General features: G+C 47.4%; 1 protein-coding gene across 2 annotated transcripts in view; it reads right to left on the minus strand.

Annotated features, from left to right (window-relative positions):
- Positions 1–5,286, minus strand: part of ABLIM1 (actin binding LIM protein 1) — a 1,283,500-nt gene extending 1,278,214 nt beyond the window's left edge. For both annotated transcript variants that reach the window (XM_069611882.1, XM_069611881.1), the window contains exon 1: positions 5,026–5,286. In XM_069611882.1, coding sequence (XP_069467983.1) covers positions 5,026–5,038 — 13 coding nt within the window. In that variant the 5' untranslated portion in view covers positions 5,039–5,286. The remainder of the gene's footprint in view (positions 1–5,025) is intronic.
- Between the last annotated feature and the right edge of the window lie 1,148,147 nt (positions 5,287–1,153,433).

A 1,153,433-nucleotide genomic window follows, 5' to 3' on the forward strand; every position in this document is an offset into this window, starting at 1 on the left:
ATACCTTAACAGCTAGCCGCAGGGACTACAAAAGATGGGCAGATAAGAAGAGACTCTGCAATCCTCCATGGATGGAAGGTTCTAAGGTATGGCTGGCCACTAAGTTTTTACCCATGTGGGTTCACATAGGAAAGTTTGCCCCAAAATACATTGGCCCATTCAGAGTTAAGAAGAATATCAACCCAGTGGCTTTTCAGCTAGACCTTCCCAAGCAATTGAGCAGAGTACCTCCGGTGTTTCATTCTTCATTACTCAAGGAATATCGTCCAGACCCTTATCGGAGAAGGACCATCCAACCTAAGTACGACAAGCCAAAGGAACCCGACGAGTATGAGGTCTCACATTTAGTGGATTCTCGCTACCATCAAGAGGGTCTCCAATACTTGGTACATTGGAAGGGTTATTCTACTGAGGAACGTACTTGGGAACCCCACCATCATATCCACGCTCCCTTACTCATTCGGAGATTCCATCATCTCCATCCAGGAAAGCCGGGGGGACCCTCGGTGAAGAGGGGGCATACTGTCATGCTTCCCCGATGGAAGCTATGGCATTCCTGGAGACTCCTTTGAATATGCCATCACTTTTTTCTGACGCTCTGTACTGAGCGGTCTAGTGTTTTCCAAGATGGCCGCTCGCTCCTTATACTGGTGACGGTTCTATCAGTCGGGCGCATTGCACCTTCAGTAATTTTCTCGCAGAAGAAGACGCTACTGAAGAAAGAGGTGAGGAGAAAGGAGGGATGGATTGTGTTAATTCTGACAGCCGCTCACACACATCTCTCGGGCAGTCTCCCTTTTACACATGCAGTGCAGTGTGTGGACTCGCTGCTCACACAGACTCGGGTAGTCCTTATACACATGCAGTGCAGCCTCGCCACTCACACACATCTTTCGGGTGATCCTCATTATTCACATGCAGTGCAGCCTCGCAGCTCACACACATCTCTCGAGTGGTCCTCATTATACACATGTAGGCATACTCGACTCTCACGCACATCTCTCGGGTGTTCCTCATTATACACATGCAGTGCAGACTCACCTCTCACACATATCTCTCGGGTGGTCTTCTTTATACACATGCAGCATAGCCTCCCCGCTCACACATATCTGTCGGTGGTCCTCATTATACACATGCAGTGCAGCCTCGCCGCTCACACACATCTCTCGGGTGTTCCTCATTATACACATGCAGTGCAGACTCACCTTTCACACACATCTCTCGGGTGGTCCTCCTTATACACATGCCGTGCAGCCTCGCTACTCACACACATCTCTTGGGTAGTCCTCATTATACACATGTAGACATGCTCACCTCTCACGCACATCTCTCGGGTGTTCCTCATTATACACATGCAGTGCAGACTCACCTCTCACACACATCTCTCGGGTGGTCCTCATTATACACATGCAGTGCAGCCCCGCCGCTCTCACACATCTCATGGGTGGTATTCATTATACACATGTAGGTATACTCACCTCTCACGCACATCTCTCGGGTGTTCCTCATTATACACATGCAGTGCAAACTCACCTCTCACACAAATATCTCAGGTGCTCCTCATTATACACATGCAGTGCAGACTCACCTCTCACACACCTCTCGGGTGTTCCTCATTATACACATGCAGTGCAGACTCGCCACTCACACACATCTTTCGGGTTGTCTTCATTATACACATGCAGTGCAGCCTCACTTCTCACAGGCATGGCAGGGGGGGTCTTCATTATACACGTGCATTGCAGCCTCAAGTCTCACAGACATGGCAGGGGTGGTCTTCATTACACAGATACAGTGCAGCCTCACCACTCACCGACATGACTCGGGTGGTCTCCATTATACACATGCAGTGCCGCCTCACCACTGACAGCCATGACTGGGGTGGTCTCCATTATACACAGCAAGTGCTGGCTCATAACTCACAGACATGACTCGGGTGACCTTCATACACGTGCAGTGTTGGCTCACCTCTCACAAACATGGCTGGGGTGGACTCTATTATACACATGCAGTGCAGACTCACCTCTCACAGACATGGCAGGGGTGGTCTTCATTAAACATGTGCAGTGCAGACTCACCATTCACAGACATGGCAGGGGTGGTCTCCATTATACACGTGCAGTGCTTGCTCACCTCTCACAGACATGGCTGGGGTGGTCTCCATTATACACGTGCAGTGCAGACTCACCTCTCACAGGCATGATTCGGTGGTCTTCATTATACACATGTAGTGCAGCCTCACCTCTCACAGACATGGCAGGGGTGGTCTCCATTATATATGTACAGTGCAGACTCACCTCCCACAGACACGGCAGTGGTGGTCTTCATTATGTACATGCAGTGCAGCCTCATTTCTCAAAGGCATGGCAGGGGGAGTCTTCATTATACACGTGCAGTGCAGCCTCACCTCTCACAGACATGTCAGGGGTGGCCTTCATTATACAGATACAGTGCAGCCTCACCACTCACCGACATGACTCGGGTGGTCTCCATTATACACATGCAGTGCAGACTCACCTCTCACAGACATGACTGGGGTGGTCTCCATTATACACGTGCAGTGCAGCCTCACCACTCACCGACATGACTCGGGTTGTCTTCATTATCTACATGCAGTGCAGACTCACCTCTCACAGACATGGCAGTGGTGGTTTTCATTATACACATGCAGTGCATCCTCACTTCTCACAGGCATGGAAGGGGGGGGTTTCATTATACACGTGCATTGCAGCCTCAAGTCTCACAGACATGGCAGGGGTGGTTTCATTACACAGATCCAGTACAGCTTCACCACTCACAGACATGACTCGGGTGGTCTCCATTATACACATGCAGTGACGCCTCACCACTGACAGACATGACTGGGGTGGTCTCCATTATACACAGCAAGTGCTGGCTCATCACTCACAGACATGACTTGGGTGGTCTTCATACACGTGCAGTGCCGGCTCATCTCTCACAGACATGGCTGGGGTGGTCTCCATTCTACACATGCAGTGCAGACTCACCTCTCACAGACATGGCAGGGGTGGTCTCCATTATACACGTGCAGTGCTTGCTCACCTCTCACAGACATAGCAGGGTTGGTCTTCATTATACACGTGCAGTGCAGCCTCACCTCTCAAAGACATGGAGGGGTGGTCTTCATACACGTGCAGTGCTTGCTCACCACTCACAGACATGGAGGGGTGGTCTTCATACACGTGCAGTGCTGGCTCACCTCTCACAGACTTGGCTGGGGTGGTCATAATTATGCACGTGCAGTGCTTGCTCACCTCTCACAGACATGGCTGGGGTGGTCTCCATTATACACGTGCAGTGCAGCCTCACCTCTCACAGACATGGCAGGGGTCGTCTCCATTATACATGTACAGTGCAGACTCACCTCTCACAGGCATGACTTGGGCGGTCTTCATTATACATATGCAGTGCAGGCTCACCTCTCACAGACATGGCAGGGGTGGTCTCCATTATACACATGCAGTGCCGCCTCACCACTGACAGACATGACTCGGGTGGTCTCCATTATACACAGCAAGTGCTGGCTCACCACTCACAGACTTGACTTGGGTGGTCTTCATACACGTGCAGTGCTGGCTCACCAGTCACAGACATGGAGGGGTGGTCTTCATACACGTGCAGTGCTGGCTCACCTCTCACAGACATGGCAGGGGTGGTCTTCATTATGCACATGCAGTGCAGCCTCACCTCTCACAGACATGGCAGGGGTGGTCTCCATTATACACGTGCAGTGCTTGCTCGCCTCTCACAGACATGGCTGGGGTGGTCTCCATTATACACATACAGTGCAGCCTCACCTCTCACAGACATGGCAGGAGTTGTCTCCATTATAAACATGCAGTGCACCCTCGCCTGTCACAGACATGGCAGGGGTGGTCTTCATTATACACGTGCAGTGCAGCCTCACCTCTCAGACATGGCAGGGGTGGTCTCCATTATACACGTGCAGTGCAGACTCACCTCTCACAGGCATGACTCGGGTGGTCTTCATTATACACATGCAGTGCAGCCTCACCTCTCACAGACATGGCAGGGGTGGTCTCCATTATACACGTGCAGTGCTTGCTCGCCTCTCACAGACATGGCTGGGGTGGTCTCCATTATACACATACAGTGCAGACTCGCCTCTCACAGACATGGCAGGGGTGGTCTTCATTATACACGTGCAGTGCAGCCTCACCTCTCAGACATGGCAGGGGTGGTCTCCATTATACACGTGCAGTGCAGACTCACCTCTCACAGTCATGACTCGGGTGGTCTCCATTATACACGTGCAGTGCAGACTCACCTCTCACAGACATGGCAGGGGTGGTCTTCAACATGCAGAGGCGATTCGCCTCTCACATTCTCGGGTAGGGTGGGGGGTCACTACTTGCATACAGGAATGGGTGGCTGCTCATTTGAGGGTGCACACGTCCACCTCTTCAATATATGCTTACCTTTTGCAGGCATCGCTTGATTTGTGGGGGTGGTGGGGTAGGGACTGGGCGGCTGCGCGGCCCTGCGGGGCCACACTCGCCTCTTTCACACCTGCCTTGGCATTCTCTCTATCGGGTGCACACATCACGCACCTCTTGCAGGCAAGGCGTGGGTGATGCACTTCTGTTAGGTCACACAGCAGCTACTGCAGACATGGTCTGGGCCATCTAGGTGCGTGCCTAAGGGCGTGCAGCACGCTCACGCCTCACCACTTACCGGAGTGGCTGGTGTGTTGGGGTGTGCTTGAGTCTGCCCACCAACAGCCCCTTGTGTATATGCTCGGGGAGGGCTGAGTGGGGGGTCATTCGGACACTCTCAGCCGCACACCACACACCTCTTGCAGCTGTGGTTGGGGAGGGCTGGCCTCCCAGGTGCGCACGCCTCTTACAGCCATGTTTAAGGGAGGGGGCCGGGTGCTGGTGTCTTCCAGGGTACAGGCTCTCACCGGTTTGTAGGAGTGGGGGCGAAGGGCGGGGGGAGGGAGAGGCTCAGTGCAGGTCTGTAGCTGACGCATGCAGTGCTCACCTCTTGCAGACATCGCTCAGAGCCCAGTGTCTGCAGTGCTTCTCCTCGCCCAACTGCCGCTCGCGGAACACTCTCCTCTCGATCTCAGGGGTAGCGCCGATGCTGGGTGTGGGCTGCTGCAGGTCTGGGTGTCCAGAGTCAGAGAGAGGGGGTCCCAGGGCGAGATTGGGGGAGCAGTGCGAGGCAGCCCCGCTCCATGGCAGCCAGTGCAGCAGGCACTGCCGGGCTGGGAGGGGCCGTATCCTCCCCCCCTCCCCGCCCGGTGCCAAGGCAGATTGCGGGCAGAGAGCCTGCTGTTCAGTAGCCAACCGCCCGGATATGCACGTTTGTGTGTGTGTGTACTTGTGGACACGTGCACGCATCGTGTGTTTTTCCGGTGTGTGTGCTTGTCGATGTGCCAGTTTGTGTAAACGTGTACAGAGTTGGCTGTGCTAGCTCACGTATGTGTGTTTGTGTGCGCGCGCGTGTCTGTGTGCAGTTGCTGATATGTACGGGTGCGTGCCCGTGTCTGTGTGTGTGTGTGTTCGCGATAAGTGCCTGCATGTGCACACGTCTTTGAAAGTACACACCAGTGATTGTGTGCATGTGCTTGTGTCAGGTGTGCATGTTCATATGATCATTATTTGTCTTGGGTTCTCCCCGGTGGCGTAGCTTCTTTAAGGCGCCAGTCTGGGCTCAGGCTGTTTCTTTGAGACAGTGCAGCTGGGCAGCTCCCAGATTGACTGCCAAGGACCGTGAGTGGTGTGACCCTCTCACCAGCATATAGAGAATGACCGGATATCAACAGAGAAGGCACAGCAGTGTCACGGTGAAGAAAAGAACGTATTCATCAACACCCGCCCTTGCTAGAATGCACCCTTCAAGAGTTAAAGTGATGTCGCCGCCGGTAACCCCCTCAAAATAGCACTCACAGAACACAATGAGATCAGGGTCGGACTGGGCCACACAATTGTCTCGAGCACCAATGGAAAAAGTGGCCACCTTTGTAAATGGCTATTCATTTCTTTTGTGACACTGGTTGAATAGTACCCAAGGGGGAGCTTTTTTGATAAAATGTGATGCAAACTGTGCATTTTAAAGGATATTTAATCAGCAACACTGGTCAAAACTATTAGCCGCATAGTGAAGTAACTCATCAAACTGGCCCACATTGGCCAAAAAAAGTGGCCCACGTCGACCCAAAAAACAGGCCCACTCCGGCATTTTGCGTTCTTGGTTCCGCCCTGGGCCTATTGCCCGATCGGCCAGTCTGAGCCTGAATGAGATAAACAGTTACACATAGTTGGGTGCTGTATACAGTCAGAAAAGGTTTGCCAACCTTTCCCTGAGCATGCCTAAGGAAAGACATCCTTACCCGTTACATTACACATTTTGCATTATAAATAGACCTTTCTTTTTCCGCATGAAAAGTTACAGCTTTTGTTAAGAGCCATAACCTCCAACTCATGATGTTGGGAAGGGTCACCTGGCTCTATTGAACCAAACATCAGTTTAACAGCACTACTGCAACATCCTCTAAATTTGGCCCCAGAAAGAAAAATGGCAAGAAAGGCCCTACCTGGGTCGGCAACCTGCCGCCCTCCAGACGTCTCAGACTAGGATCATGGTCTTGCACCCTTGACTGAGCTGGCTAGGGCTGATGGTGTCAGAACACCCATGGGTCAGAGTCGCGCTTTATATGTTTCTTAACATAACATGGGAGTTGTGGTCCAAAACATCTGGAGAGCCAATGTGTTGAAGGCCCATTTAGGATCCACAATGAACAGGCTAGGTGCTGCTTGATCTTGACAGGAATGGACGACATTGCCCCAGCATTAAAGGAGGTTCTTTGACTTCCGGTAGAGCAACAAATCAAACTCAAAACACTCTGCAGCACTTGCAAAGCCTTTGCCTGCCAAGCACCTGAGTATCTGTGGAAACAAACTCGCCTTTATGGTGACCCCTAAACCCCATGATTAGGTACTTGCTGTTGGAAAAGCCAACCCACCATCAAACTTCAGAAACACAGAGGGAACCCATTAGGGGACAGGTCCTCCACCACTAATGCGTCACATTAGATCCCTTCTCAGTGTGGTGCTTCTTAAACCAACATGACCCACTCAACCACATGTAGGACCACCCTAAAAGGCACAGGTCTCCATCAACTGCTCACAAATGCCTGCGATACTCACATCTACCAAGTCTTAACGCTGCAGACATCCAACCTCTCAACCATAAAAGCTGGAACATTACCTCCCATGGTCATGCATTACCTCCCATGGTCATGGGGACGACCATCTACTTGGTTCTGCTGTCCAACACTACGGCCCTTGCGGGGTCTTCCAAGTGAAAATACTGCTGAAGGTAACTACAGTTACCACTGATGGTGTGGGGTACATTTAAGGCACGAAGCAGAACTGCCCGACAACAGCAAAAAACGCATTTAAACAATGCAACAACAATGGCTGGGCTTGTGTCTACTTGGCACATGTATGGCGAGCTTTGAACACTTATATTATCAAACGGTTATGTGTCACAGGTAGGGATCAAAAAGACCTCTTGCTCTGTGAATCTATAATTCCTATATACAAAAAGACAGTCCTATGTTTTATACAGTGTCGTTTTTGGTTCTTCCCATGAAAATAGAATTCATTATCACAACATTTTATTAAACATTAATCATCAAGTTCATAAAACAATCATAAAAATGATCATCATACATAAAACACATACATCATGTTAAAAACAACACAAGTAGAAGCACCATGCGTGAGTACATTACAGTGACTTTTCAAGGATCTCAAATGTGTAAAACGAATAACACTCTGATTCCTATGCCTCACTATTTTCAGCCTATTTCATGTTGGTATATTAAAAAAAAACCTATGATGATTAATGTTTAATAAAATTTTGTGATAATGAATTCTATTTTCATGGGAAGAACCAAAAATGACACCGTATAAAACACAGGACTGCCTTTTTGTATATAGGAGCTTTGAACACTGCCACCCCAAAGAATGGCTGCTTTTGCTTATTTCATCTAAATCATAAGAAAATGGCCTGCATTCAAGATGGCATTACAATTTGTTCCTTCTTTCATTTTAAACAAAGTGTGTGCTCATTTAAACACAGCCCTGCATGTGTATTTCATCTGATTGGCAAGAAGTGAGGCAATACATCTCAGGAACGGCATAAAGTACTTGAAGAGCAAAGAATACTGTTTTTTCCCCACAAACAAGGCTTTTGTTTCCTTTTGAAATGACCATATCACTGAAATTACAGCAAAGGAAAGAAACAGTCTCGCCCATGTCAATTTCAAAGTAACTCTTTGCAGTATCCCTTTGTGTCCATGAACCCACAGTCTATGCAAAAGCCCTACCAAAGATTAATTGAAACATAATCCTGCAGGCTGCAGAACTGCATTTGCAATTCGAAAGGAAAAGCCTGCACACGTGTGAATCTGTGCTTTAAAAGGAGAAAATCAGAAAAATGTAATTTTACATTCAAATGAGAGCTGTTGCTTGCACAGAAGTATTATTGTATATGTGGGTGGGGGATTTGCCATACAATGTACATTATATTTGTTCTCACAGAAGTTGGTTTCCTTGGAAAGGTCTCAGAAGCCAGTAAAACTGGTTTTGTTTTCTGGCCCAGGCACTGAATTTAATGACAAAGCCTTGCCTCCAACAGTGGAAAAAGTTGCATCCAGAAGTGAACCAGCCCACAAGCACATGTGAAAAGGGCAAAAGTGTGAGTATCCATGGCCCCGCTAGACTAGCTGGCAGCCCTGCAAGAATGAAGAAAGGAAGCCAGTAGGGCTGGCGCATGACCGCAAGGTTGATTTCCTCCAGCATCCACTCTGGAGGGGGAACTTTCAAAACTTCAAAGGGCATCATAAAAGTCCTTTGTTGCAAGCCAAGCCTAGCAGAGACAGTTTTCTGTGGGGGCTGTAGCACCGCCCACACATGTGACAAATCCAACCCATTGATATTATAGAATATTTGTATTTTAAGACATTTTTCCCAGCACCTTGAATAAGCAGTAATTTTATATTTATGCCAGTTTGCCATGCGATTTTTAGGAGAAGGAAAAGAGACCAAGTACATGTTTCTAGCACTTGGTGAACTGAAATGGCCATGAAAGACACTTTTTGTGGTGAATTATAAATGGCACAAATCTGAAACTAAGTGGGAAGATGTGAGATGTTATTGGGAATATGTTTAGCCATTGGCAACATTTATAATACTATGCATTTCATAAAAATTGCAAAAATGTGCCAAAGGCCGATGTGACCTCGCACAGAGTCGGCGTTCAGACTGTCCAATTCTCTGTGACTTAGTGAATCTGCATATCTACTTCTTATGGCAGTGGCTAGTATAAATTTGAAGTTTTGATCGATAACTCATTTTGGTAAAAAGTAGATTTGAGAGACAAATGCAAACACACACATGATGTCATTTCCCCTGAACCAATTGGCCCAGAGAAAGGATGGAACACTGGTAGGCTGCCCTATCCCAGGAGAGGGGTAAGTCCAAAGTTTTCCCTCCCCCCGAGATTGTACACGATGATGTCATTTTAGCTATATAAGGAGGAGACAGGGAAACACAAGGGACAATCCACTGAAACCTAGACTTCAAGATCCAGGAAAGCAGAGACACATCCATCTATCCAGATCCAGGAACATACACCAACATCCAGGAAGAAGGGAGTGGAGGCAGCTGATCCCTTTCAAGAGAGCCCAGTAACCAGACCTTGCCTAGCTGTCTATCACCCCATCCAGGAGAGCCCAGTGACCAAAACCCTTGGCCCAGCTGTCCCAGAGACCATATACCTTGGTCCAGCCATCCAGAGTGACCAGATCCCTTGGCCTAGCTGTCCAGAGACCTGGATGGCTGTCCTGAACCCCAAACTCAAGCTTACATTGTAAGTATCACATCACCCAGCCCCCAAATTGCATATTCCGCTCTTTTGACCCTTACACCCCATGGAAATATCATTCAAATCCCAAAGTGCCAGTATAATCTGTTCGCCTTTCTATAGACAAATTGGTATTAGCCTCTGTGTGTTAGTGCATTTCTTTGATAAGTCTTGCCATAGTCTATATAAATTCTTAGCATTATTTGCAATTAAATCAATGAATTCCCATATAAAGAGATTCACAGTGAGCTGGTTGCCATTCGAAATCAACCATCTCATGCTGATTGCCTTTCTTTAACAAATATAGCCATTAAAATATAGTCTCAGCAGAAATAGTCTTTGTTTAACCAAAACCGAATTTGCCTGTGTATTGTGCTTTCCTACCAATTCCGATTTGCCTTTATCCCATCGAAAAACCCAAACTGTAATCCCATTAAGAGTAACCCTTTCTCAAGAATCTTATCTGCATCTGCCTCTGTTTTTCCTCCTTGAAACTGATTTCCGATTTTGACAGATAAGCCTTTTATTTGGCTGCTGTCAGCACCAATCCAGTGTGAAACAAAATTCCCATTTGCGCGCATGTGTTTATATTTTTGCATTTGTTTTAATTCCCAAATTGATTGTCTTACCTGTGTTCACGCTGCCGTAGTGCCCTGCTAGTAGTCTGAAAGGTTCCTTATCTCTCAAGTTTAGCAACAAGAATTTCTCTACTAGCTATCCCACCACGGTTGTGAGCAACCGTGTGAGTAACAAGTAAAATCTGAATATGCTGTTTTGCTCCTTAAACAAGTTTTCATTTTCTTCTTTGGCCTCCCATCTTGGGGTCGTGGCCTGAATTCACAATCCAATTTTTCCCTCTTTATCCTGACTCCTTACCACTGCTTTCCATCCAAATTAAGTTAGCCGGGGTTTGTGGATGAGAGTCGCAGGGGGAGTACTTAACCTTTGCAACATTGCATGCTTGAAATCGTTTTCTTGTCTTGCCATTTAAGATTCATGTAAATTGTGGGGAGTTTGAATTAACTGTATTGTGAGACTCTTTGCATTTGTATTGCCACCACATTGGTTGTTGCTGCCCAATTATTTGATTTTGCTCAGATCTTTCATTGAACCATAACATTTATAAATATTATATTGTTACACACCGGCCTGATTCCTGGTCCATTGGGACACGGGGTGTTTGTTAAGGTGGGTGCGAGACGGGTTGGGGGCATACTCAAATAAAGAACCCAGGTTTGAAATCAAAATAAAAAGCGTTTTTATTATGCGCCACATTCATTGTCAGTGGAAGAAGTCTCTGGCTGGAGTATGCCGTGTTATAAAACCGTTACAATGGTAACCTGAAGAGTACCACAAGATTACTGCATTCCCACCAAAAGGATGGAAACGCTAAAATCATGCAATCAGTAAATCTTGAAAACACCATTACCACGGCAGTAATTGCGAAAAGTGCACTTCCTGAGGTGCAAATAGGAAATACCATTACCACAGTGCTTCAACAGCCATTTTGGAAAATCCCATTTACTTGAAATCATCCATTGCCTTTTGATATGATATGATATGGCATTTATAACGCACTTGTACACAGGGCAAAATGGCTGAACAAACTTGTGCAGTTCAGGTGGTGGCAGCCGCCATCAAAAGGTCAAGGGAGCAGATGGTTGCCTCAACATTGGACCTTGCTAACCTAGAGGGCATAGGGAGCCAGTATGTCAGATCCACCTGTGCCATTCATGTAGTAGTTACCCAATTGGTGTGCATACTGCAAGCCGTGTCCGTGACCCCATGTCATGTGGGGAGCCATCTAGCAGTCCTGCCATATACAGTCCAAAGTATGCCCCATTACTCTCCCCTAATAGTATGACACATATTGAATTTCATTCTGGGAAGTGGGGCTGCAATGGGTAAAACGTTGAAGTTGCATTTAAGGCTGGAATAATCTTTACCACAGACTTTGTGCACCCCCTGCCACCCCAATGCAAATAATCACTCCTGAGGGCCAGGAGAGTAAATGGCAGTTGGGGGTCATATTTTCTTACACTACCATAGTTGTATGCCCATAGGAACAGGATGCTGGAACAGGATGCTGTTCTGTGTCTCGCTGATCACAATCTGCATGCCTCTCTCTAGTAGTCTAGTCTCATTGCAGAATTGCCATGTACAGTATGCCATGACATAGTAATGACCTCATGGAGTACGCTGATGACACTCAACTGTACCTTAAGGTAACTCAATCCCGGTAGAGGCTCCAAATGCCCCCACCATCCCCAAGTTCTGCAAAACACTAAAAACGTGGCTCTTTCAACAATACCTGCCAGTCGAATACAAATCCCTCTCTCCCTCCACCAACAGTACTGCGTTACTGTATAAAATGCCAAGCCCAGTTCCAGCACAATCCTGTTGTAAAGCACTAAACGGCTCTTGAGCTAGGTTTGTGCTATACGCAATAACATGTAAAGGAGACCACATGGTGTTGGGCTACATATCATTGGGGCTAATAAAACAGCATGAAGCTCGGAAGCAATTAAAGCTAGCCAAACACGCAAGCCCTCACAACCAATTGGTAGGACAGACTGCCAATTGGTAGGACAGACTGAATGCCTATGTCGTGTGTCGGGCACACTTCCAACCACCTCAATAAGCTAGTAACTGTATGCTATCTACATTGCCAACAGATGACCCAACTAGTGGCCATGATGTTACCGGAACCAGTGTCACAGGCACCCAATGGCACAGTACTCCAGTCATCTCAGCCTCAACAACCCGCACTGCCACCACCGCCAGCAGCACCTCTACCACTGCTATCACCACCGCACCATTTCTACCTGCACTGCCACTACCGACACCACTGCCGGCTGCTGCTAGGCACACAAAACAGCAGCCACTATCGCCATGGCCAGTGACTTCTTCAGCCAGTTTTCACTCACTGCAAAATATGCCACTCAAGCTACCCATCAGGATGTCATCTGCAAGTGGGCTCCCAGGTGCATCCTGTCCTTAAGCTGCACCTCATTTTAGGAGAGCCCAATTGGCTATGCCAGATAAGATGCTGAGCCACCTGCATCCTGTGGAGGCAGTGCCAGTGCTCATGCTACTGGAGGGGGGGGTTCACCACCAGCTGCCTAAGTGGTCCAGGTAGATGTCTGGCAACATGACTCCCCAAATTAATAACATCGTCATTCTCAGTAACTGTTATATCCTCTTTCCCTGTGTGCATGAGTTCACTGAGAGAATGTTGAGTGAGTGGTTAGAATGTGCACTTGTGAAGCTGGTTCCACTCCAGGCACTTGGTGAATGTAAGCCTGGGTGGTGGGTGCCAGTGGGTCTCCTCTGGGGCTCTGCCCCTATCTAAGGAAAAGGAAAACAAAAACTGAGGGGACAACTGAGTGAAGCTCAGCCATAGAGGTGCGATGTACTACTGCACCATAGAATCACACTAAGTGTTCTGGGGGGAAACACCAACTACAAACTCCATCCCATCCTCGTCGCCACTGTTGCAATGATGGACCTTCCAGACATCATGTAGGTTGGTACAAGTTCCTTTTATTAAGATGTAACAAGGTAGGAGCTCATTTATGGGCAGAGCCCCAGTGGGCACCCACTGGCACCCACCACCCAGGCCAGGCTTACATTCTCCCACTGCCTGTGGCAGGCCATTGAGCAGGCATTTGAGCCTGCAAACAGTGGCAATGGCTGCAACAATTGTGCAAGCACAGAGAACTAGGAAGGCCACAGTGCCCATTGTACACATTTTTCCTTCCTCGCTAAAATGTGTAGGTGGTGGGGCAGGCATGCCTGGCAGCTGAAAGGTCAGGATGACTCTACTTATCTCAACCCCCACATAGGGTTCTTTGACCAACAACCCGAAACGAGATCCGTAGGGTCCGCTGGTCTCCCTCACCTTCCCCGCCTCTCTAACTGTCCTAAAAATAACCAGAAATGAGGGTGGATGTGTGGGGGATGCAGTCTGTTGGGTTGGGGGAGATGGGCTAGAGAGGGGTGCATGATATTTTATACTGCAGTCAGGGAAATAAATAGTTTCGGAACTGTGGCGAGGTGCCTTGCCTTGGCCTAGGGGTAGCGGATGAGGTGATCATGAGACTGGATGCTACCAATGGCAGAATGTGCTCAGTCAAGATGAGTTTCTTAGGGGAATCCCATGCCTTGAACCACCCCAAACCCCTGTCTGTGGCCAGGGGCTGTCATCTGCCTCATTCACATGTGTTTGGTGCCCCTTCAAGATTTAATCCTGATGTAGGAAGAGATGAAACCCAGAGATAACCCTAATTTCCTGATCACTTTAGGTGATGTCACAGAGAGAAGACAATTATTATTAGCCTCAGTGGATCTAGCAATAGTGATTAGGACATGTGGGCAGGTCCATATAATGACAGGGTGAGTGCTCTTGGCAAGGCAACAGGAGCATGAGGGCTGCCTGCCCCGCAATGTGAGGACTGTGAGACAGTCTTCCAAGATGGCACCCAGCCTAAGCTAGGCTCCGTCTATGTCTGCCCGTGTTGCATCATGGGAGTCACTCAATGATTATAATTGCATACACATATCCCTGCTTGTGATTAGGATAACCCCAGGTGAAGTGCCGGATCCCTTTATGAATGCTAGCCAGTCTGCCTGTAGTATTGCGTCAGGAGGTGGCGAATGAGTCATGGAGCCAGTAGATCAATGGCAGAGAAGAGGAGGGAGGAACAAGGAGATGAAGGCGAGACGATGGAAGGAGTAAAAGAAATGTAGGTGGAAGCAAAGAAAAGGAGTCAGTAAGGAAAAATTTGATAGCGGGAGATAGAGGAATATAGGTGGAAGGTGGAAGAAAGGAGGACGTGAAAGTGGAGAGAAGAAAGGGAGCTGAAGGAAGGGCAGTGAAGAGGAAGAAGCCTTGAAAGAGATAGATGAAGGGAAAAGAAAGAAGAGGAAGGAAAGCTGCCCATGCAGGGAGTTAGGAGGAACAACCAGCAGGAAGATGGTAGAAGGTTCAAGGAGGACTAATCAATGGGGAGCACGCAGGAGGTTGCGAGGAATATCCACAAGAAAGGAGTAAGGGGATACTAAACTAGGGATGAACAAGGAGAAGAGCAAAGAGCTCATTCAAGGAGAGCTGGAAGGTGACCAAGGAAGGAGATAGGAGGCTATACTTGAGAGGGTCTGGGAAAAGAGCCCAAGAAGAACATCAGGGATGTAAAGAGTTAACTAAGTTTAAGGGAGACAGAGAAGTAGGGCCAAGCACAAAGCTTGGACTGGGGATGTCTAGGAAGGTTGAAGCGGCAAGCGGGTCGGGAAGCGTCAAAGAGGTGCAGGAGGAAAGGAGATGCAGAAGGCGTACCATTAAGACACAAAACTGTTGCAACTCATTGAGGAGAAGTTTAAGGGTGGGTTGTGGGTTCACAGACCCTGGACCCTAGAAATGGGAGAGGGCTAAGATTCCTGGCACCAAGCTTATAGACAAAGTCCAGATTCCTGCCATCTGGACGGAGCTCTGTGAGTTGTGCCCACTGTTGTCTCTCCCCAGCCACCACTGGTAAGTGGGCTTATTTTTACCACCCACAGGAATTGCCTCCCACAAGATAGAGGGTGAGAAGAAGATGCTTGAACCTATTACTTTGATGATTAGAAGCTGCTGACTACAACTTGCAACACAAGGAGACAAGAAAGAAGTGTGGGGACACTTTAAACCCCAGCACTGTGAACTGACCATCCTCAGTCTCAGGTACGTCCTGACAGTTCATCGTCCTCCTTGACCTTTCAGCTGCATTCGACACCGTTGCCCACGGCATCCTCCTCTCCATCTTTGCTGGCAGGATGGGATTCTCTGGCACTGTTCTGAAATGGTTTATCTCCTACCTCTCGGGCAAACACCAGTCTGTTCAAATGAAGTTGTCGCTTTCTAACTGACTCCAGGTCTCCTGCGGAGTCACCAAGGCTTCATCCCCTCACCAATCCCTTTTAACCTTTGCCTACAGCCTCTGGGCACTCTTCTCAAAGATCCCAATATATCCATCCACCAAAATGTGGATGATACTCAGTTGTACAGTAGAGTAAATAGTGCGCAGGACATCATTCATCTCTGCGATTACTTAGCCCTCATCCAGTCCTGGATAGCAAGTGTCTACTTCAAACTAAACCCATCCAACACTGAATTCGTCGTCATCGGTCCGCCGGCTAAAAAACAACCTGTCCAACAATGGCTCAATGATATGCGTCTAGAAGGACTTGATCCACAAATCTCAGACTCAGGAAAATCCTTAGGCTTCACCATTTACAGCAGCCTGTTCTTCCAGAAACACATAGCCAAGAAGGTCCAAACAGCATGACTCTGAATATCTACCTTTCGAAAAATCAAAACCTTCATCTCGCCGAAAGATTTCCAGACTGCAGTGAAGGCTCTTGTGGTCTCGCACTTCGATGTGGGAAATGCTCTCCTGACAGGTCTCCTGGCTACCCACTTGGCTCCCCTATAAACAGTCCACCACACTGCATCACGTCTTATTACGGGAGCACAGAAATTTGAACGAATCACCCCCCATCCTACGCAAACTACATTGGCTTCCTCTCCAGGCCAAGATACCGTTCAAGACGGCATGTATCATTTACAAAGCAGTCACGAGTAGCACGCCAGCGTACCTGGCGGCTAAGCTCCACATATCTGGTGGCTCCCGGTCCTCATGCAGCAAATCGGCCAACCGGCTTGAATCACACCTCGTCTGCAAAGCGAGGACCCGCAATCAATCCTTCCCTTGTCATGCACTCATCCTCTGGAAATCAATCCCGGTGTCAGCTCGTAATGCCCCCATTTTCTCCAATTTCGCAAATCTCTCAAAACATCACGCTTTCAACAAGAACTGGCCAAAGACTAATTCCAATGGATGCACATACCGATGAACAAACCTCAACTCACAGTACTGCGGTATAGTCAAAAGTTGGCAGCCCAAATGCTGGCTACCCACATTCTGTACAGAGCCCCTCTGTTCTCAAGCTTGGTTGGCCCCACTTTCGCTGGACTTTAGATTAGTGCTTACCCCAGTCGCTGCGGCCCGCTCTGTGAAAGCACCTGATCAGTGCTTTGACATGGACTTCAATACAATGTTCCTGTTGCCTCAGGGGTTTCTAGATTGTGTTATTACCCAGGACAGGCGGCAAAACCCTGAGTCACCTGTATGAAGAAGAATTGAATTGTGTGAGTGGGAAAACAGATATGTGTTGCTTAAGTCATGCAGTGCACTGGGTGTCAGTTTTTGCTTCCACTGCCATCCTGGTAAATACCCCATCCTCTTAACCCACGAGAGGCATCACATGGATGTGAGTAAGGGGAGTAGAGTGAAGATGGTGACAGGGAGGGAGTGGAGGCAGGGAGGAGGCTGATCTAGGCAGGTGGAATGCGTGTTAATGTGGGGTGATTGGGTACATATCCTGCCACCATGAAGAGGTGGTTGCTCCCATACCTAGGAGCCATGCTTGGCTGCCCATGTGTGTCTCCATACACTTCAGCAGGTGTTGCAAACATTATATCCTCAGTTGACCCAGGCAACCCTGCACAGCAGTGTGTGATGGCGATGTTAGCATTGCGGGTCATCTGGTCATTGTGGGGATGCTTGTATTTCTTTTTCCTGAAGACCTGCTCCCTTGTCTGTGGTGTCACCGACACCCCACGTTTGCTGTCCAGGGGCTCTTTGGAATTAGGGAAGACTTGAGTGGAGCACAATCTGCTCTTCATGGCATTGTTGGCATCCAGGGAGTTGGGAGAGGACTTATGCTCATGTTGCTGGAGTGCATTTAATACATGGGCTAGGGCCCACAGTGTGGGAATGTGCCAGTTAGAACAGACCCCACCGCACAGAGAGGAGGTATGTCTTTGCTGAAGTTGGTGGCACTGTGATGTCACCCTGTTATGAGGTCCAGTAGGGAGAAGATGCTGGTCAGTGAGAGTCCAGGGCCATGGTCAGCCTGCCACATCCTCCACCTCCTTCCCCCAGCTCCGTCTGTGGGGCCTGTATCCACTCCTTCTGTATCTGTATATACCTCTCTCCTTCAGACCACATGACGAGCCCCTGTACATGTTGGTTAAGTGCCCTGTAGCCCAGCTTGATCACTTGTGGTATGCTTTTACATTTTGAAGGCCTTTGGTGCCCTTATGTAATTGATGGACTGAACCTGTTCATCAATGTTCATCAACGCAACCATCATAGTGCCCATGTACTTTCACAGCAAATCCCAGATTGCACTATTTCTTATAGTGTGGTTTCTCTGCGTGTTCTCTATTGGCAAGGTGCATAATAGGCCCTCCTCTCGGTCCCTTAATTCAGTGTTACTCCTTCCTTTACTTGTCTCACGAATAGACTTGGAAGCCAGGATCTTGCTTGCTTTTCCTTGGCTTTCCTCTGCTCCACTTTTTCTTCTTCTTCTCAGGTCAGTATCGGGCATGTGGCCACAGGCTCTACCTCTAACATCTAGTCTAACATCTAGTCAACATGGTGCATATCACTTGGCACTCCTCCCTCTACCCTCAGGGCTCCATCCAGCAGCTTTCAACAGCTTTCACCCACTCGTCTCTCTCTCTCTCTCTCCCTCTCTCACACTCTCTCTTTCTCTCTCTCGCACTCTCTCTGTCTCTGTCTCTCTCTCTCTCTCTCTAGCTCTTCTCTTGTTCCTCACTGTCTCCTCCCTTAGCTCAGTGCTCCCTGGCTTCTGCAGGTGATGCCTCTCTTTCTCTTTTTCTGCTCTTGCCAGCCCTCCTGAATATCCCTGGTTATGCTTTCTGTGGCAAGAGTTGTTCTCTTCTCCCTCATTGTTACTCAGTGACCCCTTGTCTGACCTTTGGTGAGCCGGCCTGTCCAGACCATGCTCTTCAGACTTTTTAATGTTCCTTGGCCAATAGGACACAGCAGTGCAGATTCCTGTTTCTCTACTCTGACAATTTACATCTCTCAGATGCCACAATGGGAACACCCTCCTAGCTTCATCCAGACTCTGCCTTCTCAGGTTCTTTTCAGCCAGCCACAGTGCCGCAGACCAGATCACCTGACAGTTGTCATGGAAAATAGACTTCTCCTGTACATCTTCTCTGATGTTCTCTAGTGCACTCCATCATATCCCTTCCCCCCTTAGATTCCTTTTTTCCAAAACGAGTTCAGGGAAACATGAGAGGAAATGCACAATCTGATGGCCAGGAAGCACCTGTAGATTCAGACATGTGTCCCCTTACTCCGGGGGAACAATACCAGTGCAGCATGATCAGTGATGAAAGCTACTAATTGTCCAGTCAGTTAATAGCAAGAGCCCTCCACTGCATTCTTAATCACCAAGGTTTCCTTCTCAAGTGTTGCTCCCAGGAGGGGCTGTGTATTACAACATCATCCAGGTAGGTTCTGGCATAGTCTTGGTGCCGATACAAGAGTTATATAGAGTTATAAGAGTTCATAATCATTTGAAAGAATGTCAGAGCCAAAGGGGTATTTTCCTTTTCATTATAGTGCATGGGTCCTTGCAAAAATCCCTTGGTGTGTTCCAATGTATTGCTGAATTTGGACTGTCCAGCACTCAATTAATTCATCCATGCAGAATTTAGGATAGTTGTCGAACTCAGTGATTGAGCTGAATTTCCTAAAGTCAATACAGATCCCCCACCTGCCATCTGTTTTGAGTACTAGCCAAATAGGAAAGACCCATTCACTAAAGGATCGCTCCAAGACCCCCATCTTCCGCATCGTTTCCGCCTCTTCTTGGATTACTGACCTGCGAACATGCACTAGGTGAAAAGAAACATGTCAGGCAATCTTTTCATGGAGGTGTTCAATTGTGATGGCTGATGATGTGGACTCATCCAGGTTCACAGAGAAGAAGTGTCCAAACTGATCAAGAAAGGACTGTAAATCGTTGGTTTTGGATCCCGCCAGATTCCTTTCTGGAACTCAAAAGAAAATGTTACAACGATATACACAGTGTTCCTTTTTTGCCTTGAATATACAGTGGCTCTGAATACTATGTAAATAAAGGTTTAAAACAATCATTCTAAATGGTGTCAAAAGGTCGTAAAGGTGCTCCACCAGAGGAAATGTCTGAGGGTGGGGTGCTTTTAGTACATTTCAATGTCACTTTAGAGTCATTGTTTTAAAGCTTTTTTGACTACAGTATTTGGTAAGACCCAATCATTAAGGCAAGAAAGGGGCACTGAATATCCTCTTGTTAAAGATTGTTTTGAGTTTTTTTTCTACCATTCATTATTAGGGGTAACTTTGCAAACGTCCTTTGAGATACCAGATGTGTGTCTATGGAACACTCAAGGAATAGCACTGACTCACAGCCCTACTGCAAAGTCACCTGGTGCTTTTAAACAGGTGACACATCACAGCACTTTTTAGGGCCAGCCCTGAAGGTAACTTGGAGAGGACTAGATATTGCTTTTCCAACACCATTATTCGAGTTTTACAACAGGGTGTCGTCTTTATTTGTAATACGTATAGCGTAGAGACTCTACGGGAGGCTCGGCCTCCTGGGGGGTGTGGGAGTTCCGGCGGGTGGTGGCATTACTGGTAGGATGAATGGGTGTGTAACCTGGGGAAGCTTGATTGAACATGTGTTCACATTCTAGCAATTGAGGCTGGATACAGCACTACCTAGCTCTGAAAATGCTGCACCAGGGCTAACAAGTCATAGGGTGTGTCTGGCACAAAGCTACATCAATTTAGATCTCTTCAGGGCCAGTGGCCAAATGAGGGAGGAGCAGAGGAAGAACATGTTGCACAGTTGTCTGTGTTAACAGCTACTGCTGCAATCCTTGGGGGATGTATGCATAGTGTATTGCATGAATAGTAGCATTGACCACTGTGCAAGAAGCCCCAACACTCAAAAACAGGCAGCAGTATCAAGTGCTTCTGATGTCATTTCACTGCAGCCAGTCTGTAGACTCTGAATATCAGCGCCTGGCGGAAGTGGGGATATCTTGCCACTTCCCATTTTGCCACAAACCAGGGCCATGTCCAAGTTCTGCAAGGGTTTGATGAGGAAGGGTCCAGAAGAGGAGGCCCCCAGTGAATCTGTGAGAGAAGGGGATGTGCTTGAAAATGGTTTGGATTTACAACTCTCAGCAGTCAGTCAGGGTAGCAGGGTCATGGTCAATCGCCCACAGTAGAAAGGTAGAATGTCTCTCAGCCAGTCACACCCACAGCATCTCCCATACCTTCCACATCACTGACTTCAGATTTCTGTGAAGGCAATGGTGGCGAGGATGCAGATGCTGAGAGTAAATTCATAAACTAGGGCCTTGAACCATTGTCGTAAGAGAACACTTAGAGAGGTCTATCGGAACCCGGGTACCGAGCTCAACCCAAGCAACAGTAGTGGCCCTGAGGGACAGATGAAGGAGAAGGCAAACTTTGAAAGGGCACCAACCTAGACAACCATAGACTCAAAGTGCAGATATACCACAAGGAACTCATCCTGTCTACCCAACCAAGACAACCATAGGCTCAAAGTGCAGATATACCACAAGGAACTCATCCTGTCTACCCAGCCAAGACAACCATAGGCTCAAAGTACAGCGATACCACAAGGAACTCATCCTGTCTACCCAGCCAAGACAACCATAGGCTCAAAGTGCAGATATACCACAAGGAACTCATCCTGTCTACCCAGCCAAGACAACCATAGGCTCAAAGTACAGCGATACCACAAGGAACTCATCCTGTCTACCCAGCCAAGACAACCATAGGCTCAAAGTGCAGATATACCACAAGGAACTCATCCTGTCTACCCAGCCAAGACAACCATAGGCTCAAAGTACAGCGATACCACAAGGAACACATCCTGTCTACCCAGCCAAGACAACCATAGTCTCAAGGTGCAGATATACCACAAGGAACTCATCCTTTCTACCCAGCCAAGACAACCATAGGCTCAAAGTACAGCGATACCACAAGGAACTCATCCTGTCTACCCAACCAAGACAACCATAGGCTCAAAGTGCAGGTATACCACAAGGAACTCATCCTGTCTACCCAGCCAAGACAACCATAGGCTCAAAGTACAGCGATACCACAAGGAACTCATCCTGTCTACCCAGCCAAGACAACCATAGTCTCAAGGTGCAGATATACCACAAGGAACTCATCCTTTCTACCCAGCCAAGACAACCATAGGCTCAAAGTACAGCGATACCACAAGGAACTCATCCTGTCTACCCAACCAAGACAACCATAGGCTCAAAGTGCAGATATACCACAAGGAACTCATCCTGTCTACCCAGCCAAGACAACCATAGGCTCAAAGTACAGCGATACCACAAGGAACTCCTCCTGTCTACCCAGCCAAGACAACCATAGGCTCAAGGTGCAGATATACCACAAGGAACTCATCCTGTCTACCCAGCCAAGACAACCATAGGCTCAAAGTACAGCGATACCACAAGGAACTCATCCTGTCTACCCAACCAAGACAACCATAGGCTCAAAGTGCAGATATACCACAAGGAACTCATCCTGTCTACCCAGCCAAGACAACCATAGGCTCAAAGTACAGCGATACCACAAGGAACTCATCCTGTCTACCCAGCCAAGACAACCATAGGCTCAAGGTGCAGATATACCACAAGGAACTCATCCTGTCTACCCAGCCAAGACAACCATAGGCTCAAAGTGCAGATATACCACAAGGAACTCATTCTGTCTACCCAGCCAAGACAACCATAGGCTCAAAGTGCAGATATACCACAAGAAACTCATCCCGTCTACACTCGCTTTGCAACACCTTAGTGACCCAGAAGTGTCAGCGTAGTATGTCATCAAAAAGTAGTGGCAATAACCAAACCATTACAGCAGACTGTGACGTTGGTGCACATTGTGGTGCGCCATAGTTACTCGACACGTGTCGCTGCCCCTCAGCCAATAAGTCCATAGCACATATCTTCTACGTGGAAATTCTTGGTGCATGATCAAGTACTGCAAAGGACAGTGTCCCCTGGCAATCACGGGACCAATTTGAGTTGCACATCAATGATGGGCCATACAAAGTGACAGCATGTACTGAAATGTGTCCAACACATAGAGTAGGCCCCAAGGACCAAGAAAACACTCAGAAGCATGCTGGCACTGCCCTGAACGGTCACAGTCAAACTGGGGTTTCTGTGAGACTTGCAACAATGTACTGCCAGCAACACCTCAAGACATAGTTGGATAAAGGGAAAGTGACTATCCGCCACTCACTCTCAGTGTGTGATTTCATCACAGCCAGAAACATCAGCAAACCCTCAAAGAGCACGTCGGCTGAATGCCATGCAGTTAATTCTGGCAGTAAACCTCCCCTCATACTCCTTTTTTAAGAATAAAGTATTTGGAGAGCTAATGGCAAGTGTTGATGTCCACTGGCAAATTCCCATTCGGAATTACTTTTCATGCAAAGCTGTAGCTGAGCTGTGTGATGCAGTCATTCTTGCAGTAAGAAACGCCTTTGGCTGTTCGGAGGATAGGACAGTCCACTTCACCGTTTACCAAGTTGGAAAAAAGTTCCCTGAAAAGCAAGCAAAAACCTTGAATTTATATAATATAATAATCGAATATCTACGAGGTGGGTTAGCATTTCCTACTTCATAGGGTAATTTCCACTCCATTTTTGGTATTTACATTAATGTTAGTGGTCTATAAATCCTAGGCGGTCGTCGGGAATTGTCTGCAGGTACGCTCTGCGCCGCATTGCGGGTTGTGCCACACGGAGTATGGTGTGCAGAACAATCTGTGGGCCCCTACCAGTTGGTACAGTCTGCAGATGGGCCAGTCTGAAGACAGCATGGCACATTCCAGGGTTATCAAAGTGATATTGACTCTATGGGCCTCATTACAAGTGAGGCAGAACGGGTTAACGGGACCCGCTAAAGGAGGCGGACCTCCTAAACCCGTTCCGCCTCATTACAAGCTCCTCTCGCGGGACCCGGTAAGTAACGCCAGGTCAAAACAGGAGCAAACAACGGGCCGCTCGTAATCGGCCCGTTGTTTGCTCCCTCCCCCATTCCCATTCAGCCCTATGGGGGCTGAAATGGGAATGGGGAAGGTCTGGGCCCGGGTTCCTGGATGGAGGAATTACCGGGCCCTCCGAACTCGGAATGGCCCGGTAATTCCCCATTCTGGGAACCCGGACCCGATTGTGGTGGCAGCCATGCCGCCAATAGTGGCACGGCTACCGCCAAAATCGTAATGAGGCCCTATGAGTGAGTCCCATCTAGCCACCAATAACGAATGAAGGAAACAAAGTGATGACGCGGCTCGATCCCATCTCACCAGCTTCAGCAGGTCACCGGCTACAATATTTCCAACACCCTGCATGTGTAAAGAGCAATCTAAGGAAGACTGTGCTAGATGCTATTTCCGTAGTTTAGATGAGCCGAGAAGATAACGGCGTCAATGTCAAAACATGGTGTAGAAATAAAAAGTTGTGTAAGACACCTTAAGGGGTTTCGAGTATTAAAAAGCAGAAGTTCATCACTGAACTCATCTGGACATCGAGAGAGAGGTTGTCGTTAAGGATTATCCGCAAGTTCAATGCAGTAGCTTTGCTGAAAATGTTGGGGGGGGGACATGACATCTAAGTGAAAGGGGCCCATACCAAATGAGTGGGACGCAAAAGATGGGGGGACAAACACACTTGTTTCCCCATAAAATGGTGCACACAATTAGGTTGCTACGGACAGCGTCACAAAATCACAACAAACCAAAAAAAAACACAATATCATTTAAGATGGACAAGAGCAGTAAGGAAGAGTTTGATTTTAATGGAACTTACTTTAACAAAGTTGATACCTGGCCATTACTGGTCAATGGGCAAATATGAGGGCACAGTCTTAGAAAGGTTTTCTCCTTTCCCATTGCCCACTGGGCATGAGGACGCGCACTGCAGGAGAAGAGGAAGGGTGGTGGTGTCAGACACAGGTGGTAGATGACGATGAATCAGCATGCTGACGCCGCCATCTTCCACCTCCATCTTGTCTAAGATGGATGCAATGATGCACTTGTCTAAGACCTGTTTCAAAGGGATTGAGGATCCAATAAGATAGCCTGCTACAGGCTGCTGATTGCAAAAAGACGGTCAGGATCAATGAAAGTCCTCACGTATGCGGCCACGATGAACATGCAGGGAGTACCTCCCTCACCCCAATCAAGAGCGCCACACCAATTGAGCAAAGACTTAGATTCATAACTAACTATAACAACACAGTACTGCCTCAACTCTTTTGCAATAGGCAAGCCAAAAACTAGGCCAGTTGGCAGAAAGAATATCATTTATGTTCCCTTAATTAATAGACAAAATCCTTATATACACAATAATTCTAAAAACGATGATTGGGTCTCTCGCAAGAATACCCCTAATGTATGGATAATCAATGCAGCACCCTAGAACATGAAATGACAATGTTATCAAATGTTCACCAGTCTGAAGAAGAGACAAAAGCTTGAGTGCTGAATTGATCCCCAAAACTGAGAAACGCGTCAGAATCTCCCCTCCCCATCCATTCTCTCTGCAACGCAGGTGGGAGTATTGTGGTTAGCATTGCAGTCCACAAATCACACATTTGTGCCAATTCCATAGTTGTCATATGTTGTCTAATGCCCACCAAATGCATTTGGGATTTGTATGATAAATTGGTAAGCGATAAATGCATTTTGCCACATGGACGCCTGCGATTCCCTAAGGACAGCAGAAGAAGGGCCATGAGCCATGAATGTGTCGGTTAAAAACATGCACTTTGTACACCAAGATGGAACTTTAGAAGGTTCCATATGTTAATATCCCAGCAAAAATATTGCCATACAAAAATATCACCATATTTTTGCGGCGATATTAAGGCATGAAACCTGCGTGGGGCACCCCGCAAATCCTGCATTATTTTTATGCACCCCTGTTTCCAAAAACCCCAAAAATTATCCCTCCCAAAAATATCGCCTATGGCCGTTCCAGACGACCATATATACGGTGATATTTTTGGTGAGGATAATGTGTAGTGATACCCTTTAAAAGCCTTATTTCGAATGTTCTGCTTCCTTGTGATTTAACATGCTAAGTGTTCCATGAAGTGGCAGCTTGTAAGAATGGAAGATTTTACATGTTGTGCTGCAAAATAAAATGCACCAAAAGGATTTTATTTCTAAGTAAATTGCATTCCCTTGGGAGGCCGCCCCGCCCCTCTATCCCTCCTCCAAGTATGATCCTTTTTATCTCCCAGGTTCTCAGTAACACAGAGCAATCAGGCTGGTAAGTCTTGCAGAACTAGACAGAGATATCCTCCCCTGATTTGTTGCAAATATATTGATTTTCTTTTAAATATTCTGAATAACTTGCCTTCAAACTTGCCACACTATGTTCTCTGCAACTCGGGTTGAAGCCTTTTGCAACCCACAAATCATGCAGTTGTGCCAATTCAATCTTTCTTGTCCAATGCCCAGAAAATGCAGTTAAAAAACAATAAAAATCGGTATCAGGTAACATTATGCCCACCAATAATATTTCCATATATATGGTCGTGGGGTAAGGCCATGGGCGATCTTATTAGTGGGGATAATTTATGGGGTTATCGGGACATGGGGTGCGGGTGGCGTCCCCCGCTCCATTAAAAAAATGATGGGGGTTGCGGGGGTGTCCCCGCAGGTTCCATGGCTTAATATTGCTGCAAAAATATGGCGATATTTTTGTATGGTGGTATTTTTGCGGGGATATTAACACATGGGACCTACAAATCTTACTTCACAATGCAATGTTTCTATCCACAGGTACTGATAGAGTGAATGGGAGGCTGCAAATATGAACTTATAATGCACCTACTTTGCATTCCTTGTAATGGGCCTGCCATGGTTTACCAGATCGAGCCCCCACTTTGCAATGTATGTGCTTCATAGTGGAGATTTTGTTTTGGAGAAAGCGCAGTTTATCTTTCATATTTCTTAGCTCAAACTCATCCGTCTCATTTATGGTAGGGAGTAGGTCTCAGACAAAATCCTCTCCAAGTATGGCGGGAGATCAAGGAGGCGGGGGTGGGAGAGGAGCCAAGCTGCCATGTCGGAGGCTGTCAGGGCTTGCATACCTGCACCTTTGTTTTTTAGGGGGGATAAATAGAAGTCTTATGCGCAAGGGTCAGCATGGTGGCCTGCTGCATCTTGGCATGGTGGCGCTATGTGTCAGGTTTGTGGGTGCCGGGGTCCGGCAGGTGGTGGTACAAGTGGTGTCCATGAAGACTGGCATTTGCAGTGGCACCTCAGATCCTTATCTTGACTTTGCAGGTGGGTGCACTATAGGAAGGCAGCTGGCAATGTGTATAGGTTGCTTGCTTGCTAGCAATGAGACGGCTGGGGGATAAACCAGCCATAGCGGTGTGTTCTTGCTTCCTTTCTGCCATATGAATGCTTGACTGTATAAAACAAAGCCGTCCACAAGGGAAGTTGAGTTGACACACCTCTTGATACCATACCTCATCTCCTCGGGGACGGTGGTATGGTGCCCTGCTGAAAATCTGCTGGTCTGGTCTCATGGCCACTGGTCAAAGCACTGCTTGAGAAGGTGTTTATTTCTGCAGGATGCTTTTTCCTGCTGATGGACGGGTTAATTGTATTTTATTTATTTGTATGGCGCACCAGGCCCGAGGGCAACCGGGCGCATGTCTTACATCACAAAGGTACATGAATGGCAGGATAAATTTACAGTAAGTCAAAAAAGCAATCACAAAGGCAGTATGATACAGTTATAGTCAAACAACATTCACAAGGGCAATATAATACAAATCAGTGCAGTGCATATAATACAAATCAGGTTGACCCCGGGCGACCTATTTTACCTTTGTGCTCTGGCTCGAGTTTGCCCGAAGGGTTTAGGAAAGGAATGCCCATTTCTCTAATCCAGACAGCATCATGAAGGACGGCTGCACCCAATTCTGATAACAAGCACTCCTCTTACAGGAATAGAATAGTGTGTCTTAAATCATTTTACTGTAGACAAGAGAAATAATTGTTGGATGAATTTCTGGTCCATCCCCAAGAAGCTGCAATATGTTCAAAGTTCGAATGATGTGTTCTCATGATTGTGTAGACACCTTTGTGTCACTGATTTGGATGCCACTTCCATGTGTATCTCTGAATATGACGGAACATCAGCATGAGTGAAAGATGTCAAACTAGGCAAAAGCAATTTTCAAATGAAGACTGTGCTGAAGTCCACACAGTGCATCCCTACAGCAAGTATTGCCATGGATCAATCTATGGGTTACTCAATTTTAGATTAGCCAGTACGAAAAGTTGTTAAGTGCAGAGTATTCTTGTATTGGTCAATTTTTAACTTGGATGTTGACATACAGCTGATCGCAGACCACAAAAGATGTGAGGCACCGAGTTATGGGGAAAACAATTTTAATTCATGGTACAACAGAACCTCTCCTTGTGTGTCTCAAACGAAATAAAAAATAAACAAAAAAGACATTCAGCCTCTTTCCAAAGGTCTCATTTCCATTATGTTCTCCTTTACAAATGCAACAGATTTAAAAAAGTGTGTCAGGGATAGGTTCCCTGTCAATCGCCATCTTTCGTTGTAGGCACCCAGAAATGCAATCTTTCAAGTTTAAGATGCTACGAGCTCTGGTGCCCATGGCCAGGTTTGTAGATGTCATTGTGACTTGTTTACGAGTTACAGCAGCTAAACATTGTCTTCCTGAGAGATATGATATGATAGTTTATTTATATAGCGCCTATACACAATGTGTTTCAAAGTGCTTCAAGGCAAGGAATGGAACAAGGGAAAATACAATGACATTCTTACAGGCCAGGAACAGTAAGGATGTGAAATTAACTATCGTACTCGGCCTGACGACATTTCAGATAGTGCATGAGCTAAGACATAGATAAGGAAGGGAGGGGGAGAGTGGGAAGGAAATGGAAACAGACAGGCGACTACCGTACTAGGCCTGACGACATTTCTGGTAGAGCCGGAGGAAAACAAAAGGTGAATGGAAACAGACAGGCGACTACCGTACTAGGCCTGACGACATTTCTGGTAGAGCCGGAGGAAAACAAAAGGTGAAGGAGAGGGGTGCAGAAAGGGAGGGGAGGAACAAAACAAGTAACTATCGTACTAGGCCTGACAATGTTTCAGATAGTGCTGGAGTGAGGGGGGGCAACAGTAAGGGGATAGTAGAGCGACTGACAAGGTTGCTATCATAGTAGGTCCAGGGAAAATTCTGATAGAGTAAGTGCATAGAAGAAAGTAAGGGGAGGAGGGGAGGAGATAGGAAAAGGGAGAGGGGAGGGGAGGAGAGAACAGAGAGTAAGCAGTCAAAAAGAGTGGAGAAGCTAGAGAGGAGAGCAAATACAATTGCAGAAGTCAGTAGTAACACATAATGTTGCAAGCCAGGATACAAGATGAAGATGGGAACAGCATGATTCAGGGCCACCATGAGTACAAGATGCAAAGGAAGTCCAGCATGAGAGTTGAGAAGGGTGACGCACCGTGAATCAATGAAGTCCATAAAAGTAAAATCCAGCATTGGCCACAAGACGGTGATGGTGAAACCAGAATGTATCAGGACAGACTCCTGTGTGCAGGAAGGGGGGGTGCACAAGGGAACAATACAGGGGGGGGGCAGAGAGGGTGGGAATGGCCTGTTGGGACAGAGTGTGTAAACACATGTTGGTGCATGCTTACCTGCTGTCTTAGCAGGGGGTCGGACCCTGGATCCTCCTGGTCCAAACAGGTCCAAACAGCAATAGCCCTTCACTTTGGACGCCCGGGCGAGAGACGCCTTCATCTAAGAGTTAAGAGCAGGAAGGAAGAGGCAGGGCTAAGAAGGTGGGCGGGGCTTAGGCCAGGTGACCTAGACCACTTACACCTGCTCCCCAGCTGCGAGGCAGAGAGAGGCAGAGATAAGCCGGCTCCCAGGCCCTGGTGTCCACAAGGAGGGCCTCAAGGGTCTTAGCATCCTCCCTTCCCGAAATCCTGATCTCATCCATTCTCTGCTCTGGTCTCAATACCCGACCTTCCTCAACATGTTACATGCACATTCCTTCTCCCCCTTGAGCCTGGCCCCTTCAGGTCAGGTTTGTGCCCCAGCCCCTACCTTGGGCAATGTTTGCCCTCTCATGCCTCTGTGCTGAGTCGGCTCCCTTATCCTTTTTTCTCCTCCCTCCTCCTCCACTTCCTCCTGTGGTCCTCCTCCAACCACTTGCGTCACTCCTCCAAGAACCGCCTGATGTGTCTTTTCTTTCACCTCATTCTATCCTCCTACCGCCTGATGTTTCTCGCCTCATTCTACCTCCTGCGCTTCTCCTTTCAACTCCTTCTCCCCTCATATCACCTCCTGGTGTTTCACTCCTCCATCCACCGCCTTTGCATCTCCTACCACCTCCTGATGGTTCTCTCCTGTTTTCGCCTTTTTCTTTACACCTTGCACTTTCCGGTGTTTTTCTCCTCCTTCATCTCCTACTCCCCATCACCTAATTCCACCTCTACTTCCCTCTCTTTTCCTGAAATCTCTTCTGCTTCCCTCTGCTTGCAACTTTAAACCTAATCGGAACACTGCCATCCCCTCACTCCAAACACCCTGACTTTGCCTTTTCCTTCAAAAGTTGTTACTTCACACTGCCACCTCCCTTTGAGATGGGCTTCTCAAGACTGGTTGCACCTGAGCCTTGGTTTGAACTCTGGAAGTGGATTGGCGGTTCTAAATAGTGCATTCCCTGTGAGAGCTTTTAAGTTTTCTCATTCGGCAGGTGTACTGCAGCTTAAGGGGATGTGTCGGCCATCTTGGTTTTTACACGCATGCAGCCCTCTGTATCCACGCCGCAGCCATGGTGGTTTCACTTCTGCGGCTACATTTCTGAGGCATGATGGCTACATGAGAGACATAAAGCAATCTTCGTGTTCTCTGGTGGTTGCCGAGGCTTGAACTTTGTCTTTTGGAAAAGGCAACTTGAACAGTTTTAGCCTTGTCTTTAAGGTAAAAAGGGCTGGAGAACCTACCTGTTTAAAGTGGAATTCTGCGGCCTGCTGGAAGGGTCTAAGTAGGGGTGACCAGGTATTGTAGGAAGCTCGCGAGACACAGCACCGCCGTAGTCTCGGGAGATCCTATCCAGGGATGCGCGCCGAGCCGCGCAACGCGGGAAACAGGCAGTGCAAGGCGCCAGAGACACAGAGTTGACATACTCCTGGCGCTCCTCCTGTTTAAGGACTCTAAGACTACCACAGGGACACCAGAACAGCCTGGGGCCCCAGAGACTACCTCCTGCATCCAAGCAGCACATTAGTACTTAATGGACCCATTTCCAGTGAGATCAGTTGCTGCATGTGTCTGAGCTGAATAAAACCTGTTGCTCCAAGTTACTTGAGGCCTGATTATTATACTACAGAGATCCTCTGCATACCCCCCCAGGTCCATCATCCACTAGTTCGGGAGGGCCCACTGGCCTCTCATTCACCTCACTAGAAGCACCCAAAACACGGCCAGGGACTTCGTCATGGATGCATAGAGAATAATTCTGCATTGCTTGTTCCATAGACATGGCTGACCATGCAATGGGTCTCTGTGGAATGCGACGAAGGAACTACCGATTCAGGCCAATCTTTGAAGCCAGCTTCTTTACTCAACCAGCTTTACTGCATTCTGACAGAGCAAAGAGGTTTTATCTGGCAACTGTCAAGTCCAGAACTGCTGCTGGAGCGGTGAAGGCATGAGACATGTCGGACGAAGGATGAGTCACTCTAGGAAGCCAAATACTGCTGAGGTCAGATCTCTTATTTTAGATAAGAAACGAGGGGCTATAAAAAAAAAGCTGTTTGAGAGTATCGGGGTTAATATGTGGCGAGTACAGGAACCCCCTTTGAAATGATGGCAGATCACAGGACTCTGGTTTGTTTGACAGCAATGACCCGTGTTTACCAGAGGCAAGCTCACGTAATAATGGCATGATAACTCCATCAGCAGAGGAGCGCCTAGAGGCAATACATTAGGTAGTTGGGCTTGACATACATCCGAAACATGAATAAGAGTTGCAGTCAGGGCGTGTCAGTGTTAAGATGGAACATGCCTCCATTGTAAGTAGCAGAGGCACTCCACAAGTCTGCACAGATACAGGACACAGTGCAATTGGTAACTTGTTTAACAACATTTCTGTGGGAGGGTGCAAATAACTTTGACACTAGCGGCGCTCAAACCTCTTGAAAACAACCCCGCATGGGGCTCTTGTGAGTGCCTTTGTGCCCCTCTCGCTGGCATACCGCGGCATTTACAGTCAGTCAAATCCCCTTTGAAAAATAGAGGTTGGCATTGAATCTCGCGAGCCAGTTGGGAGATTTGAAACGTTGGAGGCCTCAAACCAACCTATGACATTTGACGGGCATTTAAATGGCACACTCACATCCTTTTTCCTAAGTGGGTGTGGTTTGGCTGTAGAGATGAGCGTACAGGAATATTCACAAACTCTTGCTTTTGGAGGAGTTTAAGAGTTCCTACCTTTGGAGAGCTTCGGTCTGTTGGAGTAGTTTGTGGTATTTATGATCTGTTAAACGCCCTTTGTCTGTGGTGTGTGTTGAACCCTGTTTAAGCTTTTTTTGTCGATTTGTGTATGTATATTTCTCCCCTCTAGTATCTTCCTTGACCCCTGATTCCCTTACTATACACATTTAAAAAAACAAAATATATCCCCCTTGTACTTTCCCTGTTATTTTTCCCTTTTTTGTCACCTAAAAAATATATATTTTTAAGTCTTCTTAACACCTTTCCTTTTTACCCGACCTGTTGTTGGGGGCTGCTCTGGGTCACCAGGCAGCCTCATACTCAGGTCGGGGGACACCCGACAGGACACGCTAATGCGGCGCTCACGCGGCAGACTCAGGGGTGGGGGTTCATCCCACCCGCTCCGGACCACTGGAGTTCTACACGTGGCCGGGGACACCTGGCGCACAGCGGCCCCGGCTGTGAGGGCACCCAGGCCGGGGTCGCCACCCTAGCCCACCTCACAGGGCAGGGTTGACCCACAGGGACGGCATTGCCCGGCAGCACCAGCATGGTGCTCACAGAGATGACGCTGGAGCCAGCTTCCGTTCTGACTGACGAGCCGGAAGCAGCTCGTCCATTTTATTAACGTGGTCACATGGGGGACTACACCATGTCCCCCTACAGGGGTGACATGAAACACCTGTGAAAGTGAACACACCCTTCCGTGAACCTGAGAATCCGTTCTGAGTAAGTGTGCATCAGTGTTAGTGTGCACCGAGAATCCTTTCATGAATGGGTTTGTTTGTCGTAGTCATTTGTCAACATGTCCTTTGACCCGGAAGTGTCGGCAAGAGACGCAGAAGAGGAGCTGCACTCTGCTATCAGAGAGTGAGGAAGGCCACCAGGTCTGCAAATAGGGGGAAAGTGAGCCAGAGAAGGGGGAAGAGTTGGCTATGCTGAAGGTAGAGGAGGTAGAAGAGTCAGGCCCATGGGTGGTGTCCATTATGGAAGAGGGGGCAAGAGATTAGTCAGACTTGTTGGAGAGTGACGGGGAAGAGTGAGGCCCATCAAAGGTGGCTATGCTGGTGAAGGGTGGTGGAAGAGTGAGTCCCATTGGTGGGGGTTTCACTGCAGGAGTGGGAGTGGGACGAGCAAAGGCCCGTGGGAGGAGGTCATGTGGGGGCAGGGAGTCCTCCTTGGTCCAGAGATGTGGAAGGAGGTGACGAAGTGCACGGGGGAGCCTGTGCGGTTGTGGCTAGCATGGCAAATCAGGAGGAGGGTGTGTTATCTGGCATTTCACATACGCCCCAAGAGTTCCTTCACAATGTGCAACTGTTTGCCAACACTAGAGCTGCAGAGGAGGCGGTGGCACCCGAGCAACAGGGCAAGGTAGCCACATGGGTGCAGAAGGGCTATGAAGAGTAGAACAGGTGCGGGAGGTGCTGTCGGAGATTGAAGATCAACTGACTTGGGGAGCCACAGATAGTCCCTAGCAGATAGGCCATGGGGAGATTGGGCATACCATTCCAGGCAATGCAGCCTCTGGATTTCCTTGAGAGGTTTCAGGCAGACCATGAGCTATCCCCACCCATGGCGGTGACAATCCGGGCATGCTTCAGCTTGCCAGAGGGAAAGACTGTCAGGGTGAGAAATGTATAGGAATATCCAACCTCTTCCAAAAGTCAGACAAGCGGGGTAACCCAAATAAGAGTGTCTTTAAAGTGTATGCCAAGGATGTGTATGGAAAGTGTACTGCACCTCTGTGCCTGCTACCACAGCACCGCCGGTAGTGACATCTATGTGGAAGCGTCAGATAACACGCCAGTGTGTCACCAGACATGCCCTCACAAGTGACTCCATTCCCGTAACCTCTTGACCAGCCAAACCATCCTGACCTTGGTCAAGGTCACCATGAGCCAATGGCACGGTCCACTAGCAGGGCCGCTTTGCAACCGCCAGCACTGAAGCATCGTCTTGGTGGTGGAGTAGTGGGTGTGGTGCCACTTGGGCAGGTGTGGCCAGGCCGAGTAGTGAAGCCTGTCGGTGCATTCTTCTTGCCTTACCTGGTGCCTGTCATACAGGGCTTGCTGGACCACATTGCAGCGGTGTATGTAAAGGAGAGACACACAATCCAGCACCATCCTACCCTCTTGTTGGTGACCTTGAAAGAGGCTGGAAAGGGGGGTGACTTGGATAGCTTGAAGAGTCCCATGGTGTCTGCTGGGTATCAGAGTCCGAAAATGGGGCAGAACCTTCCGTTTGTGAGTGTGGTACTACAATGGCTCTGCTGGTTGGCAGAACCACACAAAGTGGATTGGAACCTTGAGTTTGTATGTGTGACTTTGGGAGCATGAGATTGGTTCTGCTGGTTGGTAGAGCCAACAAACTTGAGGACGAAGGAGAAGTGAAACACTTACTTTTGCTGTGCACATTACCACTACTGTCCAAGTCACCATCGTGTTTTACGGTCACCCACAACCATGTCACTGTAGCTGCATGGCACACAAATCCTCCCCACCTGAATCTGTTGTGCGGTTTTACGAGTGATAGGCCTGGGGTTTACCGCCTGATGCCATCTACAGAAATATGATGCCTATTGATTTTTAGGAAAGTAAGCTCGCTCACTTGGGTGTCAGGGAAGTGTCTCATGTGGTCAGTAACAATGGCTAAAGCAGAGTTAAAAAGCTCTTCACACTGCACCCGAGCCAGGGAACAGCCTCAGGATTCCGTCGCTAACCGAACAGCTACATGCGGCCACTCTAACCCCTTGGCAAAGCAGAATTGCCGTAGACAATCATCACTAGTGTTAAGAAAAGAAGAAGGCAATGAATATGGCAAGGGAGATGTGCACAGAATCGCACAGTGAACAACTTTGAATCTAACAACGTGCATACAATAACCAAGACTCGTGTATACTAAAACCCAGGTGTGCAAATAGAGTGAAACAATAATACCAATATATGAAAAGGGATGTGGGGTTAGCACTTAGAACCTCCTTATGACTGAAAGGAAAGTCGGCAAACTCCTTACCCACTAGGCTATTACAGATACTGACAGCGCTAAGCCCACGTAGAGGGCAAGCAAGGACAGGATCTGTGATCTGACACTGAATAAGGAACTTAGAAACAGTACTCACGGGGACCGGAAAGACCACTTGAATGTCAGTAAACCCACGAACCCAGTTGATCAAACAGGGACCCAGAAGGCTATAACAGCAATGGGTGGAGGATAACTAAATATATAAGAACCAAGTCAAGGGGCAAGTAGGAATTGTGATTATAGAATAGTGAGGAAAACAAAAGGCATTCACACAGGGACTAGTTACAATAGCACCCCACACCTAATAATCAATGGGAAATAAATGCAGAAGTGCAATGGAAAACATGGAATGGATCCCAATAGAAAGTAAGGATCAGGAGCAGGGAAAATGATATCACAAAAGGAAACCTTTCCCACCCATCCAAGGAGAAAAGGCAGGAAGCTAAATCTATAAAGGGAAAGACTAATGCATCAAGTTTTTCAGTAGCAAAGGACAGCATCAAAGAAACAGAGAACACGGGCAAATAGGGCAGCATCAAGTGGTAAAGCACAGAGAAAGGCTGCCTGCAGACAGAGGAAGACAGAAAGGGAAATCCAGAAAGCAGAAATCAATTAAGCACATAAATCCGAAATCCCAGGCAGAGGAACAAGAAACAGGAACTAAGAACTAGGCACAAAAGCTAGGAACAAGGGACCAGTCACAACAGGAAAACTGCAACAATGACCAGCGCTGGACTGAAGCAAAGTGAGGCTTTTAAAGATGCTTAATGAGCACACCCCTCAGGTGTGCCGCCTGCTGCACCTGCAGCCACAGGTGTTGCCTATCCTCCACCCAACCTTGTCCTGCAAGGGAGGAGGTGAAGCAGTGAGCCAGGCATTCTGGGAAGCATAGTCATTAGATTAAAGTAACATGCTGGCTGCCAAAAACCTGGAATGGATCCGGAAGGGAAGTAACTTGGAAAATAAGGTTTTAGCGCTCCCAATTCATCACAACACTGTAGCATAAGGTTCGGAGGAAATGTCCAGTAGGGAATAAACCCCAAAACATGCCCCCAAGTGACGGGAACGGGAGCGAAGGGAGCGAGCCGTGACAGTATACCCCCTCCCACGGCCGACTCCAGACGACCGTCACCCGCACAAAACATCTTCCTTCCATGACAGGAGCGCTTTGTCTTCGGAGGTGGCACTGACAGAAACGATGACCCGTGGGCAAAAGCAGAGGTACTGGAATGAATAGAATCAGGCCGCAGTCTAGAAGAGCCATAGGCAGGTTTTCGGTGAGGAAGAGACTCATGGGTCGAAGAAAGGCATGAAGGACTTGCAGGACCCGAAGCAGAGTTGGAAGGTCCAGGAAGCTCAGACACTGGGAGCGAACACTCATACATCATTGAGGAGGGAGGCAGGCTGGTGCAACATGCTTTAGACAATAGTAGATGCTCTGGTAGCCTCCCTGCCGAGAGCGGACACACAGGAGGTGAGAAAATAGCAGGTTTCAGGAAATGTTCATGTTCAGAAAAAGAAGGTGGCGGCCGAGGTAGAGGTTCGGATCTTCTCCCGTCATCCATCTGGGTAAAGGCCTGTGGTTGAGGATGACCAAGGTTCGACTGCATCTGTTCTACGCCTTGGGGGCCTGGAAGTCCAATGGGTTGTATGAGGCTGGCACTCCTGGTGTCAGTCATGTAGCCACCTTGTTGCACGTGGGATACAACCGCAGGGACGTTTGGCATACCGATAGGAGTGATAGACGCAGTACTTGGTACATCAGGCACACTCGCAGCAGGAGCAATAACAGGCACATCTTGAACTGCAGCATTCATACCCTTCCATTGGCTACTTGCACCCGACTGGTGCTGCAGCTGGGGGGCCGTGCCCGTCCCCTCCCTCAGGCTCATGTGGGATCCGGCAACAAGAAAGCTGTCAAGCGGCTGATCCAAACCGGCCCCCAAATGCGAACCGTCCAGCCCGCTATCCTGGTCGGCTACTTGTTCGGTGACTGGGCCATGGCGGATGGTATCCTTCTCCCTCTCGTAACACTCCAGGCAAGTCCAACGGCCTCGCATGTAAGGCCCTCCCGAGTTGTGATCCAGCTTGATGTTTCTGAAGAGAGAGCTGGCAGAAGTCTCAGACTCAGATGTTGCATATTCGGGAGGCGCTGATGCTACAGTCAAGCAGTTGGGAGAATCAACTTGTGCAAAAGGCAGGCATTCTGGTGATCCCCCTGAAGCATAAGAAGGGCAGGCTGGACGTTCATCCATAATAAATGGTTAGGATTCAGGAGGTAACTCTGAAGTAGAAGAATATGGAACATGATCAGACAGAGTAGACAGGTGCACCTCCGATATTGGCAGCGAGGCTGAGCAGGATACAGGTCTCTCATGAACTGAAGCCAAACTAGCAGTAGGCTCTGGGACTGAAGACATGCACTCAGGATGTACTACCGGAGGCTCCATGGCTGAAGGATAATCCGCTGGATGAGTCACTGTAGCCGAAGACAGGCATGCCAGAGGAAATACTGAGGCTGAGGGCATGCAAGCTGGAGCTGTCTCGTTAGCTGAAGACAAACTTGTCAAGGTCTTTGGCTCTGACCACGTACAAGGTGAAGGCTCTTGAGTGACTGGCAGACATAGCAATTGTTCATTGATTGAAGACACATGTGTCAACGATGACTGCAGAGCCGTGGACTGGATAATCGAAGAGTCAATGGTTGTAGGAGGACAGACTGAAGTCCCAGAAGTCGACAGACACATTTGTGGCTCAGGAATGGAAAGCACCTTTAGGGCGGTTGACTCCTTGGCACCAGTAACCAAAGACTGAGCTGTACCCATGCCGTCCCTCTCCTTAGTGGATGACACAGAGTCTCTTCCTTTGTAGAAGTCAAAATCACCCAGAGGAATCACCATAGTAAAGTCTCTGTTGATCAGGATTTCGTCAAATGTCCATTCCTCTGTCTTAGCTTCTGAAAGTGGCATATTAACAATCAGCAGTTCAGGAATCGCCTGCCGGGTCTTTGGTTCAGTATACTGTGGAATGAGTCCATCAAAACAAGAATTCTGTACTGTCTTTGACTGTTCGTTGTGACAAAAATTGGCAGAAGGAGGAGCGAACACAGAGGTAGAATCATTTTCCACATCAGCTTGAATGTCTACTTCAGTCTCAGCAGCTAGATCAAGGGCAGAACCTAAGCCTACAGTAGTGACTGATTCTGTGTATGCCACCATTGTGGATTGTGTTTGGGAATCAGAAGCATGTATGTGTTCAAGCTCAGAATTATGACAGACTGCTACACAGGAAATCTTAGGTAAAGGAGTGGCTTGTAAATCTTCAGCTAACAGCAATTCCTGACAAACGGTAGAACAATTGTCAGAACCTGTGCCCTGAATCAGTGCTGTGCTAGAAAAAGGACTTTCACTTCCAATAGGTTTTACATATTGACAAGTATCATGACCTACAAAAATCTCTGCACTCAGGGACTGAACAGTATTCACTTCATCAACGGATAAAGTTTGAGGTGTATTCAGAAAAGACTGTAAGGTTTTATCCTCCTCTTGTAAAGTAATGTATTCTTGTTTTAACTCCTCAAGTTCAGCTTTTAGCATGCCCCGCCTTAACTGTACATCCTTATCAGTAGGCACAGGGGAAGGCATTGTGGCATCAGGGCTGGATCCTGCCCTAGCCATCCGGATGTGCACTGATTGTACATTGTCATTTACTGCTTGCAGGTTTTGTGATCTATACTCTCTCTTACCGACTTGGTCTGTGTTTCCCTTAAGCAGACTATTGACATCAGACCTCTTGGCATTAGGGACTACAGTAAGTACTTGTGCAGAGGAGTAAGCTGTAGACTGAGGGCTGAAAACAGAAGATATGCAAGGAACCCCTCCATTCTTTATGTTTGAATCATGAAACTGTTCAATCTGAGATAAAGCACAACCGGAATCATGGGGTTTATGTAATAAATCTAGCAATGTGTTGTTTTCCGCTGCTAAGGCTTGTGCGGACATAGAATCTGGATCAAAATTAAAGACAGAACTAGGATCAGGCAATGTACGATGGGCCATCCTGTGGGAGAAATACTTTGCACGTAAATACCCATTCGTGACAAGGAGTTCATTTAAGTCAGGATCAGTGATTTGATTGTCACAGGTAAACATAAGGGAAGCTTTCTGTACAAACTTGTAAGTGGCCTTGCTGCCTTTCTTTCTTAAACTGGCCATATTCAAACGGGAATAACGGCTGGTCATTCTGTTAAGAAAGGAAGAAGGCAATGGATATGGCAAGGGAAATGTGCACGGAATCGCACAGTGAACAACTTTGAATCTAACAACGTGCATACAATACCCAAGACTCGTGTATACTAAAACCCAGGTGTGCAAATAGAGTGAAACAATAATACCAATATATGAAAAGAAATGTGGGGTAAGCACTTAGAACCTCCTTATGACTGAAAGGAAAGTCGCCAAACTCCTTACCCACTATGCTATTACAGATACTGACAGCGCTAAGACCACGTAGAGGGCAAGCAAGGACAGGATCTGTGACCTGACACTCTGGATGATACTGAATAAGGAACTTAGAAACAGTACTCACGAGGACCGGAAAGACCACTTGAATGTCAGTAAACCCACGAACCCAGTTGATCAAACAGGGACCCAGAAGGCTATAACAGCAATGGGTGGAGGATAACTAAATACATAAGACCCAAGTCAAGGGGCAAGTAGGAATTGTGATTATAGAATAGTGAGGAAAACAAAAGGCATTCACACAGGGACTAGTTACAATAGCACCCCACACCTAATAATCAATGGGAACTAAATGCAGAAGTGCAATGGAAAAAATGGATCCCAATAGAAAGTAAGGATCAGGAGCAGGGAAAATGATATCACAAAAGGAAACCTTTCCCACCCATCCAAGGAGAAAAGGCAGGAAGCTAAATCTATAAAGGGAAAGACTAATGTATCAAGTTTTTCAGTAGCAAAGGACAGCATCAAAGAAACAGAGAACACAGGCAAATAGGGCAGCATCAAGTGGTAAAGCACAGAGAAAGGCTGCCTGCAGACAGAGGAAGACAGAAAGGGAAATCCAGAAAGCAGAAATCAATTAAGCACATAAATCCGAAATCCAGGGCAGAGGAACAAGAAACAGGAACTAGGAACTAGGCACAAAAGCTAGGAACAAGGAACAAGGGACCAGTCACAACAGGAACACTGCAACAATGACCAGCGCTGGACTGAAGCAAACTGAGGCTTTTAAAGATGCTTAATGAGCACACCCCTCATGTGTGCCGCCTGCTGCACCTGCAGCCACAGGTGTTGCCTATCCTCCACCCAACCTTGTCCTGCAAGGGAGGAGGTGAAGCAGTGAGCCAGGCATTCTGGGAAGCATAGTCATTAGATTAAAGTAGCATGCTGGCTGCCAAAAACCTGGAATGGATCCGGAAGGGAAGTAACTTGGAAAATAAGGTTTTAGCGCTCCCAATTCATCACAACACTGTAGCATAAGGTTCGGAGGAAATGTCCAGTAGGGAATAAACCCCAAAACATGCCTCCAAGTGACGGTAACGGGAGCGAAGGGTGCGAGCCGTGACAACTAGCAAGTTGGCATGTGCTGAGAACCTAGGCATCAACCATATGGTCTGCAGTGGGACTGCTGAATTCTTGTGCGGACCCTCCTCTCTAAGCCAGCTCAGGGAGGAGTCCATCCCATGGCCTCGTATATGTTTCCTCTGTATGAATGCTCACCAATTGTCTCGAGGAAATAGCTCAAGGGCAACATGCTCGCCTTGGAAGCAAGACGACACAGAGCAACACAGGTTCGATCCCCGGGTGCGCGCTTAGAAACCTCTGGGTATTGAGCGCGTTATAAATGACCTATCGTATCATATCATTGCGCCCCCCGGAGTAGCGTCAGAAATTGACGAGTGGCCACTGTCTAATACCCTACTTTGCACCATCAGCACTGGGTTGATCGACTCTGATCTTTGACTTTCTCTGCTTGTTCCAACCGGCCAGGGAAGGGCATTCTGGGTCTGCTGTCCCGGACAATGTGATCAGTGTCCAGAGACGACAGACTATAATGCCAGGCTACGAAAAACGAGACATTTGAGGTCCACAAACCTGTACCTAGTAGAACCTCTTAGCAAAGAGGAATGCCCTTCATATCAAAGCATGCACTCTGCAATAAACGAATGACAGTAGTAACATCCACAGGAGTAGCTTGTTAATCAGAATAAGTACATTTCAATACAGAGGATGATACAAAACGTGGGGATGAGCAACACATATACACAAAGATGTGAAAGGATAGCTATATCCTGACTTTGACAATTGTTGTAAATAGCCATATACTGTCTACCTGTGTATTAATCTTTGCTTGATGTAATGTAATTTAACTCCATTGATGTAACCACAAGATATCTGTATTAACGCTGTGATACCTCAGGGTTTGGGCGTTCAACAAATGTAATAAATAAAATAAATAAATTTTAAAAAACGGTGCGGTCTAAAATGTCTAATTGTGTTTCAAGGTGAAATGTAGTTAATTGTTTTGGTAGGGGATATTTTGTTTTTGTAGTTGTATTGACCCTGTTTTTTCCTCACCTCTGGTCCCAACCCTGCTTTTTAATGGGCATTGTTCAGTTATGGCCCTGAAACCTGCACCTGTGACCAAATTACAGAGCAGTGGGGATGGCAATGGATAAGAGAATGAGGGTACCAAAGTCCACATGTCAATGGATGTGTGGATGGCCCATTCTCAGCTGGACATTGGTACCCTCATAACCTCACAGTTGCCCATTGCCATTGCCACTGCTTCCAGAGCGTGGCCACAGAGGCATTGTACTGAAGTTTGCATCAACTAGGCCTGACTCCGAATTTCCCAATGGGGCTCAACAAGGCTGAGGTGCCAGCAGAAGCCATGTTTTCCACAGAGGAGTAGGGAGTTAATCTGTAGTCAATACTACGCCACGGTGGTCATTGAAGAGACAAAGCTTTTACTGCCTTTTGTGATCTTTTGTAACATGCTCAAAAGCCTCAGCAATGGTGGTCTTGTGCATTGAGAGGGAAATGTGGTCTCTGTGTGCTGTGGCATCTGCAGGCAAAGACGATGTCCCAACATGACTTGTGAATCTACAACTGATCTAATGGTACTGGATAATGGTGTAAAGGCATTGATGGGTGGTGGCTAGCCTGCCCCTTTTCCCAAGTATGTGGATGATGCCAGCTCATGTGTCCCCATAGGGGAGAGGTGCCCTAGTTCCCGGATTCAGTCGTAAGATATTAGTTTGCATGTATGGCTGGTAGCAAGATGTGGTGGTTGCTTTCTACTGTAAAATAACTCTGCACTCAGTGGAAGCTGTATGCGTGCTATTGGCAGAGCAATCAGTGGTGTTGCTGTGACCACAATTGTTTTGGAAAATACTGTATACTGGTGTGCACAGAGTGTCTGACGCTTGCTCCCGGTGCACAGGGTTTGCACTAACCAATTGCATTGGTTCATCAATGCTACCTGTGGAATCCTCGAAGAAGATGCTTCTGAGGCTCAATCTTGAATGTGGGGCCAGGCGATAATCTACGGGTTACATGTGATTTTATCGAATGATAAAACAAAGCATTTATTTTCAAAGAATAAAAAACATCTATTGCTGTTTTTGGGGGGATCCCCCCAATTTCCTGTTTTTTCTTTTTTAATTCTTTCCCCCACCCCTAAAACTACTATTCCCATTCCCAACCATATTTATATAGTTTTCTAAAATTCGTTATTCATGTTTCTCAATGTATTGGGTTTGTCTAAAAATGCATTCTTTGTTTTCTATTCGATAACATCACTGCATACCAATCTATGTCACATTCTTAATAGTCTTCTGATTCAAAGGAAATGAGAGATCTACATTTTCCGGAATCACCTCTCGTTCACCATCGTGGATGACTCTCTTTGTTGCTGAGGTGATGTCCTCGCTTCTCCCTCTTGTGCCTCATTGGGCCAGGGCTTAACTTCCTTGTCTTCCTCCTCCTCCCAAACATCATCTGTCCCCTGATGCAAGTGGAACAGCAGTGCAGCATCTCATTCACCAGTGGCAGAGGTCCCTGTTCTTTGCAGCCGAAGAACTCTGTGGCTGATTCTCCTCCTAGCTGGACTCCTCCAATGCACACAGCTGTGGCTGTAGCAGGTGAAAAGGCCCTAAAATATTTCTTCTCTGGCCCCTACCTGGCCCACTACCACGTGCAAGTATGGCAGCAGATTCATACATGTACTTGTTATTCACCTGTGCCCAAATATAAACAGATTGCCTACCACTGCTTTAGCATTCTCCCTGCCTAATGACTAACACTGCTTTATCATTCTCCCTGCCTAATGACTAAGATTGCTTTAGCGTTGTCCTCCGTCTACAAAACACACATGATGTTTTCACTACTTTGACCCTCTCTTTGCCTACAAAACACATGTGCCTAACTATTTTGGCATTCCCCAAACCTACAAAATGCATGTGTGGCAAACACTGCTTTAGCGTTCTCCTCCACCAACAAAATGCACATACACCTAACACCGCTTTGCCCTTCTCCACCTACAAAACACATGCATACCTAACACTGACTTGGCGTAGTACCTGGCTTAACAATGCTTTGGTGTTGGCCTCTGTCTACAAAATGCCTAGAGGGTTCTCACTGCTTTGGAATTCTCCTCCATCTAAGAAGCGCATGTGTACCTAACATTCTTTTGGCATCCTCCCCACCTACAAAATGCGCATTTGCCTAAGACTACTTTGGCGTTCTACTTCACCTATAAAACACACATGTGCCTAACACTGCTTTGGCATTTACCCTGCCTACAAAATGCATGTGTGGCTAAAAATGCTTTGGCATTCTTCCCCACCTAGGAAACATAGGTGTTTTTGACACTGTTTGGTGTTCTCCTCCTAAAACCATGTGTGAGGGGTTCTCAAAGTTTTGGGTCTGCCTCCAACTACAAAACGCACATGGGTTTTCAGTGCTTTGAACTTCTCCCCTACTTTAAAAATCCATGTGGGCCATGTGGGCTTTACTATTCTGCTACACAGGCAAATAGTGTGTGCCTTACACTGCTTTGACATTATCCCCGCCTACAAAGGGCATATGTGACTTAAACAAGCAGTCTTCTCCACCTAAAAAATGCAAGTAGGCTTCTCACTGCTTTGTCCTCCTCCTGCTCCTGATGTAAAAGTAAGTGCATAACACTGTTCTGAGTTACTTCTCTCCTACAAAACTCGCATGTGCCGAAACACTGCTTTGGTGTTGTTCTAAGCCTACAAAATGTATGTGGGGTTCTCGCTGGTTTCATGTTTTCCTCCATCTACAAAATGCACGTATGCTGAACACAGCATTGGTTTCCAATCTTCATGCAAAGCATGCGTGCCTTACACTGATTTGGCATTCTCCACATCCTTCACAGTGTAAAGGAGGTCCCAGACATGACCTGCACCCCTGCCCCTCATTTCGAGCTACCAGGAAGGTACTCGCCAAGGCACGTAACATAAGAAGAGCAAATGAACCAACAGAGAGCTGCTCTGGGACTCTGCCCAGTGTACATTAGAAGATCCATACCTATTGAAACGCCCATAACCAGACAACCCTGAGCAGCACGGTACCCTATCAGACAGCCATACCAGCCGATGATACGAAATGAGGAGTAGCTACATACGGTCCACAAAGAGACCCCAAGAGCCTTAATGGAAGGCCAGTGGAAATGACATAAGTGCCTGGACAGACTCGCAAATGAACAAAAACGTCTATCGAAGATAACACGCCAGTGCGAGCAGTTACGGAAATAGATGTCATGGACACAGGAAAGAGACGATGCTAAAATTTAAGGAAACGTGATACAAGACAGGATGAAAGTAACCAACCAGTCAAACGTGTAAATAGGTTTGGAACGCAAGAAGCTAAGAAAACGATACTGCTTGCAATGCTTAGTAGAATATTAGAAACGGCATGTGCCAACTATCTAGCTACCTCAAGAAGCACGTTATACGAGTGCGACTCCGTTTTGGAAAGCAGAAATGGGCCCAGGCTGCCAGAGGCCTGGCAGGCCAAGTTTCACATCCCAGCAAGAACAGAGAGGAAGAGCGGAATCGAAACTCAACAAAGAGCGGCTCATGCCTGGGAAATCAAGGTCACCCAGCGAAAGGGAGGAGAGCATCAACTCGCAAGAATCAAACTTCGGAGCATACCAGCTCGCCCGTGAAGGTCAAGATAAGAGAGGCCCAGGCAGGCGGCTGGGCCAAAGCAGAATTAAATACAATACAAGCTGGAAACTGAAGCAGATCCATGGTGAACGGACACGTGACCAGCCAGGCGCGAAGAGGTACCATCGCCTGATGTCATCCAGAACCCGAGGATGCCATAACTTTTCCTGATAAGAGGCTACAGTTCTGAGGCCATATCCAGCCAACTAATTGACACATAGCCCTAAAATACTGATTGATGGAAGGGAGGCAGGGTGAAACATGGAACACTAGGCACCTGGGTGTCCATTCTGCATGCTGATAATTAAAATGGAGAATTATGTTTAGGGGTGTAACTTGCCCAATCACAAGGGACCATGTAATCTGGGTCCTATAGATAATAGAACCAATAGGACGTCGTACTTGTAGTGACGTCAATCACGTGTGTTGTAGAGGGATGGGCATAGACGCCAACCCACTAAGAGTTAACCAATCCGTATGCTCTGTTGTCATATACAGATGTATCACCTATACTTAAGTTACCTTTCCTAACCAATTATATTGCATGATGATTTTTTATAGAGTTAGATGTCAATGATGACGAGAATCTTCTATAAAGGTTACTGACTGTATGAAGAAGTTGGAAGTTGGAGCGAGACAGGTGATCGCAACGATGCTGATTCCCATTTGTTTCCCTGTTTGATGTACATGTCATTTAACAGACTTCCCTTTGCCAAACTACTGAGTCCCCGTTATTGAGTTGTGTTGGAGTAAGTGAATCCTGCACCCCTGTTCCTCACATGGTGCAGCTATCTTGTCTTACAAGTTCTAGAGGGTGAGTGCTGACCTATGGGCCCGTCAGTGAATTCCTCTCCTCCGGAACACTTGGTAGTGTGAGGATGGTTTCGGCCATCGATTATCGATTATCGATTGATATAGTTATAAGACACCTTTAGACTGACGGCACGATGTAACTCTGAGCCTTTGGCAATATCACAAGTCCTTTCGCCATTCAGGCTGAGTAGAAGAAGAGGGAGAAGCTTCCTGTGGACAATGATAGAGTAAAATTACAAAAATCTGCAGTGGGTCTGAAGGAACCTGGCTTCCAAGCATAACCCTTCTCATTCCCCTGGGCAGCCAATCGGACGAAAACCTTAAAAACTGGAAGAGGAAGGGGCGGTGATCCCGAAGTTCCAGAGAGGAAACAATGCGATCGGTGAGTGAAGCAATAAACTCATTACTTTGGCAAATGTTGTGTAGGCATTAGAGCCAGTAAGGGAAAGGTAACGGTGGGCGGCGGAGAAAAAATAAAGAAGTAGAGAAGACTATATATATAGGGGGTTAATGACTCGAGCATAAGAAATAAAATGTAAGGATACAGGGGGGCACCTGAGACAAAACGTAAGGATTACCAGGGGGCACCTGAGATAAAACATAAGGATTACCAGGGGGGCACCTGAGACAAAAAACCTAAGGATTCGCCTTGTTCCTGCACTTTAAAGAGTGGTCAGAAGAAACGTGAACTCAGTGCCCACAGAGGGGGGACAATTAAGCTACAGTGGCGTTTAAAGACGTCATTAAGGGAGTTTGTTTACATCCCATGACGGGGTATTGATTAGAAGGCAGGTATACGTATGACCAGCTGGTGTCCGTCTAGTCTGTCAAATGTCTGTCATATGTGTTCTGTTGTATGTCAAATGTAAAATAATTGTATTGATGATTGTTTGAAATGCATTTTGGCTTTACGGGATTCTGTAACTAAAAGGGAATCCCATTGAATTGATGAGTTTTGAGTAAATTGACAATATATATTTTGGTGGGAAAAGGTTGGATTGGAGCTTGCGTACTTGGTGCTTGCTCATACTATTGAAGGGTCAAAGAACGGTATAAATACTGGTAGTGACGAAATTAGAAATGTAGGGAGTTACCCCACTTGCACATTTATGCAAGCAGCTGCCCAAGCATGCACCAAAGCTGAAGAAATACAGCCAGGAGTGGGTTAAGGGTACCGCCAATAAGATGTTTATGCTGTGGCCCCAGAATGGGTCCCTCTCTAAGGCTGTCTTACAGCATATGACTACCTTCCTACACGCCACATATACTGGCAAGAAGTTAGAAAAACGCCTTGCTGTTCTTGAACTTTGGAAAATGTTTGAGCAGACGAAGGAGGAAGCACCACCTGCAGATTGGATATTAAATGTATGTACGAGGGGGGTGAGACGCCTACCGCGCCACCTGCCCCACCTGAACCAGTGATCGAAGGGAGTAAGTCAGAGGGTCTTTACCCACTAAGAGAATTTAAGGTTGCCACGGGGTACAGTAACCCGGCATATGAGTCACCTACTGTAACGCTCACCTGGTATCCACGGGGACGTCACTCAGCCTGTTCTGACCTCTTACAACCTCAAACCCTTCCCTGGAGGCTATTCGACTGGAGACTGGGCCTGAAACACAGGATTGGTAGAGTTTAACTCCCTATTGTCTCTGTGTGCTTGAACCGCTTCTTCCCTGGGGTCCAACCCTTCCCTTTGATCCACAGCTCACCTTGATTGATGAAGGGGCGCGCTGATTGATGAAGGCTTGTTGCTGCCTAGTTACTTCACTGGCAAGAGTCAAGTTCTCTAACTTTGTTCCTTTCCTTCCTTAGATGATGGCCGGCGTCCGGGGATGGGCGGCATGCTGCTGAGATGAGTAGCGCTGAAGGTGAGGGTGAGCGCGATGCACCCCTTTCATATTTGCATTGAACTGAGTTCTTTTTCTGTATCTTTTAGGTGCCGCAACGTTTTCAGCGTGGATGCCGGTTATGAAGAACAAATGCGATGGGTAAGCGCGGTATGCGGCACCTCTAGATGTTTCCACATTAACCTGGAGTGTCTTTTCCCTCTTGCAGATGGATGAGAAGTTCCGGACACATAGTTCCCCTGGAGCGGCTGAGATTCAGGTAAGCATTTGAAGCTTGTACAGTATTTAAAAATAAGCGAAGATTTGCAGAATACTTACTAATACCTTTCCTCTGTTCTTTTCCCTTTTCCTTAGGAAGCGGCGTGCCGGGATGGGAATGACACTGCCGAAGATACCCGCAGAACAGAAGGAGCAATGACTGATGGGCAGAAGCGCCGCAAGGTAAGGCTGTTTCTAACTGTGTTCTTGTTCTTGCAGGAGCTGAGCGCAGAAGAAAGATGCAGGCCTACTGGAGACCGATCCGAACACAGTGAGTGTCACGCTGCAGGTGCAGAAAACGCAAAGCATATTTCTCTGCCTGGGTGTGGCTTAAATAGTCTCTGGGTATCCCAGGTGCCTCTGGGCTGAACCACACCCAAAAGACTGGACCGCACATGCAGTTCTGGGAACCAAAATATGTGGGGGCATCCATCAATGCACTACAAGTCCAATCCCCAATGTTATCCTATGGGAGTGAGTGAGTCTGGTGCCACAAGCGCCAAGTCTGACTCCAAGTGGGTCTTTGGAGGGATGGAGAGGGCCTTGAGGGCCATGTAGGTGATCGTGGCCTGGCTCCAGCCTGCCATCTTGGAGGGCTGGGGACATGAGGGGCAGGAATCATGACACCAACATACAGTAGTGACGAAATCAAAGAAAAGGAGCAGGAAAGTAATCTTGCCTCCAAAGTCCTGAGGGACATGGAGAGACGCAACGATGAAGGAAAGGATCAGACACAGAGTAGGGCATCTCTCGAGAAAGAGAGAGAGGGAAAGAAGCGGAAAGGAAGTGATGAGTTAGCATTCGCAAAAGACGAATGGATGGGGGGACAGATACTATTGAAATTAGACGGAAAGGGAAGTGATGATGTGAGGCCGAGGGAACGGTCTGATGAGGCGAAAAGAGAAAGAAAAAGAAATGAAAGACGAGAGGGTAAGAAAGACGGATAGGCTAAGGCGAGAACAACTAAATCCTGAAGAGCAAGGAATACCGCTCAGCCGCACACAGTACGCAGCCTATGAAAAGTACAGGCAGAACATGTTAAAGTTAGAGGAAGAAAGCAGAGTGCAAGAAAGGAAAGTAGAGAAGCAGGAAGACGAGGAAAGTACAAGGGAAAAAGAACGTAGAAATGAACGGATGAGGCAGGTAGACAAGGTTAGAGAAGAAGCGGAGAAGCGAAAAGAAATAGATGAGGAAGAAGAACGCAATCGCAGACAGAGGGCACGAGATCTAGAATATTTGCAACGGAAATTTAAAAAACCCAATCCTGTTGTAGAATGGGAAGACATAGAAGAATTCTTTTCTGCAAGCGATGCGGTACCAGGTACAAGCGGGACAAATATTGAAAATGACTTCGACATCAGAAGCATCGGGGAAACGACTGATAAAATCTATGACGAGATGGGGGTGGAACTAATTTCCCAAGGGGAAAGGAAGATGAGCGCTTAGAGAGCACTCAGCTATATGACACTGAGGATGTCACCCGAAGTAGTGGGAGCAGGGGACTGTCCTTAGACAGGCTGGAGATTGGGCAGGAAGAAGATGCAAGAAGTTGTGTAAACTGAGTATTCAGAATCTGACTGCGGTGGGGAAACAGGAGATGTGGCACATGAAGAAGAGAGACGGTGCAAAAAATGGCTCCCAGGGGACCGAGAGGTATGATGGTCAGACGCTAGTGGGTCCGTAGTGAGGACACCAAAGTCTGCTATACAGCCCAGCCGGCATGAAGAAACACCCCACGGTCAGAGGGGGGTGTCAGCACCTGCCTATGCAGAGAGATTAAGGGCATTGCCAGGTAAACGGCAAGGCGGGAACGCCACCCCGGCGAAAGACCGGAGAACTATTGGCAAAGAGAAGAAGGACTGTGCATTCCAATTCCCGTTGCCAGAAAAGGGGGGAGCAAGACCACAATATATTCCATGGCCACACATGGACCGAGAGAACCTGAAAAACAAGCTTCCGATGCTGACATCGGGAGCCAGGAAGTGGATACATGAATTGGAGAAAATGACGGGGGTGTCACCTTAGCTATAGGGGACATGAAGGGCCTCCTAATTGGCATACTTTGTGAAAGAGCAGATGATGTATGGAAACCGGCAGGCCATCCTAGGGTAACCCTAACTAACACCTCCCATGACAGAGCGCCATTTAATAACTGTAGGGCAGCAGTGTGGAAAGTGCTACAAACGCTATATCCGGACACTTCTGATTTGGGAGCAATAATGACTCGAAAAATGAAAGAGTCAGAGGATCCGTTGATTTATACCCAGAATTTTCAAGACGAGTGTGTGCTCGAAACACATGAGTCTTGGACGAAATCCATCCCTGTATTCTACCATATATTGTGCCAAGGGTTACCAGAACGGGTGCAAAAACAGCTCAATAAATTGGTAGTAATAGAAGCTAAACCATGGGCTGAAATACAGTTGACAATTGCACACTACTGTAGATTGTTGCAAGAAAAGAATCGGAAAAAGGAGGCAACTCGTAAGGGTGAGGAGGCGAAGCTGGTGCAAAAGAAGCTCTCAAAGTATGCTCTCGAGGGAGCCATGCTCACAAGCCCAGCTGAACCAAGCACACAAAAATCAACTAACCCATCACAGAATACCGAGGGTAACACAGGATTTTACCCGAGGGGAAGGGGTTTTGGAGGTAGAGGATGGCAGAGTAACCAGGGAGGGTTTTGAGGTAACCAAGGAGGTTTTCAGAATGTTCAAGATGGCTTTCAGAGCGCACAGATGGGCAATCCAGCTATACCAGATGGACAGAGAGCCTGACCACTGCCAGTGTGTTGGCTGTGTGGAATGACAGGACAGGTGGCGCGCATGTGCAGAAGCCAAGGCATGTGGCAAAATAGCCAAGGGGCAGGCATGGTGAATCAACCTGCCATCCCGCAACAGGGCGGTGCACAAAATTACACTGTGCAGCAGCAGGTGTCAGGCGTGCAGCAAGGTGCACAGCAAGTGGTTCAACCACCGAACATGGGGAATTTGCCACAGGGACAACCCCAGCAGGCACCGCCACAGATGGCACAGGGTACTAATTCCGGAGGGGGTGTTAACCCTGGAAATGGGGGAAACCCACAAGTATACAGTGGACCGAACCTGTACATGAAATAGGACAGCTCACGGGGAACTCTGATGTGCTCTATCCTATCAGTGACACCAGACCCTAATAGGGAACCTAGGGTGAATGTCACCATAGGGGGTAAAGAATATTCCTTCTTATTTGACACGGGTGCAACGCATTCGAAGGCAAGTTTTCCTTGTCCGGCGAGTCTATAGATACTCAGAGTTTCACTGGAGCTCATAGTAGAGTTCCCTTTACAGACACACTCCCAGTCTCAGTGGGAGAGCGCAAAATGAATGTGCCTCTATTATATTCACGTCAGACCACAGTAAATATTCTCGGTCGGGACCAGATGACTAAATTAAATATGACCATCTCATTTACCGAGAATGGTATAGTGTGCTCCACCCCAGGAATGCATTATTCAAACGTGTGCGAAATGATCAGGGCATACTCAGGACGTATAGCTATGAGAGCTATATGTCCTGCAGAAGTCTTTGCATGCGGTGTGCGGGTGCTTATGGTGGGATTGCCAGGCCTCGCAGACAAAACTATGAGAACACCTGATGAGTTTCTATTCAGACCAAGAATACCCATGCACGAAGAGGAGGCACAAGTATTTCCCTTACTGATACAATCTGCCACAGTGCGAGGGAAAGTGGGATTGGTCGAAGGTTATGACGATGAAGGCATACAATGGTGTGCGATTATCGCCATTGAAGAAGGGTATCGAGTGACTGATGTCACCAATGACGATCTGTTCGAAGAACACCCTGACCTAGAAGAGACAAGGGTGGAAGTGAGTCTCATATTTTGGGTCAAAATGATCAAACGGGAGGTGCCACAGAGAATGATGTTGGCGCTGGTACGCCCAGAATACTTTGATGACAACATGGCCCAAGTGCCTGCTGCAGTATGGACTACAGGGCCCTATGACGTGGGCCTCCTGAAGGGGGCAGGTGAAGTGAAAATCAAACTGAAACCGGGTGCAATTTTACCATGAGCAAGACAATATCCCATGTCCAGAGAGGCAGATGAAGGGCTCGTGAAGACAATTTCCGCCATGATAGAGCAGGGCATCCTAATGACGTCAGAATCACCTTGCAACACAGTGATTTACCCCATCAAGAAATCGAAAGGAGGGTCTTGGCGTTTAATCCAAGATTTAAGAGCATTAAACGATATTGTTGAAGCCAAGTTCCCTCTAGTCCCGAACCCCTCTACAATATTGTGTAACATACCCACTGAGGCAAAATATTTCACAGTGATCGATTTGAAAAACACGTTTATCTCGATTCCGTTGCACCGTAACTCACAAGACCTGACCTCATTCACTTTCAGACAAATGCGCCTGAAAAGCACAAGGTTGCCACAGGGGTACTGCGAGTCGCCGTCTAGTTTCAACAGAGTCCTGCAAATGGACCTAAGCAATATTGGGGTGGACAGTGTTGTTTTACAGTACGTAGATGACATTCTGATCTGCAGCACCACTGAAGAGCAATGCAGGTGCGACTCTGTCCAGCTATTGACTATACTGGCTGAGAAGGGATACAACGTTGATAAGGAAAAGTTGCAGTACTGTCAACAAGAAGTGGTGTACATAGGGCAACTGATCTCACATGAGGGGAAAAAGGTAACCCCAGAAAGGGCTGAAGCTATCATGAACACGGCCAAGCCGCGCACGATAAAACAAATGCAAAGCTTCTTAGGCCTGTGCAATTATGTCAGAGCATGGGTCTTTGACTACAGCTCATATACCAAGCCCTTGCTTCAGGCCCTAAAAAAGGCCCAGGCAACAAGGGAAGATGTCGAATGGACTGAGGCAATGGAAAAGGGGTTTACAGAACTCAAGGGGGCAATTTGTAAGGCCCCAGTTCTCAGGATTCCTAATTATGCAGAGGAATTCTACCTGTTCTCACACACTGATGGCAATTTTATGATGGCAGTGCTCATGCAGTGAACCTCGCTGGGGTACGAGCCCCTAGCATATTACAGTGGGAGTCTGGACCCAGTCATGAGGGGCCACTTCCCATGTGAACAAAACCTAGCTACTGCAGCTTTCGCTATCGAAAAGGTGTCATCCATTGTGATGGGGTGCTCCATGACATTGTATGTTGAACATTCGCTGTTCGCCATACTAGAGAAGCCAAAGGGCACACTGACGTCTCAGAGAGCATCTGCCTATGAAGTGATTATTTCTAACCCATCGATCAAAATAGTGCGATGTAAGACTGTAAACCCTGCTACGTTCATAGCTGAGCCAGTCACGGAGGGAGAACCTATTCACGACTGTGCGAACTATGAGGAATTTTATGATGAGATCCCCAGGGTAAAGGAAAATGCCCTGGCGAGTGGAGAGATTGTCTTTATTGACGGGTCTTCGAGAATCGACCAAGAAGACGGACAAAGGTATACTGGCGTTGCCGTGGTAAAACACCTAGCGAATGGGGAGTTTCAAGTACTCGTTAGTGCACGAATACCATCTCACTATTCGGCACAGGCTGCAAAACTATTGGCATTGATACTTGCCATTGAGAATCATGCAGACCAGGAAGTAACGGTGTACAGTGACTCCGCCTATGTGACATCCACAGTGCACGCAGGCTTAGCGCACTGGAAAAGGAGGGGCTACCTCCGAGCAGACGGCACGCCAGTGCAACATGCAGCCTTATTGGAAAGGCTGATAAGAGCACTACAGCTCCCAGTGGGCATAGCGGTCGTGAAATGCACTGCCCATACCAAGAGGACGGATTTCGTGTCACGCAGAAATCATGAAGCGGACACAGAAGCCAAGCGCATGGCATCCAAGAATTAAACAATCATGGACGTGGAGGTGGCATGTACCCATGAGAGGATGATGGTAGCGCGAGCCACACCAGAAGCCTATAGCAATATGGGGCAGACTCAGCTAATGGAGCTCCAGCGGGAGACACCTCAGGAGGAGAAAAGCTTGTGGAAACGTCGAGGGTGTTCTTTAAACCCCTCTGACGGGTTGTGGAGGCAAGACAGCACTGGTAAACCAGTAATGCCTGTCGCCCTTCTAAAGGTAGCAATAGAACAACTACACTACCCCATCCATATGACAAAAGAAAATCTTGCTGCAACGCTCACAGAAGACTGGTTCACACCGAATTTAGCAGAGCATGTTGCATTCTTCATGGTGAACTGCATTATCTGCCAGCAATTCACCGCTGGGCACACATTAAAATTAGTGAGAGGAATTATCCCCAGACCAAATGGACCATTCCAGCACTTGCATATCGACTACGTCAACATGATCCAAGTGTGCAAAGGATACAGGTATTTAATTGTGGTGGTGTGTCCATTCTCTAGATGGATAGAAGCAGGTCCCTGTACACACCCAGACGCTACCTGTGCTGCCAAGTTCCTAGTGAGGGAAGTATTTCCTAGATGGGGGGTGTGCGAAGTAATGAGATCAGATAACGGGGCTCACTTTGTAAATTCAGTTTTCAAACAGATAAGCTTGTTGCTTGGTATAAAGCACAAGTTGTCGGCGGTGTATCATCCTCAGGGGCGATGGAATACGTGAACGGATCAACGGCTTGCTTAAGGAAAGGACAGCCAAGTTGAAGCTCACATTAAAGAAGGGATGGCTGCACTGTCTACCATTAGCATTGTATGCACTTCGGAAACAACCAGGCTACGACCATCATCTCACGCCACACGAGATAATTACAGGCAGAAGAATGAGGCCCCTCTTACTTCCAGAGATAGAGCTAGTTGTGATGCCCAGCCGACTAGAGAGGTTCTGGGAACAGAGATGCAAAAGTACCTTAACTGTATGACATCCAGTGCCTCTGTCATTAAAGACCAGCTGCAGCGGCGGCGAAAAGGGGACGGCGCAGCACGAAACACAGCAGGAAGTGCTGAAGCAGACCCCGAGCAAGGTGTACATTCGCCCCTCGTCTTCCCTGGTGACAGCTTGCTTGTGAAGAATTTTACCAGGAAAAGGTGGGACGAGCCAAGATTTGATGGCCCGTTCATCGTAGAGGACTGCACCCCCTCCGCCGTCAAGCTCCAGGGCAGAAGGGCATGGATCTTCATAAATGGCATTAAACCCTACATAGGAGAGAGCCCTCCTGCTGCATCCAACTGCAAAGAAACCACAGACAACGGTGAAGAACCTCAGCACGTGCAGACAAGATCCATGGTGAGGAAGAAGGACACATGAGCAGCAAAACAAATGGGAAAAGAATCCAGTAAAGTGTGGCTTTTAAACCAAGACATTTCCTCAAACTAAGCGAAAGGTGATAAAAGGACAATAATATGGACATTCTGTGCAGCCAAAGTTGCAGAGTAAAGAAGAGAATTGCACATCCAAAGCTGAAGTGACGCTACTCATATGAACATTTAAAGCCACACAAATCATTGAAAAGGCCCTAAGGCTCTGTTAAGCAGAATATATGACATTCCTGAGAACCATAAACGATATCCTGAAGCAACCAGTACCAAGACTTTGTTCATAGAACTTATGGTATCCCACAACAGAAACATCACAGAGGATGTGCTTTCCTGTTTCCGGCTAGTATTAGAGACATATCCATCACTTGTAGGGAGAGTTACCAGTATCACAGACTTTGTTCAAGATCCGGCCAACAAGAAAATAATCTGGCAACTACTGACTGTCATAACGGAAGCCTTCATTGCACTGCCCGAGTACGGTGATAAGGGTACAGATGCTTCCACCACAAGTGATCATTGATGAGCTGACATACACGCTTTTCTTTCGCATCATAGAGGAATGCCCAGGACTCGTCGGGAGAACCACAGATACCTTATCCTTTATCAGAGACCCAAGAAACAACGAATTCCTGAACCAAGTGTGGTATAAACTGAACTACGTAGTCGCAATCCACGCAGCAGGAAAGTATAAAGACTGTTCACGTCACAAGAAAGGCCTGTGATCTAGAGACCAGAAAATCCAAGCGAATGTCGTTGTCACCAGAAGACAGCAGATATGCATACCATGTCTTCTTTCACCTCATTGAGAACTTTCCAGAACTAGTGGGTAGACCAAACAATGTTGACGTACCCGCATTCCTCAGAGACCCAGTAAGGAACACACAATTAATCTTTTTTTTTTTTTTATATTTTATTTCAGCTCATTACGAACTTTTAAAATAATAAAAACAAAGCAAAACTTCTTTATTTACAATTAGATACACAGCAAGGTTAACTGGCAACTTTAGTCTCTCAGGCTTCTGATTTCCTTAGTTCTGTTCTGTTCTCACTTTCTACCATAGTTCTTTGAGTCCACTTTGGAGTCTTTGTCATCTGTGTTTTTTTGTTCCAATTTTTTTGCTAGCTCTCCAAGGTATGTCGTTAGAGCAAACCTTAGTTGCCTGTTTGAACCTTCATGAAGTAGCGCCCATGTGTCATCATTAGTTTGGTATTTACTCCCTGTGATTACCTTTTTTAGGTGAGTTTCTCTCTCCTGTTGGAAGTGTGCACAATTCAAGACCAGATGTTTTATGGATTCTTTTTGCAGTCAACAAAATCGACACAAGTCATCTTTCTCTTTGCTTCTTTTCCAGAGATTTAATACTTGTTTAGTCTTGAACAAATTCAGGTAGAATATAATAAATTGTTTCCTTCTTATTGGACAAGGGAAGCGTTCTAAGTATTTCGGTGTCTTGTTGAGCATTCTTGCTTCCGAAGGAGCATCTTCCTTGCACCTATAGGATGCCCTTAATGCTATTGTTTCGCACCAATCACATTCCCATAGTTTTTTCTTTACTTTATTGGGGTTTTGTTTTAAGGTTTCCGCATTTGTTCCAATGGTCTCCAACATTTTTTCACAATTTGCTTTCCACTGCATAAAGATGGTATCAGTTGGTGACTTATTTGGGCAGCTTAATATTTTAAATTGAGGGAGTTCATCCGCTCCCAGAATCTTTCTATACAAAGTTAGAGTGTTCCATTGCACCCTCGCGTTGATTGATGTAAGACCTAATTCATAGCACAGGCAAGCAACAGGCACACCTTTGGGAAGTTGAAGAGCTCTTGACCAAAAGGTGTTCTCACACCACGTCCAGGTGTTGAAGGAGCAGCCCAACATTGTTTCGGCACCAAAAATTAGTGTCGGGATGGGCTTTGCTCTGTAAAATTCCATCACCGGTTTTAGACTGAATTTTCCGTATTTTTTATTTATTGTAGCAGCTTGGGTTCCCAGCATCATGCACTTTCTCCGGATGTTTGTTACCATTGGTTCGTCAGTTAAGTTAGAATTTATTGTGACGCTGAGATATTGTGCTTGGGTTACACGAGCAAGCTGTACTTCACCCACTGACCATGTGTACTTTATGCTTTTTTTGCTTGACGCTCCTCTTAGATTTTGCAACACTAGTATCTCGATTTTGTTAGTATTTATTACCAAGCCATTTGGGTCTGTGTATCTTTTCAGAGCCGTCAGCTTTCTTTGTAATCCGATCGGTGTTTGATCTAATAGTACCATGTCGTCAGCATAGATCATTTGACCCAGGTTTTGTCCATTTATTTTTGGGGGAAAAGCTCTAACTTGATTTAGGTCTTTGCTGATGTCAGCAGTTAGTAAATTAAATAGGGTTGCTCCCAAAGAACAGCCCTGTTTTATACCTCTTTCAGTTTTTATTGATGATGATAGGGAGCCTTTCGCGTTCAGCCTGATTTTAATCGATGTCTCTGAATGCAGTTCTTGTATTGGTCTTAGTAAGTGTGGAGGACAGTTCATTTGCTTCATCTTTGACCATAACAGTTGCCGATCAACACTGTCAAATGCATATGCGAGATCTACGAACGCTATATATACCTTTCATTTATTTTTCAAGGCTTCCATTTTTAACATGTTGATCATCAGCAAGTTCAAAGAACAACCTACTCCCTTTATGAAGCCGGTTTGCCGGATGTCAAATTGCTCTGTCTCCTTGATCCAAGCTACTAGTTGTTTCAAAATTTGATTAGCAAAGACTTTCCCAATCACGTCGAGCAATGCGATGGGCCTATAGTTTTTCAGCTCAGAGCGGTCCCCTTTTTTAAATATTGGAACAATTATTGCCGTCTTCCACGATTTTGGAATTCTCTTTTCACGGATGTTTTTAAAGAGAGTGCAGCAAAAGTTTGCCCAAGCCTCAGGATGTTTCTTCAATTGAGCATTCGTTAGGCCATCGGGCCCAGGCGCCCTCGAGGAACTCAGCTTTTTTATGTTTATTAAAATGTCCTCCTCAGTGATGTTAAGTGACCATTCTGTTAGTTCATCCATCGGCCTCGCTCCTCTTATGTTTTGTTTCGTAAACAGTTTGGTGTAATGATCGATCCACTTTTGTTCAGTCACCGTATTTATTATCATAGCTCCTTGTGGTGCTTCTAAATTGTTGATTACGGACCAGAAGCGTCTCACTGCTCTTGTAGATATCAACGCTAGCATTGCTTCAGCATCTTGTTGCATGATCTTGTATTTAACCGTTGATAACCATGCTCTATACTTCTTCTCGAGCGTTTTAGTTTTTAATCTCTTCTGTTCTTCGTCAAGTTTCTTTAAAGCTTGAATATCTTTGCGTAGTTCTCTTTTTTCCTGGACTATTTCTGTGTTATACATATGTTGATGTTTATAGATCGACTTTTGGTTTATTCTTTGCGATTCAGTGTATTTTTCGAGCAGGTTGCTATAGTCAATCCCTTCGTTAAATAGATGCCTTGGGATCTTAGCCAGTGCACCTCTCAGGTTGTTAATTTTCTGTTCATCTAGGCGCACCTTCTGTCTACTTGGTGCAACTACTAATGGCTGGTTCCAGATGTCTGTCTCTCCTCCTTGATCTGCGTTTATTGATGTTATAAGCAGGTTGTAATCGCTTTGGGGCATAGTTGTCACTTTTAATGTAATTACTTCATTAAATATGTTCTCTGACATATAGAAGTAGTCCAGTGTATATTTACTTTCCTCTCTCTCCCAGGTGTGTTTTGCGGGGATGTCTCCTCTGACGTCACCGTTTAGTAAATGTATGTTCCGGGCATCCATCTCTTCTGACCAAGCTGCGGTAATTTGGCATAAACTGGTCGCTGTTCCGGTTGGTTTTATTTTTTTGCGATTGTTTTTAGGTAAGCAATCCATGTTTAGATCTCCGCAAAGAATAATATTAGCATTCCTTTCCAGTTCATAAATTTTATCAATGATTTTGCATATCAAGTCTAGGAAATCACTATCATCCAGGTCCTTATGTTGCCAATTTATGTTAATTATGTGCAAGATCTTCTCGTTCTTTTTTTGCGCCGCTTCCACAAGTACTTGTGACACCTGAACATACGGGGACGGATTTGCAGATAAGATTAGTTTTAGATGACCTCTCGTCTTTATCAAAGTTATTAGTCCTGCCTTGGGCCTTCCTTTGGTTTGTTTTATTGCAGGATTAAGTGCAATTTCATAGTTTACGGCCACTGGCGCCTTTTGAACCCAAGTCTCTTGTAAGCAAATCCTGTCCAAGACTTCTAGTTCTTTCAATTTCGTATTATATAGATGGAAGAACCCTCGGCTATTCCAGGAGCCGCAGGATATTTCCTTGCCCTCCTTTGTCATTTGGCATTAGCTTTTTCTCTCGCAATTTAAAGTTGCGGCTAGCCAGCTCCACCTATCCTGCTCCCCTTCTCTGGTTTCTTTGTGTTGGGCTTCTCGAACCTCATCTCGTTGTTTTGTAGATTGTATGATAGTGATTTTTATTTCATCTTTTGGGAGATTTTCTCGAAGATTTTGCTCACTGGTTAGGTTGATTTGGGGGCTAGTATTCTCTCGTTGTTCTGTACTCAATCTTTTCCCGTTTTGTTGTTCTTCACTCCTAGTGTCTGTTTGTGTGTTGCTTTTGATCTGTTCCTTGGGTTTCATTAGCAGCTTTTCATTTCAACTTCTTGGTAAATTTTCCTCAAGAATCTCACAGACATCAAAACCCAAGGAATTTAGGTCCAATTTGTTGTTCAAGATCAAATCTCTCACTAATCTTGAGTGGATATGTAGCAACACCTGATCCATTTTTCTTTCATTCAAGAACTCGACCGTTTTGATATCTTCCGTGTCAATTGGTCTCAATTGCGGTATGTGTTTAAACAACTGAAGGACATTGTGTCTGTTTAATATCAAGTTGTCTGTCCCACTGAGCACTCTTTCAATCATCAGGCAGTATTTTGCATTTCTATTAGTTCTCTTTGTTGGTAAATTCGTTCTTAATGGTTGGTGGCGAGGTTGTTCTTTGTTCCTCTCTCGGTTCTTGTTGGCTAAGATCATAGTTCCATTCTCGTTGTTCATTTACTTGAATTTGTGGGTAATCAACTTCTTTCTCTTTATCTATTACGACCTCTGTAGCTTTTGCTTTACCTCCTGAGTCAGATACAGCTACTTGCATTGTTTTAACTTCATAAGCCAAACGTTCACCAATGGTTTTGAGTCGCTTTGTAGTAGGTTCTGATAGGCTAGCGCTTTTAACTTCAGCACGACCTCTCTTCTCCGGAGTGATTACTCTACAGATCTGTTTTTCCTGTGCTATGTTGAGCTGTTGCTCACTCTGCTTGCATCTATCTGCATCAAGATTTTTGGTGACTTCCGGGACTTCAGCGTTGGTATCAGGGAAGTCAAAATTCGACTCCTCTTCGAAGTTAACTTCGGAGTCATGACTTGACAAACTAGCAAGCAGATCAATCATGTCTGCTTCATCGCTTTTTTGCTGATCTCGATTAACTGCATTTTGTAAGTTGCCATTTAGTGCTGTGCTCAGCGGTTTATCAACCACGTTTTTTTTTTCTTTAATAGCTGTCTGATCTTCTTTATCTATATTTGTCTGAAGTAGGGCATTTAAGTTTTTATGTTTCTCAGGAATTTGCTCGAACTTCTTATTTATTTATTTTTCCGTTTCGGCATATTTTTTGTCTTTCTTGTTTGTTTCTTTGAGTTCACTTTCTCCTCGCCAGCTTTCGCTGGACTTGGATCTTTGGTTTTTTTATTAAATTTTGAGAAATATGCACTTTGCTTCGCTTTTTATTTACTGGAGTGAGAGGCACGTTTAATGGATCCTCAACGTTAGCAGGCACTTCAGCCACAGCTCCGACATTTATAGAAAATTCTGGAGAACCATCCCAATCAGCTACATTCATAGCTATTGATGGTAGACCATCTGCATTTGCAGAGGTAGAGGGTTGATTTCCAATTTAATTTTCTATTCCGAAGCTTATCGTTGTCATTTCTGTGGCGTTATGTATATATTCTGTTTTCTTCTGACCGCGACTTTCTATGTTGTCCAGATCAAGTACTTCGACTATTGCAATAGCTTGCATTGTTTGACTTGAAGAGTGTTTTGTTTTCTGGGCTGCAACATTATTAATCCACATCTGGTCTTGTTGGCCCAGCGAGCCTTGCCTTTCCTCTTGATACAGATTTGTATTGACATTTCCAATTGTTTCCTGCTCGCTGTCAATCGTATTCTGCTTTGTTGTCAAATGCGTTTGGTTTTTCAATATATGAATCGCTTCCCTCGCCAATTCTGCTAGAAGTCTTTTGTCCTCCGCATTTGTTTTCATTTGTTCTTTGAGCAACATTGTCATTAGCTCATATGACTTTACATTATTTTTTGCCTGTTGTTTCATGTCAACAATTTCCTTTTCTAGATTTACTATTTTGGAGTTCAACAAAGCCATAAGCATGTTTTGATCCTTACTTGTTTCATTCAGTTGCTCATATAACTTTATCAATGGAGCCACCGTGATTGTCAGCGCAGAAGTGAGATTTGGTCGAAGTTCATTTATAATTTGGCCTATTAGATTTGTGCACCATTTACGTTGTTCGTCATCATTAGGAGTGTTTCTCCATTTCGGCTGATCGCCCGGACCTCTTCGTATTTTCGGGAATTGTCTTTCCATTAGCGAGGAGTCTGTAGTAGAATCTGTGTCGGTGACATTCGAGTCGTCTAGTTCGGACGTTGACAGACAATTAATTCGACTTCTTCTGTCACGTTTCAATTGGTTTGAGTGTCTATCGTTCCCACTCAATTTGCTGTCATTTCTTTTTTTGCGAACACAGGAGAGGCTCAGTAGGACTGCAATCTGTTTTACGTCTCTTTAGTGGCTGGGCCTTGTAGGTTTAATATGCTTTATCATGTGTATTTTGTTTTTGTGTGGCCTCAGATGTAAAAACATCCTCGTTGGTATTTATTATTATCTTGTCAACATTAATCTCAAAGTCGTTTTGTGATGACGTCCATTTGTCTCTTTTGATTGCTTTTTCTCCGACACTTCCATCAGTGTCTATAAGGTCACATTGGTCACTTGTTGCCGTATGGATGCCATCATCAAGTGTGGCTAATAATCTGGGGTTCGCCTCCATTAATACCCCCGGTAGGGGGCTGTTTGTTATTTCATTCCTGTTTGGGTTTTTTTTTAGGCAGCTTGTTGCCTGAGACTCCACTTTGTTATGTGAGCTCAAAGTCCCTTGCTCGATCTCAGTGCATACTACCCCTGATTCGGTGTAATTCGGAGCATTTATGCCTCCCAAAGTTTCTGGGAGGCTGTTAGTTCTTGTACTAAAGTTTTGGTACCTTGTTACTTTGGCTTCATCATGCTCAGACATTTCAATCATAGCATTAGCAATGTTCACAGTTTTTACAACTTTTGCTGTGGGAACTTTGTTGCAAACATTTTCTTCATTTGCACTTACTTGATTTGTTTGGCCGTTCGTCATGTGGTCCTTTGCTCCAGTCTCCGATTGTCGACGCCTCAGCATGTTTAGTCGCGCCGTCGACATCACCACACCGGCTCACGTGACTCTTCAATAGCTGGCGTTTGTTATTCTCGCTGCGCGCTGCGTAAGCGGGAGGGTGGGCAGCAGCGTTCTGCAGCCGCTATCACGCTCACAGCTCGCAGCAAGCAGCCAAACAGCAGTTCCTCCACAAAAAGTAAATCGCCCTTTGCGCGCCGGGCTTAGCGCCGCAAGGGTCGATGGGGTAGTGTTTTATTCCCTCACTTCCTGGTCAGGGCGGAGCAAGGAAAAGGGGTCGGAGCTTAGCCTCGCGTCTTTCTTTCACTGCACCGGCAGTTTTTCCCCGTCTCTCGCAGCACAGCCAAACAGCAGCTCCTCCACAGAAAGTAAATCGCCCTTTGCGCGCCGGTCTTAGCGCCGCAAGAGTCGATGGGGCAGTGTTTTATTCCCTCACTTCCTGGCTCACTTCCTGGTCAGGGCGGAGCAAGGAAAAGGGGGCAGAGCTTAGCCTCGTGTCTTTCTTTCACTGCACCGGCAGTTTTTCCCCGTCTCTCGCAGCACAGCCAAACAGCAGCTCCTCCACAGAAAGTAAATCGCCCTTTGCGCGCCGGGCTTAGCGTTGCAAGGGTCAATGGGGCAGTGTTTTATTCCCTCACTTCCAGGCTCACTTCCTGGTCGGGGCGGAGCAAGGAAAAGGGGGCGGAGCTTAACCTTGCATCTTTCTTTAACTGCACCGGCAGTTTTTCCCCATCTCTCGCAGCACAGCCAAACAGCAGCTCCTCCACAGAAAGTAAATCGCCCTTTGCGCGCCGGGCTTAGCCGCACAATTAAACAAGCTCCTGAGAGCCATCATAGCGCAAGTGATAAGTAATTATGGTCATCCACTGCTGAGGAGAGCCTTAGAAGGAGGAAATCCACAATAAGACTGTCCGCCAAGGACAGATCGAGAAGAGCAGAAATGAGGATTACGACATCTTGTCCCTAGGTTATTTTTAATTTTTCTTCTATTTGTTTTATTATCCTTTTTGTCATCTTTCCGCCGTGGAGCAGATGAAGTAGAGAGACGCTGTTCTTCAACTTGCCGCTGAGAGACCGAGCAAAAGGAGCGGACACAAGAACTTCACCATCTTATTTTCCTTTTTCTTCATTTGTTCTAATTTTTCCTATTTTTTCATATCTTCACTTTTATTTTTATTTTTACAACATTTTATTTTGTGTGATTTTTAGTAGTTCCATCTTTTCATTCTTTCGCATTGAGCAAGTTCCAGCATGTCCTCAGGACCAAAGCAAATTCGAGGAGTGCATTGGGACCTCACCTATTATCGATATGTATAAATTAATGTGTTGTACCAAAATTGCAAGCCTAACCTTTTTCCATAGTTTAGCAAACGGAACTGTGCTGCATACCCAGAGACTATCATCATCTCCTGTGAGGGGAGTGACACTTGAAAAACACTCAACACTTTAGTAATAATAACTTTAGAAGCTACGAGATCGGAGCAAGAAAATTGACTATGGACTCGGTTGAAATGGGGGCCCAGAACAGTAACATAGTTTTACCCCCAACAGAAGGGCGCCCCCACTTCCATGGAAGAAAATGCTGCAAACTGTTGTTCCGAACGATAATGTGCATGTGTACAGTAATTATTATTGTTTTTCTGTCATTAACAATCAGAACTGTTTTCTTTATTAGTGCACGAAGTGTCCCAATTTCAGTGCACCCACCAGATAATGTACATACAGGTCCTAGGAAAGCACCCAGGCCCTGTATAGTGATTCCAGTTCCCAGAAAGGCTGATGATAAAACAAACGAACTAAAACTAAATATAATTAGCAGTGACACATACACACTTGAGGTGGTGAATGGAGAGAAAAACTGGAGGCAAGGTCAGCACGGAATGAATGATAATGTAGCACTTACCACGGCACGCACCCACACACAGAATGCACACAAACAAGGGCAAGTGTCAATGGCTACAAGGCCTCCAACGAAGGCAGCAGAGAAGGAGAGGCTGCCTGCCGAACATTCAATTCCAGAGAATAGTGGAAATGACCAAGAAAAGCCAAGTGAAATACCAAAGACGGAGGGAATAGCAAAATCCCTCAAAAAGACAGAAGTGGCCACGAAAGACGTCACAGAGAAGACACAAATGCTGATAGATTATTTGTTCCCCTTCATAGTCAGAGCAAAGAAACTGCACGAGGAGCTGAAAGGCAGGACTATAGAGACTATAACAGCAAACACGCCTGCTCAAACACAAGGAACAAGCACCAGACCTACGACACAGCAACGCGTTGGGGAGCTGGAGAGCCAATGGCGGTTAGAGGAAGTCTATGACAACATACAAAAGGGAAGGAAAGGAAACACAAACCCTTCTCCTACCACAGCGATGCAGTTGAGGCAGCCAGTTCCACTAAGATACCCGAAGTGGGAAAGCAGCACAGATGCATTTAGAGACACAGTCATAGCAAACTACAGAAGAACGCTAAGGATCAAGAGAAGCCCACACGAAGATGACAATGAACTTAACGACTACCTGGACAGCACAGCCCATCTTGGAAACAACATATGGTACCAGCACATGAAGGAAGTAGGACGAAGAAAGTCAGAAGGAGAATGCTTTGTGCACTCCTGCCATACAGTATCGGAAAATCCAAGATCTTTGTGGCTGTAGAAATTGATGTCCAGACAGCACACTGTATGTCACACGAAGCAATGTGCAAGTCCAGAGGCCAGTTCATGGGCAGTGATGCCTCCCTGAAATGGGCAACTGAAGTAACCCTGGCGAGGATGATTATGTTCAAGACATAAAGACAAGAAACAGAGCCCATACGAAGAATCATGTGATTAGGTACGAGAACCCTGGAGTAAAAGGGGCTGGAATTAGATGGGAAGTGAATCAGAAGCAAAAAGTTCAAGGAAAAACTCCAGAGGAGGCTCGAAGTTGGAAGAACAGAGGCCAAATGCAGATTTGGGGGACAGTGCTTTCACCGGACGGATGGGAGAAAGGAGTGGTGATCTGCAGAGCATGGATGGTCATTGGTCAATAGGAACCTACCATCAACATAGTGCAGAACGGATGCAAGCCTTTATGGACAAAACTTGCAAAATTACTCACATGGGTCGAAGACAGAGGGGGACCCCTGCAGATAGTACCGCTGGAGAACCCAAAATTATGCTTCAGAAACAATGGTACGAGGAAGATGGGGGAGAATCAGAACTGTGGGCGAGTCTTTGACGCCCCAGGAATGGTACATGGAACTGCAGTGATTATAGAACATTACTGGGCGTGTGGATCTAAGGCACATGTAAGACTACCAATGAATTGGGGAGGTATATGCACACTGGTGAACGTCCATGTTCCTGCACTAGTGATACCCAAGAATGACCTAAATTTGGACAGTTTCCTGAAAGCAGATTCTCATCAAAGGAGAAGGAGATCCGCGGAACTAGTATCCAGGATGAAAATAGAAAATTACTTTTCGGCCAAATCGGAAGAGGCATTTCATGCAATCCCTTCTGAACACAGGCTATTCAGCCTCACCTCAACAGTGTTCACAACATTGCTCCTGCTCCACATCCAAGTTGGAGTGAATGCTAAATGGTTGCAGATAACCAGATGGGAGTTATTGCAGACCATCAATACCACTATAAAAGGATTCAACGCGATCAAAGAAGAGCTGAGAGCAATCAGACTGATGACCCTCCAAAACAGATATGTGCTTGACATGATCTCAGCGAAGGATGGAGGTATTTGTGCATGCAAAAATTGGAGAATCATGTTGCACATTTGTACCATCACACGATGAAGAAAACAGAACCCTAACAGAGGCCATAAGCATGTTGACAAACCTGAAAAACCAGATGATCGATGAAAGTGATGAAGTGGACGATGACAGCTGGTTTGGAGACCTTTTCTCGTGGGTCCCACAATGGATGGCAGATATATTCAAGTTTCTGGGAGCTCTACTAGCAATGGTATTGCTAGGATTCTGTCTTATCAAGATAATCATTACACAGTGCCAGAAACTGCAAAGAAAGCCATAGGGATGAAAATAATGGTCAATGTTGAACAAGGATGGAAGCCCAGAGACCTGACTGATGAAGAAATAAGAGACTTTGTGAAGGCCAGTAAATTTGCGCCAGAAGGAACAAAGTTCACATAACCTAAGAAACGAAGAAGGTATGAAGGAAAATGGATCTACTGCAGCCCAAATGGAAAATGCCAGCTAATGACCTGGAACAAAGATGAACATGTGAAAATAGCAGGGAGTTTGAAAGGCGTGATAAAAATATGGACTCCAAAAACGCACATGTTCACGCCATCATATGCCAACCCTGAAGCCGATGAACAAAACACTGAAGAATCAAAAGAAATAGAGACGAAAAATGAAGCAGAAGTGGTTGATGTACCGACCAGAGGGGGGAGTGTAAAGGAGGTCCCAGACATGACCTGCACCCCTACCCCTCATTTCGAGCTACCAGGAAGGTACTCGCCAAGGCACGTAACGTATGAAGAGCAAATGAACCAACAGAGAGCTGCTCTGGGACTCTGCCCAGTGTACATTAGAAGATCCGTAACTATTGAAGCGCCCATAACCAGACAACCCTGAGCAGCACGGTACCCTATCAGACAGCCATACCAGCCAATGATACGAAATGAGGAGTACCTACATACGGTCCATGAAGAGACCCCAAGAGCCTTAATGGAAGGCCAGTGGAAATTACATAAGTGCCTGGATAAACTTGCAAATGAACAAAAACAGCTATCGAAGATAACACGCCAGTGCAAGCAGTTACGGAAAAAGATGTAATGGACACAGGAAAGAGAGGACGCTAAAATGTAAGGAAACGTGATAAAAGACAGGATGAAAGTAACCAACCAGTCAAACGTGCGTAAATAGGCTTGGAACACAAGAAGCTAAGAAAACGATACTGCTTGCAATGCTTAGTAGAATATTAGAAGCAGCATGCACCAACTATATAGCTACCGCAAGAAGCATGTTATACGAGTGCAACTCCATTTTGTAAAGCAGAAATGGGCCCAAGCTGCCAGAGGCCTGGCAGGTCCAGTTTCACAACCCAGCAAGAACAGAGAGGAAGAGCGGAATCGAAACTCAACAAAGAGCGGCTCATGCCTGGGAAATCGAGGTCACCCAGAGAAAGGGAGGAGAACGTCAACTCGCAAGAATCAAACTTCGGAGCATACCACCTTGCCCGTGAAGGTCAAGATAAGAGAGGCCCAGGCAGGTGGCTGGGCCGAAGCAGAATTAAATACAATAAAAGCTGGAAACTGAAGCAGATCCATGGTGAACAGACACGTGACCAGCCAGGCGTGAAGAGGTACCATCGCCTGATGTCATCCAGAACCCGAGGATGCCATAACTTTTCCTGATAAGAGGCTACAGTTCCGAGGCCATACCCAGCCAACTAATTGACACATAGCCCTAAGTTACTGATTGATGAAGGGAGGAAGGGTGAATCTTGGGACACTAGGCACCTCGGTGTCTACTCTGCATGCTGCTAATTAAAGTGGAGATTTATGTTTAGGGGTGTAACCTGCCCAATCACAACGGACCATGTAATCTGGGTCCTATGGATAATAGAACCAATAGGACGTCGTACTTGTAGTGACGTCAATCACGTGTGTTGTAGAGGGATAGGCATAGACGCCCACCCGAGTTATCCAATCCACTTGCGTTATTTCCATATACAGATATAGCACCTATACTTAAGTTACCTTTCCTAACCAATTATATTGCATGATGATTTTTTATAGATTTAGACGTCAATGATGACGAGAATGTGCTATAAAGGTTACTGTTTGTATGAAGAAGTTGGAAGTTGGAGCGAGACAGGTGATCACAACGATGCTGATTCCCATTTGTTTCCCTGTTTGATGTACATGTCATTTAACAGACTTCCCTTTGCCAAACTACTGAGTCCCCGTTATTGAGTTGTGTTGGAGTAAGGGAATTCTGCACCCCCGTTCCTCACATGGTGCAGCTATCTTGTCTTACAAGTTCTAGAGGGTGAGCGCTGACCTATGGGCCCGTCAGTGAATTCCTCTCCTCCGGAACAAAGCATACTTGGGGTCTCACTGCTTTGGCCTACTCCACCTACAAAACACGTTTATGAGAAGCACTGCTTCTGTATTCGCATTAGTACATGTCGGGTTCTCATTGCTCTGATCTGCTTTGGACACAGTAAGTGCTATGAGGGCACTATGCGGAAACCCACATTGGCATTACATGTTTTAAGAGTGTGGTGTTCTGCATCAAAGGTACTACTTTGGTTACAGTTGCAAATCACGTGTTGACTGACTTGGCAATTCCGGGAATCAGACCTTTATATTTCGAAAACATTAGCACCCTGCCAATCAGGAGGCTCGGAATGGGGGCTGTATTGTATGGTACTTTTTGGGGCTGTATTGTATGGTACTTTTTTTATTTTTATTTTTTTTTATTTATTTTACATTTATAAAGCGCTCTCACAGCCTGCAGGCATAGAGGCGCTGTTACAGGAATTGTTTGTTTTTGCGTAACTGTGTTTTTTTTTTGTCTTAGTTACGTATTTATAATGTGCTTAAACACCCAGAGGTTTCTAAGCACGGACTGGGGATCGAACCTGTTGTTGCTTCCTGTTGTCAAGACGCGCACGCTGCTGCTGAGCTATCCTCCCTGGATGTCTGCCTTCTGAGCAGCACAGGTATCCAAAGCCCTGTTCCACTTCTTTCCCCGCTCCTCTAACCCCTCATCTTTTAGCACCTGTGTAGTTTCCTACATGGGTGCCAAGGGTGTGTTTTGAAATAAATAAATAAACATACCGTACCACCTTACCACGGGTGCTAAAATCACTATTAACCTTCGCTTTGGCCTTAACTTGGGTGGTGGGCCATTATGGAAAGTGTTGGCCCGCCGACTCGTTTAACATTGCCTCAATATAGATTTGTGAACAACAATACGGATTTCAGATTGTCTTTTTGAAAATGACAACCACCCCAAAAAAATGAATTAGGAATTTCCTGATATAAATGTACAATGCTGGAAAAGACTACTCCTGACGTTTGCACAATAATCTGGGCAACCAGTACATGTATTCCTGGCCCGCATTATGATATGATATTTATAACGCCCTTAATACCCAGAGATTTCTAAGCGTGGACCCGGGGATCGAAACTGCGTCGTCTTGCTTCCAAGGTGAGCATGTTGCCCCTGAGCTATCCTCCGGAGATCATTATCTTTCTATACAGCTCAAGGTATGTTAGATTATTTCTGGATAGGTTCCTCTGTGATCCACTGATTAAGGCAAGTCACAAAATCATTGGGCCTCATTACACGGTAGGCGGTAAGGGTTTACCGGTACCGGTATTTTACCGGTACCGGTAAACCCTTACCGCCTTACTACGAGGTCCCTTTGCGGGTTGGAGAATTTAACGCCTGCTTTTTGCGGTGCCGTAATTAGCACCTTCCCCATTCCCATAGAGCCCTATGGGGCAAAAATGGGAATGGGGAAGGGCAATGGGTGAAGGGGGAATTACCGCCCCCACACACCTTGGAAAAGGGCGGTAATTCCCCTTTCCACCAAGGCGGTGCCGGTATTTTTCCGGCATGGACCAAGGTGCTAATAGCACCTTGGTCCACCGCCGTAGGTGTAATGAGGCCCATTGTGTTGGGAGATAATCAAATGACATGGTTATTTCCCTTTATGAAGAGACCAGACCTTTTCCTAAATTATCCTGCAGCTTTCATTGGTAAACCTTGGTCTCTGTAAGATGATTTGCACATCAGTGTATTTACTGGCGTGTTAAAACCTGCTTATTTCCGGCACCGTTCTATTCGCCTGTGCTTTCCAGTACTTCATTGTTTTACATGTTATTGCATAATTTGTTTTGGAATATCCTCTTGTTTTTATACTCTACCATGTGCTGTTCAGGGCTCTCTCTGCCTTTGGGCCAAGGTTCATGCATGCGAAGTAACAAATACAAATACACGTGTAATACAAATATTGGGCAAGCTAATTGAGGCAGTAAGCAGAATATGTCATCAATTGCCAGCAGGGGTACCCTGCAATGAGGATATGCAGGTTACTATGTTAACAGATGCAGTATTCCAAGCAGTGTCTCCCGCTGCAACTGCAAGCACATGGATTGACTTGACCATGTAGTATTTAGGCATGCATGCATTCATGTATGTTATCTACAATGCAAAGAACAAGCTGGGAAACAATGGAAACTCTGCGCAGGGAACCCACCCAAGGTGTTACAAGTATGGGTATGGGGGTAACAGAGGAGCCGGGTTGGAAAGGAGGAGTGAGGCAGCTCCAGAGGGAGAGGATAGGAGTTGAATGTTGCGATCGACAAGATGTTCTTTGAAGAGTAGGATCTCTGTAGTGTAGGATTTTCTGAACCAGTGTTAACTCTGTTGGTAACTTAGTCCAGCAAGAGGGTGCATAGCAGGAAAATACCTGTTTTATGGTGTTTCCTCTTGCGGTTCTTTCTTTCCATCCTGGCAATGATGGATTCTGGCTTCTGGGGGTGCACCGGCCTCCAGAGATCGTGAGTTTCTTGACACGGCAGAGTGGTGCTTTGGTTGTGACTGCTTCGTAGGTGAGGCAGGCTGTCTTGAACATGATTCATGCTGAAAGGAGGAGCCAGTGTGGCTCTTTCAGTATGACCTTATAGAGTTCGCACGCATTCACTGACACTTAAGAAAATCAGAGAAGCAAGGAATCTACTTCCTGTGGGGTACGACGAAAGCAGTACAGGGGAAACATGCCCTAGATCGCAGAGGGGGGGGGGGTAAAACCCCTCAAATATCGCACCAAAACATGAATACCTCTTACCTTTTGAAATCTCCTTCCTATGTCTTCTACAGGTGCACCTGTATGTTATTGCGCCTTCATCTTCTCCCGTGCTTTGCTTTTCTCGGGCCTAGAGCGGGGTTACCTCGGAATAAACAAACCTGTCGCATATTTATGCAAAATGATGTTTTGGAAACCAGTAGCCATTTAGTAACAGCGTGCGAAAAACCAAATGATCTTTATATCTTGGTAGTTTTGTGTATAATATTGAATTAATTAGATCATTTCATTTTTGGATTTGTTGCCTCAAAGGTAAAAGCCCAGGCCTTGCATATGCTATTAATAAACTTGCAGTTGATTTAAGAGAACGATCTTAAGGAACCTAAAGAAATTGAGCATATGAAATTTTATGAATAATGAATTCTGTTTCGATAAGAGTGTATGTGCTTTTATGTGGTTGTTTAAGATCAATTGATATATACATTTGTAAATTCCTTTCAAAATCAGTGTGTAAAGTTTGTTTTAACTATGTCACACTAATTATAAGAAAATCAAGTTAATACCACATACAGGCTAACACCCAGGTTGTACGAGATAAGAAGGTTAATTTAGAAATATTAAAAGGGATGTGGCGTAAGTACCCAGAATTTCCTTGAGATTACAGTGAAGATCAGCAAGCTCCTCACCCACAATTATTACTGCTTCTGTTGTTTCTGTCTGAATTAAGTCCACTTACAGGGCAATGGAATATCAGAGAGTGTGAAACTGACGAATGATATATAGTGACTTAAAAGACAATACTCACAAGGATAACAAGCACAACCTATGAAGACACTGGTGCCCACACATCCGGCCAATCACATGGGAGCACAATAGACTGTAACAACCAAGTATTGAACTTAAGACAAGGCAACAGACAAGGAGACAAGTGGGGATAGTGTGAAGCAGGACAGAAGGGAAACAAAGAAACCAGGCAATCATTCAGATGCAGGCAAGGGAACAAATATGAACTCAACACCCAATAAACAACAAGGAACCCACCTCATTTTCCAGCCATATTAACTCCACCACAGATCTGGCAGCACAGACTCTGCTTCACCCCTGAGCCCCGCAGCACCGGAGTTGGTAGAGCATCCACCACGCTGCACACCCCTAAGGAAGACAGGAAGATAAAACCATGGAAGACAGGGAGCTGTCTTCTTGACGGGTTCCCTACAAGACACAATGCTGCTAAGATTAAAAATGAGTAACCGTGCCCATTCCTCTGACACCTCTGCATGGTGGTCTAATATGAAAGATGAGTAGAGGGCTTATGCTCACATTGTCCCACCGATACTACTAGCACCCTCCGGGTCCTCACTAAGGTGGGGTGGGGGGTAAAGAGGCACATCTGGAATTAACAGAAGGTGGTCCAGATGACCAATGACGGGATTAAATCAACACATAAAACATATAAAAACTGTGGGGCTACAGGGAAAGAACTGGTGCATGGACCAGAGTCTCCCAGGCCTGTCCGGTGAATGGTTTCTTGTCTCTCATTCCACAGGTTTCAAGGTGCCTCTTTCCGGTAAGTCACCGGGCCACAGTAGCTCACCTTTCTTCATACCGGTCCTCTCACCAGCTTTTAGCGTTCCTCTTGTCTCTTCCTGTTTTCTTGGTTCTTCTCCATGCTGAGACGTTCGGTATCAGACATTCAGCAGGTCCCCTGGTGAGGACCTCCCTACTTGGACCTTCTATCCTCACGTCCGTCAGAAGGACAGCGTTCAGTGGATTCCCCCTCTCGTCATCAATGCTGCGCCTGAGGCATCGCCTCTGCCATGCATTATGCATATGGTTAAGCGCTCGCCCCTGAAATCTGTGTGCAGCCTGCTGTGGCAGAGGTATGCAGTGATAAAATCGTGGCAAAAATATCGCCTGTAAAAAAAATCGTGGCAAAAATGCTGTGGTTTGACACATTAAACGTGTACCCCATTACACCATTTAAGGGAAGCGCAGGTTGCGGGAGTGTCCCCCCGATCCCCTTAAATAGTATAATGGGTCCGGGAGTTGCGGGGTATCCCCCGCATCCTTTACATGGATTGCGGCATCAAAACCACAGCATTTTTGCAGTGATATTTTGTGTTCACGGCTATTTCTGCCGCGGTTTTAACACATGGAACCGTGGCAGGTTTGAATCCCGGCAGGGCCAAAACCACACTCTTCAACTAACTCAGCTGTCTTTCCCCTCCCCTTTCCCACTCCTCATTCTCCCTCTCCCTCCTGTTTTTTGATGTAAATATAAATGTATTATGTAACTAAGCATGTTGTCTTGTAACAGCGCCACAATGCTTTTGGGCTGCTGTGCAGTTTATAAATGTAAATAAATAAATAAATAAATAAATAAATAAACTAACTCACCTTTCATCCTTCTGAGGTCGATACATTAAGTACCACTCTGAGGGATGATAATGTCTTCTGTTATTTCAGGGCTCTGAGACCTAGGGGTGTGTAGCGCTATAAGAGAAGCAAATCATTATTATTATCCACAGCAGTTCGATGACACGGCTTCTTCTTTCTGCAGAGCATTTAAAATGGCTGCAAGCTGGGTCACTTGACTCCAGCCATGTACCTCAGGCTCCGGAGGGCATCACAGCCATTTGTTAGCATTGCTACAGAAAAGGCTCCTTTAAAAAGAGGGTTGCTAAACAGTATCATTCCAGACAGGGGTGTCATGTACACGGGTGCTCAGGGGCCTGCCCCCCACCCTCCCCGGGAAAGGCCAATTGCATGAAAGTCCCCATATATTACAATGGGACACTTCTTTTGTTACTCCCCTCATCCCCAACCACCCCACACCCCTATGTAGTTTACTCTCTATTCTATCACCTCTTATATAGAGTTCTAAATCTAGAATGACCAATTGTTCTTTGCTAGGCACACATGTTAGTCTAAGATTTATATTGTTAGTATTGAGTCCCTCCACAAACTCTATTAAAGCCTCATGACTTCCATTCCATACCAGAAATAGATAATCTATATATCTATACCAACAGATTACCTGGTTAACAAACGTGTCATTATATTCTGACCAGGCTAGATTTTGCTCCCACCACCCCATGTACAAATTTGCATATGTGGGGGCAATGCAAGAGCCCATGGCTGTGCCATCATTTTGTCTGAATAGTTTGTTATCAAATATGAAGACATTAATGCATTTTCGTTTCCTGTTTGAACAACATATAAACGGCCCGATAGCCTTAAGCTTAGATTAGCCTGAAGAAGTCCCCGAGCAGAGATGGAACGCGTGGCACCCGAATAGCGGCTATGGAGCCTAGCAACTAGTTTGTAAATGCATGCTGACTTGTCCTGTTTTCAATGTTTTTTATTACATAATACAAGTTAAATTTTAGCACGTTTATGTGGGATTGAGTGCTTGTGTTCTAGGCTGTATAGTGGTTTTGCGTCTGATATGTAGTCACTTCCCACACTAATACAGTATTGTGTGTATAAATTGTTGGTTTTCTGTAACCTACATGAGCACCCGCTGACAGAGATTTTTGAGCACCACTAGAGAAGGTTTTGGAGTGAAATATAAATATAAATGTATATTTTAAAAAACACTTTTGTTGCAGTGCTAAATTCAGCTAAAGCCACCTTAACTTCGTGCCCCCTGTTGCGCAGACTCTGACCACTCATTATTATAATATTACTTTATTAGGGTGAACCTACTGCTGATTGGCCTTGCATGTATGCTTTTTTCTGGATGTACCAGATAAGGTGCATCATTTCCTGCCCAAGTTTTCACAATCGAATTATCAAATGACTACCAATTCAAGCGACGAGAGAATTTTTACGGTACGTTTTTCTTCATATTAAATCCAGTTTGGTTCCAGCTAGCCAAACTTGAGAACTTCATAATACCAGAAGTTAAACAATGATCATAAATGTCATTCCTATTTCATCAGGTCTATCAACTAAATTAGTAGAAGAAGGGGTAAGCTTGCACTTATTACCACAAGTGCACAATACATGGTGATAATAATTCTATGATCGATAAATTCACACTGTATTTTGCCCCAATATCATGTAGTCAATTTCTCCTAACAAGGAATGTGCCAACTCACCGATTACTACTCTGGGTCTTTTTGTCCATTCAGAGCACTATATACTATTTACTCACTGTAATGGTTCAGGTGCAAGTGAGGTGTAACACTAAACTTTGTATTAAGTTATTTGTGTAATAATACTATTGGAGTACCATCATGGTACAAATCTCTATATATATTTTTTCTGTTCCTATTTCTGTGTTTTCTTTTTCCGCGTTACCCACAATCCTCGAACTGGTGTGCGGTATGTAATTTAATGTACTCCTTTTTTCTTTTTTAGTTTTTATCTTTGAATTGGTAATTTTGCAATGTTCATTTATTTTGTGGAATCATTTGAATTATGCTAATACATTGCACATTCTGCTTTCTAATCATATATAATCAAATATGAATGTTATGTTTATTCATTGTGTCAGCCTTGAAAACGACCAAGGTCGGAACACTTGTCAGCTGACCACATTTGAAATAAATTTAAATTTCGAGAATATACATTTGGAATACTTTGATTTAATCTAATTTGTTTAGACCACTTTGCTAATCTATAAGGAGGCAGTGTGCGTGTCACCACTATCCAACAAAATTTTCAGGATAATTAGATGAGATTTGAGTTATATGAAGTGAAGAGTTTAGAAAGACAAATCTACTAGGAGGAGGCAATAGCCTGGAGATGGTGGCTGTGATGCTGGAAATGCATCGGAGGGACAGGGCCTCCGTATCCTTGTCCTTTACTGCTTTTTTTCGTGTGTTCTGTCGTGTTTTCCACGCAGGACTTCATGTGGGACTTCTGGCGGTCATGTGGGACTTCTGGCGGTGCAGCTCTCTCTTTTGGTTTTGGTGAACAGACCCATGGGATACCCTTATGGCACCCATGGGTGGGGGGGTACAACCCTGTGCCCCTAGTGTATGTTTTTGGGCAACTGTGTATGGCCCACAGAGTAGGGCATGAACTGGTGGCAGCTCCGTGCTGAATTGACTGGTGCCCTGAGCGTCCTCCATTTTGGGATGCCCAGACGCTGTCATTGGAATCGGTAGATTCCTGATGGAGACAAGATGGCCCCCGTGGCCTCTTGCCTTCCATCGCCTGTTACCTTGATCTTCCCGAAGTCCTGGGAAGCCCTGACTCTGTCCCTTCCCCCTGACTGGCTGTTGGGTGGAAGTTCCATATATGGTAGTGTGGGGAAGTGCCGACCAGACTGGCTGGAGCCTTCCCGATGACCGTATGTTGTGGGTACGCCTGTGGGTGGGACCTGGGTGAATGGACTGTGTGACGAATATGCATTCTTGTTGTGGATGTCTAGTTTCTGGTGTTTGACACAATGACTGCGCAAGCCCTGCCCGAAACTGGTATGATTGCGGTGTGGAGTGTTGAATGGCTGGGTACTTGTCCCAATACACATAACTTGTTGTGAGTGTCTGGAGAGAAGTGAATGGCCTGAATGCACTATGCACCTGATTGGCTGCCTGCCTGCATGAATGCCCTTCGCAGTGATTGGATGCTTGAGTATGACCCAGCAGAATGAATGGGAGATCAACAGTATAACTGGGGACCTCTCACTGCTAGGAATTGCTAGGAGTAACTGGAGTGAAACTGAAGCTTGACCTTGAAGCCCTGCTGGAAGAGAAGAATTGCTGTTGCTCTTCTTCATCAATCTGAAAGCTGCTGTATCTCCAAGGACTGACCCAGAGCGGACCTGATAAGGCGCCCTCTTCCCGAGCTACGAGGGACCATCGTGCACCAGCTGATCTTTGCCAAAGCTCCCTGGTAGATCGACCTACGACAGGCTGCCGACCGGAGACGGGGACTGCCGCGGAATCCCAAAGAGAAGCGCCCGGACTGTTGTCCACCACTGTCGACGACGGCCATCGCCGAACGGAGCCGCTGTGCTCCCGTTGCCTAAGAACTTTCAATTCACGGACGCGCTCCTCTGCACCGCTGCCCATCTTATCCCGCCGGAGAAGGCCAGGCCGTCGACGCGCAAAGAAGCATCCGCCGGTGGGTTTCCCGCCACCCAAAGACCACAGAGATGCCGATGACTCGACTCCCTTGCTGGGCCACAGTTCTTCAAACTCTTTGTGGTCCAGAACTATCGACACCGAGGTGCCCCGCATGCGTCTTCCTTGCAGGACGTTTACGCTCCGCCGTCGACGAGAACCACTAGGAAAGAAGCTGCCACTTCACTGCCGTAGTTCACCCTGTTCTCCGTCGGACGTTCGCCGACCCGTGACTCCTGCCTTAAAGAAGGGCTGTCGATTCCCCGACGAAGAACGCTACAATGCCAGGTACTTTGGGGTTGCAGAACTACTGGAAAGTCTCTTGTGAACAATATATGGACTGGGCTTGTGATATATCTTTATTCTACAGGTTGCCCAGGTGGGGGGATCACCACACAGAACTGTGTCTAGGTATCGGGGCCAGTATTCTGCCAATTCTTCTAACCAACTGCTTTCCTCTTATATCTATTGTTGGTTTCTGCTACAAACTGATTTGTGTGCCATTCAACCGTACAGTTGATGCATTTTCTAATAGTAATTGTGGTACCACATAGAACTGTATATTTGCCATTATAGATAACCGAGTACAAAGTGAGTTATCGTGATATTGTATATTAATTATATAAAGACTGTGTTTTTACAGTGTGCGGACATTCCTTTGTGGGTGCTTGGGGACTATACTGTACTTAAGAACCAGCCTGCATCACCTCCTGAGAAGCCAGGCCTTGATTGCTCGACCACATACCAATAATAGAGAATCTTGGCTGGGGTCCTCTGTGCTTCTCCTCTACCATATAGATAGTAGAATTACAGACACCCCCCTCCGGTCTTTACTGCGGCTGTAGCCAAGTGAGAAGCAGCAGAGAGCAGCAGAGAAAGGCCACTGGGACTGGGCAGGAGCTGTGGAAAGCCTGATCGACTGGGGCACAAAGCGGGTGAAGCCCAGGCTCACGGACACCTGAACCTCCATCAGGACAAAGACTGGGTCAGAGTAAAACTAGCTGCTAGCAAACAAACCTGACCTGTTCAAAGTAGTGAATACACCAAGAACACTAAATATACTCGCCCAGCGGTCAGAAACCAAAAGGCTGCTAACCAGGAGGCTAAGTGTCCAGGTGAAGACAGCATCTCCTGAGGTGTGGACTGCCAGAAATCAAGCCTACCAAGATTGTGATCTTGGCAGAGGAATATAATGATCCTGGCCTGACTTTTACATCTGCCACCTCCTTGAACTCCTGGACCTTGATGTTCTTGCTCTTACTGAGACATGGTTTAATGACAGCTCTGTCACGAGTTTTGACACACTTCTCCCTGAAGGCTACACGATCCTCTCTGCGCCCAGGCCCAACAGGCCAGGAGGTGGAGAAGCCTTGATCTTTCCTGAGTGGATCCCTGTTTCCATTATCCCCACTCAGGTCTACTCCTCCCTTGAAAGCCTGGTCTGCTGGCTCTCTCTCTCCCCAGCTCCTCTCTTACTCTGGCCACCTTCTACCTGCCGCCAGGCTGACCTGGCCTCTTCTCTCCTCTCTTCTCCTCCTCTTCCCAACTCCTCCTGCTGGGGGATATTAACACCCATCTTGACTCTCCAGGCTCCTCAGGACCTTTCCGCAACCTGTGTGACTCCCTTGCTCTTTCCATTCTACCCTCTGGTCCAACTGACACTGCTGGCCACACCTTGGATGCTCTCATCTCCACAGACATCCCACTCTCCATTCCTCTCACTAGCCCACTCTCATGGACTGATCAGTGTGTTCTCTCTTCTCACTTGAAGCTCTCTTCACCTTTTGCAATGGCACACCCTACACCACCTCCTGTCCTCAAGGTCATCCGAACCATGAACAGAGTGTCAGCGGCTGCCTTTGCCTCCACCTACTCTCCTGCTTCTACTCCTGCGACTGACTCCCACTCTGATACAGCCCTCGCCTACTTGCATCATTCCATCTCCAACACTCTTGATATTCTTGTCCCTGTCATGAGGGTCCGACTGAAGCCTGCCAAAAATTGGAACTCTTGGTACGACTCCGATATGGCTGCCCTTAAACGCAAGTGCAGAGCAGCAGAACAAAATGGGGATCTTCAGGTACACCCTCTGACAAATTGGCCTGCCGCCTTCTCCAAAGGCAATATAGACTTTGCATCCACTCCAAGAAAAGAGTCTACATTCAAGCCTACATCTCCACAGTGGCTAACAACATGGCCGAACTCTTTAAAGTCTGCAGGGAGCTGGCCAACCATGCTGAAGCCGCATGCTCTACTGCACACACCCAGGCCCTTTGCTCAGCCCTGACCCCAAGTTTCACCACCAAAACACAGGACATCCTGTCCTCACTCTCTTCCGCTTCACCTCCTACACCAACATCTCGTGGGCCCCCTTCAGCCGCCCCCACCCTTTCCCCCTCTTCTCAGTCACACCTGTTGAGGTTGCTAGACAAGTCTGGTCTATGAAAGCCCCTTTCAAACAGGTGGTCCCCTGATCCTCGAGAACCATTAAGGGCAATATTGACCCTCTCGCTCCAGCCTTGATCAACCTCTGTGACCTCTTTCGCCACTGGAGTGTTCCCCTCTCCTCTCAAGCACTCTCTTGTGCACCCTCTGCTCAAAAAACCCTCATCTGACCCGGCTATTCCAGCAAACTATCACCCAATCTCCATCACCTCTTTCCTGGGAAAACTCCCGGAGAAGCTGGCTATCACTCAACTTACCCTCCATACTGAATCTGTTGGTTGTCTCCATGACCATCAATCTGGCTTTAGAGCATCCAGAGGCACAGAAACTGTTCTTCTGAACATCTGTGAAAACCTGCTCTCAAATCTTGACACTAACTCTCCCTCTGTCCTCATTCTTCACGATCTTTCTTCTGCTTTCAATATGATATACCACAACATCCTGATCACCCGTCTCTGTGATGCCATAGGCATCACAGATCAGGCTCTTGCATGGCTTGCCTCCTTTCTCTCTGACTGGCCCTCCCAGGTGGAACTCGGCCGTTTCTCCCCTCTACCACTCTCGCTACTTGTGGTGTCCCCAAGGATCTAGCCTTTCCCTCTGGTTTTTCAACATCTAAATGGCCCCCTTGGCCCACAGGATCTCTACCTGTACCTCTAATTTTCAGTGTTATGCGGATGACACACAGCTCTCTTTCAGGCTACCCTCGGCCTCCTCCTCCTCCTCGCTTATCCCAGATTGTCTATCGGCAATTCAGGCTTGGTGTGCTGCTAACGTGCTCTACCTGGAAGCCGGTAAAACAGAGATCGTATTCATTGGGACCCCTGCTCCAGCTTTCCTACTCTCTCACTGGCCTGCCGCACTCACCTACCAATGAGACAAAATCTTGGGGTCATCTTCGACTCCACTCTCTCCTTCTCTTCTCACATCTCAGACATCTCCAAAAGATCCAACTACCAACTGCACCTCCTCAAAGGTATTCCAACTGTTTTCACTTCCCCTCAGAGGCTTGTAGCATTGAGAGCCCTGGTTCTCTGTAGGCTGGACTATTGCAACAGCCTCTTTCTCAATCTTCCTACTTCTACTCTCCATCCTCTACAACTCATCCAGAACAGAACCGCCAGACTTATTCTTGGCCTCAAGCCCTGGGTCAGCATCTCTCTGGCACGGAAATCACTCCATTGATTCCCTGTGGCTGCTAGGATCAAGTTCAAGACCCTCTGCATAGTCCTCAAGGCTTTCTGGGGCGAGGCCACACTATCTACAATACTCTTTTCCTAAATACTCTCCCTTTAGAGCCCTCCGTTCGTCCTCCTCCAACACTCTGCTGGTAAGCCGCTTTCACAAACAGGAATTTGGGGGTAGATCTTTATCCTCTGCAAGTGCCTCCCTCTGGAACAGCCTCCCTGCCTCTCTCCATTTTGAGCCAGAAAACCTTAAGTTCTGGAAACTCTGCAAGACCTTCCCGTTCGCTTCTTCGTTCTCTCTCCCTCCCCATTTTTTACCTCCTTTCCATTCTCCCCCCCCCAAAACTGTTTAGTTTTTGCTGACTGATTGCCTGGTTCACCTCCAGAGCCCAACAGGTGCCAGGCTCCCCTGCCAGTCTTTTGCACTTGCCTCTGGGTTGATGCACTTTGTTCAGCATTACTGCACGTTCAGCTGAGCGGGGCAACCTCTCTGCACTTAACCCAGGGCCCTGCTGGACCGGACTCGTTTTGTTCCCCCCTCCGTCTGTCCATATGCATTACCTAAATGTTCTAGGACCAGTTAATTGTCTGTCCTGCCCCCTCCCCCCGCCGGTTCTCGTCTGCCCCTCCCGAGTTCGGTCGCAACTATAACACTTCAGGCACTTACAGTAGGAGAAATGTCGTCAGTCCTAGTATTCTAGTTTTCTGTCTCTGTTTTGATCATTCGGAATCTTCAAGGCCTAAGAGTGATTACTGTATTCCCTTGTTCCCTTCCTGCATTGAAGCGCTTTGAAGCACTTCACCTGTGTATAAGCGCTATACAAATAAACTATAAATAAAATTGTTCCATTAATCATGCAGGTCATGATGCAATGTCATTGAACTTCTTGAACCTCAACTTGAGCCACATAAGTCTCAGAGGTGTTGCTAAGATGGCGGGGTGGGCTGGGGAGGCCATAGCCCCAGGTCTTTTGGTTGTATCCCTGTATAGAAGCTCTGGGGCTACAACCAAAAGGCTAGCTAGTCCCGACAGTTCCGACATTAGCGTAGCCCCAGATCTTTTCCAGACCCAGCAACACCCCTGGCGTAAGATGTCAGATCATAAACGTCTTGTGTAATCTGGCCTCATTTGCTTTGGCAAGTTCTTCAAATGTCTGTGCCAACAGAAAAAGGCTGACTTCACATCTGCATGGTGAGCAATCTTTAAAGTGGATATTCTTTTAAAGAAGAATTGCTGAGGCACAGCAAAAGTGCTGCCACTGAAAATTGGAGATCACAAATATGACTTTATTCCGAACACGAGGTACAACTTTAGGGCAATGTGAAAAATGTAAACAGAATGATATTTAAGAGCACATTCATGAAAAGTACCCACTAACATTTTAGCAACAGGGACTTTGGTTTAATCCTGGCTTTCCAAAGGTGGAATACAAGGATGGCAAACATAGCAAGTAAAAAGGGAGCTTGTCCAGTAGATGTGGGTAGGAAGTTGCTACAGGCATGTTCTGTTTAGGGCAACAGATACCACTATTCCTGATGACATCCTGTGCAACAATGCCTTGACTATTTTAAGTTCTTTAATTAGCTCTGATGTTCGTTACTCTTTTTCCTTTGTCCATGTCATTTTATGTTATGTTATGATTACCTTTAAAGCGCAAACCTTCATCGACTAGGGCATCGTGGCGCTATAAGCAGGACTGAAGAGTGAGGTAAAGGGAAACGCAAAGAGATTAGGCAGAGAACAGAAACGTTTTGACAGCCCGCAGGGATGGTAGATGATCTTGGGCACGTTGTGATGTTGTCCAACAATCCATGTAAGCCAAAGCTTTGTTGGACAAAAGAATGAAATAGATCGGTGCTGCTGCTGGAAAGGCTCCCATCGCTATAAAATGGACCATCTTGGTGTAAGAGTCAGAAATTGTCCAAATAACATTATTGAACTAAACCAGTTTTAAATCCAAGGAGAGGGTATGCTATGGATTAGGAGGCCTATGCAGAGGTAAGAATACATGCACTGGTGCTATATGGGAGCCTTTTCATCTTTCACATGTTGAAAATGTTGTACATACAAATGCTCATAGAGACGCATTATTCCACCGTGTGTATCTTCGCCAAGGGGCCATTGTATTCTTGGTACTGCAGTGTCCATCAACATAATCACCAAGACAATGCTGCCACCTCCTACAGGGAACTACAATACATGTGTTATGTTATGGGGCATTTGTATAGTGCCTTTTGCCATTGGTATGATTCCAAAGCGCTGTGGGTTGAACGCCCTCGAGGATCATAGTCCAGATCAGTGAGAGAGTAGTGCAGTCAATAGTGCTTGGGTGGACTCGGTATGTGCGCCGTCAGGGTGGATTACGTGGTGTGTAGCTGCATTCTAGCGCTAGGCATGGTGCAGTGGTTGTTTGAGGTCAGTAGAATGTGTGCAGCAAGGCTAGTTGGACTTGGGTAGCTGCATTCTGGCGGCGGAAGAGATTGTGAGTGGGATTATGTGTGCAGCTAGGCTGACTTTCGTGGGGTATAGTTGTGTTCTAAAGACTGTTGAGGTGAACGTGGAGGTGTGTAACTATGTGTCCAGCTAGGGAAAATTAATCGAGGGGTATAGCTACATTCTATTTTTTGTTGGTGCGGGGGAGAGAGTTAGCTTATTGGTGTGTTTGAGTATTTGTGTGGATTGGAGAGAGACCCTGGCCCTAATGACCTTGCAGTGCCTGTCAAGGTTACACTATCTCCCTTTGGGCGATAAGGCTATGGTCATCCCTGTGTCTTGTTAGGTCTGCAATTGCTTATCAGAGTACCGCTGTATCCAGTTTGGTTCTATTGGTCCAAGCACTACATTCTAGAAATGATGGCTGGTGCTTGTGAGCCCGGTCCAGCATCAGCGTCTATGGTCATCCATGTGTCTTGTTGAGGCTGCAATTGCTTGTTGGTGGTACCTTCTCAGTGTGCGGTTTCCTCAAGTTCTGTACTGACAAGTACATCCTATAGATTGTGACTGGTACTCAGTGAACCCGAAGGTCCAGCATCTGGCCAGGCCTTTTTGATATGATATGATATTTTATTTATAGCGCGCCCATACACAAGTGTGTCAAAGCGAGATGAGGCAGGGGAGGGGAAACAAGGAGGGGGCAAGACAACAATCTTACTATGCCCAGTGACATTGAGATCGCACAAGTGCAGGGGAGAGGGAAGGGGAAATGTGCCAATGGAAGGGGAGTAGGAGCAAGTGCAAGACATAGGATAAAACCACAAGAAACAAGGAGTGCGGCCAACAGGCGGAAGTGCATGGTTAAGTGCATAACAGCAAGTGATGGATAGTGCAGGTAAGAGGACTGCAGGGTTACAGATACAGACCTAAGTGCAGGGTTGCCAGAAGGCAGTGCAGGTGTGCAACTGGGAGGGAAGGGACCTGGGCCTGTGATTCAGAGGGTGACCAGGTGACCAGTGCATGGATCAGATGGGTAATCAGTAGGGGAGAGGAAGAGAGAAGGCAGAAGCAAAGAGGAGAAAGTCTTGAACTGCTTCTGGAACAGAAGATGGTTCTGCTCAGGTTTCAGAGAAGTAGGAAGGCTGTTCCAGAGAGAGACACCCACCGAGGAGAGAGATCTGCCCCCAGCTTGTTGCTTGGAAAAGCGTCTGACCCTCAAGGAGTTGGAGGTGAAAGAGCAAAGGGTTCGAGTAGGAAGGTACTTCAGTGGAGAAAGCTGGAGATATTTTGGTCCAAGGCCCCAAAAGGCCCTGTGGCCAATGCAAAGGGTCTTGAATTTGATCCTAGCAACCACTGAGAGCCAATGGAGGGATTTCAGTGCTGGAGAGTACGATCCCTGGGCTTGAAGCCAAGGACAAGTCTTGCAGTCCTGTTCTGGATGATTTGCAAAGGGTGTAGAGTAGAGGCAGGCAGATTTAAGAAGAGGCTGTTACAGTAGTCCAGCCTCAAGAGAACCAGAGCTCGAGGGACCACGAGCTTCAGGGGGAAGGAGAGGAAAGGGAGAGTACCTCTGAGGAGGTGCAATTGGTAGTTTGACTTCTTAGAGACGTCGGAGATGTGAGGAGAGAAGGAGAGTGGAGTCGAAGATGACCTAGAGGTTCTTAGCCTCGCAGGTGGGAGAAGGGGGAGGGCCAAGAAAGGCCGGTCAGAGAGTGAGAGGAAAGATGGGTGCAGGGGTGCAAATGAGGAGGATCTCTCTCTTGCTGGCATTCAGACAGAGATTGTTGGCATTGCACCACTCTTGGAATGCAGAGAGACAGTCAGGGATGAGAGAAGGAGAGGAGGAGGCAGTAGGGAGCCTAAAAGCAAGCTGGGTGCCATCCGCATAGCGATGGAAATTGGAGCAGAACGCAGCAATGCTTTGGGCATGAGGTGCCAAGTATTGGTTGAACAACCAGAGAGAAAGGTTAGACCCCTGGGCAACACCACAGGTGATATGATATGATATGGCATTTATAACTCGCCTATACACAAGTGTATAGATAGAGCGTTTGTTTGGCTTGATGTTTGGCATGTGTTTGACTAGCACAGTTACAGACAACACATCGAGGTCGCTTGCAGGTACTTTCCTCACCAGTTTCGTTTCCTGATTTCTAGAGCATATTCCATTGAGGTGGAACTAAAGTTAGGGCATAAGTGCTATTGGATCCAGATTATATATATTTCTTTTTTTTCTTTTTTCGGGTCCCGGGTAATTGTTTACAGCGGGTGGTCGGGTTCTAATTTGTGCTCTGAAAAGAACTACACCTGCTGTGTAAAGGGCCACTTTCACATCGCTCCAGCCTCTTTTGCATGTATGTCTTTGGTAAATGCAATGGTTAAGAATTAGTGACAAGGCGCGCACTCTGTTGCCAGTCAAGTTTTCCTGCATTGACTTCTCCTCCAAACGCACGTTTTCATGACTCCATCAATCTTCAGGGAGGCTGTGTTTCTTTACCTTTTCAGGCGTGTCTTCATTTAAAACTCCTGGATGAGGGAAAATTGAATGTCCTCCATATATTTCTCTGGGCTTTCATCCCAACTTCCAGACAGAGACTTTGCTTTGTTGTTGGAACAACTTGGTTTGCAGGAAATGTGAACACATTGAAGCGAAAAAAAGTGAATTCAGAAATGAATCCACCATTTATGCCTGAGTTGAGGAGAAAAAAGTTCATATTATCAGTAATAGCTTTAAAAGCGATCAGTCTACAAATCAATCGTGAATCTTTCTAAAAATGATGAATATGTGCTTTACCGAATTCAACTTCACCCGCGGTTGGATCTATGTGATCACTACAACCATCAGAATTTCAATGACCGAAAATTCTGACTTTCTTTTTTTAACCCCCTTTACACCACATACATAAGCGGGGGGAGATCCCCTGTAGCCCCCATACCACTATTATATCCCATACCCCCCCTCCACATATAAGAGTTTAAGGGGGGGTCGGAAAAAAAATAAGTTGGAATTTCAGGAGTCGGAATTCTGAGGGTGACATTTTGGGCCATTACCCCCTGCGGTTCGGTATACTCACTCTGTCAATTATTTATTTGTTTAACCCAAAACCATTTCCAACAATAAGTACAAGCATGACAATACAAAAAAGAAACACCACTTACAGTCTATTACGTGTCACAGATAGCCTCAAGAAATTCACAAACGCGATACAAGGTCCAAGGGTTTTTATTAGTAGAATTTGCTCAAACTGTCATGTGGGGTATGAGTTTAATTCAATTAAAGGGGATGGTGTAGCTGGTCCCCCAGTGTCCTGTGGTTTTCCTACACCATAACCTAGGCTTCCTTATCACCCTAGATCAGAGTAACACCAGGGACCGGTAACTCCTACTGAATAAGATAGCCTCTCTATTGTGGGAGGGTCTAGAGGCCAACGTCTTATCTGTCTCACTCCCTCTGGGACTTCCTATTTATACCCTTTCCTTGCGTTCACACAATGTTGATTTTCAAGATGGTTCAGGATGGTGCCTTGATATTCTAAAGAAGATCACCCTGCTGATATTTTGCTGTGGGTATCGATGCGTTCGATGGACCTATACTTACCAGTATTCCTCCTGTCCCCATTTGTGAATATGGGAACCTCTGCTGCCAATTTAGAGGTAGCAGGAATTGTCCTGAAATCCGTAATAACACTAAACAGGCTATAGAGGACCAGGATAGCTACTTTTCTTTCATACTTTAAAAGACCAATAGGGACCAAATCAGGGCCCGGGCCCTTGCTGGTGTTTGAGAATTCAGCATGATCATCATAATGTGGATGGTCTGACTCCCTTTCCCACCCTTGCTTCCTATCACTTCCAACAATTACAGCCTTAGGGCCTACTGAAATAATCATGCTCCTGTCATTGTTCCCTAATAAGTCTTAAGGACATAGTGGCCAGCTCAATTCTTGACTTCACCTACCAGTGATTATCCCCTCACCCCCATTGCTTAAAAGACTGAAGTGAAACATATATTATCACTCTGTAGCCTAAGGATGCAGTGCTGGGCTAATGGGGATACCTTCTGACACATCCCTACCAGCAAGTATTCCTTTCCCCTTGCTTAGGCTGTAGCCTAAGGATGCTGTCCTGGGCTAAACAGGATACCTTCTGACACATCCCTACCAGCAAGTATTCATTTCCCCCTGCTTAGGCTGTAGCCTAAGGATGCTGACCTGGGATAAAGAGGATACCTTCTGGCATATCCCTCCCAGCAAGTATTCCTTTCCCCTTGCTTAGGCTGTAGCCTAAGGATGCTGTCCTGGGCTAAAGAGGATACCTTCTGACACATCCCTCCCAGCAAGTATTCCTTTCCCGTTGCTTAGGCTGTAACCTAAGGATGCAATCCTGGGCTCATGAGGATACCTTCTGACACATCCCTCCCAGCACGTATTCCTTTCCTCTTGCTTAGGCTGCAGCCTAAGGATGCAGTCCTGGGCTAATGAGGATACCTTCTGACACATCCCTACCAGCAAGTATTCCTTTCCCCTTGCTTAGACTGCAGCCTAAAGATGCTGTCCTGGGCTAATGAGGATACCTTCTGACACATCCCTCCCAGCAAGTATTCCTTTCCCATTGCTTAGGCTGCAGCCTAAGGATGCTGTCCTGGGCTAAAGAGGATACCTTCTGACACATCCTTCCCAGCAAGTATTCCTTTCCCCTTGCTTAGGCTGCAGCCTAAGGATGCAGTCCTGGGCTCATGAGGATATCTTCTGACACATCCCTCCGAGCAAGTATTCCTTTCCCCTTGCTTACGCTGCAGCCTAAGGATGCAGTCCTGGGCTAATGAGGATACCTTCTGACACATTCCTACCAGCAAGTATTCCTTTCCCCTTGCTTAGGCTGCAGCCTAAGGATGCTGTCCTGGGCTAATGAGGATACCTTCTGACACATCCCTACCAGCAAGTATTCCTTTCCCCTTGCTTAGGCTGCAGCCTAAGGCTGCTGTCCTGGGCTAATGAGGATACCTTCTGACACATCCCACCCAGCAAGTATTCCTTTCCCCTTGCTTAGGCTGCAGCCTAAGGATGCAGTCCTGGGTTAATGAGGATACCTTATGACACATCCCTACCAGCAAGTATTCCTTTCCCCTTGCTTAGTCTGTAGCCTAAGGATGCTGTCCTGGGCTAAACAGGATACCTTCTGACACAACCCTACAGCAAGTATTCCTTTCCCCTTGCTTAGGCCGTAGCCTAAGGATGCTGCCCTGGGCTAATGAGGATACCTTCTGACACATCCCTCCCGGCAAGTATTCCTTTCCCCTTGATTAGGCTTATTGTGATGCTGTGATCATAGGTCTCTTTAATCTCGACCTCTCTTATCTGTCCTTTCTCTCTCTCTCTTTCTTTAAGTCCACAGCTACTCTCCCACCTTATACTCTCACCTCCTACACCCTGTGGTCTTCCCCCTCCTACTCTCTCCCCTTTTTCTCCGTCAGGTCTTCCCATCCTGCTCTCTCCCTTTCTCCTCTCTTCTCTCCTCTTGCCTATCTCCTCCTCTGTCCATTCGTTATTCATACGGTTCCATGTCCCTTTGCCGACAGGAGTTTATTTAAAGTAATTAATTTCTTTCGAAATTGTATTTTTTTAAATATTGGGGGATTCCTCCAATAACCCCCTTTCCCTGTCTTATTATCCCTACCCCAACCGCCTCCCCACCACTTATAGCCCCTTACCGTCGCTATATATTTCGATGAGGTTTTTCAAAATAATATTTTCCTTAAACATTACTTCGAAAAAACTCCTGTCTGCAAAACAACGCGATACCCTTCACACACTCTTCTCCACCTACCTTTCTCACTTCCCTCGTCCACCTATCATTTGGTTTTACCTCCCACCCCGCAACTCCTTCCCCCCTCTCTACTACTCACTGAAACCGTCTCTCTCTCTCTCTCTCTCCCTCTCTCTCTCTCTCTCTCTCTATCTCTTTCCACTTTTTCCTGCCCCTCTGCTACCTCGTAAGCCCACTCTATTACTACTACTCACTGCCACATACACCATCACAATCACAGCTGTGCTCTTTCCACTTGGTGTCACTCTCTCTTAACCACAATACCTCACCTGCTATCAAACTTCTCCACAGACTCTTCAGCGCTCCGGTCCACCTTCTGCCCTCCTTCTGGTCATTCGGTCCACCTCCACACCTCTTAAACTCACCTGAACACCTGACACACTGTGTCGCTCCCACAGGTCCCTTACATCTGTGTTTTTCTGCTCTTAGCCTTCTATCCCTTCCCCAATGTTTTGCGCTCCACCTGACTTTGTAGCCCAATCTGAGGCTATCTTTTAGCTGGGAGTGGGTCGCTGTAGTGAAATTCTTAGCCCCCCCTTCTGTTACATTGCAATTTAGGCAGTCTCTACGAGAGTTTCCGCTGACTGTCGAGCCAGCGGTTTGCTTGTTCAAGGCTGCAGTGAGCATTGCTTTGGTTCTTGGACAGGCGCTGGGATGTTAGACTGCTGCCTGGGAGCTCTGGTTTTCTCCAGCCATCCACTGAGCTTCTTTGTTCTAGCAGTGCCTGATGGTCGCTGTAGTTCTGTAAGGAAACAAAAACAACTCAGGTCAGACTTGAGGAGGTATGGCACTGGATGATTGTAAGGTGTACCGGTTATTTCATTCAAGACATATTCAGGGGATAAGGGACTACTCTCCTTCTTGGAGACTTCAACATCCATCTGGATGCCTCCTGCCCCCCCTCTGAACTCTTTCGCGACCTCTGCGACTCTCTCTCACTCACCATTCTCCCCTCTGGCCCGACTCATTTTGCAGGGCACACTCTCGATGTTCTGATCTCTTCTGATCTTGCCCTCTCTGTCCCTTTCTCCACTCCTCTCTCCTGGAGGGACCACTTTCTCCTATCCTCCCACCTCACCCTCCCTACCCCGCAGGCCAAGCCACCTCCGTCACTGCCACCCACCTTCTCGGTCATCCGACCCATGAAGCGCGTGTCAGTTGAGGCTTTCGCCGCCACCTTCTCACCCCCTCAGCCCCCTCTTGGCTGACTCTCACCCTGAAACAGCCCTCTCCACGCTCCACTCTTCTATATCTGATACTCTGGATATCCTTGGCCCTGTCATGAGAATCCACCTGAAGCCCAAAGTCTAGTGTAACTCCTGGTATGACTCAGACCTCATCACCCTAAAATGCAAGTGTAGGGTTGTCGAGAGGAAATGACATGCTTCAAGTTCATCCTCTGACAAACTGGCCTGCCGCCTGCTGCAAAGGCAATACCGGCTCTCTGTCCTCACCAAGAAGAGAGCTCATATCCAAGCCCGCGTCTTTGCGGCATCTAACAACTCGGCTGAACTCTAAAATCTGCAAGGAACTGGCCAATCCTGCCATAGTCTCTACCTCTCGTGTCCCTTCCCAGGCCCACTGCACGGCACTGGCTTCTCATTTCATTTAAAAAACTCAGGACATCCTGTCCTCACTCTCCTCCTCTCGTCCCCCTCGAGCTATTCCCTGCTCTTCCTCTGGCCCTTCTGCAGCCACCCCCCCTCCCTCATTCTCTGCCTTTCCCCTTTTCTCTCCAGACGAGGTTTCTAGACAAGTCCGATCTATGAAAGTCTCATCAAAACATGTTCACCCCTGTTCCTCCAAAACTATCAAGGACCACATCGACTCCCTGGCGCCTGCCCTGGCGGATTTCTGCAATCACTCCTTTGCCACTGGAGTCTTCCCTTCCCCCTTGAAGCACTCCCTTGTGCACCCTCTTCTTAAGAAACTCTCTGCAGACCCCTCCTGCCTGGCTAACTATCGTCCAATCTCCATCACTCCCTTCTTGGGCAAGCTCCTGGAGAAACTGGCCATCTCCAAGCTCAATCTCCACACTGAATCTGTTGGTAGTCTTCATGACCATCAGTCTGGCTTCAGAGCTGCCAGAAGCAGGGAAACTGCTCTCCTGAACATCCGTGAAGACCTGCTCACCAACCTCGACTCTAACACCCCATGCGTTCTTATCTTGCTTGATCTCTCTTCTGCTTTTGACACTGTCAACCATGCCATCCTGCTCAACCGTCTCCGTGATAACCTGGGTATCACTGGTCAGGCTCTGGCGTGGCTGACGTCTTTCCTCTCCGACCGACCCTCCCAGGTCCAACTTGGGTCCTACCTCTCTGACATGTTTTTCCTCTACCTGTGGTGTCTAACCTCTCTCCCTGGCTGTTCAACCAATACCTGGCACTCCTTGCCCACCGCATCGCCGCCCTCTGCCCCAACTTTCAGTGCTATGCGCATGATACCCAGCTCATTTTCAGGCTACCCTCGGCCTCCTCCTCCTCTCCTTCCCTCATCTCTGACTGTCTGACTGCCATTCAGGAATGGTGTGCCGCCAATGACCTCTGCCTTAATGCCAGTAAGACTGAGATTTTACTCATCTGCACACCCACTCCATCCTTCCCTGCAGCTCTCTGGCCAGCATCTCTTGGCCCTCCTCCCACTCCCACCTGCAAGGCTAAAAGCCTAGGGGTCATCTTCGACTCTGCACTCTCCTTCTCCCCTCACATCTCTGATGTCTCTAAGAAGTCACACTACCAGCTGCACCTCCTTAGAGGTATTCTTCCTTTGCTCTCCTTCCCCTAGAAGCTCACTGTCGCCAGAGCCCTGGTCCTCTCTATGCTGGACTACTGTAACAGCCTCTATCTAAATCTGCCTGCCTCCACTCTCCGCCCTCTGCAACTTATCCAGAACAGGACTGCGAGACTTGTCCTTGGCCTCAAGCCCAGGGATCGTATCTCTCCAGGACTGAAATCTCTGCACTGGCTCCCAGTGGCTGCGAGGATTAAGTTCAAAACCCTCTGCATTGTACACAAGGCCTTCTGGGGTCTGGGGCCGCAATACCTTCAACTCTCTCTTCCTACATATCTTCCTTCTCGAGCTCTTCGCTCATCTGCCTCCGACTCCCCCAGGGTCAGTCGCTTCTCCAAGCAACGAGTTGGTGGCAGATCACTCTCTCCGGCAGGGGCCTCTCTCTGGAACAGCCTTTCTGCATCCCTGAAACTCGAGGAGAACCATGTCCGGTTCGGGAAACACCTCAGAATCTTCCTCTTTGCTTCTGCTTTCTCTCCTCCCCTCCCCTGCTGAATTCCTGACTGAAATTGCACTGGTTACTTGGCCACCCTTTCTGATCTCTGGCCCAGGCCCCGTCAATTGCCCACCTGCACTGCCTCCCTGGCAACCCCTGCACCTGGGGACCATTTTCTGTATCCCTACAGTCCCCCTACCAGCACTTATGTCTGCACTTCCTTGCACTTGCCACTAGCTGGCTGTTTTATTTGTCTTATTTATCTTATTTATTCCACTTTCCCATGTACTGCACGTTCCCCTCTCCCTTCCCGCGCGCACTTTTCCTTTCCCCCCTTTCCATGCACTTGCGCGATCTGAATGACACCTGGCCTAGTAGGATCGTTGTCTGTCCTCCCTTTGTTCCCCCCTTGCCTCGTTGCGCCTTGAAACACTTGTGTATAGGTGCGTTATAAATGCCATATCATGTCATCATATCATATCATAACCCCCAAATCCCTCACATCTCTGATGGATCTGGCAACCTTTCAATGTCCCTAATTGCTGCTTCTCTGGCATCCTCTTTCATGATTGGCCTGTGACCTTTCTCAGGGGTACTAGATTTAGGTGAATTACTTCTCCTTTGTTATTGGTATTCAATATTATCTGCCTGGCAGCAGAAGGGCGTAAAACCCCTGTCTGCCATTTTGGAGTCAGGTGTTAGTGCCTGATCAATTGCACGGTTCAGAGGCACTGTGTTTGTTCTACAGCTCAGTACTCCCTTCAACCACATTTAGATTCGAATAGGTGAGTGCCTGTGCACTGCACCATGACTTAGCATGTATATGGAATCTAACCTGTGGCCCCCATCGATTAGAGCATGCAGAAATAATGAGGACATGGTTTGCGGTAGTGATTAGAAAGGAGGTCTTTCGCCTTGCTCTCCCGAATTTGAGAACTACGTTCAAGTGAACCGGGTCCAGGAAATGTGGGTGGGATGAGGGCAAATCTGGGTATCATATGGCAATCCTGTCTTCCTACCCATCCTCAAAATGTATAAACGTTGTTTATCCTTCAAATCTTAAAATAGGAACCATGATGGTTTGGAACTCGCAGCTAGGATCTAAGAACCCTATGAATACCACCACCAGGAAGATCTTCACACAACTGGCGCTACTCCCCTGACTATAGACCCCCTCTGATCCCCATACACTGGCTATCGATGTGACTTTGTCACATGCGTCTTTCCATCTCTTTGAAGTGAAGATCCTTACCTTTGGAAAAGCATTGTCAATAGTCTGGATTCATTAGAAGGGAATTCCTCTCTAAAAATAACATGGTCAATGGAATAAAACAGCTGCAAATTCTGTATAATGGCCTGGTGATAGAAAATTGGCAAAGGCCAACAACCATGGAAAACATGTTACATTTTTCAGAACATATAACGTGATATGATGGATCAATATCTGGTCATCTATGTTCATGGAAGGACCGAAACCAATATGTCCAGCTAGAATTACATAGACTAGGACTTCAACATTTGTAAGCCAAATGATCTAAATTTGAGTTCCCTCAAAGATGCATTTTGTTCTTAGGGTAGTCCTTATAACAGTAAGTAACAGGCATAATGTTTTCTGTATTCATAACCCCATACCTTAATGTAATAATGCGTATTCCAAGAACAAATCATATTTCAAGGTTACCACCGGATGGGGTGGTATTTGTGGGATACTTCTCTGAAGGTATTCTGGAAATACCACCACTCTCAATGGTAAACTCTGAACTGAGTGGATTTTCAGAAATACCACCGACAGGGGCGGTACCTTCCTACGGCAGTATTTCACAATGAATGCCCAACCTGTAATGACCCCTTATGTCAGATTTAAGCAGGTGTTCTGCAAACTTCATGCAGTGGCAGCGGCAGTGCAGTAGCTTCAATGCAAATCCTGCAAACTTACTGGCTGGATACAATGTGACTACTGGCAAATCTGTTCCCAATGTCCAATGCTACCGCAGTGGCAAAGGCTTCTTGTGCATATGCAGTCGGTATAGATTCTTGGTTTGCCACTACACACTTGCATGTAATGCATTGTAATGTAAGGGGGTCTTTTATAGCAAGGCTTCTGCCATTTGGGTAGACCCTTGCCGCTAGGTCCTGCAAGAGAGTGTTAGGATTAGTGGGAAAGGGAGCAGGGGCTGATGAGTTTGTGAGTACAGATCAGAAGAACCCATTTCCTGTGTACCTTTAAGGTTCTAAATGAGTAATGATGGCCACATGGAAAAGGTTTGTACAGCCTTGGCAGCCTGTGGCACTTCTCCTTATTTGTGTCACGTGTGTGTAGAGTTGTGGTAGCTGCAAGTTAAGGTTTTTTGTCCTGAGACTGTATAGGATACTGAAACTGAGAAGAAGATAAACCTTTTGTACTCGTGCTTATACTGGTTCAATGTGTCTGATACAAACTACTTGTTGACTTATAATTTGTTCCTCAGCACTTGTTTATTTGATTGCTCATTGAATTAATTTCATTCATGAGGTCTGACTTAGCTACTCATTGAATTAGTTACATTCATGTGGTAAATCACTTTGTAAATATGATTGAGCCTTAGTTCATTGAATTGACTTCATTCATTGAGTTGGTCTCATTCATGCGATTTGATTTCATTCATAAGGTCTGGCTTCGTTACTCATTTAATTGGTTACATTCATACAGTACACCTTTGCAAATCTTAGCAAAACATTACAGAGAACCACCATAAAACCAAGATCTGATCTGCTCAACAGCAAGAACAAACAACAAATAACAACACAATCAGTTAAAACCCGATTCATAACAATTTACAGCACCAACAACAGCATAATGAAGAACATTTTGCAGAGAAATTGGAACATTCTACAAGCAGACCCAGATATGCATTCCTTTTTGGATAACCAACCAAGCATGGGCTTTCGAAAATGTAAAAACCTAAAACAGATGTTAAGTCCATCATTTTTTGACATCACCAAAAACCATAAATCATTGCAGTCTGAAATCCAAGGCACACAACTATGGCTTCAACCACCAACTCAAGGGAATTTCAAGTGTGGAAAAAGCCAGATCTGTCCATACATGACGAATGCCAAAAAAGAAATTCTTAAACCCAACGACACAAAGACCATCATTAAACAACATATCAACTGTAATAGCAAATACGTCGTATATGGCATAGAATGTGCATGCCATAAACTTTACATAGGAAGTACATCAGGATGGGAGAACGCGTAAGAGCCATAACCAACAAAGACATAAGATCAGCAATGGCAAAACACTTTCAGGACCATCACCTGCAAACTGATATCGCTCAGATAAAGTGCTTCAGGATTGAAAAAATATTGACTCCATCAAGAGGGGGAAATATGGAAAAACTATTGCGCAAACGGGAATCGTTCTGGATATGTACCATGGACGCCAGTCATACTGGCATGAACATTGACCAGGAGATGCACCATTTTCTATAAAACATTTTGAACATATGCCAACATTCCACCACGGTCGGAGCCGGAGACGCTCTCTTCAACGAAGGCCCGTACACCATTCTTCATCGTCGGCCTGCACCTACGAGGGAAAAGAACAAACAGGTTAGAACTTATATGCGCTCACACGGCCGCATATATACATGAGACATTGCAAGAATTACCGCTAGATGGAAAACAGTCATTCCGACCGACCTATAATCATACTAAAGACTTACCTCATACTTCGACTGGTCGCAGCCGGTCTGGATCAACCTTCCCACGGGCCAGTGAAGTTAACTCAGCCCGTTCTACGTGCCCCTGCTAGGAAAGGCAGGACGGATAGCTCAACATTACAAAACTACAGGTGAGCGTCTATGGGAAAGTGCTAGCCCACCATATTCTGGCACGAAAGGGCTGGGGGAAGTCACAGGGTCCCCACTCCGTTCTCATTGCCTCTCCTCTTCACACAGGGGCAACATCCATCTCCTTAGCCGCAGGTCCAACCACTCTCAGAATGGGAAGGTGATTCTGAGGAACCAGACTAAGGGAGGGCTCCAATCGTGCTCCAACGCCCCAGCGGTAACCAGGTGAGCGTTACACCAATTTAGGGAAAACACCAACGTGTAACCCAATTTCAAATATTAATCTTCTATGAACATTATTAACCAGTAAGGCATAAACAGTAAGGCTAAATGGCCGCACCTGTAAGAAGCCAGAGTCTCAAATAGCACCAGTACACAGAGCTCACATTAACCTAAATTACAACCCAAACTAATTCGCTAAGTATATCCCAAACCTAGATGGCAGTTACGCGTGACGACAACACGATGCTTTCGCTTGACGTCACTGCGTTCAATATAAACAACGCTTCTGCGATCTAGGAATAACAGCAATCGAACCGAAAAACCAGACATGATTTAGACATTTCCAAGCAAACAGATAAGCGGATGTTAAATGCTGTACTAGCAACAGTATGGAGGGATATGCACAGCATTAGGCGGCTATTAACTGCTAATATAAGGAGACAAATCATGACTGAAACCGCACTGTCAATGCTATTATGTGGAACTTGAAAGCAACCATTGGGCACGAAAATGTTTCAACCAAAGTGGAATGCTGCTAACTTATCTTTTCACAGCCCTTTACATAGACACATACAGCTAAATGCAAGGTACAAATAGACTATAGCTTATAGACTAAAATTACGGATCGAGATGTTTCAAATGTTATCACACGTGTGATTTGTAATTAACGAAGAGAGTGATAAACAACGAGAATACGAGTATTAGCACTGTATTTTTTTTATCTTCAAACAAGTTAACAGACCATCCAAAGAGCACTAGAACATACATACCACCAGGAATAGAAAACCAGCCCCTTCCAAGCCCTAAACTACCAATGGAATGGACTGCAACTAGTGCCCAAGTAAGTATCATATAAGATCATGTAGTACCTGTTTTCTAGCCAATACAACATTACCCTTATTAGTGTACCTATCTCTAATTTTTTTGCAGCATGTATTGACCAACGAAATACAATATAAAAACTAAACATCACTGAAAAGAATTCAGAGACCAAAACTCTTTTTGCTCCATTAGGAGCCCACATTAAGCAAGTAGCCAATATATCCCCTGAAGAACCGTCAATACCATGGCGAGGAAACACGTGTCGGGAAAGGCAATTCGGGAAAGGCAATTCACAAATATTGGATCAAATGAATGAAGTAAATTCAATGAACAAAGGAATAATCATGTCTATGAAAAGGTGTATTTCAAAAAAAGGTAGCAGGCGCTCCTCTCCAGAGAGACCATGGCATGATGACCTGTTCTGAGGTGAGAGTTTGCAGCACACGCTATTTGCTCACTGTACCTTTCACAGATGGGTAATATCCAATTGACTATCACTCTTTGTCCCGCCCACATGGGCAGTCCAGCACCAAAATGCTATGGCAATTCCTCTCTGAACAAAAGTACCATCAGCAACCCCATACACGTGTTTCAGCCTTGTTGGGCATCATCAGTGAGGTGAAGCTGAGCCTCTCTAAGCACAGTGAGCAGGGAGTCCACGTCTGGTTGCCCCCAGGTACCCTAGGGTGACCAACCCCAAGTTCCTTTCAAAAATACAAAAAAGGTAGCAGGCGCCCCTCTCTCGAAAGAACAAGGCATGATAACCTGTTCAGTGGTTATTAACCACATTGAGAGTTCGCAGCCATTGCTTTTTGCTCACTGTACCTTCACAGATGGGAAATATCCATTTGCATATCAGTCTTTGTCCCGCCCACAAGGGCAGTCCAGCACCGAAATGCTATGGCAATTCCTCTCTGAACAAGAGTACCATCAGCAACCCCATACACGTGTTTCAGCCTTGTTGGGCATCATCAGTGAGGTGAAGCTGAGCCTCTCTAAGCACAGTGAGCAGGGAGTGCACGTCTGGTTGCCCCCAGGTAACCTAGGGTGACCAACCCCAAGTTCCTTTCATAAATACAAAAAAGGTAGCAGGCGCCCCTCTCTCGAAAGAACAAGGCATGATAACCTGTTCAGTGGTTATTAACCACATTGAGAGTTCGCAGCCATTGCTTTTTGCTCCCTGTACCTTCACAGATGGGAAATATCCATTTGCATATCAGTCTTTGTCCCGCCCACAAGGGCAGTCCAGCACCGAAATGCTATGGCAATTCCTCTCTGAACAAGAGTACCATCAGCAACCCCATACACGTGTTTCAGCCTTGTTGGGCATCATCAGTGAGGTGAATCTGAGCCTCTCTAAGCACAGTGAGCAGGGAGTCCACGTCTGGTTGCCCCCGGGTAACTCAGAGTTATGACCTGGGTGGTGACCATTTCAAACTATTGGGGTACTGTAGGTTTTTGGAAAATCAACATGAAAGAAGGGGTTGTTCATCACTGACTGCAGCCACTTGTAGACTCTTACCTGCCGTGGATGGACTTTGTTGTTCACCGCCTCCTCAACAGAACCACTTTTTTTGTATTATCTTATGTGGGAATATCTAGCCAAAATAAATCATAAGCGCGCATGTCTTCTTCTACCTCTCTTCTGAATAATTAGTTATTTAAGCTTCCCAATTTCTGAGGTTTGGGATCATCACTTGCTGCGTACTAGGAGGGATGATATAACTCAGCGGTCTGCAACCTAAGGCTATCTAGATGTTTTCAGCTGCACCTACCATGATCTCCCATCATCAATTAAGCTGGCAAGCAATGATGGGAGTTGTAGTCCAAAATATTTGGAGAGGCAAAGTGACCACTGAAATAACAAATCAAGGTCCATAGGCGGGGAATAAAAGACCAACTCTGGGTAATCCACCCTGCAAAGGCAGTCCCTACAAGGTCGGTCTTATGTTGCCACCCCTTTCGTCTGGTCCTTTTCGTGGTCAGCCTGAGTTCTCAGCTGCGCTGCCCTTCTCACTGCCAGCCCCTCCCCCACGCAGCTGCTGCACCCCTCAGTTTAGATCTGACAGTCCAGAGTCCTTATAACCCAAACCCAACGCACTGTACTTAGGGCTTCGGTACACAACCCTTTGTGCATCAGGCTTCGGGTTACGCGGCCGGCAGACCAGGAACGAATTTAACTGTTACAGATGGCTATCAATCTTCTGCCACACCTTTCCCCTATTTACTCTCACTTAGTCTCTGCTTTATCAGAATAATCAACCTAATGAAGAACTTTTTAGTTTCCAGAGTATTGACAAAGTGTGAAATATTCCCTTTGATCTCTTCCTTCAAACCCAGTAGAACTAAGAGACCTGCAGACTCTTGAAACAAACTACAGCTGCTAAATTATTCACATTCACAGACATTTAATGGCAATCCCTATCATCAATAAGCTAATGTCCTCTAACTGCTTCTAGGAAAGCACCAGAGTATTCTCAATATCGCCCTTGTCTCTTTCATCGGGCGAGTCTCTTCCATCGGGTGAGCAAGCCAAGGTAGAGCAATATGTCTCGATTCATTAACAGAAAGACTACCTTTGCTTTACTGATGGGATATAACTGGGGCCTCTTCATTTCATGGAGTTGGCATTGTCCTTAGATGCCATGAATATGCTGGAGGCCCACTTCAAACATGGCTGCCATGGAAGGAGAGGATAATTGAGCTTCCACCTCAAAAGGCACCGCTCATGCAGCTGACACAGCACAAGCCAAATCCCATGGATTGTCCACCACTGAGAGTCTACGGTAAACCTTACTCGCTGTTTCCAAGGCTGCTACCTTTTGGTGTCTTCATTTCTATAGTTCGCTATTTCCAGATTTTTGTATGGCCAGACCCATAGACTGACTGAAATACACTATTGAAGTAACTGCGACAAACGGGAAATGGTGGCTGACTGCAATGCATGTATAGACTTCTTCAAGTCATAACTTTAACAACTGACCGAGCTTTGTTGCACCTATAGCTCACTACCAGAGAGGTGCCCTGTAGTCCTGTAAGAAACTTTTTGTTCTGCACTTTTGTTTTTCTCTACCAATTATGGCTGCCACCAAGCTGTTATGAAAGCATCTACATTTTTGTGTCTAATCTATAAACATCAAGTTCGCCATTCCAGGCCAATGATCCCCTTCTCTTACACATGCCTCCTCTATATATATTATAGTGTGGCAGTCTCCGCACTATAGTTAAATTGTGTAACAAATTCCACAGGAAACCCGAAAATTGAATCGCTAATAACTTTTGACTTGCATGATGAATTTGGCTGATATTTTGCAAACAGAAGGTTTGTCCCGGGCCCCTCAGACTGGATATATTGGGAAAGATTTGTTAAAAAATAAAAAAGTTATTAAGAAAGCAAAAGAAACGCTGTTTTTGGCCTACTCACATTCATTTCCCCATAGACAAAAAGTACACATTTCTGGCAGCGCACAGCAAACACTGCTGGACAGAATTGGACCATGTACGACCAGGTACGACACCACTTGGGCACGAAACATTGACTGGGAGGAGTCTGGGATTATTCCGTCCAGTAGTTGTTACAATATTTGATGGAGAAGGGAGTGCCCCTTCTCCCAAAAGTAAAGCTATTTATGTGTCCCACAATGCATAAGCGAGACCTTTAAGAAATTAAAAAGCTGCCATTTTCTTCTCAATGCCAGAGTTAACTGCAGTTATAAACGTTGTTAGCTGTAAACAAAAAGGGGAAAAAAAGCCATTTGGAAGAGGAAAAAGGATGACACAGCATTAGGCTAGAGGTGCAGAGGGGGAAATAGGACCCCATGTAAAATTGGTGAATTGAGGGGGCTGGTGGAGTTAAGAGGTCGAATGTTTTCGCATAACCGTGGTTAAAATCGCAGTTATAATAGAAGAAGTGATCAGGAATGAAAGTGCGTCACACGAAACGACGAGTGTGTGGGGGGAATGGTAGAGGGCTAGGGAGGGAAAAGGACCTGCAGGGGCTGGGGGAAGCATGTCAGTGGGGCACTTGGTGAGTGCCTGGGAGGGCAGGGGAGAGCTTTGGATTGTGCATGTGTTTTTCCGATAACCACAGTTATTTGTGAGCGTTTATGGATAATCGTAGTTATCTGTAGTACATTGCTAATACTAACCACGGTTAGACCATGGCTATTGGGCCAGTTTAGGTAACCTATTGGAGCAACATGTAAAGTGGTCATGGCCGAAGAGCATGGTTAGTGGGACACAAATAAAGCTAGTGGGGGCACATATATATTGCCCAAAAGAAGCCTAGTGACGTGACCACAGCTGAAGGCCATGGCTAGTGGGCCTGTTTGGAAACCTATTGGAGCAACATGTAGAGTGGCCACGGCCATGACTAGTGGCACCCGAGGAAAGCTATTGGGGGGTACATGTACAGTGGACACGGCCGAAGGCCATGGTTAGTGGCCCATAAAAAAACGATGGGATACCAAAACCGTTGACATTCACTGAAAAAAAACTTTGTTAATTTGCAGTTAAGTTACTCAAATTTGATGCAACAAAACGCTTCAAAATCAGTGGATGTGCGAAGAAATGATCAGCTAAACTCAGCGTGTTTCCGTTGCAAATCCCATGAGCACATACATATTATGAGAAAAAAGATTTATAATGACATACAAAATGGAATTTTGGGGGCATGGCACTATGGGGGACATGAACAGGAACGCGCCAAGTTAAGCTGGACATGACTTCCCACGTCCGCTGAATTTTAAGGGTTTTGTTGCGTTAAATCTGCGTAACTGTACCTTAACTAAGGTTTTTTTCAGTGACATGTATGATTTGTGACAAAGTCCCGTGTCTGGTTCTGCACACCAATGTGGTGATGCCAGGGTGTGTGTACAAAAAGCATCAGCAAGACTAGAGTTCATTGCATGTATACTCCTGTGCTATCAACCTGCTCAATCTGAGACCCTCAATGTTGTCCGTCCCTATTGTTCCTCAAAATTCAGCATTTGGGATTTTTCAGTGCAGTTTGCATGCATATCTCTCAACTCAGTTTTGACAGGCGTCCCCCTCCCTGTAATCAGTTTACTCACCTGCCAACGCACATACATTTCAAAGGGCTCCCGCCCGCCAAAAACAAAATCAGGTCTTTTCACCCACCCTGGGGATACAAAAGGTTCAGAGCTATGTTGCACTCCTCTGGAACTCTGGCCCATCTTTACGCAGCATTCCTGACCTTACTTCACTTTAGTGAAGCTGTAAAATGTGGTTGTTTAATGACAATAACCATATTTCCTGGGTTATACTGCATCTGCTGTGCTACGACTTTTTGGGTTCAATTTAGCTTCATTTAATTCCTTTCTCAGAGCTTAACAAATGGATTAAATAAATATTGTTTCACTGTCCCCTTGTTGTACAGCACCGCGTCACTTTCCAACATGACACACAATTTCAATTTGGTGGGGGTGAGAGTCCATTGAAGTGAAGGAGCTTGGCGGGTGAGTGGACACTTTACCTGGCTGGTGACACCAGGGAAAAGCGTGTGAGTTGAGATGTATGTAATAAACCTGTGAAGGAAGGCGCGCAACAAACACGCGGCGTGCTCTCACTCCTGTTAGTTGAGGGTCAACACATGGGCTATTCATAGCTCTCAACCTTTCATGGCCCCTGGGTGGGTAACACACGATTTTGCACTTGGCAGGTGAAAGCTCATTGATTCCTATGGGCATGGAGGGAGCTTGGCGGGTGAGAGAGCTGCCTAAGTGGCGGGTGACACCCGCCAAATGCGTGTGAGTTGAGGGGTATGGGCTATTTGTACATTCTCTAGAGCAGTGGTATTCAAACTTGTTCATACCAAGCCCCCCTCCCCCTTGAGTAAAAGTATTGTTTCTGAGCTCCCCCAACTAGGGGTTGCCCCACCCCTTAAGCAACCCAAAGGATGCTGAGGGAGGCCCCAGGCTCTTTAAAATATAAGCAGATTCTCTACTGCTTATATTTTCAATTAAAATCAGTTGCCTTAATCCTTTTTTAATATTAAAAACTGTCTTCTTAATCCCTTCTTAAAGAGTCTGCCGCCTACCCCCACTGGACATCCTTCGGGCCTCCCTTCGGGTCCAGCCCCACAGTTTGAAGACCACTGCTGTGGAGGCTGCAGACAGAGGGTAAGAGGAGTCAGAGCACACAGCCCGTGAATGACTAGTGTCACGTGCTGCAGCTCTGGCGTGGCGCCATCCTGGCGGCGTCGCCCATGTGTCACGCTCGCTTCGCGTTCCGTGGAATGACTCACACGTCTTCTTCCAGCCTCGGTTTGCAGGTTGTTGATGTTTGTTTGCAGTGTTGCGTGAGCGAGCTGTTACGTTGGTGTTATGCACAGAACGTCTGTGTGGGGAATACATTCCGGGAAGTCTGCACACCCTCCTAATGTCGTGACAGTTTCCAAGCATGACTAAAAGCGGACTGGCCTGCGATTTCGAGTTGCTAATGAGTTAATTATGTTACTATTTGATCAACTGGTCGTGTAAGGTCCAGCAGCAGCGCTAAGCCCCACTGCTGGCGCGTGTTTTGATTGGAATGTGCCAATCATAGCGTAAATTCCATGGCCAGCTCAGACGTTCATCCTTTCCAGCTGGGCTATATGAGTATCATTAAAGTGGGCGATAACGCCAATGTTATGGAAGTGACAAGTGTAATTCTTGCTGTTGTGTGACCTATAGGAATTAGCAATGTTGCATATGCACATTATAACCGGGTATGTCAGATTTCAGACACACCGTGAATGCCTGATATGTCCTTTATCTATATCTTCTCTTGCAGTTCCAGGTCTCTACCGTGTCAGATATAAGCACTGGCCCTCCCTCGTGCCTGCGCTATCTCTATGGTTGCCAACATTACTCATTCCAATCTGTAGGTGCTTACCTAGTCCTGTTTTTATCTTTACATCCTGGGACTTGTAGTTCAATTTTTCCCATTATAAAACTCGGACAAGTCCCACGATGCAAAGACAAAACCAGGACTGGATAAGCACCTACAGATTGGAATGGGTCACGTTGGCAACTATGTAATCTCCACCTGGCTTTCGTATAACCCACTTCGCTCTGTAGTCCGTTGCCGAGCACACACGGCTCCTTTCGTTTTCTTTTGCAGGGGTCCCACCTAAAACCCAATCTCCTTTTAGCAGGCTTCGTAACCCCCTAGTTACGACAGTGCGGCGCCTCCCCAACCCGCCCGCAAGAACACAGCTCCATAGTATCCCCAATCCTCAACCAGTGTATCGAGGATGGTCCGCACGGAACTGTTACAAGGTGGGCCAACACGCCACATTAAGGTTGTCCATGACAACTTATCTGCAGTAAAATGACCTGACCTTTCTTTTACCCTCAAATGGGATCCTCCCATTTTCTTTGACCTCAAAGGGGTCCTCCCATTTTCTAATCGTGCTGTTCCTTCCTAAGCTTCCAAAGCAGAGGCTTGCTACATCCTGACTAGAAAGGTAGGGAGGGTCAAAGAAAGATAATGAACATTTCCAGAACATTGCTTTCTCTTCCTTCTACCTCTTCCCATTAATGTAATGAATACCAAAGCACAGAATGTATCAACCTGTAACAGAATACTATCAGGTAATAATGTTGCCATGTAAAAAGTCGTCAGGTTGGCAATTACATTTTTTTTTATTATTAATGATGCACCCTCCAGGCTATCAAACACTTTCCCCAAATATTCTAGCACTGGAGGAAATAATATATAATTATACCCCTCCTAGAACATTTGGGGTTAAGAATTTTGGTAGCCAGGAAAAAGTCACCAGAACCTGACATCTTTTTTCACAGCAATATTATTACATGGAACCAACAGAATACCACAATCTCACACAAAAAGTGCTGCACAATATATCCCCTTTATTTAGTTTAAAACATAAACACAGCTTGCAAGATCTTCAGGGGAGCACAACACTCAAACCCCATCCACATAGAGACACATCCTCAATTTATCATGATATAGAAAAGAAGGGCTCAAAATGTGCATTAGCTGATAGCAAATGATAATGGACTCTTAGCGAGTAAGAAATTGTATACCATGTGCATGTGGAGAATTAAGGGGCAGTGACATTTTATGCTGGGCTTGCAGCTTGCAACTTGAAATTGTTTTACTTCTACAGAAAAGTATTGGCAACATCCCAAGTAACTGCCCTATAAACACCCTGCGATTACACCCCTTGGCCTCCACCCAAGAGTCAGCGGCTTATGAATTGACGGGGACTAGGTGGGACCCAGTAGCCTTGTAAGCTTCAGTGATTGCTGACATGAGCCTTCTTCCCGCAGAGGCCATCGATGGATGCAAACCCAGATGATCAAGAGTCGAAATAACAAGAGCATAACAGTTGCGCAATTCCGCCACCCTACTAAATTAAATCAAGACCGTCCAAAGTAACTCCAGAAAACGATATCCATCTCCTGCGTGTGATATCATGAAAGGAAAACAATCGGCTTTGACAATTTCCAGGCTGATGCGAAAGGCTGACAAATATATGGGCAGAAAAGAGGGCCCAGTTCCTAGAAAAATCTTATCTAAACAATTATCAGGTATGGGGGAGAAAACAAACGCACCCATGAATCAGATTCATGTGAGATACTGATTTAGCATCTTCAGCTCAAGAACTGCACTACGGCTCAACCAAAACCTGGCCACCAGGAAGAGAATTTAATAGAATTCTGTGCCCACTTTCTTCCATGGAACTTGAACAAATGCCTTCTTCAAAACGATTGCTGAGATCCCTTGAATCAAAGCTTCCCTCTTGATCGGATCTCGACACACAGGGTCTGTTTTAGACTTCCAACGGCATCCGTCTCTGACCATTTGTATAACCCAGGCATCTGAAATCCTCTCTTCTGATATGTGATAGAAGGCACATAGGTGACCTTCAACAAGTTTGGTGTGGATGACACCAATGGCATAGTCAGGAGTGTGACAGATGATGTGGGGGAGAGGACTGGTATTAATGGTCTGGCATTAATGTTTAGCAGTTCCAGTTCCTTGTCTCCTGCTTGTGCCTTTGCTGTTGATTGAAAGATCTGTGAACATACTGTCGATAGTATGAAATCTCAGAAAACCCACCTCTGTTTAGGCTGGAAAGTTAAAGGCCACTCTGGTGCCCCTTCGTCACCCTCTTCAGCTGATCCTCAGTTTGCTTGATGAACAATTGCTTGCCAAAGAAGTGCATTAAAAAAAGAGTATTATTTTGTACTCAGGTGATCAGGTGTATATCAAACCTTACACCTTTTATGACAAAATCCATTCCAATACAATTATAAAATACATACAACACAATAGCATTTCTTCAAAAGTCATACAAAAAATGAAATATTGAAGAGAATTTCTATATTAAAATTCAATTTACTTGCTGTACATTTAATTCATATTCATCTTATTTAAAAAAAAGATAAACAATTATAAAAGTGTTGTCTTGATAACACCCCAAAAAGATACAACTCTTAACACTGAAGATATCGTGTTGCCACTTAACATTTTTTTCCACATATCATGTCTAAGAGATCTCAATCATGTACACATTTTCCAAATATTTCCTGTCTTGGTTTATCCAAAGAATCACATTCAATAAAAAAATGTTTCAAAGGTTCTATGTAATTCTATTTAAAAATTCTAAACAGTCTCAGGCTCTTAGGTATTTTTTCTGTAATCTGCAGAAATTAATGGGAGAAAAAAGAAACGTCGATAAGGGTGTTGAAGAAAAAACGAATTCCAAAAATGTCAATCGAGGAGAGCGGGGGCTGCGGGGGTGTCCCTCGCTCCCCTTTTTCAACATTTCGGGACTTCGGGGATTGCGGGGGAGTCCGCTGCTTCCATAAAAAGGAAAGGAAAGCAGGGAACAAGCAAACTTTACAAAAAAGGAATGGACCCTTCAATGTGCATGAAGGCAACCAGCATCGCAGGAGGATTGCAGAGGTGGTGGCACCCTTCGCTGTGTGCCGCCAGAAGGTAAGTAAGGGGGTGGAGGGGAGCAGATTGTCCAAAATGTCGGTGGGAGTCAAACCGAAAGTTTTTTTTGAAGAAATAACTTTAGGCTTTTTCTCCCTCACTCATTTCGGATTCGATTATTGCACAGTGATCCGTTTTCCCCCCATGTGCCTGTGGCTACATATGTTTTTAATTTATTAAATCTAAAGGGCAGGAAAGTATGAGCTCCATCCTTACTAGAAAATTAAATGCAATATTTCTGTATTTGTTTATAAGCCGGGAAATCAAGTAAATACTTATAGATCAATTTTCCTGTATAAACCAGATCACCTGATAAATAAAAAGAGTATTCCACTGTTCACACTCAGTCTTCCAATCTTTTACGCACAAGTTACGGGTGGCAAACCGTGTTACTCTTGGAGCCCAAGCCATGGGGATACCATGCTGAAAATCCACCCTACCTGCTTCTGTATATTGTCCAGCATAGCCAAACATTCTCATCCTACATCCAACATTGAATACTAGTGCATCAAACTCCTATGGCTTGATTAGTCAATCCCAAGGCTGGACTACAAACTTTGAAGGCATTCTTCAAAGATGAATCGACCTTGCAGTCAGTTTGATCACATTGTCTGCAGACCCTGAAGTTCATCCCACCAGATCAAGCAAAGAGGGATCCAACTGCACTGACGATGACAAATCGTACATTTTAGCCATAAAAGTGTGTTTTTTTACCCCCTTCATTGGGTCAACCTACTCCTTTGGAACCACATCGCCTGTTTCCCCGTCCTCTAGCATCCCGGATAGTGTCCACCTTCGATAATCATTTTCAAAAGGTGAAGTGGAAAGAGCTTCCGTATCAGGGGTGTCAAGATTCCCCCCTCAAGTGCAGGATTGGATCAGAACCACCTCTTTAAAAAACATCCATTTCACTTCAGTACCCACCTCTGCTCGCTCTTTGTGGGATGAAGAAGGTGAAGAGGAGGAGAATGAAAAGGATGAAAAACATGAATGGGATTTCTTCTTTTCAATGGTAGGAATCTTGTCAATTGCGTCCGCACATCACATTATGGTTCGTAGTTCTTGGAGTGATTTTGAAGGTTTGGGCTCGATATTTCCTAAAACTACAGTGCGGCTAAACACAGCGTGATCTCTTACCCACTCAGCCACCTGATCCAGAAAGCTTCAGAGTCCTTCAGAAGTGCAGGACCAACCATGTCCCCAAAGTACCTCTCCCCTTACACTCATAATCATTGACAGTATGGCATCAAATGTCTTATCGTTCCTATGAAATTAATTGTTGTAAACATTCTACAAACCCATGCCTGACATGGCAGTGTCCTTCTGGCCCCTAGGATTTACAGAGAATTAAACAGATTAAGACAGAATTTCAAAGACATTTTCCCTCATTCCAATAAGGGAATAGATCCAAAGACCTTTGAGGGAAATGAGTCTTTGGAAGAAATTTGATATATGCTGCAGCCATTACATTTGCTTACAGAGGGTTATAATTAAGCTTCAGGTCAAGCATATACAGTCTTTATTATTAATCTGCTGAGGTGTCGGGAGGTTCTGCTTCTGCCAGGAGTGTTTTGATGTGAAGCAGGAAGTACATTAGTCTACAAACCACCAAACAGGCCTTCCTTTTTAGCTATAAACACTTCTCTAATTGTAGGCATCACTGTTTTTTTGGTGACATTTTTGATTTAATGTTCAGACTTGCAGCCCTACACTTGGCTATGGTTGCCAGAGATGGGATTCCCAACCTGTCTCTAACATGTTGAAGTGGTGTACGCTTAGGGAAACCTAGGGGAGATATCCACAGGTCACCTAATTTACATAAGTAAGAGTAAGTAAGAGTTGCTTGCATGTCCACAAACCTCCTCCCCAATTGCAGAAAAATGGTTTTGCTTGAAGGCCGCTATAAATAGGAGCAGTGAATAGCCCACGACAAAGCATCAAAAGCTCGAAGGGGCAGTCATTTGATGGATCGCCCTGTTAGATACATAAGACTGGAATTGAGACCATTGGAGTTTATCATCACAAACTTCTCAGACGACCACAGAAGCCTGCTGCGCCAGCCCTCAGATATAAATCTGATTTTTCATTTTGCCATCGAAATACTTTCGTTTTGTTTTCAATCTGTTGATTTATAAGTCAACCTGGGACAAATACTAGGTCACTGACTTTTGCAAATGTACCCGAGTAAGAAAACACAACACGGCCTGAATAGGACATCCAAGAGATGTCATCAGGCCCACGCTTTTTGGGGAAAGATCTTACCTGCTAGAGAGTGAGATCCAAGCTGGCCATATAAAGAGTAAAAACAAACATGGCCAACACACACTATTCCACGTTTTTTGTCATCTTCCCAGCTTTGTTTAAGTGGACCAGTGCTGAAGGCATCTTATGTAAAAGAATAATTATTCTATTAAGGCCCTCCTCTTTCACATATCTATGTGGTCAAAAGTGGCAGTTTAGTCTACAAGGGTGATGTAAAGAGGGCTTCAGGTTTTATTCAAAGCCTTTTTTGGCCATGATAATGGTTACTGTGGAATTGCCCTTGTGCCACTTAATATGCTGGGAGAAATGTTTTTATCATCAGCCTATCCAGTCAGCCAACCCTTCTCTCTCCCTCTACCCTGCTAACCTTGTTCTCTGTTCTTTCCCTCTCCCTCCTATTCCTTGCAGCATGCTGACTGGCCGCATGGCAGTAGGCCTCTGTCTGCAGGGCCTCTTTGGCGTGGAAGCGCCGTGACAATGGTAATTAGAATTGTAGTTACCACTTCAGAATGTTGGAGCTGGAGGATTGGCTCGAACCCCCAAACTTCCAGGTACAAGTCGCAGCACTTACTGACTGTGCCACAGAGACTGCCTTGGAAAAGGCTGTACAGAAAGCCATATAATATCAATGAGAGCAAACGCTTGTTTTGAATTAACGTGCCAAGATTCACAGACAAAACGGCACAAATTAGATCATATACAGTTTATAAAAACGAGAAGTGCTGGAAATATGATTGGGTGGTAGTTGTGGGGTCGTGTTGGGGACACTGGCGTAACAGGGGCCCCCGAACCCCCTGCGGTGAGGGGGGCCCCGTGACCACATGTTCTGGAAGGGGAACCCACTTATGTAAAAAAAAAAAAGTCTACCTTTTTTTTTTTAATTTTCTTTTTAATTCACTCTGCATGAAGGGCAGAGTGAATACAAAAATTCTGGTGGCTACCCCCACCCCATGACATGAAGACCCTAGGCTGGAGGCCTCCATGTCATGAGGTGGGGGAAGCCTATGACTTCAAAAATAAATAGTTTCTTTTTGAAGTCACTCTGCCTTCATAAAGAAATTATTTCCATTATGGTTTAGTCCTTAACAGAAATAATTTCTTTATGAAGTCAGAGTGACTTCAAAAAGAAACAATCGGCCTCATTACGAGCATGGCACCACCTCCTGCGAATAGGCAATAACCGGCCCATTACAAGCTGAATGGGCCGGTAATTTCCCATTCGCGGGTGGTGGTATTGCCGGGCTCACGATCCCCCTATAGGGCAGAATGGGGGTGGGGAGCATGGTTGTGTCGGCACCGTTTTTAACTGTGACGGCGCAATTACGAGTTATGCTCGCTGGTGCCACACAGGTCGGGAACCTGCGAGCAGAACTCATAATGCGGCGGGACAGTATGAACGGTGCCGGTGCCCTACCGCCACCGTTCATACTGTCACCGCCAGGGTCCTAATGAGGCCAAATGAATTTTTGAAGCATTATGGCTCCCCTCAACCCATGACGTGTGCATGTGTGAGTGTATGGTGAAAGAGTGCACACAAATGTATGGGTGGCTGGTTATGCGTGTGTGTGTGTGTGTACAGTGAAAGTATGTACACTTAAATGTATGGGTGGCTGCCTGGGTGTGCCTGTATGGTGAAAGTGTCCCCACTTAAATGTATAGTTGACTGTGTGAGGGTATGCTGAAAGGGTGCACACTTAAATGTATAGTTGACTGTGTGAGTGTATGGTGAAAGGGTGCACACAAATGAATGGGTGGCTGGGTGTGCATGTATGGTGAAAGGATGCACACATACACTTAAATGTATGGGTGGCTGCCTGGGTGTGCCTGTATGGTGAAAGGGTGCACACTTAAATGTATGGGCAGGTGGCTGGGTGTGTGTGGCTGTGTGGTGAAAGGGAGAACACTTAAATGTACGGGTGGCTGCCTCGGTGTGCTTGTATGGTGAAAGAGTGCACTCTTAAATACATGGATGGCTGGGTGTTTGTGTGTATATATGGTGAATGGTGTGTGTGTTTGTGTTCAGGGGCACAACAAAACCTACATTTCAGGGAGGCTAACCCTTCAAATGTTGGGAGAGGCGCTAACTTCACGTGTGGTGGGGAGGAGAAAACGTATTTATGTGGCGGCATCTAACTTCTTTACGCATTTTAATGAGACTATTCTAGTGCAGCTTCAATGTTACAAGCAGTTAAATCTCTCCTTTAGGTCTGAAAGCACCCACTTATGGGCTGCTGTGAGAATGACTGGTCTCCTGTTTCCTCTCTACCCTTCCAATCACTCCCCTGGCAAGCAAGTACTAAACCCACATCGCAATTTCAATTGCTTAAAAAATTTGGTATTTGAATGCAGGTACTAACAGTGAAATGCTGTACATTGGTAATTGCTGGGCCGGGCCCTTGTTAACAGCAAAACCCAGGTGCCGTTTAACATCTGTGTCCTTTTCTGTCCGGCAACTGCTCTGTAGGTCAGCCAGGTCAAGTCAACATAGCCCACAATTTCAGTGGGGGGAGGGAGTGCTGAAACCCAGTCAGCTCAATGGTGTTGCACCACTACTTGTGTTTAATGCCTTGATTAATCAATTAATTATTGGTAATCATCTTTCACCTATGCCTATTCTTCATCATTCCAGTACTTGTGCATGAGGCACTATGCCTCATGCACAAGTACTGGGATAAGGTAGAGGTACATGAAGGTAATGCCTGACTTAGCTACCTGTAATCTTCATTACTCCTAGTCCCACTCTGCCCCATCCCAGTACTTACCAGTGAGGCAAGGAGCCTCATACGTAAGCACTGGGACAAGGAAGAGGGACATGCAGGTAATTCTGGGCCAATGAGCTGATTTTGAAGGTTGGGGTAGGGGATGGGAGGGAGAAGGGCAGTGTGGGGCGTGGAGTTGTGCAATAAATCATAATGGTCGCCCATGTCCATGCTATGCAGGCATGATATGTGGCATTAGTGGCTAGAGAGGCATTTTGGTGCAGCCAGTCTAGTCATTCCTCAGTTTGGTATGACTTTTTTTAACTGGGCATTTCTGATAGAGCAGTCCTACTAATTGTAATTCCTGGCTAGACTGACATTTGGGTTCTGCCAGTCTAGCCGTTTCTTACTGCGGCACTGTATATTTTTCTGGGCATCTGTGATAAAATGATATGTTATGATATGATAAGTCATATATAACACACCTGTACACAAGTGTTTTTAGGCACGACAAGACAAGGGAAGGAAAACTGAGGGAGGACAAGACAAATGATCTTACTAAGCCTTGTGTCATTCAGATTGTGCAAGTGTGAGAACGAGAAGTGCAAGGGGAAAGGGAGGGGGGAAGTGCAAGGGAGAGGGGAGGGGAAAACACGGCAGCAATGCTCTGAGTAAGTGCCGCCAGGGCAGCGTGGCTCTGGGTAGTGCAAGGAGAACAAGGGACTGTAGGGTTACAGTTACAGCCCCTAAATGCGTGGTAGGCCTGGAGGCAGTGCAAGGGTGACTGATCAAGAAAGAGCCTGGACTCAGTGAGACAGAGGGTAGCCAAGCAACCAGTTGGTACAGCGGACAGGTAGGTCAGCAGGGGAGGCAGAGAGAGAAAGCAGAGGAGAAGAGGAACGTTTTGAGCTGCTTCCAGAGCGTCAGGTGGTCCGGCTCAAGTTTGGGAGGGTCAGGGAGGCCATTTCAGAGGGAGGCACCTGCAGGGGAGAAGGATCTACCCCCCCACTCTCTGCCTGGAGAAGCATCTAACCCTTAGGGCTCGAGAAGGAAGGTATTTTGGCAGATAGCATTGGATGTAGTGCGTATCCCAGCCCCAGAAAGCCTTGTGGACAATGAAAAGGGTCTTGAACTTGATCCTTGCAGCCGCCGAGAGCCAGTGGAGAGATTTCATGGCTGGAGAGATAAAGTCCCTGGGCTTGAGGCCAAAGATAAGTCTCACAGTCCTGTTCTGGATTAGTTGCAGAGGGCGGAGAGTAGAGGAAGGCAGATTGAGAAAGTGGCTGTTGCAGTAGTCCACCCTAGAGAGAACCAGAGCTCTGGAGACAGTGAGCTTCTGGGGGAAAGTGAAAAATGTAAGAGTCCCGTTGAGGAGGTGCAGCTGGTAGTGGGATTTCATGGCTACGTCCGAGATGTGAGGAGAGAGAGAGTGGAGTTGAAGATGACACCAGGAATGAGCGAGAGAGGAGAGGCTGAGGGGAGCCTGAAGGAAAGCTGAGTATCATCCGCATAACACTGTAAATTAGAGGACAAGGTAGTGATTAGGTGGGTCAAAGGGGCCAAGTAGAGGTTGAAAAACCAGGGTGAGAGGATAAAGCCCTGGAGAATGCTACATGTAGAGAGAGGTGATGGAGTGAAAGGGACCAAGTTGGACCTGGGAGGGGCGGTCCAAGAGGAAGGAGGTCAGCCACTCCAGGGTCTGATCCATGATGCCCAGGTTCTCACAGAGTCAATTGATCAGGATGGCATGGTTGACCATGTCGAAAGCAGAGGAAAGTTCCAGGATAATGAGGACAGAAGGAATGCTGGAATCAAGGTTAGAGATCAGATCTTCACAGGTGTTCAGGAGAGCAGCAGCAGTTCTCTGGCAGCTCTTAAGCCAGACTGATGGTCATGGAGACAACCAACAGATTCAGTTTGGAGTGTAAGCTGGCAGTTGGCCAGCTTTTCCAAGAGTTTGGGAGAGGGGAAAGTTCCGGTGGCAAAAGTATGATTACAGAAATGGATCAAGGGTGTCAATGTGGTCCTTAATGGTTCTGGAGGAGCAGGCGAGCACCTGTTTCGCCGACACTTCCATAGGTGGGACTTGTCTAGAAACCTAGTCAGGTGTTAGAGAGAAAGAGGAGAAAGGAGGAGGAGAGGGAGAGATGGCCCAAGGGGGCCGTGAGAAAAGGAAGAGGGAAAGGAAGAGGAGATAGTGGACAGGATGTTCTGAGTTTTAGCGGAGAAGCGAGAGGCCAAAGCTGTACAGAGGACCTGTTGAGGGAACAGGAGAGGTAGAAACCGCAACAGGATTGGCCAGTTCCTTGCAGATTTTAAAGAGTTTGGCTGTGTTGTTAGAGGCCGCAGAGACGCAGGCTTGAATGTGTGCTCTCTTCGTTATGAGTCTTATTGCTTCGACTGGCATTTTGGTGCAACCAGTCTAGGCATGTCTTAATGTGGCCTGGCATGCTTTACTGTAATGTTATTATGTGTCTACACTGGTCTACATTGTGCAGCCAGTTGGACATGTTTTCATTGTGGCATGGCATTTTTAATAGCAAAGCATTAATGTTCATGTACACTGTTGGTGACTTGCATGTATTGTATTGCTGTTACCCTACACAACAATACCAAACACTGTGGCTTTTTAGCCAATTTTTCTCGGAAAGTGTGCTGTATATAGCAATAAAACACATATTTATATCTTTCTTCTAGTGCAGTGTGTGGTATATCCCTTCATCAACACGTTTGTGCGTATTACGCAAGCGTGGTAATCTAGGCCGGCCCAGCGTGTGGCGCGACCCGTGATTTGTTGCCGAGTTGGGGGGGGGCCCTCAGCATGGCTTGCAGGGGGGCCCCCAGACCATGTGTTACGCTACTGGTTGGGGAGGGGCGGTAATTGGTGGGCTGCAACGTGTTACTAACTCTTTTATGTTGTTGGTCGTCCCAGTTTTTCGTTTTGGAGATCTGGTCACCCTAAACCATCAGCAGATAGCAGAAGCAGGAGGCGACTCGAGGGATGCTGTGGCTGAGGGCAGCAGTCAGACTGCCGACTGAAAGGTAAGAATTATTTTTTGCGTGCTGAGTGCCCCACTCTCCCATTGTATCTTCTGCTGAGTGTAGTTGCGCACAAGGGGCAATGTAATGCCACTGCCCGCAGGCTTAACGCTATGGATATGGATGTAGTGTAACTTACTGAAAAACTGAAATCTAAAAAACACTAATCCGAGTCAACACTTCACATAAGTGACTGGACGTTACATTTTCGAACTCTGGACGAGTGTAATTAAGGTTGAGAGTTCAATGAAGCCCCCCGACGATGTCACTGATTGAAACAAGGCTGGTGTCACATTAAGAACACTTTAAACAAGACCTACTTTCCACATGGAGAAAAGTAATCAACCACACCCTTCACAAAAGAACCTACAACACAAGTACATGGAATACCCAGACCATTTACACTTAACACAAACCTGTGCACATGGGAAACATAAGTGTACAGCTGCTGTTATTCGTGGAGACATGTTAACGAGCTTGAAATATGCATAATATCTGCTTATCTTGCTTCAGCATCATTGTGGATACACCACCTGTATCCACAATGGCCAATTCACTGACACCGATTCGAATCAGGCCACCATTTGCTTGACTGAGGTATCACACCAGGTTAGATTGATCCTTGCATACATTCTTTGTTAAATGAATGGGGGCATTGCCATGTTATCCAATGTAAAATAATAGTTAAAATGTACTTGTAGGTTCATTTTTACTTGTTTGTGGTTTTCACTGATGTGCACATTTTGGCTGTGTTTTCCTGACTTTCGTTTTTTGACATAATGTTATATTGTAAGTCGGGGTTTGGTAGACAATTTCCTTGGCTCTAACTTGCAATCCACACAGCCACGTGTTGTAGTGGTGTCCTTGAGTTGTTAGAGTTATTGGAAGAGGTTCCGCAGAGCACATTTTGAAATGGGGCAGAGGAGAGCCACAGCTGTCAGAAGGGAGTGTCAAAGTCAGCTCCTTGAAGAAGCACACGCTTGTTCATGCCAAGGTCGCAATTGGGACGACAGATAGACTCGGATGAGTATTTTGGGTAACACTGCTGAGTGACCATCACTTGCTAGTTCTTCTCTGGTACTTTTACCTCCTTCTTTCCTCTCCTCTCCTGGCTTACCTGCCCTCCTCTCTTCTGGATCCTTCCCATGCCCCCACAGTCTATTTTCTAGAGCCAACAGTAAAATGTACAAACTTGGTCTAGTGAAACTAGGGCACATGGGTGCAACTGGCCATGAGGGTGTGGTGTCCGTGTATTCCTGAAGTCCGTGTATATCACCAGTCATATCATATGCACTTACTAAGTGTGTTTCCGAAATGCACATTTTGCAAATTATATGGGAGGAGTGTATTTCCACTGTGTGCATGGTGCAAATCACGGGAGGCGCGCCCCCTGCGTGTATATTTTGCAATTCATGCGTTGGCATCACATAACTAAGTAATGGGTGGGCATTAGCATTACACAGTGTCCCAAAGTCTGTTTATTACGCAATGGGAATGATTCATCACAAAACGTTTTTTAATGGGTACAGGCCCAAATTCTTCTTGGCCCTTGAACATAGTATGTATGCAGTGGATGCACTTTACACATTTGGTTACGTATCCTGTACCAATGACCTACTCAGTGTCCCTACATCTTTCTTTCCACAGTGTGATCTCTTTGACCAAGCCTTGCACAGTGAGGATTGCATAATTGCACTTTAGTTTCCTTCCCATGCACTTTGCATTGCGTGCCCTGAGGCAGGCCTTTGTGCACATTGTCTGCCTGTTCTTTGCACACTGCCCTGTCACACAAACTTTGCCTGCTGTGTTTCAAATCCAGGGACCTGTCTAATGCACATGCCCAGTGCCCTGCCTCTGCAGCACATCCACAAAGCCTGGTGGGAATTAATAGCTCTGAAGCTCCCCCCAAACACCCTCAGGAGCTGGCTGGGGCACCAAGCCTAAATCACGTCATGTGTGTTTCATACCAGTTTCCTCCACGTTGTGCACTGAGGATTGTGGGCAAACAGGCGTGGCACTGGCCCTTGGCCTGCCTGCCTCTAGGGTACAATGTGTTCAAGCAGCTGTCCTGCTGTGTACATAGCACCTACTGCCATGCATACCCCACAACACAGAGTTATTAGTGGCCTGTGCACATGACTCCTACAAGCGTGCACACACAGGGTCACTAGGAAACCACCCCAGGACTCTGTTTACATCCCTTCATACCCAGACCCCATGCAAGCAGTCCCACACCTCTATGCATGTCTACTACCTCCCTTCACCCACAAGAGCACTTACATGTGTGCATAGCTCCTAGATTCATACAAATCACTTGAGAGCTCTCTCTCATGCCTGTGAACATAGCACCTACCTCTATAAAGACACACGGCCATTGAGAGCGTTCTCAGGGGAGCACACATAGCGCTTACCTCCCTACTAACCCAGGGCTATTGAGAGTGCTCTCAGACGCCTACACATAGCCGTCATCACCATGTAGACATGGTACTGTTGTATGAGTGCTCTCAGGGGCCTGTACACACAGCCTCTACCTCTGTGCACACCCTGTGCTATTGATAGCACTCTCAGAAGCCTTTACACATAGCTCCTCTCCCCTGCACACGTTAACCCATTGAGAGGACCCTCAGAATCATGTTCACATAGTTCCTATCTGTTTGCACACATTGGGGCACAGAAAGCATGTGCAGGGACAAGTGTACAGAGTTTTCATCTTCCCTCACAAAGCCAGTTAGAGTGAGAGCAAATAGCAGATCCAATGAAAATCTTCACAGAATGTGACTAGTGACTACCACACACCCTGGGGGCCTACATCTGCCAGAGCCCAGGACTAGGCTTGGAGAGGGGATGGGGGACAACCGTGCCATGGTCAGGGGCCCCAGAAGCACTAAGCAGTTGGCATTGATTTCACGGTGCCCATTTTCCCTAACAGCCTCAGCTCGTATTTGCCTACCTGTGCTTTGGCCCAACAAAGGACCCAAGCTACGAGTCAGTTAACACAGAACCAGAGGAAGGTCCGGGGGAAGACAAACACCGGACTCATTCATGGCCTGGGGATTGACCCTAGCCCTTTTAAAGTGCCTAGAAATACCCTTCAGTTGGCACCATCTTGGAAGCAGGGGAGGGCAGGTGTTCCTTCTTCCTGTTAATTTCAATCTCCTACTCTTAATAATAGCAGGTTTCCTAACACCCTTTTGGTGCGGGACCGGGTGTCTCGTGGCCTGTCTAATGCACAGTTGGTTGGGCTCACACGCTATGCTCGCTCGTTCAGCAAAATATTGGGCCAATTTGACAACATTTTCCAGGGCCTCTTTTGGTTCCCAGTCCGGCCCTGCCGCATGGTGTACCTCAGAGTCTCACTGCTCCCCAGCACCCCCGTCAGTCCTCTCTGGCACTTGCCTCAGGGCCCTACACCCCACCCACACTCAATGCACTGAGAATTTAACCCAAGAGAGTGGCTCTCTCTGGTCTCCACCGACTGGGTGCATTTGATTCTCCCCTCCCTGCGCCCTCTGTGCACTTGCACGATCCGTCCGCACCACGCCTGAAGATCATCTGTCTGTTTCTCCCTTGTCTTCACCCCTAATTGCCGTCAGGCCTATTTGCAGTATCCCATACTGTTCAATGTATTTTCTACGCACTTACTTTGCCTGTGCAGACTATTATTGTCTCAGTTTTGGGCCCTTATTATTGCCTTTATGTATGTATCGGAATGATGACACTCCAGTTGTTACCACAGTGGACTCTCCTGGATTGATGTAGCTCCCTGCGAAATGCAGGTGGTACGAACAGTATGTCTTCGACACAGAGGCATTGGTTGCAGCAGAGCTTGAACTTTCCTCAGCCCAGAACTCCGAAACCCCTGGGAGCCACAAAGTCGCCTACACCCTTGCCATGTGTTTGTTTGTCAGGTCAGGTGACACCATTCTTCCTGACACTTGGTGTTTTCCTATACTGTACATTGAGTTGTTTTGCAGCCTTCCTGGCACCAGGAGGAGGAGGATGAGAAGGAGGAGGAGGATGCCCTTTGTCTTGCCTGCTACTGGCTTGGATGTGAACCTTGCATATGTGGCTGTTTTAATTATTCCATTCACTTAACTTGATTATAAAGCATTGTGTAACTCTTACTCATATTCAAATTTACTTCTTTTTTGTCCAGTCTCGCACTTTTTCACAAGCTTTCCAGTCATATGGTGTGTTTGTGTAAAACAAATGTAATTAGTGCACCATCATTTCGGGTTTGGTAATTGATGCACCAGGATTCAAAATTGACTGGGAGATAGTTAGCTGATGCGTCTAGCTTATGATAGTCTGGTTAGCTTGAAACCCACAGCTACCATGAGCTACTTTTGGCTCCACAGGCCAACTGGTGCCTTACAAACATACATATGCACCGTTAACTTTAAGTATTTGAGAATGTTAATAAAAAATAATTAGGACACATCTAGTACACATTTAAACATAATTAGGACACGCCCAGTACACATTTAAATATACAAGATCATACATAATGTAAAGAAAAAGTGTGCCTCATGTGTAGAAGTAAGATTTGCCGTGTGCCATGTACTCACTCCTGGTTCCTCAGTGGTAGCTCCTGCCTACTGGGTGATGCCCGACACCCAACAGCTGTTTTTAACACCTGCTCATTGGATCTTAATTTAGAACCCTGGTGCATGCTTCTTACCCATCCCACCACCTGTCCTTGGTATGTTCCCAAACACTTATCTTGCCCCTTCCATAGGCACCTGTGGTTTCCAGATGCTTTTCCAGGGAACCTGTTCCTGCACCCAGTTGTGCACTAAGCTAGGCCTTGCTCGGAGGTCTTTTTTCTGGGTATTTTGCCCTGAGCCCTTTCCTATCCTAGCTACAGACTTCATTGCTGTTATGGGGACTCACCTAAGGTAGATGTGTACTGTACTGAGCACCAGCCACCTCCCACTATGAGAGACCTGCTCCATCTCCAACGCCTGAGAACCAGAGAAGAACAAGATACGGTCTGCAACACTGCTGCTACTTCTGCCTGTCCTGTGAATCGGATCCTGAGAGAGCAGACATGCAGAGGAAGTTGTGTTGGGTGCAGGAGGAGCCGAGAAAGAAGGAGACTTGTTTGGAAGAGGATGGAGGAAAGGAGGTGGTAAATGGGAGCAGAGAAGAGAAGCTGACTTGGAGGAAATAATAACGAAGAAGTCGGAAACTGCAGGTAAAGGAGGAAGTGGGCACCTCTAGAGGGGAGGTAGTGAAACAACAGGAGAGACACCAGAAAAAGGAGGAGAGATATCAGGAGGAGTTGGTGAGAGCACAAAAGGAGGTATCCCAGGTACGCTACATCCCTGGTGGACCAGTGTGGACTGGAGGAGGTACCAGCATGTGGTGAAGAGGAAACAGTAGTTCATAGTTTGAAACAGTCAGGGCTGGACTGCCCCACCGGGACACCGGGACATCCCCCGGAAGGCCTCGGGTCAAAGGGCCTCTTTTCACAGAACTCGGAAGGATACATATAAAGAATGAATAACAACGATCCGACTGGGTCGTTCGCTTGGAACTGGCTGCGGGTGCTGCGCATGTCTTTTCTTCAGCCCCCTTCAGGCTGACGATCCAGACTGCATCTGCGCATGAGGCCAGGAACTGCACGTGCCCTGCCTTGCAGCCTGTCTGCACAGTGCACACATGCGCAGCAGCCAGGCAAATGACAGGGCAAGGCTGCGAGTGACCTGGCTGGCTGGCTGCTCTGCTCCGACCAGCGAACTAGGAAGGCCAAGCTGGGGAGGAATGCTGAACTGCGTCTGCGAGGGAGGTATGCTGGTGGCTACGAACATGGCGTGTGCGCAGGGAAGTCAGGGGCTGCTCTGAGCAGGGCTTTACAAGCACGGGGCACTGAATTCACCCCTTTCTCATCTCTCCTCTCTCCCTGGTGCTAATAACATCGCCCTCTCACCGCCTCCCTGGTAAGCACCACCCCGAAAATATTCATTGGGGAGAACTTGCCGTTGTCTTTGGTGTGCGGGAGTTGCTGGGCCAGGATTGGGGGCCATTGCAGGGTGCTGAGTCTATTGTTGGGAGCATCTAGAACACCCGAGTATCCGGGGTGAAGTTCTTCCTTGCTTCCTTCCTTCCCTGCTCCCTTCCTTGATTCCTTCCTTGCTTCCTCCCTTCCTTGCTTCCTCCCTTCCTTGCTTCCCCCTTCCTTGCTTCTTTGTTTCCTTCCTTCCCTGCTTCCTTCCTTCCTTCCTTGCTTCTCTGCTTCCTTCCTTCACTGCTTCCTTGCTTCCTCCCTTCCTTCCTCCCTTCCTTCCTCCCTTCCCTGCTTCCTTCCTTCCTTCCTTGCTCCCTTCCTTGCTTCCTTCCTTCCTTGCTTCCCTGCTTCCTTCCTTCACTGCTTCCTTGCTTCCTCCCTTCCTTCCTCCCTTCCCTGCTTCCTTCCTTCCTTCTTTCCTTCTTTCCTTCTTTCCTTCTTTCCTTCCTTCCTTCCCTGCTTCCTTGCGTCCTCCTTTCCTTGCTTCCTTGCTCCCTTCTTCCTTCCCTGCTTCCTTGCGTCCTCCTTTCCTTGCTTCCCCCCTTGCTTCCTTCTTTCCTTACTTCCTTCCTGCTTCCTTCCTTGCTTCTTCCTTCCTTCCTTGCTTCCTTGCTTCCTTCCCCGCTTCCTTGCTTTCTTGCTCCCTTCCCTGCTTCCTTCCATCCTTCCTTCCTTCCTTCCTTCTCTCCCTTCCTTCCTTCTCTCCCTTCCTTCCTTCCTTACTTCCTTCCTCCCTCCTTCTTTCCTCCCTCCCTTCCCTTCTTTCTTTCCTTCTCTCATTCCTGAAGTGTATTTCTCCCCTCCTTTTATTCCTTCTATAGTCCTTTGTTTGCTTGTTTTTTTCTTTCTTAGTTAATTTCTTTTGATTTCTCACACACTTCCTCTTTCTGCCTTTACTTCTTCTCCCTTCCTTTCTTTCTTTCTTGTTTCTCTCTTTTGTCTCTTTTTTTCTTCCTTCCCTTCTTTCTAAATATTGGTCGGAATCCATGTGTTACTGTGTTTCTTGCACGGCATGACCTTTATATTTTACACATGTGTTTCAAATAAAAATTAATGTCATTTTTATTTAAAGTAGTATTAATCTTTGCAGGCAGTGTGTACTCCTCCGGGTGCCATTATATATCTGGGAGACTTTCATTTCAGCTTGACAATTAATTGGGGTTCAGGAATGGGGTAGAGGGCCCCTCACAATAAACCTGAGCAAACCCACCAGCAAATCTAAGTGTTGGGGGGCTTGGAGGAAGTGGGCCTTGTCTTGGCCGGGAACTCAAGCGCAATAGATTCTGGAATCCTGGAGTTTTGACATAGTGACCTAATGACATTGCTATGCAGAGCGCATCGTGTGGAAGTGTGGCCTAATGTTCACATGTACACCATGTACTTCATTGCAAGTATCTGTGGCCCACGTGGCCGGAGCAAGGTGTGACTCTGCGCCACTGGCGGATGCAGGCGCGTCAGTGAAACTGGCGTATGTTTGCACATCCACAGATTGCGCTGCTTGCAGAATACGGAGCAAGTTCAGTGTACGCCGGTGCCACAGACGTGAGCAACCTTAGCACAGACAGGTGGAAAATGCGGGTACGTGGTTGCCCATATACCACATATGCATTGCAAGTGCAACATGCGTTTAACATATGCACATACTGAGTGCGCATAAAATACACACAACTGTAAATACGCATGCTAGGTTGGAAACAAGAACAACGCGCATTGGACAGAGCCAACAGTTTGGGCTTTTTTAGGCTGAATCTGTTCCTTGTGCCCAGGGCTGGACTGGCCTATACGTAACTCTGGAGACTTTTTGGTAGCCCTCTGCACCCTGTGCCTCTTTTGTGTGGTATTTCCAAATGTTCCCATAGGAAAAGGGTTGGGCTTGCTGAAAATGTGTAATATGGGGCCACTTTGAAAATAATTTCCAGGGCCTCTTTTGATTACCAGTCCACCCCTGGAAACAGTAACGTGTTGTAGTAGAAAGGGGTGGGAAGAGCAGTCACGAAAAATGAGACTGAGTCAGAAGCACAAAGAGAGTGTACAGAAAGCAGAGTTGGGTGTCAGGAAGACAGCCTCAGAGGAAGGCTAGCAGAACCCACTGTGGCCCAGACAATCAGCCAAAGACCAGCACAAGGCCTTGGGGTTTAAGAGTGGTGACCCCTAACCCCATTCCAGTTGTTGCCCACATTTGGTCATCTGCACTTTGACATAGCTACACCGTGACCCCACCAAGAAGGTGAAGGAGAAGACAATAGTGACCAGACACAGGGAAAGAAGTGCAGAGGGCACTTAGACAGCCCAAAGTGTGCGTGACTAAAAAAAACTCCATGGATTGTCAGGTAGGAACCTGAACGTTTGAAATGGTTCAAATTTAGGAACTTTGCTTTTACTTAATTTGGTTGCACTTTAAAGAGAGACGGCCTCATTCCGAGATTGGAGGTAGTCATGGGGCTATTTGAGCCATGACTGCCTCCAATAATGATACCGGCACCGGTCTCGTTCAATGGGGACTTACCGGTGTAGTCCGACCTTTGCGGGACCGGTAAGTCCCCATGGAAAACGCCATTCCCCATTCGCATTGAGCCCCCATAGGGCTCAATGGGAATGGGGAAGTAACTAATAACAGTACCGCAATTTGTGGTACCGTTATTAGCTCTGAAGTCCCTTAACGGGTCCCGTCCATAAAGGGACCTCGTAGTAGGGCGGTAAGGGATTTCCGGCACCGGTCTGCTTAACGGTGCCCGGTATCCCTTATCGCCCTACTCGGAATGAGGCCCAATGACTTTGTTTTCTTTTGCTTATACTGGAACTGGTGGAGAAGCCACTCAGTGATGTGTTACTCTTCGTGTCCTAGGGAATAAATCCCAGGAAAAGAACTGAATGAAATGAGGTGGTGTACGGATTACCATTTATATTTACCATGTGCGCTCCCATTTGTTATCTTGCCCCTTTATCTGCTACGAACCCTAAGAAAACACTAAAACCTACAAAAAATGTTGTCTGGCAGATGACTGGCCATGTCTTCTTGTGATTCTCCGCAATAAACACCTGTGATATTTTCACATTGCATTAAAAGATTGTTCATGCCAGATTCCCATTTCTCCCACGCATTGCCCAATGGAAGCTTCTCATTGACCCAGACAGTGGTCATGTTGATTTTACATTGTCCCACTGAATGATCCCAAACCTGATGTGCAATATCCACGCACACAGTGTTCTGACCAGGTAGATCCCCAGACCACATGACCTAAAGCACAATCATCTCCCCCCCAACACATATTCCAATTTGATGTTGCTCGGAGTTGGAAAGTACGTGCAAATCCTGCCTTAACCAGACAAGCAGCGTGACGCACATAACTACACACACGCACACGCACTTTCAGTACACACACAAACTTTGGCCCTGATTCACAGAGCGTTTTCCAATGGGGTTTTGCAAATATAAATTGCTTCTGTGAATTAGGCCCAAAGTCTCATGCAGAGCACACACACACAGATGCACACATGCACAAGTCTTCCTTTAACTTGATTTGTGGCCAGCTAGTCCCTCTTTCCCCTAACCTCTGCTTTTCCTGTGATGTCACACTGCCCCCCCTGGACACACCACTAGAAGACCCCAGGCTTCACTGCAGATTAATATACTGAATGTGTTCATGCACTGCAACAAAGCGGAGGCACCCTCATTTCATTCATTTTAGGAATTTTGAAAAGCGCATATCCGTAAGGAACCGGGCAAAGAAATTGCATCTGGGCGCAGATAGTTTTTCAACAGAGAAATAACCGACATTAGCTACTACATTTTAAATAAAAAAGATGTGTTTTTAATTTTTTTCTGAAAGCTAGCAGGGATGTAACTTGGTGGAGCTCATATGGTAGAGCATTCCACGCTTTGGGTCCTGCATGTGAAAAACGTTTATCACCCCAAGTAACAGAGTTGGAGTGGGGGACCTTCAAAAAATTTTGATTATATGAATGCAGACAACGTTCAGGTCGATAGGCCGAAATTTTTGACACCAGGTATCTCGGTGCTGTTCCTTGGATGCACCTAAAAATCAGACAGAGGGTTTTAAACAACACCCTCTGTTGTATGGGCAGCCAATGAAGGTCTCTACGAAATTGCAAAATATGTGAATGTTTTGGCAGAGAAAAAATCAGCCTAACGGCCGCATTTTGTGCAGCCTGTAGGCGCTGAATTTGTTTCTTTGGAATACCCATCAGCAATGCATTGCAGTAGTCGAGACTTGAATTTAACAAGGCACCGACCACCATGGGACGATCTTTAGGCAATATCAATGGTAACAGCGGTTTTAACAGTTTTAACAGTTTTAATTAATAATATATAGATTTCACTGTATCGCTAATCTGTCGATTACAACCAAGATCCGCCTTCCAGGTACAGCCGAGATTTTTAACCTTTGAGGTGAATGATGTCGGAGTCTCAAAGAGTCCAGGACAAGACAGCTGTGACAAAATTGTTTGCAGTTTTTTTTTTTTCGATATGAACAAAATGTTCTTATTTTTGTTTGGACTGTATTATTAGCAACCATCCAGCTCTTAATTTTTCTGGCACAGGCCAATACTCTCTGTATGGCTTCCGTGGGTTCCGTTAGCCGTACATACATCTGTGTATCGTCAGCATACGAATGATACAGTAATCCAAATTCAGCCAAGATTTCTAGTAAGGGCCGGATATAGATATTAAAAAGCAATGGTGATAATAATGAGCCCTGAGGGACTCCATATCTCACCTCCAAGAAATCTGAAATAAAAGTCCCCAGCTTGACCTGTTGAGAACGATCATTTAAAAAGGAGCTAAACCATTTCAGAGAAGCATTTGAGACCTTGGCCATGGCAAAAAGTCGAGATGAGTAGCCCAAAATCCACACTGTCAAAGGCAGCTGAGAGGTCCAGCATAACTAACATGCTGATGTCCCCCTCATCGGCTGCTTTTAAAATATCATGCCCCATGTCCTGAAATGTGCTCACCACCCTGTGTCTATGAGTGATGTGACGGACAAGAAGGAGTCAAACACACGTTGGACTTTGTAAAACTATTTTATTTTAAATAGTAAGAAATAACTGGCTAACTGGCCCTATTGCTATGCAAATGGTCCCCATCCAACAAAACTAAATAAGGGCGCTCGTCTACTGTCAGAAGTAAAAAAGAAATGTCCACAGTCCAAAAGAATCTGTCCCTATCTGGCCCTACCACTAAAATTACTAACTAAAGATTGCCAACCTGTATAACCTCTGCCACATTCCCTTTGCCCTACTATCTTGGGCTTTCCTTCGCGGGTCTCTATGCACAACGCGTCTTGATTATCTCAGTATTTGGAAACAAGTCAGTGGGTCATCTTGGTCCACCCTCGTTGAATGTCTCTCATGCACATGTCTCTGTCGTGTCTACTGGGGCTTGCAAGATTTGTTTACAACTTTGATGTCCTTCTGATTATCCTTCTGTATATAATCTTTTGTAACTGTTCCTCTTATTTTTACTCTGGCTGTATCATTGTTTTTATGTCTGCCTCTCTTGGGGTTTTTATTGTCTCCTTCAATGGTGTGGTATCACCATCCCTGTGGCCTCTCCACTGGTTTCCCCCTTTCCTGGCTTTTTTTATAATTCTGTAGTTGGTGCTTGAACTTAATTCAAAGTGATTTGCAAAGTCTTTTCTTAATGCGTTCATATTTTCAGCAAATATGATACTTGACAACTTCCTGGATGGTTCCCCATACATGATGTGACGAATCACAGGTATTCGTCCCATCTCCCCAGAAAGGAGACTTCCCTTGTGAGGCTAGGTAGTCCCACTCTGCAAGACCCTCCCTAGGGGTTGAGGCAAGAAGGACCTCACCGGTAGAGACTCCCCTTTGGGACAAGGATTCACTGTTCCTGATTAGGAACTCTATAAGGCAACTAACATAGCTGCATATATGGGACTTTCTTCTATATAGAATACTATGGCTAATTCATATTTGGCAGAAGGCAATGAAGAGGGAAAATGGGATGGTCCCTTCCCCCGACCAACGTACAAACTATGGCCGCCGACGTCACAACCAAGTACCCTCAGAGGGATGAGTTTGCAACTCTGTCCGCTGCCTCGGATGTCAATATCCACCGTGACCACGCTCCACCTGCAAAACCTGGCTGCATCCCACCCAGAGCACGAGGTGGGAACCAAGATGGAGCTGAGACCGACCACATGGACCAGCTCGACTAAAAAGTCACAAACCTAGGCTGCCATCGTTAGAGATGACATGACGACATAGCCACAATGGACAGAAACACATGTGCTGCCGTGCACCTGGATCAGACACACACCAACTCACTCGAAGAACACGCTCAGTGCTACGACTCCAAGGACTGAAGAAGCACTGGGGCCCAGTTTGCAACAAACGTGTAACAACTTAGACACGGCAGTGATGGGAAAGGGGTGCTCTAACGACAAGTAACAGGACCTGTCCATTGTCCTCCACTAACACATAGTCACACATTGTTGCCAACAACAGGTACATCACGAGCTGGGAACGACGATGGTCCCAGGCTTGGGGGCTCGCGGATGGACCAATCAGGGAACAAGGGGCTAACCACTGACGACATTACAACACAACCAATCACTAACTCTCTCCATGTAACCACTTCCAAGTAGCAATTTTTAAGGACACTCCAAGCGTACCACCTGACCTCTACTCTACCAATAAAACTTTTCACTATACCATCCTATACTGAATCTACCGCTTAGGGAACCAACCCGGAGTGGCGGTAGGTTTGGGGGCGAGCTTTCGCAGATGATGCACGTTGTTGCGTCACTCAGACACAAAAGGGGCCTGCAAGCCCGATTACGACGAGAAGTTGTTTTGAACCTACGCTCCATGAACCTGTCCCTGTCTGTTTTCGTGTAATAAACAGCAGTAACCTATTGCTCTTGTTTGGGCCTCCTACTTCTTTGGGACAAGGAAGGAGTTAGGACCTTCCGAGAACTGGAGGTTCACAGACCCCGGGTACCGCTCTGCCGACCACCAGAACCTACCCTAACATGTTGGAGGCACCGCTGAGATAGATCCCAGCGAGATCATCTGCGACAAGGTTGCCCGGCAACGCGGCCCCCTCTGCCGTTGCCCCCTTGGAGGACTGCAGGACCATCGCGGAACTGCGAGACGACCGGACTGCGCAATCCGGAGAGTGGCTGTTGGGAGCCGACTTCAGAAATTTCCCTCCCGCAGTTGGTGAGTGTCCAGATGCGGTCCAGACCGATGTGAGTATGGTCCACACAATGAGCAATATCACGGTGTGCGGGTGGGGGGAGGCATTATGAATAGGGTGGCGGGTGGTTTTACATTGTCACAAAAATTTGGTGTATCAGTGTTCAATTGGCACGCGAGTTGTAGTAAGGGAACGGAGCAGAGGTGGTCCCTTCTTGTGTTGATGAGCATATTGGGTGGGGTAATGAGTCTCCATGTTTTGGACGGAGTGCCACGCTGATTGGTCTAGATAGCGAACACATGTATGGGGGTGTGGTATTCCTATGAGTCGGCATTGTAGTTCGATGAATAGATGACGATCCCTATTAATTGAGTGTTTTAGCCCGGTGAATAGATGACGTGTTCCCACAGGAGGTAGCAAGAGTCTCTCTAAGATTGGGGAAGATAGTTGGCTGGTTAAGTTCCCCTAGTGAGGGAGCGTATCACACGCGAGGCGACGTGGCAAGTGCAGCTCAATTATAATAAAAGGGTGATTAATGGATACTCCACTCAAGGTGTAGTGGGAAGACAGCTGTGGGGATTGTGGGGATTACTAAAGTGAAAATTGGCGCGCATTGCATGTTCAAACTGTGTATACGTAATACGTTGTGTTAGATGGTGAAGTCCGCCACAGGGCTCGTATCGCACACTGTGTTTTTAATTATGAAAATTGGAGCCGTGGCCAGCGGCTAGGACGGAGTAAAGGTGAGCAGACGGCCGTGCACAGATAACACCAGCACGTCATTAAAGGGGGTGTGCCGAGCAGCGGTGCAGCCCGTGTGGGTGGGACATTACGAACACACGCAGCGCAGGCTGTGAGGATTAGTGGAGAAAGGAGGAGCTCGAATAACAACGAGGGTGCCCCGGACAGCGGCAACACTGAGAGGGCGGGGCGGCCCAAGAGCGCACTGCGCAGGGTGTGAGGTCGCAAGAGACTTCGCACGCCACGGGTCGAAGGGACCCTAGAAAGTGGAAAGGACGTGGTGGAAGACGACAGCCCAGGGTCAGGAAGTGAAGAAATAGATATTGAAGTAATTAAGAAAATTGAACGCATATTTTTCTCTCCACTGACAGCGGAAAATCGAAGTCCCCAATTAGGGGCCAGGTAACTGTGGTACATATATATATATATTTAAAAATGTCATCATACTATGGGAAAGGAACCCACCACGGGTACTACACGTTGACTACACCACTTCAATACATTTGTACACCAATGCCACCGCTCAGAGACAAAATAGTAAAATACAGTATTGAATGAACTAAAGAGACAGACCAAAAGATAAGGATAGCGTGGCCGCCTAATGGTAGATTTTGTAAGGACACCCAACATTCACTGTTAGCATACTTACACAACACATACAAGGGGAAGAAATTGACAAGCCATTTAGCAGTTTTCGACCTCTGGAGGATGTTTCAGGGATACGGCCCAGGGATGATGAGCGTGCAGAAAATAAAGAAAGAAGAGGAGAGCGAGGGGCAGGGGTGCAGCACGCCCCAGGTCCCTCCCAGCGGTGTCGCAGACAACGATGAGAAGAGTGAGGAAGAGACAGAGGGGTCATACCCAATAAAAGAGGTCAAGGAAGAGACTGAAGCGCTATACCCAATAAGAGAGCTGAAGGAAGTAACCAAGCCCCAAGAGTTAACAGCCACAGAGGGATACCTGAACCCACAACCCACCACTGTATGCTCCAGAGGAGCACTACCAGAGCTACATGCAGGGGGCACGGTAGGTAGGGAAGGGACACAGGTGAATGTTGATGGCATAAAGAAAGCACAGCTTGAGTTAGCAGGTATAGCGCCAGAAGAATGGATAGCAGTGCAGGTGCTATTAAAACTGCAGGGGACGGTGACGGGGAAGGAGGAGGAAGTGATGCAGGCAATAGACAGAGCAGAGGTAGAACTAACGCAGAGGGAGAGTGAAGTAAGTAACAGGGAAGAAGGGAACTCACGAAAGAAGAAGAAGCAGAGCTGGAGGGAAAAATAGCCGAATTAAGGAAGACACAAAGCATACTCACTAAGAAGCTTGAGCTAAAGGAGCTGGAGAGACAGGTGGGGCTGGAGAGGGAAAGGGGAGTGAGAATGGAACTAGAGCAGCATAGAGAAGAAGAAAGAAAGCGGGAGGAGGCTTGCATACGAAGGATTGCAGAAAGAGCAGCACGTATGGAGCAACGGGAGAATAGTAGAAGAGAAGAAGAAAGGGAAGAGAGTGACCGGGAAATGACACTCTGGAAGAAAAAAATCCTGTCAGAAAACACACATAAGTACGAAGAAGGCAGGATAATAGACAGCATACTAGCAAGAGATGGTGGAGAGGCGAGTACCAAAGGTAGAGATGCAAAGGTATTGGGCCAGGTAAGTGACGCCATAATGAAGGAACTATGCAGGGCTAGGGCGAAGGTAAGGGCAAGGGTGAACAGCTAGACGAGCAAGAGCTAAGAGAAAGTGCCAGAACCACAAGAAGCAAGTTGAATACACGCAGTTGTGAAGTAGTTACGGTACCTCAGATAGGGGCAGACGCCGGGGATACAGGTAAGTGTATGGACATAGATTTAGAAACAGTAACAGTACGATACCCGCGCTCATGCACAAAATTAACATTTTAAGGGGGTTCTGTAGTGACAAGGAGGAGGAAGGATCATGCGGAGGACAGAGCGATGAGAACGGAGAAGGGCTTAGTAAACTTTATATCACACGTACAGGCACAGGGTCATCATGGGAATGCAGAACACGAGAGGAAGACACAGCTGGATGGGAGGGTACAAACACACCACACAGAGGGAAGGGATACCACAAACAGTAACATCATCAACCAAGCACACACCATATGTCAACAGACTCAGAGACCTCCCCGGGCGCAGAAAGGAAGGATCAGCAATGGTGCACAACAAGGGTCAGACATACCAACGCGGGGAACACAGGAGCATGGGGAACGCACAGCATGCACATAATCTTATAGATATTTTTGACGATTCATCCGACATGGAGGAAGAGACCCAAGACATACACACTACACAGCGTAGGCGCACACCAGAGGAAATGGCAGGATACACGCAGATGCCACTATTGGAGAGGGGCGGGACAAGGCCACAATGTGTACCATGGAAACATGCAGACAAGGAAAACATTAAGTGTAGGCTACCCTCCCTAATCGGTGGGGCGGGGAAATGGATACACAAAATGGAAAAACTAACTGCGGGACACAGGCTAGCAGTTGGTGACAGCAAGGGGCTCTTAATATCCATTTTGAGTGACGCTGCAGACAACATTCAGAAGAGGACGGGATTTCCAGGGGGTGACCATCAGCAACACATCACACGATGGGCCGCCATTTGCGAACTGCAGACACGCGGTATGGCAGGCATTAAGGGTACAGTACCCCGACACATCAGACATAGGTGCGATTACCTCACGCAAAATGCATGAGGATGAGGATCCTGTTAATTACATCCAAGAAATTCATGAGAAATGGCGCTTGGAAACGTGGGAGCCATGGGACAAAACACTAGCTGTATTTTATCACATACTGATACAGGGACTCCCAGAACCCGTGCAGAGGCAATTGAAAAAATTGGTGGGGATGGAAGCAAAAGCGTGGCCAGAGATACAATTAACAATAGTGCACCATTGTAGGCTATGGCAGGAAAACGTGAAACAGAAAGAGGAGGACAGAAAGGCAGATGAGGCAAAATTGGTTCAGAAAAAAATGTTGAAATATGCACTAGAGGGGGCGCTCATACCAAGCCCTAGTCCACCGGCACCATCTCTCACACAACAACAACCGACCATACAACAACACCAAGTACCCACAATGACATAACAACTGCCACCCTCGCCCCCATACACAGCACAACAACAATACGCACAACCCATGGGGGGAGGATACATGCCAATGGGCAATGACTACATGAACAACTACAGAGGTAGAGGAGCATTCCACAGGGGGAGGGGGTGTGGACCATCAGCACACCATCCGGGGGGTGGGTTCAGAGGATATTCCAAATATGGACAGAAGGGCTATCTGGATAGCACAGGGGGTTACACATTGCAAGCTCGGGAGCCACTCACATGCTGGACATGCGGGTTAGTAGGACATGTATCACGGACATGCAGGGCAAAGCCGGCACAACCAGGAAGGGGTGAACAAGGGCAACAGGGTTACCACAGGGGACCAAATAATTACTACCAACAAGAAGCACAACAAATGGGTCAGGTGCAGATGCGACAGCAAGGTGGCATGCCACAACCACAGTTACAACAGCAACCAAACGTGATGCCCACCACACAGCAGATACCACACCAACCCGCTCAACAACAAGCACAACAGCAAATGGCAATGGCACAACAACAACACGTCCACACAGTGCAACAACTAAACAACAACTACAAGACGACATACAACAACCCATGGACACGGCAGTACCAATTACACAAATGGGGGGTGTAACAATCATGGAACATAACTCCGACACAGGTAGCGGACAATCGTTGTACCCCCAATAGTACATCCTACAGACTTCCTTGTTGTGTCCCATCCTGTCGGTAACACTTAACCCTGCGGAGGAACCACGCATAAAGGTGGCGATAGGTGACAAGACATTTTCCTTCTTAGTTGACACAGGGGCCACTAGATCCTGTATCAGGGAGGGGAAGTTCAAATTGTCAGGCGATGCTAAGCGCACTCCAGGATTTTCTGGGGCTCGAGGGGTGGTTCCTTTTACTGATAACATCTCCTTATCTGTTGGAGATCACGGCTGTCATGACCCTCAGCCCTGATCCCCACTGGCAAGCCCATTGGCCATGTGGAATCAGGACTCGGATCTCAAATAAGGCCTGGCATCCACATCTCAGGCCCTCTTGGGGCCAGTCCTGGTGCCTTTGGCGCCAGGCTCAAATACTGTGAATGACATCTGCTCAAGGAACTACTTTATTTAGGCTTTCATCCAACATGGAGGCATCCACATAGCTTGATTCCTAAGAACCAAGCTATGCGGTATATTGTTTTGGGTGTGATGGCCTAGGGACTACTTCACCTGGACTACTTTGCAGAGGCTATTTAAACCACACCCGAAAAAGACAACACGCTTCGCGTTACTTTGCAGCTAGCAACGTGATGCTCACCGTGTCCTGCTTGCTCACGAGCCTGGGAAATCAGAACCTGCAGAAAGACAAAAGAACATCGTTAGCAGCAGCATCTTACCTGTGATCTCCATCCTTCACTGCTTGCAGCTCCTGGGTAGCTCCGTTGGATCTGCGCTCCGCCCGGACAAAAGGACCTGAAAAAAGAAGAAAAGACATCATTAAAGGAGGTATTAGAGACATTTCAAATACAAATTACTTAGAAGACTTAACTGGCTGATCGCCTTTCGGCCGGCATCGCTCCGGGAATCCACACCCGCTGGGAGCACACCGCGACCTACGAAAAAGGGAGAAAACACAGGTCAGCAAAGACAAGACATTGCAGCGCTGCGCAAAGCGCTTAATGTGCGCCATCATTTACCGGCGAGGCCCAGCTTAGCCAGCTCGCCAAGCGGACGCTCCGCACATCTAAGGGAGATAAAAAGAGACATTATCAAACAGAGAAAGGCATGCAAGAATAACAACTCAATAAACAGCAATAAGACCTACCTGAAAGACATTACTTGGGCTGCTGTCAGTGAAGTAACTGGACCGCACAAGCCCACGAAAGACAACGCGCCCCTGCCCCGAAAGCAGGAAGGAGATCTCGCCAACTTCTACAACAATGTGAGAAGAGGGCCAAGAGGGGCTGAAGTCATACGGGAGGTGGGGGGAAAACTTACCTTTGTCGGCCAGTCCTAAACACAGTCCTCCTGTATTTCCAGGCGGAACCTCCACCGAGAACCATACCAGGGAATCACTGAGAAGGATACCAGCGACCAACTGGCTGGGGGGCGTCCCTGTGGATACCAGGTGAGCGTAACAGAACGCAAAGCCTACCATAACTAATCCACCTGGGCACCATGGAGACATCGGAAATTGACCAATTGGCCCAATTGTTGGGGGACCTTCGTGCCGAGGTTCATTCTGCCTGACAAGAGACTAATGCACTCCAAAGAGACCTAATAGTGACCAAAGATCGCACCGAGGAGATCTGTAGACAGTTCTTGCAATCACAGGCAGGACAGACTCCTCTGCCTGGGGGAAATCCATCGATGCAAAATCTCACCTCCTCATCTTTTACCCCTACTCCAGTACAGATCACATTACCTGGAACAGTTCCCCTGCCACCACCAGAAAGGTTTTCAGGCTACCCACGAAAGTGTGCAGCATTCATAAATCAGTGTCGCCTTCATTTCCTTTGTCGCCCTGGAACATTTCCAAATGACCAAGCTCAGGTAGCTTTTGTCTTATCATACTTGAGTGGAAGCGCAGCAGATTGGTCGGTGCCATTGGTGACCCATGATGATCCACTGTTACAGGACTATAGGGGGTTCCAGAGAGAAATGGAAAAACGTTTTGCTCGCCATACCCAGGAACAAGCAGTTGACAACGAACTCTTATCCCTCCGGCAGGGGAATCAGGACATGTTGACGTACATTGCTACCTTTAATAGACTGGTTGCCGAAGCCAGGTGGCCAGAAAACAAAAGAACCACGTTGCTCCATCGAGGCTTGCGAGGCGAATTAAAGGACGTCTTAGCCCAGATAGTTGATCCCCCCAGAGACTGTACCGAATTCATAAATCTGGTCGTGCAGCTAGATCACCGGTTGCAGGACCGAAAAGCAGACTTGTCCAAAACAGACTCTCGCATGGTTTATGTTCGATCAAGGGACAACGCACCACGGGTGCCAGAAAACGCTGTAAAACCCATGCAGATCAGAGGGATATGACCTCCATTAACAAAACAAGAGCGGGATAAAAGAAGACAACAACAACTTTGTTTGTATTGTGGAAAACCAGGACATTTCCTGAAGGACTGCCCAGTAAAACCCCCAAGGAGAACATTCGGGCCACAGAAAAGGATGAAGTTAAGGAATTGAAAAACTACAAAGCTCGACAACCGTAGATGTCAGTTTGTCGAGTTAGAAGAAAGAGCCACCGACCTCGCACTTTGCAATACCAGTGATCTTAATAAACCACCAACGGTCGCAAAAATGCATGCCATAGAAGCGTACATTGACAGCGGAGCAGTTGGTAATTAATTATATTGATCAAGAGCTGGCAGTAGAGATGGGGCTTCCTTTATGTTCCAAGTCAACCAGGGACAAGGTAACTACCATGGATGGGACAGAAATCGCCTCCGGACCAGTAACCCAGTGCACAGCTGGAGTAACCTTGCTGTGCCAGGATGGACATTGGGAGTGTATTTCGTTCGATCTCATTTAGGCACCTCAGTTCCGGTTAATACTAGGGATGCCATGGTTAGTTGCTCACAACCCTTTGATAGACTGGCGGGCATGGAAATTAACCTTCCCCGGTGACTGCTCCCCGGCCTGCTATTATCCAGGGCCGGAACCGGACTTCGGTATCTCCAAGACTCCCAGAACAGCAGTATCTACCCTAGGAGTAACTAATACCTTGCCACATGAATACCACGATTTTCAGGACGTATTCCAAAAGGACCAGGCTAACACATTGCCGCCGCACAGGCCATATGACTGTCAGATTGACCTTGTTCCTGGTGAACAAATCCCTTGCGGCAGGATCTACGCTCTCACCGAACCAGACAACCTTCATTTAAAATCCTATTTAGACCAGTACCTTGCAAACGGATTTATCTGCCCATCAAATTCCCCGGCAGCCAGTCCGTTGTTCTTCGTACCGAAGAAAGAAGGGAACTTGAGAACCTGTATAGATTACCGCACAATAAACCAGATCACTGTGAAGAACCGCTACCCCATTGCCACTTATCCCTGACTTGCTGGACCAAGTCAAAGATGCCCAGATTTATACCAAATTGGACCTTCGAGGAGCGTACCACCTGGACCGAGTCAGAAGCGGAGATGAGTGGAAAACTGCTTTGCGTACCAAATATGGCTTGCATGAATATCAAGTCATGCCTTTCGGGTTGTGCAACGCTCCTGCAGCGTTTCAATTTTTCATGAATGACATCTTGAGAGAATTGACTTGACGTTTGCGCCCTAGTGTACATAGACAGCATCTTAGTGTACTCAGCCTCGAAACAAGATCATATCAGGCACGTTGGTTCAGTCCTCACCAAGCTCCGTCAACATCGTTTATATGAAAAGCTTGAGAAATGCTTTTTTCACGTCACCGGAGTAGAGTTTCTTGATTTCATCCTTACGCCAAGAGGCATCAGAAAGGACGTACACAAAGTAGACGCCATTCTAAAATGGCCATCACCAACGTCTTTGAAAGGAATACAGAGCATGCTGGGCTTTGCAAACTTCTACCGCCGGTTTATCCCAGACTTCTCTCAAGTTGTGCACCCGATCACTGTACTGCTACGAAAAAACAATAAAAGGTTTGCTTGGACTGAAGAAGCGGAAAAAGCTTTTCAGGAACTGAAACAAAGATTTATCTGCGCTCCAATCCTGCGACATCCGCATCCAGACCTCCTTTATGTCGTGGAAACTGATGCTTCCAGTATGGCAATGGGAGCTGTCCTTTCACAGAGGGACCCAGAAACTGGCCAGCTGCATCCTGTGGCCTTCTGATCAAAAAAGTTCTCACCTCCGGAGATTAATTACGCCATCACGGACAAAGAACTCCTGGCCATCAAATCTGCTTTCAAGGCGTGGCGACACTATCTTCTGGGGGCTAGACACACCATTACAGTCATCACAGACCACTGAAACCTGCAATATCTCAAAACAGCCAAGGCCCAGTCCTCACATCAGTTGCGGTATAATATGATATGATATGATTGTTTATTTATATAGCGCCTATACACAATGTGTTTCAAAGCGCTTCAAGGCAAGGGAGGGAACAAGGGAAAATACAACCACATTCTTACAGGCCATGAACAGTAAGGATGTGAAATTAACTATCATACTCGGCCTGACGACATTTCAGATAGTGCAAGAACTAAGACATAGATAAGGAAGGGAGGGGAAGAGTGGGAAGGAAATGGAAACAGACAGTCGACTACCGTACTAGGCCTGACGACATTTGTGGTAGAGCCGCAGAAAAACAAAAGGTGAGGGAGAGGGGTGCAGAAAGGGAGGGGAGGAACAAAACAAGCCACTATAATACTAGGCCTGACGACATTTCAGATAGTGCTGGAGGGGTGCTGGGGAGGAAAAAAACAGTAATGGGAGGGTGGAGGAAACAGACGAGGTTGCTATCATATTAAGTCCAGGGACAATTCTGATAGAGTAAGTGCATAGAAGAAAGTAAGGGGAGGAGATAGGAAAAGGCAGAAGGAAAAGGAGGAGAGAAAAGAGAGTAAGCAGTCAAAAAGAGTGGAGAAGCAAGAGTGGAGAGCGAATAGTGGGCCCTTTTCTTCGCCGAATATGACTATGTATTCACGTTTCGACCAGGGGTCAAGAATGGAAATGCTGATGCCTTATCTCGTATGGGAATCAATGAAACGGTATATATAACCCCAGACCCGGTACCCATCATAGGTGAAGACTAACTCTTGGGTATCACGACAGCCTTAACACAAGCAGAATTATGAAACGAAATTCGACGGGCGATGGGCCCTGATGCTTTCCTCGCATGCCAAACTCAAGGAGAACAATATTGCATCAAGGATCAATTGCCCTTCTTTAGAGACCGGCTATATGTACCCAACAAGGAATTACAACAGCATATTATTTCAGATTATCATGACTCTTTGATTGAAGGACACCCTGGGATCGCCAAACCTTAGCTAAAGTGAAACAGAACTTTTGGTGGCCTACCTGGCGTAAGGACGTCGTCCAGTATATTCAGTCTTGCGGTGTCTGCGCACAAAATAAATCACAAAAACAAAAACCATCGGGTCTCCTACAACCATTGGACATTCTTCCCGCTCCATGGCACACTCACTCCCTTGACTTCATCACTGATTTGCCTCCCAGTCAAGGGTTTAACACCATTCTTGTAGTCATGGACTTATTCTCTAAAATGGCACACTTTATTCCTCTCAAAGGCCTCCCAGATGCAACCACCTTAGCAAAAGTGTTTCTGGGGTACATTGTTAAGATACACGGATTCCCATTAGTTCTGGTCTCTGATCGAGGCAGCCAGTTTGTATCCAACTTTTGGAGAAAATGTTGTGCAATGGCGCAGATTGACGTCCGGTTATCTACCAGTCACCATCCCCAAACGGACGGCCAAACCGAGAGGACCAATCAGACCCTCGAGCAGTATTTACGGTGCATGCTGCACCATGAATTAAGAGATTTGTAAGACTTACTTTGGATAGCCGAGTATGCATAGAACAATTCTGTACATTCTAGCAAAGGACAAACACCTTTTTACACCCTGTATGGCAGGCATTCACGTACCTCGGAACTCGACCTTCCAGCCAGCTTGGAAATGCCTGCAGTAAAGACTCTCCACACAACCATCACTCAGGCTTTCAGAAAGGCAAAGGAACATCTCATTCATGCTAAGGAAAAGCAAATTCACTTCGCCGACCAATGTCGGAAAAAGGCCCCAGACTATCAAGTGGGAGACAAGTTTTGGTTAGCCGCCAAATTTGTACCCATCAAAGGGACCCGGACCTTCCATCCACGATACTTAGGACTCTATACCATCAAGGCAATTATCAACCCGGAAGCCGTCAAATTGGATTTACCACCTAATCTACAAATCCATCTGGTATTTCATGTGTCCCTCTTAAAACCAATGCAACCCGGTACACGAATTGACACACCACCAAAACCCATGCTTATTGATGGAGAACCTGAATTCGAAGTCAAAGGCATCCTGGACTCTAAATATTCTAGAACCAAGTTATATTATTTCATCAACTGGAAGGGATTTAGATAGAGATAGATCCTGGGAGCCCAGTGAGAACATCCACGCACCACATCTGATCAGGAAGTTTCATCAGAACTTCCCAACTACACCTGGACCAGACAGGAGAAACACTGAGGGAGGAGCCTTGGGGGGGGGAGTGCTGTCATGACCCTCAGCCCTGATCCCCACTGGCAAGCCCATTGGCCAGGTGGAATCAGGACTCGGATCTCAAATAAGACCTGCCATCCACATCTAAGGCCCTCTTGGGGCCAGTCCTGGTGCCTTTGGTGCCAGGCTCATATACAGTGAGAGACATCTGCTCAAGGAACTACTTTATTTAGGCTTTCATCCAAAATGGAGGCATCCACATAGCTTGATTCCTAAGAAGCAAGCTATGCGGTATAGTGTTTTGGGTGTGGAGGCCTAGGGACTACTTTACCTGGACTACTTTGCAGAGGCCATTTAAACCACACCTGAACAAGACAACATGCTTTGCGTTACTTTACAGCAAGCAACGTGACACTCACCGTGTCCAGCTTACCCACAAGCCTGTGAAATCAGAACCTGCAGAAAGACAAAAGAACATCGGTAGCAGCATCTTAACTGCAATCTCCATCCTTCACTGCTCGCCGCTCCTGGGTAGCTCCGTTGGATCTGCGCTCTGCATGGACCAAAAGACCTGAAAAAGGAAGAAAAGACATCATTAAAGGAGGTATTAGAGACATTTCAACCACGAATTGCTGAAAAGACTTACCTGGCTGATCACCTTTTGGCCGGCATCGCTCTGGGAATCCACACCAGCTGGGAGCACACCGCGACCTACGAAAAAGGGAGAAAACACAGGTCAGCGAAGACAAGACATTGCAGCGCTGCGCAAAGCGCTTACTTACCGCATCATAGCGCTTATTGTGCGCCATCATTTACCGGCGAGGCCCAGTTTAGCCAGCTCGCCACGCGGATGCTCCACACATCTAAGGGAGATAAAAAGAGACATTATCAAACAGAGAAAGGCATGCAAGAATAACAACTCAATAAACAGCAATAAGACCTACCTGAAAGATATTACTTGGGCCGCTGTCAGTGAAGTAACTGGACCGCACATGCCCACGAAAGACAACGCGCCCCTGCCCCGAAAGCAGGACGGAGATCTCGCCAACTTCTACAACAAGGTGAGAAGAGGGCCCAGAGGTTTGCCCGTTTCCACACACCCTTTTCCACACTTTGCATTCAGTGCATCCCATTCAGCATTGCTTTAGCCTGCAAGCACCGTTTCTGGGACCACACCTCCCATGATGCTCCACCATTCGAGTAGTTCAATTATGCTCCACCTTCTTGACAACACGCGATTGGTTCAAACTCCTTCCTTTACCCATTGGGTACTTCCAATGCGCGTTTTTGATTGGCTGCCGCCTAGCTTGTAAAATGTATATTTACATCGCACTTCCCGCTGGTAATAATTAATAAACAATAGGGAGCTATTATGAAATGCTACCAGACTCAGAGCCAACCGGTTTGCCTTTTCTACACACCCTTTTCCACATTTTGCATTCAGTGCATCCCATTCAGCATTGCTTTAGCCTGCAAGCACCGTTTCTGGGACCACACCTCCCATGATGCTCCACCATTCGAGTAGTTCAATTATGCTCCACCTTCTTGACAACACGCGATTGGTTCAAACTCCTTCCTGTACCCATTGGGTACTTCCAATGCGTGTTTTTGATTGGCTGCCGCCTAGCCTGTAAAATGTATATTTACACAGCAGCCAGCATTCTCCTCACAGTTTCATTTCGAGCTGAGGACCCCGTATACAGAGATACGCCAGACATACTGCGGTAAGCTAGCCAGGGAACAGCACCTTAGCTTTTTAATTGTTGACCAGAGCGTGCCCCTTTTTGACTTGGCTTGCCAGTCTGCACTTACTATACCCTGCTGCCGGGCTCCACTCTTAACTAAAAGTAGGCATTTCAGGTGTCCACACCGCCACATACAGGCACCTAATTACCCGAATTTTCGCACCTCCCACGTGCCTTTTCTCACTCCCCAGATCCCAACACGATCTCACTGCATTGAATATAGTGCTCCCTACTACACCTCAGCGCCACTTCATGCGCGCACCTTCAGGCACTCTAAGTCCTCCACACCCCTCGTGCCGTTTTTCCCAACTCGGTCTCACTGCATCGATTTCAGTCTTTTCACCGGTCATTTTCCTGCCTAGACCTCAGCGCTACTCGATGCGCGCTCTCGCACTCCCGATAGCCACACAGGATTTCGACATGCGGCTAGTTCCACCCCCATGGACCACCGCTGCACCGGAACGACTCTACCCCCGTGGGAGCCACCCTGCTCACCGAGATGTACTCATCACAGACCACCTGAACCACTGGTCAGACGTCTACACCTCATAGGCACGTACTCGCCCACCACCATGCTCTTCGAGGGCAGTCTACCCCGAGTAGGATTCTCTCACCATCATCGAATCCACTCCTCTGAATCCTTATCCAGGATCATGCATTCTGATCCTATATTCTCTTTCTCTCAGATCTGGGACCCACTGTGGCCCTTCACAGTCAGCGGGAACCCGAGAGATGTCTGCCTGAAGCACTCTCAGGCATATTCCTAAGTGCAATCACGCACACACTATCCTTCAACCACGTGAGGATATTTCCCAGCTTGCCACTGCCACCGGAGCAGCAGGTAAGCCGTTTCTCAGTTGCACCATGAGATGTAACACCATGGCCAAATTTGGCCAGTATTTAATACTATCCTAAATTAATTAAATCACCCCTTTTTGAAGATCCTCACTGCCTCTCTTAAACCCACAGAATCAACGGACAGCACCACCAATGGTGCCTTTCCTGACGAAGGCCAGCATATAGACCGGCTTCAATCAAGCCATGTTTTGGCCGAAACACACCTGTGTCGATCCCCGTGACACAACTGTATCTTCCCCCTTGTGTATGTTGTGTAAATATCTGTTGTGTACACCTTGTGTGAACTAACCCTGGGGCCATTTTCAAGCCTCAGGTATACTTTCCCTGCTTGATAGTTCTTTCTCTATCACATCTATACAGGGAATGTACTTCAGTGTGGAGTTTTAACCTCAATACATCAGAGGTTGACACTTAACCCGTGTTACCACCGTTCACAATCACTTTTGTCCGTTTGATGCCAAAAAACTTTCATGCTTATCGAAAGACCTGTAAAATAAATTGTTGAATGAACTAAAAAAGGACTGTGTCAATGTAAAATAAACATACATGCACGGCACAACTGGCTTACTTGTAGGATCTTCTTCATCCTGATTATTCCTTTTTTTGTGCAAAGGAAAAGAGACATATTCAGGTTTGCTTTCAATATTAAACAACCGCACAGTGCTGTACTTAGCTCAACGAATTCCGGGGGCCTGTTTTTCATCGCGCTCCCATCTACTCGGAGCACCAGAGCGGCCTGTGAGGAGAAGAAGAAAACACAGGTTAGCTTTAAAAGACAATAAAGGCGCTGCTCTTCATGCTTTCTCTTACCTAGAAACGTGCCTCTCCATCTGGCACGCCAGCATCAAGACCTTCACACCTGAAAAGAAGGAGATAAAGACATTAACGAATTCCCACCATAAACAGAACAACGACTTACAATTAACAAACCGACCTGCCTACCAGCAGATTCGGGGTCACAGCAGGCCTGGGCCCAAGGAAGGCGTACTGCACCAGTGAAGCAACTCGGGCAGCTCGCCAACAAACCTCACGCTCCCCTGCACAAGAAACGCGGGACGGATAGCTTACCCTACAAATAACTAAGACTCATTATTCAGCACTGGGCAACTACACATCCAGGGTTCCAGATCTCAGAGCCTTCCAGACGCCCCTGAGGATATCAGGTCTGTGTAACAGTCCTATACATTGTACAGATTATATCACAAAAAGGAATAACATCACACCACAAAGAGCACAAACAATAATGGATACACCACAGCCACAAACGATACGGGAGTTGCAACAATTTCTTGGCCTGTGCAATTATTGCAGAGCATGGGTTTTTGACTACAGCACATTCATATGACCCCTTCTGGCAGCTCTCAAGGAAGAACAAAGAGGGGAGAAAAAGTTGGGATGGACAAGAGAGATGACTGATGCATTCAATGAACTGAAAGTGGCCATTTCAACGGCACCGGTTCTGGGCACTCCCAACTATGAACAAGAGTTGTACATTTTCTCGCATTGTGATGGCGCAGCAATAAAAGCAGTACTCAAACAAAAGACGAGTATGGGACACAAACCCCTAGCATTTTACAGTGGGCACTTAGACCCAGTAATGATGGGATACTTCCCATGCGAACAACACCTGGCTGCTGCAGCATTCGCAGTAGAAAAGTCGCTATCCATCACTATGGGTTGCTCCACCACACTGTGGGCCTCATCATGAGTTGGGCGGTAACGTCGGCGCTAATAGCGCTGGCGCTATCTGCCCTACCGCCAAACCCCCCGGCTCTATTAGCGCCGGATCACGGGTTTGGCGGTATTAGAAGTCCCCATTCCCCACTGAGCCCATTCGGGAATGCCCCATTCCCCATTGGGCTCAATGGGGAATTTTCACGCTCATACCGCCGGCGGATTTCCCGCCGGCGGTATGAGTGCACATTTTTGGTGGATTTCCCCCCAGCTCAGAGCTGGGGAGAAATCCGCTGAAGCCATGATATGGCAGACCCTTAAATCCGGCGGTATTAGCACTACCGCCGGATTTAAGGGTTACCGCCATGTTGAACACGCCCTCTTTGTGGTTTTGCATAAATCAAAAAGCACACTCACCACCCAGGGAGCAACAGGATATGAAATAATTTTCTCAAGACCTGAGTTGAAAATAGTGAGATGCAACAATTTTAACCCAGCACAGTTCATAGCAGAAGAAGTAACAGAGGCTGAACATGCACATGATTGTACATATGCCATTGAGTACTACTCGTCCACCTGAAAGGTAGAAGAAAACCCCATAGAGGGAGGTGATGTTCTGTACATTGATGGGTCATCAACAATTGATCAAAGTCATGGTATAAGAAGAACAGGTGCAGCTGTAGTGTGATTAAGGGAGGACTGGACATATGTACCAGTAAAATGTGTCAAATTAGCCCAACAATATTCAGCGAAAGAAGCAGAATTGGTGGCCCTCATATTGGCCTTAGAAGAAAGCAACAGCAAAAGAGTAACAATATATTCTGACAGTGCCCATTTCACATCTACAGTACACTCAGGATTAATTAGGTGGCTCATAAGGGGATTTAGGAGAGCAGATGGTACTCCGGTGCAACATGCCCTCCTCCTGGGTGAATTGATAGAAGTAATACCATACCCACATGAGTTAGCGCTGGTGAAATGTCTGGCACACATGAATGGTGAAGACCCAATATCTAGGGGTAATGAAACAGCAGATGCACATACAAAATATGCTGCATATTTTGGTGAGTTTTGGGACCTCCAAGAAAAACAGAAAGAGAGGGGGAGGGCAAGACAGATGATAATGAAAGACGGTTACAGACACCTTCCAGAAACACAGATTATGGAACTACAGGAGACAGCCCCAATGGCAGGAAAAGAATTGTGGGTAAAAAGAGGATGCACTATGTCCCCAACAGATGCACTATGGAGACAAAATAACACAAGAAAAGTAGTCATGCCCCCGGCCTTACTAAAAACAGCGTTGGCCCAACTACACCACCCCACTCATACAGGAAAGGAAGTAATTGCAGCACGGATAAAAGAGTCATGGTTCTGTCCCGAACTAAGTGCACATGTTGCAAACTTCATCAGCAATTGCCTTACCTGCCAGCAATTTACGACCGGTCACACATTGCAAGGGGTCAAAGGTACAATACCACAGCCTGAAGGTCCCTTCCTGCACCTACACATCGACTATGTTGACATGATTAACGTATGCCAAGGCTACCAATACATGATTGTGGTAGTATGCCCCTTTTCAAGGTGGATTGAGGCTGGCCCATGCTCCCATGCAGAGGCACTTTGGGCAGCAACATTTCTGGTGAGGGAGGTGTTCCCGAGGTGGGGGGGTCTGCGAGGTATTGAGATCAGACAACGGCCCACACTTTGCAAATGAACTATTTCAGCACATTACCGACCTGCTTGGGATTAACCATAAATTGTGAATACCACCCACAAGCCACCGGCATCTGTGAATGCCTCAATGGCCTCTTAAAAGGATCAATAGCAAAAACGCAGCAGACCACCAAGAAGAGTTGGCTTTATTGCCTTCCTCTGGCTCTGTTTGAGTTGAGGAATAAGCCTGGTTCGGACCACCACCTTACGCCCCACAAGGTGGTGACTGGACGCCAAATGCACCTTCCATTAACACCACCGACAAGAGCGATGTACGACTGTGAAGGAACAGATGATGTCTTTGGTTAAGAAATGTATGACTATGTCACTTCTCTGGTTACTAGTGCCTCCTTTATCTCTCAACAGATTCGGCGGACACGGGGCGCGTCAGAGAACAATGAACAGGAAGCAATTCAAAATGAGGAACAAACTGGACAGTGGGCGGTGAAAGAAGGAGACACAGTTATCCTTAGGAACTTCAGGAGGAAATGGAGCGCACCTAGATTTACGGGGCCACACGTCGTAGAAAAAAAGTGGCACACAGAGCTGTCAAACTGACAGGTAAAGACGTTTGAACACATATCCACAACATCAAGCCCTACAAAGCACCGACCGCGCCCCATCACTGCAGCGACAGGGCCAACACATCGGCAACAGCAACAACAAATGATGAAAAAGACACATCGCAGGCATCAGATACACCCAAGGACATAAACGAGCCACAGCCCACAGCACACCCTATGTAAAGGAGATCACAGACACAAAATGTCCCCACTGCACTATTAATACAGCTCTAAATGTGATGGTGATATTGGAGTAAGGCAATAGAGAGTAAATTATACGATCAAACAAAATGGAATAAAGAACAAACATCAATAAGGATATTGGCAATACGCACAACACTGTGTAAAAACGTGCATGTTCTCTTCTCTTTTTTTTCTCGTACATGCAGGCATTGCGCATTGTAATTGTTGTATGCAAATATCTGATAAATCACATCGATCACTGCCCAGGCTTAAATGTTACCTCCCAACGACCACCCAGAACCACTATCTCACCAATTTATACACAGGATTAAAAGGCCAAAGTACTTCAGGCCCAGGCGGCCACGCGTATACTATAACGCGTTTATACAATTTATAGTGCGCTCAGATCCACACCTCCACGTGGCCCTTCCTAATCTAAGAGACTGGGCGGTAAGGCGAATGTGGGAGGAGCTTTTCGCATGGGCATTGAACGACTATTTGATACGCAGGGCTTAAGTAACAAATACTAACGGTAATAACGCAAAATGTAGGCAATTTCAGGCAGGCACATGTATCATCTGAACTAAATAGCTGCAGGATGGCAGCAAAGGTAAGATCACTATGCTAGTGGTCACGACAACTGCAATTAAAATGTTTGGGGTATGTTTGACCAATGGACTGATAACTGCTGCTGTCTTTCAGGCCTACTACACTTTCCATGTAACCAAAAAACCCAATACTAACATTTCCCCTACCTCAGCCGCAAGGAGCACTGTGCCAGGTGGTATGAGTAGCATGGGACAAACATAAGAAGAGGTAAACGTAGTGTTTCCCTTGATGTACATGGGGTCTACACATATTTTACAGAGTCTGCACACATCTCTAAAAACATGTGGTATAAACACATGGTCAAAATTGGTAAGGATACGACAAAGGACAACTGTTACATCTGCTCATTGATTCCATACGCCATGAACGCCTCTCGAACTTTCGTGACAACTGAGGTGCCAGCGTCCACAGTGGAGTGTCTCCTATATCTGGCACTGTTTCAGACGCAAGGACGATTCCACGGTAGAACGGTGACACTGAGGTGGAAATCAAGGTCAACGTACCCTTATGAAGTTAACTTCATTAAAACATTACCTATGTTCGATAATTATTGGCAACTCACAGAAGGACTACGGTACATAACAGACGGGCCAGACAAAGGAGAAACGAAAGAAGTGACACTGGATGATCTACCATGTAAATGGAGTGCAAGTGAGGTAGGAGGTGAACCTGGATGCTGGGAGAGACCACTGATGCTAATGTATGGCAAGGTGTACATGAAGAACGGATGAATGGACGGACGGAGTAGTGGGGAGCAAGATATTGATGTTGGCAAAAGTTCCAGTAATAAAGGTACAGGAAGAAAATTACAAGTGCTACAAGGAATGGGCGAAGAGCGCAGGACTGCTCACATGGTTAGATAGGGAAGAGGAGCCATTAACAGTTATCCCTGTGGAATCTCCTACGCTATGTTACCAGCATGATGAAGAGACCGTTGTAGGGACGAACGAAGGGTGCAAACGAATAGTGAAGCTACCTGAGGGGGGAGCTGGAACAGCAGTACTAATGGACCACTACTGGGCCTGTGGAGTAAAAGCATATCACAGCCTACCACAATCATGGGATGGAGTATGTACTTTGGTACACGTCAATGTACCCTCCCTTGTAGTACCATAGAAACACATTAAAATAGAAAATGTCCCCAAAATGGATGAAGGAAGCAGGAGAAGGAGAAGATCAGTGGAACAGGCAGCTAGCACCTCCCAGTGTACCACCCCCACCAGAAGAACGTTAGCTAGGGTAAAGCGACAAGGAAAACCACTGACTGGAAACTATCTCTGGGGTAAATCAGAAACAGCACTCAGTGACATCCCAGCAGCTCACAGATTGTTCAGTAGAGCAGCCATGTTCTTTTCCTCCATAATACATCCGGGAGTACAAGCACATGCAAATGCAAAATGGCTGCAGATTACCAGGTGGGAGCTGATGATGACGATCAATTCCACGGTGAATTTATTCAATGAAATAAAAGAAGAACTAAGGGCAATAAGAATGAAGGCCTTGCAGAACAGATATGTGCTGGACCTCCTAACGGCAATGGAAGGAGGAGTTTATGCAAAAATTGGAAGTTCCTGCGGCACATTAGTTCCCGCGAATGACGAAGATAATGGCACTCTATCAGAAGTGGTATCGCAATTGGCCAAGATGCACGCGAAGATGGAAGAAGATGCGAAGGGGACAAAAAAGGATGGTAGCTGGTTTTCATGCATCTGGTCATGGATGCCATCATGGCTAGCGGATGGTCTCAAGGTATTGGCAGGATGTATAATAGTGGGAATGGCATCACTGATGGGAATAAAGTTATGAATGGCAAGGTCAAAGCATACAGCAGAGGAAATGATCGGCATGCACATCCTAATGCTTGCAGAAGACGAACTCCACAAAGACGTCATCCTCAAGGAACGCGAACGGCTATGCCAACAGATAATAGAAGCAGACTTGTACCCACCATCAATAAAGGTTGAGAATCCACGTAATCCGAAGAACTATGTTGGGAAATGGGTTTATTGTAAGCCCGGTGGTGGATGTGCATACATGTACTGGTCATTTGAAGATCATGTAAACCGCTACGGACACCTGGCAGGAATAACAAAGGTGTGGCGAGTACGAGGGGATAAAAGAGTGGATAATTTTGTGGTCGACAAGTCGACCAGAGGGGGGTCTGAAGAGGGAAAATGAGACGGTCCCTTCCACCGACCAATGTACAAACTATGGCCGACGACGTCACAGCCCTCAGCGGGATGAGTTCACACCTCGAATGTCAATATCCACCATGACCACGCTCCACCTGCAAAACCTGGCCGCGTCCCACCCAGAGCACGAGGTGGGAACCAAGATGGAGCTGAGATCGACCAAATGGACCAGCTTGACTAAACATTGCAAACCTAAGCTACCAATGTTAGAAATGACATGACGACATAGCCACAACTGACAGAAACACATGTGCTGCCTGGATCAGACACACACCAACTCACACAAAGAACACGGACGGTGCTACGACTTAGAGGACCGTACACACTCACAGACATGCATCATTTTTATTTCTCACATAGGTCAGCAACTGCATCGCAGAAACGCAAGACGCCAGAAGAGTTTGTATATGCTTGCAGATGCTTCATGCTACTAACCCTGAAAATAAGACCCTATAAATGGATCTATAAATGGACCGATGTAGAAAGAACCACACCGCACTCCCACACCTCTTGCCTTGTGGACCTTATACCGCCACATATAACCAAGCCGAAGTAGGCCGCAAACCAGAGTCCACAGACCCGAAGCAGTTCATACATAACTACAAGGTGCTGATCATGCAGCCCAGCCCTGACTTGAGCCCCACAGTCAAGGTCGTGATGTTGCAATCAACATTCCACACTCTCCAAGCCAAGTTTACACCTGCCACTGCTACGACTCCCCGGAGCAGGCATACAAATCAATTCCCCGTAATTCTGCCTCAGCCACGGTCTCTCAACACGTGACCAGGCCGACTAGATACGATGCCAAGCCCCAAGGACTGAAGAAGCACTGGGGTCCAACGTCTGGGACCCAACTTCCAACATAATTATAAAATCCTGTCCTCCTCCGCTGTTAAAATCTATTTGTACCTTTGTTAATGCATCGTTACAAGAGGGCTGTATCCCAGATAACCTCAAAATCACCTGGATCACCCCCATTCTCAAGAAACCTGGACTTGCTCCTGATAATCCACTTAATTATCGCCCTATAACTAATACGCAATTTCTTCTGAAAATACTGGATCGAGTGGCTTACTCACAAATAACCTCCCACTTACACCAGCATAACATCTTAAATGTGTACCAGTCAGGTTTTAGACAGGGATATGGCACCAAGACCTCTCTTCTAGATCTCAAGTTACTTCTACTTGCTACCATTGATAAACGCTTGGCAACTCTTCTTGTGTCCCTGGATCATTCCGCAGCATTTGATTTGGTTGACCACTCCATCCTGGTAGCGAGAATGGCAGAGGTGGCCAATTTCTCCATGACCGCCACATCATGAATTAATTTGTTCCTGGCTAATAGACAAACCAGAGTCTGCATTGGGCAGTTCGAGGCGGATCCAATCCCGGTTCTCTTTGGGGTTCTGCAGGGTGCCAGTACTTCCCCCTGCCTCTATGATATATACACAACTCCCTTCTTTAAGATGCTTGAGGAAGAAGGAATTTCATTCTACAACTACGCTGATGACACCCAGGTATTGGTAAGGCTCTCAGGTGTTCATTCTCAGGATGAAATAGAACTTAACAGAATATTCTCCCTTATGGAAAATTGGATGATGGCTAACAATCTTGCTTTAAAAAAAAGCAAAACAGAGCTCATGATTGTGGGCAACACAAACTACCTTGCCAAATTGGATCTCATGTTTAAATCATTCAGGCTAGGTCTGGTTGACATCTCTCCCCAACCTAAGTTAAAAATATTAGGTGTGGTCTTAGACCAGTCCCTACCAACATGAGAGCCCATATTAGTAGTGTCATCTCCGCCTCGACATATTATGGAAAACTCTTGTCTCATTTGAGACCCTTCATCTCGCAGGCTAACACTAAGACCATAGCAAGAGCCGTAATCGGTGAGAAGATCGACTACTGCGGCAGCCTTTTGGCTGGTTAAAGAAAAACCGACCTTAATAGACTTCAAGTAGTCCAGAATGGAGCAGTCCGTGTCGTCACTAGTCTGGCACGACGTGACCATATCTCAGACGCTCAACGCTCCTTACACTGGCTACCGATTGAAGCCCGGGTGAGATTCAGAATTCTTACAATTACCTCCGACACTGTGGAATGTGCTCCCCCCTATGCTTTGTCTGCAACCCTCGGTTTCCTTGTTTAAGAAGTATCTCAAGACGCATCTCTTCTACTAAACGAACTGACTTGTACCCACCCTTCTGACTTGGTACTTCCGAACCTTATGCTCCTATTGCTCAACCTCTCTGATCCGTCGCCACTCTTTTTTTTAATGGTTTATGTCCTGTCTTGTCTTGTCCTCGCGCCCTCACGCCTCAGGGTTCATGGAAGCGCGTTACAAATTGAATAAAAGTAAAACAAACGTGTAACAACTTAGATGTAACGCTCACCTGGTTCCCACGGAGGCGCGGCGTCGAAGGCGCAGAACTCTGAAGATGGACAGGAAGGGCCCTTCTATTCTGGCTTCCCTGGCTCGTTGGATACCCTCCTGTGCGTGAAAAGGGAGTATTACCAACTGTGGAACAATGCTCAAGCCTCCCACTCCCTTTCAACCCTCCACGATACCTCCTCCACGATTCCCCGTGAAGCCTCACCTTAGGGTTTGGAAGGATGAGCTCTCCATCCTGCTTCTGATGCAGGGGCGCGTTGAAACCCAGTTACTTCACTGGATTGAGGATTGATGGGAGTTCAGGTAAGCTTGACTGTTCAGGTAAGGCGCTGTAAAAGTTCTGTTCAAAAGTTCAAGCTTAATAATAATGTTCGTTGTCTAATTGCAGCAAGCGCTAATGCTTATGTCTTTTTCCCCTTAGGGGCCGGGGTTCGGAGTGCCGGAGATATGGCGCCGACCCGGAGTGAAACAGTTCTGGATGAGCGCTCAGGTAATGTCTTTGCATTCGCTCATTCAATGTCTTTGTCTTTTTTCCCCATAGGGGCCGGGGTCCGGAGATGCCAGGAAGCGGCAGGACCCGAAATGCAGTGGGAATAATCCAACAGGTAAGACTTAAAAGGAAACTGAGCTTTCCTTATTCCTTTTCTCCCTCTCACCTTTGTTCTTGTCTTTTTTCCTCTAGGCACCGGGGCGTAGCTGAATCCGGAAGATCGCTGCTGAAGATGGAAGCGCCTTGCAAAGGGGAGTAAAATGCAGCGCTGCAGCGATCGAAACGAAATGCCTTTAAAATGATGTCTTCCTTTTCAGGGCCGTTGGAGAAATGACTCCGGAATGCAGATTTAGCAGGTAAGGGCTTTTCTTCTCCTATTCTCTTCCTTTCTCCCCTTGCAGGTGTTCCAGGGTGCTGGCAGGCATGGCTGAAGTCAGGATGCAGGAGCTGACACGGTGAGCGTCCAGCTGCTAGGTGCAGAACAACGCGAAGCATGTGTGGCTGTTCGGGTGGGGTTTAAATAGCCTTGGAAGAAGTTCCTGGTATGTATCCTTCCACCAATCAGGTATGTATCCTTCCCCGACCACACCCGGGTGGTGAAGTAGCCCTACAGGTTAAGTAGTCCCATTCAGGCCTCAAGAGGGCCTGGATGAAGCAGCAAGGTCTGCATCAGGTAAGTGTGCACCCAAGCACTTAAACACATATCCTCTTCTATGAGCCTGGCGCCTAAGGCGCCAGGACTGGGGTCCGCTATGAGCCTGGCGCCTAAGGCGCCAGGACTGAGTCCAAAGGGCCCCGACTTGGGCCCGCTGAGACTTCCCTGGGGGAAAATGATGTCTGCCTCTGGGGTTGCTGGGCCCGGCCTGGCTCCTTAGAGGTAGGCATCATGACAGTACCCCCCCTCAAGGCCCCTCCCAAGGTCTTTTCCTCCGGGGGTTTTGGTTTGTGCGGGAATCTTCGATGGAATCTTTGAATTAATCGTGGTGCGTGAATATAGTTACTGGGTTCCCAAGATCTTTCCTGAGGTCCATATCCTTTCCAATCAACAAGATAGAAGAGTTTTGACTTAACTATCTTGGAATCGAAAATGTCTTTCACTTCGAATTCTAATTCTCCATCAATTTGGACAGGGCCTGGGGGCTCAGACAGTCTGGTTCCAGGTTGTACTGGTTTTAGAAGAGATGCGTGAAAAACGGGATGAATCTGCATGTTGGATGGTAAATCGAGTTTAAAGGCCACTGGGTTGATAATAGCTTTGATGGGGTAAGGCCCAATGAATCTGGGATTAAAAGTTCGCTGACCCTGGAGGGGTAGATGTTTAGTTGCTAGCCATACCTGATCTCCTACTTGGTAAGGAGGAGTTTTACTTCGGTGCAAATCAGCGTTTTCTTTAAACTTTTTCTTGGCTTGCTGTAAGTGGGTTGTAGCTTCTTTGAAGGCTTGGGTTATTGTGGAATGTAGGTGATTTACTGCAGGCATCTCCAGGGTCAGAGGTGGATCTAGGTCAGAGGTCCGAGGATGGTGACCATACAGGGTATAAAAAGGAGTCTGTCCGGTTCCAGAATGCACTGAATTGTTGTAGGCATATTCTGCAATCCAAAGGATGTCCTTTCAATTCAACTCGGATTGGTGTAACATGCACCGCAGATATTGCTCGAGAGTCTGATTGGTTCTCTCGGTTTGTCCGTCGGTCTGGGGGTGGTGGCTGGTGGATAACCGCACGTCTATTTGTGCTAGTTGGCAACATTTCTTCCAAAAGTGGGAGATAAATTGACTTCCACGGTCTGAGACTAATATGGAAGGGAAACCATGTAACCGCACTATATTTTCCATAAATTCCTTGGCCAAGGTGGAAGCTGACGGCAATCCTTTTAAAGGGATAAAATGGGCCATTTTGGAGAATAGATCCACTATTACGAGAATCGTGTTGTAACCACCACAAGGAGGCAGGTCAGTTATAAAGTCCATTGACAAGGTGTGCCAAGGTGCTGGTGGAATGTCCAAAGGTTGAAGTAGGCCGGCTGGCCTTTTCTTTTGACTCTTATTTTGGGCACAGATTCCGCAAGACAACACAAATGACTTTATGTCTTTTCTCCAAGAAAGCCACCAGAAGTGGCGTTTGATCTTTTCTTCTGTTTTCGCGATACCGGGGTATCCTTCCATTAATGATTCATGATGACGGGTAATGACAAGTTCCTGCAATTCTTTACTTGGCAGAAATAACCGCTCTGCGAAGTAGGGTAAATCATCCTTAACGGTGTAGTGAGGACCCTTTTGACTCCATTCCAGTAAGGCAGAAGAGTCAAAAAGCTGTTTTACTTGAGCTTGGATGTCCTCAATGGTTTGCAATGAAGTCAAGCCCAGAATTCTTTGTTCCGGTATGATTGGCACAGGTTCTAAACTCGAATTGGGTTCTTCCATGCCTATCCGGGATAAGGCATCTGCCTTACCATTCTTGCAGCCAGGGCGATAGGTAATTACAAAATCAAATTCCGCAAAGAATAAAGCCCATCGGAGTTGTCGCGAAGATTGAGCTTTGGCCGTCTTTAAATACTGCAAATTTCTGTGGTCCGTAATTACGGTGATGGTGTGTCTTGCACCGAGAAGATAGTGACGCCAAGCCTTGAAAGCTGATTTAATAGCCAGTAGTTCTTTGTCGGTAATTGCGTAATTGAGTTCAGGTGGAGAGAATTTTCTGGACCAAAAGGCTACAGGGTGTAGTTGGTTAGTTTCTGGGTCTCTTTGCGACAGGACAGCTCCCATGGCCGAACTGGATGCATCGGTTTCCACGATGTAAGGGAGATCTGGGCGCGGGTGCTTCAATACAGGTGCAGAGGTGAATTTGGTTTTCAGGTCCTGAAAGGCTTGTTCAGCCTCAAGAGTCCATTCAAAGCGTTTGTTTTTCTTTAGGAGAGCTGTGATGGGTTGAACAGTTCGAGAAAATTCCGGGATGAACCTTCGATAGAAATTGGCAAAGCCAAGCATGCTTTGCACTCCCTTCACAGAGCTAGGAGATGGCCATTTGAGAATGGCGTCCACTTTCCGCGAGTCCATTCGGATTCCTTGAGGTGTCAGGATGAATCCGAGAAACTCCACTTCTGTGGTATGAAAAACGCATTTTTCGAGCTTGGCAAATAATTTGTGCTGGCGCAATTTCTCAAGAACTGCCCTAACATGGTTTCTGTGATCAGATTCTGAGGAGGAATACACCAGGATGTCGTCAATATAAACGATGACACAAACATCGATAAGTTCCCGAAGAACATCATTCATGAAGTACTGAAAGGCGGCAGGTGCGTTGCACAAACCGGAGGGCATTACTTGATATTCGAAGAGCCCAAATTTGGTGCGGAATGCAGTCTTCCACTCGTCGCCCTCTTTTATACGTACCAGGTGGTAAGCTCCTCGGAGATCTAGCTTGGTGTACACACGAGCATCTTTTACTTGGTCGATAAGCTCAGGTATCAGGGGCAAAGGGTAACGATTCTTAATCGTTATCTGATTTAGGGCGCGGTAGTCAATACAGGCCCTAAGGTCTCCTTCCTTTTTAGGTACGAAGAACAAAGCGGAAGAGACTGGTGACTTTGATGGGCGAATGAAACCATTGGCCAGGTATTGATCCAAATACTGGCGCAAATGCAGGTTCTCAGGTTCAGTAAGAGCATAAATCCTACTACAAGGTAGTTGTGCATTGGGTACCAAGTCGATTTGGCAATCGTAAAATCGATGGGGAGGTAAGGTGTTAGCCTGCTCTTTCTGAAAAACGTCTTGGAATTCTTGGTATTCTGATGGTAGCTGTACAGGGGTGGAAGTTACAGAGGCTAGACCCATAGCTGGATTCCTTGGGTAACAGGCTGGTTCACAATCAGGAAAAGTTATCTTCTTTGCTCGCCAGTCTATTCTCGGATTATGTGTTTCTAACCAAGGGATTCCAAGAAGTACTTGAAATTGTGGGGCCTTGATCACATCAAACACGATTGGTTCCCGATGTCCGTCCTGACCCACCAGAGTGATTTCAACTGTGGAATGCGTTACAGGCCCTGAGGCTATTTCGGTTCCATCATCTGTAGTAATTACATCTTGGGTTACTTTCGGGCGGAGAGGAAGCTTAATCCTGGAAGCCAATTCACGGTCTATGTAATTTCCAATAGCTCCACTGTCTATGTATGCTTTTATAGCATGCAACTGCTGAGGCTGTTTTGGGTTCACAAGCACCATTGGCATGACAAAATGCGAGGTCAAAGAGTTTGTTTTCAAGCTCGGCAAGCGGACCCCTACGCTTGTCGGGCTAGGTTGTTTCCCGAACCAGGTGTCAATAACTCGTTATCAGTGGCTCCAACCACCTTCTTGGGTGGTTTAACTGGACAACTTTGAAGAAAGTGACCGGAAGTTCCGCAATACAGACAAAGTTGCATTTGTCGCCTTCTCTCTCGTTCCTTCTGCGTTAATGGTCCTTTAACACTGCCAATTTGCATAGGTTCGGAAACGTCAGTACTCTTGGAGTTAACGTGGGTCTTGATAGGTACTCTGGTTTCATACTTGAGCCGATCTGCTTTTCTATTTTGAAGTCTGTGATCAAGTTGAACCACTAAGTCTATGTAGTCTGCGCAGGCCTGGGATGGATCTACTATCTGAGCTATAACATCTTTAAGCTCTCTGCACAGGCCTCGATGAAACAATGTGATCCTTTTATTTTCAGGCCATCCGGTTTCCACAACTAGTCTATTAAAGGTGGCGATATAGGACAAAAGATCCTGATTACCTTGTCGTAAGGATAGCAGTTCGTTGTCAAGGGCCTGTCCCTGCGAGTGTCGAGCGAACAATCTTTCCATGCTGGCCTGGTAGCCCTGGAAATCCCGGAGAATGGGATCATCCTGATTTACCAATGGAATAGACCAATCGGCAGCACAGCCACTGAGGTAAGATAGTACAAAGGCTACTTTGGTCTGGTCGTTGGGGAAGGACCCGGGCCTGCATAAAAAGTGTAAACGGCATTGGTTCATAAAAACAGCATATTTCTTGGGATCCCCCGCAAAACGTTCCGGCGGGGCCAAAGGCATGTGTCCAGGTAGATTGATTTGTACCGGGTTATTCGAACCCATTGTTGTAGAAATATCTCCGGAAACAGGTAAAGGAGTGAGCTCTGCCTGGCCCTGCAATAACCTTTTGGCCAGATCATCAGTTCTTTCCTTGGATAGGATTAGTTCCCTTCTGAGAGCATTAGTCTCCTGGCGGGCTGAGTGCACTTCTGCCCGTAATTCCCCTAAAATATGGGCCAGCTGATCTGTCTCGGAAGTCTCCATAGCGCCCAGGTGGGAAATTGTGGTAAGGCATCGCGTTCTGTAACGCTCACCTGGTTCCCACGGAGGCGCGGCGTCGAAGGCGCAGAACTCTGAAGATGGACAGGAAGGGCCCTTCTATTCTGGCTTCCCTGGCTCGTTGGATACCCTCCTGTGCGTGAAAAGGGAGTATTACCAACTGTGGAACAATGCTCAAGCCTCCCACTCCCATCCAACCCTCCACGATACCTCCTCCACGATTCCCCGTGAAGCCTCACCTTAGGGTTTGGAAGGATGAGCTCTCCATCCTGCTTCTGATGCAGGGGCGCGTTGAAACCCAGTTACTTCACTGGATTGAGGATTGATGGGAGTTCAGGTAAGCTTGACTGTTCAGGTAAGGCGCTGTAAAAGTTCTGTTAAAAAGTTCAAGCTTAATAATAATGTTCGTTGTCTAATTGCAGCAAGCACTAATGCTTATGTCTTTTTCCCCTTAGGGGCCGGGGTTCGGAGTGCCGGAGATATGGCGCCGACCCGAAGTGAAACAGTTCTGGATGAGCGCTCAGGTAATGTCTTTGCATTCGCTCATTCAATGTCTTTGTCTTTTTTCCCCATAGGGGCCGGGGTCCGGAGATGCCAGGAAGCGGCAGGACCCGAAATGCAGTGGGAATAATCCAACAGGTAAGACTTAAAAGGAAACTGAGCTTTCCTTATTCCTTTTCGACCTCTCACCTTTGTTCTTGTCTTTTTTCCTCTAGGCGCCGGGGCGTAGCTGAATCCGGAAGATCGCTGCTGAAGATGGAAGCGCCTTGCAAAGGTGAGTAAAATGCAGCGCTGCAGCGATCGAAACGAAATGCCTTTAAAATGATGTCTTCCTTTTCAGGGCCGTTGGAGAAATGACTCCGGGATGCAGATTTAGCAGGTAAGGGCTTTTCTTCTCCTATTCTCTTCCTTTCTCCCCTTGCAGGTGTTCCAGGGTGCTGGCAGGCGTGGCTGAAGTCAGGATGCAGGAGCTGACACGGTGAGCGTCCAGCTGCTAGGTGCAGAACAACGCGAAGCATGTGTGACTGTTCGGGTGGGGTTTAAATAGCCTTGGAAGAAGTTCCTGGTATGTATCCTTCCACCAATCAGGTATGTATCCTTCCCCGACCACACCCGGGTGGTGAAGTAGTCCTACAGGTTAAGTAGTCCCATTCAGGCCTCAAGAGGGCCTGCATGAAGCAGCAAGGTCTGCATCAGGTAAGTGTGCACCCAAGCACTTAAACACATATCCTCTTCTATGTGCCTGGCTCCTAAGGCGCCAGGACTGGGGTCCGCTATGAGCCTGGCGCCTAAGGCGCCAGGACTGAGTCCAAAGGGCCCCGACTTGGGCCCGCTGAGACTTCCCTGGGGGAAAATGATGTCTGCCTCTGGGGTTGCTGGGCCCGGCCTGGCTCCTTAGAGGTAGGCATCATGACATTAGACACCAGCAGCGATGGGAAAGGAGCGCTCTAATGACAAGTAACAGGACCTGTCCTTTGTCCTCCACTGACACATATTCACACATTGTTGCCAGCACCAGGTACATCGCAAGCTGGGAACGACGATGGTCCCAGGCTTGGGGGCTCGCGGATGGACCAATCAGGGAACGAGGGGCTAACCACTGACGACATTACAACACAACCAATCACTAACTCTCTCAATGTAATCACTTCCAAGTAGCAATTTTTAGGGACAACCCAAGGGTACCACCTGACCTCTACTCTACCAATAAAACTTTTCACTATACCGTCCTATACCTACCACTCATGGAACCAACCAGGAGTAGCGGTAGGTTTGGGGGCGAGCTTTCGCAGATGACGCACATTGTTATGTCACTGAGACACAAAAGGGGCCTCCAAGCCCGATTATGACGAGAAGTTGTTTTGAACCTACGCTATATGAACCTGTCCCTGTCTGTTTTCGTGTAATAAACAGCAGTAACCTATTGCTCTTGTGTGGGCCTCCTACTTCTTTGGGACAAGGAAGGAGTTAGGGCCTTCTGAGAGCTGGAGGTCTGCGGGCCCTGGGTACGGCCCTGCCAACCACCAGAACCTACCCTAACAGCAATGTAACAAGAAATCCATGTGGAGAAAATAAGAAAAAGGTCTCTTTAAACAGAGACGTATATTTAACTGCAACGAGTCCAAGCATATGGAGAGAAGGAGAATGCTATGCGCAGGGGAAGCCCCCTGACCTCATCATGTCTTGTGGAGATGCAGCCCAAGCAGATTGTGGAGGCCAGGAGTTTCAAAGAACCAGAGCAGCAGAGTGTGAGACACTGGAGCCACGGTGTGCAGGACCGCAAAGGAAGCAGTACATACAGGAGAAGAAGGAACAGGTACCAGAGAGTGACACGACCACGCATGCATAGTGGTGGGTAGGATGCTCGAGAACAGCAGTGAGACTAATGCTACAAAAAAGTCTGAATGCCTTCCGAGCACCATTATCTATAGATAACAGACTTCTGACAAGGAACCGAGAATGGAAAAGCAAAGAACAGTGAAGAGAGCGAAAAGCAGTACCTGAGCGAGAGCCGAGCCCTCGAACCATTCCCTGCGTAAGGAGAGGTACCTGGGGAATTGGGAACAATGGGAGGCTGCTGGGGAATCATTATTTATGTGAAGGAACTCATCCCAGTACTAAGGACGAAAGAATAAATAGAAAGTTGAACAAATGGAACTGTACAAATCTAAGAGAACACATAACAAATAATCTGTCAGGGAAAAAAACCTATACATTGAAAGTTGAAGTATGGAGAAAGTGTAACCCTGAAACGTACAACGTGAAAGAGAAGATGAGGATTACAATTGAATAGGATAAAAGAAAAGTGACCCTCAGAAATTCTATAATTGGCCAAGAAAGCCTGAGAGGAAATACAAGTAAATATAACTTGGAAATGACTAAGGATTAAGGACTAAGGAAAAGACTAAGGACTAAGGAAATATACTGTGAAGAGCATATATTTGATGACAGGAGTATTAGGAACTATTTTAAAGAAAAGTACTACAAAAGGAGGACCACAAAAGCCAAGAGTTATCTTGAGGAACTACAAGAGTTGATGAGAAAGACTATCAAAGGAGATTACACTAAGAAGTATATCATCCAAAAGGAAACCTGTATATAAAAGGACTATCCAGAACCAAGACAAGACCAAGGGAAGAAGAGACAGTCTCTTGGCCTATATACTTTAGTTATATTTAGTGGGAGGGTCAGATAAGGTTTATTTGGACAGGGACATATTTACTTTTGACTTAGAGCACCTTTAGTTTATTTAGATAGGTAGGGTATTCCCTTTAGCCATAGGGAGAGATAGGCCTTATTCTTCAATTTTAATAGAGTACAGAAGGTCCTTAAAGTGTACTACTCTTTCTCCTTACTCACCACAACACATTTTACAATTACTTTCAGATATGTCTTGCAGTCTCGGTTTCCTCCCCCTTTCTCGCTCTACCCCTGTACCTTCATTTCACAGGGTTAGGTTTAGGGGTCATGGCATTGGGATTGAGCAGCTTCGTCATTGCTCTGCCTCTGCTTTATTGAGTCCACCACAGAGTCACTCTAGGCATCTCGCTCAGTCTGCTCATTCAGCTTCGCCCTGCCGAAGGAAGATTTAGTTCCTCTGGTTTCTCTGAGTTTTGGTATTGTTGGTCGGGCTCCGGGTCCACCATGGACTTCCCATGGTCATGCCACCACAAAGGACGGTTTCCTGACCCCGTCCTGAAAGCAAGTTCACCTGCACTCATAACACCAGGCCTCTGGCATTCTCTGATGGCCTTCTCTTCCTCGGTGACAGCCGTGGGTACGTGGCTCCACAATGCTCCACCCCTACAAGGCGCAGCTGCGTTAGAGGGCTTACCATGGTATGGTTCACTCTCCTCCTTCTCGATCGGTTTGTCCCAATTAAATACACATCAGAGTTTAAAAGGGCATTCTGTTTTCCTTCTTATTTCGTATTTGATCCAACATTGCCTGAAGTCAATAGAAAGGAAGGCACATTACTGTGGCAATAAGACCCGGGCGGCGGGCCAATACCGCCCCAGGTAATGCCCAGGGCCATAGTTATAGGCCCGAGCGCAGCAAAGGCCTTAACAAAGCCCCGGGCATTACCTGCCGCTGAGGGTCTTATTGCCATTAGCACCCCGGCCCGTTGGATCGTGGTGCTAATGGCATTTTTCTTTCTGTTTCGCTGCGTTTCAAAACAGAAAGAAAAAAAAATGGCTGCTGGGAAAGGGAAAACGGAGTTCGTTTTCTCTTTCCATGGCGGCCATCGGGAGCGGACGCGCTGGTAAAGCAAGTGTTCCCAGTGCGTCTACTCCCGAAAAAAAAAAGAAAAAAAAAGAAGCAGAAGGTAAGTGGGGTTGAGAGGGTGGAAGGGAGGGAGGGGAAGAAAAAAAAAAAAAACTTACCTGTGTTCCCGCTGGGGGACAATGGAAGCCTCCAGCCGTGTGGAGGCGCGGAGGGGGGATGGCCGGCTCCGAGTCTCCACACTGCTGGAGCCTGCTATCGTTGCCCAGCGGGGACGCAGGAGCAAAAAGGTAAGTGGGGTAGGGAGGAGTGAGGGAGGGAAGGAAAAAGAAAAAGCTTACCCGATTCCCCGGCGGGGGGCAACTGCAGCTTCTCAGTCGTGGGGAGGCTCGGAGCAGGGATGGCCCTGCTTCGAGCCTCCTCATTGGCTGAGGGGCTGCCACGCCCCCGCAGAGGACAAGGCGGCTGGAATCCCGGCCGAGAATCGAAGGATTCTCATCCGGGTAATGACCCGGCGATGGCCAATCAGAATGCTTGTTGCATTCTGATTGTCTCTCGCCGGGTACTAATTGGTATTAAAGGCAATACCATATGAGCAGATATTATTGCTTGTCTAGGATGTTCCCTATGGGAATGAGATATTATTGCTTTTCTAGGAAGTTCCATATGGGAATGAGAGCCCTTAACGCCTAGAGGGGAGTCACTTCCAGTGAGTCCCACTTGTATCGACCCCTAGGGAGGGTCTTGCTGAGTGGGCTCACCTCCCTAGCCTTACAGGGGGAGCCTTCCTGCTGGGGAGAAGGGACACATACTCCTGATTTGTCACAGTAGACACATATTGCACCCACCCATGTGTGGCTTGCTGAGCTTTGCTCCATGACACACATGGCTATGCAGATGAAGCGTCTATCAATAGACACAGACATCCTGGCCCTGGTGCCACAGCGCAGGCTCTTCAACCTCAGGACATCTGCTTCCTGTTACTCTGAAACGAATTAGCCTGCTCTGATCCAGGCTGCTTTACAGTGGATGGTGAGACACCACCCACTGCACAATTTAGATGTGCCATCACTGCATCTACATCACCAGCATGCCCATGAAGATGCTGCTGTCCCATTCTGTTATAGTATGATCAGTAGGTACTGCCTGGCTCCAACTACAGATGCCACTTACTCAGCAAGGTTTCTTTCACTTTTACGCTACACACATACTTTATGAACTGGCCCGGAATCTTTTAGTTCGGACTCATTTGGTAAGGCAACATTTTGAGTCCACACATGGCCACCAGACCGCTCGCAGCTGCCACATACTTTTCCAAAGAATTGTTTTCTGCTGTTGTGTATTGAGCCAAGCGTATTGATGTAGTGCATTAACCAACACATCAATGGACCACACAGTTTTGGGACAATATGGTATTGTGTGAGCTGTCCTCAGATATGTTCTTGAAGGCTTCCAACATAATGCTGGCGGACAAAGGATAATGATTCAACTCAGTTTAAAGAAAGGGATTGTGGTGGGTCAGGCTTTGCTTCTAAAAGAATCAGCAGCAGTCTCTTCTGCTTTGTTTTGTATTGGGGTAGAACTCCATGATGCCTTTTGCTTTGAGCAGTACATGGGTGTCCGGTGGTTAGGAGGTCACCAGGATTTCATTTACTCAGGGATCCATTGCATTATTTGAAGTGCAACTGATAGTGAATTAGCACACAGCTCCATGCGCTGAGCACAAAGGTCATGAGAGGTTTTTAAATGTAACCTACCTTTATTTTCTTAAATCACCACAAAGAAAAATGTGTACTCTGCAGATAGGAGGAATGGTGTTAATTCAAATTCTGTATGAATTAATAAAGACCACAGCACGAGTACACAGTGATTCATACACAAATTCTCTTTGATAAGTATGGGATACTTTAATACCCAAGATCCCCCTATGTGGTGACCCTTTGTCAATATCTCTATATGTATAAAGCAGAACATCTGTTAGTTTGTTCCTTGTACAATTCCACACCGTTCCACCAATCAGCAGTACATTTAGCATAGTTACCTCTTAGTGTTAGGACCCTCCAGACATTACTGGCTACATGCCATTTGGACACTCCACCCCTTTCCCAGGATTTCAGCCCCTTCACACATGTGCGGTTGCCTGGAATCGGCAAAACATCAATGTGGTCATACAAGGACCAGACAAAGCTAATTGTAAGCGTCTCGACGCGAGGAACAAAACTTGAAGATCCCTATCGCACCTCGAAAACCACGTTTCGAGGCCCTAGGACGCAAAATTTCCGAGATATTTCTACCACAACGCACTGCAAAGCACTGCACCACGCCAGGGTGAGGCGACAGGTGGGGAGAGCGCACAGAAGGCTCCAGTATAATGCGCACGCGAACTCTTGCCTCCCCACCACATATGCTCCAGGATATGTCAGCCAGCCACACCCGTCCATTCTGAGTGCAATTTGCTACAGCGTGCAAAGCACATCAAGCGATAGGCGACCCAGAACACCGACCTACAGGATAATTGATTTGCAACAGTGATGAGAGGCTCTGTCTGTCTACAGAACCTGTGCGGAGTACGGGTACTTTTTGCTAGCAGTAAATATAGAAAGCAGGACAATGTTATGTTTTATTTTCATTATTGAAATTTGTACCTGGACAGACCTTAAGTCATTGAAAAGAAGACAGTATTTTAGAGGTGTCTCCACCTCCTGAAGTCACCTCTGCTTCTGCAAGACTATGAGCAGCGCACCCTCGCTGCAGCCACACACAGATGTTCCTTAAAGGCGTATGCATCTGCTACTCGACTGCCCTTTTAGAGGCTCTCATCAGATACTCGGCCTTAGAGGCTTTCACGAGCCTCTTGGCTTTGACAGCCAAGAGAAACCCTGTAGACCCTTTCACCAGCCTCTTGGCAAGTATCCCTCCGAGACTTTCAGAAGAACCTTGGCTATATCAGACAAGTGTTTCTCGGAGATTCATAAAGCTTTCCTCAGTGATTGTCAGCAACCTCTTGGCTGTGTTGGGCTAGCATCCCACAGATTTTCACCAGCAAGTGTTCCTCAACGATTTGTGCCAGCCTCTTGGCTTTGTTTGGTATGCGTTCCTCATCAGGGGTACAATTAACAGACTAGAGGTATTGTAGTCTATGGGTAGTTCCACCTTTCCTTAAAGCCTGAAATGTTTTGAACGAAGAGGCGATTTCGCTTTAAGGAGCAACATTTGTTGACAAATATTATTCTCTTTTTTATACATGTGTGTGTGAACTGTGACAAAGATCAATGCATCAGGTTTGGAAGTGGGGTGAGAGGACACTGGCGATTGCGCTGGTTATCCAGCCCAGTGGGCAGCATAATAAATACGGCGTACTATAGGTTTGGCGGTGAGGTGGAGGAAAAGGCTCCAGCAAAAAATGCTGGAGGTAAATCTACCGCCTGACTGCCAAAAATTGTCAAAATCGGCAATTCTGCCAAAATCCACATGGAGTCATACTCTATAAATGGGGACTAACAGTGCCATACCACCACTTGTGATCCGTCGGTAATTCCGCCAGACCAAGTGGTGGTAACGGTAAATTCGTTTGCCTTTATTTCAGCAAATTTACCACGGAAATACCACCAAACCTGTAATGAGGCCCATTGTGCCAACAAAGGAGGTGGCATAAGGAGGAATACCCAGGGCCTCTCCTACATTATTAGTTTCTATTATAGTGCCGAAAGCATGCCACATGTCCCATGAGAATCAAGAATGCTATTCTCATAGGGATTACAAACGGAGGCCTCACAGAAGGTTTACCAGGCGGGGATCCAGGAATGATCATAAGGGGGGCCCAATTTCCATTGGGTGTGGGTCTAGGAATACCCCAAACAAAGTGCTGGCATTAATCCAGATTTCCCAGATCCATGATCCAGCAGAAAATGCCTTCCCAGATCCGGAAAATTCCTTTGCAACGCTCTATAAAAAACAGTATAGAGCAAAAGAGAAACAAGGAAAATAGTACTGTAACATCGATCTACCTATCTTCCCTTGCCATCTGCTCATCCTGTTTCTATTATATCCACTTCTCCATCACCTTTCACCCCCCTGTCACCTTCCATCAGGTCCCTTTGATCACCATTCCCATTTACCTCCAATCCCACCTACCCCAAAAACCCACACCATGTTTTTCTTGGCCTGGTTGGGGACAATCGAGGGTGATGCTTCCTCCTCCTCTGCACGGGCTGAGCAGCGAGGCCCCCAGTCTTTGTTCCATCTCAGATGGTGTGCGCTCAACAATGCCACCCTGTACACTGTGGCTACTCACAGCAGGTCCCGGAGGATGAGCTTGTGGTCCCGTCGATTTGTTGTAAAAGACAGCCCTCCACCTCCAGAATACTTAAGCAAGGAATAGGAAATTCTGTTTCTAACAAAATGCCTTTTTGAAGGACATTTTATTTTTTGGTTGCATTTTGCAGAACATTTTAATTGAGTTGAGTGCACAAGGGATTCTAATATGCATGAGAGAGAGCCAGGGTGGAGTGTGGGGGGTGGGCGTGATCAGGAGGCAGACAGCACAAGTTGAGGGGTCTTTCGGCTTCCTGGTATCACTCACAGTGGGGTTTAGCAGGGAGTAGGGGCCCTTGCTCCCCTGCTATGCCCCTGTACATCAGTGTCTGGTACTATTTATATACTAGTTACAATATGCAATTGACCATGATGGCTTTTTATTTGATGTGCTTGTTCAATAATGTGGCCTGAAATTTTCAAAGAAAGGTGTGTGTGTGTTCTTTGCAGGTCCTACAAAAATGCACAGCCAATCTATTAAACCATGAGTGAGGCTTTTTTGAAATAGCTTTTACTATGAACTAAATCACTTCTAGAGGCACCTGATTTTTGCAGGTCAGGGACAGTGTGATTAAATGATTTGCACAGGATCACACACTTAGTTAAGTGGTAAAGTCAGGATTTGAGGCCAGCTTGAAATTTAGATGCTTGACCACGCATCTTCCAATCTCAAATTGGTACAAATATTTGTTGAAGTTTGGTTTTGAATACCTAATATAATACTCAATTGTATACAATTACTTTGCGCTTGGAAGATACGTGGTCAAGTATCTAAATTTTAAGCTAACCTCACATTCTGGCTTTACCACTTAACCAAAGTGTGTGATCCTGGGCAAATCATGTAATCACACTGTAAATGATGGAAAGGGTAATAGAGCAATCAACGAAAATTCACAAACATACATTAACAGAAATACAAAATGTTAAAGAACAAATTGAAACATTAAATCTACCAGAGATCTTGTTAAAAAAACGATCAAATTGTGGATGAATTCTTGAAAGACTATACAAAGGAACTCAAATTTAAAAAGCAGAAGAAATTTAGAAGAGATGAACAAGACTTTTTAAGTAAACGGGTCGACACCTTCCAAAAACAATATGATTTAAAATATAGTCCTCATGATGTATCTAAAAGAATTCCAACACAGACAGAACTACAATCATCTGCATCATCATCGGAAGTAGAGTCTACAGGGAGCAGCGATGCAGAATCAGACCCATCACATGGTTCCACAGAAAATGTGTTCAATTGTTCTTTTTTAGAAGAATTCAGACAACACAAACGCAGTTTCAAAGGGCCTACTTTCAACAGAGGCAACGTAACAAAAGGGTTATCTATATAAAAAAAAACTAAAATACAAAAGAGGCAAAATAGCAGGGAAAACAAATACAAGAGAAAGACGACATAGGGGTACACACAAGATCATGAGGAATGACACAAAGGAACAAGAAAACCTAATAATGCGTCTATCGGAGCTAGATCCTCCAACAAATCTGATAATGGCTGTCAACAAAGGACTGTCATTCAGCCCGTCCAATACCATGGACTATGTACAAACCAACATTGATATTTACAAATTTAGCAGATGTCTGAAAAGTAAAAAATATTTTGAAACTGCACCAAATCTTTACAAGTCACATTCACCAAAACCGATACCATCAGTACTAATGGTGGATATAGCAAAGAAAACAATACCATTACTTAATTTGGAAGGAACAGACGAATGCTATAACATGGAACGCTTTATATGCTAACAAGATATAGACATGTACATCACTAAGGAAAGTTCTCTTAAACCAAAATCAAACTTTGTGCCACAATTGGAACAGGACAATGCTATAGACCTGTTTAATAAAGATGTTGTACAAGACTTCAGGCAGATTTACTTATCCTCACCACCTAAAATTAAAAATTCCAATGTAACATTTGTGGAAAGACAAGCTCTATAAGAATTGAAAGACAACAAAAACATCATCATTAAAAGTGCTGATAAGGAAGGCAAAATTGTCCTCATGAACAGATTGGATTACATATCAGAAGCAAACAAACAATTGAACAGCACTTGTTGTTACCAGAAATTAATTCCAATCCTCTCACAAAAATTCTTGCAAATTGGAACACATTTAGCAAGCACTGGTACACACTAGGATTACCGAATGATGATGAATTCAGCTATATGAATATGCAACATCCCACAATGGCAACTACCTACTTCTTGCTAAAAATACACAAACATTTTCGGAAATGTCCCCCTTGCAGACCAATCATTAATGGCATAGGTTCTATAAAAGAGCGGATATCTGAATATAGATGAGAGTTAGAGCCCTTTTTGGTAACACTTATGCAGTGGATGGAGACAGAATAATTTTGATGCCAAATAATCGAACCGACTCAGGAAGTTGACAAAGTATTTCTGTTTTATTATCAATTATCTAAAAAAGGGATTTACAACGGACATCAATGGACTTTCGCTCGAGCTCTCAGTGCAAATAACATAAAAACAGTCTTTTATACTAGAAATGTGTCATAAGTGACATAATACTACGTGGCAAATAAGAATAACCTATGAGGGATTGTGATATGACTAAGGGGAACATCTAAGTATACCTTCTATAAGGGATTGGTTTGTGATTGGGTCTTTAATATCAGGTGGACAACTTGTGCACCCTCTCGTGCAAGTCATCTTCAACACTATTAAGAGTGCAACTTATCATTGGCTCTCAAACTATAAGGCTCTTTCTTATATGGCCCTCTGCAATTGGTTGGCACGCTCGTGCCATGCCTGGAACATTCGGCTCACTTCGCAGCACGTAAGCTCATACCCAGGTGCTGGGAGGTGGGCATGACTTTACCTCCTCGGGAGGACAGCTCAGCGGCAATGTGCCCACCTTGGAAGCAAGACGACACAGAGTAACACGGGTCCGGTCCGCGGGTTCGCCCTTAGAAACCTCTGGGTATTAAGCACGTTATAAATAACCAATCATATCATATCATATCCAATAGGCCGAACGTCTCTCATCACCCATGCCTTCTGCCATGACAATTGTCTTTGAACTTGGACTTGCAATGTATTCTCATCGCTGGGAATGTAACGGAGTATGGGCACGCACTTTTCTTAGTTCTAGGACTGCATGCCCATCTCTATTTTCATCCTTGGCTCACGTGACAGGAGACCATGATCTAGTCCATTTTACAATAATTAAATGTCTTTCAAACAAAGAGACTTGGCACACATGGTGCTCTTTTCTCTCCTTGTAACAAGGCAGTATTCAGTGTCTCATGTTCACTGCCTTTGAGAATAGATAACTGTCTTTGGCTTGATCCATCTTTGACACCAGGCCAGACTGCTTCACTGTCCAGGTCTGCGGTCTCTGCTAATTTCTTGCTGTGACATAGCTCTCCATCCTTTCTCTGTGGGTTTGAGTTTACTAATATATGACTCCGATGTCCAGTTTCTATACAATGTTGGCTTTGCCTGCAGTCTATTAACTACGTATAGCCAGCTTCTATGATCACTTAGTCTACTTGCGTTACTGCATCTGTACAATTATTGAACAATTTATTTCTCTTTAGTTCGTCACACATATGCAATTATCTTTCTGCATATGGGAGTTTACTTGATTCTTGACTTCGTCATCAGTTTAGATATGATCCATACATTCTCTTCAACGGACCTTCTTAGTACATCGCTTCTTGTCCCTTGTGATGTCACTAACACCTCTTTCGCTCATTCTCATATTCCTTCAGGGAGTTCCTCCCTCAGATTGTCTTCTCTTCGGTCATACATATGGTATGGTTTTCTCAGTGGATACCTTTTCTCAAACATTCATCCTGGTATGGTCATAACTACTGCTGTCAAGCATGGTGCAGTCTCAGGTTCCCAACATACCGAAAGGAGGGGAGTGGAACTTCCTGCAGAGGCATTCAGCTGCTCCTCTACATTCCCCCCTGTGTTTGATTCATCAACCACTCCTTCATTGTTTTCCGTATCTTGGAACCTTCTTTTGATGAAGTGCTACTTCAGAGTCCAGATCTTCATTACTTTCAAAGATCCAGCCAATTTGCTATGTTCATGCACTGTCCATTCGGATAACAATAGACCCATCGTCTTACATGCTTCTTGTGATTCTTTGGGTACAGGAACTTCGTTCCTTCAGGTGCTATGATGCTAGCCTCCATGTATTTTGGGATATCTTTGTCTGTCAATTCCTTGGATCCAAACCCTGATTCAACATCGATCATGATCTTCATTCGTACAGCCTTCTTTGCTGTCTTCTTACACTGAGCAAGTATTATCCTTATCACACAGAATCTGAACATCACCATCAGTAGCACTGCTCCGAAAATCTTAAAAATGTTAGCCATCCATTGTGGAATCCATGAGAATATGGATGTAAACCAGCTGTCATCTGCAACATCCTCTGTCTCGTCTTCCATCGTAGTATGCAAGTTCGTTAAAAACGTTATGGCCTCTGTCAAGGTCGCATTCTCGTCATCATGAGAAGGTATGAACGTGCAACATGATGGCCCGATTTTGGTGCAAACTCCTCCTTTCATTGCAGTGATCATGTCAAGGACATATCTGTTCTTCAGGGTAATTAGCACAAAAGGGGTGCGGGCAGCCCAGAGTGACAGGTAGCTGTCGCAGGCCAATATGGAAAAGCTACAACTGAAAAGGGAGGGGCTGCTACCAAAGGGGGAGGACACCAAGGCTTATAATTTAGAGCCTATTATGGTCACCCCATTCTAATCAAAAAATGATCTAATCTCAGGTCTGAGATGCCAAGAAAGAAATACGCAGAGGGACAAATCAATTCAAAAATTAATTTATAGAATTTGCTCAATGTGGGACATATTATAACAATTTGGAGGACATCAACAAACGTTAGTAACTTAGTCAACAAGTGAATATGAAAGCCTGACACAGTTAAAGAGTGATTAAAACAATCTCAAAATGTACATGTAGAAGTAGTGAAAATAACCATAAGCAAAAGGCAGAAAGAAATATATAAAGTTGTCCACTTGAACACAATTGTGTAATTTAAGATGAAAAATGAAACAGGTGTAGAGGAGGCCTCAAATATGGCATGCCCTCTAACTGACCATTTTGAAGTTCCAGGAACGTTCACGCCGAAATATGTGACGTATGATGAGCAAATAAATCATCAGAGAGACGCAGTGGGGCTCTGTCCGGTACCTATCACACGGACAGCACCTATTGAGGTACCATCACTCAAGAAACCGTGGACAGAAACCGTGGACAGTAAAGTATCCATTGAGAAAACCGTATCGACAAGTGAGACAGAATGATGATTTTCAAAACGTAATGCATGAAGTAGTCAAGAAAGTCCTAAAAGAAAACGAATGGTGAGTTTGCAAGGACTCGGACTGAATTGCAGATAAAGAAAATGACGACCTGTGAATGACAAAAAGAGACGATACACCATGGATAAGTGACATCCTGAGTTGAAGTGAAATGAGTGATGTCAAGTGAAAAGCTTATGCCGTAAGAGCAATTAAGATATGCAACCAGTTTACACAAGTACATATGCTTGGAAACACAAGAAAGCTAAGGAAATTGTGCGGCTTGCAATGCTTAATAGTAAATTAGATTGCAGCAAGCGCCACCTATACATATCTACCTCAAAAGGAGCACTTTATATAACGTATATGTCCGCTTTGCAAAAGGGCAATATCAACCACAAGTCACTAGAGGCCCCAGGAGAGAAGCCCCTCAAACACGGGAAATGAAAGCCAAAGACAGAGACGAAACTCAGATGCATGAGACCCATGCAAAGAAACCAAGGTTATCTTAGTTGATACAGGCTAATACAATTTATGACGCCAAGAGCGGAGTATCCTGTTCAAAGGAGTCGAGATAAGCAGCAGAAGGCATTTGATGGACAGGAGAAGGTATTTGATTTTAGCCTGACGGAATCAAATACCTTCTCCTGTCGTGAATTTCAGGAGACGGAGACAATTTCACGGTGCCTAAAACACGTGACCTGCCAAGCAAAAAGAGTTGGGGCCTTCACACCTACGTGCAGCCTTGAGCCATGCACAGATATCCCAGACAGAGCGGCAGCATCAAGGCCTACAAACTATAAACTAATTGATACAAAACCGTTGGAGCGGTGATGGATGATGGCACTGGTTAGTGGGAGGCTGGAATAGCAGGCGGGTACCCTGCACCTGGCCGATCATTCAGCATGCTGCTAAGCAAAGCGGAAAAGTACAAGGTGACGTGCTGCCAACCCAATCACAACGGACCAAGTTATCTAGGATCCTATAGTTTGTAGAACCAATGAGACTTCATACTTTTAGTGACGTCCACAGTAGTCATTCTGAAGGAAGGGCTTGGATGCCCCACCTGACGCTAGTTATCCAATCCTTTCACTCCACTGTCATATACAGATATAGTACCTATAGTAAAGTTACCTTCCTATAACCAATAGAATTACATGCAACATCTTAAGCGTTACACGTCAGCGATGACAAGGTTTTAGTATAAAAGATGTGATTTTTAGGAAGTTTGTTGGAGTTGAAGCGAGAAGGAAGAGCGAGCGGCTGCTGATATTCACAACTCCCTGTTTTTTGGACTTGTCATTAAACTGACTCCCTTTGCCAAACCATTGAGTTGTCATTATTGATTTGATGCTTGAGTATTAATCTGCATCTCCATCCATCTCATGGGTGCTACTATCCCATCTTAAAGTGCTGTTTGGTAAAACCCCAGTCCTATGGGCCGGCTGGGGTCCCTTCTGCACACTTGGTAGCAGAGATTGATGGTTATCAATTATCGATTAGATAAGACACCCATTGACCGTCGACATAAAGTAACTCTAGGTCCTCTGCAATATCACAAGTCCTTTGCAATCCGACTAAGTAGACAGTGAAGCTCCCCGTAGATAGTGGTTAGTATAAAGTGCAAAACCTACAGGTAAAGGTCTGAAGGGACTTGTACTTTCCCCTATAAACCCCTTACCACTTCTACGAGTACATGAACGGGTGAACTGCAGGAAAGGCGGTGACGGAGGTGGTGATCCCGAGCATCCACAGAGGAAATATGCGAACGGTGAGTGAAAAAGACTGAACGTTTTGGCAAAAGTGTATGCCTTGGAACAAGTAAGGGAAGGTAATGGAGGGAGGCGGGAGAAAACAAAAATATAGTTAGAAGTAGAGTACAATGTATATATATATATATATGGGGAAGGAAATAGTGACTCAAAGGGTAACCAAGTAGTGGATAAGAATACCGGGGACGACAACAGAGAAGAGGGGGATACCAGGAGATACCTGAGAAGAGAGGGGAATATCGGGGAGGACACCCAAGAAGAGAAAGGATACGCCCAAAATTCCTATGCTTAATATAGCGGTTAGAAGAAGCCTGTATCCATAGTCCTGAATAAAACAGGAATAAATAGGAGACCACAGCGGTTAAAGACGCTGTGAAAGGGATGGGCTTACACCCCATGTCGAGGTAAAACCTAGGGGCAGAGATCTGTGTGGCCAGTTGGAGTTTGTCTATGTCAGGGTCTCGCATGTAATAGGGGCCAGTGGTTCTCAAACTAAACAAAGTTCAATGTTAAACTATCCTGTGTATCTAAGAAAGCACAAGAAATGCCTATATTATAGAACCCTGCTTTGTGTTATGTGCAGGAAGAACTTATTGAGGTGCAAGCCCCTCTGGGGGCACAAGGACGCCAAAAGACTACATTACCCAGGAGGCTCGTGTGGTCACGAGCCTCCAGAACCCAATGGGATGTCGAATCAGCCTTCGCGCATGCGCATTGTGCATCTGACAACGCCCCAGCTTCCGCGCATGCGCGCAACGAACCCGGAAAGCTTTGCTTGCGCTCATGGACGCCGGAGAAGTCAGACGCACGTCCTGGATGCTCCTGCAGGCTGCAAATCGCGGGGCCATACCCTGCCTGCCTATCCTGCAGGCCCCGCGCAACGCATGAGATAAGTGCTAACTTTGTTTACTAACTGCAGTACTTGACTGCGGACCTTTGGGAAGGGGATTTGCATAGTTACTTGAGGTCCGGAGAGTGAACGCATACTAACGCATACTCGTTCGACTCCCCAAACTTCATGGGCGTGTCTCGAGCGCTGAAAAGCTCGCGTACGGGGGGTCCTTGTCTGGGGGCTTGGGGCTTAAGGCCCATCTGAGTACTGAGTGTGTGTGTGTCGGGGCTCCGGCACAGATTTACCCACAAGCAGCGGGAACTGGAAGCACGGTCAAAACGAGTGTGCAGGCTAAAGACTCATGCATGCTTTTATTCTTTTGTAGCGGCGCTCCCGTTTCATAGCAAATCAAGGATCGTGGAAAACGAAAGGCCTGTAGCGGAAATCGCCGCATCTGCAGCAACATTCAGAGCTAAGTGAAGCTAAACTGTAAAACATGATATGCATGGTTGTGACTATAAAACAATCAATGTGAAAGTGTAACTGTTCATTGAGGGGCACTGTTAGAGTGATGTAAACTCAGAGGTGTTTGTGTAATGGGAATCAGACAAGTTATAGGTTCATATCCCTAAGCAAGAGAAAGTGTAATCTACTTGAGAGCAAAGTAGATGAGTGCAAGAGAGAGTGGGCGGAGGTCTACATTGCAGGCACCCAGGAGGGGGCCTTACAACGACTCATCCCTACCTTCCCTACCTATTCAATCCCTACCCTACCCATCCAATACCTTACCCTAATTCAACCCGGTCACCCTAATTCCCCTTACCTATCCAAACCAGCGGACCCTAACCCTCTTTCCCCGGCGGGTCGCGGAGGCCTGTGGTGGTAATAATCCAGGCACCAAGACCCAACGGGGAGGCAGGTGTACGTGCTACCTCCGCACAAGACCAGGATACTTGACAGTCTAGTCTGTTAAAGTTTGTCTTATGTGGTATGTGTTATGACATTGTAGGATGAAATGTTTTCCATTGAGGAAATAGCATAAAAATTCCACGATTGAGTAACTGAGATATTGTAGAATACGAACTGATGTTTGTTGGTTGAAAAAGGAAGTATGATTTTGTGGGAAACACAGGATTGGAGCTTGCGACGATTGGTGCTCGCTCATATTGTTGAAGTTGTTTAAGAAACAGAAGGGCATAACAAGTGTTACATGAAGGAAAGGGGAACAGATTCAAGCTGGAGGATATGACTTCATTAGTACACATGTGCAAACAGTTGCCAAAACATGCACCCAAGCTGAAGAAGTATAGTGCAGAATGGGTTAAGGGGAATGCGAACAAAATGTTTATGCCATGGCCCCAGGGTGAATCACTGTCTAAAGCAGTCCTATAGCACATGACTACATACTTGCATGCCACATACAAAGGTAAAAAGTTAGACAAACGCCTAGCGAGTTTAGAGCTTTAGAAGAGGTACCAAGAGGATAAGTAGGAGGAACTACCATTAGATTGGATACTTAAAATATGTACAGAGGGGGGCGAGGTGCCATCCGCGCCACCCGCCCCATCTGAAGCAAAAATCAAAGTCGGTAAGGACAAAGGATTATACCCGCTAAGAGAGCTTAAAGCAGCCACAGGGTACAGCAACCCAGCATATGAGTCACCTGCGCAAAGTAGTGACGAAAGCCCAGACAAAGACAGAGATAGAGATATCACCTCCAAGGTCCTGAGGGACAAGGAGAGACGCGAGAGTGAGAGGAAAGACCAGACACAAGCAAGTACATCTCTCGATACAGAGAGAGAGGGTAAAAGATGGAAAGGAAATGAGAATAGAACTGGTGAGATAGCATTCACACAGAACGAATGGATGAGAGGTCAGATTCTATTGAAACTCAATGGTAAAGGCATTGATGACGCAAAACAAAAAGAGAAGCTAGACGAGGTACAGAGAAAGGAGAAGGAAAAGGAAAAAGGATTGAGAGATGAAGAAATTAGGAAAAAAGATAGGCAGAGACGAGAGCAGTTATATTGCGAAGAGCAAGAGAGACAACAAGATCATAAACAGAGAGTATCTAATGATCAAGATAGACAGGAACGAAGGTGAATAGAAGATGAACAACGGATATAGGAGATAAGAACAAAGAGACAAAGGGATGAGGAAATACAAAGGGCAAATGAACGTAGAAATGCAAATAAAGAGGAAGAAGATAGGGTCAGAAAGGAAGCAAGGAGGTGCAGAGAATTCAATGACGACATAGAACATAAGTGAAGACAGAGGGCACACGATCTTGAATACTTGGAAAAGGAGGTTAAAAAACCTGATCCAGTAGTAGAGTGGGAAGACATTGAAGAATTCTTTCCTGAGTACGATTCGGTACCAGGCACGTCTAGGGCAAATATCGAGGATGACTTTGACACCAGAAGCATTGGAGAGACAATCGATAGAATATACAATGAGATGGGATTAGAGCTAGTACCTCAAGGGGAAGGGGAAGACGAGCGCCTGGAGAGCACTCAGCTTTATGACACTGAGGACGTCTCCCTAAAGAGTAGAGATAGAGAACTATCCCTAGATAAGTTGGAAATCAGTAAGAAGGATGCGAGAATTTGCTTCTGTTGGGCACAGGCAATGTCAGACGAGGAAAGACAGGAACGTGAGGAAAAAGAAGATGAGAAACGATGTGAAAGATGCTTCTCAAAGGGAAAGGGAATGAGGTGGTTGGATTTTAGTGTGTCTGCACCGAGAACATCGGAATCAGCCACACAGTCAGGCCGACGCGAAGAAATATGGTACGGTCAGAGGGGGGTATCTCCACCACCCTATGTGAACCGACTGAGGACATTACCAGGCAGGCGGCGATGTGGGAATATCACTCCTGCAATAGATAGAAAGACAATGAGAGAAGAAAGAGGGGGTTACGCATCCCAATTTCCGTTGCTAGAGAAAGGAGAAGCGAGACCACAGTATATTCCATGGCCACACATGGATCGGGAAAACCTGAAAAACAAGCTTCCAATAGTGACTTTGGGAGCCGGAAAATGGATACATGAGTTAGATGACGGGAGGGACCACATTATATCAACAAAGGTGTGGCCCTATCCATATTCAAAGTTCAAAAGAAAATACTGGGTTGTGCCGCTCCACACAATCTTATTCCTTCCTTGTCCTGACTGCTATTTTGAAGCAATTAGAGGACAAAGGAACTTGGGAGAACCACTCATCATTCTTTTACATATTGCCTTGATCGTATAAATGATAAAGCCCCAAAGAAAACTTACAAAAATATTTTTGATGTACAAACAAGAAATCGATAATGTTCTGGTTAAAAAGAAAAAATGGATCAAGAGGAACATACAGTACAACAATTATTCTTCACAATAACTTGTATATGTTTTGAGAAGCAATTCAGTTAAAGTGTAGATGAAAATCTCATACAGCTTCTAGTGCCTAAATCAAAGTCTCAATCGTCATGTCAATTATGAATTCACTTTACGACTTACTGATTCAAAGAAAGGGGAAGAAAAAGGCATTAAATATTTCAAACTTAGCCTAGACTGCACACACAACCAGAGACGAAAAGTCCTTTGTAGTTATTCCAGGAATTCCTAAACTGTCCTCCTGGTTTTGTGGTATGTGAAGTCTAGTATCTGTGTCTATGAAGTCAAAGATATATTTGTCCTAAACGTTAGCTATAGGGAATATCAAGGGTCTTTTGATCGCCATACTTGGTGCTAGAGCTGACGATGTTTGGACACGCGCAGGTTACCCTGGTGTGACTACAGTTAATACTGCGCATGACAGAGCTCCATTTAACAATTGCAGAGCTGCAGTATGGAAAGCATTACGATCTCTCTATCCGCATACTACTGACATGGGAACTATGATGTCACGTAAAATGAAGGAGTCAGAGGACCCGTTGCTTTACATTCAGAACTTCCAAGACGCGGAATCTTGGGGGAAATCTATACCCGTGTTCTACCATATATTATGCCAAGGGCTGCCAGATCATGTGCAGAAACAGCTCAAGAAATTGGTAGGAATCAAGGCCAAATCGTGGTCTGAAATACAGTTGACCATAGCTCACTATTGCAGGCTGCTGCAAGAGAAGAATCGCAAAAAAGAGGCTACACGAAAGGGTGAAGAGGTGAAATTAGTGCAGAAGAATTTGTCAAAATATGCCATTTAAAGGGCAATGATAACTAGCACGGACAGATCAAAACATGCAGCAGGCCAATAATCAACAGCAGGTTAATCAGGGCAGTAAGTGGTTTTACCCTAGAGGGAGAGGCTTTTGAGGAAGAGGATGGCAGACTAATCAGGGAAGTTTTCAAAACATGCAAAATGGAGTTCAGGATATGTCAAATGGGCAAATGATCAGACCACCGCCAATGTGTTGGGTGCGTGGGATGAAAGGGCACCTAGCACGCACATGCAGAAGTCAAGGCATGGTGCAAAATGATCAAGGAACCAGAGCAGGTATGGTGAATCCACCTGTGTTGTTGCAACAGGGAGGAAATGGAGTTGCGCAAAATCACAAGGTGCAACCGCAAAAGCCAGGAGAACAGCAAAGCTTGCAAACTCAGAAGTTGATAAATTGTCCACAGGGACAGTCCCAACAGTCACTGATGCAGATGTCACAGACAAATATAGGTCAGGTTGTGAACGATGGGATAAGAGTTAACACTGGTGAGGGGGGAAGACCATTCAGGCAAAATGGGACAAAATTGTATATGGACTAGGACAGCTCACTGGGAAACCTGATGTGTTCTATCCTATCAGTGACACCAGACCCTCACCAGGAACCAAGGGTGGATGTCGTTATAGGGGATAAAGAACATTCCTTCGTAGTTGACACGGGTGCGACACGCTCGTGTATACATGAAGGCAAGTTTTCCTTGTCGGGCGATGCTATAAATACTCAGGGCTGCACAGGAGCAACAAGTCGTGTTCCTTTTACAGATACACTTCCAGTCTCTATAGGAGAATGTGACATGAATATGCCACTGTTATATTCAAGGCAAACCCCAGTGAATATATTAGGACGAGACTTAATGACAAAGTTAAACATGACAATCTGGTTCACGGAGGAGGGCATACTATGTTCGACTCCAGGAATGCACTATTTGAACGTATGCAAGATGATTAGAGCATACGCAGGACGCACAGCCATGAGAGCTATCCCATTAGAGCCAGAGATATTTCCATACGGAGTACGTGTGCTGATGGCATGGCTACCAGGTCTTGCAGACAAAACCATGAGGACCCCAGATGAATTTCTATTTAGGCCAATAATACCTATGCACGAAGAAAAGGGACATTTCCCTTGATGATGCACACAGCCACAGTATGAGGGAAAATGGTTTTGATCGATGGTTGTGATGATGAAGGCCGACAATGGTGCACAGTGATCGCCATTGAAGAAGGGTACAGGCTGACTGACGTCACTGATGACGATCTGTTGACGAACGAACAGATGCTGCGGAAATAGCAGTTGAAGTGAATCTCATTTTTTGGGCGAAGATGATCAAAAGAGAAGTGCCCCAGAGAATGATGTTGGCACAGAACCGTCCTGAATATTTTGAGATTGCTATGGCCCAGGTGCCTGTCTCATTGTGGACTACAGTCCCCTATGATGTATGTTTATTGAAAGGAGTAGGAGAAGTCAAAATAAAACTGAAGCCAGGAGCTATTTTACCAAAGGCACACCAGTATCCCATGTCTAGGGAGGCAGATGAGGGAATTTTCAAGACAATTTCAGCAATGATGGAGCAGGGCATCCTAGTGACATCAGAGTCGTCATATAATACCACAGTTTATCCTGTCAAGAAATCAAAGGGAGGGTCTTGGAGGCTAATTCAAGATTTACGCCCGATAAATGATATTGTAGCACTGCATGAAAATCATGGTTTACAAATTTGGTTAACTGCATGTAAACCTATGCAAACTATAAGTTTACAAAGGTTTACGAGTTTTTGAAACCTTTTTGTAAACCATTGGTTTACATTGTGTTTACACATACGTAAACCATGTAGTTATGCAAGTCCATTTGGACTTAATGTTCCAGAGATTTGTAAACACTAGGTTTGCCATGGTTTACAAATCATGAATACTTTGTAAACCTAATGTACACTTAATGTTTCATGCACAGTTGAACATTTCATTTACAAAGAAAACGTATTTGTAAACCTTTGAAAACCTAGTGTACACCTCAAATTTGCCAATATTTCTAAACATTTGGTTTACAACATTTACTATTGTTTGTAAACCTTATGTACACCTCAAAACTGTCATTATTAGTAAACATTTGGTTTACAGAATTTACAATATTTGTAAACCTTTGCAAATAGTGTTCAGTTTAGTGTTTAGAGTGCACTTTTACTTTATTTAATATTAATGTTGTATAACCCTTAAAGCACAATGTTTTAAAGGTTGTGTTTTAGGTGTTTACTAACAAAACCTCATAAATACAGACCTGGAATCTACTGCAGTAGCTGCTCTCCCCTCTCGGCAGTGTCTTCGAAAATGCACATATGATTTGAAGAAAACAACTTGATTGTGCATCACTGGCAGCACACCTAAAAAAAGGTTATACAAATATTCAAAGCGTATCAACCATGTGATTGCATGCAGACATTACACTGCACACATCCCACAAGATATAGATCCAAGCAAAAACATGCAAGACAATATCAGGGATCAGAATTGCTAGGAGTTATTTAGCTCCTCGTTATAGCCAAGGAGAACCTGGTTTCCTCGAAACTAAGTTCTTCAAGGAGCTACTTCTGACACCCCAGGCAAGTGGTGCCATACAAACACAGTTATATAATATTAACTGGGTAGGTTTGGGTATGTGTATAAAAGAGAATAATGGACAGACTTCAGACACATTTAAAGCATATTGGATAATATATAAATGGACAATAAGTTAAGAGTGTGTGTCTTACACAGAGGTTACATTTTCTGTGTTTTATGCACTTGCTCCATGTTCCCCCGGGCATAGCTACTGCCTAATTGGTGATGCCTGATGCAAAATGTTCTCCTGGTCAAGAAATCCTAATTTCGACCCCTGCAATTGTAACCACCAATTTTCTCTAGGACGCTAAACTCTTGCTACACCACACCTACATGTCTGATGAATTGTTGGTTAATCGTCCAGTTATGGCTCTTTACTATGTCTTTAAATTAAATTCACTTAAATGTCATACATGTCGTCAGTGTGCCAGATTATCAAAATTAACTTTTCACGGGGCAAATTAACATAAGCAACAGCTACATAACACGTATAGATCCATGTGAACCAAAAGGTTAGTTGGTTTAAAAATTAAAGAAAACAATGTATGCTGAATATTGAACATTACATTGGCCACTGGCAAATGTAATTAAGAAAAAAACACGAATTAAGGCAGATGTGGTTCTTCTACAGCACATAGAAGAGAACTGTAGGTGAAGCTAATGTATGCTATATTGGAAACACACAATAAAAGCATTTTGATATAAAAGGCCCTATATTTAGAGAACCCCAGCATATGCATCTCCTAGCCTGCTAAAGTACTGGTGTGAACTTAAACCATGCTTCGATGCTAGTTCTCACTTACCAGAGGTTTTATCCCAGAAAGTATCTAGGATGATTTCGTATCCTATGATTGGAGAGGGGAAATCTGACTGACACGCAAGCAACAAACAAGGCACATGCATTCCAAACAGAGTAACTGCAATGAGTGTGACACTGGTACATGTAGTTGTACACAGTGAGCCTTCCAAGTATTGGGGCATGTTGACTATGGTCATTAGAAATATAGAAACAAACCTATGGGCAGTTAGACACATCTGCTCTGCCAATTCCCTGCTGCAGCAAAAACAATATTCTTAGCATCGGCTACTGATTACTTTACAGGGTTAATAAAATAGTAATATTAACCACCTACAAAGCAAAAATAACCAAAAATTCCATCATGAGTATTAAAGTTTTCAGAGTAATGGATAGTTTTTTCGGAAGAATATTTCCTGTGTAAAAACAAAATCATTGTGGCATAAAAGAGAATAGAGGCTAATAGACATCGTGATTTGGCGAAGATCAGATTTTTGTGAAGTGGGGTCTTACAAATAAAGTCTACTTATTCTCCAGTTTATTGAGGCATGTCACTTACTCCTTTTTTTGAAACAGGTGTCCACAGCAATGTATGCCCCATACCCACTTTGTGAAGTTTGGTCTCCCATTGTGAAGGTCTTTCTTCTCTGTGCCCTCCATTATGGGACTATGGTTCCCTTCACAGCTTTGTGAAGGCCTGTATCCCCCTTGTGAACATGGGTATGGAATTAGCATAGTGTGACTGACCACATACACACGCATGACTCAAATTCTAAAAAAGCAAAACGAGGACTATTACTTGATTGTGACCTACTGCGTAAGAAAGAGAGAGAGAAAGATAGGGATGGAGAGAAAAGTGGAGAAAGAGGCAGAGAAAGACAACCATTAGCACAGAGTGGCAGACCGCTCACAGCGAGCGCCTCCTCCATGGCAGACCGCTCACAGCGAGCGCCTCCTCCATGGCAGACCGCTCACAGCGAGCGCCTCCTCCATGGCAGATTGTAAGAAAGTAGACAAACCATTAACAATGTGTGGCAGACCGCTTACAGCGAGTGCCTCCTCCATGGCAGACCACTCACAGCGAGCGCCTCCTCCATGGCAGACCACTCACAGCGAGTGCCTCCTCCATGGCAGATTGTAAGAAAGTAGACAAACCATTAACAATGTGTGGCAGACCGCTCACAGCGAGTGCCTCCTCCATGGCAGATTGTAAGAAAGTAGACAAACCATTAACAATGTGTGGCAGACCGCTCACAGCGAGTGCCTCCTCCATGGCAGATTGTAAGAAAGTAGACAAACCATTAACAATGTGTGGCAGACCGCTCACAGCGAGTGCCTCCTCCATGGCAGATTGTAAGAAAGTAGACAAACCATTAACAATGTGTGGCCGACCGCTTACAGCGAGTGCCTCCTCCATGGCAGACCGCTCACAGCGAGTGCCTCCTCCATGGCAGACCACTCACAGCGAGCGCCTCCTCCATGGCAGACCACTCACAGCGAGTGCCTCCTCCATGGCAGATTGTAAGAAAGTAGACAAACCATTAACAATGTGTGGCAGACCGCTCACAGCGAGTGCCTCCTCCATGGCAGATTGTAAGAAAGTAGACAAACCATTAACAATGTGTGGCAGACCGCTCACAGCGAGTGCCTCCTCCATGGCAGATTGTAAGAAAGTAGACAAACCATTAACAATGTGTGGCAGACCGCTCACAGCGAGTGCCTCCTCCATGGCAGATTGTAAGAAAGTAGACAAACCATTAACAATGTGTGGCAGACCGCTCACAGCGAGTGCCTCCTCCATGGCAGATTGTAAGAAAGTAGACAAACCATTAACAATGTGTGGCAGACCGCTCACAGCGAGTGCCTCCTCCATGGCAGATTGTAAGAAAGTAGACAAACCATTAACAATGTGTGGCAGACCGCTCACAGCGAGTGCCTCCTCCATGGCAGATTGTAGGAAAGTAGACAAACCATTAACAATGTGTGGCAGACCGCTCACAGCGAGTGCCTCCTCCATGGCAGATTGTAAGAAAGTAGACAAACCATTAACAATGTGTGGCAGACCGCTCACAGCGAGTGCCTCCTCCATGGCAGATTGTAAGAAAGTAGACAAACCATTAACAATGTGTGGCAGACCACTCACAGCGAGTGCCTCCTCCATGGCAGATTGTAAGAAAGTAGACAAACCATTAACAATGTGTGGCTTAGAGCGAGCGCCTCCACAACGCCTCAGATTCAAAGAAAAGAAGATTCCCAATAGAACAGTGTGAGACTGCTTAGAGACATATTCACTAGGGATTCAAGGGAGTGGAGGACAGAACAGAGAATCCCAAGCTGGAAGTGAGAGAGAATTGCACAAGGAGGGCACAAACAAGACCAAGCTTTAAATGCTGGTCTAAAAATGTTAATTGGGACAGTGGTGCAGTTTACATCACTAAGACTACATGCTTATGCATTATCAGACATTGAGAAGCCCTGCATTACAATCGCTTTTTATTACCGCTTTTGCATGCATGTGAGGTCTAAAAACGTCTAACCCTTTAAACATATTCCCCTTAGCCCCTTCATGTCAAGAGGTAAAACTTTCTTCAGTGAAGATGTGTCTGTGATGCTAAGTCCTATAGTGCTTTTAATCAACTACCAATAAATTCACAACCAAATCAAAACAGCCACCCCAAAATAAAGAGAATATTTATTACCAATCCTGGTTAGCATTAAAATCCATCACCAACATAGGTCTGTGTGGTGCTGATGTTCCCTCCGACCTAAGTAGCTTTCCAGAAACTCAACTCATGCTTGTAAAAGGCAGCAGGTGCAAACCCTGGCATGCAACTAGGATTCATCTATTTTCAAATGCCCATCCTTACACTAGCCGTTGTCTTGCTCTCTTACCGGGCAGCTGGAATGGCATCGAAGTAACTCTTGGAACACAGATTGGGCTATCAACACTCTGGCTTATAACTGAAGTCATTTCACTATCTTCTACCAGTTATTACCAGCTATGAGATTTTTGAGTGGGGGCATGTTCCTACTACTCAAAATAAAAATATGATGAGCAGCAGCTACCTAGGAGCAGCTCCAATCTATCTGGTAATACCTAGTGTACAACTATGTCTGGATAACTAGCAGCTAGTACATGGCATGCCACAAATGTTAATTTGAGATCCAAACTAATGTCCATTATATATGCTTCGCTGTAATTTTCTTTTTATTATGGTGTGATTGTTTTGTGGAAAGTTTATTTTAAGCACGATATACACAATATTATATTTAAAGCACAATACACAATATTTTATTAATATGTTGCATGTCTTATATGTGTCACAATGCTCCTTTATACACATTCCCAAAAGAGGTTATTTTCACATACTTATGTTTGCATGGCACCGGTTTGACTAGGGAGTCAAATGTAGCTCCTGGTAGTGCTTGGTATCAAGCTAACTGGGCTCTTTGAATATATAAGCATGAGATAAGTAGCTCCCAGCATTTTCACTTCCTGCATTCCATTTCAGGAGGACAAAAGAGAACAAAATGGTCAGTCTTGCACATGGTGCCAACATTTTTCAAATGGGCCAAAGCTTTGCACTTTCCACAATGCAAAATAGATAATCTACTGCTAACACTGTATGGCGCGCATTCCCTCCCCCACTCTTGTTACATTACATGTGAGCCATGCACATATACAACATCACCAGCTGCCAAGATGAACTCGGTGAAAGCCTAAAGCCACACATTTTTCAGTTGTCCTCACACTGCTTTGTTCCTGGCGTGACACCAACTGCAGCTTCATTGGCAGAGACTGACACAAATACCAAGCAAGCACCATTATTACCAATGATGGCAGCAAATAATCATTTGAATGAGATAATAGAGACGTACACACACACACTGCCCAATATCAATGCATACATGGAGAAATAATGGCACAAACATGAACAAATAATGAACACACACCACAGAGTGCACATGCAGACACAAAAAACAGCCCCATGGCACCAATATGCTTCTCCTGCCTAAGCATGGGTGAATGTGTGGATGAGTGACTGCTTGTCTGTGAACAGAACAGTGGTATAATTACATGGGATGGAAGACAGAATCATGCATGTATATGAACAGCACAATATGTGATAAGGGATGATAGGATCCAGGTTTAATTGCCATACCTACGGTTTAATTGCAATACCTATGTTATTGGCACAGTGAAACAATACCGAAGTTGTGAGGGTCAACACAAGTGTCCTGTTGGCCGGTCCCGTCCTGTTGGTTGGTCTTCTGTTTAACCTATACGAAACACAAATAAAGAAAATATTTTCACTGTGCAGCTGCATGGGACATTCAGAAGTAGTAATTTAAGTGAGGAAGTGGTAGAAGGACATTTTACTTATCTGATGGGAGCTTGGGTTTGCAACACTGCCATCTCTTTGATGGTCAATAAATGCAGAGGATTTGGAACCTGCGAGGTACAAATGAATACATTAGTTTGGATTCCATGATATACTTAACATACTTCCATCTTCTCACAAAGATCAAAGGACAATGGCACTGCCATCCGGTTTTGGCTTGGCTTTGGGGTTCATTATGGCAAAGCACAGCGGCTAGTGTCCACAGTTACTGTTTGGAGGCCGTAGGGATTACAAAAGAAGAGCTAATAGGATGCATGAAGTGTGACCGTACCAGAACATCTATGGTGGGCAGAGACCTCAATTGCCATTTGCTGAAGGTTCAAATTCAGTGCTGCAAGCGAGGTGCACGTACCAACTGTGTAAGTAATGGGATGATGCAACCAGTGACGTAGGTGGCGTAGGGCATCATTGATCACAGCAATATATATCGTACATGCAGCTGTAGTGCGGGAAGTCCAATGGGGTGCATGATGGGAGAAGGGAGAAGGGGGGGCAGAGTACAAGGGTGAGGGGCTATCGGGGACTAAGGGAACAGGGCAGGGATAGACAGAAGGGGTGCTTTAACAATATGTGAACAAGACAGAATCCCTATTTAGCGTAAGCCCAAGGTAAGTAAAGCTTTATAGCAGACAGCTCAGAGCTGCAGGCCCCATGTAGCTAGTGACATGAATTTCTTCAGCAAAAAACACTTTGCTGAATTGTTGCAAAGCTGGTGGTTCTCAGGGGAACGCAGCCACAATGGAATGAGACAAGCAGATACTTTTCAGGCCAGGGAGCCATGTACCTGGGTGCACGCTACGGATTGGCAGGTAAGAAGGAATTAAATGCAAATAAATAAATATGACCAGTGTTGTGCAGTTTTTTTCAAACTACTGTTGGGTGTGAGAAGAGGGCTGAGGGCTAGGGAGCGCCCAATGGGGGACCAATCAACAGAGAGGCTTTGGTGTCCCTAAAATGGAATAGTGCTCAGTGGTCTCGCTGAGGTCTGCAAGGCATGCGACTGATCAGATGCGATGTGAATGTCTTGCCAAAGTTATTTTGGGTAGTGCCAACTAATGGCAGAAGAGTAAAGGTTTAAACTGGTCAGCACAATCACATAATTGCAGGCGGTGTGAGGTGGTTTGTGATGTCACAAGGGGTGGTAATATAAATGGTATCTGAAAATATCTTATCCAATCAGGACAATACAACATATGTTCGGATATGGGGGACTGCTGGGCGTGCACCAATCCACTCTTGGGATCTGCCTACAAAATGTGATTCACTCGTATTATGTTGATTCTATGGTATGAAAGGTTTGGCCACTGTGGGCATTGTTGACTGCGCATTTCATTCAGTTCAGTTCCACTGAACTGTCTGAAATGTGTTTTCCAGCTGTGTTTTGGGCCTAATTATTTCTGTTACTTCTTGCCCGGTGTATACACCTTTTGGATTACTTTTTTGTTCCCGCCATTCATTTCGACGGAGGACCCCTTATACAGCCATTAGCCACGTGTGCTGTACTTTAGCTCCCCCCACTGTATTCAGTGGTCTCTAAAAATCTCCTGCTATTTCTTACGTCACCAAACATTGAGGCTCATGCTCGAGCTGGAATAACTGCAAAGTAGACTGTGAGAAACCTAGGGACTTTCTCCCATGTAGACTGCGAAAATCCTCTATTCAGGTAGCATGGGGAGGGCCATTGCTTTTGGATCCCAACCCTGGGGGTGGACGAGCGAGGGTGAAGCACCTGGGTTGGGGAGCCCAGGGTTGTTCTCCTGGGAGAACCCCAGGTGTGATGCGGTATTCCAATGGGACACCAGACGAGGAAGTCCCGGAAGCCTCCATGGGATATTCAAGTACAAGTGTCCCTAATCCAAGAAGGAGGTGAAGTATCGTATTAGAACAAAAACAGACAAGGGGGGAGGGCCAGATAAGAAACACATCATTTTAACCTCAACATTTGTCTTTCACTGGTTTAGGCCATTAGGCCAGAGAGAAAGGAAATCACCCCAGGTATATACAGACAGGACCAGGGGACTCCCCTCATTCCTCTATCAATCACCTTATAATGATTTGGCCCCTAAAAATCCATTTCCTTCTTGCCGTCTACCCCTACCTATTTCCAACATGTACCAGGAAGAGGCGACCAAGAGCAATGAAGATCACCCATAGGAACAACATAGAGATGCAACAAGAGGCTTACTTTGTACCACCATTAGACTGTCTCATTAATAGTCAGGAAAGGTCAGGCACTTTACTACAACTCTGCAAACCTGACTCCACTTAACTCTCCCCTACACTATAAAAAGGTGTGGTTCTGCCAGAAGCAGTGAGTGAGCTGGGGATGCTGGTTGGAACATGGAGGCCTGGAAGAGCAGAAGCAGAACGTAACACAGACACTGACCCAGTGTGTCAGAGGGGTTGCAGCGTGGATAGGGAGCCGTGTCTCCAGGTAGCTGAATTGAGGCGTGCAGCAGGATGTAGGCCATATCCAGGCCAGTGCTCGTTCCCCTGGGATGCGTGTCGGTCCCAGGGGCGTTTGAGGGGCAGGCTGTCTACAGATCCAGGTGGCTGGGGTGGGAGGAAAAAGGAATGAAAGATGCAAACATTAATTTGAAAGGCAAAAGAAAGCAGTGAAAACAGAAGAGACATTGTTAATTGGAAGGCTGAAGGGAAGTAAGAAAAGCCAGAAACATTGATTAGGGGAAAGAGGGTGCTTGAGAACCACAAGCCAGAAAGGGGCATGGAGAGGGCAAGCAAGAAAAGGGTGCAAGCAACTCGAAACAGAAAAGTGGGTACAAACGACCCAAAATAATGCAATTAGGTTCAAGTGTGCAAAGTTAAGGCGCAAAGATTGAAAGAAGGTGCAAGGATGCAAAAGCAAAAATAATAAAAGTTGGAAAAGGAAGAAGAGCACAGTGGAAGAGGCACCAGTGGGGAAAGGTGCCAGAAGAGCGATTCAAAATATTGAGAGAGGGGCCTTAAGGCAGAGTGGTCACGCAGTGGAGGAGCAGAAAGCCCAGCATTTTCGAAAGTCTCCGACACTGCCCCATGCAAAAAAGAAAAGTGTTGAAAGGTATTTTCTGACAAAGTGAACTTTTGTTTGAGACCGGGGGCCTAGGCTTGGGGAAGGGAACCATGAGAGGCCCACAAAGACCTTCTGAACTTCGAACAAGGTGAAGTTTTCGTTGAGACTAGAGGGGCCTAAGCTTGGGGGAAGGGAACCCCGACAGGCCCACAAAGACCTTTTGAATTCTGAAGAAAAGGCCTAGACTTGGGAAAGGGAACCGTGAGAGGCCTAAATAGGGAACTGGAAGGATCAAAGCTTGGGGAAGGGAACCTCAAGAGGCCCAGAGGATTTTGGAACTTTGTTGAGTTGCTGCAAGAGCTCTATGTGGAAGGTTCCGAGGGCAGCCATTTTAAGTTGAACTAATTCTTGAAAATGGCAGAACTGCACCTGAGGGCAAGATTACCGGAAACCAGTCTTGGTTTACATTTTCTTTTGAGCCACCCTTTTTCCTGTCAGACCCCGATCACATTTTATGAAAGACTGAGGGCAAGCAAGGGTTATGAGACAGACGTCAGAGTTTTGGACTCGTAGGTTTTGGACCCACAGACAGACAGCCCTTATCAGATGAGGGAACAAAGCGCTTAGAGATTGGGCCAATTAGGCATTATACCAACCCCACAACATTATTTAATAAAAGTTTTCAAACTGTTGCTTTTGAGTATGTGTCTCTCTTTGATACCATGCCTGTCTCACAAGAGATACATATTGTAATCGGCACTGGGCTGGCAGGAAATTACACCATTCGGTTTCATTCGTACATGGCTCTGCTGTGCAATTACCATTTTGCTACTCACCTCTCTGCATCACTCATCCACCTTGCAGTTTCCCCCACTTTTTCTGTGCCTCACCCTCTCCCCCAATATCCTGTAGAATTCACATGTTTCTATGAGATCTCACTTCGCTGATTTCTTTAAACTGCTTCCTTCACTCTACCCTCTCATAAGCTCTGTTCTCAGTCTCCTAGTGTACACTCGTGCTCTTCCCTACATTAAAGTCCCTCTGTCATCTATTTTTCTCCCAATCTGTCCAAGTTCTGCCATCTATGTGAATAAAGACGGAGTGTGGGTATAAGGTGCCATACCCGCCCCCATTGCCAGTCATGATTCAATGGAAGCAAACAAATCCACATTTATGCGCCCAAGTAATGAGATTGTTTTAAGCCAATGTTGACTAAAACTGGAAAAGCTGGTCAACAGTATGACCCTCCGTGCCACAGCCTAAATTCCTATTACACAGGTTTGGTGTACACCCTTCGGCTCAATGCTGCATTACCCAAGGGCCATCTCAGATAAAAACAGGATGTTATGGGAGGAAGGCAGGGCTTCAGATCTTGTGGGGATAACAAGGGTGTGGGAAATTATTCTTATGCTGGCTGCTCCAAGGGAGCAGTTTGTCTCAAGAGGTAATTGTCTCACATAATAAAAAAGGCAATCAGGAGGTAAAGTAGATTGCACCGAATTGTAGCCCGAATTATAGCCGGATGAATTCAAAATGGACTTTAAAAACCTGCAAATATGAAAAGTGTTCTGTGACTGATAGCATAACTAAACCCTAAAACTAAACCTTAAACAGGCACATTGCAGCCCAAATGAGGACGTTCTGCACTCAAATAAAATTAAAGTGTAATTATAAATCTGTCTAGAATGACACTGTAGCAAAATCAATATCCACTGCACTACTTACACAAACTCTAAATGACAATCAGAATGTTGTGAATAATATTGATGTAACCCCAGGCCAAATTAAGGCCTGTCTATTATGTGCTTACACTCTAACACCTGCATGGGGTAATAAACAATGCTTGCTCTGTATGTTGCGATAATGCGTATTGGTGCTTTCATGCTACACTTCAAATGGGTGCACTTTGAGTCTTCAGGAAAGACAAAGGGCCGGGCTCCCCTGTTCATAAGGATTGGACTGTTCCTCTATGTAAAGAGCAGAGGGAGCACTGAGACTAAGAGAGAAGCTGATGGATATGGTTTCCTGTGATACCATGGCATAGAGTGGCCTCACAGGGCATGGCAGTGGTATGAGCGAAGCGTGACAAGACAAGCCCAGTAAAATGAACCCATGGGCCACATCAGTGGCGCGGGAGAAGGTTTTAAAATGGCCCAGTAGAAGAAGGGTGCCAGAAAGAGGCTGGGACAGTGGTGCACAAGTCCAGGGTGGCTGGGCTGACGATGGTCTTCAACCACCCAGGTGAGCCAGAGACCGAGCAGGAGCAAGAACAGGTCAGTTCACCTCAGCACTGCCACAGAACAAAGCCATGGGAGAGTAGGACTTGGTGATTGAGCTGCAGGCTGTCGCTCCTCGGAAGCCCAGTCCATGGGAGCATCCTGGGGAAGAGAGGTGGCTCTCAGTGGAAGAGCAAGATATGGCGCAGACTTCCAGCATCAGAACTACAGAAGGGTGTGCTTGCCCACCCAGGCACTGTCAATGGGCAGATGGGCACCACCCTCTGACCTAAAGCCAGGACACCACTGTTGAGGCTGGTATGCACTTCCTCAGTGGGGTGAGACATTGGACGAGCAGTCCATGACCGTAGGAAGGGCATGTCCACCCGAGCACCCCTTAGGCTCTGAGTCAAGGAGTGGGTTGGGTCTGTCGACTGGAGGAGGCGATCACGTCAGTCAGATGATTTGATGTGAGCAGCAAAGCTCAGCCTCATCAGTGGGTGGCTTTCTATCACCAGCACAGGTACGGGTTTAGGAAACAACAATGTGCACAAACCGTATTGTCTGTCTTCAGCTGCCTTTAGTTAGGTTTACTTATGCACTGGTTATGAAAAAAGAGATCACCTTTTCGCAAGTTACGAAAGGGGTACAGTGATGTGGCCATGATATGGGAGGTGAACTGCTTTAGGCCCCACTGGTTGATTAGGTCCCCAGAGAGCCACCTCCTAGGTCAAGGATCCAGGTTAAACCAAAGAGAGTGATAGAAAGGGAATGGGTACGCCACCTAGGGAATCGGCAATGTATCTTCCTTGAGGAAGGGGTAGGCAGATCAGAACTGGCAGGTCTGATTAGTGCAATGGAGCCCTAAGGTACATGCAGAATATATGCCCACATGCACATTTTTAACAATTCAGTACCATAAGTCATCAACTCTTGTTTTAAATCGCTTTAGCTCTTGTTTTAGTAAATTATATGACACCTATGATACTGCAGCAGGCTGCAAAATTATTCTGCGTCACTTTATACTCTGGCTGCTGCCTGTCCCATCACACCTGACAACACTACTCACAACAAAAGCACCTGGAACTCGCAAAACCGTAGAGACCAACAATTACCACTATATCCCCTGACATAATTTCTCACTACCATCAACGCTACCAACATAGATTTGGCTTATCTTAACTAACCACCTGCTTAGAAAGCAAAAGTAGCGCAGCCAAAGCTCCTGTAACAATAGGCTAGATTAACAAGTACCGTCACTTTATTTTTTGCCTTTCAGTTCATGACTCTGGCCCTAGCCACTTCTGCATGGCACCAAGCCCCCTCCACCCGCCACTATGGAATACCAGCGTAGGTTTTCTTTTCCATTTCCAGCACTGATTTGAAGTGCAATGGCAATGACAGCATTGGCAATGCCAAAGGTTTTGCTGTGTGTAGGCATGGGTAATGCATTTTGCCAGGCACTGCCGTTGTGGGATTAACTGGCTATTAATGGTAGCAGCTGCAAAATGGTGTGAATCCCTGAGTATATAATAGCAAATGTCCAATGCATATATACAAGACAAAACTGTTGGCTTTGCCAATGCTAGTTTGTAAACAGGACTTCAGTGAAGGACATGTATATGCTTATAAATGGAGTGACGGAAGGCAGGCCTTGTTAACAAATGTTTATTGCATAGTAAAGCATTTACTGGACCAATTAAGTCATTCACTCGCAGAAGACTGCTTTTAAAAAAAAAGAGCTGGCAGGCCCTTCCAGTGCAAAGTTTGATGGCAAAGCTTGATAAAAGGTAGCTCAAAGGTATCCCAGGCAGATCTGTTTTGGGCGGGGAGGGTCAGGAAGTGGGTTGCATTTTAATGTCGGATTTGCAGCTTAAACAAACATTGCGTGGTGCTGGGCAGCCAGTCGCACTGTGCCAAAATGAATGATGCTTGGAGAAAAACCCACTAATCGTCCCGATTCCTGAAGGTCGAATTGTTCAAAGTGCCACATGATTGGATCACACAGACCTATGCCTACTATTCAGGAGTATTGCAGCTGGGGTGTGCGTCCATTGTAAAAAGTGTCCATGTTTCCACCCCAAAAGTCAATAGAACAACAGAAAGACAGAAGCAAAAGGAACCAGAAGTTGGCTCATATTGAAATTACACACTGCATAATGTAAGTAGTTAGTGTTCGGCCTTCCTTGACTCAGGAAACTCTTTCCCTCTGTCAAATGTGTGTAAAAATGTAACACAAGTTGAAGAAATGCACCGTGAGAGAGAATGCATTACAATGCTTAACTAGATGAGACCACCTCACACCCACGTCTCAGAGCTCTATCACAGCAATCCAGGCACTTGATTTCATTTAACAAAGTAATGCATCGTGAGGGAAGTAGTTCTAGTTTACTGCATTTTCACATATTAGATTTCAACACTTGTTATCAATGATTCTGGTAAAACATAAAGAGGTCTAGTATACCACCCTTAATTCTGCGTGGCCTACTGCAAACTCTTTCTCTTCAACTGCCTTGTGTGCCTCTGATGGAGTGGCAGACCCAATCTGGAATCAGAAAAAATACAATATTACGGCTGTTACACCGAGCAAAGGACAATACATGGACATGGGCTTATAAAGATTCCCAGAATCTTTATTACAAAACTGAACAGTATTCAACAAAGTACACAAATAGCTATTTGGCCGTCAATACATCACAGAGACCACCAGCAGGGTTCAATGTGAGCAGTGAACAGAATTTCCTAGCTGGACATCGACGCATTTATACAATTTGTAAAATGATGTCCAGCCCTCTTACAGGTCAATTATACACTGGGCTAGGGTCGCGCCAGGTTCACTTTCCTAATTTACATATCTCGTACATGCGGTTTACTTTTTAATATATTTACTAACACTCCATTATTCTTTAATTTAACATTTACACTCTTTACATGCTGTTTTAATACAGACCAAACAAACGTTTCACATATTATATTTGGATAGCATTACTGTTCTTGTATACTTGTAGTTTAACATTGCTAATTCAAGTAATCCCCTGCTCCCGAGGTCAACAAAGGACAAGGTCTACATGACCCTAACATGTAGCCTGAAGGCAGGTTGGACATGTACTCTCCTACAGAGGTTGGAGAGGATAAGGCAAGAACAAGGGCACACGAGACGGCCATTTTAGATTACAGGGTGACTTTGTACAAAAACCCCAAAATGGGGGTTCTAACCTAAAATGGAGGCTTGATTCAAGATGGCGGCTTACATCAATTTCTAAGGTCAAGACCTTGCCGTAGAGAGTTATTCGCGTACAATTTTAAGCAACTTGGCGTAGGCCAATATACATACAAATGGTTATAATAGGAGGCATAATTTAATATCCAGTTCGACACCAAGATAAGTAGAAAACAAAAGTATTACCAGCTTCTTCTCTGGAACAAAAAGATCTAATTACCTATTTATTCTCTTTGCTGCAGTCCCTTGCTCTGCGAGATCAGTGCCAAGAAACAGTGTGAGCAACAAAATTAAGTGCTGCGTGGAAAACAGCGTGGTGTATGTTACAGGGAAGTGCCCAGAAGCGCTGGTATGTGTCTAGCTGCACACGTCTCCCCACTCTCTCGGCGAGTTGAATGACTCCAGTTGACGGAATAAAAATGGTGCTGCCAAGAGTTACCTCAGTGATCCACCGGAGGCTCGGGGTAACCTCCCCAACCCTCAGACATTCCACTTGTCTGCATTGTGTACTCATAAAAAGGGGCATGGCGTGCTTCGCTATGTACCCTGGCGGGAAACCCCATCAGGGCCCGGGACACTGTAAGCGCATTGTGAATAGGGAGGGAATGTGTGACATAAGGCACTCGGGTGAGTACATCAAATAAGAAGGATGGGTGCCAATGGCAAATTAGCATGTTCCTGTTTCTTTTTCGCAGTACTTTTTGGTCGCGTCATGCAAGGTGTCTAACTTCGCCATAAAACCTTCGATTTATTGCATGTTGTTTTCACCACAACCAAAGAAATTGTTTATTTTTCTAAGTGTATACACTTTCATTGGATCGTCTCCCACCTGACCAGCGGGGCCACTGCTATGTCTTAATGTCTGTGCCAGAGGCGTAGCCAGAATTGTCTAACAAGTGGGGTCTGAAGCTAATGTAGTTGGGCCCACCGCAGAGACATTAACATCAGTAAATGCCCGCACAGCGCTGCTGAGTGGGCATTTACATAATTTTGGTGGGCCTTGCCCGCTCAGGCCCTACCCTGCCTATGCCTCTGGTCTGTGCTTAGATGTGATGACACCTACTGGTGGAATGGAGTCACCCTGCTTGAACTTACAGCTTACATTCCACGCCATGGGAACTGGTTTCTAGTGACATTTTGGTCTCATGACTTAAGGAACTGGATGACAAAGATGTCAGCTCAGGGCCCATACTCATTCGGCACATATGCCATCTGGACCCAAGAGAAACCGTCTGCTAACCGGTCCACAGCACATTTCAGCAGAGCACAGAGGAACTCCAGTGCCTGCCAGGAGATGCCCAACAAGGTAGGCTTTGCCAAGGTAAACACACTGGGCGCATGCAGCAGCCCAGAGCACATGCAGCTTCCATACTGATAGCGTTGTGGTTTTGCGTGCCATGGTGACACGCAGTGACATATTTTGCTTGTGAACAAATACAATTATTGTTTTAAGTCCCAACGCCACAATACGGTGAGCATACTAGTGTTAGGCAGAAACCTGTGCAGTTCCCTTGGGGAACACTGCAAAAGATTTAAGACTACAGGTAGAGCAGTAAACCCCTTTGGTAGCAGTCTGTACCACCCAGATTTACCTGGTAGCTGTGGCTGAGCAGTCAGACTTCTCTCAAGAAGAGTTAGGCAGTATGCAAAGTATACACAATATGTACCAAAACACAATAGCACAAGCAAACACTGACCAGAGCTTGGTTTCAAAAGTATATAGTTATTTATTTAAAATACACATAAGTTAAAAACACTCTAGCAAAATATAGTAAACACTTCAAACACAGTTATAACGAAAGTAGATTCAATCCTTTCTCCTATCTAGACAACTCTAGGTTAACACCACTTAATTAAAACAGAGGTGAGTGCTTAACGTTAGATGACACTCTAGTAGTTTCCAAGAAAGGGAGAGAAAAAGCAGAAATGGGTTAAACACACCACTCTAAGGTCCAGAACACTTGCAATAGGCTCAAAGAAGCACAAAGTCACAGGTGAGCAAAAGTCACTGGGCAGGGCCCACTCTTAGAGTAGCCGGAGCGAAAATGTGCCCAAGATCACACTGTTATTAGGGATTCAAAGTCTTGCAAAGAGTTAGAAAGAGGTTAGAGTGGCTTAGAAAGTTTAGCCAGGGTGTTCCAGGCACTCCCAGGTTCGAAAGCCGGGGGCTAAATCTACCCCGTACAGTCGGTAGCAAGGGAAGCCAGGCGGAACACGGTACCTTAAGCGGAAAGGATCCTCCAGCGGTGGCAGTTGTTCCAGGCAGTGGCAGCTGGGCTCGACGTCGGTCAGGGGAGAGAGAAGTTCTCGCTGAAGAGCAGAAGAAGAGGGTCGTTGCACTGCCCGGGAAGAAACCAGCCGCGGAGTCCTCCGGTTGAAGGGTTGTACCGACTTTCGTGGTTTGGGGTAAAAGTGGTGGGGTTCCGGTTGCCGGGGTGCTTGGCACTGGCAAGGCGGCCACGAGATACCTCGAGAAGCGAAAAGAAGGCGAAAACTGGTTGTCCCCACCAGTCAAGGGAAGGAGCCACTCCGTTAAGAGTTCTCCTCGGTCGTCGGGAAAAGTGGTGAGACGGTTCAGCAGGGCTCCACCGGGTGGTGTCGTCGAAGCAGGTCGGCTCAGCTCTTCCCTCGTCGGATTCTTGGTCCTGTGGCGACTTCTGAAGTTCCAGTCCCCAAAGCCCTGCTTTTATGCAGCAAACCCCCATTCACCCAGCCTAGCTGTCACTCAAACATGCTAAGTGGTGAGCCGGCCGGCTCACCACTTGGGCCAATCAGGACGGAGTGCGACTTGAGTTACCAAGGTAACTCAGTCCAGGGTGCCTAAATCCCCCTCCACCCCTCCTAAGTACCCCAGACAGAGTGGCACCACTTTGGAGGGCTTTTGTGGAGAAGCCCGCCAAAAGTGGAACAAAGGGCTCCACTTTGGGTCAGAGTTACAGAGGCGAACACCAACGCCATTTTAGAATCAAGTTTTGGCAAAAAGTCCCAACCGGAGTTATAAAAATAAATATATAAACCGGCGGTATGTTTAAGGCTACCGTAAATAAATAATTAAATGTGTTAGCCTAAAACAATGGGAAATCCCATAGGAAAATATTCGCGGTCGAATATAAAACGTAGTTTCCACTGCCACCAGCCAAAACTCGATCAGGGGGGACGGAGACGTGCCCCCTCGACTAACAGACCCTGGGGCAATCGAATTGCCCCAGCCAGTACGTCCACAATATGATGGTTTGTACTGGTTCTGTTCAGGATTCAAGACTAGCAAAGTCTTTGGTGACTTTACATGCCCTGGGAGACAGTAGTCAGTCCCAGGGTATGGAGTCTATGTTGGGGAGTCCCTAGGACACCCCTGGGTCACGGCACAGAGGGTGCTGTGTAACCCACATCACAAAAATACATGAGGCCCTATGGAGTAAAAGACCCCATAGCCCATTCAACACAAGGTTTGTCCAAGATAACACAGTTCAACATGTCCAAGAGTGAGGGTAAAAGAGTCTCACTCTTGGCAGGAGAAAAAATTAAACCCCAGAAATCCAGCAAAGCTGCTGGGGGACTCACTAGGGAGGGAAATTCAGCCTAAACAGAGAATTCTCCCTAACACTCGCCCCCCCCAGACTAAGGGACAGGAGGATTTAATCCACTCCTGGATGAACCTCATACCTCTAGTCGATGATATACATCCTAGAGAGTCCATCAGCATTTTGATGGTGACACCTTGACCTATGCTTAAGGGAGAACTCAAAGGTTTTCTTTTGCAAGCTAAAGGACCTACAAACCCTTTGAGGAACATCAGTCTTTTTGTTATAGGGGATCTGGTTGACCAGTCCCTCAGAAGTTGGGACAACTTCTGAACCTATGTTAGGTTTTTTGAAGGGGTCCTTATAAAGGATTCCCTTAGATCTAGAGGGGCCTCCAAGGTTCCTCACCACCTCTCTTGTGGGAGCAGGTTGGGTCTTAGGCCTCTTGGTTGGAGGGGTTGGGGTTAGGCAATGTACCTGCTTCCCCTTCCTCTTAGATCTACCCTTACCTATTTTAGGAGTTTCCCCCCTAATATTAGGATTTGAGTTGGGGTCTTCAGTAGAAGGTCCAACAGTCTGAAGGTTTTTGGCCTTAGACTTTTCTTTTCTGGTTGTCCACCAGCACTGAGAATTACCAGTTCTCTCAGGTCCAGATAGGGGCCTAGTTGGTCTATCCACCTCTTCTTCAGAAGCAGGGGGAGTCAGAGACTCTGAGACTAGGGGAACAATGTTGGAGCTTGGTTGGGGCGCCCATGTTCCTAGCATACTATCCGGAAATGTGCCTGGGTTAGAGGTCAACCTACTAACACCAGGGCTTGTAGTGGGGTTCTCAGTAGAGGGTCCCACAGGCTTAGAAGGGTCCTTCAAGGTAGCCTGTCTAGCCAATTTGGTTAAGTTCTGCTTCTCCATACTGGGAGGCCTGGGGGTATGTGACACTACTCCTAGAGTTCTTAGGTCATTCCCTAACAGGACCTTCCCAGGTACCTCAGTCTGAACACTGACAGGGATCCTCACTGTCATGTTGTTACACTGAATGAGGGCTGGTAGAATAGGAACCATTTGGACAGGGCCTCCAGACATCTTAGTGGGACCTTTGGGTGCTTTGGCCACATCCTCAGGTTGAAAGAAGCTTTCATCCACTACTGTTCTGCTGGCCCCAGTGTCTCTCCTGGCAGGAGTATCCTGGCCATTGACAAGAACACTGTCCACATAATACACCTTAGAGTTAACAGGTAGGGAGTTATACACAACCCTATTCTGGGGACTAACCAGACCCCTAGGCTCTAAGTTTACAGTTGCTTGAAGACCCAAGGGTTCTTCAGCAAAGAGTTCAAAGTGGGCACTAGCCATCTGTACTTCATCCTCAGGAGTGAAGGCTAAGGAGACTGTGCTGATCCCTGCAGGTTTACCCTTGCACTTGGGATCTCCTTTGATATGGTCAGTACCCTGACAGACATAGCATTGTCCAAATGCTCTCTGGAAGGGTGGCTTGTTCTGACCTCCTTCTGGCTTGTGGCCAGAAGGTACAGTAGCCTGACTAGGTTTCCCATGTGGCTTACCCTGGTTATTTTGTGGTTTGGGGCCCTCTTTGGGATAGGAATTATTAGAATTCTCTTTGGAGTCTCTTTTTGGCTGCTTCTCCCCATCCTTCTTCTGAGTGACCCCAGAATCCTTGTGAGTGGCCCTGTTGGCAACCCACAAGTCAGCAGCCTTAGCTAGTTTCCGGGAATCGAATTCCTTGGAATCAGCCAAGTGTTGTCTGAGCTCAGGAGAGCAAGCATCATAAATGGTCTCCAACATAAACAAATTCTTCATACCTTCATAAGTGTTCACCTTGTAACCCTTAATCCATCCCTCTAAGTTTTTCAAACATTCACTCACCCAGGTAGCCCAAGGGGTACCATCATGCTTTTTGAGGTTCCTAAACCTCTTAAGATACTGGGAAGTGGTCTTCCCAAACCTAGCTATCAAAGCTAGTTTCACACATTCATAGTCCTTCCTATCCTCCTCCCCCATCTCCATTACCACATCAGTTGCAACAGGGGGAAGCCTAGAGAACAACCAGGTGAGTAAGTCATTTCCTGTGATGTTCTGGAGCCCATGATTATATTCAAACAGAGACAACCAATCCAACACATCCAACTTAGGCTCATACATACCAATCAATTCTTTAGGCATCCGGGGTCTTTTAGGACTGGAACTTCTAGAGGAGCCAGAGAGAGAAACATTCTCAACAGATAATTTCTTCATTTCTAAGTCATACTTGAGCTCCATTTCCCTTAGCCTTAGTTCTTTGTCAGTTTGAGCATTAAGTTTCTTATACTCCAATTCTAGCTTCATTTTCTCCAGTTCAAAGTACTGAGGACAAAATGTGGGACCTGGTAAAGGTCCAGTAGGCACAGCAGGTAGAGCAGGCAGAGGCCTAGGGGGGACAGTTACAACAGCCTCACCCTCCTCTTCTGACTCTTCCTCAGAATCATCAACATTTTGCTCCATGTTAATTTCAACACAGTCATCTACAGTTGCTGGAGTGGTAGGTTCCTCTGAACCATCACCCAGACTTTGGTTAGCTAACAATCTTTCAATCAGCTCCATTTTCTTGCCCTTAGTCAGGAGATCCTTATGTTTACAGAGCACTCTTAAACAATCAGCAGTTTTGGCTGCAAGGGACTCTTGACTATAGCTTTCTATAACTGACATGTTAGAGGTTTTACTTTTTCAGTGCTAAGCTTTGTGGTTAGTTGCACTAAGGTATCTAAAGCACAATAAAATGTATACTCAATACAAATCCCACCGCTGTACACCAGAGTTAGGCAGAAACCTGTGCAGTTCCCTTGGGGAACACTGCAAAAGATTTAAGACTACAGGTAGAGCAGTAAACCCCTTTGGTAGCAGTCTGTACCACCCAGATTTACCTGGTAGCTGTGGCTGAGCAGTCAGACTTCTCTCAAGAAGAGTTAGGCAGTATGCAAAGTATACACAATATGTACCAAAACACAATAGCACAAGCAAACACTGACCAGAGCTTGGTTTCAAAAGTATATAGTTATTTATTTAAAATACACATAAGTTAAAAACACTCTAGCAAAATATAGTAAACACTTCAAACACAGTTATAACGAAAGTAGATTCAATCCTTTCTCCTATCTAGACAACTCTAGGTTAACACCACTTAATTAAAACAGAGGTGAGTGCTTAACGTTAGATGACACTCTAGTAGTTTCCAAGAAAGGGAGAGAAAAAGCAGAAATGGGTTAAACACACCACTCTAAGGTCCAGAACACTTGCAATAGGCTCAAAGAAGCACAAAGTCACAGGTGAGCAAAAGTCACTGGGCAGGGCCCACTCTTAGAGTAGCCGGAGCGAAAATGTGCCCAAGATCACACTGTTATTAGGGATTCAAAGTCTTGCAAAGAGTTAGAAAGAGGTTAGAGTGGCTTAGAAAGTTTAGCCAGGGTGTTCCAGGCACTCCCAGGTTCGAAAGCCGGGGGCTAAATCTACCCCGTACAGTCGGTAGCAAGGGAAGCCAGGCGGAACACGGTACCTTAAGCGGAAAGGATCCTCCAGCGGTGGCAGTTGTTCCAGGCAGTGGCAGCTGGGCTCGACCTCGGTCAGGGGAGAGAGAAGTTCTCGCTGAAGAGCAGAAGAAGAGGGTCGTTGCACTGCCCGGGAAGAAACCAGCCGCGGAGTCCTCCGGTTGAAGGGTTGTACCGACTTTCGTGGTTTGGGGTAAAAGTGGTGGGGTTCCGGTTGCCGGGGTGCTTGGCACTGGCAAGGCGGCCACGAGATACCTCGAGAAGCGAAAAGAAGGCGAAAACTGGTTGTCCCCACCAGTCAAGGGAAGGAGCCACTCCGTTAAGAGTTCTCCTCGGTCGTCGGGAAAAGTGGTGAGACGGTTCAGCAGGGCTCCACCGGGTGGTGTCGTCGAAGCAGGTCGGCTCAGCTCTTCCCTCGTCGGATTCTTGGTCCTGTGGCGACTTCTGAAGTTCCAGTCCCCAAAGCCCTGCTTTTATGCAGCAAACCCCCATTCACCCAGCCTAGCTGTCACTCAAACATGCTAAGTGGTGAGCCGGCCGGCTCACCACTTGGGCCAATCAGGACGGAGTGCGACTTGAGTTACCAAGGTAACTCAGTCCAGGGTGCCTAAATCCCCCTCCACCCCTCCTAAGTACCCCAGACAGAGTGGCACCACTTTGGAGGGCTTTTGTGGAGAAGCCCGCCAAAAGTGGAACAAAGGGCTCCACTTTGGGTCAGAGTTACAGAGGCGAACACCAACGCCATTTTAGAATCAAGTTTTGGCAAAAAGTCCCAACCGGAGTTATAAAAATAAATATATAAACCGGCGGTATGTTTAAGGCTACCGTAAATAAATAATTAAATGTGTTAGCCTAAAACAATGGGAAATCCCATAGGAAAATATTCGCGGTCGAATATAAAACGTAGTTTCCACTGCCACCAGCCAAAACTCGATCAGGGGGGACGGAGACGTGCCCCCTCGACTAACAGACCCTGGGGCAATCGAATTGCCCCAGCCAGTACGTCCACAATATGATGGTTTGTACTGGTTCTGTTCAGGATTCAAGACTAGCAAAGTCTTTGGTGACTTTACATGCCCTGGGAGACAGTAGTCAGTCCCAGGGTATGGAGTCTATGTTGGGGAGTCCCTAGGACACCCCTGGGTCACGGCACAGAGGGTGCTGTGTAACCCACATCACAAAAATACATGAGGCCCTATGGAGTAAAAGACCCCATAGCCCATTCAACACAAGGTTTGTCCAAGATAACACAGTTCAACATGTCCAAGAGTGAGGGTAAAAGAGTCTCACTCTTGGCAGGAGAAAAAATTAAACCCCAGAAATCCAGCAAAGCTGCTGGGGGACTCACTAGGGAGGGAAATTCAGCCTAAACAGAGAATTCTCCCTAACAACTAGCAATTAAAGGCAAACACAATAGGTCGCTTATTTAATTCACATGTCTGTTTTTCCTGTTCGTAAAGCCAAATGTTAAGGTGTACGCTGCATATGCGGATGGAAATGTAGAAACACCAGGAAAACAATAAGCTATCTCAGTGGGTTAGGCGCTTATTGCACATCTCTGTGCTAACGTGCGAGAGACATGACAGACTCGATCTAGCTTTTCAGTTTTTGCAAGGCCGGAGTCCGTTTTATAGAGTACTTTCAACTAGAGCCTTTTTGTTCAAGTGACCAGTCATAACACAGGTGATACACAACAGGAACAAAACAATCACCAGAGTTCGATAAACTGAGTTGGATCACAACACCCTGTAATGGAAAGGATAAAAACGATGGCAGCAAGCACTGTACACAAACACATATTCGTTATTAACTACAGCAAAGTACACATTTCTGAGTGTGAGCTCAAAACAGCAAAATGCTGTCCTTTCCAACACCAGACTCCCAACTCTTCCCCTGCATATAAACACTTGGGATGAACAGCGCCCAAAGGCACTGTATGTCATATGGAGGAATGAAGCGCCGCGTTCACGCCGAGCATCCGAGCCACACACTTTAAAAACGACATTTGTTGACAGAGCCCAAGCGACTTGGGCTCGGACAACAAATGTCGTTTTTCTTAATTAATTTTCTTTGGGCCTCATTACACGTAGTAATGAGGCCCAGTAATGAGCACCATGGTTCATGTCGGTATTTTACCGGTACCGCCTTGGAGGAAAGGGGAATTACTGCTCTATTCCAAGGTTGGGAAGGCGGTAATTCCGCCTTCCTCTATTGCCCTTCCCCATTCCCATTTTTGCCCCATAGGGCTCTATGGGAATGGGGAAGGCGCTTACTGTAATTAGCACCCTGGTCCCTTTGCGGGTTGGTTTTTAACACCTGCTAAAAAGCAGGCATTAAAGTACCAACCCGCGAAGGGACCTCGTAGTAAGGCGGTAAGGGTTTACCGGTACCGGTGCCCTTACCGGTACCGGTAAACCCTTACCGCACTACGTGTAATGAGGCCCTTTGTCCGCCGAAGCTCGGAGAGCACACTGATCACTGCTGTGTGTATCTGCCTGCCCGAGTTGAATTTGGCGCAATTACAAACAGTGCCAGGAAATACAAATCCTGCGCAAGGCGTCCTGGGAACTGGAAACCAGGAGGCATAATGGGTGTTGCAGTCAATGAGTGACTCATGCTGGTAGATGATTCAGTCACGTTAAAGTGTGAGTGCATTGACCAATATCTGACACTGTTCATTTAGCAGCCACTCTGAAAAGCTAAATGTGCTTTAAACACAGTTGGAGAAATTATTTCTGGGAAACTTATAGCTATGGACCTAAAATCTTGCCTCTCAAAGCTGTCTGTAAAACAAGCATGGCAAAGCCACTGACGTCCTCTTTAAAACAAGCACTGGCAAAGCCACTGACGTCCTGTTTAAAACATACATTTACAAAGCCACTGAAGTCCTGTTTAAAACAAGCATTGGCAAAGACAATGGGCCTCATTATGGGTCCGGCGGTAACCGAGGCGGTAAAACTGCCCCGCCAGACTCGTATTACCATTCCGCCTCAGTGATTCCCGGAATTACCGGGGCATTACAACCCCGGTGTCCGGTGTAAATCCCCATTCCCATTGAGTCTCATAGGAATGGGGACCATGGAACCACCGGCACCATCTCGTGAGAGTGCCGGTGTTTCCACGTCTGCCTGCAGGCGGGCGGTGTTAAGCCCGCCAGGTCAGACGTGGCGGGATTGACACCTCCGCCTGCAGGCGTCGTGATCACCCGGTATGGAAACAACGGTGGCGGCGGGTTTACCACCACCGTTGTTTCCATACCGGGTGAGTTGTAATGAGGCCCAATGAGGTCCTGTTTAAAACAAGCACTGGCAAAGCCACTGACACCCTGTTTAAAGCAAACATTGGCAAAGACACTGACACCCTGTTTAAAACATGCATTGGCAAAGCACAGAAGGCCCGTTTAAAAAAAGCACTGGCAAAGCCACTGACACCCTGTTTAAAACAAACATTGCCAAAGACATTGACACCCTGTTTAAAACATGCATTGGCAAAGCCACTGAAGGCCTGTTTAAAAAAAGCACTGGCAAAGCCACTGACGCCCTGTTTAAAACAAGCAATGGCAAAGCCACTGACCTCCTGTTTAAAACATACATTTACAAAGTCACTGAAGTCCTGTTTAAAACAAGCATTGGCAAAGACAATGAGGTCCTGTTTAAAACAAGCACGGGCAAAGCCACTGACATCCTGTTTAAAGCAAGCACTGGCAAAGCCACTGACACCCTGTTTAAAGCAAACATTGGCAAAGACACTGACACCCTGTTTAAAACATGCATTGGCAAAGCCACTGAAGGCCTGTTTAAAAAAAGCACTGGCAAAGCCACCGAAGCTCTGTTGAAAACAAGTATTGGCAAAGCCACTGACGCCCTGTTTAAAAAAAGCACTGCCAAAGTCACGGACACCCTGTTTAAAACATAGATTTACAAAGCCACTGACGTTTTGTTTAAAACAATTATTGGCAAAGCCACTGACGTCCTGTTTCAAGCAAGCACTGGCAAAGCCACTGACACCCTATTTAAAACATAGATTTACAAAGCCACTGAAGGGTTCCATGTAATAATGTCGCCACAAAAATCTTGCCATGCAAAAATATCGCCGAAAAATAGCCGTTTTTTGTGGTGACATTATTGCATGGAACATGCGGGGGACACCCCCGCAACGCCCAAATCTTAATTTTTTTTAAAAACATTTTTTTTGCCCCTGTCCCCATGTATATGTTCACCTAAATAATATTGCCACAACATTTTCCCGGCGATATTATTTACGGCGACCATATATATGGCGATATTATTACCTGATACCCACTGAAGTTCTGTTTAGAACAAGCATTGGCAAAGCCACTGAAGACATGGAAGCTCTATTTAAAACAAGCATTGGCAAAGACACTGACGTCCTGTTTAAAACATACATTTACAAAGCCACTGAAGCTCTGTTTAAAACAAGCATTGGCAAAGCCACTGAAGTCCTGTTTAAAACAAGCATTGGCAAAGCCAATGAAGCCACCGAAGTCCTGTTTAAAACAAGCATTGGCAAAGACACTGAAGCTCCTGAAGCCATGTTTAAAACAATCATTGCCAAAGCCATTGAAGCCACTGAAGTCCTGTTTAAAACAAGCATTGGCAAAGCCACTGAAACCCTGGTTAAAACAATCATTGGCAAAGCCACTGAAGTCCTGTTTAAAACAAGCATTGGAAAAGCCACTGAAGCCCTGTTTAAAACAAGCATTGGCAAAGCCACTGATGTCCTGTTCAAAACAAGCACTGGCAAAGCCACTGAAGTCCTGTTTAAAACAAGCATTGGAAAATCAACTGATTCTCTGTTTAAAACAAGCATCAGCAAAGCCACTGAAGCCATTGACGTCCTGTTTAAAACAAGTATTGGCAAAGCCACTGAAGCCCTGTTTAAAACAAGCATTGACAACACCATTGAAGCCACGGACGTCCTGTATAAAACAATCATTGGCAAAGCCATTGAAGTCACTGATGTCCTGTTCAAAACAAGCACTGGCAAAGCCACTGAAGTCCTGTTTAAAACAAGCATTGGAAAATCCACTGATTCTCTGTTTAAAACAAGCATCAGCAAAGCCACTGAAGCCATTGACGTCCTGTTTAAAACAAGTATTGGCAAAGCCACTGAAGCCCTGTTTAAAACAAGCATTGACAACACCATTGAAGCCACGGAAGTCCTGTTTAAAACAATCAGTGACAAAGCAACTGAAGCCATGTTTCAAAGAAGTATTGGCAAAGCCACTGAAACCCTATTTAAAAAAGCTTTTGCAAAGACACTGAAGCCCTGTTTAAAACAAGCGTTGACAAAGCCACTGAAGACAATGGAGAGAGTGCTATTCCTATTCCTGCAAAATGGTATACCCTGAAGATAAAGCTTAGTGATTGGGCATTATTTGCTAACGAAATAGTAAAGTGCAGTTGGACAATACAAAATAAATATAACCTAAACTCTTTGACATGTTTTACCACAGTAAAATCCTAAATAACTGCAACCAAAACGTTGAAACTAGGTTGACATTATGTTTCCAACATTTAAATCCAGTCAAAATGTGTGCCTATGTTACTGAGTTGTTTTTACAGAGAACCAAGTTGGAACAAATCTCAAATAAATCTTCAGGTGTAAGACCGCAGTCCTTGCATGTAAACAATCCAAAATAAATCCAGTCAAAATGTGTGGTGTTACAGGATTTCTTTATTTAAAAACAAGTTTGAAAAAAATCCAAAATAAATGCAGTAGCATTGCCTTCCTGGTAATTGGTGTTACTGGATTGTTTTTATCTCATAACATACCATTAAAAATCCAAAATAAATCTTCCAATTTAAGTCAAAACAATCATTGTTTGTAACAAATCCAAAATGAATCCTAAATAAAACTAAAACAAATCTGACACTTTAAAAGAAAACAGAAGTAATCCCAAAAAAATCCAAAAAGTGTATTTCTTTTTTGCCTGACAGGACAAAAATTGACAAGCTTGTTATGGTCAAGGCTGGGTTTCTTTAGAATGGTGATGACAGTGGCCAATTTGTAAGATGAAGCGAAAGTGGCCATGTCAAGGGAGGCATTGAAGAGCGATGTAAGATGCAGGAAAACAGTGGGAGCACAAGAAGGGTTTGATGCATGGAGGAGGGCATACATTTCTTCAGTGTCAGTGTGGTCGAACGTGGACATGGTGGCGGGAGTGGAGGGTTGGGGTGGTCGAGGGTAGTGGGCAGGAGGGGGGATAGGTGGTCATTTTTGGGGGTATCTCGAATGGTATTTATTTCAGAAGCAAAGTAGACAGCGAGATCGTTAACAGAGGAAGTGGAAGAGATGGAGGAGGATTTTAGGGGGAGAGAATGTGGAGATTTTTGATGCATCTAGATTGGGAGCATTGAGAGGAAATAGGAGAGTGGTAGAATTCATGTTTGGCAGTGTCAAGAGCCACAGAGATGTTTGAAAGACCGCAGAGGTCGATTTGGAGGTCAGGAGTGAGTCTAGATTTGTGCCAGGTGCAATGTTTTTTCACATGACTGTTTTCAGGGTGAAAGGTGTGATCCATGGTCATGGTGGGGAGGGGTTAGGACTAAAAGTGGATAGAGGGAAATGAGTGCAAAGGGGACCCTGAGAACAGTGTTGAATTTGGAAATGCTTCATCAGGTTGGGAAGGTGAGTTCAGCAAATGGGGTAAGCATGTGTTGTAGTTTGGAGAGGTAAAAGGGGAGTTCAGAGGCGGGAAACTTGTGCTTCGTAAAAGTCGTAGAGGGTGGCAGAAGGGAGTAGGAGGGGGGTGCCAGGATAGAGGCAAAGACTATTGAGTGGTCGCATGGAGAGGAGGCAGTAGAGATGTTGGTGGCTGAGAGTAGAGATGAGATGGGAAAGGTTGAGGGAGTTCCCGTTAGCGTGGGTGGGCAGGGAGTGGATGGAAGAGAAAGATTGATGATTGAGAAGGGAGGTAAAGTCAGTGGATGTGGCCGTGCAGCCAGAAAAAGGATAAAGTTATCTGAGACAATGAGATGCTGATCTGGAGAGAGTGAGTCGATAAGTTGGGAGAGGTGGTCAAAGAATTAGCCTACCGGACCAGCAGGCCAGTGGAGAGAGATGATGTGAATATTGTAAATTGCATTGATAGTAGAGGTAGTGTGTTCTAATGAGTGGAAATTGGTAGGGGATTGGGGTGAGGTAGAGATAGGGAGTTTGGAAGATGAAAATAGAGCCACCTCACCACCCATAACCGTGAGGCGAGGAGAGAAGCAGAAGGTATAGAGGGGGTCGAGGAAGGCAGCAAGTGCAGCAGAAACAGAGGGAGAGATCCAGGTTTCATTGCAGGCAATAAGGTAGAGGGAGGGGCAATGGGAGTCCTCATACCCAATAGGGGAATCTCTGTGTGAGGTCCCACTCACCACGGCCCCTAAAGGAATATTGTGTAGCAGGCTCACCTCCCTAGTCTCACAGAGAAGGGCTCCCCTATCGGAGAAGTGACAAGATCCTGTGAATCTGCAGCACCATAAACACATAACATTTGCATTCAATACCTTTTTTCCCATATCAATAGAATTCCTTCTATATTTTTTAAGGATTATGAGCACTACGAAGTACACAAATGAGAGGTCTGCCCCCAGACACTTCGGCATATTGTTAGCATGTGAATGATGTTGACAATTGATTTTAAGTTAAAAGTCAAAAAAGGACATAGCTTTCTAATTAAAACTACAGTTGGTCAATGTTGTCAGATTTGTAAACTATTGACTAACCTCAGCTTTGCAACTGTTTACAAAGCTCCTTTCAACATTTCACAAACTTAATGTTTACTTACATTTACAAAATATTTAAATGAATATACACCTTGTGTGAGATTGGCATCATAGAAGGAGACACAGACAACACATTCAACGTATAACAAAAGCTTTTATTAATGAAAATGTCAGGATGGAGTAAGGCCTAACTTGCCATATACTAAGGTGAGATTTCCCTACCAAAAGAAACTAAGGAAGGTCTGTGCTAATATGTCCAACTGAAAACTCAGTCTGTGTCCAAAACCTATACTTGCCCCCACAACTAATACAAAGCATTGTGTAGGGATGTCAGCCATAAAATGAAAAAGTTTTCCGTAGATAAAGGTTTGAGCTATTTCCAGATCAAGCTTAATCTTCAGCTTCTTTTCCCCAAATATTAATAAGTTCATTACAATGTTCAGTTTACCTTCTTTCTTTGAAGCAATCAATTCCACACGTTTGCAAAGTCAGGATGCCCTTCATCACTTCAATACGCAATGTTAGTGCACCTGTAAAGAACCTTGTACCAATCCGCACTTCATGCGCTACCAATAATCAGAGCTTAGCAGTGACCTGAGTCGGAAGCAGCAGTGTGTGCAAAGGAGAATCCTCCTGGTCACCCTATCCCCCTGAACTAGTTAAAAGGTCAGAGAGAACAGGATTCCCAGGGAAACCCTCTATGGGGAAGAAATCTTGCGGCTGCTCCTTTGGTTCTTTTAGACTCCTTCAGCAGAGCTATCATCTGGGCACAGGAGGACCTTCGCTGGGGGCGGAATCCACTTCAGTGACTTGCAGAAGATTTGTTAAACACTGAAGAGAAACAGAGTAGAATGAAGATTACTCGAGCTGTGACCAAGAGGTAAGTAATGTCTTATGGGTGGAAAAAAGGTTCTACACATAAGAACAGAGCGAATTACCCAGATGGATGTGTGTCGGAGAAATAATGGAGCGCTGGTTTCCTAATAGCAGACTGGATGGGTGTGATAAAATGCCTGGAGAGAGCCAGAAAGAAAAATCTGTGAGAAAGTGTAAGCTAGGAGGGAGGCAGCTACGGCAAGAGAATCTTCCTACACGTTGTCGGGGAACGCAGATCCGTCTCAGTGATGATCACAGACCAGCAATATTTTTTGTCATACAGCGAATTCTGCACTGAACAGAATGGATACATCAAGGGTTCTGTATAAGTGGGCAGAGATTCCGGGCGGTGTAGTGGAGTGGCTGTGAAGAAGTGAAGCAATGCTTGTAAGTGAAAGAGCGAGTTCAGACCCGTTGCTATGGTGATGAAATGCAGCGTTCATACCCAGAAGGACGCTCTGTATAGAAGGAGACTGTAGCGAACAGGAGATCCACATATTGACGAGGGAAATCTACCAGAGGGAGAGGGAGAGTGAAACAACAGTCAAGGCAGACCTGATTAGTTTGAAAACAGAGGATAGAAAGTAGGCGAGCTTACGGAGCGTTCGCTTGGAAATAATGCAATGCAGAGTGCTTCCATTCGAGAGGACAGAAAAACAAGGTCCATCGAGGGGGCCGAGTCTGAGACACGCCTGCATCCAGAAAGAGTTAAACACAGCAGCTCCTGGCAGGCGCAGTCTTAGGTGTAGTACATATCATAGAACCAATCCGTTTCCATTGATGCCATAAGGACCAGCGAAAACGGTTCCTCATGACCGCAACATGTCTCATGGTTTCCCTTCCCCAAGATCAATATAAAAAAAGACAACACAAACAAGAAGTCTCTTGCAGCTTTGGTTTCATATTTCAACAATCCTTTACAACTTAGGGTGCCCTTCCAAAAGTCTGGTATACACCAATGGTTGATTTCTTGCTAACACAAAAGTAAACTTCCTTGTTAGCGTATAGAGGTTCTCTTGTCTTGGTGCAGTTTCAGACCACACGCTCAACCCATCACAGGTCACACAACCAGGAACTTCTAGGTCTCCTTGAGTATTTCAAAAGTCAGCCAAAGAAGTAGTTTCTCCAATGTAGCTCTGCAACTTTAATATTCTATTATTATTATAGTATAGCTGCTGATCTGCTCTCTTGGCACTGTGCACCTGGCCATCCTCTTTCCCCTGAGCCCAGGTACCTGCTCACCCTGCTGCCCTCCTGCACTGCCTCCTGGCCACCCCTTGCACTGGTGGACTATATCTGTACTAATACAGCCCCTCTCTTTTTCTTTTCTTTCTGCACTTATCAGACTTACCAAGTCAGCTGCCACAAACACAGCACTTGCCACTTGCTGGCTGCACTACCACTGTTTATTGTCTCCATTTTCTATTTATTATTTATTATCTGCTCTCCTCTGCTCCGCACTTTCCACTCTCCCCCTTCCATGCACCTTTCCCTTTGTCCCCTTCCCATGCACTTGCACGTTCTCAATGTCACTGGGACTTGTACGATCGTTGTTGTTTTTTGTGTTGTCCCCTGTTCCCCTCCTTGCCTAGTCACGCTCTGAAACACTTGGGTATGACCGCGATACAAATGAAGACACAAATTCATGGATATTTTGCCCTGAAAAAAACGAGATTTGTGCGCCATTCTGCCCGCAAATCCCCATTTGTTAAACAGGGATTTGCGGGCAGAATGGCGCACAAATCCCATTTTATTTTTGGCGCAAATAATCCATGAATTACCCCCAAAATATCATATCATATCATACAAGATGGTTCTCAACCTTGACTCCTACTTTGCCCTCAGAGCCTTTAATTCAAATTGATTTCATAATTACTTTTAGTTAATTATTCATTATTTGACAAGTTTGTTCTTCGGTTTCATTCAGGGATTTATAGATGCAGGTGTTGCTTATTTCATTTAGTTCAGTACTCAAAAGATTCAGCTTTGTATATTTCATTCACTTCAGTGTTCAACAAAGGAAACATCTTTTCCTTCATTCAATTTGGTATTCCAAAAAGGCTGCTTTGTTTGATTCATTCAATGTGTTAATCAACAGATGCAAATGTACTTCTTTCATTCAGTTCTGTGTTCATGAAACTCAACTTTGCGAGTTTCATTCAATTCAGTATTCAGTAAAGTAATTGTACTTGTTTAATTATTTTCGGTATTCAATAAAAGCACCTTTGTTTGTTTCATTCATTTCGGTATTCAAGAAAGGCAACTTGGCCTATTTCATTCAGTTCAGTATTGAATAAAGGTAAAGTTATGTATTTCATTCAGTTAGGCATTTAATAAAGGTAAAGTTATGTATTTCGTTATGTTCTGGATTCCGAAAAGGTAACTTTGCTTGTTGCCATGAACCGCCACTACTTTCACGGTCCCTTGGAGCACCCCAGTTGTTCCAGTGTCCCTGACACTTACCCAGGCTTAGCAGCTCAGTTTCAGTGAACGGCTTTTCCCAAAAAGCCTGTGCGCCGGGTGCTTCGCTCTTCACTCTTCGGCTTTCACGTGCAGCTCCACCTCTGCTTCTCAGCAGCGCTTGCTGCAAGCCTCACCTTCTGTGGCATCCTCGTCCTGTAATATTACACGAGCAGGACTCCCTGGGTTTTGGTTGGCTTCTCAGCGTCCCGGCTTCTCCTGCTTCAGCATGGCTCCTGGTTCTGCTTCTTGCTCTTTCTCTGCCTCTCAATTGTGGTTCAGCCTTCCAGCTTTTATACACCTGTGGTCCATTGATGGGCTGCAGGTGTATACCATTAACCAACACTGCCTGGCCCTGATTACATGGACATGCCTGACTTTTCCACATCTTCTTTGTCCCTGTACCAAAGTGGAAAGAGGAAATTGTATCCATTACTCTCAGTTGCTTCTTCCTCGTCTCAGTACCAGAGTGGGAAAATGTGTATTATTTATAACTCTCCATTGTTTGTTCCTCGTCACAGTACTGTTATGTATTCCAAGAGGGGAACAATGACCCATAAAAGTCAGCAATGGTTATCACAAGGATAAGGGGGATTCTTTGTTTTGGTCCACAGTACCTTATTCCTAGTGTTTCTCCCTCTCTGTCTAACACTTCAGGGATAATAGGATCTCCTGCTCTTTTCAGAGATAAGGGAGCATGGTGTGCAATATCCCATAAGTACTTTTTTCATAATTGAATCATACTTTCTTTCTCTTCAACTTCAGAGGAAGGACAACATGGAGGCTTCCAGCTGCCTCACCTTGCTTACTGATGTTCCCTCATCTTACTGGGGTAGGTCTGGTGTTATTTAGAGATTGAATGTCGGTGCGGTCACTTTTGCAACAAAAAAAAGAAATTGCTTTTGAAATTGTCATTCTTTAAAAGCGCACGTCCTGGATTGCACCTTTTGGACAGTGCATGTCCTTTCTGCATATTTACAGCCTTGTGCCAGTTTCCTGGGCACCCTGCACCCTGCAGCCCTTTCCTCATGGTTTGTGGCCTTCCAACATGGCCGCATTTGTTTCCTATTGCCTTGCTGCCTGGCCTGGCCCTGCTCCCCCTCCCATTGGTTGCACTCGGCTTGGTAAGCCAATCGCAGCAACTGGGAGGTGGGAGCCGGCACATTCACCTAAGGCCCACATCGAGGCCCCTGTCTGCTCCCTGCCCACTCCCTGTCCGCTACCAGAACGCTGCTTGAGGTATTCACTTGTCACCCCTGCATTTGAACTTCCATGATGCTGCTACCTCACTTTACTAAGAAATTTGGACTTCCATAACATTCACACCTCCATAACTATGGGTTAATTCCCTCCTTCTGGACACGCTTCTACCCTCTTTTGACTAGTTTCCTTCTCTGCTTGTCTCCCATGTTTGCACCCACTGATAGCATCTGATTATGGTTGCTAATCAAATCTTACTGTGTTTTTGTCATGATGCCTACCTCCAAGGAGCCAGGTCTGACCCAGCAACACCAGAGGCAGGCATCATTCCCCCCAGGGAAGTGCCAGCGGGCCCAAGCTGGGGCCCTTTGGACACAGACCTGGCGCCTTAGGCGCCAGGCTCATGTTAGACCCCTGTCCTGGCGCCTTAGGCGGCAGGCTCATAAAGCTAGACATGTGTTCAAGTGTTTTAATGTGCACTTATCTGATGCAGATCATGCTGCTACATCCAGGCCCTCTTGAGGCCTGAATGGAACTACTTTACCTGTGGGACTACTTTCCACCTGGGTGTGGTCGGGGAAGGATACATACCTGATCGGTGGAAGGATACATACCTGGAACTTCTTCCAAAGCTATTTAAACCACGCCCGATCAGCAACTCACGCTTCGCGTTGTTCTGCTCCTCGCAGCTGGACGCTCACCGTGTCAGCTCCTGCATCTGGACTTCAGCCACGCCTGTCAGCATCCTGGGTCGCCTGCAAAGGGAGATAAGAGAGAATTGGAGAGAAAGAAGACCTTACCAGCTAAAGCTGCATCACGGAGACATCACACCGACAATCCTGAAAGGGAAGACATCATTTTAAAAGCATTTTGCTTCGATCGCTGCAGCGCTGCATTTCACTCACCTTTCCTGGGCACCTCCATCTTCAGCAGCGATCATCCGGATCCGCACCCACTTCTCAGAGCCTAGAGAGAAAAAGACAAGAAAACAAGGTGAGAGAAGGAAGGGAATAGGAAAGGCTCAGTTTCCTTCTAAGACTTACCTGTTGGGTCATCCCATTTCATTTCGGGTCCTGCCGCTTCCTGGCATTCCGGACCCCGGCCCCTATGGGGAAAAAAGACAAAGACTTTGAATGAGCGAATGCAAAAACATTACCTGAACGCTCATCCAGAACTTACCTGTCATTTACTGGAACTGCACGTTTCACTTCGGGTCGGCGCCATATCTCCGGCATTCCGAACCCCGGACCCTAAGGGGAAAAAGACATAAGCATTAGCGCTTGCTGCAATAAGACAATGAACATTATTATTAAGCTTGAACTTTTGAACTTGCAACAGAACTCTTACAGCGCCTCACCTGAATAGTCAAGCTTATTTTGAACTCCCATCAAACCTCAATCCAGTGAAGTAACTGGGTTTCAACGCGCCCCTGCATCAGAAGCAGAATGGAGAACTCATCCTTCCAGACCCTAAGGTGAGACTTCACGGGGAATCGTGGAAGGGTATCGTGGAGGGTTGGAAGGGAGTGGGAGGCTTGAGCATTATTCCGTCAGTAGGTAATACTCCCTTTTCACGCACAGGGGAATATTCCTGCGAACCAGAAAAGCCAGAGTAGAGGGGCCCTTCCTGTCCATCTTCAGAGTCCTGCGCTTCACCATTGAAGAAGCATCAGCACTCGAAGCCAGACCTGCGCCCCCGTGGGAATCAGGTGAGCGTGACAGTTTTATGCATTTAGCTTAGTTTCAAATCTGGCTGTGTTTTATTCATTTAGCTTAGTTTGAAATCTGATTGTGTTTCATGCAAACTGGCTGTGCCATTTGCGCAGCCCCCCCGCTGTATGCTTGTGATACCTGTATGCCTGCCTGTTGTACTTCGCTACCCCCCTGCTGTATGCTTGTGATGGATGTTTGCCTGCCTGTTGCACTACGCTCCCCCCTCCTGTATGCTTGTGATACCTGTATGCCTGCCTGTTGTACTATGCTTCCCACCCCCTGCTGTATGATTGTGATACCTGTATGCCTGCCTTTTGTACTTTGCTTCCCCCCCGCTGTATGCCTGTGATGTCTGTTTGCCTGCCTGTTGTACTATGCCCCCCTGCTGTATGCTTGTGATGTCTGTTTGCCTGCCTTTAGTACTATGCTCCTGCTGTATGATATGATATGATATGATATGATATGATATGATATGATATGATATGGCATTTATAACGTGCCTAAACACAAATGTTTCAAGGCTCGACGAGGCATGGGAGGGGAGCAGAGGAAAGACAGAGACCACAATCTTACTAGGCGAGGTGACATTGAGATCACGCAAGTGCAGGGGAGGTGGGGAAGGGGAAAAGTGCGAGGGGGAAGGGGAAGTGCAGTACATGGTATAAACAGTAAATAAATAGAAACAATAAATAGGAACAATACATAAGAAGTGCAGCCAGCTGGTGACAGGTGAAGGGTAAGTGCAGACATCAGTTGTCAAGTGCTGGTAGGGGGCTGTAGGGATACAGAACCAGCCCCAGAATGAAAGGCTTGCCAGGAGGGCAGTGCAGGTGTGCAACTGGTGGGGAGGGGACCTGGGCCCCGGAAAAGAGGGTAGCCAGGTGACCAGTGCAGTTTCAGTTTAAGTCAGGAGTTCAGCAGGGGAGAGGAGGAGAGAAATCAGAGGCAAAGAGGAAAGTCTTGAGGTGCTTCTGGAACTGGAGATGGTTCTCCTCAATTTTCAGAGAGGCTGGGAGGCTGTTTCAGAGAGAGGCCCCTGCCGAAGAACGAGATCTACCACCAACTCGTTGCTTGGAGAAGCGACTGACTCTAAGGGAATTGGAGGCGGATGAGCGAAGAGCTTGAGAAGGAAGACATTTAGGAAGAGAGAGTTGAAGGTATTGAGACCCCAGGCCTCAGAAGGCCTTGTGGACAATGTAGAGGGTTCTGAACTTAATCCTTGCAGCCACTGGGAGCCAGTGCAGAGATTTCAGTCCTGGAGAGATACGATCCCTGGGCTTGAGGCGTGTGATGTCTGTTTGCCTGCCTGTTGTACTGTGCTCCCCCCTTTTGTATGCGTGTGATGTATGTTTGCCTGCCTGTTGTACTACTCTCCCCCCTGCTTTATGCTTGTGATGCCTGCTTTCCTCCTTGTTTGCCTGCCTCTTGTACTTGGCCCCCCTGCTTGCCTCTTCTTCTCTTTCACCACACTCACCGTTTCTCAGTCTTCTCCTCCTCTCCCTATCTGTTTCCCTCTCCCCTTACTATATTCTTTGCACTTACACTACCCAAAATGTCACCAGACCTAGTATGATAGTAGCTTGTTTGTTTTCTTCCCCCTCCCTCCTTCTTTGCTCCTCTCCCTACCCCTCCAGCACTACCTGTAATGTCGTCAGGCCTAGTAGGATAGTCACTTGTCTTTTCTCATCTCCTACCCCCCAGCCTTATCTTTGTCATAGCTCCTGCGCTATCTGAAATGTCACCAGGCCTAGAACGATAGTAATTTCACATTCTTAATGCCTCAAGGCCTTGTAGGAATGTCATTGTGTTTTCCCTTACTCCCTGCCTTGCTTTGAAGCACTTTGAAACACATTGGGGGTCATTCCGAGCTATTAGCACCATGGCTGCCTCCAAAAAAGGGTCCGGGTCATTCCGACCTTGGAGGACCCGGTAAGTCCCCATTCAGTAAATAATTTCCCATTCCCATTTGAGCCCACATAGGGCTCAATGGGAATGGGGAAGGCGCTTATTACGGGCCCCCAAATAGCGGAGGACGTGTGGTCTTTGCAGGTCCCGCTAAGGGACCTCGGAATAGGGCGGTAAGGGTTTACCAGCACCGGCATCCTTACTGGTGCCCGTAAACACTTACCGCCCACCTCGGAATGACCCCATTGTGTATGGGCGCTATACAAATAAACTATCAATCAATCAATCAATAGGGGTTTCCTCCTGAAAGGAGGATGCGGAATACTCCATCTTACCTAAGGGTATCTCACCTCTAATCCCCAAGGACCCACCCCAGGGTGTCCTCCCTCACTTATCCAACCCCAGGGGCAGTATCCAAAAGTAATGGCCATTCCCTGGCCACCTGCACTGAGGATCCCAGGGGAGTAAGTGTGAGGAGGCCCTCAGGTTTCTTACACTTGTTTGTCAATGTTTTACAAAAATGTAAACTACATGCAATACCTTGCATTTACATTGTTTGCTTTTTTGTAAACCTATCCAAAATTATGGTTTGAATGGTTAACACATGTTTTTAAAACAAAAGGTATGCAACACTGTTGTAAACTGTTGTAAATCTTTTGTTAATGGTTTACTAAATATGTGTAAATCTTTCAAACCATAGGTTGTGTATAGTTTACAAACAAGCAAACCATTGTAAACACAAGGTTTTGCATGTAGTTTACATTGTTGTAAAATGTTTGCAAACATAGTGTACACTCATGCACATGTTGTGTAAACTCCAAGTACACATTATGTTTGCACAATGTTTGCAATAGCTGTGTAAACTGTTGCAAAGTTGAGGTTACGCAATGGTTTACCAATCCGAGAAGATTGGTAAACTATCGTTTTCATGCAGTGTAGAGGCCGAGTTCCCATTAGTCCCAAACCCAGCCACAATCCTATGCAATATACCAGTTGAGGCAAAATATTTCACTGTGATTGACTTGAAAAATGCAGTTTTCTCACTCCCATTGCACCGAGACTCACAGGATCTGACGTCATTCACCTTCAGACAGATCAGCCTGAAAAGCACAAGGTTACCCCAGGGGTACTGTGAATCTTCCTCAATTTTCAATAGAATCCTACAGATGGACTTAAACAATATTGCATTAGAGAGTGTTGTCTTGCAATATGTAGATGACATCTTAATCTGCAGCACCACAAAGGAAGAATGCAGATGCGATTCCATGCAGCTATTGACTATACTGGCTGAGAAAGGATATAAAGTTGACAAAGAAAAGTTACAATATTGTCAGCCAGAAGTGCTGTATATAGGCCAGCTGATCAAACACGAGGGGAAAAGAGTTACCCCTGAAAGGGCTGAAGCCATACTGAACACAGCGAAGCCACACACAATAAAACAGATGCAGAGCTTTTTAGGTCTTTGCAGTTATGTCAGAGCTTGGGTCTTTGACTACAGCTCATATACCAAGCCTTTGTTACAGGCCCTAAAGAAGGCACAGGTGACGAAAGAAAAAATCATATGATCTGAGACCATGGAGGAAGGGTTTACAGAACTCAAGAGAGCCATTTGCACGGCACCAGTTTTATGGATTTCCAATTATGCAGAGGAATTTTACCTGTTCTCACACACGAATGGCAGTGTCAGGCGGCAGTCCTCACACAGAGAACCACATTGGGGTACAAGCCCCTGGCATACTACAGTTGGAATTTGGACCCAGTGATGAGAGGTCACATCCCCATGCCGCAGTGTTCGCCATAGACAAAGCGACAACCATTGTGATGGGATGCTCAATGACGTTGTATGTCGAGCACATGCTATTTGCCCTTCTAGAAAAGCCAAAAGGCACGTTGACAACTCAGAGAGCTTCTGCTTATGAAGTGATCATATTGAATCCATCGATTAAGATAGTTTGAGGCAAAATAGTGAACCCAGCTATGTTTATTGCAGAGCCAGTCATTGAAGGAGAGCCAATACATGATTGCGCAAACTATGAAGAATTTTATGATGAGATTCCCAGAGTGAAAGAAAATGCATTGGCAGGAGAATTTGTCTTCGTTGACGGTTCCTCGAGAATCACTCAAAACGATAGGCATAGATATACAGACGCCTCTGTGATAAAAACACACGGAAAATGGAGAATTTCGAGTGCTCCTTAGTGCACGATTACCATCTCACTACTCAGCACAGGCTGCAGAATTATTGGTGTTGATACTTGTAATAAAGCTCAGTCCAGGCAGCTTTAGGTTGTTTGATAAGTTTACTTCAGTTCTTATGTTACAGTTACAGTTCAGAATTCAGACTTAAGCAATAAGGAGAGAGAAAGACCAAGACAGGACAGACCAGATACCGGCACCCATCACCCAGGGAGGGAAGGCCCAACTGACCCAGCGTACAACTCTCATCATAGCATTCCCTCACTCATGCATCAACATTCCACAGGCACTCTGGTGACATCATAAATCACATGACAAACCACATCAGACTAACCAAGCACATCACAACACATCTTCCCCCTTACCAAACACACTTGCAACAAAAGCTTCACAACACATCTCCCTCCTATCAGACATTTTCACAAAGGAACGACTCACATCTCATCCAAACCCAAGAGCAATGGAGGTTTCACATGAAAAACCCACAACTATGCAATTCCAGAACTCCGCCTATCATTCTTAAACACCATCAATAACAGCACTAATCACCTCCCATCCACCCCTGCCACGGGCAGACTCTAGTCTCCCACACTAGACACAAACCAGCCCAGATCCAGGGCTATACCTAACTCACAATACCATAACCAACATAAAACAACTTTGGTCCTCCTGCTCGCCCCTGCCACAAGCGAGCCTTCAGGCTGCCACCCCGAAGCACATACTTGTCACCCCGACGCAATACTAGTCATCAGGATGACAACGAAATCACCATAGACAGATAAGAGGTTCAGTAAAATTCTACAGCTCACTGATTCACACCCAGCAACAGGCATGCCTGAGAAACACACAAGTACATATATATCTATATATATATATAGGTAGACCAAGCCAATCAAGCAAACCTGACCATACCATGGTGTAAAGCTCCTCAAACAGCTGGAGATGCTGGCCAGTCAACTCCAAGTCCATCTACAAAACATATGGTTGACTCTAACACTCTTCTCAATGGCAGTACAATCCAGTCTCATAATCAAACCCTGACCAGATAAAATAGCCAGGGTCAACACATAACACATAAAGATAAACAAATCACCCTGAGATTCATCACCCCGAACAGCATCTTCAACTTTATCATAGTATTTACTGGAGGGCGTCCCCTACCAGCAACTCGCTTCACCTGACTTCTACAAGCTGTCCTTTAGGATAAGAATCATATTCTCCAAAGAGTGCACTACCGCCATAACAAAAGCACTAGACTACCGCTATAGCAAAGACACTAGACTTTCCAGTACCATTCACCTTTTGTGCAACTCTCACTAACCACTAATCAAAATCCCTGACAAGGCGCTACCCTGAGGAATCCCCATACTTACACTTAAAACCTACCGAGGCGCTACCTCACTTTAGTTGCATCACAAAACGCAATCTCCATGACCTAAACAGTGCTAAATAAAAAACACTGATAGAGTGCACTTCTAAGTGGCGCTACCACCTAACCAAACCCATATAAACAGTGAACTTACTACTGTTAATACCAACGGAGGCGCTACCTCCCTAGTATCTAAAACTTCTAGTTAAAAAATTGAATGTTGCATCCACTCATTCTTTTATACTTCCATACGCATTCTGGATAATATGCTAGTGACATGCCTTCACTTCCATACTCTCCAAGTACATGGATATACATGACATTTGTACATCCTCAATTAACATCTTTTCTTTTAGCAATTATCAACACTATAGATTTACAATTAGCGTACACACAATTTTTATTTTTTTTTTCAAATATGTAACTTGCATTTCTGTATTATTCATACAGGAGAGTCTTATATATAGAACTCTTAAATCCTATCTCTTAAATAAACTCCAACGCTGCGTTAGCACCTTGCATTGCATTAAGATATGCAAACAAAACATACTAAAACGTTAAAGAAATTGATATGTCCACAAACCTGCAAATGCTTGAAAAATGTTAGTTCCCTAACACATTACATCTTCACTCGCCAACGAAAATGTCCATTTAACTGCAATTGCTTGAAAAATGTTAGTTCCCTAACACATTACATCTCTACACGCCAATCATACCAATCACCCAAACGACACTAATGCATTTTAGCCTCCTCTTACACTTGCCGCAAATTTTTTTTTTCCATTTGCAGAACATAGAGGATCATAAACAACAGCATTGCATTATTTAAACAAGACAAATGTCCCACAATGCCTTCTTCACTTCACAGCCTTTAGAGATAGAAAAACCCAGCCGCAATTTTAATTACTCCTTAAAACCCATGCGCACTGCATATATCCTCATCAAAGCGAATTCCTGGGACTTACTGGGTCATCGTCAGCAGCTACCAGACACCCATAATGAGCAGAGCGGCCTGCATTCTTCCATTGTCACAACGGTTATCGCCGCATTAATCCATACTGGAGAGCTGCTTCAACCTCAAACAGAAACTCCGAATCCTTTACGGAACTCTGACTTCCGCATTACGCAGCGTGAAACATCACGTTGCGTGATCTAAGCAAGGTCCTTTCTTTAACCCTACGCACCTAGTCCTGGTGCATCTTCAAAACGGTCTCTTTGGAACGCTGGGAACGTGGCATTCTGATGTTCGCCGATACCCCCATCTGGAACGTTACGTCATAACAATTGAATATACCACAGATGATGAAGGTACCATTTCACTGTCCCCTGAAATAACGGTCGTTCACTGGTGCCTCCTAGGACAATGTCAAACGCTCACTTAAGCCGCAAATGTAAAACCTTTCCTCTTAGGCATTTTATCACGCTTTCTTCAGTGCTCACTCCAGCCGCTCATTAAATGCTTCTATTGCGCTTTTAAACTTTTTTCTCTGAATATGTTGGTGCTGCTAAACAGTTTTCGACTCTCTCCACCTTCTGCAAGCGATTACTCTTCCAACACAGCCACGACAGTCACTTTAAACACAATTCTGAGGCTGCAGCTGCATATACGACCCAAAACTTGCAGCTTTTCATAGTCCCATTCACAGATGACTCCAGCATCACTCGCTGGGCGCAGGGACTTCAGCTCCCATCGGTGGGACACTTGCAGGGTTGGCAGAGTAGCCTGCAGGCGGGGCCCGACCTTCCCGCTTAACATAGGCTAGTTTCTCTTCTGACACAGCATACCCAATTTATAGAGGGCAGTAGAAACGATTGATACTCCCAGGGGCACCCTTATTTAAAGGACTCTTTCCAGGTTCACTGTCTTCCTGGGCTACCCCTGTCTCATGGGCCTCTTCCTGCTTCTCTCCCAAGGCGCAGCACTCCCAGGACATGGCCTAGGCTGCTGCATTTATCCTTAATGGAACTTATGGCCCCTTCCTCCCGTGTCCACCCTGGGTGATGGGTTTGCTTACTTGGTTCATGGGGGCGGTGTCATCTGTTATCTTCTGGTCCTGATTCATCCTGCACCCCCCCGCAGCAGGTCACATCAATCCTCAGCTTTTTCCTTAGTTTCCTTGGTTTCATCAGCTTCCTCTGCATGTGGTTCTTGATTTTAAGGAAATCCCATCCTCGTCGCCATTGTAATAAAGCTCAGTCCAGGCAGCTTTAGGTTGTTTGATAAGTTTACTTCAGTTCTTATGTTACAGTTACAGTTCAGAATTCAGACTTAAGCAATAAGGAGAGAGAAAGACCAAGACCAAGACAGGACAGACCAGACACTGGCACCCATCACCCAGGGAGGGAAGGCTCAACTGACCCAGCGTAGAACTCTCATCATAGCATTCCCTCACTCATGCATCAACATTCCACAGGCACTCTGGTGACATCATAAATCACATGACAAACCACATCAGACTAACCAAGCACATCACAACAATACTCACGATTGAGAATCACGCAGACCAAGAAGTAACAGTGTACAGTGACTCTGCCTATGTGACATCAACAGTACACGCAGGCGTAGCACGCTGGAAAAGGAGGGGCTACCTCCGAGCAGATGTCACGCCAGTGCAGCACGCAGCCTTATTGGACAGGTTCATCAAGGCACTACAGCTCCCAGTGGGCATAGCGGTCGTGAAATGCACCGCCCACACGAAGGGGACAGATTTTATCTCACGAGGAAATCAAACAGCACACACAGAGGCCAAGCAAGGCTATAATGGACATAGAAACTACTGATGTAAACGAGAAAATTATTATTGCACAAAGTGAACCTGAGAGCTATAATAACATGGGGCAAACCCAGTTGATGGAACTCCAAGGGGAGGCACCACAGGAAGAGAAGAATCTCTGGAAGCAGCAAGGGTGTTCTTTAAACCCCTCCGAAAGCTTGTGGCAACAAGACAGCACTGGTAAACCAGTAATGCCTATAGCCCTGTTAGAATTAGCACTGGAGCAGTTATACTATCCAGCACACGTGACAAAAGAGAATCTTGCGGCAACGCTCGCTGAAGACTGGTTTATACCAAATTTAGCAGAGCACGTTGCATTTTTTATGATGAACTGTATGATCTGCCAGCAGTTCACGGCTGGGCACCCACTAAAAGTAATTAGAGGAGTCATCCCAAGGCCCAATGGACCTTTTCTGCACTTGCATGTCGATTAGGTCGATATGATTCAAGTATGTAAAGGGTACAGGTACTTAATTGTTGTGGTGTGTCCATTCTCTAGTTGGCTAGAAGCAGGTCCATGTACACACCCAGACTCTACCTGTGCAGCCACATTTCTGGTGAGAGAGGTATTTCCCAGGTGGGGAGTATGTGAAGTCATGAGATCAGATAATGGGGCTCACTTTGTCAATTAGGTTTTTGAACAGATTAGCTTGTTGCTTGGTATAAAGCACAAGTTCTTGTCAGCGTATCACCCACAAGGTAATGGGATCTGTGAGAAGCTCAATGCCTTATTAAAGGAAAGGATAGCAAAGTTGAAGCTTACTCTAAAGAAAGGATGGCTGCACTGCCTTCCACTGGCACTGTACGCACTCAGAAACCAACCTGGTTCTGACCATCACCTTACACCGCACGAAATAGCAACAGGAAGAAGGATGCGCACTCCCTTGACACCCCGAGGCAGAGCTAGGAGTGATGCCCAGCCAACAAGCGAAATCTTAGGATCTGAAATGCAAAATTACTTGAACTGCATGACATCTTGTCTTACTGTAATTGCAGGCCAGCTGCAGCGACGGCGAAAAGGGTGCAGGGCAGCACAGAGCACAGAAGGAGATGCTACTTCAGACACAGCTCAGAGTCTATGGGCCTCATTACGAGTCCGGCGTTAACCGAGGCGGTAAAACCGCCTGGTTAACGCCGGACTCGTATTACCATTCCGCCTCCGTGATTCCCGGAATTACCGGGGCATCACAACCCCGGTTTTCCGGGAATCACGGAGGCGGAATGGTGTAAGTCCCCATTCCCATTGAGTCCTATAGGACTCAATGGGAATCGGGATCATGGAAACACCGGCAGCATCTTGTAATGCTGCCGGTGTTTCCTCGTCCGCCTGCAGGCGGGCGGTGTTAAACCCGCCAGGTCAGACCTGGCGGGAACATCACCTCCCGCCTGCAGGGGTCGGGATCAGGCGGTCCGGAAACAACGGTGGCGGCGGGTTTACCGCCACCGTTATTTCCGGACCGCCACGGTCGTAATGAGGCCCTATGTGTTCCTTCAACCTTCCCTGGAGGCACTGTCCTCGTGAGGAATCACACAAGGAAAAAGTGGGACGAGCCAAGGTTCAACGGACCATTCACAGTTGAAGACGTCACTCCATCTGCAGTCAAACTACAAGGAAGAAGAGCTTGGATCTTCCTGGGAGACATCAAGCCATACGTCAGAGAAATCCCCCTGCCTGCACCCCACCGTGAGGAGACTACAGACAACGGGGAAAAGCATAGCACGTGCAGACGAGATCCGTGACGAGGTAGAAGGACGCATTACCAGCAGCAAAGCAAAGACAAAGGGCCTCATTACACAGTAGGCGGTGGACGAAGGTGCTATTAGCACCTTGGTCCATGCCGGTAAAATACCGGCACCGCCTTGGAGGAAAGGGGAATTACCGCCCTATTCCAAGGTTGGCGGGGCGGTAATTCCCCTTTCCCCCACTGCCCTTCCCCATTCCCATTTTTGCCCCATAGGGCATAATGAGAATGGGGAAGATGCTAATTACGGTACCGCAAATTGCGGTACCGTAATTAGCACCCAGGTCCCTTTGCGGGTTGGTTTTTAACGCCTGCTAAAAAGCAGGCGTTAAAGTACTAACCCGCAAAGGGACTTCGTAGTAAGGGGGTAAGGGTTAACGGTCACCGGTACCATTACCGGTGACCGTTAACCCTTACCGCCTTCCGTGTAATGAGGCCCAAAGAACTTTTGTGCAAATTTGTGGCTTAAAAGTGGACATTACTTTGAGCAAAAAAGAGAATAAGGACATAAGAATTCGGACACTCTGTGCATCCCAGTTGCAGGGTGAAGAAGAGAAGTGCATATGTAAGCCACAATGTAGGTTTTTGACTTTGGACTGAGGCACATTGAAGCCTTGCTAAGAAAAGAATGTCAAATTTCAATCGCAGACACACAAATTGGAAGAAAATACAGTATCCAGACTCGTTCAAGACAGGAACATTGTTTGGACTCACAAATGGTGTCCCACAGCCGTGACATCACTAAAGACGTTCTGAAGTAATTTGACCTAGTCTTGAGGTCATACCCATCACTAATGGGAAGGCTCACTAGCATCACTGAATTTCTTCAAGACCCTGAAAGCGAAAAGACAATAAGGAGGCTGCTCACCGTGATCGCCGAGCAGTTCCTCCTGCTTCCAGAATACAGAGAGGAAGAGACTAATGTCCCAAGCGGAAGAGGAACCGAATAAACTCTTCAAAGTGATATTTTTTCATCTAATTGAAGGTTACCCAAACTTTGTCAGAAGACACACTGATGTCTTAACATTTCTTTGAGATCCGGCAAACACAGAATGCTTGAGCATAATTTTGAATGGCATAATAATCCAGGTCGCTCTCCACACCAATCTAGATCGTGTAAGCCACTCACAGTGAGTATTGAACTGTTCCAGAGTTCGGCAAGGACTAGACGAATGTCCCTGTGACCAGAAGATAGCAGATTGGCAAACACTGTCTTCTTTCACCTAATTGAGGAATTTTTAGAACATGTAGGGAGACCTGCCGGTGTTGACGTCCTCACGTTCATCAGAGACCCAGCTAAATTTACCTAGCTAAGCATGCTCCTGCATAGTATTATAGTGCAAATCAAATTCTCCAATCTCCATCAGAGTTTCCGGAAGAGACTTTGAAGCTTCCCGCCGAGGGACAGATCAAGAAAGCATTACCAGAGACTTCTCTCTTGTTTAGATCATCGAGGACAACATGTCGTCCAGAGCAAAAAAGTAAGAGGAACGGACGCAAGAGTTTGTGTATTTCGACCTCATGCAGGGAGAAGGACTTGTGGAACTCATTGCCTTTATCTACATTGTTGATTATAACAGAAAAGAGAACTGTATCCAGAGACAAGGGAGGATAAGTGTTCCAGGGCTTGCAACCGGCATACAGAAACAACAGGACCCAGAGATTTTGTTACGAAGAATGTATTAAAGCGTTAGCCTTTCTTCCTTAAAATATTCGAGATGAGAAATCAAAATAGCAACCGTGTCCTCCCCCAGGAGGAGAGACGCTCTTATTTTTCCGGAAGTAAATGTTGCAGTTTAGCCTATAAGGGTATCATGTACTTATGCATTATATTCCTCATTGTTTTACTGTCACTGATGATTAGAACTGCATTTTGTATTGGTAAACAAAGTGTTCAGAGTCCAGTGCACCCACCTAACGAAGCACACATGAAGCCCACGAAGACACCCAGACCCTATGTAATCATCCCAGTCGCTAGAAGGTCTAACAATGGAGTGAGTGAACTTGAGATGGAATCCGAATAGTAATGACACACACACAGTTGCAGTAACAAGCACATTAATAAGCCTGAGACAGGGTCAGTAAAATGTGAATGAAAACAGGTTACTTACAAACACATGCATGCAAACGATAAATACACATACACCAGGTCTAATTCCAATAACTGTAGAACCTCAGGCCAAAGAAGGGGAGAAGGTTGGGCAACCAACTGTAAGAAGCTACCCTACAGGTGATGGGAAGAGACAAGGGGGAAAAGCTGAACCTGCAAGGAGACAAAAAGAGTTGAAGAATGAACCAACAAAGACAGCATTAACAATCACACATGATCCAATGAAGGGGACAAGTATACATTCTACAATACAGCCATATACTGGACCAATGACAGAATGGATATGGACATTTATAACCAAAAGAAAAAGATGCAAGAGGTCAAGGAAAGAATTGCCAGACTTTCACCTACCTCATTGGTACAGATGACGAAACCTGAACCATGGATGGAAGTACCTGAGAATCATCCAGTGAGAAGAAGCTACATGGATGTTATTAAGGATGTGATGATAGCAAACTACATGAAAACATTGAGAATCAAGAGAAGCATACAAGGAGATGACAATGAACTAAACAACCACCTGGACAGCACAGCATATCTAGGAAACAACATATGGTATCAACATATGAAAGAAGTTGGAAGACAGAATTCAGAGGGGGAATGCTTTGTTTGCGCACTACTACCCTACAGCATGGGAAAATCAAAGATATTCGTAGCCATAGAAATTGACATCCAGACAGCACACTGTCTATCGCATGTAGCAATGTGCAAGACCAGAGGCCAGTTCATCGGAAGTGTTGCCTCACTGAAATGGGCAACTGAAGCAACTGATCCAAACAAAGACGATTATGTCCGGGACATAAAGACAAGAAACAATGGTAAGACTAAGCACACCGTGATCAGGTATGAGAAGCCTGGAGTTAAAGGGACAGAGATCTGAAGAGAAGCAAATCAAAAGATGAACGTCCAAGGAAAAACTCCAGAAGAGGCCAGAAAATGGAAGAACAGAGGTCAAATGCAAATATGGGGAACAGTGCTTTCACCAGATGGCTGGGAGAATGGAGTAGTGATCTGCAGAGCATGGATGCTCACTGGAGCCTGCAGAGAAGCAATTGACAATGCACAAAAGATATGCAAGCCATTATGGCCAAAACTCATAAAATTATTGACATGGGTCAAAGACAGAGGAGGACCCTTGCAGATAGTGCCATTGGAGAATCCGAAACTATGCTTCAGAAAAAATGGTACAAAAAAAATGGGAGAAAATCAGAATTGTGGCAGAATCGTTGACGCTCCAGGAATGATACACAGTACTGCAGTGATCATGGATCATTATTGGGCATGTGCCTATAGTAAAGTTACCTTCCTATAACCAATAGAATTACATGCAACATCTTAAGCGTTACACGTCAGCGATGACGAGGTTTTAGTATAAAAGATTTGATTTTTAGGAAGTTTGTTGGAGTTGAAGCGAGAAGGAAGATCGAGCGGCTGCTGATATTCACAACTCCCTGTTTTTTGGACTTGTCATTAAACTGACTCCCTTTGCCAAACCATTGAGTTGTCATTATTGATTTGATGCTTGAGTATTAATCTGCATCTCCATCCATCTCATGGGTGCTACTATCCCATCTTAAAGTGCTGTTTGGTAAAACCCCAGTCCTATGGACCGGCTGGGGTCACTTCTGCACACTTGGTAGCAGAGATTGATGGTTATCAATTATCGATTAGATAAGACACCCATTGACCGTCGACATAAAGTAACTCTAGGTCCTCTGCAATATCACAAGTCCTTTGCAATCTAAGGAAATTGTGCGGCTTGCAAAGCTTAATAGTAAATTAGATTGCAGCAAGCGCCACCTATACATATCTACCTCAAAAGGAGCACTTTATATAACGTATATGTCCGCTTTGTATAAGGGCAATATCAACCACAAGTCACTAGAGGCCCCAGGAGAGAAGCCCCTCAAACACGGGAAATGAAAGCCAAAGACAGAGACGAAACTCAGATGCATGAGACCCATGCAAAGAAACCAAGGTTATCTTAGTTGACACAGGCTAATACAATTTATGATGCCAAGAGTGGAGTATCCTGTTCAAAGGAGTCGAGATAAGCAGCAGAAGGCATTTGGTGGACAGAAGGCTAAAATCAAATATGTGAATTACAGGAGAAAGAGATGATTTCACGGTGCCTAAAACACATGACCTGCCAAGCAAGCAGAGTTGGGGCCTTCACACCTACACGCAGCCTTGAGCCATGCACAGATATCTATATTCTCCCAGACAGAGCGGCAGCATCAAGGCCTACAAACTAGAAACTAATTGACTCATGGCCATTGAGGCGGTGATGGATGATGTCACTGGTTGTTGGGAGGCTGGAATAGCAGGCTGGTACCCTGCACCTGGCCGATCATTCTGCATGCTGCTAAGCAAGGTGAACAAGGTGAAGTGGTGCCAACCCAATCACAATGGACCAAGTTATCTAGGATCCTATAGTTTGTAGAATCAATGAGACATTGTACTTTTAGTGACATCCACAGTAGTCATTCTGAAGGAAGGGTTTAGATGCCCCACCTGATGCTAGTTATGCAATCCTTTCACTCCACTATCGTATACAGATATAGTACCTATAGTAAAGTTACCTTCCTATAACCAATAGAATTGCATGCAACATCTTAAGCGTTACACGTCAGCGATGACAAGGTTTTAGTATAAAAGATGTGATTTTTCTGAAGTTCGTTGGAGTTGAAGCGATAAGGAAGATCGAGCGACTGCTGATATTCATAACTCCCAGTTTTTTGTACTTGTCATTAAACTGACTCCTTTTGCCAAACCATTGAAATTTCATTATTGATTTGATGCTTGAGTATTAATCTGCATCCCCATCCATCTCACAGGTGCTGCTATCCCATCTTAAAGTGTGGTTTGGAAAAACCCCAGTACTATGGACCGGCTGGGGTCCCTTCTGCCCACAGGTAAAAAACAACAAGCAATATCATCAGAGAAAGAACCATTTCCATTTTCTAGTCAAAAGTACTATAACACTCAGTTATAATGATTTGTCAAAATGATTCACAAAAGCTAATAGCACCTATTAACATTGTCTGTCAGTAGATACTATATCAGTTGGTTCATTTAGCCTCCTGTCCATTAATCAAAGAAAATCAGGAGCTAGTACAAGAGTCCGAAAAAAGCGAGTTTCTGAAAATTATTTACGTAAATTAAGTTTGTGTCTGACTCGAAGATTGAAGGCACCTAAAATTTGAAGGCCCTGTATGTTGCGTCAGGAGCTCACATGGGAGTCAAACAAGAGACTGTCTGAAAGCTCTTCAAGCAAAATAAAGTTCACATTTGACTTATAGACTGTGGACACCTGGAGTTTTAAGCCAACGCAGCAGGGGGCCAAAATAGTTCATTATTAGATCCTGTCTTGAACCGTCCACTGGGACAGACAGAGCTGGTGAATGCCCCCTTGGCACTATAGCGTTTCGCCAGGAAGACAATGAAAAGTGCAAAATGGCCGCCTTCTTCAGGGCTGGAGTAGCGACCCCATGGGGGGAAGAGAATTTGCCACGGGAGCTTAACGACCCCTTCTCCGGTCACACACGTAGATCCCAGAGTCAATGCACTTGTCGCAAAAGTCCTCCCGGCGAGCCTCTGCGTGACCCACTGTCTAGAACCACTTTCAATTTCTTAGACATCCACAACCTTCAAGAACCCGTACAAGCAGGTTTCCACTCCTGTCACTCCACAGAAACTGCTTTCATGAATGTCTCCAACTTCCTCGCCACTAAGCACTCCAACCTATACTCTATCCTAATTCTCCTGGACCTGTCTGCTGCCTTTGACACTGTCGATCACTTTAATCTCTTTAGGACTCCTCTTGGGATTTACGATTGAGCCTTGCCTGGATTGAATCCTTCATTCTTGTATGATTACCCTGACTGCATTTCTGCATTGTTGTGGCGTTCTCCTTTTATGGAAATAACAAGGGGGGTCCTGGGAGACTCTCTGCCAGACATGAGTCCTGGTTACAAGAGCCTTACCCAGAGTCTTTAGCTCACTATCTTTCACAGAGAAGAAATATCCCAAACATATCAGTCTTTGTCCTGCCCTGGGGCAGTCCAGCACCGAAATGCTAGGCAATTCCCCTCTGAACAAGACTACCAACAGCAACACCAGACACATGTTTCAGTCTGGTTGAACCTCATCGGTAGGGTGTAGCTGTTCCTCTCTAAGAATAGTGAGCAACGGTCCACGTTTGGATTCCCCTAGTAACTTAGGGTGAGACCCAAAACTACTTGAAATATGCAAATAACAAGGGGGGTTCTGGGAGACTCTCTGCCAGACATGAGTCCTGGGTACAAGAGCCTTACCCAGAGTCTTTAGCTCACTATCTTTCACAGAGAAGAAATATCCCAAACATATCGGTCTTTGTCCTGCCCTGGGGCAGTCCAGCACCGAAATGCTATGCCATTCCCCTCTGAACAAGAGTACCAACAGCAACCCCAGACACATGTTTCAGTCTGGTTGAACCTCATCGGTAGGGTGTAGCTGTTCCTCTCTAAGAATAGTGAACAAGGGGTCCACGTCTGGATTCCCCTAGTAACTTGGGGTGAGACCCAAAGTTACTTGAAATATGCAAATAACAAGGGGGGTCCTGGGAGACTCTCTGCCAGACATGAGTCCTGGTTACAAGAGCCTTACCCAGAGTCTTTAGCTCACTATTTTTCACAGAGAAGAAATATCCCAAACATATCAGTCTTTGCCCTGCCCTGGGGCAGTCAAGCACCGAAATGTTAGGCAATTCTCCTCTGAACAAGAGCACCAACAGCAACTCCAGACATGTGTTTCGGTCTGGTTGAACCTCATCAGTAGGGTGTAGCTGTGCCTCTCTAAGAATAGTGAGCAAAGGGTCCACGTCTGGATTCCCCTAGTAACTCAGGGTGAGACCCAAAGTTACTTGAAATATGCAAATAACAAGGGGGGTCCTGGGAGACTCTCTGCCAGACATGAGTCCTGGTTACAAGAGCCTTACCCAGATTCTTTAGCTCACTATCTTTCACAGAGAAGAAATATCCCAAACATATCAGTCTTTGTCCTGCCCTGGGGCAGTCCAGCACCGAAATGCTTGGCAACTCTCCTCTGAACAAGAGTACCAACAGAAACCCCTGACACGTGTTTTGGTCTGGTTGAACCTCATCAGTAGGGTGTAGCTGTGCCTCTCTAAGAATAGTGAGCAAGGGGTCCACGTCTGGATGCCCTAGTAACTTAGGGTGAGGCCCAAAGTTACCTGAAATACGCAAATAACAAGGGGGGTCCTGGGAGACTCTGTGCCAGACATGAGTCTTGGTTACAAGAGCCTTACCTAGAGTCTTTAGCTCACTATCTTTCACAGAGAAGAAATATCCCAAACATATCAGACTATGTCCTGCCCTGGGGCAGTCCAGCACCGAAATGCTAGGCAATTCTCCTCTGAACAAGAGTACCAACAGCAACCCCAGTCACGTGTTTCGGTCTGGTTGAATCTCATCAGTAGGGTGTAGCTGTGCCTCTCTAAGAATAGTGAGCAAGGGGTCCACGTCTGGAATCCCCTAGTAACTTAGGGTGAGACCCAAAGTTACTTGAAATATGCAAATAACAAGGGGGTCCTGGGAGACTCTCTGTCAGACATGATTCCTGGTTACAAGAGCCTTATCCAGAATCGTTAGCTCACTATATTTCACAGAGAAGAAATATCCCAAACATATCAGTCTTTGTCCTTCCCTGGGGCAGTCCAGCACCGAAATGCTAGGCAATTCTCCTCTGAACAAAAGCACCAACAGCAACCCCAGACACGTGTTTCGGTCTGGTTGAACCTCATCAGTAGGGTGTAGCTGTGCCTCTCTAAGAATAGTGAGCAAGGAGTCCACGACTGGATTCCCCTAGTAACATAGGGTGAGACCCAAAGTTATTTGAAATATGCAAATAACAAGGGGGGTCCTGGGAGACTCTGTGCCATACATGAGTCCTGGTTACAAGAGCCTTACCCAGAGTCTTTAGCTCACTATCTTTCACAGAGAAGAAATATCCCAAACATATCAGTCTTTGTCCTGCCCTGGGGCAGTACAGCACCGAAATGCTAAGCAATTCTCCTCTGAACAAGAGTACCAACAGCAACCCCAGACACGTGTTTCGGTCTGGTTGAATCTCATCAGTAGGGTGTAGCTGTGCCTCTCTAAGAATAGTGAGCAAGGGGTCCACGTCTGGATTCCCCTAGTAACATAGGGTGAGACCCAAAGTTACTTGAAATATGCAAATAGCAAGGGGGGTCCTGAGAGACTCTCTGCCAGACATGAGTCCTGGTTACAAGAGCCTTACCCAGAGTCTATAGCTCACTATCTTTCACAGAGAAGAAATATCCCAAACATGTCAGTCTTTGTCCTGCTCTAGGGCAGTCCAGCACCAAAATGCTAGGCAATTCTTCTCTGAACAAGAGTACCAACAGCAACCCCAGACACGTGTTTCGGTCTGGTTGAACCTCATCAGTAGGGTGTAGCTGTGCCTCTCTAAGAATAGTGAGCAAGGGGTCCACGTCTGGATTCCCCTAGTAACTTAGGGTGAGACCCAAAGTTACGTGAAATATGCAAATAACAAGGGGGGCCCTGGGAGACTCTCTGCCAGACATGAGTCCTGGTTACAAGAGCCTTACCCAGAGTCTTTAGCTCGCTATCCTTCACAGAAAAGAAATATCCCAAACATGTCAGTCTTTGTCCTGCCCTGGGGCAGTCCAGCACCGAAATGCTAGGCAATTCTTCTCTGAATAAGAGTACCAACAGCAACCCCAGACACATGTTTCGGTCTAGTTGAACCTCATCAGTAGGGTGTAGCTGTGCCTCTCTAAGAATAGTGAGCAAGGGGTCCACGTCTGGATTCCCCTAGTAACATAGGGTGAGACCCAAAGGTATTTGAAATATGCAAATAACAAGGGGGTCCTGGGAGACTCTCTGCCAGACATGAGTCCTGGTTACAAGAGCCTTACCCAGAGTCGTTAGCTCACTATCTTTCACAGAGAAGAAATATCCCAAACATATCAGTCTTTGTCCTGCCCTGGGGCAGTCCAGCACCGAAATGCTATGCAATTCTCTTCTGAACAAGAGTACCAACAGCAACCCCTGACACGTGTTTTGGTCTAGTTGAACCTCATCAGTAGGGTGTAGCTGTGCCTCTCTAAGAATAGTGAGCAAGGGGTCCACGTCTGGATTCCCCTATTAACATAGGGTGAGACCCAAAGTTACTTGAAATATGCAAATAACAAGGGGGGGTCCTGGGAGACTCTCTGCCAGACATGAGTCCTGGTTACAAGAGCCTTACCTAGAGTCTTTAGCTCACTATCTTTCACAGAGAAGAAATATCCCAAACATATCAGTCTTTGTCCTGCCCTGGGGCAGTCCAGCACCGAAATGCTAGGCAATTCCCCTCTGAACAAGAGTACCAACAGCAACCCCAGACACGTGTTTCGGTCTGGTTGAATCTCATCAGTAGGGTGTAGCTGTGCCTCTCTAAGAATAGTGAGCAAGGGTCCACGTCTGAATTCCCCTAGTAACTTAGGGTGAGACCCAAAGTTACTTGAAATATGCAAATAACAAGGGGGGTCCTGGGAGACTCGCTGCCAGACATGAGTCCTGGTTACAAGAGCCTTACCCAGAATCGTTAGCTCACTATATTTCACAGAGAAGAAATATCCGAAACATATCAGTCTTTGTCCTGCCCTGGGGCAGCCCAGCACCGAAATGCTAGGCAATTCTCCTCTGAACAAAGGCACCAACAGCAACCCCAGACACGTGTTTCGGTCTGGTTGAACCTCATCAGTAGGGTGTAGCTGTGCCTCTCTAAGAATAGTGAGCAAGGGGTCCACATCTGGATTCCCCTAGTAACATAGGGTGAGACCCAAAGTTACTTGAAATATGCAAATAACAAGGGGGGGTCCTGGGAGACTCTCTGCCAGACATGAGTCCTGGTTACAAGAGCCTTACCTAGAGTCTTTAGCTCACTATCTTTCACAGAGAAGAAATATCCCAAACATATCAGTCTTTGTCCTGCCCTGGGGCAGTCCAGGACCAAAATGCTAGGCAATTCTCCTCTGAACAAGAGTACCAACAGCAACCCCAGACACGTGTTTCGGTCTGGTTGAATCTCATCAGTAGGGTGTAGCTGTGCCTCTCTAAGAATAGTGAGCAAGGGTCCACGTCTGAATTCCCCTAGTAACTTAGGGTGAGACCCAAAGTTACTTGAAATATGCAAATAACAAGGGGGGTCCTGGGAGACTCGCTGCCAGACATGAGTCCTGGCTACAAGAGCCTTACCCAGAATCGTTAGCTCACTATATTTCACAGAGAAGAAATATCCGAAACATATCAGTCTTTGTCCTGCCCTGGGGCAGCCCAGCACCGAAATGCTAGGCAATTCTCCTCTGAACAAAAGCACCAACAGCAACCCCAGACACGTGTTTCGGTCTGGTTGAACCTCATCAGTAGGGTGTAGCTGTGCCTCTCTAAGAATAGTGAGCAAGGGGTCCACATCTGGATTCCCCTAGTAACATAGGGTGAGACCCAAAGTTACTTGAAATATGCAAATAACAAGGGGGGGTCCTGGGAGACTCTCTGCCAGACATGAGTCCTGGTTACAAGAGTCTTACCTAGAGTCTTTAGCTCACTATCTTTCACAGAGAAGAAATATCCCAAACATATCAGTCTTTGTCCTGCCCTGGGGCAGTCCAGCACCGAAATGCTAGGCAATTCCCCTCTGAACAAGAGTACCAACAGCAACCCCAGACACGTGTTTCGGTCTGGTTGAATCTCATCAGTAGGGTGTAGCTGTGCCTCTCTAAGAATAGTGAGCAAGGGGTCCACGTCTGGATTCCCCTAGTAACTTAGGGTGAGACCCAAAGTTACTTGAAATTTGCAAATAACAAGGGGGGTCCTGGGAGACTCTCTGCCAGACATGAGTCCTGGTTACAAGAGCCTTATCCAGAGTCTTCAGCTCACTATCTTTCACAGAGAAGAAATATCCCAAACATATCAGTCTTTGTCCTGCCCTGGGGCAGTCCAGCACCAAAATGCTAGGCAATTCTCCTCTGAACAAGAGTACCAACAGCATCCCCAGACACGTGTTTCGTTCTAGTTAACCTCATCAATCAGGTGTAGCTGTGCCTCTCTAAGAATAGTGAGCAAGGGGTCCACGTCTGGATTACCCTAGTAACTTAGGGTGAGACCCAAAGTTACTTGAAATTTGCAAATAACAAGGGGGGTCCTGGGAGACTCTCTGCCAGACATGAGTCCTGGTTACAACAGCCTTACCCAGAGTCTTTAGCTCACTATCTTTCACAGAGAAGAAATATCCCAAACATATCAGTCTTTGTCCTGCCCTGGGGCAGTCCAGCACCGAAATGCTAGGCAATTCTCCTCTGAACAAGAGCACCAACAGCAACCCCAGACACGTGTTTCGGTCTAGTTGAACCTCATCAGTAGGGTGTAGCTGTGCCTCTCTAAGAATAGTGAGCAAAGGGTCCACGTCTGGATTCGCCTTGTAACTTAGGGTGAGACCCAAAGTTATTTGAAATATGCAAATAACAAGGGGGGCATTGGGAGACTCTCTGCCAGACATGAGTCCTGGTTACAAGAGCCTTACCCAGAGTCGTTAGCTCACTATCTTTCACAGAGAAGAAATATCCCAAACATATCAGTCTTTGTCCTGCCCTGGGGCAGTCCAGCACCGAAATGCTAGGCAATTCTCCTCTGAACAAGAGCACCAACAGCAAGCCCAGACACGTGTTCCGGTCTGGTTGAACCTCATCAGTAGGGTGTAGCTGTGCCTCTCTAAGAATAGTGAGCAAGGGGTCCACGTCTGGATTCCCCTATTAACTTAGGGTGAGACCCAAAGTTACTTGAAATATGCAAATTACAAGGGGGGGTCTTGGGAGACTCTCTTGCAGACATGACTCCTGGTTACAAGAGCCTTACCCAGAGTCTTTAGCTCACTATCTTTCACAGAGAAGAAATATCCCAAACATATCAGTCTTTGTCCTGCCCTGGGGCAGTCCAGCACCGAAATGCTAGGCAATTCTCCTCTGATCAAGAGTACCAACAGCAACCCCAGACACGTGTTTCGGTCTAGTTGAACCTCATCAGTGGGGTGTAGCTGTGCCTCTCTAAGAATAGTGAGCAAGGGGTCCAAGTCTGGATTCCCCTAGTAACTTAGGGTGAGACCCAAAGTTACTTGAAATATGCACATAGCAAGGGGGCGTCCTGGGAGACTCTCTGCCAGACATGAGTCCTGGTTACAAGAGCCTTACCCAGAGTCTTTAGCTCACTATCTTTCACAGAGAAGAAACATCCCAAACATATCAGTCTTTGTCCTGCCCTGGGGCAGTCCAGCACCGAAATGCTAGGCAATTCTCCTCTGAACAAGAGTACCAACAGCAACCCCAGACACGTGTTTCGGTCTGGTTGAACCTCATCAGTACTGTGTAGCTGTGCCTCTCTAAGAATAGTGAGCTAGGGGTCCACGTCTGGATGCCCCTAGTAACTTACGGTGAGACCCAAAGTTACTTGAAATATGCAAATAACAAGGGGGGTCCTAGGAGACTCTATGCCAGACATTCGTCCTGGTTACAGGAGCCTTACCCAGAGTCTTTAGCTCACTATCTTTCACAGATAAGAAATATCCCAAACATATCAGTCTTTGTCCTGCCCTGGGGCAGTCCAGCACCAAAATCCAAGGCAATTCTCCTCTGAACAAGAGTACCTACAGCAACCCCAGACACGTGTTTCGGTCTGGTTGAACCTCATCAGTAGGGTGTAGCTGTGCCTCTCTAAGAATAGTGAGCAAGGTGTCCATGTCTGGATTCCCCTATTAACTTAGGGTGAGACCCAAAGTTACTTGAAATATGCAAATTACAAGGGGGGGTCCTGGGAGACTCTCTTCCAGACATGACTCCGGGTTACAAGAGCCTTACCCAGAGTCTTTAGCTCACTATCTTTCACAGAGAAGAAACATCCCAAACATATCAGTCTTTGTCCTGCCCTGGGGCAGTCCAGCACCGAAATGCTAGGCAATTCTCCTCTGAACAAGAGTACTAACAGCAACCCCAGACACGTGTTTCGGTCTAGTTGAATCTCATTAGTAGGGTGTAGCTGTGCCTCTCTAAGAATAGTGAGCAAGGGGTACAAGTCTGGATTCCACTAGTAACTTAGGGTGAGACCCAAAGTTACTTGAAATATGCAAATAACAAAGGGGGTCCTGGGAGACTCTCTGCCAGACATGAGTCCTGGTTACAAGAGCATTACCCAGAGTCTTTAGCTCACTATCTTTCACAGAGAAGAAACATCCCAAACATATCAGTCTTTGTCCTGCCCTGGGGCAGTCCAGCACCGAAATGCTAGGCAATTCTCCTCTGAACAAGAGTACCAACAGCAACCCCAGACACGTGTTTCGGTCCGGTTGAACCTCATCAGTAGGTTGTAGCTGTGCCTCTCTAAGAATAGTGAGCAAGGTGTCCATGTCTGGATTCCCCTATTAACTTAGGGTGAGACCCAAAGTTACTTGAAATATGCAAATAACAAGGGTGGTCCTGGGAGACTCTCTTCCAGACATGAGTCCTGGTTAAAAGAGCCTTACCCAGAGTCTTTAGCTCACTATCTTTCACAGAGAAGAAATATCCCAAACATATCAGTGTTTGTCCTGCCCTGGGGCAGTCCAGCACCGAAATCCAAGGCAATTCTCCTCTGAACAAGAGTACCAACAGCAACCCCAGACACGTGTTTCGGTCTGGTTGAACCTCATCAGTAGGGTGTAGCTGTGCCTCTCTAAGAATAGTGAGCTAGGGGTCCACGTCTGGATGCCCCTAGTAACTTAGGGTGAGACCCAAAGTTACTTGAAATATGCAAATAACAAGGGGGTCCTGGGAGACTCTCTGTCAGACATGATTCCTGGTTACAAGAGCCTTATCCAGAATCGTTAGCTCACTATATTTCACAGAGAAGAAATATCCCAAACATATCAGTCTTTGTCCTTCCCTGGGGCAGTCCAGCACCGAAATGCTAGGCAATTCTCCTCTGAACAAAAGCACCAACAGCAACCCCAGACACGTGTTTCGGTCTGGTTGAACCTCATCAGTAGGGTGTAGCTGTGCCTCTCTAAGAATAGTGAGCAAGGAGTCCACGACTGGATTCCCCTAGTAACATAGGGTGAGACCCAAAGTTATTTGAAATATGCAAATAACAAGGGGGGTCCTGGGAGACTCTGTGCCATACATGAGTCCTGGTTACAAGAGCCTTACCCAGAGTCTTTAGCTCACTATCTTTCACAGAGAAGAAATATCCCAAACATATCAGTCTTTGTCCTGCCCTGGGGCAGTACAGCACCGAAATGCTAAGCAATTCTCCTCTGAACAAGAGTACCAACAGCAACCCCAGACACGTGTTTCGGTCTGGTTGAATCTCATCAGTAGGGTGTAGCTGTGCCTCTCTAAGAATAGTGAGCAAGGGGTCCACGTCTGGATTCCCCTAGTAACATAGGGTGAGACCCAAAGTTACTTGAAATATGCAAATAGCAAGGGGGGTCCTGAGAGACTCTCTGCCAGACATGAGTCCTGGTTACAAGAGCCTTACCCAGAGTCTATAGCTCACTATCTTTCACAGAGAAGAAATATCCCAAACATGTCAGTCTTTGTCCTGCTCTAGGGCAGTCCAGCACCAAAATGCTAGGCAATTCTTCTCTGAACAAGAGTACCAACAGCAACCCCAGACACGTGTTTCGGTCTGGTTGAACCTCATCAGTAGGGTGTAGCTGTGCCTCTCTAAGAATAGTGAGCAAGGGGTCCACGTCTGGATTCCCCTAGTAACTTAGGGTGAGACCCAAAGTTACGTGAAATATGCAAATAACAAGGGGGGCCCTGGGAGACTCTCTGCCAGACATGAGTCCTGGTTACAAGAGCCTTACCCAGAGTCTTTAGCTCGCTATCTTTCACAGAAAAGAAATATCCCAAACATGTCAGTCTTTGTCCTGCCCTGGGGCAGTCCAGCACCGAAATGCTAGGCAATTCTTCTCTGAATAAGAGTACCAACAGCAACCCCAGACACGTGTTTCGGTCTAGTTGAACCTCATCAGTAGGGTGTAGCTGTGCCTCTCTAAGAATAGTGAGCAAGGGGTCCACGTCTGGATTCCCCTAGTAACATAGGGTGAGACCCAAAGTTATTTGAAATATGCAAATAACAAGGGGGTCCTGGGAGACTCTCTGCCAGACATGAGTCCTGGTTACAAGAGCCTTACCCAGAGTCGTTAGCTCACTATCTTTCACAGAGAAGAAATATCCCAAACATATCAGTATTTGTCCTGCCCTGGGGCAGTCCAGCACCGAAATGCTATGCAATTCTCCTCTGAACAAGAGTACCAACAGCAACCCCTGACACGTGTTTCGGTCTGGTTGAACCTCATCAGTAGGGTGTAGCTGTGCCTCTCTAAGAATAGTGAGCAAGGGGTCCACGTCTGGATTCCCCTATTAACATAGGGTGAGACCCAAAGTTACTTGAAATATGCAAATAACAAGGGGGGGTCCTGGGAGACTCTCTGCCAGACATGAGTCCTGGTTACAAGAGCCTTACCCAGAATCGTTAGCTCACTATATTTCACAGAGAAGAAATATCCCAAACATATCAGTCTTTGTCCTGCCCTGGGGCAGTCCAGCACCGAAAAGCTAGGCAATTCTCCTCTGAACAAAAGCACCAACAGCAACCCCAGACACGTGTTTCGGTCTGGTTGAACCTCATCAGTAGGGTGTAGCTGTGCCTCTCTAAGAATAGTGAGCAAGGGTCCACGTCTGAATTCCCCTAGTAACTTAGGGTGAGACCCAAAGTTACTTGAAATATGCAAATAACAAGGGGGGTCCTGGGAGACTCGCTGCCAGACATGAGTCCTGGTTACAAGAGCCTTACCCAGAATCGTTAGCTCACTATATTTCAAAGAGAAGAAATATCCGAAACATATCAGTCTTTGTCCTGCCCTGGGGCAGCCCAGCACCGAAATGCTAGGCAATTCTCCTCTGAACAAAAGCACCAACAGCAACCCCAGACACGTGTTTCGGTCTGGTTGAACCTCATCAGTAGGGTGTAGCTGTGCCTCTCTAAGAATAGTGAGCAAGGGGTCCACATCTGGATTCCCCTAGTAACATAGGGTGAGACCCAAAGTTACTTGAAATATGCAAATAACAAGGGGGGGTCCTGGGAGACTCTCTGCCAGACATGAGTCCTGGTTACAAGAGCCTTACCTAGAGTCTTTAGCTCACTATCTTTCACAGAGAAGAAATATCCCAAACATATCAGTCTTTGTCCTGCCCTGGGGCAGTCCAGGACCAAAATGCTAGGCAATTCTCCTCTGAACAAGAGTACCAACAGCAACCCCAGACACGTGTTTCGGTCTGGTTGAATCTCATCAGTAGGGTGTAGCTGTGCCTCTCTAAGAATAGTGAGCAAGGGTCCACGTCTGAATTCCCCTAGTAACTTAGGGTGAGACCCAAAGTTACTTGAAATATGCAAATAACAAGGGGGGTCCTGGGAGACTCGCTGCCAGACATGAGTCCTGGCTACAAGAGCCTTACCCAGAATCGTTAGCTCACTATATTTCACAGAGAAGAAATATCCGAAACATATCAGTCTTTGTCCTGCCCTGGGGCAGCCCAGCACCGAAATGCTAGGCAATTCTCCTCTGAACAAAAGCACCAACAGCAACCCCAGACACGTGTTTCGGTCTGGTTGAACCTCATCAGTAGGGTGTAGCTGTGCCTCTCTAAGAATAGTGAGCAAGGGGTCCACATCTGGATTCCCCTAGTAACATAGGGTGAGACCCAAAGTTACTTGAAATATGCAAATAACAAGGGGGGGTCCTGGGAGACTCTCTGCCAGACATGAGTCCTGGTTACAAGAGCCTTACCTAGAGTCTTTAGCTCACTATCTTTCACAGAGAAGAAATATCCCAAACATATCAGTCTTTGTCCTGCCCTGGGGCAGTCCAGCACCGAAATGCTAGGCAATTCCCCTCTGAACAAGAGTACCAACAGCAACCCCAGACACGTGTTTCGGTCTGGTTGAATCTCATCAGTAGGGTGTAGCTGTGCCTCTCTAAGAATAGTGAGCAAGGGGTCCACGTCTGGATTCCCCTAGTAACTTAGGGTGAGACCCAAAGTTACTTGAAATTTGCAAATAACAAGGGGGGTCCTGGGAGACTCTCTGCCAGACATGAGTCCTGGTTACAAGAGCCTTACCCAGAGTCTTCAGCTCACTATCTTTCACAGAGAAGAAATATCCCAAACATATCAGTCTTTGTCCTGCCCTGGGGCAGTCCAGCACCAAAATGCTAGGCAATTCTCCTCTGAACAAGAGTACCAACAGCATCCCCAGACACGTGTTTCGTTCTAGTTAACCTCATCAATCAGGTGTAGCTGTGCCTCTCTAAGAATAGTGAGCAAGGGGTCCACGTCTGGATTACCCTAGTAACTTAGGGTGAGACCCAAAGTTACTTGAAATTTGCAAATAACAAGGGGGGTCCTGGGAGACTCTCTGCCAGACATGAGTCCTGGTTACAACAGCCTTACCCAGAGTCTTTAGCTCACTATCTTTCACAGAGAAGAAATATCCCAAACATATCAGTCTTTGTCCTGCCCTGGGGCAGTCCAGCACCGAAATGCTAGGCAATTCTCCTCTGAACAAGAGCACCAACAGCAACCCCAGACACGTGTTTCGGTCTAGTTGAACCTCATCAGTAGGGTGTAGCTGTGCCTCTCTAAGAATAGTGAGCAAAGGGTTCACGTCTGGATTCGCCTTGTAACTTAGGGTGAGACCCAAAGTTATTTGAAATATGCAAATAACAAGGGGGGCATTGGGAGACTCTCTGCTAGACATGAGTCCTGGTTACAAGAGCCTTACCCAGAGTCGTTAGCTCACTATCTTTCACAGAGAAGAAATATCCCAAACATATCAGTCTTTGTCCTGCCCTGGGGCAGTCCAGCACCGAAATGCTAGGCAATTCTCCTCTGAACAAGAGCACCAACAGCAAGCCCAGACACGTGTTCCGGTCTGGTTGAACCTCATCAGTAGGGTGTAGCTGTGCCTCTCTAAGAATAGTGATCAAGGGGTCCACGTCTGGATTCCCCTATTAACTTAGGGTGAGACCCAAAGTTACTTGAAATATGCAAATTACAAGGGGGGGTCCTGGGAGACTCTCTTGCAGACATGACTCCTGGTTACAAGAGCCTTACCCAGAGTCTTTAGCTCACTATCTTTCACAGAGAAGAAATATCCCAAACATATCAGTCTTTGTCCTGCCCTGGGGCAGTCCAGCACCGAAATGCTAGGCAATTCTCCTCTGATCAAGAGTACCAACAGCAACCCCAGACACGTGTTTCGGTCTAGTTGAACCTCATCAGTGGGGTGTAGCTGTGCCTCTCTAAGAATAGTGAGCAAGGGGTCCAAGTCTGGATTCCCCTAGTAACTTAGGGTGAGACCCAAAGTTACTTGAAATATGCACATAGCAAGGGGGCGTCCTGGGAGACTCTCTGCCAGACATGAGTCCTGGTTACAAGAGCCTTACCCAGAGTCTTTAGCTCACTATCTTTCACAGAGAAGAAACATCCCAAACATATCAGTCTTTGTCCTGCCCTGGGGCAGTCCAGCACCGAAATGCTAGGCAATTCTCCTCTGAACAAGAGTACCAACAGCAACCCCAGACACGTGTTTCGGTCTGGTTGAACCTCATCAGTAGGGTGTAGCTGTGCCTCTCTAAGAATAGTGAGCAAGGGGTCCACGTCTGGATTCCCCTAGTAACTTAGGGTGAGACCCAAAGTTACTTGAAATATGCAAATAACAAGGGGGGTCCTGGGAGACTCTCTGCCAGACATGAGACCTGGTTACAGGAGCCTTACCCAGAGTCTTTAGCTCACTTTCTTTCACAGAGAAGAAATATCCCACACATATCAGTCTTTGTCCTGCACTGGGGCAGTCCAGCACCGAAATGCTAGGCAATTCTCCTCTGAACAAGAGTACGAACAGCAACCCCAGACACGTGTTTCGGTCTGGTTGAACCTCATCAGTATTGTGTAGCTGTGGCTCTCTAAGAATAGTGAGCAAGGGGTCCACCTCTGGATTCCCCTAGTAACTTAGGGTGAGACCCAAAGTTACTTGAAATGTGCAAATAACAAGGGGGGTCCTGGGAGACTCTCTGCCAGACATGAGTCCTGGTTACAAGAGCCTTACCCAGAGTCTTCAGATCACTATCTTTCACAGAGAAGACATATCCCAAACATATCAGTCTTTGTCCTGCCCTGGGGCAGTCCAGCACCAAAATGCTAGGCAATTCTCCTCTGAACAAGAGTACCAACAGCATCCCCAGACACGTGTTTCGTTCTGGTTGAACCTCATCAGTAGGGTGTAGCTGTGCCTCTCTAAGAATAGTGAGCAAGGGGTCCACGTCTGGATTCCCCTAGTAACATAGGGTGAGACCCAAAGTTATTTGAAATATGCAAATAACAAGGGGGTCCTGGGAGACTCTCTGCCAGACATGAGTCCTGGTTACAAGAGCCTTACCCAGAGTCGTTAGCTCACTATCTTTCACAGAGAAGAAATATCCCAAACATATCAGTATTTGTCCTGCCCTGGGGCAGTCCAGCACCGAAATGCTATGCAATTCTCCTCTGAACAAGAGTACCAACAGCAACCCCTGACACGTGTTTCGGTCTGGTTGAACCTCATCAGTAGGGTGTAGCTGTGCCTCTCTAAGAATAGTGAGCAAGGGGTCCACGTCTGGATTCCCCTATTAACATAGGGTGAGACCCAAAGTTACTTGAAATATGCAAATAACAAGGGGGGGTCCTGGGAGACTCTCTGCCAGACATGAGTCCTGGTTACAAGAGCCTTACCCAGAATCGTTAGCTCACTATATTTCACAGAGAAGAAATATCCCAAACATATCAGTCTTTGTCCTGCCCTGGGGCAGTCCAGCACCGAAAAGCTAGGCAATTCTCCTCTGAACAAAAGCACCAACAGCAACCCCAGACACGTGTTTCGGTCTGGTTGAACCTCATCAGTAGGGTGTAGCTGTGCCTCTCTAAGAATAGTGAGCAAGGGTCCACGTCTGAATTCCCCTAGTAACTTAGGGTGAGACCCAAAGTTACTTGAAATATGCAAATAACAAGGGGGGTCCTGGGAGACTCGCTGCCAGACATGAGTCCTGGTTACAAGAGCCTTACCCAGAATCGTTAGCTCACTATATTTCAAAGAGAAGAAATATCCGAAACATATCAGTCTTTGTCCTGCCCTGGGGCAGCCCAGCACCGAAATGCTAGGCAATTCTCCTCTGAACAAAAGCACCAACAGCAACCCCAGACACGTGTTTCGGTCTGGTTGAACCTCATCAGTAGGGTGTAGCTGTGCCTCTCTAAGAATAGTGAGCAAGGGGTCCACATCTGGATTCCCCTAGTAACATAGGGTGAGACCCAAAGTTACTTGAAATATGCAAATAACAAGGGGGGGTCCTGGGAGACTCTCTGCCAGACATGAGTCCTGGTTACAAGAGCCTTACCTAGAGTCTTTAGCTCACTATCTTTCACAGAGAAGAAATATCCCAAACATATCAGTCTTTGTCCTGCCCTGGGGCAGTCCAGGACCAAAATGCTAGGCAATTCTCCTCTGAACAAGAGTACCAACAGCAACCCCAGACACGTGTTTCGGTCTGGTTGAATCTCATCAGTAGGGTGTAGCTGTGCCTCTCTAAGAATAGTGAGCAAGGGTCCACGTCTGAATTCCCCTAGTAACTTAGGGTGAGACCCAAAGTTACTTGAAATATGCAAATAACAAGGGGGGTCCTGGGAGACTCGCTGCCAGACATGAGTCCTGGCTACAAGAGCCTTACCCAGAATCGTTAGCTCACTATATTTCACAGAGAAGAAATATCCGAAACATATCAGTCTTTGTCCTGCCCTGGGGCAGCCCAGCACCGAAATGCTAGGCAATTCTCCTCTGAACAAAAGCACCAACAGCAACCCCAGACACGTGTTTCGGTCTGGTTGAACCTCATCAGTAGGGTGTAGCTGTGCCTCTCTAAGAATAGTGAGCAAGGGGTCCACATCTGGATTCCCCTAGTAACATAGGGTGAGACCCAAAGTTACTTGAAATATGCAAATAACAAGGGGGGGTCCTGGGAGACTCTCTGCCAGACATGAGTCCTGGTTACAAGAGCCTTACCTAGAGTCTTTAGCTCACTATCTTTCACAGAGAAGAAATATCCCAAACATATCAGTCTTTGTCCTGCCCTGGGGCAGTCCAGCACCGAAATGCTAGGCAATTCCCCTCTGAACAAGAGTACCAACAGCAACCCCAGACACGTGTTTCGGTCTGGTTGAATCTCATCAGTAGGGTGTAGCTGTGCCTCTCTAAGAATAGTGAGCAAGGGGTCCACGTCTGGATTCCCCTAGTAACTTAGGGTGAGACCCAAAGTTACTTGAAATTTGCAAATAACAAGGGGGGTCCTGGGAGACTCTCTGCCAGACATGAGTCCTGGTTACAAGAGCCTTACCCAGAGTCTTCAGCTCACTATCTTTCACAGAGAAGAAATATCCCAAACATATCAGTCTTTGTCCTGCCCTGGGGCAGTCCAGCACCAAAATGCTAGGCAATTCTCCTCTGAACAAGAGTACCAACAGCATCCCCAGACACGTGTTTCGTTCTAGTTAACCTCATCAATCAGGTGTAGCTGTGCCTCTCTAAGAATAGTGAGCAAGGGGTCCACGTCTGGATTACCCTAGTAACTTAGGGTGAGACCCAAAGTTACTTGAAATTTGCAAATAACAAGGGGGGTCCTGGGAGACTCTCTGCCAGACATGAGTCCTGGTTACAACAGCCTTACCCAGAGTCTTTAGCTCACTATCTTTCACAGAGAAGAAATATCCCAAACATATCAGTCTTTGTCCTGCCCTGGGGCAGTCCAGCACCGAAATGCTAGGCAATTCTCCTCTGAACAAGAGCACCAACAGCAACCCCAGACACGTGTTTCGGTCTAGTTGAACCTCATCAGTAGGGTGTAGCTGTGCCTCTCTAAGAATAGTGAGCAAAGGGTTCACGTCTGGATTCGCCTTGTAACTTAGGGTGAGACCCAAAGTTATTTGAAATATGCAAATAACAAGGGGGGCATTGGGAGACTCTCTGCTAGACATGAGTCCTGGTTACAAGAGCCTTACCCAGAGTCGTTAGCTCACTATCTTTCACAGAGAAGAAATATCCCAAACATATCAGTCTTTGTCCTGCCCTGGGGCAGTCCAGCACCGAAATGCTAGGCAATTCTCCTCTGAACAAGAGCACCAACAGCAAGCCCAGACACGTGTTCCGGTCTGGTTGAACCTCATCAGTAGGGTGTAGCTGTGCCTCTCTAAGAATAGTGATCAAGGGGTCCACGTCTGGATTCCCCTATTAACTTAGGGTGAGACCCAAAGTTACTTGAAATATGCAAATTACAAGGGGGGGTCCTGGGAGACTCTCTTGCAGACATGACTCCTGGTTACAAGAGCCTTACCCAGAGTCTTTAGCTCACTATCTTTCACAGAGAAGAAATATCCCAAACATATCAGTCTTTGTCCTGCCCTGGGGCAGTCCAGCACCGAAATGCTAGGCAATTCTCCTCTGATCAAGAGTACCAACAGCAACCCCAGACACGTGTTTCGGTCTAGTTGAACCTCATCAGTGGGGTGTAGCTGTGCCTCTCTAAGAATAGTGAGCAAGGGGTCCAAGTCTGGATTCCCCTAGTAACTTAGGGTGAGACCCAAAGTTACTTGAAATATGCACATAGCAAGGGGGCGTCCTGGGAGACTCTCTGCCAGACATGAGTCCTGGTTACAAGAGCCTTACCCAGAGTCTTTAGCTCACTATCTTTCACAGAGAAGAAACATCCCAAACATATCAGTCTTTGTCCTGCCCTGGGGCAGTCCAGCACCGAAATGCTAGGCAATTCTCCTCTGAACAAGAGTACCAACAGCAACCCCAGACACGTGTTTCGGTCTGGTTGAACCTCATCAGTAGGGTGTAGCTGTGCCTCTCTAAGAATAGTGAGCAAGGGGTCCACGTCTGGATTCCCCTAGTAACTTAGGGTGAGACCCAAAGTTACTTGAAATATGCAAATAACAAGGGGGGTCCTGGGAGACTCTCTGCCAGACATGAGACCTGGTTACAGGAGCCTTACCCAGAGTCTTTAGCTCACTTTCTTTCACAGAGAAGAAATATCCCACACATATCAGTCTTTGTCCTGCACTGGGGCAGTCCAGCACCGAAATGCTAGGCAATTCTCCTCTGAACAAGAGTACGAACAGCAACCCCAGACACGTGTTTCGGTCTGGTTGAACCTCATCAGTATTGTGTAGCTGTGGCTCTCTAAGAATAGTGAGCAAGGGGTCCACCTCTGGATTCCCCTAGTAACTTAGGGTGAGACCCAAAGTTACTTGAAATGTGCAAATAACAAGGGGGGTCCTGGGAGACTCTCTGCCAGACATGAGTCCTGGTTACAAGAGCCTTACCCAGAGTCTTCAGATCACTATCTTTCACAGAGAAGACATATCCCAAACATATCAGTCTTTGTCCTGCCCTGGGGCAGTCCAGCACCAAAATGCTAGGCAATTCTCCTCTGAACAAGAGTACCAACAGCATCCCCAGACACGTGTTTCGTTCTGGTTAACCTCATCAATAGGGTGTAGCTGTGCCTATCTAAGAATAGTGAGCAAGGGGTCCTCGTCTGGATTCCCCTAGTAACTTAGGGTGAGACCCAAAGTTACTTGAAATTTGCAAATAACAAGGGGGGTCCTGGGAGACTCTCTGCCAGACATGAGTCCTGGTTACAAGAGCCTTACCCAGAGTATTTAGCTCACTATCTTTCACAGAGAAGAAATATCCCAAACATATCAGTCTTTGTCCTGCCCTGGGGCAGTCCAGGACCAAAATGCTAGGCAATTCTCCTCTGAACAAGAGTACCAAGAGCAACCCCAGACACGTGTTTCGTTCTGGTTAACCTCATCAGTAGGGTGTAGCTGTGCCTCCCTAAGAATAGTGAGCAAGGGGTCCACGTCTGGATTACCCTAGTAACTTAGGGTGAGACCCAAAGTTACTTGAAATTTGCAAATAACAAGGACTCTCTGCCAGACATGACTCCTGGTTACAAACACCTTACCCAGAGTCTTTAGCTCACTATCTTTCACAGAGAAGAAATATCCCAAACATATCAGTCTTTGTCCTGCCCTGGGGCAGTCCAGCACGGAAATGCTAGGCAATTCTCCTCTGAACAAGAGTACCAACAGCAACCCCAGACAGTTGTTACGGTCTGGTTGAACCTCATCAGTAGGGTGTAGCTGTGCCTCTCTAAGAATGGTGAGCAACGGGTCCACGTCTGGATTGCCCTAGTAACTTAGGGTGAGACCCAAAGTTACTTGAAATATGCAAATAACAAGGGGGGTCCTGGGAGACTCTCTGCCAGACATGAGTCCTGGTTACAAGAGCCTTACCCAGAGTCTTTAGCTCACTATCTTTCACAGAGAAGAAATATCCCAAACATATCAGTCTTTGTCCTGCCCTGGGGCAGTCCTGCACCAAAATGCTAGGCAATTCTCCTCTGAACAAGAGTACCAACAGCAACCCCAGACACGTGTTTCGGTCTGCTTGAACCTCATCAGTAGGGTGTAGCTGTGGCTCTCTAAGAATAGTGAGCAAGGGGTCCACCTCTGGATTCCCCTAGTAACTTAGGGTGAGACCCAAAGTTACTTGAAATATGCAAATAACAAGGGGGGTCCTGGGAGACTCTCTGCCAGACATGAGTCCTGGTTACAAGAGCCTTACCCAGAGTCTTTAGCTCACTTTCTTTCACAGAGAAGAAATATCCCACACATATCAGTCTTTGCCCTGCCCTGGGCAGTCCAGCACCAAAATGCTAGGCAATTCTCCTCTGAACAAGAGTACCAACAGCAACCCCAGACACGTGTTTCGGTCTGGTTGAACCTCATCAGTAGGGTGTAGCTGTGCCTCTCTAAGAATAGTGAGCAAGGGGTCCACGTCTGGATTCCCCTAGTAACTTAGGGTAAGACCCAAAGTTACTTGAAATTTGCAAATAACAAGGGGGGTCCTGGGAGGCTCTCTGCCAGACATGAGTCCTGGTTACAAGAGCCTTACCCAGAGTCTTCAGCTCACTATCTTTCACAGAGAAGAAATATCCCAAACATATCAGTCTTTGTCCTGCCCTGGGGCAGTCCAGCACCAAAATGCTAGGCAATTCTCCTCTGAACAAGAGTACCAACAGCAACCCCAGACATGTGTTTCATTCTGGTTAACCTCATCAATAGGGTGTAGCTGTGCCTCTCTAAGAATAGTGAGCAAGGGGTCCTCGTCTGGATTCCCCTAGTAACTTAGGGTGAGACCCAAAGTTACTTGAAATATGCACATAGCAAGGGGGCGTCCTGGGAGACTCTCTGCCAGACATGAGTCCTGGTTACAAGAGCCTTACCCAGAGTCTTTAGCTCACTATCTTTCACAGAGAAGAAATATCCCAAACATAACAGTCTTTGTCCTGCCCTGGGGCAGTCCTGCACCAAAATGCTAGGCAATTCTCCTCTGAACAAGAGTACCAACAGCAACCCCAGACACGTGTTTCGGTCTGGTTGAACCTCATCAGTAGGGTGTAGCTGTGGCTCTCTAAGAATAGTGAGCAAGGGGTCCACCTCTGGATTCCCCTAGTAACTTAGGGTGAGACCCAAAGTTACTTGAAATATGCAAATAACAAGGGGGGTCCTGGGAGACTCTCTGCCAGATATGAGTCCTGGTTACAAGAGCCTTACCCAGAGTCTTTAGCTCACTTTCTTTCACAGAGAAGAAATATCCCACACATATCAGTCTTTGTCCTGCCCTGGGGCAGTCCAGCACCAAAATGCTAGGCAATTCTCCTCTGAACAAGAGTACCAACAGCAACCCCAGACATGTGTTTCGTTCTGGTTAACCTCATCAATAGGGTGTAGCTGTGCCTCTCTAAGAATAGTGAGCAAGGGGTCCTCGTCTGGATTCCCCTAGTAACTTAGGGTGAGACCCAAAGTTACTTGAAATTTGCAAATAACAAGGGGGGTCCTGGGAGACTCTCTGCCAGACATGAGTCCTGGTTACAAGAGTCTTACCCAGAGTATTTAGCTCACTATCTTTCACAGAGAAGAAATATCCCAAACATATCAGTCTTTGTCCTGCCCTGGGGCAGTCCAGGACCAAAATGCTAGGCAATTCTCCTCTGAACAAGATTACCAACAGCAACCCCAGACACGTGTTTCGGTCTAGTTGAACCTCATCAGTAGGGTGTAGCTGTGCCTCTCTAAGAATAGTGAGCAAGGGGTCCACGTCTGGATTCCCCTAGTAACATAGGGTGAGACCCAAAGTTATTTGAAATATGCAAATAACAAGGGGGGTCCTTAGAGACTCTCTGCCAGACATGAGTCCTGGTTTCAAGAGCCTTACCCAGAGTCGTTAGCTCACTATCTTTCACAGAGAAGAAATATCCCAAACATATCAGTCTTTGTCCTGCCCTGGGGCAGTCCAGCACCGAAAAGCTAGGCAATTCTCCTCTGAACAAAAGCACCAACAGCAACCCCAGACACGTGTTTCGGTCTGGTTAAACCTCATCAGTAGGGTGTAGCTGTGCCTCTCTAAGAATAGTGAGCAAGGGGTCCACGTCTGGATTCCCCTAGTAACTTAGGGTGAGACCCAAAGTTACTTGAAATTTGCAAATAACAAGGGGGGTCCTGGAAGACTCTCTGCCAGACATGAGTCCTGGTTACAAGAGCCTTACCCAGAATTGTTAGCTCACTATATTTCACAGAGAAGAAATATCCCAAACATATCAGTCTTTGTCCTGCCCTGGGCCAGTCCAGCACCAAAATGCTAGGCAATTCTCCTCTGAACAAGAGTACGAACAGCAACCCCAGACACGTGTTTCGGTCTGGTTAACCTCATCAATAGGGTGTAGCTGTGCCTCTCTAAGAATAGTGAGCAAGGGGTCCTCGTCTGGATTCCCCTAGTAACTTAGGGTGAGACCCAAAATTACTTGAAATTTGCAAATAACAAGGGGGGTCCTGGGAGACTCTCTGCCAGACATGAGTCCTGGTTACAAGAGTCTTACCCAGAGTATTTAGCTCACTATCTTTCACAGAGAAGAAATATCCCAAACATATCAGTCTTTGTCCTGCCCTGGGGCAGTCCAGGACCAAAATGCTAGGCAATTCTCCTCTGAACAAGAGTACCAACAGCAACCCCAGACACGTGTTTCGTTCTGGTTAACCTCATCAATAGGGTGTAGCTGTGCCTCTCTAAGAATAGTGAGCAAGGGGTCCTCGTCTGGATTCCCCTAGTAACTTAGGGTGAGACCCAAAATTACTTGAAATTTGCAAATAACAAGGGGGGTCCTGGGAGACTCTCTGCCAGACATGAGTCCTGGTTACAAGAGCCTTACCCAGAATCGTTAGCTCACTATATTTCACAGAGAAGAAATATCCCAAACATATCAGTCTTTGTCCTGCCCTGGGGCAGTCCAGCACCGAAAAGCTAGGCAATTCTCCTCTGAACAAAAGCACCAACAGCAACCCCAGACACGTGTTTCGGTCTGGTTGAACCTCATCAGTAGGGTGTAGCTGTGCCTCTCTAAGAATAGTGAGCAAGGGGTCCACGTCTGGATTCCCCTAGTAACTTAGGGTGAGACCCGAAGTTACTTGAAATTTGCAAATAACAAGGGGGGTCCTGGGAGACTCTCTGCCAGACATGAGTCCTGGTTACAAGAGCCTTACCCAGAATTGTTAGCTCACTATATTTCCCAGAGAAGAAATATCCCAAACATATCAGTCTTTGTCCTGCCCTGGGGCAGTCCAGCACCGAAAAGCTAGGCAATTCTCCTCTGAACAAAAGCACCAACAGCATCCCCAGACACGTGTTTCGGTCTGGTTGAACCTCATCAGTAGGGTGTAGCTGTGCCTCTCTAAGAATAGTGAGCAAGGGGTCCACGTCTGGATTCCCCTAGTAACTTAGGGTGAGACCCAAAGTTACTTGAAATTTGCAAATAACAAGGGGGGTCCTGGGAGACTCTATGCCAGACATGAGTCCTGGTTACAAGAGCCTTACCCAGAGTCTTCAGCTCACTATCTTTCACAGAGAAGAAATATCCCAAACATATCAGTCTTTGTCCTGCCCTGGGGCAGTCCAGCACCAAAATGCTAGGCAATTCTCTTCTGAACAAGAGTACCAACAGCAACCCCAGACACGTGTTTCGTTCTGGTTAACCTCATCAGTAGGGTGTAGCTGTGCCTCTCTAAGAATAGTGAGCAAGGGGTCCACGTCTGGATTCCCCTAGTAACTTAGGGTGAGACCCAAAGTTACTTGAAATATGCAAATAACAAGGGGGGTCCTGGGAGACTCTCTGCCAGACATGAGACCTGGTTACAGGAGCCTTACCCAGAGTCTTTAGCTCACTTTCTTTCACAGAGAAGAAATATCCCACACATATCAGTCTTTGTCCTGCACTGGGGCAGTCCAGCACCGAAATGCTAGGCAATTCTCCTCTGAACAAGAGTACGAACAGCAACCCCAGACACGTGTTTCGGTCTGGTTGAACCTCATCAGTATTGTGTAGCTGTGGCTCTCTAAGAATAGTGAGCAAGGGGTCCACCTCTGGATTCCCCTAGTAACTTAGGGTGAGACCCAAAGTTACTTGAAATGTGCAAATAACAAGGGGGGTCCTGGGAGACTCTCTGCCAGACATGAGTCCTGGTTACAAGAGCCTTACCCAGAGTCTTCAGCTCACTATCTTTCACAGAGAAGACATATCCCAAACATATCAGTCTTTGTCCTGCCCTGGGGCAGTCCAGCACCAAAATGCTAGGCAATTCTCCTCTGAACAAGAGTACCAACAGCATCCCCAGACACGTGTTTCGTTCTGGTTAACCTCATCAATAGGGTGTAGCTGTGCCTATCTAAGAATAGTGAGCAAGGGGTCCTCGTCTGGATTCCCCTAGTAACTTAGGGTGAGACCCAAAGTTACTTGAAATTTGCAAATAACAAGGGGGGTCCTGGGAGACTCTCTGCCAGACATGAGTCCTGGTTACAAGAGCCTTACCCAGAGTATTTAGCTCACTATCTTTCACAGAGAAGAAATATCCCAAACATATCAGTCTTTGTCCTGCCCTGGGGCAGTCCAGGACCAAAATGCTAGGCAATTCTCCTCTGAACAAGAGTACCAAGAGCAACCCCAGACACGTGTTTCGTTCTGGTTAACCTCATCAGTAGGGTGTAGCTGTGCCTCCCTAAGAATAGTGAGCAAGGGGTCCACGTCTGGATTACCCTAGTAACTTAGGGTGAGACCCAAAGTTACTTGAAATTTGCAAATAACAAGGACTCTCTGCCAGACATGACTCCTGGTTACAAACACCTTACCCAGAGTCTTTAGCTCACTATCTTTCACAGAGAAGAAATATCCCAAACATATCAGTCTTTGTCCTGCCCTGGGGCAGTCCAGCACGGAAATGCTAGGCAATTCTCCTCTGAACAAGAGTACCAACAGCAACCCCAGACAGTTGTTACGGTCTGGTTGAACCTCATCAGTAGGGTGTAGCTGTGCCTCTCTAAGAATGGTGAGCAACGGGTCCACGTCTGGATTGCCCTAGTAACTTAGGGTGAGACCCAAAGTTACTTGAAATATGCAAATAACAAGGGGGGTCCTGGGAGACTCTCTGCCAGACATGAGTCCTGGTTACAAGAGCCTTACCCAGAGTCTTTAGCTCACTATCTTTCACAGAGAAGAAATATCCCAAACATATCAGTCTTTGTCCTGCCCTGGGGCAGTCCTGCACCAAAATGCTAGGCAATTCTCCTCTGAACAAGAGTACCAACAGCAACCCCAGACACGTGTTTCGGTCTGCTTGAACCTCATCAGTAGGGTGTAGCTGTGGCTCTCTAAGAATAGTGAGCAAGGGGTCCACCTCTGGATTCCCCTAGTAACTTAGGGTGAGACCCAAAGTTACTTGAAATATGCAAATAACAAGGGGGGTCCTGGGAGACTCTCTGCCAGACATGAGTCCTGGTTACAAGAGCCTTACCCAGAGTCTTTAGCTCACTTTCTTTCACAGAGAAGAAATATCCCACACATATCAGTCTTTGCCCTGCCCTGGGCAGTCCAGCACCAAAATGCTAGGCAATTCTCCTCTGAACAAGAGTACCAACAGCAACCCCAGACACGTGTTTCGGTCTGGTTGAACCTCATCAGTAGGGTGTAGCTGTGCCTCTCTAAGAATAGTGAGCAAGGGGTCCACGTCTGGATTCCCCTAGTAACTTAGGGTAAGACCCAAAGTTACTTGAAATTTGCAAATAACAAGGGGGGTCCTGGGAGGCTCTCTGCCAGACATGAGTCCTGGTTACAAGAGCCTTACCCAGAGTCTTCAGCTCACTATCTTTCACAGAGAAGAAATATCCCAAACATATCAGTCTTTGTCCTGCCCTGGGGCAGTCCAGCACCAAAATGCTAGGCAATTCTCCTCTGAACAAGAGTACCAACAGCAACCCCAGACATGTGTTTCGTTCTGGTTAACCTCATCAATAGGGTGTAGCTGTGCCTCTCTAAGAATAGTGAGCAAGGGGTCCTCGTCTGGATTCCCCTAGTAATTTAGGGTGAGACCCAAAGTTACTTGAAATTTGCAAATAACAAGGGGGGTCCTGGGAGACTCTCTGCCAGACCTGAGTCCTGGTTACAAGATCCTTACCCAGAGTATTTAGCTCACTATCTTTCACAGAGAAGAAATATCCCAAACATATCAGTCTTTGTCCTGCCCTGGGGCAGTCCAGGACCAAAATGCTAGGCAATTCTCCTCTGAACAAGAGTACGAACAGCAACCCCAGACACGTGTTTCGTTCTGGTTAACCTCATCAGTAGGGTGTAGCTGTGCCTCTCTAAGAATAGTGAGCAAGGGGTCCACGTCTGGATTCCCCTAGTAACTTAGGGTGAGACCCAAAGTTACTTGAAATTTGCAAATAACAAGGGGGGTCCTGGGAGACTCTCTGCCAGACATGAGTCCTGGTTACAAGAGCCTTACCCAGAGTCTTCAGCTCACTATCTTTCACAGAGAAGAAATATCCCAAACATATAAGTCTTTGTCCTGCCCTGGGGCAGTCCAGCACGGAAATGCTAGGCAATTCTCCTCTGAACAAGAGTACCAACAGCAACCCCAGACAGTTGTTATGGTCTGGTTGAACCTCATCAGTAGGGTGTAGCTGTGCCTCTCTAAGAATAGTGAGCAAGGGTCCACGTCTGAATTCCCCTAGTAACTTAGGGTGAGACCCAAAGTTACTTGAAATATGCAAATAACAAGGGGGGTCCTGGGAGACTCTCTGCCAGACATGAGTCCTGGTTACAAGAGCCTTACCCAGATTCTTTAGCTCACTATCTTTCACAGAGAAGAAATATCCCAAACATATCAGTCTTTGTCTTGCCCTGGGGCAGTCCAGCACCGAAATGCTTGGCAACTCTCCTCTGAACAAGAGTACCAACAGAAACCCCTGACACGTGTTTTGGTCTGGTTGAACCTCATCAGTAGGGTGTAGCTGTGCCTCTCTAAGAATAGTGAGCAAGGGGTCCACGTCTGGATGCCCTAGTAACTTAGGGTGAGGCCCAAAGTTACTTGAAATTTGCAAATAACAAGGGGGGTCCTGGGAGACTCTCTGCCAGACATGAGTCCTGGTTACAAGAGTCTTACCCAGAGTATTTAGCTCACTATCTTTCACAGAGAAGAAATATCCCAAACATATCAGTCTTTGTCCTGCCCTGGGGCAGTCCAGGACCAAAATGCTAGGCAATTCTCCTCTGAACAAGATTACCAACAGCAACCCCAGACACGTGTTCCGGTCTAGTTGAACCTCATCAGTAGGGTGTAGCTGTGCCTCTCTAAGAATAGTGAGCAAGGGGTCCACGTCTGGATTCCCCTAGTAACATAGGGTGAGACCCAAAGTTATTTGAAATATGCAAATAACAAGGGGGGTCCTTAGAGACTCTCTGCCAGACATGAGTCCTGGTTTCAAGAGCCTTACCCAGAGTCGTTAGCTCACTATCTTTCACAGAGAAGAAATATCCCAAACATATCAGTCTTTGTCCTGCCCTGGGGCAGTCCAGCACCGAAAAGCTAGGCAATTCTCCTCTGAACAAAAGCACCAACAGCAACCCCAGACACGTGTTTCGGTCTGGTTAAACCTCATCAGTAGGGTGTAGCTGTGCCTCTCTAAGAATAGTGAGCAAGGGGTCCACGTCTGGATTCCCCTAGTAACTTAGGGTGAGACCCAAAGTTACTTGAAATTTGCAAATAACAAGGGGGGTCCTGGGAGACTCTCTGCCAGACATGAGTCCTGGTTACAAGAGCCTTACCCAGAATTGTTAGCTCACTATATTTCACAGAGAAGAAATATCCCAAACATATCAGTCTTTGTCCTGCCCTGGGGCAGTCCAGCACCAAAATGCTAGGCAATTCTCCTCTGAACAAGAGTACCAACAGCAACCCCAGACACGTGTTTCGGTCTGGTTGAACCTCATCAGTAGGGTGTAGCTGTGCCTCTCTAAGAATAGTGAGCAAGGGGTCCACGTCTGGATTCCCCTAGTAACTTAGGGTGAGACCCAAAGTTACTTGAAATTTGCAAATAACAAGGGGGGTCCTGGGAGACTCTCTGCCAGACATGAGTCCTGGTTACAAGAGCCTTACCCAGAATTGTTAGCTCACTATATTTCACAGAGAAGAAATATCCCAAACATATCAGTCTTTGTCCTGCCCTGGGGCAGTCCAGCACCAAAATGCTAGGCAATTCTCCTCTGAACAAGAGTACCAACAGCAACCCCAGACACGTGTTTCGGTCTGGTTGAACCTCATCAGTAGGGTGTAGCTGTGCCTCTCTAAGAATAGTGAGCAAGGGGTCCACGTCTGGATTCCCCTAGTAACTTAGGGTGAGACCCAAAGTTACTTGAAATTTGCAAATAACAAGGGGGGTCCTGGGAGGCTCTCTGCCAGACATGAGTCCTGGTTACAAGAGCCTTACCCAGAGTCTTCAGCTCACTATCTTTCACAGAGAAGAAATATCCCAAACATATCAGTCTTTGTCCTGCCCTGGGGCAGTCCAGGACCAAAATGCTAGGCAATTCTCCTCTGAACAAGATTACCAACAGCAACCCCAGACACGTGTTTCGGTCTAGTTGAACCTCATCAGTAGGGTGTAGCTGTGCCTCTCTAAGAATAGTGAGCAAGGGGTCCACGTCTGGATTCCCCTAGTAACATAGGGTGAGACCCAAAGTTATTTGAAATATGCAAATAACAAGGGGGGTCCTTAGAGACTCTCTGCCAGACATGAGTCCTGGTTTCAAGAGCCTTACCCAGAGTCGTTAGCTCACTATCTTTCACAGAGAAGAAATATCCCAAACATATCAGTCTTTGTCCTGCCCTGGGGCAGTCCAGCACCGAAAAGCTAGGCAATTCTCCTCTGAACAAAAGCACCAACAGCAACCCCAGACACGTGTTTCGGTCTGGTTAAACCTCATCAGTAGGGTGTAGCTGTGCCTCTCTAAGAATAGTGAGCAAGGGGTCCACGTCTGGATTCCCCTAGTAACTTAGGGTGAGACCCAAAGTTACTTGAAATTTGCAAATAACAAGGGGGGTCCTGGAAGACTCTCTGCCAGACATGAGTCCTGGTTACAAGAGCCTTACCCAGAATTGTTAGCTCACTATATTTCACAGAGAAGAAATATCCCAAACATATCAGTCTTTGTCCTGCCCTGGGGCAGTCCAGCACCAAAATGCTAGGCAATTCTCCTCTGAACAAGAGTACCAACAGCAACCCCAGACACGTGTTTCGGTCTGGTTGAACCTCATCAGTAGGGTGTAGCTGTGCCTCTCTAAGAATAGTGAGCAAGGGGTCCACGTCTGGATTCCCCTAGTAACTTAGGGTGAGACCCAAAGTTACTTGAAATTTGCAAATAACAAGGGGGGTCCTGGGAGGCTCTCTGCCAGACATGAGTCCTGGTTACAAGAGCCTTACCCAGAGTCTTCAGCTCACTATCTTTCACAGAGAAGAAATATCCCAAACATATCAGTCTTTGTCCTGCCCTGGGCCAGTCCAGCACCAAAATGCTAGGCAATTCTCCTCTGAACAAGAGTACGAACAGCAACCCCAGACACGTGTTTCGGTCTGGTTAACCTCATCAATAGGGTGTAGCTGTGCCTCTCTAAGAATAGTGAGCAAGGGGTCCTCGTCTGGATTCCCCTAGTAACTTAGGGTGAGACCCAAAATTACTTGAAATTTGCAAATAACAAGGGGGGTCCTGGGAGACTCTCTGCCAGACATGAGTCCTGGTTACAAGAGTCTTACCCAGAGTATTTAGCTCACTATCTTTCACAGAGAAGAAATATCCCAAACATATCAGTCTTTGTCCTGCCCTGGGGCAGTCCAGGACCAAAATGCTAGGCAATTCTCCTCTGAACAAGAGTACCAACAGCAACCCCAGACACGTGTTTCGTTCTGGTTAACCTCATCAATAGGGTGTAGCTGTGCCTCTCTAAGAATAGTGAGCAAGGGGTCCTCGTCTGGATTCCCCTAGTAACTTAGGGTGAGACCCAAAATTACTTGAAATTTGCAAATAACAAGGGGGGTCCTGGGAGACTCTCTGCCAGACATGAGTCCTGGTTACAAGAGCCTTACCCAGAATCGTTAGCTCACTATATTTCACAGAGAAGAAATATCCCAAACATATCAGTCTTTGTCCTGCCCTGGGGCAGTCCAGCACCGAAAAGCTAGGCAATTCTCCTCTGAACAAAAGCACCAACAGCAACCCCAGACACGTGTTTCGGTCTGGTTGAACCTCATCAGTAGGGTGTAGCTGTGCCTCTCTAAGAATAGTGAGCAAGGGGTCCACGTCTGGATTCCCCTAGTAACTTAGGGTGAGACCCGAAGTTACTTGAAATTTGCAAATAACAAGGGGGGTCCTGGGAGACTCTCTGCCAGACATGAGTCCTGGTTACAAGAGCCTTACCCAGAATTGTTAGCTCACTATATTTCCCAGAGAAGAAATATCCCAAACATATCAGTCTTTGTCCTGCCCTGGGGCAGTCCAGCACCGAAAAGCTAGGCAATTCTCCTCTGAACAAAAGCACCAACAGCATCCCCAGACACGTGTTTCGGTCTGGTTGAACCTCATCAGTAGGGTGTAGCTGTGCCTCTCTAAGAATAGTGAGCAAGGGGTCCACGTCTGGATTCCCCTAGTAACTTAGGGTGAGACCCAAAGTTACTTGAAATTTGCAAATAACAAGGGGGGTCCTGGGAGACTCTATGCCAGACATGAGTCCTGGTTACAAGAGCCTTACCCAGAGTCTTCAGCTCACTATCTTTCACAGAGAAGAAATATCCCAAACATATCAGTCTTTGTCCTGCCCTGGGGCAGTCCAGCACCAAAATGCTAGGCAATTCTCTTCTGAACAAGAGTACCAACAGCAACCCCAGACACGTGTTTCGTTCTGGTTAACCTCATCAGTAGGGTGTAGCTGTGCCTCTCTAAGAATAGTGAGCAAGGGGTCCACGTCTGGATTCCCCTAGTAACTTAGGGTGAGACCCAAAGTTACTTGAAATATGCAAATAACAAGGGGGGTCCTGGGAGACTCTCTGCCAGACATGAGACCTGGTTACAGGAGCCTTACCCAGAGTCTTTAGCTCACTTTCTTTCACAGAGAAGAAATATCCCACACATATCAGTCTTTGTCCTGCACTGGGGCAGTCCAGCACCGAAATGCTAGGCAATTCTCCTCTGAACAAGAGTACGAACAGCAACCCCAGACACGTGTTTCGGTCTGGTTGAACCTCATCAGTATTGTGTAGCTGTGGCTCTCTAAGAATAGTGAGCAAGGGGTCCACCTCTGGATTCCCCTAGTAACTTAGGGTGAGACCCAAAGTTACTTGAAATGTGCAAATAACAAGGGGGGTCCTGGGAGACTCTCTGCCAGACATGAGTCCTGGTTACAAGAGCCTTACCCAGAGTCTTCAGCTCACTATCTTTCACAGAGAAGACATATCCCAAACATATCAGTCTTTGTCCTGCCCTGGGGCAGTCCAGCACCAAAATGCTAGGCAATTCTCCTCTGAACAAGAGTACCAACAGCATCCCCAGACACGTGTTTCGTTCTGGTTAACCTCATCAATAGGGTGTAGCTGTGCCTATCTAAGAATAGTGAGCAAGGGGTCCTCGTCTGGATTCCCCTAGTAACTTAGGGTGAGACCCAAAGTTACTTGAAATTTGCAAATAACAAGGGGGGTCCTGGGAGACTCTCTGCCAGACATGAGTCCTGGTTACAAGAGCCTTACCCAGAGTATTTAGCTCACTATCTTTCACAGAGAAGAAATATCCCAAACATATCAGTCTTTGTCCTGCCCTGGGGCAGTCCAGGACCAAAATGCTAGGCAATTCTCCTCTGAACAAGAGTACCAAGAGCAACCCCAGACACGTGTTTCGTTCTGGTTAACCTCATCAGTAGGGTGTAGCTGTGCCTCCCTAAGAATAGTGAGCAAGGGGTCCACGCCTGGATTACCCTAGTAACTTAGGGTGAGACCCAAAGTTACTTGAAATTTGCAAATAACAAGGACTCTCTGCCAGACATGACTCCTGGTTACAAACACCTTACCCAGAGTCTTTAGCTCACTATCTTTCACAGAGAAGAAATATCCCAAACATATCAGTCTTTGTCCTGCCCTGGGGCAGTCCAGCACGGAAATGCTAGGCAATTCTCCTCTGAACAAGAGTACCAACAGCAACCCCAGACAGTTGTTACGGTCTGGTTGAACCTCATCAGTAGGGTGTAGCTGTGCCTCTCTAAGAATGGTGAGCAACGGGTCCACGTCTGGATTGCCCTAGTAACTTAGGGTGAGACCCAAAGTTACTTGAAATATGCAAATAACAAGGGGGGTCCTGGGAGACTCTCTGCCAGACATGAGTCCTGGTTACAAGAGCCTTACCCAGAGTCTTTAGCTCACTATCTTTCACAGAGAAGAAATATCCCAAACATATCAGTCTTTGTCCTGCCCTGGGGCAGTCCTGCACCAAAATGCTAGGCAATTCTCCTCTGAACAAGAGTACCAACAGCAACCCCAGACACGTGTTTCGGTCTGCTTGAACCTCATCAGTAGGGTGTAGCTGTGGCTCTCTAAGAATAGTGAGCAAGGGGTCCACCTCTGGATTCCCCTAGTAACTTAGGGTGAGACCCAAAGTTACTTGAAATATGCAAATAACAAGGGGGGTCCTGGGAGACTCTCTGCCAGACATGAGTCCTGGTTACAAGAGCATTACCCAGAGTCTTTAGCTCACTTTCTTTCACAGAGAAGAAATATCCCACACATATCAGTCTTTGCCCTGCCCTGGGCAGTCCAGCACCAAAATGCTAGGCAATTCTCCTCTGAACAAGAGTACCAACAGCAACCCCAGACACGTGTTTCGGTCTGGTTGAACCTCATCAGTAGGGTGTAGCTGTGCCTCTCTAAGAATAGTGAGCAAGGGGTCCACGTCTGGATTCCCCTAGTAACTTAGGGTAAGACCCAAAGTTACTTGAAATTTGCAAATAACAAGGGGGGTCCTGGGAGGCTCTCTGCCAGACATGAGTCCTGGTTACAAGAGCCTTACCCAGAGTCTTCAGCTCACTATCTTTCACAGAGAAGAAATATCCCAAACATATCAGTCTTTGTCCTGCCCTGGGGCAGTCCAGCACCAAAATGCTAGGCAATTCTCCTCTGAACAAGAGTACCAACAGCAACCCCAGACATGTGTTTCGTTCTGGTTAACCTCATCAATAGGGTGTAGCTGTGCCTCTCTAAGAATAGTGAGCAAGCGGTCCTCGTCTGGATTCCCCTAGTAATTTAGGGTGAGACCCAAAGTTACTTGAAATTTGCAAATAACAAGGGGGGTCCTGGGAGACTCTCTGCCAGACCTGAGTCCTGGTTACAAGATCCTTACCCAGAGTATTTAGCTCACTATCTTTCACAGAGAAGAAATATCCCAAACATATCAGTCTTTGTCCTGCCCTGGGGCAGTCCAGGACCAAAATGCTAGGCAATTCTCCTCTGAACAAGAGTACGAACAGCAACCCCAGACACGTGTTTCGTTCTGGTTAACCTCATCAGTAGGGTGTAGCTGTGCCTCTCTAAGAATAGTGAGCAAGGGGTCCACGTCTGGATTCCCCTAGTAACTTAGGGTGAGACCCAAAGTTACTTGAAATTTGCAAATAACAAGGGGGGTCCTGGGAGACTCTCTGCCAGACATGAGTCCTGGTTACAAGAGCCTTACCCAGAGTCTTCAGCTCACTATCTTTCACAGAGAAGAAATATCCCAAACATATAAGTCTTTGTCCTGCCCTGGGGCAGTCCAGCACGGAAATGCTAGGCAATTCTCCTCTGAACAAGAGTACCAACAGCAACCCCAGACAGTTGTTATGGTCTGGTTGAACCTCATCAGTAGGGTGTAGCTGTGCCTCTCTAAGAATAGTGAGCAAGGGTCCACGTCTGAATTCCCCTAGTAACTTAGGGTGAGACCCAAAGTTACTTGAAATATGCAAATAACAAGGGGGGTCCTGGGAGACTCTCTGCCAGACATGAGTCCTGGTTACAAGAGCCTTACCCAGATTCTTTAGCTCACTATCTTTCACAGAGAAGAAATATCCCAAACATATCAGTCTTTGTCCTGCCCTGGGGCAGTCCAGCACCGAAATGCTTGGCAACTCTCCTCTGAACAAGAGTACCAACAGAAACCCCTGACACGTGTTTTGGTCTGGTTGAACCTCATCAGTAGGGTGTAGCTGTGCCTCTCTAAGAATAGTGAGCAAGGGGTCCACGTCTGGATGCCCTAGTAACTTAGGGTGAGGCCCAAAGTTACTTGAAATTTGCAAATAACAAGGGGGGTCCTGGGAGACTCTCTGCCAGACATGAGTCCTGGTTACAAGAGTCTTACCCAGAGTATTTAGCTCACTATCTTTCACAGAGAAGAAATATCCCAAACATATCAGTCTTTGTCCTGCCCTGGGGCAGTCCAGGACCAAAATGCTAGGCAATTCTCCTCTGAACAAGATTACCAACAGCAACCCCAGACACGTGTTTCGGTCTAGTTGAACCTCATCAGTAGGGTGTAGCTGTGCCTCTCTAAGAATAGTGAGCAAGGGGTCCACGTCTGGATTCCCCTAGTAACATAGGGTGAGACCCAAAGTTATTTGAAATATGCAAATAACAAGGGGGGTCCTTAGAGACTCTCTGCCAGACATGAGTCCTGGTTTCAAGAGCCTTACCCAGAGTCATTAGCTCACTATCTTTCACAGAGAAGAAATATCCCAAACATATCAGTCTTTGTCCTGCCCTGGGGCAGTCCAGCACCGAAAAGCTAGGCAATTCTCCTCTGAACAAAAGCACCAACAGCAACCCCAGACACGTGTTTCGGTCTGGTTAAACCTCATCAGTAGGGTGTAGCTGTGCCTCTCTAAGAATAGTGAGCAAGGGGTCCACGTCTGGATTCCCCTAGTAACTTAGGGTGAGACCCAAAGTTACTTGAAATTTGCAAATAACAAGGGGGGTCCTGGGAGACTCTCTGCCAGACATGAGTCCTGGTTACAAGAGCCTTACCCAGAATTGTTAGCTCACTATATTTCACAGAGAAGAAATATCCCAAACATATCAGTCTTTGTCCTGCCCTGGGGCAGTCCAGCACCAAAATGCTAGGCAATTCTCCTCTGAACAAGAGTACCAACAGCAACCCCAGACACGTGTTTCGGTCTGGTTGAACCTCATCAGTAGGGTGTAGCTGTGCCTCTCTAAGAATAGTGAGCAAGGGGTCCACGTCTGGATTCCCCTAGTAACTTAGGGTGAGACCCAAAGTTACTTGAAATTTGCAAATAACAAGGGGGGTCCTGGGAGGCTCTCTGCCAGACATGAGTCCTGGTTACAAGAGCCTTACCCAGAGTCTTCAGCTCACTATCTTTCACAGAGAAGAAATATCCCAAACATATCAGTCTTTGTCCTGCCCTGGGGCAGTCCAGCACCAAAATGCTAGGCAATTCTCCTCTGAACAAGAGTACCAACAGCATCCCCAGACATGTGTTTCATTCTGGTTAACCTCATCAATAGGGTGTAGCTGTGCCTCTCTAAGAATAGTGAGCAAGGGGTCCTCGTCTGGATTCCCCTAGTAACTTAGGGTGAGACCCAAAGTTACTTGAAATATGCACATAGCAAGGGGGCGTCCTGGGAGACTCTCTGCCAGACATGAGTCCTGGTTACAAGAGCCTTACCCAGAGTCTTTAGCTCACTATCTTTCACAGAGAAGAAATATCCCAAACATATCAGTCTTTGTCCTGCCCTGGGGCAGTCCTGCACCAAAATGCTAGGCAATTCTCCTCTGAACAAGAGTACCAACAGCAACCCCAGACACGTGTTTCGGTCTGGTTGAACCTCATCAGTAGGGTGTAGCTGTGGCTCTCTAAGAATAGTGAGCAAGGGGTCCACCTCTGGATTCCCCTAGTAACTTAGGGTGAGACCCAAAGTTACTTGAAATATGCAAATAACAAGGGGGGTCCTGGGAGACTCTCTGCCAGATATGAGTCCTGGTTACAAGAGCCTTACCCAGAGTCTTCAGCTCACTATCTTTCACAGAGAAGAAATATCCCAAACATATAAGTCTTTGTCCTGCCCTGGGGCAGTCCAGCACGGAAATGCTAGGCAATTCTCCTCTGAACAAGAGTACCAACAGCAACCCCAGACAGTTGTTATGGTCTGGTTGAACCTCATCAGTAGGGTGTAGCTGTGCCTCTCTAAGAATAGTGAGCAAGGGTCCACGTCTGAATTCCCCTAGTAACTTAGGGTGAGACCCAAAGTTACTTGAAATATGCAAATAACAAGGGGGGTCCTGGGAGACTCTCTGCCAGACATGAGTCCTGGTTACAAGAGCCTTACCCAGATTCTTTAGCTCACTATCTTTCACAGAGAAGAAATATCCCAAACATATCAGTCTTTGTCCTGCCCTGGGGCAGTCCAGCACCGAAATGCTTGGCAACTCTCCTCTGAACAAGAGTACCAACAGAAACCCCTGACACGTGTTTTGGTCTGGTTGAACCTCATCAGTAGGGTGTAGCTGTGCCTCTCTAAGAATAGTGAGCAAGGGGTCCTCGTCTGGATTCCCCTAGTAACTTAGGGTGAGACCCAAAGTTACTTGAAATTTGCAAATAACAAGGGGGGTCCTGGGAGACTCTCTGCCAGACATGAGTCCTGGTTACAAGAGTCTTACCCAGAGTATTTAGCTCACTATCTTTCACAGAGAAGAAATATCCCAAACATATCAGTCTTTGTCCTGCCCTGGGGCAGTCCAGGACCAAAATGCTAGGCAATTCTCCTCTGAACAAGATTACCAACAGCAACCCCAGACACGTGTTTCGGTCTAGTTGAACCTCATCAGTAGGGTGTAGCTGTGCCTCTCTAAGAATAGTGAGCAAGGGGTCCACGTCTGAATTCCCCTAGTAACTTAGGGTGAGACCCAAAGTTACTTGAAATATGCAAATAACAAGGGGGGTCCTGGGAGACTCTCTGCCAGACATGAGTCCTGGTTACAAGAGCCTTACCCAGAGTCGTTAGCTCACTATCTTTCACAGAGAAGAAATATCCCAAACATATCAGTCTTTGTCCTGCCCTGGGGCAGTCCAGCACCGAAAAGCTAGGCAATTCTCCTCTGAACAAAAGCACCAACAGCAACCCCAGACACGTGTTTCGGTCTGGTTAAACCTCATCAGTAGGGTGTAGCTGTGCCTCTCTAAGAATAGTGAGCAAGGGGTCCACGTCTGGATTCCCCTAGTAACTTAGGGTGAGACCCAAAGTTACTTGAAATTTGCAAATAACAAGGGGGGTCCTGGGAGACTCTCTGCCAGACATGAGTCCTGGTTACAAGAGCCTTACCCAGAATTGTTAGCTCACTATATTTCACAGAGAAGAAATATCCCAAACATATCGGTCTTTGTCCTGCCCTGGGGCAGTCCAGCACCAAAATGCTAGGCAATTCTCCTCTGAACAAGAGTACCAACAGCAACCCCAGACACGTGTTTCGGTCTGGTTGAACCTCATCAGTAGGGTGTAGCTGTGCCTCTCTAAGAATAGTGAGCAAGGGGTCCACGTCTGGATTCCCCTAGTAACTTAGGGTGAGACCCAAAGTTACTTGAAATTTGCAAATAACAAGGGGGGTCCTGGGAGGCTCTCTGCCAGACATGAGTCCTGGTTACAAGAGCCTTACCCAGAGTCTTCAGCTCACTATCTTTCACAGAGAAGAAATATCCCAAACATATCAGTCTTTGTCCTGCCCTGGGCCAGTCCAGCACCAAAATGCTAGGCAATTCTCCTCTGAACAAGAGTACGAACAGCAACCCCAGACACGTGTTTCGGTCTGGTTAACCTCATCAATAGGGTGTAGCTGTGCCTCTCTAAGAATAGTGAGCAAGGGGTCCTCGTCTGGATTCCCCTAGTAACTTAGGGTGAGACCCAAAATTACTTGAAATTTGCAAATAACAAGGGGGGTCCTGGGAGACTCTCTGCCAGACATGAGTCCTGGTTACAAGAGTCTTACCCAGAGTATTTAGCTCACTATCTTTCACAGAGAAGAAATATCCCAAACATATCAGTCTTTGTCCTGCCCTGGGGCAGTCCAGGACCAAAATGCTAGGCAATTCTCCTCTGAACAAGAGTACCAACAGCAACCCCAGACACGTGTTTCGTTCTGGTTAACCTCATCAATAGGGTGTAGCTGTGCCTCTCTAAGAATAGTGAGCAAGGGGTCCTTGTCTGGATTCCCCTAGTAACTTAGGGTGAGACCCAAAATTACTTGAAATTTGCAAATAACAAGGGGGGTCCTGGGAGACTCTCTGCCAGACATGAGTCCTGGTTACAAGAGCCTTACCCAGAATCGTTAGCTCACTATATTTCACAGAGAAGAAATATCCCAAACATATCAGTCTTTGTCCTGCCCTGGGGCAGTCCAGCACCGAAAAGCTAGGCAATTCTCCTCTGAACAAAAGCACCAACAGCAACCCCAGACACGTGTTTCGGTCTGGTTGAACCTCATCAGTAGGGTGTAGCTGTGCCTCTCTAAGAATAGTGAGCAAGGGGTCCACGTCTGGATTCCCCTAGTAACTTAGGGTGAGACCCGAAGTTACTTGAAATTTGCAAATAACAAGGGGGGTCCTGGGAGACTCTCTGCCAGACATGAGTCCTGGTTACAAGAGCCTTACCCAGAATTGTTAGCTCACTATATTTCCCAGAGAAGAAATATCCCAAACATATCAGTCTTTGTCCTGCCCTGGGGCAGTCCAGCACCGAAAAGCTAGGCAATTCTCCTCTGAACAAAAGCACCAACAGCATCCCCAGACACGTGTTTCGGTCTGGTTGAACCTCATCAGTAGGGTGTAGCTGTGCCTCTCTAAGAATAGTGAGCAAGGGGTCCACGTCTGGATTCCCCTAGTAACTTAGGGTGAGACCCAAAGTTACTTGAAATTTGCAAATAACAAGGGGGGCATTGGGAGACTCTCTGCCAGACATGAGTCCTGGTTACAAGAGCCTTACCCAGAGTCTTCAGCTCACTATCTTTCACAGAGAAGAAATATCCCAAACATATCAGTCTTTGTCCTTCCCTGGGGCAGTCCAGCACCAAAATTCTAGGCAATTCTCTTCTGAACAAGAGTACCAACAGCAACCCCAGACACGTGTTTCGTTCTGGTTAACCTCATCAGTAGGGTGTAGCTGTGCCTCTCTAAGAATAGTGAGCAAGGGGTCCACGTCTGGATTCCCCTAGTAACTTAGGGTGAGACCCAAAGTTACTTGAAATATGCAAATAACAAGGGGGGTCCTGGGAGACTCTCTGCCAGACATGAGACCTGGTTACAGGAGCCTTACCCAGAGTCTTTAGCTCACTTTCTTTCACAGAGAAGAAATATCCCACACATATCAGTCTTTGTCCTGCACTGGGGCAGTCCAGCACCGAAATGCTAGGCAATTCTCCTCTGAACAAGAGTACGAACAGCAACCCCAGACACGTGTTTCGGTCTGGTTGAACCTCATCAGTATTGTGTAGCTGTGGCTCTCTAAGAATAGTGAGCAAGGGGTCCACCTCTGGATTCCCCTAGTAACTTAGGGTGAGACCCAAAGTTACTTGAAATGTGCAAATAACAAGGGGGGTCCTGGGAGACTCTCTGCCAGACATGAGTCCTGGTTACAAGAGCCTTACCCAGAGTCTTCAGCTCACTATCTTTCACAGAGAAGACATATCCCAAACATATCAGTCTTTGTCCTGCCCTGGGGCAGTCCAGCACCAAAATGCTAGGCAATTCTCCTCTGAACAAGAGTACCAACAGCATCCCCAGACACGTGTTTCGTTCTGGTTAACCTCATCAATAGGGTGTAGCTGTGCCTATCTAAGAATAGTGAGCAAGGGGTCCTCGTCTGGATTCCCCTAGTAACTTAGGGTGAGACCCAAAGTTACTTGAAATTTGCAAATAACAAGGGGGGTCCTGGGAGACTCTCTGCCAGACATGAGTCCTGGTTACAAGAGCCTTACCCAGAGTATTTAGCTCACTATCTTTCACAGAGAAGAAATATCCCAAACATATCAGTCTTTGTCCTGCCCTGGGGCAGTCCAGGACCAAAATGCTAGGCAATTCTCCTCTGAACAAGAGTACCAAGAGCAACCCCAGACACGTGTTTCGTTCTGGTTAACCTCATCAGTAGGGTGTAGCTGTGCCTCCCTAAGAATAGTGAGCAAGGGGTCCACGTCTGGATTACCCTAGTAACTTAGGGTGAGACCCAAAGTTACTTGAAATTTGCAAATAACAAGGACTCTCTGCCAGACATGACTCCTGGTTACAAACACCTTACCCAGAGTCTTTAGCTCACTATCTTTCACAGAGAAGAAATATCCCAAACATATCAGTCTTTGTCCTGCCCTGGGGCAGTCCAGCACGGAAATGCTAGGCAATTCTCCTCTGAACAAGAGTACCAACAGCAACCCCAGCCAGTTGTTACGGTCTGGTTGAACCTCATCAGTAGGGTGTAGCTGTGCCTCTCTAAGAATGGTGAGCAACGGGTCCACGTCTGGATTGCCCTAGTAACTTAGGGTGAGACCCAAAGTTACTTGAAATATGCAAATAACAAGGGGGGTCCTGGGAGACTCTCTGCCAGACATGAGTCCTGGTTACAAGAGCCTTACCCAGAGTCTTTAGCTCACTATCTTTCACAGAGAAGAAATATCCCAAACATATCAGTCTTTGTCCTGCCCTGGGGCAGTCCTGCACCAAAATGCTAGGCAATTCTCCTCTGAACAAGAGTACCAACAGCAACCCCAGACACGTGTTTCGGTCTGCTTGAACCTCATCAGTAGGGTGTAGCTGTGGCTCTCTAAGAATAGTGAGCAAGGGGTCCACCTCTGGATTCCCCTAGTAACTTAGGGTGAGACCCAAAGTTACTTGAAATATGCAAATAACAAGGGGGGTCCTGGGAGACTCTCTGCCAGACATGAGTCCTGGTTACAAGAGCCTTACCCAGAGTCTTTAGCTCACTTTCTTTCACAGAGAAGAAATATCCCACACATATCAGTCTTTGCCCTGCCCTGGGCAGTCCAGCACCAAAATGCTAGGCAATTCTCCTCTGAACAAGAGTACCAACAGCAACCCCAGACACGTGTTTCGGTCTGGTTGAACCTCATCAGTAGGGTGTAGCTGTGCCTCTCTAAGAATAGTGAGCAAGGGGTCCACGTCTGGATTCCCCTAGTAACTTAGGGTAAGACCCAAAGTTACTTGAAATTTGCAAATAACAAGGGGGGTCCTGGGAGGCTCTCTGCCAGACATGAGTCCTGGTTACAAGAGCCTTACCCAGAGTCTTCAGCTCACTATCTTTCACAGAGAAGAAATATCCCAAACATATCAGTCTTTGTCCTGCCCTGGGGCAGTCCAGCACCAAAATGCTAGGCAATTCTCCTCTGAACAAGAGTACCAACAGCAACCCCAGACATGTGTTTCGTTCTGGTTAACCTCATCAATAGGGTGTAGCTGTGCCTCTCTAAGAATAGTGAGCAAGGGGTCCTCGTCTGGATTCCCCTAGTAATTTAGGGTGAGACCCAAAGTTACTTGAAATTTGCAAATAACAAGGGGGGTCCTGGGAGACTCTCTGCCAGACCTGAGTCCTGGTTACAAGATCCTTACCCAGAGTATTTAGCTCACTATCTTTCACAGAGAAGAAATATCCCAAACATATCAGTCTTTGTCCTGCCCTGGGGCAGTCCAGGACCAAAATGCTAGGCAATTCTCCTCTGAACAAGAGTACGAACAGCAACCCCAGACACGTGTTTCGTTCTGGTTAACCTCATCAGTAGGGTGTAGCTGTGCCTCTCTAAGAATAGTGAGCAAGGGGTCCACGTCTGGATTCCCCTAGTAACTTAGGGTGAGACCCAAAGTTACTTGAAATTTGCAAATAACAAGGGGGGTCCTGGGAGACTCTCTGCCAGACATGAGTCCTGGTTACAAGAGCCTTACCCAGAGTCTTCAGCTCACTATCTTTCACAGAGAAGAAATATCCCAAACATATAAGTCTTTGTCCTGCCCTGGGGCAGTCCAGCACGGAAATGCTAGGCAATTCTCCTCTGAACAAGAGTACCAACAGCAACCCCAGACAGTTGTTATGGTCTGGTTGAACCTCATCAGTAGGGTGTAGCTGTGCCTCTCTAAGAATAGTGAGCAAGGGTCCACGTCTGAATTCCCCTAGTAACTTAGGGTGAGACCCAAAGTTACTTGAAATATGCAAATAACAAGGGGGGTCCTGGGAGACTCTCTGCCAGACATGAGTCCTGGTTACAAGAGCCTTACCCAGATTCTTTAGCTCACTATCTTTCACAGAGAAGAAATATCCCAAACATATCAGTCTTTGTCCTGCCCTGGGGCAGTCCAGCACCGAAATGCTTGGCAACTCTCCTCTGAACAAGAGTACCAACAGAAACCCCTGACACGTGTTTTGGTCTGGTTGAACCTCATCAGTAGGGTGTAGCTGTGCCTCTCTAAGAATATTGAGCAAGGGGTCCACGTCTGGATGCCCTAGTAACTTAGGGTGAGGCCCAAAGTTACTTGAAATTTGCAAATAACAAGGGGGGTCCTGGGAGACTCTCTGCCAGACATGAGTCCTGGTTACAAGAGTCTTACCCAGAGTATTTAGCTCACTATCTTTCACAGAGAAGAAATATCCCAAACATATCAGTCTTTGTCCTGCCCTGGGGCAGTCCAGGACCAAAATGCTAGGCAATTCTCCTCTGAACAAGATTACCAACAGCAACCCCAGACACGTGTTTCGGTCTAGTTGAACCTCATCAGTAGGGTGTAGCTGTGCCTCTCTAAGAATAGTGAGCAAGGGGTCCACGTCTGGATTCCCCTAGTAACATAGGGTGAGACCCAAAGTTATTTGAAATATGCAAATAACAAGGGGGGTCCTTAGAGACTCTCTGCCAGACATGAGTCCTGGTTTCAAGAGCCTTACCCAGAGTCGTTAGCTCACTATCTTTCACAGAGAAGAAATATCCCAATCATATCAGTCTTTGTCCTGCCCTGGGGCAGTCCAGCACCGAAAAGCTAGGCAATTCTCCTCTGAACAAAAGCACCAACAGCAACCCCAGACACGTGTTTCGGTCTGGTTAAACCTCATCAGTAGGGTGTAGCTGTGCCTCTCTAAGAATAGTGAGCAAGGGGTCCACGTCTGGATTCCCCTAGTAACTTAGGGTGAGACCCAAAGTTACTTGAAATTTGCAAATAACAAGGGGGGTCCTGGGAGACTCTCTGCCAGACATGAGTCCTGGTTACAAGAGCCTTACCCAGAATTGTTAGCTCACTATATTTCACAGAGAAGAAATATCCCAAACATATCAGTCTTTGTCCTGCCCTGGGGCAGTCCAGCACCAAAATGCTAGGCAATTCTCCTCTGAACAAGAGTACCAACAGCAACCCCAGACACGTGTTTCGGTCTGGTTGAACCTCATCAGTAGGGTGTAGCTGTGCCTCTCTAAGAATAGTGAGCAAGGGGTCCACGTCTGGATTCCCCTAGTAACTTAGGGTGAGACCCAAAGTTACTTGAAATTTGCAAATAACAAGGGGGGTCCTGGGAGGCTCTCTGCCAGACATGAGTCCTGGTTACAAGAGCCTTACCCAGAGTCTTCAGCTCACTATCTTTCACAGAGAAGAAATATCCCAAACATATCAGTCTTTGTCCTGCCCTGGGGCAGTCCAGCACCAAAATGCTAGGCAATTCTCCTCTGAACAAGAGTACCAACAGCATCCCCAGACATGTGTTTCATTCTGGTTAACCTCATCAATAGGGTGTAGCTGTGCCTCTCTAAGAATAGTGAGCAAGGGGTCCTCGTCTGGATTCCCCTAGTAACTTAGGGTGAGACCCAAAATTACTTGAAATTTGCAAATAACAAGGGGGGTCCTGGGAGACTCTCTGCCAGACATGAGTCCTGGTTACAAGAGTCTTACCCAGAGTATTTAGCTCACTATCTTTCACAGAGAAGAAATATCCCAAACATATCAGTCTTTGTCCTGCCCTGGGGCAGTCCAGGACCAAAATGCTAGGCAATTCTCCTCTGAACAAGAGTACCAACAGCAACCCCAGACACGTGTTTCGTTCTGGTTAACCTCATCAATAGGGTGTAGCTGTGCCTCTCTAAGAATAGTGAGCAAGGGGTCCTCGTCTGGATTCCCCTAGTAACTTAGGGTGAGACCCAAAATTACTTGAAATTTGCAAATAACAAGGGGGGTCCTGGGAGACTCTCTGCCAGACATGAGTCCTGGTTACAAGAGCCTTACCCAGAGTCTTCAGCTCACTATATTTCACAGAGAAGAAATATCCCAAAGATATCAGTCTTTGTCCTGCCCTGGGGCAGTCCAGCACGGAAATGCTAGGCAATTCCCCTCTGAACAAGAGTACCAACAGCAACCCCAGACAGTTGTTATGGTCTGGTTGAACCTCATCAGTAGGGTGTAGCTGTGCCTCTCTAAGAATGGTGAGCAACGGGTCCACGTCTGGATTCCCCTAGTAACTTAGGGTGAGACCCAAAGTTACTTGAAATATGCACATAGCAAGGGGGCTTCCTGGGAGACTCTCTGCCAGACATGAGTCCTGGTTACAAGAGCCTTACCCAGAGTATTTAGCTCACTATCTTTCACAGAGAAGAAATATCCCAAACATATCAGTCTTTGTCCTGCCCTGGGGCAGTCCAGGACCAAAATGCTAGGCAATTCTCCTCGGAACAAGAGTACCAACAGCATCCCCAGACACGTGTTTCTGTCTGGTTGAACCTCATCTGTAGGTTGTAGCTGTGCCTCTCTAAGAATAGTGAGCTAGGGGTCCACGTCTGGATCCCCCTAGTAACTTAGGGTGAGACCCAATGTTACTTGAAATATGCAAATAACAAGGGGGGTCCTGGGAGACTCTCTGCCAGACATGAGTCCTGGTTAAAAGAGCCTTACCCAGAGTCTTTAGCTCACTATCTTTCACAGAGAAGAAATATCCCAAACATATCAGTGTTTGTCCTGCCCTAGGGCATTCCAGCACCGAAATCCAAGGCAATTCTCCTCTGAACAAGAGTACCAACAGCAACCCCAGACACGTGTTTCGGTCTGGTTGAACCTCATCAGTAGGGTGTAGCTGTGCCTCTCTAAGAATAGTGAGCTAGGGGTCCACGTCTGGATGCCCCTAGTAACTTACGGTGAGACCCAAAGTTACTTGAAATATGCAAATAACAAGGGGGGGTCCTGGGAGACTCTCTGCCAGACATGAGTCCTGGTTACAAGAGCCTTACCCAGAGTCTTTAGCTCACTGTCTTTCACAGAGAAGAAATATCCCAAACATATCAGTCTTTATCCTGCTCTGGGGCAGTCCAGCACCGAAATGCTAGGCAATCCTCCTCTGAACAAGAGTACCAACAGCAACCCCAGACACGTGTTTCGGTCTAGTTGAACCTCATCAGTAGGGTGTAGCTGTGCCTCTCTAAGAATAGTGAGCAAGGGGTCCACGTCTGGATTCCCCTAGTAACTTACGGTGAGACCCAAAGTTACTTGAAATATGCAAATAACAAGGGGGGTCCTGGGAGACTCTCTGCCAGACATGAGTCCTGGTTACAAGAGCCTTACCCAGAATCGTTAGCTCACTATATTTCACAGAGAAGAAATATCCCAAACATATCAGTCTTTGTCCTGCCCTGGGGCAGTCCAGCACCGAAAAGCTAGGCAATTCTCCTCTGAACAAAAGCACCAACAGCAACCCCAGACACGTGTTTCGGTCTGGTTGAACCTCATCAGTAGGGTGTAGCTGTGCCTCTCTAAGAATAGTGAGCAAGGGGTCCACGTCTGGATTCCCCTAGTAACTTAGGGTGAGACCCAAAGTTACTTGAAATTTGCAAATAACAAAGGGGGTCCTGGGAGACTCTCTGCCAGACATGAGTCCTGGTTACAAGAGCCTTACCCAGAATTGTTAGCTCACTATATTTCACAGAGAAGAAATATCCCAAACATATCAGTCTTTGTCCTGCCCTGGGGCAGTCCAGCACCGAAAAGCTAGGCAATTCTCCTCTGAACAAAAGCACCAACAGCAACCCCAGACACGTGTTTCGGTCTGGTTGAACCTCATCAGTAGGGTGTAGCTGTGCCTCTCTAAGAATAGTGAGCAAGGGGTCCACGTCTGGATTCCCCTAGTAACTTAGGGTGAGACCCAAAGTTACTTGAAATTTGCAAATAACAAGGGGGGTCCTGGGAGACTCTATGCCAGACATGAGTCCTGGTTACAGGAGCCTTACCCAGAGTCTTTAGCTCACTTTCTTTCACAGAGAAGAAATATCCCACACATATCAGTCTTTGTCCTGCCCTGGGGCAGTCCAGCACCGAAATGCTAGGCAATTCTCCTCTGAACAAGAGTACGAACAGCAACCCCAGACACGTGTTTCGGTCTGGTTGAACCTCATCAGTAGGGTGTAGATGTGGCTCTCTAAGAATAGTGAGCAAGGGGTCCACCTCTGGATTCCCCTAGTAACTTAGGGTGAGACCCAAAGTTACTTGAAATTTGCAAATAACAAGGGGGGTCCTGGGAGACTCTATGCCAGACATGAGTCCTGGTTACAGGAGCCTTACCCAGAGTCTTTAGCTCACTTTCTTTCACAGAGAAGAAATATCCCACACATATCAGTCTTTGTCCTGCCCTGGGGCAGTCCAGCACCGAAATGCTAGGCAATTCTCCTCTGAACAAGAGTACGAACAGCAACCCCAGACACGTGTTTCGTTCTGGTTAACCTCATCAATAGGGTGTAGCTGTGCCTCTCTAAGAATAGTGAGCAAGGGGTCCTCGTCTGGATTCCCCTAGTAACTTAGGGTGAGACCCAAAGTTACTTGAAATTTGCAAATAACAAGGGGGGTCCTGGGAGACTCTCTGCCAGACATGAGTCCTGGTTACAAGAGCCTTACCCAGAGTATTTAGCTCACTATCTTTCACAGAGAAGAAATATCCCAAACATATCAGTGTTTGTCCTGCCCTGGGGCAGTCCAGGACCAAAATGCTAGGCAATTCTCCTCTGAACAAGAGTACCAAGAGCAACCCCAGACACGTGTTTCGTTCTGGTTAACCTCATCAGTAGGGTGTAGCTGTGCCTCCCTAAGAATAGTGAGCAAGGGGTCCACGTCTGGATTACCCTAGTAACTTAGGGTGAGACCCAAAGTTACTTGAAATTTGCAAATAACAAGGACTCTCTGTCAGACATGACTCCTGGTTACAAAAACCTTACCCAGAATCTTTAGCTCACTATCTTTCACAGAGAAGAAATATCCCAAACATATCAGTCTTTGTCCTGCCCTGGGGCAGTCCAGCACGGAAATGCTAGGCAATTCTCCTCTGAACAAGAGTACCAACAGCATCCCCAGACAGTTGTTACGGTCTGGTTGAACCTCATCAGTAGGGTGTAGCTGTGCCTCTCTAAGAATGGTGAGCAACGGGTCCACGTCTGGATTCCCCTAGTAACTTAGGGTGAGACCCAAAGTTACATGAAATATGCACATAGCAAGGGGGGTCCTGGGAGACTCTCTGCCAGACATGAGTCCTGGTTACAAGAGCCTTACCCAGAGTCTTTAGCTCACTTTCTTTCACAGAGAAGAAATATCCCAAACATATCAGTCTTTGTCCTGCCCTGGGGAAGTCCTGCACCAAAATGCTAGACAATTCTCCTCTGAACAAGAGTACCAACAGCAACCCCAGACACGTGTTTCGGTCAGGTTGAACCTCATCAGTAGGGTGTAGCTGTGGCTCTCTAAGAATAGTGAGCAAGGGGTCCACCTCTGGATTCCCCTAGTAATTTAGGGTGAGACCCAAAGTTACTTGAAATATGCAAATAACAAGGGGGGTCCTGGGAGACTCTCTGCCAGACATGAGTCCTGGTTACAAGAGCCTTACCCAGAGTCTTTAGCTCACTTTCTTTCACAGAGAAGAAATATCCCACACATATCAGTCTTTGTCCTGCCCTGGGGCAGTCCAGCACCAAAATGCTAGGCAATTCTCCTCTGAACAAGAGTACCAACAGCAACCCCAGACACGTGTTTCGGTCTGGTTGAACCTCATCAGTAGGGTGTAGCAGTGCCTCTCTAAGAATAGTGAGCAAGGGATCCACGTCTAGATTCCCCTAGTAACTTAGGGTGAGACCCAAAGTTACTTGAAATTTGCAAATAACAAGGGGGGTCCTGGGAGACTCTCTGCCAGACATGAGTCCTGGTTACAAGAGCCTTACCCAGAGTCTTCAGCTCACTATCTTTCACAGAGAAGAAATATCCCAAACATATCAGTCTTTGTCCTGCCCTGGGGCAGTCCAGCACCAAAATGCTAGGCAATTCTCCTCTGAACAAGAGTACCAACAGCAACCCCAGACATGTGTTTCGTTCTGGTTAACCTCATCAATAGGGTGTAGCTGTGCCTCTCTAAGAATAGTGAGCAAGGGGTCCTCGTCTGGATTCCCCTAGTAATTTAGGGTGAGACCCAAAGTTACTTGAAATTTGCAAATAACAAGGGGGGTCCTGGGAGACTCTCTGCCAGACCTGAGTCCTGGTTACAAGATCCTTACCCAGAGTATTTAGCTCACTATCTTTCACAGAGAAGAAATATCCCAAACATATCAGTCTTTGTCCTGCCCTGGGGCAGTCCAGGACCAAAATGCTAGGCAATTCTCCTCTGAACAAGAGTACGAACAGCAACCCCAGACACGTGTTTCGTTCTGGTTAACCTCATCAGTAGGGTGTAGCTGTGCCTCTCTAAGAATAGTGAGCAAGGGGTCCACGTCTGGATTCCCCTAGTAACTTAGGGTGAGACCCAAAGTTACTTGAAATTTGCAAATAACAAGGGGGGTCCTGGGAGACTCTCTGCCAGACATGAGTCCTGGTTACAAGAGCCTTACCCAGAGTCTTCAGCTCACTATCATTCACAGAGAAGAAATATCCCAAACATATAAGTCTTTGTCCTGCCCTGGGGCAGTCCAGCACGGAAATGCTAGGCAATTCTCCTCTGAACAAGAGTACCAACAGCAACCCCAGACAGTTGTTATGGTCTGGTTGAACCTCATCAGTAGGGTGTAGCTGTGCCTCTCTAAGAATAGTGAGCAAGGGTCCACGTCTGAATTCCCCTAGTAACTTAGGGTGAGACCCAAAGTTACTTGAAATATGCAAATAACAAGGGGGGTCCTGGGAGACTCTCTGCCAGACATGAGTCCTGGTTACAAGAGCCTTACCCAGATTCTTTAGCTCACTATCTTTCACAGAGAAGAAATATCCCAAACATATCAGTCTTTGTCCTGCCCTGGGGCAGTCCAGCACCGAAATGCTTGGCAACTCTCCTCTGAACAAGAGTACCAACAGAAACCCCTGACACGTGTTTTGGTCTGGTTGAACCTCATCAGTAGGGTGTAGCTGTGCCTCTCTAAGAATAGTGAGCAAGGGGTCCACGTCTGGATGCCCTAGTAACTTAGGGTGAGGCCCAAAGTTACCTGAAATACGCAAATAACAAGGGGGGTCCTGGGAGACTCTGTGCCAGACATGAGTCTTGGTTACAAGAGCCTTACCTAGAGTCTTTAGCTCACTATCTTTCACAGAGAAGAAATATCCCAAACATATCAGTCTATGTCCTGCCCTGGGGCAGTCCAGCACCGAAATGCTAGGCAATTCTCCTCTGAACAAGAGTACCAACAGCAACCCCAGTCACGTGTTTCGGTCTGGTTGAATCTCATCAGTAGGGTGTAGCTGTGCCTCTCTAAGAATAGTGAGCAAGGGGTCCACGTCTGGAATCCCCTAGTAACTTAGGGTGAGACCCAAAGTTACTTGAAATATGCAAATAACAAGGGGGTCCTGGGAGACTCTCTGTCAGACATGATTCCTGGTTACAAGAGCCTTATCCAGAATCGTTAGCTCACTATATTTCACAGAGAAGAAATTTCCCAAACATATCAGTCTTTGTCCTTCCCTGGGGCAGTACAGCACCGAAATGCTAAGCAATTCTCCTCTGAACAAGAGTACCAACAGCAACCCCAGACACGTGTTTCGGTCTGGTTGAATCTCATCAGTAGGGTGTAGCTGTGCCTCTCTAAGAATAGTGAGCAAGGGGTCCACGTCTGGATTCCCCTAGTAACATAGGGTGAGACCCAAAGTTACTTGAAATATGCAAATAGCAAGGGGGGTCCTGAGAGACTCTCTGCCAGACATGTGTCCTGGTTACAAGAGCCTTACCCAGAGTCTTTAGCTCACTATCTTTCACAGAGAAGAAATATCCCAAACATGTCAGTCTTTGTCCTGCTCTAGGGCAGTCCAGCACCAAAATGCTAGGCAATTCTTCTCTGAACAAGAGTACCAACAGCAACCCCAGACACGTGTTTCGGTCTGGTTGAACCTCATCAGTAGGGTGTAGCTGTGCCTCTCTAAGAATAGTGAGCAAGGGGTCCACGTCTGGATTCCCCTAGTAACTTAGGGTGAGACCCAAAGTTACGTGAAATATGCAAATAACAAGGGGGGCCCTGGGAGACTCTCTGCCAGACATGAGTCCTGGTTACAAGAGCCTTACCCAGAGTCTTTAGCTCGCTATCTTTCACAGAAAAGAAATATCCCAAACATGTCAGTCTTTGTCCTGCCCTGGGGCAGTCCAGCACCGAAATGCTAGGCAATTCTTCTCTGAATAAGAGTACCAACAGCAACCCCAGACACATGTTTCGGTCTAGTTGAACCTCATTAGTAGGGTGTAGCTGTGCCTCTCCAAGAATAGTGAGCAAGGGGTCCACGTCTGGATTCCCCTAGTAACATAGGGTGAGACCCAAAGGTATTTGAAATATGCAAATAACAAGGGGGTCCTGGGAGACTCTCTGCCAGACATGAGTCCTGGTTACAAGAGCCTTACCTAGATTCTTTAGCTCACTATCTTTCACAGAGAAGAAATATCCCAAACATATCAGTCTTTGTCCTGCCCTGGGGCAGTCCAGCACCGAAATGCTAGGCAATTCCCCTCTGAACAAGAGTACCAACAGCAACCCCAGACACGTGTTTCGGTCTGGTTGAATCTCATCAGTAGGGTGTAGCTGTGCCTCTCTAAGAATAGTGAGCAAGGGTCCACGTCTGAATTCCCCTAGTAACTTGGGGTGAGACCCAAAGTTACTTGAAATATGCAAATAACAAGGGGGGTCCTGGGAGACTCGCTGCCAGACATGAGTCCTGGTTACAAGAGCCTTACCCAGAATCGTTAGCTCACTATATTTCACAGAGAAGAAATATCCGAAACATATCAGTCTTTGTCCTGCCCTGGGGCAGCCCAGCACCGAAATGCTAGGCAATTCTCCTCTGAACAAAAGCACCAACAGCAACCCCAGACACGTGTTTCGGTCTGGTTGAACCTCATCAGTAGGGTGTAGCTGTGCCTCTCTAAGAATAGTGAGCAAGGGGTCCACATCTGGATTCCCCTAGTAACATAGGGTGAGACCCAAAGTTACTTGAAATATGCAAATAACAAGGGGGGGTCCTGGGAGACTCTCTGCCAGACATGAGTCCTGGTTACAAGAGCCTTACCTAGAGTCTTTAGCTCACTATCTTTCACAGAGAAGAAATATCCCAAACATATCAGTCTTTGTCCTGCCCCGGGGCAGTCCAGGACCAAAATGCTAGGCAATTCTCCTCTGAACAAGAGTACCAACAGCAACCCCAGACACGTGTTTCGGTCTGGTTGAATCTCATCAGTAGGGTGTAGCTGTGCCTCTCTAAGAATAGTGAGCAAGGGTCCACGTCTGAATATCCCTAGTAACTTAGGGTGAGACCCAAAGTTACTTGAAATATGCAAATAACAAGGGGGGCCCTGGGAGACTCGCTGCCAGACATGAGTCCTGGCTACAAGAGCCTTACCCAGAATCGTTAGCTCACTATATTTCACAGAGAAGAAATATCCGAAACATATCAGTCTTTGTCCTGCCCTGGGGCAGCCCAGCACCGAAATGCTAGGCAATTCTCCTCTGAACAAAAGCACCAACAGCAACCCCAGACACGTGTTTCGGTCTGGTTGAACCTCATCAGTAGGGTGTAGCTGTGCCTCTCTAAGAATAGTGAGCAAGGGGTCCACATCTGGATTCCCCTAGTAACATAGGGTGAGACCCAAAGTTACTTGAAATATGCAAATAACAAGGGGGGGTCCTGGGAGACTCTCTGCCAGACATGAGTCCTGGTTACAAGAGCCTTACCTAGAGTCTTTAGCTCACTATCTTTCACAGAGAAGAAATATCCCAAACATATCAGTCTTTGTCCTGCCCTGGGGCAGTCCAGCACCGAAATGCTAGGCAATTCCCCTCTGAACAAGAGTACCAACAGCAACCCCAGACACGTGTTTCGGTCTGGTTGAATCTCATCAGTAGGGTGTAGCTGTGCCTCTCTAAGAATAGTGAGCAAGGGGTCCACGTCTGGATTCCCCTAGTAACTTAGGGTGAGACCCAAAGTTACTTGAAATTTGCAAATAACAAGGGGGGTCCTGGGAGACTCTCTGCCAGACATGAGTCCTGGTTACAAGAGCCTTACCCAGAGTCTTCAGCTCACTATCTTTCACAGAGAAGAAATATCCCAAACATATCAGTCTTTGTCCTGCCCTGGGGCAGTCCAGCACCAAAATGCTAGGCAATTCTCCTCTGAACAAGAGTACCAACAGCATCCCCAGACACGTGTTTCGTTCTGGTTAACCTCATCAATCAGGTGTAGCTGTGCCTCTCTAAGAATAGTGAGCAAAGGGTCCACGTCTGGATTCGCCTTGTAACTTAGGGTGAGACCCAAAGTTATTTGAAATATGCAAATAACAAGGGGGGCATTGGGAGACTCTCTGCCAGACATGAGTCCTGGTTACAAGAGCCTTACCCAGAGTCGTTAGCTCACTATCTTTCACAGAGAAGAAATATCCCAAACATATCAGTCTTTGTCCTGCCCTGGGGCAGTCCAGCACCGAAATGCTAGGCAATTCTCCTCTGAACAAGAGCACCAACAGCAAGCCCAGACACGTGTTCCGGTCTGGTTGAACCTCATCAGTAGGGTGTAGCTGTGCCTCTCTAAGAATAGTGAGCAAGGGGTCCACGTCTGGATTCCCCTATTAACTTAGGGTGAGACCCAAAGTTACTTGAAATATGCAAATTACAAGGGGGGGTCCTGGGAGACTCTCTTCCAGACATGACTCCTGGTTACAAGAGCCTTACCCAGAGTCTTTAGCTCACTATCTTTCACAGAGAAGAAATATCCCAAACATATCAGTCTTTGTCCTGCCCTGGGGCAGTCCAGCACCGAAATGCTAGGCAATTCTCCTCTGATCAAGAGTACCAACAGCAACCCCAGACACGTGTTTCGGTCTAGTTGAACCTCATCAGTGGGGTGTAGCTGTGCCTCTCTAAGAATAGTGAGCAAGGGGTCCAAGTCTGGATTCCCCTAGTAACTTAGGGTGAGACCCAAAGTTACTTGAAATATGCACATAGCAAGGGGGCGTCCTGGGAGACTCTCTGCCAGACATGAGTCCTGGTTACAAGAGCCTTACCCAGAGTCTTTAGCTCACTATCTTTCACAGAGAAGAAACATCCCAAACATATCAGTCTTTGTCCTGCCCTGGGGCAGTCCAGCACCGAAATGCTAGGCAATTCTCCTCTGAACAAGAGTACCAACAGCAACCCCAGACACGTGTTTCGGTCTGGTTGAACCTCATCAGTAGGGTGTAGCTGTGCCTCTCTAAGAATAGTGAGCTAGGGGTCCACGTCTGGATGCCCCTAGTAACTTACGGTGAGACCCAAAGTTACTTGAAATATGCAAATAACAAGGGGGGTCCTAGGAGACTCTCTGCCAGACATGAGTCCTGGTTACAGGAGCCTTACCCAGAGTCTTTAGCTCACTATCTTTCACAGATAAGAAATATCCCAAACATATCAGTCTTTGTCCTGCCCTGGGGCAGTCCAGCACCGAAATCCAAGGCAATTCTCCTCTGAACAAGAGTACCTACAGCAACCCCAGACACGTGTTTCGGTCTGGTTGAACCTCATCAGTAGGGTGTAGCTGTGCCTCTCTAAGAATAGTGAGCAAGGTGTCCATGTCTGGATTCCCCTATTAACTTAGGGTGAGACCCAAAGTTACTTGAAATATGCAAATTACAAGGGGGGGTCCTGGGAGACTCTCTTCCAGACATGACTCCGGGTTACAAGAGCCTTACCCAGAGTCTTTAGCTCACTATCTTTCACAGAAAAGAAACATCCCAAACATATCAGTCTTTGTCCTGCCCTGGGGCAGTCCAGCACCGAAATACTAGGCAATTCTCCTCTGAACAAGAGTACTAACAGCAACCCCAGACACGTGTTTCGGTCTAGTTGAATCTCATTAGTAGGGTGTAGCTGTGCCTCTCTAAGAATAGTGAGCAAGGGGTACAAGTCTGGATTCCACTAGTAACTTAGGGTGAGACCCAAAGTTACTTGAAATATGCAAATAACAAGGGGGGTCCTGGGAGACTCTCTGCCAGACATGAGTCCTGGTTACAAGAGCATTACCCAGAGTCTTTAGCTCACATCTTTCACAGAGAAGAAATATCCCAAATATATCAGTCTTTGTCCTGCCCTGGGGCAGTCCAGCACCGAAATGCTAGGCAATTCTCCTCTGAACAAGAGTACCAACAGCAACCCCAGACACGTGTTTCGGTCCGGTTGAACCTCATCAGTAGGTTGTAGCTGTGCCTCTCTAAGAATAGTGAGCAAGGTGTCCATGTCTGGATTCCCCTATTAACCTAGGGTGAGACCCAAAGTTACTTGAAATATGCAAATAACAAGGGTGGTCCTGGGAAACTCTCTTCCAGACATGAGTCCTGGTTAAAAGAGCCTTACCCAGAGTCTTTAGCTCACTATCTTTCACAGAGAAGAAATATCCCAAACATATCAGTGTTTGTCCTGCCCTGGGGCAGTCCAGCACCGAAATCCAAGGCAATTCTCCTCTGAACAAGAGTACCAACAGCAACCCCAGACACGTGTTTCGGTCTGGTTGAACCTCATCAGTAGGGTGTAGCTGTGCCTCTCTAAGAATAGTGAGCTAGGGGTCCACGTCTGGATGCCCCTAGTAACTTACGGTGAGACCCAAAGTTACTTGAAATATGCAAATAACAAGGGGGGTCCTGGGAGACTCTCTGCCAGACATGAGTCCTGGTTACAAGAGCCTTACCCAGAGTCTTTAGCTCACTGTCTTTCACAGAGAAGAAATATCCCAAACATATCAGTCTTTATCCTGCTCTGGGGCAGTCCAGCACCGAAATGCTAGGCAATCCTCCTCTGAACAAGAGTACCAACAGCAACCCCAGACACGTGTTTCGGTCTAGTTGAACCTCATCAGTAGGGTGTAGCCGTGCCTCTCTAAGAATAGTGAGCAAGGGGTCCACGTCTGGATTCCCCTAGTAACATAGGGTGAGACCCAAAGTTATTTGAAATATGCAAAGAACAAGGGGTGTCCTGGGAGACTCTCTGCCAGACATGAGTCCTGGTTTCAAGAGCCTTACCCAGAGTCGTTAGCTCACTATCTTTCACAGAGAAGAAATATCCCAAACATATCAGTATTTGTCCTGCCCTGGAGCAGTCCAGCACCAAAATGCAAGGCAATTCTCCTCTGAACAAGAGTACCAACAGCATCCCCAGACACGTGTTTCGGTCTGGTTGAACCTCATCAGTAGGGTGTAGCTGTGCCTCTCTAAGAATAGTGAGCAAGGGGTCCACGTCTGGATTCCCCTAGTAACTTACGGTGAGACCCAATGTTACTTGAAATATGCAAATAACAAGGGGGGTCCTGGGAGACTCTCTGCCAGACATGAGTCCTGGTTACAAGAGCCTTACCCAGAATCGTTAGCTCACTATATTTCACAGAGAAGAAATATCCCAAACATATCAGTCTTTGTCCTGCCCTGGGGCAGTCCAGCACCGAAAAGCTAGGCAATTCTCCTCTGAACAAAAGCACCAACAGCAACCCCAGACACGTGTTTCGGTCTGGTTGAACCTCATCAGTAGGGTGTAGCTGTGCCTCTCTAAGAATAGTGAGCAAGGGGTCCACGTCTGGATTCCCCTAGTAACTTAGGGTGAGACCCAAAGTTACTTGAAATTTGCAAATAACAAGGGGGGTCCTGGGAGACTCTCTGCCAGACATGAGTCCTGGTTACAAGAGCCTTACCCAGAATTGTTAGCTCACTATATTTCCCAGAGAAGAAATATCCCAAACATATCAGTCTTTGTCCTGCCCTGGGGCAGTCCAGCACTGAAAAGCTAGGCAATTCTCCTCTGAACAAAAGCACCAACAGCATCCCCACACACGTGTTTCGGTCTGGTTGAACCTCATCAGTAGGGTGTAGCTGTGCCTCTCTAAGAATAGTGAGCAAGGGGTCCACGTCTGGATTCCCCTAGTAACTTAGGGTGAGACCCAAAGTTACTTGAAATTTGCAAATAACAAGGGGGGTCCTGGGAGACTCTATGCCAGACATGAGTCCTGGTTACAAGAGCCTTACCCAGAGTCTTCAGCTCACTATCTTTCACAGAGAAGAAATATCCCAAACATATCAGTCTTTGTCCTGCCCTGGGGCAGTCCAGCACCAAAATGCTAGGCAATTCTCTTCTGAACAAGAGTACCAACAGCAACCCCAGACACGTGTTTCGTTCTGGTTAACCTCATCAGTAGGGTGTAGCTGTGCCTCTCTAAGAATAGTGAGCAAGGGGTCCACGTCTGGATTCCCCTAGTAACTTAGGGTGAGACCCAAAGTTACTTGAAATATGCAAATAACAAGGGGGGTCCTGGGAGACTCTCTGCCAGACATGAGACCTGGTTACAGGAGCCTTACCCAGAGTCTTTAGCTCATTTTCTTTCACAGAGAAGAAATATCCCACACATATCAGTCTTTGTCCTGCACTGGGGCAGTCCAGCACCGAAATGCTAGGCAATTCTCCTCTGAACAAGAGTACGAACAGCAACCCCAGACACGTGTTTCGGTCTGGTTGAACCTCATCAGTATTGTGTAGCTGTGGCTCTCTAAGAATAGTGAGCAAGGGGTCCACCTCTGGATTCCCCTAGTAACTTAGGGTGAGACCCAAAGTTACTTGAAATGTGCAAATAACAAGGGGGGTCCTGGGAGACTCTCTGCCAGACATGAGTCCTGGTTACAAGAGCCTTACCCAGAGTCTTCAGCTCACTATCTTTCACAGAGAAGACATATCCCAAACATATCAGTCTTTGTCCTGCCCTGGGGCAGTCCAGCACCAAAATGCTAGGCAATTCTCCTCTGAACAAGAGTACCAACAGCATCCCCAGACACGTGTTTCGTTCTGGTTAACCTCATCAATAGGGTGTAGCTGTGCCTATCTAAGAATAGTGAGCAAGGGGTCCTCGTCTGGATTCCCCTAGTAACTTAGGGTGAGACCCAAAGTTACTTGAAATTTGCAAATAACAAGGGGGGTCCTGGGAGACTCTCTGCCAGACATGAGTCCTGGTTACAAGAGCCTTACCCAGAGTATTTAGCTCACTATCTTTCACAGAGAAGAAATATCCCAAACATATCAGTCTTTGTCCTGCCCTGGGGCAGTCCAGGACCAAAATGCTAGGCAATTCTCCTCTGAACAAGAGTACCAAGAGCAACCCCAGACACGTGTTTCGTTCTGGTTAACCTCATCAGTAGGGTGTAGCTGTGCCTCCCTAAGAATAGTGAGCAAGGGGTCCACGTCTGGATTACCCTAGTAACTTAGGGTGAGACCCAAAGTTACTTGAAATTTGCAAATAACAAGGACTCTCTGCCAGACATGACTCCTGGTTACAAACACCTTACCCAGAGTCTTTAGCTCACTATCTTTCACAGAGAAGAAATATCCCAAACATATCAGTCTTTGTCCTGCCCTGGGGCAGTCCAGCACGGAAATGCTAGGCAATTCTCCTCTGAACAAGAGTACCAACAGCAACCCCAGACAGTTGTTACGGTCTGGTTGAACCTCATCAGTAGGGTGTAGCTGTGCCTCTCTAAGAATGGTGAGCAACGGGTCCACGTCTGGATTGCCCTAGTAACTTAGGGTGAGACCCAAAGTTACTTGAAATATGCAAATAACAAGGGGGGTCCTGGGAGACTCTCTGCCAGACATGAGTCCTGGTTACAAGAGCCTTACCCAGAGTCTTTAGCTCACTATCTTTCACAGAGAAGAAATATCCCAAACATATCAGTCTTTGTCCTGCCCTGGGGCAGTCCTGCACCAAAATGCTAGGCAATTCTCCTCTGAACAAGAGTACCAACAGCAACCCCAGACACGTGTTTCGGTCTGCTTGAACCTCATCAGTAGGGTGTAGCTGTGGCTCTCTAAGAATAGTGAGCAAGGGGTCCACCTCTGGATTCCCCTAGTAACTTAGGGTGAGACCCAAAGTTACTTGAAATATGCAAATAACAAGGGGGGTCCTGGGAGACTCTCTGCCAGACATGAGTCCTGGTTACAAGAGCCTTACCCAGAGTCTTTAGCTCACTTTCTTTCACAGAGAAGAAATATCCCACACATATCAGTCTTTGCCCTGCCCTGGGCAGTCCAGCACCAAAATGCTAGGCAATTCTCCTCTGAACAAGAGTACCAACAGCAACCCCAGACACGTGTTTCGGTCTGGTTGAACCTCATCAGTAGGGTGTAGCTGTGCCTCTCTAAGAATAGTGAGCAAGGGGTCCACGTCTGGATTCCCCTAGTAACTTAGGGTAAGACCCAAAGTTACTTGAAATTTGCAAATAACAAGGGGGGTCCTGGGAGGCTCTCTGCCAGACATGAGTCCTGGTTACAAGAGCCTTACCCAGAGTCTTCAGCTCACTATCTTTCACAGAGAAGAAATATCCCAAACATATCAGTCTTTGTCCTGCCCTGGGGCAGTCCAGCACCAAAATGCTAGGCAATTCTCCTCTGAACAAGAGTACCAACAGCAACCCCAGACATGTGTTTCGTTCTGGTTAACCTCATCAATAGGGTGTAGCTGTGCCTCTCTAAGAATAGTGAGCAAGGGGTCCTCGTCTGGATTCCCCTAGTAACTTAGGGTGAGACCCAAAGTTACTTGAAATATGCACATAGCAAGGGGGCGTCCTGGGAGACTCTCTGCCAGACATGAGTCCTGGTTACAAGAGCCTTACCCAGAGTCTTTAGCTCACTATCTTTCACAGAGAAGAAATATCCCAAACATATCAGTCTTTGTCCTGCCCTGGGGCAGTCCTGCACCAAAATGCTAGGCAATTCTCCTCTGAACAAGAGTACCAACAGCAACCCCAGACACGTGTTTCGGTCTGGTTGAACCTCATCAGTAGGGTGTAGCTGTGGCTCTCTAAGAATAGTGAGCAAGGGGTCCTCGTCTGGATTCCCCTAGTAACTTAGGGTGAGACCCAAAGTTACTTGAAATTTGCAAATAACAAGGGGGGTCCTGGGAGACTCTCTGCCAGACATGAGTCCTGGTTACAAGAGTCTTACCCAGAGTATTTAGCTCACTATCTTTCACAGAGAAGAAATATCCCAAACATATCAGTCTTTGTCCTGCCCTGGGGCAGTCCAGGACCAAAATGCTAGGCAATTCTCCTCTGAACAAGATTACCAACAGCAACCCCAGACACGTGTTTCGGTCTAGTTGAACCTCATCAGTAGGGTGTAGCTGTGCCTCTCTAAGAATAGTGAGCAAGGGGTCCACGTCTGGATTCCCCTAGTAACATAGGGTGAGACCCAAAGTTATTTGAAATATGCAAATAACAAGGGGGGTCCTTAGAGACTCTCTGCCAGACATGAGTCCTGGTTTCAAGAGCCTTACCCAGAGTCGTTAGCTCACTATCTTTCACAGAGAAGAAATATCCCAAACATATCAGTCTTTGTCCTGCCCTGGGGCAGTCCAGCACCGAAAAGCTAGGCAATTCTCCTCTGAACAAAAGCACCAACAGCAACCCCAGACACGTGTTTCGGTCTGGTTAAACCTCATCAGTAGGGTGTAGCTGTGCCTCTCTAAGAATAGTGAGCAAGGGGTCCACGTCTGGATTCCCCTAGTAACTTAGGGTGAGACCCAAAGTTACTTGAAATTTGCAAATAACAAGGGGGGTCCTGGGAGACTCTCTGCCAGACATGAGTCCTGGTTACAAGAGCCTTACCCAGAATTGTTAGCTCACTATATTTCACAGAGAAGAAATATCCCAAACATATCAGTCTTTGTCCTGCCCTGGGGCAGTCCAGCACCAAAATGCTAGGCAATTCTCCTCTGAACAAGAGTACCAACAGCAACCCCAGACACGTGTTTCGGTCTGGTTGAACCTCATCAGTAGGGTGTAGCTGTGCCTCTCTAAGAATAGTGAGCAAGGGGTCCACGTCTGGATTCCCCTAGTAACTTAGGGTGAGACCCAAAGTTACTTGAAATTTGCAAATAACAAGGGGGGTCCTGGGAGGCTCTCTGCCAGACATGAGTCCTGGTTACAAGAGCCTTACCCAGAGTCTTCAGCTCACTATCTTTCACAGAGAAGAAATATCCCAAACATATCAGTCTTTGTCCTGCCCTGGGGCAGTCCAGCACCAAAATGCTAGGCAATTCTCCTCTGAACAAGAGTACCAACAGCATCCCCAGACATGTGTTTCATTCTGGTTAACCTCATCAATAGGGTGTAGCTGTGCCTCTCTAAGAATAGTGAGCAAGGGGTCCTCGTCTGGATTCCCCTAGTAACTTAGGGTGAGACCCAAAATTACTTGAAATTTGCAAATAACAAGGGGGGTCCTGGGAGACTCTCTGCCAGACATGAGTCCTGGTTACAAGAGTCTTACCCAGAGTATTTAGCTCACTATCTTTCACAGAGAAGAAATATCCCAAACATATCAGTCTTTGTCCTGCCCTGGGGCAGTCCAGGACCAAAATGCTAGGCAATTCTCCTCTGAACAAGAGTACCAACAGCAACCCCAGACACGTGTTTCGGTCTGGTTGAATCTCATCAGTAGGGTGTAGCTGTGCCTCTCTAAGAATAGTGAGCAAGGGTCCACGTCTGAATATCCCTAGTAACTTAGGGTGAGACCCAAAGTTACTTGAAATATGCAAATAACAAGGGGGGCCCTGGGAGACTCGCTGCCAGACATGAGTCCTGGCTACAAGAGCCTTACCCAGAATCGTTAGCTCACTATATTTCACAGAGAAGAAATATCCGAAACATATCAGTCTTTGTCCTGCCCTGGGGCAGCCCAGCACCGAAATGCTAGGCAATTCTCCTCTGAACAAAAGCACCAACAGCAACCCCAGACACGTGTTTCGGTCTGGTTGAACCTCATCAGTAGGGTGTAGCTGTGCCTCTCTAAGAATAGTGAGCAAGGGGTCCACATCTGGATTCCCCTAGTAACATAGGGTGAGACCCAAAGTTACTTGAAATATGCAAATAACAAGGGGGGGTCCTGGGAGACTCTCTGCCAGACATGAGTCCTGGTTACAAGAGCCTTACCTAGAGTCTTTAGCTCACTATCTTTCACAGAGAAGAAATATCCCAAACATATCAGTCTTTGTCCTGCCCTGGGGCAGTCCAGCACCGAAATGCTAGGCAATTCCCCTCTGAACAAGAGTACCAACAGCAACCCCAGACACGTGTTTCGGTCTGGTTGAATCTCATCAGTAGGGTGTAGCTGTGCCTCTCTAAGAATAGTGAGCAAGGGGTCCACGTCTGGATTCCCCTAGTAACTTAGGGTGAGACCCAAAGTTACTTGAAATTTGCAAATAACAAGGGGGGTCCTGGGAGACTCTCTGCCAGACATGAGTCCTGGTTACAAGAGCCTTACCCAGAGTCTTCAGCTCACTATCTTTCACAGAGAAGAAATATCCCAAACATATCAGTCTTTGTCCTGCCCTGGGGCAGTCCAGCACCAAAATGCTAGGCAATTCTCCTCTGAACAAGAGTACCAACAGCATCCCCAGACACGTGTTTCGTTCTGGTTAACCTCATCAATCAGGTGTAGCTGTGCCTCTCTAAGAATAGTGAGCAAAGGGTCCACGTCTGGATTCGCCTTGTAACTTAGGGTGAGACCCAAAGTTATTTGAAATATGCAAATAACAAGGGGGGCATTGGGAGACTCTCTGCCAGACATGAGTCCTGGTTACAAGAGCCTTACCCAGAGTCGTTAGCTCACTATCTTTCACAGAGAAGAAATATCCCAAACATATCAGTCTTTGTCCTGCCCTGGGGCAGTCCAGCACCGAAATGCTAGGCAATTCTCCTCTGAACAAGAGCACCAACAGCAAGCCCAGACACGTGTTCCGGTCTGGTTGAACCTCATCAGTAGGGTGTAGCTGTGCCTCTCTAAGAATAGTGAGCAAGGGGTCCACGTCTGGATTCCCCTATTAACTTAGGGTGAGACCCAAAGTTACTTGAAATATGCAAATTACAAGGGGGGGTCCTGGGAGACTCTCTTCCAGACATGACTCCTGGTTACAAGAGCCTTACCCAGAGTCTTTAGCTCACTATCTTTCACAGAGAAGAAATATCCCAAACATATCAGTCTTTGTCCTGCCCTGGGGCAGTCCAGCACCGAAATGCTAGGCAATTCTCCTCTGATCAAGAGTACCAACAGCAACCCCAGACACGTGTTTCGGTCTAGTTGAACCTCATCAGTGGGGTGTAGCTGTGCCTCTCTAAGAATAGTGAGCAAGGGGTCCAAGTCTGGATTCCCCTAGTAACTTAGGGTGAGACCCAAAGTTACTTGAAATATGCACATAGCAAGGGGGCGTCCTGGGAGACTCTCTGCCAGACATGAGTCCTGGTTACAAGAGCCTTACCCAGAGTCTTTAGCTCACTATCTTTCACAGAGAAGAAACATCCCAAACATATCAGTCTTTGTCCTGCCCTGGGGCAGTCCAGCACCGAAATGCTAGGCAATTCTCCTCTGAACAAGAGTACCAACAGCAACCCCAGACACGTGTTTCGGTCTGGTTGAACCTCATCAGTAGGGTGTAGCTGTGCCTCTCTAAGAATAGTGAGCTAGGGGTCCACGTCTGGATGCCCCTAGTAACTTACGGTGAGACCCAAAGTTACTTGAAATATGCAAATAACAAGGGGGGTCCTAGGAGACTCTCTGCCAGACATGAGTCCTGGTTACAGGAGCCTTACCCAGAGTCTTTAGCTCACTATCTTTCACAGATAAGAAATATCCCAAACATATCAGTCTTTGTCCTGCCCTGGGGCAGTCCAGCACCGAAATCCAAGGCAATTCTCCTCTGAACAAGAGTACCTACAGCAACCCCAGACACGTGTTTCGGTCTGGTTGAACCTCATCAGTAGGGTGTAGCTGTGCCTCTCTAAGAATAGTGAGCAAGGTGTCCATGTCTGGATTCCCCTATTAACTTAGGGTGAGACCCAAAGTTACTTGAAATATGCAAATTACAAGGGGGGGTCCTGGGAGACTCTCTTCCAGACATGACTCCGGGTTACAAGAGCCTTACCCAGAGTCTTTAGCTCACTATCTTTCACAGAAAAGAAACATCCCAAACATATCAGTCTTTGTCCTGCCCTGGGGCAGTCCAGCACCGAAATACTAGGCAATTCTCCTCTGAACAAGAGTACTAACAGCAACCCCAGACACGTGTTTCGGTCTAGTTGAATCTCATTAGTAGGGTGTAGCTGTGCCTCTCTAAGAATAGTGAGCAAGGGGTACAAGTCTGGATTCCACTAGTAACTTAGGGTGAGACCCAAAGTTACTTGAAATATGCAAATAACAAGGGGGGTCCTGGGAGACTCTCTGCCAGACATGAGTCCTGGTTACAAGAGCATTACCCAGAGTCTTTAGCTCACATCTTTCACAGAGAAGAAATATCCCAAATATATCAGTCTTTGTCCTGCCCTGGGGCAGTCCAGCACCGAAATGCTAGGCAATTCTCCTCTGAACAAGAGTACCAACAGCAACCCCAGACACGTGTTTCGGTCCGGTTGAACCTCATCAGTAGGTTGTAGCTGTGCCTCTCTAAGAATAGTGAGCAAGGTGTCCATGTCTGGATTCCCCTATTAACCTAGGGTGAGACCCAAAGTTACTTGAAATATGCAAATAACAAGGGTGGTCCTGGGAAACTCTCTTCCAGACATGAGTCCTGGTTAAAAGAGCCTTACCCAGAGTCTTTAGCTCACTATCTTTCACAGAGAAGAAATATCCCAAACATATCAGTGTTTGTCCTGCCCTGGGGCAGTCCAGCACCGAAATCCAAGGCAATTCTCCTCTGAACAAGAGTACCAACAGCAACCCCAGACACGTGTTTCGGTCTGGTTGAACCTCATCAGTAGGGTGTAGCTGTGCCTCTCTAAGAATAGTGAGCTAGGGGTCCACGTCTGGATGCCCCTAGTAACTTACGGTGAGACCCAAAGTTACTTGAAATATGCAAATAACAAGGGGGGTCCTGGGAGACTCTCTGCCAGACATGAGTCCTGGTTACAAGAGCCTTACCCAGAGTCTTTAGCTCACTGTCTTTCACAGAGAAGAAATATCCCAAACATATCAGTCTTTATCCTGCTCTGGGGCAGTCCAGCACCGAAATGCTAGGCAATCCTCCTCTGAACAAGAGTACCAACAGCAACCCCAGACACGTGTTTCGGTCTAGTTGAACCTCATCAGTAGGGTGTAGCCGTGCCTCTCTAAGAATAGTGAGCAAGGGGTCCACGTCTGGATTCCCCTAGTAACATAGGGTGAGACCCAAAGTTATTTGAAATATGCAAAGAACAAGGGGTGTCCTGGGAGACTCTCTGCCAGACATGAGTCCTGGTTTCAAGAGCCTTACCCAGAGTCGTTAGCTCACTATCTTTCACAGAGAAGAAATATCCCAAACATATCAGTATTTGTCCTGCCCTGGAGCAGTCCAGCACCAAAATGCAAGGCAATTCTCCTCTGAACAAGAGTACCAACAGCATCCCCAGACACGTGTTTCGGTCTGGTTGAACCTCATCAGTAGGGTGTAGCTGTGCCTCTCTAAGAATAGTGAGCAAGGGGTCCACGTCTGGATTCCCCTAGTAACTTACGGTGAGACCCAATGTTACTTGAAATATGCAAATAACAAGGGGGGTCCTGGGAGACTCTCTGCCAGACATGAGTCCTGGTTACAAGAGCCTTACCCAGAATCGTTAGCTCACTATATTTCACAGAGAAGAAATATCCCAAACATATCAGTCTTTGTCCTGCCCTGGGGCAGTCCAGCACCGAAAAGCTAGGCAATTCTCCTCTGAACAAAAGCACCAACAGCAACCCCAGACACGTGTTTCGGTCTGGTTGAACCTCATCAGTAGGGTGTAGCTGTGCCTCTCTAAGAATAGTGAGCAAGGGGTCCACGTCTGGATTCCCCTAGTAACTTAGGGTGAGACCCAAAGTTACTTGAAATTTGCAAATAACAAGGGGGGTCCTGGGAGACTCTCTGCCAGACATGAGTCCTGGTTACAAGAGCCTTACCCAGAATTGTTAGCTCACTATATTTCCCAGAGAAGAAATATCCCAAACATATCAGTCTTTGTCCTGCCCTGGGGCAGTCCAGCACTGAAAAGCTAGGCAATTCTCCTCTGAACAAAAGCACCAACAGCATCCCCACACACGTGTTTCGGTCTGGTTGAACCTCATCAGTAGGGTGTAGCTGTGCCTCTCTAAGAATAGTGAGCAAGGGGTCCACGTCTGGATTCCCCTAGTAACTTAGGGTGAGACCCAAAGTTACTTGAAATTTGCAAATAACAAGGGGGGTCCTGGGAGACTCTATGCCAGACATGAGTCCTGGTTACAAGAGCCTTACCCAGAGTCTTCAGCTCACTATCTTTCACAGAGAAGAAATATCCCAAACATATCAGTCTTTGTCCTGCCCTGGGGCAGTCCAGCACCAAAATGCTAGGCAATTCTCTTCTGAACAAGAGTACCAACAGCAACCCCAGACACGTGTTTCGTTCTGGTTAACCTCATCAGTAGGGTGTAGCTGTGCCTCTCTAAGAATAGTGAGCAAGGGGTCCACGTCTGGATTCCCCTAGTAACTTAGGGTGAGACCCAAAGTTACTTGAAATATGCAAATAACAAGGGGGGTCCTGGGAGACTCTCTGCCAGACATGAGACCTGGTTACAGGAGCCTTACCCAGAGTCTTTAGCTCATTTTCTTTCACAGAGAAGAAATATCCCACACATATCAGTCTTTGTCCTGCACTGGGGCAGTCCAGCACCGAAATGCTAGGCAATTCTCCTCTGAACAAGAGTACGAACAGCAACCCCAGACACGTGTTTCGGTCTGGTTGAACCTCATCAGTATTGTGTAGCTGTGGCTCTCTAAGAATAGTGAGCAAGGGGTCCACCTCTGGATTCCCCTAGTAACTTAGGGTGAGACCCAAAGTTACTTGAAATGTGCAAATAACAAGGGGGGTCCTGGGAGACTCTCTGCCAGACATGAGTCCTGGTTACAAGAGCCTTACCCAGAGTCTTCAGCTCACTATCTTTCACAGAGAAGACATATCCCAAACATATCAGTCTTTGTCCTGCCCTGGGGCAGTCCAGCACCAAAATGCTAGGCAATTCTCCTCTGAACAAGAGTACCAACAGCATCCCCAGACACGTGTTTCGTTCTGGTTAACCTCATCAATAGGGTGTAGCTGTGCCTATCTAAGAATAGTGAGCAAGGGGTCCTCGTCTGGATTCCCCTAGTAACTTAGGGTGAGACCCAAAGTTACTTGAAATTTGCAAATAACAAGGGGGGTCCTGGGAGACTCTCTGCCAGACATGAGTCCTGGTTACAAGAGCCTTACCCAGAGTATTTAGCTCACTATCTTTCACAGAGAAGAAATATCCCAAACATATCAGTCTTTGTCCTGCCCTGGGGCAGTCCAGGACCAAAATGCTAGGCAATTCTCCTCTGAACAAGAGTACCAAGAGCAACCCCAGACACGTGTTTCGTTCTGGTTAACCTCATCAGTAGGGTGTAGCTGTGCCTCCCTAAGAATAGTGAGCAAGGGGTCCACGTCTGGATTACCCTAGTAACTTAGGGTGAGACCCAAAGTTACTTGAAATTTGCAAATAACAAGGACTCTCTGCCAGACATGACTCCTGGTTACAAACACCTTACCCAGAGTCTTTAGCTCACTATCTTTCACAGAGAAGAAATATCCCAAACATATCAGTCTTTGTCCTGCCCTGGGGCAGTCCAGCACGGAAATGCTAGGCAATTCTCCTCTGAACAAGAGTACCAACAGCAACCCCAGACAGTTGTTACGGTCTGGTTGAACCTCATCAGTAGGGTGTAGCTGTGCCTCTCTAAGAATGGTGAGCAACGGGTCCACGTCTGGATTGCCCTAGTAACTTAGGGTGAGACCCAAAGTTACTTGAAATATGCAAATAACAAGGGGGGTCCTGGGAGACTCTCTGCCAGACATGAGTCCTGGTTACAAGAGCCTTACCCAGAGTCTTTAGCTCACTATCTTTCACAGAGAAGAAATATCCCAAACATATCAGTCTTTGTCCTGCCCTGGGGCAGTCCTGCACCAAAATGCTAGGCAATTCTCCTCTGAACAAGAGTACCAACAGCAACCCCAGACACGTGTTTCGGTCTGCTTGAACCTCATCAGTAGGGTGTAGCTGTGGCTCTCTAAGAATAGTGAGCAAGGGGTCCACCTCTGGATTCCCCTAGTAACTTAGGGTGAGACCCAAAGTTACTTGAAATATGCAAATAACAAGGGGGGTCCTGGGAGACTCTCTGCCAGACATGAGTCCTGGTTACAAGAGCCTTACCCAGAGTCTTTAGCTCACTTTCTTTCACAGAGAAGAAATATCCCACACATATCAGTCTTTGCCCTGCCCTGGGCAGTCCAGCACCAAAATGCTAGGCAATTCTCCTCTGAACAAGAGTACCAACAGCAACCCCAGACACGTGTTTCGGTCTGGTTGAACCTCATCAGTAGGGTGTAGCTGTGCCTCTCTAAGAATAGTGAGCAAGGGGTCCACGTCTGGATTCCCCTAGTAACTTAGGGTAAGACCCAAAGTTACTTGAAATTTGCAAATAACAAGGGGGGTCCTGGGAGGCTCTCTGCCAGACATGAGTCCTGGTTACAAGAGCCTTACCCAGAGTCTTCAGCTCACTATCTTTCACAGAGAAGAAATATCCCAAACATATCAGTCTTTGTCCTGCCCTGGGGCAGTCCAGCACCAAAATGCTAGGCAATTCTCCTCTGAACAAGAGTACCAACAGCAACCCCAGACATGTGTTTCGTTCTGGTTAACCTCATCAATAGGGTGTAGCTGTGCCTCTCTAAGAATAGTGAGCAAGGGGTCCTCGTCTGGATTCCCCTAGTAACTTAGGGTGAGACCCAAAGTTACTTGAAATATGCACATAGCAAGGGGGCGTCCTGGGAGACTCTCTGCCAGACATGAGTCCTGGTTACAAGAGCCTTACCCAGAGTCTTTAGCTCACTATCTTTCACAGAGAAGAAATATCCCAAACATATCAGTCTTTGTCCTGCCCTGGGGCAGTCCTGCACCAAAATGCTAGGCAATTCTCCTCTGAACAAGATTACCAACAGCAACCCCAGACACGTGTTTCGGTCTAGTTGAACCTCATCAGTAGGGTGTAGCTGTGCCTCTCTAAGAATAGTGAGCAAGGGGTCCACGTCTGGATTCCCCTAGTAACATAGGGTGAGACCCAAAGTTATTTGAAATATGCAAATAACAAGGGGGGTCCTTAGAGACTCTCTGCCAGACATGAGTCCTGGTTTCAAGAGCCTTACCCAGAGTCGTTAGCTCACTATCTTTCACAGAGAAGAAATATCCCAAACATATCAGTCTTTGTCCTGCCCTGGGGCAGTCCAGCACCGAAAAGCTAGGCAATTCTCCTCTGAACAAAAGCACCAACAGCAACCCCAGACACGTGTTTCGGTCTGGTTAAACCTCATCAGTAGGGTGTAGCTGTGCCTCTCTAAGAATAGTGAGCAAGGGGTCCACGTCTGGATTCCCCTAGTAACTTAGGGTGAGACCCAAAGTTACTTGAAATTTGCAAATAACAAGGGGGGTCCTGGGAGACTCTCTGCCAGACATGAGTCCTGGTTACAAGAGCCTTACCCAGAATTGTTAGCTCACTATATTTCACAGAGAAGAAATATCCCAAACATATCAGTCTTTGTCCTGCCCTGGGGCAGTCCAGCACCAAAATGCTAGGCAATTCTCCTCTGAACAAGAGTACCAACAGCAACCCCAGACACGTGTTTCGGTCTGGTTGAACCTCATCAGTAGGGTGTAGCTGTGCCTCTCTAAGAATAGTGAGCAAGGGGTCCACGTCTGGATTCCCCTAGTAACTTAGGGTGAGACCCAAAGTTACTTGAAATTTGCAAATAACAAGGGGGGTCCTGGGAGGCTCTCTGCCAGACATGAGTCCTGGTTACAAGAGCCTTACCCAGAGTCTTCAGCTCACTATCTTTCACAGAGAAGAAATATCCCAAACATATCAGTCTTTGTCCTGCCCTGGGGCAGTCCAGCACCAAAATGCTAGGCAATTCTCCTCTGAACAAGAGTACCAACAGCATCCCCAGACATGTGTTTCATTCTGGTTAACCTCATCAATAGGGTGTAGCTGTGCCTCTCTAAGAATAGTGAGCAAGGGGTCCTCGTCTGGATTCCCCTAGTAACTTAGGGTGAGACCCAAAATTACTTGAAATTTGCAAATAACAAGGGGGGTCCTGGGAGACTCTCTGCCAGACATGAGTCCTGGTTACAAGAGTCTTACCCAGAGTATTTAGCTCACTATCTTTCACAGAGAAGAAATATCCCAAACATATCAGTCTTTGTCCTGCCCTGGGGCAGTCCAGGACCAAAATGCTAGGCAATTCTCCTCTGAACAAGAGTACCAACAGCAACCTCAGACACGTGTTTCGTTCTGGTTAACCTCATCAATAGGGTGTAGCTGTGCCTCTCTAAGAATAGTGAGCAAGGGGTCCTCGTCTGGATTCCCCTAGTAACTTAGGGTGAGACCCAAAATTACTTGAAATTTGCAAATAACAAGGGGGGTCCTGGGAGACTCTCTGCCAGACATGAGTCCTGGTTACAAGAGCCTTACCCAGAGTCTTCAGCTCACTATATTTCACAGAGAAGAAATATCCCAAAGATATCAGTCTTTGTCCTGCCCTGGGGCAGTCCAGCACGGAAATGCTAGGCAATTCCCCTCTGAACAAGAGTACCAACAGCAACCCCAGACAGTTGTTATGGTCTGGTTGAACCTCATCAGTAGGGTGTAGCTGTGCCTCTCTAAGAATGGTGAGCAACGGGTCCACGTCTGGATTCCCCTAGTAACTTAGGGTGAGACCCAAAGTTACTTGAAATATGCACATAGCAAGGGGGCTTCCTGGGAGACTCTCTGCCAGACATGAGTCCTGGTTACAAGAGCCTTACCCAGAGTATTTAGCTCACTATCTTTCACAGAGAAGAAATATCCCAAACATATCAGTCTTTGTCCTGCCCTGGGGCAGTCCAGGACCAAAATGCTAGGCAATTCTCCTCGGAACAAGAGTACCAACAGCATCCCCAGACACGTGTTTCTGTCTGGTTGAACCTCATCTGTAGGTTGTAGCTGTGCCTCTCTAAGAATAGTGAGCTAGGGGTCCACGTCTGGATCCCCCTAGTAACTTAGGGTGAGACCCAAAGTTACTTGAAATATGCAAATAACAAGGGGGGTCCTGGGAGACTCTCTGCCAGACATGAGTCCTGGTTAAAAGAGCCTTACCCAGAGTCTTTAGCTCACTATCTTTCACAGAGAAGAAATATCCCAAACATATCAGTGTTTGTCCTGCCCTAGGGCATTCCAGCACCGAAATCCAAGGCAATTCTCCTCTGAACAAGAGTACCAACAGCAACCCCAGACACGTGTTTCGGTCTGGTTGAACCTCATCAGTAGGGTGTAGCTGTGCCTCTCTAAGAATAGTGAGCTAGGGGTCCACGTCTGGATGCCCCTAGTAACTTACGGTGAGACCCAAAGTTACTTGAAATATGCAAATAACAAGGGGGGGTCCTGGGAGACTCTCTGCCAGACATGAGTCCTGGTTACAAGAGCCTTACCCAGAGTCTTTAGCTCACTGTCTTTCACAGAGAAGAAATATCCCAAACATATCAGTCTTTATCCTGCTCTGGGGCAGTCCAGCACCGAAATGCTAGGCAATCCTCCTCTGAACAAGAGTACCAACAGCAACCCCAGACACGTGTTTCGGTCTAGTTGAACCTCATCAGTAGGGTGTAGCTGTGCCTCTCTAAGAATAGTGAGCAAGGGGTCCACGTCTGGATTCCCCTAGTAACTTACGGTGAGACCCAAAGTTACTTGAAATATGCAAATAACAAGGGGGGTCCTGGGAGACTCTCTGCCAGACATGAGTCCTGGTTACAAGAGCCTTACCCAGAATCGTTAGCTCACTATATTTCACAGAGAAGAAATATCCCAAACATATCAGTCTTTGTCCTGCCCTGGGGCAGTCCAGCACCGAAAAGCTAGGCAATTCTCCTCTGAACAAAAGCACCAACAGCAACCCCAGACACGTGTTTCGGTCTGGTTGAACCTCATCAGTAGGGTGTAGCTGTGCCTCTCTGAGAATAGTGAGCAAGGGGTCCACGTCTGGATTCCCCTAGTAACTTAGGGTGAGACCCAAAGTTACTTGAAATTTGCAAATAACAAGGGGGGTCCTGGGAGACTCTCTGCCAGACATGAGTCCTGGTTACAAGAGCCTTACCCAGAATTGTTAGCTCACTATATTTCACAGAGAAGAAATATCCCAAACATATCAGTCTTTGTCCTGCCCTGAGGCAGTCCAGCACCGAAAAGCTAGGCAATTCTCCTCTGAACAAAAGCACCAACAGCAACCCCAGACACGTGTTTCGGTCTGGTTGAACCTCATCAGTAGGGTGTAGCTGTGCCTCTCTAAGAATAGTGAGCAAGGGGTCCACGTCTGGATTCCCCTAGTAACTTAGGGTGAGACCCAAAGTTACTTGAAATTTGCAAATAACAAGGGGGGTCCTGGGAGACTCTATGCCAGACATGAGTCCTGGTTACAGGAGCCTTACCCAGAGTCTTTAGCTCACTTTCTTTCACAGAGAAGAAATATCCCACACATATCAGTCTTTGTCCTGCCCTGGGGCAGTCCAGCACCGAAATGCTAGGCAATTCTCCTCTGAACAAGAGTACGAACAGCAACCCCAGACACGTGTTTCGGTCTGGTTGAACCTCATCAGTAGGGTGTAGATGTGGCTCTCTAAGAATAGTGAGCAAGGGGTCCACCTCTGGATTCCCCTAGTAACTTAGGGTGAGACCCAAAGTTACTTGAAATTTGCAAATAACAAGGGGGGTCCTGGGAGACTCTATGCCAGACATGAGTCCTGGTTACAGGAGCCTTACCCAGAGTCTTTAGCTCACTTTCTTTCACAGAGAAGAAATATCCCACACATATCAGTCTTTGTCCTGCCCTGGGGCAGTCCAGCACCGAAATGCTAGGCAATTCTCCTCTGAACAAGAGTACGAACAGCACCCCCAGACACGTGTTTCGTTCTGGTTAACCTCATCAATAGGGTGTAGCTGTGCCTCTCTAAGAATAGTGAGCAAGGGGTCCTCGTCTGGATTCCCCTAGTAACTTAGGGTGAGACCCAAAGTTACTTGAAATTTGCAAATAACAAGGGGGGTCCTGGGAGACTCTCTGCCAGACATGAGTCCTGGTTACAAGAGCCTTACCCAGAGTATTTAGCTCACTATCTTTCACAGAGAAGAAATATCCCAAACATATCAGTGTTTGTCCTGCCCTGGGGCAGTCCAGGACCAAAATGCTAGGCAATTCTCCTCTGAACAAGAGTACCAAGAGCAACCCCAGACACGTGTTTCGTTCTGGTTAACCTCATCAGTAGGGTGTAGCTGTGCCTCCCTAAGAATAGTGAGCAAGGGGTCCACGTCTGGATTACCCTAGTAACTTAGGGTGAGACCCAAAGTTACTTGAAATTTGCAAATAACAAGGACTCTCTGCCAGACATGACTCCTGGTTACAAAAACCTTACCCAGAATCTTTAGCTCACTATCTTTCACAGAGAAGAAATATCCCAAACATATCAGTCTTTGTCCTGCCCTGGGGCAGTCCAGCACGGAAATGCTAGGCAATTCTCCTCTGAACAAGAGTACCAACAGCAACCCCAGACAGTTGTTACGGTCTGGTTGAACCTCATCAGTAGGGTGTAGCTGTGCCTCTCTAAGAATGGTGAGCAACGGGTCCACGTCTGGATTCCCCTAGTAACTTAGGGTGAGACCCAAAGTTACATGAAATATGCACATAGCAAGGGGGGTCCTGGGAGACTCTCTGCCAGACATGAGTCCTGGTTACAAGAGCCTTACCCAGAGTCTTTAGCTCACTTTCTTTCACAGAGAAGAAATATCCCAAACATATCAGTCTTTGTCCTGCCCTGGGGCAGTCCTGCACCAAAATGCTAGACAATTCTCCTCTGAACAAGAGTACCAACAGCAACCCCAGACACGTGTTTCGGTCAGGTTGAACCTCATCAGTAGGGTGTAGCTGTGGCTCTCTAAGAATAGTGAGCAAGGGGTCCACCTCTGGATTCCCCTAGTAATTTAGGGTGAGACCCAAAGTTACTTGAAATATGCAAATAACAAGGGGGGTCCTGGGAGACTCTCTGCCAGACATGAGTCCTGGTTACAAGAGCCTTACCCAGAGTCTTTAGCTCACTTTCTTTCACAGAGAAGAAATATCCCACACATATCAGTCTTTGTCCTGCCCTGGGGCAGTCCAGCACCAAAATGCTAGGCAATTCTCCTCTGAACAAGAGTACCAACAGCAACCCCAGACACGTGTTTCGGTCTGGTTGAACCTCATCAGTAGGGTGTAGCAGTGCCTCTCTAAGAATAGTGAGCAAGGGGTCCACGTCTAGATTCCCCTAGTAACTTAGGGTGAGACCCAAAGTTACTTGAAATTTGCAAATAACAAGGGGGGTCCTGGGAGACTCTCTGCCAGACATGAGTCCTGGTTACAAGAGCCTTACCCAGAGTCTTCAGCTCACTATCTTTCACAGAGAAGAAATATCCCAAACATATCAGTCTTTGTCCTGCCCTGGGGCAGTCCAGCACCAAAATGCTAGGCAATTCTCCTCTGAACAAGAGTACCAACAGCAACCCCAGACATGTGTTTCGTTCTGGTTAACCTCATCAATAGGGTGTAGCTGTGCCTCTCTAAGAATAGTGAGCAAGGGGTCCTCGTCTGGATTCCCCTAGTAATTTAGGGTGAGACCCAAAGTTACTTGAAATTTGCAAATAACAAGGGGGGTCCTGGGAGACTCTCTGCCAGACCTGAGTCCTGGTTACAAGATCCTTACCCAGAGTATTTAGCTCACTATCTTTCACAGAGAAGAAATATCCCAAACATATGAGTCTTTGTCCTGCCCTGGGGCAGTCCAGGACCAAAATGCTAGGCAATTCTCCTCTGAACAAGAGTACGAACAGCAACCCCAGACACGTGTTTCGTTCTGGTTAACCTCATCAGTAGGGTGTAGCTGTGCCTCTCTAAGAATAGTGAGCAAGGGGTCCACGTCTGGATTCCCCTAGTAACTTAGGGTGAGACCCAAAGTTACTTGAAATTTGCAAATAACAAGGGGGGTCCTGGGAGACTCTCTGCCAGACATGAGTCCTGGTTACAAGAGCCTTACCCAGAGTCTTCAGCTCACTATCTTTCACAGAGAAGAAATATCCCAAACATATAAGTCTTTGTCCTGCCCTGGGGCAGTCCAGCATGGAAATGCTAGGCAATTCTCCTCTGAACAAGAGTACCGACAGCAACCCCAGACAGTTGTTATGGTCTGGTTGAACCTCATCAGTAGGGTGTAGCTGTGCCTCTCTAAGAATGGTGAGCAACGGGTCCACGTCTGGATTCCCCTAGTAACTTAGGGTGAGACCCAAAGTTACTTGAAATATGCACATAGCAAGGGGGCTTCCTGGGAGACTCTCTGCCAGACATGAGTCCTGGTTACAAGAGCCTTACCCAGAGTCTTTAGCTCACTATCTTTCACAGAGTAGAAACATCCCAACCATATCAGTCTTTGTCCTGCCCTGGGACAGTGCAGCACCGAAATGCTAGACAATTCTCCTCTGAACAAGAGTGCCAACAGCAACCCCAGACACGTGTTTCGGTCTAATTGAACCTCATCAGTAGGGTGTAGCTGTGCCTCTCTAAGAATAGTGAGCAAGGGGTCCACGTCTGGATTCCCCTTGTAACTTAGGGTGAGACCCAAAGTTATTTGAAATATGCAAATAACAAGGGGGGCACTGGGAGACTCTCTGCCAGACATGCGTCCTGGTTACAAGAACCTTACCCAGAGTCGTTAGCTCACTATCTTTCATAGAGAAGAAATATCCCAAACATATCAGTCTTTGTCCTGCCCTGGGGCAGTCCAGCACCGAAATGCTAGGCAATTCTCCTCTGAACAAGAGTACTAACAGCAACCCCAGACACGTGTTTCGGTCTGGTTGAATCTCATCAGTAGGGTGTAGCTGTGCCTCTCTAAGAATAGTGAGCAAGCGGTACAAGTCTGGATTCCACTAGTAAATTACGGTGAGACCCAAAGTTACTTGAAATTTGCAAATAACAAGGGGGGTCCTGGGAGACTCTCTGCCAGACATGAGTCCTGGTTACAAGAGCCTTACCCAGAGTCTTTAGCTCACTATCTTTCACAGAGAAGAAATATCCCAAACATATCAGTCTTTGTCCTGCCCTGGGGCAGTCCAGCACCGAAATGCTAGGTAATCCTCCTCTGAACAAGAGTACCAAAGGCAACCCCAGACACGTGTTTGGGTCTGGTTGAACCTCATCAGTAGGTTGTAGCTGTGCCTCTCAAACAATAGTGAGCAAGGGGTCCTTGTCTGGATTCCCCTAGTAACTTAGGGTGAGACCCAAAGTTACTTGAAATATGCACATAGTAAGGGGGCGTCCTGGGAGACTCTCTGCCAGACATGAGTCCTGGTTACAAGAGCCTTACCCAGAGTCTTTAGCTCACTATCTTTCACAGAGTAGAAACATCCCAACCATATCAGTCTTTGTCCTGCCCTGGGACAGTCCAGCACCGAAATGCTAGACAATTCTCCTCTGAACAAGAGTGCCAACAGCAACCCCAGACACGTGTTTTGGTCTAATTGAACCTCATCAGTAGGGTGTAGCTGTGCCTCTCTAAGAATAGTGAGCAAGGGGTCCACGTCTGGATTCCCCTTGTAACTTAGGGTGAGACCCAAAGTTATTTGAAATATGCAAATAACAAGGGGGGCACTGGGAGACTCTCTGCCAGACATGCGTCCTGGTTACAAGAACCTTACCCAGAGTCGCTAGCTCACTATCTTTCATAGAGAAAAAATATCCCAAACATATCAGTCTTTATCCTGCCCTGGGGCAGTCCAGCACCGAAATGCTAGGTAATTCTCCTCTGAACAAGAGTACTAACAGCAACCCCAGACACGTGTTTCGGTCTGGTTGAATCTCATCAGTAGGGTGTAGCTGTGCCTCTCTAAGAATAGTGAGCAAGGGGTACAAGTCTGGATTCCACTAGTAACTTACGGTGAGACCCAAAGTTACTTGAAATTTGCAAATAACAAGGGGGGTCCTGGGAGACTCTCTGCCAGACATGAGTCCTGGTTACAAGAGCCTTACCCAGAGTCTTTAGCTCACTATCTTTCACAGAGAAGAAATATCCCAAACATATCAGTCTTTGTCCTGCCCTGGGGCAGTCCAGCACCGAAATGCTAGGTAATTCTCCTCTGAACAAGAGTACCAAAGGCAACCCCAGACACGTGTTTGGGTCTGGTTGAACCTCATCAGTAGGTTGTAGCTGTGCCTCTCTAACAATAGTGAGCTAGGGGTCCACGTCTGGATGCCCCTAGTAACTTAGGGTGAGACCCAAAGTTACTTGAAATATGCAAATAACAAGAGGGGTCCTGGGGACTCTCTGCCAGACATGAGTCCTGGTTAAAAGAGCCTTACCCAGAGTCTTTAGCTCACTATCTTTCACAGAGAAGAAATATCCCAAACATATCAGTCTTTGTCCTGCCCTGGGGCAGTCCAGCACCAAAATGCTAGGCAATTCTCCTCTGAAAAAGAGTACCAACAGCAACCCCAGACATGTGTTTCGTTCTGGTTAACCTCATCAATAGGGTGTAGCTGTGCCTCTCTAAGAATAGTGAGCAAGGGGTCCTCGTCTGGATTCCCCTAGTAACTTAGGGTGAGACCCAAAGTTACTTGAAATTTGCAAATAACAAGGGGGGTCCTGGGAGACTCTCTGCCAGACATGAGTCCTGGTTACAAGAGCCTTACCCAGAGTATTTAGCTCACTATCATTCACAGAGAAGAAATATCCCAAACATATCAGTCTTTGTCCTGCCCTGGGGCAGTCCAGGACCAAAATGCTAGGCAATTCTCCTCTGAACAAGAGTACCAACAGCAACCCCAGACACGTGTTTCGTTCTGGTTAACCTCATCAATAGGGTGTAGCTGTGCCTCTCTAAGAATAGTGAGCAAGGGGTCCTCTTCTGGATTCCCCTAGTAACTTAGGGTGAGACCCAAAGTTACTTGAAATTTGCAAATAACAAGGGGGGTCCTGGGAGACTCTCTGCCAGACATGAGTCCTGGTTACAAGAGCCTTACCCAGAGTCTTCAGCTCACTATCTTTCACAGAGAAGAAATATCCCAAACATATAAGTCTTTGTCCTGCCCTGGGGCAGTCCAGCACGGAAATGCTAGGCAATTCTCCTCTGAACAAGAGTACCAACAGCAACCCCAGACAGTTGTTACGGTCTGGTTGAACCTCATCAGTAGGGTGTAGCTGTGCCTCTCTAAGAATGGTGAGCAACGGGTCCACGTCTGGATTCCCCTAGTAACTTAGGGTGAGACCCAAAGTTACTTGAAATATGCACATAGCAAGGGGGCTTCCTGGGAGACTCTCTGCCAGATATGAGTCCTGGTTACAAGAGCCTTACCCAGAGTATTTAGCTCACTATCTTTCACAGAGAAGAAATATCCCAAACATATCAGTCTTTGTCCTGCCCTGGGGCAGTCCAGCACCGAAATGCTAGGTAATTCTCCTCTGAACAAGAGTACCAAAGGCATCCCCAGACACGTGTTTGGGTCTGGTTGAACCTCATCAGTAGGTTGTAGCTGTGCCTCTCTAACAATAGTGAGCTAGGGGTCCACGTCTGGATGCCCCTAGTAACTTAGGGTGAGACCCAAAGTTACTTGAAATATGCAAAAACCAAGAGGGGTCCTGGGAGACTCTCTGCCAGACATGAGTCCTGGTTAAAAGAGCCTTACCCAGAGTCTTTAGCTCACTATCTTTCACAGAGAAGAAATATCCCAAACATATCAGTCTTTGTCCTGCCCTGGGGCAGTTCAGCACCGAAATCCAAGGCAATTCTCCTCTGAACAAGAGTACCAACAGCAACCCCAGACACGTGTTTCGGTCTGGTTGAACCTCATCAGTAGGGTGTAGCTGTGCCTCTCTAAGAATAGTGAGCTAGGGGTCCACGTCTGGATTCCACTAGTAAATTACGGTGAGACCCAAAGTTACTTGAAATTTGCAAATAACAAGGGGGGTCCTGGGAGACTCTCTGCCAGACATGAGTCCTGGTTACAAGAGCCTTACCCAGAGTCTTTAGCTCACTATCTTTCACAGAGAAGAAATATCCCAAACATATCAGTCTTTGTCCTGCCCTGGGGCAGTCCAGCACCGAAATGCTAGGTAATCCTCCTCTGAACAAGAGTACCAAAGGCAACCCCAGACACGTGTTTGGGTCTGGTTGAACCTCATCAGTAGGTTGTAGCTGTGCCTCTCAAACAATAGTGAGCAAGGGGTCCTTGTCTGGATTCCCCTAGTAACTTAGGGTGAGACCCAAAGTTACTTGAAATATGCACATAGTAAGGGGGCGTCCTGGGAGACTCTCTGCCAGACATGAGTCCTGGTTACAAGAGCCTTACCCAGAGTCTTTAGCTCACTATCTTTCACAGAGTAGAAACATCCCAACCATATCAGTCTTTGTCCTGCCCTGGGACAGTCCAGCACCGAAATGCTAGACAATTCTCCTCTGAACAAGAGTGCCAACAGCAACCCCAGACACGTGTTTCGGTCTAATTGAACCTCATCAGTAGGGTGTAGCTGTGCCTCTCTAAGAATAGTGAGCAAGGGGTCCACGTCTGGATTCCCCTTGTAACTTAGGGTGAGACCCAAAGTTATTTGAAATATGCAAATAACAAGGGGGGCACTGGGAGACTCTCTGCCAGACATGCGTCCTGGTTACAAGAACCTTACCCAGAGTCGTTAGCTCACTATCTTTCATAGAGAAAAAATATCCCAAACATATCAGTCTTTATCCTGCCCTGGGGCAGTCCAGCACCGAAATGCTAGGCAATTCTCCTCTGAACAAGAGTACTAACAGCAACCCCAGACACGTGTTTCGGTCTGGTTGAATCTCATCAGTAGGGTGTAGCTGTGCCTCTCTAAGAATAGTGAGCAAGGGGTACAAGTCTGGATTCCACTAGTAACTTACGGTGAGACCCAAAGTTACTTGAAATTTGAAAATAACAAGGGGGGTCCTGGGAGACTCTCTGCCAGACATGAGTCCTGGTTACAAGAGCCTTACCCAGAGTCTTTAGCTCACTATCTTTCACAGAGAAGAAATATCCCAAACATATCAGTCTTTGTCCTGCCCTGGGGCAGTCCAGCACCGAAATGCTAGGTAATTCTCCTCTGAACAAGAGTACCAAAGGCAACCCCAGACACGTGTTTGGGTCTGGTTGAACCTCATCAGTAGGTTGTAGCTGTGCCTCTCTAACAATAGTGAGCTAGGGGTCCACGTCTGGATGCCCCTAGTAACTTAGGGTGAGACCCAAAGTTACTTGAAATATGCAAATAACAAGAGGGGTCCTGGGGAATCTCTGCCAGACATGAGTCCTGGTTAAAAGAGCCTTACCCAGAGTCTTTAGCTCACTATCTTTCACAGAGAAGAAATATCCCAAACATATCAGTCTTTGTCCTGCCCTGGGGCAGTCCAGCACCAAAATGCTAGGCAATTCTCCTCTGAAAAAGAGTACCAACAGCAACCCCAGACATGTGTTTCGTTCTGGTTAACCTCATCAATAGGGTGTAGCTGTGCCTCTCTAAGAATAGTGAGCAAGGGGTCCTCGTCTGGATTCCCCTAGTAACTTAGGGTGAGACCCAAAGTTACTTGAAATTTGCAAATAACAAGGGGGGTCCTGGGAGACTCTCTGCCAGACATGAGTCCTGGTTACAAGAGCCTTACCCAGAGTATTTAGCTCACTATCATTCACAGAGAAGAAATATCCCAAACATATCAGTCTTTGTCCTGCCCTGGGGCAGTCCAGGACCAAAATGCTAGGCAATTCTCCTCTGAACAAGAGTACCAACAGCAACCCCAGACACGTGTTTCGTTCTGGTTAACCTCATCAATAGGGTGTAGCTGTGCCTCTCTAAGAATAGTGAGCAAGGGGTCCTCTTCTGGATTCCCCTAGTAACTTAGGGTGAGACCCAAAGTTACTTGAAATTTGCAAATAACAAGGGGGGTCCTGGGAGACTCTCTGCCAGACATGAGTCCTGGTTACAAGAGCCTTACCCAGAGTCTTCAGCTCACTATCTTTCACAGAGAAGAAATATCCCAAACATATAAGTCTTTGTCCTGCCCTGGGGCAGTCCAGCACGGAAATGCTAGGCAATTCTCCTCTGAACAAGAGTACCAACAGCAACCCCAGACAGTTGTTACGGTCTGGTTGAACCTCATCAGTAGGGTGTAGCTGTGCCTCTCTAAGAATGGTGAGCAACGGGTCCACGTCTGGATTCCCCTAGTAACTTAGGGTGAGACCCAAAGTTACTTGAAATATGCACATAGCAAGGGGGCTTCCTGGGAGACTCTCTGCCAGATATGAGTCCTGGTTACAAGAGCCTTACCCAGAGTATTTAGCTCACTATCTTTCACAGAGAAGAAATATCCCAAACATATCAGTCTTTGTCCTGCCCTGGGGCAGTCCAGCACCGAAATGCTAGGTAATTCTCCTCTGAACAAGAGTACCAAAGGCAACCCCAGACACGTGTTTGGGTCTGGTTGAACCTCATCAGTAGGTTGTAGCTGTGCCTCTCTAACAATAGTGAGCTAGGGGTCCACGTCTGGATGCCCCTAGTAACTTAGGGTGAGACCCAAAGTTACTTGAAATATGCAAAAACCAAGAGGGGTCCTGGGAGACTCTCTGCCAGACATGAGTCCTGGTTAAAAGAGCCTTACCCAGAGTCTTTAGCTCACTATCTTTCACAGAGAAGAAATATCCCAAACATATCAGTCTTTGTCCTGCCCTGGGGCAGTTCAGCACCGAAATCCAAGGCAATTCTCCTCTGAACAAGAGTACCAACAGCAACCCCAGACACGTGTTTCGGTCTGGTTGAACCTCATCAGTAGGGTGTAGCTGTGCCTCTCTAAGAATAGTGAGCTAGGGGTCCACGTCTGGATGCCCCTAGTAACTTACGGTGAGACCCAAAGTTACTTGAAATATGCAAATAACAAGGGGGGTCCTGGGAGAATCTCTGCCAGACATGAGTCCTGGTTACAAGAGCCTTACCCAGAGTCTTTAGCTCACTATCTTTCACAGAGTAGAAATATCCCAAACATATCAGTCTTTGTCCTGCCCTGGGGCAGTCCAGCACCGAAATGCCAGGCAATTCCCCTCTGAACAAGAGTACCAACAGCAACCCCAGACACGTGTTTAGGTCTGGTTGAAACTCATCAGTAGGGTGTAGCTGTGCCTCTCTAAGAATTGTGAGCTAGGGGTCCACGTCTGGATGCCCCTAGTAACTTAGGGTGAGACCCAAAGTTACTTGAAATATGCAAATAACAAGGGGGGTCCTGGGAGACTCTCTGCCAGACATGAGTCCTGGTTACAAGAGCCTTAGCCAGAGTCTTTAGCTCACATCTTTCACAGAGAAGAAATATCCCAAACATATCATTCTTTGTCCTGCCCTGGGGCAGTCCAGCACCGAAATGCTAGGCAATTCTCATCTGAACAAGAGTACCAACAGCAACCCCAGACACATGTTTCGGTCTGGTTGAATCTCATCAGTAGGGTGTAGCTGTGCCTCTCTAAGAATAGTGAGCAAGGTGTCAATTTCTGGATTCCCCTATTAACTTAGGGTGAGACCCAAAGTTACTTGAAATATGCAAATAACAAGGGGGGTCCTGGGAGACTCTCTGCCAGACATGAGTCCTGGTTACAAGAGCCTTACCCAGAATCGTTAGCTCACTATATTTCACAGAGAAGAAATATCCCAAACATATCAGTCTTTGTCCTGCCCTGGGGCAGTCCTGCACCAAAATGCTAGGCAATTCTCCTCTGAACAAGAGTACCAACAGCAACCCCAGACACGTGTTTCGGTCTGCTTGAACCTCATCAGTAGGGTGTAGCTGTGGCTCTCTAAGAATAGTGAGCAAGGGGTCCACCTCTGGATTCCCCTAGTAACTTAGGGTGAGACCCAAAGTTACTTGAAATATGCAAATAACAAGGGGGGTCCTGGGAGACTCTCTGCCAGACATGAGTCCTGGTTACAAGAGCCTTACCCAGAGTCTTTAGCTCACTTTCTTTCACAGAGAAGAAATATCCCACACATATCAGTCTTTGCCCTGCCCTGGGCAGTCCAGCACCAAAATGCTAGGCAATTCTCCTCTGAACAAGAGTACCAACAGCAACCCCAGACACGTGTTTCGGTCTGGTTGAACCTCATCAGTAGGGTGTAGCTGTGCCTCTCTAAGAATAGTGAGCAAGGGGTCCACGTCTGGATTCCCCTAGTAACTTAGGGTAAGACCCAAAGTTACTTGAAATTTGCAAATAACAAGGGGGGTCCTGGGAGGCTCTCTGCCAGACATGAGTCCTGGTTACAAGAGCCTTACCCAGAGTCTTCAGCTCACTATCTTTCACAGAGAAGAAATATCCCAAACATATCAGTCTTTGTCCTGCCCTGGGGCAGTCCAGCACCAAAATGCTAGGCAATTCTCCTCTGAACAAGAGTACCAACAGCAACCCCAGACATGTGTTTCGTTCTGGTTAACCTCATCAATAGGGTGTAGCTGTGCCTCTCTAAGAATAGTGAGCAAGGGGTCCTCGTCTGGATTCCCCTAGTAACTTAGGGTGAGACCCAAAGTTACTTGAAATATGCACATAGCAAGGGGGCGTCCTGGGAGACTCTCTGCCAGACATGAGTCCTGGTTACAAGAGCCTTACCCAGAGTCTTTAGCTCACTATCTTTCACAGAGAAGAAATATCCCAAACATATCAGTCTTTGTCCTGCCCTGGGGCAGTCCTGCACCAAAATGCTAGGCAATTCTCCTCTGAACAAGAGTACCAACAGCAACCCCAGACACGTGTTTCGGTCTGGTTGAACCTCATCAGTAGGGTGTAGCTGTGGCTCTCTAAGAATAGTGAGCAAGGGGTCCACCTCTGGATTCCCCTAGTAACTTAGGGTGAGACCCAAAGTTACTTGAAATATGCAAATAACAAGGGGGGTCCTGGGAGACTCTCTGCCAGACATGAGTCCTGGTTACAAGAGCCTTACCCAGAGTCTTTAGCTCACTTTCTTTCACAGAGAAGAAATATCCCACACATATCAGTCTTTGTCCTGCCCTGGGGCAGTCCAGCACCAAAATGCTAGGCAATTCTCCTCTGAACAAGAGTACCAACAGCAACCCCAGACATGTGTTTCGTTCTGGTTAACCTCATCAATAGGGTGTAGCTGTGCCTCTCTAAGAATAGTGAGCAAGGGGTCCTCGTCTGGATTCCCCTAGTAACTTAGGGTGAGACCCAAAGTTACTTGAAATTTGCAAATAACAAGGGGGGTCCTGGGAGACTCTCTGCCAGACATGAGTCCTGGTTACAAGAGTCTTACCCAGAGTATTTAGCTCACTATCTTTCACAGAGAAGAAATATCCCAAACATATCAGTCTTTGTCCTGCCCTGGGGCAGTCCAGGACCAAAATGCTAGGCAATTCTCCTCTGAACAAGATTACCAACAGCAACCCCAGACACGTGTTTCGGTCTAGTTGAACCTCATCAGTAGGGTGTAGCTGTGCCTCTCTAAGAATAGTGAGCAAGGGGTCCACGTCTGGATTCCCCTAGTAACATAGGGTGAGACCCAAAGTTATTTGAAATATGCAAATAACAAGGGGGGTCCTTAGAGACTCTCTGCCAGACATGAGTCCTGGTTTCAAGAGCCTTACCCAGAGTCGTTAGCTCACTATCTTTCACAGAGAAGAAATATCCCAAACATATCAGTCTTTGTCCTGCCCTGGGGCAGTCCAGCACCGAAAAGCTAGGCAATTCTCCTCTGAACAAAAGCACCAACAGCAACCCCAGACACGTGTTTCGGTCTGGTTAAACCTCATCAGTAGGGTGTAGCTGTGCCTCTCTAAGAATAGTGAGCAAGGGGTCCACGTCTGGATTCCCCTAGTAACTTAGGGTGAGACCCAAAGTTACTTGAAATTTGCAAATAACAAGGGGGGTCCTGGGAGACTCTCTGCCAGACATGAGTCCTGGTTACAAGAGCCTTACCCAGAATTGTTAGCTCACTATATTTCACAGAGAAGAAATATCCCAAACATATCAGTCTTTGTCCTGCCCTGGGGCAGTCCAGCACCAAAATGCTAGGCAATTCTCCTCTGAACAAGAGTACCAACAGCAACCCCAGACACGTGTTTCGGTCTGGTTGAACCTCATCAGTAGGGTGTAGCTGTGCCTCTCTAAGAATAGTGAGCAAGGGGTCCACGTCTGGATTCCCCTAGTAACTTAGGGTGAGACCCAAAGTTACTTGAAATTTGCAAATAACAAGGGGGGTCCTGGGAGGCTCTCTGCCAGACATGAGTCCTGGTTACAAGAGCCTTACCCAGAGTCTTCAGCTCACTATCTTTCACAGAGAAGAAATATCCCAAACATATCAGTCTTTGTCCTGCCCTGGGGCAGTCCAGCACCAAAATGCTAGGCAATTCTCCTCTGAACAAGAGTACCAACAGCATCCCCAGACATGTGTTTCATTCTGGTTAACCTCATCAATAGGGTGTAGCTGTGCCTCTCTAAGAATAGTGAGCAAGGGGTCCTCGTCTGGATTCCCCTAGTAACTTAGGGTGAGACCCAAATTTACTTGAAATTTGCAAATAACAAGGGGGGTCCTGGGAGACTCTCTGCCAGACATGAGTCCTGGTTACAAGAGTCTTACCCAGAGTATTTAGCTCACTATCTTTCACAGAGAAGAAATATCCCAAACATATCAGTCTTTGTCCTGCCCTGGGGCAGTCCAGGACCAAAATGCTAGGCAATTCTCCTCTGAACAAGAGTACCAACAGCAACCCCAGACACGTGTTTTGTTCTGGTTAACCTCATCAATAGGGTGTAGCTGTGCCTCTCTAAGAATAGTGAGCAAGGGGTCCTCGTCTGGATTCCCCTAGTAACTTAGGGTGAGACCCAAAATTACTTGAAATTTGCAAATAACAAGGGGGGTCCTGGGAGACTCTCTGCCAGACATGAGTCCTGGTTACAAGAGCCTTACCCAGAGTCTTCAGCTCACTATATTTCACAGAGAAGAAATATCCCAAAGATATCAGTCTTTGTCCTGCCCTGGGGCAGTCCAGCACGGAAATGCTAGGCAATTCCCCTCTGAACAAGAGTACCAACAGCAACCCCAGACAGTTGTTATGGTCTGGTTGAACCTCATCAGTAGGGTGTAGCTGTGCCTCTCTAAGAATGGTGAGCAACGGGTCCACGTCTGGATTCCCCTAGTAACTTAGGGTGAGACCCAAAGTTACTTGAAATATGCACATAGCAAGGGGGCTTCCTGGGAGACTCTCTGCCAGACATGAGTCCTGGTTACAAGAGCCTTACCCAGAGTATTTAGCTCACTATCTTTCACAGAGAAGAAATATCCCAAACATATCAGTCTTTGTCCTGCCCTGGGGCAGTCCAGGACCAAAATGCTAGGCAATTCTCCTCGGAACAAGAGTACCAACAGCATCCCCAGACACGTGTTTCTGTCTGGTTGAACCTCATCTGTAGGTTGTAGCTGTGCCTCTCTAAGAATAGTGAGCTAGGGGTCCACGTCTGGATCCCCCTAGTAACTTAGGGTGAGACCCAAAGTTACTTGAAATATGCAAATAACAAGGGGGGTCCTGGGAGACTCTCTGCCAGACATGAGTCCTGGTTAAAAGAGCCTTACCCAGAGTCTTTAGCTCACTATCTTTCACAGAGAAGAAATATCCCAAACATATCAGTGTTTGTCCTGCCCTAGGGCATTCCAGCACCGAAATCCAAGGCAATTCTCCTCTGAACAAGAGTACCAACAGCAACCCCAGACACGTGTTTCGGTCTGGTTGAACCTCATCAGTAGGGTGTAGCTGTGCCTCTCTAAGAATAGTGAGCTAGGGGTCCACGTCTGGATGCCCCTAGTAACTTACGGTGAGACCCAAAGTTACTTGAAATATGCAAATAACAAGGGGGGGTCCTGGGAGACTCTCTGCCAGACATGAGTCCTGGTTACAAGAGCCTTACCCAGAGTCTTTAGCTCACTGTCTTTCACAGAGAAGAAATATCCCAAACATATCAGTCTTTATCCTGCTCTGGGGCAGTCCAGCACCGAAATGCTAGGCAATCCTCCTCTGAACAAGAGTACCAACAGCAACCCCAGACACGTGTTTCGGTCTAGTTGAACCTCATCAGTAGGGTGTAGCTGTGCCTCTCTAAGAATAGTGAGCAAGGGGTCCACGTCTGGATTCCCCTAGTAACTTACGGTGAGACCCAAAGTTACTTGAAATATGCAAATAACAAGGGGGGTCCTGGGAGACTCTCTGCCAGACATGAGTCCTGGTTACAAGAGCCTTACCCAGAATTGTTAGCTCACTATATTTCACAGAGAAGAAATATCCCAAACATATCAGTCTTTGTCCTGCCCTGGGGCAGTCCAGCACCGAAAAGCTAGGCAATTCTCCTCTGAACAAAAGCACCAACAGCAACCCCAGACACGTGTTTCGGTCTGGTTGAACCTCATCAGTAGGGTGTAGCTGTGCCTCTCTAAGAATAGTGAGCAAGGGGTCCACGTCTGGATTCCCCTAGTAACTTAGGGTGAGACCCAAAGTTACGTGAAATATGCAAATAACAAGGGGGGCCCTGGGAGACTCTCTGCCAGACATGAGTCCTGGTTACAAGAGCCTTACCCAGAATTGTTAGCTCACTATCTTTCACAGAGAAGAAATATCCCAAACATATCAGTCTTTGTCCTGCCCTGGGGCAGTCCAGCACCGAAATGCTAGGCAATTCTCCTCTGAACAAGAGTACGAACAGCAACCCCAGACACGTGTTTCGGTCTGGTTGAACCTCATCAGTAGGGTGTAGATGTGGCTCTCTAAGAATAGTGAGCAAGGGGTCCACCTCTGGATTCCCCTAGTAACTTAGGGTGAGACCCAAAGTTACTTGAAATTTGCAAATAACAAGGGGGGTCCTGGGAGACTCTATGCCAGACATGAGTCCTGGTTACAGGAGCCTTACCCAGAGTCTTTAGCTCACTTTCTTTCACAGAGAAGAAATATCCCACACATATCAGTCTTTGTCCTGCCCTGGGGCAGTCCAGCACCGAAATGCTAGGCAATTCTCCTCTGAACAAGAGTACGAACAGCAACCCCAGACACGTGTTTCGTTCTGGTTAACCTCATCAATAGGGTGTAGCTGTGCCTCTCTAAGAATAGTGAGCAAGGGGTCCTCGTCTGGATTCCCCTAGTAACTTAGGGTGAGACCCAAAGTTACTTGAAATTTGCAAATAACAAGGGGGGTCCTGGGAGACTCTCTGCCAGACATGAGTCCTGGTTACAAGAGCCTTACCCAGAGTATTTAGCTCACTATCTTTCACAGAGAAGAAATATCCCAAACATATCAGTGTTTGTCCTGCCCTGGGGCAGTCCAGGACCAAAATGCTAGGCAATTCTCCTCTGAACAAGAGTACCAAGAGCAACCCCAGACACGTGTTTCGTTCTGGTTAACCTCATCAGTAGGGTGTAGCTGTGCCTCCCTAAGAATAGTGAGCAAGGGGTCCACGTCTGGATTACCCTAGTAACTTAGGGTGAGACCCAAAGTTACTTGAAATTTGCAAATAACAAGGACTCTCTGCCAGACATGACTCCTGGTTACAAAAACCTTACCCAGAATCTTTAGCTCACTATCTTTCACAGAGAAGAAATATCCCAAACATATCAGTCTTTGTCCTGCCCTGGGGCAGTCCAGCACGGAAATGCTAGGCAATTCTCCTCTGAACAAGAGTACCAACAGCAACCCCAGACAGTTGTTACGGTCTGGTTGAACCTCATCAGTAGGGTGTAGCTGTGCCTCTCTAAGAATGGTGAGCAACGGGTCCACGTCTGGATTCCCCTAGTAACTTAGGGTGAGACCCAAAGTTACATGAAATATGCACATAGCAAGGGGGGTCCTGGGAGACTCTCTGCCAGACATGAGTCCTGGTTACAAGAGCCTTACCCAGAGTCTTTAGCTCACTTTCTTTCACAGAGAAGAAATATCCCTAACATATCAGTCTTTGTCCTGCCCTGGGGCAGTCCTGCACCAAAATGCTAGACAATTCTCCTCTGAACAAGAGTACCAACAGCAACCCCAGACACGTGTTTCGGTCAGGTTGAACCTCATCAGTAGGGTGTAGCTGTGGCTCTCTAAGAATAGTGAGCAAGGGGTCCACCTCTGGATTCCCCTAGTAATTTATGGTGAGACCCAAAGTTACTTGAAATATGCAAATAACAAGGGGGGTCCTGGGAGACTCTCTGCCAGACATGAGTCCTGGTTACAAGAGCCTTACCCAGAGTCTTTAGCTCACTTTCTTTCACAGAGAAGAAATATCCCACACATATCAGTCTTTGTCCTGCCCTGGGGCAGTCCAGCACCAAAATGCTAGGCAATTCTCCTCTGAACAAGAGTACCAACAGCAACCCCAGACACGTGTTTCGGTCTGGTTGAACCTCATCAGTAGGGTGTAGCAGTGCCTCTCTAAGAATAGTGAGCAAGGGGTCCACGTCTAGATTCCCCTAGTAACTTAGGGTGAGACCCAAAGTTACTTGAAATTTGCAAATAACAAGGGGGGTCCTGGGAGACTCTCTGCCAGACATGAGTCCTGGTTACAAGAGCCTTACCCAGAGTCTTCAGCTCACTATCTTTCACAGAGAAGAAATATCCCAAACATATCAGTCTTTGTCCTGCCCTGGGGCAGTCCAGCACCAAAATGCTAGGCAATTCTCCTCTGAACAAGAGTACCAACAGCAACCCCAGACATGTGTTTCGTTCTGGTTAACCTCATCAATAGGGTGTAGCTGTGCCTCTCTAAGAATAGTGAGCAAGGGGTCCTCGTCTGGATTCCCCTAGTAATTTAGGGTGAGACCCAAAGTTACTTGAAATTTGCAAATAACAAGGGGGGTCCTGGGAGACTCTCTGCCAGACCTGAGTCCTGGTTACAAGATCCTTACCCAGAGTATTTAGCTCACTATCTTTCACAGAGAAGAAATATCCCAAACATATCAGTCTTTGTCCTGCCCTGGGGCAGTCCAGGACCAAAATGCTAGGCAATTCTCCTCTGAACAAGAGTACGAACAGCAACCCCAGACACGTGTTTCGTTCTGGTTAACCTCATCAGTAGGGTGTAGCTGTGCCTCTCTAAGAATAGTGAGCAAGGGGTCCACGTCTGGATTCCTCTAGTAACTTAGGGTGAGACCCAAAGTTACTTGAAATTTGCAAATAACAAGGGGGGTCCTGGGAGACTCTCTGCCAGACATGAGTCCTGGTTACAAGAGCCTTACCCAGAGTCTTCAGCTCACTATCTTTCACAGAGAAGAAATATCCCAAACATATAAGTCTTTGTCCTGCACTGGGGCAGTCCAGCATGGAAATGCTAGGCAATTCTCCTCTGAACAAGAGTACCGACAGCAACCCCAGACAGTTGTTATGGTCTGGTTGAACCTCATCAGTAGGGTGTAGCTGTGCCTCTCTAAGAATGGTGAGCAACGGGTCCACGTCTGGATTCCCCTAGTAACTTAGGGTGAGACCCAAAGTTACTTGAAATATGCACATAGCAAGGGGGCTTCCTGGGAGACTCTCTGCCAGACATGAGTCCTGGTTACAAGAGCCTTACCCAGAGTCTTTAGCTCACTATCTTTCACAGAGTAGAAACATCCCAACCATATCAGTCTTTGTCCTGCCCTGGGACAGTGCAGCACCGAAATGCTAGACAATTCTCCTCTGAACAAGAGTGCCAACAGCAACCCCAGACACGTGTTTCGGTCTAATTGAACCTCATCAGTAGGGTGTAGCTGTGCCTCTCTAAGAATAGTGAGCAAGGGGTCCACGTCTGGATTCCCCTTGTAACTTAGGGTGAGACCCAAAGTTATTTGAAATATGCAAATAACAAGGGGGGCACTGGGAGACTCTCTGCCAGACATGCGTCCTGGTTACAAGAACCTTACCCAGAGTCGTTAGCTCACTATCTTTCATAGAGAAGAAATATCCCAAACATATCAGTCTTTGTCCTGCCCTGGGGCAGTCCAGCACCGAAATGCTAGGCAATTCTCCTCTGAACAAGAGTACTAACAGCAACCCCAGACACGTGTTTCGGTCTGGTTGAATCTCATCAGTAGGGTGTAGCTGTGCCTCTCTAAGAATAGTGAGCAAGCGGTACAAGTCTGGATTCCACTAGTAAATTACGGTGAGACCCAAAGTTACTTGAAATTTGCAAATAACAAGGGGGGTCCTGGGAGACTCTCTGCCAGACATGAGTCCTGGTTACAAGAGCCTTACCCAGAGTCTTTAGCTCACTATCTTTCACAGAGAAGAAATATCCCAAACATATCAGTCTTTGTCCTGCCCTGGGGCAGTCCAGCACCGAAATGCTAGGTAATCCTCCTCTGAACAAGAGAACCAAAGGCAACCCCAGACACGTGTTTGGGTCTGGTTGAACCTCATCAGTAGGTTGTAGCTGTGCCTCTCAAACAATAGTGAGCAAGGGGTCCTTGTCTGGATTCCCCTAGTAACTTAGGGTGAGACCCAAAGTTACTTGAAATATGCACATAGTAAGGGGGCGTCCTGGGAGACTCTCTGCCAGACATGAGTCCTGGTTACAAGAGCCTTACCCAGAGTCTTTAGCTCACTATCTTTCACAGAGTAGAAACATCCCAACCATATCAGTCTTTGTCCTGCCCTGGGACAGTCCAGCACCGAAATGCTAGACAATTCTCCTCTGAACAAGAGTGCCAACAGCAACCCCAGACACGTGTTTCGGTCTAATTGAACCTCATCAGTAGGGTGTAGCTGTGCCTCTCTAAGAATAGTGAGCAAGGGGTCCACGTCTGGATTCCCCTTGTAACTTAGGGTGAGACCCAAAGTTATTTGAAATATGCAAATAACAAGGGGGGCACTGGGAGACTCTCTGCCAGACATGCGTCCTGGTTACAAGAACCTTACCCAGAGTCGTTAGCTCACTATCTTTCATAGAGAAAAAATATCCCAAACATATCAGTCTTTATCCTGCCCTGGGGCAGTCCAGCACCGAAATGCTAGGCAATTCTCCTCTGAACAAGAGTACTAACAGCAACCCCAGACACGTGTTTCGGTCTGGTTGAATCTCATCAGTAGGGTGTAGCTGTGCCTCTCTAAGAATAGTGAGCAAGGGGTACAAGTCTGGATTCCACTAGTAACTTACGGTGAGACCCAAAGTTACTTGAAATTTGCAAATAACAAGGGGGGTCCTGGGAGACTCTCTGCCAGACATGAGTCCTGGTTACAAGAGCCTTACCCAGAGTCTTTAGCTCACTATCTTTCACAGAGAAGAAATATCCCAAACATATCAGTCTTTGTCCTGCCCTGGGGCAGTCCAGCACCGAAATGCTAGGTAATTCTCCTCTGAACAAGAGTACCAAAGGCAACCCCAGACACGTGTTTGGGTCTGGTTGAACCTCATCAGTAGGTTGTAGCTGTGCCTCTCTAACAATAGTGAGCTAGGGGTCCACGTCTGGATGCCCCTAGTAACTTAGGGTGAGACCCAAAGTTACTTGAAATATGCAAATAACAAGAGGGGTCCTGGGGACTCTCTGCCAGACATGAGTCCTGGTTAAAAGAGCCTTACCCAGAGTCTTTAGCTCACTATCTTTCACAGAGAAGAAATATCCCAAACATATCAGTCTTTGTCCTGCCCTGGGGCAGTCCAGCACCAAAATGCTAGGCAATTCTCCTCTGAAAAAGAGTACCAACAGCAACCCCAGACATGTGTTTCGTTCTGGTTAACCTCATCAATAGGGTGTAGCTGTGCCTCTCTAAGAATAGTGAGCAAGGGGTCCTCGTCTGGATTCCCCTAGTAACTTAGGGTGAGACCCAAAGTTACTTGAAATTTGCAAATAACAAGGGGGGTCCTGGGAGACTCTCTGCCAGACATGAGTCCTGGTTACAAGAGCCTTACCCAGAGTATTTAGCTCACTATCATTCACAGAGAAGAAATATCCCAAACATATCAGTCTTTGTCCTGCCCTGGGGCAGTCCAGGACCAAAATGCTAGGCAATTCTCCTCTGAACAAGAGTACCAACAGCAACCCCAGACACGTGTTTCGTTCTGGTTAACCTCATCAATAGGGTGTAGCTGTGCCTCTCTAAGAATAGTGAGCAAGGGGTCCTCTTCTGGATTCCCCTAGTAACTTAGGGTGAGACCCAAAGTTACTTGAAATTTGCAAATAACAAGGGGGGTCCTGGGAGACTCTCTGCCAGACATGAGTCCTGGTTACAAGAGCCTTACCCAGAGTCTTCAGCTCACTATCTTTCACAGAGAAGAAATATCCCAAACATATAAGTCTTTGTCCTGCCCTGGGGCAGTCCAGCACGGAAATGCTAGGCAATTCTCCTCTGAACAAGAGTACCAACAGCAACCCCAGACAGTTGTTACGGTCTGGTTGAACCTCATCAGTAGGGTGTAGCTGTGCCTCTCTAAGAATGGTGAGCAACGGGTCCACGTCTGGATTCCCCTAGTAACTTAGGGTGAGACCCAAAGTTACTTGAAATATGCACATAGCAAGGGGGCTTCCTGGGAGACTCTCTGCCAGATATGAGTCCTGGTTACAAGAGCCTTACCCAGAGTATTTAGCTCACTATCTTTCACAGAGAAGAAATATCCCAAACATATCAGTCTTTGTCCTGCCCTGGGGCAGTCCAGCACCGAAATGCTAGGTAATTCTCCTCTGAACAAGAGTACCAAAGGCAACCCCAGACACGTGTTTGGGTCTGGTTGAACCTCATCAGTAGGTTGTAGCTGTGCCTCTCTAACAATAGTGAGCTAGGGGTCCACGTCTGGATGCCCCTAGTAACTTAGGGTGAGACCCAAAGTTACTTGAAATATGCAAAAACCAAGAGGGGTCCTGGGAGACTCTCTGCCAGACATGAGTCCTGGTTAAAAGAGCCTTACCCAGAGTATTTAGCTCACTATCTTTCACAGAGAAGAAATATCCCAAACATATCAGTCTTTGTCCTGCCCTGGGGCAGTTCAGCACCGAAATCCAAGGCAATTCTCCTCTGAACAAGAGTACCAACAGCAACCCCAGACACGTGTTTCGGTCTGGTTGAACCTCATCAGTAGGGTGTAGCTGTGCCTCTCTAAGAATAGTGAGCTAGGGGTCCACGTCTGGATTCCACTAGTAAATTACGGTGAGACCCAAAGTTACTTGAAATTTGCAAATAACAAGGGGGGTCCTGGGAGACTCTCTGCCAGACATGAGTCCTGGTTACAAGAGCCTTACCCAGAGTCTTTAGCTCACTATCTTTCACAGAGAAGAAATATCCCAAACATATCAGTCTTTGTCCTGCCCTGGGGCAGTCCAGCACCGAAATGCTAGGTAATCCTCCTCTGAACAAGAGTACCAAAGGCAACCCCAGACACGTGTTTGGGTCTGGTTGAACCTCATCAGTAGGTTGTAGCTGTGCCTCTCAAACAATAGTGAGCAAGGGGTCCTTGTCTGGATTCCCCTAGTAACTTAGGGTGAGACCCAAAGTTACTTGAAATATGCACATAGTAAGGGGGCGTCCTGGGAGACTCTCTGCCAGACATGAGTCCTGGTTACAAGAGCCTTACCCAGAGTCTTTAGCTCACTATCTTTCACAGAGTAGAAACATCCCAACCATATCAGTCTTTGTCCTGCCCTGGGACAGTCCAGCACCGAAATGCTAGACAATTCTCCTCTGAACAAGAGTGCCAACAGCAACCCCAGACACGTGTTTCGGTCTAATTGAACCTCATCAGTAGGGTGTAGCTGTGCCTCTCTAAGAATAGTGAGCAAGGGGTCCACGTCTGGATTCCCCTTGTAACTTAGGGTGAGACCCAAAGTTATTTGAAATATGCAAATAACAAGGGGGGCACTGGGAGACTCTCTGCCAGACATGCGTCCTGGTTACAAGAACCTTACCCAGAGTCGTTAGCTCACTATCTTTCATAGAGAAAAAATATCCCAAACATATCAGTCTTTATCCTGCCCTGGGGCAGTCCAGCACCGAAATGCTAGGCAATTCTCCTCTGAACAAGAGTACTAAGAGCAACCCCAGACACGTGTTTCGGTCTGGTTGAATCTCATCAGTAGGGTGTAGCTGTGCCTCTCTAAGAATAGTGAGCAAGGGGTACAAGTCTGGATTCCACTAGTAACTTACGGTGAGACCCAAAGTTACTTGAAATTTGCAAATAACAAGGGGGGTCCTGGGAGACTCTCTGCCAGACATGAGTCCTGGTTACAAGAGCCTTACCCAGAGTCTTTAGCTCACTATCTTTCACAGAGAAGAAATATCCCAAACATATCAGTCTTTGTCCTGCCCTGGGGCAGTCCAGCACCGAAATGCTAGGTAATTCTCCTCTGAACAAGAGTACCAAAGGCAACCCCAGACACGTGTTTGGGTCTGGTTGAACCTCATCAGTAGGTTGTAGCTGTGCCTCTCTAACAATAGTGAGCTAGGGGTCCACGTCTGGATGCCCCTAGTAACTTAGGGTGAGACCCAAAGTTACTTGAAATATGCAAATAACAAGAGGGGTCCTGGGGACTCTCTGCCAGACATGAGTCCTGGTTAAAAGAGCCTTACCCAGAGTCTTTAGCTCACTATCTTTCACAGAGAAGAAATATCCCAAACATATCAGTCTTTGTCCTGCCCTGGGGCAGTCCAGCACCAAAATGCTAGGCAATTCTCCTCTGAAAAAGAGTACCAACAGCAACCCCAGACATGTGTTTCGTTCTGGTTAACCTCATCAATAGGGTGTAGCTGTGCCTCTCTAAGAATAGTGAGCAAGGGGTCCTCGTCTGGATTCCCCTAGTAACTTAGGGTGAGACCCAAAGTTACTTGAAATTTGCAAATAACAAGGGGGGTCCTGGGAGACTCTCTGCCAGACATGAGTCCTGGTTACAAGAGCCTTACCCAGAGTATTTAGCTCACTATCATTCACAGAGAAGAAATATCCCAAACATATCAGTCTTTGTCCTGCCCTGGGGCAGTCCAGGACCAAAATGCTAGGCAATTCTCCTCTGAACAAGAGTACCAACAGCAACCCCAGACAAGTGTTTCGTTCTGGTTAACCTCATCAATAGGGTGTAGCTGTGCCTCTCTAAGAATAGTGAGCAAGGGGTCCTCTTCTGGATTCCCCTAGTAACTTAGGGTGAGACCCAAAGTTACTTGAAATTTGCAAATAACAAGGGGGGTCCTGGGAGACTCTCTGCCAGACATGAGTCCTGGTTACAAGAGCCTTACCCAGAGTCTTCAGCTCACTATCTTTCACAGAGAAGAAATATCCCAAACATATAAGTCTTTGTCCTGCCCTGGGGCAGTCCAGCACGGAAATGCTAGGCAATTCTCCTCTGAACAAGAGTACCAACAGCAACCCCAGACAGTTGTTACGGTCTGGTTGAACCTCATCAGTAGGGTGTAGCTGTGCCTCTCTAAGAATGGTGAGCAACGGGTCCACGTCTGGATTCCCCTAGTAACTTAGGGTGAGACCCAAAGTTACTTGAAATATGCACATAGCAAGGGGGCTTCCTGGGAGACTCTCTGCCAGATATGAGTCCTGGTTACAAGAGCCTTACCCAGAGTATTTAGCTCACTATCTTTCACAGAGAAGAAATATCCCAAACATATCAGTCTTTGTCCTGCCCTGGGGCAGTCCAGCACCGAAATGCTAGGTAATTCTCCTCTGAACAAGAGTACCAAAGGCAACCCCAGACACGTGTTTGGGTCTGGTTGAACCTCATCAGTAGGTTGTAGCTGTGCCTCTCTAACAATAGTGAGCTAGGGGTCCACGTCTGGATGCCCCTAGTAACTTAGGGTGAGACCCAAAGTTACTTGAAATATGCAAAAACCAAGAGGGGTCCTGGGAGACTCTCTGCCAGACATGAGTCCTGGTTAAAAGAGCCTTACCCAGAGTCTTTAGCTCACTATCTTTCACAGAGAAGAAATATCCCAAACATATCAGTCTTTGTCCTGCCCTGGGGCAGTTCAGCACCGAAATCCAAGGCAATTCTCCTCTGAACAAGAGTACCAACAGCAACCCCAGACACGTGTTTCGGTCTGGTTGAACCTCATCAGTAGGGTGTAGCTGTGCCTCTCTAAGAATAGTGAGCTAGGGGTCCACGTCTGGATGCCCCTAGTAACTTACGGTGAGACCCAAAGTTACTTGAAATATGCAAAGAACAAGGGGGGTCCTGGGAGAATCTCTGCCAGACATGAGTCCTGGTTACAAGAGCCTTACCCAGAGTCTTTAGCTCACTATCTTTCACAGAGTAGAAATATCCCAAACATATCAGTCTTTGTCCTGCCCTGGGGCAGTCCAGCACCGAAATGCCAGGCAATTCCCCTCTGAACAAGAGTACCAACAGCAACCCCAGACACGTGTTTAGGTCTGGTTGAAACTCATCAGTAGGGTGTAGCTGTGCCTCTCTAAGAATTGTGAGCTAGGGGTCCACGTCTGGATGCCCCTAGTAACTTAGGGTGAGACCCAAAGTTACTTGAAATATGCAAATAACAAGGGGGGTCCTGGGAGACTCTCTGCCAGACATGAGTCCTGGTTACAAGAGCCTTAGCCAGAGTCTTTAGCTCACATCTTTCACAGAGAAGAAATATCCCAAACATATCATTCTTTGTCCTGCCCTGGGGCAGTCCAGCACCGAAATGCTAGGCAATTCTCCTCTGAACAAGAGTACCAACAGCAACCCCAGACACATGTTTCGGTCTGGTTGAATCTCATCAGTAGGGTGTAGCTGTGCCTCTCTAAGAATAGTGAGCAAGGTGTCAATTTCTGGATTCCCCTATTAACTTAGGGTGAGACCCAAAGTTACTTGAAATATGCAAATAACAAGGGGGGTCCTGGGAGACTCTCTGCCAGACATGAGTCCTGGTTACAAGAGCCTTACCCAGAATCGTTAGCTCACTATATTTCACAGAGAAGAAATATCCCAAACATATCAGTCTTTGTCCTGCCCTGGGGCAGTCCAGCACCGAAAAGCTAGGCAATTCTCCTCTGAACAAAAGCACCAACAGCAACCCCAGACACGTGTTTCGGTCTGGTTGAACCTCATCAGTAGGGTGTAGCTGTGCCTCTCTAAGAATAGTGAGCAAGGGGTCCACGTCTGGATTCCCCTAGTAACTTAGGGTGAGACCCAAAGTTACTTGAAATTTGCAAATAACAAGGGGGGTCCTGGGAGACTCTATGCCAGACATGAGTCCTGGTTACAAGAGCCTTACCCAGAGTCTTCAGCTCACTATCTTTCACAGAGAAGAAATATCCCAAACATATCAGTCTTTGTCCTGCCCTGGGGCAGTCCAGCACCACAATGCTAGGCAATTCTCTTCTGAACAAGAGGACCAACAGCAACCCCAGACACGTGTTTCGTTCTGGTTAACCTCATCAGTAGGGTGTAGCTGTGCCTCTCTAAGAATAGTGAGCAACGGTTCCACGTCTGGATTCCCCTAGTAACTTAGGGTGAGACCCAAAGTTACTTGAAATATGCAAATAACAAGGGGGTCCTGGGAGACTCTCTGCCAGACATGAGTCCTGGTTACAGGAGCCTTACCCAGAGTCTTTATCTCACTTTCTTTCACAGAGAAGAAATATCCCACACATATCAGTCTTTGTCCTGCCCTGGGGCAGTCCAGCACCGAAATGCTAGGCAATTCTCCTCTGAACAAGAGTACGAACAGCAACCCCAGACACGTGTTTCGATCTGGTTGAACCTCATCAGTAGGGTGTAGCTGTGGCTCTCTAAGAATAGTGAGCAAGGGGTCCACCTCTGGATTCCCCTAGTAACTTAGGGTGAGACCCAAAGTTACTTGAAATGTGCAAATAACAAGAGGGGTCCTGGGAGACTCTCTGCCAGACATGAGTCCTGGTTACAAGAGCCTTACCCAGAGTCTTCAGCTCACTATCTTTCACAGAGAAGACATATCCCAAACATATCAGTCTTTGTCCTGCCCTGGGGCAGTCCAGCACCAAAATGCTAGGCAATTCTCCTCTGAACAAGAGTACCAACAGCATCCCCAGACACGTGTTTCATTCTGGTTAACCTCATCAATAGGGTGTAGCTGTGCCTCTCTAAGAATAGTGAGCAAGGGGTCCTCGTCTGGATTCCCCTAGTAACTTAGGGTGAGACCCAAAGTTACTTGAAATTTGCAAATAACAAGGGGGGTCCTGGGAGACTCTCTGCCAGACATGAGTCCTGGTTACAAGAGCCTTACCCAGAGTATTTAGCTCACTATCTTTCACAGAGAAGAAATATCCCAAACATATCAGTGTTTGTACTGCCCTGGGGCAGTCCAGGACCAAAATGCTAGGCAATTCTCCTCTGAACAAGAGTACCAAGAGCAACCCCAAACACGTGTTTCGTTCTGGTTAACCTCATCAGTAGGGTGTAGCTGTGCCTCCCTAAGAATAGTGAGCAAGGGGTCCACGTCTGGATTACCCTAGTAACTTAGGGTGAGACCCAAAGTTACTTGAAATTTGCAAATAACAAGGGGGGTCCTGGGAGACTCTATGCCAGACATGAGTCCTGGTTACAAGAGCCTTACCCAGAGTCTTCAGCTCACTATCTTTCACAGAGAAGAAATATCCCAAACATATCAGTCTTTGTCCTGCCCTGGGGCAGTCCAGCACCACAATGCTAGGCAATTCTCTTCTGAACAAGAGGACCAACAGCAACCCCAGACACGTGTTTCGTTCTGGTTAACCTCATCAGTAGGGTGTAGCTGTGCCTCTCTAAGAATAGTGAGCAAGGGGTCCACGTCTGGATTCCCCTAGTAACTTAGGGTGAGACCCAAAGTTACTTGAAATATGCAAATAACAAGGGGGTCCTGGGAGACTCTCTGCCAGACATGAGTCCTGGTTACAGGAGCCTTACCCAGAGTCTTTAGCTCACTTTCTTTCACAGAGAAGAAATATCCCACACATATCAGTCTTTGTCCTGCCCTGGGGCAGTCCAGCACCGAAATGCTAGGCAATTCTCCTCTGAACAAGAGTACGAACAGCAACCCCAGACACGTGTTTCGATCTGGTTGAACCTCATCAGTAGGGTGTAGCTGTGGCTCTCTAAGAATAGTGAGCAAGGGGTCCACCTCTGGATTCCCCTAGTAACTTAGGGTGAGACCCAAAGTTACTTGAAATGTGCAAATAACAAGAGGGGTCCTGGGAGACTCTCTGCCAGACATGAGTCCTGGTTACAAGAGCCTTACCCAGAGTCTTCAGCTCACTATCTTTCACAGAGAAGACATATCCCAAACATATCAGTATTTGTCCTGCCCTGGGGCAGTCCAGCACCAAAATGCTAGGCAATTCTCCTCTGAACAAGAGTACCAACAGCATCCCCAGACACGTGTTTCGTTCTGGTTAACCTCATCAATAGGGTGTAGCTGTGCCTCTCTAAGAATAGTGAGCAAGGGGTCCTCGTCTGGATTCCCCTAGTAACTTAGGGTGAGACCCAAAGTTACTTGAAATTTGCAAATAACAAGGGGGGTCCTGGGAGACTCTCTGCCAGACATGAGTCCTGGTTACAAGAGCCTTACCCAGAGTATTTAGCTCACTATCTTTCACAGAGAAGAAATATCCCAAACATATCAGTGTTTGTACTGCCCTGGGGCAGTCCAGGACCAAAATGCTAGGCAATTCTCCTCTGAACAAGAGTACCAAGAGCAACCCCAGACACGTGTTTCGTTCTGGTTAACCTCATCAGTAGGGTGTAGCTGTGCCTCCCTAAGAATAGTGAGCAAGGGGTCCACGTCTGGATTACCCTAGTAACTTAGGGTGAGACCCAAAGTTACTTGAAATTTGCAAATAACAAGGACTCTCTGCCAGACATGACTCCTGGTTACAAAAACCTTACCCAGAGTCTTTAGCTCACTATCTTTCACAGAGAAGAAATATCCCAAACATATCAGTCTTTGTCCTGCCCTGGGGCAGTCCAGCACGGAAATGCTAGGCAATTCTCCTCTGAACAAGAGTACCAACAGCAACCCCAGACAGTTGTTACGGTCTGGTTGAACCTCATCAGTAGGGTGTAGCTGTGCCTCTCTAAGAATGGTGAGCAACGGGTCCACGTCTGGATTCCCCTAGTAACTTAGGGTGAGACCCAAAGTTACATGAAATATGCAAATAGCAAGGGGGCGTCCTGGGATACTCTCTGCCAGACATGAGTCCTGGTTACAAGAGCCTTACCCAGAGCATTTAGCTCACTATCTTTCACAGAGAAGAAATATCCCAAACATATCAGTCTTTGTCCCGCCCTGGGGCAGTCCTGCACCAAAATGCTAGACAATTCTCCTCTGAACAAGAGTACCAACAGCAACCCCAGACACGTGTTTCGGTCTGGTTGAACCTCATCAGTAGGGTGTAGCTGTGGCTCTCTAAGAATAGTGAGCAAGGGGTCCACCTCTGGATTCCCCTAGTAACTTAGGGTGAGACCCAAAGTTACTTGAAATTTGCAAATAACAAGGGGGGTCCTGGGAGACTCTCTGCCAGACATGAGTCCTTGTTACAAGAGCATTACCCAGAGTATTTAGCTCACTATCTTTCACAGAGAAGAAATATCCCAAACATATCAGTGTTTGTACTGCCCTGGGGCAGTCCAGGACCAAAATGCTAGGCAATTCTCCTCTGAACAAGAGTACCAAGAGCAACCCCAGACACGTGTTTCGTTCTGGTTAACCTCATCAGTAGGGTGTAGCTGTGCCTCCCTAAGAATAGTGAGCAAGGGGTCCACGTCTGGATTCCCCTAGTAACTTAGGGTGAGACCCAAAGTTACTTGAAATTTGCAAATAACAAGGGGGGTCCTGGGAGACTCTCTGCCAGACATGAGTCCTGGTTACAAGAGCATTACCCAGAGTATTTAGCTCACTATCTTTCACAGAGAAGAAATATCCCAAACATATCAGTCTTTGTCCTGCCCTGGGGCAGTCCAGCACGGAAATGCTAGGCAATTCCCCTCTGAACAAGAGTACCAACAGCAACCCCAGACAGTTGTTATGGTCTGGTTGAACCTCATCAGTAGGGTGTAGCTGTGCCTCTCTAAGAATGGTGAGCAACGGGTCCACGTCTGGATTCCCCTAGTAACTTAGGGTGAGACCCAAAGTTACTTGAAATATGCACATAGCAAGGGGGCTTCCTGGGAGACTCTCTGCCAGACATGAGTCCTGGTTACAAGAGCCTTACCCAGAGTATTTAGCTCACTATCTTTCACAGAGAAGAAATATCCCAAACATATCAGTCTTTGTCCTGCCCTGGGGCAGTCCAGGACCAAAATGCTAGGCAATTCTCCTCGGAACAAGAGTACCAACAGCATCCCCAGACACGTGTTTCTGTCTGGTTGAACCTCATCTGTAGGTTGTAGCTGTGCCTCTCTAAGAATAGTGAGCTAGGGGTCCACGTCTGGATCCCCCTAGTAACTTAGGGTGAGACCCAAAGTTACTTGAAATATGCAAATAACAAGGGGGGTCCTGGGAGACTCTCTGCCAGACATGAGTCCTGGTTAAAAGAGCCTTACCCAGAGTCTTTAGCTCACTATCTTTCACAGAGAAGAAATATCCCAAACATATCAGTGTTTGTCCTGCCCTAGGGCATTCCAGCACCGAAATCCAAGGCAATTCTCCTCTGAACAAGAGTACCAACAGCAACCCCAGACACGTGTTTCGGTCTGGTTGAACCTCATCAGTAGGGTGTAGCTGTGCCTCTCTAAGAATAGTGAGCTAGGGGTCCACGTCTGGATGCCCCTAGTAACTTACGGTGAGACCCAAAGTTACTTGAAATATGCAAATAACAAGGGGGGTCCTGGGAGACTCTCTGCCAGACATGAGTCCTGGTTACAAGAGCCTTACCCAGAGTCTTTAGCTCACTGTCTTTCACAGAGAAGAAATATCCCAAACATATCAGTCTTTATCCTGCTCTGGGGCAGTCCAGCACCGAAATGCTAGGCAATCCTCCTCTGAACAAGAGTACCAACAGCAACCCCAGACACGTGTTTCGGTCTAGTTGAACCTCATCAGTAGGGTGTAGCTGTGCCTCTCTAAGAATAGTGAGCAAGGGGTCCACGTCTGGATTCCCCTAGTAACTTACGGTGAGACCCAAAGTTACTTGAAATATGCAAATAACAAGGGGGGTCCTGGGAGACTCTCTGCCAGACATGAGTCCTGGTTACAAGAGCCTTACCCAGAATCGTTAGCTCACTATATTTCACAGAGAAGAAATATCCCAAACATATCAGTCTTTGTCCTGCCCTGGGGCAGTCCAGCACCGAAAAGCTAGGCAATTCTCCTCTGAACAAAAGCACCAACAGCAACCCCAGACACGTGTTTCGGTCTGGTTGAACCTCATCAGTAGGGTGTAGCTGTGCCTCTCTAAGAATAGTGAGCAAGGGGTCCACGTCTGTATTCCCCTAGTAACTTAGGGTGAGACCCAAAGTTACTTGAAATTTGCAAATAACAAGGGGGGTCCTGGGAGACTCTCTGCCAGACATGAGTCCTGGTTACAAGAGCCTTACCCAGAATTGTTAGCTCACTATATTTCACAGAGAAGAAATATCCCAAACATATCAGTCTTTGTCCTGCCCTGGGGCAGTCCAGCACCGAAAAGCTAGGCAATTCTCCTCTGAACAAAAGCACCAACAGCAACCCCAGACACGTGTTTCGGTCTGGTTGAACCTCATCAGTAGGGTGTAGCTGTGCCTCTCTAAGAATAGTGAGCAAGGGGTCCACGTCTGGATTCCCCTAGTAACTTAGGGTGAGACCCAAAGTTACTTGAAATTTGCAAATAACAAGGGGGGTCCTGGGAGACTCTATGCCAGACATGAGTCATGGTTACAGGAGCCTTACCCAGAGTCTTTAGCTCACTTTCTTTCACAGAGAAGAAATATCCCACACATATCAGTCTTTGTCCTGCCCTGGGGCAGTCCAGCACCGAAATGCTAGGCAATTCTCCTCTGAACAAGAGTACGAACAGCAACCCCAGACACGTGTTTCGGTCTGGTTGAACCTCATCAGTAGAGTGTAGATGTGGCTCTCTAAGAATAGTGAGCAAGGGGTCCACCTCTGGATTCCCCTAGTAACTTAGGGTGAGACCCAAAGTTACTTGAAATTTGCAAATAACAAGGGGGGTCCTGGGAGACTCTATGCCAGACATGAGTCCTGGTTACAGGAACCTTACCCAGAGTCTTTAGCTCACTTTCTTTCACAGAGAAGAAATATCCCACACATATCAGTCTTTGTCCTGCCCTGGGGCAGTCCAGCACCGAAATGCTAGGCAATTCTCCTCTGAACAAGAGTACGAACAGCAACCCCAGACACGTGTTTCGTTCTGGTTAACCTCATCAATAGGGTGTAGCTGTGCCTCTCTAAGAATAGTGAGCAAGGGGTCCTCGTCTGGATTCCCCTAGTAACTTAGGGTGAGACCCAAAGTTACTTGAAATTTGCAAATAACAAGGGGGGTCCTGGGAGACTCTCTGCCAGACATGAGTCCTGGTTACAAGAGCCTTACCCAGAGTATTTAGCTCACTATCTTTCACAGAGAAGAAATATCCCAAACATATCAGTGTTTGTCCTGCCCTGGGGCAGTCCAGGACCAAAATGCTAGGCAATTCTCCTCTGAACAAGAGTACCAAGAGCAACCCCAGACACGTGTTTCGTTCTGGTTAACCTCATCAGTAGGGTGTAGCTGCCCTCCCTAAGAATAGTGAGCAAGGGGTCCACGTCTGGATTACCCTAGTAACTTAGGGTGAGACCCAAAGTTACTTGAAATTTGCAAATAACAAGGACTCTCTGCCAGACATGACTCCTGGTTACAAAAACCTTACCCAGAATCTTTAGCTCACTATCTTTCACAGAGAAGAAATATCCCAAACATATCAGTCTTTGTCCTGCCCTGGGGCAGTCCAGCACGGAAATGCTAGGCAATTCTCCTCTGAACAAGAGTACCAACAGCAACCCCAGACAGTTGTTATGGTCTGGTTGAACCTCATCAGTAGGGTGTAGCTGTGCCTCTCTAAGAATGGTGAGCAACGGGTCCACGTCTGGATTCCCCTAGTAACTTAGGGTGAGACCCAAAGTTACATGAAATATGCACATAGCAAGGGGGGTCCTGGGAGACTCTCTGCCAGACATGAGTCCTGGTTACAAGAGCCTTACCCAGAGTCTTTAGCTCACTTTCTTTCACAGAGAAGAAATATCCCAAACATATCAGTCTTTGTCCTGCCCTGGGGCAGTCCAGCACCAAAATGCTAGACAATTCTCCTCTGAACAAGAGTACCAACAGCAACCCCAGACACGTGTTTCGGTCAGGTTGAACCTCATCAGTAGGGTGTAGCTGTGGCTCTCTAAGAATAGTGAGCAAGGGGTCCACCTCTGGATTCCCCTAGTAATTTAGGGTGAGACCCAAAGTTACTTGAAATATGCAAATAACAAGGGGGGTCCGGGGAGACTCTCTGCCAGACATGAGTCCTGGTTACAAGAGCCTTACCCAGAGTCTTTAGCTCACTTTCTTTCACAGAGAAGAAATATCCCACACATATCAGTCTTTGTCCTGCCCTGGGGCAGTCCAGCACCAAAATGCTAGGCAATTCTCCTCTGAACAAGAGTACCAACAGCAACCCCAGACACGTGTTTCGGTCTGGTTGAACCTCATCAGTAGGGTGTAGCAGTGCCTCTCTAAGAATAGTGAGCAAGGGGTCCACGTCTAGATTCCCCTAGTAACTTAGGGTGAGACCCAAAGTTACTTGAAATTTGCAAATAACAAGGGGGGTCCTGGGAGACTCTCTGCCAGACATGAGTCCTGGTTACAAGAGCCTTACCCAGAGTCTTCAGCTCACTATCTTTCACAGAGAAGAAATATCCCAAACATATCAGTCTTTGTCCTGCCCTGGGGCAGTCCAGCACCAAAATGCTAGGCAATTCTCCTCTGAACAAGAGTACCAACAGCAACCCCAGACATGTGTTTCGTTCTGGTTAACCTCATCAATAGGGTGTAGCTGTGCCTCTCTAAGAATAGTGAGCAAGGGGTCCTCGTCTGGATTCCCCTAGTAATTTAGGGTGAGACCCAAAGTTACTTGAAATTTGCAAATAACAAGGGGGGTCCTGGGAGACTCTCTGCCAGACCTGAGTCCTGGTTACAAGATCCTTACCCAGAGTATTTAGCTCACTATCTTTCACAGAGAAGAAATATCCCAAACATATCAGTCTTTGTCCTGCCCTGGGGCAGTCCAGGACCAAAATGCTAGGCAATTCTCCTCTGAACAAGAGTACGAACAGCAACCCCAGACACGTGTTTCGTTCTGGTTAACCTCATCAGTAGGGTGTAGCTGTGCCTCTCTAAGAATAGTGAGCAAGGGGTCCACGTCTGGATTCCCCTAGTAACTTAGGGTGAGACCCAAAGTTACTTGAAATTTGCAAATAACAAGGGGGGTCCTGGGAGACTCTCTGCCAGACATGAGTCCTGGTTACAAGAGCCTTACCCAGAGTCTTCAGCTCACTATCTTTCACAGAGAAGAAATATCCCAAACATATAAGTCTTTGTCCTGCCCTGGGGCAGTCCAGCATGGAAATGCTAGGCAATTCTCCTCTGAACAAGAGTACCGACAGCAACCCCAGACAGTTGTTATGGTCTGGTTGAACCTCATCAGTAGGGTGTAGCTGTGCCTCTCTAAGAATGGTGAGCAACGGGTCCACGTCTGGATTCCCCTAGTAACTTAGGGTGAGACCCAAAGTTACTTGAAATATGCACATAGCAAGGGGGCTTCCTGGGAGACTCTCTGCCAGACATGAGTCCTGGTTACAAGAGCCTTACCCAGAGTCTTTAGCTCACTATCTTTCACAGAGTAGAAACATCCCAACCATATCAGTCTTTGTCCTGCCCTGGGACAGTGCAGCACCGAAATGCTAGACAATTCTCCTCTGAACAAGAGTGCCAACAGCAACCCCAGACACGTGTTTCGGTCTAATTGAACCTCATCAGTAGGGTGTAGCTGTGCCTCTCTAAGAATAGTGAGCAAGGGGTCCACGTCTGGATTCCCCTTGTAACTTAGGGTGAGACCCAAAGTTATTTGAAATATGCAAATAACAAGGGGGGCACTGGGAGACTCTCTGCCAGACATGCGTCCTGGTTACAAGAACCTTACCCAGAGTCGTTAGCTCACTATCTTTCATAGAGAAGAAATATCCCAAACATATCAGTCTTTGTCCTGCCCTGGGGCAGTCCAGCACCGAAATGCTAGGCAATTCTCCTCTGAACAAGAGTACTAACAGCAACCCCAGACACGTGTTTCGGTCTGGTTGAATCTCATCAGTAGGGTGTAGCTGTGCCTCTCTAAGAATAGTGAGCAAGCGGTACAAGTCTGGATTCCACTAGTAAATTACGGTGAGACCCAAAGTTACTTGAAATTTGCAAATAACAAGGGGGGTCCTGGGAGACTCTCTGCCAGACATGAGTCCTGGTTACAAGAGCCTTACCCAGAGTCTTTAGCTCACTATCTTTCACAGAGAAGAAATATCCCAAACATATCAGTCTTTGTCCTGCCCTGGGGCAGTCCAGCACCGAAATGCTAGGTAATCCTCCTCTGAACAAGAGTACCAAAGGCAAACCCAGACACGTGTTTGGGTCTGGTTGAACCTCATCAGTAGGTTGTAGCTGTGCCTCTCAAACAATAGTGAGCAAGGGGTCCTTGTCTGGATTCCCCTAGTAACTTAGGGTGAGACCCAAAGTTACTTGAAATATGCACATAGTAAGGGGGCGTCCTGGGAGACTCTCTGCCAGACATGAGTCCTGGTTACAAGAGCCTTACCCAGAGTCTTTAGCTCACTATCTTTCACAGAGTAGAAACATCCCAACCATATCAGTCTTTGTCCTGCCCTGGGACAGTCCAGCACCGAAATGCTAGACAATTCTCCTCTGAACAAGAGTGCCAACAGCAACCCCAGACACGTGTTTCGGTCTAATTGAACCTCATCAGTAGGGTGTAGCTGTGCCTCTCTAAGAATAGTGAGCAAGGGGTCCACGTCTGGATTCCCCTTGTAACTTAGGGTGAGACCCAAAGTTATTTGAAATATGCAAATAACAAGGGGGGCACTGGGAGACTCTCTGCCAGACATGCGTCCTGGTTACAAGAACCTTACCCAGAGTCGTTAGCTCACTATCTTTCATAGAGAAAAAATATCCCAAACATATCAGTCTTTATCCTGCCCTGGGGCAGTCCAGCACCGAAATGCTAGGCAATTCTCCTCTGAACAAGAGTACTAACAGCAACCCCAGACACGTGTTTCGGTCTGGTTGAATCTCATCAGTAGGGTGTAGCTGTGCCTCTCTAAGAATAGTGAGCAAGGGGTACAAGTCTGGATTCCACTAGTAACTTACGGTGAGACCCAAAGTTACTTGAAATTTGCAAATAACAAGGGGGGTCCTGGGAGACTCTCTGCCAGACATGAGTCCTGGTTACAAGAGCCTTACCCAGAGTCTTTAGCTCACTATCTTTCACAGAGAAGAAATATCCCAAACATATCAGTCTTTGTCCTGCCCTGGGGCAGTCCAGCACCGAAATGCTAGGTAATTCTCCTCTGAACAAGAGTACCAAAGGCAACCCCAGACACGTGTTTGGGTCTGGTTGAACCTCATCAGTAGGTTGTAGCTGTGCCTCTCTAACAATAGTGAGCTAGGGGTCCACGTCTGGATGCCCCTAGTAACTTAGGGTGAGACCCAAAGTTACTTGAAATATGCAAATAACAAGAGGGGTCCTGGGGACTCTCTGCCAGACATGAGTCCTGGTTAAAAGAGCCTTACCCAGAGTCTTTAGCTCACTATCTTTCACAGAGAAGAAATATCCCAAACATATCAGTCTTTGTCCTGCCCTGGGGCAGTCCAGCACCAAAATGCTAGGCAATTCTCCTCTGAAAAAGAGTACCAACAGCAACCCCAGACATGTGTTTCGTTCTGATTAACCTCATCAATAGGGTGTAGCTGTGCCTCTCTAAGAATAGTGAGCAAGGGGTCCTCGTCTGGATTCCCCTAGTAACTTAGGGTGAGACCCAAAGTTACTTGAAATTTGCAAATAACAAGGGGGGTCCTGGGAGACTCTCTGCCAGACATGAGTCCTGGTTACAAGAGCCTTACCCAGAGTATTTAGCTCACTATCTTTCACAGAGAAGAAATATCCCAAACATATCAGTCTTTGTCCTGCCCTGGGGCAGTCCAGGACCAAAATGCTAGGCAATTCTCCTCTGAACAAGAGTACCAACAGCAACCCCAGACACGTGTTTCGTTCTGGTTAACCTCATCAATAGGGTGTAGCTGTGCCTCTCTAAGAATAGTGAGCAAGGGGTCCTCTTCTGGATTCCCCTAGTAACTTAGGGTGAGACCCAAAGTTACTTGAAATTTGCAAATAACAAGGGGGGTCCTGGGAGACTCTCTGCCAGACATGAGTCCTGGTTACAAGAGCCTTACCCAGAGTCTTCAGCTCACTATCTTTCACAGAGAAGAAATATCCCAAACATATAAGTCTTTGTCCTGCCCTGGGGCAGTCCAGCACGGAAATGCTAGGCAATTCTCCTCTGAACAAGAGTACCAACAGCAACCCCAGACAGTTGTTACGGTCTGGTTGAACCTCATCAGTAGGGTGTAGCTGTGCCTCTCTAAGAATGGTGAGCAACGGGTCCACGTCTGGATTCCCCTAGTAACTTAGGGTGAGACCCAAAGTTACTTGAAATATGCACATAGCAAGGGGGCTTCCTGGGAGACTCTCTGCCAGATATGAGTCCTGGTTACAAGAGCCTTACCCAGAGTATTTAGCTCACTATCTTTCACAGAGAAGAAATATCCCAAACATATCAGTCTTTGTCCTGCCCTGGGGCAGTCCAGCACCGAAATGCTAGGTAATTCTCCTCTGAACAAGAGTACCAAAGGCAACCCCAGACACGTGTTTGGGTCTGGTTGAACCTCATCAGTAGGTTGTAGCTGTGCCTCTCTAACAATAGTGAGCTAGGGGTCCACGTCTGGATGCCCCTAGTAACTTAGGGTGAGACCCAAAGTTACTTGAAATATGCAAAAACCAAGAGGGGTCCTGGGAGACTCTCTGCCAGACATGAGTCCTGGTTAAAAGAGCCTTACCCAGAGTCTTTAGCTCACTATCTTTCACAGAGAAGAAATATCCCAAACATATCAGTCTTTGTCCTGCCCTGGGGCAGTTCAGCACCGAAATCCAAGGCAATTCTCCTCTGAACAAGAGTACCAACAGCAACCCCAGACACGTGTTTCGGTCTGGTTGAACCTCATCAGTAGGGTGTAGCTGTGCCTCTCTAAGAATAGTGAGCTAGGGGTCCACGTCTGGATGCCCCTAGTAACTTACGGTGAGACCCAAAGTTACTTGAAATATGCAAATAACAAGGGGGGTCCTGGGAGAATCTCTGCCAGACATGAGTCCTGGTTACAAGAGCCTTACCCAGAGTCTTTAGCTCACTATCTTTCACAGAGTAGAAATATCCCAAACATATCAGTCTTTGTCCTGCCCTGGGGCAGTCCAGCACCGAAATGCCAGGCAATTCCCCTCTGAACAAGAGTACCAACAGCAACCCCAGACACGTGTTTAGGTCTGGTTGAAACTCATCAGTAGGGTGTAGCTGTGCCTCTCTAAGAATTGTGAGCTAGGGGTCCACGTCTGGATGCCCCTAGTAACTTAGGGTGAGACCCAAAGTTACTTGAAATATGCAAATAACAAGGGGGGTCCTGGGAGACTCTCTGCCAGACATGAGTCCTGGTTACAAGAGCCTTAGCCAGAGTCTTTAGCTCACATCTTTCACAGAGAAGAAATATCCCAAACATATCATTCTTTGTCCTGCCCTGGGGCAGTCCAGCACCGAAATGCTAGGCAATTCTCCTCTGAACAAGAGTACCAACAGCAACCCCAGACACATGTTTCGGTCTGGTTGAATCTCATCAGTAGGGTGTAGCTGTGCCTCTCTAAGAATAGTGAGCAAGGTGTCAATTTCTGGATTCCCCTATTAACTTAGGGTGAGACCCAAAGTTACTTGAAATATGCAAATAACAAGGGGGGTCCTGGGAGACTCTCTGCCAGACATGAGTCCTGGTTACAAGAGCCTTACCCAGAATCGTTAGCTCACTATATTTCACAGAGAAGAAATATCCCAAACATATCAGTCTTTGTCCTGCCCTGGGGCAGTCCAGCACCGAAAAGCTAGGCAATTCTCCTCTGAACAAAAGCACCAACAGCAACCCCAGACACGTGTTTCGGTCTGGTTGAACCTCATCAGTAGGGTGTAGCTGTGCCTCTCTAAGAATAGTGAGCAAGGGGTCCACGTCTGGATTCCCCTAGTAACTTAGGGTGAGACCCAAAGTTACTTGAAATTTGCAAATAACAAGGGGGGTCCTGGGAGACTCTATGCCAGACATGAGTCCTGGTTACAAGAGCCTTACCCAGAGTCTTCAGCTCACTATCTTTCACAGAGAAGAAATATCCCAAACATATCAGTCTTTGTCCTGCCCTGGGGCAGTCCAGCACCACAATGCTAGGCAATTCTCTTCTGAACAAGAGGACCAACAGCAACCCCAGACACGTGTTTCGTTCTGGTTAACCTCATCAGTAGGGTGTAGCTGTGCCTCTCTAAGAATAGTGAGCAAGGGGTCCACGTCTGGATTCCCCTAGTAACTTAGGGTGAGACCCAAAGTTACTTGAAATATGCAAATAACAAGGGGGTCCTGGGAGACTCTCTGCCAGACATGAGTCCTGGTTACAGGAGCCTTACCCAGAGTCTTTAGCTCACTTTCTTTCACAGAGAAGAAATATCCCACACATATCAGTCTTTGTCCTGCCCTGGGGCAGTCCAGCACCGAAATGCTAGGCAATTCTCCTCTGAACAAGAGTACGAACAGCAACCCCAGACACGTGTTTCGATCTGGTTGAACCTCATCAGTAGGGTGTAGCTGTGGCTCTCTAAGAATAGTGAGCAAGGGGTCCACCTCTGGATTCCCCTAGTAACTTAGGGTGAGACCCAAAGTTACTTGAAATGTGCAAATAACAAGAGGGGTCCTGGGAGACTCTCTGCCAGACATGAGTCCTGGTTACAAGAGCCTTACCCAGAGTCTTCAGCTCACTATCTTTCACAGAGAAGACATATCCCAAACATATCAGTCTTTGTCCTGCCCTGGGGCAGTCCAGCACCAAAATGCTAGGCAATTCTCCTCTGAACAAGAGTACCAACAGCATCCCAAGACACGTGTTTCATTCTGGTTAACCTCATCAATAGGGTGTAGCTGTGCCTCTCTAAGAATAGTGAGCAAGGGGTCCTCGTCTGGATTCCCCTAGTAACTTAGGGTGAGACCCAAAGTTACTTGAAATTTGCAAATAACAAGGGGGGTCCTGGGAGACTCTCTGCCAGACATGAGTCCTGGTTACAAGAGCCTTACCCAGAGTATTTAGCTCACTATCTTTCACAGAGAAGAAATATCCCAAACATATCAGTGTTTGTACTGCCCTGGGGCAGTCCAGGACCAAAATGCTAGGCAATTCTCCTCTGAACAAGAGTACCAAGAGCAACCCCAAACACGTGTTTCGTTCTGGTTAACCTCATCAGTAGGGTGTAGCTGTGCCTCCCTAAGAATAGTGAGCAAGGGGTCCACGTCTGGATTACCCTAGTAACTTAGGGTGAGACCCAAAGTTACTTGAAATTTGCAAATAACAAGGGGGGTCCTGGGAGACTCTATGCCAGACATGAGTCCTGGTTACAAGAGCCTTACCCAGAGTCTTCAGCTCACTATCTTTCACAGAGAAGAAATATCCCAAACATATCAGTCTTTGTCCTGCCCTGGGGCAGTCCAGCACCACAATGCTAGGCAATTCTCTTCTGAACAAGAGGACCAACAGCAACCCCAGACACGTGTTTCGTTCTGGTTAACCTCATCAGTAGGGTGTAGCTGTGCCTCTCTAAGAATAGTGAGCAAGGGGTCCACGTCTGGATTCCCCTAGTAACTTAGGGTGAGACCCAAAGTTACTTGAAATATGCAAATAACAAGGGGGTCCTGGGAGACTCTCTGCCAGACATGAGTCCTGGTTACAGGAGCCTTACCCAGAGTCTTTAGCTCACTTTCTTTCACAGAGAAGAAATATCCCACACATATCAGTCTTTGTCCTGCCCTGGGGCAGTCCAACACCGAAATGCTAGGCAATTCTCCTCTGAACAATAGTACGAACAGCATCCCCAGACACGTGTTTCGATCTGGTTGAACCTCATCAGTAGGGTGTAGCTGTGGCTCTCTAAGAATAGTGAGCAAGGGGTCCACCTCTGGATTCCCCTAGTAACTTAGGGTGAGACCCAAAGTTACTTGAAATGTGCAAATAACAAGAGGGGTCCTGGGAGACTCTCTGCCAGACATGAGTCCTGGTTACAAGAGCCTTACCCAGAGTCTTCAGCTCACTATCTTTCACAGAGAAGACATATCCCAAACATATCAGTCTTTGTCCTGCCCTGGGGCAGTCCAGCACCAAAATGCTAGGCAATTCTCCTCTGAACAAGAGTACCAACAGCATCCCCAGACACGTGTTTCGTTCTGGTTAACCTCATCAATAGGGTGTAGCTGTGCCTCTCTAAGAATAGTGAGCAAGGGGTCCTCGTCTGGATTCCCCTAGTAACTTAGGGTGAGACCCAAAGTTACTTGAAATTTGCAAATAACAAGGGGGGTCCTGGGAGACTCTCTGCCAGACATGAGTCCTGGTTACAAGAGCCTTACCCAGAGTATTTAGCTCACTATCTTTCACAGAGAAGAAATATCCCAAACATATCAGTGTTTGTACTGCCCTGGGGCAGTCCAGGACCAAAATGCTAGGCAATTCTCCTCTGAACAAGAGTACCAAGAGCAACCCCAGACACGTTTTTTCGTTCTGGTTGAACCTCATCAGTAGGGTGTAGCTGTGCCTCTCTAAGAATAGTGAGCTAGGGGTCCACGTCTGGATGCCCCTAGTAACTTACGGTGAGACCCAAAGTTACTTGAAATATGCAAATAACAAGGGGGGTCCTGGGAGAATCTCTGCCAGACATGAGTCCTGGTTACAAGAGCCTTACCCAGAGTCTTTAGCTCACTATCTTTCACAGAGTAGAAATATCCCAAACATATCAGTCTTTGTCCTGCCCTGGGGCAGTCCAGCACCGAAATGCCAGGCAATTCCCCTCTGAACAAGAGTACCAACAGCAACCCCAGACACGTGTTTAGGTCTGGTTGAAACTCATCAGTAGGGTGTAGCTGTGCCTCTCTAAGAATTGTGAGCTAGGGGTCCACGTCTGGATGCCCCTAGTAACTTAGGGTGAGACCCAAAGTTACTTGAAATATGCAAATAACAAGGGGGGTCCTGGGAGACTCTCTGCCAGACATGAGTCCTGGTTACAAGAGCCTTAGCCAGAGTCTTTAGCTCACATCTTTCACAGAGAAGAAATATCCCAAACATATCATTCTTTGTCCTGCCCTGGGGCAGTCCAGCACCGAAATGCTAGGCAATTCTCCTCTGAACAAGAGTACCAACAGCAACCCCAGACACATGTTTCGGTCTGGTTGAATCTCATCAGTAGGGTGTAGCTGTGCCTCTCTAAGAATAGTGAGCAAGGTGTCAATTTCTGGATTCCCCTATTAACTTAGGGTGAGACCCAAAGTTACTTGAAATATGCAAATAACAAGGGGGGTCCTGGGAGACTCTATGCCAGACATGAGTCCTGGTTACAAGAGCCTTACCCAGAGTCTTCAGCTCACTATCTTTCACAGAGAAGAAATATCCCAAACATATCAGTCTTTGTCCTGCCCTGGGGCAGTCCAGCACCACAATGCTAGGCAATTCTCTTCTGAACAAGAGGACCAACAGCAACCCCAGACACGTGTTTCGTTCTGGTTAACCTCATCAGTAGGGTGTAGCTGTGCCTCTCTAAGAATAGTGAGCAAGGGGTCCACGTCTGGATTCCCCTAGTAACTTAGGGTGAGACCCAAAGTTACTTGAAATATGCAAATAACAAGGGGGTCCTGGGAGACTCTCTGCCAGACATGAGTCCTGGTTACAGGAGCCTTACCCAGAGTCTTTAGCTCACTTTCTTTCACAGAGAAGAAATATCCCACACATATCAGTCTTTGTCCTGCCCTGGGGCAGTCCAGCACCGAAATGCTAGGCAATTCTCCTCTGAACAAGAGTACGAACAGCAACCCCAGACACGTGTTTCGATCTGGTTGAACCTCATCAGTAGGGTGTAGCTGTGGCTCTCTAAGAATAGTGAGCAAGGGGTCCACCTCTGGATTCCCCTAGTAACTTAGGGTGAGACCCAAAGTTACTTGAAATGTGCAAATAACAAGAGGGGTCCTGGGAGACTCTCTGCCAGACATGAGTCCTGGTTACAAGAGCCTTACCCAGAGTCTTCAGCTCACTATCTTTCACAGAGAAGACATATCCCAAACATATCAGTCTTTGTCCTGCCCTGGGGCAGTCCAGCACCAAAATGCTAGGCAATTCTCCTCTGAACAAGAGTACCAACAGCATCCCAAGACACGTGTTTCATTCTGGTTAACCTCATCAATAGGGTGTAGCTGTGCCTCTCTAAGAATAGTGAGCAAGGGGTCCTCGTCTGGATTCCCCTAGTAACTTAGGGTGAGACCCAAAGTTACTTGAAATTTGCAAATAACAAGGGGGGTCCTGGGAGACTCTCTGCCAGACATGAGTCCTGGTTACAAGAGCCTTACCCAGAGTATTTAGCTCACTATCTTTCACAGAGAAGAAATATCCCAAACATATCAGTGTTTGTACTGCCCTGGGGCAGTCCAGGACCAAAATGCTAGGCAATTCTCCTCTGAACAAGAGTACCAAGAGCAACCCCAAACACGTGTTTCGTTCTGGTTAACCTCATCAGTAGGGTGTAGCTGTGCCTCCCTAAGAATAGTGAGCAAGGGGTCCACGTCTGGATTACCCTAGTAACTTAGGGTGAGACCCAAAGTTACTTGAAATTTGCAAATAACAAGGGGGGTCCTGGGAGACTCTATGCCAGACATGAGTCCTGGTTACAAGAGCCTTACCCAGAGTCTTCAGCTCACTATCTTTCACAGAGAAGAAATATCCCAAACATATCAGTCTTTGTCCTGCCCTGGGGCAGTCCAGCACCACAATGCTAGGCAATTCTCTTCTGAACAAGAGGACCAACAGCAACCCCAGACACGTGTTTCGTTCTGGTTAACCTCATCAGTAGGGTGTAGCTGTGCCTCTCTAAGAATAGTGAGCAAGGGGTCCACGTCTGGATTCCCCTAGTAACTTAGGGTGAGACCCAAAGTTACTTGAAATATGCAAATAACAAGGGGGTCCTGGGAGACTCTCTGCCAGACATGAGTCCTGGTTACAGGAGCCTTACCCAGAGTCTTTAGCTCACTTTCTTTCACAGAGAAGAAATATCCCACACATATCAGTCTTTGTCCTGCCCTGGGGCAGTCCAACACCGAAATGCTAGGCAATTCTCCTCTGAACAATAGTACGAACAGCATCCCCAGACACGTGTTTCGATCTGGTTGAACCTCATCAGTAGGGTGTAGCTGTGGCTCTCTAAGAATAGTGAGCAAGGGGTCCACCTCTGGATTCCCCTAGTAACTTAGGGTGAGACCCAAAGTTACTTGAAATGTGCAAATAACAAGAGGGGTCCTGGGAGACTCTCTGCCAGACATGAGTCCTGGTTACAAGAGCCTTACCCAGAGTCTTCAGCTCACTATCTTTCACAGAGAAGACATATCCCAAACATATCAGTCTTTGTCCTGCCCTGGGGCAGTCCAGCACCAAAATGCTAGGCAATTCTCCTCTGAACAAGAGTACCAACAGCATCCCCAGACACGTGTTTCGTTCTGGTTAACCTCATCAATAGGGTGTAGCTGTGCCTCTCTAAGAATAGTGAGCAAGGGGTCCTCGTCTGGATTCCCCTAGTAACTTAGGGTGAGACCCAAAGTTACTTGAAATTTGCAAATAACAAGGGGGGTCCTGGGAGACTCTCTGCCAGACATGAGTCCTGGTTACAAGAGCCTTACCCAGAGTATTTAGCTCACTATCTTTCACAGAGAAGAAATATCCCAAACATATCAGTGTTTGTACTGCCCTGGGGCAGTCCAGGACCAAAATGCTAGGCAATTCTCCTCTGAACAAGAGTACCAAGAGCAACCCCAGACACGTGTTTCGTTCTGGTTAACCTCATCAGTAGGGTGTAGCTGTGCCTCCCTAAGAATAGTGAGCAAGGGGTCCACGTCTGGATTACCCTAGTAACTTAGGGTGAGACCCAAAGTTACTTGAAATTTGCAAATAACAAGGACTCTCTGCCAGACATGACTCCTGGTTACAAAAACCTTACCCAGAGTCTTTAGCTCACTATCTTTCACAGAGAAGAAATATCCCAAACATATCAGTCTTTGTCCTGCCCTGGGGCAGTCCAGCACGGAAATGCTAGGCAATTCTCCTCTGAACAAGAGTACCAACAGCAACCCCAGACAGTTGTTACGGTCTGGTTGAACCTCATCAGTAGGGTGTAGCTGTGCCTCTCTAAGAATGGTGAGCAACGGGTCCACGTCTGGATTCCCCTAGTAACTTAGGGTGAGACCCAAAGTTACATGAAATATGCAAATAGCAAGGGGGCGTCCTGGGATACTCTCTGCCAGACATGAGTCCTGGTTACAAGAGCCTTACCCAGAGCATTTAGCTCACTATCTTTCACAGAGAAGAAATATCCCAAACATATCAGTCTTTGTCCTGCCCTGGGGCAGTCCTGCACCAAAATGCTAGACAATTCTCCTCTGAACAAGAGTACCAACAGCAACCCCAGACACGTGTTTCGGTCTGGTTGAACCTCATCAGTAGGGTGTAGCTGTGGCTCTCTAAGAATAGTGAGCAAGGGGTCCACCTCTGGATTCCCCTAGTAACTTAGGGTGAGACCCAAAGTTACTTGAAATTTGCAAATAACAAGGGGGGTCCTGGGAGACTCTCTGCCAGACATGAGTCCTGGTTACAAGAGCATTACCCAGAGTATTTAGCTCACTATCTTTCACAGAGAAGAAATATCCCAAACATATCAGTGTTTGTACTGCCCTGGGGCAGTCCAGGACCAAAATGCTAGGCAATTCTCCTCTGAACAAGAGTACCAAGAGCAACCCCAGACACGTGTTTCGTTCTGGTTAACCTCATCAGTAGGGTGTAGCTGTGCCTCCCTAAGAATAGTGAGCAAGGGGTCCACGTCTGGATTACCCTAGTAACTTAGGGTGAGACCCAAAGTTACTTGAAATTTGCAAATAACAAGGACTCTCTGCTAGACATGACTCCTGGTTACAAAAACCTTATCCAGAGTCTTTAGCTCACTATCTTTCACAGAGAAGAAATATCCCAAACATATCAGTCTTTGTCCTGCCCTGGGGCAGTCCAGCACGGAAATGCTAGGCAATTCTCCTCTGAACAAGAGTACCAACAGCAACCCCAGACAGTTGTTACGGTCTGGTTGAACCTCATCAGTAGGGTGTAGCTGTGCCTCTCTAAGAATGGTGAGCAACGGGTCCACGTCTGGATTCCCCTAGTAACTTAGGGTGAGACCCAAAGTTACATGAAATATGCACATAGCAAGGGGGCGTCCTGGGATACTCTCTGCCAGACATGAGTCCTGGTTACAAGAGCCTTACCCAGAGTCTTTAGCTCACTATCTTTCACAGAGAAGAAATATCCCAAACATATCAGTCTTTGTCCTGCCCTGGTGCAGTCCTGCACCAAAATGCTAGACAATTCTCCTCTGAACAAGAGTACCAACAGCAACCCCAAACACGTGTTTCGGTCTGGTTGAACCTCATCAGTAGGGTGTAGCTGTGCCTCTCTAAGAATGGTGAGCAACGGGTCCACGTCTGGATTCCCCTAGTAACTTAGGGTGAGACCCAAAGTTACTTGAAATATGCACATAGCAAGGGGGCTTCCTGGGAGACTCTCTGCCAGATATGAGTCCTGGCTACAAGAGCCTTACCCAGAGTATTTAGCTCACTATCTTTCACAGAGAAGAAATATCCCAAACATATCAGTCTTTGTCCTGCCCTGGGGCAGTCCAGCACCGAAATGCTAGGTAATTCTCCTCTGAACAAGAGTACCAAAGGCAACCCCAGACACGTGTTTGGGTCTGGTTGAACCTCATCAGTAGGTTGTAGCTGTGCCTCTCTAACAATAGTGAGCTAGGGGTCCACGTCTGGATGCCCCTAGTAACTTAGGGTGAGACCCAAAGTTACTTGAAATATGCAAATAACAAGAGGGGTCCTGGGAGACTCTCTGCCAGACATGAGTCCTGGTTAAAAGAGCCTTACCCAGAGTCTTTAGCTCACTATCTTTCACAGAGAAGAAATATCCCAAACATATCAGTCTTTGTCCTGCCCTGGGGCAGTTCAGCACCGAAATCCAAGGCAATTCTCCTCTGAACAAGAGTACCAACAGCAACCCCAGACACGTGTTTCGGTCTGGTTGAACCTCATCAGTAGGGTGTAGCTGTGCCTCTCTAAGAATAGTGAGCTAGGGGTCCACGTCTGGATGCCCCTAGTAACTTACGGTGAGACCCAAAGTTACTTGAAATATGCAAATAACAAGGGGGGTCCTGGGAGAATCTCTGCCAGACATGAGTCCTGGTTACAAGAGCATTACCCAGAGTATTTAGCTCACTATCTTTCACAGAGAAGAAATATCCCAAACATATCAGTGTTTGTACTGCCCTGGGGCAGTCCAGGACCAAAATGCTAGGCAATTCTCCTCTGAACAAGAGTACCAAGAGCAACCCCAGACACGTGTTTCGTTCTGGTTAACCTCATCAGTAGGGTGTAGCTGTGCCTCCCTAAGAAAAGTGAGCAAGGGGTCCACGTCTGGATTACCCTAGTAACTTAGGGTGAGACCCAAAGTTACTTGAAATTTGCAAATAACAAGGACTCTCTGCTAGACATGACTCCTGGTTACAAAAACCTTACCCAGAGTCTTTAGCTCACTATCTTTCACAGAGAAGAAATATCCCAAACATATCAGTCTTTGTCCTGCCCTGGGGCAGTCCAGCACGGAAATGCTAGGCAATTCTCCTCTGAACAAGAGTACCAACAGCAACCCCAGACAGTTGTTACGGTCTGGTTGAACCTCATCAGTAGGGTGTAGCTGTGCCTCTCTAAGAATGGTGAGCAACGGGTCCACGTCTGGATTCCCCTAGTAACTTAGGGTGAGACCCAAAGTTACATGAAATATGCAAATAGCAAGGGGGCGTCCTGGGATACTCTCTGCCAGACATGAGTCCTGGTTACAAGAGCCTTACCCAGAGCATTTAGCTCACTATCTTTCACAGAGAAGAAATATCCCAAACATATCAGTCTTTGTCCTGCCCTGGGGCAGTCCTGCACCAAAATGCTAGACAATTCTCCTCTGAACAAGAGTACCAACAGCAACCCCAGACACGTGTTTCGGTCTGGTTGAACCTCATCAGTAGGGTGTAGCTGTGGCTCTCTAAGAATAGTGAGCAAGGGGTCCACCTCTGGATTCCCCTAGTAACTTAGGGTGAGACCCAAAGTTACTTGAAATTTGCAAATAACAAGGGGGGTCCTGGGAGACTCTCTGCCAGACATGAGTCCTGGTTACAAGAGCATTACCCAGAGTATTTAGCTCACTATCTTTCACAGAGAAGAAATATCCCAAACATATCAGTGTTTGTACTGCCCTGGGGCAGTCCAGGACCAAAATGCTAGGCAATTCTCCTCTGAACAAGAGTACCAAGAGCAACCCCAGACACGTGTTTCGTTCTGGTTAACCTCATCAGTAGGGTGTAGCTGTGCCTCCCTAAGAATAGTGAGCAAGGGGTCCACGTCTGGATTACCCTAGTAACTTAGGGTGAGACCCAAAGTTACTTGAAATTTGCAAATAACAAGGACTCTCTGCTAGACATGACTCCTGGTTACAAAAACCTTATCCAGAGTCTTTAGCTCACTATCTTTCACAGAGAAGAAATATCCCAAACATATCAGTCTTTGTACTGCCCTGGGGCAGTCCAGCACGGAAATGCTAGGCAATTCTCCTCTGAACAAGAGTACCAACAGCAACCCCAGACAGTTGTTACGGTCTGGTTGAACCTCATCAGTAGGGTGTAGCTGTGCCTCTCTAAGAATGGTGAGCAACGGGTCCACGTCTGGATTCCCCTAGTAACTTAGGGTGAGACCCAAAGTTACATGAAATATGCACATAGCAAGGGGGCGTCCTGGGATACTCTCTGCCAGACATGAGTCCTGGTTACAAGAGCCTTACCCAGAGTCTTTAGCTCACTATCTTTCACAGAGAAGAAATATCCCAAACATATCAGTCTTTGTCCTGCCCTGGTGCAGTCCTGCACCAAAATGCTAGACAATTCTCCTCTGAACAAGAGTACCAACAGCAACCCCAAACACGTGTTTCGGTCTGGTTGAATCTCATCGGTAGGGTGTAGCTGTGCCTCTCTAAGAATAGTGAGCAAGGTGTCCATGTCTGGATTCCCCTATTAACTTAGGGTGAGACCCAAAGTTACTTGAAATATGCAAATAACAAGGGGGGTCCTGGGAGACTCTCTGCCAGACATGAGTCCTGGTTACAAGAGCCTTACCCAGAGTCTTTAGCTCACTTTCTTTCACAGAGAAGAAATATCCCACACATATGAGTCTTTGTCCCAGTCCAGCACCAAAATGCTAGGCAATTCTCCTCTGAACAAGAGTACCAACAGCAACCCCAGACACGTGTTTCGGTCTGGTTGAACCTCATCAGTAGGGTGTAGCTGTGCCTCTCTAAGAATAGTGAGCAAGGGGTCCACGTCTAGATTCCCCTAGTAACTTAGGGTGAGACCCAAAGTTACTTGAAATTTGCAAATAACAAGGGGGGTCCTGGGAGACTCTCTGCCAGACATGAGTCCTGGTTACAAGAGCCTTACCCAGAGTCTTCAGCTCACTATCTTTCACAGAGAAGAAATATCCCAAACATATCAGTCTTTGTCCTGCCCTGGGGCAGTCCAGCACCAAAATGCTAGGCAATTCTCCTCTGAAAAAGAGTACCAACAGCAACCCCAGACATGTGTTTCGTTCTGGTTAACCTCATCAATAGGGTGTAGCTGTGCCTCTCTAAGAATAGTGAGCAAGGGGTCCTCGTCTGGATTCCCCTAGTAACTTAGGGTGAGACCCAAAGTTACTTGAAATTTGCAAATAACAAGGGGGGTCCTGGGAGACTCTCTGCCAGACATGAGTCCTGGTTACAAGAGCCTTACCCAGAGTATTTAGCTCACTATCTTTCACAGAGAAGAAATATCCCAAACATATCAGTCTTTGTCCTGCCCTGGGGCAGTCCAGGACCAAAATGCTAGGCAATTCTCCTCTGAACAAGAGTACCAACAGCAACCCCAGACACGTGTTTCGTTCTGGTTAACCTCATCAATAGGGTGTAGCTGTGCCTCTCTAAGAATAGTGAGCAAGGGGTCCTCTTCTGGATTCCCCTAGTAACTTAGGGTGAGACCCAAAGTTACTTGAAATTTGCAAATAACAAGGGGGGTCCTGGGAGACTCTCTGCCAGACATGAGTCCTGGTTACAAGAGCCTTACCCAGAGTCTTCAGCTCACTATCTTTCACAGAGAAGAAATATCCCAAACATATAAGTCTTTGTCCTGCCCTGGGGCAGTCCAGCACGGAAATGCTAGGCAATTCTCCTCTGAACAAGAGTACCAACAGCAACCCCAGACAGTTGTTACGGTCTGGTTGAACCTCATCAGTAGGGTGTAGCTGTGCCTCTCTAAGAATGGTGAGCAACGGGTCCACGTCTGGATTCCCCTAGTAACTTAGGGTGAGACCCAAAGTTACTTGAAATATGCACATAGCAAGGGGGCTTCCTGGGAGACTCTCTGCCAGATATGAGTCCTGGTTACAAGAGCCTTACCCAGAGTATTTAGCTCACTATCTTTCACAGAGAAGAAATATCCCAAACATATCAGTCTTTGTCCTGCCCTGGGGCAGTCCAGCACCGAAATGCTAGGTAATTCTCCTCTGAACAAGAGTACCAAAGGCAACCCCAGACACGTGTTTGGTTCTGGTTGAACCTCATCAGTAGGTTGTAGCTGTGCCTCTCTAACAATAGTGAGCTAGGGGTCCACGTCTGGATGCCCCTAGTAACTTAGGGTGAGACCCAAAGTTACTTGAAATATGCAAATAACAAGAGGGGTCCTGGGAGACTCTCTGCCAGACATGAGTCCTGGTTAAAAGAGCCTTACCCAGAGTCTTTAGCTCACTATCTTTCACAGAGAAGAAATATCCCAAACATATCAGTCTTTGTCCTGCCCTGGGGCAGTTCAGCACCGAAATCCAAGGCAATTCTCCTCTGAACAAGAGTACCAACAGCAACCCCAGACACGTGTTTCGGTCTGGTTGAACCTCATCAGTAGGGTGTAGCTGTGCCTCTCTAAGAATAGTGAGCTAGGGGTCCACGTCTGGATGCCCCTAGTAACTTACGGTGAGACCCAAAGTTACTTGAAATATGCAAATAACAAGGGGGGTCCTGGGAGAATCTCTGCCAGACATGAGTCCTGGTTACAAGAGCATTACCCAGAGTATTTAGCTCACTATCTTTCACAGAGAAGAAATATCCCAAACATATCAGTGTTTGTACTACCCTGGGGCAGTCCAGGACCAAAATGCTAGGCAATTCTCCTCTGAACAAGAGTACCAAGAGCAACCCCAGACACGTGTTTCGTTCTGGTTAACCTCATCAGTAGGGTGTAGCTGTGCCTCCCTAAGAAAAGTGAGCAAGGGGTCCACGTCTGGATTACCCTAGTAACTTAGGGTGAGACCCAAAGTTACTTGAAATTTGCAAATAACAAGGACTCTCTGCTAGACATGACTTCTGGTTACAAAAACCTTACCCAGAGTCTTTAGCTCACTATCGTTCATAGAGAAGAAATATCCCAAACATATCAGTCTTTGTCCTGCCCTGGGGCAGTCCAGCACGGAAATGCTATGCAATTCTCCTCTGAACAAGAGTACCAACAGCAACCCCAGACAGTTGTTACGGTCTGGTTGAACCTCATCAGTAGGGTGTAGCTGTGCCTCTCTAAGAATGGTGAGCAACGGGTCCACGTCTGGATTCCCCTAGTAACTTAGGGTGAGACCCAAAGTTACATGAAATATGCACATAGCAAGGGGGCGTCCTGGGATACTCTCTGCCAGACATGAGTCCTGGTTACAAGAGCCTTACCCAGAGTCTTTAGCTCACTATCTTTCACAGAGAAGAAATATCCCAAACATATCAGTCTTTGTCCTGCCCTGGGGCAGTCCTGCACCAAAATGCTAGACAATTCTCCTCTGAACAAGAGTACCAACAGCAACCCCAAACACGTGTTTCGGTCTGGTTGAATCTCATCAGTAGGGTGTAGCTGTGCCTCTCTAAGAATAGTGAGCAAGGTGTCCATGTCTGGATTCCCCTATTAACTTAGGGTGAGACCCAAAGTTACTTGAAATATGCAAATAACAAGGGGGGTCCTGGGAGACTCTCTGCCAGACATGAGTCCTGGTTACAAGAGCCTTACCCAGAGTCTTTAGCTCACTTTCTTTCACAGAGAAGAAATATCCCACACATATGAGTCTTTGTCCCAGTCCAGCACCAAAATGCTAGGCAATTCTCCTCTGAACAAGACTACCAACAGCAATCCCAGACACGTGTTTCGGTCTGGTTGAACCTCATCAGTAGGGTGTAGCTGTGCCTCTCTAAGAATAGTGAGCAAGGGGTCCACGTCTAGATTCCCCTAGTAACTTAGGGTGAGACCCAAAGTTACTTGAAATTTGCAAATAACAAGGGGGGTCCTGGGAGACTCTCTGCCAGACATGAGTCCTGGTTACAAGAGCCTTACCCAGAGTCTTCAGCTCACTATCTTTCACAGAGAAGAAATATCCCAAACATATCAGTCTTTTTCCTGCCCTGGGGCAGTCCAGCACCAAAATGCTAGGCAATTCTCCTCTGAAAAAGAGTACCAACAGCAACCCCAGACATGTGTTTCGTTCTGGTTAACCTCATCAATAGGGTGTAGCTGTGCCTCTCTAAGAATAGTGAGCAAGGGGTCCTCGCCTGGATTCCCCTAGTAACTTAGGGTGAGACCCAAAGTTACTTGAAATTTGCAAATAACAAGGGGGGTCCTGGGAGACTCTCTGCCAGACATGAGTCCTGGTTACAAGAGCCTTACCCAGAGTATTTAGCTCACTATCTTTCACAGAGAAGAAATATCCCAAACATATCAGTCTTTGTCCTGCCCTGGGGCAGTCCAGGACCAAAATGCTAGGCAATTCTCCTCTGAACAAGAGTACCAACAGCAACCCCAGACACGTGTTTCGTTCTGGTTAACCTCATCAATAGGGTGTAGCTGTGCCTCTCTAAGAATAGTGAGCAAGGGGTCCTCGTCTGGATTCCCCTAGTAACTTAGGGTGAGACCCAAAGTTACTTGAAATTTGCAAATAACAAGGGGGGTCCTGGGAGACTCTCTGCCAGACATGAGTCCTGGTTACAAGAGCCTTACCCAGAGTATTTAGCTCACTATCTTTCACAGAGAAGAAATATCCCAAACATATCAGTGTTTGTCCTGCCCTGGGGCAGTCCAGGACCAAAATGCTAGGCAATTCTCCTCTGAACAAGAGTACCAAGAGCAACCCCAGACACGTGTTTCGTTCTGGTTAACCTCATCAGTAGGGTGTAGCTGTGCCTCCCTAAGAATAGTGAGCAAGGGGTCCACGTCTGGATTACCCTAGTAACTTAGGGTGAGACCCAAAGTTACTTGAAATTTGCAAATAACAAGGACTCTCTGCCAGACATGACTCCTGGTTACAAAAACCTTACCCAGAATCTTTAGCTCACTATCTTTCACAGAGAAGAAATATCCCAAACATATCAGTCTTTGTCCTGCCCTGGGGCAGTCCAGCACGGAAATGCTAGGCAATTCTCCTCTGAACAAGAGTACCAACAGCAACCCCAGACAGTTGTTACGGTCTGGTTGAACCTCATCAGTAGGGTGTAGCTGTGCCTCTCTAAGAATGGTGAGCAACGGGTCCACGTCTGGATTCCCCTAGTAACTTAGGGTGAGACCCAAAGTTACATTAAATATGCACATAGCAAGGGGGGTCCTGGGAGACTCTCTGCCAGACATGAGTCCTGGTTACAAGAGCCTTACCCAGAGTCTTTAGCTCACTTTCTTTCACAGAGAAGAAATATCCCAAACATATCAGTCTTTGTCCTGCCCTGGGGCAGTCCTGCACCAAAATGCTAGACAATTCTCCTCTGAACAAGAGTACCAACAGCAACCCCAGACACGTGTTTCGGTCAGGTTGAACCTCATCAGTAGGGTGTAGCTGTGGCTCTCTAAGAATAGTGAGCAAGGGGTCCACCTCTGGATTCCCCTAGTAATTTAGGGTGAGACCCAAAGTTACTTGAAATATGCAAATAACAAGGGGGGTCCTGGGAGACTCTCTGCCAGACATGAGTCCTGGTTACAAGAGCCTTACCCAGAGTCTTTAGCTCACTTTCTTTCACAGAGAAGAAATATCCCACACATATCAGTCTTTGTCCTGCCCTGGGGCAGTCCAGCACCAAAATGCTAGGCAATTCTCCTCTGAACAAGAGTACCAACAGCAACCCCAGACACGTGTTTCGGTCTGGTTGAACCTCATCAGTAGGGTGTAGCAGTGCCTCTCTAAGAATAGTGAGCAAGGGGTCCACGTCTAGATTCCCCTAGTAACTTAGGGTGAGACCCAAAGTTACTTGAAATTTGCAAATAACAAGGGGGGTCCTGGGAGACTCTCTGCCAGACATGAGTCCTGGTTACAAGAGCCTTACCCAGAGTCTTCAGCTCACTATCTTTCACAGAGAAGAAATATCCCAAACATATCAGTCTTTGTCCTGCCCTGGGGCAGTCCAGCACCAAAATGCTAGGCAATTCTCCTCTGAACAAGAGTACCAACAGCAACCCCAGACATGTGTTTCGTTCTGGTTAACCTCATCAATAGGGTGTAGCTGTGCCTCTCTAAGAATAGTGAGCAAGGGGTCCTCGTCTGGATTCCCCTAGTAATTTAGGGTGAGACCCAAAGTTACTTGAAATTTGCAAATAACAAGGGGGGTCCTGGGAGACTCTCTGCCAGACCTGAGTCCTGGTTACAAGATCCTTACCCAGAGTATTTAGCTCACTATCTTTCACAGAGAAGAAATATCCCAAACATATCAGTCTTTGTCCTGCCCTGGGGCAGTCCAGGACCAAAATGCTAGGCAATTCTCCTCTGAACAAGAGTACGAACAGCAACCCCAGACACGTGTTTCGTTCTGGTTAACCTCATCAGTAGGGTGTAGCTGTGCCTCTCTAAGAATAGTGAGCAAGGGGTCCACGTCTGGATTCCCCTAGTAACTTAGGGTGAGACCCAAAGTTACTTGAAATTTGCAAATAACAAGGGGGGTCCTGGGAGACTCTCTGCCAGACATGAGTCCTGGTTACAAGAGCCTTACCCAGAGTCTTCAGCTCACTATCTTTCACAGAGAAGAAATATCCCAAACATATAAGTCTTTGTCCTGCCCTGGGGCAGTCCAGCATGGAAATGCTAGGCAATTCTCCTCTGAACAAGAGTACCAACAGCAACCCCAGACAGTTGTTATGGTCTGGTTGAACCTCATCAGTAGGGTGTAGCTGTGCCTCTCTAAGAATGGTGAGCAACGGGTCCACGTCTGGATTCCCCTAGTAACTTAGGGTGAGACCCAAAGTTACTTGAAATATGCACATAGCAAGGGGGCTTCCTGGGAGACTCTCTGCCAGACATGAGTCCTGGTTACAAGAGCCTTACCCAGAGTCTTTAGCTCACTATCTTTCACAGAGTAGAAACATCCCAACCATATCAGTCTTTGTCCTGCCCTGGGACAGTGCAGCACCGAAATGCTAGACAATTCTCCTCTGAACAAGAGTGCCAACAGCAACCCCAGACACGTGTTTCGGTCTAATTGAACCTCATCAGTAGGGTGTAGCTGTGCCTCTCTAAGAATAGTGAGCAAGGGGTCCACGTCTGGATTCCCCTTGTATCTTAGGGTGAGACCCAAAGTTATTTGAAATATGCAAATAACAAGGGGGGCACTGGGAGACTCTCTGCCAGACATGCGTCCTGGTTACAAGAACCTTACCCAGAGTCGTTAGCTCACTATCTTTCATAGAGAAGAAATATCCCAAACATATCAGTCTTTGTCCTGCCCTGGGGCAGTCCAGCACTGAAATGCTAGGCAATTCTCCTCTGAACAAGAGTACTAACAGCAACCCCAGACACGTGTTTCGGTCTGGTTGAATCTCATCAGTAGGGTGTAGCTGTGCCTCTCTAAGAATAGTGAGCAAGCGGTACAAGTCTGGATTCCACTAGTAAATTACGGTGAGACCCAAAGTTACTTGAAATTTGCAAATAACAAGGGGGGTCCTGGGAGACTCTCTGCCAGACATGAGTCCTGGTTACAAGAGCCTTACCCAGAGTCTTTAGCTCACTATCTTTCACAGAGAAGAAATATCCCAAACATATCAGTCTTTGTCCTGCCCTGGGGCAGTCCAGCACCGAAATGCTAGGTAATCCTCCTCTGAACAAGAGTACCAAAGGCAACCCCAGACACGTGTTTGGGTCTGGTTGAACCTCATCAGTAGGTTGTAGCTGTGCCTCTCAAACAATAGTGAGCAAGGGGTCCTTGTCTGGATTCCCCTAGTAACTTAGGGTGAGACCCAAAGTTACTTGAAATATGCACATAGTAAGGGGGCGTCCTGGGAGACTCTCTGCCAGACATGAGTCCTGGTTACAAGAGCCTTACCCAGAGTCTTTAGCTCACTATCTTTCACAGAGTAGAAACATCCCAACCATATCAGTCTTTGTCCTGCCCTGGGACAGTCCAGCACCGAAATGCTAGACAATTCTCCTCTGAACAAGAGTGCCAACAGCAACCCCAGACACGTGTTTCGGTCTAATTGAACCTCATCAGTAGGGTGTAGCTGTGCCTCTCTAAGAATAGTGAGCAAGGGGTCCACGTCTGGATTCCCCTTGTAACTTAGGGTGAGACCCAAAGTTATTTGAAATATGCAAATAACAAGGGGGGCACTGGGAGACTTTCTGCCAGACATGCGTCCTGGTTACAAGAACCTTACCCAGAGTCGTTAGCTCACTATCTTTCATAGAGAAAAAATATCCCAAACATATCAGTCTTTATCCTGCCCTGGGGCAGTCCAGCACCGAAATGCTAGGCAATTCTCCTCTGAACAAGAGTACTAACAGCAACCCCAGACACGTGTTTCGGTCTGGTTGAATCTCATCAGTAGGGTGCAGCTGTGCCTCTCTAAGAATAGTGAGCAAGGGGTACAAGTCTGGATTCCACTAGTAACTTACGGTGAGACCCAAAGTTACTTGAAATTTGCAAATAACAAGGGGGGTCCTGGGAGACTCTCTGCCAGACATGAGTCCTGGTTACAAGAGCCTTACCCAGAGTCTTTAGCTCACTATCTTTCACAGAGAAGAAATATCCCAAACATATCAGTCTTTGTCCTGCCCTGGGGCAGTCCAGCACCGAAATGCTAGGTAATTCTCCTCTGAACAAGAGTACCAAAGGCAACCCCAGACACGTGTTTGGGTCTGGTTGAACCTCATCAGTAGGTTGTAGCTGTGCCTCTCTAACAATAGTGAGCTAGGGGTCCACGTCTGGATGCCCCTAGTAACTTAGGGTGAGACCCAAAGTTACTTGAAATATGCAAATAACAAGAGGGGTCCTGGGGACTCTCTGCCAGACATGAGTCCTGGTTAAAAGAGCCTTACCCAGAGTCTTTAGCTCACTATCTTTCACAGAGAAGAAATATCCCAAACATATCAGTCTTTGTCCTGCCCTGGGGCAGTCCAGCACCAAAATGCTAGGCAATTCTCCTCTGAAAAAGAGTACCAACAGCAACCCCAGACATGTGTTTCGTTCTGGTTAACCTCATCAATAGGGTGTAGCTGTGCCTCTCTAAGAATAGTGAGCAAGGGGTCCTCGTCTGGATTCCCCTAGTAACTTAGGGTGAGACCCAAAGTTACTTGAAATTTGCAAATAACAAGGGGGGTCCTGGGAGACTCTCTGCCAGACATGAGTCCTGGTTACAAGAGCCTTACCCAGAGTATTTAGCTCACTATCTTTCACAGAGAAGAAATATCCCAAACATATCAGTCTTTGTCCTGCCCTGGGGCAGTCCAGGACCAAAATGCTAGGCAATTCTCCTCTGAACAAGAGTACCAACAGCAACCCCAGGCACGTGTTTCGTTCTGGTTAACCTCATCAATAGGGTGTAGCTGTGCCTCTCTAAGAATAGTGAGCAAGGGGTCCTCTTCTGGATTCCCCTAGTAACTTAGGGTGAGACCCAAAGTTACTTGAAATTTGCAAATAACAAGGGGGGTCCTGGGAGACTCTCTGCCAGACATGAGTCCTGGTTACAAGAGCCTTACCCAGAGTCTTCAGCTCACTATCTTTCACAGAGAAGAAATATCCCAAACATATAAGTCTTTGTCCTGCCCTGGGGCAGTCCAGCACGGAAATGCTAGGCAATTCTCCTCTGAACAAGAGTACCAACAGCAACCCCAGACAGTTGTTACGGTCTGGTTGAACCTCATCAGTAGGGTGTAGCTGTGCCTCTCTAAGAATGGTGAGCAACGGGTCCACGTCTGGATTCCCCTAGTAACTTAGGGTGAGACCCAAAGTTACTTGAAATATGCACATAGCAAGGGGGCTTCCTGGGAGACTCTCTGCCAGATATGAGTCCTGGTTACAAGAGCCTTACCCAGAGTATTTAGCTCACTATCTTTCACAGAGAAGAAATATCCCAAACATATCAGTCTTTGTCCTGCCCTGGGGCAGTCCAGCACCGAAATGCTAGGTAATTCTCCTCTGAACAAGAGTACCAAAGGCAACCCCAGACACGTGTTTGGGTCTGGTTGAACCTCATCAGTAGGTTGTAGCTGTGCCTCTCTAACAATAGTGAGCTAGGGGTCCACGTCTGGATGCCCCTAGTAACTTAGGGTGAGACCCAAAGTTACTTGAAATATGCAAATAACAAGAGGGGTCCTGGGAGACTCTCTGCCAGACATGAGTCCTGGTTAAAAGAGCCTTACCCAGAGTCTTTAGCTCACTATCTTTCACAGAGAAGAAATATCCCAAACATATCAGTCTTTGTCCTGCCCTGGGGCAGTCCAGCACCGAAATGCTAGGTAATTCTCCTCTGAACAAGAGTACCAAAGGCAACCCCAGACACGTGTTTGGGTCTGGTTGAACCTCATCAGTAGGTTGTAGCTGTGCCTCTCTAACAATAGTGAGCTAGGGGTCCACGTCTGGATGCCCCTAGTAACTTAGGGTGAGACCCAAAGTTACTTGAAATATGCAAATAACAAGAGGGGTCCTGGGGACTCTCTGCCAGACATGAGTCCTGGTTAAAAGAGCCTTACCCAGAGTCTTTAGCTCACTATCTTTCACAGAGAAGAAATATCCCAAACATATCAGTCTTTGTCCTGCCCTGGGGCAGTCCAGCACCAAAATGCTAGGCAATTCTCCTCTGAAAAAGAGTACCAACAGCAACCCCAGACATGTGTTTCGTTCTGGTTAACCTCATCAATAGGGTGTAGCTGTGCCTCTCTAAGAATAGTGAGCAAGGGGTCCTCGTCTGGATTCCCCTAGTAACTTAGGGTGAGACCCAAAGTTACTTGAAATTTGCAAATAACAAGGGGGGTCCTGGGAGACTCTCTGCCAGACATGAGTCCTGGTTACAAGAGCCTTACCCAGAGTATTTAGCTCACTATCTTTCACAGAGAAGAAATATCCCAAACATATCAGTCTTTGTCCTGCCCTGGGGCAGTCCAGGACCAAAATGCTAGGCAATTCTCCTCTGAACAAGAGTACCAACAGCAACCCCAGGCACGTGTTTCGTTCTGGTTAACCTCATCAATAGGGTGTAGCTGTGCCTCTCTAAGAATAGTGAGCAAGGGGTCCTCTTCTGGATTCCCCTAGTAACTTAGGGTGAGACCCAAAGTTACTTGAAATTTGCAAATAACAAGGGGGGTCCTGGGAGACTCTCTGCCAGACATGAGTCCTGGTTACAAGAGCCTTACCCAGAGTCTTCAGCTCACTATCTTTCACAGAGAAGAAATATCCCAAACATATAAGTCTTTGTCCTGCCCTGGGGCAGTCCAGCACGGAAATGCTAGGCAATTCTCCTCTGAACAAGAGTACCAACAGCAACCCCAGACAGTTGTTACGGTCTGGTTGAACCTCATCAGTAGGGTGTAGCTGTGCCTCTCTAAGAATGGTGAGCAACGGGTCCACGTCTGGATTCCCCTAGTAACTTAGGGTGAGACCCAAAGTTACTTGAAATATGCACATAGCAAGGGGGCTTCCTGGGAGACTCTCTGCCAGATATGAGTCCTGGTTACAAGAGCCTTACCCAGAGTATTTAGCTCACTATCTTTCACAGAGAAGAAATATCCCAAACATATCAGTCTTTGTCCTGCCCTGGGGCAGTCCAGCACCGAAATGCTAGGTAATTCTCCTCTGAACAAGAGTACCAAAGGCAACCCCAGACACGTGTTTGGGTCTGGTTGAACCTCATCAGTAGGTTGTAGCTGTGCCTCTCTAACAATAGTGAGCTAGGGGTCCACGTCTGGATGCCCCTAGTAACTTAGGGTGAGACCCAAAGTTACTTGAAATATGCAAATAACAAGAGGGGTCCTGGGAGACTCTCTGCCAGACATGAGTCCTGGTTAAAAGAGCCTTACCCAGAGTCTTTAGCTCACTATCTTTCACAGAGAAGAAATATCCCAAACATATCAGTCTTTGTCCTGCCCTGGGGCAGTTCAGCACCGAAATCCAAGGCAATTCTCCTCTGAACAAGAGTACCAACAGCAACCCCAGACACGTGTTTCGGTCTGGTTGAACCTCATCAGTAGGGTGTAGCTGTGCCTCTCTAAGAATAGTGAGCTAGGGGTCCACGTCTGGATGCCCCTAGTAACTTACGGTGAGACCCAAAGTTACTTGAAATATGCAAATAACAAGGGGGGTCCTGGGAGAATCTCTGCCAGACATGAGTCCTGGTTACAAGAGCCTTACCCAGAGTCTTTAGCTCACTATCTTTCACAGAGTAGAAATATCCCAAACATATCAGTCTTTGTCCTGCCCTGGGGCAGTCCAGCACCGAAATGCCAGGCAATTCCCCTCTGAACAAGAGTACCAACAGCAACCCCAGACACGTGTTTAGGTCTGGTTGAAACTCATCAGTAGGGTGTAGCTGTGCCTCTCTAAGAATTGTGAGCTAGGGGTCCACGTCTGGATGCCCCTAGTAACTTAGGGTGAGACCCAAAGTTACTTGAAATATGCAAATAACAAGGGGGGTCCTGGGAGACTCTCTGCCAGACATGAGTCCTGGTTACAAGAGCCTTAGCCAGAGTCTTTAGCTCACATCTTTCACAGAGAAGAAATATCCCAAACATATCATTCTTTGTCCTGCCCTGGGGCAGTCCAGCACCGAAATGCTAGGCAATTCTCCTCTGAACAAGAGTACCAACAGCAACCCCAGACACATGTTTCGGTCTGGTTGAATCTCATCAGTAGGGTGTAGCTGTGCCTCTCTAAGAATAGTGAGCAAGGTGTCAATTTCTGGATTCCCCTATTAACTTAGGGTGAGACCCAAAGTTACTTGAAATATGCAAATAACAAGGGGGGTCCTGGGAGACTCTCTGCCAGACATGAGTCCTGGTTACAAGAGCCTTACCCAGAATCGTTAGCTCACTATATTTCACAGAGAAGAAATATCCCAAACATATCAGTCTTTGTCCTGCCCTGGGGCAGTCCAGCACCGAAAAGCTAGGCAATTCTCCTCTGAACAAAAGCACCAACAGCAACCCCAGACACGTGTTTCGGTCTGGTTGAACCTCATCAGTAGGGTGTAGCTGTGCCTCTCTAAGAATAGTGAGCAAGGGGTCCACGTCTGGATTCCCCTAGTAACTTAGGGTGAGACCCAAAGTTACTTGAAATTTGCAAATAACAAGGGGGGTCCTGGGAGACTCTATGCCAGACATGAGTCCTGGTTACAAGAGCCTTACCCAGAGTCTTCAGCTCACTATCTTTCACAGAGAAGAAATATCCCAAACATATCAGTCTTTGTCCTGCCCTGGGGCAGTCCAGCACCACAATGCTAGGCAATTCTCTTCTGAACAAGAGGACCAACAGCAACCCCAGACACGTGTTTCGTTCTGGTTAACCTCATCAGTAGGGTGTAGCTGTGCCTCTCTAAGAATAGTGAGCAAGGGGTCCACGTCTGGATTCCCCTAGTAACTTAGGGTGAGACCCAAAGTTACTTGAAATATGCAAATAACAAGGGGGTCCTGGGAGACTCTCTGCCAGACATGAGTCCTGGTTACAGGAGCCTTACCCAGAGTCTTTAGCTCACTTTCTTTCACAGAGAAGAAATATCCCACACATATCAGTCTTTGTCCTGCCCTGGGGCAGTCCAGCACCGAAATGCTAGGCAATTCTCCTCTGAACAAGAGTACGAACAGCAACCCCAGACACGTGTTTCGATCTGGTTGAACCTCATCAGTAGGGTGTAGCTGTGGCTCTCTAAGAATAGTGAGCAAGGGGTCCACCTCTGGATTCCCCTAGTAACTTAGGGTGAGACCCAAAGTTACTTGAAATGTGCAAATAACAAGAGGGGTCCTGGGAGACTCTCTGCCAGACATGAGTCCTGGTTACAAGAGCCTTACCCAGAGTCTTCAGCTCACTATCTTTCACAGAGAAGACATATCCCAAACATATCAGTCTTTGTCCTGCCCTGGGGCAGTCCAGCACCAAAATGCTAGGCAATTCTCCTCTGAACAAGAGTACCAACAGCATCCCCAGACACGTGTTTCATTCTGGTTAACCTCATCAATAGGGTGCAGCTGTGCCTCTCTAAGAATAGTGAGCAAGGGGTCCTCGTCTGGATTCCCCTAGTAACTTAGGGTGAGACCCAAAGTTACTTGAAATTTGCAAATAACAAGGGGGGTCCTGGGAGACTCTCTGCCAGACATGAGTCCTGGTTACAAGAGCCTTACCCAGAGTATTTAGCTCACTATCTTTCACAGAGAAGAAATATCCCAAACATATCAGTGTTTGTACTGCCCTGGGGCAGTCCAGGACCAAAATGCTAGGCAATTCTCCTCTGAACAAGAGTACCAAGAGCAACCCCAAACACGTGTTTCGTTCTGGTTAACCTCATCAGTAGGGTGTAGCTGTGCCTCCCTAAGAATAGTGAGCAAGGGGTCCACGTCTGGATTACCCTAGTAACTTAGGGTGAGACCCAAAGTTACTTGAAATTTGCAAATAACAAGGGGGGTCCTGGGAGACTCTATGCCAGACATGAGTCCTGGTTACAAGAGCCTTACCCAGAGTCTTCAGCTCACTATCTTTCACAGAGAAGAAATATCCCAAACATATCAGTCTTTGTCCTGCCCTGGGGCAGTCCAGCACCACAATGCTAGGCAATTCTCTTCTGAACAAGAGGACCAACAGCAACCCCAGACACGTGTTTCGTTCTGGTTAACCTCATCAGTAGGGTGTAGCTGTGCCTCTCTAAGAATAGTGAGCAAGGGGTCCACGTCTGGATTCCCCTAGTAACTTAGGGTGAGACCCAAAGTTACTTGAAATATGCAAATAACAAGGGGGTCCTGGGAGACTCTCTGCCAGACATGAGTCCTGGTTACAGGAGCCTTACCCAGAGTCTTTAGCTCACTTTCTTTCACAGAGAAGAAATATCCCACACATATCAGTCTTTGTCCTGCCCTGGGGCAGTCCAGCACCGAAATGCTAGGCAATTCTCCTCTGAACAAGAGTACGAACAGCAACCCCAGACACGTGTTTCGATCTGGTTGAACCTCATCAGTAGGGTGTAGCTGTGGCTCTCTAAGAATAGTGAGCAAGGGGTCCACCTCTGGATTCCCCTAGTAACTTAGGGTGAGACCCAAAGTTACTTGAAATGTGCAAATAACAAGAGGGGTCCTGGGAGACTCTCTGCCAGACATGAGTCCTGGTTACAAGAGCCTTACCCAGAGTCTTCAGCTCACTATCTTTCACAGAGAAGACATATCCCAAACATATCAGTCTTTGTCCTGCCCTGGGGCAGTCCAGCACCAAAATGCTAGGCAATTCTCCTCTGAACAAGAGTACCAACAGCATCCCCAGACACGTGTTTCGTTCTGGTTAACCTCATCAATAGGGTGTAGCTGTGCCTCTCTAAGAATAGTGAGCAAGGGGTCCTCGTCTGGATTCCCCTAGTAACTTAGGGTGAGACCCAAAGTTACTTGAAATTTGCAAATAACAAGGGGGGTCCTGGGAGACTCTCTGCCAGACATGAGTCCTGGTTACAAGAGCCTTACCCAGAGTATTTAGCTCACTATCTTTCACAGAGAAGAAATATCCCAAACATATCAGTGTTTGTACTGCCCTGGGGCAGTCCAGGACCAAAATGCTAGGCAATTCTCCTCTGAACAAGAGTACCAAGAGCAACCCCAGACACGTGTTTCGTTCTGGTTAACCTCATCAGTAGGGTGTAGCTGTGCCTCCCTAAGAATAGTGAGCAAGGGGTCCACGTCTGGATTACCCTAGTAACTTAGGGTGAGACCCAAAGTTACTTGAAATTTGCAAATAACAAGGACTCTCTGCCAGACATGACTCCTGGTTACAAAAACCTTACCCAGAGTCTTTAGCTCACTATCTTTCACAGAGAAGAAATATCCCAAACATATCAGTCTTTGTCCTGCCCTGGGGCAGTCCAGCACGGAAATGCTAGGCAATTCTCCTCTGAACAAGAGTACCAACAGCAACCCCAGACAGTTGTTACGGTCTGGTTGAACCTCATCAGTAGGGTGTAGCTGTGCCTCTCTAAGAATGGTGAGCAACGGGTCCACGTCTGGATTCCCCTAGTAACTTAGGGTGAGACCCAAAGTTACATGAAATATGCAAATAGCAAGGGGGCGTCCTGGGATACTCTCTGCCAGACATGAGTCCTGGTTACAAGAGCCTTACCCAGAGCATTTAGCTCACTATCTTTCACAGAGAAGAAATATCCCAAACATATCAGTCTTTGTCCTGCCCTGGGGCAGTCCTGCACCAAAATGCTAGACAATTCTCCTCTGAACAAGAGTACCAACAGCAACCCCAGACACGTGTTTCGGTCTGGTTGAACCTCATCAGTAGGGTGTAGCTGTGGCTCTCTAAGAATAGTGAGCAAGGGGTCCACCTCTGGATTCCCCTAGTAACTTAGGGTGAGACCCAAAGTTACTTGAAATTTGCAAATAACAAGGGGGGTCCTGGGAGACTCTCTGCCAGACATGAGTCCTGGTTACAAGAGCATTACCCAGAGTATTTAGCTCACTATCTTTCACAGAGAAGAAATATCCCAAACATATCAGTGTTTGTACTGCCCTGGGGCAGTCCAGGACCAAAATGCTAGGCAATTCTCCTCTGAACAAGAGTACCAAGAGCAACCCCAGACACGTGTTTCGTTCTGGTTAACCTCATCAGTAGGGTGTAGCTGTGCCTCCCTAAGAATAGTGAGCAAGGGGTCCACGTCTGGATTACCCTAGTAACTTAGGGTGAGACCCAAAGTTACTTGAAATTTGCAAATAACAAGGACTCTCTGCTAGACATGACTCCTGGTTACAAAAACCTTACCCAGAGTCTTTAGCTCACTATCTTTCACAGAGAAGAAATATCCCAAACATATCAGTCTTTGTCCTGCCCTGGGGCAGTCCAGCACGGAAATGCTAGGCAATTCTCCTCTGAACAAGAGTACCAACAGCAACCCCAGACAGTTGTTACGGTCTGGTTGAACCTCATCAGTAGGGTGTAGCTGTGCCTCTCTAAGAATGGTGAGCAACGGGTCCACGTCTGGATTCCCCTAGTAACTTAGGGTGAGACCCAAAGTTACATGAAATATGCAAATAGCAAGGGGGCGTCCTGGGATACTCTCTGCCAGACATGAGTCCTGGTTACAAGAGCCTTACCCAGAGCATTTAGCTCACTATCTTTCACAGAGAAGAAATATCCCAAACATATCAGTCTTTGTCCTGCCCTGGGGCAGTCCTGCACCAAAATGCTAGACAATTCTCCTCTGAACAAGAGTACCAACAGCAACCCCAGACACGTGTTTCGGTCTGGTTGAACCTCATCAGTAGGGTGTAGCTGTGGCTCTCTAAGAATAGTGAGCAAGGGGTCCACCTCTGGATTCCCCTAGTAACTTAGGGTGAGACCCAAAGTTACTTGAAATTTGCAAATAACAAGGGGGGTCCTGGGAGACTCTCTGCCAGACATGAGTCCTGGTTACAAGAGCATTACCCAGAGTATTTAGCTCACTATCTTTCACAGAGAAGAAATATCCCAAACATATCAGTGTTTGTACTGCCCTGGGGCAGTCCAGGACCAAAATGCTAGGCAATTCTCCTCTGAACAAGAGTACCAAGAGCAACCCCAGACACGTGTTTCGTTCTGGTTAACCTCATCAGTAGGGTGTAGCTGTGCCTCCCTAAGAATAGTGAGCAAGGGGTCCACGTCTGGATTACCCTAGTAACTTAGGGTGAGACCCAAAGTTACTTGAAATTTGCAAATAACAAGGACTCTCTGCTAGACATGACTCCTGGTTACAAAAACCTTATCCAGAGTCTTTAGCTCACTATCTTTCACAGAGAAGAAATATCCCAAACATATCAGTCTTTGTCCTGCCCTGGGGCAGTCCAGCACGGAAATGCTAGGCAATTCTCCTCTGAACAAGAGTACCAACAGCAACCCCAGACAGTTGTTACGGTCTGGTTGAACCTCATCAGTAGGGTGTAGCTGTGCCTCTCTAAGAATGGTGAGCAACGGGTCCACGTCTGGATTCCCCTAGTAACTTAGGGTGAGACCCAAAGTTACATGAAATATGCACATAGCAAGGGGGCGTCCTGGGATACTCTCTGCCAGACATGAGTCCTGGTTACAAGAGCCTTACCCAGAGTCTTTAGCTCACTATCTTTCACAGAGAAGAAATATCCCAAACATATCAGTCTTTGTCCTGCCCTGGTGCAGTCCTGCACCAAAATGCTAGACAATTCTCCTCTGAACAAGAGTACCAACAGCAACCCCAAACACGTGTTTCGGTCTGGTTGAATCTCATCAGTAGGGTGTAGCTGTGCCTCTCTAAGAATAGTGAGCAAGGTGTCCATGTCTGGATTCCCCTATTAACTTAGGGTGAGACCCAAAGTTACTTGAAATATGCAAATAACAAGGGGGGTCCTGGGAGACTCTCTGCCAGACATGAGTCCTGGTTACAAGAGCCTTACCCAGAGTCTTTAGCTCACTTTCTTTCACAGAGAAGAAATATCCCACACATATGAGTCTTTGTCCCAGTCCAGCACCAAAATGCTAGGCAATTCTCCTCTGAACAAGAGTACCAACAGCAACCCCAGACACGTGTTTCGGTCTGGTTGAACCTCATCAGTAGGGTGTAGCTGTGCCTCTCTAAGAATAGTGAGCAAGGGGTCCACGTCTAGATTCCCCTAGTAACTTAGGGTGAGACCCAAAGTTACTTGAAATTTGCAAATAACAAGGGGGGTCCTGGGAGACTCTCTGCCAGACATGAGTCCTGGTTACAAGAGCCTTACCCAGAGACTTCAGCTCACTATCTTTCACAGAGAAGAAATATCCCAAACATATCAGTCTTTGTCCTGCCCTGGGGCAGTCCAGCACCAAAATGCTAGGCAATTCTCCTCTGAAAAAGAGTACCAACAGCAACCCCAGACATGTGTTTCGTTCTGGTTAACCTCATCAATAGGGTGTAGCTGTGCCTCTCTAAGAATAGTGAGCAAGGGGTCCTCGTCTGGATTCCCCTAGTAACTTAGGGTGAGACCCAAAGTTACTTGAAATTTGCAAATAACAAGGGGGGTCCTGGGAGACTCTCTGCCAGACATGAGTCCTGGTTACAAGAGCCTTACCCAGAGTATTTAGCTCACTATCTTTCACAGAGAAGAAATATCCCAAACATATCAGTGTTTGTACTGCCCTGGGGCAGTCCAGGACCAAAATGCTAGGCATTTCTCCTCTGAACAAGAGTACCAAGAGCAACCCCAGACACGTGTTTCGTTCTGGTTAACCTCATCAGTAGGGTGTAGCTGTGCCTCCCTAAGAATAGTGAGCAAGGGGTCCACGTCTGGATTACCCTAGTAACTTAGGGTGAGACCCAAAGTTACTTGAAATTTGCAAATAACAAGGGGGGTACTGGGAGACTCTATGCCAGACATGAGTCCTGGTTACAAGAGCCTTACCCAGAGTCTTCAGCTCACTATCTTTCACAGAGAAGAAATATCCCAAACATATCAGTCTTTGTCCTGCCCTGGGGCAGTCCAGCACCACAATGCTAGGCAATTCTCTTCTGAACAAGAGGACCAACAGCAACCCCAGACACGTGTTTCGTTCTGGTTAACCTCATCAGTAGGGTGTAGCTGTGCCTCTCTAAGAATAGTGAGCAAGGGGTCCACGTCTGGATTCCCCTAGTAACTTAGGGTGAGACCCAAAGTTACTTGAAATATGCAAATAACAAGGGGGTCCTGGGAGACTCTCTGCCAGACATGAGTCCTGGTTACAGGAGCCTTACCCAGAGTCTTTAGCTCACTTTCTTTCACAGAGAAGAAATATCCCACACATATCAGTCTTTGTCCTGCCCTGGGGCAGTCCAGCACCGAAATCCTAGGCAATTCTCCTCTGAACAAGAGTACGAACAGCAACCCCAGACACGTGTTTCGATCTGGTTGAACCTCATCAGTAGGGTGTAGCTGTGGCTCTCTAAGAATAGTGAGCAAGGGGTCCACCTCTGGATTCCCCTAGTAACTTAGGGTGAGACCCAAAGTTACTTGAAATGTGCAAATAACAAGAGGGGTCCTGGGAGACTCTCTGCCAGACATGAGTCCTGGTTACAAGAGCCTTACCCAGAGTCTTCAGCTCACTATCTTTCACAGAGAAGACATATCCCAAACATATCAGTCTTTGTCCTGCCCTGGGGCAGTCCAGCACCAAAATGCTAGGCAATTCTCCTCTGAACAAGAGTACCAACAGCATCCCCAGACACGTGTTTCGTTCTGGTTAACCTCATCAATAGGGTGTAGCTGTGCCTCTCTAAGAATAGTGAGCAAGGGGTCCTCGTCTGGATTCCCCTAGTAACTTAGGGTGAGACCCAAAGTTACTTGAAATTTGCAAATAACAAGGGGGGTCCTGGGAGACTCTCTGCCAGACATGAGTCCTGGTTACAAGAGCCTTACCCAGAGTATTTAGCTCACTATCTTTCACAGAGAAGAAATATCCCAAACATATCAGTGTTTGTACTGCCCTGGGGCAGTCCAGGACCAAAATGCTAGGCAATTCTCCTCTGAACAAGAGTACCAAGAGCAACCCCAGACACGTGTTTCGTTCTGGTTAACCTCATCAGTAGGGTGTAGCTGTGCCTCCCTAAGAATAGTGAGCAAGGGGTCCACGTCTGGATTACCCTAGTAACTTAGGGTGAGACCCAAAGTTACTTGAAATTTGCAAATAACAAGGACTCTCTGCCAGACATGACTCCTGGTTACAAAAACCTTACCCAGAGTCTTTAGCTCACTATCTTTCACAGAGAAGAAATATCCCAAACATATCAGTCTTTGTCCTGCCCTAGGGCAGTCCAGCACGGAAATGCTAGGCAATTCTCCTCTGAACAAGAGTACCAACAGCAACCCCAGACAGTTGTTACGGTCTGGTTGAACCTCATCAGTAGGGTGTAGCTGTGCCTCTCTAAGAATGGTGAGCAACGGGTCCACGTCTGGATTCCCCTAGTAACTTAGGGTGAGACCCAAAGTTACATGAAATATGCAAATAGCAAGGGGGCGTCCTGGGATACTCTCTGCCAGACATGAGTCCTGGTTACAAGAGCCTTACCCAGAGCATTTAGCTCACTATCTTTCACAGAGAAGAAATATCCCAAACATATCAGTCTTTGTCCTGCCCTGGGGCAGTCCTGCACCAAAATGCTAGACAATTCTCCTCTGAACAAGAGTACCAACAGCAACCCCAGACACGTGTTTCGGTCTGGTTGAACCTCATCAGTAGGGTGTAGCTGTGGCTCTCTAAGAATAGTGAGCAAGGGGTCCACCTCTGGATTCCCCTAGTAACTTAGGGTGAGACCCAAAGTTACTTGAAATTTGCAAATAACAAGGGGGGTCCTGGGAGACTCTCTGCCAGACATGAGTCCTGGTTACAAGAGCATTACCCAGAGTATTTAGCTCACTATCTTTCACAGAGAAGAAATATCCCAAACATATCAGTGTTTGTACTGCCCTGGGGCAGTCCAGGACCAAAATGCTAGGCAATTCTCCTCTGAACAAGAGTACCAAGAGCAACCCCAGACACGTGTTTCGTTCTGGTTAACCTCATCAGTAGGGTGTAGCTGTGCCTCCCTAAGAATAGTGAGCAAGGGGTCCACGTCTGGATTACCCTAGTAACTTAGGGTGAGACCCAAAGTTACTTGAAATTTGCAAATAACAAGGACTCTCTGCTAGACATGACTCCTGGTTACAAAAACCTTACCCAGAGTCTTTAGCTCACTATCTTTCACAGAGAAGAAATATCCCAAACATATCAGTCTTTGTCCTGCCCTGGGGCAGTCCAGCACGGAAATGCTATGCAATTCTCCTCTGAACAAGAGTACCAACAGCAACCCCAGACAGTTGTTACGGTCTGGTTGAACCTCATCAGTAGGGTGTAGCTGTGCCTCTCTAAGAATGGTGAGCAACGGGTCCACGTCTGGATTCCCCTAGTAACTTAGGGTGAGACCCAAAGTTACATGAAATATGCACATAGCAAGGGGGCGTCCTGGGATACTCTCTGCCAGACATGAGTCCTGGTTACAAGAGCCTTACCCAGAGTCTTTAGCTCACTATCTTTCACAGAGAAGAAATATCCCAAACATATCAGTCTTTGTCCTGCCCTGGGGCAGTCCTGCACCAAAATGCTAGACAATTCTCCTCTGAACAAGAGTACCAACAGCAACCCCAAACACGTGTTTCGGTCTGGTTGAATCTCATCAGTAGGGTGTAGCTGTGCCTCTCTAAGAATAGTGAGCAAGGTGTCCATGTCTGGATTCCCCTATTAACTTAGGGTGAGACCCAAAGTTACTTGAAATATGCAAATAACAAGGGGGGTCCTGGGAGACTCTCTGCCAGACATGAGTCCTGGTTACAAGAGCCTTACCCAGAGTCTTTAGCTCACTTTCTTTCACAGAGAAGAAATATCCCACACATATGAGTCTTTGTCCCAGTCCAGCACCAAAATGCTAGGCAATTCTCCTCTGAACAAGACTACCAACAGCAATCCCAGACACGTGTTTCGGTCTGGTTGAACCTCATCAGTAGGGTGTAGCTGTGCCTCTCTAAGAATAGTGAGCAAGGGGTCCACGTCTAGATTCCCCTAGTAACTTAGGGTGAGACCCAAAGTTACTTGAAATTTGCAAATAACAAGGGGGGTCCTGGGAGACTCTCTGCCAGACATGAGTCCTGGTTACAAGAGCCTTACCCAGAGTCTTCAGCTCACTATCTTTCACAGAGAAGAAATATCCCAAACATATCAGTCTTTGTCCTGCCCTGGGGCAGTCCAGCACCAAAATGCTAGGCAATTCTCCTCTGAAAAAGAGTACCAACAGCAACCCCAGACATGTGTTTCGTTCTGGTTAACCTCATCAATAGGGTGTAGCTGTGCCTCTCTAAGAATAGTGAGCAAGGGGTCCTCGCCTGGATTCCCCTAGTAACTTAGGGTGAGACCCAAAGTTACTTGAAATTTGCAAATAACAAGGGGGGTCCTGGGAGACTCTCTGCCAGACATGAGTCCTGGTTACAAGAGCCTTACCCAGAGTATTTAGCTCACTATCTTTCACAGAGAAGAAATATCCCAAACATATCAGTCTTTGTCCTGCCCTGGGGCAGTCCAGGACCAAAATGCTAGGCAATTCTCCTCTGAACAAGAGTACCAACAGCAACCCCAGACACGTGTTTCGTTCTGGTTAACCTCATCAATAGGGTGTAGCTGTGCCTCTCTAAGAATAGTGAGCAAGGGGTCCTCTTCTGGATTCCCCTAGTAACTTAGGGTGAGACCCAAAGTTACTTGAAATTTGCAAATAACAAGGGGGGTCCTGGGAGACTCTCTGCCAGACATGAGTCCTGGTTACAAGAGCCTTACCCAGAGTCTTCAGCTCACTATCTTTCACAGAGAAGAAATATCCCAAACATATAAGTCTTTGTCCTGCCCTGGGGCAGTCCAGCACGGAAATGCTAGGCAATTCTCCTCTGAACAAGAGTACCAACAGCAACCCCAGACAGTTGTTACGGTCTGGTTGAACCTCATCAGTAGGGTGTAGCTGTGCCTCTCTAAGAATGGTGAGCAACGGGTCCACGTCTGGATTCCCCTAGTAACTTAGGGTGAGACCCAAAGTTACTTGAAATATGCACATAGCAAGGGGGCTTCCTGGGAGACTCTCTGCCAGATATGAGTCCTGGTTACAAGAGCCTTACCCAGAGTATTTAGCTCACTATCTTTCACAGAGAAGAAATATCCCAAACATATCAGTCTTTGTCCTGCCCTGGGGCAGTCCAGCACCGAAATGCTAGGTAATTCTCCTCTGAACAAGAGTACCAAAGGCAACCCCAGACACGTGTTTGGGTCTGGTTGAACCTCATCAGTAGGTTGTAGCTGTGCCTCTCTAAAAATAGTGAGCTAGGGGTCCACGTCTGGATGCCCCTAGTAACTTAGGGTGAGACCCAAAGTTACTTGAAATATGCAAATAACAAGAGGGGTCCTGGGAGACTCTCTGCCAGACATGAGTCCTGGTTAAAAGAGCCTTACCCAGAGTCTTTAGCTCACTATCTTTCACAGAGAAGAAATATCCCAAACATATCAGTCTTTGTCCTGCCCTGGGGCAGTTCAGCACCGAAATCCAAGGCAATTCTCCGCTGAACAAGAGTACCAACAGCAACCCCAGACACGTGTTTCGGTCTGGTTGAACCTCATCAGTAGGGTGTAGCTGTGCCTCTCTAAGAATAGTGAGCTAGGGGTCCACGTCTGGATTCCCCTAGTAACTTACGGTGAGACCCAAAGTTACTTGAAATATGCAAATAACAAGGGGGGTCCTGGGAGAATCTCTGCCAGACATGAGTCCTGGTTACAAGAGCCTTACCCAGAGTCTTTAGCTCACTATCTTTCACAGAGTAGAAATATCCCAAACATATCAGTCTTTGTCCTGCCCTGGGGCAGTCCAGCACCGAAATGCCAGGCAATTCCCCTCTGAACAAGAGTACCAACAGCAACCCCAGACACGTGTTTAGGTCTGGTTGAAACTCATCAGTAGGGTGTAGCTGTGCCTCTCTAAGAATTGTGAGCTAGGGGTCCACGTCTGGATGCCCCTAGTAACTTAGGGTGAGACCCAAAGTTACTTGAAATATGCAAATAACAAGGGGGGTCCTGGGAGACTCTCTGCCAGACATGAGTCCTGGTTACAAGAGCCTTAGCCAGAGTCTTTAGCTCACATCTTTCACAGAGAAGAAATATCCCAAACATATCATTCTTTGTCCTGCCCTGGGGCAGTCCAGCACCGAAATGCTAGGCAATTCTCCTCTGAACAAGAGTACCAACAGCAACCCCAGACACATGTTTCGGTCTGGTTGAATCTCATCAGTAGGGTGTAGCTGTGCCTCTCTAAGAATAGTGAGCAAGGTGTCAATTTCTGGATTCCCCTATTAACTTAGGGTGAGACCCAAAGTTACTTGAAATATGCAAATAACAAGGGGGGTCCTGGGAGACTCTCTGCCAGACATGAGTCCTGGTTACAAGAGCCTTACCCAGAATCGTTAGCTCACTATATTTCACAGAGAAGAAATATCCCAAACATATCAGTCTTTGTCCTGCCCTGGGGCAGTCCAGCACCGAAAAGCTAGGCAATTCTCCTCTGAACAAAAGCACCAACAGCAACCCCAGACACGTGTTTCGGTCTGTTTGACCCTCATCAGTAGGGTGTAGCTGTGCCTCTCTAAGAATAGTGAGCAAGGGGTCCACGTCTGGATTCCCCTAGTAACTTAGGGTGAGACCCAAAGTTACTTGAAATTTGCAAATAACAAGGGGGTTCTGGGGGACTCTCTGCCAGACATGAATCCTGGTTACAAGAGCCTTACCCAGAATTGTTAGCTCACTATATTTCACAGAGAAGAAATATCCCAAACATATCAGTCTTTGTCCTGCCCTGGGGCAGTCCAGCACCGAAAAGCTAGGCAATTCTCCTCTGAACAAAAGCACCAACAGCAACCCCAGACACGTGTTTCGGTCTGGTTGAACCTCATCAGTAGGGTGTAGCTGTGCCTCTCTAAGAATAGTGAGCAAGGGGTCCACGTCTGGATTCCCCTAGTAACTTAGGGTGAGACCCAAAGTTACTTGAAATTTGCAAATAACAAGGGGGGTCCTGGGAGACTCTATGCCAGACATGAGTCCTGGTTACAAGAGCCTTACCCAGAGTCTTCAGCTCACTATCTTTCACAGAGAAGAAATATCCCAAACATATCAGTCTTTGTCCTGCCCTGGGGCAGTCCAGCACCACAATGCTAGGCAATTCTCTTCTGAACAAGAGGACCAACAGCAACCCCAGACACGTGTTTCGTTCTGGTTAACCTCATCAGTAGGGTGTAGCTGTGCCTCTCTAAGAATAGTGAGCAAGGGGTCCACGTCTGGATTCCCCTAGTAACTTAGGGTCAGACCCAAAGTTACTTGAAATATGCAAATAACAAGGGGGTCCTGGGAGACTCTCTGCCAGACATGAGTCCTGGTTACAGGAGCCTTACCCAGAGTCTTTAGCTCACTTTCTTTCACAGAGAAGAAATATCCCACACATATCAGTCTTTGTCCTGCCCTGGGGCAGTCCAGCACCGAAATGCTAGGCAATTCTCCTCTGAACAAGAGTACGAACAGCAACCCCAGACACGTGTTTCGATCTGGTTGAACCTCATCAGTAGGGTGTAGCTGTGGCTCTCTAAGAATAGTGAGCAAGGGGTCCACCTCTGGATTCCCCTAGTAACTTAGGGTGAGACCCAAAGTTACTTGAAATGTGCAAATAACAAGAGGGGTCCTGGGAGACTCTCTGCCAGACATGAGTCCTGGTTACAAGAGCCTTACCCAGAGTCTTCAGCTCACTATCTTTCACAGAGAAGACATATCCCAAACATATCAGTCTTTGTCCTGCCCTGGGGCAGTCCAGCACCAAAATGCTAGGCAATTCTCCTCTGAACAAGAGTACCAACAGCATCCCCAGACACGTGTTTCGTTCTGGTTAACCTCATCAATAGGGTGTAGCTGTGCCTCTCTAAGAATAGTGAGCAAGGGGTCCTCGTCTGGATTCCCCTAGTAACTTAGGGTGAGACCCAAAGTTACTTGAAATTTGCAAATAACAAGGGGGGTCCTGGGAGACTCTCTGCCAGACATGAGTCCTGGTTACAAGAGCCTTACCCAGAGTATTTAGCTCACTATCTTTCACAGAGAAGAAATATCCCAAACATATCAGTGTTTGTACTGCCCTGGGGCAGTCCAGGACCAAAATGCTAGGCATTTCTCCTCTGAACAAGAGTACCAAGAGCAACCCCAGACACGTGTTTCGTTCTGGTTAACCTCATCAGTAGGGTGTAGCTGTGCCTCCCTAAGAATAGTGAGCAAGGGGTCCACGTCTGGATTACCCTAGTAACTTAGGGTGAGACCCAAAGTTACTTGAAATTTGCAAATAACAAGGGGGGTACTGGGAGACTCTATGCCAGACATGAGTCCTGGTTACAAGAGCCTTACCCAGAGTCTTCAGCTCACTATCTTTCACAGAGAAGAAATATCCCAAACATATCAGTCTTTGTCCTGCCCTGGGGCAGTCCAGCACCACAATGCTAGGCAATTCTCTTCTGAACAAGAGGACCAACAGCAACCCCAGACACGTGTTTCGTTCTGGTTAACCTCATCAGTAGGGTGTAGCTGTGCCTCTCTAAGAATAGTGAGCAAGGGGTCCACGTCTGGATTCCCCTAGTAACTTAGGGTGAGACCCAAAGTTACTTGAAATATGCAAATAACAAGGGGGTCCTGGGAGACTCTCTGCCAGACATGAGTCCTGGTTACAGGAGCCTTACCCAGAGTCTTTAGCTCACTTTCTTTCACAGAGAAGAAATATCCCACACATATCAGTCTTTGTCCTGCCCTGGGGCAGTCCAGCACCGAAATCCTAGGCAATTCTCCTCTGAACAAGAGTACGAACAGCAACCCCAGACACGTGTTTCGATCTGGTTGAACCTCATCAGTAGGGTGTAGCTGTGGCTCTCTAAGAATAGTGAGCAAGGGGTCCACCTCTGGATTCCCCTAGTAACTTAGGGTGAGACCCAAAGTTACTTGAAATGTGCAAATAACAAGAGGGGTCCTGGGAGACTCTCTGCCAGACATGAGTCCTGGTTACAAGAGCCTTACCCAGAGTCTTCAGCTCACTATCTTTCACAGAGAAGACATATCCCAAACATATCAGTCTTTGTCCTGCCCTGGGGCAGTCCAGCACCAAAATGCTAGGCAATTCTCCTCTGAACAAGAGTACCAACAGCATCCCCAGACACGTGTTTCGTTCTGGTTAACCTCATCAATAGGGTGTAGCTGTGCCTCTCTAAGAATAGTGAGCAAGGGGTCCTCGTCTGGATTCCCCTAGTAACTTAGGGTGAGACCCAAAGTTACTTGAAATTTGCAAATAACAAGGGGGGTCCTGGGAGACTCTCTGCCAGACATGAGTCCTGGTTACAAGAGCCTTACCCAGAGTATTTAGCTCACTATCTTTCACAGAGAAGAAATATCCCAAACATATCAGTGTTTGTACTGCCCTGGGGCAGTCCAGGACCAAAATGCTAGGCAATTCTCCTCTGAACAAGAGTACCAAGAGCAACCCCAGACACGTGTTTCGTTCTGGTTAACCTCATCAGTAGGGTGTAGCTGTGCCTCCCTAAGAATAGTGAGCAAGGGGTCCACGTCTGGATTACCCTAGTAACTTAGGGTGAGACCCAAAGTTACTTGAAATTTGCAAATAACAAGGACTCTCTGCCAGACATGACTCCTGGTTACAAAAACCTTACCCAGAGTCTTTAGCTCACTATCTTTCACAGAGAAGAAATATCCCAAACATATCAGTCTTTGTCCTGCCCTAGGGCAGTCCAGCACGGAAATGCTAGGCAATTCTCCTCTGAACAAGAGTACCAACAGCAACCCCAGACAGTTGTTACGGTCTGGTTGAACCTCATCAGTAGGGTGTAGCTGTGCCTCTCTAAGAATGGTGAGCAACGGGTCCACGTCTGGATTCCCCTAGTAACTTAGGGTGAGACCCAAAGTTACATGAAATATGCAAATAGCAAGGGGGCGTCCTGGGATACTCTCTGCCAGACATGAGTCCTGGTTACAAGAGCCTTACCCAGAGCATTTAGCTCACTATCTTTCACAGAGAAGAAATATCCCAAACATATCAGTCTTTGTCCTGCCCTGGGGCAGTCCTGCACCAAAATGCTAGACAATTCTCCTCTGAACAAGAGTACCAACAGCAACCCCAGACACGTGTTTCGGTCTGGTTGAACCTCATCAGTAGGGTGTAGCTGTGGCTCTCTAAGAATAGTGAGCAAGGGGTCCACCTCTGGATTCCCCTAGTAACTTAGGGTGAGACCCAAAGTTACTTGAAATTTGCAAATAACAAGGGGGGTCCTGGGAGACTCTCTGCCAGACATGAGTCCTGGTTACAAGAGCATTACCCAGAGTATTTAGCTCACTATCTTTCACAGAGAAGAAATATCCCAAACATATCAGTGTTTGTACTGCCCTGGGGCAGTCCAGGACCAAAATGCTAGGCAATTCTCCTCTGAACAAGAGTACCAACAGCAACCCCAGACAGTTGTTACGGTCTGGTTGAACCTCATCAGTAGGGTGTAGCTGTGCCTCTCTAAGAATGGTGAGCAACGGGTCCACGTCTGGATTCCCCTAGTAACTTAGGGTGAGACCCAAAGTTACATGAAATATGCACATAGCAAGGGGGCGTCCTGGGATACTCTCTGCCAGACATGAGTCCTGGTTACAAGAGCCTTACCCAGAGTCTTTAGCTCACTATCTTTCACAGAGAAGAAATATCCCAAACATATCAGTCTTTGTCCTGCCCTGGGGCAGTCCTGCACCAAAATGCTAGACAATTCTCCTCTGAACAAGAGTACCAACAGCAACCCCAAACACGTGTTTCGGTCTGGTTGAATCTCATCAGTAGGGTGTAGCTGTGCCTCTCTAAGAATAGTGAGCAAGGTGTCCATGTCTGGATTCCCCTATTAACTTAGGGTGAGACCCAAAGTTACTTGAAATATGCAAATAACAAGGGGGGTCCTGGGAGACTCTCTGCCAGACATGAGTCCTGGTTACAAGAGCCTTACCCCGAGTCTTTAGCTCACTTTCTTTCACAGAGAAGAAATATCCCACACATATGAGTCTTTGTCCCAGTCCAGCACCAAAATGCTAGGCAATTCTCCTCTGAACAAGAGTACCAACAGCAACCCCAGACACGTGTTTCGGTCTGGTTGAACCTCATCAGTAGGGTGTAGCTGTGCCTCTCTAAGAATAGTGAGCAAGGGGTCCACGTCTAGATTCCCCTAGTAACTTAGGGTGAGACCCAAAGTTACTTGAAATTTGCAAATAACAAGGGGGGTCCTGGGAGACTCTCTGCCAGACATGAGTCCTGGTTACAAGAGCCTTACCCAGAGTCTTCAGCTCACTATCTTTCACAGAGAAGAAATATCCCAAACATATCAGTCTTTGTCCTGCCCTGGGGCAGTCCAGCACCAAAATGCTAGGCAATTCTCCTCTGAAAAAGAGTACCAACAGCAACCCCAGACATGTGTTTCGTTCTGGTTAACCTCATCAATAGGGTGTAGCTGTGCCTCTCTAAGAATAGTGAGCAAGGGGTCCTCGTCTGGATTCCCCTAGTAACTTAGGGTGAGACCCAAAGTTACTTGAAATTTGCAAATAACAAGGGGGGTCCTGGGAGACTCTCTGCCAGACATGAGTCCTGGTTACAAGAGCCTTACCCAGAGTATTTAGCTCACTATCTTTCACAGAGAAGAAATATCCCAAACATATCAGTCTTTGTCCTGCCCTGGGGCAGTCCAGGACCAAAATGCTAGGCAATTCTCCTCTGAACAAGAGTACCAACAGCAACCCCAGACACGTGTTTCGTTCTGGTTAACCTCATCAATAGGGTGTAGCTGTGCCTCTCTAAGAATAGTGAGCAAGGGGTCCTCTTCTGGATTCCCCTAGTAACTTAGGGTGAGACCCAAAGTTACTTGAAATTTGCAAATAACAAGGGGGGTCCTGGGAGACTCTCTGCCAGACATGAGTCCTGGTTACAAGAGCCTTACCCAGAGTCTTCAGCTCACTATCTTTCACAGAGAAGAAATATCCCAAACATATAAGTCTTTGTCCTGCCCTGGGGCAGTCCAGCACGGAAATGCTAGGCAATTCTCCTCTGAACAAGAGTACCAACAGCAACCCCAGACAGTTGTTACGGTCTGGTTGAACCTCATCAGTAGGGTGTAGCTGTGCCTCTCTAAGAATGGTGAGCAACGGGTCCACGTCTGGATTCCCCTAGTAACTTAGGGTGAGACCCAAAGTTACTTGAAATATGCACATAGCAAGGGGGCTTCCTGGGAGACTCTCTGCCAGATATGAGTCCTGGTTACAAGAGCCTTACCCAGAGTATTTAGCTCACTATCTTTCACAGAGAAGAAATATCCCAAACATATCAGTCTTTGTCCTGCCCTGGGGCAGTCCAGGACCAAAATGCTAGGCAATTCTCCTCAGAACAAGAGTACCAACAGCAACCCCAGACACGTGTTTCGGTCTGGTTGAACCTCATTAGTAGGTTGTAGCTGTGCCTCTCTAAGAATAGTGAGCTAGGGGTCCACGTCTGGATGCCCCTAGTAACTTAAGGTGAGACCCAAAGTTACTTGAAATATGCAAATACCAAGGGGGGTCCTGGGAGACTCTCTGCCAGACATGAGTCCTGGTTAAAAGAGCCTTACCCAGAGTCTTTAGCTCACTATCTTTCACAGAGAAGAAATATCCCAAACATATCAGTCTTTGTCCTGCCCTGGGGCAGTCCAGCACCGAAATGCTAGGCAATTCTCCTCTGAACAAGAGTACCAACTGTAACCCCAGGCACGTGTTTCGGTCTGGTTGAATCTCATCAGTAGGGTGTAGCTGTGCCTCTCTAAGAAAAGTGAGCAAGGTGTCCATGTCTGGATTCCCCTATTAACTTAGGGTGAGACCCAAAGTTACTTGAAATATGCAAATTACAAGGGGGGGTCCTGGGAGACTCTCTTCCAGACATGACTCCTGGTTACAAGATTCTTACCCAGAGTCTTTAGCTCACTATCTTTCACAGAGACGAAATATCCCAAACATATCAGTCTTTGTCCTGCCCTGCGGCAGTCCAGCACCGAAATGCTAGGCAATTCTCCTCTGAACAAGAGTACCAACAGCAACCCCAGACACGTGTTTCGGTCTGGTTGAACCTCATCAGTAGGGTGTAGCTGTGGCTCTCTAAGAATAGTGAGCAAGGGGTCCACGTCTGGATTCCCCTAGTAACTTAGGGTGAGACCCAAAGTTACTTGAAATGTGCAAATAACAAGGGTTGTCCTGGCAGACTCTCTGCCAGACATGAGTCTTGGTTACAAGAGCCTTACCCAGAGTCTTTAGCTCACTGTCTTTCACAGAGAAGAAATATCCCAAACATATCAGTCTTTGTCCTGCCCTGGGGCAGTCCAGCACCGAAATGCTAGGCAATCCTCCTCTGAACAAGAGTACCAACAGCAACCCCAGACACGTGTTTCGGTCTAGTTGAACCTCATCAGTAGGGTGTAGCTGTGCCTCTCTAAGAATAGTGAGCAAGGGGTCCTTGTCTGGATTCCCCTAGTAACTTAGGATGAGACCCAAAGTTACTTGAAATATGCACATAGCAAGGGGGCGTCCTGGGAGACTCTCTGCCAGACATGAGTCCTGGTTACAAGAGCCTTACCCAGAGTCTTTAGCTCACTATCTTTCACAGAGAAGAAACATCCCAACCATATCAGTCTTTGTTCTGCCCTGGGGCAGTCCAGCACGGAAATGCTAGGCAATTCTCCTCTGAACAAGAGTACTAACAGCAACCCCAGACACGTGTTTCGGTCTGGTTGAATCTCATCAGTAGGGTGTAGCTGTGCCTCTCTAAGAATAGTGAGCAAGGGGTACAAGTCTGGATTCCACTAGTAACTTAGGGTGAGACCCAAAGTTATTTGAAATATGCAAATAACAAGGGGGGCACTGGGAGACTCTCTGCCAGACATGCGTCCTGGTTACAAGAACCTTACCCAGAGTCGTTAGCTCACTATCTTTCATAGAGAAGAAATATCCCAAACATATCAGTCTTTATCCTGCCCTAGGGCAGTCCAGCACCGAAATGCTAGGCAATTCTCCTCTGAACAAGAGTACTAACAGCAACCCCAGACACGTGTTTCGGTCTGGTTGAATCTCATCAGTAGGGTGTAGCTGTGCCTCTCTAAGAATAGTGAGCAAGGGGTACAAGTCTGGATTCCACTAGTAACTTACGGTGAGACCCAAAGTTACTTGAAAATTGCAAATAACAAGGGGGGTCCTGGGAGACTCTCTGCCAGACATGAGTCCTGGTTACAAGAGCCTTACCCAGAGTCTTTAGCTCACTATCTTTCACAGAGAAGAAATATCCCAAACATATCAGTCTTTGTCCTGCCCTGGGGCAGTCCAGCACCGAAATGCTAGGTAATTCTCCTCTGAACAAGAGTACCAAAGGCAACCCCAGGCACGTGTTTGGGTCTGGTTGAACCTCATCAGTAGGTTGTAGCTGTGCCTCTCTAAGAATAGTGAGCTAGGGGTCCACGTCTGGATGCCCCTAGTAACTTAGGGTGAGACCCAAAGTTACTTGAAATATGCAAATAACAAGGGGGGTCCTGGGAGACTCTCTGCCAGACATGAGTCCTGGTTAAAAGAGCCTTACCCAGAGTCTTTAGCTCACTATCTTTCACAGAGAAGAAATATCCCAAACATATCAGTCTTTGTCCTGCCCTGGGGCAGTCCAGCACCGAAATCCAAGGCAATTCTCCTCTGAACAAGAGTACCAACAGCAACCCCAGACACATGTTTCGGTCTGGTTGAAACTCATCAGTAGGGTGTAGCTGTGACTCTCTAAGAACAGTGAGCTAGGGGTCCACGTCTGGATGCCCCTAGTAACTTAAGGTGAGACCCAAAGTTACTTGAAATATGCAAATAACAAGGGGGGTCCTGGGAGAATCTCTGCCAGACATGAGTCCTGGTTACAAGAGCCTTACCCAGAGTCTTTAGCTCACTATTTTTCACAGAGTAGAAATATCCCAAACATATCAGTCTTTGTCCAGCCCTGGGGCAGTCCAGCACCGAAATGCCAGGCAATTCCCCTCTGAACAAGAGCACCAACAGCAACCCCAGACACGTGTTTAGGTCTGGTTGAAACTCATCAGTAGGGTGTAGCTGTGCCTCTCTAAGAATTGTGAGCTAGGGGTCCACGTCTGGATGCCCCTAGTAACTTAGGGTGAGAACCAAAGTTACTTGAAATATGCAAATAACAAGGGGGGTCCTGGGAGACTCTCTGCCAGACATGAGTCCTGGTTACAAGAGCCTTAGCCAGAGTCTTTAGCTCACATCTTTCACAGAGAAGAAATATCCCAAACATATCATTCTTTGTCCTGCTCTGGGGCAGTCCAGCACCGAAATGCTAGGCAATTCTCCTCTGAACAAGTGTACCAACAGCAACCCCAGACACATGTTTCGGTCTGGTTGAATCTCATCAGTAGGGTGTAGCTGTGCCTCTCTAAGAATAGTGAGCAAGGTGTCCATTTCTGGATTCCCCTATTAACTTAGGGTGAGACCCAAAGTTACTTGAAATATGCAAATTACAAGGGGGGGTCCTGGGAGACTCTCTTCCAGACATGACTCCTGGTTAGAAGAGTCTAACCCAGAGTCTTTAGCTCACTATCTTTCACAGAGACGAAATATCCCAAACATATCAGTCTTTGTCCTGCCCAGGGGCAGTCCAGCACCGAAATGCTAGGCAATTCTCCTCTGAACAAGAGTACCAACAGCAACCCCAGACACGTGTTTCGGTCTGGTTGAACCTCATCAGTAGGGTGTAGCTGTGGCTCTCTAAGAATAGTGAGCAAGGGGTCCACGTCTGGATTCCCCTAGTAACTTAGGGTGAGACCCAAAGTTACTTGAAATGTGCAAATAACAAGGGTTGTCCTGGCAGACTCTCTGCCAGACATGAGTCCTGGTTACAAGAGCCTTACCCAGAGTCTTTAGCTCACTGTCTTTCACAGAGAAGAAATATCCCAAACATATCAGTCTTTGTCCTGCCCTGGGGCAGTCCAGCACCGAAATGCTAGGCAATCCTCCTCTGAACAAGAGTACCAACAGCAACCCCAGACACGTGTTTCGGTCTAGTTGAACCTCATCAGTAGGGTGTAGCTGTGCCTCTCTAAGAATAGTGAGCAAGGGATCCACGTTTGGATTCCCCTAGTAACATAGGGTGAGACCCAAAGTTATTTGAAATATGCAAATAACAAGGGGGGGTCCTGGGAGACTCTCTGCCAGACATGAGTCCTGGTTACAAGAGCCTTACCTAGAATCGTTAGCTCACTATATTTCACAGAGAAGAAATATCCCAAACATATCAGTCTTTGTCCTGCCCTGGGGCAATCCTGCCTGGGGCAGTCCAGCACCGAAAAGCTAGGTAATTCTCCTCTGAACAAAAGCACCAACAGCAACCCCAGACACGTGTTTCGGTCTGGTTGAACCTCATCAGTAGGGTGTAGCTGTGCCTCTCTAAGAATAGTGAGCAAGGGGTCCACGTCTGGATTCCCCTAGTAACTTAGGGTGAGACCCAAAGTTACTTGAAATTTGCAAATAACAAGGGGGGTCCTGGGAGACTCTCTGCCAGACATGAGTCCTGGTTACAAGAGCCTTACCCAGAATCGTTAGCTCACTATATTTCACAGAGAAGAAATATCCCAAACATATCAGTCTTTGTCCTGCCCTGGGGCAGTCCAGCACAGAAATGCTAGGCAATTCTCCTCTGAACAAAAGCAGCAACAGCAACCCCTGACATGTGTTTCGATCTGGTTGAACCTCATCAGTAGGGTGTAGCTGTGCCTCTCTAAGAATAGTGAGCAAGGGGTCCTTGTCTGGATTCCCCTAGTAACTTAGGGTGAGACCCAAAGTTACTTGAAATTTGCAAATAACAAGGGGGGTCCTGGGAGACTCTCTGCCAGACATGAGTCCTGGTTACAAGAGCCTTACCCAGAGTCTTCAGCTCACTATCTTTCACAGAGAAGAAATATCCCAAACATATCAGTCTTTGTCCTGCCCTGGGGCAGTCCAGCACGGAAATGCTAGGCAATTCTCCTCTGAACAAGAGTACCAACAGCAACCCCAGACAGTTGTTACGGTCTGGTTGAACCTCATCAGTAGGGTGTAGCTGTGCCTCTCTAAGAATGGTGAGCAACGGGTCCACGTCTGGATTCCCCTAGTAACTTAGGGTGAGACCCAAAGTTACTTGAAATATGCACATAGCAAGGGGGCGTCCTGGGAGACTCTCTGCCAGACATGAGTCCTGGTTACAAGAGCCTTACCCAGAGTCTTTAGCTCACTATCTTTCACAGAGAAGAAACATCCGAAACATATCAGTCTTTGTCCTCCCCTGGGACAGTCCAGCACCGAAATGCTAGGCAATTCTCCTCTGAACAAGAGTGCCAACAGCAACCCCAGACATGTGTTTCTGTCTAATTGAACCTCATCAGTAGGGTGTAGCTGTGCCTCTCTAAGAATAGTGAGCAAGGGGTCCACGTCTGGATTCCCCTTGTAACTTAGGGTGAGACCCAAAGTTATTTGAAATATGCAAATAACAAGGGGGGCACTCGGAGACTCTCTGCCAGACATGCGTCCTGGTTACAAGAACCTTACCCAGAGTTGTAAGCTCACTATCTTTCACAGAGAAGAAATATCCCAAACATATCAGTCTTTATCCTGCCCTGGGGCAGTCCAGCACCGAAATGCTAGGCAATTCTCCTCTGAACAAGAGTACTAACAGCAACCCCAGACACGTGTTTCGGTCTGGTTGAATCTCATCAGTAGGGTGTAGCTGTGCCTCTCTAAGAATAGTGAGCAAGGGGTACAAGTCTGGATTCCACTAGTAACTTACGGTGAGACCCAAAGTTACTTGAAATTTGCAAATAACAAGGGGGGTCCTGGGAGACTCTCTGCCAGACATGAGTCCTGGTTACAAGAGCCTTACCCAGAGTCTTTAGCTCACTATCTTTCACAGAGAAGAAATATCCCAAACATATCAGTCTTTGTCCTGCCCTGGGGAAGTCCAGCACCGAAATGCTAGGTAATTCTCCTCTGAACAAGAGTACCAACAGCAACCCCAGACATGTGTTTCGGTCTGGTTGAACCTCATCAGTAGGTTGTAGCTGTGCCTCTCTAAGAATAGTGAGCTAGGGGTCCACGTCTGGATGCCCCTAGTAACTTAGGGTGAGACCCAAAGTTACTTGAAATATGCAAATAACAAGGGGGGTCCTGGGAGACTCTCTGCCAGACATGAGTCCTGGTTAAAAGAGCCTTACCCAGAGTCTTTAGCTCACTATCTTTCACAGAGTAGAAATATCCCAAACATATCAGTCTTTGTCCTGCCCTGGGGCAGTCCAGCACCGAAATGCTAGGCAATTCTCCTCTGAACAAGAGTACCAACAGCAACCCCAGACACGTGTTTCGGTCTGGTTGAATCTCATCAGTAGGGTGTAGCTGTGCCTCTCTAAGAATAGTGAGCAAGGTGTCCATGTCTGGATTCCCCTATTAACTTAGGGTGAGACCCAAAGTTACTTGAAATATGCAAATTACAAGGAGGGTCCTGGGAGACTCTCTTTCAGACATGACTCCTGGTTACAAGAGTCTTACCCAGAGTCTTTAGCTCACTATCTTTCACAGAGACGAAATATCCCAAACATATCAGTCTTTGTCCTGCCCTGGGGCAGTCCAGCACCGAAATGCTAGGCAATTCTCCTCTGAACAAGAGTACCAAAAGCAACCCCAGACACGTGTTTTGGTCTGGTTGAACCTCATCAGTAGGGTGTAGCTGTGGCTCTCTAAGAATAGTGAGCAAGGGGTCCACGTCTGGATTCCCCTAGTAACTTAGGGTGAGACCCAAAGTTACTTGAAATGTGTAAATAACAAGGGTTGTCCTGGCAGACTCTCTGCCAGACATGAGTCTTGGTTACAAGAGCCTTACCCAGAGTCTTTAGTTCACTGTCTTTCACAGAGAAGAAATACCCCAAACATATCAGTCTTTGTCCTGCCCTGGGGCAGTCCAGCACCGAAATGCTAGGCAATCCTCCTCTGAACAAGAGTACCAACAGCAACCCCAGACATGTGTTTCGGTCTGGTTGAATCTCATCAGTAGGGTGTAGCTGTGCCTCTCTAAGAATAGTGAGCAAGGGGTACAAGTCTGGATTCCACTAGCAACTTACGGTGAGACCCAAAGTTACTTGAAATTTGCAAATAACAAGGGGGGTCCTGGGAGACTCTCTGCCAGACATGAGTCCTGGTTACAAGAGCCTTACCCAGAGTCTTTAGCTCACTATCTTTCACAGAGAAGAAATATCCCAAACATATCAGTCTTTGTCCTGCCCTGGGGCAGTCCAGCACCGAAATACTAGGTAATTCTCCTCTGAACAACAGTACCAAAGGCAACCCCAGACATCTGTTTGGGTCTGGTTGAACCTCATCAGTAGGTTGTAGCTGTGCCTCTCTAAGAATAGTGAGCTAGGGGTCCACGTCTGGATGCCCCTAGTAACTTAGGGTGAGACCCAAAGTTACTTGAAATATGCAAATAACAAGGGGGGTCCTGGGAGACTCTCTGCCAGACATGAGTCCTGGTTAAAAGAGCCTTACCCAGAGTCTTTAGCTCACTATCTTTCACAGAGAAGAAATATCCCAAACATATCAGTCTTTGTCCTGCCCTGGGGCAGTCCAGCACCGAAATCCAAGGCAATTCTCCTCTGAACAAGAGTACCAACAGCAACCCCAAACACGTGTTTCGGTCTGGTTGAACCTCATCAGTAGGGTGTAGCTGTGCCTCTCTAAGAATAGTGAGCTAGGGGTCCACGTCTGGATGCCCCTAGTAACTTACGGTGAGACCCAAAGTTACTTGAAATATGCAAATAACAAGGGGGGTCCTGGGAGAATCTCTGCCAGACATGAGTCCTGGTTACCAGAGCTTTACCCAGAGTCTTTAGCTCACTATCTTTCACAGAGTAGAAATATCCCAAACATATCAGTCTTTGTCCTGCCCTGGGGCAGTCCAGCACCGAAATGCCAGGCAATTCCCCTCTGAACAAGAGTACCAACAGCAACCCCAGACACGTGTTTCGGTCTAGTTGAACCTCATCAGTAGGGTGTAGCTGTGCCTCTCTAAGAATAGTGAGCAAGGGGTCCACGTCTGGATTCCCCTAGTAACTTAGGGTGAGACCCAAAGTTACTTGAAATATGCACATAGCAAGGGGGCGTCCTGGGAGACTCTCTGCCAGACATGAGTCCTGGTTACAAGAGCCTTACCCAGAGTCTTTAGCTCACTATCTTTCACAGAGAAGAAACATCCGAAACATATCAGTCTTTGTCCTGCCCTGGGACAGTCCAGCACCGAAATGCTAGGCAATTCTCCTCTGAACAAGAGTGCCAACAGCAGCCCCAGACACGTGTTTCTGTCTAATTGAACCTCATCAGTAGGGTGTAGCTGTGCCTCTCTAAGAATAGTGAGCAAGGGGTCCACGTCTGGATTCCCCTTGTAACTTAGGGTGAGACCCAAAGTTATTTGAAATATGCAAATAACAAGGGGGGCACTGGGAGACTCTCTGCCAGACATGCGTCCTGGTTACAAGAACCTTACCCAGAGTTGTAAGCTCACTATCTTTCACAGAGAAGAAATATCCCAAACATATCAGTCTTTATCCTGCCCTGGGGCAGTCCAGCACCGAAATGCTAGGCAATTCTCCTCTGAACAAGAGTACTAACAGCAACCCCAGACACGTGTTTCGGTCTGGTTGAATCTCATCAGTAGGGTGTAGCTGTGCCTCTCTAAGAATAGTGAGCAAGGGGTACAAGTCTGGATTCCACTAGTAACTTACGGTGAGACCCAAAGTTACTTGAAATTTGCAAATAACAAGGGGGGTCCTGGGAGACTCTCTGCCAGACATGAGTCCTGGTTACAAGAGCCTTACCCAGAGTCTTTAGCTCACTATCTTTCACAGAGAAGAAATATCCCAAACATATCAGTCTTTGTCCTGCCCTGGGGAAGTCCAGCACCGAAATGCTAGGTAATTCTCCTCTGAACAAGAGTACCAACAGCAACCCCAGACATGTGTTTCGGTCTGGTTGAACCTCATCAGTAGGTTGTAGCTGTGCCTCTCTAAGAATAGTGAGCTAGGGGTCCACGTCTGGATGCCCCTAGTAACTTACGGTGAGACTCAAAGTTACTTGAAATATGCAAATAACAAGGGGGGTCCTGGGAGACTCTCTGCCAGACATGAGTCCTGGTTAAAAGAGCCTTACCCAGAGTCTTTAGCTCACTATCTTTCACAGAGTAGAAATATCCCAAACATATCAGTCTTTGTCCTGCCCTGGGGCAGTCCAGCACCGAAATGCTAGGCAATTCTCCTTTGAACAAGAGTACCAACAGCAACCCCAGACACGTGTTTCGGTCTGGTTGAATCTCATCAGTAGGGTGTAGCTGTGCCTCTCTAACAATAGTGAGCAAGGTGTCCATGTCTGGATTCCCCTATTAACTTAGGGTGAGACCCAAAGTTACTTGAAATATGCAAATTACAAGGAGGGTCCTGGGACACTCTCTTTCAGACATGACTCCTGGTTACAAGAGTCTTACCCAGAGTCTTTAGCTCACTATCTTTCACAGAGACGAAATATCCCAAACATATCAGTCTTTGTCCTGCCCTGGGGCAGTCCAGCACCGAAATGCTAGGCAATTCTCCTCTGAACAAGAGTACCAAAAGCAACCCCAGACACGTGTTTCGGTCTGGTTGAACCTCATCAGTAGGGTGTAGCTGTGGCTCTCTAAGAATAGTGAGCAAGGGGTCCACGTCTGGATTCCCCTAGTAACTTAGGGTGAGACCCAAAGTTACTTGAAATGTGCAAATAACAAGGGTTGTCCTGGCAGACTCTCTTTCAGACATGAGTCTTGGTTACAAGAGCCTTACCCAGAGTCTTTAGCTCACTGTCTTTCACAGAGAAGAAATATCCCAAACATATCAGTCTTTGTCCTGCCCTGGGGCAGTCCAGCACCGAAATGCTAGGCAATCCTCCTCTGAACAAGAGTACCAACAGCAACCCCAGACACGTGTTTCGGTCTGGTTGAATCTCATCAGTAGGGTGTAGCTGTGCCTCTCTAAGAATAGTGAGCAAGGGGTACAAGTCTGGATTCCACTAGTAACTTACGGTGAGACCCAAAGTTACTTGAAATTTGCAAATATCAAGGGGGGTCCTGGGAGACTCTCTGCCAGACATGAGTCCTGGTTATAAGAGCCTTACCCAGAGTTTTTAGCTCACTATCTTTCACAGAGAAGAAATATCCCAAACATATCAGTCTTTGTCCTGCCCTGGGGCAGTCCAGCACCGAAATGCTAGGTAATTCTCCTCTGAACAAGAGTACCAAAGGCAACCCCAGACACGTGTTTGGGTCTGGTTGAACCTCATCAGTAGGTTGTAGCTGTGCCTCTCTAAGAATAGTGAGCTAGGGGTCCACGTCTGGATGCCCCTAGTAACTTAGGGTGAGACCCAAAGTTACTTGAAATATGCAAATAACAAGGGGGGTCCTGGGAGACTCTCTGCCAGACATGAGTCCTGGTTAAAAGAGCCTTACCCAGAGTCTTTAGCTCACTATCTTTCACAGAGAAGAAATATCCCAAACATATCAGTCTTTGTCCTGCCCTGGGGCAGTCCAGCACCGAAATCCAAGGCAATTCTCCTCTGAACAAGAGTACCAACAGCAACCCCAGACACGTGTTTCGGTCTGGTTGAACCTCATCAGTAGGGTGTAGCTGTGCCTCTCTAAGAATAGTGAGCTAGGGGTCCACGTCTGGATGCCCCTAGTAACTTACGGTGAGACCCAAAGTTACTTGAAATATGCAAATAACAAGGGGGGTCCTGGGAGAATCTCTGCCAGACATGAGTCCTGGTTACCAGAGCTTTACCCAGAGTCTTTAGCTCACTATCTTTCACAGAGTAGAAATATCCCAAACATATCAGTCTTTGTCCTGCCCTGGGGCAGTTCAGCACCGAAATGTCAGGCAATTCCCCTCTGAACAAGAGTACCAACAGCAACCCCAGACACGTGTTTCGGTCTAGTTGAACCTCATCAGTAGGGTGTAGCTGTGCCTCTCTAAGAATAGTGAGCAAGGGGTCCACGTCTGGATTCCCCTAGTAACATAGGGTGAGACCCAAAGTTATTTGAAATATGCAAATAACAAGGGGGGGTCCTGGGAGACTCTCTGCCAGACATGAGTCCTGGTTACAAGAGCCTTACCTAGAATCGTTAGCTCACTATATTTCACAGAGAAGAAATATCCCAAACATATCAGTCTTTGTCCTGCCCTGGGGCAGTCCTGCCTGGGGCAGTCCAGCACCGAAAAGCTAGGCAATTCTCCTCTGAACAAAAGCACCAACAGCAACCCCAGACACGTGTTTCGGTCTGGTTGAACCTCATCAGTAAGGTGTAGCTGTGCCTCTCTAAGAATAGTGAGCAAGGGGTCCACGTCTGGATTCCCCTAGTAACTTAGGGTGAGACCCAAAGTTACTTGAAATTTGCAAATAACAAGGGGGGTCCTGGGAGACTCTCTGCCAGACATGAGTCCTGGTTACAAGAGCCTTACCCAGATTCTTCAGCTCACTATCTTTCACAGAGAAGAAATATCCGAAACATATCAGTCTTTGTCCTGCCCTGGGGCAGTCCAGCACGGAAATGCTAGGCAATTATCCTCTGAACAAGAGTACCAACAGCACCCCCAGACAGTTGTTATGGTCTGGTTGAACCTCATCAGTAGGGTGTAGCTGTGCCTCTCTAAGAATGGTGAGCAACGGGTCCACGTCTGGATTCCCCTAGTAACTTTGGGTGAGACCCAAAGTTACTTGAAATATGCACATAGCAAGGGGGCGTCCTGGGAGACTCTCTGCCAGACATGAGTGCTGGTTACAAGAGCCTTACCCAGAGTCTTTAGCTCACTATCTTTCACAGAGAAGAAACATCCCAAACATATCAGTCTTTGTCCTGCCCTGGGACAGTCCAGCACCGAAATGCTAGGCAATTCTCCTCTGAACAAGAGTGCCAACAGCAACCCCAGACACGTGTTTCGGTCTAATTGAACCTCATCAGTAGGGTGTAGCTGTGCCTCTCTAAGAATAGTGAGCAAGGGGTCCACGTCTGGATTCCCCTTTTAACCTAGGGTGAGACCCAAAGTTATTTGAAATATGCAAATAACAAGGGGGGCACTGGGAGACTCTCTGCCAGACATGCGTCCTGGTTACAAGAACCTTACCCAGAGTTGTAAGCTCACTATCTTTCACAGAGAAGAAATATCCCAAACATATCAGTCTTTATCCTGCCCTGGGGCAGTCCAGCACCGAAATGCTAGGCAATTCTCCTCTGAACAAGAGTACTAACTGCAACCCCAGACACATGTTTCGGTCTGGTTGAATCTCATCAGTAGGGTGTAGCTGTGCCTCTCTAAGAATAGTGAGCAAGGGGTACAAGTCTGGATTCCACTAGTAACTTACGGTGAGACCCAAAGTTACTTGAAATTTGCAAATAACAAGGGGGGTCCTTGGAGACTCTCTGCCAGACATGAGTCCTGGTTACAAGAGCCTTACCCAGAGTCTTTAGCTCACTATCTTTTACAGAGTAGAAATATCCCAAACATATCAGTCTTTGTCCTGCCCTGGGGCAGTCCAGCACCGAAATGCTAGGCAATTCTCCTCTGAACAAGAGTACCAACAGCAACCCCAGACACGTGTTTCGGTCTGGTTGAATCTCATCAGTAGGGTGTAGCTGTGCCTCTCTAAGAAAATAGTGAGCAAGGTGTCCATGTCTGGATTCCCCTATTAACTTAGGGTGAGACCCAAAGTTACTTGAAATATGCAAATTACAAGGTGGGTCCTGGGAGACTCTCTTCCAGACATGACTCCTGGTTACAAGAGTCTTACCCAGAGTCTTTAGCTCACTATCTTTTACAGAGTAGAAATATCCCAAACATATCAGTCTTTGTCCTGCCCTGGGGCAGTCCAGCACCGAAAGGCTAGGCAATTCGCCTCTGAACAAGAGTACCAACAGCAACCCCAGACACGTGTTTCGGTCTGGTTGAATCTCATCAGTAGGGTGTAGCTGTGCCTCTCTAAGAATAGTGAGCAAGGTGTCCATGTCTGGATTCCCCTATTAACTTAGGGTGAGACCCAAAGTTACTTGAAATATGCAAATTACAAGGGGGGGTCCTGGGAGACTCTCTTCCAGACATGACTCCTGGTTACAAGAGTCTTACCCAGAGTCTTTAGCTCACTATCTTTCACAGAGACGAAATATCCCAAAAATATCAGTCTTTGTCCTGCCGTGGGGCAGTCCAGCACCGAAATGCTAGGCAATTCTCCTCTGAACAAGAGTACCAAAAGCAACCCCAGACACGTGTTTCGGTCTGGTTGAACCTCATCAGTAGGGTGTAGCTGTGGCTCTCTAAGAATAGTGAGCAAGGGGTCCACGTCTGGATTCCCCTAGTAACTTAGGGTGAGACCCAAAGTTACTTGAAATGTGCAAATACCAAGGGTTGTCCTGGCAGACTCTCTGCCAGACATGAGTCTTGGTTACAAGAGCCTTACCCAGAGTCTTTAGCTCACTGTCTTTCACAGAGAAGAAATATCCCAAACATATCAGTCTTTGTCCTGCCCTGGGGAAGTCCAGCACCGAAATGCTAGGTAATTCTCCTCTGAACAAGAGTACCAACAGCAACCCCAGACATGTGTTTCGGTCTCGTTGAATCTCATCAGTAGGGTGTAGCTGTGCCTCTCTAAGAATAGTGAGCAAGGTGTCCATGTCTGGATTCCCCTATTAACTTAGGGTGAGACCCAAAGTTACTTGAAATATGCAAATTACAAGGGGGGGTCCTGGGAGACTCTCTTCCAGACATGACTCCTGGTTACAAGAGTCTTACCCAGAGTCTTTAGCTCACTATCTTTCACAGAGACGAAATATCCCAAACATATCAGTCTTTGTCCTGCCCTGGGGCAGTCCAGCACCGAAATGCTAGGCAATTCTCCTCTGAACAAGAGTACCAACAGCAACCCCAGACACGTGTTTCGGTCTGGTTGAACCTCATCAGTAGGGTGTAGCTGTGGCTCTCTAAGAATAGTGAGCAAGGGGTCCACGTCTGGATTCCCCTAGTAACTTAGGGTGAGACCCAAAGTTACTTGAAATGTGCAAATAACAAGGGTTGTCCTGGCAGACTCTCTGCCAGACATGAGTCTTGGTTACAAGAGCCTTACCCAGAGTCTTTAGCTTACTGTCTTTCACAGAGAAGAAATATCCCAAACATATCAGTCTTTGTCCTGCCCTGGGGCAGTCCAGCATCGAAATGCTAGGCAATCCTCCTCTGAACAAGAGTACCAACAGCAACCCCAGACACGTGTTTCGGTCTAGTTGAACCTCATCAGTAGGGTGTAGCTGTGCCTCTCTAAGAATAGTGAGCAAGGGGTCCACGTCTGGATTCCCCTAGTAACATAGGGTGAGACCCAAAGTTATTCAAAATATGCAAATAACAAGGGGGGGTCCTGAGAGACTCTCTGCCAGACATGAGTCCTGGTTACAAGAGCCTTACCTAGAATCATTAGCTCACTATATTTCACAGAGAAGAAATATCCCAAACATATCAGTCTTTGTCCTGCCCTGGGGCAGTCCTGCCTGGGGCAGTCCAGCACCGAAAAGCTAGGCAATTCTCCTCTGAACAAAAGCACCAACAGCAACCCCAGACACGTGTTTCGGTCTGGTTGAACCTCATCAGTAGGGTGTAGCTGTGCCTCTCTAAGAATAGTGAGCAAGGGGTCCACGTCTGGATTCCCCTAGTCACTTAGGGTGAGACACAAAGTTACTTGAAATTTGCAAATAACAAGGGGGGTCCTGGGAGACTCTCTGCCAGACATGAGTCCTGGTTACAAGAGCCTTACCCAGAATCGTTAGCTCACTATATTTCACAGAGAAGAAATATCCCAAACATATCAGTCTTTGTCCTGCCCTGGGGCAGTCCAGCACAGAAATGCTAGGCAATTCTCCTCTGAACAAAAGCAGCAACAGCAACCCCTGACATGTGTTTCGATCTGGTTGAACCTCATCAGTAGGGTGTAGCTGTACCTCTCTAAGAATAGTGATCAAGGGGTCCACGTCTGGATTCCCCTAGTAACTTAGGGTGAGACCCAAAGTTACTTGAAATGTGCAAATAACAAGGGTTGTCCTGGCAGACTCTCTGCCAGACATGAGTCTTGGTTACAAGAGCCTTACCCAGAGTCTTTAGCTCACTGTCTTTCACAGAGAAGAAATATCCCAAACATGTCAGTCTTTGTCCTGCCCTGGGGCAGTCCAGCAGCGAAATGCTAGGCAATCCTCCTCTGAACAAGAGTACCAACAGCATCCCCAGACACGTGTTTCGGTCTAGTTGAACCTCATCAGTAGGGTGTAGCTGTGCCTCTCTAAGAATAGTGAGCAAGGGGTCCACGTCTGGATTCCCCTAGTAACATAGGGTGAGACCCAAAGTTATTTGAAATATGCAAATAACAAGGGGGGGTCCTGGGAGACTCTCTGCCAGACATGAGTCCTGGTTACAAGAGCCTTACCTAGAATCGTTAGCTCACTATATTTCACAGAGAAGAAATATCCCAAACATATCAGTCTTTGTCCTGCCCTGGGGCAGTCCTGCCTGGGGCAGTCCAGCACCGAAAAGCTAGGCAATTCTCCTCTGAACAAAAGCACCAACAGCAACCCCAGACACGTGTTTCGGTCTGGTTGAACCTCATCAGTAGGGTGTAGCTGTACCTCTCTAAGAATAGTGATCAAGGGGTCCACATCTGGATTCCCCTAGTAACTTAGGGTGAGACCCAAAGTTACTTGAAATGTGCAAATAACAAGGGGGGTCCTGGGAGACTCTCAGCCAGACATGAGTCCTGGTTACAAGAGCCTTACCCAGAGTCTTTAGCTCACTATCTTTCACAGAGAAGAAATATTCCAAACATATCAGTCTTTGTCCTACCCTGGGGCAGTCCAGCACCGAAATGCTAGGTAATTCTCCTCTGAACAAGAGTACTAACAGCATCCCCAGACACGTGTTTCGGTCTGGTTGAATCTCATCAGTAGGGTGTAGCTGTGCCTCTCTAAGAATAGTGAGCAAGGGGTCCACGTCTGGATTCCCCTATTAACATAGGGTGAGACCCAAAGTTATTCAAAATATGCAAATAACAAGGGAGGGGGTCCTGGGAGACTCTCTGCCAGACATGAGTCCTGGTTACAAGAGCCTTACCTAGAATTGTTAGCTCACTATATTTCACAGAGAAGAAATATCCCAAACATATCAGTCTTTGTCCTGCCCTGGGGCAGTCCTGCCTGGGGCAGTCCAGCACCGAAAAGCTAGGCAATTCTCCTCTGAACAAAAGCACCAACAGCAACCCCAGACACGTGTTTCGGTCTGGTTGAACCTCATCAGTAGGGTGTAGCTGTGCCTCTCTAAGAATAGTGAGCAAGGGGTCCACGTCTGGATTCCCCTAGTCACTTAGGGTGAGACACAAAGTTACTTGAAATTTGCAAATAACAAGGGGGGTCCTGGAAGACTCTCTGCCAGACATGAGTCCTGGTTACAAGAGCCTTACCCAGAATCGTTAGCTCACTATATTTCACAGAGAAGAAATATCCCAAACATATCAGTCTTTGTCCTGCCCTGGGGCAGTCCAGCACAGAAATGCTAGGCAATTCTCCTCTGAACAAAAGCAGCAACAGCAACCCCTGACATGTGTTTCGATCTGGTTGAACCTCATCAGTAGGGTGTAGCTGTACCTCTCTAAGAATAGTGATCAAGGGGTCCACGTCTGGATTCCCCTAGTAACTTAGGGTGAGACCCAAAGCTACTTGAAATGTGCAAATAACAAGGGTTGTCCTGGCAGACTCTCTGCCAGACATGAGTCGTGGTTACAAGAGCCTTACCCAGAGTCTTTAGCTCACTGTCTTTCACAGAGAAGAAATATCCCAAACATATCAGTCTTTGTCCTGCCCTGGGGCAGTCCAGGTGCGAAATGCTAGGCAATCCTCCTCTGAACAAGAGTACCAACAGCATCCCCAGACACGTGTTTCGGTCTAGTTGAACCTCATCAGTAGGGTGTAGCTGTGCCTCTCTATGAATAGTGAGCAAGGGGTCCTTGTCTGGATTCCCCTAGTAATTTAGGGTGAGACCCAAAGTTACTTGAAATTTGCAAATAACAAGGGGGGTCCTGGGAGACTCTCTGCCAGACATGAGTCCTGGTTACAAGAGCCTTACCCAGAGTCTTCAGCTCACTATCTTTCACAGAGAAGAAATATCCCAAACATATCAGTCTTTGTCCTGCCCTGGGGCAGTCCAGCACGGAAATGCTAGGCAATTCTCCTCTGAACAAGAGTACCAACAGCAACCCCAGACAGTTGTTACGGTCTGCTTGAACCTCATCAGTAGGGTGTAGCTGTGCCTCTCTAAGAATGGTGAGCAACGGTCCACGTCTGGATTCCCCTAGTAACTTAGGGTGAGACCCAAAGTTACTTGAACTATGCACATAGCAAGGGGGCGTCCTGGGAGACTCTCTGCCAGACATGAGTCCTGGTTACAAGAGCCTTACCCAGAGTCTTTAGCTCACTATCTTTCACAGAGAAGAAACATCCCAAACATATCAGTCTTTGTCCTGCCCTGGGACAGTCCAGCACCGAAATGCTAGGCAATTCTCCTCTGAACAAGAGTGCCAACAGCAACCCCAGACACGTGTTTCGGTCTAATTGAACCTCATCAGTAGGGTGTAGCTGTGCCTCTCTAAGAATAGTGAGCAAGGGGTACAAGTCTGGATTCCACTAGTAAATTACGGTGAGACCCAAAGTTATTTGAAATTTGCAAATAACAAGGGGGGTCCTGGGAGACTCTCTGCCAGACATGCGTCCTGGTTACAAGAACCTTACCCAGAGTTGTAAGCTCACTATCTTTCACAGAGAAGAAATATCCCAAACATATCAGTCTTTGTCCTGCCCTGGGGCAGTCCAGCACCGAAATGCTAGGCAATTCTCCTCTGAACAAGAGTACTAACAGCAACCCCAGACACGTGTTTCGGTCTGGTTGAATCTCATCAGTAGGGTGTAGCTGTGCCTCTCTAAGAATAGTGAGCAAGGGGTACAAGTCTGGATTCCACTAGTAACTTACGGTGAGACCCAAAGTTACTTGAAATTTGCAAATAACAAGGGGGGTCCTGGGAGACTCTCTGCCAGACATGAGTCCTGGTTACAAGAGCCTTACCCAGAGTCTTTAGCTCACTATCTTTCACAGAGAAGAAATATCCCAAACATATCAGTCTTTGTCCTACCCTGGGGCAGTCCAGCACCGAAATGCTAGGTAATTCTCCTCTGAACAAGAGTACCAACAGCAACCCCAGACACGTGTTTCGGTCTGGTTGAACCTCATCAGTAGGTTGTAGCTGTGCCTCTCTAAGAATAGTGAGCTAGGGGTCCACGTCTGGATGCCCCTAGTAACTTAGGGTGAGACCCAAAGTTACTTGAAATATGCAAATAACAAGGGGGGTCCTGGGAGACTCTCTGCCAGACATGAGTCCTGGTTAAAAGAGCCTTACCCAGAGTCTTTAGCTCACTATCTTTCACAGAGAAGAAATATCCCAAACATATCAGTCTTTGTCCTGCCCTGGGGCAGTCCAGCACCGAAATCCAAGGCAATTCTCCTCTGAACAAGAGTACCAACAGCAACCCCAGACATGTGTTTCGGTCTGGTTGAACCTCATCAGTAGGGTGTAGCTGTGCCTCTCTAAGAATAGTGAGCTAGGGGTCCACGTCTGGATGCCCCTAGTAACTTACAGTGAGACCCAAAGTTACTTGAAATATGCAAATAACAAGGGGGGTCCTGGGAGAATCTCTGCCAGACATGAGTCCTGGTTACAAGAGCCTTACCCAGAGTCTTTAGCTCACTATCTTTCACCGAGTAGAAATATCCCAAACATATCAGTCTTTGTCCTGCCCTGGGGCAGTCCAGCACCGAAATGCAAGGCAATTCCCCTCTGAACAAGAGTACCAACAGCAACCCCAGACACGTGTTTCGGTCTAGTTGAACCTCATCATTAGGGTGTAGCTGTGCCTCTCTAAGAATAGTGAGCAAGGGGTCCACGTCTGGATTCCCCTAGTAACATAGGGTGAGACCCAAAGTTATTTGAAATATGCAAATAACAAGGGGGGGTCCTGGGAGACTCTCTGCCAGACATGAGTCCTGGTTACAAGAGCCTTACCTAGAATCGTTAGCTCACTATATTTCACAGAGAAGAAATATCCCAAACATATCAGTCTTTGTCCTGCCCTGGGGCAGTCCTGCCTGGGGCAGTCCAGCACCGAAAAGCTAGGCAATTCTCCTCTGAACAAAAGCACCAACAGCAACCCCAGACACGTGTTTCGGTCTGGTTGAACCTCATCAGTAGGGTGTAGCTGTACCTCTCTAAGAATAGTGATCAAGGGGTCCACGTCTGGATTCCCCTAGTAACTTAGGGTGAGACCCAAAGTTACTTGAAATGTGCAAATAACAAGGGTTGTCCTGGCAGACTCTCTGCCAGACATGAGTCTTGGTTACAAGAGCCTTACCCAGAGTCTTTAGCTCACTGTCTTTCACAGAGAAGAAATATCCCAAACATATCAGTCTTTGTCCTGCCCTGGGGCAGTCCAGCACCGAAATGCTAGGCAATCCTCCTCTGAACAAGAGTACCAACAGCAACCCCAGACACGTGTTTCGGTCTAGTTGAACCTCATCAGTAGGGTGTAGCTGTGCCTCTCTAAGAATAGTGAGCAAGGGGTCCTTGTCTGGATTCCCCTAGTAACTTAGGGTGAGACCCAAAGTTACTTGAAATTTGCAAATAACAAGGGGGGTCCTGGGAGACTCTCTGCCAGACATGAGTCCTGGTTACAAGAGCCTTACCCAGAGTCTTCAGCTCACTATCTTTCACAGAGAAGAAATATCCCAAACATATCAGTCTTTGTCCTGCCCTGGGGCAGTCCAGCACGGAAATGCTAGGCAATTCTCCTCTGAACAAGAGTACCAACAGCAACCCCAGACAGTTGTTATGGTCTGGTTGAACCTCATCAGTAGGGTGTAGCTGTGCCTCTCTAAGAATGGTGAGCAACGGGTCCACGTCTGGATTCCCCTAGTAACTTAGGGTGAGACCCAAAGTTACTTGAAATAGGCACATAGCAAGGGGGCGTCCTGGGAGACTCTCTGCCAGACACGAGTGCTGGTTACAAGAGCCTTACCCAGAGTCTTTAGCTCACTATCTTTCACAGAGAAGAAACATCCCAAACATATCAGTCTTTGTCCTGCCCTGGGACAGTCCAGCACCGAAATGCTAGGCAGTTCTCCTCTGAACAAGAGTGCCAACAGCAACCCCAGACACGTGTTTCAGTCTAATTGAACCTCATCAGTAGGGTGTAGCTGTGCCTCTCTAAGAATAGTGAGCAAGGGGTCCACGTCTGGATTCCCCTTGTAACCTAGGGTGAGACCCAAAGTTATTTGAAATATGCAAATAACAAGGGGGGCACTGGGAGACTCTCTGCCAGACATGCGTCCTGGTTACAAGAACCTTACCCAGAGTTGTAAGCTCACTATCTTTCACAGAGAAGAAATATCCCAAACATATCAGTCTTTATCCTGCCCTGGGGCAGTCCAGCACCGAAATGCTAGGCAATTCTCCTCTGAACAAGAGTACTAACAGCAACCCCAGACACGTGTTTCGGTCTGGTTGAATCTCATCAGTAGGGTGTAGCTGTGCCTCTCTAAGAATAGTGAGCAAGGGGTACAAGTCTGGATTCCACTAGTAACTTACGGTGAGACCCAAAGTTACTTGAAATTTGCAAATAACAAGGGGGGTCCTGGGAGACTCTCTGCCAGACATGAGTCCTGGTTACAAGAGCCTTACCCAGAGTCTTTAGCTCACTATCTTTTACAGAGTAGAAATATCCCAAACATATCAGTCTTTGGCCTGCCCTGGGGCAGTCCAGCACCGAAATGCTAGGCAATTCTCCTCTGAACAAGAGTACCAACAGCAACCCCAGACACGTGTTTCGGTCTGGTTGAATCTCATCAGTAGGGTGTAGCTGTGCCTCTCTAAGAAAATAGTGAGCAAGGTGTCCATGTCTGGATTCCCCTATTAACTTAGGGTGAGACCCAAAGTTACTTGAAATATGCAAATTACAAGGGGGGGGTCCTGGGAGACTCTCTTCCAGACATGACTCCTGGTTACAAGAGTCTTACCCAGAGTCTTTAGCTCACTGGCCCTCATTACGACCCTTGCGGAAATCAACCGACCGGACCGCCATAGCGTAAATAGCGTTTCCGCCATTGCACGATGGAGCAAAGTGCGGCTCATTCCGACCCATCGGGCACGAGCACCACGCCATGGCGGAAGTGCAAAGTCTGCGATGGCGGAAATGACCCCAAAACGGCCCACACCGCCGCCGTACGGCGCCCTAGGTGCAATACCGCCACCCATCACAGCGGACACCGCAGTGAGCGCCAACCGGAAAGTACGGTGACCGTAAATATACAGAAACCGAAGTAAAAGCATGGTCCCGGAACGGGAAACATCACGCCGTACACCTATAAAACCACAAAATCCACACAACCATAAAAAATACTACCCTGAGACACATCCCAACCCGTCATCCACCCTAGTGAAACCAAGAAAAATGGGAAAAGTAGCGAAGAAAGCGTGCGACCGCAAGCGGCAGGTCCACTTCTCCCGTGAGGAACTCACGGTGCTCACGGAGACCCTCCAGGAGAATGCTGCCGTCGTCTTCTCCACGCAAATGACCAGGACGGCACTTGCGAACAAGAAGGCCATATGGGCCCTGGTGGCACAGCGTGTAAGTGCGGTGGGGACCGCACCCCGCAACCCACAGCAATGCAGAAAGCGATGGGACGACCTGCGGATACGCGTCCGTAGCATACTTTCTGCCAACCGCAACATTGCCACAGCTACCGGGGGAGGATCGGAATCCCCCATCAAGTTGACCCCCTGGGAAGAAATCTGTGCCTCCACCATTGGAATGGAGAGCATAGAGGGAGTCGGAGGGATGGAGAAAGGAGTGCAGACATCCGAAGATTCAGGTAGGTGTCCCAAATAAAACAATGCCAAAACCACAATGTCCAATCATGTGAAGTACCACGTGCCCACATAGTGCAACAGGAACACATGTCCAGGAGAACGTCCACATACATAGGCCTGATAGCACACTTTAAAACTCACATCAAATACATAAATAATTAAAAATCCTAAAAACACCCTCTACACGTGCAGCAGGCACACCCTAACTGCAGGCTGCCAAACAACTGCACCCTCACTCCACACACAAATGAAACCACCTCCAAGGCCCAGACCCAAATCACCCTCAGGTACCACCCCAATGCATATGATACATTGCCATTCCAATTCCCACAGACCCATTAATAACGCTCGCCCTCCTTTACTCCACCACAGGGTCCGATCCAAACGACGAGCTCCAGGACACCCCTACCAAAACACCTGCAAAGAGGGCCAAGACCAACGGCCAAAGACCCTCCACCTCAGCTGCACAGATCAAGACACGGCAGCAGCACAAATCAAGTGACAGCACACAGGAGGGAACTCCAACAGGCACCCCAGCAGCCAGCATGCCCACAACACCACCACCACAGGTCCCCCCAATGGATGCCACAGTAGGCACTGCTTCTGGTGGCAGCAGCACCATAGGTGATACTGCATTAATGGCAGCATGCTCCGACACAGAAAATGGGGATGTCGAAGTTAGATCCATCCATGACCTGTCTCAATCCCCCTGTCTGTTCCATCCCGTACATCATGAGGATACCACGCAGGGGCACCCACAAGACGACGACTGGCCATCCCCCACAAGCCCTGTGGCAAGGCAACATGAGGTGATCAGCCCCTCTGTGACACCACCGCAAATGGCCATGGCCCAGCAGAGGCAACAGTCCCTCGACCAGTTAATCGTGCAACAGCAGCAACTGGCCACGCTCCTCAAGGACCATGCCGATGAATGTGGGGGCACTAAGGCAGACATAGAAACATCAACTGAGACACTGAGGGCAGAAATGGAGAGAAGTACAGAGACACTAAGGGCACAAATGGAGAGTAGCACCGAGAGCCTGAGAGTACAAATGGAGAGTAGCAACGAGAGCCTGAGAGTACAAATGGAGAGAAGCACCGAGAGCCTGAGGGGGGAACTGCATGCGACGTCCAAAGACGTATGTGCCGAACTTGCCGCAGTGCGCCGTGTGCTCACTGAGCTCTCACAAACCCTTAGGGACATGCATGGACGTGAGCAGGCAGAGACATCATCCGTTGCAAGTTCCGTCCAGGGCAGCCCCCAACGTAGATCTGGGAGGAACCTGCGCTCCACAGGCAGGGGTGCCCCTGATACCCGCAGAGGGGGCTTGCAATAGCGACAGCCCACTGACAATGAGCATCTTTGGACACTGGTGTTCGGGGGGGAGGTAGGAGGGTGGAGGGGGTGTGTTGGGCTCACTTGGGTGGCGGGTCGATAGGGTGTTTTACATGATATCACATATGCCATAAACAATGCACGATCATGCAATGAGATGTGTGGACATTGATCTTTGTGTACGAGGCCATTATAGGCGTACAGTCCATATTGTGCATGTCCCAGACACACACAGTGCCACGAGTCCCGTGTCCATGTATCAGCCACCAGGCGTGAGTGCTAGAAGCATGCATCTATGAGATGCTGACGAATGTCACGGCCCTCCTGTGCCTCGCAGACTCCTTGAGGTGCTGCCACATCCCCACCCTCATCATGACCATCATCAGGTGCTTGCAGTTCTGCGGCGGGGGCATGGGCACATTTCTACGTACGCACATGTTGTGGAGCATGACACATGCCATGACCAACTTTGCAACCTTCACATGGCGGAACAGGAGTGCCCCGCCAGACCTGCTGAGGCAGCGGAAACGAGTCTTCAGTAGGCCGAATGCCTGTTCTATGACTACACGGGTACGTGAGTGGGCATGGTTGTAGTCCTCCTCATGCTGGTCCCGTGGGTTCCGGACTGGTGTGAGGAGCCATCTCTTCAGTGGATACCCGGCATCACCTGTATGTGGACATGAAAGGAATATTGAGGAATGCCATTGCTACGTACGCACCCCCCCCCTTCCTGCCAGGTCATTGCCGCATCACATACCCCACATCATCATGCATGAAATGAGACTCACCGAGTAGCCAGGATCTGTTCCCTGCGTGTCGCTCCATGTAGCGTGGTATAGTAGAGTTCCTCAAGACCATAGAATCATGGGTTGATCCAGGGAATCTGGCACAACAATGTGTAATGATCCTGTTGGAGTCACACACCATTTGTACATTCAGGGAATGAAATTGTTTTTGGTTGCGGTACTGGGCCTCCATGGCATGTGGGACAACCAATTCCACATGGGTGCAGTCGATGGCACCAATGCAACCCGGTATGCCGGCAAGTGCATGGAATCCCACTTTTGTGTTCGTAATTTCCTGCTCCGAGCGTGGTAGAGAGATGTAGTCGTCTGCGTGCTTCAGGAGGGCATCGAGCACTTGCAATAGTGTCCGTGAGAACAGTGGCTGTGATATGCCATGCAACTGTCCGACTGTGTGCTGGTAGGTGCCTGTGGCCAGGAAGTGTAGTACAGACACCACCTTCAGTAGGGGTGGGATGGCGGTTGGGCTATCTATCATGCTGACAAGGTCAGCCTGTGTCATGTCCACAATGGCGGTTATGGTGTCCCGGTCCAAACGGTAGAGGGTGTGGATCTGCTCATCAGTGAGGTTGAACGGATGTGCTCGGAGGCGTGGGATTGCGGGCTGCCTGCGTGGTGGTAGTGGCTGTGCTGGCGGCCCTTGCTGGCCCTGCCTTGCCCTCCTCCTCCTCCTGCGTCTCCGCCGTGCGGCCGGTAGTAGTTGGTGTTCGTCTTCTTCTTGAAGTTGGAGTACTTGCAGTGCTATCAGGTCCCCCAGGGCCAACATGGCTAGTCCTGCCGGTAGCATTTCGGAATGGGTGTGGTTGTGGGAGGAGACTGGGTGTGCAATTTATGTGTTTTCAGGCTGTATGGCCTCCACCTGTGGTGATTCATTCCACCTGTGCAAGCTGCACTCCCCTTTGGGCGAGCACGTCCCACACACAACGCTGCAATACGACGAATGGCATCTTGCTATTGCAATCATGTATTTGTACCCGATGGCAGTGTAACATTGGTCGATATGTTCATTCGGCTATGGTCCCATTGTTTCACATACAATCTTTGCAGTCGCGAACAGACTTGTGAAGGGTCAGTGGAACGTAGTACTCGAGTAACTGTGGACCCTCATGCAACACTGTACCGAGCTTCACCGACGGGCAGGGCGTTCCATTTGTGAGTGAAGGCAGTTGCCATTTTCACACACAGCCGCACTAGATGGATTAATTTGTGGTTTCAAGCGGCCACAGATGCCTTTTCGACGTGATGTTGCAAATGAGGAATTCGAAGGGCGGCGCTTTCGGTTTTCAGCTAGCGGCGAGGAGATGCCCACAGGTCTGACTGCAAATATAACGTTCTATTGTTCAATGTCCTTGGGACAGGGGCCATGGCGAGGATGCAATGATTGATATGAATAGTATGGGATGCGCAATAGCGATGTGGGCGATGAGGCCGGACGTTCCCAAATACATGTTACTTCACAACACTGGAATAACGGGCTGGGGCACGGTGGATTTTGCAGGCTGCATAACGCACAGACTCAATGGAAATTTCACATGTTATGTGAGTATGGAAACAGGCGTTTTCATTACGGGATGAGGGAATGATGTATGGATGCATGGACAGATGATTTGATACAGAGTTTGCCATGTACAGGGCTTCTTGGAATCTATCCGCCTCCCCTGCGCTATGTGATGCAGGGCTGCCATAGTGGGGCCATCGTCTATCTGGCCTTGTTGAGCCCTCCCTGTCTCGACGCGCCTTCAGACACTTGTGTCTATGCACGTTACCAATCCCATCAGATGGATTCTGTTTTAACAGACGCATGCACAGGTACACTCGTTTGTGATAGTGTTTTCACCTCGATATAGATAGTTATGATTTGCAAGTGGTTTTTGGGTGGTGATGATCCTTTGGAGTGGGCTAGCATGCATATGGCTGTGGATTTGGTGTGATCATTGAAGTGAGTAATTCAAATGTAGTTCTGATGGCCATACTATTCTTTTTCATTTCATTTGGTTGACAGGTATCTCCTCCCCTTTTGCCACTGCCATCTGTATGCCACTCCTGCAGATGGATTTTACTCCCGACACCTGCTGCTTCGTGTTAATCAGTGGAGCAGCATTACGATCTTATGGGACGATCGCCAATGGGCCACATGCCCTTACGCAGTACTAGTGGCTAGGAGCAACATTTCGGCCTTTCAGCTGGACTAGTGCCTCCCTATTGGGACGGCCCTGCGGTTCTAGGCGCTTCCATGTTGCCTTTTCGTACGGGAATGTAGCCCCTGTGTACCATGAAGGAACAGGGTGTCACACAAGAAGTAGCTGGTCATTTATTGCGGATGCAGCCCACGATAATGAAATATATTTTGGAGTTCATGGCCTAATGGCTGTATGGGCTTGGTGAATTTGTTGTGCATTAAATTTCTATTCTGATATGAACCGTGTAGCGTTCTTCTTTGCGAGTGATGTGGCATATTCCTATTTGGGGAGCGATGTATTGTGAGGAGATCTGCATTGGGTTCCAGCTTCGGAGTATAGTTGCGTGGTACTGTGCTGGGCACGTTTGCCTACGAAGCCCAGTGAGGTCAGGGATAAGGGCTGCCAATATGACTGTTTTGATGATGTCATGCTCAGGGGCGGGGGATTAGCTTTTGTGTAACAGATGCCGGTCAGCCAGTTGGATTGGTGGAATGATGTGATTATCGGAATATTGCTGGTCACAGGTGCCTGTGTTTGCGTGCGTTTCTTGGTGGGAGACTGAGGTCATGTCCATTTGTATAGCTTCTGTATTCGTGCCATCTGTGCCCTGCAGCTCCCATTGGGCACTCTTGAGATTCATTTGTTCGTTGGCAGGCATGGATGACTAGTACATTTCACTGGTTGCATTGTGTGACTTCATTGCACCTACGGGGGGTTGTACAATGTGGCCAGGGAGCGGTGTACAAGCACTCAGTAGGGCCGTTTACGGTTGGTTCGCGATGCCGTACTTCTCACCATGGCGGAATGGTACTTTCCGCCGTGCTTGATGGCGTTAGGTGCATGTCCGCTAGGGTCGGAATTCGCGTACCGTTGCGCCATGGTGGTAATTACGGTTTGGCATGGAGCGCGAGCGCGTGCTTGGTGCAGTTAGCGTTGGCGTTCACTACGGTGTCGCTAATGGCATCGTACTTTGCGGTGACGGGTCATGATCGCACCGAGCGCTATTCGATGGCGGTATTGCATTTCCGCCATCGTTTTTCGATTTCCGCCAGGGTCGTAATGAGGCCCACTATCTTTTACAGAATAGAAATATCCCAAACATATCAGTCTTTGTCCTGCCCTGGGGCAGTCCAGCACCGAAATGCTAGGCAATTCTCCTCTGAACAAGAGTACCAACAGCAACCCCAGACACGTGTTTCGGTCTGGTTGAATCTCATCAGTAGGGTGTAGCTGTGCCTCTCTAAGAATAGTGAGCAAGGTGTCCATGTCTGGATTCCCCTATTAACTTAGGGTGAGACCCAGGGGGGTCCTGGGAGACTCTCTTCCAGACATGACTCCTGGTTACAAGAGTCTTACCCAGAGTCTTTAGCTCACTATCTTTCACAGAGACGAAATATCCCAAAAATATCAGTCTTTGTCCTGCCCTGGGGAAGTCCAGCACCGAAATGCTAGGTAATTCTCCTCTGAACAAGAGTACCAACAGCAACCCAGACATGTGTTTCGGTCTGGTTGAACCTCATCAGTAGGTTGTAGCTGTGCCTCTCTAAGAATAGTGAGCTAGGGGTCCACGTCTGGATGCCCCTAGTAACTTAGGGTGAGACCCAAAGTTACTTGAAATATGCAAATAACAAGGGGGGTCCTGGGAGACTCTCTGCCAGACATGAGTCCTGGTTAAAAGAGCCTTACCCAGAGTCTTTAGCTCACTATCTTTTACAGAGTAGAAATATCCCAAACATATCAGTCTTTGTCCTGCCCTGGGGCAGTCCAGCACCGAAATGCTAGGGAATTCTCCTCTGAACAAGAGTACCAACAGCAACCCCAGACACGTGTTTCGGTCTGGTTGAATCTCATCAGTAGGGTGTAGCTGTGCCTCTCTAAGAATAGTGAGCAAGGTGTCCATGTCTGGATTCCCCTATTAACTTAGGGTTAGACCCAAAGTTACTTGAAATATGCAAATTACAAGGGGGGGTCCTGGGAGACACTCTTCCAGACATGACTCCTGGTTACAAGAGTCTTACCCAGAGTCTTTAGCTCACTGTCTTTCACAGAGAAGAAATATCCCAAACATATCAGTCTTTGTCCTGCCCTGGGGCAGTCCAGCACCGAAATGCTAGGCAATCCTGCTCTGAACAAGAGTACCAACAGCAACCCCAGACACGTGTTTCGGTCTGGTTGAATCTCATCAGTAGGGTGTAGCTGTGCCTCTCTAAGAATAGTGAGCAAGGGGTACAAGTCTGGATTCCACTAGTAACTTACGGTGAGACCCAAAGTTGCTTGAAATTTGCAAATAACAAGGGGGGTCCTGGGAGACTCTCTGCCAGACATGAGTCCTGGTTACAAGAGCCTTACCCAGAGTCTTTAGCTCACTATCTTTCACAGAGAAGAAATATCCCAAACATATCAGTCTTTGTCCTGCCCTGGGGCAGTCCAGCACCGAAATGCTAGGTAATTCTCCTCTGAACAAGAGTACCAACAGCAACCCCAGACACGTGTTTCGGTCTGGTTGAACCTCATCAGTAGGGTGTAGCTGTGCCTCTCTAAGAATAGTGAGCTAGGGTTCCACGTCTGGATGCCCCTAGTAATTTACGGTGAGACCCAAAGTTACTTGAAATATTCAAATAACAAGGGGGTCCTGGGAGAATCTCTGCCAGACATGAGTCCTAGTTACCAGAGCTTTACCCAGAGTCTTTAGCTCACTATCTTTCACAGAGTAGAAATATCCCAAACATATCAGTCTTTGTCCTGCCCTGGGGCAGTCCAGCACCGAAATGCTAGGCAATTCCCCTCTGAACAAGAGTACCAACAGCAACCCCAGACACGTGTTTTGGTCTGGTTAAACCTCATCAGTAGGGTGTAGCTGTGCCTCTCTAAGAATTGTGAGCTAGGGGTCCACGTCTGGATGCCCCTAGTAACTTAGGGAGAGACCCAAAGTTACTTGAAATATGCAAATAACAAGGGGGGTCCTGGGACACTCTCTGCCAGACATGAGTCCTGGTTACAAGAGCCTTAGCCAGAGTCTTTAGCTCACATCTTTCACAGAGAAGAAATATCCCAAACATATCATTCTTTGTCCTGCCCTGGGGCAGTCCAGCACCGAAATGCTAGGCAATTCTCCTCTGAACAAGAGTATCAACAGCAACCCCAGACACATGTTTCGGTCTGGTTGAATCTCATCAGTAGGGTGTAGCTGTGCCTCTCTAAGAATAGTGAGCAAGGTGTCCATGTCTGGATTCCCCTATTAACTTAGGGTGAGACCCAAAGTTACTTGAAATATGCAAATTACAAGGGGGGGTCCTGGGAGACTCTCTTCCAGACATGACTCCTGGTTACAAGAGTCTTACCCAGAGTCTTTAGCTCACTATCTTTCACAGAGACGAAATATCCCAAACATATCAGTCTTTGTCCTGCCCTGGGGCAGTCCAGCACCGAAATGTTAGGCAATTCTCCTCTGAACAAGAGTACCAACAGCAACCCCAGACACGTGTTTCGGTCTGGTTGAACCTCATCAGTAGGGTGTAGCTGTGGCTCTCTAAGAATAGTGAGCAAGGGGTCCACGTCTGGATTCCCCTAGTAATTTAGGGTGAGACCCAAAGTTACTTGAAATGTGCAAATAACAAGGGTTGTCCTGGCAGACTCTCTGCCAGACATGAGTCTTGGTTACAAGAGCCTTACCCAGAGTCTTTAGCTCACTGTCTTTCACAGAGAAGAAATATCCCAAACATATCAATCTTTGTCCTGCCCTGGGGCAGTCCAGCACCGAAATGCTAGGCAATCCTCCTCTGAACAAGAGTACCAACAGCAACCCCAGACACGTGTTTCGGTCTAGTTGAACCTCATCAGTAGGGTGTAGCTGTGCCTCTCTAAGAATAGTGAGCAAGGGGTCCACGTCTGGATTCCCCTAGTAACATAGGGTGAGACCCAAAGTTATTTGAAATATGCAAATAACAAGGGGGGGGTCCTGGGAGACTCTCTGCCAGACATGAGTCCTGGTTACAAGAGCCTTACCCAGAGTCTTTAGCTCACTATCTTTTACAGAGTAGAAATATCCCAAACATATCAGTCTTTGTCCTGCCCTGGGGCAGTCCAGCACCGAAATGCTAGGCAATTCTCCTCTGAACAAGAGTACCAACAGCAACCCCAGACACGTGTTTCGGTCTGGTTGAATCTCATCAGTAGGGTGTAGCTGTGCCTCTCTAAGAAAATAGTGAGCAAGGTGTCCATGTCTGGATTCCCCTATTAACTTAGGGTGAGACCCAAAGTTACTTGAAATATGCAAATTACAAGGGGGGGTCCTGGGAGACTCTCTTCCAGACATGACTCCTGGTTACAAGAGTCTTACCCAGAGTCTTTAGCTCACTGGCCCTCATTACGACCCTTGCGGAAATCAACCGACCGGACCGCCATAGCGTAAATAGCGTTTCCGCCATTGCACGATGGAGCAAAGTGCGGCTCATTCCGACCCATCGGGCACGAGCACCACGCCATGGCGGAAGTGCAAAGTCTGCGATGGCGGAAATTACCCCAAAACGGCCCACACCGCCGCCGTACGGCGCCCTAGGTGCAATACCGCCACCCATCACAGCGGACACCGCAGTGAGCGCCAACCGGAAAGTACGGTGACCGTAAATATACGGAAACGGAAGTAAAAGCATGGTCCCGGAACGGGAAACATCACGCCGTACACCTATAAAACCACAAAATCCACTCAACCATAAAAAATACTACCCTGAGACACATCCCAACCCGTCATCCACCCTAGTGAAACCAAGAAAAATGGGAAAAGTAGCGCAGAAAGCGTGCGACCGCAAGCGGCAGGTCCACTTCTCCCGTGAGGAACTCACGGTGCTCACGGAGACCCTCCAGGAGAATGCTGCCGTCGTCTTCTCCACGCAAATGACCAGGACGGCACTTGCGAACAAGAAGGCCATATGGGCCCTGGTGGCACAGCGTGTAAGTGCGGTGGGGACCGCACCCCGCAACCCACAGCAATGCAGAAAGCGATGGGACGACCTGCGGATACGCGTCCGTAGCATACTTTCTGCCAACCGCAACATTGCCACAGCTACCGGGGGAGGTTCGGAATCACCCATCAAGTTGACCCCCTGGGAAGAAATCTGTGCCTCCACCATTGGAATGGAGAGCATAGAGGGAGTCGGAGGGATGGAGAAAGGAGTGCAGACATCCGAAGATTCAGGTAGGTGTCCCAAATAAAACAATGCCAAAACCACAATGTCCAATCATGTGAAGTACCACGTGCCCACATAGTGCAACAGGAACACATGTCCAGGAGAACGTCCACATACATAGGCCTGATAGCACACTTTAAAACTCACATCAAATACATAAATAATTAAAAATCCTAAAAACACCCTCTACACGTGCAGCAGGCACACCCTAACTGCAGGCTGCCAAACAACTGCACCCTCACTCCACACACAAATGAAACCACCTCCAAGGCCCAGACCCAAATCACCCTCAGGTACCACCCCAATGCATATGATACATTGCCATTCCAATTCCCACAGACCCATTAATAACGCTCGCCCTCCTTTACTCCACCACAGGGTCCGATCCAAACGACGAGCTCCAGGACACCCCTACCAGCACACCTGCAAAGAGGGGCAAGACCAACGGCCAAAGACCCTCCACCTCAGCTGCACGGATCAAGACACGGCAGCAGCACAAATCAAGTGACAGCACACAGGAGGGAACTCCAACAGGCACCCCAGCAGCCAGCATGCCCACAAAACAACCACCACAGGTCCCCCCAATGGATGCCACAGTAGGCACTGCTTCTGGTGGCAGCAGCACCATAGGTGATACTGCATTAATGGCAGCATGCTCCGACACAGAAAATGGGGATGTCGAAGTTAGATCCATCCATGACCTGTCTCAATCCCCCTGTCTGTTCCATCCCGTACACCATGAGGATACCACGCAGGGGCACCCACAAGACGACGACTGGCCATCCCCCACAAGCCCTGTGGCAAGGCAACATGAGGTGATCAGCCCCTCTGTGACACCACCGCAAATGGCCATGGCCCAGCAGAGGCAACAGTCCCTCGACCAGTTAATCGTGCAACAGCAGCAACTGGGCACGCTCCTCAAGGACCATGCCGATGAATGTGGGGGCACTAAGGCAGACATAGAAACATCAACTGAGACACTAAGGGCAGAAATGGAGAGAAGTACAGAGACACTAAGGGCACAAATGGAGAGTAGCACCGAGAGCCTGAGAGTACAAATGGAGAGTAGCAACGAGAGCCTGAGAGTACAAATGGAGAGAAGCACCGAGAGCCTGAGGGGGGAACTGCATGCGACGTCCAAAGACGTATGTGCCGAACTTGCCGCAGTGCGCCGTGTGCTCACTGAGCTCTCACAAACCCTTAGGGACATGCATGGACGTGAGCAGGCAGAGACATCATCCGTTGCAAGTTCCGTCCAGGGCAGCCCCCAACGTAGATCTGGGAGGAACCTGCGCTCCACAGGCAGGGGTGCCCCTGATACCCGCAGAGGGGGCTTGCAATAGCGACAGCCCACTGACAATGAGCATCTTTGGACACTGGTGTTCGGGGGGGAGGTAGGAGGGAGGAGGGGGTGTGTTGGGCTCACTTGGGTGGCGGGTCGATAGGGTGTTTAACATGATATCACATATGCCATAAACAATGCACGATCATGCAATGAGATGTGTGGACATTGATCTTTGTGTACGAGGCCATTATAGGCATACAGTCCATATTGTGCATGTCCCAGACACACACAGTGCCACGAGTCCCGTGTCCATGTATCAGCCACCAGGCGTGAGTGCTAGAAGCATGCATCTATGAGATGCTGACGAATGTCACGGCCCTCCTGTGCCTCGCAGACTCCTTGAGGTGCTGCCACATCCCCACCCTCATCATGACCATCATCAGGTGCTTGCAGTTCTGCGTCAGGGGGCATGGGCACATTTCTACGTACGCACATGTTGTGGAGCATGACACATGCCATGACCATCTTTGCAACCTTCACATGGCGGTACAGGAGTGCCCCGCCAGACCTGCTGAGGCAGCGGAAACGAGTCTTCAGTAGGCCGAATGCCTGTTCTATGACTACACGGGTACGTGAGTGGGCATGGTTGTAGTCCTCCTCATGCTGGTCCCGTGGGTTCCGGACTGGTGTGAGGAGCCATCTCTTCAGTGGATACCCGGCATCACCTGTATGTGGACATGAAAGGAATATTGAGGAATGCCATTGCTACGTACGCACCCCCCCCCCTTCCTGCCAGGTCATTGCCGCATCACATACCCCACATCATCATGCATGAAATGAGACTCACCGAGTAGCCAGGATCTGTTCCCTGCGTGTCGCTCCATGTAGCGTGGTATAGTAGAGTTCCTCAAGACCATAGAATCATGGGTTGATCCAGGGAATCTGGCACAACAATGTGTAATGATCCTGTTGGAGTCACACACCATTTGTACATTCAGGGAATGAAATTGTTTTCGGTTACGGTACTGGGCCTCCATGGCATGTGGGACGACCAATTCCACATGGGTGCAGTCGATGGCACCAATGCAACCCGGTATGCCGGCAAGTGCATGGAATCCCACTTTTGTGTTCGTAATTTCCTGCTCCAAGCGTGGTAGAGAGATGTAGTCGTCTGCGTGCTTCAGGAGGGCATCGAGCACTTGCAATAGTGTCCGTGAGAACAGTGGCTGTGATATGCCATGCAACTGTCCGACTGTGTGCTGGTAGGTGCCTGTGGCCAGGAAGTGTAGTACAGACACCACCTTCAGTAGGGGTGGGATGGCGGTTGGGCTATCTATCATGCTGACAAGGTCAGCCTGTGTCATGTCCACAATGGCGGTTATGGTGTCCCGGTCCAAACGGTAGAGGGTGTGGATCTGCTCATCAGTGAGGTTGAACGGATGTGCTCGGAGGCGTGGGATTGCGGGCTGCCTGCGTGGTGGTAGTGGCTGTGCTGGCGGCCCTTGCTGGCCCTGCCTTGCCCTCCTCCTCCTCCTGCGTCTCCGCCGTGCGGCCGGTAGTAGTTGGTGTTCGTCTTCTTCTTGAAGTTGGAGTACTTGCAGTGCTATCAGGTCCCCCAGGGCCAACATGGCTAGTCCTGCCGGTAGCATTTCGGAGTGGGTGTGGTTGTGGGAGGAGACTGGGTGTGCAATTTATGTGTTTTCAGGCTGTATGGCCTCCACCTGTGGTGATTCATTCCACCTGTGCAAGCTGCACTCCCCTTTGGGCGAGCACGTCCCACACACAACGCTGCAATACGACGAATGGCATCTTGCTATTGCAATCATGTATTTGTACCCGATGGCAGTGTAACATTGGTCGATATGTTCATTCGGCTATGGTCCCATTGTTTCACATACAATCTTTGCAGTCGCGAACAGACTTGTGAAGGGTCAGTGGAACGTAGTACTCGAGTAACGGTGGACCCTCATGCAACACTGTACCGAGCTTCACCGACGGGCGGGGCGTTCCATTTGTGAGTGAAGGCAGTTGCCATTTTCACACACAGCCGCACTAGATGGATTAATTTGTGGTTTCAAGCGGCCACAGATGCCTTTTCGACGTGATGTTGCAAATGAGGAATTCGAAGGGCGGCGCTTTCGGTTTTCAGCTAGCGGCGAGGAGATGCCCACAGGTCTGACTGCAAATATAACGTTCTATTGTTCAATGTCCTTGGGACAGGGGCCATGGCGAGGATGCAATGATTGATATGAATAGTATGGGATGCGCAATAGCGATGTGGGCGATGAGGCCGGACGTTCCCAAATACATGTTACTTCACAACACTGGAATAACGGGCTGGGGCACGGTGGATTTTGCAGGCTGCATAACGCACAGACTCAATGGAAATTTCACATGTTATGTGAGTATGGAAACAGGCGTTTTCATTACGGGATGAGGGAATGATGTATGGATGCATGGACAGATGATTTGATACAGAGTTTGCCATGTACAGGGCTTCTTGGAATCTATCCGCCTCCCCTGCGCTATGTGATGCAGGGCTGCCATAGTGGGGCCATCGTCTATCTGGCCTTGTTGAGCCCTCCCTGTCTCGACGCGCCTTCAGACACTTGTGTCTATGCACGTTACCAATCCCATCAGATGGATTCTGTTTTAACAGACGCATGCACAGGTAACTCGTTTGTGATAGTGTTTTCACCTCGATATAGATAGTTATGATTCGCAAGTGGTTTTTGGGTGGTGATGATCCTTTGGAGTGGGCTAGCATGCATATGGCTGTGGATTTGGTGTGATCATTGAAGTGAGTAATTCAAATGTAGTTCTGATGGCCATACTATTCTTTTTCATTTCATTTGGTTGACAGGTATCTCCTCCCCTTTTGCCACTGCCATCTGTATGCCACTCCTGCAGATGGATTTTACTCCCGACACCTGCTGCTTCGTGTTAATCAGTGGAGCAGCATTACGATCTTATGGGACGATCGCCAATGGGCCACATGCCCTTACGCAGTACTAGTGGCTAGAAGCAACATTTCGGCCTTTCAGCTGGACTAGTGCCTCCCTATTGGGACGGCCCTGCGGTTCTAGGCGCTTCCATGTTGCCTTTTCGTACGGGAATGTAGCCCCTGTGTACCATGAAGGAACAGGGTGTCACACAAGAAGTAGCTGGTCATTTATTGCGGATGCAGCCCACGATAATGAAATATATTTTGGAGTTCATGGCCTAATGGCTGTATGGGCTTGGTGAATTTGTTGTGCATTAAATTTCTATTCTGATATGAACCGTGTAGCGTTCTTCTTTGCGAGTGATGTGGCATATTCCTATTTGGGGAGCGATGTATTGTGAGGAGATCTGCATTGGGTTCCAGCTTCGGAGTATAGTTGCGTGGTACTGTGCTGGGCGCGTTTGCCTACGAAGCCCAGTGAGGTCAGGGATAAGGGCTGCCAATATGACTGTTTTGATGATGTCATGCTCAGGGGCGGGGGATTAGCTTTTGTGTAACAGATGCCGGTCAGCCAGTTGGATTGGTGGAATGATGTGATTATCGGAATATTGCTGGTCACAGGTGCCTGTGTTTGCGTGCGTTTCTTGGTGGGAGACTGAGGTCATGTCCATTTGTATAGCTTCTGTATTCGTGCCATCTGTGCCCTGCAGCTCCCATTGGGCACTCTTGAGATTCATTTGTTCGTTGGCAGGCATGGATGACTAGTACATTTCACTGGTTGCATTGTGTGACTTCATTGCACCTACGGGGGGTTGTACAATGTGGCCAGGGAGCGGTGTACAAGCACTCAGTAGGGCCGTTTACGGTTGGTTCACGATGCCGTACTTCTCACCATGGCGGAATGGTACTTTCCGCCGTGCTTGATGGCGTTAGGTGCATGTCCGCTAGGGTCGGAATTCGCGTACCGTTGCGCCATGGTGGTAATTACGGTTTGGCATGGCGCGCGCGTGCTTGGTGCAGTTAGCGTTGGCGTTCACTACGGTGTCGCTAATGGCATCGTACTTTGCGGTGACGGGTCATGATCGCACCGAGCGCTATTCGATGGCGGTATTGCATTTCCGCCATCGTTTTTCGATTTCCGCCAGGGTCGTAATGAGGCCCACTATCTTTTACAGAATAGAAATATCCCAAACATATCAGTCTTTGTCCTGCCCTGGGGCAGTCCAGCACCGAAATGCTAGGCAATTCTCCTCTGAACAAGAGTACCAACAGCAACCCCAGACACGTGTTTCGGTCTGGTTGAATCTCATCAGTAGGGTGTAGCTGTGCCTCTCTAAGAATAGTGAGCAAGGTGTCCATGTCTGGATTCCCCTATTAACTTAGGGTGAGACCCAGGGGGGTCCTGGGAGACTCTCTTCCAGACATGACTCCTGGTTACAAGAGTCTTACCCAGAGTCTTTAGCTCACTATCTTTCACAGAGACGAAATATCCCAAAAATATCAGTCTTTGTCCTGCCGTGGGGCAGTCCAGCACTGAAATGCTAGGCAATTCTCCTCTGAACAAGAGTACCAAAAGCAACCCCAGACACGTGTTTCGGTCTGGTTGAACCTCATCAGTAGGGTGTAGCTGTGGCTCTCTAAGAATAGTGAGCAAGGGGTCCACGTCTGGATTCCCCTAGTAACTTAGGGTGAGACCCAAAGTTACTTGAAATGTGCAAATACCAAGGGTTGTCCTGGCAGACTCTCTGCCAGACATGAGTCTTGGTTACAAGAGCCTTACCCAGAGTCTTTAGCTCACTGTCTTTCACAGAGAAGAAATATCCCAAACATATCAGTCTTTGTCCTGCCCTGGGGAAGTCCAGCACCGAAATGCTAGGTAATTCTCTTCTGAACAAGAGTACCAACAGCAACCCAGACATGTGTTTCGGTCTGGTTGAACCTCATCAGTAGGTTGTAGCTGTGCCTCTCTAAGAATAGTGAGCTAGGGGTCCACGTCTGGATGCCCCTAGTAACTTAGGGTGAGACCCAAAGTTACTTGAAATATGCAAATAACAAGGGGGGTCCTGGGAGACTCTCTGCCAGACATGAGTCCTGGTTAAAAGAGCCTTACCCAGAGTCTTTAGCTCACTATCTTTTACAGAGTAGAAATATCCCAAACATATCAGTCTTTGTCCTGCCCTGGGGCAGTCCAGCACCGAAATGCTAGGGAATTCTCCTCTGAACAAGAGTACCAACAGCAACCCCAGACACGTGTTTCGGTCTGGTTGAATCTCATCAGTAGGGTGTAGCTGTGCCTCTCTAAGAATAGTGAGCAAGGTGTCCATGTCTGGATTCCCCTATTAACTTAGGGTTAGACCCAAAGTTACTTGAAATATGCAAATTACAAGGGGGGGTCCTGGGAGACACTCTTCCAGACATGACTCCTGGTTACAAGAGTCTTACCCAGAGTCTTTAGCTCACTATCTTTCACAGAGACGAAATATCCCAAACATATCAGTCTTTGTCCTGCCCTGGGGCAGTCCAGCACCGAAATGCTAGGCAATTCTCCTCTGAACAAGAGTACCAAAAGCAACCCCAGACACGTGTTTCGGTCTGGTTGAACCTCATCAGTAGGGTGTAGCTGTGGCTCTCTAAGAATAGTGAGCAAGGGGTCCACGTCTGGATTCCCCTAGTAACTTAGGGTGAGACCCAAAGTTACTTGAAATGTGCAAATAACAAGGGTTGTCCTGGCAGACTCTCTGCCAGACATGAGTCTTGGTTACAAGAGCCTTACCCAGAGTCTTTAGCTCACTGTCTTTCACAGAGAAGAAATATCCCAAACATATCAGTCTTTGTCCTGCCCTGGGGCAGTCCAGCACCGAAATGCTAGGCAATCCTGCTCTGAACAAGAGTACCAACAGCAACCCCAGACACGTGTTTCGGTCTGGTTGAATCTCATCAGTAGGGTGTAGCTGTGCCTCTCTAAGAAGAGTGAGCAAGGGGTACAAGTCTGGATTCCACTAGTAATTTACGGTGAGACCCAAAGTTACTTGAAATTTGCAAATAACAAGGGGGGTCCTGGGAGACTCTCTGCCAGACATGAGTCCTGGTTACAAGAGCCTTACCCAGAGTCTTTAGCTCACTATCTTTCACAGAGAAGAAATATCCCAAACATATCAGTCTTTGTCCTGCCCTGGGGCAGTCCAGCACCGAAATGCTAGGTAATTCTCCTCTGAACAAGAGTACCAACAGCAACCCCAGACACGTGTTTCGGTCTGGTTGAACCTCATCAGTAGGGTGTAGCTGTGCCTCTCTAAGAATTGTGAGCTAGCGGTCCACGTCTGGATGCCCCTAGTAACTTACGGTGAGACCCAAAGTTACTTGAAATATTCAAATAACAAGGGGGGTCCTGGGAAAATCTCTGCCAGACATGAGTCCTAGTTACCAGAGCTTTACCCAGAGTCTTTAGCTCACTATCTTTCACAGAGTAGAAATATCCCAAACATATCAGTCTTTGTCCTGCCCTGGGGCAGTCCAGCACCGAAATGCCAGGCAATTCCCCTCTGAACAAGAGTACCAACAGCAACCCCAGACACGTGTTTTGGTCTGGTTGAACCTCATCAGTAGGGTGTAGCTGTGCCTCTCTAAGAATTGTGAGCTAGCGGTCCACGTCTGGATGCCCCTAGTAACTTAGGGAGAGACCCAAAGTTACTTGAAATATGCAAATAACAAGGGGGGTCCTGGGACACTCTCTGCCAGACATGAGTCCTGGTTACAAGAGCCTTAGCCAGAGTCTTTAGCTCACATCTTTCACAGAGAAGAAATATCCCAAACATATCATTCTTTGTCCTGCCCTGGGGCAGTCCAGCACCGAAATGCTAGGCAATTCTCCTCTGAACAAGAGTACCAACAGCAACCCCAGACACATGTTTCGGTCTGGTTGAATCTCATCAGTAGGGTGTAGCTGTGCCTCTCTAAGAATAGTGAGCAAGGTGTCCATGTCTGGATTCCCCTATTAACTTAGGGTGAGACCCAAAGTTACTTGAAATATGCAAATTACAAGGGGGGGTCCTGGGAGACTCTCTTCCAGACATGACTCCTGGTTACAAGAGTCTTACCCAGAGTCTTTAGCTCACTATCTTTCACAGAGACGAAATATCCCAAACATATCAGTCTTTGTCCTGCCCTGGGGCAGTCCAGCACCGAAATGCTAGGCAATTCTCCTCTGAACAAGAGTACCAACAGCAACCCCAGACACGTGTTTCGGTCTGGTTGAACCTCATCAGTAGGGTGTAGCTGTGGCTCTCTAAGAATAGTGAGCAAGGGGTCCACGTCTGGATTCCCCTAGTAACTTAGGGTGAGACCCAAAGTTACTTGAAATGTGCAAATAACAAGGGTTGTCCTGGCAGACTCTCTGCCAGACATGAGTCTTGGTTACAAGAGCCTTACCCAGAGTCTTTAGCTCACTGTCTTTCACAGAGAAGAAATATCCCAAACATATCAGTCTTTGTCCTGCCCTGGGGCAGTCCAGCACCGAAATGCTAGGCAATCCTCCTCTGAACAAGAGTACCAACAGCAACCCCAGACACGTGTTTCGGTCTAGTTGAACCTCATCAGTAGGGTGTAGCTGTGCCTCACTAAGAATAGTGAGCAAGGGGTCCACGTCTGGATTCCCCTAGTAACATAGGGTGAGACCCAAAGTTATTTGAAATATGCAAATAACAAGGGGGGGTCCTGGGAGACTCTCTGCCAGACATGAGTCGTGGTTACAAGAGCCTTACCTAGAATCGTTAGCTCACTATATTTCACAGAGAAGAAATATCCCAAACATATCAGTCTTTGTCCTGCCCTGGGGCAGTCCTGCCTGGGGCAGTCCAGCACCGAAAAGCTAGGCAATTCTCCTCTGAACAAAAGCACCAACAGCATCCCCAGACACGTGTTTCGGTCTGGTTGAACCTCATCAGTAGGGTGTAGCTGTGCCTCTCTAAGAATAGTGAGCAAGGGGTCCACGTCTGGATTCCCCTAGTAACTTAGGGTGAGACACAAAGTTACTTGAAATTTGCAAATAACAAGGGGGGTCCTGGGAGACTCTCTGCCAGACATGAGTCCTGGTTACAAGAGCCTTACCCAGAATCGTTAGCTCACTATCTTTCACAGAGAAGAAATATCCCAAACATATCAGTCTTTGTCCTGCCCTGGGGCAGTCCAGCACCGAAATGCTAGGTAATTCTCCTCTGAACAAGAGTACTAACAGCAATCCCAGACACGTGTTTCGGTCTGGTTGAACCTCATCAGTAGGGTGTAGCTGTGCCTCTCTAAGAATAGTGAGCTAGGGTTCCACGTCTGGATGCCCCTAGTAACTTACGGTGAGACCCAAAGTTACTTGAAATATTCAAATAACAAGGGGGGTCCTGGGAAAATCTCTGCCAGACATGAGTCCTAGTTACCAGAGCTTTACCCAGAGTCTTTAGCTCACTATCTTTCACAGAGTAGAAATATCCCAAACATATCAGTCTTTGTCCTGCCCTGGGGCAGTCCAGCACCGAAATGCCAGGCAATTCCCCTCTGAACAAGAGTACCAACAGCAACCCCAGACACGTGTTTTGGTCTGGTTGAACCTCATCAGTAGGGTGTAGCTGTGCCTCTCTAAGAATTGTGAGCTAGCGGTCCACGTCTGGATGCCCCTAGTAACTTAGGGAGAGACCCAAAGTTACTTGAAATATGCAAATAACAAGGGGGGTCCTGGGACACTCTCTGCCAGACATGAGTCCTGGTTACAAGAGCCTTAGCCAGAGTCTTTAGCTCACATCTTTCACAGAGAAGAAATATCCCAAACATATCATTCTTTGTCCTGCCCTGGGGCAGTCCAGCACCGAAATGCTAGGCAATTCTCCTCTGAACAAGAGTACCAACAGCAACCCCAGACACATGTTTCGGTCTGGTTGAATCTCATCAGTAGGGTGTAGCTGTGCCTCTCTAAGAATAGTGAGCAAGGTGTCCATGTCTGGATTCCCCTATTAACTTAGGGTGAGACCCAAAGTTACTTGAAATATGCAAATTACAAGGGGGGGTCCTGGGAGACTCTCTTCCAGACATGACTCCTGGTTACAAGAGTCTTACCCAGAGTCTTTAGCTCACTATCTTTCACAGAGACGAAATATCCCAAACATATCAGTCTTTGTCCTGCCCTGGGGCAGTCCAGCACCGAAATGCTAGGCAATTCTCCTCTGAACAAGAGTACCAACAGCAACCCCAGACACGTGTTTCGGTCTGGTTGAACCTCATCAGTAGGGTGTAGCTGTGGCTCTCTAAGAATAGTGAGCAAGGGGTCCACGTCTGGATTCCCCTAGTAACTTAGGGTGAGACCCAAAGTTACTTGAAATGTGCAAATAACAAGGGTTGTCCTGGCAGACTCTCTGCCAGACATGAGTCTTGGTTACAAGAGCCTTACCCAGAGTCTTTAGCTCACTGTCTTTCACAGAGAAGAAATATCCCAAACATATCAGTCTTTGTCCTGCCCTGGGGCAGTCCAGCACCGAAATGCTAGGCAATCCTCCTCTGAACAAGAGTACCAACAGCAACCCCAGACACGTGTTTCGGTCTAGTTGAACCTCATCAGTAGGGTGTAGCTGTGCCTCTCTAAGAATAGTGAGCAAGGGGTCCACGTCTGGATTCCCCTAGTAACATAGGGTGAGACCCAAAGTTATTTGAAATATGCAAATAACAAGGGGGGGTCCTGGGAGACTCTCTGCCAGACATGAGTCCTGGTTACAAGAGCCTTACCTAGAATCGTTAGCTCACTATATTTCACAGAGAAGAAATATCCCAAACATATCAGTCTTTGTCCTGCCCTGGGGCAGTCCTGCCTGGGGCAGTCCAGCACCGAAAAGCTAGGCAATTCTCCTCTGAACAAAAGCACCAACAGCAACCCCAGACACGTGTTTCGGTCTGGTTGAACCTCATCAGTAGGGTGTAGCTGTGCCTCTCTAAGAATAGTGAGCAAGGGGTCCACGTCTGGATTCCCCTAGTAACTTAGGGTGAGACACAAAGTTACTTGAAATTTGCAAATAACAAGGGGGGTCCTGGGAGACTCTCTGCCAGACATGAGTCCTGGTTACAAGAGCCTTACCCAGAATCGTTAGCTCACTATATTTCACAGAGAAGAAATATCCCAAACATATCAGTCTTTGTCCTGCCCTGGGGCAGTCCAGCACAGAAATGCTAGGCAATTCTCCTCTGAACAAAAGCAGCAACAGCAACCCCTGACATGTGTTTCGATCTGGTTGAACCTCATCAGTAGGGTGTAGCTGTACCTCTCTAAGAATAGTGATCAAGGGGTCCACGTCTGGATTCCCCTAGTAACTTAGGGTGAGACCCAAAGTTACTTGAAATGTGCAAATAACAAGGGTTGTCCTGGCAGACTCTCTGCCAGACATGAGTCTTGGTTACAAGAGCCTTACCCAGAGTCTTTAGCTCACTGTCTTTCATAGAGAAGAAATATCCCAAACATATCAGTCTTTGTCCTGCCCTGGGGCAGTCCAGCACCGAAATGCTAGGCAATCCTCCTCTGAACAAGAGTACCAACAGCATCCCCAGACACGTGTTTCGGTCTAGTTGAACCTCATCAGTAGGGTGTAGCTGTGCCTCTCTAAGAATAGTGAGCAAGGGGTCCTTGTCTGGATTCCCCTAGTAACTTAGGGTGAGACCCAAAGTTACTTGAAATTTGCAAATAACAAGGGGGGTCCTGGGAGACTCTCTGCCAGACATGAGTCCTGGTTACAAGAGCCTTACCCAGAGTCTTCAGCTCACTATCTTTCACAGAGAAGAAATATCCCAAACATATCAGTCTTTGTCCTGCCCTGGGGCAGTCCAGCACGGAAATGCTAGGCAATTCTCCTCTGAACAAGAGTGCCAACAGCAACCCAAGACACGTGTTTCTGTCTAATTGAACCTCATCAGTAGGGTGTAGCTGTGCCTCTCTAAGAATAGTGAGCAAGGGGTCCACATCGGGATTCCCCTTGTAACTTAGGGTGAGACCCAAAGTTATTTGAAATATGCATATAACAAGGGGAGCACTGGGAGACTCTCTGCCAGACATGCGTCCTGGTTACAAGAACCTTACCCAGAGTTGTAAGCTCACTATCTTTCACAGAGAAAAAATATCCCAAACATATCAGTCTTTATCCTGCCCTGGGGCAGTCCAGAACCGAAATGCTAGGCAATTCTCCTCTGAACAAGAGTACTAACAGCAACCCCAGACACGTGTTTCGGTCTGGTTGAATCTCATCAGTAGGGTGTAGCTGTGCCTCTCTAAGAATAGTGAGCAAGGGGTACAAGTCTGGATTCCACTAGTAACTTACGGTGAGACCCAAAGTTACTTGAAATTTGCAAATAACAAGGGGGGTCCTGGGAGACTCTCTGCCAGACATGAGTCCTGGTTAAAAGAGCCTTACCCAGAGTCTTTAGCTCACTATCTTTCACAGAGAAGAAATATCCCAAACATATCAGTCTTTGTCCTGCCCTGGGGCAGTCCAGCACCGAAATCCAAGGCAATTCTCCTCTGAACAAGAGTACCAACAGCAACCCCAGACACGTGTTTCGGTCTGGTTGAACCTCATCAGTAGGGTGTAGCTGTGCCTCTCTAAGAATAGTGAGCTAGGGGTCCACGTCTGGATGCCCCTAGTAACTTACAGTGAGACCCAAAGTTACTTGAAATATGCAAATAACAAGGGGGGTCCTGGGAGAATCTCTGCCAGACATGAGTCCTGGTTACAAGAGCCTTACCCAGAGTCTTTAGCTCACTATCTTTCACAGAGTAGAAAAATCCCAAACATATCAGTCTTTGTCCTGCCCTGGGGCAGTCCAGCACCGAAATGCCAGGCAATTCCCCTCTGAACAAGAGTACCAACAGCAACCCCAGACACGTTTTTTGGTCTGGTTGAACCTCATCAGTAGGGTGTAGCTGTGCCTCTCTAAGAATAGTGAGCTAGGGGTCGACATCTGGATGCCCCTAGTAACTTAGGGTGGGACCCAAAGTTACTTGAAATATGCAAATAACAAGGGGGGTCCTGGGAGACTCTCTGCCAGACATGAGTCCTGGTTACAAGAGCCTTAGCCAGAGTCTTTAGCTCACATCTTTCACAGAGAAGAAATATCCCAAACATATCATTCTTTGTCCTGCCCTGGGGCAGTCCAGCACCGAAATGCTAGGCAATTCTCCTCTGAACAAGAGTACCAACAGCAACCCCAGACACGTGTTTCGGTCTGGTTGAATCTCATCAGTAGGGTGTAGCTGTGCCTCTCTAAGAATAGTGAGCAAGGTGTCCATGTCTGGATTCCCCTATTAACTTAGGGTGAGACCCAAAGTTACTTAAAATATGCAAATTACAAGGGGGGTCCTGGGAGACTCTCTTCCAGACATGACTCCTGGTTACAAGAGTCTTACCCAGAGTCTTTAGCTCACTATCTTTCACAGAGACGAAATATCCCAAACATATCAGTCTTTGTCCTGCCCTGGGGCAGTCCAGCACCGAAATGCTAGGCAATTCTCCTCTGAACAAGAGTACCAACAGCAACCCCAGACACGTGTTTCGGTCTGGTTGAACCTCATCAGTAGGGTGTAGCTGTGGCTCTCTAAGAATAGTGAGCAAGGGGTCCACGTCTGGATTCCCCTAGTAACTTAGGGTGAGACCCAAAGTTACTTGAAATGTGCAAATAACAAGGGTTGTCCTGGCAGACTCTCTGCCAGACATGAGTCTTGGTTACAAGAGCCTTACCCAGAGTCTTTAGCTCACTGTCTTTCACAGAGAAGAAATATCCCAAACATATCAGTCTTTGTCCTGCCCTGGGGCAGTCCAGCACCGAAATGCTAGGCAATCCTCCTCTGAACAAGAGTACCAACAGCAACCCCAGACACGTGTTTCGGTCTAGTTGAACCTCATCAGTAGGGTGTAGCTGTGCCTCTCTAAGAATAGTGAGCAAGGGGTCCACGTCTGGATTCCCCTAGTAACATAGGGTGAGACCCAAAGTTATTTGAAATATGCAAATAACAAGGGGGGGTCCTGGGAGACTCTCTGCCAGACATGAGTCCTGGTTACAAGAGCCTTACCTAGAATCGTTAGCTCACTATATTTCACAGAGAAGAAATATCCCAAACATATCAGTCTTTGTCCTGCCCTGGGGCAGTCCTGCCTGGGGCAGTCCAGCACCGAAAAGCTAGGCAATTCTCCTCTGAACAAAAGCACCAACAGCAACCCCAGACACGTGTTTCGGTCTGGTTGAACCTCATCAGTAGGGTGTAGCTGTGCCTCTCTAAGAATAGTGAGCAAGGGGTCCACGTCTGGATTCCCCTAGTAACTTAGGGTGAGACACAAAGTTACTTGAAATTTGCAAATAACAAGGGGGGTCCTGGGAGACTCTCTGCCAGACATGAGTCCTGGTTACAAGAGCCTTACCCAGAATCGTTAGCTCACTATATTTCACAGAGAAGAAATATCCCAAACATATCAGTCTTTGTCCTGCCCTGGGGCAGTCCAGCACAGAAATGCTAGGCAATTCTCCTCTGAACAAAAGCAGCAACAGCAACCCCTGACATGTGTTTCGATCTGGTTGAACCTCATCAGTAGGGTGTAGCTGTACCTCTCTAAGAATAGTGATCAAGGGGTCCACGTCTGGATTCCCCTAGTAACTTAGGGTGAGACCCAAAGTTACTTGAAATGTGCAAATAACAAGGGTTGTCCTGGCAGACTCTCTGCCAGACATGAGTCTTGGTTACAAGAGCCTTACCCAGAGTCTTTAGCTCACTGTCTTTCATAGAGAAGAAATATCCCAAACATATCAGTCTTTGTCCTGCCCTGGGGCAGTCCAGCACCGAAATGCTAGGCAATCCTCCTCTGAACAAGAGTACCAACAGCATCCCCAGACACGTGTTTCGGTCTAGTTGAACCTCATCAGTAGGGTGTAGCTGTGCCTCTCTAAGAATAGTGAGCAAGGGGTCCTTGTCTGGATTCCCCTAGTAACTTAGGGTGAGACCCAAAGTTACTTGAAATTTGCAAATAACAAGGGGGGTCCTGGGAGACTCTCTGCCAGACATGAGTCCTGGTTACAAGAGCCTTACCCAGAGTCTTCAGCTCACTATCTTTCACAGAGAAGAAATATCCCAAACATATCAGTCTTTGTCCTGCCCTGGGGCAGTCCAGCACGGAAATGCTAGGCAATTCTCCTCTGAACAAGAGTGCCAACAGCAACCCCAGACACGTGTTTCGGTCTAATTGAACCTCATCAGTAGGGTGTAGCTGTGCCTCTCTAAGAATAGTGAGCAAGGGGTCCACATCGGGATTCCCCTTGTAACTTAGGGTGAGACCCAAAGTTATTTGAAATATGCATATAACAAGGGGAGCACTGGGAGACTCTCTGCCAGACATGCGTCCTGGTTACAAGAACCTTACCCAGAGTTGTAAGCTCACTATCTTTCACAGAGAAGAAATATCCCAAACATATCAGTCTTTATCCTGCCCTGGGGCAGTCCAGAACCGAAATGCTAGGCAATTCTCCTCTGAACAAGAGTACTAACAGCAACCCCAGACACGTGTTTCGGTCTGGTTGAATCTCATCAGTAGGGTGTAGCTGTGCCTCTCTAAGAATAGTGAGCAAGGGGTACAAGTCTGGATTCCACCAGTAACTTACGGTGAGACCCAAAGTTACTTGAAATTTGCAAATAACAAGGGGGGTCCTGGGAGACTCTCTGCCAGACATGAGTCCTGGTTAAAAGAGCCTTACCCAGAGTCTTTAGCTCACTATCTTTCACAGAGAAGAAATATCCCAAACATATCAGTCTTTGTCCTGCCCTGGGGCAGTCCAGCACCGAAATCCAAGGCAATTCTCCTCTGAACAAGAGTACCAACAGCAACCCCAGACACGTGTTTCGGTCTGGTTGAACCTCATCAGTAGGGTGTAGCTGTGCCTCTCTAAGAATAGTGAGCTAGGGGTCCACGTCTGGATGCCCCTAGTAACTTACAGTGAGACCCAAAGTTACTTGAAATATGCAAATAACAAGGGGGGTCCTGGGAGAATCTCTGCCAGACATGAGTCCTGGTTACAAGAGCCTTACCCAGAGTCTTTAGCTCACTATCTTTCACAGAGTAGAAAAATCCCAAACATATCAGTCTTTGTCCTGCCCTGGGGCAGTCCAGCACCGAAATGCCAGGCAATTCCCCTCTGAACAAGAGTACCAACAGCAACCCCAGACACGTTTTTTGGTCTGGTTGAACCTCATCAGTAGGGTGTAGCTGTGCCTCTCTAAGAATAGTGAGCTAGGGGTCGACATCTGGATGCCCCTAGTAACTTAGGGTGGGACCCAAAGTTACTTGAAATATGCAAATAACAAGGGGGGTCCTGGGAGACTCTCTGCCAGACATGAGTCCTGGTTACAAGAGCCTTAGCCAGAGTCTTTAGCTCACATCTTTCACAGAGAAGAAATATCCCAAACATATCATTCTTTGTCCTGCCCTGGGGCAGTCCAGCACCGAAATGCTAGGCAATTCTCCTCTGAACAAGAGTACCAACAGCAACCCCAGACACGTGTTTCGGTCTGGTTGAATCTCATCAGTAGGGTGTAGCTGTGCCTCTCTAAGAATAGTGAGCAAGGTGTCCATGTCTGGATTCCCCTATTAACTTAGGGTGAGACCCAAAGTTACTTAAAATATGCAAATTACAAGGGGGGTCCTGGGAGACTCTCTTCCAGACATGACTCCTGGTTACAAGAGTCTTACCCAGAGTCTTTAGCTCACTATCTTTCACAGAGACGAAATATCCCAAACATATCAGTCTTTGTCCTGCCCTGGGGCAGTCCAGCACCGAAATGCCAGGCAATCCTCCTCTGAACAAGAGTACCAACAGCAACCCCAGACACATGTTTCGGTCTAGTTGAACCTCATCAGTAGGGTGTAGCTGTGCCTCTCTAAGAATAGTGAGCAAGGGGTCCACGTCTGGATTCCCCTAGTAACATAGGGTGAGACCCAAAGTTATTTGAAATATGCAAATAACAAGGGGGGGTCCTGGGAGACTCTCTGCCAGACATGAGTCCTGGTTACAAGAGCCTTACCTAGAATCGTTAGCTCACTATATTTCACAGAGAAGAAATATCCCAAACATATCAGTCTTTGTCCTGCCCTGGGGCAGTCCAGCACCGAAAAGCTAGGCAATTCTCCTCTGAACAAAAGCACCAACAGCAACCCCAGACACGTGTTTTGGTCTGGTTGAACCTCATCAGTAGGGTGTAGCTGTGCCTCTCTAAGAATAGTGAGCAAGGGGTCCACGTCTGGATTCCCCTAGTAACTTAGGGTGAGACCCAAAGTTCCTTGAAATTTGCAAATAACAAGGGGGGTCCTGGGAGACTCTCTGCCAGACATGAGACCTGGTTACAAGAGCCTTACCCAGAATCGTTAGCTCACTATCTTTCACAGAGAAGAAATATCCCAAACATATCAGTCTTTGTCCTGCCCTGGGGCAGTCCAGCACCGATATGCTAGGCAATTCCCCTCTGAACAAGAGTACCAACAGCAACCCCAGACACGTGTTTCGGTCTGGTTGAATCTCATCAGTAGGGTGTAGCTGTGCCTCTCTAAGAATAGTGAGCAAGGGGTCCACGTCTGGATTCCCCTAGTAACTTAGGGTGAGACCCAATGTTACTTGAAATTTGCAAATAACAAGGGGGGTCCTGGGAGACTCTCTGCCAGACATGAGTCCTGGTTACAAGAGCCTTACCCAGAGTCTTCAGCTCACTATCTTTCACAGAGAAGAAATATCCCAAACATATCAGTCTTTGTCCTGCCCTGGCGCAGTCCAGCACCAAAATGCTAGGCAATTCTCCTCTGAACAAGAGTACCAACAGCAACCCCAGACACGTGTTTCGGTCTGGTTGAACCTCATCAGTAGGGTGTAGCTCTGCCTCTCTAAGAATAGTGAGCAAGGGGTCCACCTCTGGATTCCCCTAGTAACTTAGGGTGAGACCCAAAGTTACTTGAAATGTCCAAATAACAAGGGGTGTCCTGGGAGACTCTCTGCCAGACATGAGTCTTGGTTCCAAGAGCCTTACCCAGAGTCTTTAGCTCACTGTCTTTCACAGAGAAGAAATATCCCAAAATATCAGTCTTTGTCCTGCCCTGGGGCAGTCCAGCACCGAAATGCTAGGCAATTCTCCTCTGAACAAAAGCACCAACAGCAACCCCAGACATGTGTTTCGATCTGGTTGAACCTCATCAGTAGGGTGTAGCTGTGCCTCTCTAGGAATAGTGAGCAAGGGGTCCACGTCTGGATTCCCCTAGTAATTTAGGGTGAGACCCAAAGTTACTTGAAATTTGCAAATAACAAGGGGGGTCCTGGGAGACTCTCTGCCAGACATGAGTCTTGGTTACAAGAGCCTTACCCAGAGTCTTTAGCTCACTGTCTTTCACAGAGAAGAAATATCCCAAACATATCAGTCTTTGTCCTGCCCTGGGGCAGTCCAGCACCGAAATGCTAGGCAATCCTCCTCTGAACAAGAGTACCAACAGCAACCCCAGACACGTGTTTCGGTCTAGTTGAACCTCATCAGTAGGGTGTAGCTATGCCTCTCTAAGAATAGTGATCAAGGGGTCCACGTCTGGATTCCCCTAGTAACATAGGGTGAGACCCAAAGTTATTTGAAATATGCAAATAACAAGGGGGGGTCCTGGGAGACTCTCTGCCAGACATGAGTCCTGGTTACAAGAGCCTTACCTAGAATCGTTAGCTCATTATATTTCACAGAGAAGAAATATCCCAAACATATCAGTCTTTGTCCTGCCCTGGGGCAGTCCAGCACCGAAAAGCTATCCAATTCTCCTCTGAACAAAAGCACCAACAGCAACCCCAGACATGTGTTTTGGACTGGTTGAACCTCATCAGTAGGGTGTAGCTGTGCCTCTCTAAGAATAGTGAGCAAGGGGTCCACGTCTGGATTCCCCTAGTAACTTAGGGTGAGACCCAAAGTTACTTGAAATTTGCAAATAACAAGGGGGGTCCTGGGAGACTCTCTGCCAGACATGAGTCCTGGTTACAAGAGCCTTACCCAGAGTCTTCAGCTCACTATCTTTCACAGAGAAGAAATATCCCAAACATATCAGTCTTTGTCCTGCCCTGGGGCAGTCCAGCACTAAAATGCTAGGCAATTCTCCTCTGAACAAGAGTACCAACAGCAACCCCAGACACGTGTTTCGTTCTGGTTAACCTCATCAGTAGGGTGTAGCTCTGCCTCTCTAAGAATAGTGAGCAAGGGGTCCACGTCTGGATTCCCCTAGTAACTTAGGGTGAGACCCAAAGTTACTTGAAATATGCAAATAACAATGGGGGTCCAAGGAGACTCTCTGCCAGACATGAGTCCTGGTTACAAGAGCCTTAGCCAGATTCTTTAGCTCACTATCTTTCACAGAGAAGAAATATCCCACACATATCAGTCTTTGTCCTGCCCTGGAGCAGTCCAGCACCGAAATGCTAGGAAATTCTCCTCTGAACAAGAGTACCAACAGAAACCCCAGACACGTGTTTCGGTCTGGTTGAACCTCATCAGTAGGGTGTAGCTGTGGCTCTCTAAGAATAGTGAGCAAGGGGTCCACCTCTGGATTCCCCTAGTAACTTAGGGTGAGACCCAAAGTTACTTGAAATGTCCAAATAACAAGGGGTGTCCTGGGAGACTCTCTGCCAGACATGAGTCTTGGTTACAAGAGTCTTACCCAGAGTCTTTAGCTCACTGTCTTTCACAGAGAAGAAATATCCCAAAATATTAGTCTTTGTCCTGCCCTGGGGCAGTCCAGCACCGAAATGCTAGGCAATTCTCCTCTGAACAAAAGCACCAACAGCAACCCCAGACATTTGTTTCGATCTGGTTGAACCTCATCAGTAGGGTGTAGCTGTGCCTCTCTAGGAATAGTGAGCAAGGGGTCCACGTCTGGATTCCCCTAGTAACTTAAGGTGAGACCCAAAGTTACTTGAAATTTGCAAATAACAAGGGGGGTCCTGGGAGACTCTCTGCCAGACATGAGTCCTGGTTACAAGAGCCTTACCCAGAGTCTTCAGCTCACTATCTTTCACAGAGAAGAAATATCCCAAACATATCAGTCTTTGTCCTGTCCTGGGGCAGTCCAGCACCAAAATGCTAGGCAATTCTCCTCTGAACAAAAGTACCAACAGCAACCCCAGACACGTGTTTCGTTTTGGTTAACCTCATCAGTAGGGTGTAGCTGTGGCTTTCTAAGAATAGTGAGCAAGGGGTCCACCTCTGGATTCCCCTAGTAATTTAGGGTGAGACCCAAAGTTACTTGAAATTTGCAAATAACAAGCGGGGTCCTGGGAGACTCTCTGCCAGACATGGGTCCTGGTTACAAGATCTTTACCCAGAGTCTTCAGCTCACTATCTTTCACAGAGAAGAAATATCCCAAACATATCAGTCTTTGTCCTGCCCAGGGGCAGTCCAGGACCAAACTGCTAGGCAATTCTCCTCTGAACAAGAGTACCAAGAGCAACCCCAGACACGTGTTTCGTTCTGGTTAACCTCATCAGTAGGGTGTAGCTGTGCCTCTCTAAGAATAGTGAGCAAGAGGTCCACCTCTGGATTCCCCTAGTAACTTAGGGTGAGACCCAAAGTTACTTGAAATATGCAAATAACAAGGGGGGTCCTGGGAGACTCTCTGCCAGACATGAGTCCTGGTTACAAGAGCCTTACCCAGAGTCTTTAGCTCACTATCTTTCACAGAGAAGAAATATCCCACACATATCAGTCTTTGGCCTGCCCTGGGGCAGTCCGGCACGAAGATGCTAGGCAATTCTCCTCTGAACAAGAGTACCAACAGCAACCCCAGACACGTGTTTCGGTCTGGTTGAACCTCATCAGTAGGGTGTAGCTGTGCCTCTCTAAGAATAGTGAGCAAGGGGTCCATGTCTGGATTCCCCTAGTAACTTAGGGTGAGACCCAAAGTTACTTGACATTTGCAAATAACAAGCGGGGTCCTGGGAGACTCTCTGCCAGAAATGAGTCCTGGTTACAAGAGCCTTACCCAGAGTCTTCAGCTCACTATCTTTCACAGAGAAGAAATATCCCAAACATATCAGTCTTTGTCCTGCCCTGGGGCAGTCCAGGACCAAAATGCTAGGCAATTCTCCTCTGAACAAGAGTACCAAGAGCAACCCCAGACAAGTGTTTCGTTCTGGTTAACCTCATCAGTAGGGTGCATCTGTGCCTCTCTAAGAATAGTGAGCAAGGGATCCACGTCTGGATGCCCCTAGTAACTTACGGTGAGACCCAAAGTTACTTGAAATTTGCAAATAACAAGGGGGGTCCTGGGAGACTCTCTGCCAGACATGAGTCCTGGTTACAAGAGCCTTGCCCAGAGTCTTCAGCTCATTATCTTTCACAGAGAAGAAATATCCCAAACATATCAGTCTTTATCCTGCCTTGGGGCAGTCCAGCACGGAAATGCTAGGCAATTCTCCTCTGAACAAGAGTACCAACAGCAACCCCAGACAGTTGTTACGGTCTGGTGGAACCTCATCAGTAGGGTGTAGCTGTGCCTCTCTAAGAATGGTGAGCAACCGGTCCACGTCTGGATTCCCCATGTAACTTAGGGTGAGACCCAAAATTACTTGAAATATGCACATAGCAAGTGGGCGTCCTGGGAGACTCTCTGCCAGACATGAGTCCTGGTTACAAGAGCCTTACCCAGAGTCTTTAGCTCACTATCTTTCACAGAGAAGAAACATCCCAAACATATCAGTTTTTGTCCTGCCCTGGGGCAGTCCAGCACCGAAATGCTAGGCAATTCTCCTCTGAACAAGAGTACCAACAGCAACCCCAGACACGTGTTTCGGTCTAGTTGAACCTCATCAGTAGGTTGTAGCTGTGCCTCTCTAAGAATAGTGAGCAAGGGGTCCACGTCTGGATTCCCCTTGTAACTTAGGGTGAGACCCAAAGTTATTTGAAATATGCAAATAACAAGGGGGGCACTGGGAGACTCTCTGCCAGACATGCGTCCTGGTTACAAGAACCTTACCCAGAGTCGTTAGCTCACTATCTTTCAAAGAGAAGAAATATCCCAAACATATCAGTCTTTGTCCTGCCCTGGGGCAGTCCAGGACCAAACTGCTAGGCAATTCTCCTCTGAACAAGAGTACCAAGAGCAACCCCAGACACGTGTTTCGTTCTGGTTAACCTCATCAGTAGGGTGTAGCTGTGCCTCTCTAAGAATAGTGAGCAAGGGGTCCACCTCTGGATTCCCCTAGTAACTTAGGGTGAGACCCAAAGTTACTTGAAATATGCAAATACCAAGGGGGGTCCTGGGAGACTCTCTGCCAGACATGAGTCCTGGTTACAAGAGCCTTACCCAGAGTCTTTAGCTCACTATCTTTCACAGAGAAGAAATATCCCACACATATCAGTCTTTGGCCTGCCCTGGGGCAGTCCAGCACCAAAATGCTAGGCAATTCTCCTCTGAACAAGAGTACCAACAGCAACCCGAGACACGTGTTTCGGTCTGGTTGAACCTCATCAGTAGGGTGTAGCTGTGCCTCTCTAAGAATAGTGAGCAAGGGGTCCATGTCTGGATTCCCCTAGTAACTTAGGGTGAGACCCAAAGTTACTTAACATTTGCAAATAACAAGCGGGGTCCTGGGAGACTCTCTGCCAGAAATGAGTCCTGGTTACAAGAGCCTTACCCAGAGTCTTCAGCTCACTATCTTTCACAGAGAAGAAATATCCCAAACATATCAGTCTTTGTCCTGCCCTGGGGCAGTCCAGGACCAAAATGCTAGGCAATTCTCCTCTGAACAAGAGTACCAAGAGCAACACCAGACAAGTGTTTCGTTCTGGTTAACCTCATCAGTAAGATCTCTACGAAAGATCTCTCTAAGAAAAGTGAGCAAGGGGTCCACGTCTGGATGCCCCTAGTAACTTACGGTGAGACCCAAAGTTACTTGAAATTTGCAAATAACAAGGGGGGTCCTGGGAGACTCTCTGCCAGACATGAGTCCTGGTTACAAGAGCCTTGCCCAGAGTCTTCAGCTCACTATCTTTCACAGAGAAGAAATATCCCAAACATATCAGTCTTTATCCTGCCCTGGGGCAGTCCAGCACGGAAATGCTAGGCAATTCTCCTCTGAACAAGAGTCCCAACAGCAACCCCAGACAGTTGTTACGGTCTGGTGGAACCTCATCAGTAGGGTGTAGCTGTGCCTCTCTACGAATGGTGAGCAACGGGTCCACGTCTGGATTCCCCTAGTAACTTAGGGTGAGACCCAAAGTTACTTGAAATATGCACATAGCAAATGGGCGTCCTGGGAGACTCTCTGCCAGACATGAGTCCTGGTTACAAGAGCCTTACCCAGAGTCTTTAGCTCACTATCTTTCACAGAGAAGAAACATCCCAAACATATCAGTTTTTCTCCTGCCCTGGGGCAGTCCAGCACCGAAATGCTAGGCAATTCTCCTCTGAACAAGAGTACCAACAGCAACCCCAGACACGTGTTTCGGTCTAGTTGAACCTCATCAGTAGGGTGTAGCTGTGCCTCTCTAAGAATAATGAGTAAGGGGTCCACGTCTGGATTCCCCTTGTAACTTAGGGTGAGACCCAAAGTTATTTGAAATATGCAAATAACAAGGGGGGCACTGGGAGACTCTCTGCCAGACATGCGTCCTGGTTACAAGAACCTTACCCAGAGTCGTTAGCTCACTATCTTTCACAGAGAAGAAATATCCCAAACATATCAGTCTTTGTCCTGCCCTGGGGCAGTCCAGCACCGAAAAGCTAGGCAATTCTCCTCTGAACAAAAGCACCAACAGCAACCCCAGACACGTGTTTCGGTCTGGTTGAACCTCATCAGTAGGGTGTAGCTGTGCCTATCTAAGAATAGTGAGCAAGGGGTCCACGTCTGGATTCCCCTAGTAAGTTAGGGTGAGACCCAAAGTTACTTGAAATTTGCAAATAACAAGGGGGGTCCTGGGAGACTCTCTGCCAGACATGAGTCCTGGTTACAAGAGCCTTACCCAGAGTCCTTAGCTCACTATCTTTCACATAGAAGAAATATCCCAAACATATCAGTCTTTGTCCTGCCCTGGGGCAGTCCAGCATCGAAATCCAAGGCAATTCTCCTCTGAACAAGAGAACCAACAGCAACCTCAGACACGTGTTTCGGTCTGGTTGAATCTCGTCGGTAGGGTGTAGCTGTGCCTCTCTAAGAATAGTGAGCAAGGGGTACAAGTCTGGATTCCACTAGTAACTTACGGTGAGACCCAAAGTTATTTGAAATATGCAGATAACAAGGGGGGTCCTGGGAGACTCTCTGCCAGACATGAGTCCTGGTTACAAGAGCCTTACCCAGAGTCTTTAGCTCACTATCTTTCACAGAGAAGAAATATCCCAAACATATCAGTCTTTGTGTTGCCCTGGGGCAGTCCAGCACCGAAATGCTAGGCAATTCTCCTCTGAACAAGAGTACCAACAGCAACCTCAGACACGTGTTTCGGTCTGGTTGAATCTCGTCGGTAGGGTGTAGCTGTGCCTCTCTAAGAATAGTGAGCAAGGGGTACAAGTCTGGATTCCACTAGTAACTTAGGGTGAGACCCAAAGTTACTTGAAATATGCAAATAACAAGGGGGGTCCTGGGAGACTCTCTGCCAGACATGAGTCCTGGTTACAAGAGCCTTACCCAGAGTCTTTAGCTCACTATCTTTCACAGAGAAGAAATATTCCAAACATATCAGTCTTTGTCCTGCCCTGGGGCAGTCCAGCACCGAAATGCTAGGCAATTCTCCTCTGAACAAGAGTACCAACAGCAACCCCAGACACGTGTTTCGGTCTGGTTGAACCTCATCAGTAGGTTGTAGCTGTGCCTCTCTAAGAATAGTGAGCTAGGGGTCCACGTCTGGATGCCCTTAGTAACTTAGGGTGAGACCCAAATTTACTTGAAATATGCAAATAACAAGGGGGGTCCTGGGAGACTCTCTGCCAGACATGAGTCCTGGTCAAAAGAGCCTTACCCAGAGTATTTAGCTCACTATCTTTCACAGAGAAGAAATATCCCAAACATATCAGTCTTTGTCCTGCCCTGGGGCAGTCCAGCACCGAAATCCAAGGCAATTCTCCTCTGAACAAGAGTACCAACAGCAGCCCCAGACACGTGTTTCGGTCTGGTTGAACCTCATCAGTAGGGTGTAGCTGTACCTCTCTAAGAATAGTGAGCTGGGGTCCACGTCTGGATGCCCCTAGTAACTTACGGTGAGACCCAAAGTTACTTGAAATATGCAAATTACAAGGGGGTGTCCTGGGGGACTCTCTGCCAGACATGAGTCCTGGTTTCAAGAGCCTTACCCAGAGTCGTTAGCTCACTATCTTTCACAGAGAAGAAATATCCCAAACATATCAGTATTTGTCCTGCCCTGGGGCAGTCCAGCACCAAAATGCTAGGCAATTCTCCTCTGAACAAGAGTACCAACAGCAACCCCAGACACGTGTTTCGGTCTAGTTGAACCTCATCAGTAGGGTGTAGCTGTGCCTCTCTAAGAATAGTGAGCAAGGGGTCCACGTCTGGATTCCCCTTGTAACTTAGGGTGAGACCCAAAGTTATTTGAAATATGCAAATAACAAGGGGGGCACTGGGAGACTCTCTGCCAGACATGCGTCCTGGTTACAAGAACCTTACCCAGAGTCGTTAGCTCACTATCTTTCACAGAGAAGAAATATCCCAAACATATCAGTCTTTGTCCTGCCCTGGGGCAGTCCAGCACCGAAATGCTAGGCAATTCTCCTCTGAACAAGAGCACCAACAGCAACCCCAGACACGTGTTTCGGTCTGTTTGAACCTCATCAGTAGGGTGTAGCTGTGCCTCTCTAAGAATAGTGAGCAAGGGGTCCACGTCTGAATTCCCCTAGAAACTTAGGGTGAGACCCAAAGTGACGCGAAATATGCATATAACAAGGGTGGTCCTGGGAGACTCTCTGCCAGACATAAGTCCAGGTTACAAGAGCCTTACCCAGAGTCTTTAGCTCACTATCTTTCACAGAGAAGAAATATCCCAAACATATCAGTCTTTGTCCTGCCCTGGGGCAGTCCTGCACCGAAATGTTAGGCAATTCTCCTCTGAACAAGAGTACTAACAGCAACCCCAGACACGTGTTTCGGTCTGGTTGAATCTCATCAGCAGGGTGTAGCTGTGCCTCTCTAAGAATAGTGAGCAAGGGGTACAAGTCTGGATTCCACTAGTAACTTACGGTGAGACCCAAAGTTACTTGAAATATGCAAATAACAAGGGGTGTCCTGGGAGACTCTCTGCCAGACATGAGTCCTGGTTACAAGAGCCTTACCCAGAGTCTTTAGCTCACTATCTTTCACAGAGAAGAAATATTCCAAACATATCAGTCTTTGTCCTGCCCTGGGGCAGTCCAGCACCGAAATGCTAGGCAATTCTCCTCTGAACAAGAGTACCAACAGCAACCCCAGACACGTGTTTCGGTCTGGTTGAACCTCATCAGTAGGTTGTAGCTGTGCCTCTCTAAGAATAGTGAGCTAGGGGTCCACGTCTGGATGCCCCTAGTAACTTAGGGTGAGACCCAAAGTTACTTGAAATATGCAAATAACAAGGGGGGTCCTGGGAGACTCTCTGCCAGACATGAGTCCTGGTTAAAAGAGCCTTACCCAGAGTCTTTAGCTCACTATCTTTCACAGAGAAGAAATATCCCAAACATATCAGTCTTTGTCCTGCCCTGGGGCAGTCCAGCACCGAAATGCTAGGCAATTCTCCTCTGAACAAGAGTACCAACAGCAACCCCAGACACGTGTTTCGGTCTGGTTGAACCTCATCAGTAGGTTGTAGCTGTGCCTCTCTAAGAATAGTGAGCTAGGGGTCCACGTCTGGATGCCCTTAGTAACTTAGGGTGAGACCCAAAGTTACTTGAAATATGCAAATAACAAGGGGGGTCCTGGGAGACTCTCTGCCAGACATGAGTCCTGGTCAAAAGAGCCTTACCCAGAGTATTTAGCTCACTATCTTTCACAGAGAAGAAATATCCCAAACATATCAGTCTTTGTCCTGCCCTGGGGCAGTCCAGCACCGAAATCCAAGGCAATTCTCCTCTGAACAAGAGTACCAACAGCAGCCCCAGACACGTGTTTCGGTCTGGTTGAACCTCATCAGTAGGGTGTAGCTGTACCTCTCTAAGAATAGTGAGCTAGGGGTCCACGTCTGGATGCCCCTAGTAACTTACGGTGAGACCCAAAGTTACTTGAAATATGCAAATTACAAGGGGGTGTCCTGGGGGACTCTCTGCCAGACATGAGTCCTGGTTTCAAGAGCCTTACCCAGAGTCGTTAGCTCACTATCTTTCACAGAGAAGAAATATCCCAAACATATCAGTATTTGTCCTGCCCTGGGGCAGTCCAGCACCAAAATGCTAGGCAATTCTCCTCTGAACAAGAGTACCAACAGCAACCCCAGACACGTGTTTCGGTCTAGTTGAACCTCATCAGTAGGGTGTAGCTGTGCCTCTCTAAGAATAGTGAGCAAGGGGTCCACGTCTGGATTCCCCTTGTAACTTAGGGTGAGACCCAAAGTTATTTGAAATATGCAAATAACAAGGGGGGGCACTGGGAGACTCTCTGCCAGACATGCGTCCTGGTTACAAGAACCTTACCCAGAGTCGTTAGCTCACTATCTTTCACAGAGAAGAAATATCCCAAACATATCAGTCTTTGTCCTGCCCTGGGGCAGTCCAGCACCGAAATGCTAGGCAATTCTCCTCTGAACAAGAGCACCAACAGCAACCCCAGACACGTGTTTCGGTCTGTTTGAACCTCATCAGTAGGGTGTAGCTGTGCCTCTCTAAGAATAGTGAGCAAGGGGTCCACGTCTGAATTCCCCTAGAAACTTAGGGTGAGACCCAAAGTGACTGGAAATATGCATATAACAAGGGTGGTCCTGGGAGACTCTCTGCCAGACATAAGTCCAGGTTACAAGAGCCTTACCCAGAGTCTTTAGCTCACTATCTTTCACAGAGAAGAAATATCCCAAACATATCAGTCTTTGTCCTGCCCTGGGGCAGTCCTGCACCGAAATGTTAGGCAATTCTCCTCTGAACAAGAGTACTAACAGCAACCCCAGACACGTGTTTCGGTCTGGTTGAATCTCATCAGCAGGGTGTAGCTGTGCCTCTCTAAGAATAGTGAGCAAGGGGTACAAGTCTGGATTCCACTAGTAACTTACGGTGAGACCCAAAGTTACTTGAAATATGCAAATAACAAGGGGGGTCCTGGGAGACTCTCTGCCAGACATGAGTCCTGGTTACAAGAGCCTTACCCAGAGTCTTTAGCTCACTATCTTTCACAGAGAAGAAATATTCCAAACATATCAGTCTTTGTCCTGCCCTGGGGCAGTCCAGCACCGAAATGCTAGGCAATTCTCCTCTGAACAAGAGTACCAACAGCAACCCCAGACACGTGTTTCGGTCTGGTTGAACCTCATCAGTAGGTTGTAGCTGTGCCTCTCTAAGAATAGTGAGCTAGGGGTCCACGTCTGGATGCCCATAGTAACTTAGGGTGAGACCCAAAGTTACTTGAAATATGCAAATAACAAGGGGGGTCCTGGGAGACTCTCTGCCAGACATGAGTCCTGGTTAAAAGAGCCTTACCCAGAGTCTTTAGCTCACTATCTTTCACAGAGAAGAAATATCCCAAACATATCAGTCTTTGTCCTGCCCTGGGGCAGTCCAGCACCGAAATCCAAGGCAATTCTCCTCTGAACAAGAGTACCAACAGCAGCCCCAGACACGTGTTTCGGTCTGGTTGAACCTCATCAGTAGGGTGTAGCTGTACCTCTCTAAGAATAGTGAGCTAGGGGTCCACGTCTGGATGCCCCTAGTAACTTACGGTGAGACCCAAAGTTACTTGAAATATGCAAATAACAAGGGGGGTCCTGGGAGACTCTCTGCCAGACATGAGTCCTGGTTACAAGAGCCTTACCCAGAGTCTTTAGCTCACATCTTTCACAGAGAAGAAATATCCCAAACATATCAGTCTTTGTCCTGCCCTGGGGCAGTCCAGCACCGAAATGCTAGTCAATTCTCCTCTGAACAAGAGTACCAACAGCAACCCCAGACACGTGTTTCGGTCTGGTTGAACCTCATCACTAGGGTGTAGCTGTGGCTCTCTAAGAATAGTGAGCAAGGGGTCCACATCTGGATTCCCCTAGTAACTTAGGGTGAGACCCAAAGTTACTTGAAATGTGCAAATAACAAGGGTTGTCCTGGCAGACTCTCTGCCAGACATGAGTCTTGGTTACAAGAGCCTTACCCAGAGTCTTTAGCTCACTGTCTTTCACAGAGAAGAAATATCCCAAACATATCAGTCTTTGTCCTGCCCTGGGGCAGTCCAGCACCGAAATGCTAGGCAATCCTCCTCTGAACAAGAGTACCAACAGCAACCCCAGACACGTGTTTCGGTCTGGTTGAACCTCATCAGTAGGGTGTAGCTGTGCCTCTCTAAGAATAGTGAGCAAGGGGTACACGTCTGGATTCCCCTAGTAACATAGGGTGAGACCCAAAGTTACTTAACATTTGCAAATAACAAGCGGGGTCCTGGGAGACTCTCTGCCAGAAATGAGTCCTGGTTACAAGAGCCTTACCCAGAGTCTTCAGCTCACTATCTTTCACAGAGAAGAAATATCCCAAACATATCAGTCTTTGTCCTGCCCTGGGGCAGTCCAGGACCAAAATGCTAGGCAATTCTCCTCTGAACAAGAGTACCAAGAGCAACACCAGACAAGTGTTTCGTTCTGGTTAACCTCATCAGTAGGGTGTATCTGTGCCTCTCTAAGAAAAGTGAGCAAGGGGTCCACGTCTGGATGCCCCTAGTAACTTACGGTGAGACCCAAAGTTACTTGAAATTTGCAAATAACAAGGGGGGTCCTGGGAGACTCTCTGCCAGACATGAGTCCTGGTTACAAGAGCCTTGCCCAGAGTTTTCAGCTCACTATCTTTCACAGAGAAGAAATATCCCAAACATATCAGTCTTTATCCTGCCCTGGGGCAGTCCAGCACGGAAATGCTAGGCAATTCTCCTCTGAACAAGAGTCCCAACAGCAACCCCAGACAGTTGTTACGGTCTGGTGGAACCTCATCAGTAGGGTGTAGCTGTGCCTCTCTAAGAATGGTGAGCAACGGGTCCACGTCTGGATTCCCCTAGTAACTTAGGGTGAGACCCAAAGTTACTTGAAATATGCACATAGCAAATGGGCGTCCTGGGAGACTCTCTGCCAGACATGAGTCCTGGTTACAAGAGCCTTACCCAGAGTCTTTAGCTCACTATCTTTCACAGAGAAGAAACATCCCAAACATATCAGTTTTTCTCCTGCCCTGGGGCAGTCCAGCACCGAAATGCTAGGCAATTCTCCTCTGAACAAGAGTACCAACAGCAACCCCAGACACGTGTTTCGGTCTAGTTGAACCTCATCAGTAGGGTGTAGCTGTGCCTCTCTAAGAATAATGAGCAAGGGGTCCACGTCTGGATTCCCCTTGTAACTTAGGGTGAGACCCAAAGTTATTTGAAATATGCAAATAACAAGGGGGGCACTGGGAGACTCTCTGCCAGACATGCGTCCTGGTTACAAGAACCTTACCCAGAGTCGTTAGCTCACTATCTTTCACAGAGAAGAAATATCCCAAACATATCAGTCTTTGTCCTGCCCTGGGGCAGTCCAGGACCAAAATGCTAGGCAATTCTCCTCTGAACAAGAGCACCAACAGCAACCCCAGACACGTGTTTCGGTCTGGTTGAACCTCATCAGTAGGGTGTAGCTGTGCCTCTCTAAGAATAGTGAGCAAGGGGTCCACGTCTGGATTCCCCTAGGAACTTAGGGTGAGACCCAAAGTGACTTGAAATATGCATATAACAAGGGTGGTCCTGGGAGACTCTCTGCCAGACATGAGTCCAGGTTACAAGAGCCTTACCCAGAGACTTTAGCTCACTATCTTTCACAGAGAAGAAATATCCCAAACATATCAGTCTTTATCCTGCCCTGGGGCAGTCCAGCACCAAAATGCTAGGCAATTCTCCTCTGAACAAGAGTACCAACAGCAACCCCAGACACGTGTTTCGGTCTGGTTGAACCTCATCAGTAGGGTGTAGCTGTGCCTCTCTAAGAATAGTGAGCAAGGGGTCCATGTCTGGATTCCCCTAGTAACTTAGGGTGAGACCCAAAGTTACTTGACATTTGCAAATAACAAGCGGGGTCCTGGGAGACTCTCTGCCAGAAATGAGTCCTGGTTACAAGAGCCTTACCCAGAGTCTTCAGCTCACTATTTTTCACAGAGAAGAAATATCCCAAACATATCAGTCTTTGTCCTGCCCTGGGGCAGTCCAGGACCAAAATGCTAGGCAATTCTCCTCTGAACAAGAGTACCAAGAGCAACCCCAGACAAGTGTTTCGTTCTGGTTAACCTCATCAGTAGGGTGTATCTGTGCCTCTCTAAGAATAGTGAGCAAGGGGTCCACGTCTGGATGCCCCTAGTAACTTACGGTGAGACCCAAAGTTACTTGAAATTTGCAAATAACAAGGGGGGTCCTGGGAGACTCTCTGCCAGACATGAGTCCTGGTTACAAGAGCCTTGCCCAGAGTCTTCAGCTCACTATCTTTCACAGAGAAGAAATATCCCAAACATATCAGTCTTTATCCTGCCCTGGGGCAGTCCAGCACGGAAATGCTAGGCAATTCTCCTCTGAACAAGAGTACCAACAGCAACCCCAGACAGTTGTTACGGTCTGGTGGAACCTCATCAGTAGGGTGTAGCTGTGCCTCTCTAAGAATGGTGAGCAACGGGTCCACGTCTGGATTCCCCTAGTAATTTAGGGTGAGACCCAAAGTTACTTGAAATATGCACATAGCAAGTGGGCGTCCTGGGAGACTCTCTGCCAGACATGAGTCCTGGTTACAAGAGCCTTACCCAGAGTCTTTAGCTCACTATCTTTCACAGAGAAGAAACATCCCAAACATATCAGTTTTTGTCCTGCCCTGGGGCAGTCCAGCACCGAAATGCTAGGCAATTCTCCTCTGAACAAGAGTACCAACAGCAACCCCAGACACGTGTTTCGGTCTAGTTGAACCTCATCAGTAGGGTGTAGCTGTGCCTCTCTAAGAATAGTGAGCAAGGGGTCCACGTCTGGATTCCCCTTGTAACTTAGGGTGAGACCCAAAGTTATTTGAAATATGCAAATAACAAGGGGGGCACTGGGAGACTCTCTGCCAGACATGCGTCCTGGTTACAAGAACCTTACCCAGAGTCGTTAGCTCACTATCTTTCACAGAGAAGAAATATCCCAAACATATCAGTCTTTGTCCTGCCCTGGGGCAGTCCAGCACCGAAATGCTAGGCAATTCTCCTCTGAACAAGAGCACCAACAGCAACCCCAGACACGTGTTTCGGTCTGTTTGAACCTCATCAGTAGGGTGTAGCTGTGCCTCTCTAAGAATAGTGAGCAAGGGGTCCACGTCTGAATTCCCCTAGAAACTTAGGGTGAGACCCAAAGTGACTGGAAATATGCATATAACAAGGGTGGTCCTGGGAGACTCTCTGCCAGACATAAGTCCAGGTTACAAGAGCCTTACCCAGAGTCTTTAGCTCACTATCTTTCACAGAGAAGAAATATCCCAAACATATCAGTCTTTGTCCTGCCCTGGGGCAGTCCTGCACCGAAATGTTAGGCAATTCTCCTCTGAACAAGAGTACTAACAGCAACCCCAGACACGTGTTTTGGTCTGGTTGAATCTCATCAGCAGGGTGTAGCTGTGCCTCTCTAAGAATAGTGAGCAAGGGGTACAAGTCTGGATTCCACTAGTAACTTACGGTGAGACCCAAAGTTACTTGAAATATGCAAATAACAAGGGGGGTCCTGGGAGACTCTCTGCCAGACATGAGTCCTGGTTACAAGAGCCTTACCCAGAGTCTTTAGCTCACTATCTTTCACAGAGAAGAAATATTCCAAACATATCAGTCTTTGTCCTGCCCTGGGGCAGTCCAGCACCGAAATGCTAGGCAATTCTCCTCTGAACAAGAGTACCAACAGCAACCCCAGACACGTGTTTCGGTCTGGTTGAACCTCATCAGTAGGTTGTAGCTGTGCCTCTCTAAGAATAGTGAGCTAGGGGTCCACGTCTGGATGCCCCTAGTAACTTAGGGTGAGACCCAAAGTTACTTGAAATATGCAAATAACAAGGGGGGTCGTGGGAGACTCTCTGCCAGACATGAGTCCTGGTTAAAAGAGCCTTACCCAGAGTCTTTAGCTCACTATCTTTCACAGAGAAGAAATATCCCAAACATATCAGTCTTTGTCCTGCCCTGGGGCAGTCCAGCACCGAAATCCAAGGCAATTCTCCTCTGAACAAGAGTACCAACAGCAGCCCCAGACACGTGTTTCGGTCTGGTTGAACCTCATCAGTAGGGTGTAGCTGTACCTCTCTAAGAATAGTGAGCTAGGGGTCCACGTCTGGACGCCCCTAGTAACTTACGGTGAGACCCAAAGTTACTTGAAATATGCAAATTACAAGGGGGGGTCCTGGGGGACTCTCTGCCAGACATGAGTCCTGGTTTCAAGAGCCTTACCCAGAGTCGTTAGCTCACTATCTTTCACAGAGAAGAAATATCCCAAACATATCAGTATTTGTCTTGCCCTGTGGCAGTCCAGCACCAAAATGCTAGGCAATTCTCCTCTGAACAAGAGTACCAACAGCATCCCCAGACACGTGTTTCGGTCTGGTTGAACCTCATCAGTAGGGTGTAGCTGTGCCTCTCTAAGAATAGTGAGCAAGGGGTCCACGTCTGGATTCCCCTAGTAAATTACGGTGAGACCCAAACTTACTTGAAATATGCAAATCACAAGGGGGGTCCTGGGAGTCTCTGCCAGACAAGAGTCCTGGTTACAAGAGCCTTACCTAGAGTCTTTAGCTCACTATATTTCACAGAGAAGAAATATCCCAAACATATCAGTCTTTGTCCTGCCCTGGGGCAGTCCAACACCGAAAAGCTAGGCAATTCTCCTCTGAACAAAAGCACCAACAGCAACCCCAGACACGTGTTTCGGTCTGGTTGAACCTCATCAGTAGGGTGTAGCTGTGCCTCTCTAAGAATAGTGAGCAAGGGGTCCACGTCTGGATTCCCCTAGTAACTTAGGGTGAGACCCAAAGTTACTTGAAATTTGCAAATAACAAGGGGGGTCCTGGGAGACTCTCTGCCAGACATGAGTCCTGGTTACAAGAGCCTTACCCAGAATCGTTAGCTCACTATATTTCACAGAGAAGAAATATCCCAAACATATCAGTCTTTGTCCTGCCCTGGGGCAGTCCAGCACCGAAAAGCTAGGCAATTCTCCTCTGAACAAAAGCACCAACAGCAACCCCAGACACGTGTTTCGGTCTGGTTGAACCTCATCAGTAGGGTGTAGCTGTGCCTATCTAAGAATAGTGAGCAAGGGGTCCACGTCTGGATTCCCCTAGTAACTTAGGGTGAGACCCAAAGTTACTTGAAATTTGCAAATAACAAGGGTTGTCCTGGCAGACTCTCTGCCAGACATGAGTCTTGGTTACAAGAGCCTTACCCAGAGTCTTTAGCTCACTATCTTTCACAGAGAAGAAATATCCCAAACATATCAGTCTTTGTCCTGCCCTGGGGCAGTCCAGCATCGAAATCCAAGGCAATTCTCCTCTGAACAAGAGTACCAACAGCAACCCCAGACACGTGTTTCGGTCTGGTTGAACCTCATCAGTAGGGTGTAGCTGTGGCTCTCTAAGAATAGTGAGCAAGGGGTCCACATCTGGATTCCCCTAGTAACTTAGGGTGAGACCCAAAGTTACTTGAAATGTGCAAATAACAAGGGTTGTCCTGGCAGACTCTCTGCCAGACATGAGTCTTGGTTACAAGAGCCTTACCCAGAGTCTTTAGCTCACTGTCTTTCACAGAGAAGAAATATCCCAAACATATCAGTCTTTGTCCTGCCCTGGGGCAGTCCAGCACCGAAATGCTAGGCAATCCTCCTGTGAACAAGAGTACCAACAGCAACCCCAGACACGTGTTTCGGTCTGGTTGAACCTCATCAGTAGGGTGTAGCTGTGCCTCTCTAAGAATAGTGAGCAAGGGTTACACGTCTGGATTCCCCTAGTAACATAGGGTGAGACCCAAACTTATTTGAAATTTGCAAATAACAAGGGGGGTCCTGGGAGACTCTCTGCCAGACATGAGTCCTGGTTTCAAGAGCCTTACCCAGAGTCTTTAGCTCACTATATTTCACAGAGAAGAAATATCCCAAACATATCAGTCTTTGTCCTGCCCTGGGGCAGTCCAGCACCGAAAAGCTAGGCAATTCTCCTCTGAACAAAAGCACCAACAGCAACCCAGACACGTGTTTCGGTCTGGTTGAACCTCATCAGTAGGGTGTAGCTGTGCCTCTCTAAGAATAGTGAGCAAGGGGTCCACGTCTGGATTCCCCTAGTAACTTAGGGTGAGACCCAAAGTTACTTGAAATTTGCAAATAACAAGGGGGGTCCTGGGAGTCTCTGCCAGACATGAATCCTGGTTACAAGAGCCTTACCTAGAGTCTTTAGCTCACTATATTTCACAGAGAAGAAATATCCCAAACATATCAGTCTTTGTCCTGCCCTGGGGCAGTCCAGCACTGAAAAGCTAGGCAATTCTCCTCTGAACAAAAGCACCAACAGCAACCCCAGACACGTGTTTCGGTCTGGTTGAACCTCATCAGTAGGGTGTAGCTGTGCCTCTCTAAGAATAGTGAGCAAGGGGTCCACGTCTGGATTACCCTAGTGACTTAGGGTGAGACCCAAAGTTACTTGCAATTTGCAAATAACAAGGGGGGGTCCTGGGAGACTCTCTGCCAGACATGAGTCCTGGTTACAAGAGCCTTACCCAGAATCGTTAGCTCACTATATTTCACAGAGAAGAAATATCCCAAACATATCAGTCTTTGTCCTGCCCTGGGGCAGTCCAGCACCGAAAAGCTAGGCAATTCTCCTCTGAACAAAAGCACCAACAGCAACCCCTGACACGTGTTTCGGTCTGGTTGAACCTCATCAGTAGGGTGTAGCTGTGCCTATCTAAGAATAGTGAGCAAGGGGTCCACGTCTGGATTCCCCTAGTAACTTAGGGTGAGACCCAAAGTTACTTGAAATTTGCAAATAACAAGGGGGGTCCTGGGAGACTCTCTGCCAGACATGAGTCCTGGTTACAAGAGCCTTACCCAGAGTCCTTAGCTCACTATCTTTCACATAGAAGAAATATCCCAAACATATCAGTCTTTGTCCTGCCCTGGGGCAGTCCAGCATCGAAATCCAAGGCAATTCTCCTCTGAACAAGAGAACCAACAGCAACCTCAGACACGTGTTTCGGTCTGGTTGAATCTCGTCGGTAGGGTGTAGCTGTGCCTCTCTAAGAATAGTGAGCAAGGGGTACAAGTCTGGATTCCACTAGTAACTTACGGTGAGACCCAAAGTTATTTGAAATATGCAGATAACAAGGGGGGTCCTGGGAGACTCTCTGCCAGACATGAGTCCTGGTTACAAGAGCCTTACCCAGAGTCTTTAGCTCACTATCTTTCACAGAGAAGAAATATCCCAAACATATCAGTCTTTGTCCTGCCCTGGGGCAGTCCAGCACCGAAATGCTAGGCAATTCTCCTCTGAACAAGAGTACCAACAGCAACCTCAGACACGTGTTTCGGTCTGGTTGAATCTCGTCGGTAGGGTGTAGCTGTGCCTCTCTAAGAATAGTGAGCAAGGGGTACAAGTCTGGATTCCACTAGTAACTTAGGGTGAGACCCAAAGTTACTTGAAATATGCAAATAACAAGGGGGGTCCTGGGAGACTCTCTGCCAGACATGAGTCCTGGTTACAAGAGCCTTACCCAGAGTCTTTAGCTCACTATCTTTCACAGAGAAGAAATATTCCAAACATATCAGTCTTTGTCCTGCCCTGGGGCAGTCCAGCACCGAAATGCTAGGCAATTCTCCTCTGAACAAGAGTACCAACAGCAACCCCAGACACGTGTTTCGGTCTGGTTGAACCTCATCAGTAGGTTGTAGCTGTGCCTCTCTAAGAATAGTGAGCTAGGGGTCCACGTCTGGATGCCCTTAGTAACTTAGGGTGAGACCCAAAGTTACTTGAAATATGCAAATAACAAGGGGGGTCCTGGGAGACTCTCTGCCAGACATGAGTCCTGGTCAAAAGAGCCTTACCCAGAGTCTTTAGCTCACTATCTTTCACAGAGAAGAAATATCCCAAACATATCAGTCTTTGTCCTGCCCTGGGGCAGTCCAGCACCGAAATCCAAGGCAATTCTCCTCTGAACAAGAGTACCAACAGCAGCCCCAGACACGTGTTTCGGTCTGGTTGAACCTCATCAGTAGGGTGTAGCTGTACCTCTCTAAGAATAGTGAGCTAGGGGTCCACGTCTGGATGCCCCTAGTAACTTACGGTAAGACCCAAAGTTACTTGAAATATGCAAATTACAAGGGGGTGTCCTGGGGGACTCTCTGCCAGACATGAGTCCTGGTTTCAAGAGCCTTACCCAGAGTCGTTAGCTCACTATCTTTCACAGAGAAGAAATATCCCAAACATATCAGTATTTGTCCTGCCCTGGGGCAGTCCAGCACCAAAATGCTAGGCAATTCTCCTCTGAACAAGAGTACCAACAGCAACCCCAGACACGTGTTTCGGTCTAGTTGAACCTCATCAGTAGGGTGTAGCTGTGCCTCTCTAAGAATAGTGAGCAAGGGGTCCACGTCTGGATTCCCCTTGTAACTTAGGGTGAGACCCAAAGTTATTTGAAATATGCAAATAACAAGGGGGGCACTGGTAGACTCTCTGCCAGACATGCGTCCTGGTTACAAGAACCTTACCCAGAGTCGTTAGCTCACTATCTTTCACAGAGAAGAAATATCCCAAACATATCAGTCTTTGTCCTGCCCTGGGGCAGTCCAGCACCGAAATGCTAGGCAATTCTCCTCTGAACAAGAGCACCAACAGCAACCCCAGACACGTGTTTCGGTCTGTTTGAACCTCATCAGTAGGGTGTAGCTGTGCCTCTCTAAGAATAGTGAGCAAGGGGTCCACGTCTGAATTCCCCTAGAAACTTAGGGTGAGACCCAAAGTGACTGGAAATATGCATATAACAAGGGTGGTCCTGGGAGACTCTCTGCCAGACATAAGTCTAGGTTACAAGAGCCTTACCCAGAGTCTTTAGCTCACTATCTTTCACAGAGAAGAAATATCCCAAACATATCAGTCTTTGTCCTGCCCTGGGGCAGTCCTGCACCGAAATGTTAGGCAATTCTCCTCTGAACAAGAGTACTAACAGCAACCCCAGACACGTGTTTCGGTCTGGTTGAATCTCATCAGCAGGGTGTAGCTGTGCCTCTCTAAGAATAGTGAGCAAGGGGTACAAGTCTGGATTCCACTAGTAACTTACGGTGAGACCCAAAGTTACTTGAAATATGCAAATAACAAGGGGGGTCCTGGGAGACTCTCTGCCAGACATGAGTCCTGGTTACAAGAGCCTTACCCAGAGTCTTTAGCTCACTATCTTTCACAGAGAAGAAATATTCCAAACATATCAGTCTTTGTCCTGCCCTGGGGCAGTCCAGCACCGAAATGCTAGGCAATTCTCCTCTGAACAAGAGTACCAACAGCAACCCCAGACACGTGTTTCGGTCTGGTTGAACCTCATCAGTAGGTTGTAGCTGTGCCTCTCTAAGAATAGTGAGCTAGGGGTCCACGTCTGGATGCCCCTAGTAACTTAGGGTGAGACCCAAATTTACTTGAAATATGCAAATAACAAGGGGGGTCCTGGGAGACTCTCTGCCAGACATGAGTCCTGGTTAAAAGAGCCTTACCCAGAGTCTTTAGCTCACTATCTTTCACAGAGAAGAAATATCCCAAACATATCAGTCTTTGTCCTGCCCTGGGGCAGTCCAGCACCGAAATCCAAGGCAATTCTCCTCTGAACAAGAGTACCAACAGCAGCCCCAGACACGTGTTTCGGTCTGGTTGAACCTCATCAGTAGGGTGTAGCTGTACTTCTCTAAGAATAGTGAGCTAGGGGTCCACGTCTGGATGCCCCTAGTAACTTACGGTGAGACCCAAAGTTACTTGAAATATGCAAATTACAAGGGGGGGTCCTGGGGGACTCTCTGCCAGACATGAGTCCTGGTTTCAAGAGCCTTACCCAGAGTCGTTAGCTCACTATCTTTCACAGAGAAGAAATATCCCAAACATATCAGTATTTGTCCTGCCCTGGGGCAGTCCAGCACCAAAATGCTAGGCAATTCTCCTCTGAACAAGAGTACCAACAGCATCCCCAGACACGTGTTTCGGTCTGGTTGAACCTCATCAGTAGGGTGTAGCTGTGCCTCTCTAAGAATAGTGAGCAAGGGGTCCACGTCTGGATTCCCCTAGTAAATTACGGTGAGACCCAAACTTACTTGAAATATGCAAATCACAAGGGGGGTCCTGGGAGTCTCTGCCAGACAAGAGTCCTGGTTACAAGAGCCTTACCTAGAGTCTTTAGCTCACTATATTTCACAGAGAAGAAATATCCCAAACATATCAGTCTTTGTCCTGCCCTGGGGCAGTCCAACACCGAAAAGCTAGGCAATTCTCCTCTGAACAAAAGCACCAACAGCAACCCCAGACACGTGTTTCGGTCTGGTTGAACCTCATCAGTAGGGTGTAGCTGTGCCTCTCTAAGAATAGTGAGCAAGGGGTCCACGTCTGGATTCCCCTAGTAACTTAGGGTGAGACCCAAAGTTACTTGAAATTTGCAAATAACAAGGGGAGTCCTGGGAGACTCTCTGCCAGACATGAGTCCTGGTTACAAGAGCCTTACCCAGAATCGTTAGCTCACTATATTTCACAGAGAAGAAATATCCCAAACATTTCAGTCTTTGTCCTGCCCTGGGGCAGTCCAGCACCGAAAAGCTAGGCAATTCTCCTCTGAACAAAAGCACCAACAGCAACCCCAGACACGTGTTTCGGTCTGGTTGAACCTCATCAGTAGGGTGTAGCTGTGGCTTTCTAAGAATAGTGAGCAAGGGGTCCACGTCTGGATTCCCCTAGTAACTTAGGGTGAGACCCAAAGTTACTTGAAATTTGCAAATAACAAGGGTTGTCCTGGCAGACTCTCTGCCAGACATGAGTCTTGGTTACAAGAGCCTTACCCAGAGTCTTTAGCTCACTATCTTTCACAGAGAAGAAATATCCCAAACATATCAGTCTTTGTCCTGCCCTGGGGCAGTCCAGCATCGAAATCCAAGGCAATTCTCCTCTGAACAAGAGTACCAACAGCAACCCCAGACACGTGTTTCGGTCTGGTTGAACCTCATCAGTAGGGTGTAGCTGTGGCTCTCTAAGAATAGTGAGCAAGGGGTCCACATCTGGATTCCCCTAGTAACTTAGGGTGAGACCCAAAGTTACTTGAAATGTGCAAATAACAAGGGTTGTCCTGGCAGACTCTCTGCCAGACATGAGTCTTGGTTACAAGAGCCTTACCCAGAGTCTTTAGCTCACTGTCTTTCACAGAGAAGAAATATCCCAAACATATCAGTCTTTGTCCTGCCCTGGGGCAGTCCAGCACCGAAATGCTAGGCAATCCTCCTGTGAACAAGAGTACCAACAGCAACCCCAGACACCTGTTTCGGTCTGGTTGAACCTCATCAGTAGGGTGTAGCTGTGCCTCTCTAAGAATAGTGAGCAAGGGTCACACGTCTGGATTCCCCTAGTAACATAGGGTGAGACCCAAACTTATTTGAAATTTGCAAATAACAAGGGGGGTCCTGGGAGACTCTCTGCCAGACATGAGTCCTGGTTTCAAGAGCCTTACCCAGAGTCTTTAGCTCACTATATTTCACAGAGAAGAAATATCCCAAACATATCAGTCTTTGTCCTGCCCTGGGGCAGTCCAGCACCGAAAAGCTAGGCAATTCTCCTCTGAACAAAAGCACCAACAGCAACCCCAGACACGTGTTTCGGTCTGGTTGAACCTCATCAGTAGGGTGTAGCTGTGCCTCTCTAAGAATAGTGAGCAAGGGGTCCACGTCTGGATTACCCTAGTGACTTAGGGTGAGACCCAAAGTTACTTGCAATTTGCAAATAACAAGGGGGGGTCCTGGGAGACTCTCTGCCAGACATGAGTCCTGGTTACAAGAGCCTTACCCAGAATCGTTAGCTCACTATATTTCACAGAAAAGAAATATCCCAAACATATCAGTCTTTGTCCTGCCCTGGGGCAGTCCAGCATCGAAAAGCTAGGCAATTCTCCTCTGAACAAAAGCACCAACAGCAACCCCAGACACGTGTTTCGGTCTGGTTGAACCTCATCAGTAGGGTGTAGCTGTGCCTATCTAAGAATAGTGAGCAAGGGGTCCACGTCTGGATTCCCCTAGTAAGTTAGGGTGAGACCCAAAGTTACTTGAAATTTGCAAATAACAAGGGGGGTCCTGGGAGACTCTCTGCCAGACATGAGTCCTGGTTACAAGAGCCTTACCCAGAGTCCTTAGCTCACTATCTTTCACATAGAAGAAATATCCCAAACATATCAGTCTTTGTCCTGCCCTGGGGCAGTCCAGCACCGAAATGCTAGGCAATTCTCCTCTGAACAAGAGTACCAACAGCAACCTCAGACACGTGTTTCGGTCTGGTTGAATCTCGTCGGTAGGGTGTAGCTGTGCCTCTCTAAGAATAGTGAGCAAGGGGTACAAGTCTGGATTCCACTAGTAATTTAGGGTGAGACCCAAAGTTACTTGAAATATGCAAATAACAAGGGGGGTCCTGGGAGACTCTCTGCCAGACATGAGTCCTGGTTACAAGAGCCTTACCCAGAGTCTTTAGCTCACTATCTTTCACAGAGAAGAAATATTCCAAACATATCAGTCTTTGTCCTGCCCTGGGGCAGTCCAGCACCGAAATGCTAGGCAATTCTCCTCTGAACAAGAGTACCAACAGCAACCCCAGACACGTGTTTCGGTCTGGTTGAACCTCATCAGTAGGTTGTAGCTGTGCCTCTCTAAGAATAGTGAGCTAGGGGTCCACGTCTGGATGCCCTTAGTAACTTAGGGTGAGACCCAAAGTTACTTGAAATATGCAAATAACAAGGGGGGTCCTGGGAGACTCTCTGCCAGATATGAGTCCTGGTCAAAAGAGCCTTACCCAGAGTATTTAGCTCACTATCTTTCACAGAGAAGAAATATCCCAAACATATCAGTCTTTGTCCTGCCCTGGGGCAGTCCAGCACCGAAATCCAAGGCAATTCTCCTCTGAACAAGAGTACCAACAGCAGCCCCAGACACGTGTTTCGGTCTGGTTGAACCTCATCAGTAGGGTGTAGCTGTACCTCTCTAAGAATAGTGAGCTAGGGGTCCACGTCTGGATGCCCCTAGTAACTTACGGTGAGACCCAAAGTTACTTGAAATATGCAAATTACAAGGGGGTGTCCTGGGGGACTCTCTGCCAGACATGAGTCCTGGTTTCAAGAGCCTTACCCAGAGTCGTTAGCTCACTATCTTTCACAGAGAAGAAATATCCCAAACATATCAGTATTTGTCCTGCCCTGGGGCAGTCCAGCACCAAAATGCTAGGCAATTCTCCTCTGAACAAGAGTACCAACAGCAACCCCAGACACGTGTTTCGGTCTAGTTGAACCTCATCAGTAGGGTGTAGCTGTGGCTCTCTAAGAATAGTGAGCAAGGGGTCCACATCTTGATTCCCCTAGTAACTTAGGGTGAGACCCAAAGTTACTTGAAATGTGCAAATAACAAGGGTTGTCCTGGCAGACTCTCTGCCAGACATGAGTCTTGGTTACAAGAGCCTTACCCAGAGTCTTTAGCTCACTGTCTTTCACAGAGAAGAAATATCCCAAACATATCAGTCTTTGTCCTGCCCTGGGGCAGTCCAGCACCGAAATGCTAGGCAATCCTCCTGTGAACAAGAGTACCAACAGCAACCCCAGACACGTGTTTCGGTCTGGTTGAACCTCATCAGTAGGGTGTAGCTGTGCCTCTCTAAGAATAGTGAGCAAGGGTTACACGTCTGGATTCCCCTAGTAACATAGGGTGAGACCCAAACTTATTTGAAATTTGCAAATAACAAGGGGGGTCCTGGGAGACTCTCTGCCAGACATGAGTCCTGGTTTCAAGAGCCTTACCCAGAGTCTTTAGCTCCCTATATTTCACAGAGAAGAAATATCCCAAACATATCAGTCTTTGTCCTGCCCTGGGGCAGTCCAGCACCGAAAAGCTAGGCAATTCTCCTCTGAACAAAAGCACCAACAGCAACCCCAGACACGTGTTTCGGTCTGGTTGAACCTCATCAGTAGGGTGTAGCTGTGCCTCTCTAAGAATAGTGAGCAAGGGGTCCACGTCTGGATTACCCTAGTGACTTAGGGTGAGACCCAAAGTTACTTGCAATTTGCAAATAACAAGGGGGGGTCCTGGGAGACTCTCTGCCAGACATGAGTCCTGGTTACAAGAGCCTTACCCAGAATCGTTAGCTCACTATATTTCACAGAAAAGAAATATCCCAAACATATCAGTCTTTGTCCTGCCCTGGGGCAGTCCAGCACCGAAAAGCTAGGCAATTCTCCTCTGAACAAAAGCACCAACAGCAACCCCAGACACGTGTTTCGGTCTGGTTGAACCTCATCAGTAGGGTGTAGCTGTGCCTATCTAAGAATAGTGAGCAAGGGGTCCACGTCTGGATTCCCCTAGTAAGTTAGGGTGAGACCCAAAGTTACTTGAAATTTGCAAATAACAAGGGGGGTCCTGGGAGACTCTCTGCCAGACATGAGTCCTGGTTACAAGAGCCTTACCCAGAGTCCTTAGCTCACTATCTTTCACATAGAAGAAATATCCCAAACATATCAGTCTTTGTCCTGCCCTGGGGCAGTCCAGCATCGAAATCCAAGGCAATTCTCCTCTGAACAAGAGAACCAACAGCAACCTCAGACACGTGTTTCGGTCTGGTTGAATCTCGTCGGTAGGGTGTAGCTGTGCCTCTCTAAGAATAGTGAGCAAGGGGTACAAGTCTGGATTCCACTAGTAACTTACGGTGAGACCCAAAGTTATTTGAAATATGCAGATAACAAGGGGGGTCCTGGGAGACTCTCTGCCAGACATGAGTCCTGGTTACAAGAGCCTTACCCAGAGTCTTTAGCTCACTATCTTTCACAGAGAAGAAATATCCCAAACATATCAGTCTTTGTCCTGCCCTGGGGCAGTCCAGCACCGAAATGCTAGGCAATTCTCCTCTGAACAAGAGTACCAACAGCAACCTCAGACACGTGTTTCGGTCTGGTTGAATCTCGTCGGTAGGGTGTAGCTGTGCCTCTCTAAGAATAGTGAGCAAGGGGTACAAGTCTGGATTCCACTAGTAACTTAGGGTGAGACCCAAAGTTACTTGAAATATGCAAATAACAAGGGGGGTCCTGGGAGACTCTCTGCCAGACATGAGTCCTGGTTAAAAGAGCCTTACCCAGAGTCTTTAGCTCACTATCTTTCACAGAGAAGAAATATCCCAAACATATCAGTCTTTGTCCTGCCCTGGGGCAGTCCAGCACCGAAATCCAAGGCAATTCTCCTCTGAACAAGAGTACCAACAGCAACCCCAGACACGTGTTTCGGTCTGGTTGAACCTCATCAGTAGGGTGTAGCTGTGCCTCTCTAAGAATAGTGAGCTAGGGGTCCACGTCTGGATGCCCCTAGTAATTTACAGTGAGACCCAAAGTTACTTGAAATATGCAAATAACAAGGGGGGTCCTGGGAGAATCTCTGCCAGACATGAGTCCTGGTTACAAGAGCCTTACCCAGAGTCTTTAGCTCACTATCTTTCACAGAGTAGAAAAATCCCAAACATATCAGTCTTTGTCCTGCCCTGGGGCAGTCCAGCACCGAAATGCCAGGCAATTCCCCTCTGAACAAGAGTACCAACAGCAACCCCAGACACGTTTTTTGGTCTGGTTGAACCTCATCAGTAGGGTGTAGCTGTGCCTCTCTAAGAATAGTGAGCTAGGGGTCGACATCTGGATGCCCCTAGTAACTTAGGGTGAGACCCAAAGTTACTTGAAATATGCAAATAACAAGGGGGGTCCTGGGAGACTCTCTGCCAGACATGAGTCCTGGTTACAAGAGCCTTAGCCAGAGTCTTTAGCTCACATCTTTCACAGAGAAGAAATATCCCAAACATATCATTCTTTGTCCTGCCCTGGGGCAGTCCAGCACCGAAATGCTAGGCAATTCTCCTCTGAACAAGAGTACCAACAGCAACCCCAGACACGTGTTTCGGTCTGGTTGAATCTCATCAGTAGGGTGTAGCTGTGCCTCTCTAAGAATAGTGAGCAAGGTGTCCATGTCTGGATTCCCCTATTAACTTAGGGTGAGACCCAAAGTTACTTAAAATATGCAAATTACAAGGGGGGTCCTGGGAGACTCTCTTCCAGACATGACTCCTGGTTACAAGAGTCTTACCCAGAGTCTTTAGCTCACTATCTTTCACAGAGACGAAATATCCCAAACATATCAGTCTTTGTCCTGCCCTGGGGCAGTCCAGCACCGAAATGCTAGGCAATTCTCCTCTGAACAAGAGTACCAACAGCAACCCCAGACACGTGTTTCGGTCTGGTTGAACCTCATCAGTAGGGTGTAGCTGTGGCTCTCTAAGAATAGTGAGCAAGGGGTCCACGTCTGGATTCCCCTAGTAACTTAGGGTGAGACCCAAAGTTACTTGAAATGTGCAAATAACAAGGGTTGTCCTGGCAGACTCTCTGCCAGACATGAGTCTTGGTTACAAGAGCCTTACCCAGAGTCTTTAGCTCACTGTCTTTCACAGAGAAGAAATATCCCAAACATATCAGTCTTTGTCCTGCCCTGGGGCAGTCCAGCACCGAAATGCCAGGCAATCCTCCTCTGAACAAGAGTACCAACAGCAACCCCAGACACATGTTTCGGTCTAGTTGAACCTCATCAGTAGGGTGTAGCTGTGCCTCTCTAAGAATAGTGAGCAAGGGGTCCACGTCTGGATTCCCCTAGTAACATAGGGTGAGACCCAAAGTTATTTGAAATATGCAAATAACAAGGGGGGGTCCTGGGAGACTCTCTGCCAGACATGAGTCCTGGTTACAAGAGCCTTACCTAGAATCGTTAGCTCACTATATTTCACAGAGAAGAAATATCCCAAACATATCAGTCTTTGTCCTGCCCTGGGGCAGTCCAGCACCGAAAAGCTAGGCAATTCTCCTCTGAACAAAAGCACCAACAGCAACCCCAGACACGTGTTTTGGTCTGGTTGAACCTCATCAGTAGGGTGTAGCTGTGCCTCTCTAAGAATAGTGAGCAAGGGGTCCACGTCTGGATTCCCCTAGTAACTTAGGGTGAGACCCAAAGTTCCTTGAAATTTGCAAATAACAAGGGGGGTCCTGGGAGACTCTCTGCCAGACATGAGACCTGGTTACAAGAGCCTTACCCAGAATCGTTAGCTCACTATCTTTCACAGAGAAGAAATATCCCAAACATATCAGTCTTTGTCCTGCCCTGGGGCAGTCCAGCACCGATATGCTAGGCAATTCCCCTCTGAACAAGAGTACCAACAGCAACCCCAGACACGTGTTTCGGTCTGGTTGAATCTCATCAGTAGGGTGTAGCTGTGCCTCTCTAAGAATAGTGAGCAAGGGGTCCACGTCTGGATTCCCCTAGTAACTTAGGGTGAGACCCAATGTTACTTGAAATTTGCAAATAACAAGGGGGGTCCTGGGAGACTCTCTGCCAGACATGAGTCCTGGTTACAAGAGCCTTACCCAGAGTCTTCAGCTCACTATCTTTCACAGAGAAGAAATATCCCAAACATATCAGTCTTTGTCCTGCCCTGGCGCAGTCCAGCACCAAAATGCTAGGCAATTCTCCTCTGAACAAGAGTACCAACAGCAACCCCAGACACGTGTTTCGGTCTGGTTGAACCTCATCAGTAGGGTGTAGCTCTGCCTCTCTAAGAATAGTGAGCAAGGGGTCCACCTCTGGATTCCCCTAGTAACTTAGGGTGAGACCCAAAGTTACTTGAAATGTCCAAATAACAAGGGGTGTCCTGGGAGACTCTCTGCCAGACATGAGTCTTGGTTCCAAGAGCCTTACCCAGAGTCTTTAGCTCACTGTCTTTCACAGAGAAGAAATATCCCAAAATATCAGTCTTTGTCCTGCCCTGGGGCAGTCCAGCACCGAAATGCTATGCAATTCTCCTCTGAACAAAAGCACCAACAGCAACCCCAGACATGTGTTTCGATCTGGTTGAACCTCATCAGTAGGGTGTAGCTGTGCCTCTCTAGGAATAGTGAGCAAGGGGTCCACGTCTGGATTCCCCTAGTAACTTAGGGTGAGACCCAAAGTTACTTGAAATTTGCAAATAACAAGGGGGGTCCTGGGAGACTCTCTGCCAGACATGAGTCTTGGTTACAAGAGCCTTACCCAGAGTCTTTAGCTCACTGTCTTTCACAGAGAAGAAATATCCCAAACATATCAGTCTTTGTCCTGCCCTGGGGCAGTCCAGCACCGAAATGCTAGGCAATCCTCCTCTGAACAAGAGTACCAACAGCAACCCCAGACACGTGTTTCGGTCTAGTTGAACCTCATCAGTAGGGTGTAGCTATGCCTCTCTAAGAATAGTGAGCAAGGGGTCCACGTCTGGATTCCCCTAGTAACATAGGGTGAGACCCAAAGTTATTTGAAATATGCAAATAACAAGGGGGGGTCCTGGGAGACTCTCTGCCAGACATGAGTCCTGGTTACAAGAGCCTTACCTAGAATCGTTAGCTCATTATATTTCACAGAGAAGAAATATCCCAAACATATCAGTCTTTGTCCTGCCCTGGGGCAGTCCAGCACCGAAAAGCTATCCAATTCTCCTCTGAACAAAAGCACCAACAGCAACCCCAGACATGTGTTTTGGACTGGTTGAACCTCATCAGTAGGGTGTAGCTGTGCCTCTCTAAGAATAGTGAGCAAGGGGTCCACGTCTGGATTCCCCTAGTAACTTAGGGTGAGACCCAAAGTTACTTGAAATTTGCAAATAACAAGGGGGGTCCTGGGAGACTCTCTGCCAGACATGAGTCCTGGTTACAAGAGCCTTACCCAGAGTCTTCAGCTCACTATCTTTCACAGAGAAGAAATATCCCAAACATATCAGTCTTTGTCCTGCCCTGGGGCAGTCCAGCACTAAAATGCTAGGCAATTCTCCTCTGAACAAGAGTACCAACAGCAACCCCAGACACGTGTTTCGTTCTGGTTAACCTCATCAGTAGGGTGTAGCTCTGCCTCTCTAAGAATAGTGAGCAAGGGGTCCACGTCTGGATTCCCCTAGTAACTTAGGGTGAGACCCAAAGTTACTTGAAATAAGCAAATAACAAGGGGGGTCCAAGGAGACTCTCTGCCAGACATGAGTCCTGGTTACAAGAGCCTTAGCCAGATTCTTTAGCTCACTATCTTTCACAGAGAAGAAATATCCCACACATATCAGTCTTTGTCCTGCCCTGGAGCAGTCCAGCACCGAAATGCTAGGAAATTCTCCTCTGAACAAGAGTACCAACAGCAACCCCAGACACGTGTTTCGGTCTGGTTGAACCTCATCAGTAGGGTGTAGCTGTGGCTCTCTAAGAATAGTGAGCAAGGGGTCCACCTCTGGATTCCCCTAGTAACTTAGGGTGAGACCCAAAGTTACTTGAAATGTCCAAATAACAAGGGGTGTCCTGGGAGACTCTCTGCCAGACATGAGTCTTGGTTACAAGAGTCTTACCCAGAGTCTTTAGCTCACTGTCTTTCACAGAGAAGAAATATCCCAAAATATTAGTCTTTGTCCTGCCCTGGGGCAGTCCAGCACCGAAATGCTAGGCAATTCTCCTCTGAACAAAAGCACCAACAGCAACCCCAGACATTTGTTTCGATCTGGTTGAACCTCATCAGTAGGGTGTAGCTGTGCCTCTCTAGGAATAGTGAGCAAGGGGTCCACGTCTGGATTCCCCTAGTAACTTAAGGTGAGACCCAAAGTTACTTGAAATTTGCAAATAACAAGGGGGGTCCTGGGAGACTCTCTGCCAGACATGAGTCCTGGTTACAAGAGCCTTACCCAGAGTCTTCAGCTCACTATCTTTCACAGAGAAGAAATATCCCAAACATATCAGTCTTTGTCCTGTCCTGGGGCAGTCCAGCACCAAAATGCTAGGCAATTCTCCTCTGAACAAAAGTACCAACAGCAACCCCAGACACGTGTTTCGTTTTGGTTAACCTCATCAGTAGGGTGTAGCTGTGGCTTTCTAAGAATAGTGAGCAAGGGGTCCACCTCTGGATTCCCCTAGTAATTTAGGGTGAGACCCAAAGTTACTTGAAATTTGCAAATAACAAGCGGGGTCCTGGGAGACTCTCTGCCAGACATGGGTCCTGGTTACAAGATCTTTACCCAGAGTCTTCAGCTCACTATCTTTCACAGAGAAGAAATATCCCAAACATATCAGTCTTTGTCCTGCCCAGGGGCAGTCCAGGACCAAACTGCTAGGCGATTCTCCTCTGAACAAGAGTACCAAGAGCAACCCCAGACACGTGTTTCGTTCTGGTTAACCTCATCAGTAGGGTGTAGCTGTGCCTCTCTAAGAATAGTGAGCAAGAGGTCCACCTCTGGATTCCCCTAGTAACTTAGGGTGAGACCCAAAGTTACTTGAAATATGCAAATAACAAGGGGGGTCCTGGGAGACTCTCTGCCAGACATGAGTCCTGGTTACAAGAGCCTTACCCAGAGTCTTTAGCTCACTATCTTTCACAGAGAAGAAATATCCCACACATATCAGTCTTTGGCCTGCCCTGGGGCAGTCCAGCACGAAGATGCTAGGCAATTCTCCTCTGAACAAGAGTACCAACAGCAACCCCAGACACGTGTTTTGGTCTGGTTGAACCTCATCAGTAGGGTGTAGCTGTGCCTCTCTAAGAATAGTGAGCAAGGGGTCCATGTCTGGATTCCCCTAGTAACTTAGGGTGAGACCCAAAGTTACTTGACATTTGCAAATAACAAGCGGGGTCCTGGGAGACTCTCTGCCAGAAATGAGTCCTGGTTACAAGAGCCTTACCCAGAGTCTTCAGCTCACTATCTTTCACAGAGAAGAAATATCCCAAACATATCAGTCTTTGTCCTGCCCTGGGGCAGTCCAGGACCAAAATGCTAGGCAATTCTCCTCTGAACAAGAGTACCAAGAGCAACCCCAGACAAGTGTTTCGTTCTGGTTAACCTCATCAGTAGGGTGTATCTGTGCCTCTCTAAGAATAGTGAGCAAGGGATCCACGTCTGGATGCCCCTAGTAACTTACGGTGAGACCCAAAGTTACTTGAAATTTGCAAATAACAAGGGGGGTCCTGGGAGACTCTCTGCCAGACATGAGTCCTGGTTACAAGATCCTTGCCCAGAGTCTTCAGCTCACTATCTTTCACAGAGAAGAAATATCCCAAACATATCAGTCTTTATCCTGCCTTGGGGCAGTCCAGCACGGAAATGCTAGGCAATTCTCCTCTGAACAAGAGTACCAACAGCAACCCCAGACAGTTGTTACGGTCTGGTGGAACCTCATCAGTAGGGTGTAGCTGTGCCTCTCTAAGAATGGTGAGCAACCGGTCCACGTCTGGATTCCCCTAGTAACTTAGGGTGAGACCCAAAATTACTTGAAATATGCACATAGCAAGTGGGCGTCCTGGGAGACTCTCTGCCAGACATGAGTCCTGGTTACAAGAGCCTTACCCAGAGTCTTTAGCTCACTATCTTTCACAGAGAAGAAACATCCCAAACATATCAGTTTTTGTCCTGCCCTGGGGCAGTCCAGCACCGAAATGCTAGGCAATTCTCCTCTGAACAAGAGTACCAACAGCAACCCCAGACACGTGTTTCGGTCTAGTTGAACCTCATCAGTAGGTTGTAGCTGTGCCTCTCTAAGAATAGTGAGCAAGGGGTCCACGTCTGGATTCCCCTTGTAACTTAGGGTGAGACCCAAAGTTATTTGAAATATGCAAATAACAAGGGGGGCAATGGGAGACTCTCTGCCAGACATGCGTCCTGGTTACAAGAACCTTACCCAGAGTCGTTAGCTCACTATCTTTCAAAGAGAAGAAATATCCCAAACATATCAGTCTTTGTCCTGCCCTGGGGCAGTCCAGGACCAAACTGCTAGGCAATTCTCCTCTGAACAAGAGTACCAAGAGCAACCCCAGACACGTGTTTCGTTCTGGTTAACCTCATCAGTAGGGTGTAGCTGTGCCTCTCTAAGAATAGTGAGCAAGGGGTCCACCTCTGGATTCCCCTAGTAACTTAGGGTGAGACCCAAAGTTACTTGAAATATGCAAATACCAAGGGGGGTCCTGGGAGACTCTCTGCCAGACATGAGTCCTGGTTACAAGAGCCTTACCCAGAGTCTTTAGCTCACTATCTTTCACAGAGAAGAAATATCCCACACATATCAGTCTTTGGCCTGCCCTGGGGCAGTCCAGCACCAAAATGCTAGGCAATTCTCCTCTGAACAAGAGTACCAACAGCAACCCGAGACACGTGTTTCGGTCTGGTTGAACCTCATCAGTAGGGTGTAGCTGTGCCTCTCTAAGAATAGTGAGCAAGGGGTCCATGTCTGGATTCCCCTAGTAACTTAGGGTGAGACCCAAAGTTACTTAACATTTGCAAATAACAAGCGGGGTCCTGGGAGACTCTCTGCCAGAAATGAGTCCTGGTTACAAGAGCCTTACCCAGAGTCTTCAGCTCACTATCTTTCACAGAGAAGAAATATCCCAAACATATCAGTCTTTGTCCTGCCCTGGGGCAGTCCAGGACCAAAATGCTAGGCAATTCTCCTCTGAACAAGAGTACCAAGAGCAACACCAGACAAGTGTTTCGTTCTGGTTAACCTCATCAGTAGGGTGTATCTGTGCCTCTCTAAGAAAAGTGAGCAAGGGGTCCACGTCTGGATGCCCCTAGTAACTTACGGTGAGACCCAAAGTTACTTGAAATTTGCAAATAACAAGGGGGGTCCTGGGAGACTCTCTGCCAGACATGAGTCCTGGTTACAAGAGCCTTGCCCAGAGTCTTCAGCTCACTATCTTTCACAGAGAAGAAATATCCCAAACATATCAGTCTTTATCCTGCCCTGGGGCAGTCCAGCACGGAAATGCTAGGCAATTCTCCTCTGAACAAGAGTCCCAACAGCAACCCCAGACAGTTGTTACGGTCTGGTGGAACCTCATCAGTAGGGTGTAGCTGTGCCTCTCTAAGAATAATGAGTAAGGGGTCCACGTCTGGATTCCCCTTGTAACTTAGGGTGAGACCCAAAGTTATTTGAAATATGCACATAGCAAATGGGCGTCCTGGGAGACTCTCTGCCAGACATGAGTCCTGGTTACAAGAGCCTTACCCAGAGTCTTTAGCTCACTATCTTTCACAGAGAAGAAACATCCCAAACATATCAGTTTTTCTCCTGCCCTGGGGCAGTCCAGCACCGAAATGCTAGGCAATTCTCCTCTGAACAAGAGTACCAACAGCAACCCCAGACACGTGTTTCGGTCTAGTTGAACCTCATCAGTAGGGTGTAGCTGTGCCTCTCTAAGAATAATGAGTAAGGGGTCCACGTCTGGATTCCCCTTGTAACTTAGGGTGAGACCCAAAGTTATTTGAAATATGCAAATAACAAGGGGGGCACTGGGAGACTCTCTGCCAGACATGCGTCCTGGTTACAAGAACCTTACCCAGAGTCGTTAGCTCACTATCTTTCACAGAGAAGAAATATCCCAAACATATCAGTCTTTGTCCTGCCCTGGGGCAGTCCAGCACCGAAAAGCTAGGCAATTCTCCTCTGAACAAAAGCACCAACAGCAACCCCAGACACGTGTTTCGGTCTGGTTGAACCTCATCAGTAGGGTGTAGCTGTGCCTATCTAAGAATAGTGAGCAAGGGGTCCACGTCTGGATTCCCCTAGTAAGTTAGGGTGAGACCCAAAGTTACTTGAAATTTGCAAATAACAAGGGGGGTCCTGGGAGACTCTCTGCCAGACATGAGTCCTGGTTACAAGAGCCTTACCCAGAGTCCTTAGCTCACTATCATTCACATAGAAGAAATATCCCAAACATATCAGTCTTTGTCCTGCCCTGGGGCAGTCCAGCATCGAAATCCAAGGCAATTCTCCTCTGAACAAGAGAACCAACAGCAACCTCAGACATGTGTTTCGGTCTGGTTGAATCTCGTCGGTAGGGTGTAGCTGTGCCTCTCTAAGAATAGTGAGCAAGGGGTACAAGTCTGGATTCCACTAGTAACTTACGGTGAGACCCAAAGTTATTTGAAATATGCAGATAACAAGGGGGGTCCTGGGAGACTCTCTGCCAGACATGGGTCCTGGTTACAAGAGCCTTACCCAGAGTCTTTAGCTCACTATCTTTCACAGAGAAGAAATATCCCAAACATATCAGTCTTTGTCCTGCCCTGGGGCAGTCCAGCACCGAAATGCTAGGCAATTCTCCTCTGAACAAGAGTACCAACAGCAACCTCAGACACGTGTTTCGGTCTGGTTGAATCTCGTCGGTAGGGTGTAGCTGTGCCTCTCTAAGAATAGTGAGCAAGGGGTACAAGTCTGGATTCCACTAGTAACTTAGGGTGAGACCCAAAGTTACTTGAAATATGCAAATAACAAGGGGGGTCCTGGGAGACTCTCTGCCAGACATGAGTCCTGGTTACAAGAGCCTTACCCAGAGTCTTTAGCTCACTATCTTTCACAGAGAAGAAATATTCCAAACATATCAGTCTTTGTCCTGCCCTGGGGCAGTCCAGCACCGAAATGCTAGGCAATTCTCCTCTGAACAAGAGTACCAACAGCAACCCCAGACACGTGTTTCGGTCTGGTTGAACCTCATCAGTAGGTTGTAGCTGTGCCTCTCTAAGAATAGTGAGCTAGGGGTCCACGTCTGGATGCCCTTAGTAACTTAGGGTGAGACCCAAAGTTACTTGAAATATGCAAATAACAAGGGGGGTCCTGGGAGACTCTCTGCCAGACATGTGTCCTGGTCAAAAGAGCCTTACCCAGAGTATTTAGCTCACTATCTTTCACAGAGAAGAAATATCCCAAACATATCAGTCTTTGTCCTGCCCTGGGGCAGTCCAGCACCGAAATCCAAGGCAATTCTCCTCTGAACAAGAGTACCAACAGCAGCCCCAGACACGTGTTTCGGTCTGGTTGAACCTCATCAGTAGGGTGTAGCTGTACCTCTCTAAGAATAGTGAGCTAGGGGTCCACGTCTGGATGCCCCTAGTAACTTACGGTGAGACCCAAAGTTACTTGAAATATGCAAATTACAAGGGGGTGTCCTGGGGGACTCTCTGCCAGACATGAGTCCTGGTTTCAAGAGCCTTACCCAGAGTCGTTAGCTCACTATCTTTCACAGAGAAGAAATATCCCAAACATATCAGTATTTGTCCTGCCCTGGGGCAGTCCAGCACCAAAATGCTAGGCAATTCTCCTCTGAACAAGAGTACCAACAGCAACCCCAGACACGTGTTTCGGTCTAGTTGAACCTCATGAGTAGGGTGTAGCTGTGCCTCTCTAAGAATAGTGAGCAAGGGGTCCACGTCTGGATTCCCCTTGTAACTTAGGGTGAGACCCAAAGTTATTTGAAATATGCAAATAACAAGGGGGGCACTGGGAGACTCTCTGCCAGACATGCGTCCTGGTTACAAGAACCTTACCCAGAGTCGTTAGCTCACTATCTTTCACAGAGAAGAAATATCCCAAACATATCAGTCTTTGTCCTGCCCTGGGGCAGTCCAGCACCGAAATGCTAGGCAATTCTCCTCTGAACAAGAGCACCAACAGCAACCCCAGACACGTGTTTCGGTCTGTTTGAACCTCATCAGTAGGGTGTAGCTGTGCCTCTCTAAGAATAGTGAGCAAGGGGTCCACGTCTGAATTCCCCTAGAAACTTAGGGTGAGACCCAAAGTGACTGGAAATATGCATATAACAAGGGTGGTCCTGGGAGACTCTCTGCCAGACATAAGTCCAGGTTACAAGAGCCTTACCCAGAGTCTTTAGCTCACTATCTTTCACAGAGAAGAAATATCCCAAACATATCAGTCTTTGTCCTGCCCTGGGGCAGTCCTGCACCAAAATGCTAGGCAATTCTCCTCTGAACAAGAGTACCAACAGCAACCCCAGACACGTGTTTCGGTCTAGTTGAACCTCATCAGTAGGGTGTAGCTGTGCCTCTCTAAGAATAGTGAGCAAGGGGTCCACGTCTGGATTCCCCTTGTAACTTAGGGTGAGACCCAAAGTTATTTGAAATATGCAAATAACAAGGGGGGCACTGGGAGACTCTCTGCCAGACATGCGTCCTGGTTACAAGAACCTTACCCAGAGTCGTTAGCTCACTATCTTTCACAGAGAAGAAATATCCCAAACATATCAGTCTTTGTCCTGCCCTGGGGCAGTCCAGCACCGAAATGCTAGGCAATTCTCCTCTGAACAAGAGCACCAACAGCAACCCCAGACACGTGTTTCGGTCTGTTTGAACCTCATCAGTAGGGTGTAGCTGTGCCTCTCTAAGAATAGTGAGCAAGGGGTCCACGTCTGAATTCCCCTAGAAACTTAGGGTGAGACCCAAAGTGACTGGAAATATGCATATAACAAGGGTGGTCCTGGGAGACTCTCTGCCAGACATAAGTCCAGGTTACAAGAGCCTTACCCAGAGTCTTTAGCTCACTATCTTTCTCAGAGAAGAAATATCCCAAACATATCAGTCTTTGTCCTGCCCTGGGGCAGTCCTGCACCGAAATGTTAGGCAATTCTCCTCTGAACAAGAGTACTAACAGCAACCCCAGACACGTGTTTCGGTCTGGTTGAATCTCATCAGCAGGGTGTAGCTGTGCCTCTCTAAGAATAGTGAGCAAGGGGTACAAGTCTGGATTCCACTAGTAACTTACGGTGAGACCCAAAGTTACTTGAAATATGCAAATAACAAGGGGGGTCCTGGGAGACTCTCTGCCAGACATGAGTCCTGGTTACAAGAGCCTTACCCAGAGTCTTTAGCTCACTATCTTTCACAGAGAAGAAATATTCCAAACATATCAGTCTTTGTCCTGCCCTGGGGCAGTCCAGCACCGAAATGCTAGGCAATTCTCCTCTGAACAAGAGTACCAACAGCAACCCCAGACACGTGTTTCGGTCTGGTTGAACCTCATCAGTAGGTTGTAGCTGTGCCTCTCTAAGAATAGTGAGCTAGGGGTCCACGTCTGGATGCCCATAGTAACTTAGGGTGAGACCCAAAGTTACTTGAAATATGCAAATAACAAGGGGGGTCCTGGGAGACTCTCTGCCAGACATGAGTCCTGGTTAAAAGAGCCTTACCCAGAGTCTTTAGCTCACTATCTTTCACAGAGAAGAAATATCCCAAACATATCAGTCTTTGTCCTGCCCTGGGGCAGTCCAGCACCGAAATCCAAGGCAATTCTCCTCTGAACAAGAGTACCAACAGCAGCCCCAGACACGTGTTTCGGTCTGGTTGAACCTCATCAGTAGGGTGTAGCTGTACCTCTCTAAGAATAGTGAGCTAGGGGTCCACGTCTGGATGCCCCTAGTAACCTACGGTGAGACCCAAAGTTACTTGAAATATGCAAATAACAAGGGGGGTCCTGGGAGACTCTCTGCCAGACATGAGTCCTGGTTACAAGAGCCTTACCCAGAGTCTTTAGCTCACTATCTTTCACAGAGAAGAAATATCCCAAACATATCAGTCTTTGTCCTGCCCTGGGGCAGTCCAGCACCGAAATGCTAGTCAATTCTCCTCTGAACAAGAGTACCAACAGCAACCCCAGACACGTGTTTCGGTCTGGTTGAACCTCATCACTAGGGTGTAGCTGTGGCTCTCTAAGAATAGTGAGCAAGGGGTCCACATCTGGATTCCCCTAGTAACTTAGGGTGAGACCCAAAGTTACTTGAAATGTGCAAATAACAAGGGTTGTCCTGGCAGACTCTCTGCCAGACATGAGTCTTGGTTACAAGAGCCTTACCCAGAGTCTTTAGCTCACTGTCTTTCACAGAGAAGAAATATCCCAAACATATCAGTCTTTGTCCTGCCCTGGGGCAGTCCAGCACCGAAATGCTAGGCAATCCTCCTCTGAACAAGAGTACCAACAGCAACCCCAGACACGTGTTTCGGTCTGGTTGAACCTCATCAGTAGGGTGTAGCTGTGCCTCTCTAAGAATAGTGAGCAAGGGGTACACGTCTGGATTCCCCTAGTAACATAGGGTGAGACCCAAAGTTACTTAACATTTGCAAATAACAAGCGGGGTCCTGGGAGACTCTCTGCCAGAAATGAGTCCTGGTTACAAGAGCCTTACCCAGAGTCTTCAGCTCACTATCTTTCACAGAGAAGAAATATCCCAAACATATCAGTCTTTGTCCTGCCCTGGGGCAGTCCAGGACCAAAATGCTAGGCAATTCTCCTCTGAACAAGAGTACCAAGAGCAACACCAGACAAGTGTTTCGTTCTGGTTAACCTCATCAGTAGGGTGTATCTGTGCCTCTCTAAGAAAAGTGAGCAAGGGGTCCATGTCTGGATGCCCCTAGTAACTTACGGTGAGACCCAAAGTTACTTGAAATTTGCAAATAACAAGGGGGGTCCTGGGAGACTCTCTGCCAGACATGAGTCCTGGTTACAAGAGCCTTGCCCAGAGTCTTCAGCTCACTATCTTTCAAAGAGAAGAAATATCCCAAACATATCAGTCTTTATCCTGCCCTGGGGCAGTCCAGCACGGAAATGCTAGGCAATTCTCCTCTGAACAAGAGTCCCAACAGCAACCCCAGACAGTTGTTACGGTCTGGTGGAACCTCATCAGTAGGGTGTAGCTGTGCCTCTCTAAGAATGGTGAGCAACGGGTCCACGTCTGGATTCCCCTTGTAACTTAGGGTGAGACCCAAAGTTATTTGAAATATGCAAATAACAAGGGGGGCACTGGGAGACTCTCTGCCAGACATGCGTCCTGGTTACAAGAACCTTACCCAGAGTCGTTAGCTCACTATCTTTCACAGAGAAGAAATATCCCAAACATATCAGTCTTTGTCCTGCCCTGGGGCAGTCCAGGACCAAAATGCTAGGCAATTCTCCTCTGAACAAGAGCACCAACAGCAACCCCAGACACGTGTTTCGGTCTGGTTTAACCTCATCAGTAGGGTGTAGCTGTGCCTCTCTAAGAATAGTGAGCAAGGGGTCCACGTCTGGATTCCCCTTGTAACTTAGGGTGAGACCCAAAGTTATTTGAAATATGCAAATAACAAGGGGGGCACTGGGAGACTCTCTGCCAGACATGCGTCCTGGTTACAAGAACCTTACCCAGAGTCGTTAGCTCACTATCTTTCACAGAGAAGAAATATCCCAAACATATCAGTCTTTGTCCTGCCCTGGGGCAGTCCAGCACCGAAATGCTAGGCAATTCTCCTCTGAACAAGAGCACCAACAGCAACCCCAGACACGTGTTTCGGTCTGTTTGAACCTCATCAGTAGGGTGTAGCTGTGCCTCTCTAAGAATAGTGAGCAAGGGGTCCACGTCTGAATTACCCTAGAAACTTAGGGTGAGACCCAAAGTGACTGGAAATATGCATATAACAAGGGTGGTCCTGGGAGACTCTCTGCCAGACATAAGTCCAGGTTACAAGAGCCTTACCCAGAGTCTTTAGCTCACTATCTTTCACAGAGAAGAAATATCCCAAACATATCAGTCTTTGTCCTGCCCTGGGGCAGTCCTGCACCGAAATGTTAGGCAATTCTCCTCTGAACAAGAGTACTAACAGCAACCCCAGACACGTGTTTCGGTCTGGTTGAATCTCATCAGCAGGGTGTAGCTGTGCCTCTCTAAGAATAGTGAGCAAGGGGTACAAGTCTGGATTCCACTAGTAACTTACGGTGAGACCCAAAGTTACTTGAAATATGCAAATAACAAGGGGGGTCCTGGGAGACTCTCTGCCAGACATGAGTCCTGGTTACAAGAGCCTTACCCAGAGTCTTTAGCTCACTATCTTTCACAGAGAAGAAATATTCCAAACATATCAGTCTTTGTCCTGCCCTGGGGCAGTCCAGCACCGAAATGCTAGGCAATTCTCCTCTGAACAAGAGTACCAACAGCAACCCCAGACACGTGTTTCGGTCTGGTTGTACCTCATCAGTAGGTTGTAGCTGTGCCTCTCTAAGAATAGTGAGCTAGGGGTCCACGTCTGGATGCCCCTAGTAACTTAGGGTGAGACCCAAAGTTACTTGAAATATGCAAATAACAAGGGGGGTCCTGGGAGACTCTCTGCCAGACATGAGTCCTGGTTAAAAGAGCCTTACCCAGAGTCTTTAGCTCACTATCTTTCACAGAGAAGAAATATCCCAAACATATCAGTCTTTGTCCTGCCCTGGGGCAGTCCAGCACCGAAATCCAAGGCAATTCTCCTCTGAACAAGAGTACCAACAGCAGCCCCAGACACGTGTTTCGGTCTGGTTGAACCTCATCAGTAGGGTGTAGCTGTACCTCTCTAAGAATAGTGAGCTAGGGGTCCACGTCTGGATGCCCCTAGTAACTTACGGTGAGACCCAAAGTTACTTGAAATATGCAAATAACAAGGGGGGTCCTGGGAGACTCTCTGCCAGACATGAGTCCTGGTTACAAGAGCCTTACCCAGAGTCTTTAGCTCACATCTTTCACAGAGAAGAAATATCCCAAACATATCAGTCTTTGTCCTGCCCTGGGGCAGTCCAGCACCGAAATGCTAGTCAATTCTCCTCTGAACAAGAGTACCAACAGCAACCCCAGACACGTGTTTCGGTCTGGTTGAACCTCATCACTAGGGTGTAGCTGTGGCTCTCTAAGAATAGTGAGCAAGGGGTCCACATCTGGATTCCCCTAGTAACTTAGGGTGAGACCCAAAGTTACTTGAAATGTGCAAATAACAAGGGTTGTCCTGGCAGACTCTCTGCCAGACATGAGTCTTGGTTACAAGAGCCTTACCCAGAGTCTTTAGCTCACTGTCTTTCACAGAGAAGAAATATCCCAAACATATCAGTCTTTGTCCTGCCCTGGGGCAGTCCAGCACCGAAATGCTAGGCAATCCTCCTCTGAACAAGAGTACCAACAGCAACCCCAGACACGTGTTTCGGTCTGGTTGAACCTCATCAGTAGGGTGTAGCTGTGCCTCTCTAAGAATAGTGAGCAAGGGGTACACGTCTGGATTCCCCTAGTAACATAGGGTGAGACCCAAAGTTACTTAACATTTGCAAATAACAAGCGGGGTCCTGGGAGACTCTCTGCCAGAAATGAGTCCTGGTTACAAGAGCCTTACCCAGAGTCTTCAGCTCACTATCTTTCACAGAGAAGAAATATCCCAAACATATCAGTCTTTGTCCTGCCCTGGGGCAGTCCAGGACCAAAATGCTAGGCAATTCTCCTCTGAACAAGAGTACCAAGAGCAACACCAGACAAGTGTTTAGTTCTGGTTAACCTCATCAGTAGGGTGTATCTGTGCCTCTCTAAGAAAAGTGAGCAAGGGGTCCACGTCTGGATGCCCCTAGTAACTTACGGTGAGACCCAAAGTTACTTGAAATTTGCAAATAACAAGGGGGGTCCTGGGAGACTCTCTGCCAGACATGAGTCCTGGTTACAAGAGCCTTGCCCAGAGTCTTCAGCTCACTATCTTTCACAGAGAAGAAATATCCCAAACATATCAGTCTTTATCCTGCCCTGGGGCAGTCCAGCACGGAAATGCTAGGCAATTCTCCTCTGAACAAGAGTCCCAACAGCAACCCCAGACAGTTGTTACGGTCTGGTGGAACCTCATCAGTAGGGTGTAGCTGTGCCTCTCTAAGAATGGTGAGCAACGGGTCCACGTCTGGATTCCCCTAGTAACTTAGGGTGAGACCCAAAGTTACTTGAAATATGCACATAGCAAATGGGCGTCCTGGGAGACTCTCTGCCAGACATGAGTCCTGGTTACAAGAGCCTTACCCAGAGTCTTTAGCTCACTATCTTTCACAGAGAAGAAACATCCCAAACATATCAGTTTTTCTCCTGCCCTGGGGCAGTCCAGCACCGAAATGCTAGGCAATTCTCCTCTTAACAAGAGTACCAACAGCAACCCCAGACACGTGTTTCGGTCTAGTTGAACCTCATCAGTAGGGTGTAGCTGTGCCTCTCTAAGAATAATGAGCAAGGGGTCCACGTCTGGATTCCCCTTGTAACTTAGGGTGAGACCCAAAGTTATTTGAAATATGCAAATAACAAGGGGGGCACTGGGAGACTCTCTGCCAGACATGCGTCCTGGTTACAAGAACCTTACCCAGAGTCGTTAGCTCACTATCTTTCACAGAGAAGAAATATCCCAAACATATCAGTCTTTGTCCTGCCCTGGGGCAGTCCAGGACCAAAATGCTAGGCAATTCTCCTCTGAACAAGAGCACCAACAGCAACCCCAGACACGTGTTTCGGTCTGGTTGAACCTCATCAGTAGGGTGTAGCTGTGCCTCTCTAAGAATAGTGAGCAAGGGGTCCACGTCTGGATTCCCCTAGAAACTTAGGGTGAGACCCAAAGTGACTTGAAATATGCATATAACAAGGGTGGTCCTGGGAGACTCTCTGCCAGACATGAGTCCAGGTTACAAGAGCCTTACCCAGAGACTTTAGCTCACTATCTTTCACAGAGAAGAAATATCCCAAACATATCAGTCTTTATCCTGCCCTGGGGCAGTCCAGCACCAAAATGCTAGGCAATTCTCCTCTGAACAAGAGTACCAACAGCAACCCCAGACACGTGTTTCGGTCTGGTTGAACCTCATCAGTAGGGTGTAGCTGTGCCTCTCTAAGAATAGTGAGCAAGGGGTCCATGTCTGGATTCCCCTAGTAACTTAGGGTGAGACCCAAAGTTACTTGACATTTGCAAATAACAAGCGGGGTCCTGGGAGACTCTCTGCCAGAAATGAGTCCTGGTTACAAGAGCCTTACCCAGAGTCTTCAGCTCACTAATTTTCACAGAGAAGAAATATCCCAAACATATCAGTCTTTGTCCTGCCCTGGGGCAGTCCAGGACCAAAATGCTAGGCAATTCTCCTCTGAACAAGAGTACCAAGAGCAACCCCAGACAAGTGTTTCGTTCTGGTTAACCTCATCAGTAGGGTGTATCTGTGCCTCTCTAAGAATAGTGAGCAAGGGGTCCACGTCTGGATGCCCCTAGTAACTTACGGTGAGACCCAAAGTTACTTGAAATTTGCAAATAACAAGGGGGGTCCTGGGAGACTCTCTGCCAGACATGAGTCCTGGTTACAAGAGCCTTGCCCAGAGTCTTCAGCCCACTATCTTTCACAGAGAAGAAATATCCCAAACATATCAGTCTTTATCCTGCCCTGGGGCAGTCCAGCACGGAAATGCTAGGCAATTCTCCTCTGAACAAGAGTACCAACAGCAACCCCAGACAGTTGTTACGGTCTGGTGGAACCTCATCAGTAGGGTGTAGCTGTGCCTCTCTAAGAATGGTGAGCAACGGGTCCACGTCTGGATTCCCCTAGTAATTTAGGGTGAGACCCAAAGTTACTTGAAATATGCACATAGCAAGTGGGCGTCCTGGGAGACTCTCTGCCAGACATGAGTCCTGGTTACAAGAGCCTTACCCAGAGTCTTTAGCTCACTATCTTTCACAGAGAAGAAACATCCCAAACATATCAGTTTTTGTCCTGCCCTGGGGCAGTCCAGCACCGAAATGCTAGGCAATTCTCCTCTGAACAAGAGTACCAACAGCAACCCCAGACACGTGTTTCGGTCTAGTTGAACCTCATCAGTAGGGTGTAGCTGTGCCTCTCTAAGAATAGTGAGCAAGGGGTCCACGTCTGGATTCCCCTTGTAACTTAGGGTGAGACCCAAAGTTATTTGAAATATGCAAATAACAAGGGGGGCACTGGGAGACTCTCTGCCAGACATGCGTCCTGGTTACAAGAACCTTACCCAGAGTCGTTAGCTCACTATCTTTCACAGAGAAGAAATATCCCAAACATATCAGTCTTTGTCCTGCCCTGGGGCAGTCCAGCACCGAAATGCTAGGCAATTCTCCTCTGAACAAGAGCACCAACAGCAACCCCAGACACGTGTTTCGGTCTGTTTGAACCTCATCAGTAGGGTGTAGCTGTGCCTCTCTAAGAATAGTGAGCAAGGGGTCCACGTCTGAATTCCCCTAGAAACTTAGGGTGAGACCCAAAGTGACTGGAAATATGCATATAACAAGGGTGGTCCTGGGAGACTCTCTGCCAGACATAAGTCCAGGTTACAAGAGCCTTACCCAGAGTCTTTAGCTCACTATCTTTCACAGAGAAGAAATATCCCAAACATATCAGTCTTTGTCCTGCCCTGGGGCAGTCCTGCACCGAAATGTTAGGCAATTCTCCTCTGAACAAGAGTACTAACAGCAACCCCAGACACGTGTTTCGGTCTGGTTGTATCTCATCAGCAGGGTGTAGCTGTGCCTCTCTAAGAATAGTGAGCAAGGGGTACAAGTCTGGATTCCACTAGTAACTTACGGTGAGACCCAAAGTTACTTGAAATATGCAAATAACAAGGGGGGTCCTGGGAGACTCTCTGCCAGACATGAGTCCTGGTTACAAGAGCCTTACCCAGAGTCTTTAGCTCACTATCTTTCACAGAGAAGAAATATTCCAAACATATCAGTCTTTGTCCTGCCCTGGGGCAGTCCAGCACCGAAATGCTAGGCAATTCTCCTCTGAACAAGAGTACCAACAGCAACCCCAGACACGTGTTTCGGTCTGGTTGAACCTCATCAGTAGGTTGTAGCTGTGCCTCTCTAAGAATAGTGAGCTAGGGGTCCACGTCTGGATGCCCCTAGTAACTTAGGGTGAGACCCAAAGTTACTTGAAATATGCAAATAACAAGGGGGGTCCTGGGAGACTCTCTGCCAGACATGAGTCCTGGTTAAAAGAGCCTTACCCAGAGTCTTTAGCTCACTATCTTTCACAGAGAAGAAATATCCCAAACATATCAGTCTTTGTCCTGCCCTGGGGCAGTCCAGCACCGAAATCCAAGGCAATTCTCCTTTGAACAAGAGTACCAACAGCAGCCCCAGACACGTGTTTCGGTCTGGTTGAACCTCATCAGTAGGGTGTAGCTGTACCTCTCTAAGAATAGTGAGCTAGGGGTCCACGTCTGGATGCCCCTAGTAACTTACGGTGAGACCCAAAGTTACTTGAAATATGCAAATTACAAGGGGGGGTCCTGGGGGACTCTCTGCCAGACATGAGTCCTGGTTTCAAGAGCCTTACCCAGAGTCGTTAGCTCACTATATTTCACAGAGAAGAAATATCCCAAACATATCAGTCTTTGTCCTGCCCTGGGGCAGTCCAACACCGAAAAGCTAGGCAATTCTCCTCTGAACAAAAGCACCAACAGCAACCCCAGACACGTGTTTCGGTCTGGTTGAACCTCATCAGTAGGGTGTAGCTGTGCCTCTCTAAGAATAGTGAGCAAGGGGTCCACGTCTGGATTCCCCTAGTAACTTAGGGTGAGACCCAAAGTTACTTGAAATTTGCAAATAACAAGGGGGGTCCTGGGAGACTCTCTGCCAGACATGAGTCCTGGTTACAAGAGCCTTACCCAGAATCGTTAGCTCACTATATTTCACAGAGAAGAAATATCCCAAACATATCAGTCTTTGTCCTGCCCTGGGGCAGTCCAGCACCGAAAAGCTAGGCAATTCTCTTCTGAACAAAAGCACCAACAGCAACCCCAGACACGTGTTTCGGTCTGGTTGAACCTCATCAGTAGGGTGTAGCTGTGCCTATCTAAGAATAGTGAGCAAGGGGTCCACGTCTGGATTCCCCTAGTAACTTAGGGTGAGACCCAAAGTTACTTGAAATTTGCAAATAACAAGGGTTGTCCTGGCAGACTCTCTGCCAGACATGAGTCTTGGTTACAAGAGCCTTACCCAGAGTCTTTAGCTCACTATCTTTCACAGAGAAGAAATATCCCAAACATATCAGTCTTTGTCCTGCCCTGGGGCAGTCCAGCATCGAAATCCAAGGCAATTCTCCTCTGAACAAGAGTACCAACAGCAACCCCAGACACGTGTTTCGGTCTGGTTGAACCTCATCAGTAGGGTGTAGCTGTGGCTCTCTAAGAATAGTGAGCAAGGGGTCCACATCTGGATTCCCCTAGTAACTTAGGGTGAGACCCAAAGTTACTTGAAATGTGCAAATAACAAGGGTTGTCCTGGCAGACTCTCTGCCAGACATGAGTCTTGGTTACAAGAGCCTTACCCAGAGTCTTTAGCTCACTGTCTTTCACAGAGAAGAAATATCCCAAACATATCAGTCTTTGTCCTGCCCTGGGGCAGTCCAGCACCGAAATGCTAGGCAATCCTCCTGTGAACAAGAGTACCAACAGCAACCCCAGACACGTGTTTCGGTCTGGTTGAACCTCATCAGTAGGGTGTAGCTGTGCCTCTCTAAGAATAGTGAGCAAGGGTTACACGTCTGGATTCCACTAGTAACATAGGGTGAGACCCAAACTTATTTGAAATTTGCAAATAACAAGGGGGGTCCTGGGAGACTCTCTGCCAGACATGAGTCCTGGTTTCAAGAGCCTTACCCAGAGTCTTTAGCTCACTATATTTCACAGAGAAGAAATATCCCAAACATATCAGTATTTGTCTTGCCCTGTGGCAGTCCAGCACCAAAATGCTAGGCAATTCTCCTCTGAACAAGAGTACCAACAGCATCCCCAGACACGTGTTTCGGTCTGGTTGAACCTCATCAGTAGGGTGTAGCTGTGCCTCTCTAAGAATAGTGAGCAAGGGGTCCACGTCTGGATTCCCCTAGTAAATTACGGTGAGACCCAAACTTACTTGAAATATGCAAATCACAAGGGGGGTCCTGGGAGTCTCTGCCAGACAAGAGTCCTGGTTACAAGAGCCTTACCTAGAGTCTTTAGCTCACTATATTTCACAGAGAAGAAATATCCCAAACATATCAGTCTTTGTCCTGCCCTGGGGCAGTCCAACACCGAAAAGCTAGGCAATTCTCCTCTGAACAAAAGCACCAACAGCAACCCCAGACACGTGTTTCGGTCTGGTTGAACCTCATCAGTAGGGTGTAGCTGTGCCTCTCTAAGAATAGTGAGCAAGGGGTCCACGTCTGGATTCCCCTAGTAACTTAGGGTGAGACCCAAAGTTACTTGAAATTTGCAAATAACAAGGGGGGTCCTGGGAGACTCTCTGCCAGACATGAGTCCTGGTTACAAGAGCCTTACCCAGAATCGTTAGCTCACTATATTTCACAGAGAAGAAATATCCCAAACATATCAGTCTTTGTCCTGCCCTGGGGCAGTCCAGCACCGAAAAGCTAGGCAATTCTCCTCTGAACAAAAGCACCAACAGCAACCCCAGACACGTGTTTCGGTCTGGTTGAACCTCATCAGTAGGGTGTAGCTGTGCCTATCTAAGAATAGTGAGCAAGGGGTCCACGTCTGGATTCCCCTAGTAACTTAGGGTGAGACCCAAAGTTACTTGAAATTTGCAAATAACAAGGGTTGTCCTGGCAGACTCTCTGCCAGACATGAGTCTTGGTTACAAGAGCCTTACCCAGAGTCTTTAGCTCACTATCTTTCACAGAGAAGAAATATCCCAAACATATCAGTCTTTGTCCTGCCCTGGGGCAGTCCAGCATCGAAATCCAAGGCAATTCTCCTCTGAACAAGAGTACCAACAGCAACCCCAGACACGTGTTTCGGTCTGGTTGAACCTCATCAGTAGGGTGTAGCTGTGGCTCTCTAAGAATAGTGAGCAAGGGGTCCACATCTGGATTCCCCTAGTAACTTAGGGTGAGACCCAAAGTTACTTGAAATGTGCAAATAACAAGGGTTGTCCTGGCAGACTCTCTGCCAGACATGAGTCTTGGTTACAAGAGCCTTACCCAGAGTCTTTAGCTCACTGTCTTTCACAGAGAAGAAATATCCCAAACATATCAGTCTTTGTCCTGCCCTGGGGCAGTCCAGCACCGAAATGCTAGGCAATCCTCCTGTGAACAAGAGTACCAACAGCAACCCCAGACACGTGTTTCGGTCTGGTTGAACCTCATCAGTAGGGTGTAGCTGTGCCTCTCTAAGAATAGTGAGCAAGGGTTACACGTCTGGATTCCCCTAGTAACATAGGGTGAGACCCAAACTTATTTGAAATTTGCAAATAACAAGGGGGGTCCTGGGAGACTCTCTGCCAGACATGAGTCCTGGTTTCAAGAGCCTTACCCAGAGTCTTTAGCTCACTATATTTCACAGAGAAGAAATATCCGAAACATATCAGTCTTTGTCCTGCCCTGGGGCAGTCCAGCACCGAAAAGCTAGGCAATTCTCCTCTGAACAAAAGCACCAACAGCAACCCAGACACGTGTTTCGGTCTGGTTGAACCTCATCAGTAGGGTGTAGCTGTGCCTCTCTAAGAATAGTGAGCAAGGGGTCCACGTCTGGATTCCCCTAGTAACTTAGGGTGAGACCCAAAGTTACTTGAAATTTGCAAATAACAAGGGGGGTCCTGGGAGTCTCTGCCAGACATGAATCCTGGTTACAAGAGCCTTACCTAGAGTCTTTAGCTCACTATATTTCACAGAGAAGAAATATCCCAAACATATCAGTCTTTGTCCTGCCCTGGGGCAGTCCAGCACCGAAAAGCTAGGCAATTCTCCTCTGAACAAAAGCACCAACAGCAACCCCAGACACGTGTTTCGGTCTGGTTGAACCTCATCAGTAGGGTGTAGCTGTGCCTCTCTAAGAATAGTGAGCAAGGGGTCCACGTCTGGATTACCCTAGTGACTTAGGGTGAGACCCAAAGTTACTTGCAATTTGCAAATAACAAGGGGGGGTCCTGGGAGACTCTCTGCCAGACATGAGTCCTGGTTACAAGAGCCTTACCCAGAATCGTTAGCTCACTATATTTCACAGAGAAGAAATATCCCAAACATATCAGTCTTTGTCCTGCCCTGGGGCAGTCCAGCACCGAAAAGCTAGGCAATTCTCCTCTGAACAAAAGCACCAACAGCATCCCCAGACACGTGTTTCGGTCTGGTTGAACCTCATCAGTAGGGTGTAGCTGTGCCTATCTAAGAATAGTGAGCAAGGGGTCCACGTCTGGATTCCCCTAGTAACTTAGGGTGAGACCCAAAGTTACTTGAAATTTGCAAATAACAAGGGGGGTCCTGGGAGACTCTCTGCCAGACATGAGTCCTGGTTACAAGAGCCTTACCCAGAGTCCTTAGCTCACTATCTTTCACATAGAAGAAATATCCCAAACATATCAGTCTTTGTCCTGCCCTGGGGCAGTCCAGCATCGAAATCCAAGGCAATTCTCCTCTGAACAAGAGAACCAACAGCAACCTCAGACACGTGTTTCGGTCTGGTTGAATCTCGTCGGTAGGGTGTAGCTGTGCCTCTCTAAGAATAGTGAGCAAGGGGTACAAGTCTGGATTCCACTAGTAACTTACGGTGAGACCCAAAGTTATTTGAAATATGCAGATAACAAGGGGGGTCCTGGGAGACTCTCTGCCAGACATGAGTCCTGGTTACAAGAGCCTTACCCAGAGTCTTTAGCTCACTATCTTTCACAGAGAAGAAATATCCCAAACATATCAGTCTTTGTCCTGCCCTGGGGCAGTCCAGCACCGAAATGCTAGGCAATTCTCCTCTGAACAAGAGTACCAACAGCAACCTCAGACACGTGTTTCGGTCTGGTTGAACCTCATCAGTAGGTTGTAGCTGTGCCTCTCTAAGAATAGTGAGCTAGGGGTCCACGTCTGGATGCCCTTAGTAACTTAGGGTGAGACCTAAAGTTACTTGAAATATGCAAATAACAAGGGGGGTCCTGGGAGACTCTCTGCCAGACATGAGTCCTGGTCAAAAGAGCCTTACCCAGAGTCTTTAGCTCACTATCTTTCACAGAGAAGAAATATCCCAAACATATCAGTCTTTGTCCTGCCCTGGGGCAGTCCAGCACCGAAATCCAAGGCAATTCTCCTCTGAACAAGAGTACCAACAGCAGCCCCAGACACGTGTTTCGGTCTGGTTGAACCTCATCAGTAGGGTGTAGCTGTACCTCTCTAAGAATAGTGAGCTAGGGGTCCACGTCTGGATGCCCCTAGTAACTTACGGTAAGACCCAAAGTTACTTGAAATATGCAAATTACAAGGGGGTGTCCTGGGGGACTCTCTGCCAGACATGAGTCCTGGTTTCAAGAGCCTTACCCAGAGTCGTTAGCTCACTATCTTTCACAGAGAAGAAATATCCCAAACATATCAGTATTTGTCCTGCCCTGGGGCAGTCCAGCACCAAAATGCTAGGCAATTCTCCTCTGAACAAGAGTACCAACAGCAACCCCAGACACGTGTTTCGGTCTAGTTGAACCTCATCAGTAGGGTGTAGCTGTGCCTCTCTAAGAATAGTGAGCAAGGGGTCCACGTCTGGATTCCCCTTGTAACTTAGGGTGAGACCCAAAGTTATTTGAAATATGCAAATAACAAGGGGGGCACTGGTAGACTCTCTGCCAGACATGCGTCCTGGTTACAAGAACCTTACCCAGAGTCGTTAGCTCACTATCTTTCACAGAGAAGAAATATCCCAAACATATCAGTCTTTGTCCTGCCCTGGGGCAGTCCAGCACCGAAATGCTAGGCAATTCTCCTCCGAACAAGAGCACCAACAGCAACCCCAGACATGTGTTTCGGTCTGTTTGAACCTCATCAGTAGGGTGTAGCTGTGCCTCTCTAAGAATAGTGAGCAAGGGGTCCACGTCTGAATTCCCCTAGAAACTTAGGGTGAGACCCAAAGTGACTGGAAATATGCATATAACAAGGGTGGTCCTGGGAGACTCTCTGCCAGACATAAGTCTAGGTTACAAGAGCCTTACCCAGAGTCTTTAGCTCACTATCTTTCACAGAGAAGAAATATCCCAAACATATCAGTCTTTGTCCTGCCCTGGGGCAGTCCTGCACCGAAATGTTAGGCAATTCTCCTCTGAACAAGAGTACTAACAGCAACCCCAGACACGTGTTTCGGTCTGGTTGAATCTCATCAGCAGGGTGTAGCTGTGCCTCTCTAAGAATAGTGAGCAAGGGGTACAAGTCTGGATTCCACTAGTAACTTACGGTGAGACCCAAAGTTACTTGAAATATGCAAATAACAAGGGGGGTCCTGGGAGACTCTCTGCCAGACATGAGTCCTGGTTACAAGAGCCTTACCCAGAGTCTTTAGCTCACTATCTTTCACAGAGAAGAAATATCCCAAACATATCAGTCTTTGTCCTGCCCTGGGGCAGTCCAGCACCGAAATCCAAGGCAATTCTCCTCTGAACAAGAGTACCAACAGCAGCCCCAGACACGTGTTTCGGTCTGGTTGAACCTCATCAGTAGGGTGTAGCTGTACTTCTCTAAGAATAGTGAGCTAGGGGTCCACGTCTGGATGCCCCTAGTAACTTACGGTGAGACCCAAAGTTACTTGAAATATGCAAATTACAAGGGGGGGTCCTGGGGGACTCTCTGCCAGACATGAGTCCTGGTTTCAAGAGCCTTACCCAGAGTCGTTAGCTCACTATCTTTCACAGAGAAGAAATATCCCAAACATATCAGTATTTGTCCTGCCCTGGGGCAGTCCAGCACCAAAATGCTAGGCAATTCTCCTCTGAACAAGAGTACCAACAGCATCCCCAGACACGTGTTTCGGTCTGGTTGAACCTCATCAGTAGGGTGTAGCTGTGCCTCTCTAAGAATAGTGAGCAAGGGGTCCACGTCTGGATTCCCCTAGTAAATTACGGTGAGACCCAAACTTACTTGAAATATGCAAATCACAAGGGGGGTCCTGGGAGTCTCTGCCAGACAAGAGTCCTGGTTACAAGAGCCTTACCTAGAGTCTTTAGCTCACTATATTTCACAGAGAAGAAATATCCCAAACATATCAGTCTTTGTCCTGCCCTGGGGCAGTCCAACACCGAAAAGCTAGGCAATTCTCCTCTGAACAAAAGCACCAACAGCAACCCCAGACACGTGTTTCGGTCTGGTTGAACCTCATCAGTAGGGTGTAGCTGTGCCTCTCTAAGAATAGTGAGCAAGGGGTCCACGTCTGGATTCCCCTAGTAACTTAGGGTGAGACCCAAAGTTACTTGAAATTTGCAAATAACAAGGGGGGTCCTGGGAGACTCTCTGCCAGACATGAGTCCTGGTTACAAGAGCCTTACCCAGAATCGTTAGCTCACTATATTTCACAGAGAAGAAATATCCCAAACATATCAGTCTTTGTCCTGCCCTGGGGCAGTCCAGCACCGAAAAGCTAGGCAATTCTCCTCTGAACAAAAGCACCAACAGCAACCCCAGACACGTGTTTCGGTCTGGTTGAACCTCATCAGTAGGGTGTAGCTGTGCCTATCTAAGAATAGTGAGCAAGGGGTCCACGTCTGGATTCCCCTAGTAACTTAGGGTGAGACCCAAAGTTACTTGAAATTTGCAAATAACAAGGGTTGTCCTGGCAGACTCTCTGCCAGACATGAGTCTTGGTTACAAGAGCCTTACCCAGAGTCTTTAGCTCACTATCTTTCACAGAGAAGAAATATCCCAAACATATCAGTCTTTGTCCTGCCCTGGGGCAGTCCAGCATCGAAATCCAAGGCAATTCTCCTCTGAACAAGAGTACCAACAGCAACCCCAGACACGTGTTTCGGTCTGGTTGAACCTCATCAGTAGGGTGTAGCTGTGGCTCTCTAAGAATAGTGAGCAAGGGGTCCACATCTGGATTCCCCTAGTAACTTAGGGTGAGACCCAAAGTTACTTGAAATGTGCAAATAACAAGGGTTGTCCTGGCAGACTCTCTGCCAGACATGAGTCTTGGTTACAAGAGCCTTACCCAGAGTCTTTAGCTCACTGTCTTTCACAGAGAAGAAATATCCCAAACATATCAGTCTTTGTCCTGCCCTGGGGCAGTCCAGCACCGAAATGCTAGGCAATCCTCCTGTGAACAAGAGTACCAACAGCAACCCCAGACACGTGTTTCGGTCTGGTTGAACCTCATCAGTAGGGTGTAGCTGTGCCTCTCTAAGAATAGTGAGCAAGGGTTACACGTCTGGATTCCCCTAGTAACATAGGGTGAGACCCAAACTTATTTGAAATTTGCAAATAACAAGGGGGGTCCTGGGAGACTCTCTGCCAGACATGAGTCCTGGTTTCAAGAGCCTTACCCAGAGTCTTTAGCTCACTATATTTCACAAAGAAGAAATATCCCAAACATATCAGTATTTGTCTTGCCCTGTGGCAGTCCAGCACCAAAATGCTAGGCAATTCTCCTCTGAACAAGAGTACCAACAGCATCCCCAGACACGTGTTTCGGTCTGGTTGAACCTCATCAGTAGGGTGTAGCTGTGCCTCTCTAAGAATAGTGAGCAAGGGGTCCACGTCTGGATTCCCCTAGTAAATTACGGTGAGACCCAAACTTACTTGAAATATGCAAATCACAAGGGCGGTCCTGGGAGTCTCTGCCAGACAAGAGTCCTGGTTACAAGAGCCTTACCTAGAGTCTTTAGCTCACTATATTTCACAGAGAAGAAATATCCCAAACATATCAGTCTTTGTCCTGCCCTGGGGCAGTCCAACACCGAAAAGCTAGGCAATTCTCCTCTGAACAAAAGCACCAACAGCAACCCCAGACACGTGTTTCGGTCTGGTTGAACCTCATCAGTAGGGTGTAGCTGTGCCTCTCTAAGAATAGTGAGCAAGGGGTCCACGTCTGGATTCCCCTAGTAACTTAGGGTGAGACCCAAAGTTACTTGAAATTTGCAAATAACAAGGGGGGTCCTGGGAGACTCTCTGCCAGACATGAGTCCTGGTTATAAGAGCCTTACCCAGAATCGTTAGCTCACTATATTTCACAGAGAAGAAATATCCCAAACATATCAGTCTTTGTCCTGCCCTGGGGCAGTCCAGCACCGAAAAGCTAGGCAATTCTCCTCTGAACAAAAGCACCAACAGCAACCCCAGACACGTGTTTCGGTCTGGTTGAACCTCATCAGTAGGGTGTAGCTGTGCCTATCTAAGAATAGTGAGCAAGGGGTCCACGTCTGGATTCCCCTAGTAACTTAGGGTGAGACCCAAAGTTACTTGAAATTTGCAAATAACAAGGGTTGTCCTGGCAGACTCTCTGCCAGACATGAGTCTTGGTTACAAGAGCCTTACCCAGAGTCTTTAGCTCACTATCTTTCACAGAGAAGAAATATCCCAAACATATCAGTCTTTGTCCTGCCCTGGGGCAGTCCAACATCGAAATCCAAGGCAATTCTCCTCTGAACAAGAGTACCAACAGCAACCCCAGACACGTGTTTCGGTCTGGTTGAACCTCATCAGTAGGGTGTAGCTGTGGCTCTCTAAGAATAGTGAGCAAGGGGTCCACATCTGGATTCCCCTAGTAACTTAGGGTGAGACCCAAAGTTACTTGAAATGTGCAAATAACAAGGGTTGTCCTGGCAGACTCTCTGCCAGACATGAGTCTTGGTTACAAGAGCCTTACCCAGAGTCTTTAGCTCACTGTCTTTCACAGAGAAGAAATATCCCAAACATATCAGTCTTTGTCCTGCCCTGGGGCAGTCCAGCACCGAAATGCTAGGCAATCCTCCTGTGAACAAGAGTACCAACAGCAACCCCAGACACGTGTTTCGGTCTGGTTGAACCTCATCAGTAGGGTGTAGCTGTGCCTCTCTAAGAATAGTGAGCAAGGGTTACACGTCTGGATTCCCCTAGTAACATAGGGTGAGACCCAAACTTATTTGAAATTTGCAAATAACAAGGGGGGTCCTGGGAGACTCTCTGCCAGACATGAGTCCTGGTTTCAAGAGCCTTACCCAGAGTCTTTAGCTCACTATATTTCACAGAGAAGAAATATCCCAAACATATCAGTCTTTGTCCTGCCCTGGGGCAGTCCAGCACCGAAAAGCTAGGCAATTCTCCTCTGAACAAAAGCACCAACAGCAACCCAGACACGTGTTTCGGTCTGGTTGAACCTCATCAGTAGGGTGTAGCTGTGCCTCTCTAAGAATAGTGAGCAAGGGGTCCACGTCTGGATTCCCCTAGTAACTTAGGGTGAGACCCAAAGTTACTTGAAATTTGCAAATAACAAGGGGGGTCCTGGGAGTCTCTGCCAGACATGAATCCTGGTTACAAGAGCCTTACCTAGAGTCTTTAGCTCACTATATTTCACAGAGAAGAAATATCCCAAACATATCAGTCTTTGTCCTGCCCTGGGGCAGTCCAGCACCGAAAAGCTAGGCAATTCTCCTCTGAACAAAAGCACCAACAGCAACCCCAGACACGTGTTTCGGTCTGGTTGAACCTCATCAGTAGGGTGTAGCTGTGCCTCTCTAAGAATAGTGAGCAAGGGGTCCACGTCTGGATTACCCTAGTGACTTAGGGTGAGACCCAAAGTTACTTGCAATTTGCAAATAACAAGGGGGGGTCCTGGGAGACTCTCTGCCAGACATGAGTCCTGGTTACAAGAGCCTTACCCAGAATCGTTAGCTCACTATATTTCACAGAGAAGAAATATCCCAAACATATCAGTCTTTGTCCTGCCCTGGGGCAGTCCAGCACCGAAAAGCTAGGCAATTCTCCTCTGAACAAAAGCACCAACAGCAACCCCAGACACGTGTTTCGGTCTGGTTGAACCTCATCAGTAGGGTGTAGCTGTGCCTATCTAAGAATAGTGAGCAAGGGGTCCACGTCTGGATTCCCCTAGTAACTTAGGGTGAGACCCAAAGTTACTTGAAATTTGCAAATAACAAGGGGGGTCCTGGGAGACTCTCTGCCAGACATGAGTCCTGGTTACAAGAGCCTTACCCAGAGTCCTTAGCTCACTATCTTTCACATAGAAGAAATATCCCAAACATATCAGTCTTTGTCCTGCCCTGGGGCAGTCCAGCATCGAAATCCAAGGCAATTCTCCTCTGAACAAGAGAACCAACAGCAACCTCAGACACGTGTTTCGGTCTGGTTGAATCTCGTCGGTAGGGTGTAGCTGTGCCTCTCTAAGAATAGTGAGCAAGGGGTACAAGTCTGGATTCCACTAGTAACTTACGGTGAGACCCAAAGTTATTTGAAATATGCAGATAACAAGGGGGGTCCTGGGAGACTCTCTGCCAGACATGAGTCCTGGTTACAAGAGCCTTACCCAGAGTCTTTAGCTCACTATCTTTCACAGAGAAGAAATATCCCAAACATATCAGTCTTTGTCCTGCCCTGGGGCAGTCCAGCACCGAAATGCTAGGCAATTCTCCTCTGAACAAGAGTACCAACAGCAACCTCAGACACGTGTTTCGGTCTGGTTGAACCTCATCAGTAGGTTGTAGCTGTGCCTCTCTAAGAATAGTGAGCTAGGGGTCCACGTCTGGATGCCCTTAGTAACTTAGGGTGAGACCTAAAGTTACTTGAAATATGCAAATAACAAGGGGGGTCCTGGGAGACTCTCTGCCAGACATGAGTCCTGGTCAAAAGAGCCTTACCCAGAGTCTTTAGCTCACTATCTTTCACAGAGAAGAAATATCCCAAACATATCAGTCTTTGTCCTGCCCTGGGGCAGTCCAGCACCGAAATCCAAGGCAATTCTCCTCTGAACAAGAGTACCAACAGCAGCCCCAGACACGTGTTTCGGTCTGGTTGAACCTCATCAGTAGGGTGTAGCTGTACCTCTCTAAGAATAGTGAGCTAGGGGTCCACGTCTGGATGCCCCTAGTAACTTACGGTAAGACCCAAAGTTACTTGAAATATGCAAATTACAAGGGGGTGTCCTGGGGGACTCTCTGCCAGACATGAGTCCTGGTTTCAAGAGCCTTACCCAGAGTCGTTAGCTCACTATCTTTCACAGAGAAGAAATATCCCAAACATATCAGTATTTGTCCTGCCCTGGGGCAGTCCAGCACCAAAATGCTAGGCAATTCTCCTCTGAACAAGAGTACCAACAGCAACCCCAGACACGTGTTTCGGTCTAGTTGAACCTCATCAGTAGGGTGTAGCTGTGCCTCTCTAAGAATAGTGAGCAAGGGGTCCACGTCTGGATTCCCCCGAACAAGAGCACCAACAGCAACCCCAGACATGTGTTTCGGTCTGTTTGAACCTCATCAGTAGGGTGTAGCTGTGCCTCTCTAAGAATAGTGAGCAAGGGGTCCACGTCTGAATTCCCCTAGAAACTTAGGGTGAGACCCAAAGTGACTGGAAATATGCATATAACAAGGGTGGTCCTGGGAGACTCTCTGCCAGACATAAGTCTAGGTTACAAGAGCCTTACCCAGAGTCTTTAGCTCACTATCTTTCACAGAGAAGAAATATCCCAAACATATCAGTCTTTGTCCTGCCCTGGGGCAGTCCTGCACCGAAATGTTAGGCAATTCTCCTCTGAACAAGAGTACTAACAGCAACCCCAGACACGTGTTTCGGTCTGGTTGAATCTCATCAGCAGGGTGTAGCTGTGCCTCTCTAAGAATAGTGAGCAAGGGGTACAAGTCTGGATTCCACTAGTAACTTACGGTGAGACCCAAAGTTACTTGAAATATGCAAATAACAAGGGGGGTCCTGGGAGACTCTCTGCCAGACATGAGTCCTGGTTACAAGAGCCTTACCCAGAGTCTTTAGCTCACTATCTTTCACAGAGAAGAAATATCCCAAACATATCAGTCTTTGTCCTGCCCTGGGGCAGTCCAGCACCGAAATCCAAGGCAATTCTCCTCTGAACAAGAGTACCAACAGCAGCCCCAGACACGTGTTTCGGTCTGGTTGAACCTCATCAGTAGGGTGTAGCTGTACTTCTCTAAGAATAGTGAGCTAGGGGTCCACGTCTGGATGCCCCTAGTAACTTACGGTGAGACCCAAAGTTACTTGAAATATGCAAATTACAAGGGGGGGTCCTGGGGGACTCTCTGCCAGACATGAGTCCTGGTTTCAAGAGCCTTACCCAGAGTCGTTAGCTCACTATCTTTCACAGAGAAGAAATATCCCAAACATATCAGTATTTGTCCTGCCCTGGGGCAGTCCAGCACCAAAATGCTAGGCAATTCTCCTCTGAACAAGAGTACCAACAGCATCCCCAGACACGTGTTTCGGTCTGGTTGAACCTCATCAGTAGGGTGTAGCTGTGCCTCTCTAAGAATAGTGAGCAAGGGGTCCACGTCTGGATTCCCCTAGTAAATTACGGTGAGACCCAAACTTACTTGAAATATGCAAATCACAAGGGGGGTCCTGGGAGTCTCTGCCAGACAAGAGTCCTGGTTACAAGAGCCTTACCTAGAGTCTTTAGCTCACTATATTTCACAGAGAAGAAATATCCCAAACATATCAGTCTTTGTCCTGCCCTGGGGCAGTCCAACACCGAAAAGCTAGGCAATTCTCCTCTGAACAAAAGCACCAACAGCAACCCCAGACACGTGTTTCGGTCTGGTTGAACCTCATCAGTAGGGTGTAGCTGTGCCTCTCTAAGAATAGTGAGCAAGGGGTCCACGTCTGGATTCCCCTAGTAACTTAGGGTGAGACCCAAAGTTACTTGAAATTTGCAAATAACAAGGGGGGTCCTGGGAGACTCTCTGCCAGACATGAGTCCTGGTTACAAGAGCCTTACCCAGAATCGTTAGCTCACTATATTTCACAGAGAAGAAATATCCCAAACATATCAGTCTTTGTCCTGCCCTGGGGCAGTCCAGCACCGAAAAGCTAGGCAATTCTCCTCTGAACAAAAGCACCAACAGCAACCCCAGACACGTGTTTCGGTCTGGTTGAACCTCATCAGTAGGGTGTAGCTGTGCCTATCTAAGAATAGTGAGCAAGGGGTCCACGTCTGGATTCCCCTAGTAACTTAGGGTGAGACCCAAAGTTACTTGAAATTTGCAAATAACAAGGGTTGTCCTGGCAGACTCTCTGCCAGACATGAGTCTTGGTTACAAGAGCCTTACCCAGAGTCTTTAGCTCACTATCTTTCACAGAGAAGAAATATCCCAAACATATCAGTCTTTGTCCTGCCCTGGGGCAGTCCAGCATCGAAATCCAAGGCAATTCTCCTCTGAACAAGAGTACCAACAGCAACCCCAGACACGTGTTTCGGTCTGGTTGAACCTCATCAGTAGGGTGTAGCTGTGGCTCTCTAAGAATAGTGAGCAAGGGGTCCACATCTGGATTCCCCTAGTAACTTAGGGTGAGACCCAAAGTTACTTGAAATGTGCAAATAACAAGGGTTGTCCTGGCAGACTCTCTGCCAGACATGAGTCTTGGTTACAAGAGCCTTACCCAGAGTCTTTAGCTCACTGTCTTTCACAGAGAAGAAATATCCCAAACATATCAGTCTTTGTCCTGCCCTGGGGCAGTCCAGCACCGAAATGCTAGGCAATCCTCCTGTGAACAAGAGTACCAACAGCAACCCCAGACACGTGTTTCGGTCTGGTTGAACCTCATCAGTAGGGTGTAGCTGTGCCTCTCTAAGAATAGTGAGCAAGGGTTACACGTCTGGATTCCCCTAGTAACATAGGGTGAGACCCAAACTTATTTGAAATTTGCAAATAACAAGGGGGGTCCTGGGAGACTCTCTGCCAGACATGAGTCCTGGTTTCAAGAGCCTTACCCAGAGTCTTTAGCTCACTATATTTCACAAAGAAGAAATATCCCAAACATATCAGTATTTGTCTTGCCCTGTGGCAGTCCAGCACCAAAATGCTAGGCAATTCTCCTCTGAACAAGAGTACCAACAGCATCCCCAGACACGTGTTTCGGTCTGGTTGAACCTCATCAGTAGGGTGTAGCTGTGCCTCTCTAAGAATAGTGAGCAAGGGGTCCACGTCTGGATTCCCCTAGTAAATTACGGTGAGACCCAAACTTACTTGAAATATGCAAATCACAAGGGCGGTCCTGGGAGTCTCTGCCAGACAAGAGTCCTGGTTACAAGAGCCTTACCTAGAGTCTTTAGCTCACTATATTTCACAGAGAAGAAATATCCCAAACATATCAGTCTTTGTCCTGCCCTGGGGCAGTCCAACACCGAAAAGCTAGGCAATTCTCCTCTGAACAAAAGCACCAACAGCAACCCCAGACACGTGTTTCGGTCTGGTTGAACCTCATCAGTAGGGTGTAGCTGTGCCTCTCTAAGAATAGTGAGCAAGGGGTCCACGTCTGGATTCCCCTAGTAACTTAGGGTGAGACCCAAAGTTACTTGAAATTTGCAAATAACAAGGGGGGTCCTGGGAGACTCTCTGCCAGACATGAGTCCTGGTTATAAGAGCCTTACCCAGAATCGTTAGCTCACTATATTTCACAGAGAAGAAATATCCCAAACATATCAGTCTTTGTCCTGCCCTGGGGCAGTCCAGCACCGAAAAGCTAGGCAATTCTCCTCTGAACAAAAGCACCAACAGCAACCCCAGACACGTGTTTCGGTCTGGTTGAACCTCATCAGTAGGGTGTAGCTGTGCCTATCTAAGAATAGTGAGCAAGGGGTCCACGTCTGGATTCCCCTAGTAACTTAGGGTGAGACCCAAAGTTACTTGAAATTTGCAAATAACAAGGGTTGTCCTGGCAGACTCTCTGCCAGACATGAGTCTTGGTTACAAGAGCCTTACCCAGAGTCTTTAGCTCACTATCTTTCACAGAGAAGAAATATCCCAAACATATCAGTCTTTGTCCTGCCCTGGGGCAGTCCAACATCGAAATCCAAGGCAATTCTCCTCTGAACAAGAGTACCAACAGCAACCCCAGACACGTGTTTCGGTCTGGTTGAACCTCATCAGTAGGGTGTAGCTGTGGCTCTCTAAGAATAGTGAGCAAGGGGTCCACATCTGGATTCCCCTAGTAACTTAGGGTGAGACCCAAAGTTACTTGAAATGTGCAAATAACAAGGGTTGTCCTGGCAGACTCTCTGCCAGACATGAGTCTTGGTTACAAGAGCCTTACCCAGAGTCTTTAGCTCACTGTCTTTCACAGAGAAGAAATATCCCAAACATATCAGTCTTTGTCCTGCCCTGGGGCAGTCCAGCACCGAAATGCTAGGCAATCCTCCTGTGAACAAGAGTACCAACAGCAACCCCAGACACGTGTTTCGGTCTGGTTGAACCTCATCAGTAGGGTGTAGCTGTGCCTCTCTAAGAATAGTGAGCAAGGGTTACACGTCTGGATTCCCCTAGTAACATAGGGTGAGACCCAAACTTATTTGAAATTTGCAAATAACAAGGGGGGTCCTGGGAGACTCTCTGCCAGACATGAGTCCTGGTTTCAAGAGCCTTACCCAGAGTCTTTAGCTCACTATATTTCACAGAGAAGAAATATCCCAAACATATCAGTCTTTGTCCTGCCCTGGGGCAGTCCAGCACCGAAAAGCTAGGCAATTCTCCTCTGAACAAAAGCACCAACAGCAACCCAGACACGTGTTTCGGTCTGGTTGAACCTCATCAGTAGGGTGTAGCTGTGCCTCTCTAAGAATAGTGAGCAAGGGGTCCACGTCTGGATTCCCCTAGTAACTTAGGGTGAGACCCAAAGTTACTTGAAATTTGCAAATAACAAGGGGGGTCCTGGGAGTCTCTGCCAGACATGAATCCTGGTTACAAGAGCCTTACCTAGAGTCTTTAGCTCACTATATTTCACAGAGAAGAAATATCCCAAACATATCAGTCTTTGTCCTGCCCTGGGGCAGTCCAGCACCGAAAAGCTAGGCAATTCTCCTCTGAACAAAAGCACCAACAGCAACCCCAGACACGTGTTTCGGTCTGGTTGAACCTCATCAGTAGGGTGTAGCTGTGCCTCTCTAAGAATAGTGAGCAAGGGGTCCACGTCTGGATTACCCTAGTGACTTAGGGTGAGACCCAAAGTTACTTGCAATTTGCAAATAACAAGGGGGGGTCCTGGGAGACTCTCTGCCAGACATGAGTCCTGGTTACAAGAGCCTTACCCAGAATCGTTAGCTCACTATATTTCACAGAGAAGAAATATCCCAAACATATCAGTCTTTGTCCTGCCCTGGGGCAGTCCAGCACCGAAAAGCTAGGCAATTCTCCTCTGAACAAAAGCACCAACTGCAACCCCAGACACGTGTTTCGGTCTGGTTGAACCTCATCAGTAGGGTGTAGCTGTGCCTATCTAAGAATAGTGAGCAAGGGGTCCACGTCTGGATTCCCCTAGTAACTTAGGGTGAGACCCAAAGTTACTTGAAATTTGCAAATAACAAGGGGGGTCCTGGGAGACTCTCTGCCAGACATGAGTCCTGGTTACAAGAGCCTTACCCAGAGTCCTTAGCTCACTATCTTTCACATAGAAGAAATATCCCAAACATATCAGTCTTTGTCCTGCCCTGGGGCAGTCCAGCATCGAAATCCAAGGCAATTCTCCTCTGAACAAGAGAACCAACAGCAACCTCAGACACGTGTTTCGGTCTGGTTGAATCTCGTCGGTAGGGTGTAGCTGTGCCTCTCTAAGAATAGTGAGCAAGGGGTACAAGTCTGGATTCCACTAGTAACTTACGGTGAGACCCAAAGTTATTTGAAATATGCAGATAACAAGGGGGGTCCTGGGAGACTCTCTGCCAGACATGAGTCCTGGTTACAAGAGCCTTACCCAGAGTCTTTAGCTCACTATCTTTCACAGAGAAGAAATATCCCAAACATATCAGTCTTTGTCCTGCCCTGGGGCAGTCCAGCACCGAAATGCTAGGCAATTCTCCTCTGAACAAGAGTACCAACAGCAACCTCAGACACGTGTTTCGGTCTGGTTGAACCTCATCAGTAGGTTGTAGCTGTGCCTCTCTAAGAATAGTGAGCTAGGGGTCCACGTCTGGATGCCCTTAGTAACTTAGGGTGAGACCCAAAGTTACTTGAAATATGCAAATAACAAGGGGGGTCCTGGGAGACTCTCTGCCAGACATGAGTCCTGGTCAAAAGAGCCTTACCCAGAGTCTTTAGCTCACTATCTTTCACAGAGAAGAAATATCCCAAACATATCAGTCTTTGTCCTGCCCTGGGGCAGTCCAGCACCGAAATCCAAGGCAATTCTCCTCTGAACAAGAGTACCAACAGCAGCCCCAGACACGTGTTTCGGTCTGGTTGAACCTCATCAGTAGGGTGTAGCTGTACCTCTCTAAGAATAGTGAGCTAGGGGTCCACGTCTGGATGCCCCTAGTAACTTACGGTAAGACCCAAAGTTACTTGAAATATGCAAATTACAAGGGGGTGTCCTGGGGGACTCTCTGCCAGACATGAGTCCTGGTTTCAAGAGCCTTACCCAGAGTCGTTAGCTCACTATCTTTCACAGAGAAGAAATATCCCAAACATATCAGTATTTGTCCTGCCCTGGGGCAGTCCAGCACCAAAATGCTAGGCAATTCTCCTCTGAACAAGAGTACCAACAGCAACCCCAGACACGTGTTTCGGTCTAGTTGAACCTCATCAGTAGGGTGTAGCTGTGCCTCTCTAAGAATAGTGAGCAAGGGGTCCACGTCTGGATTCCCCTTGTAACTTAGGGTGAGACCCAAAGTTATTTGAAATATGCAAATAACAAGGGGGGCACTGGTAGACTCTCTGCCAGACATGCGTCCTGGTTACAAGAACCTTACCCAGAGTCGTTAGCTCACTATCTTTCACAGAGAAGAAATATCCCAAACATATCAGTCTTTGTCCTGCCCTGGGGCAGTCCAGCACCGAAATGCTAGGCAATTCTCCTCTGAACAAGAGCACCAACAGCAACCCCAGACACGTGTTTCGGTCTGTTTGAACCTCATCAGTAGGGTGTAGCTGTGCCTCTCTAAGAATAGTGAGCAAGGGGTCCACGTCTGAATTCCCCTAGAAACTTAGGGTGAGACCCAAAGTGACTGGAAATATGCATATAACAAGGGTGGTCCTGGGAGACTCTCTGCCAGACATAAGTCTAGGTTACAAGAGCCTTACCCAGAGTCTTTAGCTCACTATCTTTCACAGAGAAGAAATATCCCAAACATATCAGTCTTTGTCCTGCCCTGGGGCAGTCCTGCACCGAAATGTTAGGCAATTCTCCTCTGAACAAGAGTACTAACAGCAACCCCAGACACGTGTTTCGGTCTGGTTGAATCTCATCAGCAGGGTGTAGCTGTGCCTCTCTAAGAATAGTGAGCAAGGGGTACAAGTCTGGATTCCACTAGTAACTTACGGTGAGACCCAAAGTTACTTGAAATATGCAAATAACAAGGGGGGTCCTGGGAGACTCTCTGCCAGACATGAGTCCTGGTTACAAGAGCCTTACCCAGAGTCTTTAGCTCACTATCTTTCACAGAGAAGAAATATCCCAAACATATCAGTCTTTGTCCTGCCCTGGGGCAGTCCAGCACCGAAATCCAAGGCAATTCTCCTCTGAACAAGAGTACCAACAGCAGCCCCAGACACGTGTTTCGGTCTGGTTGAACCTCATCAGTAGGGTGTAGCTGTACTTCTCTAAGAATAGTGAGCTAGGGGTCCACGTCTGGATGCCCCTAGTAACTTACGGTGAGACCCAAAGTTACTTGAAATATGCAAATTACAAGGAGGGGTCCTGGGGGACTCTCTGCCAGACATGAGTCCTGGTTTCAAGAGCCTTACCCAGAGTCGTTAGCTCACTATCTTTCACAGAGAAGAAATATCCCAAACATATCAGTATTTGTCCTGCCCTGGGGCAGTCCAGCACCAAAATGCTAGGCAATTCTCCTCTGAACAAGAGTACCAACAGCATCCCCAGACACGTGTTTCGGTCTGGTTGAACCTCATCAGTAGGGTGTAGCTGTGCCTCTCTAAGAATAGTGAGCAAGGGGTCCACGTCTGGATTCCCCTAGTAAATTACGGTGAGACCCAAACTTACTTGAAATATGCAAATCACAAGGGGGGTCCTGGGAGTCTCTGCCAGACAAGAGTCCTGGTTACAAGAGCCTTACCTAGAGTCTTTAGCTCACTATATTTCACAGAGAAGAAATATCCCAAACATATCAGTCTTTGTCCTGCCCTGGGGCAGTCCAACACCGAAAAGCTAGGCAATTCTTCTCTGAACAAAAGCACCAACAGCAACCCCAGACACGTGTTTCGGTCTGGTTGAACCTCATCAGTAGGGTGTAGCTGTGCCTCTCTAAGAATAGTGAGCAAGGGGTCCACGTCTGGATTCCCCTAGTAACTTAGGGTGAGACCCAAAGTTACTTGAAATTTGCAAATAACAAGGGGGGTCCTGGGAGACTCTCTGCCAGACATGAGTCCTGGTTACAAGAGCCTTACCCAGAATCGTTAGCTCACTATATTTCACAGAGAAGAAATATCCCAAACATTTCAGTCTTTGTCCTGCCCTGGGGCAGTCCAGCACCGAAAAGCTAGGCAATTCTCCTCTGAACAAAAGCACCAACAGCAACCCCAGACACGTGTTTCGGTCTGGTTGAACCTCATCAGTAGGATGTAGCTGTGCCTATCTAAGAATAGTGAGCAAGGGGTCCACGTCTGGATTCCCCTAGTAACTTAGGGTGAGACCCAAAGTTACTTGAAATTTGCAAATAACAAGGGTTGTCCTGGCAGACTCTCTGCCAGACATGAGTCTTGGTTGCAAGAGCCTTACCCAGAGTCTTTAGCTCACTATCTTTCACAGAGAAGAAATATCCCAAACATATCAGTCTTTGTCCTGCCCTGGGGCAGTCCAGCATCGAAATCCAAGGCAATTCTCCTCTGAACAAGAGTACCAACAGCAACCCCAGACACGTGTTTCGGTCTGGTTGAACCTCATCAGTAGGGTGTAGCTGTGGCTCTCTAAGAATAGTGAGCAAGGGGTCCACATCTGGATTCCCCTAGTAACTTAGGGTGAGACCCAAAGTTACTTGAAATGTGCAAATAACAAGGGTTGTCCTGGCAGACTCTCTGCCAGACATGAGTCTTGGTTACAAGAGCCTTACCCAGAGTCTTTAGCTCACTGTCTTTCACAGAGAAGAAATATCCCAAACATATCAGTCTTTGTCCTGCCCTGGGGCAGTCCAGCACCGAAATGCTAGGCAATCCTCCTGTGAACAAGAGTACCAACAGCAACCCCAGACACCTGTTTCGGTCTGGTTGAACCTCATCAGTAGGGTGTAGCTGTGCCTCTCTAAGAATAGTGAGCAAGGGTTACACGTCTATATTCCCCTAGTAACATAGGGTGAGACCCAAACTTATTTGAAATTTGCAAATAACAAGGGGGGTCCTGGGAGACTCTCTGCCAGACATGAGTCCTGGTTTCAAGAGCCTTACCCAGAGTCTTTAGCTCACTATATTTCACAGAGAAGAAATATCCCAAACATATCAGTCTTTGTCCTGCCCTTGGGCAGTCCAGCACCGAAAAGCTAGGCAATTCTCCTCTGAACAAAAGCACCAACAGCAACCCCAGACACGTGTTTCGGTCTGGTTGAACCTCATCAGTAGGGTGTAGCTGTGCCTCTCTAAGAATAGTGAGCAAGGGGTCCACGTCTGGATTACCCTAGTGACTTAGGGTGAGACCCAAAGTTACTTGCAATTTGCAAATAACAAGGGGGGGTCCTGGGAGACTCTCTGCCAGACATGAGTCCTGGTTACAAGAGCCTTACCCAGAATCGTTAGCTCACTATATTTCACAGAAAAGAAATATCCCAAACATATCAGTCTTTGTCCTGCCCTGGGGCAGTCCAGCACCGAAAAGCTAGGCAATTCTCCTCTGAACAAAAGCACCAACAGCAACCCCAGACACGTGTTTCGGTCTGGTTGAACCTCATCAGTAGGGTGTAGCTGTGCCTATCTAAGAATAGTGAGCAAGGGGTCCACGTCTGGATTCCCCTAGTAAGTTAGGGTGAGACCCAAAGTTACTTGAAATTTACAAATAACAAGGGGGGTCCTGGGAGACTCTCTGCCAGACATGAGTCCTGGTTACAAGAGCCTTACCCAGAGTCCTTAGCTCACTATCTTTCACATAGAAGAAATATCCCAAACATATCAGTCTTTGTCCTGCCCTGGGGCAGTCCAGCATCGAAATCCAAGGCAATTCTCCTCTGAACAAGAGAACCAACAGCAACCTCAGACACGTGTTTCGGTCTGGTTGAATCTCGTCGGTAGGGTGTAGCTGTGCCTCTCTAAGAATAGTGAGAATGGGGTACAAGTCTGGATTCCACTAGTAACTTACGGTGAGACCCAAAGTTATTTGAAATATGCAGATAACAAGGGGGGTCCTGGGAGACTCTCTGCCAGACATGAGTCCTGGTTACAAGAGCCTTACCCAGAGTCTTTAGCTCACTATCTTTCACAGAGAAGAAATATCCCAAACATATCAGTCTTTGTCCTGCCCTGGGGCAGTCCAGCACCGAAATGCTAGGCAATTCTCCTCTGAACAAGAGTACCAACAGCAACCTCAGACACGTGTTTCGGTCTGGTTGAATCTCGTCGGTAGGGTGTAGCTGTGCCTCTCTAAGAATAGTGAGCAAGGGGTACAAGTCTGGATTCCACTAGTAACTTAGGGTGAGACCCAAAGTTACTTGAAATATGCAAATAACAAGGGGGGTCCTGGGAGACTCTCTGCCAGACATGAGTCCTGGTTACAAGAGCCTTACCCAGAGTCTTTAGCTCACTATCTTTCACAGAGAAGAAATATTCCAAACATATCAGTCTTTGTCCTGCCCTGGGGCAGTCCAGCACCGAAATGCTAGGCAATTCTCCTCTGAACAAGAGTACCAACAGCAACCCCAGACACGTGTTTCGGTCTGGTTGAACCTCATCAGTAGGTTGTAGCTGTGCCTCTCTAAGAATAGTGAGCTAGGGGTCCACGTCTGGATGCCCTTAGTAACTTAGGGTGAGACCCAAAGTTACTTGAAATATGCAAATAACAAGGGGGGTCCTGGGAGACTCTCTGCCAGACATGAGTCCTGGTCAAAAGAGCCTTACCCAGAGTATTTAGCTCACTATCTTTCACAGAGAAGAAATATCCCAAACATATCAGTCTTTGTCCTGCCCTGGGGCAGTCCAGCACCGAAATCCAAGGCAATTCTCCTCTGAACAAGAGTACCAACAGCAGCCCCAGACACGTGTTTCGGTCTGGTTGAACCTCATCAGTAGGGTGTAGCTGTACCTCTCTAAGAATAGTGAGCTAGGGGTCCACGTCTGGATGCCCCTAGTAACTTACGGTGAGACCCAAAGTTACTTGAAATATGCAAATTACAAGGGGGTGTCCTGGGGGACTCTCTGCCAGACATGAGTCCTGGTTTCAAGAGCCTTACCCAGAGTCGTTAGCTCACTATCTTTCACAGAGAAGAAATATCCCAAACATATCAGTATTTGTCCTGCCCTGGGGCAGTCCAGCACCAAAATGCTAGGCAATTCTCCTCTGAACAAGAGTACCAACAGCAACCCCAGACACGTGTTTCGGTCTAGTTGAACCTCATCAGTAGGGTGTAGCTGTGGCTCTCTAAGAATAGTGAGCAAGGGGTCCACATCTGGATTCCCCTAGTAACTTAGGGTGAGACCCAAAGTTACTTGAAATGTGCAAATAACAAGGGTTGTCCTGGCAGACTCTCTGCCAGACATGAGTCTTGGTTACAAGAGCCTTACCCAGAGTCTTTAGCTCACTGTCTTTCACAGAGAAGAAATATCCCAAACATATCAGTCTTTGTCCTGCCCTGGGGCAGTCCAGCACCGAAATGCTAGGCAATCCTCCTGTGAACAAGAGTACCAACAGCAACCCCAGACACGTGTTTCGGTCTGGTTGAACCTCATCAGTAGGGTGTAGCTGTGCCTCTCTAAGAATAGTGAGCAAGGGTTACACGTCTGGATTCCCCTAGTAACATAGGGTGAGACCCAAACTTATTTGAAATTTGCAAATAACAAGGGGGGTCCTGGGAGACTCTCTGCCAGACATGAGTCCTGGTTTCAAGAGCCTTACCCAGAATCGTTAGCTCACTATATTTCACAGAAAAGAAATATCCCAAACATATCAGTCTTTGTCCTGCCCTGGGGCAGTCCAGCACCGAAAAGCTAGGCAATTCTCCTCTGAACAAAAGCACCAACAGCAGCCCCAGACACGTGTTTCGGTCTGGTTGAACCTCATCAGTAGGGTGTAGCTGTGCCTATCTAAGAATAGTGAGCAAGGGGTCCACGTCTGGATTCCCCTAGTAAGTTAGGGTGAGACCCAAAGTTACTTGAAATTTGCAAATAACAAGGGGGGTCCTGAGAGACTCTCTGCCAGACATGAGTCCTGGTTACAAGAGCCTTACCCAGAGTCCTTAGCTCACTATCTTTCACATAGAAGAAATATCCCAAACATATCAGTCTTTGTCCTGCCCTGGGGCAGTCCAGCATCGAAATCCAAGGCAATTCTCCTCTGAACAAGAAAACCAACAGCAACCTCAGACACGTGTTTCGGTCTGGTTGAATCTCGTCGGTAGGGTGTAGCTGTGCCTCTCTAAGAATAGTGAGCAAGGGGTACAAGTCTGGATTCCACTAGTAACTTACGGTGAGACCCAAAGTTATTTGAAATATGCAGATAACAAGGGGGGTCCTGGGAGACTCTCTGCCAGACATGAGTCCTGGTTACAAGAGCCTTACCCAGAGTCTTTAGCTCACTATCTTTCACAGAGAAGAAATATCCCAAACATATCAGTCTTTGTCCTGCCCTGGGGCAGTCCAGCACCGAAATGCTAGGCAATTCTCCTCTGAACAAGAGTACCAACAGCAACCTCAGACACGTGTTTCGGTCTGGTTGAATCTCGTCGGTAGGGTGTAGCTGTGCCTCTCTAAGAATAGTGAGCAAGGGGTACAAGTCTGGATTCCACTAGTAACTTAGGGTGAGACCCAAAGTTACTTGAAATATGCAAATAACAAGGGGGGTCCTGGGAGACTCTCTGCCAGACATGAGTCCTGGTTACAAGAGCCTTACCCAGAGTCTTTAGCTCACTATCTTTCACAGAGAAGAAATATTCCAAACATATCAGTCTTTGTCCTGCCCTGGGGCAGTCCAGCACCGAAATGCTAGGCAATTCTCCTCTGAACAAGAGTACCAACAGCAACCCCAGACACGTGTTTCGGTCTGGTTGAACCTCATCAGTAGGTTGTAGCTGTGCCTCTCTAAGAATAGTGAGCTAGGGGTCCACGTCTGGATGCCCTTAGTAACTTAGGGTGAGACCCAAAGTTACTTGAAATATGCAAATAACAAGGGGGGTCCTGGGAGACTCTCTGCCAGACATGAGTCCTGGTCAAAAGAGCCTTACCCAGAGTATTTAGCTCACTATCTTTCACAGAGAAGAAATATCCCAAACATATCAGTCTTTGTCCTGCCCTGGGGCAATCCAGCACCGAAATCCAAGGCAATTCTCCTCTGAACAAGAGTACCAACAGCAGCCCCAGACACGTGTTTCGGTCTGGTTGAACCTCATCAGTAGGGTGTAGCTGTACCTCTCTAAGAATAGTGAGCTAGGGGTCCACGTCTGGATGCCCCTAGTAACTTACGGTGAGACCCAAAGTTACTTGAAATATGCAAATTACAAGGGGGTGTCCTGGGGGACTCTCTGCCAGACATGAGTCCTGGTTTCAAGAGCCTTACCCAGAGTCTTTAGCTCACTATATTTCACAGAGAAGAAATATCCCAAACATATCAGTCTTTGTCCTGCCCTGGGGCAGTCCAGCACCGAAAAGCTAGGCAATTCTCCTCTGAACAAAAGCACCAACAGCAACCCAGACACGTGTTTCGGTCTGGTTGAACCTCATCAGTAGGGTGTAGCTGTGCCTCTCTAAGAATAGTGAGCAAGGGGTCCACGTCTGGATTCCCCTAGTAACTTAGGGTGAGACCCAAAGTTACTTGAAATTTGCAAATAACAAGGGGGGTCCTGGGAGTCTCTGCCAGACATGAATCCTGGTTACAAGAGCCTTACCTAGAGTCTTTAGCTCACTATATTTCACAGAGAAGAAATATCCCAAACATATCAGTCTTTGTCCTGCCCTGGGGCAGTCCAGCACCGAAAAGCTAGGCAATTCTCCTCTGAACAAAAGCACCAACAGCAACCCCAGACACGTGTTTCGGTCTGGTTGAACCTCATCAGTAGGGTGTAGCTGTGCCTCTCTAAGAATAGTGAGCAAGGGGTCCACGTCTGGATTACCCTAGTGACTTAGGGTGAGACCCAAAGTTACTTGCAATTTGCAAATAACAAGGGGGGGTCCTGGGAGACTCTCTGCCAGACATGAGTCCTGGTTACAAGAGCCTTACCCAGAATCGTTAGCTCACTATATTTCACAGAGAAGAAATATCCCAAACATATCAGTCTTTGTCCTGCCCTGGGGCAGTCCAGCACCGAAAAGCTAGGCAATTCTCCTCTGAACAAAAGCACCAACAGCAACCCCAGACACGTGTTTCGGTCTGGTTGAACCTCATCAGTAGGGTGTAGCTGTGCCTATCTAAGAATAGTGAGCAAGGGGTCCACGTCTGGATTCCCCTAGTAACTTAGGGTGAGACCCAAAGTTACTTGAAATTTGCAAATAACAAGGGGGGTCCTGGGAGACTCTCTGCCAGACATGAGTCCTGGTTACAAGAGCCTTACCCAGAGTCCTTAGCTCACTATCTTTCACATAGAAGAAATATCCCAAACATATCAGTCTTTGTCCTGCCCTGGGGCAGTCCTGCACCGAAATGTTAGGCAATTCTCCTCTGAACAAGAGTACTAACAGCAACCCCAGACACGTGTTTCGGTCTGGTTGAATCTCATCAGCAGGGTGTAGCTGTGCCTCTCTAAGAATAGTGAGCAAGGGGTACAAGTCTGGATTCCACTAGTAACTTACGGTGAGACCCAAAGTTACTTGAAATATGCAAATAACAAGGGGGGTCCTGGGAGACTCTCTGCCAGACATGAGTCCTGGTTACAAGAGCCTTACCCAGAGTCTTTAGCTCACTATCTTTCACAGAGAAGAAATATCCCAAACATATCAGTCTTTGTCCTGCCCTGGGGCAGTCCAGCACCGAAATCCAAGGCAATTCTCCTCTGAACAAGAGTACCAACAGCAGCCCCAGACACGTGTTTCGGTCTGGTTGAACCTCATCAGTAGGGTGTAGCTGTACTTCTCTAAGAATAGTGAGCTAGGGGTCCACGTCTGGATGCCCCTAGTAACTTACGGTGAGACCCAAAGTTACTTGAAATATGCAAATTACAAGGGGGGGTCCTGGGGGACTCTCTGCCAGACATGAGTCCTGGTTTCAAGAGCCTTACCCAGAGTCGTTAGCTCACTATCTTTCACAGAGAAGAAATATCCCAAACATATCAGTATTTGTCCTGCCCTGGGGCAGTCCAGCACCAAAATGCTAGGCAATTCTCCTCTGAACAAGAGTACCAACAGCATCCCCAGACACGTGTTTCGGTCTGGTTGAACCTCATCAGTAGGGTGTAGCTGTGCCTCTCTAAGAATAGTGAGCAAGGGGTCCACGTCTGGATTCCCCTAGTAAATTACGGTGAGACCCAAACTTACTTGAAATATGCAAATCACAAGGGGGGTCCTGGGAGTCTCTGCCAGACAAGAGTCCTGGTTACAAGAGCCTTACCTAGAGTCTTTAGCTCACTATATTTCACAGAGAAGAAATATCCCAAACATATCAGTCTTTGTCCTGCCCTGGGGCAGTCCAACACCGAAAAGCTAGGCAATTCTCCTCTGAACAAAAGCACCAACAGCAACCCCAGACACGTGTTTCGGTCTGGTTGAACCTCATCAGTAGGGTGTAGCTGTGCCTCTCTAAGAATAGTGAGCAAGGGGTCCACGTCTGGATTCCCCTAGTAACTTAGGGTGAGACCCAAAGTTACTTGAAATTTGCAAATAACAAGGGGGGTCCTGGGAGACTCTCTGCCAGACATGAGTCCTGGTTACAAGAGCCTTACCCAGAATCGTTAGCTCACTATATTTCACAGAGAAGAAATATCCCAAACATATCAGTCTTTGTCCTGCCCTGGGGCAGTCCAGCACCGAAAAGCTAGGCAATTCTCCTCTGAACAAAAGCACCAACAGCAACCCCAGACACGTGTTTCGGTCTGGTTGAACCTCATCAGTAGGGTGTAGCTGTGCCTATCTAAGAATAGTGAGCAAGGGGTCCACGTCTGGATTCCCCTAGTAACTTAGGGTGAGACCCAAAGTTACTTGAAATTTGCAAATAACAAGGGTTGTCCTGGCAGACTCTCTGCCAGACATGAGTCTTGGTTACAAGAGCCTTACCCAGAGTCTTTAGCTCACTATCTTTCACAGAGAAGAAATATCCCAAACATATCAGTCTTTGTCCTGCCCTGGGGCAGTCCAGCATCGAAATCCAAGGCAATTCTCCTCTGAACAAGAGAACCAACAGCAACCTCAGACACGTGTTTCGGTCTGGTTGAACCTCATCAGTAGGGTGTAGCTGTGCCTCTCTAAGAATAGTGAGCAAGGGTTACACGTCTGGATTCCCCTAGTAACATAGGGTGAGACCCAAACTTATTTGAAATTTGCAAATAACAAGGGGGGTCCTGGGAGACTCTCTGCCAGACATGAGTCCTGGTTTCAAGAGCCTTACCCAGAGTCTTTAGCTCACTATATTTCACAGAGAAGAAATATCCCAAACATATCAGTCTTTGTCCTGCCCTGGGGCAGTCCAGCACCGAAAAGCTAGGCAATTCTCCTCTGAACAAAAGCACCAACAGCAACCCAGACACGTGTTTCGGTCTGGTTGAACCTCATCAGTAGGGTGTAGCTGTGCCTCTCTAAGAATAGTGAGCAAGGGGTCCACGTCTGGATTCCCCTAGTAACTTAGGGTGAGACCCAAAGTTACTTGAAATTTGCAAATAACAAGGGGGGTCCTGGGAGTCTCTGCCAGACATGAATCCTGGTTACAAGAGCCTTACCTAGAGTCTTTAGCTCACTATATTTCACAGAGAAGAAATATCCCAAACATATCAGTCTTTGTCCTGCCCTGGGGCAGTCCAGCACCGAAAAGCTAGGCAATTCTCCTCTGAACAAAAGCACCAACAGCAACCCCAGACACGTGTTTCGGTCTGGTTGAACCTCATCAGTAGGGTGTAGCTGTGCCTCTCTAAGAATAGTGAGCAAGGGGTCCACGTCTGGATTACCCTAGTGACTTAGGGTGAGACCCAAAGTTACTTGCAATTTGCAAATAACAAGGGGGGGTCCTGGGAGACTCTCTGCCAGACATGAGTCCTGGTTACAAGAGCCTTACCCAGAATCGTTAGCTCACTATATTTCACAGAGAAGAAATATCCCAAACATATCAGTCTTTGTCCTGCCCTGGGGCAGTCCAGCACCGAAAAGCTAGGCAATTCTCCTCTGAACAAAAGCACCAACAGCATCCCCAGACACGTGTTTCGGTCTGGTTGAACCTCATCAGTAGGGTGTAGCTGTGCCTATCTAAGAATAGTGAGCAAGGGGTCCACGTCTGGATTCCCCTAGTAACTTAGGGTGAGACCCAAAGTTACTTGAAATTTGCAAATAACAAGGGGGGTCCTGGGAGACTCTCTGCCAGACATGAGTCCTGGTTACAAGAGCCTTACCCAGAGTCCTTAGCTCACTATCTTTCACATAGAAGAAATATCCCAAACATATCAGTCTTTGTCCTGCCCTGGGGCAGTCCAGCATCGAAATCCAAGGCAATTCTCCTCTGAACAAGAGAACCAACAGCAACCTCAGACACGTGTTTCGGTCTGGTTGAATCTCGTCGGTAGGGTGTAGCTGTGCCTCTCTAAGAATAGTGAGCAAGGGGTACAAGTCTGGATTCCACTAGTAACTTACGGTGAGACCCAAAGTTATTTGAAATATGCAGATAACAAGGGGGGTCCTGGGAGACTCTCTGCCAGACATGAGTCCTGGTTACAAGAGCCTTACCCAGAGTCTTTAGCTCACTATCTTTCACAGAGAAGAAATATCCCAAACATATCAGTCTTTGTCCTGCCCTGGGGCAGTCCAGCACCGAAATGCTAGGCAATTCTCCTCTGAACAAGAGTACCAACAGCAACCTCAGACACGTGTTTCGGTCTGGTTGAACCTCATCAGTAGGTTGTAGCTGTGCCTCTCTAAGAATAGTGAGCTAGGGGTCCACGTCTGGATGCCCTTAGTAACTTAGGGTGAGACCCAAAGTTACTTGAAATATGCAAATAACAAGGGGGGTCCTGGGAGACTCTCTGCCAGACATGAGTCCTGGTCAAAAGAGCCTTACCCAGAGTCTTTAGCTCACTATCTTTCACAGAGAAGAAATATCCCAAACATATCAGTCTTTGTCCTGCCCTGGGGCAGTCCAGCACCGAAATCCAAGGCAATTCTCCTCTGAACAAGAGTACCAACAGCAGCCCCAGACACGTGTTTCGGTCTGGTTGAACCTCATCAGTAGGGTGTAGCTGTACCTCTCTAAGAATAGTGAGCTAGGGGTCCACGTCTGGATGCCCCTAGTAACTTACGGTAAGACCCAAAGTTACTTGAAATATGCAAATTACAAGGGGGTGTCCTGGGGGACTCTCTGCCAGACATGAGTCCTGGTTTCAAGAGCCTTACCCAGAGTCTTTAGCTCACTATATTTCACAGAGAAGAAATATCCCAAACATATCAGTCTTTGTCCTGCCCTGGGGCAGTCCAGCACCGAAAAGCTAGGCAATTCTCCTCTGAACAAAAGCACCAACAGCAACCCAGACACGTGTTTCGGTCTGGTTGAACCTCATCAGTAGGGTGTAGCTGTGCCTCTCTAAGAATAGTGAGCAAGGGGTCCACGTCTGGATTCCCCTAGTAACTTAGGGTGAGACCCAAAGTTACTTGAAATTTGCAAATAACAAGGGGGGTCCTGGGAGTCTCTGCCAGACATGAATCCTGGTTACAAGAGCCTTACCTAGAGTCTTTAGCTCACTATATTTCACAGAGAAGAAATATCCCAAACATATCAGTCTTTGTCCTGCCCTGGGGCAGTCCAGCACCGAAAAGCTAGGCAATTCTCCTCTGAACAAAAGCACCAACAGCAACCCCAGACACGTGTTTCGGTCTGGTTGAACCTCATCAGTAGGGTGTAGCTGTGCCTCTCTAAGAATAGTGAGCAAGGGGTCCACGTCTGGATTACCCTAGTGACTTAGGGTGAGACCCAAAGTTACTTGCAATTTGCAAATAACAAGGGGGGGTCCTGGGAGACTCTCTGCCAGACATGAGTCCTGGTTACAAGAGCCTTACCCAGAATCGTTAGCTCACTATATTTCACAGAGAAGAAATATCCCAAACATATCAGTCTTTGTCCTGCCCTGGGGCAGTCCAGCACCGAAAAGCTAGGCAATTCTCCTCTGAACAAAAGCACCAACAGCAACCCCAGACACGTGTTTCGGTCTGGTTGAACCTCATCAGTAGGGTGTAGCTGTGCCTATCTAAGAATAGTGAGCAAGGGGTCCACGTCTGGATTCCCCTAGTAACTTAGGGTGAGACCCAAAGTTACTTGAAATTTGCAAATAACAAGGGGGGTCCTGGGAGACTCTCTGCCAGACATGAGTCCTGGTTACAAGAGCCTTACCCAGAGTCCTTAGCTCACTATCTTTCACATAGAAGAAATATCCCAAACATATCAGTCTTTGTCCTGCCCTGGGGCAGTCCAGCATCGAAATCCAAGGCAATTCTCCTCTGAACAAGAGAACCAACAGCAACCTCAGACACGTGTTTCGGTCTGGTTGAATCTCGTCGGTAGGGTGTAGCTGTGCCTCTCTAAGAATAGTGAGCAAGGGGTACAAGTCTGGATTCCACTAGTAACTTACGGTGAGACCCAAAGTTATTTGAAATATGCAGATAACAAGGGGGGTCCTGGGAGACTCTCTGCCAGACATGAGTCCTGGTTACAAGAGCCTTACCCAGAGTCTTTAGCTCACTATCTTTCACAGAGAAGAAATATCCCAAACATATCAGTCTTTGTCCTGCCCTGGGGCAGTCCAGCACCGAAATGCTAGGCAATTCTCCTCTGAACAAGAGTACCAACAGCAACCTCAGACACGTGTTTCGGTCTGGTTGAACCTCATCAGTAGGTTGTAGCTGTGCCTCTCTAAGAATAGTGAGCTAGGGGTCCACGTCTGGATGCCCTTAGTAACTTAGGGTGAGACCCAAAGTTACTTGAAATATGCAAATAACAAGGGGGGTCCTGGGAGACTCTCTGCCAGACATGAGTCCTGGTCAAAAGAGCCTTACCCAGAGTCTTTAGCTCACTATCTTTCACAGAGAAGAAATATCCCAAACATATCAGTCTTTGTCCTGCCCTGGGGCAGTCCAGCACCGAAATCCAAGGCAATTCTCCTCTGAACAAGAGTACCAACAGCAGCCCCAGACACGTGTTTCGGTCTGGTTGAACCTCATCAGTAGGGTGTAGCTGTACCTCTCTAAGAATAGTGAGCTAGGGGTCCACGTCTGGATGCCCCTAGTAACTTACGGTAAGACCCAAAGTTACTTGAAATATGCAAATTACAAGGGGGTGTCCTGGGGGACTCTCTGCCAGACATGAGTCCTGGTTTCAAGAGCCTTACCCAGAGTCGTTAGCTCACTATCTTTCACAGAGAAGAAATATCCCAAACATATCAGTATTTGTCCTGCCCTGGGGCAGTCCAGCACCAAAATGCTAGGCAATTCTCCTCTGAACAAGAGTACCAACAGCAACCCCAGACACGTGTTTCGGTCTAGTTGAACCTCATCAGTAGGGTGTAGCTGTGCCTCTCTAAGAATAGTGAGCAAGGGGTCCACGTCTGGATTCCCCTTGTAACTTAGGGTGAGACCCAAAGTTATTTGAAATATGCAAATAACAAGGGGGGCACTGGTAGACTCTCTGCCAGACATGCGTCCTGGTTACAAGAACCTTACCCAGAGTCGTTAGCTCACTATCTTTCACAGAGAAGAAATATCCCAAACATATCAGTCTTTGTCCTGCCCTGGGGCAGTCCAGCACCGAAATGCTAGGCAATTCTCCTCTGAACAAGAGCACCAACAGCAACCCCAGACACGTGTTTCGGTCTGTTTGAACCTCATCAGTAGGGTGTAGCTGTGCCTCTCTAAGAATAGTGAGCAAGGGGTCCACGTCTGAATTCCCCTAGAAACTTAGGGTGAGACCCAAAGTGACTGGAAATATGCATATAACAAGGGTGGTCCTGGGAGACTCTCTGCCAGACATAAGTCTAGGTTACAAGAGCCTTACCCAGAGTCTTTAGCTCACTATCTTTCACAGAGAAGAAATATCCCAAACATATCAGTCTTTGTCCTGCCCTGGGGCAGTCCTGCACCGAAATGTTAGGCAATTCTCCTCTGAACAAGAGTACTAACAGCAACCCCAGACACGTGTTTCGGTCTGGTTGAATCTCATCAGCAGGGTGTAGCTGTGCCTCTCTAAGAATAGTGAGCAAGGGGTACAAGTCTGGATTCCACTAGTAACTTACGGTGAGACCCAAAGTTACTTGAAATATGCAAATAACAAGGGGGGTCCTGGGAGACTCTCTGCCAAACATGAGTCCTGGTTACAAGAGCCTTACCCAGAGTCTTTAGCTCACTATCTTTCACAGAGAAGAAATATCCCAAACATATCAGTCTTTGTCCTGCCCTGGGGCAGTCCAGCACCGAAATCCAAGGCAATTCTCCTCTGAACAAGAGTACCAACAGCAGCCCCAGACACGTGTTTCGGTCTGGTTGAACCTCATCAGTAGGGTGTAGCTGTACTTCTCTAAGAATAGTGAGCTAGGGGTCCACGTCTGGATGCCCCTAGTAACTTACGGTGAGACCCAAAGTTACTTGAAATATGCAAATTACAAGGAGGGGTCCTGGGGGACTCTCTGCCAGACATGAGTCCTGGTTTCAAGAGCCTTACCCAGAGTCGTTAGCTCACTATCTTTCACAGAGAAGAAATATCCCAAACATATCAGTATTTGTCCTGCCCTGGGGCAGTCCAGCACCAAAATGCTAGGCAATTCTCCTCTGAACAAGAGTACCAACAGCATCCCCAGACACGTGTTTCGGTCTGGTTGAACCTCATCAGTAGGGTGTAGCTGTGCCTCTCTAAGAATAGTGAGCAAGGGGTCCACGTCTGGATTCCCCTAGTAAATTACGGTGAGACCCAAACTTACTTGAAATATGCAAATCACAAGGGGGGTCCTGGGAGTCTCTGCCAGACAAGAGTCCTGGTTACAAGAGCCTTACCTAGAGTCTTTAGCTCACTATATTTCACAGAGAAGAAATATCCCAAACATATCAGTCTTTGTCCTGCCCTGGGGCAGTCCAACACCGAAAAGCTAGGCAATTCTTCTCTGAACAAAAGCACCAACAGCAACCCCAGACACGTGTTTCGGTCTGGTTGAACCTCATCAGTAGGGTGTAGCTGTGCCTCTCTAAGAATAGTGAGCAAGGGGTCCACGTCTGGATTCCCCTAGTAACTTAGGGTGAGACCCAAAGTTACTTGAAATTTGCAAATAACAAGGGGGGTCCTGGGAGACTCTCTGCCAGACATGAGTCCTGGTTACAAGAGCCTTACCCAGAATCGTTAGCTCACTATATTTCACAGAGAAGAAATATCCCAAACATTTCAGTCTTTGTCCTGCCCTGGGGCAGTCCAGCACCGAAAAGCTAGGCAATTCTCCTCTGAACAAAAGCACCAACAGCAACCCCAGACACGTGTTTCGGTCTGGTTGAACCTCATCAGTAGGATGTAGCTGTGCCTATCTAAGAATAGTGAGCAAGGGGTCCACGTCTGGATTCCCCTAGTAACTTAGGGTGAGACCCAAAGTTACTTGAAATTTGCAAATAACAAGGGTTGTCCTGGCAGACTCTCTGCCAGACATGAGTCTTGGTTGCAAGAGCCTTACCCAGAGTCTTTAGCTCACTATCTTTCACAGAGAAGAAATATCCCAAACATATCAGTCTTTGTCCTGCCCTGGGGCAGTCCAGCATCGAAATCCAAGGCAATTCTCCTCTGAACAAGAGTACCAACAGCAACCCCAGACACGTGTTTCGGTCTGGTTGAACCTCATCAGTAGGGTGTAGCTGTGGCTCTCTAAGAATAGTGAGCAAGGGGTCCACATCTGGATTCCCCTAGTAACTTAGGGTGAGACCCAAAGTTACTTGAAATGTGCAAATAACAAGGGTTGTCCTGGCAGACTCTCTGCCAGACATGAGTCTTGGTTACAAGAGCCTTACCCAGAGTCTTTAGCTCACTGTCTTTCACAGAGAAGAAATATCCCAAACATATCAGTCTTTGTCCTGCCCTGGGGCAGTCCAGCACCGAAATGCTAGGCAATCCTCCTGTGAACAAGAGTACCAACAGCAACCCCAGACACCTGTTTCGGTCTGGTTGAACCTCATCAGTAGGGTGTAGCTGTGCCTCTCTAAGAATAGTGAGCAAGGGTTACACGTCTATATTCCCCTAGTAACATAGGGTGAGACCCAAACTTATTTGAAATTTGCAAATAACAAGGGGGGTCCTGGGAGACTCTCTGCCAGACATGAGTCCTGGTTTCAAGAGCCTTACCCAGAGTCTTTAGCTCACTATATTTCACAGAGAAGAAATATCCCAAACATATCAGTCTTTGTCCTGCCCTTGGGCAGTCCAGCACCGAAAAGCTAGGCAATTCTCCTCTGAACAAAAGCACCAACAGCAACCCCAGACACGTGTTTCGGTCTGGTTGAACCTCATCAGTAGGGTGTAGCTGTGCCTCTCTAAGAATAGTGAGCAAGGGGTCCACGTCTGGATTACCCTAGTGACTTAGGGTGAGACCCAAAGTTACTTGCAATTTGCAAATAACAAGGGGGGGTCCTGGGAGACTCTCTGCCAGACATGAGTCCTGGTTACAAGAGCCTTACCCAGAATCGTTAGCTCACTATATTTCACAGAAAAGAAATATCCCAAACATATCAGTCTTTGTCCTGCCCTGGGGCAGTCCAGCACCGAAAAGCTAGGCAATTCTCCTCTGAACAAAAGCACCAACAGCAACCCCAGACACGTGTTTCGGTCTGGTTGAACCTCATCAGTAGGGTGTAGCTGTGCCTATCTAAGAATAGTGAGCAAGGGGTCCACGTCTGGATTCCCCTAGTAAGTTAGGGTGAGACCCAAAGTTACTTGAAATTTGCAAATAACAAGGGGGGTCCTGGGAGACTCTCTGCCAGACATGAGTCCTGGTTACAAGAGCCTTACCCAGAGTCCTTAGCTCACTATCTTTCACATAGAAGAAATATCCCAAACATATCAGTCTTTGTCCTGCCCTGGGGCAGTCCAGCATCGAAATCCAAGGCAATTCTCCTCTGAACAAGAGAACCAACAGCAACCTCAGACACGTGTTTCGATCTGGTTGAATCTCGTCGGTAGGGTGTAGCTGTGCCTCTCTAAGAATAGTGAGCAAGGGGTACAAGTCTGGATTCCACTAGTAACTTACGGTGAGACCCAAAGTTATTTGAAATATGCAGATAACAAGGGGGGTCCTGGGAGACTCTCTGCCAGACATGAGTCCTGGTTACAAGAGCCTTACCCAGAGTCTTTAGCTCACTATCTTTCACAGAGAAGAAATATCCCAAACATATCAGTCTTTGTCCTGCCCTGGGGCAGTCCAGCACCGAAATGCTAGGCAATTCTCCTCTGAACAAGAGTACCAACAGCAACCTCAGACACGTGTTTCGGTCTGGTTGAATCTCGTCGGTAGGGTGTAGCTGTGCCTCTCTAAGAATAGTGAGCAAGGGGTACAAGTCTGGATTCCACTAGTAACTTAGGGTGAGACCCAAAGTTACTTGAAATATGCAAATAACAAGGGGGGTCCTGGGAGACTCTCTGCCAGACATGAGTCCTGGTTACAAGAGCCTTACCCAGAGTCTTTAGCTCACTATCTTTCACAGAGAAGAAATATTCCAAACATATCAGTCTTTGTCCTGCCCTGGGGCAGTCCAGCACCGAAATGCTAGGCAATTCTCCTCTGAACAAGAGTACCAACAGCAACCCCAGACACGTGTTTCGGTCTGGTTGAACCTCATCAGTAGGTTGTAGCTGTGCCTCTCTAAGAATAGTGAGCTAGGGGTCCACGTCTGGATGCCCTTAGTAACTTAGGGTGAGACCCAAAGTTACTTGAAATATGCAAATAACAAGGGGGGTCCTGGGAGACTCTCTGCCAGACATGAGTCCTGGTCAAAAGAGCCTTACCCAGAGTATTTAGCTCACTATCTTTCACAGAGAAGAAATATCCCAAACATATCAGTCTTTGTCCTGCCCTGGGGCAGTCCAGCACCGAAATCCAAGGCAATTCTCCTCTGAACAAGAGTACCAACAGCAGCCCCAGACACGTGTTTCGGTCTGGTTGAACCTCATCAGTAGGGTGTAGCTGTACCTCTCTAAGAATAGTGAGCTAGGGGTCCACGTCTGGATGCCCCTAGTAACTTACGGTGAGACCCAAAGTTACTTGAAATATGCAAATTACAAGGGGGTGTCCTGGGGGACTCTCTGCCAGACATGAGTCCTGGTTTCAAGAGCCTTACCCAGAGTCATTAGCTCACTATCTTTCACAGAGAAGAAATATCCCAAACATATCAGTATTTGTCCTGCCCTGGGGCAGTCCAGCACCAAAATGCTAGGCAATTCTCCTCTGAACAAGAGTACCAACAGCAACCCCAGACACGTGTTTCGGTCTAGTTGAACCTCATCAGTAGGGTGTAGCTGTGGCTCTCTAAGAATAGTGAGCAAGGGGTCCACATCTGGATTCCCCTAGTAACTTAGGGTGAGACCCAAAGTTACTTGAAATGTGCAAATAACAAGGGTTGTCCTGGCAGACTCTCTGCCAGACATGAGTCTTGGTTACAAGAGCCTTACCCAGAGTCTTTAGCTCACTGTCTTTCACAGAGAAGAAATATCCCAAACATATCAGTCTTTGTCCTGCCCTGGGGCAGTCCAGCACCGAAATGCTAGGCAATCCTCCTGTGAACAAGAGTACCAACAGCAACCCCAGACACGTGTTTCGGTCTGGTTGAACCTCATCAGTAGGGTGTAGCTGTGCCTCTCTAAGAATAGTGAGCAAGGGTTACACGTCTGGATTCCCCTAGTAACATAGGGTGAGACCCAAACTTATTTGAAATTTGCAAATAACAAGGGGGGTCCTGGGAGACTCTCTGCCAGACATGAGTCCTGGTTTCAAGAGCCTTACCCAGAGTCTTTAGCTCACTATATTTCACAGAGAAGAAATATCCCAAACATATCAGTCTTTGTCCTGCCCTGGGGCAGTCCAGCACCGAAAAGCTAGGCAATTCTCCTCTGAACAAAAGCACCAACAGCAACCCCAGACACGTGTTTCGGTCTGGTTGAACCTCATCAGTAGGGTGTAGCTGTGCCTCTCTAAGAATAGTGAGCAAGGGGTCCACGTCTGGATTACCCTAGTGACTTAGGGTGAGACCCAAAGTTACTTGCAATTTGCAAATAACAAGGGGGGGTCCTGGGAGACTCTCTGCCAGACATGAGTCCTGGTTACAAGAGCCTTACCCAGAATCGTTAGCTCACTATATTTCACAGAAAAGAAATATCCCAAACATATCAGTCTTTGTCCTGCCCTGGGGCAGTCCAGCACCGAAAAGCTAGGCAATTCTCCTCTGAACAAAAGCACCAACAGCAGCCCCAGACACGTGTTTCGGTCTGGTTGAACCTCATCAGTAGGGTGTAGCTGTGCCTATCTAAGAATAGTGAGCAAGGGGTCCACGTCTGGATTCCCCTAGTAAGTTAGGGTGAGACCCAAAGTTACTTGAAATTTGCAAATAACAAGGGGGGTCCTGAGAGACTCTCTGCCAGACATGAGTCCTGGTTACAAGAGCCTTACCCAGAGTCCTTAGCTCACTATCTTTCACATAGAAGAAATATCCCAAACATATCAGTCTTTGTCCTGCCCTGGGGCAGTCCAGCATCGAAATCCAAGGCAATTCTCCTCTGAACAAGAGAACCAACAGCAACCTCAGACACGTGTTTCGGTCTGGTTGAATCTCGTCGGTAGGGTGTAGCTGTGCCTCTCTAAGAATAGTGAGCAAGGGGTACAAGTCTGGATTCCACTAGTAACTTACGGTGAGACCCAAAGTTATTTGAAATATGCAGATAACAAGGGGGGTCCTGGGAGACTCTCTGCCAGACATGAGTCCTGGTTACAAGAGCCTTACCCAGAGTCTTTAGCTCACTATCTTTCACAGAGAAGAAATATCCCAAACATATCAGTCTTTGTCCTGCCCTGGGGCAGTCCAGCACCGAAATGCTAGGCAATTCTCCTCTGAACAAGAGTACCAACAGCAACCTCAGACACGTGTTTCGGTCTGGTTGAATCTCGTCGGTAGGGTGTAGCTGTGCCTCTCTAAGAATAGTGAGCAAGGGGTACAAGTCTGGATTCCACTAGTAACTTAGGGTGAGACCCAAAGTTACTTGAAATATGCAAATAACAAGGGGGGTCCTGGGAGACTCTCTGCCAGACATGAGTCCTGGTTACAAGAGCCTTACCCAGAGTCTTTAGCTCACTATCTTTCACAGAGAAGAAATATTCCAAACATATCAGTCTTTGTCCTGCCCTGGGGCAGTCCAGCACCGAAATGCTAGGCAATTCTCCTCTGAACAAGAGTACCAACAGCAACCCCAGACACGTGTTTCGGTCTGGTTGAACCTCATCAGTAGGTTGTAGCTGTGCCTCTCTAAGAATAGTGAGCTAGGGGTCCACGTCTGGATGCCCTTAGTAACTTAGGGTGAGACCCAAAGTTACTTGAAATATGCAAATAACAAGGGGGGTCCTGGGAGACTCTCTGCCAGACATGAGTCCTGGTCAAAAGAGCCTTACCCAGAGTATTTAGCTCACTATCTTTCACAGAGAAGAAATATCCCAAACATATCAGTCTTTGTCCTGCCCTGGGGCAATCCAGCACCGAAATCCAAGGCAATTCTCCTCTGAACAAGAGTACCAACAGCAGCCCCAGACACGTGTTTCGGTCTGGTTGAACCTCATCAGTAGGGTGTAGCTGTACCTCTCTAAGAATAGTGAGCTAGGGGTCCACGTCTGGATGCCCCTAGTAACTTACGGTGAGACCCAAAGTTACTTGAAATATGCAAATTACAAGGGGGTGTCCTGGGGGACTCTCTGCCAGACATGAGTCCTGGTTTCAAGAGCCTTACCCAGAGTCGTTAGCTCACTATCTTTCACAGAGAAGAAATATCCCAAACATATCAGTATTTGTCCTGCCCTGGGGCAGTCCAGCACCAAAATGCTAGGCAATTCTCCTCTGAACAAGAGTACCAACAGCAACCCCAGACACGTGTTTCGGTCTAGTTGAACCTCATCAGTAGGGTGTAGCTGTGGCTCTCTAAGAATAGTGAGCAAGGGGTCCACATCTGGATTCCCCTAGTAACTTAGGGTGAGACCCAAAGTTACTTGAAATGTGCAAATAACAAGGGTTGTCCTGGCAGACTCTCTGCCAGACATGAGTCTTGGTTACAAGAGCCTTACCCAGAGTCTTTAGCTCACTGTCTTTCACAGAGAAGAAATATCCCAAACATATCAGTCTTTGTCCTGCCCTGGGGCAGTCCAGCACCGAAATGCTAGGCAATCCTCCTGTGAACAAGAGTACCAACAGCAACCCCAGACACGTGTTTCGGTCTGGTTGAACCTCATCAGTAGGGTGTAGCTGTGCCTCTCTAAGAATAGTGAGCAAGGGTTACACGTCTGGATTCCCCTAGTAACATAGGGTGAGACCCAAACTTATTTGAAATTTGCAAATAACAAGGGGGGTCCTGGGAGACTCTCTGCCAGACATGAGTCCTGGTTTCAAGAGCCTTACCCAGAGTCTTTAGCTCACTATATTTCACAGAGAAGAAATATCCCAAACATATCAGTCTTTGTCCTGCCCTGGGGCAGTCCAGCACCGAAAAGCTAGGCAATTCTCCTCTGAACAAAAGCACCAACAGCAACCCCAGACACGTGTTTCGGTCTGGTTGAACCTCATCAGTAGGGTGTAGCTGTGCCTCTCTAAGAATAGTGAGCAAGGGGTCCACGTCTGGATTACCCTAGTGACTTAGGGTGAGACCCAAAGTTACTTGCAATTTGCAAATAACAAGGGGGGGTCCTGGGAGACTCTCTGCCAGACATGAGTCCTGGTTACAAGAGCCTTACCCAGAGTCCTTAGCTCACTATCTTTCACATAGAAGAAATATCCCAAACATATCAGTCTTTGTCCTGCCCTGGGGCAGTCCAGCATCGAAATCCAAGGCAATTGTCCTCTGAACAAGAGAACCAACAGCAACCTCAGACACGTGTTTCGGTCTGGTTGAATCTCGTCGGTAGGGTGTAGCTGTGCCTCTCTAAGAATAGTGAGCAAGGGGTACAAGTCTGGATTCCACTAGTAACTTACGGTGAGACCCAAAGTTATTTGAAATATGCAGATAACAAGGGGGGTCCTGGGAGACTCTCTGCCAGACATGAGTCCTGGTTACAAGAGCCTTACCCAGAGTCTTTAGCTCACTATCTTTCACAGAGAAGAAATATCCCAAACATATCAGTCTTTGTCCTGCCCTGGGGCAGTCCAGCACCTAAATGCTAGGCAATTCTCCTCTGAACAAGAGTACCAACAGCAACCTCAGACACGTGTTTCGGTCTGGTTGAATCTCGTCGGTAGGGTGTAGCTGTGCCTCTCTAAGAATAGTGAGCAAGGGTTACAAGTCTGGATTCCACTAGTAACTTAGGGTGAGACCCAAAGTTACTTGAAATATGCAAATAACAAGGGGGGTCCTGGGAGACTCTCTGCCAGACATGAGTCCTGGTTACAAGAGCCTTACCCAGAGTCTTTAGCTCACTATCTTTCACAGAGAAGAAATATTCCAAACATATCAGTCTTTGTCCTGCCCTGGGGCAGTCCAGCACCGAAATGCTAGGCAATTCTCCTCTGAACAAGAGTACCAACAGCAACCCCAGACACGTGTTTCGGTCTGGTTGAACCTCATCAGTAGGTTGTAGCTGTGCCTCTCTAAGAATAGTGAGCTAGGGGTCCACGTCTGGATGCCCTTAGTAACTTAGGGTGAGACCCAAAGTTACTTGAAATATGCAAATAACAAGGGGGGTCCTGGGAGACTCTCTGCCAGACATGAGTCCTGGTCAAAAGAGCCTTACCCAGAGTATTTAGCTCACTATCTTTCACAGAGAAGAAATATCCCAAACATATCAGTCTTTGTCCTGCCCTGGGGCAGTCCAGCACCGAAATCCAAGGCAATTCTCCTCTGAACAAGAGTACCAACAGCAGCCCCAGACACGTGTTTCGGTCTGGTTGAACCTCATCAGTAGGGTGTAGCTGTACCTCTCTAAGAATAGTGAGCTAGGGGTCCACGTCTGGATGCCCCTAGTAACTTACGGTGAGACCCAAAGTTACTTGAAATATGCAAATTACAAGGGGGTGTCCTGGGGGACTCTCTGCCAGACATGAGTCCTGGTTTCAAGAGCCTTACCCAGAGTCGTTAGCTCACTATCTTTCACAGAGAAGAAATATCCCAAACATATCAGTATTTGTCCTGCCCTGGGGCAGTCCAGCACCAAAATGCTAGGCAATTCTCCTCTGAACAAGAGTACCAACAGCAACCCCAGACACGTGTTTCGGTCTAGTTGAACCTCATCAGTAGGGTGTAGCTGTGCCTCTCTAAGAATAGTGAGCAAGGGGTCCACGTCTGGATTCCCCTTGTAACTTAGGGTGAGACCCAAAGTTATTTGAAATATGCAAATAACAAGGGGGGCACTGGGAGACTCTCTGCCAGACATGCGTCCTGGTTACAAGAACCTTACCCAGAGTCGTTAGCTCACTATCTTTCACAGAGAAGAAATATCCCAAACATATCAGTCTTTGTCCTGCCCTGGGGCAGTCCAGCACCGAAATGCTAGGCAATTCTCCTCTGAACAAGAGCACCAACAGCAACCCCAGACACGTGTTTCGGTCTGTTTGAACCTCATCAGTAGGGTGTAGCTGTGCCTCTCTAAGAATAGTGAGCAAGGGGTCCACGTCTGAATTCCCCTAGAAACTTAGGGTGAGACCCAAAGTGACTGGAAATATGCATATAACAAGGGTGGTCCTGGGAGACTCTCTGCCAGACATAAGTCCAGGTTACAAGAGCCTTACCCAGAGTCTTTAGCTCACTATCTTTCACAGAGAAGAAATATCCCAAACATATCAGTCTTTGTCCTGCCCTGGGGCAGTCCTGCACCGAAATGTTAGGCAATTCTCCTCTGAACAAGAGTACTAACAGCAACCCCAGACACGTGTTTCGGTCTGGTTGAATCTCATCAGCAGGGTGTAGCTGTGCCTCTCTAAGAATAGTGAGCAAGGGGTACAAGTCTGGATTCCACTAGTAACTTACGGTGAGACCCAAAGTTACTTGAAATATGCAAATAACAAGGGGGGTCCTGGGAGACTCTCTGCCAGACATGAGTCCTGGTTACAAGAGCCTTACCCAGAGTCTTTAGCTCACTATCTTTCACAGAGAAGAAATATTCCAAACATATCAGTCTTTGTCCTGCCCTGGGGCAGTCCAGCACCGAAATGCTAGGCAATTCTCCTCTGAACAAGAGTACCAACAGCAACCCCAGACACGTGTTTCGGTCTGGTTGAACCTCATCAGTAGGTTGTAGCTGTGCCTCTCTAAGAATAGTGAGCTAGGGGTCCACGTCTGGATGCCCCTAGTAACTTAGGGTGAGACCCAAAGTTACTTGAAATATGCAAATAACAAGGGGGGTCCTGGGAGACTCTCTGGCAGACATGAGTCCTGGTTAAAAGAGCCTTACCCAGAGTCTTTAGCTCACTATCTTTCACAGAGAAGAAATATCCCAAACATATCAGTCTTTGTCCTGCCCTGGGGCAGTCCAGCACCGAAATCCAAGGCAATTCTCCTCTGAACAAGAGTACCAACAGCAGCCCCAGACACGTGTTTCGGTCTGGTTGAACCTCATCAGTAGGGTGTAGCTGTACCTCTCTAAGAATAGTGAGCTAGGGGTCCACGTCTGGATGCCCCTAGTAACTTACGGTGAGACCCAAAGTTACTTGAAATATGCAAATAACAAGGGGGGTCCTGGGAGACTCTCTGCCAGACATGAGTCCTGGTTACAAGAGCCCTACCCAGAGTCTTTAGCTCACATCTTTCACAGAGAAGAAATATCCCAAACATATCAGTCTTTGTCCTGCCCTGGGGCAGTCCAGCACCGAAATGCTAGTCAATTCTCCTCTGAACAAGAGTACCAACAGAAACCCCAGACACGTGTTTCGGTCTGGTTGAACCTCATCACTAGGGTGTAGCTGTGGCTCTCTAAGAATAGTGAGCAAGGGGTCCACATCTGGATTCCCCTAGTAACTTAGGGTGAGACCCAAAGTTACTTGAAATGTGCAAATAACAAGGGTTGTCCTGGCAGACTCTCTGCCAGACATGAGTCTTGGTTACAAGAGCCTTACCCAGAGTCTTTAGCTCACTGTCTTTCACAGAGAAGAAATATCCCAAACATATCAGTCTTTGTCCTGCCCTGGGGCAGTCCAGCACCGAAATGCTAGGCAATCCTCCTCTGAACAAGAGTACCAACAGCAACCCCAGACACGTGTTTCGGTCTGGTTGAACCTCATCAGTAGGGTGTAGCTGTGCCTCTCTAAGAATAGTGAGCAAGGGGTACACGTCTGGATTCCCCTAGTAACATAGGGTGAGACCCAAACTTATTTGAAATATGCAAATAACAAGGGGGGTCCTGGGAGACTCTCTGCCAAACATGAGTCCTGGTTTCAAGAGCCTTACCCAGAGTCTTTAGCTCACTATATTTCACAGAGAAGAAATATCCCAAACATATCAGTCTTTGTCCTGCCCTGGGGCAGTCCAGCACCGAAAAGCTAGGCAATTCTCCTCTGAACAAAAGCACCAACAGCAACCCAGACACGTGTTTCGGTCTGGTTGAACCTCATCAGTAGGGTGTAGCTGTGCCTCTCTAAGAATAGTGAGCAAGGGGTCCACGTCTGGATTCACCTAGTAACTTAGGGTGAGACCCAAAGTTACTTGAAATTTGCAAATAACAAGGGGGGTCCTGGGAGTCTCTGCCAGACATGAGTCCTGGTTACAAGAGCCTTACCTAGAGTATTTAGCTCACTATATTTCACAGAGAAGAAATATCCCAAACATATCAGTCTTTGTCCTGCCCTGGGGCAGTCCAGCACCGAAAAGCTAGGCAATTCTCCTCTGAACAAAAGCACCAACAGCAACCCCAGACACGTGTTTCGGTCTGGTTGAACCTCATCAGTAGGGTGTAGCTGTGCCTCTCTAAGAATAGTGAGCAAGGGGTCCACGTCTGGATTCCCCTAGTAACTTAGGGTGAGACCCAAAGTTACTTGAAATTTGCAAATAACAAGGGGGGTCCTGGGAGACTCTCTGCCAGACATGAGTCCTGGTTACAAGAGCCTTACAGAGAATCGTTAGCTCACTATATTTCACAGAGAAGAAATATCCCAAACATATCAGTCTTTGTCCTGCCCTGGGGCAGTCCAGCACCGAAAAGCTAGGCAATTCTACTCTGAACAAAAGCACCAACAGCAACCCCAGACACGTGTTTCGGTCTGGTTGAACCTCATCAGTAGGGTGTAGCTGTACCTCTCTAAGAATAGTGAGCTAGGGGTCCACGTCTGAATGCCCCTAGTAACTTACGGTGAGACCCAAAGTTACGTTAAATATGCAAATTACAAGGGGGTGTCCTGGGGGACTCTCTGCCAGACATGAGTCCTGGTTTCAAGAGCCTTACCCAGAGTCGTTAGCTCACTATCTTTCACAGAGAAGAAATATCCCAAACATATCAGTCTTTGTCCTGCCCTGGGGCAGTCCAGCATCGAAATCCAAGGCAATTCTCCTCTGAACAAGAGTACCAACAGCAACCCCAGACATGTGTTTCGGTCTGGTTGAACCTCATCAGTAGGGTGTAGCTGTGGCTCTCTAAGAATAGTGAGCAAGGGGTCCACATCTGGATTCCCCTAGTAACTTAGGGTGAGACCCAAAGTTACTTGAAATGTGCAAATAACAAGGGTTGTCCTGGCAGACTCTCTGCCAGACATGAGTCTTGGTTACAAGAGCCTTACCCAGAGTCTTTAGCTCACTGTCTTTCACAGAGAAGAAATATCCCAAACATATCAGTCTTTGTCCTGCCCTGGGGCAGTCCAGCACCGAAATGCTAGGCAATCCTCCTGTGAACAAGAGTACCAACAGCAACCCCAGACACGTGTTTCGGTCTGGTTGAACCTCATCAGTAGGGTGTAGCTGTGCCTCTCTAAGAATAGTGAGCAAGGGTTACACGTCTGGATTCCCCTAGTAACATAGGGTGAGACCCAAACTTATTTGAAATTTGCAAATAACAAGGGGGGTCCTGGGAGACTCTCTGCCAGACATGAGTCCTGGTTTCAAGAGCCTTACCCAGAGTCTTTAGCTCACTATATTTCACAGAGAAGAAATATCCCAAACATATCAGTCTTTGTCCTGCCCTGGGGCAGTCCAGCACCGAAAAGCTAGGCAATTCTCCTCTGAACAAAAGCACCAACAGCAACCCAGACACGTGTTTCGGTCTGGTTGAACCTCATCAGTAGGGTGTAGCTGTGCCTCTCTAAGAATAGTGAGCAAGGGGTCCACGTCTGGATTCCCCTAGTAACTTAGGGTGAGACCCAAAGTTACTTGAAATTTGCAAATAACAAGGGGGGTCCTGGGAGTCTCTGCCAGACATGAATCCTGGTTACAAGAGCCTTACCTAGAGTCTTTAGCTCACTATATTTCACAGAGAAGAAATATCCCAAACATATCAGTCTTTGTCCTGACCTGGGGCAGTCCAGCACCGAAAAGCTAGGCAATTCTCCTCTGAACAAAAGCACCAACAGCAACCCCAGACACGTGTTTCGGTCTAGTTGAACCTCATCAGTAGGGTGTAGCTGTGCCTCTCTAAGAATAGTGAGCAAGGGGTCCACGTCTGGATTCCCCTTGTAACTTAGGGTGAGACCCAAAGTTATTTGAAATATGCAAATAACAAGGGGGGGCACTGGGAGACTCTCTGCCAGACATGCGTCCTGGTTACAAGAACCTTACCCAGAGTCGTTAGCTCACTATCTTTCACAGAGAAGAAATATCCCAAACATATCAGTCTTTGTCCTGCCCTGGGGCAGTCCAGCACCGAAATGCTAGGCAATTCTCCTCTGAACAAGAGCACCAACAGCAACCCCAGACACGTGTTTCGGTCTAGTTGAACCTCATCAGTAGGGTGTAGCTGTGCCTCTCTAAGAATAGTGAGCAAGGGGTCCACGTCTGGATTCCCCTTGTAACTTAGGGTGAGTCCCAAAGTTATTTGAAATTTGCAAATAACAAGGGGGGCACTGGTAGACTCTCTGCCAGACATGCGTCCTGGTTACAAGAACCTTACCCAGAGTCGTTAGCTCACTATCTTTCATAGAGAAGAAATATCCCAAACATATCAGTCTTTGTCCTGCCCTGGGGCAGTCCAGCACCGAAATGCTAGGCAATTCTCCTCTGAACAAGAGCACCAACAGCAACCCCAGACACGTGTTTCGGTCTGTTTGAACCTCATCAGTAGGGTGTAGCTGTGCCTCTCTAAGAATAGTGAGCAAGGGGTCCACGTCTGAATTCCCCTAGAAACTTAGGGTGAGACCCAAAGTGACTGGAAATATGCATATAACAAGGGTGGTCCTGGGAGACTCTCTGCCAGACATAAGTCTAGGTTACAAGAGCCTTACCCAGAGTCTTTAGCTCACTATCTTTCACAGAGAAGAAATATCCCAAACATATCAGTCTTTGTCCTGCCCTGGGGCAGTCCAGCACCAAAATGCTAGGCAATTCTCCTCTGAACAAGAGTACCAACAGCAACCCCAGACACGTGTTTCGGTCTAGTTGAACCTCATCAGTAGGGTGTAGCTGTGCCTCTCTAAGAATAGTGAGCAAGGGGTCCACGTCTGGATTCCCCTTGTAACTTAGGGTGAGACCCAAAGTTATTTGAAATATGCAAATAACAAGGGGGGGCACTGGGAGACTCTCTGCCAGACATGCGTCCTGGTTACAAGAACCTTACCCAGAGTCGTTAGCTCACTATCTTTCACAGAGAAGAAACATCCCAAACATATCAGTCTTTGTCCTGCCCTGGGGCAGTCCAGCACCGAAATGCTAGGCAATTCTCCTCTGAACAAGAGCACCAACAGCAACCCCAGACACGTGTTTCGGTCTGTTTGAACCTCATCAGTAGGGTGTAGCTGTGCCTCTCTAAGAATAGTGAGCAAGGGGTCCACGTCTGAATTCCCCTAGAAACTTAGGGTGAGACCCAAAGTGACTGGAAATATGCATATAACAAGGGTGGTCCTGGGAGACTCTCTGCCAGACATAAGTCCAGGTTACAAGAGCCTTACCCAGAGTCTTTAGCTCACTATCTTTCACAGAGAAGAAATATCCCAAACATATCAGTCTTTGTCCTGCCCTGGGGCAGTCCTGCACCGAAATGTTAGGCAATTCTCCTCTGAACAAGAGTACTAACAGCAACCCCAGACACGTGTTTCGGTCTGGTTGAATCTCATCAGCAGGGTGTAGCTGTGCCTCTCTAAGAATAGTGAGCAAGGGGTACAAGTCTGGATTCCACTAGTAACTTACGGTGAGACCCAAAGTTACTTGAAATATGCAAATAACAAGGGGGGTCCTGGGAGACTCTCTGCCAGACATGAGTCCTGGTTACAAGAGCCTTACCCAGAGTCTTTAGCTCACTATCTTTCACAGAGAAGAAATATTCCAAACATATCAGTCTTTGTCCTGCCCTGGGGCAGTCCAGCACCGAAATGCTAGGCAATTCTCCTCTGAACAAGAGTACCAACAGCAACCCCAGACACGTGTTTCGGTCTGGTTGAACCTCATCAGTAGGTTGTAGCTGTGCCTCTCTAAGAATAGTGAGCTAGGGGTCCACGTCTGGATGCCCATAGTAACTTAGGGTGAGACCCAAAGTTACTTGAAATATGCAAATAACAAGGGGGGTCCTGGGAGACTCTCTGCCAGACATGAGTCCTGGTTAAAAGAGCCTTACCCAGAGTCTTTAGCTCACTATCTTTCACAGAGAAGAAATATCCCAAACATATCAGTCTTTGTCCTGCCCTGGGGCAGTCCAGCACCGAAATCCAAGGCAATTCTCCTCTGAACAAGAGTACCAACAGCAGCCCCAGACACGTGTTTCGGTCTGGTTGAACCTCATCAGTAGGGTGTAGCTGTACCTCTCTAAGAATAGTGAGCTAGGGGTCCACGTCTGGATGCCCCTAGTAACTTACGGTGAGACCCAAAGTTACTTGAAATATGCAAATAACAAGGGGGGTCCTGGGAGACTCTCTGCCAGACATGAGTCCTGGTTACAAGAGCCTTACCCAGAGTCTTTAGCTCACATCTTTCACAGAGAAGAAATATCCCAAACATATCAGTCTTTGTCCTGCCCTGGGGCAGTCCAGCACCGAAATGCTAGTCAATTCTCCTCTGAACAAGAGTACCAACAGCAACCCCAGACACGTGTTTCGGTCTGGTTGAACCTCATCACTAGGGTGTAGCTGTGGCTCTCTAAGAATAGTGAGCAAGGGGTCCACATCTGGATTCCCCTAGTAACTTAGGGTGAGACCCAAAGTTACTTGAAATGTGCAAATAACAAGGGTTGTCCTGGCAGACTCTCTGCCAGACATGAGTCTTGGTTACAAGAGCCTTACCCAGAGTCTTTAGCTCACTGTCTTTCACAGAGAAGAAATATCCCAAACATATCAGTCTTTGTCCTGCCCTGGGGCAGTCCAGCACCGAAATGCTAGGCAATCCTCCTCTGAACAAGAGTACCAACAGCAACCCCAGACACGTGTTTCGGTCTGGTTGAACCTCATCAGTAGGGTGTAGCTGTGCCTCTCTAAGAATAGTGAGCAAGGGGTACACGTCTGGATTCCCCTAGTAACATAGGGTGAGACCCAAAGTTACTTAACATTTGCAAATAACAAGCGGGGTCCTGGGAGACTCTCTGCCAGAAATGAGTCCTGGTTACAAGAGCCTTACCCAGAGTCTTCAGCTCACTATCTTTCACAGAGAAGAAATATCCCAAACATATCAGTCTTTGTCCTGCCCTGGGGCAGTCCAGGACCAAAATGCTAGGCAATTCTCCTCTGAACAAGAGTACCAAGAGCAACACCAGACAAGTGTTTCGTTCTGGTTAACCTCATCAGTAGGGTGTATCTGTGCCTCTCTAAGAAAAGTGAGCAAGGGGTCCACGTCTGGATGCCCCTAGTAACTTACGGTGAGACCCAAAGTTACTTGAAATTTGCAAATAACAAGGGGGGTCCTGGGAGACTCTCTGCCAGACATGAGTCCTGGTTACAAGAGCCTTGCCCAGAGTCTTCAGCTCACTATCTTTCACAGAGAAGAAATATCCCAAACATATCAGTCTTTATCCTGCCCTGGGGCAGTCCAGCACGGAAATGCTAGGCAATTCTCCTCTGAACAAGAGTCCCAACAGCAACCCCAGACAGTTGTTACGGTCTGGTGGAACCTCATCAGTAGGGTGTAGCTGTGCCTCTCTAAGAATGGTGAGCAACGGGTCCACGTCTGGATTCCCCTAGTAACTTAGGGTGAGACCCAAAGTTACTTGAAATATGCACATAGCAAATGGGCGTTCTGGGAGACTCTCTGCCAGACATGAGTCCTGGTTACAAGAGCCTTACCCAGAGTCTTTAGCTCACTATCTTTCACAGAGAAGAAACATCCCAAACATATCAGTTTTTCTCCTGCCCTGGGGCAGTCCAGCACCGAAATGCTAGGCAATTCTCCTCTGAACAAGAGTACCAACAGCAACCCCAGACACGTGTTTCGGTCTAGTTGAACCTCATCAGTAGGGTGTAGCTGTGCCTCTCTAAGAATAATGAGCAAGGGGTCCACGTCTGGATTCCCCTTGTAACTTAGGGTGAGACCCAAAGTTATTTGAAATATGCAAATAACAAGGGGGGCACTGGGAGACTCTCTGCCAGACATGCGTCCTGGTTACAAGAACCTTACCCAGAGTCGTTAGCTCACTATCTTTCACAGAGAAGAAATATCCCAAACATATCAGTCTTTGTCCTGCCCTGGGGCAGTCCAGGACCAAAATGCTAGGCAATTCTCCTCTGAACAAGAGCACCAACAGCAACCCCAGACACGTGTTTCGGTCTGGTTTAACCTCATCAGTAGGGTGTAGCTGTGCCTCTCTAAGAATAGTGAGCAAGGGGTCCACGTCTGGATTCCCCTTGTAACTTAGGGTGAGACCCAAAGTTATTTGAAATATGCAAATAACAAGGGGGGCACTGGGAGACTCTCTGCCAGACATGCGTCCTGGTTACAAGAACCTTACCCAGAGTCGTTAGCTCACTATCTTTCACAGAGAAGAAATATCCCAAACATATCAGTCTTTGTCCTGCCCTGGGGCAGTCCAGCACCGAAATGCTAGGCAATTCTCCTCTGAACAAGAGCACCAACAGCAACCCCAGACACGTGTTTCGGTCTGTTTGAACCTCATCAGTAGGGTGTAGCTGTGCCTCTCTAAGAATAGTGAGCAAGGTGTCCACGTCTGAATTCCCCTAGAAACTTAGGGTGAGACCCAAAGTGACTGGAAATATGCATATAACAAGGGTGGTCCTGGGAGACTCTCTGCCAGACATAAGTCCAGGTTACAAGAGCCTTACCCAGAGTCTTTAGCTCACTATCTTTCACAGAGAAGAAATATCCCAAACATATCAGTCTTTGTCCTGCCCTGGGGCAGTCCTGCACCGAAATGTTAGGCAATTCTCCTCTGAACAAGAGTACTAACAGCAACCCCAGACACGTGTTTCGGTCTGGTTGAATCTCATCAGCAGGGTGTAGCTGTGCCTCTCTAAGAATAGTGAGCAAGGGGTACAAGTCTGGATTCCACTAGTAACTTACGGTGAGACCCAAAGTTACTTGAAATATGCAAATAACAAGGGGGGTCCTGGGAGACTCTCTGCCAGACATGAGTCCTGGTTACAAGAGCCTTACCCAGAGTCTTTAGCTCACTATCTTTCACAGAGAAGAAATATTCCAAACATATCAGTCTTTGTCCTGCCCTGGGGCAGTCCAGCACCGAAATGCTAGGCAATTCTCCTCTGAACAAGAGTACCAACAGCAACCCCAGACACGTGTTTCGGTCTGGTTGAACCTCATCAGTAGGTTGTAGCTGTGCCTCTCTAAGAATAGTGAGCTAGGGGTCCACGTCTGGATGCCCCTAGTAACTTAGGGTGAGACCCAAAGTTACTTGAAATATGCAAATAACAAGGGGGGTCCTGGGAGACTCTCTGCCAGACATGAGTCCTGGTTAAAAGAGCCTTACCCAGAGTCTTTAGCTCACTATCTTTCACAGAGAAGAAATATCCCAAACATATCAGTCTTTGTCCTGCCCTGGGGCAGTCCAGCACCGAAATCCAAGGCAATTCTCCTCTGAACAAGAGTACCAACAGCAGCCCCAGACACGTGTTTCGGTCTGGTTGAACCTCATCAGTAGGGTGTAGCTGTACCTCTCTAAGAATAGTGAGCTAGGGGTCCACGTCTGGATGCCCCTAGTAACTTACGGTGAGACCCAAAGTTACTTGAAATATGCAAATAACAAGGGGGGTCCTGGGAGACTCTCTGCCAGACATGAGTCCTGGTTACAAGAGCCTTACCCAGAGTCTTTAGCTCACATCTTTCACAGAGAAGAAATATCCCAAACATATCAGTCTTTGTCCTGCCCTGGGGCAGTCCAGCACCGAAATGCTAGTCAATTCTCCTCTGAACAAGAGTACCAACAGCAACCCCAGACACGTGTTTCGGTCTGGTTGAACCTCATCACTAGGGTGTAGCTGTGGCTCTCTAAGAATAGTGAGCAAGGGGTCCACATCTGGATTCCCCTAGTAACTTAGGGTGAGACCCAAAGTTACTTGAAATGTGCAAATAACAAGGGTTGTCCTGGCAGACTCTCTGCCAGACATGAGTCTTGGTTACAAGAGCCTTACCCAGAGTCTTTAGCTCACTGTCTTTCACAGAGAAGAAATATCCCAAACATATCAGTCTTTGTCCTGCCCTGGGGCAGTCCAGCACCGAAATGCTAGGCAATCCTCCTCTGAACAAGAGTACCAACAGCAACCCCAGACACGTGTTTCGGTCTGGTTGAACCTCATCAGTAGGGTGTAGCTGTGCCTCTCTAAGAATAGTGAGCAAGGGGTACACGTCTGGATTCCCCTAGTAACATAGGGTGAGACCCAAAGTTACTTAACATTTGCAAATAACAAGCGGGGTCCTGGGAGACTCTCTGCCAGAAATGAGTCCTGGTTACAAGAGCCTTACCCAGAGTCTTCAGCTCACTATCTTTCACAGAGAAGAAATATCCCAAACATATCAGTCTTTGTCCTGCCCTGGGGCAGTCCAGGACCAAAATGCTAGGCAATTCTCCTCTGAACAAGAGTACCAAGAGCAACACCAGACAAGTGTTTCGTTCTGGTTAACCTCATCAGTAGGGTGTATCTGTGCCCTCTAAGAAAAGTGAGCAAGGGGTCCACGTCTGGATGCCCCTAGTAACTTACGGTGAGACCCAAAGTTACTTGAAATTTGCAAATAACAAGGGGGGTCCTGGGAGACTCTCTGCCAGACATGAGTCCTGGTTACAAGAGCCTTGCCCAGAGTCTTCAGCTCACTATCTTTCACAGAGAAGAAATATCCCAAACATATCAGTCTTTATCCTGCCCTGGGGCAGTCCAGCACGGAAATGCTAGGCAATTCTCCTCTGAACAAGAGTCCCAACAGCAACCCCAGACAGTTGTTACGGTCTGGTGGAACCTCATCAGTAGGGTGTAGCTGTGCCTCTCTAAGAATGGTGAGCAACGGGTCCACGTCTGGATTCCCCTAGTAACTTAGGGTGAGACCCAAAGTTACTTGAAATATGCACATAGCAAATGGGCGTCCTGGGAGACTCTCTGCCAGACATGAGTCCTGGTTACAAGAGCCTTACCCAGAGTCTTTAGCTCACTATCTTTCACAGAGAAGAAACATCCCAAACATATCAGTTTTTCTCCTGCCCTGGGGCAGTCCAGCACCGAAATGCTAGGCAATTCTCCTCTTAACAAGAGTACCAACAGCAACCCCAGACACGTGTTTCGGTCTAGTTGAACCTCATCAGTAGGGTGTAGCTGTGCCTCTCTAAGAATAATGAGCAAGGGGTCCACGTCTGGATTCCCCTTGTAACTTAGGGTGAGACCCAAAGTTATTTGAAATATGCAAATAACAAGGGGGGCACTGGGAGACTCTCTGCCAGACATGCGTCCTGGTTACAAGAACCTTACCCAGAGTCGTTAGCTCACTATCTTTCACAGAGAAGAAATATCCCAAACATATCAGTCTTTGTCCTGCCCTGGGGCAGTCCAGGACCAAAATGCTAGGCAATTCTCCTCTGAACAAGAGCACCAACAGCAACCCCAGACACGTGTTTCGGTCTGGTTGAACCTCATCAGTAGGGTGTAGCTGTGCCTCTCTAAGAATAGTGAGCAAGGGGTCCACGTCTGGATTCCCCTAGAAACTTAGGGTGAGACCCAAAGTGACTTGAAATATGCATATAACAAGGGTGGTCCTGGGAGACTCTCTGCCAGACATGAGTCCAGGTTACAAGAGCCTTACCCAGAGACTTTAGCTCACTATCTTTCACAGAGAAGAAATATCCCAAACATATCAGTCTTTATCCTGCCCTGGGGCAGTCCAGCACCAAAATGCTAGGCAATTCTCCTCTGAACAAGAGTACCAACAGCAACCCCAGACACGTGTTTCGGTCTGGTTGAACCTCATCAGTAGGGTGTAGCTGTGCCTCTCTAAGAATAGTGAGCAAGGGGTCCATGTCTGGATTCCCCTAGTAACTTAGGGTGAGACCCAAAGTTACTTGACATTTGCAAATAACAAGCGGGGTCCTGGGAGACTCTCTGCCAGAAATGAGTCCTGGTTACAAGAGCCTTACCCAGAGTCTTCAGCTCACTATTTTTCACAGAGAAGAAATATCCCAAACATATCAGTCTTTGTCCTGCCCTGGGGCAGTCCAGGACCAAAATGCTAGGCAATTCTCCTCTGAACAAGAGTACCAAGAGCAACCCCAGACAAGTGTTTCGTTCTGGTTAACCTCATCAGTAGGGTGTATCTGTGCCTCTCTAAGAATAGTGAGCAAGGGGTCCACGTCTGGATGCCCCTAGTAACTTACGGTGAGTCCCAAAGTTACTTGAAATTTGCAAATAACAAGGGGGGTCCTGGGAGACTCTCTGCCAGACATGAGTCCTGGTTACAAGAGCCTTGCCCAGAGTCTTCAGCTCACTATCTTTCACAGAGAAGAAATATCCCAAACATATCAGTCTTTATCCTGCCCTGGGGCAGTCCAGCACGGAAATGCTAGGCAATTCTCCTCTGAACAAGAGTACCAACAGCAACCCCAGACAGTTGTTACGGTCTGGTGGAACCTCATCAGTAGGGTGTAGCTGTGCCTCTCTAAGAATGGTGAGCAACGGGTCCACGTCTGGATTCCCCTAGTAATTTAGGGTGAGACCCAAAGTTACTTGAAATATGCACATAGCAAGTGGGCGTCCTGGGAGACTCTCTGCCAGACATGAGTCCTGGTTACAAGAGCCTTACCCAGAGTCTTTAGCTCACTATCTTTCACAGAGAAGAAACATCCCAAACATATCAGTTTTTGTCCTGCCCTGGGGCAGTCCAGCACCGAAATGCTAGGCAATTCTCCTCTGAACAAGAGTACCAACAGCAACCCCAGACACGTGTTTCGGTCTAGTTGAACCTCATCAGTAGGGTGTAGCTGTGCCTCTCTAAGAATAGTGAGCAAGGGGTCCACGTCTGGATTCCCCTTGTAACTTAGGGTGAGACCCAAAGTTATTTGAAATATGCAAATAACAAGGGGGGCACTGGGAGACTCTCTGCCAGACATGCGTCCTGGTTACAAGAACCTTACCCAGAGTCGTTAGCTCACTATCTTTCACAGAGAAGAAATATCCCAAACATATCAGTCTTTGTCCTGCCCTGGGGCAGTCCAGCACCGAAATGCTAGGCAATTCTCCTCTGAACAAGAGCACCAACAGCAACCCCAGACACGTGTTTCGGTCTGTTTGAACCTCATCAGTAGGGTGTAGCTGTGCCTCTCTAAGAATAGTGAGCAAGGGGTCCACGTCTGAATTCCCCTAGAAACTTAGGGTGAGACCCAAAGTGACTGGAAATATGCATATAACAAGGGTGGTCCTGGGAGACTCTCTGCCAGACATAAGTCCAGGTTACAAGAGCCTTACCCAGAGTCTTTAGCTCACTATCTTTCACAGAGAAGAAATATCCCAAACATATCAGTCTTTGTCCTGCCCTGGGGCAGTCCTGCACCGAAATGTTAGGCAATTCTCCTCTGAACAAGAGTACTAACAGCAACCCCAGACACGTGTTTCGGTCTGGTTGAATCTCATCAGCAGGGTGTAGCTGTGCCTCTCTAAGAATAGTGAGCAAGGGGTACAAGTCTGGATTCCACTAGTAACTTACGGTGAGACCCAAAGTTACTTGAAATATGCAAATAACAAGGGGGGTCCTGGGAGACTCTCTGCCAGACATGAGTCCTGGTTACAAGAGCCTTACCCAGAGTCTTTAGCTCACTATCTTTCACAGAGAAGAAATATTCCAAACATATCAGTCTTTGTCCTGCCCTGGGGCAGTCCAGCACCGAAATGCTAGGCAATTCTCCTCTGAACAAGAGTACCAACAGCAACCCCAGACACGTGTTTCGGTCTGGTTGAACCTCATCAGTAGGTTGTAGCTGTGCCTCTCTAAGAATAGTGAGCTAGGGGTCCACGTCTGGATGCCCCTAGTAACTTAGGGTGAGACCCAAAGTTACTTGAAATATGCAAATAACAAGGGGGGTCCTGGGAGACTCTCTGCCAGACATGAGTCCTGGTTAAAAGAGCCTTACCCAGAGTCTTTAGCTCACTATCTTTCACAGAGAAGAAATATCCCAAACATATCAGTCTTTGTCCTGCCCTGGGGCAGTCCAGCACCGAAATCCAAGGCAATTCTCCTCTGAACAAGAGTACCAACAGCAGCCCCAGACACGTGTTTCGGTCTGGTTGAACCTCATCAGTAGGGTGTAGCTGTACCTCTCTAAGAATAGTGAGCTAGGGGTCCACGTCTGGATGCCCCTAGTAACTTACGGTGAGACCCAAAGTTACTTGAAATATGCAAATTACAAGGGGGGGTCCTGGGGGACTCTCTGTCAGACATGAGTCCTGGTTTCAAGAGCCTTACCCAGAGTCGTTAGCTCACTATCTTTCACAGAGAAGAAATATCCCAAACATATCAGTATTTGTCTTGCCCTGTGGCAGTCCAGCACCAAAATGCTAGGCAATTCTCCTCTGAACAAGAGTACCAACAGCATCCCCAGACACGTGTTTCGGTCTGGTTGAACCTCATCAGTAGGGTGTAGCTGTGCCTCTCTAAGAATAGTGAGCAAGGGGTCCACGTCTGGATTCCCCTAGTAAATTACGGTGAGACCCAAACTTACTTGAAATATGCAAATCACAAGGGGGGTCCTGGGAGTCTCTGCCAGACAAGAGTCCTGGTTACAAGAGCCTTACCTAGAGTCTTTAGCTCACTATATTTCACAGAGAAGAAATATCCCAAACATATCAGTCTTTGTCCTGCCCTGGGGCAGTCCAACACCGAAAAGCTAGGCAATTCTCCTCTGAACAAAAGCACCAACAGCATCCCCAGACACGTGTTTCGGTCTGGTTGAACCTCATCAGTAGGGTGTAGCTGTGCCTCTCTATGAATAGTGAGCAAGGGGTCCACGTCTGGATTCCCCTAGTAACTTAGGGTGAGACCCAAAGTTACTTGAAATTTGCAAATAACAAGGGGGGTCCTGGGAGACTCTCTGCCAGACATGAGTCCTGGTTACAAGAGCCTTACCCAGAATCGTTAGCTCACTATATTTCACAGAGAAGAAATATCCCAAACATATCAGTCTTTGTCCTGCCCTGGGGCAGTCCAGCACCGAAAAGCTAGGCAATTCTCCTCTGAACAAAAGCACCAACAGCAACCCCAGACACGTGTTTCGGTCTGGTTGAACCTCATCAGTAGGGTGTAGCTGTGCCTATCTAAGAATAGTGAGCAAGGGGTCCACGTCTGGATTCCCCTAGTAACTTAGGGTGAGACCCAAAGTTACTTGAAATTTGCAAATAACAAGGGTTGTCCTGGCAGACTCTCTGCCAGACATGAGTCTTGGTTACAAGAGCCTTACCCAGAGTCTTTAGCTCACTATCTTTCACAGAGAAGAAATATCCCAAACATATCAGTCTTTGTCCTGCCCTGGGGCAGTCCAGCATCGAAATCCAAGGCAATTCTCCTCTGAACAAGAGTACCAACAGCAACCCCAGACACGTGTTTCGGTCTGGTTGAACCTCATCAGTAGGGTGTAGCTGTGGCTCTCTAAGAATAGTGAGCAAGGGGTCCACATCTGGATTCCCCTAGTAACTTAGGGTGAGACCCAAAGTTACTTGAAATGTGCAAATAACAAGGGTTGTCCTGGCAGACTCTCTGCCAGACATGAGTCTTGGTTACAAGAGCCTTACCCAGAGTCTTTAGCTCACTGTCTTTCACAGAGAAGAAATATCCCAAACATATCAGTCTTTGTCCTGCCCTGGGGCAGTCCAGCACCGAAATGCTAGGCAATCCTCCTGTGAACAAGAGTACCAACAGCAACCCCAGACACGTGTTTCGGTCTGGTTGAACCTCATCAGTAGGGTGTAGCTGTGCCTCTCTAAGAATAGTGAGCAAGGGTTACACGTCTGGATTCCCCTAGTAACATAGGGTGAGACCCAAACTTATTTGAAATTTGCAAATAACAAGGGGGGTCCTGGGAGACTCTCTGCCAGACATGAGTCCTGGTTTCAAGAGCCTTACCCAGAGTCTTTAGCTCACTATATTTCACAGAGAAGAAATATCCCAAACATATCAGTCTTTGTCCTGCCCTGGGGCAGTCCAGCACCGAAAAGCTAGGCAATTCTCCTCTGAACAAAAGCACCAACAGCAACCCAGACACGTGTTTCGGTCTGGTTGAACCTCATCAGTAGGGTGTAGCTGTGCCTCTCTAAGAATAGTGAGCAAGGGGTCCACGTCTGGATTACCCTAGTGACTTAGGGTGAGACCCAAAGTTACTTGCAATTTGCAAATAACAAGGGGGGGTCCTGGGAGACTCTCTGCCAGACATGAGTCCTGGTTACAAGAGCCTTACCCAGAATCGTTAGCTCACTATATTTCACAGAGAAGAAATATCCCAAACATATCAGTCTTTGTCCTGCCCTGGGGCAGTCCAGCACCGAAAAGCTAGGCAATTCTCCTCTGAACAAAAGCACCAACAGCAACCCCAGACACGTGTTTCGGTCTGGTTGAACCTCATCAGTAGGGTGTAGCTGTGCCTATCTAAGAATAGTGAGCAAGGGGTCCACGTCTGGATTCCCCTAGTAAATTACGGTGAGACCCAAACTTATTTGAAATTTGCAAATAACAAGGGGGGTCCTGGGAGACTCTCTGCCAGACATGAGTCCTGGTTTCAAGAGCCTTACCCAGAGTCTTTAGCTCACTATATTTCACAGAGAAGAAATATCCCAAACATATCAGTCTTTGTCCTGCCCTGGGGCAGTCCAGCACCGAAAAGCTAGGCAATTCTCCTCTGAACAAAAGCACCAACAGCAACCCAGACACGTGTTTCGGTCTGGTTGAACCTCATCAGTAGGGTGTAGCTGTGCCTCTCTAAGAATAGTGAGCAAGGGGTCCACGTCTGGATTACCCTAGTGACTTAGGGTGAGACCCAAAGTTACTTGCAATTTGCAAATAACAAGGGGGGGTCCTGGGAGACTCTCTGCCAGACATGAGTCCTGGTTACAAGAGCCTTACCCAGAATCGTTAGCTCACTATATTTCACAGAGAAGAAATATCCCAAACATATCAGTCTTTGTCCTGCCCTGGGGCAGTCCAGCACCGAAAAGCTAGGCAATTCTCCTCTGAACAAAAGCACCAACAGCAACCCAGACACGTGTTTCGGTCTGGTTGAACCTCATCAGTAGGGTGTAGCTGTGCCTCTCTAAGAATAGTGAGCAAGGGGTCCACGTCTGGATTACCCTAGTGACTTAGGGTGAGACCCAAAGTTACTTGCAATTTGCAAATAACAAGGGGGGGTCCTGGGAGACTCTCTGCCAGACATGAGTCCTGGTTACAAGAGCCTTACCCAGAATCGTTAGCTCACTATATTTCACAGAGAAGAAATATCCCAAACATATCAGTCTTTGTCCTGCCCTGGGGCAGTCCAGCACCGAAAAGCTAGGCAATTCTCCTCTGAACAAAAGCACCAACAGCAACCCCAGACACGTGTTTCGGTCTGGTTGAACCTCATCAGTAGGGTGTAGCTGTGCCTATCTAAGAATAGTGAGCAAGGGGTCCACGTCTGGATTCCCCTAGTAACTTAGGGTGAGACCCAAAGTTACTTGAAATTTGCAAATAACAAGGGGGGTCCTGGGAGACTCTCTGCCAGACATGAGTCCTGGTTACAAGAGCCTTACCCAGAGTCCTTAGCTCACTATCTTTCACATAGAAGAAATATCCCAAACATATCAGTCTTTGTCCTGCCCTGGGGCAGTCCAGCATCGAAATCCAAGGCAATTCTCCTCTGAACAAGAGAACCAACAGCAACCTCAGACACGTGTTTCGGTCTGGTTGAATCTCGTCGGTAGGGTGTAGCTGTGCCTCTCTAAGAATAGTGAGCAAGGGGTACAAGTCTGGATTCCACTAGTAACTTACGGTGAGACCCAAAGTTATTTGAAATATGCAGATAACAAGGGGGGTCCAGGGAGACTCTCTGCCAGACATGAGTCCTGGTTACAAGAGCCTTACCCAGAGTCTTTAGCTCACTATCTTTCACAGAGAAGAAATATCCCAAACATATCAGTCTTTGTCCTGCCCTGGGGCAGTCCAGCACCGAAATGCTAGGCAATTCTCCTCTGAACAAGAGTACCAACAGCAACCTCAGACACGTGTTTCGGTCTGGTTGAATCTCGTCGGTAGGGTGTAGCTGTGCCTCTCTAAGAATAGTGAGCAAGGGGTACAAGTCTGGATTCCACTAGTAACTTAGGGTGAGACCCAAAGTTACTTGAAATATGCAAATAACAAGGGGGGTCCTGGGAGACTCTCTGCCAGACATGAGTCCTGGTTACAAGAGCCTTACCCAGAGTCTTTAGCTCACTATCTTTCACAGAGAAGAAATATTCCAAACATATCAGTCTTTGTCCTGCCCTGGGGCAGTCCAGCACCGAAATGCTAGGCAATTCTCCTCTGAACAAGAGTACCAACAGCAACCCCAGACACGTGTTTCGGTCTGGTTGAACCTCATCAGTAGGTTGTAGCTGTGCCTCTCTAAGAATAGTGAGCTAGGGGTCCACGTCTGGATGCCCTTAGTAACTTAGGGTGAGACCCAAAGTTACTTGAAATATGCAAATAACAAGGGGGGTCCTGGGAGACTCTCTGCCAGACATGAGTCCTGGTTACAAGAGCCTTACCCAGAGTCTTTAGCTCACTATCTTTCACAGAGAAGAAATATTCCAAACATATCAGTCTTTGTCCTGCCCTGGGGCAGTCCAGCACCGAAATGCTAGGCAATTCTCCTCTGAACAAGAGTACCAACAGCAACCCCAGACACGTGTTTCGGTCTGGTTGAACCTCATCAGTAGGTTGTAGCTGTGCCTCTCTAAGAATAGTGAGCTAGGGGTCCACGTCTGGATGCCCTTAGTAACTTAGGGTGAGACCCAAAGTTACTTGAAATATGCAAATAACAAGGGGGGTCCTGGGAGACTCTCTGCCAGACATGAGTCCTGGTCAAAAGAGCCTTACCCAGAGTCTTTAGCTCACTATCTTTCACAGAGAAGAAATATCCCAAACATATCAGTCTTTGTCCTGCCCTGGGGCAGTCCAGCACCGAAATCCAAGGCAATTCTCCTCTGAACAAGAGTACCAACAGCAGCCCCAGACACGTGTTTCGGTCTGGTTGAACCTCATCAGTAGGGTGTAGCTGTACCTCTCTAAGAATAGTGAGCTAGGGGTCCACGTCTGGATGCCCCTAGTAACTTACGGTAAGACCCAAAGTTACTTGAAATATGCAAATTACAAGGTGGTGTCCTGGGGGACTCTCTGCCAGACATGAGTCCTGGTTTCAAGAGCCTTACCCAGAGTCGTTAGCTCACTATCTTTCACAGAGAAGAAATATCCCAAACATATCAGTATTTGTCCTGCCCTGGGGCAGTCAAGCACCAAAATGCTAGGCAATTCTCCTCTGAACAAGAGTACCAACAGCAACCCCAGACACGTGTTTCGGTCTAGTTGAACCTCATCAGTAGGGTGTAGCTGTGCCTCTCTAAGAATAGTGAGCAAGGGGTCCACGTCTGGATTCCCCTTGTAACTTAGGGTGAGACCCAAAGTTATTTGAAATATGCAAATAACAAGGGGGGCACTGGTAGACTCTCTGCCAGACATGCGTCCTGGTTACAAGAACCTTACCCAGAGTCGTTAGCTCACTATCTTTCACAGAGAAGAAATATCCCAAACATATCAGTCTTTGTCCTGCCCTGGGGCAGTCCAGCACCGAAATGCTAGGCAATTCTCCTCTGAACAAGAGCACCAACAGCAACCCCAGACACGTGTTTCGGTCTGTTTGAACCTCATCAGTAGGGTGTAGCTGTGCCTCTCTAAGAATAGTGAGCAAGGGGTCCACGTCTGAATTCCCCTAGAAACTTAGGGTGAGACCCAAAGTGACTGGAAATATGCATATAACAAGGGTGGTCCTGGGAGACTCTCTGCCAGACATAAGTCTAGGTTACAAGAGCCTTACCCAGAGTCTTTAGCTCACTATCTTTCACAGAGAAGAAATATCCCAAACATATCAGTCTTTGTCCTGCCCTGGGGCAGTCCTGCACCGAAATGTTAGGCAATTCTCCTCTGAACAAGAGTACTAACAGCAACCCCAGACACGTGTTTCGGTCTGGTTGAATCTCATCAGCAGGGTGTAGCTGTGCCTCTCTAAGAATAGTGAGCAAGGGGTACAAGTCTGGATTCCACTAGTAACTTACGGTGAGACCCAAAGTTACTTGAAATATGCAAATAACAAGGGGGGTCCTGGGAGACTCTCTGCCAGACATGAGTCCTGGTTACAAGAGCCTTACCCAGAGTCTTTAGCTCACTATCTTTCACAGAGAAGAAATATTCCAAACATATCAGTCTTTGTCCTGCCCTGGGGCAGTCCAGCACCGAAATGCTAGGCAATTCTCCTCTGAACAAGAGTACCAACAGCAACCCCAGACACGTGTTTCGGTCTGGTTGAACCTCATCAGTAGGTTGTAGCTGTGCCTCTCTAAGAATAGTGAGCTAGGGGTCCACGTCTGGATGCCCCTAGTAACTTAGGGTGAGACCCAAATTTACTTGAAATATGCAAATAACAAGGGGGGTCCTGGGAGACTCTCTGCCAGACATGAGTCCTGGTTAAAAGAGCCTTACCCAGAGTCTTTAGCTCACTATCTTTCACAGAGAAGAAATATCCCAAACATATCAGTCTTTGTCCTGCCCTGGGGCAGTCCAGCACCGAAATCCAAGGCAATTCTCCTCTGAACAAGAGTACCAACAGCAGCCCCAGACACGTGTTTCGGTCTGGTTGAACCTCATCAGTAGGGTGTAGCTGTACTTCTCTAAGAATAGTGAGCTAGGGGTCCACGTCTGGATGCCCCTAGTAACTTACGGTGAGACCCAAAGTTACTTGAAATATGCAAATTACAAGGGGGGGTCCTGGGGGACTCTCTGCCAGACATGAGTCCTGGTTTCAAGAGCCTTACCCAGAGTCGTTAGCTCACTATCTTTCACAGAGAAGAAATATCCCAAACATATCAGTATTTGTCCTGCCCTGGGGCAGTCCAGCACCAAAATGCTAGGCAATTCTCCTCTGAACAAGAGTACCAACAGCAACCCCAGACACGTGTTTCGGTCTAGTTGAACCTCATCAGTAGGGTGTAGCTGTGGCTCTCTAAGAATAGTGAGCAAGGGGTCCACATCTGGATTCCCCTAGTAACTTAGGGTGAGACCCAAAGTTACTTGAAATGTGCAAATAACAAGGGTTGTCCTGGCAGACTCTCTGCCAGACATGAGTCTTGGTTACAAGAGCCTTACCCAGAGTCTTTAGCTCACTGTCTTTCACAGAGAAGAAATATCCCAAACATATCAGTCTTTGTCCTGCCCTGGGGCAGTCCAGCACCGAAATGCTAGGCAATCCTCCTGTGAACAAGAGTACCAACAGCAACCCCAGACACGTGTTTCGGTCTGGTTGAACCTCATCAGTAGGGTGTAGCTGTGCCTCTCTAAGAATAGTGAGCAAGGGTTACACGTCTGGATTCCCCTAGTAACATAGGGTGAGACCCAAACTTATTTGAAATTTGCAAATAACAAGGGGGGTCCTGGGAGACTCTCTGCCAGACATGAGTCCTGGTTTCAAGAGCCTTACCCAGAGTCTTTAGCTCACTATATTTCACAGAGAAGAAATATCCCAAACATATCAGTCTTTGTCCTGCCCTGGGGCAGTCCAGCACCGAAAAGCTAGGCAATTCTCCTCTGAACAAAAGCACCAACAGCAACCCCAGACACGTGTTTCGGTCTGGTTGAACCTCATCAGTAGGGTGTAGCTGTGCCTCTCTAAGAATAGTGAGCAAGGGGTCCACGTCTGGATTACCCTAGTGACTTAGGGTGAGACCCAAAGTTACTTGCAATTTGCAAATAACAAGGGGGGGTCCTGGGAGACTCTCTGCCAGACATGAGTCCTGGTTACAAGAGCCTTACCCAGAATCGTTAGCTCACTATATTTCACAGAAAAGAAATATCCCAAACATATCAGTCTTTGTCCTGCCCTGGGGCAGTCCAGCACCGAAAAGCTAGGCAATTCTCCTCTGAACAAAAGCACCAACAGCAGCCCCAGACACGTGTTTCGGTCTGGTTGAACCTCATCAGTAGGGTGTAGCTGTGCCTATCTAAGAATAGTGAGCAAGGGGTCCACGTCTGGATTCCCCTAGTAAGTTAGGGTGAGACCCAAAGTTACTTGAAATTTGCAAATAACAAGGGGGGTCCTGAGAGACTCTCTGCCAGACATGAGTCCTGGTTACAAGAGCCTTACCCAGAGTCCTTAGCTCACTATCTTTCACATAGAAGAAATATCCCAAACATATCAGTCTTTGTCCTGCCCTGGGGCAGTCCAGCATCGAAATCCAAGGCAATTCTCCTCTGAACAAGAGAACCAACAGCAACCTCAGACACGTGTTTCGGTCTGGTTGAATCTCGTCGGTAGGGTGTAGCTGTGCCTCTCTAAGAATAGTGAGCAAGGGGTACAAGTCTGGATTCCACTAGTAACTTACGGTGAGACCCAAAGTTATTTGAAATATGCAGATAACAAGGGGGGTCCTGGGAGACTCTCTGCCAGACATGAGTCCTGGTTACAAGAGCCTTACCCAGAGTCTTTAGCTCACTATCTTTCACAGAGAAGAAATATCCCAAACATATCAGTCTTTGTCCTGCCCTGGGGCAGTCCAGCACCGAAATGCTAGGCAATTCTCCTCTGAACAAGAGTACCAACAGCAACCTCAGACACGTGTTTCGGTCTGGTTGAATCTCGTCGGTAGGGTGTAGCTGTGCCTCTCTAAGAATAGTGAGCAAGGGGTACAAGTCTGGATTCCACTAGTAACTTAGGGTGAGACCCAAAGTTACTTGAAATATGCAAATAACAAGGGGGGTCCTGGGAGACTCTCTGCCAGACATGAGTCCTGGTTACAAGAGCCTTACCCAGAGTCTTTAGCTCACTATCTTTCACAGAGAAGAAATATTCCAAACATATCAGTCTTTGTCCTGCCCTGGGGCAGTCCAGCACCGAAATGCTAGGCAATTCTCCTCTGAACAAGAGTACCAACAGCAACCCCAGACACGTGTTTCGGTCTGGTTGAACCTCATCAGTAGGTTGTAGCTGTGCCTCTCTAAGAATAGTGAGCTAGGGGTCCACGTCTGGATGCCCTTAGTAACTTAGGGTGAGACCCAAAGTTACTTGAAATATGCAAATAACAAGGGGGGTCCTGGGAGACTCTCTGCCAGACATGAGTCCTGGTCAAAAGAGCCTTACCCAGAGTATTTAGCTCACTATCTTTCACAGAGAAGAAATATCCCAAACATATCAGTCTTTGTCCTGCCCTGGGGCAATCCAGCACCGAAATCCAAGGCAATTCTCCTCTGAACAAGAGTACCAACAGCAGCCCCAGACACGTGTTTCGGTCTGGTTGAACCTCATCAGTAGGGTGTAGCTGTACCTCTCTAAGAATAGTGAGCTAGGGGTCCACGTCTGGATGCCCCTAGTAACTTACGGTGAGACCCAAAGTTACTTGAAATATGCAAATTACAAGGGGGTGTCCTGGGGGACTCTCTGCCAGACATGAGTCCTGGTTTCAAGAGCCTTACCCAGAGTCGTTAGCTCACTATCTTTCACAGAGAAGAAATATCCCAAACATATCAGTATTTGTCCTGCCCTGGGGCAGTCCAGCACCAAAATGCTAGGCAATTCTCCTCTGAACAAGAGTACCAACAGCAACCCCAGACACGTGTTTCGGTCTAGTTGAACCTCATCAGTAGGGTGTAGCTGTGGCTCTCTAAGAATAGTGAGCAAGGGGTCCACATCTGGATTCCCCTAGTAACTTAGGGTGAGACCCAAAGTTACTTGAAATGTGCAAATAACAAGGGTTGTCCTGGCAGACTCTCTGCCAGACATGAGTCTTGGTTACAAGAGCCTTACCCAGAGTCTTTAGCTCACTGTCTTTCACAGAGAAGAAATATCCCAAACATATCAGTCTTTGTCCTGCCCTGGGGCAGTCCAGCACCGAAATGCTAGGCAATCCTCCTGTGAACAAGAGTACCAACAGCAACCCCAGACACGTGTTTCGGTCTGGTTGAACCTCATCAGTAGGGTGTAGCTGTGCCTCTCTAAGAATAGTGAGCAAGGGTTACACGTCTGGATTCCCCTAGTAACATAGGGTGAGACCCAAACTTATTTGAAATTTGCAAATAACAAGGGGGGTCCTGGGAGACTCTCTGCCAGACATGAGTCCTGGTTTCAAGAGCCTTACCCAGAGTCTTTAGCTCACTATATTTCACAGAGAAGAAATATCCCAAACATATCAGTCTTTGTCCTGCCCTGGGGCAGTCCAGCACCGAAAAGCTAGGCAATTCTCCTCTGAACAAAAGCACCAACAGCAACCCCAGACACGTGTTTCGGTCTGGTTGAACCTCATCAGTAGGGTGTAGCTGTGCCTCTCTAAGAATAGTGAGCAAGGGGTCCACGTCTGGATTACCCTAGTGACTTAGGGTGAGACCCAAAGTTACTTGCAATTTGCAAATAACAAGGGGGGGTCCTGGGAGACTCTCTGCCAGACATGAGTCCTGGTTACAAGAGCCTTACCCAGAGTCCTTAGCTCACTATCTTTCACATAGAAGAAATATCCCAAACATATCAGTCTTTGTCCTGCCCTGGGGCAGTCCAGCATCGAAATCCAAGGCAATTGTCCTCTGAACAAGAGAACCAACAGCAACCTCAGACACGTGTTTCGGTCTGGTTGAATCTCGTCGGTAGGGTGTAGCTGTGCCTCTCTAAGAATAGTGAGCAAGGGGTACAAGTCTGGATTCCACTAGTAACTTACGGTGAGACCCAAAGTTATTTGAAATATGCAGATAACAAGGGGGGTCCTGGGAGACTCTCTGCCAGACATGAGTCCTGGTTACAAGAGCCTTACCCAGAGTCTTTAGCTCACTATCTTTCACAGAGAAGAAATATCCCAAACATATCAGTCTTTGTCCTGCCCTGGGGCAGTCCAGCACCGAAATGCTAGGCAATTCTCCTCTGAACAAGAGTACCAACAGCAACCTCAGACACGTGTTTCGGTCTGGTTGAATCTCGTCGGTAGGGTGTAGCTGTGCCTCTCTAAGAATAGTGAGCAAGGGTTACAAGTCTGGATTCCACTAGTAACTTAGGGTGAGACCCAAAGTTACTTGAAATATGCAAATAACAAGGGGGGTCCTGGGAGACTCTCTGCCAGACATGAGTCCTGGTTACAAGAGCCTTACCCAGAGTCTTTAGCTCACTATCTTTCACAGAGAAGAAATATTCCAAACATATCAGTCTTTGTCCTGCCCTGGGGCAGTCCAGCACCGAAATGCTAGGCAATTCTCCTCTGAACAAGAGTACCAACAGCAACCCCAGACACGTGTTTCGGTCTGGTTGAACCTCATCAGTAGGTTGTAGCTGTGCCTCTCTAAGAATAGTGAGCTAGGGGTCCACGTCTGGATGCCCTTAGTAACTTAGGGTGAGACCCAAAGTTACTTGAAATATGCAAATAACAAGGGGGGTCCTGGGAGACTCTCTGCCAGACATGAGTCCTGGTCAAAAGAGCCTTACCCAGAGTATTTAGCTCACTATCTTTCACAGAGAAGAAATATCCCAAACATATCAGTCTTTGTCCTGCCCTGGGGCAGTCCAGCACCGAAATCCAAGGCAATTCTCCTCTGAACAAGAGTACCAACAGCAGCCCCAGACACGTGTTTCGGTCTGGTTGAACCTCATCAGTAGGGTGTAGCTGTACCTCTCTAAGAATAGTGAGCTAGGGGTCCACGTCTGGATGCCCCTAGTAACTTACGGTGAGACCCAAAGTTACTTGAAATATGCAAATTACAAGGGGGTGTCCTGGGGGACTCTCTGCCAGACATGAGTCCTGGTTTCAAGAGCCTTACCCAGAGTCGTTAGCTCACTATCTTTCACAGAGAAGAAATATCCCAAACATATCAGTATTTGTCCTGCCCTGGGGCAGTCCAGCACCAAAATGCTAGGCAATTCTCCTCTGAACAAGAGTACCAACAGCAACCCCAGACACGTGTTTCGGTCTAGTTGAACCTCATCAGTAGGGTGTAGCTGTGCCTCTCTAAGAATAGTGAGCAAGGGGTCCACGTCTGGATTCCCCTTGTAACTTAGGGTGAGACCCAAAGTTATTTGAAATATGCAAATAACAAGGGGGGCACTGGGAGACTCTCTGCCAGACATGCGTCCTGGTTACAAGAACCTTACCCAGAGTCGTTAGCTCACTATCTTTCACAGAGAAGAAATATCCCAAACATATCAGTCTTTGTCCTGCCCTGGGGCAGTCCAGCACCGAAATGCTAGGCAATTCTCCTCTGAACAAGAGCACCAACAGCAACCCCAGACACGTGTTTCGGTCTGTTTGAACCTCATCAGTAGGGTGTAGCTGTGCCTCTCTAAGAATAGTGAGCAAGGGGTCCACGTCTGAATTCCCCTAGAAACTTAGGGTGAGACCCAAAGTGACTGGAAATATGCATATAACAAGGGTGGTCCTGGGAGACTCTCTGCCAGACATAAGTCCAGGTTACAAGAGCCTTACCCAGAGTCTTGGGCTCACTATCTTTCACAGAGAAGAAATATCCCAAACATATCAGTCTTTGTCCTGCCCTGGGGCAGTCCTGCACCGAAATGTTAGGCAATTCTCCTCTGAACAAGAGTACTAACAGCAACCCCAGACACGTGTTTCGGTCTGGTTGAATCTCATCAGCAGGGTGTAGCTGTGCCTCTCTAAGAATAGTGAGCAAGGGGTACAAGTCTGGATTCCACTAGTAACTTACGGTGAGACCCAAAGTTACTTGAAATATGCAAATAACAAGGGGGGTCCTGGGAGACTCTCTGCCAGACATGAGTCCTGGTTACAAGAGCCTTACCCAGAGTCTTTAGCTCACTATCTTTCACAGAGAAGAAATATTCCAAACATATCAGTCTTTGTCCTGCCCTGGGGCAGTCCAGCACCGAAATGCTAGGCAATTCTCCTCTGAACAAGAGTACCAACAGCAACCCCAGACACGTGTTTCGGTCTGGTTGAACCTCATCAGTAGGTTGTAGCTGTGCCTCTCTAAGAATAGTGAGCTAGGGGTCCACGTCTGGATGCCCCTAGTAACTTAGGGTGAGACCCAAAGTTACTTGAAATATGCAAATAACAAGGGGGGTCCTGGGAGACTCTCTGGCAGACATGAGTCCTGGTTAAAAGAGCCTTACCCAGAGTCTTTAGCTCACTATCTTTCACAGAGAAGAAATATCCCAAACATATCAGTCTTTGTCCTGCCCTGGGGCAGTCCAGCACCGAAATCCAAGGCAATTCTCCTCTGAACAAGAGTACCAACAGCAGCCCCAGACACGTGTTTCGGTCTGGTTGAACCTCATCAGTAGGGTGTAGCTGTACCTCTCTAAGAATAGTGAGCTAGGGGTCCACGTCTGGATGCCCCTAGTAACTTACGGTGAGACCCAAAGTTACTTGAAATATGCAAATAACAAGGGGGGTCCTGGGAGACTCTCTGCCAGACATGAGTCCTGGTTACAAGAGCCCTACCCAGAGTCTTTAGCTCACATCTTTCACAGAGAAGAAATATCCCAAACATATCAGTCTTTGTCCTGCCCTGGGGCAGTCCAGCACCGAAATGCTAGTCAATTCTCCTCTGAACAAGAGTACCAACAGAAACCCCAGACACGTGTTTCGGTCTGGTTGAACCTCATCACTAGGGTGTAGCTGTGGCTCTCTAAGAATAGTGAGCAAGGGGTCCACATCTGGATTCCCCTAGTAACTTAGGGTGAGACCCAAAGTTACTTGAAATGTGCAAATAACAAGGGTTGTCCTGGCAGACTCTCTGCCAGACATGAGTCTTGGTTACAAGAGCCTTACCCAGAGTCTTTAGCTCACTGTCTTTCACAGAGAAGAAATATCCCAAACATATCAGTCTTTGTCCTGCCCTGGGGCAGTCCAGCACCGAAATGCTAGGCAATCCTCCTCTGAACAAGAGTACCAACAGCAACCCCAGACACGTGTTTCGGTCTGGTTGAACCTCATCAGTAGGGTGTAGCTGTGCCTCTCTAAGAATAGTGAGCAAGGGGTACACGTCTGGATTCCCCTAGTAACATAGGGTGAGACCCAAACTTATTTGAAATATGCAAATAACAAGGGGGGTCCTGGGAGACTCTCTGCCAAACATGAGTCCTGGTTTCAAGAGCCTTACCCAGAGTCTTTAGCTCACTATATTTCACAGAGAAGAAATATCCCAAACATATCAGTCTTTGTCCTGCCCTGGGGCAGTCCAGCACCGAAAAGCTAGGCAATTCTCCTCTGAACAAAAGCACCAACAGCAACCCAGACACGTGTTTCGGTCTGGTTGAACCTCATCAGTAGGGTGTAGCTGTGCCTCTCTAAGAATAGTGAGCAAGGGGTCCACGTCTGGATTCACCTAGTAACTTAGGGTGAGACCCAAAGTTACTTGAAATTTGCAAATAACAAGGGGGGTCCTGGGAGTCTCTGCCAGACATGAGTCCTGGTTACAAGAGCCTTACCTAGAGTATTTAGCTCACTATATTTCACAGAGAAGAAATATCCCAAACATATCAGTCTTTGTCCTGCCCTGGGGCAGTCCAGCACCGAAAAGCTAGGCAATTCTCCTCTGAACAAAAGCACCAACAGCAACCCCAGACACGTGTTTCGGTCTGGTTGAACCTCATCAGTAGGGTGTAGCTGTGCCTCTCTAAGAATAGTGAGCAAGGGGTCCACGTCTGGATTCCCCTAGTAACTTAGGGTGAGACCCAAAGTTACTTGAAATTTGCAAATAACAAGGGGGGTCCTGGGAGACTCTCTGCCAGACATGAGTCCTGGTTACAAGAGCCTTACCGAGAATCGTTAGCTCACTATATTTCACAGAGAAGAAATATCCCAAACATATCAGTCTTTGTCCTGCCCTGGGGCAGTCCAGCACCGAAAAGCTAGGCAATTCTACTCTGAACAAAAGCACCAACAGCAACCCCAGACACGTGTTTCGGTCTGGTTGAACCTCATCAGTAGGGTGTAGCTGTACCTCTCTAAGAATAGTGAGCTAGGGGTCCACGTCTGAATGCCCCTAGTAACTTACGGTGAGACCCAAAGTTACGTTAAATATGCAAATTACAAGGGGGTGTCCTGGGGGACTCTCTGCCAGACATGAGTCCTGGTTTCAAGAGCCTTACCCAGAGTCGTTAGCTCACTATCTTTCACAGAGAAGAAATATCCCAAACATATCAGTCTTTGTCCTGCCCTGGGGCAGTCCAGCATCGAAATCCAAGGCAATTCTCCTCTGAACAAGAGTACCAACAGCAACCCCAGACACGTGTTTCGGTCTGGTTGAACCTCATCAGTAGGGTGTAGCTGTGGCTCTCTAAGAATAGTGAGCAAGGGGTCCACATCTGGATTCCCCTAGTAACTTAGGGTGAGACCCAAAGTTACTTGAAATGTGCAAATAACAAGGGTTGTCCTGGCAGACTCTCTGCCAGACATGAGTCTTGGTTACAAGAGCCTTACCCAGAGTCTTTAGCTCACTGTCTTTCACAGAGAAGAAATATCCCAAACATATCAGTCTTTGTCCTGCCCTGGGGCAGTCCAGCACCGAAATGCTAGGCAATCCTCCTGTGAACAAGAGTACCAACAGCAACCCCAGACACGTGTTTCGGTCTGGTTGAACCTCATCAGTAGGGTGTAGCTGTGCCTCTCTAAGAATAGTGAGCAAGGGTTACACGTCTGGATTCCCCTAGTAACATAGGGTGAGACCCAAACTTATTTGAAATTTGCAAATAACAAGGGGGGTCCTGGGAGACTCTCTGCCAGACATGAGTCCTGGTTTCAAGAGCCTTACCCAGAGTCTTTAGCTCACTATATTTCACAGAGAAGAAATATCCCAAACATATCAGTCTTTGTCCTGCCCTGGGGCAGTCCAGCACCGAAAAGCTAGGCAATTCTCCTCTGAACAAAAGCACCAACAGCAACCCAGACACGTGTTTCGGTCTGGTTGAACCTCATCAGTAGGGTGTAGCTGTGCCTCTCTAAGAATAGTGAGCAAGGGGTCCACGTCTGGATTCCCCTAGTAACTTAGGGTGAGACCCAAAGTTACTTGAAATTTGCAAATAACAAGGGGGGTCCTGGGAGTCTCTGCCAGACATGAATCCTGGTTACAAGAGCCTTACCTAGAGTCTTTAGCTCACTATATTTCACAGAGAAGAAATATCCCAAAAATATCAGTCTTTGTCCTGACCTGGGGCAGTCCAGCACCGAAAAGCTAGGCAATTCTCCTCTGAACAAAAGCACCAACAGCAACCCCAGACACGTGTTTCGGTCTAGTTGAACCTCATCAGTAGGGTGTAGCTGTGCCTCTCTAAGAATAGTGAGCAAGGGGTCCACGTCTGGATTCCCCTTGTAACTTAGGGTGAGACCCAAAGTTATTTGAAATATGCAAATAACAAGGGGGGGCACTGGGAGACTCTCTGCCAGACATGCGTCCTGGTTACAAGAACCTTACCCAGAGTCGTTAGCTCACTATCTTTCACAGAGAAGAAATATCCCAAACATATCAGTCTTTGTCCTGCCCTGGGGCAGTCCAGCACCGAAATGCTAGGCAATTCTCCTCTGAACAAGAGCACCAACAGCAACCCCAGACACGTGTTTCGGTCTAGTTGAACCTCATCAGTAGGGTGTAGCTGTGCCTCTCTAAGAATAGTGAGCAAGGGGTCCACGTCTGGATTCCCCTTGTAACTTAGGGTGAGTCCCAAAGTTATTTGAAATTTGCAAATAACAAGGGGGGCACTGGTAGACTCTCTGCCAGACATGCGTCCTGGTTACAAGAACCTTACCCAGAGTCGTTAGCTCACTATCTTTCATAGAGAAGAAATATCCCAAACATATCAGTCTTTGTCCTGCCCTGGGGCAGTCCAGCACCGAAATGCTAGGCAATTCTCCTCTGAACAAGAGCACCAACAGCAACCCCAGACACGTGTTTCGGTCTGTTTGAACCTCATCAGTAGGGTGTAGCTGTGCCTCTCTAAGAATAGTGAGCAAGGGGTCCACGTCTGAATTCCCCTAGAAACTTAGGGTGAGACCCAAAGTGACTGGAAATATGCATATAACAAGGGTGGTCCTGGGAGACTCTCTGCCAGACATAAGTCTAGGTTACAAGAGCCTTACCCAGAGTCTTTAGCTCACTATCTTTCACAGAGAAGAAATATCCCAAACATATCAGTCTTTGTCCTGCCCTGGGGCAGTCCAGCACCAAAATGCTAGGCAATTCTCCTCTGAACAAGAGTACCAACAGCAACCCCAGACACGTGTTTCGGTCTAGTTGAACCTCATCAGTAGGGTGTAGCTGTGCCTCTCTAAGAATAGTGAGCAAGGGGTCCACGTCTGGATTCCCCTTGTAACTTAGGGTGAGACCCAAAGTTATTTGAAATATGCAAATAACAAGGGGGGGCACTGGGAGACTCTCTGCCAGACATGCGTCCTGGTTACAAGAACCTTACCCAGAGTCGTTAGCTCACTATCTTTCACAGAGAAGAAACATCCCAAACATATCAGTCTTTGTCCTGCCCTGGGGCAGTCCAGCACCGAAATGCTAGGCAATTCTCCTCTGAACAAGAGCACCAACAGCAACCCCAGACACGTGTTTCGGTCTGTTTGAACCTCATCAGTAGGGTGTAGCTGTGCCTCTCTAAGAATAGTGAGCAAGGGGTCCACGTCTGAATTCCCCTAGAAACTTAGGGTGAGACCCAAAGTGACTGGAAATATGCATATAACAAGGGTGGTCCTGGGAGACTCTCTGCCAGACATAAGTCCAGGTTACAAGAGCCTTACCCAGAGTCTTTAGCTCACTATCTTTCACAGAGAAGAAATATCCCAAACATATCAGTCTTTGTCCTGCCCTGGGGCAGTCCTGCACCGAAATGTTAGGCAATTCTCCTCTGAACAAGAGTACTAACAGCAACCCCAGACACGTGTTTCGGTCTGGTTGAATCTCATCAGCAGGGTGTAGCTGTGCCTCTCTAAGAATAGTGAGCAAGGGGTACAAGTCTGGATTCCACTAGTAACTTACGGTGAGACCCAAAGTTACTTGAAATATGCAAATAACAAGGGGGGTCCTGGGAGACTCTCTGCCAGACATGAGTCCTGGTTACAAGAGCCTTACCCAGAGTCTTTAGCTCACTATCTTTCACAGAGAAGAAATATTCCAAACATATCAGTCTTTGTCCTGCCCTGGGGCAGTCCAGCACCGAAATGCTAGGCAATTCTCCTCTGAACAAGAGTACCAACAGCAACCCCAGACACGTGTTTCGGTCTGGTTGAACCTCATCAGTAGGTTGTAGCTGTGCCTCTCTAAGAATAGTGAGCTAGGGGTCCACGTCTGGATGCCCATAGTAACTTAGGGTGAGACCCAAAGTTACTTGAAATATGCAAATAACAAGGGGGGTCCTGGGAGACTCTCTGCCAGACATGAGTCCTGGTTAAAAGAGCCTTACCCAGAGTCTTTAGCTCACTATCTTTCACAGAGAAGAAATATCCCAAACATATCAGTCTTTGTCCTGCCCTGGGGCAGTCCAGCACCGAAATCCAAGGCAATTCTCCTCTGAACAAGAGTACCAACAGCAGCCCCAGACACGTGTTTCGGTCTGGTTGAACCTCATCAGTAGGGTGTAGCTGTACCTCTCTAAGAATAGTGAGCTAGGGGTCCACGTCTGGATGCCCCTAGTAACTTACGGTGAGACCCAAAGTTACTTGAAATATGCAAATAACAAGGGGGGTCCTGGGAGACTCTCTGCCAGACATGAGTCCTGGTTACAAGAGCCTTACCCAGAGTCTTTAGCTCACATCTTTCACAGAGAAGAAATATCCCAAACATATCAGTCTTTGTCCTGCCCTGGGGCAGTCCAGCACCGAAATGCTAGTCAATTCTCCTCTGAACAAGAGTACCAACAGCAACCCCAGACACGTGTTTCGGTCTGGTTGAACCTCATCACTAGGGTGTAGCTGTGGCTCTCTAAGAATAGTGAGCAAGGGGTCCACATCTGGATTCCCCTAGTAACTTAGGGTGAGACCCAAAGTTACTTGAAATGTGCAAATAACAAGGGTTGTCCTGGCAGACTCTCTGCCAGACATGAGTCTTGGTTACAAGAGCCTTACCCAGAGTCTTTAGCTCACTGTCTTTCACAGAGAAGAAATATCCCAAACATATCAGTCTTTGTCCTGCCCTGGGGCAGTCCAGCACCGAAATGCTAGGCAATCCTCCTCTGAACAAGAGTACCAACAGCAACCCCAGACACGTGTTTCGGTCTGGTTGAACCTCATCAGTAGGGTGTAGCTGTGCCTCTCTAAGAATAGTGAGCAAGGGGTACACGTCTGGATTCCCCTAGTAACATAGGGTGAGACCCAAAGTTACTTAACATTTGCAAATAACAAGCGGGGTCCTGGGAGACTCTCTGCCAGAAATGAGTCCTGGTTACAAGAGCCTTACCCAGAGTCTTCAGCTCACTATCTTTCACAGAGAAGAAATATCCCAAACATATCAGTCTTTGTCCTGCCCTGGGGCAGTCCAGGACCAAAATGCTAGGCAATTCTCCTCTGAACAAGAGTACCAAGAGCAACACCAGACAAGTGTTTCGTTCTGGTTAACCTCATCAGTAGGGTGTATCTGTGCCTCTCTAAGAAAAGTGAGCAAGGGGTCCACGTCTGGATGCCCCTAGTAACTTACGGTGAGACCCAAAGTTACTTGAAATTTGCAAATAACAAGGGGGGTCCTGGGAGACTCTCTGCCAGACATGAGTCCTGGTTACAAGAGCCTTGCCCAGAGTCTTCAGCTCACTATCTTTCACAGAGAAGAAATATCCCAAACATATCAGTCTTTATCCTGCCCTGGGGCAGTCCAGCACGGAAATGCTAGGCAATTCTCCTCTGAACAAGAGTCCCAACAGCAACCCCAGACAGTTGTTACGGTCTGGTGGAACCTCATCAGTAGGGTGTAGCTGTGCCTCTCTAAGAATGGTGAGCAACGGGTCCACGTCTGGATTCCCCTAGTAACTTAGGGTGAGACCCAAAGTTACTTGAAATATGCACATAGCAAATGGGCGTTCTGGGAGACTCTCTGCCAGACATGAGTCCTGGTTACAAGAGCCTTACCCAGAGTCTTTAGCTCACTATCTTTCACAGAGAAGAAACATCCCAAACATATCAGTTTTTCTCCTGCCCTGGGGCAGTCCAGCACCGAAATGCTAGGCAATTCTCCTCTGAACAAGAGTACCAACAGCAACCCCAGACACGTGTTTCGGTCTAGTTGAACCTCATCAGTAGGGTGTAGCTGTGCCTCTCTAAGAATAATGAGCAAGGGGTCCACGTCTGGATTCCCCTTGTAACTTAGGGTGAGACCCAAAGTTATTTGAAATATGCAAATAACAAGGGGGGCACTGGGAGACTCTCTGCCAGACATGCGTCCTGGTTACAAGAACCTTACCCAGAGTCGTTAGCTCACTATCTTTCACAGAGAAGAAATATCCCAAACATATCAGTCTTTGTCCTGCCCTGGGGCAGTCCAGGACCAAAATGCTAGGCAATTCTCCTCTGAACAAGAGCACCAACAGCAACCCCAGACACGTGTTTCGGTCTGGTTTAACCTCATCAGTAGGGTGTAGCTGTGCCTCTCTAAGAATAGTGAGCAAGGGGTCCACGTCTGGATTCCCCTTGTAACTTAGGGTGAGACCCAAAGTTATTTGAAATATGCAAATAACAAGGGGGGCACTGGGAGACTCTCTGCCAGACATGCGTCCTGGTTACAAGAACCTTACCCAGAGTCGTTAGCTCACTATCTTTCACAGAGAAGAAATATCCCAAACATATCAGTCTTTGTCCTGCCCTGGGGCAGTCCAGCACCGAAATGCTAGGCAATTCTCCTCTGAACAAGAGCACCAACAGCAACCCCAGACACGTGTTTCGGTCTGTTTGAACCTCATCAGTAGGGTGTAGCTGTGCCTCTCTAAGAATAGTGAGCAAGGTGTCCACGTCTGAATTCCCCTAGAAACTTAGGGTGAGACCCAAAGTGACTGGAAATATGCATATAACAAGGGTGGTCCTGGGAGACTCTCTGCCAGACATAAGTCCAGGTTACAAGAGCCTTACCCAGAGTCTTTAGCTCACTATCTTTCACAGAGAAGAAATATCCCAAACATATCAGTCTTTGTCCTGCCCTGGGGCAGTCCTGCACCGAAATGTTAGGCAATTCTCCTCTGAACAAGAGTACTAACAGCAACCCCAGACACGTGTTTCGGTCTGGTTGAATCTCATCAGCAGGGTGTAGCTGTGCCTCTCTAAGAATAGTGAGCAAGGGGTACAAGTCTGGATTCCACTAGTAACTTACGGTGAGACCCAAAGTTACTTGAAATATGCAAATAACAAGGGGGGTCCTGGGAGACTCTCTGCCAGACATGAGTCCTGGTTACAAGAGCCTTACCCAGAGTCTTTAGCTCACTATCTTTCACAGAGAAGAAATATTCCAAACATATCAGTCTTTGTCCTGCCCTGGGGCAGTCCAGCACCGAAATGCTAGGCAATTCTCCTTTGAACAAGAGTACCAACAGCAACCCCAGACACGTGTTTCGGTCTGGTTGAACCTCATCAGTAGGTTGTAGCTGTGCCTCTCTAAGAATAGTGAGCTAGGGGTCCACGTCTGGATGCCCCTAGTAACTTAGGGTGAGACCCAAAGTTACTTGAAATATGCAAATAACAAGGGGGGTCCTGGGAGACTCTCTGCCAGACATGAGTCCTGGTTAAAAGAGCCTTACCCAGAGTCTTTAGCTCACTATCTTTCACAGAGAAGAAATATCCCAAACATATCAGTCTTTGTCCTGCCCTGGGGCAGTCCAGCACCGAAATCCAAGGCAATTCTCCTCTGAACAAGAGTACCAACAGCAGCCCCAGACACGTGTTTCGGTCTGGTTGAACCTCATCAGTAGGGTGTAGCTGTACCTCTCTAAGAATAGTGAGCTAGGGGTCCACGTCTGGATGCCCCTAGTAACTTACGGTGAGACCCAAAGTTACTTGAAATATGCAAATAACAAGGGGGGTCCTGGGAGACTCTCTGCCAGACATGAGTCCTGGTTACAAGAGCCTTACCCAGAGTCTTTAGCTCACATCTTTCACAGAGAAGAAATATCCCAAACATATCAGTCTTTGTCCTGCCCTGGGGCAGTCCAGCACCGAAATGCTAGTCAATTCTCCTCTGAACAAGAGTACCAACAGCATCCCCAGACACGTGTTTCGGTCTGGTTGAACCTCATCACTAGGGTGTAGCTGTGGCTCTCTAAGAATAGTGAGCAAGGGGTCCACATCTGGATTCCCCTAGTAACTTAGGGTGAGACCCAAAGTTACTTGAAATGTGCAAATAACAAGGGTTGTCCTGGCAGACTCTCTGCCAGACATGAGTCTTGGTTACAAGAGCCTTACCCAGAGTCTTTAGCTCACTGTCTTTCACAGAGAAGAAATATCCCAAACATATCAGTCTTTGTCCTGCCCTGGGGCAGTCCAGCACCGAAATGCTAGGCAATCCTCCTCTGAACAAGAGTACCAACAGCAACCCCAGACACGTGTTTCGGTCTGGTTGAACCTCATCAGTAGGGTGTAGCTGTGCCTCTCTAAGAATAGTGAGCAAGGGGTACACGTCTGGATTCCCCTAGTAACATAGGGTGAGACCCAAAGTTACTTAACATTTGCAAATAACAAGCGGGGTCCTGGGAGACTCTCTGCCAGAAATGAGTCCTGGTTACAAGAGCCTTACCCAGAGTCTTCAGCTCACTATCTTTCACAGAGAAGAAATATCCCAAACATATCAGTCTTTGTCCTGCCCTGGGGCAGTCCAGGACCAAAATGCTAGGCAATTCTCCTCTGAACAAGAGTACCAAGAGCAACACCAGACAAGTGTTTCGTTCTGGTTAACCTCATCAGTAGGGTGTATCTGTGCCCTCTAAGAAAAGTGAGCAAGGGGTCCACGTCTGGATGCCCCTAGTAACTTACGGTGAGACCCAAAGTTACTTGAAATTTGCAAATAACAAGGGGGGTCCTGGGAGACTCTCTGCCAGACATGAGTCCTGGTTACAAGAGCCTTGCCCAGAGTCTTCAGCTCACTATCTTTCACAGAGAAGAAATATCCCAAACATATCAGTCTTTATCCTGCCCTGGGGCAGTCCAGCACGGAAATGCTAGGCAATTCTCCTCTGAACAAGAGTCCCAACAGCAACCCCAGACAGTTGTTACGGTCTGGTGGAACCTCATCAGTAGGGTGTAGCTGTGCCTCTCTAAGAATGGTGAGCAACGGGTCCACGTCTGGATTCCCCTAGTAACTTAGGGTGAGACCCAAAGTTACTTGAAATATGCACATAGCAAATGGGCGTCCTGGGAGACTCTCTGCCAGACATGAGTCCTGGTTACAAGAGCCTTACCCAGAGTCTTTAGCTCACTATCTTTCACAGAGAAGAAACATCCCAAACATATCAGTTTTTCTCCTGCCCTGGGGCAGTCCAGCACCGAAATGCTAGGCAATTCTCCTCTTAACAAGAGTACCAACAGCAACCCCAGACACGTGTTTCGGTCTAGTTGAACCTCATCAGTAGGGTGTAGCTGTGCCTCTCTAAGAATAATGAGCAAGGGGTCCACGTCTGGATTCCCCTTGTAACTTAGGGTGAGACCCAAAGTTATTTGAAATATGCAAATAACAAGGGGGGCACTGGGAGACTCTCTGCCAGACATGCGTCCTGGTTACAAGAACCTTACCCAGAGTCGTTAGCTCACTATCTTTCACAGAGAAGAAATATCCCAAACATATCAGTCTTTGTCCTGCCCTGGGGCAGTCCAGGACCAAAATGCTAGGCAATTCTCCTCTGAACAAGAGCACCAACAGCAACCCCAGACACGTGTTTCGGTCTGGTTGAACCTCATCAGTAGGGTGTAGCTGTGCCTCTCTAAGAATAGTGAGCAAGGGGTCCACGTCTGGATTCCCCTAGAAACTTAGGGTGAGACCCAAAGTGACTTGAAATATGCATATAACAAGGGTGGTCCTGGGAGACTCTCTGCCAGACATGAGTCCAGGTTACAAGAGCCTTACCCAGAGACTTTAGCTCACTATCTTTCACAGAGAAGAAATATCCCAAACATATCAGTCTTTATCCTGCCCTGGGGCAGTCCAGCACCAAAATGCTAGGCAATTCTCCTCTGAACAAGAGTACCAACAGCAACCCCAGACACGTGTTTCGGTCTGGTTGAACCTCATCAGTAGGGTGTAGCTGTGCCTTTCTAAGAATAGTGAGCAAGGGGTCCATGTCTGGATTCCCCTAGTAACTTAGGGTGAGACCCAAAGTTACTTGACATTTGCAAATAACAAGCGGGGTCCTGGGAGACTCTCTGCCAGAAATGAGTCCTGGTTACAAGAGCCTTACCCAGAGTCTTCAGCTCACTATTTTTCACAGAGAAGAAATATCCCAAACATATCAGTCTTTGTCCTGCCCTGGGGCAGTCCAGGACCAAAATGCTAGGCAATTCTCCTCTGAACAAGAGTACCAAGAGCAACCCCAGACAAGTGTTTCGTTCTGGTTAACCTCATCAGTAGGGTGTATCTGTGCCTCTCTAAGAATAGTGAGCAAGGGGTCCACGTCTGGATGCCCCTAGTAACTTACGGTGAGTCCCAAAGTTACTTGAAATTTGCAAATAACAAGGGGGGTCCTGGGAGACTCTCTGCCAGACATGAGTCCTGGTTACAAGAGCCTTGCCCAGAGTCTTCAGCTCACTATCTTTCACAGAGAAGAAATATCCCAAACATATCAGTCTTTATCCTGCCCTGGGGCAGTCCAGCACGGAAATGCTAGGCAATTCTCCTCTGAACAAGAGTACCAACAGCAACCCCAGACAGTTGTTACGGTCTGGTGGAACCTCATCAGTAGGGTGTAGCTGTGCCTCTCTAAGAATGGTGAGCAACGGGTCCACGTCTGGATTCCCCTAGTAATTTAGGGTGAGACCCAAAGTTACTTGAAATATGCACATAGCAAGTGGGCGTCCTGGGAGACTCTCTGCCAGACATGAGTCCTGGTTACAAGAGCCTTACCCAGAGTCTTTAGCTCACTATCTTTCACAGAGAAGAAACATCCCAAACATATCAGTTTTTGTCCTGCCCTGGGACAGTCCAGCACCGAAATGCTAGGCAATTCTCCTCTGAACAAGAGTACCAACAGCAACCCCAGACACGTGTTTCGGTCTAGTTGAACCTCATCAGTAGGGTGTAGCTGTGCCTCTCTAAGAATAGTGAGCAAGGGGTCCACGTCTGGATTCCCCTTGTAACTTAGGGTGAGACCCAAAGTTATTTGAAATATGCAAATAACAAGGGGGGCACTGGGAGACTCTCTGCCAGACATGCGTCCTGGTTACAAGAACCTTACCCAGAGTCGTTAGCTCACTATCTTTCACAGAGAAGAAATATCCCAAACATATCAGTCTTTGTCCTGCCCTGGGGCAGTCCAGCACCGAAATGCTAGGCAATTCTCCTCTGAACAAGAGCACCAACAGCAACCCCAGACACGTGTTTCGGTCTGTTTGAACCTCATCAGTAGGGTGTAGCTGTGCCTCTCTAAGAATAGTGAGCAAGGGGTCCACGTCTGAATTCCCCTAGAAACTTAGGGTGAGACCCAAAGTGACTGGAAATATGCATATAACAAGGGTGGTCCTGGGAGACTCTCTGCCAGACATAAGTCCAGGTTACAAGAGCCTTACCCAGAGTCTTTAGCTCACTATCTTTCACAGAGAAGAAATATCCCAAACATATCAGTCTTTGTCCTGCCCTGGGGCAGTCCTGCACCGAAATGTTAGGCAATTCTCCTCTGAACAAGAGTACTAACAGCAACCCCAGACACGTGTTTCGGTCTGGTTGAATCTCATCAGCAGGGTGTAGCTGTGCCTCTCTAAGAATAGTGAGCAAGGGGTACAAGTCTGGATTCCACTAGTAACTTACGGTGAGACCCAAAGTTACTTGAAATATGCAAATAACAAGGGGGGTCCTGGGAGACTCTCTGCCAGACATGAGTCCTGGTTACAAGAGCCTTACCCAGAGTCTTTAGCTCACTATCTTTCACAGAGAAGAAATATTCCAAACATATCAGTCTTTGTCCTGCCCTGGGGCAGTCCAGCACCGAAATGCTAGGCAATTCTCCTCTGAACAAGAGTACCAACAGCAACCCCAGACACGTGTTTCGGTCTGGTTGAACCTCATCAGTAGGTTGTAGCTGTGCCTCTCTAAGAATAGTGAGCTAGGGGTCCACGTCTGGATGCCCCTAGTAACTTAGGGTGAGACCCAAAGTTACTTGAAATATGCAAATAACAAGGGGGGTCCTGGGAGACTCTCTGCCAGACATGAGTCCTGGTTAAAAGAGCCTTACCCAGAGTCTTTAGCTCACTATCTTTCACAGAGAAGAAATATCCCAAACATATCAGTCTTTGTCCTGCCCTGGGGCAGTCCAGCACCGAAATCCAAGGCAATTCTCCTCTGAACAAGAGTACCAACAGCAGCCCCAGACACGTGTTTCGGTCTGGTTGAACCTCATCAGTAGGGTGTAGCTGTACCTCTCTAAGAATAGTGAGCTAGGGGTCCACGTCTGGATGCCCCTAGTAACTTACGGTGAGACCCAAAGTTACTTGAAATATGCAAATTACAAGGGGGGGTCCTGGGGGACTCTCTGCCAGACATGAGTCCTGGTTTCAAGAGCCTTACCCAGAGTCGTTAGCTCACTATCTTTCACAGAGAAGAAATATCCCAAACATATCAGTATTTGTCTTGCCCTGTGGCAGTCCAGCACCAAAATGCTAGGCAATTCTCCTCTGAACAAGAGTACCAACAGCATCCCCAGACACGTGTTTCGGTCTGGTTGAACCTCATCAGTAGGGTGTAGCTGTGCCTCTCTAAGAATAGTGAGCAAGGGGTCCACGTCTGGATTCCCCTAGTAAATTACGGTGAGACCCAAACTTACTTGAAATATGCAAATCACAAGGGGGGTCCTGGGAGTCTCTGCCAGACAAGAGTCCTGGTTACAAGAGCCTTACCTAGAGTCTTTAGCTCACTATATTTCACAGAGAAGAAATATCCCAAACATATCAGTCTTTGTCCTGCCCTGGGGCAGTCCAACACCGAAAAGCTAGGCAATTCTCCTCTGAACAAAAGCACCAACAGCATCCCCAGACACGTGTTTCGGTCTGGTTGAACCTCATCAGTAGGGTGTAGCTGTGCCTCTCTAAGAATAGTGAGCAAGGGGTCCACGTCTGGATTCCCCTAGTAACTTAGGGTGAGACCCAAAGTTACTTGAAATTTGCAAATAACAAGGGGGGTCCTGGGAGACTCTCTGCCAGACATGAGTCCTGGTTACAAGAGCCTTACCCAGAATCGTTAGCTCACTATATTTCACAGAGAAGAAATATCCCAAACATATCAGTCTTTGTCCTGCCCTGGGGCAGTCCAGCACCGAAAAGCTAGGCAATTCTCCTCTGAACAAAAGCACCAACAGCAACCCCAGACACGTGTTTCGGTCTGGTTGAACCTCATCAGTAGGGTGTAGCTGTGCCTATCTAAGAATAGTGAGCAAGGGGTCCACGTCTGGATTCCCCTAGTAACTTAGGGTGAGACCCAAAGTTACTTGAAATTTGCAAATAACAAGGGTTGTCCTGGCAGACTCTCTGCCAGACATGAGTCTTGGTTACAAGAGCCTTACCCAGAGTCTTTAGCTCACTATCATTCACAGAGAAGAAATATCCCAAACATATCAGTCTTTGTCCTGCCCTGGGGCAGTCCAGCATCGAAATCCAAGGCAATTCTCCTCTGAACAAGAGTACCAACAGCAACCCCAGACACGTGTTTCGGTCTGGTTGAACCTCATCAGTAGGGTGTAGCTGTGGCTCTCTAAGAATAGTGAGCAAGGGGTCCACATCTGGATTCCCCTAGTAACTTAGGGTGAGACCCAAAGTTACTTGAAATGTGCAAATAACAAGGGTTGTCCTGGCAGACTCTCTGCCAGACATGAGTCTTGGTTACAAGAGCCTTACCCAGAGTCTTTAGCTCACTGTCTTTCACAGAGAAGAAATATCCCAAACATATCAGTCTTTGTCCTGCCCTGGGGCAGTCCAGCACCGAAATGCTAGGCAATCCTCCTGTGAACAAGAGTACCAACAGCAACCCCAGACACGTGTTTCGGTCTGGTTGAACCTCATCAGTAGGGTGTAGCTGTGCCTCTCTAAGAATAGTGAGCAAGGGTTACACGTCTGGATTCCCCTAGTAACATAGGGTGAGACCCAAACTTATTTGAAATTTGCAAATAACAAGGGGGGTCCTGGGAGACTCTCTGCCAGACATGAGTCCTGGTTTCAAGAGCCTTACCCAGAGTCTTTAGCTCACTATATTTCACAGAGAAGAAATATCCCAAACATATCAGTCTTTGTCCTGCCCTGGGGCAGTCCAGCACCGAAAAGCTAGGCAATTCTCCTCTGAACAAAAGCACCAACAGCAACCCCAGACACGTGTTTCGGTCTGGTTGAACCTCATCAGTAGGGTGTAGCTGTGCCTCTCTAAGAATAGTGAGCAAGGGGTCCACGTCTGGATTACCCTAGTGACTTAGGGTGAGACCCAAAGTTACTTGCAATTTGCAAATAACAAGGGGGGGTCCTGGGAGACTCTCTGCCAGACATGAGTCCTGGTTACAAGAGCCTTACCCAGAATCGTTAGCTCACTATATTTCACAGAGAAGAAATATCCCAAACATATCAGTCTTTGTCCTGCCCTGGGGCAGTCCAGCACCGAAAAGCTAGGCAATTCTCCTCTGAACAAAAGCACCAACAGCAACCCCAGACACGTGTTTCGGTCTGGTTGAACCTCATCAGTAGGGTGTAGCTGTGCCTATCTAAGAATAGTGAGCAAGGGGTCCACGTCTAGATTCCCCTAGTAAATTACGGTGAGACCCAAACTTATTTGAAATTTGCAAATAACAAGGGGGGTCCTGGGAGACTCTCTGCCAGACATGAGTCCTGGTTTCAAGAGCCTTACCCAGAGTCTTTAGCTCACTATATTTCACAGAGAAGAAATATCCCAAACATATCAGTCTTTGTCCTGCCCTGGGGCAGTCCAGCACCGAAAAGCTAGGCAATTCTCCTCTGAACAAAAGCACCAACAGCAACCCAGACACGTGTTTCGGTCTGGTTGAACCTCATCAGTAGGGTGTAGCTGTGCCTCTCTAAGAATAGTGAGCAAGGGGTCCACGTCTGGATTACCCTAGTGACTTAGGGTGAGACCCAAAGTTACTTGCAATTTGCAAATAACAAGGGGGGGTCCTGGGAGACTCTCTGCCAGACATGAGTCCTGGTTACAAGAGCCTTACCCAGAATCGTTAGCTCACTATATTTCACAGAGAAGAAATATCCCAAACATATCAGTCTTTGTCCTGCCCTGGGGCAGTCCAGCACCGAAAAGCTAGGCAATTCTCCTCTGAACAAAAGCACCAACAGCAACCCAGACACGTGTTTCGGTCTGGTTGAACCTCATCAGTAGGGTGTAGCTGTGCCTCTCTAAGAATAGTGAGCAAGGGGTCCACGTCTGGATTACCCTAGTGACTTAGGGTGAGACCCAAAGTTACTTGCAATTTGCAAATAACAAGGGGGGGTCCTGGGAGACTCTCTGCCAGACATGAGTCCTGGTTACAAGAGCCTTACCCAGAATCGTTAGCTCACTATATTTCACAGAGAAGAAATATCCCAAACATATCAGTCTTTGTCCTGCCCTGGGGCAGTCCAGCACCGAAAAGCTAGGCAATTCTCCTCTGAACAAAAGCACCAACAGCAACCCCAGACACGTGTTTCGGTCTGGTTGAACCTCATCAGTAGGGTGTAGCTGTGCCTATCTAAGAATAGTGAGCAAGGGGTCCACGTCTGGATTCCCCTAGTAACTTAGGGTGAGACCCAAAGTTACTTGAAATTTGCAAATAACAAGGGGGGTCCTGGGAGACTCTCTGCCAGACATGAGTCCTGGTTACAAGAGCCTTACCCAGAGTCCTTAGCTCACTATCTTTCACATAGAAGAAATATCCCAAACATATCAGTCTTTGTCCTGCCCTGGGGCAGTCCAGCATCGAAATCCAAGGCAATTCTCCTCTGAACAAGAGAACCAACAGCAACCTCAGACACGTGTTTCGGTCTGGTTGAATCTCGTCGGTAGGGTGTAGCTGTGCCTCTCTAAGAATAGTGAGCAAGGGGTACAAGTCTGGATTCCACTAGTAACTTAGGGTGAGACCCAAAGTTACTTGAAATATGCAAATAACAAGGGGGGTCCTGGGAGACTCTCTGCCAGACATGAGTCCTGGTTACAAGAGCCTTACCCAGAGTCTTTAGCTCACTATCTTTCACAGAGAAGAAATATTCCAAACATATCAGTCTTTGTCCTGCCCTGGGGCAGTCCAGCACCGAAATGCTAGGCAATTCTCCTCTGAACAAGAGTACCAACAGCAACCCCAGACACGTGTTTCGGTCTGGTTGAACCTCATCAGTAGGTTGTAGCTGTGCCTCTCTAAGAATAGTGAGCTAGGGGTCCACGTCTGGATGCCCTTAGTAACTTAGGGTGAGACCCAAAGTTACTTGAAATATGCAAATAACAAGGGGGGTCCTGGGAGACTCTCTGCCAGACATGAGTCCTGGTCAAAAGAGCCTTACCCAGAGTCTTTAGCTCACTATCTTTCACAGAGAAGAAATATCCCAAACATATCAGTCTTTGTCCTGCCCTGGGGCAGTCCAGCACCGAAATCCAAGGCAATTCTCCTCTGAACAAGAGTACCAACAGCAGCCCCAGACACGTGTTTCGGTCTGGTTGAACCTCATCAGTAGGGTGTAGCTGTACCTCTCTAAGAATAGTGAGCTAGGGGTCCACGTCTGGATGCCCCTAGTAACTTACGGTAAGACCCAAAGTTACTTGAAATATGCAAATTACAAGGTGGTGTCCTGGGGGACTCTCTGCCAGACATGAGTCCTGGTTTCAAGAGCCTTACCCAGAGTCGTTAGCTCACTATCTTTCACAGAGAAGAAATATCCCAAACATATCAGTATTTGTCCTGCCCTGGGGCAGTCAAGCACCAAAATGCTAGGCAATTCTCCTCTGAACAAGAGTACCAACAGCAACCCCAGACACGTGTTTCGGTCTAGTTGAACCTCATCAGTAGGGTGTAGCTGTGCCTCTCTAAGAATAGTGAGCAAGGGGTCCACGTCTGGATTCCCCTTGTAACTTAGGGTGAGACCCAAAGTTATTTGAAATATGCAAATAACAAGGGGGGCACTGGTAGACTCTCTGCCAGACATGCGTCCTGGTTACAAGAACCTTACCCAGAGTCGTTAGCTCACTATCTTTCACAGAGAAGAAATATCCCAAACATATCAGTCTTTGTCCTGCCCTGGGGCAGTCCAGCACCGAAATGCTAGGCAATTCTCCTCTGAACAAGAGCACCAACAGCAACCCCAGACACGTGTTTCGGTCTGTTTGAACCTCATCAGTAGGGTGTAGCTGTGCCTCTCTAAGAATAGTGAGCAAGGGGTCCACGTCTGAATTCCCCTAGAAACTTAGGGTGAGACCCAAAGTGACTGGAAATATGCATATAACAAGGGTGGTCCTGGGAGACTCTCTGCCAGACATAAGTCTAGGTTACAAGAGCCTTACCCAGAGTCTTTAGCTCACTATCTTTCACAGAGAAGAAATATCCCAAACATATCAGTCTTTGTCCTGCCCTGGGGCAGTCCTGCACCGAAATGTTAGGCAATTCTCCTCTGAACAAGAGTACTAACAGCAACCCCAGACACGTGTTTCGGTCTGGTTGAATCTCATCAGCAGGGTGTAGCTGTGCCTCTCTAAGAATAGTGAGCAAGGGGTACAAGTCTGGATTCCACTAGTAACTTACGGTGAGACCCAAAGTTACTTGAAATATGCAAATAACAAGGGGGGTCCTGGGAGACTCTCTGCCAGACATGAGTCCTGGTTACAAGAGCCTTACCCAGAGTCTTTAGCTCACTATCTTTCACAGAGAAGAAATATTCCAAACATATCAGTCTTTGTCCTGCCCTGGGGCAGTCCAGCACCGAAATGCTAGGCAATTCTCCTCTGAACAAGAGTACCAACAGCAACCCCAGACACGTGTTTCGGTCTGGTTGAACCTCATCAGTAGGTTGTAGCTGTGCCTCTCTAAGAATAGTGAGCTAGGGGTCCACGTCTGGATGCCCCTAGTAACTTAGGGTGAGACCCAAATTTACTTGAAATATGCAAATAACAAGGGGGGTCCTGGGAGACTCTCTGCCAGACATGAGTCCTGGTTAAAAGAGCCTTACCCAGAGTCTTTAGCTCACTATCTTTCACAGAGAAGAAATATCCCAAACATATCAGTCTTTGTCCTGCCCTGGGGCAGTCCAGCACCGAAATCCAAGGCAATTCTCCTCTGAACAAGAGTACCAACAGCAGCCCCAGACACGTGTTTCGGTCTGGTTGAACCTCATCAGTAGGGTGTAGCTGTACTTCTCTAAGAATAGTGAGCTAGGGGTCCACGTCTGGATGCCCCTAGTAACTTACGGTGAGACCCAAAGTTACTTGAAATATGCAAATTACAAGGGGGGGTCCTGGGGGACTCTCTGCCAGACATGAGTCCTGGTTTCAAGAGCCTTACCCAGAGTCGTTAGCTCACTATCTTTCACAGAGAAGAAATATCCCAAACATATCAGTATTTGTCCTGCCCTGGGGCAGTCCAGCACCAAAATGCTAGGCAATTCTCCTCTGAACAAGAGTACCAACAGCATCCCCAGACACGTGTTTCGGTCTGGTTGAACCTCATCAGTAGGGTGTAGCTGTGCCTCTCTAAGAATAGTGAGCAAGGGGTCCACGTCTGGATTCCCCTAGTAAATTACGGTGAGACCCAAACTTACTTGAAATATGCAAATCACAAGGGGGGTCCTGGGAGTCTCTGCCAGACAAGAGTCCTGGTTACAAGAGCCTTACCTAGAGTCTTTAGCTCACTATATTTCACAGAGAAGAAATATCCCAAACATATCAGTCTTTGTCCTGCCCTGGGGCAGTCCAACACCGAAAAGCTAGGCAATTCTCCTCTGAACAAAAGCACCAACAGCAACCCCAGACACGTGTTTCGGTCTGGTTGAACCTCATCAGTAGGGTGTAGCTGTGCCTCTCTAAGAATAGTGAGCAAGGGGTCCACGTCTGGATTCCCCTAGTAACTTAGGGTGAGACCCAAAGTTACTTGAAATTTGCAAATAACAAGGGGAGTCCTGGGAGACTCTCTGCCAGACATGAGTCCTGGTTACAAGAGCCTTACCCAGAATCGTTAGCTCACTATATTTCACAGAGAAGAAATATCCCAAACATTTCAGTCTTTGTCCTGCCCTGGGGCAGTCCAGCACCGAAAAGCTAGGCAATTCTCCTCTGAACAAAAGCACCAACAGCAACCCCAGACACGTGTTTCGGTCTGGTTGAACCTCATCAGTAGGGTGTAGCTGTGGTTTTCTAAGAATAGTGAGCAAGGGGTCCACGTCTGGATTCCCCTAGTAACTTAGGGTGAGACCCAAAGTTACTTGAAATTTGCAAATAACAAGGGTTGTCCTGGCAGACTCTCTGCCAGACATGAGTCTTGGTTACAAGAGCCTTACCCAGAGTCTTTAGCTCACTATCTTTCACAGAGAAGAAATATCCCAAACATATCAGTCTTTGTCCTGCCCTGGGGCAGTCCAGCATCGAAATCCAAGGCAATTCTCCTCTGAACAAGAGTACCAACAGCAACCCCAGACACGTGTTTCGGTCTGGTTGAACCTCATCAGTAGGGTGTAGCTGTGGCTCTCTAAGAATAGTGAGCAAGGGGTCCACATCTGGATTCCCCTAGTAACTTAGGGTGAGACCCAAAGTTACTTGAAATGTGCAAATAACAAGGGTTGTCCTGGCAGACTCTCTGCCAGACATGAGTCTTGGTTACAAGAGCCTTACCCAGAGTCTTTAGCTCACTGTCTTTCACAGAGAAGAAATATCCCAAACATATCAGTCTTTGTCCTGCCCTGGGGCAGTCCAGCACCGAAATGCTAGGCAATCCTCCTGTGAACAAGAGTACCAACAGCAACCCCAGACACCTGTTTCGGTCTGGTTGAACCTCATCAGTAGGGTGTAGCTGTGCCTCTCTAAGAATAGTGAGCAAGGGTTACACGTCTGGATTCCCCTAGTAACATAGGGTGAGACCCAAACTTATTTGAAATTTGCAAATAACAAGGGGGGTCCTGGGAGACTCTCTGCCAGACATGAGTCCTGGTTTCAAGAGCCTTACCCAGAGTCTTTAGCTCACTATATTTCACAGAGAAGAAATATCCCAAACATATCAGTCTTTGTCCTGCCCTGGGGCAGTCCAGCACCGAAAAGCTAGGCAATTCTCCTCTGAACAAAAGCACCAACAGCAACCCCAGACACGTGTTTCGGTCTGGTTGAACCTCATCAGTAGGGTGTAGCTGTGCCTCTCTAAGAATAGTGAGCAAGGGGTCCACGTCTGGATTACCCTAGTGACTTAGGGTGAGACCCAAAGTTACTTGCAATTTGCAAATAACAAGGGGGGGTCCTGGGAGACTCTCTGCCAGACATGAGTCCTGGTTACAAGAGCCTTACCCAGAATCGTTAGCTCACTATATTTCACAGAAAAGAAATATCCCAAACATATCAGTCTTTGTCGTGCCCTGGGGCAGTCCAGCACCGAAAAGCTAGGCAATTCTCCTCTGAACAAAAGCACCAACAGCAACCCCAGACACGTGTTTCGGTCTGGTTGAACCTCATCAGTAGGGTGTAGCTGTGCCTATCTAAGAATAGTGAGCAAGGGGTCCACGTCTGGATTCCCCTAGTAAGTTAGGGTGAGACCCAAAGTTACTTGAAATTTGCAAATAACAAGGGGGGTCCTGGGAGACTCTCTGCCAGACATGAGTCCTGGTTACAAGAGCCTTACCCAGAGTCCTTAGCTCACTATCTTTCACATAGAAGAAATATCCCAAACATATCAGTCTTTGTCCTGCCCTGGGGCAGTCCAGCATCGAAATCCAAGGCAATTCTCCTCTGAACAAGAGAACCAACAGCAACCTCAGACACGTGTTTCGGTCTGGTTGAATCTCGTCGGTAGGGTGTAGCTGTGCCTCTCTAAGAATAGTGAGCAAGGGGTACAAGTCTGGATTCCACTAGTAACTTACGGTGAGACCCAAAGTTATTTGAAATATGCAGATAACAAGGGGGGTCCTGGGAGACTCTCTGCCAGACATGAGTCCTGGTTACAAGAGCCTTACCCAGAGTCTTTAGCTCACTATCTTTCACAGAGAAGAAATATCCCAAACATATCAGTCTTTGTCCTGCCCTGGGGCAGTCCAGCACCGAAATGCTAGGCAATTCTCCTCTGAACAAGAGTACCAACAGCAACCTCAGACACGTGTTTCGGTCTGGTTGAATCTCGTCGGTAGGGTGTAGCTGTGCCTCTCTAAGAATAGTGAGCAAGGGGTACAAGTCTGGATTCCACTAGTAACTTAGGGTGAGACCCAAAGTTACTTGAAATATGCAAATAACAAGGGGGGTCCTGGGAGACTCTCTGCCAGACATGAGTCCTGGTTACAAGAGCCTTACCCAGAGTCTTTAGCTCACTATCTTTCACAGAGAAGAAATATTCCAAACATATCAGTCTTTGTCCTGCCCTGGGGCAGTCCAGCACCGAAATGCTAGGCAATTCTCCTCTGAACAAGAGTACCAACAGCAACCCCAGACACGTGTTTCGGTCTGGTTGAACCTCATCAGTAGGTTGTAGCTGTGCCTCTCTAAGAATAGTGAGCTAGGGGTCCACGTCTGGATGCCCTTAGTAACTTAGGGTGAGACCCAAAGTTACTTGAAATATGCAAATAACAAGGGGGGTCCTGGGAGACTCTCTGCCAGACATGAGTCCTGGTCAAAAGAGCCTTACCCAGAGTATTTAGCTCACTATCTTTCACAGAGAAGAAATATCCCAAACATATCAGTCTTTGTCCTGCCCTGGGGCAGTCCAGCACCGAAATCCAAGGCAATTCTCCTCTGAACAAGAGTACCAACAGCAGCCCCAGACACGTGTTTCGGTCTGGTTGAACCTCATCAGTAGGGTGTAGCTGTACCTCTCTAAGAATAGTGAGCTAGGGGTCCACGTCTGGATGCCCCTAGTAACTTACGGTGAGACCCAAAGTTACTTGAAATATGCAAATTACAAGGGGGTGTCCTGGGGGACTCTCTGCCAGACATGAGTCCTGGTTTCAAGAGCCTTACCCAGAGTCTTTAGCTCACTATCTTTCACAGAGAAGAAATATCCCAAACATATCAATATTTGTCCTGCCCTGGGGCAGTCCAGCACCAAAATGCTAGGCAATTCTCCTCTGAACAAGAGTACCAACAGCAACCCCAGACACGTGTTTCGGTCTAGTTGAACCTCATCAGTAGGGTGTAGCTGTGGCTCTCTAAGAATAGTGAGCAAGGGGTCCACATCTGGATTCCCCTAGTAACTTAGGGTGAGACCCAAAGTTACTTGAAATGTGCAAATAACAAGGGTTGTCCTGGCAGACTCTCTGCCAGACATGAGTCTTGGTTACAAGAGCCTTACCCAGAGTCTTTAGCTCACTGTCTTTCACAGAGAAGAAATATCCCAAACATATCAGTCTTTGTCCTGCCCTGGGGCAGTCCAGCACCGAAATGCTAGGCAATCCTCCTGTGAACAAGAGTACCAACAGCAACCCCAGACACGTGTTTCGGTCTGGTTGAACCTCATCAGTAGGGTGTAGCTGTGCCTCTCTAAGAATAGTGAGCAAGGGTTACACGTCTGGATTCCCCTAGTAACATAGGGTGAGACCCAAACTTATTTGAAATTTGCAAATAACAAGGGGGGTCCTGGGAGACTCTCTGCCAGACATGAGTCCTGGTTTCAAGAGCCTTACCCAGAGTCTTTAGCTCCCTATATTTCACAGAGAAGAAATATCCCAAACATATCAGTCTTTGTCCTGCCCTGGGGCAGTCCAGCACCGAAAAGCTAGGCAATTCTCCTCTGAACAAAAGCACCAACAGCAACCCCAGACACGTGTTTCGGTCTGGTTGAACCTCATCAGTAGGGTGTAGCTGTGCCTCTCTAAGAATAGTGAGCAAGGGGTCCACGTCTGGATTACCCTAGTGACTTAGGGTGAGACCCAAAGTTACTTGCAATTTGCAAATAACAAGGGGGGGTCCTGGGAGACTCTCTGCCAGACATGAGTCCTGGTTACAAGAGCCTTACCCAGAATTGTTAGCTCACTATATTTCACAGAAAAGAAATATCCCAAACATATCAGTCTTTGTCCTGCCCTGGGGCAGTCCAGCACCAAAAAGCTAGGCAATTCTCCTCTGAACAAAAGCACCAACAGCAACCCCAGACACATGTTTCGGTCTGGTTGAATCTCATCAGTAGGGTGTAGCTGTGCCTCTCTAAGAATAGTGAGCAAGGGGTCCACGTCTGGATTCCCCTAGTAATTTAGGGTGAGACCCAATGTTACTTGAAATTTGCAAATAACAAGGGGGGTCCTGGGAGACTCTCTGCCAGACATGAGTCCTGGTTACAAGAGCCTTACCCAGAGTCTTCAGCTCACTATCTTTCACAGAGAAGAAATATCCCAAACATATCAGTCTTTGTCCTGCCCTGGCGCAGTCCAGCACCAAAATGCTAGGCAATTCTCCTCTGAACAAGAGTACCAACAGCAACCCCAGACACGTGTTTCGGTCTGGTTGAACCTCATCAGTAGGGTGTAGCTCTGCCTCTCTAAGAATAGTGAGCAAGGGGTCCACCTCTGGATTCCCCTAGTAACTTAGGGTGAGACCCAAAGTTACTTGAAATGTCCAAATAACAAGGGGTGTCCTGGGAGACTCTCTGCCAGACATGAGTCTTGGTTCCAAGAGCCTTACCCAGAGTCTTTAGCTCACTGTCTTTCACAGAGAAGAAATATCCCAAAATATCAGTCTTTGTCCTGCCCTGGGGCAGTCCAGCACCGAAATGCTAGGCAATTCTCCTCTGAACAAAAGCACCAACAGCAACCCAAGACATGTGTTTCGATCTGGTTGAACCTCATCAGTAGGGTGTAGCTGTGCCTCTCTAGGAATAGTGAGCAAGGGGTCCACGTCTGGATTCCCCTAGTAACTTAGGGTGAGACCCAAAGTTACTTGAAATTTGCAAATAACAAGGGGGGTCCTGGGAGACTCTCTGCCAGACATGAGTCTTGGTTACAAGAGCCTTACCCAGAGTCTTTAGCTCACTGTCTTTCACAGAGAAGAAATATCCCAAACATATCAGTCTTTGTCCTGCCCTGGGGCAGTCCAGCACCGAAATGCTAGGCAATCCTCCTCTGAACAAGAGTACCAACAGCAACCCCAGACACGTGTTTCGGTCTAGTTGAACCTCATCAGTAGGGTGTAGCTATGCCTCTCTAAGAATAGTGAGCAAGGGGTCCACGTCTGGATTCCCCTAGTAACATAGGGTGAGACCCAAAGTTATTTGAAATATGCAAATAACAAGGGGGGGTCCTGGGAGACTCTCTGCCAGACATGAGTCCTGGTTACAAGAGCCTTACCTAGAATCGTTAGCTCATTATATTTCACAGAGAAGAAATATCCCAAACATATCAGTCTTTGTCCTGCCCTGGGGCAGTCCAGCACCGAAAAGCTATCCAATTCTCCTCTGAACAAAAGCACCAACAGCAACCCCAGACATGTGTTTTGGACTGGTTGAACCTCATCAGTAGGGTGTAGCTGTGCCTCTCTAAGAATAGTGAGCAAGGGGTCCACGTCTGGATTCCCCTAGTAACTTAGGGTGAGACCCAAAGTTACTTGAAATTTGCAAATAACAAGGGGGGTCCTGGGAGACTCTCTGCCAGACATGAGTCCTGGTTACAAGAGCCTTACCCAGAGTCTTCAGCTCACTATCTTTCACAGAGAAGAAATATCCCAAACATATCAGTCTTTGTCCTGCCCTGGGGCAGTCCAGCACTAAAATGCTAGGCAATTCTCCTCTGAACAAGAGTACCAACAGCAACCCCAGACACGTGTTTCGTTCTGGTTAACCTCATCAGTAGGGTGTAGCTCTGCCTCTCTAAGAATAGTGAGCAAGGGGTCCACGTCTGGATTCCCCTAGTAACTTAGGGTGAGACCCAAAGTTACTTGAAATATGCAAATAACAAGGGGGGTCCAAGGAGACTCTCTGCCAGACATGAGTCCTGGTTACAAGAGCCTTAGCCAGATTCTTTAGCTCACTATCTTTCACAGAGAAGAAATATCCCACACATATCAGTCTTTGTCCTGCCCTGGAGCAGTCCAGCACCGAAATGCTAGGAAATTCTCCTCTGAACAAGAGTACCAACAGCAACCCCAGACACGTGTTTCGGTCTGGTTGAACCTCATCAGTAGGGTGTAGCTGTGGCTCTCTAAGAATAGTGAGCAAGGGGTCCACCTCTGGATTCCCCTAGTAACTTAGGGTGAGACCCAAAGTTACTTGAAATGTCCAAATAACAAGGGGTGTCCTGCGAGACTCTCTGCCAGACATGAGTCTTGGTTACAAGAGTCTTACCCAGAGTCTTTAGCTCACTGTCTTTCACAGAGAAGAAATATCCCAAAATATTAGTCTTTGTCCTGCCCTGGGGCAGTCCAGCACCGAAATGCTAGGCAATTCTCCTCTGAACAAAAGCACCAACAGTAACCCCAGACATTTGTTTCGATCTGGTTGAACCTCATCAGTAGGGTGTAGCTGTGCCTCTCTAGGAATAGTGAGCAAGGGGTCCACGTCTGGATTCCCCTAGTAACTTAAGGTGAGACCCAAAGTTACTTGAAATTTGCAAATAACAAGGGGGGTCCTGGGAGACTCTCTGCCAGACATGAGTCCTGGTTACAAGAGCCTTACCCAGAGTCTTCAGCTCACTATCTTTCACAGAGAAGAAATATCCCAAACATATCAGTCTTTGTCCTGTCCTGGGGCAGTCCAGCACCAAAATGCTTGGCAATTCTCCTCTGAACAAAAGTACCAACAGCAACCCCAGACACGTGTTTCGTTTTGGTTAACCTCATCAGTAGGGTGTAGCTGTGGCTTTCTAAGAATAGTGAGCAAGGGGTCCACCTCTGGATTCCCCTAGTAATTTAGGGTGAGACCCAAAGTTACTTGAAATTTGCAAATAACAAGCGGGGTCCTGGGAGACTCTCTGCCAGACATGGGTCCTGGTTACAAGATCTTTACCCAGAGTCTTCAGCTCACTATCTTTCACAGAGAAGAAATATCCCAAACATATCAGTCTTTGTCCTGCCCAGGGGCAGTCCAGGACCAAACTGCTAGGCAATTCTCCTCTGAACAAGAGTACCAAGAGCAACCCCAGACACGTGTTTCGTTCTGGTTAACCTCATCAGTAGGGTGTAGCTGTGCCTCTCTAAGAATAGTGAGCAAGAGGTCCACCTCTGGATTCCCCTAGTAACTTAGGGTGAGACCCAAAGTTACTTGAAATATGCAAATAACAAGGGGGGTCCTGGGAGACTCTCTGCCAGACATGAGTCCTGGTTACAAGAGCCTTACCCAGAGTCGTTAGCTCACTATCTTTCAAAGAGAAGAAATATCCCAAACATATCAGTCTTTGTCCTGCCCTGGGGCAGTCCAGGACCAAACTGCTAGGCAATTCTCCTCTGAACAAGAGTACCAAGAGCAACCCCAGACACGTGTTTCGTTCTGGTTAACCTCATCAGTAGGGTGTAGCTGTGCCTCTCTAAGAATAGTGAGCAAGGGGTCCACCTCTGGATTCCCCTAGTAACTTAGGGTGAGACCCAAAGTTACTTGAAATATGCAAATACCAAGGGGGGTCCTGGGAGACTCTCTGCCAGACATGAGTCCTGGTTACAAGAGCCTTACCCAGAGTCTTTAGCTCACTATCTTTCACAGAGAAGAAATATCCCACACATATCAGTCTTTGGCCTGCCCTGGGGCAGTCCAGCACCAAAATGCTAGGCAATTCTCCTCTGAACAAGAGTACCAACAGCAACCCGAGACACGTGTTTCGGTCTGGTTGAACCTCATCAGTAGGGTGTAGCTGTGCCTCTCTAAGAATAGTGAGCAAGGGGTCCATGTCTGGATTCCCCTAGTAACTTTGGGTGAGACCCAAAGTTACTTAACATTTGCAAATAACAAGCGGGGTCCTGGGAGACTCTCTGCCAGAAATGAGTCCTGGTTACAAGAGCCTTACCCAGAGTCTTCAGCTCACTATCTTTCACAGAGAAGAAATATCCCAAACATATCAGTCTTTGTCCTGCCCTGGGGCAGTCCAGGACCAAAATGCTGGCAATTCTCCTCTGAACAAGAGTACCAAGAGCAACACCAGACAAGTGTTTCGTTCTGGTTAACCTCATCAGTAGGGTGTATCTGTGCCTCTCTAAGAAAAGTGAGCAAGGGGTCCACGTCTGGATGCCCCTAGTAACTTACGGTGAGACCCAAAGTTACTTGAAATTTGCAAATAACAAGGGGGTCCTCTGCCAGACATGAGTCCTGGTTACAAGAGCCTTGCCCAGAGTCTTCAGCTCACTATCTTTCACAGAGAAGAAATATCCCAAACATATCAGTCTTTATCCTGCCCTGGGGCAGTCCAGCACGGAAATGCTAGGCAATTCTCCTCTGAACAAGAGTCCCAACAGCAACCCCAGACAGTTGTTACGGTCTGGTGGAACCTCATCAGTAGGGTGTAGCTGTGCCTCTCTAAGAATAATGAGTAAGGGGTCCACGTCTGGATTCCCCTTGTAACTTAGGGTGAGACCCAAAGTTATTTGAAATATGCACATAGCAAATGGGCGTCCTGGGAGACTCTCTGCCAGACATGAGTCCTGGTTACAAGAGCCTTACCCAGAGTCTTTAGCTCACTATCTTTCACAGAGAAGAAACATCCCAAACATATCAGTTTTTCTCCTGCCCTGGGGCAGTCCAGCACCGAAATGCTAGGCAATTCTCCTCTGAACAAGAGTACCAACAGCAACCCCAGACACGTGTTTCGGTCTAGTTGAACCTCATCAGTAGGGTGTAGCTGTGCCTCTCTAAGAATAATGAGTAAGGGGTCCACGTCTGGATTCCCCTTGTAACTTAGGGTGAGACCCAAAGTTATTTGAAATATGCAAATAACAAGGGGGGCACTGGGAGACTCTCTGCCAGACATGCGTCCTGGTTACAAGAACCTTACCCAGAGTCGTTAGCTCACTATCTTTCACAGAGAAGAAATATCCCAAACATATCAGTCTTTGTCCTGCCCTGGGGCAGTCCAGCACCGAAAAGCTAGGCAATTCTCCTCTGAACAAAAGCACCAACAGCTACCCCAGACACGTGTTTCGGTCTGGTTGAACCTCATCAGTAGGGTGTAGCTGTGCCTATCTAAGAATAGTGAGCAAGGGGTCCACGTCTGGATTCCCCTAGTAAGTTAGGGTGAGACCCAAAGTTACTTGAAATTTGCAAATAACAAGGGGGGTCCTGGGAGACTCTCTGCCAGACATGAGTCCTGGTTACAAGAGCCTTACCCAGAGTCCTTAGCTCACTATCTTTCACATAGAAGAAATATCCCAAACATATCAGTCTTTGTCCTGCCCTGGGGCAGTCCAGCATCGAAATCCAAGGCAATTCTCCTCTGAACAAGAGAACCAACAGCAACCTCAGACATGTGTTTCGGTCTGGTTGAATCTCGTCGGTAGGGTGTAGCTGTGCCTCTCTAAGAATAGTGAGCAAGGGGTACAAGTCTGGATTCCACTAGTAACTTACGGTGAGACCCAAAGTTATTTGAAATATGCAGATAACAAGGGGGGTCCTGGGAGACTCTCTGCCAGACATGAGTCCTGGTTACAAGAGCCTTACCCAGAGTCTTTAGCTCACTATCTTTCACAGAGAAGAAATATCCCAAACATATCAGTCTTTGTCCTGCCCTGGGGCAGTCCAGCACCGAAATGCTAGGCAATTCTCCTCTGAACAAGAGTACCAACAGCAACCTCAGACACGTGTTTTGGTCTGGTTGAATCTCGTCGGTAGGGTGTAGCTGTGCCTCTCTAAGAATAGTGAGCAAGGGGTACAAGTCTGGATTCCACTAGTAACTTAGGGTGAGACCCAAAGGTACTTGAAATATGCAAATAACAAGGGGGGTCCTGGGAGACTCTCTGCCAGACATGAGTCCTGGTTACAAGAGCCTTACCCAGAGTCTTTAGCTCACTATCTTTCACAGAGAAGAAATATTCCAAACATATCAGTCTTTGTCCTGCCCTGGGGCAGTCCAGCACCGAAATGCTAGGCAATTCTCCTCTGAACAAGAGTACCAACAGCAACCCCAGACACGTGTTTCGGTCTGGTTGAACCTCATCAGTAGGTTGTAGCTGTGCCTCTCTAAGAATAGTGAGCTAGGGGTCCACGTCTGGATGCCCTTAGTAACTTAGGGTGAGACCCAAAGTTACTTGAAATATGCAAATAACAAGGGGGGTCCTGGGAGACTCTCTGCCAGACATGAGTCCTGGTCAAAAGAGCCTTACCCAGAGTATTTAGCTCACTATCTTTCACAGAGAAGAAATATCCCAAACATATCAGTCTTTGTCCTGCCCTGGGGCAGTCCAGCACCGAAATCCAAGGCAATTCTCCTCTGAACAAGAGTACCAACAGCAGCCCCAGACACGTGTTTCGGTCTGGTTGAACCTCATCAGTAGGGTGTAGCTGTACCTCTCTAAGAATAGTGAGCTAGGGGTCCACGTCTGGATGCCCCTAGTAACTTACGGTGAGACCCAAAGTTACTTGAAATATGCAAATTACAAGGGGGTGTCCTGGGGGACTCTCTGCCAGACATGAGTCCTGGTTTCAAGAGCCTTACCCAGAGTCGTTAGCTCACTATCTTTCACAGAGAAGAAATATCCCAAACATATCAGTATTTGTCCTGCCCTGGGGCAGTCCAGCACCAAAATGCTAGGCAATTCTCCTCTGAACAAGAGTACCAACAGCAACCCCAGACACGTGTTTCGGTCTAGTTGAACCTCATCAGTAGGGTGTAGCTGTGCCTCTCTAAGAATAGTGAGCAAGGGGTCCACGTCTGGATTCCCCTTGTAACTTAGGGTGAGACCCAAAGTTATTTGAAATATGCAAATAACAAGGGGGGCACTGGGAGACTCTCTGCCAGACATGCGTCCTGTTTACAAGAACCTTACCCAGAGTCGTTAGCTCACTATCTTTCACAGAGAAGAAATATCCCAAACATATCAGTCTTTGTCCTGCCCTGGGGCAGTCCAGCACCGAAATGCTAGGCAATTCTCCTCTGAACAAGAGCACCAACAGCAACCCCAGACACGTGTTTCGGTCTGTTTGAACCTCATCAGTAGGGTGTAGCTGTGCCTCTCTAAGAATAGTGAGCAAGGGGTCCACGTCTGAATTCCCCTAGAAACTTAGGGTGAGACCCAAAGTGACTGGAAATATGCATATAACAAGGGTGGTCCTGGGAGACTCTCTGCCAGACATAAGTCCAGGTTACAAGAGCCTTACCCAGAGTCTTTAGCTCACTATCTTTCACAGAGAAGAAATATCCCAAACATATCAGTCTTTGTCCTGCCCTGGGGCAGTCCTGCACCAAAATGCTAGGCAATTCTCCCCTGAACAAGAGTACCAACAGCAACCCCAGACACGTGTTTCGGTCTAGTTGAACCTCATCAGTAGGGTGTAGCTGTGCCTCTCTAAGAATAGTGAGCAAGGGGTCCACGTCTGGATTCCCCTTGTAACTTAGGGTGAGACCCAAAGTTATTTGAAATATGCAAATAACAAGGGGGGCACTGGGAGACTCTCTGCCAGACATGCGTCCTGGTTACAAGAACCTTACCCAGAGTCGTTAGCTCACTATCTTTCACAGAGAAGAAATATCCCAAACATATCAGTCTTTGTCCTGCCCTGGGGCAGTCCAGCACCGAAATGCTAGGCAATTCTCCTCTGAACAAGAGCACCAACAGCAACCCCAGACACGTGTTTCGGTCTGTTTGAACCTCATCAGTAGGGTGTAGCTGTGCCTCTCTAAGAATAGTGAGCAAGGGGTCCACGTCTGAATTCCCCTAGAAACTTAGGGTGAGACCCAAAGTGACTGGAAATATGCATATAACAAGGGTGGTCCTGGGAGACTCTCTGCCAGACATAAGTCCAGGTTACAAGAGCCTTACCCAGAGTCTTTAGCTCACTATCTTTCACAGAGAAGAAATATCCCAAACATATCAGTCTTTGTCCTGCCCTGGGGCAGTCCTGCACCGAAATGTTAGGCAATTCTCCTCTGAACAAGAGTACTAACAGCAACCCCAGACACGTGTTTCAGTCTGGTTGAATCTCATCAGCAGGGTGTAGCTGTGCCTCTCTAAGAATAGTGAGCAAGGGGTACAAGTCTGGATTCCACTAGTAACTTACGGTGAGACCCAAAGTTACTTGAAATATGCAAATAACAAGGGGGGTCCTGGGAGACTCTCTGCCAGACATGAGTCCTGGTTACAAGAGCCTTACCCAGAGTCCTTAGCTCACTATCTTTCACAGAGAAGAAATATTCCAAACATATCAGTCTTTGTCCTGCCCTGGGGCAGTCCAGCACCGAAATGCTAGGCAATTCTCCTCTGAACAAGAGTACCAACAGCAACCCCAGACACGTGTTTCGGTCTGGTTGAACCTCATCAGTAGGTTGTAGCTGTGCCTCTCTAAGAATAGTGAGCTAGGGGTCCACGTCTGGATGCCCATAGTAACTTAGGGTGAGACCCAAAGTTACTTGAAATATGCAAATAACAAGGGGGGTCCTGGGAGACTCTCTGCCAGACATGAGTCCTGGTTAAAAGAGCCTTACCCAGAGTCTTTAGCTCACTATCTTTCACAGAGAAGAAATATCCCAAACATATCAGTCTTTGTCCTGCCCTGGGGCAGTCCAGCACCGAAATCCAAGGCAATTCTCCTCTGAACAAGAGTACCAACAGCAGCCCCAGACACGTGTTTCGGTCTGGTTGAACCTCATCAGTAGGGTGTAGCTGTACCTCTCTAAGAATAGTGAGCTAGGGGTCCACGTCTGGATGCCCCTAGTAACTTACGGTGAGACCCAAAGTTACTTGAAATATGCAAATAACAAGGGGGGTCCTGGGAGACTCTCTGCCAGACATGAGTCCTGGTTACAAGAGCCTTACCCAGAGTCTTTAGCTCACTATCTTTCACAGAGAAGAAATATCCCAAACATATCAGTCTTTGTCCTGCCCTGGGGCAGTCCAGCACCGAAATGCTAGTCAATTCTCCTCTGAACAAGAGTACCAACAGCAACCCCAGACACGTGTTTCGGTCTGGTTGAACCTCATCACTAGGGTGTAGCTGTGGCTCTCTAAGAATAGTGAGCAAGGGGTCCACATCTGGATTCCCCTAGTAACTTAGGGTGAGACCCAAAGTTACTTGAAATGTGCAAATAACAAGGGTTGTCCTGGCAGACTCTCTGCCAGACATGAGTCTTGGTTACAAGAGCCTTACCCAGAGTCTTTAGCTCACTGTCTTTCACAGAGAAGAAATATCCCAAACATATCAGTCTTTGTCCTGCCCTGGGGCAGTCCAGCACCGAAATGCTAGGCAATCCTCCTCTGAACAAGAGTACCAACAGCAACCCCAGACACGTGTTTCGGTCTGGTTGAACCTCATCAGTAGGGTGTAGCTGTGCCTCTCTAAGAATAGTGAGCAAGGGGTACACGTCTGGATTCCCCTAGTAACATAGGGTGAGACCCAAAGTTACTTAACATTTGCAAATAACAAGCGGGGTCCTGGGAGACTCTCTGCCAGAAATGAGTCCTGGTTACAAGAGCCTTACCCAGAGTCTTCAGCTCACTATCTTTCACAGAGAAGAAATATCCCAAACATATCAGTCTTTGTCCTGCCCTGGGGCAGTCCAGGACCAAAATGCTAGGCAATTCTCCTCTGAACAAGAGTACCAAGAGCAACACCAGACAAGTGTTTCGTTCTGGTTAACCTCATCAGTAGGGTGTATCTGTGCCTCTCTAAGAAAAGTGAGCAAGGGGTCCACGTCTGGATGCCCCTAGTAACTTACGGTGAGACCCAAAGTTACTTGAAATTTGCAAATAACAAGGGGGGTCCTGGGAGACTCTCTGCCAGACATGAGTCCTGGTTACAAGAGCCTTGCCCAGAGTCTTCAGCTCACTATCTTTCAAAGAGAAGAAATATCCCAAACATATCAGTCTTTATCCTGCCCTGGGGCAGTCCAGCACGGAAATGCTAGGCAATTCTCCTCTGAACAAGAGTCCCAACAGCAACCCCAGACAGTTGTTACGGTCTGGTGGAACCTCATCAGTAGGGTGTAGCTGTGCCTCTCTAAGAATGGTGAGCAACGGGTCCACGTCTGGATTCCCCTAGTAACTTAGGGTGAGACCCAAAGTTACTTGAAATATGCACATAGCAAATGGGCGTCCTGGGAGACTCTCTGCCAGACATGAGTCCTGGTTACAAGAGCCTTACCCAGAGTCTTTAGCTCACTATCTTTCACAGAGAAGAAACATCCCAAACATATCAGTTTTTCTCCTGCCCTGGGGCAGTCCAGCACCGAAATGCTAGGCAATTCTCCTCTGAACAAGAGTACCAACAGCAACCCCAGACACGTGTTTCGGTCTAGTTGAACCTCATCAGTAGGGTGTAGCTGTGCCTCTCTAAGAATAATGAGCAAGGGGTCCACGTCTGGATTCCCCTTGTAACTTAGGGTGAGACCCAAAGTTATTTGAAATATGCAAATAACAAGGGGGGCACTGGGAGACTCTCTGCCAGACATGCGTCCTGGTTACAAGAACCTTACCCAGAGTCGTTAGCTCACTATCTTTCACAGAGAAGAAATATCCCAAACATATCAGTCTTTGTCCTGCCCTGGGGCAGTCCAGGACCAAAATGCTAGGCAATTCTCCTCTGAACAAGAGCACCAACAGCAACCCCAGACACGTGTTTCGGTCTGGTTTAACCTCATCAGTAGGGTGTAGCTGTGCCTCTCTAAGAATAGTGAGCAAGCGGTCCACGTCTGGATTCCCCTTGTAACTTAGGGTGAGACCCAAAGTTATTTGAAATATGCAAATAACAAGGGGGGCACTGGTAGACTCTCTGCCAGACATGCGTCCTGGTTACAAGAACCTTACCCAGAGTCGTTAGCTCACTATCTTTCACAGAGAAGAAATATCCCAAACATATCAGTCTTTGTCCTGCCCTGGGGCAGTCCAGCACCGAAATGCTAGGCAATTCTCCTCTGAACAAGAGCACCAACAGCAACCCCAGACACGTGTTTCGGTCTGTTTGAACCTCATCAGTAGGGTGTAGCTGTGCCTCTCTAAGAATAGTGAGCAAGGGGTCCACGTCTGAATTCCCCTAGAAACTTAGGGTGAGACCCAAAGTGACTGGAAATATGCATATAACAAGGGTGGTCCTGGGAGACTCTCTGCCAGACATAAGTCCAGGTTACAAGAGCCTTACCCAGAGTCTTTAGCTCACTATCTTTCACAGAGAAGAAATATCCCAAACATATCAGTCTTTGTCCTGCCCTGGGGCAGTCCAGCACCGAAATGCTAGGCAATTCTCCTCTGAACAAGAGTACCAACAGCAACCCCAGACACGTGTTTCGGTCTGGTTGAACCTCATCAGTAGGTTGTAGCTGTGCCTCTCTAAGAATAGTGAGCTAGGGGTCCACGTCTGGATGCCCCTAGTAACTTAGGGTGAGACCCAAAGTTACTTGAAATATGCAAATAACAAGGGGGGTCCTGGGAGACTCTCTGCCAGACATGAGTCCTGGTTAAAAGAGCCTTACCCAGAGTCTTTAGCTCACTATCTTTCACAGAGAAGAAATATCCCAAACATATCAGTCTTTGTCCTGCCCTGGGGCAGTCCAGCACCGAAATCCAAGGCAATTCTCCTCTGAACAAGAGTACCAACAGCAGCCCCAGACACGTGTTTCGGTCTGGTTGAACCTCATCAGTAGGGTGTAGCTGTACCTCTCTAAGAATAGTGAGCTAGGGGTCCACGTCTGGATGCCCCTAGTAACTTACGGTGAGACCCAAAGTTACTTGAAATATGCAAATAACAAGGGGGGTCCTGGGAGACTCTCTGCCAGACATGAGTCCTGGTTACAAGAGCCTTACCCAGAGTCTTTAGCTCACATCTTTCACAGAGAAGAAATATCCCAAACATATCAGTCTTTGTCCTGCCCTGGGGCAGTCCAGCACCGAAATGCTAGTCAATTCTCCTCTGAACAAGAGTACCAACAGCAACCCCAGACACGTGTTTCGGTCTGGTTGAACCTCATCACTAGGGTGTAGCTGTGGCTCTCTAAGAATAGTGAGCAAGGGGTCCACATCTGGATTCCCCTAGTAACTTAGGGTGAGACCCAAAGTTACTTGAAATGTGCAAATAACAAGGGTTGTCCTGGCAGACTCTCTGCCAGACATGAGTCTTGGTTACAAGAGCCTTACCCAGAGTCTTTAGCTCACTGTCTTTCACAGAGAAGAAATATCCCAAACATATCAGTCTTTGTCCTGCCCTGGGGCAGTCCAGCACCGAAATGCTAGGCAATCCTCCTCTGAACAAGAGTACCAACAGCAACCCCAGACACGTGTTTCGGTCTGGTTGAACCTCATCAGTAGGGTGTAGCTGTGCCTCTCTAAGAATAGTGAGCAAGGGGTACACGTCTGGATTCCCCTAGTAACATAGGGTGAGACCCAAAGTTACTTAACATTTGCAAATAACAAGCGGGGTCCTGGGAGACTCTCTGCCAGAAATGAGTCCTGGTTACAAGAGCCTTACCCAGAGTCTTCAGCTCACTATCTTTCACAGAGAAGAAATATCCCAAACATATCAGTCTTTGTCCTGCCCTGGGGCAGTCCAGGACCAAAATGCTAGGCAATTCTCCTCTGAACAAGAGTACCAAGAGCAACACCAGACAAGTGTTTCGTTCTGGTTAACCTCATCAGTAGGGTGTATCTGTGCCTCTCTAAGAAAAGTGAGCAAGGGGTCCACGTCTGGATGCCCCTAGTAACTTACGGTGAGACCCAAAGTTACTTGAAATTTGCAAATAACAAGGGGGGTCCTGGGAGACTCTCTGCCAGACATGAGTCCTGGTTACAAGAGCCTTGCCCAGAGTCTTCAGCTCACTATCTTTCACAGAGAAGAAATATCCCAAACATATCAGTCTTTATCCTGCCCTGGGGCAGTCCAGCACGGAAATGCTAGGCAATTCTCCTCTGAACAAGAGTCCCAACAGCAACCCCAGACAGTTGTTACGGTCTGGTGGAACCTCATCAGTAGGGTGTAGCTGTGCCTCTCTAAGAATGGTGAGCAACGGGTCCACGTCTGGATTCCCCTAGTAACTTAGGGTGAGACCCAAAGTTACTTGAAATATGCACATAGCAAATGGGCGTCCTGGGAGACTCTCTGCCAGACATGAGTCCTGGTTACAAGAGCCTTACCCAGAGTCTTTAGCTCACTATCTTTCACAGAGAAGAAACATCCCAAACATATCAGTTTTTCTCCTGCCCTGGGGCAGTCCAGCACCGAAATGCTAGGCAATTCTCCTCTTAACAAGAGTACCAACAGCAACCCCAGACACGTGTTTCGGTCTAGTTGAACCTCATCAGTAGGGTGTAGCTGTGCCTCTCTAAGAATAATGAGCAAGGGGTCCACGTCTGGATTCCCCTTGTAACTTAGGGTGAGACCCAAAGTTATTTGAAATATGCAAATAACAAGGGGGGCACTGGGAGACTCTCTGCCAGACATGCGTCCTGGTTACAAGAACCTTACCCAGAGTCGTTAGCTCACTATCTTTCACAGAGAAGAAATATCCCAAACATATCAGTCTTTGTCCTGCCCTGGGGCAGTCCAGGACCAAAATGCTAGGCAATTCTCCTCTGAACAAGAGCACCAACAGCAACCCCAGACACGTGTTTCGGTCTGGTTGAACCTCATCAGTAGGGTGTAGCTGTGCCTCTCTAAGAATAGTGAGCAAGGGGTCCACGTCTGGATTCCCCTAGAAACTTAGGGTGAGACCCAAAGTGACTTGAAATATGCATATAACAAGGGTGGTCCTGGGAGACTCTCTGCCAGACATGAGTCCAGGTTACAAGAGCCTTACCCAGAGACTTTAGCTCACTATCTTTCACAGAGAAGAAATATCCCAAACATATCAGTCTTTATCCTGCCCTGGGGCAGTCCAGCACCAAAATGCTAGGCAATTCTCCTCTGAACAAGAGTACCAACAGCAACCCCAGACACGTGTTTCGGTCTGGTTGAACCTCATCAGTAGGGTGTAGCTGTGCCTCTCTAAGAATAGTGAGCAAGGGGTCCATGTCTGGATTCCCCTAGTAACTTAGGGTGAGACCCAAAGTTACTTGACATTTGCAAATAACAAGCGGGGTCCTGGGAGACTCTCTGCCAGAAATGAGTCCTGGTTACAAGAGCCTTACCCAGAGTCTTCAGCTCACTATTTTTCACAGAGAAGAAATATCCCAAACATATCAGTCTTTGTCCTGCCCTGGGGCAGTCCAGGACCAAAATGCTAGGCAATTCTCCTCTGAACAAGAGTACCAAGAGCAACCCCAGACAAGTGTTTCGTTCTGGTTAACCTCATCAGTAGGGTGTATCTGTGCCTCTCTAAGAATAGTGAGCAAGGGGTCCACGTCTGGATGCCCCTAGTAACTTACGGTGAGACCCAAAGTTACTTGAAATTTGCAAATAACAAGGGGGGTCCTGGGAGACTCTCTGCCAGACATGAGTCCTGGTTACAAGAGCCTTGCCCAGAGTCTTCAGCTCACTATCTTTCACAGAGAAGAAATATCCCAAACATATCAGTCTTTATCCTGCCCTGGGGCAGTCCAGCACGGAAATGCTAGGCAATTCTCCTCTGAACAAGAGTACCAACAGCAACCCCAGACAGTTGTTACGGTCTGGTGGAACCTCATCAGTAGGGTGTAGCTGTGCCTCTCTAAGAATGGTGAGCAACGGGTCCACGTCTGGATTCCCCTAGTAATTTAGGGTGAGACCCAAAGTTACTTGAAATATGCACATAGCAAGTGGGCGTCCTGGGAGACTCTCTGCCAGACATGAGTCCTGGTTACAAGAGCCTTACCCAGAGTCTTTAGCTCACTATCTTTCACAGAGAAGAAACATCCCAAACATATCAGTTTTTGTCCTGCCCTGGGGCAGTCCAGCACCGAAATGCTAGGCAATTCTCCTCTGAACAAGAGTACCAACAGCAACCCCAGACACGTGTTTCGGTCTAGTTGAACCTCATCAGTAGGGTGTAGCTGTGCCTCTCTAAGAATAGTGAGCAAGGGGTCCACGTCTGGATTCCCCTTGTAACTTAGGGTGAGACCCAAAGTTATTTGAAATATGCAAATAACAAGGGGGGCACTGGGAGACTCTCTGCCAGACATGCGTCCTGGTTACAAGAACCTTACCCAGAGTCGTTAGCTCACTATCTTTCACAGAGAAGAAATATCCCAAACATATCAGTCTTTGTCCTGCCCTGGGGCAGTCCAGCACCGAAATGCTAGGCAATTCTCCTCTGAACAAGAGCACCAACAGCAACCCCAGACACGTGTTTCGGTCTGTTTGAACCTCATCAGTAGGGTGTAGCTGTGCCTCTCTAAGAATAGTGAGCAAGGGGTCCACGTCTGAATTCCCCTAGAAACTTAGGGTGAGACCCAAAGTGACTGGAAATATGCATATAACAAGGGTGGTCCTGGGAGACTCTCTGCCAGACATAAGTCCAGGTTACAAGAGCCTTACCCAGAGTCTTTAGCTCACTATCTTTCACAGAGAAGAAATATCCCAAACATATCAGTCTTTGTCCTGCCCTGGGGCAGTCCTGCACCGAAATGTTAGGCAATTCTCCTCTGAACAAGAGTACTAACAGCAACCCCAGACACGTGTTTCGGTCTGGTTGAATCTCATCAGCAGGGTGTAGCTGTGCCTCTCTAAGAATAGTGAGCAAGGGGTACAAGTCTGGATTCCACTAGTAACTTACGGTGAGACCCAAAGTTACTTGAAATATGCAAATAACAAGGGGGGTCCTGGGAGACTCTCTGCCAGACATGAGTCCTGGTTACAAGAGCCTTACCCAGAGTCTTTAGCTCACTATCTTTCACAGAGAAGAAATATTCCAAACATATCAGTCTTTGTCCTGCCCTGGGGCAGTCCAGCACCGAAATGCTAGGCAATTCTCCTCTGAACAAGAGTACCAACAGCAACCCCAGACACGTGTTTCGGTCTGGTTGAACCTCATCAGTAGGTTGTAGCTGTGCCTCTCTAAGAATAGTGAGCTAGGGGTCCACGTCTGGATGCCCCTAGTAACTTAGGGTGAGACCCAAAGTTACTTGAAATATGCAAATAACAAGGGGGGTCCTGGGAGACTCTCTGCCAGACATGAGTCCTGGTTAAAAGAGCCTTACCCAGAGTCTTTAGCTCACTATCTTTCACAGAGAAGAAATATCCCAAACATATCAGTCTTTGTCCTGCCCTGGGGCAGTCCAGCACCGAAATCCAAGGCAATTCTCCTTTGAACAAGAGTACCAACAGCAGCCCCAGACACGTGTTTCGGTCTGGTTGAACCTCATCAGTAGGGTGTAGCTGTACCTCTCTAAGAATAGTGAGCTAGGGGTCCACGTCTGGATGCCCCTAGTAACTTACGGTGAGACCCAAAGTTACTTGAAATATGCAAATTACAAGGGGGGGTCCTGGGGGACTCTCTGCCAGACATGAGTCCTGGTTTCAAGAGCCTTACCCAGAGTCGTTAGCTCACTATCTTTCACAGAGAAGAAATATCCCAAACATATCAGTATTTGTCTTGCCCTGTGGCAGTCCAGCACCAAAATGCTAGGCAATTCTCCTCTGAACAAGAGTACCAACAGCATCCCCAGACACGTGTTTCGGTCTGGTTGAACCTCATCAGTAGGGTGTAGCTGTGCCTCTCTAAGAATAGTGAGCAAGGGGTCCACGTCTGGATTCCCCTAGTAAATTACGGTGAGACCCAAACTTACTTGAAATATGCAAATCACAAGGGGGGTCCTGGGAGTCTCTGCCAGACAAGAGTCCTGGTTACAAGAGCCTTACCTAGAGTCTTTAGCTCACTATATTTCACAGAGAAGAAATATCCCAAACATATCAGTCTTTGTCCTGCCCTGGGGCAGTCCAACACCGAAAAGCTAGGCAATTCTCCTCTGAACAAAAGCACCAACAGCAACCCCAGACACGTGTTTCGGTCTGGTTGAACCTCATCAGTAGGGTGTAGCTGTGCCTCTCTAAGAATAGTGAGCAAGGGGTCCACGTCTGGATTCCCCTAGTAACTTAGGGTGAGACCCAAAGTTACTTGAAATTTGCAAATAACAAGGGGGGTCCTGGGAGACTCTCTGCCAGACATGAGTCCTGGTTACAAGAGCCTTACCCAGAATCGTTAGCTCACTATATTTCACAGAGAAGAAATATCCCAAACATATCAGTCTTTGTCCTGCCCTGGGGCAGTCCAGCACCGAAAAGCTAGGCAATTCTCCTCTGAACAAAAGCACCAACAGCAACCCCAGACACGTGTTTCGGTCTGGTTGAACCTCATCAGTAGGGTGTAGCTGTGCCTATCTAAGAATAGTGAGCAAGGGGTCCACGTCTGGATTCCCCTAGTAACTTAGGGTGAGACCCAAAGTTACTTGAAATTTGCAAATAACAAGGGTTGTCCTGGCAGACTCTCTGCCAGACATGAGTCTTGGTTACAAGAGCCTTACCCAGAGTCTTTAGCTCACTATCTTTCACAGAGAAGAAATATCCCAAACATATCATTCTTTGTCCTGCCCTGGGGCAGTCCAGCATCGAAATCCAAGGCAATTCTCCTCTGAACAAGAGTACCAACAGCAACCCCAGACACGTGTTTCGGTCTGGTTGAACCTCATCAGTAGGGTGTAGCTGTGGCTCTCTAAGAATAGTGAGCAAGGGGTCCACATCTGGATTCCCCTAGTAACTTAGGGTGAGACCCAAAGTTACTTGAAATTTGCAAATAACAAGGGGGGTCCTGGGAGTCTCTGCCAGACATGAATCCTGGTTACAAGAGCCTTACCTAGAGTCTTTAGCTCACTATATTTCACAGAGAAGAAATATCCCAAACATATCAGTCTTTGTCCTGCCCTGGGGCAGTCCAGCACCGAAAAGCTAGGCAATTCTCCTCTGAACAAAAGCACCAACAGCAACCCCAGACACGTGTTTCGGTCTGGTTGAACCTCATCAGTAGGGTGTAGCTGTGCCTCTCTAAGAATAGTGAGCAAGGGGTCCACGTCTGGATTACCCTAGTGACTTAGGGTGAGACCCAAAGTTACTTGCAATTTGCAAATAACAAGGGGGGGTCCTGGGAGACTCTCTGCCAGACATGAGTCCTGGTTACAAGAGCCTTACCCAGAATCGTTAGCTCACTATATTTCACAGAGAAGAAATATCCCAAACATATCAGTCTTTGTCCTGCCCTGGGGCAGTCCAGCACCGAAAAGCTAGGCAATTCTCCTCTGAACAAAAGCACCAACAGCAACCCCAGACACGTGTTTTGGTCTGGTTGAACCTCATCAGTAGGGTGTAGCTGTGCCTATCTAAGAATAGTGAGCAAGGGGTCCACGTCTGGATTCCCCTAGTAACTTAGGGTGAGACCCAAAGTTACTTGAAATTTGCAAATAACAAGGGGGGTCCTGGGAGACTCTCTGCCAGACATGAGTCCTGGTTACAAGAGCCTTACCCAGAGTCCTTAGCTCACTATCTTTCACATAGAAGAAATATCCCAAACATATCAGTCTTTGTCCTGCCCTGGGGCAGTCCAGCATCGAAATCCAAGGCAATTCTCCTCTGAACAAGAGAACCAACAGGAACCTCAGACATGTGTTTCGGTCTGGTTGAATCTCGTCGGTAGGGTGTAGCTGTGCCTCTCTAAGAATAGTGAGCAAGGGGTACAAGTCTGGATTCCACTAGTAACTTACGGTGAGACCCAAAGTTATTTGAAATATGCAGATAACAAGGGGGGTCCTGGGAGACTCTCTGCCAGACATGAGTCCTGGTTACAAGAGCCTTACCCAGAGTCTTTAGCTCACTATCTTTCACAGAGAAGAAATATCCCAAACATATCAGTCTTTGTCCTGCCCTGGGGCAGTCCAGCACCGAAATGCTAGGCAATTCTCCTCTGAACAAGAGTACCAACAGCAACCTCAGACACGTGTTTCGGTCTGGTTGAACCTCATCAGTAGGTTGTAGCTGTGCCTCTCTAAGAATAGTGAGCTAGGGGTCCACGTCTGGATGCCCTTAGTAACTTAGGGTGAGACCCAAAGTTACTTGAAATATGCAAATAACAAGGGGGGTCCTGGGAGACTCTCTGCCAGACATGAGTCCTGGTCAAAAGAGCCTTACCCAGAGTCTTTAGCTCACTATCTTTCACAGAGAAGAAATATCCCAAACATATCAGTCTTTGTCCTGCCCTGGGGCAGTCCAGCATCGAAATCCAAGGCAATTCTCCTCTGAACAAGAGTACCAACAGCAGCCCCAGACACGTGTTTCGGTCTGGTTGAACCTCATCAGTAGGGTGTAGCTGTACCTCTCTAAGAATAGTGAGCTAGGGGTCCACGTCTGGATGCCCCTAGTAACTTACGGTAAGACCCAAAGTTACTTGAAATATGCAAATTACAAGGGGGTGTCCTGGGGGACTCTCTGCCAGACATGAGTCCTGGTTTCAAGAGCCTTACCCAGAGTCGTTAGCTCACTATCTTTCACAGAGAAGAAATATCCCAAACATATCAGTATTTGTCCTGCCCTGGGGCAGTCCAGCACCAAAATGCTAGGCAATTCTCCTCTGAACAAGAGTACCAACAGCAACCCCAGACACGTGTTTCGGTCTAGTTGAACCTCATCAGTAGGGTGTAGCTGTGCCTCTCTAAGAATAGTGAGCAAGGGGTCCACGTCTGGATTCCCCTTGTAACTTAGGGTGAGACCCAAAGTTATTTGAAATATGCAAATAACAAGGGGGGCACTGGTAGACTCTCTGCCAGACATGCGTCCTGGTTACAAGAACCTTACCCAGAGTCGTTAGCTCACTATCTTTCACAGAGAAGAAATATCCCAAACATATCAGTCTTTGTCCTGCCCTGGGGCAGTCCAGCACCGAAATGCTAGGCAATTCTCCTCTGAACAAGAGCACCAACAGTAACCCCAGACACGTGTTTCGGTCTGTTTGAACCTCATCAGTAGGGTGTAGCTGTGCCTCTCTAAGAATAGTGAGCAAGGGGTCCACGTCTGAATTCCCCTAGAAACTTAGGGTGAGACCCAAAGTGACTGGAAATATGCATATAACAAGGGTGGTCCTGGGAGACTCTCTGCCAGACATAAGTCTAGGTTACAAGAGCCTTACCCAGAGTCTTTAGCTCACTATCTTTCACAGAGAAGAAATATCCCAAACATATCAGTCTTTGTCCTGCCCTGGGGCAGTCCTGCACCGAAATGTTAGGCAATTCTCCTCTGAACAAGAGTACTAACAGCAACCCCAGACACGTGTTTCGGTCTGGTTGAATCTCATCAGCAGGGTGTAGCTGTGCCTCTCTAAGAATAGTGAGCAAGGGGTACAAGTCTGGATTCCACTAGTAACTTACGGTGAGACCCAAAGTTACTTGAAATATGCAAATAACAAGGGGGGTCCTGGGAGACTCTCTGCCAGACATGAGTCCTGGTTACAAGAGCCTTACCCAGAGTCTTTAGCTCACTATCTTTCACAGAGAAGAAATATCCCAAACATATCAGTCTTTGTCCTGCCCTGGGGCAGTCCAGCACCGAAATCCAAGGCAATTCTCCTCTGAACAAGAGTACCAACAGCAGCCCCAGACACGTGTTTCGGTCTGGTTGAACCTCATCAGTAGGGTGTAGCTGTACTTCTCTAAGAATAGTGAGCTAGGGGTCCACGTCTGGATGCCCCTAGTAACTTACGGTGAGACCCAAAGTTACTTGAAATATGCAAATTACAAGGGGGGGTCCTGGGGGACTCTCTGCCAGACATGAGTCCTGGTTTCAAGAGCCTTACTCAGAGTCGTTAGCTCACTATCTTTCACAGAGAAGAAATATCCCAAACATATCAGTATTTGTCCTGCCCTGGGGCAGTCCAGCACCAAAATGCTAGGCAATTCTCCTCTGAACAAGAGTACCAACAGCATCCCCAGACACGTGTTTCGGTCTGGTTGAACCTCATCAGTAGGGTGTAGCTGTGCCTCTCTAAGAATAGTGAGCAAGGGGTCCACGTCTGGATTCCCCTAGTAAATTACGGTGAGACCCAAACTTACTTGAAATATGCAAATCACAAGGGGGGTCCTGGGAGTCTCTGCCAGACAAGAGTCCTGGTTACAAGAGCCTTACCTAGAGTCTTTAGCTCACTATATTTCACAGAGAAGAAATATCCCAAACATATCAGTCTTTGTCCTGCCCTGGGGCAGTCCAACACCGAAAAGCTAGGCAATTCTCCTCTGAACAAAAGCACCAACAGCAACCCCAGACACGTGTTTCGGTCTGGTTGAACCTCATCAGTAGGGTGTAGCTGTGCCTCTCTAAGAATAGTGAGCAAGGGGTCCACGTCTGGATTCCCCTAGTAACTTAGGGTGAGACCCAAAGTTACTTGAAATTTGCAAATAACAAGGGGGGTCCTGGGAGACTCTCTGCCAGACATGAGTCCTGGTTACAAGAGCCTTACCCAGAATCGTTAGCTCACTATATTTCACAGAGAAGAAATATCCCAAACATTTCAGTCTTTGTCCTGCCCTGGGGCAGTCCAGCACCGAAAAGCTAGGCAATTCTCCTCTGAACAAAAGCACCAACAGCAACCCCAGACACGTGTTTCGGTCTGGTTGAACCTCATCAGTAGGATGTAGCTGTGCCTATCTAAGAATAGTGAGCAAGGGGTCCACGTCTGGATTCCCCTAGTAACTTAGGGTGAGACCCAAAGTTACTTGAAATTTGCAAATAACAAGGGTTGTCCTGGCAGACTCTCTGCCAGACATGAGTCTTGGTTACAAGAGCCTTACCCAGAGTCTTTAGCTCACTATCTTTCACAGAGAAGAAATATCCCAAACATATCAGTCTTTGTCCTGCCCTGGGGCAGTCCAGCATCGAAATCCAAGGCAATTCTCCTCTGAACAAGAGTACCAACAGCAACCCCAGACACGTGTTTCGGTCTGGTTGAACCTCATCAGTAGGGTGTAGCTGTGGCTCTCTAAGAATAGTGAGCAAGGGGTCCACATCTGGATTCCCCTAGTAACTTAGGGTGAGACCCAAAGTTACTTGAAATGTGCAAATAACAAGGGTTGTCCTGGCAGACTCTCTGCCAGACATGAGTCTTGGTTACAAGAGCCTTACCCAGAGTCTTTAGCTCACTGTCTTTCACAGAGAAGAAATATCCCAAACATATCAGTCTTTGTCCTGCCCTGGGGCAGTCCAGCACCGAAATGCTAGGCAATCCTCCTGTGAACAAGAGTACCAACAGCAACCCCAGACACCTGTTTCGGTCTGGTTGAACCTCATCAGTAGGGTGTAGCTGTGCCTCTCTAAGAATAGTGAGCAAGGGTTACACGTCTATATTCCCCTAGTAACATAGGGTGAGACCCAAACTTATTTGAAATTTGCAAATAACAAGGGGGGTCCTGGGAGACTCTCTGCCAGACATGAGTCCTGGTTTCAAGAGCCTTACCCAGAGTCTTTAGCTCACTATATTTCACAGAGAAGAAATATCCCAAACATATCAGTCTTTGTCCTGCCCTGGGGCAGTCCAGCACCGAAAAGCTAGGCAATTCTCCTCTGAACAAAAGCACCAACAGCAACCCCAGACACGTGTTTCGGTCTGGTTGAACCTCATCAGTAGGGTGTAGCTGTGCCTCTCTAAGAATAGTGAGCAAGGGGTCCACGTCTGGATTACCCTAGTGACTTAGGGTGAGACCCAAAGTTACTTGCAATTTGCAAATAACAAGGGGGGGTCCTGGGAGACTCTCTGCCAGACATGAGTCCTGGTTACAAGAGCCTTACCCAGAATCGTTAGCTCACTATATTTCACAGAAAAGAAATATCCCAAACATATCAGTCTTTGTCCTGCCCTGGGGCAGTCCAGCACCGAAAAGCTAGGCAATTCTCCTCTGAACAAAAGCACCAACAGCAACCCCAGACACGTGTTTCGGTCTGGTTGAACCTCATCAGTAGGGTGTAGCTGTGCCTATCTAAGAATAGTGAGCAAGGGGTCCACGTCTGGATTCCCCTAGTAAGTTAGGGTGAGACCCAAAGTTACTTGAAATTTGCAAATAACAAGGGGGGTCCTGGGAGACTCTCTGCCAGACATGAGTCCTGGTTACAAGAGCCTTACCCAGAGTCCTTAGCTCACTATCTTTCACATAGAAGAAATATCCCAAACATATCAGTCTTTGTCCTGCCCTGGGGCAGTCCAGCATCGAAATCCAAGGCAATTCTCCTCTGAACAAGAGAACCAACAGCAACCTCAGACACGTGTTTCGGTCTGGTTGAATCTCGTCGGTAGGGTGTAGCTGTGCCTCTCTAAGAATAGTGAGCAAGGGGTACAAGTCTGGATTCCACTAGTAACTTACGGTGAGACCCAAAGTTATTTGAAATATGCAGATAACAAGGGGGGTCCTGGGAGACTCTCTGCCAGACATGAGTCCTGGTTACAAGAGCCTTACCCAGAGTCTTTAGCTCACTATCTTTCACAGAGAAGAAATATCCCAAACATATCAGTCTTTGTCCTGCCCTGGGGCAGTCCAGCACCGAAATGCTAGGCAATTCTCCTCTGAACAAGAGTACCAACAGCAACCTCAGACACGTGTTTCGGTCTGGTTGAATCTCGTCGGTAGGGTGTAGCTGTGCCTCTCTAAGAATAGTGAGCAAGGGGTACAAGTCTGGATTCCACTAGTAACTTAGGGTGAGACCCAAAGTTACTTGAAATATGCAAATAACAAGGGGGGTCCTGGGAGACTCTCTGCCAGACATGAGTCCTGGTTACAAGAGCCTTACCCAGAGTCTTTAGCTCACTATCTTTCACAGAGAAGAAATATTCCAAACATATCAGTCTTTGTCCTGCCCTGGGGCAGTCCAGCACCGAAATGCTAGGCAATTCTCCTCTGAACAAGAGTACCAACAGCAACCCCAGACACGTGTTTCGGTCTGGTTGAACCTCATCAGTAGGTTGTAGCTGTGCCTCTCTAAGAATAGTGAGCTAGGGGTCCACGTCTGGATGCCCTTAGTAACTTAGGGTGAGACCCAAAGTTACTTGAAATATGCAAATAACAAGGGGGGTCCTGGGAGACTCTCTGCCAGACATGAGTCCTGGTCAAAAGAGCCTTACCCAGAGTATTTAGCTCACTATCTTTCACAGAGAAGAAATATCCCAAACATATCAGTCTTTGTCCTGCCCTGGGGCAGTCCAGCACCGAAATCCAAGGCAATTCTCCTCTGAACAAGAGTACCAACAGCAGCCCCAGACACGTGTTTCGGTCTGGTTGAACCTCATCAGTAGGGTGTAGCTGTACCTCTCTAAGAATAGTGAGCTAGGGGTCCACGTCTGGATGCCCCTAGTAACTTACTGTGAGACCCAAAGTTACTTGAAATATGCAAATTACAAGGGGGTGTCCTGGGGGACTCTCTGCCAGACATGAGTCCTGGTTTCAAGAGCCTTACCCAGAGTCGTTAGCTCACTATCTTTCACAGAGAAGAAATATCCCAAACATATCAGTATTTGTCCTGCCCTGGGGCAGTCCAGCACCAAAATGCTAGGCAATTCTCCTCTGAACAAGAGTACCAACAGCAACCCCAGACACGTGTTTCGGTCTAGTTGAACCTCATCAGTAGGGTGTAGCTGTGGCTCTCTAAGAATAGTGAGCTAGGGGTCCACGTCTGGATGCCCTTAGTAACTTAGGGTGAGACCCAAAGTTACTTGAAATATGCAAATAACAAGGGTTGTCCTGCAGACTCTCTGCCAGACATGAGTCTTGGTTACAAGAGCCTTACCCAGAGTCTTTAGCTCACTGTCTTTCACAGAGAAGAAATATCCCAAACATATCAGTCTTTGTCCTGCCCTGGGGCAGTCCAGCACCGAAATGCTAGGCAATCCTCCTGTGAACAAGAGTACCAACAGCAACCCCAGACACGTGTTTCGGTCTGGTTGAACCTCATCAGTAGGGTGTAGCTGTGCCTCTCTAAGAATAGTGAGCAAGGGTTACACGTCTGGATTCCCCTAGTAACATAGGGTGAGACCCAAACTTATTTGAAATTTGCAAATAACAAGGGGGGTCCTGGGAGACTCTCTGCCAGACATGAGTCCTGGTTTCAAGAGCCTTACCCAGAGTCTTTAGCTCACTATATTTCACAGAGAAGAAATATCCCAAACATATCAGTCTTTGTCCTGCCCTGGGGCAGTCCAGCACCGAAAAGCTAGGCAATTCTCCTCTGAACATAAGCACCAACAGCAACCCCAGACACGTGTTTCGGTCTGGTTGAACCTCATCAGTAGGGTGTAGCTGTGCCTCTCTAAGAATAGTGAGCAAGGGGTCCACGTCTGGATTACCCTAGTGACTTAGGGTGAGACCCAAAGTTACTTGCAATTTGCAAATAACAAGGGGGGGTCCTGGGAGACTCTCTGCCAGACATGAGTCCTGGTTACAAGAGCCTTACCCAGAGTCTTTAGCTCACTATCTTTCACATAGAAGAAATATCCCAAACATATCAGTCTTTGTCCTGCCCTGGGGCAGTCCAGCATCGAAATCCAAGGCAATTGTCCTCTGAACAAGAGAACCAACAGCAACCTCAGACACGTGTTTCGGTCTGGTTGAATCTCGTCGGTAGGGTGTAGCTGTGCCTCTCTAAGAATAGTGAGCAAGGGGTACAAGTCTGGATTCCACTAGTAACTTACGGTGAGACCCAAAGTTATTTGAAATATGCAGATAACAAGGGGGGTCCTGGGAGACTCTCTGCCAGACATGAGTCCTGGTTACAAGAGCCTTGCCCAGAGTCTTTAGCTCACTATCTTTCACAGAGAAGAAATATCCCAAACATATCAGTCTTTGTCCTGCCCTGGGGCAGTCCAGCACCGAAATGCTAGGCAATTCTCCTCTGAACAAGAGTACCAACAGCAACCTCAGACACGTGTTTCGGTCTGGTTGAATCTCGTCGGTAGGGTGTAGCTGTGCCTCTCTAAGAATAGTGAGCAAGGGTTACAAGTCTGGATTCCACTAGTAACTTAGGGTGAGACCCAAAGTTACTTGAAATATGCAAATAACAAGGGGGGTCCTGGGAGACTCTCTGCCAGACATGAGTCCTGGTTACAAGAGCCTTACCCAGAGTCTTTAGCTCACTATCTTTCACAGAGAAGAAATATTCCAAACATATCAGTCTTTGTCCTGCCCTGGGGCAGTCCAGCACCGAAATGCTAGGCAATTCTCCTCTGAACAAGAGTACCAACAGCAACCCCAGACACGTGTTTCGGTCTGGTTGAACCTCATCAGTAGGTTGTAGCTGTGCCTCTCTAAGAATAGTGAGCTAGGGGTCCACGTCTGGATGCCCTTAGTAACTTAGGGTGAGACCCAAAGTTACTTGAAATATGCAAATAACAAGGGGGGTCCTGGGAGACTCTCTGCCAGACATGAGTCCTGGTCAAAAGAGCCTTACCCAGAGTATTTAGCTCACTATCTTTCACAGAGAAGAAATATCCCAAACATATCAGTCTTTGTCCTGCCCTGGGGCAGTCCAGCACCGAAATCCAAGGCAATTCTCCTCTGAACAAGAGTACCAACAGCAGCCCCAGACACGTGTTTCGGTCTGGTTGAACCTCATCAGTAGGGTGTAGCTGTACCTCTCTAAGAATAGTGAGCTAGGGGTCCACGTCTGGATGCCCCTAGTAACTTACGGTGAGACCCAAAGTTACTTGAAATATGCAAATTACAAGGGGGTGTCCTGGGGGACTCTCTGCCAGACATGAGTCCTGGTTTCAAGAGCCTTATCCAGAGTCGTTAGCTCACTATCTTTCACAGAGAAGAAATATCCCAAACATATCAGTATTTGTCCTGCCCTGGGGCAGTCCAGCACCAAAATGCTAGGCAATTCTCCTCTGAACAAGAGTACCAACAGCAACCCCAGACACGTGTTTCGGTCTAGTTGAACCTCATCAGTAGGGTGTAGCTGTGCCTCTCTAAGAATAGTGAGCAAGGGGTCCACGTCTGGATTCCCCTTGTAACTTAGGGTGAGACCCAAAGTTATTTGAAATATGCAAATAACAAGGGGGGCACTGGGAGACTCTCTGCCAGACATGCGTCCTGGTTACAAGAACCTTACCCAGAGTCGTTAGCTCACTATCTTTCACAGAGAAGAAATATCCCAAACATATCAGTCTTTGTCCTGCCCTGGGGCAGTCCAGCACCGAAATGCTAGGCAATTCTCCTCTGAACAAGAGCACCAACAGCAACCCCAGACACGTGTTTCGGTCTGTTTGAACCTCATCAGTAGGGTGTAGCTGTGCCTCTCTAAGAATAGTGAGCAAGGGGTCCACGTCTGAATTCCCCTAGAAACTTAGGGTGAGACCCAAAGTGACTGGAAATATGCATATAACAAGGGTGGTCCTGGGAGACTCTCTGCCAGACATAAGTCCAGGTTACAAGAGCCTTACCCAGAGTCTTTAGCTCACTATCTTTCACAGAGAAGAAATATCCCAAACATATCAGTCTTTGTCCTGCCCTGGGGCAGTCCTGCACCGAAATGTTAGGCAATTCTCCTCTGAACAAGAGTACTAACAGCAACCCCAGACACGTGTTTCGGTCTGGTTGAATCTCATCAGCAGGGTGTAGCTGTGCCTCTCTAAGAATAGTGAGCAAGGGGTACAAGTCTGGATTCCACTAGTAACTTACGGTGAGACCCAAAGTTACTTGAAATATGCAAATAACAAGGGGGGTCCTGGGAGACTCTCTGCCAGACATGAGTCCTGGTTACAAGAGCCTTACCCAGAGTCTTTAGCTCACTATCTTTCACAGAGAAGAAATATTCCAAACATATCAGTCTTTGTCCTGCCCTGGGGCAGTCCAGCACCGAAATGCTAGGCAATTCTCCTCTGAACAAGAGTACCAACAGCAACCCCAGACACGTGTTTCGGTCTGGTTGAACCTCATCAGTAGGTTGTAGCTGTGCCTCTCTAAGAATAGTGAGCTAGGGGTCCACGTCTGGATGCCCCTAGTAACTTAGGGTGAGACCCAAAGTTACTTGAAATATGCAAATAACAAGGGGGGTCCTGGGAGACTCTCTGGCAGACATGAGTCCTGGTTAAAAGAGCCTTACCCAGAGTCTTTAGCTCACTATCTTTCACAGAGAAGAAATATCCCAAACATATCAGTCTTTGTCCTGCCCTGGGGCAGTCCAGCACCGAAATCCAAGGCAATTCTCCTCTGAACAAGAGTACCAACAGCAGCCCCAGACACGTGTTTCGGTCTGGTTGAACCTCATCAGTAGGGTGTAGCTGTACCTCTCTAAGAATAGTGAGCTAGGGGTCCACGTCTGGATGCCCCTAGTAACTTACGGTGAGACCCAAAGTTACTTGAAATATGCAAATAACAAGGGGGGTCCTGGGAGACTCTCTGCCAGACATGAGTCCTGGTTACAAGAGCCCTACCCAGAGTCTTTAGCTCACATCTTTCACAGAGAAGAAATATCCCAAACATATCAGTCTTTGTCCTGCCCTGGGGCAGTCCAGCACCGAAATGCTAGTCAATTCTCCTCTGAACAAGAGTACCAACAGAAACCCCAGACACGTGTTTCGGTCTGGTTGAACCTCATCACTAGGGTGTAGCTGTGGCTCTCTAAGAATAGTGAGCAAGGGGTCCACATCTGGATTCCCCTAGTAATTTAGGGTGAGACCCAAAGTTACTTGAAATGTGCAAATAACAAGGGTTGTCCTGGCAGACTCTCTGCCAGACATGAGTCTTGGTTACAAGAGCCTTACCCAGAGTCTTTAGCTCACTGTCTTTCACAGAGAAGAAATATCCCAAACATATCAGTCTTTGTCCTGCCCTGGGGCAGTCCAGCACCGAAATGCTAGGCAATCCTCCTCTGAACAAGAGTACCAACAGCAACCCCAGACACGTGTTTCGGTCTGGTTGAACCTCATCAGTAGGGTGTAGCTGTGCCTCTCTAAGAATAGTGAGCAAGGGGTACACGTCTGGATTCCCCTAGTAACATAGGGTGAGACCCAAACTTATTTGAAATATGCAAATAACAAGGGGGGTCCTGGGAGACTCTCTGCCAAACATGAGTCCTGGTTTCAAGAGCCTTACCCAGAGTCTTTAGCTCACTATATTTCACAGAGAAGAAATATCCCAAACATATCAGTCTTTGTCCTGCCCTGGGGCAGTCCAGCACCGAAAAGCTAGGCAATTCTCCTCTGAACAAAAGCACCAACAGCAACCCAGACACGTGTTTCAGTCTGGTTGAACCTCATCAGTAGGGTGTAGCTGTGCCTCTCTAAGAATAGTGAGCAAGGGGTCCACGTCTGGATTCACCTAGTAACTTAGGGTGAGACCCAAAGTTACTTGAAATTTGCAAATAACAAGGGGGGTCCTGGGAGTCTCTGCCAGACATGAGTCCTGGTTACAAGAGCCTTACCTAGAGTCTTTAGCTCACTATATTTCACAGAGAAGAAATATCCCAAACATATCAGTCTTTGTCCTGCCCTGGGGCAGTCCAGCACCGAAAAGCTAGGCAATTCTCCTCTGAACAAAAGCACCAACAGCAACCCCAGACACGTGTTTCGGTCTGGTTGAACCTCATCAGTAGGGTGTAGCTGTGCCTCTCTAAGAATAGTGAGCAAGGGGTCCACGTCTGGATTCCCCTAGTAATTTAGGGTGAGACCCAAAGTTACTTGAAATTTGCAAATAACAAGGGGGGTCCTGGGAGACTCTCTGCCAGACATGAGTCCTGGTTACAAGAGCCTTACCGAGAATCGTTAGCTCACTATATTTCACAGAGAAGAAATATCCCAAACATATCAGTCTTTGTCCTGCCCTGGGGCAGTCCAGCACCGAAAAGCTAGGCAATTCTACTCTGAACAAAAGCACCAACAGCAACCCCAGACACGTGTTTCGGTCTGGTTGAACCTCATCAGTAGGGTGTAGCTGTACCTCTCTAAGAATAGTGAGCTAGGGGTCCACGTCTGAATGCCCCTAGTAACTTACGGTGAGACCCAAAGTTACGTTAAATATGCAAATTACAAGGGGGTGTCCTGGGGGACTCTCTGCCAGACATGAGTCCTGGTTTCAAGAGCCTTACCCAGAGTCGTTAGCTCACTATCTTTCACAGAGAAGAAATATCCCAAACATATCAGTCTTTGTCCTGCCCTGGGGCAGTCCAGCATCGAAATCCAAGGCAATTCTCCTCTGAACAAGAGTACCAACAGCAACCCCAGACACGTGTTTCGGTCTGGTTGAACCTCATCAGTAGGGTGTAGCTGTGGCTCTCTAAGAATAGTGAGCAAGGGGTCCACATCTGGATTCCCCTAGTAACTTAGGGTGAGACCCAAAGTTACTTGAAATGTGCAAATAACAAGGGTTGTCCTGGCAGACTCTCTGCCAGACATGAGTCTTGGTTACAAGAGCCTTACCCAGAGTCTTTAGCTCACTGTCTTTCACAGAGAAGAAATATCCCAAACATATCAGTCTTTGTCCTGCCCTGGGGCAGTCCAGCACCGAAATGCTAGGCAATCCTCCTGTGAACAAGAGTACCAACAGCAACCCCAGACACGTGTTTCGGTCTGGTTGAACCTCATCAGTAGGGTGTAGCTGTGCCTCTCTAAGAATAGTGAGCAAGGGTTACACGTCTGGATTCCCCTAGTAACATAGGGTGAGACCCAAACTTATTTGAAATTTGCAAATAACAAGGGGGGTCCTGGGAGACTCTCTGCCAGACATGAGTCCTGGTTTCAAGAGCCTTACCCAGAGTCTTTAGCTCACTATATTTCACAGAGAAGAAATATCCCAAACATATCAGTCTTTGTCCTGCCCTGGGGCAGTCCAGCACCGAAAAGCTAGGCAATTCTCCTCTGAACAAAAGCACCAACAGCAACCCAGACACGTGTTTCGGTCTGGTTGAACCTCATCAGTAGGGTGTAGCTGTGCCTCTCTAAGAATAGTGAGCAAGGGGTCCACGTCTGGATTCCCCTAGTAACTTAGGGTGAGACCCAAAGTTACTTGAAATTTGCAAATAACAAGGGGGGTCCTGGGAGTCTCTGCCAGACATGAATCCTGGTTACAAGAGCCTTACCTAGAGTCTTTAGCTCACTATATTTCACAGAGAAGAAATATCCCAAACATATCAGTCTTTGTCCTGACCTGGGGCAGTCCAGCACCGAAAAGCTAGGCAATTCTCCTCTGAACAAAAGCACCAACAGCAACCCCAGACACGTGTTTCGGTCTGGTTGAACCTCATCAGTAGGGTGTAGCTGTGCCTCTCTAAGAATAGTGAGCAAGGGGTCCACGTCTGGATTACCCTAGTGACTTAGGGTGAGACCCAAAGTTACTTGCAATTTGCAAATAACAAGGGGGGGTCCTGGGAGACTTTCTGCCAGACATGAGTCCTGGTTACAAGAGCCTTACCCAGAATCGTTAGCTCACTATATTTCACAGAGAAGAAATATCCCAAACATATCAGTCTTTGTCCTGCCCTGGGGCAGTCCAGCACCGAAAAGCTAGGCAATTCTCCTCTGAACAAAAGCACCAACAGCAACCCCAGACACGTGTTTCGGTCTGGTTGAATCTCATCAGCAGGGTGTAGCTGTGCCTCTCTAAGAATAGTGAGCAAGGGGTACAAGTCTGGATTCCACTAGTAACTTACGGTGAGACCCAAAGTTACTTGAAATATGCAAATAACAAGGGGGGTCCTGGGAGACTCTCTGCCAGACATGAGTCCTGGTTACAAGAGCCTTACCCAGAGTCTTTAGCTCACTATCTTTCACAGAGAAGAAATATTCCAAACATATCAGTCTTTGTCCTGCCCTGGGGCAGTCCAGCACCGAAATGCTAGGCAATTCTCCTCTGAACAAGAGTACCAACAGCAACCCCAGACACGTGTTTCGGTCTGGTTGAACCTCATCAGTAGGTTGTAGCTGTGCCTCTCTAAGAATAGTGAGCTAGGGGTCCACGTCTGGATGCCCCTAGTAACTTAGGGTGAGACCCAAAGTTACTTGAAATATGCAAATAACAAGGGGGGTCCTGGGAGACTTTCTGCCAGACATGAGTCCTGGTTAAAAGAGCCTTACCCAGAGTCTTTAGCTCACTATCTTTCACAGAGAAGAAATATCCCAAACATATCAGTCTTTGTCCTGACCTGGGGCAGTCCAGCACCGAAATCCAAGGCAATTCTCCTCTGAACAAGAGTACCAACAGCAGCCCCAGACACGTGTTTCGGTCTGGTTGAACCTCATCAGTAGGGTGTAGCTGTACCTCTCTAAGAATAGTGAGCTAGGGGTCCACGTCTGGATGCCCCTAGTAACTTACGGTGAGACCCAAAGTTACTTGAAATATGCAAATAACAAGGGGGGTCCTGGGAGACTCTCTGCCAGACATGAGTCCTGGTTACAAGAGCCCTACCCAGAGTCTTCAGCTCACATCTTTCACAGAGAAGAAATATCCCAAACATATCAGTCTTTGTCCTGCCCTGGGGCAGTCCAGCACCGAAATGCTAGTCAATTCTCCTCTGAACAAGAGTACCAACAGCAACCCCAGACACGTGTTTCGGTCTGGTTGAACCTCATCACTAGGGTGTAGCTGTGGCTCTCTAAGAATAGTGAGCAAGGGGTCCACATCTGGATTCCCCTAGTAACTTAGGGTGAGACCCAAAGTTACTTGAAATGTGCAAATAACAAGGGTTGTCCTGGCAGACTCTCTGCCAGACATGAGTCTTGGTTACAAGAGCCTTACCCAGAGTCTTTAGCTCACTGTCTTTCACAGAGAAGAAATATCCCAAACATATCAGTCTTTGTCCTGCCCTGGGGCAGTCCAGCACCGAAATGCTATGCAATCCTCCTCTGAACAAGAGTACCAACAGCAACCCCAGACACGTGTTTCGGTCTGGTTGAACCTCATCAGTAGGGTGTAGCTGTGCCTCTCTAAGAATAGTGAGCAAGGGGTACACGTCTGGATTCCCCTAGTAACATAGGGTGAGACCCAAACTTATTTGAAATATGCAAATAACAAGGGGGGTCCTGGGAGACTCTCTGCCAAACATGAGTCCTGGTTTCAAGAGCCTTACCCAGAGTCTTTAGCTCACTATATTTCACAGAGAAGAAATATCCCAAACATATCAGTCTTTGTCCTGCCCTGGGGCAGTCCAGCACCGAAAAGCTAGGCAATTCTCCTCTGAACAAAAGCACCAACAGCAACCCAGACACGTGTTTCGGTCTGGTTGAACCTCATCAGTAGGGTGTAGCTGTGCCTCTCTAAGAATAGTGAGCAAGGGGTCCACGTCTGGATTCACCTAGTAACTTAGGGTGAGACCCAAAGTTACTTGAAATTTGCAAATAACAAGGGGGGTCCTGGGAGTCTCTGCCAGACATGAGTCCTGGTTACAAGAGCCTTACCTAGAGTATTTAGCTCACTATATTTCACAGAGAAGAAATATCCCAAACATATCAGTCTTTGTCCTGCCCTGGGGCAGTCCAGCACCGAAAAGCTAGGCAATTCTCCTCTGAACAAAAGCACCAACAGCAACCCCAGACACGTGTTTCGGTCTGGTTGAACCTCATCAGTAGGGTGTAGCTGTGCCTCTCTAAGAATAGTGAGCAAGGGGTCCACGTCTGGATTCCCCTAGTAACTTAGGGTGAGACCCAAAGTTACTTGAAATTTGCAAATAACAAGGGGGGTCCTGGGAGACTCTCTGCCAGACATGAGTCCTGGTTACAAGAGCCTTAACGAGAATCGTTAGCTCACTATATTTCACAGAGAAGATATATCCCAAACATATCAGTCTTTGTCCTGCCCTGGGGCAGTCCAGCACCGAAAAGCTAGGCAATTCTACTCTGAACAAAAGCACCAACAGCAACCCCAGACACGTGTTTCGGTCTGGTTGAACCTCATCAGTAGGGTGTAGCTGTACCTCTCTAAGAATAGTGAGCTAGGGGTCCACGTCTGAATGCCCCTAGTAACTTACGGTGAGACCCAAAGTTACGTTAAATATGCAAATTACAAGGGGTGTCCTGGGGGACTCTCTGCCAGACATGAGTCCTGGTTTCAAGAGCCTTACCCAGAGTCGTTAGCTCACTATCTTTCACAGAGAAGAAATATCCCAAACATATCAGTCTTTGTCCTGCCCTGGGGCAGTCCAGCATCGAAATCCAAGGCAATTCTCCTCTGAACAAGAGTACCAACAGCAATCCCAGACACGTGTTTCGGTCTGGTTGAACCTCATCTGTAGGGTGTAGCTGTGGCTCTCTAAGAATAGTGAGCAAGGGGTCCACATCTGGATTCCCCTAGTAACTTAGGGTGAGACCCAAAGTTACTTGAAATGTGCAAATAACAAGGGTTGTCCTGGCAGACTCTCTGCCAGACATGAGTCTTGGTTACAAGAGCCTTACCCAGAGTCTTTAGCTCACTGTCTTTCACAGAGAAGAAATATCCCAAACATATCAGTCTTTGTCCTGCCCTGGGGCAGTCCAGCACCGAAATGCTAGGCAATCCTCCTGTGAACAAGAGTACCAACAGCAACCCCAGACACGTGTTTCGGTCTGGTTGAACCTCATCAGTAGGGTGTAGCTGTGCCTCTCTAAGAATAGTGAGCAAGGGTTACACGTCTGGATTCCCTTAGTAACATAGGGTGAGACCCAAACTTATTTGAAATTTGCAAATAACAAGGGGGGTCCTGGGAGACTCTCTGCCAGACATGAGTCCTGGTTTCAAGAGCCTTACCCAGAGTCTTTAGCTCACTATATTTCACAGAGAAGAAATATCCCAAACATATCAGTCTTTGTCCTGCCCTGGGGCAGTCCAGCACCGAAAAGCTAGGCAATTCTCCTCTGAACAAAAGCACCAACAGCAACCCAGACACGTGTTTCGGTCTGGTTGAACCTCATCAGTAGGGTGTAGCTGTGCCTCTCTAAGAATAGTGAGCAAGGGGTCCACGTCTGGATTCCCCCAGTAACTTAGGGTGAGACCCAAAGTTACTTGAAATTTGCAAATAACAAGGGGGGTCCTGGGAGTCTCTGCCAGACATGAATCCTGGTTACAAGAGCCTTACCTAGAGTCTTTAGCTCACTATATTTCACAGAGAAGAAATATCCCAAACATATCAGTCTTTGTCCTGACCTGGGGCAGTCCAGCACCGAAAAGCTAGGCAATTCTCCTCTGAACAAAAGCACCAACAGCAACCCCAGACACGTGTTTCGGTCTGGTTGAACCTCATCAGTAGGGTGTAGCTGTGCCTCTCTAAGAATAGTGAGCAAGGGGTCCACGTCTGGATTACCCTAGTGACTTAGGGTGAGACCCAAAGTTACTTGCAATTTGCAAATAACAAGGGGGGGTCCTGGGAGACTTTCTGCCAGACATGAGTCCTGGTTACAAGAGCCTTACCCAGAATCGTTAGCTCACTATATTTCACAGAGAAGAAATATCCCAAACATATCAGTCTTTGTCCTGCCCTGGGGCAGTCCAGCACCGAAAAGCTAGGCAATTCTCCTCTGAACAAAAGCACCAACAGCAACCCCAGACACGTGTTTCGGTCTGGTTGAACCTCATCAGTAGGGTGTAGCTGTGCCTATCTAAGAATAGTGAGCAAGGGGTCCACGTCTGGATTCCCCTAGTAACTTAGGGTGAGACCCAAAGTTACTTGAAATTTGCAAATAACAAGGGGGGTCCTGGGAGACTCTCTGCCAGACATGAGTCCTGGTTACAAGAGCCTTACCCAGAGTCCTTAGCTCACTATCTTTCACAGAGAAGAAATATCACAAACATATCAGTCTTTGTCCTGCCCTGGGGCAGTCCAGCATCGAAATCCAAGGCAATTCTCCTCTGAACAAGAGAACCAACAGCAACCTCAGACACGTGTTTCGGTCTGGTTGAATCTCGTCGGTAGGGTGTAGCTGTGCCTCTCTAAGAATAGTGAGCAAGGGGTACAAGTCTGGATTCCACTAGTAACTTACGGTGAGACCCAAAGTTATTTGAAATATGCAGATAACAAGGGGGGTCCTGGGAGACTCTCTGCCAGACATGAGTCCTGGTTACAAGAGCCTTACCCAGAGTCTTTAGCTCACTATCTTTCACAGAGAAGAAATATCCCAAACATATCAGTCTTTGTCCTGCCCTGGGGCAGTCCAGCACCGAAATGCTAGGCAATTCTCCTCTGAACAAGAGTACCAACAGCAACCTCAGACACGTGTTTCGGTCTGGTTGAATCTCGTCGGTAGGGTGTAGCTGTGCCTCTCTAAGAATAGTGAGCAAGGGGTACAAGTCTGGATTCCACTAGTAACTTAGGGTGAGACCCAAAGTTACTTGAAATATGCAAATAACAAGGGGGGTCCTGGGAGACTCTCTGCCAGACATGAGTCCTGGTTACAAGAGCCTTACCCAGAGTCTTTAGCTCACTATCTTTCACAGAGAAGAAATATTCCAAACATATCAGTCTTTGTCCTGCCCTGGGGCAGTCCAGCACCGAAATGCTAGGCAATTCTCCTCTGAACAAGAGTACCAACAGCAACCCCAGACACGTGTTTCGGTCTGGTTGAACCTCATCAGTAGGTTGTAGCTGTGCCTCTCTAAGAATAGTGAGCTAGGGGTCCACGTCTGGATGCCCTTAGTAACTTAGGGTGAGACCCAAAGTTACTTGAAATATGCAAATAACAAGGGGGGTCCTGGGAGACTCTCTGCCAGACATGAGTCCTGGTTAAAAAAGAGCCTTACCCAGAGTCTTTAGCTCACTATCTTTCACAGAGAAGAAATATCCCAAACATATCAGTCTTTGTCCTGCCCTGGGGCAGTCCAGCACCGAAATGCTAGGCAATCCTCCTGTGAACAAGAGTACCAACAGCAACCCCAGACACGTGTTTCGGTCTGGTTGAACCTCATCAGTAGGGTGTAGCTGTGCCTCTCTAAGAATAGTGAGCAAGGGTTACACGTCTGGATTCCCCTAGTAACATAGGGTGAGACCCAAACTTATTTGAAATTTGCAAATAACAAGGGGGGTCCTGGGAGACTCTCTGCCAGACATGAGTCCTGGTTTCAAGAGCCTTACCCAGAGTCTTTAGCTCACTATATTTCACAGAGAAGAAATATCCCAAACATATCAGTCTTTGTCCTGCCCTGGGGCAGTCCAGCACCGAAAAGCTAGGCAATTCTCCTCTGAACAAAAGCACCAACAGCAACCCAGACACGTGTTTCGGTCTGGTTGAACCTCATCAGTAGGGTGTAGCTGTGCCTCTCTAAGAATAGTGAGCAAGGGGTCCACGTCTGGATTCCCCTAGTAACTTAGGGTGAGACCCAAAGTTACTTGAAATTTGCAAATAACAAGGGGGGTCCTGGGAGTCTCTGCCAGACATGAATCCTGGTTACAAGAGCCTTACCTAGAGTCTTTAGCTCACTATATTTCACAGAGAAGAAATATCCCAAACATATCAGTCTTTGTCCTGACCTGGGGCAGTCCAGCACCGAAAAGCTAGGCAATTCTCCTCTGAACAAAAGCACCAACAGCAACCCCAGACACGTGTTTCGGCCTGGTTGAACCTCATCAGTAGGGTGTAGCTGTGCCTCTCTAAGAATAGTGAGCAAGGGGTCCACGTCTGGATTACCCTAGTGACTTAGGGTGAGACCCAAAGTTACTTGCAATTTGCAAATAACAAGGGGGGGTCCTGGGAGACTTTCTGCCAGACATGAGTCCTGGTTACAAGAGCCTTACCCAGAATCGTTAGCTCACTATATTTCACAGAGAAGAAATATCCCAAACATATCAGTCTTTGTCCTGCCCTGGGGCAGTCCAGCACCGAAAAGCTAGGCAATTCTCCTCTGAACAAAAGCACCAACAGCAACCCCAGACACGTGTTTCGGTCTGGTTGAATCTCATCAGCAGGGTGTAGCTGTGCCTCTCTAAGAATAGTGAGCAAGGGGTACAAGTCTGGATTCCACTAGTAACTTACGGTGAGACCCAAAGTTACTTGAAATATGCAAATAACAAGGGGGGTCCTGGGAGACTCTCTGCCAGACATGAGTCCTGGTTACAAGAGCCTTACCCAGAGTCTTTAGCTCACTATCTTTCACAGAGAAGAAATATTCCAAACATATCAGTCTTTGTCCTGCCCTGGGGCAGTCCAGCACCGAAATGCTAGGCAATTCTCCTCTGAACAAGAGTACCAACAGCAATCCCAGACACGTGTTTCGGTCTGGTTGAACCTCATCAGTAGGTTGTAGCTGTGCCTCTCTAAGAATAGTGAGCTAGGGGTCCACGTCTGGATGCCCCTAGTAACTTAGGGTGAGACCCAAAGTTACTTGAAATATGCAAATAACAAGGGGGGTCCTGGGAGACTTTCTGCCAGACATGAGTCCTGGTTAAAAGAGCCTTACCCAGAGTCTTTAGCTCACTATCTTTCACAGAGAAGAAATATCCCAAACATATCAGTCTTTGTCCTGCCCTGGGGCAGTCCAGCACCGAAATCCAAGGCAATTCTCCTCTGAACAAGAGTACCAACAGCAGCCCCAGACACGTGTTTCGGTCTGGTTGAACCTCATCAGTAGGGTGTAGCTGTACCTCTCTAAGAATAGTGAGCTAGGGGTCCACGTCTGGATGCCCCTAGTAACTTACGGTGAGACCCAAAGTTACTTGAAATATGCAAATAACAAGGGGGGTCCTGGGAGACTCTCTGCCAGACATGAGTCCTGGTTACAAGAGCCCTACCCAGAGTCTTTAGCTCACATCTTTCACAGAGAAGAAATATCCCAAACATATCAGTCTTTGTCCTGCCCTGGGGCAGTCCAGCACCGAAATGCTAGTCAATTATCCTCTGAACAAGAGTACCAACAGCAACCCCAGACACGTGTTTCGGTCTGGTTGAACCTCATCACTAGGGTGTAGCTGTGGCTCTCTAAGAATAGTGAGCAAGGGGTCCACATCTGGATTCCCCTAGTAACTTAGGGTGAGACCCAAAGTTACTTGAAATGTGCAAATAACAAGGGTTGTCCTGGCAGACTCTCTACCAGACATGAGTCTTGGTTACAAGAGCCTTACCCAGAGTCTTTAGCTCACTGTCTTTCACAGAGAAGAAATATCCCAAACATATCAGTCTTTGTCCTGCCCTGGGGCAGTCCAGCACCGAAATGCTAGGCAATCCTCCTCTGAACAAGAGTACCAACAGCAACCCCAGACACGTGTTTCGGTCTGGTTGAACCTCATCAGTAGGGTGTAGCTGTGCCTCTCTAAGAATAGTGAGCAAGGGGTACACGTCTGGATTCCCCTAGTAACATAGGGTGAGACCCAAACTTATTTGAAATATGCAAATAACAAGGGGGGTCCTGGGAGACTCTCTGCCAAACATGAGTCCTGGTTTCAAGAGCCTTACCCAGAGTCTTTAGCTCACTATATTTCACAGAGAAGAAATATCCCAAACATATCAGTCTTTGTCCTGCCCTGGGGCAGTCCAGCACCGAAAAACTAGGCAATTCTCCTCTGAACAAAAGCACCAACAGCAACCCAGACACGTGTTTCGGTCTGGTTGAACCTCATCAGTAGGGTGTAGCTGTGCCTCTCTAAGAATAGTGAGCAAGGGGTCCACGTCTGGATTCCCCTAGTAACTTAGGGTGAGACCCAAAGTTACTTGAAATTTGCAAATAACAAGGGGGGTCCTGGGAGACTCTCTGCCAGACATGAGTCCTGGTTACAAGAGCCTTACCGAGAATCGTTAGCTCACTATATTTCACAGAGAAGAAATATCCCAAACATATCAGTCTTTGTCCTGCCCTGGGGCAGTCCAGCACCGAAAAGCTAGGCAATTCTACTCTGAACAAAAGCACCAACAGCAACCCCAGACACGTGTTTCGGTCTGGTTGAACCTCATCAGTAGGGTGTAGCTGTACCTCTCTAAGAATAGTGAGCTAGGGGTCCACGTCTGAATGCCCCTAGTAACTTACGGTGAGACCCAAAGTTACGTTAAATATGCAAATTACAAGGGGGTGTCCTGGGGGACTCTCTGCCAGACATGAGTCCTGGTTTCAAGAGCCTTACCCAGAGTCGTTAGCTCACTATCTTTCACAGAGAAGAAATATCCCAAACATATCAGTCTTTGTCCTGCCCTGGGGCAGTCCAGCATCGAAATCCAAGGCAATTCTCCTCTGAACAAGAGTACCAACAGCAACCCCAGACACGTGTTTCGGTCTGGTTGAACCTCATCAGTAGGGTGTAGCTGTGGCTCTCTAAGAATAGTGAGCAAGGGGTCCACATCTGGATTCCCCTAGTAACTTAGGGTGAGACCCAAAGTTACTTGAAATGTGCAAATAACAAGGGTTGTCCTGGCAGACTCTCTGCCAGACATGAGTCTTGGTTACAAGAGCCTTACCCAGAGTCTTTAGCTCACTGTCTTTCACAGAGAAGAAATATCCCAAACATATCAGTCTTTGTCCTGCCCTGGGGCAGTCCAGCACCGAAATGCTAGGCAATCCTCCTGTGAACAAGAGTACCAACAGCAACCCCAGACACGTGTTTCGGTCTGGTTGAACCTCATCAGTAGGGTGTAGCTGTGCCTCTCTAAGAATAGTGAGCAAGGGTTACACGTCTGGATTCCCCTAGTAACATAGGGTGAGACCCAAACTTATTTGAAATTTGCAAATAACAAGGGGGGTCCTGGGAGACTCTCTGCCAGACATGAGTCCTGGTTTCAAGAGCCTTACCCAGAGTCTTTAGCTCACTATATTTCACAGAGAAGAAATATCCCAAACATATCAGTCTTTGTCCTGCCCTGGGGCAGTCCAGCACCGAAAAGCTAGGCAATTCTCCTCTGAACAAAAGCACCAACAGCAACCCAGACACGTGTTTCGGTCTGGTTGAACCTCATCAGTAGGGTGTAGCTGTGCCTCTCTAAGAATAGTGAGCAAGGGGTCCACGTCTGGATTCCCCTAGTAACTTAGGGTGAGACCCAAAGTTACTTGAAATTTGCAAATAACAAGGGGGGTCCTGGGAGTCTCTGCCAGACATGAATCCTGGTTACAAGAGCCTTACCTAGAGTCTTTAGCTCACTATATTTCACAGAGAAGAAATATCCCAAACATATCAGTCTTTGTCCTGACCTGGGGCAGTCCAGCACCGAAAAGCTAGGCAATTCTCCTCTGAACAAAAGCACCAACAGCAACCCCAGACACGTGTTTCGGTCTGGTTGAACCTCATCAGTAGGGTGTAGCTGTGCCTCTCTAAGAATAGTGAGCAAGGGGTCCACGTCTGGATTACCCTAGTGACTTAGGGTGAGACCCAAAGTTACTTGCAATTTGCAAATAACAAGGGGGGGTCCTGGGAGACTTTCTGCCAGACATGAGTCCTGGTTACAAGAGCCTTACCCAGAATCGTTAGCTCACTATATTTCACAGAGAAGAAATATCCCAAACATATCAGTCTTTGTCCTGCCCTGGGGCAGTCCAGCACCGAAAAGCTAGGCAATTCTCCTCTGAACAAAAGCACCAACAGCAACCCCAGACACGTGTTTCGGTCTAGTTGAACCTCATCAGTAGGGTGTAGCTGTGCCTATCTAAGAATAGTGAGCAAGGGGTCCACGTCTGGATTCCCCTAGTAACTTAGGGTGAGACCCAAAGTTACTTGAAATTTGCAAATAACAAGGGGGGTCCTGGGAGACTCTCTGCCAGACATGAGTCCTGGTTACAAGAGCCTTACCCAGAGTCCTTAGCTCACTATCTTTCACAGAGAAGAAATATCACAAACATATCAGTCTTTGTCCTGCCCTGGGGCAGTCCAGCATCGAAATCCAAGGCAATTCTCCTCTGAACAAGAGAACCAACAGCAACCTCAGACACGTGTTTCGGTCTGGTTGAATCTCGTCGGTAGGGTGTAGCTGTGCCTCTCTAAGAATAGTGAGCAAGGGGTACAAGTCTGGATTCCACTAGTAACTTACGGTGAGACCCAAAGTTATTTGAAATATGCAGATAACAAGGGGGGTCCTGGGAGCCTCTCTGCCAGACATGAGTCCTGGTTACAAGAGCCTTACCCAGAGTCTTTAGCTCACTATCTTTCACAGAGAAGAAATATCCCAAACATATCAGTCTTTGTCCTGCCCTGGGGCAGTCCAGCACCGAAATGCTAGGCAATTCTCCTCTGAACAAGAGTACCAACAGCAACCTCAGACACGTGTTTCGGTCTGGTTGAATCTCGTCGGTAGGGTGTAGCTGTGCCTCTCTAAGAATAGTGAGCAAGGGGTACAAGTCTGGATTCCACTAGTAACTTAGGGTGAGACCCAAAGTTACTTGAAATATGCAAATAACAAGGGGGGTCCTGGGAGACTCTCTGCCAGACATGAGTCCTGGTTACAAGAGCCTTACCCAGAGTCTTTAGCTCACTATCTTTCACAGAGAAGAAATATTCCAAACATATCAGTCTTTGTCCTGCCCTGGGGCAGTCCAGCACCGAAATGCTAGGCAATTCTCCTCTGAACAAGAGTACCATCAGCAACCCCAGACACGTGTTTCGGTCTGGTTGAACCTCATCAGTAGGTTGTAGCTGTGCCTCTCTAAGAATAGTGAGATAGGGGTCCACGTCTGGATGCCCTTAGTAACTTAGGGTGAGACCCAAAGTTACTTGAAATATGCAAATAACAAGGGGGGTCCTGGGAGACTCTCTGCCAGACATGAGTCCTGGTTAAAAAAGAGCCTTACCCAGAGTCTTTAGCTCACTATCTTTCACAGAGAAGAAATATCCCAAACATATCAGTCTTTGTCCTGCCCTGGGGCAGTCCAGCACCGAAATCCAAGGCAATTCTCCTCTGAACAAGAGTACCAACAGCAGCCCCAGACACGTGTTTCAGTCTGGTTGAACCTCATCAGTAGGGTGTAGCTGTACCTCTCTAAGAATAGTGAGCTAGGGGTCCACGTCTGGATGCCCCTAGTAACTTACGGTGAGACCCAAAGTTACTTGAAATATGCAAATTACAAGGGGGTGTCCTGGGGGACTCTCTGCCAGACATGAGTCCTGGTTTCAAGAGCCTTACCCAGAGTCGTTAGCTCACTATCTTTCACAGAGAAGAAATATCCCAAACATATCAGTATTTGTCCTGCCCTGGGGCAGTCCAGCACCAAAATGCTAGGCAATTCTCCTCTGAACAAGAGTACCAACAGCATCCCCAGACACGTGTTTCGGTCTGGTTGAACCTCATCAGTAGGGTGTAGCTGTGCCTCTCTAAGAATAGTGAGCAAGGGGTCCACATCTGGATTCCCCTAGTAACTTACGGTGAGACCCAAACTTACTTGAAATATGCAAATCACAAGGGGGGCCCTGGGAGTCTCTGCCAGACATGAGTCCTGGTTACAAGAGCCTTACCTAGAGTCTTTAGCTCACTATATTTCAAAGAGAAGAAATATCCCAAACATATCAGTCTTTGTCCTGCCCTGGGGCAGTCCAACACCGAAAAGCTAGGCAATTCTCCTCTGAACAAAAGCACCAACAGCAACCCCAGACACGTGTTTCGGTCTGGTTGAACCTCATCAGTAGGGTGTAGCTGTGCCTCTCTAAGAATAGTGAGCAAGGGGTCCACGTCTGGATTCCCCTAGTAACTTAGGGTGAGACCCAAAGTTACTTGAAATTTGCAAATAACAAGGGGGGTCCTGGGAGACTCTCTGCCAGACATGAGTCCTGGTTACAAGAGCCTTACCGAGAATCGTTAGCTCACTATATTTCACAGAGAAGAAATATCCCAAACATATCAGTCTTTGTCCTGCCCTGGGGCAGTCCAGCACGAAATGCTAGGCAATTCTCCTCTGAACAAGAGTACCAACAGCAACCCCAGACAAGTGTTTCGGTCTGGTTGAACCTCATCAGTAGGTTGTAGCTGTGCCTCTCTAAGAATAGTGAGCTAGGGGTCCACGTCTGGATGCCCCTAGTAACTTAGGGTGAGACCCAAAGTTACTTGAAATATGCAAATAACAAGGGGGGGTCCTGGGAGACTCTCTGTCAGACATGAGTCCTGGTTAAAAGAGCCTTACCCAGAGTCTTTAGCTCACTATCTTTCACAGAGAAGAAATATCCCAAACATATCAGTCTTTGTCCTGCCCTGGGGCAGTCCAGCACCGAAATGCCAGGCAATTCCCCTCTGAACAAGAGTACCAATAGCAACCCCAGAAACGTGTTTCGGTCTGGTTGAACCTCATCAGTAGGGTGTAGCTGTGCCTCTCTAAGAATAGTGAGCTAGGGGTCCACGTCTGGATGCCCCTAGTAACTTAGGGTGAGACCCAAAGTTACTTGAAATATGCAAATAACAAGGGGGGTCCTGGGAGACTCTCTGCCAGACATGAGTCCTGGTTACAAGAGCCCTACCCAGAGTCTTTAGCTCACATCTTTCACAGAGAAGAAATATCCCAAACATATCAGTCTTTGTCCTGCCCTGGGGCAGTCCAGCACCGAAATGCTAGTCAATTCTCCTCTGAACAAGAGTACCAACAGCAACCCCAGACACGTGTTTCGGTCTGGTTGAACCTCATCACTAGGGTGTAGCTGTGGCTCTCTAAGAATAGTGAGCAAGGGGTCCACATCTGGATTCCCCTAGTAACTTAGGGTGAGACCCAAAGTTACTTGAAATGTGCAAATAACAAGGGTTGTCCTGGCAGACTCTCTGCCAGACATGAGTCTTGGTTACAAGAGCCTTACCCAGAGTCTTTAGCTCACGGTCTTTCACAGAGAAGAAATATCCCAAACATATCAGTCTTTGTCCTGCCCTGGGGCAGTCCAGCACCGAAATGCTAGGCAATCCTCCTCTGAACAAGAGTACCAACAGCAACCCCAGACACGTGTTTCGGTCTGGTTGAACCTCATCAGTAGGGTGTAGCTGTGCCTCTCTAAGAATAGTGAGCAAGGGGTACACGTCTGGATTCCCCTAGTAACATAGGGTGAGACCCAAACTTATTTGAAATATGCAAATAACAAGGGGGGTCCTGGGAGACTCTCTGCCAAACATGATTCCTGGTTTCAAGAGCCTTACCCATAGTCTTTAGCTCACTATATTTCACAGAGAAGAAATATCCCAAACATATCAGTCTTTGTCCTGCCCTGGGGCAGTCCAGCACCGAAAAGCTAGGCAATTCTCCTCTGAACAAAAGCACCAACAGCAACCCAGACACGTGTTTCGGTCTGGTTGAACCTCATCAGTAGGGTGTAGCTGTGCCTCTCTAAGAATAGTGAGCAAGGGGTCCACGTCTGGATTCACCTAGTAACTTAGGGTGAGACCCAAAGTTACTTGAAATTTGCAAATAACAAGGGGGGTCCTGGGAGTCTCTGCCAGACATGAGTCCTGGTTACAAGAGCCTTACCTAGAGTCTTTAGCTCACTATATTTCACAGAGAAGAAATATCCCAAACATATCAGTCTTTGTCCTGCCCTGGGGCAGTCCAGCACCGAAAAGCTAGGCAATTCTCCTCTGAACAAAAGCACCAACAGCAACCCCAGACACGTGTTTCGGTCTGGTTGAACCTCATCAGTAGGGTGTAGCTGTGCCTCTCTAAGAATAGTGAGCAAGGGGTCCACGTCTGGATTCCCCTAGTAACTTAGGGTGAGACCCAAAGTTACTTGAAATTTGCAAATAACAAGGGGGGTCCTGGGAGACTCTCTGCCAGACATGAGTCCTGGTTACAAGAGCCTTACCCAGAGTCTTTAGCTCACTATCTTTCACAGAGAAGAAATATCCCAAACATATCAGTCTTTGTCCTGCCCTGGGGAAGTCCAGCATCGAAATCCAAGGCAATTCTCCTCTGAACAAGAGTACCAACAGCAACCTCAGACATGTGTTTCGGTCTGCTTGAATCTCATCAGTAGGGTGTAGCTGTGCCTCTCTAAGAATAGTGATCAAGGGGTACAAGTCTGGATTCCACTAGTAACTTACGGTGAGACCCAAAGTTATTTGAAATATGCAAATAACAAGGGGGGTCCTGGGAGACTCTCTGCCAGACATGAGTCCTGGTTACAAGAGCCTTACCCAGAGTCTTTAGCTCACTATCTTTCACAGAGAAGAAATATCCCAAACATATCAGTCTTTGTCCTGCCCTGGGGCAGTCCAGCACCGAAATGCTAGGCAATTCTCCTCTGAACAAGAGTACCAACAGCAACCCCAGACACGTGTTTCGGTCGGGTTGAACCTCATCAGTAGGTTGTAGCTGTGCCTCTCTAAGACTAGTGCGCAAGGGGTCCACGTCTTGATGCCCCTAGTAACTTAGGGTGAGACCCAAAGTTACTTGAAATATGCAAATAACAAGGGGGGTCCTGGGAGACTCTCTGCCAGACATGAGTCCTGGTTACAAGAGCCTTACCCAGAGTCTTTAGCTCACTATCTTTCACAGAGAAGAAATATCCCAAACATATCAGTCTTTGTCCTGCCCTGGGGCAGTCCAGCACCGAAATGCTAGGCAATTCTCCTCTGAACAAGAGTACCAACAGCAACCCCAGACACTTGTTTCGGTCTGGTTGAACCTCATCAGTAGGTTGTAGCTGTGCCTCTCTAAGACTAGTGCGCAAGGGGTCCACGTCTTGATGCCCCTAGTAACTTAGGGTGAGACCCAAAGTTACTTGAAATATGCAAATAACAAGGGGGGTCCTGGGAGACTCTCTGCCAGACATAAGTCCTGGTTACAAGAGCCTTACCCAGAGTCTTTAGCTCACTATATTTCACAGAGAAGAAATATCCCAAACATATCAGTCTTTGTCCTGCCCTGGGGCAGTCCAGCACCGAAATGCTAGGCAATTCTCCTCTGAACAAGAGTACTAACAGCAACCCCAGACATGTGTTTTGGTCTGGTTGAATCTCATCAGCAGGGTGTAGCTGTGCCTCTCTAAGAATAGTGAGCAAGGGGTACAAGTCTGGATTCCACTAGTAACTTACGGTGAGACCCAAAGTTACTTGAAATATGCAAATAACAAGGGGGGTCCTGGGAGACTCTCTGCCAGACATGAGTCCTGGTTACAAGAGCCTTACCCAGAGTCTTTAGCTCACTATATTTCAAAGAGAAGAAATATCCCAAAATATATCAGTCTTTGTCCTGCCCTGGGGCAGTCCAACACCGAAAAGCTAGGCAATTCTCCTCTGAACAAAAGCACCAACAGCAACCCCAGACACGTGTTTCGGTCTGGTTGAACCTCATCAGTAGGGTGTAGCTGTGCCTCTCTAAGAATAGTGAGCAAGGGGTCCACGTCTGGATTCCCCTAGTAACTTAGGGTGAGACCCAAAGTTACTTGAAATTTGCAAATAACAAGGGGGGTCCTGGGAGACTCTCTGCCAGACATGAGTCCTGGTTACAAGAGCCTTACCGAGAATTGTTAGCTCACTATATTTCACAGAGAAGAAATATCCCAAACATATCAGTCTTTGTCCTGCCCTGGGGCAGTCCAGCACGAAATGCTAGGCAATTCTCCTCTGAACAAGAGTACCAACAGCAACCCCAGACACGTGTTTCGGTCTGGTTGAACCTCATCAGTAGGTTGTAGCTGTGCCTCTCTAAGAATAGTGAGCTAGGGGTCCACGTCTGGATGCCCCTAGTAACTTAGGGTGAGACCCAAAGTTACTTGAAATATGCAAATAACAAGGGGGGGTCCTGGGAGACTCTCTGCCAAACATGAGTCCTGGTTTCAAGAGCCTTACCCAGAGTCTTTAGCTCACTATATTTCACAGAGAAGAAATATCCCAAACATATCAGTCTTTGTCCTGCCCTGGGGCAGTCCAGCACCGAAAAGCTAGGCAATTCTCCTCTGAACAAAAGCACCAACAGCAACCCAGACACGTGTTTCGGTCTGGTTGAACCTCATCAGTAGGGTGTAGCTGTGCCTCTCTAAGAATAGTGAGCAAGGGGTCCACGTCTGGATTCACCTAGTAACTTAGGGTGAGACCCAAAGTTACTTGAAATTTGCAAATAACAAGGGGGGTCCTGGGAGTCTCTGCCAGACATGAGTCCTGGTTACAAGAGCCTTACCTAGAGTCTTTAGCTCACTATATTTCACAGAGAAGAAATATCCCAAACATATCAGTCTTTGTCCTGCCCTGGGGCAGTCCAGCACCGAAAAGCTAGGCAAATCTCCTCTGAACAAAAGCACCAACAGCAACCCCAGACACGTGTTTCGGTCTGGTTGAACCTCATCAGTAGGGTGTAGCTGTGCCTCTCTAAGAATAGTGAGCAAGGGGTCCACGTCTGGATTCCCCTAGTAACTTAGGGTGAGACCCAAAGTTACTTGAAATTTGCAAATAACAAGGGGGGTCCTGGGAGACTCTCTGCCAGACATGAGTCCTGGTTACAAGAGCCTTACCCAGAGTCTTTAGCTCACTATCTTTCACAGAGAAGAAATATCCCAAACATATCAGTCTTTGTCCTGCCCTGGGGCAGTCCAGCATCGAAATCCAAGGCAATTCTCCTCTGAACAAGAGTACCAACAGCAACCTCAGACATGTGTTTCGGTCTGCTTGAATCTCATCAGTAGGGTGTAGCTGTGCCTCTCTAAGAATAGTGATCAAGGGGTACAAGTCTGGATTGCACTAGTAACTTACGGTGAGACCCAAAGTTATTTGAAATATGCAAATAACAAGGGGGGTCCTGGGAGACTCTCTGCCAGACATGAGTCCTGGTTACAAGAGCCTTACCCAGAGTCTTTAGCTCACTATCTTTCACAGAGAAGAAATATCCCAAACATATCAGTCTTTGTCCTGCCCTGGGGCAGTCCAGCACCAAAATGCTAGGCAATTCTCCTCTGAACAAGAGTACCAACAGCAACCCCAGACACGTGTTTCGGTCTGGTTGAACCTCATCAGTAGGTTGTAGCTGTGCCTCTCTAAGACTAGTGCGCAAGGGGTCCACGTCTTGATGCCCCTAGTAACTTAGGGTGAGACCCAAAGTTACTTGAAATATGCAAAAAACAAGGGGGGTCCTGGGAGACTCTCTGCCAGACATGAGTCCTGGTTACAAGAGCCTTACCCAGAGTCTTTAGCTCACTATCTTTCACAGAGAAGAAATATCCCAAACATATCAGTCTTTGTCCTGCCCTGGGGCAGTCCAGCACCGAAATGCTAGGCAATTCTCCTCTGAACAAGAGTACCAACAGCAACCCCAGACACGTGTTTCGGTCTGGTTGAACCTCATCAGTAGGTTGTAGCTGTGCCTCTCTAAGACTAGTGCGCAAGGGGTCCACGTCTTGATGCCCCTAGTAACTTAGGGTGAGACCCAAAGTTACTTGAAATATGCAAATAACAAGGGGGTCCTGGGAGACTCTCTGCCAGACATAAGTCCTGGTTACAAGAGCCTTACCCAGAGTCTTTAGCTCACTATTTTTCACAGAGAAGAAATATCCCAAACATATCAGTCTTTGTCCTGCCCTGGGGCAGTCCAGCACCGAAATGCTAGGCAATTCTCCTCTGAACAAGAGTACTAACAGCAACCCCAGACATGTGTTTTGGTCTGGTTGAATCTCATCAGCAGGGTGTAGCTGTGCCTCTCTAAGAATAGTGAGCAAGGGGTACAAGTCTGGATTCCACTAGTAACTTACGGTGAGACCCAAAGTTACTTGAAATATGCAAATAACAAGGGGGGTCCTGGGAGACTCTCTGCCAGACATGAGTCCTGGTTACAAGAGCCTTACCCAGAGTCTTTAGCTCACTATATTTCAAAGAGAAGAAATATCCCAAACATATCAGTCTTTGTCCTGCCCTGGGGCAGTCCAACACCGAAAAGCTAGGCAATTCTCCTCTGAACAAAAGCACCAACAGCAACCCCAGACACGTGTTTCGGTCTGGTTGAACCTCATCAGTAGGGTGTAGCTGTGCCTCTCTAAGAATAGTGAGCAAGGGGTCCACGTCTGGATTCCCCTAGTAACTTAGGGTGAGACCCAAAGTTACTTGAAATTTGCAAATAACAAGGGGGGTCCTGGGAGACTCTCTGCCAGACATGAGTCCTGGTTACAAGAGCCTTACCGAGAATCGTTAGCTCACTATATTTCACAGAGAAGAAATATCCCAAACATATCAGTCTTTGTCCTGCCCTGGGGCAGTCCAGCACGAAATGCTAGGCAATTCTCCTCTGAACAAGAGTACCAACAGCAACCCCAGACACGTTTTTCGGTCTGGTTGAACCTCATCAGTAGGTTGTAGCTTTGCCTCTCTAAGAATAGTGAGCTAGGGGTCCACGTCTGGATGCCCCAAGTAACTTAGGGTGAGACCCAAAGTTACTTGAAATATGCAAATAACAAGGGGGGGTCCTGGGAGATTCTCTGTCAGACATGAGTCCTGGTTAAAAGAGCCTTACCCAGAGTCTTTAGCTCACTATCTTTCACAGAGAAGAAATATCCCAAACATATCAGTCTTTGTCCTGCCCTGGGGCAGTCCAGCACTGAAATGCCAGGCAATTCCCCTCTGAACAAGAGTACCAATAGCAACCCCAGAAACGTGTTTCGGTCTGGTTGAACCTCATCAGTAGGGTGTAGCTGTGCCTCTCTAAGAATAGTGAGCTAGGGGTCCACGTCTGGATGCCCCTAGTAACTTAGGGTGAGACCCAAAGTTACTTGAAATATGCAAATAACAAGGGGGGTCCTGGGAGACTCTCTGCCAGACATGAGTCCTGGTTACAAGAGCCCTACCCAGAGTCTTTAGCTCACATCTTTCACAGAGAAGAAATATCCCAAACATATCAGTCTTTGTCCTGCCCTGGGGCAGTCCAGCACCGAAATGCTAGTCAATTCTCCTCTGAACAAGAGTACCAACAGCAACCCCAGACACGTGTTTCGGTCTGGTTGAACCTCATCACTAGGGTGTAGCTGTGGCTCTCTAAGAATAGTGAGCAAGGGGTCCACATCTGGATTCCCCTAGTAACTTAGGGTGAGACCCAAAGTTACTTGAAATGTGCAAATAACAAGGGTTGTCCTGGCAGACTCTCTGCCAGACATGAGTCTTGGTTACAAGAGCCTTACCCAGAGTCTTTAGCTCACGGTCTTTCACAGAGAAGAAATATCCCAAACATATCAGTCTTTGTCCTGCCCTGGGGCAGTCCAGCACCGAAATGCTAGGCAATCCTCCTCTGAACAAGAGTACCAACAGCAACCCCAGACACGTGTTTCGGTCTGGTTGAACCTCATCAGTAGGGTGTAGCTGTGCCTCTCTAAGAATAGTGAGCAAGGGGTACACGTCTGGATTCCCCTAGTAACATAGGGTGAGACCCAAACTTATTTGAAATATGCAAATAACAAGGGGGGTCCTGGGAGACTCTCTGCCAAACATGAGTCCTGGTTTCAAGAGCCTTACCCAGAGTCTTTAGCTCACTATATTTCACAGAGAAGAAATATCCCAAACATATCAGTCTTTGTCCTGCCCTGGGGCAGTCCAGCACCGAAAAGCTAGGCAATTCTCCTCTGAACAAAAGCACCAACAGCAACCCAGACACGTGTTTCGGTCTGGTTGAACCTCATCAGTAGGGTGTAGCTGTGCCTCTCTAAGAATAGTGAGCAAGGGGTCCACGTCTGGATTCACCTAGTAACTTAGGGTGAGACCCAAAGTTACTTGAAATTTGCAAATAACAAGGGGGGTCCTGGGAGTCTCTGCCAGACATGAGTCCTGGTTACAAGAGCCTTACCTAGAGTCTTTAGCTCACTATATTTCACAGAGAAGAAATCTCCCAAACATATCAGTCTTTGTCCTGCCCTGGGGCAGTCCAGCACCGAAAAGCTAGGCAATTCTCCTCTGAACAAAAGCACCAACAGCAACCCCAGACACGTGTTTCGGTCTGGTTGAACCTCATCAGTAGGGTGTAGCTGTGCCTCTCTAAGAATAGTGAGCAAGGGGTCCACGTCTGGATTCCCCTAGTAACTTAGGGTGAGACCCAAAGTTACTTGAAATTTGCAAATAACAAGGGGGGTCCTGGGAGACTCTCTGCCAGACATGAGTCCTGGTTACAAGAGCCTTACCCAGAGTCTTTAGCTCACTATCTTTCACAGAGAAGAAATATCCCAAACATATCAGTCTTTGTCCTGCCCTGGGGCAGTCCAGCATCGAAATCCAAGGCAATTCTCCTCTGAACAAGAGTACCAACAGCAACCTCAGACATGTGTTTCGGTCTGCTTGAATCTCATCAGTAGGGTGTAGCTGTGCCTCTCTAAGAATAGTGATCAAGGGGTACAAGTCTGGATTCCACTAGTAACTTACGGTGAGACCCAAAGTTATTTGAAATATGCAAATAACAAGGGGGGTCCTGGGAGACTCTCTGCCAGACATGAGTCCTGGTTACAAGAGCCTTACCCAGAGTCTTTAGCTCACTATCTTTCACAGAGAAGAAATATCCCAAACATATCAGTCTTTGTCCTGCCCTGGGGCAGTCCAGCACCGAAATGCTAGGCAATTCTCCTCTGAACAAGAGTACCAACAGCAACCCCAGACACGTGTTTCGGTCGGGTTGAACCTCATCAGTAGGTTGTAGCTGTGCCTCTCTAAGACTAGTGCGCAAGGGGTCCACGTCTTGATGCCCCTAGTAACTTAGGGTGAGACCCAAAGTTACTTGAAATATGCAAATAACAAGGGGGGTCCTGGGAGACTCTCTGCCAGACATGAGTCCTGGTTACAAGAGCCTTACCCAGAGTCTTTAGCTCACTATCTTTCACAGAGAAGAAATATCCCAAACATATCAGTCTTTGTCCTGCCCTGGGGCAGTCCAGCACCGAAATGCTAGGCAATTCTCCTCTGAACAAGAGTACCAACAGCAACCCCAGACACGTGTTTCGGTCTGGTTGAACCTCATCAGTAGGTTGTAGCTGTGCCTCTCTAAGACTAGTGCGCAAGGGGTCCACGTCTTGATGCCCCTAGTAACTTAGGGTGAGACCCAAAGTTACTTGAAATATGCAAATAACAAGGGGGGTCCTGGGAGACTCTCTGCCAGACATAAGTCCTGGTTACAAGAGCCTTACCCAGAGTCTTTAGCTCACTATTTTTCACAGAGAAGAAATATCCCAAACATATCAGTCTTTGTCCTGCCCTGGGGCAGTCCAGCACCGAAATGCTAGGCAATTCTCCTCTGAACAAGAGTACTAACAGCAACCCCAGACATGTGTTTTGGTCTGGTTGAATCTCATCAGCAGGGTGTAGCTGTGCCTCTCTAAGAATAGTGAGCAAGTAATACAAGTCTGGATTCCACTAGTAACTTACGGTGAGACCCAAAGTTACTTGAAATATGCAAATAACAAGGGGGGTCCTGGGAGACTCTCTGCCAGACATGAGTCCTGGTTACAAGAGCCTTACCCAGAGTCTTTAGCTCACTATATTTCAAAGAGAAGAAATATCCCAAACATATCAGTCTTTGTCCTGCCCTGGGGCAGTCCAACACCGAAAAGCTAGGCAATTCTCCTCTGAACAAAAGCACCAACAGCAACCCCAGACACGTGTTTCGGTCTGGTTGAACCTCATCAGTAGGGTGTAGCTGTGCCTCTCTAAGAATAGTGAGCAAGGGGTCCACGTCTGGATTCCCCTAGTAACTTAGGGTGAGACCCAAAGTTACTTGAAATTTGCAAATAACAAGGGGGGTCCTGGGAGACTCTCTGCCAGACATGAGTCCTGGTTACAAGAGCCTTACCGAGAATCGTTAGCTCACTATATTTCACAGAGAAGAAATATCCCAAACATATCAGTCTTTGTCCTGCCCTGGGGCAGTCCAGCACGAAATGCTAGGCAATTCTCCTCTGAACAAGAGTACCAACAGCAACCCCAGACACGTGTTTCGGTCTGGTTGAACCTCATCAGTAGGTTGTAGCTGTGCCTCTCTAAGAATAGTGAGCTAGGGGTCCACGTCTGGATGCCCCTAGTAACTTAGGGTGAGACCCAAAGTTACTTGAAATATGCAAATAACAAGGGGGGGTCCTGGGAGACTCTCTGTCAGACATGAGTCCTGGTTAAAAGAGCCTTACCCAGAGTCTTTAGCTCACTATCTTTCACAGAGAAGAAATATCCCAAACATATCAGTCTTTGTCCTGCCCTGGGGCAGTCCAGCACCGAAATGCCAGGCAATTCCCCTCTGAACAAGAGTACCAATAGCAACCCCAGAAACGTGTTTCGGTCTGGTTGAACCTCATCAGTAGGGTGTAGCTGTGCCTCTCTAAGAATAGTGAGCTAGGGGTCCACGTCTGGATGCCCCTAGTAACTTAGGGTGAGACCCAAAGTTACTTGAAATATGCAAATAACAAGGGGGGTCCTGGGAGACTCTCTGCCAGACATGAGTCCTGGTTACAAGAGCCCTACCCAGAGTCTTTAGCTCACATCTTTCACAGAGAAGAAATATCCCAAACATATCAGTCTTTGTCCTGCCCTGGGGCAGTCCAGCACCGAAATGCTAGTCAATCCTCCTCTGAACAAGAGTACCAACAGCAACCCCAGACACGTGTTTCGGTCTGGTTGAACCTCATCAGTAGGGTGTAGCTGTGCCTCTCTAAGAATAGTGAGCAAGGGGTACACGTCTGGATTCCCCTAGTAACATAGGGTGAGACCCAAACTTATTTGAAATATGCAAATAACAAGGGGGGTCCTGGGAGACTCTCTGCCAAACATGAGTCCTGGTTTCAAGAGCCTTACCCAGAGTCTTTAGCTCACTATATTTCACAGAGAAGAAATATCCCAAACATATCAGTCTTTGTCCTGCCCTGGGGCAGTCCAGCACCGAAAAGCTAGGCAATTCTCCTCTGAACAAAAGCACCAACAGCAACCCAGACACGTGTTTCGGTCTGGTTGAACCTCATCAGTAGGGTGTAGCTGTGCCTCTCTAAGAATAGTGAGCAAGGGGTCCACGTCTGGATTCACCTAGTAACTTAGGGTGAGACCCAAAGTTACTTGAAATTTGCAAATAACAAGGGGGGTCCTGGGAGTCTCTGCCAGACATGAGTCCTGGTTACAAGAGCCTTACCTAGAGTCTTTAGCTCACTATATTTCACAGAGAAGAAATATCCCAAACATATCAGTCTTTGTCCTGCCCTGGGGCAGTCCAGCACCGAAAAGCTAGGCAATTCTCCTCTGAACAAAAGCACCAACAGCAACCCCAGACACGTGTTTCGGTCTGGTTGAACCTCATCAGTAGGGTGTAGCTGTGCCTCTCTAAGAATAGTGAGCAAGGGGTCCACGTCTGGATTCCCCTAGTAACTTAGGGTGAGACCCAAAGTTACTTGAAATTTGCAAATAACAAGGGGGGGTCCTGGGAGACTCTCTGCCAGACATGAGTCCTGGTTACAAGAGCCTTACCCAGAGTCTTTAGCTCACTATCTTTCACAGAGAAGAAATATCCCAAACATATCAGTCTTTGTCCTGCCCTGGGGCAGTCCAGCATCGAAATCCAAGGCAATTCTCCTCTGAACAAGAGTACCAACAGCAACCTCAGACATGTGTTTCGGTCTGCTTGAATCTCATCAGTAGGGTGTAGCTGTGCCTCTCTAAGAATAGTGATCAAGGGGTACAAGTCTGGATTCCACTAGTAACTTACGGTGAGACCCAAAGTTATTTGAAATATGCAAATAACAAGGGGGGTCCTGGGAGACTCTCTGCCAGACATGAGTCCTGGTTACAAGAGCCTTACCCAGAGTCTTTAGCTCACTATCTTTCACAGAGAAGAAATATCCCAAACATATCAGTCTTTGTCCTGCCCTGGGGCAGTCCAGCACCAAAATGCTAGGCAATTCTCCTCTGAACAAGAGTACCAACAGCAACCCCAGACACGTGTTTCGGTCTGGTTGAACCTCATCAGTAGGTTGTAGCTGTGCCTCTCTAAGACTAGTGCGCAAGGGGTCCACGTCTTGATGCCCCTAGTAACTTAGGGTGAGACCCAAAGTTACTTGAAATATGCAAATAACAAGGGGGGTCCTGGGAGACTCTCTGCCAGACATGAGTCCTGGTTACAAGAGCCTTACCCAGAGTCTTTAGCTCACTATCTTTCACAGAGAAGAAATATCCCAAACATATCAGTCTTTGTCCTGCCCTGGGGCAGTCCAGCACCGAAATGCTAGGCAATTCTCCTCTGAACAAGAGTACCAACAGCAACCCCAGACACGTGTTTCGGTCTGGTTGAACCTCATCAGTAGGTTGTAGCTGTGCCTCTCTAAGACTAGTGCGCAAGGGGTCCACGTCTTGATGCCCCTAGTAACTTAGGGTGAGACCCAAAGTTACTTGAAATATGCAAATAACAAGGGGGGTCCTGGGAGACTCTCTGCCAGACATAAGTCCTGGTTACAAGAGCCTTACCCAGAGTCTTTAGCTCACTATTTTTCACAGAGAAGAAATATCCCAAACATATCAGTCTTTGTCCTGCCCTGGGGCAGTCCAGCACCGAAATGCTAGGCAATTCTCCTCTGAACAAGAGTACTAACAGCAACCCCAGACATGTGTTTTGGTCTGGTTGAATCTCATCAGCAGGGTGTAGCTGTGCCTCTCTAAGAATAGTGAGCAAGGGGTACAAGTCTGGATTCCACTAGTAACTTACGGTGAGACCCAAAGTTACTTGAAATATGCAAATAACAAGGGGGGTCCTGGGAGACTCTCTGCCAGACATGAGTCCTGGTTACAAGAGCCTTACCCAGAGTCTTTAGCTCACTATATTTCAAAGAGAAGAAATATCCCAAACATATCAGTCTTTGTCCTGCCCTGGGGCAGTCCAACACCGAAAAGCTAGGCAATTCTCCTCTGAACAAAAGCACCAACAGCAACCCCAGACACGTGTTTCGGTCTGGTTGAACCTCATCAGTAGGGTGTAGCTGTGCCTCTCTAAGAATAGTGAGCAAGGGGTCCACGTCTGGATTCCCCTAGTAACTTAGGGTGAGACCCAAAGTTACTTGAAATTTGCAAATAACAAGGGGGGTCCTGGGAGACTCTCTGCCAGACATGAGTCCTGGTTACAAGAGCCTTACCGAGAATCGTTAGCTCACTATATTTCACAGAGAAGAAATATCCCAAACATATCAGTCTTTGTCCTGCCCTGGGGCAGTCCAGCACGAAATGCTAGGCAATTCTCCTCTGAACAAGAGTACCAACAGCAACCCCAGACACGTGTTTCGGTCTGGTTGAACCTCATCAGTAGGTTGTAGCTGTGCCTCTCTAAGAATAGTGAGCTAGGGGTCCACGTCTGGATGCCCCTAGTAATTTAGGGTGAGACCCAAAGTTACTTGAAATATGCAAATAACAAGGGGGGTCCTGGGAGACTCTCTGTCAGACATGAGTCCTGGTTAAAAGAGCCTTACCCAGAGTCTTTAGCTCACTATCTTTCACAGAGAAGAAATATCCCAAACATATCAGTCTTTGTCCTGCCCTGGGGCAGTCCAGCACCGAAATGCCAGGCAATTCCCCTCTGAACAAGAGTACCAATAGCAACCCCAGAAACGTGTTTCGGTCTGGTTGAACCTCATCAGTAGGGTGTAGCTGTGCCTCTCTAAGAATAGTGAGCTAGGGGTCCACGTCTGGATGCCCCTAGTAACTTAGGGTGAGACCCAAAGTTACTTGAAATATGCAAATAACAAGGGGGGTCCTGGGAGACTCTCTGCCAGACATGAGTCCTGGTTACAAGAGCCCTACCCAGAGTCTTTAGCTCACATCTTTCACAGAGAAGAAATATCCCAAACATATCAGTCTTTGTCCTGCCCTGGGGCAGTCCAGCACCGAAATGCTAGTCAATTCTCCTCTGAACAAGAGTACCAACAGCAACCCCAGACACGTGTTTCGGTCTGGTTGAACCTCATCACTAGGGTGTAGCTGTGGCTCTCTAAGAATAGTGAGCAAGGGGTCCACATCTGGATTCCCCTAGTAACTTAGGGTGAGACCCAAAGTTACTTGAAATGTGCAAATAACAAGGCTTGTCCTGGCAGACTCTCTGCCAGACATGAGTCTTGGTTACAAGAGCCTTACCCAGAGTCTTTAGCTCACGGTCTTTCACAGAGAAGAAATATCCCAAACATATCAGTCTTTGTCCTGCCCTGGGACAGTCCAGCACCGAAATGCTAGGCAATCCTCCTCTGAACAAGAGTACCAACAGCAACCCCAGACACGTGTTTTGGTCTGGTTGAACCTCATCAGTAGGGTGTAGCTGTGCCTCTCTAAGAATAGTGAGCAAGGGGTACACGTCTGGATTCCCCTAGTAACATAGGGTGAGACCCAAACTTATTTGAAATATGCAAATAACAAGGGGGGTCCTGGGAGACTCTCTGCCAAACATGAGTCCTGGTTTCAAGAGCCTTACCCAGAGTCTTTAGCTCACTATATTTCACAGAGAAGAAATATCCCAAACATGTCAGTCTTTGTCCTGCCCTGGGGCAGTCCAGCACCGAAAAGCTAGGCAATTCTCCTCTGAACAAAAGCACCAACAGCAACCCAGACACGTGTTTCGGTCTGGTTGAACCTCATCAGTAGGGTGTAGCTGTGCCTCTCTAAGAATAGTGAGCAAGGGGTCCACGTCTGGATTCACCTAGTAACTTAGGGTGAGACCCAAAGTTACTTGAAATTTGCAAATAACAAGGGGGGTCCTGGGAGTCTCTGCCAGACATGAGTCCTGGTTACAAGAGCCTTACCTAGAGTCTTTAGCTCACTATATTTCACAGAGAAGAAATATCCCAAACATATCAGTCTTTGTCCTGCCCTGGGGCAGTCCAGCACCGAAAAGCTAGGCAATTCTCCTCTGAACAAAAGCACCAACAGCAACCCCAGACACGTGTTTCGGTCTGGTTGAACCTCATCAGTAGGGTGTAGCTGTGCCTCTCTAAGAATAGTGAGCAAGGGGTCCACGTCTGGATTCCCCTAGTAACTTAGGGTGAGACCCAAAGTTACTTGAAATTTGCAAATAACAAGGGGGGTCCTGGGAGACTCTCTGCCAGACATGAGTCCTGGTTACAAGAGCCTTACCCAGAGTCTTTAGCTCACTATCTTTCACAGAGAAGAAATATCCCAAACATATCAGTCTTTGTCCTGCCCTGGGGCAGTCCAGCATCGAAATCCAAGGCAATTCTCCTCTGAACAAGAGTACCAACAGCAACCTCAGACATGTGTTTCGGTCTGCTTGAATCTCATCAGTAGGGTGTAGCTGTGCCTCTCTAAGAATAGTGATCAAGGGGTACAAGTCTGGATTCCACTAGTAACTTACGGTGAGACCCAAAGTTATTTGAAATATGCAAATAACAAGGGGGGTCCTGGGAGACTCTCTGCCAGACATGAGTCCTGGTTACAAGAGCCTTACCCAGAGTCTTTAGCTCACTATCTTTCACAGAGAAGAAATATCCCAAACATATCAGTCTTTGTCCTGCCCTGGGGCAGTCCAGCACCGAAATGCTAGGCAATTCTCCTCTGAACAAGAGTACCAACAGCAACCCCAGACACGTGTTTCGGTCGGGTTGAACCTCATCAGTAGGTTGTAGCTGTGCCTCTCTAAGACTAGTGCGCAAGGGGTCCACGTCTTGATGCCCCTAGTAACTTAGGGTGAGACCCAAAGTTACTTGAAATATGCAAATAACAAGGGGGGTCCTGGGAGACTCTCTGCCAGACATGAGTCCTGGTTACAAGAGCCTTACCCAGAGTCTTTAGCTCACTATCTTTCACAGAGAAGAAATATCCCAAACATATCAGTCTTTGTCCTGCCCTGGGGCAGTCCAGCACCGAAATGCTAGGCAATTCTCCTCTGAACAAGAGTACCAACAGCAACCCCAGACACGTGTTTCGGTCTGGTTGAACCTCATCAGTAGGTTGTAGCTGTGCCTCTCTAAGACTAGTGCGCAAGGGGTCCACGTCTTGATGCCCCTAGTAACTTAGGGTGAGACCCAAAGTTACTTGAAATATGCAAATAACAAGGGGGGTCCTGGGAGACTCTCTGCCAGACATAAGTCCTGGTTACAAGAGCCTTACCCAGAGTCTTTAGCTCACTATTTTTCACAGAGAAGAAATATCCCAAACATATCAGTCTTTGTCCTGCCCTGGGGCAGTCCAGCACCGAAAAGCTAGGCAATTCTCCTCTGAACAAGAGTACTAACAGCAACCCCAGACGTGTGTTTTGGTCTGGTTGAATCTCATCAGCAGGGTGTAGCTGTGCCTCTCTAAGAATAGTGAGCAAGGGGTACAAGTCTGGATTCCACTAGTAACTTACGGTGAGACCCAAAGTTACTTGAAATATGCAAATAACAAGGGGGGTCCTGGGAGACTCTCTGCCAGACATGAGTCCTGGTTACAAGAGCCTTACCCAGAGTCTTTAGCTCACTATATTTCAAAGAGAAGAAATATCCCAAACATATCAGTCTTTGTCCTGCCCTGGGGCAGTCCAACACCGAAAAGCTAGGCAATTCTCCTCTGAACAAAAGCACCAACAGCAACCCCAGACACGTGTTTCGGTCTGGTTGAACCTCATCAGTAGGGTGTAGCTGTGCCTCTCTAAGAATAGTGAGCAAGGGGTCCACGTCTGGATTCCCCTAGTAACTTAGGGTGAGACCCAAAGTTACTTGAAATTTGCAAATAACAAGGGGGGTCCTGGGAGACTCTCTGCCAGACATGAGTCCTGGTTACAAGAGCCTTACCGAGAATCGTTAGCTCACTATATTTCACAGAGAAGAAATATCCCAAACATATCAGTCTTTGTCCTGCCCTGGGGCAGTCCAGCACGAAATGCTAGGCAATTCTCCTCTGAACAAGAGTACCAACAGCAACCCCAGACACGTGTTTCGGTCTGGTTGAACCTCATCAGTAGGTTGTAGCTGTGCCTCTCTAAGAATAGTGAGCTAGGGGTCCACGTCTGGATGCCCCTAGTAACTTAGGGTGAGACCCAAAGTTACTTGAAATATGCAAATAACAAGGGGGGGTCCTGGGAGACTCTCTGTCAGACATGAGTCCTGGTTAAAAGAGCCTTACCCAGAGTCTTTAGCTCACTATCTTTCACAGAGAAGAAATATCCCAAACATATCAGTCTTTGTCCTGCCCTGGGGCAGTCCAGCACTGAAATGCCAGGCAATTCCCCTCTGAACAAGAGTACCAATAGCAACCCCAGAAACGTGTTTCGGTCTGGTTGAACCTCATCAGTAGGGTGTAGCTGTGCCTCTCTAAGAATAGTGAGCTAGGGGTCCACGTCTGGATGCCCCTAGTAACTTAGGGTGAGACCCAAAGTTACTTGAAATATGCAAATAACAAGGGGGGGTCCTGGGAGACTCTCTGCCAGACATGAGTCCTGGTTACAAGAGCCCTACCCAGAGTCTTTAGCTCACATCTTTCACAGAGAAGAAATATCCCAAACATATCAGTCTTTGTCCTGCCCTGGGGCAGTCCAGCACCGAAATGCTAGTCAATCCTCCTCTGAACAAGAGTACCAACAGCAACCGCAGACACGTGTTTCGGTCTGGTTGAACCTCATCAGTAGGGTGTAGCTGTGCCTCTCTAAGAATAGTGAGCAAGGGGTACACGTCTGGATTCCCCTAGTAACATAGGGTGAGACCCAAACTTATTTGAAATATGCAAATAACAAGGGGGGTCCTGGGAGACTCTCTGCCAAACATGAGTCCTGGTTTCAAGAGCCTTACCCAGAGTCTTTAGCTCACTATATTTCACAGAGAAGAAATATCCCAAACATATCAGTCTTTGTCCTGCCCTGGGGCAGTCCAGCACCGAAAAGCTAGGCAATTCTCCTCTGAACAAAAGCACCAACAGCAACCCAGACACGTGTTTCGGTCTGGTTGAACCTCATCAGTAGGGTGTAGCTGTGCCTCTCTAAGAATAGTGAGCAAGGGGTCCACGTCTGGATTCACCTAGTAACTTAGGGTGAGACCCAAAGTTACTTGAAATTTGCAAATAACAAGGGGGGTCCTGGGAGTCTCTGCCAGACATGAGTCCTGGTTACAAGAGCCTTACCTAGAGTCTTTAGCTCACTATATTTCACAGAGAAGAAATATCCCAAACATATCAGTCTTTGTCCTGCCCTGGGGCAGTCCAGCACCGAAAAGCTAGGCAATTCTCCTCTGAACAAAAGCACCAACAGCAACCCCAGACACGTGTTTCGGTCTGGTTGAACCTCATCAGTAGGGTGTAGCTGTGCCTCTCTAAGAATAGTGAGCAAGGGGTCCACGTCTGGATTCCCCTAGTAATTTAGGGTGAGACCCAAAGTTACTTGAAATTTGCAAATAACAAGGGGGGTCCTGGGAGACTCTCTGCCAGACATGAGTCCTGGTTACAAGAGCCTTACCCAGAGTCTTTAGCTCACTATCTTTCACAGAGAAGAAATATCCCAAACATATCAGTCTTTGTCCTGCCCTGGGGCAGTCCAGCATCGAAATCCAAGGCAATTCTCCTCTGAACAAGAGTACCAACAGCAACCTCAGACATGTGTTTCGGTCTGCTTGAATCTCATCAGTAGGGTGTAGCTGTGCCTCTCTAAGAATAGTGATCAAGGGGTACAAGTCTGGATTCCACTAGTAACTTACGGTGAGACCCAAAGTTATTTGAAATATGCAAATAACAAGGGGGGTCCTGGGAGACTCTCTGCCAGACATGAGTCCTGGTTACAAGAGCCTTACCCAGAGTCTTTAGCTCACTATCTTTCACAGAGAAGAAATATCCCAAACATATCAGTCTTTGTCCTGCCCTGGGGCAGTCCAGCACCAAAATGCTAGGCAATTCTCCTCTGAACAAGAGTACCAACAGCAACCCCAGACACGTGTTTCGGTCTGGTTGAACCTCATCAGTAGGTTGTAGCTGTGCCTCTCTAAGACTAGTGCGCAAGGGGTCCACGTCTTGATGCCCCTAGTAACTTAGGGTGAGACCCAAAGTTACTTGAAATATGCAAATAACAAGGGGGGTCCTGGGAGACTCTCTGCCAGACATGAGTCCTGGTTACAAGAGCCTTACCCAGAGTCTTTAGCTCACTATCTTTCACAGAGAAGAAATATCCCAAACATATCAGTCTTTGTCCTGCCCTGGGGCAGTCCAGCACCGAAATGCTAGGCAATTCCCCTCTGAACAAGAGTACCAACAGCAACCCCAGACACGTGTTTCGGTCTGGTTGAACCTCATCAGTAGGTTGTAGCTGTGCCTCTCTAAGACTAGTGCGCAAGGGGTCCACGTCTTGATGCCCCTAGTAATTTAGGGTGAGACCCAAAGTTACTTGAAATATGCAAATAACAAGGGGGGTCCTGGGAGACTCTCTGCCAGACATAAGTCCTGGTTACAAGAGCCTTACCCAGAGTCTTTAGCTCACTATTTTTCACAGAGAAGAAATATCCCAAACATATCAGTCTTTGTCCTGCCCTGGGGCAGTCCAGCACCGAAATGCTAGGCAATTCTCCTCTGAACAAGAGTACTAACAGCAACCCCAGACATGTGTTTTGGTCTGGTTGAATCTCATCAGCAGGGTGTAGCTGTGCCTCTCTAAGAATAGTGAGCAAGGGGTACAAGTCTGGATTCCACTAGTAACTTACGGTGAGACCCAAAGTTACTTGAAATATGCAAATAACAAGGGGGGTCCTGGGAGACTCTCTGCCAGACATGAGTCCTGGTTACAAGAGCCTTACCCAGAGTCTTTAGCTCACTATATTTCAAAGAGAAGAAATATCCCAAACATATCAGTCTTTGTCCTGCCCTGGGGCAGTCCAACACCGAAAAGCTAGGCAATTCTCCTCTGAACAAAAGCACCAACAGCAACCCCAGACACGTGTTTCGGTCTGGTTGAACCTCATCAGTAGGGTGTAGCTGTGCCTCTCTAAGAATAGTGAGCAAGGGGTCCACGTCTGGATTCCCCTAGTAACTTAGGGTGAGACCCAAAGTTACTTGAAATTTGCAAATAACAAGGGGGGTCCTGGGAGACTCTCTGCCAGACATGAGTCCTGGTTACAAGAGCCTTACCGAGAATCGTTAGCTCACTATATTTCACAGAGAAGAAATATCCCAAACATATCAGTCTTTGTCCTGCCCTGGGGCAGTCCAGCACGAAATGCTAGGCAATTCTCCTCTGAACAAGAGTACCAACAGCAACCCCAGACACGTGTTTCGGTCTGGTTGAACCTCATCAGTAGGTTGTAGCTGTGCCTCTCTAAGAATAGTGAGCTAGGGGTCCACGTCTGGATGCCCCTAGTAACTTAGGGTGAGACCCAAAGTTACTTGAAATATGCAAATAACAAGGGGGGGTCCTGGGAGACTCTCTGTCAGACATGAGTCCTGGTTAAAAGAGCCTTACCCAGAGTCTTTAGCTCACTATCTTTCACAGAGAAGAAATATCCCAAACATATCAGTCTTTGTCCTGCCCTGGGGCAGTCCAGCACCGAAATGCCAGGCAATTCCCCTCTGAACAAGAGTACCAATAGCAACCCCAGAAACGTGTTTCGGTCTGGTTGAACCTCATCAGTAGGGTGTAGCTGTGCCTCTCTAAGAATAGTGAGCTAGGGGTCCACGTCTGGTTGCCCCTAGTAACTTAGGGTGAGACCCAAAGTTACTTGAAATATGCAAATAACAAGGGGGGTCCTGGGAGACTCTCTGCCAGACATGAGTCCTGGTTACAAGAGCCCTACCCAGAGTCTTTAGCTCACATCTTTCACAGAGAAGAAATATCCCAAACATATCAGTCTTTGTCCTGCCCTGGGGCAGTCCAGCACCGAAATGCTAGTCAATTCTCCTCTGAACAAGAGTACCAACAGCAACCCCAGACACGTGTTTCGGTCTGGTTGAACCTCATCACTAGGGTGTAGCTGTGGCTCTCTAAGAATAGTGAGCAAGGGGTCCACATCTGGATTCCCCTAGTAACTTAGGGTGAGACCCAAAGTTACTTGAAATGTGCAAATAACAAGGGTTGTCCTGGCAGACTCTCTGCCAGACATGAGTCTTGGTTACAAGAGCCTTACCCAGAGTCTTTAGCTCACGGTCTTTCACAGAGAAGAAATATCCCAAACATATCAGTCTTTGTCCTGCCCTGGGGCAGTCCAGCACCGAAATGCTAGGCAATCCTCCTCTGAACAAGAGTACCAACAGCAACCCCAGACACGTGTTTCGGTCTGGTTGAACCTCATCAGTAGGGTGTAGCTGTGCCTCTCTAAGAATAGTGAGCAAGGGGTACACGTCTGGATTCCCCTAGTAACATAGGGTGAGACCCAAACTTATTTGAAATATGCAAATAACAAGGGGGGTCCTGGGAGACTCTCTGCCAAACATGAGTCCTGGTTTCAAGAGCCTTACCCAGAGTCTTTAGCTCACTATATTTCACAGAGAAGAAATATCCCAAACATATCAGTCTTTGTCCTGCCCTGGGGCAGTCCAGCACCGAAAAGCTAGGCAATTCTCCTCTGAACAAAAGCACCAACAGCAACCCAGACACGTGTTTCGGTCTGGTTGAACCTCATCAGTAGGGTGTAGCTGTGCCTCTCTAAGAATAGTGAGCAAGGGGTCCACGTCTGGATTCACCTAGTAACTTAGGGTGAGACCCAAAGTTACTTGAAATTTGCAAATAACAAGGGGGGTCCTGGGAGTCTCTGCCAGACATGAGTCCTGGTTACAAGAGCCTTACCTAGAGTCTTTAGCTCACTATATTTCACAGAGAAGAAATATCCCAAACATATCAGTCTTTGTCCTGCCCTGGGGCAGTCCAGCACCGAAAAGCTAGGCAATTCTCCTCTGAACAAAAGCACCAACAGCAACCCCAGACACGTGTTTCGGTCTGGTTGAACCTCATCAGTAGGGTGTAGCTGTGCCTCTCTAAGAATAGTGAGCAAGGGGTCCACGTCTGGATTCCCCTAGTAACTTAGGGTGAGACCCAAAGTTACTTGAAATTTGCAAATAACAAGGGGGGTCCTGGGAGACTCTCTGCCAGACATGAGTCCTGGTTACAAGAGCCTTACCCAGAGTCTTTAGCTCACTATCTTTCACAGAGAAGAAATATCCCAAACATATCAGTCTTTGTCCTGCCCTGGGGCAGTCCAGCATCGAAATCCAAGGCAATTCTCCTCTGAACAAGAGTACCAACAGCAACCTCAGACATGTGTTTCGGTCTGCTTGAATCTCATCAGTAGGGTGTAGCTGTGCCTCTCTAAGAATAGTGATCAAGGGGTACAAGTCTGGATTCCACTAGTAACTTACGGTGAGACCCAAAGTTATTTGAAATATGCAAATAACAAGGGGGGTCCTGGGAGACTCTCTGCCAGACATGAGTCCTGGTTACAAGAGCCTTACCCAGAGTCTTTAGCTCACTATCTTTCACAGAGAAGAAATATCCCAAACATATCAGTCTTTGTCCTGCCCTGGGGCAGTCCAGCACCGAAATGCTAGGCAATTCTCCTCTGAACAAGAGTACCAACAGCAACCCCAGACACGTGTTTCGGTCGGGTTGAACCTCATCAGTAGGTTGTAGCTGTGCCTCTCTAAGACTAGTGCGCAAGGGGTCCACGTCTTGATGCCCCTAGTAACTTAGGGTGAGACCCAAAGTTACTTGAAATATGCAAATAACAAGGGGGGTCCTGGGAGACTCTCTGCCAGACATGAGTCCTGGTTACAAGAGCCTTACCCAGAGTCTTTAGCTCACTATCTTTCACAGAGAAGAAATATCCCAAACATATCAGTCTTTGTCCTGCCCTGGGGCAGTCCAGCACCGAAATGCTAGGCAATTCTCCTCTGAACAAGAGTACCAACAGCAACCCCAGACACGGGTTTCGGTCTGGTTGAACCTCATCAGTAGGTTGTAGCTGTGCCTCTCTAAGACTAGTGCGCAAGGGGTCCACGTCTTGATGCCCCTAGTAACTTAGGGTGAGACCCAAAGTTACTTGAAATATGCAAATAACAAGGGGGGTCCTGGGAGACTCTCTGCCAGACATAAGTCCTGGTTACAAGAGCCTTACCCAGAGTCTTTAGCTCACTATTTTTCACAGAGAAGAAATATCCCAAACATATCAGTCTTTGTCCTGCCCTGGGGCAGTCCAGCACCGAAATGCTAGGCAATTCTCCTCTGAACAAGCGTACTAACAGCAACCCCAGACATGTGTTTTGGTCTGGTTGAATCTCATCAGCAGGGTGTAGCTGTGCCTCTCTAAGAATAGTGAGCAAGGGGTACAAGTCTGGATTCCACTAGTAACTTACGGTGAGACCCAAAGTTACTTGAAATATGCAAATAACAAGGGGGTTCCTGGGAGACTCTCTGCCAGACATGAGTCCTGGTTACAAGAGCCTTACCCAGAGTCTTTAGCTCACTATCTTTCACAGAGAAGAAATATTCCAAACATATCAGTCTTTGTCCTGCCCTGGGGCAGTCCAGCACCGAAATGCTAGGCAATTCTCCTCTGAACAAGAGTACCAACAGCAGCCCCAGACACGTGTTTCGGTCTGGTTGAACCTCATCAGTAGGTTGTAGCTGTGCCTCTCTAAGAATAGTGAGCTAGGGGTCCACGTCTGGATGCCCCTAGTAACTTAGGGTGAGACCCAAAGTTACTTGAAATATGCAAATAACAAGGGGGTCCTGGGAGACTCTCTGCCAGACATGAGTCCTGGTTAAAAGAGCCTTACCCAGAGTCTTTAGCTCACTATCTTTCACAGAGAAGAAATATCCCAAACATATCAGTCTTTGTCCTGCCCTGGGGCAGTCCAGCACCGAAATCCAAGGCAATTCTCCTCTGAACAAGAGTACCAACAGCAGCCCCAGACACGTGTTTCGGTCTGGTTGAACCTCATCAGTAGGGGGTAGCTGTACCTCTCTAAGAATAGTGAGCTAGGGGTCCACGTCTGGATGCCCCTAGTAACTTACGGTGAGACCCAAAGTTACTTGAAATATGCAAATTACAAGGGGGTGTCCTGGGGGACTCTCTGCCAGACATGAGTCCTGGTTTCAAGAGCCTTACCCAGAGTCGTTAGCTCACTATCTTTCACAGAGAAGAAATATCCCAAACATATCAGTATTTGTCCTGCCCTGGGGCAGTCCAGCACCAAAATGCTAGGCAATTCTCCTCTGAACAAGAGTACCAACAGCATCCCCAGACACGTGTTTCGGTCTGCTTGAACCTCATCAGTAGGGTGTAGCTGTGCCTCTCTAGGAATAGTGAGCAAGGGGTCCACATCTGGATTCCCCTAGTAACTTACGGTGAGACCCAAACTTACTTGAAATATGCAAATAACAAGGGGGGTCCTGGGAGACTCTCTGTCAGACATGAGTCCTGGTTAAAAGAGCCTTACCCAGAGTCTTTAGCTCACTATCTTTCACAGAGAAGAAATATCCCAAACATATCAGTCTTTGTCCTGCCCTGGGGCAGTCCAGCACCAAAATGCCAGGCAATTCCCCTCTGAACAAGAGTACCAACAGCAACCCCAGACACGTGTTTCAGTCTGGTTGAACCTCATCAGTAGGGTGTAGCTGTGCCTCTCTAAGAATAGTGAGCTAGGGGTCCACGTCTGGATGCCCCTAGTAACTTAGGGTGAGACCCAAAGTTACTTGAAATATGCAAATAACAAGGGGGGTCCTGGGAGACTCTCTGCCAGACATGAGTCCTGGTTACAAGAGCCCTACCCAGAGTCTTTAGCTCACATCTTTCACAGAGAAGAAATATCCCAAACATATCAGTCTTTGTCCTGCCCTGGGGCAGTCCAGCACCGAAATGCTAGGCAATTCTCCTCTGAACAAGAGTACCAACAGCAACCCCAGACACGTGTTTCGGTCTGGTTGAACCTCATCACTAGGGTGTAGCTGTGGCTCTCTAAGAATAGTGAGCAAGGGGTCCACATCTGGATTCCCCTAGTAACTTAGGGTGAGACCCAAAGTTACTTGAAATGTGCAAATAACAAGGGTTGTCCTGGCAGACTCTCTGCCAGACATGAGTCTTGGTTACAAGAGCCTTACCCAGAGTCTTTAGCTCACTGTCTTTCACAGAGAAGAAATATCCCAAACATATCAGTCTTTGTCCTGCCCTGGGGCAGTCCAGCACCGAAATGCTAGGCAATCCTCCTCTGAACAAGAGTACCAACAGCAACCCCAGACACGTGTTTCGGTCTGGTTGAACCTCATCAGTAGGGTGTAGCTGTGCCTCTCTAAGAATAGTGAGCAAGGGGTACACGTCTGGATTCCCCTAGTAACATAGGGTGAGACCCAAACTTATTTGAAATATGCAAATAACAAGGGGGGTCCTGGGAGACTCTCTGCCAGACATGAGTCCTGGTTTCAAGAGCCTTACCCAGAGTCTTTAGCTCACTATATTTCACAGAGAAGAAATATCCCAAACATATCAGTCTTTGTCCTGCCCTGGGGCAGTCCAGCACCGAAAAGCTAGGCAATTCTCCTCTGAACAAAAGCACCAACAGCAACCCAGACACGTCTTTCGGTCTGGTTGAACCTCATCAGTAGGGTGTAGCTGTGCCTCTCTAAGAATAGTGAGCAAGGGGTCCATGTCTGGATTCCCCTAGTAACTTAGGGTGAGACCCAAAGTTACTTGAAATTTGCAAATAACAAGGGGGGTCCTGGGAGTCTCTGCCAGACATGAGTCCTGGTTACAAGAGCCTTACCTAGAGTCTTTAGCTCACTATATTTCACAGAGAAGAAATATCCCAAACATATCAGTCTTTGTCCTCCCCTGGGGCAGTCCAGCACCGAAAAGCTAGGCAATTCTCCTCTGAACAAAAGCACCAACAGCAACCCCAGACACGTGTTTCGGTCTGGTTGAACCTCATCAGTAGGGTGTAGCTGTGCCTCTCTAAGAATAGTGAGCAAGGGGTCCACGTCTGGATTCCCCTAGTAACTTAGGGTGAGACCCAAAGTTACTTGAAATTTGCAAATAACAAGGGGGGTCCTGGGAGACTCTCTGCCAGACATGAGTCCTGGTTACAAGAGCCTTACCCAGAATCGTTAGCTCACTATATTTCACAGAGAAGAAATATCCCAAACATATCAGTCTTTGTCCTGCCCTGGGGCAGTCCAGCACCGAAAAGCTAGGCAATTCTCCTCTGAACAAAAGCACCAACAGCAACCCCAGACACGTGTTTCGGTCTGGTTGAACCTCATCAGTAGGGTGTAGCTGTGCCTATCTAAGAATAGTGAGCAAGGGGTCCACGTCTGGATTCCCCTAGTAACTTAGGGTGAGACCCAAAGTTACTTGAAATTTGCAAATAACAAGGGGGGTCCTGGGAGACTCTCTGCCAGACATGAGTCCTGGTTACAAGAGCCTTACCCAGAGTCTTTAGCTCACTATCTTTCACAGAGAAGAAATATCCCAAACATATCAGTCTTTGTCCTGCCCTGGGGCAGTTCAGCATCGAAATCCAAGGCAATTCTCCTCTGAACAAGAGTACCAACAGCTACCTCAGACACGTGTTTCGGTCTGGTTGAATCTCATCAGTAGGGTGTAGCTGTGCCTCTCTAAGAATAGTGAGCAAGGGGTACAAGTCTGGATTCCACTAGTAACTTACGGTGAGACCCAAAGTTATTTGAAATATGCAAATAACAAGGGGGGTCCTGGGAGACTCTCTGCCAGACATGAGTCCTGGTTACAAGAGCCTTACCCAGAGTCTTTAGCTCACTATCTTTCACAGAGAAGAAATATCCCAAACATATCAGTCTTTGTCCTGCCCTGGGGCAGTCCAGCACCAAAATGCTAGGCAATTCTCCTCTGAACAAGAGTACCAACAGCAACCCCAGACACGTGTTTCGGTCTGGTTGAACCTCATCAGTAGGTTGTAGCGGTGCCTCTCTAAGAATAGTGAGCTAGGGGTCCTCGTCTGGATGTCTCAGAATCTGTAGGTTTGTCACTCACCCTTTCCTTCCCACTAGCCCACTCCTCACCTGATGATTCTGTGTGGGTCTTTACGGATTCGTCTGATGAGCTTTCCGGCTTTTCCCTCCAGGCTGTCTTTGTCGTTGTCTTGACGATCTTATTCTTCTGTTTGACGAAATAGGAGCGAGCTCCTCCGGAGGCCACCTTGCCTATAAGCAATTAACCCGGCAGCGGGGAACTCCGGGGAGCCCACCCCAAACCAGGGAAAAGCCTTGCCGAAAAACCCTGGAAGATTGTGTAGCTGCAGATGGCAGGAAGTTGTTGGCGTGTGTCCGTACTTCAATAACCAGCATGCACTGGTGAGTGTTCTTTGTGAATAGGTATAACGGTCCAGTGCGGAACAGCACAAACAGCACAGTACTCCAAAGAACTTGGACAACGAAGAGTTCCCAGCAAAAAGGCGTCCGATGGCAGATAAGACGCTGAAGCAGGTGTGAGTATTAGAAGGCAGGAAAACGGAACATACGGGAGTAGGAAACCACGAACAGCGGTAACGGAAAGACACGGGCAGACTAACGGGCAGACTAACAGGTAAGGAAGGCACAGGACACACAGAGTAACCACTGGAGGCAGAGCACAAGCGAGGTGTACTCACGTCGGCAGCAAGAAAGTTGCAACGCACAGGTGTTCTCCATTTTCCGGTACTTGTAGGCAGTACAACAGAAAGACTAGACCGCACCTTGCAGTTACTCGGAGTCTAGTCCTTCTTCCATATCGCCCATCTGCTCCATACTTTCCAAGGGCGATATATGACAGTATGACCCCTTCTCAGCGGTCCTCCTCCTGGTTTACCCGTGTGTAGTCGATGAAACCTTCGGATGAGTTGGGCTGCAGAGATGTGACTGACCGGTTCCCATGAACTTTCTGATCTTGGGTATCCTTTCCATAATACTAGATACTGTAAGGTGCCTTTCTTGTATCTTGAATCCAATAATCTGGATACTTCATACTCCTTCAATGTTTCAATGGGTAGGTTACCGGTTCCTCTCTTCCTTCTTTTTCGAGGATCTTCCACATATTCCTTTAGTAAAGAGGTGTGAAACACTGGATGTATCCTTTGGAGTTTTGCAGGAAGAGCCAATCGAAAGGCAACTGGATTGATCTTGGCAGTAATCTTGAAAGGTCCGATAAAACGGGGAGAAAACTTTCCTTGATGTACCCATCTGGGCAAAAACTTGGTAGATAACCATACCTTGGTACCAATGTCCCATTGTGGATTGGGTCTTCGCTTAAGATCAGCCCACTTCTTGTTCTCTATACGGGAGGTTTCAAGATTAGACTTGGTGCTTTTGTGAAGAGACTGAAGGGTGTCCAAAAGATGGTCCACAGAGGGAATGTTAGTAGACACCGGACCAAACAGAGGAATGTGTCTGGGATGAACACCGTAGGTACAGAAAAAAGGACTCATGCCTGTCGAGGAATGTCTTGTATTATTATAAGAGAATTCTGCCATGGGAAGTAGATGAAACCAATCATTTTGCTCCTGATTACAAAAGCACCTAATGTATTGTTCCAATGTTGCATTAAGACGTTCAGTCTGCCCATTGCTCTCAGGGTGAAATCCTGATGACAGTGATCTTTTTATACCCAGGGTCTTGCACAAAGCAGTCCAAAACTTCGAAGTGAATTGTGAGCCTCTATCCGAGACTATGGATTGCGGAAGACCATGTAACCTAACCACGTCTTTCAGAAACACCTCTGCAGTGATACTTGCTGTCGGTAGACCTTTCAATGGTGAAAAATGCGCTAGTTTACTGAATGAATCCACAGTGACCATTATGGCCGTATGTCCATTGGAAACTGGAAGGTCTACAATAAAGTCTGTGGAAATGTGTTGCCACGGCCCATCTGGTAGAACGTCCTGTTGAAGTAAGCCTAATGGCTTACAATAAGCATATTTATTCTGAGCACATATGGGACACGTAGCCACATATTCTTTGATGTCTTTTTTCATGGTAGGCCACCAAAACTGTCTAGACACCAATTCCATGGTGGCAAGTTGACCCTTGTGTCCTGCTGATGGGATGTCGTGACACCAAGCCATGGCCTGTTCTTGTAGATCCTGAGTGGGTAAGAATAAAGCATTTTTCATAAACGCCAGATTTCCTTTTTGGGTCATTCCATAGTCATCTATCTTTCTGTTATTCTCTTGGGCTTCTTGTACTTGTTGAAGGAACGTGTTAACCATATTGATGAACTTTTTCCCTGATAGAAGAATTTCTGGACCTTGATATCCTCCACAGTCACTCCCTTGACTGCGGGAAAGGGCATCTGCTAATGAGTTATCCTTTCCTGGTAAATAGGTGATTAGAAAATGAAATTGAGAAAAAAAATAGGCCCATCTGGCATGTCTGGAATTTCGGCATTCCATTTTCTGTAACACCTTTAAATTCTGGTGATCTGTACGAACTTGGAAAGGACAAACTGCTCCTTGTAATAAGTGTCTCCACTCCTCGCAGGCCTGTCTTATGGCCAGAAGTTCTCTTTCCAGCACTCAGTAATTTTGTTCACTGGGACTAAGGGTTCTGGAATAATAAGCTATAGGATGTTCCAACCCGTCTTCTTTCTTTTGTAACAAAGCAGCTCCTATCGCTCCTCCTGAAGCATCGGTCTCCACAATAAATGGTAAGGATTGGTCCGGTTGTCTCAGGATAGGTGCTGTCACAAATGCTTCCTTAAGCCTTTGAAATGCCAGATCCGTCTTCTGGTCCCAGAGAAACTTGACTCCCTTTTTAAGGAGATTAGTAATAGGAAGGATGATGTCTGAAAAGTTTGGTATAAACTTGCGATAAAAGTTTGCAAGTCCCAAAAACCTTTGTATATCCTTAACTGAATTGGGTGTGGACCACTGTGTTATAGCTTGAGTTTTGGCTGGATCCATCTGTACCCGATCTTCGGAGAGGATGAATCCTAAGTAGGGTACTGTAGTAACTTCAAAAACACATTTTTCAGGTTTGGCCAATAGACTATTGTGTCTTAATCTGTGGAGAACTTCTTTGACGTGTTGACGATGTTCAGTCAGAGTGTTTGAGAATATTAGAATGTCGTCCAAATAAACCACAACAGAGGAATACAACATGTCTGCAAATATCTTGTCCATGAAGCGTTGAAACTGGGACGGTGCATTTACCAAACCAAAGGGCATAACCCTGTACTCGTAGTGTCCCAGGGGAGTCCTGAAAGCTGTCTTCCATTCGTCCCCTTCACGAATACGAAGTAGGTGATAAGCTCCTCGAAGATCTAATTTGGTAAAGAGATGTGCTCCTTGGACTGCCTCAATAATGTCTTTCATTAAGGGCATAGGATACCTGTCTCGTATAGTCAGAATGTTCAATCCCCGGTAATCTATGCAGGGTCTTAGTTCTGTGGTTCCTTTTTTAGAGATAAAAAAAAGAGATGCCCCTGCTGACGATGAGGATTCCCGTATGAGGCCATTTTGTAGGTTGATTGACAGGTATTCCCTCAATGCCTCCTTTTCAGGTAAAGATAAAGGGAACATCCTTCCAAAGGGTACTTCAGCCTCCGGAATTAGTTCGATCTTGCAGTCTTCTTTTGGATGAGGAGGAAGATTCCTCGGCTGGGTGTCTAAGAACACGTCCTCATATTCCAGGTACTGGATGGGAATTGCATTGACACTGAGGACGGTATTTTGTATTGTTGGAAGCACACAGGACAAAGCGGGTTCATTAGTCAAACACTGTTGAGCACAATACGTGGATCTGAACTCTACTGTGTTAAGTTGCCAGTCGATTGCCGGGTTGTGTTTTCTGAGCCATGGTATGCCTAATATGACTGGAAAATGAGCTGCTCGAATGAGATCGAAAGATAGGTACTCCGAATGATTTGACACTCTGACCCGTAATTCCTGTGTTTCCTGACAAATGGGTCCGGAAGTCAAAGGTGTGCCATCCACGCCTTCTACTGGAATCGGTTTGATCTTAGGACGTCGAGGCAGGTGGTGTTCATTAGCCCACTTATCATCTACGAAGTTACCAGCAGCTCCACAGTCCAGCATAGCTAAACATTCAATAGGTTTAGTAGAGTGCCAGTCTAACGTGATCTTAACCACCATCAGTGTGTTATTGCTGATCAAAGCTGGCTGAGCATTAGCACAGGGATGAATAGATGTCTCCCCTTCCTTATCCCTGTTCAAGGTTGGGGTCTTTCGTTTCCCTGCTTTCTGGGAGGGACTTCTGGGCAATTTCGCAACAAATGTGTGTTGGACCCACAATACATGCAAAGTCCAAGATCCTTGCGTCTCTTCCGTTCGTTGGCTGTAAGTGGTCCTCTCGCAGTTCCTATCTGCATTGGTTCTTCGTGTTGAACCCTTTCAGGTACTGAGGGTAGGCTAGTGAAAGGTACTAAAGACTGGGGCTTCCTCTTCTCAGCTTTCCTTTCCGACATGCGGAATTCTATCTGTAATACCAATGACACGAGTTCCTGAAATGAAGCAGGTCTGGCTACTCTGGCCAGTTCGTCCTTTATGTCTTCATGCAGACCCCGACGGAAAATTGCCTGCTGTGCCGTTTCTGGCCAACCTGCTTCACTTGCCACCTTCTGAAAACAGGTAACATATGTCTGTATGTCTGAGTTTCCTTGACGTATGTCTAATAGGTTTTCAAAGGTGGAGAATAAGACTTCAGGCCTCTCGAATCTTTCTTTGAAACGTGTTACAAAGGCACCATAGTTATTTAACGCTGGGTCTGAGTTTGTCACTAGTGGGGTGGCCCAGGCTAGGGCATTACCAGCTAAGTTCGAAATTAGAAAACCCACTTTTGTTTGATCCAACTCATATGTCTTGGGCCGAAAAGTATAGTGTATTGTGCAGGCATCCAGAAACTCCTTCAATTTCCTGGGGTTTCCCTCATATTTACCGCAAGGTAGGGATAAAGGAGGTAGTTCTCCTCTGTAATCATCTCTCTGTTGCCTCAATGCGGCATTATCAGTTTTTAGGGTTTGTACTTCAACCCTCAGAGCTTGTATGGCGTTAACCATCTTCTGATACTGTTCAAGACTAGCCATCTTCTCTTGGCGTTGCAATCTCTCAGAATCTGTAGGTTTGTCACTCACACTTTCCTTCCCACTAGCCCACTCCTCACCTGATGATTCTGTGTGGGTCTTTACGGATTCGTCTGATGAGCTTTCCGGCTTTTCCCTCCAGGCTGTCTTTGTCGTTGTCTTGACGATCTTATTCTTCTGTTTGACGAAATAGGAGCGAGCTCCCCCGGAGGCCACCTTGCCTATAAGCAATTAACCCGGCAGCGGGGAACTCCGGGGAGCCCACCCCAAACCAGGGAAAAGCCTTGCCGAAAAACCCTGGAAGATTGTGTAGCTGTAGCTGGCAGGAAGTTGTTGGCGTGTGTCCGTACTTCAATAACCAGCATGCACTGGTAAGTGTTCTTTGTGAATAGGTATAACGGTCCAGTGCGGAACAGCACAAACAGCACAGTACTCCAAAGAACTTGGACAACGAAGAGTTCCCAGCAAAAAGGCGCCCGATGGCAGATAAGACGCTGAAGCAGGTGTGAGTATTAGAAGGCAGCGCAGAGCGCATAAAGCAGCGGAAGCAGATAACAGACAGGAAAACGGAACATACGGGAGTAGGAAACCGCGAACAGCGGTAACGGAAAGACACGGGCAGACTAACAGGTAAGGAAGGCACAGGAAACACAGAGTAACTCCTGGAGGCAGAGCACAAGCGAGGTGTACTCACGTCGGCAGCAAGAAAGTTGCAACGCACAGGTGTTCTCCATTTTCCGGTACTTGTAGGCAGTACAACAGAAAGACTAGACCGCACCTTGCAGTTACTCGGAGTCTAGTCCTTCTTCCATATCGCCCATCTGCTCCATACTTTCCAAGGGCGATATATGACAGGATGCCCCTAGTAACTTAGGGTGAGACCCAAAGTTACTTGAAATATGCAAATAACAAGGGGGGTCCTGGGAGACTCTCTGTCAGACATGAGTCCTGGTTAAAAGAGCCTTACCCAGAGTCTTTAGCTCACTATCTTTCACAGAGAAGAAATATCCTAAACATATCAGTCTTTGTCCTGCCCTGGGGCAGTCCAGCACCGAAAAGCTAGGCAATTCTCCTCTGAACAAAAGCACCAACAGCAACCCAGACACGTGTTTCGGTCTGGTTGAACCTCATCAGTAGGGTGTAGCTGTGCCTCTCTAAGAATAGTGAGCAAGGGGTCCACGTCTGGATTCCCCTAGTAACTTAGGGTGAGACCCAAAGTTACTTGAAATTTGCAAATAACAAGGGGGGTCCTGGGAGTCTCTGCCAGACATGAATCCTGGTTACAAGAGCCTTACCTAGAGTCTTTAGCTCACTATATTTCACAGAGAAGAAATATCCCAAACATATCAGTCTTTGTCCTGCCCTGGGGCAGTCCAGCACCGAAAAGCTAGGCAATTCTCCTCTGAACAAAAGCACCAACAGCAACCCCAGACACGTGTTTCGGTCTGGTTGAACCTCATCAGTAGGGTGTAGCTGTGCCTCTCTAAGAATAGTGAGCAAGGGGTCCACGTCTGGATTACCCTAGTGACTTAGGGTGAGACCCAAAGTTACTTGCAATTTGCAAATAACAAGGGGGGGTCCTGGGAGACTCTCTGCCAGACATGAGTCCTGGTTACAAGAGCCTTACCCAGAATCGTTAGCTCACTATATTTCACAGAGAAGAAATATCCCAAACATATCAGTCTTTGTCCTGCCCTGGGGCAGTCCAGCACCGAAAAGCTAGGCAATTCTCCTCTGAACAAAAGCACCAACAGCAACCCCAGACACGTGTTTCGGTCTGGTTGAACCTCATCAGTAGGGTGTAGCTGTGCCTATCTAAGAATAGTGAGCAAGGGGTCCACGTCTGGATTCCCCTAGTAACTTAGGGTGAGACCCAAAGTTGCTTGAAATTTGTAAATAACAAGGGGGGTCCTGGGAGACTCTCTGCCAGACATGAGTCCTGGTTACAAGAGCCTTACCCAGATCCTTAGCTCACTATCTTTCACAGAGAAGAAATATCCCAAACATATCAGTCTTTGTCCTGCCCTGGGGCAGTCCAGCATCGAAATCCAAGGCAATTCTCCTCTGAACAAGAGTACCAACAGCAACCTCAGACACGTGTTTTGGTCTGGTTGAATCTCGTCGGTAGGGTGTAGCTGTGCCTCTCTAAGAATAGTGAGCAAGGGGTACAAGTCTGGATTCCAATAATAACTTACGGTGAGACCCAAAGTTATTTGAAATATGCAGATAACAAGGGGGGTCCTGGGAGACTCTCTGCCAGACATGAGTCCTGGTTACAAGAGCCTTACCCAGAGTCTTTAGCTCACTATCTTTCACAGAGAAGAAATATCCCAAACATATCAGTCTTTGTCCTGCCCTGGGGCAGTCCAGCACCGAAATGCTAGGCAATTCTCCTCTGAACAAGAGTACCAACAGCAACCTCAGACACGTGTTTCGGTCTGGTTGAATCTCGTCGGTAGGGTGTAGCTGTGCCTCTCTAAGAATGGTGAGCAAGGGGTACAAGTCTGGATTCCACTAGTAACTTAGGGTGAGACCCAAAGTTACTTGAAATATGCAAATAACAAGGGGGGTCCTGGGAGACTCTATGCCAGACATGAGTCCTGGTTACAAGAGCCTTACCCAGAGTCTTTAGCTCACTATCTTTCACAGAGAAGAAATATTCCAAACATATCAGTCTTTGTCCTGCCCTGGGGCAGTCCAGCACTGAAATGCTAGGCAATTCTCCTCTGAACAAGAGTACCAACAGCAACCCCAGACACGTGTTTCGGTCTGGTTGAACCTCATCAGTAGGTTGTAGCTGTGCCTCTCTAAGAATAGTGAGCTAGGGGTCCACGTCTGGATGCCCCTAGTAACTTAGGGTGAGACCCAAAGTTACTTGAAATATGCAAATAACAAGGGGGGTCCTGGGAGACTCTCTGCCAGACATGAGTCCTGGTTAAAAGAGCCTTACCCAGAGTCTTTAGCTCACTATCTTTCACAGAGAAGAAATATCCCAAACATATCAGTCTTTGTCCTGCCCTGGGGCAGTCCAGCACCGAAATCCAAGGCAATTCTCCTCTGAACAAGAGTACCAACAGCAGCCCCAGACACGTGTTTCGGTCTGGTTGAACCTCATCAGTAGGGTGTAGCTGTACCTCTCTAAGAATAGTGAGCTAGGGGTCCACGTCTGGATGCCCCTAGTAACTTACGGTGAGACCCAAAGTTACTTAAAATATGCAAATTACAAGGGTGTGTCCTGGGGGACTCTCTGCCAGACATGAGTCCTGGTTTTAAGAGCCTTACCCAGAGTCGTTAGCTCACTATCTTTCACAGAGAAGAAATATCCCAAACATATCAGTATTTGTCCTGCCCTGGGGCAGTCCAGCACCAAAATGCTAGGCAATTCTCCTCTGAACAAGAGTACCAACAGCATCCCCAGACACGTGTTTCGGTCTGGTTGAACCTCATCAGTAGGGTGTAGCTGTGCCTCTCTAAGAATAGTGAGCAAGGGGTCCACATCTGGATTCCCCTAGTAACTTACGGTGAGACCCAAACTTACTTGAAATATGCAAATCACAAGGGGGGCCCTGGGAGTCTCTGCCAGACATGAGTCCTGGTTACAAGAGCCTTACCTAGAGTCTTTAGCTCACTATATTTCACAGAGAAGAAATATCCCAAACATATCAGTCTTTGTCCTGCCCTGGGGCAGTCCAACACCGAAAAGCTAGGCAATTCTCCTCTGAACAAAAGCACCAACAGCAACCCCAGACACGTGTTTCGGTCTGGTTGAACCTCATCAGTAGGGTGTAGCTGTGCCTCTCTAAGAATAGTGAGCAAGGGGTCCACGTCTGGATTCCCCTAGTAACTTAGGGTGAGACCCAAAGTTACTTGAAATTTGCAAATAACAAGGGGGGTCCTGGGAGACTCTCTGCCAGACATGAGTCCTGGTTACAAGAGCCTTACCGAGAATCGTTAGCTCACTATATTTCACAGAGAAGAAATATCCCAAACATATCAGTCTTTGTCCTGCCCTGGGGCATTCCAGCACCGAAAAGCTAGGCAATTCTACTCTGAACAAAAGCACCAACAGCAACCCCAGACACGTGTTTCGGTCTGGTTGAACCTCATCAGTAGGGTGTAGCTGTGCCTATCTAAGAATAGTGAGCAAGGGGTCCACGTCTGGATTCCACTAGTAACTTACGGTGAGACCCAAAGTTATTTGAAATATGCAAATAACAAGGGGGGTCCTGGGAGACTCTCTGCCAGACATGAGTCCTGGTTACAAGAGCCTTACCCAGAGTCTTTAGCTCACTATCTTTCACAGAGAAGAAATATCCCAAACATATCAGTCTTTGTCCTGCCCTGGGGCAGTCCAGCACGAAATGCTAGGCAATTCTCCTCTGAACAAGAGTACCAACAGCAACCCCAGACACGTGTTTCGGTCTGGTTGAACCTCATCAGTAGGTTGTAGCTGTGCCTCTCTAAGAATAGTGAGCAAGGGGTCCACGTCTGGATTCCCCTAGTAACTTAGGGTGAGACCCAAAGTTACTTGAAATTTGCAAATAACAAGGGGGGTCCTGGGAGACTCTCTGCCAGACATGAGTCCTGGTTACAAGAGCCTTACCCAGAGTCTTTAGCTCACTATCTTTCACAGAGAAGAAATATCCCAAACATATCAGTCTTTGTCCTGCCCTGGGGCAGTCCAGCATCGAAATCCAAGGCAATTCTCCTCTGAACAAGAGTACCAACAGCAACCTCAGACATGTGTTTCGGTCTGCTTGAATCTCATCAGTAGGGTGTAGCTGTGCCTCTCTAAGAATAGTGATCAAGGGGTACAAGTCTGGATTCCACTAGTAACTTACGGTGAGACCCAAAGTTATTTGAAATATGCAAATAACAAGGGGGGTCCTGGGAGACTCTCTGCCAGACATGAGTCCTGGTTACAAGAGCCTTACCCAGAGTCTTTAGCTCACTATCTTTCACAGAGAAGAAATATCCCAAACATATCAGTCTTTGTCCTGCCCTGGGGCAGTCCAGCACCAAAATGCTAGGCAATTCTCCTCTGAACAAGAGTACCAACAGCAACCCCAGACACGTGTTTCGGTCTGGTTGAACCTCATCAGTAGGTTGTAGCTGTGCCTCTCTAAGACTAGTGCGCAAGGGGTCCACGTCTTGATGCCCCTAGTAACTTAGGGTGAGACCCAAAGTTACTTGAAATATGCAAATAACAAGGGGGGTCCTGGGAGACTCTCTGCCAGACATGAGTCCTGGTTACAAGAGCCTTACCCAGAGTCTTTAGCTCACTATCTTTCACAGAGAAGAAATATCCCAAACATATCAGTCTTTGTCCTGCCCTGGGGCAGTCCAGCACCGAAATGCTAGGCAATTCTCCTCTGAACAAGAGTACCAACAGCAACCCCAGACACGTGTTTCGGTCTGGTTGAACCTCATCAGTAGGTTGTAGCTGTGCCTCTCTAAGACTAGTGCGCAAGGGGTCCACGTCTTGATGCCCCTAGTAATTTAGGGTGAGACCCAAAGTTACTTGAAATATGCAAATAACAAGGGGGGTCCTGGGAGACTCTCTGCCAGACATAAGTCCTGGTTACAAGAGCCTTACCCAGAGTCTTTAGCTCACTATTTTTCACAGAGAAGAAATATCCCAAACATATCAGTCTTTGTCCTGCCCTGGGGCAGTCCAGCACCGAAATGCTAGGCAATTCTCCTCTGAACAAGAGTACTAACAGCAACCCCAGACATGTGTTTTGGTCTGGTTGAATCTCATCAGCAGGGTGTAGCTGTGCCTCTCTAAGAATAGTGAGCAAGGGGTACAAGTCTGGATTCCACTAGTAACTTACGGTGAGACCCAAAGTTACTTGAAATATGCAAATAACAAGGGGGGTCCTGGGAGACTCTCTGCCAGACATGAGTCCTGGTTACAAGAGCCTTACCCAGAGTCTTTAGCTCACTATATTTCAAAGAGAAGAAATATCCCAAACATATCAGTCTTTGTCCTGCCCTGGGGCAGTCCAACACCGAAAAGCTAGGCAATTCTCCTCTGAACAAAAGCACCAACAGCAACCCCAGACACGTGTTTCGGTCTGGTTGAACCTCATCAGTAGGGTGTAGCTGTGCCTCTCTAAGAATAGTGAGCAAGGGGTCCACGTCTGGATTCCCCTAGTAACTTAGGGTGAGACCCAAAGTTACTTGAAATTTGCAAATAACAAGGGGGGTCCTGGGAGACTCTCTGCCAGACATGAGTCCTGGTTACAAGAGCCTTACCGAGAATCGTTAGCTCACTATATTTCACAGAGAAGAAATATCCCAAACATATCAGTCTTTGTCCTGCCCTGGGGCAGTCCAGCACGAAATGCTAGGCAATTCTCCTCTGAACAAGAGTACCAACAGCAACCCCAAACACGTGTTTCGGTCTGGTTGAACCTCATCAGTAGGTTGTAGCTGTGCCTCTCTAAGAATAGTGAGCTAGGGGTCCACGTCTGGATGCCCCTAGTAACTTAGGGTGAGACCCAAAGTTACTTGAAATATGCAAATAACAAGGGGGGGTCCTGGGAGACTCTCTGTCAGACATGAGTCCTGGTTAAAAGAGCCTTACCCAGAGTCTTTAGCTCACTATCTTTCACAGAGAAGAAATATCCCAAACATATCAGTCTTTGTCCTGCCCTGGGGCAGTCCAGCACCGAAATGCCAGGCAATTCCCCTCTGAACAAGAGTACCAATAGCAACCCCAGAAACGTGTTTCGGTCTGGTTGAACCTCATCAGTAGGGTGTAGCTGTGCCTCTCTAAGAATAGTGAGCTAGGGGTCCACGTCTGGTTGCCCCTAGTAACTTAGGGTGAGACCCAAAGTTACTTGAAATATGCAAATAACAAGGGGGGTCCTGGGAGACTCTCTGCCAGACATGAGTCCTGGTTACAAGAGCCCTACCCAGAGTCTTTAGCTCACATCTTTCACAGAGAAGAAATATCCCAAACATATCAGTCTTTGTCCTGCCCTGGGGCAGTCCAGCACCGAAATGCTAGTCAATTCTCCTCTGAACAAGAGTACCAACAGCAACCCCAGACACGTGTTTCGGTCTGGTTGAACCTCATCACTAGGGTGTAGCTGTGGCTCTCTAAGAATAGTGAGCAAGGGGTCCACATCTGGATTCCCCTAGTAACTTAGGGTGAGACCCAAAGTTAGTTGAAATGTGCAAATAACAAGGGTTGTCCTGGCAGACTCTCTGCCAGACATGAGTCTTGGTTACAAGAGCCTTACCCAGAGTCTTTAGCTCACGGTCTTTCACAGAGAAGAAATATCCCAAACATATCAGTCTTTGTCCTGCCCTGGGGCAGTCCAGCACCGAAATGCTAGGCAATCCTCCTCTGAACAAGAGTACCAACAGCAACCCCAGACACGTGTTTCGGTCTGGTTGAACCTCATCAGTAGGGTGTAGCTGTGCCTCTCTAAGAATAGTGAGCAAGGGGTACACGTCTGGATTCCCCTAGTAACATAGGGTGAGACCCAAACTTATTTGAAATATGCAAATAACAAGGGGGGTCCTGGGAGACTCTCTGCCAAACATGAGTCCTGGTTTCAAGAGCCTTACCCAGAGTCTTTAGCTCACTATATTTCACAGAGAAGAAATATCCCAAACATATCAGTCTTTGTCCTGCCCTGGGGCAGTCCAGCACCGAAAAGCTAGGCAATTCTCCTCTGAACAAAAGCACCAACAGCAACCCAGACACGTGTTTCGGTCTGGTTGAACCTCATCAGTAGGGTGTAGCTGTGCCTCTCTAAGAATAGTGAGCAAGGGGTCCACGTCTGGATTCACCTAGTAATTTAGGGTGAGACCCAAAGTTACTTGAAATTTGCAAATAACAAGGGGGGTCCTGGGAGTCTCTGCCAGACATGAGTCCTGGTTACAAGAGCCTTACCTAGAGTCTTTAGCTCACTATATTTCACAGAGAAGAAATATCCCAAACATATCAGTCTTTGTCCTGCCCTGGGGCAGTCCAGCACCGAAAAGCTAGGCAATTCTCCTCTGAACAAAAGCACCAACAGCAACCCCAGACACGTGTTTCGGTCTGGTTGAACCTCATCAGTAGGGTGTAGCTGTGCCTCTCTAAGAATAGTGAGCAAGGGGTCCACGTCTGGATTCCCCTAGTAACTTAGGGTGAGACCCAAAGTTACTTGAAATTTGCAAATAACAAGGGGGGTCCTGGGAGACTCTCTGCCAGACATGAGTCCTGGTTACAAGAGCCTTACCCAGAGTCTTTAGCTCACTATCTTTCACAGAGAAGAAATATCCCAAACATATCAGTCTTTGTCCTGCCCTGGGGCAGTCCAGCATCGAAATCCAAGGCAATTCTCCTCTGAACAAGAGTACCAACAGCAACCTCAGACATGTGTTTCGGTCTGCTTGAATCTCATCAGTAGGGTGTAGCTGTGCCTCTCTAAGAATAGTGATCAAGGGGTACAAGTCTGGATTCCACTAGTAACTTACGGTGAGACCCAAAGTTATTTGAAATATGCAAATAACAAGGGGGGTCCTGGGAGACTCTCTGCCAGACATGAGTCCTGGTTACAAGAGCCTTACCCAGAGTCTTTAGCTCACTATCTTTCACAGAGAAGAAATATCCCAAACATATCAGTCTTTGTCCTGCCCTGGGGCAGTCCAGCACCGAAATGCTAGGCAATTCTCCTCTGAACAAGAGTACCAACAGCAACCCCAGACACGTGTTTCGGTCGGGTTGAACCTCATCAGTAGGTTGTAGCTGTGCCTCTCTAAGACTAGTGCGCAAGGGGTCCACGTCTTGATGCCCCTAGTAACTTAGGGTGAGACCCAAAGTTACTTGAAATATGCAAATAACAAGGGGGGTCCTGGGAGACTCTCTGCCAGACATGAGTCCTGGTTACAAGAGCCTTACCCAGAGTCTTTAGCTCACTATCTTTCACAGAGAAGAAATATCCCAAACATATCAGTCTTTGTCCTGCCCTGGGGCAGTCCAGCACCGAAATGCTAGGCAATTCCCCTCTGAACAAGAGTACCAACAGCAACCCCAGACACGGGTTTCGGTCTGGTTGAACCTCATCAGTAGGTTGTAGCTGTGCCTCTCTAAGACTAGTGCGCAAGGGGTCCACGTCTTGATGCCCCTAGTAACTTAGGGTGAGACCCAAAGTTACTTGAAATATGCAAATAACAAGGGGGGTCCTAGGAGACTCTCTGCCAGACATAAGTCCTGGTTACAAGAGCCTTACCCAGAGTCTTTAGCTCACTATTTTTCACAGAGAAGAAATATCCCAAACATATCAGTCTTTGTCCTGCCCTGGGGCAGTCCAGCACCGAAATGCTAGGCAATTCTCCTCTGAACAAGAGTACTAACAGCAACCCCAGACATGTGTTTTGGTCTGGTTGAATCTCATCAGCAGGGTGTAGCTGTGCCTCTCTAAGAATAGTGAGCAAGGGGTACAAGTCTGGATTCCACTAGTAACTTACGGTGAGACCCAAAGTTACTTGAAATATGCAAATAACAAGGGGGGTCCTGGGAGACTCTCTGCCAGACATGAGTCCTGGTTACAAGAGCCTTACCCAGAGTCTTTAGCTCACTATCTTTCACAGAGAAGAAATATTCCAAACATATCAGTCTTTGTCCTGCCCTGGGGCAGTCCAGCACCGAAATGCTAGGCAATTCTCCTCTGAACAAGAGTACCAACAGCAGCCCCAGACACGTGTTTCGGTCTGGTTGAACCTCATCAGTAGGTTGTAGCTGTGCCTCTCTAAGAATAGTGAGCTAGGGGTCCACGTCTGGATGCCCCTAGTAACTTAGGGTGAGACCCAAAGTTACTTGAAATATGCAAATAACAAGGGGGTCCTGGGAGACTCTCTGCCAGACATGAGTCCTGGTTAAAAGAGCCTTACCCAGAGTCTTTAGCTCACTATCTTTCACAGAGAAGAAATATCCCAAACATATCAGTCTTTGTCCTGCCCTGGGGCAGTCCAGCACCGAAATCCAAGGCAATTCTCCTCTGAACAAGAGTACCAACAGCAGCCCCAGACACGTGTTTCGGTCTGGTTGAACCTCATCAGTAGGGGGTAGCTGTACCTCTCTAAGAATAGTGAGCTAGGGGTCCACGTCTGGATGCCCCTAGTAACTTACGGTGAGACCCAAAGTTACTTGAAATATGCAAATTACAAGGGGGTGTCCTGGGGGACTCTCTGCCAGACATGAGTCCTGGTTTCAAGAGCCTTACCCAGAGTCGTTAGCTCACTATCTTTCACAGAGAAGAAATATCCCAAACATATCAGTATTTGTCCTGCCCTGGGGCAGTCCAGCACCAAAATGCTAGGCAATTCTCCTCTGAACAAGAGTACCAACAGCATCCCCAGACACGTGTTTCGGTCTGGTTGAACCTCATCAGTAGGGTGTAGCTGTGCCTCTCTAGGAATAGTGAGCAAGGGGTCCACATCTGGATTCCCCTAGTAACTTACGGTGAGACCCAAACTTACTTGAAATATGCAAATAACAAGGGGGGGTCCTGGGAGACTCTCTGTCAGACATGAGTCCTGGTTAAAAGAGCCTTACCCAGAGTCTTTAGCTCACTATCTTTCACAGAGAAGAAATATCCCAAACATATCAGTCTTTGTCCTGCCCTGGGGCAGTCCAGCACCAAAATGCCAGGCAATTCCCCTCTGAACAAGAGTACCAACAGCAACCCCAGACACGTGTTTCAGTCTGGTTGAACCTCATCAGTAGGGTGTAGCTGTGCCTCTCTAAGAATAGTGAGCTAGGGGTCCACGTCTGGATGCCCCTAGTAACTTAGGGTGAGACCCAAAGTTACTTGAAATATGCAAATAACAAGGGGGGTCCTGGGAGACTCTCTGCCAGACATGAGTCCTGGTTACAAGAGCCCTACCCAGAGTCTTTAGCTCACATCTTTCACAGAGAAGAAATATCCCAAACATATCAGTCTTTGTCCTGCCCTGGGGCAGTCCAGCACCGAAATGCTAGGCAATTCTCCTCTGAACAAGAGTACCAACAGCAACCCCAGACACGTGTTTCGGTCTGGTTGAACCTCATCATTAGGGTGTAGCTGTGGCTCTCTAAGAATAGTGAGCAAGGGGTCCACATCTGGATTCCCCTAGTAACTTAGGGTGAGACCCAAAGTTACTTGAAATGTGCAAATAACAAGGGTTGTCCTGGCAGACTCTCTGCCAGACATGAGTCTTGGTTACAAGAGCCTTACCCAGAGTCTTTAGCTCACTGTCTTTCACAGAGAAGAAATATCCCAAACATATCAGTCTTTGTCCTGCCCTGGGGCAGTCCAGCACCGAAATGCTAGGCAATCCTCCTCTGAACAAGAGTACCAACAGCAACCCCAGACACGTGTTTCGGTCTGGTTGAACCTCATCAGTAGGGTGTAGCTGTGCCTCTCTAAGAATAGTGAGCAAGGGGTACACGTCTGGATTCCCCTAGTAACATAGGGTGAGACCCAAACTTATTTGAAATATGCAAATAACAAGGGGGGTCCTGGGAGACTCTCTGCCAGACATGAGTCCTGGTTTCAAGAGCCTTACCCAGAGTCTTTAGCTCACTATATTTCACAGAGAAGAAATATCCCAAACATATCAGTCTTTGTCCTGCCCTGGGGCAGTCCAGCACCGAAAAGCTAGGCAATTCTCCTCTGAACAAAAGCACCAACAGCAACCCAGACACGTCTTTCGGTCTGGTTGAACCTCATCAGTAGGGTGTAGCTGTGCCTCTCTAAGAATAGTGAGCAAGGGGTCAACGTCTGGATTCCCCTAGTAACTTAGGGTGAGACCCAAAGTTACTTGAAATTTGCAAATAACAAGGGGGGTCCTGGGAGTCTCTGCCAGACATGAGTCCTGGTTACAAGAGCCTTACCTAGAGTCTTTAGCTCACTATATTTCACAGAGAAGAAATATCCCAAACATATCAGTCTTTGTCCTCCCCTGGGGCAGTCCAGCACCGAAAAGCTAGGCAATTCTCCTCTGAACAAAAGCACCAACAGCAACCCCAGACACGTGTTTCGGTCTGGTTGAACCTCATCAGTAGGGTGTAGCTGTGCCTCTCTAAGAATAGTGAGCAAGGGGTCTACGTCTGGATTCCCCTAGTAACTTAGGGTGAGACCCAAAGTTACTTGAAATTTGCAAATAACAAGGGGGGTCCTGGGAGACTCTCTGCCAGACATGAGTCCTGGTTACAAGAGCCTTACCCAGAATCGTTAGCTCACTATATTTCACAGAGAAGAAATATCCCAAACATATCAGTCTTTGTCCTGCCCTGGGGCAGTCCAGCACCGAAAAGCTAGGCAATTCTCCTCTGAACAAAAGCACCAACAGCAACCCCAGACACGTGTTTCGGTCTGGTTGAACCTCATCAGTAGGGTGTAGCTGTGCCTATCTAAGAATAGTGAGCAAGGGGTCCACGTCTGGATTCCCCTAGTAACTTAGGGTGAGACCCAAAGTTACTTGAAATTTGCAAATAACAAGGGGGGTCCTGGGAGACTCTCTGCCAGACATGAGTCCTGGTTACAAGAGCCTTACCCAGAGTCTTTAGCTCACTATCTTTCACAGAGAAGAAATATCCCAAACATATCAGTCTTTGTCCTGCCCTGGGGCAGTTCAGCATCGAAATCCAAGGCAATTCTCCTCTGAACAAGAGTACCAACAGCAACCTCAGACACGTGTTTCGGTCTGGTTGAATCTCATCAGTAGGGTGTAGCTGTGCCTCTCTAAGAATAGTGAGCAAGGGGTACAAGTCTGGATTCCACTAGTAACTTACGGTGAGACCCAAAGTTATTTGAAATATGCAAATAACAAGGGGGTCCTGGGAGACTCTCTGCCAGACATGAGTCCTGGTTACAAGAGCCTTACCCAGAGTCTTTAGCTCACTATCTTTCACAGAGAAGAAATATCCCAAACATATCAGTCTTTGTCCTGCCCTGGGGCAGTCCAGCACCAAAATGCTAGGCAATTCTCCTCTGAACAAGAGTACCAACAGCAACCCCAGACACGTGTTTCGGTCTGGTTGAACCTCATCAGTAGGTTGTAGCGGTGCCTCTCTAAGAATAGTGAGCTAGGGGTCCTCGTCTGGATGTCTCAGAATCTGTAGGTTTGTCACTCACCCTTTCCTTCCCACTAGCCCACTCCTCACCTGATGATTCTGTGTGGGTCTTTACGGATTCGTCTGATGAGCTTTCCGGCTTTTCCCTCCAGGCTGTCTTTGTCGTTGTCTTGACGATCTTATTCTTCTGTTTGACGAAATAGGAGCGAGCTCCCCCGGAGGCCACCTTGCCTATAAGCAATTAACCCGGCAGCGGGGAACTCCGGGGAGCCCACCCCAAACCAGGGAAAAGCCTTGCCGAAAAACCCTGGAAGATTGTGTAGCTGCAGATGGCAGGAAGTTGTTGGCGTGTGTCCGTACTTCAATAACCAGCATGCACTGGTGAGTGTTCTTTGTGAATAGGTATAACGGTCCAGTGCGGAACAGCACAAACAGCACAGTACTCCAAAGAACTTGGACAACGAAGAGTTCCCAGCAAAAAGGCGTCCGATGGCAGATAAGACGCTGAAGCAGGTGTGAGTATTAGAAGGCAGGAAAACGGAACATACGGGAGTAGGAAACCACGAACAGCGGTAACGGAAAGACACGGGCAGACTAACGGGCAGACTAACAGGTAAGGAAGGCACAGGACACACAGAGTAACCACTGGAGGCAGAGCACAAGCGAGGTGTACTCACGTCGGCAGCAAGAAAGTTGCAACGCACAGGTGTTCTCCATTTTCCGGTACTTGTAGGCAGTACAACAGAAAGACTAGACCGCACCTTGCAGTTACTCGGAGTCTAGTCCTTCTTCCATATCGCCCATCTGCTCCATACTTTCCAAGGGCGATATATGACAGTATGACCCCTTCTCAGCGGTCCTCCTCCTGGTTTACCCGTGTGTAGTCGATGAAACCTTCGGATGAGTTGGGCTGCAGAGATGTGACTGACCGGTTCCCATGAACTTTCTGATCTTGGGTATCCTTTCCATAATACTAGATACTGTAAGGTGCCTTTCTTGTATCTTGAATCCAATAATCTGGATACTTCATACTCCTTCAATGTTTCAATGGGTAGGTTACCGGTTCCTCTCTTCCTTCTTTTTCGAGGATCTTCCACATATTCCTTTAGTAAAGAGGTGTGAAACACTGGATGTATCCTTTGGAGTTTTGCAGGAAGAGCCAATCGAAAGGCAACTGGATTGATCTTGGCAGTAATCTTGAAAGGTCCGATAAAACGGGGAGAAAACTTTCCTTGATGTACCCATCTGGGCAAAAACTTGGTAGATAACCATACCTTGGTACCAATGTCCCATTGTGGATTGGGTCTTCGCTTAAGATCAGCCCACTTCTTGTTCTCTATACGGGAGGTTTCAAGATTAGACTTGGTGCTTTTGTGAAGAGACTGAAGGGTGTCCAAAAGATGGTCCACAGAGGGAATGTTAGTAGACACCGGACCAAACAGAGGAATGTGTCTGGGATGAACACCGTAGGTACAGAAAAAAGGACTCATGCCTGTCGAGGAATGTCTTGTATTATTATAAGAGAATTCTGCCATGGGAAGTAGATGAAACCAATCATTTTGCTCCTGATTACAAAAGCACCTAATGTATTGTTCCAATGTTGCATTAAGACGTTCAGTCTGCCCATTGCTCTCAGGGTGAAATCCTGATGACAGTGATCTTTTTATACCCAGGGTCTTGCACAAAGCAGTCCAAAACTTCGAAGTGAATTGTGAGCCTCTATCCGAGACTATGGATTGCGGAAGACCATGTAACCTAACCACGTCTTTCAGAAACACCTCCGCAGTGATACTTGCTGTCGGTAGACCTTTCAATGGTGAAAAATGCGCTAGTTTACTGAATGAATCCACAGTGACCATTATGGCCGTATGTCCATTGGAAACTGGAAGGTCTACAATAAAGTCTGTGGAAATGTGTTGCCACGGCCCATCTGGTAGAACGTCCTGTTGAAGTAAGCCTAATGGCTTACAATAAGCATATTTATTCTGAGCACATATGGGACACGTAGCCACATATTCTTTGATGTCTTTTTTCATGGTAGGCCACCAAAACTGTCTAGACACCAATTCCATGGTGGCAAGTTGACCCTTGTGTCCTGCTGATGGGATGTCGTGACACCAAGCCATGGCCTGTTCTTGTAGATCCTGAGTGGGTAAGAATAAAGCATTTTTCATAAACGCCAGATTTCCTTTTTGGGTCATTCCATAGTCATCTATCTTTCTGTTATTCTCTTGGGCTTCTTGTACTTGTTGAAGGAACGTGTTAACCATATTGATGAACTTTTTCCCTGATAGAAGAATTTCTGGACCTTGATATCCTCCACAGTCACTCCCTTGACTGCGGGAAAGGGCATCTGCTAATGAGTTATCCTTTCCTGGTAAATAGGTGATTAGAAAATGAAATTGAGAAAAAAAATAGGCCCATCTGGCATGTCTGGAATTTCGGCATTCCATTTTCTGTAACACCTTTAAATTCTGGTGATCTGTACGAACTTGGAAAGGACAAACTGCTCCTTGTAATAAGTGTCTCCACTCCTCGCAGGCCTGTCTTATGGCCAGAAGTTCTCTTTCCAGCACTCAGTAATTTTGTTCACTGGGACTAAGGGTTCTGGAATAATAAGCTATAGGATGTTCCAACCCGTCTTCTTTCTTTTGTAACAAAGCAGCTCCTATCGCTCCTCCTGAAGCATCGGTCTCCACAATAAATGGTAAGGATTGGTCCGGTTGTCTCAGGATAGGTGCTGTCACAAATGCTTCCTTAAGCCTTTGAAATGCCAGATCCGTCTTCTGGTCCCAGAGAAACTTGACTCCCTTTTTAAGGAGATTAGTAATAGGAAGGATGATGTCTGAAAAGTTTGGTATAAACTTGCGATAAAAGTTTGCAAGTCCCAAAAACCTTTGTATATCCTTAACTGAATTGGGTGTGGACCACTGTGTTATAGCTTGAGTTTTGGCTGGATCCATCTGTACCCGATCTTCGGAGAGGATGAATCCTAAGTAGGGTACTGTAGTAACTTCAAAAACACATTTTTCAGGTTTGGCCAATAGACTATTGTGTCTTAATCTGTGGAGAACTTCTTTGACGTGTTGACGATGTTCAGTCAGAGTGTTTGAGAATATTAGAATGTCGTCCAAATAAACCACAACAGAGGAATACAACATGTCTGCAAATATCTTGTCCATGAAGCGTTGAAACTGGGACGGTGCATTTACCAAACCAAAGGGCATAACCCTGTACTCGTAGTGTCCCAGGGGAGTCCTGAAAGCTGTCTTCCATTCGTCCCCTTCACGAATACGAAGTAGGTGATAAGCTCCTCGAAGATCTAATTTGGTAAAGAGATGTGCTCCTTGGACTGCCTCAATAATGTCTTTCATTAAGGGCATAGGATACCTGTCTCGTATAGTCAGAATGTTCAATCCCCGGTAATCTATGCAGGGTCTTAGTTCTGTGGTTCCTTTTTTAGAGATAAAAAAAAGAGATGCCCCTGCTGACGATGAGGATTCCCGTATGAGGCCATTTTGTAGGTTGATTGACAGGTATTCCCTCAATGCCTCCTTTTCAGGTAAAGATAAAGGGAACATCCTTCCAAAGGGTACTTCAGCCTCCGGAATTAGTTCGATCTTGCAGTCTTCTTTTGGATGAGGAGGAAGATTCCTCGGCTGGGTGTCTAAGAACACGTCCTCATATTCCAGGTACTGGATGGGAATTGCATTGACACTGAGGACGGTATTTTGTATTGTTGGAAGCACACAGGACAAAGCGGGTTCATTAGTCAAACACTGTTGAGCACAATACGTGGATCTGAACTCTACTGTGTTAAGTTGCCAGTCGATTGCCGGGTTGTGTTTTCTGAGCCATGGTATGCCTAATATGACTGGAAAATGAGCTGCTCGAATGAGATCGAAAGATAGGTACTCCGAATGATTTGACACTCTGACCCGTAATTCCTGTGTTTCCTGACAAATGGGTCCGGAAGTCAAAGGTGTGCCATCCACGCCTTCTATTGGAATCGGTTTGATCTTAGGACGTCGAGGCAGGTGGTGTTCATTAGCCCACTTATCATCTACGAAGTTACCAGCAGCTCCACAGTCCAGCATAGCTAAACATTCAATAGGTTTAGTAGAGTGCCAGTCTAACGTGATCTTAACCACCATCAGTGTGTTATTGCTGATCAAAGCTGGCTGAGCATTAGCACAGGGATGCATAGATGTCTCCCCTTCCTTATCCCAGTTCAAGGTTGGGGTCTTTCGTTTCCCTGCTTTCTGGGAGGGACTTCTGGGCAATTTCGCAACAAATGTGTGTTGGACCCACAATACATGCAAAGTCCAAGATCCTTGCGTCTCTTCCGTTCGTTGGCTGTAAGTGGTCCTCTCGCAGTTCCTATCTGCATTGGTTCTTCGTGTTGAACCCTTTCAGGTACTGAGGGTAGGCTAGTGAAAGGTACTAAAGACTGGGGCTTCCTCTTCTCAGCTTTCCTTTCCGACATGCGGAATTCTATCTGTAATACCAATGACACGAGTTCCTGAAATGAAGCAGGTCTGGCTACTCTGGCCAGTTCGTCCTTTATGTCTTCATGCAGACCCCGACGGAAAATTGCCTGCTGTGCCGTTTCTGGCCAACCTGCTTCACTTGCCACCTTCTGAAAACAGGTAACATATGTCTGTATGTCTGAGTTTCCTTGACGTATGTCTAATAGGTTTTCAAAGGTGGAGAATAAGACTTCAGGCCTCTCGAATCTTTCTTTGAAACGTGTTACAAAGGCACCATAGTTATTTAACGCTGGGTCTGAGTTTGTCACTAGTGGGGTGGCCCAGGCTAGGGCATTACCAGCTAAGTTCGAAATTAGAAAACCCACTTTTGTTCGATCCAACTCATATGTCTTGGGCCGAAAAGTATAGTGTATTGTGCAGGCATCCAGAAACTCCTTCAATTTCCTGGGGTTTCCCTCATATTTACCGCAAGGTAGGGATAAAGGAGGTAGTTCTCCTCTGTAATCATCTCTCTGTTGCCTCAATGCGGCATTATCAGTTTTTAGGGTTTGTACTTCAACCCTCAGAGCTTGTATGGCGTTAACCATCTTCTGATACTGTTCAAGACTAGCCATCTTCTCTTGGCGTTGCAATCTCTCAGAATCTGTAGGTTTGTCACTCACACTTTCCTTCCCACTAGCCCACTCCTCACCTGATGATTCTGTGTGGGTCTTTACGGATTCGTCTGATGAGCTTTCCGGCTTTTCCCTCCAGGCTGTCTTTGTCGTTGTCTTGACGATCTTATTCTTCTGTTTGACGAAATAGGAGCGAGCTCCCCCGGAGGCCACCTTGCCTATAAGCAATTAACCCGGCAGCGGGGAACTCCGGGGAGCCCACCCCAAACCAGGGAAAAGCCTTGCCGAAAAACCCTGGAAGATTGTGTAGCTGTAGCTGGCAGGAAGTTGTTGGCGTGTGTCCGTACTTCAATAACCAGCATGCACTGGTAAGTGTTCTTTGTGAATAGGTATAACGGTCCAGTGCGGAACAGCACAAACAGCACAGTACTCCAAAGAACTTGGACAACGAAGAGTTCCCAGCAAAAAGGCGCCCGATGGCAGATAAGACGCTGAAGCAGGTGTGAGTATTAGAAGGCAGCGCAGAGCGCATAAAGCAGCGGAAGCAGATAACAGACAGGAAAACGGAACATACGGGAGTAGGAAACCGCGAACAGCGGTAACGGAAAGACACGGGCAGACTAACAGGTAAGGAAGGCACAGGAAACACAGAGTAACCACTGGAGGCAGAGCACAAGCGAGGTGTACTCACGTCGGCAGCAAGAAAGTTGCAACGCACAGGTGTTCTCCATTTTCCGGTACTTGTAGGCAGTACAACAGAAAGACTAGACCGCACCTTGCAGTTACTCGGAGTCTAGTCCTTCTTCCATATCGCCCATCTGCTCCATACTTTCCAAGGGCGATATATGACAGGATGCCCCTAGTAACTTAGGGTGAGACCCAAAGTTACTTGAAATATGCAAATAACAAGGGGGGTCCTGGGAGACTCTCTGTCAGACATGAGTCCTGGTTAAAAGAGCCTTACCCAGAGTCTTTAGCTCACTATCTTTCACAGAGAAGAAATATCCTAAACATATCAGTCTTTGTCCTGCCCTGGGGCAGTCCAGCACCGAAAAGCTAGGCAATTCTCCTCTGAACAAAAGCACCAACAGCAACCCAGACACGTGTTTCGGTCTGGTTGAACCTCATCAGTAGGGTGTAGCTGTGCCTCTCTAAGAATAGTGAGCAAGGGGTCCACGTCTGGATTCCCCTAGTAACTTAGGGTGAGACCCAAAGTTACTTGAAATTTGCAAATAACAAGGGGGGTCCTGGGAGTCTCTGCCAGACATGAATCCTGGTTACAAGAGCCTTACCTAGAGTCTTTAGCTCACTATATTTCACAGAAAAGAAATATCCCAAACATATCAGTCTTTGTCCTGCCCTGGGGCAGTCCAGCACCGAAAAGCTAGGCAATTCTCCTCTGAACAAAAGCACCAACAGCAACCCCAGACACGTGTTTCGGTCTGGTTGAACCTCATCAGTAGGGTGTAGCTGTGCCTCTCTAAGAATAGTGAGCAAGGGGTCCACGTCTGGATTACCCTAGTGACTTAGGGTGAGACGCAAAGTTACTTGCAATTTGCAAATAACAAGGGGGGGTCCTGGGAGACTCTCTGCCAGACATGAGTCCTGGTTACAAGAGCCTTACCCAGAATCGTTAGCTCACTATATTTCACAGAGAAGAAATATCCCAAACATATCAGTCTTTGTCCTGCCCTGGGGCAGTCCAGCACCGAAAAGCTAGGCAATTCTCCTCTGAACAAAAGCACCAACAGCAACCCCAGACACGTGTTTCGGTCTGGTTGAACCTCATCAGTAGGGTGTAGCTGTGCCTATCTAAGAATAGTGAGCAAGGGGTCCACGTCTGGATTCCCCTAGTAACTTAGGGTGAGACCCAAAGTTGCTTGAAATTTGTAAATAACAAGGGGGGTCCTGGGAGACTCTCTGCCAGACATGAGTCCTGGTTACAAGAGCCTTACCCAGATCCTTAGCTCACTATCTTTCACAGAGAAGAAATATCCCAAACATATCAGTCTTTGTCCTGCCCTGGGGCAGTCCAGCATCGAAATCCAAGGCAATTCTCCTCTGAACAAGAGTACCAACAGCAACCTCAGACACGTGTTTCGGTCTGGTTGAATCTCGTCGGTAGGGTGTAGCTGTGCCTCTCTAAGAATAGTGAGCAAGGGGTACAAGTCTGGATTCCACTAGTAACTTACGGTGAGACCCAAAGTTATTTGAAATATGCAGATAACAAGGGGGGTCCTGGGAGACTCTCTGCCAGACATGAGTCCTGGTTACAAGAGCCTTACCCAGAGTCTTTAGCTCACTATCTTTCACAGAGAAGAAATATCCCAAACATATCAGTCTTTGTCCTGCCCTGGGGCAGTCCAGCACCGAAATGCTAGGCAATTCTCCTCTGAACAAGAGTACCAACAGCAACCTCAGACACGTGTTTCGGTCTGGTTGAATCTCGTCGGTAGGGTGTAGCTGTGCCTCTCTAAGAATGGTGAGCAAGGGGTACAAGTCTGGATTCCACTAGTAACTTAGGGTGAGACCCAAAGTTACTTGAAATATGCAAATAACAAGGGGGGTCCTGGGAGACTCTATGCCAGACATGGTTCCTGGTTACAAGAGCCTTACCCAGAGTCTTTAGCTCACTATCTTTCACAGAGAAGAAATATTCCAAACATATCAGTCTTTGTCCTGCCCTGGGGCAGTCCAGCACTGAAATGCTAGGCAATTCTCCTCTGAACAAGAGTACCAACAGCAACCCCAGACACGTGTTTCGGTCTGGTTGAACCTCATCAGTAGGTTGTAGCTGTGCCTCTCTAAGAATAGTGAGCTAGGGGTCCACGTCTGGATGCCCCTAGTAACTTAGGGTGAGACCCAAAGTTACTTGAAATATGCAAATAACAAGGGGGGTCCTGGGAGACTCTCTGCCAGACATGAGTCCTGGTTAAAAGAGCCTTACCCAGAGTCTTTAGCTCACTATCTTTCACAGAGAAGAAATATCCCAAACATATCAGTCTTTGTCCTGCCCTGGGGCAGTCCAGCACCGAAATCCAAGGCAATTCTCCTCTGAACAAGAGTACCAACAGCAGCCCCAGACACGTGTTTCGGTCTGGTTGAACCTCATCAGTAGGGTGTAGCTGTACCTCTCTAAGAATAGTGAGCTAGGGGTCCACGTCTGGATGCCCCTAGTAACTTACGGTGAGACCCAAAGTTACTTAAAATATGCAAATTACAAGGGTGTGTCCTGGGGGACTCTCTGCCAGACATGAGTCCTGGTTTTAAGAGCCTTACCCAGAGTCGTTAGCTCACTATCTTTCACAGAGAAGAAATATCCCAAACATATCAGTATTTGTCCTGCCCTGGGGCAGTCCAGCACCAAAATGCTAGGCAATTCTCCTCTGAACAAGAGTACCAACAGCATCCCCAGACACGTGTTTCGGTCTGGTTGAACCTCATCAGTAGGGTGTAGCTGTGCCTCTCTAAGAATAGTGAGCAAGGGGTCCACATCTGGATTCCCCTAGTAACTTACGGTGAGACCCAAACTTACTTGAAATATGCAAATCACAAGGGGGGCCCTGGGAGTCTCTGCCAGACATGAGTCCTGGTTACAAGAGCCTTACCTAGAGTCTTTAGCTCACTATATTTCACAGAGAAGAAATATCCCAAACATATCAGTCTTTGTCCTGCCCTGGGGCAGTCCAACACCGAAAAGCTAGGCAATTCTCCTCTGAACAAAAGCACCAACAGCAACCCCAGACACGTGTTTCGGTCTGGTTGAACCTCATCAGTAGGGTGTAGCTGTGCCTCTCTAAGAATAGTGAGCAAGGGGTCCACGTCTGGATTCCCCTAGTAACTTAGGGTGAGACCCAAAGTTACTTGAAATTTGCAAATAACAAGGGGGGTCCTGGGAGACTCTCTGCCAGACATGAGTCCTGGTTACAAGAGCCTTACCGAGAATCGTTAGCTCACTATATTTCACAGAGAAGAAATATCCCAAACATATCAGTCTTTGTCCTGCCCTGGGGCAGTCCAGCACCGAAAAGCTAGGCAATTCTACTCTGAACAAAAGCACCAACAGCAACCCCAGACACGTGTTTCGTTCTGGTTGAACCTCATCAGTAGGGTGTAGCTGTGCCTATCTAAGAATAGTGAGCAAGGGGTCCACGTCTGGATTCCACTAGTAACTTACGGTGAGACCCAAAGTTATTTGAAATATGCAAATAACAAGGGGGGTCCTGGGAGACTCTCTGCCAGACATGAGTCCTGGTTACAAGAGCCTTACCCAGAGTCTTTAGCTCACTATCTTTCACAGAGAAGAAATATCCCAAACATATCAGTCTTTGTCCTGCCCTGGGGCAGTCCAGCACGAAATGCTAGGCAATTCTCCTCTGAACAAGAGTACCAACAGCAACCCCAGACACGTGTTTCGGTCTGGTTGAACCTCATCAGTAGGTTGTAGCTGTGCCTCTCTAAGAATAGTGAGCTAGGGGTCCACGTCTGGATGCCCCTAGTAACTTAGGGTGAGACCCAAAGTTACTTGAAATATGCAAATAACAAGGGGGGGTCCTGGGAGACTCTCTGTCAGACATGTGTCCTGGTTAAAAGAGCCTTACCCAGAGTCTTTAGCTCACTATCTTTCACAGAGAAGAAATATCCCAAACATATCAGTCTTTGTCCTGCCCTGGGGCAGTCCAGCACCGAAATGCCAGGCAATTCCCCTCTGAACAAGAGTACCAATAGCAACCCCAGACACGTGTTTCGGTCTGGTTGAACCTCATCAGTAGGGTGTAGCTGTGCCTCTCTAAGAATAGTGAGCTAGGGGTCCACGTCTGGATGCCCCTAGTAACTTAGGGTGAGACCCAAAGTTACTTGAAATATGCAAATAACAAGGGGGGTCCTGGGAGACTCTCTGCCAGACATGAGTCCTGGTTACAAGAGCCCTACCCAGAGTCTTTAGCTCACATCTTTCACAGAGAAGAAATATCCCAAACATATCAGTCTTTGTCCTGCCCTGGGGCAGTCCAGCACCGAAATGCTAGTCAATTCTCCTCTGAACAAGAGTACCAACAGCAACCCCAGACACGTGTTTCGGTCTGGTTGAACCTCATCACTAGGGTGTAGCTGTGGCTCTCTAAGAATAGTGAGCAAGGGGTCCACATCTGGATTCCCCTAGTAACTTAGGGTGAGACCCAAAGTTACTTGAAATGTGCAAATAACAAGGGTTGTCCTGGCAGACTCTCTGCCAGACATGAGTCTTGGTTACAAGAGCCTTACCCAGAGTCTTTAGCTCACTGTCTTTCACAGAGAAGAAATATCCCAAACATATCAGTCTTTGTCCTGCCCTGGGGCAGTCCAGCACCGAAATGCTAGGCAATCCTCCTCTGAACAAGAGTACCAACAGCAACCCCAGACACGTGTTTCGGTCTGGTTAAACCTCATCAGTAGGGTGTAGCTGTGCCTCTCTAAGAATAGTGAGCAAGGGGTACACGTCTGGATTCCCCTAGTAACATAGGGTGAGACCCAAACTTATTTGAAATATGCAAATAACAAGGGGGGTCCTGGGAGACTCTCTGCCAAACATGAGTCCTGGTTTCAAGAGCCTTACCCAGAGTCTTTAGCTCACTATATTTCACAGAGAAGAAATATCCCAAACATATCAGTCTTTGTCCTGCCCTGGGGCAGTCCAGCACCGAAAAGCTAGGCAATTCTCCTCTGAACAAAAGCACCAACAGCAACCCAGACACGTGTTTCGGTCTGGTTGAACCTCATCAGTAGGGTGTAGCTGTGCCTCTCTAAGAATAGTGAGCAAGGGGTCCACGTCTGGATTCACCTAGTAACTTAGGGTGAGACCCAAAGTTACTTGAAATTTGCAAATAACAAGGGGGGTCCTGGGAGTCTCTGCCAGACATGAGTCCTGGTTACAAGAGCCTTACCTAGAGTCTTTAGCTCACTATATTTCACAGAGAAGAAATATCCCAAACATATCAGTCTTTGTCCTGCCCTGGGGCAGTCCAGCACCGAAAAGCTAGGCAATTCTCCTCTGAACAAAAGCACCAACAGCAACCCCAGACACGTGTTTCGGTCTGGTTGAACCTCATCAGTAGGGTGTAGCTGTGCCTCTCTAAGAATAGTGAGCAAGGGGTCCACGTCTGGATTCCCCTAGTAACTTAGGGTGAGACCCAAAGTTACTTGAAATTTGCAAATAACAAGGGGGGTCCTGGGAGACTCTCTGCCAGACATGAGTCCTGGTTACAAGAGCCTTACCCAGAAACGTTAGCTCACTATATTTCACAGAGAAGAAATATCCCAAACATATCAGTCTTTGTCCTGCCCTGGGGCAGTCCAGCACCGAAAAGCTAGGCAATTCTCTTCTGAACAAAAGCACCAACAGCAACCCCAGACACGTGTTTCGGTCTGGTGGAACCTCATCAGTAGGGTGTAGCTGTGCCTTTCTAAGAATAGTGAGCAAGGGGTCCACGTCTGGATTCCCCTAGTAACTTAGGGTGAGACCCAAAGTTACTTGAAATTTGCAAATAACAAGGGGGGTCCTGGGAGACTCTCTGCCAGACATGAGTCCTGGTTACAAGAGCCTTACCCAGAGTCTTTAGCTCACTATCTTTCACAGAGAAGAAATATCCCAAACATATCAGTCTTTGTCCTGCCCTGGGGCAGTCCAGCATCGAAATCCAAGGCAATTCTCCTCTGAACAAGAGTACCAACAGCAACCTCAGACATGTGTTTCGGTCTGCTTGAATCTCATCAGTAGGGTGTAGCTGTGCCTCTCTAAGAATAGTGATCAAGGGGTACAAGTCTGGATTCCACTAGTAACTTACGGTGAGACCCAAAGTTATTTGAAATATGCAAATAACAAGGGGGGTCCTGGGAGACTCTCTGCCAGACATGAGTCCTGGTTACAAGAGCCTTACCCAGAGTCTTTAGCTCACTATCTTTCACAGAGAAGAAATATCCCAAACATATCAGTCTTTGTCCTGCCCTGGGGCAGTCCAGCACCGAAATTCTAGGCAATTCTCCTCTGAACAAGAGTACCAACAGCAACCCCAGACACGTGTTTCGGTCTGGTTGAACCTCATCAGTAGGTTGTAGCTGTGCCTCTCTAAGACTAGTGCGCAAGGGGTCCACGTCTTGATGCCCCTAGTAACTTAGGGTGAGACCCAAAGTTACTTGAAATATGCAAATAACAAGGGGGGTCCTGGGAGACTCTCTGCCAGACATAAGTCCTGGTTACAAGAGCCTTACCCAGAGTCTTTAGCTCACTATTTTTCACAGAGAAGAAATATCCCAAACATATCAGTCTTTGTCCTGCCCTGGGGCAGTCCAGCACCGAAATGCTAGGCAATTCTCCTCTGAACAAGAGTACTAACAGCAACCCCAGACACGTGTTTTGGTCTGGTTGAATCTCATCAGCAGGGTGTAGCTGTGCCTCTCTAAGAATAGTGAGCAAGGGGTACAAGTCTGGATTCCACTAGTAACTTACGGTGAGACCCAAAGTTACTTGAAATATGCAAATAACAAGGGGGTCCTGGGAGACTCTCTGCCAGACATGAGTCCTGGTTACAAGAGCCTTACCCAGAGTCTTTAGCTCACTATCTTTCACAGAGAAGAAATATTCCAAACATATCAGTCTTTGTCCTGCCCTGGGGCAGTCCAGCACCGAAATGCTAGGCAATTCTCCTCTGAACAAGAGTACCAACAGCAACCCCAGACACGTGTTTCGGTCTGGTTGAACCTCATCAGTAGGTTGTAGCTGTGCCTCTCTAAGAATAGTGAGCTAGGGGTCCACGTCTGGATGCCCCTAGTAACTTAGGGTGAGACCCAAAGTTACTTGAAATATGCAAATAACAAGGGGGGTCCTGGGAGACTCTCTGCCAGAGATGAGTCCTGGTTAAAAGAGCCTTACCCAGAGTCTTTAGCTCACTATCTTTCACAGAGAAGAAATATCCCAAACATATCAGTCTTTGTCCTGCCCTGGGGCAGTCCAGCACCGAAATCCAAGGCAATTCTCCTCTGAACAAGAGTACCAACAGCAGCCCCAGACACGTGTTTCGGTCTGGTTGAACCTCATCAGTAGGGTGTAGCTGTACCTCTCTAAGAATAGCAAGGGGTCCACATCTGGATTCCCCTAGTAACTTACGGTGAGACCCAAACTTACTTGAAATATGCAAATCACAAGGGGGGTCCTGGGAGTCTCTGCCAGACATGAGTCCTGGTTACAAGAGCCTTACCTAGAGTCTTTAGCTCACTATATTTCACAGAGAAGAAATATCCCAAACATATCATTCTTTGTCCTGCCCTGGGGCAGTCCAACACCGAAAAGCTAGGCAATTCTCCTCTGAACAAAAGCACCAACAGCAACCACAGACACGTGTTTCGGTCTGGTTGAACCTCATCAGTAGGGTGTAGCTGTGCCTCTCTAAGAATAGTGAGCAAGGGGTCCACTTCTGGATTCCCCTAGTAACTTAGGGTGAGACCCAAAGTTACTTGAAATTTGCAAATAACAAGGGGGGTCCTGGGAGACTCTCTGCCAGACATGAGTCCTGGTTACAAGAGCCTTACCCAGAGTCTTTAGCTCACTATCTTTCAGAGAGAAGAAATATCCCAAACATATCAGTCTTTGTCCTGCCCTGGGGCAGTCCAGCATCGAAATCCAAGGCAATTCTCCTCTGAACAAGAGTACCAACAGCAACCCCAGACATGTGTTTCGGTCTGCTTGAATCTCATCAGTACGGTGTAGCTGTGCCTCTCTAAGAATAGTGATCAAGGGGTACAAGTCTGGATTCCACTAGTAATTTACGGTGAGACCCAAAGTTATTCGAAATATGCAAATAACAAGGGGGGTCCTGGGAGACTCTCTGCCAGACATGAGTCCTGGTTACAAGAGCCTTACCCATAGTCTTTAGCTCACTATCTTTCACAGAGAAGAAATATCCCAAACATATCAGTCTTTGTCCTGCCCTGGGGCAGTCCAGCACGAAATGCTAGGCAATTCTCCTCTGAACAAGAGTACCAACAGCAACCCCAGACACGTGTTTCGGTCTGGTTGAACCTCATCAGTAGGTTGTAGCTGTGCCTCTCTAAGAATAGTGAGCTAGGGGTCCACGTCTGGATGCCCCTAGTAACTTAGGGTGAGACCCAAAGTTACTTGAAATATGCAAATAACAAGGGGGGTCCTGGGAGACTCTCTGCCAGACATGAGTCCTGGTTACAAGAGCCCTACCCAGAGTCTTTAGCTCACATCTTTCACAGAGAAGAAATATCCCAAACATATCAGTCTTTGTCCTGCCCTGGGGCAGTCCAGCACCGAAATGCTAGTCAATTCTCCTCTGAACAAGAGTACCAACAGCAACCCCAGACACGTGTTTCGGTCTGGTTGAACCTCATCACTAGGGTGTAGCTGTGGCTCTCTAAGAATAGTGAGCAAGGGGTCCACATCTGGATTCCCCTAGTAACTTAGGGTGAGACCCAAAGTTACTTGAAATGTGCAAATAACAAGGGTTGTCCTGGCAGACTCTCTGCCAGACATGAGTCTTGGTTACAAGAGCCTTACCCAGAGTCTTTAGCTCACTGTCTTTCACAGAGAAGAAATATCCCAAACATATCAGTCTTTGTCCTGCCCTGGGGCAGTCCAGCACCGAAATGCTAGGCAATCCTCCTCTGAACAAGAGTACCAACAGCAACCCCAGACACGTGTTTCGGTCTGGTTAAACCTCATCAGTAGGGTGTAGCTGTGCCTCTCTAAGAATAGTGAGCAAGGGGTACACGTCTGGATTCCCCTAGTAACATAGGGTGAGACCCAAACTTATTTGAAATATGCAAATAACAAGGGGGGTCCTGGGAGACTCTCTGCCAAACATGAGTCCTGGTTTCAAGAGCCTTACCCAGAGTCTTTAGCTCACTATATTTCACAGAGAAGAAATATCCCAAACATATCAGTCTTTGTCCTGCCCTGGGGCAGTCCAGCACCGAAAAGCTAGGCAATTCTCCTCTGAACAAAAGCACCAACAGCAACCCAGACACGTGTTTCGGTCTGGTTGAACCTCATCAGTAAGGTGTAGCTGTGCCTCTCTAAGAATAGTGAGCAAGGGGTCCACGTCTGGATTCACCTAGTAACTTAGGGTGAGACCCAAAGTTACTTGAAATTTGCAAATAACAAGGGGGGTCCTGGGAGTCTCTGCCAGACATGAGTCCTGGTTACAAGAGCCTTACCTAGAGTCTTTAGCTCACTATATTTCACAGAGAAGAAATATCCCAAACATATCAGTCTTTGTCCTGCCCTGGGGCAGTCCAGCACCGAAAAGCTAGGCAATTCTCCTCTGAACAAAAGCACCAACAGCAACCCCAGACACGTGTTTCGGTCTGGTTGAACCTCATCAGTAGGGTGTAGCTGTGCCTCTCTAAGAATAGTGAGCAAGGGGTCCACGTCTGGATTCCCCTAGTAACTTAGGGTGAGACCCAAAGTTACTTGAAATTTGCAAATAACAAGGGGGGTCCTGGGAGACTCTCTGCCAGACATGAGTCCTGGTTACAAGAGCCTTACCCAGAAACGTTAGCTCACTATATTTCACAGAGAAGAAATATCCCAAACATATCAGTCTTTGTCCTGCCCTGGGGCAGTCCAGCACCGAAAAGCTAGGCAATTCTCTTCTGAACAAAAGCACCAACAGCAACCCCAGACACGTGTTTCGGTCTGGTGGAACCTCATCAGTAGGGTGTAGCTGTGCCTTTCTAAGAATAGTGAGCAAGGGGTCCACGTCTGGATTCCCCTAGTAACTTAGGGTGAGACCCAAAGTTACTTGAAATTTGCAAATAACAAGGGGGGTCCTGGGAGACTCTCTGCCAGACATGAGTCCTGGTTACAAGAGCCTTACCCAGAGTCTTTAGCTCACTATCTTTCACAGAGAAGAAATATCCCAAACATATCAGTCTTTGTCCTGCCCTGGGGCAGTCCAGCATCGAAATCCAAGGCAATTCTCCTCTGAACAAGAGTACCAACAGCAACCTCAGACATGTGTTTCGGTCTGCTTGAATCTCATCAGTAGGGTGTAGCTGTGCCTCTCTAAGAATAGTGATCAAGGGGTACAAGTCTGGATTCCACTAGTAACTTACGGTGAGACCCAAAGTTATTTGAAATATGCAAATAACAAGGGGGGTCCTGGGAGACTCTCTGCCAGACATGAGTCCTGGTTACAAGAGCCTTACCCAGAGTCTTTAGCTCACTATCTTTCACAGAGAAGAAATATCCCAAACATATCAGTCTTTGTCCTGCCCTGGGGCAGTCCAGCACCGAAATTCTAGGCAATTCTCCTCTGAACAAGAGTACCAACAGCAACCCCAGACACGTGTTTCGGTTTGGTTGAACCTCATCAGTAGGTTGTAGCTGTGCCTCTCTAAGACTAGTGCGCAAGGGGTCCACGTCTTGATGCCCCTAGTAACTTAGGGTGAGACCCAAAGTTACTTGAAATATGCAAATAACAAGGGGGGTCCTGGGAGACTCTCTGCCAGACATAAGACCTGGTTACAAGAGCCTTACCCAGAGTCTTTAGCTCACTATTTTTCACAGAGAAGAAATATCCCAAACATATCAGTCTTTGTCCTGCCCTGGGGCAGTCCAGCACCGAAATGCTAGGCAATTCTCCTCTGAACAAGAGTACTAACAGCAACCCCAGACACGTGTTTTGGTCTGGTTGAATCTCATCAGCAGGGTGTAGCTGTGCCTCTCTAAGAATAGTGAGCAAGGGGTACAAGTCTGGATTCCACTAGTAACTTACGGTGAGACCCAAAGTTACTTGAAATATGCAAATAACAAGGGGGGTCCTGGGAGACTCTCTGCCAGACATGAGTCCTGGTTACAAGAGCCTTACCCAGAGTCTTTAGCTCACTATCTTTCACAGAGAAGAAATATTCCAAACATATCAGTCTTTGTCCTGCCCTGGGGCAGTCCAGCACCGAAATGCTAGGCAATTCTCCTCTGAACAAGAGTACCAACAGCAACCCCAGACACGTGTTTCGGTCTGGTTGAACCTCATCAGTAGGTTGTAGCTGTGCCTCTCTAAGAATAGTGAGCTAGGGGTCCACGTCTGGATGCCCCTAGTAACTTAGGGTGAGACCCAAAGTTACTTGAAATATGCAAATAACAAGGGGGGTCCTGGGAGACTCTCTGCCAGAGATGAGTCCTGGTTAAAAGAGCCTTACCCAGAGTCTTTAGCTCACTATCTTTCACAGAGAAGAAATATCCCAAACATATCAGTCTTTGTCCTGCCCTGGGGCAGTCCAGCACCGAAATCCAAGGCAATTCTCCTCTGAACAAGAGTACCAACAGCAGCCCCAGACACGTGTTTCGGTCTGGTTGAACCTCATCAGTAGGGTGTAGCTGTACCTCTCTAAGAATAGTGAGCTAGGGGTCCACGTCTGGATGCCCCTAGTAACTTACGGTGAGACCCAAAGTTACTTGAAATATGCAAATTACAAGGGGGTGTCCTGGGGGACTCTCTGCCAGACATGAGTCCTGGTTTCAAGAGCCTTACCCAGAGTCGTTAGCTCACTATCTTTCACAGAGAAGAAATATCCCAAACATATCAGTATTTGTCCTGCCCTGGGGCAGTCCAGCACCAAAATGCTAGGCAATTCTCCTCTGAACAAGAGTACCAACAGCATCCCCAGACACGTGTTTCGGTCTGGTTGAACCTCATCAGTAGGGTGTAGCTGTGCCTCTCTAGGAATAGTGAGCAAGGGGTCCACATCTGGATTCCCCTAGTAACTTACGGTGAGACCCAAACTTACTTGAAATATGCAAATCACAAGGGGGGTCCTGGGAGTCTCTGCCAGACATGAGTCCTGGTTACAAGAGCCTTACCTAGAGTCTTTAGCTCACTATATTTCACAGAGAAGAAATATCCCAAACATATCAGTCTTTGTCCTGCCCTGGGGCAGTCCAACACCGAAAAGCTAGGCAATTCTCCTCTGAACAAAAGCACCAACAGCAACCACAGACACGTGTTTCGGTCTGGTTGAACCTCATCAGTAGGGTGTAGCTGTGCCTCTCTAAGAATAGTGAGCAAGGGGTCCACTTCTGGATTCCCCTAGTAACTTAGGGTGAGACCCAAAGTTACTTGAAATTTGCAAATAACAAGGGGGGTCCTGGGAGACTCTCTGCCAGACATGAGTCCTGGTTACAAGAGCCTTACCCAGAGTCTTTAGCTCACTATCTTTCAGAGAGAAGAAATATCCCAAACATATCAGTCTTTGTCCTGCCCTGGGGCAGTCCAGCATCGAAATCCAAGGCAATTCTCCTCTGAACAAGAGTACCAACAGCAACCCCAGACATGTGTTTCGGTCTGCTTGAATCTCATCAGTACGGTGTAGCTGTGCCTCTCTAAGAATAGTGATCAAGGGGTACAAGTCTGGATTCCACTAGTAATTTACGGTGAGACCCAAAGTTATTCGAAATATGCAAATAACAAGGGGGGTCCTGGGAGACTCTCTGCCAGACATGAGTCCTGGTTACAAGAGCCTTACCCATAGTCTTTAGCTCACTATCTTTCACAGAGAAGAAATATCCCAAACATATCAGTCTTTGTCCTGCCCTGGGGCAGTCCAGCACGAAATGCTAGGCAATTCTCCTCTGAACAAGAGTACCAACAGCAACCCCAGACACGTGTTTCGGTCTGGTTGAACCTCATCAGTAGGTTGTAGCTGTGCCTCTCTAAGAATAGTGAGCTAGGGGTCCACGTCTGGATGCCCCTAGTAACTTAGGGTGAGACCCAAAGTTACTTGAAATATGCAAATAACAAGGGGGGGTCCTGGGAGACTCTCTGTCAGACATGAGTCCTGGTTAAAAGAGCCTTACCCAGAGTCTTTAGCTCACTATCTTTCACAGAGAAGAAATATCCCAAACATATCAGTCTTTGTCCTGCCCTGGGGCAGTCCAGCACCAAAATGCCAGGCAATTCCCCTCTGAACAAGAGTACCAACAGCAACCCCAGACACGTGTTTCGGTCTGGTTGAACCTCATCAGTAGGGTGTAGCTGTGCCTCTCTAAGAATAGTGAGCTAGGGGTCCACGTCTGGATGCCGCTAGTAACTTAGGGTGAGACCCAAAGTTACTTGAAATATGCAAATAACAAGGGGGGTCCTGGGAGACTCTCTGCCAGACATGAGTCCTGGTTACAAGAGCCCTACCCAGAGTCTTTAGCTCACATCTTTCACAGAGAAGAAATATCCCAAACATATCAGTCTTTGTCCTGCCCTGGGGCAGTCCAGCACCGAAATGCTAGGCAATTCTCCTCTGAACAAGAGTACCAACAGCAACCCCAGACACGTGTTTCGGTCTGGTTGAACCTCATCAGTAGGGTATAGCTGTGCCTCTCTAAGAATAGTGAGCTAGGGGTCCACGTCTGGATGCCCCTAGTAACTTAGGGTGAGACCCAAAGTTACTTGAAATGTGCAAATAACAAGGGGTGTCCTGGGAGACTCTCTGCCAGACATGAGTCCTGGTTACAAGAGCCCTACCCAGAGTCTTTAGCTCACATCTTTCACAGAGAAGAAATATCCCAAACATATCAGTCTTTGTCCTGCCCTGGGGCAGTCCAGCACCGAAATGCTAGGCAATTCTCCTCTGAACAAGAGTACCAACAGCAACCCCAGACACGTGTTTCGGTCTGGTTGAACCTCATCACTAGGGTGTAGCTGTGCCTCTCTAAGAATAGTGAGCAAGGGGTACACGTCTGGATTCCCCTAGTAACATAGGGTGAGACCCAAAGTTACTTGAAATTTGCAAATAACAAGGGGGGTCCTGGGAGTCTCTGCCAGACATGAGTCCTGGTTACAAGAGCCTTACCTAGAGTCTTTAGCTCACTATATTTCACAGAGCAGAAATATCCCAAACATATCAGTCTTTGTCCTCCCCTGGGGCAGTCCAGCACCGAAAAGCTAGGCAATTCTCCTCTGAACAAAAGCACCAACAGCAACCCCAGAGACGTGTTTCGGTCTGGTTGAACCTCATCAGTAGGGTGTAGCTGTGCCTCTCTAAGAATAGTGAGCAAGGGGTCTACGTCTGGATTCCCCTAGTAACTTAGGGTGAGACCCAAAGTTACTTGAAATTTGCAAATAACAAGGGGGGTCCTGGGAGACTCTCTGCCAGACATGAGTCCTGGTTACAAGAGCCTTACCCAGAATCGTTAGCTCACTATATTTCACAGAGAAGAAATATCCCAAACATATCAGTCTTTGTCCTGCCCTGGGGCAGTCCAGCACCGAAAAGCTAGGCAATTCTCCTCTGAACAAAAGCACCAACAGCAACCCCAGACACGTGTTTCGGTCCAGTTGAACCTCATCAGTAGGGTGTAGCTGTGCCTATCTGTCAGACGTCGGTCCCACCTCCCCTGTCTCCTCACCGGATTCTTCAGAGGATAGATCCTGGAGCGGATTCTTCTTCTTTGGAAGCTTCTTCTTCTTGTTGCTAGATGACTCGTCCTTATAAATCCGGACCTTCTTTTCGCGGAGATAAGGTCTATCCCCTCCAGAGGCCACCGTGACAGTAGTGGGAACCTGTCTTGGGTGCCTCCAGTGGGGCCAGCCTCACTTTCAGGGAAAAAGCCAAAGCAGAAAAAACCCTCTAGGTCTTGATGGTATGAGGTGAGGCAGTCCTTGATAACCCAGGCCGTTGGAAGAAAGGTGGATAGCGAAGGCTGACTGGAAGTAACCAGATGTCCGCGACCAGCTTCCAGACAGAGCTCAGAATAAGACTTGCAAGTAGAATCCTTCGATAGCAACAAGAAAATCGTAAGTAAGTAGCAGGATAATAGACGAAAAATTGGAAGAAAAGGAGAACAAATGGCCTAAGAAGGAAACCCGAAATGAAATACCCAGTGGAAGGAATAGATGGCAGATACCGCCGAGTAAATAAACCAGATACAGGAAGGGAGTGCCGCAAGGTAAGAAGTACCGGGCGGCAAAGGTAAGTAGTAAACAGTGCAAAAGAGTGCCGTGCACAGAGAAGGCTGCAGGCAGCAAGGAAGGAACGGTGAGATGTCGAGCAGAGAAGTAGGAGGAGTCAAGAATCCAGGTAAGCAAGACAGCAAGTCACCGAAGCGGTGAAACAGCGGAGTACACGCCGTGAACCCTAAGAATACGAAAGAAGGAAATGCAGCGAGAAACTAAGGTTGTACTAGATTGGATAAAGTTGGAAAAACTATGGCGGCTAAGGAAGCCCAATGGAAGGGAAAATACTAGAGAGCAACGGAGCGTTAGAGTGCGAGAAGCAAACACAGATACAACGCACCGTACAGGGAGGCGGAGTCAGTACTTATAGAGTCCTCCGCCATATTGGATGAGGACTAGAGCGAGGTAACCGCTAGCTAGTGCCGCCAGCGGTTCTCCGCCATATTGTATGAGGACTAGAGCGAGGTAACCGCTAGCTAGTGCCGCCAGCGGTTCCACAACTTCCACCCCTGATTCCTGACAGTATACCCCCTCTTTCTCGGGGATCCCCCTGGTTTGCTCGGGTGTAACCGATGGAATCTTCTTACCAGACTGGGAGCATGGAGATGGCTCTTAGGTTCCCAAGACCTCTCAGCTATCGGATAGCCTTTCCAATGTACCAGGTATTGTAACCTGCCCTGGTGATACCTGGAATCGATTAGCCGAGCCACCTCGTTTTCCTCTGGAATCTCCTCCACCTGAGCAAGTCTCCGACGAGCTGGTCTTTGAAAGGGGTCTTCCTTATGCTCCTTGAGTAAGGAGACATGGAACACAGGATGCACCCTTTTGAGAGATATAGGGAGCTTTATCTTGTAAGCCACCGGGTTAATCTGTTGAATTATGGTGAAGGGCCCAATAAAACGTGGGGAAAACTTCCCGGTATGGACCCATTTTGGGAGAAATCTGGTGGACAACCAGACTAATTGTCCCGTCTTCCAGCCTGGGTTAGATCGTCTGCTTCTATCTGCCCACCTCTTTTGTGTAAGACGGCTCGCCAGGAGAGCCTTCTTGGCTAGATCATGTACCTCATGCAGGTCTTTAAATGTACCATCCAAAGCAGGGATCTTGGTTGTTGGTGGAATTACAGGGGGTAGATGGTGTGGGTGGAATCCATAAGTACAAAGAAAAGGACTCATCTGAATCGACGTGTGCAAAGTGTTGTTATAAGCAAACTCTGCTTGCGAGAGGAATTGAAACCATTCCTTCTGTTGATGACTACAGAAACATCTTAAATATTGCTCTAGGCTGGCGTTGAGTCTTTCCGTCTGGCCATTGCTTTCTGGATGGTAACCAGAGGAAAGAGCTCTTTGTATGCCCAAAACATGGCAGAGGGTAGCCCAGAGTCGGGAGGTGAATTGAGATCCTCTATCCAACACTATAGTCCTGGGCAATCCATGTAAACGGACAATGTCTCTAAGGAAGGCAACTGCCGTATCAGGGGCGGATGGAACTTGTTTAAATGCAGTGAAGTGTGCCAATTTACTGTAGGAATCCACAGTCACCATGATTACCGTCATATCATAGGACTGGGGGAGATCCACAATAAAGTCCATGGATATGTGTTCCCAAGGGCGTTCCGGAAGAGGCGGTTGTTGCAATAATCCAAATGGTTTGCCCGTCTGGTATTTACTGGAGGCACAAACCGCACAAGTCGACACATATTGGTATACATCTTCTCTAAGCCTTGGCCACCAAAAGTTCCTCTTCAGTAGTTCACAAGTCTTTCTAATTCCTGGATGGCCAGTCAAAGGGGTGTCATGGCACCAGGAAAGAACCTTGCTTTGAAGCTTCTTGGTAGGGATGAATAACGCCTTCTCATGATAGAACAACCCATCGTCTCCTTGAACCACAGTTGAAGGAAGCTCAGTGCAGGTTTGATATTTAGGTATCAATTCTTCTAGAAAGGAGGTGGTGGAGGCCAGAATCTTAATTCCAGGTAACATCAAGTCTTGTCTTTGACAGTACTCCGATCCTTCTCCGAGACTTCGTGACAATGCATCTGCTTTCTTGTTTTCTGTCCCAGGAATGTAAGTAATTACAAAATCATATTGCAAAAAGAAGAAGGCCCATCGGGCATGTCTTGCGTTGGAGCATTCCATCTGCTGTAGGACCCTGAGATTACGATGATCCGTGCGGATAATAAAGCAGTGAATGGCACCTTGTAAGAGATGACGCCATTCTAGGCAAGCCAATTTGATGGCCAATAACTCTCTTTCTAAGACAGAGTAGTTCCTTTCACTACTGGTCAGAGTCTTGGAAAAATAGGCTACAGGATGTTCATAGCCATCGTCCGAACATTGTAGTAAAATTGCTCCTACCGCTCCTACAGAAGCGTCAGTTTCTAGGATGAACTGTCTTGACTGATCTGGTTGAGCTAAAATGGGTGCGTTGGAGAACTTCTTTTTGAGAAAAAGGAAAGCCTCTCGGGGTTCCTTGTCGAAGGCGAACTTAACTCCCTTCTTAAGCAATGAAGTTAGAGGGAGTACCATCCTAGAAAAGTTGGGAATAAACCTCCTGTAAAAGTTGGCTAATCCGAGGAAGCTCTGTAGTTCTTTAATGTTAGTTGGTTCCCTCCATTCCATGATTGCCTTGACCTTATTGGGATCCATCTTGATGCCTTCTTGTGATAGGATGAATCCTAGATAGGTCACTGAGGTTACTTCGAATTGACATTTTTCAGGTTTGACCAACAGTTGATGGAACTGTAGTCGGTGCAAAACCTCCTTAACTTGCTGCCGGTGATCGGCTAATTCCTCAGAATAAATCAGGATGTCGTCTAGATAGACTACGACTGACAAGAATAACTTGTCTGCAAACACCTTGTCCATATATCTTTGAAAAACTGCTGGAGCGTTCACAAGGCCAAACGGCATTACCTTGTATTCATACAACCCAAAAGGGGTCCGGAATGCCGTCTTCCATTCATCTCCGTGTCTTATTCTCAGGAGGTGATAGGCACCCCTTAAATCGAGTTTGGTGAAATATCTTGCACCCTGCACCGCCTCCAGGATGTCCCTTATAAGAGGCATAGGGTATCTGTCTCGGATGGTTATCTTGTTGAGACCTCTGTAGTCTATGCATGGACGTAGCTCAGTGGTGTCCTTCTTTGGTATAAAGAATAAAGAGGCCCCACAAGATGATCTTGATTCTTGGATTAATCCGTTTTGGAGATGGGCATCGAGATAGATTCTGAGAGCTCCTCGTTCGGGAAGGGACAAGGGGTACATTCGACCAAAGGGCACCGTAGAGTTGGGTAACAAGTCAATACAACAGTCTTCGGCCCTGTGTGGAGGTAGGCTTTTAGGAATGGTATCCAGGAACACCTCAGAATATTCCTGATACTGAGTTGGGACTGTTGACACGATTACAGGCCCGATGACCCTGGTCTCTTCTTTGGCTATTTCCTTGATAGCAAAAGGGTCCATACAATTTGTCTTACAGAACTGGGAGTCAAAGCTGACCCTATTTGCGGTCCAATCTATATGAGGGTTATGCTTCCTTAACCAGGGAATGCCTAATACCAACGGAAAATGTGCCGCTCTGATCTGGTCAAAAACCAGAACCTCTTGGTGGTGGTCCAGTACCATTCGCAGGGGAATTGTCTCACTTACAATAGGTCCTGAGGACAAAGGTGTTCCATCAACCCCTTCTACGGGAATGGCCCTTGACTTCGGTTTCGTGGGAACAAGGTTCTTCTTAGCCCAGTGTAGGTCCATAAAGTTTCCTGCGGCACCGCAGTCCAACATAGCCAACACTTCGACTTGTTTAGAATCCGATATCCATAGTGAGACCTTGAACACCATCAGACTATTTACTTCTGTGTCCCCTATTGTTCCTGCATGGTAGCAAGGGTTTTTGGCAAATCCCCCGACACTTCCCTTGCCACGGTTCGGGGGTTGTAGTTTTCCTTCCGCCTGGGAGGGACTTCTGGACAATTCCGTAAAAAATGTTTTGTAGATCCGCAATACATGCATAAACCTGCCTCCTTACGGCGTCTTCTCTCTTCCGGAGTAAGAGGACCACGAGTAGCCCCGATCTGCATGGGTTCCTCTGTTAAGGGAGGCGTTCTCTGAACCGGAGCTTGGGTGGGTAAACCAGTTACCTGCTGGTTTCCGCGAAACCGTCTTCTTTCCTGACGACGTTCATGTAATCGAAATTCTATCTGGAGGGCTAAGGTCATCAGGTCTCGAAAAGAAGAAGGACGAGCTACTCGAGCTAGCTCGTCTTTAATTTCGTCTTGAAGACCTCGTCGAAAGATCGTTTGCTGTGCTGAGTCCGGCCAATCCGCCTTGGCCGCAAGTCTCAGGAATCTGGAAATGTATGTTTGGACGTCTGTGTTTCCCTGGCGGACGTCCAGGATAGCTTCCAAGGAAGAGTAAAGAACTTCAGGTCTGTCAAACCTGTCCTTAAATGCAGCTACAAATTGGTCAAAGTTATTTAATGTAGGATCTTCGTTTGTGACTAACGGGGTAGCCCAAGACAAGGCGTTTCCGTGAAGATTGGCTATGATGAATCCGACTCTAGATCGATCAGTTCCATAGGCATGAGGTCTGAAGGTGAAGTATACCTTACAGGCGTCCAAGAATTCCTTAAGTCCTCCCGGATGGCCATCATATTTGCCAAAAGAGAGTGGCATAGTAGGTAAATCCCCATGATCATCTCGGTGCAGTACGACCTGCTGTCGAAGGGCGAGATTCTCTGTTCTCAAAGACTGGACTTCCGCAGTGAGATTCTGCATGGCTGCGACCAGCTCTTGGTACTGCTCCAAGGACGCCATGGGTAATGTTGGGCGTTGTATTCTGTCAGACGTCGGTCCCACCTCCCCTGTCTCCTCACCGGATTCTTCAGAGGATAGATCCTGGAGCGGATTCTTCTTCTTTGGAAGCTTCTTCTTCTTGTTGCTAGATGACTCGTCCTTATAAATCCGGACCTTCTTTTCGCGGAGATAAGGTCTATCCCCTCCAGAGGCCACCGTGACAGTAGTGGGAACCTGTCTTGGGTGCCTCCAGTGGGGCCAGCCTCACTTTCAGGGAAAAAGCCAAAGCAGAAAAAACCCTGTAGGTCTTGATGGTATGAGGTGAGGCAGTCCTTGATAACCCAGGCCGTTGGAAGAAAGGTGGATAGCGAAGGCTGACTGGAAGTAACCAGATGTCCGCGACCAGCTTCCAGACAGAGCTCAGAATAAGACTTGCAAGTAGAATCCTTCGATAGCAACAAGAAAATCGTAAGTAAGTAGCAGGATAATAGACGAAAAATTGGAAGAAAAGGAGAACAAATGGCCTAAGAAGGAAACCCGAAATGAAATACCCAGTGGAAGGAATAGATGGCAGATACCGCCGAGTAAATAAACCAGATACAGGAAGGGAGTGCCGCAAGGTAAGAAGTACCGGGCGGCAAAGGTAAGTAGTAAACAGTGCAAAAGAGTGCCGTGCACAGAGAAGGCTGCAGGCAGCAAGGAAGGAACGGTGAGATGTCGAGCAGAGAAGTAGGAGGAGTCAAGAATCCAGGTAAGCAAGACAGCAAGTCACCGAAGCGGTGAAACAGCGGAGTACACGCCGTGAACCCTAAGAATACGAAAGAAGGAAATGCAGCGAGAAACTAATGTTGTACTAGATTGGATAAAGTTGGAAAAACTATGGCGGCTAAGGAAGCCCAATGGAAGGGAAAATACTAGAGAGCAACGGAGCGTTAGAGTGCGAGAAGCAAACACAGATACAACGCACCGTACAGGGAGGCGGAGTCAGTACTTATAGAGTCCTCCGCCATATTGGATGAGGACTAGAGCGAGGTAACCGCTAGCTAGTGCCGCCAGCGGTTCTCCGCCATATTGTATGAGGACTAGAGCGAGGTAACCGCTAGCTAGTGCCGCCAGCGGTTCCACAACTTCCACCCCTGATTCCTGACACTATCTAAGAATAGTGAGCAAGGGGTCCACGTCTGGATTCCCCTAGTAACTTAGGGTGAGACCCAAAGTTACTTGAAATTTGCAAATAACAATGGGGGTCCTGGGAGACTCTCTGCCAGACATGAGTCCTGGTTACAAGAGCCTTACCCAGAGTCTTTAGCTCACTATCTTTCACAGAGAAGAAATATCCCAAACATATCAGTCTTTGTCCTGCCCTGGGGCAGTCCAGCATCGAAATCCAAGGCAATTCTCCTCTGAACAAGAGTACCAACAGCAACCTCAGACACGTGTTTCGGTCTGGTTGAATCTCATCAGTAGGGTGTAGCTGTGCCTCTCTAAGAATAGTGAGCAAGGGGTACAAGTCTGGATTCCACTAGTAACTTACGGTGAGACCCAAAGTTATTTGAAATATGCAAATAACAAGGGGGGTCCTGGGAGACTCTCTGCCAGACATGAGTCCTGGTTACAAGAGCCTTACCCAGAGTCTTTAGCTCACTATCTTTCACAGAGAAGAAATATCCCAAACATATCAGTCTTTGTCCTGCCCTGGGGCAGTCCAGCACCAAAATGCTAGGCAATTCTCCTCTGAACAAGAGTACCAACAGCAACCCCAGACACGTGTTTCGGTCTGGTTGAACCTCATCAGTAGGTTGTAGCTGTGCCTCTCTAAGAATAGTGAGCTAGGGGTCCTCGTCTGGATGTCTCAGAATCTGTAGGTTTGTCACTCACACTTTCCTTCCCACTAGCCCACTCCTCACCTGATGATTCTGTGTGGGTCTTTACGGATTTGTCTGATGAGCTTTCCGGCTTTTCCCTCCAGGCTGTCTTTGTCGTTGTCTTGACGATCTTATTCTTCTGTTTGACGAAATAGGAGCGAGCTCCCCCGGAGGCCACCTTGCCTATAAGCAATTAACCCGGCAGCGGGGAACTCCGGGGAGCCCACCCCAAACCAGGGAAAAGCCTTGCCGAAAAACCCTGGAAGATTGTGTAGCTGCAGCTGGCAGGAAGTTGTTGGCGTGTGTCCGTACTTCAATAACCAGCATGCACTGGTGAGTGTTCTTTGTGAATAGGTATAACGGTCCAGTGCGGAACAGCACAAACAGCACAGTACTCCAAAGAACTTGGACAACGAAGAGTTCCCAGCAAAAAGGTGTCCGATGGCAGATAAGACGCTGAAGCAGGTGTGAGTATTAGAAGGCAGCGCAGAGCGCGTAAAGCAGCGGAAGCAGATAACAGACAGGAAAACGGAACATACGGGAGTAGGAAACCGCGAACAGCGGTAACAGAAAGACACGGGCAGACTAACAGTTAAGGAAGGCACAGGACACCCAGAGTAACCACTGGAGGCAGAGCACAAGCGAGGTGTACTCACGTCGGCAGCAAGAAAGTTGCAACGCACAGGTGTTCTCCATTTTCCGGTACTTGTAGGCAGTACAACAGAAAGACTAGACCGCACCTTGCAGTTACTCGGAGTCTAGTCCTTCTTCCATATCGCCCATCTGCTCCATACTTTCCAAGGGCGATATATGACAGTATGACCCCTTCTCAGCGGTCCTCCTCCCGGTTTACCCGGGTGTAGTCGATGAAACCTTCGGATGAGTTGGGCTGCATGGATGTGACTGACCGGTTCCCATGAACTTTCTGATCTTGGGTATCCTTTCCATAATACTAGATACTGTAAGGTGCCTTTCTTGTATCTTGAATCCAATAATCTGGATACTTCATACTCCTTTGATGTTTCAATGGGTAGGTTACCGGTTCCTCTCTTCCTTCTTTTTCGAGGATCTTCCACATATTCCTTTAGTAAAGAGGTGTGAAACACTGGATGTATCCTTTGGAGTTTTGCAGGAAGAGCCAATCGAAAGGCAACTGGATTGATCTTGGCAGTAATCTTGAAAGGTCCGATAAAACGGGGAGAAAACTTTCCTTGATGTACCCATCTGGGCAAAAACTTGGTAGATAACCATACCTTGGTACCAATGTCCCATTGTGGATTGGGTCTTCGCTTAAGATCAGCCCACTTCTTGTTCTCTATACGGGAGGTTTCAAGATTAGACTTGGTGCTTTTGTGAAGAGACTGAAGGGTGTCCAAAAGATGGTCCACAGAGGGAATGTTAGTAGACACCGGACCAAACAGAGGAATGTGTCTGGGATGAACACCGTAGGTACAGAAAAAAGGACTCATGCCTGTCGAGGAATGTCTTGTATTATTATAAGAGAATTCTGCCATGGGAAGTAGATGAAACCAATCATTTTGCTCCTGATTACAAAAGCACCTAATGTATTGTTCCAATGTTGCATTAAGACGTTCAGTCTGCCCATTGCTCTCAGGGTGAAATCCTGATGACAGTGATCTTTTTATACCCAGGGTCTTGCACAAAGCAGTCCAAAACTTCGAAGTGAATTGTGAGCCTCTATCCGAGACTATGGATTGCGGAAGACCATGTAACCTAACCACGTCTTTCAGAAACACCTCCGCAGTGATACTTGCTGTCGGTAGACCTTTCAATGGTGAAAAATGCGCTAGTTTACTGAATGAATCCACAGTGACCATTATGGCCGTATGTCCATTGGAAACTGGAAGGTCTACAATAAAGTCTGTGGAAATGTGTTGCCACGGCCCATCTGGTAGAACGTCCTGTTGAAGTAAGCCTAATGGCTTACAATAAGCATATTTATTCTGAGCACATATGGGACACGTAGCCACATATTCTTTGATGTCTTTTTTCATGGTAGGCCACCAAAACTGTCTAGACACCAATTCCATGGTGGCAAGTTGACCCTTGTGTCCTGCTGATGGGATGTCGTGACACCAAGCCATGGCCTGTTCTTGTAGATCCTGAGTGGGTAAGAATAAAGCATTTTTCATAAACGCCAGATTTCCTTTTTGGGTCATTCCATAGTCGTCTATCTTTCTGTTATTCTCTTGGGCTTCTTGTACTTGTTGAAGTAACGTGTTAACCATATTGATGAACTTTTTCCCTGATAGAAGAATTTCTGGACCTTGATATCCTCCACAGTCACTCCCTTGACTGCGGGAAAGGGCATCCTCTAATGAGTTATCCTTTCCTGGTAAATAGGTGATTAGAAAATGAAATTGAGAAAAAAAATAGGCCCATCTGGCATGTCTGGAATTTCGGCATTCCATTTTCTGTAACACCTTTAAATTCTGGTGATCTGTACGAACTTGGAAAGGACAAACTGCTCCTTGTAATAAGTGTCTCCACTCCTCGCAGGCCTGTCTTATGGCCAGAAGTTCTCTTTCCAGCACTGAGTAATTTTGTTCACTGGGACTAAGGGTTCTGGAATAATAAGCTATAGGATGTTCCAACCCGTCTTCTTTCTTTTGTAACAAAGCAGCTCCTATCGCTCCTCCTGAAGCATCGGTCTCCACAATAAATGGTAAGGATTGGTCCGGTTGTCTCAGGATAGGTGCTGTCACAAATTCTTCCTTAAGCCTATGAAATGCCAGATCCGTCTTCTGGTCCCAGAGAAACTTGACTCCCTTTTTAAGGAGATTAGTAATAGGAAGGATGATGTCTGAAAAGTTTGGTATAAACTTGCGATAAAAGTTTGCAAGTCCCAAAAACCTTTGTATATCCTTAACTGAATTGGGTGTGGACCACTGTGTTATAGCTTGAGTTTTGGCTGGATCCATCTGTACCCGATCTTCGGAGAGGATGAATCCTAAGTAGGGTACTGTAGTAACTTCAAAAACACATTTTTCAGGTTTGGCCAATAGACTATTGTGTCTTAATCTGTGGAGAACTTCTTTGACGTGTTGACGATGTTCAGTCAGAGTGTTTGAGAATATTAGAATGTCGTCCAAATAAACCACAACAGAGGAATACAACATGTCTGCAAATATCTTGTCCATGAAGCGTTGAAACTGGGACGGTGCATTTACCAAACCAAAGGGCATAACCCTGTACTCGTAGTGTCCCAGGGGAGTCCTGAAAGCTGTCTTCCATTCGTCCCCTTCACGAATACGAAGTAGGTGATAAGCTCCTCGAAGATCTAATTTGGTAAAGAGATGTGCTCCTTGGACTGCCTCAATAATGTCTTTCATTAAGGGCATAGGATACCTGTCTCGTATAGTCAGAATGTTCAATCCCCGGTAATCTATGCAGGGTCTTAGTTCTGTGGTTCCTTTTTTAGAGATAAAAAAAAGAGATGCCCCTGCTGACGATGAGGATTCCCGTATGAGGCCATTTTGTAGGTTGATTGACAGGTATTCCCTCAATGCCTCCTTTTCAGGTAAAGATAAAGGGAACATCCTTCCAAAGGGTACTTCAGCCTCCGGAATTAGTTCGATCTTGCAGTCTTCTTTTGGATGAGGAGGAAGATTCCTCGGCTGGGTGTCTAAGAACACGTCCTCATATTCCAGGTACTGGATGGGAATTGCATTGACACTGAGGACGGTATTTTGTATTGTTGGAAGCACACAGGACAAAGCGGGTTCATTAGTCAAACACTGTTGAGCACAATACGTGGATCTGAACTCTACTGTGTTAAGTTGCCAGTCGATTGCCGGGTTGTGTTTTCTGAGCCATGGTATGCCTAATATGACTGGAAAATGAGCTGCTCGAATGAGATCGAAAGATAGGTACTCCGAATGATTTGACACTCTGACCCGTAATTCCTGTGTTTCCTGACAAATGGGTCCGGAAGTCAAAGGTGTGCCATCCACGCCTTCTACTGGAATCGGTTTGATCTTAGGACGTCGAGGCAGGTGGTGTTCATTAGCCCACTTATCATCTACGAAGTTACCAGCAGCTCCACAGTCCAGCATAGCTAAACATTCAATAGGTTTAGTAGAGTGCCAGTCTAACGTGATCTTAACCACCATCAGTGTGTTATTGCTGATCAAAGCTGGCTGAGCATTAGCACAGGGATGCATAGATGTCTCCCCTTCCTTATCCCTGTTCAAGGTTGGGGTCTTTCGTTTCCCTGCTTTCTGGGAGGGACTTCTGGGCAATTTCGCAACAAATGTGTGTTGGACCCACAATACATGCAAAGTCCAAGATCCTTGCGTCTCTTCCGTTCGTTGGCTGTAAGTGGTCCTCTCGCAGTTCCTATCTGCATTGGTTCTTCGTGTTGAACCCTTTCAGGTACTGAGGGTAGGCTAGTGAAAGGTACTAAAGACTGGGGCTTCCTCTTCTCAGCTTTCCTTTCCGACATGCGGAATTCTATCTGTAATACCAATGACACGAGTTCCTGAAATGAAGCAGGTCTGGCTACTCTGGCCAGTTCGTCCTTTATGTCTTCATGCAGACCCCGACGGAAAATTGCCTGCTGTGCCGTTTCTGGCCAACCTGCTTCACTTGCCACCTTCTGAAAACAGGTAACATATGTCTGTATGTCTGAGTTTCCTTGACATATGTCTAATAGGTTTTCAAAGGTGGAGAATAAGACTTCAGGCCTCTCGAATCTTTCTTTGAAACGTGTTACAAAGGCACCATAGTTATTTAACGCTGGGTCTGAGTTTGTCACTAGTGGGGTGGCCCAGGCTAGGGCATTACCAGCTAAGTTCGAAATTAGAAAACCCACTTTTGTTCGATCCAACTCATATGTCTTGGGCCGAAAAGTATAGTGTATTGTGCAGGCATCCAGAAACTCCTTCAATTTCCTGGGGTTTCCCTCATATTTACCGCAAGGTAGGGATAAAGGAGGTAGTTCTCCTCTGTAATCATCTCTCTGTTGCCTCAATGCGGCATTATCAGTTTTTAGGGTTTGTACTTCAACCCTCAGAGCTTGTATGGCGTTAACCATCTTCTGATACTGTTCAAGACTAGCCATCTTCTCTTGGCGTTGCAATCTCTCAGAATCTGTAGGTTTGTCACTCACACTTTCCTTCCCACTAGCCCACTCCTCACCTGATGATTCTGTGTGGGTCTTTACGGATTCGTCTGATGAGCTTTCCGGCTTTTCCCTCCAGGCTGTCTTTGTCGTTGTCTTGACGATCTTATTCTTCTGTTTGACGAAATAGGAGCGAGCTCCCCCGGAGGCCACCTTGCCTATAAGCAATTAACCCGGCAGCGGGGAACTCCGGGGAGCCCACCCCAAACCAGGGAAAAGCCTTGCCGAAAAACCCTGGAAGATTGTGTAGCTGTAGCTGGCAGGAAGTTGTTGGCGTGTGTCCGTACTTCAATAACCAGCATGCACTGGTAAGTGTTCTTTGTGAATAGGTATAACGGTCCAGTGCGGAACAGCACAAACAGCACAGTACTCCAAAGAACTTGGACAACGAAGAGTTCCCAGCAAAAAGGCGCCCGATGGCAGATAAGACGCTGAAGCAGGTGTGAGTATTAGAAGGCAGCGCAGAGCGCATAAAGCAGCGGAAGCAGATAACAGACAGGAAAACGGAACATACGGGAGTAGGAAACCGCGAACAGCGGTAACGGAAAGACACGGGCAGACTAACAGGTAAGGAAGGCACAGGAAACACAGAGTAACCACTGGAGGCAGAGCACAAGCGAGGTGTACTCACGTCGGCAGCAAGAAAGTTGCAACGCACAGGTGTTCTCCATTTTCCGTTACTTGTAGGCAGTACAACAGAAAGACTAGACCGCACCTTGCAGTTACTCGGAGTCTAGTCCTTCTTCCATATCGCCCATCTGCTCCATACTTTCCAAGGGCGATATATGACAGGATGCCCCTAGTAACTAAGGGTGAGACCCAAAGTTACTTGAAATATGCAAATAACAAGGGGGGTCCTGGGAGACTCTCTGTCAGACATGAGTCCTGGTTAAAAGAGCCTTACCCGGAGTCTTTAGCTCACTATCTTTCACAGAGAAGAAATATCCCAAACATATCAGTCTTTGTCCTGCCCTGGGGCAGTCCAGCACCGAAATGCCAGGCAATTCCCCTCTGAACAAGAGTACCAACAGCAACCCCAGACACGTGTTTCGGTCTGGTTGAACCTCATCAGTAGGGTGTAGCTGTGCCTCTCTAAGAATAGTGAGCTAGGGGTCCACGTCTGGATGCCCCTAGTAACTTAGGGTGAGACCCAAAGTTACTTGAAATATGCAAATAACAAGGGGGGTCCTGCGAGACTCTCTGCCAGACATGAGTCCTGGTTACAAGAGCACTACCCAGAGTCTTTAGCTCACATCTTTCACAGAGAAGAAATATCCCAAACATATCAGTCTTTGTCCTGCCCTGGGGCAGTCCAGCACCGAAATGCTAGGCAATTCTCCTCTGAACAAGAGTACCAACAGCAACCCCAGACACGTGTTTCGGTCTGGTTGAACCTCATCAGTAGGGTGTAGCTGTGGCTCTCTAAGAATAGTGAGCAAGGGGTCCACATCTGGATTCCCTAGTAACTTACGGTGAGACCCAAAGTTATTTGAAATATGCAAACAACAAGGGGAGTCCTGGGAGACTCTCTGCCAGACATGAGTCCGGGTTGCAAGAGCCTTACCCAGAGTCTTTAGCTCACTATCTTTCACAGAGAAGAAATATTCCAAACATATCAGTCTTTGTCCTGCCCTGGGGCCGTCCAGCACCGAAATGCTAGGCAATTCTCCTCTGAACAAGAGTACCAACAGCAACCCCAGACACGTGTTTCGGTCTGGTTGAACCTCATCAGTAGGTTGTAGCTGTGCCTCTCTAAGAATAGTGAGCTAGGGGTCCTCGTCTGGATGCCCCTAGTAACTTAGGGTGAGACCCAAAGTTACTTGAAATATGCAAATAACAAGGGGGGTCCTGGGAGACTCTCTGTCAGACATGAGTCCTGGTTAAAAGAGCCTTACCCAGAGTCTTTACCTCACTATCTTTCACAGAGAAGAAATATCCCAAACATATCAGACTTTGTCCTGCCCTGGGGCAGTCCAGCACCGAAATGCCAGGCAATTCCCCTCTGAACAAGAGTACCAACAGCAACCCCAGACACGTGTTTCGGTCTGGTTGAACCTCATCAGTAGGGTGTAGCTGTGCCTCTCTAAGAATAGTGAGCTAAGGGTCCACGTCTGGATGCCCCTAGTAACTTAGGGTGAGACCCAAAGTTACTTGAAATATGCAAATAACAAGGGGGGTCCTGGGAGACTCTCTGCCAGACATGAGTCCTGGTTACAAGAGCCCTACCAAGAGTCTTTAGCTCACATCTTTCACAGAGAAGAAATATCCCAAACATATCAGTCTTTGTCCTGCCCTGGGGCAGTCCAGCACCGAAATGCTAAGCAATTCTCCTCTGAACAAGAGTACCAACAGCAACCCCAGACACGTGTTTCGGTCTGGTTGAACCTCATCAGTAGGGTGTAGCTGTGCCTCTCTAAGAATAGTGAGCAAGGGGTCCACGTCTGGATTCCCCTAGTAACTTAGGGTGAGACCCAAAGTTACTTGAAATTTGCAAATAATAAGGGGGGTCCTGGGAGGCTCTCTGCCAGACATGAGTCCTGGTTACAAGAGCCTTACCCAGAATCGTTAGCTCACTATATTTCACAGAGAAGAAATATCCCCAACATATCAGTCTTTGTCCTGCCCTGGGGCAGTCCAGCACCGAAAAGCTAGGCAATTCTCCTCTGAACAAAAGCACCAACAGCAACCCCAGACACGTGCTTTGGTCTGGTTGAACCTCATCAGTGGGGTGTAGCTGTGCCTCTCTAAGAATAGTGAGCAAGGGGTCCACGTCTGGATTCCCCTAGTAACTTAGGGTGAGACCCAAAGTTACTTGAAATTTGCAAATAACAAGGGGGGTCCTGGGAGACTCTCTGCCAGACATGAGTCCTGGTTACAAGAGCCTTACCCAGAGTCTTCAGCTCACTATCTTTCACAGAGAAGAAATATCCCAAGCATATCAGACTTTGTCCTGCCCTGGGGCAGTCCAGCACCAAAATGCTAGGCAATTCTCCTCTGAACAAGAGTACCAACAGCATCCCCAGACACGTGTTTCGGTCTGGTTGAACCTCATCAGTAGGGTGTAGCTGTGCCTCTCTAAGAATAGTGAGCAAGGGGTCCACGTCTGGATTCCCCTAGTAACTTACGGTGAGACCCAAAGTTACTTGAAATATGCAAATAACAAGAGGGGTCCTGGGAGTCTCTGCCAGACATGAGTCCTGGTTACAAGAGCCTTACCTAGAGTCTTTAGCTCACTATATTTCACAGAGAAGAAATATCCCAAACATATCAGTCTTTGTCCTGGCCTGGGGCAGTCCAGCACCGAAAAGCTAGGCAATTCTCCTCTGAACAAAAGCACCAACAGCAACCCCAGACACGTGTTTCGGTCTGGTTGAACCTCATCAGTAGGGTGTAGCTGTGCCTCTCTAAGAATAGTGAGCAAGGGGTCCACGTCTGGATTCCCCTAGTAACTTAGGGTGAGATCCAAAGTTACTTGAAATTTGCAAATAACAAGGGGGGTCCTGGGAGACTCTCTGCCAGACATGAGTCCTGGTTACAAGAGCCTTACCCAGAATCGTTAGCTCACTATATTTCACAGAGAAGAAATATCCCAAACATATCAGTCTTTGTCCTGCCCTGTGGCAGTCCAGCACCAAAAAGCTAGGCAATTCTCCTCTGAACAAAAGCACCAACAGCAACCCCAGACACGTGCTTCGGTCTGGTTGAACCTCATCAGTAGGGTGTAGCTGTGCCTCTCTAAGAATAGTGAGCAAGAGGTCCACGTCTGGATTCCCCTAGTAATTTAGGGTGAGACCCAAAGTTACTTGAAATTTGCAAATAACAAGGGGGGTCCTGGGAGACTCGCTGCCAGACATGAGTCCTGGTTACAAGAGCCTTACCCAGAGTCTTCAGCTCACTATCTTTCACAGAGAAGAAATATCCCAAGCATATCAGTCTTTTTTCCTGCCCTGGGGCAGTCCAGCACCAAAATGCTAGGCAATTCTCCTCTGAACAAGAGTACCAACAGCAACCCCAGACACGTGTTTCGTTCTGGTTAACCTCATCAGTAGGGTGTAGCTCTGCCTCTCTAAGAATAGTGAGCAAGGGGTCCACGTCTGGATTCCCCTAGTAACTTAGGGTGAGACCCAAAGTTACTTGAAATATGCAAATAACAAGGGGGGTCCTGGGAGACTCTCTGCCGGACATGAGTCCTGGTTACAAGAGGCCTACCCAGAGTCTTTAGCTCACATCTTTCACAGAGAAGAAATTTCCCAAACATATCAGTCTTTGTCCTGCCCTGGGGCAGTCCAGCACCGAAAAGCTAGGCAATTCTCCTCTGAACAAAAGCACCAACAGCAACCCCAGACACGTGCTTCGGTCTGGTTGAACCTCATCAGTAGGGTGTAGCTGTGCCTCTCTAAGAATAGTGAGCAAGGGGTCCACGTCTGGATTCCCCTAGTAATTTAGGGTGAGACCCAAAGTTACTTGAAATTTGCAAATAACAAGGGGGGTCCTGGGAGACTCTCTGCCAGACATGAGTCCTGGTTACAAGAGCCTTACCCAGATTCTTCAGCTCACTATCTTTCACACTGCGAAGAAATATCCCAAGCATATCAGTCTTTGTCCTGCCCTGGGGCAGTCCAGCACCGAAATGCTAGGCAATTCTCCTCTGAACAAGAGTACCAACAGCAACCCCAGACACGTGTTACGGTCTGGTTGAACCTCATCAGTAGGGTGTAGCTGTGGCTCTCTAAGAATAGTGAGCAAGGGGTCCACATCTGGATTCCCCTAGTAACTTAGGGTGAGACCCAAAGTTACTTGAAATGTGCAAATAACAAGGGTTGTCCTGGCAGACTCTCTGCCAGACATGAGTCTTGGTTACAAGAGCCTTACCCAGAGTCTTTAGCTCACTGTCTTTCACAGAGAAGAAATATCCCAAACATATCAGTCTTTGTCCTGCCCTGGGGCAGTCCAGCACCGAAATGCTAGGCAATCCTCCTCTGAACAAGAGTACCAACAGCAACCCCAGACACGTGTTTCGGTCTGGTTGAACCTCATCAGTAGGGTGTAGCTGTGCCTCTCTAAGAATAGTGAGCAAGGGGTACACGTCTGGATTCCCCTAGTAACATAGGGTGAGACCCAAACTTATTTGAAATATGCAAATAACAAGGGGGGTCCTGGGAGACTCTCTGCCAGACATGAGTCCTGGTTTCAAGAGCCTTACCCAGAGTCGTTAGCTCACTATCTTTCACAGAGAAGAAATATCCCAAACATATCAGTATTTGTCCTGCCCTGGGGCAGTCCAGCACCAAAATGCTAGGCAATTCTCCTCTGAACAAGAGTACCAACAGCATCCCCAGACACGTGTTTCGGTCTGGTTGAACCTCATCAGTAGGGTGTAGCTGTGCCTCTCTAAGAATAGTGAGCAAGGGGTCCACGTCTGGATTCCCCTAGTAACTTACGGTGAGACCCAAAGTTACTTGAAATATGCAAATAACAAGGGGGGTCCTGGGAGTCTCTGCCAGACATGAGTCCTGGTTACAAGAGCCTTACCTAGAGTCTTTAGCTCACTATATTTCACAGAGAAGAAATATCCCAAACATATCAGTCTTTGTCCTGCCCTGGGGCAGTCCAGCACCAAAAAGCTAGGCAATTCTCCTCTGAACAAAAGCACCAACAGCAACCCCAGACACGTGTTTCGGTCTGGTTGAACCTCATCAGTAGGGTGTAGCTGTGCCTCTCTAAGAATAGTGAGCAAGGGGTCCACGTCTGGATTCCCCTAGTTACTTAGGGTGAGACCCAAAGTTACTTGAAATTTGCAAATAACAAGGGGGGTCCTGGGAGACTCTCTGCCAGACATGAGTCCTGGTTACAAGAGCCTTACCCAGAATCGTTAGCTCACTATATTTCACAGAGAAGAAATATCCCAAACATATCAGTCTTTGTCCTGCCCTGGGGCAGTCCAGCATCAAAAAGCTAGACAATTCTCCTCTGAACAAAAGCACCAACAGCAACCCCAGACATGTGCTTCGGTCTGGTTGAATCTCAGCAGTAGGGTGAAGCTGTGCCTCTCTAAGAATAGTGAGCAAGGGGTCCATGTCTGGATTCCCCTAGTAACTTAGGGTGAGACCCAAAGTTACTTGAAATTTGCAAATAACAAGGGGGGTCCTGGGAGACTCTCTGCCAGACATGAGTCCTGGTTACAAGAGCCTTACCCAGAGTCTTCAGCTCACTATCTTTCACAGAGAAGAAATATCCCAAGCATATCAGTCTTTTTTCCTGCCCTGCGGCAGTCCAGCACCAAAATGCTAGGCAATTCTCCTCTGAACAAGAGTACCAACAGCAACCCCAGACACGTTTTTCGTTCTGGTTAACCTCATCAGTAGGGTGTAGCTCTGCCTCTCTAAGAATAGTGAGCAAGGTGTCCACGTCTGGATTCCCCTAGTAACTTAGGGTGAGACCCAAAGTTACTTGAAATATGTAAATAACAAGGGGGGTCCTGGGAGACTCTCTGCCAGACATGAGTCCTGGTTACAAGAGCCTTACCCAGAGTCTTTAGCTCACTATCTTTCACAGAGAAGAAATATCCCACACATATCAGTCTTTTTTCCTGCCCTGCGGCAGTCCAGCACCAAAATGCTAGGCAATTCTCCTCTGAACAAGAGTACCAACAGCAACCCCAGACACGTGTTTCGTTCTGGTTAACCTCATCAGTAGGGTGTAGCTCTGCCTCTCTAAGAATAGTGAGCAAGGTGTCCACGTCTGGATTCCCCTAGTAACTTAGGGTGAGACCCAAAGTTACTTGAAATATGTAAATAACAAGGGGGGTCCTGGGAGACTCTCTGCCAGACATGAGTCCTGGTTACAAGAGCCTTACCCAGAGTCTTTAGCTCACTATCTTTCACAGAGAAGAAATATCCCACACATATCAGTCTTTGTCCTGCCCTGGGGCAGTCCAGCACCGAAATGCTAGGCAATTCCCCTCTGAACAAGAGTACCAACAGCAACCCCAGACACGTGTTTCGGTCTGGTTGAACCTCATCAGTAGGGTGTAGCTGTGGCTCTCTAAGAATAGTGAGCAAGGGGTCCACCTCTGGATTCCCCTAGTAACTTAGGGTGAGACCCAAAGTTACTTGAAATGTGCAAATAACAAGGGGTGTCCTGGGAGACCCTCTGACAGACATGAGTCTTGGTTACAAGAGCCTTACCCAGAGTCTTTAGCTCACTGTCTTTCACAGAGAAGAAATATCCCAAACATATCAGTCTTTGTCCTGCCCTGGGGCAGTCCAGCACTGAAATGCTAGGCAATTCTCCTCTGAACAAAAGCACCAACAGCAACCCCAGACATGTGTTTCGATCTGGTTGAACCTCATCAGTAGGGTGTAGCTGTGCCTCTCTAGGAATAGTGAGCAAGGGGTCCACTTCTGGATTCCCCTAGTAACTTAGGGTGAGACCCAAAGTGACTTGAAATATGCAAATAACAAGGGGGGTCCTGGGAGACTCTCTGTAAGACATGAGTCCTGGTTACAAGAGCCTTACCCAGAGTATTTAGCTCACTATCTTTCACAGAGAAGAAATATCCCAAACATATCAGTCTTTGTCCTGCCCTGGGGCAGTCCAGCACCGAAATGCTAGGCAATTCTCCTCTGAACAAGAGCACCAACAGCAAACCCAGACACGTGTTTCGGTCTTGTTGAACCGCATCAGTAGGGTGTAGCTGTGCCTCTCTAAGAATAGTGAGCAAGGGGTCCACGTCTGGATTCCCCTAGTAATTTACGGTGAGACCCAAAGTTACTTGAAATATGCAAATAACAAGGGGGTCCCTGGGAGACTCTCTGCCAGACATGAGTCCTGGTTACAAGAGCCTTACCCAGAGTCTTTAGCTCACTATCTTTCACAGAGAAGAAATATCCCAAACATATCAGTCTTTGTCCTGCCCAGGGGCAGTCCAGCACCGAAATGCTAGGCAATTCTCCTCTGAACAAGAGTACCAACAGTAACCCCAGACAAGTGTTTCGGGCTGGTTGAATCTCATCAGTAGGGTGTAGCGGTGCCTCTCTAAGAATAGTGAGCAAGGGGTCCACATCTGGATTCCCCTAGTAACTTACGGTGAGACCCAAAGTTACTTGAAATATGCAAATAACAAGAGGGGTCCTGGGAGACTCTCTGCCAGACATGAGTCCTGGTTACAAGAGCCTTACCCAGAGTCTCTAGCTCACTATCTTTCACAGGGAAGAAATATCCCACACATATCAGTCTTTGTCCTGCCCTGGGGCAGTCCAGCACCGAAATGCTAGGCAATTCTCCTCTGAACAAGAGTACCAACAGCAACCCCAGACACGTGTTTCGGTCTGGTTGAACTTCATCAGTAGGGTGTAGCTGTGGCTCTCTAAGAATAGTGAGCAAGGGGTCCACCTCTGGATTCCCCTAGTAACTTAGGGTGAGACCCAAAGTTACTTGAAATGTGCAAATAACAAGGGGTGTCCTGGGAGACCCTCTGACAGACATGAGTCTTGGTTACAAGAGCCTTACCCAGAGTCTTTAGCTCACTGTCTTTCACATAGAAGAAATATCCCAAACATATCAGTCTTTGTCCTGCCCTGGGGCAGTCCAGCACTGAAATGCTAGGCAATTCTCCTCTGAACAAAAGCACCAACAGCATCCCCAGACATGTGTTTCGATCTGGTTGAACCTCATCAGTAGGGTGTAGCTGTGCCTCTCTAGGAATAGTGAGCAAGGGGTCCACGTCTGGATTCCCCTAGTAACTTAGGGTGAGACCCAAAGTTACTTGAAATTTGCAAATAACAAGGGGGGTCCTGGGAGACTCTCTGCCAGACATGAGTCCTGGTTACAAGAGCCTTACCCAGAGTCTTCAGCTCACTATCTTTCACAGAGAAGAAATATCCCAAGCATATCAGACTTTGTCCTGCCCTGGGGCAGTCCAGCACCAAAATGCTAGGCAATTCTCCTCTGAACAAGAGTACCAACAGCATCCCCAGACACGTGTTTCGGTCTGGTTGAACCTCATCAGTAGGTTGTAGCGGTGCCTCTCTAAGAATAGTGAGCTAGGGGTACAAGTCTGGATTCCACTAGTAACTTACGGTGAGACCCAAAGTTATTTGAAATATGCAAATAACAAGGGGGGTCCTGGGAGACTCTCTGCCAGACATGAGTCCTGGTTACAAGAGCCTTACCCAGAGTCTTTAGCTCACTATCTTTCACAGAGAAGAAATATCCCAAACATATCAGTCTTTGTCCTGCCCTGGGGCAGTCCAGCACCAAAATGCTAGGCAATTCTCCTCTGAACAAGAGTACCAACAGCAACCCCAGACACGTGTTTCGGTCTGGTTGAACCTCATCAGTAGGTTGTAGCGGTGCCTCTCTAAGAATAGTGAGCTAGGGGTCCTCGTCTGGATGTCTCAGAATCTGTAGGTTTGTCACTCACCCTTTCCTTCCCACTAGCCCACTCCTCACCTGATGATTCTGTGTGGGTCTTTACGGATTCGTCTGATGAGCTTTCCGGCTTTTCCCTCCAGGCTGTCTTTGTCGTTGTCTTGACGATCTTATTCTTCTGTTTGACGAAATAGGAGCGAGCTCCCCCGGAGGCCACCTTGCCTATAAGCAATTAACCCGGCAGCGGGGAACTCCGGGGAGCCCACCCCAAACCAGGGAAAAGCCTTGCCGAAAAACCCTGGAAGATTGTGTAGCTGCAGATGGCAGGAAGTTGTTGGCGTGTGTCCGTACTTCAATAACCAGCATGCACTGGTGAGTGTTCTTTGTGAATAGGTATAACGGTCCAGTGCGGAACAGCACAAACAGCACAGTACTCCAAAGAACTTGGACAACGAAGAGTTCCCAGCAAAAAGGCGTCCGATGGCAGATAAGACGCTGAAGCAGGTGTGAGTATTAGAAGGCAGGAAAACGGAACATACGGGAGTAGGAAACCACGAACAGCGGTAACGGAAAGACACGGGCAGACTAACGGGCAGACTAACAGGTAAGGAAGGCACAGGACACACAGAGTAACCACTGGAGGCAGAGCACAAGCGAGGTGTACTCACGTCGGCAGCAAGAAAGTTGCAACGCACAGGTGTTCTCCATTTTCCGGTACTTGTAGGCAGTACAACAGAAAGACTAGACCGCACCTTGCAGTTACTCGGAGTCTAGTCCTTCTTCCATATCGCCCATCTGCTCCATACTTTCCAAGGGCGATATATGACAGTATGACCCCTTCTCAGCGGTCCTCCTCCTGGTTTACCCGTGTGTAGTCGATGAAACCTTCGGATGAGTTGGGCTGCAGAGATGTGACTGACCGGTTCCCATGAACTTTCTGATCTTGGGTATCCTTTCCATAATACTAGATACTGTAAGGTGCCTTTCTTGTATCTTGAATCCAATAATCTGGATACTTCATACTCCTTCAATGTTTCAATGGGTAGGTTACCGGTTCCTCTCTTCCTTCTTTTTCGAGGATCTTCCACATATTCCTTTAGTAAAGAGGTGTGAAACACTGGATGTATCCTTTGGAGTTTTGCAGGAAGAGCCAATCGAAAGGCAACTGGATTGATCTTGGCAGTAATCTTGAAAGGTCCGATAAAACGGGGAGAAAACTTTCCTTGATGTACCCATCTGGGCAAAAACTTGGTAGATAACCATACCTTGGTACCAATGTCCCATTGTGGATTGGGTCTTCGCTTAAGATCAGCCCACTTCTTGTTCTCTATACGGGAGGTTTCAAGATTAGACTTGGTGCTTTTGTGAAGAGACTGAAGGGTGTCCAAAAGATGGTCCACAGAGGGAATGTTAGTAGACACCGGACCAAACAGAGGAATGTGTCTGGGATGAACACCGTAGGTACAGAAAAAAGGACTCATGCCTGTCGAGGAATGTCTTGTATTATTATAAGAGAATTCTGCCATGGGAAGTAGATGAAACCAATCATTTTGCTCCTGATTACAAAAGCACCTAATGTATTGTTCCAATGTTGCATTAAGACGTTCAGTCTGCCCATTGCTCTCAGGGTGAAATCCTGATGACAGTGATCTTTTTATACCCAGGGTCTTGCACAAAGCAGTCCAAAACTTCGAAGTGAATTGTGAGCCTCTATCCGAGACTATGGATTGCGGAAGACCATGTAACCTAACCACGTCTTTCAGAAACACCTCTGCAGTGATACTTGCTGTCGGTAGACCTTTCAATGGTGAAAAATGCGCTAGTTTACTGAATGAATCCACAGTGACCATTATGGCCGTATGTCCATTGGAAACTGGAAGGTCTACAATAAAGTCTGTGGAAATGTGTTGCCACGGCCCATCTGGTAGAACGTCCTGTTGAAGTAAGCCTAATGGCTTACAATAAGCATATTTATTCTGAGCACATATGGGACACGTAGCCACATATTCTTTGATGTCTTTTTTCATGGTAGGCCACCAAAACTGTCTAGACACCAATTCCATGGTGGCAAGTTGACCCTTGTGTCCTGCTGATGGGATGTCGTGACACCAAGCCATGGCCTGTTCTTGTAGATCCTGAGTGGGTAAGAATAAAGCATTTTTCATAAACGCCAGATTTCCTTTTTGGGTCATTCCATAGTCATCTATCTTTCTGTTATTCTCTTGGGCTTCTTGTACTTGTTGAAGGAACGTGTTAACCATATTGATGAACTTTTTCCCTGATAGAAGAATTTCTGGACCTTGATATCCTCCACAGTCACTCCCTTGACTGCGGGAAAGGGCATCTGCTAATGAGTTATCCTTTCCTGGTAAATAGGTGATTAGAAAATGAAATTGAGAAAAAAAATAGGCCCATCTGGCATGTCTGGAATTTCGGCATTCCATTTTCTGTAACACCTTTAAATTCTGGTGATCTGTACGAACTTGGAAAGGACAAACTGCTCCTTGTAATAAGTGTCTCCACTCCTCGCAGGCCTGTCTTATGGCCAGAAGTTCTCTTTCCAGCACTCAGTAATTTTGTTCACTGGGACTAAGGGTTCTGGAATAATAAGCTATAGGATGTTCCAACCCGTCTTCTTTCTTTTGTAACAAAGCAGCTCCTATCGCTCCTCCTGAAGCATCGGTCTCCACAATAAATGGTAAGGATTGGTCCGGTTGTCTCAGGATAGGTGCTGTCACAAATGCTTCCTTAAGCCTTTGAAATGCCAGATCCGTCTTCTGGTCCCAGAGAAACTTGACTCCCTTTTTAAGGAGATTAGTAATAGGAAGGATGATGTCTGAAAAGTTTGGTATAAACTTGCGATAAAAGTTTGCAAGTCCCAAAAACCTTTGTATATCCTTAACTGAATTGGGTGTGGACCACTGTGTTATAGCTTGAGTTTTGGCTGGATCCATCTGTACCCGATCTTCGGAGAGGATGAATCCTAAGTAGGGTACTGTAGTAACTTCAAAAACACATTTTTCAGGTTTGGCCAATAGACTATTGTGTCTTAATCTGTGGAGAACTTCTTTGACGTGTTGACGATGTTCAGTCAGAGTGTTTGAGAATATTAGAATGTCGTCCAAATAAACCACAACAGAGGAATACAACATGTCTGCAAATATCTTGTCCATGAAGCGTTGAAACTGGGACGGTGCATTTACCAAACCAAAGGGCATAACCCTGTACTCGTAGTGTCCCAGGGGAGTCCTGAAAGCTGTCTTCCATTCATCCCCTTCACGAATACGAAGTAGGTGATAAGCTCCTCGAAGATCTAATTTGGTAAAGAGATGTGCTCCTTGGACTGCCTCAATAATGTCTTTCATTAAGGGCATAGGATACCTGTCTCGTATAGTCAGAATGTTCAATCCCCGGTAATCTATGCAGGGTCTTAGTTCTGTGGTTCCTTTTTTAGAGATAAAAAAAAGAGATGCCCCTGCTGACGATGAGGATTCCCGTATGAGGCCATTTTGTAGGTTGATTGACAGGTATTCCCTCAATGCCTCCTTTTCAGGTAAAGATAAAGGGAACATCCTTCCAAAGGGTACTTCAGCCTCCGGAATTAGTTCGATCTTGCAGTCTTCTTTTGGATGAGGAGGAAGATTCCTCGGCTGGGTGTCTAAGAACACGTCCTCATATTCCAGGTACTGGATGGGAATTGCATTGACACTGAGGACGGTATTTTGTATTGTTGGAAGCACACAGGACAAAGCGGGTTCATTAGTCAAACACTGTTGAGCACAATACGTGGATCTGAACTCTACTGTGTTAAGTTGCCAGTCGATTGCCGGGTTGTGTTTTCTGAGCCATGGTATGCCTAATATGACTGGAAAATGAGCTGCTCGAATGAGATCGAAAGATAGGTACTCCGAATGATTTGACACTCTGACCCGTAATTCCTGTGTTTCCTGACAAATGGGTCCGGAAGTCAAAGGTGTGCCATCCACGCCTTCTACTGGAATCGGTTTGATCTTAGGACGTCGAGGCAGGTGGTGTTCATTAGCCCACTTATCATCTACGAAGTTACCAGCAGCTCCACAGTCCAGCATAGCTAAACATTCAATAGGTTTAGTAGAGTGCCAGTCTAACGTGATCTTAACCACCATCAGTGTGTTATTGCTGATCAAAGCTGGCTGAGCATTAGCACAGGGATGCATAGATGTCTCCCCTTCCTTATCCCAGTTCAAGGTTGGGGTCTTTCGTTTCCCTGCTTTCTGGGAGGGACTTCTGGGCAATTTCGCAACAAATGTGTGTTGGACCCACAATACATGCAAAGTCCAAGATCCTTGCGTCTCTTCCGTTCGTTGGCTGTAAGTGGTCCTCTCGCAGTTCCTATCTGCATTGGTTCTTCGTGTTGAACCCTTTCAGGTACTGAGGGTAGGCTAGTGAAAGGTACTAAAGACTGGGGCTTCCTCTTCTCAGCTTTCCTTTCCGACATGCGGAATTCTATCTGTAATACCAATGACACGAGTTCCTGAAATGAAGCAGGTCTGGCTACTCTGGCCAGTTCGTCCTTTATGTCTTCATGCAGACCCCGACGGAAAATTGCCTGCTGTGCCGTTTCTGGCCAACCTGCTTCACTTGCCACCTTCTGAAAACAGGTAACATATGTCTGTATGTCTGAGTTTCCTTGACGTATGTCTAATAGGTTTTCAAAGGTGGAGAATAAGACTTCAGGCCTCTCGAATCTTTCTTTGAAACGTGTTACAAAGGCACCATAGTTATTTAACGCTGGGTCTGAGTTTGTCACTAGTGGGGTGGCCCAGGCTAGGGCATTACCAGCTAAGTTCGAAATTAGAAAACCCACTTTTGTTCGATCCAACTCATATGTCTTGGGCCGAAAAGTATAGTGTATTGTGCAGGCATCCAGAAACTCCTTCAATTTCCTGGGGTTTCCCTCATATTTACCGCAAGGTAGGGATAAAGGAGGTAGTTCTCCTCTGTAATCATCTCTCTGTTGCCTCAATGCGGCATTATCAGTTTTTAGGGTTTGTACTTCAACCCTCAGAGCTTGTATGGCGTTAACCATCTTCTGATACTGTTCAAGACTAGCCATCTTCTCTTGGCGTTGCAATCTCTCAGAATCTGTAGGTTTGTCACTCACACTTTCCTTCCCACTAGCCCACTCCTCACCTGATGATTCTGTGTGGGTCTTTACGGATTCGTCTGATGAGCTTTCCGGCTTTTCCCTCCAGGCTGTCTTTGTCGTTGTCTTGACAATCTTATTCTTCTGTTTGACGAAATAGGAGCGAGCTCCCCCGGAGGCCACCTTGCCTATAAGCAATTAACCCGGCAGCGGGGAACTCCGGGGAGCCCACCCCAAACCAGGGAAAAGCCTTGCCGAAAAACCCTGGAAGATTGTGTAGCTGTAGCTGGCAGGAAGTTGTTGGCGTGTGTCCGTACTTCAATAACCAGCATGCACTGGTAAGTGTTCTTTGTGAATAGGTATAACGGTCCAGTGCGGAACAGCACAAACAGCACAGTACTCCAAAGAACTTGGACAACGAAGAGTTCCCAGCAAAAAGGCGCCCGATGGCAGATAAGACGCTGAAGCAGGTGTGAGTATTAGAAGGCAGCGCAGAGCGCATAAAGCAGCGGAAGCAGATAACAGACAGGAAAACGGAACATACGGGAGTAGGAAACCGCGAACAGCGGTAACGGAAAGACACGGGCAGACTAACAGGTAAGGAAGGCACAGGAAACACAGAGTAACCACTGGAGGCAGAGCACAAGCGAGGTGTACTCACGTCGGCAGCAAGAAAGTTGCAACGCACAGGTGTTCTCCATTTTCCGTTACTTGTAGGCAGTACAACAGAAAGACTAGACCGCACCTTGCAGTTACTCGGAGTCTAGTCCTTCTTCCATATCGCCCATCTGCTCCATACTTTCCAAGGGCGATATATGACAGGATGCCCCTAGTAACTAAGGGTGAGACCCAAAGTTACTTGAAATATGCAAATAACAAGGGGGGTCCTGGGAGACTCTCTGCCGGACATGAGTCCTGGTTACAAGAGGCCTACCCAGAGTCTTTAGCTCACTATCTTTCACAGAGAAGAAATATCCCAAACATATCAGTCTTTGTCCTGCCCTGGGGCAGTCCAGCACCGAAATGCCAGGCAATTCCCCTCTGAACAAGAGTACCAACAGCAACCCCAGACACGTGTTTCGGTCTGGTTGAACCTCATCAGTAGGGTGTAGCTGTGCCTCTCTAAGAATAGTGAGCAAGGGGTCCACGTCTGGATTCCCCTAGTAATTTAGGGTGAGACCCAAAGTTACTTGAAATTTGCAAATAACAAGGGGGGTCCTGGGAGACTCTCTGCCAGACATGAGTCCTGGTTACAAGAGCCTTACCCAGAATCGTTAGCTCACTATATTTCACAGAGAAGAAATATCCCAAACATATCAGTCTTTGTCCTGCCCTGGGGCAGTCCAGCACCGAAAAGCTAGGCAATTCTCCTCTGAACAAAAGCACCAACAGCAACCCCAGACACGTGCTTCGGTCTGGTTGAACCTCATCAGTAGGGTGTAGCTGTGCCTCTCTAAGAATAGTGAGCAAGGGGTCCACGTCTGGATTCCCCTAGTAATTTAGGGTGAGACCCAAAGTTACTTGAAATTTGCAAATAACAAGGGGGGTCCTGGGAGACTCTCTGCCAGACATGAGTCCTGGTTACAAGAGCCTTACCCAGATTCTTCAGCTCACTATCTTTCACACTGCGAAGAAATATCCCAAGCATATCAGTCTTTGTCCTGCCCTGGGGCAGTCCAGCACCGAAATGCTAGGCAATTCTCCTCTGAACAAGAGTACCAACAGCAACCCCAGACACGTGTTACGGTCTGGTTGAACCTCATCAGTAGGGTGTAGCTGTGGCTCTCTAAGAATAGTGAGCAAGGGGTCCACATCTGGATTCCCCTAGTAACTTAGGGTGAGACCCAAAGTTACTTGAAATGTGCAAATAACAAGGGTTGTCCTGGCAGACTCTCTGCCAGACATGAGTCTTGGTTACAAGAGCCTTACCCAGAGTCTTTAGCTCACTGTCTTTCACAGAGAAGAAATATCCCAAACATATCAGTCTTTGTCCTGCCCTGGGGCAGTCCAGCACCGAAATGCTAGGCAATCCTCCTCTGAACAAGAGTACCAACAGCAACCCCAGACACGTGTTTCGGTCTGGTTGAACCTCATCAGTAGGGTGTAGCTGTGCCTCTCTAAGAATAGTGAGCAAGGGGTACACGTCTGGATTCCCCTAGTAACATAGGGTGAGACCCAAACTTATTTGAAATATGCAAATAACAAGGGGGGTCCTGGGAGACTCTCTGCCAGACATGAGTCCTGGTTTCAAGAGCCTTACCCAGAGTCGTTAGCTCACTATCTTTCACAGAGAAGAAATATCCCAAACATATCAGTATTTGTCCTGCCCTGGGGCAGTCCAGCACCAAAATGCTAGGCAATTCTCCTCTGAACAAGAGTACCAACAGCATCCCCAGACACGTGTTTCGGTCTGGTTGAACCTCATCAGTAGGGTGTAGCTGTGCCTCTCTAAGAATAGTGAGCAAGGGGTCCACGTCTGGATTCCCCTAGTAACTTACGGTGAGACCCAAAGTTACTTGAAATATGCAAATAACAAGGGGGGTCCTGGGAGTCTCTGCCAGACATGAGTCCTGGTTACAAGAGCCTTACCTAGAGTCTTTAGCTCACTATATTTCACAGAGAAGAAATATCCCAAACATATCAGTCTTTGTCCTGCCCTGGGGCAGTCCAGCACCAAAAAGCTAGGCAATTCTCCTCTGAACAAAAGCACCAACAGCAACCCCAGACACGTGTTTCGGTCTGGTTGAACCTCATCAGTAGGGTGTAGCTGTGCCTCTCTAAGAATAGTGAGCAAGGGGTCCACGTCTGGATTCCCCTAGTTACTTAGGGTGAGACCCAAAGTTACTTGAAATTTGCAAATAACAAGGGGGGTCCTGGGAGACTCTCTGCCAGACATGAGTCCTGGTTACAAGAGCCTTACCCAGAATCGTTAGCTCACTATATTTCACAGAGAAGAAATATCCCAAACATATCAGTCTTTGTCCTGCCCTGGGGCAGTCCAGCATCAAAAAGCTAGACAATTCTCCTCTGAACAAAAGCACCAACAGCAACCCCAGACATGTGCTTCGGTCTGGTTGAATCTCAGCAGTAGGGTGAAGCTGTGCCTCTCTAAGAATAGTGAGCAAGGGGTCCATGTCTGGATTCCCCTAGTAACTTAGGGTGAGACCCAAAGTTACTTGAAATTTGCAAATAACAAGGGGGGTCCTGGGAGACTCTCTGCCAGACATGAGTCCTGGTTACAAGAGCCTTACCCAGAGTCTTCAGCTCACTATCTTTCACAGAGAAGAAATATCCCAAGCATATCAGTCTTTTTTCCTGCCCTGCGGCAGTCCAGCACCAAAATGCTAGGCAATTCTCCTCTGAACAAGAGTACCAACAGCAACCCCAGACACGTTTTTCGTTCTGGTTAACCTCATCAGTAGGGTGTAGCTCTGCCTCTCTAAGAATAGTGAGCAAGGTGTCCACGTCTGGATTCCCCTAGTAACTTAGGGTGAGACCCAAAGTTACTTGAAATATGTAAATAACAAGGGGGGTCCTGGGAGACTCTCTGCCAGACATGAGTCCTGGTTACAAGAGCCTTACCCAGAGTCTTTAGCTCACTATCTTTCACAGAGAAGAAATATCCCACACATATCAGTCTTTTTTCCTGCCCTGCGGCAGTCCAGCACCAAAATGCTAGGCAATTCTCCTCTGAACAAGAGTACCAACAGCAACCCCAGACACGTGTTTCGTTCTGGTTAACCTCATCAGTAGGGTGTAGCTCTGCCTCTCTAAGAATAGTGAGCAAGGTGTCCACGTCTGGATTCCCCTAGTAACTTAGGGTGAGACCCAAAGTTACTTGAAATATGTAAATAACAAGGGGGGTCCTGGGAGACTCTCTGCCAGACATGAGTCCTGGTTACAAGAGCCTTACCCAGAGTCTTTAGCTCACTATCTTTCACAGAGAAGAAATATCCCACACATATCAGTCTTTGTCCTGCCCTGGGGCAGTCCAGCACCGAAATGCTAGGCAATTCCCCTCTGAACAAGAGTACCAACAGCAACCCCAGACACGTGTTTCGGTCTGGTTGAACCTCATCAGTAGGGTGTAGCTGTGGCTCTCTAAGAATAGTGAGCAAGGGGTCCACCTCTGGATTCCCCTAGTAACTTAGGGTGAGACCCAAAGTTACTTGAAATGTGCAAATAACAAGGGGTGTCCTGGGAGACCCTCTGACAGACATGAGTCTTGGTTACAAGAGCCTTACCCAGAGTCTTTAGCTCACTGTCTTTCACAGAGAAGAAATATCCCAAACATATCAGTCTTTGTCCTGCCCTGGGGCAGTCCAGCACTGAAATGCTAGGCAATTCTCCTCTGAACAAAAGCACCAACAGCAACCCCAGACATGTGTTTCGATCTGGTTGAACCTCATCAGTAGGGTGTAGCTGTGCCTCTCTAGGAATAGTGAGCAAGGGGTCCACTTCTGGATTCCCCTAGTAACTTAGGGTGAGACCCAAAGTGACTTGAAATATGCAAATAACAAGGGGGGTCCTGGGAGACTCTCTGTAAGACATGAGTCCTGGTTACAAGAGCCTTACCCAGAGTATTTAGCTCACTATCTTTCACAGAGAAGAAATATCCCAAACATATCAGTCTTTGTCCTGCCCTGGGGCAGTCCAGCACCGAAATGCTAGGCAATTCTCCTCTGAACAAGAGCACCAACAGCAAACCCAGACACGTGTTTCGGTCTTGTTGAACCGCATCAGTAGGGTGTAGCTGTGCCTCTCTAAGAATAGTGAGCAAGGGGTCCACGTCTGGATTCCCCTAGTAATTTACGGTGAGACCCAAAGTTACTTGAAATATGCAAATAACAAGGGGGTCCCTGGGAGACTCTCTGCCAGACATGAGTCCTGGTTACAAGAGCCTTACCCAGAGTCTTTAGCTCACTATCTTTCACAGAGAAGAAATATCCCAAACATATCAGTCTTTGTCCTGCCCAGGGGCAGTCCAGCACCGAAATGCTAGGCAATTCTCCTCTGAACAAGAGTACCAACAGTAACCCCAGACAAGTGTTTCGGGCTGGTTGAATCTCATCAGTAGGGTGTAGCTGTGCCTCTCTAAGAATAGTGAGCAAGGGGTCCACATCTGGATTCCCCTAGTAACTTACGGTGAGACCCAAAGTTACTTGAAATATGCAAATAACAAGAGGGGTCCTGGGAGACTCTCTGCCAGACATGAGTCCTGGTTACAAGAGCCTTACCCAGAGTCTCTAGCTCACTATCTTTCACAGGGAAGAAATATCCCACACATATCAGTCTTTGTCCTGCCCTGGGGCAGTCCAGCACCGAAATGCTAGGCAATTCTCCTCTGAACAAGAGTACCAACAGCAACCCCAGACACGTGTTTCGGTCTGGTTGAACTTCATCAGTAGGGTGTAGCTGTGGCTCTCTAAGAATAGTGAGCAAGGGGTCCACCTCTGGATTCCCCTAGTAACTTAGGGTGAGACCCAAAGTTACTTGAAATGTGCAAATAACAAGGGGTGTCCTGGGAGACCCTCTGACAGACATGAGTCTTGGTTACAAGAGCCTTACCCAGAGTCTTTAGCTCACTGTCTTTCACATAGAAGAAATATCCCAAACATATCAGTCTTTGTCCTGCCCTGGGGCAGTCCAGCACTGAAATGCTAGGCAATTCTCCTCTGAACAAAAGCACCAACAGCATCCCCAGACATGTGTTTCGATCTGGTTGAACCTCATCAGTAGGGTGTAGCTGTGCCTCTCTAGGAATAGTGAGCAAGGGGTCCACGTCTGGATTCCCCTAGTAACTTAGGGTGAGACCCAAAGTTACTTGAAATTTGCAAATAACAAGGGGGGTCCTGGGAGACTCTCTGCCAGACATGAGTCCTGGTTACAAGAGCCTTACCCAGAGTCTTCAGCTCACTATCTTTCACAGAGAAGAAATATCCCAAGCTTATCAGACTTTGTCCTGCCCTGGGGCAGTCCAGCACCAAAATGCTAGGCAATTCTCCTCTGAACAAGAGTACCAACAGCATCCCCAGACACGTGTTTCGGTCTGGTTGAACCTCATCAGTAGGTTGTAGCGGTGCCTCTCTAAGAATAGTGAGCTAGGGGTACAAGTCTGGATTCCACTAGTAACTTACGGTGAGACCCAAAGTTATTTGAAATATGCAAATAACAAGGGGGGTCCTGGGAGACTCTCTGCCAGACATGAGTCCTGGTTACAAGAGCCTTACCCAGAGTCTTTAGCTCACTATCTTTCACAGAGAAGAAATATCCCAAACATATCAGTCTTTGTCCTGCCCTGGGGCAGTCCAGCACCAAAATGCTAGGCAATTCTCCTCTGAACAAGAGTACCAACAGCAACCCCAGACACGTGTTTCGGTCTGGTTGAACCTCATCAGTAGGTTGTAGCGGTGCCTCTCTAAGAATAGTGAGCTAGGGGTCCTCGTCTGGATGTCTCAGAATCTGTAGGTTTGTCACTCACCCTTTCCTTCCCACTAGCCCACTCCTCACCTGATGATTCTGTGTGGGTCTTTACGGATTCGTCTGATGAGCTTTCCGGCTTTTCCCTCCAGGCTGTCTTTGTCGTTGTCTTGACGATCTTATTCTTCTGTTTGACGAAATAGGAGCGAGCTCCCCCGGAGGCCACCTTGCCTATAAGCAATTAACCCGGCAGCGGGGAACTCCGGGGAGCCCACCCCAAACCAGGGAAAAGCCTTGCCGAAAAACCCTGGAAGATTGTGTAGCTGCAGATGGCAGGAAGTTGTTGGCGTGTGTCCGTACTTCAATAACCAGCATGCACTGGTGAGTGTTCTTTGTGAATAGGTATAACGGTCCAGTGCGGAACAGCACAAACAGCACAGTACTCCAAAGAACTTGGACAACGAAGAGTTCCCAGCAAAAAGGCGTCCGATGGCAGATAAGACGCTGAAGCAGGTGTGAGTATTAGAAGGCAGGAAAACGGAACATACGGGAGTAGGAAACCACGAACAGCGGTAACGGAAAGACACGGGCAGACTAACGGGCAGACTAACAGGTAAGGAAGGCACAGGACACACAGAGTAACCACTGGAGGCAGAGCACAAGCGAGGTGTACTCACGTCGGCAGCAAGAAAGTTGCAACGCACAGGTGTTCTCCATTTTCCGGTACTTGTAGGCAGTACAACAGAAAGACTAGACCGCACCTTGCAGTTACTCGGAGTCTAGTCCTTCTTCCATATCGCCCATCTGCTCCATACTTTCCAAGGGCGATATATGACAGTATGACCCCTTCTCAGCGGTCCTCCTCCTGGTTTACCCGTGTGTAGTCGATGAAACCTTCGGATGAGTTGGGCTGCAGAGATGTGACTGACCGGTTCCCATGAACTTTCTGATCTTGGGTATCCTTTCCATAATACTAGATACTGTAAGGTGCCTTTCTTGTATCTTGAATCCAATAATCTGGATACTTCATACTCCTTCAATGTTTCAATGGGTAGGTTACCGGTTCCTCTCTTCCTTCTTTTTCGAGGATCTTCCACATATTCCTTTAGTAAAGAGGTGTGAAACACTGGATGTATCCTTTGGAGTTTTGCAGGAAGAGCCAATCGAAAGGCAACTGGATTGATCTTGGCAGTAATCTTGAAAGGTCCGATAAAACGGGGAGAAAACTTTCCTTGATGTACCCATCTGGGCAAAAACTTGGTAGATAACCATACCTTGGTACCAATGTCCCATTGTGGATTGGGTCTTCGCTTAAGATCAGCCCACTTCTTGTTCTCTATACGGGAGGTTTCAAGATTAGACTTGGTGCTTTTGTGAAGAGACTGAAGGGTGTCCAAAAGATGGTCCACAGAGGGAATGTTAGTAGACACCGGACCAAACAGAGGAATGTGTCTGGGATGAACACCGTAGGTACAGAAAAAAGGACTCATGCCTGTCGAGGAATGTCTTGTATTATTATAAGAGAATTCTGCCATGGGAAGTAGATGAAACCAATCATTTTGCTCCTGATTACAAAAGCACCTAATGTATTGTTCCAATGTTGCATTAAGACGTTCAGTCTGCCCATTGCTCTCAGGGTGAAATCCTGATGACAGTGATCTTTTTATACCCAGGGTCTTGCACAAAGCAGTCCAAAACTTCGAAGTGAATTGTGAGCCTCTATCCGAGACTATGGATTGCGGAAGACCATGTAACCTAACCACGTCTTTCAGAAACACCTCTGCAGTGATACTTGCTGTCGGTAGACCTTTCAATGGTGAAAAATGCGCTAGTTTACTGAATGAATCCACAGTGACCATTATGGCCGTATGTCCATTGGAAACTGGAAGGTCTACAATAAAGTCTGTGGAAATGTGTTGCCACGGCCCATCTGGTAGAACGTCCTGTTGAAGTAAGCCTAATGGCTTACAATAAGCATATTTATTCTGAGCACATATGGGACACGTAGCCACATATTCTTTGATGTCTTTTTTCATGGTAGGCCACCAAAACTGTCTAGACACCAATTCCATGGTGGCAAGTTGACCCTTGTGTCCTGCTGATGGGATGTCGTGACACCAAGCCATGGCCTGTTCTTGTAGATCCTGAGTGGGTAAGAATAAAGCATTTTTCATAAACGCCAGATTTCCTTTTTGGGTCATTCCATAGTCATCTATCTTTCTGTTATTCTCTTGGGCTTCTTGTACTTGTTGAAGGAACGTGTTAACCATATTGATGAACTTTTTCCCTGATAGAAGAATTTCTGGACCTTGATATCCTCCACAGTCACTCCCTTGACTGCGGGAAAGGGCATCTGCTAATGAGTTATCCTTTCCTGGTAAATAGGTGATTAGAAAATGAAATTGAGAAAAAAAATAGGCCCATCTGGCATGTCTGGAATTTCGGCATTCCATTTTCTGTAACACCTTTAAATTCTGGTGATCTGTACGAACTTGGAAAGGACAAACTGCTCCTTGTAATAAGTGTCTCCACTCCTCGCAGGCCTGTCTTATGGCCAGAAGTTCTCTTTCCAGCACTCAGTAATTTTGTTCACTGGGACTAAGGGTTCTGGAATAATAAGCTATAGGATGTTCCAACCCGTCTTCTTTCTTTTGTAACAAAGCAGCTCCTATCGCTCCTCCTGAAGCATCGGTCTCCACAATAAATGGTAAGGATTGGTCCGGTTGTCTCAGGATAGGTGCTGTCACAAATGCTTCCTTAAGCCTTTGAAATGCCAGATCCGTCTTCTGGTCCCAGAGAAACTTGACTCCCTTTTTAAGGAGATTAGTAATAGGAAGGATGATGTCTGAAAAGTTTGGTATAAACTTGCGATAAAAGTTTGCAAGTCCCAAAAACCTTTGTATATCCTTAACTGAATTGGGTGTGGACCACTGTGTTATAGCTTGAGTTTTGGCTGGATCCATCTGTACCCGATCTTCGGAGAGGATGAATCCTAAGTAGGGTACTGTAGTAACTTCAAAAACACATTTTTCAGGTTTGGCCAATAGACTATTGTGTCTTAATCTGTGGAGAACTTCTTTGACGTGTTGACGATGTTCAGTCAGAGTGTTTGAGAATATTAGAATGTCGTCCAAATAAACCACAACAGAGGAATACAACATGTCTGCAAATATCTTGTCCATGAAGCGTTGAAACTGGGACGGTGCATTTACCAAACCAAAGGGCATAACCCTGTACTCGTAGTGTCCCAGGGGAGTCCTGAAAGCTGTCTTCCATTCGTCCCCTTCACGAATACGAAGTAGGTGATAAGCTCCTCGAAGATCTAATTTGGTAAAGAGATGTGCTCCTTGGACTGCCTCAATAATGTCTTTCATTAAGGGCATAGGATACCTGTCTCGTATAGTCAGAATGTTCAATCCCCGGTAATCTATGCAGGGTCTTAGTTCTGTGGTTCCTTTTTTAGAGATAAAAAAAAGAGATGCCCCTGCTGACGATGAGGATTCCCGTATGAGGCCATTTTGTAGGTTGATTGACAGGTATTCCCTCAATGCCTCCTTTTCAGGTAAAGATAAAGGGAACATCCTTCCAAAGGGTACTTCAGCCTCCGGAATTAGTTCGATCTTGCAGTCTTCTTTTGGATGAGGAGGAAGATTCCTCGGCTGGGTGTCTAAGAACACGTCCTCATATTCCAGGTACTGGATGGGAATTGCATTGACACTGAGGACGGTATTTTGTATTGTTGGAAGCACACAGGACAAAGCGGGTTCATTAGTCAAACACTGTTGAGCACAATACGTGGATCTGAACTCTACTGTGTTAAGTTGCCAGTCGATTGCCGGGTTGTGTTTTCTGAGCCATGGTATGCCTAATATGACTGGAAAATGAGCTGCTCGAATGAGATCGAAAGATAGGTACTCCGAATGATTTGACACTCTGACCCGTAATTCCTGTGTTTCCTGACAAATGGGTCCGGAAGTCAAAGGTGTGCCATCCACGCCTTCTACTGGAATCGGTTTGATCTTAGGACGTCGAGGCAGGTGGTGTTCATTAGCCCACTTATCATCTACGAAGTTACCAGCAGCTCCACAGTCCAGCATAGCTAAACATTCAATAGGTTTAGTAGAGTGCCAGTCTAACGTGATCTTAACCACCATCAGTGTGTTATTGCTGATCAAAGCTGGCTGAGCATTAGCACAGGGATGAATAGATGTCTCCCCTTCCTTATCCCTGTTCAAGGTTGGGGTCTTTCGTTTCCCTGCTTTCTGGGAGGGACTTCTGGGCAATTTCGCAACAAATGTGTGTTGGACCCACAATACATGCAAAGTCCAAGATCCTTGCGTCTCTTCCGTTCGTTGGCTGTAAGTGGTCCTCTCGCAGTTCCTATCTGCATTGGTTCTTCGTGTTGAACCCTTTCAGGTACTGAGGGTAGGCTAGTGAAAGGTACTAAAGACTGGGGCTTCCTCTTCTCAGCTTTCCTTTCCGACATGCGGAATTCTATCTGTAATACCAATGACACGAGTTCCTGAAATGAAGCAGGTCTGGCTACTCTGGCCAGTTCGTCCTTTATGTCTTCATGCAGACCCCGACGGAAAATTGCCTGCTGTGCCGTTTCTGGCCAACCTGCTTCACTTGCCACCTTCTGAAAACAGGTAACATATGTCTGTATGTCTGAGTTTCCTTGACGTATGTCTAATAGGTTTTCAAAGGTGGAGAATAAGACTTCAGGCCTCTCGAATCTTTCTTTGAAACGTGTTACAAAGGCACCATAGTTATTTAACGCTGGGTCTGAGTTTGTCACTAGTGGGGTGGCCCAGGCTAGGGCATTACCAGCTAAGTTCGAAATTAGAAAACCCACTTTTGTTTGATCCAACTCATATGTCTTGGGCCGAAAAGTATAGTGTATTGTGCAGGCATCCAGAAACTCCTTCAATTTCCTGGGGTTTCCCTCATATTTACCGCAAGGTAGGGATAAAGGAGGTAGTTCTCCTCTGTAATCATCTCTCTGTTGCCTCAATGCGGCATTATCAGTTTTTAGGGTTTGTACTTCAACCCTCAGAGCTTGTATGGCGTTAACCATCTTCTGATACTGTTCAAGACTAGCCATCTTCTCTTGGCGTTGCAATCTCTCAGAATCTGTAGGTTTGTCACTCACACTTTCCTTCCCACTAGCCCACTCCTCACCTGATGATTCTGTGTGGGTCTTTACGGATTCGTCTGATGAGCTTTCCGGCTTTTCCCTCCAGGCTGTCTTTGTCGTTGTCTTGACGATCTTATTCTTCTGTTTGACGAAATAGGAGCGAGCTCCCCCGGAGGCCACCTTGCCTATAAGCAATTAACCCGGCAGCGGGGAACTCCGGGGAGCCCACCCCAAACCAGGGAAAAGCCTTGCCGAAAAACCCTGGAAGATTGTGTAGCTGTAGCTGGCAGGAAGTTGTTGGCGTGTGTCCGTACTTCAATAACCAGCATGCACTGGTAAGTGTTCTTTGTGAATAGGTATAACGGTCCAGTGCGGAACAGCACAAACAGCACAGTACTCCAAAGAACTTGGACAACGAAGAGTTCCCAGCAAAAAGGCGCCCGATGGCAGATAAGACGCTGAAGCAGGTGTGAGTATTAGAAGGCAGCGCAGAGCGCATAAAGCAGCGGAAGCAGATAACAGACAGGAAAACGGAACATACGGGAGTAGGAAACCGCGAACAGCGGTAACGGAAAGACACGGGCAGACTAACAGGTAAGGAAGGCACAGGAAACACAGAGTAACTCCTGGAGGCAGAGCACAAGCGAGGTGTACTCACGTCGGCAGCAAGAAAGTTGCAACGCACAGGTGTTCTCCATTTTCCGGTACTTGTAGGCAGTACAACAGAAAGACTAGACCGCACCTTGCAGTTACTCGGAGTCTAGTCCTTCTTCCATATCGCCCATCTGCTCCATACTTTCCAAGGGCGATATATGACAGGATGCCCCTAGTAACTTAGGGTGAGACCCAAAGTTACTTGAAATATGCAAATAACAAGGGGGGTCCTGGGAGACTCTCTGTCAGACATGAGTCCTGGTTAAAAGAGCCTTACCCAGAGTCTTTAGCTCACTATCTTTCACAGAGAAGAAATATCCTAAACATATCAGTCTTTGTCCTGCCCTGGGGCAGTCCAGCACCGAAAAGCTAGGCAATTCTCCTCTGAACAAAAGCACCAACAGCAACCCAGACACGTGTTTCGGTCTGGTTGAACCTCATCAGTAGGGTGTAGCTGTGCCTCTCTAAGAATAGTGAGCAAGGGGTCCACGTCTGGATTCCCCTAGTAACTTAGGGTGAGACCCAAAGTTACTTGAAATTTGCAAATAACAAGGGGGGTCCTGGGAGTCTCTGCCAGACATGAATCCTGGTTACAAGAGCCTTACCTAGAGTCTTTAGCTCACTATATTTCACAGAGAAGAAATATCCCAAACATATCAGTCTTTGTCCTGCCCTGGGGCAGTCCAGCACCGAAAAGCTAGGCAATTCTCCTCTGAACAAAAGCACCAACAGCAACCCCAGACACGTGTTTCGGTCTGGTTGAACCTCATCAGTAGGGTGTAGCTGTGCCTCTCTAAGAATAGTGAGCAAGGGGTCCACGTCTGGATTACCCTAGTGACTTAGGGTGAGACCCAAAGTTACTTGCAATTTGCAAATAACAAGGGGGGGTCCTGGGAGACTCTCTGCCAGACATGAGTCCTGGTTACAAGAGCCTTACCCAGAATCGTTAGCTCACTATATTTCACAGAGAAGAAATATCCCAAACATATCAGTCTTTGTCCTGCCCTGGGGCAGTCCAGCACCGAAAAGCTAGGCAATTCTCCTCTGAACAAAAGCACCAACAGCAACCCCAGACACGTGTTTCGGTCTGGTTGAACCTCATCAGTAGGGTGTAGCTGTGCCTATCTAAGAATAGTGAGCAAGGGGTCCACGTCTGGATTCCCCTAGTAACTTAGGGTGAGACCCAAAGTTGCTTGAAATTTGTAAATAACAAGGGGGGTCCTGGGAGACTCTCTGCCAGACATGAGTCCTGGTTACAAGAGCCTTACCCAGATCCTTAGCTCACTATCTTTCACAGAGAAGAAATATCCCAAACATATCAGTCTTTGTCCTGCCCTGGGGCAGTCCAGCATCGAAATCCAAGGCAATTCTCCTCTGAACAAGAGTACCAACAGCAACCTCAGACACGTGTTTCGGTCTGGTTGAATCTCGTCGGTAGGGTGTAGCTGTGCCTCTCTAAGAATAGTGAGCAAGGGGTACAAGTCTGGATTCCAATAGTAACTTACGGTGAGACCCAAAGTTATTTGAAATATGCAGATAACAAGGGGGGTCCTGGGAGACTCTCTGCCAGACATGAGTCCTGGTTACAAGAGCCTTACCCAGAGTCTTTAGCTCACTATCTTTCACAGAGAAGAAATATCCCAAACATATCAGTCTTTGTCCTGCCCTGGGGCAGTCCAGCACCGAAAAGCTAGGCAATTCTCCTCTGAACAAAAGCACCAACAGCAACCCAGACACGTGTTTCGGTCTGGTTGAACCTCATCAGTAGGGTGTAGCTGTGCCTCTCTAAGAATAGTGAGCTAGGGGTCCACGTCTGGATGCCCCTAGTAACTTAGGGTGAGACCCAAAGTTACTTGAAATATGCAAATAACAAGGGGGGTCCTGCGAGACTCTCTGCCAGACATGAGTCCTGGTTACAAGAGCACTACCCAGAGTCTTTAGCTCACATCTTTCACAGAGAAGAAATATCCCAAACATATCAGTCTTTGTCCTGCCCTGGGGCAGTCCAGCACCGAAATGCTAGGCAATTCTCCTCTGAACAAGAGTACCAACAGCAACCCCAGACACGTGTTTCGGTCTGGTTGAACCTCATCAGTAGGGTGTAGCTGTGGCTCTCTAAGAATAGTGAGCAAGGGGTCCACATCTGGATTCCCTAGTAACTTACGGTGAGACCCAAAGTTATTTGAAATATGCAAATAACAAGGGGAGTCCTGGGAGACTCTCTGCCAGACATGAGTCCGGGTTACAAGAGCCTTACCCAGAGTCTTTAGCTCACTATCTTTCACAGAGAAGAAATATTCCAAACATATCAGTCTTTGTCCTGCCCTGGGGCAGTCCAGCACCGAAATGCTAGGCAATTCTCCTCTGAACAAGAGTACCAACAGCAACCCCAGACACGTGTTTCGGTCTGGTTGAACCTCATCAGTAGGTTGTAGCTGTGCCTCTCTAAGAATAGTGAGCTAGGGGTCCTCGTCTGGATGCCCCTAGTAACTTAGGGTGAGACCCAAAGTTACTTGAAATATGCAAATAACAAGGGGGGTCCTGGGAGACTCTCTGTCAGACATGAGTCCTGGTTAAAAGAGCCTTACCCAGAGTCTTTAGCTCACTATCTTTCACAGAGAAGAAATATCCCAAACATATCAGACTTTGTCCTGCCCTGGGGCAGTCCAGCACCGAAATGCCAGGCAATTCCCCTCTGAACAAGAGTACCAACAGCAACCCCAGACACGTGTTTCGGTCTGGTTGAACCTCATCAGTAGGGTGTAGCTGTGCCTCTCTAAGAATAGTGAGCTAAGGGTCCACGTCTGGATGCCCCTAGTAACTTAGGGTGAGACCCAAAGTTACTTGAAATATGCAAATAACAAGGGGGGTCCTGGGAGACTCTCTGCCAGACATGAGTCCTGGTTACAAGAGCCCTACCAAGAGTCTTTAGCTCACATCTTTCACAGAGAAGAAATATCCCAAACATATCAGTCTTTGTCCTGCCCTGGGGCAGTCCAGCACCGAAATGCTAAGCAATTCTCCTCTGAACAAGAGTACCAACAGCAACCCCAGACACGTGTTTCGGTCTGGTTGAACCTCATCAGTAGGGTGTAGCTGTGCCTCTCTAAGAATAGTGAGCAAGGGGTCCACGTCTGGATTCCCCTAGTAACTTAGGGTGAGACCCAAAGTTACTTGAAATTTGCAAATAATAAGGGGGGTCCTGGGAGGCTCTCTGCCAGACATGAGTCCTGGTTACAAGAGCCTTACCCAGAATCGTTAGCTCACTATATTTCACAGAGAAGAAATATCCCCAACATATCAGTCTTTGTCCTGCCCTGGGGCAGTCCAGCACCGAAAAGCTAGGCAATTCTCCTCTGAACAAAAGCACCAACAGCAACCCCAGACACGTGCTTTGGTCTGGTTGAACCTCATCAGTGGGGTGTAGCTGTGCCTCTCTAAGAATAGTGAGCAAGGGGTCCACGTCTGGATTCCCCTAGTAACTTAGGGTGAGACCCAAAGTTACTTGAAATTTGCAAATAACAAGGGGGGTCCTGGGAGACTCTCTGCCAGACATGAGTCCTGGTTACAAGAGCCTTACCCAGAGTCTTCAGCTCACTATCTTTCACAGAGAAGAAATATCCCAAGCATATCAGACTTTGTCCTGCCCTGGGGCAGTCCAGCACCAAAATGCTAGGCAATTCTCCTCTGAACAAGAGTACCAACAGCATCCCCAGACACGTGTTTCGGTCTGGTTGAACCTCATCAGTAGGGTGTAGCTGTGCCTCTCTAAGAATAGTGAGCAAGGGGTCCACGTCTGGATTCCCCTAGTAACTTACGGTGAGACCCAAAGTTACTTGAAATATGCAAATAACAAGAGGGGTCCTGGGAGTCTCTGCCAGACATGAGTCCTGGTTACAAGAGCCTTACCTAGAGTCTTTAGCTCACTATATTTCACAGAGAAGAAATATCCCAAACATATCAGTCTTTGTCCTGGCCTGGGGCAGTCCAGCACCGAAAAGCTAGGCAATTCTCCTCTGAACAAAAGCACCAACAGCAACCCCAGACACGTGTTTCGGTCTGGTTGAACCTCATCAGTAGGGTGTAGCTGTGCCTCTCTAAGAATAGTGAGCAAGGGGTCCACGTCTGGATTCCCCTAGTAACTTAGGGTGAGATCCAAAGTTACTTGAAATTTGCAAATAACAAGGGGGGTCCTGGGAGACTCTCTGCCAGACATGAGCCTTGGTTACAAGAGCCTTACCCAGAATCGTTAGCTCACTATATTTCACAGAGAAGAAATATCCCAAACATATCAGTCTTTGTCCTGCCCTGTGGCAGTCCAGCACCAAAAAGCTAGGCAATTCTCCTCTGAACAAAAGCACCAACAGCAACCCCAGACACGTGCTTCGGTCTGGTTGAACCTCATCAGTAGGGTGTAGCTGTGCCTCTCTAAGAATAGTGAGCAAGAGGTCCACGTCTGGATTCCCCTAGTAATTTAGGGTGAGACCCAAAGTTACTTGAAATTTGCAAATAACAAGGGGGGTCCTGGGAGACTCGCTGCCAGACATGAGTCCTGGTTACAAGAGCCTTACCCAGAGTCTTCAGCTCACTATCTTTCACAGAGAAGAAATATCCCAAGCATATCAGTCTTTTTTCCTGCCCTGCGGCAGTCCAGCACCAAAATGCTAGGCAATTCTCCTCTGAACAAGAGTACCAACAGCAACCCCAGACACGTTTTTCGTTCTGGTTAACCTCATCAGTAGGGTGTAGCTCTGCCTCTCTAAGAATAGTGAGCAAGGTGTCCACGTCTGGATTCCCCTAGTAACTTAGGGTGAGACCCAAAGTTACTTGAAATATGTAAATAACAAGGGGGGTCCTGGGAGACTCTCTGCCAGACATGAGTCCTGGTTACAAGAGCCTTACCCAGAGTCTTTAGCTCACTATCTTTCACAGAGAAGAAATATCCCACACATATCAGTCTTTTTTCCTGCCCTGCGGCAGTCCAGCACCAAAATGCTAGGCAATTCTCCTCTGAACAAGAGTACCAACAGCAACCCCAGACACGTGTTTCGTTCTGGTTAACCTCATCAGTAGGGTGTAGCTCTGCCTCTCTAAGAATAGTGAGCAAGTTGTCCACGTCTGGATTCCCCTAGTAACTTAGGGTGAGACCCAAAGTTACTTGAAATATGTAAATAACAAGGGGGGTCCTGGGAGACTCTCTGCCAGACATGAGTCCTGGTTACAAGAGCCTTACCCAGAGTCTTTAGCTCACTATCTTTCACAGAGAAGAAATATCCCACACATATCAGTCTTTGTCCTGCCCTGGGGCAGTCCAGCACCGAAATGCTAGGCAATTCCCCTCTGAACAAGAGTACCAACAGCAACCCCAGACACGTGTTTCGGTCTGGTTGAACCTCATCAGTAGGGTGTAGCTGTGGCTCTCTAAGAATAGTGAGCAAGGGGTCCACCTCTGGATTCCCCTAGTAACTTAGGGTGAGACCCAAAGTTACTTGAAATGTGCAAATAACAAGGGGTGTCCTGGGAGACCCTCTGACAGACATGAGTCTTGGTTACAAGAGCCTTACCCAGAGTCTTTAGCTCACTGTCTTTCACAGAGAAGAAATATCCCAAACATATCAGTCTTTGTCCTGCCCTGGGGCAGTCCAGCACTGAAATGCTAGGCAATTCTCCTCTGAACAAAAGCACCAACAGCAACCCCAGACATGTGTTTCGATCTGGTTGAACCTCATCAGTAGGGTGTAGCTGTGCCTCTCTAGGAATAGTGAGCAAGGGGTCCACTTCTGGATTCCCCTAGTAACTTAGGGTGAGACCCAAAGTGACTTGAAATATGCAAATAACAAGGGGGGTCCTGGGACACTCTCTGTAAGACATGAGTCCTGGTTACAAGAGCCTTACCCAGAGTATTTAGCTCACTATCTTTCACAGAGAAGAAATATCCCAAACATATCAGTCTTTGTCCTGCCCTGGGGCAGTCCAGCACCGAAATGCTAGGCAATTCTCCTCTGAACAAGAGCACCAACAGCAAACCCAGACACGTGTTTCGGTCTTGTTGAACCGCATCAGTAGGGTGTAGCTGTGCCTCTCTAAGAATAGTGAGCAAGGGGTCCACGTCTGGATTCCCCTAGTAATTTACGGTGAGACCCAAAGTTACTTGAAATATGCAAATAACAAGGGGGTCCCTGGGAGACTCTCTGCCAGACATGAGTCCTGGTTACAAGAGCCTTACCCAGAGTCTTTAGCTCACTATCTTTCACAGAGAAGAAATATCCCAAACATATCAGTCTTTGTCCTGCCCAGGGGCAGTCCAGCACCGAAATGCTAGGCAATTCTCCTCTGAACAAGAGTACCAACAGTAACCCCAGACAAGTGTTTCGGGCTGGTTGAATCTCATCAGTAGGGTGTAGCTGTGCCTCTCTAAGAATAGTGAGCAAGGGGTCCACATCTGGATTCCCCTAGTAACTTACGGTGAGACCCAAAGTTACTTGAAATATGCAAATAACAAGGGGGGTCCTGGGAGACTCTCTGCCAGACATGAGTCCTGGTTACAAGAGCCTTACCCAGAGTCTCTAGCTCACTATCTTTCACAGGGAAGAAATATCCCACACATATCAGTCTTTGTCCTGCCCTGGGGCAGTCCAGCACCGAAATGCTAGGCAATTCTCCTCTGAACAAGAGTACCAACAGCAACCCCAGACACGTGTTTCGGTCTGGTTGAACTTCATCAGTAGGGTGTAGCTGTGGCTCTCTAAGAATAGTGAGCAAGGGGTCCACCTCTGGATTCCCCTAGTAACTTAGGGTGAGACCCAAAGTTACTTGAAATGTGCAAATAACAAGGGGTGTCCTGGGAGACCCTCTGACAGACATGAGTCTTGGTTACAAGAGCCTTACCCAGAGTCTTTAGCTCACTGTCTTTCACAGAGAAGAAATATCCCAAACATATCAGTCTTTGTCCTGCCCTGGGGCAGTCCAGCACTGAAATGCTAGGCAATTCTCCTCTGAACAAAAGCACCAACAGCATCCCCAGACATGTGTTTCGATCTGGTTGAACCTCATCAGTAGGGTGTAGCTGTGCCTCTCTAGGAATAGTGAGCAAGGGGTCCACGTCTGGATTCCCCTAGTAACTTAGGGTGAGACCCAAAGTTACTTGAAATTTGCAAATAACAAGGGGGGTCCTGGGAGACTCTCTGCCAGACATGAGTCCTGGTTACAAGAGCCTTACCCAGAGTCTTCAGCTCACTATCTTTCACAGAGAAGAAATATCCCAAGCATATCAGACTTTGTCCTGCCCTGGGGCAGTCCAGCACCAAAATGCTAGGCAATTCTCCTCTGAACAAGAGTACCAACAGCATCCCCAGACACGTGTTTCGGTCTGGTTGAACCTCATCAGTAGGGTGTAGCTGTGCCTCTCTAAGAATAGTGAGCAAGGGGTCCACGTCTGGATTCCCCTAGTAACTTACGGTGAGACCCAAAGTTACTTGAAATATGCAAATAACAAGAGGGGTCCTGGGAGTCTCTGCCAGACATGAGTCCTGGTTACAAGAGCCTTACCTAGAGTCTTTAGCTCACTATATTTCACAGAGAAGAAATATCCCAAACATATCAGTCTTTGTCCTGGCCTGGGGCAGTCCAGCACCGAAAAGCTAGGCAATTCTCCTCTGAACAAAAGCACCAACAGCAACCCCAGACACGTGTTTCGGTCTGGTTGAACCTCATCAGTAGGGTGTAGCTGTGCCTCTCTAAGAATAGTGAGCAAGGGGTCCACGTCTGGATTCCCCTAGTAACTTAGGGTGAGATCCAAAGTTACTTGAAATTTGCAAATAACAAGGGGGGTCCTGGGAGACTCTCTGCCAGACATGAGTCCTGGTTACAAGAGCCTTACCCAGAATCGTTAGCTCACTATATTTCACAGAGAAGAAATATCCCAAACATATCAGTCTTTGTCCTGCCCTGTGGCAGTCCAGCACCAAAAAGCTAGGCAATTCTCCTCTGAACAAAAGCACCAACAGCAACCCCAGACACGTGCTTCGGTCTGGTTGAACCTCATCAGTAGGGTGTAGCTGTGCCTCTCTAAGAATAGTGAGCAAGAGGTCCACGTCTGGATTCCCCTAGTAATTTAGGGTGAGACCCAAAGTTACTTGAAATTTGCAAATAACAAGGGGGGTCCTGGGAGACTCGCTGCCAGACATGAGTCCTGGTTACAAGAGCCTTACCCAGAGTCTTCAGCTCACTATCTTTCACAGAGAAGAAATATCCCAAGCATATCAGTCTTTTTTCCTGCCCTGGGGCAGTCCAGCACCAAAATGCTAGGCAATTCTCCTCTGAACAAGAGTACCAACAGCAACCCCAGACACGTGTTTCGTTCTGGTTAACCTCATCAGTAGGGTGTAGCTCTGCCTCTCTAAGAATAGTGAGCAAGGGGTCCACGTCTGGATTCCCCTAGTAACTTAGGGTGAGACCCAAAGTTACTTGAAATATGCAAATAACAAGGGGGGTCCTGGGAGCCTCTCTGCCGGACATGAGTCCTGGTTACAAGAGGCCTACCCAGAGTCTTTAGCTCACATCTTTCACAGAGAAGAAATTTCCCAAACATATCAGTCTTTGTCCTGCCCTGGGGCAGTCCAGCACCGAAAAGCTAGGCAATTCTCCTCTGAACAAAAGCACCAACAGCAACCCAGACACGTGTTTCGGTCTGGTTGAACCTCATCAGTAGGGTGTAGCTGTGCCTCTCTAAGAATAGTGAGCAAGGGTTCCACGTCTGGATTCCCCTAGTAACTTAGGGTGAGACCCAAAGTTACTTGAAATTTGCAAATAACAAGGGGGGTCCTGGGAGACTCTCTGCCAGACATGAGTCCTGGTTACAAGAGCCTTACCCAGATTCTTCAGCTCACTATCTTTCACACTGCGAAGAAATATCCCAAGCATATCAGTCTTTGTCCTGCCCTGGGGCAGTCCAGCACCGAAATGCTAGGCAATTCTCCTCTGAACAAGAGTACCAACAGCAACCCCAGACACGTGTTACGGTCTGGTTGAACCTCATCAGTAGGGTGTAGCTGTGGCTCTCTAAGAATAGTGAGCAAGGGGTCCACATCTGGATTCCCCTAGTAACTTAGGGTGAGACCCAAAGTTACTTGAAATGTGCAAATAACAAGGGTTGTCCTGGCAGACTCTCTGCCAGACATGAGTCTTGGTTACAAGAGCCTTACCCAGAGTCTTTAGCTCACTGTCTTTCACAGAGAAGAAATATCCCAAACATATCAGTCTTTGTCCTGCCCTGGGGCAGTCCAGCACCGAAATGCTAGGCAATCCTCCTCTGAACAAGAGTACCAACAGCAACCCCAGACACGTGTTTCGGTCTGGTTGAACCTCATCAGCAGGGTGTAGCTGTGCCTCTCTAAGAATAGTGAGCAAGGGGTACACGTCTGGATTCCCCTAGTAACATAGGGTGAGACCCAAACTTATTTGAAATATGCAAATAACAAGGGGGGTCCTGGGAGACTCTCTGCCAGACATGAGTCCTGGTTTCAAGAGCCTTACCCAGAGTCGTTAGCTCACTATCTTTCACAGAGAAGAAATATCCCAAACATATCAGTCTTTGTCCTGCCCTGGGGCAGTCCAGCACCAAAATGCTAGGCAATTCTCCTCTGAACAAGAGTACCAACAGCATCCCCAGACACGTGTTTCGGTCTGGTTGAACCTCATCAGTAGGGTGTAGCTGTGCCTCTCTAAGAATAGTGAGCAAGGGGTCCACGTCTGGATTCCCCTAGTAATTTACGGTGAGACCCAAAGTTACTTGAAATATGCAAATAACAAGGGGGGTCCTGGGAGTCTCTGCCAGACATGAGTCCTGGTTACAAGAGCCTTACCTAGAGTCTTTAGCTCACTATATTTCACAGAGAAGAAATATCCCAAACATATCAGTCTTTGTCCTGCCCTGGGGCAGTCCAGCACCAAAAAGCTAGGCAATTCTCCTCTGAACAAAAGCACCAACAGCAACCCCAGACACGTGTTTCGGTCTGGTTGAACCTCATCAGTAGGGTGTAGCTGTGCCTCTCTAAGAATAGTGAGCAAGGGGTCCACGTCTGGATTCCCCTAGTTACTTAGGGTGAGACCCAAAGTTACTTGAAATTTGCAAATAACAAGGGGGGTCCTGGGAGACTCTCTGCCAGACATGAGTCCTGGTTACAAGAGCCTTACCCAGAATCGTTAGCTCACTATATTTCACAGAGAAGAAATATCCCAAACATATCAGTCTTTGTCCTGCCCTGGGGCAGTCCAGCATCAAAAAGCTAGACAATTCTCCTCTGAACAAAAGCACCAACAGCAACCCCAGACACGTGCTTCGGTCTGGTTGAATCTCATCAGTAGGGTGAAGCTGTGCCTCTCTAAGAATAGTGAGCAAGGGGTCCATGTCTGGATTCCCCTAGTAACTTAGGGTGAGACCCAAAGTTACTTGAAATTTGCAAATAACAAGGGGGGTCCTGGGAGACTCTCTGCCAGACATGAGTCCTGGTTACAAGAGCCTTACCCAGAGTCTTCAGCTCACTATCTTTCACAGAGAAGAAATATCCCAAGCATATCAGTCTTTTTTCCTGCCCTGCGGCAGTCCAGCACCAAAATGCTAGGCAATTCTCCTCTGAACAAGAGTACCAACAGCAACCCCAGACACGTGTTTCGTTCTGGTTAACCTCATCAGTAGGGTGTAGCTCTGCCTCTCTAAGAATAGTGAGCAAGGTGTCCACGTCTGGATTCCCCTAGTAACTTAGGGTGAGACCCAAAGTTACTTGAAATATGTAAATAACAAGTGGGGTCCTGGGAGACTCTCTGCCAGACATGAGTCCTGGTTACAAGAGCCTTACCCAGAGTCTTTAGCTCACTATCTTTCACAGAGAAGAAATATCCCACACATATCAGTCTTTGTCCTGCCCTGGGGCAGTCCAGCACCGAAATGCTAGGCAATTCCCCTCTGAACAAGAGTACCAACAGCAACCCCAGACACGTGTTTCGGTCTGGTTGAACCTCATCAGTAGGGTGTAGCTGTGGCTCTCTAAGAATAGTGAGCAAGGGGTCCACCTCTGGATTCCCCTAGTAACTTAGGGTGAGACCCAAAGTTACTTGAAATGTGCAAATAACAAGGGGTGTCCTGGGAGACCCTCTGACAGACATGAGTCTTGGTTACAAGAGCCTTACCCAGAGTCTTTAGCTCACTGTCTTTCACAGAGAAGAAATATCCCAAACATATCAGTCTTTGTCCTGCCCTGGGGCAGTCCAGCACTGAAATGCTAGGCAATTCTCCTCTGAACAAAAGCACCAACAGCAACCCCAGACATGTGTTTCGATCTGGTTGAACCTCATCAGTAGGGTGTAGCTGTGCCTCTCTAGGAATAGTGAGCAAGGGGTCCACTTCTGGATTCCCCTAGTAACTTAGGGTGAGACCCAAAGTGACTTGAAATATGCAAATAACAAGGGGGGTCCTGGGAGACTCTCTGTAAGACATGAGTCCTGGTTACAAGAGCCTTACCCAGAGTATTTAGCTCACTATCTTTCACAGTGAAGAAATATCCCAAACATATCAGTCTTTGTCCTGCCCTGGGGCAGTCCAGCACCGAAATGCTAGGCAATTCTCCTCTGAACAAGAGCACCAACAGCAAACCCAGACACGTGTTTCGGTCTTGTTGAACCGCATCAGTAGGGTGTAGCTGTGCCTCTCTAAGAATAGTGAGCAAGGGGTCCACGTCTGGATTCCCCTAGTAATTTACGGTGAGACCCAAAGTTACTTGAAATATGCAAATAACAAGGGGGTCCCTGGGAGACTCTCTGCCAGACATGAGTCCTGGTTACAAGAGCCTTACCCAGAGTCTTTAGCTCACTATCTTTCACAGAGAAGAAATATCCCAAACATATCAGTCTTTGTCCTGCCCAGGGGCAGTCCAGCACCGAAATGCTAGGCAATTCTCCTCTGAACAAGAGTACCAACAGTAACCCCAGACAAGTGTTTCGGGCTGGTTGAATCTCATCAGTAGGGTGTAGCTGTGCCTCTCTAAGAATAGTGAGCAAGGGGTCCACATCTGGATTCCCCTAGTAACTTACGGTGAGACCCAAAGTTACTTGAAATATGCAAATAACAAGGGGGGTCCTGGGAGACTCTCTGCCAGACATGAGTCCTGGTTACAAGAGCCTTACCCAGAGTCTCTAGCTCACTATCTTTCACAGGGAAGAAATATCCCACACATATCAGTCTTTGTCCTGCCCTGGGGCAGTCCAGCACCGAAATGCTAGGCAATTCTCCTCTGAACAAGAGTACCAACAGCAACCCCAGACACGTGTTTCGGTCTGGTTGAACTTCATCAGTAGGGTGTAGCTGTGGCTCTCTAAGAATAGTGAGCAAGGGGTCCACCTCTGGATTCCCCTAGTAACTTAGGGTGAGACCCAAAGTTACTTGAAATGTGCAAATAACAAGGGGTGTCCTGGGAGACCCTCTGACAGACATGAGTCTTGGTTACAAGAGCCTTACCCAGAGTCTTTAGCTCACTGTCTTTCACAGAGAAGAAATATCCCAAACATATCAGTCTTTGTCCTGCCCTGGGGCAGTCCAGCACTGAAATGCTAGGCAATTCTCCTCTGAACAAAAGCACCAACAGCATCCCCAGACATGTGTTTCGATCTGGTTGAACCTCATCAGTAGGGTGTAGCTGTGCCTCTCTAGGAATAGTGAGCAAGGGGTCCACGTCTGGATTCCCCTAGTAACTTAGGGTGAGACCCAAAGTGACTTGAAATATGCAAATAACAAGGGGGGTCCTGGGAGACTCTCTGTAAGACATGAGTCCTGGTTACAAGAGCCTTACCCAGAGTATTTAGCTCACTATCTTTCACAGAGAAGAAATATCCCAAACATATCAGTCTTTGTCCTGCCCTGGGGCAGTCCAGCACCGAAATGCTAGGCAATTCTCCTCTGAACAAGAGCACCAACAGCAACCCCAGACACGTGTTTCGGTCTTGTTGAACCTCATCAGTAGGGTGTAGCTGTGCCTCTCTAAGAATAGTGAGCAAGGGGTCCACGTCTGGATTCCCCTAGTAACTTACGGTGAGACCCAAAGTGACTTGAAATATGCAAATAACAAGGGGGGTCCTGGGAGACTCTCTGCCAGACATGAGTCCTGGTTACAAGAGCCTTACCCAGAGTCTTTAGCTCACTATCTTTCACAGAGTAAAAATATCCCAAACATATCAGTCTTTGTCCTGCCCTGGGGCAGTCCAGGATCGAAATGCTAGGCAATTCCCCTCTGAACAAGAGTCCTAACAGCAACCCCAGACACACGTTTCGGTCTGGTTGAACCTCATCAGTAGGGTGTAGCTGTGCCTCTCTAAGAATAGTGAGTAAGGGTTCCACATCTGGATTCCCCTAGTAACTTTGGGTGAGACCCAAAGTTACTTGAAATATGCAAATAACAAGGGGGGTCCTGGGAGACTCTCTGCCAGACATGAGTCCTGGTTACAAGAGCCTTACCCAGAGTCTTTAGCTCACTATCTTTCACAGAGTAGAAATATCCCAAACATATCAGTCTTTGTCCTGCCCTGGGGCAGTCCAGCACCGAAATGCTAGGCAATTCCCCTCTGAACAAGAGTCCTAACAGCAACCCCAGACACACGTTTCGGTCTGGTTGAACCTCATCAGTAGGGTGTAGCTGTGCCTCTCTAAGAATAGTGAGTAAGGGTTCCACATCTGGATTCCCCTAGTAACTTGGGGTGAGACCCAAAGTTACTTGAAATATGCAAATAACAAGGGGGGTCCTGGGAGACTCTCTGCCAGACATGAGTCCTGGTTACAAGAGCCTTACCCAGAGTCTTTAGCTCACTATCTTTCACAGAGAAGAAATATCCCAAACATATCAGTCTTTGTCCTGCCCTGGGGCAGTCCAGCACCGAAATGCTAGGCAATTCTCCTCTGAACAAGAGTACCAACAGCAACCCCAGACACATGTTTCAGTCTGGTTGAACCTCATCAGTAGGGTGTAGCTGTGCCTCTCTAAGAATAGTGAGCTAGGGGTCCACGTCTGGATTCCCCTAGTAACTTAGGGTGAGACCCAAAGTTACTTGAAATATGCAAATAACAAGGGGGGGTCCTGGGAGACTCTCTGCCAGACATGAGTCCTGGTTACAAGAGCCTTACCTAGAGTCTTTAGCTCACTATTTTTCACAGAGAAGAAATATCCCAAACATATCAGTCTTTGTCCTGCCCTGGGGCAGTCCAGCACCAAAATGCTAGGCAATTATCCTCTGAACAAAAGCACCAACAGCAACCCCAGACACGTGTTTCGGTCTGGTTGAACCTCATCAGTAGGGTGTAGCTGTGGCTCTCTAAGAATAGTGAGCAAGGGGTCCACCTCTGGATTCCCCTAGTAATTTAGGGTGAGACCCAAAGTTACTTGAAATGTACAAATAACAAGGGGGGTCCTGGGAGACTCTCTGCCAGACATGTGTCCTGGTTACAAGAGCCTTACCCAGAGTCGTTAGCTCACTATCTTTCACAGAGAAGAAATATCCCAAACATATCAGTCTTTGTCCTGCCCTGGGGCAGTCCAGCAGCGAAATGCTAGGCAATTCTCCTCTGAACAAGAGTACCAATAGCAACCCCAGACACGTGTTTTGGTCTGGTTGAATCTCATCAGTAGGGTGTAGCTGTGCCTCTCGAAGAATAGTGAGCAAGGGGTCCACGTCTGGATTCCCCTAGTAACTTACGGTGAGACCCAAAGTTACTTGAAATATGCAAATAACAAGAGGGGTCCTGGGAGACTCTCTGCCAGACATGAGACCTGGTTACAAGAGCCTTACCCAGCGTATTTAGCTCAATATCTTTCACAGAGAAGAAATATCCCAAACATATCAGTCTTTGTCCTGCCCTGGTGCAGTCCAGCACCAAAATGCTAGGCAATTCTCTTCTGAACAAGAGTACCAACAGCAACCCCAGACACGTGTTTCGGTCTGGTTGAACCTCATCAGTAGGGTGTTCCTGTGCCTCTCTAAGAATAGTGAGCAAGGGGTCCACGTCTGGATTCCCCTAGTAACTTACGGTGAGACCCAAAGTTACTTGAAATATGCAAATAACAAGAGGGGTCCTGGGAGACTCTCTGCCAGACATGAGACCTGGTTACAAGAGCCTTACCCAGAGTCTTTAGCTCACTATCTTTCACAGAGAAGAAATATCCCAAACATATCAGTCTTTGTCCTGCCCTTGGGCAGTCCAGCACCGAAATGCTAGGCAATTCTCCTCTGAACAAGAGTACCAACAGTAACCCCAGACAAGTGTTTCGGGCTGGTTGAATCTCATCAGTAGGGTGTAGCTGTGCCTCTCTAAGAATAGTGAGCAAGGGGTCCACATCTGGATTCCCCTAGTAACTTACGGTGAGACCCAAAGTTACTTGAAATATGCAAATAACAAGGGGGGTCCTGGGAGACTCTCTGCCAGACATGAGTCCTGGTTACAAGAGCCTTACCCAGAGTCTTTAGCTCACTATCTTTCACAGAGAAGAAATATCCCACACATATCAGTCTTTGTCCTGCCCTGGGGCAGTCCAGCACCGAAATGCTAGGCAATTCTCCTCTGAACAAGAGTACCAACAGCAACCCCAGACACGTGTTTCGGTCTGGTTGAACCTCATCAGTAGGGTGTAGCTGTGGCTCTCTAAGAATAGTGAGCAAGGGGTCCACCTCTGGATTCCCCTAGTAACTTAGGGTGAGACCCAAAGTTACTTGAAATGTGCAAATAACAAGGGGTGTCCTGGGAGACCCTCTGACAGACATGAGTCTTGGTTACAAGAGCCTTACCCAGAGTCTTTAGCTCACTGTCTTTCACAGAGAAGAAATATCCCAAACATATCAGTCTTTGTCCTGCCCTGGGGCAGTCCAGCACTGAAATGCTAGGCAATTCTCCTCTGAACAAAAGCACCAACAGCAACCCCAGACATGTGTTTCGATCTGGTTGAACCTCATCAGTAGGGTGTAGCTGTGCCTCTCTAGGAATAGTGAGCAAGGGGTCCACGTCTGGATTCCCCTAGTAACTTAGGGTGAGACCCAAAGTGACTTGAAATATGCAAATAACAAGGGGGGTCCTGGGAGACTCTCTGTAAGACATGAGTCCTGGTTACAAGAGCCTTACCCAGAGTATTTAGCTCACTATCTTTCACAGAGAAGAAATATCCCAAACATATCAGTCTTTGTCCTGCCCTGGGGCAGTCCAGCACCGAAATCCAAGGCAATTCTCCTCTGAACAAGAGCACCAACAGCAACCCCAGACACGTGTTTCGGTCTTGTTGAACCTCATCAGTAGGGTGTAGCTGTGCCTCTCTAAGAATAGTGAGCAAGGGGTCCACGTCTGGATTCCCCTAGTAACTTACGGTGAGACCCAAAGTTACTTGAAATATGCAAATAACAAGGGAGGTCCTGGGAGACTCTCTGCCAGACATGAGTCCTGGTTACAAGAGCCTTACCCAGAGTCTTTAGCTCACTATCTTTCACAGAGTAGAAATATCCCAAACATATCAGTCTTTGTCCTGCCCTGGGGCAGTCCAGGATCGAAATGCTAGGCAATTCCCCTCTGAACAAGAGTCCTAACAGCAACCCCAGACACACGTTTCGGTCTGGTTGAACCTCATCAGTAGGGTGTAGCTGTGCCTCTCTAAGAATAGTGAGTAAGGGTTCCACATCTGGATTCCCCTAGTAACTTTGGGTGAGACCCAAAGTTACTTGAAATATGCAAATAAAAAGGGGGGTCCTGGGAGACTCTCTGCCAGACATGAGTCCTGGTTACAAGAGCCTTACCCAGAGTCTTTAGCTCACTATCTTTCACAGAGAAGAAATATCCCAAACATATCAGTCTTTGCCCTGCCCTGGGGCAGTCCAGCACCGAAATGCTAGGCAATTCTCCTCTGAACAAGAGTACCAATAGCAACCCCAGACACATGTTTCAGTCTGGTTGAACCTCATCAGTAGGGTGTAGCTGTGCCTCTCTAAGAATAGTGAGCTAGGGGTCCACGTCTGGATTCCCCTAGTAACTTAGGGTGAGACCCAAAGTTACTTGAAATATGCAAATAACAAGGGGGGATCCTGGGAGACTCTCTGCCAGACATGAGTCCTGGTTACAAGAGCCTTACCCAGAGTCTTTAGCTCACTATCTTTCACAGAGTAGAAATATCCCAAACATATCAGTCTTTGTCCTGCCCTGGGGCAGTCCAGCACCGAAATGCTAGGCAATTCCCCTCTGAACAAGAGTCCTAACAGCAACCCCAGACACACGTTTCGGTCTGGTTGAACCTCATCAGTAGGGTGTAGCTGTGCCTCTCTAAGAATAGTGAGTAAGGGTTCCACATCTGGATTCCCCTAGTAACTTGGGGTGAGACCCAAAGTTACTTGAAATATGCAAATAACAAGGGGGGTCCTGGGAGACTCTCTGCCAGACATGAGTCCTGGTTACAAGAGCCTTACCCAGAGTCTTTAGCTCACTATCTTTCACAGAGAAGAAATATCCCAAACATATCAGTCTTTGTCCTGCCCTGGGGCAGTCCAGCACCGAAATGCTAGGCAATTCTCCTCTGAACAAGAGTACCAACAGCAACCCCAGACACATGTTTCAGTCTGGTTGAACCTCATCAGTAGGGTGTAGCTGTGCCTCTCTAAGAATAGTGAGCTAGGGGTCCACGTCTGGATTCCCCTAGTAACTTAGGGTGAGACCCAAAGTTACTTGAAATATGCAAATAACAAGGGGGGGTCCTGGGAGACTCTCTGCCAGACATGAGTCCTGGTTACAAGAGCCTTACCTAGAGTCTTTAGCTCACTATTTTTCACAGAGAAGAAATATCCCAAACATATCAGTCTTTGTCCTGCCCTGGGGCAGTCCAGCACCAAAATGCTAGGCAATTCTCCTCTGAACAAAAGCACCAACAGCAACCCCAGACACGTGTTTCGGTCTGGTTGAACCTCATCAGTAGGGTGTAGCTGTGGCTCTCTAAGAATAGTGAGCAAGGGGTCCACCTCTGGATTCCCCTAGTAACTTAGGGTGAGACCCAAAGTTACTTGAAATGTACAAATAACAAGGGGGGTCCTGGGAGACTCTCTGCCAGACATGTGTCCTGGTTACAAGAGCCTTACCCAGAGTCGTTAGCTCACTATCTTTCACAGAGAAGAAATATCCCAAACATATCAGTCTTTGTCCTGCCCTGGGGCAGTCCAGCAGCGAAATGCTAGGCAATTCTCCTCTGAACAAGAGTACCAACAGCAACCCCAGACACGTGTTTTGGTCTTGTTGAATCTCATCAGTAGGGTGTAGCTGTGCCTCTCTAAGAATAGTGAGCAAGGGGTCCAAGTCTGGATTCCCCTAGTAACTTACGGTGAGACCCAAAGTTACTTGAAATATGCAAATAACAAGAGGGGTCCTGGGAGACTCTCTGCCAGACATGAGACCTGGTTACAAGAGCCTTACCCAGAGTATTTAGCTCAATATCTTTCACAGAGAAGAAATATCCCAAACATATCAGTCTTTGTCCTGCCCTGGGGCAGTCCAGCACCAAAATGCTAGGCAATTCTCTTCTGAACAAGAGTACCAACAGCAACCCCAGACACGTGTTTCGGTCTGGTTGAACCTCATCAGTAGGGTGTTCCTGTGCCTCTCTAAGAATAGTGAGCAAGGGGTCCACGTCTGGATTCCCCTAGTAACTTACGGTGAGACCCAAAGTTACTTGAAATATGCAAATAACAAGAGGGGTCCTGGGAGACTCTCTGCCAGACATGAGACCTGGTTACAAGAGCCTTACCCAGAGTCTTTAGCTCACTATCTTTCACAGAGAAGAAATATCCCAAACATATCAGTCTTTGTCCTGCCCTTGGGCAGTCCAGCACTGAAATGCTAGGCAATTCTCCTCTGAACAAGAGTACCAACAGCAACCCCAGACACGTGTTTCGGTCTGGTTGAACCTCATCAGTAGGGTGTAGCTGTGCCTCTCTAAGAATAGTGAGCAAGAGGTCCACGTCTGGATTCCCAAAGTAACTTGGGGTGAGACCCAAAGTTACTTGAAATATGCAAATAACAAGGGGGTCCCTGGGAGACTCTCTGCCAGACATGAGTCCTGGTTACAAGAGCCTTACCCAGAGTCTTTAGCTCACTATCTTTCACAGAGAAGAAATATCCCAAACATATCAGTCTTTGTCCTGCCCAGGGGCAGTCCAGCACCGAAATGCTAGGCAATTCTCCTCTGAACAAGAGTACCAACAGTAACCCCAGACAAGTGTTTCGGGCTGGTTGAATCTCATCAGTAGGGTGTAGCTGTGCCTCTCTAAGAATAGTGAGCAAGGGGTCCACATCTGGATTCCCCTAGTAACTTACGGTGAGACCCAAAGTTACTTGAAATATGCAAATAACAAGGGGGGTCCTGGGAGACTCTCTGCCAGACATGAGTCCTGGTTACAAGAGCCTTACCCAGAGTCTCTAGCTCACTATCTTTCACAGGGAAGAAATATCCCACACATATCAGTCTTTGTCCTGCCCTGGGGCAGTCCAGCACCGAAATGCTAGGCAATTCTCCTCTGAACAAGAGTACCAACAGCAACCCCAGACACGTGTTTCGGTCTGGTTGAACTTCATCAGTAGGGTGTAGCTGTGGCTCTCTAAGAATAGTGAGCAAGGGGTCCACCTCTGGATTCCCCTAGTAACTTAGGGTGAGACCCAAAGTTACTTGAAATGTGCAAATAACAAGGGGTGTCCTGGGAGACCCTCTGACAGACATGAGTCTTGGTTACAAGAGCCTTACCCAGAGTCTTTAGCTCACTGTCTTTCACAGAGAAGAAATATCCCAAACATATCAGTCTTTGTCCTGCCCTGGGGCAGTCCAGCACTGAAATGCTAGGCAATTCTCCTCTGAACAAAAGCACCAACAGCATCCCCAGACATGTGTTTCGATCTGGTTGAACCTCATCAGTAGGGTGTAGCTGTGCCTCTCTAGGAATAGTGAGCAAGGGGTCCACGTCTGGATTCCCCTAGTAACTTAGGGTGAGACCCAAAGTGACTTGAAATATGCAAATAACAAGGGGGGTCCTGGGAGACTCTCTGTAAGACATGAGTCCTGGTTACAAGAGCCTTACCCAGAGTATTTAGCTCACTATCTTTCACAGAGAAGAAATATCCCAAACATATCAGTCTTTGTCCTGCCCTGGGGCAGTCCAGCACCGAAATGCTAGGCAATTCTCCTCTGAACAAGAGCACCAACAGCAACCCCAGACACGTGTTTCGGTCTTGTTGAACCTCATCAGTAGGGTGTAGCTGTGCCTCTCTAAGAATAGTGAGCAAGGGGTCCACGTCTGGATTCCCCTAGTAACTTACGGTGAGACCCAAAGTGACTTGAAATATGCAAATAACAAGGGGGGTCCTGGGAGACTCTCTGCCAGACATGAGTCCTGGTTACAAGAGCCTTACCCAGAGTCTTTAGCTCACTATCTTTCACAGAGTAAAAATATCCCAAACATATCAGTCTTTGTCCTGCCCTGGGGCAGTCCAGGATCGAAATGCTAGGCAATTCCCCTCTGAACAAGAGTCCTAACAGCAACCCCAGACACACGTTTCGGTCTGGTTGAACCTCATCAGTAGGGTGTAGCTGTGCCTCTCTAAGAATAGTGAGTAAGGGTTCCACATCTGGATTCCCCTAGTAACTTTGGGTGAGACCCAAAGTTACTTGAAATATGCAAATAACAAGGGGGGTCCTGGGAGACTCTCTGCCAGACATGAGTCCTGGTTACAAGAGCCTTACCCAGAGTCTTTAGCTCACTATCTTTCACAGAGTAGAAATATCCCAAACATATCAGTCTTTGTCCTGCCCTGGGGCAGTCCAGCACCGAAATGCTAGGCAATTCCCCTCTGAACAAGAGTCCTAACAGCAACCCCAGACACACGTTTCGGTCTGGTTGAACCTCATCAGTAGGGTGTAGCTGTGCCTCTCTAAGAATAGTGAGTAAGGGTTCCACATCTGGATTCCCCTAGTAACTTGGGGTGAGACCCAAAGTTACTTGAAATATGCAAATAACAAGGGGGGTCCTGGGAGACTCTCTGCCAGACATGAGTCCTGGTTACAAGAGCCTTACCCAGAGTCTTTAGCTCACTATCTTTCACAGAGAAGAAATATCCCAAACATATCAGTCTTTGTCCTGCCCTGGGGCAGTCCAGCACCGAAATGCTAGGCAATTCTCCTCTGAACAAGAGTACCAACAGCAACCCCAGACACATGTTTCAGTCTGGTTGAACCTCATCAGTAGGGTGTAGCTGTGCCTCTCTAAGAATAGTGAGCTAGGGGTCCACGTCTGGATTCCCCTAGTAACTTAGGGTGAGACCCAAAGTTACTTGAAATATGCAAATAACAAGGGGGGGTCCTGGGAGACTCTCTGCCAGACATGAGTCCTGGTTACAAGAGCCTTACCTAGAGTCTTTAGCTCACTATTTTTCACAGAGAAGAAATATCCCAAACATATCAGTCTTTGTCCTGCCCTGGGGCAGTCCAGCACCAAAATGCTAGGCAATTATCCTCTGAACAAAAGCACCAACAGCAACCCCAGACACGTGTTTCGGTCTGGTTGAACCTCATCAGTAGGGTGTAGCTGTGGCTCTCTAAGAATAGTGAGCAAGGGGTCCACCTCTGGATTCCCCTAGTAATTTAGGGTGAGACCCAAAGTTACTTGAAATGTACAAATAACAAGGGGGGTCCTGGGAGACTCTCTGCCAGACATGTGTCCTGGTTACAAGAGCCTTACCCAGAGTCGTTAGCTCACTATCTTTCACAGAGAAGAAATATCCCAAACATATCAGTCTTTGTCCTGCCCTGGGGCAGTCCAGCAGCGAAATGCTAGGCAATTCTCCTCTGAACAAGAGTACCAATAGCAACCCCAGACACGTGTTTTGGTCTGGTTGAATCTCATCAGTAGGGTGTAGCTGTGCCTCTCGAAGAATAGTGAGCAAGGGGTCCACGTCTGGATTCCCCTAGTAACTTACGGTGAGACCCAAAGTTACTTGAAATATGCAAATAACAAGAGGGGTCCTGGGAGACTCTCTGCCAGACATGAGACCTGGTTACAAGAGCCTTACCCAGCGTATTTAGCTCAATATCTTTCACAGAGAAGAAATATCCCAAACATATCAGTCTTTGTCCTGCCCTGGTGCAGTCCAGCACCAAAATGCTAGGCAATTCTCTTCTGAACAAGAGTACCAACAGCAACCCCAGACACGTGTTTCGGTCTGGTTGAACCTCATCAGTAGGGTGTTCCTGTGCCTCTCTAAGAATAGTGAGCAAGGGGTCCACGTCTGGATTCCCCTAGTAACTTACGGTGAGACCCAAAGTTACTTGAAATATGCAAATAACAAGAGGGGTCCTGGGAGACTCTCTGCCAGACATGAGACCTGGTTACAAGAGCCTTACCCAGAGTCTTTAGCTCACTATCTTTCACAGAGAAGAAATATCCCAAACATATCAGTCTTTGTCCTGCCCTTGGGCAGTCCAGCACCGAAATGCTAGGCAATTCTCCTCTGAACAAGAGTACCAACAGTAACCCCAGACAAGTGTTTCGGGCTGGTTGAATCTCATCAGTAGGGTGTAGCTGTGCCTCTCTAAGAATAGTGAGCAAGGGGTCCACATCTGGATTCCCCTAGTAACTTACGGTGAGACCCAAAGTTACTTGAAATATGCAAATAACAAGGGGGGTCCTGGGAGACTCTCTGCCAGACATGAGTCCTGGTTACAAGAGCCTTACCCAGAGTCTTTAGCTCACTATCTTTCACAGAGAAGAAATATCCCACACATATCAGTCTTTGTCCTGCCCTGGGGCAGTCCAGCACCGAAATGCTAGGCAATTCTCCTCTGAACAAGAGTACCAACAGCAACCCCAGACACGTGTTTCGGTCTGGTTGAACCTCATCAGTAGGGTGTAGCTGTGGCTCTCTAAGAATAGTGAGCAAGGGGTCCACCTCTGGATTCCCCTAGTAACTTAGGGTGAGACCCAAAGTTACTTGAAATGTGCAAATAACAAGGGGTGTCCTGGGAGACCCTCTGACAGACATGAGTCTTGGTTACAAGAGCCTTACCCAGAGTCTTTAGCTCACTGTCTTTCACAGAGAAGAAATATCCCAAACATATCAGTCTTTGTCCTGCCCTGGGGCAGTCCAGCACTGAAATGCTAGGCAATTCTCCTCTGAACAAAAGCACCAACAGCAACCCCAGACATGTGTTTCGATCTGGTTGAACCTCATCAGTAGGGTGTAGCTGTGCCTCTCTAGGAATAGTGAGCAAGGGGTCCACGTCTGGATTCCCCTAGTAACTTAGGGTGAGACCCAAAGTGACTTGAAATATGCAAATAACAAGGGGGGTCCTGGGAGACTCTCTGTAAGACATGAGTCCTGGTTACAAGAGCCTTACCCAGAGTATTTAGCTCACTATCTTTCACAGAGAAGAAATATCCCAAACATATCAGTCTTTGTCCTGCCCTGGGGCAGTCCAGCACCGAAATCCAAGGCAATTCTCCTCTGAACAAGAGCACCAACAGCAACCCCAGACACGTGTTTCGGTCTTGTTGAACCTCATCAGTAGGGTGTAGCTGTGCCTCTCTAAGAATAGTGAGCAAGGGGTCCACGTCTGGATTCCCCTAGTAACTTACGGTGAGACCCAAAGTTACTTGAAATATGCAAATAACAAGGGAGGTCCTGGGAGACTCTCTGCCAGACATGAGTCCTGGTTACAAGAGCCTTACCCAGAGTCTTTAGCTCACTATCTTTCACAGAGTAGAAATATCCCAAACATATCAGTCTTTGTCCTGCCCTGGGGCAGTCCAGGATCGAAATGCTAGGCAATTCCCCTCTGAACAAGAGTCCTAACAGCAACCCCAGACACACGTTTCGGTCTGGTTGAACCTCATCAGTAGGGTGTAGCTGTGCCTCTCTAAGAATAGTGAGTAAGGGTTCCACATCTGGATTCCCCTAGTAACTTTGGGTGAGACCCAAAGTTACTTGAAATATGCAAATAAAAAGGGGGGTCCTGGGAGACTCTCTGCCAGACATGAGTCCTGGTTACAAGAGCCTTACCCAGAGTCTTTAGCTCACTATCTTTCACAGAGAAGAAATATCCCAAACATATCAGTCTTTGCCCTGCCCTGGGGCAGTCCAGCACCGAAATGCTAGGCAATTCTCCTCTGAACAAGAGTACCAATAGCAACCCCAGACACATGTTTCAGTCTGGTTGAACCTCATCAGTAGGGTGTAGCTGTGCCTCTCTAAGAATAGTGAGCTAGGGGTCCACGTCTGGATTCCCCTAGTAACTTAGGGTGAGACCCAAAGTTACTTGAAATATGCAAATAACAAGGGGGGATCCTGGGAGACTCTCTGCCAGACATGAGTCCTGGTTACAAGAGCCTTACCCAGAGTCTTTAGCTCACTATCTTTCACAGAGTAGAAATATCCCAAACATATCAGTCTTTGTCCTGCCCTGGGGCAGTCCAGCACCGAAATGCTAGGCAATTCCCCTCTGAACAAGAGTCCTAACAGCAACCCCAGACACACGTTTCGGTCTGGTTGAACCTCATCAGTAGGGTGTAGCTGTGCCTCTCTAAGAATAGTGAGTAAGGGTTCCACATCTGGATTCCCCTAGTAACTTGGGGTGAGACCCAAAGTTACTTGAAATATGCAAATAACAAGGGGGGTCCTGGGAGACTCTCTGCCAGACATGAGTCCTGGTTACAAGAGCCTTACCCAGAGTCTTTAGCTCACTATCTTTCACAGAGAAGAAATATCCCAAACATATCAGTCTTTGTCCTGCCCTGGGGCAGTCCAGCACCGAAATGCTAGGCAATTCTCCTCTGAACAAGAGTACCAACAGCAACCCCAGACACATGTTTCAGTCTGGTTGAACCTCATCAGTAGGGTGTAGCTGTGCCTCTCTAAGAATAGTGAGCTAGGGGTCCACGTCTGGATTCCCCTAGTAACTTAGGGTGAGACCCAAAGTTACTTGAAATATGCAAATAACAAGGGGGGGTCCTGGGAGACTCTCTGCCAGACATGAGTCCTGGTTACAAGAGCCTTACCTAGAGTCTTTAGCTCACTATTTTTCACAGAGAAGAAATATCCCAAACATATCAGTCTTTGTCCTGCCCTGGGGCAGTCCAGCACCAAAATGCTAGGCAATTCTCCTCTGAACAAAAGCACCAACAGCAACCCCAGACACGTGTTTCGGTCTGGTTGAACCTCATCAGTAGGGTGTAGCTGTGGCTCTCTAAGAATAGTGAGCAAGGGGTCCACCTCTGGATTCCCCTAGTAACTTAGGGTGAGACCCAAAGTTACTTGAAATGTACAAATAACAAGGGGGGTCCTGGGAGACTCTCTGCCAGACATGTGTCCTGGTTACAAGAGCCTTACCCAGAGTCGTTAGCTCACTATCTTTCACAGAGAAGAAATATCCCAAACATATCAGTCTTTGTCCTGCCCTGGGGCAGTCCAGCAGCGAAATGCTAGGCAATTCTCCTCTGAACAAGAGTACCAACAGCAACCCCAGACACGTGTTTTGGTCTTGTTGAATCTCATCAGTAGGGTGTAGCTGTGCCTCTCTAAGAATAGTGAGCAAGGGGTCCAAGTCTGGATTCCCCTAGTAACTTACGGTGAGACCCAAAGTTACTTGAAATATGCAAATAACAAGAGGGGTCCTGGGAGACTCTCTGCCAGACATGAGACCTGGTTACAAGAGCCTTACCCAGAGTATTTAGCTCAATATCTTTCACAGAGAAGAAATATCCCAAACATATCAGTCTTTGTCCTGCCCTGGGGCAGTCCAGCACCAAAATGCTAGGCAATTCTCTTCTGAACAAGAGTACCAACAGCAACCCCAGACACGTGTTTCGGTCTGGTTGAACCTCATCAGTAGGGTGTTCCTGTGCCTCTCTAAGAATAGTGAGCAAGGGGTCCACGTCTGGATTCCCCTAGTAACTTACGGTGAGACCCAAAGTTACTTGAAATATGCAAATAACAAGAGGGGTCCTGGGAGACTCTCTGCCAGACATGAGACCTGGTTACAAGAGCCTTACCCAGAGTCTTTAGCTCACTATCTTTCACAGAGAAGAAATATCCCAAACATATCAGTCTTTGTCCTGCCCTTGGGCAGTCCAGCACTGAAATGCTAGGCAATTCTCCTCTGAACAAGAGTACCAACAGCAACCCCAGACACGTGTTTCGGTCTGGTTGAACCTCATCAGTAGGGTGTAGCTGTGCCTCTCTAAGAATAGTGAGCAAGAGGTCCACGTCTGGATTCCCAAAGTAACTTGGGGTGAGACCCAAAGTTACTTGAAATATGCAAATAACAAGGGGGGTCCTGGGAAATATCCAAAACATATCAGTCTTTGTCCTGCCCTGGGGCAGTCCAGCACCGAAATGCTAGGCAATTCTCCTCTGAACAAAAGCACCAACAGCAACCCCAGACACGTGTTTCGGTCTGGTTGAACCTCATCAGTAGGGTGTAGCTGTGCCTCTCTAAGAATAGTGAGCAAGGGGTCCACGTCTGGATTCACCTTGTAACTTAGGGTGAGACCCAAAGTTATTTGAAATATGCAAATAACAAGGGGGTTCCTGGGAGACTGTCTGCCAGACATGTGTCCTGGTTACAAGAGCCTTACAAAGAGTATTTAGCTCACTATCTTTCACAGAGAAGAAATATCCAAAACATATCAGTCTTTGTCCTGCCCTGGGGCAGTCCAGCACCGAAAAGCTAGGCAATTCTCCTCTGAACAAAAGCACCAACAGCAACCCCAGACACGTGTTTCGGTCTGGTTGAACCTCATCAGTAGGGTGTAGCTGTGCCTCTCTAAGAATAGTGAGCAAGGGGTCCACGTCTGGATTCCCCTAGTAACTTAGGGTGAGACCCAAAGTTACTTGAAATTTGCAAATAACAAGGGGGGTCCTGGGAGACTCTCTGCCAGACATGAGTCCTGGTTACAAGAGCCTTACCCAGAATCGTTAGCTCACTATATTTCACAGAGAAGAAATATCCCAAACATATCAGTCTTTGTCCTGCCCTGGGGCAGTCCAGCACCGAAATGCTAGGCAATTCTCCTCTGAACAAGAGTACCAACAGCAACCCCAGACACATGTTTCAGTCTGGTTGAACCTCATCAGTAGGGTGTAGCTGTGCCTCTCTAAGAATAGTGAGCTAGGGGTCCACGTCTGGATTCCCCTAGTAACTTAGGGTGAGACCCAAAGTTACTTGAAATATGCAAATAACAAGGGGGGGTCCTGGGAGACTCTCTGCCAGACATGAGTCCTGGTTACAAGAGCCTTACCTAGAGTCTTTAGCTCACTATTTTTCACAGAGAAGAAATATCCCAAACATATCAGTCTTTGTCCTGCCCTGGGGCAGTCCAGCACCAAAATGCTAGGCAATTCTCCTCTGAACAAAAGCACCAACAGCAACCCCAGACACGTGTTTCGGTCTGGTTGAACCTCATCAGTAGGGTGTAGCTGTGGCTCTCTAAGAATAGTGAGCAAGGGGTCCACCTCTGGATTCCCCTAGTAACTTAGGGTGAGACCCAAAGTTACTTGAAATGTACAAATAACAAGGGGGGTCCTGGGAGACTCTCTGCCAGACATGTGTCCTGGTTACAAGAGCCTTACCCAGAGTCGTTAGCTCACTATCTTTCACAGAGAAGAAATATCCCAAACATATCAGTCTTTGTCCTGCCCTGGGGCAGTCCAGCAGCGAAATGCTAGGCAATTCTCCTCTGAACAAGAGTACCAACAGCAACCCCAGACACGTGTTTTGGTCTTGTTGAATCTCATCAGTAGGGTGTAGCTGTGCCTCTCTAAGAATAGTGAGCAAGGGGTCCAAGTCTGGATTCCCCTAGTAACTTACGGTGAGACCCAAAGTTACTTGAAATATGCAAATAACAAGAGGGGTCCTGGGAGACTCTCTGCCAGACATGAGACCTGGTTACAAGAGCCTTACCCAGAGTATTTAGCTCAATATCTTTCACAGAGAAGAAATATCCCAAACATATCAGTCTTTGTCCTGCCCTGGGGCAGTCCAGCACCAAAATGCTAGGCAATTCTCTTCTGAACAAGAGTACCAACAGCAACCCCAGACACGTGTTTCGGTCTGGTTGAACCTCATCAGTAGGGTGTTCCTGTGCCTCTCTAAGAATAGTGAGCAAGGGGTCCACGTCTGGATTCCCCTAGTAACTTACGGTGAGACCCAAAGTTACTTGAAATATGCAAATAACAAGAGGGGTCCTGGGAGACTCTCTGCCAGACATGAGACCTGGTTACAAGAGCCTTACCCAGAGTCTTTAGCTCACTATCTTTCACAGAGAAGAAATATCCCAAACATATCAGTCTTTGTCCTGCCCTTGGGCAGTCCAGCACTGAAATGCTAGGCAATTCTCCTCTGAACAAGAGTACCAACAGCAACCCCAGACACGTGTTTCGGTCTGGTTGAACCTCATCAGTAGGGTGTAGCTGTGCCTCTCTAAGAATAGTGAGCAAGAGGTCCACGTCTGGATTCCCAAAGTAACTTGGGGTGAGACCCAAAGTTACTTGAAATATGCAAATAACAAGGGGGGTCCTGGGAAATATCCAAAACATATCAGTCTTTGTCCTGCCCTGGGGCAGTCCAGCACCGAAATGCTAGGCAATTCTCCTCTGAACAAAAGCACCAACAGCAACCCCAGACACGTGTTTCGGTCTGGTTGAACCTCATCAGTAGGGTGTAGCTGTGCCTCTCTAAGAATAGTGAGCAAGGGGTCCACGTCTGGATTCACCTTGTAACTTAGGGTGAGACCCAAAGTTATTTGAAATATGCAAATAACAAGGGGGTTCCTGGGAGACTGTCTGCCAGACATGTGTCCTGGTTACAAGAGCCTTACAAAGAGTATTTAGCTCACTATCTTTCACAGAGAAGAAATATCCAAAACATATCAGTCTTTGTCCTGCCCTGGGGCAGTCCAGCACCGAAAAGCTAGGCAATTCTCCTCTGAACAAAAGCACCAACAGCAACCCCAGACACGTGTTTCGGTCTGGTTGAACCTCATCAGTAGGGTGTAGCTGTGCCTCTCTAAGAATAGTGAGCAAGGGGTCCACGTCTGGATTCCCCTAGTAACTTAGGGTGAGACCCAAAGTTACTTGAAATTTGCAAATAACAAGGGGGGTCCTGGGAGACTCTCTGCCAGACATGAGTCCTGGTTACAAGAGCCTTACCCAGAATCGTTAGCTCACTATATTTCACAGAGAAGAAATATCCCGAACATATCAGTCTTTGTCCTGCCCTGGGGCAGTCCAGCATCAAAAAGCTAGGCAATTCTCCTCTGAACAAAAGCACCAACAGCAACCCCAGACACGTGCTTCGGTCTGGTTGAATCTCATCAGTAGGGTGAAGCTGTGCCTCTCTAAGAATAGTGAGCAAGGGGTCCACGTCTGGATTCCCCTAGTAACTTAGGGTGAGACCCAAAGTTACTTGAAATATGTAAATAACAAGGGGGGTCCTGGGAGACTCTCTGCCAGACATGAGTCCTGGTTACAAGAGCCTTACCCAGAGTCTTTAGCTCACTATCTTTCACAGAGAAGAAATATCCCACACATATCAGTCTTTGTCCTGCCCTGGGGCAGTCCAGCACCGAAATGCTAGGCAATTCTCCTCTGAACAAGAGTACCAACAGCAACCTCAGACACGTGTTTCGGTCTGGTTGAACCTCATCAGTAGGGTGTAGCTGTGGCTCTCTAAGAATAGTGAGCAAGGGGTCCACCTCTGGATTCCCCTAGTAACTTAGGGTGAGACCCAAAGTTACTTGAAATGTGCAAATAACAAGGGGTGTCCTGGGAGACCCTCTGACAGACATGAGTCTTGGTTACAAGAGCCTTACCCAGAGTCTTTAGCTCACTGTCTTTCACAGAGAAGAAATATCCCAAACATATCAGTCTTTGTCCTGCCCTGGGGCAGTCCAGCACTGAAATGCTAGGCAATTCTCCTCTGAACAAAAGCACCAACAGCAACCCCAGACATGTGTTTCGATCTGGTTGAACCTCATCAGTAGGGTGTAGCTGTGCCTCTCTAAGAATAGTGAGTAAGGGTTCCACATCTGGATTCCCCTAGTAACTTAGGGTGAGACCCAAAGTTACTTGAAATATGCAAATAACAAGGGGGGTCCTGGGAGACTCTCTGCCAGACATGAGTCCTGGTTACAAGAGTCTTACCCAGAGTCTTTAGCTCACTATCTTTCACAGAGAAGAAATATCCCAAACATATCAGTCTTTGCCCTGCCCTGGGGCAGTCCAGCACCGAAATGCTAGGCAATTCTCCTCTGAACAAGAGTACCAATAGCAACCCCAGACACATGTTTCAGTCTGGTTGAACCTCATCAGTAGGGTGTAGCTGTGCCTCTCTAAGAATAGTGAGCTAGGGGTCCACGTCTGGATTCCCCTAGTAACTTAGGGTGAGACCCAAAGTTACTTGAAATATGCAAATAACAAGGGGGATCCTGGGAGACTCTCTGCCAGACATGAGTCCTGGTTACAAGAGCCTTACCCAGAGTCTTTAGCTCACTATCTTTCACAGAGTAGAAATATCCCAAACATATCAGTCTTTGTCCTGCCCTGGGGCAGTCCAGCACCGAAATGCTAGGCAATTCCCCTCTGAACAAGAGTCCTAACAGCAACCCCAGACACACGTTTCGGTCTGGTTGAACCTCATCAGTAGGGTGTAGCTGTGCCTCTCTAAGAATAGTGAGTAAGGGTTCCACATCTGGATTCCCCTAGTAACTTGGGGTGAGACCCAAAGTTACTTGAAATATGCAAATAACAAGGGGGGTCCTGGGAGACTCTCTGCCAGACATGAGTCCTGGTTACAAGAGCCTTACCCAGAGTCTTTAGCTCACTATCTTTCACAGAGAAGAAATATCCCAAACATATCAGTCTTTGTCCTGCCCTGGGGCAGTCCAGCACCGAAATGCTAGGCAATTCTCCTCTGAACAAGAGTACCAACAGCAACCCCAGACACATGTTTCAGTCTGGTTGAACCTCATCAGTAGGGTGTAGCTGTGCCTCTCTAAGAATAGTGAGCTAGGGGTCCACGTCTGGATTCCCCTAGTAACTTAGGGTGAGACCCAAAGTTACTTGAAATATGCAAATAACAAGGGGGGGTCCTGGGAGACTCTCTGCCAGACATGAGTCCTGGTTACAAGAGCCTTACCTAGAGTCTTTAGCTCACTATTTTTCACAGAGAAGAAATATCCCAAACATATCAGTCTTTGTCCTGCCCTGGGGCAGTCCAGCACCAAAATGCTAGGCAATTCTCCTCTGAACAAAAGCACCAACAGCAACCCCAGACACGTGTTTCGGTCTGGTTGAACCTCATCAGTAGGGTGTAGCTGTGGCTCTCTAAGAATAGTGAGCAAGGGGTCCACCTCTGGATTCCCCTAGTAACTTAGGGTGAGACCCAAAGTTACTTGAAATGTACAAATAACAAGGGGGGTCCTGGGAGACTCTCTGCCAGACATGTGTCCTGGTTACAAGAGCCTTACCCAGAGTCGTTAGCTCACTATCTTTCACAGAGAAGAAATATCCCAAACATATCAGTCTTTGTCCTGCCCTGGGGCAGTCCAGCAGCGAAATGCTAGGCAATTCTCCTCTGAACAAGAGTACCAACAGCAACCCCAGACACGTGTTTTGGTCTGGTTGAATCTCATCAGTAGGGTGTAGCTGTGCCTCTCTAAGAATAGTGAGCAAGGGGTCCAAGTCTGGATTCCCCTAGTAATTTACGGTGAGACCCAAAGTTACTTGAAATATGCAAATAACAAGAGGGGTCCTGGGAGACTCTCTGCCAGACATGAGACCTGGTTACAAGAGCCTTACCCAGAGTATTTAGCTCAATATCTTTCACAGAGAAGAAATATCCCAAACATATCAGTCTTTGTCCTGCCCTGGGGCAGTCCAGCACCAAAATGCTAGGCAATTCTCTTCTGAACAAGAGTACCAACAGCAACCCCAGACACGTGTTTCGGTCTGGTTGAACCTCATCAGTAGGGTGTTCCTGTGCCTCTCTAAGAATAGTGAGCAAGGGGTCCACGTCTGGATTCCCCTAGTAACTTACGGTGAGACCCAAAGTTACTTGAAATATGCAAATAACAAGAGGGGTCCTGGGAGACTCTCTGCCAGACATGAGACCTGGTTACAAGAGCCTTACCCAGAGTCTTTAGCTCACTATCTTTCACAGAGAAGAAATATCCCAAACATATCAGTCTTTGTCCTGCCCTTGGGCAGTCCAGCACTGAAATGCTAGGCAATTCTCCTCTGAACAAGAGTACCAACAGCAACCCCAGACACGTGTTTCGGTCTGGTTGAACCTCATCAGTAGGGTGTAGCTGTGCCTCTCTAAGAATAGTGAGCAAGAGGTCCACGTCTGGATTCCCAAAGTAACTTGGGGTGAGACCCAAAGTTACTTGAAATATGCAAATAACAAGGGGGGTCCTGGGAAATATCCAAAACATATCAGTCTTTGTCCTGCCCTGGGGCAGTCCAGCACCGAAATGCTAGGCAATTCTCCTCTGAACAAAAGCACCAACAGCAACCCCAGACACGTGTTTCGGTCTGGTTGAACCTCATCAGTAGGGTGTAGCTGTGCCTCTCTAAGAATAGTGAGCAAGGGGTCCACGTCTGGATTCACCTTGTAACTTAGGGTGAGACCCAAAGTTATTTGAAATATGCAAATAACAAGGGGGTTCCTGGGAGACTCTCTGCCAGACATGTGTCCTGGTTACAAGAGCCTTACAAAGAGTATTTAGCTCACTATCTTTCACAGAGAAGAAATATCCAAAACATATCAGTCTTTGTCCTGCCCTGGGGCAGTCCAGCACCGAAAAGCTAGGCAATTCTCCTCTGAACAAAAGCACCAACAGCAACCCCAGACACGTGTTTCGGTCTGGTTGAACCTCATCAGTAGGGTGTAGCTGTGCCTCTCTAAGAATAGTGAGCAAGGGGTCCACGTCTGGATTCCCCTAGTAACTTAGGGTGAGACCCAAAGTTACTTGAAATTTGCAAATAACAAGGGGGGTCCTGGGAGACTCTCTGCCAGACATGAGTCCTGGTTACAAGAGCCTTACCCAGAATCGTTAGCTCACTATATTTCACAGAGAAGAAATATCCCGAACATATCAGTCTTTGTCCTGCCCTGGGGCAGTCCAGCATCAAAAAGCTAGGCAATTCTCCTCTGAACAAAAGCACCAACAGCAACCCCAGACACGTGCTTCGGTCTGGTTGAATCTCATCAGTAGGGTGAAGCTGTGCCTCTCTAAGAATAGTGAGCAAGGGGTCCACGTCTGGATTCCCCTAGTAACTTAGGGTGAGACCCAAAGTTACTTGAAATATGTAAATAACAAGGGGGGTCCTGGGAGACTCTCTGCCAGACATGAGACCTGGTTACAAGAGCCTTACCCAGAGTATTTAGCTCAATATCTTTCACAGAGAAGAAATATCCCAAACATATCAGTCTTTGTCCTGCCCTGGGGCAGTCCAGCACCAAAATGCTAGGCAATTCTCTTCTGAACAAGAGTACCAACAGCAACCCCAGACACGTGTTTCGGTCTGGTTGAACCTCATCAGTAGGGTGTTCCTGTGCCTCTCTAAGAATAGTGAGCAAGGGGTCCACGTCTGGATTCCCCTAGTAACTTACGGTGAGACCCAAAGTTACTTGAAATATGCAAATAACAAGAGGGGTCCTGGGAGACTCTCTGCCAGACATGAGACCTGGTTACAAGAGCCTTACCCAGAGTCTTTAGCTCACTATCTTTCACAGAGAAGAAATATCCCAAACATATCAGTCTTTGTCCTGCCCTTGGGCAGTCCAGCACTGAAATGCTAGGCAATTCTCCTCTGAACAAGAGTACCAACAGCAACCCCAGACACGTGTTTCGGTCTGGTTGAACCTCATCAGTAGGGTGTAGCTGTGCCTCTCTAAGAATAGTGAGCAAGAGGTCCACGTCTGGATTCCCAAAGTAACTTGGGGTGAGACCCAAAGTTACTTGAAATATGCAAATAACAAGGGGGGTCCTGGGAAATATCCAAAACATATCAGTCTTTGTCCTGCCCTGGGGCAGTCCAGCACCGAAATGCTAGGCAATTCTCCTCTGAACAAAAGCACCAACAGCAACCCCAGACACGTGTTTCGGTCTGGTTGAACCTCATCAGTAGGGTGTAGCTGTGCCTCTCTAAGAATAGTGAGCAAGGGGTCCACGTCTGGATTCACCTTGTAACTTAGGGTGAGACCCAAAGTTATTTGAAATATGCAAATAACAAGGGGGTTCCTGGGAGACTCTCTGCCAGACATGTGTCCTGGTTACAAGAGCCTTACCCAGAGTATTTAGCTCACTATCTTTCACAGAGAAGAAATATCCCAAACATATCAGTCTTTGTCCTGCCCTGGGGCAGTCCAGCACCGAAATGTTAGGCAATTCTCCTCTGAACAAGAGCACCAACAGCAACCCCAGACACGTGTTTCGGTCTTGTCGAACCTCATCAGTAGGGTGTAGCTGTGCCTCTCTAAGAATAGTGAGCAAGGGGTCCACATCTGGATTCCCCTAGTAACTTACGGTGAGACCCAAAGTTACTTGAAATATGCAAATAACAAGGGGGGTCCTGGGAGACTCTCTGCCAGACATGAGTCCTGGTTACAAGAGCCTTACCCAGAGTCTTTAGCTCACTATCTTTCACAGAGTAGAAATATCCCAAACATATCAGTCTTTGTCCTGCCCTGGGGCAGTCCAGGATCGAAATGCTAGGCAATTCCCCTCTGAACAAGAGTCCTAACGGCTACCCCAGACACACGTTTCGGTCTGGTTGAACCTCATCAGTAGGGTGTAGCTGTGCCTCTCTAAGAATAGTGAGTAAGGGTTCCACATCTGGATTCCCCTAGTAACTTGGGGTGAGACCCAAAGTTACTTGAAATATGCAAATAACAAGGGGGGTCCTGGGAGACTCTCTGCCAGACATGAGTCCTGGTTACAAGAGCCTTACCCAGAGTCTTTAGCTCACTATCTTTCACAGAGAAGAAATATCCCAAACATATCAGTCTTTGCCCTGCCCTGGGGCAGTCCAGCACCGAAATGCTAGGCAATTCTCCTCTGAACAAGAGTACCAATAGCAACCCCAGACACATGTTTCAGTCTGGTTGAACCTCATCAGTAGGGTGTAGCTGTGCCTCTCTAAGAATAGTGAGCTAGGGGTCCACGTCTGGATTCCCCTAGTAACTTAGGGTGAGACCCAAAGTTACTTGAAATATGCAAATAACAAGGGGGGTCCTGGGAGACTCTCTGCCAGACATGAGTCCTGGTTACAAGAGCCTTACCCAGAGTCTTTAGCTCACTATCTTTCACAGAGTAGAAATATCCCAAACATATCAGTCTTTGTCCTGCCCTGGGGCAGTCCAGCACCGAAATGCTAGGCAATTCCCCTCTGAACAAGAGTCCTAACAGCAACCCCAGACACACGTTTCGGTCTGGTTGAACCTCATCAGTAGGGTGTAGCTGTGCCTCTCTAAGAATAGTGAGTAAGGGTTCCACATCTGGATTCCCCTAGTAACTTGGGGTGAGACCCAAAGTTACTTGAAATATGCAAATAACAAGGGGGGTCCTGGGAGACTCTCTGCCAGACATGAGTCCTGGTTACAAGAGCCTTACCCAGAGTCTTTAGCTCACTATCTTTCACAGAGAAGAAATATCCCAAACATATCAGTCTGTGTCCTGCCCTGGGGCAGTCCAGCACCGAAATGCTAGGCAATTCTCCTCTGAACAAGAGTACCAACAGCAACCCCAGACACATGTTTCAGTCTGGTTGAACCTCATCAGTAGGGTGTAGCTGTGCCTCTCTAAGAATAGTGAGCTAGGGGTCCACGTCTGGATTCCCCTAGTAACTTAGGGTGAGACCCAAAGTTACTTGAAATATGCAAATAACAAGGGGGGTCCTGGGAGACTCTCTGCCAGACATGAGTCCTGGTTACAAGAGCCTTACCTAGAGTCTTTAGCTCACTATTTTTCACAGAGAAGAAATATCCCAAACATATCAGTCTTTGTCCTGCCCTGGGGCAGTCCAGCACCAAAATGCTAGGCAATTCTCCTCTGAACAAAAGCACCAACAGCAACCCCAGACACGTGTTTCGGTCTGGTTGAACCTCATCAGTAGGGTGTAGCTGTGGCTCTCTAAGAATAGTGAGCAAGGGGTCCACCTCTGGATTCCCCTAGTAACTTAGGGTGAGACCCAAAGTTACTTGAAATGTACAAATAACAAGGGGGGTCCTGGGAGACTCTCTGCCAGACATGTGTCCTGGTTACAAGAGCCTTACCCAGAGTCGTTAGCTCACTATCTTTCACAGAGAAGAAATATCCCAAACATATCAGTCTTTGTCCTGCCCTGGGGCAGTCCAGCAGCGAAATGCTAGGCAATTCTCCTCTGAACAAGAGTACCAACAGCAACCCCAGACACGTGTTTTGGTCTGGTTGAATCTCATCAGTAGGGTGTAGCTGTGCCTCTCTAAGAATAGTGAGCAAGGGGTCCAAGTCTGGATTCCCCTAGTAATTTACGGTGAGACCCAAAGTTACTTGAAATATGCAAATAACAAGAGGGGTCCTGGGAGACTCTCTGCCAGACATGAGACCTGGTTACAAGAGCCTTACCCAGAGTATTTAGCTCAATATCTTTCACAGAGAAGAAATATCCCAAACATATCAGTCTTTGTCCTGCCCTGGGGCAGTCCAGCACCAAAATGCTAGGCAATTCTCTTCTGAACAAGAGTACCAACAGCAACCCCAGACACGTGTTTCGGTCTGGTTGAACCTCATCAGTAGGGTGTTCCTGTGCCTCTCTAAGAATAGTGAGCAAGGGGTCCACGTCTGGATTCCCCTAGTAACTTACGGTGAGACCCAAAGTTACTTGAAATATGCAAATAACAAGAGGGGTCCTGGGAGACTCTCTGCCAGACATGAGACCTGGTTACAAGAGCCTTACCCAGAGTCTTTAGCTCACTATCTTTCACAGAGAAGAAATATCCCAAACATATCAGTCTTTGTCCTGCCCTTGGGCAGTCCAGCACTGAAATGCTAGGCAATTCTCCTCTGAACAAGAGTACCAACAGCAACCCCAGACACGTGTTTCGGTCTGGTTGAACCTCATCAGTAGGGTGTAGCTGTGCCTCTCTAAGAATAGTGAGCAAGAGGTCCACGTCTGGATTCCCAAAGTAACTTGGGGTGAGACCCAAAGTTACTTGAAATATGCAAATAACAAGGGGGGTCCTGGGAAATATCCAAAACATATCAGTCTTTGTCCTGCCCTGGGGCAGTCCAGCACCGAAATGCTAGGCAATTCTCCTCTGAACAAAAGCACCAACAGCAACCCCAGACACGTGTTTCGGTCTGGTTGAACCTCATCAGTAGGGTGTAGCTGTGCCTCTCTAAGAATAGTGAGCAAGGGGTCCACGTCTGGATTCACCTTGTAACTTAGGGTGAGACCCAAAGTTATTTGAAATATGCAAATAACAAGGGGGTTCCTGGGAGACTCTCTGCCAGACATGTGTCCTGGTTACAAGAGCCTTACAAAGAGTATTTAGCTCACTATCTTTCACAGAGAAGAAATATCCAAAACATATCAGTCTTTGTCCTGCCCTGGGGCAGTCCAGCACCGAAAAGCTAGGCAATTCTCCTCTGAACAAAAGCACCAACAGCAATCCCAGACACGTGTTTCGGTCTGGTTGAACCTCATCAGTAGGGTGTAGCTGTGCCTCTCTAAGAATAGTGAGCAAGGGGTCCACGTCTGGATTCCCCTAGTAACTTAGGGTGAGACCCAAAGTTACTTGAAATTTGCAAATAACAAGGGGGGTCCTGGGAGACTCTCTGCCAGACATGAGTCCTGGTTACAAGAGCCTTACCCAGAATCGTTAGCTCACTATATTTCACAGAGAAGAAATATCCCGAACATATCAGTCTTTGTCCTGCCCTGGGGCAGTCCAGCATCAAAAAGCTAGGCAATTCTCCTCTGAACAAAAGCACCAACAGCAACCCCAGACACGTGCTTCGGTCTGGTTGAATCTCATCAGTAGGGTGAAGCTGTGCCTCTCTAAGAATAGTGAGCAAGGGGTCCACGTCTGGATTCCCCTAGTAACTTAGGGTGAGACCCAAAGTTACTTGAAATATGTAAATAACAAGGGGGGTCCTGGGAGACTCTCTGCCAGACATGAGACCTGGTTACAAGAGCCTTACCCAGAGTATTTAGCTCAATATCTTTCACAGAGAAGAAATATCCCAAACATATCAGTCTTTGTCCTGCCCTGGGGCAGTCCAGCACCAAAATGCTAGGCAATTCTCTTCTGAACAAGAGTACCAACAGCAACCCCAGACACGTGTTTCGGTCTGGTTGAACCTCATCAGTAGGGTGTTCCTGTGCCTCTCTAAGAATAGTGAGCAAGGGGTCCACGTCTGGATTCCCCTAGTAACTTACGGTGAGACCCAAAGTTACTTGAAATATGCAAATAACAAGAGGGGTCCTGGGAGACTCTCTGCCAGACATGAGACCTGGTTACAAGAGCCTTACCCAGAGTCTTTAGCTCACTATCTTTCACAGAGAAGAAATATCCCAAACATATCAGTCTTTGTCCTGCCCTGGGGCAGTCCAGCAGCGAAATGCTAGGCAATTCTCCTCTGAACAAGAGTACCAACAGCAACCCCAGACACGTGTTTTGGTCTGGTTGAATCTCATCAGTAGGGTGTAGCTGTGCCTCTCTAAGAATAGTGAGCAAGGGGTCCAAGTCTGGATTCCCCTAGTAATTTACGGTGAGACCCAAAGTTACTTGAAATATGCAAATAACAAGAGGGGTCCTGGGAGACTCTCTGCCAGACATGAGACCTGGTTACAAGAGCCTTACCCAGAGTATTTAGCTCAATATCTTTCACAGAGAAGAAATATCCCAAACATATCAGTCTTTGTCCTGCCCTGGGGCAGTCCAGCACCAAAATGCTAGGCAATTCTCTTCTGAACAAGAGTACCAACAGCAACCCCAGACACGTGTTTCGGTCTGGTTGAACCTCATCAGTAGGGTGTTCCTGTGCCTCTCTAAGAATAGTGAGCAAGGGGTCCACGTCTGGATTCCCCTAGTAACTTACGGTGAGACCCAAAGTTACTTGAAATATGCAAATAACAAGAGGGGTCCTGGGAGACTCTCTGCCAGACATGAGACCTGGTTACAAGAGCCTTACCCAGAGTCTTTAGCTCACTATCTTTCACAGAGAAGAAATATCCCAAACATATCAGTCTTTGTCCTGCCCTTGGGCAGTCCAGCACTGAAATGCTAGGCAATTCTCCTCTGAACAAGAGTACCAACAGCAACCCCAGACACGTGTTTCGGTCTGGTTGAACCTCATCAGTAGGGTGTAGCTGTGCCTCTCTAAGAATAGTGAGCAAGAGGTCCACGTCTGGATTCCCAAAGTAACTTGGGGTGAGACCCAAAGTTACTTGAAATATGCAAATAACAAGGGGGGTCCTGGGAAATATCCAAAACATATCAGTCTTTGTCCTGCCCTGGGGCAGTCCAGCACCGAAATGCTAGGCAATTCTCCTCTGAACAAAAGCACCAACAGCAACCCCAGACACGTGTTTCGGTCTGGTTGAACCTCATCAGTAGGGTGTAGCTGTGCCTCTCTAAGAATAGTGAGCAAGGGGTCCACGTCTGGATTCACCTTGTAACTTAGGGTGAGACCCAAAGTTATTTGAAATATGCAAATAACAAGGGGGTTCCTGGGAGACTCTCTGCCAGACATGTGTCCTGGTTACAAGAGCCTTACAAAGAGTATTTAGCTCACTATCTTTCACAGAGAAGAAATATCCAAAACATATCAGTCTTTGTCCTGCCCTGGGGCAGTCCAGCACCGAAAAGCTAGGCAATTCTCCTCTGAACAAAAGCACCAACAGCAACCCCAGACACGTGTTTCGGTCTGGTTGAACCTCATCAGTAGGGTGTAGCTGTGCCTCTCTAAGAATAGTGAGCAAGGGGTCCACGTCTGGATTCCCCTAGTAACTTAGGGTGAGACCCAAAGTTACTTGAAATTTGCAAATAACAAGGGGGGTCCTGGGAGACTCTCTGCCAGACATGAGTCCTGGTTACAAGAGCCTTACCCAGAATCGTTAGCTCACTATATTTCACAGAGAAGAAATATCCCGAACATATCAGTCTTTGTCCTGCCCTGGGGCAGTCCAGCATCAAAAAGCTAGGCAATTCTCCTCTGAACAAAAGCACCAACAGCAACCCCAGACACGTGCTTCGGTCTGGTTGAATCTCATCAGTAGGGTGAAGCTGTGCCTCTCTAAGAATAGTGAGCAAGGGGTCCACGTCTGGATTCCCCTAGTAACTTAGGGTGAGACCCAAAGTTACTTGAAATATGTAAATAACAAGGGGGGTCCTGGGAGACTCTCTGCCAGACATGAGACCTGGTTACAAGAGCCTTACCCAGAGTATTTAGCTCAATATCTTTCACAGAGAAGAAATATCCCAAACATATCAGTCTTTGTCCTGCCCTGGGGCAGTCCAGCACCAAAATGCTAGGCAATTCTCTTCTGAACAAGAGTACCAACAGCAACCCCAGACACGTGTTTCGGTCTGGTTGAACCTCATCAGTAGGGTGTTCCTGTGCCTCTCTAAGAATAGTGAGCAAGGGGTCCACGTCTGGATTCCCCTAGTAACTTACGGTGAGACCCAAAGTTACTTGAAATATGCAAATAACAAGAGGGGTCCTGGGAGACTCTCTGCCAGACATGAGACCTGGTTACAAGAGCCTTACCCAGAGTCTTTAGCTCACTATCTTTCACAGAGAAGAAATATCCCAAACATATCAGTCTTTGTCCTGCCCTTGGGCAGTCCAGCACTGAAATGCTAGGCAATTCTCCTCTGAACAAGAGTACCAACAGCAACCCCAGACACGTGTTTCGGTCTGGTTGAACCTCATCAGTAGGGTGTAGCTGTGCCTCTCTAAGAATAGTGAGCAAGAGGTCCACGTCTGGATTCCCAAAGTAACTTGGGGTGAGACCCAAAGTTACTTGAAATATGCAAATAACAAGGGGGGTCCTGGGAAATATCCAAAACATATCAGTCTTTGTCCTGCCCTGGGGCAGTCCAGCACCGAAATGCTAGGCAATTCTCCTCTGAACAAAAGCACCAACAGCAACCCCAGACACGTGTTTCGGTCTGGTTGAACCTCATCAGTAGGGTGTAGCTGTGCCTCTCTAAGAATAGTGAGCAAGGGGTCCACGTCTGGATTCACCTTGTAACTTAGGGTGAGACCCAAAGTTATTTGAAATATGCAAATAACAAGGGGGTTCCTGGGAGACTCTCTGCCAGACATGTGTCCTGGTTACAAGAGCCTTACCCAGAGTATTTAGCTCACTATCTTTCACAGAGAAGAAATATCCCAAACATATCAGTCTTTGTCCTGCCCTGGGGCAGTCCAGCACCGAAATGCTAGGCAATTCTCCTCTGAACAAGAGCACCAACAGCAACCCCAGACACGTGTTTCGGTCTTGTCGAACCTCATCAGTAGGGTGTAGCTGTGCCTCTCTAAGAATAGTGAGCAAGGGGTCCACATCTGGATTCCCCTAGTAACTTACGGTGAGACCCAAAGTTACTTGAAATATGCAAATAACAAGGGGGGTCCTGGGAGACTCTCTGCCAGACATGAGTCCTGGTTACAAGAGCCTTACCCAGAGTCTTTAGCTCACTATCTTTCACAGAGTAGAAATATCCCAAACATATCAGTCTTTGTCCTGCCCTGGGGCAGTCCAGGATCGAAATGCTAGGCAATTCCCCTCTGAACAAGAGTCCTAACGGCTACCCCAGACACACGTTTCGGTCTGGTTGAACCTCATCAGTAGGGTGTAGCTGTGCCTCTCTAAGAATAGTGAGTAAGGGTTCCACATCTGGATTCCCCTAGTAACTTGGGGTGAGACCCAAAGTTACTTGAAATATGCAAATAACAAGGGGGGTCCTGGGAGACTCTCTGCCAGACATGAGTCCTGGTTACAAGAGCCTTACCCAGAGTCTTTAGCTCACTATCTTTCACAGAGAAGAAATATCCCAAACATATCAGTCTTTGCCCTGCCCTGGGGCAGTCCAGCACCGAAATGCTAGGCAATTCTCCTCTGAACAAGAGTACCAATAGCAACCCCAGACACATGTTTCAGTCTGGTTGAACCTCATCAGTAGGGTGTAGCTGTGCCTCTCTAAGAATAGTGAGCTAGGGGTCCACGTCTGGATTCCCCTAGTAACTTAGGGTGAGACCCAAAGTTACTTGAAATATGCAAATAACAAGGGGGGTCCTGGGAGACTCTCTGCCAGACATGAGTCCTGGTTACAAGAGCCTTACCCAGAGTCTTTAGCTCACTATCTTTCACAGAGTAGAAATATCCCAAACATATCAGTCTTTGTCCTGCCCTGGGGCAGTCCAGCACCGAAATGCTAGGCAATTCCCCTCTGAACAAGAGTCCTAACAGCAACCCCAGACACACGTTTCGGTCTGGTTGAACCTCATCAGTAGGGTGTAGCTGTGCCTCTCTAAGAATAGTGAGTAAGGGTTCCACATCTGGATTCCCCTAGTAACTTGGGGTGAGACCCAAAGTTACTTGAAATATGCAAATAACAAGGGGGGTCCTGGGAGACTCTCTGCCAGACATGAGTCCTGGTTACAAGAGCCTTACCCAGAGTCTTTAGCTCACTATCTTTCACAGAGAAGAAATATCCCAAACATATCAGTCTGTGTCCTGCCCTGGGGCAGTCCAGCACCGAAATGCTAGGCAATTCTCCTCTGAACAAGAGTACCAACAGCAACCCCAGACACATGTTTCAGTCTGGTTGAACCTCATCAGTAGGGTGTAGCTGTGCCTCTCTAAGAATAGTGAGCTAGGGGTCCACGTCTGGATTCCCCTAGTAACTTAGGGTGAGACCCAAAGTTACTTGAAATATGCAAATAACAAGGGGGGTCCTGGGAGACTCTCTGCCAGACATGAGTCCTGGTTACAAGAGCCTTACCTAGAGTCTTTAGCTCACTATTTTTCACAGAGAAGAAATATCCCAAACATATCAGTCTTTGTCCTGCCCTGGGGCAGTCCAGCACCAAAATGCTAGGCAATTCTCCTCTAAACAAAAGCACCAACAGCAACCCCAGACAGTGTTTCGGTCTGGTTGAACCTCATCAGTAGGGTGTAGCTGTGGCTCTCTAAGAATAGTGAGCAAGGGGTCCACCTCTGGATTCCCCTAGTAACTTAGGGTGAGACCCAAAGTTACTTGAAATGTACAAATAACAAGGGGGGTCCTGGGAGACTCTCTGCCAGACATGTGTCCTGGTTACAAGAGCCTTACCCAGAGTCGTTAGCTCACTATCTTTCACAGAGAAGAAATATCCCAAACATATCAGTCTTTGTCCTGCCCTGGGGCAGTCCAGCAGTGAAATGCTAGGCAATTCTCCTCTGAACAAGAGTACCAACAGCAACCCCAGACACGTGTTTTGGTCTGGTTGAATCTCATCAGTAGGGTGTAGCTGTGCCTCTCTAAGAATAGTGAGCAAGGGGTCCAAGTCTGGATTCCCCTAGTAACTTACGGTGAGACCCAAAGTTACTTGAAATATGCAAATAACAAGAGGGGTCCTGGGAGACTCTCTGCCAGACATGAGACCTGGTTACAAGAGCCTTACCCAGAGTATTTAGCTCAATATCTTTCACAGAGAAGAAATATCCCAAACATATCAGTCTTTGTCCTGCCCTGGGGCAGTCCAGCACCAAAATGCTAGGCAATTCTCTTCTGAACAAGAGTACCAACAGCAACCCCAGACACGTGTTTCGGTCTGGTTGAACCTCATCAGTAGGGTGTTCCTGTGCCTCTCTAAGAATAGTGAGCAAGGGGTCCACGTCTGGATTCCCCTAGTAACTTACGGTGAGACCCAAAGTTACTTGAAATATGCAAATAACAAGAGGGGTCCTGGGAGACTCTCTGCCAGACATGAGACCTGGTTACAAGAGCCTTACCCAGAGTCTTTAGCTCACTATCTTTCACAGAGAAGAAATATCCCAAACATATCAGTCTTTGTCCTGCCCTTGGGCAGTCCAGCACTGAAATGCTAGGCAATTCTCCTCTGAACAAGAGTACCAACAGCAACCCCAGACACGTGTTTCGGTCTGGTTGAACCTCATCAGTAGGGTGTAGCTGTGCCTCTCTAAGAATAGTGAGCAAGAGGTCCACGTCTGGATTCCCAAAGTAACTTGGGGTGAGACCCAAAGTTACTTGAAATATGCAAATAACAAGGGGGGTCCTGGGAAATATCCAAAACATATCAGTCTTTGTCCTGCCCTGGGGCAGTCCAGCACCGAAATGCTAGGCAATTCTCCTCTGAACAAAAGCACCAACAGCAACCCCAGACACGTGTTTCGGTCTGGTTGAACCTCATCAGTAGGGTGTAGCTGTGCCTCTCTAAGAATAGTGAGCAAGGGGTCCACGTCTGGATTCACCTTGTAACTTAGGGTGAGACCCAAAGTTATTTGAAATATGCAAATAACAAGGGGGTTCCTGGGAGACTCTCTGCCAGACATGTGTCCTGGTTACAAGAGCCTTACAAAGAGTATTTAGCTCACTATCTTTCACAGAGAAGAAATATCCAAAACATATCAGTCTTTGTCCTGCCCTGGGGCAGTCCAGCACCGAAAAGCTAGGCAATTCTCCTCTGAACAAAAGCACCAACAGCAACCCCAGACACGTGTTTCGGTCTGGTTGAACCTCATCAGTAGGGTGTAGCTGTGCCTCTCTAAGAATAGTGAGCAAGGGGTCCACGTCTGGATTCCCCTAGTAACTTAGGGTGAGACCCAAAGTTACTTGAAATTTGCAAATAACAAGGGGGGTCCTGGGAGACTCTCTGCCAGACATGAGTCCTGGTTACAAGAGCCTTACCCAGAATCGTTAGCTCACTATATTTCACAGAGAAGAAATATCCCGAACATATCAGTCTTTGTCCTGCCCTGGGGCAGTCCAGCATCAAAAAGCTAGGCAATTCTCCTCTGAACAAAAGCACCAACAGCAACCCCAGACACGTGCTTCGGTCTGGTTGAATCTCATCAGTAGGGTGAAGCTGTGCCTCTCTAAGAATAGTGAGCAAGGGGTCCACGTCTGGATTCCCCTAGTAACTTAGGGTGAGACCCAAAGTTACTTGAAATATGTAAATAACAAGGGGGGTCCTGGGAGACTCTCTGCCAGACATGAGACCTGGTTACAAGAGCCTTACCCAGAGTATTTAGCTCAATATCTTTCACAGAGAAGAAATATCCCAAACATATCAGTCTTTGTCCTGCCCTGGGGCAGTCCAGCACCAAAATGCTAGGCAATTCTCTTCTGAACAAGAGTACCAACAGCAACCCCAGACACGTGTTTCGGTCTGGTTGAACCTCATCAGTAGGGTGTTCCTGTGCCTCTCTAAGAATAGTGAGCAAGGGGTCCACGTCTGGATTCCCCTAGTAACTTACGGTGAGACCCAAAGTTACTTGAAATATGCAAATAACAAGAGGGGTCCTGGGAGACTCTCTGCCAGACATGAGACCTGGTTACAAGAGCCTTACCCAGAGTCTTTAGCTCACTATCTTTCACAGAGAAGAAATATCCCAAACATATCAGTCTTTGTCCTGCCCTTGGGCAGTCCAGCACTGAAATGCTAGGCAATTCTCCTCTGAACAAGAGTACCAACAGCAACCCCAGACACGTGTTTCGGTCTGGTTGAACCTCATCAGTAGGGTGTAGCTGTGCCTCTCTAAGAATAGTGAGCAAGAGGTCCACGTCTGGATTCCCAAAGTAACTTGGGGTGAGACCCAAAGTTACTTGAAATATGCAAATAACAAGGGGGGTCCTGGGAAATATCCAAAACATATCAGTCTTTGTCCTGCCCTGGGGCAGTCCAGCACCGAAATGCTAGGCAATTCTCCTCTGAACAAAAGCACCAACAGCAACCCCAGACACGTGTTTCGGTCTGGTTGAACCTCAACAGTAGGGTGTAGCTGTGCCTCTCTAAGAATAGTGAGCAAGGGGTCCACGTCTGGATTCACCTTGTAACTTAGGGTGAGACCCAAAGTTATTTGAAATATGCAAATAACAAGGGGGTTCCTGGGAGACTCTCTGCCAGACATGTGTCCTGGTTACAAGAGCCTTACCCAGAGTATTTAGCTCACTATCTTTCACAGAGAAGAAATATCCCAAACATATCAGTCTTTGTCCTGCCCTGGGGCAGTCCAGCACCGAAATGCTAGGCAATTCTCCTCTGAACAAGAGCACCAACAGCAACCCCAGACACGTGTTTCGGTCTTGTCGAACCTCATCAGTAGGGTGTAGCTGTGCCTCTCTAAGAATAGTGAGCAAGGGGTCCACATCTGGATTCCCCTAGTAACTTACGGTGAGACCCAAAGTTACTTGAAATATGCAAATAACAAGGGGGGTCCTGGGAGACTCTCTGCCAGACATGAGTCCTGGTTACAAGAGCCTTACCCAGAGTCTTTAGCTCACTATCTTTCACAGAGTAGAAATATCCCAAACATATCAGTCTTTGTCCTGCCCTGGGGCAGTCCAGGATCGAAATGCTAGGCAATTCCCCTCTGAACAAGAGTCCTAACGGCTACCCCAGACACACGTTTCGGTCTGGTTGAACCTCATCAGTAGGGTGTAGCTGTGCCTCTCTAAGAATAGTGAGTAAGGGTTCCACATCTGGATTCCCCTAGTAACTTGGGGTGAGACCCAAAGTTACTTGAAATATGCAAATAACAAGGGGGGTCCTGGGAGACTCTCTGCCAGACATGAGTCCTGGTTACAAGAGCCTTACCCAGAGTCTTTAGCTCACTATCTTTCACAGAGAAGAAATATCCCAAACATATCAGTCTTTGCCCTGCCCTGGGGCAGTTCAGCACCGAAATGCTAGGCAATTCTCCTCTGAACAAGAGTACCAATAGCAACCCCAGACACATGTTTCAGTCTGGTTGAACCTCATCAGTAGGGTGTAGCTGTGCCTCTCTAAGAATAGTGAGCTAGGGGTCCACGTCTGGATTCCCCTAGTAACTTAGGGTGAGACCCAAAGTTACTTGAAATATGCAAATAACAAGGGGGGTCCTGGGAGACTCTCTGCCAGACATGAGTCCTGGTTACAAGAGCCTTACCCAGAGTCTTTAGCTCACTATCTTTCACAGAGTAGAAATATCCCAAACATATCAGTCTTTGTCCTGCCCTGGGGCAGTCCAGCACCGAAATGCTAGGCAATTCCCCTCTGAACAAGAGTCCTAACAGCAACCCCAGACACACGTTTCGGTCTGGTTGAACCTCATCAGTAGGGTGTAGCTGTGCCTCTCTAAGAATAGTGAGTAAGGGTTCCACATCTGGATTCCCCTAGTAACTTGGGGTGAGACCCAAAGTTACTTGAAATATGCAAATAACAAGGGGGGTCCTGGGAGACTCTCTGCCAGACATGAGTCCTGGTTACAAGAGCTTTACCCAGAGTCTTTAGCTCACTATCTTTCACAGAGAAGAAATATCCCAAACATATCAGTCTTTGTCCTGCCCTGGGGCAGTCCAGCACCGAAATGCTAGGCAATTCTCCTCTGAACAAGAGTACCAACAGCAACCCCAGACACATGTTTCAGTCTGGTTGAACCTCATCAGTAGGGTGTAGCTGTGCCTCTCTAAGAATAGTGAGCTAGGGGTCCACGTCTGGATTCCCCTAGTAACTTAGGGTGAGACCCAAAGTTACTTGAAATATTCAAATAACAAGGGGGGGTCCTGGGAGACTCTCTGCCAGACATGAGTCCTGGTTACAAGAGCCTTACCTAGCGTCTTTAGCTCACTATTTTTCACAGAGAAGAAATATCCCAAACATATCAGTCTTTGTCCTGCCCTGGGGCAGTCCAGCACCAAAATGCTAGGCAATTCTCCTCTGAACAAAAGCACCAACAGCAACCCCAGACACGTGTTTCGGTCTGGTTGAACCTCATCAGTAGGGTGTAGCTGTGGCTCTCTAAGAATAGTGAGCAAGGGGTCCACCTCTGGATTCCCCTAGTAACTTAGGGTGAGACCCAAAGTTACTTGAAATGTACAAATAACAAGGGGGGTCCTGGGAGACTCTCTGCCAGACATGTGTCCTGGTTACAAGAGCCTTACCCAGAGTCGTTAGCTCACTATCTTTCACAGAGAAGAAATATCCCAAACATATCAGTCTTTGTCCTGCCCTGGGGCAGTCCAGCACCGAAATGCTAGGCAATTCTCCTCTGAACAAGAGTACCAACAGCAACCCCAGACACATGTTTCAGTCTGGTTGAACCTCATCAGTAGGGTGTAGCTGTGCCTCTCTAAGAATAGTGAGCTAGGGGTCCACGTCTGGATTCCCCTAGTAACTTAGGGTGAGACCCAAAGTTACTTGAAATATGCAAATAACAAGGGGGGTCCTGGGAGACTCTCTGCCAGACATGAGTCCTGGTTACAAGAGCCTTACCTAGAGTCTTTAGCTCACTATTTTTCACAGAGAAGAAATATCCCAAACATATCAGTCTTTGTCCTGCCCTGGGGCAGTCCAGCACCAAAATGCTAGGCAATTCTCCTCTAAACAAAAGCACCAACAGCAACCCCAGACAGTGTTTCGGTCTGGTTGAACCTCATCAGTAGGGTGTAGCTGTGGCTCTCTAAGAATAGTGAGCAAGGGGTCCACCTCTGGATTCCCCTAGTAACTTAGGGTGAGACCCAAAGTTACTTGAAATGTACAAATAACAAGGGGGGTCCTGGGAGACTCTCTGCCAGACATGTGTCCTGGTTACAAGAGCCTTACCCAGAGTCGTTAGCTCACTATCTTTCACAGAGAAGAAATATCCCAAACATATCAGTCTTTGTCCTGCCCTGGGGCAGTCCAGCAGTGAAATGCTAGGCAATTCTCCTCTGAACAAGAGTACCAACAGCAACCCCAGACACGTGTTTTGGTCTGGTTGAATCTCATCAGTAGGGTGTAGCTGTGCCTCTCTAAGAATAGTGACCAAGGGGTCCAAGTCTGGATTCCCCTAGTAACTTACGGTGAGACCCAAAGTTACTTGAAATATGCAAATAACAAGAGGGGTCCTGGGAGACTCTCTGCCAGACATGAGACCTGGTTACAAGAGCCTTACCCAGAGTATTTAGCTCAATATCTTTCACAGAGAAGAAATATCCCAAACATATCAGTCTTTGTCCTGCCCTGGGGCAGTCCAGCACCAAAATGCTAGGCAATTCTCTTCTGAACAAGAGTACCAACAGCAACCCCAGACACGTGTTTCGGTCTGGTTGATCCTCATCAGTAGGGTGTTCCTGTGCCTCTCTAAGAATAGTGAGCAAGGGGTCCATGTCTGGATTCCCCTAGTAACTTACGGTGAGACCCAAAGTTACTTGAAATATGCAAATAACAAGAGGGGTCCTGGGAGACTCTCTGCCAGACATGAGACCTGGTTACAAGAGCCTTACCCAGAGTCTTTAGCTCACTATCTTTCACAGAGAAGAAATATCCCAAACATATCAGTCTTTGTCCTGCCCTTGGGCAGTCCAGCACTGAAATGCTAGGCAATTCTCCTCTGAACAAGAGTACCAACAGCAAGCCCAGACACGTGTTTCGGTCTGGTTGAACCTCATCAGTAGGGTGTAGCTGTGCCTCTCTAAGAATAGTGAGCAAGAGGTCCACGTCTGGATTCCCAAAGTAACTTGGGGTGAGACCCAAAGTTACTTGAAATATGCAAATAACAAGGGGGGTCCTGGGAAATATCCAAAACATATCAGTCTTTGTCCTGCCCTGGGGCAGTCCAGCACCGAAATGCTAGGCAATTCTCCTCTGAACAAAAGCACCAACAGCAACCCCAGACACGTGTTTCGGTCTGGTTGAACCTCATCAGTAGGGTGTAGCTGTGCCTCTCTAAGAATAGTGAGCAAGGGGTCCACGTCTGGATTCACCTTGTAACTTAGGGTGAGACCCAAAGTTATTTGAAATATGCAAATAACAAGGGGGTTCCTGGGAGACTCTCTGCCAGACATGTGTCCTGGTTACAAGAGCCTTACCCAGAGTATTTAGCTCACTATCTTTCACAGAGAAGAAATATCCCAAACATATCAGTCTTTGTCCTGCCCTGGGGCAGTCCAGCACCGAAATGCTAGGCAATTCTCCTCTGAACAAGAGCACCAACAGCAACCCCAGACACGTGTTTCGGTCTTGTCGAACCTCATCAGTAGGGTGTAGCTGTGCCTCTCTAAGAATAGTGAGCAAGGGGTCCACATCTGGATTCCCCTAGTAACTTACGGTGAGACCCAAAGTTACTTGAAATATGCAAATAACAAGGGGGGTCCTGGGAGACTCTCTGCCAGACATGAGTCCTGGTTACAAGAGCCTTACCCAGAGTCTTTAGCTCACTATCTTTCACAGAGTAGAAATATCCCAAACATATCAGTCTTTGTCCTGCCCTGGGGCAGTCCAGGATCGAAATGCTAGGCAATTCCCCTCTGAACAAGAGTCCTAACGGCTACCCCAGACACACGTTTCGGTCTGGTTGAACCTCATCAGTAGGGTGTAGCTGTGCCTCTCTAAGAATAGTGAGTAAGGGTTCCACATCTGGATTCCCCTAGTAACTTGGGGTGAGACCCAAAGTTACTTGAAATATGCAAATAACAAGGGGGGTCCTGGGAGACTCTCTGCCAGACATGAGTCCTGGTTACAAGAGCCTTACCCAGAGTCTTTAGCTCACTATCTTTCACAGAGAAGAAATATCCCAAACATATCAGTCTTTGCCCTGCCCTGGGGCAGTCCAGCACCGAAATGCTAGGCAATTCTCCTCTGAACAAGAGTACCAATAGCAACCCCAGACACATGTTTCAGTCTGGTTGAACCTCATCAGTAGGGTGTAGCTGTGCCTCTCTAAGAATAGTGAGCTAGGGGTCCACGTCTGGATTCCCCTAGTAACTTAGGGTGAGACCCAAAGTTACTTGAAATATGCAAATAACAAGGGGGGTCCTGGGAGACTCTCTGCCAGACATGAGTCCTGGTTACAAGAGCCTTACCCAGAGTCTTTAGCTCACTATCTTTCACAGAGTAGAAATATCCCAAACATATCAGTCTTTGTCCTGCCCTGGGGCAGTCCAGCACCGAAATGCTAGGCAATTCCCCTCTGAACAAGAGTCCTAACAGCAACCCCAGACACACGTTTCGGTCTGGTTGAACCTCATCAGTAGGGTGTAGCTGTGCCTCTCTAAGAATAGTGAGTAAGGGTTCCACATCTGGATTCCCCTAGTAACTTGGGGTGAGACCCAAAGTTACTTGAAATATGCAAATAACAAGGGGGGTCCTGGGAGACTCTCTGCCAGACATGAGTCCTGGTTACAAGAGCCTTACCCAGAGTCTTTAGCTCACTATCTTTCACAGAGAAGAAATATCCCAAACATATCAGTCTGTGTCCTGCCCTGGGGCAGTCCAGCACCGAAATGCTAGGCAATTCTCCTCTGAACAAGAGTACCAACAGCAACCCCAGACACATGTTTCAGTCTGGTTGAACCCCATCAGTAGGGTGTAGCTGTGCCTCTCTAAGAATAGTGAGCTAGGGGTCCACGTCTGGATTCCCCTAGTAACTTAGGGTGAGACCCAAAGTTACTTGAAATATGCAAATAACAAGGGGGGTCCTGGGAGACTCTCTGCCAGACATGAGTCCTGGTTACAAGAGCCTTACCTAGAGTCTTTAGCTCACTATTTTTCACAGAGAAGAAATATCCCAAACATATCAGTCTTTGTCCTGCCCTGGGGCAGTCCAGCACCAAAATGCTAGGCAATTCTCCTCTAAACAAAAGCACCAACAGCAACCCCAGACAGTGTTTCGGTCTGGTTGAACCTCATCAGTAGGGTGTAGCTGTGGCTCTCTAAGAATAGTGAGCAAGGGGTCCACCTCTGGATTCCCCTAGTAACTTAGGGTGAGACCCAAAGTTACTTGAAATGTACAAATAACAAGGGGGGTCCTGGGAGACTCTCTGCCAGACATGTGTCCTGGTTACAAGAGCCTTACCCAGAGTCGTTAGCTCACTATCTTTCACAGAGAAGAAATATCCCAAACATATCAGTCTTTGTCCTGCCCTGGGGCAGTCCAGCAGTGAAATGCTAGGCAATTCTCCTCTGAACAAGAGTACCAACAGCAACCCCAGACACGTGTTTTGGTCTGGTTGAATCTCATCAGTAGGGTGTAGCTGTGCCTCTCTAAGAATAGTGAGCAAGGGGTCCAAGTCTGGATTCCCCTAGTAACTTACGGTGAGACCCAAAGTTACTTGAAATATGCAAATAACAAGAGGGGTCCTGGGAGACTCTCTGCCAGACATGAGACCTGGTTACAAGAGCCTTACCCAGAGTATTTAGCTCAATATCTTTCACAGAGAAGAAATATCCCAAACATATCAGTCTTTGTCCTGCCCTGGGGCAGTCCAGCACCAAAATGCTAGGCAATTCTCTTCTGAACAAGAGTACCAACAGCAACCCCAGACACGTGTTTCGGTCTGGTTGAACCTCATCAGTAGGGTGTTCCTGTGCCTCTCTAAGAATAGTGAGCAAGGGGTCCATGTCTGGATTCCCCTAGTAACTTACGGTGAGACCCAAAGTTACTTGAAATATGCAAATAACAAGAGGGGTCCTGGGAGACTCTCTGCCAGACATGAGACCTGGTTACAAGAGCCTTACCCAGAGTCTTTAGCTCACTATCTTTCACAGAGAAGAAATATCCCAAACATATCAGTCTTTGTCCTGCCCTTGGGCAGTCCAGCACTGAAATGCTAGGCAATTCTCCTCTGAACAAGAGTACCAACAGCAAGCCCAGACACGTGTTTCGGTCTGGTTGAACCTCATCAGTAGGGTGTAGCTGTGCCTCTCTAAGAATAGTGAGCAAGAGGTCCACGTCTGGATTCCCAAAGTAACTTGGGGTGAGACCCAAAGTTACTTGAAATATGCAAATAACAAGGGGGGTCCTGGGAAATATCCAAAACATATCAGTCTTTGTCCTGCCCTGGGGCAGTCCAGCACCGAAATGCTAGGCAATTCTCCTCTGAACAAAAGCACCAACAGCAACCCCAGACACGTGTTTCGGTCTGGTTGAACCTCATCAGTAGGGTGAAGCTGTGCCTCTCTAAGAATAGTGAGCAAGGGGTCCACGTCTGGATTCCCCTAGTAACTTAGGGTGAGACCCAAAGTTACTTGAAATATGTAAATAACAAGGGGGGTCCTGGGAGACTCTCTGCCAGACATGAGTCCTGGTTACAAGAGCCTTACCCAGAGTCTTTAGCTCACTATCTTTCACAGAGAAGAAATATCCCACACATATCAGTCTTTGTCCTGCCCTGGGGCAGTCCAGCACCGAAATGCTAGGCAATTCTCCTCTGAACAAGAGTACCAACAGCAACCCCAGACACGTGTTTCGGTCTGGTTGAACCTCATCAGTAGGGTGTAGCTGTGGCTCTCTAAGAATAGTGAGCAAGGGGTCCACCTCTGGATTCCCCTAGTAACTTAGGGTGAGACCCAAAGTTACTTGAAATGTGCAAATAACAAGGGGTGTCCTGGGAGACCCTCTGACAGACATGAGTCTTGGTTACAAGAGCCTTACCCAGAGTCTTTAGCTCACTGTCTTTCACAGAGAAGAAATATCCCAAACATATCAGTCTTTGTCCTGCCCTGGGGCAGTCCAGCACTGAAATGCTAGGCAATTCTCCTCTGAACAAAAGCACCACCAGCAACCCCAGACATGTGTTTCGATCTGGTTGAACCTCATCAGTAGGGTGTAGCTGTGCCTCTCTAGGAATAGTGAGCAAGGGGTCCACGTCTGGATTCCCCTAGTAACTTAGGGTGAGACCCAAAGTGACTTGAAATATGCAAATAACAAGGGGGGTCCTGGGAGACTCTCTGTAAGACATGAGTCCTGGTTACAAGAGCCGTACCCAGAGTATTTAGCTCACTATCTTTCACAGAGAAGAAATATCCCAAACATATCAGTCTTTGTCCTGCCCTGGGGCAGTCCAGCACCGAAATGCTAGGCAATTCTCCTCTGAACAAGAGCAACAACAGCAACCCCAGACACGTGTTTCGGTCTTGTCGAACCTCATCAGTAGGGTGTAGCTGTGCCTCTCTAAGAATAGTGAGCAAGGGGTCCACGTCTGGATTCCCCTAGTAACTTACGGTGAGACCCAAAGTTACTTGAAATATGCAAATAACAAGGGGGTCCCTGGGAGACTCTCTGCCAGACATGAGTCCTGGTTACAAGAGCCTTACCCAGAGTCTTTAGCTCACTATCTTTCACAGAGAAGAAATATCCCAAACATATCAGTCTTTGTCCTGCCCAGGTGTAGTCCAGCACCGCAATGCTAGGCAATTCTCCTCTGAACAAGAGTACCAACAGCAACCCCAGACAAGTGTTTCGGGCTGGTTGAATCTCATCAGTAGGGTGTAGCTGTGCCTCTCTAAGAATAGTGAGCAAGGGGTCCACATCTGGATTCCCCTAGTAACTTACGGTGAGACCCAAAGTTACTTGAAATATGCAAATAACAAGGGGGGTCCTGGGAGACTCTCTGCCAGACATGAGTCCTGGTTACAAGAGCCTTACCCAGAGTCTTTAGCTCACTATCTTTCACAGAGTAGAAATATCCCAAACATATCAGTCTTTGTCCTGCCCTGGGGCAGTCCAGGATCGAAATGCTAGGCAATTCCCCTCTGAACAAGAGTCCTAACGGCTACCCCAGACACACGTTTCGGTCTGGTTGAACCTCATCAGTAGGGTGTAGCTGTGCCTCTCTAAGAATAGTGAGTAAGGGTTCCACATCTGGATTCCCCTAGTAACTTGGGGTGAGACCCAAAGTTACTTGAAATATGCAAATAACAAGGGGGGTCCTGGGAGACTCTCTGCCAGACATGAGTCCTGGTTACAAGAGCCTTACCCAGAGTCTTTAGCTCACTATCTTTCACAGAGAAGAAATATCCCAAACATATCAGTCTTTGCCCTGCCCTGGGGCAGTCCAGCACCGAAATGCTAGGCAATTCTCCTCTGAACAAGAGTACCAATAGCAACCCCAGACACATGTTTCAGTCTGGTTGAACCTCATCAGTAGGGTGTAGCTGTGCCTCTCTAAGAATAGTGAGCTAGGGGTCCACGTCTGGATTCCCCTAGTAACTTAGGGTGAGACCCAAAGTTACTTGAAATATGCAAATAACAAGGGGGGTCCTGGGAGACTCTCTGCCAGACATGAGTCCTGGTTACAAGAGCCTTACCCAGAGTCTTTAGCTCACTATCTTTCACAGAGTAGAAATATCCCAAACATATCAGTCTTTGTCCTGCCCTGGGGCAGTCCAGCACCGAAATGCTAGGCAATTCCCCTCTGAACAAGAGTCCTAACAGCAACCCCAGACACACGTTTCGGTCTGGTTGAACCTCATCAGTAGGGTGTAGCTGTGCCTCTCTAAGAATAGTGAGTAAGGGTTCCACATCTGGATTCCCCTAGTAACTTGGGGTGAGACCCAAAGTTACTTGAAATATGCAAATAACAAGGGGGGTCCTGGGAGACTCTCTGCCAGACATGAGTCCTGGTTACAAGAGCTTTACCCAGAGTCTTTAGCTCACTATCTTTCACAGAGAAGAAATATCCCAAACATATCAGTCTTTGTCCTGCCCTGGGGCAGTCCAGCACCGAAATGCTAGGCAATTCTCCTCTGAACAAGAGTACCAACAGCAACCCCAGACACATGTTTCAGTCTGGTTGAACCTCATCAGTAGGGTGTAGCTGTGCCTCTCTAAGAATAGTGAGCTAGGGGTCCACGTCTGGATTCCCCTAGTAACTTAGGGTGAGACCCAAAGTTACTTGAAATATTCAAATAACAAGGGGGGGTCCTGGGAGACTCTCTGCCAGACATGAGTCCTGGTTACAAGAGCCTTACCTAGCGTCTTTAGCTCACTATTTTTCACAGAGAAGAAATATCCCAAACATATCAGTCTTTGTCCTGCCCTGGGGCAGTCCAGCACCAAAATGCTAGGCAATTCTCCTCTGAACAAAAGCACCAACAGCAACCCCAGACACGTGTTTCGGTCTGGTTGAACCTCATCAGTAGGGTGTAGCTGTGGCTCTCTAAGAATAGTGAGCAAGGGGTCCACCTCTGGATTCCCCTAGTAACTTAGGGTGAGACCCAAAGTTACTTGAAATGTACAAATAACAAGGGGGGTCCTGGGAGACTCTCTGCCAGACATGTGTCCTGGTTACAAGAGCCTTACCCAGAGTCGTTAGCTCACTATCTTTCACAGAGAAGAAATATCCCAAACATATCAGTCTTTGTCCTGCCCTGGGGCAGTCCAGCAGTGAAATGCTAGGCAATTCTCCTCTGAACAAGAGTACCAACAGCAACCCCAGACACGTGTTTTGGTCTGGTTGAATCTCATCAGTAGGGTGTAGCTGTGCCTCTCTAAGAATAGTGAGCAAGGGGTCCAAGTCTGGATTCCCCTAGTAACTTACGGTGAGACCCAAAGTTACTTGAAATATGCAAATAACAAGAGGGGTCCTGGGAGACTCTCTGCCAGACATGAGACCTGGTTACAAGAGCCTTACCCAGAGTATTTAGCTCAATATCTTTCACAGAGAAGAAATATCCCAAACATATCAGTCTTTGTCCTGCCCTGGGGCAGTCCAGCAGCGAAATGCTAGGCAATTCTCCTCTGAACAAGAGTACCAACAGCAACCCCAGACACGTGTTTCGGTCTGGTTGAATCTCATCAGTAGGGTGTAGCTGTGCCTCTCTAAGAATAGTGAGCAAGGGGTCCACGTCTGGATTCCCCTAGTAACTTACGGTGAGACCCAAAGTTACTTGAAATATGCAAATAACAAGAGGGGTCCTGGGAGACCCTCTGCCAGACATGAGACCTGGTTACAAGAGCCTTACCCAGAGTATTTAGCTCAATATCTTTCACAGAGAAGAAATATCCCAAACATATGAGTCTTTGTCCTGCCCTGGGGCAGTCCAGCACCAAAATGCTAGGCAATTCTCTTCTGAACAAGAGTACCAACAGCATCCCCAGACACGTGTTTTGGTCTGGTTGAACCTCATCAGTAGGGTGTACCTGTGCCTCTCTAAGATTAGTGAGCAAGGGGTCCACGTCTGGATTCCCCTAGTAACTTACGGTGAGACGCAAAGTTACTTGAAATATGCAAATAACAAGAGGGGTCCTGGGAGACCCTCTGCCAGACATGAGACCTGGTTACAAGAGCCTTACCCAGAGTATTTAGCTCAATATCTTTCACAGAGAAGAAATATCCCAAACATATCAGTCTTTGTCCTGCCCTTGGGCAGTCCAGCACTGAAATGCTAGGCAATTCTCCTCTGAACAAGAGTACCAACAGCAACCCCAGACACGTGTTTCGGTCTGGTTGAACCTCATCAGTAGGGTGTAGCTGTGCCTCTCTAAGAATAGTGAGCAAGAGGTCCACGTCTGGATTCCCAAAGTAACTTGGGGTGAGACCCAAAGTTACTTGAAATATGCAAATAACAAGGGGGGGTCCTGGGAAATATCCAAAACATATCAGTCTTTGTCCTGCCCTGGGGCAGTCCAGCACCGAAATGCTAGGCAATTCTCCTCTGAACAAGAGTACCAACAGCAACCCCAGACACATGTTTCGGTCTAGTTGAACCTCATCAGTAGGGTGTAGCTGTGCCTCTCTAAGAATAGTGAGCAAGGGGTCCACGTCTGGATTCCCCTAGTAACTTAGGGTGAGACCCAAAGTTACTTGAAATATGCAAATAACAAGGGAGGTCCTGGGAGACTCTCTGCCAGACATGAGACTTGGTTACAAGAGCCTTACCCAGAGTCGTTAGCTCACTATCTTTCACAGAGAAGAAATATCCCAAACATATCAGTCTTTGTCCTGTCCTGGGGCAGTCCAGCACCGAAATGCTAGGCAATTCTCCTCTGAACAAGAGTACCAACAGTATCCCCAGACACGTGTTTCGGTCTAGTTGAACCTCATCAGTAGGGTGTAGCTGTGCCTCTCTAAGAATAGTGAGCAAGGGGTCCACGTCTGGATTCACCTTGTAACTTAGGGTGAGACCCAAAGTTATTTGAAATATGCAAATAACAAGGGGGTTCCTGGGAGACTCTCTGCCAGACATGTGTCCTGGTTACAAGAGCCTTACAAAGAGTATTTAGCTCACTATCTTTCACAGAGAAGAAATATCCAAAACATATCAGTCTTTGTCCTGCCCTGGGGCAGTCCAGCACCGAAAAGCTAGGCAATTCTCCTCTGAACAAAAGCACCAACAGCAACCCCAGACACGTGTTTCGGTCTGGTTGAACCTCATCAGTAGGGTGTAGCTGTGCCTCTCTAAGAATAGTGAGCAAGGGGTCCACGTCTGGATTCCCCTAGTAACTTAGGGTGAGACCCAAAGTTACTTGAAATTTGCAAATAACAAGGGGGGTCCTGGGAGACTCTCTGCCAGACATGAGTCCTGGTTACAAGAGCCTTACCCAGAATCGTTAGCTCACTATATTTCACAGAGAAGAAATATCCCAAACATATCAGTCTTTGTCCTGCCCTGGGGCAGTCCAGCATCAAAAAGCTAGGCAATTCTCCTCTGAACAAAAGCACCAACAGCAACCCCAGACACGTGCTTCGGTCTGGTTGAACCTCATCAGTAGGGTGTAGCTGTGCCTCTCTAAGAATAGTGAGCAAGGGGTCCACATCTGGATTCCCCTAGTAACTTAGGGTGAGACCCAAAGTTACTTGAAATTTGCAAATAACAAGGGGGGTCCTGGGAGACTCTCTGCCAGACATGAGTCCTGGTTACAAGAGCCTTACCCAGAGTCTTCAGCTCACTATCTTTCACAGAGAAGAAATATCCCAAGCATATCAGTCTTTTTTCCTGCCCTGCGGCAGTCCAGCACCAAAATGCTAGGCAATTCTCCTCTGAACAAGAGTACCAACAGCAACCCCAGACACGTGTTTCGTTCTGGTTAACCTCATCAGTAGGGTGTAGCTCTGCCTCTCTAAGAATAGTGAGCAAGGGGTCCACGTCTGGATTCCCCTAGTAACTTAGGGTGAGACCCAAAGTTACTTGAAATATGTAAATAACAAGGGGGGTCCTGGGAGACTCTCTGCCAGACATGAGTCCTGGTTACAAGAGCCTTATCCAGAGTCTTTAGCTCACTATCTTTCACAGAGAAGAAATATCCCACACATATCAGTCTTTGTCCTGCCCTGGGGCAGTCCAGCACCGAAATGCTAGGCAATTCTCCTCTGAACAAGAGTACCAACAGCAACCCCAGACACGTGTTTCGGTCTGGTTGAACCTCATCAGTAGGGTGTAGCTGTGGCTCTCTAAGAATAGTGAGCAAGGGGTCCACCTCTGGATTCCCCTAGTAACTTAGGGTGAGACCCAAAGTTACTTGAAATGTGCAAATAACAAGGGGTGTCCTGGGAGACCCTCTGACAGACATGAGTCTTGGTTACAAGAGCCTTATCCAGAGTCTTTAGCTCACTGTCTTTCACAGAGAAGAAATATCCCAAACATATCAGTCTTTGTCCTGCCCTGGGGCAGTCCAGCACTGAAATGCTAGGCAATTCTCCTCTGAACAAAAGCACCAACAGCAACCCCAGACATGTGTTTCGATCTGGTTGAACCTCATCAGTAGGGTGTAGCTGTGCCTCTCTAGGAATAGTGAGCAAGGGGTCCACGTCTGGATTCCCCTAGTAACTTAGGGTGAGACCCAAAGTGACTTGAAATATGCAAATAACAAGGGGGGTCCTGGGAGACTCTCTGTAAGACATGAGTCCTGGTTACAAGAGCCTTACCCAGAGTATTTAGCTCACTATCTTTCACAGAGAAGAAATATCCCAAACATATCAGTCTTTGTCCTGCCCTGGGGCAGTCCAGCACCGAAATGCTAGGCAATTCTCCTCTGAACAAGAGCACCAACAGCAACCCCAGACACGAGTTTCGGTCTTGTTGAACCTCATCAGTAGGGTGTAGCTGTGCCTCTCTAAGAATAGTGAGCAAGGGGTCCACGTCTGGATTCCCCTAGTAACTTACGGTGAGACCCAAAGTTACTTGAAATATGCAAATAACAAGGGGGTCCCTGGGAGACTCTCTGCCAGACATGAGCCCTGGTTACAAGAGCCTTACCCAGAGTCTTTAGCTCACTATCTTTCACAGAGAAGAAATATCCCAAACATATCAGTCTTTGTCCTGCCCAGGGGCAGTCCAGCACCGAAATGCTAGGCAATTCTCCTCTGAACAAGAGTACCAACAGCAACCCCAGACAAGTGTTTCGGGCTGGTTGAATCTCATCAGTAGGGTGTAGCTGTGCCTCTCTAAGAATAGTGAGCAAGGGGTCCACATCTGGATTCCCCTAGTAACTTACGGTGAGACCCAAAGTTACTTGAAATATGCAAATAACAAGGGGGGTCCTGGGAGACTCTCTGCCAGACATGAGTCCTGGTTACAAGAGCCTTACCCAGAGTCTTTAGCTCACTATCTTTCACAGAGTAGAAATATCCCAAACATATCAGTCTTTGTCCTGCCCTGGGGCAGTCCAGCACCGAAATGCTAGGCAATTCCCCTCTGAACAAGAGTCCTGACAGCAACCCCAGACACACGTTTCGGTCTGGTTGAACCTCATCAGTAGGGTGTAGCTGTGCCTCTCTAAGAATAGTGAGTAAGGGTTCCACATCTGGATTCCCCTAGTAACTTGGGGTGAGACCCAAAGTTACTTAAAATATGCAAATAACAAGGGGGGTCCTGGGAGACTCTCTGCCAGACATGAGTCCTGGTTACAAGAGTCTTACCCAGAGTCTTTAGCTCACTATCTTTCACAGAGAAGAAATATCCCAAACATATCAGTCTTTGCCCTGCCCTGGGGCAGTCCAGCACCGAAATGCTAGGCAATTCTCCTCTGAACAAGAGTACCAACAGCAACCCCAGACACATGTTTCAGTCTGGTTGAACCTCATCAGTAGGGTGTAGCTGTGCCTCTCTAAGAATAGTGAGCTAGGGGTCCATGTCTGGATTCCCCTAGTAACTTAGGGTGAGACCCAAAGTTACTTGAAATATGCAAATAACAAGGGGGGTCCTGGGAGACTCTCTGCCAGACATGAGTCCTGGTTACAAGAGCCTTACCCAGAGTCTTTAGCTCACTATCTTTCACAGAGAAGAAATATCCCAAACATATCAGTCTTTGTCCTGCCCTGGGGCAGTCCAGCACCGAAATGCTAGGCAATTCTCCTCTGAACAAGAGTACCAACAGCAACCCCAGACACATGTTTCAGTCTGGTTGAACCTCATCAGTAGGGTGTAGCTGTGCCTCTCTAAGAATAGTGAGCTAGGGGTCCACGTCTGGATTCTCCTAGTAACTTAGGGTGAGACCCAAAGTTACTTGAAATATGCAAATAACAAGGGGGGGTCCTGGGAGACTCTCTGCCAGACATGAATCCTGGTTACAAGAGCCTTACCTAGAGTCTTTAGCTCACTATTTTTCACAGAGAAGAAATATCCCAAACATATCAGTCTTTGTCCTGCCCTGGGGCAGTCCAGCACCAAAATGCTAGGCAATTCTCCTCTGAACAAAAGCACCAACAGCAACCCCAGACACGTGTTTCGGTCTGGTTGAACCTCATCAGTAGGGTGTAGCTGTGGCTCTCTAAGAATAGTGAGCAAGGGGTCCACCTCTGGATTCCCCTAAAAACTTAGGGTGAGACCCAAAGTTACTTGAAATGTGCAAATAACAAGGGGGGTCCTGGGAGACTCTCTGCCAGACATGTGTCCTGGTTACAAGAGCCTTACCCAGAGTCGTTAGCTCACTATCTTTCACAGAGAAGAAATATCCCAAACATATCAGTCTTTGTCCTGCCCTGGGGGAGTCCAGCAGCGAAATGCTAGGCAATTCTCCTCTGAACAAGAGTACCAACAGCAACCCCAGACACGTGTTTCGGTCTGGTTGAATCTCATCAGTAGGGTGTAGCTGTGCCTCTCTAAGAATAGTGAGCAAGGGGTCCACGTCTGGATTCCCCTAGTAACTTACGGTGAGACCCAAAGTTACTTGAAATATGCAAATAACAAGAGGGGTCCTGGGAGACTCTCTGCCAGACATGAGACCTGGTTACAAGAGCCTTACCCAGAGTATTTAGCTCAATATCTTTCACAGAGAAGAAATATCCCAAACATATCAGTCTTTGTCCTGCCCTGGGGCAGTCCAGCACCGAAATGCTAGGCAATTCCCCTCTGAACAAGAGTCCTAACAGCAACCCCAGACACACGTTTTGGTCTGGTTGAACCTCATCAGTAGGGTGTAGCTGTGCCTCTCTAAGAATAGTGAGTAAGGGTTCCACATCTGGATTCCCCTAGTAACTTGGGGTGAGACCCAAAGTTACTTGAAATATGCAAATAACAAGGGGGGTCCTGGGAGACTCTCTGCCAGACATGAGTCCTGGTTACAAGAGCCTTACCCAGAGTCTTTAGCTCACTATCTTTCACAGAGAAGAAATATCCCAAACATATCAGTCTGTGTCCTGCCCTGGGGCAGTCCAGCACCGAAATGCTAGGCAATTCTCCTCTGAACAAGAGTACCAACAGCAACCCCAGACACATGTTTCAGTCTGGTTGAACCTCATCAGTAGGGTGTAGCTGTGCCTCTCTAAGAATAGTGAGCTAGGGGTCCACGTCTGGATTCCCCTAGTAACTTAGGGTGAGACCCAAAGTTACTTGAAATATGCAAATAACAAGGGGGGGTCCTGGGAGACTCTCTGCCAGACATGAGTCCTGGTTACAAGAGCCTTACCTAGAGTCTTTAGCTCACTATTTTTCACAGAGAAGAAATATCCCAAACATATCAGTCTTTGTCCTGCCCTGGGGCAGTCCAGCACCAAAATGCTAGGCAATTCTCCTCTAAACAAAAGCACCAACAGCAACCCCAGACAGTGTTTCGGTCTGGTTGAACCTCATCAGTAGGGTGTAGCTGTGGCTCTCTAAGAATAGTGAGCAAGGGGTCCACCTCTGGATTCCCCTAGTAACTTAGGGTGAGACCCAAAGTTACTTGAAATGTACAAATAACAAGGGGGGTCCTGGGAGACTCTCTGCCAGACATGTGTCCTGGTTACAAGAGCCTTACCCAGAGTCGTTAGCTCACTATCTTTCAAAGAGAAGAAATATCCCAAACATATCAGTCTTTGTCCTGCCCTGGGGCAGTCCAGCAGTGAAATGCTAGGCAATTCTCCTCTGAACAAGAGTACCAACAGCAACCCCAGACACGTGTTTTGGTCTGGTTGAATCTCATCAGTAGGGTGTAGCTGTGCCTCTCTAAGAATAGTGAGCAAGGGGTCCAAGTCTGGATTCCCCTAGTAACTTACGGTGAGACCCAAAGTTACTTGAAATATGCAAATAACAAGAGGGGTCCTGGGAGACTCTCTGCCAGACATGAGACCTGGTTACAAGAGCCTTACCCAGAGTATTTAGCTCAATATCTTTCACAGAGAAGAAATATCCCAAACATATCAGTCTTTGTCCTGCCCTGGGGCAGTCCAGCACCAAAATGCTAGGCAATTCTCTTCTGAACAAGAGTACCAACAGCAACCCCAGACACGTGTTTCGGTCTGGTTGAACCTCATCAGTAGGGTGTTCCTGTGCCTCTCTAAGAATAGTGAGCAAGGGGTCCACGTCTGGATTCCCCTAGTAACTTACGGTGAGACCCAAAGTTACTTGAAATATGCAAATAACAAGAGGGGTCCTGGGAGACTCTCTGCCAGACATGAGACCTGGTTACAAGAGCCTTACCCAGAGTCTTTAGCTCACTATCTTTCACAGAGAAGAAATATCCCAAACATATCAGTCTTTGTCCTGCCCTTGGGCAGTCCAGCACTGAAATGCTAGGCAATTCTCCTCTGAACAAGAGTACCAACAGCAAGCCCAGACACGTGTTTCGGTCTGGTTGAACCTCATCAGTAGGGTGTAGCTGTGCCTCTCTAAGAATAGTGAGCAAGAGGTCCACGTCTGGATTCCCAAAGTAACTTGGGGTGAGACCCAAAGTTACTTGAAATATGCAAATAACAAGGGGGGTCCTGGGAAATATCCAAAACATATCAGTCTTTGTCCTGCCCTGGGGCAGTCCAGCACCGAAATGCTAGGCAATTCTCCTCTGAACAAAAGCACCAACAGCAACCCCAGACACGTGTTTCGGTCTGGTTGAACCTCATCAGTAGGGTGAAGCTGTGCCTCTCTAAGAATAGTGAGCAAGGGGTCCACGTCTGGATTCCCCTAGTAACTTAGGGTGAGACCCAAAGTTACTTGAAATATGTAAATAACAAGGGGGGTCCTGGGAGACTCTCTGCCAGACATGAGTCCTGGTTACAAGAGCCTTACCCAGAGTCTTTAGCTCACTATCTTTCACAGAGAAGAAATATCCCACACATATTAGTCTTTGTCCTGCCCTGGGGCAGTCCAGCACCGAAATGCTAGGCAATTCTCCTCTGAACAAGAGTACCAACAGCAACCCCAGACACGTGTTTCGGTCTGGTTGAACCTCATCAGTAGGGTGTAGCTGTGCCTCTCTAGGAATAGTGAGCAAGGGGTCCACGTCTGGATTCCCCTAGTAACTTAGGGTGAGACCCAAAGTGACTTGAAATATGCAAATAACAAGGGGGGTCCTGGGAGACTCTCTGTAAGACATGAGTCCTGGTTACAAGAGCCGTACCCAGAGTATTTAGCTCACTATCTTTCACAGAGAAGAAATATCCCAAACATATCAGTCTTTGTCCTGCCCTGGGGCAGTCCAGCACCGAAATGCTAGGCAATTCTCCTCTGAACAAGAGCAACAACAGCAACCCCAGACACGTGTTTCGGTCTTGTCGAACCTCATCAGTAGGGTGTAGCTGTGCCTCTCTAAGAATAGTGAGCAAGGGGTCCACGTCTGGATTCCCCTAGTAACTTACGGTGAGACCCAAAGTTACTTGAAATATGCAAATAACAAGGGGGTCCCTGGGAGACTCTCTGCCAGACATGAGTCCTGGTTACAAGAGCCTTACCCAGAGTCTTTAGCTCACTATCTTTCACAGAGAAGAAATATCCCAAACATATCAGTCTTTGTCCTGCCCAGGTGTAGTCCAGCACCGCAATGCTAGGCAATTCTCCTCTGAACAAGAGTACCAACAGCAACCCCAGACAAGTGTTTCGGGCTGGTTGAATCTCATCAGTAGGGTGTAGCTGTGCCTCTCTAAGAATAGTGAGCAAGGGGTCCACATCTGGATTCCCCTAGTAACTTACGGTGAGACCCAAAGTTACTTGAAATATGCAAATAACAAGGGGGGTCCTGGGAGACTCTCTGCCAGACATGAGTCCTGGTTACAAGAGCCTTACCCAGAGTCTTTAGCTCACTATCTTTCACAGAGTAGAAATATCCCAAACATATCAGTCTTTGTCCTGCCCTGGGGCAGTCCATGATCGAAATGCTAGGCAATTCCCCTCTGAACAAGAGTCCTAACGGCTACCCCAGACACACGTTTCGGTCTGGTTGAACCTCATCAGTAGGGTGTAGCTGTGCCTCTCTAAGAATAGTGAGTAAGGGTTCCACATCTGGATTCCCCTAGTAACTTGGGGTGAGACCCAAAGTTACTTGAAATATGCAAATAACAAGGGGGGTCCTGGGAGACTCTCTGCCAGACATGAGTCCTGGTTACAAGAGCCTTACCCAGAGTCTTTAGCTCACTATCTTTCACAGAGAAGAAATATCCCAAACATATCAGTCTTTGCCCTGCCCTGGGGCAGTCCAGCACCGAAATGCTAGGCAATTCTCCTCTGAACAAGAGTACCAATAGCAACCCCAGACACATGTTTCAGTCTGGTTGAACCTCATCAGTAGGGTGTAGCTGTGCCTCTCTAAGAATAGTGAGCTAGGGGTCCACGTCTGGATTCCCCTAGTAACTTAGGGTGAGACCCAAAGTTACTTGAAATATGCAAATAACAAGGGGGGTCCTGGGAGACTCTCTGCCAGACATGAGTCCTGGTTACAAGAGCCTTACCCAGAGTCTTTAGCTCACTATCTTTCACAGAGTAGAAATATCCCAAACATATCAGTCTTTGTCCTGCCCTGGGGCAGTCCAGCACCGAAATGCTAGGCAATTCCCCTCTGAACAAGAGTCCTAACAGCAACCCCAGACACACGTTTCGGTCTGGTTGAACCTCATCAGTAGGGTGTAGCTGTGCCTCTCTAAGAATAGTGAGTAAGGGTTCCACATCTGGATTCCCCTAGTAACTTGGGGTGAGACCCAAAGTTACTTGAAATATGCAAATAACAAGGGGGGTCCTGGGAGACTCTCTGCCAGACATGAGTCCTGGTTACAAGAGCTTTACCCAGAGTCTTTAGCTCACTATCTTTCACAGAGAAGAAATATCCCAAACATATCAGTCTTTGTCCTGCCCTGGGGCAGTCCAGCACCGAAATGCTAGGCAATTCTCCTCTGAACAAGAGTACCAACAGCAACCCCAGACACATGTTTCAGTCTGGTTGAACCTCATCAGTAGGGTGTAGCTGTGCCTCTCTAAGAATAGTGAGCTAGGGGTCCACGTCTGGATTCCCCTAGTAACTTAGGGTGAGACCCAAAGTTACTTGAAATATTCAAATAACAAGGGGGGGTCCTGGGAGACTCTCTGCCAGACATGAGTCCTGGTTACAAGAGCCTTACCTAGCGTCTTTAGCTCACTATTTTTCACAGAGAAGAAATATCCCAAACATATCAGTCTTTGTCCTGCCCTGGGGCAGTCCAGCACCAAAATGCTAGGCAATTCTCCTCTGAACAAAAGCACCAACAGCAACCCCAGACACGTGTTTCGGTCTGGTTGAACCTCATCAGTAGGGTGTAGCTGTGGCTCTCTAAGAATAGTGAGCAAGGGGTCCACCTCTGGATTCCCCTAGTAACTTAGGGTGAGACCCAAAGTTACTTGAAATGTACAAATAACAAGGGGGGTCCTGGGAGACTCTCTGCCAGACATGTGTCCTGGTTACAAGAGCCTTACCCAGAGTCGTTAGCTCACTATCTTTCACAGAGAAGAAATATCCCAAACATATCAGTCTTTGTCCTGCCCTGGGGCAGTCCAGCAGCGAAATGCTAGGCAATTCTCCTCTGAACAAGAGTACCAACAGCAACCCCAGACACGTGTTTTGGTCTGGTTGAATCTCATCAGTAGGGTGTAGCTGTGCCTCTCTAAGAATAGTGAGCAAGGGGTCCAAGTCTGGATTCCCCTAGTAACTTACGGTGAGACCCAAAGTTACTTGAAATATGCAAATAACAAGAGGGGTCCTGGGAGACTCTCTGCCAGACATGAGACCTGGTTACAAGAGCCTTACCCAGAGTATTTAGCTCAATATCTTTCACAGAGAAGAAATATCCCAAACATATCAGTCTTTGTCCTGCCCTGGGGCAGTCCAGCAGCGAAATGCTAGGCAATTCTCCTCTGAACAAGAGTACCAACAGCAACCCCAGACACGTGTTTCGGTCTGGTTGAATCTCATCAGTAGGGTGTAGCTGTGCCTCTCTAAGAATAGTGAGCAAGGGGTCCACGTCTGGATTCCCCTAGTAACTTACGGTGAGACCCAAAGTTACTTGAAATATGCAAATAACAAGAGGGGTCCTGGGAGACCCTCTGCCAGACATGAGACCTGGTTACAAGAGCCTTACCCAGAGTATTTAGCTCAATATCTTTCACAGAGAAGAAATATCCCAAACATATGAGTCTTTGTCCTGCCCTGGGGCAGTCCAGCACCAAAATGCTAGGCAATTCTCTTCTGAACAAGAGTACCAACAGCATCCCCAGACACGTGTTTTGGTCTGGTTGAACCTCATCAGTAGGGTGTACCTGTGCCTCTCTAAGATTAGTGAGCAAGGGGTCCACGTCTGGATTCCCCTAGTAACTTACGGTGAGACCCAAAGTTACTTGAAATATGCAAATAACAAGAGGGGTCCTGGGAGACCCTCTGCCAGACATGAGACCTGGTTACAAGAGCCTTACCCAGAGTATTTAGCTCAATATCTTTCACAGAGAAGAAATATCCCAAACATATCAGTCTTTGTCCTGCCCTTGGGCAGTCCAGCACTGAAATGCTAGGCAATTCTCCTCTGAACAAGAGTACCAACAGCAACCCCAGACACGTGTTTCGGTCTGGTTGAACCTCATCAGTAGGGTGTAGCTGTGCCTCTCTAAGAATAGTGAGCAAGAGGTCCACGTCTGGATTCCCAAAGTAACTTGGGGTGAGACCCAAAGTTACTTGAAATATGCAAATAACAAGGGGGGGTCCTGGGAAATATCCAAAACATATCAGTCTTTGTCCTGCCCTGGGGCAGTCCAGCACCGAAATGCTAGGCAATTCTCCTCTGAACAAGAGTACCAACAGCAACCCCAGACACATGTTTCGGTCTAGTTGAACCTCATCAGTAGGGTGTAGCTGTGCCTCTCTAAGAATAGTGAGCAAGGGGTCCACGTCTGGATTCCCCTAGTAACTTAGGGTGAGACCCAAAGTTACTTGAAATATGCAAATAACAAGGGAGGTCCTGGGAGACTCTCTGCCAGACATGAGACTTGGTTACAAGAGCCTTACCCAGAGTCGTTAGCTCACTATCTTTCACAGAGAAGAAATATCCCAAACATATCAGTCTTTGTCCTGTCCTGGGGCAGTCCAGCACCGAAATGCTAGGCAATTCTCCTCTGAACAAGAGTACCAACAGTATCCCCAGACACGTGTTTCGGTCTAGTTGAACCTCATCAGTAGGGTGTAGCTGTGCCTCTCTAAGAATAGTGAGCAAGGGGTCCACGTCTGGATTCACCTTGTAACTTAGGGTGAGACCCAAAGTTATTTGAAATATGCAAATAACAAGGGGGTTCCTGGGAGACTCTCTGCCAGACATGTGTCCTGGTTACAAGAGCCTTACAAAGAGTATTTAGCTCACTATCTTTCACAGAGAAGAAATATCCAAAACATATCAGTCTTTGTCCTGCCCTGGGGCAGTCCAGCACCGAAAAGCTAGGCAATTCTCCTCTGAACAAAAGCACCAACAGCAACCCCAGACACGTGTTTCGGTCTGGTTGAACCTCATCAGTAGGGTGTAGCTGTGCCTCTCTAAGAATAGTGAGCAAGGGGTCCACGTCTGGATTCCCCTAGTAACTTAGGGTGAGACCCAAAGTTACTTGAAATTTGCAAATAACAAGGGGGGTCCTGGGAGACTCTCTGCCAGATATGAGTCCTGGTTACAAGAGCCTTACCCAGAATCGTTAGCTCACTATATTTCACAGAGAAGAAATATCCCAAACATATCAGTCTTTGTCCTGCCCTGGGGCAGTCCAGCATCAAAAAGCTAGGCAATTCTCCTCTGAACAAAAGCACCAACAGCAACCCCAGACACGTGCTTCGGTCTGGTTGAACCTCATCAGTAGGGTGTAGCTGTGCCTCTCTAAGAATAGTGAGCAAGGGGTCCACGTCTGGATTCCCCTAGTAACTTAGGGTGAGACCCAAAGTTACTTGAAATTTGCAAATAACAAGGGGGGTCCTGGGAGACTCTCTGCCAGACATGAGTCCTGGTTACAAGAGCCTTACCCAGAGTCTTCAGCTCACTATCTTTCACAGAGAAGAAATATCCCAAGCATATCAGTCTTTTTTCCTGCCCTGCGGCAGTCCAGCACCAAAATGCTAGGCAATTCTCCTCTGAACAAGAGTACCAACAGCAACCCCAGACACGTGTTTCGTTCTGGTTAACCTCATCAGTAGGGTGTAGCTCTGCCTCTCTAAGAATAGTGAGCAAGGGGTCCACGTCTGGATTCCCCTAGTAACTTAGGGTGAGACCCAAAGTTACTTGAAATATGTAAATAACAAGGGGGGTCCTGGGAGACTCTCTGCCAGACATGAGTCCTGGTTACAAGAGCCTTATCCAGAGTCTTTAGCTCACTATCTTTCACAGAGAAGAAATATCCCACACATATCAGTCTTTGTCCTGCCCTGGGGCAGTCCAGCACCGAAATGCTAGGCAATTCTCCTCTGAACAAGAGTACCAACAGCAACCCCAGACACGTGTTTCGGTCTGGTTGAACCTCATCAGTAGGGTGTAGCTGTGGCTCTCTAAGAATAGTGAGCAAGGGGTCCACCTCTGGATTCCCCTAGTAACTTAGGGTGAGACCCAAAGTTACTTGAAATGTGCAAATAACAAGGGGTGTCCTGGGAGACCCTCTGACAGACATGAGTCTTGGTTACAAGAGCCTTATCCAGAGTCTTTAGCTCACTGTCTTTCACAGAGAAGAAATATCCCAAACATATCAGTCTTTGTCCTGCCCTGGGGCAGTCCAGCACTGAAATGCTAGGCAATTCTCCTCTGAACAAAAGCACCAACAGCAACCCCAGACATGTGTTTCGATCTGGTTGAACCTCATCAGTAGGGTGTAGCTGTGCCTCTCTAGGAATAGTGAGCAAGGGGTCCACGTCTGGATTCCCCTAGTAACTTAGGGTGAGACCCAAAGTGACTTGAAATATGCAAATAACAAGGGGGGTCCTGGGAGACTCTCTGTAAGACATGAGTCCTGGTTACAAGAGCCTTACCCAGAGTATTTAGCTCACTATCTTTCACAGAGAAGAAATATCCCAAACATATCAGTCTTTGTCCTGCCCTGGGGCAGTCCAGCACCGAAATGCTAGGCAATTCTCCTCTGAACAAGAGCACCAACAGCAACCCCAGACACGTGTTTCGGTCTTGTTGAACCTCATCAGTAGGGTGTAGCTGTGCCTCTCTAAGAATAGTGAGCAAGGGGTCCACGTCTGGATTCCCCTAGTAACTTACGGTGAGACCCAAAGTTACTTGAAATATGCAAATAACAAGGGGGTCCCTGGGAGACTCTCTGCCAGACATGAGCCCTGGTTACAAGAGCCTTACCCAGAGTCTTTAGCTCACTATCTTTCACAGAGAAGAAATATCCCAAACATATCAGTCTTTGTCCTGCCCAGGGGCAGTCCAGCACCGAAATGCTAGGCAATTCTCCTCTGAACAAGAGTACCAACAGCAACCCCAGACAAGTGTTTCGGGCTGGTTGAATCTCATCAGTAGGGTGTAGCTGTGCCTCTCTAAGAATAGTGAGCAAGGGGTCCACATCTGGATTCCCCTAGTAACTTACGGTGAGACCCAAAGTTACTTGAAATATGCAAATAACAAGGGGGGTCCTGGGAGACTCTCTGCCAGACATGAGTCCTGGTTACAAGAGCCTTACCCAGAGTCTTTAGCTCACTATCTTTCACAGAGTAGAAATATCCCAAACATATCAGTCTTTGTCCTGCCCTGGGGCAGTCCAGCACCGAAATGCTAGGCAATTCCCCTCTGAACAAGAGTCCTGACAGCAACCCCAGACACACGTTTCGGTCTGGTTGAACCTCATCAGTAGGGTGTAGCTGTGCCTCTCTAAGAATAGTGAGTAAGGGTTCCACATCTGGATTCCCCTAGTAACTTGGGGTGAGACCCAAAGTTACTTAAAATATGCAAATAACAAGGGGGGTCCTGGGAGACTCTCTGCCAGACATGAGTCCTGTTTACAAGAGTCTTACCCAGAGTCTTTAGCTCACTATCTTTCACAGAGAAGAAATATCCCAAACATATCAGTCTTTGCCCTGCCCTGGGGCAGTCCAGCACCGAAATGCTAGGCAATTCTCCTCTGAACAAGAGTACCAACAGCAACCCCAGACACATGTTTCAGTCTGGTTGAACCTCATCAGTAGGGTGTAGCTGTGCCTCTCTAAGAATAGTGAGCTAGGGGTCCATGTCTGGATTCCCCTAGTAACTTAGGGTGAGACCCAAAGTTACTTGAAATATGCAAATAACAAGGGGGGTCCTGGGAGACTCTCTGCAAGACATGAGTCCTGGTTACAAGAGCCTTACCCAGAGTCTTTAGCTCACTATCTTTCACAGAGAAGAAATATCCCAAACATATCAGTCTTTGTCCTGCCCTGGGGCAGTCCAGCACCGAAATGCTAGGCAATTCTCCTCTGAACAAGAGTACCAACAGCAACCCCAGACACATGTTTCAGTCTGGTTGAACCTCATCAGTAGGGTGTAGCTGTGCCTCTCTAAGAATAGTGAGCTAGGGGTCCACGTCTGGATTCTCCTAGTAACTTAGGGTGAGACCCAAAGTTACTTGAAATATGCAAATAACAAGGGGGGGTCCTGGGAGACTCTCTGCCAGACATGAGTCCTGGTTACAAGAGCCTTACCTAGAGTCTTTAGCTCACTATTTTTCACAGAGAAGAAATATCCCAAACATATCAGTCTTTGTCCTGCCCTGGGGCAGTCCAGCACCAAAATGCTAGGCAATTCTCCTCTGAACAAAAGCACCAACAGCAACCCCAGACACGTGTTTCGGTCTGGTTGAACCTCATCAGTAGGGTGTAGCTGTGGCTCTCTAAGAATAGTGAGCAAGGGGTCCACCTCTGGATTCCCCTAAAAACTTAGGGTGAGACCCAAAGTTACTTGAAATGTGCAAATAACAAGGGGGGTCCTGGGAGACTCTCTGCCAGACATGTGTCCTGGTTACAAGAGCCTTACCCAGAGTCGTTAGCTCACTATCTTTCACAGAGAAGAAATATCCCAAACATATCAGTCTTTGTCCTGCCCTGGGGGAGTCCAGCAGCGAAATGCTAGGCAATTCTCCTCTGAACAAGAGTACCAACAGCAACCCCAGACACGTGTTTCGGTCTGGTTGAATCTCATCAGTAGGGTGTAGCTGTGCCTCTCTAAGAATAGTGAGCAAGGGGTCCACGTCTGGATTCCCCTAGTAACTTACGGTGAGACCCAAAGTTACTTGAAATATGCAAATAACAAGAGGGGTCCTGGGAGACTCTCTGCCAGACATGAGACCTGGTTACAAGAGCCTTACCCAGAGTATTTAGCTCAATATCTTTCACAGAGAAGAAATATCCCAAACATATCAGTCTTTGTCCTGCCCTGGGGCAGTCCAGCACCAAAATGCTAGGCAATTCTCTTCTGAACAAGAGTACCAACAGCAACCCCAGACACGTGTTTCGGTCTGGTTGAACCTCATCAGTAGGGTGTACCTGTGCCTCTCTAAGAATAGTGAGCAAGGGGTCCACGTCTGGATTCCCCTAGTAACTTACGGTGAGACCCAAAGTTACTTGAAATATGCAAATAACAAGAGGGGTCCTGGGAGACTCTCTGCCAGACATGAGACCTGGTTACAAGAGCCTTACCCAGAGTCTTTAGCTCACTATCTTTCACAGAGAAGAAATATCCCAAACATATCAGTCTTTGTCCTGCCCTTGGGCAGTCCAGCACTGAAATGCTAGGCAATTCTCCTCTGAACAAGAGTACCAACAGCAACCCCAGACACATGTTTCGGTCTGGTTGAACCTCATCAGTAGGGTGTAGCTGTGCCTCTCTAAGAATAGTGAGCAAGAGGTCCACGTCTGGATTCCCAAAGTAACTTGGGGTGAGACCCAAAGTTACTTGAAATATGCAAATAACAAGGGGGGTCCTGGGAAATATCCAAAACATATCAGTCTTTGTCCTGCCCTGGGGCAGTCCAGCACCGAAATGCTAGGCAATTCTCCTCTGAACAAGAGTACCAACAGCAACCCCAGACACATGTTTCGGTCTAGTTGAACCACATCAGTAGGGTGTAGCTGTGCCTCTCTAAGAATAGTGAGCAAGGGGTCCACGTCTGGATTCCCCTAGTAACTTAGGGTGAGACCCAAAGTTACTTGAAATATGCAAATAACAAGGGAGGTCCTGGGAGACTCTCTGCCAGACATGAGACTTGGTTACAAGAGCCTTACCCAGAGTCGTTAGCTCACTATCTTTCACAGAGAAGAAATAGCCCAAACATATCAGTCTTTGTCCTGCCCTTGGGCAGTCCAGCACCGAAATGCTAGGCAATTCTCCTCTGAACAAGAGTACCAACAGCAACCCCAGACACGTGTTTCGGTCTAGTTGAACCTCATCAGTAGGGTGTAGCTGTGCCTCTCTAAGAATAGTGAGCAAGGGGTCCACGTCTGGATTCACCTTGTAACTTAGGGTGAGACCCAAAGTTATTTGAAATATGCAAATAACAAGGGGGTTCCTGGGAGACTCTCTGCCAGACATGTGTTCTGGTTACAAGAGCCTTACAAAGAGTATTTAGCTCACTATCTTTCACAGAGAAGAAATATCCAAAACATATCAGTCTTTGTCCTGCCCTGGGGCAGTCCAGCACCGAAAAGCTAGGCAATTCTCCTCTGAACAAAAGCACCAACAGCAACCCCAGACACGTGTTTCGGTCTGGTTGAACCTCATCAGTAGGGTGTAGCTGTGCCTCTCTAAGAATAGTGAGCAAGGGGTCCACGTCTGGATTCCCCTAGTAACTTAGGGTGAGACCCAAAGTTACTTGAAATTTGCAAATAACAAGGGGGGTCCTGGGAGACTCTCTGCCAGACATGAGTCCTGGTTACAAGAGCCTTACCCAGAATCGTTAGCTCACTATATTTCACAGAGAAGAAATATCCCAAACATATCAGTCTTTGTCCTGCCCTGGGGCAGTCCAGCATCAAAAAGCTAGGCAATTCTCCTCTGAACAAAAGCACCAACAGCAACCCCAGACACATGCTTCGGTCTGGTTGAACCTCATCAGTAGGGTGTAGCTGTGCCTCTCTAAGAATAGTGAGCAAGGGGTCCACGTCTGGATTCCCCTAGTAACTTAGGGTGAGACCCAAAGTTACTTGAAATTTGCAAATAACAAGGGGGGTCCTGGGAGACTCTCTGCCAGACATGAGTCCTGGTTACAAGAGCCTTACCCAGAGTCTTCAGCTCACTATCTTTCACAGAGAAGAAATATCCCAAGCATATCAGTCTTTTTTCCTGCCCTGCGGCAGTCCAGCACCAAAATGCTAGGCAATTCTCCTCTGAACAAGAGTACCAACAGCAACCCCAGACACGTGTTTCGTTCTGGTTAACCTCATCAGTAGGGTGTAGCTCTGCCTCTCTAAGAATAGTGAGCACGGGGTCCACGTCTGGATTCCCCTAGTAACTTAGGGTGAGACCCAAAGTTACTTGAAATATGTAAATAACAAGTGGGGTCCTGGGAGACTCTCTGCCAGACATGAGTCCTGGTTACAAGAGCCTTACCCAGAGTCTTTAGCTCACTATCTTTCACAGAGAAGAAATATCCCACACATATCAGTCTTTGTCCTGCCCTGGGGCAGTCCAGCACCGAAATGCTAGTCAATTCTCCTCTGAACAAGAGTACCAACAGCAACCCCAGACACGTGTTTCGGTCTGGTTGAACCTCATCAGTAGGGTGTAGCTGTGGCTCTCTAAGAATAGTGAGCAAGGGGTCCACCTCTGGATTCCCCTAGTAACTTAGGGTGAGACCCAAAGTTACTTGAAATGTGCAAATAACAAGGGGTGTCCTGGGAGACCCTCTGACAGACATGAGTCTTGGTTACAAGAGCCTTACTCAGAGTCTTTAGCTCACTGTCTTTCACAGAGAAGAAATATCCCAAACATATCAGTCTTTGTCCTGCCCTGGGGCAGTCCAGCACTGAAATGCTAGGCAATTCTCCTCTGAACAAAAGCACCAACAGCAACCCCAGACATGTGTTTCGATCTGGTTGAACCTCATCAGTAGGGTGTAGCTGTGCCTCTCTAGGAATAGTGAGCAAGGGGTCCACGTCTGGATTCCCCTAGTAACTTAGGGTGAGACCCAAAGTGACTTGAAATATGCAAATAACAAGGGGGGTCCTGGGAGACTCTCTGTAAGACATGAGTCCTGGTTACAAGAGCCTTACCCAGAGTATTTAGCTCACTATCTTTCACAGAGAAGAAATATCCCAAACATATCAGTCTTTGTCCTGCCCTGGGGCAGTCCAGCACCGAAATGCTAGGCAATTCTCCTCTGAACAAGAGCACCAACAGCAACCCCAGACACGTGTTTCGGTCTTGTTGAACCTCATCAGTAGGGTGTAGCTGTGCCTCTCTAAGAATAGTGAGCAAGGGGTCCACGTCTGGATTCCCCTAGTAACTTGGGGTGAGACCCAAAGTTACTTGAAATATGCAAATAACAAGGGGGTCCCTGGGAGACTCTCTGCCAGACATGAGTCCTGGTTACAAGAGCCTTACCCAGAGTCTTTAGCTCACTATCTTTCACAGAGAAGAAATATCCCAAACATATCAGTCTTTGTCCTGCCCAGGGGCAGTCCAGCACCGAAATGCTAGGCAATTCTCCTCTGAACAAGAGTACCAACAGCAACCCCAGACAAGTGTTTCGGGCTGGTTGAATCTCATCAGTAGGGTGTAGCTGTGCCTCTCTAAGAATAGTGAGCAAGGGGTCCACATCTGGATTCCCCTAGTAACTTACGGTGAGACCCAAAGTTACTTGAAATATGCAAATAACAAGGGGGTTCCTGGGAGACTCTCTGCCAGACATGTGTCCTGGTTACAAGAGCCTTACAAAGAGTATTTAGCTCACTATCTTTCACAGAGAAGAAATATCCCAAACATATCAGTCTTTGTCCTGCCCTGGGGCAGTCCAGCACCGAAATGCTAGGCAATTCTCCTCTGAACAAGAGCACCAACAGCAACCCCAGACACGTGTTTCGGTCTTGTTGAACCTCATCAGTAGGGTGTAGCTGTGCCTCTCTAAGAATAGTGAGCAAGGGGTCCACGTCTGGATTCCCCTAGTAACTTACGGTGAGACCCAAAGTTACTTGAAATATGCAAATAACAAGGGGGTCCCTGGGAGACTCTCTGCCAGACATGAGTCCTGGTTACAAGAGCCTTACCCAGAGTCTTTAGCTCACTATCTTTCACAGAGAAGAAATATCCCAAACATATCAGTCTTTGTCCTGCCCAGGGGCAATCCAGCACCGAAATGCTAGGCAATTCTCCTCTGAACAAGAGTACCAACAGCAACCCCAGACAAGTGTTTCGGGCTGGTTGAATCTCATCAGTAGGGTGTAGCTGTGCCTCTCTAAGAATAGTGAGCAAGGGGTCCACATCTGGATTCCCCTAGTAACTTACGGTGAGACCAAAAGTTACTTGAAATATGCAAATAACAAGGGGGTTCCTGGGAGACTCTCTGCCAGACATGTGTCCTGGTTACAAGAGCCTTACAAAGAGTATTTAGCTCACTATCTTTCACAGAGAAGAAATATCCAAAACATATCAGTCTTTGTCCTGCCCTGGGGCAGTCCAGCACCGAAAAGCTAGGCAATTCTCCTCTGAACAAAAGCACCAACAGCAACCCCAGACACGTGTTTCGGTCTGGTTGAACCTCATCAGTAGGGTGTAGCTGTGCCTCTCTAAGAATAGTGAGCAAGGGGTCCACGTCTGGATTCCCCTAGTAACTTAGGGTGAGACCCAAAGTTACTTGAAATTTGCAAATAACAAGGGGGGTCCTGGGAGACTCTCTGCCAGACATGAGTCCTGGTTACAAGAGCCTTACCCAGAATCGTTAGCTCACTATATTTCACAGAGAAGAAATATCCCAAACATATCAGTCTTTGTCCTGCCCTGGGGCAGTCCAGCATCAAAAAGCTAGGCAATTCTCCTCTGAACAAAAGCACCAACAGCAACCCCAGACACATGCTTCGGTCTGGTTGAACCTCATCAGTAGGGTGTAGCTGTGCCTCTCTAAGAATAGTGAGCAAGGGGTCCACGTCTGGATTCCCCTAGTAACTTAGGGTGAGACCCAAAGTTACTTGAAATTTGCAAATAACAAGGGGGTCCTGGGAGACTCTCTGCCAGACATGAGTCCTGGTTACAAGAGCCTTACCCAGAGTCTTCAGCTCACTATCTTTCACAGAGAAGAAATATCCCAAGCATATCAGTCTTTTTTCCTGCCCTGCGGCAGTCCAGCACCAAAATGCTAGGCAATTCTCCTCTGAACAAGAGTACCAACAGCAACCCCAGACATGTGTTTCGTTCTGGTTAACCTCATCAGTAGGGTGTAGCTCTGCCTCTCTAAGAATAGTGAGCAAGGGGTCCACGTCTGGATTCCCCTAGTAACTTAGGGTGAGACCCAAAGTTACTTGAAATATGTAAATAACAAGGGGGGTCCTGGGAGACTCTCTGCCAGACATGAGTCCTGGTTACAAGAGCCTTACCCAGAGTCTTTAGCTCACTATCTTTCACAGAGAAGAAATATCCCACACATATCAGTCTTTGTCCTGCCCTGGGGCAGTCCAGCACCGAAATGCTAGGCAATTCTCCTCTGAACAAGAGTACCAACAGCAACCCCAGACACGTGTTTCGGTCTGGTTGAACCTCATCAGTAGGGTGTAGCTGTGGCTCTCTAAGAATAGTGAGCAAGGGGTCCACCTCTGGATTCCCCTAGTAACTTAGGGTGAGACCCAAAGTTACTTGAAATGTGCAAATAACAAGGGGTGTCCTGGGAGACCCTCTGACAGACATGAGTCTTGGTTACAAGAGCCTTACCCAGAGTCTTTAGCTCACTGTCTTTCACAGAGAAGACATATCCCAAACATATCAGTCTTTGTCCTGCCCTGGGGCAGTCCAGCACTGAAATGCTAGGCAATTCTCCTCTGAACAAAAGCACCAACAGCAACCCCAGACATGTGTTTCGATCTGGTTGAACCTCATCAGTAGGGTGTAGCTGTGCCTCTCTTGGAATAGTGAGCAAGGGGTCCACGTCTGGATTCCCCTAGTAATTTAGGGTGAGACCCAAAGTGACTTGAAATATGCAAATAACAAGGGGGGTCCTGGGAGACTCTCTGTAAGACATGAGTCCTGGTTACAAGAGCCTTACCCAGAGTATTTAGCTCACTATCTTTCACAGAGAAGAAATATCCCAAACATATCAGTCTTTGTCCTGCCCTGGGGCAGTCCAGCACCGAAATGCTAGGCAATTCTCCTCTGAACAAGAGCACCAACAGCAACCCCAGACACGTGTTTCGGTCTTGTTGAACCTCATCAGTAGGGTGTAGCTTTGCCTCTCTAAGAATAGTGAGCAAGGGGTCCACGTCTGGATTCCCCTAGTAACTTACGGTGAGACCCAAAGTTACTTGAAATATGCAAATAACAAGGGGGGTCCTGGGAGACTCTCTGCCAGACATGAGTCCTGCTTACAAGAGCCTTACCCAGAGTCTTTAGCTCACTATCTTTCACAGAGTAGAAATATCCCAAACATATCAGTCTTTGTCCTGCCCTGGGGCAGTCCAGCACCGAAATGCTAGGCAATTCCCCTCTGAACAAGAGTCCTAACAGCAACCCCAGACACACATTTCGGTCTGGTTGAACCTCATCAGTAGGGTGTAGCTGTGCCTCTCTAAGAATAGTGAGTAAGGGTTCCACATCTGGATTCCCCTAGTAACTTGGGGTGAGACCCAAAGTTACTTAAAATATGTAAATAACAAGTGGGGTCCTGGGAGACTCTCTGCCAGACATGAGTCCTGGTTACAAGAGCCTTACCCAGAGTCTTTAGCTCACTATCTTTCACAGAGAAGAAATATCCCAAACATATCAGTCTTTGCCCTGCCCTGGGGCAGTCCAGCACCGAAATGCTAGGCAATTCCCCTCTGAACAAGAGTACCAACAGCAACCCCAGACACATGTTTCAGTCTGGTTGAACCTCATCAGTAGGGTGTAGCTGTGCCTCTCTAAGAATAGTGAGTAAGGGTTCCACATCTGGATTCCCCTAGTAACTTGGGGTGAGACCCAAAGTTACTTAAAATATGCAAATAACAAGGGGGGTCATGGGAGACTCTCTGCCAGACATGAGTCCTGGTTACAAGAGCCTTACAAAGAGTATTTAGCTCACTATCTTTCACAGAGAAGAAATATCCAAAACATATCAGTCTTTGTCCTGCCCAGGGGCAGTCCAGCACCGAAATGCTAGGCAATTCTCCTCTGAACAAGAGTACCAACAGCAACCCCAGACACTTGTTTCGGTCTGGTTGAACCTCATCAGTAGGGTGTAGCTGTGCCTCTCTAAGAATAGTGAGCAAGGGGTCCACGTCTGGATTCCCCTAGTAACTTAGGGTGAGACCCAAAGTTACTTGAAATTTGCAAATAACAAGGGGGGTCCTGGGAGACTCTCTGCCAGACATGAGTCCTGGTTACAAGAGCCTTACCCAGAATTGTTAGCTCACTATATTTCACAGAGAAGAAATATCCCAAACATATCAGTCTTTGTCCTGCCCTGGGGCAGTCCAGCATCAAAAAGCTAGGCAATTCTCCTCTGAACAAAAGCACCAACAGCAACCCCAGACACATGCTTCGGTCTGGTTGAACCTCATCAGTAGGGTGTAGCTGTGCCTCTCTAAGAATAGTGAGCAAGGGGTCCACGTCTGGATTCCCCTAGTAACTTGGGGTGAGACCCAAAGTTACTTGAAATATGCAAATAACAAGGGGGGTCCTGGGAGACTCTCTGCCAGACATGAGTCCTGGTTACAAGAGCCTTACCTAGAGTCTTTAGCTCACTATTTTTCACAGAGAAGAAATATCCCAAACATATCAGTCTTTGTCCTGCCCTGGGGCAGTCCAGCACCAAAATGCTAGGCAATTCTCCTCTGAACAAAAGCACCAACAGCAACCCCAGACACGTGTTTCGGTCTGGTTGAACCTCATCAGTAGGGTGTAGCTGTGGCTCTCTAAGAATAGTGAGCAAGGGGTCCACCTCTGGATTCCCCTAAAAACTTAGGGTGAGACCCAAAGTTACTTGAAATGTGCAAATAACAAGGGGGGTCCTGGGAGACTCTCTGCCAGACATGTGTCCTGGTTACAAGAGCCTTACCCAGAGTCGTTAGCTCACTATCTTTCACAGAGAAGAAATATCCCAAACATATCAGTCTTTGTCCTGCCCTGGGGCAGTCCAGCAGCGAAATGCTAGGCAATTCTCCTCTGAACAAGAGTACCAACAGCAACCCCAGACACGTGTTTCGGTCTGGTTGAATCTCATCAGTAGGGTGTAGCTGTGCCTCTCTAAGAATAGTGAGCAAGGGGTCCACGTCTGGATTCCCCTAGTAACTTAGGGTGAGACCCAAAGTTACTTGAAATTTGCAAATAACAAGGGGGGTCCTGGGAGACTCTCTGCCAGACATGAGTCCTGGTTACAAGAGCCTTACCCAGAATCGTTAGCTCGCTATATTTCACAGAGAAGAAATATCCCAAACATATCAGTCTTTGTCCTGCCCTGGGGCAGTCCAGCATCAAAAAGCTAGGCAATTCTCCTCTGAACAAAAGCACCAACAGCAACCCCAGACACATGCTTCGGTCTGGTTGAACCTCATCAGTAGGGTGTAGCTGTGCCTCTCTAAGAATAGTGAGCAAGGGGTCCACGTCTGGATTCCCCTAGTAACTTGGGGGGAGACCCAAAGTTACTTGAAATATGCAAATAACAAGGGGGGTCCTGGGAGACTCTCTGCCAGACATGAGTCCTGGTTACAAGAGCCTTACCCAGAGTCTTTAGCTCACTATCTTTCACAGAGAAGAAATATCCCAAACATATCAGTCTTTGTCCTGCCCTGGGGCAGTCCAGCACCGAAATGCTAGGCAATTCTCCTCTGAACAAGAGTACCAACAGCAACCCCAGACACATGTTTCAGTCTGGTTGAACCTCATCAGTAGGGTGTAGCTGTGCCTCTCTAAGAATAATGAGCTAGGGGTCCACGTCTGGATTCCCCTAGTAACTTAGGGTGAGACCCAAAGTTACTTGAAATATGCAAATAACAAGGGGGGGTCCTGGGAGACTCTCTGCCAGACATGAGTCCTGGTTACAAGAGCCTTACCTAGAGTCTTTAGCTCACTATTTTTCACAGAGAAGAAATATCCCAAACATATCAGTCTTTGTCCTGCCCTGGGGCAGTCCAGCACCAAAATGCTAGGCAATTCTCCTCTGAACAAAAGGACCAACAGCAACCCCAGACACGTGTTTCGGTCTGGTTGAACCTCATCAGTAGGGTGTAGCTGTGGCTCTCTAAGAATAGTGAGCAAGGGGTCCACCTCTGGATTCCCCTAAAAACTTAGGGTGAGACCCAAAGTTACTTGAAATGTGCAAATAACAAGGGGGGTCCTGGGAGACTCTCTGCCAGACATGTGTCCTGGTTACAAGAGCCTTACCCAGAGTCGTTAGCTCACTATCTTTCACAGAGAAGAAATATCCCAAACATATCAGTCTTTGTCCTGCCCTGGGGCAGTCCAGCAGCGAAATGCTAGGCAATTCTCCTCTGAACAAGAGTACCAACAGCAACCCCAGACACGTGTTTCGGTCTGGTTGAATCTCATCAGTAGGGTGTAGCTGTGCCTCTCTAAGAATAGTGAGCAAGGGGTCCACGTCTGGATTCCCCTAGTAACTTACGGTGAGACCCAAAGTTACTTGAAATATGCAAATAACAAGAGGGGTCCTGGGAGACTCTCTGCCAGACATCAGACCTGGTTACAAGAGCCTTACCCAGAGTATTTAGCTCAATATCTTTCACAGAGAAGAAATATCCCAAACATATCAGTCTTTGTCCTGCCCTGGGGCAGTCCAGCACTGAAATGCTAGGCAATTCTCCTCTGAACAAGAGTACCAACAGCAACCCCAGACACATGTTTCGGTCTAGTTGAACCTCATCAGTAGGGTGTAGCTGTGCCTCTCTAAGAATAGTGAGCAAGGGGTCCACGTCTGGATTCCCCTAGTAACTTAGGGTGAGACCCAAAGTTACTTGAAATATGCAAATAACAAGGGAGGTCCTAGGAGACTCTCTGCCAGACATGAGACTTGGTTACAAGAGCCTTACCCAGAGTCGTTAGCTCACTATCTTTCACAGAGAAGAAATATCCCAAACATATCAGTCTTTGTCCTGTCCTGGGGCAGTCCAGCACCGAAATGCTAGGCAATTCTCCTCTGAACAAGAGTACCAACAGCAACCCCAGACACGTGTTTCGGTCTAGTTGAACCTCATCAGTAGGGTGTAGCTGTGCCTCTCTAAGAATAGTGAGCAAGGGGTCCACGTCTGGATTCACCTTGTAACTTAGGGTGAGACCCAAAGTTATTTGAAATATGCAAATAACAAGGGAGGTCCTGGGAGACTCTCTGCCAGACATGTGTCCTGGTTACAAGAGCCTTACAAAGAGTATTTAGCTCACTATCTTTCACAGAGAAGAAATATCCCAAACATATCAGTCTTTGTCCTGCCCTGGGGCAGTCCAGCACCGAAATGCTATGCAATTCTCCTCTGAACAAGAGTACCAACAGCAACCCCAGACATGTGTTTCGGTCTGGTTGAACCTCATCATTAGGGTGTAGCTGTGCCTCTCTAGGAATAGTGAGCAAGGGGTCCACGTCTGGATTCCCAAAGTAACTTTGGGTGAGACCCAAAGTTACTTGAAATATGCAAATAACAAGGGTGGTCCTGGGAAATAACCAAAACATATCAGTCTTTGTCCTGCCCTGGGGCAGTCCATCAACGAAATGCTAGGCAATTCTCCTCCGAACAAGAGTACCAACAGCAACCCCAGACACATGTTTCGGTCTGGTTGAATCTCATCAGTAGGTTGTAGCTGTGCCTCTCTAAGAATAGTGAGCAAGGGGTCCACGTCTGGATTCCCCTAGTAACTTAGGGTGAGACCCAAAGTTACTTGAAATATGCAAATAACAAGGGAGGTCCTGGGAGACTCTCTGCCAGACATGAGTCCTGGTTACAAGAGCCTTACCCAGAGTTGTTAGCTCACTATCTTTCACAGAGAAGAAATATCCCAAACATATCAGTCTTTGTCCTGTGTTGGGGCAGTCCAGCGCCGAAATGCTAGGCAATTCTCCTCTGAACAAGAGTACCAACAGCAACCCCAGACACGTGTTTCGGTCTAGTTGAACCTCATCAGTAGGGTGTAGCTGTGCCTCTCTAAGAATAGTGAGCTAGGGGTCCACCTCTGGATTCCCCTAGTAACTTAGGGGGAGACCCAAAGTTACTTGAAATATGCAAATAACAAGGGGGGCACTGGGAGACTCTCTGCCAGACATGAGTCCTGGTTACAAGAACCTTACCCAGAGACTTTAGCTCACTTTCTTTCACAGAGAAGAAATATCCCAAACATATCAGTATTTGTCCTGCCCTGGGGCAGTCCAGCACCAAAATGCTAGGCAATTCTCCTCTGAACAAAAGCACCAACAGCAACCCCAGACACGTGTTTCGGCCTGGTTGAACCTCATCAGTAGGGTGTAGCTGTGGCTCTCTAAGAATAGTGAGCAAGGGGTCCACCTCTGGATTCCCCTAAAAACTTAGGGTGAGACCCAAAGTTACTTGAAATGTGCAAATAACAAGGGGGGTCCTGGGGGACTCTCTGCCAGACATGTGTCCTGGTTACAAGAGCCTTACCCAGAGTCGTTAGCTCACTATCTTTCACAGAGAAGAAATATCCCAAACATATCAGTCTTTGTCCTGCCCTGGGGCAGTCCAGCAGCGAAATGCTAGGCAATTCTCCTCTGAACAAGAGTACCCACAGCAACCCCAGACACGTGTTTCGGTCTGGTTGAATCTCATCAGTAGGGTGTAGCTGTGCCTCTCTAAGAATAGTGAGCAAGGGGTCCACGTCTGGATTCCCCTAGTAACTTACGGTGAGACCCAAAGTTACTTGAAATATGCAAATAACAAGAGGGGTCCTGGGAGACTCTCTGCCAGACATCAGACCTGGTTACAAGAGCCTTACCCAGAGTATTTAGCTCAATATCTTTCACAGAGAAGAAATATCCCAAACATATCAGTCTTTGTCCTGCCCTGGGGCAGTCCAGCACTGAAATGCTAGGCAATTCTCCTCTGAACAAGAGTACCAACAGCAACCCCAGACACGTGTTTCGGTCTAGTTGAACCTCATCAGTAGGGTGTAGCTGTGCCTCTCTAAGAATAGTGAGCAAGGGGTCCACGTCTGGATTCACCTTGTAACTTAGGGTGAGACCCAAAGTTATTTGAAACATGCAAATAACAAGGGAGGTCCTGGGAGACTCTCTGCCAGACATGTGTCCTGGTTACAAGAGCCTTACAAAGAGTATTTAGCTCACTATCTTTCACAGAGAAGAAATATCCCAAACATATCAGTCTTTGTCCTGCCCTGGGGCAGTCCAGCACCGAAATGCTATGCAATTCTCCTCTGAACAAGAGTACCAACAGCAACCCCAGACATGTGTTTCGGTCTGGTTGAACCTCATCAGTAGGGTGTAGCTGTGCCTCTCTAGGAATTGTGAGCAAGGGGTCCACGTCTGGATTCCCAAAGTAACTTTGGGTGAGACCCAAAGTTACTTGAAATATGCAAATAACAAGGGTGGTCCTGGGAAATAACCAAAACATATCAGTCTTTGTCCTGCCCTGGGGCAGTCCATCAACGAAATGCTAGGCAATTCTCCTCCGAACAAGAGTACCAACAGCAACCCCAGACACATGTTTCGGTCTGGTTGAATCTCATCAGTAGGGTGTAGCTGTGCCTCTCTAAGAATAGTGAGCAAGGGGTCCACGTCTGGATTCCCCTAGTAACTTAGGGTGAGACCCAAAGTTACTTGAAATATGCAAATAACAAGGGAGGTCCTGGGAGACTCTCTGCCAGACATGAGTCCTGGTTACAAGAGCCTTACCCAGAGTTGTTAGCTCACTATCTTTCACAGAGAAGAAATATCCCAAACATATCAGTCTTTGTCCTGTCCTGGGGCAGTCCAGCGCCGAAATGCTAGGCAATTCTCCTCTGAACAAGAGTACCAACAGCAACCCCAGACACGTGTTTCGGTCTAGTTGAACCTCATCAGTAGGGTGTAGCTGTGCCTCTCTAAGAATAGTGAGCTAGGGGTCCACCTCTGGATTCCCCTAGTAACTTAGGGGGAGACCCAAAGTTACTTGAAATATGCAAATAACAAGGGGGGCACTGGGAGACTCTCTGCCAGACATGAGTCCTGGTTACAAGAACCTTACCCAGAGACTTTAGCTCACTTTCTTTCACAGAGAAGAAATATCCCAAACATATCAGTCTTTGTCCTGCCCTGGGGCAGTCCAGCACCGAAATGCTAGGAAATCCTCCTCTGAACAAGAGCACCAACAGCAACCCCAGACACGTGTTTCGGTCTTGTTGAACCTCATCAGTAGGGTGTAGCTGTGCCTCTCTAAGAATAGTGAGCTAGGGGTCCACGACTGGATTCCCCTAGTAACTTAGGGTGAGACCCAAAGTTACTTGAAATATGCAAATAACAAGGGGAGTCCTGGGAGACTCTCTGACAGACATGAGTCCTGGTTACAAGAGCCTTACCTAGAGTCTTTAGCTCACTATCTTTCACAGAGAAGAAATATTCCAAACATATCAGTCTTTGTCCTGCCCTGGGGCAGTCCAACCACGAAATGCTAGGCAATTCTCCTCTGAACAAGAGTACCAACAGCAACCCCTGACATGTGTTTTGGTCTGGTTGAACCTCATCAGTAGGGTGTAGCTGTGCCTCTCTAAGACTAGTGAGCAAGGGGTCCACGTATGGATGCCCCTAGTAACTTATGGTGAGACCCAAATTTACTTTAAATATGCAAATTACAAGGGGGGGGTCCTGGGAGACTCTCTTCCAGACATGACTCCTGGTTACAAGAGCCTTACCCAGAGTCGTTAGCTCACTATCTTTCACAGAGAAGAAATATCCCAAACATATCAGTATTTGTCCTGCCCTGGGGCAGTCCAGCACCGAAATGCTAGGAAATCCTCCTCTGAACAAGAGTACCAACAGCAACCCCAGACAAGTGTTTCGGTCTAGTTGAACCTCATCAGTAGGGTGTAGCTGTGCCTCTCTAAGAATAGTGAGCAAGGGGTCCACGTCTGGAGTCCCCTAGTAACATAGGGTGAGACCCAAAGTTATTTGAAATATGCAAATAACAAGGGGGTCCTGGGAGACTCTCTGCCAGACATGAGTCCTGGTTTCAAGAGTCTTACACAGAGTTGTTAGCTCACTATCTTTCAAAGAGAAGAAATATCCCAAACATATCAGTATTTGTCCTGCCCTGGGGCAGTCCAGCACTAAAATGCTAGGCAATTCTCCTCTGAACAAGGGTACCAACAGCATCCCCAGACACGTGTTTCGGTCTGGTTGAACCTCATCAGTGGGGTATAGCTGTGCCTCTCTAAGAATAGTGAGCAAGGGGTCCACGTCTGGATTCCCCTAGTAACTTGGGGTGAGACCCAAAGTTACTTGAAATATGCAAATAACAAGGGGGGTCCTGGGAGACTCTATGCCAGACATGAGTCCTGGTTACAAGAGCCTTACCCAGAGTATTTAGCTCACTATCTTTTACAGAGAAGAAATATCCCAAACATATCAGTCTTTGTCCTGCCCTGGGGCAGTCCAGCACGGAAATGCTAGGCAATTCTCCTCTGAACAAGAGTACCAACAGCAACCCCAGACAGTTGTTACGGTCTGGTTGAACCTCATCAGTAGGGTGTAGCAGTGCCTCTCTAAGAATGGTGAGCAACGGGTCCACGTCTGGATTCCCCTAGTAACTTAGGGTGAGACCCAAAGTTACTTGAAATATGCAGATAACAAGGGGGCGTCCTGGGAGACTCTCTGCCAGACATGAGTCCTGATTACAAGAGCCTTACCCAGAGTCTTTAGCTCACCATCTTTCACAGAGAAGAAATATCCCAAACATATCAGTCTTTGTCCTGCCCTAGGGCAGTCCAGCACCGAAATGCTAGGCAATTCTCCTCTGAACAAGAGTACCAACAGCAACCCCAGACACGTGTTTCGGTCTAGTTTAACCTCATCAGTAGGGTGTAGCTGTGCCTCTCTAAGAATAGTGAGCAAGGGGTCCACGTCTGGATTCCCCTTGTAACTTAGGGTGAGACCCAAATTTATTTGAAATATGCAAATAACAAGGGGGGCACTGGGAGACTCTCTGCCAGACATGAGTCCTGGTTACAAGAACCTTACCCAGAGTCGTTAGCTCACTATCTTTCACAGAGAAGAAATAACCCAAACATATCAGTCTTTGTCCTGCCCTGGGGCAGTCCAGCACAGAAATGCTAGGCAATTCTTCTCTAAACAAGAGTACCAACAGCAACCCCAGACACATGTTTCGGTCTGGTTGAACCTCCTCAGTAGGGTGTAGCTGTCCCTCTCTAAGAATAGTGAGCAAGGGGTCCACGTCTGGATTCCACTAGTAACTTAGGGTGAGACCCAAAGTTACTTGAAATATGCAAATAACAAGTGGGGTCCTGGTAGACTCTCTGCCAGACATGAGTCCTGGTTAAAAGAGCCTTACCCAGAGTCTTTAGCTCACTATCTTTCACAGAGAAGAAATATCCCAAACATATCAGTCTTTGTCCTGCCCTTGGGCAGTCCAGCACCGAAATGCTAGGCAATTCTCCTCTGAACAAGAGTACCAACAGCAACCCCAGACACGTGTTTCGGTCTAGTTGAACCTCATCAGTAGGGTGTAGCTGTCCCTCTCTAAGAATAGTGAGCAAGGGGTCCACGTCTAGATTCCACTAGTAACTTAGTGTGAGACCCAAATTTATTTGAAATATGCAAATAACAAGGGGGGCACTGGGAGACTCTCTGCCAGACATGAGTCCTGGTTACAAGAACCTTACCCAGAGTCGTTAGCTCACTATCTTTCACAGAGAAGAAATAACCCAAACATATCAGTCTTTGTCCTGCCCTGGGGCAGTCCAGCACCGAAATGCTAGGCAATTCTTCTCTGAACAAGAGTACCAACAGCAACCCCAGACACATGTTTCGGTCTGGTTGAACCTCATCAGTAGGGTGTAGCTGTCCCTCTCTAAGAATAGTGAGCAAGGGGTCCACGTCTGGATTCCACTAGTAACTTAGGGTGAGACCCAAAGTTACTTGAAATATGCAAATAACAAGTGGGGTCCTGGTAGACTCTCTGCCAGACATGAGTCCTGGTTAAAAGAGCCTTACCCAGAGTCTTTAGCTCACTATCTTTCACAGAGAAGAAATATCCCAAACATATCAGTCTTTGTCCTGCCCTTGGGCAGTCCAGCACTGAAATGCTAGGCAATTCTCCTCTGAACAAGAGTACCAACAGCAACCCCAGACGCGTGTTTCGGTCTGGTTGAACCTCATCAGTAGGGTGGAGCTGTGCCTCTCTAAGAATAGTGAGCAAGAGGTCCACGTCTGGATTGCCAAAATAACTTGGGGTGAGACCCAAAGTTACTTGAAATATGCAAATAACAAGGGGGGTCCTGGGAAATATCCAAAACATATCAGTCTTTGTCTTGCCCTGGGGCAGTCCAGCACCGAAATGCTAGGCAATTCTCCTCTGAACAAGAGTACCAACAGCAACCCCAGACACATGTTTCGGTCTAGTTGAACCTCATCAGTAGGGTGTAGCTGTGCCTCTCTAAGAATAGTGAGCAAGGGGTCCACGTCTGGATTCCCCTAGTAACTTAGGGTGAGACCCAAAGTTACTTGAAATATGCAAATAACAAGGGAGGTCCTGGAAGACTCTCTGCCAGACATGAGACTTGGTTACAAGAGCCTTACCCAGAGTCGTTAGCTCACTATCTTTCACAGAGAAGAAATATCCCAAACATATCAGTCTTTGTCCTGTCCTGGGGCAGTCCAGCACCGAAATGCTAGGCAATTCTCCTCTGAACAAGAGTACCAACAGCAACCCCAGACACGTGTTTCGGTCTAGTTGAACCTCATCAGTAGGGTGTAGCTGTGCCTCTCTAAGAATAGTGAGCAAGGGGTCCACATCTGGATTCACCTTGTAACTTAGGGTGAGACCCAAAGTTATTTGAAATATGCAAATAACAAGGGGGTTCCTGGGAGACTCTCTGCCAGACATGTGTCCTGGTTACAAGAGCCTTACAAAGAGTATTTAGCTCACTATCTTTCACAGAGAAGAAATATCCCAAAAATATCAGTCTTTGTCCTGCCCTGGGCAGTCCAGCACCGAAATGCTATGCAATTCTCCTCTGAACAAGAGTACCAACAGCAACCCCAGACATGTGTTTCGGTCTGGTTGAACCTCATCAGTAGGGTGTAGCTGTGCCTCTCTAGGAATAGTAAGCAAGGGGTCCACGTCTGGATTCCCAAAGTAACTTTGGGTGAGACCCAAAGTTACTTGAAATATGCAAATAACAAGGGGGGTCCTGGGAAATATCCAAAACATATCAGTCTTTGTCCTGCCCTGGGGCAATCCAGCACCGAAATGCTAGGCAATTCTCCTCCGAACAAGAGTACCAACAGCAACCCCAGACACATGTTTCGGTCTGGTTGAATCTCATCAGTAGGGTGTAGCTGTGCCTCTCTAAGAATAGTGAGCAAGGGGTCCACGTCTGGATTCCCCTAGTAACTTAGGGTGAGACCCAAAGTTACTTAAAATATGCAAATAACAAGGGAGGTCCTGGGAGACTCTCTGCCAGACATGAGTCCTCGTTACAAGAGCCTTACCCAGAGTTGTTAGCTCACTATCTTTCACAGAGAAGAAATATCCCAAACATATCAGTCTTTGTCCTGTCCTGGGGCAGTCCAGCGCCGAAATGCAAGGCAATTCTCCTCTGAACAAGAGTACCAACAGCAACCCCAGACACGTGTTTCGGTCTAGTTGAACCTCATCAGTAGGGTGTAGCTGTGCCTCTCTAAGAATAGTGAGCTAGGGGTCCACGTCTGGATTCCCCTAGTAACTTAGGGGGAGACCCAAAGTTACTTGAAATATGCAAATAACAAGGGGGGCACTGGGAGACTCTCTGCCAGACATGAGTCCTGGTTACAAGAACCTTACCCAGAGACTTTAGCTCACTTTCTTTCACAGAGAAGAAATATCCCAAACATATCAGTCTTTGTCCTGCCCTGGGGCAGTCCAGCACCAAAATGCTAGGAAATCCTCCTCTGAACAAGAGCACCAACAGCAACCCCAGACACGTGTTTCGGTCTTGTTGAACCTCATCAGTAGGGTGTAGCTGTGCCTCTCTAAGAATAGTGAGCTAGGGGTCCACGACTGGATTCCCCTAGTAACTTAGGGTGAGACCCAAAGTTACTTGAAATATGCAAATAACAAGGGGGGTCCTGGGAGACTCTCTGACAGACATGAGTCCTGGTTACAAGAGCCTTACCTAGAGTCTTTAGCTCACTATCTTTCACAGAGAAGAAATATTCCAAACATATCAGTCTTTGTCCTGCCCTGGGGCAGTCCAACCACGAAATGCTAGGCAATTCTCCTCTGAACAAGAGTACCAACAGCAACCCCTGACATGTGTTTTGGTCTGGTTGAACCTCATCAGTAGGGTGTAGCTGTGCCTCTCTAAGACTAGTGAGCAAGGGGTCCACGTATGGATGCCCCTAGTAACTTATGGTGAGACCCAAATTTACTTGAAATATGCAAATTACAAGGGGGGGTCCTGGGAGACTCTCTTCCAGACATGACTCCTGGTTACAAGAGCCTTACCCAGAGTCGTTAGCTCACTATCTTTCACAGAGAAGAAATATCCCAAACATATCAGTATTTGTCCTGCCCTGGGGCAGTCCAGCACCGAAATGCTAGGAAATCCTCCTCTGAACAAGAGTACCAACAGCAACCCCAGACAAGTGTTTCGGTCTAGTTGAACCTCATCAGTAGGGTGTAGCTGTGCCTCTCTAAGAATAGTGAGCAAGGGGTCCACGTCTGGATTCCCCTAGTAACATAGGGTGAGACCCAAAGTTACTTGAAATATGCAAATAACAAGGGGGGTCCTGGGAGACTCTCTGCCAGACATGAGTTCTGGTTTCAAGAGTCTTACCCAGAGTTGTTAGCTCACTATCTTTCACAGAGAAGAAATATCCCAAACATATCAGTATTTGTCCTGCCCTGGGGCAGTCCAGCACCAAAATGCTAGGCAATTCTCCTCTGAACAAGGGTACCAACAGCATCCCCAGACACGTGTTTCGGTCTGGTTGAACCTCATCAGTAGGGTATAGCTGTGCCTCTCTAAGAATAGTGAGCAAGGGGTCCACGTCTGGATTCCCCTAGTAACTTGCGGTGAGACCCAAAGTTACTTGAAATATGCAAATAACAAGGGGGGTCCTGGGAGACTCTATGCCAGACATGAGTCCTGGTTACAAGAGCCTTACCCAGAGTATTTAGCTCACTATCTTTTACAGAGAAGAAATATCCCAAACATATCAGTCTTTGTCCTGCCCTGGGGCAGTCCAGCACGGAAATGCTAGGCAATTCTCCTCTGAACAAGAGTACCAACAGCAACCCCAGACAGTTGTTACGGTCTGGTTGAACCTCATCAGTAGGGTGTAGCAGTGCCTCTCTAAGAATGGTGAGCAACGGGTCCACGTCTGGATTCCCCAGTAACTTAGGGTGAGACCCAAAGTTACTTGAAATATGCAGATAACAAGGGGGCGTCCTGTGAGACTCTCTGCCAGACATGAGTCCTGGTTACAAGAGCCTTACCCAGAGTCTTAAGCTCACCATCTTTCACAGAGAAGAAATATCCCAAACATATCAGTCTTTGTCCTGCCCTAGGGCAGTCCAGCACCGAAATGCTAGGCAATTCTCCTCTGAACAAGAGTACCAACAGCAACCCCAGACACGTGTTTCGGTCTAGTTAAACCTCATCAGTAGGGTGTAGCTGTGCCTCTCTAAGAATAGTGAGCAAGGGGTCCACGTCTGGATTCCCCTTGTAACTTAGGGTGAGACCCAAATTTATTTGAAATATGCAAATAACAAGGGGGGCACTGGGAGACTCTCTGCCAGACATGAGTCCTGGTTACAAGAACCTTACCCAGAGTCGTTAGCTCACTATCTTTCACAGAGAAGAAATAACCCAAACATATCAGTCTTTGTCCTGCCCTGGGGCAGTCCAGCACCGAAATGCTAGGCAATTCTTCTCTGAACATGAGTACCAACAGCAACCCCAGACACATGTTTCGGTCTGGTTGAACCTCATCAGTAGGGTGTAGCTGTCCCTTTCTAAGAATAGTGAGCAAGGGGTCCACGTCTGGATTCCACTAGTAACTTAGGATGAGACCCAAAGTTACTTGAAATATGCAAATAACAAGGGGGCGTCCTGGGAGACTCTCTGCCAGACATGAGTCCTGGTTACAAGAGCCTTACCCAGAGTCTTTAGCTCACCATCTTTCACAGAGAAGAAATATCCCAAACATATCAGTCTTTGTCCTGCCCTGGGGCAGTCCAGCACCGAAATGCTAGGCAATTCTCCTCTGAACAAGAGTACCAACAGCAACCCCAGACACGTGTTTCGGTCTAGTTTAACCTCATCAGTAGGGTGTAGCTGTGCCTCTCTAAGAATAGTGAGCAAGGGGTCCACGTCTGGATTCCCCTTGTAACTTAGGGTGAGACCCAAATTTATTTGAAATATGCAAATAACAAGGGGGGCACTGGGAGACTCTCTGCCAGACATGAGTCCTGGTTACAAGAACCTTACCCAGAGTCGTTAGCTCACTATCTTTCACAGAGAAGAAATATCCCAAACATATCAGTCTTTGTCCTGCCCTGGGGCAGTCCAGCACCGAAATGCTAGGCAATTCTCCTCCGAACAAGAGTACCAACAGCAACCCCAGACACATGTTTTGGTCTGGTTGAATCTCATCAGTAGGGTGTAGCTGTGCCTTTCTAAGAATAGTGAGCAAGGGGTCCACGTCTGGATTCCCCTAGTAATTTAGGGTGAGACCCAAAGTTACTTGAAATATGCAAATAACAAGGGAGGTCCTGGGAGACTCTCTGCCAGACATGAGTCCTGGTTACAAGAGCCTTACCTAGAGTCTTTAGCTCACTATCTTTCACAGAGAAGAAATATTCCAAACATATCAGTCTTTGTCCTGCCCTGGGGCAGTCCAACCACGAAATGCTAGGCAATTCTCCTCTGAACAAGAGTACCAACAGCAACCCCTGACATGTGTTTTGGTCTGGTTGAACCTCATCAGTAGGGTGTAGCTGTGCCTCTCTAAGACTAGTGAGCAAGGGGTCCACGTATGGATGCCCCTAGTAACTTATGGTGAGACCCAAATTTACTTGAAATATGCAAATTACAAGGGGGGGTCCTGGGAGACTCTCTTCCAGACATGACCCCTGGTTACAAGTGCCTTACCCAGAGTCGTTAGCTCACTATCTTTCACAGAGAAGAAATATCCCAAACATATCAGTATTTGTCCTGCCCTGGGACAGTCCAGCACCGAAATGCTAGGAAATCCTCCTCTGAACAAGAGTACCAACAGCAACCCCAGACAAGTGTTTCGGTCTAGTTGAACCTCATCAGTAGGGTGCAGCTGTGCCTCTCTAAGAATAGTGAGCAAGGGGGCCACGTCTGGATTCCCCTAGTAACATAGGGTGAGACCCAAAGTTACTTGAAATATGCAAATAACAAGGGGGGTCCTGGGAGACTCTCTGCCAGACATGAGTCCTGGTTTCAAGAGTCTTACCCAGAGTTGTTAGCTCACTATCTTTCACAGAGAAGAAATATCCCAAACATATCAGTATTTGTCCTGCCCTGGGGCAGTCCAGCACCAAAATGCTAGGCAATTCTCCTCTGAACAAGGGTACCAACAGCATCCCCAGACACGTGTTTCGGTCTGGTTGAACCTCATCAGTAGGGTATAGCTGTGCCTCTCTAAGAATAGTGAGCAAGGGGTCCACGTCTGGATTCCCCTAGTAACTTGGGGTGAGACCCAAAGTTACTTGAAATATGCAAATAACAAGGGGGGTCCTGGGAGACTCTATGCCAGACATGAGTCCTGGTTACAAGAGCCTTACCCAGAGTATTTAGCTCACTATCTTTTACAGAGAAGAAATATCCCAAACATATCAGTCTTTGTCCTGCCCTGGGGCAGTCCAGCACGGAAATGCTAGGCAATTCTCCTCTGAACAAGAGTACCAACAGGAACCCCAGACAGTTGTTACGGTCTGGTTGAACCTCATCAGTAGGGTGTAGCAGTGCCTCTCTAAGAATGGTGAGCAACGGGTCCACGTCTGGATTCCCCAGTAACTTAGGGTGAGACCCAAAGTTACTTGAAATATGCAGATAACAAGGGGTCGTCCTGTGAGACTCTCTGCCAGACATGAGTCCTGGTTACAAGAGCCTTACCCAGAGTCTTTAGCTCACCATCTTTCACAGAGAAGAAATATCCCAAACATATCAGTCTTTGTCCTGCCCTAGGGCAGTCCAGCACCGAAATGCTAGGCAATTCTCCTCTGAACAAGAGTACCAACAGCAACCCCAGACACGTGTTTCGGTCTAGTTAAACCTCATCAGTAGGGTGTAGCTGTGCCTCTCTAAGAATAGTGAGCAAGGGGTCCACGTCTGGATTCCCCTTGTAACTTAGGGTGAGACCCAAATTTATTTGAAATATGCAAATAACAAGGGGGGCACTGGGAGACTCTCTGCCAGACATGAGTCCTGGTTACAAGAACCTTACCCAGAGTCGTTAGCTCACTATCTTTCACAGAGAAGAAATATCCCAAACATATCAGTCTTTGTCCTGCCCTGGGGCAGTCCAGCACCGAAATGCTAGGCAATTCTCCACCGAACAAGAGTACCAACAGCAACCCCAGACACATGTTTCGGTCTGGTTGAATATCATCAGTAGGGTGTAGCTGTGCCTTTCTAAGAATCGTGAGCAAGGGGTCCACGTCTGGATTCCCCTAGTAACTTAGGGTGAGACCCAAAGTTACTTGAAATATGCAAATAACAAGGGAGGTCCTGGGAGACTCTCTGCCAGACATGAGTCCTGGTTACAAGAGCCTTACCTATAGTCTTTAGCTCACTATCTTTCACAGAGAAGAAATATTCCAAACATATCAGTCTTTGTCCTGCCCTGGGGCAGTCCAACCACGAAATGCTAGGCAATTCTCCTCTGAACAAGAGTACCAACAGCAACCCCTGACATGTGTTTTGGTCTGGTTGAACCTCATCAGTAGGGTGTAGCTGTGCCTCTCTAAGACTAGTGAGCAAGGGGTCCACGTATGGATGCCCCTAGTAACTTATGGTGAGACCCAAATTTACTTGAAATATGCAAATTACAAGGGGGGGTCCTGGGAGACTCTCTTCCAGACATGACTCCTGGTTACAAGAGCCTTACCCAGAGTCGTTAGCTCACTATCTTTCACAGAGAAGAAATATCCCAAACATATCAGTATTTGTCCTGCCCTGGGGCAGTCCAGCACCGAAATGCTAGGAAATCCTCCTCTGAACAAGAGTACCAACAGCAACCCCAGACAAGTGTTTCGGTCTAGTTCAACCTCATCAGTAGGGTGCAGCTGTGCCTCTCTAAGAATAGTAAGCAAGGGGGCCACGTCTGGATTCCCCTAGTAACATAGGGTGAAACCCAAAGTTACTTGAAATATGCAAATAACAAGGGGGGTCCTGGGAGACTCTCTGCCAGACATGAGACCTGGTTTCAAGAGTCTTACCCAGAGTTGTTAGCTCACTATCTTTCACAGAGAAGAAATAACCCAAACATATCAGTCTTTGTCCTGCCCTGGGGCAGTCCAGCACCGAAATGCTAGGCAATTCTTCTCTGAACATGAGTACCAACAGCAACCCCAGACACATGTTTCGGTCTGGTTGAACCTCATCAGTAGGGTGTAGCTGTCCCTCTCTAAGAATAGTGAGCAAGGGGTCCACGTCTGGATTCCACTAGTAACTTAGGATGAGACCCAAAGTTACTTGAAATATGCAAATAACAAGGGGGGTCCCGGGAGACTCTCTGCCAGACATGAGTCCTGGTTACAAGAGCCTTACCTAGAATCGTTAGCTCACTATATTTCACAGAGAAGAAATATCCCAAACATATCAGTCATTGTCCTGCCCTGGGGCAGTCCAGCTCCGAAAAGCTAGGCAATTCTCCTCTGAACAAAAGCACCAACAGCAACCCCAGACACGTGTTTCGATCTGGTTGAACCTCATCAGTAGGGTGTAGCTGTGCCTCTCTAAGAATAGTGAGCAAGGGGTCCACGTCTGGATTCCCCTAGTAACTTAGGGTGAGACCCAAAGTTACTTGAAATTTGCAAATAACAAGGGGTGTCCTGGGAGACTCTCTGCCAGACATGAGTCCTGCTTACAAGAGCCTTACCCAGAGTCTTCAGCTCACTATCTTTCACAGAGAAGAAATATCCCAAACATATCAGTCTTTGTCCTGCCCTGGGGCAGTCCAGGACCAAAATGCTAGGCAATTCTCCTCTGAACAAGAGTACCAACAGCAACCCCAGACAAGTGTTTCGTTCTGGTTAACCTCATCAGTAGGGTGTAGCTGTGGCTCTCTAAGAATAGTGAGCAAGGGCTCCACCTTTGGATTCCCCTAGTAACTTAGGGTGAGACCCAAAGTTACTTGAAATGTGCAAATAACAAAGGGTGTCCTGGGAGACTCTCTGTCAGACATGAGTCTTGGTTACAAGAGCCTTTCCCAGAGTCTTTAGCTCACTGTCTTTCACAGAGAAGAAATATCCCAAACATATCAGTCTTTGTCCGGCCCTGGGGCAGTCCAGCACGGAAATGCTAGGCAATTCTCCTCTGAACAAGAGTACCAACAGCAACCCCAGACAGTTGTTACGGTCTGGTTGAACCTCATCAGTAGGGTGTAGCTGTGCCCCTCTAAGAATGGTGAGCAACGGGTCCACGTCTGGATTCCCCTAGTAATTTAGGGTGAGACCCAAAGTTACTTGAAATAGGGAGATAACAAGGGGGCGTCCTGGGAGACTCTCTGCCAGACATGAGTCCTGGTTACAAGAGCCTTACCCAGAGTCTTTAGCTCACCATCTTTCACAGAGAAGAAATATCCCAAACATATCAGTCTTTGTCCTGCCCTGGGGCAGTCCAGCACCGAAATGCTAGGCAATTCTCCTCTGAACAAGAGTACCAACAGCAACCCCAGACACGTGTTTCGGTCTAGTTTAACCTCATCAGTAGGGTGTAGCTGTGCCTCTCTAAGAATAGTGAGCAAGGGGTCCACGTCTGGATTCCCCTTGTAACTTAGGGTGAGACCCAAATTTATTTGAAATATGCAAATAACAAGGGGGGCACTGGGAGACTCTCTGCCAGACATGAGTCCTGGTTACAAGAACCTTACCCAGAGTCGTTAGCTCACTATCTTTCACAGAGAAGAAATATCCCAAACATATCAGTCTTTGTCCTGCCCTGGGGCAGTCCAGCACCGAAATGCTAGGCAATTCTCCTCCGAACAAGAGTACCAACAGCAACCCCAGACACATGTTTCGGTCTGGTTGAATCTCATCAGTAGGGTGTAGCTGTGCCTTTCTAAGAATAGTGAGCAAGGGGTCCACGTCTGGATTCCCCTAGTAATTTAGGGTGAGACCCAAAGTTACTTGAAATATGCAAATAACAAGGGAGGTCCTGGGAGACTCTCTGCCAGACATGAGTCCTGGTTACAAGAGCCTTACCTAGAGTCTTTAGCTCACTATCTTTCACAGAGAAGAAATATTCCAAACATATCAGTCTTTGTCCTGCCCTGGGGCAGTCCAACCACGAAATGCTAGGCAATTCTCCTCTGAACAAGAGTACCAACAGCAACCCCTGACATGTGTTTTGGTCTGGTTGAACCTCATCAGTAGGGTGTAGCTGTGCCTCTCTAAGACTAGTGAGCAAGGGGTCCACGTATGGATGCCCCTAGTAACTTATGGTGAGACCCAAATTTACTTGAAATATGCAAATTACAAGGGGGGGTCCTGGGAGACTCTCTTCCAGACATGACCCCTGGTTACAAGAGCCTTACCCAGAGTCGTTAGCTCACTATCTTTCACAGAGAAGAAATATCCCAAACATATCAGTATTTGTCCTGCCCTGGGACAGTCCAGCACCGAAATGCTAGGAAATCCTCCTCTGAACAAGAGTACCAACAGCAACCCCAGACAAGTGTTTCGGTCTAGTTGAACCTCATCAGTAGGGTGCAGCTGTGCCTCTCTAAGAATAGTGAGCAAAGGGGCCACGTCTGGATTCCCCTAGTAACATAGGGTGAGACCCAAAGTTACTTGAAATATGCAAATAACAAGGGGGGTCCTGGGAGACTCTCTGCCAGACATGAGTCCTGGTTTCAAGAGTCTTACCCAGAGTTGTTAGCTCACTATCTTTCACAGAGAAGAAATATCCCAAACATATCAGTATTTGTCCTGCCCTGGGGCAGTCCAGCACCAAAATGCTAGGCAATTCTCCTCTGAACAAGGGTACCAACAGCATCCCCAGACACGTGTTTCGGTCTGGTTGAACCTCATCAGTAGGGTATAGCTGTGCCTCTCTAAGAATAGTGAGCAAGGGGTCCACGTCTGGATTCCCCTAGTAACTTGGGGTGAGACCCAAAGTTACTTGAAATATGCAAATAACAAGGGGGGTCCTGGGAGACTCTATGCCAGACATGAGTCCTGGTTACAAGAGCCTTACCCAGAGTATTTAGCTCACTATCTTTTACAGAGAAGAAATATCCCAAACATATCAGTCTTTGTCCTGCCCTGGGGCAGTCCAGCACGGAAATGCTAGGCAATTCTCCTCTGAACAAGAGTACCAACAGGAACCCCAGACAGTTGTTACGGTCTGGTTGAACCTCATCAGTAGGGTGTAGCAGTGCCTCTCTAAGAATGGTGAGCAACGGGTCCACGTCTGGATTCCCCAGTAACTTAGGGTGAGACCCAAAGTTACTTGAAATATGCAGATAACAAGGGGTCGTCCTGTGAGACTCTCTGCCAGACATGAGTCCTGGTTACAAGAGCCTTACCCAGAGTCTTTAGCTCACCATCTTTCACAGAGAAGAAATATCCCAAACATATCAGTCTTTGTCCTGCCCTAGGGCAGTCCAGCACCGAAATGCTAGGCAATTCTCCTCTGAACAAGAGTACCAACAGCAACCCCAGACACGTGTTTCGGTCTAGTTAAACCTCATCAGTAGGGTGTAGCTGTGCCTCTCTAAGAATAGTGAGCAAGGGGTCCACGTCTGGATTCCCCTTGTAACTTAGGGTGAGACCCAAATTTATTTGAAATATGCAAATAACAAGGGGGGCACTGGGAGACTCTCTGCCAGACATGAGTCCTGGTTACAAGAACCTTACCCAGAGTCGTTAGCTCACTATCTTTCACAGAGAAGAAATATCCCAAACATATCAGTCTTTGTCCTGCCCTGGGGCAGTCCAGCACCGAAATGCTAGGCAATTCTCCTCCGAACAAGAGTACCAACAGCAACCCCAGACACATGTTTCGGTCTGGTTGAATCTCATCAGTAGGGTGTAGCTGTGCCTTTCTAAGAATCGTGAGCAAGGGGTCCACGTCTGGATTCCCCTAGTAACTTAGGGTGAGACCCAAAGTTACTTGAAATATGCAAATAACAAGGGAGGTCCTGGGAGACTCTCTGCCAGACATGAGTCCTGGTTACAAGAGCCTTACCTAGAGTCTTTAGCTCACTATCTTTCACAGAGAAGAAATATTCCAAACATATCAGTCTTTGTCCTGCCCTGGGGCAGTCCAACCACGAAATGCTAGGCAATTCTCCTCTGAACAAGAGTACCAACAGCAACCCCTGACATGTGTTTTGGTCTGGTTGAACCTCATCAGTAGGGTGTAGCTGTGCCTCTCTAAGACTAGTGAGCAAGGGGTCCACGTATGGATGCCCCTAGTAACTTATGGTGAGACCCAAATTTACTTGAAATATGCAAATTACAAGGGGGGGTCCTGGGAGACTCTCTTCCAGACATGACTCCTGGTTACAAGAGCCTTACCCAGAGTCGTTAGCTCTCTATCTTTCACAGAGAAGAAATATCCCAAACATATCAGTATTTGTCCTGCCCTGGGGCAGTCCAGCACCGAAATGCTAGGAAATCCTCCTCTGAACAAGAGTACCAACAGCAACCCCAGACAAGTGTTTCGGTCTAGTTCAACCTCATCAGTAGGGTGCAGCTGTGCCTCTCTAAGAATAGTGAGCAAGGGGGCCACGTCTGGATTCCCCTAGTAACATAGGGTGAAACCCAAAGTTACTTGAAATATGCAAATAACAAGGGGGGTCCTGGGAGACTCTCTGCCAGACATGAGTCCTGGTTTCAAGAGTCTTACCCAGAGTTGTTAGCTCACTATCTTTCACAGAGAAGAAATATCCCAAACATATCAGTATTTGTCCTGCCCTGGGGCAGTCCAGCACCAAAATGCTAGGCAATTCTCCTCTGAACAAGGGTACCAACAGCATCCCCAGACACGTGTTTCGGTCTGGTTGAACCTCATCAGTAGGGTATAGCTGTGCCTCTCTAAGAATAGTGAGCAAGGGGTCCACGTCTGGATTCCCCTAGTAACTTGGGGTGAGACCCAAAGTTACTTGAAATATGCAAATAACAAGGGGGGTCCTGGGAGACTCTATGCCAGACATGAGTCCTGGTTACAAGAGCCTTACCCAGAGTCTTTAGCTCACCATCTTTCACAGAGAAGAAATATCCCAAACATATCAGTCTTTGTCCTGCCCTGGGGCAGTCCAGCACGGAAATGCTAGGCAATTCTCCTCTGAACAAGAGTACCAACAGGAACCCCAGACAGTTGTTACGGTCTGGTTGAACCTCATCAGTAGGGTGTAGCAGTGCCTCTCTAAGAATGGTGAGCAACGGGTCCACGTCTGGATTCCCCAGTAACTTAGGGTGAGACCCAAAGTTACTTGAAATATGCAGATAACAAGGGGGCGTCCTGTGAGACTCTCTGCCAGACATGAGTCCTGGTTACAAGAGCCTTACCCAGAGTCTTTAGCTCACCATCTTTCACAGAGAAGAAATATCCCAAACATATCAGTCTTTGTCCTGCCCTAGGGCAGTCCAGCACCGAAATGCTAGGCAATTCTCCTCTGAACAAGAGTACCAACAGCAACCACAGACACGTGTTTCGGTCTAGTTAAACCTCATCAGTAGGGTGTAGCTGTGCCTCTCTAAGAATAGTGAGCAAGGGGTCCACGTCTGGATTCCCCTTGTAACTTAGGGTGAGACCCAAATTTATTTGAAATATGCAAATAACAAGGGGGGCACTGGGAGACTCTCTGCCAGACATTAGTCCTGCTTACAAGAACCTTACCCAGAGTCGTTAGCTCACTATCTTTCACAGAGAAGAAATAACCCAAACATATCAGTCTTTGTCCTGCCCTGGGGCAGTCCAGCACCGAAATGCTAGGAAATCCTCCTCTGAACAAGAGCACCAACAGCAACCCCAGACATGTGTTTCGGTCTTGTTGAACCTCATCAGTAGGGTGTAGCTGTGCCTCTCTAAGAATAGTGAGCTAGGGGTCCACGACTGGATTCCCCTAGTAACTTAGGGTGAGACCCAAAGTTACTTGAAATATGCAAATAACAAGGGGAGTCCTGGGAGACTCTCTGACAGACATGAGTCCTGGTTACAAGAGCCTTACCTAGAGTCTTTAGCTCACTATCTTTCACAGAGAAGAAATATTCCAAACATATCAGTCTTTGTCCTGCCCTGGGGCAGTCCAACCACGAAATGCTAGGCAATTCTCCTCTGAACAAGAGTACCAACAGCAACCCCTGACATGTGTTTTGGTCTGGTTGAACCTCATCAGTAGGGTGTAGCTGTGCCTCTCTAAGACTAGTGAGCAAGGGGTCCACGTATGGATGCCCCTAGTAACTTATGGTGAGACCCAAATTTACTTGAAATATGCAAATTACAAGGGGGGTCCTGGGAGACTCTCTTCCAGACATGACTCCTGGTTACAAGAGCCTTACCCAGAGTCGTTAGCTCACTATCTTTCACAGAAAAGAAATATCCCAAACATATCAGTATTTGTCCTGCCCTGGGGCAGTCCAGCACCGAAATGCTAGGAAATCCTCCTCTGAACAAGAGTACCAACAGCAACCCCAGACAAGTGTTTCGGTCTAGTTGAACCTCATCAGTAGGGTGTAGCTGTGCCTCTCTAAGAATAGTGAGCAAGGGGTCCACGTCTGGATTCCCCTAGTAACATAGGGTGAGACCCAAAGTTATTTGAAATATGCAAATAACAAGGGGGTCCTGGGAGACTCTCTGCCAGACATGAGTCCTGGTTTCAAGAGTCTTACCCAGAGTTGTTAGCTCACTATCTTTCACAGAGAAGAAATATCCCAAACATATCAGTATTTGTCCTGCCCTGGGGCAGTCCAGCACTAAAATGCTAGGCAATTCTCCTCTGAACAAGGGTACCAACAGCATCCCCAGACACGTGTTTCGGTCTGGTTGAACCTCATCAGTAGGGTATAGCTGTGCCTCTCTAAGAATAGTGAGCAAGGGGTCCACGTCTGGATTCCCCTAGTAACTTGGGGTGAGACCCAAAGTTACTTGAAATATGCAAATAACAAGGGGGGTCCTGGGAGACTCTATGCCAGACATGAGTCCTGGTTACAAGAGCCTTACCCAGAGTATTTAGCTCACTATCTTTTACAGAGAAGAAATATCCCAAACATATCAGTCTTTGTCCTGCCCTGGGGCAGTCCAGCACGGAAATGCTAGGCAATTCTCCTCTGAACAAGAGTACCAACAGCAACCCCAGACAGTTGTTACGGTCTAGTTAAACCTCATCAGTAGGGTGTAGCTGTGCCTCTCTAAGAATAGTGAGCAAGGGGTCCACGTCTGGATTCCCCTTGTAACTTAGGGTGAGACCCAAAGTTACTTGAAATATGCAAATAACAAGGGGAGTCCTGGGAGACTCTCTGACAGACATGAGTCCTGGTTACAAGAGCCTTACCTAGAGTCTTTAGCTCACTATCTTTCACAGAGAAGAAATATTCCAAACATATCAGTCTTTGTCCTGCCCTGGGGCAGTCCAACCACGAAATGCTAGGCAATTCTCCTCTGAACAAGAGTACCAACAGCAACCCCTGACATGTGTTTTGGTCTGGTTGAACCTCATCAGTAGGGTGTAGCTGTGCCTCTCTAAGACTAGTGAGCAAGGGGTCCACGTATGGATGCCCCTAGTAACTTATGGTGAGACCCAAATTTACTTGAAATATGCAAATTACAAGGGGGGGTCCTGGGAGACTCTCTTCCAGACATGACTCCTGGTTACAAGAGCCTTACCCAGAGTCGTTAGCTCACTATCTTTCACAGAGAAGAAATATCCCAAACATATCAGTATTTGTCCTGCCCTGGGGCAGTCCAGCACCGAAATGCTAGGAAATCCTCCTCTGAACAAGAGTACCAACAGCAACCCCAGACAAGTGTTTCGGTCTAGTTGAACCTCATCAGTAGGGTGTAGCTGTGCCTCTCTAAGAATAGTGAGCAAGGGGTCCACGTCTGGATTCCCCTAGTAACATAGGGTGAGACCCAAAGTTATTTGAAATATGCAAATAACAAGGGGGTCCTGGGAGACTCTCTGCCAGACATGAGTCCTGGTTTCAAGAGTCTTACCCAGAGTTGTTAGCTCACTATCTTTCACAGAGAAGAAATATCCCAAACATATCAGTATTTGTCCTGCCCTGGGGCAGTCCAGCACTAAAATGCTAGGCAATTCTCCTCTGAACAAGGGTACCAACAGCATCCCCAGACACGTGTTTCGGTCTGGTTGAACCTCATCAGTAGGGTATAGCTGTGCCTCTCTAAGAATAGTGAGCAAGGGGTCCACGTCTGGATTCCCCTAGTAACTTGGGGTGAGACCCAAAGTTACTTGAAATATGCAAATAACAAGGGGGGTCCTGGGAGACTCTATGCCAGACATGAGTCCTGGTTACAAGAGCCTTACCCAGAGTATTTAGCTCACTATCTTTTACAGAGAAGAAATATCCCAAACATATCAGTCTTTGTGCTGCCCTGGGGCAGTCCAGCACGGAAATGCTAGGCAATTCTCCTCTGAACAAGAGTACCAACAGCAACCCCAGAAAGTTGTTACGGTGTGGTTGAACCTCATCAGTAGGGTGTAGCAGTGCCTCTCTAAGAATGGTGAGCAACGGGTCCACGTCTGGATTCCCCTAGTAACTTAGGGTGAGACCCAAAGTTACTTGAAATATGCAGATAACAAGGGGGCGTCCTGGGAGACTCTCTGCCAGACATGAGTCCTGATTACAAGAGCCTTACCCAGAGTCTTTAGCTCACCATCTTTCACAGAGAAGAAATATCCCAAACATATCAGTCTTTGTCCTGCCCTAGGGCAGTCCAGCACCGAAATGCTAGGCAATTCTCCTCTGAACAAGAGTACCAACAGCAACCCCAGACACGTGTTTCGGTCTAGTTTAACCTCATCAGTAGGGTGTAGCTGTGCCTCTCTAAGAATAGTGAGCAAGGGGTCCACGTCTGGATTCCCCTTGTAACTTAGGGTGAGACCCAAATTTATTTGAAATATGCAAATAACAAGGGGGGCACTGGGAGACTCTCTGCCAGACATGAGTCCTGGTTACAAGAACCTTACCCAGAGTCGTTAGCTCACTATCTTTCACAGAGAAGAAATAACCCAAACATATCAGTCTTTGTCCTGCCCTGGGGCAGTCCAGCACCGAAATGCTAGGCAATTCTTCTCTGAACAAGAGTACCAACAGCAACCCCAGACACATGTTTCGGTCTGGTTGAACCTCCTCAGTAGGGTGTAGCTGTCCCTCTCTAAGAATAGTGAGCAAGGGGTCCACGTCTGGATTCCACTAGTAACTTAGGGTGAGACCCAAAGTTACTTGAAATATGCAAATAACAAGTGGGGTCCTGGTAGACTCTCTGCCAGACATGAGTCCTGGTTAAAAGAGCCTTACCCAGAGTCTTTAGCTCACTATCTTTCACAGAGAAGAAATATCCCAAACATATCAGTCTTTGTCCTGCCCTTGGGCAGTCCAGCACCGAAATGCTAGGCAATTCTCCTCTGAACAAGAGTACCAACAGCAACCCCAGACACGTGTTTCGGTCTAGTTGAACCTCATCAGTAGGGTGTAGCTGTCCCTCTCTAAGAATAGTGAGCAAGGGGTCCACGTCTGGATTCCACTAGTAACTTAGGGTGAGACCCAAATTTATTTGAAATATGCAAATAACAAGGGGGGCAAAGGGAGACTCTCTGCCAGACATGAGTCCTGGTTACAAGAACCTTACCCAGAGTCATTAGCTCACTATCTTTCACAGAGAAGAAATAACCCAAACATATCAGTCTTTGTCCTGCCCTGGGGCAGTCCAGCACCGAAATGCTAGGCAATTCTTCTCTGAACAAGAGTACCAACAGCAACCCCGGACACATGTTTCGGTCTGGTTGAACCTCATCAGTAGGGTGTAGCTGTCCCTCTCTAAGAATAGTGAGCAAGGGGTCCACGTCTGGATTCCACTAGTAACTTAGGGTGAGACCCAAAGTTACTTGAAATATGCAAATAACAAGTGGGGTCCTGGTAGACTCTCTGCCAGACATGAGTCCTGGTTAAAAGAGCCTTACCCAGAGTCTTTAGCTCACTATCTTTCACAGAGAAGAAATATCCCAAACATATCAGTCTTTGTCCTGCCCTTGGGCAGTCCAGCACTGAAATGCTAGGCAATTCTCCTCTGAACAAGAGTACCAACAGCAATCCCAGACGCGTGTTTCGGTCTGGTTGAACCTCATCAGTAGGGTGTAGCTGTGCCTCTCTAAGAATAGTGAGCAAGAGGTCCACGTCTGGATTGCCAAAATAACTTGGGGTGAGACCCAAAGTTACTTGAAATATGCAAATAACAAGGGGGGTCCTGGGAAATATCCAAAACATATCAGTCTTTGTCCTGCCCTTGGGCAGTCCAGCACTGAAATGCTAGGCAATTCTCCTCTGAACAAGAGTACCAACAGCAACCCCAGACACGTGTTTCGGTCTAGTTGAACCTCATCAGTAGGGTGTAGCTGTCCCTCTCTAAGAATAGTGAGCAAGGGGTCCACGTCTGGATTCCACTAGTAACTTAGGGTGAGACCCAAATTTATTTGAAATATGCAAATAACAAGGGGGGCACTGGGAGACTCTCTGCCAGACATGAGTCCTGGTTACAAGAACCTTACCCAGAGTCGTTAGCTCACTATCTTTCACAGAGAAGAAATAACCCAAACATATCAGTCTTTGTCCTGCCCTGGGGCAGTCCAGCACCGAAATGCTAGGCAATTCTTCTCTGAACAAGAGTACCAACAGCAACCCCAGACACATGTTTCGGTCTGGTTGAACCTCATCAGTAGGGTGTAGCTGTCCCTCTCTAAGAATAGTGAGCAAGGGGTCCACGTCTGGATTCCACTAGTAACTTAGGGTGAGACCCAAAGTTACTTGAAATATGCAAATAACAAGTGGGGTCCTGGTAGACTCTCTGCCAGACATGAGTCCTGGTTAAAAGAGCCTTACCCAGAGTCTTTAGCTCACTATCTTTCACAGAGAAGAAATATCCCAAACATATCAGTCTTTGTCCTGCCCTTGGGCAGTCCAGCACTGAAATGCTAGGCAATTCTCCTCTGAACAAGAGTACCAACAGCAACCCCAGACACATGTTTCGGTCTAGTTGAACCTCATCAGTAGGGTGTAGCTGTGCCTCTCTAAGAATAGTGAGCAAGGGGTCCACGTCTGGATTCCCCTAGCAACTTAGGGTGAGACCCAAAGTTACTTGAAATATGCAAATAACAAGGGAGGTCCTGGAAGACTCTCTGCCAGACATGAGACTTGGTTACAAGAGCCTTACCCAGAGTCGTTAGCTCACTATCTTTCACAGAGAAGAAATATCCCAAACATATCAGTCTTTGTCCTGTCCTGGGGCAGTCCAGCACCGAAATGCTAGGCAATTCTCCTCTGAACAAGAGTACCAACAGCAACCCCAGACACGTGTTTCGGTCTAGTTGAACCTCATCAGTAGGGTGTAGCTGTGCCTCTCTAAGAATAGTGAGCAATGGGTCCACGTCTGGATTCCCCTAGTAACTTGGGGTGAGACCCAAAGTTACTTGAAATATGCAAATAACAAGGGGGGTCCTGGGAGACTCTATGCCAGACATGAGTCCTGGTTACAAGAGCCTTACCCAGAGTATTTAGCTCACTATCTTTTACAGAGAAGAAATATCCCAAACATATCAGTCTTTGTCCTGCCCTGGGGCAGTCCAGCACGGAAATGCTAGGCAATTCTCCTCTGAACAAGAGTACCAACAGCAACCCCAGACAGTTGTTACGGTCTAGTTAAACCTCATCAGTAGGGTGTAGCTGTGCCTCTCTAAGAATAGTGAGCAAGGGGTCCACGTCTGGATTCCCCTTGTAACTTAGGGTGAGACCCAAAGTTACTTGAAATATGCAAATAACAAGGGGAGTCCTGGGAGACTCTCTGACAGACATGAGTCCTGGTTACAAGAGCCTTACCTAGAGTCTTTAGCTCACTATCTTTCACAGAGAAGAAATATTCCAAACATATCAGTCTTTGTCCTGCCCTGGGGCAGTCCAACCACGAAATGCTAGGCAATTCTCCTCTGAACAAGAGTACCAACAGCAACCCCTGACATGTGTTTTGGTCTGGTTGAACCTCATCAGTAGGGTGTAGCTGTGCCTCTCTAAGACTAGTGAGCAAGGGGTCCACGTATGGATGCCCCTAGTAACTTATGGTGAGACCCAAATTTACTTGAAATATGCAAATTACAAGGGGGGGTCCTGGGAGACTCTCTTCCAGACATGACTCCTGGTTACAAGAGCCTTACCCAGAGTCGTTAGCTCACTATCTTTCACAGAGAAGAAATATCCCAAACATATCAGTATTTGTCCTGCCCTGGGGCAGTCCAGCACCGAAATGCTAGGAAATCCTCCTCTGAACAAGAGTACCAACAGCAACCCCAGACAAGTGTTTCGGTCTAGTTGAACCTCATCAGTAGGGTGTAGCTGTGCCTCTCTAAGAATAGTGAGCAAGGGGTCCACGTCTGGATTCCCCTAGTAACATAGGGTGAGACCCAAAGTTATTTGAAATATGCAAATAACAAGGGGGTCCTGGGAGACTCTCTGCCAGACATGAGTCCTGGTTTCAAGAGTCTTACCCAGAGTTGTTAGCTCACTATCTTTCACAGAGAAGAAATATCCCAAACATATCAGTATTTGTCCTGCCCTGGGGCAGTCCAGCACTAAAATGCTAGGCAATTCTCCTCTGAACAAGGGTACCAACAGCATCCCCAGACACGTGTTTCGGTCTGGTTGAACCTCATCAGTAGGGTATAGCTGTGCCTCTCTAAGAATAGTGAGCAAGGGGTCCACGTCTGGATTCCCCTAGTAACTTGGGGTGAGACCCAAAGTTACTTGAAATATGCAAATAACAAGGGGGGTCCTGGGAGACTCTATGCCAGACATGAGTCCTGGTTACAAGAGCCTTACCCAGAGTATTTAGCTCACTATCTTTTACAGAGAAGAAATATCCCAAACATATCAGTCTTTGTGCTGCCCTGGGGCAGTCCAGCACGGAAATGCTAGGCAATTCTCCTCTGAACAAGAGTACCAACAGCAACCCCAGAAAGTTGTTACGGTGTGGTTGAACCTCATCAGTAGGGTGTAGCAGTGCCTCTCTAAGAATGGTGAGCAACGGGTCCACGTCTGGATTCCCCTAGTAACTTAGGGTGAGACCCAAAGTTACTTGAAATATGCAGATAACAAGGGGGCGTCCTGGGAGACTCTCTGCCAGACATGAGTCCTGATTACAAGAGCCTTACCCAGAGTCTTTAGCTCACCATCTTTCACAGAGAAGAAATATCCCAAACATATCAGTCTTTGTCCTGCCCTAGGGCAGTCCAGCACCGAAATGCTAGGCAATTCTCCTCTGAACAAGAGTACCAACAGCAACCCCAGACACGTGTTTCGGTCTAGTTTAACCTCATCAGTAGGGTGTAGCTGTGCCTCTCTAAGAATAGTGAGCAAGGGGTCCACGTCTGGATTCCCCTTGTAACTTAGGGTGAGACCCAAATTTATTTGAAATATGCAAATAACAAGGGGGGCACTGGGAGACTCTCTGCCAGACATGAGTCCTGGTTACAAGAACCTTACCCAGAGTCGTTAGCTCACTATCTTTCACAGAGAAGAAATAACCCAAACATATCAGTCTTTGTCCTGCCCTGGGGCAGTCCAGCACCGAAATGCTAGGCAATTCTTCTCTGAACAAGAGTACCAACAGCAACCCCAGACACATGTTTCGGTCTGGTTGAACCTCCTCAGTAGGGTGTAGCTGTCCCTCTCTAAGAATAGTGAGCAAGGGGTCCACGTCTGGATTCCACTAGTAACTTAGGGTGAGACCCAAAGTTACTTGAAATATGCAAATAACAAGTGGGGTCCTGGTAGACTCTCTGCCAGACATGAGTCCTGGTTAAAAGAGCCTTACCCAGAGTCTTTAGCTCACTATCTTTCACAGAGAAGAAATATCCCAAACATATCAGTCTTTGTCCTGCCCTTGGGCAGTCCAGCACCGAAATGCTAGGCAATTCTCCTCTGAACAAGAGTACCAACAGCAACCCCAGACACGTGTTTCGGTCTAGTTGAACCTCATCAGTAGGGTGTAGCTGTCCCTCTCTAAGAATAGTGAGCAAGGGGTCCACGTCTGGATTCCACTAGTAACTTAGGGTGAGACCCAAATTTATTTGAAATATGCAAATAACAAGGGGGGCAAAGGGAGACTCTCTGCCAGACATGAGTCCTGGTTACAAGAACCTTACCCAGAGTCATTAGCTCACTATCTTTCACAGAGAAGAAATAACCCAAACATATCAGTCTTTGTCCTGCCCTGGGGCAGTCCAGCACCGAAATGCTAGGCAATTCTTCTCTGAACAAGAGTACCAACAGCAACCCCAGACACATGTTTCGGTCTGGTTGAACCTCATCAGTAGGGTGTAGCTGTCCCTCTCTAAGAATAGTGAGCAAGGGGTCCACGTCTGGATTCCACTAGTAACTTAGGGTGAGACCCAAAGTTACTTGAAATATGCAAATAACAAGTGGGGTCCTGGTAGACTCTCTGCCAGACATGAGTCCTGGTTAAAAGAGCCTTACCCAGAGTCTTTAGCTCACTATCTTTCACAGAGAAGAAATATCCCAAACATATCAGTCTTTGTCCTGCCCTTGGGCAGTCCAGCACTGAAATGCTAGGCAATTCTCCTCTGAACAAGAGTACCAACAGCAATCCCAGACGCGTGTTTCGGTCTGGTTGAACCTCATCAGTAGGGTGTAGCTGTGCCTCTCTAAGAATAGTGAGCAAGAGGTCCACGTCTGGATTGCCAAAATAACTTGGGGTGAGACCCAAAGTTACTTGAAATATGCAAATAACAAGGGGGGTCCTGGGAAATATCCAAAACATATCAGTCTTTGTCCTGCCCTTGGGCAGTCCAGCACTGAAATGCTAGGCAATTCTCCTCTGAACAAGAGTACCAACAGCAACCCCAGACACGTGTTTCGGTCTAGTTGAACCTCATCAGTAGGGTGTAGCTGTCCCTCTCTAAGAATAGTGAGCAAGGGGTCCACGTCTGGATTCCACTAGTAACTTAGGGTGAGACCCAAATTTATTTGAAATATGCAAATAACAAGGGGGGCACTGGGAGACTCTCTGCCAGACATGAGTCCTGGTTACAAGAACCTTACCCAGAGTCGTTAGCTCACTATCTTTCACAGAGAAGAAATAACCCAAACATATCAGTCTTTGTCCTGCCCTGGGGCAGTCCAGCACCGAAATGCTAGGCAATTCTTCTCTGAACAAGAGTACCAACAGCAACCCCAGACACATGTTTCGGTCTGGTTGAACCTCCTCAGTAGGGTTTAGCTGTCCCTCTCTAAGAATAGTGAGCAAGGGGTCCACGTCTGGATTCCACTAGTAACTTAGGGTGAGACCCAAAGTTACTTGAAATATGCAAATAACAAGTGGGGTCCTGGTAGACTCTCTGCCAGACATGAGTCCTGGTTAAAAGAGCCTTACCCAGAGTCTTTAGCTCACTATCTTTCACAGAGAAGAAATATCCCAAACATATCAGTCTTTGTCCTGCCCTTGGGCAGTCCAGCACCGAAATGCTAGGCAATTCTCCTCTGAACAAGAGTACCAACAGCAACCCCAGACACGTGTTTCGGTCTAGTTGAACCTCATCAGTAGGGTGTAGCTGTCCCTCTCTAAGAATAGTGAGCAAGGGGTCCACGTCTGGATTCCCCTAGTAACTTAGGGTGAGACCCAAAGTTACTTGAAATATGCAAATAACAAGGGAGGTCCTGGAAGACTCTCTGCCAGACATGAGACTTGGTTACAAGAGCCTTACCCAGAGTCGTTAGCTCACTATCTTTCACAGAGAAGAAATATCCCAAACATATCAGTCTTTGTCCTGTCCTGGGGCAGTCCAGCACCGAAATGCTAGGCAATTCTCCTCTGAACAAGAGTACCAACAGCAACCCCAGACACGTGTTTCGGTCTAGTTGAACCTCATCAGTAGGGTGTAGCTGTGCCTCTCTAAGAATAGTGAGCAAGGGGTCCACGTCTGGATTCCCCTAGTAACTTGGGGTGAGACCCAAAGTTACTTGAAATATGCAAATAACAAGGGGGGTCCTGGGAGACTCTATGCCAGACATGAGTCCTGGTTACAAGAGCCTTACCCAGAGTATTTAGCTCACTATCTTTTACAGAGAAGAAATATCCCAAACATATCAGTCTTTGTCCTGCCCTGGGGCAGTCCAGCACGGAAATGCTAGGCAATTCTCCTCTGAACAAGAGTACCAACAGCAACCCCAGACAGTTGTTACGGTCTAGTTAAACCTCATCAGTAGGGTGTAGCTGTGCCTCTCTAAGAATAGTGAGCAAGGGGTCCACGTCTGGATTCCCCTTGTAACTTAGGGTGAGACCCAAAGTTACTTGAAATATGCAAATAACAAGGGGAGTCCTGGGAGACTCTCTGACAGACATGAGTCCTGGTTACAAGAGCCTTACCTAGAGTCTTTAGCTCACTATCTTTCACAGAGAAGAAATATTCCAAACATATCAGTCTTTGTCCTGCCCTGGGGCAGTCCAACCACGAAATGCTAGGCAATTCTCCTCTGAACAAGAGTACCAACAGCAACCCCTGACATGTGTTTTGGTCTGGTTGAACCTCAACAGTAGGGTGTAGCTGTGCCTCTCTAAGACTAGTGAGCAAGGGGTCCACGTATGGATGCCCCTAGTAACTTATGGTGAGACCCAAATTTACTTGAAATATGCAAATTACAAGGGGGGGTCCTGGGAGACTCTCTTCCAGACATGACTCCTGGTTACAAGAGCCTTACCCAGAGTCGTTAGCTCACTATCTTTCACAGAGAAGAAATATCCCAAACATATCAGTATTTGTCCTGCCCTGGGGCAGTCCAGCACCGAAATGCTAGGAAATCCTCCTCTGAACAAGAGTACCAACAGCAACCCCAGACAAGTGTTTCGGTCTAGTTGAACCTCATCAGTAGGGTGTAGCTGTGCCTCTCTAAGAATAGTGAGCAAGGGGTCCACGTCTGGATTCCCCTAGTAACATAGGGTGAGACCCAAAGTTATTTGAAATATGCAAATAACAAGGGGGTCCTGGGAGACTCTCTGCCAGACATGAGTCCTGGTTTCAAGAGTCTTACCCAGAGTTGTTAGCTCACTATCTTTCACAGAGAAGAAATATCCCAAACATATCAGTATTTGTCCTGCCCTGGGGCAGTCCAGCACTAAAATGCTAGGCAATTCTCCTCTGAACAAGGGTACCAACAGCATCCCCAGACACGTGTTTCGGTCTGGTTGAACCTCATCAGTAGGGTATAGCTGTGCCTCTCTAAGAATAGTGAGCAAGGGGTCCACGTCTGGATTCCCCTAGTAACTTGGGGTGAGACCCAAAGTTACTTGAAATATGCAAATAACAAGGGGGGTCCTGGGAGACTCTATGCCAGACATGAGTCCTGGTTACAAGAGCCTTACCCAGAGTATTTAGCTCACTATCTTTTACAGAGAAGAAATATCCCAAACATATCAGTCTTTGTGCTGCCCTGGGGCAGTCCAGCACGGAAATGCTAGGCAATTCTCCTCTGAACAAGAGTACCAACAGCAACCCCAGAAAGTTGTTACGGTGTGGTTGAACCTCATCAGTAGGGTGTAGCAGTGCCTCTCTAAGAATGGTGAGCAACGGGTCCACGTCTGGATTCCCCTAGTAACTTAGGGTGAGACCCAAAGTTACTTGAAATATGCAGATAACAAGGGGGCGTCCTGGGAGACTCTCTGCCAGACATGAGTCCTGATTACAAGAGCCTTACCCAGAGTCTTTAGCTCACCATCTTTCACAGAGAAGAAATATCCCAAACATATCAGTCTTTGTCCTGCCCTAGGGCAGTCCAGCACCGAAATGCTAGGCAATTCTCCTCTGAACAAGAGTACCAACAGCAACCCCAGACACGTGTTTCGGTCTAGTTTAACCTCATCAGTAGGGTGTAGCTGTGCCTCTCTAAGAATAGTGAGCAAGGGGTCCACGTCTGGATTCCCCTTGTAACTTAGGGTGAGACCCAAATTTATTTGAAATATGCAAATAACAAGGGGGGCACTGGGAGACTCTCTGCCAGACATGAGTCCTGGTTACAAGAACCTTACCCAGAGTCGTTAGCTCACTATCTTTCACAGAGAAGAAATAACCCAAACATATCAGTCTTTGTCCTGCCCTGGGGCAGTCCAGCACCGAAATGCTAGGCAATTCTTCTCTGAACAAGAGTACCAACAGCAACCCCAGACACATGTTTCGGTCTGGTTGAACCTCCTCAGTAGGGTGTAGCTGTCCCTCTCTAAGAATAGTGAGCAAGGGGTCCACGTCTGGATTCCACTAGTAACTTAGGGTGAGACCCAAAGTTACTTGAAATATGCAAATAACAAGTGGGGTCCTGGTAGACTCTCTGCCAGACATGAGTCCTGGTTAAAAGAGCCTTACCCAGAGTCTTTAGCTCACTATCTTTCACAGAGAAGAAATATCCCAAACATATCAGTCTTTGTCCTGCCCTTGGGCAGTCCAGCACCGAAATGCTAGGCAATTCTCCTCTGAACAAGAGTACCAACAGCAACCCCAGACACGTGTTTCGGTCTAGTTGAACCTCATCAGTAGGGTGTAGCTGTCCCTCTCTAAGAATAGTGAGCAAGGGGTCCACGTCTGGATTCCACTAGTAACTTAGGGTGAGACCCAAATTTATTTGAAATATGCAAATAACAAGGGGGGCAAAGGGAGACTCTCTGCCAGACATGAGTCCTGGTTACAAGAACCTTACCCAGAGTCATTAGCTCACTATCTTTCACAGAGAAGAAATAACCCAAACATATCAGTCTTTGTCCTGCCCTGGGGCAGTCCAGCACCGAAATGCTAGGCAATTCTTCTCTGAACAAGAGTACCAACAGCAACCCCAGACACATGTTTCGGTCTGGTTGAACCTCATCAGTAGGGTGTAGCTGTCCCTCTCTAAGAATAGTGAGCAAGGGGTCCACGTCTGGATTCCACTAGTAACTTAGGGTGAGACCCAAAGTTACTTGAAATATGCAAATAACAAGTGGGGTCCTGGTAGACTCTCTGCCAGACATGAGTCCTGGTTAAAAGAGCCTTACCCAGAGTCTTTAGCTCACTATCTTTCACAGAGAAGAAATATCCCAAACATATCAGTCTTTGTCCTGCCCTTGGGCAGTCCAGCACTGAAATGCTAGGCAATTCTCCTCTGAACAAGAGTACCAACAGCAATCCCAGACGCGTGTTTCGGTCTGGTTGAACCTCATCAGTAGGGTGTAGCTGTGCCTCTCTAAGAATAGTGAGCAAGAGGTCCACGTCTGGATTGCCAAAATAACTTGGGGTGAGACCCAAAGTTACTTGAAATATGCAAATAACAAGGGGGGTCCTGGGAAATATCCAAAACATATCAGTCTTTGTCCTGCCCTTGGGCAGTCCAGCACTGAAATGCTAGGCAATTCTCCTCTGAACAAGAGTACCAACAGCAACCCCAGACACGTGTTTCGGTCTAGTTGAACCTCATCAGTAGGGTGTAGCTGTCCCTCTCTAAGAATAGTGAGCAAGGGGTCCACGTCTGGATTCCACTAGTAACTTAGGGTGAGACCCAAATTTATTTGAAATATGCAAATAACAAGGGGGGCACTGGGAGACTCTCTGCCAGACATGAGTCCTGGTTACAAGAACCTTACCCAGAGTCGTTAGCTCACTATCTTTCACAGAGAAGAAATAACCCAAACATATCAGTCTTTGTCCTGCCCTGGGGCAGTCCAGCAGCGAAATGCTAGGCAATTCTTCTCTGAACAAGAGTACCAACAGCAACCCCAGACACATGTTTCGGTCTGGTTGAACCTCATCAGTAGGGTGTAGCTGTCCCTCTCTAAGAATAGTGAGCAAGGGGTCCACGTCTGGATTCCACTAGTAACTTAGGGTGAGACCCAAAGTTACTTGAAATATGCAAATAACAAGTGGGGTCCTGGTAGACTCTCTGCCAGACATGAGTCCTGGTTAAAAGAGCCTTACCCAGAGTCTTTAGCTCACTATCTTTCACAGAGAAGAAATATCCCAAACATATCAGTCTTTGTCCTGCCCTTGGGCAGTCCAGCACTGAAATGCTAGGCAATTCTCCTCTGAACAAGAGTACCAACAGCAACCCCAGACACATGTTTCGGTCTAGTTGAACCTCATCAGTAGGGTGTAGCTGTGCCTCTTTAAGAATAGTGAGCAAGGGGTCCACGTCTGGATTCCCCTAGTAACTTAGGGTGAGACCCAAAGTTACTTGAAATATGCAAATAACAAGGGAGGTCCTGGAAGACTCTCTGCCAGACATGAGACTTGGTTACAAGAGCCTTACCCAGAGTCGTTAGCTCACTATCTTTCACAGAGAAGAAATATCCCAAACATATCAGTCTTTGTCCTGTCCTGGGGCAGTCCAGCACCGAAATGCTAGGCAATTCTCCTCTGAACAAGAGTACCAACAGCAACCCCAGACACGTGTTTCGGTCTAGTTGAACCTCATCAGTAGGGTGTAGCTGTGCCTCTCTAAGAATAGTGAGCAAGGGGTCCACATCTGGATTCACCTTGTAACTTAGGGTGAGACCCAAAGTTATTTGAAATATGCAAATAACAAGGGGGTTCCTGGGAGACTCTCTGCCAGACATGTGTCCTGGTTACAAGAGCCTTACAAAGAGTATTTAGCTCACTATCTTTCACAGAGAAGAAATATCCCAAAAATTTCAGTCTTTGTCCTGCCCTGGGCAGTCCAGCACCGAAATGCTATGCAATTCTCCTCTGAACAAGAGTACCAACAGCAACCCCAGACATGTGTTTCGGTCTGGTTGAACCTCATCAGTAGGGTGTAGCTGTGCCTCTCTAGGAATAGTAAGCAAGGGGTCCACGTCTGGATTCCCAAAGTAACTTTGGGTGAGACCCAAAGTTACTTGAAATATGCAAATAACAAGGGGGGTCCTGGAAAATATCCAAAACATATCAGTCTTTGTCCTGCCCTGGGGCAGTCCAGCACCGAAATGCTAGGCAATTCTCCTCCGAACAAGAGTACCAACAGCAACCCCAGACACATGTTTCGGTCTGGTTGAATCTCATCAGTAGGGTGTAGCTGTGCCTCTCTAAGAATAGTGAGCAAGGGGTCCACGTCTGGATTCCCCTAGTAACTTAGGGTGAGACCCAAAGTTACTTAAAATATGCAAATAACAAGGGAGGTCCTGGGAGACTCTCTGCCAGACATGAGTCCTCGTTACAAGAGCCTTACCCAGAGTTGTTAGCTCACTATCTTTCACAGAGAAGAAATATCCCAAACATATCAGTCTTTGTCCTGTCCTGGGCCAGTCCAGCGCCGAAATGCAAGGCAATTCTCCTCTGAACAAGAGTACCAACAGCAACCCCAGACACGTGTTTCGGTCTAGTTGAACCTCATCAGTAGGGTGTAGCTGTGCCTCTCTAAGAATAGTGAGCTAGGGGTCCACGTCTGGATTCCCCTAGTAACTTAGGGGGAGACCCAAAGTTACTTGAAATATGCAAATAACAAGGGGGGCACTGGGAGACTCTCTGCCAGACATGAGTCCTGGTTACAAGAACCTTACCCAGAGACTTTAGCTCACTTTCTTTCACAGAGAAGAAATATCCCAAACATATCAGTCTTTGTCCTGCCCTGGGGCAGTCCAGCACCAAAATGCTAGGAAATCCTCCTCTGAACAAGAGCACCAACAGCAACCCCAGACACGTGTTTCGGTCTTGTTGAACCTCATCAGTAGGGTGTAGCTGTGCCTCTCTAAGAATAGTGAGCTAGGGGTCCACGACTGGATTCCCCTAGTAACTTAGGGTGAGACCCAAAGTTACTTGAAATATGCAAATAACAAGGGGGGTCCTGGGAGACTCTCTGACAGACATGAGTCCTGGTTACAAGAGCCTTACCTAGAGTCTTTAGCTCACTATCTTTCACAGAGAAGAAATATTCCAAACATATCAGTCTTTGTCCTGCCCTGGGGCAGTCCAACCACGAAATGCTAGGCAATTCTCCTCTGAACAAGAGTACCAACAGCAACCCCTGACATGTGTTTTGGTCTGGTTGAACCTCATCAGTAGGGTGTAGCTGTGCCTCTCTAAGACTAGTGAGCAAGGGGTCCACGTATGGATGCCCCTAGTAACTTATGGTGAGACCCAAATTTACTTGAAATATGCAAATTACAAGGGGGGGTCCTGGGAGACTCTCTTCCAGACATGACTCCTGGTTACAAGAGCCTTACCCAGAGTCGTTAGCTCACTATCTTTCACAGAGAAGAAATATCCCAAACATATCAGTATTTGTCCTGCCCTGGGGCAGTCCAGCACCGAAATGCTAGGAAATCCTCCTCTGAACAAGAGTACCAACAGCAACCCCAGACAAGTGTTTCGGTCTAGTTGAACCTCATCAGTAGGGTGTAGCTGTGTCTCTCTAAGAATAGTGAGCAAGGGGTCCACGTCTGGATTCCCCTAGTAACATAGGGTGAGACCCAAAGTTACTTGAAATATGCAAATAACAAGGGGGGTCCTGGGAGACTCTCTGCCAGACATGAGTCCTGGTTAAAAGAGCCTTACCCAGAGTCTTTAGCTCACTATCTTTTACAGAGAAGAAATATCCCAAACATATCAGTCTTTGTCCTGCCCTGGGGCAGTCCAGCACGGAAATGCTAGGCAATTCTCCTCTGAACAAGAGTACCAACAGCAACCCCAGACAGTTGTTACGGTCTGGTTGAACCTCATCAGTAGGGTGTAGCAGTGCCTCTCTAAGAATGGTGAGCAACGGGTCCACGTCTGGATTCCCCAGTAACTTAGGGTGAGACCCAAAGTTACTTGAAATATGCAGATAACAAGGGGGCGTCCTGTGAGACTCTCTGCCAGACATGAGTCCTGGTTACAAGAGCCTTACCCAGAGTCTTTAGCTCACCATCTTTCACAGAGAAGAAATATCCCAAACATATCAGTCTTTGTCCTGCCCTAGGGCAGTCCAGCACCGAAATGCTAGGCAATTCTCCTCTGAACAAGAGTACCAACAGCAACCCCAGACACGTGTTTCGGTCTAGTTAAACCTCATCAGTAGGGTGTAGCTGTGCCTCTCTAAGAATAGTGAGCAAGGGGTCCACGTCTGGATTCCCCTTGTAACTTAGGGTGAGACCCAAATTTATTTGAAATATGCAAATAACAAGGGGGGCACTGGGAGACTCTCTGCCAGACATGAGTCCTGGTTACAAGAACCTTACCCAGAGTCGTTAGCTCACTATCTTTCACAGAGAAGAAATAACCCAAACATATCAGTCTTTGTCCTGCCCTGGGGCAGTCCAGCACCGAAATGCTAGGCAATTCTTCTCTGAACATGAGTACCAACAGCAACCCCAGACACATGTTTCGGTCTGGTTGAACCTCATCAGTAGGGTGTAGCTGTCCCTCTCTAAGAATAGTGAGCAAGGGGTCCACGTCTGGATTCCACTAGTAACTTAGGATGAGACCCAAAGTTACTTGAAATATGCAAATAACAAGGGGGGTCCCGGGAGACTCTCTGCCAGACATGAGTCCTGGTTACAAGAGCCTTACCTAGAATCGTTAGCTCACTATATTTCACAGAGAAGAAATATCCCAAACATATCAGTCATTGTCCTGCCCTGGGGCAGTCCAGCTCCGAAAAGCTAGGCAATTCTCCTCTGAACAAAAGCACCAACAGCAACCCCAGACACGTGTTTCGATCTGGTTGAACCTCATCAGTAGGGTGTAGCTGTGCCTCTCTAAGAATAGTGAGCAAGGGGTCCACGTCTGGATTCCCCTAGTAACTTAGGGTGAGACCCAAAGTTACTTGAAATTTGCAAATAACAAGGGGGGTCCTGGGAGACTCTCTGCCAGACATGAGTCCTGCTTACAAGAGCCTTACCCAGAGTCTTCAGCTCACTATCTTTCACAGAGAAGAAATATCCCAAACATATCAGTCTTTGTCCTGCCCTGGGGCAGTCCAGGACCAAAATGCTAGGCAATTCTCCTCTGAACAAGAGTACCAACAGCAACCCCAGACAAGTGTTTCGTTCTGGTTAACCTCATCAGTAGGGTGTAGCTGTGGCTCTCTAAGAATAGTGAGCAAGGGCTCCACCTTTGGATTCCCCTAGTAACTTAGGGTGAGACCCAAAGTTACTTGAAATGTGCAAATAACAAAGGGTGTCCTGGGAGACTCTCTGTCAGACATGAGTCTTGGTTACAAGAGCCTTTCCCAGAGTCTTTAGCTCACTGTCTTTCACAGAGAAGAAATATCCCAAACATATCAGTCTTTGTCCTGCCCTGGGGCAGTCCAGCACGGAAATGCTAGGCAATTCTCCTCTGAACAAGAGTACCAACAGCAACCCCAGACAGTTGTTACGGTCTGGTTGAACCTCATCAGTAGGGTGTAGCTGTGCCCCTCTAAGAATGGTGAGCAACGGGTCCACGTCTGGATTCCCCTAGTAATTTAGGGTGAGACCCAAAGTTACTTGAAATAGGGAGATAACAAGGGGGCGTCCTGGGAGACTCTCTGCCAGACATGAGTCCTGGTTACAAGAGCCTTACCCAGAGTCTTTAGCTCACCATCTTTCACAGAGAAGAAATATCCCAAACATATCAGTCTTTGTCCTGCCCTGGGGCAGTCCAGCACCGAAATGCTAGGCAATTCTCCTCTGAACAAGAGTACCAACAGCAACCCCAGACACGTGTTTCGGTCTAGTTTAACCTCATCAGTAGGGTGTAGCTGTGCCTCTCTAAGAATAGTGAGCAAGGGGTCCACGTCTGGATTCCCCTTGTAACTTAGGGTGAGACCCAAATTTATTTGAAATATGCAAATAACAAGGGGGGCACTGGGAGACTCTCTGCCAGACATGAGTCCTGGTTACAAGAACCTTACCCAGAGTCGTTAGCTCACTATCTTTCACAGAGAAGAAATATCCCAAACATATCAGTCTTTGTCCTGCCCTGGGGCAGTCCAGCACCGAAATGCTAGGCAATTCTCCTCCGAACAAGAGTACCAACAGCAACCCCAGACACATGTTTCGGTCTGGTTGAATCTCATCAGTAGGGTGTAGCTGTGCCTTTCTAAGAATAGTGAGCAAGGGGTCCACGTCTGGATTCCCCTAGTAACTTAGGGTGAGACCCAAAGTTACTTGAAATATGCAAATAACAAGGGAGGTCCTGGGAGACTCTCTGCCAGACATGAGTCCTCGTTACAAGAGCCTTACCTAGAGTCTTTAGCTCACTATCTTTCACAGAGAAGAAATATTCCAAACATATCAGTCTTTGTCCTGCCCTGGGGCAGTCCAACCACGAAATGCTAGGCAATTCTCCTCTGAACAAGAGTACCAACAGCAACCCCTGACATGTGTTTTGGTCTGGTTGAACCTCATCAGTAGGGTGTAGCTGTGCCTCTCTAAGACCAGTGAGCAAGGGGTCCACGTATGGATGCCCCTAGTAACTTATGGTGAGACCCAAATTTACTTTAAATATGCAAATTACAAGGGGGGGTCCTGGGAGACTCTCTTCCAGACATGACCCCTGGTTACAAGAGCCTTACCCAGAGTCGTTAGCTCACTATCTTTCACAGAGAAGAAATATCCCAAACATATCAGTATTTGTCCTGCCCTGGGGCAGTCCAGCACCGAAATGCTAGGAAATCCTCCTCTGAACAAGAGTACCAACAGCAACCCCAGACAAGTGTTTCGGTCTAGTTGAACCTCATCAGTAGGGTGCAGCTGTGCCTCTCTAAGAATAGTGAGCAAGGGGGCCACGTCTGGATTCCCCTAGTAACATAGGGTGAGACCCAAAGTTACTTGAAATATGCAAATAACAAGGGGGGTCCTGGGAGACTCTCTGCCAGACATGAGTCCTGGTTTCAAGAGTCTTACCCAGAGTTGTTAGCTCACTATCTTTCACAGAGAAGAAATATCCCAAACATATCAGTATTTGTCCTGCCCTGGGGCAGTCCAGCACCAAAATGCTAGGCAATTCTCCTCTGAACAAGGGTACCAACAGCATCCCCAGACACGTGTTTCGGTCTGGTTGAACCTCATCAGTAGGGTATAGCTGTGCCTCTCTAAGAATAGTGAGCAAGGGGTCCACGTCTGGATTCCCCTAGTAACTTGGGGTGAGACCCAAAGTTACTTGAAATATGCAAATAACAAGGGGGGTCCTGGGAGACTCTATGCCAGACATGAGTCCTGGTTACAAGAGCCTTACCCAGATTATTTAGCTCACTATCTTTTACAGAGAAGAAATATCCCAAACATATCAGTCTTTGTCCTGCCCTGGGGCAGTCCAGCACGGAAATGCTAGGCAATTCTCCTCTGAACAAGAGTACCAACAGGAACCCCAGACAGTTGTTACGGTCTGGTTGAACCTCATCAGTAGGGTGTAGCAGTGCCTCTCTAAGAATGGTGAGCAACGGGTCCACGTCTGGATTCCCCAGTAACTTAGGGTGAGACCCAAAGTTACTTGAAATATGCAGATAACAAGGGGGCGTCCTGTGAGACTCTCTGCCAGACATGAGTCCTGGTTAAAAGAGCCTTACCCAGAGTCTTTAGCTCACTATCTTTCACAGAGAAGAAATATCCCAAACATATCAGTCTTTGTCCTGCCCTTGGGCAGTCCAGCACCGAAATGCTAGGCAATTCTCCTCTGAACAAGAGTACCAACAGCAACCCCAGACACGTGTTTCGGTCTAGTTGAACCTCATCAGTAGGGTGTAGCTGTCCCTCTCTAAGAATAGTGAGCAAGGGGTCCACGTCTGGATTCCACTAGTAACTTAGGGTGAGACCCAAATTTATTTGAAATATGCAAATAACAAGGGGGGCACTGGGAGACTCTCTGCCAGACATGAGTCCTGGTTACAAGAACCTTACCCAGAGTCGTTAGCTCACTATCTTTCACAGAGAAGAAATAACCCAAACATATCAGTCTTTGTCCTGCCCTGGGGCAGTCCAGCACCGAAATGCTAGGAAATTCTTCTCTGAACAAGAGTACCAACAGCAACCCCAGACACATGTTTCGGTCTGGTTGAACCTCATCAGTAGGGTGTAGCTGTCCCTCTCTAAGAATAGTGAGCAAGGGGTCCACGTCTGGATTCCACTAGTAACTTAGGGTGAGACCCAAAGTTACTTGAAATATGCAAATAACAAGTGGGGTCCTGGTAGACTCTCTGCCAGACATGAGTCCTGGTTAAAAGAGCCTTACCCAGAGTCTTTAGCTCACTATCTTTCACAGAGAAGAAATATCCCAAACATATCAGTCTTTGTCCTGCCCTTGGGCAGTCCAGCACTGAAATGCTAGGCAATTCTCCTCTGAACAAGAGTACCAACAGCAACCCCAGACGCGTGTTTCGGTCTGGTTGAACCTCATCAGTAGGGTGTAGCTGTGCCTCTCTAAGAATAGTGAGCAAGAGGTCCACGTCTGGATTGCCAAAATAACTTGGGGTGAGACCCAAAGTTACTTGAAATATGCAAATAACAAGGGGGGTCCTGGGAAATATCCAAAACATATCAGTCTTTGTCCTGCCCTGGGGCAGTCCAGCACCGAAATGCTAGGCAATTCTCCTCTGAACAAGAGTACCAACAGCAACCCCAGACACATGTTTCGGTCTAGTTGAACCTCATCAGTAGGGTTTAGCTGTGCCTCTTTAAGAATAGTGAGCAAGGGGTCCACGTCTGGATTCCCCTAGTAACTTAGGGTGAGACCCAAAGTTACTTGAAATATGCAAATAACAAGGGAGGTCCTGGAAGACTCTCTGCCAGACATGAGACTTGGTTACAAGAGCCTTACCCAGAGTCGTTAGCTCACTATCTTTCACAGAGAAGAAATATCCCAAACATATCAGTCTTTGTCCTGTCCTGGGGCAGTCCAGCACCGAAATGCTAGGCAATTCTCCTCTGAACAAGAGTACCAACAGCAACCCCAGACACGTGTTTCGGTCTAGTTGAACCTCATCAGTAGGGTGTAGCTGTGCCTCTCTAAGAATAGTGAGCAAGGGGTCCACATCTGGATTCACCTTGTAACTTAGGGTGAGACCCAAAGTTATTTGAAATATTCAAATAACAAGGGGGTTCCTGGGAGACTCTCTGCCAGACATGTGTCCTGGTTACAAGAGCCTTACAAAGAGTATTTAGCTCACTATCTTTCACAGAGAAGAAATATCCCAAAAATATCAGTCTTTGTCCTGCCCTGGGCAGTCCAGCACCGAAATGCTATGCAATTCTCCTCTGAACAAGAGTACCAACAGCAACCCCAGACATGTGTTTCGGTCTGGTTGAACCTCATCAGTAGGGTGTAGCTGTGCCTCTCTAGGAATAGTAAGCAAGGGGTCCACGTCTGGATTCCCAAAGTAACTTTGGGTGAGACCCAAAGTTACTTGAAATATGCAAATAACAAGGGGGGTCCTGGGAAATATCCAAAACATATCAGTCTTTGTCCTGCCCTGGGGCAGTCCAGCACCGAAATGCTAGGCAATTCTCCTCCGAACAAGAGTACCAACAGCAACCCCAGACACATGTTTCGGTCTGGTTGAATCTCATCATTAGGGTGTAGCTGTGCCTCTCTAAGAATAGTGAGCAAGGGGTCCACGTCTGGATTCCCCTAGTAACTTAGGGTGAGACCCAAAGTTACTTAAAATATGCAAATAACAAGGAAGGTCCTGGGAGACTCTCTGCCAGACATGAGTCCTCGTTACAAGAGCCTTACCCAGAGTTGTTAGCTCACTATCTTTCACAGAGAAGAAATATCCCAAACATATCAGTCTTTGTCCTGTCCTGGGCCAGTCCAGCGCCGAAATGCAAGGCAATTCTCCTCTGAACAAGAGTACCAACAGCAACCCCAGACACGTGTTTCGGTCTAGTTGAACCTCATCAGTAGGGTGTAGCTGTGCCTCTCTAAGAATAGTGAGCTAGGGGTCCACGTCTGGATTCCCCTAGTAACTTAGGGGGAGACCCAAAGTTACTTGAAATATGCAAACAACAAGGGGGGCACTGGGAGACTCTCTGCCAGACATGAGTCCTGGTTACAAGAACCTTACCCAGAGACTTTAGCTCACTTTCTTTCACAGAGAAGAAATATCCCAAACATATCAGTCTTTGTCCTGCCCTGGGGCAGTCCAGCACCAAAATGCTAGGAAATCCTCCTCTGAACAAGAGCACCAACAGCAACCCCAGACACGTGTTTCGGTCTTGTTGAACCTCATCAGTAGGGTGTAGCTGTGCCTCTCTAAGAATAGTGAGCTAGGGGTCCACGACTGGATTCCCCTAGTAACTTAGGGTGAGACCCAAAGTTACTTGAAATATGCAAATAACAAGGGGGGTCCTGGGAGATTCTCTGACAGACATGAGTCCTGGTTACAAGAGCCTTACCTAGAGTCTTTAGCTCACTATCTTTCACAGAGAAGAAATATTCCAAACATACCAGTCTTTGTCCTGCCCTGGGGCAGTCCAACCACGAAATGCTAGGCAATTCTCCTCTGAACAAGAGTACCAACAGCAACCCCTGACATGTGTTTTGGTCTGGTTGAACCTCATCAGTAGGGTGTAGCTGTGCCTCTCTAAGACTAGTGAGCAAGGGGTCCACGTATGGATGCCCCTAGTAACTTATGGTGAGACCCAAATTTACTTGAAATATGCAAATTACAAGGGGGGGTCCTGGGAGACTCTCTTCCAGACATGACTCCTGGTTACAAGAGCCTTACCCAGAGTCGTTAGCTCACTATCTTTCACAGAGAAGAAATATCCCAAACATATCAGTATTTGTCCTGCCCTGGGGCAGTCCAGCACCGAAATGCTAGGAAATCCTCCTCTGAACAAGAGTACCAACAGCAACGCCAGACAAGTGTTTCGGTCTAGTTGAACCTCATCAGTAGGGTGTAGCTGTGCCTCTCTAAGAATAGTGAGCAAGGGGTCCACGTCTGGATTCCCCTAGTAACATAGGGTGAGACCCAAAGTTACTTGAAATATGCAAATAACAAGGGGGGTCCTGGGAGACTCTCTGCCAGACATGAGTCCTGGTTTCAAGAGTCTTACCCAGAGTTGTTAGCTCACTATCTTTCACAGAGAAGAAATATCCCAAACATATCAGTATTTGTCCTGCCCTGGGGCAGTCCAGCACCAAAATGCTAGGCAATTCTCCTCTGAACAAGGGTACCAACAGCATCCCCAGACACGTGTTTCGGTCTGGTTGAACCTCATCAGTAGGGTATAGCTGTGCCTCTCTAAGAATAGTGAGCAAGGGGTCCACGTCTGGATTCCCCTAGTAACTTGGGGTGAGACCCAAAGTTACTTGAAATATGCAAATAACAAGGGGGGTCCTGGGAGACTCTATGCCAGACATGAGTCCTGGTTACAAGAGCCTTACCCAGATTATTTAGCTCACTATCTTTTACAGAGAAGAAATATCCCAAACATATCAGTCTTTGTCCTGCCCTGGGGCAGTCCAGCACGGAAATGCTAGGCAATTCTCCTCTGAACAAGAGTACCAACAGGAACCCCAGACAGTTGTTACGGTCTGGTTGAACCTCATCAGTAGGGTGTAGCAGTGCCTCTCTAAGAATGGTGAGCAACGGGTCCACGTCTGGATTCCCCAGTAACTTAGGGTGAGACCCAAAGTTACTTGAAATATGCAGATAACAAGGGGGCGTCCTGTGAGACTCTCTGCCAGACATGAGTCCTGGTTAAAAGAGCCTTACCCAGAGTCTTTAGCTCACTATCTTTCACAGAGAAGAAATATCCCAAACATATCAGTCTTTGTCCTGCCCTTGGGCAGTCCAGCACCGAAATGCTAGGCAATTCTCCTCTGAACAAGAGTACCAACAGCAACCCCAGACACGTGTTTCGGTCTAGTTGAACCTCATCAGTAGGGTGTAGCTGTCCCTCTCTAAGAATAGTGAGCAAGGGGTCCACGTCTGGATTCCACTAGTAACTTAGGGTGAGACCCAAATTTATTTGAAATATGCAAATAACAAGGGGGGCACTGGGAGACTCTCTGCCAGACATGAGTCCTGGTTACAAGAACCTTACCCAGAGTCGTTAGCTCACTATCTTTCACAGAGAAGAAATAACCCAAACATATCAGTCTTTGTCCTGCCCTGGGGCAGTCCAGCACCGAAATGCTAGGAAATTCTTCTCTGAACAAGAGTACCAACAGCAACCCCAGACACATGTTTCGGTCTGGTTGAACCTCATCAGTAGGGTGTAGCTGTCCCTCTCTAAGAATAGTGAGCAAGGGGTCCACGTCTGGATTCCACTAGTAACTTAGGGTGAGACCCAAAGTTACTTGAAATATGCAAATAACAAGTGGGGTCCTGGTAGACTCTCTGCCAGACATGAGTCCTGGTTAAAAGAGCCTTACCCAGAGTCTTTAGCTCACTATCTTTCACAGAGAAGAAATATCCCAAACATATCAGTCTTTGTCCTGCCCTTGGGCAGTCCAGCACTGAAATGCTAGGCAATTCTCCTCTGAACAAGAGTACCAACAGCAACCCCAGACGCGTGTTTCGGTCTGGTTGAACCTCATCAGTAGGGTGTAGCTGTGCCTCTCTAAGAATAGTGAGCAAGAGGTCCACGTCTGGATTGCCAAAATAACTTGGGGTGAGACCCAAAGTTACTTGAAATATGCAAATAACAAGGGGGGTCCTGGGAAATATCCAAAACATATCAGTCTTTGTCCTGCCCTGGGGCAGTCCAGCACCGAAATGCTAGGCAATTCTCCTCTGAACAAGAGTACCAACAGCAACCCCAGACACATGTTTCGGTCTAGTTGAACCTCATCAGTAGGGTTTAGCTGTGCCTCTTTAAGAATAGTGAGCAAGGGGTCCACGTCTGGATTCCCCTAGTAACTTAGGGTGAGACCCAAAGTTACTTGAAATATGCAAATAACAAGGGAGGTCCTGGAAGACTCTCTGCCAGACATGAGACTTGGTTACAAGAGCCTTACCCAGAGTCGTTAGCTCACTATCTTTCACAGAGAAGAAATATCCCAAACATATCAGTCTTTGTCCTGTCCTGGGGCAGTCCAGCACCGAAATGCTAGGCAATTCTCCTCTGAACAAGAGTACCAACAGCAACCCCAGACACGTGTTTCGGTCTAGTTGAACCTCATCAGTAGGGTGTAGCTGTGCCTCTCTAAGAATAGTGAGCAAGGGGTCCACATCTGGATTCACCTTGTAACTTAGGGTGAGACCCAAAGTTATTTGAAATATTCAAATAACAAGGGGGTTCCTGGGAGACTCTCTGCCAGACATGTGTCCTGGTTACAAGAGCCTTACAAAGAGTATTTAGCTCACTATCTTTCACAGAGAAGAAATATCCCAAAAATATCAGTCTTTGTCCTGCCCTGGGCAGTCCAGCACCGAAATGCTATGCAATTCTCCTCTGAACAAGAGTACCAACAGCAACCCCAGACATGTGTTTCGGTCTGGTTGAACCTCATCAGTAGGGTGTAGCTGTGCCTCTCTAGGAATAGTAAGCAAGGGGTCCACGTCTGGATTCCCAAAGTAACTTTGGGTGAGACCCAAAGTTACTTGAAATATGCAAATAACAAGGGGGGTCCTGGGAAATATCCAAAACATATCAGTCTTTGTCCTGCCCTGGGGCAGTCCAGCACCGAAATGCTAGGCAATTCTCCTCCGAACAAGAGTACCAACAGCAACCCCAGACACATGTTTCGGTCTGGTTGAATCTCATCATTAGGGTGTAGCTGTGCCTCTCTAAGAATAGTGAGCAAGGGGTCCACGTCTGGATTCCCCTAGTAACTTAGGGTGAGACCCAAAGTTACTTAAAATATGCAAATAACAAGGAAGGTCCTGGGAGACTCTCTGCCAGACATGAGTCCTCGTTACAAGAGCCTTACCCAGAGTTGTTAGCTCACTATCTTTCACAGAGAAGAAATATCCCAAACATATCAGTCTTTGTCCTGTCCTGGGCCAGTCCAGCGCCGAAATGCAAGGCAATTCTCCTCTGAACAAGAGTACCAACAGCAACCCCAGACACGTGTTTCGGTCTAGTTGAACCTCATCAGTAGGGTGTAGCTGTGCCTCTCTAAGAATAGTGAGCTAGGGGTCCACGTCTGGATTCCCCTAGTAACTTAGGGGGAGACCCAAAGTTACTTGAAATATGCAAACAACAAGGGGGGCACTGGGAGACTCTCTGCCAGACATGAGTCCTGGTTACAAGAACCTTACCCAGAGACTTTAGCTCACTTTCTTTCACAGAGAAGAAATATCCCAAACATATCAGTCTTTGTCCTGCCCTGGGGCAGTCCAGCACCAAAATGCTAGGAAATCCTCCTCTGAACAAGAGCACCAACAGCAACCCCAGACACGTGTTTCGGTCTTGTTGAACCTCATCAGTAGGGTGTAGCTGTGCCTCTCTAAGAATAGTGAGCTAGGGGTCCACGACTGGATTCCCCTAGTAACTTAGGGTGAGACCCAAAGTTACTTGAAATATGCAAATAACAAGGGGGGTCCTGGGAGATTCTCTGACAGACATGAGTCCTGGTTACAAGAGCCTTACCTAGAGTCTTTAGCTCACTATCTTTCACAGAGAAGAAATATTCCAAACATACCAGTCTTTGTCCTGCCCTGGGGCAGTCCAACCACGAAATGCTAGGCAATTCTCCTCTGAACAAGAGTACCAACAGCAACCCCTGACATGTGTTTTGGTCTGGTTGAACCTCATCAGTAGGGTGTAGCTGTGCCTCTCTAAGACTAGTGAGCAAGGGGTCCACGTATGGATGCCCCTAGTAACTTATGGTGAGACCCAAATTTACTTGAAATATGCAAATTACAAGGGGGGGTCCTGGGAGACTCTCTTCCAGACATGACTCCTGGTTACAAGAGCCTTACCCAGAGTCGTTAGCTCACTATCTTTCACAGAGAAGAAATATCCCAAACATATCAGTATTTGTCCTGCCCTGGGGCAGTCCAGCACCGAAATGCTAGGAAATCCTCCTCTGAACAAGAGTACCAACAGCAACGCCAGACAAGTGTTTCGGTCTAGTTGAACCTCATCAGTAGGGTGTAGCTGTGCCTCTCTAAGAATAGTGAGCAAGGGGTCCACGTCTGGATTCCCCTAGTAACATAGGGTGAGACCCAAAGTTACTTGAAATATGCAAATAACAAGGGGGGTCCTGGGAGACTCTCTGCCAGACATGAGTCCTGGTTTCAAGAGTCTTACCCAGAGTTGTTAGCTCACTATCTTTCACAGAGAAGAAATATCCCAAACATATCAGTATTTGTCCTGCCCTGGGGCAGTCCAGCACCAAAATGCTAGGCAATTCTCCTCTGAACAAGGGTACCAACAGCATCCCCAGACACGTGTTTCGGTCTGGTTGAACCTCATCAGTAGGGTATAGCTGTGCCTCTCTAAGAATAGTGAGCAAGGGGTCCACGTCTGGATTCCACTAGTAACTTGGGGTGAGACCCAAAGTTACTTGAAATATGCAAATAACAAGGGGGGTCCTGGGAGACTCTATGCCAGACATGAGTCCTGGTTACAAGAGCCTTACCCAGAGTATTTAGCTCACTATCTTTTACAGAGAAGAAATATCCCAAACATATCAGTCTTTGTCCTGCCCTGGGGCAGTCCAGCACGGAAATGCTAGGCAATTCTCCTCTGAACAAGAGTACCAACAGCAACCCCAGACAGTTGTTACGGTCTGGTTGAACCTCATCAGTAGGGTGTAGCAGTGCCTCTCTAAGAATGGTGAGCAACGGGTCCACGTCTGGATTCCCCAGTAACTTAGGGTGAGACCCATAGTTACTTGAAATATGCAGATAACAAGGGGGCCTCCTGTGAGACTCTCTGCCAGACATGAGTCCTGGTTACAAGAGCCTTACCCAGAGTCTTTAGCTCACCATCTTTCCCAGAGAAGAAATATCCCAAACATATCAGTCTTTGTCCTGCCCTAGGGCAGTCCAGCACCGAAATGCTAGGCAATTCTCCTCTGAACAAGAGTACCAACAGCAACCCCAGACACGTGTTTCGGTCTAGTTAAACCTCATCAGTAGGGTGTAGCTGTGCCTCTCTAAGAATAGTGAGCAAGGGGTCCACGTCTGGATTCCCCTTGTAACTTAGGGTGAGACCCAAATTTATTTGAAATATGCAAATAACAAGGGGGGCACTGGGAGACTCTCTGCCAGACATGAGTCCTGGTTACAAGAACCTTACCCAGAGTCGTTAGCTCACTATCTTTCACAGAGAAGAAATAACCCAAACATATCAGTCTTTGTCCTGCCCTGGGGCAGTCCAGCACCGAAATGCTAGGCAATTCTTCTCTGAACATGAGTACCAACAGCAACCCCAGACACATGTTTCGGTCTGGTTGAACCTCATCAGTAGGGTGTAGCTGTCCCTCTCTAAGAATAGTGAGCAAGGGGTCCACGTCTGGATTCCACTAGAAAGTTACTTGAAATATGCAAATAACAAGGGGGGTCCCGGGAGACTCTCTGCCAGACATGAGTCCTGCTTACAAGAGCCTTACCCAGAGTCTTCAGCTCACTATCTTTCACAGAGAAGAAATATCCCAAACATATCAGTCTTTGTCCTGCCCTGGGGCAGTCCAGGACCAAAATGCTAGGCAATTCTCCTCTGAACAAGAGTACCAACAGCAACCCCAGACAAGTGTTTCGTTCTGGTTAACCTCATCAGTAGGGTGTAGCTGTGGCTCTCTAAGAATAGTGAGCAAGGGCTCCACCTTTGGATTCCCCTAGTAACTTAGGGTGAGACCCAAAGTTACTTGAAATGTGCAAATAACAAAGGGTGTCCTGGGAGACTCTCTGTCAGACATGAGTCTTGGTTACAAGAGCCTTTCCCAGAGTCTTTAGCTCACTGTCTTTCACAGAGAAGAAATATCCCAAACATATCAGTCTTTGTCCTGCCCTGGGGCAGTCCAGCACGGAAATGCTAGGCAATTCTCCTCTGAACAAGAGTACCAACAGCAACCCCAGACAGTTGTTACGGTCTGGTTGAACCTCATCAGTAGGGTGTAGCTGTGCCCCTCTAAGAATGGTGAGCAACGGGTCCACGTCTGGATTCCCCTAGTTATTTAGGGTGAGACCCAAAGTTACTTGAAATAGGGAGATAACAAGGGGGCGTCCTGGGAGACTCTCTGCCAGACATGAGTCCTGGTTACAAGAGCCTTACCCAGAGTCTTTAGCTCACCATCTTTCACAGAGAAGAAATATCCCAAACATATCAGTCTTTGTCCTGCCCTGGGGCAGTCCAGCACCGAAATGCTAGGCAATTCTCCTCTGAACAAGAGTACCAACAGCAACCCCAGACACGTGTTTCGGTCTAGTTTAACCTCATCAGTAGGGTGTAGCTGTGCCTTTCTAAGAATAGTGAGCAAGGGGTCCACGTCTGGATTCCCCTAGTAACTTAGGGTGAGACCCAAAGTTACTTGAAATATGCAAATAACAAGGGAGGTCCTGGGAGACTCTCTGCCAGACATGAGTCCTGGTTACAAGAGCCTTACCTAGAGTCTTTAGCTCACTATCTTTCACAGAGAAGAAATATTCCAAACATATCAGTCTTTGTCCTGCCCTGGGGCAGTCCAACCACGAAATGCTAGGCAATTCTCCTCTGAACAAGAGTACCAACAGCAACCCCTGACATGTGTTTTGGTCTGGTTGAACCTCATCAGTAGGGTGTAGCTGTGCCTCTCTAAGACTAGTGAGCAAGGGGTCCACGTATGGATGCCCCTAGTAACTTATGGTGAGACCCAAATTTACTTTAAATATGCAAATTACAAGGGGGGGTCCTGGGAGACTCTCTTCCAGACATGACCCCTGGTTACAAGAGCCTTACCCAGAGTCGTTAGCTCACTATCTTTCACAGAGAAGAAATATCCCAAACATATCAGTATTTGTCCTGCCCTGGGGCAGTCCAGCACCGAAATGCTAGGAAATCCTCCTCTGAACAAGAGTACCAACAGCAACCCCAGACAAGTGTTTCGGTCTAGTTGAACCTCATCAGTAGGGTGCAGCTGTGCCTCTCTAAGAATAGTGAGCAAGGGGGCCACGTCTGGATTCCCCTAGTAACATAGGGTGAGACCCAAAGTTACTTGAAATATGCAAATAACAAGGGGGGTCCTGGGAGACTCTCTGCCAGACATGAGTCCTGGTTTCAAGAGTCTTACCCAGAGTTGTTAGCTCACTATCTTTCACAGAGAAGAAATATCCCAAACATATCAGTATTTGTCCTGCCCTGGGGCAGTCCAGCACCAAAATGCTAGGCAATTCTCCTCTGAACAAGGGTACCAACAGCATCCCCAGACACGTGTTTCGGTCTGGTTGAACCTCATCAGTAGGGTATAGCTGTGCCTCTTTAAGAATAGTGAGCAAGGGGTCCACGTCTGGATTCCCCTAGTAACTTGGGGTGAGACCCAAAGTTACTTGAAATATGCAAATAACAAGGGGGGTTCTGGGAGACTCTATGCCAGACATGAGTCCTGGTTACAAGAGCCTTACCCAGAGTATTTAGCTCACTATCTTTTACAGAGAAGAAATATCCCAAACATATCAGTCTTTGTCCTGCCCTGGGGCAGTCCAGCACGGAAATGCTAGGCAATTCTCCTCTGAACAAGAGTACCAACAGGAACCCCAGACAGTTGTTACGGTCTGGTTTAACCTCATCAGTAGGGTGTAGCAGTGCCTCTCTAAGAATGGTGAGCAACGGGTCCACGTCTGGATTCCCCAGTAACTTAGGGTGAGACCCAAAGTTACTTGAAATATGCAGATAACAAGGGGGCGTCCTGTGAGACTCTCTGCCAGACATGAGTCCTGGTTACAAGAGCCTTACCCAGAGTCTTTAGCTCACCATCTTTCACAGAGAAGAAATATCCCAAACATATCAGTCTTTGTCCTGCCCTAGGGCAGTCCAGCACCGAAATGCTAGGCAATTCTCCTCTGAACAAGAGTACCAACAGCAACCCCAGACACGTGTTTCGGTCTAGTTAAACCTCATCAGTAGGGTGTAGCTGTGCCTCTCTAAGAATAGTGAGCAAGGGGTCCACGTCTGGATTCCCCTTGTAACTTAGGGTGAGACCCAAATTTATTTGAAATATGCAAATAACAAGGGGGGCACTGGGAGACTCTCTGCCAGACATGAGCCCTGGTTACAAGAACCTTACCCAGAGTCGTTAGCTCACTATCTTTCACAGAGAAGAAATATCCCAAACATATCAGTCTTTGTCCTGCCCTGGGGCAGTCCAGCACTGAAATGCTAGGCAATTCTCCTCCGAACAAGAGTACCAACAGCAACCCCAGACACATGTTTCGGTCTGGTTGAATCTCATCAGTAGGGTGTAGCTGTGCCTTTCTAAGAATAGTGAGCAAGGGGTCCACGTCTGGATTCCCCTAGTAACTTAGGGTGAGACCCAAAGTTACTTGAAATATGCAAATAACAAGGGAGGTCCTGGGAGACTCTCTGCCAGACATGAGTCCTGGTTACAAGAGCCTTACCTAGAGTCTTTAGCTCACTATCTTTCACAGAGAAGAAATATTCCAAACATATCAGTCTTTGTCCTGCCCTGGGGCAGTCCAACCACGAAATGCTAGGCAATTCTCCTCTGAACAAGAGTACCAACAGCAACCCCTGACATGTGTTTTGGTCTGGTTGAACCTCATCAGTAGGGTGTAGCTGTGCCTCTCTAAGACTAGTGAGCAAGGGGTCCACGTATGGATGCCCCTAGTAACTTATGGTGAGACCCAAATTTACTTGAAATATGCAAATTACAAGGGGGGGTCCTGGGAGACTCTCTTCCAGACATGACTCCTGGTTACAAGAGCCTTACCCAGAGTCGTTAGCTCACTATCTTTCACAGAGAAGAAATATCCCAAACATATCAGTATTTGTCCTGCCCTGGGGCAGTCCAGCACCAAAATGCTAGGCAATTCTCCTCTGAACAAGGGTACCAACAGCATCCCCAGACACGTGTTTCGGTCTGGTTGAACCTCATCAGTAGGGTATAGCTGTGCCTCTCTAAGAATAGTGAGCAAGGGGTCCACGTCTGGATTCCCCTAGTAACTTGGGGTGAGACCCAAAGTTACTTGAAATATGCAAATAACAAGGGGGGTCCTGGGAGACTCTATGCCAGACATGAGTCCTGGTTACAAGAGCCTTACCCAGAGTATTTAGCTCACTATCTTTTACAGAGAAGAAATATCCCAAACATATCAGTCTTTGTCCTGCCCTGGGGCAGTCCAGCACGGAAATGCTAGGCAATTCTCCTCTGAACAAGAGTACCAACAGGAACCCCAGACAGTTGTTACGGTCTGGTTGAACCTCATCAGTAGGGTGTAGCAGTGCCTCTCTAAGAATGGTGAGCAACGGGTCCACGTCTGGATTCCCCAGTAACTTAGGGTGAGACCCAAAGTTACTTGAAATATGCAGATAACAAGGGGGCGTCCTGTGAGACTCTCTGCCAGACATGAGTCCTGGTTACAAGAGCCTTACCCAGAGTCTTTAGCTCACCATCTTTCACAGAGAAGAAATATCCCAAACATATCAGTCTTTGTCCTGCCCTAGGGCAGTCCAGCACTGAAATGCTAGGCAATTCTCCTCTGAACAAGAGTACCAGCAGCAACCCCAGACACGATTTCGGTCTAGTTAAACCTCATCAGTAGGGTGTAGCTGTGCCTCTCTAAGAATAGTGAGCAAGGGGTCCACGTCTGGATTCCCCTTGTAACTTAGGGTGAGACCCAAATTTATTTGAAATATGCAAATAACAAGGGGGGCACTGGGAGACTCTCTGCCAGACATGAGTCCTGGTTACAAGAACCTTACCCAGAGTCGTTAGCTCACTATCTTTCACAGAGAAGAAATATCCCAAACATATCAGTCTTTGTCCTGCCCTGGGGCAGTCCAGCACCGAAATGCTAGGCAATTCTCCTCCGAACAAGAGTACCAACAGCAACCCCAGACACATGTTTCGGTCTGGTTGAATCTCATCAGTAGGGTGTAGCTGTGCCTTTCTAAGAATCGTGAGCAAGGGGTCCACGTCTGGATTCCCCTAGTAACTTAGGGTGAGACCCAAAGTTACTTGAAATATGCAAATAACAAGGGAGGTCCTGGGAGACTCTCTGCCAGACATGAGTCCTGGTTACAAGAGCCTTACCTAGAGTCTTTAGCTCACTATCTTTCACAGAGAAGAAATATTCCAAACATATCAGTCTTTGTCCTGCCCTGGGGCAGTCCAACCACGAAATGCTAGGCAATTCTCCTCTGAACAAGAGTACCAACAGCAACCCCTGACATGTGTTTTGGTCTGGTTGAACCTCATCAGTAGGGTGTAGCTGTGCCTCTCTAAGACTAGTGAGCAAGGGGTCCACGTATGGATGCCCCTAGTAACTTTACTTGAAATATGCAAATTACAAGGGGGGGTCCTGGGAGACCCTCTTCCAGACATGACTCCTGGTTACAAGAGCCTTACCCAGAGTCGTTAGCTCACTATCTTTCACAGAGAAGAAATATCCCAAACATATCAGTATTTGTCCTGCCCTGGGGCAGTCCAGCACCGAAATGCTAGGAAATCCTCCTCTGAACAAGAGTACCAACAGCAACCCCAGACAAGTGTTTCGGTCTAGTTGAACCTCATCAGTAGGGTGCAGCTGTGCCTCTCTAAGAATAGTGAGCAAGGGGGCCACGTCTGGATTCCCCTAGTAACATAGGGTGAGACCCAAAGTTACTTGAAATATGCAAATAACAAGGGGGGTCCTGGGAGACTCTCTGCCAGACATGAGTCCTGGTTTCAAGAGTCTTACCCAGAGTTGTTAGCTCACTATCTTTCACAGAGAAGAAATATCCCAAACATATCAGTATTTGTCCTGCCCTGGGGCAGTCCAGCACCAAAATGCTAGGCAATTCTCCTCTGAACAAGGGTACCAACAGCATCCCCAGACACGTGTTTCGGTCTGGTTGAACCTCATCAGTAGGGTATAGCTGTGCCTCTCTAAGAATAGTGAGCAAGGGGTCCACGTCTGGATTCCCCTAGTAACTTGGGGTGAGACCCAAAGTTACTTGAAATATGCAAATAACAAGGGGGGTCCTGGGAGACTCTATGCCAGACATGAGTCCTGGTTACAAGAGCCTTACCCAGAGTATTTAGCTCACTATCTTTTACAGAGAAGAAATATCCCAAACATATCAGTCTTTGTCCTGCCCTGGGGCAGTCCAGCACGGAAATGCTAGGCAATTCTCCTCTGAACAAGAGTACCAACAGGAACCCCAGACAGTTGTTACGGTCTGGTTGAACCTCATCAGTAGGGTGTAGCAGTGCCTCTCTAAGAATGGTGAGCAACGGGTCCACGTCTGGATTCCCCAGTAACTTAGGGTGAGACCCAAAGTTACTTGAAATATGCAGATAACAAGGGGGCGTCCTGTGAGACTCTCTGCCAGACATGAGTCCTGGTTACAAGAGCCTTACCCAGAGTCTTTAGCTCACCATCTTTCACAGAGAAGAAATATCCCAAACATATCAGTCTTTGTCCTGCCCTAGGGCAGTCCAGCACCGAAATGCTAGGCAATTCTCCTCTGAACAAGAGTACCAGCAGCAACCCCAGACACGTGTTTCGGTCTAGTTAAACCTCATCAGTAGGGTGTAGCTGTGCCTCTCTAAGAATAGTGAGCAAGGGGTCCACGTCTGGATTCCCCTTGTAACTTAGGGTGAGACCCAAATTTATTTGAAATATGCAAATAACAAGGGGGGCACTGGGAGACTCTCTGCCAGACATTAGTCCTGCTTACAAGAACCTTACCCAGAGTCGTTAGCTCACTATCTTTCACAGAGAAGAAATAACCCAAACATATCAGTCTTTGTCCTGCCCTGGGGCAGTCCAGCACCGAAATGCTAGGAAATCCTCCTCTGAACAAGAGCACCAACAGCAACCCCAGACACGTGTTTCGGTCTTGTTGAACCTCATCAGTAGGGTGTAGCTGTGCCTCTCTAAGAATAGTGAGCTAGGGGTCCACGACTGGATTCCCCTAGTAACTTAGGGTGAGACCCAAAGTTACTTGAAATATGCAAATAACAAGGGGAGTCCTGGGAGACTCTCTGACAGACATGAGTCCTGGTTACAAGAGCCTTACCTAGAGTCTTTAGCTCACTATCTTTCACAGAGAAGAAATATTCCAAACATATCAGTCTTTGTCCTGCCCTGGGGCAGTCCAACCACGAAATGCTAGGCAATTCTCCTCTGAACAAGAGTACCAACAGCAACCCCTGACATGTGTTTTGGTCTGGTTGAACCTCATCAGTAGGGTGTAGCTGTGCCTCTCTAAGACTAGTGAGCAAGGGGTCCACGTATGGATGCCCCTAGTAACTTATGGTGAGACCCAAATTTACTTGAAATATGCAAATTACAAGCGGGGGGGACCTGGGAGACTCTCTTCCAGACATGACTCCTGGTTACAAGAGCCTTACCCAGAGTCGTTAGCTCACTATCTTTCACAGAGAAGAAATATCCCAAACATATCAGTATTTGTCCTGCCCTGGGGCAGTCCAGCACCGAAATGCTAGGAAATCCTCCTCTGAACAAGAGTACCAACAGCAACCCCAGACAAGTGTTTCGGTCTAGTTGAACCTCATCAGTAGGGTGTAGCTGTGCCTCTCTAAGAATAGTGAGCAAGGGGTCCACGTCTGGATTCCCCTAGTAACATAGGGTGAGACCCAAAGTTATTTGAAATATGCAAATAACAAGGGGGTCCTGGGAGACTCTCTGCCAGACATGAGTCCTGGTTTCAAGAGTCTTACCCAGAGTTGTTAGCTCACTATCTTTCACAGAGAAGAAATATCCCAAACATATCAGTATTTGTCCTGCCCTGGGGCAGTCCAGCACTAAAATGCTAGGCAATTCTCCTCTGAACAAGGGTACCAACAGCATCCCCAGACACGTGTTTCGGTCTGGTTGAACCTCATCAGTAGGGTATAGCTGTGCCTCTCTAAGAATAGTGAGCAAGGGGTCCACGTCTGGATTCCCCTAGTAACTTGGGGTGAGACCCAAAGTTACTTGAAATATGCAAATAACAAGGGGGGTCCTGGGAGACTCTATGCCAGACATGAGTCCTGGTTACAAGAGCCTTACCCAGAGTATTTAGCTCACTATCTTTTACAGAGAAGAAATATCCCAAACATATCAGTCTTTGTCCTGCCCTGGGGCAGTCCAGCACGGAAATGCTAGGCAATTCTCCTCTGAACAAGAGTACCAACAGCAACCCCAGACAGTTGTTACGGTCTGGTTGAACCTCATCAGTAGGGTGTAGCAGTGCCTCTCTAAGAATGGTGAGCAACGGGTCCACGTCTGGATTCCCCTAGTAACTTAGGGTGAGACCCAAAGTTACTTGAAATATGCAGATAACAAGGGGGCGTCCTGGGAGACTCTCTGCCAGACATGAGTCCTGATTACAAGAGCCTTACCCAGAGTCTTTAGCTCACCATCTTTCACAGAGAAGAAATATCCCAAACATATCAGTATTTGTCCTGCCCTGGGGCAGTCCAGCACCAAAATGCTAGGCAATTCTCCTCTGAACAAGGGTACCAACAGCATACCCAGACACGTGTTTCGGTCTGGTTGAACCTCATCAGTAGGGTATAGCTGTGCCTCTCTAAGAATAGTGAGCAAGGGGTCCACGTCTGGATTCCCCTAGTAACTTGGGGTGAGACCCAAAGTTACTTGAAATATGCAAATAACAAGGGGGGTCCTGTGAGACTCTATGCCAGACATGAGTCCTGGTTACAAGAGCCTTACCCAGAGTATTTAGCTCACTATCTTTTACAGAGAAGAAATATCCCAAACATATCAGTCTTTGTCCTGCCCTGGGGCAGTCCAGCACGGAAATGCTAGGCAATTCTCCTCTGAACAAGAGTACCAACAGGAACCCCAGACAGTTGTTACGGTCTGGTTGAACCTCATCAGTAGGGTGTAGCAGTGCCTCTCTAAGAATGGTGAGCAACGGGTCCACGTCTGGATTCCCCAGTAACTTAGGGTGAGACCCAAAGTTACTTGAAATATGCAGATAACAAGGGGGCGTCCTGTGAGACTCTCTGCCAGACATGAGTCCTGGTTACAAGAGCCTTACCCAGAGTCTTTAGCTCACCATCTTTCACAGAGAAGAAATATCCCAAACATATCAGTCTTTGTCCTGCCCTAGGGCAGTCCAGCACCGAAATGCTAGGCAATTCTCCTCTGAACAAGAGTACCAACAGCAACCCCAGACACGTGTTTCGGTCTAGTTAAACCTCATCAGTAGGGTGTAGCTGTGCCTCTCTAAGAATAGTGAGCAAGGGGTCCACGTCTGGATTCCCCTTGTAACTTAGGGTGAGACCCAAATTTATTTGAAATATGCAAATAACAAGGGGGGCACTGGGAGACTCTCTGCCAGACATTAGTCCTGCTTACAAGAACCTTACCCAGAGTCGTTAGCTCACTATCTTTCACAGAGAAGAAATAACCCAAACATATCAGTCTTTGTCCTGCCCTGGGGCAGTCCAGCACCAAAATGCTAGGAAATCCTCCTCTGAACAAGAGCACCAACAGCAACCCCAGACACGTGTTTCGGTCTTGTTGAACCTCATCAGTAGGGTGTAGCTGTGCCTCTCTAAGAATAGTGAGCTAGGGGTCCACGACTGGATTCCCCTAGTAACTTAGGGTGAGACCCAAAGTTACTTGAAATATGCAAATAACAAGGGGAGTCCTGGGAGACTCTCTGACAGACATGAGTCCTGGTTACAAGAGCCTTACCTAGAGTCTTTAGCTCACTATCTTTCACAGAGAAGAAATATTCCAAACATATCAGTCTTTGTCCTGCCCTGGGGCAGTCCAACCACGAAATGCTAGGCAATTCTCCTCTGAACAAGAGTACCAACAGCAACCCCTGACATGTGTTTTGGTCTGGTTGAACCTCATCAGTAGGGTGTAGCTGTGCCTCTCTAAGACTAGTGAGCAAGGGGTCCACGTATGGATGCCCCTAGTAACTTATGGTGAGACCCAAATTTACTTGAAATGTGCAAATTACAAGGGGGGGGTCCTGGGAGACTCTCTTCCAGACATGACTCCTGGTTACAAGAGCCTTACCCAGAGTCGTTAGCTCACTATCTTTCACAGAGAAGAAATATCCCAAACATATCAGTATTTGTCCTGCCCTGGGGCAGTCCAGCACCGAAATGCTAGGAAATCCTCCTCTGAACAAGAGTACCAACAGCAACCCCAGACAAGTGTTTCGGTCTAGTTGAACCTCATCAGTAGGGTGTAGCTGTGCCTCTCTAAGAATAGTGAGCAAGGGGTCCACGTCTGGATTCCCCTAGTAACATAGGGTGAGACCCAAAGTTATTTGAAATATGCAAATAACAAGGGGGTCCTGGGAGACTCTCTGCCAGACATGAGTCCTGGTTTCAAGAGTCTTACCCAGAGTTGTTAGCTCACTATCTTTCACAGAGAAGAAATATCCCAAACATATCAGTATTTGTCCTGCCCTGGGGCAGTCCAGCACTAAAATGCTAGGTAATTCTCCTCTGAACAAGGGTACCAACAGCATCCCCAGACACGTGTTTCGGTCTGGTTGAACCTCATCAGTAGGGTATAGCTGTGCCTCTCTAAGAATAGTGAGCAAGGGGTCCACGTCTGGATTCCCCTAGTAACTTGGGGTGAGACCCAAAGTTACTTGAAATATGCAAATAACAAGGGGGGTCCTGGGAGACTCTATGCCAGACATGAGTCCTGGTTACAAGAGCCTTACCCAGAGTATTTAGCTCACTATCTTTTACAGAGAAGAAATATCCCAAACATATCAGTCTTTGTCCTGCCCTGGGGCAGTCCAGCACGGAAATGCTAGGCAATTCTCCTCTGAACAAGAGTACCAACAGCAACCCCAGACAGTTGTTACGGTCTGGTTGAACCTCATCAGTAGGGTGTAGCAGTGCCTCTCTAAGAATGGTGAGCAACGGGTCCACATCTGGATTCCCCTAGTAACTTAGGGTGAGACCCAAAGTTACTTGAAATATGCAGATAACAAGGGGGCGTCCTGGGAGACTCTCTGCCAGACATGAGTCCTGATTACAAGAGCCTTACCCAGAGTCTTTAGCTCACCATCTTTCACAGAGAAGAAATATCCCAAACATATCAGTCTTTGTCTTGCCCTAGGGCAGTCCAGCACCGAAATGCTAGGCAATTCTCCTCTGAACAAGAGTACCAACAGCACCCCAGACACGTGTTTCGGTCTAGTTTAACCTCATCAGTAGGGTGTAGCTGTGCCTCTCTAAGAATAGTGAGCAAGGGGTCCACGTCTGGATTCCCCTTGTAACTTAGGGTGAGACCCAAATTTATTTGAAATATGCAAATAACAAGGGGGGCACTGGGAGACTCTCTGCCAGACATGAGTCCTGGTTACAAGAACCTTACCCAGAGTCGTTAGCTCACTATCTTTCACAGAGAAGAAATAACCCAAACATATCAGTCTTTGTCCTGCCCTGGGGCAGTCCAGCACCGAAATGCTAGGCAATTCTTCTCTGAACAAGAGTACCAACAGCAACCCCAGACACATGTTTCGGTCTGGTTGAACCTCCTCAGTAGGGTGTAGCTGTCCCTCTCTAAGAATAGTGAGCAAGGGGTCCACGTCTGGATTCCACTAGTAACTTAGGGTGAGACCCAAAGTTACTTGAAATATGCAAATAACAAGTGGGGTCCTGGTAGACTCTCTGCCAGACATGAGTCCTGGTTAAAAGAGCCTTACCCAGAGTCTGTAGCTCACTATCTTTCACAGAGAAGAAATATCCCAAACATATCAGTCTTTGTCCTGCCCTTGGGCAGTCCAGCACCGAAATGCTAGGCAATTCTCCTCTGAACAAGAGTACCAACAGCAACCCCAGACACGTGTTTCGGTCTAGTTGAACCTCATCAGTAGGGTGTAGCTGTCCCTCTCTAGGAATAGTGAGCAAGGGGTCCACGTCTGGATTCCACTAGTAACTTAGGGTGAGACCCAAATTTATTTGAAATATGCAAATAACAAGGGGGGCACTGGGAGACTCTCTGCCAGACATGAGTCCTGGTTACAACAACCTTACCCAGAGTCGTTAGCTCACTATCTTTCACAGAGAAGAAATAACCCAAACATATCAGTCTTTGTCCTGCCCTGGGGCAGTCCAGCACCGAAATGCTAGGCAATTCTTCTCTGAACAAGAGTACCAACAGCAACCCCAGACACATGTTTCGGGCTGGTTGAACCTCATCAGTAGGGTGTAGCTGTCCCTCTCTAAGAATAGTGAGCAAGGGGTCCACGTCTGGATTCCACTAGTAACTTAGGGTGAGACCCAAAGTTACTTGAAATATGCAAATAACAAGTGGGGTCCTGGTAGACTCTCTGCCAGACATGAGTCCTGGTTAAAAGAGCCTTACCCAGAGTCTTTAGCTCACTATCTTTCACAGAGAAGAAATATCCCAAACATATCAGTCTTTGTCCTGCCCTTGGGCAGTCCAGCACTGAAATGCTAGGCAATTCTCCTCTGAACAAGAGTACCAACAGCAACCCCAGACGCGTGTTTCGGTCTGGTTGAACCTCATCAGTAGGGTGTAGCTGTGCCTCTCTAAGAATAGTGAGCAAGAGGTCCACGTCTGGATTGCCAAAATAACTTGGGGTGAGACCCAAAGTTACTTGAAATATGCAAATAACAAGGGGGGTCCTGGGAAATATCCAAAACATATCAGTCTTTGTCCTGCCCTGGGGCAGTCCAGCACCGAAATGCTAGGCAATTCTCCTCTGAACAAGAGTACCAACAGCAACCCCAGACACATGTTTCGGTCTAGTAGAACCTCATCAGTAGGGTGTAGCTGTGCCTCTTTAAGAATAGTGAGCAAGGGGTCCACGTCTGGATTCCCCTAGTAACTTAGGGTGAGACCCAAAGTTACTTGAAATATGCAAATAACAAGGGAGGTCCTGGAAGACTCTCTGCCAGACATGAGACTTGGTTACAAGAGCCTTACCCAGAGTCGTTAGCTCACTATCTTTCACAGAGAAGAAATATCCCAAACATATCAGTCTTTGTCCTGTTCTGGGGCAGTCCAGCACCGAAATGCTAGGCAATTCTCCTCTGAACAAGAGTACCAACAGCAACCCCAGACACGTGTTTCGGTCTAGTTGAACCTCATCAGTAGGGTGTAGCTGTGCCTCTCTAAGAATAGTGAGCAAGGGGTCCACATCTGGATTCACCTTGTAACTTAGGGTGAGACCCAAAGTTATTTGAAATATGCAAATAACAAGGGGGTTCCTGGGAGACTCTCTGCCAGACATGTGTCCTGGTTACAAGAGCCTTACAAAGAGTATTTAGCTCACTATCTTTCACAGAGAAGAAATATCCCAAAAATATCAGTCTTTGTCCTGCCCTGGGCAGTCCAGCACCGAAATGCTATGCAATTCTCCTCTGAACAAGAGTACCAACAGCAACCCCAGACATGTGTTTCGGTCTGGTTGAACCTCATCAGTAGGGTGTAGCTGTGCCTCTCTAGGAATAGTAAGCAAGGGGTCCACGTCTGGATTCCCAAAGTAACTTTGGGTGAGACCCAAAGTTACTTGAAATATGCAAATAACAAGGGGGGTCCTGGGAAATATCCAAAACATATCAGTCTTTGTCCTGCCCTGGGGCAGTCCAGCACCGAAATGCTAGGCAATTCTCCTCCGAACAAGAGTACCAACAGCAACCCCAGACACATGTTTCGGTCTGGTTGAATCTCATCAGTAGGGTGTAGCTGTGCCTCTCTAAGAATAGTGAGCAAGGGGTCCACGTCTGGATTCCCCTAGTAACTTAGGGTGAGACCCAAAGTTACTTAAAATATGCAAATAACAAGGGAGGTCCTGGGAGACTCTCTGCCAGACATGAGTCCTCGTTACAAGAGCCTTACCCAGAGTTGTTAGCTCACTATCTTTCACAGAGAAGAAATATCCCAAACATATCAGTCTTTGTCCTGTCCTGGGCCAGTCCAGCGCCGAAATGCAAGGCAATTCTCCTCTGAACAAGAGTACCAACAGCAACCCCAAACACGTTTTTCGGTCTAGTTGAACCTCATCAGTAGGGTGTAGCTGTGCCTCTCTAAGAATAGTGAGCTAGGGGTCCACGTCTGGATTCCCCTAGTAACTTAGGGGGAGACCCAAAGTTACTTGAAATATGCAAATAACAAGGGGGGCACTGGGAGACTCTCTGCCAGACATGAGTCCTGGTTACAAGAACCTTACCCAGAGACTTTAGCTCACTTTCTTTCACAGAGAAGAAATATCCCAAACATATCAGTCTTTCTCCTGCCCTGGGGCAGTCCAGCACCAAAATGCTAGGAAATCCTCCTCTGAACAAGAGCACCAACAGCAACCCCAGACACGTGTTTCGGTCTTGTTGAACCTCATCAGTAGGGTGTAGCTGTGCCTCTCTAAGAATAGTGAGCTAGGGGTCCACGACTGGATTCCCCTAGTAACTTAGGGTGAGACCCAAAGTTACTTGAAATATGCAAATAACAAGGGGGGTCCTGGGAGACTCTCTGACAGACATGAGTCCTGGTTACAAGAGCCTTACCTAGAGTCTTTAGCTCACTATCTTTCACAGAGAAGAAATATTCCAAACATATCAGTCTTTGTCCTGCCCTGGGGCAGTCCAACCACGAAATGCTAGGCAATTCTCCTCTGAACAAGAGTACCAACAGCAACCCCTGACATGTGTTTTGGTCTGGTTGAACCTCATCAGTAGGGTGTAGCTGTGCCTCTCTAAGACTAGTGAGCAAGGGGTCCACGTATGGATGCCCCTAGTAACTTATGGTGAGACCCAAATTTACTTGAAATATGCAAATTACAAGGGGGGGTCCTGGGAGACTCTCTTCCAGACATGACTCCTGGTTACAAGAGCCTTACCCAGAGTCGTTAGCTCACTATCTTTTACAGAGAAGAAATATCCCAAACATATCAGTCTTTGTCCTGCCCTGGGGCAGTCCAGCACGGAAATGCTAGGCAATTCTCCTCTGAACAAGAGTACCAACAGCAACCCCAGACAGTTGTTACGGTCTGGTTGAACCTCATCAGTAGGGTGTAGCAGTGCCTCTCTAAGAATGGTGAGCAACGGGTCCACGTCTGGATTCCCCAGTAACTTAGGGTGAGACCCAAAGTTACTTGAAATATGCAGATAACAAGGGGGCGTCCTGTGAGACTCTCTGCCAGACATGAGTCCTGGTTACAAGAGCCTTACCCAGAGTCTTTAGCTCACCATCTTTCACAGAGAAGAAATATCCCAAACATATCAGTCTTTGTCCTGCCCTAGGGCAGTCCAGCACCGAAATGCTAGGCAATTCTCCTCTGAACAAGAGTACCAACAGCAACCCCAGACACGTGTTTCGGTCTAGTTAAACCTCATCAGTAGGGTGTAGCTGTGCCTCTCTAAGAATAGTGAGCAAGGGGTCCACGTCTGGATTCCCCTTGTAACTTAGGGTGAGACCCAAATTTATTTGAAATATGCAAATAACAAGGGGGGCACTGGGAGACTCTCTGCCAGACATGAGTCCTGGTTACAAGAACCTTACCCAGAGTCGTTAGCTCACTATCTTTCACAGAGAAGAAATAACCCAAACATATCAGTCTTTGTCCTGCCCTGGGGCAGTCCAGCACCGAAATGCTAGGCAATTCTTCTCTGAACATGAGTACCAACAGCAACCCCAGACACATGTTTCGGTCTGGTTGAACCTCATCAGTAGGGTGTAGCTGTCCCTCTCTAAGAATAGTGAGCAAGGGGTCCACGTCTGGATTCCACTAGTAACTTAGGATGAGACCCAAAGTTACTTGAAATATGCAAATAACAAGGGGGGTCCCGGGAGACTCTCTGCCAGACATGAGTCCTGGTTACAAGAGCCTTACCTAGAATCGTTAGCTCACTATATTTCACAGAGAAGAAATATCCCAAACATATCAGTCATTGTCCTGCCCTGGGGCAGTCCAGCTCCGAAAAGCTAGGCAATTCTCCTCTGAACAAAAGCACCAACAGCAACCCCAGACACGTGTTTCGATCTGGTTGAACCTCATCAGTAGGGTGTAGCTGTGCCTCTCTAAGAATAGTGAGCAAGTGGTCCACGTCTGGATTCCCCTAGTAACTTAGGGTGAGACCCAAAGTTACTTGAAATTTGCAAATAACAAGGGGGGTCCTGGGAGACTCTCTGCCAGACATGAGTCCTGCTTACAAGAGCCTTACCCAGAGTCTTCAGCTCACTATCTTTCACAGAGAAGAAATATCCCAAACATATCAGTCTTTGTCCTGCCCTGGGGCAGTCCAGGACCAAAATGCTAGGCAATTCTCCTCTGAACAAGAGTACCAACAGCAACCCCAGACAAGTGTTTCGTTCTGGTTAACCTCATCAGTAGGGTGTAGCTGTGGCTCTCTAAGAATAGTGAGCAAGGGCTCCACCTTTGGATTCCCCTAGTAACTTAGGGTGAGACCCAAAGTTACTTGAAATGTACAAATAACAAAGGGTGTCCTGGGAGACTCTCTGTCAGACATGAGTCTTGGTTACAAGAGCCTTTCCCAGAGTCTTTAGCTCACTGTCTTTCACAGAGAAGAAATATCCCAAACATATCAGTCTTTGTCCTGCCCTGGGGCAGTCCAGCACGGAAATGCTAGGCAATTCTCCTCTGAACAAGAGTACCAACAGCAACCCCAGACAGTTGTTACTGTCTGGTTGAACCTCATCAGTAGGGTGTAGCTGTGCCCCTCTAAGAATGGTGAGCAACGGGTCCACGTCTGGATTCCCCTAGTAATTTAGGGTGAGACCCAAAGTTACTTGAAATAGGGAGATAACAAGGGGGCGTCCTGGGAGACTCTCTGCCAGACATGAGTCCTGGTTACAAGAGCCTTACCCAGAGTCTTTAGCTAACCATCTTTCACAGAGAAGAAATATCCCAAACATATCAGTCTTTGTCCTGCCCTGGGGCAGTCCAGCACCGAAATGCTAGGCAATTCTCCTCTGAACAAGAGTACCAACAGCAACCCCAGACACGTGTTTCGGTCTAGTTTAACCTCATCAGTAGGGTGTAGCTGTGCCTCTCTAAGAATAGTGAGCAAGTGGTCCACGTCTGGATTCCCCTTGTAACTTAGGGTGAGACCCAAATTTATTTGAAATATGCAAATAACAAGGGGGGCACTTGGAGACTCTCTGCCAGACATGAGTCCTGGTTACAAGAACCTTACCCAGAGTCGTTAGCTCACTATCTTTCACAGAGAAGAAATATCCCAAACATATCAGTCTTTGTCCTGCCCTGGAGCAGTCCAGCACCGAAATGCTAGGCAATTCTCCTCCGAACAAGAGTACCAACAGCAACCCCAGACACATGTTTCGGTCTGGTTGAATCTCATCAGTAGGGTGTAGCTGTGCCTTTCTAAGAATAGTGAGCAAGGGGTCCACGTCTGGATTCCCCTAGTAACTTAGGGTGAGACCCAAAGTTACTTGAAATATGCAAATAACAAGGGAGGTCCTGGGAGACTCTCTGCCAGACATGAGTCCTGGTTACAAGAGCCTTACCTAGAGTCTTTAGCTCACTATCTTTCACAGAGAAGAAATATTCCAAACATATCAGTCTTTGTCCTGCCCTGGGGCAGTCCAACCACGAAATGCTAGGCAATTCTCCTCTGAACAAGAGTACCAACAGCAACCCCTGACATGTGTTTTGGTCTGGTTGAACCTCATCAGTAGGGTGTAGCTGTGCCTCTCTAAGACTAGTGAGCAAGGGGTCCACGTATGGATGCCCCTAGTAACTTATGGTGAGACCCAAATTTACTTTAAATATGCAAATTACAAGGGGGGGTCCTGGGAGACTCTCTTCCAGACATGACCCCTGGTTACAAGAGCCTTACCCAGAGTCGTTAGCTCACTATCTTTCACAGAGAAGAAATATCCCAAACATATCAGTATTTGTCCTGCCCTGGGGCAGTCCAGCACCGAAATGCTAGGAAATCCTCCTCTGAACAAGGGTACCAACAGCAACCCCAGACAAGTGTTTCGGTCTAGTTGAACCTCATCAGTAGGGTGCAGCTGTGCCTCTCTAAGAATAGTGAGCAAGGGGGCCACGTCTGGATTCCCCTAGTAACATAGGGTGAGACCCAAAGTTACTTGAAATATGCAAATAACAAGGGGGGTCCTGGGAGACTCTCTGCCAGACATGAGTCCTGGTTTCAAGAGTCTTACCCAGAGTTGTTAGCTCACTATCTTTCACAGAGAAGAAATATCCCAAACATATCAGTATTTGTCCTGCCCTGGGGCAGTCCAGCACCAAAATGCTAGGCAATTCTCCTCTGAACAAGGGTACCAACAGCATCCCCAGACACGTGTTTCGGTCTGGTTGAACCTCATCAGTAGGGTATAGCTGTGCCTCTCTAAGAATAGTGAGCAAGGGGTCCACGTCTGGATTCCCCTAGTAACTTGGGGTGAGACCCAAAGTTACTTGAAATATGCAAATAACAAGGGGGGTCCTGGGAGACTCTATGCCAGACATAAGTCCTGGTTACAAGAGCCTTACCCAGAGTATTTAGCTCACTATCTTTTACAGAGAAGAAATATCCCAAACATATCAGTCTTTGTCCTGCCCTGGGGCAGTCCAGCACGGAAATGCTAGGCAATTCTCCTCTGAACAAGAGTACCAACAGCAACCCCAGACAGTTGTTACGGTCTGGTTGAACCTCATCAGTAGGGTGTAGCAGTGCCTCTCTAAGAATGGTGAGCAACGGGTCCACGTCTGGATTCCCCAGTAACTTAGGGTGAGACCCAAAGTTACTTGAAATATGCAGATAACAAGGGGGCGTCCTGTGAGACTCTCTGCCAGACATGAGTCCTGGTTACAAGAGCCTTACCCAGAGTCTTTAGCTCACCATCTTTCACAGAGAAGAAATATCCCAAACATATCAGTCTTTGTCCTGCCCTAGGGCAGTCCAGCACCGAAATGCTAGGCAATTCTCCTCTGAACAAGAGTACCAGCAGCAACCCCAGACACGTGTTTCGGTCTAGTTAAACCTCATCAGTAGGGTGTAGCTGTGCCTCTCTAAGAATAGTGAGCAAGGGGTCCACGTCTGGATTCCCCTTGTAACTTAGGGTGAGACCCAAATTTATTTGAAATATGCAAATAACAAGGGGGGCACTGGGAGACTCTCTGCCAGACATTAGTCCTGCTTACAAGAACCTTACCCAGAGTCGTTAGCTCACTATCTTTCACAGAGAAGAAATAACCCAAACATATCAGTCTTTGTCCTGCCCTGGGGCAGTCCAGCACCGAAATGCTAGGAAATCCTCCTCTGAACAAGAGCACCAACAGCAACCCCAGACACGTGTTTCGGTCTTGTTGAACCTCATCAGTAGGGTGTAGCTGTGCCTCTCTAAGAATAGTGAGCTAGGGGTCCACGACTGGATTCCCCTAGTAACTTAGGGTGAGACCCAAAGTTACTTGAAATATGCAAATAACAAGGGGAGTCCTGGGAGACTCTCTGACAGACATGAGTCCTGGTTACAAGAGCCTTACCTAGAGTCTTTAGCTCACTATCTTTCACAGAGAAGAAATATTCCAAACATATCAGTCTTTGTCCTGCCCTGGGGCAGTCCAACCACGAAATGCTAGGCAATTCTCCTCTGAACAAGAGTACCAACAGCAACCCCTGACATGTGTTTTGGTCTGGTTGAACCTCATCAGTAGGGTGTAGCTGTGCCTCTCTAAGACTAGTGAGCAAGGGGTCCACGTATGGATGCCCCTAGTAACTTATGGTGAGACCCAAATTTACTTGAAATATGCAAATTACAAGGGGGGGGTCCTGGGAGACTCTCTTCCAGACATGACTCCTGGTTACAAGAGCCTTACCCAGAGTCGTTAGCTCACTATCTTTCACAGAGAAGAAATATCCCAAACATATCAGTATTTGTCCTGCCCTGGGGCAGTCCAGCACCGAAATGCTAGGAAATCCTCCTCTGAACAAGAGTACCAACAGCAACCCCAGACAAGTGTTTCGGTCTAGTTGAACCTCATCAGTAGGGTGTAGCTGTGCCTCTCTAAGAATAGTGAGCAAGGGGTCCACGTCTGGATTCCCCTAGTAACATAGGGTGAGACCCAAAGTTATTTGAAATATGCAAATAACAAGGGGGTCCTGGGAGACTCTCTGCCAGACATGAGTCCTGGTTTCAAGAGTCTTACCCAGAGTTGTTAGCTCACTATCTTTCACAGAGAAGAAATATCCCAAACATATCAGTATTTGTCCTGCCCTGGGGCAGTCCAGCACTAAAATGCTAGGCAATTCTCCTCTGAACAAGGGTACCAACAGCATCCCCAGACACGTGTTTCGGTCTGGTTGAACCTCATCAGTAGGGTATAGCTGTGCCTCTCTAAGAATAGTGAGCAAGGGGTCCACGTCTGGATTCCCCTAGTAACTTGGGGTGAGACCCAAAGTTACTTGAAATATGCAAATAACAAGGGGGGTCCTGGGAGACTCTATGCCAGACATGAGTCCTGGTTACAAGAGCCTTACCCAGAGTATTTAGCTCACTATCTTTTACAGAGAAGAAATATCCCAAACATATCAGTCTTTGTCCTGCCCTGGGGCAGTCCAGCACGGAAATGCTAGGCAATTCTCCTCTGAACAAGAGTACCAACAGCAACCCCAGACAGTTGTTACGGTCTGGTTGAACCTCATCAGTAGGGTGTAGCCGTGCCTCTCTAAGAATGGTGAGCAACGGGTCCACGTCTGGATTCCCCTAGTAACTTAGGGTGAGACCCAAAGTTACTTGAAATATGCAGATAACAAGGGGGCGTCCTGGGAGACTCTCTGCCAGACATGAGTCCTGATTACAAGAGCCTTACCCAGAGTCTTTAGCTCACCATCTTTCACAGAGAAGAAATATCCCAAACATATCAGTATTTGTCCTGCCCTGGGGCAGTCCAGCACCAAAATGCTAGGCAATTCTCCTCTGAACAAGGGTACCAACAGCATACCCAGACACGTGTTTCGGTCTGGTTGAACCTCATCAGTAGGGTATAGCTGTGCCTCTCTAAGAATAGTGAGCAAGGGGTCCACGTCTGGATTCCCCTAGTAACTTGGGGTGAGACCCAAAGTTACTTGAAATATGCAAATAACAAGGGGGGTCCTGGGAGACTCTATGCCAGACATGAGTCCTGGTTACAAGAGCCTTACCCAGAGTATTTAGCTCACTATCTTTTACAGAGAAGAAATATCCCAAACATATCAGTCTTTGTCCTGCCCTGGGGCAGTCCAGCACGGAAATGCTAGGCAATTCTCCTCTGAACAAGAGTACCAACAGGAACCCCAGACAGTTGTTACGGTCTGGTTGAACCTCATCAGTAGGGTGTAGCAGTGCCTCTCTAAGAATGGTGAGCAACGGGTCCACGTCTGGATTCCCCAGTAACTTAGGGTGAGACCCAAAGTTACTTGAAATATGCAGATAACAAGGGGGCGTCCTGTGAGACTCTCTGCCAGACATGAGTCCTGGTTACAAGAGCCTTACCCAGAGTCTTTAGCTCACCATCTTTCACAGAGAAGAAATATCCCAAACATATCAGTCTTTGTCCTGCCCTAGGGCAGTCCAGCACCGAAATGCTAGGCAATTCTCCTCTGAACAAGAGTACCAACAGCAACCCCAGACACGTGTTTCGGTCTAGTTAAACCTCATCAGTAGGGTGTAGCTGTGCCTCTCTAAGAATAGTGAGCAAGGGGTCCACGTCTGGATTCCCCTTGTAACTTAGGGTGAGACCCAAATTTATTTGAAATATGCAAATAACAAGGGGGGCACTGGGAGACTCTCTGCCAGACATTAGTCCTGCTTACAAGAACCTTACCCAGAGTCGTTAGCTCACTATCTTTCACAGAGAAGAAATAACCCAAACATATCAGTCTTTGTCCTGCCCTGGGGCAGTCCAGCACCGAAATGCTAGGAAATCCTCCTCTGAACAAGAGCACCAACAGCAACCCCAGACACGTGTTTCGGTCTTGTTGAACCTCATCAGTAGGGTGTAGCTGTGCCTCTCTAAGAATAGTGAGCTAGGGGTCCACGACTGGATTCCCCTAGTAACTTAGGGTGAGACCCAAAGTTACTTGAAATATGCAAATAACAAGGGGAGTCCTGGGAGACTCTCTGACAGACATGAGTCCTGGTTACAAGAGCCTTACCTAGAGTCTTTAGCTCACTATCTTTCACAGAGAAGAAATATTCCAAACATATCAGTCTTTGTCCTGCCCTGGGGCAGTCCAACCACGAAATGCTAGTCAATTCTCCTCTGAACAAGAGTACCAACAGCAACCCCTGACATGTGTTTTGGTCTGGTTGAACCTCATCAGTAGGGTGTAGCTGTGCCTCTCTAAGACTAGTGAGCAAGGGGTCCACGTATGGATGCCCCTAGTAACTTATGGTGAGACCCAAATTTACTTGAAATATGCAAATTACAAGGGGGGGGTCCTGGGAGACTCTCTTCCAGACATGACTCCTGGTTACAAGAGCCTTACCCAGAGTCGTTAGCTCACTATCTTTCACAGAGAAGAAATATCCCAAACATATCAGTATTTGTCCTGCCCTGGGGCAGTCCAGCACCGAAATGCTAGGAAATCCTCCTCTGAACAAGAGTACCAACAGCAACCCCAGACAAGTGTTTCGGTCTAGTTGAACCTCATCAGTAGGGTGTAGCTGTGCCTCTCTAAGAATAGTGAGCAAGGGGTCCACGTCTGGATTCCCCTAGTAACATAGGGTGAGACCCAAAGTTATTTGAAATATGCAAATAACAAGGGGGTCCTGGGAGACTCTCTGCCAGACATGAGTCCTGGTTTCAAGAGTCTTACCCAGAGTTGTTAGCTCACTATCTTTCACAGAGAAGAAATATCCCAAACATATCAGTATTTGTCCTGCCCTGGGGCAGTCCAGCACTAAAATGCTAGGCAATTCTCCTCTGAACAAGGGTACCAACAGCATCCCCAGACACGTGTTTCGGTCTGGTTGAACCTCATCAGTAGGGTATAGCTGTGCCTCTCTAAGAATAGTGAGCAAGGGGTCCACGTCTGGATTCCCCTAGTAACTTGGGGTGAGACCCAAAGTTACTTGAAATATGCAAATAACAAGGGGGGTCCTGGGAGACTCTATGCCAGACATGAGTCCTGGTTACAAGAGCCTTACCCAGAGTATTTAGCTCACTATCTTTTACAGAGAAGAAATATCCCAAACATATCAGTCTTTGTCCTGCCCTGGGGCAGTCCAGCACGGAAATGCTAGGCAATTCTCCTCTGAACAAGAGTACCAACAGCAACCCCAGACAGTTGTTACGGTCTGCTTGAACCTCATAAGTAGGGTGTAGCAGTGCCTCTCTAAGAATGGTGAGCAACGGGTCCACATCTGGATTCCCCTAGTAACTTAGGGTGAGACCCAAAGTTACTTGAAATATGCAGATAACAAGGGGGCGTCCTGGGAGACTCTCTGCCAGACATGAGTCCTGATTACAAGAGCCTTACCCAGAGTCTTTAGCTCACCATCTTTCACAGAGAAGAAATATCCCAAACATATCAGTCTTTGTCCTGCCCTAGGGCAGTCCAGCACCGAAATGCTAGGCAATTCTCCTCTGAACAAGAGTACCAACAGCACCCCAGACACGTGTTTCGGTCTAGTTTAACCTCATCAGTAGGGTGTAGCTGTGCCTCTCTAAGAATAGTGAGCAAGGGGTCCACGTCTGGATTCCCCTTGTAACTTAGGGTGAGACCCAAATTTATTTGAAATATGCAAATAACAAGGGGGGCACTGGGAGACTCTCTGCCAGACATGAGTCCTGGTTACAAGAACCTTACCCAGAGTCGTTAGCTCACTATCTTTCACAGAGAAGAAATAACCCAAACATATCAGTCTTTGTCCTGCCCTGGGGCAGTCCAGCACCGAAATGCTAGGCAATTCTTCTCTGAACAAGAGTACCAACAGCAACCCCAGACACATGTTTCGGTCTGGTTGAACCTCCTCAGTAGGGTGTAGCTGTCCCTCTCTAAGAATAGTGAGCAAGGGGTCCACGTCTGGATTCCACTAGTAACTTAGGGTGAGACCCAAAGTTACTTGAAATATGCAAATAACAAGTGGGGTCCTGGTAGACTCTCTGCCAGACATGAGTCCTGGTTAAAAGAGCCTTACCCAGAGTCTGTAGCTCACTATCTTTCACAGAGAAGAAATATCCCAAACATATCAGTCTTTGTCCTGCCCTTGGGCAGTCCAGCACCGAAATGCTAGGCAATTCTCCTCTGAACAAGAGTACCAACAGCAACCCCAGACACGTGTTTCGGTCTAGTTGAACCTCATCAGTAGGGTGTAGCTGTCCCTCTCTAAGAATAGTGAGCAAGGGGTCCACGTCTGGATTCCACTAGTAACTTAGGGTGAGACCCAAATTTATTTGAAATATGCAAATAACAAGGGGGGCACTGGGAGACTCTCTGCCAGGCATGAGTCCTGGTTACAAGAACCTTACCCAGAGTCGTTAGCTCACTATCTTTCACAGAGAAGAAATAACCCAAACATATCAGTCTTTGTCCTGCCCTGGGGCAGTCCAGCACCGAAATGCTAGGCAATTCTTCTCTGAACAAGAGTACCAACAGCAACCCCAGACACATGTTTCGGGCTGGTTGAACCTCATCAGTAGGGTGTAGCTGTCCCTCTCTAAGAATAGTGAGCAAGGGGTCCACGTCTGGATTCCACTAGTAACTTAGGGTGAGACCCAAAGTTACTTGAAATATGCAAATAACAAGTGGGGTCCTGGTAGACTCTCTGCCAGACATGAGTCCTGGTTAAAAGAGCCTTACCCAGAGTCTTTAGCTCACTATCTTTCACAGAGAAGAAATATCCCAAACATATCAGTCTTTGTCCTGCCCTTGGGCAGTCCAGCACTGAAATGCTAGGCAATTCTCCTCTGAACAAGAGTACCAACAGCAACCCCAGACGCGTGTTTCGGTCTGGTTGAACCTCATCAGTAGGGTGTAGCTGTGCCTCTCTAAGAATAGTGAGCAAGAGGTCCACGTCTGGATTGCCAAAATAACTTGGGGTGAGACCCAAAGTTACTTGAAATATGCAAATAACAAGGGGGGTCCTGGGAAATATCCAAAACATATCAGTCTTTGTCCTGCCCTGGGGCAGTCCAGCACCGAAATGCTAGGCAATTCTCCTCTGAACAAGAGTACCAACAGCAACCCCAGACACATGTTTCGGTCTAGTAGAACCTCATCAGTAGGGTGTAGCTGTGCCTCTTTAAGAATAGTGAGCAAGGGGTCCACGTCTGGATTCCCCTAGTAACTTAGGGTGAGACCCAAAGTTACTTGAAATATGCAAATAACAAGAGAGGTCCTGGAAGACTCTCTGCCAGACATGAGACTTGGTTACAAGAGCCTTACCCAGAGTCGTTAGCTCACTATCTTTCACAGAGAAGAAATATCCCAAACATATCAGTCTTTGTCCTGTCCTGGGGCAGTCCAGCACCGAAATGCTAGGCAATTCTCCTCTGAACAAGAGTACCAACAGCAACCCCAGACACGTGTTTCGGTCTAGTTGAACCTCATCAGTAGGGTGTAGCTGTGCCTCTCTAAGAATAGTGAGCAAGGGGTCCACATCTGGATTCACCTTGTAACTTAGGGTGAGACCCAAAGTTATTTGAAATATGCAAATAACAAGGGGGTTCCTGGGAGACTCTCTGCCAGACATGTGTCCTGGTTACAAGAGCCTTACAAAGAGTATTTAGCTCACTATCTTTCACAGAGAAGAAATATCCCAAAAATATCAGTCTTTGTCCTGCCCTGGGCAGTCCAGCACCGAAATGCTATGCAATTCTCCTCTGAACAAGAGTACCAACAGCAACCCCAGACATGTGTTTCGGTCTGGTTGAACCTCATCAGTAGGGTGTAGCTGTGCCTCTCTAGGAATAGTAAGCAAGGGGTCCACGTCTGGATTCCCAAAGTAACTTTGGGTGAGACCCAAAGTTACTTGAAATATGCAAATAACAAGGGGGGTCCTGGGAAATATCCAAAACATATCAGTCTTTGTCCTGCCCTGGGGCAGTCCAGCACCGAAATGCTAGGCAATTCTCCTCCGAACAAGAGTACCAACAGCAACCCCAGACACATGTTTCGGTCTGGTTGAATCTCATCAGTAGGGTGTAGCTGTGCCTCTCTAAGAATAGTGAGCAAGGGGTCCACGTCTGGATTCCCCTAGTAACTTAGGGTGAGACCCAAAGTTACTTAAAATATGCAAATAACAAGGGAGGTCCTGGGAGACTCTCTGCCAGACATGAGTCCTCGTTACAAGAGCCTTACCCAGAGTTGTTAGCTCACTATCTTTCACAGAGAAGAAATATCCCAAACATATCAGTCTTTGTCCTGTCCTGGGCCAGTCCAGCGCCGAAATGCAAGGCAATTCTCCTCTGAACAAGAGTAGCAACAGTAACCCCAAACACGTTTTTCGGTCTAGTTGAACCTCATCAGTAGGGTGTAGCTGTGCCTCTCTAAGAATAGTGAGCTAGGGGTCCACGTCTGGATTCCCCTAGTAACTTAGGGGGAGACCCAAAGTTACTTGAAATATGCAAATAACAAGGGGGGCACTGGGAGACTCTCTGCCAGACATGAGTCCTGGTTACAAGAACCTTACCCAGAGACTTTAGCTCACTTTCTTTCACAGAGAAGAAATATCCCAAACATATCAGTCTTTGTCCTGCCCTGGGGCAGTCCAGCACCAAAATGCTAGGAAATCCTCCTCTGAACAAGAGCACCAACAGCAACCCCAGACACGTGTTTCGGTCTTGTTGAACCTCATCAGTAGGGTGTAGCTGTGCCTCTCTAAGAATAGTGAGCTAGGGGTCCACGACTGGATTCCCCTAGTAACTTAGGGTGAGACCCAAAGTTACTTGAAATATGCAAATAACAAGGGGGGTCCTGGGAGACTCTCTGACAGACATGAGTCCTGGTTACAAGAGCCTTACCTAGAGTCTTTAGCTCACTATCTTTCACAGAGAAGAAATATTCCAAACATATCAGTATTTGTCCTGCCCTGGGGCAGTCCAACCACGAAATGCTAGGCAATTCTCCTCTGAACAAGAGTACCAACAGCAACCCCTGACATGTGTTTTGGTCTGGTTGAACCTCATCAGTAGGGTGTAGCTGTGCCTCTCTAAGACTAGTGAGCAAGGGGTCCACGTATGGATGCCCCTAGTAATTTATGGTGAGACCCAAATTTACTTGAAATATGCAAATTACAAGGGGGGGTCCTGGGAGACTCTCTTCCAGACATGACTCCTGGTTACAAGAGCCTTACCCAGAGTCGTTAGCTCACTATCTTTCACAGAGAAGAAATATCCCAAACATATCAGTATTTGTCCTGCCCTGAGGCAGTCCAGCACCGAAATGCTAGGAAATCCTCCTCTGAACAAGAGTACCAACAGCAACCCCAGACAAGTGTTTCGGTCTAGTTGAACCTCATCAGTAGGGTGTAGCTGTGCCTCTCTAAGAATAGTGAGCAAGGGGTCCACGTCTGGATTCCCCTAGTAACATAGGGTGAGACCCAAAGTTACTTGAAATATGCAAATAACAAGGGGGGTCCTGGGAGACTCTCTGCCAGACATGAGTCCTGGTTTCAAGAGTCTTACCCAGAGTTGTTAGCTCACTATCTTTCACAGAGAAGAAATATCCCAAACATATCAGTATTTGTCCTGCCCTGGGGCAGTCCAGCACCAAAATGCTAGGCAATTCTCCTCTGAACAAGGGTACCAACAGCATCCCCAGACACGTGTTTCGGTCTGGTTGAACCTCATCAGTAGGGTATAGCTGTGCCTCTCTAAGAATAGTGAGCAAGGGGTCCACGTCTGGATTCCCCTAGTAACTTGGGGTGAGACCCAAAGTTACTTGAAATATGCAAATAACAAGGGGGGTCCTGGGAGACTCTATGCCAGACATGAGTCCTGGTTACAAGAGCCTTACCCAGAGTATTTAGCTCACTATCTTTTACAGAGAAGAAATATCCCAAACATATCAGTCTTTGTCCTGCCCTGGGGCAGTCCAGCACGGAAATGCTAGGCAATTCTCCTCTGAACAAGAGTACCAACAGCAACCCCAGACAGTTGTTACGGTCTGGTTGAACCTCATCAGTAGGGTGTAGCAGTGCCTCTCTAAGAATGGTGAGCAACGGGTCCACGTCTGGATTCCCCAGTAACTTAGGGTGAGACCCAAAGTTACTTGAAATATGCAGATAACAAGGGGGCGTCCTGTGAGACTCTCTGCCAGACATGAGTCCTGGTTACAAGAGCCTTACCCAGAGTCTTTAGCTCACCATCTTTCACAGAGAAGAAATATCCCAAACATATCAGTCTTTGTCCTGCCCTAGGGCAGTCCAGCACCGAAATGCTAGGCAATTCTCCTCTGAACAAGAGTACCAACAGCAACCCCAGACACGTGTTTCGGTCTAGTTAAACCTCATCAGTAGGGTGTAGCTGTGCCTCTCTAAGAATAGTGAGCAAGGGGTCCACGTCTGGATTCCCCTTGTAACTTAGGGTGAGACCCAAATTTATTTGAAATATGCAAATAACAAGGGGGGCACTGGGAGACTCTCTGCCAGACATGAGTCCTGGTTACAAGAACCTTACCCAGAGTCGTTAGCTCACTATCTTTCACAGAGAAGAAATAACCCAAACATATCAGTCTTTGTCCTGCCCTGGGGCAGTCCAGCACCGAAATGCTAGGCAATTCTTCTCTGAACATGAGTACCAACAGCAACCCCAGACACATGTTTCGGTCTGGTTGAACCTCATCAGTAGGGTGTAGCTGTCCCTCTCTAAGAATAGTGAGCAAGGGGTCCACGTCTGGATTCCACTAGTAACTTAGGATGAGACCCAAAGTTACTTGAAATATGCAAATAACAAGGGGGGTCCCGGGAGACTCTCTGCCAGACATGAGTCCTGGTTTCAAGAGTCTTACCCAGAGTTGTTAGCTCACTATCTTTCACAGAGAAGAAATATCCCAAACATATCAGTATTTGTCCTGCCCTGGGGCAGTCCAGCACTAAAATGCTAGGCAATTCTCCTCTGAACAAGGGTACCAACAGCATCCCCAGACACGTGTTTCGGTCTGGTTGAACCTCATCAGTAGGGTATAGCTGTGCCTCTCTAAGAATAGTGAGCAAGGGGTCCACGTCTGGATTCCCCTAGTAACTTGGGGTGAGACCCAAAGTTACTTGAAATATGCAAATAACAAGGGGGGTCCTGGGAGACTCTATGCCAGACATGAGTCCTGGTTACAAGAGCCTTACCCAGAGTATTTAGCTCACTATCTTTTACAGAGAAGAAATATCCCAAACATATCAGTCTTTGTCCTGCCCTGGGGCAGTCCAGCACGGAAATGCTAGGCAATTCTCCTCTGAACAAGAGTACCAACAGCAACCCCAGACAGTTGTTACGGTCTGGTTGAACCTCATAAGTAGGGTGTAGCAGTGCCTCTCTAAGAATGGTGAGCAACGGGTCCACATCTGGATTCCCCTAGTAACTTAGGGTGAGACCCAAAGTTACTTGAAATATGCAGATAACAAGGGGGCGTCCTGGGAGACTCTCTGCCAGACATGAGTCCTGATTACAAGAGCCTTACCCAGAGTCTTTAGCTCACCATCTTTCACAGAGAAGAAATATCCCAAACATATCAGTCTTTGTCCTGCCCTAGGGCAGTCCAGCACCGAAATGCTAGGCAATTCTCCTCTGAACAAGAGTACCAACAGCACCCCAGACACGTGTTTCGGTCTAGTTTAACCTCATCAGTAGGGTGTAGCTGTGCCTCTCTAAGAATAGTGAGCAAGGGGTCCACGTCTGGATTCCCCTTGTAACTTAGGGTGAGACCCAAATTTATTTGAAATATGCAAATAACAAGGGGGGCACTGGGAGACTCTCTGCCAGACATGAGTCCTGGTTACAAGAACCTTACCCAGAGTCGTTAGCTCACTATCTTTCACAGAGAAGAAATAACCCAAACATATCAGTCTTTGTCCTGCCCTGGGGCAGTCCAGCACCGAAATGCTAGGCAATTCTTCTCTGAACAAGAGTACCAACAGCAACCCCAGACACATGTTTCGGTCTGGTTGAACCTCCTCAGTAGGGTGTAGCTGTCCCTCTCTAAGAATAGTGAGCAAGGGGTCCACGTCTGGATTCCACTAGTAACTTAGGGTGAGACCCAAAGTTACTTGAAATATGCAAATAACAAGTGGGGTCCTGGTAGACTCTCTGCCAGACATGAGTCCTGGTTAAAAGAGCCTTACCCAGAGTCTGTAGCTCACTATCTTTCACAGAGAAGAAATATCCCAAACATATCAGTCTTTGTCCTGCCCTTGGGCAGTCCAGCACCGAAATGCTAGGCAATTCTCCTCTGAACAAGAGTACCAACAGCAACCCCAGACACGTGTTTCGGTCTAGTTGAACCTCATCAGTAGGGTGTAGCTGTCCCTCTCTAAGAATAGTGAGCAAGGGGTCCACGTCTGGATTCCACTAGTAACTTAGGGTGAGACCCAAATTTATTTGAAATATGCAAATAACAAGGGGGGCACTGGGAGACTCTCTGCCAGGCATGAGTCCTGGTTACAAGAACCTTACCCAGAGTCGTTAGCTCACTATCTTTCACAGAGAAGAAATAACCCAAACATATCAGTCTTTGTCCTGCCCTGGGGCAGTCCAGCACCGAAATGCTAGGCAATTCTTCTCTGAACAAGAGTACCAACAGCAACCCCAGACACATGTTTCGGGCTGGTTGAACCTCATCAGTAGGGTGTAGCTGTCCCTCTCTAAGAATAGTGAGCAAGGGGTCCACGTCTGGATTCCACTAGTAACTTAGGGTGAGACCCAAAGTTACTTGAAATATGCAAATAACAAGTGGGGTCCTGGTAGACTCTCTGCCAGACATGAGTCCTGGTTAAAAGAGCCTTACCCAGAGTCTTTAGCTCACTATCTTTCACAGAGAAGAAATATCCCAAACATATCAGTCTTTGTCCTGCCCTTGGGCAGTCCAGCACTGAAATGCTAGGCAATTCTCCTCTGAACAAGAGTACCAACAGCAACCCCAGACGCGTGTTTCGGTCTGGTTGAACCTCATCAGTAGGGTGTAGCTGTGCCTCTCTAAGAATAGTGAGCAAGAGGTCCACGTCTGGATTGCCAAAATAACTTGGGGTGAGACCCAAAGTTACTTGAAATATGCAAATAACAAGGGGGGTCCTGGGAAATATCCAAAACATATCAGTCTTTGTCCTGCCCTGGGGCAGTCCAGCACCGAAATGCTAGGCAATTCTCCTCTGAACAAGAGTACCAACAGCAACCCCAGACACATGTTTCGGTCTAGTAGAACCTCATCAGTAGGGTGTAGCTGTGCCTCTTTAAGAATAGTGAGCAAGGGGTCCACGTCTGGATTCCCCTAGTAACTTAGGGTGAGACCCAAAGTTACTTGAAATATGCAAATAACAAGAGAGGTCCTGGAAGACTCTCTGCCAGACATGAGACTTGGTTACAAGAGCCTTACCCAGAGTCGTTAGCTCACTATCTTTCACAGAGAAGAAATATCCCAAACATATCAGTCTTTGTCCTGTCCTGGGGCAGTCCAGCACCGAAATGCTAGGCAATTCTCCTCTGAACAAGAGTACCAACAGCAACCCCAGACACGTGTTTCGGTCTAGTTGAACCTCATCAGTAGGGTGTAGCTGTGCCTCTCTAAGAATAGTGAGCAAGGGGTCCACATCTGGATTCACCTTGTAACTTAGGGTGAGACCCAAAGTTATTTGAAATATGCAAATAACAAGGGGGTTCCTGGGAGACTCTCTGCCAGACATGTGTCCTGGTTACAAGAGCCTTACAAAGAGTATTTAGCTCACTATCTTTCACAGAGAAGAAATATCCCAAAAATATCAGTCTTTGTCCTGCCCTGGGCAGTCCAGCACCGAAATGCTATGCAATTCTCCTCTGAACAAGAGTACCAACAGCAACCCCAGACATGTGTTTCGGTCTGGTTGAACCTCATCAGTAGGGTGTAGCTGTGCCTCTCTAGGAATAGTAAGCAAGGGGTCCACGTCTGGATTCCCAAAGTAACTTTGGGTGAGACCCAAAGTTACTTGAAATATGCAAATAACAAGGGGGGTCCTGGGAAATATCCAAAACATATCAGTCTTTGTCCTGCCCTGGGGCAGTCCAGCACCGAAATGCTAGGCAATTCTCCTCCGAACAAGAGTACCAACAGCAACCCCAGACACATGTTTCGGTCTGGTTGAATCTCATCAGTAGGGTGTAGCTGTGCCTCTCTAAGAATAGTGAGCAAGGGGTCCACGTCTGGATTCCCCTAGTAACTTAGGGTGAGACCCAAAGTTACTTAAAATATGCAAATAACAAGGGAGGTCCTGGGAGACTCTCTGCCAGACATGAGTCCTCGTTACAAGAGCCTTACCCAGAGTTGTTAGCTCACTATCTTTCACAGAGAAGAAATATCCCAAACATATCAGTCTTTGTCCTGTCCTGGGCCAGTCCAGCGCCGAAATGCAAGGCAATTCTCCTCTGAACAAGAGTAGCAACAGTAACCCCAAACACGTTTTTCGGTCTAGTTGAACCTCATCAGTAGGGTGTAGCTGTGCCTCTCTAAGAATAGTGAGCTAGGGGTCCACGTCTGGATTCCCCTAGTAACTTAGGGGGAGACCCAAAGTTACTTGAAATATGCAAATAACAAGGGGGGCACTGGGAGACTCTCTGCCAGACATGAGTCCTGGTTACAAGAACCTTACCCAGAGACTTTAGCTCACTTTCTTTCACAGAGAAGAAATATCCCAAACATATCAGTCTTTGTCCTGCCCTGGGGCAGTCCAGCACCAAAATGCTAGGAAATCCTCCTCTGAACAAGAGCACCAACAGCAACCCCAGACACGTGTTTCGGTCTTGTTGAACCTCATCAGTAGGGTGTAGCTGTGCCTCTCTAAGAATAGTGAGCTAGGGGTCCACGACTGGATTCCCCTAGTAACTTAGGGTGAGACCCAAAGTTACTTGAAATATGCAAATAACAAGGGGGGTCCTGGGAGACTCTCTGACAGACATGAGTCCTGGTTACAAGAGCCTTACCTAGAGTCTTTAGCTCACTATCTTTCACAGAGAAGAAATATTCCAAACATATCAGTCTTTGTCCTGCCCTGGGGCAGTCCAACCACGAAATGCTAGGCAATTCTCCTCTGAACAAGAGTACCAACAGCAACCCCTGACATGTGTTTTGGTCTGGTTGAACCTCATCAGTAGGGTGTAGCTGTGCCTCTCTAAGACTAGTGAGCAAGGGGTCCACGTATGGATGCCCCTAGTAATTTATGGTGAGACCCAAATTTACTTGAAATATGCAAATTACAAGGGGGGGTCCTGGGAGACTCTCTTCCAGACATGACTCCTGGTTACAAGAGCCTTACCCAGAGTCGTTAGCTCACTATCTTTCACAGAGAAGAAATATCCCAAACATATCAGTATTTGTCCTGCCCTGAGGCAGTCCAGCACCGAAATGCTAGGAAATCCTCCTCTGAACAAGAGTACCAACAGCAACCCCAGACAAGTGTTTCGGTCTAGTTGAACCTCATCAGTAGGGTGTAGCTGTGCCTCTCTAAGAATAGTGAGCAAGGGGTCCACGTCTGGATTCCCCTAGTAACATAGGGTGAGACCCAAAGTTACTTGAAATATGCAAATAACAAGGGGGGTCCTGGGAGACTCTCTGCCAGACATGAGTCCTGGTTTCAAGAGTCTTACCCAGAGTTGTTAGCTCACTATCTTTCACAGAGAAGAAATATCCCAAACATATCAGTATTTGTCCTGCCCTGGGGCAGTCCAGCACCAAAATGCTAGGCAATTCTCCTCTGAACAAGGGTACCAACAGCATCCCCAGACACGTGTTTCGGTCTGGTTGAACCTCATCAGTAGGGTATAGCTGTGCCTCTCTAAGAATAGTGAGCAAGGGGTCCACGTCTGGATTCCCCTAGTAACTTGGGGTGAGACCCAAAGTTACTTGAAATATGCAAATAACAAGGGGGGTCCTGGGAGACTCTATGCCAGACATGAGTCCTGGTTACAAGAGCCTTACCCAGAGTATTTAGCTCACTATCTTTTACAGAGAAGAAATATCCCAAACATATCAGTCTTTGTCCTGCCCTGGGGCAGTCCAGCACGGAAATGCTAGGCAATTCTCCTCTGAACAAGAGTACCAACAGCAACCCCAGACAGTTGTTACGGTCTGGTTGAACCTCATCAGTAGGGTGTAGCAGTGCCTCTCTAAGAATGGTGAGCAACGGGTCCACGTCTGGATTCCCCAGTAACTTAGGGTGAGACCCAAAGTTACTTGAAATATGCAGATAACAAGGGGGCGTCCTGTGAGACTCTCTGCCAGACATGAGTCCTGGTTACAAGAGCCTTACCCAGAGTCTTTAGCTCACCATCTTTCACAGAGAAGAAATATCCCAAACATATCAGTCTTTGTCCTGCCCTAGGGCAGTCCAGCACCGAAATGCTAGGCAATTCTCCTCTGAACAAGAGTACCAACAGCAACCCCAGACACGTGTTTCGGTCTAGTTAAACCTCATCAGTAGGGTGTAGCTGTGCCTCTCTAAGAATAGTGAGCAAGGGGTCCACGTCTGGATTCCCCTTGTAACTTAGGGTGAGACCCAAATTTATTTGAAATATGCAAATAACAAGGGGGGCACTGGGAGACTCTCTGCCAGACATGAGTCCTGGTTACAAGAACCTTACCCAGAGTCGTTAGCTCACTATCTTTCACAGAGAAGAAATAACCCAAACATATCAGTCTTTGTCCTGCCCTGGGGCAGTCCAGCACCGAAATGCTAGGCAATTCTTCTCTGAACATGAGTACCAACAGCAACCCCAGACACATGTTTCGGTCTGGTTGAACCTCATCAGTAGGGTGTAGCTGTCCCTCTCTAAGAATAGTGAGCAAGGGGTCCACGTCTGGATTCCACTAGTAACTTAGGATGAGACCCAAAGTTACTTGAAATATGCAAATAACAAGGGGGGTCCCGGGAGACTCTCTGCCAGACATGAGTCCTGGTTACAAGAGCCTTACCTAGAATCGTTAGCTCACTATATTTCACAGAGAAGAAATATCCCAAACATATCAGTCATTGTCCTGCCCTGGGGCAGTCCAGCTCCGAAAAGCTAGGCAATTCTCCTCTGAACAAAAGCACCAACAGCAACCCCAGACACGTGTTTCGATCTGGTTGAACCTCATCAGTAGGGTGTAGCTGTGCCTCTCTAAGAATAGTGAGCAAGTGGTCCACGTCTGGATTCCCCTAGTAACTTAGGGTGAGACCCAAAGTTACTTGAAATTTGCAAATAACAAGGGGGGTCCTGGGAGACTCTCTGCCAGACATGAGTCCTGCTTACAAGAGCCTTACCCAGAGTCTTCAGCTCACTATCTTTCACAGAGAAGAAATATCCCAAACATATCAGTCTTTGTCCTGCCCTGGGGCAGTCCAGGACCAAAATGCTAGGCAATTCTCCTCTGAACAAGAGTACCAACAGCAACCCCAGACAAGTGTTTCGTTCTGGTTAACCTCATCAGTAGGGTGTAGCTGTGGCTCTCTAAGAATAGTGAGCAAGGGCTCCACCTTTGGATTCCCCTAGTAACTTAGGGTGAGACCCAAAGTTACTTGAAATGTGCAAATAACAAAGGGTGTCCTGGGAGACTCTCTGTCAGACATGAGTCTTGGTTACAAGAGCCTTTCCCAGAGTCTTTAGCTCACTGTCTTTCACAGAGAAGAAATATCCCAAACATATCAGTCTTTGTCCTGCCCTGGGGCAGTCCAGCACGGAAATGCTAGGCAATTCTCCTCTGAACAAGAGTACCAACAGCAACCCCAGACAGTTGTTACGGTCTGGTTGAACCTCATCAGTAGGGTGTAGCTGTGCCCCTCTAAGAATGGTGAGCAACGGGTCCACGTCTGGATTCCCCTAGTAATTTAGGGTGAGACCCAAAGTTACTTGAAATAGGGAGATAACAAGGGGGCGTCCTGGGAGACTCTCTGCCAGACATGAGTCCTGGTTACAAGAGCCTTACCCAGAGTCTTTAGCTCACCATCTTTCACAGAGAAGAAATATCCCAAACATATCAGTCTTTGTCCTGCCCTGGGGCAGTCCAGCACCGAAATGCTAGGCAATTCTCCTCTGAACAAGAGTACCAACAGCAACCCCAGACACGTGTTTTGGTCTAGTTTAACCTCATCAGTAGGGTGTAGCTGTGCCTCTCTAAGAATAGTGAGCAAGTGGTCCACGTCTGGATTCCCCTTGTAACTTAGGGTGAGACCCAAATTTATTTGAAATATGCAAATAACAAGGGGGGCACTTGGAGACTCTCTGCCAGACATGAGTCCTGGTTACAAGAACCTTACCCAGAGTCGTTAGCTCACTATCTTTCACAGAGAAGAAATATCCCAAACATATCAGTCTTTGTCCTGCCCTGGGGCAGTCCAGCACCGAAATGCTAGGCAATTCTCCTCCGAACAAGAGTACCAACAGCAACCCCAGACACATGTTTCGGTCTGGTTGAATCTCATCAGTAGGGTGTAGCTGTGCCTTTCTAAGAATAGTGAGCAAGGGGTCCACGTCTGGATTCCCCTAGTAACTTAGGGTGAGACCCAAAGTTACTTGAAATATGCAAATAACAAGGGAGGTCCTGGGAGACTCTCTGCCAGACATGAGTCCTGGTTACAAGAGCCTTACCTAGAGTCTTTAGCTCACTATCTTTCACAGAGAAGAAATATTCCAAACATATCAGTCTTTGTCCTGCCCTGGGGCAGTCCAACCACGAAATGCTAGGCAATTCTCCTCTGAACAAGAGTACCAACAGCAACCCCTGACATGTGTTTTGGTCTGGTTGAACCTCATCAGTAGGGTGTAGCTGTGCCTCTCTAAGACTAGTGAGCAAGGGGTCCACGTATGGATGCCCCTAGTAACTTATGGTGAGACCCAAATTTACTTTAAATATGCAAATTACAAGGGGGGGTCCTGGGAGACTCTCTTCCAGACATGACCCCTGGTTACAAGAGCCTTACCCAGAGTCGTTAGCTCACTATCTTTCACAGAGAAGAAATATCCCAAACATATCAGTATTTGTCCTGCCCTGGGGCAGTCCAGCACCGAAATGCTAGGAAATCCTCCTCTGAACAAGAGTACCAACAGCAACCCCAGACAAGTGTTTCGGTCTAGTTGAACCTCATCAGTAGGGTGCAGCTGTGCCTCTCTAAGAATAGTGAGCAAGGGGGCCACGTCTGGATTCCCCTAGTAACATAGGGTGAGACCCAAAGTTACTTGAAATATGCAAATAACAAGGGGGGTCCTGGGAGACTCTCTGCCAGACATGAGTCCTGGTTTCAAGAGTCTTACCCAGAGTTGTTAGCTCACTATCTTTCACAGAGAAGAAATATCCCAAACATATCAGTATTTGTCCTGCCCTGGGGCAGTCCAGCACCAAAATGCTAGGCAATTCTCCTCTGAACAAGGGTACCAACAGCATCCCCAGACACGTGTTTCGGTCTGGTTGAACCTCATCAGTAGGGTATAGCTGTGCCTCTCTAAGAATAGTGAGCAAGGGGTCCACGTCTGGATTCCCCTAGTAACTTGGGGTGAGACCCAAAGTTACTTGAAATATGCAAATAACAAGGGGGGTCCTGGGAGACTCTATGCCAGACATGAGTCCTGGTTACAAGAGCCTTACCCAGAGTATTTAGCTCACTATCTTTTACAGAGAAGAAATATCCCAAACATATCAGTCTTTGTCCTGCCCTGGGGCAGTCCAGCACGGAAATGCTAGGCAATTCTCCTCTGAACAAGAGTACCAACAGCAACCCCAGACAGTTGTTACGGTCTGGTTGAACCTCATCAGTAGGGTGTAGCAGTGCCTCTCTAAGAATGGTGAGCAACGGGTCCACGTCTGGATTCCCCAGTAACTTAGGGTGAGACCCAAAGTTACTTGAAATATGCAGATAACAAGGGGGCGTCCTGTGAGACTCTCTGCCAGACATGAGTCCTTGTTACAAGAGCCTTACCCAGAGTCTTTAGCTCACCATCTTTCACAGAGAAGAAATATCCCAAACATATCAGTCTTTGTCCTGCCCTAGGGCAGTCCAGCACCGAAATGCTAGGCAATTCTCCTCTGAACAAGAGTACCAACAGCAACCCCAGACACGTGTTTCGGTCTAGTTAAACCTCATCAGTAGGGTGTAGCTGTGCCTCTCTAAGAATAGTGAGCAAGTGGTCCACGTCTGGATTCCCCTTGTAACTTAGGGTGAGACCCAAATTTATTTGAAATATGCAAATAACAAGGGGGGCACTGGGAGACTCTCTGCCAGACATGAGTCCTGGTTACAAGAACCTTACCCAGAGTCGTTAGCTCACTATCTTTCACAGAGAAGAAATAACCCAAACATATCAGTCTTTGTCCTGCCCTGGGGCAGTCCAGCACCGAAATGCTAGGCAATTCTTCTCTGAACATGAGTACCAACAGCAACCCCAGACACATGTTTCGGTCTGGTTGAACCTCATCAGTAGGGTGTAGCTGTCCCTCTCTAAGAATAGTGAGCAAGGGGTCCACGTCTGGATTCCACTAGTAACTTAGGATGAGACCCAAAGTTACTTGAAATATGCAAATAACAAGGGGGGTCCCGGGAGACTCTCTGCCAGACATGAGTCCTGGTTACAAGAGCCTTACCTAGAATCGTTAGCTCACTATATTTCACAGAGAAGAAATATCCCAAACATATCAGTCATTGTCCTGCCCTGGGGCAGTCCAGCTCCGAAAAGCTAGGCAATTCTCCTCTGAACAAAAGCACCAACAGCAACCCCAGACACGTGTTTCGATCTGGTTGAACCTCATCAGTAGGGTGTAGCTGTGCCTCTCTAAGAATAGTGAGCAAGTGGTCCACGTCTGGATTCCCCTAGTAACTTAGGGTGAGACCCAAAGTTACTTGAAATTTGCAAATAACAAGGGGGGTCCTGGGAGACTCTCTGCCAGACATGAGTCCTGCTTACAAGAGCCTTACCCAGAGTCTTCAGCTCACTATCTTTCACAGAGAAGAAATATCCCAAACATATCAGTCTTTGTCCTGCCCTGGGGCAGTCCAGCACGGAAATGCTAGGCAATTCTCCTCTGAACAAGAGTACCAACAGCAACCCCAGACAGTTGTTACGGTCTGGTTGAACCTCATCAGTAGGGTGTAGCTGTGCCCCTCTAAGAATGGTGAGCAACGGGTCCACGTCTGGATTCCCCTAGTAATTTAGGGTGAGACCCAAAGTTACTTGAAATAGGGAGATAACAAGGGGGCGTCCTGGGAGACTCTCTGCCAGACATGAGTCCTGGTTACAAGAGCCTTACCCAGAGTCTTTAGCTCACCATCTTTCACAGAGAAGAAATATCCCAAACATATCAGTCTTTGTCCTGCCCTGGGGCAGTCCAGCACCGAAATGCTAGGCAATTCTCCTCTGAACAAGAGTACCAACAGCAACCCCAGACACGTGTTTTGGTCTAGTTTAACCTCATCAGTAGGGTGTAGCTGTGCCTCTCTAAGAATAGTGAGCAAGTGGTCCACGTCTGGATTCCCCTTGTAACTTAGGGTGAGACCCAAATTTATTTGAAATATGCAAATAACAAGGGGGGCACTTGGAGACTCTCTGCCAGACATGAGTCCTGGTTACAAGAACCTTACCCAGAGTCGTTAGCTCACTATCTTTCACAGAGAAGAAATATCCCAAACATATCAGTCTTTGTCCTGCCCTGGGGCAGTCCAGCACCGAAATGCTAGGCAATTCTCCTCCGAACAAGAGTACCAACAGCAACCCCAGACACATGTTTCGGTCTGGTTGAATCTCATCAGTAGGGTGTAGCTGTGCCTTTCTAAGAATAGTGAGCAAGGGGTCCACGTCTGGATTCCCCTAGTAACTTAGGGTGAGACCCAAAGTTACTTGAAATATGCAAATAACAAGGGAGGTCCTGGGAGACTCTCTGCCAGACATGAGTCCTGGTTACAAGAGCCTTACCTAGAGTCTTTAGCTCACTATCTTTCACAGAGAAGAAATATTCCAAACATATCAGTCTTTGTCCTGCCCTGGGGCAGTCCAACCACGAAATGCTAGGCAATTCTCCTCTGAACAAGAGTACCAACAGCAACCCCTGACATGTGTTTTGGTCTGGTTGAACCTCATCAGTAGGGTGTAGCTGTGCCTCTCTAAGACTAGTGAGCAAGGGGTCCACGTATGGATGCCCCTAGTAACTTATGGTGAGACCCAAATTTACTTTAAATATGCAAATTACAAGGGGGGGTCCTGGGAGACTCTCTTCCAGACATGACCCCTGGTTACAAGAGCCTTACCCAGAGTCGTTAGCTCACTATCTTTCACAGAGAAGAAATATCCCAAACATATCAGTATTTGTCCTGCCCTGGGGCAGTCCAGCACCGAAATGCTAGGAAATCCTCCTCTGAACAAGAGTACCAACAGCAACCCCAGACAAGTGTTTCGGTCTAGTTGAACCTCATCAGTAGGGTGCAGCTGTGCCTCTCTAAGAATAGTGAGCAAGGGGGCCACGTCTGGATTCCCCTAGTAACATAGGGTGAGACCCAAAGTTACTTGAAATATGCAAATAACAAGGGGGGTCCTGGGAGACTCTCTGCCAGACATGAGTCCTGGTTTCAAGAGTCTTACCCAGAGTTGTTAGCTCACTATCTTTCACAGAGAAGAAATATCCCAAACATATCAGTATTTGTCCTGCCCTGGGGCAGTCCAGCACCAAAATGCTAGGCAATTCTCCTCTGAACAAGGGTACCAACAGCATCCCCAGACACGTGTTTCGGTCTGGTTGAACCTCATCAGTAGGGTATAGCTGTGCCTCTCTAAGAATAGTGAGCAAGGGGTCCACGTCTGGATTCCCCTAGTAACTTGGGGTGAGACCCCAAGTTACTTGAAATATGCAAATAACAAGGGGGGTCCTGGGAGACTCTATGCCAGACATGAGTCCTGGTTACAAGAGCCTTACCCAGAGTATTTAGCTCACTATCTTTTACAGAGAAGAAATATCCCAAACATATCAGTCTTTGTCCTGCCCTGGGGCAGTCCAGCACGGAAATGCTAGGCAATTCTCCTCTGAACAAGAGTACCAACAGCAACCCCAGACAGTTGTTACGGTCTGGTTGAACCTCATCAGTAGGGTGTAGCAGTGCCTCTCTAAGAATGGTGAGCAACGGGTCCACGTCTGGATTCCCCAGTAACTTAGGGTGAGACCCAAAGTTACTTGAAATATGCAGATAACAAGGGGGCGTCCTGTGAGACTCTCTGCCAGACATGAGTCCTGGTTACAAGAGCCTTACCCAGAGTCTTTAGCTCACCATCTTTCACAGAGAAGAAATATCCCAAACATATCAGTCTTTGTCCTGCCCTAGGGCAGTCCAGCACCGAAATGCTAGGCAATTCTCCTCTGAACAAGAGTACCAACAGCAACCCCAGACACGTGTTTCGGTCTAGTTAAACCTCATCAGTAGGGTGTAGCTGTGCCTCTCTAAGAATAGTGAGCAAGGGGTCCACGTCTGGATTCCCCTTGTAACTTAGGGTGAGACCCAAATTTATTTGAAATATGCAAATAACAAGGGGGGCACTGGGAGACTCTCTGCCAGACATGAGTCCTGGTTACAAGAACCTTACCCAGAGTCGTTAGCTCACTATCTTTCACAGAGAAGAAATAACCCAAACATATCAGTCTTTGTCCTGCCCTGGGGCAGTCCAGCACCGAAATGCTAGGCAATTCTTCTCTGAACATGAGTACCAACAGCAACCCCAGACACATGTTTCGGTCTGGTTGAACCTCATCAGTAGGGTGTAGCTGTCCCTCTCTAAGAATAGTGAGCAAGGGGTCCACGTCTGGATTCCACTAGTAACTTAGGATGAGACCCAAAGTTACTTGAAATATGCAAATAACAAGGGGGGTCCCGGGAGACTCTCTGCCAGACATGAGTCCTGGTTACAAGAGCCTTACCTAGAATCGTTAGCTCACTATATTTCACAGAGAAGAAATATCCCAAACATATCAGTCATTGTCCTGCCCTGGGGCAGTCCAGCTCCGAAAAGCTAGGCAATTCTCCTCTGAACAAAAGCACCAACAGCAACCCCAGACACGTGTTTCGATCTGGTTGAACCTCATCAGTAGGGTGTAGCTGTGCCTCTCTAAGAATAGTGAGCAAGTGGTCCACGTCTGGATTCCCCTAGTAACTTAGGGTGAGACCCAAAGTTACTTGAAATTTGCAAATAACAAGGGGGGTCCTGGGAGACTCTCTGCCAGACATGAGTCCTGCTTACAAGAGCCTTACCCAGAGTCTTCAGCTCACTATCTTTCACAGAGAAGAAATATCCCAAACATATCAGTCTTTGTCCTGCCCTGGGGCAGTCCAGGACCAAAATGCTAGGCAATTCTCCTCTGAACAAGAGTACCAACAGCAACCCCAGACAAGTGTTTCGTTCTGGTTAACCTCATCAGTAGGGTGTAGCTGTGGCTCTCTAAGAATAGTGAGCAAGGGCTCCACCTTTGGATTCCCCTAGTAACTTAGGGTGAGACCCAAAGTTACTTGAAATGTGCAAATAACAAAGGGTGTCCTGGGAGACTCTCTGTCAGACATGAGTCTTGGTTACAAGAGCCTTTCCCAGAGTCTTTAGCTCACTGTCTTTCACAGAGAAGAAATATCCCAAACATATCAGTCTTTGTCCTGCCCTGGGGCAGTCCAGCACGGAAATGCTAGGCAATTCTCCTCTGAACAAGAGTACCAACAGCAACCCCAGACAGTTGTTACGGTCTGGTTGAACCTCATCAGTAGGGTGTAGCTGTGCCCCTCTAAGAATGGTGAGCAACGGGTCCACGTCTGGATTCCCCTAGTAACTTGGGGTGAGACCCAAAGTTACTTGAAATATGCAAATAACAAGGGGGGTCCTGGGAGACTCTATGCCAGACATGAGTCCTGGTTACAAGAGCCTTACCCAGAGTATTTAGCTCACTATCTTTTACAGAGAAGAAATATCCCAAACATATCAGTCTTTGTCCTGCCCTGGGGCAGTCCAGCACGGAAATGCTAGGCAATTCTCCTCTGAACAAGAGTACCAACAGCAACCCCAGACAGTTGTTACGGTCTGGTTGAACCTCATAAGTAGGGTGTAGCAGTGCCTCTCTAAGAATGGTGAGCAACGGGTCCACATCTGGATTCCCCTAGTAACTTAGGGTGAGACCCAAAGTTACTTGAAATATGCAGATAACAAGGGGGCGTCCTGGGAGACTCTCTGCCAGACATGAGTCCTGATTACAAGAGCCTTACCCAGAGTCTTTAGCTCACCATCTTTCACAGAGAAGAAATATCCCAAACATATCAGTCTTTGTCCTGCCCTAGGGCAGTCCAGCACCGAAATGCTAGGCAATTCTCCTCTGAACAAGAGTACCAACAGCACCCCAGACACGTGTTTCGGTCTAGTTTAACCTCATCAGTAGGGTGTAGCTGTGCCTCTCTAAGAATAGTGAGCAAGGGGTCCACGTCTGGATTCCCCTTGTAACTTAGGGTGAGACCCAAATTTATTTGAAATATGCAAATAACAAGGGGGGCACTGGGAGACTCTCTGCCAGACATGAGTCCTGGTTACAAGAACCTTACCCAGAGTCGTTAGCTCACTATCTTTCACAGAGAAGAAATAACCCAAACATATCAGTCTTTGTCCTGCCCTGGGGCAGTCCAGCACCGAAATGCTAGGCAATTCTTCTCTGAACAAGAGTACCAACAGCAACCCCAGACACATGTTTCGGTCTGGTTGAACCTCCTCAGTAGGGTGTAGCTGTCCCTCTCTAAGAATAGTGAGCAAGGGGTCCACGTCTGGATTCCACTAGTAACTTAGGGTGAGACCCAAAGTTACTTGAAATATGCAAATAACAAGTGGGGTCCTGGTAGACTCTCTGCCAGACATGAGTCCTGGTTAAAAGAGCCTTACCCAGAGTCTGTAGCTCACTATCTTTCACAGAGAAGAAATATCCCAAACATATCAGTCTTTGTCCTGCCCTTGGGCAGTCCAGCACCGAAATGCTAGGCAATTCTCCTCTGAACAAGAGTACCAACAGCAACCCCAGACACGTGTTTCGGTCTAGTTGAACCTCATCAGTAGGGTGTAGCTGTCCCTCTCTAAGAATAGTGAGCAAGGGGTCCACGTCTGGATTCCACTAGTAACTTAGGGTGAGACCCAAATTTATTTGAAATATGCAAATAACAAGGGGGGCACTGGGAGACTCTCTGCCAGGCATGAGTCCTGGTTACAAGAACCTTACCCAGAGTCGTTAGCTCACTATCTTTCACAGAGAAGAAATAACCCAAACATATCAGTCTTTGTCCTGCCCTGGGGCAGTCCAGCACCGAAATGCTAGGCAATTCTTCTCTGAACAAGAGTACCAACAGCAACCCCAGACACATGTTTCGGGCTGGTTGAACCTCATCAGTAGGGTGTAGCTGTCCCTCTCTAAGAATAGTGAGCAAGGGGTCCACGTCTGGATTCCACTAGTAACTTAGGGTGAGACCCAAAGTTACTTGAAATATGCAAATAACAAGTGGGGTCCTGGTAGACTCTCTGCCAGACATGAGTCCTGGTTAAAAGAGCCTTACCCAGAGTCTTTAGCTCACTATCTTTCACAGAGAAGAAATATCCCAAACATATCAGTCTTTGTCCTGCCCTTGGGCAGTCCAGCACTGAAATGCTAGGCAATTCTCCTCTGAACAAGAGTACCAACAGCAACCCCAGACGCGTGTTTCGGTCTGGTTGAACCTCATCAGTAGGGTGTAGCTGTGCCTCTCTAAGAATAGTGAGCAAGAGGTCCACGTCTGGATTGCCAAAATAACTTGGGGTGAGACCCAAAGTTACTTGAAATATGCAAATAACAAGGGGGGTCCTGGGAAATATCCAAAACATATCAGTCTTTGTCCTGCCCTGGGGCAGTCCAGCACCGAAATGCTAGGCAATTCTCCTCTGAACAAGAGTACCAACAGCAACCCCAGACACATGTTTCGGTCTAGTAGAACCTCATCAGTAGGGTGTAGCTGTGCCTCTTTAAGAATAGTGAGCAAGGGGTCCACGTCTGGATTCCCCTAGTAACTTAGGGTGAGACCCAAAGTTACTTGAAATATGCAAATAACAAGAGAGGTCCTGGAAGACTCTCTGCCAGACATGAGACTTGGTTACAAGAGCCTTACCCAGAGTCGTTAGCTCACTATCTTTCACAGAGAAGAAATATCCCAAACATATCAGTCTTTGTCCTGTCCTGGGGCAGTCCAGCACCGAAATGCTAGGCAATTCTCCTCTGAACAAGAGTACCAACAGCAACCCCAGACACGTGTTTCGGTCTAGTTGAACCTCATCAGTAGGGTGTAGCTGTGCCTCTCTAAGAATAGTGAGCAAGGGGTCCACATCTGGATTCACCTTGTAACTTAGGGTGAGACCCAAAGTTATTTGAAATATGCAAATAACAAGGGGGTTCCTGGGAGACTCTCTGCCAGACATGTGTCCTGGTTACAAGAGCCTTACAAAGAGTATTTAGCTCACTATCTTTCACAGAGAAGAAATATCCCAAAAATATCAGTCTTTGTCCTGCCCTGGGCAGTCCAGCACCGAAATGCTATGCAATTCTCCTCTGAACAAGAGTACCAACAGCAACCCCAGACATGTGTTTCGGTCTGGTTGAACCTCATCAGTAGGGTGTAGCTGTGCCTCTCTAGGAATAGTAAGCAAGGGGTCCACGTCTGGATTCCCAAAGTAACTTTGGGTGAGACCCAAAGTTACTTGAAATATGCAAATAACAAGGGGGGTCCTGGGAAATATCCAAAACATATCAGTCTTTGTCCTGCCCTGGGGCAGTCCAGCACCGAAATGCTAGGCAATTCTCCTCCGAACAAGAGTACCAACAGCAACCCCAGACACATGTTTCGGTCTGGTTGAATCTCATCAGTAGGGTGTAGCTGTGCCTCTCTAAGAATAGTGAGCAAGGGGTCCACGTCTGGATTCCCCTAGTAACTTAGGGTGAGACCCAAAGTTACTTAAAATATGCAAATAACAAGGGAGGTCCTGGGAGACTCTCTGCCAGACATGAGTCCTCGTTACAAGAGCCTTACCCAGAGTTGTTAGCTCACTATCTTTCACAGAGAAGAAATATCCCAAACATATCAGTCTTTGTCCTGTCCTGGGCCAGTCCAGCGCCGAAATGCAAGGCAATTCTCCTCTGAACAAGAGTAGCAACAGTAACCCCAAACACGTTTTTCGGTCTAGTTGAACCTCATCAGTAGGGTGTAGCTGTGCCTCTCTAAGAATAGTGAGCTAGGGGTCCACGTCTGGATTCCCCTAGTAACTTAGGGGGAGACCCAAAGTTACTTGAAATATGCAAATAACAAGGGGGGCACTGGGAGACTCTCTGCCAGACATGAGTCCTGGTTACAAGAACCTTACCCAGAGACTTTAGCTCACTTTCTTTCACAGAGAAGAAATATCCCAAACATATCAGTCTTTGTCCTGCCCTGGGGCAGTCCAGCACCAAAATGCTAGGAAATCCTCCTCTGAACAAGAGCACCAACAGCAACCCCAGACACGTGTTTCGGTCTTGTTGAACCTCATCAGTAGGGTGTAGCTGTGCCTCTCTAAGAATAGTGAGCTAGGGGTCCACGACTGGATTCCCCTAGTAACTTAGGGTGAGACCCAAAGTTACTTGAAATATGCAAATAACAAGGGGGGTCCTGGGAGACTCTCTGACAGACATGAGTCCTGGTTACAAGAGCCTTACCTAGAGTCTTTAGCTCACTATCTTTCACAGAGAAGAAATATTCCAAACATATCAGTCTTTGTCCTGCCCTGGGGCAGTCCAACCACGAAATGCTAGGCAATTCTCCTCTGAACAAGAGTACCAACAGCAACCCCTGACATGTGTTTTGGTCTGGTTGAACCTCATCAGTAGGGTGTAGCTGTGCCTCTCTAAGACTAGTGAGCAAGGGGTCCACGTATGGATGCCCCTAGTAATTTATGGTGAGACCCAAATTTACTTGAAATATGCAAATTACAAGGGGGGGTCCTGGGAGACTCTCTTCCAGACATGACTCCTGGTTACAAGAGCCTTACCCAGAGTCGTTAGCTCACTATCTTTCACAGAGAAGAAATATCCCAAACATATCAGTATTTGTCCTGCCCTGAGGCAGTCCAGCACCGAAATGCTAGGAAATCCTCCTCTGAACAAGAGTACCAACAGCAACCCCAGACAAGTGTTTCGGTCTAGTTGAACCTCATCAGTAGGGTGTAGCTGTGCCTCTCTAAGAATAGTGAGCAAGGGGTCCACGTCTGGATTCCCCTAGTAACATAGGGTGAGACCCAAAGTTACTTGAAATATGCAAATAACAAGGGGGGTCCTGGGAGACTCTCTGCCAGACATGAGTCCTGGTTTCAAGAGTCTTACCCAGAGTTGTTAGCTCACTATCTTTCACAGAGAAGAAATATCCCAAACATATCAGTATTTGTCCTGCCCTGGGGCAGTCCAGCACCAAAATGCTAGGCAATTCTCCTCTGAACAAGGGTACCAACAGCATCCCCAGACACGTGTTTCGGTCTGGTTGAACCTCATCAGTAGGGTATAGCTGTGCCTCTCTAAGAATAGTGAGCAAGGGGTCCACGTCTGGATTCCCCTAGTAACTTGGGGTGAGACCCAAAGTTACTTGAAATATGCAAATAACAAGGGGGGTCCTGGGAGACTCTATGCCAGACATGAGTCCTGGTTACAAGAGCCTTACCCAGAGTATTTAGCTCACTATCTTTTACAGAGAAGAAATATCCCAAACATATCAGTCTTTGTCCTGCCCTGGGGCAGTCCAGCACGGAAATGCTAGGCAATTCTCCTCTGAACAAGAGTACCAACAGCAACCCCAGACAGTTGTTACGGTCTGGTTGAACCTCATCAGTAGGGTGTAGCAGTGCCTCTCTAAGAATGGTGAGCAACGGGTCCACGTCTGGATTCCCCAGTAACTTAGGGTGAGACCCAAAGTTACTTGAAATATGCAGATAACAAGGGGGCGTCCTGTGAGACTCTCTGCCAGACATGAGTCCTGGTTACAAGAGCCTTACCCAGAGTCTTTAGCTCACCATCTTTCACAGAGAAGAAATATCCCAAACATATCAGTCTTTGTCCTGCCCTAGGGCAGTCCAGCACCGAAATGCTAGGCAATTCTCCTCTGAACAAGAGTACCAACAGCAACCCCAGACACGTGTTTCGGTCTAGTTAAACCTCATCAGTAGGGTGTAGCTGTGCCTCTCTAAGAATAGTGAGCAAGGGGTCCACGTCTGGATTCCCCTTGTAACTTAGGGTGAGACCCAAATTTATTTGAAATATGCAAATAACAAGGGGGGCACTGGGAGACTCTCTGCCAGACATGAGTCCTGGTTACAAGAACCTTACCCAGAGTCGTTAGCTCACTATCTTTCACAGAGAAGAAATAACCCAAACATATCAGTCTTTGTCCTGCCCTGGGGCAGTCCAGCACCGAAATGCTAGGCAATTCTTCTCTGAACATGAGTACCAACAGCAACCCCAGACACATGTTTCGGTCTGGTTGAACCTCATCAGTAGGGTGTAGCTGTCCCTCTCTAAGAATAGTGAGCAAGGGGTCCACGTCTGGATTCCACTAGTAACTTAGGATGAGACCCAAAGTTACTTGAAATATGCAAATAACAAGGGGGGTCCCGGGAGACTCTCTGCCAGACATGAGTCCTGGTTACAAGAGCCTTACCTAGAATCGTTAGCTCACTATATTTCACAGAGAAGAAATATCCCAAACATATCAGTCATTGTCCTGCCCTGGGGCAGTCCAGCTCCGAAAAGCTAGGCAATTCTCCTCTGAACAAAAGCACCAACAGCAACCCCAGACACGTGTTTCGATCTGGTTGAACCTCATCAGTAGGGTGTAGCTGTGCCTCTCTAAGAATAGTGAGCAAGTGGTCCACGTCTGGATTCCCCTAGTAACTTAGGGTGAGACCCAAAGTTACTTGAAATTTGCAAATAACAAGGGGGGTCCTGGGAGACTCTCTGCCAGACATGAGTCCTGCTTACAAGAGCCTTACCCAGAGTCTTCAGCTCACTATCTTTCACAGAGAAGAAATATCCCAAACATATCAGTCTTTGTCCTGCCCTGGGGCAGTCCAGGACCAAAATGCTAGGCAATTCTCCTCTGAACAAGAGTACCAACAGCAACCCCAGACAAGTGTTTCGTTCTGGTTAACCTCATCAGTAGGGTGTAGCTGTGGCTCTCTAAGAATAGTGAGCAAGGGCTCCACCTTTGGATTCCCCTAGTAACTTAGGGTGAGACCCAAAGTTACTTGAAATGTGCAAATAACAAAGGGTGTCCTGGGAGACTCTCTGTCAGACATGAGTCTTGGTTACAAGAGCCTTTCCCAGAGTCTTTAGCTCACTGTCTTTCACAGAGAAGAAATATCCCAAACATATCAGTCTTTGTCCTGCCCTGGGGCAGTCCAGCACGGAAATGCTAGGCAATTCTCCTCTGAACAAGAGTACCAACAGCAACCCCAGACAGTTGTTACGGTCTGGTTGAACCTCATCAGTAGGGTGTAGCTGTGCCCCTCTAAGAATGGTGAGCAACGGGTCCACGTCTGGATTCCCCTAGTAATTTAGGGTGAGACCCAAAGTTACTTGAAATAGGGAGATAACAAGGGGGCGTCCTGGGAGACTCTCTGCCAGACATGAGTCCTGGTTACAAGAGCCTTACCCAGAGTCTTTAGCTCACCATCTTTCACAGAGAAGAAATATCCCAAACATATCAGTCTTTGTCCTGCCCTGGGGCAGTCCAGCACCGAAATGCTAGGCAATTCTCCTCTGAACAAGAGTACCAACAGCAACCCCAGACACGTGTTTTGGTCTAGTTTAACCTCATCAGTAGGGTGTAGCTGTGCCTCTCTAAGAATAGTGAGCAAGTGGTCCACGTCTGGATTCCCCTTGTAACTTAGGGTGAGACCCAAATTTATTTGAAATATGCAAATAACAAGGGGGGCACTTGGAGACTCTCTGCCAGACATGAGTCCTGGTTACAAGAACCTTACCCAGAGTCGTTAGCTCACTATCTTTCACAGAGAAGAAATATCCCAAACATATCAGTCTTTGTCCTGCCCTGGGGCAGTCCAGCACCGAAATGCTAGGCAATTCTCCTCCGAACAAGAGTACCAACAGCAACCCCAGACACATGTTTCGGTCTGGTTGAATCTCATCAGTAGGGTGTAGCTGTGCCTTTCTAAGAATAGTGAGCAAGGGGTCCACGTCTGGATTCCCCTAGTAATTTAGGGTGAGACCCAAAGTTACTTGAAATATGCAAATAACAAGGGAGGTCCTGGGAGACTCTCTGCCAGACATGAGTCCTGGTTACAAGAGCCTTACCTAGAGTCTTTAGCTCACTATCTTTCACAGAGAAGAAATATTCCAAACATATCAGTCTTTGTCCTGCCCTGGGGCAGTCCAACCACGAAATGCTAGGCAATTCTCCTCTGAACAAGAGTACCAACAGCAACCCCTGACATGTGTTTTGGTCTGGTTGAACCTCATCAGTAGGGTGTAGCTGTGCCTCTCTAAGACTAGTGAGCAAGGGGTCCACGTATGGATGCCCCTAGTAACTTATGGTGAGACCCAAATTTACTTTAAATATGCAAATTACAAGGGGGGGTCCTGGGAGACTCTCTTCCAGACATGACCCCTGGTTACAAGAGCCTTACCCAGAGTCGTTAGCTCACTATCTTTCACAGAGAAGAAATATCCCAAACATATCAGTATTTGTCCTGCCCTGGGGCAGTCCAGCACCGAAATGCTAGGAAATCCTCCTCTGAACAAGAGTACCAACAGCAACCCCAGACAAGTGTTTCGGTCTAGTTGAACCTCATCAGTAGGGTGCAGCTGTGCCTCTCTAAAAATAGTGAGCAAGGGGGCCACGTCTGGATTCCCCTAGTAACATAGGGTGAGACCCAAAGTTACTTGAAATATGCAAATAACAAGGGGGGTCCTGGGAGACTCTCTGCCAGACATGAGTCCTGGTTTCAAGAGTCTTACCCAGAGTTGTTAGCTCACTATCTTTCACAGAGAAGAAATATCCCAAACATATCAGTATTTGTCCTGCCCTGGGGCAGTCCAGCACCAAAATGCTAGGCAATTCTCCTCTGAACAAGGGTACCAACAGCATCCCCAGACACGTGTTTCGGTCTGGTTGAACCTCATCAGTAGGGTATAGCTGTGCCTCTCTAAGAATAGTGAGCAAGGGGTCCACGTCTGGATTCCCCTAGTAACTTGGGGTGAGACCCAAAGTTACTTGAAATATGCAAATAACAAGGGGGGTCCTGGGAGACTCTATGCCAGACATGAGTCCTGGTTACAAGAGCCTTACCCAGAGTATTTAGCTCACTATCTTTTACAGAGAAGAAATATCCCAAACATATCAGTCTTTGTCCTGCCCTGGGGCAGTCCAGCACGGAAATGCTAGGCAATTCTCCTCTGAACAAGAGTACCAACAGCAACCCCAGACAGTTGTTACGGTCTGGTTGAACCTCATCAGTAGGGTGTAGCAGTGCCTCTCTAAGAATGGTGAGCAACGGGTCCACGTCTGGATTCCCCAGTAACTTAGGGTGAGACCCAAAGTTACTTGAAATATGCAGATAACAAGGGGGCGTCCTGTGAGACTCTCTGCCAGACATGAGTCCTTGTTACAAGAGCCTTACCCAGAGTCTTTAGCTCACCATCTTTCACAGAGAAGAAATATCCCAAACATATCAGTCTTTGTCCTGCCCTAGGGCAGTCCAGCACCGAAATGCTAGGCAATTCTCCTCTGAACAAGAGTACCAACAGCAACCCCAGACACGTGTTTCGGTCTAGTTAAACCTCATCAGTAGGGTGTAGCTGTGCCTCTCTAAGAATAGTGAGCAAGTGGTCCACGTCTGGATTCCCCTTGTAACTTAGGGTGAGACCCAAATTTATTTGAAATATGCAAATAACAAGGGGGGCACTGGGAGACTCTCTGCCAGACATGAGTCCTGGTTACAAGAACCTTACCCAGAGTCGTTAGCTCACTATCTTTCACAGAGAAGAAATAACCCAAACATATCAGTCTTTGTCCTGCCCTGGGGCAGTCCAGCACCGAAATGCTAGGCAATTCTTCTCTGAACATGAGTACCAACAGCAACCCCAGACACATGTTTCGGTCTGGTTGAACCTCATCAGTAGGGTGTAGCTGTCCCTCTCTAAGAATAGTGAGCAAGGGGTCCACGTCTGGATTCCACTAGTAACTTAGGATGAGACCCAAAGTTACTTGAAATATGCAAATAACAAGGGGGGTCCCGGGAGACTCTCTGCCAGACATGAGTCCTGGTTACAAGAGCCTTACCTAGAATCGTTAGCTCACTATATTTCACAGAGAAGAAATATCCCAAACATATCAGTCATTGTCCTGCCCTGGGGCAGTCCAGCTCCGAAAAGCTAGGCAATTCTCCTCTGAACAAAAGCACCAACAGCAACCCCAGACACGTGTTTCGATCTGGTTGAACCTCATCAGTAGGGTGTAGCTGTGCCTCTCTAAGAATAGTGAGCAAGTGGTCCACGTCTGGATTCCCCTAGTAACTTAGGGTGAGACCCAAAGTTACTTGAAATTTGCAAATAACAAGGGGGGTCCTGGGAGACTCTCTGCCAGACATGAGTCCTGCTTACAAGAGCCTTACCCAGAGTCTTCAGCTCACTATCTTTCACAGAGAAGAAATATCCCAAACATATCAGTCTTTGTCCTGCCCTGGGGCAGTCCAGCACGGAAATGCTAGGCAATTCTCCTCTGAACAAGAGTACCAACAGCAACCCCAGACAGTTGTTACGGTCTGGTTGAACCTCATCAGTAGGGTGTAGCTGTGCCCCTCTAAGAATGGTGAGCAACGGGTCCACGTCTGGATTCCCCTAGTAATTTAGGGTGAGACCCAAAGTTACTTGAAATAGGGAGATAACAAGGGGGCGTCCTGGGAGACTCTCTGCCAGACATGAGTCCTGGTTACAAGAGCCTTACCCAGAGTCTTTAGCTCACCATCTTTCACAGAGAAGAAATATCCCAAACATATCAGTCTTTGTCCTGCCCTGGGGCAGTCCAGCACCGAAATGCTAGGCAATTCTCCTCTGAACAAGAGTACCAACAGCAACCCCAGACACGTGTTTTGGTCTAGTTTAACCTCATCAGTAGGGTGTAGCTGTGCCTCTCTAAGAATAGTGAGCAAGTGGTCCACGTCTGGATTCCCCTTGTAACTTAGGGTGAGACCCAAATTTATTTGAAATATGCAAATAACAAGGGGGGCACTTGGAGACTCTCTGCCAGACATGAGTCCTGGTTACAAGAACCTTACCCAGAGTCGTTAGCTCACTATCTTTCACAGAGAAGAAATATCCCAAACATATCAGTCTTTGTCCTGCCCTGGGGCAGTCCAGCACCGAAATGCTAGGCAATTCTCCTCCGAACAAGAGTACCAACAGCAACCCCAGACACATGTTTCGGTCTGGTTGAATCTCATCAGTAGGGTGTAGCTGTGCCTTTCTAAGAATAGTGAGCAAGGGGTCCACGTCTGGATTCCCCTAGTAACTTAGGGTGAGACCCAAAGTTACTTGAAATATGCAAATAACAAGGGAGGTCCTGGGAGACTCTCTGCCAGACATGAGTCCTGGTTACAAGAGCCTTACCTAGAGTCTTTAGCTCACTATCTTTCACAGAGAAGAAATATTCCAAACATATCAGTCTTTGTCCTGCCCTGGGGCAGTCCAACCACGAAATGCTAGGCAATTCTCCTCTGAACAAGAGTACCAACAGCAACCCCTGACATGTGTTTTGGTCTGGTTGAACCTCATCAGTAGGGTGTAGCTGTGCCTCTCTAAGACTAGTGAGCAAGGGGTCCACGTATGGATGCCCCTAGTAACTTATGGTGAGACCCAAATTTACTTTAAATATGCAAATTACAAGGGGGGGTCCTGGGAGACTCTCTTCCAGACATGACCCCTGGTTACAAGAGCCTTACCCAGAGTCGTTAGCTCACTATCTTTCACAGAGAAGAAATATCCCAAACATATCAGTATTTGTCCTGCCCTGGGGCAGTCCAGCACCGAAATGCTAGGAAATCCTCCTCTGAACAAGAGTACCAACAGCAACCCCAGACAAGTGTTTCGGTCTAGTTGAACCTCATCAGTAGGGTGCAGCTGTGCCTCTCTAAGAATAGTGAGCAAGGGGGCCACGTCTGGATTCCCCTAGTAACATAGGGTGAGACCCAAAGTTACTTGAAATATGCAAATAACAAGGGGGGTCCTGGGAGACTCTCTGCCAGACATGAGTCCTGGTTTCAAGAGTCTTACCCAGAGTTGTTAGCTCACTATCTTTCACAGAGAAGAAATATCCCAAACATATCAGTATTTGTCCTGCCCTGGGGCAGTCCAGCACCAAAATGCTAGGCAATTCTCCTCTGAACAAGGGTACCAACAGCATCCCCAGACACGTGTTTCGGTCTGGTTGAACCTCATCAGTAGGGTATAGCTGTGCCTCTCTAAGAATAGTGAGCAAGGGGTCCACGTCTGGATTCCCCTAGTAACTTGGGGTGAGACCCAAAGTTACTTGAAATATGCAAATAACAAGGGGGGTCCTGGGAGACTCTATGCCAGACATGAGTCCTGGTTACAAGAGCCTTACCCAGAGTATTTAGCTCACTATCTTTTACAGAGAAGAAATATCCCAAACATATCAGTCTTTGTCCTGCCCTGGGGCAGTCCAGCACGGAAATGCTAGGCAATTCTCCTCTGAACAAGAGTACCAACAGCAACCCCAGACAGTTGTTACGGTCTGGTTGAACCTCATCAGTAGGGTGTAGCAGTGCCTCTCTAAGAATGGTGAGCAACGGGTCCACGTCTGGATTCCCCAGTAACTTAGGGTGAGACCCAAAGTTACTTGAAATATGCAGATAACAAGGGGGCGTCCTGTGAGACTCTCTGCCAGACATGAGTCCTGGTTACAAGAGCCTTACCCAGAGTCTTTAGCTCACCATCTTTCACAGAGAAGAAATATCCCAAACATATCAGTCTTTGTCCTGCCCTAGGGCAGTCCAGCACCGAAATGCTAGGCAATTCTCCTCTGAACAAGAGTACCAACAGCAACCCCAGACACGTGTTTCGGTCTAGTTAAACCTCATCAGTAGGGTGTAGCTGTGCCTCTCTAAGAATAGTGAGCAAGGGGTCCACGTCTGGATTCCCCTTGTAACTTAGGGTGAGACCCAAATTTATTTGAAATATGCAAATAACAAGGGGGGCACTGGGAGACTCTCTGCCAGACATGAGTCCTGGTTACAAGAACCTTACCCAGAGTCGTTAGCTCACTATCTTTCACAGAGAAGAAATAACCCAAACATATCAGTCTTTGTCCTGCCCTGGGGCAGTCCAGCACCGAAATGCTAGGCAATTCTTCTCTGAACATGAGTACCAACAGCAACCCCAGACACATGTTTCGGTCTGGTTGAACCTCATCAGTAGGGTGTAGCTGTCCCTCTCTAAGAATAGTGAGCAAGGGGTCCACGTCTGGATTCCACTAGTAACTTAGGATGAGACCCAAAGTTACTTGAAATATGCAAATAACAAGGGGGGTCCCGGGAGACTCTCTGCCAGACATGAGTCCTGGTTACAAGAGCCTTACCTAGAATCGTTAGCTCACTATATTTCACAGAGAAGAAATATCCCAAACATATCAGTCATTGTCCTGCCCTGGGGCAGTCCAGCTCCGAAAAGCTAGGCAATTCTCCTCTGAACAAAAGCACCAACAGCAACCCCAGACACGTGTTTCGATCTGGTTGAACCTCATCAGTAGGGTGTAGCTGTGCCTCTCTAAGAATAGTGAGCAAGTGGTCCACGTCTGGATTCCCCTAGTAACTTAGGGTGAGACCCAAAGTTACTTGAAATTTGCAAATAACAAGGGGGGTCCTGGGAGACTCTCTGCCAGACATGAGTCCTGCTTACAAGAGCCTTACCCAGAGTCTTCAGCTCACTATCTTTCACAGAGAAGAAATATCCCAAACATATCAGTCTTTGTCCTGCCCTGGGGCAGTCCAGGACCAAAATGCTAGGCAATTCTCCTCTGAACAAGAGTACCAACAGCAACCCCAGACAAGTGTTTCGTTCTGGTTAACCTCATCAGTAGGGTGTAGCTGTGGCTCTCTAAGAATAGTGAGCAAGGGCTCCACCTTTGGATTCCCCTAGTAACTTAGGGTGAGACCCAAAGTTACTTGAAATGTGCAAATAACAAAGGGTGTCCTGGGAGACTCTCTGTCAGACATGAGTCTTGGTTACAAGAGCCTTTCCCAGAGTCTTTAGCTCACTGTCTTTCACAGAGAAGAAATATCCCAAACATATCAGTCTTTGTCCTGCCCTGGGGCAGTCCAGCACGGAAATGCTAGGCAATTCTCCTCTGAACAAGAGTACCAACAGCAACCCCAGACAGTTGTTACGGTCTGGTTGAACCTCATCAGTAGGGTGTAGCTGTGCCCCTCTAAGAATGGTGAGCAACGGGTCCACGTCTGGATTCCCCTAGTAATTTAGGGTGAGACCCAAAGTTACTTGAAATAGGGAGATAACAAGGGGGCGTCCTGGGAGACTCTCTGCCAGACATGAGTCCTGGTTACAAGAGCCTTACCCAGAGTCTTTAGCTCACCATCTTTCACAGAGAAGAAATATCCCAAACATATCAGTCTTTGTCCTGCCCTGGGGCAGTCCAGCACCGAAATGCTAGGCAATTCTCCTCTGAACAAGAGTACCAACAGCAACCCCAGACACGTGTTTCGGTCTAGTTTAACCTCATCAGTAGGGTGTAGCTGTGCCTCTCTAAGAATAGTGAGCAAGTGGTCCACGTCTGGATTCCCCTTGTAACTTAGGGTGAGACCCAAATTTATTTGAAATATGCAAATAACAAGGGGGGCACTTGGAGACTCTCTGCCAGACATGAGTCCTGGTTACAAGAACCTTACCCAGAGTCGTTAGCTCACTATCTTTCACAGAGAAGAAATATCCCAAACATATCAGTCTTTGTCCTGCCCTGGGGCAGTCCAGCACCGAAATGCTAGGCAATTCTCCTCCGAACAAGAGTACCAACAGCAACCCCAGACACATGTTTCGGTCTGGTTGAATCTCATCAGTAGGGTGTAGCTGTGCCTTTCTAAGAATAGTGAGCAAGGGGTCCACGTCTGGATTCCCCTAGTAACTTAGGGTGAGACCCAAAGTTACTTGAAATATGCAAATAACAAGGGAGGTCCTGGGAGACTCTCTGCCAGACATGAGTCCTGGTTACAAGAGCCTTACCTAGAGTCTTTAGCTCACTATCTTTCACAGAGAAGAAATATTCCAAACATATCAGTCTTTGTCCTGCCCTGGGGCAGTCCAACCACGAAATGCTAGGCAATTCTCATCTGAACAAGAGTACCAACAGCAACCCCTGACATGTGTTTTGGTCTGGTTGAACCTCATCAGTAGGGTGTAGCTGTGCCTCTCTAAGACTAGTGAGCAAGGGGTCCACGTATGGATGCCCCTAGTAACTTATGGTGAGACCCAAATTTACTTTAAATATGCAAATTACAAGGGGGGGTCCTGGGAGACTCTCTTCCAGACATGACCCCTGGTTACAAGAGCCTTACCCAGAGTCGTTAGCTCACTATCTTTCACAGAGAAGAAATATCCCAAACATATCAGTATTTGTCCTGCCCTGGGGCAGTCCAGCACCGAAATGCTAGGAAATCCTCCTCTGAACAAGAGTACCAACAGCAACCCCAGACAAGTGTTTCGGTCTAGTTGAACCTCATCAGTAGGGTGCAGCTGTGCCTCTCTAAGAATAGTGAGCAAGGGGGCCACGTCTGGATTCCCCTACTAACATAGGGTGAGACCCAAAGTTACTTGAAATATGCAAATAACAAGGGGGGTCCTGGGAGACTCTCTGCCAGACATGAGTCCTGGTTTCAAGAGTCTTACCCAGAGTTGTTAGCTCACTATCTTTCACAGAGAAGAAATATCCCAAACATATGAGTATTTGTCCTGCCCTGGGGCAGTCCAGCACCAAAATGCTAGGCAATTCTCCTCTGAACAAGGGTACCAACAGCATCCCCAGACACGTGTTACGGTCTGGTTGAACCTCATCAGTAGGGTATAGCTGTGCCTCTCTAAGAATAGTGAGCAAGGGGTCCACGTCTGGATTCCCCTAGTAACTTAGGGTGAGACCCAAAGATACTTAAAATATGCAAATAACAAGGGAGGTCCTGGGAGACTCTCTGCCAGACATGAGTCCTCGTTACAAGAGCCTTACCCAGAGTTGTTAGCTCACTATCTTTCACAGAGAAGAAATATCCCAAACATATCAGTCTTTGTCCTGTCCTGGGCCAGTCCAGCGCCGAAATGCAAGGCAATTCTCCTCTGAACAAGAGTACCAACAGCAACCCCAAACACGTTTTTCGGTCTAGTTGAACCTCATCAGTAGGGTGTAGCTGTGCCTCTCTAAGAATAGTGAGCTAGGGGTCCACGTCTGGATTCCCCTAGTAACTTAGGGGGAGACCCAAAGTTACTTGAAATATGCAAATAACAAGGGGGGCACTGGGAGACTCTCTGCCAGACATGAGTCCTGGTTACAAGAACCTTACCCAGAGACTTTAGCTCACTTTCTTTCACAGAGAAGAAATATCCCAAACATATCAGTCTTTGTCCTGCCCTGGGGCAGTCCAGCACCAAAATGCTAGGAAATCCTCCTCTGAACAAGAGCACCAACAGCAACCCCAGACACGTGTTTCGGTCTTGTTGAACCTCATCAGTAGGGTGTAGCTGTGCCTCTCTAAGAATAGTGAGCTAGGGGTCCACGACTGGATTCCCCTAGTAACTTAGGGTGAGACCCAAAGTTACTTGAAATATGCAAATAACAAGGGGGGTCCTGGGAGACTCTCTGACAGACATGAGTCCTGGTTACAAGAGCCTTACCTAGAGTCTTTAGCTCACTATCTTTCACAGAGAAGAAATATTCCAAACATATCAGTCTTTGTCCTGCCCTGGGGCAGTCCAACCACGAAATGCTAGGCAATTCTCCTCTGAACAAGAGTACCAACAGCAACCCCTGACATGTGTTTTGGTCTGGTTGAACCTCATCAGTAGGGTGTAGCTGTGCCTCTCTAAGACTAGTGAGCAAGGGGTCCACGTATGGATGCCCCTAGTAACTTATGGTGAGACCCAAATTTACTTGAAATATGCAAATTACAAGGGGGGGTCCTGGGAGACTCTCTTCCAGACATGACTCCTGGTTACAAGAGCCTTACCCAGAGTCGTTAGCTCACTATCTTTCACAGAGAAGAAATATCCCAAACATATCAGTATTTGTCCTGCCCTGAGGCAGTCCAGCACCGAAATGCTAGGAAATCCTCCTCTGAACAAGAGTACCAACAGCAACCCCAGACAAGTGTTTCGGTCTAGTTGAACCTCATCAGTAGGGTGTAGCTGTGCCTCTCTAAGAATAGTGAGCAAGGGGTCCACGTCTGGATTCCCCTAGTAACATAGGGTGAGACCCAAAGTTACTTGAAATATGCAAATAACAAGGGGGGTCCTGGGAGACTCTCTGCCAGACATGAGTCCTGGTTTCAAGAGTCTTACCCAGAGTTGTTAGCTCACTATCTTTCACAGAGAAGAAATATCCCAAACATATCAGTATTTGTCCTGCCCTGGGGCAGTCCAGCACCAAAATGCTAGGCAATTCTCCTCTGAACAAGGGTACCAACAGCATCCCCAGACACGTGTTTCGGTCTGGTTGAACCTCATCAGTAGGGTATAGCTGTGCCTCTCTAAGAATAGTGAGCAAGGGGTCCACGTCTGGATTCCCCTAGTAACTTGGGGTGAGACCCAAAGTTACTTGAAATATGCAAATAACAAGGGGGGTCCTGGGAGACTCTATGCCAGACATGAGTCCTGGTTAGAAGAGCCTTACCCAGAGTATTTAGCTCACTATCTTTTACAGAGAAGAAATATCCCAAACATATCAGTCTTTGTCCTGCCCTGGGGCAGTCCAGCACGGAAATGCTAGGCAATTCTCCTCTGAACAAGAGTACCAACAGCAACCCCAGACAGTTGTTACGGTCTGGTTGAACCTCATCAGTAGGGTGTAGCAGTGCCTCTCTAAGAATGGTGAGCAACGGGTCCACGTCTGGATTCCCCAGTAACTTAGGGTGAGACCCAAAGTTGCTTGAAATATGCAGATAACAAGGGGGCGTCCTGTGAGACTCTCTGCCAGACATGAGTCCTGGTTACAAGAGCCTTACCCAGAGTCTTTAGCTCACCATCTTTCACAGAGAAGAAATATCCCAAACATATCAGTCTTTGTCCTGCCCTAGGGCAGTCCAGCACCGAAATGCTAGGCAATTCTCCTCTGAACAAGAGTACCAACAGCAACCCCAGACACGTGTTTCGGTCTAGTTAAACCTCATCAGTAGGGTGTAGCTGTGCCTCTCTAAGAATAGTGAGCAAGGGGTCCACGTCTGGATTCCCCTTGTAACTTAGGGTGAGACCCAAATTTATTTGAAATATGCAAATAACAAGGGGGGCACTGGGAGACTCTCTGCCAGACATGAGTCCTGGTTACAAGAACCTTACCCAGAGTCGTTAGCTCACTATCTTTCACAGAGAAGAAATAACCCAAACATATCAGTCTTTGTCCTGCCCTGGGGCAGTCCAGCACCGAAATGCTAGGCAATTCTTCTCTGAACATGAGTACCAACAGCAACCCCAGACACATGTTTCGGTCTGGTTGAACCTCATCAGTAGGGTGTAGCTGTCCCTCTCTAAGAATAGTGAGCAAGGGGTCCACGTCTGGATTCCACTAGTAACTTAGGATGAGACCCAAAGTTACTTGAAATATGCAAATAACAAGGGGGGTCCCGGGAGACTCTCTGCCAGACATGAGTCCTGGTTACAAGAGCCTTACCTAGAATCGTTAGCTCACTATATTTCACAGAGAAGAAATATCCCAAACATATCAGTCATTGTCCTGCCCTGGGGCAGTCCAGCTCGGAAAAGCTAGGCAATTCTCCTCTGAACAAAAGCACCAACAGCAACCCCAGACACGTGTTTCGATCTGGTTGAACCTCATCAGTAGGGTGTAGCTGTGCCTCTCTAAGAATAGTGAGCAAGTGGTCCACGTCTGGATTCCCCTAGTAACTTAGGGTGAGACCCAAAGTTACTTGAAATTTGCAAATAACAAGGGGGGTCCTGGGAGACTCTCTGCCAGACATGAGTCCTGCTTACAAGAGCCTTACCCAGAGTCTTCAGCTCACTATCTTTCACAGAGAAGAAATATCCCAAACATATCAGTCTTTGTCCTGCCCTGGGGCAGTCCAGGACCAAAATGCTAGGCAATTCTCCTCTGAACAAGAGTACCAACAGCAACCCCAGACAAGTGTTTCGTTCTGGTTAACCTCATCAGTAGGGTGTAGCTGTGGCTCTCTAAGAATAGTGAGCAAGGGCTCCACCTTTGGATTCCCCTAGTAACTTAGGGTGAGACCCAAAGTTACTTGAAATGTGCAAATAACAAAGGGTGTCCTGGGAGACTCTCTGTCAGACATGAGTCTTGGTTACAAGAGCCTTTCCCAGAGTCTTTAGCTCACTGTCTTTCACAGAGAAGAAATATCCCAAACATATCAGTCTTTGTCCTGCCCTGGGGCAGTCCAGCACGGAAATGCTAGGCAATTCTCCTCTGAACAAGAGTACCAACAGCAACCCCAGACAGTTGTTACGGTCTGGTTGAACCTCATCAGTAGGGTGTAGCTGTGCCCCTCTAAGAATGGTGAGCAACGGGTCCACGTCTGGATTCCCCTAGTAATTTAGGGTGAGACCCAAAGTTACTTGAAATAGGGAGATAACAAGGGGGCGTCCTGGGAGACTCTCTGCCAGACATGAGTCCTGGTTACAAGAGCCTTACCCAGAGTCTTTAGCTCACCATCTTTCACAGAGAAGAAATATCCCAAACATATCAGTCTTTGTCCTGCCCTGGGGCAGTCCAGCACCGAAATGCTAGGCAATTCTCCTCTGAACAAGAGTACCAACAGCAACCCCAGACACGTGTTTCGGTCTAGTTTAACCTCATCAGTAGGGTGTAGCTGTGCCTCTCTAAGAATAGTGAGCAAGTGGTCCACGTCTGGATTCCCCTTGTAACTTAGGGTGAGACCCAAATTTATTTGAAATATGCAAATAACAAGGGGGGCACTTGGAGACTCTCTGCCAGACATGAGTCCTGGTTACAAGAACCTTACCCAGAGTCGTTAGCTCACTATCTTTCACAGAGAAGAAATATCCCAAACATATCAGTCTTTGTCCTGCCCTGGGGCAGTCCAGCACCGAAATGCTAGGCAATTCTCCTCCGAACAAGAGTACCAACAGCAACCCCAGACACATGTTTCGGTCTGGTTGAATCTCATCAGTAGGGTGTAGCTGTGCCTTTCTAAGAATAGTGAGCAAGGGGTCCACGTCTGGATTCCCCTAGTAACTTAGGGTGAGACCCAAAGTTACTTGAAATATGCAAATAACAAGGGAGGTCCTGGGAGACTCTCTGCCAGACATGAGTCCTGGTTACAAGAGCCTTACCTAGAGTCTTTAGCTCACTATCTTTCACAGAGAAGAAATATTCCAAACATATCAGTCTTTGTCCTGCCCTGGGGCAGTCCAACCACGAAATGCTAGGCAATTCTCCTCTGAACAAGAGTACCAACAGCAACCCCTGACATGTGTTTTGGTCTGGTTGAACCTCATCAGTAGGGTGTAGCTGTGCCTCTCTAAGACTAGTGAGCAAGGGGTCCACGTATGGATGCCCCTAGTAACTTATGGTGAGACCCAAATTTACTTTAAATATGCAAATTACAAGGGGGGGTCCTGGGAGACTCTCTTCCAGACATGACCCCTGGTTACAAGAGCCTTACCCAGAGTCGTTAGCTCACTATCTTTCACAGAGAAGAAATATCCCAAACATATCAGTATTTGTCCTGCCCTGGGGCAGTCCAGCACCGAAATGCTAGGAAATCCTCCTCTGAACAAGAGTACCAACAGCAACCCCAGACAAGTGTTTCGGTCTAGTTGAACCTCATCAGTAGGGTGCAGCTGTGCCTCTCTAAGAATAGTGAGCAAGGGGGCCACGTCTGGATTCCCCTAGTAACATAGGGTGAGACCCAAAGTTACTTGAAATATGCAAATAACAAGGGGGGTCCTGGGAGACTCTCTGCCAGACATGAGTCCTGGTTTCAAGAGTCTTACCCAGAGTTGTTAGCTCACTATCTTTCACAGAGAAGAAATATCCCAAACATATCAGTATTTGTCCTGCCCTGGGGCAGTCCAGCACCAAAATGCTAGGCAATTCTCCTCTGAACAAGGGTACCAACAGCATCCCAAAGACACGTGTTTCGGTCTGGTTGAACCTCATCAGTAGGGTATAGCTGTGCCTCTCTAAGAATAGTGAGCAAGGGGTCCACGTCTGGATTCCCCTAGTAACTTGGGGTGAGACCCAAAGTTACTTGAAATATGCAAATAACAAGGGGGGTCCTGGGAGACTCTATGCCAGACATGAGTCCTGGTTACAAGAGCCTTACCCAGAGTATTTAGCTCACTATCTTTTACAGAGAAGAAATATCCCAAACATATCAGTCTTTGTCCTGCCCTGGGGCAGTCCAGCACGGAAATGCTAGGCAATTCTCCTCTGAACAAGAGTACCAACAGCAACCCCAGACAGTTGTTACGGTCTGGTTGAACCTCATCAGTAGGGTGTAGCAGTGCCTCTCTAAGAATGGTGAGCAACGGGTCCACGTCTGGATTCCCCAGTAACTTAGGGTGAGACCCAAAGTTACTTGAAATATGCAGATAACAAGGGGGCGTCCTGTGAGACTCTCTGCCAGACATGAGTCCTGGTTACAAGAGCCTTACCCAGAGTCTTTAGCTCACCATCTTTCACAGAGAAGAAATATCCCAAACATATCAGTCTTTGTCCTTCCCTAGGGCAGTCCAGCACCGAAATGCTAGGCAATTCTCCTCTGAACAAGAGTACCAACAGCAACCCCAGACACGTGTTTCGGTCTAGTTAAACCTCATCAGTAGGGTGTAGCTGTGCCTCTCTAAGAATAGTGAGCAAGGGGTCCACGTCTGGATTCCCCTTGTAACTTAGGGTGAGACCCAAATTTATTTGAAATATGCAAATAACAAGGGGGGCACTGGGAGACTCTCTGCCAGACATGAGTCCTGGTTACAAGAACCTTACCCAGAGTCGTTAGCTCACTATCTTTCACAGAGAAGAAATAACCCAAACATATCAGTCTTTGTCCTGCCCTGGGGCAGTCCAGCACCGAAATGCTAGGCAATTCTTCTCTGAACATGAGTACCAACAGCAACCCCAGACACATGTTTCGGTCTGGTTGAACCTCATCAGTAGGGTGTAGCTGTCCCTCTCTAAGAATAGTGAGCAAGGGGTCCACGTCTGGATTCCACTAGTAACTTAGGATGAGACCCAAAGTTACTTGAAATATGCAAATAACAAGGGGGGTCCCGGGAGACTCTCTGCCAGACATGAGTCCTGGTTACAAGAGCCTTACCTAGAATCGTTAGCTCACTATATTTCACAGAGAAGAAATATCCCAAACATATCAGTCATTGTCCTGCCCTGGGGCATTCCAGCTCCGAAAAGCTAGGCAATTCTACTCTGAACAAAAGCACCAACAGCAACCCCAGACACGTGTTTCGATCTGGTTGAACCTCATCAGTAGGGTGTAGCTGTGCCTCTCTAAGAATAGTGAGCAAGTGGTCCACGTCTGGATTCCCCTAGTAACTTAGGGTGAGACCCAAAGTTACTTGAAATTTGCAAATAACAAGGGGGGTCCTGGGAGACTCTCTGCCAGACATGAGTCCTGCTTACAAGAGCCTTACCCAGAGTCTTCAGCTCACTATCTTTCACAGAGAAGAAATATCCCAAACATATCAGTCTTTGTCCTGCCCTGGGGCAGTCCAGGACCAAAATGCTAGGCAATTCTCCTCTGAACAAGAGTACCAACAGCAACCCCAGACAAGTGTTTCGTTCTGGTTAACCTCATCAGTAGGGTGTAGCTGTGGCTCTCTAAGAATAGTGAGCAAGGGCTCCACCTTTGGATTCCCCTAGTAACTTAGGGTGAGACCCAAAGTTACTTGAAATGTGCAAATAACAAAGGGTGTCCTGGGAGACTCTCTGTCAGACATGAGTCTTGGTTACAAGAGCCTTTCCCAGAGTCTTTAGCTCACTGTCTTTCACAGAGAAGAAATATCCCAAACATATCAGTCTTTGTCCTGCCCTGGGGCAGTCCAGCACGGAAATGCTAGGCAATTCTCCTCTGAACAAGAGTACCAACAGCAACCCCAGACAGTTGTTACGGTCTGGTTGAACCTCATCAGTAGGGTGTAGCTGTGCCCCTCTAAGAATGGTGAGCAACGGGTCCACGTCTGGATTCCCCTAGTAATTTAGGGTGAGACCCAAAGTTACTTGAAATAGGGAGATAACAAGGGGGCGTCCTGGGAGACTCTCTGCCAGACATGAGTCCTGGTTACAAGAGCCTTACCCAGAGTCTTTAGCTCACCATCTTTCACAGAGAAGAAATATCCCAAACATATCAGTCTTTGTCCTGCCCTGGGGCAGTCCAGCACCGAAATGCTAGGCAATTCTCCTCTGAACAAGAGTACCAACAGCAACCCCAGACATGTGTTTCGGTCTAGTTTAACCTCATCAGTAGGGTGTAGCTGTGCCTCTCTAAGAATAGTGAGCAAGTGGTCCACGTCTGGATTCCCCTTGTAACTTAGGGTGAGACCCAAATTTATTTGAAATATGCAAATAACAAGGGGGGCACTTGGAGACTCTCTGCCAGACATGAGTCCTGGTTACAAGAACCTTACCCAGAGTCGTTAGCTCACTATCTTTCACAGAGAAGAAATATCCCAAACATATCAGTCTTTGTCCTGCCCTGGGGCAGTCCAGCACCGAAATGCTAGGCAATTCTCCTCCGAACAAGAGTACCAACAGCAACCCCAGACACATGTTTCGGTCTGGTTGAATCTCATCAGTAGGGTGTAGCTGTGCCTTTCTAAGAATAGTGAGCAAGGGGTCCACGTCTGGATTCCCCTAGTAACTTAGGGTGAGACCCAAAGTTACTTGAAATATGCAAATAACAAGGGAGGTCCTGGGAGACTCTCTGCCAGACATGAGTCCTGGTTACAAGAGCCTTACCTAGAGTCTTTAGCTCACTATCTTTCACAGAGAAGAAATATTCCAAACATATCAGTCTTTGTCCTGCCCTGGGGCAGTCCAACCACGAAATGCTAGGCAATTCTCATCTGAACAAGAGTACCAACAGCAACCCCTGACATGTGTTTTGGTCTGGTTGAACCTCATCAGTAGGGTGTAGCTGTGCCTCTCTAAGACTAGTGAGCAAGGGGTCCACGTATGGATGCCCCTAGTAACTTATGGTGAGACCCAAATTTACTTTAAATATGCAAATTACAAGGGGGGGTCCTGGGAGACTCTCTTCCAGACATGACCCCTGGTTACAAGAGCCTTACCCAGAGTCGTTAGCTCACTATCTTTCACAGAGAAGAAATATCCCAAACATATCAGTATTTGTCCTGCCCTGGGGCAGTCCAGCACCGAAATGCTAGGAAATCCTCCTCTGAACAAGAGTACCAACAGCAACCCCAGACAAGTGTTTCGGTCTAGTTGAACCTCATCAGTAGGGTGCAGCTGTGCCTCTCTAAGAATAGTGAGCAAGGGGGCCACGTCTGGATTCCCCTAGTAACATAGGGTGAGACCCAAAGTTACTTGAAATATGCAAATAACAAGGGGGGTCCTGGGAGACTCTCTGCCAGACATGAGTCCTGGTTTCAAGAGTCTTACCCAGAGTTGTTAGCTCACTATCTTTCACAGAGAAGAAATATCCCAAACATATCAGTATTTGTCCTGCCCTGGGGCAGTCCAGCACCAAAATGCTAGGCAATTCTCCTCTGAACAAGGGTACCAACAGCATCCCCAGACACGTGTTTCGGTCTGGTTGAACCTCATCAGTAGGGTATAGCTGTGCCTCTCTAAGAATAGTGAGCAAGGGGTCCACGTCTGGATTCCCCTAGTAACTTGGGGTGAGACCCAAAGTTACTTGAAATATGCAAATAACAAGGGGGGTCCTGGGAGACTCTATGCCAGACATGAGTCCTGGTTACAAGAGCCTTACCCAGAGTATTTAGCTCACTATCTTTTACAGAGAAGAAATATCCCAAACATATCAGTCTTTGTCCTGCCCTGGGGCAGTCCAGCACGGAAATGCTAGGCAATTCTCCTCTGAACAAGAGTACCAACAGGAACCCCAGACAGTTGTTACGGTCTGGTTGAACCTCATCAGTAGGGTGTAGCAGTGCCTCTCTAAGAATGGTGAGCAACGGGTCCACGTCTGGATTCCCCAGTAACTTAGGGTGAGACCCAAAGTTACTTGAAATATGCAGATAACAAGGGGGCGTCCTGTGAGACTCTCTGCCAGACATGAGTCCTGGTTACAAGAGCCTTACCCAGAGTCTTTAGCTCACCATCTTTCACAGAGAAGAAATATCCCAAACATATCAGTCTTTGTCCTGCCCTAGGGCAGTCCAGCACCGAAATGCTAGGCAATTCTCCTCTGAACAAGAGTACCAACAGCAACCCCAGACACGTGTTTCTGTCTAGTTAAACCTCATCAGTAGGGTGTAGCTGTGCCTCTCTAAGAATAGTGAGCAAGGGGTCCACGTCTGGATTCCCCTTGTAACTTAGGGTGAGACCCAAATTTATTTGAAATATGCAAATAACAAGGGGGGCACTGGGAGACTCTCTGCCAGACATTAGTCCTGCTTACAAGAACCTTACCCAGAGTCGTTAGCTCACTATCTTTCACAGAGAAGAAATAACCCAAACATATCAGTCTTTGTCCTGCCCTGGGGCAGTCCAGCACCGAAATGCTAGGCAATTCTTCTCTGAACATGAGTACCAACAGCAACCCCAGACACATGTTTCGGTCTGGTTGAACCTCATCAGTAGGGTGTAGCTGTCCCTCTCTAAGAATAGTGAGCAAGGGGTCCACGTCTGGATTCCACTAGTAACTTAGGATGAGACCCAAAGTTACTTGAAATATGCAAATAACAAGGGGGGTCCCGGGAGACTCTCTGCCAGACATGAGTCCTGGTTACAAGAGCCTTACCCAGAATCGTTAGCTCACTATATTTCACAGAGAAGAAATATCCCAAACATATCAGTCTTTGTCCTGCCCTTGGGCAGTCCAGCACCAAAATGCTAGGCAATTCTCCTCTGAACAAGAGTACCAACAGCAACCCCAGAAACGTGTTTCGGTCTGGTTGAACCTCATCAGTAGGGTGTAGCTGTCCCTCTCTAAGAATAGTGAGCAAGGGGTCCACGTCTGGATTCCACTAGTAACTTAGGGTGAGACCCAAATTTATTTGAAATATGCAAATAACAAGGGGGGCACTGGGAGACTCTCTGCCAGACATGAGTCCTGGTTACAAGAACCTTACCCAGAGTCGTTAGCTCACTATCTTTCACAGAGAAGAAATAACCCAAACATATCAGTCTTTGTCCTGCCCTGGGGCAGTCCAGCACCGAAATGCTAGGCAATTCTTCTCTGAACAAGAGTACCAACAGCAACCCCAGACACATGTTTCGGTCTGGTTGAACCTCATCAGTAGGGTGTAGCTGTCCCTCTCTAAGAATAGTGAGCAAGGGGTCCACGTCTGGATTCCACTAGTAACTTAGGGTGAGACCCAAAGTTACTTGAAATATGCAAATAACAAGTGGGGTCCTGGTAGACTCTCTGCCAGACATGAGTCCTGGTTAAAAGAGCCTTACCCAGAGTCTTTAGCTCACTATCTTTCACAGAGAAGAAATGTCCCAAACATATCAGTCTTTGTCCTGCCCTGGGGCAGTCCAGCACCGAAATGCTAGGCAATTCTCCTCTGAACAAGAGTACCAACAGCAACCCCAGACACATGTTTCGGTCTAGTTGAACCTCATCAGTAGGGTGTAGCTGTGCCTCTCTAAGAATAGTGAGCAAGGGGTCCACGTCTGGATTCCCCTAGTAACTTAGGGTGAGACCCAAAGTTACTTGAAATATGCAAATAACAAGGGAGGTCCTGGGAGACTCTCTGCCAGACATGAGACTTGGTTACAAGAGCCTTACCCAGAGTCGTTAGCTCACTATCTTTCACAGAGAAGAAATATCCCAAACATATCAGTCTTTGTCCTGTCCTGGGGCAGTCCAGCACCGAAATGCTAGGCAATTCTCCTCTGAACAAGTGTACCAACAGCAACCCCAGACACGTGTTTCGGTCTAGTTGAACCTCATCAGTAGGGTGTAGCTGTGCCTCTCTAAGAATAGTGAGCAAGGGGTCCACGTCTGGATTCACCTTGTAACTTAGGGTGAGACCCAAAGTTATTTGAAATATGCAAATAACAAGGGGGTTCCTGGGAGACTCTCTGCCAGACATGTGTCCTGGTTACAAGAGCCTTACAAAGAGTATTTAGCTCACTATCTTTCACAGAGAAGAAATATCCCAAACATATCAGTCTTTGTCCTGCCCTGGGGCAGTCCAGCACCGAAATGCTATGCAATTCTCCTCTGAACAAGAGTACCAACAGCAACCCCAGACATGTGTTTCGGTCTGGTTGAACCTCATCAGTAGGGTGTAGCTGTGCCTCTCTAGGAATAGTAAGCAAGGGGTCCACGTCTGGATTCCCAAAGTAACTTTGGGTGAGACCCAAAGTTACTTGAAATATGCAAATAACAAGGGGGGTCCTGGGAAATATCCAAAACATATCAGTCTTTGTCCTGCCCTGGGGCAGTCCAGCACCGAAATGCTAGGCAATTCTCCTCCGAACAAGAGTACCAACAGCAACCCCAGACACATGTTTCGGTCTGGTTGAATCTCATCAGTAGGATGTAGCTGTGCCTCTCTAAGAATAGTGAGCAAGGGGTCCACGTCTGGATTCCCCTAGTAACTTAGGGTGAGACCCAAAGTTACTTGAAATATGCAAATAACAAGGGAGGTCCTGGGAGACTCTCTGCCAGACATGAGTCCTCGTTACAAGAGCCTTACCCAGAGTTGTTAGCTCACTATCTTTCACAGAGAAGAAATATCCCAAACATATCAGTCTTTGTCCTGTCCTGGGGCAGTCCAGCGCCGAAATGCTAGGCAATTCTCCTCTGAACAAGAGTACCAACAGCAACCCCAGACACGTGTTTCGGTCTAGTTGAACCTCATCAGTAGGGTGTAGCTGTGCCTCTCTAAGAATAGTGAGCTAGGGGTCCACGTCTGGATTCCCCTAGTAACTTAGGGGGAGACCCAAAGTTACTTGAAATATGCAAATAACAAGGGGGGCACTGGGAGACTCTCTGCCAGACATGAGTCCTGGTTACAAGAACCTTACCCAGAGACTTTAGCTCACTTTCTTTCACAGAGAAGAAATATCCCAAACATATCAGTCTTTGTCCTGCCCTGGGGCAGTCCAGCACCAAAATGCTAGGAAATCCTCCTCTGAACAAGAGCACCAACAGCAACCCCAGACACGTGTTTCGGTCTTGTTGAACCTCATCAGTAGGGTGTAGCTGTGCCTCTCTAAGAATAGTGAGCTAGGGGTCCACAACTGGATTCCCCTAGTAACTTAGGGTGAGACCCAAAGTTACTTGAAATATGCAAACAACAAGGGGGGTCCTGGGAGACTCTCTGACAGACATGAGTCCTGGTTACAACAGCCTTACCTAGAGTCTTTAGCTCACTATCTTTCACAGAGAAGAAATATTCCAAACATATCAGTCTTTGTCCTGCCCTGGGGCAGTCCAACCACGAAATGCTAGGCAATTCTCCTCTGAACAAGAGTACCAACAGCAACCCCTGACATGTGTTTTGGTCTGGTTGAACCTCATCAGTAGGGTGTAGCTGTGCCTCTCTAAGACTAGTGAGCAAGGGGTCCACGTATGGATGCCCCTAGTAACTTATGGTGAGACCCAAATTTACTTGAAATATGCAAATTACAAGGGGGGGTCCTGGGAGACTCTCTTCCAGACATGACTCCTGGTTACAAGAGCCTTACCCAGAGTCGTTAGCTCACTATCTTTCACAGAGAAGAAATATCCCAAACATATCAGTATTTGTCCTGCCCTGGGGCAGTCCAGCACCGAAATGCTAGGAAATCCTCCTCTGAACAAGAGTACCAACAGCAACCCCAGACAAGTGTTTCGGTCTAGTTGAACCTCATCAGTAGGGTGTAGCTGTGCCTCTCTAAGAATAGTGAGCAAGGGGTCCACGTCTGGATTCCCCTAGTAACATAGGGTGAGACCCAAAGTTACTTGAAATATGCAAATAACAAGGGGGGTCCTGGGAGACTCTCTGCCAGACATGAGTCCTGGTTTCAAGAGTCTTACCCAGAGTTGTTAGCTCACTATCTTTCACAGAGAAGAAATATCCCAAACATATCAGTATTTGTCCTGCCCTGGGGCAGTCCAGCACCAAAATGCTAGGCAATTCTCCTCTGAACAAGGGTACCAACAGCATCCCCAGACACGTGTTTCGGTCTGGTTGAACCTCATCAGTAGGGTATAGCTGTGCCTCTCTAAGAATAGTGAGCAAGGGGTCCGCGTCTGGATTCCCCTAGTAACTTGGGGTAAGACCCAAAGTTACTTGAAATATGCAAATAACAAGGGGGGTCCTGGGAGACTCTATGCCAGACATGAGTCCTGGTTACAAGAGCCTTACCCAGAGTATTTAGCTCACTATCTTTTACAGAGAAGAAATATCCCAAACATATCAGTCTTTGTCCTGCCCTGGGGCAGTCCAGCACGGAAATGCTAGGCAATTCTCCTCTGAACAAGAGTACCAACAGCAACCCCAGACAGTTGTTACGGTCTGGTTGAACCTCATCAGTAGGGTGTAGCAGTGCCTCTCTAAGAATAGTGAGCAAGGGGTCCACGTCTGGATTCCCCTTGTAACTTAGGGTGAGACCCAAATTTATTTGAAATATGCAAATAACAAGGGGGGCACTGGGAGACTCTCTGCCAGACATTAGTCCTGCTTACAAGAACCTTACCCAGAGTCGTTAGCTCACTATCTTTCACAGAGAAGAAATAACCCAAACATATCAGTCTTTGTCCTGCCCTGGGGCAGTCCAGCACCGAAATGCTAGGCAATTCTTCTCTGAACATGAGTACCAACAGCAACCCCAGACACATGTTTCGGTCTGGTTGAACCTCATCAGTAGGGTGTAGCTGTCCCTCTCTAAGAATAGTGAGCAAGGGGTCCACGTCTGGATTCCACTAGTAACTTAGGATGAGACTCAAAGTTACTTGAAATATGCAAATAACAAGGGGGGTCCCGGGAGACTCTCTGCCAGACATGAGTCCTGGTTACAAGAGCCTTACCTAGAATCTTTAGCTCACTATATTTCACAGAGAAGAAATATCCCAAACATATCAGTCATTGTCCTGCCCTGGGGCAGTCCAGCACCGAAAAGCTAGGCAATTCTCCTCTGAACAAAAGCACCAACAGCAACCCCAGACACGTGTTTCGATCTGGTTGAACCTCATCAGTAGGGTGTAGCTGTGCCTCTCTAAGAATAGTGAGCAAGGGGTCCACGTCTGGATTCCCCTAGTAACTTAGGGTGAGACCCAAAGTTACTTGAAATTTGCAAATAACAAGGGGGGTCCTGGGAGACTCTCTGCCAGACATGAGTCCTGGTTACAAGAGCCTTACCCAGAGTCTTCAGCTCACTATCTTTCACAGAGAAGAAATATCCCAAACATATCAGTCTTTGTCCTGCCCTGGGGCAGTCCAGCACGGAAATGCTAGGCAATTCTCCTCTGAACAAGAGTACCAACAGCAACCCCAGACAGTTGTTACGGTCTGGTTGAACCTCATCAGTAGGGTGTAGCTGTGCCCCTCTAAGAATGGTGAGCAACGGGTCCACGTCTGGATTCCCCTAGTAATTTAGGGTGAGACCCAAAGTTACTTGAAATAGGCAGATAACAAGGGGGCGTCCTGGGAGACTCTCTGCCAGACATGAGTCCTGGTTACAAGAGCCTTACCCAGAGTCTTTAGCTCACCATCTTTCACAGAGAAGAAATATCCCAAACATATCAGTCTTTGTCCTGCCCTGAGGCAGTCCAGCACCGAAATGCTAGGCAATTCTCCTCTGAACAAGAGTACCAACAGCAACCCCAGACAGTTGTTACGGTCTGGTTGAACCTCATCAGTAGGGTGTAGCTGTGCCTCTCTAAGAATAGTGAGCAAGGGGTCCACGTCTGGATTCCCCTTGTAACTTAGGGTGAGACCCAAATTTATTTGAAATATGCAAATAACAAGGGGGGCACTGGGAGACTCTCTGCCAGACATGAGTCCTGGTTACAAGAACCTTACCCAGAGTCGTTAGCTCACTATCTTTCACAGAGAAGAAATATCCCAAACATATCAGTCTTTGTCCTGCCCTGGGGCAGTCCAGCACCGAAATGCTAGGCAATTCTCCTCCGAACAAGAGTACCAACAGCAACCCCAGACACATGTTTCGGTCTGGTTGAATCTCATCAGTAGGGTGTAGCTGTGCCTCTCTAAGAATAGTGAGCAAGGGGTCCACGTCTGGATTCCCCTAGTAACTTAGGGTGAGACCCAAAGTTACTTGAAATATGCAAATAACAAGGGAGGTCCTGGGAGACTCTCTGCCAGACATGAGTCCTCGTTACAAGAGCCTTACCCAGAGTTGTTAGCTCACTATCTTTCACAGAGAAGAAATATCCCAAACATATCAGTCTTTGTCCTGTCCTGAGGCAGTCCAGCGTCGAAATGCTAGGCAATTCTCCTCTGAACAAGAGTACCAACAGCAACCCCAGACACGTGTTTCGGTCTAGTTGAACCTCATCAGTAGGGTGTAGCTGTGCCTCTCTAAGAATAGTGAGCTAGGGGTCCACGTCTGGATTCCCCTAGTAACTTAGGGGGAGACCCAAAGTTACTTGAAATATGCAAATAACAAGGGGGGGCACTGGGAGACTCTCTGCCAGACATGAGTCCTGGTTACAAGAACCTTACCCAGAGACTTTAGCTCACTTTCTTTCACAGAGAAGAAATATCCCAAACATATCAGTCTTTGTCCTGCCCTGGGGCAGTCCAGCACCAAAATGCTAGGAAATCCTCCTCTGAACAAGAGCACCAACAGCAACCCCAGACACGTGTTTCGGTCTTGTTGAACCTCATCAGTAGGGTGTAGCTGTGCCTCTCTAAGAATAGTGAGCTAGGGGTCCACGACTGGATTCCCCTAGTAACTTAGAGTGAGACCCAAAGTTACTTGAAATATGCAAATAACAAGGGGGGTCCTGGGAGACTCTCTGACAGACATGAGTCCTGGTTACAAGAGCCTTACCCAGAGTCTTTAGCTCACCATCTTTCACAGAGAAGAAATATCCCAAACATATCAGTCTTTGTCCTGCCCTGGGGCAGTCCAGCACCGAAATGCTAGGCAATTCTCCTCTGAACAAGAGTACCAACAGCAACCCCAGACACGTGTTTCGGTCTAGTTTAACCTCATCAGTAGGGTGTAGCTGTGCCTCTCTAAGAATAGTGAGCAAGTGGTCCACGTCTGGATTCCCCTTGTAACTTAGGGTGAGACCCAAATTTATTTGAAATATGCAAATAACAAGGGGGGCACTTGGAGACTCTCTGCCAGACATGTGTCCTGGTTACAAGAACCTTACCCAGAGTCGTTAGCTCACTATCTTTCACAGAGAAGAAATATCCCAAACATATCAGTCTTTGTCCTGCCCTGGGGCAGTCCAGCACCGAAATGCTAGGCAATTCTCCTCCGAACAAGAGTACCAACAGCAACCCCAGACACATGTTTCGGTCTGGTTGAATCTCATCAGTAGGGTGTAGCTGTGCCTTTCTAAGAATAGTGAGCAAGGGGTCCACGTCTGGATTCCCCTAGTAACTTAGGGTGAGACCCAAAGTTACTTGAAATATGCAAATAACAAGGGAGGTCCTGGGAGACTCTCTGCCAGACATGAGTCCTGGTTACAAGAGCCTTACCTAGAGTCTTTAGCTCACTATCTTTCACAGAGAAGAAATATTCCAAACATATCAGTCTTTGTCCTGCCCTGGGGCAGTCCAACCACGAAATGCTAGGCAATTCTCATCTGAACAAGAGTACCAACAGCAACCCCTGACATGTGTTTTGGTCTGGTTGAACCTCATCAGTAGGGTGTAGCTGTGCCTCTCTAAGACTAGTGAGCAAGGGGTCCACGTATGGATGCCCCTAGTAACTTATGGTGAGACCCAAATTTACTTTAAATATGCAAATTACAAGGGGGGGTCCTGGGAGACTCTCTTCCAGACATGACCCCTGGTTACAAGAGCCTTACCCAGAGTCGTTAGCTCACTATCTTTCACAGAGAAGAAATATCCCAAACATATCAGTATTTGTCCTGCCCTGGGGCAGTCCAGCACCGAAATGCTAGGAAATCCTCCTCTGAACAAGAGTACCAACAGCAACCCCAGACAAGTGTTTCGGTCTAGTTGAACCTCATCAGTAGGGTGCAGCTGTGCCTCTCTAAGAATAGTGAGCAAGGGGTCCACGTCTGGATTCACCTTGTAACTTAGGGTGAGACCCAAAGTTATTTGAAATATGCAAATAACAAGGGGGTTCCTGGGAGACTCTCTGCCAGACATGTGTCCTGGTTACAAGAGCCTTACAAAGAGTATTTAGCTCACTATCTTTCACAGAGAAGAAATATCCCAAACATATCAGTCTTTGTCCTGCCCTGGGGCAGTCCAGCACCGAAATGCTATGCAATTCTCCTCTGAACAAGAGTACCAACAGCAACCCCAGACATGTGTTTCGGTCTGGTTGAACCTCATCAGTAGGGTGTAGCTGTGCCTCTCTAGGAATAGTAAGCAAGGGGTCCACGTCTGGATTCCCAAAGTAACTTTGGGTGAGACCCAAAGTTACTTGAAATATGCAAATAACAAGGGGGTCCTGGGAAATATCCAAAACATATCAGTCTTTGTCCTGCCCTGGGGCAGTCCAGCACCGAAATGCTAGGCAATTCTCCTCCGAACAAGAGTACCAACAGCAACCCCAGACACATGTTTCGGTCTGGTTGAATCTCATCAGTAGGATGTAGCTGTGCCTCTCTAAGAATAGTGAGCAAGGGGTCCACGTCTGGATTCCCCTAGTAACTTAGGGTGAGACCCAAAGTTACTTGAAATATGCAAATAACAAGGGAGGTCCTGGGAGACTCTCTGCCAGACATGAGTCCTCGTTACAAGAGCCTTACCCAGAGTTGTTAGCTCACTATCTTTCACAGAGAAGAAATATCCCAAACATATCAGTCTTTGTCCTGTCCTGGGGCAGTCCAGCGCCGAAATGCTAGGCAATTCTCCTCTGAACAAGAGTACCAACAGCAACCCCAGACACGTGTTTCGGTCTAGTTGAACCTCATCAGTAGGGTGTAGCTGTGCCTCTCTAAGAATAGTGAGCTAGGGGTCCACGTCTGGATTCCCCTAGTAACTTAGGGGGAGACCCAAAGTTACTTGAAATATGCAAATAACAAGGGGGGCACTGGGAGACTCTCTGCCAGACATGAGTCCTGGTTACAAGAACCTTACCCAGAGACTTTAGCTCACTTTCTTTCACAGAGAAGAAATATCCCAAACATATCAGTCTTTGTCCTGCCCTGGGGCAGTCCAGCACCAAAATGCTAGGAAATCCTCCTCTGAACAAGAGCACCAACAGCAACCCCAGACACGTGTTTCGGTCTTGTTGAACCTCATCAGTAGGGTGTAGCTGTGCCTCTCTAAGAATAGTGAGCTAGGGGTCCACAACTGGATTCCCCTAGTAACTTAGGGTGAGACCCAAAGTTACTTGAAATATGCAAACAACAAGGGGGGTCCTGGGAGACTCTCTGACAGACATGAGTCCTGGTTACAACAGCCTTACCTAGAGTCTTTAGCTCACTATCTTTCACAGAGAAGAAATATTCCAAACATATCAGTCTTTGTCCTGCCCTGGGGCAGTCCAACCACGAAATGCTAGGCAATTCTCCTCTGAACAAGAGTACCAACAGCAACCCCTGACATGTGTTTTGGTCTGGTTGAACCTCATCAGTAGGGTGTAGCTGTGCCTCTCTAAGACTAGTGAGCAAGGGGTCCACGTATGGATGCCCCTAGTAACTTATGGTGAGACCCAAATTTACTTGAAATATGCAAATTACAAGGGGGGGTCCTGGGAGACTCTCTTCCAGACATGACTCCTGGTTACAAGAGCCTTACCCAGAGTCGTTAGCTCACTATCTTTCACAGAGAAGAAATATCCCAAACATATCAGTATTTGTCCTGCCCTGGGGCAGTCCAGCACCGAAATGCTAGGAAATCCTCCTCTGAACAAGAGTACCAACAGCAACCCCAGACAAGTGTTTCGGTCTAGTTGAACCTCATCAGTAGGGTGTAGCTGTGCCTCTCTAAGAATAGTGAGCAAGGGGTCCACGTCTGGATTCCCCTAGTAACATAGGGTGAGACCCAAAGTTACTTGAAATATGCAAATAACAAGGGGGGTCCTGGGAGACTCTCTGCCAGACATGAGTCCTGGTTTCAAGAGTCTTACCCAGAGTTGTTAGCTCACTATCTTTCACAGAGAAGAAATATCCCAAACATATCAGTATTTGTCCTGCCCTGGGGCAGTCCAGCACCAAAATGCTAGGCAATTCTCCTCTGAACAAGGGTACCAACAGCATCCCCAGACACGTGTTTCGGTCTGGTTGAACCTCATCAGTAGGGTATAGCTGTGCCTCTCTAAGAATAGTGAGCAAGGGGTCCGCGTCTGGATTCCCCTAGTAACTTGGGGTAAGACCCAAAGTTACTTGAAATATGCAAATAACAAGGGGGGTCCTGGGAGACTCTATGCCAGACATGAGTCCTGGTTACAAGAGCCTTACCCAGAGTATTTAGCTCACTATCTTTTACAGAGAAGAAATATCCCAAACATATCAGTCTTTGTCCTGCCCTGGGGCAGTCCAGCACGGAAATGCTAGGCAATTCTCCTCTGAACAAGAGTACCAACAGCAACCCCAGACAGTTGTTACGGTCTGGTTGAACCTCATCAGTAGGGTGTAGCAGTGCCTCTCTAAGAATAGTGAGCAAGGGGTCCACGTCTGGATTCCCCTTGTAACTTAGGGTGAGACCCAAATTTATTTGAAATATGCAAATAACAAGGGGGGCACTGGGAGACTCTCTGCCAGACATTAGTCCTGCTTACAAGAACCTTACCCAGAGTCGTTAGCTCACTATCTTTCACAGAGAAGAAATAACCCAAACATATCAGTCTTTGTCCTGCCCTGGGGCAGTCCAGCACCGAAATGCTAGGCAATTCTTCTCTGAACATGAGTACCAACAGCAACCCCAGACACATGTTTCGGTCTGGTTGAACCTCATCAGTAGGGTGTAGCTGTCCCTCTCTAAGAATAGTGAGCAAGGGGTCCACGTCTGGATTCCACTAGTAACTTAGGATGAGACTCAAAGTTACTTGAAATATGCAAATAACAAGGGGGGTCCCGGGAGACTCTCTGCCAGACATGAGTCCTGGTTACAAGAGCCTTACCTAGAATCTTTAGCTCACTATATTTCACAGAGAAGAAATATCCCAAACATATCAGTCATTGTCCTGCCCTGGGGCAGTCCAGCACCGAAAAGCTAGGCAATTCTCCTCTGAACAAAAGCACCAACAGCAACCCCAGACACGTGTTTCGATCTGGTTGAACCTCATCAGTAGGGTGTAGCTGTGCCTCTCTAAGAATAGTGAGCAAGGGGTCCACGTCTGGATTCCCCTAGTAACTTAGGGTGAGACCCAAAGTTACTTGAAATTTGCAAATAACAAGGGGGGTCCTGGGAGACTCTCTGCCAGACATGAGTCCTGGTTACAAGAGCCTTACCCAGAGTCTTCAGCTCACTATCTTTCACAGAGAAGAAATATCCCAAACATATCAGTCTTTGTCCTGCCCTGGGGCAGTCCAGCACGGAAATGCTAGGCAATTCTCCTCTGAACAAGAGTACCAACAGCAACCCCAGACAGTTGTTACGGTCTGGTTGAACCTCATCAGTAGGGTGTAGCTGTGCCCCTCTAAGAATGGTGAGCAACGGGTCCACGTCTGGATTCCCCTAGTAATTTAGGGTGAGACCCAAAGTTACTTGAAATAGGCAGATAACAAGGGGGCGTCCTGGGAGACTCTCTGCCAGACATGAGTCCTGGTTACAAGAGCCTTACCCAGAGTCTTTAGCTCACCATCTTTCACAGAGAAGAAATATCCCAAACATATCAGTCTTTGTCCTGCCCTGAGGCAGTCCAGCACCGAAATGCTAGGCAATTCTCCTCTGAACAAGAGTACCAACAGCAACCCCAGACAGTTGTTACGGTCTGGTTGAACCTCATCAGTAGGGTGTAGCTGTGCCTCTCTAAGAATAGTGAGCAAGGGGTCCACGTCTGGATTCCCCTTGTAACTTAGGGTGAGACCCAAATTTATTTGAAATATGCAAATAACAAGGGGGGCACTGGGAGACTCTCTGCCAGACATGAGTCCTGGTTACAAGAACCTTACCCAGAGTCGTTAGCTCACTATCTTTCACAGAGAAGAAATATCCCAAACATATCAGTCTTTGTCCTGCCCTGGGGCAGTCCAGCACCGAAATGCTAGGCAATTCTCCTCCGAACAAGAGTACCAACAGCAACCCCAGACACATGTTTCGGTCTGGTTGAATCTCATCAGTAGGGTGTAGCTGTGCCTCTCTAAGAATAGTGAGCAAGGGGTCCACGTCTGGATTCCCCTAGTAACTTAGGGTGAGACCCAAAGTTACTTGAAATATGCAAATAACAAGGGAGGTCCTGGGAGACTCTCTGCCAGACATGAGTCCTCGTTACAAGAGCCTTACCCAGAGTTGTTAGCTCACTATCTTTCACAGAGAAGAAATATCCCAAACATATCAGTCTTTGTCCTGTCCTGAGGCAGTCCAGCGTCGAAATGCTAGGCAATTCTCCTCTGAACAAGAGTACCAACAGCAACCCCAGACACGTGTTTCGGTCTAGTTGAACCTCATCAGTAGGGTGTAGCTGTGCCTCTCTAAGAATAGTGAGCTAGGGGTCCACGTCTGGATTCCCCTAGTAACTTAGGGGGAGACCCAAAGTTACTTGAAATATGCAAATAACAAGGGGGGGCACTGGGAGACTCTCTGCCAGACATGAGTCCTGGTTACAAGAACCTTACCCAGAGACTTTAGCTCACTTTCTTTCACAGAGAAGAAATATCCCAAACATATCAGTCTTTGTCCTGCCCTGGGGCAGTCCAGCACCAAAATGCTAGGAAATCCTCCTCTGAACAAGAGCACCAACAGCAACCCCAGACACGTGTTTCGGTCTTGTTGAACCTCATCAGTAGGGTGTAGCTGTGCCTCTCTAAGAATAGTGAGCTAGGGGTCCACGACTGGATTCCCCTAGTAACTTAGAGTGAGACCCAAAGTTACTTGAAATATGCAAATAACAAGGGGGGTCCTGGGAGACTCTCTGACAGACATGAGTCCTGGTTACAAGAGCCTTACCCAGAGTCTTTAGCTCACCATCTTTCACAGAGAAGAAATATCCCAAACATATCAGTCTTTGTCCTGCCCTGGGGCAGTCCAGCACCGAAATGCTAGGCAATTCTCCTCTGAACAAGAGTACCAACAGCAACCCCAGACACGTGTTTCGGTCTAGTTTAACCTCATCAGTAGGGTGTAGCTGTGCCTCTCTAAGAATAGTGAGCAAGTGGTCCACGTCTGGATTCCCCTTGTAACTTAGGGTGAGACCCAAATTTATTTGAAATATGCAAATAACAAGGGGGGCACTTGGAGACTCTCTGCCAGACATGTGTCCTGGTTACAAGAACCTTACCCAGAGTCGTTAGCTCACTATCTTTCACAGAGAAGAAATATCCCAAACATATCAGTCTTTGTCCTGCCCTGGGGCAGTCCAGCACCGAAATGCTAGGCAATTCTCCTCCGAACAAGAGTACCAACAGCAACCCCAGACACATGTTTCGGTCTGGTTGAATCTCATCAGTAGGGTGTAGCTGTGCCTTTCTAAGAATAGTGAGCAAGGGGTCCACGTCTGGATTCCCCTAGTAACTTAGGGTGAGACCCAAAGTTACTTGAAATATGCAAATAACAAGGGAGGTCCTGGGAGACTCTCTGCCAGACATGAGTCCTGGTTACAAGAGCCTTACCTAGAGTCTTTAGCTCACTATCTTTCACAGAGAAGAAATATTCCAAACATATCAGTCTTTGTCCTGCCCTGGGGCAGTCCAACCACGAAATGCTAGGCAATTCTCATCTGAACAAGAGTACCAACAGCAACCCCTGACATGTGTTTTGGTCTGGTTGAACCTCATCAGTAGGGTGTAGCTGTGCCTCTCTAAGACTAGTGAGCAAGGGGTCCACGTATGGATGCCCCTAGTAACTTATGGTGAGACCCAAATTTACTTTAAATATGCAAATTACAAGGGGGGGTCCTGGGAGACTCTCTTCCAGACATGACCCCTGGTTACAAGAGCCTTACCCAGAGTCGTTAGCTCACTATCTTTCACAGAGAAGAAATATCCCAAACATATCAGTATTTGTCCTGCCCTGGGGCAGTCCAGCACCGAAATGCTAGGAAATCCTCCTCTGAACAAGAGTACCAACAGCAACCCCAGACAAGTGTTTCGGTCTAGTTGAACCTCATCAGTAGGGTGCAGCTGTGCCTCTCTAAGAATAGTGAGCAAGGGGGCCACGTCTGGATTCCCCTAGTAACATAGGGTGAGACCCAAAGTTACTTGAAATATGCAAATAACAAGGGGGGTCCTGGGAGACTCTCTGCCAGACATGAGTCCTGGTTTCAAGAGTCTTACCCAGAGTTGTTAGCTCACTATCTTTCACAGAGAAGAAATATCCCAAACATATCAGTATTTGTCCTGCCCTGGGGCAGTCCAGCACCAAAATGCTAGGCAATTCTCCTCTGAACAAGGGTACCAACAGCATCCCCAGACACGTGTTTCGGTCTGGTTGAACCTCATCAGTAGGGTATAGCTGTGCCTCTCTAAGAATAGTGAGCAAGGGGTCCACGTCTGGATTCCCCTAGTAACTTGGGGTGAGACCCAAAGTTACTTGAAATATGCAAATAACAAGGGGGGTCCTGGGAGACTCTATGCCAGACATGAGTCCTGGTTACAAGAGCCTTACCCAGAGTATTTAGCTCACTATCTTTTACAGAGAAGAAATATCCCAAACATATCAGTCTTTGTCCTGCCCTGGGGCAGTCCAGCACGGAAATGCTAGGCAATTCTCCTCTGAACAAGAGTACCAACAGGAACCCCAGACAGTTGTTACGGTCTGGTTGAACCTCATCAGTAGGGTGTAGCAGTGCCTCTCTAAGAATGGTGAGCAACGGGTCCACGTCTGGATTCCCCAGTAACTTAGGGTGAGACCCAAAGTTACTTGAAATATGCAGATAACAAGGGGGCGTCCTGTGAGACTCTCTGCCAGACATGAGTCCTGGTTACAAGAGCCTTACCCAGAGTCTTTAGCTCACCATCTTTCACAGAGAAGAAATATCCCAAACATATCAGTCTTTGTCCTGCCCTAGGGCAGTCCAGCACCGAAATGCTAGGCAATTCTCCTCTGAACAAGAGTACCAACAGCAACCCCAGACACGTGTTTCTGTCTAGTTAAACCTCATCAGTAGGGTGTAGCTGTGCCTCTCTAAGAATAGTGAGCAAGGGGTCCACGTCTGGATTCCCCTTGTAACTTAGGGTGAGACCCAAATTTATTTGAAATATGCAAATAACAAGGGGGGCACTGGGAGACTCTCTGCCAGACATTAGTCCTGCTTACAAGAACCTTACCCAGAGTCGTTAGCTCACTATCTTTCACAGAGAAGAAATAACCCAAACATATCAGTCTTTGTCCTGCCCTGGGGCAGTCCAGCACCGAAATGCTAGGCAATTCTTCTCTGAACATGAGTACCAACAGCAACCCCAGACACATGTTTCGGTCTGGTTGAACCTCATCAGTAGGGTGTAGCTGTCCCTCTCTAAGAATAGTGAGCAAGGGGTCCACGTCTGGATTCCACTAGTAACTTAGGATGAGACCCAAAGTTACTTGAAATATGCAAATAACAAGGGGGGTCCCGGGAGACTCTCTGCCAGACATGAGTCCTGGTTACAAGAGCCTTACCCAGAATCGTTAGCTCACTATATTTCACAGAGAAGAAATATCCCAAACATATCAGTCTTTGTCCTGCCCTTGGGCAGTCCAGCACCAAAATGCTAGGCAATTCTCCTCTGAACAAGAGTACCAACAGCAACCCCAGAAACGTGTTTCGGTCTGGTTGAACCTCATCAGTAGGGTGTAGCTGTCCCTCTCTAAGAATAGTGAGCAAGGGGTCCACGTCTGGATTCCACTAGTAACTTAGGGTGAGACCCAAATTTATTTGAAATATGCAAATAACAAGGGGGGCACTGGGAGACTCTCTGCCAGACATGAGTCCTGGTTACAAGAACCTTACCCAGAGTCGTTAGCTCACTATCTTTCACAGAGAAGAAATAACCCAAACATATCAGTCTTTGTCCTGCCCTGGGGCAGTCCAGCACCGAAATGCTAGGCAATTCTTCTCTGAACAAGAGTACCAACAGCAACCCCAGACACATGTTTCGGTCTGGTTGAACCTCATCAGTAGGGTGTAGCTGTCCCTCTCTAAGAATAGTGAGCAAGGGGTCCACGTCTGGATTCCACTAGTAACTTAGGGTGAGACCCAAAGTTACTTGAAATATGCAAATAACAAGTGGGGTCCTGGTAGACTCTCTGCCAGACATGAGTCCTGGTTAAAAGAGCCTTACCCAGAGTCTTTAGCTCACTATCTTTCACAGAGAAGAAATGTCCCAAACATATCAGTCTTTGTCCTGCCCTGGGGCAGTCCAGCACCGAAATGCTAGGCAATTCTCCTCTGAACAAGAGTACCAACAGCAACCCCAGACACATGTTTCGGTCTAGTTGAACCTCATCAGTAGGGTGTAGCTGTGCCTCTCTAAGAATAGTGAGCAAGGGGTCCACGTCTGGATTCCCCTAGTAACTTAGGGTGAGACCCAAAGTTACTTGAAATATGCAAATAACAAGGGAGGTCCTGGGAGACTCTCTGCCAGACATGAGACTTGGTTACAAGAGCCTTACCCAGAGTCGTTAGCTCACTATCTTTCACAGAGAAGAAATATCCCAAACATATCAGTCTTTGTCCTGTCCTGGGGCAGTCCAGCACCGAAATGGTAGGCAATTCTCCTCTGAACAAGTGTACCAACAGCAACCCCAGACACGTGTTTCGGTCTAGTTGAACCTCATCAGTAGGGTGTAGCTGTGCCTCTCTAAGAATAGTGAGCAAGGGGTCCACGTCTGGATTCACCTTGTAACTTAGGGTGAGACCCAAAGTTATTTGAAATATGCAAATAACAAGGGGGTTCCTGGGAGACTCTCTGCCAGACATGTGTCCTGGTTACAAGAGCCTTACAAAGAGTATTTAGCTCACTATCTTTCACAGAGAAGAAATATCCCAAACATATCAGTCTTTGTCCTGCCCTGGGGCAGTCCAGCACCGAAATGCTATGCAATTCTCCTCTGAACAAGAGTACCAACAGCAACCCCAGACATGTGTTTCGGTCTGGTTGAACCTCATCAGTAGGGTGTAGCTGTGCCTCTCTAGGAATAGTAAGCAAGGGGTCCACGTCTGGATTCCCAAAGTAACTTTGGGTGAGACCCAAAGTTACTTGAAATATGCAAATAACAAGGGGGGTCCTGGGAAATATCCAAAACATATCAGTCTTTGTCCTGCCCTGGGGCAGTCCAGCACCGAAATGCTAGGCAATTCTCCTCCGAACAAGAGTACCAACAGCAACCCCAGACACATGTTTCGGTCTGGTTGAATCTCATCAGTAGGATGTAGCTGTGCCTCTCTAAGAATAGTGAGCAAGGGGTCCACGTCTGGATTCCCCTAGTAACTTAGGGTGAGACCCAAAGTTACTTGAAATATGCAAATAACAAGGGAGGTCCTGGGAGACTCTCTGCCAGACATGAGTCCTCGTTACAAGAGCCTTACCCAGAGTTGTTAGCTCACTATCTTTCACAGAGAAGAAATATCCCAAACATATCAGTCTTTGTCCTGTCCTGGGGCAGTCCAGCGCCGAAATGCTAGGCAATTCTCCTCTGAACAAGAGTACCAACAGCAACCCCAGACACGTGTTTCGGTCTAGTTGAACCTCATCAGTAGGGTGTAGCTGTGCCTCTCTAAGAATAGTGAGCTAGGGGTCCACGTCTGGATTCCCCTAGTAACTTAGGGGGAGACCCAAAGTTACTTGAAATATGCAAATAACAAGGGGGGCACTGGGAGACTCTCTGCCAGACATGAGTCCTGGTTACAAGAACCTTACCCAGAGACTTTAGCTCACTTTCTTTCACAGAGAAGAAATATCCCAAACATATCAGTCTTTGTCCTGCCCTGGGGCAGTCCAGCACCAAAATGCTAGGAAATCCTCCTCTGAACAAGAGCACCAACAGCAACCCCAGACACGTGTTTCGGTCTTGTTGAACCTCATCAGTAGGGTGTAGCTGTGCCTCTCTAAGAATAGTGAGCTAGGGGTCCACAACTGGATTCCCCTAGTAACTTAGGGTGAGACCCAAAGTTACTTGAAATATGCAAACAACAAGGGGGGTCCTGGGAGACTCTCTGACAGACATGAGTCCTGGTTACAACAGCCTTACCTAGAGTCTTTAGCTCACTATCTTTCACAGAGAAGAAATATTCCAAACATATCAGTCTTTGTCCTGCCCTGGGGCAGTCCAACCACGAAATGCTAGGCAATTCTCCTCTGAACAAGAGTACCAACAGCAACCCCTGACATGTGTTTTGGTCTGGTTGAACCTCATCAGTAGGGTGTAGCTGTGCCTCTCTAAGACTAGTGAGCAAGGGGTCCACGTATGGATGCCCCTAGTAACTTATGGTGAGACCCAAATTTACTTGAAATATGCAAATTACAAGGGGGGGTCCTGGGAGACTCTCTTCCAGACATGACTCCTGGTTACAAGAGCCTTACCCAGAGTCGTTAGCTCACTATCTTTCACAGAGAAGAAATATCCCAAACATATCAGTATTTGTCCTGCCCTGGGGCAGTCCAGCACCGAAATGCTAGGAAATCCTCCTCTGAACAAGAGTACCAACAGCAACCCCAGACAAGTGTTTCGGTCTAGTTGAACCTCATCAGTAGGGTGTAGCTGTGCCTCTCTAAGAATAGTGAGCAAGGGGTCCACGTCTGGATTCCCCTAGTAACATAGGGTGAGACCCAAAGTTACTTGAAATATGCAAATAACAAGGGGGGTCCTGGGAGACTCTCTGCCAGACATGAGTCCTGGTTTCAAGAGTCTTACCCAGAGTTGTTAGCTCACTATCTTTCACAGAGAAGAAATATCCCAAACATATCAGTATTTGTCCTGCCCTGGGGCAGTCCAGCACCAAAATGCTAGGCAATTCTCCTCTGAACAAGGGTACCAACAGCATCCCCAGACACGTGTTTCGGTCTGGTTGAACCTCATCAGTAGGGTATAGCTGTGCCTCTCTAAGAATAGTGAGCAAGGGGTCCGCGTCTGGATTCCCCTAGTAACTTGGGGTAAGACCCAAAGTTACTTGAAATATGCAAATAACAAGGGGGGTCCTGGGAGACTCTATGCCAGACATGAGTCCTGGTTACAAGAGCCTTACCCAGAGTATTTAGCTCACTATCTTTTACAGAGAAGAAATATCCCAAACATATCAGTCTTTGTCCTGCCCTGGGGCAGTCCAGCACGGAAATGCTAGGCAATTCTCCTCTGAACAAGAGTACCAACAGCAACCCCAGACAGTTGTTACGGTCTGGTTGAACCTCATCAGTAGGGTGTAGCAGTGCCTCTCTAAGAATGGTGAGCAACGGGTCCACGTCTGGATTCCCCAGTAACTTAGGGTGAGACCCAAAGTTACTTGAAATATGCAGATAACAAGGGGGCGTCCTGTGAGACTCTCTGCCAGACATGAGTCCTGGTTGCAAGAGCCTTACCCAGAGTCTTTAGCTCACCATCTTTCACAGAGAAGAAATATCCCAAACATATCAGTCTTTGTCCTGCCCTAGGGCAGTCCAGCACCGAAATGCTAGGCAATTCTCCTCTGAACAAGAGTACCAACAGCAACCCCAGACACGTGTTTCGGTCTAGTTAAACCTCATCAGTAGGGTGTAGCTGTGCCTCTCTAAGAATAGTGAGCAAGGGGTCCACGTCTGGATTCCCCTTGTAACTTAGGGTGAGACCCAAATTTATTTGAAATATGCAAATAACAAGGGGGGCACTGGGAGACTCTCTGCCAGACATTAGTCCTGCTTACAAGAACCTTACCCAGAGTCGTTAGCTCACTATCTTTCACAGAGAAGAAATAACCCAAACATATCAGTCTTTGTCCTGCCCTGGGGCAGTCCAGCACCGAAATGCTAGGCAATTCTTCTCTGAACATGAGTACCAACAGCAACCCCAGACACATGTTTCGGTCTGGTTGAACCTCATCAGTAGGGTGTAGCTGTCCCTCTCTAAGAATAGTGAGCAAGGGGTCCACGTCTGGATTCCACTAGTAACTTAGGATGAGACTCAAAGTTACTTGAAATATGCAAATAACAAGGGGGGTCCCGGGAGACTCTCTGCCAGACATGAGTCCTGGTTACAAGAGCCTTACCTAGAATCTTTAGCTCACTATATTTCACAGAGAAGAAATATCCCAAACATATCAGTCATTGTCCTGCCCTGGGGCAGTCCAGCACCGAAAAGCTAGGCAATTCTCCTCTGAACAAAAGCACCAACAGCAACCCCAGACACGTGTTTCGATCTGGTTGAACCTCATCAGTAGGGTGTAGCTGTGCCTCTCTAAGAATAGTGAGCAAGGGGTCCACGTCTGGATTCCCCTAGTAACTTAGGGTGAGACCCAAAGTTACTTGAAATTTGCAAATAACAAGGGGGGTCCTGGGAGACTCTCTGCCAGACATGAGTCCTGGTTACAAGAGCCTTACCCAGAGTCTTCAGCTCACTATCTTTCACAGAGAAGAAATATCCCAAACATATCAGTCTTTGTCCTGCCCTGGGGCAGTCCAGCACGGAAATGCTAGGCAATTCTCCTCTGAACAAGAGTACCAACAGCAACCCCAGACAGTTGTTACGGTCTGGTTGAACCTCATCAGTAGGGTGTAGCTGTGCCCCTCTAAGAATGGTGAGCAACGGGTCCACGTCTGGATTCCCCTAGTAATTTAGGGTGAGACCCAAAGTTACTTGAAATAGGCAGATAACAAGGGGGCGTCCTGGGAGACTCTCTGCCAGACATGAGTCCTGGTTACAAGAGCCTTACCCAGAGTCTTTAGCTCACCATCTTTCACAGAGAAGAAATATCCCAAACATATCAGTCTTTGTCCTGCCCTGAGGCAGTCCAGCACCGAAATGCTAGGCAATTCTCCTCTGAACAAGAGTACCAACAGCAACCCCAGACAGTTGTTACGGTCTGGTTGAACCTCATCAGTAGGGTGTAGCTGTGCCTCTCTAAGAATAGTGAGCAAGGGGTCCACGTCTGGATTCCCCTTGTAACTTAGGGTGAGACCCAAATTTATTTGAAATATGCAAATAACAAGGGGGGCACTGGGAGACTCTCTGCCAGACATGAGTCCTGGTTACAAGAACCTTACCCAGAGTCGTTAGCTCACTATCTTTCACAGAGAAGAAATATCCCAAACATATCAGTCTTTGTCCTGCCCTGGGGCAGTCCAGCACCGAAATGCTAGGCAATTCTCCTCCGAACAAGAGTACCAACAGCAACCCCAGACACATGTTTCGGTCTGGTTGAATCTCATCAGTAGGGTGTAGCTGTGCCTCTCTAAGAATAGTGAGCAAGGGGTCCACGTCTGGATTCCCCTAGTAACTTAGGGTGAGACCCAAAGTTACTTGAAATATGCAAATAACAAGGGAGGTCCTGGGAGACTCTCTGCCAGACATGAGTCCTCGTTACAAGAGCCTTACCCAGAGTTGTTAGCTCACTATCTTTCACAGAGAAGAAATATCCCAAACATATCAGTCTTTGTCCTGTCCTGAGGCAGTCCAGCGTCGAAATGCTAGGCAATTCTCCTCTGAACAAGAGTACCAACAGCAACCCCAGACACGTGTTTCGGTCTAGTTGAACCTCATCAGTAGGGTGTAGCTGTGCCTCTCTAAGAATAGTGAGCTAGGGGTCCACGTCTGGATTCCCCTAGTAACTTAGGGGGAGACCCAAAGTTACTTGAAATATGCAAATAACAAGGGGGGGCACTGGGAGACTCTCTGCCAGACATGAGTCCTGGTTACAAGAACCTTACCCAGAGACTTTAGCTCACTTTCTTTCACAGAGAAGAAATATCCCAAACATATCAGTCTTTGTCCTGCCCTGGGGCAGTCCAGCACCAAAATGCTAGGAAATCCTCCTCTGAACAAGAGCACCAACAGCAACCCCAGACACGTGTTTCGGTCTTGTTGAACCTCATCAGTAGGGTGTAGCTGTGCCTCTCTAAGAATAGTGAGCTAGGGGTCCACGACTGGATTCCCCTAGTAACTTAGAGTGAGACCCAAAGTTACTTGAAATATGCAAATAACAAGGGGGGTCCTGGGAGACTCTCTGACAGACATGAGTCCTGGTTACAAGAGCCTTACCTAGAGTCTTTAGCTCACTATCTTTCACAGAGAAGAAATATTCCAAACATATCAGTATTTGTCCTGCCCTGGGGCAGTCCAACCACGAAATGCTAGGCAATTCTCCTCGGAACAAGAGTACCAACAGCAACCCCTGACATGTGTTTTGGTCTGGTTGAACCTCATCAGTAGGGTGTAGCTGTGCCTCTCTAAGACTAGTGAGCAAGGGGTCCACGTATGGATGCCCCTAGTAACTTATGGTGAGACACAAATTTACTAGAAATATGCAAATTACAAGGGGGGGTCCTGGGAGACTCTCTTCCAGACATGACTCCTGGTTACAAGAGCCTTACCCAGAGTCGTTAGCTCACTATCTTTCACAGATAAGAAATATCCCAAACATATCAGTATTTGTCCTGCCCTGGGGCAGTCCAGCACCGAAATGCTAGGAAATCCTCCTCTGAACAAGAGTACCAACAGCAACCCCAGACAAGTGTTTCGGTCTAGTTGAACCTCATCAGTAGGGTGTAGCTGTGCCTCTCTAAGAATAGTGAGCAAGGGGTCCACGTCTGGATTCCCCTAGTAACATAGGGTGAGACCCAAAGTTACTTGAAATATGCAAATAACAAGGGGGGTCCTGGGAGACTCTCTGCCAGACATGAGTCCTGGTTTCAAGAGTCTTACCCAGAGTTGTTAGCTCACTATCTTTCACAGAGAAGAAATATCCCAAACATATCAGTATTTGTCCTGCCCTGGGGCAGTCCAGCACCAAAATGCTAGGCAATTCTCCTCTGAACAAGGGTACCAACAGCATCCCCAGACACGTGTTTCGGTCTGGTTGAACCTCATCAGTAGGGTATAGCTGTGCCTCTTTAAGAATAGTGAGCAAGGGGTCCACGTCTGGATTCCCCTAGTAACTTGGGGTGAGACCCAAAGTTACTTGAAATATGCAAATAACAAGGGGGGTCCTGGGAGACTCTATGCCAGACATGAGTCCTGGTTACAAGAGCCTTACCCAGAGTATTTAGCTCACTATCTTTTACAGAGAAGATAATCCCAAACATATCAGTCTTTGTCCTGCCCTGGGGCAGTCCAGCACGGAAATTCTAGGCAATTCTCCTCTGAACAAGAGTACCAACAGCAACCCCAGACACGTGTTTCGGTCTAGTTGAACCTCATCAGTAGGGTGTAGCTGTGCCTCTCTAAGAATAGTGAGCTAGCGGTCCACGTCTGGATTCCCCTAGTAACTTAGGGGGAGACCCAAAGTTACTTGAAATATGCAAATAACAAGGGGGGCACTGGGAGACTCTCTGCCAGACATGAGTCCTGGTTACAAGAACCTTACCCAGAGACTTTAGCTCACTTTCTTTCACAGAGAAGAAATATCCCAAACATATCAGTCTTTGTCCTGCCCTGGGGCAGTCCAGCACCAAAATGCTAGGAAATCCTCCTCTGAACAAGAGCACCAACAGCAACCCCAGACACGTGTTTCGGTCTTGTTGAACCTCATCAGTAGGGTGTAGCTGTGCCTCTCTAAGAATAGTGAGCTAGGGGTCCACGACTGGATTCCCCTAGTAACTTAGGGTGAGACCCAAAGTTACTTGAAATATGCAAATAACAAGGGGGGTCCTGGGAGACTCTCTGACAGACATGAGTCCTGGTTACAAGAGCCTTACCTAGAGTCTTTAGCTCACTATCTTTCACAGAGAAGAAATATTCCAAACATATCAGTATTTGTCCTGCCCTGGGGCAGTCCAACCACGAAATGCTAGGCAATTCTCCTCGGAACAAGAGTACCAACAGCAACCCCTGACATGTGTTTTGGTCTGGTTGAACCTCATCAGTAGGGTGTAGCTGTGCCTCTCTAAGACTAGTGAGCAAGGGGTCCACGTATGGATGCCCCTAGTAACTTATGGTGAGACCCAAATTTACTAGAAATATGCAAATTACAAGGGGGGGTCCTGGGAGACTCTCTTCCAGACATGACTCCTGGTTACAAGAGCCTTACCCAGAGTCGTTAGCTCACTATCTTTCACAGATAAGAAATATCCCAAACATATCAGTATTTGTCCTGCCCTGGGGCAGTCCAGCACCAAAATGCTAGGCAATTCTCCTCTGAACAAGGGTACCAACAGCATCCCCAGACACGTGTTTCGGTCTGGTTGAACCTCATCAGTAGGGTATAGCTGTGCCTCTTTAAGAATAGTGAGCAAGGGGTCCACGTCTGGATTCCCCTAGTAACTTGGGGTGAGACCCAAAGTTACTTGAAATATGCAAATAACAAGGGGGGTCCTGGGAGACTCTATGCCAGACATGAGTCCTGGTTACAAGAGCCTTACCCAGAGTATTTAGCTCACTATCTTTTACAGAGAAGAAATATCCCAAACATATCAGTCTTTGTCCTGCCCTGGGGCAGTCCAGCACGGAAATTCTAGGCAATTCTCCTCTGAACAAGAGTACCAACAGCAACCCCAGACAGTTGTTACGGTCTGGTTGAACCTCATCAGTAGGGTGTAGCAGTGCCTCTCTAAGAATGGTGAGCAACGGGTCCACGTCTGGATTCCCCAGTAACTTAGGGTGAGACCCAAAGTTACTTGAAATATGCAGATAACAAGGGGGCGTCCTGTGAGACTCTCTGCCAGACATGAGTCCTGGTTACAAGAGCCTTACCCAGAGTCTTTAGCTCACCATCTTTCACAGAGAAGAAATATCCCAAACATATCAGTCTTTGTCCTGCCCTAGGGCAGTCCAGCACCGAAATGCTAGGCAATTCTCCTCTGAACAAGAGTACCAACAGCAACCCCAGACACGTGTTTCGGTCTAGTTAAACCTCATCAGTAGGGTGTAGCTGTGCCTCTCTAAGAATAGTGAGCAAGGGGTGCACGTCTGGATTCCCCTTGTAACTTAGGGTGAGACCCAAATTTATTTGAAATATGCAAATAACAAGGGGGCACTGGGAGACTCTCTGCCAGACATGAGTCCTGGTTACAAGAACCTTACCCAGAGTCGTTAGCTCGCTATCTTTCACAGAGAAGAAATAACCCAAACATATCAGTCTTTGTCCTGCCCTGGGGCAGTCCAGCACCGAAATGCTAGGCAATTCTTCTCTGAACATGAGTACCAACAGCAACCCCAGACACATGTTTCGGTCTGGTTGAACCTCATCAGTAGGGTGTAGCTGTCCCTCTCTAAGAATAGTGAGCAAGGGGTCCACGTCTGGATTCCACTAGTAACTTAGGATGAGACCCAAAGTTACTTGAAATATGCAAATAACAAGGGGGGTCCCGGGAGACTCTCTGCCAGACATGAGTCCTGGTTACAAGAGCCTTACCTAGAATCGTTAGCTCACTATATTTCACAGAGAAGAAATATCCCAAACATATCAGTCATTGTCCTGCCCTGGGGCAGTCCAGCACCGAAAAGCTAGGCAATTCTCCTCTGAACAAAAGCACCAACAGCAACCCCAGACACGTGTTTCGATCTGGTTGAACCTCATCAGTAGGGTGTAGCTGTGCCTCTCTAAGAATAGTGAGCAAGGGGTCCACGTCTGGATTCCCCTAGTAACTTAGGGTGAGACCCAAAGTTACTTGAAATTTGCAAATAACAAGGGGGGTCCTGGGAGACTCTCTGCCAGACATGAGTCCTGGTTACAAGAGCCTCACCCAGAGTCTTCAGCTCACTATCTTTCACAGAGAAGAAATATCCCAAACATATCAGTCTTTGTCCTGCCCTGGGGCAGTCCAGGACCAAAATGCTAGGCAATTCTCCTCTGAACAAGAGTACCAACAGCAACCCCAGACAAGTGTTTCGTTCTGGTTAACCTCATCAGTAGGGTGTAGCTGTGGCTCTCTAAGAATAGTGAGCAAGGGCTCCACCTTTGGATTCCCCTAGTAAGTTAGGGTGAGACCCAAAGTTACTTGAAATGTGCAAATAACAAAGGGTGTCCTGGGAGACTCTCTGTCAGACATGAGTCTTGGTTACAAGAGCCTTACCCAGAGTCTTTAGCTCACTGTCTTTCACAGAGAAGAAATATCCCAAACATATCAGTCTTTGTCCTGCCCTGGGGCAGTCCAGCACCGAAATGCTAGGCAATTCTCCTCTGAACAAGAGTACCAACAGCAACCCCAGACAGTTGTTACAGTCTGGTTGAACCTCATCAGTAGGGTGTAGCTGTGCCCCTCTAAGAATGGTGAGCAACGGGTCCACGTCTGGATTCCCCTAGTAATTTAGGGTGAGACCCAAAGTTACTTGAAATAGGCAGATAACAAGGGGGCGTCCTGGGAGACTCTCTGCCAGACATGAGTCCTGGTTACAAGAGCCTTACCCAGAGTCTTTAGCTCACCATCTTTCACAGAGAAGAAATATCCCAAACATATCAGTCTTTGTCCTGCCCTGGGGCAGTCCAGCACCGAAATGCTAGGCAATTCTCCTCTGAACAAGAGTACCAACAGCAACCCCAGACACGTGTTTCGGTCTAGTTTAACCTCATCAGTAGGGTGTAGCTGTGCCTCTCTAAGAATAGTGAGCAAGGGGTCTACGTCTGGATTCCCCTTGTAACTTAGGGTGAGACCCAAATTTATTTGAAATATGCAAATAACAAGGGGGGTACTGGGAGACTCTCTGCCAGACATGAGTCCTGGTTACAAGAACCTTACCCAGAGTCGTTAGCTCACTATCTTTCACAGAGAAGAAATATCCCAAACATATCAGTCTTTGTCCTGCCCTGGGGCAGTCCAGCACCGAAATGCTAGGCAATTCTTCTCTGAACAAGAGTACCAACAGCACCCCCTAGACACATGTTTCGGTCTGGTTGAACCTCATCAGTAGGGTGCAGCTGTCCCTCTCTAAGAATAGTGAGCAAGGGGTCCACGTCTGGATTCCACTAGTAATTTAGGGTGAGACCTAAAGTTACTTGAAATATGCAAATAACAAGGGGGATCCTGGGAGGCTCTCTGCCAGACATGAGTCCTGGTTACAAGAGCCTTACCTAGAATCGTTAGCTCACTATATTTCACAGAGAAGAAATATCCCAAACATATCAGTCTTTGTCCTGCCCTGGGGCAGTCCAGCACCGAAAAGCTAGGCAATTCTCCTCAGAACAAAAGCACCAACAGCACCCCCAGACACGTGTTTCTGTCTGGTTGAACCTCATCAGTAGGGTGTAGCTGTGCCTCTCTAAGAATAGTGAGCAAGGGGTCCACGTCTGGATTCCCCTAGTAACTTAGGGTGAGACCCAAAGTTACTTGAAATTTGCAAATAACAAGGGGGGTCCTGGGAGACTCTCTGCCAGACATGAGTCCTGGTTACAAGAGCCTTACCCAGAGTCTTCAGCTCACTATCTTTCACAGAGAAGAAATATCCCAAACATATCAGTCTTTGTCCTGCCCTGGGGCAGTCCAGCACCAAAATGCTAGGCAATTCTCCTCTGAACAAGAGTACCAACAGAAACCCCAGACACGTGTTTCGTTCTGGTTGAACCTCATCAGTAGGGTGTAGCTGTGCCTCTCTAAGAATAGTGAGCAAGGGGTCCACGTCTGGATTCCCCTAGTAACTTAGGGTGAGACCCAAAGTTACTTGAAATTTGCAAATAACAAGGGGGGTCCTGGGAGACTCTCTGCCAGACATGAGTCCTGGTTACAAGAGCCTTACCCAGAGTCTTCAGCTCACTATTTTTCACAGAGAAGAAATATCCCAAACATATCATTCTTTGTCCTGCCCTGGGGCAGTCCAGCACCAAAATGCTAGGCAATTCTCCTCTGAACAAGAGTACTAACAGCAACCCCAGACAAGTGTTTTGTTCTGGTTAACCTCATCAGTAGGGTGTAGCTGTGACTCTCTAAGAATAGTGAGCAAGGGCTCCACCTCTGGATTCCCCTAGTAACTTAGGGTGAGACCCAAAGTTACTTGAAATGTGCAAATAACAAGGGGTGTCCTGGGAGACTCTCTGTCAGACATGAGTCTTGGTTACAAGAGCCTTACCCAGAGTGTTTAGCTCACTGTCTTTCACAGAGAAGAAATATCCCAAACATATCAGTCTTTGTCCTGCCCTGGTGCAGTCCAGCACCGAAATGCTAGGCAATTCTCCTCTGAACAAGAGTACCAACAGCAACCCCAGACACGTGTTTCGGTCTAGTTTAACCTCATCAGTAGGGTGTAGCTGTGCCTCTCTAAGAATAGTGAGCAAGGGGTCTACGTCTGGATTCCCCTTGTAACTTAGGGTGAGACCCAAATTTATTTGAAATATGCAAATAACAAGGGGGGTACTGGGAGACTCTCTGCCAGACATGAGTCCTGGTTACAAGAACCTTACCCAGAGTCGTTAGCTCACTATCTTTCACAGAGAAGAAATATCCCAAACATATCAGTCTTTGTCCTGCCCTGGGGCAGTCCAGCACCGAAATGCTAGGCAATTCTTCTCTGAACAAGAGTACCAACAGCACCCCCTAGACACATGTTTCGGTCTGGTTGAACCTCATCAGTAGGGTGCAGCTGTCCCTCTCTAAGAATAGTGAGCAAGGGGTCCACATCTGGATTCCACTAGTAATTTAGGGTGAGACCTAAAGTTACTTGAAATATGCAAATAACAAGGGGGATCCTGGGAGGCTCTCTGCCAGACATGAGTCCTGGTTACAAGAGCCTTACCTAGAATCGTTAGCTCACTATATTTCACAGAGAAGAAATATCCCAAACATATCAGTCTTTGTCCTGCCCTGGGGCAGTCCAGCACCGAAAAGCTAGGCAATTCTCCTCAGAACAAAAGCACCAACAGCACCCCCAGACACGTGTTTCTGTCTGGTTGAACCTCATCAGTAGGGTGTAGCTGTGCCTCTCTAAGAATAGTGAGCAAGGGGTCCACGTCTGGATTCCCCTAGTAACTTAGGGTGAGACCCAAAGTTACTTGAAATTTGCAAATAACAAGGGGGGTCCTGGGAGACTCTCTGCCAGACATGAGTCCTGGTTACAAGAGCCTTACCCAGAGTCTTCAGCTCACTATCTTTCACAGAGAAGAAATATCCCAAACATATCAGTCTTTGTCCTGCCCTGGGGCAGTCCAGCACCAAAATGCTAGGCAATTCTCCTCTGAACAAGAGTACCAACAGAAACCCCAGACACGTGTTTCGTTCTGGTTGAACCTCATCAGTAGGGTGTAGCTGTGCCTCTCTAAGAATAGTGAGCAAGGGGTCCACGTCTGGATTCCCCTAGTAACTTAGGGTGAGACCCAAAGTTACTTGAAATTTGCAAATAACAAGGGGGGTCCTGGGAGACTCTCTGCCAGACATGAGTCCTGGTTACAAGAGCCTTACCCAGAGTCTTCAGCTCACTATCTTTCACAGAGAAGAAATATCCCAAACATATCAGTCTTTGTCCTGCCCTGGGGCAGTCCAGCACCAAATTGCTAGGCAATTCTCCTCTGAACAAGAGTACTAACAGCAACCCCAGACAAGTGTTTTGTTCTGGTTAACCTCATCAGTAGGGTGTAGCTGTGACTCTCTAAGAATAGTGAGCAAGGGCTCCACCTCTGGATTCCCCTAGTAACTTAGGGTGAGACCCAAAGTTACTTGAAATGTGCAAATAACAAGGGGTGTCCTGGGAGACTCTCTGTCAGACATGAGTCTTGGTTACAAGAGCCTTACCCAGAGTGTTTAGCTCACTGTCTTTCACAGAGAAGAAATATCCCAAACATATCAGTCTTTGTCCTGCCCTGGTGCAGTCCAGCACCGAAATTCTAGGCAATTCTCCTCTGAACAAGAGTACCAACAGCAACCCCAGACACGTGTTTCGGTCTAGTTTAACCTCATCAGTAGGGTGTAGCTGTGCCTCTCTAAGAATAGTGAGCAAGCGGTCCACGTCTGGATTCCTCTTGTAACTTAGGGTGAGACCCAAATTTATTTGAAATATGCAAATAACAAGGGGGGCACTGGGAGACTCTCTGCCAGACATGAGTCCTGGTTACAAGAACCTTACCCAGAGTCGTTAGCTCACTATCTTTCACAGAGAAGAAATATCCCAAACATATCAGTCTTTGTCCTGCCCTGGGGCAGTCCAGCACCGAAATGCTAGGCAATTCTTCTCTGAACAAGAGTACCAACAGCAACCCCAGACACATGTTTAGGTCTGGTTGAACCTCATCAGTAGGGTGTAGCTGTCCCTCTCTAAGAATAGTGAGCAAGGGGTCCACATATGGATTCCACTAGTAACTTAGGGTGAGACCAAAAGTTACTTGAAATATGCAAATAACAAGGGGGGTCCTGGGAGACTCTCTGCCAGACATGAGTCCTGGTTACAAGAGCCTTACCTAGAATCGTTAGCTCACTATATTTCACAGAGAAGAAATATCCCAAACATATCAGTCTTTGTCCTGCCGTGGGGCAGTCCAGCACCGAAAAGCTAGGCAATTCTCCTCTGAACAAAAGCACCAACAGCAACCCCAGACACGTGTTTCTGTCTGGTTGAACCTCATCAGTAGGGTGTAGCTGTGCCTCTCTAAGAATAGTGAGCAAGGGGTCCACGTCTGGATTCCCCTAGTAACTTAGGGTGAGACCCAAAGTTACTTGAAATTTGCAAATAACAAGGGGGGTCCTGGGAGACTCTCTGCCAGACATAAGTCCTGGTTACAAGAGCCTTACCCAGAGTCTTCAGCTCACTATCTTTCACAGAGAAGAAATATCCCAAACATATCAGTCTTTGTCCTGCCCTGGGGCAGTCCAGCACCAAAATGCTAGGCAATTCTCCTCTGAACAAGAGTACCAACAGCAACCCCAGACACGTGCTTCGTTCTGGTTAACCTCATCAGTAAGGTGTAGCTCTGCCTCTCTAAGAATAGTGAGCAAGGGGTCCACGTCTGGATTCCCCTAGTAACTTAGGGTGAGACCCAAAGTTACTTGAAATATGCAAATAACAAGGGGGGTCCTGGGAGACTCTCTGCCAGACATGAGTCCTGATGACAAGAGCCTTACCCAGAGTCTTTAGCTCACTATCTTTCACAGAGAAGAAATATCACACACATATCAATCTTTGTCCTGCCCTGGGGCAGTCCAGCACCGAAATGCTAGGCAATTCTCCTCTGAACAAGAGTACCAACAGCAACCCCAGACATGTGTTTCAGTCTGGTTGAACCTCATCAGTAGGGTGTAGCTGTGGCTCTCTAAGAATAGTGAGCAAGGGGTCCACCTCTGGATTCCCCTAGTAACTTAGGGTGAGACCCAAAGTTACTTGAAATGTGCAAATAACAAGGGGTGTCCTGGGAGACTCTCTGTCAGACATGAGTCTTGGTTACAAGAGCCTTACCCAGAGTCTTTAGCTCACTGTCTTTCACAGAGAAGAAATATCCCAAACATATCAGTCTTTGTCCTGCCCTGGGGCAGTCCAGCACCGAAATGCTAGGCAATTCTCCTCTGAACAAAAGCACCAACAGCAACCCAAGACATGTGTTTCGATCTGGTTGAACCTCATCAGTAGGGTGTAGCTGTGCCTCTCTAAGAATAGTGAGCAAGGGGTCCACGTCTGGATTCCCCTAGTAACTTACGGTGAGACCCAAAGTTACTTGAAATATGCAAATAACAAAGGAGGCCCTGGGAGACTCTCTGCCAGACATGAGTCCTGGTTACAAGAGCCTTACCCAGAGTCTTTAGCTCACTATCTTTCACAGAGAAGAAATATCCCAAACATATCAGTCTTTGTCCTGCCCTGGGGCAGTCCAGCACCAAAATGCTAGGCCATTCTCCTCTGAACAAGAGTACCTACAGCAACCCCAGACACGTGTTTCGTTCTGGTTGAACCTCATCAGTAGGGTGTAGCTGTGCCTCTCTAAGAATAGTGAGCAAGGGGTCCACGTCTGGATTCCCCTAGTAACTTACGGTGAGACACAAAGTTACTTGAAATTTGCAAATAACAAGGGGGGTCCTGGGAGACTCTCTGCCAGACATGAGTCCTGGTTACAAGAGCCTTACCTAGAATCGTTAGCTCACTATATTTCACAGAGAAGAAATATCCCAAACATATCAGTCTTTGTCCTGCCCTGGGGCAGTCCAGCACCGAAAAGCTAGGCAATTCTCCTCTGAACAAAAGCACCAACAGCAACCCCAGACACGTGTTTCTGTCTGGTTGAACCTCATCAGTAGGGTGTAGCTGTGCCTCTCTAAGAATAGTGAGCAAGGGGTCCACGTCTGGATTCCCCTAGTAACTTAGGGTGAGACCCAAAGTTACTTGAAATTTGCAAATAACAAGGGGGGTCCTGGGAGACTCTCTGCCAGACATGAGTCCTGGTTACAAGAGCCTTACCCAGAGTCTTCAGCTCACTATCTTTCACAGAGAAGAAATATCCCAAACATATCAGTCTTTGTCCTGCCCTGGGGCAGTCCAGCACCAAAATGCTATGCAATTCTCCTCTGAACAAGAGTACCAACAGCAACCCCAGACAAGTGTTTCGTTCTGGTTAACCTCATCAGTAGGGTGTAGCTGTGGCTCTCTAAGAATAGTGAGCAAGGGCTCCACCTCTGGATTCTCCTAGTAACTTAGGGTGAGACCCAAAGTTACTTGAAATGTGCAAATAACAAGGGGTGTCCTGGGAGACTCTCTGTCAGACATGAGTTTTGGTTACAAGAGCCTTACCCAGAGTCTTTAGCTCACTGTCTTTCACAGAGAAGAAATATCCCAAACATATCAGTCTTTGTCCTGCCCTGGGGCAGTCCAGCAGGGAAATGCTAGGCAATTCTCCTCTGAACAAGAGTACCAGCAGCAACCCCAGACAGTTGTTACAGTCTGGTTGAACCTCATCAGTAGGGTGTAGCTGTGCTCCTCTAAGAATGGTGAGCAACGGGTCCACGTCTGGATTCCCCTAGTAATTTAGGGTGAGACCCAAAGTTACTTGAAATAGGCAGATAACAAGGGGGAGTCCTGGGAGACTCTCTGCCAGACATGAGTCCTGGTTACAAGAGCCTTACCCAGAGTCTTTAGCTCACCACCTTTCACAGAGAAGAAATATCCCAAACATATCAGTCTTTGTCCTGCCCTGGGGCAGTCCAGCACCGAAATGCTAGGCAATTCTCCTCTGAACAAGAGTACCAACAGCAACCCCAGACACGTGTTTCGGTCTAGTTTAACCTCATCAGTAGGGTGTAGCTGTGCCGCTCTAAGAATAGTGAGCAAGGGGTCCACGTCTGGATTCCCCTTGTAACTTAGGGTGAGACCCAAATTTATTTGAAATATGCAAATAACAAGGGGGGCACTGGGAGACTCTCTGCCAGACATGAGTCCTGGTTACAAGAACCTTACCCAGAGTCGTTAGCTCACTATCTTTCACAGAGAAGAAATATCCCAAACATATCAGTCTTTGTCCTGCCCTGGGGCAGTCCAGCACCGAAATGCTAGGCAATTCTTCTCTGAACAAGAGTACCAACAGCAACCCCAGACACATGTTTCGGTCTGGTTGAACCTCATCAGTAGGGTGTAGCTGTCCCTCTCTAAGAATAGTGAGCAAGGGGTCCACGTCTGGATTCCACTAGTAATTTAGGGTGAGACCCAAAGTTACTTGAAATATGCAAATAACAAGGGGGGTCCTGGGAGACTCTCTGCCAGACATGAGTCCTGGTTACAAGAGCCTTACCTAGAATCGTTAGCTCACTATATTTCACAGAGAAGAAATATCCCAAACATATCAGTCTTTGTCCTGCCCTGGGGCAGTCCAGCACCGAAAAGCTAGGCAATTCTCATCTGAACAAAAGCACCAACAGCAACCCCAGACACGTGTTTCTGTCTAGTTGAACCTCATCAGTAGGGTGTAGCTGTGACTCTCTAAGAATAGTGAGCAAGGGGTCCACGTCTGGATTCCCCTAGTAACTTAGGGTGAGACCCAAAGTTACTTGAAATGTGCAAATAACAAGGGGTGTCCTGGGAGACTCTCTGTCAGACATGAGTCTTGGTTACAAGAGCCTTATCCAGAGTCTTTAGCTCACTGTCTTTCACAGAGAAGAAATATCCCAAACATATCAGTCTTTGTCCTCCCCTGGGGCAGTCCAGCACCGAAATGCTAGGCAATTCTCCTCTGAACAAAAGCACCAACAGCAACCCCAGACATGTGTTTCGATCTGGTTGAACCTCATCAGTAGGGTGTAGCTGTGCCTCTCTAGGAATAGTGAGGTAGGGGTCCACGACTGGATTCCCCTAGTAACTTAGGGTGAGACCCAAAGTTTCTTGAAATATGCAAATAACAAGGGCGGTACTGGGAGACTCTCTGCCAGACATGAGTCCTGGTTACAAGAGCCTTACCCAGAGTCTTTAGCTCACTATCTTTCACAGAGAAGAAATATCCCAAACATATCAGTGTTTGTCCTGCCCTGGGGCAGTCCAACACCGAAATGCTAGGCAATTCTCCTCTGAACAAGAGTACCAATAGCAACCCCTAACACGTGTTTTGGTCTGGTTGAACCTCATCAGTAGTGTGTAGCTGTGCCTCTCTAAGACTAGTGAGCAAGGGGTCCACGTCTGGATGCTCCTAGTACCTTAGGGTGAGATCCAAAGTTACTTGACATATGCAAATAACAAGGGGGGTCCTGGGAGACTCTCTGCCAGACATGAGTCCTGGTTACAAGAACCTTACCCAGAGTCTTTAGCTCACTATCTTTCACAGAGAAGAAATATCCCAAACATATCAGTCTTTGTCCTGCCCTGGGGCAGTCCAGCACCGAAATGCTAGGCAATTCTCCTCTGAACAAGAGTACCAACAGCAACCCCAGACACGTGTTTCGGTCTGGTTGAACCTCATCAGTAGGGTGTAGCTGTGCCTCTCTAAGAATAGTGAGCTAGGGGTCCACGTCTGGATGCTCCTAGTAACTTAGGGTGAGACCCAAAGTTACTTAAAATATGCAAATAACAAGGGGGGTCCTGGGAGACTCTCTGCCAGACATGAGTCCTGGTTACAAGAGCCTTACCCAGAGTCTTGAGCTCACTATCTTTCACAGAGAAGAAATATCCCAAACATATCAGTCTTTGTCCTGCCCTGGGGCAGTCCAGCACCAAAATGCTAGGCCATTCTCCTCTGAACAAGAGTACCAACAGCATCCCCAGACACGTGTTTCAGTCTGGTTGAATCTCATCAGTAGGGTGTAGCTGTGCCTCTCTAAGAATAGTGAGCAAGGGGTCCACATCTGGATTCCCCTAGTAATTTACGGTGAGACCCAAAGTTACTTGAAATATGCAAATAACAAGGGGGGTCCTGGGAGACTCTCTGCCAGACATGAGTCCTGGTTACAAGAGCCTTACCCAGAGTCTTTAGCTCACTATCTTTCACAGAGTAGAAATATCCCAAACATATCAGTCTTGGTCCTGCCCTGGGGCAGTCCAGCACCGAAATGCTAGGCAATTCCCCTCTTAACAAGAGTACCAACAGCAACCCCAGACACGTGTTTTGGTCTGGTTGAACCTCATCAGTAGGGTGTAGCTCTGGTTCTCTAAGAATAGCAAGGGGTCCACATCTGGATTCCCCTAGTAACTTAGGGTGAGACCCAAAGTTACTTGAAATGTGCAAATAACAAGGGTTGTCCTGGGAGACTCTCTGCCAGACAAGAGTCTTGGTTACAAGAGTCTTACCCAGAGTCTTTATCTCACTGTCTTTCACAGAGAAGAAATATCCTAAACATATCAGTCTTTGTCCTGCCCTGGGGCAGTCCAGCACCGAAATGCTAGGAAATCCTCCTCTGAACAAGAGTATCAACAGCAACCCCAGACACGTGTTTCGGTCTAGTTGAACCTCATCAGTAGGGTGTAGCTGTGCCTCTCTAAGAATAGTGAGCAAGGGGTCCACATCTGGATTCCCCTAGTAACTTGGGGTGAGACCCAAAGTTACTTGAAATATGCAAATAACAAGGGGGGTCCTGGGAGACTCTATGCCAGATATGAGTCCTGGTTACAAGACCCTTACCCAGAGTATTTAGCTCACCATCTTTCACAGAGAAGAAATATCCCAAACATATCAGTCTTTGTCCTGCCCTGGGGCAGTCCAGCACCGAAATGCTAGGCAATTCTCCTCTGAACAAGAGTACCAACAGCAACCCCAGACACGTGTTTCGGTCTGGTTGAATCTCATCAGTAGGGTGTAGCTGTGCCTCTCTAAGAATAGTGAGCAAGGGGTCCACATCTGGATTCCCCTAGTAATTTACGGTGAGACCCAAAGTTACTTGAAATATGCAAATAACAAGGGGGGTCCTGGGAGACTCTCTGCCAGACACGAGTCCTGGTTACAAGAGCCTTACCCAGAGTCTTTAGCTCACTATCTTTCACAGAGTAGAAATATCCCAAACATATCAGTCTTGGTCCTGCCCTGGGGCAGTCCAGCACCGAAATGCTAGGCAATTCCCCTCTTAACAAGAGTACCAACAGCAACCCCAGACACGTGTTTTGGTCTGGTTGAACCTCATCAGTAGGGTGCAGCTGTGGCTCTCTAAGAATAGCAAGGGGTCCACGTCTGGATTCCCCTAGTAACTTAGGGTGAGACCCAAAGTTACTTGAAATGTGCAAATAACAAGGGTTGTCCTGGGAGACTCTCTGCCAGACAAGAGTCTTTGTTACAAGAGTCTTACCCAGAGTCTTTAGCTCACTGTCTTTCACAGAGAAGAAATATCCTAAACATATCAGTCTTTGTCCTGCCCTGGGGCAGTCCAGCACCGAAATGCTAGGAAATCCTCCTCTGAACAAGAGTACCAACAGCAACCCCAGACACGTGTTTCGGTCTAGTTGAACCTCATCAGTAGGGTGTAGCTGTGCCTCTCTAAGAATGGTGAGCAAGGGGTCCACGTCTGGATTCCCCTAGTAACTTGGGGTGAGACCCAAAGTTACTTGAAATATGCAAATAACAAGGGGGGTCCTGGGAGACTCTATGCCACACATGAGTCCTGGTTACAAGACCCTTACCCAGAGTATTTAGCTCACCATCTTTCACAGAGAAGAAATATCCCAAACATATCAGTCTTTGTCCTGCCCTGGGGCAGTCCAGCACCGAAATGCTAGGCAATTCTCCTCTGAACAAGAGTACCAACAGCAACCACAGACACGTGTTTCGGTCTAGTTTAACCTCATCAGTAGGGTGTAGCTGTGCCTCTCTAAGAATAGTGAGCAAGGGGTCCACGTCTGGATTCCCCTTGTAACTTAGGGTGAGACCCAAATTTATTTCAAATATGCAAATAACAAGGGGGGCACTGGGAGACTCTCTGCCAAACATGAGTCCTGGTTACAAGAACCTTACCCAGAGTCGTTAGCTCACTATCTTTCACAGAGAAGAAATATCCCAAACATATCAGTCTTTGTCCTGCCCTGGGGCAGCCCAGCACCGAAATGCTAGGCAATTCTTCTCTGAACAAGAGTACCAACAGCAACCCCAGACACATGTTTCGGTCTGGTTGAACCTCATCAGTAGGGTGTAGCTGTGCCTCTCTAAGAATAGTGAGCAAGGGGTCCACGTCTGGATTCCACTAGTAACTTAGGGTGAGACCCAAAGTTACTTGAAATATGCAAATAACAAGGGGGGTCCTGGGAGACTCTCTGCCAGACAAGAGTCCTGGTTACAAGAGCCTTACCCAGAGTCTTCAGCTCACTATCTTTCACAGAGAAGAAATATCCCAAACATATCAGTCTTTGTCCTGCCCTGGGGCAGTCCAGCACCAAAATGCTAGGCAATTCTCCTCTGAACAAGAGTACCAACAGCAACCCCTGACACGTCTTTTGGTCTGGTTGAACCTCATCAGTGGGTGTGTGGGAGACTCTCTGCCAGACATGAGTCCTGGTTACAAGAGCCTTAACCAGAGTCTTTAGCTCACATCTTTCACAGAGAAGAAATATCCCAAACATATCAGTCTTTGTCCTGCCCTGGGGCAGTCCAGCACCGAAATGCTAGGCAATTCTCCTCTGAACAAGAGCACCAATAGCAACCCCAGACACGTGTTTCGGTCTTGTTGAACCTCATCAGTAGGGTGTAGCTGTGCCTCTCTAAGAATAGTGAGCTAGGGGTCCACGACTGGATTCCCCTAGTAACTTAGGGTGAGACCCAAAGTTACTTGAAATATGCAAATAACAAGGGGGGTCCTGGGAGACTCTCTGCCAGACATGAGTCCTGGTTACAAGAGCCTTACCCAAAGTCTTTAGCTCACTATCTTTCACAGAGAAGAAATATCCCAAACATATCAGTCTTTGTCCTGCCCTGGGGCAGTCCAGCACCGACATGCTAGGCAATTCTCCTCTGAACAAGAGTACCAACAGCAACCCCAGACACGTGTTTCGGTCTGGTTGAACCTCATCAGTAGGTTGTAGCTGTGCCTCTCTAAGAATAGTGAGCTAGGGGTCCACGTCTGGATGCCCCTAGTAACTTAGGGTGAGATCCAAAGTTACTTGAAATATGCAAATAACAAGGGGGGTCCTGGGAGACTCTCTGCCAGACATGAGTCCTGGTTAAAAGAGCCTTACCCAGAGTCTTTAGCTCACTATCTTTCACAGAGAAGAAATATCCCAAACATATCAGTCTTTGTCCTGCCCTGGGGCAGTCCAGCACCGAAATGCAAGGCAATTCTCCTCTGAACAAGAGTACCAACAGCAACCCCAGACACATGTTTCGGTCTGGTGGAACCTCATCAGTAGGGTTTAGCTGTGCCTCTCTAAGAATAGTGAGCTAGGGGTCCACGTCTGGATGCCCCTAGTAACTTACGGTGAGACCCAAAGTTACTTGAAATATGCAAATAACAAGGGGGGTCCTGGGAGACTCTCTGCCAGACATGAGTCCTGGTTACAAGAGCCTTACCCAGAGTCTTTAGCTCACATCTTTCACAGAGAAGAAATATCCCAAATATATCAGTCTTTGTCCTGCCCTGGGGCAGTCCAGCACCGAAATGCTAGGAAATTCTCCTCTGAACAAGAGTACCAACAGCAACCCCAGACACGTGTTTTGGTCTGGTTGAACCTCATCAGTAGGGTGTAGCTGTGGCTCTCTAAGAATAGTGAGCAAGGTGTCCACGTCTGGATTCCCCTAGTAACATAGGGTGAGACCCAAACTTATTTGAAATATGCAAATAACAAGGGGGGTCCTGGGAGATTCTCTGCCAGACATGAGTCCTGGTTTCAAGAGCCTTACCCAGAGTCGTTAGCTCACTATCTTTCACAGAGAAGAAATATCCCAAACATATCAGTATTTGTCCTGCCCTGGGGCAGTCCAGCACCAAAATGCTAGGCAATTCTCCTCTGAACAAGAGTACCAACAGCATCCCCAGACACGTGTTTCGGTCTGGTTGAACCTCATCAGTAGGGTGTAGCTGTGCCTCTCTAAGAATAGTGAGCAAGGGGTCCACGTCTGGATTCCCCTAGTAACTTGGGGTGAGACCCAAAGTTACTTGAAATATGCAAATAACAAGGGGGGTCCTGGGAGACTCTATGCCAGACATGAGTCCTGGTTACAAGAGCCTTATCCAGAGTATTTAGCTCACTATCTTTTACAGAGAAGAAATATCCCAAACATATCAGTCTTTGTCCTGCCCTGGGGCAGTCCAGCACAGAAATGCTAGGCAATTCTCCTTTGAACAAGAGAACCAACAGCAACCCCAGACAGTTGTTACGGTCTGGTTGAACCTCATCAGTAGGGTGTAGCTGTGCCTCTCTAAGAATGGTGAGCAACGTGTCCACGTCTGGATTCCCCTAGTAACTTAGGGTGAGACCCAAAGTTACTTGAAATATGCAGATAACAAGGGGGCGTCCTGGGAGACTCTCTGCCAGACATGAGTCCTGGTTACAAGAGCCTAACCCAGAGTCTTTAGCTCACCATCTTTCACAGAGAAGAAATATCCCAAACATATCAGTCTTTGTCTTGCCCTGGGGCAGTCCAGCACCGAAATGCTAGGCAATTCTCCTCTGAACAAGAGTACCAACAGCAACCCCAGACACGTGTTTCGGTCTAGTTTAACCTCATCAGTAGGGTGTAGCTGTGCCTCTCTAAGAATAGTGAGCAAGGGGTCCACATCTGGATTCCCCTTGTAACTTAGGGTGAGACCCAAATTTATTTGAAATATGCAAATAACAAGGGGGGCACTGGGAGACTCTCTGCCAGACATGAGTCCTGGTTACAAGAACCTTACCCAGAGTCGTTAGCTCAGTATCTTTCACAGAGAAGAAATATCCCAAACATATCAGTCTTTGTCGTGCCCTGGGGCAGTCCAGCACCAAAATGCTAGGCAATTCTTCTCTGAACAAGAGTACCAACAGCAACCACAGACATATGTTTCGGTCTGGTTGAACCTCATCAGTAGGTTGTAGCTGTGCCTCTCTAAGAATAGTGAGCAAGGGGTCCACGTCTGGATTCCACTAGTAACTTAGGGTGAGACCCAAAGTTACTTGAAATATGCAAATAACAAGGGGGGTCCTGGGAGACTCTCTGCCAGACATGAGTCCTGGTTACAAGAGCCTTACCCAGAATCGTTAGCTCACTATATTTCACAGAGAAGAAATATGCCAAGCATATCAGTCTTTGTCCTGCCCTGGGGCAGTCAAGCACCGAAAAGCTAGGCAATTCTCCTCTGAACAAAAGCACCAACAGCAACCCCAGACACGTGTTTCGGTCTGGTTGAACCTCATCAGTAGGGTGTAGCTGTGCCTCTCTAAGAATAGTGAGCAAGGGGTCCACGTCTGGATTCCCCTAGTAACTTAGGATGAGACCCAAAGTTACTTGAAATTTGCAAATAACAAGGGGGGTCCTGGAAGACTCTCTGCCAGACATGAGTCCTGGTTACAAGAGCCTTACCCAGAGTCTTCAGCTCACTATCTTTCACAGAGAAGAAATATCCCAAACATATCAGTCTTTGTCCTGCCCTGGGGCAGTCCAGCACCAAAATGCTAGGCAATTCTCCTCTGAACAAGAGTACCAACAGCAACCACAGACACGTGTTTCGTTCTGGTTAACCTCATCAGTAGGGTGTAGCTCTGCCTCTCTAAGAATAGTGAGCAAGGGGTCCACGTCTGGTTTCCCCTAGTAACTTAGGGTGAGACCCAAAGTTACTTGAAATATGCAAATAGCAAGGGGGGTCCTGGGAGACTCTCTGCCAGACATGAGTCCTTGTTACAAGAGCCTTACCCAGAGTCTTTAGCTCACTATCTTTCACAGAGAAGAAATATCACACACATATCAATCTTTGTCCTGCCCTGGGGCAGTCCAGCACCGAAATGCTAGGCAATTCTCCTCTGAACAAGAGTACCAACAGCAACCCCAGACACGTGTTTCGGTCTGGTTGAACCTCATCAGTAGGATGTAGCTGTGGCTCTCTAAGAATAGTGAGCAAGGGGTCCACCTCTGGATTCCCCTAGTAACTTAGGGTGAGACCCAAAGTTACTTGAAATGTGCAAATAACAAGGGGTGTCCTGGGAGACTCTCTGTCAGACATGAGTCTTGGTTACAAGAGCCTTATCCAGAGTCTTTAGCTCACTGTCTTTCACAGAGAAGAAATATCCCAAACATATCAGTCTTTGTCCTGCCCTGGGGCAGTCCAGCACCGAAATGCTAGGCAATTCTCCTCTGAACAAAAGCACCAACAGCAACCCCAGACATGTGTTTCGATCTGGTTGAACCTCATCAGTAGGGTGTAGCTGTGCCTCTCTAGGAATAGTGAGCTAGGGGTCCACGACTGGATTCCCCTAGTAACTTAGGGTGAGACCCAAAGTTTCTTGAAATATGCAAATAACAAGGGCGGTACTGGGAGACCCTCTGCCAGACATGAGTCCTGGTTACAAGAGCCTTACCCAGAGTCTTTAGCTCACAATCTTTCACAGAGAAGAAATATCCCAAACATATCAGTGTTTGTCCTGCCCTGGGGCAGTCCAACACCGAAATGCTAGGCAATTCTCCTCTGAACAAGAGTACCAATAGCAACCCCTGACACGTGTTTTGGTCTGGTTGAACCTCATCAGTAGGGTGTAGCTGTGCCTCTCTAAGACTAGTGAGCAAGGGGTCCACGTCTGGATGCTCCTAGTACCTTAGGGTGAGATCCAAAGTTACTTGACATATGCAAATAACAAGGGGGGTCCTGGGAGACTCTCTGCCAGACATGAGTCCTGGTTACAAGAGCCTTAGCCAGAGTCTTTAGCTCACTATCCTTCACAGAGAAGAAATATCCCAAACATATCAGTCTTTGTCCTGCCCTGGGGCAGTCCAGCACCGAAATGCTAGGCAATTCTCCTCTGAACAAGAGTACCAACAGCAACCCCAGACACGTGTTTCGGTCTGGTTGAATCTCATCAGTAGGGTGTAGCTGTGCCTCTCTAAGAATAGTGAGCAAGGGGTCCACGTCTGGATTCCCCTAGTAATTTACGGTGAGACCCAAAGTTACTTGAAATATGCAAATAACAAAGGGGGCCCTGGGAGACTCTCTGCCAGACATGAGTCCTGGTTACAAGAGCCTTACCCAGAGTCTTTAGCTCACTATCTTTCACAGAGAAGAAATATCCCAAACATATCAGTCTTTGTCCTGCCCTGGGGCAGTCCAGCACCGAAATGCTAGGCAATTCCCCTCTTAACAAGAGTACCAACAGCAACCCCAGACACGTGTTTTGGTCTGGTTGAACCTCATCAGTAGGGTGTAGCTGTGGTTCTCTAAGAATAGCAAGGGGTCCACATCTGGATTCCCCTAGTAACTTAGGGTGAGACCCAAAGTTACTTGAAATGTGCAAATAACAAGGGTTGTCCTGGGAGACTCTCTGACAGACAAGAGTCTTGGTTACAAGAGTCTTACCCAGAGTCTTTATCTCACTGTCTTTCACAGAGAAGACATATCCTAAACATATCAGTCTTTGTCCTGCCCTGGGGCAGTCCAGCACCGAAATGCTAGGAAATCCTCCTCTGAACAAGAGTACCAACAGCAACCCCAGACACGTGTTTCGGTCTAGTTGAACCTCATCAGTAGGGTGTAGCTGTGCCTCTCTAAGAATAGTGAGCAAGGGGTCCACATCTGGATTCCCCTAGTAACTTGGGGTGAGACCCAAAGTTACTTGAAATATGCAAATAACAAGGGGGGTCCTGGGAGACTCTATGCCAGACATGAGTCCTGGTTACAAGACCCTTACCCAGAGTATTTAGCTCACCATCTTTCACAGAGAAGAAATATCCCAAACATATCAGTCTTTGTCCTGCCCTGGGGCAGTCCAGCACCGAAATGCTAGGCAATTCTCCTATGAACAAGAGTACCAACAGCAACCCCAGACACGTGTTTCGGTCTGGTTGAATCTCATCAGTAGGGTGTAGCTGTGCCTCTCTAAGAATAGTGAGCAAGGGGTCCACGTCTGGATTCCCCTAGTAACTTACGGTGAGACCCAAAGTTACTTGAAATATGCAAATAACAAAGGGGGCCCTGGGAGACTCTCTGACAGACAAGAGTCTTGGTTACAAGAGCCTTACCCAGAGTCTTTAGCTCACTATCTTTCACAGAGAGGAAATATCCCAAACATATCAGTCTTTGTCCTGCCCTGGGGCAGTCCAGCACCGAAATGCTAGGCAATTCTCCTCTGAACAAGAGTACCAACAGCAACCCCAGACACGTGTTTCGGTCTGGTTGAACCTCATCAGTAGGGTGTAGCTGTGCCTCTCTAAGAATAGTGAGCTAGGGGTCCACGTCTGGATGCTCCTAGTAACTTAGGGTGAGACCCAAAGTTACTTGAAATATGCAAATAACAAGGGGGGTCCTGGGAGACTCTCTGCCAGACATGAGTCCTGGTTACAAGAGCCTTACCCAGAGTCTTTAGCTCACTATCTTTCACAGAGAAGAAATATCCCAAACATATCAGTCTTTGTCCTGCCCTGGGGAAGTCCAGCACCAAAATGCTAGGCCATTCTCCTCTGAACAAGAGTACCAACAGCAACCCCAGACACGTGTTTCGGTCTGGTTGAATCTCATCAGTAGGGTGTAGCTGTGCCTCTCTAAGAAGAGTGAGCAAGGGGTCCACATCTGGATTCCCCTAGTAATTTACGGTGAGACCCAAAGTTACTTGAAATATGCAAATAACAAGGGGGGTCCTGGGAGACTCTCTGCCAGACATGAGTCCTGGTTACAAGAGCCTTACCCAGAGTCTTTAGCTCACTATCTTTCACAGAGTAGAAATATCCCAAACATATCAGTCTTGGTCCTGCCCTGGGGCAGTCCAGCACCGAAATGCTAGGCAATTCCCCTCTTAACAAGAGTACCAACAGCAACCCCAGACACGTGTTTTGGTCTGGTTGAACCTCATCAGTAGGGTGTAGCTGTGGCTCTCTAAGAATAGCAAGGGGTCCACGTCTGGATTCCCCTAGTAACTTAGGGTGAGACCCAAAGTTACTTGAAATGTGCAAATAACAAGGGTTGTCCTGGGAGACTCTCTGCCAGACAAGAGTCTTGGTTACAAGAGTCTTACCCAGAGTCTTTAGCTCACTGTCTTTCACAGAGAAGAAATATCCTAAACATATCAGTCTTTGTCCTGCCCTGGGGCAGTCCAGCACCGAAATGCTAGGAAATCCTCCTCTGAACAAGAGTACCAACAGCAACCCCAGACACGTGTTTCGGTCTAGTTGAACCTCATCAGTAGGGTGTAGCTGTGCCTCTCTAAGAATGGTGAGCAAGGGGTCCACGTCTGGATTCCCATAGTAACTTGGGGTGAGACCCAAAGTTACTTGAAATATGCAAATAACAAGGGGGGTCCTGGGAGACTCTATGCCAGACATGAGTCCTGGTTACAAGACCCTTACCCAGAGCATTTAGCTCACCATCTTTCACAAGGAAGAAATATCCCAAACATATCAGTCTTTGTCCTGCCCTGGGGCAGTCCAGCACCGAAATGCTAGGCAATTCTCCTCTGAACAAGAGTACCAACAGCAACCACAGACACGTGTTTCGGTCTAGTTTAACCTCATCAGTAGGGTGTAGCTGTGCCTCTCTAAGAATAGTGAGCAAGGGGTCCACGTCTGGATTCCCCTTGTAACTTAGGGTGAGACCCAAATTTATTTCAAATATGCAAATAACAAGGGGGGCACTGGGAGACTCTCTGCCAAACATGAGTCCTGGTTACAAGAACCTTACCCAGAGTTTTGAGCTCACTATCTTTCACAGAGAAGAAATATCCCAAACATATCAGTCTTTGTCCTGCCCTGGGGCAGTCCAGCACCAAAATGCTAGGCAATTCTCCTCTGAACAAGAGTACCAACAGCAACCCCAGACACGTGTGTCGTTCTGGTTAACCTCATCAGTAGGGTGTAGCTCTGCCTCTCTAAGAATAGTGAGCAAGTGGTCCACGTCTGGATTCCCCTAGTAACTTAGGGTGAGACCCAAAGTTACTTGAAATATGCAAATAACAAGGAGGGTCCTGGGAGACTCTCTGCCAGACATGAGTCCTGGTTACAAGAGCCTTACCCAGAGTCTTTAGCTCACTATCTTTCACAGAGAAGAAATATCCCACACATATCAATCTTTGTCCTGCCCTGGGGCAGTCCAGCACCGAAATGCTGGCAATTCTTCTCTGAACAAGAGCACCAACAGCAACCCCAGACACGTGTTTCGGTCTTGTTGAACCTCATCAGTAGGGTATATCTGTGCCTCTCTAAGAATAGTGAGCTAGGGGTCCACGTCTGGATTCCCCTAGTAACTTAGGGTGAGACCCAAAGTTGCTTGAAATATGCAAATAACAAGGGGGGTCCTGGGAGACTCTCTGCCAGACATGAGTCCTGGTTACAAGAGCCTTACCCAGAGTCTTTAGCTCACTATCTTTCACAGAGAAGAAATATCCCAAACATATCAGTCTTTGTCCTGCCCTGAGGCAGTCCAGCACCGAAAAGCTAGGCAATTCTCCTCTGAACAAAAGCACCAACAGCAACCCCAGACACGTGTTTCTGTCTGGTTGAACCTCATCAGTAGGGTGTAGCTGTGCCTCTCTAAGAATAGTGAGCAAGGGGTCCACGTCTGGATTCCCCTAGTAACTTAGGGTGAGACCCAAAGTTACTTGAAATATGCAAATAACAAGGGGGGTCCTGGGAGACTCTCTGCCAGACATGAGTCCTGATTACAAGAGCCTTACCCAGAGTCTTTAGCTCACTATCTTTCACAGAGAAGAAATATCACACACATATCAATCTTTGTCCTGCCCTGGGGCAGTCCAGCACCGAAATGCTAGGCAATTCTCCTCTGAACAAGAGTACCAACAGCAACCACAGACACGTGTTTCGGTCTAGTTTAACCTCATCAGTAGGGTGTAGCTGTGCCTCTCTAAGAATAGTGAGCAAGGGTCCACGTCTGGATTCCCCTTGTAACTTAGGGTGAGACCCAAATTTATTTCAAATATGCAAATAACAAGCGGGGCACTGGGAGACTCTCTGCCAAACATGAGTCCTGGTTACAAGAACCTTACCCAGAGTCGTTAGCTCACTATCTTTCACAGAGAAGAAATATCCCAAACATATCAGTCTTTGTCCTGCCCTGGGGCAGCCCAGCACCGAAATGCTAGGCAATTCTTCTCTGAACAAGAGTACCAACAGCAACCCCAGACACATGTTTCGGTCTGGTTGAACTTCATCAGTAGGGTGTAGCTGTGCCTCTCTAAGAATAGTGAGCAAGGGGTCCACCTCTGGATTCCACTAGTAACTTAGGGTGAGACCCAAAGTTATTTAAAATTTGCAAATAACAAGGGGGGTCCTGGGAGACTCTCTGCCAGACATGAGTCCTGGTTACAAGAGCCTTACCCAGAGTCTTCAGCTCACTATCTTTCACAGAGAAGAAATATCCCAAACATATCAGTCTTTGTCCTGCCCTGGGGCAGTCCAGCACCAAAATGCTAGGCAATTCTCCTCTGAACAAGAGTACCAACAGCAACCACAGACACGTGTTTCGTTCTGGTTAACCTCATCAGTAGGGAGTAGCTCTGCCTCTCTAAGAATAGTGAGCAAGGGGTCCACGTCTGGTTTCCCCTAGTAACTTAGGGTGAGACCCAAAGTTACTTGAAATATGCAAATAGCAAGGGGGGTCCTGGGAGACTCTCTGCCAGACATGAGTCCTTGTTACAAGAGCCTTACCCAGAGTCTTTAGCTCACTATCTTTCACAGAGAAGAAATATCACACACATATCAATCTTTGTCCTGCCCTGGGGCAGTCCAGCACCGAAATGCTAGGCAATTCTCCTCTGAACAAGAGTACCAACAGCAACCCCAGACACGTGTTTCGGTCTGGTTGAACCTCATCAGAAGGGTGTAGCTGTGGCTCTCTAAGAATAGTGAGCAAGGGGTCCACGACTGGATTCCCCTAGTAACTTAGGGTGAGACCCAAAGTTTCTTGAAATATGCAAATAACAAGGGCGGTACTGGGAGACTCTCTGCCAGACATGAGTCCTGGTTACAAGAGCCTTACCCAGAGTCTTTAGCTCACTATCTTTCACAGAGAAGAAATATCCCAAACATATCAGTGTTTGTCCTGCCCTGGGGCAGTCCAACACCGAAATGCTAGGCAATTCTCCTCTTAACAAGAGTACCAATAGCAACCCCTGACACGTGTTTTGGTCTGGTTGAACCTCATCAGTGGGGTGTAGCTGTGCCTCTCTAAGACTAGTGAGCAAGGGGTCCACGTCTGGATGCTCCTAGTACCTTAGGGTGAGATCCAAAGTTACTTGACATATGCAAATAACAAGGGGGGTCCTGGGAGACTCTCTGCCAGACATGAGTCCTGGTTACAAGAGCCTTACCCAGAGTCTTTAGCTCACTATCCTTCACAGAGAAGAAATATCCCAAACATATCAGTCTTTGTCCTGCCCTGGGGCAGTCCAGCACCAAAATGCTAGGCAATTCCCCTCTTAACAAGAGTACCAACAGCAACCCCAGACACGTGTTTTGGTCTGGTTGAACCTCATCAGTAGGGTGTAGCTGTGGTTCTCTAAGAATAGCAAGGGGTCCACGTCTGGATTCCCCTAGTAACTTAGGGTGAGACCCAAAGTTACTTGAAATGTGCAAATAACAAGGGTTGTCCTGGGAGACTCTCTGACAGACAAGAGTCTTGGTTACAAGATTCTTACCCAGAGTCTTTATCTCACTGTCTTTCACAGAGAAGAAATATCCTAAACATATCAGTCTTTGTCCTGCCCTGGGGCAGTCCAGCACCGAAATGCTAGGAAATCCTCCTCTGAACAAGAGTACCAACAGCAACCCCAGACACGTGTTTCGGTCTAGTTGAACCTCATCAGTAGGGTGTAGCTGTGCCTCTCTAAGAATAGTGAGCAAGGGGTCCACATCTGGATTCCCCTAGTAACTTGGGGTGAGACCCAAAGTTACTTGAAATATGCAAATAACAAGGGGGGTCCTGGGAGACTCTATGCCAGACATGAGTCCTGGTTACAAGACCCTTACCCAGAGTATTTAGCTCACCATCTTTCACAGAGAAGAAATATCCCAAACATATCAGTCTTTGTCCTGCCCTGGGGCAGTCCAGCACCGAAATGCTAGGCAATTCTCCTCTGAACAAGAGTACCAACAGCAACCCCAGACACATGTTTCGGTCTGGTTGAATCTCATCAGTAGGGTGTAGCTGTGCCTCTCTAAGAATAGTGAGCAAGGGGTCCACGTCTGGATTCCCCTAGTAACTTACGGTGAGACCCAAAGTTACTTGAAATATGCAAATAACAAAGGGGGCCCTGGGAGACTCTCTGCCAGACATGAGTCCTGGTTACAAAAGCCTTACCCAGAGTCTATAGCTCACTATCTTTCACAGAGAAGAAATATCCCAAACATATCAGTCTTTGTCCTGCCCTGGGGCAGTCCAGCACCGAAATGCTAGGCAATTCTCCTCTGAACAAGAGTACCAACAGCAACCCCAGACACGTGTTTCGGTCTGGTTGAACCTCATCAGTAGGGTGTAGATGTGCCTCTCTAAGAATAGTGAGCTAGGGGTCCACGTCTGGATGCTCCTAGTAACTTAGGGTGAGACCCAAAGTTACTTGAAATATGCAAATAACAAGGGGGGTCCTGGGAGACTCTCTGCCAGACATGAGTCCTGGTTACAAGAGCCTTACCCAGAGTCTTTAGCTCACTATCTTTCACAGAGTAGAAATATCCCAAACATATCAGTCTTGGTCCTGCCCTGGGGCAGTCCAGCACCGAAATGCTAGGCAATTCCCCTCTTAACAAGAGTACCAACAGCAACCCCAGATACGTGTTTTGGTCTGGTTGAACCTCATCAGTAGGGTGTAGCTGTGGCTCTCTAAGAATAGCAAGGGGTCCACGTCTGGATTCCCCTAGTAACTTAGGGTGAGACCCAAAGTTACTTGAAATGTGCAAATAACAAGGGTTGTCCTGGGAGACTCTCTGCCAGACAAGAGTCTTGGTTACAAGAGTCTTACCCAGAGTCTTTATCTCACTGTCTTTCACAGAGAAGAAATATCCTAAACATATCAGTCTTTGTCCTGCCCTGGGGCAGTCCAGCACCGAAATGCTAGGAAATCCTCCTCTGAACAAGAGTACCAACAGCAACCCCAGACACGTGTTTCGGTCTAGTTGAACCTCATCAGTAGGGTGTAGCTGTGCCTCTCTAAGAATAGTGAGCAAGGGGTCCACGTCTGGATTCCCCTAGTAACTTGGGGTGAGACCCAAAGTTACTTGAAATATGCAAATAACAAGGGGGGTCCTGGGAGACTCTATGCCAGACATGAGTCCTGGTTACAAGACCCTTACCCAGAGTATTTAGCTCACCATCTTTCACAGAGAAGAAATATCCCAAACATATCAGTCTTTGTCCTGCCCTGGGGCATTCCAGCACCGAAATGCTAGGCAATTCTCCTCTGAACAAGAGTACCAACAGCAACCCCAGACACGTGTTTCGGTCTGGTTGAACCTCATCAGTAGGGTGTAGCTGTGCCTCTCTAAGAATAGTGAGCTAGGGGTCCACGTCTGGATGCTCCTAGTAACTTAGGGTGAGACCCAAAGTTACTTGAAATATGCAAATAACAAGGGGTGTCCTGGGAGACTCTCTGCCAGACATGAGTCCTGGTTACAAGAGCCTTACCCAGAGTCTTTAGCTCACTATCTTTCACAGAGAAGAAATATCCCAAACATATCAGTCTTTGTCCTGCCCTGGGGCAGTCCAGCACCAAAATGCTAGGCCATTCTCCTCTGAACAAGAGTACCAACAGCAACCCCAGACACGTGTTTCGGTCTGGTTGAATCTCATCAGTAGGGTGTAGCTGTGCCTCTCTAAGAATAGTGAGCAAGGGGTCCACATCTGGATTCCCCTAGTAATTTACGGTGAGACCCAAAGTTACTTGAAATATGCAAATAACAAGGGGGGTCCTGGGAGACTCTCTGCCAGACATGAGTCCTGGTTACAAGAGCCTTACCCAGAGTCTTTAGCTCACTATCTTTCACAGAGTAGAAATATCCCAAACATATCAGTCTTGGTCCTGCCCTGGGGCAGTCCAGCACCGAAATGCTAGGCAATTCCCCTCTTAACAAGAGTACCAACAGCAACCCCAGACACGTGTTTTGGTCTGGTTGAACCTCATCAGTAGGGTGTAGCTGTGGCTCTCTAAGAATAGCAAGGGGTCCACGTCTGGATTCCCCTAGTAACTTAGGGTGAGACCCAAAGTTACTTGAAATGTGCAAATAACAAGGGTTGTCCTGGGAGACTCTCTGCCAGACAAGAGTCTTGGTTACAAGAGTCTTACCCAGAGTCTTTAGCTCACTGTCTTTCACAGAGAAGAAATATCCTAAACATATCAGTCTTTGTCCTGCCCTGGGGCAGTCCAGCACCGACATGCTATGAAATCCTCCTCTGAACAAGAGTACCAACAGCAACCCCAGACACGTGTTTCGGTCTAGTTGAACCTCATCAGTAGGGTGTAGCTGTGCCTCTCTAAGAATAGTGAGCAAGGGGTCCACGTCTGGATTCCCCTAGTAACTTGGGGTGAGACCCAAAGTTACTTGAAATATGCAAATAACAAGGGGGGTCCTGGGAGACTCTATGCCAGACATGAGTCCTGGTTACAAGACCCTTACCCAGAGTATTTAGCTCACCATCTTTCACAGAGAAGAAATATCCCAAACATATCAGTCTTTGTCCTGCCCTGGGGCAGTCCAGCACCGAAAAGCTAGGCAATTCTCCTCTGAACAAAAGCACCAACAGCAACCCCAGACACGCGTTTCTGTCTGGTTGAACCTCATCAGTAGGGTGTAGCTGTGCCTCTCTAAGAATAGTGAGCAAGGGGTCCACGTCTGGATTCCCCTAGTAACTTAGGGTGAGACCCAAAGTTACTTGAAATTTGCAAATAACAAGGGGGGTCCTGGGAGACTCTCTGCCAGACATGAGTCCTGGTTACAAGAGCCTTACCCAGAGTCTTCAGCTCACTATCTTTCACAGAGAAGAAATATCCCAAACATATCAGTCTTTGTCCTGCCCTGGGGCAGTCCAGCACCAAAATGCTAGGCAATTCTCCTCTGAACAAGAGTACCTACAGCAACCCCAGACACGTGTTTCGTTCTGGTTGAACCTCATCAGTAGGGTGTAGCTGTGCCTCTCTAAGAATAGTGAGCAAGGGGTCCACGTCTGGATTCCCCTAGTAACTTAGGGTGAGACACAAAGTTACTTGAAATTTGCAAATAACAAGGGGGGTCCTGGGAGACTCTCTGCCAGACATGAGTCCTGGTTACAAGAGCCTTACCCAGAGTCTTCAGCTCACTATCTTTCACAGAGAAGAAATATCCCAAACATATCAGTCTTTGTCCTGCCCTTGGGCAGTCCAGCACCAAAATGCTATGCAATTCTCCTCTGAACAAGAGTACCAACAGCAACCCCAGACAAGTGTTTCGTTCTGGTTAACCTCATCAGTAGGGTGTAGCTGTGGCTCTCTAAGAATAGTGAGCAAGGGCTCCACCTCTGGATTCCCCTAGTAACTTAGGGTGAGACCCAAAGTTACTTGAAATGTGCAAATAACAAGGGGTGTCCTGGGAGACTCTCTGTCAGACATGAGTCTTGGTTACAAGAGCCTTACCCAGAGTCTTTAGCTCACTGTCTTTCACAGAGAAGAAATATCCCAAACATATCAGTCTTTGTCCTGCCCTGGGGCAGTCCAGCAGGGAAATGCTAGGCAATTCTCCTCTGAACAAGAGTACCAACAGCAACCCCAGACAGTTGTTACGGTCTGGTTGAACCTCATCAGTAGGGTGTAGCTGGGCTCCTCTAAGAATGGTGAGCAACGGGTCCACGTCTGGATTCCCCTAGTAATTTAGGGTGAGACCCAAAGTTACTTGAAATAGGCAGATAACAAGGGGCGTCCTGGGAGACTCTCTGCCAGACATGAGTCCTGGTTACAAGAGCCTTACCCAGAGTCTTTAGTTCACCACCTTTCACAGAGAAGAAATATCCCAAACATATCAGTCTTTGTCCTGCCCTGGGGCAGTCCAGCACCGAAATGCTAGGCAATTCTCCTCTGAACAAGAGTACCAACAGCAACCCCAGACACGTGTTTCGGTCTAGTTTAACCTCATCAGTAGGGTGTAGCTGTGCCTCTCTAAGAATAGTGAGCAAGGGGTCCACGTCTGGATTCCCCTTGTAACTTAGGGTGAGACCCAAATTTATTTGAAATATGCAAATAACAAGGGGGGCACTGGGAGACTCTCTGCCAGACATGAGTCCTGGTTACAAGAACCTTACCCAGAGTCGTTAGCTCACTATCTTTCACAGAGAAGAAATATCCCAAACATATCAGTCTTTGTCCTGCCCTGGGGCAGTCCAGCACCGAAATGCTAGGCAACTCTTCTCTGAACAAGAGTACCAACAGCAACCCCAGACACATGTTTCGGTCTGGTTGAACCTCATCAGTAGGGTGTAGCTGTCCCTCTCTAAGAATAGTGAGCAAGGGGTCCACATCTGGATTCCACTAGTAACTTAGGGTGAGACCCAAAGTTACTTGAAATATGCAAATAACAAGGGGGGTCCTGGGAGACTCTCTGCCAGACATGAGTCCTGGTTACAAGAGCCTTACCTAGAATCGTTAGCTCACTATATTTCACAGAGAAGAAATATCCCAAACATATCAGTCTTTGTCCTGCCCTGGGGCAGTCCAGCACCGAAAAGCTAGGCAATTCTCCTCTGAACAAAAGCACCAACAGCAACCCCAGACACGTGTTTCTGTCTGGGTGAACCTCATCAGTAGGGTGTAGCTGTGCCTCTCTAAGAATAGTGAGCAAGGGGTCCACGTCTGGATTCCCCTAGTAACTTAGGGTGAGACCCAAAGTTACTTGAAATTTGCAAATAACAAGGGGGGTCCTGGGAGACTCTCTGCCAGACATAAGTCCTGGTTACAAGAGCCTTACCCAGAGTCTTCAGCTCACTATCTTTCACAGAGAAGAAATATCCCAAACATATCAGTCTTTGTCCTGCCCTGGGGCAGTCCAGCACCAAAATGCTAGGCAATTTTCCTCTGAACAAGAGTACCAACAGCAACCCCAGACACGTGTTTCGTTCTGGTTAACCTCATCAGTAAGGTGTAGCTCTGCCTCTCTAAGAATAGTGAGCAAGGGGTCCACGTCTGGATTCCCCTAGAAACTTAGGGTGAGACCCAAAGTTACTTGAAATATGCAAATAACAAGGGGGGTCCTGGGAGACTCTCTGCCACACATGAGTCCTGATTACAAGAGCCTTACCCAGAGTCTTTAGCTCACTATCTTTCACAGAGAAGAAATATCACACACATATCAATCTTTGTCCTGCCCTGGGGCAGTCCAGCACCGAAATGCTAGGCAATTCTCCTCTGAACAAGAGTACCAACAGAAACCCCAGACACGTGTTTCGTCTGGTTGAACCTCATCAGTAGGGTGTAGCTGTGACTCTCTAAGAATAGTGAGCAAGGGGTCCACCTCTGGATTCCGCTAGTAACTTAGGGTGAGACCCAAAGTTACTTGAAATGTGCAAATAACAAGGGGTGTCCTGGGAGACTCTCTGTCAGACATGAGTCTTGGTTACAAGAGCCTTATCCAGAGTCTTTAGCTCACTGTCTTTCACAGAGAAGAAATATCCTAAACATATCAGTCTTTGTCCTCCCCTGGGGCAGTCCAGCACCGAAATGCTAGGCAATTCTCCTCTGAACAAAAGCACCAACAGCAACCCCAGACATGTGTTTCGATCTGGTTGAACCTCATCAGTAGGGTGTAGCTGTGCCTCTCTAGGAATAGTGATGTAGGGGTCCACGACTGGATTCCCCTAGTAACTTAGGGTGAGACCCAAAGTTTCTTGAAATATGCAAATAAAAAGGGCGGTACTGGGAGACTCTCTGCCAGACATGAGTCCTGGTAACAAGAGCCTTACCCAGAGTCTTTAGCTCACTATCTTTCACAGAGAAGAAATATCCCAAACATATCAGTGTTTGTCATGCCCTGGGGCAGTCCAACACCGAAATGCTAGGAAATTCTCCTCTGAACAAGAGTACCAATAGCAACCCCTGACACATGTTTTGGTCTGGTTGAACCTCATCAGTAGGGTGTAGCTGTGCCTCTCTAAGACTAGTGAGCAAGGGGTCCACGTCTGGATGCTCCTAGTACCTTAGGGTGAGATCCAAAGTTACTTGACATATGCAAATAACAAGGGGGGTCCTGGGAGACTCTCTGCCAGACATGAGTCCTGGTTACAAGAACCTTACCCAGAGTCTTTAGCTCACTATCTTTCACAGAGAAGAAATATCCCAAACATATCAGTCTTTGTCCTGCCCTGGGGCAGTCCAGCACCGAAATGCTAGGCAATTCTCCTCTGAACAAGAGTACCAACAGCAACCCCAGACACGTGTTTCGGTCTGGTTGAACCTCATCAGTAGGGTGTAGCTGTGCTTCTCTAAGAATAGTGAGCAAGGGGTCCACATCTGGATTCCCCTAGTAACTTGGGGTGAGACCCAAAGTTACTTGAAATATGCAAATAACAAGGGGGGTCCTGGGAGACTCTATGCCAGACATGAGTCCTGGTTACAAGACCCTTACCCAGAGTATTTAGCTCACCATCTTTCACAGAGAAGAAATATCCCAAACATATCAGTCTTTGTCCTGCCCTGGGGCAGTCCAGCACCGAAATGCTAGGCAATTCTCCTCTGAACAAGAGTACCAACAGCAACCCCAGACACGTGTTTCGGTCTGGTTGAATCTCATCAGTAGGGTGTAGCTGTGCCTCTCTAAGAATAGTGAGCAAGGGGTCCACATCTGGATTCCCCTAGTAATTTACGGTGAGACCCAAAGTTACTTGAAATATGCAAATAACAAGGGGGGTCCTGGGAGACTCTCTGCCAGACATGAGTCCTGGTTACAAGAGCCTTACCCAGAGTCTTTAGCTCACTATCTTTCACAGAGTAGAAATATCCCAAACATATCAGTCTTGGTCCTGCCCTGGGGCAGTCCAGCACCGAAATACTAGGCAATTCCCCTCTTAACAAGAGTACCAACAGCAACCCCAGACACGTGTGTCGTTCTGGTTAACCTCATCATTAGGTGTAGCTCTGCCTCTCTAAGAATAGTGAGCAAGGGGTCCACGTCTGGATTCCCCTAGTAACTTAGGGTGAGACCCAAAGTTGCTTGAAATATGCAAATAACAAGGGGGGTCCTGGGAGACTCTCTGCCAGACATGAGTCCTGGTTACAAGAGCCTTACCCAGAGTCTTTAGCTCACTATCTTTCACAGAGAAGAAATATCCCAAACATATCAGTCGTTGTCCTGCCCTGGGGCTGTCCAACACCGAAATGCTAGGCAATTCTCCTCTGAACACGAGTACCAACAGCAACCCCTGACACGTCTTTTGGTCTGGTTGAACCTCATCAGTGGGTGTAGCTGTGCCTCTCTAAGACTAGTGAGCAAGGGGTCCACGTCTGGATGCCCCTAGTAACTTAGGGTGAGAACCAAAGTTACTTGAAATATGCAAATAACAAGGGGGGTCCTGGGAGACTCTCTGCCAGACATGAGTCCTGGTTACAAGAGCCTTACCCAGAGTCTTTAGCTCACTATCTTTCACAGAGAAGAAATATCCCAAACATATCAGTCTTTGTCCTGCCCTGGGGCAGTCCAGCACCAAAATGCTAGGCAATTCTCCTCTGAACAAGAGTACCAACAGCAACCCCAGACACGTGTTTCGGTCTGGTTGAATCTCATCAGTAGGGTGTAGCTGTGCCTCTCTAAGAATAGTGAGCAAGGGGTCCACGTCTGGATTCCCCTAGTAACTTACGGTGAGACCCAAAGTTACTTGAAATATGCAAATAACAAGGGGGGTCCTGGGAGACTCTCTGCCAGACATGAGAACTGGTTACAAGAGCCTTACCTAGAGTATTTAGCTCACTATCTTTCACAGAGAAGAAATATCCCAAACATATAAGTCTTTGTCCTGCCCTGGGGCACACCAGCACCAAAATGCTAGGCAATTCTCCTCTGAACAAGAGTACCAACAGCAACCCCAGACACATGTTTCGGTCTGGTTGAACCTCATCAGTAGGGTGTAGCTGTGCATCTCTAAGAATAGTGAGCTAGGGGTCCACGTCTGGATGCCCCTAGTAACTTAGGGTGAGACCCAAAGTTACTTGAAATATGCAAATAACAAGGGGGGTCCTGGGAGACTCTCTGCCAGACATGAGTCCTGGTAACAAGAGCCTTACCAGAGTCTTTAGCTCACTATCTTTCACAGAGAAGAAATATCCCAAACATATCAGTCTTTGTCCTGCCCTGGGGCAGTCCAGCACCGAAATGCTAGGCAATTCTCCTCTGAACAAGAGCACCAACAGCAACCCCAGACACATGTTTCGGTCTTGTTGAACCTCATCAGTAGGGTGTAGCTGTGCCTCTCTAAGAATAGTGAGCTAGGGGTCCACGACTGGATTCCCCTAGTAACTTAGGGTGAGACCCAAAGTTACTTGAAATATGCAAATAACAAGGGGGGTCCTGGGAGACTCTCTGCCAGACATGAGTCCTGGTTACAAGAGCCTTACCCAAAGTCTTTAGCTCACTATCTTTCACAGAGAAGAAATATCCCAAACATATCAGTCTTTGTCCTGCCCTGGGGCAGTCCAGCACCGACATGCTAGGCAATTCTCCTCTGAACAAGAGTACCAACAGCAACCCCAGACACGTGTTTCGGTCTGGTGGAACCTCATCAGTAGGGTGTAGCTGTGCCTCTCTAAGAATAGTGAGCTAGGGGTCCACGTCTGGATGCCCCTAGTAACTTACGGTGAGACCCAAAGTTACTTGAAATATGCAAATAACAAGGGGGGTCCTGGGAGACTCTCTGCCAGACATGAGTCCTGGTTACAAGAGCCTTACCCAGAGTCTTTAGCTCACATCTTTCACAGAGAAGAAATATCCCAAATATATCAGTCTTTGTCCTGCCCTGGGGCAGTCCAGCACCGAAATGCTAGGAAATCCTCCTCTGAACAAGAGTACCAAGAGCAACCCCAGACACGTGTTTCGGTCTAGTTGAACCTCATCAGTAGGGTGTAGCTGTGCCTCTCTAAGAATAGTGAGCAAGGGGTCCATGTCTGGATTCCCCTAGTAACATAGGGTGAGACCCAAACTTATTTGAAATATGCAAATAACAAGGGGGGTCCTGGGAGACTCTCTGCCAGACATGAGTCCTGGTTTCAAGAGCCTTACCCAGAGTCGTTAGCTCACTATCTTTCACAGAGAAGAAATATCCCAAACATATCAGTATTTGTCCTGCCCTGGGGCAGTCCAGCACCAAAATGCTAGGCAATTCTCCTCTGAACAAGAGTACCAACAGCATCCCCAGACACGTGTTTCGGTCTGGTTGAACCTCATCAGTAGGGTGTAGCTGTGCCTCTCTAAGAATAGTGAGCAAGGGGTCCACGTCTGGATTCCCCTAGTAACTTGGGGTGAGACCCAAAGTTACTTGAAATATGCAAATAACAAGGGGGGTCCTGGGAGGCTCTATGCCAGACATGAGTCCTGGTTACAAGAGCCTTATCCAGAGTATTTAGCTCACTATCTTTTACAGAGAAGAAATATCCCAAACATATCAGTCTTTGTCCTGCCCTGGGGCAGTCCAGCACAGAAATGCTAGGCAATTCTCCTTTGAACAAGAGCACCAACAGCAACCCCAGACAGTTGTTACGGTCTGGTTGAACCTCATCAGTAGGGTGTAGCTGTGCCTCTCTAAGAATGGTGAGCAACGGGTCCACATCTGGATTCCCCTAGTAACTTAGGGTGAGACCCAAAGTTACTTGAAATATGCAGATAACAAGGGGGCGTCCTGGGAGACTCTCTGCCAGACATGAGTCCTGGTTACAAGAGCCTTACCCAGAGTCTTTAGCTCACCATCTTTCACAGAGAAGAAATATCCCAAACATATCAGTCTTTGTCTTGCCCTGGGGCAGTCCAGCACCGAAATGCTAGGCAATTCTCCTCTGAACAAAAGCACCAACAGCAACCCCAGACACGTGTTTCGGTCTGGTTGAACCTCATCAGTAGGGTGTAGCTGTGCCTCTCTAAGAATAGTGAGCAAGGGGTCCACGTCTGGATTCCCCTAGTAACTTAGGGTGAGACCCAAAGTTACTTGAAATTTGCAAATAACAAGGGGGGTCCTGGGAGACTCTCTGCCAGACATGAGTCCTGGTTACAAGAGCCTTACCCAGAGTCTTCAGCTCACTATCTTTCACAGAGAAGAAATATCCCAAACATATCAGTCTTTGTCCTGCCCTGGGGCAGTCCAGCACCAAAATGCTAGGCAATTCTCCTCTGAACAAGAGTACCAACAGCAACCACAGACACGTGTTTCGTTCTGGTTAACCTCATCAGTAGGGTGTAGCTCTGCCTCTCTAAGAATAGTGAGCAAGGGGTCCACGTCTGGTTTCCCCTAGTAACTTAGGGTGAGACCCAAAGTTACTTGAAATATGCAAATAGCAAGGGGGGTCCTGGGAGACTCTCTGCCAGACATGAGTCCTTGTTACAAGAGCCTTACCCAGAGTCTTTAGCTCACTATCTTTCACAGAGAAGAAATATCACACACATATCAATCTTTGTCCTGCCCTGGGGCAGTCCAGCACCGAAATGCTAGGCAATTCTCCTCTGAACAAGAGTACCAACAGCAACCCCAGACACGTGTTTCGGTCTGGTTGAACCTCATCAGTAGGGTGTAGCTGTGGCTCTCTAAGAATAGTGAGCAAGGGGTCCACCTCTGGAGTACCAACAGCAACCCCAGACACGTGTTTTGGTCTGGTTGAACCTCATCAGTAGGGTGTAGCTGTGGTTCTCTAAGAATAGCAAGGGGTCCACATCTGGATTCCCCTAGTAACTTAGGGTGAGACCCAAAGTTACTTGAAATGTACAAATAACAAGGGTTGTCCTGGGAGACTCTCTGCCAGACAAGAGTCTTCGTTACAAGAGTCTTACCCAGAGTCTTTATCTCACTGTCTTTCACAGAGAAGAAATATCCTAAACATATCAGTCTTTGTCCTGCCCTGGGGCAGTCCAGCACCGAAATGCTAGGAAATCCTCCTCTGAACAAGAGTACCAACAGCAACCCCAGACACGTGTTTCGGTCTAGTTGAACCTCATCAGTAGGGTGTAGCTGTGCCTCTCTAAGAATAGTGAGCAAGGGGTCCACATCTGGATTCCCCTAGTAACTTGGGGTGAGACCCAAAGTTACTTGAAATATGCAAATAACAAGGGGGGTCCTGGGAGACTCTATGCCAGACATGAGTCCTGGTTACAAGACCCTTACCCAGAGTATTTAGCTCACCATCTTTCACAGAGAAGAAATATCCCAAACATATCAGTCTTTGTCCTGCCCTGGGGCAGTCCAGCACCGAAATGCTAGGCAATTCTCCTCTGAACAAGAGTACCAACAGCAACCCCAGACACGTGTTTCGGTCTGGTTGAATCTCATCAGTAGGGTGTAGCTGTGCCTCTCTAAGAATAGTGAGCAAGGGGTCCACGTCTGGATTCCCCTAGTAACTTACGGTGAGACCCAAAGTTACTTGAAATATGCAAATAACAAAGGGGGCCCTGGGAGACTCTCTGCCAGACATGAGTCCTGGTTACGAAAGCCTTACCCAGAGTCTATAGCTCACTATCTTTCACAGAGAAGAAATATCCCAAACATATCAGTCTTTGTCCTGCCCTGGGGCAGTCCAGCACCGAAATGCTAGGCAATTCTCCTCTGAACAAGAGTACCAACAGCAACCCCAGACACGTGTTTCGGTCTGGTTGAACCTCATCAGTAGGGTGTAGATGTGCCTCTCTAAGAATAGTGAGCTAGGGGTCCACGTCTGGATGCTCCTAGTAACTTAGGGTGAGACCCAAAGTTACTTGAAATATGCAAATAACAAGGGGGGTCCTGGGAGACTCTCTGCCAGACATGAGTCCTGGTTACAAGAGCCTTACCCAGAGTCTTTAGCTCACTATCTTTCACAGAGAAGAAATATCCCAAACATATCAGTCTTTGTCCTGCCCTGGGGCAGTCCAGCACCGAAATGCTAGGCAATTCTCCTCTGAACAAGAGTACCAACAGCAACCCCAGACACGTGTTTCGGTCTGGTTGAACCTCATCAGTAGGGTGTAGCTGTGCCTCTCTAAGAATAGTGAGCAAGGGGTCCACATCTGGATTCCCCTAGTAACTTGGGGTGAGACCCAAAGTTACTTGAAATATGCAAATAACAAGGGGGGTCCTGGGAGACTCTATGCCAGACATGAGTCCTGGTTACAAGACCCTTACCCAGAGTATTTAGCTCACCATCTTTCACAGAGAAGAAATATCCCAAACATATCAGTCTTTGTCCTGCCCTGGGGCAGTCCAGCACCGAAATGCTAGGCAATTCTCCTCTGAACAAGAGTACCAACAGCAACCCCAGACACGTGTTTCGGTCTGGTTGAATCTCATCAGTAGGGTGTAGCTGTGCCTCTCTAAGAATAGTGAGCAAGGGGTCCACATCTGGATTCCCCTAGTAATTTACGGTGAGACCCAAAGTTACTTGAAATATGCAAATAACAAGGGGGGTCCTGGGAGACTCTCTGCCAGACATGAGTCCTGGTTACAAGAGCCTTACCCAGAGTCTTTAGCTCACTATCTTTCACAGAGTAGAAATATCCCAAACATATCAGTCTTGGTCCTGCCCTGGGGCAGTCCAGCACCGAAATACTAGGCAATTCCCCTCTTAACAAGAGTACCAACAGCAACCCCAGACACGTGTGTCGTTCTGGTTAACCTCATCAGTAGGGTGTAGCTCTGCCTCTCTAAGAATAGTGAGCAAGGGGTCCACGTCTGGATTCCCCTAGTAACTTAGGGTGAGACCCAAAGTTGCTTGAAATATGCAAATAACAAGGGGGGTCCTGGGAGACTCTCTGCCAGACATGAGTCCTGGTTACAAGAGCCTTACCCAGAGTCTTTAGCTCACTATCTTTCACAGAGAAGAAATATCCCAAACATATCAGTCGTTGTCCTGCCCTGGGGCTGTCCAACACCGAAATGCTAGGCAATTCTCCTCTGAACACGAGTACCAACAGCAACCCCTGACACGTCTTTTGGTCTGGTTGAACCTCATCAGTGGGTGTAGCTGTGCCTCTCTAAGACTAGTGAGCAAGGGGTCCACGTCTGGATGCCCCTAGTAACTTAGGGTGAGAACCAAAGTTACTTGAAATATGCAAATAACAAGGGGGGTCCTGGGAGACTCTCTGCCAGACATGAGTCCTGGTTACAAGAGCCTTACCCAGAGTCTTTAGCTCACTATCTTTCACAGAGAAGAAATATCCCAAACATATCAGTCTTTGTCCTGCCCTGGGGCAGTCCAGCACCGAAATGCTAGGCAATTCTCCTCTGAACAAGAGTACCAACAGCAACCCCAGACACGTGTTTCGGTCTGGTTGAACCTCATCAGTAGGGTGTAGATGTGCCTCTCTAAGAATAGTGAGCTAGGGGTCCACGTCTGGATGCTCCTAGTAACTTAGGGTGAGACCCAAAGTTACTTGAAATATGCAAATAACAAGGGGGGTCCTGGGAGACTCTCTGCCAGACATGAGTCCTGGTTACAAGAGCCTTACCCAGAGTCTTTAGCTCACTATCTTTCACAGAGAAGAAATATCCCAAACATATCAGTCTTTGTCCTGCCCTGGGGCAGTCCAGCACCAAAATGCTAGGCCATTCTCCTCTGAACAAGAGTACCAACAGCAACCCCAGACACGTGTTTCGGTCTGGTTGAATCTCATCAGTAGGGTGTAGCTGTGCCTCTCTAAGAATAGTGAGCAAGGGGTCCACATCTGGATTCCCCTAGTAATTTACGGTGAGACCCAAAGTTACTTGAAATATGCAAATAACAAGGGGGGTCATGGGAGACTCTCTGCCAGACATGAGTCCTGGTTACAAGAGCCTTACCCAGAGTCTTTAGCTCACTATCTTTCACAGAGAAGAAATATCCCAAACATATCAGTCTTGGTCCTGCCCTGGGGCAGTCCAGCACCGAAATGCTAGGCAATTCCCCTCTTAACAAGAGTACCAACAGCAACCCCAGACACGTGTTTTGGTCTGGTTGAACCTCATCAGTAGGGTGTAGCTGTGGCTCTCTAAGAATAGCAAGGGGTCCACGTCTGGATTCCCCTAGTAACTTAGGGTGAGACCCAAAGTTACTTGAAATGTGCAAATAACAAGGGTTGTCCTGGGAGACTCTCTGCCAGACAAGAGTCTTGGTTACAAGAGTCTTACCCAGAGTCTTTATCTCACTGTCTTTCACAGAGAAGAAATATCCTAAACATATCAGTCTTTGTCCTGCCCTGGGGCAGTCCAGCACCGAAATGCTAGGAAATCCTCCTCTGAACAAGAGTACCAACAGCAACCCCAGACACGTGTTTCGGTCTAGTTGAACCTCATCAGTAGGGTGTAGCTGTGCCTCTCTAAGAATAGTGAGCAAGGGGTCCACGTCTGGATTCCCCTAGTAACTTGGGGTGAGACCCAAAGTTACTTGAAATATGCAAATAACAAGGGGGGTCCTGGGAGACTCTATGCCAGACATGAGTCCTGGTTACAAGACCCTTACCCAGAGTATTTAGCTCACCATCTTTCACAGAGAAGAAATATCCCAAACATATCAGTCTTTGTCCTGCCCTGGGGCATTCCAGCACCGAAATGCTAGGCAATTCTCCTCTGAACAAGAGTACCAACAGCAACCCCAGACACGTGTTTCGGTCTGGTTGAACCTCATCAGTAGGGTGTAGCTGTGCCTCTCTAAGAATAGTGAGCTAGGGGTCCACGTCTGGATGCTCCTAGTAACTTAGGGTGAGACCCAAAGTTACTTGAAATATGCAAATAACAAGGGGGGTCCTGGGAGACTCTCTGCCAGACATGAGTCCTGGTTACAAGAGCCTTACCCAGAGTCTTTAGCTCACTATCTTTCACAGAGAAGAAATATCCCAAACATATCAGTCTTTGTCCTGCCCTGGGGCAGTCCAGCACCAAAATGCTAGGCCATTCTCCTCTGAACAAGAGTACCAACAGCAACCCCAGACACGTGTTTCGGTCTGGTTGAATCTCATCAGTAGGGTGTAGCTGTGCCTCTCTAAGAATAGTGAGCAAGGGGTCCACATCTGGATTCCCCTAGTAATTTACGGTGAGACCCAAAGTTACTTGAAATATGCAAATAACAAGGGGGGTCCTGGGAGACTCTCTGCCAGACATGAGTCCTGGTTACAAGAGCCTTACCCAGAGTCTTTAGCTCACTATCTTTCACAGAGTAGAAATATCCCAAACATATCAGTCTTGGTCCTGCCCTGGGGCAGTCCAGCACCGAAATGCTAGGCAATTCCCCTCTTAACAAGAGTACCAACAGCAACCCCAGACACGTGTTTTGGTCTGGTTGAACCTCATCAGTAGGGTGTAGCTGTGGCTCTCTAAGAATAGCAAGGGGTCCCCGTCTGGATTCCCCTAGTAACTTAGGGTGAGACCCAAAGTTACTTGAAATGTACAAATAACAAGGGTTGTCCTGGGAGACTCTCTGCCAGACAAGAGTCTTGGTTACAAGAGTCTTACCAAGAGTCTTTAGCTCACTGTCTTTCACAGAGAAGAAATATCCTAAACATATCAGTCTTTGTCCTGCCCTGGGGCAGTCCAGCACCGAAATGCTATGAAATCCTCCTCTGAACAAGAGTACCAACAGCAACCCCAGACACGTGTTTCGGTCTAGTTGAACCTCATCAGTAGGGTGTAGCTGTGCCTCTCTAAGAATAGTGAGCAAGGGGTCCACGTCTGGATTCCCCTAGTAACTTAGGGTGAGACCCAAAGTTACTTGAAATTTGCAAATAACAAGGGGGGTCCTGGGAGACTCTCTGCCAGACATGAGTCCTGGTTACAAGAGCCTTACCCAGAGTCTTCAGCTCACTATCTTTCACAGAGAAGAAATATCCCAAACATATCAGTCTTTGTCCTGCCCTGGGGCAGTCCAGCACCAAAATGCTAGGCAATTCTCCTCTGAACAAGAGTACCAACAGCAACCACAGACACGTGTTTCGTTCTGGTTAACCTCATCAGTAGGGTGTAGCTCTGCCTCTCTAAGAATAGTGAGCAAGGGGTCCACGTCTGGTTTCCCCTAGTAACTTAGGGTGAGACCCAAAGTTACTTGAAATATGCAAATAGCAAGGGGGGTCCTGGGAGACTCTCTGCCAGACATGAGTCCTTGTTACAAGAGCCTTACCCAGAGTCTTTAGCTCACTATCTTTCACAGAGAAGAAATATCACACACATATCAATCTTTGTCCTGCCCTGGGGCAGTCCAGCACCGAAATGCTAGGCAATTCTCCTCTGAACAAGAGTACCAACAGCAACCCCAGACACGTGTTTCGGTCTGGTTGAACCTCATCAGTAGGGTGTAGCTGTGGCTCTCTAAGAATAGTGAGCAAGGGGTCCACCTCTGGAGTACCAACAGCAACCCCAGACACGTGTTTTGGTCTGGTTGAACCTCATCAGTAGGGTGTAGCTGTGGTTCTCTAAGAATAGCAAGGGGTCCACATCTGGATTCCCCTAGTAACTTAGGGTGAGACCCAAAGTTACTTGAAATGTACAAATAACAAGGGTTGTCCTGGGAGACTCTCTGCCAGACAAGAGTCTTCGTTACAAGAGTCTTACCCAGAGTCTTTATCTCACTGTCTTTCACAGAGAAGAAATATCCTAAACATATCAGTCTTTGTCCTGCCCTGGGGCAGTCCAGCACCGAAATGCTAGGAAATCCTCCTCTGAACAAGAGTACCAACAGCAACCCCAGACACGTGTTTCGGTCTAGTTGAACCTCATCAGTAGGGTGTAGCTGTGCCTCTCTAAGAATAGTGAGCAAGGGGTCCACATCTGGATTCCCCTAGTAACTTGGGGTGAGACCCAAAGTTACTTGAAATATGCAAATAACAAGGGGGGTCCTGGGAGACTCTATGCCAGACATGAGTCCTGGTTACAAGACCCTTACCCAGAGTATTTAGCTCACCATCTTTCACAGAGAAGAAATATCCCAAACATATCAGTCTTTGTCCTGCCCTGGGGCAGTCCAGCACCGAAATGCTAGGCAATTCTCCTCTGAACAAGAGTACCAACAGCAACCCCAGACACGTGTTTCGGTCTGGTTGAATCTCATCAGTAGGGTGTAGCTGTGCCTCTCTAAGAATAGTGAGCAAGGGGTCCACGTCTGGATTCCCCTAGTAACTTACGGTGAGACCCAAAGTTACTTGAAATATGCAAATAACAAAGGGGGCCCTGGGAGACTCTCTGCCAGACATGAGTCCTGGTTACGAAAGCCTTACCCAGAGTCTATAGCTCACTATCTTTCACAGAGAAGAAATATCCCAAACATATCAGTCTTTGTCCTGCCCTGGGGCAGTCCAGCACCGAAATGCTAGGCAATTCTCCTCTGAACAAGAGTACCAACAGCAACCCCAGACACGTGTTTCGGTCTGGTTGAACCTCATCAGTAGGGTGTAGATGTGCCTCTCTAAGAATAGTGAGCTAGGGGTCCACGTCTGGATGCTCCTAGTAACTTAGGGTGAGACCCAAAGTTACTTGAAATATGCAAATAACAAGGGGGGTCCTGGGAGACTCTCTGCCAGACATGAGTCCTGGTTACAAGAGCCTTACCCAGAGTCTTTAGCTCACTATCTTTCACAGAGAAGAAATATCCCAAACATATCAGTCTTTGTCCTGCCCTGGGGCAGTCCAGCACCAAAATGCTAGGCCATTCTCCTCTGAACAAGAGTACCAACAGCAACCCCAGACACGTGTTTCGGTCTGGTTGAATCTCATCAGTAGGGTGTAGCTGTGCCTCTCTAAGAATAGTGAGCAAGGGGTCCACATCTGGATTCCCCTAGTAATTTACGGTGAGACCCAAAGTTACTTGAAATATGCAAATAACAAGGGGGGTCATGGGAGACTCTCTGCCAGACATGAGTCCTGGTTACAAGAGCCTTACCCAGAGTCTTTAGCTCACTATCTTTCACAGAGAAGAAATATCCCAAACATATCAGTCTTGGTCCTGCCCTGGGGCAGTCCAGCACCGAAATGCTAGGCAATTCCCCTCTTAACAAGAGTACCAACAGCAACCCCAGACACGTGTTTTGGTCTGGTTGAACCTCATCAGTAGGGTGTAGCTGTGGCTCTCTAAGAATAGCAAGGGGTCCACGTCTGGATTCCCCTAGTAACTTAGGGTGAGACCCAAAGTTACTTGAAATGTGCAAATAACAAGGGTTGTCCTGGGAGACTCTCTGCCAGACAAGAGTCTTGGTTACAAGAGTCTTACCCAGAGTCTTTATCTCACTGTCTTTCACAGAGAAGAAATATCCTAAACATATCAGTCTTTGTCCTGCCCTGGGGCAGTCCAGCACCGAAATGCTAGGAAATCCTCCTCTGAACAAGAGTACCAACAGCAACCCCAGACACGTGTTTCGGTCTAGTTGAACCTCATCAGTAGGGTGTAGCTGTGCCTCTCTAAGAATAGTGAGCAAGGGGTCCACATCTGGATTCCCCTAGTAACTTGGGGTGAGACCCAAAGTTACTTGAAATATGCAAATAACAAGGGGGGTCCTGGGAGACTCTATGCCAGACATGAGTCCTGGTTACAAGACCCTTACCCAGAGTATTTAGCTCACCATCTTTCACAGAGAAGAAATATCCCAAACATATCAGTCTTTGTCCTGCCCTGGGGCAGTCCAGCACCGAAATGCTAGGCAATTCTCCTCTGAACAAGAGTACCAACAGCAACCCCAGACACGTGTTTCGGTCTGGTTGAATCTCATCAGTAGGGTGTAGCTGTGCCTCTCTAAGAATAGTGAGCAAGGGGTCCACGTCTGGATTCCCCTAGTAACTTACGGTGAGACCCAAAGTTACTTGAAATATGCAAATAACAAAGGGGGCCCTGGGAGACTCTCTGCCAGACATGAGTCCTGGTTACGAAAGCCTTACCCAGAGTCTATAGCTCACTATCTTTCACAGAGAAGAAATATCCCAAACATATCAGTCTTTGTCCTGCCCTGGGGCAGTCCAGCACCGAAATGCTAGGCAATTCTCCTCTGAACAAGAGTACCAACAGCAACCCCAGACACGTGTTTCGGTCTGGTTGAACCTCATCAGTAGGGTGTAGATGTGCCTCTCTAAGAATAGTGAGCTAGGGGTCCACGTCTGGATGCTCCTAGTAACTTAGGGTGAGACCCAAAGTTACTTGAAATATGCAAATAACAAGGGGGGTCCTGGGAGACTCTCTGCCAGACATGAGTCCTGGTTACAAGAGCCTTACCCAGAGTCTTTAGCTCACTATCTTTCACAGAGAAGAAATATCCCAAACATATCAGTCTTTGTCCTGCCCTGGGGCAGTCCAGCACCAAAATGCTAGGCCATTCTCCTCTGAACAAGAGTACCAACAGCAACCCCAGACACGTGTTTCGGTCTGGTTGAATCTCATCAGTAGGGTGTAGCTGTGCCTCTCTAAGAATAGTGAGCAAGGGGTCCACATCTGGATTCCCCTAGTAATTTACGGTGAGACCCAAAGTTACTTGAAATATGCAAATAACAAGGGGGGTCATGGGAGACTCTCTGCCAGACATGAGTCCTGGTTACAAGAGCCTTACCCAGAGTCTTTAGCTCACTATCTTTCACAGAGAAGAAATATCCCAAACATATCAGTCTTGGTCCTGCCCTGGGGCAGTCCAGCACCGAAATGCTAGGCAATTCCCCTCTTAACAAGAGTACCAACAGCAACCCCAGACACGTGTTTTGGTCTGGTTGAACCTCATCAGTAGGGTGTAGCTGTGGCTCTCTAAGAATAGCAAGGGGTCCACGTCTGGATTCCCCTAGTAACTTAGGGTGAGACCCAAAGTTACTTGAAATGTGCAAATAACAAGGGTTGTCCTGGGAGACTCTCTGCCAGACAAGAGTCTTGGTTACAAGAGTCTTACCCAGAGTCTTTATCTCACTGTCTTTCACAGAGAAGAAATATCCTAAACATATCAGTCTTTGTCCTGCCCTGGGGCAGTCCAGCACCGAAATGCTAGGAAATCCTCCTCTGAACAAGAGTACCAACAGCAACCCCAGACACGTGTTTCGGTCTAGTTGAACCTCATCAGTAGGGTGTAGCTGTGCCTCTCTAAGAATAGTGAGCAAGGGGTCCACGTCTGGATTCCCCTAGTAACTTGGGGTGAGACCCAAAGTTACTTGAAATATGCAAATAACAAGGGGGGTCCTGGGAGACTCTATGCCAGACATGAGTCCTGGTTACAAGACCCTTACCCAGAGTATTTAGCTCACCATCTTTCACAGAGAAGAAATATCCCAAACATATCAGTCTTTGTCCTGCCCTGGGGCATTCCAGCACCGAAATGCTAGGCAATTCTCCTCTGAACAAGAGTACCAACAGCAACCCCAGACACGTGTTTCGGTCTGGTTGAACCTCATCAGTAGGGTGTAGCTGTGCCTCTCTAAGAATAGTGAGCTAGGGGTCCACGTCTGGATGCTCCTAGTAACTTAGGGTGAGACCCAAAGTTACTTGAAATATGCAAATAACAAGGGGGGTCCTGGGAGACTCTCTGCCAGACATGAGTCCTGGTTACAAGAGCCTTACCCAGAGTCTTTAGCTCACTATCTTTCACAGAGAAGAAATATCCCAAACATATCAGTCTTTGTCCTGCCCTGGGGCAGTCCAGCACCAAAATGCTAGGCCATTCTCCTCTGAACAAGAGTACCAACAGCAACCCCAGACACGTGTTTCGGTCTGGTTGAATCTCATCAGTAGGGTGTAGCTGTGCCTCTCTAAGAATAGTGAGCAAGGGGTCCACATCTGGATTCCCCTAGTAATTTACGGTGAGACCCAAAGTTACTTGAAATATGCAAATAACAAGGGGGGTCCTGGGAGACTCTCTGCCAGACATGAGTCCTGGTTACAAGAGCCTTACCCAGAGTCTTTAGCTCACTATCTTTCACAGAGTAGAAATATCCCAAACATATCAGTCTTGGTCCTGCCCTGGGGCAGTCCAGCACCGAAATGCTAGGCAATTCTCCTCTGAACAAGAGTACCAACAGCAACCCCAGACAGTTGTTACGGTCTGGTTGAACCTCATCAGTAGGGTGTAGCTGTGCTCCTCTAAGAATGGTGAGCAACGGGTCCACGTCTGGATTCCCCTAGTAATTTAGGGTGAGACCCAAAGTTACTTGAAATAGGCAGATAACAAGGGGGCATCCTGGGAGACTCTCTGCCAGACATGAGTCCTGGTTACAAAAGCCTTACCCAGAGTCTTTAGTTCACCACCTTTCACAGAGAAGAAATATCCCAAACATATCAGTCTTTGTCCTGCCCTGGGGCAGTCCAGCACCGAAATGCTAGGCAATTCTCCTCTGAACAAGAGTACCAACAGCAACCCCAGACACGTGTTTCGGTCTAGTTTAACCTCATCAGTAGGGTGTAGCTGTGCCTCTCTAAGAATAGTGAGCAAGGGGTCCACGTCTGGATTCCCCTTGTAACTTAGGGTGAGACCCAAATTTATTTGAAATATGCAAATAACAAGGGGGGCACTGGGAGACTCTCTGCCAGACATGAGTCCTGGTTACAAGAACCTTACCCAGAGTCGTTAGCTCACTATCTTTCACAGAGAAGAAATATCCCAAACATATCAGTCTTTGTCCTGCCCTGGGGCAGTCCAGCACCGAAATGCTAGGCAACTCTTCTCTGAACAAGAGTACCAACAGCTACCCCAGACACATGTTTCGGTCTGGTTGAACCTCATCAGTAGGGTGTAGCTGTCCCTCTCTAAGAATAGTGAGCAAGGGGTCCACATCTGGATTCCACTAGTAACTTAGGGTGAGACCCAAAGTTACTTGAAATATGCAAATAACAAGGGGGGTCCTGGGAGACTCTCTGCCAGACATGAGTCCTGGTTACAAGAGCCTTACCTAGAATCGTTAGCTCACTATATTTCACAGAGAAGAAATATCCCAAACATATCAGTCTTTGTCCTGCCCTGGGGCAGTCCAGCACCGAAAAGCTAGGCAATTCTCCTCTGAACAAAAGCACCAACAGCAACCCCAGACACGTGTTTCTGTCTGGGTGAACCTCATCAGTAGGGTGTAGCTGTGCCTCTCTAAGAATAGTGAGCAAGGGGTCCACGTCTGGATTCCCCTAGTAACTTAGGGTGAGACCCAAAGTTACTTGAAATTTGCAAATAACAAGGGGGGTCCTGGGAGACTCTCTGCCAGACATAAGTCCTGGTTACAAGAGCCTTACCCAGAGTCTTCAGCTCACTATCTTTCACAGAGAAGAAATATCCCAAACATATCAGTCTTTGTCCTGCCCTGGGGCAGTCCAGCACCAAAATGCTAGGCAATTTTCCTCTGAACAAGAGTACCAACAGCAACCCCAGACACGTGTTTCGTTCTGGTTAACCTCATCAGTAAGGTGTAGCTCTGCCTCTCTAAGAATAGTGAGCAAGGGGTCCACGTCTGGATTCCCCTAGAAACTTAGGGTGAGACCCAAAGTTACTTGAAATATGCAAATAACAAGGGGGGTCCTGGGAGACTCTCTGCCAGACATGAGTCCTGATTACAAGAGCCTTACCCAGAGTCTTTAGCTCACTATCTTTCACAGAGAAGAAATATCACACACATATCAATCTTTGTCCTGCCCTGGGGCAGTCCAGCACCGAAATGCTAGGCAATTCTCCTCTGAACAAGAGTACCAACAGAAACCCCAGACACGTGTTTCGTCTGGTTGAACCTCATCAGTAGGGTGTAGCTGTGACTCTCTAAGAATAGTGAGCAAGGGGTCCACCTCTGGATTCCGCTAGTAAGTTAGGGTGAGACCCAAAGTTACTTGAAATGTGCAAATAACAAGGGGTGTCATGGGAGACTCTCTGTCAGACATGAGTCTTGGTTACAAGAGCCTTATCCAGAGTCTTTAGCTCACTGTCTTTCACAGAGAAGAAATATCCCAAACATATCAGTCTTTGTCCTCCCCTGGGGCAGTCCAGCACCGAAATGCTAGGCAATTCTCCTCTGAACAAAAGCACCAACAGCAACCCCAGACATGTGTTTCGATCTGGTTGAACCTCATCAGTAGGGTGTAGCTGTGCCTCTCTAGGAATAGTGATGTAGGGGTCCACGACTGGATTCCCCTAGTAACTTAGGGTGAGACCCAAAGTTTCTTGAAATATGCAAATAAAAAGGGCGGTACTGGGAGACTCTCTGCCAGACATGAGTCCTGGTTACAAGAGCCTTACCCAGAGTCTTTAGCTCACTATCTTTCACAGAGAAGAAATATCCCAAACATATCAGTGTTTGTCCTGCCCTGGGGCAGTCCAACACCGAAATGCTAGGCAATTCTCCTCTGAACAAGAGTACCAATAGCAACCCCTGACACATGTTTTGGTCTGGTTGAACCTCATCAGTAGGGTGTAGCTGTGCCTCTCTAAGACTAGTGAGCATGGGGTCCACGTCTGGATGCTCCTAGTACCTTAGGGTGAGATCCAAAGTTACTTGACATATGCAAATAACAAGGGGGGTCCTGGGAGACTCTCTGCCAGACATGAGTCCTGGTTACAAGAACCTTACCCAGAGTCTTTAGCTCACTATCTTTCACAGAGAAGAAATATCCCAAACATATCAGTCTTTGTCCTGCCCTGGGGCAGTCCAGCACCGAAATGCTAGGCAATTCTCCTCTGAACAAGAGTACCAACAGCAACCCCAGACACGTGTTTCGGTCTGGTTGAACCTCATCAGTAGGGTGTAGCTGTGCCTCTCTAAGAATAGTGAGCAAGGGGTCCACATCTGGATTCCCCTAGTAACTTGGGGTGAGACCCAAAGTTACTTGAAATATGCAAATAACAAGGGGGGTCCTGGGAGACTCTATGCCAGACATGAGTCCTGGTTACAAGACCCTTACCCAGAGTATTTAGCTCACCATCTTTCACAGAGAAGAAATATCCCAAACATATCAGTCTTTGTCCTGCCCTGGGGCAGTCCAGCACCGAAATGCTAGGCAATTCTCCTCTGAACAAGAGTACCAACAGCAACCCCAGACACGTGTTTCGGTCTGGTTGAATCTCATCAGTAGGGTGTAGCTGTGCCTCTCTAAGAATAGTGAGCAAGGGGTCCACATCTGGATTCCCCTAGTAATTTACGGTGAGACCCAAAGTTACTTGAAATATGCAAATAACAAGGGGGGTCCTGGGAGACTCTCTGCCAGACATGAGTCCTGGTTACAAGAGCCTTACCCAGAGTCTTTAGCTCACTATCTTTCACAGAGTAGAAATATCCCAAACATATCAGTCTTGGTCCTGCCCTGGGGCAGTCCAGCACCGAAATGCTAGGCAATTCCCCTCTTAACAAGAGTACCAACAGCAACCCCAGACACGTGTGTCGTTCTGGTTAACCTCATCAGTAGGGTGTAGCTCTGCCTCTCTAAGAATAGTGAGCAAGGGGTCCACGTCTGGATTCCCCTAGTAACTTAGGGTGAGACCCAAAGTTGCTTGAAATATGCAAATAACAAGGGGGGTCCTGGGAGACTCTCTGCCAGACATGAGTCCTGGTTACAAGAGCCTTACCCAGAGTCTTTAGCTCACTATCTTTCACAGAGAAGAAATATCCCAAACATATCAGTCGTTGTCCTGCCCTGGGGCTGTCCAACACCGAAATGCTAGGCAATTCTCCTCTGAACAAGAGTACCAACAGCAACCCCTGACACGTCTTTTGGTCTGGTTGAACCTCATCAGTGGGTGTAGCTGTGCCTCTCTAAGACTAGTGAGCAAGGGGTCCACGTCTGGATGCCCCTAGTAACTTAGGGTGAGAACCAAAGTTACTTGAAATATGCAAATAACAAGGGGGGTCCTGGGAGACTCTCTGCCAGACATGAGTCCTGGTTACAAGAGCCTTACCCAGAGTCTTTAGCTCACTATCTTTCACAGAGAAGAAATATCCCAAACATATCAGTCTTTGTCCTGCCCTGGGGCAGTCCAGCACCAAAATGCTAGGCAATTCTCCTCTGAACAAGAGTACCAACAGCAACCCCAGACACGTGTTTCGGTCTGGTTGAATCTCATCAGTAGGGTGTAGCTGTGCCTCTCTAAGAATAGTGAGCAAGGGGTCCACGTCTGGATTCCCCTAGTAACTTACGGTGAGACCCAAAGTTACTTGAAATATGCAAATAACAAGGGGGGTCCTGGGAGACTCTCTGCCAGACATGAGAACTGGTTACAAGAGCCTTACCTAGAGTATTTAGCTCACTATCTTTCACAGAGAAGAAATATCCCAAACATATAAGTCTTTGTCCTGCCCTGGGGCACACCAGCACCAAAATGCTAGGCAATTCTCCTCTGAACAAGAGTACCAACAGCAACCCCAGACACATGTTTCGGTCTGGTTGAACCTCATCAGTAGGGTGTAGCTGTGCATCTCTAAGAATAGTGAGCTAGGGGTCCACGTCTGGATGCCCCTAGTAACTTAGGGTGAGACCCAAAGTTACTTGAAATATGCAAATAACAAGGGGGGTCCTGGGAGACTCTCTGCCAGACATGAGTCCTGGTAACAAGAGCCTTACCAGAGTCTTTAGCTCACTATCTTTCACAGAGAAGAAATATCCCAAACATATCAGTCTTTGTCCTGCCCTGGGGCAGTCCAGCACCGAAATGCTAGGCAATTCTCCTCTGAACAAGAGCACCAACAGCAACCCCAGACACATGTTTCGGTCTTGTTGAACCTCATCAGTAGGGTGTAGCTGTGCCTCTCTAAGAATAGTGAGCTAGGGGTCCACGACTGGATTCCCCTAGTAACTTAGGGTGAGACCCAAAGTTACTTGAAATATGCAAATAACAAGGGGGGTCCTGGGAGACTCTCTGCCAGACATGAGTCCTGGTTACAAGAGCCTTACCCAAAGTCTTTAGCTCACTATCTTTCACAGAGAAGAAATATCCCAAACATATCAGTCTTTGTCCTGCCCTGGGGCAGTCCAGCACCGACATGCTAGGCAATTCTCCTCTGAACAAGAGTACCAACAGCAACCCCAGACACGTGTTTCGGTCTGGTGGAACCTCATCAGTAGGGTTTAGCTGTGCCTCTCTAAGAATAGTGAGCTAGGGGTCCATGTCTGGATGCCCCTAGTAACTTACGGTGAGACCCAAAGTTACTTGAAATATGCAAATAACAAGGGGGGTCCTGGGAGACTCTCTGCCAGACATGAGTCCTGGTTACAAGAGCCTTACACAGAGTCTTTAGCTCACATCTTTCACAGAGAAGAAATATCCCAAATATATCAGTCTTTGTCCTGCCCTGGGGCAGTCCAGCACCGAAATGCTAGGAAATCCTCCTCTGAACAAGAGTACCAAGAGCAACCCCAGACACGTGTTTCGGTCTAGTTGAACCTCATCAGTAGGGTGTAGCTGTGCCTCTCTAAGAATAGTGAGCAAGGGGTCCATGTCTGGATTCCCCTAGTAACATAGGGTGAGACCCAAACTTATTTGAAATATGCAAATAACAAGGGGGGTCCTGGGAGACTCTCTGCCAGACATGAGTCCTGGTTTCAAGAGCCTTACCCAGAGTCGTTAGCTCACTATCTTTCACAGAGAAGAAATATCCCAAACATATCAGTATTTGTCCTGCCCTGGGGCAGTCCAGCACCAAAATGCTAGGCAATTCTCCTCTGAACAAGAGTACCAACAGCATCCCCAGACACGTGTTTCGGTCTGGTTGAACCTCATCAGTAGGGTGTAGCTGTGCCTCTCTAAGAATAGTGAGCAAGGGGTCCACGTCTGGATTCCCCTAGTAACTTGGGGTGAGACCCAAAGTTACTTGAAATATGCAAATAACAAGGGGGGTCCTGGGAGGCTCTATGCCAGACATGAGTCCTGGTTACAAGAGCCTTATCCAGAGTATTTAGCTCACTATCTTTTACAGAGAAGAAATATCCCAAACATATCAGTCTTTGTCCTGCCCTGGGGCAGTCCAGCACAGAAATGCTAGGCAATTCTCCTTTGAACAAGAGCACCAACAGCAACCCCAGACAGTTGTTACGGTCTGGTTGAACCTCATCAGTAGGGTGTAGCTGTGCCTCTCTAAGAATGGTGAGCAACGGGTCCACATCTGGATTCCCCTAGTAACTTAGGGTGAGACCCAAAGTTACTTGAAATATGCAGATAACAAGGGGGCGTCCTGGGAGACTCTCTGCCAGACATGAGTCCTGGTTACAAGAGCCTTACCCAGAGTCTTTAGCTCACCATCTTTCACAGAGAAGAAATATCCCAAACATATCAGTCTTTGTCTTGCCCTGGGGCAGTCCAGCACCGAAATGCTAGGCAATTCTCCTCTGAACAAGAGTACCAACAGCAACCCCAGACACATGTTTCGGTCTAGTTTAACCTCATCAGTAGGGTGTAGCTGTGCCTCTCTAAGAATAGTGAGCAAGGGGTCCACATCTGGATTCCCCTTGTAACTTAGGGTGAGACCCAAATTTATTTGAAATATGTAAATAACAAGGGGGGCACTGGGAGACTCTCTGCCAGACATGAGTCGTGGTTACAAGAACCTTACCCAGAGTCGTTAGCTCACTATCTTTCACAGAGAAGAAATATCCCAAACATATCAGTCTTTGTCGTGCCCTGGGGCAGTCCAGCACCAAAATGCTAGGCAATTCTTCTCTGAACAAGAGTACCAACAGCAACCCCAGACATATGTTTCGGTCTGGTTGAACCTCATCAGTAGGGTGTAGCTGTGCCTCTCTAAGAATAGTGAGCAAGGGGTCCACGTCTGGATTCCACTAGTAATTTAGGGTGAGACCCAAAGTTACTTGAAATATGCAAATAACAAGGGGGGTCCTGGGAGACTCTCTGCCAGACATGAGTCCTGGTTACAAGAGCCTTACCCAGAATCGTTAGCTCACTATATTTCACAGAGAAGAAATATGCCAAGCATATCAGTCTTTGTCCTGCCCTGGGGCAGTCAAGCACCGAAAAGCTAGGCAATTCTCCTCTGAACAAAAGCACCAACAGCAACCCCAGACACGTGTTTCGGTCTGGTTGAACCTCATCAGTAGGGTGTAGCTGTGCCTCTCTAAGAATAGTGAGCAAGGGGTCCACGTCTGGATTCCCCTAGTAACTTAGGGTGAGACCCAAAGTTACTTGAAATTTGCAAATAACAAGGGGGGTCCTGGGAGACTCTCTGCCAGACATGAGTCCTGGTTACAAGAGCCTTACCCAGAGTCTTCAGCTCACTATCTTTCACAGAGAAGAAATATCCCAAACATATCAGTCTTTGTCCTGCCCTGGGGCAGTCCAGCACCAAAATGCTAGGCAATTCTCCTCTGAACAAGAGTACCAACAGCAACCACAGACACGTGTTTCGTTCTGGTTAACCTCATCAGTAGGGTGTAGCTCTGCCTCTCTAAGAATAGTGAGCAAGGGGTCCACGTCTGGTTTCCACTAGTAACTTAGGGTGAGACCCAAAGTTACTTGAAATATGCAAATAGCAAGGGGGGTCCTGGGAGACTCTCTGCCAGACATGAGTCCTTGTTACAAGAGCCTTACCCAGAGTCTTTAGCTCACTATCTTTCACAGAGAAGAAATATCACACACATATCAATCTTTGTCCTGCCCTGGGGCAGTCCAGCACCGAAATGCTAGGCAATTCTCCTCTGAACAAGAGTACCAACAGCAACCCCAGACACGTGTTTCGGTCTGGTTGAACCTCATCAGTAGGGTGTAGCTGTGGCTCTCTAAGAATAGTGAGCAAGGGGTCCACCTCTGGAGTACCAACAGCAACCCCAGACACGTGTTTTGGTCTGGTTGAACCTCATCAGTAGGGTGTAGCTGTGGTTCTCTAAGAATAGCAAGGGGTCCACATCTGGATTCCCCTAGTAACTTAGGGTGAGACCCAAAGTTACTTGAAATGTACAAATAACAAGGGTTGTCCTGGGAGACTCTCTGCCAGACAAGAGTCTTGGTTACAAGAGTCTTACCCAGAGTCTTTATCTCACTGTCTTTCACAGAGAAGAAATATCCTAAACATATCAGTCTTTGTCCTGCCCTGGGGCAGTCCAGCACCGAAATGCTAGGAAATCCTCCTCTGAACAAGAGTACCAACAGCAACCCCAGACACGTGTTTCGGTCTAGTTGAACCTCATCAGTAGGGTGTAGCTGTGCCTCTCTAAGAATAGTGAGCAAGGGGTCCACATCTGGATTCCCCTAGTAACTTGGGGTGAGACCCAAAGTTACTTGAAATATGCAAATAACAAGGGGGGTCCTGGGAGACTCTATGCCAGACATGAGTCCTGGTTACAAGACCCTTACCCAGAGTATTTAGCTCACCATCTTTCACAGAGAAGAAATATCCCAAACATATCAGTCTTTGTCCTGCCCTGGGGCAGTCCAGCACCGAAATGCTAGGCAATTCTCCTCTGAACAAGAGTACCAACAGCATCCCCAGACACGTGTTTCGGTCTGGTTGAACCTCATCAGTAGGTTGTAGCTGTGCCTCTCTAAGAATAGTGAGCTAGGGGTCCACGTCTGGATGCCCCTAGTAACTTAGGGTGAGATCCAAAGTTACTTGAAATATGCAAATAACAAGGGGGGTCCTGGGAGACTCTCTGCCAGACGTGAGTCCTGGTTAAAAGAGCTTTACCCAGAGTCTTTAGCTCACTATCTTTCACAGAGAAGAAATATCCCAAACATATCAGTCTTTGTCCTGCCCTGGGGCAGTCCAGCACCGAAATGCAAGGCAATTCTCCTCTGAACAAGAGTACCAACAGCAACCCCAGACATGTGTTTCGGTCTGGTGGAACCTCATCAGTAGGGTGTAGCTGTGCCTCTCTAAGAATAGTGAGCTAGGGGTCCACGTCTGGATGCCCCTAGTAACTTACGGTGAGACCCAAAGTTACTTGAAATATGCAAATAACAAGGGGGGTCCTGGGAGACTCTCTGCCAGACATGAGTCCTGGTTACAAGAGCCTTACCCAGAGTCTTTAGCTCACATCTTTCACAGAGAAGAAATATCCCAAACATATCAGTCTTTGTCCTGCCCTGGGGCAGTCCAGCACCGAAATGCTAGGAAATTCTCCTCTGAACAAGAGTACCAACAGCAACCCCAGACACGTGTTTCAATCTGGTTGAACCTCATCAGTAGGGTGTAGCTGTGCCTCTCTAAGAATAGTGAGCAAGGTGTCCATGTCTGGATTCCCCTATTAACTTAGGGTGAGACCCAAAGTTACTTGAAATATGCAAATTACAAGGGGGGGGTCCTGGGAGACTCTCTTCCAGACATGACTCCTGGTTACAAGAGCCTTACCCAGAGTCTTTAGCTCACTGTTTTTCACAGAGAAGAAATATCCCAAACATATCAGTCTTTGTCCTGCCCTGGGGCAGTCCAGCACCAAAATGCTAGGAAATCCTCCTCTGAACAAGAGTACCAACAGCAACCCCAGACACGTGTTTCGGTCTAGTTGAACCTCATCAGTAGGGTGTAGCTGTGCCTCTCTAAGAATAGTGAGCAAGGGGTCCACGTCTGGATTCCACTAGTAACATAGGGTGAGACCCAAACTTATTTGAAATATGCAAATAACAAGGGGGGTCCTGGGAGACTCTCTGCCAGACATGAGTCCTGGTTTCAAGAGCCTTACCCAGAGTCGTTAGCTCACTATCTTTCACAGAGAAGAAATATCCCAAACATATCAGTATTTGTCCTGCCCTGGGGCAGTCCAGCACCAAAATGCTAGGCAATTCTCCTCTGAACAAGAGTACCAACAGCATCCCCAGACACGTGTTTCGGTCTGGTTGAACCTCATCAGTAGGGTGTAGCTGTGCCTCTCTAAGAATAGTGAGCAAGGGGTCCACGTCTGGATTCCCCTAGTAACTTGGGGTGAGACCCAAAGTTACTTGAAATATGCAAATAACAAGGGGGGTCCTGGGAGACTCTATGCCAGACATGAGTCCTGGTTACAAGAGCCTTATCCAGAGTATTTAGCTCACTATCTTTTACAGAGAAGAAATATCCCAAACATATCAGTCTTTGTCCTGCCCTGGGGCAGTCCAGCACGGAAATGCTAGGCAATTCTCCCTTGAACAAGAGTACCAACAGCAATCCCAGGCAGTTGTTACGGTCTGGTTGAACCTCATCAGTAGGGTGTAGCTGTGCCTCTCTAAGAATGGTGAGCAACGGGTCCACGTCTGGATTCCCCTAGTAACTTAGGGTGAGACCCAAAGTTACTTGAAATATGCAGATAACAAGGGGGCGTCCTGGGAGACACTCTGCCAGACATGAGTCCTGGTTACAAGAGCCTTACCCAGAGTCTTTAGCTCACCATCTTTCACAGAGAAGAAATATCCCAAACATATCAGTCTTTGTCCTGCCCTGGCGCAGTCCAGCACCGAAATGCTAGGCAATTCTCCTCTGAACAAGAGTACCAACAGCAACCCCAGACACGTGTTTCGGTCTAGTTTAACCTCATCAGTAGGGTGTAGCTGTGCCTCTCTAAGAATAGTGAGCAAGGGGTCCACATCTGGATTCCCCTTGTAACTTAGGGTGAGACCCAAATTTATTTGAAATATGCAAATAACAAGGGGGGCACTGGGAGACTCTCTGCCAGACATGAGTCCTGGTTACAAGAACCTTACCCAGAGTCGTTAGCTCACTATCTTTCACAGAGAAGAAATATCCCAAACATATCAGTCTTTGTCCTGCCCTGGGGCAGTCCAGCACCAAAATGCTAGGCAATTCTTCTCTGAACAAGAGTACCAACAGCAACCCCAGACATATGTTTCGGTCTGGTTGAACCTCATCAGTAGGGTGTAGCTGTGCCTCTCTAAGAATAGTGAGCAAGGGGTCCACGTCTGGATTCCACTAGTAACTTAGGGTGTGACCTAAAGTTACTTGAAATATGCAAATAACAAGGGGGGTCCTGGGAGACTCTCTGCCAGACATGAGTCCTGGTTACAAGAGCCTTACCCAGAATCGTTAGCTCACTATATTTCACAGAGAAGAAATATGCCAAGCATATCAGTCTTTGTCCTGCCCTGGGGCAGTCAAGCACCGAAAAGCTAGGCAATTCTCCTCTGAACAAAAGCACCAATAGCAACCCCAGACACGTGTTTCGGTCTGGTTGAACCTCATCAGTAGGGTGTAGCTGTGCCTCTCTAAGAATAGTGAGCAAGGGGTCCATGTCTGGATTCCCCTAGTAACTTAGGGTGAGACCCAAAGTTACTTGAAATTTGCAAATAACAAGGGGGGTCCTGGGAGACTCTCTGCCAGACATGAGTCCTGGTTACAAGAGCCTTACCCAGAGTCTTTACCTCACTGTCTTTCACAGAGAAGAAATATCCCAAACATATCAGTCTTTGTCCTGCCCTGGGCAATCCAGCACCAAAATGCTAGGCAATCCTCCTCTGAACAAGAGTACCAACAGCACCCCCTGACACGTGTTTCGGTCTTGTTGAACCTCATCAGTAGGGTGTAGCTGTGCCTCTCTAGGAATAGTGAGCAAGGGGTCCACGTCTGGATTCCCCTAGTAACTTAGGGTGAGACCCAAAGTTATTTGAAATATGCAAATAACAAGGGGGTTCCTGGGAGACTCTCTGCCAGACATGTGTCCTGGTTACAAGAGCCTTACCCAGAGTCGTTAGCTCACTATCTTTCACAGAGAAGAAATATCCCAAACATATCAGTCTTTGTCCTGCCCTGGGGCAGTCCAGCCAGGAAATGCTAGGCAATTCTCCTCTGAACAAGAGTACAGACAGCAACCCCAGACAGTTGTTACGGTCTGGTTGAACCTCATCAGTAGGGTGTAGCTGCGCCTCTCTAAGAACGGTGAGCAACAGGTCCACGTCTGGATTCCCCTAGTAACTTAGGGTGAGACCCAAAGTTACTTGAAATATGCACATAACAAGGGGGCGTCCTGGGAGACTCTCTGCCAGACATGAGTCCTGGTTACAAGAGCCTTACCCAGAGTCTTTAGCTCACTATCTTCCACAGAGAAGAAATATCCCAAACATATCAGTCTTTGTCCTGCCCTGGGGCAGTCCAGCACCGAAATGCTAGGCAATTCTCCTCTGAACAAGAGTACCAACAGCATCCCCAGACACGTGTTTCAGTCTGGTTGAACCTCATCAGTAGGGTGTAGCTGTGCCTCTCTAAGAATAGTGAATAAGGGTTCCACGTCTGGATTCCCCTAGTAACTTGGGGTGAGACCCAAAGGTACTTGAAATATGCAAATAACAAGGGGGGTCCTGGGAGACTCTCTGCCAGACATGAGTCCTGGTTACAAGAGCCTTACCCAGAGTCTTTAGCTCACTATCTTTCACAGAGAAGAAATATCCCAAACATATCAGTCTTTGTCCTGCCCTGGGGCAGTCCAGCACCGAAATGCTAGGCAATTCTCCTCTAAACAAGAGTACCAACAGCATCCCCAGACACGTGTTTCAGTCTGGTTGAACCTCATCAGTAGGGTGTAGCTGTGCCTCTCTAAGAATAGTGAGCTAGGGGTACACGTCTGGATTCCCCTAGTAACTTAGGATGAGACCCAAAGTTACTTGAAATATGCAAATAACAAGGGGGGGTCCTGGGAGACTCTCTGCCAGACATGAGTCCTGGTTACAAGAGCCTTACCCAGAGTCTTTAGCTCACTATCTTTCACAGAGAAGAAATATCCCAAACATATCAGTCTTTGTCCTGCCCTGGGGCAGTCCAGCACCAAAATGCTAGGCAATTCTCCTCTGAACAAGAGTACCAACAGCAACCCCAGACAGTTGTTACTGTCTGGTTGAACCTCATCAGTAGGGTGTAGCTGTGCCTCTCTAAGAATGGTGAGCAACAGGTCCACGTCTGGATTCCCCTAGTAACTTAGGGTGAGACCCAAAGTTACTTGAAATATGCACATAACAAGGGGGCGTCCTGGGAGACTCTCTGCCAGACATGAGTCCTGGTTACAAGAGCCTTACCCAGAGTCTTTAGCTCACTATCTTTCACAGAGAAGAAATATCCCAAATATATCAGTCTTTGTCCTGCCCTGGGGCAGTCCAGCACCGAAATGCTAGGCAATTCTCCTCTGAACAAGAGTACCAACAGCAACCCCAGACACGTGTTTCGGTCTTGTTGAACCTCATGCACATAACAAGGGGGCGTCCTGGGAGACTCTCTGCCAGACATGAGTCCTGGTTACAAGCAGGGCCGGACTGGGAACCAAAAGAGGCCCTGGAAAATGTTGTCAAAGTGGCCCAATATTTTGCTGAACGAGCGAGCATAGCGCGTGAGCCCAACACACTGTGCATTAGACAGGCCAGGAGACACCCGGTCCCGCACCAAAAGGGTGTTAGGAAACCTGCTATTATTAAGAGTAGGAGATTGAAATTACAGGAAGAAGGAACACCTGCCCTCCCCTGCTTCCAAGATGGTGCCAACTGAAGGGTATTCTAGGCACTTTAAAAGGGCTAGGGTCAATCCCCAGGCCATGAATGAGTCCGGTGTTTGTCTTCCCCCGGACCTTCCTCTGGTTCTGTGTTAACTGACTCGTAGCTTGGGTCCTTTGTTGGGCCAAAGCACAGGTAGGCAAATACGAGCTGAGGCTGTTAGGGAAAATGGGCACCGTGAAATCAATGCCAACTGCTTAGTGCTTCTGGGGCCCCTGACCATGGCACGGTTGTCCCCCATCCCCTCTCCAAGCCTAGCCCTGGGCTCTGGCAGATGTAGGCCCCCAGGGTGTGTGGTAGTCACTAGTCACATTCTGTGAAGATTTTCATTGGATCTGCTATTTGCTCTCACTCTAACTGGCTTTGTGAGGGAAGATGAAAACTCTGTACACTTGTCCCTGCACATGCTTTCTGTGCCCCAATGTGTGCAAACAGATAGGAACTATGTGAACATGATTCTGAGGGTCCTCTCAATGGGTTAACGTGTGCAGGGGAGAGGAGCTATGTGTAAAGGCTTCTGAGAGTGCTATCAATAGCACAGGATGTGCACAGAGGTAGAGGCTGTGTGTACAGGCCCCTGAGAGCACTCATACAACAGTACCATGTGTACAGGGTGATGGGGGTTATGTGTAGGCATCTGAGAGCACTCTCAATAGCCCTGGGTTAGTAGGGAGGTAAGCGCTATGTGTGCTCCCCTGAGAACGCTCTCAATGGCCGTGTGTCTTTATAGAGGTAGGTGCTATGTTCACAGGCATGAGAGAGAGCTCTCAAGTGATCTGTATGAATGTAGGAGCTATGCACACATGTAAGTGCTCTTGTGGGTGAAGGGAGGTAGTAGACATGCATAGAGGTGTGGGACTGCTTGCATGGGGTCTGGGTATGAAGGAATGTAAACAGAGTCCTGGGGTGGTTTCCTAGTGACCCTGTGTGTGCACGCTTGTAGGAGTCATGTGCACAGGCCACTAATAACTCTGTGTTGTGGGGTATGCATGGCAGTAGGTGCTATGTACAGAGCAGGACAGCTGCTTGAACACATTGTACCCTAGAGGCAGGCAGGCCAAGGGCCAGTGCCACGCCTGTTTGCCCACAATCCTCAGTGCGCAACATGGAGGAAACTGGTATGAAACACACATGACGTGATTTAGGCTTGGTGCCCCAGCCAGCTCCTGAGGGTGTTTGGGGGGAGCTTCTGTGCTATTAATTCCCACCAGGCTTTGTGGATGTGCTGCAGAGGCAGGGCACTGGGCACGTGCATTAGACAGGTCCCTGGATTTGAAACACAGCAGGCAAAGTTTGTGTGACAGGGCAGTGTGCAAAGAACAGGCAGACAATGTGCACAAAGGCCTGCCTCAGGGCACGCAATGCAAAGTGCATGGGAGGGAAACTAAAGTGCAATTATGCAATCCTCACTGTGCAAGGATTGGTCAAAGAGATCACACTGTGGAAAGAAAGATGTAGGGACACTGAGTAGGTCATTGGTACAGGAAACGTAACCAAATGTGTAAAGTGCATCCACTGCATACATACTATGTTCAAGGGCCAAGAAGAATTTGGGCCTGTACCCATTAAAAAACGTTTTGTGATGAATCATTCCCATTGCGTAATAAACAGACTTTGGGACACTGTGTAATGCTAATGCCCACCCATTACTTAGTTATGTGATGCCAACGCATGAATTGCAAAATATACACGCAGGGGGCGCGCCTCCCGTGATTTCCACCATGCACACAGTGGAAATACACTCCTCCCATATAATTTGCAAAATGTGCATTTCGGAAACACACTTAGTAAGTGCATATGATATGACTGGTGATATACACAGACTTCAGGAATACACGGACACCACACCCTCATGGCCAGTTGCACCCACGTGCCCTAGTTTCACTGGACCAAGTTGGTACATTTTACTGTTGGCTCCAGAAAATAGACTGTGGGGGCATGGGAAGGATCCAGAAGAGAGGAGGGCAGGTAAGCCAGGAGAGGAGAGGAAAGAAGGAGGTAAAAGTACCAGAGAAGAACTAGCAAGTGATGGTCACTCAGCAGTGTTACCCAAAATACTCATCCGAGTCTATCTGTCGTCCCCACTGCGACCTTGGCATGAACAAGCATGTGCTCCTTCAAGGAGCTGGCTTTGACACTCCCTTCTGACAGTTGTGGCTCTCCTCTGCCCCATTTCAAAATGTGCTCTGCGGAACCTCTTTCAATAACTCTAACAACTCAAGGACACCACTACAACACGTGGCTGTGTGGATTGCAAGTTAGAGCCACGAAAATTGTCTACCAAACCCCGACTAACAATATAACATTATGTCAAAAAACGAAAGTCAGGAAAACACAGCCAAAATGTGCACATCAGTGAAAACCACAAACAAGTAAAAATGAACCTACAAGTACGTTTTAACTATTATTTTACATTGGATAACATGGCAATGCCACCATTCATTTAACAAAGAATGTATGCGAGGATCAATCTAACCTGGTGGGATACCTCAGTCAAGCAAATGGTGGCCTGATTCGAATCGGTGTCAGTGAATTGGCCATTGTGGATACAGGTGGTGTATCCACAATGATGCTGAAGCAAGATAAGCAGATATTATGCATATTTCAAGCTCGTTAACATGTCTCCACGAATAACAGCAGCTGTACACTTATGTTTCCCATGTGCTTAGGTTTGTGTTAAGTGTAAATGGTCTGGGTATTCCATGTACTTGTGTTGTAGGTTCTTTTGTGAAGGGTGTGGTTGATTACTTTTCTCCATGTGGAAAGTAGGTCTTGTTTAAAGTGTTCTTAATGTGACACCAGCCTTGTTTCAATCAGTGACATCGTCGGGGGGCTTCATTGAACTCTCAACCTTAATTACACAAGTCCAGAGTTCGAAAATGTAACGTCCAGTCACTTATGTGAAGTATTGACTCGGATTAGTGTTTTTTAGATTTCAGTTTTTTTTTTCTTCCCTTTTTTAGCCAGTGCTTCAGTGAAACGTGCCATTCAGTAAGTTACACTACATCCATATCCATAGCGTTAAGCCTGCGGGCAGTGGCATTACATTGCCCCTTGTGCGCAACTACACTCAGCAGAAGATACAATGGGAGAGTGGGGCACTCAGCACGCAAAAAAAAATTCTTACCTTTCAGTCGGCAGTCTGGCTGCTGCCCTCAGCCACAGCCTCCCTCGAGTCGCCTCCTGCTTCTGCTATCTGCTGATGGTTTAGGGTGACCAGATTTCCAAAACGAAAAACTGGGACGACCAACAACATAAAAGAGGGAGTAACACGTTGCAGCCCACCAATTACCGCCCCTCCCCAACCAGTGGCGTAACACATGGTCTGGGGGCCCCCCTGCAAGCCATGCTGAGGGCCCCCCCCAACTCGGCAACAAATCACGGGTCGCGCCACACGCTGGGCCGGCCTAGATTACCACGCTTGCGCAATACGCACAAACGTGTTGATGAAGGGATATACCACACACTGCACTAGAAGAAAGATATAAATATGTGTTTTAATGCTATATACAGCACACTTTCCGAGAAAAATTGGCTAAAAAGCCACAGTGTTTGGTATTGTTGTGTAGGGTAACAGAAATCCAATACATGCAAGTCACCAACAGTGTACATGAACATTAATGCTTTGCTATTAAAAATGCCATGCCACAATGAAAACATGTCCAACTGGCTGCACAATGTAGACCAGTGTAGACACATAATAACATTACAGTAAAGCATGCCAGGCCACATTAAGACATACCTAGACTGGTTGCACCAAAATGCCAGTCGAAGCAATAAGACTCATAAAGAAGAGAGCACACATTCAAGCCTGCGTCTCTGCGGCCTCTAACAACACAGCCAAACTATTTAAAATCTGCAAGGAACTGGCCAATCCTGTTGCGGTTTCTACCTCTCCTGTTCCCTCAACAGGTCCTCTGTACAGCTTTGGCCTCTCGCTTCTCCGCTAAAACTCAGAACATCCTGTCCACTATCTCCTCTTCCTCTTCCTCTTCCTTTTCTTACGGCCCCCTTTGGCCATCTCTCCCTCTCCTCCTCCTTTCTCCTCTTTCTCTCTAACACCTGACTAGGTTTCTAGACAAGTCCCACCTATGGAAGTGTCGGCGAAACAGGTGCTCGCCTGCTCCTCCCGAACCATTAAGGACCACATTGACACCCTTGATCCATTTCTGTAATCATACTTTTGCCACCGGAACTTTCCCCTCTCCCAAACTCTTGGAAAAGCTGGCCAACTGCCAGCTTACACTCCAAAGTGAATCTGTTGGTTGTCTCCATGACCATCAGTCTGGCTTAAGAGCTGCCAGAGAACTGCTGCTGCTCTCCTGAACACCTGTGAAGATCTGATCTCTAACCTGGATTTCAGCATTCCTTCCGTCCTCATTATCCTGGAACTTTCCTCTGCTTTCAACACGGTCAACCATGCCATCCTGATCAATTGACTCTGTGAGAACCTGGGCATCATGGATCAGACCCTGGAGTGGCTGACCTCCTTCCTCTTGGACCGCCCCTCCCAGGTCCAACTTGGTCCCTTTCACTCCGTCACCTCTCTCTACATGTAGCGTTCTCCAGGGCTTTATCCTCTCACCCTGGTTTTTCAACCTCTACTTGGCCCCTTTGACCCACCTAATCACTACCTTGTCCTCTAATTTACAGTGTTATGTGGATGATACTCAGCTTTCCTTCAGGCTCCCCTCAGCCTCTCCTCTCTCGCTCATTCCTGGTGTCATCTTCAACTCCACTCTCTCTCTCCTCACATCTCGGACGTAGCCATGAAATCCCACTACCAGCTGCACCTCCTCAACGGGACTCTTACATTTTTCACTTTCCCCCAGAAGCTCACTGTCTCCAGAGCTCTGGTTCTCTCTAGGGTGGACTACTGCAACAGCCACTTTCTCAATCTGCCTTCCTCTACTCTCCGCCCTCTGCAACTAATCCAGAACAGGACTGCGAGACTCATCTTTGGCCTCAAGCCCAGGGACTGTATCTCTCCAGCCATGAAATCTCTCCACTGACTCTCGGTGGCTGCAAGGATCAAGTTCAAGACCCTTTTCATTGTCCACAAGGCTTTCTGGGGCTGGGATACGCACTACATCCAACGCTATCTGCCAAAATACCTTCCTTCTCGAGCCCTAAGGGTTAGATGCTTCTCCAGGCAGAGAGTGCCTCCCTCTGAAATGGCCTCCCTGACCCTCCCAAACTTGAGCCGGACCACCTGATGCTCTGGAAGCAGCTCAAAACGTTCCTCTTCTCCTCTGCTTTCTCTCTCTGCCTCCCCTGCTGACCTACCTGTCCGCTGTACCAACTGGTTGCTTGGCTACCCTCTGTCTCACTGAGTCCAGGCTCTTTCTTGATCAGTCACCCTTGCACTGCCTCCAGGCCTACCACGCATTTAGGAGCTGTAACTGTAACCCTACAGTCCCTTGTTCTCCTTGCACTACCCAGAGCCACGCTGCCCTGGCTTACTCAGAGCATTGCTGCCGTGTTTTCCCCTCCCCTCTCCCTTGCACTTCCCCCCTCCCTTTCCCCTTGCACTTCTCGTTCTCACACTTGCACGATCTGAATGACACAAGGCTTAGTAAGATCATTTGTCTTGTCCTCCCTCAGTTTTCCTTCCCTTGTCTTGTCGTGCCTAAAAACACTTGTGTACAGGTGTGTTATATATGACTTATCATATCATAACATATCATTTTATCACAGATGCCCAGAAAAATATACAGTGCCGCAGTAAGAAACGGCTAGACTGGCAGAACCCAAATGTCAGTCTAGCCAGGAATTACACTTAGCAGGACTGCTCTATCAGAAATGCCCAGTTAAAAAAAGTCATACCAAACTGAGGAATGACTAGACTGGCTGCACCAAAATGCCTCTCTAGCCACTAATGCCACATATCATGCCTGCATAGCATGGACATGGGCGACCATTATGATTTATTGCACAACTCCACGCCCCACACAGCCCTTCTCCCTCCCATCCCCTACCCCAACCTTCAAAATCAGCTCATTGGCCCAGAATTACCTGCATGTCCCTCTTCCTTGTCCCAGTGCTTACGTATGAGGCTCCTTGCCTCACTGGTAAGTACTGGGATGGGGCAGAGTGTGACTAGGAGTAATGAAGATTACAGGTAGCTAAGTCAGACATTACCTTCATGTACCTCTACCTTATCCCAGTACTTGTGTATGAGGCATAGTGCCTCATACACAAGTACTGGAATGAGGAAGAATAGGCATAGGTGAAAGATGATTACCAATAATTAATTAATTAATCAAGGCATTAAACACAAGTAGTGGTGCAACACCATTGAGCTGACTGGGTTTCAGCACTCCCTCCCCCCACTGAAATTGTGGGCTATGTTGACTTGACCTGGCTGACCTACAGAGCAGTTGCCGGACAGAAAAGGACACAGATGTTAAACGGCACCTGGGTTTTGCCGTTAACCAGGGCCCAGCCCAGCAATTACCAATGTACAGCATTTCACTGTTAGTACCTGTATTCAAATACCAAATTTTGAAATTGCGATGTGGGTTTAGTACTTGCTTGCCAGGGGAGTGATTGGAAGGGTAGAGAGGAAACAGGAGACCAGTCATTCTCACAGCAGCCCATAAGAGGGTGCTTTCAGACCGAAAGGAGAGATTTAACTGCTTGTAACATTGAAGCTGCACTAGAATAGTCTCATTAAAATGCGTAAAGAAGTTAGATGCCGCCACATAAATACGTTTTCTCCTCCCCACCACACGTGAAGTTAGCGCCTCTCCCAACATATGAAGGGTTAGCCTCCCTGAAATGTAGGTTTTGTTGTGCCCCTGAACACAAACACACACACCATTCACCATATATACACACACACCCAGCCATCCATATATTTAAGAGTGCACTCTTTCACCATACAAGCACACCGAGGCAGCCACCCGTACATTTAAGTGTTCTCCCTTTCACCACACAGCCACACACACCCAGCCACCTGCCCATACATTTAAGTGTGCATCCTTTCACCATACAGGCACACCCAGGCAGCCACCCATACATTTGTGTGCACCCTTTCACCATACACTCACACATGCACACGTCATGGGTTGAGGGGAGCCATAATGCTTCAAAAATTCATTTGGCCTCATTAGGACCCTGGCTGTGACGGTATGAACGGTGGCGGTAGGGCACCGGCACCGTTCATACTGTCCCGCCGCATTATGAGTTCTGCTCGCAGGTTCCCGACCTGTGTGGCACCAGCGAGCATAACTCGTAATTGCGCCGTCACCGTTAACAACGGTGCCGACACAACCATGCTCCCCACCCCCATTCTGCCCTCTAGGGGGATCGTGAGCCCGGCAATACCGCCACCCGCGAATGGGAAATTACCAGCCCATTCAGCTTGTAATGGGCCGGTTATTGCCTATTCGCAGGAGTTGGTGCCATGCTCGTAATGAGGCCGGTTGTTTCTTTTTGAAGTCACTCTGACTTCATAAAGAAATTATTTCTGTTAAGGACTAAACCATAATGGAAATAATTTCTTTATGAAGGCAGAGTGACTTCAAAAATAAACTATTTATTTTTGAAGTCATAGGCTTCCCCCACCCCATGACATGGAGGCCTCCAGCCTAGGGTCTTCATGCCATGGGGTGGGGGGTAGCCACCAGAATTTTTGTATTCACTCTGCCCTTCATGCAGAGTGAATTAAAAAGAAAATGTAAAAAAAAAAGGTAGACTTTTTTTTTTTTACATAAGTGGGGCCCCCTTCCAGAACATGTGGTCACGGGGCCCCCCGCACCGCGAGAGGTGCGGGGGCCCCTGTTACGCCAGTGTCCCCAACACGACCCCACAACCACCACCCAATCATATTTCCAGCACTTCTCGTTTTTATAAACTGTATATGATCTAATTTGTGCAGTTTTGTCTGTGAATCTTGGCATGTTAATTCAAAACAAGCGTTTGCTCTCATTGATATTATATGGCTTTCTGTACAGCCATTTCCAAGGCAGTCTCTGTGGCACAGTCAATAAGTGCTGTGACTTGTACCTGGAAGTTTGGGGGTTCGAGCCAATCCTCCAGCTCCAACATTCTGAAGTGGTAACTACAATTCTAATTACCATTGTCACGGCGCTTCCGCGTCAAAGAGGCCCTGCAGACAGAGGCCTACCGGGGATGTCCCAGTGTCCCGGTGGGGCAGTCCAGCCCTGGTTACAAGAGCCTTACCCAGAGTCTTTAGCTCACTATCTTTCACAGAGAAGAAATATCCCAAACATATCAGTCTTTGTGCTGCCCTGGGGCAGTCCAGCACCGAAATGCTAGGCAAATCTCCTCTGAACAAGAGTACCAACAGCAACCCCAGACACGTGTTTCGGTCTGGTTGAATCTCATCAGTAGGGTGTAGCTGTGCCTCTCTAAGAATAGTGAGCAAGGGGTCCACGTCTGGATTCCCCTAGTAACTTACGGGGAGACCCAAAGTTACTTGAAATATGCAAACAACAAGGGGGGTCCTGGGAGACTCTCTGCCAGACATGAGTCCTGGTTTCAAGAGCCTTACCCAGAGTCTTTAGCTCACTATCTTTCACAGAGAAGAAATATCCCAAACATATCAGTCTTTGTCCCTCCCTGGGGCAGTCCAGCACGGAAATGCTAGGCAATTCCACTCTGAACAAGAGTACCAACAGCAACCCTAGACACGTGTTTCGGTCTGGTTGAATCTCATCAGTAGGGTGAAGCTGTGCCTCTCTAAGAATAGTGAGCAAGGGGTCCACGTCTGGATTCCCCTAGTAACTTGGGGTGAGACCCAAAGTTACTTGAAATATGCAAATAACAAGGGGGGTCCTGGGAGACTCTCTGCCAGACATGAGTCCTGGTTACAAGAGCCTTACCCAGAGTCTTTAGCTCACTATCTTTCACAGAGTAGAAATATCCCAAACATATCAGTCTTTGTCCAGCCCAGGGGCAGTCCAGCACCGAAATGCTAGGCAATTCCCCTCTGAACAAGAGTACTAAGAGCAACCCCAGACACGCGTTTCGGTCTGGTTGAACCTCATCAGTAGGGTTTACCTGTGTCTCTCTAAGAATAGTAAGTAAGTGGTCCACGTCTGGATTCCCCTAGTAACTTGGGGTGAGACCCAAAGTTACTTGAAATATGCAAATAACAAGGGGGGTCCTGGGAGACTCTCTGCCAGACATGAGTCCTGGTTACAAGTGCCTTACCCAGAGTCTTTAGCTCACTATCTTTCACAGAGAAGAAATATCCCAAACATATCAGTCTTTGTCCTGCCCTTGGGCAGTCCAGCACCGAAATGCTAGGCAATTCTCCTCTGAACAAGAGTACCAACAGCATCCCCAGACACGTGTTTCGGTCTGGTTGAACCTCATCAGTAGGGTGTAGCTGTGCCTCTCTAAGAATAGTGAGCTAGGGGTCCACGTCTGGATTCCCCTAGTAATTTAGGGTGAGACCCAAAGTTACTTGAAATATGCAAATAACAAGGGGCAGTCCTGGGAGACTCTCTGCCAGACATGAGTCCTGGTTACAAGAGCCTTACCCAGAGTCTTTAGCTCACTATCTTTCACAGAGAAGAAATATCCCAAACATATCAGTCTTTGTCCTGCCCTTGGGCAGTCCAGCACCAAAATGCTAGGCAATTCTCCTCTGAACAAGAGTACCAACAGCAACCCCAGACACGTGTTTCGGTCTGGTTGAATCTCATCAGTAGGGTGTAGCTGTGCCTCTCTAAGAATAGTGACCAAGAGGTCCACGTCTGGATTCCCCTAGTACTTACGGGGAGACCCAAAATTACTTGAAATATGCAAATAACAAGGGGGTCCTGGGAGACTCTCTGCCAGACATGAGTCCTGGTTACAAGAGCCTTACCCAGAGTCTTTAGTTCACTATCTTTCACAGAGAAGAAATATCCAAAACATATCAGTCTTTGTCCTGCCCTGGGAAAGTCCGGCACCGAAATGCTAGGCAATTCTCCTCCGAACAAGAGTAACAACAGCAACCCCAGACACATGTTTCGGTCTGGTTGAATCTCATCAGTAGGGTGTAGCTGTGCCTCTCTAAGAATAGTGAGCAAGGGGTCCACGTCTGGATTCCCCTAGTAACTTAGGGTGAAACCCAAAGTTACTTGCAATATGCAAATAACAAGGGAGGTCCTGGGAGACTCTCTGCTAGACATGATTCCTGGGTACAAGAGCCTTACCCAGAGTCGTTAGCTCACTATCTTTCACAGAGAAGAAATATCCCAAACATATCAGTCTTTGTCCTGCCCTGGGGCAGTCCAGCATCGAAATGCTAGGCAATTCTCCTCCGAACAAGAGTACCAACAGCAACCCCAGACAGTTGTTTCAGTCTGGTTGAACCTCATCAGTAGGGTGTAGCTGTGCCTCTCTAAGAGTAGTGAGCTAGGGGTCCACGTCTGGATTCCCCTAGTAACTTAGGGTGAGACCCAAAGTTACTTGAAATATGCAAATAACAAGGGGAGTCCTGGGAGACTCTCTGCCAGACATGAGTCCTGGTTACAAGAGCCTTACCCAGAGTCTTTAGCTCACTATCTTTCACAGAGAAGAAATATCCCAAACATATCAGTCTTTGTCCCTCCCTGGGGCAGTCCAGCACGGAAATGCTAGGCAATTCCCCTCTGAACAAGAGTACCAACAGCAACCCTAGACACGTGTTTCGGTCTGGTTGAATCTCATCAGTAGGGTGAAGCTGTGCCTCTCTAAGAATAGTGAGCAAGGGGTCCACGTCTGGATTCCCCTAGTAACTTGGGGTGAGACCCAAAGTTACTTGAAATATGCAAATAACAAGGGGGGTCCTGGGAGACTCTCTGCCAGACATGAGTCCTGGTTACAAGAGCCTTACCCAGAGTCTTTAGCTCACTATCTTTCACAGAGTAGAAATATCCCAAACATATCAGTCTTTGTCCTGCCCAGGGGCAGTCCAGCACCGAAATGCTAGGCAATTCCCCTCTGAACAAGAGTACCAAGAGCAACCCCAGACACGTGTTTCGGTCTGGTTGAACCTCATCAGTAGGGTGTAGCTGTGCCTCTCTAAGAATAGTGAGCTAGGGGTCCACGTCTGGATTCCTCTAGTAACGTACGTGAGACCCAAAGTTACTTGAAATATGCAAATAACAAGGGGGGTCCTGGGAGACTCTCTGCCAGACATGAGACCTGGTTACAAGAGCCTTACCCAGAGTCTTTAGCTCACGATCTTTCACAGAGAAGAAATATCCCAAACATATCAGTCTTTGTCCTGCCCTTGGGCAGTCCAGCACCGAAATGCTAGGCAAATCTCCTCTGAACAAGAGTACCAACAGCAACCCCAGACACGTGTTTCGGTCTGGTTGAATCTCATCAGTAGGGTGTAGCTGTGCCTCTCTAAGAATAGTGAGCAAGGGTTCCACGTCTGGATTCCCCTAGTAACTTACGGGGAGACCCAAAGTTACTTGAAATATGCAAACAACAAGGGGGGTCCTGGGAGACTCTCTGCCAGACATGAGTCCTGGTTTCAAGAGCCTTACCCAGAGTCTTTAGCTCACTATCTTTCACAGAGAAGAAATATCCAAAACATATCAGTCTTTGTCCTGCTTGGGGCAGTCCAGCACCGAAATGCTAGGCAATTCTCCTCCGAACAAGAGTACCAACAGCAACCGCAGACACATGTTTCGGTCTGGTTGAATCTCATCAGTAGGGTGTAGCTGTGCCTCTCTAAGAATAGTGAGCAAGGGGTCCATGTCTGGATTCCCCTACTAACTTAGGGTGAGACCCAAAGTTACTTGAAATATGCAAATAACAAGGGAGGTCCTGGGAGACTCTCTGCTAGACATGAGTCCTGGTTACAAGAGCCTTACCCAGAGTCGTTAGCTCACTATCTTTCACAGAGAAGAAATATCCCAAACATATCAGTCTTTGTCCTGTCCTGGGGCAGTCCAGCACCGAAATGCTAGGCAATTCTCCTCTGAACAAGAGTACTAACAGCAACCCCAGACAGTTGTTTCAGTCTGGTTGAACCTCATCAGTAGGGTGTAGCTGTGCCTCTCTAAGAATAGTGAGCAAGGGGTCCAAGTCTGGATTCCCCTAGTAACTTAGGGTGAGATCCAAAGTTACTTGAAATATGCAAATAACAAGGGGGTTCCTGGGAGACTCTCTGCCAGACATGAGACCTGGTTACAAGAGCCTTACCCAGAGTCTTTAGCTCACTATCTTTCACAGAGAAGAAATATCCCAAACATATCAGTCTTTGTCCTGCCCTGGGGCAGTCCAGCACCGAAATGCTAGGCAATTCTCCTCTGAACAAGAGTACCAACAGCAACCCCAGACAGTTGTTTCAGTCTGGTTGAACCTCATCAGTAGGGTGTAGCTGTGCCTCTCTAAGAATAGTGAGCTAGGGGTCCACGTCTGGATTCCCCTAGTAACTTGGGGTGAGACCCAAAGTTACTTGAAATATGCAAATAACAAGGGGGGTCCTGGGAGACTCTCTGCCAGACATGAGTCCTGGTTACAAGAGCCTTACCCAGAGTCTTTAGCTCACTATCTTTCACAGAGTAGAAATATCCCAAACATATCAGTCTTTGTCCTGCCCAGGGGCAGTCCAGCACCGAAATGCTAGGCAATTCCCCTCTGAACAAGAGTACCAAGAGCAACCCCAGACACGTGTTTCGGTCTGGTTGAACCTCATCAGTAGGGTGTAGCTGTGCCTCTCTAAGAATAGTGAGCTAGGGGTCCACGTCTGGATTCCTCTAGTAACGTACGTGAGACCCAAAGTTACTTGAAATATGCAAATAACAAGGGGGGTCCTGGGAGACTCTCTGCCAGACATGAGACCTGGTTACAAGAGCCTTACCCAGAGTCTTTAGCTCACGATCTTTCACAGAGAAGAAATATCCCAAACATATCAGTCTTTGTCCTGCCCTTGGGCAGTCCAGCACCGAAATGCTAGGCAAATCTCCTCTGAACAAGAGTACCAACAGCAACCCCAGACACGTGTTTCGGTCTGGTTGAATCTCATCAGTAGGGTGTAGCTGTGCCTCTCTAAGAATAGTGAGCAAGGGTTCCACGTCTGGATTCCCCTAGTAACTTACGGGGAGACCCAAAGTTACTTGAAATATGCAAACAACAAGGGGGGTCCTGGGAGACTCTCTGCCAGACATGAGTCCTGGTTTCAAGAGCCTTACCCAGAGTCTTTAGCTCACTATCTTTCACAGAGAAGAAATATCCAAAACATATCAGTCTTTGTCCTGCTTGGGGCAGTCCAGCACCGAAATGCTAGGCAATTCTCCTCCGAACAAGAGTACCAACAGCAACCGCAGACACATGTTTCGGTCTGGTTGAATCTCATCAGTAGGGTGTAGCTGTGCCTCTCTAAGAATAGTGAGCAAGGGGTCCATGTCTGGATTCCCCTACTAACTTAGGGTGAGACCCAAAGTTACTTGAAATATGCAAATAACAAGGGAGGTCCTGGGAGACTCTCTGCTAGACATGAGTCCTGGTTACAAGAGCCTTACCCAGAGTCGTTAGCTCACTATCTTTCACAGAGAAGAAATATCCCAAACATATCAGTCTTTGTCCTGTCCTGGGGCAGTCCAGCACCGAAATGCTAGGCAATTCTCCTCTGAACAAGAGTACTAACAGCAACCCCAGACAGTTGTTTCAGTCTGGTTGAACCTCATCAGTAGGGTGTAGCTGTGCCTCTCTAAGAATAGTGAGCAAGGGGTCCAAGTCTGGATTCCCCTAGTAACTTAGGGTGAGATCCAAAGTTACTTGAAATATGCAAATAACAAGGGGGTTCCTGGGAGACTCTCTGCCAGACATGAGACCTGGTTACAAGAGCCTTACCCAGAGTCTTTAGCTCACTATCTTTCACAGAGAAGAAATATCCCAAACATATCAGTCTTTGTCCTGCCCTGGGGCAGTCCAGCACCGAAATGCTAGGCAATTCTCCTCTGAACAAGAGTACCAACAGCAACCCCAGACAGTTGTTTCAGTCTGGTTGAACCTCATCAGTAGGGTGTAGCTGTGCCTCTCTAAGAATAGTGAGCTAGGGGTCCACGTCTGGATTCCCCTAGTAACTTAGGGTGAGACCCAAAGTTACTTGAAATATGCAAATAACAAGGGGCAGTCCTGGGAGACTCTCTGCCAGATATGAGTCCTGGTTACAAGAGCCTTACCCAGAGTCTTTAGCTCACTATCTTTCACAGAGAAGAAATATCCCAAACATATCAGTCTTTGTCCTGCCCTTGGGCAGTCCAGCACCGAAATGCTAGGCAATTCTCCTCTGAACAAGAGTACCAACAGCAACCCCAGACACGTGTTTCGGTCTGGTTGAATCTCATCAGTAGGGTGTAGCTGTGCCTCTCTAAGAATAGTGACCAAGGGGTCCACGTCTGGATTCCACTAGTAACTTACGGGGAGACCCAAAGTTACTTGAAATATGCAAATAACAAGGGGGTCATGGGAGACTCTCTGCCAGACATGAGTCCTGGTTACAAGAGCCTTACCCAGAGTCTTTAGCTCACTATCTTTCACAGAGAAGAAATATCCAAAACATATCAGTCTTTGTCCTGCCCTGGGAAAGTCTGGCACCAAAATGCTAGGCAATTCTCCTCCGAACAAGAGTAACAACAGCAACCCCAGACACATGTTTCGGTCTGGTTGAATCTCATCAGTAGGGTGTAGCTGTGCCTCTCTAAGAATAGTGAGCAAGGGGTCCACGTCTGGATTCCTCTAGTAATTTAGGGTGAAACCCAAAGTTACTTGCAATATGCAAATAACAAGGGAGGTCCTGGGAGACTCTTTGCCAGACATGATTCCTGGTTACAAGAGCCTTACCCAGAGTCGTTAGCTCACTATCTTTCACAGAGAAGAAATATCCCAAACATATCAGTCTTTGTCCTGCCCTGGGGCAGTCCAGCACCGAAATGCTAGGCAATTCTCCTCCGAACAAGAGTACCAACAGCAACCCCAGACAGTTGTTTCAGTCTGGTTGAACCTCATCAGTAGGGTGTAGCTGTGCCTCTCTAAGAATAGTGAGCTAGGGGTCCACGTCTGGATTCCCCTAGTAACTTAGGGTGAGACCCAAAGTTACTTGAAATATGCAAATAACAAGGGGAGTCCTGGGAGACTCTCTGCCAGACATGAGTCCTGGTTACAAGAGCCTTACCCAGAGTCTTTAGCTCACTATCTTTCACAGAGAAGAAATATTCCAAACATATCAGTCTTTGTCCCTCCCTGGGGCAGTCCAGCACGGAAATGCTAGGCAATTCCCCTCTGAACAAGAGTACCAACAGCAACCCTAGACACGTGTTTCGGTCTGGTTGAATCTCATCAGTAGGGTGAAGCTGTGCCTCTCTAAGAATAGTGAGCAAGGGGTCCAAGTCTGGATTCCCCTAGTAACTTAGGGTGAGACTCAAAGTTACTTGAAATATGCAAATAACAAGGGGGTTCCTGGGAGACTCTCTGCCAGACATGAGACCTGGTTACAAGAGCCTTACCCAGAGTCTTTAGCTCACTATCTTTCACAGAGAAGAAATATCCCAAACATATCAGTCTTTGTCCTGCCCTGGGGCAGTCCAGCACCGAAATGCTAGGCATTTCTCCTCTGAACAAGAGTACCAACAGCAACCCCAGACAGTTGTTTCAGTCTGGTTGAACCTCATCAGTAGGGTGTAGCTGTGCCTCTCTAAGAATAGTGAGCTAGGGGTCCACGTCTGGATTCCCCTAGTAACTTAGGGTGAGACCCAAAGTTACTTGAAATATGCAAATAACAAGGGGCAGTCCTGGGAGACTCTCTGCCAGACATGAGTCCTGGTTACAAGAGCCTTACCCAGAGTCTTTAGCTCACTATCTTTCACAGAGAAGAAATATCCCAAACATATCAGTCTTTGTCCTGCCCTTGGGCAGTCCAGCACCGAAATGCTAGGCAATTCTCCTCTGAACAAGAGTACCAACAGCAACCCCAGACACATGTTTCGGTCTGGTTGAATCTCATCAGTAGGGTGTAGCTGTGCCTCTCTAAGAATAGTGACCAAGGGGTCCACGTCTGGATTCCCCTAGTAACTTACGGGGAGACCCAAAGTTACTTGAAATATGCAAATAACAAGGGGGTCATGGGAGACTCTCTGCCAGACATGAGTCCTGGTTACAAGAGCCTTACCCAGAGTCTTTAGCTCACTATCTTTCACAGAGAAGAAATATCCAAAACATATCAGTCTTTGTCCTGCCCTGGGAAAGTCCGGCACCGAAATGCTAGGCAATTCTCCTCCGAACAAGAGTAACAACAGCAACCCCAGACACATGTTTCGGTCTGGTTGAATCTCATCAGTAGGGTGTAGCTGTGCCTCTCTAAGAATAGTGAGCAAGGGGTCCACGTCTGGATTCCTCTAGTAATTTAGGGTGAAACCCAAAGTTACTTGCAATATGCAAATAACAAGGGAGGTCCTGGGAGACTCTCTGCCAGACATGATTCCTGGTTACAAGAGCCTTACCCAGAGTCGTTAGCTCACTATCTTTCACAGAGAAGAAATATCCCAAACATATCAGTCTTTGTCCTGCCCTGGGGCAGTCCAGCACCGAAATGCTAGGCAATTCTCCTCCGAACAAGAGTACCAACAGCAACCCCAGACAGTTGTTTCAGTCTGGTTGAACCTCATCAGTAGGGTGTAGCTGTGCCTCTCTAAGAATGGTGAGCTAGGGGTCCACGTCTGGATTCCCCTAGTAACTTAGGGTGAGACCCAAAGTTACTTGAAATATGCAAATAACAAGGGGAGTCCTGGGAGACTCTCTGCCAGACATGAGTCCTGGTTACAAGAGCCTTACCCAGAGTCTTTAGCTCACTATCTTTCACAGAGAAGAAATATCCCAAACATATCAGTCTTTGTCCCTCCCTGGGGCAGTCCAGCACGGAAATGCTAGGCAATTCCCCTCTGAACAAGAGTACCAACAGCAACCCTAGACACGTGTTTCGGTCTGGTTGAATCTCATCAGTAGGGTGAATCTGTGCCTCTCTAAGAATAGTGAGCAAGGGGTCCACGTCTGGATTCCCCTAGTAACTTGGGGTGAGACCCAAAGTTACTTGAAATATGCAAATAACAAGGGGGGTCCTGGGAGACTCTCTGCCAGACATGAGTCCTGGTTACAAGAGCCTTACCCAGAGTCTTTAGCTCACTATCTTTCACAGAGTAGAAATATCCCAAACATATCAGTCTTTGTCCTGCCCAGGGGCAGTCCAGCACCGAAATGCTAGGCAATTCCCCTCTGAACAAGAGTACTAAGAGCAACCCCAGACACGCGTTTCGGTCTGGTTGAACCTCATCAGTAGGGTTTACCTGTGTCTCTCTAAGAATAGTAAGTAAGTGGTCCACGTCTGGATTCCCCTAGTAACTTGGGGTGAGACCCAAAGTTAATTGAAATATGCAAATAACAAGGGGGGTCCTGGGAGACTCTCTGCCAGACATGAGTCCTGGTTACAAGTGCCTTACCCAGAGTCTTTAGCTCACTATCTTTCACAGAGAAGAAATATCGCAAACATATCAGTCTTTGTCCTGCCCTTGGGCAGTCCAGCACCGAAATGCTAGACAATTCTCCTCTGAACAAGAGTACCAACAGCATCCCCAGACACGTGTTTCGGTCTGGTTGAATCTCATCAGTAGGGTGTAGCTGTGCCTCTCTAAGAATAGTGAGCAAGGGGTCCACGTCTGGATTCCCCTAGTAATTTACGGGGAGACCCAAAGTTACTTGAAATATGCAAACAACAAGGGGGGTCCTGGGAGACTCTCTGCCAGACATGAGTCCTGGTTACAAGAGCCTTACCCAGAGTCTTTAGCTCACTTTCTTTCACAGAGTAGAAGTATCCCAAACATATCAGTCTTTGTCCTGTCCTGGGGCAGTCCAGCATCGAAATGCTAGGCAATTCCCCTCTGAACAAGAGTACCAACAGCAACCCCAGACACGTGTTTTGGTCTGGTTGAACCTCATCAGTAGGGTGTAGCTGTGCCTATCTAAGAATAGTGAGCTAGGGGTCCACGTCTGGATTCCTCTAGTAACGTACGGTGAGACCCAAAGTTACTTGAAATATGCAAATAACAAGGGGGGTCCTGGGAGACTCTCTGCCGGACATGAGACCTGGTTACAAGAGCCTTACCCAGAGTCTTTAGCTCACTATCTTTCACAGAGAAGAAATATCCCAAACATATCAGTCTTTGTCCTGCCCTGGGGCAGTCCAGCACCGAAATGCTAGGCAATTCCCCTCTGAACAAGAGTACTAAGAGCAACAACAGACACGCGTTTTGGTCTGGTTGAACCTCATCAGTAGGGTGTAGCTGTGCCTCTCTAAGAATAGTAAGTAAGTGGTCCACGTCTGGATTCCCCTAGTAACTTGGGGTGAAACCCAAAGTTACTTGAAATATGCAAATAACAAGGGAGGTCCTGGGAGACTCTCTGCCAGACATGAGTCCTGGTTACAAGTGCCTTACCCAGATTCTTTAGCTCACTATCTTTCACAGAGAAGAAATATCCCAAACATATCAGTCTTTGTCCTGCCCTTGGGCAGTCCAGCACCGAAATGCTAGGCAATTCTCCTCTGAACAAGAGTACCAACAGCATCCCCAGACACGTGTTTTGGTCTGGTTGAATCTCATCAGTAGGGTGTAGCTGCGCCTCTCTAAGAATAGTGAGCAAGGGGTCCACGTCTGGATTCCCCTAGTAATTTACGGGGAGACCCAAAGTTACTTGAAATATGCAAATAACAAGGGGGGTCCTGGGAGACTCTCTGCCAGACATGAGTCCTGGTTACAAGAGCCTTACCCAGAGCCTTTACCTCACTTTCTTTCACAGAGTAGAAGTATCCCAAACATATCAGTCTTTGTCCTGTCCTGGGACAGTCCAGCATCGAAATGCTAGGCAATTCCCCTCTGAACAAGAGTACCAACAGCAACCCCAGACACGTGTTTCGGTCTGGTTGAACCTCATCAATAGGGTGTAGCTGTGCCTCTCTAAGAATAGTAAGCTAGGGGTCCACGTCTGGATTCCTCTAGTAACGTACGGTGAGACCCAAAGTTACTTGAAATATGCAAATAACAAGGGGGTCCTGGGAGACTCTCTGCCAGACATGAGACCTGGTTACAAGAGCCTTACCCAGAGTCTTTAGCTCACTATCTTTCACAGAGAAGAAATATCCCAAACATATCAGTCTTTGTCCTGCCCTGGGGCAGTCCAGCACCGAAATGCTAGGCAATTCTCCTCTGAACAAGAGTACCAACAGCAACCCCAGACAGTTGTTTCAGTCTGGTTTATCCTCATCAGTAGGGTGTAGCTGTGCCTCTCTAAGAATAGTGAGTTAGGGGTCCACGTCTGGATTCCCCTAGTAACTTAGCGTGAGACCCAAAGTTACTTGAAATATGCAAATAACAAGGGGGTCCTGGGAGACTCTCTGCCAGACATGATTCCTGGTTACAAGAGCCTTACCCAGAGTCGTTAGCTCACTATCTTTCACAGAGAAGAAATATCCCAAACATATCAGTCTTTGTCCTGCCCTGGGGCAGTCCAGCATCGAAATGCTAGGCAATTCTCCTCCGAACAAGAGTACCAACAGCAACCCCAGACAGTTGTTTCAGTCTGGTTGAACCTCATCAGTAGGGTGTAGCTGTGCCTCTCTAAGAGTAGTGAGCTAGGGGTCCACGTCTGGATTCCCCTAGTAACTTAGGGTGAGACCCAAAGTTACTTGAAATATGCAAATAACAAGGGGAGTCCTGGGAGACTCTCTGCCAGACATGAGTCCTGGTTACAAGAGCCTTACCCAGAGTCTTTAGCTCACTATCTTTCACAGAGAAGAAATATCCCAAACATATCAGTCTTTGTCCCTCCCTGGGGCAGTCCAGCACGGAAATGCTAGGCAATTCCCCTCTGAACAAGAGTACCAACAGCAACCCTAGACACGTGTTTCGGTCTGGTTGAATCTCATCAGTAGGGTGAAGCTGTGCCTCTCTAAGAATAGTGAGCAAGGGGTCCACGTCTGGATTCCCCTAGTAACTTGGGGTGAGACCCAAAGTTACTTGAAATATGCAAATAACAAGGGGGGTCCTGGGAGACTCTCTGCCAGACATGAGTCCTGGTTACAAGAGCCTTACCCAGAGTCTTTAGCTCACTATCTTTCACAGAGTAGAAATATCCCAAACATATCAGTCTTTGTCCTGCCCAGGGGCAGTCCAGCACCGAAATGCTAGGCAATTCCCCTCTGAACAAGAGTACTAAGAGCAACCCCAGACACGCGTTTCGGTCTGGTTGAACCTCATCAGTAGGGTTTACCTGTGTCTCTCTAAGAATAGTAAGTAAGTGGTCCACGTCTGGATTCCCCTAGTAACTTGGGGTGAGACCCAATGTTACTTGAAATATGCAAATAACAAGGGGGGTCCTGGGAGACTCTCTGCCAGACATGAGTCCTGGTTACAAGTGCCTTACCCAGAGTCTTTAGCTCACTATCTTTCACAGAGAAGAAATATCCCAAACATATCAGTCTTTGTCCTGCCCTTGGGCAGTCCAGCACCGAAATGCTAGGCAATTCTCCTCTGAACAAGAGTACCAACAGCATCCCCAGACACGTGTTTCGGTCTGGTTGAATCTCATCAGTAGGGTGTAGCTGTGCCTCTCTAAGAATAGTGAGCAAGGGGTCCACGTCTGGATTCCCCTAGTAATTTACGGGGAGACCCAAAGTTACTTGAAATATGCAAACAACAAGGGGGGTCCTGGGAGACTCTCTGCCAGACATGAGTCCTAGTTACAAGAGCCTTACCCAGAGTCTTTAGCTCACTTTCTTTCACAGAGTAGAAGTATCCCAAACATATCAGTCTTTGTCCTATCCTGGGGCAGTCCAGCATCGAAATGCTAGGCAATTCCCCTCTGAACAAGAGTACCAACAGCAACCCCAGACACGTGTTTCGGTCTGGTTGAACCTCATCAGTAGGGTGTAGCTGTGCCTCTCTAAGAATAGTGAGCTAGGGGTCCACGTCTGGATTCCTCTAGTAACGTACGGTGAGACCCAAAGTTACTTGAAATATGCAAATAACAAGGGGGGTCCTGGGAGACTCTCTGCCAGACATGAGACCTGGTTACAAGAGCCTTACCCAGAGTCTTTAGCTCACGATCTTTCACAGAGAAGAAATATCCCAAACATATCAGTCTTTGTCCTGCCCTTGGGCAGTCCAGCACCGAAATGCTAGGCAAATCTCCTCTGAACAAGAGTACCAACAGCAACCCCAGACACGTGTTTCGGTCTGGTTGAATCTCATCAGTAGGGTGTAGCTGTGCCTCTATAAGAATAGTGAGCAAGGGTTCCACGTCTGGATTCCCCTAGTAACTTACGGGGAGACCCAAAGTTACTTGAAATATGCAAACAACAAGGGGGGTCCTGGGAGACTCTCTGCCAGACATGAGTCCTGGTTTCAAGAGCCTTACCCAGAGTCTTTAGCTCACTATCTTTCACAGAGAAGAAATATCCAAAACATATCAGTCTTTGTCCTGCCCTTGGGCAGTCCAGCACCGAAATGCTAGGCAATTCTCCTCCGAACAAGAGTACCAACAGCAACCGCAGACACATGTTTCGGTCTGGTTGAATCTCATCAGTAGGGTGTAGCTGTGCCTCTCTAAGAATAGTGAGCAAGGGGTCCATGTCTGGATTCCCCTACTAACTTAGGGTGAGACCCAAAGTTACTTGAAATATGCAAATAACAAGGGAGGTCCTGGGAGACTCTCTGCCAGACATGAGTCCTGGTTACAAGAGCCTTACCCAGAGTCGTTAGCTCACTATCTTTCACAGAGAAGAAATATCCCAAACATATCAGTCTTTGTCCTGTCCTGGGGCAGTCCAGCACCGAAATGCTAGGCAATTCTCCTCTGAACAAGAGTACTAACAGCAACCCCAGACAGTTGTTTCAGTCTGGTTGAACCTCATCAGTAGGGTGTAGCTGTGCCTCTCTAAGAATAGTGAGCAAGGGGTCCAAGTCTGGATTCCCCTAGTAACTTAGGGTGAGACCCAAAGTTACTTGAAATATGCAAATAACAAGGGGGTTCCTGGGAGACTCTCTGCCAGACATGAGACCTGGTTACAAGAGCCTTACCCAGAGTCTTAAGCTCACTATCTTTCACAGAGAAGAAATATCCCAAACATATCAGTCTTTGTCCTTCCCTGGGGCAGTCCAGCACCGAAATGCTAGGCAATTCTCCTCTGAACAAGAGTACCAACAGCAACCCCAGACAGTTGTTTCAGTCTGGTTGAACCTCATCAGTAGGGTGTAGCTGTGCCTCTCTAAGAATAGTGAGCTAGGGGTCCACGTCTGGATTCCCCTAGTAACTTAGGGTGAGACCCAAAGTTACTTGAAATATGCAAATAACAAGGGGCAGTCCTGGGAGACTCTCTGCCAGACATGAGTCCTGGTTACAAGAGCCTTACCCAGAGTCTTTAGCTCACTATCTTTCACAGAGAAGAAATATCCCAAACATATCAGTCTTTGTCCTGCCCTTGGGCAGTCCAGCACCGAAATGCTAGGCAATTCTCCTCTGAACAAGAGTACCAACAGCAACCCCAGACGCGTGTTTCGGTCTGGTTGAATCTCATCAGTAGGGTGTAGCTGTGCCTCTCTAAGAATAGTGACCAAGGGGTCCACGTCTGGATTCCCCTAGTAACTTACGGGGAGACCCAAAGTTACTTGAAATATGCAAATAACAAGGGGGTCATGGGAGACTCTCTGCCAGACATGAGTCCTGGTTACAAGAGCCTTACCCAGAGTCTTTAGCTCACTATCTTTCACAGAGAAGAAATATCCAAAACATATCAGTCTTTGTCCTGCCCTGGGAAAGTCCGGCACCGAAATGCTAGGCAATTCTCCTCCGAACAAGATTAACAACAGCAACTCCAGACACATGTTTCGGTCTGGTTGAATCTCATCAGTAGGGTGTAGCTGTGCCTCTCTAAGAATAGTGAGCAAGGGGTCCACGTCTGGATTCCCCTAGTAATTTAGGGTGAAACCCAAAGTTACTTGCAATATGCAAATAACAAGGGAGGTCCTGGGAGACTCTCTGCCAGACATGATTCCTGGTTACAAGAGCCTTACCCAGAGTCGTTAGCTCACTATCTTTCACAGAGAAGAAATATCCCAAACATATCAGTCTTTGTCCTGCCCTGGGGCAGTCCAGCACCGAAATGCTAGGCAATTCTCCTCCGAACAAGAGTACCAACAGCAACCCCAGACAGTTGTTTCAGTCTGGTTGAACCTCATCAGTAGGGTGTAGCTGTGCCTCTCTAAGAATAGTGAGCTAGGGGTCCACGTCTGGATTCCCCTAGTAATTTAGGGTGAGACCCAAAGTTACTTGAAATATGCAAATAACAAGGGGAGTCCTGGGAGACTCTCTGCCAGACATGAGTCCTGGTTACAAGAGCCTTACCCAGAGTCTTTAGCTCACTATCTTTCACAGAGAAGAAATATCCCAAACATATCAGTCTTTGTCCTGCCCAGGGGCAGTCCAGCACCGAAATGCTAGGCAATTCCCCTCTGAACAAGAGTACTAAGAGCAACCCCAGACACGCGTTTCGGTCTGGTTGAACCTCATCAGTAGGGTTTACCTGTGTCTCTCTAAGAATAGTAAGTAAGTGGTCCACGTCTGGATTCCCCTAGTAACTTGGGGTGAGACCCAAAGTTACTTGAAATATGCAAATAACAAGGGGGGTCCTGGGAGACTCTCTGCCAGACATGAGTCCTGGTTACAAGTGCCTTACCCAGAGTCTTTAGCTCACTATCTTTCACAGAGAAGAAATATCCCAAACATATCAGTCTTTGTCCTGCCCTTGGGCAGTCCAGCACCGAAATGCTAGGCAATTCTCCTCTGAACAAGAGTACCAACAGCATCCCCAGACACGTGTTTCGGTCTGGTTGAATCTCATCAGTAGGGTGTAGCTGTGCCTCTCTAAGAATAGTGAGCAAGGGGTCCACGTCTGGATTCCCCTAGTAATTTACGGGGAGACCCAAAGTTACTTGAAATATGCAAACAACAAGGGGGGTCCTGGGAGACTCTCTGCCAGACATGAGTCCTGGTTACAAGAGCCTTACCCAGAGTCTTTAGCTCACTTTCTTTCACAGAGTAGAAGTATCCCAAACATATCAGTCTTTGTCCTGTCCTGGGGCAGTCCAGCATCGAAATGCTAGGCAATTCCCCTCTGAACAAGAGTACCAACAGCATCCCCAGACACGTGTTTCGGTCTGGTTGAACCTCATCAGTAGGGTGTAGCTGTGCCTATCTAAGAATAGTGAGCTAGGGGTCCACGTCTGGATTCCTCTAGTAACGAACGGTGAGACCCAAAGTTACTTGAAATATGCAAATAACAAGGGGGGTCCTGGGAGACTCTCTGCCGGACATGAGACCTGGTTACAAGAGCCTTACCCAGAGTCTTTAGCTCACTATCTTTCACAGAGAAGAAATATCCCAAACATATCAGTCTTTGTCCTGCCCTGGGGCAGTCCAGCACCGTAATGCTAGGCAATTCTCTCCTGAACAAGAGTACCAACAGCAACCCCAGACAGTTGTTTCAGTCTGGTTGAACCTCATCAGTAGGGTGTAGCTGTGCATCTCTAAGAATAGTGAGCTAGGGGTCCACGTCTGGATTCCCCTAGTAACTTGGGGTGAGACCCAAAGTTACTTGAAATATGCAAATAACAAGGGGGGTCCTGTGAGACTCTCTGCCAGACATGAGTCCTGGTTACAAGAGCCTTACCCAGAGTCTTTAGCTCATTATCTTTCACAGAGAAGAAATATCCCAAACATATCAGTCTTTGTCCTGCCCTTGGGCAGTCCAACACCGAAATGCTAGGCAATTCTCCTCTGAACAAGAGTACCAACAGCAACCCCTGACACATGTTTTGGTCTGGTTGAACCTCATCAGTAGGGTGTAGCTGTGCCTCTCTAAGACTAGTGGGCAAGGGGTCCACGTCTGGATGCCCCTAGTAATTTAGGGTGAGACCCAAAGTTACTTGAAATATGCAAATAACAAGGGGAGTCCTGGGAGACTCTCTGCCAGACATGAGTCCTGGTTACAAGAGCCTTACCCAGAGTCTTTAGCTCACTATCGTTCACAGAGTAGAAATATCCCAAACATATCAGTCTTTGTCCTGCCCTGGGGCAGTCCAGCACCGAAATGCTAGGCAATTCCCCTCTGAACAAGAGTACTAAGAGCAACCCCAGACACGCGTTTCGGTCTGGTTGAACCTCATCAGTAGGGTTTACCTGTGTCTCTCTAAGAATAGTAAGTAAGTGGTCCACGTCTGGATTCCCCTAGTAACTTGGGGTGAGACCCAAAGTTACTTGAAATATGCAAATAACAAGGGGGGTCCTGGGAGACTCTCTGCCAGACATGAGTCCTGGTTACAAGTGCCTTACCCAGAGTCTTTAGCTCACTATCTTTCACAGAGAAGAAATATCCCAAACATATCAGTCTTTGTCCTGCCCTTGGGCAGTCCAGCACCGAAATGCTAGGCAATTCTCCTCTGAACAAGAGTACCAACAGCATCCCCAGACACGTGTTTCGGTCTGGTTGAATCTCATCAGTAGGGTGTAGCTGTGCCTCTCTAAGAATAGTGAGCAAGGGGTCCACGTCTGGATTCCCCTAGTAATTTACGGGGAGACCCAAAGTTACTTGAAATATGCAAACAACAAGGGGGGTCCTGGGAGACTCTCTGCCAGACATGAGTCCTAGTTACAAGAGCCTTACCCAGAGTCTTTAGCTCACTTTCTTTCACAGAGTAGAAGTATCCCAAACATATCAGTCTTTGTCCTATCCTGGGGCAGTCCAGCATCGAAATGCTAGGCAATTCCCCTCTGAACAAGAGTACCAACAGCAACCCCAGACACGTGTTTCGGTCTGGTTGAACCTCATCAGTAGGGTGTAGCTGTGCCTCTCTAAGAATAGTGAGCTAGGGGTCCACGTCTGGATTCCTCTAGTAACGTACGGTGAGACCCAAAGTTACTTGAAATATGCAAATAACAAGGGGGGTCCTGGGAGACTCTCTGCCAGACATGAGACCTGGTTACAAGAGCCTTACCCAGAGTCTTTAGCTCACGATCTTTCACAGAGAAGAAATATCCCAAACATATCAGTCTTTGTCCTGCCCTTGGGCAGTCCAGCACCGAAATGCTAGGCAAATCTCCTCTGAACAAGAGTACCAACAGCAACCCCAGACACGTGTTTCGGTCTGGTTGAATCTCATCAGTAGGGTGTAGCTGTGCCTCTATAAGAATAGTGAGCAAGGGTTCCACGTCTGGATTCCCCTAGTAACTTACGGGGAGACCCAAAGTTACTTGAAATATGCAAACAACAAGGGGGGTCCTGGGAGACTCTCTGCCAGACATGAGTCCTGGTTTCAAGAGCCTTACCCAGAGTCTTTAGCTCACTATCTTTCACAGAGAAGAAATATCCAAAACATATCAGTCTTTGTCCTGCCCTTGGGCAGTCCAGCACCGAAATGCTAGGCAATTCTCCTCCGAACAAGAGTACCAACAGCAACCGCAGACACATGTTTCGGTCTGGTTGAATCTCATCAGTAGGGTGTAGCTGTGCCTCTCTAAGAATAGTGAGCAAGGGGTCCATGTCTGGATTCCCCTACTAACTTAGGGTGAGACCCAAAGTTACTTGAAATATGCAAATAACAAGGGAGGTCCTGGGAGACTCTCTGCCAGACATGAGTCCTGGTTACAAGAGCCTTACCCAGAGTCGTTAGCTCACTATCTTTCACAGAGAAGAAATATCCCAAACATATCAGTCTTTGTCCTGTCCTGGGGCAGTCCAGCACCGAAATGCTAGGCAATTCTCCTCTGAACAAGAGTACTAACAGCAACCCCAGACAGTTGTTTCAGTCTGGTTGAACCTCATCAGTAGGGTGTAGCTGTGCCTCTCTAAGAATAGTGAGCAAGGGGTCCAAGTCTGGATTCCCCTAGTAACTTAGGGTGAGACCCAAAGTTACTTGAAATATGCAAATAACAAGGGGGTTCCTGGGAGACTCTCTGCCAGACATGAGACCTGGTTACAAGAGCCTTACCCAGAGTCTTAAGCTCACTATCTTTCACAGAGAAGAAATATCCCAAACATATCAGTCTTTGTCCTTCCCTGGGGCAGTCCAGCACCGAAATGCTAGGCAATTCTCCTCTGAACAAGAGTACCAACAGCAACCCCAGACAGTTGTTTCAGTCTGGTTGAACCTCATCAGTAGGGTGTAGCTGTGCCTCTCTAAGAATAGTGAGCTAGGGGTCCACGTCTGGATTCCCCTAGTAACTTAGGGTGAGACCCAAAGTTACTTGAAATATGCAAATAACAAGGGGCAGTCCTGGGAGACTCTCTGCCAGACATGAGTCCTGGTTACAAGAGCCTTACACAGAGTCTTTAGCTCACTATCTTTCACAGAGAAGAAATATCCCAAACATATCAGTCTTTGTCCTGCCCTTGGGCAGTCCAGCACCGAAATGCTAGGCAATTCTCCTCTGAACAAGAGTACCAACAGCAACCCCAGACGCGTGTTTCGGTCTGGTTGAATCTCATCAGTAGGGTGTAGCTGTGCCTCTCTAAGAATAGTGACCAAGGGGTCCACGTCTGGATTCCCCTAGTAACTTACGGGGAGACCCAAAGTTACTTGAAATATGCAAATAACAAGGGGGTCATGGGAGACTCTCTGCCAGACATGAGTCCTGGTTACAAGAGCCTTACCCAGAGTCTTTAGCTCACTATCTTTCACAGAGAAGAAATATCCAAAACATATCAGTCTTTGTCCTGCCCTGGGAAAGTCCGGCACCGAAATGCTAGGCAATTCTCCTCCGAACAAGATTAACAACAGCAACTCCAGACACATGTTTCGGTCTGGTTGAATCTCATCAGTAGGGTGTAGCTGTGCCTCTCTAAGAATAGTGAGCAAGGGGTCCACGTCTGGATTCCCCTAGTAATTTAGGGTGAAACCCAAAGTTACTTGCAATATGCAAATAACAAGGGAGGTCCTGGGAGACTCTCTGCCAGACATGATTCCTGGTTACAAGAGCCTTACCCAGAGTCGTTAGCTCACTATCTTTCACAGAGAAGAAATATCCCAAACATATCAGTCTTTGTCCTGCCCTGGGGCAGTCCAGCACCGAAATGCTAGGCAATTCTCCTCCGAACAAGAGTACCAACAGCAACCCCAGACAGTTGTTTCAGTCTGGTTGAACCTCATCAGTAGGGTGTAGCTGTGCCTCTCTAAGAATAGTGAGCTAGGGGTCCACGTCTGGATTCCCCTAGTAATTTAGGGTGAGACCCAAAGTTACTTGAAATATGCAAATAACAAGGGGAGTCCTGGGAGACTCTCTGCCAGACATGAGTCCTGGTTACAAGAGCCTTACCCAGAGTCTTTAGCTCACTATCTTTCACAGAGAAGAAATATCCCAAACATATCAGTCTTTGTCCTGCCCAGGGGCAGTCCAGCACCGAAATGCTAGGCAATTCCCCTCTGAACAAGAGTACTAAGAGCAACCCCAGACACGCGTTTCGGTCTGGTTGAACCTCATCAGTAGGGTTTACCTGTGTCTCTCTAAGAATAGTAAGTAAGTGGTCCACGTCTGGATTCCCCTAGTAACTTGGGGTGAGACCCAAAGTTACTTGAAATATGCAAATAACAAGGGGAGTCCTGGGAGACTCTCTGCCAGACATGAGTCCTGGTTACAAGAGCCTTACCCAGAGTCTTTAGCTCACTATCTTTCACAGAGAAGAAATATCCCAAACATATCAGTCTTTGTCCCTCCCTGGGGCAGTCCAGCACGGAAATGCTAGGCAATTCCCCTCTGAACAAGAGTACCAACAGCAACCCTAGACACGTGTTTCGGTCTGGTTGAATCTCATCAGTAGGGTGAATCTGTGCCTCTCTAAGAATAGTGAGCAAGGGGTCCACGTCTGGATTCCCCTAGTAACTTGGGGTGAGACCCAAAGTTACTTGAAATATGCAAATAACAAGGGGGGTCCTGGGAGACTCTCTGCCAGACATGAGTCCTGGTTACAAGAGCCTTACCCAGAGTCTTTAGCTCACTATCTTTCACAGAGTAGAAATATCCCAAACATATCAGTCTTTGTCCTGCCCAGGGGCAGTCCAGCACCGAAATGCTAGGCAATTCCCCTCTGAACAAGAGTACTAAGAGCAACCCCAGACACGCGTTTCGGTCTGGTTGAACCTCATCAGTAGGGTTTACCTGTGTCTCTCTAAGAATAGTAAGTAAGTGGTCCACGTCTGGATTCCCCTAGTAACTTGGGGTGAGACCCAAAGTTAATTGAAATATGCAAATAACAAGGGGGGTCCTGGGAGACTCTCTGCCAGACATGAGTCCTGGTTACAAGTGCCTTACCCAGAGTCTTTAGCTCACTATCTTTCACAGAGAAGAAATATCGCAAACATATCAGTCTTTGTCCTGCCCTTGGGCAGTCCAGCACCGAAATGCTAGACAATTCTCCTCTGAACAAGAGTACCAACAGCATCCCCAGACACGTGTTTCGGTCTGGTTGAATCTCATCAGTAGGGTGTAGCTGTGCCTCTCTAAGAATAGTGAGCAAGGGGTCCACGTCTGGATTCCCCTAGTAATTTACGGGGAGACCCAAAGTTACTTGAAATATGCAAACAACAAGGGGGGTCCTGGGAGACTCTCTGCCAGACATGAGTCCTGGTTACAAGAGCCTTACCCAGAGTCTTTAGCTCACTTTCTTTCACAGAGTAGAAGTATCCCAAACATATCAGTCTTTGTCCTGTCCTGGGGCAGTCCAGCATCGAAATGCTAGGCAATTCCCCTCTGAACAAGAGTACCAACAGCAACCCCAGACACGTGTTTTGGTCTGGTTGAACCTCATCAGTAGGGTGTAGCTGTGCCTATCTAAGAATAGTGAGCTAGGGGTCCACGTCTGGATTCCTCTAGTAACGTACGGTGAGACCCAAAGTTACTTGAAATATGCAAATAACAAGGGGGGTCCTGGGAGACTCTCTGCCGGACATGAGACCTGGTTACAAGAGCCTTACCCAGAGTCTTTAGCTCACTATCTTTCACAGAGAAGAAATATCCCAAACATATCAGTCTTTGTCCTGCCCTGGGGCAGTCCAGCACCGAAATGCTAGGCAATTCCCCTCTGAACAAGAGTACTAAGAGCAACAACAGACACGCGTTTTGGTCTGGTTGAACCTCATCAGTAGGGTGTAGCTGTGCCTCTCTAAGAATAGTAAGTAAGTGGTCCACGTCTGGATTCCCCTAGTAACTTGGGGTGAAACCCAAAGTTACTTGAAATATGCAAATAACAAGGGAGGTCCTGGGAGACTCTCTGCCAGACATGAGTCCTGGTTACAAGTGCCTTACCCAGATTCTTTAGCTCACTATCTTTCACAGAGAAGAAATATCCCAAACATATCAGTCTTTGTCCTGCCCTTGGGCAGTCCAGCACCGAAATGCTAGGCAATTCTCCTCTGAACAAGAGTACCAACAGCATCCCCAGACACGTGTTTTGGTCTGGTTGAATCTCATCAGTAGGGTGTAGCTGCGCCTCTCTAAGAATAGTGAGCAAGGGGTCCACGTCTGGATTCCCCTAGTAATTTACGGGGAGACCCAAAGTTACTTGAAATATGCAAATAACAAGGGGGGTCCTGGGAGACTCTCTGCCAGACATGAGTCCTGGTTACAAGAGCCTTACCCAGAGCCTTTACCTCACTTTCTTTCACAGAGTAGAAGTATCCCAAACATATCAGTCTTTGTCCTGTCCTGGGACAGTCCAGCATCGAAATGCTAGGCAATTCCCCTCTGAACAAGAGTACCAACAGCAACCCCAGACACGTGTTTCGGTCTGGTTGAACCTCATCAATAGGGTGTAGCTGTGCCTCTCTAAGAATAGTAAGCTAGGGGTCCACGTCTGGATTCCTCTAGTAACGTACGGTGAGACCCAAAGTTACTTGAAATATGCAAATAACAAGGGGGTCCTGGGAGACTCTCTGCCAGACATGAGACCTGGTTACAAGAGCCTTACCCAGAGTCTTTAGCTCACTATCTTTCACAGAGAAGAAATATCCCAAACATATCAGTCTTTGTCCTGCCCTGGGGCAGTCCAGCACCGAAATGCTAGGCAATTCTCCTCTGAACAAGAGTACCAACAGCAACCCCAGACAGTTGTTTCAGTCTGGTTTATCCTCATCAGTAGGGTGTAGCTGTGCCTCTCTAAGAATAGTGAGTTAGGGGTCCACGTCTGGATTCCCCTAGTAACTTAGCGTGAGACCCAAAGTTACTTGAAATATGCAAATAACAAGGGGGTCCTGGGAGACTCTCTGCCAGACATGATTCCTGGTTACAAGAGCCTTACCCAGAGTCGTTAGCTCACTATCTTTCACAGAGAAGAAATATCCCAAACATATCAGTCTTTGTCCTGCCCTGGGGCAGTCCAGCATCGAAATGCTAGGCAATTCTCCTCCGAACAAGAGTACCAACAGCAACCCCAGACAGTTGTTTCAGTCTGGTTGAACCTCATCAGTAGGGTGTAGCTGTGCCTCTCTAAGAGTAGTGAGCTAGGGGTCCACGTCTGGATTCCCCTAGTAACTTAGGGTGAGACCCAAAGTTACTTGAAATATGCAAATAACAAGGGGAGTCCTGGGAGACTCTCTGCCAGACATGAGTCCTGGTTACAAGAGCCTTACCCAGAGTCTTTAGCTCACTATCTTTCACAGAGAAGAAATATCCCAAACATATCAGTCTTTGTCCCTCCCTGGGGCAGTCCAGCACGGAAATGCTAGGCAATTCCCCTCTGAACAAGAGTACCAACAGCAACCCTAGACACGTGTTTCGGTCTGGTTGAATCTCATCAGTAGGGTGAAGCTGTGCCTCTCTAAGAATAGTGAGCAAGGGGTCCACGTCTGGATTCCCCTAGTAACTTGGGGTGAGACCCAAAGTTACTTGAAATATGCAAATAACAAGGGGGGTCCTGGGAGACTCTCTGCCAGACATGAGTCCTGGTTACAAGAGCCTTACCCAGAGTCTTTAGCTCACTATCTTTCACAGAGTAGAAATATCCCAAACATATCAGTCTTTGTCCTGCCCAGGGGCAGTCCAGCACCGAAATGCTAGGCAATTCCCCTCTGAACAAGAGTACTAAGAGCAACCCCAGACACGCGTTTCGGTCTGGTTGAACCTCATCAGTAGGGTTTACCTGTGTCTCTCTAAGAATAGTAAGTAAGTGGTCCACGTCTGGATTCCCCTAGTAACTTGGGGTGAGACCCAATGTTACTTGAAATATGCAAATAACAAGGGGGGTCCTGGGAGACTCTCTGCCAGACATGAGTCCTGGTTACAAGTGCCTTACCCAGAGTCTTTAGCTCACTATCTTTCACAGAGAAGAAATATCCCAAACATATCAGTCTTTGTCCTGCCCTTGGGCAGTCCAGCACCGAAATGCTAGGCAATTCTCCTCTGAACAAGAGTACCAACAGCATCCCCAGACACGTGTTTCGGTCTGGTTGAATCTCATCAGTAGGGTGTAGCTGTGCCTCTCTAAGAATAGTGAGCAAGGGGTCCACGTCTGGATTCCCCTAGTAATTTACGGGGAGACCCAAAGTTACTTGAAATATGCAAACAACAAGGGGGGTCCTGGGAGACTCTCTGCCAGACATGAGTCCTAGTTACAAGAGCCTTACCCAGAGTCTTTAGCTCACTTTCTTTCACAGAGTAGAAGTATCCCAAACATATCAGTCTTTGTCCTATCCTGGGGCAGTCCAGCATCGAAATGCTAGGCAATTCCCCTCTGAACAAGAGTACCAACAGCAACCCCAGACACGTGTTTCGGTCTGGTTGAACCTCATCAGTAGGGTGTAGCTGTGCCTCTCTAAGAATAGTGAGCTAGGGGTCCACGTCTGGATTCCTCTAGTAACGTACGGTGAGACCCAAAGTTACTTGAAATATGCAAATAACAAGGGGGGTCCTGGGAGACTCTCTGCCAGACATGAGACCTGGTTACAAGAGCCTTACCCAGAGTCTTTAGCTCACGATCTTTCACAGAGAAGAAATATCCCAAACATATCAGTCTTTGTCCTGCCCTTGGGCAGTCCAGCACCGAAATGCTAGGCAAATCTCCTCTGAACAAGAGTACCAACAGCAACCCCAGACACGTGTTTCGGTCTGGTTGAATCTCATCAGTAGGGTGTAGCTGTGCCTCTATAAGAATAGTGAGCAAGGGTTCCACGTCTGGATTCCCCTAGTAACTTACGGGGAGACCCAAAGTTACTTGAAATATGCAAACAACAAGGGGGGTCCTGGGAGACTCTCTGCCAGACATGAGTCCTGGTTTCAAGAGCCTTACCCAGAGTCTTTAGCTCACTATCTTTCACAGAGAAGAAATATCCAAAACATATCAGTCTTTGTCCTGCCCTTGGGCAGTCCAGCACCGAAATGCTAGGCAATTCTCCTCCGAACAAGAGTACCAACAGCAACCGCAGACACATGTTTCGGTCTGGTTGAATCTCATCAGTAGGGTGTAGCTGTGCCTCTCTAAGAATAGTGAGCAAGGGGTCCATGTCTGGATTCCCCTACTAACTTAGGGTGAGACCCAAAGTTACTTGAAATATGCAAATAACAAGGGAGGTCCTGGGAGACTCTCTGCCAGACATGAGTCCTGGTTACAAGAGCCTTACCCAGAGTCGTTAGCTCACTATCTTTCACAGAGAAGAAATATCCCAAACATATCAGTCTTTGTCCTGTCCTGGGGCAGTCCAGCACCGAAATGCTAGGCAATTCTCCTCTGAACAAGAGTACTAACAGCAACCCCAGACAGTTGTTTCAGTCTGGTTGAACCTCATCAGTAGGGTGTAGCTGTGCCTCTCTAAGAATAGTGAGCAAGGGGTCCAAGTCTGGATTCCCCTAGTAACTTAGGGTGAGACCCAAAGTTACTTGAAATATGCAAATAACAAGGGGGTTCCTGGGAGACTCTCTGCCAGACATGAGACCTGGTTACAAGAGCCTTACCCAGAGTCTTAAGCTCACTATCTTTCACAGAGAAGAAATATCCCAAACATATCAGTCTTTGTCCTTCCCTGGGGCAGTCCAGCACCGAAATGCTAGGCAATTCTCCTCTGAACAAGAGTACCAACAGCAACCCCAGACAGTTGTTTCAGTCTGGTTGAACCTCATCAGTAGGGTGTAGCTGTGCCTCTCTAAGAATAGTGAGCTAGGGGTCCACGTCTGGATTCCCCTAGTAACTTAGGGTGAGACCCAAAGTTACTTGAAATATGCAAATAACAAGGGGCAGTCCTGGGAGACTCTCTGCCAGACATGAGTCCTGGTTACAAGAGCCTTACCCAGAGTCTTTAGCTCACTATCTTTCACAGAGAAGAAATATCCCAAACATATCAGTCTTTGTCCTGCCCTTGGGCAGTCCAGCACCGAAATGCTAGGCAATTCTCCTCTGAACAAGAGTACCAACAGCAACCCCAGACGCGTGTTTCGGTCTGGTTGAATCTCATCAGTAGGGTGTAGCTGTGCCTCTCTAAGAATAGTGACCAAGGGGTCCACGTCTGGATTCCCCTAGTAACTTACGGGGAGACCCAAAGTTACTTGAAATATGCAAATAACAAGGGGGTCATGGGAGACTCTCTGCCAGACATGAGTCCTGGTTACAAGAGCCTTACCCAGAGTCTTTAGCTCACTATCTTTCACAGAGAAGAAATATCCAAAACATATCAGTCTTTGTCCTGCCCTGGGAAAGTCCGGCACCGAAATGCTAGGCAATTCTCCTCCGAACAAGATTAACAACAGCAACTCCAGACACATGTTTCGGTCTGGTTGAATCTCATCAGTAGGGTGTAGCTGTGCCTCTCTAAGAATAGTGAGCAAGGGGTCCACGTCTGGATTCCCCTAGTAATTTAGGGTGAAACCCAAAGTTACTTGCAATATGCAAATAACAAGGGAGGTCCTGGGAGACTCTCTGCCAGACATGATTCCTGGTTACAAGAGCCTTACCCAGAGTCGTTAGCTCACTATCTTTCACAGAGAAGAAATATCCCAAACATATCAGTCTTTGTCCTGCCCTGGGGCAGTCCAGCACCGAAATGCTAGGCAATTCTCCTCCGAACAAGAGTACCAACAGCAACCCCAGACAGTTGTTTCAGTCTGGTTGAACCTCATCAGTAGGGTGTAGCTGTGCCTCTCTAAGAATAGTGAGCTAGGGGTCCACGTCTGGATTCCCCTAGTAATTTAGGGTGAGACCCAAAGTTACTTGAAATATGCAAATAACAAGGGGAGTCCTGGGAGACTCTCTGCCAGACATGAGTCCTGGTTACAAGAGCCTTACCCAGAGTCTTTAGCTCACTATCTTTCACAGAGAAGAAATATCCCAAACATATCAGTCTTTGTCCTGCCCAGGGGCAGTCCAGCACCGAAATGCTAGGCAATTCCCCTCTGAACAAGAGTACTAAGAGCAACCCCAGACACGCGTTTCGGTCTGGTTGAACCTCATCAGTAGGGTTTACCTGTGTCTCTCTAAGAATAGTAAGTAAGTGGTCCACGTCTGGATTCCCCTAGTAACTTGGGGTGAGACCCAAAGTTACTTGAAATATGCAAATAACAAGGGGGGTCCTGGGAGACTCTCTGCCAGACATGAGTCCTGGTTACAAGTGCCTTACCCAGAGTCTTTAGCTCACTATCTTTCACAGAGAAGAAATATCCCAAACATATCAGTCTTTGTCCTGCCCTTGGGCAGTCCAGCACCGAAATGCTAGGCAATTCTCCTCTGAACAAGAGTACCAACAGCATCCCCAGACACGTGTTTCGGTCTGGTTGAATCTCATCAGTAGGGTGTAGCTGTGCCTCTCTAAGAATAGTGAGCAAGGGGTCCACGTCTGGATTCCCCTAGTAATTTACGGGGAGACCCAAAGTTACTTGAAATATGCAAACAACAAGGGGGGTCCTGGGAGACTCTCTGCCAGACATGAGTCCTGGTTACAAGAGCCTTACCCAGAGTCTTTAGCTCACTTTCTTTCACAGAGTAGAAGTATCCCAAACATATCAGTCTTTGTCCTGTCCTGGGGCAGTCCAGCATCGAAATGCTAGGCAATTCCCCTCTGAACAAGAGTACCAACAGCATCCCCAGACACGTGTTTCGGTCTGGTTGAACCTCATCAGTAGGGTGTAGCTGTGCCTATCTAAGAATAGTGAGCTAGGGGTCCACGTCTGGATTCCTCTAGTAACGAACGGTGAGACCCAAAGTTACTTGAAATATGCAAATAACAAGGGGGGTCCTGGGAGACTCTCTGCCGGACATGAGACCTGGTTACAAGAGCCTTACCCAGAGTCTTTAGCTCACTATCTTTCACAGAGAAGAAATATCCCAAACATATCAGTCTTTGTCCTGCCCTGGGGCAGTCCAGCACCGTAATGCTAGGCAATTCTCTCCTGAACAAGAGTACCAACAGCAACCCCAGACAGTTGTTTCAGTCTGGTTGAACCTCATCAGTAGGGTGTAGCTGTGCATCTCTAAGAATAGTGAGCTAGGGGTCCACGTCTGGATTCCCCTAGTAACTTGGGGTGAGACCCAAAGTTACTTGAAATATGCAAATAACAAGGGGGGTCCTGTGAGACTCTCTGCCAGACATGAGTCCTGGTTACAAGAGCCTTACCCAGAGTCTTTAGCTCATTATCTTTCACAGAGAAGAAATATCCCAAACATATCAGTCTTTGTCCTGCCCTTGGGCAGTCCAACACCGAAATGCTAGGCAATTCTCCTCTGAACAAGAGTACCAACAGCAACCCCTGACACATGTTTTGGTCTGGTTGAACCTCATCAGTAGGGTGTAGCTGTGCCTCTCTAAGACTAGTGGGCAAGGGGTCCACGTCTGGATGCCCCTAGTAATTTAGGGTGAGACCCAAAGTTACTTGAAATATGCAAATAACAAGGGGAGTCCTGGGAGACTCTCTGCCAGACATGAGTCCTGGTTACAAGAGCCTTACCCAGAGTCTTTAGCTCACTATCGTTCACAGAGTAGAAATATCCCAAACATATCAGTCTTTGTCCTGCCCTGGGGCAGTCCAGCACCGAAATGCTAGGCAATTCCCCTCTGAACAAGAGTACTAAGAGCAACCCCAGACACGCGTTTCGGTCTGGTTGAACCTCATCAGTAGGGTTTACCTGTGTCTCTCTAAGAATAGTAAGTAAGTGGTCCACGTCTGGATTCCCCTAGTAACTTGGGGTGAGACCCAAAGTTACTTGAAATATGCAAATAACAAGGGGGGTCCTGGGAGACTCTCTGCCAGACATGAGTCCTGGTTACAAGTGCCTTACCCAGAGTCTTTAGCTCACTATCTTTCACAGAGAAGAAATATCCCAAACATATCAGTCTTTGTCCTGCCCTTGGGCAGTCCAGCACCGAAATGCTAGGCAATTCTCCTCTGAACAAGAGTACCAACAGCATCCCCAGACACGTGTTTCGGTCTGGTTGAATCTCATCAGTAGGGTGTAGCTGTGCCTCTCTAAGAATAGTGAGCAAGGGGTCCACGTCTGGATTCCCCTAGTAATTTACGGGGAGACCCAAAGTTACTTGAAATATGCAAACAACAAGGGGGGTCCTGGGAGACTCTCTGCCAGACATGAGTCCTAGTTACAAGAGCCTTACCCAGAGTCTTTAGCTCACTTTCTTTCACAGAGTAGAAGTATCCCAAACATATCAGTCTTTGTCCTATCCTGGGGCAGTCCAGCATCGAAATGCTAGGCAATTCCCCTCTGAACAAGAGTACCAACAGCAACCCCAGACACGTGTTTCGGTCTGGTTGAACCTCATCAGTAGGGTGTAGCTGTGCCTCTCTAAGAATAGTGAGCTAGGGGTCCACGTCTGGATTCCTCTAGTAACGTACGGTGAGACCCAAAGTTACTTGAAATATGCAAATAACAAGGGGGGTCCTGGGAGACTCTCTGCCAGACATGAGACCTGGTTACAAGAGCCTTACCCAGAGTCTTTAGCTCACGATCTTTCACAGAGAAGAAATATCCCAAACATATCAGTCTTTGTCCTGCCCTTGGGCAGTCCAGCACCGAAATGCTAGGCAAATCTCCTCTGAACAAGAGTACCAACAGCAACCCCAGACACGTGTTTCGGTCTGGTTGAATCTCATCAGTAGGGTGTAGCTGTGCCTCTATAAGAATAGTGAGCAAGGGTTCCACGTCTGGATTCCCCTAGTAACTTACGGGGAGACCCAAAGTTACTTGAAATATGCAAACAACAAGGGGGGTCCTGGGAGACTCTCTGCCAGACATGAGTCCTGGTTTCAAGAGCCTTACCCAGAGTCTTTAGCTCACTATCTTTCACAGAGAAGAAATATCCAAAACATATCAGTCTTTGTCCTGCCCTTGGGCAGTCCAGCACCGAAATGCTAGGCAATTCTCCTCCGAACAAGAGTACCAACAGCAACCGCAGACACATGTTTCGGTCTGGTTGAATCTCATCAGTAGGGTGTAGCTGTGCCTCTCTAAGAATAGTGAGCAAGGGGTCCATGTCTGGATTCCCCTACTAACTTAGGGTGAGACCCAAAGTTACTTGAAATATGCAAATAACAAGGGAGGTCCTGGGAGACTCTCTGCCAGACATGAGTCCTGGTTACAAGAGCCTTACCCAGAGTCGTTAGCTCACTATCTTTCACAGAGAAGAAATATCCCAAACATATCAGTCTTTGTCCTGTCCTGGGGCAGTCCAGCACCGAAATGCTAGGCAATTCTCCTCTGAACAAGAGTACTAACAGCAACCCCAGACAGTTGTTTCAGTCTGGTTGAACCTCATCAGTAGGGTGTAGCTGTGCCTCTCTAAGAATAGTGAGCAAGGGGTCCAAGTCTGGATTCCCCTAGTAACTTAGGGTGAGACCCAAAGTTACTTGAAATATGCAAATAACAAGGGGGTTCCTGGGAGACTCTCTGCCAGACATGAGACCTGGTTACAAGAGCCTTACCCAGAGTCTTAAGCTCACTATCTTTCACAGAGAAGAAATATCCCAAACATATCAGTCTTTGTCCTTCCCTGGGGCAGTCCAGCACCGAAATGCTAGGCAATTCTCCTCTGAACAAGAGTACCAACAGCAACCCCAGACAGTTGTTTCAGTCTGGTTGAACCTCATCAGTAGGGTGTAGCTGTGCCTCTCTAAGAATAGTGAGCTAGGGGTCCACGTCTGGATTCCCCTAGTAACTTAGGGTGAGACCCAAAGTTACTTGAAATATGCAAATAACAAGGGGCAGTCCTGGGAGACTCTCTGCCAGACATGAGTCCTGGTTACAAGAGCCTTACACAGAGTCTTTAGCTCACTATCTTTCACAGAGAAGAAATATCCCAAACATATCAGTCTTTGTCCTGCCCTTGGGCAGTCCAGCACCGAAATGCTAGGCAATTCTCCTCTGAACAAGAGTACCAACAGCAACCCCAGACGCGTGTTTCGGTCTGGTTGAATCTCATCAGTAGGGTGTAGCTGTGCCTCTCTAAGAATAGTGACCAAGGGGTCCACGTCTGGATTCCCCTAGTAACTTACGGGGAGACCCAAAGTTACTTGAAATATGCAAATAACAAGGGGGTCATGGGAGACTCTCTGCCAGACATGAGTCCTGGTTACAAGAGCCTTACCCAGAGTCTTTAGCTCACTATCTTTCACAGAGAAGAAATATCCAAAACATATCAGTCTTTGTCCTGCCCTGGGAAAGTCCGGCACCGAAATGCTAGGCAATTCTCCTCCGAACAAGATTAACAACAGCAACTCCAGACACATGTTTCGGTCTGGTTGAATCTCATCAGTAGGGTGTAGCTGTGCCTCTCTAAGAATAGTGAGCAAGGGGTCCACGTCTGGATTCCCCTAGTAATTTAGGGTGAAACCCAAAGTTACTTGCAATATGCAAATAACAAGGGAGGTCCTGGGAGACTCTCTGCCAGACATGATTCCTGGTTACAAGAGCCTTACCCAGAGTCGTTAGCTCACTATCTTTCACAGAGAAGAAATATCCCAAACATATCAGTCTTTGTCCTGCCCTGGGGCAGTCCAGCACCGAAATGCTAGGCAATTCTCCTCCGAACAAGAGTACCAACAGCAACCCCAGACAGTTGTTTCAGTCTGGTTGAACCTCATCAGTAGGGTGTAGCTGTGCCTCTCTAAGAATAGTGAGCTAGGGGTCCACGTCTGGATTCCCCTAGTAATTTAGGGTGAGACCCAAAGTTACTTGAAATATGCAAATAACAAGGGGAGTCCTGGGAGACTCTCTGCCAGACATGAGTCCTGGTTACAAGAGCCTTACCCAGAGTCTTCAGCTCACTATCTTTCACAGAGAAGAAATATCCCAAACATATCAGTCTTTGTCCTGCCCAGGGGCAGTCCAGCACCGAAATGCTAGGCAATTCCCCTCTGAACAAGAGTACTAAGAGCAACCCCAGACACGCGTTTCGGTCTGGTTGAACCTCATCAGTAGGGTTTACCTGTGTCTCTCTAAGAATAGTAAGTAAGTGGTCCACGTCTGGATTCCCCTAGTAACTTGGGGTGAGACCCAAAGTTACTTGAAATATGCAAATAACAAGGGGGGTCCTGGGAGACTCTCTGCCAGACATGAGTCCTGGTTACAAGTGCCTTACCCAGAGTCTTTAGCTCACTATCTTTCACAGAGAAGAAATATCCCAAACATATCAGTCTTTGTCCTGCCCTTGGGCAGTCCAGCACCGAAATGCTAGGCAATTCTCCTCTGAACAAGAGTACCAACAGCATCCCCAGACACGTGTTTCGGTCTGGTTGAATCTCATCAGTAGGGTGTAGCTGTGCCTCTCTAAGAATAGTGAGCAAGGGGTCCACGTCTGGATTCCCCTAGTAATTTACGGGGAGACCCAAAGTTACTTGAAATATGCAAACAACAAGGGGGGTCCTGGGAGACTCTCTGCCAGACATGAGTCCTGGTTACAAGAGCCTTACCCAGAGTCTTTAGCTCACTTTCTTTCACAGAGTAGAAGTATCCCAAACATATCAGTCTTTGTCCTGTCCTGGGGCAGTCCAGCATCGAAATGCTAGGCAATTCCCCTCTGAACAAGAGTACCAACAGCATCCCCAGACACGTGTTTCGGTCTGGTTGAACCTCATCAGTAGGGTGTAGCTGTGCCTATCTAAGAATAGTGAGCTAGGGGTCCACGTCTGGATTCCTCTAGTAACGAACGGTGAGACCCAAAGTTACTTGAAATATGCAAATAACAAGGGGGGTCCTGGGAGACTCTCTGCCGGACATGAGACCTGGTTACAAGAGCCTTACCCAGAGTCTTTAGCTCACTATCTTTCACAGAGAAGAAATATCCCAAACATATCAGTCTTTGTCCTGCCCTGGGGCAGTCCAGCACCGTAATGCTAGGCAATTCTCTCCTGAACAAGAGTACCAACAGCAACCCCAGACAGTTGTTTCAGTCTGGTTGAACCTCATCAGTAGGGTGTAGCTGTGCATCTCTAAGAATAGTGAGCTAGGGGTCCACGTCTGGATTCCCCTAGTAACTTGGGGTGAGACCCAAAGTTACTTGAAATATGCAAATAACAAGGGGGGTCCTGGGAGACTCTCTGCCAGACATGAGTCCTGGTTACAAGAGCCTTACCCAGAGTCTTTAGCTCATTATCTTTCACAGAGAAGAAATATCCCAAACATATCAGTCTTTGTCCTGCCCTTGGGCAGTCCAACACCGAAATGCTAGGCAATTCTCCTCTGAACAAGAGTACCAACAGCAACCCCTGACACATGTTTTGGTCTGGTTGAACCTCATCAGTAGGGTGTAGCTGTGCCTCTCTAAGACTAGTGGGCAAGGGGTCCACGTCTGGATGCCCCTAGTAATTTAGGGTGAGACCCAAAGTTACTTGAAATATGCAAATAACAAGGGGAGTCCTGGGAGACTCTCTGCCAGACATGAGTCCTGGTTACAAGAGCCTTACCCAGAGTCTTTAGCTCACTATCGTTCACAGAGTAGAAATATCCCAAACATATCAGTCTTTGTCCTGCCCTGGGGCAGTCAAGCACCGAAATGCTAGGCAATTCCCCTCTGAACAAGAGTACTAAGAGCAACCCCAGACACGCGTTTCGGTCTGGTTGAACTTCATCAGTAGGGTGTAGCTGTGCCTCTCTAAGAATATTAAGTAAGGGGTCCACGTCTGGATTCCCCTAGTAACTTGGGGTGAGACCCAAAGTTACTTGAAATATGCAAATAACAAGGGGGGTCCTGGGAGACTCTCTGCCAGACAGGAGTCCTGGTTACAAGAGCCTTACCCAGAGTCTTTAGCTCACTATCTTTCACAGAGTAGAAATATCCCAAACATATCAGTCTTTGTCCTGCCTAGGGGCAGTCCAGCACCGAAATGCTAGGCAATTCCCCTCTGAACAAGAGTACTAAGAGCAACCCCAGACACGCGTTTCGGTCTGGTTGAACCTCATCAGTAGGGTGTAGCTGTGCCTCTCTAAGAATAGTAAGTAAGTGGTCCATGTCTGGATTCCCCTAGTAACTTGGGGTGAAACCCAAAGTTACTTGAAATATGCAAATAACAAGGGGGGTCCTGGGAGACTCTCTGCCAGACAGGAGTCCTGGTTACAAGAGCCTTACCCAGAGTCTTTAGCTCACTATCTTTCACAGAGTAGAAATATCCCAAACATATCAGTCTTTGTCCTGCCCAGGGGCAGTCCAGCACCGAAATGCTAGGCAATTCTCCTCTGAACAAGAGTACCAACAGCATCCCCAGACACGTGTTTTGGTCTGGTTGAATCTCATCAGTAGGGTGTAGCTGTGCCTCTCTAAGAATAGTGAGCAAGGGGTCCACGTCTGGATTCCCCTAGTAATTTACGGGGAGACCCAAAGTTACTTGAAATATGCAAATAACAAGGGGGGTCCTGGGAGACTCTCTGCCAGACATGAGTCCTGGTTACAAGAGCCTTACCCAGAGCCTTTAGCTCACTTTCTTTCACAGAGTAGAAGTATCCCAAACATATCAGTCTTTGTCCTGTCCTGGGACAGTCCAGCATCGAAATGCTAGGCAATTCTCCTCTGAACAAGAGTACCAACAGCAACCCCAGACACGTGTTTCGGTCTGGTTGAACCTCATCAATAGGGTGTAGCTGTGCCTCTCTAAGAATAGTAAGCTAGGGGTCCACGTCTGGATTCCTCTAGTAACGTACGGTGAGACCCAAAGTTACTTGAAATATGCAAATAACAAGGGGGTCCTGGGAGACTCTCTGCCAGACATGAGACCTGGTTACAAGAGCCTTACCCAGAGTCTTTAGCTCACTATCTTTCACAGAGAAGAAATATCCCAAACATATCAGTCTTTGTCCTGCCCTGGGGCAGTCCAGCACCGAAATGCTAGGCAATTCTCCTCTGAACAAGAGTACCAACAGCAACCCCAGACAGTTGTTTCAGTCTGGTTTATCCTCATCAGTAGGGTGTAGCTGTGTCTCTCTAAGAATAGTGAGCTAGGGGTCCACGTCTGGATTCCCCTAGTAACTTAGCGTGAGACCCAAAGTTACTTGAAATATGCAAATAACAAGGGGGTCCTGGGAGACTCTCTGCCAGACATGAGTCCTGGTTACAAGAGCCTTACCCAGAGTCTTTAGCTCACTATCTTTCACAGAGAAGAAATATCCCAAACATATCAGTCTTTGTCCTGCCCTTGGGCAGTCCAACACCGAAATGCTAGGCAATTCTCCTCTGAACAAGAGTACCAACAGCAACCCCTGACACATGTTTTGGTCTGGTTGAACCTCATCAGTAAGGTGTAGCTGTGCCTCTCTAAGAATAGTGAGCAAGGGGTCCACGTCTGGATTCCCCTAGTAACTTACGGTGAGACCCAAAGTTACTTGAAATATGCAAATAACAAGGGGGGTCCTGGGAGACTCTCTGCCAGACATGAGTCCTGGTTACAAGAGCCTTACCCAGAGTCTTTAGCTCACTATCTTTCACAGAGAAGAAATATCCCAAACATATCAGTCTTTTTCCTGCCCTTAGGCAGTCCAGCACCGAAATGCTAGGCAATTCTCCTCTGAACAAGAGTACCAACAGCAATCCCAGACACGTGTTTCGGTCTGGTTGAATCTCATCAGTAGGGTGTAGCTGTGCCTCTCTAAGAATAGTAAGTAAGGGGTCCACGTCTGGATTCCCCTAGTAACTTGGGGTGAGACCCAAAGTTACTTGAAATATGCAAATAACAAGGGGGGTCCTGGGAGACTCTCTGCCAGACATGAGTCCTGGTTACAAGAGCCTTACCCAGAGTCTTTAGCTCACTATCTTTGACAGAGAAGAAATATCCCAATCATATCAGTCTTTGTCCTGCCCTGGGGCAGTCCAGCATCGAAATGCTAGGCAATTCCCCTCTGAACAAGAGTACCAACAGCAACCCCAGACACGTGTTTCGGTCTGGTTGAACCTCATCAGTAGGGTGTAGCTGTGCCTCTCCAAGAATAGTGAGCTAGGGGTCCACGTCTGGATTACCCTAGTAACTTATGGTGAGACCCAAAGTTACTTGAAATATGCAAATAACAAGGGGGGGGTCCTGGGAGACTCTCTGCCAGACATGAGTCCTGGTTACAAGAGCCTTAACCAGAGTCTTTAGCTCACTATCTTTCACAGAGAAGAAATATCCCAAACATATCAGTCTTTGTCCTGCCCTGGAGCAGTCCAGCACCGAAATGCTAGGCAATTCTCCTCTGAACAAGAGTACCAACAGCATTCCCAGACAGTTGTTTCAGTCTGGTTGAACCTCATCAGTAGGGTGTAGCTGTGCCTCTCTAAGAATAGTGAGCAAGGTGTCCATGTCTGGATTCCCCTAGTAACTTAGTGTGAGACCCAAATTTACTTGAAAAATGCAATTAACAAGGGGAGGTCCTGGGAGACTCTTTGTCAGACATGAGTCCCGGTTACAAGAGCCTTACCCAGAGTCTTTAGCTCACTATCGTTCACAGAGTAGAAATATCCCAAACATATCAGTCTTTGTCCTGCCCTGGGGCAGTCCAGCACCGAAATGCTAGGCAATTCTTCTCTGAACAAGAGTACCAACAGCAACCCCAGACACGTGTTTCGGTCTGGTTGAATCTCATGAGTAGGGTGTAGCTGTGCCTCTCTAAGAATAGTGAGCAAGGGGTCCACGTCTGGATTCCCCTAGTAACTTAGGGTGAGACCCAAAGTGACTTGAAATATGCAAAGAACAAGGGGGGTCCTGGGAGACTCTCTGCCAGACATGAGTCCTGGTTTCAAGAGCCTTACCCAGAGTCTTTAGCTCACTATCTTTCACAGAGAAGAAATATCCAAAACATATCAGTCTTTGTCCTGCTTGGGGCAGTCCAGCACCGAAATGCTAGGCAATTCTCCTCCGAACAAGAGTACCAACAGCAACCGCAGACACATGTTTCGGTCTGGTTGAATCTCATCAGTAGGGTGTAGCTGTGCCTCTCTAAGAATAGTGAGCAAGGGGTACACGTCTGGATTCCCCTACTAACTTAGGGTGAGACCCAAAGTTACTTGAAATATGCAAATAACAAGGGAGGTCCTGGGAGACTCTCTGCCAGACATGAGTCCTGGTTACAAGAGCCTTACCCAGAGTCGTTAGCTCACTATCTTTCACAGAGAAGAAATATCCCAAACATATCAGTCTTTGTCCTGTCCTGGGGCAGTCCAGCACCGAAATGCTAGGCAATTCTCCTCTGAACAAGAGTACTAACAGCATCCCCAGACAGTTGTTTCAGTCTGGTTGAACCTCATCAGTAGGGTGTAGCTGTGCCTCTCTAAGAATAGTGAGCAAGGGATCCAAGTCTGGATTCCCCTAGTAACTTAGGGTGAGACCCAAAGTTACTTGAAATATGCAAATAACAAGGGGGTCCTGGGAGACTCTCTGCCAGACATGAGTCCTGGTTACAAGAGCCTTACCCAGAGTCTTCAGCTCACTATATTTCACAGAGAAGAAATATCCCAAACATATCAGTCTTTGTCCTGCCCTGGGGCAGTCCAGCACCGAAATGCTAGGCAATTCTCCTCTGAACAAGAGTACCAACAGCAACCCCAGACACGTGTTTCGGTCTGGTTGAATCTCATCAGTAGGGTGTAGCTGTGCCTCTCTAAGAATAGTGAGCAAGGGGTCCATGTCTGGATTCCCCTAGTAACTTACGGGGAGACCCAAAGTTACTTGAAATATGCAAATAACAAGGGGGTACTGGGAGACTCGCTGCCAGACATGAGTCCTGGTTACAAGAGCCTTACCCAGAGTCTTTAGCTCACTATCTTTCACAGAGAAGAAATATCCAAAACATATCAGTCTTTGTCCTGCCCTGGGGCAGTCCGGCACCGAAATGCTAGGCAATTCTCCTCCGAACAAGAGTAACAACAGCAACCCCAGTCACATGTTTCGGTCTGGTTGAACCTCATCAGTAGGGTGTAGCTGTGCCTCTCTAAGAATAGTGAGCAAGGGGTCCACGTCTGGATTCCCCTAGTAACTTAGGGTGAGACCCAAAGTTACTTGAATTATGCAAATAACAAGGGGAGTCCTGGGAGACTCTCTGCCAGACAGGAGTCCTGGTTACAAGAGCCTTACCCAGAGTCTTTAGCTCACTATCTTTCACAGAGAAGAAATATCCTAAACATATTAGTCTTTGTCCTGCCCTGGGGCAGTCCAGCACGGAAATGATAGGCAATTCCCCTCTGAACAAGAGTACCAACAGCAACCCTAGACACGTGTTTCGGTCTGGTTGAATCTCATCAGTAGGGTGAAGCTGTGCCTCTCTAAGAATAGTGAGCAAGGGGTCCACGTCTGGATTCCCCTAGTAACTTACAGTGAGACCCAAAGTTACTTGAAATATGCAAATAACAAGGGGGGTCCTGGGAGACTCTCTGCCAGACATGAGTCCTGGTTACAAGAGCCTTACCCAGAGTCTTTAGCTCACTATCTTTCACAGAGAAGAAATATCCCAAACATATCAGTCTTTGTCCTTCCCTTGGGCAGTCCAGCACCGAAATGCTAGGCAATTCTCCTCTGAACAAGAATACCAACAGCATCCCCAGACACGTGTTTCGGTCTGGTTGAATCTCATCAGTAGGGTGTAGCTGTGCCTCTCTAAGAATAGTGAGCTAGGGGTCCACGTCTGGATTCCTCTAGTAACGTACGGTGAGACCCAAAGTTACTTGAAATATGCAAATAACAAGGGGGGTCCGGGGAGACTCTCTGCCAGACATGAGACCTGGTTACAAGATCCTTATCCAGAGTCTTTAGCTCACTATCTTTCACAGAGAAGAAATATCCCAAACATATCAGTCTTTGTCCTGCCCTGGGGCAGTCCAGCACCGAAATGCTAGGCAATTCTCCTCTGAACAAGAGTACCAACAGCAACCCCAGACAGTTGTTTCAGTCTGGTTGAACCTCATCAGTAGGGTGTAGCTGTGCCTCTCTAAGAATAGTGAGCTAGGGGTCCACGTCTGGATTCCCCTAGTAACTTAGGGCGAGACCCAAAGTTACTTGAAATATGCAAATAACAAGGGGGGTCCTGGGAGACTCTCTGCCAGACATGAGTCCTGGTTACAAGAGCCTTACCCAGAGTCTTTAGCTCACTATCTTTCACAGAGAAGAAATATCCCAAACATATCAGTCTTTGTCCTGCCCTTGGGCAGTCCAACACCGAAATGCTAGGCAATTCTCCTCTGAACAAGAGTACCAACAGCAACCCCAGACACGTGTTTCGGTCTGGTTGAACCTCATCAGTAGGGTGTAGCTGTGCCTCTCTAAGAATAGTAAGCTAGGGGTCCACGTCTGGATTCCTCTAGTAACGTACGGTGAGACCCAAAGTTACTTGAAATATGCAAATAACAAGGGGGTCCTGGGAGACTCTCTGCCAGACATGAGACCTGGTTACAAGAGCCTTACAAAGAGTCTTTAGCTCACTATCTTTCACAGAGAAGAAATATCCCAAACATATCAGTCTTTGTCCTGCCCTGGGGCAGTCCAGCACTGAAATGCTAGGCAATTCTCCTCTGAACAAGAGTACATACAGCACCCCCAGACAGTTGTTTCAGTCTGGTTGAACCTCATCAGTAGGGTGTAGCTGTGCCCCTCTAAGAATAATGATATAGGGGTCCACGTCTGGATTCCACTAGTAACTTAGGGTGAGACCCAAAGTTACTTGAAATATGCAAATAACAAGGGGGTCCTGGGAGACTCTCTGCCAGACATGAGTCCTGGTTACAAGAGCCTTACCCAGAGTCTTTAGCTCACTATCTTTCACAGAGAAGAAATATCCCAAACATATCAGTCTTTGTCCTGCCCTTGGGCAGTCCAACACCGAAATGCTAGGCAATTCTCCTCTGAACAAGAGTACCAACAGCAACCCCTGACACATGTTTTGGTCTGGTTGAACCTCATCAGTAAGGTATAGCTGTGCCTCTCTAAGACTAATGGGCAAGGGGTCCACGTCTGGATGCCCCTAGTAACTTAGGGTGAGACCCAAAGTTACTTGAAATATGCAAATAACAGGGGGAGTCCTGGGAGACTCTCTGCCAGACATGAGTCCTGGTTACAAGAGCCTTACCCAGAGTCTTTAGCTCACTATCTTTCACAGAGCAGAAATATCCCAAACATATCAGTCTTTGTCCCTCCTTGGGGCAGTCCAGCATGGAAATGCTAGGCAGTTCCCCTCTGAACAAGAGTACCAACAGCAACCCTAGACACGTGTTTCGGTCTGGTTGAATCTCATCAGTAGGGTGAAGCTGTGCCTCTCTAAGAATAGTGAGCAAGGGGTCCATGTCTGGATTCCCATAGTAACTTACGGTGAGACCCAAAGTTACTTGAAATATGAAAATAACAAGGGGGGTCCTGGGAGACTCTCTGCCAGACATGAGTCCTGGTTACAAGAGCCTTACCCAGAGTCTTTAGCTCACTATCTTTCACAGAGTAGAAATATCCCAAACATATCAGTCTTTGTCCTGCCCTGGGGCAGTCCAGCACCGAAATACTAGGCAATTCCCCTCTGAACAAGAGTACTAAGAGCAACCCCAGACACGCGCTTCGGTCTGGTTGAACCTCATCAGTAGGGTGTAGCTGTGCCTCTCTAAGAATAGTAAGTAAGGGGTCCACGTCTGGATTCCCCTAGTAACTTGGGGTGAGACCCAAAGTTACTTGAAATATGCAAATAACAAGGGGGGAGGTCCTGGGAGACTCTCTGTCAGACATGAGTCCTGGTTACAAGAGCCTTATCCAGAGTCTTTAGCTCACTATCTTTCACAGAGAAGAAATATCCCAAACATATCAGTCTTTGTCCTGCCCTGGGGCAGTCCAGCACCGAAATGCTAGGCAATTCTTCTCTGAACAAGAGTACCAACAGCAACCCCAGACACTTGTTTCGGTCTGGTTGAACCTCATCAGTAGGGTGTAGCTGTGCCTCTCTAAGAATAGTGAGCAAGGGGTCCACGTCTGGATTCCCCTAGTAACTTAGGGTTAGACCCAAAGTTACTTGAAATGTGCAAATAACAATGGGTGTCCTGGGTGACTCTCTGCCAGACATGAGTCTTGGTTACAAGAGCCTTACCCAGAGTCTTTAGCTCACTATCTTTCACAGAGAAGAACTTTCCCAAACATATCAGTCTTTGTCCTGCCCTGGGGCTGTCCAGTACCGAAATGCTAGGCAATCCTCCTCTGAGCTAGAGTACCAACAGCAACCACAGACATGTGTTTCGGTCTAGTTGAACCTCATCAGTAGGGTGTAGCTGTGCCTCTCTAAGAATAGTGAGCAAGGGGTCCATGTCTGGATTCCCCTAGTAACTTATGGTGAGACCCAAAGTTACTTGAAATATGCAAATAACAAGGGGGGGTCCTGGGAGACTCTCTGCCAGACATGAGTCCTGGTTACAAGAGCCTTACCCAGAGTCTTTAGCTCACTATCTTTCACAGAGAAGAAATATCCCAAACATATCAGTCTTTGTCCTGCCCTGGAGCAGTCCAGCACCGAAATGCTAGGCAATTCTCCTCTGAACAAAAGCACCAACAGCAACCCCAGACACGTGTTTCGGTCTGGTTGAACCTCATCAGTAGGGTGTAGCTGTGCCTCTCTAAGAGTAGTGAGCAAGGGGTCCACGTCTGGATTCCCCTAGTAACTTAGGGTGAGACCCAAAGTTACATGAAATTTGCAAATAACAAGGGGGGTCCTTGGAGACTTTCTGTGAGACATGAGTCCTGGTTACAAGAGCCTTACCCAGAGTCTTTAGCTCACTATCTTTCACAGAGAAGAAATATCCCAAACATATCAGTCTTTGTCCTGCCCTGGAGCAGTCCAGCACCGAAATGCTAGGCAATTCTCCTCTGAACAAGAGTACCAACAGCAACCCCAGACAGTTGTTTCAGTCTGGTTGAACCTCATCAGTAGGGTGTAGCTGTGCCTCTCTAAGAATAGTGAGCAAGGTGTCCACGTCTGGATTCCCCTAGTAACTTAGGGTGAGACCCAAATTTACTAGAAAAATGCAATTAACAAGGGGAGGTCCTGGGAGACTCTCTGTCAGACATGAGTCCCGGTTACAAGAGCCTTACCCAGAGTCTTTAGCTCACTATCTTTCACAGAGAAGAAATATCCCAAACATATCAGTCTTTGTCCTGGCCTGGGGCAGTCCAGCACCGAAATGCTAGGCAATTCTCCTCTGAACAAGAGTACCAACAGCAACCCCAGACACGTGTTTCGGTCTGGTTGAACCTCATCAGTAGGGTGTAGCTGTGCCTCTCTAAGAATACTGAGCAAGGGGTCCACGTCTGGATTCCCCTAGTAACTTAGGGTTAGACCCAAAGTTACTTGAAATGTGCAAATAACAATGGGTGTCCTGGGTGACTCTCTGCCAGACATGAGTCTTGGTTACAAGAGCCTTACCCAGAGTCTTTAGCTCACTATCTTTCACAGAGAAGAACTATCCCAAACATATCAGTCTTTGTCCTGCCCTGGGGCTGTCCAGTACCGAAATGCTAGGCAATCCTCCACTGAGCTAGAGTACCAACAGCAACCACAGACATGTGTTTCGGTCTAGTTGAACCTCATCAGTAGGGTGTAGCTGTGCCTCTCTAAGAATAGTGAGCAAGGGGTCCACGTCTGGATTCCCCTAGTAACTTAGGGTGAGACCCAAAGTTATTTGAAATATGCAAATAACAAGGGGGTTCCTGGGAGACTCTCTGCCAGACATGAGTCCTGGTTACAAGAGCCTTACCCAGAGTCGTTAGCTCACTATCTTTCAAAGAGAAGAAATACCCCAAACATATCAGTCTTTGTCCTGCCCTTGGGCAGTCCAGCACCGAAATGCTAGGCAATTCTCCTCTGAACAAGAGTACCAACAGCAACCCCAGACAGTTGTTTCAGTCTGGTTGAACCTCATCAGTAGGGTGTAGCTGTGCCTCTCTAAGAATAGTGAGCAAGGTGTCCACGTCTGGATTCCCCTAGTAACTTAGGGTGAGACCCAAATTTACTTGAAAAATGCAATTAACAAGGGGAGGTCCTGGGAGACTCTCTGTCAGACATGAGTCCTGGTTACAAGAGCCTTGCCCAGAGTCTTTAGCTCACTATCTTTCACAGAGAAGAAATATCCCAAACATATCAGTCTTTGTCCTGCCCTGGGGCAGTCCAGCACCGAAATGCTAGGCAATTCTTCTCTGAACAAGAGTACCAACAGCAACCCCAGACACTTGTTTCGGTCTGGTTGAACCTCATCAGTAGGGTGTAGCTGTGCCTCTCTAAGAATAGTGAGCAAGGGGTCCACGTCTGGATTCCCCTAGTAACTTAGGGTTAGACCCAAAGTTACTTGAAATGTGCAAATAACAATGGGTGTCCTGGGTGACTCTCTGCCAGACATGAGTCTTGGTTACAAGAGCCTTACCCAGAGTCTTTAGCTCACTATCTTTCACAGAGAAGAACTACCCCAAACATATCAGTCTTTGTCCTGCCCTGGGGCTGTCCAGTACCGAAATGCTAGGCAATTCTCCTCTGAACAAGAGTACCAACAGCAACCCCTGACACATGTTTTGGTCTGGTTGAACCTCATCAGTAAGGTATAGCTGTGCCTCTCTAAGACTAGTGGGCAAGGGGTCCACGTCTGGATGCCCCTAGTAACTTAGGGTGAGACCCAAAGTTACTTGAAATATGCAAATAACAGGGGGAGTCCTGGGAGACTCTCTGCCAGACATGAGTCCTGGTTACAAAAGCCTTACCCAGAGTCGTTAGCTCACTATCTTTCACAGAGCAGAAATATCCCAAACATATCAGTCTTTGTCCCTCCTTGGGGCAGTCCAGCACGGAAATGCTAGGCAATTCCCCTCTGAACAAGAGTACCAACAGCAACCCTAGACACGTGTTTCGGTCTGGTTGAATCTCATCAGTAGGGTGAAGCTGTGCCTCTCTAAGAATAGTGAGCAAGGGGTCCACGTCTGGATTCCCATAGTAACTTACGGTGAGACCCAAAGTTACTTGAAATATGAAAATAACAAGGGGGGTCCTGGGAGACTCTCTGCCACACATGAGTCCTGGTTATAAGAGCCTTACCCAGAGTCTTTAGCTCACTATCTTTCACAGAGTAGAAATATCCCAAACATATCAGTCTTTGTCCTGCCCTGGGGCAGTCCAGCACCGAAATACTAGGCAATTCCCCTCTGAACAAGAGTATTAAGAGCAACCCCAGACACGCGCTTCGGTCTGGTTGAACCTCATCAGTAGGGTGTAGCTGTGCCTCTCTAAGAATAGTAAGTAAGGGGTCCACGTCTGGATTCCCCTAGTAACTTGGGGTGAGACCCAAAGTTACTTGAAATATGCAAATAACAAGGGGGGAGGTCCTGGGAGACTCTCTGTCAGACATGAGTCCTGGTTACAAGAGCCTTACCCAGAGTCTTTAGCTCACTATCTTTCACAGAGAAGAAATATCCCAAACATATCAGTCTTTGTCCTGCCCTGGGGCAGTCCAGCACCGAAATGCTAGGCAATTCTTCTCTGAACAAGAGTACCAACAGCAACCCCAGACACTTGTTTCGGTCTGGTTGAACCTCATCAGTAGGGTGTAGCTGTGCCTCTCTAAGAATAGTGAGCAAGGGGTCCACGTCTGGATTCCCCTAGTAACTTAGGGTTAGACCCAAAGTTACTTGAAATGTGCAAATAACAATGGGTGTCCTGGGTGACTCTCTGCCAGACATGAGTCTTGGTTACAAGAGCCTTACCCAGAGTCTTTAGCTCACTATCTTTCACAGAGAAGAACTTTCCCAAACATATCAGTCTTTGTCCTGCCCTGGGGCTGTCCAGTACCGAAATGCTAGGCAATCCTCCTCTGAGCTAGAGTACCAACAGCAACCACAGACATGTGTTTCGGTCTAGTTGAACCTCATCAGTAGGGTGTAGCTGTGCCTCTCTAAGAATAGTGAGCAAGGGGTCCATGTCTGGATTCCCCTAGTAACTTATGGTGAGACCCAAAGTTACTTGAAATATGCAAATAACAAGGGGGGGTCCTGGGAGACTCTCTGCCAGACATGAGTCCTGGTTACAAGAGCCTTACCCAGAGTCTTTAGCTCACTATCTTTCACAGAGAAGAAATATCCCAAACATATCAGTCTTTGTCCTGCCCTGGAGCAGTCCAGCACCGAAATGCTAGGCAATTCTCCTCTGAACAAAAGCACCAACAGCAACCCCAGACACGTGTTTCGGTCTGGTTGAACCTCATCAGTAGGGTGTAGCTGTGCCTCTCTAAGAGTAGTGAGCAAGGGGTCCACGTCTGGATTCCCCTAGTAACTTAGGGTGAGACCCAAAGTTACATGAAATTTGCAAATAACAAGGGGGGTCCTTGGAGACTTTCTGTGAGACATGAGTCCTGGTTACAAGAGCCTTACCCAGAGTCTTTAGCTCACTATCTTTCACAGAGAAGAAATATCCCAAACATATCAGTCTTTGTCCTGCCCTGGAGCAGTCCAGCACCGAAATGCTAGGCAATTCTCCTCTGAACAAGAGTACCAACAGCAACCCCAGACATTTGTTTCAGTCTGGTTGAACCTCATCAGTAGGGTGTAGCTGTGCCTCTCTAAGAATAGTGAGCAAGGTGTCCACGTCTGGATTCCCCTAGTAACTTAGGGTGAGACCCAAATTTACTTGAAAAATGCAATTAACAAGGGGAGGTCCTGGGAGACTCTCTGTCAGACATGAGTCCCGGTTACAAGAGCCTTACCCAGAGTCTTTAGCTCACTATCTTTCACAGAGAAGAAATATCCCAAACATATCAGTCTTTGTCCTGGCCTGGGGCAGTCCAGCACCGAAATGCTAGGCAATTCTCCTCTGAACAAGAGTACCAACAGCAACCCCAGACACGTGTTTCGGTCTGGTTGAACCTCATCAGTAGGGTGTAGCTGTGCCTCTCTAAGAATACTGAGCAAGGGGTCCACGTCTGGATTCCCCTAGTAATTTAGGGTTAGACCCAAAGTTACTTGAAATGTGCAAATAACAATGGGTGTCCTGGGTGACTCTCTGCCAGACATGAGTCTTGGTTACAAGAGCCTTACCCAGAGTCTTTAGCTCACTATCTTTCACAGAGAAGAACTATCCCAAACATATCAGTCTTTGTCCTGCCCTGGGGCTGTCCAGTACCGAAATGCTAGGCAATCCTCCACTGAGCTAGAGTACCAACAGCAACCACAGACATGTGTTTCGGTCTAGTTGAACCTCATCAGTAGGGTGTAGCTGTGCCTCTCTAAGAATAGTGAGCAAGGGGTCCATGTCTGGATTCCCCTAGTAACTTAGGGTGAGACCCAAAGTTATTTGAAATATGCAAATAACAAGGGGGTTCCTGGGAGACTCTCTGCCAGACATGAGTCCTGGTTACAAGAGCCTTACCCAGAGTCGTTAGCTCACTATCTTTCAAAGAGAAGAAATACCCCAAACATATCAGTCTTTGTCCTGCCCTTGGGCAGTCCAGTACCGAAATGCTAGGCAACTCTCCTCTGAACAAGAGTACCAACAGCAACCCCAGACACGTGTTTCGCTCTGGTTGAATCTCATCAGTAGGGTGTAGCTGTGCCTCTCTAAGAATAGTAAGTAAGGGGTCCACGTCTGGATTCCCCTAGTAACTTGGGGTGAGACCCAAAGTTACTTGAAATATGCAAATAACAAGGGGGGTCCTGGGAGACTCTCTGCCAGACATGAGTCCTGGTTACAAGAGCCTTACCCAGAGTCTTTAGCTCACTATCTTTGACAGAGAAGAAATATCCCAATCATATAAGTCTTTGTCCTGCCCTGGGGCAGTCCAGCATCGAAATGCTAGGCAATTCCCCTCTGAACAAGAGTACCAACAGCAACCCCAGACACGTGTTTCGGTCTGGTTGAACCTCATCAGTAGGGTGTAGCTGTGCCTCTCCAAGAATAGTGAGCTAGGGGTCCACGTCTGGATTACCCTAGTAATTTATGGTGAGACCCAAACTTACTTGAAATATGCAAATAACAAGGGGGGGGTCCTGGGAGACTCTCTGCCAGACATGAGTCCTGGTTACAAGAGCCTTACCCAGAGTCTTTAGCTCACTATCTTTCACAGAGAAGAAATATCCCAAACATATCAGTCTTTGTCCTGCCCTGGAGCAGTCCAGCACCGAAATGCTAGGCAATTCTCCTCTGAACAAAAGCACCAACAGCAACCCCAGACACGTGTTTCGGTCTGGTTGAACCTCATCAGTAGGGTGTAGCTGTGCCTCTCTAAGAGTAGTGAGCAAGGGGTCCACGTCTGGATTCCCCTAGTAACTTAGGGTGAGACCCAAAGTTACATGAAATTTGTAAATAACAAGGGGGGTCCTTGGAGACTTTCTGTGAGACATGAGTCCTGGTTACAAGAGCCTTACCCAGAGTCTTTAGCTCACTATCTTTCACAGAGAAGAAATATCCCAAACATATCAGTCTTTGTCCTGCCCTGGAGCAGTCCAGCACCGAAATGCTAGGCAATTCTCCTCTGAACAAGAGTACCAACAGCATCCCCAGACACGTGTTTCGGTCTGGTTGAATCTCATCAGTAGGGTGTAGCTGTGCCTCTCTAAGAATAGTGAGCTAGGGGTCCACGTCTGGATTCCTCTAGTAACGTACGGTGAGACCCAAAGTTACTTGAAATATGCAAATAACAAGGGGGGTCCTGGGAGACTCTCTGCCAGACATGAGACCTGGTTACAAGATCCTTATCCAGAGTCTTTAGCTCACTATCTTTCACAGAGAAGAAATATCCCAAACATATCAGTCTTTGTCCTGCCCTGGGGCAGTCCAGCACCGAAATGCTAGGCAATTCTCCTCTGAACAAGAGTACCAACAGCAACCCCAGACAGTTGTTTCAGTCTGGTTGAACCTCATCAGTAGGGTGTAGCTGTGCCTCTCTAAGAATAGTGAGCTAGGGGTCCACGTCTGGATTCCCCTAGTAACTTAGGGCGAGACCCAAAGTTACTTGAAATATGCAAATAACAAGGGGGGCCCTGGGAGACTCTCTGCCAGACATGAGTCCTGGTTACAAGAGCCTTACCCAGAGTCTTTAGCTCACTATCTTTCACAGAGAAGAAATATCCCAAACATATCAGTCTTTGTCCTGCCCTTGGGCAGTCCAACACCGAAATGCTAGGCAATTCTCCTCTGAACAAGAGTACCAACAGCAACCCCTGACACATGTTTTGGTCTGGTTGAACCTCATCAGTAAGGTGTAGCTGTGCCTCTCTAATACTAGTGGGCAAGGGGTCCACGTCTGGATGCCCCTAGTAACTTAGGGTGAGACCCAAAGTTACTTGAAATATGCAAATAACAAGGGGAGTCCTGGGAGACTCTCTGCCAGACATGAGTCCTGGTTACAAGAGCCTTACCCAGAGTCTTTAGCTCACTATCTTTCACAGAGAAGAAATATCCCAAACATATCAGTCTTTGTCCCTCCCTGGGGCAGTCCAGCACGGAAATGCTAGGCAATTCCCATCTGAACAAGAGTACCAACAGCAACCCTAGACACGTGTTTCGGTCTGGTTGAATCTCATCAGTAGGGTGAAGCTGTGCCTCTCTAAGAATAGTGAGCAAGGGGTCCACGTCTGGATGCCCCTAGTAACTTAGGGTGAGACCCAAAGTTACTTGAAATATGCAAATAACAAGGGGAGTCCTGGGAGACTCTCTGCCAGACATGAGTCCTGGTTACAAGTGCCTTACCCAGATTCTTTAGCTCACTATCTTTCACAGAGAAGAAATATCCCAAACATATCAGTCTTTGTCCTGTCCTGGGACAGTCCAGCATCGAAATGCTAGGCAATTCCCCTCTGAACAAGAGTACCAACAGCAACCCAAGACAAGTGTTTCGGTCTGGTTGAACCTCATCAGTAGGGTGTAGCTGTGCCTCTCTAAGAATAGTAAGCTAGGGGTCCACGTCTGGATTCCTCTAGTAACGTACGGTGAGACCCAAAGTTACTTGAAATATGCAAATAACAAGGGGGTCCTGGGAGACTCTCTGCCAGACATGAGACCTGGTTACAAGAGCCTTACCCAGAGTCTTTAGCTCACTATCTTTCACAGAGAAGAAATATCCCAAACATATCAGTCTTTGTCCTGCCCTGGGGCAGTCCAGCACTGAAATGCTAGGCAATTCTCCTCTGAACAAGAGTACATACAGCACCCCCAGACAGTTGTTTCAGTCTGGTTGAACCTCATCAGTAGGGTGTAGCTGTGCCCCTCTAAGAATAATGATCTAGGGGTCCACGTCTGGATTCCACTAGTAACTTAGGGTGAGACCCAAAGTTACTTGAAATATGCAAATAACAAGGGGGTCCTGGGAGACTCTCTGCCAGACATGAGTCCTGGTTACAAGAGCCTTACCCAGAGTCTTTAGCTCACTATCTTTCACAGAGAAGAAATATCCCAAACATATCAATCTTTGTCCTGCCCTTGGGCAGTCCAACACCGAAATGCTAGGCAATTCTCCTCTGAACAAGAGTACCAACAGCAACCCCTGACACATGTTTTGGTCTGGTTGAACCTCATCAGTAAGGTATAGCTGTGCCTCTCTAAGACTAGTGGGCAAGGGGTCCACGTCTGGATGCCCCTAGTAACTTAGGGTGAGACCCAAAGTTACTTGAAATATGCAAATAACAGGGGGAGTCCTGGGAGACTCTCTGCCAGACATGAGTCCTAGTTACAAGAGCCTTACCCAGAGTCTTTAGCTCACTATCTTTCACAGAGCAGAAATATCTCAAACATATCAGTCTTTGTCCCTCCTTGGGGCAGTCCAGCATGGAAATGCTAGGCAGTTCCCCTCTGAACAAGAGTACCAACAGCAACCCTAGACACGTGTTTCGGTCTGGTTGAATCTCATCAGTAGGGTGAAGCTGTGCCTCTCTAAGAATAGTGAGCAAGGGGTCCACGTCTGGATTCCCATAGTAACTTACGGTGAGACCCAAAGTTACTTGAAATATGAAAATAACAAGGGGGGTCCTGGGAGACTCTCTGCCAGACATGAGTCCTGGTTACAAGAGCCTTACCCAGAGTCTTTAGCTCACTATCTTTCACAGAGTAGAAATATCCCAAACATATCAGTCTTTGTCCTGCCCTGGGGCAGTCCAGCACCGAAATGCTAGGCAATTCCCCTCTGAACAAGAGTACCAACAGCAACCCCAGACACTTGTTTCGGTCTGGTTGAACCTCATCAGTAGGGTGTAGCTGTGCCTCTCTAAGAATAGTGAGCAAGGGGTCCACGTCTGGATTCCCCTAGTAACTTAGGGTTAGACCCAAAGTTACTTGAAATGTGCAAATAACAATGGGTGTCCTGGGTGACTCTCTGCCAGACATGAGTCTTGGTTACAAGAGCCTTACCCAGAGTCTTTAGCTCACTATCTTTCACAGAGAAGAACTTTCCCAAACATATCAGTCTTTGTCCTGCCCTGGGGCTGTCCAGTACCGAAATGCTAGGCAATCCTCCTCTGAGCTAGAGTACCAACAGCAACCACAGACATGTGTTTCGGTCTAGTTGAACCTCATCAGTAGGGTGTAGCTGTGCCTCTCTAAGAATAGTGAGCAAGGGGTCCATGTCTGGATTCCCCTAGTAACTTATGGTGAGACCCAAAGTTACTTGAAATATGCAAATAACAAGGGGGGGTCCTGGGAGACTCTCTGCCAGACATGAGTCCTGGTTACAAGAGCCTTACCCAGAGTCTTTAGCTCACTATCTTTCACAGAGAAGAAATATCCCAAACATATCAGTCTTTGTCCTGCCCTGGAGCAGTCCAGCACCGAAATGCTAGGCAATTCTCCTCTGAACAAAAGCACCAACAGCAACCCCAGACACGTGTTTCGGTCTGTTTGAACCTCATCAGTAGGGTGTAGCTGTGCCTCTCTAAGAGTAGTGAGCAAGGGGTCCACGTCTGGATTCCCCTAGTAACTTAGGGTGAGACCCAAAGTTACATGAAATTTGCAAATAACAAGGGGGGTCCTTGGAGACTTTCTGTGAGACATGAGTCCTGGTTACAAGAGCCTTACCCAGAGTCTTTAGCTCACTATCTTTCACAGAGAAGAAATATCCCAAACATATCAGTCTTTGTCCTGCCCTGGAGCAGTCCAGCACCGAAATGCTAGGCAATTCTCCTCTGAACAAGAGTACCAACAGCAACCCCAGACAGTTGTTTCAGTCTGGTTGAACCTCATCAGTAGGGTGTAGCTGTGCCTCTCTAAGAATAGTGAGCAAGGTGTCCACGTCTGGATTCCCCTAGTAACTTAGGGTGAGACCCAAATTTACTAGAAAAATGCAATTAACAAGGGGAGGTCCTGGGAGACTCTCTGTCAGACATGAGTCCCGGTTACAAGAGCCTTACCCAGAGTCTTTAGCTCACTATCTTTCACAGAGAAGAAATATCCCAAACATATCAGTCTTTGTCCTGGCCTGGGGCAGTCCAGCACCGAAATGCTAGGCAATTCTCCTCTGAACAAGAGTACCAACAGCAACCCCAGACACGTGTTTCGGTCTGGTTGAACCTCATCAGTAGGGTGTAGCTGTGCCTCTCTAAGAATACTGAGCAAGGGGTCCACGTCTGGATTCCCCTAGTAACTTAGGGTTAGACCCAAAGTTACTTGAAATGTGCAAATAACAATGGGTGTCCTGGGTGACTCTCTGCCAGACATGAGTCTTGGTTACAAGAGCCTTACCCAGAGTCTTTAGCTCACTATCTTTCACAGAGAAGAACTATCCCAAACATATCAGTCTTTGTCCTGCCCTGGGGCTGTCCAGTACCGAAATGCTAGGCAATCTTCCACTGAGCTAGAGTACCAACAGCAACCACAGACATGTGTTTCGGTCTAGTTGAACCTCATCAGTAGGGTGTAGCTGTGCCTCTCTAAGAATAGTGAGCAAGGGGTCCACGTCTGGATTCCCCTAGTAACTTAGGATGAGACCCAAAGTTATTTGAAATATGCAAATAACAAGGGGGTTCCTGGGAGACTCTCTGCCAGACATGAGTCCTGGTTACAAGAGCCTTACCCAGAGTCGTTAGCTCACTATCTTTCAAAGAGAAGAAATACCCCAAACATATCAGTCTTTGTCCTGCCCTTGGGCAGTCCAGTACCGAAATGCTAGGCAACTCTCCTCTGAACAAGAGTACCAACAGCAACCCCAGACACGTGTTTCGGTCTGGTTGAATCTCATCAGTAGGGTGTAGCTGTGCCTCTCTAAGAATAGTAAGTAAGGGGTCCACGTCTGGATTCCCCTAGTAACTTGGGGTGAGACCCAAGGTTACTTGAAATATGCAAATAACAAGGGGGTCCTGGGAGACTCTCTGCCAGACATGAGTCCTGGTTACAAGAGCCTTACCCAGAGTCTTTAGCTCACTATCTTTGACAGAGAAGAAATATCCCAATCATATCAGTCTTTGTCCTGCCCTGGGGCAGTCCAGCATCGAAATGCTAGGCAATTCCCCTCTGAACAAGACTACCAACAGCAACCCCAGACACGTGTTTCGGTCTGGTTGAACCTCATCAGTAGGGTGTAGCTGTGCCTCTCCAAGAATAGTGAGCTAGGGGTCCACGTCTGGATTACCCTAGTAATTTATGGTGAGACCCAAACTTACTTGAAATATGCAAATAACAAGGGGGGGGTCCTGGGAGACTCTCTGCCAGACATGAGTCCTGGTTACAAGAGCCTTACCCAGAGTCTTTAGCTCACTATCTTTCACAGAGAAGAAATATCCCAAACATATCAGTCTTTGTCCTGCCCTGGAGCAGTCCAGCACCGAAATGCTAGGCAATTCTCCTCTGAACAAAAGCACCAGCAGCAACCCCAGACACGTGTTTCGGTCTGGTTGAACCTCATCAGTAGGGTGTAGCTGTGCCTCTCTAAGAGTAGTGAGCAAGGGGTCCACGTCTGGATTCCCCTAGTAACTTAGGGTGAGACCCAAAGTTACATGAAATTTGTAAATAACAAGGGGGGTCCTTGGAGACTTTCTGTGAGACATGAGTCCTGGTTACAAGAGCCTTACCCAGAGTCTTTAGCTCACTATCTTTCACAGAGAAGAAATATCCCAAACATATCAGTCTTTGTCCTGCCCTGGAGCAGTCCAGCACCGAAATGCTAGGCAATTCTCCTCTGAACAAGAGTACCAACAGCAACCCCAGACAGTTGTTTCAGTCTGGTTGAACCTCATCAGTAGGGTGTAGCTGTGCCTCTCTAAGAATAGTGAGCAAGGTGTCCACGTCTGGATTCCCCTAGTAACTTAGGGTGAGACCCAAATTTACTTGAGAAATGCAATTAACAAGGGGAGGTCCTGGGAGACTCTCTGTCAGACATGAGTCCTGGTTACAAGAGCCTTACCCAGAGTCTTTAGCTCACTATCTTTCACAGAGAAGAAATATCCCAAACATATCAGTCTTTGTCCTGCCCTGGGGCAGTCCAGCACCGAAATGCTAGGCAATTCTTCTCTGAACAAGAGTACCAACAGCAACCCCAGACACTTGTTTCGGTCTGGTTGAACCTCATCAGTAGGGTGTAGCTGTGCCTCTCTAAGAATAGTGAGCAAGGGGTCCACGTCTGGATTCCCCTGGTAACTTAGGGTTAGACCCAAAGTTACTTGAAATGTGCAAATAACAATGGGTGTCCTGGGTGACTCTCTGCCAGACATGAGTCTTGGTTACAAGAGCCTTACCCAGAGTCTTTAGCTCACTATCTTTCACAGAGAAGAACTATCCCAAACATATCAGTCTTTGTCCTGCCCTGGGGCTGTCCAGTACCGATATGCTAGGCAATTCTCCTCTGAACAAGAGTACCAACAGCAACCCCTGACACATGTTTTGGTCTGGTTGAACCTCATCAGTAAGGTATAGCTGTGCCTCTCTAAGACTAGTGGGCAAGGGGTCCACGTCTGGATGCCCCTAGTAACTTAGGGTGAGACCCAAAGTTACTTGAAATATGCAAATAACAGGGGGAGTCCTGGGAGACTCTCTGCCAGACATGAGTCCTGGTTACAAGAGCCTTACCCAGAGTCTTTAGCTCACTATCTTTCACAGAGCAGAAATATCCCAAACATATCAGTCTTTGTCCCTCCTTGGGGCAGTCCAGCACGGAAATGCTAGGCAATTCCCCTCTGAACAAGAGTACCAACAGCAACCCTAGACACGTGTTTCGGTCTGGTTGAATCTCATCAGTAGGGTGAAGCTGTGCCTCTCTAAGAATAGTGAGCAAGGGGTCCACGTCTGGATTCCCATAGTAACTTACGGTGAGACCCAAAGTTACTTGAAATATGAAAATAACAAGGGGGGTCCTGGGAGACTCTCTGCCACACATGAGTCCTGGTTACAAGAGCCTTACCCAGAGTCTTTAGCTCACTATCTTTCACAGAGTAGAAATATCCCAAACATATCAGTCTTTGTCCTGCCCTGGGGCAGTCCAGCACCGAAATACTAGGCGATTCCCCTCTGAACAAGAGTACTAAGAGCAACCCCAGACACGCGCTTCGGTCTGGTTGAACCTCATCAGTAGGGTGTAGCTGTGCCTCTCTAAGAATAGTAAGTAAGGGGTCCACGTCTGGATTCCCCTAGTAACTTGGGGTGAGACCCAAAGTTACTTGAAATATGCAAATAACAAGGGGGGAGGTCCTGGGAGACTCTCTGTCAGACATGAGTCCTGGTTACAAGAGCCTTACCCAGAGTCTTTAGCTCACTATCTTTCACAGAGAAGAAATATCCCAAACATATCAGTCTTTGTCCTGCCCTGGGGCAGTCCAGCACCGAAATGCTAGGCAATTCTTCTCTGAACAAGAGTACCAACAGCAACCCCAGACACTTGTTTCGGTCTGGTTGAACCTCATCAGTAGGGTGTAGCTGTGCCTCTCTAAGAATAGTGAGCAAGGGGTCCACGTCTGGATTCCCCTAGTAATTTAGGGTTAGACCCAAAGTTACTTGAAATGTGCAAATAACAATGGGTGTCCTGGGTGACTCTCTGCCAGACATGAGTCTTGGTTACAAGAGCCTTACCCAGAGTCTTTAGCTCACTATCTTTCACAGAGAAGAACTTTCCCAAACATATCAGTCTTTGTCCTGCCCTGGGGCTGTCCAGTACCGAAATGCTAGGCAATCCTCCTCTGAGCTAGAGTACCAACAGCAACCACAGACATGTGTTTCGGTCTAGTTGAACCTCATCAGTAGGGTGTAGCTGTGCCTCTCTAAGAATAGTGAGCAAGGGGTCCATGTCTGGATTCCCCTAGTAACTTATGGTGAGACCCAAAGTTACTTGAAATATGCAAATAACAAGGGGGGGTCCTGGGAGACTCTCTGCCAGACATGAGTCCTGGTTACAAGAGCTTTACCCAGAGTCTTTAGCTCACTATCTTTCACAGAGAAGAAATATCCCAAACATATCAGTCTTTGTCCTGCCCTGGAGCAGTCCAGCACCGAAATGCTAGGCAATTCTCCTCTGAACAAAAGCACCAACAGCAACCCCAGACACGTGTTTCGGTCTGGTTGAACCTCATCAGTAGGGTGTAGCTGTGCCTCTCTAAGAGTAGTGAGCAAGGGGTCCACGTCTGGATTCCCCTAGTAACTTAGGGTGAGACCCAAAGTTACATGAAATTTGCAAATAACAAGGGGGGTCCTTGGAGACTTTCTGTGAGACATGAGTCCTGGTTACAAGAGCCTTACCCAGAGTCTTTAGCTCACTATCTTTCACAGAGAAGAAATATCCCAAACATATCAGTCTTTGTCCTGCCCTGGAGCAGTCCAGCACCGAAATGCTAGGCAATTCTCCTCTGAACAAGAGTACCAACAGCAACCCCAGACAGTTGTTTCAGTCTGGTTGAACCTCATCAGTAGGGTGTAGCTGTGCCTCTCTAAGAATACTGAGCAAGGGGTCCACGTCTGGATTCCCCTAGTAACTTAGGGTTAGACCCAAAGTTACTTGAAATGTGCAAATAACAATGGGTGTCCTGGGTGACTCTCTGCCAGACATGAGTCTTGGTTACAAGAGCCTTACCCAGAGTCTTTAGCTCACTATCTTTCACAGAGAAGAACTATCCCAAACATATCAGTCTTTGTCCTGCCCTGGGGCTGTCCAGTACCGAAATGCTAGGCAATCCTCCACTGAGCTAGAGTACCAACAGCAACCACAGACATGTGTTTCGGTCTAGTTGAACCTCATCAGTAGGGTGTAGCTGTGCCTCTCTAAGAATAGTGAGCAAGGGGTCCACGTCTGGATTCCCCTAGTAACTTAGGGTGAGACCCAAAGTTATTTGAAATATGCAAATAACAAGGGGGTTCCTGGGAGACTCTCTGCCAGACATGAGTCCTGGTTACAAGAGCCTTACCCAGAGTCGTTAGCTCACTATCTTTCAAAGAGAAGAAATACCCCAAACATATCAGTCTTTGTCCTGCCCTTGGGCAGTCCAGTACCGAAATGCTAGGCAACTCTCCTCTGAACAAGAGTACCAACAGCAACCCCAGACACGTGTTTCGGTCTGGTTGAATCTCATCAGTAGGGTGTAGCTGTGCCTCTCTAAGAATAGTAAGTAAGGGGTCCACGTCTGGATTCCCCTAGTAACTTGGGGTGAGACCCAAAGTTACTTGAAATATGCAAATAACAAGGGGGGTCCTGGGAGACTCTCTGCCAGACATGAGTCCTGGTTACAAGAGCCTTACCCAGAGTCTTTAGCTCACTATCTTTGACAGAGAAGAAATATCCCAATCATATCAGTCTTTGTCCTGCCCTGGGGCAGTCCAGCATCGAAATGCTAGGCAATTCCCCTCTGAACAAGAGTACCAACAGCAACCCCAGACACGTGTTTCGGTCTGGTTGAACCTCATCAGTAGGGTGTAGCTGTGCCTCTCCAAGAATAGTGAGCTAGGGGTCCACGTCTGGATTACCCTAGTAATTTATGGTGAGACCCAAACTTACTTGAAATATGCAAATAACAAGGGGGGGGGTCCTGGGAGACTCTCTGCCAGACATGAGTCCTGGTTACACGAGCCTTACCCAGAGTCTTTAGCTCACTATCTTTCACAGAGAAGAAATATCCCAAACATATCAGTCTTTGTCCTGCCCTGGAGCAGTCCAGCACCGAAATGCTAGGCAATTCTCCTCTGAACAAAAGCACCAACAGCAACCCCAGACACGTGTTTCGGTCTGGTTGAACCTCATCAGTAGGGTGTAGCTGTGCCTCTCTAAGAGTAGTGAGCAAGGGGTCCACGTCTGGATTCCCCTAGTAACTTAGGGTGAGACCCAAAGTTACATGAAATTTGTAAATAACAAGGGGGGTCCTTGGAGACTTTCTGTGAGACATGAGTCCTGGTTACAAGAGCCTTACCCAGAGTCTTTAGCTCACTATCTTTCACAGAGAAGAAATATCCCAAACATATCAGTCTTTGTCCTGCCCTGGAGCAGTCCAGCACCGAAATGCTAGGCAATTCTCCTCTGAACAAGAGTACCAACAGCAACCCCAGACAGTTGTTTCAGTCTGGTTGAACCTCATCAGTAGGGTGTAGCTGTGCCTCTCTAAGAATAGTGAGCAAGGTGTCCACGTCTGGATTCCCCTAGTAACTTAGGGTGAGACCCAAATTTACTTGAAAAATGCAATTAACAAGGGGAGGTCCTGGGAGACTCTCTGTCAGACATGAGTCCTGGTTACAAGAGCCTTACCCAGAGTCTTTAACTCACTATCTTTCACAGAGAAGAAATATCCCAAACATATCAGTCTTTGTCCTGCCCTGGGGCAGTCCAGCACCGAAATGCTAGGCAATTCTTCTCTGAACAAGAGTACCAACAGCAACCCCAGACACTTGTTTCGGTCTGGTTGAACCTCATCAGTAGGGTGTAGCTGTGCCTCTCTAAGAATAGTGAGCAAGGGGTCCACGTCTGGATTCCCCTAGTAACTTAGGGTTAGACCCAAAGTTACTTGAAATGTGCAAATAACAATGGGTGTCCTGGGTGACTCTCTGCCAGAGATGAGTCTTGGTTACAAGAGCCTTACCCAGAGTCTTTAGCTCACTATCTTTCACAGAGAAGAACTATCCCAAACATATCAGTCTTTGTCCTGCCCTGGGGCTGTCCAGTACCGAAATGCTAGGCAATCCTCCTCTGAGCTAGAGTACCAACAGCAACCACAGACATGTGTTTCGGTCTAGTTGAACCTCATCAGTAGGGTGTAGCTGTGCCTCTCTAAGAATAGTGAGCAAGGGGTCCATGTCTGGATTCCCCTAGTAACTTAGGGTGAGACCCAAAGTTATTTGAAATATGCAAATAACAAGGGGGTTCCTGGGAGACTCTCTGCCAGACATGAGTCCTCGTTACAAGAGCCTTACCCAGAGTCGTTAGCTCACTATCTTTCAAAGAGAAGAAATACCCCAAACATATCAGTCTTTGTCCTGCCCTGGGGCAGTCCAGCACTGAAATGCTATGCAATTCTCCTCTGAACAAGAGTACCAACAGCAACCCCAGACACGTGTTTCGGTCTGGTTGAACCTCATCAATAGGGTGTAGCTGTGCCTCTCTAAGAATAGTGAGCAGGGGGTCCACGTCTGGATCCCCCTAGTAACTTTGGGTGAGACCCAAAGTTACTTGAAATATGCAAATAACAAGGGGTGTCCTGGGAGACTCTCTGCCAGACATGAGTCCTGGTTACAAGAGCCTTACCCAGAGTCTTTAGCTCACTATCTTTCACAGAGAAGAAATATCCCAAACATATCAGTCTTTGTCCTGCCCTGGGGCAGTCTGTAACGCTCACCTGGTTCCCTCGGAGGCGCGGGTCTTGACTGGGCGGTGAAACCGTCTTCAATGTCAGGCGTAGGATTCGTTTGGCTCCCGGATTTGGCCCCTTTCTTACCGAAAGTTTGACCTGAAGGGTGAGGTGTCTTAAATAGGTGAATGCTGGGCTCTCCATCCTGCGTCTCATGCAGGGGCGCTGGGTCCAGTTACTTCACTGGATATGAGTTCAGCCTCTTAATTGCAGAGGGTAAGTTGAGAGCGATGCCGCCGTGTGCTGCACGAGCGTGACTTGTAAGTATTAAAGTTCCCTTTAGATTGCTCTCTTCAAATGTCTTATCTCCTTAATGTCTATGTCTTTTCCCTTTCAGATGCTGTCGGTGCCGAAGAAGATGCTCCCCCCAGGTTCGTGGCAGAGAGCGTAACAAGAAGATGGTGCAAACGAAGGCACGTAAGTAGAAAGGCTGCTCTAGGGCTGTAGAATGCACCTTAATGTCTCTTTTGTCTTTACAGGTGCCGGAATGCAGTGCGAGCAGAGTTGGCGCGAGCGTAACACAGGTAAGCAGTTTTGTAACTAAGCGTTACTAACCAATGTTCTTTGTCTTTGCAGGCCCGATGCCAGACGAGATATGCAGAAAAAACGCCTTGAATGCTGCCGATGGATCGGGTAAGTTGAACCGCTAACTTTGCCTTTGCCTAACCTGTGCCTTTTGTTTTGCAGGAGCTGCTGAAGACTGAGGATTGGTTCCCAGCAGGTAATTTTCGTATTCACAGGATCCGGAACTGAAGATTCGCTGGAGCTGACACGGTGAGCGTCCTGCTGCAGATGCAGAATAACGCGAAGCACATTGCACCAATCGGGTGTGGTTTAAATAGTCCATAGGAGTGCTTAGGTGTCTTCTTCCACAGCCTCGCCCAGGCAAAAAAGTTCCTGCTTCCAGAAGGGGTCCAGCATCAATGATCCAGGGAGTGGTGCCTGCCCCACCCAGAAGGAAAAGTAGTCCCTGCCAGAAGAGAGTGAAACATCATCTTGCTGGTAAGTAAGCAGCATGGTCTGCTGCAGATAGGTCCACCCAAGCACTTTCACACTTGTTATGAGCCCGGCGCTTCCTGTGCCGGGACGGGTCCATGCTATGAGCCTAGCACCACCGGTGCCAGGACAAGGTCCAAAAGGTCCCTATTGGGACTTGCTGGTGCCGATAGTATATATTATGAGCCTGCTTCTAAGGATGTTGGGTAGGTCCTGACTCCTTGGAAGCAGTGGTCATGACACAGTCCAGCACCGAAATGCTAGGCAATTCTCCTCTGAACAAGAGTACCAACAGCAACCCCAGACATGTTTCGGTCTAGTTGAACCTCATCAGTAGGGTTTGGCTGTGCCTCTCTAAGAATAGTGAGCAAGGGGTCCACGTCTGGATTCCCCTCGTAACTTAGGGTGAGACCCAAAGTTATTTGAAATATGCAAATAACAAGGGGGGCACTGGGAGACTCTCTGCCAGACATGAGTCCTGGTTACAAGAGCCTTACCCAGAGTCGTTAGCTCACTATCTTTCACAGAGAAGAAATATCCCAAACATATCAGTCTTTGTCCTGCCCTGGGGCAGTCCAGCACCAAAATGCTAGGCAATTCTCCTCTGAACAAGAGTACCAACAGCAACCCCAGACAGTTGTTTCAGTCTGGTTGAACCTCATCAGTAGGGTGTAGCTGTGCCTCTCTAAGAATAGTGAGCAAGGGGTCCACGTCTGGATTCCCCTAGTAACTTAGAGTGAGACCCAAAGTTACTTGAAATATGCAAATAACAAGGGGGGTCCTGGGAGACTCTCTGCCAGACATGAGTCCTGGTTATAAGAGTCTTTAGCTCACTATCTTTCACAGAGAAGAAATATTTCTAGGGGAATCCAGACGTGAACCCCTTGCTCACTATTCTTAGAGAGGCACACCTACACCCTACTGATGAGGTTCAACCAGACTGAAACACGTGTCTGGGGTTGCTGTTGGTACTCTTGTTCAGAGGAGAATTGCCTAGCATTTCGGTGCTGGACTGCCCCAGGGCAGGACAAAGACTGATATGTTTGGTATATTTCTTCTCTGTGAAAGACAGTGAGCTAAAGACTCTGGGTAAGGCTCTTGTAACCAGGACTCATGTCTGGCAGAGAGTCTCCCAGGACCCCCCTTGTTATCTGCATATTTCAAGTAATGTTGGGTCTCACCCTAATTTACTAGGGGAATCCAGACGTGGACCCCTTGCTCACTATTCTTAGAAAGGCACAGCTACACCCTACTGATGAGGTTTAACCAGACTGAAACACGTGTCTGGGGTTGCTGTTGGTACTCTTGTTCAGAGGAGAATTGCCTAGCATTTTGGTACTAGACTGCCCCAGGGCAGGACAAAGACTGATATGTTTGGGACATTTCTTCTCTGTGAAAGATAGTGAGCTAAAGACTCTGGGTAAGGCTCTTGTAACCAGGACTCATGTCTGGAAGAGAGTCTCCCAGGACCCCCCTTTTTATCTGCATATTTCAAGTAACTTGGGTCTCGCCCTAAATTACTTGGGGAATCCAGACGTGTACCCCTTGCTCACTATTCTTAGAGAGGCACAGCTACACCCTACTGATGAGGTTCAAACAGACTGAAACACGTGTCTGGGGTTGCTGTTGGTACTCTTGTTCAGAGGAGAATTGCCTAGCATTTCGGTTCTGGACTGCCCCAGGGCAGGACAAAGACTGATATGTTTGGGATATTTCTTCTCTGTGAAAGATAGTGAGCTAAAGACTCTGGGTAAGGCTCTTGTAACCAGGACTCATGTCTGGCAGAGAGTCTCCCAGGACCCCCCTTCTTATCTGCGTTCTCCTTTTATAGGGATGACTCACTACTGACTTATGTGCAATGACATAGTAGCAGCAGGACGATTTCAGCTAATCTGACTCATTGTGTATTTTTCAGAGTAAATTATATATGCTGTAGATCGCTCATTCATGTTAGTCCCTATGTGAACCGGCACAAATTAAGTATATATTGCACGGGTTACCTGTACGCTTGGTTCGAGCAGTGCACTGAGCAAGCAAACTAATGCGCGAGTGCTTTGACTTAAGAAAAGAATCGAGCAATGCAAAAATCATTAGATGCGTGGTTCTTGAATATTGTAAACCTTTGTTCACCTTTCACGGGGCCATGACGGTCGGTCTATCCCGGATTCGAAAAAAAGAGTTAGAGTAAGCGCGCCACCTGCTGGCTATGGTTTGCATTCAGTTCTGACCTATATTTCTCTGCTAACATAATCATCACGGACATGTTTACTTATAAGGGGCGCTACGCTGACCCTCGAGGGTGCTTTAATGCGCGATGTAGAACATTTACATTTTTATTTCAAATATTTCAATAACAATACTTCACAGACAGTGTCCCTATATTTCGTTAATTTGCATTCCGTTGTGTTTTACATTATAATGGCACCTCCTGTGTTTTCTATATCTCCGCTATCACTGCTATAACCATCTTTATAACAGCTGCGCTTTAAGTGTGATCCGGTAATCGAGGGGAAAGGGTGCGTAGCACAATTGCACTGGGTGTTTCCCGGAAGGAGGGGCGCGTGACTTAGGCCCGAAATAAACACCCGGCCACGAGGCCCTGGCTGCAAACATGTAGTTTGGTCCAGCAGGGCCTCATTTCTTCTTGTTTGCATTCAGTCTGCATACTGTAAATGAAGCCCCGCCTGGTTCAGTTTCTAAGTAAACTGCTGTGTGTAAATAAATCACCTCCCGACTGGGCACATAAGCAATGTAATGAGCGAGTAAATCAATTTCATTGTGTAAATAAACTGCCCAGAGCCAGTGTACTTAATAGCTATTCTTAACTGCACGTTCAGGGTTTCTTCTCCTCTGCTGTCTGCGAGTCTGTAATCATCTATAGCTATTCCCCTCCTGCAAGGATGGGGTGATAGTATGCACATATATCCCTAGGGAGGCACCAGTCTCCACTAAAGAGTCATTTGAAATTTGCTTTGGCGGGAAAGGCCGACCTCAAGGTATTAACATATCGCTGACTTCTTCAGCCCATCCTGAAATCACCCAGGAGAGCACACGTCACTTGAGAAAGGCGGGAGGAAAATAGCACCATTGTACATTACTTGCTGCTTTGCATAAAATCAAAAAGCAGTTTGGGACCATAAGAAGGAACACACATTTTGATATATGTGATGGTGATTGGAGCCTGCAACCCTTCGAAGCACGTGATGCACCCTGGTCTTTCTGTTTATTTCACTTATGGGAGCAACCTCCCAGTAAAGTGCATCAAACCTCACGCTATGTATGCAGACCTTGACAGCATCATCCTTTGGGAGTTAGGTGCTGGCTGTCCTGCACACATTTCTTTGGTGGCCAGGTGCTACATCTGGGGGACTGGTGTGCCACGTGGCACTCAATCTATCGCAATCTATCGAACTGTGGAGGGTGCGGGGGTGGGGGGCTTGAGGAGGCTGAAGGGTTGGGTCTGGAAGCCATGATGCACAGCATTGTCCCACTCCCAAGGCGAGAACAGGGTTGGTCTAAGTATCGCACCAATAAAAGCATGGCTCACAATTCCAAACAAATGGTCTGAAGCCTTGAATGACTTTAATATGTGACTTTTGTCACCATCTGATGGCACTGAGCTTTTACATTTCAAGACTTGCCAAGGTCTCGGGAGGATGGCTTAGCGGCAACGTGCTCGCCTTGGAAACACAGGTTCAATCCCCGGGTCCGCTTTTAGAAACCTCTGGGTATTAAGCGCGTTATAAATAACCTATCATCATCAAGGTAGAGGGCGGACGTCCTTTTTAGATTCTGTCTTTGTAACTAAAAGTATAAGGGTAAGAAAGAATAACTATGAGTCCAAGTTTAATGATTTAAGTGACCATGCGGCTTCGTTCATCACACTTACACATCGAGTCGGGATACCTAGAGAAACCTTATCGGCCCTGGCAACAGTAAACGCGAAGGGCCATGAACACGGTGGACCGTTTCAAATATTGAACCTGCTAATGAAATATTGTCCCAATTGGTCTCTGAGGATGATGTTTGTTATCTTAGAGGTACCCCTTGAAAGGCTGATGTGGCTCAAAAGATTACCGAGGCCATAGAGCAGGATAAAAGAACACACCGTATTGTAGACCATAAGGGCAATCTTTATGATGCCGGGATACAAGAAATCAAGAAGCAGCATCGTAAATCTTCCAGGTTAATTAGAAATGTGAAATCGCTAAAATAGGAGGAGACTAAAATAGCTCTGGAAAAACTGAAGGCCAAATTCAAAGCACACTTGAAACAACACAAGTTTGACAACAATTCTACGAAGTTAAAGATGGCTTATAGGTTAATAAGGACTAAAGATGCCAAGACCTTTTGGCAATTACATCGCTCATATATAGCGCAAGGTGAGCCCAGGGAAATGACCACTATATCGGAGGTCTCCTGGGTACAATATATTAAAATAACCTACTGTAAAGAGTTGAAAAGTACAGAGATAGCCACTATTGAACAAGGTGGAAATGGCTGAGGTCCTAAGCCCTTCGATGAGGATGACCCATATCCTATCATTATACAGTTAAAAACCTCCAGATCACCAGGGCCGGACAATCTGCCAAACATTGTAACTGAAAAGAATCCATTGTTGTGGGCACACATTTTATTCAGGGTTTTAAGGCCATTTTAAAGAGTGGTATACTCCCAGAAAGTTGCTGATCCTCCATTCTGAAACCAGTGCATAAAAGAAAACCTCAAGAGACGATCCACAGAATTTCAGACTACTGGCCATGTTCAATACCAGTAGCAAAATGTTTGGGAAAATTCTTCTGAAACAACTTAACGAATGGTGTGAGGGTAGAGGGCTGGTTGACATGACCCAAACAGACGTTCCTAGTGGTTGTAGCACTGCTCATAGTATTTGGGCTATGCAGTTATTGCTTGCAGAAGTTAAGAAAATGCAAAGCACTCGCCTCTATGTCTGCTTCGTGGACTATACACGCGCAATTGACAGTGTAAATAGAACGCGTTATGGGAAATGCTAGTTTCTTGGGGCATTGATCAGACAGTCTTGTATTTTATTAAATAATTATATACTGGCACTCAGGTGACAGTAAAAACCACACAAGCAGGTACACAAACCCAACCAATAGACACAAACTTGGGATTGAAACAAGGTTGTGTACTTGCTCCAACACTGTATAATCTGTATTTGAGTGACCTACATAATGCTTTTCAAAGCTGTGGTAATGTCCCCCCAGAATTGGCCGGTCTACCCGGGAGCTATCTGTGCTACGCGGATGATACAGTCCTTATGGACCAAACCCGCCCTGGGGATACAGAGATCCTTAGTCTGTCTGGAAAGATATGCAAAGGAAAGCGGACTAAAGATAAACCAAAATAAGACAAAAGTTATGATTCTGGGAAGGAAACAACGTAAAGATCTCAAATTTAGTTGGTATTTTGGTTGGGGATAACCTCAACATAGTGAATGCCTATATTTATCTGGGAAGCCCCCTTTTCTCACAGCCTAGTAGTCATCTATAGAATTGGATAGCACAGACAAAGATCCTGGGTAGGTGGCAGGTCATTGGAGATTTTGTGAGTAGAAGATGTGGGGTCAGAATTGAGGCCCTGCGAGACACCTATGTGAAAAGCATGGTGCCAGCAATAATGTATGCCTCGGAAACCGTCCCGGAGAAGCATGGATTGTGGTTGGGCCAACTAGAAGGGCGATTACTGCGCTCCGTATTAGGACTACCTCAGACGGTGCCGGTCGAGGCTTTGCGCCTCGATCTGAGCTTAACATCGCTGAAGACATGTTGGAAGATTGCCGGATGTATGTTATATATAGGAGTAGCTCATGAAGCAAATGAAGTTAACATACTAAGGAATACCCTGGTAGAACATGTGAAGTGTATAGTAGCTAGACCAAGGGGAATTTGAACAAACCTGGCATGTAGCGAACTATGGGCTACTGCACTTCAGCACTTTAATGCACTTTAAGTATTTCTCTGATTGACATAGAGAACACAGAGCACTTTGAAGCAACATTTAAACTGAAATCAGCGTACATTGATAAGGTGGAAAATATTGAACAATTATCTGAGTTATGCTGAATATGTAAAGCAGAGTTTGCCACTGAATTCCCCTTCAATCTATCTTACTAAGTGGTGTAGTGTAAGGTTGCGCAGGGTCATCCTGTGTCTACGCTCTCATATACTACCGGCGTTAGAAAATCTTGGAGCGTGGAATGGGACACCGAGAGACAAACTAAAATCTAGGTTATGTTCTGTCCACATAGAAACAACTCGACAGGTCCTTACTGGCTGCAAATGTTTGCTTCTCCAGTATAGGAAGGGTTATGGCAGATTTCATAACGCCGAATATGCTTATTTTACAGGTCAATTTTGCTCAGCCATTTTTATCGGGAATTCCATGGTTATCGCTGCTACCTTATGTTATATATGGAAGCAATTCTTAGATGCCCCTGTGGAAAATACTATGTGGGTCAGTCCACTAGAGCTGCCAAGACCAGATGGAATGAACATCGTTCCTGTATCCATAATTCGAATCCAAACTCAGCCGTGGCCCGGCATTGGGCCACGAACAAACACAACCTATCACAGATCAAGTTTTTGGTGTTGGAAGTGTTAACGAGAAACAATCCTCATGAAGATCTTAGTCTACGATTGAACCGTAGAGAAACATTCTGGATCGACAAACTATGTAGTCTGGTCCTCAACGGTTTGAATGAGGAAATTAATTACCTTTGCTATGTCTAAACGACCTTACGTATTGTTTGGTTTCTCTGTTGTTCTCTTACTACTAATGTACTGATCGCATCCTTCATGACTCTGATCTCATTTGACCATGTGATTGGTATACTTGCCTCGCTGTATATCCCGGACCCTGTCTGGGACCCAAGGTGTCGTTCATCGGAGCGACACCCTGTTCGACGAGGGTATACAACATGAATTGCCTCTCACACTGTTGTTCTCCTTTTACTGATGTACTGATTGCATCCTGGATGTACTGATTGCATCCTGGATCCTCAATCCCATGTTAACCTCGCTTTATATCCCGGACCAGGTCTGGGACCCAAGGTGCCGCTCCTCGGGGCGACACCTTCCATAACGAGGTTAAGTAACACTATTGGCCTTTTGTGGATGCTATGTAGCTACATGCACTGTATATTTCATGTATTGCAGCATTTATATGTGTTTTGTATTAACCTCCCATCAATGTCACCTATTTGTTCCATCTATATGGTCCACCACAGTTACACCCCCATTTGACGCTTGTTTATCTCTGCTTTTCTATATCTTCCTTCCAGTTGTCTTCATGTCTCTTGCTCGCCATCTATCCGCAAGTATTTCTTTCATTTCCATTGATTTTCCGAGTTTTTTATTTTTTTGCCTTAATTTATATTTTCAGGTTTCACTTTTTTCGGTCAATCCCTGGAATTGTATATTTTTACCATCGGTGCAGCCATACCCCCGTTTTGCACTTTAGTTTTGCCGCCTTCGGTGATCCAATGGCGCCGTGATGCTCACGTGTCCTTTAACTTAGGGTTGCCTAGGCGACCGCCCAAACACGCCGTTCTGCTCTCCGGAACCGGCTTCCACGCGCAGAAGGATTTTCCTGCTCCGTGCACACGGAGGTGAGTTGCACGATTCCGACCAGCTACATTCTGTGTACACCACAGCCCCTATTTCCCTACTCACCGTGATCCTTTTCTTGCTTCTAGATCACGCGATCTCAGTAATACCACGGCGGCTGTAAGCACGCCATAACGCTGTCCTCTTGGGCTCCCCAGCCACAGCGTTTGTTCTCTCCCTTGCAACACCATTAAGGTAACACTTTTTCATCCCATCCCCATTTTTTACTGTGCATTCATTGTTGCATTTCACTTATTCTTGTTTACTTTCTCTTTTCTCTTGGATTCCACATTGCGCTTGCACCACGGAACTTTCCCCTGATTGGTATGTGTTTAATTTGAAATTTGTTGATATTCTTATGTAATTACGTGTATATTTTTGCTACATTGTGTGTGTAACTGTAACAGACTGGCCCTGAAGAAGGATATTCCGAAATGCATTGGCCCTAGTCTATTGTACATATGTGTTGCAGTTCACCCTCCTCTCACTAAGAAAGTATTAGTGACAGCTACATTTTGGATAAACTTATAATTCTTGAAAAACCAATGGATAACTCATTGCATTTATTCTTTTGAGCACTGAAAATACCTATGGATATCACAAAACCTTTTTTGAACTCTATCACTTGACGCCCGTTTCCGGGCTTGTTTTGAGAGCGGCTGTGTGACCTAGTATTTTTACTCGGTCTCCTGCTTCGTTGTTGTGTTTTTCAGTCAGGGTGTCTCCAGACTGGTCGCAGCCAGCTCCTTATTAAATCTCTATGAGTAAAATAGCATACATAGACTTTGGATTAAATAATATTACTCAACAGTGGTGCCCACTTACTCCCCTGTTTGTGTTTTCAATTGAAACGTTCCCAGGTGTTCAAACTGCACAGATCACATTTATCTTGGCTGCAAGTCTGTTTTGGAGTACATACACAATCTGTTGCATGTCTATTCAACCCACTTTGGCTTCTTGGCTGCATGGCTATGGAGCCCCTCAATCCTGATCTCTGGGTGCAGTAGTCTTCACGTTGTTGGCTTGCAAACTATAAGATTCCCTCATTGCCCCTCAGTCCTGTCATTGGCCTTACTGTGGCATAAGGAGCTGTAAAAGCATCTAAGCATGTCATAGCCGGCGGGGATCCCCTTCTCAGGAGGATAGGTAGGTGAGGCCGCTTCCCAAGAGTCCCCCTAGGGGTAGTTTAATGCGGGAGGACTTCATGGGGAGCGACTCTCCTACTGGGGATAAGGACGACCGCCTGGGTAATAGCTGGCACAACATCCTTAACTCAAATCAACCTGAAACCTCTGGCACCCTTTCACTCCCCTACACCCTCTGACTCACACAACCATGTACTATTGTAACATCAGGTCAGTTTCACCAACTGAGACAAAGAAGATCATCCCAACAGCAAAGATTAACCCCAATGCAAGAACTGAGAAGAGGTGGCCCCAAGTAGCTGTGAAGAGTGACTCGTGGAATGAGAGAAAATGTTCTTGTGCTCTTCTGGGGAGTAGTCACCAAAACAATGTAAAAACTGACAAAGGACGGATAGATGCAAAGAACGATCCTGGATGCGGGCCAGCCGAGAAGCAAAGCAGCATGGGAGACAGTCCAGCCCGGGAAAAACAAGGGCGGAGTAGAGAATGCTCTGGGAAAGTCAAAAGCAGTCATCGGCTGAAGACAAGAAGCAAGCAATGACAAATCCTTTGCCCGGTGGTGTGAAGCTAGTCAGGAACGTGGCTGGAGACTGAGGAGCAGTGACACGACCTTGAAAAGGTGGACGCGTGGTTCTGCAACAGCGCCTACACCGCCAGACCAACAAGCATGGACGAAGAATGTGGATTAGGAGCCGCTGGAACAAGGAAGGCCCGTGCAATTGTTCAGGAGGAGAGGAATTCACTGACGGGCCCATAGGTCAGCGCTCACCCTCTAGAACTTGTAAGACAAGATAGCTGCACCATGTGAGGACAGGGGGTGCGGGATTCACTTACTCCAACACGACTCAATAATGAGGACTCAGTAAATTGGCAAAGGGAAGTCTGTTTAATGACAAGTACATCAAACAGAGAAACAAATGGAAATCAGCAGCATTGCGATCACCTGTCTCGCTCCGACTTCCTTGAACTTCAGTTGAACAGCAATAGTTATAGGCAAAACTCATCATCACTGACGTCTAATTCTAAAAAAACTTGACATTCAATACAATTGGTTAGGAAAGGTAACTTAAGTATAGGTGCTATATCTGTATATGATAATAGAGCATGCGGATTGGATAATTCTTATCGGGTGGGCGTCTACGCCCATCCCACTACATCACACGTGATTGTCACAGGTTTCCCCTTTTCTCACCTGTTTTCCCTGCTTGATGGAATCCTCAGGAGGAGTTTTCTTTCGTATAGTTCGGGTCTTGTACAAGCCTGCTCGGCCGTCTTCGGCTTCCAGTGTTCGTTCAGCTTCAAGTCCGGGATCGCTAAGAAACTCCAGGAAGTCCAGGAAAGGGAAAAGTAGCACTCATAGGCGGGTGCACGGGATCCAGGAGAAGGCTGAATAAGAAGTAGTGAGAATAGTAGGAAAGCAGAAGGTCTGGGAACCAGGAAACAACAGAGTTCCGCAAAGGCAAATTACGGAGCACACGTCTAGCCACAGCTAACAGTAGCGTAAGCCCCGAATTGTCAGGGGGTTCTACGTTATTTCACCGAACGGCAGGGGTTCCCCCCCAGATTCCCCCTTACTTTAATAATCATACCCCAACCCCTACAAAACACCCCCCCAAAAAAGAATTTTTTCAAAGGGTTTTTGCCAATGAGCGGTTTGGCGATGAAATGTCCCACAATGAAATTTCGTTCTGCGAAATGCGTGTATACCGTGTCAGGGACCAGGAGGCCCAGAAGGGGCGTGTCCGATGGTTCATGACAGCATGCCTCCTCCAAAAACCTGTCCCGCCGGGTTTGCCCGGATGTATGAGATGGAACCTTCTGAGTAACCTGGGGGTATTTAAGTTTGAGATGGGTTCCCAAGTGCGTTCACTGGGAGGATACCCTTTCCATTCCACCAGGTACTGGAGCTGACCACGTTTATATCTGGAGTCACATATTCTGGAGACTTCATATTCCAGTAGGTCATTGAAAAGTAAGGGAGTAGGCCTGAGGTTGGACCGAGAGGTCTGGATGTATGGTTTCATTAGAGATGTATGAAAAAAAGAGTCTGGTAATTTGAGTCGAAAGGCCACTGGGTTGATGATTTCTTTTATAGGAAAAGGCCCATAATACTGGGGAGCCAGTTTATTTGGGCGTAGATGCCGGGGCAGCAGTTTCGATGATAGCCATACTTTATCTCCTAGTGCGTAGGAGGGCCCTGGTCTTCTCTTTGAATCCGCATAATGCTTGGTCTGAGTCCTGGCCCTTTCTAACTGTTCTTTGGCTTCTCTTTGTACATTGATGAGTGTTTCAATCCAGGAATCGACTGTAGAAACTGGTGTAGGATGTGGGAGGACAGAAGGTAGAACTGAAGGGTGGAATCCCTGGCTACAGAAAAAAGGGCTGGTCTTAATAGCCAAGTGATCCGAATTATTGTAGGCGAATTCCGCCACAGGTATTAAATGGGACGAATCGTCCTGGACCTTGGTAGTGAAACAACGAAGATACTGTTCTAAGGTCTGATTCACACGTTCAGTAGCTCCGTTGGTTTGGGGATGATAGCCTGAGGAGAGGGCACGTTGAATCCCTAGTTTCCGGAAAAGGTGTTTCCAAAACTGAGAAATGTATTGAGGCCCTCTGTCTGATATGATCTTGGAAGGGAGTCCATGAAGTCGGAAAATGTGTTCCAGGAAGATTCCAGCAAGCTCTGATGAAGATGGCAGTTTATACAGGCCAATAATGAGCCATATGGGTGAGCAAGTGTAAAGACTGGTAGGGGGTGTCTGTACTTCTGCTCTCTATATGGTAGAGGAGAGGCACAGAGGACCCCAGCCAAGATTCTCTATTATTGGTACGTGGTCGAGCAATCAAGGCCTAGCTTCTCAGGAGGTGATGCAGGCTGGTTCTTAAGTACAGTGTAGTCCCCGAACCCCCACAAAGGAATGTCCACACACTGTATTACTGAAAAGACAGTCTTCATATAATTAATATTCAAGGGTATGTACACGATCACAATAAGGCACTTTGTACTCGGAAGTCAATAATGATAAATATATACAATTCTAAAGTGGTACCACCAACGTTATCAAATCTCATTAAAGTGCATCAACTGTACGGTTAAAATGTCACACAGATTAATAACGAGGAAACCAGCGATAGAGATGGGCAGGAACGTAAGATGGTTGAAATGTCATGATGCCCGCTCCCGGGGAGCCGGTTCAAGCCCTGCGTCCCCGAAAGCGGACATCCAGTCCCCAAGGAAGGACCCAGCAACCCCATATAGGGGCCCTTTGGACAGTGTCCTGGCGCCTATGGCGCCAGGCTCATAAAAGACATCAGTCCTGGCGGCATAGGCGCCAGGCTCATTATGGATGTGCTTGGGTGCACTTACCTGATGCAGACCATGCTGCAGGATCCCGGCCTCCTTGAGGCCTGAAAGGAACTACTTTACCTGTGGGACTAATTTACCATCCGGGCGTGGTCGGGGAAGGATACATACCTGATTGGAGGAAGGATACATACCTGGAACTTCTTCCAAGGCTATTTAAACCCCACCCGAACAGCCACACGTGCTTCACGTTGTTCTGCATCTAGCAGCTGGACGCTCACCGTGTCTGCTCCTGCATCCTGACTTCTGCCACGCCTGCCAGCATCCTGGATCACCTGCAAAGGAAGAGAAGAAGAGAACAGAAGAAGGAAAAGTCCTTACCTGCTAAATCCGCATCCCAGAGACATCTCGCCGACAATCCTGAAAAGGAAGACTTTTATTTAAAAGCTCATCGTGTCGATCGCTGCAGCGCCGCATTCCTCTCACCTTTACTGGGCGCCTCCATGTTCAGCAGCGATCATCCGGATTCGCAGTCACGCCCCAGCGCCTAGGGAGAAAAAGACCAGAACAAAAGGTGAGAGAGAGAAGGGAAGAAGGAAAGCTAAATCTCCATGTTAAGACTTATCTGTTGATTCATTCCCTCTTCATTTCGGGTCCGCACCGCATCCTGGCATTTCCGGACCTCGGCCCTAAGGGGAAAAAGAGACATCAGCGTTAATGAGCGAATGAAAAGACATTACCAAAAAACGCTCATTAAAGACTTACCTGATTTCTACAAGGATTTCACCTCTCATCTCGGGTCGGTGCCTGTTCCCTGGCATTCCGTACCCCGGCCGCTATGGGGAAAAAGACACTAGCATTAGTACATTAATGCATGGACACAAGGGGAACCTCTTATCAAAATACTTAACCTGGAAGCCAAGCAAGTTTGGTTCTCACCAATCCGAAAATCCAGTGAAGTAACTGGATACCAACGCGCCCCTGCATCAGAAGCAGGATGGAGAGCTCGTCCTTGCAGACCCTAAGGTGAGACGCTACGAGGAATCACAGAAGGGTTTCGAGGAGGGTGAGAGGGGAAAGTGGGAGGCTGATTGCATTACCCCGCAGACAGTTAATCCCCTATTTTCGCCTACAGAAGGATACTTCTGCGAGCCAGATAAGCCAGATTTTGGGGCCCGGTCCAGTCCGTCTTCCGAACCCTGCGCATCACCTTAGAAGAGGTCACAGCAGCACGAACCAGGCCAGCGCCACCGTGAGAGTCAGGTGAGCGTTACATGAAACAATAGGCAGAATGCTGACCCCTACCAATAGGCACAGTTCTGTGTGGAGATCCCTCCACCTGGGCAACCTGTAAAATAAGGATATATCGCACAAGCCCAGTCCATATGTGTAATAGTCTCACTTCTTCCTATAAGGTTTTACCCCCCCCATTGTGGTGGAGTAGAGTCCTCCGATGATGCGTCGACCGATCCTTCTTGAGTGACTCCCTTTAAGGCAGGAGCCACGGATCGTCGAGAGGTGTCGGGGAACTCGGCGTTCAGTGTCGGGTAATCGACGGCCCTTCTTGAGTGCCCTCCCTTTAAGGCAGGGGTCACGGGTCGTCGAACGTCCAACGGTGAACAGGGTGAACTACGGCAGGGAAGTGGCAGCTTTGTTCCTAGCGGTGCTCGTCGACGACAGAGCGTTGGTGTCCTGCAAGGAAGAGGCGTTCGGGGCACCTCGGTGACGATAGTTCTGGACTGCAAAGAGATGGTGAAGAACTGTGGCCCAGCAAGGGCGTCGAGTCGTCGGCGTCTCTGTGGTCTTTAGGTGGCGGGAAACCCACCGGTGGATGCTCCTCGGCACGTTGACGGTCGGGCCTTCTCCAGCGGGAGACAAGCGGGTGACGATGCAGACGAGAGCGTCCGATGATCAATGGAAGTTCTTAGGCAAACGGGAGCACGGCGGCTCCGGTCGGCGACGGCGGTCGTCGACAGTGGCGGACAACAGTCCGAGTGCTTCTCCTTGGAGTTCCGCAGCAGTCCCCGTATCGGGTCGGCAGCCTGTCGAAGGTCTGTCTACCAGGGAGCTTTGGCAAAGATCAGCTGTGCACTATGGTCCCTCGTAGCTCAGGAAGAGGGCGCCTTACCAGGTCCTCTCTGGGTCAGTCCTTGGAAACACAGCAGCTTTCAGATTGTGAAGGAGAGCAACAGCACTTCTTCTCGTCCAGCGGGGCGTCAAGGTCAAGCATCATTTACTCCAGTTACTCGTCGTAGTGGACTTCAGCTTCTGAACACAATTTCTAGCAGTGAGAGGTCCCCAGATATACTGTTGATCTCCCATTCATTCCGCTGGGTCACACTCAAGCATCCAATCACGACTACGGGCATTTATGCAGGCAGGCAGCCAATCAGGCACACAAGGTATTCAGGCCATTCACTTCTCTCCAGACACTCACAACAAGTTATGTGTATTGGTACAAGTACCGAGCCATTCAACACTCCAAACTGCATTCATACCGGTTTCGGGCAGGGTTGTCTCAGTCATTGTGTCAACCACCAGATACTAGACACCCACAACACAGAATGCATATTCGTCACACACTCTATTCACCCAGGTCCCACCCACAGGAGGTACCCACAACATACATCGCCGGGAAGGCTCCAGCTAGTCTGGCCGGGCCTTCACAACAACACCATATATGGCATTTCCATCCAACAGCCAGTCAGGGGGAAGGGACAGAGTCAGGGCTTCCCAGGACTTTGGGAAAACAAGGTAATGGGTAATAGAAAGCAAGAGGCCACAGGGGCTATCTTGTTTTCCATCAGGAACCAACTGATCCCAGTGGCAGGGCCGGAGTATCCCAAAATGGAGGATACTCCGCGCACCTGTCAACTTCAGCATGGAGCTGCCACCAGCCCATACCCTGCTCTGTGGGCCCCCCACAGGTGTCCAAAAACATACACTAGGGGTACAGGGTTGTACCCCCACCCATGGGTGCCATAAGGGTATCCCACGGGTCCGTTCACCAAACCAAAAGAGAGAGAGCTGCACCGCCAGGAGTCCCACATGAACTCCTGCGCGGAAAACACGACAGAACAGACAGAACACACGATAAAAAGCAGTAAAGGACAAGGATACGGAGGCCCTGTCCCTCCGATGCATTTCCAGCATCACAGTCGCCCCCCCAGACTGAGGTGGAGGGTGCCTAATCTCCCACGGGATAGACACCCTCATCCAGACGTTCAACATACCTTTGCGAAAGGCCATCTGCATTATCGTGACTCTTCCCTGGTCTGTGCTCTATGGTGAAGTCTAGCCCTTGCAGGCTAATGGACCACCTGAGCAGTTTCGGGTTCTCACCCTTCATCTGCATAAGCCACTTCAGGGGCTTATGATCTGTTTGGACCTTGAAGGTAGACCCCGTAAGGTAGGGCCTAAAACGCCTAAGGCTGCAAACTATACTAAAACATTCCTTTTCAACAGTAGCCCACCTAAGTTCTCTACCCTTGAGTTGTCTACTGATGAATATGATAGGATGTTCTCTCCCTTTGTCATCTAACTGGGACAAGACAGCTCCAATTGCGGTGTCGCAGGCATCCGTCTGGACGATAAAGGGTCGGCTGTAGTCAGGCGCACACAACACGGGTGCTCGACACAGACTTTCTTTCAAGCCATCAAAGGCCCTCTGACAGTCTTGAGTCCAATTAACCTTCCTCGGCTGTTTGGGTGAAGTCAGAGCTGTCAGTGGTGCAGCTATGGTTCCATAGTCTGCCATGAAATTGCGATAATACCCGGTGAGGCCCAAAAAGGCTCTCACCTGTGTTTGAGTAGTGGGAGTCTCCCAGTCCTGGGCATCCTGTACCTTACTGGGGAGAGGTTGGATTTGACCCCCTCCTACCTCATGACCAAGATACGTGACTTTCGCCTGAGCTATCTGGCACTTGGTGGCCTTGGTAGTGAGGTTAGCCCTTTTTAAGGCCTGCAACACTCTACCCAGATGTGTCAAGTGCTCTTCCCAAGTGGAACTGTAGACGGCAATGTCGTCTAAATAAGCCACGCAAAAGGCTTCCAGCCCACTGAGAGCATGATTGACCAATCTCTGGAAGGTGGCGGGGGCATTCTTCAACCCAAAAGGCATGACCCTAAACTGGTAGAGTCCCTCTGGTGTTGAGAACGCCGTCTTTTCCTTGGCATGGTCCGTCAGAGCTATTTGCCAATAGCCTGAGGTGAGGTCAAAGGTGCTCACAAATTTGGCAGCACCTATGGTGTCCACAAGCTCATCAGCCCTGGGCAATGGGTGCGCGTCAGTTTTGGTGACAGCATTGATTCCTCGGTAGTCCACACAGAACCTCCAATCCTTGGTACCTGCATGGGAACTTGCAGGACCACGGGACTGGACCAGGGACTGGTTGAGGGTTCAATAACACGCAGATCCAACATCTTGGCGACCTCAGCCTGGATGTGGTTCTTAACCGTATCTGACATTCGGTAGCTCCTGCTCTTGACAGGCACGCTGTCACCAGTGTCAATCTCGTGCTTACACCACGGAGTAAGGCCTGGCATCAGCGAGAACAGAGAGGCATACTGCTGGAGCAAAGTCCTGCAGGCCCTCTGCTGCTCGGTTGTCAAATCTGGAGAGAGCTGCACTCCCTCCACTGAGCCATCCTGAGGGTTGCTATGCAGCAAATCAGGAAGGGGCTCACTCTCATCCTCTTCTTGCTCTGAAGCTAGCAAGAGACATGAGACTTCTGCTCGCCTGTGGAAAGGCTTGAGCTATTGACATGGAATACCTGAGGGGCTACCCCTGGGATTCCCATTTCAACCAGATAATTGACCTTGCCCAATTCGGAGATTATCCGGAAGGGTCCAGTCCATTTATCTACCAATGCCCGAGGCTTGGTAGACTCCATCACGAGGACCTCCTGTCCCGGAGTCCAATCCACTTGCGATGCTTTAAGGTCATGCCAGTATTTGTTCAATTCCTGGCTAGCCTTGAGATTAGCCGTTGCTTGACCCATCATCTGTGTCATCCTCCGTCTGAGGCCTAACACATAGTCAATGCCCGAGGCTTGGTAGACTCCATCACGAGGACCTCCTGTCCCGGAATCCAATCCACTTGCGATGCTTTAAGGTCATGCCAGTATTTGTTCAATTCCTGGCTAGCCTTGAGATTAGCCGTTGCTTGACCCATCATCTGTGTCATCCTCCGTCTGAGGCCTAACACATAGTCCCCCACTTGCTTGGCGGGACCGGGAGGGGTGGCTTCCAAACCTTCTCTGATCAAGGCGAGGGGCCCCCTCACGGGATGTCCAAAGAGTAACTCAAAGGGGCTGAAACCAATACCCTTTTGAGGTACCTCTCTGTAAGCAAATAGCAGGCATGGCAGGAGGAGATCCCATTTCCTCCTTAGGGGCTCTTCCAAAGCATCTAGCATGCCCTTGAGAGCTTTATTAAATCTCTCAACCGGACCATTGGTCTGGGGGTGGTAAGAAGTGGAGAACTTGTAGGTTACCCCGCACTCTTTCCACATGGTTTTCATGTAACTAGACATGAAGTTGGATCCTCGGTCAGAGACAACCTCCTTGGGGAATCCAACACGGGTGAAAATGCCCAGGAGGGCCCGGGTAACCACCTTGGCAGTAACAGTCTGAAGGGGTATAGCCTCAGGGTACCTGGTGGCATGATCTACCAAAACCAGGATGAACCGATGTCCACCTGACGTGGGAGGGTCAAGGGGACCGACAATGTCGATGCCCACCCTCTCAAATGGTGTGCCAATCACTGGCAATGGCTGCAGTGGGGCGATGACACTGCCTCCAGTCTTGCCAGACAACTGACAAGTTGGGCAGGTCCTGCAGTGGGACTCCACTTCTACTCCCATACGAGGCCAGTACAAATGGGCAGAGAGCCTCTGCTTAGTCTTATTGGTACCAAGATGACCAGCCAAGGGCACCTCATGCGCCAACTGCAGTAGGAAGGGCCTGTAAACCTGGGGTACCACCAACCTCTTGAGGGCACCAGGTTCAGGATTAGTGGGCTCACTAACAAGGAGCTCACCCTCCCAATAAACCCGGAAAGTCCTAGGCACTTCTCCTCGTGCCTGGGACAGGGCCTGGTTCCTCAGACCCTCGAGAGAGGGACACTCTCTCTGTCCTTTACAGAATTCCGCCAGGGAGCGTCCCCCTTCAGCTAACAAGCATTGAAGATCGGGATGATCCTCCGGGTTGAGAACCTCTCCCACAGGAGAGTCTTCTGGCTCTTCTCCCACAGGAGTTGAGACAGGGTTTACCACTGGACCGAGCCCGTCCGGAGCATGGATCCCAATGGGTGCTGTAGGAACAGCAGGAAGAGAAGGAGCTCCCTCCACAGAGGTGGCCTTCTTGCTCTTCCTTCGTCGTGCCTTAGGCTGCGCCTTCGGCTCGGGTACCTGACTCACAGCCAGACCCGGTGTCACCTGTGACCTAGTGACCGCAGCAGCAGTCATGAGAAGACCATCCGCGATCAATCCCAACTCGACTAGATTGTTACCTAACAGAATGTTAGCAGGGACGTTGTCCTGAACCAGGACAGGAAGCTTTGCTGTCTTGTCTCCAATTACGAGTGTGACTCGGGCTAAAGGCGATAATTTGGGAGGCCCACCAGCTAACCTGGTGGTTCTCAGAGGAGCATCTACATAGTCCTCTGGCTTGAGCAGGGTCCTGTCCACCACTGTCATGCTTGCCCCAGTGTCTCTCAAACCAGTAGAAGGCTGGCCATTCAGGAGGACACTTCTCAAAAATCTACGGGTGTTCTGTGGGATAGTCAACAGTACTTCCACGTACTGGTCCCAGGCCCCAAGGGACACTAAGGAAATCTCTACGGGAGCACCAAAAGTGATTCCTGTAGAGGAGGGGAGGACAGTGGCCTCCACCTCAGACATTGGGTAAGGATAGGTCAGGCTGACAGCCTGTACTCCGAGTGCCTTGCCTTTAAACTTGGAGTCACCCCTTTTGTGATCCAGAGCCCCACAGTCCCAACAAGTGCCGGGAGTGCGAGGTACGGTACTGGAACCACCGGGAGCCCGCTTTGCAGCAGGTGGACCACTACTCTTATTCCCACCCACAGATGACTTATCCCCACTAGATCTTTGGGTCTTAGGAAAGGAGGGTTTAGGTTTATTCGACTGTGACTGCTTTTGGGACTCCTCAGCTTTCTGAGAGGCCCCCTTTTCTTTGTCCTTGTCCTTCCCACTGGAGTCCTTGGGGGACACCCGGTGGGAGACCCACTTGTCAGCCAATCTAGCTACCTTAAAGGGATCCAAAATGTTCTGGTCAGCAACATACTGATACAGCTCTGGTGAACAGGCTTCAGAAAAATGCTCAAAAAACAACAGGTGTGACAATTCAACAAAGGTTTTCACCTTGTAACTATCAATCCACCCCATCATATTCATGTGCGCAGCACTCACCCAGTCAACCCAAGACACATTCTCTCTTTTCTTAAAATCCCTGAACCTTTTAAGGTATTGGGTAGGCATCTTGCCAAATTTGGCAATCAAAGCAGATTTCACACACTCATACTGGCCCCTTTCTTCCACGCTCAGCTTCAGAATACAGTCATATCCAGTTTGAGGCACTCTGCTTAGCAAACACTTAGCCCAATCTCTTTTGTCAACATCATGAATTGCACAAGCCATTTCAAATTCTTCAATCCATTGGAGGATATCAGAACCCTCCGAAAACACACCAACCAAATCCTTCATAAATTTAGTTGCCGGGGACATGACACTCTCACTGGGTTTCGCTGAAGTCTCCACTCGAGCTTTCTCTAGCTGGATTCTCTGACATTCAGTGTCCTTGTCTTTGAGTTCAAGATCCCTATTCTTGAGTTCAACTTGTTGAGCCAACTCCTCCTTTTTAAGCTCAGCATCTATTTCCAACTTGCGATATTCAAAGGCCAATTTCATCCTTAATAACTCAAGTTCCATGGAATTTCTGGGGTTCGGAACAGAGGCAGCAGGAATGGCGGCATTCCCAGAAACAGATTCAGCAGAAACCCCAGGGGCAGAGTCCTCATTGGTTGCATTTCCCCCCCTCATCAAGAGTTTCACCATCGGTCTGGTAGTCCACCAGGGCAGCTATCAGCTCAGCCCTAAACCTATCCACAAAGTCTAACTCCCTGGCTTCACAAGCACTCTGAAGAGCCTCTAAGCTCATCCGAGTCAATTTACCATTCGCATTAGACTCCATTGCTTGTAATGCAGTTATTTTGTACACACCCAAACCTTAATCTAATAAAGTGAAGATATTTTGTAAGTGGCACGTTTATACACTGATTCTTAAAACCATAAGCATCCCACCGCTGCCACCAGTGTAAAGACTGGTTGGGGGTGTCTGTACTTCCGCTCTCTATATGGTAGAGGAGAGGCACAGAGGACCCCAGCCAAGATTCTCTATTATTTGTACGTGGTCAAGCAATCAAGGCCTAGCTTCTCAGGAGGTGATGCAGGCTGGTTCTTAAGTACAGTGTAGCCCCCGAACCCCCACAAAGGAATGTCCACACACTGTATTACTGAAAACACAGTCTTTATATAATTAATATTCAAGGGTATGTACACGATCACAATAACGCACTTTGTACTCGGAAGTCAATAATGATAAATATATACAATTCTAAAGTGGTACCACCAACGTTATCAAATCTCATTAAAGTGCATCAACTGTATGGTTAAAATGTCACACAGATTAATAACGAGGAAACCAGCGGTAGAGATAGGCAGGAACGTAAGATGGTTGAAAGAATAGACAGAATGCTGACCCCTACCAATAAGCACAGTTCTGTGTGGAGATCCCCCCACCTGGGCAACCTGTAAAATAAGGATATATCGCACAAGCCCAGTCCATATGTTCAATAGTCTCACTTCTTCCTATAAGGTTTTACCCCCTCAATGTGGAGTAGAGTCCTCCGACGATGCGTCGGCCGATCCTTCTTGAGTGACTCCCTTTAAGGCAGGAGCCACGGATCTCGGCGTTCGGTGTCGGGTAATCGACGGTCCTTCTTGAGTGCCCTCCCTTTAAGGCAGGAGTCACGGGTCGTAGAACGTCCGACGTAAACAGGGTGAACTACGGCAGGGAAGTGGCAGCTTCATTCCTAGCGGAGCTCATCGACGGCAGAGCGTTGGCGTCCTGCAAGGAAGAGGCGTGCAGGGCACCTCGGTGACGATAGTTCTGGACCGCAAAGAGATGGTGAAGAACTGTGGCCCAGCAAGGGCGTCGAGTCGTCGGTGTCTCTGTGGTCTTTAGGTGGCGGGAAACCCACCGGTGGATGCTCCTCGGCGCGTCGGCGGTCGGGCCTTCCCAGCGGGAGACAAGCGGGTGACGATGCAGACGAGAGCGTCTGATAATCAATGGAAGTTCTTAGGCAAACGGGAGCACGGCGGCTCCGGTCGGCGACGGCGGTCGGCGACAGTGGCGGACAACAGTCCGAGTGCTTCTCCTTGGAGTTCCCCAGCAGTCCCCGTATCGGGTCGGCAGCCTGTCGAAGGTCTGTCTACCAGGGAGCGTTGGCAAAGATCAGCTGTGCACGATGGTCCCTCGTAGCTCGGGAAGAGGGCGCCTTACCAGGTCCTCTCTGGGTCAGTCCTTGGAAACACAGCAGCTTTCAGATTGCAAAGGAGAGCAACAGCACTTCTTCTCGTCCAGCAGGGCTTCAAGGTCAAGCGTCAGTTACTCCAGTTACTCGTCGTAGTGGACTTCAGCTTCTGAACACAATTCCTAGCAGTGAGAGGTCCCCAGATATACTGTTGATCTCCCATTCATTCCGCTGGGTCACACTCAAGCATCCAATCATGACTACGTGCATTCATGCAGGCAGGCAGCCAATCAGGCACACAAGGTATTCAGGCCATTCACTTCTCTCCAGGCACTCACAACAAGTTATGTGTATTGGTACAAGTACCGAGCCATTCAACACTCCAAGCTGCATTCATACCGGTTTCGGGCAGGGTTGTCTCAGTCATTGTGTCAACCACCAGATACTAGACACCCACAACACAGAATGCATATTCTTCACACACTCTATTCACTCAGGTCCCACCCACAGGAGGTACCCACAACATACATCACCGGGAAGGCTCCAGCTAATCTGGCCGGGCCTTCACAACAACACCATATATGGCATTTCCACCCAACAGCCAGTCAGGGGGAAGGGACAGAGTCAGGGCTTTCCAGGACATTGGGAAAACAAGGTAATGGGTAATAGAAAGCAAGAGGCTACAGGGGCTATCTTGTTTTCCATCAGGAATCAACTGATCCCAGTGGCAGGTTCGGGGTATCCCAAAATGAGGATACTCCGCGCACCAGTCAACTTCAGCATGGAGCTGCCAGCAGCCCATACCCTGCTCTGCGGGCCCCCCACAGGTGCCCAAAAACATACACTAGGGGCACAGGGTTGTACCCCCACCCATGGGTGCCATAAGGGCATCCCACGGGTCCGTTCACCAAACCAAAAGAGAGAGAGCTGCACCGCCAGGAGTCCCACATGTACTCCTGCGCGGAAAACACGACAGAACACACGATAAAAAGCAGTAAAGGACAAGGATAAGGAGGCCCTGTCCCTCCGATGCATTTCCAGCAACACAACAAGTCAATAGTGACCATGATAGTCGTGTATCCCCTGGAAGGCGGCAATTCCACAATGAAGTCTGTAGCGATGAATACCCACGGCGTTGTTGGCAGTGTAGGCTGCAGTAGGAGACCCGCCGGTCTCTTGTTATCATGTTTGTTTTGACTACAGACAGAACAGGCTTATACGTACAGTTGTACGTCGGTTTTCATTCTGGGCCACCAAAATTGCCTTTGTGCTAGACGGAGGGTATTGGTAATGCCACGATGTCCGGAGTGAAGGGTATTGTGACATAGGTTTATTATCCTTTGTTGTAGTTTTTGTGTGGGAATGACTAGAGCATTATCCTTGAACAAATATCCATCCTTGGTTCTCAGATTCCATTGATTCTTCCTTGAAATATCGCTCCAGAGTTCAGAGGACTGGGTTTGCATGCAAACTTCTTCCAGGAGGCTAATTGCTTGAGCTACAAATATCGTATGGGGAAACATCTTAGGAAATGTCCGGTCTCCAGGGGGTTCGTAGTCAGGACGTCAGGATAGGGCGTCAGCAATTATATTCTGTGTTCCAGGAACATGATGAATCTGGAACTGGTATTGGGCAAAGAAGAAAGCCCAACAGGCTTGACGGCTATTCCTACATTCCAGGGCTTGTAAAACTTGAAGATTTCGATGGTCCGTGCGAACCTGGACAGGATGTTTTGCTCCCAGAAGTAAATGACGCCACTCAGTGAAGGCTTGACGGATGGCTAGCAGTTCCTTTTCTAATACAGAGTAATGGGTTTCACTGGGAGTTAACGTCCGTGAAAGATGGGCAATAGGATGGTCCAGTCCGTCGTAGAATTCCTGTTTCAGAACTGCTCCAATGGCGTAGTTAGAGGCGTCTGTCTCCACTAGGAAGGGCCGGTTGATATCAGGTTGAGTCAGGATGGGGGCTTGTGTAAACTCTGTTTTCAACCGTTGGAAAGCTTCCTCCTGAGCTGTTGTCCAATGTTAGGGAGTGTCTTTCTTCAACAAGGCAATAATCGGTCTGACTGTTTCGTAAAAGGAAGGTATGAATTTCCTATAGAAATTAGTTAAGCCCAGGAAAGACTGGATCTGTTTCACGGTGGTCGGACTTGGCCTCGATAGAATGGCTTTTACTTTGGATTGATCCATTCCAATACCTTCTGGGCTAAGGACAAATCCTAGATAGTGAACAGTAGAGACATGAAAAAGGCACTTCTCGGGTTTTGCCAGGAGCTTGTGTTCACGTAGCTGTTGTAACACTGTGTTAACATGTTCTTCCTGTTTGAGAGGATCCTTAGAGAATATTAAGATGTCGTCCAGATACACGATGACGAAGAGAAATAGCATATCTGAAAACACCTGATCCATGAAGCGTTGGAAGACCGCCGGGGCATTAGCGAGTCCAAAGGGCATGACCAAGTATTCATAATGACCAAAGGGTGTTCTAAAGGCTGTCTTCCATTTGTCGCCTTCTCTAATACGGATCAGATGATAGGCACCTCTGGGATCCAACTTGGTGAATATTACGGCTCCTCTTACTGCCTCCAGGATATCTGAGATCAAGGGCAACGGATATCGATCCTTAAGGGTGCACTGATTTAGACCTCGATAATCAAGACAAGGTCTGAGCTCATTGGTGTCTTTCTTTGGAACAAAAAACAGAGAAGCCCCGGCTGGAGATTTAGATGGTCGTATGGTGCCATTTTCAAGGTTAGTATCTACATACTCACGGAGGGCCTTTTTCTCTGGTTCCGATAAAATGAACATCCTTCGAAAGGGAATCACAGCTGAAGGTTCGGTTTTAATAGCACAATCTTCAGGTCTATGAGGAGGTAAGGCTTGAACAATAGCAGAAGAGAACACATCAGAGTATTCCTGATCGATTTTAGGATCCCGGATGATGTTTGAGACCGTGAGTGGAGCTTGAAGGTCTGCAGAATGCCCTTCCAATGTGTCGGAGCAAGATCCAGGAGTAGGCAATGAGACATGCAATGCTCGGAACCCAGGAACAAGGAACCTGCTGCCCAATTGATGTATGGATTGTGTTTTTGTAGCCATGGCATTCCCAAAATCATTGGGTAATGGGCGGACTTTATGATATCAAACTTTATCCTCTCTCGATGGTGGTTTATTGCAAGCTCCATTTCCTTGGTCTGAAGGGTTATAGGTCCTGAAGAAAGATGTCCCCCATCAATTGCTTCTACAGGTTGCATGATATTCCGGGATTCGTAAGGAATATGGTTTTTAAGGACCCATTCTTGATCTATGAATATTCCCATGGCCCCACAGTCCACTAAGGCCAGAATGGGGTAAGTTTCCTTCTTGGATGGCGATAGAAAGGCCTGTAAAATTACCAACTTGTTTTGTCCAGGAGAGTTCAAGGATGGTATAGATGTGGAGCCAACATCTCTCTCCCGAAACTGTGCTCCATCTAGGATCGGGAGTTGGTGTTTCCCGAACGCCGTGCAGGGACTATAGGACACTCTCTCACTAAATGTTTGTCCGAGGCGCAATACATGCATAAGCCGGTATGGATCCTTCGTAACCTTTCTTGGGGGGATATGGGTCCACGGAAGGCTCCTATTTGCATGGGTTCAGATTCGTTAGTAGGGACAGAACCACCTTTGGATTTCGAGGAAGTCTCTATGGGGTTCTTCTGGAAGGGTAACTTGGTCTTCTTTTTCTCTGCCTTCCTTTCCTGGATGCGAAAATCAATCTGTAGAGCGAGATCCATAAAGGCTTGGTATGAACTGGGACGTGCCACCCTGACTAGTTCATCCTTGATGTCTTCGTTTAGCCCTCTTCGAAAGAGAGTGAAGCAAGCTTCAGAGGACCAGTTCACTTCTTTAGCCAATTGCTTGAATCGTGTTACATACGTGAGCATGTCCTGGGAGCCCTGCTGGAAATCCAGTAGACGTTCCTGAGCGCTATAGACCTGTTCCAGGCGGTCAAACATGGTCCTGAGAGCTTGAATGAATCCATCATAATCATCCTGGAGGGCATCTCCGGCATTAACTAATGGGGTGGCCCAGGTTAATGCATTCCCGGAAAGGTGCGAAATAATAAAGACCACCTTAGCCCTGGGAGTAGAGAAAAATAGGGTTTGAAAGTAAAGTGGACCAAACAGGAATCAAGGAATCCACGAAGGTTTTTTGCTGACCCATCGTATTTGTCTACAATGCCGCCCAATAGTACGCTCTCCTTCGTGGCAGAGTCGCGGGATAAGACTAATTGTTTTAAAGCGGCATTCTCTGCCTTTAGGTTTTGTACCTCGGTCGTTAGTTCTTGCATGCCGCGCATAAGATCCTGAATGGCCGTCTCAATGTCTGTATCGACTTCGGTCAGGTGGCGTCTCAATCTGTCACAGGTTTCCCCTTTTCTCACCTGTTTTCGCTGCTTGATGGAATCTTTAGGAGGAGTTTTCTTTCGTATGGTTCGGGTCTTGTACAAGCCCGCTCGGCCGTCTTCGGCTTCCAGTGTTCGTTCAGCTTCAAGGCTGGGATCGCTAGGAAACTCAAGGAAGTCCAGGAAAGGGAAAAGGAGCACTCAGAGGCGGGTGTACGGGATCCGGGAGAAGGCTGAATAAGAAGGAGTGAGAATAGTAGGAAAGCAGAAGGTCCGGGAACCAGGAAACAACAGAGTTCCGTGAAGGCGAATTACGGAGCACACGTCTAGCCACAGCTAACAGTAACGTAAGCCCCGACGTATGAGGGACCAGGAGGCCCAGAAGGGGCGTGTCCGATGGTTCATGACAGTGATTGACGTCACCACAAGTACAACGTCTTATTGGTTCTACTAGCTATAGGACTCCAGATAACTTGGTCCATTGTGATTGGGCAGGTTACGCCCCTAGACATAAATCCCCATTTTAATTAGCGGCATGCAGAATGGGCACCCATGTGCCTGGTGTCCCAAGTTTCACCCTGCCTCCCTTCCATCAATCAGTATCTTAGGGATATGTGTCAATTAGTTGGCTGGGTATGGCCTCGAAACTGTAGCTTCTTATCAGGAAATGTTATGGCATCCTCGGGTCCTGGATGACATCAGGCGGTGGTACTCCTTCGCGCCTGGCTGGTCACGTGTTAGTTCACCATGAATCTGCTTCAGTTTCCAGCTTTTAGTGTAAATAATTCTGTTCCGGCCTCACCACCTGCATGGGCCCACCCTTATCTTGACCTTCATGGGGCAGGCTGGTATGCTCTGAAGTTTGAGTCTTGTTAGCTGAGGCTCTCCACCCTTTCTCTGGTTGACCTCGATTTCCTAGGCATGAGCCGTTCTTTGTTGAGTTCCGATTCTGCTCCTTCTCTTGCCTTTGGCTGTGTTACGAAACTTGGCCCGTCAGGCCGCTGGCAGCCTGGGTACATTTCTGCTTTTACAAAATGGAGTCGCACTTGTATAAAGTGCCTTATTGAGGGAGATATATATAGTTGGCGCTTGCCGCTCTAATCTTCTACTAAGCATTGCAAGCAGTATCGATATCTTTAGCTTCTTGCGTTCTGTAACGCTCACCTGGCTCCCACGGGGGCGCGGGCGTGGCTGGGACTGCTGTGACCTCTTCTGCAGAGATGCGTAAGACCCGGAAGATGGACTGGACTGGATTCCCCAACCTGGCTTTTCTGGCTTGGAGGAATATCCCACTGTGTGTGAAAAGGAAGGGTTAATAGTCTGCGGGTGATGTTCCGACCTCCCACTTCCCTTCTCTCCCTCCGTGAAGCCCTTTTGGGATTCCCTGCGAAGACTCACCTTAGGGACCAAAATGACGAGCTCTCCATCCTGCTTCTGATGCAGGGGCGCGTTGTGATTCCAGTTACTTCACTGGATTGATGAGTTTAAACTAGTTTGTCCATTCCCGTCGTACCGCAAATGTTTATGGCAAGTTTGGGTTTATATTCACTCATCTGTTCTTTTCTTTCGCAGGTGCTGGAGAAGATTCCGGGCTGCAGGCGATTTGGATGAAGCCAAATTCTGGTAAGAATTCCGATGAGAGATTCCTTTGCAGTTTTAAGTATCTCCTTTAATGTCCAATGTCTTTTTCCCCATAGGGGCCGGGGTACGGCAATGCCGGAGGTAAGGCGCCGACCCGAAAAGAGCTGCTGTATCTCTCTTGCAAATGGGTAAGTCTTGAGTGAGCGTATTGCTAATGTTCTCACATGCTCTCACTAATACAATGTCTGTTTCTTTTCCCCTTAGGGGCCGGGGTGCTGAGATGCCGAAGGTATGGCACAAACCCGAAGGCGGAGAGGGAATTGAACCACAGGTAAGTTCTACTTAGATTCGTGTTTCCCTTCTCACCTCTCTTTCTCCTTCCTTCCAATAGGTGCTGGATGGCGGTGGAAGCTCCGGATGGACGTCGCAGGACTCGAAAACGCCACGTGCAGGTGAGTGAAATGCAGCGTGCTGCGCGCGACGCGATGCGCGTTTAAAATGTTTGCCTTCTTTGCAGGATCGTCAGCGTGCAGAATCCGGAGTGCAGATGTATCAGGTAAGGTTCTTGTTTTCACCTGTTCTCTTCCCTTTTCTTCTTTAGGTGTTTCCAGGATGCTGGCAGGCGTGATGGAGGACCAAGGCAGGAGCAGGCACGGTGAGCGTCCAGCTGCTAAGTGCAGAACAACGCGAAGCGTGGTCTGCTGCTTGGGTGTGGCTTAAATAGCCTTTCAAGTAGTTCCAGGTATGTATTCTTCCCCCAGAAATATGTATTCCTCCACCGGTCACACCCTAGAGATCAAGTAGTCCTTAGAAAAATAGTTCCTTCCAGTCTTGGAAGTTGCAGCATGGTCTGCACAGGTAAGTTTACACCAAGCACTACTCCCAACCTATTTCTGTATGAGCCTGGCGCCGATGGCGCCAGGACTGATGTCCCCTATGAGCCTGACGCCAACAGCGCCAGGACTGAGTCCAAAGGGTCTCCATCTGGGGCTGCTGGGACTTCCCTTGAATGCATGGTGTCTGTCTCTGAGGGTGCCGGGCCTGGTTTGGCTCCTTGGAGGCAGGCATCATGACAGTACCTCCCCCCAAGGCCCCTCCCAAGGGTGTCCAACCTGGAGGTCTCGGTTTATTTGGGAACTTCCGGTGAAAATTCCTTATTAGTCGAGGTGCATGTACATTCTCACTTGGTTCCCAAGATCTTTCGTGAGGTCCATATCCTTTCCAATCAATCAGATAAAAGAGTTTTGACTTGGACATCTTAGAATCCAATATGTCCTTAACTTCGAATTCCAATTCCCCATCTATTGGAATTGGTTCTGGTGGTTTGCATAACCTGGTTCCGGGTGGTACTGGTTTCAACAGTGATATGTGAAAAACGGGATGGATTTGCATATTAGGTGGCAGATCGAGTTTGAAGGCTACCGGGTTAATGATAGCTTTGATTGGATAAGGCCCTATATATCTTGGGTTAAAAGTTCGTGGACCTTTAAGCGGTAAATGTCTAGTTGCAAGCCACACTTGGTCTCCTACTTTGTAAGGAGGTACTTTACTTCGATGTAAATCAGCATTTTCCTTGTACCTTTCTTTGGTTTGTTGTAAATGAGTCTTTGCTTCCTTGAAGGCTTGGGTTATTGTGGCATGTAAATGATCCACGGCGGGCATTTCAAGGCTTTGAGGGGATTCAAGGTCCGAAGTCCTGGGATGATGGCCGAATAGGGTATAGAAAGGAGTCTGACCCATTCCAGAATGCAAAGAATTGTTGTACGCGTACTCGGCAATCCATAGAATGTCCTTCCAATTACCCTCAGATTGAGGTAACATACACCGCAGATACTGTTCCAGGGTCTGGTTTGTTCTTTCAGTTTGACCATCGGTTTGAGGATGGTGGCTGGTGGATAATCGCACATCAACTTGGGCCATTTGGCAACACCTTTTCCAGAAATGAGAAATAAATTGACTTCCCCGATCAGAAACCAATATGGATGGGAAGCCATGTAAACGAACAACATTTTCAAGAAATTCCTTTGCTAAGGTGGGGGCTGAAGGCAACCCCTTCAATGGGATAAAATGAGCCATCTTGGAGAAGAGGTCTACAATCACCAGGATAGTATTATACCCATGACTAGGAGGCAGGTCAGTTATAAAGTCCATCGATAAGGTGTGCCACGGTGCCGGAGGGATGTCCAGGGGCCGTAAAGGACCGGCTGGTTTTTGCTTCTGTCTTTTATTTTGGGCGCACACTCCGCAGGTCATCACAAAGGATTTAATATCCTTTCGCCAGGATGGCCACCAGAAATGCCGTTTGATCTTTTCCTCTGTTTTAGCGATGCCCGGGTGTCCTTCCATTAGTGTATCATGATAATGTGCTATAACGAGTTCTTGCAATTCCTTGTGAGGCAGAAATAACCGCCCTTGGAAATAGGGTAAATCATTATTAATGGAATAGTTTGAGCCTTTCTGGCTCCATTCTTGTAAAGCTGTAGCGTTGAAAAGCAATTTAACTCTACCTTGAACATCCTCAATAGTTTGAGAAGAGATTACACCCAAAATCCTCTGTTCGGGAATAATCGGAACTGGCTCTAGACTTGAGGCAATGTCACCCATTCCAATTCGAGATAGAGCGTCTGCCTTGCCATTCTTGCAACCCGGGCGATATGTGATTATAAAGTCAAATTCTGCAAAGAACAGAGCCCAACGGAGTTGACGAGAAGATTGAGCTTTGGCCGTTTTCAAGTATTGCAAGTTCCTGTGATCTGTAATCACTGTAACGGTGTGTCTTGCGCCGAGCAAGTAGTGACGCCAAGCTTTGAAAGCTGACTTAATAGCCAACAGTTCCTTGTCTGTGATTCCGTAGTTCACTTCAGGAGCCGAGAATTTCCTGGACCAAAAGGCTACGGGATGTAGTTGATTTGAAACTGGATCCCTTTGAGAAAGGACAGCCCCCATGGCTAAACTAGAAGCGTCGGTTTCCACAACATAAGGGAGGTCCGGACGAGGATGTTTTAACACAGGTGCGGAGGTGAATTTGTTTTTTAGTTCCTGAAAGGCTTGTTCTGCCTCCTTAGACCACTTGAAGCGTCTGTTTTTTCGTAGGAGCGCCGTGATGGGTTGAACCACTCGAGAAAATTCCGGGATAAACCTTCTGTAAAAATTGGCAAAACCTAGCATACTTTGAACTCCTTTCACAGAACTAGGAGACGGCCATTTGAGGATCGCATCCACTTTCCGTGAGTCCATTCGGACTCCTTTATAGGTGTTAGGACGAATCCGAGAAACTCAACTTCCGTAACATGAAAAAGGCATTTTTCAAGTTTTGCAAACAGTTTGTGCTGGCGCAGTTTCTCCAAGACAGTTCTAACATGTTTTCAGTGATCGGATTCCGAGAAGGAGTACACCAGGATGTCGTCAATATATACAATGACACAAACATCGATGAGTTCTCGAAAAACGTCATTCATAAAATATTGAAAGGCAGCAGGTGCGTTGCACAACCCGAAAGGCATTACCTGGTACTCAAAGAGTCCATATTTGGTGCGGAAGGCAGTTTTCCATTCGTCGCCTTCTCTGACGCACACCAGGTGGTAAGCTCCCCTTAAATCTAACTTAGTATAGATACAAGCATCTTTTACCTGGTCAAGGAGCTCAGGGATCAAGGGCAGAGGATAACGATTCTTGACCGTTATCTGATTTAATGCGCGGTAGTCAATGCAAGTTCTAAGGTCGCCTTCTTTTTTCGGTACGAAGAATAGAGCTGAGGAAGCAGGTGACTTTGACGGGCGAATAAAACCATTGGCAAGGTACTGATCCAAATACTGTCGCAAATGAAGGTTCTCCGGTTCAGTAAGGGCATAGATTCTACTACAAGGCGGTTGAGCATTGGGTACCAGGTCGATCTGACAATCATATGGCCGGTGAGGAGGTAAGGTGTTGGCCTGTTCCTTTTGGAAGACGTCTTGAAAGTCTTGATACTCAAAAGGTAATGGTACTGTTGTGGAGGTTACTGAGGCTAGACCCATCTGTGGATTTCCTGGATAACACTTTTGTGCACAATCAGGGAAGGTTATGCTCTTTGCTCGCCAGTCAATTCGAGGATTATGTGTTTCTAACCAAGGGATCCCTAAGATTACCTGAAATTGTGGAGCCTTGATTACGTCAGACACTATGGTTTCCCGATGGCCATCTTGGCCAACCAGTGTCATTTCCGTGGTAGAGTGCGTTACCGGCCCGGAGGCAAATTCGGTTCCATCAACCGTGGTAATGACATCCTTGGTGGTTTTTGGACAGAGAGGGAGACCAATCCTGGAAGCCAATTCAAGGTCAACATAATTTCCAATAGCCCCACTGTCGAGGTAGGCTTTTATTCCGTGCAACCGTTGAGGCCGTTTTGGATCTATGAGGACCATAGGCATGATGAAATGCGAGGTCAAAGAGTCTGTCTTCACGCTCGGCAAGCGGACCTCTACGCTTGTCGGGCTTGGTCGTTTCCAGAATCAGGTTCTGGAAGATTACTGTCTGTGGCTCCAACCACCTTCTTAGGTGGTTTTACCGGGCAATCCCGCAGGAAGTGTCCAGAAGCTCCACAGTAAAGACATAATTGTTTTTGTCTTCTTCTTTCTCGTTCTTTCTGAGTTAGTGGTCCTTTAACTCCCCCAATTTGCATTGGCTCTGAAGCGTCGGTACCCTTGGGGCTTGTGTGGGTTTTGATCAGAACTCGGGTTTCAAATCTGGACTGATCCGCTTTTCTATTCTGGAGTCTATGATCAAGTTGGACCACTAAGTCAATGTATTCTGCGCAGAGTTGAGGCGGGTTCACTATTTGAGCAAGAACGTCTTTTAGTTCTCCACGCAGACCTCGGTGGAATAATGTAATTCTTTTATTCTCAGGCCACCCAGTCTCTACGACCAATCTGTTAAATGTGGCTATATAAGATAGGAGATCTTGTTTTCCTTGCCGCAAGGACAGAAGTTCGTTATCTAAGGCCTCACCCTGAGCGTGTCGAGCGAATAATCTTTCCATGCTTGCCTGGAAGCCTTGAAAGTCCTGAAGGATTGGGTCGTCTTGATTTACCAACGGAATCGACCAATCGGCAGCACTGCCGCTGAGATAAGATAGCACAAAAGCCACCTTGGTTTGGTCATTAGGGAAGGCCCCAGGTCTACATATGAAATGTAAACGACATTGATTCATGAAAACAGTGTATTTCTTGGGATCCCCAGTAAAACACTCAGGGGGGGCCAGAGGCATATTTCCTGGCAGGTTCATTTGCACCGGGTTGGGTGAAACCATCGGAGTGGAATTCATCCCGGAGCCGGGTAAAGGCGTTTGTCCTGCCTGACTCTGCAAAAGCTGTTTAGCCAAATCATCAGTTCGTTCTTTGGATAAGATTAGTTCCCTTCTAAGGGCGTTAGTTTCCTGGCGGGCGGCATGCACTTCTGCCCGTAATTCCCCCAATAATTGGGCCAGTTGGTCTGTCTCGGAAGCCTCCATGGCACCTGGGTGGGAAATTATGGGTAGGCTTTGCGTTCTGTAACGCTCACCTGGCTCCCACGGAGGCGCGGGCGTGGCTGGGACTGCTGTGACCTCTTCTGCAGAGATGCGTAAGACCCGGAAGATGGACTGGACTGGATTCCCCAACCTGGCTTTTCTGGCTCGGAGGAATATCCCACTGCGTGTGAAAAGGAAGGGTTAATAGTCTGCGGGTGATGTTCCGACCTCCCACTTCCCTTCTCTCCCTCCGTGAAACCCTTTTGGGATTCCCTGCGAAGACTCACCTTAGGGACCAAAATGACGAGCTCTCCATCCTGCTTCTGATGCAGGGGCGCGTTGTGATTCCAGTTATTTCACTGGATTGATGAGTTTAAACTAGTTTGTCCATTCCCGTCGTACCGCAAATGTTTATGGCAAGTTTGGGTTTATATTCACTCATCTGTTCTTTTCTTTCGCAGGTGCTGGAGAAGATTCCGGGCTGCAGACGATTTGGATGAAGCCAAATTCTGGTGAGAATTCCGATGAAAGATTCCTTTGCAGTTTTAAGTATCTCCTTTAATGTCCGAAAAGAGCTGCTGTGTCTCTCTTGCAAATGGGTAAGTCTTGAGTGAGCGTATTGATAATGTTCTCACATGCTCTCACTAATACAATGTCTGTTTCTTTTCCCCTTAGGTGCCGGGGTGCTGAGATGCCGAAGGTATGGCACAAACCCGAAGGCGGAGAGGGAATTGAACCACAGGTAAGTTCTACTTAGATTCGTGTTTCCCTTCTCACCTCTCTTTCCCCTTCCTTCCAATTGGTGCTGGATGGCGGTGGAAGCTCCGGATGGACGTCGCAGGACTCGAAAACGCCACGTGCAGGTGAGTGAAATGCAGCGTGCTGCGCGCGACGCGATGCGCGTTTAAAATGTTTGCCTTCTTTGCAGGATCGTCGGCGTGCAGAATCCGGAGTGCAGATGTATCAGGTAAGGTTCTTGTTTTCACCTGTTCTCTTCCCTTTTCTTCTTTAGGTGTTTCCAGGATGCTGGCAGGCGTGATGGAGGACCAAGGCAGGAGCAGGCACGGTGAGCGTCCAGATGCTAAGTGCAGAACAACGCGAAGCGTGGTCTGCTGCTTGGGTGTGGCTTAAATAGCCTTTCAAGTAGTTCCAGGTATGTATTCTTCCCCCAGAAATATGTATTCCTCCACCGGTCACACCCTAGAGATCAAGTAGTCCTTAGAAAAATAGTCTTGGAAGTTGCAGCATGGTCTGCACAGGTAAGTTTACACCAAGCACTACTCCCAACCTACTTCTGTATGAGCCTGGCGCCGATGGCGCCAGGACTGATGTCCCCTATGAGCCTGACGCCAACGGCGCCAGGACTGAGTCCAAAGGGCCCCCATCTGGAGCTGCTGGGACTTCCCTTGAATGCATGGTGTCTGTCTCTGAGGGTGCCGGGCCTGGTTTGGCTCCTTGGAGGCAGGCATCATTACACGTTCCAAGTCTATTTACATACGTTTAACAGGTCAGTTTCTTCCATCTTGTCTTGTAGCAACATTTCCTCACGTATTAACATCGTCTCTTCTCTATTTCATTTATTTTCGTAGTTACTCGCACTGGCATGCTATCTTCGATAGCTGCTTTTGTTCATTCACGAGTTTGTTCAGGCCCTTGAGTCATTTCCACTGGCCTTCCATTAGGGCTCTTTGGGTCTCTTCATGGAAGATCTGTAGGTACTCTTCGTTTCGTATCAGTGGCTGGTACGGCTGTCTGATAGAGTACTGTGCTGCCCAGGGTTGTCTGGTTATGGGCGCTTCAACAGGTATGGATCTTCTGATGTATACTGGGCAGAGTCCCAGTGCAGCTCTTTGTTGGTTCATTTGCTCCTCAAACGTCATATACCTTGGCGAGTACGCTCCTGGTACCTCGAAATGAGGGGATGGCATGCAGGCCATGTCTGGGACCTCCTCTACACTCCTCCCTCTGGTCGGTTCATCGACCAATTCTACAACCTCTTTTGCATTTATTTCTTTTGATTCTTCGGTGTCATGTTCATCGTCTTCAGGGTTTGTACATGATGGTGTGAATGTGTGACCCTTTGGAGTCCATATTTTTATCACTCCTTTCAAACTCCCTGCTGTTTTCACATGTTCGTCTTTGTTCCATGTCATTAGCTGGCATTGTCCATTTGGGCTGCAGTAGATCCATTTTCCTTCATACCTTCTTCGTTTCTTAGGGTATGTGAACCTTGTTCCTTCTGGCGCAAATTTGCTGGCCTTCACAAAGTCTCTTATTTCTTCATCAGTCAGGTCTCTGGGCTTCCACCCTGGCTCGACATCAACTATTATTTTCATCCCTATGTTTCTTAGCAGTTTTCTGGCACTGTGTAATGATTATCTTGATAACACAGAATCCTAGGAATACCATTGCTAGTAGAGCTCCCAGAAACTTGAATATATCTGCCATCCATTGTGGGACCCACGAGAATAGGTCTCCAAACCAGCTGTCATCGTCCGATTCATCACTTTCATCGATCATCTGGTTTTTCAGGTTTGTCAACATACTTATGGCCTCTATTAGGGTTCTGTTTTCTTCATTGTGTGATGGTACAAATGTGCAACATGATTCTCCGATTTTTACACAAACACATCCATCCATTGCTGTGATCATGTCAACCACATATCTGTTTTGGAGGGTCATCAGTCTGATTGCTCTCCAAAGCAATCAGACGTTGAATCCTTTTATAGTGTTATTGAGCATTCACTCCAACTTAGATGTGGGGCAGGAGTAGTGTTGGGAATACTGTTGAGGTGAGGCTGAACAGCCTGTGTTCGTATGGGATTGCATGGAATGCCTCTTCTGATTTGGGAGAAAAGTAATTTTTCCTTCTTCATCCTGGATACCATTTGCACAGATCTCCTTCTTATATGAGCATCTGCTTTCAGGAAACTGTCCAACTTCAGGTCATTCTTAGGGATCACTAGCACGGGAACGTGGACGTTCACTAGTGTGCATATGCCTCCCCAGTTTTTCGGCAGCCTTATGTATGCCTTGGATCCACACGCCAGTAATGGTCCATAATAACTGCGGTTCCTTGTGTCATTCCTGGAGCTTCAAAGATTCGTCCGCAGTTTTGATTCTCGCCCATCTTCCTCGTGCCATTGTTTCTGAAGCATAGTTTTGGGCTCTCCAGTGGCACTATCTGCAGGGGTCCCCCTCTATCTTCGACCAATGTTAGTAACTTTACCAATTTTGGCCATAGAGGTTTGCATAACCTCTGTGAATTCTCTACTGCTTCTTTGTAGGCTCCAAGGACCATCTAAGCTCGGCAGATTACTACTCCTTCGTCCCATCCATTTGGGGAAACCACTGTTCCCCAGATCTGCATTGGGCCTCTGTTCTTCCAGATTTGTGCCTCTTTTGCAGTTTTTCCTTGAACGTTCAGTCTCGGGTTTGTCACCCATCGTGTTCCTGATACTTTGACGTCAGGATTCTCGTATTGGATCGCGTGATTCCTGGTGTGCGCCCTGTTTCTTGTTTTAATGTCCTGGACGTAGCCATCTTCGTCTGGGTAGTCCTTTTCGGTGGCCCATATCAGTGAAGCGTCTTTTCCCATAAATTGTCCTCTGGTGTTGCACATTGCTACGTGTGACATTCAGTGTGCTATGGGTACATCAATTTCTACAGCCACAAAGATTTTGGATTTGCCCATGCTGTACGGCAGGAGAGCACAGCAAAGCATTCTCCTTCTGACTGCCTTCGTCCTACTTCCTTCATGTGTTGGTACCATATGTTGTTTCCGAGATGGGCTGTGCTGTCCAGGTAATCATTGAGTTCATTGTCATCTTTGTACGGGCTTCTCTTGATTCTCAGCGTTTTTCTATAGTTTGCTATGACTATGTCTCTAAATGCATCTGTGCTGCTTTTCCACTCTGTGCGTCTTGGTGGAGCAGGGTCTTTTTGCTACATTGCTGTGGTAGGAAAAGGTTTTTCGTTTCTCTTCCTCATCTCTCAAAGTTTTTCATCGAGGTTCTCTGGCCGCCATTGGCTCACCATCTCCCCAACGTGTGGCTGTGTCGTAGATCTGGTGCTTGTTAGCAGTGTTCAAGCTGTCGTGCTCGTTATTACAGTCTCTGTAGTTCTATTTTTCATCTCCTCGTGCAGTTTCTTTGCTCTGACTATAAATGGGAACAAATAATCTATCAGAGCTTGTGTTTTCTCTGTGAGTTTTTTTGTGGCTACTTCTGTTATTTCGAGGGATTTTGCTATGCCCTCTCTCTTGGGTTTCTCACTTGACTTCTCTTGGTTACTTCCACTATTTTCTGGAACCGATTGTTCGGCAGGCTGTCTCCCCTTCTCTGCAGCCTTTGTTGGAGGCCCTGTAGCCATTGACACTTGCCCTTGTCTGTGTGCATCCTGTATGTGGGTGCGTGCAGTGGTCAGTGGAGCGTTTTCATTCATTCCGTGCTGACCCTGTCTCCATCTTTTCTCTTCATTTGTTACCTCAAATGTGTCTAAATTATTGCTAATTACATTTAATATTAGTTTGTTACTTTTATCATTAGGTTTTCTTGGGACTGGAATGACTATATAGGGTCTGGGTGCTTTCGTAGGCCCCAGACATTCATTATCTGGTGGGTGCACTGAGATTGGGACACCTCGTGCACCAATAAAGAAAGCAGTTCTGATTGTGAATGACAGAAAAACAATAATAATAACTATACATATACACATAATAGTTTGAAATGATAATTTGCAGCATTTTCTTCCAGGGAAGTGGGGGCACCCTTTTGTTGGGGGTAAAACCAAGTTACTGTTCTGGGCCCCCATTTCGAATGAGTTCATAGTCAGTTATTTATTTCTTCTCTTGCTCTGGTCTCGTAGTTCGAGAGTTCATTACTATTAAGTGACAAGTGCTTTCCAAATGTCCCCCCTCATGTGAGTGACGACAGTAGTCTCTGGGTATTCAGTACAGTTCCTGTGCTAGACTATGGAAAACGGTTAGTCTAGCAACTTTGATACATTACATTCATTATGCATATCTATAATAGGTAAGGTCCCAGTGAACGCTTTGAATTTGCTTTGGTCCTGAGGACATGCTGGAACTTGCTCAATGCGAAGGAATGAAGAGATGGAACTGCTAAAAATCACACAAAAATAGAATGTTGTAAAAATAGAAATAAAAATACAAATAAAGCGAACATGAAAAATAAAAATGAAAAAATAAAAATAAAAAATAAAATAAGGAACAGTAGAGGAAAAGTACAAAGAAAAAATAGGACGGTGCAGTTCTTGTCTTTGCGCTCCTCGATCTGTCCTGTGGCTGAAAATTGAAGAACTGTGTCTCTGTCCTCGGTTTGTTCCACGGCAGAAAGTCTTACTGGAATCTCCTAAGGTATTCTCGCTGGAAATTGGATAGCACCACCTGACGCCGTGGAGAAGTGTGCCCATGTGTGGGGCGTTGGCCGGATCTCTAAGGAAGGTGATGACGTCAACATCTGCAGGCCTCCCCACCATTTCCGGATAGTCTGTGACTAGTCCAAGCAGGACATTGTGCGCCAGCCGGGTGTCCTCGGGAGATAGGGACATTTGTCCTGGTTATTAGCTTTTCTTTTGATTAGCACAGTCTTTACACTTTCCTGCTGCGTGGATTGCGACCACGTAATTTAGCTTGATCCACAATTGGTTCAGGTATTCATTGTTTCTTGGATCTCTGATGAATGTTAGGGTATCCGTGGTTCTCCCTACGAGACCTGGGCGTTCCTCTATGATGCGAAAAAAGAGCGTGTATGTCAGCTCATCAATGATCACTTGTGGTGGAAGCATCTGTGTCCATATCACCGTACTCGGGCAGTACAATGAAGGCTCCCGCGATGACAGTCAGTAGTTGCCAGATTATTTTCTCGTTGGCTGGATCTTGGACAAAGTCTGTGATATTGGTAACACTAACTGAAAACAGGACAGCACATCTCTTGTAATATTCCTGTTGGAGGATGTCATACGTTCTGCAAAACAAAGGCTGGGTGTTGGTTGATTCAGTTGACTGTGTGATGTTCTTAACTTTTGCTCTTAGTTCATCAAAGTCTCGTTTACTAATAATGCTTCAGGATACCATGTTACACTCTCAGAGAATATTTTGTTTACAGTCTATCAGAGTCTTGATTTTTCGTACTACTTGGGCATGATGTGGTTTCAGAAGTTCGTTTTATCAATGTTGTTGTGGCTTTGGATGTACGATTCTCTTCTTCACCCTGCAATTGGGATGCACAGAGTGTTTGTTTTATGTCCTTTATTATCTTTCACTAGTTTGAGAAAATGCCTTGTTTATAAGCCACAATTTAAATCAGTGTTGCTTTTGCCTTTATTCTGCTGCTCATGCGTGTTGCACTGGCGTGCCGTCCGGTCGGAGGTAGCCCCTCCTTTTCCAGCGCGCTAGACCTGCATGTACTGTGGATGTCACATAGGCAGAGTCACTGTACACAGTTACTTCCTGGTCTGTATGATTCTCAATGGCGAGTATCAGTGCAAATAGTTCTGCAGCTTGAGCTGAATAGTGAGACGGTATTCGCGCACTGACGAGTACCTGAAACTCCCCATTCGCCAGGTGTTTCACTACGGCCACACCTGTATATCTTTGTCCGTCTTCTTGATCGATTCTCGAAGAACCGTGAATGACCACGATTTCACCATTTGCCAGGGCATTTTCCCGTACCCTGGGGATTTCATCGTAGAATTCCTCATAATTCGCACAGTCGTGTACGGGTTATCCCTCTGCAACTGGCTCTGCTATGAATGTAGCGGAATTCACTATTTTGATCGATGGGTTGGAGATAATCACCTCATAGGCAGATGCTCTCTGTGATGTCAGCATGCCCTTTAGCTTCTCGAGTATGGCGAATAATGAGTGCTCGACGTACAATGTCATGGAGCACCCCATCACAATAGATGACGCCTTTTCAATGTCGAACGCGGCAGCAGCTAGATTTTGTTCACATGGGAAGTGGCCCCTCATGACCGGGTCCAGACTCCCGCTGTAATATGCTAGGGGCTTGAAACCCAGCGAGGTTTGCTGCGCGAGCACTGTCATCATAAAATTACCATCAGAGTGTGAGAACAGGTACAATTCCTCTGCATAATTAGGGATCCCGAGAACTGTGGCCTTACTAATTGCCCCCTTAAGTTCCGCAAACCCCTTCTCCATTGCCTCAGTCCATTCAATTTCTCCTTTTGTTGCCTGGGCTTTCTTCAAAGCCTGAAGCAGGGGCTTGGTATACGAGCTGTAGTCGAAAACCCATGCTCTGACATAATTGCACAGGCCTAAGAAGCTTTGCCTTTGTTTTATCGTGAGTGGTTTAGCCGTGTTCATGATAGCTTCAGTCCTTTCTGGGGTTACCTTTTTCCCTTTGTGTGAGATTAGCTGGCCTATGTACAGCACCTCTCGCTGACAGTATTGTAACTTTTCCTTATCAACTTTGTATCCTTTCTCAGTCAGGATTGTCAGTAGCTGGACAGAGTCACGCCTGCATTGTTCCTCAGTGATGCTGCAGATCAGAATGTCATCCACATACTGCAAAACAACACTGTTTACTGCAATATTGTTTAGGTCCATTTGCAGGACTCTGTTGAAAATGGATGGAGACTCACAGTACCCCTGAGGCAACCTTGTGCTTTTCAGGCGCATTTGTCTGAAAGTAAATGACGTCAGATCTTGAGCGTCATGGTGCAACGGGATTGAGAAAAACGCATTTTTCAGGTCAGTCACCGTGAAATATTTTGCCTCATTTGGTATGTTACACAGAATTGTGGATGGATCAGAGACTAAAGAGAATTCGGCTTCAACTATATCGTTTAATGCTCGTAAATCTTGGATTAAATGCCAAGACACTTCCTTTGATTTCTTGACAGGGTAAAACCTTGTTGCAAGGAGATTCTGACGTCACTAGGATGCCCTGCTCCATCATGGCGGAAATTGTCTTTGCGATCCCCTCATCTGCCTCTCTGGACATGGGATATTGTCGCACTCGTGGTAAAATTGCTCCTGGTTTCAGTTTAATTTTTACTTCACCTGCCCCCCTCAGCAGGCCTACGTCATAGGGCCCTGTAGTCCATACCGCGACAGGCACTTGGGCCATGTCCTCGTCAAAGTATTCTGGAAGTATCAGCGCCAACATCATTCTTTGTGGTACCTCCCATTTGATCATTTTGACCCAAAATGTCAGACTTACTTCCACCCTCGTCTCTTCCAGGTCAGGGTGTTCTTCGAACAGATCGTCATCGGTGACGTCAGTCACTCGATACCCTTCTTCGATGGCGATAATAGCACACCATTGTCTGCCTTCGTCATCATATCCTTCGACCAATACCACTTTCCCTCGTACTGCGGCAGATTGTATCATTAAGGGAAATACTTGTCCCTCCTCTTCGTGCATAGGTATTCTTGGTCTGAATAGAAACTCATCAGGTGTCCTCATAGTTCTATCTGCGAGGCCTGGCAATCCCGCCATGAGCACCCGCACCCCATATGGCTCTAACGGTATAGCTCTCATGGCTATATGTCTGGAGTATGCTTTGATCATTTCGCACACGTTTGAATAATGCATTCCTGGAGTGGAGCACACTATACCGTTCTCGGTAAACGAGATTGTCATATTCAACTTAGTCATTAAGTCCCGACCCAGGATGTTTACTAGGGTCTGACATGAGTATAATAAGGGTACATTCATTTCGCGCTCTCCCCCAGAGACTGGGAGTGCGTCTGTAAAGGAAACTCTACTGTGAGCTTCCATGAAACTCTGAGTATCCATGGCCTCGCCGGACAAGGAAAACCTGCCTTCTCGTATGCACGAGCGAGTCGAACCCGTGTCAACTAAGAAGGAATATTCTTTACCCCTTATGACAACATTCACCCTAGGTTCCCTATTAGGGTCTGGTGTCACTGATAGGATAGAACACATCAGAGTCCCCCGTGAGCTGTCCTATTTCATATATAAGTTCGGCCCACTATATACTTGTTGATTTCCCCCAGCCCCAGGGTTGACTCCCCCTCCGGAGCTAGTGCCCTGTGACATTTGCGGTGGTGCCTGCTGGGATTGTCCCTGCGGTATGTTCCCCATGTGCGGGGGCTGAACAACTTGCTGTGCACCTTGCTGCAGGCCTGGCGCCTGCTGCTGCACTGTGTGATTTTGTGCAGTGCCCTGCTGCGGGACGGCAGGCTGATTCACCATGCCTGCCCCATCCCTTGGCTATTTTGCCACATGCCTTGCCTTCTGCACACACGCGCCACATGTCCTGTCATTCCACACAGCCAACACACTTGCGGTGGTCGGGCCATCTGTCCATCTGGCATAGCTAGACCGCCCATCTGCGCATTCTGAAAGCCATTTTGATTATTCTGAAAGCTTCCCTGGTTACCTCGAAACCCTCCCTGATTACTCTGCCATCCTCTTCCTCCAAAACCCCTTCCCCTCGGGTAAAATCCTGCGTTACCCTGATTGTTCTACGATGGGTTAGTCGCTTGCTGTGCACTTGGTTCAGCTGGGCTCATCAGCATGGCTCCCTCGAGAGCATACTTTGAGAGTTTCTTTTGCACCAGCTTTGCCTCCTCACTCTTACGGGTTGCTTCCCTTTTCTGATTCTTTTCTTGCAGCAATCACAGTAATGTGCAATTGTCAACTGTATTTCGGCCCATGGTTTTGCTTCTACTCCTACCAATTTTTTTATCTGCTTCTGCACTGGTACAGGCAACCCCTGGCATAATATGTGGTAGAATACAGGGATAGATTTCGACCAAGACTCATGCGTTTCGAGCACCCACGCGTCTTGAAAATTCTGGATATAGATTAACGGATCCTCTGACTCTTTAATTTTCCGAGTCATTATAGCCCCCATATCAGAAGTGTCTGGATATAGCGTTCGCAGCGCTTTCCACACTGCTGCCCTACAGTTATTAAATGGCGCTCCGTCATGGGAGGTGTTAGTTAGGGTTACCCTAGGGTAGCCTGCCCGTTTCCATGCATCATCTGCTCTTTCATCAAGTATGGCAATTAGGAGGCCCTTAATGTCCCCTATAGCTAAGGTGGCACCCCCCTGTCATTTTCTCTAACTCATGTATCCACTTTCCGGCGCCCGATGTCAGCATTGAAAGCTTATTTTTAAGGATCTCTCAGTCCATGTGTGGCCATGGAATATATTGTGGTCTTGCTCCCCCCTTTTCTAGCAACGGGAATTGGAATGCGCAGTCTTCCTTTTCCTTCCCCATAGCTCCTCTGTCTACAGCTGGGGTGGCATTCCCACCTTTCCGTCTTCCTGGCAATGCCCTTAATCTGTCTGCATAGGTAGGTACTGCCGCCCCCCTCTGACCGTGGTTTGTTCCTTCATGTCGGCCGGACTGCGCGGCAGACTTCGGTGTCCTACATGTGGACTCGCTAGCGTCTGACCATCGTGCCCCTCGGTCCCCTGGGGACCGTTTTCCGCACTGTCTCCCTTCCTCGAGTGCCACATCCTCCATTTCCCCACCGGAGTCAGATCCTGAATACTCCCAGTTTACACAACTCCTTGCATCTCCTTCGTTCTGCCCAATTTCCACCCTGTTTAGGGACAGTCCCCTGCTCCCACTACTTCGAGTGACATCCTCAGTGTCATATAGCTGAGTGCTCTCCAAGCGCTCATCTTCCCTTCCCCCATCAGATATCTGCTCTAGCCCCATCTCATCGTATATTTTATCAATCATTTCCCTGATGTAGGAAGGTCGTCATATGCTGTAAAACAGCTTTAGACAGGGACCCATTCTGTGGCCAAGGCATAAACATCTTGTGGGCAGTACCCTTAACACACTCTATGCTATACTTCTTGAGTTTTGGTGCATGTTTAGGTAGTTGCATGCACAGATGCGCAAGTGGGGTGACCTCCTCCATTTTCGATTCCGCTACCAACAATATTTATACAGTTTGTTATCCTTCTACCAGTATGAGCGAGCACTGGATACGCAAGCTCCAATCCAATCTTTTCCCGGCAAAATTTTACTATCAATTAACTCAAAACCATCAATTCATTGGCAATTCCCTCTCAGTTACAGAATCACGTAAAACCAAATTTCATTTCACACAATCAATAATACAATTATTTTACATTCGACGTACAGCAAAACACATCTGACAGACACTTGACAGACTAGACAGACACCAGCTGGTCATACATATACCTGCCTTCTAATTAATACCCCGACATGGAGTTTAAACCAACTCCTTTGATGCGTCTTTAAACGTCACCGTAGTCTATTTGTCCCTTATTATATGGGCTATGAGTTCACGCTTCTTCTGACCGCTGTATTAAAGCACAGGAATAAGGTGAATCCTTACGTTTTGATCTCAGCTGCCCCCCTGGTAATCCTTCGTTTTTCTCTCAGGTGTCCCCCTGGTATCCCTTTTTTTTCTCTCGGGTGTACCCCCAGTATCCCTTGGTTTTCTCTCGGGTGTCCCCCTGGTATCCACTCTTTATCTCTTATGCTCGAGTCATTACCCCCTATATATATATATATATATAGTCTTCTCTACTTCTGACTATTTTAATTTTTTCTCCGCCACCCACCGTTCCCTTACTGGCTCTAATGCCTACACGACATTTGCCAAAGTAACGAGTTTGTTGTTTCACTCACCGATCGCATCTTTTCCTCTCTGGAACTTTGTGATCACCGCCCCTTCCTCTTCCAGCCTTTTAAGGGTTTTTTCGTCCGATTGGCTGCCCGTGGAAATGAGAAGGGTTATGCTTGGAAAGGCGGGTTCCTTCAGACCCACTGCAGATTTTTTATGGACTTACTCTATCATTGTCCACGGGGAGCTTCTCAGTCTACTCACCCGGAATGGCGAAAGGACTCGTGATGTTGCAGAAGGCCCAGAGTTACTTTGTGCCGTCGTTCTAAGGTGTCTTGGTATTGTATAATCAATAATTAATGGCCGAAACCATCTTCACGCTCCCAAGTGTTCAGGAGGAGAGGAATTCACTGACGGGCCCATAGGTCAGCGCTCATCCTCTAGAACTTGTAAGACAAGATATCTGCACCATGTGAGGACAGGGGGTGCAGGATTCACTTACTCCAACACGACTCAATAATGAGGACTCAGTAAGTTGGCAAAGGGAAGTCTGTTTAATGACAAGTACATCAAACAGAGAAACAAATTGAAATCAGCAGCATTGCGATCACCTGTCTCCCTCCGACTTCCTCGAACTTCAGTTGAACAGCAATAGTTATAGGCAAAACTTGTCATCACTGACGTCTAATTCTAAAAAAACTTGACATGCAATACAATTGGTTAGGAAAGGAAACTTAAGTATAGGTGCTATATCTGTATATGATAATAGAGCATGCGGATTGGATAATTCTTATTGGGTGGGTGTCTACGCCCATCCCACTACATCACACGTGATTGACGTCACCACAAGTACAACGTCTTATTGGTTCTACTATCTATAGGACTCCAGATAACTTGGTCCATTGTGATTGGGCAGGTTACACCCCTAGACATAAATCCCCATTTTAATTAGCGGCATGCAGAATGGACACCCATGTGCCTGGTGTCCCAGGTTTCACCTTGCCTCCCTTCCACCAATCAGTATCTTAGGGCTATGTGTCAATTAGTTGGCTGGGTATGGCCTCGAAACTGTAGCTTCTTATCAGGAAAAGTTATGGCATCCTCGGGTCCTGGATGACATCAGGCGGTGGTACTCATTCGCGCCTGGCTGGTCATGTGTTAGTTCACCATGAATCTGCTTCAGTTTCCACATTTTAGTGTATTTAATTCTGTTTCAGCCTCGCCACCTGCATGGGCCCCCCCTTATCTTGACCTTCATGGGGAAGGCTGGTATGCTTTGAAGTTTGAGTCTTGTTAGCTGACGCTCTCCTCCCTTTCTCTGGTTGACCTCGATTTCCTAGGCATGAGCCGCTCTTTGTTGAGTTTCGATTCCGCTCCTTCTCTTGCCTTTGGCTGGGTTATGAAACTTGGCCTGTCAGGCCTCTGGCAGCCTGGGTACATTTCTGCTTTTACAAAATGGAGTCGCACTTGTATAAAGTGCCTTATTGAGGTAGATATATAGTTGCTGCTTGCCGCTCTAATCTTCTACTAAGTATTGCAATCAGTATCGATATCTTTGGCTTCTTGCTTTCCAAGTCTATTTACACACGTTTAACAGGTCGGTTGCTACCATCTCGACTCGTAGCAACGTTTCCTCACGTATTAACATCGTCTCTTCTCTGTGTCCATTACATTTATTTTCGTAGTTATTCGCACTGGCATGCTATCTTCGATAGCTGCTTTTGTTCATTCACAAGTTTGTTCAGGCCCTTGAGTCATTTCCACTGGCCTTCCATTAGGGCTCTTTGGGTTTCTTCATGGACCGTCTGTAGGTACTCTTCGCTTCGTATCAGCGGCTGGTACGGCTGTCTGATAGAGTACCGTGCTGCCCAGGGTTGTTTGGTTATGGGTGCTTCAACAGCTATGGATCTTCTGATGTATACTGGGCAGAGTCCCAGTACAGCTCTTTTTTGGTTCATTTGCTCCTCCTACATCACATACCTTGGCGAGTACGCTCCTGGTACCTCAAAATGAGGCGATGGGGTGCAGGCCATGTCTGGGACCTCCTCTACACAATGCTCTTGAATGTAGCAAGACACCATGAAGAACCAGCAGAGCGTCCCGAAGCCAGCAAAGTTAACAGCTGGAATGCAAAAACTGGTAGGGGCATAAAGCTTGAAAGTAAATACAAGTTTATTGGAGATACTGATTGTGAGCTAACCAAACTTGATGATACGAGTAATCTTCCTCGTGGCAGTACTTGGCAGGAGAGTGAACCAATGGGCCTAGCTAAAAGGGGAGGAAAGTAAGGGTTTGGAACTCAAGGAAGATAAGTGTCTGGGACCCAAAGCAAAACCAAACAAATACCTGAGGGAGTAGCCCTCAAGACAGTGGCAGCGATAAGCCCACTGGCTACCAGGGAAGGGTCTGGGACCCTGTCCTTAACCCCAGTGGGGGAGAAGCTCACTGGCCACCAGGGAAGGGTCTGGTACCCTGTCCACAATTTCAGTGGGGAAGAAGAGCTCACTGTCCAGCAGGGAAGGGTCTGGGACCCTGTTCACAATTTCAGTGCGGGAGAAGAGCCCACTGGCCAGCAGGGAAGGATCTGGGACCCTGTCCACAATTTCAGTGGGGAAGAAGAGCTCACTGTCCAGCAGGGCAGGGTCTGGGACCCTGTTCACAATTTCAGTGCGGGAGAAGAGCCCACTGGCCAGCAGGGAAGGATCTGGGACCCTGTCCATTGCAGACAGTGGGGAAGAGGAAACCACTGGTGATATAAGAAGGGTCTGGGACCCCCAACAAAGAGGCATTAAAACAGAGAGGAAATCTTTCTCATTGAAGTGGCAGAGATAAGTCCACTAGTCATAAGAGAAGGATCTGGGATCCTAAGAAGACTTGGGACATTGTTGAGAGCAAGTTACAGAGGCAAAGCCGGTATCAACCTGAGAGCACTGAATATCAAATAATACCAAGAGAAGGGAGTCATTCTCCTGGTAGCAAAGCGGAAGTAGAGAGACATCAGGGGAAGGGAGTCATTCCCCCTGGCTTTGTGTGTCAGGAGCAGGCCAAGAGAAGGGAGGCATTCCATTGAGGAGCAGACCAAGAGAAGGGAGGCATTCTCTTGATCCAGAAATAAAAGCCAAGTTGGTGATGCCAAGGGAAGGGAGTCATTCCCCCTGGCCTTGTTGAGCATTGTATCAAGACAGACCAGGGGAAGGGAGTCACTCCCCTTGGTAATATTGGAACTGGGACAGAATCACACCAGGAGAAGCAAGCCATTCTCCTGGAGAGAACATTGTATAAAGACTGTTTCGAAACCTACAAATTAGGGGGAGGGAGTCATTCCCCCTGGTGTTTCTTTTTTTGAAGGAACATTTTGGTTAAGCAAGAATCCCAAAGCAGGAGAAAGGAGCGACTATCCATAAATAAGGAACTTTATGTTACTTTACTCTTTAGTTTTAGAGTGTGAGGGATAGAAGTAGGGGTTTGACACAGGATGGTGGCTTATACTGTTACAGGCATCTTGACAGACCCTTTTTAGCATTTGTTTTGATGCAGGAAAACCATTTTAGAAGTTAGGGATAGTGAGGACCTCTTTTCCATTTTCCTAAATAAAAGTCTATAACCAAAATCATGCCACCTTTGTGTCAGTGTCCTCCTTTGAAACCCTTACATATAGTGTCAGAGGGATCTCACAAGTTGTTACACCTAATAAGGTTATCGGTTCTATATCCCGACTCTCGTACGCTGCGCGAGCTGTTTTGGGTGGTTGCGGAACAAGCTGCAACACTCTAGCGTTTTTGCCGGATCTCAACCGATTGTTGGCCACGACCCCAGACTTCCACACAGTATATCCGGACATTCAACCTGTGGCAACGCGCGTTGCTTCTCTCTTCCTGAGTAGCTGTACGCTCCGTAAATTCGTGTTAGATTTCAGTCTGATCCTACTACTTACTTTCCTCACTTCTTAGTGCTTAACGCTGTTATCTCTAATAGCTGGTGACGTCCTTTATTTCTTCTTAGTTAAACCAACCGGGCTTCCAGCCGATTGTCTTTCCACCATTACAGGTCCTGCTAGTCTCTTTAGAGACTCTTTCAGGTGCGTTACTACGTACTTATTCATTCTCTGGGCATTCTTTATTATTGTTCTTATCCTATTTTCCCCGTAGCACTTCTGATTCTAGCTACTGCACAAGAAGAAGTAGGAGATCCTACCCGGAAGTACAGGAAAGGGATTTTCCTTCGGTTTATTGGCCCAGGCGGTAAGGGAAGCGATTTTGTGTTTCTAGACAAAACCACTTGCCCAAACTTGAAGATAAATAACCTTATCCTTCTTTAGCTCATTTAGATTAGGAGTGAGCCTCTACCCGCCTTTTTCTTACATTTAGGATTGGCCGAATAACACCCAGGTAATCCTTGTTTTCACCCTATTCTCATTTCTTATTCTTTCTACTCTCAAGTACTGACTAGTCTGTTACCTTTTGTATTACTACACCCAGTTTCCTGTTCCACTGACGATTTACCAACGACCTTGTGGCTGAGGCACATCATCCTAGCTGTCCTCAGGATTCTACGAACCCTAGCAGCCCAGCACAGGTCTTTTTCCACCCGTCTGGGGTTTTCCCTGGGGACTCCTTTACGTCCCGGCTCTTGGAGCGGGTGGTGAAGGGATCCCTAGGAGGAACCTCATTAGTCTTCAATAGAACAATTTCAAGCTCCAGAGAACAATCAAGTCTCGAGGTGGGTAATATCTTGTATGTTGACACTTGTGTTTGATGAATAGTACAAAGATTGGAAGTTAGACATTACAGCAAGCAACGCCCGATTGGCCCAGAACTAAGGGTTAACATACAAGTATATTATTGATCATGGACCAGCAGATCCAACAGTTGATAACGGCAGTACAGTCTTTGACTGCAGAGGTTTAGAACCTCAAGCAGGAAAATGCCAATCTACGGCAGACCCAACAGAACCAGCAACAGGCAGCTCAATATGCAGCTCAACAGGCAGCTGTTAATAGAGTTCCTCCTCATTGTTCTGAAGTTCCTCCGGGGCCCTTGCCCGGGGGTCAGTTTGATGGAAATCCGCACAAGATTAAGGAGTTTCTTGATGCCTGTTCTATTCAGTTTTCCTTTAAAAAAAAAAATTTTTTCATACTGACCGGGATCGAGTTGGATATATGATTTCCCAAATGGTGGGTCCGGCTCTAGCCTGGGTCACTCCTCTGGTTATGACAAATAACATCATTCTTGACTCCTATCCCGCTTTCTGTAACAGTATTAAGACAATGTTCGGAAGACAGGAGATAAGAATTGTGGCTCAGGAACATCTGCTAGATTTAAGACAGGGAAATAGGGACATATTGACTTATATCACCAGATTCAAACAAATTGCTAGTGAATCTACATGGTCAGATGATGCCCAAGTAACCTTATTTCGGAGGGGCCTTTCAGAGGAGTTGAAGGACGAGATTTCTAGAGTACCTTGTCCAACCTCCCTTACTGAGTTTATTACACTTGTTATGCAGATCGACTACAGATTGAAGGAAAAAAGTAGTGAAAGGCGTAAAGGGAAATTCACTCGTACTTTTTCTACTCCTGTCTCTACCAATAAGGCAACAAGTTCTGAAGAACCTATGCAGTTAGGTGCAGCAGGGAGAGGGCCCCTTCCTCCAGAAGAAAGGGCTCGCAGAAGGTCACATGGGCTATGTATGTATTGCGGTTCTAATACGCACAGGGTAAAAGAGTGTACTGTGGCTCCTCCACGAAAGTCGGGAAACGCCAACGCCCGGCCGTAGGAGAAACCGCGGTCCGGGATCCTGTTTCTAATCCAGGTTCCTCTATCCTTTTGCAGACTTTTCAAGACAGTACTCCACCGGCCACGAATATGCTGGTGTTACGTGTTACTTTGAAATTTGGAAATCATGTTCTAGCTGAAGTATCTGCTCTACTGGATTGTGGCGCAGCTGGTATTTTTATTGATGATGGCTGGGCTATGCAACATCATATACCCAGGATTGCCAAGGCAGAGGCTGTTCCAGTAGAGAGTGTTGATGGTAGCCCTCTAATCTCCGGGCCTATTATCAGCCAGACTGGCCCGATATCAATGGTTATTGCAACTCATCAGGAGTTCATTACTTTGGACATCATACGAGCAGCTCATTATCCCATTATATTGGGATTACCATGGCTTCGGAAGCATAATCCTTTCATAAACTGGACGGCTGGGTCATTCTTTTTGGGTTCAGAATTCTGTTTAACTCATTGTATCGGTCACACGGAGGAGGGGTCTTTAGAAGCCTTTCCTCAAGCTGAAGCCCCTAGGCAGAATACCTGCAGACCGGTAACGTCGCTTAATTTTGTAGCAGGTCTCCCTATGGAATATCAACAATTTTCTGAAGTTTTCTCCCCGGTGGAATATACACAACTACCACCTCACCGGAGAGATGATTGCGTCATTGATCTTATCCCGGAACAACCACTACCGTTTGGCAGGATGTACATTTTGTCCACTTCGGAGAAGGAGGTTTTGAGAGACTATTTAGACACTAATCTAAAGAACGGATTAATAACTGAATCCACCTCACCGGCAGCAGCGTCCCTTTTCTTTGTTCCCAAGAAAAATTCTACGGAGCTTAGGCCATGTATAGATTTCAGAGGGTTGAATAAGATCACCATTCCAGATATGTATCCCATGCCTTTGATCCCGGATATCTTGGAAGCCGTCAAAGGAGCAAACATTTACACTAAATTGGATTTTAAGGGCGCATATCATCTAATCAGAATAAGAAAGGGTGACGAGTGGAAGATTGCCTTAGGGACCCCTTTTGGACATTTTCAATATCAAGTCATGCCATTTGGATTATCCAATGCCCCGGCGATCTTCCAGCAATTTATGGACAATCTATTCTCAGATCTATTGCTTCATTATGTCATAGTTTACCTTGATGACATCTTGGTATTTTCTAAGAATAATTCGGAACACAAGATTCATGTTAAAGAAGTCTTACAAAGGCTACTGAATAATCATCTATATTGCAATTTTGAAAAGTGTTCTTTTCACCAACCTAAGGTAACATACTTGGGTTATATTATGTCTCCTCAAGTCATTGCTATGGACCCTGAAAAGGTTACTGCTGTTCAAGATTGGCCGATTCCCAACTCATGCAAGGACATTCAAAGATTTGTGGGATTTTCAAATTTTTATCGTCGGTTCATACCTAACTTCTCTTCTCTGACTCAGCCCCTTACCAACCTTCTGAAGAAAGGTATTCCGTATCTCTGGACTGAGTTGACACAAAAGGCCTGTGACACTTTAAAAAGAAGGTTCTCCACAGCACCTATTTTAAAAACTCCAGATCAATCCCAGGGTTTTATCATCGAAACAGATGCATCTCAGTATGCTTTAGGAGCGGTCTTTTTACAAATGGATGAACAGGATGTAGAACGACCCATCGCATATCTTTCCAAAACTCTTTCACCAGCAGAACTGAATTACACTGTACTTGAAAAGAATTGCTGGCGATTAAAAGATCTTTCGAGGAATTGAGGCATTTGTTGTTGGGAGCCCAACATCCAACAGAAGTAAGAACAGACCATCAGAATTTACAGATTTTGCAATATGCTCAAACCTGTAACAGCCGACAGGCTAGATGGGCTCAATTTTTTTCCCCTTTCAGAATTGTATTTACTTTTATTCCTGGGAGGAATAATTTACAGGCTGATGCCTTGTCTCGTAAGGATGGTTATCTCAATCGGTCGACTAGACCTGAACGTATCTTTCCTTGTCTAGCTATGAGTTTGGTCAAATTCCCAAATTTCGTACAACGTCTAGAACAACATTCTGGCCCTTCCACCCTAAAGTCACTCACAAAGAAGGAACAAGGCACCCTTAGTAAAAAGGAGGGATGTTATTTCAGGGGTGATCAAGCTTATGTACCGACAAAATCATTACAAAAAGATGTTCTGTGCATGTGCCATGATTCTAAGACGGCAGGCCATCGTGGTTATGCTACCACTTATGAATGAATTTTTCGATACTTTTGGTGGCCATCTCTCAAGGAGGACATTCGTAGTTATGTGGAATCTTGCCCACATTGTTTACAGTCCAAAAGTCCTAGACATTCTTCCTTTGGAACTTTGGTAAAGACCCGTTACCTGTGCGACCTTGGCAAATAATCTCTACTGATTTCATAGTCGAACTACCACCCTCAGGAGGATGTTCCACCATTATGGTAGTGATTGACTCGTTCACTACACTGGCTCATTTTCTACCACTGGCAGCATTACCATCGGCAGCTTTGATGGCACGTACTTTTATTTCTCGAGTATTCTCCCTGCGTGGTTTACCTGAAACTATAATCTCGGATAGGGGATCCCAGTATACTTCCAGATACTGGAAACATATCTGCCAAAGATTGGGGATTACTCGAGCGTTAAGTTCAGGTTATCACCCGCAAACCAATGGCCAAACTGAGAGACTGAACCAGACATTGGAAGGTTACCTAAGGAATTACATTTCTGCTGCTCAAGACAATTGGCAGGATTTGTTACCAATTGCTGAGTATGCCTACAATAATTCTTACCACTCTGCTATGAAGACATCTCCATTCTACTGTACCTATGGGTTTCATCCAGCGTAATTTCCAGTGAAGAGAACAGAGGATAATAAAATTCCGGACGTTGACTCTTTATTAAAACAGATTCATCATGGCCAAGAGATTGCTAAGGAAGCTCTGAGGAATACCCAGGACAGAGTGAAGCGGTGTGCTGACCGACATCGAACCCCTCCGCCAGGATTGAAACCAGGGGATTGGGTTTGGCTTTCTTCTAGGTTTCTTCCCCAACATTTGAGACCCTCTAAGCTTTCACCTAAATGTATGGGTCCCTTCTGGGTGGTGGCTCCCATGGGAACTGCGGCATTCAAACTGAAACTTCCTAAAACATGGGCACACATACATCCGGTTTTTCATGTTTCTCAATTAAAACCAGACCGACGGGGTGCATTCCATCCCTGTTTCTCCACTCAGCCTGCTCCAGTTATCACATCCACAGGACCGGAGTATGAAGTCTCAGACATTTGCGACTCCCGCCTTCATCGTGGGAGACTCCAATATTTAGTTGACTGGAAAGGTTACACCGCCTCTGATCGGACCTGGTAACCGAAATCAGCAGTTCATGCACCACAATTGATAAAACATTTTCATCATAGACACTCTGGAAAACCAGGGGAGATTAAACCTAAGAGGGGGCATACTGTTGCACCTAATAAGGTTATCGGTTCTATATCCCGACTCTCGTACGCTGCGCGAGCTGTTCCGGGTGGTTGCGGAACAAGCTGCGTCCTTTATTTCTTCTTAGTTAAACTAACCGGGCTTCCGGCCGATTGTCTTTCCACCATTATGGGTCCTGCTAGTCTCTTCAGAGACTCTTTCAGGTGCGTTACTACGTACTTATTCTTACGGCCCTTTACTTTTGATAATCATTCTCTGGATATTCTTTATTATTGTTCTTATCCTATTTTCCCCGTAGCACTTCTGATTCTAGCTACTGCACAAGAAGAAGTAGGAGATCCAACCCCGAAGTACAGTAAAGGGATTTTCCTTCAGTTTATTGGCCCAGGTGGTAAGGGAAGCGATTTTGTGTTTCTAGACAAAACCACTTGCACAAACTTGAAGATTAATAACCTTATCCTTCTTTAGCTCATTTAGATTAGGAGTGAGCCTCTACCTGCCTTTTTCTTACATTTAGGATTGGCCGAATAACACCCAGGTAATCCTTGTTTTCACCCTATTCTCATTTCTTATCCTTTCTACTCTCAAGTACTGACTAGTCTGTTACCTTTTGTATTACTACACCCAGTTTCCTGTTCCACTGACGATTTACTAACGACCTTGTGGCTGAGGGACATCATCCTTGCTGTCCTCAGGATTCTACGAACCCTAGCAGCCCAGCAAAGGGTTTTTTCCCCCCTGTCGGGGGTTATCCCTGGGGACTCCTTTACGTCCCGGCTTTTGGAGCGGGTGGTGAAGGGATCCCTAGGAGGCACCTCATTAGTCTTCAATAAAACAATTTCAAGCTCCAGGGAAAAATCAAGTCTCGAGGTGGGTAATATCTTGTATGTTGACACTTGTGTTTGATGAATAGTACAAAGATTGGAAGTTAGACATTACACAAGTTGGGGAAGGGGAACCCTGAAATACTCCAAATTGAGCAGTCAGGCCACTGGTCCCACTGTAGCTACTAGTGAATCTGTAGGTTTTGACTTGCACAGTACCCAGAATGTTTCTATCGAGGTGGGAGAATGCCAGTACATTCCCACAAAGTTAATCCTATTTCCTCCTAAAGGTATGATGATATGATATGATATGGCATTTATAATGCGCCTATACACAAGTGTTTCAAGGCGCAACGAGGCAAGGGAGGGGAACAGAGGGAGGACGGACAACGATCCTAGTAGACTAGGTGTCATTCAGATTGAGCAAGTGCGTAGGAAGGGGGCAGGTACAGTGCAGTACATGGCAAAAGATGAAAACAATAAGTAACAGCCAGCATGTGGCAAGTGCATGGGTATGTGCATACATCAGATGTCAAGGGCTGGTAAGGGGACGGTAGGGATACAGAACAGTCCCCAAGTGTGGGGGTTGCCGGGTGGGCAGTGCATGTGTGTGATGCTGGCGGCGGAGGGACCTGGGCCCGAGATCAGAGGGTGTCCATGTAGCCAGTGCAGTTCCAGTTACAGCCAGGAGGTCAGTAGAGGAGAGGAGGAGAAAAAGCAGAAGCAAAGAGAAAGGTTTTAAGGTGCTTCCGGAACTGGAGATAGTTCTCCTCAAGTTTCAGGGAGGCACGGAGGCTGTTCTAGAGGGAAGTACCAGCCAAGGAAAGAGATCTACCACGAACTTGTTGCTTGGAGAAGCGACTAACCCTGAGGGAGTTGGAGGCTGATGAGCGAAGAGCTCGAGAAGGAAGATATTTAGGAAGAGAGAGTTGAAGGTATTGAGGCCCCAGACCCCAGAAGGCCTTGTGGATGATGCAGAGGGCTTTGAACTTAATCCTCAAAGCCACTTGGAGCCAGTGCATAGATTTCAGTCCTGGAGGGATACAATCCCTGGGCTTGAGGCCAAGGACAAGTCTTGCAGTCCTGTTCTGGATAAGTTGCACAGGGCGGAGAGTAGAAGCAGGCAGATTTAGAAAGAGGCTGTTGCAATAGTCCAGCCAAGAGAGAACCAGGGCTCTGCAGACAGTGATCTTCTGGGGGAAGGAGAGGAAAGGGAGAATACCTCTGAGGAGGTGCAGCTGGTAGTGTGACCTCTTAGAGATGTCGGAGATGAGAGGAGAAAAGGAGAGTGTGGTGTCGAAGATGAGCCAGAGGTTTTTAGCCTTGCAAGTGGGAGCTGGAAGAGGGAAGAGAGGCCTGCCAGAGAGCTACAGGGAAGGAGGGAGCGGGTGTGCCGATGAGGAGAATCTCAGTCTTACTAGCATTAAGGCAGAGGTCATTGGCGGCACACCCCTGGATAGCAAACAGACAGCCAGAGATGAGAGGAGAGGAGGAGGCCGAGGGTAGCCTGAAAATGAGCTGGGTGTCATCCGCATAGCACTGAAAGTTGGGGCAGAGAGTGGCGATGCAGTGGGCAAGGACTGGCAGGTATTGGTTGGACAGCCAGGGAGAGAGGTTAGACCCCTGGGGGACACCACAGGTAGAGAAAAAGATAGCAGAGAGGAAGGACCCAAGTTGGAGCTGGGAGGGTTGGTCATAGAGGAAAGAAGTAAGCCATGCCAGAGCCTGACCAGTGATACCCAGGTTATTATGGAAACGGTTGAGCAGGATGGCATGGTTGACAGTGTCAAAGGCAGAAGAGAGATCAAGTAAGATGAGGACACAAGGGGTGTTAGAGTCAAGGTTCAAGAGCAGGTCTTCACGGATGTTCAGGAGAGCAGTTTCCGTGCTTATGCCAGCTCTGAAGCCAGATTGATGGTCATGAAGACAACCAACAGATTCGGTGTGGAGATTAAGCTGGGAGATGGCCAGTCTCTCCAGGAGCTTGCCCAGGAAGGGAGTGATGGAGATTGGGTGATAGTTACCCGGGCAGGAGGGGTCGGCAGAGGGATTCTTAAGAAGAGGGTGCACAAGGGAGTTGTTCAGGGGGGATGGGAAGACTCCAGTGGCGAAGGAGTGATTGCAGAAATCAGCCAGGGCAGGAGCCTGGGAGTCGATGTGGTCCTTGATAGTTTTGGAGGAACAGGGGTGAACCTGTTTCGACAAAACGTTCATAGATCGGACTTGTCTAGAAAACTTTGTCTGCGGAGAACAGGGGAAAAGCAGAGAAGGAGGGAGGTGAGGTGGCTGCAGAAGGGCCAGAGGAAGAGCAGGGAGTAGTGGGAGAGAGGGGATAGGAGCAGAGTGAGGACAGGATGTACTGAGTTTTAGAGATCAAGTGGGAAGCCAGTGCCGTGTAGAGGGCCTGGGAAGGGACAGGAGAGGTAGAGACTGTGGCAGGATTGGCCAGTTCCTTTAAAGCGTTCAGCCAAGTTGTTAGATGTCGCAGAGGCGCGGGCTTGAATATGAGCTCTCTTCTTGGTTAGGACATAGAGCCGGTATTGCCTTTGAAACTGGCCATTTCCTCTTGCACACCCTGCACTTGCGTTTTAGGGTGACGAGGTCGGAGTCGTACCAGGAGTTAAACTTGGCTTTGGGCTTCAGGCGGATTCGCATGACAGGGGCAAGGATATCAAGAGCATCAGATATAGCAGAGTGGAGAGTGGAGAGGGCTGTGCCTGGGTGAGAGTCAGCCAAAGGGGGATGGGGGGGTGAGAAGGCGGCGGCGTAAGCCTCAGCTGACACACGCTTCATGGGTTGGATGACTGAGAAGGTGGGTGGCAGTGATGGAGGTGTCTTGGCCTGAGGGGTAGGGAGGGTGAGGTCTGAGGATAGGAGAAAGTGATCACTCCAGGAGAGAGGAGTGGAGAGAGGGACAGAGAGGGGAAGGTCTGAGGAGATCAGAACATCCAGAGTGTGCCCTCCAGAGTGAGTCAGGCCAGAGGGGAGAATGGTGAGTGAGAGAGAGTCTGAGAGGTCGCAAAAGAGTCCAGAGGGAGGACAGGAGGAATCCAGGTAGATGTTGAAGTCTCCAAGAAGGAGGAGTTGAGAGGTTGAGGCCAGGAGTGAGGAGGAGAGGTCCGCCCACTCCAATAGGAAGGATGAGATCTGACCAGGTGGCAGATAGATAGTAGCCACAGTAAGGGAATGGCTAGAGGAGAGAGAGAGAGCCTGCAGACGTGGCATTCAAAAGAGGAGTAGGCCTGCGTAGGAGTGACAGAGGCAGGAATCCACTTAGGAAAGATCAGGGCTGCACCCCCACCAGAGCAGTTGGACCTGGACACAGAGAGGATCGTGTAGCTGTCAGGTAGGACCGTTTCAAAGCTAGTGACAGAGCTGGCCGTGAACCATGTCTCGGTGAGACCCAGGACATTGAGGTCAAATTCTTCCAGAAGGCGGCAGATATCAGAGAAGTGTTTGACAGCAGAGCAAGAATTAAGAGAGGCAATATGGAGAAGGTTGCCATCCTTGAAGGACTTCCGGGGAGTGGTACAGATCAGAGGTATGCCCTGTGAAGGTGTAGAAGGAGCCCGAGAGGGGGCAGAGAGGGAGGGGGAAGGCAACATAGCCAAGGAGGAGGCAGAAGCGGGAGGCGAGGTAGTCAAGGAAAGGGGAGAGGGGACAGCAGGAGAAGAAAGGAAGTTGATGAGGCGTGGGAAGCATCTATCAAAGAGGTGAAGGTTGGCCTGAGGGCCTTGGACCAAGATGGTCCTATTAGAGTAAACATTAAAGATGACCTTAGAGGAATGGAAGAAGGCCAGGAGGTCTCAATGGGTGCCACCATTAATGGGAGAAGAGGAGAAAGGAGAGAGCACAGAGACCATATGAAGGGTCTATAGGTCTGGTGAAGGCACGACAAAGAGGATGTTGGTGAGAGTTTCCTTGGACGGAGGCACTGGTATAGGTGTCAGCGATAGGGAGGCTTGGGTTGGAGACCACGATGCCCTTTTTAAACTTCTTCCTACCAGATTTAGTGAGGAGAGCAGGATAGTCAATAGAGAAGCAGTTAGAAAACATAGGAGAGACAGAGAGCACCATATAATATATGGGAGAGGAGAGGGGTGGAAGGAGAGGGGGAGACACTAGCGAAGGACACTAGAGTAGGCAGACAACACAGCGAGAGGCAAGCAAGTTGAGCAATAGGACAAGACGACGACACTCAGGATTAAAGAGCTCACAAAATCACAATTTTAGACAGGTGAGAAGACACACCTAAGTTTGAGAATACTGAATGGGGGCGAAGGGGCCTAGTTTTCACAATTACATTTTTAAATACTGATACAGTGCATATTATAACAACACGGGGATAAACACACCTAAAATTGAGAATCCTGAATGGGGGAGAAAAGGCCTCGTTTTCACAATTAAATTTTTAAATACTGATACAGTGCATATTATAACACGGGGAAAAGCACAGCTGAGTTTCAGAGTCTGAAGGTGTATGGGGGTAAGCAGGGAAGCCTGTGGGACTAGCCTGGATGGCTGACTGGCGTCCCCTGTGTGCACCTGCAGACACAACATGAGCCGCAACAGTGGGAGCCGCCCTTTGCCTTAGGGGCTGCCCTGGTAGCACCTGTAATGAGGAGGGGGAGAACTTGTCAATCAGGATGGGGTGGGAAGGGTTGGAGGCGGGAGGGAGAGAGGGAAACAGCGACGAAGACCACTTAAAGGGTTCGGGGGTAGAGAAGCACACACAGAGGGAAAAATAAAACAACCAACAAATTTGAAAAACAGGCCCATGGAGAGTCTGAATACCGTTTGGAGCAGCCTGTAGTCACCCGCTCAGCCCAGCATGGAAGTGGCGAGCGTAGTGAACTGCTAGGCTACCTAGCTTGGCCCAGGAAAGACAGCAGCCAATCAGGATGAGGTGGGAGGGATGTAGGGAAACAGCGACGAAGACTACGGAAGAGGAGAGTGGGCAGGGGGAACACACACAGAGGGGAAAACGAAACAACCAACAAATTTGAAAAACAGGCCCACGGAGGGTCTCAATACCGTTTGGAGCAGCCTGTAGTCACCCGCTCAGCCCAGCATGGAAGTGGCGAGCGTAGTGAACTGCTAGGCTACCTAGCTTGGCCCAGGAAAGACAGCAGCCAATCAGGATGGGGTGGGAGGTCTGGGAGGTGGGAGGGATGTAGGGAAACAGCGACAAAGACTACGGAAGAGGAGAGGGGGCAGGGGGAACACACACAGAGGGGAAAATAAAACAACCAACAAATTTGAAAAACAGGCCCACGGAGGGTCTGAATACTGTTTGGAGCAGCCTGCAGTCACCGGCTCAGCCCAGCATGGAAGATACTTGTATCCGCCTTGTGTCCAAATCCGGGTTCACTGTAAAGGCATCAGGAAGAAGACACAGACAACTGAAGAATGGTTGGGCTGCAAACCTTTATTAAAATCACAATGAGGTTGGGATAAGGCCCATCTTGTCCTATGCTAAGATGGAATTTCCCTACCGAACTGAATCTAATGTTAGTCTGTGTCAGAAAGTCCAAAGTAAATGTAAAACCTTTACATCTATATGTTCAAACTATGCAGGGAAGTCAGCATCAAATGAAAAAGGGTTCAAACAAATGTTCAGAGCTTCTTCCATCTCTGGGTCTGAAAGGTATTTCTCCCTTCCCCAGTATTCCAAATAGTTCACTTTCAATCACAAGAGGTTCCCTTTCACAAGCTTTCAAGTCTCTCACTGTTTTCACAATAGCACAAATCCTCTGGATTCTTCCCAGCTTTCAGGCTCTTTGTATCTTTCATCGATATCATACATTTCAACTCTTTAAGTTCACAATGTACCATCTTCTCTTGATATTCAACCATAAACGTATAGATGAGTCAAGTGGCTTCTCTTTTGTGGCATGTAGTCGGTTTTCCGAACACGTTTGGACTGAGGATATCTCATACTCTTTTCTCACGCTGTCAAATGAGAAATTATATCGTACCTCCTATTGCAATGAATATATGTATATTGGCCTACGCCAAGCTGCTTGTAAGTCACTTGCAAAGAAATCCGTGTTGCAAGGTCCTGACCTTAAAATCAATGTAAGCCGCCATTTTAGGTCAATCTGCCATTTTAGGTTTGCTTTGTAAAGTCACCCTGCGAGTTAAAATGGTGGACGACGTCATTCTGAAATACAACATGGCCGTCTTGACCTCTGCATGTAGCTAATATGTAACTTGCCTGCAGGCCGCTTGTTGAGGTCGTGAACTGAGACCTTGTCCTTCGTTGACCTGTGTGTAAAGGATTACTCGTGTCAATGAAACTAATCCGCGAGCATATGTTAAGAACAATGTATTCAAATACTGAACTAAGAACACTTGTTTAACTACATTGTATTAATGTTTGAAAAGACTTGTATGAAGAATCCCAAAACACACAGTTGCTGTGTAGGCTTGTTGATATATGTATTAAAAGCAAACCAGTTACATGTGGATATGCGAACTCGACATGAACCCTAGATCAGTGATGTATTAGAAGAACATTAACCCGAAGTAGGGTTGGACATCGTGTTCGCAAATAGTATAAAAGAGCAATTAATTCTAAGGTACAGGGTCTCTCACTGAACACACTGAACCACGCTGGTGTTCGCTGTGTTGCACTGAGGGCCGATAGCTATCTGATTTTGTTCTGTTCTTTGTAACTGAATTAAGTATAAATTAAAGTACTTTGTATGTTCCTTTGTAACCCATGTCCGGTGTATTTCCTTTTGGGGTACTCAGCCTCGATATTTTGATTTTGTTTTCACAGTTGGGGCCCGAATAGGGACCCTCAAGATTGATGCCGGATTATCGAAGGTTGACCCTCGCTATCGGACCGGGATCGGACGGTGTGACGAAAAGGGGCCCCACTGAACGAGACGCAACACCTCAGCAGCGCTGCATGACCCGATCCCTGGACGATTAGCTTGTGGTCCGAGAACAGCATCTTGACGAGGGTCCACTTATCGAGGCGGGCAGGTTTGCCGAAATCACCACACACGAGGTAAGATTAGTTAGGTAAGATTTTTTGAAATCCGATCGGACCTCCTTAGGCTTGATCAGGTGAGTCGTGACCCGACTCTTAATATAATCCTGATAATTTGATTTTGGTGTATTCTATCCGCAGACACAATTATTGAACCAGGTAACACCAACAATTTGATATGCCTGGGAAATTGTCTACCTGCTTCAGGGCGTTGTTCCGCAGCGATAGACAATCTTTGGAATTTAGCCGTCCCGCACCACAGGAGGGGTCGCCGGCGTGTACTATGTACTGTAAGCATGGCATTGGAAGTATAGTATTTAATGACATTTGGAACAGACAAACCAGACATGCCTCCGAACTTCAGTGGCCAATGAATGGGAGTTTTGAAATCCCTCGTATTGAATATTTACAGTCGATTCTATTAAAGAAAAAGGATAGACCTGCTTATTTGATGTTTTGCAGAATTGGAAAAAAGAAGCATTGCAGCAACTTAAAAGTAGAGAAAAGCATGTGCACCGTCATAAGACAAACACCGTAAAAGCATTACTGTATGACAAAGATAAACAGTCTGAATCGACTAGGAATATGGATAGGGCTTTCTCACTTAGAATACAGAAAATGTATCCTTCTAAAGACCTTCGTGTTTCCGACGAATTCATAGACAAATTGTTAAATGAACGAAGGCCTGGTGCCTCTGCACCACCTCCGTATGTTCCTCTTCCTGCTGCTTTGCCTCTTCCTCCTGCTATTCCTGCTCTACGTGCTGTTGTTCCCGTTGTTCCTGCTCCTCCCAATGTTCCTCTTCCTCCAGCTTCTCCACCTCTTCTTATCGCACCTTTTACAGTACCTCCATTGAATTTGCCTGCCCCCTCTCTTCCAAGTGGTCCTATGCCGCTTGTAGCCGATCAGAGTGCGGGTCGGAGGTTGTCACTCGCAATACTGTACCACCAGAGAAGAAACGTGATTTGTTTGCATGGGCTAAGCATTGTATGGAGAGGGATGATCAAGCTAATGTCTTTGCCACACTTCATAATATGGATAGTTTTCCTGAGAAAAATGTTTTTATTAAAGGTTTAGGGATTCATTTATGTGTAATGTGGGGAAAATTAAATAAAATAGATCTCCCGCAGGGGTTAAGGGATCTAAATACTTTAGCGTTTTCTAGAGACACTGTGGAGAAAGTAAATGAGCATGTTGAGAGGATATTTGGGTATAGAAAGGAGTTGGAAAGGTTACAGAATGAGGATGACGAGGGGGAAAGTATGTATGTACAGAAACGGTTCCTTCCTTGTCAAAAATCAATATCTGAGGAAACACGAATTTGTACGAAGGACGCGCTTAGATGGATTTCAGATATATCGATAACTCCAGTTGAGGTATATGACACATATAGTCAGTATACGCCAGAAATGCAGAGGAAAGTGATACAGGTAATGATAGAGTACCTAAAGGATGATTGTGTAAAAAGAAAGATTAGTTGTCCCACAGAGTTAATGAGTATTTATAAGAGAGCTTTTTCACTTGACACTTCTTCGACTGCTTTAACGCTCGACCTAGCTCTGTTGCTTAGTAAGCGTTCGGAGACACCTAATTCTCAGTTGCCTATGAGAGAGATTCCTCCGACATTTGTCCCGAAGGTTGAGATTGCTGTAACGCTTACCTTAGACTCCTCGGGGACACCACTTGATATTCGGAAACTTCTCAGGGTGCGCTGTTATCTTATCCCAATTGGACTCTCTATCTATACATGAAAACAATTACCACACTCAATAACTAAGTGATTCCTAAAATAGGGAAAAAAGAATCACCTTCAAAATAAACTGTATTCTTCGGTTACCTTAGTTGGTGATTTGGTTAGCTCTCCATCCTGCTTCTGCGCAGGGGTGCGTGTTCTGAAGAAGGGACGTGAGGAGAATGGAATTATCCTTAAACTTCCAGAAATGTCTAAAGGGGTACACTTCCTAACAGTGTCAGACAGGAATGGTGTCACTAACCCTCTAAATGCAGAAACACCCTAATGTGTCTAAAAACTGAAGTGCACAACCCGCAACATTTTTGGTTCCAAAATGCGTAAACTTAGTGTACCTGATGACGACAGAAAAAACGAACACTAATGTTCCTAGAAACAATTCTCCACACAACCCTCTTAACTTCTGTGAGGTGAATATGGTTTGAACATTCACTTGCGCGAAAGAACTAATGTGTGAAAAGCAGTTGCTACTATAGGAACCATTAATCTATAGCGAGAACTAAAAGGGAAAGATACTTGCTGTGAAAACAACAGGGGCGACAGAACTGGGAGGTGCGCCTCGAAAACTCTCCTCACAATAAACGCCAACTGGAAAAGCGTAACCGCCAACACCGCACTGAAGAAAGCCAACTTTACACAGAATTCACAACTTGGGACAGCGGACTGGACGGGAAAAGCTATTCCAGGGCACTACAGAAAAGGGTTTCCATGGAATACTAGGGAAGCTGAGGAATTCCTGTCAGAGGGCTGAACCGCGGTAAGCGTTCGCTGAGACAGCTGAAGACGCGAAGCGCCGTTGAGCAAAGGGGCGGGGCTTAAATACTCCCGAGTGACAGAAAACTAGACTGCTGGCCCACCTAGAGGTTGTAACTACAGGCAGCCATGTTGGGTGATGAGGAAGAGTCAACCTGCCTATTCTTAGACCAGCAACTGTAAGCGGCCAACCAGGAACTCTTGGAAATTCTTTTGCGAGGGAACCCCGTAATCATGACAGTATTCCCCCCCAAGGCCCCTCCAAAACTGAAATTCCCTCTCCCTGGTTTGGATGGGTGGTTGCGGTGAAACATTCTGAGTAGCCTAGGGGCATGAACATTCTCGCAGGGTTCCCAAGTTCTGTCTTGAGGGCCATAACCTTTCCAATCCACTAAGTAGAATAGCCTATTACGCACAATTTTGGAATCTAAAATGGCCTTGACCTCGTATTCTAGTTGGTCATCATCAACGACCACAGGGGCTGGTGCTTCGGAGATTCGTGTGTTTGGATTAACAGGCTTTAAAAGAGAGACGTGAAATACTGGATGGATTTTCATGTTCTTTGGAAGGGTTAACTTGATGGCCACGGGATTGATGATTTTTTCAATTGCAAAAGGTCCCAGGAAGCGGGGAAGGAACTTTCTAGCTCCCTTCAAGGTCAGGTTTCGGGTGGCCAACCAAACCAAATTCCCCACCTCATACTCTGGTGCAACACTTCTTTTGTCATCTGCAAATTTTTTCTGGGATTTTTTGGCCATGGATAATTGTTCTCGAGCTTGAGCGATGGCTGAGGTGATTTTCTCATGCAGGGATTTTACTGCTGGCATTTCTAACGGTTCAGGTGGATCGTAAGCTGAGGTGCGTGGATGTCGGCCATGTAAGGTGTAAAAAGGACTCAAACCAGTGGAGGAATGAACAGAATTGTTATATGCATATTCGGTTATCCACAAAACATTTAGCCAGGTGTTCTCCAATTGATGCAACATACATCTGAGGTACTGCTCTAGAGTTTGATTGGTTCGCTCAGTTTGACCGTCAGTTTGGGGATGATGACTGGTGGACAAACGTACATCAACTTTGGCCAATTCACAACATCTTCTCCAAAACTTGGCGACGAATTGGCTACCTCGATCAGAGATTATCACCGCAGGAAAGCCATGCAGCTTCACAATATTCTCCAAAAAGGTTTTTGCCAGAACTGAGGCTGACGGCAATCCTTTCAATGCGATAAAATGTGCCATTTTGGAGAACAAGTCCACCACCACCATGATCGTGTCAAACCCTTCACAAGGAGGTAAATCGGTGATGAAGTCCATGGAGATGGTGTGCCAGGGGGTTGGTGGCACACTCAATGGAAGAAGCAAGCCTGCAGGTTTTCTCTTTTGATTCTTATTTTGAGCGCAGTTACCACAAGTTTTCAAATGCTGAATGACATCTTTTCTCCAGGTAGGCCACCAATAAGATCTTTTAACTTTCTCCATGGTCTTTTTGATTCCGGGGTGACCTTCCAAAAGAGCGTCATGATAGTTGGTAACCACTCTTTCTTGTAGTTGAGGCGTGGGCAAGTATAACCGTTCTTGATAAAAGGGAAGACCCTCCTGCACTGTAAAGCCTACTCCTCTGGACTCCCAGTTCAACAATTCATCCTGCGTAAGATGGTTTTGAATTTCCCTTTTTAACTCTTCAAAGGCAGAGTCCGTTGTGTTCATTACTCCCAGGATCTTTTCTCCAGAAATGATCTCCACTGGATTCACTGGCACATAGGCTTCTTCTCCATTACCCATTCGAGACAAGGCATCAGCCTTACCATTTCGCACTCCTGGTCTGAAAGTAATAACAAAGTCATATTCCGCTAGAAAGAGGGCCCATCGTAGCTGTCTTGAAGATTGTGCCTTTGCAGAGCGTAAGTATTGCAAGTTCCGATGATCGGTGAAGATGGTCACCGTGTGTCGTGCGCCCAGCAAGTGATGCCTCCATTCCTTCAAGGCACAAATTATAGCCAAAAACTCCTTATCGGTAATGGTGTAATTTAATTCTGCAGCAGCGAACTTCCTTGACCAGAAAGCTACGGGGTGCAATTCTTGGGTGTCAGGATCACGCTGAGACAATACGGCTCCCATAGCCACGTTAGAGGCATCAGTCTCGACTACAAACGGAAGATCAGGTCTTGGATGTTGTAGAACAGGTGCAGCAGTAAATTGCTCTTTTAATTTCTTAAATGCCTCATCAGCTTCATTAGTCCATTCAAATTTCCTGTTTTTTCGAAGTAGTGAGGTGATAGGATGAACTAGGCCAGAGAAATCAGAAACAAAACGCCGATAGAAATTCGCGAATCCCAGAAAACTCTGAACTCCTTTGACAGAAGTTGGAGCAGGCCAAGACAGGATGGCATCAACCTTTCTGTTATCCATTTTGACTCCACTAGAAGATAGAATGAACCCCAAGAATTCAATCTCAGGGACGTGAAAATGACACTTTTCCAATTTCACATACAGAGAATTGTCTTGGAGCCTTTGAAGCACCGATGTCACGTGCCTTACATGATCCGCCAGGTTTGCAGAGAAAATTAAAATGTCGTCCACATAGACCACCACACAGATGTCCAGTAGATCTCTGAAGATATCATTCATAAAGGCCTGGAAGGCAGCAGGAGCATTGCAAAGCCCGAAGGGCATGACTTGATATTCGAAGAGCCCGAATCGTGTCCGAAAGGCGGTTTTCCACTCCTCACCTTTCTTAATTCGAATGAGATGATAGGCACCTCTTAGATCAAGCTTGGTGAATATTTGTGCCTGCTTCACCTGATCCAGCAAGGTCGAAATAAGGGGAAGAGGATAGCGGTTCTTCACCGTGATTTGATTCAGTGCTCTGTAATCTATGCAGGTTCGCAAATCCCCTTCCTTTTTGGGCACAAAAAAGAGAGGAGATGCCACCGGTGACTTGGACGGTCTAATAAACCCATTGGCCAGGTATTGATCCAGATAAGCCTTTAGATGAGCATTTTCTTTTTCAGTGAGGGCATAAATTCTGCTACAAGGAAGCTGAGCCCCTGGAATGAGATCAATTTGACAGTCATAGGGTCTGTGAGGGGGCAAAATTTCTGCCTGTTTTTCTTTTTGGAAAATATCCTGGAATTTTTTGTATTCTACTGGTAATGAACCTATGAGACCCAAGGTGGTGTAGATAGTCATCTCAGACTGCCTGGCGTCCTTTGGACCTTCTGCAGAAAAACACATACTTTGGCACTTGGAGTCAAACTTCAATGTCCGGGAACACCAATCGATCACAGGGTTATGCTTCTCCAACCAAGGTATTCCCAAGATGATCTGGAATTGAGGAGCTTGAATCAGGTCAAAAGAGATCCTCTCCCTGTGTCCTTCCTGGCAAAGCATTAAGAGGGGGTCAGTGCACTGGGTCACGGGACCTGACACCAAAGGTGTACCATCCACTCCGGAGACGTTTTCAGCTTCCAACTTATTCCTCAAGGGGAATCCCAATTTACTAGCCAGATGTTGATCCATGTAGTTGCCAATGGCCCCACAGTCTATGTACGCAACCAATGCATGCCTCTGTGTGGGGTTATTGTGGCAAGAAAGGACAATAGGACACACGAAGTGTGAGGTCGCTGCAACCTTTTCCATGCTCGACAAGCGGACCTCTAAACTTGTCGGGCACTGGAGTTTTCCGCCGTCTGTTCTTTTTTATCCGGATTGATTCCTCCTAAAGGCCTCCGTGAAGGTTTTACTGGACAATCCTTTAAAAAATGACCGGCCTTGCCACAATACAAACACAACTGCAACTGTCGTCTCTTCTCTCTCTCTGCTTGGGAAATTGGGCCTCGAATTCCGCCCAACTGCATGGGTTCATTGGGAACATCTAATCCTGACTTCGACGTTGGTTCTCGGGAGCGGACTACAAAGGGTCGACTGTCCTGACGAGCTCGATCCGTTCTCCTATCCTGAAGACGATGATCCAACTGGATTGTCAGGTCTATGAATTCTGTGAGACATTCGGGCGGATTGACAACTTGAGCGAGAACATCCTTCAGCTCACTGCGCAGACCACGATAAAACAGTGTCACTCTCTTTTCTGTAGGCCAATTAGTTTCTGCCACTAATCGATTGAAAGTAGCCACGTAAGCAAGCAGCTCCTGATTGCCCTGCTTGAGTGACAGTAACTCATTGTCCAATGCCTGACCTTGTGAATGGCGAGCAAACAATTTCTCTAACTCTCTCTGGAATTCTGAAAAGTTCTGCAACACGGGATCATCCCGATTAACCAAAGGAATGGACCAATCTGCTGCATGACCACCCAAATAAGACAACACGAAAGCAACCTTTGATTGGTCAGTGGAGAAAACCCCAGGTCTGCACAAAAAATGTAGTCTACACTGATTTAAAAACACGGCAAACCTTTTCGGGTCCCCCGTGAATCTCTCAGGAGGGGCTAAGGGAATATTTCCTGGAATTACCACTTGGAACGGAACTGAGGGCGATGTAGAAGAGGAAGCTTGGGCATTACCTTGGGGAAGGGGAACCTGTCCCGCCTGATTCTGTAATAACTGGCGAGCCAACTCTTCAGTTCGTTCCCTATTGATTCCCAGTTCCCTTCTAAGAGCGCCGGTTTCGGACCGGGCTGCATGGACTTCAGCTCTAAGTTCTCCCAGTAGTTGAGCTAACTGATCTACCTCAGAAGTTCCCATGATGCCCAGGCGGAGTATTTTTTATGACTGGCTTCGCGTTCTGTAACGCTTACCTTAGACTCCTCGGGGACACCACTTGATATTCGGAAACTTCTCAGGGTGCGCTGTTATCTTATCCCAATTGGACTCTCTATCTATACATGAAAACAATTACCACACTCAATAACTAAGTGATTCCTAAAATAGGGAAAAAAGAATCACCTTCAAAATAAACTGTATTCTTCGGTTACCTTAGTTGGTGATTTGGTTAGCTCTCCATCCTGCTTCTGCGCAGGGGTGCGTGTTCTGAAGAAGGGACGTGAGGAGAATGGAATTATCCTTAAACTTCCAGAAATGTCTAAAGGGGTACACTTCCTAACAGTGTCAGACAGGAATGGTGTCACTAACCCTCTAAATGCAGAAACACCCTAATGTGTCTAAAAACTGAAGTGCACAACCCGCAACATTTTTGGTTCCAAAATGCGTAAACTTAGTGTACCTGATGACGACAGAAAAAACGAACACTAATGTTCCTAGAAACAATTCTCCACACAACCCTCTTAACTTCTGTGAGGTGAATATGGTTTGAACATTCACTTGCGCGAAAGAACTAATGTGTGAAAAGCAGTTGCTACTATAGGAACCATTAATCTATAGCGAGAACTAAAAGGGAAAGATACTTGCTGTGAAAACAACAGGGGCGACAGAACTGGGAGGTGCGCCTCGAAAACTCTCCTCACAATAAACGCCAACTGGAAAAGCGTAACCGCCAACACCGCACTGAAGAAAGCCAACTTTACACAGAATTCACAACTTGGGACAGCGGACTGGACGGGAAAAGCTATTCCAGGGCACTACAGAAAAGGGTTTCCATGGAATACTAGGGAAGCTGAGGAATTCCTGTCAGAGGGCTGAACCGCGGTAAGCGTTCGCTGAGACAGCTGAAGACGCGAAGCGCCGTTGAGCAAAGGGGCGGGGCTTAAATACTCCCGAGTGACAGAAAACTAGACTGCTGGCCCACCTAGAGGTTGTAACTACAGGCAGCCATGTTGGGTGATGAGGAAGAGTCAACCTGCCTATTCTTAGACCAGCAACTGTAAGCGGCCAACCAGGAACTCTTGGAAATTCTTTTGCGAGGGAACCCCGTAATCATGACAATTGCGGCCGATGCTGCACGAGGTATAGTCGCTGTGGACATTCCTGCACATTATGTATCGCAGTTTGTTCATGTCCCGTTCTAAAGACAGGAAGTGAATACTATTAGACAATCTATTCCTGATATTAGGAAAAATCCGACAGGGTTCTATAAAGAAATAGAGTCCGTCTTGCAGTCCTCAGTGTTCACCTTAGGAGATATTGATTTATTATTTCCTGTACTCCTGCCCGTAGATTTGTGGAAACAAGTTAGGACTATAGACGACATGCCAGGGTTGGGAGATACATGGGCGAATATAACTAGACTTGATGGAGGAAGGCCAGCTGGTGAAAGACCGCCTCAGGTAATACTAACTTTGCCTGATAGAATCATTGCAAAATTGAAAACTATAATTCCATAGAAAATAATTATTTGGGACAAACTTACGGCCTGGGAAGTCTGAGGGTGCTACCGAGTTCTTTAATCGGTTCAAACAGGTATTCTCGGATTTCAGCGGACAAGACTTAGGCACAGAGTCTGAGAAAAGGTTATTTGTGGACAAATTTGTGCGTGGATTGCTGCCTGACATCCAGTCACAAATTATGTCTTCTGAGTGCGCTTGGCAGGCGAAGTCCCAATCAGAAGTACTGCATATGGCTCAGTACTACGAGAATCGTGTCAATAATGAAAAAGATAGAGTGGAAAAACGAAAAGGTGATTTAAAGACTAAAGTACTATTACAGCAAATTGTTAGAGGCCCCAGAGGGGGTAGTTCTCAGATTAGAGGTCAGTATGTCCCACAAGGGAATGTGCCCTTGGGTCCTGTGAACATTAACTAGTGTGCCTATTGTCGACAAGAGGGTCATTGGCATGCACAATGCCCCGTCCTTCGACAGAGGTAGAACAACACATTTGGGAATATGGGTAGACGATCCAGAGGTCGCCTGGGTGTAGGGGGCCCTGGTAGAGGTCAGTTTTCACAGGATCCTCAGCAACCTTTTTCGCAGGATAATCGGACTTCGAGTGTGGACACTAGCAACATATTTGATCATCCTTCTGCTGCATATATATCTGAAGAGCTTCCTTTTGATGATATTCTGTTTCGTTTGGATTACCCGAAGCAGGGTTTGGAACTTATACCTATTACCGTCAATCAGAAAGGTCCCTATGTTGAAATGGTGATGGGAAATAGGAAACATCAGTTTTTGATAGATACTGGAGCACAGAAGTGTTCCATTGATCATTCACAGGTTCCAAACATTCCACTGTCAGGGCAAACCAATGTTTCTGTAGGGTTTTCTGGCACACCAGTTGTTTGTCCAGTTTCTTCGCCGGTACCCATTTCTTTGGGTCCCTTTATGGACCACTGTCCATTTCTGTTGACTTCGAATTGTGGAGAGAATTTGCTTGGGTTGAACCTGTTAAAAGAATGAAATGCAGTAATGTATTGTTCTTCTGATGGAGTGCGCTTGACGATTTCACCACAGCAATTTTCTGTCTCGCAAGACCTTTGCCGCCAGAATTCATTGATGTACCAGAGAGCTTATGGGCTGTTGATGACAACGATGTCAGTGTTTTACAGATTGAGCCTGTTAAGATAGTTTTGAAACATGGAATTGAGCTGCCACGCATTCCCCAGCATAAGATTTCAGTTGAGGACGAGCAAGCTCTGAAATGCATTCTTTCAGATTTTGTGCATCGCGGGGTGATTGAGCAAATTTCAGGACGTTTGTGCAATAGTTCGATTTTACCCGTGTACAAGAAAGGCGATAATGCAATTACATTCCGTTTCATAATTGATTTACATGCCATTAATAAAGTCGTCACTCCGCAATTCCCAATTGTGCCTGATGTGACGACAATATTGACAATGATTCCAGCTACAGCTACTTACTTTAATGTTGTGGACCTGAAGAATGCTTTCTTTAGTATTCCAATACACAAGGATAGTAGATACTTGTTCGCGTTCACCTTAGGGGGACGCTCGTTCACATTTACTTGTGCACTTCAAGGGTACACAGAGAGTCCTAGCATCTATAGTAGGGCTTTGAAAGAACAGCTTAATACCCTTGAATTGCCCTCTACTTGTGCATTGCTTCAGTATGTTGATGACTTGCTTTTAGCTGCTCTCCTTAGGCGAGAGCGCCTGTAAGGAGGGCACTGTGTTATTGCTTATTCATCTAGCTAAGCATGGTCACAAAGCTTTGTTTAAAAAGTTTCAATATTGTTGCCAGGAGGTCGCCTATTTAGGCTATCTCCTGTCAAAGGAGGGAAGAAGATTGACACCTGAACGTATAAAACACATTTCTGGCATGTCTGTCCCAAATACACAGAAGGAAGTTAGAGCCTTGATAGGTATGGCTTCTTACTGTAGGTTGTGGATCCCAAAATGCTCACTAGTTATCAAACCGATGTTGGCTTTGACAAAGAAGGGCATTTCTTCGCCATTGCCGTGGAACGTGGAACACCAGCAATCGTTTGACTTGCTCAAGACTGCATTATGCTCTGCACCAGTTTTGGGCACACCAAACTATGAAAAGGCCTTTGTGTTGTTTGTGCATGAATGTGATGGATGTGCTTTGGCTGTATTAACGCAGGAACACGGAGGGAAGAATAGGCTGTGCGGTTACTTTTCTTCCGCCCTTGATCCTGTAGCATGCGCTTTGCCAAGATATTTGCGAGCTGTCGCTGCTGCTGCTGCGTCTGTAAAACAGAGTGAGGGAATGGTCCTAGGCCATGATCTAACCCTGATGGTGCCTCACTCCGTAGATGTTCTACTGAACCGAACCCAAACGCAACACCTCACTTCCGCATGGTTGACGAGATATGAATTGATCTTGTTTGCTCCTCACATCCAAATTAAGAGGTGTTGTGTTCTTAATCCGGCTGAACTCTTACCTTTCCCGCAAGATACTACTTGCGGCGATGAAGAGTCACATGACTGTCTGTATACTACCGAACAAGAGACAAAGGGTAGAATTGATTTGAAAGACACTCCTTTGGATAATCCTGCTTCAAACTTCCGGATGGTACATCCACAGCTGCTTATGCAATCACCACATTAAGCACGGTCATGGAAACCAAGAGAATCACGCATAACGCTGAGCAGGCCGCAGAGATTATAGCATTGAACCGAGCTTGTGAACTTTCCGAAGGGCTTGCAGTAAACATATATACTGATAGTCAGTATGCCTTTGGGGTGGTTCACAACTTTGGGAGACTTTGGTCAGAGAGAGGGTTCTTAACTTCACATGGCACTAAAATCCAACATGGCTCCCTAATAGTACAACTACTCTCAGCGCTTGCGCTCCCTACTCAGTTAGCTGTTATGAAATGTGCAGCACATCGAAAGATTATAGATGACATAGGAACAGGGAATGCTTTCTCTGATCAGATAGCTAGACAAACTGCTACCGATCCCCTTACGGAGATGTATGTTTCAAGAGAGACTGTAAATGCTTATGCAATGGATGAGGGTATTGGGTCTGTACGGAATATCCAAGCTGATGCCACATTAGAAGATTCCAAGAGGTGGGCTGAAGGCTTGGGGAAACTTGATGATGACGGGTGTTGGGTGGACATAGTTGAAGGGAAATGGCTACTCCCTGACGCATATGTAATGATGATGGTCATCATGGCCCATGGTCCTACGCATGTATGTGCCCAGAAAGTGACAAAAATGTTAGAGAAAGTTTGGGAAAATGACAAAATTTAGAACATTTGCCAGCGCTATGTTCAGGGTTGCATGATTTGCCAACAACACAATGTGGGAAAGGGGACTGCAACTCCAAGGGGAGGTTTTGGGCCACCCTCTGTCCCCTTTGAAGTTATCCACTTTGATTTTATTGAAATGGAGCGGTGTAACAATATGAAATATGTGCTGGTGGTCATCTGTGCTTTTAGCAAATGGTTTGAGGCCTTCCCTGTCAAAGATGCTACAGCCATGACTACTGCGAAAACCATGTTAAAGGAGTACTTCCCGCGGTTCGGGCTACCAAGAGTCATCGGGTCGAATAATGGTCCACATTTTGTCGCTGCTGTAGTTCTGCAGATATGTGCGGCATTACAGATCGACAAACTGTTCCATTCGGCCAGACACGCTCAGAGCGCCGGACTAGTAGAAAGACACAATGGTATCATCAAGACCAAGCTCGCTAACACGTGTGCCGGCACTAAATTGAAATGGCCGGACGCCTTACCGATCGTGTTATTATCCATGTGTACAACCCCTCAAACTAAGACTGGGCTCTCTCCATTTGAGGTGGTAATGGGGAGACCTGCCAATATTTGGAACCTTCCTAAATGCATATCGTTAAGAGATGTTGAAAATGTATTACTTTCAGATTATTGCAGCCATTTGACTAAAAACCTGTATTTGGTTTATCACCAGGTGCGAGAGGCTTTACCTGTGCGATACGAGGGCCCAGGCCACAGCATACGGCCTGGAAGCCGGGTGCTCATCAAGGCGTTTGAACGTTCTTCCTGCCTTGCTCCTCGCTGGCGGGGCCCGTTCCAAGTTCTGTTGGTCACCCAAACAGTGGTGCGGGTTTCTGGAATAAAGAATTGGATCCACGCGTCGCACGTCAAGAAACTTCCTCACCCAGTGCCACACGATACAGAAGAGACAGAACACCTCGCTAACGCTGCAACCAGCGATCCCAAAGCAGTAAATAGCGCTGATTGTGTGTCGGAGAATCTTTCTGAGCCCGTGAAGCAGCCATTTTGTCTCCACACTCTTCAAAAGTTTTGCATCCGGAAACTGCTGTTTCAAATTCGGCATTGGTCTCTGATACGTTGCTACCAACGGGAAGTGACGATATATTGTTTCCGAATCAATCAGTACCGGGAAAAGCAAGGTACAATCTGCGTCCAAGAAAATAGACTTACGGCACGGTTTTGCTGTGCATCTGATAGACTTACGGAACGGTTCGGCTGTGCATTCGGAGAAGGAAAGGTTCATCGAGGGCTTGTTTCTGCCCAAATTTGAGAAAGGGGATTCTGTTGGCTAGGGTTGTGGAAGGACTAAGAAGTCGCACGGCCGGAAGGTCGCCAGCAACGAACATTGGGGTATCCGTTTGAAGACTACAATGCCTGCCACCGCTAAAACTCGTATGGGACTTGTAAATGATGGTGTGACCAACTGGGACAATGGACAATGCACCTGGGCCCCGAAAACGTATTGCTGTGTTTTTATAATGATATTTGGTGTTATAATAGTCACTGTCTTAGGTTTGTGGTACCTCGAGGAAATGCATCTTTTAGAATCCTTGTTGCCTACTGAAAATGTACCTACTGTTCCTACCCCCATCATACATTTGCACACTCTGTCCCCTAGGGACTCTCAGCATAGACAAAGGTACCACAATAATACTCTGCTACTTATCATGAATGCTACGCATGCCATTTTTAATAAGTGTAACAGTTGGGTCTGCTCACATTTACCGCAACACAGGGATAAGGGGCTACGTTGGTATATTCATCCTTTACCTTTGACAACTGCTTGTTATGCTTCTCTTAGAGCACTGTTCTTTGGCCGCTGGAACGATAGCATCTCGGGGAACTTTGATGGCACTAATTTGAATAGTTTTGAGAAATGTGTTTTGACTCCCCTGGGATGCTCGCTTTTCGCAAACAGGAGTAAACCTAACGTTGCTTCCATTAGGCCTTCTGATAGACTGTCCCGTCCTTTCCAATCTTTGATTTCCTTTAAGATGGCTCCGATAGGCAATAAGGATGCCATGCCTCCTTCTTACACTGTCAACCATAGCCCCGATTCAGTTTCTTTCTGCACTCAGTCAATGGGAGATTTTCTAGGTTGTGCCAACGTTGCAAATTTGACTGGGGAAAACAGACCTTTGTATGTAGGCAAACCTGTCTACTTTGTCTGCGGTAATGTAGCATTTCCATGGTTGCCTAGGGATTGGCAAGGAACCTGTTATTTAGGGATTCTGTTACCTGGGGTGTTTATAGCTAGTACGATAGAAGTTTCAAAGGCTCGTCCACGGTGGGACGAGAGTGGTGACACTCCAGCACAAATCTTGGGAGATATAGCAAAATCAGTTGTGCCATTTTGGGGGCAGATAGCGAATTCCGAAGATATCAGAAGACTAGCGAGAGTACTGGAGAGAACCATCAACCGGACCACGGACATACTCTATAATACGACATTAGAACAGAAGGCGATAAGACTAGTAGCGCTTCAGAACCGGATGGCATTAGATGTCATTCTGGCTGAACGTGGTGGAGTGTGGAAATTAGTGGGGTCCGCTTGCTGTGTTTTCGTGCCAGATTCCTCCCCAACTATCTTCAAGGCAATACAGAATCTGCACGTCCTTAGTTCAGAAGTGCATGTTCCCGAGGGAAACTGGGATCTTAGCGCTTGGTTCTGGGACTTCTTGCGATCTTGGGGTTGGAAGGTACTTTCGGTCTTACTGATTATTTTAGGAGTTCTGTTGTTCCTTTGTTCTTGTATTCAATGTCTACCTAGTATATGTTCGATGCTAGGGGGATTTTGCGCACAAGCGATAGGTACGATAGGACATAAAGTGTATGCCCCAGATAAAACTTCCAAAGAATATGTGTTGAAAGAAATTCTAGCGAATGACCTAATGGCAATAGATATTTCCGAGAGCGATTCAGGGTGCATGGACGATGATGCATGGAGTTATTTGCAAGGAGATCAGAAGTAGTTTAGCACTTGGCATAGGCCAAAAGGAGGGTTTGTCAAATGAGAAATTATATTGTACCTCCTATTGCAATGAATATATGTATATTGGCCTACGCCAAGCTGCTTGTAAGTCACTTGCAAAGAAATCCGTGTTGCAAGGTCCTGACCTTAAAATCAATGTAAGTCGCCATTTTAGGTCAAACCGCCATTTTAGGTTTGCTTTGTAAAGTCACCTTGTGAGTTAAAATGGTGGACGACATCATTACGAAATACAACATGGCTGTCTTGACCTCTGCATGTAGCTAATATGTAACTTGCCTGCAGGCCACTTGTTGAGGTCGTGAACTGAGACCTTGTCCTTCGTTGATCTGTGTGTAAAGGATTACTCGCGTCAATGAAACTTATCCGCGAGCATATGTTAAGAACAATGTATTCAAATACTGAACTAAGAACACTTGTTTAACTACATTGTATTAATGTTTGAAAAGACTTGTATGAAGAATCCCAGAACACACAGTTGCTGTGTAGGCTTGTTGATATATGTATTAAAAGCAAACCAATTACATGTGCATATGCGAACTCGGTATGAACCCTAGATCAGTGATATATTAGAAGAATATTAACCCGAAGTAGGGTTGGACATCGTGTTCGCAAATAGTATAAAAGAGCAATGAATTCTAAGGTACAGGGTCTCTCACTGAACACACTGAACCACGCTGCAGTTCGCTGTGTTGCACTGAGGGCTGATAGCTATCTGATTTTGTTCTGTTCTTTGTAACTGAATTCAGTATAAATTAAAGTACTTTGTATGTTCCTTTGTAACCCGTGTCCGGTGTATTTCCTTTTGGGGTACTCAGCCTCGATATTTTGATTTTGTTTTCACAAGCCAATGGGACGTGGATAACAATATCCCACAATGACCCCCAGAATAAGGGTTTCTTCTTGGATGGGGGATGGGGAATACCACATCTCACCTGAGGGTATCCTACTCCCAATTCCCAAGGACCCTTCACCCGGGTGATCCTCCCTCAATTGCCCGCCTCCAGGGTCAGGATCCAAAAGCGATGGCCTTTCCCTGGCCACCTGTGCACAGGATCCCAGGAGAGTAGAAGTGAGAATACCCTCAGGTTTCATTGCCACCTGTGCACAGGATCCCAGGAGAGTAGAAGTGAGAATACCCTCAGGTTTCTCACATGCCCTTCCCCAATGTAAACGGCCTCCTGCACAAGGGACTGATGGTGTAGGGTTTTGAGGGGGTGGTTCCTGTTGTAACCTTGTTTGTATCTACGTCCAGTCTCATAAAGTATTATCTGCTTCACCTGAGTATTTGTACCATGTATTTAACGGAAAAAAGGAGATCTGGGAAGGATTAACCTTGTATAATAATGCTGAAAAATTAGGGAAATTAGTTCTGATATTCACTTCTTCCGGTAACGTAGGAATAATGGCAGAAGGAAATGTGAATGGGGACCTTTGCTCTAGGACAGATTTCCTGATCCCCATGTACACATATTATCTTAACTAGGGAAGCTCCCTAAAACCTTTCAGGGGCTACTAAATCAGCCCTCACTGCATTTTGTTTACACCCAGAATCTACTAAGGCCTGTACTGTGATTCTATTGACCACTGCTGACTTGGTGGACTGAGGAGATTTTGCACAAAAGAAATGACTTTGGACTTCTATTTTTTAATTATTTCCTGGATCCTTCCGCTCTTCTCTCACCATACACCTGATTTCCATGGAGTCTTCTTTTCTATTTGAGGGACAATTTCTAGCTAGATGTCCTGGTTACCTACAGGAAAAGTATATCAAAATGTGGGGTTTTGTTCATCTAATCTCTTCTCTCTTCAGTTCTTCCCTGGGTTTGGGTTCTGATGTCTTCTCTATTCTTATTTTCTCTTCCCACTGGATACCTCGAAGAACCTGTCTGGGGGCTCAGCCCTCTCTTTAGGGAAAAAGGGGGGTCTAGGAGGGTTTTAGTTACTTTTCTCTATGCAGGTCTATGTAAAGAGTGGAAATATTTGTTGGCATCAGAGACATTTTGAGCGGTCTCCATGGCTAATGAGAGTGTGTGTCTGTTAATTTGTAGAACAGCCCGTTGGAGTGAGGGAGGTAAAGAATTAATAAACTGTACTAAGCCTAAAGCTTCTAATACCTCATGCAATGTTTTTCCTCCTAGCCATAATGACCAAGTATTTTTAACCCACTTCACAAGCTCAATTGGTGTTTCTCCAGGATCCAATCTTAAATATGTCAATTTCTGGTGGTAGAAATTACCAGTTTGACCCACCCGTTGTAGAAGTCCTTCTTTAATATCAGCGAAAGGCGCAGTTCCCGGGAGATTCAACAGCCGATATGAGATCTGTAACTTTCCTTTCAAAAGGGGGCCTGATACCTGTTCAAAGCAGGAGCTGATTGTCAGTGAGCCAGAAAGATTTGTATGCATGTTGCAGCAAGACAGCAAGTTCCACTGGCTCCGCCCCTTTACCCAGCTTCCCTATTTGAACACCAATACACGCGCATTTGCTCATGCGCATTTGAAGAAGTGCTGTTTAGAAAGTGCTGCTACTTGCTGCTCCTACTGCCTGTGCTGACCATTGGAGAAACATTTGAGAGCAAGTTCCACTGGCTCCGCCCCTTTACCCAGCTTCCCTATTTGAACACTGATGCAAGGACATTTGAGGAAGTGCTGTTTAGAAAGTGCTGTTACTTGCTGCTCCTATTGCCTGTGCTGACCATTGGAGAAACATTTGGTATGGACTGCCTTATGAACTTGTAAAGGACTTTTCACCCTTTAGATAGGAAGCCAAACAATATACTGTTGATTACGCTAACATTATGCTAATATTTTGAGGTAGGGCTGTTTAGAAATTGCTGTTACGCTGTTAAGCTGTGGAGGGGTGAGCGGCTAGCGTAAACCGCACTTTCCTTTTCATTCCCCTCCTTTTTCTTAGATCAGTGCACTTTCATTTTCGAGTCCGTAAAGCGGTCCTTGAAACTGACATCCGTATCACTCGTAATTAACTCGGGCACGTACACGCTGAAAACTGCCATGCCTCCAGTAATTGGAATGTCCAAACTAACATCACACCCAAGACGTACTCTTGTGAAAACTCCGAATTCGATGAGCGCCGCAAAGGCAGCAGTCATCTCAGTACGAACGCACTCCCAATCGTACACGGCAGATATTCGGTCCTTCTGCTCCCCACGAGCTAACAATCTTACTCCCCTCAAGCATTGTTAGGCAAAGTTTGTATGCTGTACCCTCTGGGGCCGCTACACACAACTCTGACTACAGATATAGGAAACCCAACCTTTAGTATACGCTTGTACTACACAGTTTTGGTAGTGTATTGAGCAGCCAGGCTGATCTCAAGAGGGTTCAATGTGAACTGTAGTGGAGTTACACAGAGATTCACAGTTACAGGTATTCAAATAAACTCTTACACTAAAGTTTTCTTGCATAAACAATTATTGATTTATTCATCAGTCAGTTAAAATAAGACTTCTTCAGAAGGGAGCAATATAACAGTAACTACAAATACACTTCAATACTGTACACTCTTAGTTTCTAAATCAGTAAAGACCCTTTTGGGATGGCCCACAGACACAACCTACACCCACAGGTGACTTCAATAACTAGGGTGCTGGGGACATTAATATCTTACTGTTGGCATTTAGAATACTCTTAAAAGTTGGTAAAAGGCAAAGGTTAATAGAACAAGAGACCACAAATATTCTTAAGCAGGCAAATACTTTTAGATGTTCCTAGAAAAGCAATTCAGTTCAATAGGATAAGCCAAAGTCAATGGGCAAAAGTATTGTATAGGATGAAGCACTTCTGGTAAGTAAATGGAAAAGGCTTTGCACAAGTTCTTAGGAGTCTTTGATGAAAAGAAGAATCAAATGTAGGGCCACAAGCTGATTAGACTTGTGAGTTGAAGAAGTGGCAAGCACTCTACAGTACGAGGTAAGTTCTCTCAGACTTTTTACAGTACCTTAGAAATGAAGAAAAGATGCAGCTGATGACTTCTGTTCCTGTGCAGCTCTGCAGGTCTCACTGTTCCTGGGCCTCAGTGGTGGGGACCATAGGGAGGACATCGGGGGACTCCTGCAATGCACTGGGACGGTCAAAACTCACAACTGGCAAACTTCACTTTCAGTGGCAGTTCAGTGTTTCAGCTCCTCACGTCTACCGCAAATAGCAACACTGCGGTTCCTGGCTGTCAAGATAGACTTTCCTTGCTTCTGGGGTCCTGCACTCTGTTGTGGGGGCTCAGGCTCGGTCAATACTGCTTCCTGGGAGTCCGGAGGATCTTCCTAAAGCCCTAGGACAGCTTAAAAGCAACGCACACAATCTGGTGTTCCTCTCCCTGGCTATACGGTTTCCAGCAGCAACTCTGTGGAAATGTAACCCGCTCCGAGATGGATGTCCAGGTGGCTTACTTTGGAGTTGATAGGTCCCACCAACTCAAGGGGAGAAGTCGTCCGTGCAGGGGCTTCTCTGTCGATGCGAACTTGGCGTTTCGTCACTGCAGCAGGGCTTCACCGGGCAAACCAACAGTACAGGAGTTGCAGCAGGCATCCGTTTCAAGTTCTTCTTTGGTTCCTTTGTCCAGTGGTCGACTCTGCCTTCCAAGCCAAAAGACTTGCCTTTTATTCAGTTCTCTCCCATTCATTCCAGCCTAGCTGTCAGTCACCCAGCAGGGGGGCTGTCCTTGCTGGACAGTCAGCCATCCAATCATCACAAAGTGCATTTGAGTCTCCTGGGAGACAAAGCACAGGGAGTTTCGGGCCCCTCCCTCACTTCCTGCCTACCCCAGACACCGTGGAGCCAGAGGTGGGATTCACTCATAAATCCCGCCAAAGGCAAAATGAACAAAGAGACCAAACCTGGTTTGGCGCGCAGAGTAAATCTCAAGAAGGACCTTTCCACAAAGAAAAAAGAAGACCGGGGGCCATTTTGACAAAGATGGCTCCCGTGGATGCTTTACTCTAGCTGCGAACACAGGTCGTGATAAAGTCACGCCATGGTAGTTCAAACGAAACCACTGCCACCAGCCATTCAGTGTGAAAAGGGTAACATAAAAATGTTTACATGAGAAACTAGACAAAGGGGATATTCGGTAACCCCTCCAGCACTCTATTGTAAGATAGGGTGTGCTGGGTCTTAAAAGTTACAATGGTAAGTAAAGTTAATTTCATTTTACCTCTCTTGAAAACAGTAGTTTATCCAAGTGAAGGTATTTAAACCTTTGGGAAATCTGAAAGACTTCACTGTGCCACTGCACTGAAGGTGCTGAGTGACACCATGTAAAAGATGATGCCTATGGAGTTTGTCAGATTCCACAACCAAAAGAACCACAGTGTTCAAAATCACAATAAACTACATGAGAGAGTGGGAAAAAGGGTCAGACTCTCTCCAGGTTAGAAAAAATCAAGTCCTCAAAATCCAGCAAAATTGCTGTGGGTATCTAAGGTGGAGAGAATTAGCACGTTTCTGAGAATTCTCCCTAACAGGCACGTTTCTG

Source organism: Ambystoma mexicanum, chromosome 8 (genome assembly GCF_040938575.1).
Source record: "Ambystoma mexicanum isolate Mex_15411 chromosome 8, UKY_AmexF1_1, whole genome shotgun sequence".
Taxonomy (NCBI): domain Eukaryota; kingdom Metazoa; phylum Chordata; class Amphibia; order Caudata; family Ambystomatidae; genus Ambystoma; species Ambystoma mexicanum.